The sequence below is a fragment of the Tursiops truncatus genome, chromosome 12 (assembly GCF_011762595.2).
Source record: "Tursiops truncatus isolate mTurTru1 chromosome 12, mTurTru1.mat.Y, whole genome shotgun sequence".
NCBI lineage: Eukaryota > Metazoa > Chordata > Mammalia > Artiodactyla > Delphinidae > Tursiops > Tursiops truncatus.
The window spans coordinates 61,932,683-63,077,415 of NC_047045.1; the positions used below are offsets into that span (position 1 = coordinate 61,932,683).

A 1,144,733-nucleotide genomic window follows, 5' to 3' on the forward strand; every position below is an offset into this window, starting at 1 on the left:
TAGTTGGGAGAAACACTCTCCTTTAAAGTGTATTGAGTCTTTAGGAGTTCAACCTCAGTTTCTTCATCTGTAAAATGGGTCTAATAATACCTATCTTATATGGCCTTCGTAAGGATTAAGTGGAACCTGGTCAGTGCTCAGTAAATACAGGTTTAGTGCTCAGTAAATACAGGTTTCTACATTCCCGGTTCAACTTTGAGAGAACCTATGTCCAACTGTGATCTATGTTGGAATGTCTAGGGACCTTCTTAGAGGGCTGCGTCCTTCTTAGAGGGCTATCCCTACACCTTCTGACTCCTGCTTTATCAGCCAACCAAATGTGAAAACGCCTTTTTACTTTTCTGAGAGCTTAACACAGATTTATTTTGAAAATAATTATCCTTTTCTTTTCTGTGTCTTGGAATAAATGTGCTATTTCATTTTCTTAATTTGTGCTATGTTAAGAACCAGAAGAGGGAACTTAAGGTCAGTGAGCCTCTCAGGTTGAGAAACTCTTAAGCTATAAGCTCCAGAATCTTCTCTTTGTCTGTGATTCCAAACGGGCTTGTGGGGAAAAGTGATATAACCATGAGATCACTGTGTTCTTTTAGATGATTTCCTGTTTCCTGTGTATTTAAATACACAGGGAATAATCCCACTATTAAAATGAGACCCTGTATGTGTGTATGGGCAGAAGTTCAATGAAAAAGAAAGAAAAATATGCTTGCTGAATACCAGATGTAGACTGCATAAATCCTGTCAGAACAAGTGGGGAATAGCTTTATGGCTGACTTGCAAGAAACCTAAGGGAACTGGGAAGTCAGATAGGCATATGTCAAACAGACTTATTTAAATCATCCGCTTCCTCAGCAAAATAAAAGTTTGAAAGGGTTCTGTTTTCTTTTGTGGTTTGAAATTACAGTTGTACGCCTCAGAGGTCCCGCTTGATGGAGGGCTTTCAAGCAAAGAAGTTACACTACCAAGTTCAGGCTCTTGGCAACACTGGGATCACCCAGGGCCTCTGACCGAAGTCTCCAACCTTGCCCTGTTTGTACTTTCTGCTCTTTGTCATCTTAGGAACAAATTGCAGTGCAGCTGACCACTGCTTCAGGGCCCTCCAGCTTGTCATATAGCTAAAAGACGTTTGCATCTGGAAGAGAATGGTGCCCACTGGCTTACTTTGCAGACGAGGCTTCAGCTGGTATACTGTCGATCAAGTCCTTAGCCCTACACACTTGCAAACTAGGCAACTCTGTTGCCTAGCCTCTTCCTGTCCACAGTTCATATACTGATGACCCTATAGACCATCAGTTTGTGTTAAGACAGACAAATCTGATTTAAAAACTAGTAACCTATGTATGCTTGGTGACAAGATTCATACTACTCTGTAGTGAGAGAGAAAACTGGACACCAGTCATTTTCAGGTATGACCTCCTGACAGGTAAGTCCTTCAGGAGGCTACCTTATAGTTTGGTAAGTTATTGGTGTGAATAGATGCAAAGCAAAGGTACCTAGGTATTAACCATTTCCTTTAAGCTAAGGTAGCTCCCTAAATTCTTTTTCTCAGGATATTTCTGTTTTGAAATACCCTGTTAAATATATTATTTCTGTCATGGCTATACTCAGTAGAATACAAAATTATGGTGCTGTGAAAAGACCATGGGCTTTGTAGTCAAACAGACCTACTCTACTATTTAGTATTATTGTTACCATTACCTTTCTAACTCCACTGTTTACTAATGTGTGAACATAACACGTGATTGTACCTCTCTGAGCCTCAGTTTCCTTTTTGCTGAGATTATATATGTAAAAAGCATTTCTCTAAAACCTAGTACAGTATCTCAGTGTCTGCTACTTTGGGAAACAGATTCTTACTCTTCACCATCCATCCATGCATCCTTTTACTAAATGCCTGCTGAACACTTCAAGTGCCAGCCACTGTTTCTGTCAGAAGCACTGTTACCAAACCAGGTTTGTTTTGCCCAGCAAACCAAAATGCTATTTGCAAGGCAGCCAAGTGAGGACAGGGGAGAACAAGTCTCATATCTGCCCCCAGAGGCAAGTGGCTCAGGGTTTATATGAGATAAAAAATAAAGAAGCTGGGCAGTCTGAGGGGGTAGATGCATAGTGGTGTGGGGCACGGGGAGCGTCTGGGGCGTGGTCATGGTAAAGGGCGTGTGGGGCGTGGTCACGGTGCAGGGCGTGGGGTGCGTGTGGGGCGTGTGAGGCGTGGTCACGGTGCAGGGCGTGGGGTGCGTGTGGGGCGTGTGGGGCGTGGGCACGGTGCAGGGCGTGTGTGGCGTCGGCACGGTGCAGGGCGTGGGGGCGTGTGGGGCGTGGGCAGGGTGCGGGGCGTGTGGGGCGTGGTCACGGTGCGGGGCTTGCGGGGCGTGTGGGGCGTGGGTATGGTGCAGGGCGTGTGGCGTGTGGGGCGTGGTCACGTTGCAGGGCGTGGGGGCGCGTGGGGCGTGGTCACGGGGCAGGGTGCGGGAGCGGCGACCGGAGAAAGGTTTGAAAGCGTCCTGCACAGTTGTAACAAAACCAAAGGCCTCTGCAAAGACAGTGCCGGCGGTCAGCACCGTCTGAGGGTGGAGTTTTCAGTCCTCTGACGTCAGAAGTCACTGAGCCGAAGCTCAAGCTCACGTGTGCCCAGGTGGAGGAGGGTCGGTGGTCCTTGACAGTTTTAACCAGCTCAGCTGAAACTAGACACGGCTGACTCCCAAGTTCCTGGAAGACAACTCGGGCAAACGTCTTACTGTTTAGGCTTCGCGCCAGTTGAAGGACATGCAAGTTTTGTAGAGCTCCTTGATTACCGAAGGCGGGTGAAATGGATTTGACTAAGACTTACGCTCCATTTCAGAGCTATGAACAAAAGTAAGATGTGAGCTTTGACCTTAGGAAGCCGTCTCAGTGTCTAACATGGAGGCAGGTATGTATTTGAAGGTATGCACCAGGCACAAAGCCCATAATGTTCGGCCCTTTCAGGCCAGAGTGTGAAGTGTCAGGAAAGCCTTAACTGAGGACATGACTTGGAAGCTGAGCCTTGAGGAGTAAGCGAGCGTTCCCCAGCTAAACGAAGTGGGGGATGGGAGGGGTGGCGATGATGGCAGGGGTGAACATTTCAGAAAGTCCTGAGCGTGCAAAGGCCGAGAGACAGAAGAACATGGCGCTCCTCGAGCATTGCAAACGGTTCTGTGTGTAAGAGCATAGGGCCTGGTGGGAAAGCGAGGGCGTGAATGTCAAGAAGATGAGTCAGAAGCTGTCAGAGGCCTGAGGAGACACGCAGAGGCTAAGACTTTTTGGCTCGTGAGCAATGGTGAGCTCTGGAAACTTTGCGAACAGATGCATGCAGATCACTCTCCTGATAGGACCTTATTACCGCAGAAGTGCTTATTAACTAGCTAGGCAGAGTTATTTTTTATTCTTCTTGGTGATATTTGGAAATATGCCTAATGTGAAAAAATCATTGAAATAATCAACCAACATGTAGACACACTTTGGCTTCTCCCTAACACTTTTTCCTGGGAGTGGGAGTAATAGCTTACATAATTCCGTGCCCTTGTTTTGCTGTTCAACCGTTTTGTTAAAAGAGAATGTGTACTCTTCATATTCACTTTTATTCTCCTTCCCCTCTTCTTCCTCTTTTTCAAAAATACCTTTTTTTTTCAAACAAAACTGAAGCACTGGTGCATTTTTTCCTGTTGCCTCAATAGGGGAAAATGACTAAGTTTTGATCCTTCCAGCCTCTCTGTGGAGGGATCACTAGCTTCAGTTTCAGTTTGGGGGGGTTGATGTAATGGGAGTGATGTCGAGTACAAAACATGCTGGGAACTCAGTCACAGGACTGTTGTAGATGGGGAGGGGGGTGGGGAGAAACCCAGATTTGAGGGTTCAAGAGCTGGGGTCCCTGGATTACCCATAGAGTCTGGGCCTCTGCTACTTTGCAGCTCAAAGCAGGATGTCCCAAGAGCATAATAAGCATGGACATTAGAAGCAGCCTGTTAGGAGGGAGAAATATCCAGGAGAGGGATGCCAGATATATAAATGTAGGCATGATCTTCTTGGTTTATTAAATCAGTTCCCAACCATGCAGGTAAGGGTTTGAAGCAAGATTGGTGGTCTTGGTAGTGAAGCGTCAATAGTGTATGTTAGACCCAGAAACTAGGTGAGAGCCCTGTAAGCATGGTGGCAGTTTGGTAGCTACATGGGTACAGCCTCATCTCTGGCATTCTAGATATGGGCTCTATTGGCAGAACAGTGTGATTTCAAACTTCACTGCATGGTAGGAACGAGGGTGCTGGTTTCCTTCCCTTGTCAGGTAAAGTAGCAGCTGGGCTAAAGGACAAACTATGATGTGTGAGTCTCAGCAGAAATAATGCCTAGACAGTGTTGTTTTTCTGGTAGTAAGCAAACTGAAAAAATAGAAGTGTGCATGCAAAGGGAATGAATGTACAGTTCCATGCTTTCCTGTGTGTTTAGGAATTGCCCTTAGTAGTGTGAAATGCATTTCTTTCAGTTTTGAACTTCCAAAAGGCTTCTACTATAACCTTTTAAAAGTGCAGTTCCACTGAGAGACAAAGAAATTTTCGGAGTTACTATAACCAAATCATGGGGAGAGGGAGAGAGGGAGAGTGAGGAGAAGAGGGGAGGGGGAGGGGGAGAATATAAAGGCATTATAAGGCACAGTATTGACTGCTACATACTCTGTTGACTGTGAATCCCAGAATGTGTACAGGGAAATTTAATGGAACAAAATTTACATATTTGTAACAAAATGCAGTTTAGAAAAAAATAACTAAATAGGCTAGCATCTGTTTTCTTTGTTGATGTTGTAATATTATATAAGCCCTGAATTTTCCCACATTTCTAGCTCTTATCTAAGAGTGCATACCACCTGGGTTGGGAGGAGGAAGATGAAATGAAATTAGAGAAGTAAATGATTGGAAGTATCCTGAAAGAAACCACCTAGATTTGTTCAAGTCAGCAGGTTCCAAGACAGGTTATTATGTAGTAATTTGAGGATCGTGTAAGGAATGTTCTGACATGTTTTTTCCCTCTTCTGCCAGAACCTATAGTGATTATGTCACCTCTCTTGACCTCTTCTTTTTCTCCCACTTGTTGCTCTAGAGGCTACCTGAGTTCATTGTCCCTGGAGATGGACCGAACAGAAGGGCAAGCAGTGTGGTGAGTTTAAAGACACATCTATTCTCTGGGAAGTGGAAGGGAGGGCAGAAGATAGGTATATTAGCTATCCATTGCAGCCTAACAATCATGCCAACATTCAGCAGCTTCAACCAAGAAGCATTTATTAGCTCACACAGTCCCTGAGAATCAGGAATCCAAGAATGGCTTAGTTGGCTGGCTCTGACTCAGGGTCCCTTACGGAATTGAAGTTAAGTTGTCTACTGAGGCCACAGTCATTTGAAGCTGGGACTGACGAATCCACTTCTAAAGTGGCTTACTTATACAGCTATTGGCTGGAGGCCTCGGTTCCTCACCCGTGAAACTCTCCTCAAGCCATAGAACTGGCTTCCCCAGAGCAAGTGACTTATGAGAGAGAGACTAAGACAGAAGCTGCACTGTTTGTTGTGACCTAGCTTTGGAAGTGATGCAGCATCACTTCCACCATATTCTGAAAGTCACCAGCAAGTCACTAAGTCCATCCCCACTCAAAGTGAGGGGAATTAAGCTCCCCCTCTTGAAAGGATATCAAAGACTTTATGGGCAAGTTTTAAAACTAGTATGTACTAGTTAGTATAAAATGGATAAACAACAAGGTACTACTATATAGCACAGGGAACTATATTCAATATCCTGTGATAATGGAAAAGAATATGGAAAAGAATATATATGTGTATAACTGAATCACTTTGCTGTATAGCAGAAATTAGCACAACATTGTAAATCAACTATACTTCACTAAAATAAATTAAAAAAAATAAAACTAGTACAATATGTATAGTCCAACTTCACAAGGTATAGACCTGGGGCTGGGACAAACCTATACATGATGTCTCATTCTGCGAACAGCAGCCTCATCTGTAAGAAAAGACTAGACTTCATGGGTCATCACAGCCAAATAGGAAAATAGCTTGTTGAAGAAAACTTATCAAGGATGTTACTTCACTTGTCCATTTATTCTAGGCTCCAGGATTATAGTTAAAAATTATATGTCTTACATGATTCAGGTATCTCTGTTCAATAACAAGTGAACAGATTTTATCCAATTTTTGGAATAGGTAATACACACATGGTGCAAAATATGAAAGATACAAAAGTATGTGGTTGAAAAGTAAGATTCACTCTTTTTCCTAGAAGCCAGTTTGCTCCCACTATGAAAGTATGAGTACCTGTTTCTCCAAACCCTTTGCAATACAATAGATTATCCACTCTGATATTTGCCAATTTTGTATGTACAAAATGGTCTGCAGATATACTATTTCTCTTATTGTAAATGAGGTTGGGCCTCTTTATACATGCTTAAAATCATCTGCATTTACTTTTCTATGGACTACTTATTCTTAATTTTTGCCCACTTTTATATTGGGCTTGTCTTTTTTTCTCTTTATTAATTATTGGAAGTTCTTTAGAGATTAAAGAAATTAGCTCTTTCCTGGAATGTGGTTTTTGCTAATCATGTGTTTTTTGACTTTTTAATGTTTTCTCTCTTTGTTTTTGGCCATGTAGTAGTTTAAAAAATGTTTTTTTTTTTTTTTACATGGTCACATTCATCAGTTTTTTTTCACTTACAGCTTCTGGGTTTGTGTCATTCGTAGATAGTCTTCCCACTTTAAGGTTATTAAGAATTCTGTGGTTTCCTTGAGTACTATTACGGCTTAATTTTTGAATTTTAATTTTGGTTGAATTGGTTCCTTTAATGCTTTACACTGTACTAACATGTAAATGCTGTGTGAAACACTAAATTTGTGTCCATTTCATTTCTGGTTCAGATAGTTCTATTTTATTCTCAGTTTTCTTATTTGTAAAATAGGGATAGCAAGAATTACTGAGTACCATCTATGGCTTTTGGTGGGAAGAGACCACCATCTGGACTGAAAACTAAACCAGAATTTTCTTCCTCATTACTTAGAAGCCTTCATTCCATGATTATGTTTTCTGTCCCCGTGGGAGAATTAAGACTAACATGGATTACAAGATAGTTTGCCTTAGTAAGACAAACCCAAATTCAAATTAACCGTTTCATATGTGCTTACACTGGGGCCCCTGCTTTCATTTATAATGTTCACTTGAATTATTTTCAATAATACACATCCACAGCTATCACTGTGGAAATAATTTTGGCGACCTATAAAACAGAATTGGAAAGTGTCTTATATTATGAATGTTAGAGACAAAATGTTAGTTTTGAGTTGGTTATTTGGAAATCAAAATGATATTTCACTGAAACAATATTTTAAATCTTGGTTAGGTTCTTGGGACTTATCACAAGTTACAGATTTATGTTTTATATGATTCTGGATAGGAGGAACTTTGCTATCGATTACACATAATGATATTTTATAATAGTGTTTCTCTGGCAAAGCACCTCTGAGGGTGACCTCAGGAAACTCAAAATACATCTTCCCCAGCCCTAGCAGCAGAAGTGAGGCTCCTTGGTGGAGGTGAGAGCTATTGGGAAATAATTATAGATTCCAGAAAGGACATTCTGGTCGGGAGAATACATCTTTATATTTGTATTAGAAAAAGTAATTTTGTAATATTTGACAGTTGTCCTGAATGGGATACCCAGAGAAATTATGTCTTCAGTGTAGAACTTCAGAGGTGTACCATTTTTTTTTCTCTCAGCACATGGCCATAAGGAGCCTTCTTGAGTACAGCCTGCGAGGCTGGGATCTGGAAGTTGGTCAGCCATATAAGGCAAGGAGGTAGAGGGAAGGTGGTGGAGAGGGTGGACCTAGCTTTGGAATTTGGAAACTGGACGTTGCTTAGCAAAATACAGTGTGGTAAAGGGTACAGAGAAAGTAATACGTGTTGAGAGTGAAATACGAAGTGAAAGGGTCACCTTTCTAAAAACCTGAATTGCACAGAAAGGGGGCTAAGAAATTTACATAGGCAAGCTATTAGTGTTAGGGATGTTTGCAAGCGTGAAGCAGGGTCTCAGCCACCAAGGTAGATTTCAAGGGAAGGAAGGTCCTAGGAAAGATAAGGCAGGAGGCGGATCTCCAAGATAGGACTGTCATGCACAGAAATAAGATAGCAATGTATCTTATTGCTATCTAAGCTTATCCTGTTTTGCTAAACAGGAAAAATCTGTTTATCGGTACTAAAGCCTAAGACCAGCTAGAAGAGTGAAAGGATGTTGGGCCCTATGCTGCTGGTTTGGAGGTAGTTAATCCCCAAAGTCTAAGGTTGGGACCTGTCCTGGGAACTGGGATGAAGCAGAAGTGGAAGGTAAGAACGAAGGAGGTCTAACTGTTGGGCAAGGAGGGAACAGAGGCCGGCGGTAAAAAAGACAGTTTTCCACCACTGAGAAAGTGGCTGTTATTCCCAGAACTGTCTATACAGATGCCTTTTGTTTAGTATCAAATATATATTTATTATATAGTATCACTTCTAATACTACCAGATAGGATGGAGAGCCCTCACTGATCACTTGGGGAATGCTCCGGAAGGGCTACACTTTACTAGTAGGCTAAATTATTTCTGCAGTAAATGTTCCTTTACAGCTGCCCAAACAAAACTTAAAAACAAGCCTCAAAAAGATCTAAGTACATATATTGGAAAAGAGTAAATATCAACAAAAAATGATATAAATTTATTAGGGTCTAAGTTTATTAGAGTCTCTATCATAAGAAACTAGAAAAAGAAGAAAAATTAAACCTAAATTAAGTAGAAGGGAAAGAATTTAAAAAGGTAAAAGCAGAAATCAAACTACAAATAACAAATATTGAGAAAACTCAAGCAACCCAAAGCCTGGTCTTTGACAACGTGTCTAACTAAGTTGAAGAAGGAAAAAGAGGGAAGACACAAATTATCAATATCAGGAATTAAAGAAGGAACATAACTATAGACCCTACAGACTTTAACTGGATAATAAGGGAATATTATTAAAAATTTTATGACAGTAAAGTTGGATCATTGTTGAAAGCATCCTGTAGTGGCGGTGGCCGACCAAGAAAAAACAAAATAACAACAACAAAGCATTTATTGAGTAATTTTATGTGGCAGGTCCTGGCTAGGCAAGGTAGAAGCAAAGACCAACCAAATGAGGAAAGCAAAGGTTATTATATTCAAAGCCTGCTATACCAAGAGAGTTAGTCACTGTCAATTGCACTTTGACAGACACTTTAAGACAAGCAGAAGAGTGGGAAAGCTTTATATTGGGAAAAAAAAGAGGAAGTCTTCAGGTGTATCCTAATTGGAGGCTGTTGGCATGGGGAAGCTACAGGCTGACCAGCTAGAAGCAAAGCATTCTATGTGATTAATTAGGGTTGAAAGTTTGACTTACCCTGGTTTATCCTAAGTTGGAAGCGGGGACAGAAATTAAGGAAACTGTCAGTTATTAATCAAGTCCTGGACATCTGGGGCTGGTTGCTAGAGAAGTAATTGTTTAGCTTCCTGGATTGTTACTAGAGATAGCTGTCTGATGTCCTCAGTCCGATGTATAGTAAGCTGGCTTTCTGGACTACTTATTGTGAATAAGGGGGTTGATTTTCTGGCCAGGTTGCAAGTCAAAGTTCTGTTTTCACATACGGTCTGGCCATCATCTGTTTGTATATTCAGTCCTTTAGTAATAAATGATATAGTGATACACTCTTCATTATGATAGTATAATGAAAAGAGTGATTCAGTCCTCCTGGGAACATCTGAGAAGGTTTCACAGTGAAGGCAATATTTGAGATGAATCTTGAAGTCTAAGGCAAAGGGAATATGAAAAGAAATTGCTACCAGAGATACAACATTTGCAAAGAAACAAGCAGGCGAGTTTGTGTTGTGTTCAGGAAGCAGTGACCTTCTAGAGAAGCTTGAGCATAGGCGGGTGTGGGAGCAGAAGAGGAGCCAGGAAAGAAAGGTTGGAACCAAAATGTAATGGACTTTGAATGCCGTGCTAAGACATAACCTTATGGACTCCAGGGGAGGGAGGAATGATTTCTAGCCCAAACTTATTAGATTTGTGTTTTAGGAAGATAATTTTTGTGACAGTGGAAAATATGCATGGGGTGTGTCAGGAAACTGGAAGCTTGCATGCAAGCTAGGACAGTATTTTCTAAATTTAAGGAAGTGGTGGTGAAGGCCTTGATCCGGGCCGGGACAGTAGGGATGCAGCAGAGGGCAGATAGAGATGACCAGGGCAGCATCTTGGACACAGAGCGAGGGCTCCATAAATGTTATGTTTCTGAATGAATAAATGGAATATCTAGGAAGTGGAATGAATTGGGCTTGATGGCTGATGGGATATTATAACTTAAGGATAGAAAAGACTCAAGAACTATTAAAGTTTTCAGCTTCATGACTGATTGTACAGCAACGCGTAGGCCGAAGCATGAAAAATAGGGAGTGTGGCACTTTATGGGTGAGGATGTCAGGTTCAACTCTGGGCATGTCTCTGGGGCTTATAAAGTTGGAGTGGTACCTAGCGTTATGGAGGTTCCTTAAAAAACTAAAAATAGAACTACCATATGAGCCAGCAATCCCATTGCTGGGCATACATCCTGAGAAAACCATAATTCAGAAAGATACATGCACCCCAATGTTCATAGCAGCACTATTTACAATAGCCAGGACATGGAAGTAACCTAAATGCCCATCGACAGACGAATGGATAAAGAAGATGTGGCATACATATACAATGGAATATTACTCAGCCATAAAAAGGAACAAAATTGAGTTATTTGCAATGAGGTGGATGGACCTAGAGTCAGAGTGAAGTAAGTCAGAAAGAGAAAAACAAATACCGTATGCTAATGCACATATATAGAATCTGAAAAAACGGTACTGATGAACCGAATGGCAGGGAAGGAGTAAAGACGCAGATGTAGAGAATGGACTTGAGGACACAGGGGTGGAAAGGGAAGCTGGGATGAAGTGAGAGAGTAGCATTGACATATATACACTACCAAATGTCAAATGGATGGCCAGTGGGAAGCTGCTGCATAGCACAGGGAGATCAGCTTGGTGCTTTGTGACCACCTAGAGGGCTGGGATAGGGAGGGTGGGAGGGAGGCTCAAGAGGGAGGGGATATGGGGATTTATGTATACATACAGCTGATTCGCTTTGTTGTACAGCAGAAACTAACACAACATTGTAAAGCAATTATACTCCAAAAAAGATATAAAAAAAATAAATTTGTAGTGCTTTTGGCAATGTGGTGTGAAGGCAGGGTCTGGGGGTCACTGGTAGCACTTAAGGAGTTGTTGGAATCATGTGAAGGGATATGATTGGTCAGAAAGAACTTTTAAAGCCAGGAATGGAGTCCAGTCCTTGAATACACTGATTTTTAAACAGTAGATAGAAGAGAAGAGGAAGCAGCAGTGTTTGTCAACTAAAAACTGTTCCTGTTTTAAAACTGTTAAAAATTTACCCTTCTTTGGAATGTCCCCTTTAGAGTTCTCAATTCCCAGTTTAGCCATTCATCTACTTGGAGGGTAGGGAGATGAACAGAGCACTTTTGAGAAAAACTGCAGAAAGCAGGTTGTGTGGAATGTACAGAATTCTGTGGATCTGACTCTTTGAAACATGGACTACATGTAGGTGAATGACCTTGTGGCATGAGGGGACCTGAGTTGGAACCTAGACTCACCTAACTTCTGTGACCTTGACCATGCAACTTCTTTGAGGTACATATTGAGGTTAATTATTTCCACCTTAAAGAATTTTTGTGATTAGATGAGATAATTCTATATTATATATATATCGTACCATATATATGTCTATGTGCATATATATATATGGCACTCAGTGGTCTCTAGCGCACAGTTTGTGCTCAGTAAATAGAAGTTGTTATCATGAAAAGATCCAGAAGAGTGACACGCAATTTTACCAGATACAAATGGTTTATATTGCAAAGATAATCATGTGGACTTAATTTTTTCCCCTTAGTTCTTCTGCACTTAAGAAAAAAGTATTTTGCTTCAGTAAAATCAGTTTCGGTTTTTGTAGAGAAGAAGTTTTTAAAACTTTCAAAATGACATTTTATTATTTCTCTGCTTCAACATACATGCTTATCATTATTCAAAATTATTCTTAGAACTACCTCCTATTATGGCACCTCTAGGTAACAAGCATTTATAGGGTGCCTACCACATGTCAGTTACTGTGCTTGGCATGAGGATCCAAAGATAAATAAGGCTGCTTCTCTTGAGAAATTCATTTACTCGATAAAATATTTATTTAGCACCTATCAAAGGGCAGAGGCTTGTCTTAGTGGTGGAAACGTGGCAGAGAATAAAAGCACTGAGACTCTGAGCTTTGCCAGGCTATGTTTAAATGAAGGGAAAGGCCAGGAAATAATAAACAGATAAAGAAGGTAAATGTAGATGGTATTTAATGAAGAAAAGAATAAAGAAATAATAGGTAGAGATCTTATTTGTAAAGCAGAAATAGAGACACAGACATAGAGAACAAACTGATGGATTCCAAGGGGGAAAGGTGGAGGTGGGATGATTTAGGAGATTGGGATTGACATATATACACTACTATGTATAAAGTAGATAACTAATGAGAAGCTACTGTATAGCACAGGGAACTCTACTTGGCGCTCTGTGGTGACCTGCATGGGAAGGAAATTAAAAAAAGAGGGGATAGGGCTTCCCTGGTGGCGCAGTGGTTGAGAGTCCGCCTGCCGATGCAGGGGACACGGGTTCGTGCCCCGGTCCGGGAAGACCCCACATGCCGCGGAGCGGCTGGGCCCGTGAGCCACGGCCGCTGAGCCTGCACGTCCGGAGGCTGTGCTCCGCAACGGGAGAGGCCACAGCAGTGAGAGGCCCGCGTACTGAAAAAAAAAAAAAAAAGGAGGGGATATATGTTTACATATGGCTGATTCACTTTGCTGTACAGCAGAAACTGACACAGCAGTGTAAAGCAACTATACTTCAATAAAAAAAGAAAAGAGAAGAAAAAAAATAATAGGGAGTGACTGGACAAGACCAGCACGTGTGGCCAGGTGAGCCCTCTGGGCGTGGGGTGACGTGGAGGAGCATGACAGTAATGAGTCCGACAACTATTATGAACGCAACTATCGCATAGTTGGGGGCAAAGGAAATTATAGACATCATAAAAACAGCCCAGGGGGAGGAAAAGCTATCAATGCTTTAGAAATAAATTACTTTTGAAAAAATTTTTAGTCATTTTATAGGTTTTATATGTTCATGCCTTTCAGTTTACCCTCATTCTTGAACTAGGGGTAAAACTTAATATAGGGAAAAACATCAGCTTTCTTAGGTTCTCCCAAATATGCACTTTGGGTAAACATTCTGATTGTAGATTAACCTCAGGAATGTTGGATATAATTTTTGTTATAAGTGAGGTTTTTGTGTCAGTAAATCCCCAACCAAATAAATCTTCATCTTCTAGACCTTTAAAGTCTAGGCTGAGTGTCTTTAAGATTCTTAATTATCCAACCAGCATGTAGAATCTAAGGTGATACTTAAAGTCATAGGACTTTAGCACTGGAAAGGACCACCTTGTCTAAGTCATCCTTATTTTGCAGAAGGTGGAACGGAAAGAAATAACAGAAAACAAAATAACAGAAGTTAAAACACACACACACACACACAAAACAAAACAAACAAACAAACCAACAACAACCATAATTGGCAGAACAAGAACAAAAAGCTTGGTTTCGTTATCACCAAATCCAGTGATTGGTATCTTTCCAGTTTTCTCATCCATTCAGTGAACTGGTGCTTCCTATGTTCCAGGCACTGTATTAGGCTCTGGGTGCCTAGATGAGTAAGGAGTTCTTTGCAGGAAATCACTCTCTCATGCCCTAGAACTTTGTAGATTGGCAAAAGATGTCTTAATTAAGCAAATTATAGTTAACAACCTCTCCAATACAATAGGCATTATAGAAAACGTCAAACTGACACATAAGAACAAGTCCTTGAACAGACTTGTTCTTTTTCCTTCTGCATTAAGATTTTTAAAAATGGTATTTTAAGGGAGAAGGCTTTCGTATTATAGATTTTGAGTTACAACGCAGACTCGGAGACTTACTAATTTCTGACCTATGCAGAGTTGCTGAGCTTCAGTTTCTAGAGACAAATTGTAAGTCACCAGCCCAGTGCCAGGAACATATAGTAGACACTCAATGAATGCTTACCTTTTATTTTCCTTTGTAATTTTATGATTCTGACAAGAAGAAAATGTGCTTGTAGAAGTGTTTGCAAGATGGAGCAGTAGTATCTGATCTATTAATGCAGGCAATGATTTTTACTGAATATAAGACTTAATCTGACATTTAATTTTTTGCCAATATTATTACTCAGTTATTTGGGTTAATACAGTGATAATTATGCTTCTGTGATTGAAAATTGATTGGATTTGATTGATTTTTCTGAATTACTAAACTTCTTTTAACCTTGCTATACCAAACACAGACCCATTTTGTTTGTATTTCATTACTATTATGCTTGTTTTATTCATTGCTAAGTCCCTGACACCCAGTAAGTGTTCCATAAATATTTATGTGATGAATGAATGGTATTATCTATAGAGGTTATAAAATATATATGTATATATTTTAATTGTTTTGTTTCATTCTAAGCTTTTTAAACCCATTTTAAATCTGTAGATAATAAGTGGCTTTTAGGTCAAGAAGGGAGTGGGAAGATATATTAAAACCGCCTGCCATGCTCTGAAACGAACAAAAAAAATCACAGACCATTATTTCTACAAACGTTAAATGCAAGCCATTCTGCTCAAAAGAAAAGAGAAAAATTGTTAGGGGTTAGAAAAGAGGAAGTCTCAGAGTGGGGACTAAAGCTGTGTGCCTGACAGCAAGCCAGGACCAAATTAGGACAGAAGGGCCTGGGGTTTCAGTGTCTGCTCAGGAGGTGGAGCTGACTGTGTGCTGGCCACAGCGTGGGGCCGGGGGGGACCACCAGGGGAAAGCTGCGGGGGACCTTATAGGGAGTGGGGGCCTGAATTAGTTCCACTCGGTGAGAAGGAAGAGTCACCATGAAGGATTGGCTCCTGGCCCACATCCCTTACATGGGGTTCCAAATGACACAATTTGTGTAGAGCAGGATCCCCAAGGCTCTAATTTAAGCCCAAGTTTGGAGCCATGAAACCCAGAGGGCCAGACTGTGGCCCATCAAACTCATGCTAGTGGTTCCTCTCGGGAGAGGGAGGGGGAAAGGGCGGTGGTCAAAGAGGACTTCAACTTTATCTGCAGTATTTGTTGGGGAAAAAAACGAATATGAGAAGATGTTACCAATATTCAATTATTGGTGAAAACATGGGTGTTTTTCTGTTATTCTATGTATTTTTCAGTCATTTTAATATGATAATTATTTTAAGAAGGAAATATTTTTTAAAGAAATAAGATAGCTTCCCAATCTTGTATAATAATTCTAGCAGCTTAGGTCTGTTTCCTATAGACTTCATTTGGTAGCATCATTAAAAAAAGAATAAATGCCAGTTAATAAATATAAATATATATTTCCTGTTTTTTGTAAGTATAATGAGTTACAGTCTGTTAAAAAGTACTCTCTTAGGATAAAAGTTTTAAAAAGTATGAAATCTAATCATTTTCTTTGCCTCGATCAATAGTGATAGCAAACTTGGAAGGTATTCAAACCCACAGGACTTCCTAAGCAATTCACATCATATGGCGTTTATAGTGAATGAGAATTGAAGCCAAAAGAAGCACTTAAATATTCTTGGACATTTACATGTGATTGTCAAGTAGACCTTATGTTGGCTGTGTGGTTTTGTGTCCGTGTGTGTGTTGCTTTAGATAAAAACTTTGAACTCTGGTCAAAAAGCAATCCAAGTTTTTTCTTACTCAGTGATAATTGCTCAAGTGTAAATCTGGAACATTTATTTGCTGTAGATCTTCCTGAGAATTTCTATTGGGTGCAAGAATCAATATGCTGTTAATCTGTTAATATTCTATACAAAGAGCAATGTGTTTCTAATAGCAAGTGGTCACTTATGCTAATACTTCGGGATTAAAAAAGCTCTTACATCTTCTTGAATGCTAATTTGGAATAAGAGCAGCTTTATTATTCTGCCTCATATATTGTGCTTTCAGATGTGTTTTGTCTCTTAAAATATTACCTTAAAAGAACATTCTCTGTGAGAAAATATTCTTAAAAGAGTATTCCCCTGTGAGAAATAATCTCCACTCAAAATGTCATTTTAAAAAATATGCTTTGAATCATCCTATTGCATCCCTGTTCATTTTTTGCTTTGGCTCACTGTATATTTGAAAGCAGCTAAATAGACCTTACTCAGATTTTCCAAAACAATTCTTTATTGGAAAAAGACCAGGAAGCAGAAACATAAATGTTTGGACCCAAAAATGTTCTTCCAAATTTTAAGAATTTGATAAAACTGGATGTTTAAAATAAACTTTTTTTCTTTTATACATTGAACTGGTTTTTCCATTGTAATTACTTGACATCTCATGTAAATGTATGTAGAGTCAAATTTTATAATTTTTATAAATTTGACTTGCTTGGATATTATATCCAGTCTTGGAACTTGTGATCTGGGATGACAGCCCAAGCTTGCTTCTAAGAGAGTGATTATCTATTCCTCTGTCACATACTACATTTAGGGTGTGTGGATATGTTAATGTCTGCAGAGCATTTTGAGATATTCGGAGTAAAAGTTTATTAATTCCAGACTTGTGACCAAAGATGGAGATCGTATAAAATGGCCGTTGGGAAAACCAGAAGATAGAATTAGAAGAAGCATTTTAACCAAGGAGTGATGAGGAAAGTTGTGAGAAGTAGAAACAGAGAAGGGAATATAAACAGAGAGCTGGATCTGACATAATCCCAGGAATAGCATGTCTAGGAGTTCTAACGATAGCTAATAATGTTTTTAAATTTGTGTTATCAGTCATAATTGTGTTCGAAAAATTATACAAAGCACTGATAATACTAGTATTAGTGATGGGCTTGGGGTACATGCCGTTCTCCTAGAAATTTTAAAGCATGAGTATAGTTTTCGTGAAATAAGTGTGAGACACGGAGGCTTCTCTTCAGGCCATCACAACTGATAAAGGTGATTATGTTAATAAACAGGAACGTAATTAGAAATGAGTCCTTTGAGATGAATTAAGTCACTTTGATTAATACAATTATTTTACTTATTGGATGCCTCAAGGTTAAACTCTAATGTACATCCCCAGATCACTTGCTAGAATTCTTGTCTGTCTGAAAACCAAATTTTGGAACTTAGTTCTCACATGGATTCATTATCCTGGTGTCCCCAAACCTAGCTAATCATCAGGAACAGCTGTGGAACTTAATGAAGGGTCCAGATTCATGGCCTCCACCCCAAACCGCTAACTCAGCATCTCTAAGATGGACATTGGGAATCTGGCTTGCTTTTATAAATTCTCCAGGTGTTTGAGAACCCTTGCATAACAGAGATGTGCATCAAATATTTAAAAAATTCATAACTTTGAGTAATTTATTAACATTTGGTATATGAATAAAACCTATCACTTACTGTGTGTGTACTGTATACCAGATGTCGACATGGGTTTTCTTTATCTGCAGAGTAATGCTTCTAGGAACTAGAACAGAAGCATTACTATTCCCATTTTAAAAATTATAAGTTAATAAGCAGAGCAGGTCTGTAGCTTGTCTTACAGTTAGTAAAAGGCAGAGCTAGGATTCCAGCACAGTTCTGCATAACTCCAGAGCTTGTGAGCCTCTCAGAATAGCACAGATATAATGTTCTGCTTCCTTACAAATGTCCTGACCACGTGTATTAACTTTTGGTTCTGGCATATTTAGTAAGAAGAGCTTTATGTTCTAAAAAGTCCCAACAGTGGGGGCTTCCCAGGTGGCGCAGTGGTTGAGAGTCCGCCTGCCGATGCAGGGCACATGGGTTCGTGCCCCGGTCCGGGAAGATCCCACATGCCGCGGAGCGGCTGGGCCCGTGAGCCATGGCCGCTGAGCCTGCGCATCCGGAGCCTGTGCTCCAAAAAAAAAAAAGTCCCAACAATGTTTAGTGTGCCATTTAAGTATCATCACTGTTCTCTTGTGCTGTTGAGGATTTTGAATTGTGACATGGTACTAGAATTTTGTGCCTGTTTCTCATGATCTTTTAGCTGGTAGATTCTTTGAGATTTGTACTTTGATATTGACAGGGAGAAAAATTTGGAAAATATGCAATGTACTTTCTCTTTGCATATGAAAGAGAGAAGAAATATTGTATATTTTTAGGAGCCTAACATTCAATAAAGTATCCCAGTGGTAACAACCTCTCTCTTTGCCCATTTCCTACTCTTCTTCCCGTGGTGGCTAGGTTTGGGTCCATTCCTCGCAGTGCTAGGTTTGGGTCCATTCCTCACAGTGTAGGAGGTATACTTCGACTATGGGGAAGAAAGCTCACTTAGTAATGTTCTCTCATCCTTCTATGAGTAAAGACCACTCAGGCTTTTCTACAGCTAGGCAGAACTTTGAAGATTGGCAGAAGGGTTGAGACCTCCCTCATTTCTGGGTAATACCTTTAGGTTTCCAGCAGCTCATTTCAATTTTTGTTCCCATGGTCCATTCTGTGTAAGGTTATTTGCAAATTTGATGTAATCTCTTTTGTATTGTAACAAACCACAAACCAAGAATTTCCTAATGTGCATTCCTTACAGAAAGGCAATGCTGTGAATAAAAATCCTGTCAGAAATAAGTCATCATGATCAGGCTTCATAAAAGCAATCAAATCTACTCATCCTTTAACATCAGTGTCCTGAAATGTGAAATCAGAAGGGGTGATAAGAAGATGCAGGAAAATTGAAATGAAGAAATTATGCTTGCTCATGAAGGAAAGGCACTCTTTAGATCTTTAGATAGATCATCCTGCATCTATGTCCAGGATTGCGTCGTTTAGATTTTTATCTCTCTGCTTCATGCTGTGCACCAAGTAGACATGGACAATTCTGTGTATTAGAGGAATGAAAATGCTTTCTGGCAATCGGGCAGCCGTGCTGGGGAAGTGCATTTCGCATTCACTTATTCACTCTCCCAAAGTCGTTGTCAGGCTAATTTCATACAAGCTGATGTTTACAGTTTGGGGAGGAGGGGAAAATATTTTGGCTAATGTGTGCTGGCATCAGTGGCTTAAATCCCAGTCAGTTGGGGTACTCTTCTTGCTTAGCAAATGCCTGCTTATTTTCTGGTCCAGCTGAAAAAATGCTGAAGGTTGTCTTGCAGATTGGATTGGGAAAAAAGTCTCCATCTTTGAAGCGAAAACCCTTCTGAGCACTAGCACAGTATATGTGTGGTTAAATTACATGTGTCTCTCATATAAATATATAAACTTAATGGAATAACAGTCAAATTTCTGTGTGAAAGAGGAACAGAAATAGCATTTATTTATTTATTTATTTTTTGATGTGGACCATTTTTAAAGTCTTTTATTGAATTTGTTACAATATTGCTTCTGTTTTATGTTTTGGTTTTTTGGCCGCAAGGCATATGGGATCTTAGCTCCCTGACCAGGGATCGAACCCGCACCCCCTGCATTGGAAGGCTACGGCTTAACCACTGGACCGCCAGGGAAGTCCCAGAAATAGCATTTAGATTGCAGCCTGGTTGTGTGGCATATATAATAGAGCTTCACCCCACCCACCTCCAGGCTATCAGTATAGACTTTTCTTTTCTTGGTCAAATTTTTGTATCACATGAAAGTTCAATATTTTGAAAGAATAAAGGACTTCCCCTTCTCTGGCCTTCTTCCATGTCCTGATCTAACCTTTGGTAATATTTCTTCTTTAAGGATCTGTACTCTGGCATCGTTTGAATTACAGAGCAGAACAGTTCAGCTTAAAATGCTCAAGAATAGAAAGAATAGAATAATAAAGTGTGAAAATGTCAACTTTTCAGAAATAGATGCAAACGTTCACTTCTCCATGATCACAGTTGAAATTAGCAAAATAAATGGAAAGTATTGCTCTTTATTTTGTTCCTTTTCAAGAAACCTAACCACTGCATAGAGATAAAAAGATGTATAAAGATATAGTTATATTACAAGCCAGAATATGATGAAGAAAAACTATAAAAATGTTCAAGAATATAGGAGATTACAGAAGGTAAATATTCATCTTAGGGGGCCTCCTTTCCAGAATCAGGGTGGATAATATACAATAAAAATTTTCCACACAATATAGTAGAAAGCTGGATAAAGTATAACAAATATGTTTTAAAATACATAGTTGAGCATGCAAGAAAGTAAGGTAAATTTACGAATAGCAGAGGATTAAAGGGGAAGTTTGAAACCAGAATGAACTGACACTCAGCATAAAGCTATCTTGGGGAAATAAACTGCTCTCAGTAACTGAGAGTGTTGAATTTTAATGGGTGCACTTGTCAAAGCTTTGGGCCAGTGCAAGGTGGAGAAATGTATCCCTATATAAAGCCAGAATCCTTTGAAAGCTACATATTCAGTCAGTGAAGGGGTGGATTACAAAAACAAACACAAAAGAACTTTCAATTACCAATAAAGGAAGAAGACAAGGAAATTCACTGAGTCTCAGTGGGTGAAAATCCCCTTGTAAAAGCTGGTGACTGCAGGCGTGTCCTTATAGCGCAATTTGGAGACCCCCAAGTGAAGATACTGACTTTAAGTGGTGCTGAATTGGTAGTTCCCCAGAGTTCCCAGTAGAAAATAAAAATCTTACTAGGTCCAGGAGGAATGCACTACTACATATGACTTGCAGGATTCACACAGAAAAAGCTCAGAAAAACATGAACTAGCAATATAAGAGCAAGCTTACACAGAAAAACAAGCAACCTTGCACTTGTTTGCTCAAGAACAGTTTGACTCCAAAGACTTCAGATACCGGATTTGCTATAGCCAAGATAAAAATTTTAAAATATTTAAGTAAATTATATAGAAATTTAATAACCTTAGCAAGGAAAAGGGTATTATAAAAAAAGACTGACAAATGTAAGAACCAAATACAACTTCTAGAAATTAAAAACAACTTATTAAAATGAATTTTCCATTGAGTGGGTTACACAGGTAAGATAGAGCTGAAGAGAATTAATTAGGTATAAGATAAATCTAAATATATTTCCCAACGTGCACCAGAGAGAAATGGAAATATGGAAACTATGAAAGAGAGATTAAGGAACATGAAGAATAAAATGATTTAGTGCAATAAACATCTCAGTATTTTAGAAGGTGAGAATTTAGGAAAGGCAATGAAAGACTTTAATCCTCAATTCAGAAAACAGAACAAATCCCAAAGAGGACAAACTAAAAGAAATGCACACCATGAATAATTATAATTAAAATATGCAGAATATCAGAGGCAAAGATAAAATCTTAGAAAGACAAGATGGATTATCTACAAAGGAGCGACAATTAGACCAAGAGCTGACTTCTCAATAACAATAATGGAAGCCAGAAGACAGTGTAATAGTGGCTTTCAAATTTTGAGAGGAAAAACTGTCAACTTATATTAGCATACTCAGCAAACTAACCTTCAAGATTAAAGGGGAAACTATGACATTTTCAAGCAAACCAAAACTTGAAAGAGTTTATCACTAACAGTCTCTTGTAATTAATATTTTTCTGAAAGAGGAAAAATAATCCCAGAGCAAAAGTCTGAGATGCAGGAATAGGGAACAAAGAATCTGTAAACTTGTAGGCAAAGCTAAACAAGCATGTTATAAAGTGTGTAATTTTCGAAGTTTAAAAAAGACAAGCTATCGTGGTAGTCAGAATAATGAACTCCTAAAGATGTCCATGCCCCAATCCTTGGAATCTGTAAACATTAAGTTATATGGCAAAGGGAAATTTAGGTTGCAAATGGAACTAAGGTTTCTGATCAGCTGACTTCAAAATAAGGAGGTTATCCTGGATTATCTCCAGGACCCAATATAATCAAAAAGGTCCTTGAAAGTGGAAGAGGGAGACAGAAAAGAGAGTCAGTAAGAGGGAGATATGACTATAGATAAAGTAAGAGTGAATGTAATGGGAGAAGGACTTGACCAGCCATTGCTGGCTTTGAAGACAGAGGAAAGAAAGGGCCATGGGCCAAGGAATATGGGTGGCCTCTACGAGCTGACAAAAGCAAAGAAAAAGATCCTACTCAGAGCCTGTAGGAGGGGATGCAGATCTGGCAGCACCTTGATTTTAGCCTGATGGGATCTGTGTTGGACTTAAGCTCCCCAGAACTCTAAGATGATAAAATTTTTATTAAGCTCCTAAGTTTGTGAAAATTTGGTATAGCAGCAATAGAAAACTAATACAGATACCAATAATGGAAAGGAGGAAGGCATTTGAAACAAAAGCATTTTAAGATGTGCTTTTTTGCAGAAAGGTAGAAACCCTGATTAATTTGTTAAATGAAGTATGCATATTAAACTTTTATGAGCAACCATTGAAAGAATGGATAAGCTATATAATTTCCTAACCATAGAAGGAAAATATATATAAAAGATTCTAAAAGTGATCATGGATGGAGAAAATAAGAAACAATGAAAGCAGAATGAAGTGGAAATTACAAAATAAGATGGTAGAAATAATTACAAATACATCAGTAGTGATCATAAAAATATAAATATATTAAATTCACCAGTTAAAAGAGATGATCAAACTAAGTGAAAAATCAGAGTCCAGCTATTGCTGTTTACAGGTGACATGCCTAAAGTGTTTGATCATTTCAAACTTTTATATACCTGATGGCATACCTTTGAAACACCCAAAGCAAGCCTTGACAAATTGCAAAGAAAACTTAACAAGTTTACCAACATAGTAGGAGGTTATAACATACTTCTTAATGACTAACAATTCAAGCAGAAAAATTCAGTAAATTGAACAACATAGTTAACAAGCTAGATCTAATAAACGTATAAAAAAGCCAGCAACCGAAAATAAAAGAACACATGTTATATTCTCAGCCACACATTAAACATTTTATAAAATGTTACCATTTATATTCATACATAGATCATAATAAATATAAAATATTATAGTATGCAGAATTGATTACCTGATCAACTGAAATTAGTAATCAACAAGACAATTTGAATAAACTTATTCATTTGGAAGCTAGAATTTTAAAAATTCATAATTAGTTTATGAGTTAAGGAAGAAATTATAAAGAAATTTAGGAAGCACTAAGAACTGTACAGTGTTATAGACACTCGGTATTGAAATTTCAGAGACAGAGCTAGACCATTAAATGCTTGCATTAGGAAAGAGGAAAGCCTGTGGATAGTAATGAGCTAGACATTCAGATTAAGAAATTTCAAAACGAACAATGGAAATTGCCCAGGGGAAGTTGAAAGAATTAATAAAGGTAAGAACAGAAATTAATTGAATCTGTGACAAAGGAGAGGAGAACAAAGCCAAAGCTGTTTTATTAAAAGAAATACTGATAAGTAGATAAAGCTGTAATAAATTTGAGCCACGGAAAAATAGGAAATAAAAAACACAAATAATATTAAAAATAAAAAGTGCAACATAACTACAGAAACAGCAGAGATTTACTGTTTCATAATGTAATCCTAAAAAACAACTTTATGGCACTATATTTTAAAAATTAGGGGGAAAAATCCCTAGAAAGATATAGCTTATAAAACTAACTCAGAAAGAAGTAGAAGGCCTAAATAGAATTATAAGTAATAGGGAAACTGAAATCAGTCATATGACAGAGATTGGCTGGATGCTCAGCAAGGCCATTTCCTTTCCCTAGAAATACATCTGCCTTTGAGTTAGGTTGAATCCATAAGTCTGGTGCTAGCTGGTAGAATGAGTACAAAAATGAGTATAACACAGGACTGTCACCCAAAATCTTTCTTAGGGTTCTTGGCTTGCCTTCACTTGCAGCTGAAGGCAAAAAAAATTTTAGATGGTAGAGCCATGCAATAGAAAAAGCTGAAAGAGAGCTACCCAGGAGAGGCACTAGACCAACATCCAACTGCTACACGAGTGAGGAAAGACAAAGAAACCTTCTGTGTGGGAAGCAACTGATATTTAGGGAGTGTTGACAGTAGCTGCTGTTATAATCCTCCCCACCGAAAAACACACAAACACATCTCAGATAATTACACAGACAACTTTGACCAATGTTCAAGGATCACCTAATTCCAATCTTACATAAATTATTCCAGAGAATAAGAGAGTGATGAGGCTAAAATAACCTTAATACCAACACCAGAAGAAAACTGTATGAGAAAAGAATAATATGATTTATGAAATAGATGGAGAAATTCTAAACAACATAATAGCAGATTGAATCCAAACAAAATATATTTGTGTTTATACACATGAACAAAATCACTCATCATTTAACAAATATTTTTGAGCCAGTATGTGCCAAGCAGCGACAGAACAACTTTAGACACATCAGAGAACAGGTACACAAAGATCTCTTACAGTCTAGCAGAAAGAAAGAAATGAGAATCTGTAAATAACAGAGTTCCTAGTATCAGCCTTGACTGAGACAGTGTTTTCCTTAGTGCTGCCCAAGATTGCCTTAGTTCTGTAAAACCACATCTTACTGATGACTCATGCTGAGTTTATAGTTAAAAGGAATTCCCCAACTTTTGTTTCACATGAGCTGTTACCAGGTCTCTTGCCAATGAAGTTATTATGACATAGATATACAAAACATCAAAAAAAGGATAAAATAATGAATACCCAGATATCCACCTCCAGCTTAAAAAAACAAAACTTTAAACTTCCAGTTGGACCCCCTGTGTACTGCTCTCTGTTTCTGTTTCCTTCTCTCCACGCAGAGCTACCTCTAACCTAAATTTATTTCCATTTTTACTACGTATGTATGTGTATTTTCAAGCAATAGAAAGTATTATTCGCATATTTTAAAGCCTTATGTAAGTATGTTTGAGGAATGTAACAAATGCTATTTGTCTAGAGGGTTTTTCGCGTGAAATAAACACTATCTACCAAGGTAAGCCGGGAAAGGTAATTCGCAAATTTGGTAAAACCAAAATGCAAAAGGATAACAATTATTTGTTGCTTACAAGAGCACCTGAATGAAAGGACTTTAAATGTTTAATCACAACTATAAAAATATAAACTATATAAAAATATAATAAACATAATAGCCACAACTTACAGAGTGCCCGTAAGGGCCTGCATCCTCTCTAAACTCTGTGTGGATTATTTTATTTAATCTTCACAAAGACAGCTATGTTTTAGGCCTTCTTAATGACCTTCAAAAATGTTTCATAATTATATCTGTAAAGACCATGCTCATTTTTTAGATTCCTAAGTACTTTCTGATTCATTATGATAAATGATTATCACAGTATATTGTCATTTCGTTTTCTGTTGTTGTTGTTGATTTCTGTTGATGCAATGGATTCCTATACTGATATATATCCAGCCACCTTGTTGAACTCTAAAATTCACTGTATTGATTCTAACGATTCTTTGGTAGATCCTCTTGGGTTTTCTATAGATACAATTATATTTTCTGCAATAAGTGACAGTAATGTTTCTTTACAATCTTTGTATTTTTTACTTCTTATTCTGTTCCTACTGAGATGAATCCTCCAGTTAAATGTTTAATTGAAGTAGCGGGTGTATAGAGGGTGTATTAGTTTGCTAGGGCTGCCGTAACAAAGTACCACAAACTGAATGGCTTAAATAACAGAAATTTATTATGTTACACTTTTGGTTGTTAGAACTCAAGGTGTTGACAGTGATGGCTGTGAGGAAAGGTTTTCTTCCAGAATTCTTTCCTTGGCTTGTAGATGGCTGTCTTCATATTAACACTCTCCTTGTAAAAGTGTCTGTCTCCAAATTTCCCCTTTTTAATAAGGATACCAGTCATGTTGGATTAGAGTCCACCCTAATGACCTCATTTTAAGTTGATTGCTTCTGTATAGACCCTATCTCCAAATAAGGTCACGTTCCGAGGTCCTGGGAGTTAGGACTTCAATTAACTTGGGGGCATGGACACACAATTCAACCCATAACAGAGAGCATCCTTGTCTTATTCCTGATTTTAAAAGGAATACTGCTAACATTCACTTTTAATTGCATTTGTTATAGATTTTATCAGCTAAGAAAGTTCCCTTTAGTCTTTTATTTGTCAGGACTTTTCCTCATACACAGTCTTTTAATTTCTACTGCAGAGCCAGGACATCAAGTAAGCCACGTGACTCCAGCACCCTTGCTGTGACTGCTGTCCTAGACTGGCTCTCCACGTTAAGCCCCCACTTGGCTAAAAATGAAGGCACAAGAGATGTTTACTTGGGAAATATCAATAGGAAGCAGTGGTTAAAAAAATAAAAATTAAAAAAAAAGCAACAGGTAAAAGAAAATAAAAAAGGAAGCAGTGGTAGCAATATGAATTTCAGGCAAAATAAAATTGAAGCAAACAGCTTCATATTATCCTATGACTAAAGAGGGTCTTCCCGGACCAGGGCTCGAACCCACGTTGCCTGTATCGGCAGGAGGATTCTTAACCACTGCACCACCAGGAAAACCCAGCATTGCCCTTTATTAATGGTAGGCATCTGAGCAAGTCATTTAGCCTTCCTACGCCTCAATTTACTCTTGAAAGGGGGGATGATAGTATTATCTACCTTCTAGGGGTACTACTTGTAATTATTAAAAGGGTCCACTACGTGAAGTGCTTAGAGCAGCCTGTTAGGTAATGTGGGAAAAATTTTACCTGCTATCAATTTTATTACCAGTGATTACTCTCAAGGTTTATGACAGCAACTCTGAAATATGTAACTAATTCCACACCCTAGGAAGATATGTGGAGTGTCCAGTTCATTCGCAGAAGCTGTTAAGATCTTTGTTCTATGTAGTTTTTTTTTCTTCAAGGAAGAGAGAATCAATAATGTTATGTCACAAAAATGTGGACTTCCTGTTAAGTACATTTGCACCAGCCCTGGGACTGGGTATTCCTTCTCGGGTGGCATCATTCCTCTCCTAAAATTGCTGCTCCACTCTGTAAATTTCTCTACTAGTCAGTTTCCTCTCCTCCCTCTGAGGTTCTGCTTTCTCAGAACTTGGCTTATGGATACAGCTTCATTGATTCCCCCCTCCCCACCCCCCCACTCTTTTTCTTCCACAGTATCCTTCATCATCTGTTTGAGCCTTCTTCTAGTTCATATTCCTAAGAAGGGAATATGATTGGCTCAGGTCATCATATTCTGCCCTTCTTCAGGTATTTCGGAGAAAGAGTCACAGTTACCAAGCATGATCACCTAAATCCCAGGAGCTGTGGCTGGGACAATTCCCTAAGAGTGTGCTGTGATGAGCAGGCAATAATCTATGTCTGTATGGAAGTATGTATGTCAAAAAAGCGACAGACGTAGCACATAAAACATCAGATTCATTTTGCTTAAGGATATGAGTGGAATATTCCTCAGTAGAATCATGATCTATGTGAACGTCGTCCCTGCGGTTGTGCAGTGCACAGCAGCTTTACGTGGCAGTCCTGCCCACAAGCCAAGACCCAACATCGTATTTACTGGGTGGGCCAAAAAGTGCCTTCGGTTTTTTAAGTAAAGATAAAACACACGTTTTTCATTTTCATCAAGAACTTTATTGAACAGTGTATTCACCCTTCTGTTCCACTACCTTCTGCCATTTTTCAGGCAACTTCATAATTCTGTCTTCCCAAAACTTTTTATCTTTTTGAGCAAAGAACTGTTCCAGGTGCCTTTTACAGTCTTCCAGGGAATTGAATTTTTTTCCATTAAGAGAATTTGTAAAGACCAAAATAAATGGAAATCCGAAGATGCCATGTCTGGTGAATACGGCGGATGAATCAGAACTTCCCAGCCTAGCTAAAATGGTTTTTGCCTGGTTGTCAAAGAAACATGCGGTCTTGTGTTATCCTGATGGAAGATTATGCATTTTCTGTTGAGTAATTCTGGATGCTTTTCATCAAGTGCCACTTTCAGTTGGTCTAATTGGGAGCAGTACTTGTTGGAATTAATTGTTTCGTTTTCTAGAAGGAGCTCATAATAGAGGACTCCCTTCCAATCCCACCATATACATAACGTCACCTTCTTTGGATGAAGACTGGCCTTTGGTGTAGTCGGTGGTGGTTCATTTCACTTGCCCCACGATCTCTTCCATTCCACATTGTTGTACAGTATCCGATTTTCATCACCCATCACAATTTCCTTTAAAAACAGAACGTTTTCATTATATTTCAGTAGAGAATCACATGCAGAAATACAGTCAAGAAGGTTTTTTGACTGGGAGAGGCCACAACAGTGAGAGGCCCGCATGTCCCCCCGCCCCCCACACACACAAGAAAATCATACATTTGAACCACTATGAATCTAGCCTAAAAAAAAACAAAGAAGTATATCAAGACTTGTATATATGATCCTATTTTTATTTATGAATTAAATCAGGAATAAATCATTATGTTCAGTGATAGAATAATCGAGAAACAAATTATAATGCCATGTGATAGAAGTTTTAGAATACTGTTTAGTGACAGAGAGAAATAGTATTTAGTGAAAGAAAAAGCAGGATACACTTGCTTTATACGGTGTATACAGTAGACTTTTTTGGCATTTAAAAGTGTAACAGCTGATTATTTAACATTTGACTTATTTGTGAGGGACTTCTATGGTCCATGATTTAGAGTATGTTTTCATTTGGGGAAACTACATGTGAAAGATTTCAGCTTCTTTTCTCGTCTGTGATTGTTTTTATGTCTCTTTAACTGTCCATCAACTCATGTTTTTATGTCTCTACAAAAAGAGTCCTAAATTCTTTGATATCAAATACTCAACAGATGTGAATATTTAACATATTTTGCTTTTTCTCTAGTATATCATCATCCGCAACCACCATCTCCCTTGCAGGTTAGGGTTAGAGGTGCTGGCTTGGAGAGAGAGCATTAGGCTGACAGAATTTGACTGTTATGAATGCAAGAGACCATTGATGGCGCAGCGCCCCAGACCAAGTCACTGAGGGTGTGACTGCTTGGGATATGGGCAAACAACTGTCCCTGCAGAGTGCTCTATTTTAGCTTTTTTTTTTTTTTTTCCCAGTACGCGGGCCTCTCACTGCCGTGGCCTCTCCCGCCGCGGAGCACAGGCTCCAGATGCGCAGGCCCAGCGGCCATGGCTCACGGACCCAGCCACTCCGTGGCACGTGGGATCCTCCCGGACCGGGGCACGAATGCGTGTCCCCTGCATCGGCAGGCGGACTCTCAACCACTGCGCCACCAGGGAAGCCCTGGAGTGCTCTATTTTAAAGCACAGCAACAAAAGGAATAAAAGAAGTCTCCAGGACTTCCCTGATGGCACAGTGGTTAAGAATCTGCTTGCCAATGCAGGGGACACGGGTTTGAGCCCCGGTCCGGGAGGATCCCACATGCTGCGGAGCAACTACGCCTGTGCGCCACAACTACTGAGCCTGTGCTCTAGACCCTGTGAGCCACAACTGCTGAGCCTGCGTGCCACAACTACTGAAGCCTGTGCACCTAGAGCCCATGCTCCACAACAAGAGAAGCCACTGCAATGAGAAGCCCACGCACTACAATGAAGAGTAGCCCCCACTCGCCACAACTACAGAAAGCCCGTACGCAGCAACAAAGACCCAATGCAGCCATAAATAAATAAGTAAATAAATAATTAATTTAGAAAAAAAAGAAAAAGAAGTCTCCAAAGCCAAGGTCTCTTACTCATTATTCCAAATCCATTATAGTTATATAATGGATATAGCCAATCCATTATAATCTCAGGGCTATATTAGGAAGCAAATCAGTTTTTTATGAATAATTAATTTGGGTGAAATTGAGGTCAGAAACACTTTGAAATCTACATGAAAGCTAAACATTCCTTACCAGCTAGTTAGCCTCCCTAATTCCACCTCAGACTTGCGGTCTCAGTTGAATGCCATTTCTTCTAAAAAGCCACCTTTTAGCCCCAAGGGAAATTATTTTCCCTTCTCACACTCTCTAGTAGCACCCTACTTTTCTTCTGTCACAGCACTGGTTTGGAGATCAAATAGCCTGCATTCAAACCCTGTGCCCCTGTATACCCCTGTATGGGCAAAGTTCTTGACTCTCTAAGTCTCAGCTTTCTCATCTATGATACCTACCTCATATGGAAATTGGGAAGAATACATGAAATCATTTATTTAAAGCACTCGATGTATTACATGGTACCTGGTAAGCATTTAGGCAATGTAAGCCATTTCTGTGATAGGAATATATCTGTTCATATGCACGTTTATTTGTTTAATATTTTATCTCCGTGAAGGCAGGGGCCATGTCAGCTTTGTGCTCTAGTTTATACCTTGCACCTAGCACACTGCCTGCCACCTAGAAAACACAAACAAATGTTTGATGAATGAAGAATGAATGAGCCAAGATTGGAATGAACCTACCTTAAATTTTAGGATCAGCCATTTGTGTAAGATGAAATCTTTCATCTTCTTGGTCATGAGCTTTCAGTTTTATTACTTACACCTCCTATCTTCATTGAGACCCAAAATGTGCATAGAATGAAGAAAGGGTGGACATAATGCTGTTATTTAATGGCTCCCAGTTTCTGCCATGGTATCTTGGACAGACCTATTCTCGGAATTTGAAGCTGGGGTAGGTGTTTGGTCTCATAAATTCTGTTCATTTATAAGAGCGTAAAACTTTGGTTTTAATGGGAAATGACCTTATTATTTGGAGTGACAAATGACTAGGAGGCATTAGGACTGAAAAACCAACTGAAGATGAAATTAGTATTGTTCAAGTAGGATCGTAGAACGCACTTAAATATTTTGCTTGTGTTTTTCTGATGATCAACCTCATATGAGCTCATTTAGAAAGAATATAACATGTAAAGAGGAAGAAAAAACTATACATACTCCCTTATCCAGAACCAACCAGTGTTCAGCTTTTGGTGTATTAATTTCCTTTCAGTCTAGAATAAAATATTTTTAGCACTAAGAGAGCCCTGAGAATGCATCTAAGGCTCATTCTAAGTTAAGTCTCCTATCTCCCTGTCTGTTGTCCTTTCTAGTATTTCGTGCTGCCTTATGAAAAGCATGAAGGAAAGAACAAGTTGGGGAAGATAAATCAGGCTGGAAATATGGAAAGCATAAAATGATAAGAAAGAAAACACAACCTTCCAACATTTTAGTGTCACAGGAACTTGAATTTGTATAGAGTTTGAACTCCCCTCAATTAGAACCCACTGGTAAATGATTATAGAATTAAAAATCCGAACTATATCACAGCAATCAAACCAACCAAATATCCTGCCCATTCCCCTCATTCCCACCAAAGTGATCTATGAGAATGACCTGCTCAATTTATACTACATCTTGATTGGTAAGTTCTTAGGTGAAAAACACTGGAGACAAATTTAGTTATCTTGCTTTTTTATATTTACATGATATTTCATGAGCAAGTAACAAAGCCTTTGATTCAGACTTAAATGTTCAATTGGTTGGCCATTTGAGATGAAGTGATTTTAGAAGATGTAAGATAAAGTGATTGTGGTAAATAAGCATGGATCATACAAACAATTATTTCCATAACAGCAGTGACTGGAGAAGTAAAAGATCAGAAAAAACAAAAATGTTTTATAATAAAACTTAGTTAAATAAATTATTGAATTTTGATAAAATACAGTGATATCACTGAACGTTTAATAGCATAGGAATATGATCACAATATTTGAATTAAAAAGCTATAATAAATTACTATGTGCAATATGATTCTATTTGTGGAAAAATGTATTGTTACTTGGAAAAGAGACTGGGAGAATACACATCCAAATGATAAGCAGAGTAATGGAATCATGGTGATTTTCATTACTTACATGGGATCACATGGGATCATTTGTGCTTTTTAGTATTTGCCAGATTTTCTACAATGAGTATATATTTCAGTAGATTGTCCTATTCAGACAGGCTGACACTCTGAACTCAGTTGAGCCATCAGGCATTCTTCACCCAGAGTGCTTGGGCTCCAAGAAGGTCCATGGATAGGTGTCAAAGAATTTGTGAATCCTATGACTTGCTGTGCACGATGTTGTGTGTGTGTTTGTGTATATATTGTTCTCAGAAGAGGATCCGTATTTCACCAAATTGTCAAAGTGGTCTGTGACCCTCTAGGCCTAAGGAAAAAACTGCTTTCCAACAACCTGTTCTAAATCCTGTCATAATGACATTTCAAAGTAGGTGTCTCCACACTTCTTATTTCAAAGACCGTGTTTATAAACTCTTTGGCCAAGTAGGCCTTTCTCATTAAATTTTAGTGTTCTCTGTGTATTTGGAGCAAAGCCAGAATATTCATGGGTGTAAATAAAATTAGCATTTACTGGAAACTATAACAGAAAATGTAAGTTATCTACTGTGTGATAACTATATCTTTAATCAGAATTCTAATATTCAATATAGCTTGACTCCTATAAGAATCAAAATTTCATGTTACCACTTAAAAGCATAATGACTTAATTATTAATCTTTCTTATTAAATACGTTTTGAACCATTACTACTGAGGAAGCATTCAACTTTGCTCCCTCTTGATTTTTATTTAAATAACCATATGACGATGACTTTACAAGACTTCAAATGATCTTCGGCTGATAGTGATAAAATCCTAAACTGATCTTTATAAACTTAGTTGTATTTCCCTCTTGTGAATGGAGATAGAGAGGTACTCAGAGCTGCCCTGTGCTTCTTGTTCGAGGAGGCTAAAATCTTATGGGGGCAGTGCCAGCACCACCAGCATATATGAAACCCTGAAGGACATTAGTTTGTTTTTTGTTCAAAATTTAAGTTTCTTGAAATATTTTTTCACTTTGTTCTTACACTTTCATTTTGGATAATTATACACACAGACTCACAAAATACTTCTTTCATTCATTAACTGATGAGTTGCACTCTGGCTACAAAGACCACATCATAAGTACTTACTAAAGTTATAAGGAAACAGAAGTGGATTCATTTTTAATTTATTATTCAATAAAATTATTATTTCCCATTTGGGACAGATACAGAATTTGTGGCTTTTTTGAAATACCAACCTGCAGCCTCATTTCTGTCCAGAGAACAGTACAGCCTTTTTGAGTCTGACCCTATAAAGTGTTTTGTTTATTTGCTTTTTAATTCCAGGGTTGATCTTGCAGTCTTTACACACACTGTTTCATGGTGAACATTGGAAACTTGCCTCCATAGTCTTTGGGGGAAGAAGGTGTGTGGTGGTTCTCCTTTTTTAAAAAAAAGTTCTTCCCAATACAAAGCAGCCAGTTTGGATTTTGAAGAATTTTGTCTAAAACTTTGACATTTTGTGGATTTTTGCACATTGCAATGTCCCCTTCACTAACCCGTTGATGAGGAAGGATGGTGCTGCCTTGCTGTGACACACTCACTTCCTGTTTCTATTTGGTGACTGGCCAGGCCCTACAGTAGACAGCACTAAAGTTTTTGGTATAAATCTTTAACTCTTAAAGATTAAAAATGCTGTTCTAATTGACATCGATCTAAGAATTAGTCCCCCAGGTCTATAATAAGGATTATGATCAGAGGATTCTGATTAGGCCACTAGGAATAGCAAGGCAGAAAGGCAGAAACCAAGGATCTGAGGACATATGGAAGAAGAAGTTTCTTTAAAGATACTGCTTGTAATTTTGCTGTGTTTGGCAGGATAAGTTTTAAGAGTAGAAATAGTTCAACTTTTCAACTTTAAAGAAACCTTTTAAACTTTTTCCTAAGCTTTAAACTTTTGAAAATCTGAGACACAGGGGATCAGAAGCAATGTATGGAAAAGGCATACATTTGGTTAATATATTCCATTATATGTTAAATGTAGTTTCCAACTACTGATTTCAATAGATAGAAAATTACTATAGTGTTCAAAATAAAATGGGATCAATATCATGTTATAATCATAACAAACAATAGCATATAAATTAATATCAGTTAATTAATATCAGTAATTAATCAAAATTATTATAATTTTCGCTGTCATGGAATATTGCAAAAATCTTTTCAATGGAAATATGTCTCTTTCCTATAGACTCATGAACCATGGAGATGAGGTTCTAATGCCCTTCATACTTTGCCCAACCGTATCACTAAACATCCCAGACTCTTCTAAGTGAATTCCACCTAACAAGAGAGTACTCATCTTTCATTGTCACAGTCAGCTGACATCCAGGAAACACTCCAGCATTTCTCTATAGCTTCTGTATGGAAGCACACATCTGCTCTTCATTCTTCCTGACAGTACAATGACTTCAACACTACTCTTTGTTTTTCTTCCAACTCTCTGACCTTACCTCTATCTTTACAAAAAGCACGATTTCCATCTCCATTCTATTTAGCCACTCTCTCATCATAACTCTCATCATCATTTAGAACTATTTTATTGCTAATACCCCAAACTCTAACATTTTTCCCCCCCACAGAGGCTTTTTTTTTTTTTTTAACTCCACTTATTTTCTTACCTCTGCTGATCAATTGGTTATCCCTGTTTTCTACTTCAGTTCCTTAATGATCCTTCAGTCTTCTAGTTCAGTGGCTCTCAAACCCTAGTGTATATCAGAATTGCTTGTTGAAACATAGGCTGTGAGCCTCACCTCCAGAGTTTCTGATTCCATGGATCCGAGATGGGGCCTGAGAATTTGCAGTTCTAGCAAGTTTCAAGTGATGCTGATGCTGCTGGTCTGGGAACCACCCTCTGAGTCACTGTTCTTGTTCAGTAACCAAACTCTTATTCTATTAGAGAAATAAGTGGTTAAGAGCAGGATCTTTGTAATCAAAGAGACCCAAGCTCAAATTCTACCTCATCCATTTTCAATATTTTAAATTCTTAAAAATTTTAGGTAATCTCTTGGGTAAAAAAATTGGTATCTCACTTAGTCAATTGGAATATTATTTTATTCCATCATTACCAGTATGGCTGAGCATGTTTTTTAATATTATCATTTGTTTGCCTTTCGTCTGTGTGAGCTTGTGTGAGCTGACAATCAGTCTCACCTCTGTTTGTCTCTTTCTCAGTGATCGATAGGAATTTTTATACATTCTGGGTGCCAATCCTTCATTTGTTACTATACAATAATTTTATTTTATTGCAGTCTATTACTTGTGTTTCAACTATGTATATGGTATCTTTTTAATATAATCAAGGTCATCAGTCTTTTACACTATCATTTTTTGGCTTTTGTTTACTATTTAATAAGGCCTTTTCTACCCTGAGGTCATGAACTGATACTACTGTCTTCTTTTGATGCTTTTCAGGTTTAAACACTTTTTATTCTTTATTTATACTTGCTGAAATTAATTTTTCCATATATTATAATGTAGGTGTCTAATTTTTATTTTATCCTTATTAATGGTCCATCTTTTACCAGTTTTTGAAACGCTGCCCCTTTCATTTATCAATACCATTATATGAATGAGTCTGTTTTCTTGGGCCATTTTATCTAATATTGCACCAATGCCACACTGTTGCGTATATGTTTTGCTACTTAGTAGAACAAGTCTGCCCTGCCCCCCCCCCACCCCCACTTACTTTATTCAAGAAAAATTCCAAGAAAAATCTTGTTGGGATTTTTGTTTAGTATTGTGTTGACTTCGTGTATTAGTTTGGAGAAAACTGATCTCTTTAACACGGTGGGTCTTCTCATCTGTGCACGTGATAACCTCTCCACTTATTCAGGTCTTCTTTTATCCCTATCGGGGAGGTTGTAAAATTGACTCCACAAAAATTGCACACACTTCTTTGTTGTTTGTATTATTAAATTTATTCCTAGATACTTAGTATTTAATTGAAAAAAACCCCTTCCTTCAACGTAGTTCCCTCTCCTACTCTCATTCTGCTACTGTAATTCCCTAAACTGTCCATTTTTTGAATGACCAGCTTGGAGATTGTTTCCCCCATTTCCACACTATTTACTTTATTCCCATGCAGTGTGGCTTCCCTTTCCATCATTGTAAAAAGCTACTCTATATTATTACTGATGATCCCTGAATTTCCAAATCCAATCATTTTTTTCTCAGTCTGTGTCTTCCTCAGTTTCTCTACATTGACTCCTACGTCCATCTCAACATTCCTCCATTTGTGTCTGTGGCATTTCAGTCTCCTGGCTTTCCTTTTTATTATCCTCTCTTTGCCTCTTATTTAGCTTGCTATTCTCCCAATTTGCAAGCATAATGTTGTTTTTGTGACCTCCTTCTCTTTCTGTGTGCTTTCTTCCTGTGCGCTCCAGAATGGTAGGAATTTCCATGTGCTTTCATCAATGATGTAAGCACTTGGCATATTGTAGGTGACGAATAAAGGCTTCTTAAACAAATTAATGACTCTAATGACAACTTCCAAACTGTTATCAACACCAGTGTCAGGCAATTACTATTGTTCAGGTTTGAACTCTACTTGCCATTTGCTTTGTTAGGGTCTCATTCTACTTTTAGTCTTATTTCACTGTTCTATTCTAATCAAACAAGGTATTCACTATTTCCCTAATGTTGTCTTTGTTCCTGATGTTTTCTCTATCTGGGATCCCTTCCATTTTTATTTGTTGAAATTCTGTTACTTAAGGTCTTCTTTTCTTGGCAGTCTTTTCTCATTCTCCTTGATTTGATGTAATCTCTTCCACTTTTGAATCTTCATAGATACTGTTTGATTTCTGCTACTCTTATTGCATTTATATTCATTAATAATAAAATCTATCTTTAAAGCAGGGACGGATTAAAAAGAATGATAATTCCAAATCTTGGCAAGGGGAAGTCTCAAGCCTTATTGGTAAGAATTTCTAGAGGATAATTTAGCAACATATATCAAAACCTTAAAAATGTAAATAGTTTTTGGTGTAACAATTTCCATTTCTGCGAATTTTTCCTAAGGAAAGTTTTAGTTTGGCAAATTTTGGAACATAGTATAATAGAAGACAGTAAAACCAAAATAATCACGTAAAAGAATATTTCCTTACCTCAGAAAATATTCACGGTATAAAAAAACAGGACATGAAATAATTTTTCCCAATATAATGCCCTTATTTCAGAGGAAGATAAATACGCTAAAAAATACTAGAAAGACATATAGCAAAATGTTAGCAATGGTGTTATAGATTGTGGTTGATATAAATTTTTAAAATGTTATGCTTTTCTGTATTTTCCAAATTGTCCTGTGCGTGTATTTTGTTTAAAATTTTTTTTAAAGTGGCAGGAAAATTGATGCTAACATTTAAAATGGACCATGTGGTATGCTGCCCAGATTGCTTCTCCTCTCTCCCCACTACTTCATCGTTTAGGACCAAAGTGCTCATTCCCCTGCTGCTAGAGGTACTGGCCACTACCAGCTGGGACCCCCTGCCCTCGACTCCAGCAATTGCCCTTTACCAAAAGTAAGCTGCAGCTGAAAAGAGTTGCCTCTTCCAAGGTTAGGTCCCTGGCCCTTGGGTAGTTTGCCTCCAATGGCTGCAGTTGTAGAGTTCTAAAGGCCTCACTCCCCTCCCTCAATTTGAGAGATCGCTGCAGGGCCATCCAGCTCCAGAGTTCCCTGTGCTGAAGTCTTTGTTGGAACTGCTTCATATCCAATCTTCTTCCCCTGTCCAGTCCTGCTTCCTTCACTCCCCAACAGGTGTCAATTCTGAGAGCACATCGTAATCAACTTCCTAGGTGGACATTTCCATTTCCGAGTCTCTTTCCAGGGAAACTAACATGGAACATCTACTGTTTGCTGGGCACTTTACATCTATTGCTCCCCAAAAGTCTTGCAATAAGATTTTAAGGCAATCATTGATATCCCTGTCTTGCAAAAGGGGAAAATTATGTTCAGAAAAGACACACTATTACCAAATGTCACAGCCAAGTTTGAAAGCAGTGTGTTTGGGTATAAAGACTGTGCTTTTTGCATTAAGCCAAATAGCTCTCTCTAGTCCACCTTGTGTTTTACTATTTTTGTGCTTTTCTTGTTCTCTCGGGTAGATGGTGAATTCTTTGGCTGCGGGGATTTTGTCTTATTTATATTTGAATCCCCTACAGAGTATTTCATGGTACCTTGCGCATAATAAGTGCTCCATGTTTGTGGAATTGACTTGAACTAGTCAAGGTTTAAATTGTAGTCAATTCTACTTCTGTTCCACAAGAAATGGATTTCCTAGCAGGAAAAGAAAATCATAATGGTAAGATGTAGCAACTGTAATTCAATTTCTGTTTCATGAAATAATTTTCTATAAAAAAGCGCTACTAATTTTCTTCTCCTCCTTCCTCCATATTAGACAACAAAATACTATTTTCCAAAACTTTGCCTTTAATTACTAAAGTAAGCAAACCAGTGAGGTGTAATAAACTTATATTGAACTTTGATGACAAATATCATAGTTAATGCCTTACATGTTTGATTCAGACTTCTGCGAAATCTAATTTACTTGAGAAAAGAATCTACTGAGTAGAGAAATGTAACAAGGAGAGGGTAGTTTCTAACACAAAAATTGAAAGTACGTATACTAACAGAATTGAAGTTTTTGTGGCAGCAGATGGAAACTCCTGAATGAGGTTTCCAGCACCCATTAGAATTTACAATTGCAAGTTGAATTTTTCTTAAAAAGAAATCTGCCAGATTTATTACTTTAAAAATATAAAAAATTAATATATCAATGATGGGTTGTGTTTTTAGGAATAAAATAGCATTAGATCCAGCTTTATGTTTAGGGAAGGGAAGTTTAAAAATAAACTACAAAAGGAGAAAAGTGGAGAAAGTTTTCCTATTTGAATAAGTTTTCTTATTCTTGCACTGCCAGAGGATCAGTGTGAAAGGATATTTCTAACACTTCAAGGGTCAATAAAGTTAAAAATTGTTAACGCTGTAAAGGTCCAGCAAAGAACATAATGAGACCATATAGTGCATTACTGGTAACTGACCCAAAATATGTTACAAAAGTGATCAGTATAATAACCTGGATGTTCTCCTAGTAGGTGAGTATACAGCCACGTAGGGGCGATGCTTTTCAGGTGCCACCCCCGCCCCCATGAGTGGGTCCAAACACTTGAATTCTAAAATGCCAGTTGGGAATTTATCACTTCGATTGATTACTATTTGCTATTAAAATACACATCTCCCTAAGAAGTTAATACTCATCAATTCTTTAAAGTAAATGTGTCTTTTATTGGAGTAAAGCACAGGAACAGAGGCTTGAAGGCATAAAATACGGCTTTGAAAATTGAATAAAATAGACCATAGTTACAGTTACATATAGTTTTGATCAGTGTTGAACCTTAAATTCTGAAGCCTAAAATCAGTCTAGCCTTCAAATAACTTACTTTCATCTGTCTCATATACCTTCCTTTTTTATTTCGCCTTATTCTAGATGTTCTCTGAAAGTTTCCCTGTAAAATATAAGCAACCATCCCTAATTCTAGAAGATCAATTGTGTGACAGTATTTTCCCCTGGACTCTTAATTCTTCCTTCTGAAGAAATATTATGGTCTTTGAAAAAAAGCACCATACCCTCTTCCTTTGCCCATTATTATAAAATTCTAATAACAGGGACCTCCTGAGTACATAGGTATTTATGTTAAAGTGATAGCAAGCTGTTATTTACTTACAAACTCCATATACTTTCTTTTTTTTTTTTTTTAACATCTTTATTGGGGTATAATTGCTTTACAGTGGTGTGTTAGTTTCTGCTTTATGACAAAGTGAATCAGTTATACGTATACATATGTTCCCATATCTCTTCCCTCTTGCGTCTCCCTCCCTCCCACCCTCCCTATCCCACCCCTCCAGGCGGTCACAAAGCACCGAGCTGATCTCCCTGTGCTATGCGGCTGCTTCCCACTAGCTATCTACCTTACGTTTGGTAGTGTATATATGTCCATGCCTCTCAAAGGACCACTATTGGGTTGCCTCCATTCTGTTCCCAGCTTCACCCTGTCAGGCTGAGATTGATGAGATTAATGTCTTCCAGAAAAAGCGTAGAAATTTTGAAATTTCTATTTTATTGCATAAGTTGAAATATCTCAAATTCATGAACCATTTAGACTAACAGGTCTCTTATTTTAAAATTGCAAATATCAGTCAAATATAATTTTATAATTATTTTAACTTGGTATAAAGTATTTTAAGCAATCGATTGATCCTAATTCCTACCTGAGATCACCCACTGAAAGAATAAGATTTTTACTTTGAGAGAAAGAGAGAACATGGAAGATGGGATGGTAAAAAGATGTTTGTGTGTGAAGTTCTTAGGGTAGCACACACACACACACAAAATAAGACTGGAGTATAGAAAAAGGCATGAGGTAGTTAGTGCCAGACCAACTTCTTATTTCCAAATTTTGTCTTAAATGGGTTTTGATTCAGATGAGAGAAATTCCAACTTTTATCTCTTCCTGCTCATTGATTTCTACTCCATCTCCACCCCTTTATATCCTCACCTGGGTCAAGTGTCCCTCTACCAACGGGAGACAGACTAAGCCTAGTTTTTCTAGAAATAAATTTAAACTACTTTATGGGTTCATTGGTTTTTGCAGTCTGGGTAGCCTTCATGGTGCCCACTTTTGACAAAAGATGTCTTTACAAATCTGAACAATGAACGCACAGGAAGCATTTACAACCAATTGATTTCTAAATCAGGCACACGGTTACAGACACCATTTTAAGCAGAGGAAGCACCTACAAAAGAAAGATGATTTAAACAACTGTCTCTACTGAGCAAGTAGAAAAGAGGGGTGAGCTCATTGATTTGACAGAGCATCCCCATATGGCAGGGCAGGCCAATTAAAGAGGGAAACGTGGGCTGGCAGAATTTCGTAACTATTTAGTGTGTATAAACTTTAGCTATGGAGATATTTTATCAGTTTAAAATTATAAATGAATTTTATTGGAGTTCCAATGATGTGTATGCATTTGGGGATAAAAAGTACAAAATGTACATACAGCAAATAAAATGAAACAGTGAAAACATTGCTCCACACACTCAGAAAAGCTACTTGGCCATATTCTGTGAACTTTCAAATATATGTTATGTTCATTGAGCCTTTGGCTTCTGTACCTTGTTCCCTTGTTGATTATACCCCTTCCTCCTCCAAAAGAGCCCCCTCCTCTTTCCCTTTTCTTAGAGGGCTATTTTCCCTAAGATAATTCTGCAGTTTATTGCTTCATCCTTGCACCTTTCTAGGGAGGATGATGTATGAGAATGGTGGTTTTTTCCTGCTCAAGACATTAACTTCATAAGCAACACACCAGGTAAAATCAGTGGGAGTCTGCCCTTCCCAGCATGACAGCTGTCAAGGTTATGTTTTCAGGCAGAGTTTATGGTTGGTACAGAGAGGTTCAGAGTCTTAACCATGACATTATGGAGCATATGGAAACTGAAACTTCCGAAGGAAACTTTCCACTCCAGTTTTTGGCAAAGAAAATAAGACTGAGAGAAGAGAGAGAATTAGATCATGACACATGTTACTTGGCAAAAGAGAAAGTTAAGGAAAATAGGATGAAAAAAAGCCTAGGAGACAAAATGCTGGCGTCACTTTTGTACCTACGACTCTCCTCTTTCTTTTAGCTGGCTTCTAAGGTAATTTTTTTATTATTCTTACTGTCTTTATGTTCTTCAATACTTCATACTTAATGAAACACATGTTGAAAGCCATTTAGTTATTTATTTTTCTAGGGAGTTCTTCCTCCAGTTTTGGAGCTCTCTCTGATATTTGTGGTTATTCAATCTACTTTGATTTTTAAGAATTTGACTAGGTTCCCAAAGGCAATAGATTGTCTTATTTCCACTTTTCAGCTGTGCTCAATTTTTGGATTATTCAGAAGGCGGAATATTTTGTTTCCTTTTTGGTGCTTTCAAATTGTATATAATACCTTAAAAACACAAAAACTAATATTGTAACGTATTGGCTAAGTAAATCTGGCAACAAGAAGAAAAACATAAAAACCTGGCACTCCAAACAGTAATAAATTATTTCTGAATGAAATTACATTTTCAAGAGGGTGAAATTATATCCCAACTATAGGACCAAGAGAAAAAAGAGAGTTGGTGTGTGCCAGTATTTTAGGGGATATGAGAAATAGGAATTTGAGTAAGCTTTTTTGTTTTCTCTTTATTATAGAAGAAAATAATTCTGTACATGCATTGAAAATTTTCCATTGGAACACATATTTTACATAATAGTGTATAAAATGTGTATGATGCTGATAAAGATTAGTCTGTTAACATTTAATGAATAGAACTTTCATAGAATTACAGAATGAAATACTTCTGCCAGTAAAAATACAGAATTCACTAAAGTCAGAAAAAGTACATAAATAGTCTCAAGATTCAGAAACTTTTATGTAAAATATTGGAAAAATAGAGCTGCATGTTGGGAAGAAATTCTGTAATTAAAACTATAGAATAAGGAAGATTATCCTGATAATCTTGGGTTAAAAATTATATATTTATAAAATATTTGGCTTTTTCATATGATGAAGGTATCTACTTTCGTCTAATGAGGATGTGTGCTTTAGCCTGAAAAACACATTTTTCTGTTATTATATTCTCCCTTTACTATGACTGTTATTACTTAGATCACCATTTCTCTTTTTATCATGATTTTATTTTAAAAATTTAGGTAGAGAGAGTATTAATTCATTATTATGGTATGATATTTTAAGGACAAGTATATTTTTATAGGAACGAAATCTGTGAATATAGCAAATGCCTAAAACTATGGAAGGGAATGTCAGCAGTTTACCAAAATATATCTCCTCTTCTTCATGAGCACGGAGTTATACTACATTTCCCAGCTTCCCTTGCAGTTGGGTGCAGCCATGTGACTGATAGAGATGCCATCTCTTATGCCAGTGCTGAATGTAAAAAGCATCTCTCTTGGAAAGATAGACTCAACTGATTGAAATACACTGAATTATGACTAAAACTGTCTTCAGAGGATTCTCAGAACTCCTTCTTGATCTATTCCATTTTACCCTTCATGCTATCAACTAAGAACAATAGTACTTCCTTGACTATATGATAATATTAGTTAAGTGAGCCATTTACCTTTAGTGCTCCAGTTCTGTCCAGCCAAAAATGATTTTCTGCACATCAGTAAGCATGTGCTGGTTGTCTTCCCTGCTACCAGCCTCCCTCCCTGGGGAGGCTGGATTAAGTTGGCCCATGCAACGGGGTACCCTTGACCAGAAACAGAGGCAGAATTGCCTCTTTCCTGGGGGCTGTGGATGTTAGGATCAGGGGAGAGGAGGATTCCAACTGAATCCCAGACAGGGAGCCAAAAGAAGCCAAGGAAGCATGCTCAGATCATCATTACATCTGCAAAGGCTTGGAGTTGGCAAGCCGGGTGAAAGGAGCACCAGCAAGGAAGGATTGAAAGAGAGGAGAAGGTGGATATCTAGAGAAGTGCCACTTGGTCAAATGGAGTCCAATCAAAGGCCAATCAAAGGCCAGGAGGACAGTTTCAAACTAACTCAGTAAGCTTTCTGTGATTCCAAGTTTACACGTACCTCAGGTATAATCAATAGTCACAATTTGGGCTTCCCTGGTGGTGCAGTGGTTGAGAGTCCGCCTGCCGATGCAGGGGACACGGGTTCGTGCCCCGGTCCGGGAAGATCCCACGTGCCGCGGAGCGGCTGGGCCCGTGAGCCATGGCCGCTGAGCCTGCGCGTCCGGAACCTGTGCTCCGCAACGTGCGAGGCCACAACAGTGAGAGGCCCGCGTACCGCAAAAAAAACCAAAAAACAAAAACACAATTCATTGGTCATCCATATTAAAATACTACAGGGACTATGAGTGAACACCAGAAAAGGTAATTAAAGAAATACTTCAGCTACTCTGATGGACAATTTGAAAGCAGGAAGAAAAATATGCACTACTAATCAGCATTTTCAGAAGTATTTTACTTAGTCTGCCAATGGAAAGATAAAGACTTCAAAGGAAATATGGGATGTTGTTTGATGGGTCAAAGTAGTAATATTTTCTTAAATGTTACTTCTAAGCAGAGAAATGTTAAACCTGGTATTGTCATACAAATAACTTTGGCCTCAAGAAGCCAGAGACCTTGAGGATTGGAAGAAATTTTGACTAGTACTATAAGATTCCGTCGTCACCTATATGTAGATCTTAGCACCAAATCACAAGGTGGAATGCCCAGTAGGGAATTTCTGGGACATGTGTCCATTGGTGCTGCAGTGACATGTTCTATCATGTAACACTGCTGGCAGGAGCGAGCACAGAGCATGGAGGATTGCAGAGCCACAGTTCTATGCTGTGAACACTCTCATCGTTCAACCAATCAATCCACAGAGATAGATATGAAGCACCAAACATATAGACGGGGACCAGAATCACACTGGTTTGCCTAGCAAAGTGTTTAAAAGAAAAAAATAAATAACTTTATGTTTTGAGATTGGACGGCAGATGGTGAGAAAAAGAAAATTGTGGGAAGAGACAAGTAGAAATAATTACTCCAACCTTTAAAGAAGAATCTTCATGTGCAACTAATGTAGGAAGTAATTTGGATTCAATATTGTAGATAGAAATTATCATATAAGTTCAAATAAAAAGAGAAATGCTGTACTTCATTTTATTATATAACCAAGTGTCATTCTACATTTGCAAGACACAAAGCAATTTTATACTCTACATGAATACTTTTAAGACCTTGAATTTGGCCTGACTCTCTGTGTAATATATTTTACAGCTCTATCTTTGAATGGAACTAACTTCTTACATGGGATGCTTGACTTAACTGTGAGCAGATTTGTTATGTCTCAGTATCTCTTCCAGCCAATTTTTTTTTGCTTCATGTGTCTAAGTTTCTGTAGACTCAAAGGCCTAAGCTCAGTTCAACTGAGTCAAGGGAAATCTTGCCACTAATAACATAGTAAACACAGGGCACTTACAGGGATTCTGGCTGAAAATGTTCCTCCCTCGAGGAAGGACAGAGTCTGTGTCACTTATGATGGCACTGTTTGTGAAAAGGCAACACTTTTATAGCATTAACCTTTTTTTTTAAAAAAAAGTCAAAGTTCATAGCTTCCCACACATTCTGAATTTATAGGACCTGGGAATATATAGTAAACAGCCATCTAATCCCAAAATAGCCCTAAGTGTGTGTCAAATAATTCTACAAATTTCCTACCTGCCTTCTGCAGGTTTTTCTGATTTGTCTTTGAATTTTCTGGAAACTCAATATGAAAAAAAACTTTATTTTTCAGCCATATCTTTATTTTTCCTGCCCTAGAATTTTAAGACTCAGCAAGGAAAAGGTACCTGCCTACCACATTAAACTTGCATTTGAACATCACACCAACGAATATACTGAGAAGCCACCCATCACTAAGGATGTCTTCTGTTCTCTTTTGCTTTATGTTTTAGAACGTACCCAGGATTTTGTTTTCATTCAGGTATGATGAGGCCAACAGATCAGGAGATGATTGCCATTGAAAAGATGGTTTGTTTCTCACAGTACCCAAGAGGAGTGGGCCCACACACCATGCAGAGCCACATGGGGAAGCACCAGGGTCTGTCAGGAGGCAGAAGGAGTGAAGGGAAAGCATGCGGGTTTTGCAGAAAGAAATGGGTGAGGCATGGTAGGCAAGCTAAGCAGGTTTAGGGTTGACTGGTTTGAATGATTTTGGCTAGATGTGAGCTATAGTGGTGGTTCCTACTTGTCTAGTGCCTGGGCCATGGGTGATTTAGAGCCCCAAAGTGCAGTATCCTGATAAAAGAAAGCAGGTACAGGTATGGACTCCAGATGGGTTGGTTTGTATATCAAAAATATGCTCACATGTGTTATCTCTGGGTAGGGGCAATCCCTCCCCAGTCAGCAAGGCCCCAGATATGAGAGCATCAAGAATACAGAAAATAAGGGGGCTTCCCTGGTGGCGCAGTAGTTGAGAGTCCGCCTGCCGATGCAGGGGACACGGGTTCGTGCCCCGGTCCGGGAAGATCCCACATGCCACGGAGCGGTTGGGCCCGTGAGCCATGGCCGCTGAGCCTGCGCGCCCGGAGCCTGTGCACCGCAACGGGAGAGGCCACAACAGTGAGAGGTCCGCGTACCGTAAAAAAAAAAAAAAAAAAAAATATATATATATATATATAGTTAATATACGTCATTATCAGAGAACTAAGCAACATATTAGAAGCTTCAATCCTTGAAAAATTCATTAATACATAGAAAGTAGTTGCTAATTCTACAAACTTAATGCGTTTTGTCCTGTATATTTAAATTTCCACTCACTATGCTCAGTATATGTAAAAAGTAGAAACTCAGTCTATCAGTTGGCCTTACCTGTCTAACAGATAGTCTCATTAAGTCACCATATCTCTGATCTTTCCCATAGTTAGAGTTCCTCCCTCTACAAACCATCTTTCTGATGACATTTATTCAAATATGGGCTAGGAAGGTTAGTTTAAGATTTTACTTCATCTCTTGATACATAATAGATTAGGAAGCCTGAAAAAGTTTTGAGAAAACAAAAAGTAGTGGTGAACAACTTTAGATAGCAAAAGTTTAGTAATAAAGTTTGAGAATCTCTTAGCTCGTCTCTAAGTTTTTAATCTTATAGTTTCACTGGTCCCCTTATGGGTACAGCAGGTTTAGAGGAAATTATGTGCAGGACCAGGAAGAAATAATTCATTTCCTCAAAGCCTATTTTTCACTTATGCACAAGTATTATGTTTAAATGTTAAATAGGTCTCCTTGGACCTAATTATATTTCTGTTTCTGTTCTACAAATTTGTCTTTCATTTTTAGTTGTCTTAAATTATTTTTGGACAAGAAAGAAATACAAATAAACATGTAAATATGTATCTTTGTATCCAAGAAAAAAGTGCCTTTTCAGAAAGAAGATGTTTTGGTAAATGAGTCAGTCAGTGATGGAGTGAGAAGTAGAATTATTGATTTTTAAAGAGTTTATACTAAATAGGAGCTGATTTGTAAGCTAGAAAAGGAGCCACAATCAAGGATGTGGAATTGGGTTCCATTGGGGTTCTGGAACTTTCCCATGTTTTCCTTAGAGTTACTACAGCAAACCATAGGGGCCTCATATGGGGCCTGGCACATCAGATCAACATGTCTTGGGCCTGCTTCACATAGGGGTTTGGTCTAATCACCAATAATTTCCCAAGAAGACCCCTCCGTACCCAGCTCTATGGCCCAGGTGCCCCTCACCAACAGTGGTAAACAGAATAATGCTCCTCCCCCACCCTTGCCAAGGTGTCCATGTCCTAATCTTCAGAAAGTGTTAATATGTTACCTTATATGGCAAAACCACAGGCACAGTTAAGTTAAGGGTCTTGAGATGGGGAGATCATCCTGGATTAGCTGGATGAGCCTTAAATATAACCATAATGGTCCTGTAAGAGGGACTCAAGAAAGTCAAATGCAGGAGTAGGAGATGAAATGACAGAAGCAAGAGGTTGGAGTGATGTAAGGAAGAGGCCATGGGCCAAGGAATGAAGGTGGCCTTTAGGAGCTGAAAAAGGCAAGGAAGTGGATTCTCCCCTAGAGCCTCGAGAAGGAAACAGCCCTGCCAATAATTTGACTTTAGCCTCATGGCATAGACTATTTGTGTTCCCCCAAAATTCATATGTTGAACCCTAATCCCCAAATTGATAGTATTTGGAAGTGGGACTTTGGGGAGATGATTAGGTTATGAGGGTGAAGCTTGCATGAATACCATTAGTGTTCTTACAAAAGAGACCCTAGAGAGCTGCCTCACCCGTTTCCGCATGTGAGGACAGTGAGAAGATGGCCATCTATGATAGCTGAACCAGGAAGGGAACTCTTACCAGACACTAAATCTGAGGGTGCCTTTATCTTGGACTTCCCAGCCTCCAGAACTCTGAGAAATAAATTTCTGTTCTTTTTAAGCCAATCAGTCTATAGTATCTGTTACAGCACTTGAAACAGACTAAGACACCTTGTAAGACTCATTCTGGACTTCTAACCTCCAGAATTGTAAGAGAAAAGATTTGGGTTGTTTTGGCCACTAAATTTGTGGTAATTTGTTATCACAGCAATAGGAGACTAATACACCAGCCTGACCCCCATGCTCAAATGATAACACTCAGCTGTCCTCTGGTAAAATTTCAGGTGATACTTTATATTTTTAACAATGTTGAAGAAAAGACATGTCTTTTACATGAAGAATCTTCTGCATCCTGTTTCCTCCATACTTCAAACAACTTTCTCCAATTAAATATAAGCTTTCATAATAAAGAACAATCATCTGAAACATTTGAAGTTCCCAGAGAGGGGACTCACGATTGTATATAAATGAATGCAGAATCAATTCTCATGGAGATTTGGGGATTTTATGTAAACATACACATATTTCATTCTAAGTGGTACATATTATATTAAAGAATATAAATAGATGTGCTTTAATTTATGTATGTGTGTATAAATGTGTATGTATCTATATCTGTATTCATATATTAAGCTAAGAGGAATAAAAACCCAAGCTAAAAACAATTATCAACTTCCATATAGAGGCCATGTTACTAGTAACTTTTTTTTTTTTTTTTTTTTTACAGTACGTAGCCCTCTCACTGCTGTCGCCTCTCCCGTTGCGGAGCACAGGCTCCGGACGCGCAGGCTCAGCAGCCATGGCTCACGGGCCCAGCCGCTCCGCGGCATGTGGGATCTTCCCGGACCGGGACACGAACCCGTGTCCCCTGCATCGGCAGGCGGACTCTCAACTACTGCGCCACCAGGGAAGCCCTAGTAACTTTTATTCAAACATTATTTCAAGAGGAGAGTTTGGCAGTGCCTGTCAAATTTGAATGTGTGTATATGTGACCCAGCAACTCAATGTTTAGGAATTTAATCTAAAAAAATACTTTTAGGGCTTCCCTGGTGGCGCAGTGGTTGAGAGTCCGCCTGCCGATGCAGGGGACACGGGTTCGTGTCCCGGTCCGGGAAGATCCCACATGCCGCGGAGCGGCTGGGCCCGTGAGCCATGGCTGCTGAGCCTGCGCGTCCGGAGCCTGTGCTCCGCAACGGGAGAGGCGACAGCAGTGAGAGGCCCGCATAACACACACACAAAAAAAATTAAAAAGAAAAGAAAAAGAAAAAAATAATAATTTTAAAGTTGTAAAGATACATGTATATTAATGTTCATTCCAGCACATTGCCTTGTAACAATAAATTGAAAACATCTTTCATTATTTAAATATATTTTACTGTATCTCATTAAAAGCAAAGAGAGAGGTTAGAATGAACTGGCATAGAAGCAAGCCCATGATATATTGTTGAATAAAAAAGGATATTTTAGGTTAAAATACATCATATGAGCCATATAAATACATTTAGATGTACTGAAAGAATTTTCTCAGGAACATAATTACTTTAAAAATATATTTTAAAGACATTAGTGTATATTGCTAGTGTCAAGAGCAGAGTAAAAGAAATCTGAAAGTAAATGGATTTAAATTTCTGTTTCCAAAGTTAAAGTCACAGAAATACTGTTGTCTATTTTTTTTTTTTTTAAAGAGAGCAAGACATAGATTTACACTGTGGAGTCTGGGAAAATGTTAAGTCTCTGAGTAACACTTTGAACATTTTAGTCTCTTGATCTCACCAAGAGTCGTAAAATAATATGTTTATTTCTCAAAAAAATAACTTTTTGTTCTTTATTTCTAAGTTTAAAATTTAAGAACAAAATCAAACTGTAATTTTGGGAGAAGGGTTTGAGAGGCAATGCTTTACAAAGATATACTAAACAGATGGATGTACAGTTTCTTTTTCCATTAACTTTTTTTTAACATCTTTATTGGAGTATAAGTGCTTTACAATAGTGTGTTAGTTTCTGCTTTATAACAAAGTGAATCACATATACATATGCATATATCCCCATATCTCTTCCATCTTGCGTCTCCCTCCCACCCTCCCTATCCCACCCTTCTAGGTGGTCACAAAGCACTGAGCTGATCTCACTGTGTTATGCGGCTGCTTCCCATTAGCTATCTGTTTTACATTTGGTAGTGTATATGTGTCCACGCCACTCTCTCACTTCATCCCAGCGTACCCCTTCCCCTGTCCGCAAGTCCATTCTCTACGTCTGCATCTTTATTCCTATCCTGCCCCTAGGTTCTTCAGAACCATTTTTTTTTCTTTTTTAGATTCCATATATATGTGTTTGCATATGGTACTTGTTTTTCTCTTTCTGACTTCACTCTGTATGACAGAGTCTAGGTCCATCCACCTCACTACAAATAACTCAATTTCCTTTCCTTTTATGGCTGAGTAATAATATTCTATTGTATATATGTGCCACATCTTCCTTATCCATTCATCTGTCATTGGACACTTAGGTTGCTTCCGTGTCCCGGCTACTGTAAATAGAGCTTCAATGAACATTGTAGTACGTGACTCTTTTTTTTTTTTTTTTTTCTGGTACGCGGACCTCTCACTGTTGTGGCCTCTCTCGTTGTGGAGCACAGCCTCCGGACGCGCAGGCTCAGCGGCCATGGCTCACGGGACCAGCCGCTCCGCGGCATGTGGGATCTTCCCGGACCGGGGCACGAATCCGCATCCCCTGCATCAGCAGGCGGACTCTCAACCACTGCGCCACCAGGGAAGCCCCATGACTCTATTTGAATTACGGTTTTCCCAGGGTGTATGCCCAGTAGTGGGATTGCTGGGTCGTATGGTGGTTCTATTTTTAGTTTTCTAAGGAACCACCATACTGTTCTTCATAGTGGCTGTATAAATTAACACTCACACCAACAGTGCAAGAGGGTTCCCTTTTCTCCACACTCTCTACAGCATTTATTGTTTGTAGATTTTTTGATGATGGCCATTCTGACGGGTGTGAGGTGATACCTCATTTTAGTTTTGATTTGCATTGCTCTAATGATTAGTGATGTTGAGCATCCTTTCATGTGTTTCTTGGAGATCTGTATGTCTTCTTTGGAGAAACGTCTATTTAGATCTTCTGCCCATTTTTGGATTGGGTTGTTTGTTTTTTTGATATTGAGCCGCATGAGCTGTTTATATATTTTGGAGATTAATCCTTTGTCAGTTACTTCATTTGAGACTATTTTCTCCCATTCTAAGGGTTGTCTTTTCGTCTTGTTTTCCTTTGCTGTGCAAAAGCTTTTAAGTTTCATTAGGTCCCATTTGTTTATTTTTGTTTTTATTTCCATTTCTCTAAGAGGTGAGTCAAAAAGGATCTTGCTGTGATTTATGTCATAGAGCGTTCTGCCTATGTTTTCCTTTAAGTGTTTTAGTGTCGGGCCTTACATTTAGATCTTCAATCCATTTTGAGTTTTTTCTTGTGTATGGTGTTAGGGAGTATTCTAATTTCATTCTTTTACATGTAGCTGTCTAGTTTTCCCAGCACCAATTACTGAAGAGGCTGTCTTTTCTCCATTGTATATTCTTGCCTCCTTTATCAAAATTAAGCTGACCATATGTGTGTGGGTTTATCTCTGGGCTTTCTATCCTGTTCCATTGATCTATATTTCTGTTTTTGTGCCAGTATCATACTGTCTTGATTACTGTAGTTTTGAAGTATAGTCTGAAGTCTGGGAGCCTGACTCCTCTCAGGAATCTTTCTCTAGATTGCTTTGGCTATTCAGGGTCTTTTGTGTTTCCACACAAATTGTGAAATTTTTTATTCTAGTTCTGTGAAAAATGCCATTGGTAGTTTGATGGGGATTGCACTGAATCTGTAGATTGCTTTGGGTAGTATATTCATTTTCACAATATTGATTCTTCTAGTCCAGAAACATGGTATATCTCTCCATCTGTTTGTATCATCTTTAATTTCTTTCATCAGTGTCTTGTACTTTTCTGCATGCAGGTCTTTTGTCTTCTTAGGTAGATTTATTCCTATGTATTTTATTCTTGTTGTTGCAGTGGTAAATAGGAGTGTTTCCTTAGTTTTTCTTTTAGATTTTTCATCATTAGTGTATAGGAATGCAAGAAATTTCTGGGCATTAATTTTGTATCCTGCTACTTTATCAATTCATTGATTAGCTCTAGTAGTTTTCTGGTAACACCTTTAGGATTCTCTATGTATAGTATCATGTCATCTGCAAACAGTGACAGCTTTACTTCTTCTTTCCCGATTTGGATTCATTTTATTTCTTTTTCTTCTCTGATTGCTGTGGCTAAAACTTCCAAAACTATGTTGAATAGTAGTGGTGAGAGTGGGCAACCTTGTCTTATTCCTGATCTTAGTGGAAATGGTTTCAGTTTTTCACCATTGAGAGTGACATTGGCTGTGGGTTGTCATATGTGGGCTTTATTATGTTGAGGTAAGTTCCCTCTATGCCTACTTTCTGGAGGGTTTTTTTTTTTTTTTTTTTGGTGGTACGCGGGCCTCTCACTGTCGTGGCCTCTCCCGTTGTGGAGCACAGGCTCCGGACACGCGGGCTCAGCGGCCATGGCTCACAGGCCCAGCCGCTCCGCGGCATGTGGGATCTTCGCAGACAGGGGCACAAACCCGTGTCCCCTGCATCGGCAGGTGGGCTGTCAACCACTGCGCCACCAGGGAAGCCCTCTGAAGGGTTTTTATCATAAATGGGTGTTGAATTTTGTCGAAAGCTTTTTCTGCATCTATTGAGATGATCATATGGTTTTACTCCTTCAGTTTGTTACTGTGGTTTATCACATTGGCTGATTTGCGTATATTGAAGAATCCTTGCATTTCTGGGATAAAGCCCACTTGATCATGGTGTATGATCCTTTTAATGTGCTGCTGGATTCCGTTTGCTAGTATCTTGTTGAGGATTTTTGCCTCTATGTTCATCAGTGATATTGGCCTGAGTTTTCTTTCTTTGTGACATCTTTGTCTGGTTTTGGTATCAGGGTGATCGTGGCCTCGTAGAATGAGTTTGGGAGTGTTCCTCCCTCTGCTATATTTTGGAAGAGTTTGAGAAGGATAAATGTTAGCTCTTCTCTAAATGTTTGATAGAATTCGCCTGTGAAGCCATCTGCTACTGGGCTTTTGTTTGTTGGAAGATTTTTAATCACAGTTTCAATTTCAGTGCTTGCTCTGTTTATATTTTCTGTTTCTTCCAGGTTCAATCTCAGAAGGTTTTGCTTTTCTAAGAATTTGTCCATTTCTTCCAGGTTGTCCATTTTATTGACATATAGTTGCTTATAGTAATCTCTCATGATCCTTTGTATTTCTGCAGTGTCAGTTGTTACTTCTCCTTTTTCATTTCTATTTCTTTTGATTTGAGTCTTCTCACTTTTTCTCTTGATGAGTCTGGCTAATGGCTTATCAATTTTGTTTATCTTTTCATGAACCAGCTTTTAGTTTTATTGATCTTTGCTATTGTTTCCTTCATTTCTTTTTCATTTATTTCTGATCTGATCTTTATGATTTCTTTCCTTCTGCTAACTTTGGGGTTTTTTGTTCTTCTTTCACTAATTGCTTTAGGTGTAAGTTTAGGTTGTTTATTTGAGATGTTTCTTGTTTCTTGCGGTAGGATTGTGTTGCTGTAAGCTTCCCACTTAGAACTTCTTTTGCTGTATCGCATAGCTTTTGGGTTGTCATGTTTTCATTGTCATTTGTTTCTAGGTATTTTTTGATTTCCTGTTTGATTTCTTCAGTGATCTCTTGGTTATTTAGTAGTGTATTGTTTAGCCTCCATGTGTCTGTATTTTTTACAGATTTTTTCCTGTAATTGATATCTAGTCTCATAGTGTTGTGGTCAGAAAAGATACTTGATACAATTTCAGTTTTCTTAAATTTACCAAGGTTTGATTTGTGACCCAAAATATGATCTATCCTGAAGAATGTTCCATGAGCACTGAGAAGAAAGTGTATTCTGTTGTTTTTGGATGGAATGTCCTATAAATATCACTTAATTCCATCTTGTTTAATGTATCATTTAAAGCTGTGTGTCCTTATTTATTTTCATTTTGGATGATCTGTCCATTGATGAAAGTGAGGTGTTGAAGTCCCCTACTGTGATTGTGTTACTGTCGATTTCCCCTTTTATGGCTGTTAGCATTTGCTTATGTATTGAGGTGCTCCTATGTTGGGTGCATAAATATTTGCAATTGTTATATCTTCTTCTTGGATTGATCCCTTGATTATTATGTAGTGTCCTTCTTTCTCTCTTGTAATAGTCTTTATTTTAAAGTCTATTTTGTCTGATATGAGAATTATTACTCCGGCTTTCTTTTGATTTCCATTTGCATGGAATATCTTTTCGGTCCACTCATTTTCAGTCTGTATGTGTCCCTACGTCTGAAATGGGTGTGTTGTAGACAGCGTATATACGGGTCTTGTTTTTGTATCCATTCAGCAAGTATGTGTCTTTTGGTTGGAGCATTTAATCCATTTACATTTAAGGTAGTTATCGATATGTATGTTCCTGTTACCATTCTCTTAAGTGTTTTGAGTTTGTTATTGTAGGTCTTTTCCTTCTGTTGTGTTTCCTGCCTAGAGAAGTTCCTTTAGCGTTTGTTGTAAAGCTGGTTTCTCTTAGCTTTTGCTTGTCTGTAAAGGTTTTAATTTCTCCGTCGAATCTGAATGAGATCCTTGTGGGGGAGAGTAATCTTGGTTGTAGGTTTTTCCCTTTCATCACTTTAAATATGTCCTGCCACTCCCTTTTGGCTTGCAGAGTTTCCGTTGAAAGATCAGCTGTTAACCTTTTGGGGATTCCCTTGTATGTTATTTGTTGTTTTTCCCTTGCTGCTTGTAATATTTTTTTCTTTGTATTTAATTTTTGATAGTTTGATTAATATGTGACTTGGTGTTTTTCTCCTTGGATTTATCCTGTATGGGACTCTCTGTGCTTCCTGGACTTGATTGACTATTTCGATTCCCATATTAGGGAAGTTTTCAATTATAATCTCTTCAAATATTTTCTCAGTCCCTTTTTCTCTTCTTCTGGGACCCCTGTAATTCGAACATTGGTGTGTTTCATGTTGTCCCAGAGTTCTCTCAGACTGTCCTCAATTCTTTTCATTCTTTTTTCTTTATTCGCTCTGCAGTAGTTATTTCCAATACTTTATCTTCCAGGTCACTTATCTGTTCTTCTGCCTCAGTTATTCTGCTATTGATTCCTTCTAAAGAATATATAATTTCATTTATTGTGTTGTTCATCAGTGTTTGTTTGCTGTTTAGTTATCCTATTTCCTTGTTAAATGTTTCTTGTTTTTTCTCCATTCAGTTTCCAAGATTTTGGATCATGGTTACTATCATTACTCTGATTTCTTCCTCAGGTAGACTGCCTATTTCCTCTTCATTTGTTAGGTCTGGTGGGTTTTTGCCTTGCTCCTTCATCTGCTGTGTGTTTCTCTGTCTTCTCATTTTGCTTAACTTACTGTGTTTGGGGTCTCCTTTTCACAGGCTGCAGGTTTGTAGTTCCCGTTGTTTTTGGTGTCTGCCCCCAGTGGTTAAGGTTGGTTCAGTGGGTTGTGTAGGCTTCCTGGTGGAGGGGACTGGTGCCTGTGTTCTGCTGGATGGGGCTGGATCTTGTCTTTCTGGTGGGCAGGACCGTGTCCAGTGGTGTGTTTTGGGGTGTATGTGACCTTATTATGATTTTAGACAGCCCCTCTGCTAATGGGTGGGGTTGTGTTCCTGTCTTCCCAGTTGTTTGGCATGGGGTGTCCAGCACTAAGCTTGCTGGTCATTGAGTGGAGCTGGGTCTGACCCTTGAGATGGAGATCTCTCGGAGAGTTTTCGCTCATTTGATATTATGCGGAGCCGGGAGGTCTCTGGTGGACCAATGTCCTGAACTTGGCTCTCCCACCTCCGAGGCACAGGCCTGACACCCCCCTGGGCACCAAGAACATGTCAGCCACACAACTCAGAAGAAAAGCAAAAAAAAAAAAAGAAAGAAGGAAAGAAAAAAATAAAATAAAGTTTATTTAAAAATTATTAAAAATAAAAAAATTTTTAATAAAAAAAGAAAAAAACAAAAGAAAAAAGAGAGCAACCAAACCAAAAAACAAATCCACCAAAGAAAGCTGTACAGGCAAAATCACACGAAGAAGCATACAAACACACGCTCACAAAAAGAGAAAATGAAAAAAATATATATACCTATATATATTGAAAAAAAAGGAAAAGAGCATCGAAATCAATAAACAAATCTACCAATACTAATAAACTCTAAATACTAAACTAAGATAAACATAAAACCAGAAACAAATTAGATGCAGAAAGCAAACCCCAAGTCTGCAGTTGCTCCCAGAGTCCAACGCCTCAATTTTGGGATGATTCGTTGTCTATTCAGGTATTCCACAGATGCAGGGTACATCAAGTTGATTGTGGAGATTTAATCCGCTGCTCCTGAGGCTGCTGGGAGAGATTTCCCTTTCTCTTCGTTGTTCGCACAGCTCCTGGGGTTCAGCTTTGGATGTGGCCCCGCCTCTGCGTGTAGGTCACCAGAGGACGTCTGTTCTTCGCTCAGACAGGACGGGGTTAAAGGAGCAGCTGATTAGGGGACTCTGGCTCACTCAGGCCGGCGAGAGGGAGGGGTACGGGGTGCGGGGCGAGCCTGCAGTGGCAGAGGCCAGCATGACGTTGCAGCAGCCTGAGGCGCGCCATGTGTTCTCCCGGGGAAGTTGTCCCTGGATCCCGGGACCCTGGCAGTGGCGGGCTGCACAGGCTCCCCGGAAGGGGGGTGTGGATAGTGACCTGTGCTCGCACACAGGCTTCTCGGTGGCTGCAGCAGCAGCCTCAGCATCTCATGCCCGTCTCTGGGGTCCGTGCTGACAGCCGCAGCTCGCACCCATCTCTGTAGCTTGTTTAGGTGGTGCTGTGAATCCTCTCTCCTCGCACACCCCAAAACAATGGTCTCTTGCCTCTTAGGCAGCTCCAGAGTTTTTCCTGGACTCCCTCCCAGCTGGCTGTGGCGCACTAGCCCCCTTCAGGCTGTGTTCACACCGCCAACCCCAGTTCTCTCCCTGGGATCCGATCTCTGAAGCCCGAGCCTCAGCTTCTAGCCCCCCGACTCCCCGGTGGGTGGGCAGACAAGCCTCTCGGGCTGGTGAGTGCTGGGTGGCACCGGTCCTCTGTGCGGGAATCTCTCCACTTTGCCCTCCACACCCCTGTGGCTGTGCTCTCCTCCGTGGCTCCAAAGCTTACCCCCTCTGCCACCCCCCATCTCCACCCGCGAAGGGGCTTCCTAATGTGTGGAATCCTTTCCTCCTTCACAGCTCCCTCCCACTGGTGCAGGTCCCATCCTTATTCTTTTGTCTCTGTTTTTCCTTTTTTCTTTTCCCCTACCCAGGTACGTGGGGGATTTCTTACCTTTTGGGAGGTCTGAGGTCTTCTGCCAGCGTTCAGTAGGTGTTCTGTAGGAGTTGTTCCACGTGTAGATGTATTTCTGATGTATTTGTGGGGAGGAAGGTGATCTCCACGTCTTAATCCTCTGCCATCTTGAAGGTCTCCCTCCTCATCTTTAAAATGAGACTAATAATACCTTTGAGGTCCAGAGCTAATGGTCTGGGGTTCACCCACAGTGGCCAGCAAGGGATCTGAGAATTGCTCCCTCTTTCCAGCTCTGGAATGATAAAATGGAGCCCAGGAGAAGTGATGTTGCCAGGCCAGGTTTATTCCATCCGCCCAGTTTAAAGACCACTGCTCCAGGAATTCCAAATATTTCTCAATTTATCTCTCTCAGTCTCCTCTCTCGGCTTCCATTCTTCTTTTTCCAAATATATGAATTTGTACACCACATTTAAAGGCCTATTCTTTTTTCCTCTCTTAATTTTTGTTTTTTTCTTTCCAATATTTTATACCTGGTAGTGGGAGCCGGCTCTGCGTGTCGGACATGGGGGGGCGGGTGGGGTGCCCCAGCTGGAGGGCTGCTGGCTGAGGGGAGGTGTTGGGGGCGGCCCACTGGGTGGGGGTGAGCAACAGCCCGCTCCGTGCTGTGCAGCCTCCGGCCAGGGGTGTGCATGTTCTCCATTAACTTTTTAGGTGAGTTACTCTCACATTGCAAGACGGCTTCTAAGAATGCTGTTTAAAGGAAAGGAGAAATATAAATTTGGAATGTTTTTCTTAGAAAGGAAGGAGTAAACATAAGTGGAGTGATGCTATATGCCTGGCAATTTTAAAACATTACTGTATTTCATGTTTATGAATGCCTATTGATCATTAGTCACATTTTTCTGAGGAGGTGCAGTTGTCCAGGAAGCACAGGGTCACCTTGTCAAATGTTCGGACATAAAGCTCATTATTCTTTCCCTGTAACACAGGACATAAAAATATTCTATGGTTTTATGCAAACTACTAGTGGAATTATTTTTCTGAAACATATATTTGCTAAAGCTGAGCCTTATCTTGGGCAAGTCCTGTTAGGAATGTACAAAGTGGTGTAGCCATTTAAAATATCTAAGTTGATAGCTTGTGCTTGTGAAATTTTCTTGCTCTAAAAAGAAGAGTTCAACTTAAAGTGTGTACCTTGAGCATTTTTCTCTTAAAGACTATCATTAGATATTTTATCTTAGGTGCTTGTGAAATTTTCTTGCTCTAAAAAGAAGAGTTCAACTTAAAGTGTGTACCTTGAGCATTTTTCTCTTAAAGACTATCATTAGATATTTTATCTTACCTGTTTGCAAAATCTACATCTATCAAAATCTGAATATAGGCCTATATCATGGGCATAAAATAGGCATTTTTAGACAAAGCTCACATTATTTTCTAATGCTAACCACCCTATGTTTCTGTTGTGTAGTTTGGATCTTATATTTGTGTTGTAGTCGGATATACACTTACCTGAAATTTAGCCAGGAATATGTAAACAATTGAGGATGTTATTGATATGAATAATACCACAGCTCCTTCTATAAGAACTGAACATTCCCATTTATGGAAGAAGAGTTGTTGTCTAATATGGGCTAGAATCTTCTTAAAGAGTGCTGTCAGCACAAACAAAAATAAATCCTGCTGCTGTCAAGGATTTCACGGTTTAGTGAGAGAAAACCCTTTCCATTAAGGCAGCACACTTATTGCTGAATATATGCTAGGCATCATCATGAGTACCTCTGAATTCGCTCATTTGCTCACAATAACCTGATTTGGACAGGGCTTTTCCTCTCCTTAGAATGAGTGTGCTCTTTTAGCTCTTGGAAACTCCCATTCACCCTCCAGAATCTTACTGAGATGGTTACTCTTGAACCTCTGTGTATTTCTATGACATAAATCACATCGAACTGGAGTTTCTTGTTTATCTCTCTCCGATACAACAGTGAGACTCTTAGAGGGAAAGGATTTTGTCCTGTTTTGTTCATTCAAGTTATCCCCTCACACTACTCCACTTGATTAATTACTCAAATCTTCAAAGGCTAACCAGCTGACATCACTCATATCTCTTCTCATCCTCACTGCCAGTACCTGAGTTCAACATATAAAAATCCATTTCCTTGGGCTTCCCTGGTGGTGCAGTGGTTGAGAGTCCACCTGCCGATGCAGGGGACGCGGGTTCGTGCCCCGATCTGGGAAGATCCCACATGCCGCAGAGCGGCTGGGTCCGTGAGCCATGGCCGCTGAGCCTGTGCATCCGGAGCCTGTGCTCCGCAACGGGAGAGGTCAGAACAGTGAGAGGCCTGCGTACCGGGAAAAAAAAAAAAAAATCCATTTCCTTTTAGGAAGCTTCTGTGATTCCCCAGGCTGACCAATGTCCATCACAATCTTCTGAAGTCATCCATTTGCTCCCTTGCATCCTCCAGTAGACAATAGGGTAAGAGCCAAATCTCATTTGACTCTTTCTCTGTCTGAATAGTTAACTGAAGCCTAAGCGTTCATCAGACTAAACACTTCTCCTTAACCTATTCTATTTTTGAAAAGTAAATTTTATTGAGGTATAATTTGCATCTGATAAAATTCACATACTTTACATGAACAGGTAGATGACTTTTGACAAATAGATACCTCTGTGTACCCATCACCCAAATCAAAACATAGACTATTTAAATTTCTCCAGAAAGTTTCCGCATGCCCTTTTATAGTCAATCCCCTACCTCTTGCTCCAGAAACAAGAATCTCCTTTCTATTACTATAGGATAGTTCTGGCTATTCTAGAAAATCATATGAATAGAATCATGTATACTCTTTCATGTCTGGCTTCTTTGACCCAGTGTAATGTTTATGAGGTTCATCCAGGTTGCCACATGTGGAAGTAGTCCCTTTTTCTTGCTGAGTAGTATTTCACTGTGTAAATATAGCACAATTTCTTTAGCCATCCACTTGCTGGTGATATTTGATTCGTTTTTATAGTTTGCATTTCTCTGCTGAAATTCCCCATCAATTCATTCATTAAGATCATATTTTTCTTTAATTATTTCACATGTTTTCCTTTAAATTTTGAACGTGTATAAAAGCAGCTTTAACCTCTTTATCTATTAAGTCCATTATCTTGTCCATCTTGGTTTTGGTTTCTATTGTTCCCTTTATTTTTCCCTTGACTGCTTCTTTGTATTTCTAAGGAACTGTTTACTGAACACTGGGTCTTGGAAATAATACATTTTAGGGATTCTGGATTCCATTATATTTCCACAAAGGATGCTGATATTGTTATTTTAACAAGGAATTCAGTCATTTTGAATTCGTGTAGGGTTTGGTTTAATTGTAAGTCTTGGATGGTGCCGCCTGGTGCAGGTACAGCCCAGCCTCTGCTAGGTACCTGCAGAGAACCCACTCATAGAATTTTAAGATTCCTTCTATTCCAATGCCATGCTTCTCAGATTTCAGCTGCTTAAGCTACCCCACCCTCTTAACTCAACTTCGTTGGTTCAGTGGGACTGATGGGCTAGAGTGGCACCCTGCTGTCTGTGTAGCAATCAGGAAATTGTCTTTAAGCAGAGATTCAGGGAAGTAATGGGACTAACCTCATGAGCTATTCTTCTTCAGAAGTCACAGTACTCTCTTGGCCCTTTGTCCACTCCCTGAAAACAATTAACTCATATACATTGTCTAAGTTTATAGATGTTTATCGCAGTAGGGCTAGTCTGGTACTAGTTACTCCATTCATAGCTGGAGATGAAAGTTCCCCTACTCTATTATTTTTCCTTTTCTTTAAACATGCACCTATTACCTTCTAACATATTCAATAATTATTTATCAGATATTCATGGATGGTTGTCTGCCTCTTCCCACCATCCTGCCAGAATATAAGCACGATACCGTAGGGGGATTTGCCTGTTTTGTTCACCAGTGTATTTCAAGCATCCAGAACAGTACTTGGCATATAGTTGGTGCTTCATCAATATTTGTTAAATGAATGAATATATTATCTTAGCCATTTTACAGATAAGGAGACTTAAACTCAAAGGTCATATATATATAATATATATAATGTATTTTATATATATTTATATACATATGAATACATATATGGTATATACATGTACTTAACTGTCACAGAGCTAGCAGGTGATAAGACTTGTTTCTGTGCTTGTTCTCAAACTTGTGACTCAAAAGCCTATGCTCTTCCTATGGCACTACTCTTCTGCTTCTTCTAGTTTCTAGCATACGACCAAGAAAGGGAAGAGATTGAAGCAGAAAATGAGTAGGAGGCAAAATACACCACTGTATATCTATTAACTTAAGATGCTGATTATTGGTTATTTACTCATTTAATAACATACATTCTGTATTCTATATGTAAAGCTTTGTACACACTGATGAAATCTTACTCCTGGCTTAGGATATTGTGGTTTTGTAATATCATTTGCTTGTGATTTTGTTTATTTTAGTTTTTAATTTTTTTACCAAATGATGCTTCTTTGAATGAGAAATTGAGTTCTAGTCATGATTCTGCTATCTACCAGCTCTGAAACTTTGGAGAAATTGTATCTTTTGTAGATCTCAGTTCCTTCCTCCCTCCCTTCCTCCCTCCCTTCCTCCCTCCCTTCCTCCCTTCCTTCCTCCCTTCCTTCCTCCCTTCCTTCCTTCCTTCCTTCCTTCTGTCCTTATTGCTCTGGTAATACTTTTTCCCACAGCTCATTTTAAATGTAGGCCAAACAAGATAATTATTTTTAAGTTATAAACTCTTATATAAATATTAAGTATTATTTAGCTATTTAGAATTTGAAGTTAGTAAGCGTATATAATGAGTTATAGATTACAACTATAGTGATATGTAAATAGCAGCAGGAATATCAAGGAACATGTATCTATTTTTGTGTTAAATTGTAGTTTGTAGCATGCCGTAATAAATCAAACCAAAAGAAACATTTCTCTGACTTATTAACTTAAAAAGAATATTATAATACAGATTTACTTCAAACCCCTTCAGATCCTGCCACTGAGCTTTTTTTTTCTTGGTATAATTGGGGATTCTTGTACTAGTATAAAAATAAGATAATAAAAATAATTACAATAAAAATGAAAACCTAATTTAGAAAATAAGGACTTGGATCGTGTTTTTATTTGAGAAGCTTATTCAAGAGATTGGAGGGAAATAAGTTTTGCTTCCAGTTACAAACTAGTATGTTATAAAGTAAAAGTTACATGAAAGTGAAACTCTTTCAGTTGTCCAAGAGGAAATGCTTTTCTTTCACATATAAACACACTTTAATAATTTTCTTTATTGATATAAATACTTGGTCTGCCTGCTTTAGAAAGTCTTAGGTGGTTAATTGTAGTCCTCTTCTCTTCCTTTGGAAATGCAATGAGGAGCTGGTTATATGTACAGTTTGTAAGCAAAATGTAGTATCTTAAGCTGAAACTATATTAGCAACCAGTAGTTGATGAGTTAGCACTACCCATTCCAGAGACATCAATTACATAATTCTGGATTTAGTAAATACTTCTTCAAGATCACATATTAAAGTGTTAAGTTGCGTCTTGGGGATGTTGAGGAAGGGATAATTTTTTTTTTTTAAGAGAAAAAAAAACAGAGGAAGGACAGGCAAAGTAAAATCTAAATATCTTGACAAAAGTCCTTTGGGAGCAGGAATAATTAACATTTTCAAACTAGTGCAGTAACTGAGAACTAGGTAAATCTGTTGAATAGGAGATACATGCACCAGGGCTGGTAAAAGTGATTTATAATTAGTATATAAATTATGTGTAAGTAAATATATGTTTTTAAATTACTTGAAGGTACCTTAGATAGTTTCTTTTAAATAATTTTGAAAATCCATTTAAATATTCTCAAATATTATTTTCCTCACTGCGTGGTGTGTTTGTGTTTGTGTGTGTGTGGAAAGCCCTTATTCCACAAAGAATGACACAAAGGTATATGTATCATATCTGTTCTGGTCCTTTGAAGTTAAGTATCAATGGAACTGTGATAAATAATATTCCTCTAAGGGAGTCTAAATCAGCATTAACACCTTCTCCAGGATAAGAGTAAAGGAATCACTGATTATAATCTCAAGATTTTAAAAAGTCATCATGGGTGTAGTCAAAAGAGTTGTAAGTCACAGTAGTCCACTGCAAGGTGTGGTGGTTCAGTTCAGAATGTAGAATGTCATAGCACATCTGTAGCAGATACTGCTCACTCTATACTCACTTGCTACAGAATCTCAGTTTTCTACTGGTGTACACCCATGCTTCGTGTTATTTGGGAAGCGCTGATCCCATCCTTGCCTTGGGTAAAAATTAATTTGGTCAAGCCAGTTATGGTAGTTAATCTCATTCCCCTTGCCACTGACCAGTTGGATGATGGACATGGGACTCATTTATGGTCAGTGTGAACATGGGGGACTAGGTTTTGTTGTTTTTGGAAAAATATCCTTCTTTTTCAGTTGAAGATACCAGAAGGAACAGTATAGCTCCCGTACGGATGTGATGCATAGAACTGTGGCAGTATCTTGCAGCTCTGAAGAAAACCACCTGTATTCATTCGTTAGGGCTACCATAACAAAATCCCACAGACTGGGTGGCTTAAACAACAGAAATTTATTTTTTCACAGTTCTAGAGACTGGAAGTTCCAGGATTAAGGTGTTGGCAGGTTTGATTTCTTCTGAGGCTTTTCTCCTTGTCTTGCAGACAGCTGCCATCTCACACATCCTCACGTGGTCTTTTCTCTAAGCACACACAGCTGGTGTCTCTTCTTGTGCATTCAGATTTTCTCTTATATCAGTCAGATTGAATTAGGACCCACCCTGAAGACCTCATTTTAACTTAATCACCTCTTTAAAGGCCCTATGTCCAAATGCAGTCACATTCTGGGGTATGGAAGGTTAAGGTTTTAACATGAATTTGGGGAACCACAATACAACTCATAACACCATCCTGTGGGCAAACCAGCTCACTGACAATAGTAGAGAAGATCAATGAAAATAACCTGGGTCTTGGATGTGAGATAATAAATATTTTTATACTGTGTAAGCAAGTTGAGTTGGTATTTTCTTTTACTTGAAATTGAAGACATCTACTAGAATCTAAGAGCCATGGATTAACTGTAAAACCCATTAATGTCACCCTTTTTCTTAGACCATAGAATCTCACTAGTTATTCTATAATACTAAAATATAATGTGGAATCTCTTTAATTGAAGAAAACACCTACAAGAGTCTTCTGAAGCAGCAAGACATCTTCCTCTTACAGCATTCTCTAAGAAAGTTTTGTATTCTTTGGACCTAAGGACAATTCTTCAAATTTTCCACAACACATCAAGACTCAAGATAGGTACATATAGATTTACACTATGCCAGTGGAAGTAATTTGATATTTGGAAAATGTTATTTAGTCCTTTTATGTGTTTTTTTCCCCATGGCAATACAATAAAGTGAATATTAATAGTCAAACAGTTCTTTAATGGTTGGATAGCTAGCAACCAGGCTCTGAATGTTCCAAGTAAACAAAATTCTACATAGTTATTTCTTGTAAATATTTTATTAAATAGTTTAATGAAAAATTAATAGCTTGCATCTTTTAGTTCTTGCACAAAACATTTTCTCACACGTTATTCTATTGAGTCAGGACACCAGAATGAGATTTGTAGACTTATTTTGCATACCAAGACTTAAGTTAAATTGTTCATGATCAGTGAGTAGTAAGGATTGGAGCCAGGAACCGCAGGCAGATTTTCTGACTCCAGTAGGTAGGAATTCCAATTTGTAGTACAAACATACAAACAAAAACATAATTCTGACCATAAGCATGCTATTTAGGATTCTTCTATGAAGTGGCGGACATTTGGCCAAGTTGGAAAAAAAAATGAATATACAGACATTTTATTTGGCTATAAGAGAAATGAAAGTTATTTTTAAAAGAATCAGATGGAATTTCTACAGTTAAAAAAAATCTGAGATGAAAAAATTTCTGAATGGGCTACATACAAGGCATATTTCATCATTTTTTGTAAAACCAGTAATATAGAAACTATCTTTTAAAAAATGAAAAAAAAAGACATATTACATACAGGGGACCAAAAATAAGAATGATCACTGAACTGAATTATAAGCTAGAAGGCTACAGAGTGACCACTTTATTTATTTTTTTAATTTTATTATTATTTTTTAATTTATTTTAAAAAATTTATTTATTTTTGTCTGTGTTGGGTCTTTGTTGCTGTGTGCAGGCTTTCTCTAGTTGTGGCGAGCGGGAGCTACTCTTTGTTGTGGTGCACAGGATTCTCATTGCGGTGGCTTCTCTTGTTGCAGAGCATGGGCTCTAGGCATGCCGGCTTCAGTAGTTGCAGCACGCAGGCTCAGTAGTTGCAGCACGCAGGCCCTAGAGTGTGCGGGCTTCAGTAGTTGTGGCAGGTGGGCTCAGTAGTTGTGGCGCACAGGCTCTAGGGTGCGCAGGCTTCAGTAGTTGTGGTGCACGGGCTCAGTAGCTGTGGCTCGCAGGCTCTAGAGCACAGGCTCAGTAGTTGTGGCGCACGGGCTTGGTTGCTCCGAGACATGTGGGATCTTCCAGGGATTGAACCTGTGTCCCCTGCATTGGCAGGCGGATTCTTAACCACTGCGCCACCAGGGAAGTCCCTGGAATGACCACTTACATGCAATAAAAGAAAAAAGAAATTTGTCATCCTAGAATTCTATATCCAGTGAAAATACCCTTTTTAAGATAACATAAAGGCATTTTAACACAAACAAAAGCAGAGAGAATTTGTTACTCTTCTTCAAGCTGAAGAAAATGATACCAGATGGAAATTTGAATCTACAGAAAGACATAAAGAACCCCAGAAATGTAAATATGTGGGTAAATAATAATTTTTTCTCTTTCTATGGTGTCTTTAAAATAAAATTGACTGGTGCATAAAGAATAATAAGACTGTATTATAGGTTAAAATATATGAAAATAATACTACAAAGAGCAAGCGTAGAGAAACAAATACAGTATTTTTTATCACATTGTCTCAAATATTGCTATAATATTTGATGGTAGATTGTAAAAAGGTAAAGGTTGAAAATTGTAATCTCTTGAGTAGCCACCTAAAAATAAAGCAGTGAGGTATAGCTAATAATCTATAATAGAGGATGAAATAGAATACTAAAAATAATTCATTGAAAATAGGAAAGGAGGAAAGAAGGAACAAAAAACAAATGAGACCAATGGCCAAAAAGGACACTATAAGATATTCTGTATCCTTTGTAATGAGGAGAATGCAAATTAATGCCACAATGACATACCATTACATACCCACAAGAATGGTTGAAACTTGTTTTTTGAAAATGCTGGCACAAACGTTGAAGACATGGAACAATTGGAACTCTCATTCATGGCTGATGGAAGTGTAAACTTTTACAGCCACTTTGGAGAACTCTTCAGCAGTTTCTTATAAAGCAGTTTCATATAAATATGTACCTACTTTTTGACCATTTCTAAGTATTTCCCCCAAACATATGTCTATTAAAAGATTTATTCAACAATATTCGTAGCAGATTTATTCACAGTAGCCTAACTGGGAACAACTCAAATGTCCATCAGTAGGGGAATGGATAAACATTTTTGGTATATTCATTCAATGAAATAATACTCAGCAATAAAAACAACAAACTATTGATACATGCAGTAACATGGATACATCTCAAGGATATTACAGTGAGCCCAAGAAGCCAGCCTTAAAAGAGTCCATATTCCATGATTCCACTTAAATATAATTCTACAGCAAGAAAATTAATCTGTAGTGACAGAAATCGTATCAGTGGTGGCCTGGGGCTGAGAAGGGAATGGTATGGAATTGACTTGAAAGGGATGGGTGAGAACCTGGTGATGTGATGGATGTTCTGTAACTTGATTGGAATAGTGTTACACAAATGCTTACATTTGTCAGAATTCACACTGTACATATAAAGTGGGTACAGTTTGGATTTTTTACATCGTTTTATTGATGTAAAATATACCTCAATAAAGTTGATTTTAAAATCATAATGAATCACAATAATTAAGGTATATATAAACTAATATTCTATATTAATATTACCCACTTATTATTTGAATCAGAAACTGCCAATCTGGAAGAATTCCATGTTTACCTGAGGTAGTCCCTTTAACTTCCTCCTGCCCCAGTAGTCCTTCACTAAACTACCGACTAATATCTTTTAAACCTTCGTGTTAGTTATAAATAAAGTCACAAATTTATAGAAGATTTTTATAAAGTCACACATTTCCCAAAGTGTCTCACATAGTAAGAGTTACATATGTGTGTGGTATGAAGAAGTTGTAGTTACAGCTGCTCAGCTTGCAGTGAACTAAGCTTTTTTTGACTGTTTACAATGCATAGAGAGATGAGAAGGAAATTAGCTGAAATTTTACTTCTCAAGATAAGTTTGATCGGCCTCATGGTATATAATAAGTATTATAGTTGTTTGGCAGCTGAGTCTGAAGTAAGACAAATGTCATGAATCAGTCAGATAGCAAGAGGGTTTCCCACATTTAGTTTGAAAGTAAATTTTTAAAAAAAACACACACACATCATTTGGTTTGCATGTGACTCTAGAATTAAAGTTTGTCATTGTTGGCAATAAAAAAATACCAGGGGACTTGTTTGTCTGCAAGAATTACTTATTTCTGCCCCCTGGTTTTGATTACTTATTATGAGCCAGAGTCTCATCATTCCGCTTCATTCCTATCGTCTGTATCAACAGGAAACGTGGAAAGTAGAGAAGTTATTGAATTCATGCTTGACAGCAGTAAAGTTTAACCGATCATTGAAATTTCTCTCATCACTGCCAAACAAGCTATTAGACTTGTGATCAAAGATTAAAACTTAATGATTAGAATTTTATTTTGTTCCCTTTCACAGGTACTAAATAATAGGTACCAAAGAACCAGAAATCAAACTGCTAAAGTCTGCTTTTTCCTTTCTCAGTTAACTGTCTGTCAGATCTCTAAAATTAGGTAGTTGAATTTAATCTTGAAAGACGTTTTTACTTTAAAAATTCTCTCACTAACTGAAATTGTGATGTAGAGTAGAAGAAAAGTAATATCAAAAGTAACTGCTTCTTACTGAGCCTTCAAAAATATTTTCTAACATGCACATCTGATGAAAATTTACTTAGAGAATTTATTAAATTATCTAAACAAGTTATGTTCAGACACTTTATAATATATACAGATGGATAACAATTTTAACAGTCAAAATGTGATCCATGATATTGGAATAATTTTTTTATATTGAAGTAGATGTTAAATTGATACTGATTATATTTTAGGAAAAAACATATAGTTAAGTTATAGTAATTTCCATTAATACCATTGAATTATGTAAGATTGTGAAAAGTATAGGCATGTCACTTTTGTTTTTATTTCAGAACATACTTCTATGCAGATGAGTAAATAATAATCTTATATTTCTTTGTGGTAATCAGAAAAAATGCAGACTACTCTTATTTATGCTGATTTAATTGTCATATTTACATATTTTCTGCCTTTTGATTGGCTCATACATCTGTTCTTAATGTTTCTATGAAAATTATATTAAAACCACAAAGTCAAGGTTTTGATGAGTAGCTGAGAAGCAACCCAGATACAATATAAACACTAGAACATAATGCTTCTCATGGCTAGTAATGGGACAGGGCCATTTTTCATGGAGCCTGCAGAGCCAAAGAAGCCAAAAATTAGAAATAAGTCAGCCTCCAAGTTTAAGATTTTTTTAAATAGTTAAATGCTTCCAAATGTGCAAGTTTACTCAAAGCTACTTTGATTTTATTCTGTTCCTATAGCAGGAATAAAACTTTCCAAGGTAGATTAACACTTTCTTATAAAAATTCTAAATCATCATAAGAAATGTCAGGTCAAAAATTCTCTTTAAAGATAACTTGGTGGTAGCTATGTTCTTGCATGTGAGGAAGGTGAAAGTATAAAGAGAGATCTCATGAGCCATTCAGTGAACGCATAATGAACAATGTGCTGGAAATTGAGAAAAGATACTTCACCATATTTTGAATCTAGACTGATTCAAATGGTAACAAATAAATTTAAGAACCATTGAATAAGAGAATTAAGTAACATATGAATCAGAAATTATAGATAGTGCTGATTGTTTAATGTAGACTCAGGAATAAGCATTTATCATTTGTCTTTTTGCAATGGCTCAAGTGCTTGTCCCAAATAGACATTAAAGTGCTGGCCTGTAACCTCTTTGTTCCTTTGTCTTCACATCACTAATAGGTGGCGACTCAACTAGTTAGGTTCAGCGAACTCAAATATATCATTATTCTATTATCCTAAAATATGTAGTCTAAAAATGGAATAATGAACCAGAAGCCATGTCCATGTCACTTTCAATTATGAGATTCTTGGTCATTATCATTGTTTGATTTTGTTTTGTTTCAATATTGAGACCAAACCATAAAGAATATAAGCACCAAATTGACAGAAAATTTAGTATTTAATGGTATCACTTTCTAGTCACCTTTCTTCCATTCTCCACCCTCCAATAAGATAGATCAAGTAAGAGAAGATAAAAAGGAAAGAAAATTCATTTTTCACTTCTGATTCCCTCCCTTTTTGTATTTAATATAAATAGCATAAATCATGACGTTTTTAAAAATACATAAAGAAAGGTGTAGTGGTATAAATTGGTTCCACCAATTTGGATAGTAATTTGGTTCAAAACAAGTATCTCCAAAACATTACATTGGAAAAACAAAGTTGCATGGAGATACACTTGGTATGATACTATTTTTATGGTTGAAAACATTGAAAACTATATCTTTTTTTTTACTAGGTACATACACATGTAAGGATAAAAACATGCATGTAAACAACAAACATGTTATCAGAATCGTGTTTATATTGGGGGAGAGAAAAGAGAATTGTATCTAGAGAGAAAGACAGAAATATTCAATTATATTGATAACGTTTAACATTTTTATAGCAAGTGGTAGATTTGGGGGTGTTTATTACAGTAAACATTTTATAACTTTTTGCATTTCTGAAATATTCCATAATAAGAAGGTTTAAAGAAAGCGAGATTATTTAGCTTGAAGCTAGAAACGTGATTTAATTTTTATATGAAACATGAGAATCAGCTGTTTTCTGCCTTCATAACAGAATTAGAAATTTAGTTAGGGCTTCCCTGGTGGTGCAGTGGTTGCGAATCTGCCTGCCAATGCAGGGGACATGGGTTCGAGCCCTGGTCTGGGAAGATCCCACATGCCGCGGAGCGGCTGGGACCGTGAGCCACAGCTACTGAGCCTGCGCATCTGGAGCCTTTGCTCCACAACAAGAGAGGCCACGACAGTTGAGAGGCCCGCGCACGGCGATGAAGAGTGGCCCTCGCTCGCAGCAACTAGAGAAAGCCCTCACACAGAAATGAAGACCCAACGCAGCCAAAATAAATAAATTAATTAAAAAAAAAAAAAGAAATTTAGTTAAATATAAGTCTCACTTCCCAAGTTTTATGAGTTCTCAAATATTACCACAGGTTGCAAAGACAAGTTTCTGTGGCTCTTTCTGTGCATATTGAAAATGAGGCTGGATTCTTATCTTTCTCAGCAGCTTGGATGGCCCTAGCTAATATGGACTACGTTACTTCCCTACTTCCTCTAACTTTTCAGTTCTTACTGTAAGATGATAGTAGCTCAAGATGAAAAAAGAGAGGAGGGAAGAAGGAACATTTGTGAGTACAAATTATCAGAGAGCAAAGCCCATAAGGGAGGTCAAATAAGAAACATCATTGGAAATAGTCTTCTTTCATTTTTGTCCTTTATCATTAGAAATGATTTCTGAGCAAACCATCTATATCTTCAGTGTGTTTTCAATGTTTTAAATCAAAGTTTTTATTTGTATAGGAAGTCTCCTGGGAAAGGACATTTCAAATATCCCCAAATAATCAGCCAAATGATAGACTCAGTTGGAAAGATCTTGATCTTTCACTTTGCCATTTTTGTGTCCAACTGAGATTGTTGCAGACTGTCCAGGTTCGTTACCTCTTTTACTGAGACAAGATTTAACCGGATCCTACATCTCAAAATGGGATGTAGATTAGACCTAACACTCTAGTATTTCTGGATGAGGTATGACATTTTCAGGGTCCATTTTCTAAGTATAGAAAGAACAGACATTTCTTCCGTATCGTTTATCAGTTATTAGTGTGTAAATTTATGTTTTGGTGTGACAGATATACTGAAATACTGCCACTTCTGTTACAAATTTAGGAATCAGCCTGCATGTTTGCATAGATGGGGTGAAATTTGGTTTCTTTCCTCCTGAAAATTTACTTCCTAGGGCTGCTAGGAGACCTGCCAGTTAGGAAAAGTAGGAATCGTGATCCTAAGGTTTTTTACATTGATCCCTTATATAGACACACTTCCCAGAAAATCACTTTTGCCAACTTCGATCAGAAAACAAAGCAAGCTCTGTGACTACCAGGATTTTTGTCTGTTTTGTTCACTGCTACGTGCCTGATACCTAGAACACTGACGGCACACAGTTCGTGTTCAAAACGTATTTGTTGACTAAGTGAATGGATTACAGTCGTGTTTCCTTGCAGGAAACCTTCCTAAAGATTCCAAAAGATTTCCTTATTTCTATAAATGTTAGGATTTTGGTGGATCTCTTTTTGTTCCCACAAGATGTAAGCAAAAGTGCTTTTGACCTCTCAATAATAAATGTTTATAGAATAAAAGTTTAACCTAAGTGTTATGTGGTGAAATCATTTTTTTAATGTTAATGGAATTTGGAGCTTTTCATATAATTTCAGTAATTTCTACAGTAGTACAAACATTGTCATTTACATGTGTATTGTACACACACACACACACACAGACACATCTGCTAGGGAAGAAAATAACATATACACCTAGAATAATATACTCATCTATAAAACCTGGCTAACAGTATCTATCCTGTTTTACTCCAAAGTCTATGGTAAGAATCAAATGTAATTAAGTATTTTAAGACTCTTTGAAAAATGTAAAATATCAAACAAATGCTAGGCACAACATATGTTCTTTACACAATATCGTGAGGAAAAGAGTTGCAAATAATGAGTATATTCCATAAAGCTCTTTATTTTAAAAATGAAACAGGTAAATTTAATCCCAGATTTTTTTTTGGTTTTTTTGGTCATATGTTTTAAAAAGTTAACCTATTTCAACTATAATTAAGGAAATAAGAAGCTTCATTTTTTGACCACACCCATTTTGAAACTAGTAAAAACCAGAGCTTTTTCATATTATCAAACCAGTTCCACAAGTTGAAATAATGATCTCCATTAATGAGTAATGCCAACTTTGAAAGTCTGTATGCTCTAAGCCAACATATTCAAGGAGTATTATCTATTTTACTGACAAATAGGGATTTCCCCACAATGCAGTGCCATTGCAGGGAAATTAAATTTATGGTTAGTATACTTCTCAATTGTGAACATTTTGCCTGGCTCATTAGGTTATATGTCATAATATTGGTTTCTATTTCTGACTAAAAAATATGGATCTAATACTTCTATTCAAAAAGACTGGGATTTAATCCAACCTATGATAATTTTTTTTCAAAACACACACAAAAGATATATTTACTAGAGAGTTATTTAAATAACAAGTTTTTAAAATCAGTATTTTATTATTTCAATATCAGATTTATAGCCAGAAAGTTGGATTTTAGTTAGCTGTGCTTATCTGTGCAGGATTATAGCAAATAGAATCATAATAAAATATTAGCATGTTTTTATCTATTCATTTATTTACTCAAAATAATTTATTTTGAAGAATACCTATCATCCTGCTAGCTAATGCTCAATTATTCGTTAATGGAAAATTCTGTATAACTTGAATTTTTTTGTTTGCATTTTAAGGCAACAAAACTTTATTGCATAATAACTCAGACTGTGAAACTCCACTAAATATTCTCATTAATAAATCCTCATATTTTGGATGTAATAAGAATAGTGAATTCTAAAATTATCCCAGGTGCTGTAATCATTTGTTGAGCATGCAGAACAGGCTTGGGAGCTACAGGTTTCTGTAAGCACAAAGACAAGAGAAATTTGCTTTAGAAAATTTGTCTTCTGTTGTCAGTTCAACCGGAACCATGAGTGTGTTAGCAAGACAAAGACATTTTTTTCTGTGTCTAGTGATTTAACTGCATTTTTAAGGTTTCAGAACCATATGGGACAATTTCCCTTTGAATTAATATAAATTAGCAAATCTCTCTACATGCTTTGTTTTTTCCCTTCCATAGCACAGAATCTCACAGCAGTTGAGTTCTTGGAATTGTAAAAAGTATGTAATTCTTTTTAAAACAGTTTAAATAAAAAGATTGTATGTGCAAAAATGATTCTACTAAACCCATTAAAAAATAACATTACCTTTTCTCAGAAAAAGCAAATAAAACTGGCTGAGATTACAATTACTGGATGTAAAAGAATCTAATCTTGGAGGATTTGAAGACAAATATTTTCCCAGACGCATAGGAATAAGCATATCCAAATGTTGTCTTTCTAGCGAAGAATGAAGTAAAGCTACATTCTACAAACCTAAGTATGTAATGTGTCAACAAAAGGACTAATGTGTATTTCAGAAAATAATCTTGAAATAGTTTAAAAAATTATTTAGAAAAATTCACTTCCATAAAATTTATTTATATATTTTATTTGTTTATTAAACGAAAAGGCTTCACATTAACATTACCACAAATATTTAGCAAGAATGCCAGCTGCTGATTATAGGCCTATGACAGAAAATTTGGCATATTTCCAATCAGATGCCTCTACTGTATCCAAAACAAAGCACTTAAAAATACAGTGCTTCTCTACTGAAGATGTTAAATCCACAAATGAGCATATTTGAGAGAATGCAGTCTAAGCATTGCTGCTAAACGATTAGACCAGGATGTTTATATAAAGCTGAAAAGCAGGGACATCTCTGCATGATGTGGCACCATTAAAGGCCAGAGAGATTATAGCTGCACACATACAAACTCACATATACACACATACAGTAATAGCTAACATTTTTGAATGCTTACTCTGTCTAGGCTAAGTGATTTACATAGACTAACTCATTTAATCTTCACAGCCCATTCTTCTCACCATTTAAGAGATAAAAAACTATGTGACACACTGGATGTCACATTATATGTCCAAAGTCTCAAAGGCATTTTGACTTCTGAGCCCATACTTTAAATCACTGTGTTATGCCATGCTATCTCACATACATGCACATACAGATGCAGAGAATAAAGATACCAACCAGACAATCCTACCATCAGATTACGCGTATATTACTCAGGAAGTGGCCTCTCCAGCATGATGTCACAAACTGGACTGTGTAGGTTTTATCACACAAAGCCTTTTGTCTTTCGTTTAATCATCACTGTGCCTAGGATTGGCATTTATCATATGGCTACCTTTAACTGCTATAAACAAACACCCGTAACTTCAAAGTTGACTCCTGCAAGGGAATACCTAGGCAGGAACAGAAAGGCTGCACATGGGACTGTTCTGCCTCCCTGAGGTTGCTTTCTCCTTAAGGTTTCTGGCTGTCAGATGCTGCTTCCTCCACTGTGGCCTCAAGTTTTTACACTACTTTTCACACCGTGGTCCAAGTGTGCACAGTAGACTCCTAACAAATATTATAACAGCCACACTTATGGAGCACTATTCAAATTATCTACATTTATACTGACCATTTGTCATACACTGATTCATTTAATCCCAAATGAGGCATTATTTTCACTTTTCCAGATAAGAAAAAAAGACGTCCAGATGGCTTCACAGGCAAATTCTATGAAACATTTAGAGAAGAACTAACACCTATCCTTCTCAAACTCTTCCAAAATATAGCAGATGGAGGAACACTCCCAAACTCATTCTATGAAGCCACCATCACCCTGATAGCAAAACTAGACAAAGATGTCACAAAGAGAGAAAACTACAGGCCAATATCACTGATGAACATAGATGCAAAAATCCTCAACAGAATACTAGCAAACTAAAAGGATCATACACCATGATCAAGTGGGATTTGTCTCAGGAATGCAAGGATTCTTCAATATACGCAAATCAATCAGTGGAATAAACCATATTAACAAATTGAAGGAGAAAACCCATATGATCATCTCAATAGATGCAGAAAAAGCTTTTGACAAAATTCAACACTGATTTCTGATAAAAACCCTCAAGAAAGTAGGCATAGAGGGAACTTACCCCAACATAATAAAGGCCATATATGACAAACCCACAGCCAACATCGTCCTCAATGGTAAAAAACTGAAACCATATCCACTAAGATCATGAACAAGACAGGGTTGCTCACTCTCACCACTATTATTCGACATAGTTTTGGAAGTTTTAGGCACAGCAATCAGAGAAGAAAAAGAAATAAAAGGAATCCAAATCAGAAAAGAAGAAGTAAAGCTGTCACTGTTTGCAGATGACATGATACTATACATAGAGAATCCTGAAGATGCTACCAGAAAACTACTATGGCTAATCATTAAATTTGGTAAAGTAGCAGGATACAAAATTAATACACAGAAATCTCTCGCATTCCTATACACTAATGCTGAAAACTCTGAAAGGGAAATTAAGGAAACACTCCCATTTACCATTGCAACAAAAAGAATAAAATCTGTAGGAATCAACGTATCTAAGGAGACAAAAGACCTGTATGCAGAAAACTATAAAACACTGCAGAAAGAAATTAAAGATGATACAAACAGATGGAGAGATATACCATGTTCTTGGAATGGAAGAATCAACATTGTGAAAATGAATATACTACCCAAAGCAATCTACAGATTCAATGCAATCCCTATCAAACTACTAATGGCATTTTTTACAGAACTAAAACAAAAAATTTCACAATTTGTATTGAAACACAAAAGACCCCGAATAGCCAAAGCAATCTTGAGAAAGAAAAACGGAGTTGGAGGAATCAGGCTCCTGGACTTCAGACTATACTACAAAGCTACAGTAATCAACACAGTATGGTACTGGCACACAAACAGAAATATAGATCAATGGAACAGGATAGAAAGCCCAGAGATAAAACCACACACATATGGTCACCTTATCTTTTATGAAGGAGGCAAGAATATACAGTGGAGAAAAGACAGCTGGGAAAACTGGACAGCTACATGTAAAAGAATGAAATTCAAACACTCCCTAACACCATAGCCAAAAATAAACTCGAAATGGATTAAAGACCTAAATGTAGGCCAGACACTATCCAACTCTTGGAGGAAAACATAGGTACAACACTCTATGACATAAATCACAGCAAGATCCTTTTTGACCCACCTCCTAGAGAAATGGAAATAAAACCAAAAATAAACAAATGGGACCTAATGAAACTTCAAAGCTTTTGCACAACAAAGGAAACCATAAACAAGAGGAAAAGACAGCCCTCAGAATGGGAGAAGATAGTTGCAAATGAAGCAACGGACAAAGGATTAATCTCCAAAATTTACAAAGAGCTCATGCAGCTCAATATCAAAAGAACAAACAACCCAATCCAAAAATGGGCAGAAGACCTAAATAGACATTTCTCCAAAGAAGACATACAGATTGCCAACAAACACATGAAAGGATGCTCTACATCACTAATTATTAGAGAAATGCAAATCAGAACTGCAGTGAGGTATCACCTCACACCAGTCAGAATGTCCATCATTAAAAAATCTACAAACAATAAATTCTGGAGAGGGTGCGGAGAAAAGGGAACCCTCTTGCACTGCTGGTGGGAAGGTAAATTGATACAGCCACTATGCAGAACAGTATGGAGCTTCCTTAAAAAACTAAAAATAGAGCTACCATATGACCCAGCAATCCCACTACTGGGCATATACCCTGAGAAAACCATAATTCAAAAAGAGTCATGTACCACAATGTTCATTGCGGCACTATTTACAATAGTGAGGACATGGAAGCAACCTAAGTGTCCATCGACAGAGGAATGGATAAAGAAGATGTGGCACATATATACAATGGAATATTATTCAGCCATAAAAGGAAACGAAATTGAGTTATTTGTAGTGAGGTGGATGGACCTAGAGTCTGTTATACAGAGTGAAGTAAGTCAGAAAGTGAAAAACAAATGCCGTATGCTAACACATATGTATATGGAATCTAAAAAAAAAATGGTTCTGAAGAACCTAGGCACAGGACAGGAGTAAAGACGCAGACATAGAGAATGAACTTGAGGACACAGGGAGGGGGAAGGGTAAGGTGGGACAAAGTGAGAGAGTGGCATGGACATACATACACTACCAAATGTAAAACAGATACCTAGTGGGAAGCAGCCGCATAGCCCAGGGAGATCAGCTCGGTGCTTTGTGACCACCTAGAGGGGTGGGATAGGGAGGGTGGGAGGGAGACGCAAGAGGGAGGAGTTATGGGGATATATATATATGTATAGCTGATTCACTTTGTTATAAAGCAGAAACTAACAAACCATTGTACAGCAGCCATACTCCAATACACATGTTAAAAAAAAGAAGAAGAAAAAAGGCCCATGAAGTTTAATGAACTTGCCCAAGGTTACTGAACTAAGAAGTGGTAGAACTGGGTACAAATTCAGCTTTATTTTATTTCAGTGCCTGCATCCTTCATTTTTACACTTGAACTTCTTCTTCCCAAACTTCCCAAGGGATTACACCGTAAAAGAAACTTACGCAAATTTATATTTTAAAATGTTCTAGGTGCCAAATACTGCTCTAGGAGTTTAGGCGCTAAGAATATATCAATATCACTCTTTTTAAGTTTAGAGTCTACCAGGGATGAAACACATAAAACAAGTACTTAATAATGTCAAATGATTTGATAGGGTTAGGGCTGCTAGTGGAGCAAAAACAGGAAAACTATTCCAGGGTAGGAAGAGCTGACAAATGACGTAATCAGCCAGGTAAAATGGAGGGGGCTGAAAGGAGGGAGGACTGAAGTATAGGTACGAAGGCCATAGGTACGAAGGACCTTAGAGAACATGATGTTTTGAAGGAACTTTTATTTTTTAGCATTTTCCACCACTTATTCATGTTTTCAAAAACAGTTCAACTCTTCTTACAAAACAAAGATAAAATAGTACATACTAGACACACGTATCACATTTTTCCTCTTATGGCTTTAGCCTACTCCTGCCCCGTCAAAAGAGACCAAAAAAAAAAAAAAAAAGAAAGTCCCCAAACAACTCTATCTGACCACATTCACAGAAAACGATGTCAGAATATATTGCAGAACAGAAGGATGTGTCATCTGTTTTGTATCCAAAGGTTTCTTCTCCATTTCTCGTACTAGGCGAGTAACCATCATTGAACATGCTGTGTGCCAAATTAAAACATAACTTTAACATATGTCAGATCTCACTAGAGATAGTAACTATAGTAGAAATTGGCATTTTTTCAGCAATATTTTTCTTTAAGTAACAGGTATGTCCAGTGCCGGATCATAGAATGAAAGGAGATAGCACAGTGAGTGAAGTTTAATAGTGAGCAGAGGCCAAATCATGTGGTACCTTGTAAATAGTAAAAAGGATTTTCTTTTTAAAAAACTAAGTGAAGCTGGTCACCATATGGCAATGTCCTGATGTGTTGCATCTAGAAGGTTATTTTTGTGATATTCCTGCCAAAAATGTATAACCTGAATCTAATGAGGAAATGTTAGACAAAGCCAAATTGGGAGATATCCTTGAAAATAAATGACCTGTGTTCTTCAAAAATAACAAGATCATGTGAGTCAAATAAAGACTAAAGAACTGTATTAAATTAAAGAAGATAAAGGCATAGGTTAAAGATTAAAGACAAATGCAAATTGTGACTCTGGATTGCATCCTGGATCAGGTATGGTGGTTATATACAAGAGTATTCTTGTTTTTAAGAAATAGCGTGGAAGCATTTAGGGATAAAGTGTTATTATGTCTATAACTTATTCTCAAAAAATCAGAAAAATTACACATACACATATACACACAGAAAGCAAATATGATAAAATATTAATTGGGAGAATCTGAGTGAAAGTATAGGAGAAATCTTTGCACTATTGTATTTTTTCTGTAAGTCTAAAATTATGTCAAACTCAAGTTTTTTCAAAAGGTAAGAAATTACTTGAAAGCACTGCTTGGAAGCTGAAATAATCAAGAAGGCTTTATTAAGAAACAGCATCAGGGAAACAAATACTAAGGTTACAGATATAGTCAGAGTGGCATATACTGATAAGATAAAACAACTTCATTCATTTTCCTCCATGTGTAGGAGACTGTCTTTAACTCTACTTTTCTGGAGCATTTCTTAGACATATATAATCTTCGATCTAAATTGGAAGAGAAGTTTAGACATAGATTATATTTTTTTTTCTAAGGTCTAGTGTCTCAGTTCTAGGCTCTTCTTTGTGGGTTTTTTGCCCTCTGTGTACTCCACACACAAAATCTCCTTTCCACAGGATTGAGTTGTCCTTGAAAGTTTTCTTAGGAAAAGCAAATCAGAATGCAGTCCACCCCGGTATCTACAAAAGACACACAAGAAACTCACATTTTACATTGGGGCTAAAATTGAATGCATTGTAGTCAAAACTACCCTAGAACAACCTTTAAATATCCCATTTAGTAGGGGATCATTGATTTGTATAGTCATTTTTATGCACTGTAAATTTTGACAACCACTGAGCGAACAAAAGGAACAAAATAAAAGCTTACATGCAAATATCTGAGCATTCAAATGATTCTGCTTTTAAGATGATCAAACCCTCAGCAGTTTGGGGTGAAGAGGGGGATGAGAGACAAATTTTAAGTGATTCTGCTTGCTGTGGAGTTTATTCCATTTGGTTTAATATTAAGTCTCTAAAAACATAATATATGTAAATAGATTTGTTTGTTTTAAGGATTAAACAAGAGTAGAGCAAATAAATTTTACTTCTAGCCATGATGAAGGAACTGGTATCACAGTAGGCCTCCTGCCATAAGCAACTATAAAACTGGAAAAATACATGTGAAATCACTTCTTTTAGATGTTGAACAAAAGGCAGCACAAGACTGTGACCCCTGAAAGAAGGGCAAAAAAATGAGATGAGCCCTGCAATTTTACTGGCTTTCTGCCTGGCATCACTTTCTAGACTGTGGCTCAGGAAAGAGGGAACCCAAACAGAGCACCCCAGTCTCCCTGAGCTGAGGAGACAGAGGTCAGAACTCACAGCCAGTGAGGTGGCTGGAATGTGTATGGCAAGGTTCTTGAGGGAAGTGAGCTGTGCAGAGAAGCAGTTCCAGAAATCTGCATAGGGGACCCCTTGAATCTTTCGCTGAATAGTAAGCAGTGTATACGCAGGTTGAAACTCCCTGAGGTGGGACAAAGTATAATGCTAGAAAAGAACAAATACTGAAGGGCAGAGAATTGATCTCCCAGAGCTAGACAGAGCAGGTAGATATTTGTGTGCTGACCTGCCAAGATGAAAGGACTTTATGAACAGTGCAGATGCAGTAGAAACTCCAAAAAGGCTAATCTAGTCCTAGAAAAAATGTTACTCTTGACGTATTTATCAACAAAACTTGAAAGAATCAGATTCTACTGCAAGTAAATTGACTGCATAGAGGAACAAAACTCAACACTCTATTAAGGAAAACAATAAAGTTCAGTCAACAGAAAAGCATCTATAATGTCCAGTGTATAATTAAAAATTACTAGACATGCAAAGAAGTAGGAAAATGTGACCCATAGCCATTATAAGAAATTATTCAATAAAAACAGACCCAGGAATGACACAGATGATGAAGTTAGTAGACCATGCCTTTACAAGCGCTATTATAAAAATACTCAAGAATTTAAAGGGAAAAAAAGATTTTAAAAAGAGGAATATGAAATCTCAACAGAGAAATGATAACTATAAAAAAGGGGATACTAGAGGTAAAAAATACAATATCAAAAATTAAAAACTCACTGACTGGGCCTAACCTCATGTTAAATACTGCAGAAGAAGCTATCAGTAAACTTGAAGATAGAGCAATGGAAATTATCAAAACTAAAGCATGGGAAAGCAGCTGAAAAATAATAATGGAGTTTCCATAACTTATGGTATAATTTCAAGCAGATCAAGAAGCTCAACAAATTCCAAGCAGAATAAACACAAAGAAGTCCATACCGGGGCATAGCAGGATCCAATCAAGTAAAAGAACTACTGTAAGTGATATACATAAGAAATTTATTTTGAGGATTAGACCTTGTGCATTGTGGGAGCTCGTTAGCAGTCTCCATAAGGCTGTTGCCTTTGTGCTGGTACTGGGCCTGAAGTCAGCAAGGAAATAATAGACATGAAGTAGAAGAAAGCAAGGATGAACCTTGAAGGAACCTGTGGCAGAAAATCGAAATCTATGAGGAAAAACTAGAACCCACTAGAACAAATAAAACGTGTGTTTATCTCATCCCCTTCAGTTTTGATGATGTGAGTGAATTAAACGCTAAGTTGTCAACTTTTTAAGTGAAGATTTACATGACCCGGCCTGGGATTCACAGGATCTGAAAGAGCAGCTCTGGTTAGAACTCTAAGCCCTCCTGTTGTTCCCCAACACCAGTAAGGTGGACCAGCAGATCAGTGACTGCACACACGAGCTGCAACATGCCTTGCCCTATGCCAACCTTCAGTGTGTGGAAACTGGCTGTTGCCTCTTTTCCACCTTCCTAACCTCACGCATATCTCTGTTGTGGCCAATGATACAGTGAATGTAATTCTGAGAAATGGTTCCAGTTTAGCTAAATTGACACAAAACAAAACTACCACAGTCCATCCCTTCACAACTTGGCACCCATATATACCTCTTTTAACCATACTTAATTTCCAAATAAATGTAATAGTAAAAACATCTTTCTCCATAACATAAAAATATCTGATACACAAATAAAATCATGCTAACACTCTCCCAAAAAGAAGATATAAAATCCCTTTACTCAATTTTTGTTAATGTTCATTTCTCTTCTAGCTGAATCATCGCATTCCCTCTTTGATATACTCTAACTTAAATCCTGAGATATAAGTTTAGCTACTCTTAACACATCTTATATGTTGGAGGGTGAGGGGAGAAAAAATATAGCTGGTTAATAAAAATACAAATTATTCATATAAAAATAACGAAGAAATACTCAAACATTACAGTCTTCATTTCTGCTACTGGTCACATGTTTTCACTTAGTATTTGTAAGCTTCACTTTGCCACCCATATCCTCTTTGCGCCTTGCCTGGTCATAATTCTTCGCCTAGTGGGATAAACCAATTCTTCACCCCTGAAGGGTATAAACCATTAGCAGTTTTGCTATAGTTTTTCACTAACTTTTACCACAGGGCATGGAAGTACTAAGATGTGTCCTGAGAGATTTTATGAATTACGGACACACTCCTCCTTACCCTCCTAATGCAGTGGAAAATTCACATCCTGTTGATAGAATCAATCAGTCCAGCCAGATTAAAATCCTTCTCTACTCACTGGTTCACTACCATGAGTATTTTTACATGGCTAAATGACAGTGTCAAATTCCCATTTAATGGAACCATTTCTGTGTCCCCCAGTGGAATCATACTTTTCTTGAGAACTAAGACCTTTAAACCAGAAGAACCAAGTTTGTGGAGATGAGAAGCAATATTTTTGTTGGTGACTCTTTAGCAGTTAATAGTGACATGAGCCACTCCTACTTCTCTTCTGATTCCCAGACCTGTGAGTCCTGGCTATGAGAGGAAAAGCACCATAAACTGAACACTGACCCAGACTGTATACCCCATCCTGGATGACGTTACTCCAGCCCTTCAAGGTGTTGTCATCCATCTGGCATGGATGCCAGTCTTCAAAAGGCCATTCTGTCAGGTCAGCTGCTTCAGAGTGATGGACAAGATAATAATACAAATGAATTCCATGCACACCAACCTAGTGCTGCCCTTCCTTAGCTGTAGAATGATTTCCTTGGTCAGAAGCTATGCTGTGTGGAATGTCACGGTGGGAGTAAGGCATTCCCTAAGTCCACAGAGGGTGATTTGGCAGAAGCGTTGCAGGAAGGGAAGGCAAATCTGTATCCATAGTAAATTCCTCTTCCAGTGAGAACAAAGTATCCACCTTCTAGGATGGAAATAATATAATCTACTTACTACCCTGTAGCTGGACTGATCCTCCTGGAAATGGTGTCCTATCGGGGCTCAGTGTTAATCTCTGACAGCAGATTGGGCACTCAGCAGTAGCTGTTGTCAAATCAGCCTTGATGCATGGAAGTGTACATAGCTTAGCCCGTGCAAAACCTCCTTCCCTGCTGCCCACCGCCACTTTGTTTATGAGCCCACTGGACAAAGACAGGGGGAGCTGCAAAAACAGGTTCACTCATGCCCACAGAGTGGATTATCGTGTCCTCCTCTGCTGCTCAAGTGGCTCATGTGGGAGGAGGTCATGAGAGATTGTGACCACCAGTTGACCTGCTGCAAGCTGGACCCAGACAATCTGCAGCTCCTCACTCCTTCCCCGTCCTTGGAATGTGCATTCTGCTTGCCTTCCCTGCGCTAGAAGCTGTCCCAAGGACACAGTCTTGAGAGATAAACGCGTCATTGAGCCCATCTGGACAGTTTACATGACTGAACCTGGTTAAGGCCTCTAGGTAAACTTTTAAGGTTATGGCAGGTGGATGCAGAGACAAATCTCCTAAGTAAGTTCCCTTGTTGATTAAAACTACCACCTCCCAACCTGGAGTGGTCTGCTTCTTTCTTTGGTCTCTCCTTGCTCTCTGTGTCCAGGGGCCGGTTTACAAATCAACAGCTCTTTTGTGAGCATTGATGTGGGATCGAACTATCCTCATGATCTACGCCCAGAGTCTATCCACATACCTCTTCCCAGACCTCACTGTTATCAATTTTCCAATCACATTCCTTTTCACTGATGATCATCCAACCAAGCCATTAGCCACAGCCCATGTATCAATATATATCTAGCCATCTCTTTCACACAGAACTTTCCCTAAGGATTAGGAAGTAGGCAAGAATGTGTTCTTTGTTCAGTAAATTCAGCATTCTACTAAAAGTTTCAGTCAGTTCTATAAGATGAGCAAAAGAGAAAAGACAGAAAAGAAGTATTCTAATTTCTAATATTAAAAAGAAAGAAGTAAAGCTATCTTTATTCACAGGTAGCATGATCAAGTGTGTAGAAAACACTAAATAATCTAAAAAAATACAACTGACACAAGTGATTTAAGCAGTGTTGCAGATACAAGGTCAATATAAATATATCAATTTTTTTTCTATATACTAGCAAAGAACAATTGGAAAATAAAAAACATAATACTATTTATAATAGCATCAAATAAAATAACATGCTTAAGAATAATAGGTGCAAGATCTGTTACACTGAAACTAAAAATATTACTGGAAAAATAAAAGACCTAAATAAATAGAAATATATATCATGTTCATGTTCAATATTTTTAAGATGTGAATTGTGTCTAAATTTATCTATAAATTCAAAGTTCCCAAACTAAATCTCAGCAGGGTTCTTTTTTTTTTTTTGATAGAGGTTGATAACATAATTCTAAATTTTATGTGGAAATATAAACTACTAAGAATACCCAAAACAATCTTGAAATAAAATAGTACTTTGGAGTATTTATACAATTTGGTTTCAAAAGTTACTATAATCGAGATTGTGTTATATTGCATAAACAGAGACTTATAGATAGATGAAAGCAAATTTTGAATCCAGAAGCAGATCCACATTTACATAGTCACTTGATTTTTCTTTTTTAAACCAAAGTACCAACATTACTTAATAGGGTAAAGAAAGTCTTTTTAACAAATGGTTTTGCAAAAGATAACAACTTATATGAAAACAAAAATACCTCAAACCATACCGAAAATTAATTCAAGATAGATCATAGTCCAAAATGTAAAGGATAAAATTCTAAAACTTCTTGAAGAAACAGAGGATTTTTTTTTGCAACCCTTGGAGAGAGAAAAATTTCTTAGAGCACAAAATGTTCTAATCATAAGGGGAAAATTTGGTAGAGTGGACTTGATCAAAATTTAAAACTTCTGCTTATCAAAGCTAACATTTAGAAAATAAATATGAAAGCCACAGATTGGGGGAAATATTTGCAACCCAACGGACTTTTATTAAAAACCTACAAACACTCTTACAACTCAATAATAAGACAACACAATAAAAATAAGTAAATGACTTGAATGGATACTTCATAAAGAAAGATATGCACAACAATTTATAAGCACATTAAAAAGTGATCAGTCCTATTAATCATCAGTGAAATGTAAATTAAAATGATCATGATATAGGACTACAAATCCACTAAAATGGCAAAATTAAAAAGACTGACAATACCAAATGTTGGAGGAGATATGAAGCAACTGAAATTGTCATACATTGCTGATAGGACTTATAAAATGGTATATAACAACTTTGCAAATCTGTCTAGCAGTTTCTCATATACCCTACCGTAGGACCAGCAGTCCTATACTTAGGCATTTATCCAAGAGAAATATTTTTCTCATATACATAAAATGACTCATACAAAAATGTTCCAAGCAAATTTATTCATAAATAAACAGAAACTAGAAACAACTCAAATATCCATGTACAGGAGAATGGATAAAGAACTGTGGTGTATTCATACAATATATTGATATAACTCATCAATTACAAGAACTAGCTCCTGATACTAACAACAACACGAATAAACTTCAAAAAATTGTGCTGAGTCAAAGAAGCCAGAGCAAAAGAGTACATACTGTGTGATTCTGCTAATCTATGATTGAAGATATCAGAATAGTGGTACCTCTGGGTAGAGGGCATAGAGGTTGATTGGGAAAAGGCATGAGAGAACATTCTGGGATTATAGATAGGATTATAGACTCAATAGAAATTTGAGTTTCATGGTTATATACAGTTGTCAAAACTTATCACAATGCATAGGCCTTTGATTTAATCTTTGTCATTTTACTGTATGTGACTATATTTCTGTGAGGTTCATCATATAATAAGTGCTCAAATATTTGCTTAATTTGAGACTAAATTATTTTTTATTATGCTCCCATACACAGTTGTTTTTTTTTTAAGTCGTGAACTATCTTCAGCATCTGTTTCCTGCCTTTCTAAGTCAAAATTTCCTGTCCAGGCCCTGCTAAGCAGTTACTATTCTCATGCCCTTGTTTGTTTCAGGACCTCTTAACAGCTCTCACTGAGTTCTTGTGATTGACTAAGTATTCCAGAATAAGGGAAGTTACTAAGATCAGAAAAGTCAAAATGATGCAGAGAATGCATCTGCACAATAACTGTTCAAGTTCACCTGTGCACCAGGTTAGACTGAAATTCGAATTTAGGAAATACGTCCATCATTTGCAAACAAGCTAAGCAAACCTGGCGGGATTATCTAGCATGCATTCTCATTAGTTAGGCAGCTTTATGCATACTAAGATTCCTCTTGCCATGGTTACGTTTGACACCCAGAAGCAGACTCAGAGCCCATCTTCACGAGCTGCTTCCCTGGGCTACAATTTCAGTGACCACTAGTTTATGAGGGGCTGTTAATCTGTTGAACCTAATAATCACTAATACTGCCCATAACATCTGCTGGATGACCTTACCGTGCTTAGTCAATCAATGAATGAAATCAACTCCTAGGACAATAAACAAAAACTGCAATACTTCAATAAAAGATAGTGAGAGAAAATCTGAAGTTTTAAAAGAACGGAACAAAATAAAAACCAAAAAGCAAATTTAAGAAACAAAAAGAGAAACAGGATGAGAAGGAAAACACACGCATATTTATTATGAAGCACATAATGTCCCCTCAATCTGTGTTCTTACAAGATGCCTTTGAATAGTTGCATTGAATTTTTCTTTAAAACACATAACTCTATTATCCACACTGAGAAATAATTTAGGCCTTTAGAACACACTTCCATGATTTGACTGCTTTCATTCAGAAAATTCTCTCAATAACGAAGAATAACATCTTTCACAAAGAATCAAGTTCACTAATAATCTAGTGAGTAAGAAACTATTTAAATCCTGGCTTTATGTCCTCTCATAAGCCTTTCAGTATGCCATGATTTTTCATGCTACAGTTTGGAGTTTTCAAAAATTCCTGGTTCATTCATTTAAATTAGTTTGAAATATTTGTAAACCCTGGAGCTACTCCATACAGTAATATGGAGAATATTCTTACAGATTGCCTCCTGACCAAACTAAGTATGAACTAGGTATTTGCTATTTTAAAAAAATAGATTGAATTTACTAGGTGGGAGATTTCCATTAGGAAATAGAATGCATCATTTTCCGAAGGTCCTCAGGGTTTTCTTCACTTTCTGATGTACAAATGACCTTGAAGTGTGGTCTTCTTTCTGTCGTGTCTGTCATTTTGACAACTTTATCTGACGGTATCGCATTCATCTATAGATCCACTAAGCTATAGATACTCCCGTCTTCTCCCTTCCATTTGTTCATTAATCTGACAAATAGTTACTGAGAGCTCACTGCTGCAAGCACTGGCGACACAGCTGTGAACAAGACAGATGTAGCCCCACCCCAGTGGAGCTTAGAGCCTCTTGTCACACAAGGCATTATACAAATGATTCTTTAATTGTAAATATGACAAATATCATGAAGAAAAAGCAAAGATATGCCTGAGAGTGTATTATTACGAGAGTACAAATTAACCTGGTTGGAGGTGGAAATGGCACTTTATCAAGGTCCCTTCTAGTACCAGCAATTAGTTTGAATTTGGCAGTACACTATTTCCAGGTATAGTTACTTTGTGACAGCATTGTCAGTTTTTGGTCATATTGGCTCCAGTCCATCTGCTGGTGTTGAACAAATACCATATTGACTTGATACTTTTGCTCAGTATGGCAATGAACTAGTTTTTATTGGTTGGATTACAATTATTTACAATTTTTTTTAACATCTTTATTGGGGTATAATTGCTTTACAATGGTGTGTTAGTTTCTGCTTTATAACAAAGTGAATCAGTTATACATATACATATGTTCCCATATCTCTTCCCTCTTGTTTACAATTTGATTGAAAATTTCATCTACCATTTATTTAAAACTTATTTATTTTTCGCTGTGTTGGGTCTTTGTTGCTGTGCGCCGGCTTCCTCTAGTTGCGGTGCGCGGGGCTACTCTTCGTTGCGGTGCGCGGGCTTCTCATTGCGGTGGCTTCTCTTTGTTGCGGAGCATGGGCTTTAGGCGCGTGGGCTTCGGTAGTTGTGGCACGTGGGCTCAGTAGTTGTGGCCCACGGGCTCTAGAGAGCACGTTCAGTAGTGTGGTGCGTGGGCTTAGTTGCTCCGCGGTATGTGGGGTCTTCCTGGACCAGGGCTTGAACCCGTGTCCCCTGCATTGGCAGGAGGATTCTTAACCACTGCGCCACCATGGAAGTCCCTCATCTACAATTTTTTAGGCTTGTTTCTCCACTAATTAAGTACAAAATTAATCCTTATTTTCTGACTCAAGAAAAAGTCCAGAGATAAAATACATAATTATTAAATGTTATTTCCTCAAAGACAGTATTTTGTGACCTTAGGAAAATTATATTTCTTCATTCTTTTGTGGAAAACAGTGGGAAAAAATTAGTTCTTTATAGCATAAGATGCTAAAGATTGATACAGTTCTGAGTTTTATAACAACCAAATAATTTATATGTTTTCTTATCAAACAAAAAAATCATTACTCTTGCAAGTTTTGTTTGATGTCTCTTAGGTACAAATCATACTGCAAGTGCAATTGTTACTTAATTTGCTCAATTTTATTGACCTAATCATATAACTATATTGCTTAACTATGGAACTATATAGTTAATATTGCTTAACTATAAATAATTTAATAAGTATCAGAAAGCAAGATTCTTGTTTATAAACTGTCTAGAACTCATGAACGTTTTTTCTTTACTTTCAATTTCTTATCAATTTCTACAGATCTATATATGATAATGAACAGTCTTGCTACACCTTATCTGGAAGTTAAAAACTATGCCAGAACTTGAATGTTGTTGCTGAGATAGTCCTAGATAAGTTTTAAGTTGGTTTTAATGAGATTTCAACTGTCATGTTCATTTTACAGTGGTATTTCACAGATAAAAACCCAAAGCAAAAAGTGGTCACAGTTTTGAATACCCCAATATAGCAATTTATTTTGGAAAACTTAAAGTTGTATTATCTTTATTTTGTGCATTGCCCAATTTACGAATAACTAGCTAAACGTTTTTCAAGAAAATAGGTTCGTCACTGTATTAGTTTTCTTGGACTACAATAACAAAATATCATAGACTAAGTGTTTTAAACAACAAAAATTTATTTTTTCCTAGTTCTGGAGAGTGGAAGTCCAAGATCAAGGTGCCAGCAGGATTGGTGTCAGGTAAGGCCTCTCCCCTTGGGATGCCAGATGGCAGCCTTCTCACACGTGCTCACATGGCCTTCCTTTGTTGCATGCATATGGGGAGAGAGCAAAGAGTGTGAGCTCTCTGGTGGCTCTTCTTATAAAACCCTAGTCCTATTGGATCAAGGCCCCAGTCTTACAACCTCATTTAACCTTAATTCCTTCCTTATGAGTCTCCATCTCCAAATACTCCCAAACTGGGGATTAAGGCTTCAATATATGAATTGAGGTGGGGGAACACAAGCATTCGGTCAATAGTGGTCGTGAAAATGTCAGTTTGGTGTAACTCCAAAATCAATAATGCATTGCTTTACGTAACAGGAATGGACCAACCTCTGATTCTCAAAGCTCAGGTTCTCATTAGGTCATTGGATCAAACAAATAATTTCATGTTCAAGATATTGTATAAAAATGATATAAACTGAATATCCTAGTAAGCTATTGATAAGCTTACCTTATTAACAGTACTCATAAAAAGATATTTTATTAACTTTTGTGTAATGTTCAACGTATTAGGGATTGCTATTAACGAAAGTATAATGACGTGCTACCAATAAGCCATGTGGTTTTAGAACTATATCGCTCGCTTTTCTGGAGGAAGAGCAAAAAGAAGCAGCACTGTATAAAAAATTAGCATTTCCTAAATGAAGTAGTGATTGAAGCAATCTTATAGGTATCGCAAAAGAAAAGTTGTTAAATGAGGAACATAGATTTGGGTGTGAATTAACTTCCATTTCAGCTTTTGCTTTCATTATAGAGTGCTAGCATAACTGCCATAGGATAGCGGACCGAGGAAGCAGAAGCCTCAGAAAGTGAGAACTCAGATGTCCAAACGTGAAAGACAAAAACAAGCCTGAAAAATAGTGCCCTCGAAGAAATTAGAACTACACAGAGATGCTTTCCAAAGTTAAAATTTCTGTGGTGGAATAAGCACCTCATTCTCATGAAAATGATAACTTCTTAGAATGGATACCAAAAAAAAATAGCAACCGGCTATAGCTGGATTGCTGCCTTGTTTTCAGTGCAAGAGTTCTGATGTTTTTCAACTGAGAGGCCAGTTGTCCTTAAGTTTTACAGAGAAAGACCCCTCAGCTCTGGTGGACCCCTCACCCACTTGTCTGTGTGTACATTCTTGGTGTAGCTCTGTTCCGTAACTGAGTGCTTCACACAAAGTCATATAACTCCCCTAGGAAAGGGGGCATGAGAAAAGATAAAAGGGAAGCCAAGCAGAAGGCCACCTGACCAGTAGAACATCAGTTAGGGCCCCGCTCAGTGGGATTTCACAGTGCGTGTTGACACAGGACCAAATTAGCTAAGCCGGTAATTTAGGCATCAACGGGACATAAATCAAGAGGATAAAGTGGTTAAAGTCGAGCTTTAAAAAAATGAGACATTTCCTTGCTAATGAAATATTTTCTAACAGGTAAAGGATATTATTATTATATATATATTTTAATGATACTCATTATGAGGTGTTTCTATGACCTGGATTGCCAGTCTGATAAAACTTTAGTGACGGAGCCAGTGTTGGTGTTTTTGGTTTGTTTCTTAAATAGAGCGTCAGTTAAGTAGACCTGGAGAAAAGAGAGCTACAGAAAAGTCATTAGCGATTTGATCCAACCTTCAAATATCAGCTCTTGAAGTAAAAAATAAATTTCTAAACTGTAGTTATTAACCAACTTATAAGTTATAAGAGTGTCATTGCATATGAAAAAGTGTTTCATCTTTCCTGCAAAAGAGTCATGCAAATGAATAGAATGAATAAAACACAGTCTTACAAAAGTAGTCACTAGTATGCTAGTATGTCATTTAACATAATTTATTCAAAATTTTAGCATCTTTAACCTGAATATAGGAATATTGAAAAGTTTATGAGAAACTCAGTAGGAAAGATGAAACTCATAAATCAAGGCAGACGTATTGCAGCCTCCTGCACCGCGCTTGTCCCATAATAGCTTCCCCGTAAAGATTTGTTGACACGCCGACTGCTTGGCTTGAAGACCATAATAGTACAGCCTACATTTTTTATGAGGTGCTTTCTAAATATCTTGCATTTATCTTCTAAATGTAACTTTGGCTGTGTGGTAGGACTGACTCTGCCCTTTATCGTGTTGTAACTACCAGACACAACCTGGAGTTATTAGCTTTGCTTTGCTTTGCTTTGCTTTCTGTATTTTCTTTTAAATCTTTATGAGGAATAGCACAGGAACTGTAACGTTTACATTTCACATCCTCTCAGCCCATCGTATGTGAAAAGAGGGTGGAGAAGGAGCCGTAGGAAGTTACATGAAGGGTGCCTCAGCGCAGAGCCAGAATTCGTGTTCAGACTTGGCTGGGGATGAGAGGCAGGTCAGAGCTGTGGGAAACAAATGAGAAAGTAAGAGATCAAGAGATCTGTGTGGGGAAGGCTGCAAGGCTTCTTGCTCTGGAGGCAGAAAGGTGTGGGTTAGGATCCTGGTTCTGCCGCTTAAGCTAAACGCGTCTCCGTTTCTTCACTGATGAAGAGGAGCTGCTACTGAGTGTGAAGGTTAGAGGAGATATGGTTGGGTTCTAAATATAGTAGGAGCTCAAAAATGTTATTTTTATTATTCCAAAGAACGTTTGATATAAAAATGTAATAATAGGGCTTCCCTGGTGGCGCAGTGGTTGAGAGTCCGCCTGCCGATGCAGGGGACACGGGTTCGTGCCCTGGTCCGGGAAGATCCCACATGCCGCGGAGCGGCTGGGCCCGTGAGCCATGGCCGCTGAGCCTGCGCGTCCGGAGCCTGTGCTTCGCAATGGGAGAGGCCACAACAGGGAGAGGCCACAACAGTGAGAGGCCCTCGTACCGCAAAAAAAAAAAAAAAAAAAAAGTAATAATAGATGTCATCTAGGAAATATAGGGGATTCTGGGCAGGTTATGGTCTAAACACCACTCCCAAAGCCCATTCATGAGCAAATCACGGTGGGGCTGAAGAAAGCTGGGAACTGTTGAGGTCTTGGGCTTCAAGGGAGTCGTGGAGAGCTGTTCTCCCACAGGTTCTAAGAAACTGGCCAGGGAGCTGTTGCCCTCAGTGTCTGCTGAGTAAGGTCCAGACCCAAACGCGATGGCTCTCTGTGATCTGTGACAGCAACACCTACTGGATGGTTCTTAGCGCTTCAGGCGCCTGAGTTGGTAGCAGTCCAGACCCCTGGGACACTGTAATTTTCATTTCTGTCTGGGAGTGGGGAGAAAAGAGTGCAGAAGGGACAGGCAGACTCTTCGCCCTCTAGCGAGCTTACTCTCCCAGCCCTGCCATCTCTAGCTTCCTCCATCCCAGCACCCCTCCTCCACTGACTCTGCAGACCTCCTGCATCTGGCAAAGGGACTCATGAAAGATTCTCATTGCTGATGCCCTAAATCCCACCTCTGGCTGCCAGCCATCCCCTGTCTCTCTAGAATTGGAACTTTTGCAATCTTCATCTAGAGGATTACTTTAAACATGGAAATTAGGTTAGTTGCCCATTTGGCATGTTTAAGTAGGACACTTACCAATGGATAAAGCCCTCATTTCCACCTGCAGCAGGTACATGTGTTGCTTGTTCCACAATTCAGAATATCTGAACTTGTAGTTTAAAACTGTTTGGTGGTGGAGCTGGAGTTCACTCATAGGTAGCGTGCTCTGGAGTCTACGTTTTCATTTTCATACTGTACCACTTCCCTCTTACTCGGGTGGATTAGAGGGGATGGGGGGATGGGGCGAAAGAAGCTAAAAAGGTGGGTTAAAGTTGTATAGCGTCTTGAAAGCTAAACCAAGGAATTCCAATCTTACCATGTAGGCAGTCTGAAGTCAGAGAGATGAAACAAAGTGGTATTTGAGGAAAATTAATCTGATAGCAGAACGCAGGATTTAATAGAAGGAGGAAGATATTTAAAGCCTGAGAGAATGTCTAAGAGGGTATTACATTAATCTAGGGGTGACAGGATGGAAACTCAGCCTGGGAGGTAAGATGGGAATTAAAAGGAACCGATGGATGTGAACAAGGAAACATTGACTGATTGGAGTGGGAAGTAAAAATAATGACTCTGATTTTACGGCTAGATAATAAGGAGAACTACTAAAAGAAAAACAAATAAATCAACAAACAGCAACAACAACAACAACAAAAATAGGTAACTGAGAAGCTGTGGTTAATGAATTATTTAATCTGAACCTAAATTTTATACTCCTCAGTTTAAACTTCCTCTTGTGTTATCGTCAGTGTAAACATTGCTGTTTAAATTCCCATTAACTGCTTACCCTTTCAGCTAAACGATCCTGATATTATCATTTTTCTCATTCCCCATTTCCCAAATACATATTCATATATAGGTTTATTATGGGGTAGAATTAACATGCTGTACTCTCTGCCACCTCTCTGTAAGGGCAAGCACAAAAAGGGATTCTGGAGAGAAAAATGGTAGCTCTCCCTTACTGAACTCTTATTATGTACCTACCTCTGTGCTGAACTTCTTATATGTATCATCTATTTAATGCCCATAGCAACGTTATGAGATAGGCACTACTATTATTGCATTTTACAAGTGAGAAGGCTGAGGCTTAGAGAAATATAGGAACTTCCTCAAGGTCAAAGGAGCCCAAAGTGACAAGCCAATAGTGTATCCCTTGTCTGTCTCCTCAGAGCCCATACTCTTAGCCACTATTAATAACGGAATATGATCGTTGGTTCTAAATTCATTTGGAAAAAAATCTTCTAACTGAAAGGAAAAGTCTGACATTCTTTTTTATATAATGGCTTATTTATTGCTATATTTTACCTGTCAAATAAGAATGTTGCAGTGGTTTTATTTCAGACTTGTGTGTGAGGAAGACTGTCACCACACATTAATGTACTAGAACGTAGATGTAACATATTTCCTATGAAAGAGAATTTGATGTGATTTAGAAAATCTTGCACCCCATCCAATAATTTATCTTTTTAGCCCAGATGTAAACATAAAGTAGTTTCAAGGTGTGCACTTACGAACAGAATGTCAGTGTGTGACCCACCCCATGAAGAGGTCTGACTATATAAAACAATTACTATATGCCCAATTAAAGAAGTTTTAAAAAGACCATGTGAATCAGAAATCAGAGTGTATAGAGGTCAGTAACTTAAAGACAGCATCTCCAAAGTATGGGGATGGCTTCGGTTGATGATTTTCATGTTATCATTAATCAACTCGTCATTTGAAAAACCCTCACAAGGGAATTGTTGGAAGAGTAGGTATTCACATTTAATTTCTTCTAAAATGTCTTCCCTAGTTTCAAACACATTTTTCAAACCTGGCGTTCAAAGTTGCTGCTACTTTGGAATAGCAGTAACAACGGGCTTACGAGGATCCTAAGTGGCACTTACTCGGTGGAGTAACTGGAAGCAGCAATGGTTATGCAAATAAATGTCCCTCCGAGGGAAGAATGAGAGATCTGCCCTGAAACTGCAGCTGTGAAAAGCTGGTGCTAAATGGAGAAGAGACTAGAAGATAGAGAATGGGAAATAAGGTAGAAATAACTAACGAAGATGACTGTATACAGCTGTAAGGTAACGGTGTTCAGGGTGGATAGTCAAGTCTTTATGTGTGGAGCAAGTACCCATCTCAACCTGTAAAACAAAGTGAAGATGAAATGTATTTTTGTTTTTCTATAAAGTACCTTTTAATTTAATTTATTGTGAACCCTCATTCTACCGAGACAGAGCATGGTCATATTCCTCAGCAAAAAAAGCACTCCAGATGCCATGTCTGCAAGTCCTCACACTCACCGGGCCATCAGTTTTTCACTTCCTACCTCATCAATGACTTTGAACTTTCTTTTATGCATATTTCGTTATTTGTTAACACTCTCTTACAAGTGATTTTCAGATAATCAAAAATACATTCAAGGAAAAGTTTATTTGATTCATTTGCAAGGCAGAGTCCGTGGATTTCTTTCTGCTGGTCCCCTTTGCACTTTCAGTGGAACAAACAGTGCAATTTTTATCCTTTCCATTTTTAGAGCTGCAGCTGTAAAAGTAATTAATGGCTAAAGAAACTCTAGCACATCCTGCAGAAGGCCATTCTGCATTCAGCACGAGCTGTGAAACCAAAGCCGCTGCCTCTACATGCTAGTAGACCTCAAGAGAGCATCCTGGCGAATGCCAGAGGACTCCTATCTTAATCTTGGAACCTCCGAAGCACCCTGATTTATTTTGGCCACTGACACCCATAAAGGAAAACTTGTATCAACAGGTGTTTTCATTACTATTTCAAATGATTACTTCGGTGCATGTAAAAAATTTGTTTTAATCTCTGGAAGTTGACAGTGATGACCTCAGACTTTCTTTGCATTATTAGTTAAGAAATGAGGTTAGTCACAAATTTTATAAAAGGATGTGCATTTCCCTGTGATTAGTTTTTCTTTTCCTTTTCAATCTCCACTTTTTTCTTTTTGTCTCTCTACCTTCTTTCCAAATACACTTGTGCCAAAACATGCCTGCGGTTAGGTAATTTCAGATATAATGAGGAAACCAGCAAGGTGTACTATCTGCATAGTCAGTGGACCTGATGTGGGATTGAAATCAGATGAGCTGCCTTCCAGGTGTGGCAAAGCTCTTACTACCTGTGACCTTGGGTAAATTGCTCGACACTCTGGATTCTCAGTTTTCTGATCCATAAAAAAGGATAGCAATACTTGCTTGGTTTACTTCACAGTGTCCTTGAGAGTTAATGAATGTGAAAGTGCTCTATAAACTGTGACATTCTATACAAACACAAGGAGCGATGGTGTTGTCGATGGTTTTTTTTTTTTTTTTTGGCCGCACAGGGCGACATGTGGAATCTTAGTTTCCCAACCAGGGATGGAACCAGGCTCCCTGCAGTGGAAGTGTGGAGTGCTAAGCACCGGATTTCGACAGAACAAGACTCTCCACAAACAGTGGTGAGAGAAAGGAGTCAGTCGAGATTCCTTTGTTCCATCTCATTGACTCATCTAATAACACTGAGGCAAGGACTCTACGCTGCATTTTCCCTGGTGTACGGGAGAGCACACATTTATCAAATATAGAGAAGGAAGATGAGCCTTCTGAACTCCTTCTTGTTTCTGCCTCTGGAGCCGAGCCAAGCTGCATCTCCAGGGGAGGTCACCGGTCTAAGAACACTCTGCCTCAGCCTTGCTGCTGCTCCTCTGCAATGCTCAGCAAAGTGATGTTCCGTTGTTATGGCTGTTGCTCCACCCTTGGGAGAATACCCAGGGGATATGGACGCCCCCAAGGCAGCCCACGGGAGGCTGGACCAGAAAGTGCAGGGTCACCATGCACCCAAGTGCCAGCATGCAGATCTCTTCTCCACCACATACACCTTCAGTGGCCTCTCCTGCTAATGTCCGCTATTTGACGTTTGAGAAAGATGGGGCTATGTTTTGTTAGTCTTTTATTCACCATTATAAAAAGATAAGCTAACATATACCCAGTGGGAATTGGATAAAATTGGAAAAATTATGACTGAACTATAGACCCGGGGCCTAAAATTATTCTGACTGTGGCCAAGTAAAAACATTAAAAATTGAAAATAGCATTGAAGATATTTGTGAAGATTCATTTTTGGTTTATTTTTCCCTTCTCTTGCTCAGATTTGACTGTAAGAAGAATTGAAGAACCCTGTAAAAACTGTAAAAATACCTCTGCCAAACTGTAAATAACAGTATTCACTTAACAAAAGTGTCTTACTTTTTGTAATGTCTCTAAAATAGCAGTTCTCAAACTTCTTGGCCTTGGAATCTCTTTTAAATTCATTAATTATTTAGTACACCAAAGGGCTTTTGTTTATGAGGATTATATCAATAAGTATTTACTAAATTAAAAGTTAAACTTGAGAAGTTTCTAAATATTTGTTTATTTACTCAAAATTAGCAAAAATAAACATACTACTTGTTAACTTCAGAGCACTGACATCATATGTCATGTAGCTACTGAAAACCTCAACTGTACATTCATGAGGGAATGAGAGTGAGAAAGGCAAATAATTTATTTGTATTTGCTTTTTGATAACCACTTTAAGAACTTACCTTCTGAAGTATTTTGATTTTCCTAAAAAGGTATCAAACCCAAATAAGGAACTACAATGTATTATTTTGTTTTTAAAGAAACAAAATAATTTTTACAAATTCTATTTTAGTATAGTTGATTTACAATATTATATTAGTTTCAGGTGTATAACATAAATTTTTATAGATTATACTCCATTTAGAGTTATTACAAAATAATGGCTATATTTCCCTGTGCTGTATAATATATCCTTTTTGCTTATTTTTTTTTTATAAATATAGTTTGCATCTGTTAATCCCATACCCCTTTCTTGCCCACCACTTCCCTCTCCCCACTGGCAACCACTAGTTTGTTCTCAATATCTGTGAGTCTGTTTCTGTTTTGATATATACATTTGTTTGTGTTATTTTTTTAGATTCCACATATAGGTGATAACATAGACTATTTTTTTCTCTGTCTAACTTATTTCACTAAGGGTAATATCCTCTAGGTCCATCCACGTTGTTGCAAATGGCAAAATTTCATTCTTTTTTATGGCTGAGTAATAATCCTATGTATGTATATCACATCTTTTTTATCATCTGTTGATGGACACTTAGGTAGCTTTCAGATCTTGGCTGTTATAAATAATGCTGCTATGAACATTGGGGTGCAGGTATCTTTTCGAGCTAGTGTTTTTGTTTTCTTCGGAAATATACTCAGCAGTGGAATTGCTGGATCATATGGCAGTTTTATTTTTAGTTTTTTGAGGAACCTTCATACTGTTTTCCATAGTGGCTGCACCAATTTACATTCCCACCAATAGAGTGTTAGGGTTCCCTTTTCTCCATCCTTGCCAACATTTGTTATTTGCAGACTTTTTTATGATAGCTATTGTGACAGGTGTGAGGTGATATCTCATTGTGGTTTTGATATGCATTTCTATGATGATAAGCAACATTGAGCATCTTTTCATGTATGTGCCTGTTGGCCATCTGTATGTCTTCTTTGGAAAAATGTCTGTTCAGATCTTCTGGCCATTTCTAAATTGGATTGTTTGGGGGTTTTTTACATTGACTTGTATGAGATGTTTATGTGTTTTGGATATTAACCCCTTATTAGTCAATATCATTTGCAAATATTTTCTCCCACTCAGTATGTTGTCTTCTCACTTTGTTGATTATTTCCTTTGCTGTGCAAAAGATTTTAACTTTATTAGGTCCTATTTGTTTATTTTTGCTTTTGTTTCTTTTGCCTTAGGAGACATATCCTAAAAACTATTGCCATGATTTATGTCAAAGACTGTACCACCTATAGCCTCTTTTGGGAGCTTTATTGTATCTGGTCTTACACTTAGGTCTTTAATCCATTTTGAGTTTATTTCTGTATATTCTGTGAGAAAATGTTCTAATTTCATTCTTTCACATATACCTGTCCAGTTTTCCCAGCACCACTTATTGAATAGACTGTCTTTTCTCCATTGTATATTCTTGCTTCTATTGTCATCGATTAATTGACCATGGGTGTATGGGTTTATTTCTGGGCTTTCTATTCTGTTCCTCTGATCTGTAGTTTGTTTTTATGGCAGTACCATACAGTTTTGACTACTGTAGCTTTGTAGTATAGTCTGAAGTCAGAAAGCATGACATCTCTAGCTTTGTTCTTTTTTCTCAAGCGAGAAATAAAATAATTTTTAAGTTAGTTTCATTGATCTTAAAAAGTAGTTTCCATTTTTATAACTGTGGACAATGATGTTTGAAGCCCCATCCTGCCACCAACTGATTGAGTGATGTTGGGCAAGATATTTAAGCTTCCCAGACACAGTGTCCTTATCTGTAAAATGAAAATGGTAAAAATATACCTACCCGTTGGGATTGTTGTCATGAAAAAAGTGACTCTATACATATATGTGCATCACAGTTCCCCAGACATACAGAAAGAGAGAGACAGAGGAGTGGCTCATGTGATTATAGAGGCTGGCAAGTCCACCATCTGTAGGGTGGGCCATCTGGCTGGATATCCAGGGAAAAGTCAGTGCCACAGACCTGTCCAAAAACCATCATGATGGAGACCAAAGGAAGAGCCAGTGTTACAGTTCAAGTCCAAAGGCCATCTGCTGACTGAATTCCCTCTTGCTCTGGGGAGGTCAGTCTTTTGTTGTAATCAGATGTTCAGCTGGTTGAATGAGACCCACCCACATTAATGGAGTGAAACCTGCTTTACTCAAAGTCCAGCAATTTAAGTGTTCATCTTATCCTAAAACATCCTCACAGAAACATCCAGAATAATGTTTGATCACATACGTAGGCACTGTGGCCCAACCAAGTTGACATGTAAAATTGACCGCTGCAATATACAAAGCACTTTGAATCATTTCTAGCATATGCAGACTCTCAACAAATGTTAGTTATTATGTATGTTAGTATTGAATTATCCTTTTTATGTTTTTAACATGTTTATTGGAGTATAATTGATATACAATGGTGTGTTAGCTTCTGCTTTATAACAAAGTAAATCAGCTATACATATACATATATCCCCATATCTCTTTGCTCTTATATCTCACTCCCTCCCACACTTCCTATCCCACCACTCTAGGTGGTCACAAAGCATCAAGCTAATCTCCCTGTGCTATGTGGCTGCTTCCCACTAGCTATCTATTTTACGTTTGGTAATGTATGTAGTATATGTACATGCCTCTCTCACTTTGTCCCAGATTACCCTTCCTCCTCCCTGTATCGTCAAGTCCATTTTTTTGTTTTGTTTTTTTAGATTCCATATATATGTGTTAGCATATGGTATTTGTTTTTCTCTTTCTGACTTACTTCACTCTGTATGAAGGTCTCTAGGTCCGTCCACTTCATTACAAACGAAATTCAGTTTTGTTCCTTTTTATGGCTGAGTAATATTCCATTGTATATATGTGCCACATCTTTATCCATTCATCTGTTGATGGACACTTAGGTTAATTCCATGTCCTGGCTGTTGTAAATAGAGCTGCAGTGAACATTTTGGTACATGACTCTTTTGGAATTATGGTTTTCTCAAGGTATATGCCCAGTAGTAGGATTGCTGGGTTGTATAGTAGTTCTATTTTTAGTTTTTTAAGGAACATCCATACTGTTCTCCATAGTGGCTGTATCAATTTATATTCCCACCAAAGGTGCAAGAGGGTTCCCTTTTCTCCACACCCTCTTTGCATTTATTGTTTGTAGATATTTTGATGATGGCCATTCTCACCGGTGTGAGATGATATTTCATTGTAGTTTTCATTTGCATTTCTATAATGATTAATGATGTTGAGCATGCTTTCATGTGTTTGTTGGCAGTCTGTATATCTTCTTTGTAGAAATGTCTATTTAGGTCTTCTGCCCATTTTTGGAATGAGTTGCTTGTTTTTTTGATATTGAGCTGCATGAGCTGCTTGTAAATTTTGGAGATTAATCCTTTGTCATTTGTTTCATTTGCAGATATTTTATCCATTCTGAGGGTTGTCTTTTCATCTTCTTTATGGTTTCCTTTGCTGTGCAAAAGCTTTTAAGTTTCATTAGGTCCCATTTGTTTATTTTTTGTTTATTTTTCCATTTCTCTATGAGGTGAGTCAAAAAGGATCTTGCAGTGATTTATGTCATAGAGTGTTCTGCCTATGTTTTTCTCTAAGAGATTGATGGTGTCTGGCCTTACATTTAGGTCTTTAATCCATTTTGAATTTATTTTTGTGTATGGTGTTAAAGAGTGTTCTAATTTCATTCTTTTACATGTAGCAGTCCAGTTTTCCCAACACCACTTATTGAAGAGGCTGGCTTTCTCCATTGTATATTCTTGCCTCCCTTATCAAATATAAGGTGACCATATGTGTGTGGGTTTATCTCTGGGCTTTCTATCATGTTCCATTGATCTATATTTCTGTTTTTATGCCAGTACTATACTGTCTTGATTACTGTAGCTTTGTAGTATTGTCTGAAGTCAGGGAGCCTGATTCCTCCAGCTCCGTTTTTCTTTCTCAAGATTGCTTTGGCTATTCGGGGTCTTTTGTGTTTCCATACAAATTGTGAAATTTTTTGTTCTAGTTCTGTGAAAAATGCCATTGGTAGTTTGATAGGGATTGCATTGAATCTGTAGATTGCTTTGGGTAGTAGAGTCATTTTCACAATGTTGATTCTTCCAATCCAAGAACATGGTATATCTCTCCATCTATTTGTATCACCTTTAATTTCTTCCATCAGTGTCTTATATTTTCTGCATACAGGTCATTTGTCTCCATAGGTAGGTTTATTCCTACATACCTTATTCTTTTTGTTGCAATCGTAAATGGGAATGTTTTCTTAATTTCACTTTCAGATTTTTCATCATTAGTGTATAGGAATGCAGGAATGTATCCTGCTACTTTACCAGATTCATTGATTAGCTCTAGTAGTTTTCTGGTAGCATCTTTAGGATTGTCTATGTATAGTATCATGTCATCTGCAAACAGTGACAGCTTTACTTCTTCTTTTCCGATTTGGATTCCTTTTATTTCTTTTTCTTCTCTGATTGCTGTGGCTAAAACTTCCAAAACTATGTTGAATAATAGCGGTGAGAGTGGGCAACCCTTGTCTTGTTCCTGATCTTAGTGGAAACGGTTTCAGTTTTACACCAATATGGATGATGTTGGCTGTGGATTTGTCATATATGGCCTTTATTATATTGAGGAAAATTCTCTCTATGCCTACTTTCTGGAGTGTTTTTTATCATAAATGGGTGTTGAATTTTGTCAAAAGCTTTTTCTGCATCTATTGAGGTGATCATATGGTTTTTCTCCTTCAGTTTTTTAATATGGTGTATCACCTTGATCGATTTGCGTATACTGAAGAATCCTTGCATTCCTGGGATAAACCCTACCTGATCATAGTGTATGATCCTTTTAATGTGCCATTGTATTCTGTTTGCTAGTATTTTGTTGAGGATTTTTGCATCTATGTTACTTAGTGATATTGGCCTGTAGTTTTCTTTCTTTGTGACATCATTGTCTGGTTTTGGTATCAGAGTGATGGTGCCTTGTAGAATGAGTTTGGGAGTGGTCCTCCCTCTGCTATATTTTGGAAGAGTTTGAGAAGGATAGGTGTTATTCCTTCTGTAAATGTTTGATGGAATTCGCCTGTGAAGCCATCTGGTCCTGGTCTTTTGGTTTTTGGAAGATTTTTTTTTTTTTTTTTTGCGGTACACGGCGCTCTCACTGTTGTGCCCTCTCCTGTTGCAGAGCACAGGCTCCGAATGTGCGGGCTCAGCAGCCATGGCTCACGGGCCTAGCCGCTCCGCGGCATGTGGGATCTTCCCGGACCGGGGCACGAACCCGTGTCCCCTGCATTGGCAGGCGGACTCTCAACCACTGCACCACCAGGGAAGCCCCTGGAAGATTATTCATCACAGTTTCAATTTCAGTGCTTGTGATTGGTCTGTTTATATTTTCTATTTCTTCCTGATTCTGTCTCAGAAGGTTGTGCTTTTCTAAGAATTTGTCCATTTCTTCCAGGTTGTCCATTTTATTGGCATACAGTTGTTTGTAGTAATCTCTCATGATCCTTTGTATTTCTGCAGTGTCAGTTGTTACTTCTCCTTTTTCATTTCCAATTCTATCAATCTGAGTCTTCTCCCTTTTTTTCTTGATAAGTCTGGCTAATGGTTTATCAATTTTGTTCATCTTCTCAAAGAACCAGCTTTTAGTTTTATTGAACTGTGCTATCATTTCCTTTATTTCTTTTTCATTTATTTCTTATCTGATCTTTATGATTTCTTTCCTTCTGCTAACTTTGGGGTTTTTTGTTCTTCTTCTCTAATTGCTTTAGGTGTAAGGTTAGGTTGTTTGTTTGAGCTGTTTCTTGTTTCTTAAGGTAGGATTGTATTGCTATATACTTCCCTCTTAGTACTGCTTTTGCTGCATCCCAGAAGTTTTGGGTCGTTGTGTTTTCATTGTCATTTGTTTCATTGTCATTTTGTTTCAAAATCTATTTTTTGATTTCCTGTTTGATTTCTTCAGTGATATCTTGTTTATTAAGTAGTGTATTATTTAGCCTCCATGTGTTTGTATTTCTTACAGATTTTTTCCTGTAATTGATATCTAGTCTCATAGCATTGTGTTCAGAAAATATACTTGATACTAATTTTCCTAAATTTACCAAGGCTTGATTTGTGACCCAAGATATGATGTATCCTGGAGAATGTTCCATGAGCACTTCAGAAGAATGTGTATTCTGTTGTTTTTGGATAGAATGTCCTATAAATATCAATTAAGTCCATCTTGTTTAATGTATCATTTAAAGCTTGTGTCTCCTTATTTATTTTCATTATGGATGATCTGTCCATTGGTGAAAGTGGGGTGTTAAATCCCCTACTATGATTGTGTTACTGTCGATTTCCCCTTTTATGGCTGTTAGTATTTGCCTTATGTATTGAGGTGCTCCTATGTTGGGTGCATAAATATTCACAATTCTTATATCTTCTTCTTGGATTGATCCTTTGATCATTATGTTGTTTACTTTTTTGTCTCTTGTAATAGTCTGTTTTAAAGTCTATTTTGTCTGAGATGAGAATTGCTACTCCAGCGTTCTTTTGATATCCATTTGCATGGAATATCTTTTTCCATCACCTCACTTTCAGTCTGTATGTGTCCCTAGGTCTGAAGTGGGTCTCTTGTAGACAACATATATATGGGTCTTGTTTTTTAATCCATTCAGCCAATCTGTGTCTTTTGGTTGGAGCATTTAATCCATTTACATTTAAGGTAATTATCGATATGTATGTTCCCATTACCATTTTCTTAATTGTTTTAGGTTTATTATTGTAAGTCTTTTCCTTCTGTTGTGTTTCCTGCCTAGAGAAGTTCTTTTAGCATTTGTTGTGAAGCTGGTTTGCTGGTGCTGAATTCTCTTAGCTTTTGCTTGTCTGTAAAGTTTTTAATTTCTCTGTCAAATCTGAATGAGATCCTTGCTGGGTACAGTAGTCTTGGTTTTAGGTTTTTCTCCTTCATCACTTTAAATATGTCCTGCCACTCCCTTCTGGCTTGCAGAGTTTCTGCTGAAAGATCAGCTGTTAACCTTATGGGGATTCCCTTATGTGTTATTTGTTGTTTTTCCCTTGCTGCTTTTAATATTTGTTCTTTGTATTTAATTTTTGATCATTTGATTAATGTGTCCTGGCATGTTTCTCCTTGGATTTATCCTGTATGGGACTCTCTGTGCTTCCTAGACTTGATTAACTATTTCCTTTCCCATATTAGGGAAGTTTTCAACTATAATCTCTTCAAATATTTTCTCAGTCCCTTTCTTTTTCTCTTCTTCCTCTGGGACCCCTATAATTCAAATGTTAGTGCGTTTAATGTTGTCCCATAGGTCTCTAAGACTGTCCTCAATTCTTTTCATTCTTTTCTCTTTATTCTGCTCTGCAGTAGTTATCGCCACTATTTTATCTTCCAGGTCACTTATCCGTTCTTCTGCCTCAGTTATTCTGCTATTGATCCCTTCTAGAGAATTTTTAATTTCGTGTATTGTGTTGTTCATCACTGTTTGTTAGGTGTTTAGTTCTTATAGATCCCTGTTAAACGTTTCTTTCATTTTCTCCATTCTATTTCCAAGATTTTGGATCATCTTTACTATCATTATTCTGAATTCTTTTTCAGGTAGACTGCCTATTTCCTCTTCATTTGTTGGGTCTGGTGGTTTTTGCCTTTCTCCTTCATCTGCTGTGTGTTTCTCTGTCTTCTCATTTTGCTTAGCTTACTGTGTTTGGGGTCTCCTTTTTCGCAGGCTGCAGGTTCATAGTTTCTGTTGTTTTTGGTGTCTGGCTAAGGTTGGTTCAGTGGGTTGTATAGGCTTCCAGCTGGAGGGGACTAGTGCCTGTGTTGTGGTGGATGAGGCTGGATCTTGTCTTTCTGGTGGGCATGTCCACGTCTGGTGGTGTGTTATGGGGTGTCTGTGGCCTTATTCTGATTTTAGGCAGCCTCTGTGCTAATGGATGGGGTTGTGTTCCTGTCTTGCTAGTTGTTTGCATAGGGTGTCCAGCCCTGTAGCTTGCTGGTCGTTGAGTGGAGCTGGGTCTTGGCATTGAGATGGAGATCTCTGGGAGATTTTTGCTGTTTGATATTACGTGGAGCTGGGAGGTCTCTTGTGGACCACTGTCTTGAAGTTGGCTGTCCCACCTCAGTGGCACATCCCTGACGCCTGGCTGGAGGACCAAGAGCCTGTCCTCCACACAGCTCAGAATGAAGGGAGAAAATAAAAGAAAGAAAGAAAGAAGATAAAATAAAATAAAGTGATTAAAATAAAAAATTATTAAGAAAAAAATTGTAAGTAATAAAAAAAAAACAAAGGAAAAAAAACGGAGAGACAGAACCCTAGGACAAATGGTAAAAGCAAAGCTATACAGAGAAAATAACACACTGAAGCATACACACACACACAGTCGCAAAAAGAGAAAAAGGGAAAAAATATATATATATCGTTGTTCCCAAAATCCACCGCTTCAATTTGGGATGATTCATTGTCTATTCAGGTATTCCACAGATGCAGGGTACATCAAGTTGATTGTGGAGCTTTAATCCGCTGCTCCTGAGGCTGGTGGGAGAGATTTCCCTTTCTCTTCTTTGTTCGCACAGCTCCCGGGGTTCAGCGTTGGATTTGGACTCGCCTCTGCGTGTAGGTCACCGGAGGGCGTCTGTTCTTCGCTCAGACAGGACGGGGTTAAAGGAGCCGCTGATTCGGGGGCTCTGGCTCACCCAGGCCGGGGAGAGGGAGGGGTACGGATGCGGGGAGAGCCTGCGGTGGCAGAGGCCGGCGTGATGTTGCACCAGCCTGAGGCGCGCCGTGCATTCTCCCGGGGGAGTTGTCCCTGGATCCCGGGACCCTGGCAGTGGCGGCCTGCACAGGCTCCCCGGAAGGGAGGTATGGATAGTGACCTGTGCTCGCACACAGGTTTCTTGGTGGCGGCAGCAGCAGCCTTAGCGTCTCATGCCCGTCTCTGGGGTCCGCGCTTTTAGCCGCGGCTTGCGCCCGTCTCTGGAGCTCCTTTAAGCAGCGCTCTTAATCCCCTCTCCTCGCGCACCAGGAAACAAAGAGGCAAGAAAAAGTCTGTCGTCTCTTCGGCAGTTCCAGACTTTTCCCAGACTCCCTCCCCGGCTAGCCATGGTGCACTAACCCCCTGCAGGCTGTGTTAACGCTGCCAACCCCAGTCCTCTCCCTGGAATCCAACCGAAGCCCGAGCCTCAGCTCCCAGCCGTCGCCTGCCCCAGCGGGTGAGCAGACAAGCCTCTCGGGCTGGTGAGTTCTGGTCGGCACCGATCTTCTGTGCGGGAATCTCTCCGCTTTGCCCTCTGCACCCCTGTTGCTGCGCTCTCCTCCGTGGCTCCGAAGCTTCCCCCTCGGCCACCCGCAGTCTCTGCCCGCGAAGGGCTTCCTAGTGTGTGGAAACCTTTCCTCCTTCACAGCTCCCTCCCACTGGTGCAGGTACTGTCCCTATCCTTTTGTCTCTGTTTTTTCTTTTTTCTTTTGCCCTACCCAGGTACGTGGGGGAATTTCTTGCCTTTTGGGAGGTCTGAGGTCTTCTGCCAGCCTTCAGTAAGTGTTCTGTAGGAGTTGTTCGACATGTAGATGTATTTCTGATGTATTTGTGGGGAGGAAGGTGATCTCCGCGTCTTACTCTTCCACTGTCTTGAAGCTCCCCCTCTATCGTATGTTTTTAGATATTGTTGCATAAAAAATCAAGTAATCCAAAAAAAAAGAAAAGCCAAACCCCATATGAGAATGTAGCATGAGAATATGTATACATGTGGTTTTTCAGGCATAAAATAGTTCATATTTTTGTGTCAGCTTACAAGAGAATTCAGACAAACCAATGGAAAAAGTATATGTAGCCCAAAGTACATCTTAATATATATAGTGATATGATGCAATAAAAATCACAAATCATTATAGTTGAATCAATTATTCAGTAGACAGCATTAATAAAATTGTTTAATTATTTAATTATTTAATTACTTTACATCATCACTTTATTCCAAATGCAGAATTAATTCCAATAGGATTTAATAATGAATTGCTAAAAAAGTTACACTAAAAATACAAAAGATAATCTATAGATTTATCTGTAAAGTCTATAGATAAATATTTAGCTTATCTCTGGGTAGGAAGGAGTTTCTTAGCTTAGAAATCATTGGAGAAATTACAAAACATCAATATATTGATTACATTAAAATTACCAAAGTTAAAATAACTAATTGAGAAGGAATATCCACACAAATATAACGTACAATGGTTGGTGTATGTAAAACACAATGAATCTGTACAAATTGATAAGAGCAATCTAAAACCCCCGGAGAAAACGTGGCAAAGGTATCATACTGGTCTCTCAGCTTCCTTTCATTCCACGAGGGTGAAAGAAGTACAGGTTATTTATTATACCGGAAATTTCTGTAGGATTCACAAGAATGTGAAGTTAAAGAAAATATTACAGTCAGCTTGGATCTCACAATCACCTGAACTAGAATAGAGGGTTGGTTGTACAGATAATTATGAAAATTGTTCAGTTGGAGAAGAAAATCTTTTTGTTTACCTGCATTTGTACTTTATAAACATCAAACTTGATTAGATGGTTCAGTAACACTGGATGGATGAAGGAAGTTGATTTATGGGAGTGCATTCTGGAGAAGATTTGTAACATCAATAGATAAAAAAGTGGATGTTCTCCTAGACTTTCTACTGTTCTAACTCAGATGAAATAACTGGTTTAATTTAATTTAATTCTCCCTCCCCCTGCTTTTGGTGAGATCTTATAGTCTCATCAGCTGTGGTTCTTTTCAGGACGGTGACCCCATGACTGATGAGGACTCACTGTCTATGCCTTGCCTCTGTCAAGTGCAACACACACCCCTATGTCTCAGCACCACATATAAGAACAATTGTCTTGAAGGATAATTGATACTTTTCCAGAGGCGTTTGAAGAGAAAGCCAAATTCCTGTTGCTCCCTTCCCCTTGCATTTCCAGAAGAGGCATTGCACAGGTTGACTCTCACCTCCAGTTGCCCCATACCAGTATAAAAGGTCTGGCTTGACTCACGGAGATTGGCTTTGGCTGCTGGGCAGGGGAGCCAAGCCCTAATCCTGATGATTGCATAAGAGACTTCTGTGTGGTCTCGTGGAAGGAATACTCAGCCAGGAGTCAGGAAATCAGAGATCTGTTCCTGGTCCAGTTTTGAGGGCGACTGGCAGGGTCAACTTTGCTGGACTCTAGTGGGGCTTGTGGGCCTCGAGCCTTCGGATTTCAGTGCTCCTTGAAAAAGGAAGGCCTTTGAATTCACACATCTTTTCGTTTGAATCTCTGTCACTCATGAGCTTCTGCTTTCAGGTTTCCCTCTCTGAATCTCAGTTTTCTCATTTATAAAATGGAGAAGCTGCCTACATCATGCCATTTAAGTGAAAACTAAGTGAAATAATATACATAGCCTTGTACCATATTGACACAGCATTATGCTTGGCGTATAACGATCTCAATAAGTGAACTTCTCTGTTTTTCCTCTTAGAGCTGATCTCACCATCTTGTTCCCTAACAAATCCACTTTTGATTAATTCTCAGAGAAAAGATCATGTAAATTCAGCTTGTGTATTATTGGCTAATAAGGCATAATAACGGTTTCTTCCCAAGTATATTGGCATTTTAATAAGGAAAAAATGAGAAATTATAGCTATAATGGTCATATTGAGGCAGGAAGGAGAAACCAATAGGGACTGTGTGTGGAGATACAGGAGAAATTATCCAGGAATTCTTTACATTATAGCATTTTTGATTCAGTCTTTTGAGTTAAGCCTTCTAAAACTTAAATGGCCAATGTTTTGAAACAGGTAGGATATCAAGATCATTATCAGTTACACCTTAGTATGGTTTAGCTTTTAAGATCCTTTTTCAGAAGGGAAATTTTAATCTGTGTGTGTTGAGGGGAGTAGGATGCAGTTCATATAACCTGAATATTTGAGGAGTTAGGCAGAGCAGGAAGATGGGAAATGAGAAAGATAACTTGCACATAATTACACTTGAACCCAGAATTGTTAGAACAAAATAAAATGACTGGTATAAATCATTTTGTATGAAACGGTTTAAAATGTTAATGCATAGTATTTTTATTTATTATTCTTTATTTTGAAATTTTCTACTCAAAAGCACATTTCAAATACCCATAATCATCATTATGCTTCCCCACTTACCGTAAATGCCCACAGAAAGTCACACGTTTCCTTCCTGTTGAACTATTGCTCTACAAATCATAGTGTTTTACTAGGATTTTACCATTTAAAGTTTCATTGCAGTATTTGTGGTAAACTCTATTGTGTATGGTATTACATGACAACGATGCATAGTGCCTAGATGCTATAATGACCAGCTATTCTGTGGTCAGTAAAAGGAAATTATATAACATTAGTTGCCAATGTGCTCTTAAGGGAAAAGTCTTCACATTGCTCCAGCCCACCCCCTGCTCCGTCACTTGCCACTAATAGTAGGTTTTACAAATAGGTTGAGGGTAAGTGGACCCTGGAGTACCATTCACTGTACCCCAAAACCATGCCCAACCCTTCCGCCTGGTTATTTCAAATCAGTGGTGGGCAAGTTTTGGTGTATTTAACTCCCACACAACTTTACTCTGTTCCGTCACTGTGTGTGTCTAGCACTCTCAATCTAGGCATTTTCATTATTACTCTATTTACATAAGACATTTTTTAAAAGAATAGTTTGACCCAAGATACAGGTCTTCTCGAACTTTCCCATCGTGTTCGTTCTGGTGGTGGTTGTTTTTGTTTGTTTGTTTTTCAGTTTTTGGAGCATTTACTATTTAAGAGGAATGAGAGCAACGGTTACTGTTTCCACGTCCCTTTGAGATTTACCCTTTACATCCGCTTCTCTTTCACAAGTAATTGACTTTCAAATAAAATCTCTACCACTCTCCCCTGTAGAAGGAGCCACTCCTCCAGGAAGACAAGGCCCAGCCCTCCATCAGCCAGCGCTGGCCACATGCTCGCCCTGACCCTGTGTCTGGCTTGTGTTGCCCATGATTATGGCTCTTGCTGGCAGCTCAGTGGCACACGGCTCAGAAAGCAGAAAAAGAATTTTGAATTACAGGGGAAATGATGCTTAAAAAGGCAACAGTTTACTGATGTCTATTTTTTTTCACTGTAAGATATTTTCATACAGTTTGTCCTTCAGTTCAATCAAGTATGGTTGGTCACCTTTCTTAAGGAAATTTATTTCATTACATAGTGAGTCTTGGTGAAATAATACAAGAAGACTCTACTGAAAAAAAAATTATATCTCCACAGCTTTCTTCATAGAACATGTGACAGAATAGATACTGAGGATGTTAATATTAAAAACTTCTTTAAACATAAGGAATAATATATTTTGCTTAGTTAAAATGTATTGATTGGGCTTCCCCGGTGGCTCAGTGGTTGAGAGTCCGCCTGCCGATGCAGGGGACGCGGGTTCGTGCCCCGGTCCGGGAGGATCCCGCCTGCCGCGGAGTGGCTGGGCCCGTGGGCCGTGGCCGCTGGGCCTGCACGTCCGGAGCTTGTGCTCTGCAACGGGAGAGGCCACAGCAGTGAGAGGCCCGCGTACCGCAAAAAAAAAAAAAAGTATTGATGACATTATGCTATACTTTTTGTTCATATTAATCAGTCATTTCTATCCATTTTATGTGCTCCTCCGTGCAGTGAATCTCTTTACGCATTTGATTCAGTGCTTGAAAGGATATGGATGCCTTAAAAAGAAAGTCAATAGAGATTAAATAGTTACGCCCATTATTTTTATCACTGCTTGATTTTTTGAAAACTGCTAATAATTTCTTTGTTTATAGAATACTAAATGTAATTATTGGACCAATATTTCCAGTGATAAAAAGTTTAAAACAGAAATTCTCTCATTTACATTCCTCAAAGTTAATTATTCATTACCTTCCTTCTCCTCAAATATCAAGTATTATCAGTAGTGATGCATTTCCTTGTGTGTTTCTTATCCTACCGGGCATGAATCAATTAGATTCACACACCTGAGATGAACCCCAGGCCCCGGGGCAGCTAGGAAATCGTTCAGGAATGCAGACTTATAAGTAAGCAATTAAAGCAGGCTCTGGAGCTCTGTAAGGCATGTGGCATTCATACTAGGCAACAGGTGATATATTTTCCATCACTCCTTCCTCTTGTCCCAGATATCTTCTCTCAAAATAGATGTTCTATTCTTTTATTCTCCCAAGAGTGTGTGTGTGTGTGTGTGTGTGTGTGTGTGTGTGTGTGTGTGTGTATAAAACTTTTTCCTTCCTAGACATTTTAATGGAAGTAGGCAGAGAGTAAACAATAACTAAATAAGAAGTCATGATTGCTCATTATAATTCCTCACTGATTGTGTGATTTTGTAATATAATTCCTATTCGGGCTCCTGATGACTGGATCTTGTGCTTTTCCTGTCCTTCTTCCTTTTAGATTTTGTGTGGACTGTTTTCTCTACTGTTTTTTTCCTGAGACTTTCAAAGTATTTCTGAAACGTGCATCAGAGCCGCTTGTGTACTTGCCCAAAATGTTTCTAGTCCCCACTTCTTACCCACTGCCAACAGAATCAGGTTCTCTGGAAGAGGGACCTGGAAATGTGCATTTCCAACAACTACCCATCTCCTCCCCAGGTAGTTATCCTTCCACAGTTATCCTTCCAGTTTAGTCTTTTTTCTGCACTTTCTCCTTATTTGTATATCGATTCCTCCATTTTCAAGGGGATTTGTGAGCCAGTGCAAAACAGTATTGCTTGGTCTTGCCCACTAAGTCTATATACAGCCTTAGACTTTATCAGTATTAGCAATCATCTAACCAAAAGATCCAGCCCCGATCTTAGTCATTTAACACAATCTTAGAGAGGGCGTCAGGGATACCATGGCGAGAATCACACCATTGAGTAGATCACCGCTTAGCATCACAAAAGTCAAATTGTGTTGTGAGACTGAGTTGCACATGCCTGAAATAACAAAAACAAACAGCAACAAAACTTCATACTTGCTGAGTTTCTCCTTTTCATACCTATTTTCAAAATTCCACGTCCCCCCAAATTCCAGGTTCTGTGCTATGCCTCCTTCCCACTGAAGCTGTCTCACACCACCCTCATTCTCATATTATTTATACATGGGAAACACTTAGAACAGGGTCTCTCACAAGTGACTCATCTATAAATTTTAGTTGTTACTGTTATTAATATTTTCCAAAACTACACTGAAGTAACATCTCGGCTCGCAGAGCAATCACAGATGAACTGTGAAAGCCCCAGGCCTGTTCGATTTCTCAACAGGCTGGTCCCACTTTCTGAAGCATTCTGGGGACTTTCCTCAGTCTTCACAGCTTTAGGAGGATTCCCCTGACCTTGTTCTGACCTCTTTACCCAAACCCTAAGGGCCCCTTAAGAGAGGACCAAACACCACATGTCCTTGTGAGTGTTTTCTGTCTATCGTTCTAACCTTCTTGAGGTCGTGAAAACACACTTTTTTTCTCTGATTTATTTTATCTAAGTGTCTTGGACAGTTCCATAAATGGGTTTGTTGATAATAACTATGAACGTGTTTTCTTTTAAACTATCTCTCTGATGAGTCTTTGGTGGCTTTAGAAAGAGAAGTTTTTGCATATTAGCATAGAGTATTAAAACCTGAAGGTTAAATGTATGAGGCTGACTTTGCATGACCTCGCTGAAGCAACACTGTGCAGAAAAAAAGTCTTAAGGTTTAAATGTCTTAATAAAATAAAATACAAAACAAAAAAAGTTTAAATGTCTTGTATTTGATAGGGCCACAGAAAGGCTTTTCCACCCAGTGCTAGACACAAGCTTATGGTTCCATATTGTCAATCCCAAGTCCATAAACTTTCCAGATTTTCCAAAGGGATAGATCTGTCGTTTAGGCTTGTTGGGTAGGTGGAGCAGAAAGGTCAGGTTTATCATTTGACTGGATGATAAACCTATTTTGTATCTGGCCTGACCAAGAACATTTTTGGAAAGGGACTTCTCTTTTATCATGTTTTTTCTGTTTTCTCTCAAACTGTCTTTAAAGATTGCACTTGGTTGGCATCAAGGTGGGCTACCACTGAGACCCCCGACTTTAAGCAAACTTCTGGGCAGAAGACCCCAGAAGAAGATCACGATGAGCCCTTAATCTGAAAGAATTGGTGAAAGAATCCAGAGTGACAGGAAGAGCTACTTCCACCCAAGAGGGCTGGCCCGAGTGCAGTGAGTAAGCCCTCCTGGAACTCATCTGTGAGCACAGTGCAAAGTATTTGGTATGCATTCAGTCTTTTTCGTTTTTTTGAATAACTTAATGACTGAATGAGCAAGTTCATTCATGTTCATCTCTGATCAGGATGTAGGGCTCTATTGCTGAGCCAGACCTGGAGATGAGTTTCTGGATTTGGCGGTCAGCACTCCCACACTGTTCAGTCTTCAGATATCTCCTTGAGTTAGACCAGTAACTCCAGGAAGTGGCAACAAATGTCCCTCAGCCTAGCACGTTAACCATGCCGAGGCCAGTTTTGTGAAGCAGTGTATTACAACCCCCACCTGCAGGCGGGCAGTGAAGAAGCCTGCAGCTGAAGCCCTAGGTGCGGCTGAATGGGAGCTAAGATACTGGGCAGGGCCTTGTCTGTCTGGCCCTTGAAAGTATACCCAAGAGATAACTTGGTGAGGAGTGCTGCCGTTTGGGGGGCCTGGTCCCAGGCTGCACTTGAAGCCTTTCTTTCATGAGTCGAAGGGCCCACGTCTTAAAGATGAGTGTCTTCTTTTCTGACTGATGGGCGGCAATTTCAAAGCAATGTCCTTACTGCACAATTACTATAGATTTGTCAGGGCTGTTTGTGTTATTGAGGAAAGACCTGGCTCGGCTGTGGGTAAGTAAAGAGGACTTGCGTGATCTCTAAGTCTCTAAGAGGCAGTTTCTCTGAGGACAAGACAAAGAAAATTGGAGAGCAAGACCTACGGCTCCTGACTCCTTTCTTTTTGTCTTTTTTTTTGGCCACACCATGAGCATGTGGGATCTTAGTTCCCCCACCAGGGATCAAACCCATGCATGCCCCCTGCATTGGAAGCGCAGGGTCTTAACCACTGGACTGCCAGGGAAGTCCCTGAGTCCATTCTTTTTTTTTTTTTTTTTTTTTTTTGCGGTACACGGGCCTCTCACTGCTGTGGCCTCTCCTGTTGTGGAGCACAGGCTCCGGATGCGCAGGCTCAGTGGCCATGGCTCACGGGCCCAGCCACTCTGCGGCATGTGGGATCTTCCCGGAGCGGGTCACGAACCCGTGTCCCCTGCATCAGCAGGCAGACTCTCAACCACTGCCCCACCAGGGAAGCCCCCTGACTCCATTCTTAAAGTGGACTTGCTCCACTTAGGCCAAGGACTAAAATGTTAACACTATGTAGTCCAATGACTAAGAGTCAACTTTCTTAGGAGTTTGGGGGCATTCATCAGGCTTACAAGTTAATGTTCTTCCTCTTCTAGTCTATTATTTCAGGCTTACATATCAATGAATGGCTTTACTGTTTAAGATTTTAGTTGAAGGGAGGAAGGTAGGAATGTAAACTGGTGGGGGTGAGGGAAGAGCAATCAGCATCTATAAGGTACCCTGGGGGTTGGCAGGAGCTTGGACCACAGAGTGGAATGAGAAGGGCTGAATGAAGCTCTGTACATATCAGTTACTCTGAGGAGGGAGCCAAGAAGTAGGTAGCTGGCATGTGGGCTGTCATAGTATCTAGGCTGCTGGGAGACATGTTTAAAGAAGAGCTATTGCTTTACTAGAAGCACTGACCAGAAATGGCTGATGAAATAGAATGAACCCAGGGTAGCATTTGTATGTATGTGGAATCTTTGAAGAACCTATGGAGAGGTCAGGACGAAAGAGGAGATGTTAGGAAGTTCATTTGAGAGCTAGGAGTGGGAAAGGTCGATTGCTATGATGATTCGAAAAAAAGGGAGATCTTTAAAAAGAGCTACAGCCCCTTTTAAGTGTGACTAATAGCTATCGTAGAGAGGTGATATTTGCGAACCAGGCCATAGCAAGAGCTGAAGAAATTGCCTGCCCAAAAGTCAAACGTCTAAAGTAAACATAATTTTATAAAGAGAGTGCATATATATGTGTATTTTATAAAGTATAAAGAATGTGGTGTGTGTTTCTTTGAAAACTTTTATTTATGCAGCTAGCATTCATAGACTTTTTTCCTCAAACTGTCTGACTCATCATATTTGGACTAGTTAAAATTCAAAAATAAATAGGTATATTGGTGTGTGTACAGCTTCCTAAAGTTGCATCTCTAAGTATTTCCCTATCTCCCCTTCACCCATACACACACTCAACTGATAGCAGAATTGCTGTCTTGTGAAAGTCTGGTGATTTTCACTTCTTGGAAGTTGGGTGTTACCGGTTGCTCATTGCCCTTCTGGGAAATGTGGTCTACCTGTCATAAATGAAAATACTGTCAAAGTGGCTCCTACATTGCTAAAAAGCCAAAGGGGAGGAAATGTATTTTATAATTGACAAAAGAATAGAACCAGTTCTTACATCCTTGCTGGGGGGTTCAAATCCAGACTTAGCAACATACCCACTGACCATGCCGTTCTAATTAAGATGTATTATTAACATTAATGCCAACTGTGACTGTGAATATCCATACAAATGAGGTTCATCAAAACAAAGAGTGTGTGGATTCCACATAAATGTTTGTCACTATTTTTTTTCTGTCACTATTTTGATTTTAAATGAGATATGCAGAATACACATAAAAATGCTATTTCTACTTTCAGTATTAATATCAATACTTATCAATATCAGTACTTTTTCTGGAGACACTTTAAAGGACTCTTGTGTTTGTCTCTCCATCACTCTTCCCCCTAGTCCCACCCCACTCCTCCAGGGCACCCTTTTCTTTTGAAAGCTGACCATTCATTCCTCCATGGTCACCTTGTGGTAACTGCAGGAGCTACCATGTTACAGGGTCCTGCCCCTCGTTTGGCCCCAACATGAGCCACCCAGGCTCTTCTTTGGTGTAACTTGGAATCAAACAGGGTATGAGGAAGACCCTCCCCCATGGCAGAAGCTGTGGAATGTAAAATTTAGAAGGTATAGGTAGCCATTGTTCCTGCCGTGTATGGAAAACTGCTCCAAAGTGAGAGAGATTGACCCTCCAGGAGAAACCAAGGCAGGACATGGAGGATAGTCCTGTTGGTATTCAAGGCCCTGGTTCCACTTATTTCTCTGGATCACTGCCGATCCTGGTATTTGGTTAGTTCAACACGTCCTTGGGTTACCTGAGCCAATAAATGCCCACTTGTCCTAAGTGGGTATTGCTTGGGTTATTAGTCATTTAAATAAAGTTTCCCATTCAGAGGATTTGGCAAAGTCCTAGGTGTGAAAATGGAAAGAAATTCTGGGACAGATTATTTCAAGGAACAGTAATCAGAAATATTAATCCATAGCCAGACCTACCCATGGCATGAAGTATAGATAGGATATGCATCCTTGGCCCCAACCCACGTAGGGTAATTTTAAAATATGTTGCAAATTCTTTGACATTCCACACCCCTTCGTAAAGTGGGATATAATTTCCCCTCCATTTGACTATGGACCCAACTTAGTGACTCGCTTCTAACAAAAAAAAGTATGGCAGAAATGATTATGCGTCTTCTGACACTAGGTCTTAAAATAGTTTCCACCTAGCTTCCTCTCTCACGAGCCACTTTATCTGGGAGAATCTAGCCTCCATGTCTTGCAAACACTCAAGCAGCCCTGGGAGAGGCCCCACGGAGAGCAACTGAGTTCTTCTGCCACCTGCCAGCACCAACTTGCCAGCCCTGTAAGTGAGCCATCTCGAAAGTAGACCCTCCAGTTCCGGATAACTGAGCTCTGGTCAGTACCTTGACTGCAACCTCATGAGACACCCTGAGCGAGAACCACGTCGCCAAGCCCTTCCTGAATTCCAGACAAACGGAAATAATCAAATGTTTGTCATTAGTTTAGGTCACTACATTTATGGAATATTTATTAGACGGTAATAGATAATTAATCCTATATCCAAGACTAAAACGGATTATTTTGAAGAGGTTAGTAAATCATGTTCAGTAGTAAGTGATGGCAGGAGATCCCCCAATAAGCCACCCAATCATAGAAATAACTGGAGCTCGTGATTTAGAAATTTGGGCCCCTCTAGCTAAGGTTAAAGGTACAAAACACAGTTACTGAAGAACAAGTAGGAATAGAATCATCTAGTGTAATGAAAGGGAAATAGAATAATACAGTGGTCAAAATGCAGAGTTTTGTGGTCAAATATATTTAGGTTTGAATCTTGGCTCTGCTAGTTTCTGTTTGAACTTATTACTTGTCCATATTTTTTAGGGTTTTATTTCAGGGTAATTTTAGGTTTATAAAAATGTTGTAAGAATTACTGAAAGAGTTCTGGAGCATCCTTAGCGTAGCTTCCTCAGATGTTAACATTTTAGCAGTAGAAAATATAGCATAAGAACATAAGAAAAAAACCAAAAAATGAGTTCTAATACCATATCTCTGAATAATTTTTCTCATCAATGGCTGGAATCTCAGTTTGTATTCATACAAAAGTATATTGTGTTAACTTATCCTGTTCCCTCTTTCTCTTTTCCTTGGTCCTGCTTTTTACAAGGCACTTGGGTTGTTGTTTTCTCCCTGCTGTGTCCAATTGTTCTCTTCCAATGAAAATTAATGGGTCCAAGATAATTTCTCTCTTCAGAAGATGCAGCCGTGAGCTAAGAAGTCAGCCTAAAGTTTCTCAACCTTAGTTTCTCAGTATTTTAGCAAACACAATTTCCATAATGAATGATCCCTCTCCACCATGCCTCATACCAAAAAAATTTGAGTAATTGACCATAAACTTCTCAGAAAAATGATAATTCAGGAAATGTACAAAATATAATAAATTTTCAATATGTGTATCTTTTAAAGAGAGCATTCTTTTTTGTCTCATGACATAAAGGAATTTGTTTTCAAAACTTGAACTTAAGAACTATTCAAGCAGAAAAATGAACATATCAGAGTTAAGTCATAGATAACACCGGCCATATATACGTGTCAGCTGTTCACCTGTCTTCCCCACCCTGAATGTCAGCTCCTTGCGGGCAGGAAACATACACATTATTCAGTTCTGGGTCCTCTGTATCTAACATGGTACCTGGTACATAAAGGATGTGCTGATTGACCTCAATATGATAGAGAAATTTTCTCTTAAACATTCCATTTCTCAACAATTGATTCAAAAGTTTAATACACATTCTCTAAGATATCTAGCTCAAAAAGGGAAAAATTCTTTTGAAAGGATCATTTCAGATATTCATAAGTGAAGCTCAGCTGTCAGCTCCATGAACAGACCAGTCCACCAGTGTGCCTACAGGATCAGTTCATGGTGCAGGTCAGCCCCGCAGAAGCTCCATCCTTCAGTGCTCTTCTCAGAGTTTCCTCCATAGAGTTCATCCCTTGCTAGCTTGTCTTCACATCTGGCTGCACAGTAGAACTCAGTCCAGAAGGCAAGTCAATGGCTCTCTTTTTACTTTATTTTAATGTTTTTTAGAAATATTACTGAGGAGAAATAAAAAGCAAACAACAGAAATACAAACATGGTGAAATGACAGTTACGGTCCACATGCAGTTTCCCTAACTTGTGGCTGAGAAAGAGCTCCCTGTCTTTGGCCGGGCCTCCCTTCCTGCACGCACCATGCTCTGCCTGGTTCCTTTCTTCTTAGGTTTGCAAGGTATCAAAGCACCTTCATGCAGGACAGGGTCTTATCCTTAGTGAACATAGCACTAGGCAGTATCCACAAGTAGTAATGATGCAATAAATAGTTGTTAAATGGCAAGAGAATGAACCATGTGGCTAATTTTTCATCGATCTGACTGGGTTAAGGGGGTGGGGGGCGCTGGGAGAATAAACGTAGTTGGGAGGAGAGACACAAGGCCGATCACTGACATTATAAATGCAAAACATTTGCAGCAGGAGTTTGACTTCCTCACGTAGTAATTCTGTGTCATATTGTGTACATACTCTATAGCTTACTTCTCAAAACATATTTGTGGGTACATTTTTGCCAATGCTACTTTCGTAAGACATGTTCCACACAAATAACCCAGAGCCGTCGGAAGCAAAACCCACCACGTCCTGATTTGTTTCTTTTTCTCTCTGTTAATACAGGTAAGACTCAAGATAACTAAGCTAATACTTTTCCCACCTCAAATAGAATTCTCGTATAAATTCCTCAGCTAGGCTACAAGAAATTTGCCTTCATGTCTATGGAGCAGAAAGCCAGTAGGACGGTCCTATTTTGTATGTGTGTGGTTACCGCTTTCTTGGCACCCAGTTAAGGATATTTTTGACTCTCTGCTGACATGAGCTATAGAGCCCAGTTGAGAAAACCCTCCAAGTGAAAACAAACAAAAACTCACCAGAACAAATTAGGGGCAGGGGAACTTGGAAGCAGTGTAAGAGTTGTGAAACCATCAGAACGTGAGGATTTAGGATGCTCCTTTAAAGTTCTTGAGAATTTCTGAGAACACTCCTCGGGAAGTGTTTTGTTTTCGTGGAAAAGTTGTTCTGTGCCTGACAGCATGGAGAAGCACATGAAGACCAGAGGCTGTGAAAACATTTTCAGCAAAAGCCGATCTAGTAGCAAATGTCTAAAAATTGCACTTTCACAGCTCTGTCATAATGTGCAAACATTTCTTGTCCTTATCTATTTTATGAAATTAAAAATGATATAAGGCAACTGACACCTCTGTTTCCTCCAAGGCAAAAGTAGATTTTGCAGAGTTCTGGCATATATCAGTGCATGATTTCTTCAGATCATCACTTCAGCTGGAATATACTGTTGTAGCAAAGCTTACCTGATAGGCTTTTGTGCATTCATTCAGCAAATCTTCATTAAAGTCTCATCAGAGAGGATAGCCATGGCCAATAAAGAGGTAGATTTAAAAGTTTTTAAATTGAGATATAATTGGCAGGTAACATTGTGCTGGTTTTAGGTTACAACATAATCATTTGATGTATGCGTATATTGGGGAATGATTACCACAAATTTAGTGAACATCCATCAGCACACATAGTTACAGATTTTTTGTATGTGATGAAAACTTTTAAGATCTACTTTCTTAGCAACTTTCAAATACACAATACAGTATTGTTATAGTCTATAGACTATAGTCACCATACTGTACATTACATGCCCAGCTTTTAAATTTTTAGCAAGTCACCATAGTGTAGAAGCATGATAAAGCCTATTCAATTCTGATTCCACCATTAACCTGTATCTGAAAGAACAGGCAGGATACATTTTAGTATATCAGTTAGGTAACCTGGATATTAGCCATTTAGGATATGAAATAGGACAAAGAAGATCGCAAAGATTTTGAAATTATAGACGGAAACAGTCAGATATGGGAAAGAGCACAGATCTCATCTTTCTGGATTAGCTGCATTTTGATGCATGTGAAGTGAAACTAATTTAGAGAAAAGGAGAATTTCAGCAATCAGGTTACATGAGGAGCAGGTTGCAGCAGATCTGAGTAGTGCCAGGCTGGGCCAGATGTCCTTAGATAATCAAGTGCGGCTTTACTGGTACAGTTATTATCCCAGAAGGGACCTGCTCGAACAAGCCCATCTCTGCTGTTGTACAGTGTGACCTTTGGTGCTTTCATTTTCCCTTTCTTCCTTGAGAAGGCGAGAGCTACAGCATAATGGGAAAGGGCACATGCTTTGTGGCCAGCCCTCCCTGGATTTGAGTCCTGCTCTGACACTTACCAGCCAGCCATGTGATTTGTGTGAGCTTTGTAGCCTTTATGCCTCCAATTTCTGCTTCATAAAATGGGCCTGGTGATGCTCACTTCACAGACCAGAATGTATTTGATTCCTACTAGCTAATATCTCTTGCAGGGACATCAAGGACACCACCTGGCATCATAGGTCAAAAATCCCTCAGCAACTGGTTAGCACTAATTATAAGAAATCTTAAAATTAGTACTATCAACACAACATTGTAAATCCACTATACTTCAATAAAAAATAAATTAAAAAAAATTAGTACTATCAGCATATATTTAGGCAGTTACCAGCCACTAATTCTTCCACGTTTAAGCATTTCATAGTGGTGGTCTGTCTACAGCAGAGTTTGAAAAACAAAAATAACTTCAGATTTTATAAAGAAGCTGTAAATTGCTTTATTTATTTCAGAAAAGACCACTATCTGAATAGTGTTCTAAGAAAAATACAGGCATCTTTTGAAAGTACCTTACATGCACTGAATAGTGAAAGGGGAAAAATGTACATTATTGTTTTAAAATACAGTAAAATCATATTAAAAGCCACACGGTAAGTTCTGTGATGATTTCGCCACTGGGTGACTGCCAGGGTTTGTCTTCTTTTTTGACCCCCAGAGACCCCGGCACCTGCAATTTAGGTAGTGAGGTGCGTGGAGGATTTATTCTCTCACTTAAAAGACATTTCCGTTTCTTAAAATAAACAAATAACAGATCAAATATTTTGCAATCTGAAGTAACTCACTGGAAATTTGGGATGAACATAAAACTAGAGGTCCCCATCTTCCCTCGCTGTTTCCCTCAGGTTATAAACAGACTAAATTCATCCGAACCTAAAGTAACTTGATTATGACCTGGCAGCCTCCTCAAGCTGCGGCTGCCCTCACCCTCTCCTCTGTAGCCAAGAGAACTTAGTCCTCTTTGACTGTATCCATCTCGTCCGCTCCCATTCACTGCTCGACCTTTTGAGCTTCCTGCCACCCTCTTAAAATTGCTCCCCACAGCCCCTGTAGGGCTCCGCGTTCTCCTGAGCTGATATTCCAGGAACAGCCCTCTGTGAGCCCAGCCAGTGGTCACACCATCACCCCATCACCGACCCCTGCCCTCTGAGGTAGGAAGAGGGTGAGTTGGGCTTAACTATGGGATGCGAGCAGGCATCCGTGGAAAGACAAAGGACACATGCCCGGGAGTCACACAGTTATGCCCCAAAGGAAACATGGGTCATTTGTCATCAAAGCCTGTGTTCATTCTCTAAGAATTCATCTGTATTTTGAATGATCTGAATCTCAAATTATGTGAGTTCCTTAAAGTTACCACAATCATATTCGTTTAATTTCAATCAATAGATTAATCTCTTTGCTTGATAATGGTGCTTGGGTTTTCATTTGAAAAATTTACAGGAAGAGCCTCTCTGTCTTTAGTCGACTTCCTAATTACACTAATTTTATGTGATTGATATATTAGGCTCTGGGGGAAAGGGAAAACGGGCAGGGAGGCCACAATACAATCCCTTATTCTCAGCTCCAGACAGCACAGGAAATCCTCAATCAAATTGTACCACTTCCCTCAGCACTCAATAACATACACGCATTATATTTAATATCTTTAAACCCATTCGTAATAGTGATTTTTGTGAAATGGGTGAAGTGAATTCTTTCCTTCTAGACCTTCTTTTTATTATTATTACAAAGTAATGCATGCTTCCTGTGAAAAATCAAAATTTGAGAAGAATCAATCATGAAAAATTAAAGTTTCCTTCTGTCTCCCTGAGGTTTTCATTAGAAAACTTCCTGAAACATTTTCTCTCAGTTCAGGAAGGTAGATAAGAGGACCTCTACTCACTCACAGCCAGAAAACTATGCATTTAATATTGTGCTGGGACTTTTTCTTGACAGGTTTGAGAGGGATATAAGATTCCCCAGACCCAGGGAGGACACGAATGCAGCAGTATAGCATCTCAGACAAGGGAGAGAATCTGGCCATGCTTACGCTGTAGAGTTTTTTCTCGTGATGTGAGGTCTGACTGAGAACAGTGTTTGCCTGGTGCGTGCCCTGTCAGGAAGGGTTGGCTGGACCCTGACACTTAGTAGCTTGGCATGTAGCCTTCTGAGTCGGTGGCCCAGTAAGGGTCTGGAATGGATTTTCTTCCCACTTCTGCTCCCCAGTTTGGCCTGGACCACCGCCCAGGTGAATGTTAGCTGAGGAAGCGCTGTTTGCTTTGGGAAGCGTTCCCTTCGCCCACCGTCCATGGCCGAACAGCACAGGGCCTAGAGGCCTCGGTGGATCACAGCTGTGGGCAGCACATTTACTTTGTGGTGAGCATCCGAGAAATGCCAGCCCCACCTCCAGGACTGGCTCAGTCTACCGAGAGGGGATGGACCAACCCCGACTAGTTCCACTGTTCTCTACCCTGACCGGTATCCGGGTGTTGCTTCCCCCAGAACTGTGTCTGTGACCCTCTGTGTGCTCCTGGGTACCCCACTGAGGTGAGAATTAAGGCCTCTTGGTCCTGACATCAACTGGCTCGCAGTCTTAGCTGCCAAACAGCATTAAGCTTGTACCCATCCTGGTAGAGAAAGGAGAACTTTAGGTTAGATGAAAGACAAAAAGGAGGCAAGAAAGGCAGAGATTCAGGGCAAAGTGCTTTCCAGAAGTGCTATTTATTTAGACAAGTATTTTATCTCTCAGAATGGCACTGAGTTTTGGAAGGGTAGAACCCCTGGCAAACATACCCCCTTCACACATTGTCAAAACATTCTCAGAGACTGTTCTAAGAAACCACCCTGATTCTGTGATAGTCCAAGTTTCCATAGCTTCTCTGTGGTAGAACTGGAACAAATGGCAAAAAGGACAGCATTTCTCAAAATTCTGTAATCCTGATTGTCTCTGATTGGATTCTGAGGAAGCAGAAAGGAAGGTGGTAACCATCAGGATCCGGGTACCTCTAGTGGTCCAGCAAGAATTTTAGATGTCCAGAAAACTCTCTAAAAATCTTCTCCAAGGGCTTCCCTGGTGGCGCAGTGGTTGAGAGTCCGCCTGCCGATGCAGGGGACACGGGTTCGTGCCCCGGTCCGGGAAGATCCCGCATGCCGCGGAGCGGCTGGGCCCGTGAGCCACGGCCGCTGAGCCTGCGCGTCCGGAGCCTGTGCTCCGCGACGGGAGAGGCCACAACAGTGAGAGGCCCACATAGCGCAAAAAAAAAAAAAAAGAAAAAAGAAAAAAAAACTTCTCCAAAAAGTTCATCCATTTTAATGACATTTTTAGCCTCAGAAGTTTATTTGGATACAAAATTAGCCTAATGTTTATTACACGTATGAAGATAATATTTTAGCACTAAATCTGATTTATACTAATGAGAGAAAATTGCTGTTAGTCTCAGGATAGATTATTTTGACTACTTTAAAAGATGTTTGAAGTTCTTTAATCATCTTGATAGCATCTCGTTCACTCAGAATGTTGTGTTATCCGGATCATGGAAACTGGGACTCAACTGCCCCTAGGAAAAGGGAGTAGACATTTACCTTCTTGTGCCCCATTGCATTGCAAATGCACTTTGTAGACAGTGAGTGCTCAATAAATAAATTAATTGGTAGGGGCCACTTAAAGTGCCAAGAGTTTTAACAGTCTCACAACCTGAGTTCTTAGTGATTTAATCTTTATACTTTGCTCTTCTGTTTAGAGAGGAAACCGAGGGAAAGGTGTGCTGCTTGAAGAAGCACTCGAGTTTAAAATCCTAGTTCCTAGCCATGTGCATTTGGACAGGTTAGCATTCTCTCTGGGACCCTATCTGCTTATCTGTAAAAGGTAGATAATGATACTTTCTCACAGAGCCACCATGGTGATTGACTATGATCACGTGTGAAAACACCAGCACAGGACATGTTCTGAGTGTGTAGCAAATGCCATTCCCTTCCTTCTACCTCTGCACGGTCCATCGACCCATCCTCCATGGTGTTAACAAAAGAGTTGTAATAAACAGTCAGGCAACGTGTTTTTTTTTTTTCCCTAAGTTACAGTAGAAGGATAAAATACATATATTTATTCATTCACGCATTCCTCAGCTCATCTACTGAACCTCTTAAACAACGCTCTCTGGGTCCCTAAATCTGCCAAGCATGGTATGAAGCAATGCAAAGAAATATAAGACAAAGAAATATAAGACATGATTCCTCCTTTGAGGAACTTACCGATTCTCCTCACTGTGGTCCATCTGCTTTCCAGCTTTGGAGAGAAAGGAGAAGTAGACCAAAGAGTTGGGGGAAAAAAAAAAAAGTAAAAACAAAAAGAAAAATTTGCTTTTGTTACATTCTTGAAAGTTGATTGATATGAAAAAATGAATTTGTAAAAAATAATTATAATAGAGCTAGTTATGCTGTATATAATGAAACAGAGAAAACTGTGGCATTCACTTCTGTTTGGGAGTCAAGGCAAAGTTAAACTCACCTTTGATTTGTGGAATGTACTCTGCAGTTTTCAGTGAAGTGAATAATATACTGCTGTTTAGCCCACTCTATTTTCCTAGCATTTGTTTGAATTGTTCTTGTCTGAGTTGACAGACATTTTCCAGGATGTAATTAGTTGATGTCATCCAATTCATAAACTCTTCCTTTTCAAGAAATGTTCCTATCATTGTGGTGAGTACTAGTATGTTCCTTTATACTCACTGGGTGTGTTGATATTGAAGTCAGGATGTGCCCAGAGTGATGGCTTCTGAAGTTCCCTTTACGCATTTTTGCTCTCTTTTGAGATTATCTTTTTCCCAGCTTTAAGTTTTATACAGATCAGGAACGAAGCCCATGTCTCTCTCAGGCGTATCTGATAGTAACCTGCTACTGAATAAGAAATATGCGGGGCTTCCCTGGTGGCGTAGTGGTTGGGAGTCCGCCTGCCGATGCAGGGGACACGGGTTCGTGCCCCAGTCCGGGAAGATCCCACATGCCGCGGAGCGGCTGGGCCCGTGAGCCATGGCCGCTGAGCCTGCGCATCCAGAGCCTGTGCTCCCCGCAGTGGGAGAGGCCACAGCAGTGAGAGGCCCGCGTACCGCAAAAAAAAAAAAAAAAAAAAAAGAAATATGTGGGCTTCTGTATTTGCCTGACTTGGGAGAAAAGGAGAAGAGATACTCCTTCGATTTGCTTCAAAATGTTGAAACGATGGCAGAGGCAAGAATGTTTCCCAGAACTCCCTCCTGCTCTGTCTACCATCCCTACAGTGTGGGAGGGAGCTTGACTCTGACAGATGTATGCAGGGAGGAATTTTTAGCCATTCTCACCTGTAGTTGTCTGTCACTGTTGGTAGCATGATTTTTTTTTTTTAACATCTTTATTGGAGTATAATTGCTTTACAATGGTGTGTTAGTTTCTGCTGTATAACAAAGTGAATCAGCTATACATATACATATATCCCCATATCTCCTCCCTCTTGCATCTCCCTCCCACCCTCCCTATCCCACCCCTCTAGGTGGTCACAAAGCACCGAGCTGATCTCCCTGTGGGTAGCATGATTTTTGAATATGGAGATGGGTTCTTTTTCATTGGGAAAGCCTCTTTATATCCCAAGCTTAGCATATATTTTTGTGAGAAAAAAGAAGACAGTCTGATAATTAAAACTATTTTTGGTGTTGAACCCTATTCTGGACCCCGGCATAATCCAAACTGATCCCTAAAGAACATTCATTCCCTAACAGGTTGCCCTTCCTTCCTTCCTTCCATTAGAATCCTTCCAGGAAGTCCCAACTGGCTGTACCCTGAGAGCCATGGGGGCTGAGGTATACACTTGGCACCATGCCATGCTCAAGGTCGCAACTGCCTGCAGTCCCAGTGGCATCTGTGGGGCACTCATCTCCTTGCCTTCTTCAGCTTTAGTCTCTTAGGCACCCATGCTCAGGCCCCTCGGTGTCTTGCCATGGGGTCTTTGAGCAAGGGCCGTCATATCTGATTCCTCACCTAACGGTCAGAGATCTACTTTCCCTTCTTCAGTTCAAAATAAACAAACAGCCAAGATGATAACATGTCAGAAATTACCTTTAGTGTCTCTGCTGCTCTTAAGTAAGTATAGGCATTAAAATAGAACATACCAACCAACAAAGCATTGGGTAAAAACAGTTATTCTCAAAGAAAACTTTTGATCATCAAGGACCCTTTTCTGTTTGTTAATGGATACTACAGTTTTGAAAGATTTCATCTGTAAAGAAAACTGCATACTACCTTAATTAAGTTTGACATCCTCCTTAGGTTTCTCTTCATATCACATAAATATATCCCCTTTTGCTATAGTAATAGACATGTTTTCTGTTTTTATTATTTAAGGATAAAAGTAACAATCTATCACAGCTTTAAGCAGCACAAGATGATAAACAGGGATTTGCTAACTAAGTTAATAATGTTCCAGCCAAATATGAAGAACTTTGACAATTTTGGGGGGCTGTGATGGCTTATTTTTGCAATTTAGCTTTTTTAAAGATATAAAAACTGCTCTAGGATTCCTTTCCTCCTCTGCAATTACTGTTCTTACTAAACCCCAGGTTTTTGAGCTTCTCAAGGTGGGGATCCCTGGTTAGAGTTTGTCAAAAATAGACTTAGACTTTTACTGTCCCATTTCTGGCAGCAGCTTCAGTTTCCAAGGGTTGATGCTCACAGCGGGGTCAAAAAGATACAAACATGATTCCCTGTGATCCTAATACAAGGGTTATCTATTGCATGAAGTGTGCCAGGATCCTTGCCCTACATAGACTGGGATGGAAAATGTAGGAGGAAAAAAAGGGTTAGGAAGAGAAGGACCTGAATTGGAAAAATGAGCAAAATTCAGCCTTCCCCCTATAGGTTTTTTCACTCGAAGAGCCATTCACAGAAATTTGGTATCCATGGAGATGAGTGCTGTACATGCTAAGGTTATGTATTCCCTGCAGATACAACAAGCTGGCTATCCAATCTGATGCGACATTTAGGAGTAGCAGAGGGAAAGTGTTTGAGAAAAGTGTTGAATAATTAACTGAGTACCTGTTACATGCAGGGAACCAGGATTTGCACAATGAAGGATACAAACTATACAACAAATGATGATAAATATGGACCATTTGTTTCTGTGTAGGAATCTTGGCTATCTTTAGCATTCTAGCTTTTCTTAAAGCCATAATACTACCTATGAAAACATGTGAAAATGTTCCTATCATAAATTTGCGTTTTATCTCCTGCTTTGGGAGAAAACAAAATGTTGTCATACGTAAGATGGAATGTCCCTGAGATTTATTTTATAATTGAGTGATAAACACGAAAGCAAGGATTCCCAGAAATTGAATAAGAAGATCATAACAGCCTCGCAGGCTGGTGACCAGAAATGGGGCAGAAGCGGGGGCAACGGGAAATAACTGAGAGAAGCAAGTGTTCTACAGCCTGACACTTTAATCAGGGTGAGAGAGCTGTCATGGCAAGAAGAAAAGAGTGTGTTCAGGGGAAGAGAGGGTAAGGAATAGTGGGAAACAAGAACCCATTCAAGGAAGTCAATGTAGGTTATGACCAGGAATGGGAAGTTCATGGAGATTTCAGTGGGAGTCAGGGGAGGAGGACCCCTGGGGATGATAGGAATTCCCTGGGCTGCAGTTCAGCCTGAACTCAATAGTAAATCAGCTAGAAAGTTTCTGTTAACTCTCAGTGCAACTGGGTGAGAGAGTTCTGGCATAGCCTTGGGGAATAAGCCTGGGAAAGAATGGAAAGCTTACCATTGTTCAAATTAGACTCAGGGAATGATATATATAGGATCAATTTTATAGCTTCTTAAGAAACGAGAAAGTTACAGCCCCCCCCCCCCCCCCCCCCCCCCCGCTTATTCATTGGTCAGCCATGCGTATGGTAGGGAGAAGGTGCGAAAATCAGTATTGATTTAAGATTGTGCAGCATAGAAAATGTGGGGATGGCTTGTGTCATGGCAGCCAGCAGACATGGGAGATAACGGGAAAAAAATGGACCACTCTAGAGAACAATTCACCCATATTTTCAATCTCTTGCTGAAACATGTCCCTAGCTACTTTTTAACCTGAGAATCAAGAATATTTTCCTATTGACAGATGTCTACCTCAATAAGTAAGGTGAAAGAGCCATTCTAGGCATTGAAAATGTTGTATGCATGTGTCTGTATGTTCACATAGTAAACACTGGAAATAGCTTTCATGTCACAAAATTAATTTTAATGTGATTTACTTGATGTAAACATTTTAAAATAAATTTTACATAATACATGAGTTATAGCCAACATGGCAGGATCCACACTGTACCCGGGCATCTCCACTTGCCGCTCTCTTCAGATAAATGTTCAAAATCACCACAGTGTGATTGTAAATCTAAAGAGGGAAGTCATCACACACCCCTGGGGTTTTTAACAGAGGGATTCTGTAGTATATGTGGTAGGGACTTAGCCATATCTAGGTAGATCTGATAATATTAAACGTTAGTCATCTCCTCAGTCATGAAGCTGCAAGATGTACACACTTGTTCTATTTCTTAAGTGATTGGTTAAAGCCAGTTAGTGACACTGAGTTAAGAGACCCGAGATGAATAAATTGGCCCCTCTAATACAAGGATCTATTCCTCAGGAAATATCTGGCTTGCTATCATTAGAATTATCTACGTCTCATTTTACTGTCTACACCCACATTATGCCAGTTCTGCATGTATTTCCATTGTTCTTCTGAGGTCCCCAAAATAAATGTAAAGGTGGAGTTTCCGGCTGCTAGCAACACTCCCTGAGACGTAACTTCTTATAGCTTTAGTTTAATGCTCAGTGGAATATTTGTTCCACTGCCCCTCCCCATCAAAACCTTTGTCCTCCTGTAAAATAAGAGCCCCATGCCTTGGCCACTCAATAAAGTATCCAGTTTCTTTTCCCTGGGTTCACATAATCTGGACTCCCAGCAGAGTTTAACTGCTCCTGCGTTACTGGATATGCTGTCGTAAGGACCTCCTTTTAGTCTCTTTGAATTACATCCTTTGACACACATTAATTCTCCACCTACTCTCGCTTGTTCATCAATTCAGTCATCAAAGAGAGCTACTTATTGATGGCCTCAGGTTCTGTACTAGGTGCCGGGAACATATAACATATCTAGTTAGACTTGGTTCAATGACCTCATAAAGCTTACTACCTAATGGCGGTATCTTACTGAATACTTAAGAAAGATGTGTATGTGCTTTCCTAAAATACAGATAAAGTGTTTTCCTGCTCACTGGAAGACTACTAAAAAACAATATGTGAGTTGAACTTTTCTTAGATGGAATTCAGATTTTAAATGCCTTATGCAAGCTTGCTATTTTAGAGAATCCTATAAGGTTAATAATCAAACTTTAGTTTTAAAATTTTTATTATGAATCTGAACTTTTGCAGTAATAATTATTCTTAATGTTGGTCACTTTTATAAATAGCTTAAAAAATTCCAGCATTTAAAAAAAATGCATAAAAGTAAACCTTTATAAATGGAATCTCTATTTTAAATGTTCCCAGGGTAATTGCGATTTAAAGGAATCCTGATGTGACAATGCAAAGAAAGTAATTAACCATGAACTTATTTTTAATGTTAGGACTTTAAAATTATAATTTCTGTATTACAGAAAGCAAAAATTTTAGCAATATAAAAATTTAATCGATAGGAAAAACAAAATGTAAATTATACATTTGCAAAAATACACATTGATACAATGAAAAGAAACACACAAGCTGCCCAATACAAAGGACCTTTACCTCTTGCGCTTGAGGAAACAACTTTCCCCAAAGTCTTTGCCATAGGACCTATGTTCTGCCATGTATCAGTCTGCTAGGGCTGCCATAACAAAATACCACGGACTGGGTGGCTTAAACAACAGCAATGTATTTCCTCACAGTTCTGGAGGCTAGAAGTTCAAAATCAAGATGTCAGCAGGGTTGGTTTTATTCTGAGGCGGCTTTTTTTGGCTGGTAGATGGATGTCTTTTCACATTGTCCCCTTTATACCTGTAAGTATCCTAATCTCCTCTGCTAATAAAGACACCTGATTTTAGATTGGGGCCCCATTTTTATGACCTCACTTTAACTTAATTACCTCTTTAAAGGCCCTAGCTCCAAATGCAGTCACATTCGTGAGGTGCTGGGGGTAGGGCTTCAACATCTGGATTTGGGGCCACAATTCAGCCCATAACATGTCTCTAGATTAGACAATTCCATTTCAAAAATAAATAGCCATAGAAGTCATGATGCAACCTTTCTTTTCTCCTATAAAAACTTCAGTGTTGAGTAGGTTATCAGGTAACTGCTACATTCACAATAGACACTTTCTGAAAATTGGTTGATGATGTGGTAACAGCTCCCACTATGGACAGCAGAGATAAGAGGAACGGAAAATGGACCCAAAATGGGTGGAAGATGAGTGGAAGAATTGGGCTCGAAAATGCTGCCAAGGAGCTGCCTTCAAGAAGGTGTGCTCACGGGCGGCTGGATGAAGGCGAGGACGGCAGAGCTGCAGAAAATGTCTCCTGATGCCTGCAGGCTGCGAAAGAGTCCAATTACACAGGAGGAAGTGTGTAATTGAAGCTAAATTGTAATTTACAAATTTGCCCTGGTGGGGAATGGTTAATGTTAAACATTAAATGGTAGAGTTTAGAAGTTCTTTACTTCTTGTTTTCCAGTCTTTCTATTTGATGTTTTTGCCATGGTTCTGAGCTGAATTAGCACTTTGGAGGCACAATCTCCAAAAACTGATTTAGGAAACAGTTTTGGTGAAAGGAGAGTAGTGGTAGAAGGAAAAGAGAAGATGATTTTAAATGCATAGGAGGAAATCTGGTAGTGGGGCAATATTTCTCTCTCGTCAAAATTTAAGTAATTCATTCTTAATGTATTTTGTTGTCGATGATATAAGCCCTGGCTCACAGTAGACGCCTAACTCAATAAATATTTGTAAATATTATTTACTTTATGCTTACCAATAGCTTTCCTGTAAAGAAGTAAAAATTCCATTTTCAAAGGCATTAAGATGTGCTCTTACTGCCCCACTATTGTATCACCAACAAGGAGAAGGATTCAGATTGGCACATAGGATTATAATGAAACAGAAAGGAGAGGTTGGTATGGAATATAGGTTCAGTTGACGGAAATGGCGAGTTGATAGATTTGGAAGGGTGGCGTGTGCCCAAAGGGTCAGGTCCAGGACACGAGGGTGAGGACCAGAGCCTGGGGGCTTTGTACCAGGAGAGATGGGCTGAGAGGCTGAGGGGCTGCCCTGGACCCCCTGAGGGTGTTAGGGGTTATACCCATCTTACCTTTCTAAAGTCTTAAAACATCTGAATTTTGAAACCCTGGCTGTTTTACCTTTCTCAAAGCACACATTTGGGGGGTTCTGTGATACAACTTTCTTTCTTCCCATCTTAAATTGCTACCTTTTACAGGCTTCTCTTCCTTTGCCTACCCCTTAAATATTGGTGCTCCTTTTTTCTCCCAGACCTTCTTTTCTGGTTTATAAATCTGAGAGTGATATATTAATCTATAATATTATATATTATATGTTTATTACAATGCATATTGTATATGTTTTATGTAGGTTGAAAATACCTTTAAATCTATCCCTTGTCTTTTAACTTTATTTTAATGTCTTGGATCATGCAGAAGACTTTAACTTTGCTGTAAGATACTTTATCAACTTTCTTTTTGGTCTTTGCTTTTTTGTCTTTTTGAAGAAGGTTTTCTCTACTTTGAGATCACATATATCCAGTCATATATTTTCCAACAACTTTATCATTTTGGTTTCTCAAGTCTTTACTAACTGTAGCTTATATATGTAAATGGATTTTAGAATAAATCTAAGTTTAACTTGTTTGGATGTTGTATTTTGCAAATGGCTGGCCTTGTCCCAACATCATTTACTAAGTAAATTCTTTCTCCACTCATTTAAAACACCATCTTTGTCATGTACTAAGTTTTGGTGTATACACTGATTCTCTTTCAGACTTTATTCTGTTCCATTGGTTTATTTTTCTATTTCTTTATGTCTACAGCAATGCCATAATGTTATAATTTTTATAGCCACTTAGTAGATATAAAAGGTGTTCTTCTGTTTCCCTCTTAGCAGATTTACATTTTTACACCTTGAAACACATTTTTCCTTAGATTCTGTAATGTCACATTCTCTTCTTTTTTTGCTCATGTTGCCACTTGGTCCATATTTTTATAGGCTTCTCTTCCTTTGTCTACTCTTTAAATATTGGGGTTCCTTTTCAGTTTTTCCCCAGACTCACACTAGGCACACTTGCTGAATGATCCCATTGACTCATATGGCTTCTCTCACCAATATCATGGTATGAAAGCTTCTAGCCTAGTTTTTCTGCTGAGTTTTATAACAACATATCCATCTTCACTTTGATGTTAAGTTTGAAACTGAACTTATTATCTTCCCTGCCAGCAAGTGGCACCCATTTGTCACTCCTGGAACTTGCCATCCTTGACAGTCTCATTCCTTATTCTCATCTCACAGTAAATCTTTCATCTTTTTACCTTCAATCCATCACCAAATCTTATTGATGACATTTCCTAACCAACTGTTAAATCTGCTCATATCTCTCCTTACACATCACTACCACCCTATGCCAAGCCACCATACTTTCTCTTCTGGTCTTCCTGTCTCCAGACTTCCTTCTTCCGGTCTCCACACAACTGTCAAACTAATATTTCAATAAACTAATACGTCAATACAGATTTGGTCATGTTCTTTGTTGTTTAAAACCCTCCCCTATATCCCCATTTCTCTTGGAACAAAGTCCAAATTTCTTAACACGATTAAAAGTCCCCATAGTGTCTTCACTACACTACAGCCAAACTGAGCTCGCTTTGGTCCCTAGAATGAACCATGCTCATCTTCACCTGTCTGTCTTTGTGTTATCGTCTCAGCGTGCAATATCTTTGCATCCCTGGTACCCCCTCTTTTTATTGGCATTTCTCCTACTCATCTCAAGTATCCCTCCTTTTTACCAGAGTACCTTTTACTTATCCTTTAGACCTCATCTCAGATGTCACTTTCCTCAGGGAGAAGTCTTTTTGATTTAAAAATCTGGTGTTGATTTCTCTCCTACATACTCTCAAATCACCCTGAACTTCCCCTCTCGCATTACATATTCCACCATATTGTAATCACCATGTCTGTATCCAGCATGAGGCCATTTTGCTAATAGTATTGATAATACACTAGTGCTATTTTAATTCGCTATTCACAAACCTTTAGTAATCCCTCATTCCTTAATCAGTAAAAGTCAGATTCCAGATTTAACTTTCTGTAATTCTTCACTAATCTACCATGTTGGGGTTACAATGTATTATTCTTTTCATGTTCCCATTATATTTAATGTACAGGTCAGTCCCTCAACATAATGTGTGTCTTCTTATCCGGGACACACATTATGTTGAGGGATGAAATCTCCAACATTATGCAAAGTCTTCCCATATTCCCCCAGGTAAAAGTAATCTCCCTTTTCTCTTTGTATTGTATTGTATTGTACTGAATTTCCATTGTATCTTTTCTACTTTAAGAGCACTTGTTGCATCTTTCCTCTTATCACTATGACATCACTATGAAAAAACATGTGTCTTCTTTTTGAAGCCAAGTATATACCTTTTAAAGTTAGAGATCACATCCTGTTGATCCCTGTTGACCCCAATAGTATCTTGAACATATAGCACTGGATTTTGCCAGTAATATATACTCAGTATTTCTAGAACAAATTTAACATCTATAAGGTCACTGAGAAATTTATCTTCCTAGAGATACAGCAAGAGAAGGATCATATTTTCTATTCTATTAATAGAGAAAATAGAGAGTTGAATTGTAAAGCAGAGAAAATGACTGAGAGTGGTCATTACTATGAGTCATAGGCTATTTAAGAAGGGGATTTGGGAAGAAAATGAAGAGGCTGAAATTAGGTAGGTCCTTTAAGATTATTTTTAAAACTAGTAAATTGGGGCCTTCCCTGGTGGCGCAGTGGTTGAGAGTCCTCCTGCCGATTCAGGGGACACGGGTTCGTGCCCGTGTCCGGGAGGATCCCACATGCCGCGGAGCGGCTGGGTCCGTGAGCCATGGCCGCTGAGCTTGCGCGTCCGGAGCCTGTGCTCCGCAGCGGAAGAGGCCACAACAGTGAGAGGCCCATGTACCGCAAAAAAAGAAACAAACAAACAAAAAACCTAATAAATTGTAGAAAATGTGGTCACTCCAAATCGTGTTTCAAAGAACATTCCAAAGTATGCTTTAAATATTGATGCCTGAGAAAACCGGTTAGTATTTTAAACACAGTAGTCTCAGATGAATATTACTGTGTTTGGTAAAAATGGTTAGATAGATATAGATATATCCTTAAAGTTTTCTTGAGCTGCAAGTGCTGTAGTATTTATATCAGGGAGAGAAGAGTCACCTCCAGGAAACATTGACACTGTATATTGAATCTGTTAGGACTCTTCCTGTTGTAAGTAACAGAAAGCCAACTGAAATGGCTGCAGGCAAAAAAGAGAATTCATTGACTCCCATGATTGACTGGGTTAGTCCACTCGGGTTGTATAACAAAGTATCATAGTCTAGGTATTTAACCATTGAAATTTATTCTCTCACACTTCTGGAGACTGGAAGTCCAAGACCAAAGTGCCAGCAGAGTTGATGTCTGGTGGAAGCTCTCTTCCTGGCTTGTAAACAGCTGCCTTTTGGCTATATCCTCACATGGTAGAGAGAGATAGAGTGCCGGTGTCTCTTCCTTCTCTTAAAAGGCACCAGACCTATTGGATTTAGGGTCCACCCTTACGACCTCATTTAACCTTAATTACCTCCTGATAGACCCTAACTCCAAATACTGTCACATTGGAGGTTAGGGCATAACTCTATGTTTTGGGTGGAGTGGGGACAGGGGAGACACAGTTCAGTCCATAGCACTGACTGTTGGAACTTGAATTCTGAGAGACCACTATCTTGGTTGTGCATCTACCTCTGTGGATACTCCTTTGTGGTTTCCGATCATCCTCAATTTCACAATATCTAAACATTGGGAGATCCCAGAGTTTAGACCTTGAATCTCTTCTCATTCCCTAAGTGATCTCATGCTCACCCATGGCATTCAATACATTTTATCTGCCCTTGGCTCTCCAGAATTATATCTAAATTGCCCACGTGGTCTTTCCATTGCGATGTCTCATGCATATTGTAAAGGTCACATGCTGTGTGGTATCATTTTAAGTCATGACAACTGAACTCAAATATGCCCTTACTGCTCTTGATCATTATATTACACTTCTTTGATAATTCCTGCACTTTACTCTCTGGATGACTACTTCACATATTGTCTCCTCAAACCTCCACCACTTCTCCTATCCTTTCTCTTAGTCAATGCTCCTAACTCTCATTCCATTGAGCAATTAGAAGTTACAGAGAACTTCCGTTCACAATCTTGTGATACCACCACAATGCACCCAGCACTAGCTCTATCATTTACTCTGCCTTCTCTTCTGTTTCTATGGATGAATCATCCATGCTGCTTTCTAAAGCCAGTCACTTTTAATTAGTGTTTCATCACTGCTGTAACAAATTAACACAAACTTAGTTCATGGATCTGTAGGTGGACCTGGCTAGGTACTCTGCTTAGAGTCTCACAAGGCTGAAAACAAGGTATCAGCTGGGCTGTGTTCCTTTCTCAAGGCTCTGGGGGAAAATCCATTTCCAAGTTCATTCACGTTGTTAGAAGAATGCGATTCCTTGCAGCTCTAGGACTAAGGTGACTGTTTCCTTGCTGGCTATCAGTGGGATGGCCTTTAGATTCTAGAGGCCTCTCTCTGGTCCTTGCACATGGGCCCTACATCTCAGAGACAGTTGTGGTGTGCTGAATATTTCTGATACTTGGAATTTCTCTAACTTACTCTGCTGCATCAATCTTCTGCTTCCAGCCAGAGTGAGTTCTCTGCTTTTAATGGTTCATGTGAAAGCAACTATACTCCAATAAAAATGATTCATGTGATGAGATTGAGCACACCCAGATAATCCAGAACAGTCTCCTTCTCTTAAGATCCATAACCTCAATTGTATCTTCAATTGTATCTTCAATTATACCTCAATTGTATCTTCAAATTCCCTTTTGCCATGTAATATAATATATTCAACTGATTCCAGGGACTAGAGTGTGGACATCTTTGGAGGGCCATTCTGCCTATCCCACACTCCACTTGTGCTCCAACAATTTCCCCCTCTTTTCTCTTCAACATTGTTTCTCTCACCTGGATTTTTTTGAACAGCACACAAAATGCTGATATTTCTCCTATATTAACAATGCTTCCTTAACTTCACTTTCCCTTCCAATTACTGCCCCATTTCTCTGTTCTCTTTGGAGAAAACCACCTTGAAAGAATAGTTTTCTATCTCCAATTGTTCTTCCATTCTCTCTTGATCTTTCACCCTTTCTAGCATATTGAACCTGATTTTGTCATGCGCACAAATGATTTTACACATTTTAAATTCAAGGGTCAATTTTCACTCTTCATCTAACTTTCATTTTGCAAAACTCATCATTGAAAATTTCATTTGGCTTCCAAGACATTACCCTTTTAGGTTTTTTCTTAACTCTTGGAGACTCCTTCTCAGTCTCCTTTACTGGGTCTTCCTCATGTTCCTGACTACTTAGACTACCTGAGGCTTTTCTATCTGTGCTCATTTCCTTGGTAATCATATCCAATCTCATGGCGTCAAATACCGTGAATATACAGCGACTTCCAAATTTATATCTGTAGTCTAAAACTGTCCCCTGAACTCTAAGCTTGTATATTCAACTACCTTTTCAATATATTCATGTAGCTATCTTATAGGCAAAGGTAACATGTTCACTGTCAGACGCCTCGTCTTCCCTACAAAGGCTGTTCTTCCCACTGTCTCTTGGTCAATGCCAGCTCCATTCTTCCATTTAATGGAACCCAACATTTTGGAAATGTTACTGGCTCCTCTCACTAGTCTACCTCCCTTAATACCTAGTGTCCAAGCCATTTAAAAAACCCTACTGTTTCTAACACCAAGATATAATCAGAAGCCAAACCCTTCTAGCCACTTCCACCAAAGCCATCCTGGTTGACACCACCATGACGTCTGGCTTGTTCTATTGCATTAAACCCTCCATCAGTTCCCCTTCCTCCAGTCTGACCTCCACACAGCTGCCACAGTGAGCCTGTTAAAATGCGAGTCAGATCACCTCCGTCCTCTGCTTAAAACCCTGCTTCTTTCAGAGTAAAAGCCAGTCTTTAGGATGACCAAGAAAGCCCTACATGATCTGCGCCCACTAGGCCTATTGCCATCTCCTGCTCACCTGCGACACCCCCCACCCCCGACTCAGAACACTTTCCCTACATCTTTCCTCATCAACTTCAAGTCTTGTTCAAATATCACCTTTGCAGTGAGACCTTCCCTAGATATTCAATTTAAAATTGCAAGCCCCCTTCTGACCAGTAACCCTTCCTTATCATAATTTTTTTCTCCACGATATTATCACTATTCAATATCCTATTATAGTCTGTCTCCCCTCAGAAGAATCTAGGGAATCTAGTTTCATGAGGCCAAGAGCTTTTTGGTTAATTTGTTTGTATTTTTCACTGCTTTATCCCCAGCACTTAGAACAGTGCCTGATACGGAGTAGGCAATCAATAAATATTTGCCTCTGTCGAACGAAGGTCCAAAACCACTCTTTTTTTTTTTTTTTCTAGTACTTGGGCCTCTCACTGTTGTGGCCTCTCCTGTTGCGGAGCGCAGGCTCCGGACGCGCAGGCTCAGTGGCCACGGCTCATGGGCCCAGCCACTCCGCGGCATGTGGGATCTTCCCAGACCGGGGCACAAACCCGTGTCCCCTGCATCGGCAGGCGGACTCTCAACCACTGCACCACCAGGGAAGCCCCAAAACCACTCTTTAGTTCACCTCAAAACCAGATTCTTCCCCTAGTCTCCCCCATGTCAGTAAGTGGCAACTCTATTCCAATTTGCTCAAGCCAGGATCCTGGGAATTATCCTTGATGCCTCTCTTTGTCTCACACCCCACATCTTGAAATCCTGCCAATTCTATGTGCACATACAGGCCACACACACACACACACACACACACACACACACACACACACACACACACACACACACACACACACACACACACACACACACACACACACACACACACACACACACACACACACACACACACACACACACACACACACACACACACACACACACACACACACACACACACACACACACACACACACACACACACACACCCCCTCCAGAATCTGGCCCTCTTACCTTCACTGCTTTCACCCAAATTCAAGCCATTATTGCAAATGGCCTCATTACTGGTCTCCCTGCCTCTACCCTGGCTCCCCTAGAGCCGTTTTCCACTCAGAAGAGAGAGGAAATCCCATAGAATTTATGTCAGATCCTAGGCTTTCCATAGCTCAACGCACTCTGATAGGTTTTCCATCTTGGAATAAATTCTAGTCCTTTACATGGCCTGTAAGATACTTCCTGATCTTGTCCCAGACACATCTCCCTGAACTCATTTCTTCCCTTTGCTCATTGTCTTCCAGCCGTTCTAGTTCCCCTTTTGTGTCTTGAATATGCCAAGCGTTCACCTGTCTCAGGCCTTTACACTGCTTCCCTACCTGGCATGCAGCGCCACAGGTGACCTGCTTCTTCACTGCATTCAGCCCTCTGCTCCCAGTTGCTTTAAAGGTGTGCTTCCTTGATCGTCATTCCTGAAACAGCACACACACACCTCCGTGCCCTTACTTTCCTTTATTTCAAAGCCCTTATGATCAACTGACATTATATATTTACTTCTTTTTATTGCCTGTCTTCCCTCTGCCCCCAAATGTAAACTCCTGTTTCAGTCACTGCTGTATCTTCAGCGTCAAAGGGGAACCCCAAGCACTACGGCTTGCTTAACCCTAGCATGTAGGATCGCAGGGAGGTATAAATACCTTCTTTCTCAAAGAATCAGCATTCGTATTTGGAAAAGGACTCACCTTTCTCGAATGTTGGGCTTACCCCAAAACATTTTCCGTGTCGAAAGCAACGGAAAAATTGGATTGATCAGTCTGGTTCACGTGCCCCTTATGGTTCTTTTGGAGGGGAGGGTCTTAGGGTGAAGGCTATGCAATCTCTAGATAGAGGAGGGAACGGTTCCGGAAGAAAAAAAAGAGGTTCTGTTAGCAGAATGGGGCGGGGGGAGAAGGGAGAGGATATGGAGAAGGCAGAAACAACAGATGGCCACCGCCGAGATTTTCCAGAGTGGGAAGAGAAATACAGAGATGAGCTGGGGGCCCTGGTAGGGGAAATAGCCCTGAACAACTGTACCTTCGCACACTTTGGGAGAGAACGTGCTGAAGCCCCAGGCATGCCTGTGTGGCCCTGCTTCTTGAATGACTCTCTGTGGGGAGTTGCAGGCGGGATCTCTCTGGCATGAATAATCCTGACGCTTCACCACAGAAGCTGGAGGAAAGAGAGGAAAGCAGGGACCAGCAGCATCAACATGATTTCTGTTTTTCACTGCACGTAATATTGTTCACCAGCTCGTTTGCTCAGGTCTCCCTCCACAGCCCTCAAGATTAACAACTCATTTTTAGGTAAGGGTAAAAGCGAAATAGTTCAAACACAAGCAACAGCTGGGAAGTGGGCAGAAGTACATACACTCACATTGGAGAAAAATATAAATCTTGCTGCTATCTTTTAGCTCAGTGTTTCTTGTCTATTTTGTTTTTTTTGATACACCTCACCACAAGGTAGTTTCAATTGTTAAAATTTTTTCCTGAAAACAGAAAATGTCTCTTGGGCTCTCCCGAGAGCGGGGTGCCCAGGCACACACACATTCTTCCCATAGCACAGCACTTTAAAATTAATAGCACATGCAGAGGAAAACTAAACCCTTTGACGTCACTCTTGAAATGAGGAAACAGACACAGAAAAGGCTCCACTCCAGTAAGCTGCCAGAGTTGAAGCCGATTGGTCTCCGCTTTTCCTTGCCTGTGGCAACTGACAGCACCTCCCAGCCTAGCAGGCCGGCTGCCTGCTCCCCCAGCCAGTCGGTGGGTCTGGGCACTGCAGCAGGCTCGGCTCCATCCCAGCACTTACTTGCCTGGGAGAAAGAAACGTGTTATACTCACCCAGAGAGAATTTCTTTCTACCTTCCTTCCTCCCCGATCTCTCTGTGTGCTTTTGTGTTACCTTTTTTTTTTTTTTTTAATTATATTCCTAATCCTGGATGAAGTTGCTGGATTCCGCAGCACAAGTCTTCATGAACAAGCAGCACCGCTCAGAGATTTCACGGCATTCAAAGGTCACAGAACTGCCACTATGGTTAAATGTCTTGTTTAATGGTTGAGGTAGGTACAAGAGATTTCAGCGGCAACATTTTTCTTGAGAGAACAGAGTCACAGAGCGATGGCAGGAGTTTTATTTTAAATGAACCTGTATGTATATATTTTTTGGTCTGTGATTGTTACTACAGCAACCAGCTTTTGAATTTCCTTCCTTTTTCTAGGCGAACTGACTAAACATTATCACTTACCCTGAATTAACTGTTTCATTCCAAGCAGCCTAATGAGATACTCTGGCCTTTTCGCTGCACTTTGAGCCCCTCCTGAGGAGGGTTGCTTTTTTTCCTTTGGCTTCTTTTTTAATGAATGCAATATTTCTTCTCCAATGTAAATCTTAGAGTTGAGTCAATTTTTCTTTTTGGTGGGACAGGACAGGAAAATATTGGGGGTTGCAGAACAGAGAAAAAGAAAATCCTTTTTTCTCTTGAGTTTGTCATGTTGGTTGATAGAAGATGAAGAAATTAGTAGGAAGAGAGGAGGAAGCTAATAATGAGATTGAAGGTAGAAAAACCTATACGAGGTGTGTCAGAAAAATGAACTCTTGAGGAAAATGCACTTTATCATTTTGTTGCATTTTTTTTTAAATGTTCTGGATTTAGAAGTCAACAGGGAGATGCAGGTACTGAGTTACATGACCAATGATTTAGATCTCATTATTTATAAAGGAGAATAAAACTTCTTTATTAGCACTGCAAATTTGCTAATTATCTTTTCCTACAATAGTTGAAAGCAGAGTGAGATATTTAATTAGGCACTTGAGTGATTGAGCCTGGGGACTAATTAATCTTCTATAGATTCTGTTCTTCATGTGTTCAGCCAGCATGACTATTAAAATGTTACAGTAAACCTCTTTGCCCCTGAAGGCAGGCATATGCATTTATATACAGTAAACCCCTAAACGTTGCCAGGGTGGGAAGCAGGGCAATTAAACCCAGGGCTAATATTGTTTTCAGTGACACATTATTATTATGGGTTGAGGGGGACCCCTGCTAAAAATCATTCCTATCTAGAGTCAGTTATTGTAGGAGCAATTCAAGTAATATATGGTTCACATGGATTTCCTTATTACCCTTCTCAAAGTTATAAAATAGCAAGTAAGACAGGGTTGTTTGAAACCCTTACTGTTTCCAGAATTGCTTGATTTTTTTCCCAAAGGTTTCTATTCTCAACGTTAAGAGAAATTTTTAAAACTGGGTCATGTTAGCAGTAAGATTAATAACCAAGTGTAAAACACATAGTGAATTTCAAAGAATTAATGAAATTAACTTCATAAGAGTGTAATGTACCAAGTTAAGAACTGCAAAAATATTAGGTCTGAAATGCAGAGGATGTGCTGTGAATGGACAATTGCTTTTCTGCAGCGCCTAGTGGGAAAACAAGGACTTTGTGTGTTGCAAATGCCTAACTGCAGCTCCTCCATTTCCTCTGCTTTATCTTTTATTACTGGCTGGTGAAACAAAGACGGGTGTCAGTAGTAACGTCTTGATTGACATTTTCTCTAATAAAATGAAGTCGCTTTTTGTCTGAAGTAGAAGCCCAGAGTTGACGAGTTGCAACTCCAAAGTCTGTATCCTCTTTATAAGGGTTTTTACCTGACACTGTAAGCTGTATGATTTCAGAGTGTACTCAGTTGACCATGAGACAAAATCAGTGGTGACTATATGTCAGCCAATTAGCTGGGAGAAACTCTGTTTTGAATCAAGTTACTTAGGGCAAGGGTGGAAAAATCCAAGATGTGTCAGTAGCAGACACCAACTTTGGGAAATTAATTGCACCAGTACATCTTGTAAGGCCTTTCACGATGTTCAGCACAAAATTACTCATTGTCAGTTCTCAATAAATACCTAGTTAAAATGTTCGCTGAGAATTTACTACCCTTCATATATTGTAAATTATTTAAATAAATTTCAAATATGGCATTTTCAACTGTCTTTGAAAAAAGCTTTTGTGTTAGTCCAACCTAAAGTATAATCTATGTAGGAGGGCATTGCAAACATTGACTGGTGTTCTTTTCAGCCAGAGAACCTTGTTACCCCAAACAGATGCAAAAGTAAAATGACCAAGTTTCCTCAAAGTGAGCATGTACCACATGGAAATGCCTCTGCCTAGTAATTAATCTTCCAAAGTTGAATTTGTTGTTAAGCAGGCTCAAATCACAGGGGAAGCTGCTTGTTGACTGACAGAACATAGTGCTGGAAGGAATTTATTAAGCAGTAAACTAATCCCAAGCAAGACTAAAAGGGCCTCATTATATTAAAATGAAGTGTCAAAATTAAGAATCAGAATAGACTTTAGAACATCTAAATGTAGAAGCTAACAGGTATTCTAAGTGGTTCAACTTACCTTGACTTTTGGGGGGTAACTCTTTGAAGGACCCTCAATGTTCAGAACTTTTTACCCAAAGACTCCATCATGCCATGGATTCAGCTTATATATCCCAGAGAATTCACAGACAAGTAGGAATCTCTCTTCTAGGAGGCAAGTCTAGCTAAAGAAGAAGAGATTTGGCATTTGGAAACGAGATGAGACCCTCTCTCTCAGCGCCGCCCCGTGGTGGCATCCCCATTCCTCCTCAGAGCTTCCCCTTGGGCATCCTCACTTCTCCTGAGAATGTGTCTTGGGGAGCACGCCCATCCCTCTTGTGGGAGGAAGCCTTGGGGTGCTTTACAGGCATCAGCGCCATCGGCTTTACAAGCATCCTAGGTGGCTTTGTCAACATGCTAACTTTGATTCCTGAGGTGATGCATACTTGGTATATTAGCAATCTTTAAAGTGGTCAATATGGAAATTTGGGGGATAGAAGGGATAAAGGGATGTAGAAACCCAAACTGACAATATCTACTACGTTCCAGGCATTGTTAGAGATTTGAACAAAGAGTACAACAAAATGCGTCAAAGTTCTAGTGTATAATCAATGTAGTTATACTTTCCCAAGAATCGCTTAGGTATCTACATGATTTAATTTGTACGTAGAAAGTGATTGCATGGAGCACACTAAAAAGAGCAGTAGATAGAGGCAGGGGACCAGTGGGCACCCTTATTCAGGATCTAACTAGTGGGATGACTCTGAGCCACTTGCTCACTCTTGATCTCAGTTTCATCACCTGTAAATGAAACTGGTTGTATTGGGTTATTTCTAACAATCCTTTTTTAGATGAAACTTTTTACAGTATTCTTATTTGGAGTTTTTATTTTAAATTCCATTTGTATATAAAAATGTAAGTGTTAAACCTTTATTAAAAAAAAATTACTGTGTGCTTTCAACATGTCAAGGGCTATGTCTACTGAGGCAAAGTGAATAAAAAGACAGATAAGCAATGATTCCCACCTTCAGGAAACTTACATTCTGGTTGAACTTAAACAAAGAGTGGAGCCTGGGCAGAGAAATGGAGGAACAGAGAGAATTTGGAAGGGAGGTGGTGATGAAGAAAAACAAAAGAGGTGGCTTTATGCAACTGAATTCAAGAAAAAAATCTAAATTTTCCATCTATATAGATATTTACGCCTATTATTGTAGTCTTTAATATGACCAACGGAAGCATTGTCATTCTTTTGAAATGATATATTTGTAATGGTGTCCTTAAAAAATATAATGTGAAAGGAAGCCAAAGTTTTCCCTTTTGTTGATTAAGCTACTGTATAGGTTTGAAATGGTGAATTAAATCAGTGCACTGATATCTTCTCCATCATCACTTGGACTTGGAACCCCTAGGAGTTCCAGAAAGCAGGAGTCCTTTGAGAACTTCGACAACAGCCCCAGGTTCCAGTAGCCATTTGGTGCAAGCAAGGAGGGTTCCCAGGCTGTGATGGGCTTGACCACTGATGCCTTGTAGTGTCGCAGGAATGTTCTTGGTGGCAGGAAACCTCCCAAAGTGGCTCAGAACTTTCAGAGAAGACCTGTGTGAGTTAAGGCAAATTTCTTAAACTTTGGAGGCCCTAACTGCCTCCTCTTTAAAATGAGGCTTTTGGAATACTTCTGGGATGCCTTTTTCCTTTCCAGATTCTGAACTTCACCCTGACAAGATTAATGTTGACTAGTTAGCATTAATTTCTTTTTATTCTCCCACCTCTCCCATCCTTTATTTCTACCATTTCCCTTAAAAGTTTGCCTTTACTCAGTTATCCAAATTTATGCAATTTCACCTCCAAAATACCCTCATTGCTAAGGAAAACCAAAAACAAGTCCCTGGGTTTTGGAGAATTTCTCCGCAGGAGGACTATTGCTCCCCAGGGAAGACCACCTGTCCTCGCCCCCTTTCTCTCCTCTGAGGCTGATGTGCTGCTCTGTGGCTGTAGCTCCCCTTCAGACAGTAAAGGGATGTGCTTTGTGTTCACTGTAGCTGGAGACTTTAATGTGACAAGTGTCTTTTTCCTAAGTGCCAATCATTGTCCTAGATTTTCTGTGCTATCTCACTTTAATATCTCTTCCGCTCCAATTCTGGTTTCTTTAGGGAATAACTGAAAACTTGATAATAACTAACTTGGAGGAATCCTCAGAAGAAAGATGTTTTTGGTTTGGTTGTCCATTGAGTATCTGCTCTGAGACCTGGGGCCTATGGTACAAGGTGGCTGCCTCATCCTGCTGGTGGAATTTGATGCAATTGATCTACTCTAATCCAGGCACTGGTTGGATCCTACTTGGGTCAGAGCATTCCTCTGGCATCTCCTCTCGGTATGGTTTACAGATAACGTCTCAAGCTTGGAGAATAGGGGACAGGGTTTGTAGTTTTGGATAAACCTAAAAATAACATGACACAAAACACACATAAGTCTATTAAGCAATATATAATTCTTAATATATTAGTGTATAAATACCCCAGTATTGAAAATCAAAACCCTTTCATGAATGCTTTATAAATTTATTTGCATACAGTATAGAAGTATGAAAATAATAGCCTTAGTCAATATACCAGTAAAGAAAGTTTATGTCATACATACCCCCTCCATCCTTCACGCTCCCTTCACCCTTCCTTTCTTCCTTCCTTCCTGCCTCCCTTTCTTCCCTTTCTTGCATTTGTAAGGAGAAGATGGAAAAAATTAAGATTGGTAATGAGATTTTGATGGAGTTTCCTTTTGTAAAATTTGAAGTAATGTTTGTTTTAGTTTTTCTTTTCTAATTGTTGGTGAATATGTGCAAAATTTTTCATTAAAATTCCTGCTCAGATTCTTGTCTTATTAATACCTTTTTATGTTTTACATTCGTATTTAACATGTAAATAAATATATAAGGTATCCATTCTACATGATGAAAATCATCATTACCTTCTCACTGCTTCAGACATACAAAAAAGGATTCAGTTCAAAACAGGAGTTTGTACATAATTTAAATATACTGAAGGATATTTAAGAGTTTTGAGTTTTAAAAAACATTCTTCTTTTCCCCTGGGATGGGAGGTCGGGTCCAGGGTTAGTCTGGGGTGAGAGGTATTTCCATGGGTTCAGGTGTAGACATAAGGAGGTTAACATATACCTGAATTGGTCAAAATTTGATATCTAAAATAAAGATACTAAATTTTCAATGTTTTACATATTCTTTGACCCTAGTAAATCTTAGTCTAAGAACATATCAAATTATGTTTATTTTTGCCTTTTTTGTAATATAAAAACTCAGAAACTACCTAAACTAATAATAGGCGAGTTGTTGAGTACCTTATTTTGAATCCATACAATAAAATGCTATATAGTTACTTAAAAGAATAAGCTAGATCTACATGCACAGTCTGGAATGATTTTCAAGATGTGTTAAGTGAAAAAAAGCTGCATTAACATTTGTATAACTACATATACACATTCACACACACTGATGGAAAATTTCTAGAAATTCAAATAAAAAACTTAGCAGTGGAAGCCTCTGGCAGGAGAACTTTGAGCATGGGATGGGGACGACTATCTGTTCAGGTATATACTTTAGAATTGTTCAGCTTTTCTCCTCATAAGTTTATTACATACACAGTGGAAAAATTATGTATATTTATTTATTACTGCGTGATATTTAAATTAAAGTTGAGAGGAAAATTAGAAAGTAAAAGAAGAAAGAGTTCTGTTTTTTAATTGCTTCATTAGCTTCTTCCTTCAATCATATTGAATTTCTCCCGTGTGCCTTTAACACAGGTAGGGAGGCCATCGTGCCCCGGAAGAAAGAGTCCAGGAAGTGAGGAGATAGATAGCCCAGGTCTCCTGCGTGAGTAACTTTGGGCCAATCATCTCTCAGGGCACCAGTTTCCTCATGTACAAAAGGAGAGGCTTAGTCAAGCTCAAAGTTCCTTCCAGCTTTCATAGACGTTTCAAAGTTTTCATAAGAAAACTTTTTGGCCCGTTGCCTGCCCAACTATTTGAGACCTTTCTCCATAAACTAAATGTACATATTTGACTATGTATTTTATTGCTTTGAACACTTTAACTAAATTTTCTCTTTTAGAATTGGTCAATTTGGTTTAATTTTTCAAATTAATTAAATATGCACAATTTATATTTATTCAAATAGTGTTTAAGGAAACCACACATCATGGACTTTTAAAATTAAAAGTATGCTATAATACCATTTATTCATAAAACAGTAGAAAACACTGTTTGTATTAAGATGTGTAGTTTGTGCAGTAATACAAGCAACTAATGCTTCAGTTTCAATATGATTTATACCTTTCTTGGTTTTTCAGGAGAAACAAAAAAAAGACTTTCATTTCCCTTTCCCATTATGCCACTTGCCAACTGTGTCCAGCCAGATGAAAGAACTCAGTCATTCACAAAAGTGTAGCTGTATTCTCGTAAAAGGAGATGCTGCAGTAATACAGAGGTCTAAAGAATGCCTTGATTTAGAAAAGGTCATTAAATTTAAGGAAAAAGTTGTTTTCCATGTGATAGAAATATAGTATATTTCCATGTCTTTCAGACTAGTCTTCTTGCTTTTTCAATGAAATGAAAACAATTTTAATTTGGTTTTTAGTTTGATTTGGAAAATATAAGTATTAGTTATTTTAATTATTTAGTAATTTTTATTTTCTATTTTTCTAGACTTTTATTGTGTTTGGAGTAAAGAACAATCTTTAAGTTAAAACAAAAGGGATAAACACAAAACAGATCGGAATTTGTATGATAGCAGTTTTTTTTTTTAAACAATCTTATTGAGGCATAATTGACACACAATTGACTGCACATATTTGAAGTGTACAATTAGATAAGTTTGATACTCTTGTGAAACCATCACCACATTCAAGATAATTAACATATCCATCATCCCCCAATTTTTTCCTGTGCCTTTGTAGTCCCTCCCTCTACCCCTCTCTCCATTCTGAAATAACCACTTATCTGCTTTTAATGTATGATAGGAGTTTTGAATGACATTCTAAATTTTTCTCTACAAATCCTTTCTAATTTTTTTAAAAAATTATTAATCATTTAAAAATAATCCAATGGCTAATAATAAAGTAATTGAAAAATACTATCTTCTTTTTCATTAATATGTTGCCCCTGAGTGTCTCTGTGAGTGCATGAGAGAGACAGAGGGCAAACCCTTCTCAAACTTGAAGACAAATGTATGTAAAAACTATATACTGCTGTGGCCTCTCCCGCCGCGGAGCACAGGCTCCGGCCGCGCAGGCCCAGCAGCCATGGCTCACAGGACCAGCCTCTCCGTGGCATGTGGGATCCTCCCGCACCGGGGCACAAACCCGTGTCCCCTGCATCGGCAGGCGGACTCTCAACCACTGCGCCACCAGGGAAGCCCTATAAAAACTTTGAATGGTATTTGTGTCAAAAACAGTCAGTTGGAGAATATAGCCTACTTAAAATATGTCTCCTTTAACGTAAATCTTTTTAAAAATAGGTCAGATACATTTATTGAATTAATTGGCAACAATATGTAATTTATAAAAATGTGTATTTTATGTGGAGAGAGAAGGGAAAGCAGGAAGAAAAAAATGAGCATCAAACTTTTTTCAAGGAACACTGACCTTGTAACCTAAATCCCTGCGTTCAAGCTCCGGATGCTAGCCTTACTAAGTGTAATACTTTGGGCAAGTTATTTAGCATTTTTGACTTTTTAAGTCTCTTAAATGTGAACTTAAAATGAGGTGCCTTTATGTTCTAAACTTTCGAAGGTTTACTCACTACACACGCAGATGGATTAGCTTTCATATGTAATTAGTCGCTTAGTTCAGGGCACAAATGTCAAGTCACTTCTTTCTTACAACATTCCTATTAGGAGAGGATTCATTATGCCCACTTTTTTTTTTTTTTTGCGGTACGCGGGCCTCTCACTGTTGTGGCCTCTTCCGTTGCGGAGCGCAGGCTCCGGACGTGCCGGCTCAGCGGCCATGGCTCACGGGCCCAGCCACTCCGCAGCATGTGGGATCTTCCCGGACCGGGGCACAAACCCGTGTCCCCTGAATCGGCAGGCGGACTCTCAACCACTGCGCCACCAGGGAAACCCCATTATGCCCACTTTAATGGCAAGGAAATTGAGGTTTACAGAAGTTAAAACTAATAGAGTTGAAATTCAACCCTAGCTTTTTTAATGACAGTTTTTTATTGTTTTTATACGTTTCAAATGCACTGTGTTTAAATCCATCTTTGATCATTCTAAGCATGAGTTAGGAAAAGTCTTTTTAAATTATTATACAAAACATAAAAATATCTATTTCAAAATGTTAAAGCAATCTACACAATATATTTATTTATATGAGGTTCCAGTGTATAGAGGAAACATTATTTCATTTTAAGTTCATCCGCAGTGGGTGAATCTGACACTTTAAACTTCAGAAGTTTTGTTCTGAAAGGCAGTGTAACCGTAATGATGAACAGTGCAGAATCTGGCACCATTCATTAGCTCTGGGATCCTAAGCCAGTTAATCTCTCTGGCCCGCACTGTACTTATTTATAAGATGAAGGTGTTTAAAATATCTGCCTCATAAGGTTGTTGAGAAGATCAAATGAGTTTTGTTTGTAAAATGCTTAGAACGGTGCATGAAAGGTAGTAAGCATCATGTGTGTATCAACTGGTATTATTTGCTTACAGTTATAAAAATTATTTCATGGAGTTGTAACTGTTTTGGGCATAGTCCTGTTGGATGTTTTAAACATTTAAGAGAAATATAGTTTTTTATTTTATTTTTAAACTATAACACACATACAGAGAAATACCCAACATATAAATGTACAGAATGGTTCACTAATTTTAAGTGAACAAATATATAACAATTACCCAAGCCAAGAAATAGAACATTATTACATTATTGCCGCCTCAGAAATCCCATCAAGCCTCCTCCATTCTTTCATTCACCATTATACAGTGAGACTTACTAGGTTGCATATGGCTCTAATTTAATTTCATTATTGCATAGTGTCTAATTATTTGAATATGCAACAATTTATTCACCCATTCTACTGTGGAAAAACATTTCAGTTTTATCTAGTTGTTAATATTATGAATAATACTGGCCTGAGCATTCTTTTGATACACCTGTACATGTATTTCTGCTGAGCATACACCTAGGAATTAGTTGCTGGGCCACAGAGAATGTTTCTGTTCTACCTCAGCAGAAAATTCAAAACTGCTCAAGGTGGTTAAAATAATTTACACTCCCACCAACAATGTATGTATGATAATTCCCTTCCTCGCTAACCTTACATATTAGCATTTAGGAGGTGTGTAGTGATAGCTTATGGTGGTTTTAATTTGCATTTTCCTGATTATTGACAAGTTTGAGCACTTTTGCACACATATATTGGCCATGTAAATATCCTCTTTGTGACGTGTCTAAACAAGTCATTTATATATTAATTTATAGGAATTTTTGATATATTTTAATATCTTTGATTGCTATGTATGTTATCTCCCATTCATAAAATCTCTTGTTCTCTTCTTCAAGATTATTTTGTTCATTCTTCATTCTCTACATTGCCATATAAATTTTAGAATTAACTTAAGATTCTTACCTAAAACTGAAATTTTGGTTATTGATCAATTTTGGAAGATTCGACATCTTTCCTGAGTCTTTCAATTCATGAACATAGTATATCCTTCTATTTATTTAGGTCTTTGTTAATTTCTCTCAATAATATCTTCTAGCTTTCTTTGTGGTCATTTTACACATTCCTTGCTAGATATATTACTAAACACTTAGTATTTTGATGCTATTCTAAATATTATCTCTTCAATTTCAATTTTTACTTTTTGTTACTAATATATAGAAAACCAATTAATTGTTGGTGTGTCAATTTGTTATCAGCAGCCTTACTAAACTCACTTGGGAATTCTCAAATATTTTATCTGTAGATTCTTTTTATATTCTATGTAGGCAATCATGCTATCCAAGAATAATGGTAGGCATATATATTCTTTTTTAATACTGACAGTTTTGTCTTATTGTACTGGCTAGGATTTTCAGTAAATTGTTGAAGAGGTAACAGTGGGTAATGTATTATTTTCAGTCTTAGAAGGAAAGCTTTCAACATTCTGTCATTCAGTATTATAGTCTCTATAATATTGAGAAGTTTTCTTCTATTTCTAGTTTGCTAAGAGTTATCATGAATAAATATTTGATTTATCAAATGTTCTTTCTGATATCTACCATGTGATTTTTCTCTATTTTTCTGTTGTGGTGGTGACTGATTTTACAATGTCAAATCTAACTTGAAGTCCTGGAGTAATCCCAATTTGGTCATGATGTGTTATGCTTTTTTTTTTTTAATCCATTATTACTTTGTTTCTGGATTGCTAATAATTTTTAGGATTTTGCAACTATGTTCATAAAAAAATTAGCCTAAAATTATTCTTTCTGGTAACAACCAGGTTCCATTGACCTCATAAAAATAGTTAGAAAATATTACCCTTTAAAAATTTGGAGGAGGTAAATTTATATAGATTCATGTTATTCCTTAAATATTTGTTAGAAATTGTAAACAAATCCATCTGGTCCTGGAATATTTTGTGGGCAAGATTTTAATTACGGTTTTAATTCCACTAATTTTTATGGGTTATTCAGGTTTTCTACTTTTATTTTCAGTTTCGGTAAGTTGTATATTTCTAGGTCAACTATCTTATCAAAATTTTGTAATTAGCATGAAGTTGTTCATAATTCCCTGCTTTAATATTAGTCTAAATTTCTATTTTTACTATTAGTTTACTGTGCCATTTCTGTTTTTATTGTTTTTCTCCAACAGTTTTGACAGGATTATCAACTTTATTAGATATTTCAAGTAAACAACTTTCGACTTTTTAAATCCTCTTTTTTTTTTGTGGTACGTGGGCCTCTCGCTGTTGTGGCCTTTCCCGTTGCAGAGCACAGGCTCCGGACGCGCAGGCTCAGCGGCCATGGCTCACGGGCCTAGTTGCTCTGCGGCATGTGGGATCTTCCCAGACCGGGGCACGAACCCATGTCCCCTGCATTGGCAGGTGGACTCTCAACCACTGCGCCACCAGGGAAGCCCTAAATCCTATTTATTTATGTGTATGTATTGTCTATATGTATTAATTTTAGTCTTTTATTATTTCCTTTTTTTCTTCTTTTCTGAGCTTTTTTTTTTTCTATTTTCTCAGGTTTTTTTTTTTTTTTTTTGGCTCATAACATTTCAGTTTTTCTTCTTTTTGAATAAATACATTTAAACCAATAAATTTTTCTCTAACAGAGTTGCATCCCCAAATTTAGAGTGTCCATCATCAGGTAGCTCAAAACAATTTCAATTGTAATTTCTTTTTGGACTTAGATTATTTAGAAATGCATTTATTAATTTTCAGACATATTGAGGTTTTCTAGTTATCTTTTTGTCATTGTTTCCTAGTATAATTCTACCATGGTCATAGATCATAATTGATCATACATGATTTAGATCTTTGAAATTTGTTGTATCTTATTTGTATGACTCAACATATTGCCAACTTCTATAAATGTTTCATATACATTTGAAATGAGTTTGGATTCTGTGGTTGTTAGGTACAGCGCTCTATACAAGTCAATTAGAAAATTATTAATTCAATAATTCAAATCTAATAGTTGGTTCTCAGGAAGCAAAAAAATCAATACATATCACAATGGTCTATGGCCTTCCAAAGAGGGCCATATGTATATAATCTGTACATAAACAGATATACAGTGTATATGGTATTAAACTCTTTTGGAAGGAAGTGATTAGGAGAAACAAACCTAAAAAGTCTGCTTAAGGAAATGGGATGATAATGGAAAAAAGGTTGACAAATACTTAGTTAGATACAAATTTAGAACTGTTATATCATCCTGTTGAATTGAAACTTTTCTCATAATAAAATATCCCTTTTTTTCCTCTATTAATGATTTTGCCTTCAAGTCTACTTTGACTAATACTAAAATCTGTACCACTAGCTTTCTGTTAGTTAGTGTCTGTGTGACTTACCTCTCATTCTCTTAGTCTTTAATTTTCTATATGTTTATGGTTTAGATGTCTCTCTTTACAAGCATCAGATAAGTAAATATTGTTTTATCATTCAGTCTGATATTTGTCTTGTCAGTGGAGTATTTAGTCTTTTTACATTTAATGTCATAATGATATAGTTGAGGTTAAATATGCTGATTTACTATGCTATTGGATTGGCCAAAACGTTTGTTCGGGATTTTCTGTAACATCTTACAAAAAACCTGGATGAAATTTTTGGTCAACCCAATATTTGCCCTTCCTGTTCTATATTTCTTTTTATCTCTTTGCTTGCTGTCTTTGGATTGAGTATATTTATAATTACATTGCCCCTTTCCTATTAGCTTGTTATTTTTACATTCTTTTACATTGTTTTACTGGTTACTGTTGAGATTCATCTTTGACCTAATGAAAGTACAATGCAAATTAGTACTTTTATCACTTTGTGGGAAATTTGAAAACCTTAGATGAATACCTTAACTACTTTTGTGCCTCTTCAGAATTATATTCTGTTTGTAGGTATTTAATTTTATGTAATTTAAGCTCCATAATGATTATTGTTATTATGGTCTCATACAGTCATGTATACTCTTCTTCCTTCCTGCATCTCTGAGATTACATATAGGATTTCCTTTAGTATAGTGACAATTTGGTTCAGTTTTGTTTTTTGTTTTTTTCTATCTGAAATATAGTTATCTTTTTTTTTTATTACATGCACTTTTCCTGGGAAGAAAATTCTAGATTGGTAATTTTCTTTCCCCACTTTATAACATTATTACATTGTCTTATAACTCACTGTTTTTGTTAATGTCAGAAAATACTCTTTTAAAAGCAGTCTGTCCTTTTTTTTGACTGTTTGTAATTCTTTCTTTATATCTTTGATTTCCAGTATTTTTACCATGATTGCTTAGGTGTGGTTTTCATTGTATTTATTATTATATATATACATATATATATATTTAGGTATTATTTTATTTTATTTTTCAACATCTTTATTGGAGTATAATTGCTTTACATTGTTGTGTTAGTTTCTGCTGTATAACAAAGTGAATCAGCTATATATATATACATATATCACCATATCCCCTCCCTCTTGCATCTCCCTCCGACCCTCCCTATCACACCCCTCTAGCTGGTCACAAAGTACCGAGCTGACCTCCCTGTGCTATGCAGCTGCTTCGCACTAGCTATCTATTTTACATTTGGTAGTGTGTATATGTCAATGCTACTCTCTCACTTCGTCCCAGTTTACCCTTCCCCCTCCCCATGTCCTCAAGTCTATTCTCTACATCTCTGTCTTTATTCCTTGTCCTGCCGCTAGGTTCATCAGAACCATTTTTTTTTTTAGATTCCATATATATGTGTTAGCATACGGTATTTGTTTTCCTCTTTCTAACTTACTTCACTCTGTATGACAGACTCTAGGTCCATCCACCTCACTACAAATAACTCAAATTCGTTTCTTTCTATGGCTGAGTAATATTCCATTGTATATATGTGCCACATCTTCTTTATCCATTCATCTCTCAGTGGACACTTAGGTTGCTTCCGTGTCCTGGCTATTGTAAATAGAGCTGCAATGAACACTGTGGTACATGACTCTTTTTGAATTATGGTTTTCTCAGGGTGTATGCCCAGTAGTGGGATTGCTGGGTCATATGATTGTTCTACTTTTAGTTTCTTAAGGAACCTCCATACTGTTCTTCACAGTGGCTGTGTCAATTTACATTCCCACCAACAGTGCAAGAGGGTTCCCATTTCTCCACACCCTCTCCAGCATTTATTGTTTGTAGATTTTTTGATCATGGCCATTCTGACCAGTGTGAGGTGATACCTCATTGTAGTTTTGATTTGCATTTCTCTAATGATTAGTGATGTTGAGCATCCTTTCATGTGTTTGTTGGCCATCAGTATGTCTTCTTTGGAGAAATGTCTATTTAGGTCTTCTGTATTATTATATTTTTTTATTATATTGTATATTCTTATGATGATGATGATGATGGTAATTTTCAGTCCTAGAATCTGGGTTTTTTTGGTAGTTTCTAGATCTCTGGAAAAATTCTCAATCTTGTCTATCGTATCCTTGTATATATTATATGTATTATTTTAAAGTCTTTGTTTTCTTTATATCTTATAAGTGTCTGTTTCTGTTGTCTGCTAGTGCTCCTGGTTGGTTCAAATTTCTTGCCTTTCTTATGCTTGGTTATTTTCGATGGGGCACTGGACATTATAAATAAAAAATGTGGAGATAAATTGAGGCCTAGTGTTATATTATCTTTCTCCAGATAGGATTTACATTTGTTTCTGCCAAGTAACTGGTGGCACTAATGGTCCTGATTGTCTTAATAGTCCTGATTTTGTGTTGAATGAATGTATATGACATGCTTAAAACAGTGGTTGGCACATACTAAGTACTGTGCAACTGTCTCTTTTTTCCTTTCATTGCTTCCTCTAAAGGATGTGGAAAGAGAGAAAGGGAAGAAAGAACTAAGGATAACATACATGGCATTAAAAAACTCCAGTATGCACCAGAAGTAATTCTCATTTTTTTTCATTTTATTGTCTTTTTCTTATATCTGAAAGAAATTTAAAAATGAGAAGTTGTATTCATCAAAATCATGAACTAAGTAGATAAAGATAAGTATGTGTTACCTCCCATATTTCACTGTGGGCATATATCCATTACGTAAAATTTTAAAACAGAATTACGGTTGCATCAGTATAATTACCTTATTTTATAATTATTATTCGCCAGTAGTACTTTGAGAAACATTATCATTTTGGAGATTGCTCATATCCTAACTATTTGTTAATAGACAGTTTTTCATCTGCACCTCACATTTCCAATCAAGGATACCTACCAAAATGTATCATTTAAGTCTTGATTTATGGCTTTTTTGCATGGAAGCTAATGTTACCTTATATAGTAGCTGATATAAATTAGGTACGATGAGCTATTAGCAACTTTCTTCATTATCCAAATTGTTTCACAGTTTATAGCTCCATGCAAGCAAAATCTAATGTCTCTGAATGAGACGTTATGTGTTAGTCCACATGTGTTGTAAACACTCAAAAAATTTTATTTTCAGTACACTAGCTATGTCCTGTGGAATGAGCAAATTATTATTTAAATAGTTGCAAGAAAAATACTCTACCCAGGATTAAACTTAGCTACTACGCTAGAGTCAAATCCTCGTCTAGTTATGTAAAACCAGGTTTTTGGTGTTCTGTATTTATCTATTGCCTCTGCCAGTTTGCTGGCTTTTCTTGGGCATTTGTGTTTTCCTAGTACTACTTTATGCAGGTTTTCCAGTGCTGGGTTATCTTTGGAGCACAGGTGAACTTGAAATTATAGCTAATAAATGCAAAATATGCTACGTCCTTAACCTAGAGTCCAATCATTAATTATTTACAAGCAATTTAAAAATAGTTAGAAAATACATATTTTTAGAGAAAAAAACAGTAAACACTTAAGAAAAATATGCTTGAAATATCCTGCTTTATTGAGTTTCTTTTTAAATAGGTGTGTTTCTAGTTTTCATGTCATTTTTTTCTTTTTAAAATAGAAATTTAAAAAAATGGGATTTAAAAAGAATCAGTGTTTAGCCTACTATATGTATGCTAAAGCATATTAAATTAAAAACATATTAAGTGGTATGTTTTTATAAAATATGCTGTTTTGAATTGATAATATCATACATTACAGGTAACAGAAAAGAAGGAGAATTGACTTAATATTTAAGCCAAAAGACTAAGTTTTATGTGTTACTCCATGAATTTTTAAACTGAGAAGACATTTACGTTATAGAGTAACAACAAGGAGTGATTACAAACTGTTGAGTAACTAAATAGCACTTTTGCACAGTTTTTAATTGCAAATTCTTGTGAAAAGGTACATGAGTAATTTATTCTGTTTCTAACACAGGTATTTAGTTTCTTCCTTAAGGAAATCAAAAAGGAAGTCATAAATAATTTTTAAGCTAATTTAATGTGTTGAACTTTTTTTTTAATGTGTTGAATTTTAAAAAAAATTTATAAACCTGGTAATTTTGACCTGCATTTAAGTTATTCATGCAATCTTGAGCACACAAGATGACTTCAGTTATTTTCTAGCTGTGAAACAGTCCTAAAATTATGTCACTATTTCCAAACCAGAATCTGATATCATAGCTTTTTTTTTTTTTTTTAATTATAGTTTCAGGCTAGGAGAAGTTTGCCTGTATGGCTGAGATGAGTTTCATGTTCCACATAGTGAGGGTTCTCTGCATCCTTGCCCTTGTCCTGAGCCAGTGTTCTACTGCTTGATGCCAGATGGTCATACCCATCTTTTGCCTCTGGTCAAACTACTGGTTAAATATTTTGACTATCGTTCCTTTTAGTGCCTATATTTTATCAAGAAGCAGGCTTGACAAATCAGCATGTGGAAACGATTTAAGAAGAATATTGGTTGAGAGGCTTGCATGAACATCCAGAGCTGTAATATGGTGGGTCTCTTCTGACTTTCCCATCATGCACAGGCAGCATCAGAACCGTGCCCAGTATTCAATCCAAGTGAATTTTTACACAGGCTTAACTGAAATTGAATTTTAGGCCAAATATTTTACATTTTCTCTTGTTTAGTTTGGCCTAGATGCCTTAAGTATGCTGGCTCAATTATTTTTTTTTCTATGAGTGCCTCAGATAATCATATGCTACAAGTTTATGTACATACGTGTGTGTCCATGTGAATATATATAGGTAGACAGGTATAGATATATAAATACAGATACAGCTAGAAATATCTATATATGTGTGTATATACATGTACACATATGAAAGTATATAGCCCGATGATGATTGGCACATAATATTAGTACTTTAATTAAGATAATCTAGAATTACAAGTAATTGTGTTAGGTCTTAGAAGTGGGATAGGTATAGACTTTTTTTAATTGATGTGAAACATAGGCTGTGCACATATAACAAACTATTAATCAGCCCAAAACTTTCGTATATTATATTCACGAGCACTAAGGTCTTGAGAAAAATCCTAATTTCTGCTTAAATCTCTAAATATCCTCATAAAATCTTCAATACATAGGTATAATTGTCCCCTTTTAATGTGCAAACTGTGTCTCCCATTGATTAAATAATTAGCCTAAGGTCACTGCTTTCAAATGACAGAGTCAGGATTCATTTATTCAACCAACAAGTATTTGGGGACCTAATGTGGTATAGGGACTGGGGATATAAAAGTAGAAAAGACAAAGTCCCTGTCTCCATGGACTTGCATTCTAGTGAGAGAAGCCTGACAGTTAACATGTAAACAAGTAGATAAGACAGATCATTTCAGATATTGCTAAATGCTGTGAAGAAAATAAAGCAGGGTAGTGTGATGGCTAGCTGCTGGCAGTAGAGATGTGGGCATGTAACTGGGAGGTCAGTGGAGTCTTGTCTGTGTCTGAAATAATTAAATGTATGCAGCCATGCAAAGACCTGGAAGAAGAGTGATCCAGGTGGAGGAAGGAGCAAGAGCAAAGCCCTAAAAAGAAAACAAATTTCATTGTTTGAAAGACAGAAAGGCCAGGGCTGCTGGAGCAAAATGAGATGCTAGGATGGAGGGAGATGTGTGAGCCTAAGAAGGCAGGGCCTAGACCGTGTGCACCTTCACCAGGCATGGTCTGAATTCTACTCTTCTCACAGGGAATGGGAAGCCACTGAAACCAAGGCGACAGGGAAGAGATTCAACTGATTTGTGCTTGAAGTGATGACTCTGGCTCCCGTGCAGAGAATGGATTGTGCAGGCTGGGGTATAGAAGCCGTCATGGGCAGCTGTCGGCTATTGCAGGAGAGGAGAGGTGAAGGCAGCCTGGATTGAGGCGGAGACAGTGGAGTGATGGTTAGTGTTCAGATGTGAGTATCTGACAGTATAATGGATAGGAATGGATGGCGGATTGGCTGTAAAGGAAGGACAGCATTACACAGTGCTTATGAGCCCAGATTCTGGAGCCAAGCTCCCTGGGTTTATATTCTGGCTCAGCCTCCTACCAGCTTTGTAACCTTGGACAAGTAACCTTGTTTGAATAATCTATTCTCCAACTTGTAAAATTGGAGGAAGAAGGTAACCATGCCTACCTTATAGGATTGCTATACAGATTGAGTGTGTGTCTGCGTGTGCATCTGTGTGTGTGTGTACTTAGGACTCGGTTCAGTAGTCAGTGCTACTTATATTGCGTACATGTCAATTAAATAAAGAACAATTGATGAATTCTAGATTTTTGGCTTGCATCACTGCAGGTACCGTTGACGAGATGGGGAAGATTGAGGGACGATGAGGTTGGAGAAGGGAGATGCAGGAAGAAAGTAGGAGTCCTATTTGGGACGCATTAAGTTTGAGGTGCAGTGTTCAGGGGAGAGATCAGAACTGTACTTAAATCTATCAATACATTAGCTATTTAAAGCCTTGGCACTGAATGAGATCACCTAGGAAGACAATGTAAATAAATAGGAAGAGGTTGGAGGACTGAGCCTTCCATCAACATCAAAAGGTGGGGAGAGGGGGAGGAGCCAGGAAATGATTCAAATATATACGCATCTGGGTTTTACATGGTGCTGCCTATATTATTGGAGCCTTGCCAGAGCTTGTGCTTCAGAAGACTCTGTAGACATGAAAGCCTCTTTATAAATTCCTAGCATGAAGGGGCTGAGGCTTCCAGCTTGGACCCCGACGACAGGAATTTTCCATACATACTTGAGAGTAGCACAAAGAAACTGTGGTATAAATATGCCGCTCCATGTTCACTCGTAGATGTTTTTAGGTACAATCACAGTTACACGTGGCCCCTAATGAGAGCTCAGCTGCTTTAAATTGTGCCATTATTATATATTTTCCTTCGCATGAAAGTATGGCGCCTCCAATTTACAAAGACTTTTGATACAAAAGTCTAGAACTGGCAAAGAATCATTCCCTAGACACTATATTATATTATTGATTTCCAGTCAGCCCACCAAAGCCTATGTAACCCACAAGGATGTGAAATTCAAGTGCAAAGAATACGTAGACCCTAAACAACAAAAGGAACAACATTTATGGAAATATTTGCTTTGGTTTCTTAAGATACCAGGCATACGTTGTTCCTCTCCTCCAAGTAAGGGTAGAGAGTTGCCTATTGGATGGAGATGTCGGGGGCAGATTACGGTGCTCCCGTGACCACGGTCACTTACATAAAAGATAGTCAGTGATTGTAAAAAACACAGATATATGAATTGAGGAGAAGAATCCAGGGGAAAGATAGGAAGCTCAAAATGTAGTCTTGGCTTTGACATTCACCAAAGCTATGACTCCAAGGAAGTCACTAAGTGTTCTGTGGCTCAGTTTCCATTTGTTTTATATTGGCTATAATAATCCCTCAAAGTGTTATTTTAAAAATAGATTCATTATATGTATATGTATTAATTATCTGTATGTATATATAAACATATGTTGAGATACATATATATGTAAAATATGTATTTGTGTGTGACTGTGAATGGTAGAAAAATCTAAGTAACTATTAATTACTGTTTATCATTATTGTTATCTCATATCCTCATACCATCTCTTTGGTTTTTATTTTAATTCATGACATTTAGGAAAATATGAATGGCTGGATTTTAATAATGTGGAACAATAATAACAGAAATGAAATTTGAAACAACAAATTCCAACAATACAGAATAAGTTCTATTCATAATAACATTTTTTTAACATCTTTATTGGAGTATAATTGCTTTACAATGGTGTGTTAGTTTCTGCTGTATAACAAAGTGAATCAGCTATACATATACATATATCCCCATATCTCCTAGGTCACCTCACTAGCTCTTCCAGTCTTCCCTAACAGATGGCTCAGTGAGTTGTCAAAAATGATCTAATTCCAGCTTTCTTAAGGGTTTGAGTGCTTGCAGAGAAGAGTTCAGTTGCCTTAGCAAGTTTTGTCTTACGTAAATATAATCAGTAGCAGCCTTATAATTTACCTCAGGAAAGCAATCTAGAATTTCATTACAAATCATTATTTAGCATTTTAGTGCTGCCCTGTGTACTCAGCCAGGGAGAATTACTGTTTAAGATTTCATAATTTTATCAATGACTTTCCAACATGGACACTACTTGAACTTTTCTCATACAGTATTGTCCACATCACACTAACTCTGCTGTTGTCTTTTTAGGATACTTTCGATATCATTTAAGGTACTGTCAGACATCAGGGACAGGTGTTCATAGAATATTTTAAAATGGTTAGAAATCAGATGTTTCCTTTTTATTCTGTCTAATTAATGCCCTTTGCTTCAAGACAACACAAGGAAGGAAACACAACTTTGCGGAGTGTCCGTAATTAAAGAAGTCTCATAGAGCAAATTCATTCTATGTTTGAAGTGGGTCTGTTAGATAAAGACTACCAAGAACTGTGTGAACTTGTTAATTGAAGTCTACCACAGTAGTTTCACCTGGAATCTCGCTTTTCTGCCCACTTACTCGACTTTTTGGTTAGTTCATACGTAATAAATTGTACTCACTGTGCGTGTGAACTTTGGAAAACATAACCTGAGTTAACACCACCATTTACATATCACTATAGAGTGAACATGCAGTATTTCTCATTTCTTCATATCCAGATCTTTCACTTATATTGTTCTTAAAAACCTCACAATCGGCAGATTACAATTATCTTGGACTAATGAGGATTTTTCTCAGTTTATATTTTATTCTATGAATAAAAAGGGTTCTATGTAACAGAACCATTTTTGTGTCTTGGTGTATTGTCTAACGCATTAGTATTTTGATCATCTGATTTTAATTAATTTTCTGTCATTCTTCCTGTATTAATGAAAAAATTTTTCAAGCATGAAAAATTCACTCTGATAACAGTTCATGTACACAATCACTGCCTACAATAAAGGTATCAGATTATTGTACTTACACCGAAGATGGAAGGACAGAGCAGAGAGCAAAACTGATCCAGTGATCTAGCAATAAGTGGCAACTATTGTTTCATTTCCTTCCCTCTTCTCTACCACAAGCTTCTAAATTTCCCTGTCAGAAAACATATCTGAATTCCTGAACCATCAGCAAACACAAAATGACATGATAGATGAAAATATCTAAGAATGGGGGTAAAGATATTTTCCCTATACTTTCAAGTGACCCTTAGTTTCTAGGTTTTTTGGAGTCAACATTTGAGTCCACGAATGTTCTCAAAAATTTTTCACTGAAATAATACAGTATCCTGTGAATATTTTGATTATGGAGTTTTTTGCCTAAAGTGTTTTTAAAGGATTCTTAAATGTTCTTTTATTGCAATCTTTAATATAGTATGATATAGTTCTGGAAATTTCACTAATTCTGGAGAAGAACAGGTGCTTTAAAACAGTAACAAAATTTATTGAATATATGAACTAGGCATATATGATTTGTTTTGGTGGCATTACTTTCATTTTGTTGTGATTATAGAAGCAATATAAACGTAATTGGAAAAATATGAAAGTGTAAATATTGGTAATCATTGTTAATACTTCATAGACCTAGATATTTTTCTTTTATTAAAAAAGCTTACATTTTTAACTACAAATATTACAAATGTACAGAAAAGTATAGAAAATGATGTGACGGACATCTGTATATGCACCACCTAGATAGCTATAAAATCATTTATTTAACAAACATTTATTGAAAACTGCTAAGCTAGACTGTTCTAGGCACCTGTAGACTCAGCAGTGAGCAAAACAGATAATGGGGGAACACAGACAATAAGTAAAATGCATGTGTAAAAGATGATAACTAGTGAAAATTGCTGTCCAAAAAGGAGAGCAGGGAAGATGGTTAGGGGATATTGGGGAGCTGGGCATGAAATATTAAACAGGTTGCTTGAGAAATCCCACTAAGTGACTTTAGAAAAGACATGGGAAAGTGTTGGGAGAGTGAACCATGCAGATACCTGGGGAAAGAAAGTTCTAGACAGAGGGCACAGCAAGGCCAATGCCCGGAGATGGGTATGTGGCTGATGTGTGGAACTTCTCCTTTATCTCTTTTATTCTGCCTCATTAATTTCTGTCTTTAATCCAGTGGTTTTCTTTCTTCTGCTGACTTTTGGTTTACTCTATTGCTCAGTTTTAATCTTTCTTCCTTTCTAATTCATACATTTCAAACTATAAATTTCCCTCCAAGTGTATTTTTAGCTGGACATTGTAATCTTGGAAATATGATATATTCATTGTGGTTTCTTTCTAAATATTTTGTAAATTCCATGATTTTTATTCTATTCAATAATGATTTAGAAGTGGTTATTTTAAATTTCTAAGTGTGGGGAGTGAAAAGGAGATTGCTGTCCTTTATTGTTGATTTCTAAAATTGATGCACTGTGTTCAGGGAATCCTGCTTATGTAAAATGATTCTTAGATTATTTTTATTTTTAGAGAGTTTTGAGACTTCCTTTGTAGCTTAAGTTGCTAATTTTTGTGAAAAAATCAATATGAGACAGAAAAGAATATATTTCCTGTAATTGTTTATATAAAGTCGTCAGCTCCAGCCTATTAACTGTGTTGTCAAAATGGTCTATTCCCTTGACTAGTTTTCTGACTCTGATCAGTGATGGCAGTAAGCATGCTAATATCTCCTGCTGTAATTGTGGATTTGTGAATTTCTCCTTGTATTTCTGTCAATTTTTGCCTTGTGCACTTCGAGCTTTGCCTGGTAAGTGAATGAATGTTTAGAATGATTATCTTCCTGGTAATCGTTATTCTTATTTCTGCTATGAAGTCTATCCCATCTAGTATTAAAATAGTACTAATATTTTGAAAATATTCTAATATTAAAAGCTGCTATTCCAGTTCTTTGGGGTTACTATTTCCCTGACATATCTTTTTTTCATCCTCTTGCTTTCAACATTTCTGTGAGTACATATTTTTGGTGTGTCTTTTTAGATAACATATAGCTGAATTTTATTTTTTTATTTAAAAATAAAAAATAATTTAATTTTTAAAACTTTAGTTATTTTTAAACTAATTTTATTTTTAATGTATAATTTTAATATACATTAAAATTTATTTATTCAATTTAAACTTTGGTTTTCTATTCATCACATTTTTCTGTTACTTCTTATTTACTCTTTCTGCTTTCTACTGGATGGATTTGAGGATTTTTTTTTAGTTGTGGTATAGTTGATTTACAGTGTTGTGTTAGCTTCAGGTGTACAACAAAATGACTGTTATATATATTTTTTTCTGAATATTTTTCATTATAGGTTATTACAAGATATTGAATATAGCTCCCTGTGCTATACAGTAAATCCTTGTTGCTTACCTATATTTTATGTATAGTAGTTTGTATCTGTTAATCCCATACTCCTAATTTATCCCACCCCACCCCCTGGATTTGAGTTTGTTAACTCATTTTCTCTCCACTAATTTGGAGATTAGACATTTCATTTTTTTATGGTTTCAGTGATTACCCTTAAATTTTTAACATTCACAGTAGAGTTAAAATATAAGTAAATTTATATGTATTCTCTATTAACATCACACCCCAGAATAATATAAGGAACTTACTTAAATCATCTTAGATTATGTCCACACACACCCCAACTATGTTATTTTATCTGTATTTGAGTTCTACCTCATTTTTAAACCCTGAGCTATCATCTTTTAAAATTTTTATAGTGAATGCTTATTTAAATTTACCTATGGTTTCCAACATTGCTCAGTATTGTTTCCTACATCTCATTCTTTCTTTTTAGGTTCACATTCTTTCTTTGAGGATCCGAAAGTGGTAAATACTTTCAATGTTTAGACTGTCAATATTCTTTTTAATCCTCACTCATGAATGATGATTTAACAGGATATAGAATTCTCCAAGTATGAGTCATTTTCTCTCAACACTTTGAGGGTAATATTCCCTTGCATTCTAGTCTCTATTGTTGCTGATAAATTTTTTCTGTGAGTCTAATTGTTGTTTCTTTGTAGTGCACTGTCTTTTCTGGTTGCTTTTAAGGTTTTTCCCTCTGTGTCTGCTCAGGCCCTCTGCAACGTACATTCCAAGACAGAAATACAAAGGATTTCTTGGGGAAAATGGATAAAGGGCCAAGGGAGCAGGAGTAGATGGTGAGAGCCTTCAAACCACAATACAGATCTGACTCTGCGAAAGGCGTTTGGTGTAGGAAGAGACTTAGCCTGCAGGGCAGCTCTGAGATCCTTGGCCAGGCTCGTGGGGATCTCCTAAGTTGGAAGAGTTTGGCATGGACCAGAAGGGTTCGGCTGTGGTAGCCCATCATGCCCCACGTTGGCTGGGAGCCATCTGGAGAGAGTGGCCTCCGTGAGACCACTGTTGTAGAGCCTGAAGGTGCAGCCACTGGAGGCTGTCAGTTGACTGCCCTGCTGGTGGCAGGTCCTCTCTTGGGATGAGAGGTGAGAGTTGCCACCCTCTGTCTTTCACATTCTGCAGGCTCACTGAAACATCTAGATTTATTTATCTTGCTTTATACTCTTATTTCTCCTATCCTACGTTTCACATATCATCAAATATGGTACAATTTTAGCCACATTTTCTTTGAAAATTGTATCTACTACCCTTTCTCAGCTTCTTGAATGTCTGTTACAGATATATGTGCTGCATTCCCATTCCATTATCCATTTTTCTCAAACACTCCTTCATATTTACCATATCTTTATTTCACAAGACTTTATTGTGGAAATTTTCCTTAAATTTCTCTTCCAGCTCCATAATCTTTTGAGCTAGGTCTAAAAGGCTTCTGACCCATATTTGAGTTTTCTCTTCAATTATCTTATTTCTCATGTCTTATTTGGAAAAGTTACCCATTCTTATGTCAGTGTTCATGTTCCTTCCCTATAATTTTGATCCTTTCATTAATCTCCAATAATGTTTAGCCTACTTGTTTTATGGATTCCTTCAAAACGTTCCAGTTCTCCTGTCTGCTGACTCTTTCTTGATGAATTTTCTTTCCTTTTTATTATATTTTTCATTGCTTAGCTTATATTCAGCAGAGAGTTACTTTTTTCATGTCTTACGTGTTTTGTGTTTTCTTCCAAACAGTATCCTAGGAATTTTGCCATTGTAGAGCCAGTCCACACATTCATTTTTTACACTTTACGATCCTATACCATTCAAAGGCCAGGCTCAGGTCTTGGTTTTCCATTTCTCATGTGAGTTTTTCTATATTCCCTTTATAACAGAAAGAGAAACTGGCTTGTCATTTCCCTGGAATGATGAGCCAAGACCTTTATTTCTCCTTTCCCCGAGGGACAGCCCAGCGTCATGCTACTATAAGCCTCTCGGTTCCAGTTTTCTTCTGAATAGATAGTAAAACCATAGTCCTATACCCTAGATCTTATAAGTCATTAACATCTTTCTTAGTTTTGATTCCCTCAGAAGCAGGTCCTGAGACAAGGACTCAAGGACATATAGACCCTTTGGGGGGTACACAGAACCCCAGTAAGACAGAGGGAAAGTGAGTGGAAGAAAGGTGAAGGAAACCAATAGGCTGTGTCCACCAGCTATGTCAGTGGACAATTAAAGTGTTAAACTCTGGGAAATGGTTCAAAACACATGCCCACAATTAACCCACCACAAAGGGTGAGGGAGCTGCTATATTTATATGTCATATCTGAGGAATCACTGGGTGAGGGTTACTAGGGCTGGGGGAGAAGGAGATATCTTTGACATTTCCAAAATGCCATGTGCATTTAATCAGAGCAGCTTCCAGAGTTCTAGGGAAAGAAAGCCCGAAGCCAGAGATGTGGATCCTGGCCACTGAAAAGCAGCAGGAGCACCATAAGAGGCCCGAGGGATGTGTCCTGGGAGCTCACAGCATCTGCTACAGCATCCCGCTGGTTGCCACAGTTCTCTCATGACTGGAACACCTGGATTCAGGTTCCCTCTTCACTCTGGTTCTTAGGGACTTTCATTTATTTATTTGTTTGTTTATTGATTGATTGATTGATGGCTAGCTGGCTGGCTGCATTGGGTCTCCGTTGCTGTGCACGGGCTTCCTCTACTTGTGGCGAGTGGGGGTCTACTTTTCATTGTGGTGTGCGGGCTTCTCATTGCGATGGCTTCTTTTGTTGTGGAGCACGGGATCTAGGCACGTGGGCTCAGTAGTTGTGACTCGCGGGCTCTAGAGCTCAGGCTCAGTAGTTGCGGCACACAGGCTTAGTTGTTCCATGGCATGTGGGATCTTCCCGGACCAGGGCTCAAACCCATTTCCCCTGCATTGGCAGGCGGATTCTTACCCACTGCACCACCAGGGAAGTCCTGGGACTTTCTTTTCTTTTATATTTCACAAGATATTTACAACTTTTGTTACATATTTAATCAAACTTTTATTTTTATATGTGTTTATAATTGGAAAGAGGTCTGTCTAGGTCAGATTTCATGTTGCTGAAACAAATATTCTAAGATACTTAAATGTACACTTTAATTTTATAAAATAAGGTCATACTAAATATGCCATCATAACTTGCTCTTATACTTAAAACAACTTTGACACTTTTTCCATAACCAGACATATAGGTAGGTCTACTCATTCTTTTAAATTTATTTCTCCAAATTCTTACAGTTAGATAATTTTTTACAGATGTCGCTATTACAAAGTATGCAATAAACATTATTTCACCTGTATTCTTACATATTTATTGATAGTATATCTCTGGAATAAATTCCTAGTACTGGAATTTATGAGTCAAACTTTTAGCACAGTTAAATTTTAAAAGATATTACCAAATCCACCTAAATTTTTTTAACCATTTTTATTCTCACCCATAGCAAATGAAGGTTTTTCCCTTATCTTTACCAAAAATGTGTAATATCAATCATTTGACTGATGATCTTAAGAGTGAAAGTAATAGGTTACTTAATTTGTTTTATTTTAATTGTTAGTGAAGACAAGTAATTTTATATGCTTCTGTTCATTGGTATTTACTTGTATGACTTTTGCTAATATTTTTATAGGTCTTCTCATTTTTAAATTTGATTCATAAGAGCTTTTTTACATTATGAACACTACCCCTTTGTTATATATCTCAAATATATTTTTTGAAGTTTATATTTCATTTTTGAATTTGTTTATTGTGTTTTATTACCCGTGTAAAATTTTATGTAACCAGTTTCATCCAGTTTTGCTTTTGTGGTTTCTCATTTTCATATCATGCTTTTAAAAAACCCTTCTATAATTATTAATTATAAAAAGAATGTAAGCAGTTATTGAATACTCACTATGAACTGTATATACCGTGGCATGAAGGAAAAGGACAAAGATGAATAAGAAGCCTTTTATTGCTTCAAAAAGTATCATATTAAATATAAAATATTTTGTTCTGTAGAAGGAATGAAGTAAATAGACCTTTTCCCCTCTACAAACAAACAAGGGAACAGAAAACAATTCTCCAAACTTGTGTATCTTTTTTTAAGGAAAATCGTAAACCAGTCAAAACATCAACACTTGCAGTAAATAATAATATTTAGAAGTCATCAGCAAGAAAACCCAGGCCTAGAACTCAAGGTCTGTTTACATACTGATACTTTAAGACTGTCAAACAGTGCCACTTCTTTATGAGCTGAGGTAAATCCTGAAAGACCTACAAAAAGAGGGGTTTTTTCAAAATGTATTTTTTTGTATGTTTAACCAAGACTTATCTCAGTAGCATTTTTATACACCTACTGTAATGATCAGATTTCACTAAATGTTGATGAAAGGGAATACTGTTTAAGACACAATCCCTTCCCTTAAGGAAATATATAACAGGGGAGGCAAAATATCCATAAATGAAACAAAGAATAATTTGAAGACAAATAGTGTGGGACAGACCCTGTGTATATACACATACTGACAGCTTAGGAAAACAGTACTCAGTGGCCCTGTAGCGATCGACAGTATTATACTAGTTCAGTGCAGAGAATCCTTTAGTTGTAATCTTGTAGACCATGTTGACATTTGCTGACATAAAGAACTTTTGGACAGTGGGAAAGATATAAATATAACTAAGTTTTTATATGTATAAAATTATGTAAAAATATAAATATCTACCAAAAAATTAAAGAAATAAGGACAACCCCCAAATCTTGATTTTTTTTATGTTAATGTAGTAGAGCAGAACAGTGAGTAAGCCATGAAGGCAGATGCCCTAGAAAAATCACTTATCTTTGTTTTTGTATATGTAGTAAAACTCCATCCCACAAATCACATGGTGACGCTGCTGACAGTCACTCCTCCTACACTTGCCCAGCCTGACCCTCTTTGGCTTGAGTTGCCTGTCAACATAAGGGGATTCAGAGGGAAGATCAGAAGGAGAAAACAGTGGACTACAGATAATCCACCAAACAAAGTCCAATTGGGGAATTCTCTGCTCTGGGCCACATACTTTGGAAGCAGAAATGTTGGTGTATAACTGAGGGAGTCATGAGTTTATTCATCTATTAATCACTTACCAAATGCATAGTGCAAGCACCATATGTTTAGATGGGTGGGATCAAGAGTCACTTTTTAAGTTAAGAAGTGATTTGTCAGGCAAGAGTAGGATAAATTGGAATGGTAAATTGGATGTGTGGATCTAAGGAAAACACCACAGACATAGTCTGATGGCGGGGAAGAGGTTTCAGATTGAGTGGGAAAACTGAAAGTAAAACAGTGTTGAAAGCAATGCTTGGAAGCTCCATCATGAATATGAAGAAGTGAATTTTTATTTTTCTGTCCTGGAGCTTAAGAAAAAGAGAATTTGGAGCTGATCTTCCACTGGCCCTGAAGTTGAGGAAGGCAGAGGGAGTTAACGCCAAGTTTCCAACATAAAAGAAATCCTTCAGCAAAGGGGATTTCAAAGAACTTAGCTGAATAATTTCCATTTGGGGCTGGTAAAGAGAGGGAGAGTTGCATTCAGGGGGTGAAACAAGCAGGAAGAAGGCAGTTGTCTGGATATTTTCTTTGCAATCTAGATAATACTAGAGCTCAGCAAATGAATAAACAAAATTATAAGTTTGCTAATAGTTCCAATCCCAGAGATGCTGAAGAGGATTTTTTTTTTCTTTTCCAAGCAAGAGTCATCTCAGGGTAAATCTCAGACCAGGTTTGGTGTTTGCACATTTTCCTCAATGTATTTCAGAGGCCCCACAGAGAGGCTGTGCATCATTTCCTTTCATGACATTTCAGTTTTGAAACATGCAAGTGGCATGTGCTGTTTCATCATGTTACATGGGGGGGCATATCTTTGAGAGAGTTTGTGTTAGAAACACAATATATAAAAAAAATAGTAAGTCCAGTGCTGGAGGCTGCATGCTAATATCCAGGTCCTGTAATATGTTTTTAATAACAAATACCTACTGGAGTGACCTGTAAATCTAGAGCGGCCATTGGCCTAAAGACCAAAGGGGCTATACACTAATAAAGCCAAAGTTTAATGTAAATAAAGCAACGTGCTGACCCCAGGACCCAATTTGTTAGCAAGTCGCTAGCATCTCTGGACTTTTCCCTTCTCTTTCTGTATGCTATATGGGATTTTACTTTAGAGGGACTCAAAATATTCTAGAAGAATGCAGTTGAAATAATTGTATCGTGTACTTGAAGTCATTACACAATTATTTCATGACACATTGTTTAAAAATGTTTGAAAATTTTTCTAAAACAAAATTGAGAAAAACTTGTTTACCTTAACCTCCTCTATCCTCCCACTTGCTTTAATTTGTGGAACAGGGTTAGAATAAGCGTACAGTTGACCCTCTATAACCGCGGGTTCCACATTACCAGATTCAGCCAACTGTGGATCAAAAATATTCCAAAAAAAAAAAAAAAAAAGAAAAATCAGAAAGTTCCAAAAGAGCAAAACCTTAATTTACCTCTAATAACTATTTACATAGCATTTTCATTGTATTAGGTGTTATAAGTAATCTAGAGGTGATTTAAAGTTTAGCGGAGGATGTTCATAGGTTATATGCAAATACTATGCCATTGTATATAAGGGACTTGAGAATTTATGGATTTTGGTATCCGTGGAGGGTCCTGGAACCAATCCCCCACAGATAAGGAGGGATGGCTGTACTCTTTATTATGTAGAGCTAAAATTCTTTTACTATATTTTTAATAATATGCTTTGGAACCATTCCTTAAGTCAGATTGAAATTTGCAAGTGATTAGATTTGGGATGGGAAGTAAGGCCAGCAGGAGCAGCTGGCCTGATTCGTCTAGAGGAATCTCTCAAAGCCCGTTAAGTGTAAGATTTGCAGTTAATTCTCCTATTGGATATCCACAGCACACCAAGTTCTTGTTTGTTAGCATGCAGTATGACCACCTCAGAACAAAGACTTTTGTTAAATTGTCTCCTGTTTCCCTGAGTTCCTCATAGTGCTGACTAAAATGTTCTATGTAATTCATGTTAAAAAAAAAAAGTCTTCAACTGAGAAAAGGTTGTTTTCAACTTTCTTTCCCTCTATGTTTCTCCTGCTTCCTGCCCAATTTTTGTTTGTTTCCCTTCAATATCAAATCAGAAGTCACTGTTTCTTTCAGTTTGAACATTCTCAATTTCTCCCTTGCCATTCATCAATTTTTCTGCCACTTTCCCTTAAGAATTTCCCCAATTTAAACCTTATTCAATAACAAACATACTTCACAGACTGAACAGATGGATTACAGGACTTTTTCCCTTAAGATTTCCATGTATAGCAATTTTCACTTCTCAAACAAAATAATGGTGATGATGATAAAGTATTCAACCCTTGCAGAGTGTCTACGCAGGTTTTTAAAGCAGTTTTTGCCCTGTGTGTGCCATGCAACTTCAGAAGGCAAGATCTTTACCATCCTTGTTTGTAATTTTTATTTTGTTACCTAGATCTATTTTATAGTGAGAATGAAGATTTTCACTTTTCCCTATTAGAAACTTCCAGTGACCAGTGGGGACCCCGGTATTTCACTAGAAGGCCAGTAGTTTGACATTTCCAGTTATTATAAAGTATCCGTTAGACTGAGCTGAAATCCATGTCTATGTTTCTCTGTTACTACAACAGAGAACAAATGTCCTCTCCCTTTCATAAGGCAGAGGTTGAAACTGGAAGATACATCTCCCACTCTTCAGACTAAGCATCCTTAATGACTCCAGGCCAAGGGATCTCAAATGCCAAAGGATCCAGGTCCTTCATGTTCATGGTTTCCTTTTACTGATACACTGAAATTTGTCAAGTTTCCTGTTTCAATCTTGTCTTTGATCTGGGGGAATGGATTGGTCATACACAACTTATGACCGCCATAAAATATTAATGTGTATCCTAAAAGTGGGACGTTCTTCCCAAAGACCTGTTAAACACATAGCCCAAGAACGTGGGTCACTGTCAGCTAAAGAAGATGCTGCATCAGTTGGACATATACTAGGTGTCCTAACAGCTCTGTTGAAGGTGGTGACATTAAGCCCTCAATGGGAGACCCTGAAGGCTGCCCAGCCCACATAGGCTTATGTTTTCTATCGACCAAATAATTCAGCAAAGCTAAGTGAGACAGAGCATCTCTTGATGTCTAATCTTTATTAATAAGCTATATTAATTCTCCTGGGCCATCAAGTCATTGGAAAGTAAAATAAATTTCTCAGAAAAGTGCTTTCTAATTGCGTCTGCAAAATCTGATGATGTTTATTGCTTAAAATATGGGCGTGGAATAGACAATGCTTTAGTCAACAGGGCAATTATAGTGAAGAAGCTTTGTCAATGAGATTAAGGAGAAACCTGCTTTATTCAAAGAACTTTCATCAAGAAAGTTCTTTGAACTTTCTCAGTGGGCCAGCCACTGAGCTAAGCTGTGTTCTCAGCCCTTAGTGCAGACTCTTATAGGGATTTAAATATGGGTCAAAATAAACAAGGAAAATTCACATAGTCTCAGGTCACAAAATGTCCTCCACTGAGACCTACAGCATTTGTTTCAGGGCCTCCCTGGCAGTGCTGAGCCCCTACCCTCTGGGGCGCTGCACTATGATATACTCAGATCACCAGTGAAGGGAGTTGGTTTCTCTTCAGATTCTGCCCAGCCTCACCAGGTTGAATGGACATGACTAAATCTGCATGATTGACTTCTATATCAGCAAAGTCTTTCAGGTTTCAGCTTTGCTTTTTATTCATTAGGAAGAACTCATTTGATACACAGAATATGACTTTATTTTTTAAATGTTTTATGTAAAATAATCTCTGAATCTTAGTATATATAGATAAATTCTTGCCCATTCTGAATCTTAGCAGCTCACATCCCACACATTCATAGAATTTGGGTGCCAATACTGTCCATGTGGAATAAACATAGAAAAACCTCTCCATATTTTATAGATTCACACTAGCCTTATATTTCCCTTAGACAACAGAGGTGATTTACACTAGATAAATTGGATCTACCTAGTAACCATTTAGTATGTATTGATTTTTCATAATTTTCGTAATTTTTCTGATTCTACAACACAGAAATGCTTCCCGAGATCCCTGGGCCCTCCACACTCAAACTGGACCCTTTTTGTACCCTTCCTTAATCATGGCTCTTGGGTTTCATGCCAGAATGTGTATGCTGGTCCCAATGCTTCCTTAAGGTCACTGGCATCCTACACACCAAATCCCAGAGCCCTTTTTGGGTTTTATTCTCTTTTAGTAACTGTAGCATTTCATATTGTTGGCAACTAGCAGTATTTCTGGAACCCTCCCTTCCCTGTTCGTGGGGACATTCTCTATTTCTGATCTTACTGATTAGTCAACAGGTATTTACTGAACACTAAGGTCCTACTTGTGTATATCTTTCCTATTGTCTTCTCCATAGTTCTTCATCATCCCCGAACTCGTATCCATTGTTTGTTTTTCATGCTCTTCGTCTGAGCTGTCTTCCTAAGAGTCAAATTAGTAAAATTATAGAAACTTGGAGTTAGAAGGAACAATAGTACCAGTTAACCCAAGTAGCATTCTACAGATGAGGAGATTACACCCAGTCAATTAGGTGCCTTCCCTAAGATCTTGCAGCTGGTCAGTGGCAGCGCCCACATCAACTTATGTAAAAGCCAGAGAGTTTACACGCTGTCTCCTCAACTTGTGCAGAACGTCATTCAGGATCTTCTAAAGCCCAGACCCAACTCTCCTCTTGATTTTCTTGTTCTGTCACCACATTTCTATTCTTCTCGATTTCAGAGCCTAGATTTTAGTCACATTCAGCATCTCCCAGTTTCTTGCTTCCCTCCGACGCTTGGAGCCAAATATTTACAATGTCCAGTAGAGCCTTTCTTCACGATGCCTTGAGAATCTGCTTTTTTTTTTTTTTTTTTAATTCACTGCCACCACCTTGGCCTGGAGCTGCATCTTGATGAACCTGTACATGTAACGGTAAACACCTTTTCAGTGATCTTCCAGGCTTTGGTCTCTCCATCATCAGCCCATTCTATGCTTCAGTATTTGAAATATCACTTTTCCTATATCAGCCTGTCAGAAAACCAGTGTTTATCTCCATTTATAAACAGTTCTCTTTAAATGTTTGTAAACGTTCAGGAAAATAAAAGACAGCCCTTTGGGGAGGCAACATCTGTGACAAATAGACCTCTCTGCGAGAGTAACAATATTTTAAGGGATATTTCCTTCCTTTTCCTTCTTTGCTTCCCTTCTATCTTCTTTCCCTAGTCAAATATTTGCACGTATTTGCTGAGCATTTGTACTGTACAAGGCCGTGTACTAGGGACTATATATATAAAACAATGTCTCGCTTTTGAGTATCTTACAGTTTCTCTGCAGATTAATGGCATAGGCCTAAGAGAAAAGAATTTTTCCCTAAACTCTAATCCTACCAGGAAAAATAAGAGAACATGAAAGGATCTGTTTAGTATATATTAAATACACACTGAGGTGTTGGTATGTATTTAAATGTTTGTACTATAGTCTGCTCTCAAAATTGTTAAGCAAAAGCTTCTACTTAGTAATTAACCTGTATTTATGAAGAATATTTTAATTAAGGGCTTTTCTTGAAAACGCTTGATTGGTTATGTTAATCTATATCCTCTCAGTTATCCACATTTGGGAAAAGTGTAGTTAGTTGCTCTAAATAAGCATAAGTTATGGCAGTTTCTTGCTGTAGTCAAGTCTAAACCTATAAACTAAAAAATCTCACATAGTCCTCTCTCAATGGATTCTCATTGTTTTTAGCACCAAATTCAGCCTTTCAGCCTGTTTCATTTTCTCCATAATCTGGTCACAACCTGTCTTTTGATAATTTATCTCCCACCACTCTCTAACGCTTTATTCCACCATGCTTATGATTTCCCTGCATATATCTTTTTGTTTACTTACATCATTTCTTCTTTTGGAATGTCATCTCTTAATTCTCTCCACTATAGTACTACTGACCTTATTTAATTCTTACTATATGTCAACTGCTGCATTGGGTGCTTTCACCTGTATTATCTCATGTAATTGTTATGGTAGCCTATGAACCCAGTGAACCTCATTATAAATATTAAAAATATTAAGGCTTAGGGAGACTAAGTAATATGCCCAAGGTCACACAATCAGTAAATGACAAAACAAAATGAATCAAATCTGTCTAACTGCAAAGTCTAGGTGTCTAACCATTATGTTCTGCTGCTTCCAAGGACTTACAGCTCTGGGTAGTTATCTTTGTACCTCAGAAAAATCATCCAACATCTCTGAGCCCCAGTAAACCCTTAAAATAGGTTCTTGATATTTCATTTATGGTTATTACAGGTATAAAACAAATGTCACTATCCTGGATTATTTAGAAACATAGATCAAAGAAGTAAAACTAGTGTCAACAGTGAAGTATGGTAGCTTTGTTTTTGTGTGTTTGTAAATCTGTTTCCATCTATGTAATTCTGGGTACCCAGAAGATAAAAGTGATTGATATGATCTACCCCAAAGAATATACACTTAAGGAAAACAAACATAGATGCTATAAATATATCTAAAGTTTGTGATTTCTGAAAGTTAGAAGTAAACTCTTTAAAATATCCAGCCCAGATGCTTTTTCCAATTATTTATCCCTCTTGGTTAGAGAAAATGTTTCTGAGAATAGTCTTGGTACTCTTGAAGAGAACTTAAAAGCATTAATTCACTTATAACTTCATTTAGGTGAAAAATATTCATTGTCACCTATTTTGAGCTAGCTTTTCTGCTAGGCTCAGGAGACATAGTGGTGAAAAGACAGAGTTCTTGTTTTCATGGAGTTGAGGATCTGAGGAATAAGCATTAGATCGATAATCACACAAATAGCTATTTGCTTACAACTGGGCTAAGTGTTTTAAAGAGACGTGTATGTTATAACTGGAGTGTTTAAGTGGGGGAATAAATAATGGGTAAATCAAGAAGTTTTCCTTGATGAGGAGACATTTATGCAAGGAGGGATGCAAGAGATGTGTAGGAGCTGATCAGCTGAATCAAGTCGGGGAGAGACATGGCTGACAGAGGGAATAGTACCTACCCAATTTCATAAGAGAAAGAGAAGGACTTCCGAAGAAAGAAGGGAGAGGGTTCTCAAGTGGCTGTAGACAAGACTTGAGTGCTAACCTTCTAGGTTATGTTATGTTTTCCAGATTTTAGTCTAAGAGAAATGGGAGGCAGTTAAAGGATTTTAAGAATGTGTGTAAAAGGAGGCAACATGATCATATTTTAAAATGTGTATATCTTTCTCTGACTGGTGTGTAGAGAATGAATTTGTAGGGAGCTTCTTGCAGTCAACCTTGGAAAGGATGGCTGTACCACTAGGGTGGGGGGAAAGGAGATGGAAAGTAATTGACAGATTGATGCATACCTTGAAGATAGAATTAGCAGGAATTGGTGAATGTGGAATGTGGAATGTGACAAAGAAAAGGTATCAAGTATGACTCCCAGGTTTCTGGCCGGAGCAGCTGAGCATATGGTATCATTTACTTTGATGGAAAGACTGGAGGAGGATGAGAAGAAGGTGGAAGCATAAAGAAAGGGAGGGAGGGGTAGGGAGAGGGAGGGAGAGAAGGAGGGAGGAAGGAGGGAAGGAAAGGCGAAAGTAAGGGAGGTAGGGGGAAGGAAGGGGGGCAAGAGATTTTACAGGGAAGATTATTGTTCCATTTGGAGCATGTTTTGGAATGTAAGATCTCTAGGAGATATCCAAGTGAAGTATTCACGAAGGCAGTCAGTATACTGACTATACCTCTCAAGAGAAGACAACGTTACAGTTATAAATTTGGAAATTAACATCATGACCATGGCATTTGAAGTAAAACAACATGAATGAGAAAACAATAAAGTTAGAAGTGAAGAGAATTTAAAAACTGAACCCTGAGAAACACACCTTTTTTTTTTAACATATTTATTGGAGTATGATTGCTTGACAATGGTGTGTTAGTTTCTGCATTTCAAAAAAGTGAATCAGCTATACATATACATTTATACCCATATCTCCTCCCTCTGCGTCTCCCTCCCACCCTCCCTGTCCCACCCTTCTAGGTGATCACAAACACCGAGCTGATCTCCCTGTGCTATGGGGCTGCTTCCCACTAGCTATCTATTTTACATTTGGTAGTGTATATATGTCCATGACACTCTCTCACTTCATCCCAGCTTACCCTTCCCACTCCCTGTGTCCTCAAGTCCATTCTCTATGTCTGCATCTTTATTCCTGTCCTGCCCCTAGGTTCTTCAGAACCATTTTGTTTAGAATCCATATATATGTGTTAGCATACGGTATTTGTTTATCTTTTTCTGACTTACTTCACTCTGTATGACAGACTCTAGGTCCATCCACCTCACTACAAATAACTCAATTTCGTTTCTTTTTATGGCTGAATAACATTGCATTGTATATATGTGCCACATCCTCTTTATCCATTCATCTGTCGATGGACACTTAGGTTGCTTCCATGACCTGCCTATTGTAAGTAGTGCTGCCATGAACATTGTGGTACATGACTCTTTGAATTATGGTTTTCTCAGGGTATATGCCCAGTAGTGGGATTCCTGGATCATATGGTAATTCTATGTTTAGTTTTTTAAGGATCCTCCATACTGTTCTCCATAGTGGCTGTATCAGTTTACATTCCCACCAACAGTGCAAGAGTGTTCCCTTTTCACCACACCCTCTCCAGCACTTACTATTTGTAGATTTTTTGATGATGGCCATTCTGACTGGTGTGAGGTGATACCCCATTGTAGTTTTGATTTGCATTTCTCTAATGATTAGTGACGTTGTGCATCCTTTCATGTGTTTGTTGGCAATCTGTATATCTTCTTTGGAAAATGTCTATTTAGGTCTTCTGCCCATTTTTGGATTGGGTTGTTTGTCTTTTTGATATTGAGCTGCATGAGCTGCTTGTAAATTTTGGAGATTAATCCTTAGTCAGTTGCTTCATTTGCAAATATTTTCTTCCATTCTGAGGGTTGTCTATTTGTCTTGTTTATAGTTTCCTTTGCCATGCAAAAGCATTTAAGTTTCACTAGGTCCCATTTGTTTATTTTTGTTTTTATTTCCATTTCTCTAGGAGGTGGGTCAAAAAGGATCTTGCTGTGATTTATGTCATAGAGTGTTCTGCCTATATTTTCCTGTAAGAGTTTTATAGTGTCTGGCCTTACATTTAGGTCTTTAATCCATTTTGGGTTTATTCTTGTTTATGGTGTTAGGAAGTGTTCTAATTTCATTCTTTTGCATGTAGCTGTCCAGTTTTCCTGGCACCACCTATTGAAGAGGTTGTCTTTTCTCCATTGTATATTCTTACCTCCTTTATCAAAGATAAGGTGACCATATGTGTGTGGGTTTATCTCTGGGCTTTCTATCCTGTTCCATTGATCTATACTTCTGTTTTAGTGCCAGTACCATACTGTCTTGATTGCTGTAGCTTTGTAGTATAGTCTGAAGTCCACGAGCCTGATTCCTCCAGCTCCATTTTTCTTTCTCAAGATTGCTTTGGCTGTTCGGGGTCTTTTGTGTTTCCATGCAAATTGTGAAATTTTTTGTTCTGGTTCTGTAGAAAAATGCCATTGGTAGTTTGATAGGGATTGCACTGAATCTGTAGATTGCTTTGGGTAGTAGCGTCATTTTCACAATGTGGATACTTCCAATCCAAGAACATGGTATATCTCTCCATCTGTTTGTATCATCTTTAATTTCTTTCATCAGTGTCTTATAGTGTTCTGCATACAGGTCTTTTGTCTCTTTAGGTGGTTTATTCCTAGGTATTTTATTCTTTTTGTTGCAATGGTAAATGGAAGTGTTTCCTTAATTTCTCTTTCAGAGTTTTCAGCATTAGTGTATAGGACTGCAAGAGATTTCTGTGCATTAATTTTGTATCCTGCTACTTTACCAAATTCATTGATTAGCACTAGTAGTGTTCTGATAGCATCTTTAGGATTCTCTATGTATAGTATCATGTCATCTGCAAACAGTGACAGCTTTATTTCTTCTTTTCCGATTTGGATTCCTTTTATTTCTTTTTCTTCTCTGATTGCTGTGGCTAAAACTTCCAAAACTATGTTGAATAATAGTGATGAGAGTGGACAACATTTTCTTCTTCCTGATCTTAGTGGAAATGGTTTCAGTTTTTCACCATTGACGACGATGTTCCATCTATGCCTACTTTCTGGAGCGTTTTTATCATAAATGTGTGTTGAATTTTGTCGAAAGCTTTTTCTGCATCTATTGAGATGACCATATGGTTTTTCTCCTTCAGTTTGTTAATTTGGTTTATCACGTTGATTGATTTGTGTATATTGAAGAATCCTTGCATTCCTGGAATAAACCCCACTTGATCATGGTGTATGATCCTTTTAATGTGCTGTTGGATTCTGTTTGCTAGTATTTTGTTGAGGATTTTTGCGTCTATGTTCATCAGTGATATTGGCCTGTAGTTTTCTGTTTTAGTGACATCTTTGTCTGGTTTTAGGATCAGGGTGATGGTTGCCTTGGAGAATGAGTTTGGGAGTGTTCCTCCCTCTGCTATATTTTGGCAGAGTTTGAGAAGGATAGGTGTTAGTCCTTCTCTAAATGTTTGATAGAATTCGCCTGTGAAGCCATCTGGTCCTGGGCTTTTTGTTTGTTGGAAGATTTTTCATCACAGTCTCAATTTCAGTGCATGTTATTGGTCTGTTTATGTTTTCTATTTTTTCCTGGTTCAGTCTCGGAAGGTTGTGCTTTTCTCAGAATTTGTCCATTTCTTCCAGGTTGTCCATTTTATTGACATATAGTTGCTTATAGTAATCTCTCATGATCCTTTGTATTTGTACAGTGTCAGTTGTTACTTTTCCTGTTTTCATTTCAAATTCTATGGATTTGAGTCTTCTGCCTTTTTTTTTTTGATGAGTCTAGCTAATGGTTTATCCGTTTTGCTTATCTTCTCAAAGAACCAGCTTTTAGTTTTATTGATCTTCGCTATTGTGAGAAACACAACTTTTAAAATTCAAGTGGAGGAAGAGTTGTGAACAAAGAAGAATGACCAGTGGCCAGAGAGAGAGGATGAGAAACATAAGCATATGGTGCCCCAGAAGACAAAGAGAGGGAACATTTCAAGAAGCAGGAAATAAGTGGCACTTCTGGCTAAAGTGACATGAAGTGGTCGGTAAATTCTGTCTCCAAAATGCAAGATATTCAGATAGCCAACAGGCACATGAAAAGATGCTCAACATCATTACTGATTAGAGAACTGAAAATTAAAATCACAGTGAGAGACCAATACATACCCACTGGAAATGGCTAATTCCAAAAACTGTGACAATACCAAATGTGGGTGAAGGTATAGAGAAACTGGAACTCTCATACCTTTCTGATTGAAATGTAAAATGGTACAAGCACTTTAGAAAACCAGTTTGACAGTTTCTTAAACAGATAAATCATGTTTGCTTACCATATGACCCAGCAATTCTACTTCTTGTTATCCACACATGAAAAATTCACACAGATGTCCACACAAAGACTTGTATGTAAATGTTCATATAAGTTGTTGGCTATCCACAATAGCCAGTAACTAGAAACAGTACCAATGTTTATTAACTGACGAATGGATAAACAAAATGTGGAATATCGATCCAAGAGAATACTATTCATCAATTGGATAACCTCCAAAACATCATGCTAAGTGAAATAAACCAGACAGAAGACCAGATATTGATTTTATTTATGGAAAATGTCTTTTAAAAGGCAAGCGTATAGAGACGGAGAGCAGATGAGTGATGAGTGACTGTGGAAGCTGGGTGTGGGGACTCACTGCAGTCTTGACAACAGGTAATTTAGGGGATGATAGAAGGTTTCTAAAACTGGATTGTGGAGATAGTCGAACAACTGGATAAACTAACTGTCATAGAACTTTAGACTTACAGTGGGTGAATTTTATGGTAAATAAATTATACCTCAGTAAAGCTTTAAAAAAGAAAGATCACTAACCTATACTGACTAGCCTACAGTGAGGGAGTCCCTATATCTCATGTTTTTCTTCTACCCCACTTAATTTTAATATTTGTTTCTAATCTTCCTTCACTATGATAGCAACATATTCTACAATACTTGCTTTTGAGCTGAACTTGTTTGGAGCAGAACAAACTATCTGGAGTTTGCCTGAGAATATAAATGGAATCTCTTCTCTCAGCAGTCTGATCTTCCATGGGTCAAGCCAATTTGCAGATTCTCAAGAACATCTTTAAGTTCTCTTCAGGAAACTGGCTCATTCTAGAGAAGTTCTGAGGTTTGGATAATATGATCCACCAACAGAGGCCCCAGGCTTACATCAGAGTGTAGATCTAAATGCCATCAGGCTGTTGCTGAAGCGGGAGGACCCTGGCTTGGCCCATCCCATCCAGCTTGCTCCAGCTGGAGGATCTCACTTCTTTGTCATGCCAGCCTCACAGTGTGACTAGATCAGGGACATGAGGGTACCAGTTATATTCCTTTTTTACTCTGTATTACACATGATTCATAAGAATTTATAAACTTGCTGTGATAAACCAATGACATTTTCAAAAAAGAAGTTCTATTATCAGAGATTTCTGAAGAAGCATAATGTTGGGATGTGGTGAACAAGTCCAGAGTTTCCTGACAAAACAGTTTTTTACTCTCTGATTTATTAACATAGTATGTTTATTAGACAGATTCTAGGCATTCCCTGTGGTGTTTGGAGCTGCGGGTCTTCTGTGCATTCAAACTGGCCAAAGAAGCAGACCAGGGCACTGCTATTGATTTGTTTCACTCTGGTGAGTGTAAATGATTCATGGTCAGCAGGATATGTCCTACCAGAGATAAAACAGAAGGAAGAAAATGTGCATAGCTTCAAAGGTGCAGTTTGATTCCACCGGTAACCCAGCATGGCAATCAGTATACCTGGCATTTTAAAGTATGCATCGTAAACTCTCCAAGGAATCAGCACTATCTTCCCTAAAATTGCTATAGATCGACAAAAATGAGTAGGAGGAGAATGTGGAGAAGGATCAAATGAAGACGCCTCCCCTTTTTTGTTGGTGTGAGATAAGTTGCATTAAGTCCAGGAAAGCAAATATGCACTTTTTAAGGACCATGGAGGAAAATGCAAATTGCTAACGTGAAAATGAGTCTGGTAGACTTAGTACTATGATATTTTGGGTGCCCCTCCTCTACTTGTGCCTCTCTACTCATGAGCAACCCGTCCTTCAAGAAACGGCTAAAAGTTGAAGTGTTTATTCGCATGTTATTGTTAAAAGTCAATAGTATGAAAGAAAGGCATATTTTCCTTTTCTGTAATCAGAAGCCACACGGCAGAAAAGCTGCTTCACCTGCTCCCAGGATTCAGAGGATTTCTACTGCAAATAGGCTAGGGATGTATACCCTCCCACAGTACCATGTGCCTTGGCTTTACTGGGACACATTCCACAGGTAATGCTGCATTTACAGGTACCATGTATTTTCTCCCAGCCCAAGCCAAAGAGTGGAGACAGTCTTAATCTTTCTGATTAACTTAACTGTAATATCGTGCTGAGTTAGGGAAAACTAGATTTCAAAGTGGAAGCAACAGTTATAAAGAATAATAAAAATGGTGGATGAAGAGAATCTGAAACAGTGAGGCTTATTAAAATGAAAATCTTTGTGGAGATGAGTGCGCATAAAGTCATAGGTCATTAGGACCAAAGGAAGAATGTATGTGCCTGACACTGAAATGGCCAGTGAGTTGTATCTTTTCTTACCACGGGTTAAGAATTCTATCTACATGTCTCAATAATGCTGGGAAAAACAAGGCAACCTTCTGAGCATTATAAAGTTATGAACGCATTGTAATGAAGTCAGCAAACCAAGACAAGCAATTCGAATGACTTCTAGACTAGGAGTTCTTAACCAGAGGTCCAAGACAGAATCATCTGGAGAGAGCCTTTCAAAATGTTCAATCCAGGGTTCCACTGTCAGTCGTTTTCATTCACTTAGATCTGGAATGAAACTCAGGCATAGGAATTTTGAAAACTTTTCCCCAGGTGATTTTTATGATAACTCTAGTTAAGAAAAGAAAGCATTTTCTACCTTGTAGTTACATATCTACCATCTTCACTAGATCACAAACTCCTTTGAAAGGAGCCTGCCATTTTTACCTTGTGTCTTTTGCTGTCATTAGCCCACCGAGACTATGAGCCTCAGAAAAGAAGAGTGTGTGCTAGTTTTATTCATTACTGTAATTTCTCATGCTCTCCCCCACCCCCCAGATAGAAGAGCATGAGGTCTGTGGTTGGTGCCCAAGAAATTGAATTTTAAAAGTGAATACTAGGGGGAATTGACTGGTGGTCCAGTGGTTAGGACTTGTGCTCTCACTGCTGAGAGCCTAGGTTCGATCCCTGGTCGGGGAACTAAGATCCCACATGCCATGGGGCCAAAAAAAAAGTGAACAGTAGACTTTAATTATCTATATACAGACTTAATTTTTTCTTTTCTCCTGTTATTATTACTCATTATATACTTAATGGGTCTCAAATGTTTGTTGACTGAACATCCTGAGTTTTGAAAATTAGACAGAAGTTTAAGGGGTTTTTGAGTGGTATTTGTAGAAATCAACCTTATTACTTTATATTCATGTTCTCTCTGTGGGCTATTGTAAAATACATCTTTGGTTTACCAGCCTTGGTGAGAATAACTCAATTGTACCTCCTTTCAGAAACTTGGGAATCAAACAACTAACCTGAAGCAACAAAACACACAGATACAGTTGATGCTATTCCTTCAGGTACCTTCCTAAATAGCATTAGTAATCAATCTTGCCTCCCAGGACTAGCATACTGCTTTATTTATTTTTATAACACATGCATCAAAAACTATTTGAACCATGACTTCTAAGATCCTGTAAACCTTCTTCTGTTATGAGGAGATACTTCTTATATGTTCTAGTGAAGTACATGAAAGGAAATAAGAGCCGTTCTAGTCATTGAATAATTACTGCAATCAACAGTGGCATAGTGTTGGGTAAGGTAACACAATAGCCCATCTTTTCCATGTTATTTGAATACATTCACTGATAACTGAAAATAACCAGGAATGATAAAATTGATCAAATGTGGGTTGTTATTATCCATCATCCAAGCTCATATATAGAAGATATGAATTGAAATGCTCAGCTAGTTAACATCACGGAATTATAATAAGATATTGAGACTATTTCTCAATGTCTTTATTAAAGATGCTTATGCTTTAGGTGCAGTATATTTGCAGTCGACCAAGTAGAAGATGTATAAGCGAGATGTGTGTTTTGTTTCCACCTTCACTATTGAACTTATGTGCCATAAAGTCTTTCCTATTCTCCCTCTACCTATGATCTTGCCTCTCTTTGAACCCACATACACTGATTCTGTAGCTCATTTATGCACTTACCTTGTTCTGTCTTCTTTTAGACTTTCTACCAAATTGCAAACACCTGTAGAAATAGGAGTCACTCTTATTCATCCTGGGTCTCCTGCTATGACAAGTGCATAGCAGGTACGCAATTATAGAATCTTTGACTTGATAATCTGTTATCCAGAAATTAATAATGACAATATGTACTTAATCCCAAGAATAATTACACCATTGTCAGTGAAGTAAAAAGAGAACATTTAACTTTGAATTTGGAAGCCTTTTAAAAATAGATGCTATAAGCTGATTTAAAGTGGCTCTTTTAAGCTGTCACCAAAGGCATTTATTCTAGTTAAAAACCTGATCCACTTATATATTCATGCATAATTTATATCCCACCTACTTCCAGAAATTAATTGAAGGAGCCATTAAGGTGATGCCAATTATGAAAACTACTGAAATACAGTAACAAAACCAATCACAAAATAGTTCTATTCCCAAACTTACCTTGATATTGGTATTTTTAAATGTTTAAATTAGGTCAAAACATTGACCATACCTATATGCATTATTTCTACATCAAATAGAGTTTGGGGAGGTGTATTTGTTAAATATTGTAAGCTAGTTATTATGATTCTATTTCAAATATAGCATTTTATATTATTTTTTAATCCATACCATTAATTTACACTATTTTAAATGCTATGAACTGTACAGTGAATTTAAATACCTTGACTCCTGGCTTCAAATGAGTTTAAATATGGAGAATTCCAATGGGTTGGGAAGTCAAACACTTTAAGGTCTCAGCAAAGCTACATAACAGGAATGATAACTTGTTCCCATTTTTCTTGAAAGGTGATTTAAGGTGAGGACTCCAAGGAAACAAGAGAATTCTATTCTAAGAACGACATGAGGCAAATGGAGACACAGGGAGAGAGGAGACCCCCAACAAAAGGCTCCCATCTTCCCTCCATCCAAAGTGCACTTACCAAATTGCATGATTCCAGTGAGCTTTGCACAATTAGCCTATGCAAAGGGTGTGGCAGAGATTTAACTTTCCGCCTAGCTATGTTGAAATGTACAGTACATATTGAACGTGTAGTTTAAATTGAAAATGAAACATTTAGACAACTCAGTACAAGATGGATACTGCTAAATGTGGGAACATTTTTACCCAGGTGGGTTCAATCAAAATTTCTACACTATGAAATAAAATTCCAATCTAGCTTACAAAACTACAAAGTGATTTTAGAGTTTTTTAAGGAAAATTTTCACAGAAAAAGAATTGTAGATGGCCTTTAAATATTGGATCATTTGATTTAATGCCTTTTTACTTTAGGTGAGATTACAATAAAATTTTATTAATGAATTCTCATTAAAAATATGGTTAAGCAGTCAGATCAGATAAAGCAGACAAATCCTGTTTGTTCAATAAAGACAGTCACGTAATTTTTAAAAATTAAGGAATTAGATGAACGTATGTTTGAGATTTAGGTTCTGAATTGACAATAACATGAAGGTTGCCCCTCAGCTTTTAGAAGGCCCACATGCAAGAAGAAAAAAAACTTTATATCATCCAGAAAGAAACCAACAAATGATTGGAAATCTACTCATAATTATAATGAGCAGGAAAAGCTAAGGATTTCACGTCCAAAGTCAATGCTGTTTCATCAGGCCCTGGAAAACAAACTCAGGTTTACTTCTGCCACAGCAGATGAAGTTGCTACCAAACGTGAGGTGCCATGATAACTGGATCAGGGAGAGAAAGATCTGCCTTTGGACTAGAAAGAGACCCAGTGCCCCGTGACCTCTCTTCGATAGCTGCCAACATTGCCGGGCCCGTGGGTGATTCAGTTACACTAGCATGCCCATTCTTAACCCAGAAAGAAGTCCTTTATCCAATGTTCTTTAAGTTCAGTGCTGGCCTGCCAGTAAGAGTTTTAACAAAGATCAGAATTAAATGTGGTTGTACGTTTCTTCAGGGCTGCTATGGGCAAGAACGGTTTGGGAATATTGGCTAACAGGTACACTCATTGTAGCCTGGGAATGGAAATAAGGCCTCATGAAAACACGTAAAGCATTAGGACCAGGCAGAGCTTTCTACCTGTAAATAAAATCTTCTGCTGCTAACCGAGAGCGCTTGCTAAGTCATTCGCTTTAGTGTTCTTGAACGGGCCAAGAGAAGGTAGAAAGCGAAAAGAATACAAGGGGGATTTTGACAGAAAAAAACATAGCCTTGTATTTCGTACTTCTCCTTCAACCACTCTCTTCTACTAGCCCACGCTCCGTCACCTTCCATATCTCTGCCCCAAGTGTTCCTTCCTGTTCAGCTGTACCAATCTTCTTACGTCCTGTGAAACAGACATCTTGAGAATGTCTCACCCTTTTCCACGCATCTTTCTCTGCTTCTGATATATTTCTTTGAAACTAGATTTAAAACTTAGAGCCACTTATGAGAAGTTTAACTGTTGAGCAAATAGAGGACAATTTCTAGAGGTTGGACCTAGAATGTGCCAAGGGACAATATATGTGAGCAAGTGGGCAGAGGACAGCTCCTTATCCTTGCTTTGGTGAATTCACGATTGCGGAGGATTGGAGCCAGAGATAGAACTAACGTTTATGAGCCTTAGTTCACATGAACCTATTCATACAGAATAGGTTGACTCAGTCCTTTGGGTCACTGCCAGAAACATCTTCCTTGGGTCCCAAATAGCTACTCTAAGCCACCGCTCCCTAGAATTGGCCCAACGAATGCCACTGTAAGCACCTCGTTAGGCCTTGTGACTTTAGCACTAACATTCACAGCCCAAATTCTTATGGTACCCCTGTTCCCATCTGGCCAAGTCAATCTTCTGCTTTAAAAACTTTCCGTTATAATCATCGCTACCACTTATTGAGTATCGACTCTGTGTCTGGAATATGTGAGATGCTTTACATGTATCTACTGTAATGCTTGAAACGTATCTACTAAGATCATTGCTACTTAAAGTATATATTGTTATCATCATTTTATAGATGAAGAAAAGGAGACATGCATGGAGTGATGAAAGAATTTGCCTAAGAGTGCAAAAATGGTGATATAGCTGAGAATTCAGCCAAAATAAGTCTGGCTTCAAAGTCGAGGCTCACTGCTGTCAAACTCATACCATGTAACAGTTCCTCAGCATGCTTCCCAGAGCCCCCCACAACTCTGCTGCTGCCTGAATGCCAGCACCATCTCCCGCCCTCCCTGCCTTTCACTTAATGCTACAGTAATAGTTAAACACTTGTAGTCCACCAACTCCGTCCTCTTCAGCGTGTATTCATGCTCTTTCCTCTGCTTGAAATACTGTCACCAATGTAGCTTAGCACCCCTCGCTTTTCTAGACGTGGGTTCCCTCAAGAAGGACTTCCTGGTACCCCCCTTATATACAGCAGCTGATGCGCATCCCCTCCCAGAGCACTCGCAATAGTATCGTGTCACAGTGCCCGCTTTCAGGTGAGTTCCCACCTAGGCAATAAGCCTCAGGAGGTAAGAAGGTATTTCTCACCTTCACATTTGCAACCCAGCACAGAGCTTGGCACAGGCAGAGACTGCGAGTGCTTGCTGAATGCAGCTTATTTGAAGCTTTAAAAGGGTTTTCCCATTGGTGTGTGTGTGTGTCTGTGTGTGTGTAAGAGAGAGAAAGAGACAGATACAGAGGACAAAAGTGTGTGCTTTCATCTTCCCAACTTGATTTCATGTCTTGTGAGAATAGGAACAGTGTCTTCCAGTTTTATATCGTTCTCTTTCAAAGCCCCTTGCCTGCTGAAGGCACCAGAATAAATGGCCCTATTTTCAAGTCAGCATTGAATACACCCATGAGCGTGCACTCTACAGAAGAGAAAGGCAGTGAGGGGGTAGATGGCAACAGAGAAAAGTGCACATTTATTTAGTATTTGGATTTCACCAACTTGCTAAAGGATTTGAGATTCTAACACAATTAAACAATGTAAAGCTAGGCAATTAAGAATAATATTGGACTGAGACAACATAAAGGGAAGAGTTCACTTGAAATGAACTACTTACTTCAATTTGGGCACTTGATTTAGTAATGCTCCCTAGCAACTAAAACAAAATCAGAAACCATTCAGTACCATGGCTTATCAGTATTCATTTGCCTGCAAACAGTAGGAAACCTGGCTCACAGTGGTTTAAACATGTAAGAGTTTATTCCTCTCACGGAGGTCTGAAGTGGCTGCCAACTTTGACTCAATGGCTGAATTGTGCCAGGGCCAGCCAGCATCTCTGCAAGACTCTTGGTCTTTTCCTCAGGCTTCTCACCTGTAATGGTTTCAGGATTGCTGCTGCTGTTCCAGACATCACATCCAGGTTTAAGGCATGAAGAAAGGGACACTTTAAAAACCATGTTTGCTGCTTATATCAGGAAAAGGAAAAGCCTTTATAGACTCCTTCCTACGTTTTATTGATTAGAACTGTGGCAAACTGTCACTTCTAGCTGGAAGACAGTCTTAAAAGCATATGTCCTCCAAAAGTTTAGTTTGTTGTACACATGAAATTTATATTATGTTATAAACCAATGTTACCATAATGAAAAAAATAAAATAATAAAATTTTTAAAAATTTTATTGGGGTATTGTTGCTTTACAATATTGTGTTACTTTTTGCTATACAGCAAAGTGAATCAGCTATATGTATACATTTATCCCCTGCCTTTTTGGATTTCCTTCCCATTTAGGTCACCACAGAGCACTGAGTAGAGTTCCCTGTGCTATACAGTAGGTTCTCTTTAGTTATCTATTTTATACATAGTAGTGTATATATGTCAATCCCAAGCTCCCAATTTATCCCACCCCTCTTTCCCCCCTTGGTGTCCATACGTTTGTTCTCTACGTCCATGTCCCTATTTCTGCTTCGCAAACCGGTTCATCTGTACCATTTTTCTAGATTCCACATATATGCATTAATATACGATATTTGTTTTTCTCTTTCTGACTTACTTCACTCTGTATGACAGTCTCTAGGTCCATCCAACCTCTCTGCAAATGGCACAATTTTGTTCCTTCTTATGGCTGAGTATTATTCCATTGTATATATGTACCACATCTTCTTTATCCATTCCTCTGTTGATGGACATTTAGGTTGCTTCCATGTCCTGCCTATTGTAAATAGTGCTGCAGTGAACATTGGGGTACATGTATCTTTGGGAATTATGGTTTTCTCTGGGTATATGCCCAGTAGTGGGATTGCTGGGTCATATGGTAGTTCTATTAGTTTTTTAAGGAACCGCTATACTATTCTCCATAGTGGCTGTATCAATTTACATTCCCACCAACAGTGTAGGAGTGTTCCCTTTTCTCCACACCCTCTCCACATTTACTGTTTGTATATTTTTTGAGGATGGCCATTCTGACCGGTGTGAGGTGATACCTCATTGTAGTTTTGATTTGCATTTCTCTAATAATTAGTGATGTTGAGCATCTTTTCATGTGCCTTTGGCCATCTGTAAGTCTTCTTTGGATAAATGTCTGTTTAGGTCTTCTGCGCATTTTTGGATTGGGTTGTTTGTTTCTTTAATTTTGAGCTGCATAAGCTTTTGGAGATTAATCTCTTGTCAGTTGCTTCATTTGCAAACATTTTCTCCCATTCTGAGGGTTTTCTTTTCATCTTGTCTATGGTTTCCTTTGCTGTGCAAAAGCTTTTAAGTTTAATTAGGTCCCGTTTGTTTATTTCTGTTTTTATTTTCATTATTCTAGGAGGTTGGTCAAAAAAAGCCCAGAGATAAACCCATACACCTATGGTCACCTAATCAATGACAAAGGAGGCAAGACTATACAATGGAGAAAAGACAGCCTCTTCAATAAGTGGTGCTGAGAAAACTGGACAGCTACATGTAAAAGAATGAAATTAGAGCACTCCCTAATACCATACACAAAAATAAACTCAAAATGGATTAAAAACCTAAATGTAAGGCCGGACACTATAAAACTCTTAGAGGAAAACATAGGCAGAACACTCTTTGACAAAAATAATAAATTTTTTAGAGCACATCTGTCCTACTATGGCAGGACTCATTGCTATCCAGGTCAAAACTGGCATTCGTTTTGCAAGGAAGAAAAAAGCAGTATGTATTGGATAGGAAACTGACACTCGTAGTTTGTAGTTTTCATTGTCTGCCAGTAAATATATAAACTCCAGCAGAAATTTGTCACACACTTCAATAATTATTTGTTGAATTAATAAACACATATTTGGTCCCCTAACTAAACTCTCCGGAAAAAACACAAACTTTATTTTTCTGCTTATAAAAGTAACTGAAAATTTTGGAAAATAAATTTATAAAATGTAAGGCAATAAGGATCTATAATCATGCCCTCTGGTGATGAGTATTTTATTTAAAATATTATTTTCCTGATCTTGAAGAAGGCAGTTATATATATTATTGTAGAATACTTAGAAATTACTCAGCACATAGCATATAATTATCTCCTACAGTTCTACCATCCATAAAACATAGATAAATTTTAGCCATTTTGATGAGAGAGAAAGAATAACATTTTCACAAAATTGAGATCATACTTAAAAAACAGGAAAAAATCATAGCCATTTATCTTGACTAGAAATTCCTACACAGCATCATCTGTCATGGTTAGAAATTTGTGTACAAAATTTATTTAATCTCCTATTATTAGACATTAAGGTTGTTTATGTTGCATTATAAAGCACCCTAGGATTAATAATGTTATAGTTACATTTGGGAGTATATTATTATTATTTCCTAGGGAAAAAAATCCTAGAAGTAGAATTCTGATGACAAATGTTGTAAACATTTTCAAGATTTTTGACACATACTGCCAAATTATGCTTCGTAATTTAGTAAATAAGAATCCCATTTTCCCTGCACCCTTGCCAACACCATATGTATAATCTACCTTGCAGTTGAAATCTACCTTGCAATTGAATAAGTTAAAAACTAATAAATTTATAGTTTTGCTTTTATTAGTTTTACTTTTATATACGTGATATACTTGTATGACTAAACATAGTCTAAAATGGCTTATTAAAATTATATGTGTTTTTGTCCATATTGCCTATTTATATCCTTCATCTATTTTCCACTGACATATTTATATTTTTTGTATTGATTTATAAATGCTCTTTATTATGAATAGTAATTTTAATTATGAAATAAGAACAAGGATATAACTATTTGGTTTGGGACTCAATTTCGTTTATAGTAGTGTTTGATTCCTCCCTCTTTCATTTGCAACAAAGGCCGTTTGCAAACTTTTAAAGAAATATCCATGGGCAGTATATTTTCAAAGCCATTTCACATACCACAAAATCCTTCTGTTGGTTTCACGTATGTCCATGGATGACAACTCTCTGCATCTGTGATTCTTTATTAGCCTTCATTTCATCTCAAAACTCTTGGTTATTTCCTTACATGACTTCTGGAATTTCATGTTGTATACAATTCTTTGTTAACACCCTTTTAAACCTCCAATTCTAGCTGTTTTCTATTTGACTTCAAGAATTTGATGTTGTCCACAAGTGATCTAAAATTAGTCTAAGATTGTTCCTTTGTTACTAACTTTTCCCTCTTGTCTCCTGTTTTTCATTTAAAAATTTTTTTCTTTATTTTTTAATAAAGGAAAAACCTCTGGCCAGGTCATTTGTTAGCACTAACACTTCTCTTTCTTACTTTTTAAATTTAACTTCTTAGGGCATAGCGAGCATGTTCAATCTGAGTCTATGTATCTTTTTAGCACAAAAAATATTTCTTTAGCTGTGTCTTCATTACTCCATGTTTTATTCTTTAGGAGCATCAGTTGTTCTTTCAGGAACAACTTTAGGTTGGATTTTTACCATATTGTCCTCCATATCTATCATATTTGCCATCATTGTTTTCAGGTCTTTTTTTAAGCTGCATTCTTAGTTTCTTGTTTATTCTATCTCTGATTCAATTTTCTACAGTATTAATTCTGATCTTTATTCTTCCCAGTGAGAATTCAGATATTTCTATTGCACTTACAGCTTTCTTTCAATTCTACCCTATTTCACCCAGTTATCTTTAATTCAGCTTGTTGTCTTTGGTTTTCATCCTGATTTTCTTTTTTTGCCTTTTCTGCATCCTTATGTCTTTCTGTTCCTATTTCATGAAAGGCATGCCTACTTGCTGCCTGTTTTAGGAGCCAAATTCTTAAATATTTTTTCTTAGTTGTGACAATAATTATTTTTCTTATGTATTTTTAGATAATTACCTTATTCTGTAATATTTTTCAAAATCCTCATATATAGAATAGCTTTGCATACTCAGTTTTTCCAAACTGATAGAATATTTGATTGTACTTGGACCTTCTCACATTTCAGTGTTGATGATCGGTGGCAGATCCTCTTAGCTCCATTTCTAGTGTCTAGGTAATATTCAACTGGATTACTTCTGTTAGATTGATGCAATATCTTCTATTCTCAATATCTGGCTCTTTGACACCATGAATCTGAATGCCCTTGGGCCTTCAAAAGCCTTGCCCAGCCTTTTTCCCCAAAGATTTTTGGATGCCACAGTCCATGTAGCACCAATGGCTAGAGTGGGGAAAATTAGATGTTGAACCACCACTTACAGGACTGCTATGTATTTGACCATCACAGACATTTATCAAAGAAACTAAAGGGACAACCACTGCTAGGGTCTTCAAACCAGATGGCCACAGAGGAGGTGACCTACTGCCAATGACGAATGCTTCATTTTAGGAAGAAATGGAATGGAGCTAAGCAGCAATGAGAGCTTCTCCTATGGATTTAAGTTTACAAGGCTAGTTAAATAATAGGTAATAATTTATACTCAGGAGCCACGTAAACCTGTATATTCTCCTATGTATGTGAGATGGACGATTGCTGAAATTGACTGTGGTTTATATGGGATCTTTATTTGGTGGGAGAAATAGTAATTATATAACCTTGTTAAGTGATTCTTTAAACTGAATTTGAATATGTTTACAATTGCTGGAAGTTCACAGGCCGGTTCATAGTAGATGTTCAATAACTATTTTTCAATGAGTGCCTGAATGAGTAGAGACCATAACTTTGGAAAAATAAACCTAAAAGAGGTAGAGAGCTGAGGTGAAGTTGGGGCTACTCCCTTCTTCCTGTCCCCACAAGGTAGCATCTCTGAGCCGTGGGGAGTAGGACACATGGCGCTGAGAAGGGCCCAGGTGAAAGGTGCAAGCTCCATGTTTATCTGCAGCATCATCTCCAGGGAGCAACTGTACCCAGCAGCCTCCAGTTGTCTCCACAATCTATTCAGTTCCTACAGACCATGTTCAGTTTGTTGTATCGCAGCAATTGATAAATTTTGCAGTAAACAAAGCCCCTAGTTTTCAAGGACAGTCACTTCAGTGCTTGGGATTTATATAATGAGAGATAAGTGTAGAGAAACTTTGATTATTATATGCCCAATTGCAAGGAACTGGAAAGCAGAATGCCTGGGTTCTAACCCTGCCTTAGACCCTGTCAGACCTTGAGAATATTTCTGAATCTTTCTGAACTTCAGTTTCCATATCTGAAAAATGGAGAAATTGAACACGATCATCTCTAAAGGTGCTTTGGCTGTAACACCCTACAGTTCTTTTTTCAGAAAACACACAGTTTCCTTTACTTGGACACTAAGAAGGTTTGTTCTGTGAATGTGTCTCTCAGAACTTTATACGTGTTTGTTTAGATGTAAACAGGAAAATTGCTTAGAATGCTCCTCTCCCCACTGTAGTTTGAGATTCAAAGGGTGCATTTTTTTCAATATGTTCAGTTTTCAAAAGACACGCTGGAGGAAGGCAGCCAATTTCTGCCCACACAACCTCCAAGTGACGTCAATGGAAGCAGAGCACACAGATCTCTAGGCAAGCTTTGGCTCATTCTGTGAGGGTTTTTTTCTTTTTCTAAAGAACAACTGCAAAAATGATTTCTCTCAACTTAAATTACACAATTTGTTCTTCTTTGTGCCCTGAGTCAGCAATAGACATAATGTGGAAAATAAAGCAAGATCTCCTTTTTTACACATCAAGTAAAACAGGACTTAGTTGTGTGAAACACAGGATGTCTGAGACTCTTGAACACTCTTTAAGTAATATTCCTCTTGCCATACCTCCTCCTAAGTTTAATATAGAAGGCTGATAAATAATCATTAGATGGACAACTGGAAAAACACACCTAATTATTCTTATTTTGATCCTAGTTTTGATCACCAGTCGTGCTATTGATTTTATTATACATCTTGGGTTTATGGTTTAGCTCTTGAAAATATTTTAAAGGACTTTCCTGGCAAGAAGTTATAACTTGTGTTTTGTCCTCAGCTCAGCTTCACACAGTAAAGTCAAATAGATCTGGTAATTGCATTCTACGTAATACAAATAAGGCTATAAGAAAAAGAATAGTTGACACTCACGTGGCTCTTAACATGTTATAGGCACAGCCTGGCTCAATTCTCACAGTAACCCTGTAAGGTTGGTGTTGTTAGTCTCCTGATTTTTCTGACTAGGAAACTGAGGATCTGAGAAGTGAGGTCATTTGTCCACAGTCACACTGCTGAGCAAGTAGCATTCGGATTCCAAACCAGGCAGTCTGGCTTCAGAATCTAACCACTGTGCTATCCAGAGAGTAATTTGTTTATTTTTCCATTCAAAAATCATTTAATGGTACCTGACCATTCTAGATTCTGAGAACAGTCAGTTACTAGGTGATGTGGAATAGAGACATGGAAACAAAGTGAATAGATAGGGAAGGGAATTCAGATTTTGTTTGCATCTATACTGGACCAGACACTGTGCTAGACGACTCCCATCTCTTTAATTTATATAAAAGCTGTATGAGCAAAGTTGTATTGGTGACATTTTATTGATAAAGAAACTGAGTTTTAGGGAGGTTGTCACTTGCTGAAGATCACAGAGCTGATAAAGCCTTGAATTTTAACCCAAGTGTGTGTTTCTACAACCTGCACTTTCTTCTCTACACACACTGCCCCCATGAGCATGAGTGAACAAAATACTTAAGAGTTCACTGTCTTGGCTAAAGCAGGGGGGCACGCACAAGTGCCTCCAATATTTGGGAAGGTCTTAGAATTGTTTTAGAGGTGCTGCTACCAAAGGGTATTTCTATGTTTGAGAATGTCTGTTATTATATTCCACTGTAGTCTGCATGGCCCAAACAGTATTGGGAGGACTGCATACAAGTCTAGGTCCAAAGTGGTCCACGGACAAATTTTAACATAATTCTGATTAATAGTATCTATTTGATCTAAAAAAAAACATCGTAACATTAAATTCCCTTTTAAAGCAATTGTGAGTGAATTCACTATTTTGTATATATGCTCTGGTATTTTTAGATGAATTAATAGAAATTTTGAGTTAAATTGCAGTTTTCTATGAGTATGTGCAGAAATGGAAATCAGCATCCAGTATATGATGTCCTAGAACAACCATTCTATAAATATTAAAAGGTGAAATATATGAGAAATATTTAAGTACTTTAAGTTTTTCAAAATCAAAATGTAATATACATTTAAAGTTATTCTATTTTTCCTCTATTTGAATAGAACACTTTTCCTCAAAAATATTACCAATTAAATAAAAGGCAGTTTGGGTTTAAATTGTTCTCCTTTCAGAGTTGGTTCACATCACACCAAATGTCTTATTTATATTTAAATACCACAGGGCATGGGCAAGAAATTGTATGTTTAAACTGGACTTTTTCAAGACTTTTAAGGCCAGAATATCTGCTTTGCCAAAGACCAAATTATTGCAAAGTGGAGCAAGCACCTGATCTTGTGGTGAATTAGAATAAGTAAATACCTCCACCTGGAAATGGAAACAAATGTTCCTGAGACCCCAGACACCATCTATTAGCCTAGGGACAGCTGTTCCCTTGTTAGTAGTGGGGCTGGATTATACATATTGAGAGTGAGGGTCTCCCGGAGAACCTCTCTCCCTAATTCATAGCCCACATCCCTTATGCATTTGATCTTGCAAATTTCATCACCTTCCAGGCCACCACAAGCTCTTGAAAACCCAGAAATACTTATAGACACCAAGTCACCTCAGTCAATACTTTACCCATGTTTGAATGGACATTCTGCTAAGAAATAACATTTCTAAACAACTTTCACCCAAAATGGGCTCAATAAACAGTCTTCCCAACTATATCATGGCCTTCCAACAATATATTAGCTGTAGTGTAATATTACATCGAATGTTATGATGTAAAGTACCTTTGACATGTGTAGGAACATAGTATTCCCTTTAGTCACAGCATCAGCACAACTTGAATGCAGTTTTTAACTTCTCTGTCCTTCCTGGGATATACAGGGATCTCTGAACAGGTCTGCATACACCCAAGATCAGAGATAAGCTGTTCCCGTTCATCTCGCATGAGTAACGCAATATATGACCCACTGCTGTTCATTAACCTCACAGAGTTCATTTACCTTCTGTGGATGCAAAGTTTATTTATCCTTTGTAAATCTGGGTTCTAGAACTTTCAGCTTCCTGCAAGTCCCATTCAGGGCTAGATTATGGGAACACGACCTGAGTAGTTGCACAGGCCCCATACATGGTTTAACACTCAGAAGGGTTTAGCGCTCGGAAGGGCCCATACTTGGTTTAACAGTCTGTTGTGGGATCTAGAAATCCTTGAAGCCCCTTAATGAACAAGGGGCTTTGCATTTTCATTTTGCTGTATTATCTGCAAATGATGTAGCTAGTCCTGGTCACATTGTAATGTTAATGTAGCAAGTACAAAGAGTTGATTTAAAGTATAAGAACTAACATGAAAAACTAACTGAAGTGCCACTAACATATTTGAGAGTTTCCCCAAGTAGGATGTGTCCCATTTAGTAAATATACTTAGATTTTTTTTCTATTTTTTAAACTGATCTAATGCTCTAATGTGTTATGTGATACATGCACACATGTATATTGATGTATATATACAAGCTCTGTAAACTGAGCGGGAGGGAAGTGAGAAAAGAGAAAGACCAACCAGATTCCAAAATCTTTTAACTTAGCTAAACTCTTAAAACATTCAGTACTGTCTCCTTTCAGGATAATCATTACATGACTTCTTCTCTTTCAGAGAATTTATAATCCTCTCTTATTTATTTTTGGACTATTGTTGTTTATAAAAATATTGCAAATGTGCAATGTCACCAAAGTTGAGATTGCATATGGCCAGACAAACAGGGGCCTAAAGGCCTTCTTAGCCATCAGCGAGCACAGTCTTACCATGTTTCTCTTTCTTTCTCTGTGTGGGTGCAAGGGCATGGGGAGTGGGCCGACATGACACTCAATGCACTGTGCAAAAGCCAGCATGAATCCCAGGCCTTCATGTGCAGAGAAAGGACTGATTGTGTGCCGAGCCGCTGGAATGCACGCCGGTCCCTTTCTGGAGCGGTGTTAGCGGACATCGTTTTGCTGGATCGTGCAAGGAGTGGCAGAACAAGGACAGAAAGCAAGCCTCCCTCTCTGTACTTCTGCGGCCCTGTAATTCTCCTCCTCTTCTTTGTTCAGATTATAAACAGGAATCCCATACATTCAGAATTCTTCAACCCAGTTTTCTCAATTGGATGCTGTTATTTCGAAAGTGCAAGCCTCCCTTTCTGGCTGCTTGGGCGTAGACGGTTCAGTAAGTGTGCTCAGAATGACATGATAGAGGACCCAGCAGAACAGGGCCCTGTAGAGACTCAGGGGGCATTTCAGTCAGTCGTTTGACGCAGCCTGAGGTGGGAGAGTAAAAAGCCCTGTAACAAATAACATTTTAGAGAACTTCTTGTACAGAATCGCAAGAGAAAAATTCAGAATTTTTTTCAAGGTATCTTAAAGTTTATCAAAAAATATTCAAAATTCTTTACAAAACAGTAATCAAAATTTTTACTATTGGTCTGCTTATAGATCCACTGGCTACAGTGTTACACTGTTGGAGAAATGCCAAGTTCTGCTTTTATCCTGATGCTTGGTATTTGGCCAACACTTGGTCAGTCTGGGTCTCAGTCCTCTGAACATTCAGCATGCTACACTCCCCCATCCTGCCACCAAAACTCAACTCCTACCCACACAGTCTCCTCTGCTGAGAACTGACCTTATATATAAAACATTCCCTGAGAAAGAGGTTCCTTATATCTTCCCTATTTTGCTAGTTTTTGTTGGATTTTATTCTTCGGTTTAAGAGGGAGTTGAAGTTCTGGAGTATGTATCATTTTCTCTGTAAGCATATACTGCAAAAAACAGTATGAACATACTTACACAGTGTCCTCACATAATGAATCACACAAATATTTTCAATGACATGAATATTTACATTTCTTATTTTAACTTGGATTTTAACGAGGCTTTGTTTTGAATCCTCTAGGCTTTTCTCAGGATGTCATTTTGCCAATGTGGTTAATGAGGTGTCTCTAGAGCCCATGTGCGTTTTTAACTTCCACATTACAGTTGGTAGGGTAACCCAACTGAACCAGCTAAAATGACTCCTAATTGCCCATCCCACCTGCTCTTGCCAGCTCATGAAAAGCTTGGTAAGAGAAGAATGACTTGGTAAGTCAAGAGGCCAATAACTGATGTAGCCTCACAGTTGGTGAACTTCTCATACCAGGAAATCTCTGCTAAAATCTTTGCCTAGTTTTGGTTTAACTCCTGCCTACAGCTTTGTGCTGCTTCCTGTAGGATTCTTGGAGACGCTGCCTGCATGTGCATAATTTAAGAGTTAGCCAATAACTTAAGAGGAATTTGTGCAGAGTTTTTAGGGTTCCTCCCATATGGCTTTTTCTTTTTTGGAGTTCCCTTCGATTTCCATCTCTTCTTGAAGCCCTAAACTCTGACCTCTTGTTTCCTTAAACCGTAAAATTGTGCCTTTCCACTTGAACTTCTTCCCTGGCACCCCAAAGAAATATGGAGCCCCCTTCCTTCAAGGATCATTCTCATTCCATTTGCTGCTTGCTCTCATTGCTGTGCAGTGCCTTCAGTCAATCGTTTGCATTTTAACTAGGATTATCTAGCTATTATCAGAAGGAAGTTTTGTCCAATACGAGCTACTCTACCATGCTCAGGCCTGGAATTCCTGAATTACTATAATTAACAAGAGAGTATTCACAATATACTGGCTAAAAAATTGAATATGCAACATCAACTCCATTTCTATATACCCGGAAAAAAGCAGTTAGACAATGTAATTTAATTTACATTTATAATTTAATAGAAGGGTATAAAGGACCTGACAACACTACAGAAGATGTATAAGAATTTTACAGAGAAAATGATGAAATTTATTGAATAAACAGTTTTGGAAGAATTTAACTAAAAAGATATGTGTCATGTTCTTAGACGAAAAAAATTAATTCCCCCATAGGGGAAACATGGGCAAAAGATTGAAAAGGCATGTCACAGCAAAGGAAATAGAAAATGGCCCATAAACATTTGCAAAGATGCTCAATTGCACCAGAAATAAAGAAATGTAAAGTTAAGTTCATAGGAGATATTATTTTACACTTACCAAATCAGCAAAAATTTAAAAATCAGATAACATCAAGTATTGTGGAGAAGCAAAAAGGCTCATCAGCTGCTCATAGAAATATATATTATTTCAGTTTCCTTAGAAAATATTAAGTCATCATCTAGTTTACAAGCCAGCAATTTTATTCCTGAGTATTTACCTGGAGAAACTGTTACACATATGTGGATGAAAATGTTCATAAGACTATCATTGCTAATAGTTAAAAAAAAAAAAAAAAAAACTAGAAGCAACCCAAATGTCTATCAACAGCAGAAAGGATAAATATGTTGTAGCATGTTCACGCATTAGAGTACCATACCACAGTAAAAATGCAAAAAAATACAGCTGCATCCGTGGAGGGAGCTTGGAAATGTATATGTTTGGAAGAAGGAAGCACAAGTATTCAAACTGTTTGTTTCTATTTGCGTAAAGTTCAAGACCAAGCACCATGAAGTAACAGATTATTTGGGGGATATCTATATGGATGGGTCTAGTGAAGAAGAAAAGGGAGATAATTATAATACAAATTTTATAATGGGTGTTTCCTCTGGATGGATGGAAGGGAATGAGGGGGATATGAGTGTAGAAGAAAACAGAAGGGATCTTAAAAATGTGGTGCTGTGATGTTCTGTTTTCTATGCTTACAGAGGGTACCTGGGTGCTTTATTACCATATTCTTTAAATTGTGCATAAATATATATACCCTCTTCTCTGGGTATATATATACAGATTTCACAATAATATATGTTATTTTCCATATTTCTATTTTTATTTTATCTATATAATTTTTTTAAGTGCTCTCCGGAGTTGCTATGGAAAATGAAGTGTCTGGGCAACAATGGCCAGTGGTAAGGTAGGGTACAGAGCCCAGGGCTGCTGGAGAGAAGAATGTAAGGGTCAGCATCTAAAAGCCTGCAGCTGCAGCATTGGGACCCTCAACAAACATGCAGATGTGATCTTGGGAGTGGTTCTAGGATGAGTAGACCACATCTAGCACTCTGTCCTGCTTACATATACCAGAAGCTATCAGTTATCACAGTAGTAACATACTTAACTGCTTACATAAGCCAGAGTGAGTTACTGTTGCTTGCAACCGGAATCCCTGATTGACGTATTGCTTTTGAGGTGTCTGTGAAACGGGTGAGGATGTTCAATATCGCCATTAGAAATACAAGCTTGAAATTTAGGAATGATGTCTGAGCTTGACACATAGATGTTATCAATATGCAGTCGAAACTAAGACTGCAGATGAGTTCACACCAGGGAGTGTGAAGCATAAATTCCAAAGAGGACTCACTGCAACATCCAGCATGCGTCCAACTTCTCATCTGCCAGTACCTTGTGCTGAGATGACATTGGGGCAGTCTTGGTATCCACGTGTCCCACTCCTCTACAAACCAAGATCACAGTCACTACTTTAGGAATATAGGTACCACCTATGGATACACTCAAATCCTCACTAACTGTATTTTTAATCTTTCTTTGATTACATGATTGCTACACAGCCAAGGATATTATTTTATGATCTAAAGAAAATTTCTCTAAGAGTGACCACATAGTGTTAAAACATATCAGAGTATTACGCTGCGTAATTAACCTACATTCTTGTGTCAGAAGCATGACTAAGAAAGAGTTAAAAAATAAGTTACTAACTAATAAGTTAGTATATAATTACATAATAGTAATTATATAGTTGATAGCACAAGGTTCTATCAGGCCTGTACATATAAATAAAGAGTACAGAAGGAAAAATATTTGAAATGTTAGAATAATAGAAAAAAGCAAAAACGTTTGACTATGAAAAAGGATTCAGTAATTACAGTGAACACCTCATTAAACATAGTCTTTATTTGCAAGAAGGCTGGAGAGCTCTAATTAAGTCATAAGTTGTCCCTATGAGTAATTGACTGTGGCAGGAAAATTCTAGGTGGTCTATTAAATCTCCGTACCCACAGCTGTTCAGGGGAAAATATAAGCAAACCCAACATGTGCTCTGATCTCAGGCGGGTAGTGAATTTTTCTCCTATTGGATGGTCTCGTCCACCACAGGTCATACACATCGAGTTGGAATTAAGAAAAGGAAAATATTTCATGAATAATTTTATATTAATTCTATGTTGAAATGATAACTTTTTGACTGCTAGAAAAATTTGGCTACTAGAAATTTTTAAATTTCATATGTGGCTTGTATTTGTAGTTTGCATATATTTATGTTAAAGGGCCTTTTGGATTTGTGGGCTGAAAGCACATGTGGAAGTATTTTTAAAAAGAAGTCAGAGTCTTAGAGCTATAGAATGTCCAACTAGAAGAGACTTTCAAAAGTGAATGATGTAAAAGTTCTTATATGTTCTCACCTTAGCCCCCATTTTCCACCATACACACTCACACAAATTTCCATGCATCTATGAGCAGTCTCAGTGAAGAACTGATATAAAAGAGTTTGACATTATTGGGAAGAATCTCCTACCTAGTGTTTCTAAGTGTTCTATGAGACATAAGTTGGAGACTTAAAAGAAGAGCATAACTGAAAGAAGAAATTGAGAGGACAGGCAAGCGAGATCATTGAGGGAAAATAGGAGGGAAGGTAGAAGGGCATTCTGGCTAAGAAAAATAAATTGAGCAAAAGCTGAAAGAAAAACATAATCTTGGGTCTTTAGGAGGAATAGTGACAAATGTGCTATTGATAACAACAATTAATATTTTTAAATAGCTTTTAGATTACAAAGATTTCATCTCAGGCATTGTTTTATTTCATCATCATAGAAATCTGTTTTTATTATTCCCATTTTACAGATAAGAAATTGAGGCCCAAATTTAAGAGTTACCTAAGATCAAAGTCAGTTAATGGTGGGTCCAGAACTTGGGAGACCAATGGTCCAGTTTGCCCAGGACTGGGTTTTCCCAGCACACCAGAGCTTCAGTGCTAGAAGAAGGAATGTTCAAGGCAAACCAGGGCGGCTGGTCACCCTCCATTGAACCTATATCTTCTGACTCTTAAGTCCCATTCTCTTTGCATTACTAATAATTACAAATATTTATTGAATATTTTCTGTGTGCCACAAACTCTATAGTAAGGACCTCACATAATTATCTTTTAAATCTGCAAAACAATCTCATAAGTTTACCTAATTTTTCTCTCCAAAAAACCGGGACAAAAAAAAAATTAAGTCTCCCAGGTCATTGGCAACTTACCCAGTCACACAGCTGGTAAGTGCCTGGATTCAAACTTGATTCAAACTCAGGCCATCCCAGTGCAGGGCCAGCACTGCTACCCACCACGCAAGCTGCCGTCTCATACACTGGCACAGGACCACAGTCCCCACTGGGCCTTCTGCCTCATCCATTTATTGTTCTGTCATGTTAGTATGAAAACCCAGCTTAACTGGAATTCATAGGTTTCATCTCCAGCACCCAGCTTCTACTGCAGCTACTCTTTACTGCATGAAACATTCCCCCTGGCTTTTATCCTGCCGGTCTCCATTTGAAATAACCTCTCTTATTGAAATCCTGCCAATGCCTGTCCTACCTTCTAGTAGGTGTTCTGATTCAAAAGGAGTTCTTCGAAGGTACATTAAAAAAAAAGTACCCTTTCTCATTTGACATGTACCAGAAAGAGTCGCCACACAACTTGTTTTTAAAATTATAAGCAATTATGCTTGCTTTAATAAAAGCCTACTTTTTGTTATCCTCTCTGATATAGTTTGCTTTTTAAAAAAAATGTTCCTTGAAGGAATATGCATTATTCACAGAACAGAACTTCTTGGTGCCATTTGAGGTATGAAAACAGATATGTAAGCTTACTCCATGTTCCTGTTGTCATTATGTGAATGACAAGCTTGTCGGCAAGCTTGTCCGTTTCTTAAAACTATAAATTCCTGGATGACGGTGTCTGTGTCACTTTCTTTTCTCTGTAACCCATTCATCACTGGCATAGTGATTAACATAAAGTTTTCCAGAAATGCAGAATTGAGTGGACAATAGTGTTCACCAGAGATCTTGCTGGCCCATGGCTGAGGCCAGAGGATTTATTTGATTCCCTTATTTACCTATGGCTTTAAGCCCTGTCGCTTCTTTCTCCTCACACCTCAGTCTTCCATAGTTGCATATTCTAAGCAGTGTTGCCATGTAGTTGCCACTTCAGAGGGAAAAAATACTTACGTTGAATATTCAAATTGTTCACCTTTTTATTGAGGTTTAATTACATCCACTAAAATTCACCCTTTTGAATTCATTGAGTTTGAAAACTGCACACAACTGCATATAGAACACAATCAAAATATACATTTCCATCACTCCAAAAAATTCCCTGTGCTCCCTTATTGTCAATCTCATTCATCACTCTGAGCCCCTGGTACCAGTGATCTGCTTTCTGTCCCTATCGATCTGCTTTTCTGAGACATGGAATCATGCAGTGGGTAGCCTTTTGAACTGATTTCTTTCATTCTGTATAATGTTTTTAAGATCCATCCCTGTTGTTGCATCTCTCAGCATTTACTTCTTTTTAGTGCTGATTGTTATTCCAGTGTATGGATATACCAAAATTTAATCGTCCATTCCCCAGGTGATGGACATTTGGAATTTTGTCTGTTACAAATAAAACTGCAGTGAACAGGTCTTGGCGTCGATGTATGTTTTCCCTTCTCTTGAAAAAATACCTAGGAATGGTCCTAGGGTGGGTGTATGTTTACCTTTATAAGAAGCGGCCAAACCGTCTTCCAAAGTTGCTATAACACTTTGCATTCCCAGCAGCAGTATGGGCAAATTCCAGGTTCTCCACATCCTTGCCAATACTCGGCATCTGTCTTTTTAATTTTAACCATTGTTGTAGACGTGTCTGGTAGGTGTATTTCATTGTGGTTTTAATTTGCATTCCCTTGGAAATGTCACTGATAGGTCTCTTTTTGGGGCATAATTTGTATACAGTACAATGGTCTCACATGATACAGTTGGGTGAGTTGACAAATGCACACCCCTTGTGTAACCCACACCAGATCAAGGTATAAACCACGGCCAACCCACCAGGAATCCCTCGTACCCTTGTCAGTCTCCCCCCACCACACAAACCACTGTTGTGAATTGTTTCCACCATAGATTATTTTTGCCTATTGTAGAACTTCATATATATGGAATTAGGCAGAGTATACTTTTGTATGGCCAGCTCCTTTTTTTCTTTTCACACACACACACACACACACACACTGTATTTTATTTTTACAAGAGATAAATAGACTGACACCAAGCATTGTAAATGGATGACCACAACAAAAGCAACAATGATTGCAATTACCAAACACGAAACACACTCATACTAGGTCATAATATTGACATATTATGTTGTGTTTCCCACTTAGTCAGTCCAGTAATGCTCCACTGTAACAGCTCCTTTACTTTGCCGTGAAAATAGATTTGTATATTTTTTGCCTCTGAGTCCTTGTGGGATTTTTATTATTATTATTCAAACAGAAAGTCACAAAAATTATAATCATCCTCATCAGTTCACTCAGTGCCATGTAATTAATTTTTTTTTCATCTTGATCTTTTGTTAGCACTTTTATGAGTTCATCAGTTTTCCATTAGAGTTCTGAAAAGGCTTATTCATTCAGTTCAGCAGTATAGTCAGTTACCAGAAACCTGTACTTGTCAGTCTTTTCCGTGAATTCCTTGAAGATGAAACCCTTTTATAGGAACATATTTGCAAAAGCATCAGAGTATACCCAGAACTATCTGTAAATGACAAAAGACTTAAAAATGACCACGGTTAAAGATTTGATGAAAGTTCATAATAATGCAATTGACAAGGAAATTTAGTTATTTCTGAGATATAAATTTTAAAGTAATAACTAGAATTATGACATAACATTATACCAGAACATATAAGATTTTTAGAAATTTCATGTAATGTCTAAAACATTTATATTAACATATTTCCATACAAATAACCCAAAGAAAGTTTAGTATTAGTTGTTTTTTCAGTTTGTTTGTTTGTTTATACAGCAGGTTCTTATTAGTCATCAATTTTATAACCATCAGTGTATACATGTCAATCTCAGTCTCCCAATTCAGCCACAGCACCATCCCCACCCCACCATGGTTTTCCCCCCTTAGTGTCCATATGTTTGTTCTCTACATCTGTGTCTGAAATTCTGCCCTGCAAACTGGCTCATCTGTACCATTTTGCTAGGTTCCACATACATGCGTTAATATAAGATATTTGTTTTTCTCTTTCTGACTTACTTCACTCTGTATGACAGTCTCTAGATCCGTCCATGTCTCAACAAATGACTCACTTTTGTTCCTTTTTATGGCTGAGTAATATTCCATTGTATATATATACCACAACATCTTTATCCATTCATCCGTCGATGGGCATTTAGGTTGCTTCCGTGACCTGGCTATTGTAAATAGTGCTGCAATGAACATTGGGGTGCATGTGTCTTTTTGAATTATGGTTTTCTCTGGGTATATGCCCAGTAGTGGGATTGCTGGATCATATGGTAATTCTATTTTTAGTTTTTTAAGGAACTTCCATACTGTTCTGCATAGTGGCTGTATCAATTTACATTCCCACCAACAGTGCAATAGGGTTCCTTTTCTCCACACACTCTCCAGCATTTGTTGTTTGTAGATTTTCTGATGATGCCCATTCTAACTGGTGTGAGATGATACCTCATTGTAGTTTTGATTTGCATTTCTCTAATAATTAGTGATGTTCAGCAGCTTTTCATGTGCTTCTTGGCCATCTGTATGTCTTCTTTGGAGAAATGTCTATTTAGGTCTTCTGCCCATTTTTGGATTGGGTTGTTTGTTTCTTTAATATTGAGCTGCATGAGCTGTTTATTTTATTTTGTTTATTTATTTTTTGAGCTGTTTATATATTTTGGACATTAATCCTTTGTCCATTGATTCGTTTGCAAATATTTTCTCCCATTCTGAGGGTTGTCTTTTCATCTTGTTTGTGGTTTCCTTTGCTGTGCAAAAGCTTTGAACTTTCATTAGGTCCCATTTGTTTATTTTTGTTTTTATTTCCATGTCTCTAGGAGACGGGTCAAAAAGGATCTTGCTGTGATTTATGTCATAAAGTGTTCTGCCTATGTTTTCCTCTAAGAGTTTGATGGTGTCTGGCCTTACATTCTATTTCGAGTTTATTTTTGTGTATGATGTTAGGGAGAGTTCTAATTTCATTCTTTGACATGTAGCTGTCCAGTTTTCCCAGCATCACTTATTGAAGAGACTGTCTTTTCTCCATTGTAGATCTTTGCCTCCTTTGTCGTAGATTACTTGACCAGATGTGCATGGGTTTATCTCTGGGCTTTATATCTTGTTCCATTGATCTGTGTTTCTGTTTTTGTGCCAGTACCATATTGTCTTGACTACTATAGCTTTGTAGTATAGTCTGAAGTCAGGGAGTCTGATTCCTCCAGCTCCATTTTTTTTTCCCTCAAGACTGCTTTGACTGTTCGGGGTCTTTTGTGTCTCCATACAAATTTTAAGATGATTTATTCTAGTTCTGTAAAAAATGCCATTGGTAATTTGATAGGGATTGCATTGAATCTGTAGATTACTTTGGGTCGCATAGTCATTTTCACAATATTGATTCTTCCAATCCAAGAACATGGTATATCTCTCCATCTGTTTGTATCATCTTTAATTTCTTTCATCAGTGTCTTATAGTTTTCTGCATACAGGTCTTTTGTCTCCTTAGGTAGGTTTATTCCTAGGTATTTTATTCTTTTTGTTGCAATGGTAAATGGGAGTGTTTCCATAATTTCTCTTTCAGATTTTTCATCATTAGTGTATAGGAATGCAAGAGATTTCTATGCATTAATTTTGTATCCTGCAACTTTTCCCAATTCATTGATTAGCTCTAGTAGTTTTCTGCTGGCATTTTTAGGATTCTCTATGTATAGTATCATGTCATCTGCAAACAGTGGCAGTTTTACTTCTTCTTTTCCAATTTGTATTCCTTTTATTTCTTTTTCTTCTCTGCCATGGCTAGGACTTCCAAAACTATGTTAAATAATAGGGGTAGGAGTGGACATCCTTGTCTCCTTCCTGATCTTAGAGGAAATGGTTTCAGTTTTTCACCATTGAGAATGATGTTTGCTGTGGGTTTGTCATATATGGCCTTTATTATGTTGAAGTAGGTTCCCTCTGTGCCCACTTTCTGGAGAGTTTTTATCATAAATGGGTGTTGAATTTTGTCAAAACCTTTTTCTGCATCTATTGAGATGATCATATGTTTTTTCTCCTTCAGTTTGTTAATATGGTGTATCACATTTATTGATTTATGTATATTGAAGAATCCTTGCATCCCAGGGATAAATCCCACTTGATTGTGGTGTATGATCCTTTCAAGGTGCTGTTGGATTCTGTTTGCTAGTATTTTGTTGAGGATTTTTGCATCTATATTCATCAGTGGTATTGGTCTGTAATTTTCCTTTTTTGTAGTATCTTTGTCTGGTTTTGGTATCAGGGTGATGGTGGCCTCAAAGAATGAATTTGGGAGTGTTCCTCCCTCTGCAGTTTTTTGAAAGAGTTTGAGAAGGATGTGTGTTAGCTCTTCTCTGAATTTTTGATATAATTCACCTGTGAAGCCATCTGGTCCTGCACTTTTGTTTGTTGGAAGATTTTTAATCACAGGTTCAATTTCATTACTTGTGATTGGTCTGTTCATATTTTCTGTTTCTTCCTGGTTCAGTCTTGGAAGGTTATACCTTTCTAAGAATTTGTCCATTTCTTCCAGGTTGTCCATTTTATTAGCATAGAGTTGCTTGTAGTAGTCTCTTAGGCTGCTTTGTATTTCTGTGGTGTCTGTTGTAACTTCTCCTTTTTCATTTCTAATTTTATTGATTTGAGTCCTCTCCCTCTTTTTCTTGATGACTCTTGCTAATGGTTTATCAATTTTGTTTATCTTCTCAAACAACCAGCTTTTAATTTCATTGATCCTTGCTTTTGTTTTCTTTGTTTCTATTTCATTTATTTCTGCTCTGACCTTTATGATTTCTTTCCTTCTGCTAACTTTGGGTTTTGTTTGTTCTTCTTTCTTTAGTTCCTTTAGGTGAAAGGTTAGATTGTTTACTTGCGATTTTTCTTGTTTCTTGAGGTAGGCTTGTATAGCTATAAACTTCCCTCTTAGAACTGCTTTTGCTGTATCCCATAGGTTTTGGATTGTCGTGTTTTCACTGTCATTTGTCTGTAGGTATTTTTTGATTTCCTCTTTGATTTCTTCAGTGATCTCTTGGTTATTTAGTAACGTATCGTTTAGCTTCCATGTGTTTGTGTTTTACGTTTTTCTCCCTGTAATTGATTTCTAATCTCATAGTGTTGTGGTCAGAAAAGATGCTTGATATGATTCCAATTTTCTTAAATTTACTGAGCTTGATTTGTGACCCAAGATGTGATCTATCCTGGAGAATGTTCCGTGCGCACTTGAGAAGAGAGTGTAATCTGCTGTTTTTGGATGGAATGTCCTAAAATATCAATTAAATCTCTCTGGTCTATGTGTCATTTAAACCTTCTGTTTCCTTATTTATTTTCATTTTGGATGATCTGTCCATTGGTGTAAGTGAGGTGTTAAAGTCCCCCACTATCATTGTTTTACTGTCAATTTCCTCTTTTAGAGCTGTTAGCCATTGCCTTATATATTGAGGTGCTCCTATGTTGGGTGCATATATATTTATAATTGTTATATCTTCTTGGATTGATCCCTTGATCATTATGTAGTGTCCTTCCTTGTCTCTTGTAACATTCTTTATTTTAAAGTCTATTTTATCTGATATGAGTATAGCTACTCCAGCTTTCTTTTGATTTCCATTTGCATGGAATATCTTTTTCCATCCCCTCACTTTCAGTCTGTATGTGTCCCTAGGTCTGAAGTGAGTCTCTTGTAGACAGCATATATATGGGTCTGGTTTTTTTTATCCATTCAGCAAGCCTGTGTCTTTTGGTTGGAGCATTTAATCCATTCACGTTTAAGGTAATTATCAATATGTATGTTCCTATGACCATTATCTTAATTGTTTTGGGTTTGTTTTTGTAGGTCCTTTTCTCCTCTTGTGTTTCCCACTTAGAGAAGTTCCTTTAGCATTCGTTGTAGAGCTGGTTTGGTGGTGCTGAATTCTCTTAGCTTTTGCTTGTCTGTAAAGCTTTTGCTTTCTCCATCAAATTTGAATGAGATCCTTGCCTGGTAGAGTAATCTTGGTTGTAGGTTCTTCCCTTTCATCACTTTAAGTATATCATGCCACTCCCTTCTGGCTTGTAGAGTTTCTGCTGAAAGATCAGCTGTTAACCTTATGGGAGTTCCCTTGTATGCTATTTGTCGTTTTTCCCTTTCTGCTTTCAATAATATTTCTTTGTCTTTAATTTTTGCCAATTTGATTACTGTGTGTCTCGGCGTGTTTCTCCTTGGGTTTATCATGTATGGGACTCGCTGCTCTCCCTGGACTTGGGTGGCTATTTCCTTTCCCATGTTAGGGAAGTTTTTGACTATAATCTCTTCAGATATTTTCTCTGGTCCTTTCTCTCTCTCTTCTCCTTCTGGGACCCATATAATGTGAATGTTGTTGCATTTAATGTTGTCCCAGAGGTCTCTTAGGCTGTCTTCATTTCTTTTCATTCTTTTTTCTTTATTCTGTTCTGCAGCAGTGAATTCCACCATTCTGTCTTCCAGGTCACTTATCCATTCTTCTGCCTCAGTTATTCTGCTATTGATTCCTTCTAGTGTAGTTATCATTTCAGTTATTGTATTGTTCATCTCTGTTTGTTTGTTCTTTAATTTTTTAGGTCTTTGTTAAACGTTTCTTGCGTCTTCTCGATCTTTGCCTCCATTCTTTTTCCGAGGTCCTGGATCATCTTCACTACCATTTTTCTGAATTCTTTTTCTGGAAGGTTGCCTATCTCCACTTCATTTAGTTGTTTTTTCTGGGGTTTTGTCTTGTTCCTTCATCTGGTATATAGCCCTCTGCCTTTTCATCTTGTCTGTCTTTCTGTGAATGTCGTTTTTGTTCCACAGACTGCAGAATTGTAGTTCTTCTTGCTTCTGCTGTCTGACCTCTGGTGGATGAGGCTATCTAAGAGGCTTGATGGGAGGGACTGGTGGTGGGTAGAGCTGACTGTTGCTGTTGTGGGCAGAGCTCAGTAACATTTTAATCCACTTGACTGTTGATGGGTGTTGCTGGGTTCCCTCCCTGTTGGTTGTTTGGCCTGAGGCAACGCAACACTGGAGCCTACCTGGGCTCTTTGCTGGGGCTAATGACAGACTCTGGGAGGGTTCACACCAAGGAGTACTTCCCAGAACTTCTGCTTCCAGTGTCCTTGTCCCCACGGTATAATAGAGCCACCCCCCGCCTCTGCAGGAGACCCTCCAACACTAGCAGGTAGTTCTGGTTCCGTCTACCCTGGGGTCACTGCTCCTTCCCCTGGGTCCCGATGCTCACACTATTTTGTGTGTGCTCTCCAAGAGTGGAGTCTCTGTTTCCCCTAGTCCTGTCAAAGTCCTGCAGTCAATTCCCACTAGCTTTCAAAGTCTGATTCTCTAGGAGTTCCTCCTCCCATTGCTGGACCCCCAGGCTGGGAAGCCTGACGTGGGGCTCAGAACCTTCACTCCAGTGGGTGGACTTCTGGGGTATAAGTGTTCGCCAGTCTGTGAGTCACCCACCCACCACTTACGGGATTTGATTTTACTGTGATTGCGCCCCTCGTACCTTCTCATTGTGGCTTCTCCTTTGTTTTTGGATGTGGGGTGTGTTTTTTGGTGAGTTCCAGTGTCTTCCTGTTGATGATTGTTCAGCAGCTAGTTGTGATTCTGGTGTTCTCGCAAGAGGGAGTGAGAGCACGTCCTTCTACTCTGCCATCTTGGTTCCTCCTCCAGAGGCCATCAATGGCCAGCTTCTTTCACCCAGCCTGATGTGTTCAGAAGGTCATCCAAGTTGCAACGAGTATCTGTTGGACATTTCCTCTTATTGCTGACTAGCATTCCTCCATACAGATAAATTACAATTTGTTTATCCATTCTCTTGTTGGTAGACATTTTAGTTGTTCCCTGGTTTTGTCTACTATGACTAAAACGCTTACAGATATTTTTGTTCAAGCATTTTTGTGAAGACACATTTTTATTTCTCTTGAACAAATAGCTAGCAGTGGAATTACTGGGTCATAGAGTAGGTACGTGTTTACCTTTAGAAGACATTGCCAATCTGTTTTCCAAAGTGGCTTTCCCACTTTGCATTTCCACCCACAAAGTATAAGTTTCAGTTGTTCCACATCCTTGTCAAATTGTTTTCCTTTTTTTTTTTTTTTAAAGTTTAGCCCTTCTAATGGGTGTGTGGTGATATCTCGTTGTGGTGGTACTGCATTTCCCTGATGACTAATCCTGTGCTATTTGCCCGTTTGTATATTCTCCTTGATGAAGTATCTGCTCAGGTATTTTGTCTTTTTTTATTGGGTTATCTGTTTATTGCTGAACTGTAATTCATTGACTGAGTTGTAGTTGTTTTTTTTACATATTTTTGTATACAATTCCTTTGTCAGATATATGTTTCTCTGTGTGTGGCTTGGAAAAAGCATAATAAAATATAAGTAAATATAATGTAATGTAATATATGATATATTAATAATATAATATTATATATTACTTGTATATCTACATAATGTATTTATAACATATAAATGTAATTTATAATATACATTAATAGATATATTTTATAAAATACAAATATATGTTTCATGAGCAAATGTTTCAATTTGATGAAGTCTAATTTATCAAAAATGTTTTTAAGTTAGTCTTTTCAATATTCTATGTAAGAAATCTTTGCCTACGCCAAGGTTGCAAAGATATTCTATGTTTTCTTCCAGAAACTTTGTAGTTTTCACTTTTACATTAGGTCTGAGATACATAAAATTATTTTGTGTGTATGTATGGTAGAGCAATACTACACTATCGTGATTATTGAAGCTTTATAGTAAAAGTTAAAATCAAATATCCCCCAACATTTTTCTTTTTCAAGATAGTTTTTGCAATTCTAGAACCTTTGCATTTTCTTTTTTATTTTTAAATATGATTTTATTTAATTTAATCCTTTACATACTGTTTGGGCCTTGCTATTTCCTCTTACCAAGTGTCATAGCTATCTTTCATATCATCTTTTTTTTTAACATCTTTATTGGAGTATAATTGCTCTACAATGGTGTGTTACTTTCTGCTTTATAACAAAGTGAATCAGCCACACATATACATATATCCCCATATCCCCTCCCTCATGCGTCTCCCTCCCACCCTCCCTATCCCACCCCTCTAAGTGGTCACAAAGCACTGAGCTGATCTTCCTGTTCTATGTGGCTGCTTCCGACTAGCTATCTGTTTTAGAGATATATATGTCCATGCCACTCTCTCACTTCGTCCCAGCTTACCCTTCCCCCTTCTCCTGTCCTCAAGTCCATTTTCTACGTCTGCATCTTTATTCCTGTCCTGCTCCTAGGTTCTTCAGAACCATTTTTTTTAATTTTATTTTTAGATTTCATATATATGTGTTAGCATACAGTATTTGTTTTACTCCTTCTAATTTACTTCACTCTGTATGACAGACTCTAGGTCAATCCACCTCACTACAAATAACTCAATTTCGTTTCTTTTTATGGCTGAGTAATATTCCATTGTATATATGTGCCACATCTTCTTTATCCATTCATCTATCAATGGACACTTAGGTTGCTTCCATGTCCTGGCTATTGTAAATAAAGCTGCAATGAACATCGTGGTACATGATTCTTTTTGAATTATGGTTTTCTCAAGGTATATGCCCAGTAGTGGGATTGCTGGGTCATATGGTACTTCTATTTTTAGTTTTTTAAGGAACCTCCATACTGTTCTCCATAGTGGCTGTATCAATTTACATTCCCACCAACAATGCAAGAGGGTTCCCTTTTCTCCACACCCTCTCCACATTTATTGTTTGTAGATTTTTTGATGAGGGCCATTCTGACTGGTGTGAAGTGATACCTCCTTGTAGTTTTGATTTGCATTTCTCTAATGATTAGTGATATTGACCATCCTTTCACGTGTTTCTTGGTGATCTGTACATGTTCTTTGGAGAAATGTCTATTTAGGTCTTTGCCCATTTTGGGATTGGGTTGTTTGTCTTTTTTGAAATTGAGCTGCATGAGCTGCTTGTAAATTTGGAGATTAATCCTTTGCCAGTTTATTCGTTTGCAAATATTTTCTCCCATTCTGAGGGTTGTCTTTTCATCTTGTTTATGGTTTCCTTTGCTGTGCAAAAGCTTTTAAGTTTCATTAGGTCCCATTTGTTTATTTTTCTTTTTATTTCCATTTCTCTAGGAAGTGGGTCAAAAAGGATCTTGCTGTGATTTCTATCATAGAGCATTCTGCCTATGTTTTCCTCTAAGAGTTTTATAGTGTCTGCCCTTCCATTAGGTCTTTAATCCATTTTGAGTTTATTTTTGTGTATGGTGTTAGGGAATGTTCTAATTTCATTCTTTTACATGTAGCTGTCCAGTTTTTCCTCTTGTTGAAGAGGCTGTCTTTTCTACATTGTATATTCTTGCCTCTTTTATCAAAGATAAGGTGACCATATGTGCATGGGTTTATCTCTGTGCTTTCTCTCCTGTTCCATTGATCTATATTTCTGTTTTTCTGCCAGTACCATATTGTCTTGATTACTGTAGCTTTGTAGTATAGTCTGAAGTCTGGGAGCCTATTCCTCCAGCTCCTTTTTTCTTTGTCAAGATTGCTTTGGCTCTTCGGGGTCTTTTGTGTTTCAATACAAACTGCGAAATTTTTTGTTCTAGTTGTGTAAAAAATGCCACTGCTAGTTTGATAGGGATTGCATTGAATCTGTAGTTTGCTTTGGGTATTATAGTCATTTCACAATGTTGTTTCTTCCAATCAAAGAACATGGTTTATCTCTCCGTCTGTTTTGTAACATCTTTAATTTCTTTCATTAGTGTCTTATAGTTTTCTGCATACAGGTGTTTTGTCTCCTTAGGTAGGTTTATTCCTAGGTATTTTATTCTTTTTGTTGCAGTGGTAAATGGCAGTGTTTCCTTAATTTCCCTTTCAGAGTTTTCAGCATTAGTGTATAGGAATGCAAGCGATTTCTGTGCATTAATTTTGTATCCTGCTACTTTCCCCAATTCATTGATTAGCTCAGGTAGTTTTCTGGTAGCATCTTTAGGATTGTCTATGTATAGTATCATGTCATCTGCAAACAGTGACAGCTTTACTTCTTCTTTTCCAATTTAGATTCCTTTTATTTCTTTTTCTACTCTGATTGCTGTGGCTAGGACTTCCAATACTATGTTGAGTAATAGTGATGAGTGTGGACAACCTGGTCTTGGTCCTGATCTTAGAGGAAATGGTTTCAGTTTTTCACCATTGAGAATGATGTTGGCTGTGGGTTTGTCATATGTGGCCTTTATTATGTTGAGGTAAGTTCCCTCTATGCCTACATTCTGCAGGGTTTTTATCATAAATAGGTGTTGAATTTTGTCAAAAACCTTTTCTGCATCTATTGAGATGATCATATGGTTTTTCTCCTTCAATTTGTTAATATGGTGTATCACATTGATTTGCATATAGTGAAGAATCCGTGCATCCCTGGGATAAACCCCACTTGATCATGGTGCGTGATCCTTTTAATGTGCTGTTGGATTCTATTTGCTAGTATTTTGTTGAGGATTTTTGCATCTATGTTCATCAGTGATATTGGCCTGTAGTTTTCTTTGTTTGTGACATCTTTGTCTGTTTTTGGTATCAGGGTAATGGGCCGCGTAGAATGAGTTTGGGAGTGTTCCTCCCTCTGCTATATTTTGGAAGAGTTTGAGAAGGATAGGTGTTAGTCCTTCTCTAAATGTTTGATAGAATTCACCTGGGAAGCCATCTGTTCCTGGGCTTTTGTTTGTTGGAAGATTTTTAATCACAGTCTCAATTTCAGTGCTTGTGGTTGGTCTGATCCTTTGCATTTTCATATATGTTTTAGAATTAACTTTTAAAGTTTACAAAAGTCTGCAGGGAATTTTTAAACTTTTTTTTCTTTTTGTGCTTCAATTTTGTGTAGTTTTAATTTTCCAGTTTTCACTGTCACTTGTTTTTTTCTTTTGCTATATCCAATCTGTTGCCAAGCTCCACCAAGCAAGTGTTTAATTTAGGATATTGAATTTTTCAGTTCTAAACATTTCATTTAGTAGTCTTTTTCAGTTTTCCACTGAGATTTGTCATCTATTTATTCATTATATTGATCTTTTTCCTTTAAATCCTTTAGCATGTTGATATTAGTTATTATATTCTTTTTTTTTCTTTTTTTTTTTTAACATGGTAAACTCTTATGCTAGGCTTCTAATGGCTTTTGCTGGAAGTACACTGGCTTTTCTGCTAGAGACAGTTATGGCCCCTGCCTTCAAAAACTTACTGTTCATTTAAGTGAATAATACTGTTTTGCCCAATATGGAAGGTTTATTGTGCAAACCATCTCGTCAAGGCCAGAGCCTTGAAGGCTGAGTAAGATTTAGGTATAAAAAAGAGGCGTCTTGGAGTGTTAGCTTTTCTGCTGATTCCAGCATCTTTGTTATTTCAGGTTTGCCTCTGTTGACATTTTTTCTGGTTGCAGGTTAAATTTTTCTATTCCTTTGTACATTTAGTGTTTTGGGGGTTTTTTTGTTTGTTTTGTTGGGGGGATATGCTGGATTTTTTGAATTCTAACTTGCTGTGAATCTGAATTTTGTTGTCTTCCTTTAATAATTATCGAATTCTGTTCTCTAGAAGGTTAAGTTATTTATGAATCGGTTAACTCTATTAAGGCTTGTTATTAAGATTCATTAGGGTAGGTTTTGTATAACCCTTACTCTAGGAAAAGAATGGCCTTCCTCCTAAAGTGTGGTGATTTTCAGATCTCAACTGCTCATCAAGAGTGTCAGTGAGGCCTCTCTACTCTAGCTGGTGAAACCTCCTACAACTCCCAGCCCAAGGTACCCCTGGCATCTTCCTTCTGCTCCCAGCTCCCTAGTAGCTCCACCCTGCTGTACCTCACAGGTCTTGCCCTGGGCATGAGCAGATTCGTATTTTTCCGAAACCTTAAAGCGACCTTCCTGGATGTTTCTGTTGTTTCTTCTTTATGCACTTCCCAGTTCTCTTCTCTCCAGGAGCCTCCTCCAAAATTCTAGCCACTCCATCAGCCCCAAGGGGTATCTGCCTCCTTAGCTTGGCAAGACCACTGTGTGCTGCTTTGGCTCCACGTCCCTGTGTCTATGCATATATCTGGGATAATCAAGGAGCTCTCATCATGTGATTCCTCCCTCTCAGCGACCATGGTTCTGTGCTAAGTATCTTCCAATATCCAAGAGCAGTTGCTTCACATATTTTGCCATCTTTCCATTGTTTATGGCCAGATGAGCTCATCACTATTGGTTCCTTCATTGTGGCTGGGAAGGGAAGCTACCCATTGTCATTTTTTATGAATATGAAAAAAAAGCATATTAAGCCTTAGGCCTCAGACATTTTCTCCATCTTTCACATTTGATGTCATCTCTGAAACCAGAATTCCGATTTTATTTCTTTACTGCTACTTATATATGTGCAACTATAAAGCAGAGTGAAAGTATTTTCTAGGATAGCATATGTCCTGCTAAAGTTTATATTCCTGTAGGATGTGATTCTATGTTAGAATGTATTTTATGAGGGAACTTTGAAAAATATTTGAACTTTCAATTTTATTTGAAGCAAATTTACTTTTTTATCATAGACAGTTCTTACGTATGATTAATAGAGATGTCACAAAGATGTTTGTTTAAAGTAGACATACAATATCTATGGCTTTTAAGGCATTCCATTTCTGCTTGGGCAGAGAGTAAGTACAGAGTCCTATCATGTTTGAAATAAAGCATCTAACATTTTGTAAAGAATGAAACATTCCCAATCAGATTATCGCTATAAGTCTGCTGTTATGTTTTAACATGGGGAATGTTTTGGTTGTGTTTATTTCCTCTGTGGTCTTATGGGAACTTTTTAAAGCTAACTGCCTTGTGTACTAATATAAAACACTCCCCAAATTATTACTTCTAATAAGGGGAAATATGAAAGCATCAAGATATCATACCACATTCTCAGGTCAACCACATGTGGGAGTCATTCTCCAGGGTAAATGTGTGTTCAGCTTGTAGAAAGAATCACAAATGTCTTCTCAAAATAAAAGAACTCCTCCGGCTATAATATGAGAGGATAACAATCCAAGCCAATCTTTCCACCTGTGCTACCGTACGCCTCCTTTTTTGAAAGCCTCTTACTTCAGTTTCAATTGAAAATTAAGGGCAGCAGATAATGAACATTCCATGCCTTTTGATCTAACAAGGAGCCTTTCAGGAGGCTCACCTAAGGATCCAGTCTTCCAGATGTTACGTCTGTAACTTTGTCTTGTTATGACTTCCTGAATCTTGCTAAGAGAAAAAAATCTAAGATACAGCCACCTAATAAAATGTTATTACAGAATATGTAAATTATACACTTAAGTAATCAATTTGCTGCAAATTGCTCTATCTCTCCCTAGAACCACTTTTAGATATATTCTTTTCTCAACATGACAATAGTACACTCCTGCTGTGATTGCACAAGCCCCATTAGAGCACTTGTGATTACTACACAGGCGGTCTTTAGGCAAAACACGCTGTATTTTGTTTTTCTTAATATTTCAATATGAACTTTACAGTGGGAAGTAACTCCAGAAACACAAGACCCAAGTTTAAATTCAGACTCTGCCATTTAATAGCTAAATGACCTTGAGCAAACTATTTAACCTTTCTTTGACTCACTTTATATGTTAAATGGTTATTAGGATAGTACATGCTTCACAGGAGACTTGTGAAAATTAAAGGAACTAATTCAGGTGGCAATACTGCCTGGCATTACTGCAAGCACTCAGTAAAACTTAACCTATTGCTTTTATCATCATCATTACTATTACCATTTACAAAGCTCTTTAAAATTAGATTATTTGGTCCTTACAATAGATTTTTCAAGTAGATATTGTTATCCTTATTTTATAATAAGAAAACCAAACTTAGCTGTAGGTCTTCTAACTCTAAAAGGCTGTATTTTTGTCTCAGCTTTCCTCTGAATATTAAAACACTCAGACATTTTTCATGCTGGTGACGAGCCTTTGCTAAGTGTAGCTTGGTCATCTACTTAACTTAAATAATAATTTAATAAGGATATTTTTAGTGTCAACCAAAAATTTCCTTCATAGAAGAGAGTTCAAGATTATGATGTATTTCTACGAATAGACAATGTGGCTGTATCTGTTGAGTCCCTATAACATCCTTTACAATTAGAATATAGAACAGCTTACCATAATAGACGAAAAACAAGTTAAAGGTGTAGCACCTCAGCTGGCATACAGCATGTCAGTTCCTCTCCATGCACCTTCTTCCTTCTAAATAAATATATACAAATTTTGATTTCTTAATCTTCCGAAAAGTTATTTCTTTGATCCTAGGGTTCAGCTCCCAGCTACACATGGTCCCCTCTACCAATGTGGATAATTTTCCTTTCAAACCATTTATGGCTTGACCTCTGGCAAGATAAGTCTCTCTCTAGGACTGATTTTGTGTGTTATCCATGTATGTCTTCTTAAGCATTTTTCCATTCCCATAGCAAGGCTCTACTAGTTTAACGATGTTTCAGAAGGAGATTCACCTAAATATCAGTAATTATAGTTAACTTATTGACCCATGGAAAAATAATCCCAGCACATGAAATTTCTTGGAATCCTTCTAATACCGATTTAGACTGAGTCTATGATTTAGGTTACTTTCCACTTCTTTTATGAGTAACCTAGTAAAGGAAAGGCCTTTGAAGTGTGAGCTGGTTGACCATTTCCTGCAAAGAGTGTCCAATCCAGTTGAAAATGTCTTGGAAACGTCTCCAGCTTCATCAGCAAGTGCTGGGGGATGACATCACTGTGGGATTTCTACCGAACTTTATGTTCTGATAAACAATGTGGTGCTGGTAGTTGCCACTGGTGAATTCTTTTTCTCTTAGGAGGAACCAGCAAAGTTCCTAATTCGTTTTTAAGCTTTGTTTAAAGAGCAACAGAGAGTAAGACAGAAAGAGCTTGGGAGTGGTCAGACGCCACCTATGAAATCACCTATTAAAATCAGGGAGCGCTGAGGACAATATTTTGGTTTGGTTTCACTCCTCTTTGAGTACAACATCAGTAAAGAAATGGAGTTTCTTGGAAAATAAGCTATTTCCAACTAACCACCGCTTGTCTCCTGTTTCAGTCTCCATCCTAACACTCTGTGGTAGAATCCAGATGGCAAAGGTTATCTTGGAATGAACGCTTTTCTTAGATGAATGGGAGTATTCAGGAGGCTGATGGGGTGACATGGTGGTGGTGAAAGCTCCCCCAGTGGCAACAATAACAATGAAAGAAACCAACAGGCGGTTTTGCAAGCTTTATCCCTGAACAAAAGCCAAGAGAACATATTGCTTGTCACCAAACTAGGAAGAAAAATAATAGTAGAGTTTTTACAGAAATGAGCACATGAAAATTCCCTGCTTATTAAACTGTTTCCATTATGATAGGTTCCCTTATATTAAAATTTTCATAACAGAATACATACTAGATACTCCAAGTGTTGATATTTTTATTTTTTCAAGGAAGACTACCTGAGGAATTGTTGTTTGTAGGAAGGGATTTTCATTTTCTTCAAGAAACAAGGCTGATATGCTAATAAAGATGAATAAAATATAGCTCACAATTTTATTCAGTGCCTTCAGAGAATGTTAAACTAGGTTCCAAAAGCTACACTTACTTGTAGGTTGTGAGGGCTTCAGAATTTGGAGGAATATTATCAAACCCCAGATAACAAAAAACTAGAGTCTCTTTCTAACCTGTTCTCCATTTCCCTTCCAACTACCAAAGAAAGCTTCAACTCTCCCTTGTATTCTCATGCCAACCTCTAATTTCAATACTCATTCCCTCTCCTATCCTTCCCAAGATCATCCCTAAAACAATGAAAAATAAAATGTACGGAGTCAGACTCAGCAGAATAGGCAGCTGACTGACTCTGCCTCCTGCAGTTCAACATCCACGAAATGAGCATTGGCATTAGAACTCAGTTCACGAGGGTTATTTTCACCACATGAGGTAAATCTTTCCACTGTGTAAGGTAAAATTTGAATCCAAGTTCTTCTTAGCTAACATTGTTCATTCTAATTCCTATGTCCATTTCTTCTGCAGACTGCCACTCTCAAGACCTCTCACATCAAAGTCTTTATTTCCTCGTGTACAATTCTGGATACTGTAAGAGAAAACACAGGCCCAGAGTGGTGTTTTTTATGGGTCAGTGAGTTGCTTCTGGGTCCCAAATGGCATGGGAACCAGGGAATCATTTTGAGTTGCAGGGTTCAATAGTGAAACTCTATAGCTTTCTTGGCCCTTACAAAAGCAGGTCACAGCTGCCTGGCTTCCTAATTTGGTTTGATGTGCTGTGAATTCCCAAGGGGATAAGTCACTCTCTTCTTCATATGTAAGTACAGGAACCATTCCAGAATAAATAAATAAATAAATCAGTCGGAGTTCAGCTATGATTTTAAATGCTGTCTACCACCCTACTATACAGATCATCTAGGGTTGACTCTCAGTAATTATTTATCGTATTGGAGAGGAAGTATATGGCATTTTCATCTTCTGAGATATATAACTTCATTGCTGTGCCTATTCACTAAGATGATATTCGCAGAGGATTTCTTTTCATGCTTTAAGAGTGTTTCACGGAAAATGGATATCTATTATAAAACACCGAATATGAAACCAAACATAGAGAGAGAAAATGAAAGTAGAAAAATTAATTACAAAATACCGTAAGAGTCTTATGCCAAGTCTACAAAATAGCATTATTATATATTTTTCTTGTTACCTACTAGGCTCACAAGGACATCATAAATCACCTTGCTTTATAAGATTTGATGAGGCAGAAAGATCTTTCCTCTTGGTCATCAATTTAAGATGCAGTACGATTTTACATGTTGTTCCGTCTCAGAATTTGGCTGTGTTCTATCTCTGTGATTTCCCAGAGCCAGCCACTTCAGGTTGTTTGGGTCTATGCCAGGGGCTGTGACACAGATGCTTTCAATAAAAGGATGAAACCACCTTCTGGAAAATCTCCTTGCTTTACTAGAACTCTCAAGAGATATCAATCCTGTTTTATTAGTGTTTATTTAAAAATGAAAGAAGGAAAAGAAACTAAAGTAGCTAACACAGTCTGTGTAGCCTGCTTTGTGCTCCTCCTTTTGTTGCACAGAACAGAACATTTCTCATGAAAAAAGTTCATGCAATTCCACAACTGTATGTTGAGTGCCTACTATGTGCCAAACTCTGCACTACGTATGGCAGACACCAAGAAGATGTCTGGCCTGTTTTGGAGGAGCTCCACAGAAAAAACTGAATCAAATAATCAAAAGTAATTTATGAGATGTGTGGAGATATCTGTATCACGTCATATTTGGTAGAGTATTTAAAGGTGTATAAAATTGAGGCTAGATGACTTTATTACATGGGAAATGACCTAATATGTGGTGAGCAAAGCTTCACAAGCAATGAGAACGTGGTGGATCATTTGATAAATGGTACAGCAAAAACTGACTATTTAGAAAAAAACGTAAATTATACCAGCCTCAAGCAGAACACCAAAAAAAGTAGATTAATAGTCGATTGCACATATTAAGAACCATATAAAGTAGAAGAAAATATTGTATATATGAAATGGTCTTAGAATAGGGAAGGAATTTCTAGGTATAAAAGTCATGGAGGAGGGACCAAATGTTAAACTTGATAGTATAAAAATGTAGAAGTTGTATGTAGAAATTTTATAAAATTAAAACAGAAATGCAAACTTGATAAAATACTTACAAAATATGATAACAAATTAGTATCCTTAATAAGTGAAGATTTGATATGAATCAACTAATACTACTAACCATGTAGTAGAGAAAAATAGCAGTTAGAAATACATGGTGAATACATTAAACTTCACTAGTAATCAAAGAAATCTAATTAAGGCAACAATAATTTTTTGCTTATCAAATTGACAGTTTTTTAAGATACATAGTGATTAATATTACAAAGGTGCACAGTCAACCTCATTCAATTCTAGTTGACACTAAAATACATTTTCTGGAAATCTGTTCGACAGTAGGTATTAAGAAAATTTTTAAATTATAATATTATTTGATCCAATAATGCCAGTTCTAGAAAAGTGTGTTGAACAAATAATAAGACATTTATGTAAAAATACAGGGCGCACGGGGCTGGGAGGAGGTGGGCAGGCTGGTGGGCTGGGGGCTATGGGCAGCCAGGAGCGCGCGGTGGACTCGGTGGCGGCGAGTAGTTAGCTGTTGTTAGTCAGTGTCAGTTCCTCGGTGGCGGCGGCTGTGATCACCAGGAAGGGTACGGAACGGCCGGCGAAGGTAGTCACTGCAGCGGCGTGTGAGCCCCTCAGGTATCTGATTAAACTGGAACTTACACTGTAGACATTTCTTTGTGGATTTGTCTGAAAACCTAAGACTCTACTGTCCTAGGTTAAGAACTCTTGGATTAATATAATGGTATTAGCAGAAGTCATATTGCTGTGGACTGGGGAGTGAATTTGTGTGAGGGCAAAGACGAAAGGGAGGATACCATAGGGATCTGACCAGTTCATCATTGTACCTGACCTGGTAAAAGATTCCCTAGGAAGGGGTGTTATTTGTGTGGCATTTGTATCCTGAAGTGTGATGATTGGAGTGTGAGGGATGGCATGTTGTAAACATTGCTATCTTCAGAAAATAAGTTAAGGAATGAGAGGCAAGGAAGAAAGGACATTCATCTTGGAAGGACCCAAAGCACTTTGAAGTTTAAAGGAATGTAATGATAGCTGCTAAACCACCTTTGTCACCGAAATGGATGAAGTACTTGAAATTTAAATGCCGTGTGGCTGACAGGGTCTTGGTGCTCTGGCCTGGTGTCAAGCCTGAGCCTCTGAGGTGGGAGAGCCAAGTTCAGGACATTGGACCACAAGAGACCTTCTGACCCCATATAATACCAATCGACAAGAGCTCTCCTAGAGATCTCATTACAGCACAAAGACGCAGATCAACCCAACGGGCAGCAAACTCCAGTGCTAGACGCCCCATGCCAAGCAACTAGCAAGACAGGAACACAACCACACCCATTAGCAGAGAGGCTGCCTAAAATCATACTAAGTTCACAGACACTCCAAAACACACCACCAGATGCATGCCTGCCCACCAGAAAGACAAGATCCAGCCCCATCCACCAGAACACAGGCACCAGTCCCCTCCACCAGGAAGCCTGCACAACCCACTGAACCAACTTACCCACTGGGGGCAGACACCAAACACAATGGGAACTACGAACCTGCAGCCTGTGAAAAGGAGACCCCAAACACAGTAAGTTAAGCAAAATGGGAAGACAGAGAAATATGCAGCAGATGAAGGAGCAAGGTAAAAACCCACCAGACCAAACAAATGAAGAGGAAATAGGCAGTCTACCTGAAAAAGAATTCAGAGTTATGATAGTAAAGATGATCCAAAATCTTGGAAATAGAATGGAGAAAATAAAAGAAATGTTTCACAAGGACCTAGAAGAACTAAAGAGCAAACAAACAATGAAGAACAACACAATAAATGAAATTAAAAATTCTCTATAAGGAATCAATAGCAGAAGAATAGATAAGTGACCTGGAAGATAAAATAGTGGAAATAACTACCACAGAGCATAATAAAGAAAAAATAAAGAAAAGAATTGAGGACAATCTCAGAGACCTCTGGGACAATATTAACTGTACCAACATTCGAATTATAGGGGTCCCAGAAGAAGATGAGATAAAGAAGGGGTCTGAGGAAATATTTGAAGAGATTATGGTTGAAAACTTTCCTAACATGGGAAAGGAAATAGTCAATCAACTCCAGGAAAGGCAGAGAGTCCCATACAGGATAAATCCAAGAGAAAAACACCAAGACACATGTTATGCAAACTATCAAAAATTAAATACAAAGAAAAAATATGAAAAGCAGCAAGGGAAAAACAACAAATAACATATAAGGGAATCCCCATAAGGTTAACAGCTTATCTTTCAGGAGAAGCTCTGCAAGCCAGAAGGGAGTGGCAAGACATATTTAAAGTGATGAAAGGCAAAACCCTACAACCAAGATTGCTGTGCACAACAAGGATCTCATTCAGATTCAACAGAAAAATTAAAACCTTTACAGACAACCAAAAGCTAAGAGAATTCAGCACCACCAAACCAGCTATACAACAAATGCTACAGAAACTTCTCTAGGCAGGAAACACAAGAGAAGGAAAAGACCTACAATAACAAATCCAAAACAATTAAGAAAACAGTAATAGGAACATATACATCGATAATTACCTTAAATATAAATGGATTAAATGCTCCAATCACAAGACATAGACTGGCTGAATGGATGCAAAAACAAGACCCATATATATGCTGTCTACAAAAGACCCACTTCACACCTAGGGACACATACAGACTGAAAGTGAGGGGATGGAAAAAGATATTCCATGCAAATGGAAATCAAAAGAAAACTGGAGTAGCAATTCTCATCAGTCAAAATAGACTTTAAAATAAAGACTATTATAAGAGACAAAGAAGGACACTACATAATAATCAAAGGATCGATCCAAGAAGATATAACAATTGTAAATATTTATGCACCCAACATAGGAGCACCTCAATACATAAGGCAAATGCTAACAGCCATAAAAGGGGAAATGACAGTAACACAGTAATAGTAGGGGACTTTAACACTACACTTTCACCAATGAACAGATCATCCAAAATGAAAATAAATAAGGAAACACAAGCTTTAAATGACACATTAAACAAGGTGGACTTAATTGATATTTATAGGACATTCCATCCAAAAACAGAATACACTTTCTTCTCAAGTGTTCATGGAACATTCTCCAGGATAGATCATATCTTGGGTCACAAATCAAGCCATGGTAAATTTAAGAAAATTGAAATTGTATCAAGTATCTTTTCCAACCACAGTGCTATGAGACTAGATATCAATTACAGGAAAAGATCTGTAAAATATACAAACACATGGAGGCTAAACAATACACTACTAAATAACCAAGAGATCACTAAAGAAATCAAAGAGGAAATAAAAAAATACCTAGAAACAAATGACAATAAAATCATGATGACTCAAAACCTATGGGATGCAGCAAAAGCAGTTCTAAGCAGGAAGTTTATAGAAATAAAATCCTACCTCAAGAAACAAGAAACATCTCAAATAAACAACCTAACCTTACACCCAAAGCAATTAGAGAAAGAAGAACAAACAAAACCCAAAGTTAGCAGAAGGAAAGAAATCATAAAGATCAGATCAGAAAAAAATAAAAAAGAAATGAAGGAAACAATAGCAAAGGTCAATAAAATTAAAAACTGGTTCTTTTAGAAGAGAAACAAAATTGATAAACCACTAGACAGACTCAGCAAGAAAAAAAGTGAGAAGACTCAAATCAACAGAATTAGAAATGAAAATGGAGAAGTAACAACTGACACTGCAGAAATACAAAGGATCTTGAGAGGTTACTACAAGCAACTATATGCCAATAAAATGGACAACCTGGAAGAAATGGACAAATTCTTAGAAAGCACAACCTCCTGAGACTGAACCCGAAAGAAATAGAAAATATAAACAGACCAATCACAAGCACTGAAATTGAAACTGTGATTAAAATCTTACAACAAACAAAAGCCCAGAACCAGGCGGCTTCACAGGCAAATTCTATCAAACATTTAGAGAAGAGCTAACAGTTATCCTTCTTAAACTCTTCCAAAATATAGCAGCAGGAGGGACACTCCCAAACTCATTCTACAAGGCCACCATCACCCGATACCAGAACCAGACAAAGATATCACAAAAAAAGAAAATGACAGGCCAATATCACTGATGAACATTGATGTAAAAATCCTCAACAAAATACTAGCAAACAGAATCCAACAGAACATTAAAAGGATCACCCGCCATGATAAAGTGGGGGTTATCCCAGGAATGCAAGGATTCTTCAATACATGCATATCAATCAATGTGATACACCATATTAACAAATTGAAGGAGAATAAACATATGATCATCTCAATAGATGCAGAAGAAGCTTTTGACAAAATTCAACACCCATTTATGATAAAAACTCTCCAGAAAATAGGCATAGAGGGAACTTACCTCAACATAATAAAGGCCACATATGACAAACCCACAGCCAATATCATTCTCAATGCTGAAAAAATGAAATCATTTCCTCGAAAATCAGGAACAAGACAAGGGTAACCACTCTCAGCACTCTCATTCAACATAGCACTGGATGTTTTAGCCACAGCAATAAGAGAAGAAAAAGAAATAACAGCAATCCAAATTGGAAAAGAAGAAGTGAAACTGTCACTGTTTGCAGATGACATAGTACTATATAGAGAGAATCCTAAAGATGCTACCAGAAAAGTACTAGAGCTAATCAATGAATTGGGCAAAGTAGTAGGATACAAAATTAATGCACAGAAATCTCTTGCATTCCTATACACTGATGATGAAAACTCTGAAAGAGAAATTAAGGAAACACTGCCATTTACCATTGCAACAAAAAGAATAAAATACCTAGGAATAAACCTACCTAAGGAGACAAAACACCTGTATGCAGAAAACTATAAGACACTGATGAAAGAAATTAAAGATGATGCAAACAGATGGAGAGATACACCATGTTCTTGGATTGGAAGAATCAACATTGTGAAATGACTCTACTACCCAAAGGAATCTACAGATTCAATGCAATCCCTATCAAACTACTACTGGCATTTTTCACAGAACTAGAACAAAAAATTTCGCAGTTTGTATTGAAACACAAAAGACCCTGAATAGCCAAAGCAATCTTGAGAAAGGAAAACGGAGCTGGAGGAATCATTTCCCTGGCTTCAGACTATACTACAAAGCTACAGTAATCAAGACAGTATGGTACTGGCACAAACACAGAAATATAGATCAGTGGAACAGGATGAAAGCCCAGAGATAAACCCACGCACATATGGTCACCTTATCTTTGATAAAGGAGGCAAGAATATACAATGGAGAAAAGACAGCCTCCTCAATAAGTGGTGCTGCGAAAACTGGACAGCTACATTTAAAAGGATGAAAGTAGAACACTCCCTAACACCATACATAAAAATAAACTCAAAATGGATTACAGACCTAAATGTAAGGCCAGACACTATCTAACTCAGAGAGAAAAATTTAGGCACAACACTCTATGAAATAAATCACAGCAAGATCCTTTTAGACCCACCTCCTAGAGAAATGGAAATAAAAACAAAAATAAACAAATGGGACCTAATGAAACTTAAAAGCTTTTGCACAGCAAAGCAAACCATAAACAAGACCAAAAGACAACCCTCAGAATGGGTGAAAATAGTTTACAATGAAGCAACTGACAAAGGATTAATCTCCAAAATTTACAAGCAGTTCATGCAGCTCAGTATCAAAAAAACAAACAACCCAATCCAAAAATGGGCAGAAGACCTAAGTAGACATTTCTCCAAAGAAGATATTCAGATTGCCAACAAACATGTGAAAGGATGCTCAACATCACTAATCATTAGAGAAAAGCAAATCAAAACTACGATGAGGTATCACCTCACACCAGTCAGAATGGCCATCATCAAAAAATCTACAAACAGTAGATGGTAGAGAGGGTGTGAAGAAAAGGGAACCCTCTTGCCCTGTTGGTGGGAATGTAAATTGATACAGCCACTATGGAGAACAGTATGGAGGTTCCTTAAAAAACTAAAAATAGAAGTACCATATGACCCAGCAATCCCACTACTGGGCATATACCTTGAGAAAACCATAATTCAAAAAGAGTCTTGGGCTTCCCTGGTGGCGCAGTGGTTGAGAGTCTGCCTGCCGATGCAGGGTAACGGGTTCATGCCCCGGTCCGGGAAGATCGCACATGCCGCGGAGCGGCTGGGCCCGTGAGCCATGGCCGCTGAGCCTGCGCGTCCGGAGCCTGTGCTCTGCAATGGGAGAGGCCACAACAGTGAGAGGCCCACGTACAGCAGAAAAAAAAAAAAAAAAAAAGTCTTGTACCAAAATGTTCATTGCAGCTCTATTTACAATGGCCAGGACATGGAAGCAACCTAAGTGTCCAGGGACAGATGAATGGATAAAGAAGATGTGGCACATATATACAATGGAATATTACTCAGCTATAAAAAGAAATGAAATTGAGTTATTTGTAGTGAGGTGGATGGACCTAGAGTCTGTCATACAGAGTGAAGTAAGTCAGAAAGAGAAACAAATACTGTATGCTAACACATATATATGGAATGTAATAAAAAATTTTTTAATGGTCCTGATGAACCTATGGGCAGGACAGGAATAAAGACACAGATGTAGAGAATGGACTTGAGGACACGGGGAGGGGGAAGGTTAAGGTGGGACGAAGTGAGAGAGTAGCTTTGACATATCTACCCTACCAAATGTAAAATAGATAGCTAGTGGGAAGCAGCTGCATCTCACGGGGAGATCAGCTCAGTGCTTTGTGACCACCTAGAGGTGTGGGATGGGAGGGTGGGATGGAGATGCACGAGGGAGGGGATATTGGGGGTATATGTATACATATAGCTGATTCTCTTTGTTATACAGCAGAAACTAACACAACATTGTAAAGCAATTATTCTCCAATAAAGATGTTAAAAAAATAAGTAAATAAATATATAACGAGCAAAAGATAAAAAGTTCAAGAAAATACATTAATCACAGTGCTCTTTATTATTTAAAAAACTGGGAATAGCTTAATTGTTGTGTTATACGGAAATATAGATATTAAAATCTATCCATAGGATGAAATATTTTTAATAACAATGACAAGAGAGAAGACTCTTGAGATATTAAAAAGTGCATAAGTCTCAGAAACACTAAAATAATTTTTTAAATGCATGTATTCATTCAGTAATTAAAATTCATTATACATTTACTATGTGACAGGCAAATTTTCTAAGTGTTTTATAGACTTTGTTTTTCTTCACTGTAGTATTTTTCTAAATAAATTATTTATTTATTTTTAAATTATAGTTGGTTTACAATATTATATTAGTTTCAGGCGTATAGCATAGTGATTCAATATTGTATAGATTACACTCCATTTAAAGTTATTATAAAATATTAGCTATATTCTCTGTGTTGTGCAATATATCCTTGTAGCTTATTTTACACATAGTAATTTGTACCTCTTATCCCCTACCCCTATCTTGCCACTCCTCCCTTCCTCTCCCCACAGTAATATCTAGTTTTTTCTTTATATCTGTGAGTCTGTTTCTGTTTTGTTACATTCTTTTTTTTTTTAGATTCCACATATAAGTGAAAATATATAGTGTTTATATTTCTCTGTCTAACTTATTTCACTATCATATTCTCCACGTCCACCCATATTGTTGCAAATGGCAACACTTTATTCTTTTTATAGCCTAGTAATATTCCATTGTAGATACATACCACATCTTCTTTATCCATTCATATGTTGATGGACACTTAGGCTGCTTCCATATCTTGGCTATTGTAAATAATGCTGCCATGAACATTGGGGGTCCTGTATCATTTTGAATTAGTGTTTTCCTTTTTCTTTGGATATATACCCAGGAGTGGAATTGCTGGATCATATGGTAGTTCTGTTTTTAGTTTTTGAAGATCCTCCATACTGTTTTCCCATAGTGGTTGCACTAATTTACATTCCCACCAACAGTGTACCAGGTTTCCCTTTTCTCCACATTCTTGCCAACATTTGTTATTTTTTAGAATTTTTGATTATAGCCATTCTGACAGGTGTGAGTATCTCATTGTGGTTTTGATGTGCATTTCTCTGATGTATAGATATGTATAAAACTAAGAAGTTGTTTAATCATGAACACAGGTTATGGTTATTTAAATGTGGCTATCAAAACAGTCTTTTTGTCTTTCTGGGGTTTCTAAATCCTATTGCTACATGCCATTTAACTTCTGTCAATGACTAAAAACAAAATTGCCAAAAGAAGCAAATTTCTATTCGCAAGAAGCAAGCTATTAGTAAGATGTTTTCTGAAATAGTGAATTGAATGTCAACACTAGGTGTTTCTTAATAGACTAACAGAAGAGTTCCCATAAGGCAGTGAAATATCACATAAAACACACAAAAAATATAAACCAAAACCAATATTTTGTTATCATTCCACTGGATTATATTCCATCCAGATGGAAAAACAGGCCTTTCTTAGACTTTTCTTGACTTCAGTGATTTGTGTGTATCCATCAATTTTAAATAGAGTATTTTTTTAATAGCTCCTATCTTGCTAAGGTAGAATGAAATTTCAGTTCTAGACTATTTCTCTAGGCTACAGTCTACAATACAGAGTGCTACAAAGAGTCACATTATATTTTTAAACCACTCTTTTCAGCACATTTATAAAAGTACAGTAATTCCTGTAGTTCATAAGGTTAGTTATGTTTGTTAATACTGATCTTGGGAGGAGAAAATTTAGTTGATAGTATATTTTGAATACTTTTCTGAGGTGTAAAAGTTGGCAAGATGAGTGATGTTTTACAGAATTACTGGGAAATTCCCTTTTTGTTAAAAATATATGAACTCTGCCAATTTTAAATCTGGTCATTGCAATATAATATTCAAATTCATTTTCCTAGCTAATTTCAATCACTTTCCTTGAATTAAAAATGATTCTTTTGGGGAAAAAATCAGAATGTGTAGTCACTAAAGGGCTTACTGCTTACAAAACAGTATACTTCTAGTCAGACTGCTTTTCTACGTACTTGATGTACCTTGCTTGTACCATGTACCATGAGTGGTAAGAAACCTGCCTAAGGTCACAGAGCTGGACCTGGGACTCAGGATTTCTATATTCCTGGGACTTGGGGGCAGTTTGAAGGTCTGCTCCTTGCTTATTACTAGACTATGTTTGGAAGAAAATCACAAAAGAAAAAAAAATTAGGATCAGAAGGAGTTGAGAAACATCTAGCCTAACTCTCCTGCTTTCCCAATGAGGAAGCTAAGGCTCACAAAAGCCATGGAATTTGCCCAGGATCAGAGCTGGCTCTAGAACCCAGATCTCCTCACTCTTAGAAATGTGTTCTGCTTTGCCAGCATCTCCCAAGGTAACATCAAAGGATACTATCATCAGCATCACCAGGAGTGCTTCTTAGATGTTTAAATTCCTGGGTCCTCTTCTTTTTCTCTCTCATGGTACAGCCCAGGACCACCCATTTTAGCAAACACATCAGATAACTTTTATGCCAAATAGAGTTTGAGAATCAACACATCTTACATATCACGCAGAATATTTTCTTTAAATACAAAAAGTATATTAAATAAAATATATATTGAAGTAGGCAATTTGGAAAACTGATCCAAATTAAGAGAGATTAATTATAAGAGCCTTCTTGGAGGAAGGTATGTGAGCCAGTGAACTGTGCCATGGTCCCACATTATTGAGGTTAGATGAGGTAAGAGTTCATCTTGGATGAATGCACAGAAGTGGTTATGAATATGTCACCTATATATATACATATATATATGGAGAATATTGTATCAGTAGGATCTAGGAATCATTCTGGGAAGCGAGGAAAAAAAAGAGATTACATAGAAAGGGATTCTCAAGAGAGAAGCGTTACTGTGTAACTGCCGAGTTTTCATGCTACTAGAAGCCTTGGAATTTTATGAGTGTTATTAGTAATGAAATGAGAAACACAATAGCAAAACCAAATAAATGTTACTTTTATTTGTCAGAGATTTAATTCAACAATTAATTGTGTTATCTAGGTCATGTTGTGGCTCCAAAGAGAAGTATTTCCACCCTTTAATGAGCTTAAAATCTAAATAGGAGTAATGAATCCTAGCATAAAGATGTTGCTTGTAATGCAGACAGTGCAGCTTAGAGAAAAATGAAAGTTGGCCTGAAGATCTGGAGAAAAGAGAAATCACATATGGCTAATACAGCAGTGTGACGTGAGGGGTGGGGTGATAGACCAGGAAGGTGGTCTTTAAGCTGGATCTTGTGGACAGGTGAAATTTATTCACATGCAATGATATATCGGTATGGGTCACCTAAAAAGGCCACTGTCGCTGCTTAATATTGAATTTGTGTTTTAAATTTCAGCCATTTTAAATGAAGTCGCCTCAAATAGAAAGTGTGTCTTTTTCTTAATTGAATTTATTTTTCAAAAACATGTAAAATTTCCTTATCTCTTTTGGGTGGAGAGTAAGGAAAAGGACAGAGTCTAGTTCAAAAACTAAAAGTGGCAAGACCATAAAATTAACATGATAATTATACGTATTTTAAAACTTGCAAGTGATTAGATATTTGCCTCATAAAAATTTGTAACTGCTTGTGTAATTTTTTAGCTCTATGTTTAGTCATATATAAGATTGGTCCCAAAATATATTAGTGTGTGCTGATATGGAGAAAGGAGGTACTTAGTCTTGAAATTTCTGATCGTGACGGTTTTTCTTTAATAAATCTAAACTTTAAAATGCCAACAGATCATGCAAGTTATGTCTCTGTATTTACACAATGAGCAGAGGTCCAAAACTAAAACCAATCCCCCTACACTGGATTCTGCTCTTTTTTAATGATATTTTTGGGTGCTGTCAACAAATAATAAGTATGTGATGCACCTAGCCTACGTTACTCTCAGTCCCAAAAGTCTTTGTTCTTCAGCAAGACAAAAACTCTGGTATCAAAAAAGTATCAAGGGTTTTTATTGTTTATTTGGCTGTTGTTTTGAATTCAAATTTTCTCACACTTTGGACATACTCTAGGATTACTAGGTAGACTTCTGTTTGTATTCCCTTTTGTTCTATTAGTGTCATATGTCCTTCTACCCCTGCTTCCTTCCTTCCTTCTTTCATTCAGCAAACATTTAAGTAGGAGGCACTGCATAAGGTACCAAGAAAGTAACTGGACAAAAGCTAGGAGCCTTACCTGACTTTTGCTCTAGGAAATGACATCAGTGTGATTAATGGGTCCATAGATGTCTATCCTGGGTGCTACCAGGACACTAGGAAGAGGCACTCAGTAGAACCTTGAGGTTGAAGAAGGCCCGTAGGAGGAGCAGGTGATGTCAAAGCTGTAACCTGAAAGATAGATAAGGAGGAGCTTCACCTTGGTGAAGGTGCAGATGAGGCAAAACAGTAAGGCTTTGGAAAAGTAGCTTAGTAAGCCTAGAGCAAGTATACAATTGGGGAGCAAGAGCTTGTGGATGAAGGGCCTTGTGTGCCAGACTAAGAATTCTAGGTTATGATGATAAGAAAAGTAGCCATGGAAGACTTTTAAGCAGAGAAGTGGTGGAATCAGACTCAGAGACCATTCTAGCTGCTATGTGACAATTAGAATGGAGGGAGGTGACACGAAGAAAAGATTTATGAGGCAGCTGTGCAGAAATCTAAGCACAGGATGAGAGTGCTATGGGAACTGAAGTCCTGGAGGTGGGACAGGGAAAAGTAGATGGATTTGAGAAGTAGAAACAAAAGCACTTGAAAATTCATTAACTTGTTTTGAGGCTGAAGGAGATAAGAGTGGGAAGCAGCAGGAGAAGGAAGAAATCAAGGAAGACACCTAGGACGCTGGCTTGTGCAACTGAGCTAGCAAATAAGGGAGAAATCAAAAATGTTATAAAATTATTGCCCAGATTCCAAATATTTTAGTGATGTATTCATGACAAAAAGTTTAATATACATTTACTTTATTACTCACCATAAGATTTCTGGGCTACTTGGAGTTATATGGGCAATTGAAAGTCTGTTATAGTTCATTTTTTCAAAGTATCATTTGCCAGAACTCTTTGGCTTTATTATTCTGACCATCGAAATACTTTCCTTATGAGGAATCATTCTTGCCAACTCACCTAACCACTTATTTGAAACATCAGTTGTTAATAGGTTGGCTGATACTTTGTCTTCCTTAAAAGTTGCCTTACATTAAAGGTTTTGCACATTAAAGGTCAGAAAAGATGTTAATTTTCCTTTTTAGGGAGTAGAAGCCACATATAGGTCTAAAATTTGAAAATAAAATAAAGACTAGTAATTATTTCATGAAACTAACACATATACCCAATGAGTAGTTAACTTAAAAATACTCAAAATCACATCTTGATTTTAGAACTTTATTTTTAACCAAATTTCATAATTTTATTCCTTTGTTCATCAATTTCAACTAAGTGCTCTCTTTAAAAGAATATTCTTTATCTGATGTAGATAGTAGCATATGAAGTACTGATGACCTGTTTGTAGAGATGACATTGAAAGTGTTATCCAACATCAAGATCGTTCATTTTGAAAATAAAAAGAATTACGCTTGGGGTTTAGATGAAGAAATGTTTCGGGAACAAAGGGCTCTAAAAGAATGTTGGCAGCGGTAAAAGTGAAAGGTATGAACGGTGGCAGGCCAAGAAAGCAACTGACTATTACTTCCTTGATTCCAAAAGTTTAGTATTTTCATTTGTAATAAGTGAGTAACAGTGATCGAAAATTTTCCTGGAATAATAACAAAATATATTACAGGAAGTGTTACAAGAGAATGTGTCCTCTCTTAATCACTTCAAAATAAATAGGAGATTTCAACATGAAGAACAGAATTCCACAATGAGTTTAACACTGTGTACTACATATTCTTTTTTGGAACATTTTGAGGTTTTAATTCCAGACTTTAAGCCCATTGAAATATACATGCGTGTAGGTGTGTGTATGGGGGTGATGATCGGTGTATAAACACGCACATATGCGCACAAAGAGAAACAAACATCTACCTCAACATCTTTGTAGACTAAGGCAGAGTAGTAACAAGATTTTAAAGACAGATGCTTGTTAAATATTTTTCATTACCATATACATAAACACATACACACACGTGCGCGCACACGCACGGAGAGAGATATATACACTATTCCAGAGGCTGAATGGGAAATAAATGGAATAAGTAAATAAAGTAGATCTGGATTTAGGTCTTAATCCAGATGGCCTAATAGACAAAGTAACGAAAATGTCAAGTAGAAAGTGGAAGGTGGCGCCCTGTGATGACCTAGATAGGTGGGATGTGCAGGGGGTGGGAGGGAAGTCCAAGAGGGAGGGGATATATGTATACATATAGCTGATTCACTTCATTGTACAGCAGAAACTAACACAACACTGTAAAGCAATTTTACTCCAATAAAAAAAAAAAGTGGAAGGTAGCTACAAGAATTACAGGAAATTCAGAAGAGAAAAAGGTTAACTTAGGCTCCAAAAGAATCTAGAAAGCTTCATAAAGGATCACCATTTTATTCGGACCATGAAAAATAGGGATAATTTGAACATATGGAGAAGGAAAGATACTGAAGTTAAAAAACTAGAGCAGAGATAGATAACTACATAGATGTGTTCATATATGTCGTAATACTGTGGATCCAAGAATTTTGCTGATAACGTCTAATGCTCAGGACAACCCTGTGAGGTAGATTTTATCACATTAACTTAGAGAGAATGAAGCAAGTTCAGAGGGTTTCTTGAGGTCACATGGCTGGTAGACATCACCCACCAGCCGCTGGACTCCAAAGCCCAAGCTCTCTGTTGCCACTTCTTTACACTTCCTCAAAGATTTGCAGACATGAACTTGCAAGACAAACTCAGGAAACAGCAAATATGCACTTTGATTGGAGGGCAAGGTGAATTTCACAATATCCAGAGTGAAAAGGAAGCCTTTTCCTTCTTTGTTTATTTGACCTGATGAAGGCCAGAGGGTAAGGGTATCATAGTCATAGATGGCATATGTTGTCCACTTCCTGTGTACCAGGCACTGCGCTAAGAATATTATGCGTATTATCTCATTTAATCTCCTAACAATTCTGTATTGTCTCAGTTTTTTAGGTAAGGAAACAGGCTTAGAGAGAAAGAGTAAGCCAATTTCCAAGGTCAAAGTGCTAGGAAATGGTGAAGCTAGGGTTCAGACTCACTGTCATGAGACTCCAGACAAGAGCCTGGACTCTTAACTGCTAAACTACAATGCCCTAGAAAGCAGAGTTACGTGATATACATCATGTATGTGTATGAATATGATATATATAGTATATGTGTGTATACATATGTGTATATGCACACACACACACACACACACACAAACACGTGTTTCATACCTAACAGTGATATCCAGAAATGCTTTTGTTGATATGTCTTGAGTTTAGTAGAACGTAAGTGCTGATCACATTCCTTGGTTTGTGTTATTTTCTGCATTCTGCCATGCATTAAAGAGCATTTATTGGACACTAGTTTTGTGCCAAACATTCTGCTGGATACCAGAATTCAAAGCTAAGACACAGCCTCTATAATTAAATAGCCTACCCTTTTGAAATTCAAGGTTGCTAAATTAATACAATGGGTCTATAAGCATTACTTTATTTCTAAGGTTACTTGCTATTATTGTTTCAAGTTCTCTCTTGCTTTGCTAAAAATACATAGAGAAAACAGTTTTACGTCATTAGGTTAAAAAGATTCAGTATAAGCCGAAACCTACTAGTTTGCCGAGCATTAGTTAATTAATGAGCATTATTATTTGATGAATGTATGTCATACTGCAATGTCAGTTTCACAGGGAGATTTGCTGGGAGGCTAACAAAGCATGATCTTCAGTATTCCTCGAGTTCACTGACACCATTAAGAATTAAATCTTAAATCAGTGATCATCTCTACGTGTAAGAAGGCTGCAGAGGATCTTGAGGCAATAAAGTGATTAAAATGAGAGCCATAACCTATCAACAATACAGCCCGTCCACATAATCCCCAAGTGACTTTTATACAATTCTTCTTCTCAGACATTGGAAGCATTTTGCTGGTTTAACCCTTCAGCATATACTCAGGAGATAAAATATAGGTATTACCTCTATTTTCCTGACATGGACTCTGACAAGGAGAGTTAAGAGAAATTTTGTTTCATTGTTTAATTTTAGTAATATTTGTCAGCGGAAAGGGCAGCTGGTTAAAGAATAGAAGCATTTATGATTCTTGCTTTCCCCAGGGACAATTATCTTTCAAAGCTATAATACTTGGAGAAATCTTTGCCTTCGGGTTGGACTCCACTTAAACGAATTCATAGTATATAGATTCACTGCACAACCCCAGATGCCAACTTCTTAATGGAGTAATGGCATCAAAACTTGCAAATGAGTTTATTTAAATTTTAAGTATAACTTTAGTCCTTTATTCTTGTCTTTCAATTTAAATTTACACCATCTCACAGATTTTTAACTTGACTGCTATATAGTAATGAAGGGATTGGGTATATTTGTGTCCCAACTCATTTGTTCATTCTTTTTTCAAGCAATATTTATTGAGAGCCTAGGATGTAACAGACCTTGATCTAGCTGGGGGACAGCAGTGACCTATCGCAAAAGTCTTGACCTTCATGAAGTGAGAGAGACCCAAGAGGAGGTGACTATCTAATATTGCTCTTTTCAAAGTAGGTTGTGAGAATGAGTAAGCGATACCAAAGCAGAATATAACTGTTAGCAAAATAAACACTTATTTTCATGGATTTTCATTTTCACTTGCAGCTTATAAAACCCGTCAGGTTACTTCTCCAAGATATTGGATTTTCCAGCTCTAGCCTGGGGTTGCCACTGATTGCCAGTAGAATTTACAGAAATCTCCTTTCTGAGGCCAGAGCCATGTCTCAGAGCTGTCCACATGGAGATGGTCAATACAGTTTGACCAGCAATAGTTTCTTGATTGTCTACGGGAACATCTGGATCTTTGACCTCACAAGTCGTTATACAACAGGCCCTTATCCCTGTGGAAAAGTGTTTGTTCCTTTGTGGCTCAGAGGCCCTGTGTTTGCATGTTAGGCTTGATGTTCTGGAAGTCATTTTCTCTAGCACTGGGGTTATTTAATTCCAAGGACTGGTTTGAATTTCTTTTAAAACTATAAGTGTATAGGATTACATTTAATTGTTGGTTTATGTACAGGAGCATTACTGCCCTGAGCTGCAGGGAGCACATTATAAGTACTCCTTTGTCCTGAGTAAATATTCATTCAGTTACAGGCTGGATGAGGTCCCATGAATCTCTGAATCATGACGTCTGTGCGAGGATTTGGAGATACTGTTGATATTATCTATTAAGATTTTGCTGTCTATAGGGTCATATAAAGTAGCTTGGAAATTGCAGTGTAAATCAAGAAAAACAATGTCTAAAGCTTGGACCCTTCGACCAGATGGCTGGAGTTGAGCCATTGTGAGTACATATTGTTGGCAGCACACAGGTCAGACAAAAAGCCTGTTGTTCCAGGCGCTCAGCGTCAGCCTTCCAGGGGCAGCGGGAGGACAGAGCGGGGCATTGCTGCACGTTGCGTCGGCCTGAAGGGCAGGAACGTGGAGTCCTGTTCTGGTTCAGTTTCACTCTGGAGGTGACAGTCCAATAAAGGAACGATTTTCTTGAAGTACAGCATGCTTTCCCAGTCGTTTCTGAGGAGATTTCTTTTCAAGTGTTAGGGAAGGACTTTCGCTCCAGGCGCCTAGTTCCTCTACCTCCTGGCATCCAGGGTCTTGACTGCTAATCACCCCTTTCCATGCCTTCCCAGCCCTCACCATACTCAGGAGTTGAAAGGCCCTGGTCTCCATAATATATTCTTGCCAGACTCGGAAATATAGCAAGTCACGGTCTCATTTCCATGATCTGCCCTTCGTAAGGGTCATATGGAATGCACTAAATCTAGAGAAATCTATCTGATTGCAAACACCCTGTGTGAGGTAATACTGCAGAGTGAGAATGGGTGAGCAGTTCTGTGGAATTCCCTGCCTTCGTTGAGTGCCAGAAGTATTAGGGATAATTGGGATAATGTCATTAAACACTCAATTATAAGATGGTGCTTCCCTCACGTAGCAGAACTCTCTCGCCACCGAAGGGTACTGCCAAGAGTTGTGAAGAACAACACGGGTCAGCAAACGTGTATTCCTGTTACAAAAGCTTTCTAAACACTGTTGGGATTTCTCTACTGCCTTGAACAGATGGCTCATGACCTGCAGTGACTTCTTTCAGATCCAGGGTCTACAGAATCCAGGCTGCTGTCCAATCACTAAATGGAGTCCCACAGGGCCGTGCATGATGTAGTCCCTGCCAACTTCCCCAGCCTCCTGTCTCTCCACTCCCCAGTTCTCCTCATTCTCTGAACCTCATCTCCTTCTAGCCATTCTTTTTTTTTTTTAATTTATTTATTTTTTTGTTTATTTATTTTTGGCTGTGTTGGGTCTTCGTTTCTGTGCGAGGGCTTTCTCTAGTTGCGGCGAGTGGGGGCCACTCTTCATCGCGGTGCGCGGGCCTCTCACTGTAGCCGCCTCTCTTGTTGCGGAGCACAGGCTCCAGACGCGCAGTCTCAGTAGTTGTGGCTCACAGGCCCAGTTGCCCCGTGGCATGTGGGATCTTCCCAGACCAGGGCTCGAACCCGTGTCCCCTTCATTGGCAGGCAGATTCTCAACCACTGTGCCACCAGGGAAGCCCCCTTCTAGTCATTCTTAACTTCCTTCAATTCTTCAATCGCCTTTAGACTTTTGCACCTACAGTTTATGGTACCTGGAAGAGACACCCTTCCAGCTTATCGCATGATCTTCAACACCTACCCCCACCCACTGAGGACTTGATTAATAACAAGTTACTCTCTCCCCTATCCAATCGGAATACGCTATTCAGAAGCTTTTCCACACCCATCAGGATGTAGCCAGTGTACCTGATCACCTATGAGAAATCTCCACTTCCCCAAACTTATTTGGGTTCTTCCTTCTTCCTTGATGCCAAGGATAAGGGTGCATCGGGCAGGGCTAGATAGTCCCTGGGCATTAGTCTAGTGACCAAATGGTCTATAGGAACCTCCTACAGTCAGCAACTCCACTACACAAAAAGTCTGCTTACTCCTCTTTAATTAGGACTTCAGACACACACAAGAATTATTTGAAAATAATGTAATCAAAATGGAGATAGGTTCTACTGAACTTAATAAATAAGTTCAGCATAAGCAGCTGATTACAGATACGTCAGCATCTTTACTGAATTGGAAAGCCCCCAATGAAGTTTTGCTGAATGGATATTTTGAATGAAATATTCAGTAAAAAAAATGAGACCTGACTTTAGAGCTTCAAACACTTCCCTTGCAGGAACTGGAGATAGTTGTCTAGTAAGGATTGGTCCAGTTTTCAATCTGCTCTTTGCCCTCTGATTTCCCATTCATTCATTAAATAAATATTTGTTGGGCACTCCCGTCTAACAGGTACCGCTGGCTTCTGTCCCTTTATGCATGCTTCAGCGTGCCTGAGCCCAGGGCAATGGCTTAATGTCCAAAATAAGGAGGTAACATGGAACATCACTGAATGGCAGTTGAAAAAGCTATGGTTTTCATGGCTTCTCTGCTTCTAAATAATTGTATACTCTTAAAAATAATAATTTATTGGGTACTTATTTCTACCAGACATTATTCTAGGTGTTTATATTAATCCTCATTTGATCCTCGTGAGGAACCCAGGATGTAGGCAGTAGTGTTATCTCCATCTTACATATGAGGAAATTGAGGCAAAGAATTACTGAGTAACTTGCCCAAGGTGATGCATCTGGTAAATACTGAAGTCTTGCTTTGAACTCAAGAGCCCATACTCTGATCGTCATAACACCTTGGAATGGAAAGTCACCTGACCCCACAGGGACTTGTTTGTTTGCTGCATCTATAAAGTGACTTAGTTGGCCACAATGGTCTCCCAGATCCCTCCCAGATTAACAGTGCTTGTTTATGGTACTGGAGCTGCCCTGTCCAATGTGCAAATCCTCACACAGGCCCTCTTCCTTTTCCTGCGTTCTTTCAGATCCGCACCTCACACTAGACTTTGCTTTTTCTCAAATACTTTCTCAAAGGCTGCTGCTCGTACCCAGCCCGAGCTTACTACTTCTGTCCTGCCCCACGGACCTCTGTTCTCTAGACCTCTGGTTTTGCAGGTTACCCTCTGAAGGACCAGTGCTCTCCATTATGGGAGGAGCAAACGTTTTCTCCTCATAAAATCCCTCATAAAATCTCTCTCTTGTACACAGTACCACCAAACGGCCCTCTCCTACTTCCACCTGTTTTGTGGAAGAAATTCCGCAAAACACCGAACACACCAGGCCCCATGATGGGTTTCAGAGTACACAAGATGCTTTCGCACGTATTACATTATTTCAGTAGAAGGGTGAGCGTTGTTACTCTCTCTTTTCTACAAGGAGGTTCAAAAAGATAAACATGCCTAAGATCACACAGCTAGTGAGGGATAGGGTTGGGATTTGAATCCAGATATTCTAAGTTCTTTCCACTATATGTACCAATCTGTCCTCTCTCTGTACTGCTTTCTGTTTGCTCTAACACAAAGCGTCCATGGACTTCACCGTTCAGAAGCCCCTATGTAGAGCGAAATGGTTATGGCTTTAGTTGTTTGCTTTCACAGAAGTGTCTATCTTTCTCACTGAAAACTAGCCGTAGCTTGTTATCAACGCTTGGGGCTCTGAGAGGATGAAAGATGAAATTATATTGCAAAATTCTGACACAATTTTTGCTCTGTTTATCAAGATTTGTGGCATAGTTATTTGTGTCTGATGGAGGAGAATTCTCAGAGTTCATACCAGAAACCCAAAGTGCGTTGGACCAAGATCCCCACTCAGTTCCTATAACTGGGTGCGTTAGAGAGATACCCCAGTTATATTCCACATGCCATCAGCCCTCACAGGTACAGGTTCTGCTAAAATTGGGCTTACCCAGAGGCTATTGCCACTGTTTTGCATGACGAAAAATGTGGTTTTCAATGTGCATTTTGATGTGTGCAGTGGAGTTCAAGACTAAAAGTGGTACGAGGAGAAGGTCTGCAGGAACCGAAGGGCGTAAAATAACCTAACACAGTGATGCTGAACCTGTGAGCCATCTAATCCCAGGATCTCCCTTGAGGGGGGTCCAACTGCATGTTAGAGATACAGCATTCCTGGTGCCCTCTACTGTCCAGGGCCGACATGACAGGAAACACAGTTCTGTATTCTGGATGTTAGTTTAACAACTTAAAAAAAAAAATTTATTCTTGGGCTGAAATTGGGTTTTCCAAGTTTTGGTTTATAATAAGTAGTTTTTAAACATTTAAAAACAGGGGTGTGTAATAAAATGCTGATAGAAAGCATACGCATTGAGCTAACATTTGACTGAAGAAAAAAACAAAGCTGTTAAAAGCTGGTAGGCTCCTTTTCCAACAGCAATAGCATTAATATCTTTCAAGTCACTCCTAACCATAGCTAATTAGAGGTTTATGAGGGATGGCCCTTCCTGATGGGTCACCTCAGGTTAGGCAGCCCACAGATTTGCTACTGACTGTTGGCAACAATGGCTTTGTGAAGAATTTCTGCTCAGCTCGAGGTGATTATCTTTTTTCTTTCTTCTGCTGGTGCGTCTCTTATTTTGACTGGCTGAGGTTGGGTTGGACGATGAGGCCCCGATTCACAGACAGTGCCAGGTCGTTGCTGGAGATCTGCACTGACAGATTGTTGAAAACTTGTTAGTCTGACGTTTTAACAGCCTGCAATGGGGTGGAAATCTGCTCTTTCACTGGAAAAACTTAGAAAGGAAAACATGAGCTTGAGCTGAAATCATCCCCAGGTCCAAATCCGCCGTCCTCTGGCACCAGGGTGCCGAGGGCTGCACAGTCGTTAGAGATCAAGGCCTGACTATGCCACCCACAGGGTAGAAGGGACTCGGCCACTGGGAAGTTGGAGCCTCTGAAGATGCACCTCTGGGAGCTGGGGATCAACACTAGGTGCTAATGGCTCCATCAGTAGCAGAAGTCGGCCTCTCGTGAGGTTTCAGCTGGGTAGTTAGCGGTTGTTCTTTTGGCCGTAGGCATATGATCCAAGAAAAAGGACTTAAAAAACACCTCAGGCTTGGTACCTTTTTTGAGGTAGAAATGGACAGAAAGATTGCAGCCAATACTGTTGGTGAGTGATGTCTGGTACCACAGTATTGTAATTATTTGTCACCTTGCTAAAAGAATTCATTGAGCATCTTGGCTCTTCTAAAGCAAACCCAGCCTCACTATCCCAGCCAAGAAATATATATGTATTTATATATATATATTTTAGAATCACTGTTATCCTCTACTTTCCTCCCATTTACCAGTGATGGCCACTTTGATTAAGCCCTTCGCCCTGACCCATCACAGTTTTGCTCCCATCCTGGGAGGCCACTGAAGGATTCTAACAGGGCTTCTGGGCTTTGCACAGCCAGCTGTCTCTGCCAGGAGGAGCCCTCTCTTTTGCCAGCCAACTTCTTCCTGTTGTCATCTCTTTTTAGAAGCCTTCTGGTAGCCCCAGGCAGTGTTGGGTGCCCACCATTGAGGGTGCCCATAGCCTTTCATGTTCTGACTTCAGACCAGGCTCTAAACTTCCTGAGGACAGGATCTAGCCTAAATCTCATTTGATTTTTTTTTTTTTTTTTTTTGGCCATCCTCACAATATAATGCCTACATAGAGTAGGCACTTGATAATGGTGTCTTTTTGAATATTCATTCATTAATTTGACAGAGAGTAATGTAGTCCCAGGCTTCCAGGCCCTGTTAGACTTTAGGGAGTGCAGTCCCTTAACAGAACCTATCTTTTTATGATCTGCAGACCTAAGCCATGTTCTCTCCAGGCTGATCTTCCAGGAGTCTGTCTTTAATTAGTACCATTCAGTTCTTTGTTGGGGAAAATGTGAGATGGGAAGTGACCCAGATGTTTTGAGATGTCTTCTCAATGTCAAGTTTCCCCTTCACCACCCCTTTGCAGCTCCACATCACATGGCTGCATCTGATGGCAGCACTCACTGGTGTGTATACATAAATAACCAGAAAAAGTCTCCTCTCATGCTACCCCAGATAATCCCAAACCTCAGCTGTATCCCACAGAATGCAGCACTCACTGGTGTGTATACATAAATAACCAGAAAAAATCTCCTCTCATGCTGCCCCAGATAATCCCGAATCTCAACTATATCCCACAGAATTGCAGTAAAAATTTATTTATTCACTTATTTAATTAGCAGTGAGAGTGCCGTTATGCATTAGTCATTGTGCTAGACACGTAAGGGATGATCAAAGAAAACAGATGCATCAGCATACAGGCATTTGCCTTATTTACTAAAATCCTCACTAGAGAAATTCTTATATTGAATGGCAAACTTGCAGAATCCAAGTACTTAAAGATGGGGTGAGGGTGGAATGAAGGTAACTTGTGCTGAGGACGTGCCTCTTCCAGGTTGTCTCGGTTGCCTCTGGGGGCAGATGAGATAGGCTTCCCTTTCCACCAGTGACCATGATTAGCACTTTTCAGATCAGGAAACTCAGTTTTCTTTTTATTTTTGTTCTTAAAAAAGGTCTAATCATATGTCAGAGGCTCTTTTTGCTCTGTTTGGTTGAATGGTCCATCAAGTACAGTCATGGAGATGTTGGGTTTTCTGAAATCTACAGTAGCCTCCAACATTTAGTCACTAGCTCCGTGGGTGTCAAGAGGCAATTGTGCCCAGAGCTATCTAATCCCTGGATCACTGCCATGGTGATGTGACCTTGGACCAACAATTCCAGCGATGCCTTCTGTTTGTCCACTTTCCCAGTTGTGGCCCACCATCAGCTCCCCTCACGAATCAATTCTGCATTTTTGTCTGAGTCATTCCTGGAGGCCCAGCCTATAGCCTGCTCGTCCAATGATTTTATAAACACCTAATTTCCTTTACTAATTTCCTTTCTGCTAAAAAAAAAAAAAAAAAAAAGCTGTAAGTGTGGGAAGGAAATAATCAAAGAATCACAGCCTATTAATTATTTGCTGATAATATTTAACATTACCTGCTTGTGGAAAACAGTTATTGCTTCAGCTGATACTGGAGAAAACCTCCAAGCCAAAAAGATTTCTGTCTTGGGTTTTATTTGTTTGCTAATGTTTCCTCCCATCCAAAAATATCAAGATACCTGACCTGAAAAGACTAGTTGCTACAGGCCTGCTGAGAGAACAACATGGGCATACCTCAGAGATATCAGGGGTTCAGTTCTAGACCACTGCAATAAAGTGAATATCGCCATAGAGCGAGTCATGAATTTTTTGGTTTCCCAGTGCATATAAAAGTTAGGTTTACACTATACTATCATTTATTAAGTGCGCAACAGCATTATGTCTTTAAAAACAATGTACATACCTTAATTTTACAATACTTTATTGTAAAAAATGCTAACCATCATCTGAGCCTTCAGTGAGTTGTAATCATTTTGCTGGTGGAGGGTTTGAAATATTGTGAGAATTACCAAAATGTGACACAGAGACACAAAGTGAGCAAATGCTGTTGGGAAATGGCATCAATAAATTTGCCTGACACAGGGTTGCCACAAACCTTCAATTTGTAAAACACACAATAAAGCGATGCCCAGTAAAATGAGGTATGCCTGTACATTCAAGTGCTAACAAATATTCAGAAAAAAAAGAGTATGAAATCTTATGTGAAGCAAAAAAAAAACATTAACTGATTTAAGAAAGTTAGGAGTGCTGCCAGTTGAACAATGTGTAAACTTTTCACTATCTTTAACTTTTTTTCTTTAGAGTATAATCTGGTACTATTATTAATATTTGAATATTATTTTCACTTCAGATATAACTTTCCCTTGAGAAAACAGGTTTGCTGAGTACTTAAATGTGATTTCTTTGAATCACACTTAATTTTTCACAACTAATTTTATGATGAAAGTAATGGAAAATATACAGTCTACTTAAGAGAAATATACTTTATTGTACATTTTGCTGGAACACATAATTAAACTAATGAAAATTAAGTGTTTTTGATATAAATTTTTAATGTATTAGAATAGATGCAGTATTTTATAACATCCATCTTGTTCTTCCTGACTAAAAGATAAATTTAAGATTTAATATAGAAAATTCTTAGTAAATAAAATTAGCAACTAACTTGTGAAATATTCTGACTTTTAAAATTAGAAGTATTTCTTCATTTTTAATCTTAATAATATGGGTATTAAAATCAAATTATAATGAATGAGTTCAATTTATTAATTCATATTTTTGTATTATTATGTCATCTACAGTAATTTAAATTGGTACATTCTTGCTTATAATTAAAAACTAAACTTGCAATGATACTATGATGTAGATAATATTACCCTACTTTACAGATGAGAGAGCAAGTTTAGCAAACTCAATAAATTGCCCATGATGATATAGCAAGTACGTGCATGAAGCAACAGGATTTGAACTTGGGTCAGTCTGATCCAAAGCCTATATTCTAATAGGTGGCAACTCGTGCAAACAGCAGTGACTAATGAATGAGAGGAGGGGCTGTAAATAGACCTGGTGTACTTGGCCAAGGCAATATCGAAGCCTGCAGTAGCCAGTATTTGGGAATCTAGTCAAGCATTAAGTAAGCTGTCAGCTTTCATTCTCTCACTCATTGGCGGGGGTGCGGGGGGGTGCGGGGTGTATTCTATAGTGAGTAGTACTCTCTGTGCCTCAATTTTCTACTCTCTTAAAAGGGTATGATCAGAGAACAAGATGGTAGATGCATAGCTTAGCCCGTAGAGCAATGCTTAGCCCACAGTATGGGCTAAAGAAATTTTAGCTAGGTCACAAATATTTATTAAGGGTCTGGTATATATAAGGCACAAAGGTTATAATAATGAGACATGTTAAAAATGCTAACAATGAAAGTGGTTTGATTCGTCATGGTCTATGAGGAAAATAGGCATACGAACACCTGAGCTCATATGTAGCATAGCCTCTGTGCTATGGGAGGAGAGCGTGTACCAGGAGACTCCCTGTTGCTAGCAGGGCTCCAGCCCCTTGGATAGGAATTTCAGTAACCATGTCGTTATGTAGGGGCGTTGCTAGCTGGGAGTGATGGAAACAAGCAAGGCAAGGTGGTCTCATTATTTTAGGCACAGAAGACAAAACAAAGATGGAGATTCTTTGGAGAGATGGGATTCTGAGAATCAGGCAGAAGCTTGGTAATCAGAACCGGATCAAAGTCAGGGTCATCCAGCAGCAAGGTGCTGGGTTGGGGAGTCCCAGCATGCATGACCAGGAAGAGCCACAAGCGAGGAGGGCTGCAGCCCTGAGAACCCAGGAAGGCATGGGACCTTCCCCCACGGCAGATCCTGTGGTTTTCTGAGACTTGAAGCCTGTGGCTTAGCCCAATTAATCTCCTAAACTGGGTCATCACCCTGGGTTGCACAGCAAGCAGGAACCTGGCAGCAAAGGCCCTGTAAACACTGGTATCAATGAGTAAAAGCACTGGAAAAAAATCTGGTTTCTTTCAAGTCCTGAGAACTGAGAACAATCAGATTCCCTTCTGGGCGTTGCTTTAAAATCTGGTACCATCATCAGGTAACTTTACAAAGCAGGGCAATTACAGAATTAGTTAGACGTGCCTCATCCATTTCCCAGATAGCCAGGGAGATGAAGACAAGGAAAAGGACTGTCTTGTGATCACTGGAAGGGCCACTGCACCCACTGTTGCTGCTTGGTCATTAGCTTGCGTGGTCACTGAACCCAGGCAGGCCATGGCTTTTAATGAATGCAAGTTTCACGGGAATTTTACAAACTTCTCCTGGATTTGTTAGCATCCAGGAAAGGGAGCAAGACCCCCATGGAACACCCACACCCACACCACCTGCATCTAGAGGGGTATATGTAAGGCTGCCCTTGGACTTGGGTAGCTGTGGGAAGTTAGCCGCCATCCACTGCGAGCCCCTGCAATTAAAGAAGGAGAGCTCTTCCATCCTAGAACGTGCGTGGGCTTTCATCCTTAACAAAGGGCAGGCAATCACTCCAGAGTTATTTCCCTGTAGGACCCAGAATATGGACTGATAGAGCTTCCTAGCACTTTGTTTCACCAAGAGGCTGAAAACACTTTAGAAACATCTGATCTTTCAATTAAAAATAATGATTAACTCAGGTCATAAAAAAAATACCACTTTAAAAAGCAGGTAATACAGGAAATGGATCTTAGCAATTCGAAAGGGTTTAAACTCTGCCAAAACACAAACAAAACAGCAAGAGTCAGATCAGACTCCACGGATCATTAATCCTCACATTTGCTCTCTGATCTGACTTTGTGGCATCTATTAGCCTCCCCATGTTATTTACAGAGAAATGAAGTCTGAAGAGATTAAATACATGATAAATATCACATGATACTTAGTTCAGCAGAGTAGCCAGGGAAAAAGTTCATGCTATGTACTTTCTGTTTAGTATTCAGTGCACTTTTGCAACCTTCGGGCGCACCCAGCCTTCCTCCTCCACAGTCCATTCGCTTGACCTGCCCAAGGGAGTCTAACAAGCCAGCAGCTTCCTTCCTTTTCGTGGTCCTGAACCAACTGTCCATCTCTGTGCACAGTGTAGGTCATCCCAGAAAATGGGTTGATTTGAATGTAGTTGGGTCATCCTTTCTCCTCTCAACCTGTGCCTCTGTGTACCAGGAGGTTGCATCATTAGGTGTGAAGAATAGGAATTCTTTCATCTGGGAATCGTTTTGCCCAGAAATTACTTTGTCTTATAATATTTTAAGTGTAAGTACAATAAAGATTGACGGGAGTGGAATTAACCAAGTTGTGAACAGTGAAAGAAAGAGGAAAATGGACCAAAATAGATGCCCTCAGTCTTTCTAAAGACAAGGAAATAAATGGTAAAAACAAGTCCAAAAAAAAAACAAGTCCAGCCTGGTACTAAATGACATCCATAAGCCCATGGGAGACGTGTGTAGAGAGGCAGAATATGAAGGGCCATTTTTATATTCACAGTGTTGCAAATGGGGACAATTCTTTCCTATTATGAAATATTTCAAGCACAGAAAACAGAGAATAAGGAACAAATCTTTATAGAAAAAGTTGATAACCCCTGTATGCCCTCCAACATTTCATTACTCTGTATATCTTCCCCCTACCCTGAATTTGATGTTCCTTATTCATTGCCTGTTTTTATGCTTTTTCTGTAAATTAATGTATCCATAAACAACATGTGCTATTTTTAGATATTTTTAACTTCATTAAAACATGGAGACAGTTTTTTTTACCTAGTATGATACTTTTACATGATATAAACATTATATATGTTTGGGTTTTTTTATTAATTTATTTTACTTCTGGCTGCGTTGGATCTTCATTGCTGTGCGCGGGCTTCTCATTGCAGTGGCTTTTCTTGTTGCGGAGCACGGGCTCTAGGCACATGGGCTTCAGTAGTTGTGGTACATGGATACAGTAGTTGTGGCTCCCGGGCTCTAGAGCACAGGCTCAGTAGTTGTGGCGCACAGGCTTAGTTGCTCCGCGTCATGTGGGGTCTTCCCGGACCAGGGATCGAACCCGTGTCCCCTGCATTGGCAGGTGGATTCTTAAACACTGCGCCAACAGGGAAGCCCCTAAACATTATATATGTTTTATATGATTTGAATATTATATATTTTACATGATTTGAACATTATATATTTTATAAGATTTAAATATTATACAATTTGAATATTATATATTTATATGTGTATATTATACATATAACATGTTTTTACACTATATGTAGCCCTAATTCATTTTCACTTTTATTTTTATTTCTTTTAACTTTTTTATTGCAGTATAATTGCTTTACAATGGTGTGTTAGTTTCTGCTTTATAACGAAGTTCATCAGTTATACACATACATGTATCCCCATATCTCTTCCCTCTTGCATCTCCCTCCCTATCCCACCCTTCCAACTGGTCACAAAGCACCGAGCTGATCTCCCTGTGCTATGCAACTGCTTCCCACTAGCTATCTGTTTTACATTTGGTAGTGTATATATGTCCATATATACACTACCACTCTCTCACTTTGTCCCAGCTTACCCTTCCCCCTGCCCGTGTCCTCAAGTCCATTTTCTAGTAGGTCTGTGTCTTTATTCCTCTCTTGCCCCTAGGTTCTTCATGACCTTTTTTTTTTTTTTTTTAGATTCCATATATATATGTTAGCATACGGCATTTGTTTTTCTCTTTCTGACTTACTTCACTCTGTATGAGACTCTAGGTCCGTCCACCTCACTGCAAATAACTCAATTTCGTTCCTTTTTATGGCGAGTAATATTCCATTGTACATATGTGCCACGTCTTCTTTATCCATTCATCTATTGATGGACACTTAGGTTGCTTCCATGTCCTGCCTATTGTAAATAGAGCTGCAGTGAACATTGTGGTACATGATTCTTTATGAATTATGGTTTTCTCAGGGTATACGCCCAGTAGTGGGATTGCTGGGTCGTATGGTAGTTCTATTTTTAGTTTTTTAAGGAACCTCCATACTGTTCTCCATAGTGGCTGTATCAATTTACATTCCCACCAACAGTGCAAGAGTGTTCCCTTTTCTCCACACCCTCTCCAGCATTTCTTGTTTGTAGATTTTTTGATGATGGCCATTCTGACCAGTGTGAAATGATATTGCATTGTAGTTTTGATTTGCATTTCTCTACTGATTAATGATGTTGAGCATTCTTTCATGTGTTTGTTGGCAATCTGTGTATCTTCTTTGGAGAAATATCTGTTTAGGTCTTCTGCCCATTTTTGGATTGGGTTGTTTGTTTTTTTGATATTGAGCTGCATGAGCTGCTTGTAAATTTTGGAGATTAATCCTTTGTCAGTTGCTTCATTTGCAAATATTTTCTCCCATTCTGAGGGTTGTATTTTCATCTTGCTTATGGTTTCCTTTGCTGTGCAAAAGCTTTTAGGTTTCATTAGGTCCCATTTGTTTATTTTTATTTCCATTTCTCTAGAGGTGGGTCAAAAAGGATCTTGCTGTGATTTATGTCATAGGGTGTTCTGCCTATGTTTTCCTCTAAGAGTTTGATAGTGTCTGGCCTTACATTTAGGTCGTTAATCCATTTTGAGTTTATTTTTGTGTATGGTGTTAGGGAGTGTTCTAATTTCATTCTTTTACATGTACCTGTCCCATTTTCCCAGCATCACTTATTGAAGGGGCTGTCTTTTCTCCATTGTATATTCTTGCCTCCTTTATCAAAGATAAAGTGACCATATGTACATGGGTTTATCTCTGGGCTTTCTATCCTGTTCCATTGATCTATATTTCTGTTTTTGTGCCAGTACCATATTGTCTTGATTACTGTAGCTTTGTAGTATAGCCTGAAGTCTGGGAGCCTGATTCCTCCAGCTCCATTTTTCTTTCTCAAGATTGTTTTGGTATTCGGGGTCTTTTGTGTTTCCATACAAATTGTGAAATTTTTGGTTCTAGTTTTGTGAAAAATGCCATTGGTAGTTTGATAGGGATTGCATTAAATCTGTAGATTGCTTTGGGCAGTAGAGTCATTTTCATAATGTTGATTCTTGCAATCCAAGAACATGGTGTACCTCTCCATCTATTTGTATCCTCTTTAATTTCTTTCATCAGTGTCTTATAATTTTCTGCATACAGGTGTTTTGTCTCCTTAGGTAGGTTTAATCCTAGGTATTTTATTCTTTTTGTTGCAATGGTAAATGGGAGTGTTTTCTTAATTTCACTTTCAGATTTCTCATCATTAGTGTATAGGAATGCAAGAGATTTCTGTGCATTAATTTTGTATCCTGCTACTTTACCCAATTCATTGATTAGCTCTAGTAGTTTTCTGGTGGCATCTTTAGGATTGTCTATGTATAGTATCATGTCATCTGCAAACAGTGACAGCTTTACTTCTTCTTTTCCGATTTGGATTCCTTTTATTTCTTTTTCTTCTCTGATTGCTGTGGCTAAAACTTCCAAAACTATGTTGAATAATAGCGGTGAGAGTGGGCAACCTTGTCTTGTTCCTGATCTTAGTAGAAATGGTTTCAGTTTTCCACCATGTTGGCTGTGGGTTTGTCATATATGGCCTTCATTATGTTGAGGTAAGTTCCCTCTATGCCTGCTTTCTGGAGTGTTTTTATCATAAATGGGTGTTGAATTTTGTCAAAAGCTTTCTCTGCATCTATTGAGATGATGTTATGGTTTTTCTCCTTCAATTTGTTAATATGGTATATCACATTGATTGATTTGCATGTATTGAAGAATCCTTGCATTCCTGGGGTAAACCCCACTTGGTCATGGTGTATGATCCTTTGAATATGCTGTTGGATTCTGTTTGCTAGTATTTTGTTGAGGATTTTTGCATCTATGTTCATCAGTGATATTGGTCTGTAGTTTCCTTTTTTTGTGACATCTTTGTATTGGTATCAGCATGATGGTGGCCTCTTAGAATGAGTTTTGGAGTGTTCCTCCCATTTTCACTTTTAACTGCCATATAGCACTCCAATGTATGACTAACATTTATCTGTTTTGTAGCTGAACAGTAAAGTTTCTGTAGTTATCATTCTAGAAGATGACCTGCTATGTCATAGTGTATGCACATTTCAACTTAGTAAGAATGAAATCTAGTAAGTAATAAGTAGAAATCTAGTAAGATTTTGCCAGTTTTTCTCCAAAATGGTTCCATCATTTTATACTGCAACCCACAGTGTGTGAGAAGATCCATTTCTTTACATTTTTGATAAACTTGTTTTTGCCAGATTTCTAAGTTTTGCCAAATCAATGGGCTCAAAATAGGCTTCGTTTTATCTTTTATTTGCTGGTTCCTGATGATTAGTATGGTTGAATATATCCTCTCTATTAGTGACCATTCAGATTTCCTCTTCCATGAATTGCTTATGTCCTTTATCCACTTTTCCATTGGATTATTTGTTATTTTCTTATTGATTTGGAGGATTTATTTATACATTCAGGTACTAACCATTTGTCAATCATATACATAAATGTGGTCTATTCTTAAATAACTGATTGTATCTCTGGAGTTTTCCCTGTACAGAAATGTTAAGATGCAAGTTAAAACTGAGATGTAGATAAGAGAGTTGATATTTCCATGAGTCGATGCTTCTGGAAAAGGATTATGAATGCCACTTTTTCATCATTTCCTTATTTGTGCAGAGAGTTCAGAGTTCCCAAGTTCAGAGAGTTAAGTGTAGGCCACCTAGGTTTGTACTTGAAAATGTCTGCTTAATTACAGAGTAGGTAGCTTAGGATAATTTCAGTACTGAATAAGAGCCAATTTTGAGAGTCATTAACCTCAGATTACTAGATCTAACAGACTGTGTATCTTCCATTGAAATAGAAACTGTTGGACACTGGGTGCGTCTCTGGCCATGACCCCTCATAGGAACACACACATCAGCTTGAGGCAGGGGCATGAGGCATGCAGGAACAGTCTGTCCCCAATTTACCTCTCAAATATTTTGCTACGAGGAAAGTCTCTGCTCGTGACATAAGTCCCTAGACTCAGGCAACTAAAGAAAACATGAAGAGCAGAATAATGTCATGGTGATGTCAGGTTGCATGGACATATTGCTTTGGGAACCCTGATAGGAAATCTTAAAATAATGATGGCTTTCTTTCTATTTCAGAGGTGTGGCGAAATCTTGTTTGAAAACCCTGATCAGAATGTCAAATGTGTTTGCATGCTAGGTAAGAAGTCTTCTCATTTAAAATCTATTAAGTATGCTGATGTCATGTGAGCTTACTGTTGTTCTGTTGCCTTAGTGATTGTCTCTTGTTCCATATTGCAGAGGCTAATGGGCTATTTTATAGGTTTATAGACAGCTATAACACATTTGTATGTGGAACACTTGATGATAAAGAAAGGGTTTGATTTTAATAACTGTCAGTAAGTCAGGAACCATGCTTCTGAGTCTTTCAAATTTTTTCTTGGATCAACATAACATAGTATTGGGTGCTTTGTATTCAGGCAACTGTGATGAGAAAGTAAGAAGAATCACATTGTAATTCCTAAACTAGAGATCATATGCTAGGCAAGTAAACTATTAAGTATTTACACCACAGCACAAAGCCCTTACTTACAGTGCCTGGGAGGAATATGCATTTGAACTAAACTGAAGTCAGCACCGCAGCTACCCACACTGCATTTGTAATAAAAATTGCAGCATCATAATGAATAATCATTTGTTCTTGTGGGATGATATATCATCAGTGCCTTTCACAAACTCTTTAATATATAATATTCCGTTAAAAGATGAAGTTGATATTATTTTCCTCATTTTATAGAGTAGAAAACAAGTACAGAGAATATAAGTGATGCACTTAACCTCAAAATGAGAAATGAGCCAAATCATGATATGAAAGTTTCTAATCTGTAAAAATTTAGGTCTAGTGTTTAGATCTTATTTGAGCCACTGAACTATGTTCAATGAACTTTTAATTAAGTAATTATAGTAATAGAACAAAGCAGTAGCATGAATAAATAAAAATAATCCTTAAATTTGACTTTCACCAAAATTTCACCCTAATCCATTCCAACTTTGAACCATACTCATAAGCAAAGAAAAAAATTATTCATTTTAGCTCCTTCTGTTTTCCCTGGCTACCTCATATGTTGGCAGCCTAGGTTATTGGTAAGATGGCTCAAAAGCAGACAGCAAGATAGAGGCAGGGGAACATCTTGGTAATTTATAATTCAAGATAATCAGGTAATAAATAATCAAAATTTGCTCATTACCTAAAAAGAAACCAAAAACAGAAACCAGACACAAACACTGTATGTTCCTGGTCTTCTGATCTTTCTTATTTTCTTGTGCTAGTATTTTAAACCTTTCTGATGCAGTTCTTATATGTTTTTATTTTAATTAGGATGGGGCTATATAGTAATAGCCACTGGAAAATGAACATTCTGTTGGAAGCACATGAACAGTGAATTTAGCATAGCATCCATAAATCCATTTCAAATGTCCAGTATTCCTTTCCCTTAACCATGAAAATGCCTCAGAATGCTAAGTGCAGGGTACAAACCACAGAGAGAGAGAGACAGAGAGAGAGAGATGGAAGCAGAAAAACTTCCTTTGTCCAGCCATATATCCCAGCTTTGGATGTGGGAGACCATCTCATCACCGCATCAGATCTATTCATCAACTCACTCATTTAACTTTCACAATAGCAGTATGGTTTGGTGCTATTATAATCCTCATTTTACAGAAGGAAATTTGTGACAAATGATCGAATACTATAGGACCTTAATCCCACTAAAATATTATTTGTTTATAGCTTCTACATGATCTACTAACATGAATCAGTTTTAATTCATGATGACTTTAAGCACATGAACACATAACTTATTTTGATGAATTTTTCCTTGTACGAGCTCTCATGTGAGTTGCTTGATTAGTTTATAGCTAGGACAAGGACAGCAATAGACTGTCTACTACTGTCTATAGACTTGAATTCACTTAAGGTCAATCATCTTTCCATCTCTTCTGGATAATATGGTGTGGTTTATAACCCTAACCAGAAGACACTCCTGGCCACCAAATGCATTCCCCCAATGAACCTGACAAATTACACAAATTCCCCAAATTAGAAGAATATTTATATAAATCAGCTTTCTATTACTACCACTGTCAAGATTTACAATTAACTGAGTACTTAAATATGTCACAGACGAAGTCCATCCAGAGTACCTTACATAGTTAGATCATTTATTCTAAGTAAATTAAGACATAGCCTCTCCTTCAAAATATAGATATCTTTGGCAATAGCAGTATATTATTAAGCTTGTAGGTTTCATTAGTTTATTAGATTTCTATTTTCTTAGGAACATAGAACTAAATAATATAAAGGAACCATGAAAATGGAAGTTTTTATTAGTTTAAGGGCGTGGGATAATTAAAGATGGAATAGGAAGAACACTCGTACATTTTACCTTTAAAGCAGATGGTAAATATTTATTGAATGTTGAAGATATTACTATGTCTAGTGAGCTGGAGTTACTCCGATCATGAAAATTATGCCCTCAAGGAGCTTACACATAAGAAGGCTTAGACTTTTTCCTACTTCTCTTTTTAAGAGGTTTGCTACAAAATTTAACTGAAACATTTACAGAGTCCTTTGAAATCTTAGATGAAAGAGAATACCAAAATAAAACTATTATGGGTATCAATACAGATGGATCAATCCGCCATGAGCATGTGTCCACCTGAAGCCAAAGGCTACCATTTCACAGCAATAGTGTGCAAGATAATGAAAAAAGTTGAATGATTTATTCCCTTAAAAGAAACAAGAGAAACTCAAGGCATGAACTTGTAACTCACTAGAACTGAGACCACATCTTAGACCACATATTTATCAAGAAGGGGCATCTGCATAACACGAAAATAACAACAAACCTCCGCTTCACCACTGTCTGAGGTCTTATCTGAGTTAGTTTGTTGCTTCCTTTGAGAGGAACCTGTGATCGTGCCCTTATGACTTCCCGAAGCATTTCTTGAGAAAACTTTATATCTTCAACAGTAAAGGATAAGGAGTCTCTGCTGCTTAAAGGGACTGTTAAGTTTTCTAAGTGTTTCTAAGTCATGAATGTAGTTTGTGTTTTTGCAGATCACATTATAACCTTTTTATGAATAAATCAAAATTTTGAAACAAGAAAACCAAATATATAAAGTCTGCATTTCCAAAACTTCACTCTGATCTTTATGCCACCCCAATATTGAGATCCCTAATGGAGGCCAACCTAAGACATTCAGAGCTTTGAAGTGTCAAGTTCTTGGCTCACCCACTCCGGCATTCCCTCTCTACCCACTCACACACCAGGTTTGGGGCCCCTGCTTTGGCCCCAGCTGTGCTTCAGCACATTTGAGATGGAACAGGGAAGACGGTCACTAGCCAGGCACACCATTTGCACTTTTCTTCTGTCCCACCAGTGTCTCCCCAGACCTTTCTGAAAAATACAATTTTTATGCTTCGAGTCGTTTACCTCATGACCTCCATGAACAAGTCATCCTCATAAAACTCATACTTCTGGCTCATTACATTCAATGAGACATAAGTGTGAAATTCATCTGAAGTTACTCTGAAGTACTGAATTCAAAGCAATTTTAAGTGAGAGCAAACTCTTGTCATATGTGGGCCTTACAGGCAATCATTTCTATGTTCAGGGGAATAGTTCGTGTTGGATATGAAGGTAAATAAAGATGTAGTGCAGAGCTGGCTACACTGAGTATTTACTATTTATTCCTTAAAATTCTGTCGGAGGGGTAAAATGTAGACAATGTTAAGTACGAAATTGTAATAAATGCGGCTTTGTTCTTTCCTTCACCCTTAAGGAGTTCAAAACTGCTAACTCCCATTCCCCTCCTTTTTCTCAATTTAGCCATAAGATTTCTCTCAAATCAAGATAGACCTCAAAGTTTACAGAACTGTATCAAAGGGTACTCAACTGTATAGTAAGATGTGTACCTTAATTAGGTATAATGAATTGATAACCAAGGGAAGAAGGAAGTGAAAGAGAAATTATCTCTCATTACACAATTGACATATGAGGTGTGGCCGGTTCCTAAAAGGATTTTATTTTTCAAAGTATAATGAAACTGCTAGGGTACAAAGAGCCAAGAGTATTTAAAGAAACTACATAAAATGATCGATGTTAGTTCACTTAGTTCATTTGCTAACTTCTGTCTGGGAAATGCTAAATCCTGGGAAAAGAAACTTTCTAAAAAGAGCTCCCGATCAGACTTGGTGCCCTTCTTTCCCTTGTAATTTTACAATTTGAAATTTTCAGTGGCCCTGCTTTTGTTTCATGTGTGATTCCTTTCATGCTGATTGGTGTCATATCATTAGAATGTAAGGTCGTACTTTCTTATCTGCCATGGCTTAGAAAGGGGTGTTCGTATTGTCAGGTTTCTGTTTGAAATTTTTTATAAATCATTTCAAGAGGTCGTCAGTTTTCAAAGAAATAGAATACCATAGATCAATATTTTATTAACATTTAACATGAGCACAGAGAGACTTGCTTTGTAGTCCAACCTCTGAAAAATTAACTGTGTACTTTGAGAAGTTGCTTCATCTTTCAGACTTCAATTTATAGTTTTTCTGCAAAGTGGTAATAAAAATGTCTGTCCCTTCCAGCCCAGGGGTTGTCCTGGTAATACAGAATGTGATGTTCTGTGAGGAGATGTTGCCTGCTATGATGCCCTAGATATGGTTTATGCATCAATAAATTAATAAATAAATAATAACAACTGAAAATAAGCAAATTGATGATAAACAATAATAAACAAACAGTAAATTATTTATTTATGACATTAACAGTGTTTAGAAAAGCAATTGAAAAGACAAATCTATGCAAATGTGAGATCAATTTTAAAAAATATTAAATATGTTCTTCAAAATTTTGTCATACCTCAAAGGCATCATCTAATATTCATTCAAAGGATATTCACTGAGCATTTACTATATGCAAGGTACTATGCTAGGCACTGGGAATGCAAAGACCAGTGGAGCACAGGCCCTGCACTCAGAGGGTTTACATTCCAGGCAGAGATTCAAGCCCCAAACCCCGAAATCTGCAATGCCAGCTTGAGAGTGACAAATGATAGAAAAGAAATAAAGTGTGTTGGAACTTCAGAAGATGAAAAGAGTGCATACAATTGGGATATGAAGACACATGGATTGATATGCAAAGACCAAGAAAGAGGCAGCATTCTAGGTAGATATATGACCATTTTTAAAAGCCCAAATACAGGAAAACTGAGGAGTGGAGAAGGAAGTAAGTGTTTCAGGCCACAAGCAGTATAAGAGGATAAATTGGAAAGGAATTTGAGGCCTTATTATAGACAGTTTGACTGTTACCACTGGCTATAAAAAGGACAGAAGTACCAAACGAAAGAGCATTCTGGTCTCTTTTATTTAGTCAGTTAGAGAGCATTTTTTAATTTACATAGAGGGTATTATAGAATATTCTATAAACTGGTTTCTGCGGGGCAGTATTGAGTACAGCTGTTCACCAAATACTTGTGAAATTAAATAATTTTAACCCAATGTATATTTGAAACTGATGGCCTGAATTCTAGGCTTGATTATTTTAATGAATATTACTTTTATCTTTTCTCTTTGATATCAGATACCATAGTATTTTATTTAAGAAGTACAATATTGTCATCTTTTATACTGGAAAAAAATTGATATTTTTTCACTTTTTCATCTAATAAAATTGGGAGATTTTTTTATTTTAAAATTTTGCTCCTATCACTGGCATCTGCCTGTGATTTTTGTATGTGGACAATTTTGAGGTCTATACATTTTTTCTTAGAAATTAATACGCAGTCTGTTTGAAGGCAACATAATATCTGTTATCAAAGTAGGTCACTACTTTGGTGGCATAGTGGAAAGAACAGGGCATTTAAATATCTGGACCAGCTAAAAACTGTGTGGTCGTAGGAAAGTCACTTAAGAGTTATAGATCTCAGTTTATTCCTCCCTAAAATGGAATAAGAAGTAATAATAACAATATTATTATCTACCTTATTAGGTTTGTTGAGGATCAAATAACACAACAAATATTAAAGCATTCAGTAAACTGTTAGAAGTCCTAGAAATATAAATATTATTTTATTTATACTAATAACTAAAATGTTCTAAGTTCTTGCATTTAATTTAATATTAGTAGTATTTTTTATGCAAACTGACAGCTTTGATATAGTTTCAATATTAAACTGTTTCAGTTTGCTTCAAGTGAATAGATATTTTCAAGTACATGTTTGCAACCTAGAAATAAGCATATTATCATCATAGGTTATTAAAGAAAGATTATTGTAAGGACTATTTTATGTGCACTTAACTTTATAAAAGTGCAGGTCTATGTTCAAAGACAAAAGCTTTCAAGTTGCTTAACTTTGATTTACTGAGATTAAAATGCCTTGGGAATTTGAATTAATTTTTTAAAATTTTTATTGGAGCATAGTTGCTTTACGATGTTGTGTTAGTTTCTGCTGTACAGCAAAGTGAATCAGCTATACATATACATATATCCCCTCCTTCCCATTTAGATCACCACAGAGCATTGAGTAGAGTTCCCTGTGCTGTACAGTAGGTTCTCGTTAGTTATCTATTTTATACATAGTAGTGTATATATTGTCAATCCCAACCTCCCAATTCATCCCATTGCCCCCTTTCCCCCCTTGGTGTCCATACGTTTGCTCCCTATGTCCGTGTCTTTATTTCTGCTTTGCAGATAGGTTCATCTGTATCATTTTTCTAGATTCCAGATATATGTGTTAATATACGATATTTGTTTTCCTTTTTCTGACTACTTCATTCTGTATGACAGTCTCTAGTTCCATCCACATCTCTGCAAATGGCACAGTTTCATTCCTTCTTATGGCTGAGTAATACTCCATTGTATATATGTACCACATCTTCTTTATCCATTCCTCTGTTGATGGACATTTAGTTTGCTTCCATGTCCTGGCTATTGTAAATAGTGCTGCAATGAACATTGGGGTGCATGTATCTTTTGGAATTATGGCTTTCTCCAGGTATATGCCCAGGAATGGGATTGCTAGGTCACATGATAGTTCTGTTTTTAGTTTTTTAAGGAACCTCCATTCTGTTCTCCATAATGGCTGTACCAATTTACATTCCCACTAATTAATTTTGTCTTACACTTACGAAACACTTCATTCTTATCATGTGAGTACATCATTTCACTCCTATATGCATGTCCAAGGATGATATTTTCTAACTCTAAAAGAGAACAAATTGAAACCTGGACATTCCCAAGGGAGGACAGAGACGGCATTATCCTCATCTCTCACCCAGGGCATGGCTTCGTTTTACTTTTCAATGTACTCATCACCAAATGATGTTTGTTTGTTTGTTTTGTTTGGTTTTTTTTGCGGTACGCGGGCCTCTCACTGCTGTGGCCTCTCCCGCTGCGGAGCCCAGGCTCCAGACACGCAGGCCCAGAGGCCACGGCCCACGGGCCCAACCGCTCCGCGGCACGTGGGATCCTCCCAGACTGGGGCACGAACCCGCGTCCCCTGCATCGGCAGGCGGACTCTCAACCGCTGCGCCACCAGAGAAGCCCCAAATGATGTATTTTATATTCGTTTGTTTTGTTCATCGCTCTCTCCCAGTCTCACTGCACCACACACCCATATATACAGAATGTAAATATCATGGAAACAAGGAATTAGTTTATTTACTGCTAAGAGTCCAGCCTCTGGAAGAGGGTCCAGCCACCTAGCCCCTCACTGGAGCTTAATATTTGCTGAAGAGATACATGCTGATGCATTTGTCAAAACAGCACAATTGTCTGTAAAGCATGGCCCAGATGTGCCAAAGACTGATGGGTATAGCATTTAAAACCCTCTGCTAGCCCAGCCAAGGAATGGGTCATCTCCTAAGTGAACTGAGAGTTTCCCAAGCATACTACTCTGGGTTACAGGATGAGAAAGACATAGTTCTCTACAAATAGACAATTAGAACATATCCTAAAAATATAGGTGATTATCAATTATTTCTTGAGCACTACTCTATGCCTACCCCCCTACTAGTGTTACTCTGAAAGTTGATGTAATAGTGAGCTAGGTAGAATCCCTGTCACCACCCTTTATTCTGCAGCTGGAACACTGGGTTAAGAAAACAGGAGGAGGATTATTATTTCGTCTTCTCTATATTTACAAGAACATACAAAGTATTATTTCACCCTGAGGTTTATCATTTAAAAGGCTTTTACATTCTCTTGCTGCCTTTCAAAAATTTTTATTTGGAAATCAATATTGTCTTGCATAAGGAAAATAAGTTTGCTAGTTTCACAGTTGTTTTCCGAGGAATGTGGCAGCATTTCCACAGCAACCAAACACCACACTTTTGTTTGCAGCTGAAAACCAGAACTCAGATAAGAGCTAGCTGCAGAACAACAACACAAACAAAGGTCAAACTATCAGAACTGAAGTTATCAAACCCCTAAAATATAAATGTGCCAGTCTTGTATTAGCTTCATTTTCGGTCTGAAGGAAGAGAAAATGAGACCAATCATCCTTCGCACAAAGCTACACTTCAAAAAAAGTATTCAATCAACCAACATTTATAGGTACATACTGTGTGCCAGTGTAGGGATACGAAGACATTGAAGTTCTGGTTCCTACCCTCAAGAAGCTCCCAATCCAGTGGGGCATGGACAACGACACAGGCAATGACAACATAGCATGAGAAACCATAATAAGGATGGGCCAGGGTGTTATGGGAGGGAGAAGGGTGTCAGGACAGGTCTGTGCAAGTGGTGATAAGGAGCTGAGTGTCAAAGAGAAGCAACTCACAGCCCTGTGAGGCTGGAAAAGGGCAGCCTGCTGTGAAAGGCATTGGCAATTCTAGGTAACAGGAGCAGCGGGTACAGGATGCTTAATGTGACCAGTTAGAGAAACTGGAAGTCATTATACCTGGAGAACAGAATAAGAGGAAAGAAATGATAAGATAATTAGCGTGGAGAGGAAGGTGGGGCAGATTATAAGGAGTCTTATAACAGGGTAAAGACCATTTAGGGATGTTTAAGCAGGGGAGCTACAATGTGAAATACAGTTTTTAGAGGGATCACCTGGTCAGAATAGAGAATGCACTGGAGGAGGACAAGACTGAAGAAAGAAACCAGCTTAAGGAACTGCAGCAATAATTAGGAAAGAAATGATGAGTCTGTGCCTGAACTAAGACAGTGTCAGGGAGGACAGAAGGTATGAGATTCAGCGGACTTTGAGAGCGGATGATAAGACTTTACAATGGAGTGGATGTAGGAAATATAGCTAAGTAGATAGAGAACAGATAGAGATGTGTTTCCCCCCACCTACTCCCAGCGGAGAGTATTCGAGAATCAGATTTGCAATTGGGGGAAATGATGAGTTAACTTTGGACATAATACACTGAGATGCCCAAGGACTTCTCAGGTGCAGCAGAGAGTCTGGAGCTCAGGAGAGTGACCTGCTGGTAGGCAGTGGTGACTACCTATCAACGACGATGACACCCCGGGGAAGGCGAGGAGTGAGATGGAGATGCACCTTAGAACACTTGGAAACATCACTGGAGAGTTGGGCAGGTTCAAGAGGAGTCTAAAGAAGCCTAAGTAGGTAGGAGATTAAGATTAAGAGAAACAGAAGGAAAAACAGAATGCTATCATCTTGATCAAGAGGAAAGACTTCCAAAGGAAGGTCATGCTAAAAATGTGAAACACCATAGAGGTCAAATGAGATCAAGCCTAAAAGGTGTTCTTGGACTGAGCAACCTGAAAGTAGTATAGTATCAGCAAGAGCATAGCTAGTGGAAGGGCAAAGGGTCAGGAGGGTAGCATGGAGCTAAATAAAGAGAACCGAGGAGGGGTGCTACTCTCTCAGGAAATTTGTCTTAGAAAGGAAGGTGGGTAATCTGACAGTGCCTGGAAGGAGTTCTCAAGATGGGAAAGGTTTGAGGATATTTTGATGCAGAGAGGAAAGAGCGAGTAGAGGAAGTGGTTGGATATTTCTGAAGAGAAAGAGAGTAATTGTGAGCCTTAAACCCCCCTCACACTGTGACTGGGCAAAGGTGGTGATGGTGGACAAGGAAGTGTAAGGATAGAGACACATCTCTCGGAGTGACACATATCTGAGGGCAGAAACTGAGACTAATCCATCTAATTGTTTCCCTTCTTTCTAAGAAGAAAGCATGATATTCTGATGAGAGTAAGGAGAGTAGCGGAGGCAAGCAGAAAGTGGTAGGTGAAGGTCTGAAATTAATGACGGAAATGAGAAAGAACCAACTAAAGAGGGGTAAATGGGTAATTATTTGAAGCAGTTCTAAGGTTAGAATTTATGAACTAATGTCCAGTCACTAAACATAAAATGTAAAACGCAAGCTATGTGTTCCAACACGCATTTCAGATGCTCCCTGTTCACGGACACCCTACCCTTTTCTCCTTTTGATGCCTGCTCCTTCTGCAATGGTCAGGGGGCTGCCTTCCTTGACCCTAATTCACAAGCGCCTCTCTCTCATACTGCAAATATTGAATTATTTCTCCATTCCTCCATCTAGCCTGCATATTTCAAGGGAGCAGGTGTCCATTTTATTTAAATATCTTTGTATCCCTAGCACCCAGAATTGGCCTAAAACTTCAAAGAAGCACCAAAAAAATTCAGAATGAAGATAGAAGAAAAGCGTAAGGTTATGTATTCGCCTCTTAAGTCCTCCTCTGACCTCGTGGTGCATCAAGAACTCTCTTTTCTGACTTGCCTTTCATAAAGGGGATGCCTCCACCTGTACTTCCCAGTTGTCAAGGAGACCAAAGGTGCTAAGCCATTTGAGCTCTGACAGTACCAATGTCTCCTGAGCTGCGCCCACCGCTGGCCAATCACATCCAAACTCCCTCTTCCTCCTCAGCTACTCCTTCTCCAGTTCACTTTCCCCTCTCACAAATTTCATTCAAAGGCTTTTTGATCTCAGGATGAGTCCCCCTAGGAATCCTTGTATACATCAAACTGCATTTTTTATAATGTTCCAGAGACAATGTTATCTCTGTTTTGACCCCAAAACAGTGTTGGGCTTTTTACTGGAAGGAATACAGATTATAATTGTATTTCCCTGTAATAGTTCAATCTTTTTAACAGACAAATTATACATGATAGCTAGCTATTCAGCATGGCTTAAGAGGTCCCAACTTGTCAATCTCAAACCACCTGCCTTGCCAGCTGTAAGTATATAATATTTTCTAATGTGTCTAGATAATAAACATCTACAAATATAGAAATTTTCAAAGAATGAGACAATGTAATGTATATTATCAAAGATACACCAAAAGATAATTTTAGATGAAATAAATATTTGCTCCCATTATATCAGTTGCTGTCTTTGAGCTATAAGATTTTGTCATATCTAAATGTCAAAAGATATTTTATTAACTTGCCAGGATATCAGTTCCAACGAGACAGCTAACTGGTAATAAAGAAAAGCTCAGTTTCCATAAGCCCAAAGCTTTTACACTGACAGATTAATGCAAGTTTTCAACTTTTGTGAGGCTAGCTTGGACACTATCAAAATTAATTACTGAGTTTTTACTGCAAAAATCTTAAAAGCAAATGTAAAGGTATGTTATATATAACAATAAGCAAATGCAAAGAATTTGCTTTTGCCCATGTTTGGGTAGTCAACCACATATGAGTTTACTACATTTGCTGTCTAGTCAACATTTAAAAGGTTTTATGGCGTGTAACCTAATGAGGTAGTTAACATTATGAAATCTTGTATATTTGTCATTTTATCTTTAACTAAATTCTGGACTCTGAGGGTTCTAATTCTATTTGGCACAGCAGAAAACTTCATTCCGAAAGAGACCCTCACATTCATAAGTGTAAGAAAATAACGCCAGAAATGTTAATAGGATATAGAATTCCATAAGATTGGAGAACATGAGTATCTTCAGTGATCATCATAAACTACAAATCTGAGAGTTTCTGCAATATGTATAGTAAGTTTATAAAAATATTTCCCATACCAAGCTTCTTTCTAAAATCATATTGCACAGATTCAAGAAGTACTTGAATTGTGCTCTGCTAGACTACAAAATGCGGGGGAGATTATAAAGGTAAAACCCACAAAATTATATAAGTCATTTGTCAAGAATTAGCATTGGAGCTGGTGAGAAGTAAGAGTGTTTATTAAGCAAGGATTGGGGTTGGAAATGATTGCATAGTTACAAGGGTAGACCTTGAGACTCTGAGGTTGCAGCTGGCATCTGCTAGCAGATATTGTTTTGAGAACAGCTGGTGATGACCTTGAGTCTGATACAGTTCAAAATATTCAAGTTCTCAGTAATACAGGAACGTGTCTGAAACCACATCCACCATGGCCACCTACTTCCATTTTGGGTGTCTGAACCACAGTTACTCCATTTTGATTTTTAAATGCATTCTTTTCTTCAATGGTTCAAACAGATGCACAATGCATGTTTAATAGGCCACAGACAGGCTGTTTTGGTTAGCCAAAAGTTCAAGTTAAATCATGTATAAGCCAGAATGATTTCCCCATACCTCAATATGTGAAAATTTCTTCCATCAATACAAACTTCCAGTTATGAGATGAATAAGTTACAGTGTTCTAATGTACAGCATAGTGAGTATAGTTAATAAGACTACTGTGTACTTGAAATTTCCTAAGACAGTAAATCTTGTATTCTTACCACAAAAGAAAAATGGTAACTATGTGAAGTGATGGATGTGCTAATTAACTTCACTGTAGTAATCATTTTGCTATATATGTATATGTTAAACCATCAGGTCATAAATCTTTAACAGATTACATTGTGCAACCTAAATATATACATTCTTTAAATTGTACCTTAGTAGAGCTGGAAAAAATTTTTTAAACCATAAAATTATATAGCAATGTCAAGAGAATGCATTTCAATATTTTGTCTTCTTTTAGAAAATCAAATACTTGGAAAAATGTAGTTGAACGTTTTGGAAGTAGATATTGAATTCAGAAATACATTTTCCACATTTCTCAGGAAAAGTACAACATCTTATTCCTGAATTACTACTTTCTTTATAGAACGGGTTTGTTAATAATTGATTCTACCAAGCAGCCAGTGGGAAAAGGTATTGTCCTCTGTCTGCTGTCTCACTTTTTGTGTCAAGGAGTCTTCTTTCATGGATCATGCGTACAACATGGTCGATAATGAAATGCCAAGATGATTCTGGGAAGCAGTATATGAATGACTATGATCACGTTGTGGGTAATTTAGCAAAGACATTTGGAACTTGGTCATCACAGAGGCTAAAGCAAATCTCTCAATATTTGAAGGAGCTTAGTTTTTTCAGATGTTGCTTTCATAGGCGTTTAAGATTGAAAGCAGCTTTGAGAGTCAAGTAGGAGAAGGAGCCAGTCATTTCTCTCAACCTAATCCACCTGCCTGGACTCCAGAAGTTCAGGGTCAGGGCTCAGACTTGTAACCACACAGAGTTGTGTAAATTTTAGGCCATTACAATAAACAAAGAATTTTTTCCCTGTAGCAATTGTACTGTTGGAAATGGAGAAGTGTCTGATTTTTTTTAAAAAAAGAAAGTTTGACTATGCATGTCAATTTTCTTTACTTTCTTTTAGGGAAAACTTCTTGGAAGATGCATTTCAAATGTTAGCATCTTTAAAAGAGCAAGTTTTCAATTAATGTATTTAACATTGGTATATATGAACTAATATGTGTACATGTGTCCAAGCTTATATTTATCAATAGCCTGATATCCCTCAACAATTGACATTGTAGTTCGCATATTTATTGGCACTTCTAACTCCCCTGCTATTAGTTTGTTTACTGATATATTTAGATAGAAAATTTTTTCTTACATTTTATTGCAATATAGCTTAAATTATGATAAATATCCAATTTTTAGGTGTACACCTCATTAATTCTTGCAAAGTTAACACATGCATGTAAAACCACACAGACCAGTGTAGACAGCTTCACACACACCTCCTCCCAGACGTCACCTCCCAAAGATCCATACTAATTCACTGGCTTCTGTCACTATCCCCTACCTTTGAAATTTTTATAAATGGAATCAAAAAGTATATATATTTTTCTGTCTACCTTCTTTAACTCAACATTGTCTATGAGATTCATCCATGCTGTTGCACACAGTTATAGTTCATTCTTTCTCTGTTTTCTTTTGTTACAGAATAGAGATCAGCAAATAATGACCTATGGGCTAAAATTGGCCTGTCGCTTGTTTCTGTAAATAAAGTTTTATTAGAATATTGCCATTCATTTATATATTGTCTAAGGCTGTTTTCGCACTGCATTGGTAGAGTTGAGTAGCTGTGTTAGAGACCACATGATTTCCAAAGTCTAACATATTACAGAAAAAGATTTCTGACCACAGCTGTAGACTGTTCCAGTGTATGTGTATGTATGTGTATGTGCATGTGACTATTTATTAATGCTAGTGGTAATGAACATTTGGCTCTCCCTAGTTTGGGACTGTTACAAATAATATTGCTGTGAACATTCTTGTACAAGTCTTTTTGTGCACAAAATTACACATTGTCTCTTGAGTACTTACCTAGAATTGCAACTGTTGGGTCATAGGGCATGTCCATATTCAACTTAGACTGATTCTGCCAAACAGTTTTCCAAAGAGGCTGTACCCACTTACCCTCCCACCAGCTGTGTATGAAAGTCCCATAAACAATTTAACACTCGATAATTATCATTGAGTAAAAGTTAGAATACATAAATCATCGTTCAACTCAACACAAACAACATTTCATGTAATAGCCTTTAATGAAGATCACGATTAGCATTTATGTAAACAGATCATCACGTTGATAATAGTAGCAATAAAACAGGTACATTTAATTTTTTGATTATCAATGAACATTAATGAGATGATGGAGTTTGTTGCTTAAACCAAACGAACAGTTATTCTTTGTTGACCACTTGGAATTAAATATCCCACAAATGATCCTAATTAGTCCTTCCCCGCCCACAGCAAAACCCCAGTTCATAAATAAACACTCTTTTTTGTTGAGATAAATCATTTCCTTTTTTTTTCCTTTGCTAAAAAATACACAACTATCATTTTTACAGATCTAAAGTTATAAAATAGAAGTTATACTAGAAAATTATAATTACAGCATCTAATTCTGAAAAATCAAGAGGCTAGTCCCTCACTATGAAATCACATGGCCATAGTGATTCGAAGTTTAACCCTCATATGTTGTTTTCGTGGGTTTTATTCACACTTGCTTTAGGAATGAAGCAACAAATCATTTTCATTTTACTCTTTTTGTTTGTTTGTTTGTTTGCGGTGTGTGGGCCTCTCACTGTTGTGGCCTCTCCCGTTGCGGAGCACAGGCTCCGGACGCGCAGGCTCAGTGGCCATGGCTCACGGGCCCAGCCTCTCCGCGGCATGTGGGATCTTCCCGGACCGGGGCACGAACCCGTGTCCCCTCCATCGGCAGGCGGACTCTCAACCACTGCGCCACCAGGGAAGCCCCATTTTTCTCTTTTTATGAGTTTCTCTCAGTATTGGGTATGTCCAGGTGGAGATAGGAAGCTCACCATTGGTCAATATCAGAATTGAGTCGAATGAGAGAATTATAATTTCCCAATACTCAAGAAGTGTTTTTGGCTACCTGGATATTGGGATAATGGATGATTTTTATTTCCTTCTTTTTGTCTCTCTATATTTTTCAAGTGTTCAACAAAAATTAAGCATTCATTTTGTAATAAGAGAGATTTTAGGCAGATTTTTTCTGATTTCTAAGGATACAAAGATAGTTTCTTATTGTTGTTTCCTTTACTAAAACCTACACCTGACAAGTGCCAAACTTATTCTGGTGGCGAACTAGACATAGATGAAGAGGTGTTTGTAACATGAACTGTGCCTTGGGGGAACCACTACTCCGTTTGCTACATCTTGGAGATGAGTTGGGCTCTTATTGAATTCTCTCTCACAGAGTCACCTTCTCCCAAACAAATGGACTTTCTGAGATCAGCCATTCCCTTTGCAGAATGCATGTCATCCCAGCAATCCTGTGCCTTGTGTCACAGATTAAAGTCCCATCCAACCTACTGTACAGCACAGGGAACTCTGCTCAATACTCTGTAATGGCGTATATGGGAAAAGGATCTAAAAAAGAGTGGATATAGGTATATGTATAGCTGAATCACTTTGCTGTGCACCTGAAACTAACGCAACATTGTAAATCAAGTCTACTCCAATAACAAATTTTTAACTAATAATAAAAAATAAATTGCCATCCCTTGAAACACAGCCCATGAAATAGCACAGAAGTCGCCAAACAATATGAAAGTCAAGTAACTGAGGTTTGTGGTTCTGTGGCAAATGGAAGCCTTCCAGAACAGACACACTAAAGAGCCCATTGCATCAGGGATGGGAGAGAGCTCATTGCACAGATGCTATAGACCAATGCAGAACAAAACATTGTGGAACTTCCTTAGGTTCTCAGAATTATAAGATGTAACATACACACAGATACACATGCATGCAGGAACACACACACACACACACACACACGCACACACGTCTGCCTTCACCCCAGAGATCCCCTCGAGGTGGTACCAAGAAGTGTTTCAGTTATTTCAAGAGAGTGCAGCTTTCATTAGGCTAAAAACGCACAAAGGCAGTTGCCCATTTCCAAGCTCAAGATCTCTATTTTGTTCCTTTCTTCTCAGCTGGGACCCAAAAACCACAAGGTTTTTGTCTAAGGGAATAAAGGTATGTAGGTAGTTATTTTGCACCACCAGTTAGTTTACTTGCAGTATTTGGAGAAAAGACAAAGAGAAATGTTTAATGGCTCTGAGTGTCCTAAAGTCTGTCTCAAACAAAGGAAGATTCTGCTGATGTAAAGCTATTTAAAGAACTACACATATACTGTGGTTTTCCAAATGTGAAAGGTTGCATACGTGCGTGTATAATTTTTAGTGGTAGGGAAAAAGTTTACTTGGTTCATCATATTTTTCTGTATTTCACAGCTTTCCTACCGTCAGCATGTGTTACTTTTATGTATTTGTATCTTTTTGGAAGTGTGTGTGTGTGCGTGTGTATGTCAAGTGTGTATTACTCTTATAATAGAAAAACATAAACATAAAAGAAGGACCTTAGGGCAGTGAAGATACTCTGTATAATGGTGGATACATGTCATTATAAATTTGTCCAAAGTCAGAATGTGCCACACTAGGAGTGAATCTCACGTAAACTTGGAACTTTGGGTGATGATGGTGTGTCAGTGTTGGTTCATTGATTGTAACAAATGTACCCCTCTGTGGGGGATATTGATTATGGCGGAAGTTATGTATATCCGGGGAAGGGGGGAGGGGGGCTGCTGGTAACTTTAAAAACATTAAAGAGGGGTAAAAATACATGGGGGGAGGCTGAAAGCAGTGTGTAGTGGTGCTTCGGCGAGCTCCGCAGAGGCTCTCAGAGACTGTCCAGGGACAGGACCTTGGTGTCAAGCTTTTCTGAGAACTAAGAGACAGGTGAGCCTTTGTTCAGGCTCTATCATTTACTGTCTTCTCACAGGCAGCTTAAAATGTGTTGTGACCCCTTTAGCAATCCATCTGTTTTTCAAATAAGAAGGGTTTTCTGGGTTCATTTTTAAAGTAAACCGTCCACTGGAAGGAAATTCAGTGACTTCCCTAAAAATACACAGCTTCTAAATCGCACCCATAACCCTTGTCTTGACAGAATTGTGTGACATTTTGCTTATAATATGAACCTGGTTAATCCAGAGTTTATAAAACATAATATTGTATAACTATATGATCTGATAATGCTGATTTGTCCAACAAAAATAGGTATTGAGTACCTAGCAAGTGTGTACACTCTGCTGTGCACTAGAAAAACAGCAGTGAGTAAAACAGACAAAACTCCTTACCTAACAGAACTTAGATTCTAGGGGCATATGAGGGTGAGGGATGGGCTGTAAATAATATAAATCTTATATTGAATTTTAAAGATGACAATGGAAGAAATTCTACTAAGGAAGAAATAAGGCAGGGTGCCTATGAAGGGTAGAGTAAAGATGGTTAGGGTGGAAGCGGTGGTGCAGATTTTAACTAGAGCTGACAAAGCTTTCCCCAAGGTGAGCATAGCCAGGCTCTGCAGAAGAGTGTCCTGAAGCAGCAGGCAGCCTGGACAACCCAAGGAGCAGAGGGAGAGGAGTGCGCAGAGGCCCAGGGATGAGGAAGAGAGCTGAGAGGTCCTGGGAGCCAGGTCCTTGTGAGTCATTGTGAGGCCTCTGGATTTATTCAGCCAGAGAGGAGGAACTATCAGAAATTTTTGAGCACTGGGGTCACATGAGCTGACTTCCATTTTAAAGTACTGGATATATTATGTTCGTTTTAAAAAATAACAAAGTAAGGAAAGAGTGCTTGCATTATGGTTTTGGAGAAGTATATTCCCATTGTCCTGAAATGGGTACTTGAAAGGATGTATTTAGGAAAGTAACGGTGAACAGATTTAACACCGTATGTTATACACATGCGCCAGATATGTGAAATGGTTAATGTTCATCTAACTTAGAAAGTTCAACTAGAGGAACTATCACTTTAAAGTGATTAGGATTTAGAAAAGGAAGGTGATTGGCAATCTCACCTCTAGAAAATTTTCCCTCCTTAAGGGAGTTCTTTCTTTATTTAACTTGTCTTTAGAGTGGCTTTTGTTTGTTTGTTTGTTTTAATGGAAGGACCCATCTCTGTTACATTTCCCTCTTAGACTCTTTACTTTCCTAAATAGTAGCTTGGAATCATAGTTAATGGTCTACTCAGGAAACCAGTTTCATTAAAAACCAAAGGAAAGGGAAAACTCTCCTTTTTCTATTATCTTTAAAAGTGTTTTCATAATTCAAAAAGAGTCATGTACCACAATGTTCATTGCAGCACTATTTACAATAGCCAGGACACGGAAGCAACCTGAGTGTCCATCGACAGATGAATGGATAAAGAAGATGTGGCACATATATACGATGGAATATTACTCAGCCATAAAAAGAAACGAAATTGAGTTATTTGTAGTGAGGTGGATGGACCTAGAGTCTGTCACACAGAGTGAAGTAAGTCAGAGAGAGAGAAACAAATACCGTATGCTAACACATATGTATGGAATCTAAAAAAAAAGGTTCTGAAGAACCTAGGGGCAGGACAGGAATAAAGACGCAGACATAGAGAATGGACTTGAGGACACGGGCAGGGGGAAGGGTAAGCTGGAACGAAGTGAGAGAGTGGCATGGACATATATACACTACCAAATGTAAAATAGATAGCTAGTGGGAAGCAGCCGCATAGCACAGGGAGATCAGCTCGGTGCTTGTGACCACCTAGAGAGGTGGGATAGGGAGGGTGGGAGAGAGGGAGACACAAGAGGGAGGAGATATGGGGATATATGTATACATATAGCTGATTCACTTTGTGGTACAGCAGAAAATAACACACCATTGTAAAGCAATTATACTCCAGTCGAGATGTTAAAAAAATAAATTTAAAAAAGCTAAAAAAATAAAATAAGTGGCTACAAATACTAACAGAGTTAAGCAAGGCCCGAGAATCTTACGGCAAAGAGCGGAGACACCGGGTTCTTGGAAGGCGGCACACCCACAAGCCCCACCGTGCCCTTGACCTAGACTGGAATGTGAATGGCGCCCCCTGGAGTTGCAACGTGGGCCCTGAGAAGGAGGATGAAGTACATCGTTACGGACTTGGCTTCTCTGAAGCCCACTTTGTCTGAGAGCCATGGACAGATGCCAGCGTGTTCTTTGACTTATTCAGTTAGAAAATGAGAATACCATCATTCTTCCGCTCCCATTCACTTGAATTTTACCTCAAAAGAAAGATGTGTGAGAATTTCTTAAGACAAAACAATATAACGTAACTCAGAGAAAGAGTCCCAAAACACAATATACAGTTGTCCGTTCAGTTTAGCCAACAATAATTGAGCATCTGCTGTAATCCTAGAACTAATGCTTCATAGCAGAGATAGGAAGAAATAGTGATGTCCCCCTTCCCCAACCTTCTTATTTTCTAGCATTATACCATCCGCCCCTTCGGCTCTAAGGATAAAGGCTGTAGTAGCAGAGAATGGGGCATGATTGGTCCCTTCCCTGCAGTGGCATTTTTCTTAAAAACATGTGGATATTCATGGACACACATCAGCCCAGGACCTGGTCATCCCCTCTGAGTTGTTTCATGCTAATCCTGGTGAAGCACTGATGGCCCCAGAAAACTCTAATGGATGTGTTAAATTGAGAGTCCAGAGACCTGATTTCATGCCCTGCCTCTTCCCCTAAGAACTATGTCACAATGTCTCTCTGTCTCAAATGCCTTGTCCTTCAAATGTTCCGAACAACCCCCTAACCAACTCCTACTTTAACTACATTGCTTATGAGTTTGAAGATAAAGTGGTATGAGTAAAGCACATGGGAAAAAACAATTGTCTAGACCCAGGTAAGGTAGTTGAGTGAACTAGCTTTTGCTGTAGTTTACCTTCAGTGCAAGATAACTAATTGAACAGACTTGCCATCACCAATATTTCAACTTTCAAAAAGCTGAGACAGTGATCTGAAGGAGGCAGTCTTGAATCTGGGATCAGAAGTGACGACATTTCTGCCATCGGGCACTGCCACTAGCAGACTTGGCCAGCAAATATCCCTGGAATAAATTTCCTGATTAACTTTTTAGGGTCTATGTCCATATTTGTCCTTTTTAAAAATCACCGATGCTTAATTTGTATTCAGTTGAATGGTTTGGCTTATCTCTGGTTCCAAAAATACACATTGATGCTGTAGGAAAGCTTTTGGCAGAATGAACCCTGGGATAAAGAGGTAACAGCAAGAGATCACGTGAGAAAAGACATAAGTGAGAACAAAAGAGAGCCAGGGCCACTTGGGCTGGACCTGAAGGCCCACTGAGACTGCAAGTGCCCAAGCCCCCAAGCCAAGGTAGCTGAGAAAAGAGAAAGTCAGTGACTTCTGAAGAAATATTCTGTTCAGAAGACTTGGCAAGAATACTGTGGCTTTTGAAGAAAGGCCTGCTTTTGACCACACCGAAGCAGATTTAAATTCATATTGAAACAAACGACTCAAGAATCTCAATTTAAAATGGCCTCTTCCTACGCATCATATACACGTATTAAAATATGTATTTTTCTAGGGATAGCCTTAAAAAGAACCTTCTCTGTAAGGAAGAACTAATCAGAGCTCACTGGTACTTAATGGTATTTCGGAATCTTCCTTGTCTCATTAAAGAGCAAAGGGGTCTCACAGATCAAAAGATAAGGTCACTAGTTTGTAAGCACAGCTTGAAATGTTGCTACCATCTGTGCTGAGTTTACTGCCAAGATCTTATAGTAAGATCGGAGTTTTAAAAGTTTCTTAGATTTCAAAACTTCAAGTTCAGAAGTTCTAGCCAGTAACTACCGTACAATAAAATCATTATTAAGCCTATATTATTTCACGCTGTTTTGGAAAGTTTAGTAGAAGCTGCCTGTTTTATTATTCCTAGCCATTCTTAATGTACTGTATAATGGAAAATAACCCCATGGCTCTTCCAATGAGCAAGGAGGGGAGATGGGATGAGAAGAGAAGAAAAATAACCCAAGTGGGATAATTATGAAGAGTGGTAAATTAGTAAAAGGCCATGCTACAGTCAACAGTAGCCTGAGCGTTTACTGAAGAAAATAATTAATTGAATCAGCACCAAAACAACGACCTATCTTGTACCAAAAGTCTAGATATTTATCGTTTCAGCAAATGTGTATTGAGTACCTACGACGTGCCAACCATTCTTCTCTGCCTAGGAGAAAATAGCCATGAGTAAAGTAAGCCAGATCTCTGATCTCGTGAAGTTTACATTTGATTGATGGAAATAAATAAAACTTACGTAAACACATACTTACTCAATTTCAGGTAGTAATAGAGACTATGCAGGAAAAACAAAGCAGGATAAGGAGGATACAGAGTGACATGGAGGAGGTAGCCTTAGAGATAGGAGAGATGGAGACAGGGTCGTCTCTAAGAACGCATTCCAGGCAGAGAGAGGGAGCCAGAAAGGGGTGGGAACAGCAAGGCCAGAGTCTGGAATGGGAAGAACAAGAGTAAGAGTGGTGGGAAGGAGTTGAGCTGGAAGACACACATGGGAGGTCCTGCAGGCTTCTCTAGGCCGGTGCTTCTCAAACTTTAAAATGTATACCTATCGCCTGCGACTATTGCTAAATGCTGATTTTGTGTCTGTAAGTCTTCAGCGGGGCCCAGGGTTCCATGTATCTGACAAGCTCCCAAGTGATACTGATAGAGTTTGGAACACATTTTAAGTAGCAGGTCTTTCATCCATGACAAAAAGTTCAGATTTTGTTCGAAATGCAGTGTTTTGAACAGGGAGTGGCATGACATAACCTGTGTTTTAAAGAGGTCACACTTGCTTCTGTGCAGAAAATAGATTCCACGTAACCGCTGGAAACAAATGATAACGTTAGCTCAAGCAGATTAGTAGTTTGGGCTAGGAAAGCTGTAGTGGGGTAGTGAGAAGTTTGGAATCAGGCAACATTTTGAAGGTTGAGCTGATGAAACTTAACTGATGAATGGGATGTAGGAAACAGAAGAAAAGAGAGAATCGTGAAGAGTTGGCGAAAGCAACTGGCCAGACGGTGATGCCATTGACTGAGATGGGAGCAGGAGGTTGAAGGTCGAGAGAGACATGCGTTGAGGAGGCAGGTGTTCAGGACTGAATTGTGTCCCCCCGCAAATTCGTATGTTGAAGTCCTAACCCCCAGTGCCTCAGAATGTGACTGTATTTGGAAACAGGGTTTTTAAAGGGATAATTAAGGTAAAATGAGATTATTAGGGTAGGCCCTAATCCAGTATCACTGGTGTCCTTATACAAAAAAGAAATTTGGGGCTTCCCTGGTGGCGCAGTGGTTGAGAGTCCGCCTGCCGATGCAGGGGACACGGGTTCGTGCCCCGGTCCGGGAGGATCCCACATGCCACGGAGAGGCTGGGCCCGTGAGCCATGGCCTCTGAGCCTGCGCGTCCGGAGCCTGTGCTCCGCAACAGGAGAGGCCACAACAGTGAGAGGCCCGTGTACTGAAAAAAAAAAAAAAAAAAGAAAGAAATTTGGACACACAGATATGTGTCTGTAGGGATAATGCCACATGAACATGATGATGGCCATCCACAAATCAAGGAGAGAGGCCTAAACAGACCCTTCCCTATAGCCCACAAAGGAATCAACCCTTTGATTTTGGACTTTAGCCTCCAGAACTGTAAGACAGTAAATGTCTGTTGGTTAAGCCACCCAGTTTGTGTTATGTTGTCATAGCAGCAAACTAAAACAGTAGAGGAGGCACTGTTTGAGGCAGACCCTATCTGGGCAGGAGTCGACTTTAATGACTGGGGAAGGAGCATTCCAGGAAGAGAGAACAGCCCATGAACATGTGTGAAAGCCCTGACATGGGAATGGGTGGTGTCCAAAGGTAAATTTTATTTTATTTATCTATTTTTTTAACATCTTTATTGGAGTATAATTGCTTTACAATGGTGTGTTAGTTTCTGCTTTATAACAAAGTGAATCCGTTATACATACACATATGTCCCCATATCCCCTCCCTCTTGTGTCTCCCTCCCTCCCACCCTCCCTATCCCACCCCTCTAGGTGGTCACAAAGCACCGAGCTGATCTCCCTGTGCTATGCAGCTGCTTCCCACTAGCTATCTGTTTTACATTTGGTAGTGTATATATATCCATGCCACTCTCTCACTTCGTCCCAGCTTACCCTTCCCCCTCCCCGTGTCCTCAAGTCCATTCTCTAGTAGGTCTGCGTCTTTATTCCCGTCTTGCCCCTAGGTTCTTCATGACCATTTTTTTTTTGTTTTTTAGATTCCATATATATGTGTTAGCATATGGTATTTGTTTTCCTCTTTCTGACTTACTTCACTCTGTATGACAGGAAAATTTTATTTTAAACCCCAGAAAGTAGTGACATGATTGAGTTGCAGGGTTAGAGTACAAAGACCCTTGGATCAGAATTCAAAAGACATAGTACGTTCTAAGTCTGCCACTTATTTTTTGCACGATGTTGAGGGAGTCCCTTCGACTCTCTGAGCCTTAGTTTTCTCATCAGAAATGGAAACAAGAGTACCCATGGCACGTACCCCACCAGGCTGCTGAGAGGTCCAAAGCAAATAAAAGTACAAGTGAAAGTAGTTCACAAAGTACAAAGCCTTATGTAAGTGTGAGTTGTGGTGATTGTTTGGTTGTTGCCGCTGCTGTGGTTATTGTTTCCGCTCTAATAGAGACTGTGCTCTAATGCCTTAGTGAATGGACATTACGCACACCCCAGACATGCAGCTCAAGAGCCGCGTGCCTTGATGTTATGAGGACACTCCAGAGCCTCTCTTGGCGATCATCAAGTCATCCATCTTGTTCTTTAGAAGCTAAAAAATCAAGTTCATGTGATTTTAATTATAACCATATTTTTATTTAAAGTGGGGAGCAACAGAAGATTGTGGTAGCATAAATCACTAGTCATCTAATCTCATTTAGGTTACATGAAAACAAGATGGAAATCTTTGAAGTTAGTGTGTTTATTTGCTAAATCACTCCCCCTCAAAAAAAAAAACAAAAACAAAAACAAGAGCAAAAACTCACATTATGTTTCTCAGAACTGTTTGGATGGGAAGTATTATTTTTTGTAGGAACTCTTATTTAAAAAATAAGCCATGTCAATTCTATAAATCAGTACTGTGTTGGTTGAAAGTGAACCATTTTAGCTACCACTGTTGCATCAAATTATGCAGCTCATTGAAATAAGCCATGAGGTTTTCCTGAGCTTTGGTGATGGACTGAATAGAAAGGAAACCCAAGGCAGATAGATGACAGCTATGATGCTCTTGGCCCAGTTAAGGTGGGAAGGGGGAGGGTATGGGGAGAGGAAGGTACAGAAATTGCAATTAAAACAATTGTCCACTCCGCCCAAGGTCTTGGGGCTTATTTTAATCCCTTTAATATTGTCTTTCATTCTGTGTAATAAATTATGTTTTGTTAGAAGATGACCGTTAGAATTGTGACAGTTTAGTCACCTCATGGAGAACAATTACCAGACTGAGGCACCACCAGCTACTTCTGCTACCTGGCTCTTTGAGCCCCACTTACAGGAGCAGGAAGACGATTCAGTCTCCATGTCCAAGGGGTCCTCAGCCCCCGTGTGGAGACTTGGAAATTCCAAACTGAAGAGTGACACCAATCAATGACCAAGACTAAATCACCCCTAACATCTTAACAATATAGTGTTCAAGATAGGTTCTTTTCAGATACTTAGAGCAAGGCTAATCTATAAACTAACTAACAATAGCTAACAATTACTGGACTCTTTTAGTTGCCAGACTGTGCTATGTGCTTTCCATGCATTATTTTTCATCAATCCTCAAAATATACCTGGAATATTTTAAATGCTATCAATTTCCTCTCATTCAAATTGAACGAAATGTATATATATATATATATATATATATATAATCTCATCCTCTTTATCTAACAAATACTAGATTTTCTTATTTTCATTCTATGGATGTTCACTTTGTCCCCTAAGACACTGACCCTGAGATACCAGGCAATTACTGCTGAAAATTTTAGTGATTTATATTCAAAGATGTTGCTGGTTAAGGTGAAAGAAATGAAAGTAGACTATTTCTCCCCAGTGGCTCAGACTGAACAAACCGGGAAATAGTCAGCATTGTATATGCAGCAGTCTGGCTCTCTTTTATAGGCTGGGTGGTTGGGAAACGTGTGTCACTTCTTAGCAGGACGCTTGATAAAATAACAAGGCACTTAAATCCCAGAAAGTGTATTCTCAATATGTCAGGAATATGTGACAGACATTTCTTGTACTTGAACAAAATCAAGATTTATAGTTCTTTAACTACAGCTATATAATCACTGTTATCATTCAAGTCTAGAGTCCTCCTCGTGTAACCTTTTCTCGTCCAAAGATTCAAAATCACATCAATTCAATAAGCATGTGTCAAGTTCTTACTGTTTCCAAATATGGTGCTGCTGATTCTATGAGTGGATTTGCAAACCTCCAAATGTCCCTCTCCAGGGATGCTCCTGGAGATCACACACTCACATGCCTCCAGGCCAGAGGCGTGATGTATAAGAGTGAAACTGAGTGGCTTCAATACAAGGCACGGTGGCAGCACTGAGGCCACCTGGAGAGTAAGTGTCCCGCCTGCAGCACGCAGCTCAGCTCCTGCACACGATGCCAGGAGGGAATGCCAACTTCACGTAGCCAAGTCTACGAGTTTTCCAAGAAAATCTGGAAATTCAGATATCTGTGCAAATACCCTGATTTGTAAATGATGGCAGGTCATGTCATTTTCCTTTCTTTTAAATACAATGCAGCCAAGTTCACTAGGCCACCATTTTGCAACTTCTGCTTTAGGGATTCTCAGGGGGAAGAGAGATGTTCCAAAATGTTTCTGCCCCACTCCCCTCAAGGGCTTTTCCTCTCTGCTCTCTCACACCCAGAGGGACATCACAAGAAGCAACCTCCCTTCCACTGGGAAGGGTATGAGCTTTGGAGAAAGTGAAAAGTAGGTCCTTTAAAGACCCAAATCCAGCCCCTTCCCTCCTGCCTTTGGATAGAGCCATATGTAATTTAACACCATCACAGACAAGAGTGAGTGCAGGTTTGAATTTCTCCAAGGAGGGAGAGCCTTACAGCGTTCACATGCCCTTAACAGATCACTGTGGGGCCTCTGACAGACAAGAAAGTCAGGAGAATGAAAACAAGATCTCTATTTTCAATGTATCGGGCTCAAGGGAAAAGCAAGCGTTCCAAATTAAGTTTAAGAAATTTAGGGTAGATTTTAACCGAAATACAAGTCTCAAAATTACAGATTTGGGAGCTGTGAGAGTGGAGAACACAATTAAATCAAGAGAACCGATATAATTCCCATAACAAATATGGCGCCATCACCAGGACTGGGGTGGTAAAGAAATGGACCTGACCTAGACTCACTCACAGTGGTGAGATATTACAGTAACCTACAGAGGATGTCTCCAACCAGGCAAAGGAGTGAATGGCAACAGAAAGCAGCATTTGGTAACGTTGGGAAACCCCATATGAAGATTTTTTACTGAAAAGCAAGGCTCAGAGAAGTCAGAAATGGTAGCGTTCTAGTGTCCAAACCACGGCAGACATCGGAGAAATCTATTTATAGGGGGCCCTGAAAACAACCCATTTATTAAATCACAGGTAATCAAATTACAGATCTTTCTCAACTTACAATGAGGTTAGGTCCCAATAAACCCATCCTAAGTAGGACATGTTCTAAATCAAAGTGCATTTAAGGCACCTAATCTACTGAACATTATAGCTTTAGCTCAGCCTACCGGAAACGTGCTCAGAACACTTACGTTAGCCTACAGTTGGGCAAAAATTATTTAACACAAAGCCTGTTTTATAATAAAGTGTTAAATATCTCATGTAATTTATCGAACACTGTACTGAAAGTGAAAACAGAATGGCTGTCTGGGTACAGAATGGTTGTAAGTGTATCAGTTGTTTCCCCTCCTGATTGCGTGGCTGACTGGGAGCTGCCACTGCCCAGCATCATAAGAGAGGATCTTCAAGCATATTGCTAGCCCAAGACGAGATCAAACGTCAATATTTGAAGTATGGTTTCTACTAAATGCATAATGCTTCTACACCACTGTAAAGTCGAAAAATTGTTAGCCAAACCATCATCAGTCAGGGACCTTGAGTATTTTAAAATGAGTTTGGCATACTCATAGAAGCCAGGGAACTATGTAATCCCTTAGAACGATTTTTATCAAGGAGGATTGAACTGAAAATTAATTCTTTCTGAACTTTTACTCTTTATTCCTTAGCTAGTGTTCTCCACAGTTCAACTTTTGCTTTCCTGGACCACTTGGGGAGAAGAGGGAAAAGGGGGAGCTTTGAGGGTCCTCTGGTCATCACCATAGTCTCTCAGCTCTCACAGTGGTCCTTAGGGGCCAATTTCACTGTTTCTCTGATGACTGCTTCTGGGAGCTCTGTTCCACACCTCTCACAGGGGAGACTCTACAGTGATAAGACACCTGTTAGCAGGGCAGAGAGGAAGCAGGTGCAACAGAGCTCCAGGAAGATGCAGGATTCTTTTTGTCTTTTTTTTTTTTGGTCTCTGGAATTCATTTGTTATACTTTTCCCTGGATCATTTTAGATCTCTAGACTTCATTTGTTATACCTTTCTCTGGATCTCTGAAAAGGCATCTAGACAACTTAAACAGTGAAATGGGAAGGTTTCTTCAGTCATCTTTTAAACAGCAGCAAATGTCAGGAAATGTTTCAGAGGTCCTGTGTGATTTCTCTACCTGGAGTTCAGTTCTTGGGCTATTTTCCCTAATTTGTTTTTTTGTTTTTTTTTTTTTTTTTTTTTTTTTTTTTTTTGCTTTGGCAGTCAATTCCTCACGATTCTCAAATAGTCTGTGATATCCAAGGAATACAGTAATGACTTTGGCAATATCAGCATTAACATTCCCTTGGTTTGGGCTTCTTGCTGGTTCACCCAGGCTATATTAGGTCCTGAAATCATGTACTCTCTACCCATTCATTATCTAGAAGTCCTTACATATAAGCACTACATAATGGGCATTGGTGACTTTACCTAGCATTAGACCTCTATGAGCATGTTCAGATACAGAGGAAGAGAAATCTATCCTCTGAAATCTGTGTATTCTAATAGAGCTTAAGGTCAGCTTGTCACAACTATCAGTATTATGGTTAACATGGTGGAGAAAAGGAGCTGAGATCAGCAAGGGCACAAGGACAGGCCCCTGCAGGAAGCCAACAGTCTACATCACGTGGTCCAGAGAGACAGAGTCATCCTGCTTCTGGTTAATCCAATGGCAGGAGCCAACCCATTGGAGCAGATGAACAGTCTGGAGTATGGGGGAGGGACTTCTGGGAGGTTCATAGTATCAGTGATGACTATGGGATCATAGGTCTGGGGATCCAGCCCTGGTCATGTGAAGATGGGTGGACACATCACCCAGCTCCAAAGAAATAGGCTTGAAGGAATTTGATGAGGGGCCAGAATCCTTTTGCCCTCTGCTGGGATTCAGATTTGGTTACATATAGCTCCACCAAGAAAACTTGAATAGACTCAAGTATCCAAAGACCCAAGCAGAAAACTAGTCAAACAGGCTTACTTCTCTTGACATTAAAGGATGCCACCTCTCACTCACCCAGACCCTAAAGGTTATGCTCATCAAAGAGAAAATAGCAACAGAGTAGCTTCCAGACCCTAGTCAAAGGTGAGATGGGTCTTCTAACGTGATTGACAGAGCTCTCATTGGGTCACACTGGGGACAGAGACCAATTTATTATCACTAAGAGCTGGTGAGGCCAAGAACAGGAGCAGTGAATAGGATGAGGTAAGAAAGGAGAGAAACGGAGAGGAAAGTGGTGGGTAGTTTAAAAAACACTGGCCAACTCAGATGACCATCTCTCAAGCACTCCGAATTTGAAGTGGGATTGCTTGAGATTAGCATTAAAATGCACTTCAAAAGATTGAGAACAATACCTCAGTTCATTAGTTCAGAAGGTCTGTGGAGCATTCACACATAATGAGTATATTATCGCTTGTGCCTACCTGGGCTAAATCAGACAAACCTGTAGTTATATTTTGGCCCCTACCTGCCTCCCCTTTCTAGACCCAACTCAGACTCATGCCAGCTTTATATATTAGGACTCTTGGCCCCAAGTATCAAACATAATGCCAAGCTGGCTTAAGCACAAAGTAAGGAGGGGTTATTATAAGGACCCAGGGGGGCTTTGCGGAACTCACGGTTAGTAAATCTTTTGGCCAGACTTGGAAGGAACTGGAAATAGGAATTAGAGAGCCTGTGTCTGCTTCTCTGAACCTCTGCTTCGTTTTTTTTCTCTTTCTGCAGACCAGCTTCCTCTGACTCTGAGGTCCACATGTTAGCTTCTCCCTCTCTCCCTGTCTCTTATTTGCTTTTGTCTTAATATAGAAATACAGAGTGAGAATTTGATTGGCCCAGCTTGGATCCGGTGTACATCTCTTGCCCAATCAGGACCCACTAGGGGGTGGTTCACGTATGACACCATAACTCAGAGGAATCCAGTCTTAGAAACCCGTGCTTCTCAAACTTCAACGTGCATACAGATCACATGGTCATCTTGTTTAAATGTAAATTCTGATTAAGTCTGGAATAAGGCCAGAGATTCTGCATTTTTAACAAGCCCCCAGGTAATACTGCTGCTGCTGGTCTGTGATTCCCATATAGCAGTTATGGAATGTGGGCTGGAGCGTTTCCCAATACAGTGACTCCATTTTTTTCCCTGCAAAGTGTAGCACATAACTTCATGGCCTTCTTCTGGCCCCTGGGTGCTCATCTCCCCTTGTCATGGAGTGGAGTTTATTCAGGGGTGCCTGTCCTCTCTGAGAAGACCCTTATGTTCTCTAAATAATTAGTTTCTCACCATCCTCTAACAACTCACCTCCTCAAAACTCCCAATCCCTAAGTGTTGGTTCTCACCTAGTTTTCATGGAGAAAAGAGATTTGATGAACCAATCCACATCATTAATGGTAATTTAATTGACAAACATTGATTAAATCAAAATATTTAAGAAATATTTGGATATTTGCTTTTTTTCTTTAAGGGAATATGCTATATTCCCAAAGGAATGAATATCTAATGGAGCCATTTCAGTCACTGTGGCAAGTAGATAAAGAAAACTCTTAAGACAAGATAGGCACAGTGCTACCCATTGTCTCAAAATATTACAGGTAAAGGTGCACAAATTTCAGTTGGGTCTACAGAAGCCATGGATTCTGGCTGGCTCAGCAATACCTGTGGGGTTCTGAACCAGCATCAGAACCACGGATGGTAGCCAAAGAGTCCTGGCTATGTCCCAGCTGAAATTATCCAGGTAATTTATGCAGAATCTGTCTCCTACATTCAAAACTACATTTTGATGTGCATAATAGCAGCTGAGCATTTTCAGGAGGAAAACTACCCACATTATGTAAACACTCTGCCAGCAGAAGAATAAGGAGGGGCAAGGCTGTGCACCTGAATTCTTAGTCATTGCAGGGTTTAATATGCGTCTTAAGTAACTACTGAGTTTGTCTTAAAGCCTGTTAAAAAAATGTTTAAGCCAACTTAAATACTTTGGTCATGGCATTAAACTTTTCTAAATAAGAACTCCTTTCTTTTTCCTGTCTCATATCTGAGCATTTTAATGAAAATACTTCCCAACTATCCTATAGGCATTTCTCTAAGCCTTCCCAAATTCTCTGCAGACTCTGTAAGATTTCATTGATTCCTAAAGATAAAAATGTATTGATCTTCAGTATAAACACCTGGAATCCATTGCAAAACGCTCCAGGCATCTGTTGCCTCTTGCACCCGGGGCCTGAAAATCTTGGAAGATATCAGTTGCTGCCATCAAGGCTCAGTGTTCATCAAGTTTCTTCACTTCCCATACGTGTGTGCTTGCACGCCAAGCCAAGAGCATTTACTCCCGTCGTTAGTAACCTCTTGCAAAATAGACTTCCTCAATATTCTACAAATGCTGAAGGAACAGGAACGAAGCAGATAAGCTTGGTGTGTTTTTCTTCAGAAGCAGATGCTCCTGCAGTGTGTTTTTAGCAATTCTTTTATCCACCTATTAGACCAGCCGGAATGGGGGAAAGTGGCATGCTTTGAATAAGAATAAAACAATTGCAGGAAGATTTTTCATCAGCCAGTGTTGTTGATAAAACAGTCTGCTTGAGGTAAGGAGTGACGCATATTGGAGTCCCTGCCTAAGACATCAAGGTTATTCATCAGAAGACCTGGAAGCAGATTGTAATCTCCCAATTTTTTAAAAAAAGGTTCATGTCATTCAGATGCTGGCACACATTCAGAAATGATAGCTCCTGGCTACTGCTAACTTAGAACCTCCCAGACCATATTTCTATTCTCTTTCAAAATATCTTCATCTAATCTAAGAGATATAGACATTTTCAGTTTGAACAGTTAATTCCCCTGATTACAGAAATTGGTTGACAAATGCTTATATTAATTTGCCAATTAAAGGGGCCCATGGGATGAATGACCAGTGGTGTCTCACATGGCATGTGGTGGCTTTTGTACAGACCCAATCCAGGGCCATTCCAGGCCAAAAAAAGAGTATTGAATTTTCATATAGAAAGTAAGATTTAGACTGGGGTTTAATGTAAGAAAAATGAGAAGAGCAAAGATGATTCCTTATTGCAGTTGTTACAGCCTGGGCTCTGGAATCAAACATGAGCTTGAATTCTGATAACAAAGTTCCTTGCTTGTAACATGCTGGGTTCGTTGCCTGCAATTATGGAAACAGTCACTGTGAGGGTACGCTGAGATCACGTGGGTGAAGTACAGAGTGGGCACTTGGGGAGAGCTCAGAGCACTAAGGCTGGTGCTACACAGCTCTGATCCCACCTGCCTAGCTCCACCCAGTCTTCACCAATCCTAAGGAAAACAGAACAGAAACAAACAAATAAAAATTCAAAGGTTACATGGAAGGGAAGATGGGAGGAGCTTTGGAGAAATTTCTAGAACCACTGTCATCCCCTTAGAAGCCATGGAATGAAATTAAAGTCTTCCGTAAGCAAACTGGACACCACCGCCCATTTCACCTGCCCTTTTGCTACCAGGCTAACCCTGCTTAAGCACCAGACTTTACACTTTGATCATTTGCATTCCTCTCTCTGTGACTGTTCTTGAAAGGAAAGAGAGTGTCGTGTTACTGTATTTGCCACAAATTCAGAGGGGAAACCCCACTGGGAAATTAACAAAACCCTCCAAATAGTTTGGTTTCCCCTATTCAGCCACAACTGTCCTATGGTGCCCTCTGCCCTCCTGGCTGAGCAGAACCAAGCTGTTGGGGGCCCCAAAGACCCCCAGGCTGCAGCTTTCCGCAGTTGGGTAGGAGAGAAAACTAGAAGTCTTCAACAGTCCCAAAAATGTCACTACTCTGGGGGATCCAAAGTATTCTACCATTTTTCTAGACTGGTGGAGAAATGAAAATGGATGGGGAAGAGGGGGCTGGGAAGGAGCAAAAAGATTAGTCCAAAGATTCTCTTTCACATCTCGAAAGGGAACGATTTCTTTGGACATAGACTCCACTTTGGCAAAGTTGCTACATCAAAATAAAAAAGTAAAGTTGCTCTGGACAATTTTAGTTCATCTAACCACATTTCTTCATCCACACAAAAGATAAGACAGATAAACATAGTTTGGAGTGCCCAAAAGTATTTCTATCCCCTGGATGGATTTGGAATGTAGGAAAGATAGAACCAGTGATCTTTTAGCTAGCTCAAGTCAAGCCTGGCTTAATTCTAAGCATTCCATATTCAGAGCAACTGAAGACTTCCTCAATGCACTGGCAAGTTTATGGGTCAGAGAAGCACCCTTGTTGATAGTCCTGATCAGGGCAGCAGCACACAGGAGCCACTGAGCCCTGGAGAACAGCTTTTCCATCTCCGGATCCCGTAGAGCAGGGTATTTGCAAGGCTTGTCGCTCAGGCACCCAGCTGATGCTCTCAACTCCCCTCCCCTCCCACTGTTAATAAAACTCCTGGGATCCAATTACAATGCAGTTACTTCTCTAGCAGAGATTTCAGCCTTGCACGTTTTAGAAGGTACCCATGCTGCTCACCAGAGACCCTGGAATCAAAGCTCTGTTCAGTGTCTGCTTCCTCGTCGTTGCTGAAGCTTTCGAATTACTGAATCTGCAGAGAACACAAACCTAGCTTGTTTTGAATACGTGCGGGGAAGACTGGCTGATGGCTGTGTGAGCTGCCTTGACTCGTTTACCAAAATATCTCTAAAAGGAGTGTAATTTCAGTAACTGAGGTGATGACATTTTCCTTTTCGTCCTCTCCTCTGAGTGCATTGTGTGAAAATGTCCAAACCAAAATGTTATTCCTGAACACTGCAAAATGGTGGACTTTGGGTCAATTTATTAATATAGTTTATTTAAGGGAAAACATTTAGAAAAGTGTAATGGCAACAAAGTTAAGCAAGCATTTTACAAACTGGATACTAAAGAAACTTGATCAAGCTTTGCTTACAGAACAGGACCAGGCTAGTGTTTAGGAAGTTAAAATACGGTTATGTCTTCAGTGTCGGCATCCTCACGTGATGGCTCCACGCAGGGTGACACAGGTACTCTGTTCATATTTGATGCTAAATATGCCCTGGACAGCTCCATCTGCCAGGTCTGAAGAACACAGGAGAAACGAGAACAATACAATCACAATTCTTTACCTGCTTATTTTTCCCAAATCTCCTTTATGTGGTGAACCTGTATTCATGTCAATTTCTTGAAGAAGCTTCTTTCAGAAAGGGGTGTTATGAAGGAAACAAATTCTGAATGTTGATGTTCCAATAAAATGTTTTATATTATTCATCAAAGTTCTAATCATTAGGATAGCCTATTTTTTCCTCCCAAAGTTCCAGTCTGTCTCAGACCAAGAATCTGATGAGGCTGGCCACAGTTTGGGGGAGAAGAGAATAAAATATCCCCATTCTATGATCTGCCTCATCTTAGGGACAGTCTTGTTACCAGTGGAGCAGAAGGGGTGAGAAGAGGAAACAAGATTATTGTTGGTACATTTACCTCCAAATAAGTTTACTCTGGAAACTTCTAGGAGGGAGCTATGATAATCCTGTAAACTTGCTGCTCTACCTTATTAAAGGAGGGTGTGTGTAGACCTAATATCTTTGAAGTAATAACTCTGTCCAGAATAGGTTATCTTTACTAGTAACTGAAACTTTCCCCGCAGTAACAAAAGTGATCCTTAACCTTGTAACAGATCTGTAATGGTTGACACATTTAGAGGAACAATCATGAACAGAGTTTAGCCATTTTTAAATGACTCCGGATCATAGTCTCAGCTCAGGTGAAAGTTGGTCAGAATTGCAAGGAGTGCCTCTGAGTTAACGGCAAGGATAAGGTGATGCCAATTCACAGGAATTGGGGGCACGATCCCTCTGGAATCTGTACTGAGTGTGAGTCCCAGGCCTCCGACTTGTGAGATGAATGGTGTGGCTCCCGGATTAGATTATTGGGGATTTCCCTGTACAGTTAATATTAGAGTCCAACACTACGTACACGTGCATTGTATCTGTAACTGCAGTGTGTAGAGGCAACCAGACCTGAGCCTTCCCTCCTTGGACGCCCGCAGACAGTGGTAGTTGAGTTAACTTGCATATGACAGATCCCACTTGTTACTGGAGATGTTTATCTGCTCCCAAGGTAGGCTGTGTTCATGATCACAGTGATGACAGCTAGTAACCTGGTTGCAAAAACTACTCCCACTTCTTTCTTCCAAAGGAGAAAGAATAAGACACTTTAACTGAACAAGGTGCATTTCTCCACATAGGGTGGCTCATCTTTCTGCTTTGATTCACTAATAAATACATAAGAAGGTGAACATTTGCCAAGCAGGAAACAAACAATAAAGACGTATGCGTGTGTGTGCATATATGTGTGTGTGTGTGTATACATACACACACACATATATGCACACACACACACATTTATTATGTAAGTGATAAAAGGGAAGGAAACTGTATATCAAAGCTGTCTATTTTCAGAACAGTCATAGAACTTCAAAGTGAAAATTATAAATCATAAGCAAGATTTTCAAGGTATTTGTGTATTTTTAAAATTCAAATAATCTATTGAGTAAATCACAGTAATTTCACCAAGCAGTCAAAATTATATTTTCCCTCTCTTTTTAACTGTCTTAGTCTGTCTGGGCTGCCATAACATGGACTGGGTAGCTTAAACCACAGAAATGTATTTTCCTACAGTTCTGGAGGCTAGAAGTCTGGGATTGTGGTGGCAGCACGGTCAGGTCCTGGTGAGAGCCTGTCTGCAGAAGGACCCCCTCTTGCTGTGGCAGAGAGGGGGAAAGAGCAAGCTTTGTGGGGTCTCTTCTTATAAGGGCAGTAATCCCATTATGAGGGCCTTATCTTCATGACCTCATCTAATCCCGTTACCTCCCCAACCCCCCATCTCCACATCCCATCGCAGTGGGGGTTAGGGCTTCAACGTATGGATTTGGGGGTCAGGGGACCCGATCAGTCAGTCCATAACACATGCTTATCACATTTGCGAATTACACAAAGTCTTAAAGAGGTAATATTCCCTGTAATATTATGCCCAAACTAAGCACTCTAGATCATGTGGATTGATGAAAAGGAGAACTGCATCTAGAGAAAAGAGATTAACCAGCCAAAGTACTAGAAATCATATCATAAGCGGTATTGATGTTGAAGGAACCAGAGCTCTTTGAAGCTAAGAAGGAAAATCTGAGAGGACACAGCCCACAAGTATTTGTTGAAAATATTTGAAGACTTGCATATTGAAGAAGGACTTGACTTCTTTATAGTTTCAGAGTGGAATAAGTGGAAATTAGAAGGAGGTAGATTTTGGAAAAGTATAAGACAGAACTTTCTAATAAAGAGAACTGCCCCCAAATTAGATAGTAAGGTCTTCAGCGCTGAACTCATTCAGACTGACAATGTTCTTTCAGAGACATTCTAGCGGCAGACTTTGAATCAGGCAGAACCTGGGACCAGATCTCTCCACAGTCCATTCTGACCCTAAGATGCTATGTTTTAAGAGCTCAGCCTCTAATGATAGTCTTTAAATGATCCAAATGTGAGTAGGAGAAAGAATATAAGGGCCAAATATACAATATTATTTTGTGTTAAATGAAGGGTAGGAGAGGGCATCCAAAATGTGCTCTTCCTTTTAGGGATGTGCTTAGGATAAAGCATTCAAAGGAAATATAATTTTCAGACCGAGTGGTTGAAAAGAATTATAAACCAAGGAATTGGTTGATAATTAGGAAAAACCTCATCTCAAGTGAATCATGAGATAAGAGTTTTATTGTTGTTGTTTTGTTTATTTTGTTTTAAGGGCATACGTTTTGTTTATTTCAGGAACTGTGTATTTTCTATGGAAAGGACAGATGGATGGAGGTTCATGATGCCAAAAATAGTAACTAAGCCTGTTGTAAGGAAAATTAATCTCAATCTAAGCTAAGATTGGTCTGTCTTATCAGCTATCTGCCAGTACTAAGGAAATGTATCCCTTATGTAATCTTGCCTACTTTTAAATAATCGAAGTTCTAGAATAAAGCACCCGGTCTCTCTTTTTTCATATTGGAAATATATGAGTTCACTTTCTTCTAACAAAGATACAAATTAATTTACTCTCTCTTCTGAAAAATTCAGTTCTGTTTAAACCAACTGAAAATCCAGCCAACCTAATGGATATCGATTAGACCTTGATAAAATGTGTGTGGTTCCAATGACTGACTAAACCTACTAGAATTTGAAATAATGAAGACAGGACAGTATCTGTTTTATCCCTCACTGTATTCCTTCTTGTGTTTTGTGGTGCCTGCTACCAGGAGCTCAATACAAATTTATCAAATTAATGAAAAATTATTTTCAGAGCGCTAACGATTCATCTGATGAGGTATTTAAAAACATATCAATCAGATTCACACTAGAAAGTTGCTTCAATTACAGTGGTCCATGTTGGTTTTTCAAGAACTACCCACTTAGTGCATCATCCAGGGCCTTTTGTTTCTTTCTGTTTTCTTCCTCCTGTTTGCTGTTGCGTTATTGCATGAGCAGCAGATGTTTAATAAGATGTGAAATTCCAATTTGATTTGAATATTGGTTATGCCTCTTCTAAAAAGTTCAGTTAGATTTAGGGGGAAATTTACTAACAGATTCCATTAACGGAAGAAAGTTTGCTTCATTGAAACGCTTGTGGGTCAGAAACAAAGGTTATAAAAAGCAAAAGCATGGATAATACAGATTATATAGGGAGTGCATGGTTGCAGACTATGGTTACAGTATGAAAAAGAAATTGAGACGAAAAAATATGCATTTGAATGCCTTGAAGTGAGAGAATAGAACACACATTCTCATTATATGAAGGTAGAGAACGCAGTAAGAAAACACATTGGCCTGGTAATAGGAACCCTAGGTTTTTATCAACACTTTGGGTGTCATTTAGCATCCTGGACCCCAGGTAGCTCATCCATAAAATGGGAGACAAGACAAAGTCACAGAAGGTCAGTCTAAAGTGATGGTGCTTGAAGTATTTTCCTTCAGCATCACTGGAGATTTTGTTAAAATGCAAATTCTTTGGCCCAACATGGGACCCATTAAATCTGAAACTCTGGAATTGGGGCAGGGTAATCTGTTTCGACATCACTCCTTGTGATTCTGATGCACACTCACTTTTGAGAACGATGAGCTTTGTGTTCTCTTGGAAACCCATGGTGAGGGCTTTACAGGTCCTATAATAATAGATTAAAACAGCTCATGGTTAAGGTAGTATTTTCTGTGGATGCTTTTTAGTCATGCGTAACAAATCATTTTCTAAGTGTGATGACAAACAGGAGAATACTAGCTGAAGGCAGAAAGAGAGGGGTTCCAATGATGGGAGTGATCAGGGAGCTATAAGAAAAAAGAGGCTGTGAACTTACAAGACTTTACAGCCATGCCTTGAATTACCTTCAGCAAGTGTATTCATTTGAAGACCTTCATGAAAACGGATTCTTTTCCCCCCTGTAGCTACAAAATCAAACTGTTTTGTTTCATGTGATTCTTGAGGATTTTTAGTTTGTTTTTATTTTTATTGTTGTTGAATCCACAAAAGAAATTCCTTGCCGAAGAATACGTCAATCAAAATTGTCACTGTAATCCATAGTTTATCCATCTTCGTCGTTACTGTGATAAATCAAAGCGAAGATTGAAGGTGGCTTCCTCTCCATTCCTTCCCACTTATGTTGGTCTAGAAATTTTCACCGAAGCAGTCTCTGAAAAAAATTCCACTTCATAAGTAGTCTGTTTTAGGTGACAACTCCAGATCATTTTAGATTTCAAATATGTATCATTTATTTGTGCTTCAGTTTATTTTTAGTTTATAATCTCTTTAAATCAAATTAAGCCTGCATTGTACAATGCCTAACACATAGTCATGGGCAATAAATATTCAGTAGCATTTGTGATAATATAATACTTTAGGTTTTCTCTGTTCTAGCTTTGAAATATCAGAATAAACAGATTGGCTTTTCTTTTTTACTTAATTGTTCCCTGTAGCTAGATTTCGTGAATGGTTTACCATCAGGATAAATGATAACAAATGTAGGAAAATATGATGCAAGATATGAGCTACATGTCCATGTTTCATCTACAGATATTAAAATATTATTTTCCAGTGTTTGGTCCATAGAAAGAACACACAAGACACTTCAAAATAACTCTGTTACACAGTGGGAATATCACCTTCAATGAAATATGAAACTTTAGAGTTTATAAAGTGCTTTCAGGGACGCAATTTCATGTGATGCTCCCAACAGCCCTGTGAAGTAGGCATGGGGTTATTACCTCTTATGTACTTGACTGGAAAAAAAGAGTCTAGGAAGATTCAGTGGTTTGCCCAACGTCACACAATGAGTTATGAAACCAATTATTGGCCCAGATGCTTGTGTCACCCATGCTCAGTTACCTCATCCATTGTCACTGTGAGCTGAGCTTCTCCCAGCCCCACTCCCCCAAGTCTGGTCAACCTCCACAGAATTGGGCCAGGTCACATTTCAGTAGGTGGCATAAAAGGAAAGGAGAGAGCTCTCTGATAGGTCGACTCTTGGTTGGAGGGAGATGGAAGCTATCCTGTATCTGACTCTAAAAGTAGACGTGGAAAGTCTAGTCTTCATCAACATCTCAGCCTGCCACAGTAACACTGAAAGTATCACCTATGTCCTCTTTCAGAGGAGTATATCTTCTTGGTCCTAAACTCAGTGATTTTTCAATCCTGACTAACCCTTAGAATCACCTGGGAAGTTTTTTTTTAATTCAGATGCTCTAGCCTCGCCCCTGTGCATCTAAGATGGGGCACAAGCATTGATATTTTTTAAAGCTCCCCAGGTGACGAATGTACAGCCAGGATTGAGATCCACTGATACAGCTGAAATGGAAGCGAGGCTATTATAAACTGGCACAGAAGCTGCCTTTTTTCCTCCTCAAACTAGGTAAAAAGAGCATGTCTGTTGACAGTCCCAGCCATTTCTATGTGGAGGCCTTGTATAATTTCCAAACAAGCCAGAAAGTTGTGTCTACCAGGGAATTCCTGTGGGCTATTATTAAAGGGCTTATGGTTAACTGATGGGCTGAATTAATGGTGAGCATTAAGGCAGATTGAACCTCAAAATTCGGGCAGATTAACAAAGTGACCAATGTGGAGGTACAGATTTCAAGTTTAACTTTGAGTTTCCTATCTCTCACAAGACAAGCACTGGTGGTAATAAAAAGGATGCTTTCTTTCCTTTACCAGTCAAATGTGCATGGACCAGCCCTTTTAAAAACTTGGGTCTATCCAGATAGACATAGGGGGAGAGCTATAATTAACTTGAGTAAGCAAAGTAATAAACAGCAGCCTGAAAAACAACTTCTAGAAATCTAAGAGGGACCTAGGGTCTGTCCTTAAACTACCCCTTCCTTTATTAATCCCCTGCACAAGGAAACCCCTAGAAATTTTATCAGTAGTTCTTTCCTCTCCCTATATTGGATTACGTGTACATATGTGTGAGAGAGTCCCATTAAGGAAACACCTAAGAACAAATAAGTTTATTAAAGTGGATGAGTAGAAAGAAATAATTCATTTCATATAAAAATGAGGAGATGAATGTATCATACAAAGTTACAGTACTAGAGGAAAAAATCAGATGGTGCTCCTTAATAGGGTTGAATATACAAATTGCATCTGAAGTTTCTATTTCACCAAAGATATGTTTGACTGCACCCTACCTGGAGTAAGGAGATACCTAATTACTAATTAACCTTTTGCAGCTAAGCCCTTATATAAATGGATTCATAATCAGAAAACCATTGACTCATTCAAAATCAACTGAAATGTCTCCACGATTTATAGAAGACGAACCCACAATACAGCAAAAAGAAGCAACTGGAGTAGACTTTCTAAAGTCAAGAACTTGCCTTTATTACATTAGAAGGGGAAAGAGGTTCATGTTTTTAATTTTATCCAGCACGTGCTTCTTGAGGATCCATCATGGTTTTGACATTGCTGAGAGTAAAAAATAACATAGGACCTCCTCATAATAACTACAAAACACATATTGAATAAGCAGAGAATGCTACACAATATAATAGACATATTATATAAGACAGCAGATAATAAAGTTCTCATTTAAATCTATGCCATTACTGAAGAAGAAATGTGGAATAGAAACAGTGAGTACTGTCAGCAGTTGGAAGGACAGAAAACAAAGCTGGTCAAGAGCCCTAGGGCTCAGTTTCACTCTTTGCTCATTCTAGCAAACTTTTATAAAACAGCGCTCTCATCAGTAGTAAGTACTGGCTGCCCATTACCATCAAATCAAGTCGAACTTCCTCACCCCAGAATCAGATTATTCAGAATTAGACCCATTCATTGTGATTTGTCCTGTGTTCCCCCCGCCCCCCAACTCCGCAGTTTATAGTCAATGAGACCAAGCCCCTTCACAGCCCCCTCTGCCCCGGCTCCTTCAGGCCTCAGGGTCCTCTGGCCCCCACCTCCACCTTCCAAACGTTAACCCCCCAGCCACACACATGCTTAGACCTAATTAGTTCCTACTTGTCCATCAGAATCCAGCCCCAGACCTGAAACTTGCTCTGACAGGTCCAAGAAAAGGAAGCAGTGTGTGTCCCTAGAAATGTGCCTGAATCCCAGGATCTTGAAAACATTAAAGATTCTAAAAGAGCTATTTTTTTAAAAGGTCCACTTCTGAAAGAGATACAAATACTATTTTTTGTTGGAACCATAGCCAGTAAGAATCCTTCTTGTGAGCTAGTTCAGGGGTGACAGTGGGCAAGGAAAGCCATGTGTACAAATGGAAATTTGGTCTTTTCTGAGGAGAACAGAAAAGTATTCCCTGCTGTTAGAAAAAGATAGCCATGGCGAACTTCTTAAAGCTGACTAACGTACCTACTATCTCTGCCATGTACAGAACAAGGTACCTTCTGTCCTGAGTGACTGACTGGCCTGAAACAGATAATCTTACCAGCCCAGTGACACCAGTTCAAAGCCTTGGCCATTATCTATTACATATAAAGGCTTTTTACTATAACATAATTTTAATGAGTTATAAATAAATATTCTAGTTAACATATTTGTCAGCGGAATAATTGGGTATACATGAAAATAAAAATTAGTGGAAAAGGAATTAAAATAAACTTAAAAGTTTGTTTTCTTTAAAAGCCTGTTATATAGGAATTATTTTTTAATTTAATTGTTAATTAACACTTAATTTCTCAGTTTTCTTTAAATAAAGGGACACACACACACACAGAAAGAGAGAGATTGATTTAAAAAATTGTTCCTCCAAGTTAATTAAATCTCATTTAAAGTTCACCCTTAACTGAGAAAAACATCTCTACTTGTTGCTGATATATGTTTAGATGTAAGAACCTTTCCCAGAAGACATAGATTCCTTAGTGTCAAATATGCAAACATAAATAAATATGTTGAGAATAATAGCGTAGAATTTTCTAATTTCAAAATCATGACTTTACATTTTCACATGATTATTGGCTCATTTATAAACAAACCTGTCTTTCAAACTGATTTTTCTAGAGTTCTAGCTTTACTTATTCAAATAAATCAAGCAATGATACTCGCTCTTATTTAGGTCATAAATATTTTTGAGCAAAAATTAACCTCACTCAGAAACCCGTTGATTTACCAAATGATCCAGCCACCAACTACTTTATATGATATATTTAGATTTCCTTTAAATTATATATTTGTATAGACTCCCAAAAGCTAATAGAGAAAGTAATATATTAGTATTCTACCATTACAAAGGACAGGAAAATGACAGGGACAAAAGTGCAGATTTTTATCAATATAGGACAAGGCGGAGTGTTTTGTGACTTTGTTCACTGTTGATTTAACCCATTTAAACAATCTAGCTTTGTTGCAGAGAAGAGATGTGTCCTATCCTCTCTTTTAACTCATTCTCTGTCCCATTGTGGAATGCTAAACAGCAGAAATATACCCATTTGACCCCAAATGTAGTCTTTTATCTTGACCTGGTTGTTTTGGTCCAATACAGAGAAGAAAAATCCAGCTAGTTACCCTAATTCTTTTCCAGTGTGCACAGCAGTTGTATGAGTAAATCTGAAGGGCCCAGAGCAGAGTACAGGGAATATATTGTTTGGCGTTCTCCCTCCCTAAGAAATAACAATCCCCACTTAGAGCACAGGGGTGCTGTGAGGGTTAGTCACAATAAATTCCAATTACAGTTCTTTAGAAATATAATACTGTGGCCAAATATTAAGGCTGATAAGAAACACTCAGTCACATCACCCAGGTCCATCTTCCGGGTCCAGAAGGAAGCTGGGAATCATTGTTCGCTTCAAGCCTGTGCTCCTGAGCTAGACTGTTACTGTTGCTGTTGTTTACTGACTGTGTAATAACTTCAAGAAGCAGAGGAACTAGTTCATTTGGGAAAGATAACATACGCATTTGTTCTTTTTCTGTAATTCCACTACTAAGAATTTATCCTAAGAAAATAATCTAAAATACATAAGTTTTTGTACAGAGATGTTTCAGCAGTGTTATTTATAAGAACCAAAAATTTAATGACAATCCACATGCCTAGGAATAGGGAAGAGATGAATTTAATTATCATAGAAGCATATGTTGAAACATCATGCAGCCATTAAACACTACATTTGTGAAAAGTTTTAATGACAAAGAGAACTGTTTTCTTACAGTGTTAAGAGAAAAAGAACACAGAATGGTATACATGATATCATGCCAACTATTATATATGTATAATATAAAATATATGCTATGCATGTATCAGGATAAGACTAGAAAGAAAACAGGAACTGTTAACAATAGTTGGTGGGCGGGGATTATACATGATTCTTCCCGTCCTAATATTGTCCTTTTTATTTCCCACTTATTACACGAAGCATTTCTCACATTTTACAAAACGAACAAATACACACACACAGGCATGCAACCACTAGAAATGAAGTCAGAAAGCTACTTTTCCAAGTTATCCTACCATTGTAAATTGCGTGATGTTAGGAAAATCTCTAATCAATGCTCTATTCATACGCTATGGTAATTTTATCTCATAAGACTATGCTAGAGTTAGCTGATATAATGTATTTTGAAACCATTTTAATTTAAAAATCCCAGGGCTTCCCTGGTGGTGCAGTGGTTGAGAGTCCGCCTGCCGATGCAGGGGACACGGGTTCGTGCCCCGGTCCGGGAAGATCCCACATGCCGTGGAGCGGCTAGGCCCATGAGCCATGGCCGCTGAACCTGCGCGTCCGGAGCCTGTGCTCCACAACGGGAGAGGCCACAACAGTGAGAGGCCCGCGTACCGCAAAAAAAAAAAAAAAAATCCCATATGATTATATAACAGTATTTCTTGGAGGTAGAGGAAGAGGGCCTTTCATAGTTTTTGCAGGTCAGCTTGTATAGTGAAGACAGTTTGGCCATCACTCCTTCTGCCACCGGTTGGAATTCTGACCACAGTGAAGGAAACTGTGAAGGCTGTGGTGAGCCTGGTTCCTGTAGACTAAGTAAAAAACTAATGCAAATTAGTTACCTTAATAAATGAAATGTTTCCATTTATTTATATAATGTGATATACATTTTGCATTATTTTTCAACCTTTCCTTAAAATTGACAGCCATAGCTTTAAAACTCCAAAAAGTGATACTAGAACATTACAATTCTCATTCCTTTTCTATCACTGATTCAAACAGTGGAAAGAAGGAAAGAAGGAAGTAAGGAAGGGAGGGAGAAAGAAAGGAAGGAGAGAAAAAGAAAGAAAGAAATAGAAGGAACTCAGAAATATGGGTCCCAAATCTACTACAAGGGAGGTTGGGAAATACAATTTTCCTATATGCTAAGGAAGAGGAAACAGAATGACCTTTTCTGTGCCGCAGACTCCTAGGTGAAGAGGCAAGTAACGACTCTTCGGAACTAGAAAAATCAAAGGATTTTGGCAACTAAGTTGCCTGGGGGTCAGTCTAGTTTGGGGAGGGAATAGATAGTGTTTATCCTGAGAGATATTTCTGGAAACTTTCACAAACCACCAGGTGACATTAAAACAAAATCACAGAGTTCATAAATCTTTGTTTGCCTTTTGAGGTCAACACTTCAACAGTCTATACCAGGATTTAGGAACTTCTAACCCACAGGGGCAAGGGTAGGCATTGGACCTAATTCCATTCCTAGACCCTGCCCTTCTTTCAATTCACATTCTAGCTTTTTTCTTATCTCCTAAAAGAAATATTTTAGGCTTAGCCAATAATTTGACAAAGTTAATAAGATTTGAAGTCAGCTTCTGGTTTGTTAGCTGAATCAAAGAGAGCAAGAAGCTCTAAACGGAAAGTAAGGTCAGAAACACAGCAATGAGAAATGGATTCCAGAACTGGGAGCATAGGAGGTCAGGGTCAGAAGGTTAGGGGGAAACCATCACAGTCCAAGTTCTAGGGCTAGAACAAGGTCAGGCCAGAGAAAGAAGTCTGAGAGTCCAGCCCCTGAAGGCCTGGTGAGGTTGCACGTGCGCTCCCAGATTTCCTGCAGGGGAGGTTCATTCACCCAGAATTCTAGTCCATGTCATGTGCTGAATGGACCATTTTCCAGTTGAATTTACATTTTACTCGCATCTCAGGCCTAATCACAAACTGGGGTTTGTTTGCTTTACTTTTGCACATGGTTGATGGGGAAAGAAATTCATCCTAATAGTGATTTTTCACTTCTAACAGTAAAAAATAATATATAGTTTTTACTTTCCTTTTTCTTCTTTATAGCAGAAATACGTGTACAATTTGCCCTGAATTCCCAAGCCACTCTGTTACAGAGTTGGCTGTACCCAGTGACTCCCAGTATTTAGTTATCTCCCTTCTCGAGTGAATCTTAAACGTGGAGCATCTTTCCTCTCAGAGTAAGACTAACTTGAGGTCACAAAAGGCTCAGTTATCACTCTTTATTTGAAATATTACAGGATCTGAATCATATAGAAAAAGTAATGGAAAATATAATTATCATTTCATAATAGATCCTTTATTATTAGCAGCCTGACCTTGGAATCACTCTTTTGCCTGACTGCAGTATCCCTGTGTCCAAATGTGGATCTTGGCCTTTTGAATAATATTCTCCTTTTTTACCCGAACTTGTCTATCTTGGCTAACCAGAGGCTTACTGTGGACGGATCAGAGTTGGGAAGCATTAAGGTGTGTGTATATTTCTAAGTGCCCGAACTAACATGGGACAAGCCGTATGGGTAGTGGCTAACTTGGTGAAATAGCCTCAGTTAGGTCTTCATCTCTGATGTTATCCAGGGTTGTTGGGCTTGGATTCATAGGCTGTGTAGGCATCTGTTGTTAGATTCTTGTTTTAAAGAAAAGGAAAAGAAGAAGAGGAAGAAGTTTAAGAGTGTAGCTTTTATTGGATTGGGGGAATTGAAGTTTTTAGGAAATGATAATGGTTTAGAATATGGTTTATGTGTCTCCCTTGGTTAAGACTTTAGTGTCTTTGTTCTGTGTGTGCCTGTCTCATGAGATGGCAAATCCAATTCCAAGCCAATAACATATCTGTGACAATTGAAGAAAAAAATAAACTAAGAAAAGCACTCAAGCGACCCCTTCACGTCCCTGATTTACCAGCTTCTCCCTCAACTCAGTACCTTCCACTGGGGGCCCACTCCCTTCCCAGCCCACGGCCCACAGTCACCTTCTCACCTTCTCTTTGCTCAGGAGGAGCCACTGTGAACAAAATGAGGCCTTCGGGGCTCACTTTTTCCTCTGACTCTCTTTGCACTCTTCTGGTCTGGTTTCGGCCCCATGCACTGTGAACTGTGGCTCCTTCTAGAGAATGGGAGAAATCAAGACTCCTTCAGGGACAGACATGCAGACTTAACCTAGAGAGATGCAACCAGACTGGCTTAAGTAACTGCTTACTTTGACCTAACTTACTCATTTTATGAATATGTCTGTTCACAGATGGTTTCAGAGTTGTGATATGGAAAAGTTAAGGAGTGAGGAATATGTGTTTCATGTCTTCTCCCTTTTCTTGTGGGTGCTTACGGAGCCACCTTTCAACCATACTGTGGCTTTTCAGCAATTCCGTCATTTTAGCTAGGAACTGAAGAAGGGAAGTGTGAAAGTCTGTATGCAGAAAGAGCTAGTTAAACATATAAGAAAAAGAAGGTTATAATTCCTTTGGTTAAAGAGAATACTCTGACCAAAAAAACTCTAATGTGAAAGTAATTTTCTCCATTTTAATTAGTAGCCAGCTAACATCTGTATTCCGGCATGATCTTTTTTCTAACATCATCTCCACTATGGAAAGTGAAATTAGCCCCATTCTACAGTTAGAAAAATGGAGACACAGAGCATTCAAGGATTTCATCCAGTATAACAAAAGAGCCAGACAAAAGCTAATGACTTACAGATGTAGGATAGTTTTCAAAGAAGAAGCACAAATCATGTTATCTTTGATGTAACATGTGTAGAACTAACAAAATGCCTGCCTTTGAGACTTACAATAGTCAGAGGGGAAAAAAATCTTTTTCATCTTTTTTATTTTAAAATTCCTCTGTGTATGTAGTCATTTCTCTAAGACAAAGCCAAGGTGTTTTTTATGAATAAAAAATTTAACTAAATAAATTATGCAACAAGTTAAATTAAAATTTCCTTGTAATAAATCTTAAAAGTTTCGTTCACTCTCTTCTTTTATGGGAGAAAAACACAAGGCATGATGACAATGACCAAGACTAAAGTCTTTCTCTTTCTTCCCAAATCCAGTAGAGAGAAAGAGTTGTTGCACTGGAGAAGTCACAGCAGTTCTTATCTAGTGAGTCAGACTTACTGTGTGCCAGGTACAGAGGTCTCTGCCTTCAAGTGGTTTTCAGATCAGAGGTTATAGGTAAGATAAGCGTGCTCTTAGGGGTGAACATGGACGGCCATCCATGTTGGGGAGCATATGGGAGGCCATCAGACTTGGTCTAAGGATCAGGATACAATTTGTGGAAGAGGTGAGGACCAAAGTAACTAAAATATGTGTAGGAATGAGCCTGATGAAGGAGTGTGGGTAATGTTCCAGAAAGGTGGAACAGGATGTGAGAAGACCTGGAGATGAGAGAGCTGGCAGCATATTGGTTAGAATCCAGAGAAACTGGCGTGATGGGGAGCAGTAATAACTTACCTGTTAGAGTCTCCCTTTTGCACTTTTTGAATACATTAAATTTATGAACACTCAGTAGTGTGCTAGTTAAATAGATAAGACTAATTTTAACTGCTGACACACCATACAAACTTGTGAATAAAAAGAAAAACTAGATATGGATATGGACAAAGACACTGAATATTTTCCTTAAATGATAGGTTTTCTCTGAGCTTCCTATTATAAACTGGGTTCAAACTCAAGTCCTGTAGGACTGGCATTTATGTCATTAATGTCGAATCCCAAAAAATGCAAAGGAATTTTTTTAAAATAAATTTTATTTATTTATTTATGGCTGCATTGGGTGTTTGTTGCTGTGCCTGGGCTTTCTCTAGTTGCAGCGAGCAGGGGCTACTCTTTGTTACAGTGCACAGGCTTCTCACTGTGGTGGCTTCTCTTGTTGCAGAACACGGGCTCTAGGGGCGTAGGCTTCAGTAGTTGTGGCACGTGGGCTCAGTAGCTGTGGCTCACGGGCTCTAGAGCGCAGGCTCAGTGGTTGTGGCGCACGGGCTTAAGTTGCTCCGCGACATGTGGGATCTTCCTGGACCACAGCTCAAACCCGTGTCCCCCACGCCACCAGGGAAGCCCAGGATTTTTTCTTAAAAGCTCTGACATTTGCTTTCTATCTTGTCCAGTTAAATTTTATAAAAATATTTGAGATTTTTTTCTTGATTTTGGACAAACTACATATTCATTTTAGGAAACTTGCAATATAGAGGAAACCTATATAGAAGAAAATAAAATTACCTACAACACCACCAATGCTGATAACCATCGTCAGTATTAATTTGCATAGAATATTCATTATATTATTTTCTCAGGTTTTCTATAGAAATATTTCATAGTAAGTTTTTTAGCAATTTAAAATTTTAGCAATGTAATATATATTCCATTTATTTTTAAACCAATTTTAATTACATAATTTACAAGTACATTCTTATTTTGCAGTTTTTTGTAGAACTATATCTAGTGTGTAACTTTCAGCCCAGTTGAAAATAATTCGTAAGCTATAAAGCTGTTGTATTTCAAAGAGCCTTGGGCTCATGCCGGCCTCTATTCATTAGTTTTAAGACACCACTGTGAAATGACGTAGGTGGCAAGTATTATTATCACTGTATTGCAGATGGGGTATCCAAAGCAGACAGCAATTGCATAACCAAGGCAAAGCTAGAAATATACTGGGGTTATTGTGAAAGTAGGTAGAATATAAATTATAGGTGAAATTAAAAGTTGGTGATTTATATTTCTATTCAAAAGCCTCATCTCTTTGAAATGATAATGCATAAATCATACCGGCCCTCTGTTACTTTTCCATGAATTAAGAAACAAATCTGACCTTGGGGAGTCCACATGGGTATCAATGGAAAGTTAAGCCAGTTGCATATGAAGAGTTGCTGCCAGGCTCTTGCCTGAAAGCTTAAATGGTGTGTTAGAGCTACAGGGAATGCTAAAAGATTACGTTGAATATGTATGATGAAGTTAAAATACACATAGGTGTGCCCATGTGCAAACATACAGCTACACGCACAGAATTTTAAGACCAAAAGTAGCACCAGGGCCCAATTCCACGATATTTTTATTAGTAATCTTTACTTGGGCACAATTTCACTTGAAGCTAGTGGGATTTTTTTTTCCTGAGTTAAGCCTGCAGAATCAAGTCTGTTGGGAGTCAGCAAACCACAACAGACGTCATCAGATCTCTGGTGCTTCAGGATATACATACTGATCACTGCAGGGGTTGGGGAAGATTTTTTTTTTTTTTTTTTTTTTTTTGCTTGCGCAGGCTTGCACAGTTGTCAGAGGATATAACCCTTGCCTTTCTTTGAAGTGTGAGCTATCAAAAACTAAATAAACCAGATGGAGCTGTTTTCTGACTCAAGGTGACAGAGCAGACCAATGCCTGAATGCTATTTCTTTTTAAAGATGGAAAGAGAATTACAAATTTACTACATCGAATTTGCATCTTCCTTTGAAAAGGTGGAGCCCCCCAAAGAAATTTTTCTCAAGTGCCTTTTCTCCTGAGAATAAGTAATAAAATTGAAAATAAGAGAAAGGTAGGATGATTGACCACAGGTACATGAAATTAGCAAGAGAATGAGGGGGAAATTGCCAACTATGACAGTGACAAACACTGAGTCGGTGGCGTTCAGATAACCCCTATTCTCCTTGTGACCAGATAAATATACATTCTTGATTCCCGGATTCTTTCCATACTTGGTGCAATACTTAAAAAACTTTTTGACCAGGTTTTTGGCATTTTCATCTTTTCTGGGAATACTTCTAAGTGAACTAGGGGAAATTTTCTAAACCAGAGAACAGTTTTGGCAGCAAAAGCAAGCCTCAGTATGTATTATGATTGAAACAAAGTAATTTAGCCTTTTACTCATGCAAGGATCTATGAGAACATCTATGTTAAGCAGAATAAAATGAATTTGATCTCTATTTTTAATATGTGGACAGATGCTTTACATTTTATTATTTTAACTCCATAAGAGAAAATGTGATGATTTGCCAATAAACAAGAAGAAATTAACTAGATTATTAATGTCAGTGTTGTAATTTACTCTTACAGAATTAAGTTCTCAACTGTACTGTATGTGTTCTGTTTATATGGCTGCTTTCTCTGTTATCATGTAAAAGAAAATATAAAACAACCTCTCTGGGCCTTTACTTTTCTCATCTGTACAATGGAGATAATAGGTCCCATTTCAAAGGACTGTGGAGATGATTAGATGATACAATATAAGTAAAATTTCTAACCTGGTGAATGTACACAGTAGATTCTTTCTGACGCATTCCTTACCATCTTCTTGTTATTTTCTATGGCATTTGAAAAAAGTGTGAGGATTTCAGTGGATTAATTGTGTTAAGTCCAACTGGTAAGGGCACAAAGCCAGTTATGTCTAAAGGAGCTACCATTTATGAGTGCTAACTGCATACCTGGCACATAATAAATGCTCTATAAATGTTAGCTATTATCATACCACACACCTCGTTTTATCCTCACAATAACTCAGAAGAGTGTTTATTTTCATTCTCATTTTCCAGTCGATGAAACTAAGGCTTGGGAGGTAAAGTAGCTTGCCCAATGTCATACAGCAGGATTATAACAGAGCCAGAATTTCAACTGAGATCCTTTCCAGAGCTCCTGGCCTTACCCTGCACACGCCACACCTACTGAAGTATATGAAGTATTGGTCAGGCAGGCCTTGGGTGAATTCAATCATCTGGAACAGAACAGGGAAATCAGAAGTAAACCAAAATAAAATAAAAGACAAGGTAGCTGGCATTCTCACCTGTGCGTTCTAAGAGAAAGTCCCAGTAGCTATCTCTAAGCCTACTTATTCACAAGCATAATGCGCTTCAAGTATACTTAACCAGCTTGGTTATCTCGTCTCACAGCCTCTAGAAGATTTTTTTTTTTAATTGAGGTATAATTGATATATGACATTCCACTCAGGTGTACAACATAATGATTCAATATTTGTATACAGTGAAAATTATCACCACAATGTTTAGTTAACATTTGTCACCATAAAATGTTAAAGGTTGTTTTTCTTATAATGAGAGCAACATTTAAATTTGCAATACAATATCATTGACTATAGTAACCATAGTGTACATTACATCCCTATGACATTTATTTTATAATGAGGAGTTTATATCTCTAGATCTCCTTCACCTCTAAAAGATTTGAAGCAATAGAAGGTAGGGACAGGTTTCTACAGCCAATTGCCTTGAAAGCAAGAAAAATGACTTCCAAAATCCTGCCAAATGCTGACCCAAAATTTTTAAAAACCATAGTAGCCTGGATCCATTTAGCATAGGAGTCCTTGAAGTAATTGTCATAATAAAGTCATTTAAACTGTTAAATTGTTAGAAGAGAAATGTGTTACACAGTTCATATAAAAAACAAATTCCATCCAAATATTATTCTTTTTGGGTCAGGGACTTAAATAAGAAGTATCAGCAGGAAAAAAAAATCACTTAAATACACTTCCTCTGCTGGTATTAGCTAACTAAAGGATTTTGACAAAATTAATTTTTTCATTATTAATCCTGAAAATTTGACCACATAAGCTAATTTCTGGCTTGCGGGACTTTATTTCACTGTGTATAATTTTTTGAATTGGTTGATCAAAGTTGTACCAAAGGCAATTCTTACATCAGGCAGTATTCAAACATTCACTGACTAGCATGGGAAATGGGTTCTTGCACCATTTAAGAAGGAATTGGCAACTTTTATCATAAAGTATGGTCAGGAAGAAAATGAGCACATTGTCTGGAAATAAGGAAACTCCTAAGAATTTTTACCTTGAGCATTTTTTTTAACATCTTTATTGGGGTATAATTGCTTTACAATGGTGTGTTAGTTTCTGCTTTATAACAAAGTGAATCAGTTATACATATACATATGTTCCCATATCTCTTCCCTCTTGAGTCTCCCTCCCTCCCACCTACCTTGAGCATTTTTGACTGAACAGGTTCTTTCAACATACTTTGACAACATTAGCTGACAGCCCTGAGAAGTTAGGGACTATGATGTCTGTGGATAAGGTAACGAGGGAAAATTTCAGTTAATTAAAATTTTGTTAATTATTAAATAGTAACAGGATTTTTTAAAGCATAGTTGTCTTCTGACTTTTATCTGTAGCTTTTCATGCGTTTGGGAACAAATCATTTGATCCCCAGAAGAATTCCAATCTCAGTATGATAGGCAGACATAATATATTCAGCCCCAGAATGCAGATTACTGAATCCAGCGTAAATCAGCAAGACACACCCCCACCCAACCAGAGTCCTTGGGAAACTCATAAATGAGGACCGGACAAAACATCACCTGAGAGAGGGACTGATTTTCCTTTCACCTGTCTCTTTGTTTAGAGCATTACTCCAACACGTTCCCTGTTTAGTCTCAGACTCCTATTATATATCCCAATTTCCTGGTAGCTCCAGGCTGATTAGATCAATAGGTGATCACTCTGGGACTACATTCTTCCCCTGAAGACTTTTGGTCCTTATCCTAGGTGGTCTTAGACAGACATGGAAAAATCATACAGTGGACTTAGCACCTGAGCATTATGGCCAACCTGACTAAATGTGATCAGCCCCTCAGCATCATGAACAATCCTGATCCCAACCCAGTCAAGAAAAAGGAGGCCAACACTTAGCGTGTATCTGGACCATCATGACATTTAAAGTCAAATGAAAACCTTTGAACCCTTTAAGCAACGAAGAGAACACGGCGCCCCTCATCTAAGTAATTCAAAACAAAACAATAAAGAAATCTTCATCTCCTTAAAGAAGTCCAGCAGGGCTTCCCTGGTGGCGCAGTGGTTGAGAGTCCGCCTGCCGATGCAGGGGACACGGGTTCGTGCCCCGGTCCGGGAAGATCCCACATGCCGCGGAGCGGGTGGGCCCGTGAGCCATGGCCGCTGAGCCTGCGCTCTGTGCGCCGCAACGGGAGAGGCCACAACAGTGAGAGGCCTGCGTACCGCAAAAAAAAGAAGTCCAGCAAAGTTCTGATGTTTCTTAAGATATTTATTTCCATACTTTAAAAAAATATATATCAAAAAACAAATCTTTATTATAAGAAAATTTTGGTGACCCTGCTTCATTAATCCCCTAAATATGGATTTAGCCTATGTATTAACTGATCTTGGTGGCCAAGCACCTCTCACCTTCGGTGATGTATGCCTGGTTCCCCCCCTTCCCCCAGAGGCCCAATATTGTCTCATGGCCACCCATCCAGCTTACTCTCTGTTTTTATAAAAATGTAGTCTCCGCTTGTATCCACTTCATGGAGTCAATATGCATACTACTAAGTGGATTTTTTTTTTTTTTTAAATACAATCCTGGAAATAAATACTACAGAAATGCCAAGTATTGTTCTTAAAATTGACCGGCTTCTGAGGTTAGTAAATGACTCTCTGGGAATAAATGGTTCAACCCTGTAAGATGAATAAAGTAAAGGACATTCCAGGACTCTGTAACCAACGTTCTTCTGGTAAATTACAGGGTGCCTTGAGAGAATTACATTGTTTTATACGATTAAGAAATTAATTCCCAGAAAACAAATTTTTAAATTTCACAAAGAGTGAAATTAAGTGACAAAGAAGTCAAGCATCTAGTATAGCTGTCAGGGCTGACATTGATACTTTTATCACCCAGCCACAAGAGGCTCAAAATGGGCACCTCCAAATAAGCCTTTTCTCATTTTCCCCCAAAGTACTCCACGGTTTGAAATATTTTGTCTATGAAACTGTTTTAATTTGGCAATAATTATTTTGTTTTTCCTTTTCCTTCTTTATTAACTACAGTCACTTAGACCTTATTTTCAACAAGGTGTTAACAATTTTATTTCACTGAGCTGATATAACTAAAGTTAAAAATTTGACATTTTTGGCAATCTGCATAAGGCAATTTATTTTATTAATTTATTAGTATATCAAGGCTAAATATTTTATTTCTACTAGACATATGTATAATGGGCTTATAAATATATACATATCTATATATTAAGCCATTTACTATATTGAAATATGTATGATAATATAAGATAGCTTTTAAATATATCAGAAAAATAACTTACAGACCATGATTCCCTATCTTACCATGTCTCTGGGGCAAGAAACTGCTTTCAACTCAATCTTCTCTTTTCACAGAGGAGAATAAGTCCTAGAGTGATTACTGCCTTCTCCAAAATCAAACAGCCATTAAAAATGGAATTTTCCTTTCTCCATAAAACTTCTGCAACCAATCCCATCTACTTTCTATGGTCTCTAAATAAGCTCTTACTTTAAAAGCAAGGAACTCACAAGAAAATTGTTCCTATCAAATGACTGTCTTTCAGATCACCTCTTGTCTCTGCTGTCCCTGGCCATTCCAGGAATAATTATCTGTCCCACAGTATAGCTTGCTTTGTATCTATTCCTTCCTCCATTTTACCATTGCATTATGCCAATCATACACACTTTGTTCTGCCCCTCCCTCTGGGGTTATGGGCTTTCTGATCTCTTTACCTTCAGCACTTACTGTACTTAGTTCCATAAGTGTTGACTTGGGATGGAAGCAGTTGGACTGAACTGGACAAAGTGTTTTGTTTTCTTTTCTTTAAATCCCTTCATATGCCAATAATTCCCAAATTAATATGTAAGGACTGACTTTCCCCCTATACTCTATACTGGGACTATCTACTTAACCTTGACTAGGGTATCCGAAAGGCATCCCAAACTCCCAATATCCAGCTAAATGCTTGACTAGCACCACATCTAACTATAATTCTTCCCATTCCAACAAATAACTAGGATACTAGAACTCAGCCACCCTCTTTCCCTCACATGCCAATCCATGGGTATATTCTATAGACCTACCTCCAAAATATTTCCTAGAAGCATTTTTCCTTCAGCCTCACCCTAGACAAGCCATTGTTCTTTCTTTCCTGAATTTTATTAGCCTGCTAGCGAATGTCTGCTTCTGCTCTTGATCCTATAGAATCGCTTCCCAGCAGAGCTACCAGCATGATCTTAGACAGACTACATTTGATCCTGCCACTCCTCTGGAAAGCTTCTAACGGTTTATCATCCCACTCGAAACGACATCCAAGATCATCTCTAGTCTACGCAGCCCAACATTGTCTGCTCAGAACCTCATCTCACACCACCTTCTCCCTCACTCACTGATTCCCTGTCACCCACTCTTCTTCGTTTCTCAGTCACAACCAGCTAGTTCTTGCTTTAGGCTCTTTCCCTCGGTTGTTCCTTCTGCCTAAAATCTTCTTCCCCAGATCTCTGCCTGGATGGCTTTTCCTTGTCATTAATTTTCAGCCTGAACATCACTTAGTTCAAGAGGCCTCTACTGACCATACAGTGAAAATACCCCCTTAGCGTCTATTAATTAATTAATTAATTTTGTTTATGATGGCTCTTATAACGACCGAATATAGTCTTGTTAATGTATTTGTGTGCGCGTTTATGTGTTTACTTTGTGGCTCTCCTCACTGGAATGTAAAGTCTGACTTGTTTAAAGCTTTGCTTCCTGCCTAGACTAGTGCAGGCTCATAAGGTGCTTCATAAATAGTTGTTGCTCAGCGCTGTTCAGTTTACCTTCCTGCCGTGGCTGCTGGCAAGCGCAAGATGAATGAAGTCCTGTGCCTCAGAGTCTACCTGAAAACCATTTGTCATCTAGGGTCAAAAGATCTCATCTCTTTTCCACCCTCGAGCACCTACTCAATGTTTCTGTGAAGACCGATTGTTAATGTGTAGTGACCTTTTGTCCCCAGCAGTTGCATTCTTTGGGCCCTGTCGTTGATTTTCCTCATCCTGGCGCCTGTAGAGCCAGAGTGATCCCTTTTGTCCCATTGCCCTGACCATGTGCAGTGATACCCGCAGTGCAGGAGGTGGAAGCCACCGCTCTTCAGGTATCAGAAGGGCTGACCTCCCTGCCCGGCGCCAGCAGCTTGGTGGGGGCTGAGTGCAGAGCCTGTGTGTGCCGCGCACAAAGTCCTGACCTTTTCCCAGAGTTGGCCTGAGGCCTCGGGTGGGTAGTGACTGAGCTCCTTCTGAGATCAGATTTACTTGTCCCACTAGAGGGTGCTGGCAGAGAGGGTGGGAGAAACTACAAAACACTATTTCTGTTAAGTCTCAGAGGTTACAGGTGGAAACCAGAAAGAGAAAGAAAGGGACAGAGAGAAACAGGGTGGTCTCAGAAAAAAAAAATCAGCTCACTCATCCATTTTACCCCACTGCCAGGAAACCCTGAAACCTTCTTTCTTTCCAACTATTTGCTAATACAGTCCTACACTATCTGAGTTACCATCAGGCCACTGTGACACTCCTGCTTTTTTCTCAAATTATGGAACTGTTTTTAGTTGCCCATGGGGCCCCTTGGGGGTACATGGTCATTCATTCACTGAACAGGTATCTACTACACCTGATGAAAACAGTCTGCTCTGATCGATGGTATGGTAGTAATGTCACTCTTGGTCCAGGCTCATCTCTCAGTGCAGAAGACCCCAGAACAACAGGATATTGCCAGGTCTGACAAGCTCAAAGATATTCTTCAACCCCTAAAGTGGGTTGAACAGAACCCTAAAGAAAAGTTGATGCTTAGAACTATTCCATTTGAATCTTTGATGTAGGACTGAGGCCCCCAAATCTCCCGAGTTGTCCCCTGGTCCCACACCACACTAGCCTCACCAACAACCCTTCTCCAGTCTTCAGTAGAGGGGCTCAGGAAAGGACAGTTCAGAGTGGTTCTATAACTACAGCTCCCCAAAGCTCCTTGAACAGAGCACCTTTCCTTCACCATCCTGATCCCCTGGTGGTGGAGAAGAAAGCCATTCTCTTCGTTTGTTTTAACGCAGTCAGTTTCTACAATCTCTTCTAGAGCAAAAGTCAATTCACACTCTCATAAGAAAGCTCTGAGTTCTCTTATTATAGGAACCATCCTATGGCAAAAAAAAAAAAAAAAAAGAAGTCTTTTTGAAGTTGCTTTACCTTTTTCAGACCACAGGGATATTGTTTAGAAAATTGGTACTTTAATGCCCTAAATGATGTTCTTAAGGCCTGAAGAGGTAAAGGAGTTTCCCAGAGTGCTTTAATTACCAGCCAGGAGCATGCTTCTTGCAAAGTCCTAGGGACTGATTTACAGATGACTGTGCCTTACCAAGAAAGATTTGATACTTCAGTAACTACATCCTTTGATGGAAAGTGAGGAAATAATGACTTTAAAAAAAATTCTTCTCTAGGAATAATTACATTGTAATGGGTTTCTAGACAGTTAAAGAGAAACTAGTTCAGTACTCAATGTCTATGGCTGTCTATTTAGACCACACTAGAAAAAAATAATTTTAACCCATGTTTTATAGAACTGGATCTGGAGAACCTTCCAGATGATCAGAAACTCATGTTAGAAGTTAGAACATGAGAAAAAGAGATAGAAACAGACCACTATTGAAAAGAAGGGCCCAGCAACTGATGTTCTCCAGGGTCCTGGAGTAACCTTTATGATCATTGGTAGTGAAAAGCCATACTTTTTTTTCTTTTCTCTGTAGTTTCTTTCTTTTTATTTGTCTTCTTTTCCCCCATCTCCTTGACCATTCCATACCAAACACACACACCCTTTTTTTCCCTTAGTTTTACCTCTTTTTTAAAAATCTTTTATTAAGGTATAGTTTATTTGCAGTGGTGTGTTAATTTCAGATGTACAGCAAAGTGATTCATTTATACATATAGATATATTCTTTTTCAGATTCTTTTCCATTATAGGTTATTACAAGATATTTAATATAGTTCCCTGTCCTATACTGTTGTTCCTTGCTGTTTATGTATTTTATATATAGTAGTGTGTATCTGCTAATCCCAAACCCCTAATTTATCCCCCCACCTCCACTTTAACCTTTTCTATCTTTTACCCTCTGTATATCACTTTCTGGTTCTACCAATAACACCCAGAGCTAAAGGGGCTATTGGTGCCAGCTCCGTGCAGAAGAGAGCAGATAATTTGGAGGAGATGATCATAGCTGGCTTTTACTGAATGCCTACTTTGCGCCTGGCCTTGCGCTACATACTTTCCGCGAATGCTCTCACTTAGTCCTCTCAATTGTCCCAAGAGCTCAGTCTAATTTTTCCAACACCCTGGTTCTACTGAAAGATAGAGGCTATTTTGGTTTTTGTTTTGTTTCTGAAAACTCTAGTTCCAAAGATTGTAAAGGAAAAGTTCCCCAAGACGTGCCAACTTGAAGAAAATCAATGTAAGAGGCACATTTGTCCAATAGGTTAGAGATAAGAAACAACTGGGTAGGGCCTGTAAGAAATCTCAAGTAGATGTCTATAACCAATCTTTTATTTGCACATTTGTGCTTTTGGAGGGAAAACGTGACTTTACCAACCATGTTAGTGGGGAAAAGTTCTGACCCTTCAATAATTTCAGGAAAACCAGTATATGGTTTAGGTCAAAAAGAGTACTTGATTTTGCAACACCAAGTATCCCTTCTGAGGTTTCCCAGAAATGCAGTGGCTATGCCCCACAGAATTTTCTTCTTATTTTTACCACAGAAACAATAGTGCTATTTCAGCATTCATTGTAACCTTGACCACTTGAGAGGTGCTCTAAGGAAGCTATCAAGGAAACGAGTACCTGTACTCAATGTAACATCACAAAAATGAAATACAGAATTTACATGCAAGATGAACACAGAGACAACTGTTAAATAAAACAAGGCATCGGTTATAATTGATAGAGGGACAAATGTGTAGAAGGACAAATGGAATAGTTAGACTTAATTGGGTCTTGTCAGGCAAAGATTTAGAGTATTTACTCTTATTTCAAATAAGTGAATTAATTTATTGATAAATTATTACTGGGGACAGGACCAGGTGAATACCAAAAGAAGCTGAGCATTCTGCACATCGGAATGATTTGCCCCAGGGTTTGAACTTTCCTTTCTTTAGGGACATTTCTGAAGAGTTCTGTCACTTTGCAACAACTTATAAAGAAGGTCCTATATAAAGATGTTGTGAAATTTATAGGTTTGTATTTCCCTAGCAGAAGGACTGTGAATATAAATGACTAGGTAACCAAATCTACCATGTGGAAGTAAAGCCAAAGAAAGGAGCTGAGGCAGAAAACAGAAGATGCCTGGCCCACTGGAAACGTAGCTGTCCTCAACTTCATCTCTGATCTATTACCCCAGGACAGAAATCAGCTGGGGACCAGATTTGGATTTCCCCACATGTATCGTACATACAAAAAAGTGACCCAAGTCATTTCCTTAACACTTGGAAACACTTTAAGGCTCTTTTTTCCCCCATTTCTAGCCAAGCTGTTTAGAAAGCACAGATGCAGCTGGCACTGTGATATTGTAAGCAGCCTTGCTAAATGACTCCAAAAGGAAAATATCCCTCCAATGTCTTGAGTAAATCTAGTCGTCTCCATTCACCAGTTTCACATCATTGTTCTCTGGTTCTTCAGATCCAAGATTTAGGTCAGAGACGGCAGAGTTGCTCCTGCAGTTATGTTTAAATCACATAGAAACTACTCTGATACTCTTCCATCACTACCCCGAATAGTTCCAGTGCAAGGCGTTGGCAATCACAAGGGATGGTATGGGTAAATCAAGTCACTTTTCATAAGGGATAAGGTAATTTTAGGAGTGTACAGTCTGGTTTGAGGAAACCATCCCATTACTGAAGGGAGACCGGACGTTCATCTAATTTTTAAAAAAATGTCTATGTGCACCACGTTGTTTCTCTCCAATCATCCTGAGAGAGGAAGACCTTCTTCAGCACTTCCTGGATGAAGGTTGTGGCAGAAATCTAAAGTCCAACCTGGTGGCTACAGTCATAACCACAGTGAATATGGCTTGAGGAACACAAGACATAATCCTGCCATGCGGAACAGTTATAGAAATAGGTGCTGGGGTGTCATAATTTTTCTTTCTTTCCTTCTGACTTGCCTCACGTAAATGTTTATGATACAGCCAGATATGGTTGCAGTCCATGAATCCAACAGAGTTCCTACTGCTTTATACAACACCCAGCCACACAGATAGCGTAGCGTAGTGTCAAGAGAGCATTCTCTAGAATCAGCCTGCCCTGGCTCAAGTCACTCTTCTAAAGCTTCATAGCATTTGAATCTTGAGCAAATTACTTTCGCAGGGGATCACGATTATACCTACCTCATCCTGGTTCTTGTAAGGATAAAATAAGGCATTTCATATAAAATGCTTAGTACCGTATTGGGTACATAAGCACTCAAAGGAAATGCTTAAGCTCAGGTCTGTGAGAATCCAGGGCTTATGCTGTCATTATTGGTAAAATTAGAAAGTGATCTTCCATGGATTGAATGTTTGTGTCCTCCCAAAACTCCTATCTCGAAACCCTAATCCAAATGTGGCAAGTAACTGGGTCATGAGAGTGGAGCCCTCATGAGATTATAAGAAGAGACCCGAGAGAGGTGATCTCTCCCCACCACATGAGGATATAGCAAGAAGGCAGCCTTGGGATAAGGGGCCTCACCTGCCCCCGACCATGCTGACACCCTGATTTCAGACTTTCAGGCTCCAGAGATGTGAGAAATAAATTTCTGTTGTTTAAGCCACCCAGCCTGTCGTCAGCCTGAGCTAAGGCATGATCTAATTGAAATGGTTAATTTATCTCTAAAGTCCCTTAAAACCCTGGCATTACATGATTTGTCTTTCTTGGCTATCTAGGAGCAAGAACTTTTCCTAAGCTGCCAATTCACTAGGAACACGGTGCCACCTCACCTGAGAAAAGTGGTGAGAAGATTCTTGAAGTTTTAGAAGTCATTACGGCTAAACTTTAAAGAAATCCTATCAGCACGTAAAAGATAACAAAAATATAATCAACTATCCATGTTATCCTGGAGATAGACAAACTCTATATAATATAGTTCATGATTTTTTGTTTGTTTTAAAAGGAGTTCTAGACATTGTCTTAATTGTAAAGATAATGAGAAAAAAATGTAATGAAGAAAGTTGGTTTTCATCGTTATTAATAACAAACACTAATTGAGACCTGTTCTGTCCACAATTATATGTTAACACTACAGTTCACTGTGCTTTATGGTTAGTTATATATATGTTTGTTTCTCCACTAAATTTGTAAATAATTTTAAAGACAGGGACTATGGTTTGGTATATAAAGCACTTAGCATGGGACACTCAGTAAATTATTAACCACTCAGTAAATGCAGAATGAATGAAGGAAGGAAGGATACATCACCAGGATTTTATGTTACAAAGTATGAAACAATGCAGTCTAAATTGAAAGACAAGCCAGAGCATCAAAGGCAAATAGTGATACAAGTAAAGTTATCTTACAGATAAATAAGATGGATGAGGTGCTGCTTTATTTAAATAAAAGAGGCAATTTGAAGTGGGGCACAAAGACTTCATGGAGAAAGTGGGACTTTTTTCAGATTAGGTGAATGGGAAACTCTTTCCCAATAAAGAGAAGAATAATGTGAACAAAAACATATTAGTTTTCTATTGCTGCTGTAGCAAATTACCGCAAACTCAGGCTTAAAACAAGCACAAATGTTTTATCTTGTAGTTTTGGAGATTAGGAGTCTAAAACGGGTGCATTAGGCCAAAATCACAGTGTCTGCAGCTCTGCATTCCTTTCTGATGGCTCTAAAGAGAATCCAGCTTTTGCCTTTTTTTTTCTTTGAAAGGCTGCCCTCATTCCTTGGCTGGGGGTTCCTTTCTGTCTTCAAAGCCAGCACTGGCTAGTTGAGTCTTTCTCGCATCCCGTCACTCTGACACTGACTCTCCTGCCCCCAGAATCCACATTTTAAAACCCTTGTGATTACACTGGGCCCATACAGGTAATCCAGAAGAGTCTCCCTATTTTATCACCAGCTGATTAGTAACCTTAATGCCATCTGCTACCTTAACTCCTCTTTGCCATGTAAACTAACATATTCACAGGTTCTAGGGATTAAGATGTGGACATCTTTGGGAGGCCATTATTCTGCCTACCATGCAAAATGTCACAGTGCATCTAGCATGTATGGGCAACAATGTGATTTCCATAGGAATTTTGAGTGTTAAATGTAAATTTGAGTGAGTTTACAGGACTAGGTCAGTGGCAACTTATTTTTGAAAACATTGAATGCCCAGCAAAGGGATTTGTACTGTTTCTTTAAGTAATAATTCTCTTTGTGTCGAATTAGTACTAATATCTGCCATCACTTTTTACTTGTTACACATTAGAAAATGACATGATTATAAGGTATGTCTAATTCACAGTACCAAAACTTTTAAAGATAAATAAGACTTCACTGAACTTTTTTTAATGGTTTATGAGAGACTTGAAAAACACGTTTTAGAAGTAGCTCAATCAATTTACTCCTCAAACTTTGAAAGCAAAGAAGTAATAACAACATTAAAAAGGTATTTATTAAAAACCTAGTTATAGGTGGTTCTGGAGTTGACCCCGTATACTCCAATCCAGACACACAAACCTAAGAGCCGCAAGGTATGTGAACACATGCAAGTCAAAGGTAGGTATTTTTACCTTGCACTAAACAGGCAGCAGAACATGAATGTCAAAAACAAAGATGTATAAGAGGACAAAGAATGCAAGAAGTCTCATGATCAGACTGCAGAACGGATTCAGGGAGAAGGTCATGGAAGACAGAGAGTAGGAGGGCCCAGAGGTCCAGATGAGAAAATAGAGTGAGACCCATGGTAACGATATCTTAGAGACAGAAAGATTTGCAATCATTTTAGATATTTTATGGACTAGAAGGAGCAAATCTTAGAATTTAACTGTGGGATGGAAAAGAAAGTTACCACAATGAAACTCTTAGAGAATCTTTAGACGGTTAAGATCTCATACGTGCACCAGTGTTGTCGATTACTCCAGCGTGCTAGGCTTTCTTTCATTGATGATACTGCTGTTATTCTTCTAGCAACACTACATATCAAAAAAGCGGGGTGGGGCAAACGTAAGGTAGATAGCTAGTAGGAAGCAGCCGCATAGCACAGGGAGATCAGCTCGGTGCTTTGTGACCACCTAGAGGGGTGGGATAGGGAGGGTGGGAGGAAGGGAGACACAAGAGGGAAGAGATAGGGAACATATGTATATGTATAACTGATTCACTTTGTTATAAAGCAGAAACTAACACACCATTGTAAAGCAATTATACCCCAATAAAGATGTTAAAAAAAAAAAGCGGGGTGGGGGAGGGGGTTCTGTTGGATCCCCTGTACCATACTACACAGAGAGTAGTATATATTGTCTATACATTATACATTAAAAAGCTTCACCTTTACTTTTCACCCTTGATTCTCCTGCCGTCACAGAGGAAAACAGGTTCTAAAATTACCTTAAAAATAACCATGATATATATTCATTTTTAATCCATTATCTTCCAGCTTTCCCTTTTTTTTTTTTTTTTTTTAAGTTACTCCTGTAGATGACAGGAAAATAGGTGTTCATCACTGCAGCAAAGCGCTTAGCCTTAGAAAGAACCAGGGAAAACAACGGGAAAAAAATACAGCAAACTGTGTTTCCAATTACCAGCAGATGCTTCCATTTATTCTAAGCGTTCTTATTCAGTTAACTGTACAAATTTTTAATCATATAAACCTGGTAGTGTTCGAGCCTTGTGCTCTGGATTTGCTCTTGTCTTCCAGTTGATTTCACATGCCTTTTGCTTCTGGCATCACTTTCCCACGAATACCATGCCAGGAGCTGCATGAATTCCAGGTGATACATGGTAAAGAGCGCAGCCCATTGCAGAGTTTATTTATCTTTTGTGTTTTGTTTCGTATTTCGCCGAGGCTGTGAAACTACAGTACATCTCTCTGAGTCAGCAGCACCGTGGGCCACTCGCTGGTTATAGTGCCATGAATGCCTACTTTCTTTTCTTCCATCTTTGCTTTGTGGAATCATCTGGTCACCATTCTTTCATGCATGGAATATTACAGTGGGAAAGATTACCAGGCTTCATCCAAAGACCGCTTTACATAGACTTTAATAAATCAAATGAAGGAGTAGGTCTTGGTGAGAATATCCCTGATGATGAAGATCAAAGACTCAGAGCCTTGCCTGTATTTCAGTCATTCTGAAAATAGCAATAGTAGTAGCCCAACAAAATGCTGGAAAGACAGAGGGTTGGCAAAATTGGCCTAAGTAAATTTTGTTTGACATTTGGTGAGGAAAGACTTTCAAAAATTACCATTTGGTTTTGAAGTTGACTCCATTGTATATATTCTTCATCACAGTGGCCAATACTGGATGTTCAACCTTATCTTTAAAGTTAATTTCTAAGGGAAAGAAATTAATGAAACAAAATTCGAAAGCCAAGCAGTGGTTCAATATCATGAATGTCCCTGCACATATAGCCCTTGCTCTTATATTGCAGTCCTGGTTGCTTATTTCCAGTTGAGAGTACTTATCCTGAGCCACTATTGATTGTTTTCAAAAGTCTTAACACATCTGTGGCCGCCTAGAGGGGTGGGATAGGGAAGGTGGGAGGGAGACGCAGGAGGGAGGAGATATGGGGATATATGTATATGTATAGCTGATTCACTTTGTTATACAGCAGAAACTAACACACCATTGTAAAGCAATTATACTCCAATAAAGATGTTAAAAAAAAAAGTCTTAACACATGTTCCCGTAAAGGTAGGCACTTTTGCTGCATTTTCTTTCATAAATAACTAACATGGAAGACGCAGAAAATACCTGCCACATAGTAATCCTCTAGCCTTGCTACTCAGCGTGTGGACCGCAGACTAGCAGCCTTGTCATCCCCAGAGAACTTCATGGAAATGCAGGGTCTCAGGTCCCCAGCCAGACCTGCCCAAACAGAATCTGCATTTTAATAGGATCTCCGGGTGATCTGTTTGCACACTAACATCTGAAAAGCATTGCTCAAAACAGCATCTGAGAGACACCTTTTGGCGTAGATGTTTTATTTAATTCATAATCACCAGGAGGTAATAAGTGAAAGAAAGAGGGAAAAATAAATAATAATTTGAAGAGGCAGTAGGATTACACTTCATACACATATAGTTGAAACTTCCTTCTTCCAAATTGACTTTGAACTCCGTAAACATAAACATAAATGAATGCCAAGGGGGGAAAATTGGTACTGTTAGAAGGTTTTATTCCTTACCATTTTCTCACTTTCCTTTTATGTTGTTTATACTAATAATATTTTTCTTACTAGTTTATTTTGATTATATTAAGAGGGAAAAATCCTCACTCGGGCATTTCCCAGCAGGTCTTTGAAGATGTCTGGACAATCTCCCCTCCGGCCTCCTTGAGGTCTTCTCAGCCTGGGCTAATTCTTGAGAGCTTCCAGAATCCATGTATCTCACTTGCAAAATAAATGGTATAGACAATCTTATTTACAAAGTAGAAATAGAGACACAGACATAGAGAACAAAGGGGGAAGGGGGGGATGAATTGGGAGACTGGGATTGACATATATACACTACTGATACTATGTACAAAATACATAACTAATGAGAACCTACTGTATAGCTCAGGGAACTCTACTCAATGCTCTGTGGTGACCTAAATGGGAAGGAACTCCAAAAAGGAGGGGATATATGTATACATGTAGCTGATTCACTTTGCTGTACAGCGGAAACTAACACAATATTGTAAAGCAACTGTACTCCAATAAAAATTTTTTTAAAAAAGGAGTAAAGCAGTAAAGTCAGACTGTTTTTAAGCCACTTTTGAAACACTGTATTTGGTTTTACATACTATACTACCTTGAAAAACACTTGTCAATTAAACGGAGATGAGCTAGGAGCTGTCAAAATTATTAAAATGTTTGAGGAATATAGACCCCAAGCAAAAAATTGGAGGCCCACATAACTTATTTAGAGAAATGAGGCCGGGGGAGGCCTAAGATGCATGTTCACTACCACAGCACACGACACAAAGCTGTACAGCTCATGAACATCAAACATACCCATTAGTCACTGTGGTCTGAAATTGAAATTCCCAATCAAGGGAATCGATACAGAACACTAAATAACCCATGATAAAGCAGGGTTGCAGGCTTACACCCTAGACAGGATTCATGGCCGTTATCACACCTCCACAATGCAGTTACAGTGGACATTTATCCTACTGGGACCCTTCTTTTAACACATACTTTGTCCTTTATCTGTCTACTCTCATTCACGCGTCAATCGCTTTGCCCACCTTTCCTCACCTTTGTACCATTAAATCCCTCACTATCTCTCCCATGGGGCCACTCTCCAATACTCTCTCCAATACCCCTGTCTCTGATTTCCTCTACTCCATCCTCATGGGGACCATGAATTTCCAAAGCGGGACCTAACTCAAGGATGGGGGGTTTGACTTGTCAGTTTTCTTATAGATCCCAGGAAAGTAGAGCCAAAATTTGAGTTTAGATAAATTGTCAATTATGATTTCTTAGCTTAAAAACAATCACTCAAAAATTTTACAGCACACTAGTGCTTACGAATCACTCACATTTTAATCTTATTTTACTCTTAGAAGATCCCCATGTGATAGATGAGGTCGTTACTGCTATCATACCCATTTATAAATAAATCTCTTACGTTTGAGGCAAAGCTCAGTGGTGAACTGAGACTGAAGTACAGTTTTTATAATCCTAAGATAAGTTGTCTTGAAGGACTTCTTGGAGATTTCATCGTTGTAGCTATTTTTTAAGAAGGTGGCATGCCCTCAAACATGAAATTATGAAAAATGTACCCTACCACCACTTACAATCTTTGACAATCAGAAATATTTCTGAAATCCCAGGAAGGTTTCAGCCAGAGGATGCCATCATCACACAGCAAAGCATCAGGTGTTTAGTCCTGGAAAGAACAGCAGGGAGGAGGAGCCAGATGGAGAAAATCAACTCTTCCAGCCATTTTTTTTTTCTTTTTTCCCCGGTATGCAGGCCTTTCACTGCTGTGGCCTCTCCCGTTGCGGAGCACAGGCTCCGGACGCGCAGGCTCAGCGGCCGTGGCTCACGGGCCCAGCCGCTCCGCGGCATGTGGGATCTTCCCGGTCCGGGGCACGAACCCGTGTCCCCTGCATTGGCAGGTGGACTCTCAACCCCTGCGCCACCAGGGAAGCCCCTTCCAGCCATTTTGTTCTCAACCCTTGTGTTATTGGACTCATTTGTTGTGGGTTAACTGTCAGAGACAGTAAACAGCATGAGTTAGATATCTGAGAGCCAGGATAGAGATCTGATGCCAGCTCAAACCCTGATTTCTCTCTTTAAATGTCCAAAGAAAAGTAATAGAAGACCTAACTCACAGTGAAAATCAGAATCGAGGTGAGGGAGGCCAGACAGGTCCCAGTGCCTGAGAAAGGACCCAAGGGCTGGTACAAGAGGTTCTCTCCTCTGCTGTTGCTCTAGCTGTTAATACATATTTGCAGAGTGAATAAGGGAATAATTGGTTGTAGTTTAGAAACCTGTTGTGAAATCAAACTATGAATCTGTCAGCTCAGCCCCCTTCTGCTTCCCCCCACCTCGCCTTTCCTCATCTTGCCCCACCACTCTCCTCCCTTTCCATGTGACAAGGGAAATATGTGCTGCCTTCTATGGTCGGTCTGTAGACCAAGTCCTTTTCCTTGCTTGCTGGCATGATTCCTTGAGATTAGTTAAGGCCACAGTTATTACATTTCTATTTCTCCTGAAGGACACTGTAAATTGTTTGAGCTTCTTCTACTTAGACTACATTAAACAAAGTTGAAAGACCGGTTTTTCCTCCCTTGCTCGTTTTGAATTTCATTTGAATTGCATTTGTGAAACCTCGGGTGGTCATGTGTGTGTGTGTGTGTGTGTGTTTACACATCCGTATTTGAACTGATGGAGAGAAAAGGCCAGGACAAAATGAATAAACTCCCACAATAGTTTGAAATTTTTCTTTAAATATAGAAGCAGGATGAGGGTTAATAAGCATTTAAGGGCTTCCCTGGTGGCACAGTGGTTGAGAGTCCGCCTGCCGATGCAGGGGACACAGGTTCGTGCCCCGGTCAGGGAAGATCCCACGTGCCGCAGAGCAGCTGGGCCTGTGAGCCATGGCCGCTGGGCCTGCGCGTCCGGAGCCTGTGCTCCGCAACGGGAGAGGCCACAACAGTGAGAGGCCCTAGTACCGCAAAAAAATAAGTATTTAAAATACTTGCAAAATATCTGAGTGAGAATACTTTAATTAATTAAAATGACGTTTTGTGAAAATCTATTGCTAGACTCAAAATAATCTAAAATTGAAATGAATGTGTATTTCTAAGTTTCCATTTTTAAAAAATGTACATTCTCTAAAATGATTAGAAATATTTAATATTGTTAATATTTTCCTTTAAAAATCATATATAATAAGGGCTTATCTGCCTAGCCATAAGTCCACAAGATTTTTACATAGCCCCCAGAACACTAGAAATTCTTCAAGATAATCCAGGTTCTAAAACATTATGTCTTCAAATCTTTTTTCTTGGTCATATACTTCAGCATTGTGGTTATCAATTCTTTCCTTTATAGCTGCAAACACACAGCGAAGTATTTTTGATAGAATTAGGTATCCATTGGAACAAGTGGTTTTGACTTTGTTAGTTCTCATTACATTTCCTTCACACAAGAAGAGAACTACGCTATTTCCCTCTTACCGGGATGTTAGGTTGACTCACAATGCCTGAAAAAAAAATGCAATTATTTTGAAAGTCCATTTTAAATTTCCTATTTGTAGCACATTAATTACAAATATTAAGACTTATAAGAATCTTACAAGTCACAGAGTCACATAGACCTCTTTGCTCCATGAGTCCTCAGGGCACAGAACTTCCCCATCAGCCCCTTCTCCCCATCCCTAGTATAATAATAGGTGAATGATGTTCACTGAGTAAGGGAAAAATCATAGGTTTACAGACATGCTCTTCTAAAGTAACTGTCTTTAAGACAAAAGAGATGCCAGCCTACAGAATGGAACAAAGCCACCTTTCAGAGAACTTGTGAGGGATAGCAATATTAGTCCAACAAGTGCTAGCATCTCATCGGTTTATCCCACTCTCTTGAACCTGCAGTTGAGCCAAAATTCTCCTGAGCCAAGCTTTCTCGCAAGATTTCCTGTACTTCCTGTTTCTATGTGAGCCAGAAATACCATGAGAATGACCTTCCTTGTGGTATTTCTGCACTTCTACCCTGGAGTGACGATAATCCCATGTTGGGGAGAATTTTTGGTTTTAATTGTGCAATATTTTTAATTTTCAAATATCCAGATGAAGGAGATTCCTCTTTGAGAATGAAAATTTAAGAGGGTATTTGCTTGGCCCTAATTCATTTCCATGAGGAAGTATTCATGTTCAGTGATTCAACGTTTTGCAACTTCTCTAAGATATTTTTACGAGGAAATATGTAAGACAATATAGAAAATACAGTGGAAACTCATATCCTTGGATTTTTTAAGAAAGCCGTTCTTGAAGAAATATGTGCAATGAAGAGTTATATTCTTAATACATTAGCGTATGTGACATATTATACCATATACTTGTTTTCTTTGTTCTTAACCCCTTTGTTCTGAGGGTCAGGATATCCTGATGCAAAGTACTATTGCAAAATAACTGAACAAAAATAAAAATAGTCAAACACTTAGGAAACTCTTCGGTTGTTATGTCAAGGAAGTTTGTGACTGAGGAGTGAGTATAAGACATTATTCAGGAAATATGCTAATAGAGTACAACAGCCTACATGTGCTTATTAAATAAAAGTGTCTCAATTCTAGAGAGCCTGAATGCCTCCATTCTGATGGAAGGGTAAGATAAGAATTGGGAGGGCTGTCAAAAGTGGTGGAACTGTCAGACTGAGGCTTAAATCCCTTCATCCCTTATAAAGAGGGAAGTTTAAAAAGGCACATCTTTCTCATAAGTGGATCATTGATTATTCCCGAGTTGGGTTTATGAATATCTGGTTGTTAATAGGAAGAGCTGTTTGATCGATATTTTAATCATGAAACTCACAAGAAGCAGTGTCTTAAATGTCTTTTATTGTTGTTTTTTATCCTTAAAGGATGTTGACCCTTCTTTGCCTATTAGGAAAGACAGTAGGTTTGCCAGTGTACTTTTCCATCCAGAAAAAAGAAAAGCCACTTAATTCAGTGTGGAAAACTAAACTCCTTAACCATGGGTCTAGAGGAATAATAATAACAACAACAACAAAATTACAGTAGCCTTTGCTAGTTTCAACTTTTAAAGTATGAGGTAAGGGCGATGAAAATAATACACACCCTACAATGGTCTTTCTCCTCTCCTCCAAGTCCCCTCTGCTCTCCCCTAAAGAAACATCAGATGATTGTGTGATAAAACAGCCCCAAAAAGAATGTAGAGCAGAAGCAACAGATTGTACATCAGCAAAATAAAATGCCAAGCAAAATAATGCACTTTGCAATACGGAGACATGAAAAGGAGAGAAAGATGGGATTGTTACAATGGCCTCCCCAAGAAAATAGGAGCTATTCACGTGAATGCACAAGTTCAAATTGTTCCTACAAACCCAATTTGCTGGCAAAAGTACCAAATATAATAGCATCCCACTTTTGTTTGTGTCCAGGGCTTTGCACACTAGCTCCGGGGGCCATCCCTTTCTGTTGCACGGGTTCTGACTTCTAGGGTAAGCATCTCCAGCTCTGAGCCTCAGGATCCAAGACACATGGCCCGCGATCGTCCTCAACTGAACCACTGTCAGGTGGGGGGAGCAGTTTGTGGCCAAAATACTATGTCCACAGTGCTCTGTCTCTGGAAAGTGAACCTTCAACACTTTCTTTTCACTGTCATTTATGCCCCCAACAAATCTAGTTTAAAATTATTATTAAAGGAAATTACTAGTCCTTTGAAATGAGTTTTTAACCATGCCCAGCTATTTGTCCAGACTCTGCAACCGCACCGCACGTTTGCACGAGGACCTTGATGCTTCCCCAATTCACTTCTTTCACAGTTAGCTTTGGAATGTGATTCAATGTTATTTCCCTTCCAGCTGAAGGGCAGCTGAGGTTACAAAGGGATTTGACTAATAGGCCAAAACCCAGTTAAGTTTGCTGAAAAGCAAGTGACAGCGAAGGGGGAGGGGTGTGGAGGAGGGGAGTGTGTGAACCGTGGTGCCCAGGACCAACCCAAGAGCCTTCTGAAGAGCCCCAGTCCAGCGCACACTGTGGTGAGAGGGTAAGGTGGCCCCCAGCCAGACCTTCCGGAGAGAAGCAGCTGCGATGCCGAGCTTCCCCTGTTTTCTCCTTGATGCTTGCAGGGCTGGAGCCAGGGAAGCGTCTAGGTTTCCTGCACCACAGGGGTGACTCCTTACCTGACACCTTCAGGTAACTGGTCTCTGGAGGACCCCCTGGGAGGCTGGCAAAGGGGCGCCGCCCCACATCTTTGCCTGAAGTCCCTGAGGGCTAAACAAGCCACCTGACAAACTTTGACAAGCACCAAAAGAGACTCGAGGACAAATAAATCAGAAGAGAGAAAAAGCGAAGGCTAAAGCCTCCATGGCCTTTTCCCCCCTGCTGTCGTTCCAGCTGTAGCCTGGGATTAATTAAGTGCTGCAAAGTCAGTGCCTGAGAGAGAAGGGGGAAAAAAAATGCTTTCTCTCTCTAAGGCAGGAGGACAGGAACCGTTCTCACCAGTGAGAAACCTTGGGAAGTGAGTCGCTCTCATCGTCAGTGTTTGTGGAGGGACTGGAGGGACAGGGCTTTGCCAGGCTGGAGGAGGCTTGCCTTTCCGAAGCTGGAGAGGATTTTCCGGGGGTTCGCCTTCCCCTGCCTGGGAAGAATTTCCCCTCTGGTAGCAGCCGCAGCAGCAGCGCGACCTCCTCTTCTGGAGACCAGGGCAGAATGCCTGTGCTCGAGCGCTATTTCCACTCGGCAGAGCTGGGCAGAAGGTGGACGGCCCCAGAAGGTGTGCTGCCCTCCTCCCTGGGCAGCCGGCCGGTGTGCCAGCAGGGGCCGCTGCCCTGGGACTTGCCAGAGATGATCAGGATGGTAAAGCTGGTTTGGAAATCCAAAAGTGAGCTGCAGGCGACCAAACAGAGAGGCATTCTGGAGAATGAAGATGCTCTCCACAGCTTTCCAGGTAAATCAGCTGTGGGAGGTGTGAAAGGTACCAGGGCCAAGTCTCATGACTTTCAGTCCCTTCCTTGGAGAGCCCACGAAATAAAAATGGGAAAAGGAAGGAAGACAAACTGCAGCATAGGGCCCGAGGGCTGTGGTTAATGAACGTTTGCTCTATTATAGAAATGCATCTTAAAATTAAGAGTGATGTGGGAGTAGGAGCATGAACAGACGGACAATCAAGAAACCTGGGATCTGGGCTTAGCTTGTCACTTGTTTGCCCTGTGGCTTCAACAAGTGAAATTTCCTAAGTTTCAGTCTCCATAGGGAGGGGATGAAATTGCGTGCTCTTTAAATTGGGTGTCTATCCTGCCTCTGCAATTTCTTATTGACAAGACAGTTACCTCTGAGAGAATATTCTTCTTGGGTTGCTTTTTTGTAATGCTTTATGGAAAGTAAAATATATTTTCTCATTTTCAACTGTGGAACTACAGCATGTATAAATCTTCCCAGGACTGAGTTTGGCCTGGTTGTTTTTTATGTCATGAGAAAGTTGATAAACTTCCTTGCCTCAGTTTTCCCTTTTGACAAATGACAATAATTTCTCCGTTGATATCAGGAAAAATCAACTCACAGATCTGGAAATGATGGTTCATAGGAGCTTTGTTATGTTATAAGAATGTGCTGTGTTTGGGACAGTTGAGGAGCACTTCGCTGTGTTTTTAACAGGGGGTACCACGCCACAAACATACCTAGGATCCCTGTGGAGGATGGGACTCCGATAACTCCGTACACTAAGAATACAGGATGCACTCTTCCTTAGGGGAATATGTTGGTAGATATTTGGAAAGTGATGGTTTGCTTTAGAAGAACGAATGTGAGCATGTGTTTATGCATTTGAAGTTTTGGCTAGCCCTGTGCATGGAATCCTGACATGCCATTGTTGGTGAGAGATGGGGGCCTAGATGGAAAAGCAATACCAAAAAGTACCTCTCTTTTTTTCTCGTGGAAAAAGACTAGGAAATCAAAACTCGGCTAATCTTGTTTTTAATCATTTATGCAGAAACCTTTTTTAAGTTGCCTGATGATCTAAAATGAACATTATTAAAAAATAATGCTCTGGGCAAGGATTGGAAGGGATTAAAAAAACAACAGTATTGGTCTCTAGTAAACAACGAATACTTAGGAAAGAGAAGGAAACCAATGAGACTGACGTTTATGTGGCATTTGGGAGATGGATGCCCAGGGAAATGGGTCCTGGTCAGAAAAAATGAGGTAATGCTAAAGCCATCCCATATTTCATGTGAGCACAAGAAAAATGGAAAAACCCACCTGGGCAGAAAACTTAACTGTGACACTTCAACTTCTACTGCTCTGGTTTGTTTCAGTATATTAAATGATTAAAATGCATGTTTCAAATCACGCTTTTGGTAAAACTACTTAATTTAACAGATGTTATTTAGCATGTCTGTAGGGATATGTGTGTATTATTCTTTATATTATATACTAGCAGGTGTCTAATTCCTGAAAAAGCAATACTACAGAGAGAAAACAAAACCCCTGTAACTTTTAGTCACTTAAAAGCTACATTTTTCTGGATGTTATGAAGTTGAGCTAACTGAGTCTTAATGTGCCCCTGGACCCCTGCCTCACCCTTTGTGGAATATATCTCAGCAGCCATGCTGCTTCCCAGGGAGACTGTCCCTGCTTTGTTGGTCCCTTCATCCTGCCTTCCAGGAGGCCAAGCTCTATTTCAACACCTCCCCACAAGCTATCTGTTTACCTTCTCTTCTTCCTTCCCTGCCTCCCCAGCCTCAAGGAGATGAGGGGCTCACACTTTCTGACATGGACATAAAGCCATTATCGTTCATATACGCAGCATGGGGCCATATGTTGAAACCCCAAAGGCAAGTTGCTTCACTTTCCAAATTGTCTTATTGTTTCTCTCATCTTGTTGCTGAGGCTGCATTTCCTCCTCACATCAAGTTTCTGTGCCATTCTCACCGTAACAGCGTGATGGTGAGGGTAGAATATTTCCAAAAGCCTGGAATCTTTCCACTTTTAGAAGGAGATGGTTTAAACTGTCTTCATTTTGAGTACAGGGGTTGAAGTAGAAAACACCAAGACACATGGTGGTCTCTCTCTCTTTCCCTCCCTCCCTCCCTCCCTCTCTTTCTGGAATCTGACCCTTGCCTCAGAATCCTCAAACAATTTATGCTTTGACGACATGGGACAGTTTACTGTTCATCAACATGCATCAATTGGTGCCCTACCTCTGAGCCTTGCCTTATGCTTAGAATGTCTTTTTTTGGCTTCGGCCATTGAAAATTTTTATTCAAATACAAAGTCCAGCTCAGGCATCCCTTTCTCTGTAATGACTTTTCTGATCTCCATCCCCACCCCCAAATCTTCTCCCACAGTCATTTATTCCCTCTCCTTTACTCTCTTTGCCTGTAGGAACTTAACATCTTACACTTACAGCACACAGTTTTTTGCCATGCTAGTAACTAAAAACAGGAAAATTAAATACTATAACATTCTGTGTCTATTTCAACTGCTTGTGATAACAGATAAATGAGTTTACATTTCTAAAAACCATGAACTTGCAGAACTTCTGAAGAGAACCAACAGTCCAGAGAACTTTAGAGATGGATGTCACCGTTCTTAATAAGTTGAATTTAACTTTAAAAGTTCCAGCTTTTTTTTTCCTTAGTGAAGGGCATCATTATTTGTCCTCATACTCCTTAGTCAAGACTGGAACTTTGTTTCTCATAAGGGAAATAGAAAAGTGTTCTGAGATTTTGCTTAGGTAATAAAGGGAGAGAGCAAAAGGATTTATGGAAAAATAAATGCATACATATGTATTCATGAGAGATGTTTAAGATGAAATATACTGAACTGTGAGTGATGGAAGACAGACAGGAACAGAGTCCCCTGAAGAGAGCAAGGACAAGCTAGGGAGGAGGAAGTGGGAACATCTTTGCTGGAGACTAAAGCGACTTTTAAAGCAATAGGTTGGAGGAGGGAATGGGGGATGATAGGAGGAAGAGAGGCTCTTCAAAGTCACACCTCCGGATGCATGCTTCTAAGCGTGCCCCCAGGAGCTGGACATGGGCAGAGGCACTGCTTGCCCTGGAGAGGGACTCTGGAACGTATCGGCATGCCCAAGGTTGGAGTGTCAGCTCAGTTCATTACCCCTTACCCAAGTATTTAATTGTATTAATACTCACATCATTTTCCCTCTATGAAGCAAACAAAGGATGGTCTAACTGTCTAGTTAACACAAACGAGGGGAATAATGAGCTAGAGACTAAACAACTTGTCCAGACCTTGACATTGTGTCAGAACCAGACCATCTCAGTCATCCAAGTCTCATCCACAGAACTGACATGATTGAGGCACAAGCTGGGTAATTTCAATTTAAACCAAGATATTGTTTTACTGATTACATGTAGCTGGACAAACACGGAGGCTGTGGATGCAATATGAGCCTTGGTCAAAGCAGAAAAATAATATTACCATGGAAAATAAGTCAAAGAATTGTGCCTCCTTTACATTTTTAAACTCATTCTGTGGGCTTTAGTTTTAGGTCCAAGTTTCCAGTGCTGAGAAGATTCCCAGGGGGAGATTATCCATCTATTACCAATAGAAAATAAGCTTCAAAGCATGGTGGTCAGAGCGTGCCCAGAAGTGGGGAGTGAGGAGAGGGAAGAAGGATGGGGAATAAATAAACGGTTTCTTAAATGCTCTGAGTGCAAATATTATTCTAATTGTGATTCTAGTCAGCAACCTAAGACTAGACATCCCCTAGCAGGACTTGGTCTTAGTTGAATAAATAATTTGACTTCAGAATTCAACCAAATACCTGCAAACTCTGCAGCTGTGGAACTTACCATTCATTTTGGTATCTCTGGTCTAAATTTTACATTATGTTTTACTTATTTATTAAGCTTGTTTCCATTTCAATAGCCTTTGGTTACAGAAATGTATAAAGCACACACCTCCCTCAAAAGAAAAAAGCATTCATTTTCCCCATAGCCATTGTAACTTGTCCTGTCTTCAAGAAGAATAAAAATATCAGAAATTTGCTTTATACTGAACCCTAAAAATCAAACAGCTTCGGAAGGGAAAATCTCTGAAACAATTCACTGATTCCAGAACTATACAATTCAGATTGACAAAGAGGCTATTTTTAAATATCTCAAGTGTCAAGCATGATATAAATTAAATATGTTGAAGACTGAACACTTTTATTATTATAAATCAAGGAGCATTTATTAGACGTGTAGTGTATACCAGGGACTGTGGTAGGCACCAAAGATTCAGGGGGCAATCAAACTTAGTAAGAAGAGAACAATTATGAATTTATGAATCAGAATTCTATCTAGAACTTCAGTGTGAAAACAAGCATTTGTTAGTTTCAACCTCTATGTCAACTGAAAGTACTGGCTATAAAAATTGGCCAGTAAAATTCAAAAACACTAGTAAAAACTTCAAGCGCACTTTCAAATACTCCTCAATATTAATGATTTCATTCAAAGCAGGACAAATTGCTTTGATCAAAGAATCAATTAGTCTTAATAGTAGATAACTTGACATTAATTCAAAGCATTTTTCTATGTTCTTGTAGACATTAGCCTCCACTCATCCTGTAAGCTATCCTAGATAATAACCATTGACAAGTCAATCCATTCTTTAAATGTGAATGCAAATTTGAGTGAAAACTGGGACACGTCATCACTCCTTGAACTAAACCTGTGCTTCACCAGACCTCCTAGTTTTCATAAATGGCATCACTCCTGCAGAAACCCAGATTCAAAACTGCTCCCTCGTACTTCCCAGTTCATGTGGATTACATAACCCTTCACTTGTTCATTTAAAAAAAAACAAAAACAAAAAACCGCTCCCACCGGTTCTCCAATTCCATAGAATAGGTTAAGAGTGTCGTTGGCAGAGTTGAGATTTTTTTAATTTTAAGTCCTGCCTCTCTCTTATGGACTGTGTGAACTGTGCAAATTACTTCACCTCTCTGTGCCTCTGTTTCCCCTTCTTTTAAAAAACAGGGGAATAACAGCAGCACCTTTGCAAAAGGTGAGGATTAAGTGAGATAATACAAAACAGTGCCTAAAAAAGAGCCTACATCCTACCACAGGCTCAGCAAGTGCTCACTAGCATAATTACTGATATCGCTGCTATTTCCTCAACAACTTACTCACATTCATTGCTTTCTTTCTATTCAGTTACATGGCCCTTAGCCAAACCTCACGTTGTTTGGTCTAATCTTCCAATAGCCTCCAACTCCAGTACTCTCTCCACCCCTCTTCTTTCTCCTCCATCATTTAGATCAATAACATCAAAAGAAAAATCAGAATAGATCTCTCCCCTCTTCAGAATCCTTCAATGATTTTTCCATTGTCTGTAGAGAAAATCCAAATTCTACCATCCTGCATTCAAAGCACTCCACACTCTGAAACTAGCTAACTTTTACCACCTGACTTGTCACTTATATTCCACCCGGATAGGACAAGCATCCCACAGCTTCCTACGTGCTTTCTGCTCACTGTTGCCAATGCCTAAAATTACTTCCCTCCATGTCCCCAACTTCTGCCATCTTTTAAGACCTCACTCACACGCCGTTCCCCACACAAAGCCCTTCTGAGATTACCGAGGAAGGGTGTGCCTTTCTCTTCTGAAGTCTTAAAGAATTTTCTTTGTATTTATTTCACAGGCAAACCACTTTATTTTATTATAATTAATATACATTTTCTTCCTCCCCTCCTAGACTTTCAGCTTTTTGAGAATCTGGAGAACATTCTCTTTTCTTTGTGTTCTCCCTATCATCTTCCACATGTCAGCCACTCAATACACTTTGATAAGTGAAAAAAAGAAAATTATCAGAAGGAATAAAATAGCTTATGAGTTGCCATTAAACGCATGAATGAACATTGTTTTCTAGGCACGATTACTTAAGAAATATGAATTCTATTTCTTGCTTTTGATGGAGTCATTTTTAAACTTACATTCTGGCAGAAGATCAGTATTAGTCATTACGGCTTTTAAAGTAAAAGAAAAGAATACACAAGAGTGGATGTCAGAACCATTTAAAAGGTATAAAGTATGTGCAAAACTAATACGAGACAGTTCTCTCTTCCTATAGAAGAGTTGTCATTTACTGATAATTACCAAATTTTAGAGTAATGCATGTAAATTATGCCTGCTTTTATATACTTTTAAAATAATTACTCTGTTCATAAATCTTGGAACATTTTACATCAACTAAAGTTTCAAAAGTTGCTTCTTTTACAGATAACAGTCTGTATATGCCTCAATGTAATTTCAAAAATAGAATGCAGAAGGTGTGTGTTTACCCGGCTCTACAAATGAGCTTTTGAGGGCATGGAGCTGAATAGAGGATGTTATTCCCATGTCCTCTGCTCTTTGCCTGGAAACAGCTTCTCTTTTCTTTTTTCTTATTTTTTTTAACAAGACTGGTTTCACTGAGCAGCAAAGCATTGACTTTTGCATCTAATTTCTAAAAGGAAAACGTTAGAAGCTTTATTGTTAAAAGACCAAAAGCAACTCAAAGTGTGTGCCCTCTCCTATTATCTGATATTTTCTCTCTTTAATTATCAGTCTACTTCATAATACATAGTAGTGCGTATCACCATATCAAAAATATGATAGGGAGCAAAGTTCAAAGTACTTGTGATTTAATACAATGCTCTAGCCTAGATGTACACACAATGTAGACCTTATTCTTTGTTTTTCTATTTATCTCTCTCTGCCTTTCCATGGATTTCTATTTAGAATTGACTTCCATCTCCAAAATGTTAAGAGATCACCCCAAGAGTTTGGATTTGTATCTGTGCACTTGTCTCAGATTTCCTCAAAATACAAAATTATCAGAGACCCTTCCTTCAGAGTACTTCTCCTCACCTAAAATATCCACATGGCATGATATTTTATAGATTATAAAGCAAGCCCCTGTCCTGAACATTTTGTTATTCTTGGGCTCTCACACAGTGCTAAGGGAACACGACAGTCTGTATCATTAGTAACAAGATAAAACCTAAAAGTCAACCTTGTATGCAATTGGAAGGCATACTTGACAAAGGCAAAGCAGGGTTTAGCTGTGTATGGCCTTAAAAGGAGTCCAAGGGTCCAGGACTACTCCAGAAAAACAAAATCCCTAGAAAGAAAAGGACAGATTTCAAGAGAGATTGAGTAGGATGCGGTTGCACGTACCCGGTAGTAGAAATTGAAAGGTGAAGAATCCAGAAAATTGTAAAGTAAAATCGCGGTGAGAGATACAATGGGAATGAATGTAAAACTTTAGTCAGGGTATTTTAAAAGAAAATTCAATAACCAAGAGTAATAGGACATACAATGTAATCGTTAGACCTTTTCCCATTAAATCTCCAGATGTTCCTCGACCTCTGGAATTAAAGCCAAAGCACAAGATTCTCTTTCTTGCTTCCTTCTCCATCTCTTTTTTGGATGGCACAGAAATCTACAGACTTGATGAGCACTTAGGAAAACCCAAAGACATACTCATTTAGAGGATCGGTGACAAAAAATGTATTCAGAAAAGTAAATAGAACTTGCTGAAGAAAATGATTGAGAAAGAAAAGAGAAGGAGACAGGTGGGGCCAAGCATAGAGCACCAAGGAGAAGGAAGTGAGGTGAGGACACTGCGAAGAAATTGGATCCGAGTGTAAGAAGAGGAATCAAAAACACATACAGAAATGAAGAGGAAACAGTCACTGTTAAAAACATCTGTCACAGGGATCTCAAATTCCCACACTCAAATGTACAATACATGTAGCCTGTTTCTTTTCTTCAACTAATCAAAGCTTCCTTGAACCCACCCTAATGAGGGGTAAGAAAATTTGAACTCGCTAGTTAACGAGGTGGTGGTCAGTCTTTTCTGGATTAAATGACTTCTTTTGAATAAATACTTTCCTTCCCCTTACTCCTCTCCAGGGTACTATGTGGTGAATGTGTCTTGGGCTCCCGCACACTCAACTGAATGTTTCGACCACACGCAACATAAAGTGCCGGTCTGAGACGGGGAAGCATGTCCATCTGACCACTGGGCTCTGCCTTTGCTTCTCTTCCCACAGTTCTTCAGGGTGTCAGGAGTAGATGGCCTTACTCTGTGCCATATCCTCTTTTCCAGTAAGAAGCCTCAACGTGGAAGGGACAAGAAACCGTATCCACAGCCTACCTCTCAATGTTAATGAGACCTGACAAATGACTGTAGAGAGTCTCTTTATCTTTCCACAAAGACCAGTTATTAAGATCATTGTTCTGCTACAAACTCTCTCTCTCTCTCTCTCTCTCACACACACACACACACACACACACAAATGAAAACAAACAAACAAAAATGAAAACCCTTACTCTGAAGATGAAATTATGAATATTGACTCACTCTCCTTTCCTTCTTGCTATAGCATTCCTAATCATCCCTAATGGTTGCCTCTGGTGGGACGGATGGGGAAGATACACACAAGAGAGGGCAAAAGAAAAATCACATGGATATATTTCCAAAAACATGCTCTCCGTTATCCACTGGTTGTGCTACCATGTGCTGAGCCCTGTACTTGAGTACCGCATGCTCAATATTATTTATTTTAGTTACATTCCCATGCATGTGCCGAACCCAATCATTCTCCGCTTTCTACTCCCTCTTTCACGTTTTCCAAAAATATGCATGTGCATTTCAGTAACCATCTCAGGACTATGACACTGAAAAGTTCAGGTGAATGATCGTAATGCACAAAGCAGGATGTGTACAGTCACACCTTTATGATCAGGTTCCACATTGAAAGCTGAGGTTTTCTATCTAATGCAAATGAGGATTGTCGTCATAATCATACAGTGCATTGTACTCTGGTCAGGTCTGCTACATTATCATCGCTTAAATGTGCTAATTGGAAATTTCTAGAGTTCTTCTCCTTTCTCTGCACCTTGGCCCCTAGGGAGAAGATGGGGTGGGAGGCATGTACTGGTAGAAAGAACAGTAGCCTTACATATGATAACAGGGATCAATTTTTTTTTCAAGTGTCATCATAGGAGCCATTATTGCCTCCTTTGTGGTAGCTGGTACACAGAAACTGCTGTCTCCTTCCCTATCCTCTCTGTAACTCACCTGAGGTTTAGGTACACCTATCTTTTTTGCCCTTGTTATCTCTCTTGAATATTAGTTGAGGTCTGCACTGTTTTTCTTGGATCGATCCCTAATTCTACAGTAGAACAAAAGAAAGTATTTCCTTGTCAATTAAATTGGTATATAAAATCAAGAATTGTGAATTCACTGGACTTTATAAACTCTAAAGCAGATGATTTCTGCCCTCTCTCATCCTAAATGCCCTATTCTTTGATTTGGTGATAAATGCACCTAGAATGTGAATAGACAAAATTGGACTAAAACAAATTTTGCTTTGAAAATATTTTTGAAAATGTCTCCAACACTCCAAAAATAATTAGGAACATTCTAGATCACAGAATAGAAAATGATGTTTTGATGTTACATACAAGTATTTAGCTTATTCTACCATACAATAAGTATCAGTTGAATGGGAATTTATTCCCCATTTAGAAATAGAAGAAATTGAGACCTATATTTACTGGCTGTTTATTCAAGATACTTAGAAAAGGAAGTAAATAATTCAAATTTCTAGGTTTATTCAATTATTCAATTGAATAATTATCTTTTGAGTGTCTACCCAGTGTGCAGCATTGTTGATGTACCAGGGAGGAAAGCAGAAGGAAGAGCGATCACGACCTGTTAGAACACACAGATCTATAAGTAACTTACTGATACCGAGGCAGAATGGCATATGTTTTAAGATACAGTAGAAATAATACTCTCTGGGAACACTGAAGAAAGATTAAGACTGCTTATTCAACTAAGATTTTTAGTGATTATCATGCGCCAGACACCGTTTTGGTTCCTTAAAAAAATAAAAATTCATGAACCAAGAAAGTTGAGGTAAATGGATGAATGAATGGTTGGACAGACAGTCACAGGTAGATAGATAGGGCAGGCTAGGTAGGTGACATATGTTACACTGGAGGTAGCTACACAAAGTCTGTGCCAACACACAAGGGAGCGATTAATTTTCTCTGTATTATGGATGGTAAAGAAGTTTTCAGAGAGGAGGTTATTTTGAGGTGCCATTCAAAGTAAGTTATATTTCTCCAAATGAAGAAGAAATGGAGGACATTTCAGGAAAAAGAAATAGTAGGACCAAATGCAAGAAATTCTGGGCAATGCCAAGTTGTGAGATATGAAGTATATCAGGAAGACGGCTAGGGATGAGACTAGAAAGGCAAACTGGGGGACAGGTTACCAAGGGCTTCATCTGCCTTTCTAAGGAGTATTTCCTCCAGGCAATGAGAAGGCTTCAAATAATTTAAGTGGGAAGTGATAAATTTTAGTTTCGAAAGGTCGCTCTAGCAACAGTGGCTGGTGGAGAGCTGGACTTGGGGTAAGGATACCAATGGATTTTTAACCATCAGTTTGGTGTTCATTGACCGTATTGGGTAGATATTGAGAATTTTGAGACGATGAATATTTTTTCTTTAACTTACAAACCAACTTTCCCAAGTGCTATAGCATTTAACAGGAAATAATACACAAATCATCAAGCCAACACCCTGTACCACCTGATACCAGCCTGTCCTGAAGGATTTACATCCTTAATGTTCTTTCATCCAGACCTCCCATTCAAAGTCGTGCTCATCTTTTCCCCAAATTCAAAACCTGACACAATTTATCCTCACAATCTCAGAACAGCCTATCCCTCCTAATTTGTCAAGTCACGTTTCTCCCTGAATTCAGGTTGCCATTTTTTTTAAGCAAACTGTTCTTTCAAGAGAAAACGTATAAGAAAAACACAATTCTTATGTAGCTTATAATGTATTGAGTTAGGTAAAACTACTTCCTCAAATATAAACCAAGTGTAACAGATAATCCATGAGGACTGGACGTTAACTCATCCCTCTCTAGAGTGACCTACAGAGGCTTTGTGTGGACTGGTCATTACAACTATGTCTTTAAAATGGTTAAGATCTCAACAAGGTGTAACAAGGTGACTTTCTTGGTGAATTAACATGAATGTAGGTACAGAAGCAGAAAATCACAAGAAATGATGGAGAAATGGAGATTAGTCAAATTAACTTGGTCTGATGTTTGGCATAAAGAATACAGAAAAATGGAAAGACATGACATTGATAAGACCAGGTTGCCCCTGAACAAGAAATGTTAATTTTTGCAGAACCATTGAAAACTGTTAAGTGGAAAGTAGAGAATTCTTTGCATTGTATAATAGAAAGTGCCTTTAAGATCTTCTAGTTAAACCACTGCATTTTCTTCAGTAAGAAAATTAAATGTACTTGGAGGTTACACAACATGCTTGGAGACAATTCGAGGTTCCTTGATGTACAGCCGTGCTGTTGACTCAGTCATGCTTTCTGCCGTGGTCTAAACTTTAAGTCTCCCCACTCCAAAAATGCCTCTCTACATGATAATCTCTCTAATTCTAATTTTCTGTCCTTTTCACTGCCGAGCGCCAACATCTCTGTGATTGCGTTCAATAGCGTGTGGTGTTCATCTTACACGAACAAGAGTTCGTTATATATGTACCCGTAAACGCATACTTAACGTGTGTATGTATACACATCTTTTTCTTGTTTTCATACTTTGACTGTGAATTGTGGTGGGGGACATATCCCAAGCCCTCTCTTTGTGAATTTCCCCATCTAGAGGGCCTGCGATGCACTGAAAGGTGAGTTGTTCACCAGGAAAGAATACTAGAGCTGAGAATTTAAACAGGATCGTGGGGTTAAAGGAAGTTACATATGAGATAAATAGAGATGGTAGCTGCTGGTTGCTAAAACCATCATAAATGAGATGCTTCTGTGATCCTGTTCCATGGTTCTTCTTTCCGCCTGTCGCTTGGAGATAGAGTTGCAGGGGGGTGTGGGCCAGACAGAGCCAGTACGTGTGGCTGTTGGAAGCTTGGGTCTGCAGTGCATTTGCCCATAAACCATTGAGGGTTAACCTCTCAATCCCTCGGGCTGTCTTTGCAAACACGGTGCCAAGCTCAGAAAGCAAGTTGAAGATTTAGCAACGTTTAGGCAAGATCTGATGAAGCTCATCCCCAACCGCCCTTTTTTTTCTTTCCTGCTTCTAGAAGGTGTTTGTGTTTCCAGAGGAAAAGTGTAGGCTTTCGAGGCTGTTCTTCCTCCTTTTTCCTCTGAAGCTGTCTGCCTTCTCTCAGCAGCCTCCTTGGCAACCTGCATTTTACCAGGCACAGCCTGCCTGCTTCTTGTCACCCAAATAAGGTAATAGTTAGAAACACAATTGAAGGGGCTTCTTTTTAATGAATAATAGACCTCGTTCCATTAAAAATAAGACCCTACTCTGAACCATTACAGAAACTTTTTCTGATGTTTAAGAAGAAATGTCAGTGACTATGGGGGAGTGGTGGCGGATAGAGCTTTGTGATGTCGTTCATTATTTTTACTTGGTGCTCCCTGTACCTCTGGCTCTCCCTGAGACAGAAACGGTGAGATGCCATAAAATAACCCTCTCTCGAAGTATATTTGGCCTGACAGGAAACAGGAAATACCAGAAAAGATCACAAGAAAAGCTGTAATCATAAGATTTCTAGCCTAATTCTTTTGACGTCAGCAGTTTAGATAGGTCAGATAAGCAATCACAAGCATCCGTGAGCGCTAGAGTGCCAATCCAAATACCCCAAGTGCATCTTCAACCCTTTTGAACTCTCGCATTGTTGTTCTGCCCCTGCCCTCTTCTCTTTCCCCCCAAGAAGCATATCCTGAAATTGTGAATTATGGATGAATGTCAACATGAAGGTATTCAAAGATATTACACAGAGCCTCTATATTGGTCCTATAGTCAATTCAGCTTGCTTCGTGCATTGTAAATCTTGGATGAAGCTGACGGTTAGTAAGACGTAGGAAACTAACTGGTTTGTCTCAAAATGAGTTTGCTTCCCAAAGTTTAACATTTCCAATCTTGACAGCTAAGCCTTGGCTATGAAATGTCTCTGATAATATGCTAAAAGATACATTACTGTACCCAAAATATGCCAAAGTATTCAGTAACTCCAGTCATCATTACTATCACCTTTCTTTGGGCACCACCACCTCCATTCCACAGCAATAAAATATGTAGGGGTTGGTTAGATATAAATGACATGGGGAATAAATTCCCCTATGAAAAGTTTTCATAAGTTCAGAAGCAAAACTATGGAACTCAACCATTAGATCATAAGCAGAGGTACATGTATGGGCTGCTCCGAGGATGAGGTAAGAGAGTAAATCAAGATTTAAATCAATATTGCATTACATGTAAATTTAAAATAAAAAAGGTTGAGAATAAGAACTTATTTATATAACATCTATTTCTAAAAAGATTTGTAAGCTTCTAAGAAGGTTATAATAAAACATAAGGACCCAAAGACATAAAACCATCCTGTCCTGATAAAAAACAAAAACCATACAGTAAAGTAAGAGGGAAAGAGAACAAATATGCAAAGTAATTGAGCAAAACTGAGATCTGAACTTACCAGCAGGCAAGGTAAAATGGGAAACGGGGTGGTTAGAGCGTTCGTTGTAGCTGGGAAAAAAAAAGTTTTTCCTGGCTTTGGGTATGTGGAGCAAGTTTTGACAAGAGCTCTCTGTATAATAATGGAGGATGTCCTTCCAAGGAGTTTGATATGCAGCTGTGAAGAGGTGCCTCACCACGAGGGAGTTTTACAGACTTTCTCAGTGAAAGATGGTTCCATAGAGACCATTCGTTGGGAGCCAAAAGTGAGGTGGCCTCATTGTGGCTTTGGGGTGGTCTCACATAATAAGGAGTCAGACATAAAACAGGGTCAAGAACATGTGTAAAACTGTGAGGAGTGAGAATGAAAGCATGTAGCTTCAGCGAAGGGTTCAGCTCTTGTGAATGTATTAAGTTAGGTCATAGCCCCTGGAATGTCAAACAGTTCTACCAGTCTCCTAATGGTCATACCTGCCATTATAATCATTAAAATGGAAAGAGAAAAATTAAGAAGCAAATTCCTGCTCTTAGATGGTAGAAGTGTTTTTATATTTGTCTCTGGTTGTGCCGGACATTTGGCTCTAATTAAATACACATCGATAAGGGGTCCTAATTAACTCATAGGTGAGTCTTGACTCTTTACCAGGTTTTTTACCTGATACGCTTTACTTTGAGTACCACAAGTAAGCCCTTTATTTCATCAGTGTTTCTACAGTGTATGAACCCATGTAGACAACTCAAAACATACATGTTGTATTAAAAGTTCAGAATTAATAATATCTGAATGCATATTTCATTTTATTTGAAACCACTTCCCACACTTCGCCTAGCATTCTGCTCAGTCAAAATCATTTTAATACTTCCCAAGGATTCAGACAACTGGAAAGAATGTATGTGTCTATATTAAAAAGAATGTATGTGTCTATGTGTCTATATAAATACTATATTCAAGGAAGCACAGTAAGTATTGAAAACAAGTGGATTGGGCTTCCCTGGTGGCGCAGTGGTTGAGAGTCCACCTGCCAATGCAGGGGACGCGGGTTCGTGCCCCGGTCCGGGAAGATCCCACATGCCGCGGAGCGGCTGGGCCCGTGAGCCATGGCCGCTGAGCCTGCGCGTCCGGAGCCTGTGCTCTGCAACGGGAAAGGCCACAACAGTGAGAGGCCCGCGTACCACAAAAAAAAAAAAAAAAAAGTGGATTTATTCCTACTCAGTGCAAAAGTGATGAGCAGCTGGGTATTAAGTGTATTGAGAGGTGCAGTCCTGACATCTTTTCTGAGACCACTTCCAAATAAACTTACCGAGGAAGGTTACCAGTGTATGTTGGGGCAGATTAATGTCAGAAAGAAAACAGGCTTTTGCTTTGTCCAAGTATAATATACCAGACGATGATCTTGCAAGGAAAAGAATAGAAGACTGAAAGATGAGGGGAAGCATAACTGAGCAGGGTAACACCTGCTTTCTGAAAAGAACAATGGGGTTTAAAAAGGAAGAAAGAGGCCTGAGCTAGATAATGCCAAAGGTGGCACAGAAAATAGAGGAGGTGGAGTCTGGATGCAGTAGAAAGGCTTGTTACATATACTATATCTTCTAACTTCTTAGAGCTGAGCTGCGCTTCCTCACAGCTCGCCAAGGTCAAGGTGAGCCCTTTATTATCAACAGTTGCTATACATTTGTATTAACAGTCTTTGCCAAACTAACCAAGTTGAATAACTTTGCACTTTAATTGAAAACCAAGCTTAAACTAAGGACCGACCAACATGCATGCAGACAATGTGTGCGGTATACTCACTACTGTAAGATTACTTTGAATCAGGATAATTCTGGACCTACCTGTGAGGGTGCTGAGTTCTTTCTGTAGTCATTGTTGATATTTGCTATTGCCCCCCGCGAAGCTGAAATTTAAAGACTATAAAGAACTGCACTTCTCAGAGAGGCTTCAATTCTCAACTCCTTGGGGAATAGACTCCATTTTTATAGGGTTTATGCTTCTGGTTTATGTTCTTTTCTTTTAATCTTATGAAAAATTAATAACTGCCTACTACCCTACACTCCCCTTTAGCCCTGTCATTGGGGATACTTCTCTTTACTTCATTATCATGGTTAAAAGATGGGCTCTGGAGTCAGACTGCTTTGTATCTTTACTAAACTCTTTGGACCTCAGTTTTCTCGTCTGTAAAATGGAAATAACAATAGAAACTGATTTAGGTGCAGGATTAAGTCAGATGATCTCTGTAAAGAAACTAGCATACTCCTAGTACATAGGAAGTACTCTGTAAGTGTTAATGATTATTATCCCACACTGTTCTTATTTCTAATAATTACCCAGAAGTATTAAGGTAGCTTTTTAGTTTATCATTGAAAAAGCAGGGAGCACTTAATTAATATTCCCTCATCTAAGGTGCATTACTCTGAGTCATAAATAAAGTGGGAAGAAAAGTCATAGAACAGAACTTTGGCTTAATTATACTTGCAATTCCAGTGATACAATCTTGAAAGTACCCTTTACTTATCATTCTTAATCAAACTTTCATCCATTATACATCAGCATATACAATGAAAACTAATACTTCTAATCATGCAGTTGCCAAAATGTTGTGATTGATTTGGGGTGAAGAAATGGAATTTAAGTTTTGGTTGGGTCAAAGTACATGCAAAAGTAATTTCTAAAAGCACACTGAATTTGCCAGTATTCTTTTGTCAACTAAATCCTTAGCTAAAATGAGGTAAAATGTGAGAGGCTTGTGTTCTTATTTTTGAGTAGTCAATTATTTATGGCATGAATGGCCACTTAACATCAAAAACCTGTTTAATCACAAAGGGTTTTTTACTTGAACCTAGCCTCTAGATTACCATTTTGTTGGGACAACATCTACTTAAGACTTATTAATGCAAAAAGCCAATTCATAACAGGTTGCCCTTAGAATTCCAGCCACAGCTTTTTAGGAATCAAGACTGATCACTTTTGACAAGCAGCAGACCTATCCAAATTACCACAGGGAGAGAAACTTCTCAGAGACCAGGGGTTTTGTAAGGAGATCAACATAATAGCTCATTTCCTAATGAAACTGGCAGGAGTTGATGTCTTCTAGTTATGCCGAAGAAAAACCATTAGATTTCCTCATGAGATTTCAGAGGTCGGACGATCTTCAACTGGAGACAAAGGACACCCTGAAATCATATAACATCTGCTCTCCCCAAAATGTCCAAGGACACCTGAAAATATTCAGAACTACCAGCATGTTTGTTGAACAAAGACTGTGCCTCCACCCCACCTCCAAAGTCTGTTTCCTGGGAACCGAGCAGCAGGGTAGAAATAACAATCAAAGGGGATTAAGACAAAGAATATCTGGTTAATTGCTTTTAGGGGAATAGGACTAGTAAAAATTATCCCAGTTGTTCAGAATGAACAACTCATTTGTAGCCCTAGTATATGATATTCCAACATTTTGATCAATATTAGTTTCAGGAAGCTTATATACCTCACCTCTTATCAGCTCAAGTCTTGGTTGGTATTCGCTCGTGCTGTAAAACGTGGATTTGGGAAAGATGAAAGGGAGGGGCAGAGGGAAGAGGGATTTTCATAGGTAGTATTTAACGGAATGCAGAGGAAAACATACTATACCATGTTTATTTACTTTAAACGTCTACTAAACCAAAATGAATTCCATTTGAAAGAAAAAAGTGATGTACATAAAAAATCGTTTAATAGAATGTAAGGCTTTTAGGTTCTTCTACGAAAGTATCAGAAATAGGATTGGGAAGTCAGCAACCTAAATACACACAATCTACTTTTCAGATGCATGAATTATGAATGAGCCACCCTGAGCACTTGTTCAGCCTGAGCGGTGTTGACATGTCAGGTTGACCTGTGCTTTGGACCAGAGGTGGTGTAATAGTAACTTCACAGGGTAGGAATTAGAAGTGACTCATTGTTGAGGCAGAGAGAAGGTAGAAGAATGTATGCAGACTCCATCCCTGGCTCTGATCGCTCTGTAGTTCCTCAATGCAATTATGCAGAATTAATCAAATCCCTGGATGTGGAATCAAAAGGCACCTTCCTACTTGCTATGCAGATGTAAACGTTCCTCTCTCTGCACCACAGCCAGCCGAAGTGTGAACCGTGGAGATCGGAACTCTGGTGGAATCGTGCCAGGAGGGCACAGTCACTTGAAACCGAGCCCACGTTTGATTTAAGCTCAGAATGACAACTTTGGCAAGGGCTGGGGTAGGGGTGAGGGGGTGTTTTGCTGCATTTGATCAAGAAAAACCAAGGCACTAGGCATAAATTTCTCCATTTTAATTATGCAAACTCCAAGAACGTAGTGGCTGTTTGAATACTATCCTAAAGTCCACTTGATTAATCTCCCCAAATCATGCTTCTCAGTTTTCTTAACTATTTCACATTCAGGATTTTAGCTCTCACCTCCTCACAGTTGAAATAAATGAACTGCTTCCATAGATAAAAGGCTAAAATCTTATTTTTCAATTAAGAAAACAGTGATGATGCTATTAGGAACATTGAACATCACTTTACTGAAAGTATTTGCTATAAATTGATCATTCCCCATCTACCGAAACTTAGACCTCTGCCAAACTTGGAGAGGGATACAAAGAAATACAGATTACAACCCCCTCCTCTTGAGAATTTACAGTGCAGTTTGGAATCAAGAAATTGAGCATGAAACATTAAGTAGCAATTCAAACCCTTGTGTTCTGATGTAGAATATTAGTTTGAAAAATTAGAATGCATCAGAATCAAAATGAATCATTATTTTAAATTTAATTGATAAAAATGAATATCTAATTAATCCCTCCTTCTTCCTTAGCTAATTACCATTTTGCAGAGCTTTTTTCCTGAATAAGGGTTATTTCTAAATCTGGGTCATAACCCCAGACATTCATCCTGTCCCTAATTTTGATGGAGGAAGGGGTGATTCTTTTTGCTTACATTTGATTTATGTCATTTTTTTTCTCTCCCTGTGTTTTCTTCTCCACCTGTCTCCTCTGCCCTCTCTTCTTCACTGCCCATCTTAAGAAAACTTAATATATTAAAAGTCATATTTATAAATAAACAGCCAAATTAAGATAGATAGTGGCTTTATGTAAGAAGCTAACATGACAGATGAATGGATAAAAAGGTGTGGTGTATACATATATAATGGAATATTACTCAGCCATAAAAAAGAACAAAATAATGCCATTTGCAGCAACATGGATGGACCTGGAGATTATCATACCAAGCGAAGTGAGTCAGAGAGAGAAAGGCAAATACCATATGACATCACTTACATGTAGAATCTAAAATATGATACAAATGAACATACCTACGAAAGAAAAACAGACTCACAGACATAGAGAACAGACTTGTGGTTGCCAAGGGGGAGGGGAGGTGGGGGAGGGAAGGATTGGGAGTTTGGGATTAGCAGAAGCTAACTATTATAAATAGGATGGATAAACAACAAGGTCCTACTGTATAGCACAGGGAACTATGTACAATATGCTGTGATAAACCATAATGGAAAAGAATATGAAAAAGAACATATATATGTATAACTGAGTCACTTTGCTGTACAGCAGAAATTAAACACAACATTGTAAATCAACTGTACTTCAATAAAATTTTTTTAAAAAGAAGCTTACAAACAAGAACCTAAAATCACTTTATTAACAGAATAAGAAAGGCAATAAATTAGAGAAAAAGAATGAATTGTAAGAAAATATAAATTGTGGTAAAAAAAAAAAAAAGCTTATTATAATGGATTCCTTGAGATAGAGGTTTAGTGTGTGCAAGGAGCTTTCACATTTGTAGCAACTCCTTTAATCCTCATAACAACCAGTGAGGTAGATACAGAATTATTACTCCACTTCATGAACGGGAAACCGAAGCACATAGCTGATGCAAGGATAAATGAGAAATAAGTCTTTGGATATGGAGACAACATATAATGTCTTTCGATGGATGAATGGATTTTTTAAAATGTGATACATATATATTTATTTTAACATATATATATAAACATATATATGAAATTATTCAGTCTTAAAAAAACAAGGAAAGCCTGCCATTTGCAACAACATGGATGAACTTGGAGGACATTACGCTAAGCAAACTAAGCAAAACACAAAAAGAGAAGTACTGCATGATCTCACTTATATGTAGAATCTAAAATAGTCAAATTCGTAGAAGTAGAGTGTTAGGATGGTGGTTGGCAGCACCTGTGGGGAGAGGAAAATGGGGTGATGTTGGTCAAGGGGTACAACGTTTCAGTTACACACGGTGAAGAAATTCTGGAGATCTAATGCACAACACGGTGCCAACAGTATACTGTATTGTACACTGGAATTTGCTAAGAGGATAGATCTTAAGTTAAATCTTCTCAATACACACACATACGCATGATGATAGCCACATGGAGGTAATGGATATGATAATTAGCCTGATTATGGTGATCATTTCACGATGTATACATACAACAAAACATCAAGTTGTATATGTTAAATGTATACAATTTTTATGTGTCAATGAATCTCAATAAAGCTGTTTTTTACATTTAATAATAATAATAGTAGATGAAAAGGCTTTGAATAATACCTGCCACTGAGTAGGTGCTCAGTAAACTCCAGGTTTTATCACTCTACCACAGAGTAGGGACCGTAATCCTCTGCATCTGATTCCAAGTCTAGGGTTCTTTTCACTTCTCTGATACATTCTACTTCTATAAGAAAAGTAAAGTCCTTTGAGTTGTTTTGGTTGCTCTTTCAGGGCAAACCCCAGCGGGAGGATTGTCATACTGTTTCCTAGAACATGATGCTGTGCGTGGTGGCTGCCATGTAATAGATGCTCAATAATGATTTCTTGAATTCGTGAATGTAAATGAGTGACACAAATGACGGCCACCCTCTGTTTTATTTGACGCTTAAATAAATTCAGTTCTTAGCTAGTAGCATAACAAACAGCTTTACTTCCGAATGAATCAATGTTAGTGTTAATTGCATTGTTTACAGGGGAGTCTCATCAAGAGAATAAGAAATTCTGCACCAATTCGAGGAGAGTTGTTTTAGATTAGAGAGGCCTGAGAACTAGTCTAAAATCAGGAATTCTTAGGCAATGAACTTAACCTTTAATGACTCTTCTTCCTCTCTCCCTCCCCCGTCTAAGGAAAAAGGGGCTTGCCTGCCAAATCTGAAAGTCAGAGAGGTTGTGAAAACCAGGACAACAGTACCTCTCAATGTTTTCAGCTACTTAGCAATACCCCACAGAGGTCACATGAGATGTATTCAAACTCGACCACCCATAGGGTAGAAGCCATCAAACTCGTTCATCAAGCATTAAGCATTAAATGAGCATCTAATCCATGTTGGGCATTGCACCAGGCCCCAGGGGGTACAAAAATGACTAAGACTAGGATACTGCAGGCCAGCGATTGAGAATGCCGCCCAACGTTACCCAGCTTTGAATCCTGGTCTGTTGCTTACTACGTATGTGATTCTTGGCAAACTATCTAACCTCTTCGTCCTCAGTCTTCTAGTGTGTAAGTTAGCACAGTTCCTGGTACATTGCCAGACCTCAAACATGGGTTATTAGCATTACTGAACCAGCCCTTAAGGAGCTCATGGTCTAGTGAAAAGACAGAAATGGAAATAATAAAATACTATGTGATGCTTGTTGTGATAGAAGGCAAGGGTCTGTGAGAAAACAGAGGAGTGAAAGCTTAATGGCCTTGGAGGGTGCAGTGTGGTGATGAACTAAACTGTGTTCTAATGTTTTACATCCTCTCACCACCCTCATGAGGTAAATCCTATTATCCTATTTTGTGGATAGGGAAATGAAGCCACCAAGAGGTTAGGATAGTTGTCTTAAAGCCACACAGCTAGTGAGGCAGAATTTGAACTCACATTTGGGGTCTCTAGAGCCCACACTTAACCAGGGTGGCACAAAGCCTCTTTCCGTGGAGGATTTTCAGAGGATCAGAGAGCTGCCAAGTAAACAAAATAGAAGAAGCCCATTTTAGGCCTGAGAACAGCAGCTCTGGGGTCCTGAAAAGATCCCTTCCCTCCCACCACCCCCTCCTCTCCACCTCCAATGCCCAGCTAGGCTCTAGCCCAACCTCCAGGTCCAAACCCCTCTCGAGAGTGGATCTGCAGTCATTTCCAAGGCCCCAGATTGAACTGAAGGCTGAGATAGTCCTAGGAATGCACTAGAATCTATCAGTTGATTCTAGGCCATCCTGAATTCTTGTGGGGCAGAAGGTATGGGGAGGAGAAACAGGGAAGCAGGAACCGACCACACTGATCTGAGTTTGGAGTAGATTTCCTGTGGCCATTCCAGAGTCTCAAGATCAGCTTGAACCCTCAAAATTGAGGCCGATTGAGAGACAATAAGAAACACTGAAAAAGAACCTTTAATCGAATATTTGTTATAACCTTGGGCAGGTTTTCAGTAAAATGAGACTAATATTAATTACCCTGCCTACATAAACAAGGCTCTATAAGGGACAATATATGTGAAAATGAATTTCAAGTAAATACAGGGAAAAAATAATGCAAGGAATTACAAAATTGTAGCCAGTGGCTTGGAAGAGTAAGCAGAGTTTGCCTGAGTTAACAGCATCTGATTAACTTAGGCACATAGAGAATCTGGCTCAGTAGCTGATAAAGCTCACAGATAGCACTTGAAAACCACAACTGGATATTTTGAGATTAAAAAGTAAACCAGAAATATCTTACAAAGTCAAAGGAACTGTATACAACCATTAATATCTTTCCCACCCACACACTCCAGCCCATGTCTCCCACCACCCTGGGAAGTCAGGACCTCTTTATTTCATACAGAGATTGCTGCCCTAGTCCTCTATCCGAGTTCCCTGCTTTCAGTACGTCCTAAAGACGAATCCATCCTAAACACAGGTTACCCCATCCAAGGCAGAGTTCTGCTTATACCGCTCCGCCGCAGAGTCTTCCAGCGGCTTCCCATTCACCTGACATCTGAGACAAACCATGAGCTGGCCCCACTCCTTACTCCACTCTTCTGCCTCACCTCCCCTTTGCACCAGCAAAACAGAATACTTTTATTTCACATACTCACTGTTATTTCCTCCCTCTGAACATTTACTCAAAGTTATCTCCCGTGGACGTTCATGCCTCATCCCCAAACCTCTAATTTCCAGATGCCCTTATTGTCCAATGATCAGCCCAATCACCACCTTCATGTCGCCTTCCCTACTATCTCAGTAATAAACACCTCCACACCTGTGACCCATCACATTGTCTTTTTTATCTTCTAGCTTGTGCTATAGTTATTACTGTATATTTTATATTTCCCTGGCTACATAATAAATTTCCCTCCAACACCTATTTGTCCCAGGCAAGGCAGGTACCCATTAACGTTTATTTAATTAATTAATAAGGTTGAACGAAGAACACAATCTTTTTTTTAATACAACGTGTGGAATAGCATCTGGTTTAGGATTCTATTACCATGTGATAAAACTATCAAAATATTCACAACTTCTTAACTGTACATCTTTTTACCCGGGGATTTGTTTTCATGTACAACAGAAGACTATTAGTAGCTAAAATTTTTCTGAAAGTGCAGCTGTATTAACATTGCAGCTATAAAGGAAAAGCACAAACAGGTCGAACAAATGCTTTTAAAAGAAGAAAAACCAAATTACCTCTAATGACTTTCTGTCTGTGCATGAGAGGAGCCCAAAATCACCCAACAGTAGGCAAAAAAAAAAACTTCTCGTAAATGCAAAAGCTACCCGCCTGCTTCTTTGTTGGTGGCAAGTTCATTGGATACGAGGCTGGGGACAAGGGGCTCAAGAGGAGGAACCGACAACAGGCCACTTCTTCCCTTAAACGTGGGGCCTGAGTGGATACCATTCTTCTCTTGAAGCTCTGAGGGTCTCAGATTGAGTCCTGTTTGGTTCCCTGGCCTGATCTGACCCCTTCTCAGCTGTCTCAAATAGTTGTCTCTACCTTCATGTCTGGAACCTCGACCAAGAACTTGACAATGAGGTGAGACCATCAGCTCCATTTACTTCCCCTCCTTCTAAAAGGGAGTCCATCTCACAGCCCATAAAGCATTGCTTTCCTTGTCTTTAGTTTAATTGTCACTCTTTCCAGAAGATCTTCCCTGATGCCCCTGATAGGTTAGGTCTCTAAGACATGTTCCTGTTGCACCCTCCCTTCTCCTTTATGAAGCCGGTAATTATATGTTTAATTTCTACCTTTCCCCAAAACACTGTAAGCCCCTTAGGGACAAAAACAGTATTTGTCACTGCTTTGTACCTGGCACATGGTAGAGTCTCAGTAGATATTGGTTGTGAATAATGAATAAACAATGCAAGTAACAGAGTCCAAATGTTTGTAGGTTTATGAGGGTGGCATGTGTATGTGTGTGTGTGACATTTACACTTAGCCTTTATAGACAACAAGCCCAAGTACCACAGAGCACAATTTCACATGTGCCTAGAAGTCCATGGAGGAGACACCTACTTAGACTCAGCTGGGGACGGGAGAATTTAGCAGCAGCTCCCTGGGAATGCTGCTGAAACCTGGGCTTGCAGGGTTTTCTCAGTTTACCTTGAAGATGTCACATCATTATGTTAATAACCATTTCTCCTACAAATAAGCTTATCAAATTAAACATTCGCTTCACAAAACTACCTTTGAGGCGAAGTCCCAGGAGTAAAATGACATGAGAAAAAACTGAAATTGACATCCTTTTTCCCTCATATGAGAAGCCATGCGAATGCTTGTGAGCAAAGAGACCTTGGACTTGATTTGACTATTTTTGTAAGTCCACTGCTTCTATTGTAATTAATGATAGTCTAATCATCTTCAACAAGCATCGAATTTGATCCCAGGTGCCGGGAGCATTGTTCCCTTACCTCCAGTTTAGGAAGCATTGAAGGACTCTGTTCAGAATCTTCCCACCACTTCCAAATACCCTGAGGCCAAAGGTGTGGCCTTCCTTTGGGTTGGGTACACCCAACCCAACCCAAGAAGCAGACAAGGAATCCACGGTGCATGGCTGTATATGCAATAATGTTATTAAATTACACAATTCAGTATATCTGATCAGGTGGAAAGGTGGTTCTGTGATGTGTTCATCTAAATATTTTGTTCTAGATAAAAAAAATGTTTGAGTAGGATTTTCATAAATCTCAGAAAATCCATTTTCTAGAGTAACAGCTGTCATTGAACAGTTAAGCACTAAGCTATGCTCTATATTTTTATCAGTTCTTAGTAATAATACAAAAATAGTATTTCCCCCTATGATTTTCAGAGTTCTAACCGGTGGTTTACGATCAGGTCATCAATTTCACACACCACTGCCACAGGGCTTCCTCAAAGCGTCTTACATTCCAATGGTTTCCATAAAAGTTTTTCTTTCTTTCTTTTTTTTTTAAGTGCTATCCAGGCATGTCCACATGTGGCTCTTTTCTTATTTTCAGTCAGTCTGACGTAGTCGCAGTCCAGAAGGAAGTACCAGGGAGGCAGTGCAGTCGTCCGCATCCTCCTTACACAGCAGCACTGAGTGCTGTGCCCAAGTTTTTGTCCTTGAGGCAGGGCAACCTGCCCTCCCACCCCAGGATGACTCAGTGAGCCCTGAGAACAAAGGTGCACCCTGGATGTCTTGTTCGCCATTTGGGTTTGATTTGGTACTTCTAGAAGGCAGCTGTATGGTCAGAGAATGTGGGACGATTCTGAACTAAAACCTGAACAGAAATGAAACCTTGTTGATGCTCATATACAAAGCCATCGTTTTCTTGTTAGAGCATCCTTAAATTATGAGAAATGCAAAGCCCTTAGAGAATCTGATGCTTTGGACAAATTAATGGAACAGGCATGGCCTAGGCAACAGAAAAAATAGTTAATCAGCCCTCACTATGCAAATGCAAACCAATTATGGAAAAAGACATCTAAAATAAAAGGGAATTTTTTAAAAAAATTGTCAGGTATGCAGTATATTCTGTTACATACAGTACCATGGTAAATATTCTTTAAAAAGAAAAATAAAGTTGTACAACATCACATAGCAACCAAAGCAGAAGAGACGGGGAGATAGAGCACAAACCAGCCAGTTCTGGCTGCATCTTTGTCAATGACTCCCAGAGTATTCCTCTGGACACCCACTTCTTATCTCTGTAGGAAAATTCCTTCACACATTAGAAATAATGTTTTTCTCCTTCATTCTCAGAAATGTTTCAGATAAAAAGATAAGGTATGCATATAAAATGTTTCAGCCCAAGACATCTTTATAGTAACAGTTTACCCACTTTTCTCCAGACTAAATAATCCCAATTCTAAGTGAGACAGCATGAAATTTCTGTTTCTCAACTCTAACCATCTGCATTTGTTGTTTTCTACTGTCCACTTTCACCCCCATCTCACTGGACTCCACACTCTATGAAGAGCTGTACACCCATAACTGAGCATAAATATTTTTTAACATAAATATTTTTAATCAAAATGAGTGAATGAGAAGTGAACAGTATTTAAATTATAAAACTGAAGATAAATTAGGAGTTTAGGATTAACATATACACACTACTGTTATTTAAAATAGATAGCCAACAAGGACCTACTGTATAGCACAGGGAACTATACTCAATATTTTGTAATAACTTATATGGGAAAAGAATCTGAGAAAGAATATATATATATTCAGTATAACTGAATCACTGTGCTGTGCATCTGAAACTAACATGATATTGTAAATCAACTGTACTTCAATAAAAAAAATTTTAATTTAAAAAATAAATTTTAAAACCGAAAACTATATAGGACATTCTAATTAAGACCTGAATAGCAATGTGTAAGGACTTCTGTGCACCAAACATTAGAATGAAGGTGTTTTACTACTTTTTCTTTTTTTGGTTTGGTTTGGTTTTCCATTTCAACTATTGCAGATGTGACTTTGACCAGCATTTCATGTTGATATAGATGTGGCTTCACATCTAAGCAAGGAAGGTGTTTTTCAAGTTGCTGGAAGTGAGCCGCCCAGTATTTCCCACACATCGGACCCTGTTTTTTCAACAACTTGTGGATCACTAATTGGAGTTTGCATAATTTACCGCCAAATTGCAATCATTCCTTTGAAACGAGTGCTGCACACACTTCCCTTTCAGAGTCAATGAAAAGAGAAGGTCAGGAAGAGGAAAAGCAGAAAACAATGATCTTCTAATTAATGTAGAAGGAACTGAAATTCTCGTTCTTGATTTTCTTCAGGAGAAGAAGAAATAGAAATTCAGTCTGAAAGGAAAGTTCGTGATTTATGTTTTCATCCTAAAAACAGCTCAATGGTTAGCTGCCCCACATCGCATTAATCCTCATAGCAAAGGAAAAACAATCTTGAAATAACTTGAAAATGTGCTCTCTATGAAACTTGAAAGGCAGAGGAGCTGGAAGCAGTAAGCAAACAGGGACAAATCATAAGAGAGAAAATGCTCTCTGCGCACTGTGAATCAATCTTTAAACCATTTGAAAGACTGCGTGTGACTGCACGCGTGTGTGTAAATACGGACACGTGAGGTCATGTTAGATCACACTCAAGGAGGAATTTGAAAATAATCGGCAGTGAACGTGTCCTCAAACAGAAAGTCATGATTTTCCCCTTCAACTTAAATCCTTGAAATAAACCAGTTTAAACCTGTCCCCAAAAATGCATGACTGGTATCTTGCAAAGCATTTGGTTATATAAATGTGCAGAGTTTTGAGGGCATTCAAGAGTGCAGTTAGTAAGGTACTGTCTATCTTAAATGTTTTAAATGGATATCTAGCCAATTAAATTAAACTGGGTCTCATGAATGAATTGCTTCCAACATTTTTGAAAACGTTTTTCTATAATATACAATCATGAAATATGAAAAATAATCTTAAAATTTAGTTTATTTCTCTGTTTTTATTACTGTGTTAAAATCACAGTATCTCCATCAGGAAATAACTCAGAGATAAATTGCCTTGGTAAAAATATCACAAAACTGAATGTTAAAAAAATAAATTCAGGGCTTCCATGGTGGCGCAGTGGTTGAGGGTCCGCCTGCCGATGCAGGGGACACGGGTTCGTGCCCTGGTCCGGGAAGATCCCACATGCCGCGGAGCGGCTGGGCCCGTGAGCCATGGCCGCTGAGCCTGCGCGTCCGGAGCCTGTGCTCCGCAATGGGAGAGGCCACAGCAGTGAGAGGCCCGCGTACCGCAAAAATAAATAAATAAATAAATTCAGAATTGTAAATATAAGGTTTAAAGTTAAAGAGGTGGTATATCCTCTCTCTATCTCCAATCTGATTCACCACTAAGGAAAAGTGTTATTCAAACAGCAAATCTAAGCTAAACTGAGCACAAAAGTTACCAAAATTTGAAGAATATTAAATTGATAAATATCAAAAATTAGAAACTCCCCACTACCACCACTGGTCAACTCTTCCTGAACATACATATTATGCTACAGACAATTTAAAATATAGTGCACTGTATTTTAAAGAATCAAAGCCTGAAAAAGCAGAAGCAAGGGCTTCCCTGGTGGCGCAGTGGTTGGGAGTCCGCCTGCCGAGGCAGGGGACGTGGGTTCGTGTCTCGGTCCGGGAAGATCCCACATGCCACGGAGCCACTGGGCCCGTGAGCCATGGCCGCTGAGCCTGCGCGTCCGGAGCCTGTGCTCCTAAACGGGAGAGGCCACAGCAGTGAGAGGCCCGCGTACCAAAAAAAAAAAAAAAAAAAAAAAGCAGAAGCAAGATTTAAAACCAATTTGAAGAAACAGCTACTTATACTCAAAAACAGGTGGTAGCATAACATACTGATGTGATACCAAGAAAAGTTTAATTAGAAGTGGATTGAGTCTTCAGATTCCAATTGAACAGGAGAAAGAAATCTATCACATTTGAGTTCCTTTGGATGAGATTCAGTAGGTTAAGGCAAATTATGTATAATTTCACAATGGTGTCCAGGTAGAGTATTTATTAAACTCTATGAATACCCACACAGTTTGCTTTCAGACCTACATTTTTCACATTTTGTATGATTATATTAATGTGTGGTTCTCAGATATTAATACTGGCATAATTGGATCTCATTAATGACAATATTGTTCAAAGGAAAAAATATTAAGTGTACTCTAATCTCCTTTATTTAAAAAGGTCAGTAATTGATCCAGCTGGAAGAGCATTTTAGACATTCATTTATGCCATATTTTTGTATACTTTAGAACACAAAAGAAAAAAAACTCTCTGATCATTTAGAATGGCACTCTGACTTTTTTTTAATTTGCAGCATATTGACTTTTTTATTATCAGCAAACTAAAATACCATAATATTACTTGAACACTTACGACTCAAATCAAAAAATCTAAAGTCAGTAGAAAACAAGTTATTTGGGCTTAGTAGGAACCAAACCCAAACTCCTACCCAAAATGAACAATTGAAATTCCTGTTGAGGTTTGAAAAAGTCTCCACAACCCCCTCAAGTGTCCTACTTTTCATGCAGCTCAGCACTTCCCAACCGAGCCAGAATGAGGAGCCCTGAGATCCCTGTGGTCGACTGTTTCCCAAGTATTCCAAACCCACGCCTGGACCAAGAAGCTCCAGGAATCTCATCAGAAACCTTGACCCCAGGAGGTTTCTAGTTAGATTTCCAAACCAGAGAGGTTTGGAAAAGACTGCCTTGAACCTTCGACCCACTCATGGCTTACCCATTTGTATTTCAGATTCAGGCACTCACCTAAGAGTACTAACTCCTTTCACTATACCTGCATAGTTAATGTGCCATTTGCACTGTAAGAAACTTGGCTGAGGAAGTCAACATGGTTCAGTTTACCAACCAATAAATATATTGAAAATAACCAATGAAAACAAAATCACACAGGCTGTTTTGTAGCTGAGCTGCCATGGTCTCTGCAGCCAACCTTCACCTTCACCTCAGCATTTCTCTAAGTTTAGAATCACTAAAGCATCAGAAAGCTTGGACAAGAGGAAAAGGTGGGGCAGGTAGGGGGAAGCCACACATATGCATATAAAATAAAGCTGAATTCCAAAGTATTAGGAATTTTATTTTCAAAGTACTAGAGAGGAAACGAGAGATAGTTCATTCCACTTTAATTACAGGAGCACCAAGAAATGATACTTCTCTGGGCCTCAGTTTTCTCATCAGAAAAATGGTGTTCAGAATACATCATTTTCATATTTTAAGATTAAATGAGATGAGTTTATGACAGTGCCTTATAAGGTACACAGCACAGTAAGAACTAAATAGATATCAATTTCTTTCCTTAGTTTCCATTGATATTTTTCATTAATTTCCAGTCACTCAACAAATACTTTTTGAACAACGATTATGCAGCAAGCACTATAATTGGTTCTGAATATACATTGGCGAACACAACAAATATAGTTCCTGCCCTCGTGGAAGCCACAATCTAATGAGGAAAACAGAAAATAAGTAAGGAAGGGGGAGGGTGGGCGAAAGACAGGGAGAGAGACAGATCGAAATTGTCATCAGTGCTATGAAGGGATTGAACAAGGTTCACAGATAGGAAATAGCAGGGGAGGAGGGGACCTGATTAGATAGCTCAAAGCATTAGCTGATGCTTGAATTTTGTTGCTTTATTTTTCCACTGATCTTAAGAAAGAAAAAACATGTCTTCCAAAAACTTATCAGTTTTAGCATAAGTTTCACAGTGCCATGTTACCCTTTGGAAAGACTGTGACCGGCCGGTAGGACAGAGTATTTCAGACAGAAGCTAGACCACTGAAGACTTTTCTGGACATGCATAGTCCGGCTAGCTTTCACTTTGTCATTACATTTCCTCTTCTGAGAAAGGTCACAGGAGGGGTTTTGACAGGGTGATGCTATTGATATTTGGAATCCTGACTTTCTTGATCCTTTTCAGTTGAGCTGTAGGGCAGCATGTGCAGTGGAAACTGGCCCGGTTGCCATGGTGGATAATGTCTTGACAACAGACATGGGTCAGGTGTCCATTTTGGACCTTTGGGCTTGTCAGCAGCTCTCGATAAAGCTGGTCATGTGGTTTTTATTGGCTCACCTGTACATTCTGATAGGAATAGCTAAGAGCCACTCAGCTCACCCTCCTCTTTTTGGAGAAGTCCCAGGGCGTAGTGTTGCTTATGGCTGGTCTGCTCTGAGAACAATGTTGGCTCTTACGTCACTTTGGCCTACTCTCCTGGTTAAAGCGTGTTAACGGAATATCTGAAGTGGCAGTGTCAATAGGGGCAGCTGCCCTTACATCTGCCTTCCATTTCACAATCCAGGTCACTGTGGCCCTGTTCCTGTCCCACAATATCACACAACTAGGGCCACAACCGAGGATCTCCATCTGAATGATGTTGAGGAGGGTGTACATAACTCAAAGTGTGTTGCTGAGTGCCTCTCTATACCAGGCATTGTGGTAGGTCTTGGGACAGCATATATGAAAGACATCCCCCCTTTTGTGTAAAGAATGTGATTGGGTTAAATAAAGGTGAAAATTTTCTTTCCTGAGTCTCAAAATAAGGGCATCTGTATTAGCTTGCTAGGGCTGCCCTAACAAAGTACCACAGACCAGGTAGCTTAAACCATGGGAATTTATTTTCTCACCGTTCTGGAGGCTAGAAGTCCAAAGTATCTGCAGGGTTGGTGTCTCCTGAGGCCTCTCTCCTTCGCTGGTAGATGGTCATTCTCTCCACATGATCATTCCTCTGTGCCTGTCTGTGTCCAAATTTTCTCTTCTTATAAGGACACCAGTCATGTTGGATTAGGATCCACCCTAAGGTTCTTACTTTAACTTAATTACCTTTTTAAAGACCATATCTCCAAATACAGTCACATTCTGTGGTACTGGGAATTAGGATTTTAATATATGAAATTGAAGGGGGGGGCACAATTCAGCCCATATCAGCATCTTTATAGCCACATATAGTATAAATCTAGAAATAAATCACCAAAGTGTATCAGAGTATAAGTGGCCATGGGTGGTGATCATTTAAATCTTTCTAGCTAAGAATCTCAACCTATTTTCTAAAAACTTGTTATGAAAGTAAAATGCAAACAGAAAAAAATGAAATTTCACCAGAAGTTCCATATGTGAATCAAATGAAAACTTTTACTCCCCACATGCTACCCAATAGACCTAATTCCTTGGTAGAGAATCCATTCCCACCCCATTCCAATGACAAAAAGAAATTTGGGAAAACTAGGTTTCTTTCCTCTACGTGAGATCATTCAGTTGTTAACTGTAACGAGGGAAAAGTTCTGAAACAACTTCACAAATCAAAGACTTTGATCGACATCTTTGTTAATGGATAAAATGTTTTCAAGCCACGGTCTCCCTCAGTCTAATGTCTCTGATTCTCCTCTCCTGAGTGCTTCTCTTTAGCCACAGCAAAAGCCTATTTTAGACTCTTTGAAACTTGAATTGTTCAAAACATTAAAGCACTGGAGGAATCAGAAAATTATCTTGGTGTTCTCTGACAGCTGCAGTATCATGTAAATTATTACTCATGTGCCAGGATTACAAAGCATTAGGCAAAGTGAAAGACCCGCCCCCTTGAGATTCTCACAAAAAGGAAAGTGTGTTGAACTGTATTGCTTAGATCTGTTGATGACTTCTCCTTTTTGTACATAATAAATGAGATATTTTAGAGCTGGCACAAAGCTGTGACACACTCATGACCACGATGCTCTCACTGTCCCACACTATAACAAGGATGAGAGCTGGGCCGTCTCTCCACCAGCTGTATGGGGTTTTGTGTGTTCTGATTTGCAGGGGCACCATTTTACCATTTGAAGACCTAATACTGGGTGAAGTGTGGTTGCAGATTACAATTCAGAATGCCTACACTACATATGGATTGATGGCCTTTTCTCCCTAACTGCCCCTTCCCTTTCATCCTTTCCCTCTTCTAGGAACCCCTCTTGTTAGAGTGATCCCTGGGAATGGTACTCACCGTTGAGAAGAGTTACCTGGGTTACATAACAAACCCTCAAGGACAGACAGTGCCTCAAGAAAAGGCAGGACTGCTCAGAGGCAAAGAAAGCAAACCTTGGCCCTAACTACGTCACTCATTTATTTAGGGTGTCGATTATGTATCTTATGCTCTGTGTCTCAATTTCTGCATCTATGCAGTGACAACATGTTTTGTCTTTACTTTTTAATAGGGAAGATAAATGTGGTAGATGGAACACACCTGTTTATCCCAAAAAGCCCATGATGGGGCAACAGTAAAAAGAAATGAATAAACCCCCAAAGACATAAGAGTGTAGGAGACACCAGTGAGCAAGAGATACATTTGGAGGATGGAAAATGGATGGGAGGGTGATGCCTGAGTTATGTTTACTTCTCAGTACCACTAAGTGCAGAAGGGGGAAACCTGGGCAAACTAAGAAGATTTGTGTCTCAAACCTTAAAACCCTCAGGAATTGAAGCCATCAGCAAGGGGTAAAGGAGATATGAGAGTGCTAAAAATAAAAGAATTGGTACAAAGTCTATGTGGGTTGCAGTTAGATCCCCAGATCTCTTCCCTACACCCACCCCCCACATACACACCCAAGCAAATCCTCCCCTTCTACCCTGGCATAATACTGGGGTTTACTCTCTGGGGAGGTTGAGCCAGCAAGGTTCTGGACAATGGAACATGGAGACACCTGGGGAGAGAGTGGGTCACCGTTCTAAAGTCACAGGAATGAAGTCAAAATATGTCTACTAACTAGCAGCACTGAAATCAGTTCACTGTGGAAAGTGGTCCAGCCAGGAAAAAGATCTCAAGTTATTCATATTTGGGAGTCCCTGGGCAAAAAATGGCTAAGTCCCTCTGAATCCCTGACAATGAATAAAGATGCAACAAACCAGATGTAGATATGCAAGATGTCAACTTTTTTCTTCTCATGTACTCTTTGTCAGGGAGCTTGAAGAGAATGTGTTCCATCAAATCAGGATATAAACAAACATAGAGATAGATGATGGAGACAGAGATGAATGTGTGTGTGTGAGAGAGAGAGAAAGAGAGCGCAAGCAAAAATTAGAAAATCCAACACAGGAGAGAAGGAGAGAATGACCAGGAGAACAGTGACAAAGAGCTATAGGAAGGAGGTCTAGAACAGAATGAACAAGATAAGAAAAATATCACACCTGTTGTGCTGGACAGTATTAATGTGGTTTATCATTATTTAGGATACACAGAAAGCTAAGCAAACTAAAAAAAAGTATAAAGAAAATGTCAACATAGTACCCAGTGTGGCTCAGCTGTGAAATATTAAGACTATAATAATGCATATGATTTAACTCAAATCGGAATGATTAAAGAACAGAAAGCGTGGGGGAGAAGGATGTATAAGAGTGCTAATTCCTAATTGTCTAAAACTGAAAATCAAGATACAGAAATAGAAAAATATTATTTAGAAGTATGGAGGTAACTATCATTTAAAAAAACTGAAACTCTTAAAAGTAACCACCAGCAGCGTGTCTGACTGGGGACTGGGAGGGGATGGTGAGAAGGGGGATGGCTTTTTGATTGTTGTAAGCTTCTTAGTATTACTTGATTTTTTAAACTATGTGCCATATTACTTATATAAAAGTTTAAATTAAATTTAAAATATTAGGTTAATTAGCCCATATGAAGTACATATTTCAACATGGTTCTAAATGAAAAAGTATTTTTAATAAATATTAGAGATTCCAAAAGGCAGAATTTTATAAATGTAAGTCTTTAAAATTATTATCACATTGTATAATGTTCCTGTAATTATGCCTGTAAAGAGGTTCCATCAATCCTGGATTTTTATGTTTTTCATGTAAGGCATATTTTCTTTTGCTGTTTATTGAAAAGCTGAGCTCCTTGATCATGAACATGAACATTGAAGGTCCAGTCTGGCTCACACACATGCACAATGGTTTCCATGATTATTTGAAATCCTATGTAGTCATGCATCGCTAATTCAAACCTGGCCAGGCTGCCTGATTCTAATCTCATCCCAGGGTGAATTGAGGTTAGCTACTAGACGGAATGTTCAGTTCAGTTGACTGTGAGCCTGGTCCTGAGCTCCGTGTGAGCTGAGCGCTTCAGGAAGCCAGGTGATAAATCGAAGAAAGAAAGATCACATGAGGTTGATGTTTTAGCATAGGTCCTCTTCTGCAAGAATACTGAGCAGGGCTGTAAGTTAGGTACAAAGAGGATATGTACGGCTTAGCAGGACTTCAAAGGACTAACTCATCTGGAAAAAACTCCCTATGCCAGTGAGGGCTGAATACAGGCTATACTCGTCTTTGGATAGGTGTCTGATGAAGATTGCATTCTTAGAATGCCTTTCCAACATTTAGCTAAGACCACTCATCCTTCACAACACCTTTGATTTAAGGAAAATAGATGAGTGCCCACCTGACAACTCTTAAGATCAGACATTAACGCCTCCTGCACCCACCCCAGAAAGATCCTATCTAGTCCACACCTAACTGATTCCCTGAAAAACCTCAATGTTAAAGTAGTCTTGGGTATCTGAGCATCCCAGCTCCAGATGAGTGACGATACTGCAAGGGTATCCCAGAATTCCAATGATGGTGAAAAACTTTAAATACCCTGAAAAAAAAAAGCTAGTATCTGAAGGAGACAAGAGGAAAAAGAATCTCTTTGGTTTTTTGATTAGCAAGAGGGACACCCAACTTTGTGTGCGAAAACCTACCCCAACTCCTAAATAGCCTTCTTTTTTTTTTTTTTTTTTGTTTGCGGTACGCGGGCCTCTCACTGTTGTGGCCTCTCCCGTTGCGGAGCACAGGCTCCGGACGCGCAGGCTCAGCGGCCATGGTTCACGGGCCCAGCCGCTCCGCGGCATGTGGGATCTTCCTGGACCGGGGCACGAACCCATGTTCCCTGCATCGGCAGGCAGACTCTCAACCACTGCGCCACCAGGGAAGCCCAATAGCCTTCTTTTGGTCAGTTTAAATCATATCATAAGAGGTAGCTGAATTTATGTTTAAAAAGTACATATACATTTTAGACTAAATAATGTTGAAAGATGTACACTATACATTCTTATAAAACAGCCTTAAATTTTTTTTAATTATACATTTTTATTGCAGATATTTTTTGAAAAACAGAAAAGTGCGAAGTAAAAAATAGCCCGAATGCTATCACCCAGGAAAACCTATTTTGTTAATACCTTTCCAGACACCTCTATATGAACACACATGCAATTTTATACAAATGGGGCCATGCCCTTCATACTGTTGTCTAACTGGGAGACTTCTATACTCTTAACAGGTAGATAAACTTCCATCAGGCGTGGTAGTACCCTGGCTTTTTTCTCCTTTTTATTTTTTTTAATTTTTTTTCTGGGGTGAGGGTGCTTCCCTCAGTCTCCTGCACATTTTATTTTTTTACGTTTTTTTATGGTAGGTCCTGTTGGTTATCTATTTTAAATATAGCAGTGTGTACATGTCAATCCCAAACTCCCAATCTATCCCTCCCCCACACCCTTCCACGCTGGTAACCGTAAGTTCATTCTCTAAGTCTGTGAGTCTCTTTCTGTTTTATAAATAAGTTCATTTGTAGCATTTTTTTTAGTTTCCACATATCAACAATATCATATGATATTTGTCTTTCTCTGTCTGCTTATTTCACTCAATATGATAATCTCCAGGTCCATCCATGTTGCTGCAAATGGCATTATTTCATTCTTTTTAATGGCTGAGTAATATTCCATTGTATATATGTACCATATCTTGTCCATCGACAGATGAATGGATAAAGAAGATGTGTTCTCCTTTTTAAAAACCGTCCTTTTGCACGCTCAGGGTATCTGTTTTACACATTAATACCATATCTTGAAACTGCGTTGTCCAATACAGTAGTCACTAGCCATGTGTGACTACTTAAATTTAAATTAATGAAAATTCAATAAAGTTTAGAATTCAGTTTCTGAGTTACACTAAGCACACTTCGAGGGCTCAGTAGCCACATATGGCTACACTATAGGACAAGACTGAATAGTTTTGTCATTGCAGAACATCCTATTGGACAGTACTGTGTTGGAACCAGATGTCTCTCAGACACAGACCACTTAAGGGCTGAGGTTTTATTGAAACACCTGAATTTTCCAAGGGCTCTGACATTTGACTCTTGTCAACATAATGCAGGGTTAAGTCCCACTGTAGAAGCCAGAAGTCACAACTCAGCAACCAGCCATTTGGATAAAGAAGGCAAAGAGGAAGCCTTTCCCACCATTTCCAGTGATTTCTCAAAGATCCTGACTTCCAGATGTTCTCGTGACCAGAATAACGCTCTTCATAACACTCGGCTCCATTGATTGAGATATCATGGCTCTTGTTCACTCAGAATGAGTATGAGAGTTTGAGGGTAGGTGCTGCCTGGCAGATTGGGTCCCATCCTACTTCAGCGTGGGAAAATCACTCCAAATTTCAGAATATAAATAAAACAAGGACAATTAATGAGCAGCAGGGTCTGGGAACTGGATCCAAACCAACCATCCACCTGAAGTTCCTCTAGATCTTATGCTATAACGATGAGGAAAAGAATAGAAGGGAAAAAAAACATGTGTTCAGTATCATGTTCTCAGGCTGAGCAAATAACCCCTCCCCCTTCTTGGTCCCTGTGTCTCTAGGGAACATAATACACAGGCTTGTTCCAATAATTTGAGAAGATAAACTTTCAGATTTTCAAAATTTATGTTCAGCTTGAATAAGCACCTAAAGTTACATGCTCTCCAGTCTCACACAAACTCCCTTCTTAAATCTCTGGAGACTAAAAGTTTGGCAGTGAGAACAAACATTCTCACAGAAGGTTTCTTGTCCTTCCTCCTTCCACTTAAATTTTAACTTCCTCCAAATGGCCTTTGGGATTTCATTTCAACACGTCTTCCCCCAGTCCTAATAGGAGTATGGAAATATGAGAAGAAAATATTAGCATGAAAAGCGATTTTCAATTTCTATAGGTTCCCAAAATGGCCCAGTTTGAGGTCTGTAGGAAGACTTGGAGTCATTTCTCATTTGATATGAACTGTCTTATCTCTGCTTATGAGCCATTTGTGTTCAGTGATACCCATGTGACATGGAGGTCTTTCTCATCTCTGCATCCTAAGGAGCAGTCTTTGGAAGGGCTCTTGTCTTTACTTATTCATTTGTTCATTCCTTTGCTTAATAAACATTTATTGAGCAGTTGCTATGCACCAGGGAGAGAGTCGTGTCATTTTTACAAACATTAATAAGAAATGGCTCCTATCCTTAAGAAGCTCTAAGGAAAAAGAGAAGTAAGATGTGATGAATGCTAAGAGGGAATACTGCAAAGAGGAGAGGCACCCACTGAAAAATGGGGGAGGGGGAGGGGGGTCTAAGAAAGCTTCCTCCAGGAGGGGATGCTTGAACTGAGTCTTAAAGGATAGCTAAGAATTAGCCAAACAGTGATGGTGGGAAGGACTGTCCCAGCACAGTGAAAAAGGAGAATGGCACAATGTTTGCAGAAGGGCAGATAACGTGGTGAGGTTGGTACAATAAACCAATAAGGCTGGAGGTCAGACAGGGTCAGATGATGAGAGACCCTGTATTTCATTCTGAAAGTGATATAAAGCCATTGAAGGCTTTTAAGCATGGCAATGACAAGAGAGACTCATAATTTCAGAGAGATTTATGTGGTGTGTTTGTAGGGGTTGGACTAAAAGGGGACACACATGAGAAGAGAGAGAGAGAGACACCATACTGATTGTGACTACAGTGCCTCAAACGAGAAATTAATGCTTAAATTAAGGGAGTATTGAAGGTCTAGAAAGTGCCCAGTGGTATGATTTCAATGTTAGGAGGTAAAATTTTCAGGATCTGATAACCAGTTGGACAAATGGAAGGGAACTAGAATAGTTTCAAGGGTAACTGAGTGATTATAAAATAAACTAGTCTTTTAAGAGTTGCTTTGAGAGAGGGGTGGCTATTATCAGAACATCTACACTGGCATCTGAAATATGAAATATTGAAACATTCTTAAGGCAAGAAACAGAAGAAGAGCACATTTTGGATGTTCTATGCACATCACAACTGATTCTCATTATCCTTGAAAGCCTTGCCTCTCAGATTAGTGTTCTGTTTTCTAGACTTCAGTGACTCTCAAAACAAAGAAATCTAAGACATCATTTGCTATGTGCAATATTTTTAATTTTGGCATCAACCTATATAAGACCCTTTCAGTCATTTAGTCAACAATGTTTACTGAAATTTATTCTGTGCTAAGAATTGTAAGTACAAGAGAAAATAGACCCTTTATTCAAATCGTTCTTTATCTCATTTTTATTTGCATAGTTATTTGATTGTTTGCTAATATCTAGTTATTATCATCATACATTGGCACAGTGGTTCTCAAACTATAGCATGAATAAGCATCAGGTGGAGAGTTTGTTAAACTAATTTCCTGGGCCTTAATCCCAGAGATTATGATTCAGGAGGTCAGTCTGTGTAGGGTCCATGAATGTGCGTTCCTAGCAACTTTATAGTCGCTACCAATATTGCTGGTCTAAGGACCACACTCTGAGCTTTGAGTGAGAGTAACTCTGATCCGTGAAGCAATGTAAGGTTTTCTTCCTGTGGTCCTAAACAATTCCATATCCATAACATGGAATTGACGTCAATGGGAATTACATAGGCCACAAAGTTGTCACACTGAGGCCTTAAGTGTTTATGGCTATCCCCTCACCACGCAGCTCTCGCCTCCTGTTTATCAGCTGTATTCCCCCTTGGGCACTGCTGTCGCTATTGGTCTGTAAGTTGCTGCAGTTACGGCTCTTGATGAGATCAAACAGTCCCAGCTGGAGAGACTTGAGAAATGGCGGCAAACGTTCCTCTGTCTGAACTTCTATCCTACCTGAGTTTAAAAGTCAAAGATCAGTAAACCTGGAGAAAGTGGCAAGGTTTGCCAAATATTGCCAGACACTGGAAGGGCTGCAGTGATCAGCTCAGGTCCAGTCATGCAGTTGGCCTGGACCACAAAAAAGATAAATGGGTAAGAACCTGTCTCACGGTATCATTGTGAACGTAACGGCTTGCCAAATGCCTCACTATGAATTTGTTTTCTTGTGAGTGGTTTTGAATTGTGGATCGCTTCTAGGCAAAGTTAAGCTCCTTCTGTTTACTCATGATATTCAGAAGCTTTTCTGGTCTTTGCCTTTCAGGTATATGTCTTTCAGTCTCTCATACAGGAAAATCAAGCAAGAAATTCTTGAGTAATTTGGGTATCAAGTGAAGAGAGAGCAATGGGAGTGGAAAGAAGGGACAAATTTAAAGAATATTATAAAGAAAATGGTAAAGGGCTTGGCTTCTCTAACATGGGGGCTATATGGGATGAGACAAGGTAGTTGAAACAGACTCTCAGGTTTCCAGCTCTTTTTACCAGGAGAAGGATGGCATCAGTTACATAAATGTAAAGATCGAGGAAGGATTGGTGTAGGTACAATGCTGAGTTCTGTCTTGGACATCTTGGTGATAGTGGGGCGATGAAGTGGAAGTGTTTGGAAATCGTTGGAAATCTAGGACTAGAGTTTGGGTAAGAACAGTGGCTTGGAGGATCCTGCTGGGTCACCCCTACTTAGAAGTGAAAAACTGAAGCCCTGTCAATGAGGAGTTCACTGAGAGAGGATCTGTGAAGAAACAGTGAGAGGACTGAGGACTGAACCCCAAACAGTCCTTCCAGAAGGTTCCAAATAGGTTCTTCTTGGATTTGATACCTTTGTGTATTTTCGGCTCGTGTTTTGGTTAAAATGTAAATAGTATTTCTGGAACACAGGCTAGAGTAGCCTATGGATAGATACCCCATACATCTGAGGGCGTGCACATGCCCACTTGCATTTGTGCCCACCTGTATAGAGAACAGGGCTTCATTTGCATGGTATAGAGGCTGACTTGGGGACATTTTCAGTCCTCTCAGAAAATTATAATAAAATAGTCTGAAATGGCATGCTAACGACTATTAAAATGTCTATAACTTTTCTCTTTCTTTCCATATCGTTCATGCCATGTGATATTGATGTGGGGATACTTTTCAGCCACATTTGAAAAGCCTCCCCTGAAGTTGCAAACCCATGGTTTGGAAGAGAGTGTTTAAATAACTCAAAATATACAGTGTAAACAAGCCGGCCTTTTAGTATGAAGTGTCCTGAATTAAAGAAACCAGATGCTTTGGTTGGCTTGGAACAGCTGGATTATGATTGGCTCTCCTTCACTAACCATTTTCTTTGGAGCCTCCTCATGTCCTTCTCCTCCTCCTTTCTCCCTTCTTGCCCTCCTCCTCTGTCTTTCTCTCCCTTCCTCAGCTCCCCTGCTCTATCTGGTTTTCAGACAGCCATAAACTCATCAGACGCAGGAGACATATCTCCCAAATATCAAACGGTTTCTGAAAATAGAGTTGGTGAATTTAAATTGTTTGCCTGTGCTCATAAACACTTGCTTACTGGAAACCTGGTGTGAGAATCTGAATCACACCTCCAATCATAGTTGTGAAGGACTTTTCTATGTACAATTTTGTATGAAGGAATTTTCTATGTACAATCATAGTTGTGATGTGAAGGACTTTTCTATGTACAATTTTGTTTGACTTAAAAATTAAACATTAAAATATTCCTCTTTCAATAGTACTAACTGGGACATTTTATAGAGTCTCTAGGAAGTCACTTCGATCCATAACATTTTAAAGTTATTTATTCATATAAAGCCATGAAGCCTCACAACCTTCTGAGAAAGAGAGTCAAACCCAAATATCCCAGTTCATTAAAAGTTAGATGAGGGCTTCCCTGGTGGCGCAGTGGTTGAGAGTCCGCCTGCCGATACAGGGGACACGGGTTCGTGCCCCGGTCCGGGAAGATCCCACATGCCGCGGAGCGGCTGGGCCCGTGAGCCATGGCCGCTGAGCCTGCGCGTCCGGAGCCTGTGCTCCGCAACGGGAGAAGCCACAACAGTGAGAGGCCCGCGTACCGCAAAAAAAAAAAAAAGTTAGATCAACCTCAATGAAGTTGAGTGGTCTTCCTGACACAGAAGCTTTTACTGGCCAAATCTATGCTATCTCAAATCAATTGATACCATGGGAAATTACTTAATATGGATTGAAATGCACTTACATATGAAATATCAAGAGAACTGTACCAGAAATGTACTTTCAGCTTGAACTCTAGAGATAAGATCTCCAAGAAGGGAAGGAAAGAACAAGGAAGAGAAATTTCACAGCCTGAAAGATCAACACTATTGCCTCAATGATTAATTACCTCATAGTTGGGGGCAATTTCATGTTTCTGAGATTTAAGATAAACAACAGTAGTCTCTGTCAGAATGGTTAATTATGGCTTAGCTAATATAGGTGGTTGTGAAACATTTTGTAAGTATAGAGTGTTGTATAAGTATTAGGGGTAGAAAGCTAGTGCCAGACACTGCCTCAGAACTGTGAAATCTATCGTATTTCAACTGGTTTAGGGAGTCTTTCTGCAGGCCAGGGCATCTAGAATGTACAAGTATTTATGTTCTCCCTTTAGGGAGAATTTTTTGTTATGCTTTAGTAAATCAAAGCCTAGGAATAATACGGGTTCCATATAATCTGGGGGCAAGGAGACACTAATTTCATCTCATTTCAAGGAGTGGAAAAAACACTCCACAAGTTCTCCATGCCCTCCTTTTCTCTCCAAAACACCCATCACCACCTCCCTTTCTCTCCACCCTCCTTTACCTTCCGGGTCTCAGCTCCAGGCCGGCTGATGGCCAGTCTCTACGGCTTAGTTCTAGTACTTGCAGGAAAGCCAGGTGGAATGGGCAGGGCACATCCTGGAGATGATCGTTCCGGCATTTGTCCCACCCCAGTTAAGCCTGACAATAAATCTTTTCAAAAGTGCACTATTGTATTGAGACACGTTTCATAGGGTCTTAAAGCAGTAACCGAGGCACCAAAGATATAGGACCTTTTTGTTGGTGAGCCTTTTATGTCACAGTCTGACTTCGCTTCCCAACTCTGAAACAGGAAAAGAAAAATTCTACCACTCTTTCCTGCCACACCATTCACTTCTCAGAAGCAGGAGGAAAAAAAAAAAGGAATTTTTCTTTTCATAGAAACTACACATAGAGAATAAGTCAGGAAATTCTTTTTTGTGTCTTGACTTTGCATTCTTTATGCCAAAAGTGCTGTCCTGGTACTAGTCTGTTTTGAAATTTATGGGGATTTGTGAAAAGCAAAGACAAAAACTTCTAAGCTGGTAGCCCAGTTGGTCTTGTTTTTGTGATGCATGGGGCGGCTGGGTGTTCAGATAAACAGCTCCCTGCCAGGCTGACTTTTGGCTGCTGGACTCAATTAACATCCCCAGGCAGATTTGGAAATCTTGACTTTCATCAGGAGGATGCTGGTTATGCAGGGGATGCAGGGCTAAAGGCAAAGAACTGAGGCAAAGTGGTGGAAAGAAAAGTCAATATTGAAAAGTAAAATGAATTTATGAAGCTCTCACCCTTTTCCCAGAACAGCTCCCCATGTAATACTGGGAAGTGAATGTTAGGTGTTGTATTTACTGCGTGTCTTTGCCCACTTTAATCCCTGGTTTCACTGTACTCTACCTCACTGGGCAGAGATGACAGAGTCTGACTGAGCTGCAGAGACCACACTGTGGACTCAGCAGTATTTTAGAATTCATGTCACCTGCAGGTGATTATTAAACTCTGAGCTTTGTAAGATTTTTGGAGTATTATCCACAAAATGTTTACCCCAGATACCTTTATGGTGTTGCTTTATCGGCCAAGTTTTACAATCCCCTGCTAGGCTGTGATTGCTTTCTTTCTTACATAGGTATTTTTAATTATTGTCCAACAGACAGTTCTTTTGCAGCACTTCCCGATAGGCCCCATCAAGATGTGTTTGTGTCAGAAGAGACCTTTTCCAATTATTGTATTTCCTCTGTTTGGATTGTGTATCTGGGTAACTGGAGTTATAACTCCTGCACTTGGAGAATATTCTAGTACTCTGCACCACTCCGCATAGTCCGGACCTGTCTTGCATCTCCTCCTATGCTAGTATTCCTTTCCCTGTCTACATGCAACTTACACTTTCAGTATTCTAATTCATTTCTTAATGACTTTTAAATATCCCCATACACTTCTGCTTTTCTCCTTCACTCTTCTTTTATTCCACTTCGGCCTCAAGTTGAAACTTTTCCAAAAGGCACGTATCACAATATTCGTAAATATAGAAATCCAGTTTCTCTTTTCCCGACCACAGTAATTTACAGAAAGCTTGACACTGACCTGACTCTGAGCGTGCTTTTCACCCTAGGGTTATTTTTCATTGCACCCCCTTTGACTAAGGGTTGAAGATGCATGTATTTTGCTCAGAAGAAAAAGCGTAAAATGGAAAGTACTGTTATTAGAGACACTTAGCAACAGCCTGAGAACGTCAGCGGCTAAAGCTGTGTGCAACCAGCGCCAAGGTGGATGCGGCAGCTGCTGTAGGAGAATGTTGAGAAGCCAGCTGTTATTCCCATTGGCAAGGGAATGCGCCAATCACCATCCAAGCTGCAGGAAGGCTGGGCCAAGTTCTGGGGGAAAGAGCGCCTTCCCATGCCAACTAGAAAGGGGCCCTATCGTTTCTGTGTGTCAAAATTATAGCAGTTACTTATGTCCTTTCCTTTCTTTAATCACGCATTCTCCCTTCACAGGTTGGAATGAGAAAGAGAGGATACTGAAGAGGGAAACAATGTAAAATCTTTCATTTTACATTGTTATAACAAATAACTTTACGGTTTAAATATTGCTTATAGCCTGGTTGGCATCTTTGGTTGATGAAGGGTGCAGATATAAACAAACACAAGTGAGCTTCAAAGGGTGACTAATGCACCAGCCCATATGGGTCAATCCATTTTCTCAAGCTCGCTAGCTGGGAACCAGAAATTTTGGCTAACAAAAAGCAGTACTTCGAAATTTCCCTAAGAAACTTCTTTTTTACCTCCAAGCAGAGAGGACAAAGTACATTTTCCTTTAAGTTTGTTTACCACAGAGTAGGAAGAGCAAGAGATATTTTCCCCAAATTTTATTCAGGCTTGGAATTTAAGTCAATTCTGTAAACATGAGGCCTAGTTAACTTTCACTTTGGCTGTACGTAAGCAGTTCTTTGAGATCCGAAGCGTTAACTTAGACAAACAATTAGAAAGTAGTAACCTCATGTCCCTCCTTTCCAATATGTCTAAGGCATGCAAAGCTTCCTAATTAAACAGCATAGTCTTCTCCAAAAGGGCGGTAAAAAAGGAATGCTCATACATGCATATGTCCCTTTGAGAAATATATACATATGCGTATTCCTAGTTTGAGCGCAATTTGTTCTCATAGGCCTGTTTAGATGGTCATGCGGTGTGGATGTGCAGCAAGAAGAGTTATGTTCTACAACTGAAATTGGTAAATCTTTTGCTCTTAGAACTATCTCAGAAAATCAAATAAATAGATAAGTAAAACGATCATACTTTCCATGGTTTCAACAAGTCACTCCCGGTGGGAGGAAGTCTTTTCTCTAAATCACATAAGGAAGAGTAGACCATCAGTAGCATTCCTGTGGAGTAATCCATCCTATTGCCAGCATACCAGTATCCACACAACTTGAAGTTCAGTGTTATTCTGATTTCTTTTACCAGGATAGCTTCAAACCAAGCAAGTAGGCTGCTAAGGAACATTCCTGAAAATTGGACAGAATAGAGATGGGAGCAGACGGAGACAGGTGTAGTGAAAGCTTAGGACAGGAGATGAAGACCTGGGTTTTTAGCATGTTGTCACACGTACTGTACATGTACTATAGGTGTTATGAAGTCTCATCGTGCTGGAGGGAGAAGAGACTGCTTCACGATGCGGGAGTGAAGCGGGATGACCTTCTTTAGAGAGAGATTGCAGAGAACTTCTCTTTGTATTAGGAGAGGAAACAAGAGAAGCTGGTTCAAAATTTCACAAACACTGATTGAAGGTGTTCCGTCTCTGCCGGGTGGCCCTCACTCAGGGAGACCATAAGCTACGTGAGGCGAAAAGGCAGGGACACTCTAAAAGTTTTCAAAGCACAATAATGCAAGACAACATGACTACAAATGTCATAAGACAAAATGGGATTAAAAGCCAAGTGAACAGGGGCTTCTTTGGTGGCGCAGTGGTTGAGAATCTGCCTGCTAATGCAGGGGACACGGGTTCGAGCCCTGGTCTGGGAGGATCCCACATGTCGCGGAGCAACTAGGCCCGTGAGCCACAACTACTGAGCCTGCGCTTCTGGAGCCTGTGCTCCGCAACAAGAGAGGCCGCGACAGTGAGAGGCCCGCGCACTGCGATGAAGAGTGGCCCCCGCTTGCCACAACTAGAGAAAGCCCTCGCACAGAAACTAAGACCCTACACAGCAAAAATTAATTAATAAACCCCTACCCCCAACATCTTCTTTAAAAAAAAAAAAAACAGATGAAATTTCTTAAAAAAAAAAAAAAGCCAGGTGAACAAAAGACCACATATTATATGATTCCATTTATATAAAATGTCCAGAACAGGGAAATCTGTGGAGACAGAAGTAGATGAGTGGCTGCTCGAGGCCAAGGAGGGCAGGGATAGAGGACTACGGGGGTAATAACTGAAGGTTACGGGGTTTCTTTTTGAGGTGATGAAAATGTTGTAAAGTTGAACATCCCCCGTCATGATGGTTGCACATATCTGTGAATGTACTGAAAACTATTGAATTGTACACTTTCAATGGGTGAATTGTGTGGTATGTAAATTATATCTTAACAAAGCCATTATTTAAAAATCTAAGGTAATTTAAAAATTGGAGAAAGAAAAGCCAAGTAAATGAAAGGAGCCATAAGAACTCCAGGGGTGGAGTCTTCCCTGTCAGGACCCTGACCCACCACAGCCTGCCCTCTTTTCTCACCTACCCACAGGGAACAAAACAGAGGAAGCTGTGAAATGCTCTTGCTTGCTTAGAAACAGTGAAATACTCTTCAGAGAACCCACTTAGATGTAAGGCTCGATGGGGTCCCGATTCAGTCCTAGGAGAATTGTGAGCCTGTGAATTATCATCCAGCATCTTTTCCAGACAAAAGCGCTTTAGCTGACAACAACACAAGCTCTTGGATGAAAAGAGTAGACATTCAAGCTCTCTGAAGCCGTCTCATAAATAACAAAAAAGATTGGCACCAGGTAGGTCTTACCAGAGACTGCAGCATTTACAAAGTTCTTCTATTTGAATTTATTTCAAGCAGTCAATAAATAAATGGTTCCGTGCTATTAAAAATGGAGAAAAGAGAAGACTACAAACATGTGCTTCTACCTCCTGCAATTTGGTCCCTTTCCCCGGCTCCCTTCTCAGAGAAAGATGCAGTTGTTCACTTGATGACCCTGGTACCCAGCATATTTTCTTTGGGGCCATCTTTTGAATATTATTTTTGTATAAAGCCAAGTAAATGAATGGGAAAGTTGAAAAACAAAATCAGAATGTTATATTGACACCGTTGTAGATTTTCCGAATGCCGAAAAACAAGAAATGAATGGAAATGAGTTTGCCAAAGTGAACATTTTATGCATCTTTATATAGGGCATACTCCCAGGTGGAAAAAAAATGCATTTGAATAAAATAAAATAACAAAATATTTATTGAAAATTTTTAATTTATGACATATATTTGTCACATTTAGGCAGAACTCTCACCCTCGGGGACTTAACATTCTAAACATTTCCTTCTTTGTGTGTCTTTTTCTCTCTTCCTTATTTTCTATTTCTAGTGCTCAGAAGGCACTTTTAGCTATTTGGAGTTACGAATATTCTGCCCAGTCACAGGCATATAATCCCCCTGGAACTGTCCGTCTTTCTGAACTGTCTGTCTTAGTGATACACACAGTGATGGCTAGTGATTGTGGAGACCCTCTGAGATAACTGCAAGACACCAAATGAGGTTTTTAAACTAATCCAAAGAGTGCTCCATCAGCGTTAACCTTGAAAACCCAGAAATGACTGTTCATTTTGTACCCTCAGGAATAATATCCTTCCATTGACAGGGGAGCATGGGGCCATTCACTTAGCTATGAGAAAGCCCGAACATGTGTGGAGCATTAAGGTTTAGAGAAAAAAGTGACACTGAAAATTCTAGAAAAGATCCAAAAGTAAATCCTCAATAAAGCTGGTAATAAGTCGTTGCTAAAGTTCTTTGTTTAGGAATTTGGAGAATTTGTGCTTCTCGTTGGAGGGATTATAGAGATATGAGATGGCTTCACAGATGCTGTATAATAAAGTTAGGCTTTGGATCGTTACCTGTATTTTTCTTCAGAACCTGAATTGTAACTTCCTTATACTATATAATATGAAATATACCTGTACCTTACTGCACTCTTAATCTTGTCAGTAAACATTTTCCATGGTAGTATTCTGTATTATTTTTGATGTAGTTTTTCTTTGAGTGTGAGTACAGATTATTGTTGACAAAGTCCTTCCTCAGCTCTGATTGCCCAATCCAAGAAAAAATGTGCCAGTTACCCTTCTAAATCTGAACCAGGCCACCTGTGGAGCACCCTAGTTTTTGCTCAGTGACTGAGCTCCTCGTTGGAAGGCCAAGAGTCTTTATCTCCCATTTCTCTACTACCCACCCCCTGCAAATTCTCTTTCACTAAGCAAGCCAGTCCTCCATCTATTTCTCCATTTGCTGCTCTGGCCCTTCTTTTTCCTGGTCTGTGAATTCATACCCCAAATTTTCACTACCTTTTTCTTTCAAAATGTTCTTTAAGTTGTTTTGTTCCACAAAACCTCTCCTAGCTCACCAGAGCAGTGACAATCCATTTCCCCAACTAAGGTGCCCAAATCCCACGAGACACAGCTCAGAAATGCCCAAAGATGACGCTTAATATAAATATTTGCTTCCTGTACTATTTGCTTTTGCCTCATGTCTCATCTCTATTTTGCTGGATGATTGTGCTTTGGGATGTGTCCTTTCACATATGTGCTCAGTTACAAAATGGGATACTCATCAGTAGTTCCTACCCATGTGTTCCCATTGGAGCCACTGGGGAAGCTTTGTAAAAATACCTATGCCCAAACTCACCCCAGACCAGTTAAATCAGAAGATGTGATTGAAAACAACTGATCTTTGATGGTTGTGAAACAGAATAGAATGTTAGTCTAATTTCTTTTTCGCTCCCATCCCGGGATGCAGAGGGAAAATTCTGACCAGTTTGAAAGTATAATGGGAAAAATAATTTTAAGTATCCTGCTGAATCATATGACTAGAAAGTTAAAGGTAGGCAAGAGCTTATCTTTTTCCAGGTCACTGCCATGTTAGTTCAGAGAAATAAAACATTTGCTTTCAATGACAGTCCACTCCTTCTACTCCAATCTTCCATGACCTTCACCCCACCCTGCCCAATCCCTGCTGATGAATAGTTTTCTGAAGACTGATCCTATGATTCTGTGAAGGCTGTTGACCTCAAGAAGTATATATTCTAATAAATCAAACATATGATAAGCTATTCTGAGGGCTGTATCCAGGTAGCTTCATCTTAGCTGTACAGATCAGTGTTCCCCAACCAATGTGCTGTGAATGGGTTTCCAGTGTGCTGAGATGTTGATCACCCTCAGTCCCTGGGGTATCCAGGCAAGCGGGGGGCAGCCAAGATCCCAGTTCTAAAGGCTCTCAACTTGAGCAACCAGGTACATTCAACCCAGTGGAATCAAATGTTATTTTCTATGTATGATATGAGGTGAAAAAGCAGGGAAGTCCTGGAGAAATACAGATGGTAGAATCTTGAGCGTCTAAAGTGAGAAGCAATACAGAGCACCAGGTTTTACTCAGTGCAGAAGGAATTACATACTGTGCCAAAATCCATCCATCAGTTACAATCATACTAAGAGTAAAGCCATAAGCAGCAGCATATCAGATATGAAAAACTAAGCAATTAATACTAAAAGACTTGTCCCCCAATATCACTTGAGGGGAACATTATATTATATTGCTCACAAATTCCTAATATAATAATACATGAGTACAATAGATTAATAATTGGTAGTCAGTGAACATTGATTGAAAACAAATATTACTGTTTATTCATTTATCATCTCCAAAAGAACGAGTTCATATATTTGGATCTGTTTTTCAGTTCCAGTTCTCAAATTCAAACAGATTAAAATCACATAATTGGGTTTGGACATGAAGAACTGTTTCTCTGGGTTTAATTATCACAAGAGGAAAATGATGTGGTGAAAGGAATTCGGGACATTGTTAGACTTTAATTTCATAAAGGGAAATGTATATTGCCATCAAAATAGATTCTAAAAGGCTGTAAGACTTGATAAGGACGGAAAAATCTAAAATACAAACTTATTAGAATGTGTATTTAATTCAGGCATAATTTTCCCAGTGATAGCTAAGATGTATTCTCGGACTTCTGGGTTTGTAGGAAAGAAACGTAGAAATCACATTATATCGAGATCACAAGGTATCTCAGTAAGCAAGAATAGAGAGGTTTACCTGAAGAAGTCAATGAAGGTGTATAAAAAGTTCTCTGATGAGTTCAAATATTTTTTAAACTATTAATAACATGCACAAAAGACAGAGGAAGATTCATGTAACCAAAGGCAAACACAAATGCGTGATGCAAACCAATGAGAAAGGATTTTTTAAAGGATTTCTTAAAATGCTTTTTAAAGAACAAGGATGGAAAAGAACCAGCCTATGGCCCAGGAACCACCCCTTTTTTTTTCTTTCTTTTTGTCCAAAAGAATGAATTCAAAGTAGAAAAGGTATAGCTTTGTTTTAAACAGGGTCAGTGTAGAGGGTTGGAATGGAAGCCCAAGAAAGCAAAAAAACAAACAATAGACAAAAACAAGGGCCATTTTGCAAAAATTCAAGTTTCTGGGTCAGTGAATTATAATCCCAACTATTCGCAGATATATTTGCTAAACTCCTGTCAATAATCCTGGTGGAATTATGGAGAGTTGGAAAGTGTCAGAAAACTAGAAAAAAGGCACAAGTTGTCTGAATATTATTTGGTTAAAAAAATTCAAATGATCTCTGTTTATAAAGTACCTCTACTTCAGCTTAGTCGCCAAGGGTAATTATGATGGCTGTGTAAACAGGCAAGGGAGCAGAGTCCTGAGTGGGCAAATTAATGTATGTTCCAATCAGCCCTATCATAAGTAAAGTCCAGGCACAGAAGGGCAGGTTTCAGGGACCGTTTCTATAGGAGCCAGTGTTTCTTGAGTTTTATATTTTATCTGCTTCTTAAATAGTTCCTATTCCAAGTCAATATGCTGCAAGGTCTTTCTTCCAAGTATATATTCTGCTAGGACCAGTTTAATTAATTTTACAGGTAATAAAATATTCTAAAATACACCTCTCCCTAAAATAGATGTATTTGTATCCTACGTACTTATAAATTTGATGGGAACTTGTATGAATGCAGTAGCCACATGATCATGTGACTTGACCAATTTTCTGCCTTCTCCATGATGCCAGAAGAATGTTGATTGGGCCTTAGCCCCCTTTCCTAGAGAGGGCCCTGCATATACACGCTTTAATAGAGCGCCTACCCCTGCTACGTGATAAGACCAACTCTGGGGGTTGGGGAGCGGCACACAGTAACAGGCCTTGGTGGCTGACTGGACTTGTCATAACTAGGACACAAGACAGCACCTGGGTTATAGGAAAAGAGACCACATTTGTTTGGGAATCTACTAAATGTATAAACTCCCTAACAGTCTGTTCCCAATGAGGCAGGAGATAGATGGGCTGAGCAGCTGGAGTTTGTCCCCTGTGGATGGATATTCCAAAATAGCAGGAGGGAGAGAAGAGCTGAGCCCTGCCCAGGTAAAAGATAGAGACCACATAGTTCTCATTCTCAAGCTCAGGGAGACCTTCCCGACTATACACGCGCAGAAGGGCTCCTTGGAGGTCAAAAAGGGAGTGAGGTCAACCTACCCAAAGCCCTCTTCGCTAAAATCCATCTTGGCTAAGAGAGGCACACACCAACATGGGAGGACCCTGAGATAAACCAAATACGGACTCAGAACCAGGCAAAGAAAGATGACTGGCCAAAGGAAACCGGAAGAAATGCCCCATATAAGTGATTCAAACTACCACAAGTGACTCCTTCTCTGAGTCCGCCCGTGTGTCTGTCCACACATACCCTTTTTTTCCTCCTAATAAACACTTTACTTGATTCACTTCTTTCCGTCTCTTTGTGGAAATTATTTCTACAAAGCTGATGGGCCAGGGCCTTGTCACTGGCCACTGGCCATCATAGTCTAGTGGCTAAGATTCAGCACTCTCACTGCTACGGCCTGACTTCAATGTCTGGCCTCTGGCCGGGAACCGAAATCCTGCTTCAAGCCACTGCAGACAGAGGCCACCCGAGATCAGCAACAGAGCTGCCAGGGCCATCCTTTAAAAACATTAGTCAGATCATGTCACTCTCTATTCAAAACCTTCTTGTGTCTCCGTTTCTCTCTGAGTCTCTAAGCTATTGATATTTCTGACTCCCCTCCTTGCCCACCCCTCCCCACTTGTCATCTCTCTGCCCTTATCTCCTCCCCACACTCTCTCTGCTCCAGCATGCTGGCCTCCTTCCTATTTCTAGAACATATCAGGCTTGTGCTTGCTCTTCCCTGAGCCTGAAATGCTCCTCCCAGATGGCCCCATGGCTCCTCTCACACTTCATTCAGGTCTTTGCTCCAAGGCACCTCCGAGCAGCCCTCCCACACCCTCCTCTATTTAAACCTCAGTCCCACCTCCCACCCGGCCCACCCAGAACTCCCTCACGCCTTCCCTGCTTTATTCACCCCAGAGCACTTACATCAGGTCCCATCAGCAATGTATTTGTTAATTTTGTCTATTATCTGTCTTGCCTCCACTGGAACCTGAGCAGGCATGTTCTGTCTGTTCTCTTCACTGCCATATCCTCAGAGTCTAGAACAGGGCCTGGCACATAGTAGGCACTCAAAACAATTTGAGGAATAAATGAATAAACATCCAGTTGGTCTGTACCCCAAAAAAGCAGTTAGAACCAGATGTGTAGACTTAGTCATACAGGACAAGAATGCAAAGAGTGATGGTACCAGAGAAGGGCACTAGGGGACCTCTAAGCTCCTTCCAGTGCTGAGATTTTGACCTAAGTATTACACACACACGCACACGCACACACACACGCACACACACGCTCCATGTAGAACAGTACATACCCAATTATTTTCCTCAAAATAGTCATCTTAGAAGATACTTGAAAAACGTGTTTTGTGGACAAAGGTGTTTGGGAAATTCTGTATGATCTCACCTTCACAGTGAAGCTCAATAATTGGAAGAATCCAAAAAATCTCACACGTATTAGTCAGGGTTCTTCAGAGAAACAAAACCCTGACTAATAACAGATTTTGGTAACAAGAGTGGTTCGAGAGGAACAGAATCTTAAGGATGGGTTTTCTCAATTGGTCTGGGCTGTCTGGGATTGGCTGTCTAATATGATTAGATTTAAGGATGCTAATTATTCCCATTAGTAAAGGGAACACTGATGAGTTCATAGTGTGATGTGGCAATAGAGATATGCAAAATATCAACAATAGAGTCTCCTAACCAAACATGTATAAGAGGCAAGTTTCTGGGTACGCATGTACGTAATCCCTTCAAATTTTTTGTCAAACTAACAAGAATAATGAGATTGGCTGGTTACTCCTAACGTTACTGGACAAAGTGGGAAAAGAAAAGAATGACTTCAGGGATTCAAATTTCCAGCTCAAGTGCTGTATAAATGACCCTGAAAGCTTCTATGTCTGCCTTGAAAGAGACTCATTTCCTGTAGCTGCAAAGCTGAGATTCCTGAAAGCCACGCCCAGAATCTCATCCGGCTAATGGCTGAATTACAAAACAAACTGAATTTCCAACATTGGAGGGTGTTTACTATTAAAGTGAGGGCCTTGAGTGGGAAGGAATGGGACCCTGAAAATTGGAATGGAGACATATGAGAAGGCCCTGATGAAGCTGGGGACATTGAACCCCCAAATTCCGACGAGTCTTCTTTGACAGTAGAAGCAGCCTCTCTACCTAACAAAATACCATAGACTGAGTGTCTTAAATATCAGAACTTTGTTTTCTCACAGTTCTAGAGGTTAGTCCAAGATCAAGGTGTCAACATGTCTGGTTTCTTCTGAAGCCTCTGTCCTTGGCTTTCGGATGGCCACCTTCTCACTGTGTCCCCACATGGCCTTTTCTCTGGGCTCACACAAAACTGGTGTCTCCTTGTGTGTCTAATGTCCTCTTTTTATAAAAACACAAGTCAGATTGGATTAGGACCCATCATAATGGCCTCATTTTAAGGTAATCACCTCTTTAAAGGCCAGATCGCAAAATATAGTCACATTCTGAGGTACTAAGGGGGTTACACGTTCAATATATGAATGGAGGGCACGATTTAGCCCATAATATTGCAACTTTTAAAAGTTTAATTTTATTAAACAAGCACATTTGACTACAGCACCCTTAATTCACATTTTTTTTTAGATGTTGGGGGTAGGAGTTTATTAATTAATTAATTTATTTTTGCTCTGTTGGCTCAGTAGTTGTGGCTCACGGGCCTAGTTGCTCCACGGCATGTGGGAATCCTCCCAAACCAGGGCTCGAACCCGTGTCCCCTGCATTAGCAGGCAGATTCTCAACCGCTGTGCCACCAGGGAAGCCCCAACTCACACTTAATTATATATCAAACAGTAATGTTACTCTGTTTGAATCTATTTTAACAATGACCTAGATTTATATAGCAATATCAATAATATTATTTATACAATATATAAAATATAATTCAATATAGAATTTATATAATGTGTAGTATATTATGTATGTTTAACTTTTATATAGGAATATCAATAAGAATACTCTTAATAATAAACTTTATGACAAGACGATTGACAAAGCACTTTTATCCACATGATTTGATTCCTACCTTCTATGAGGTATACAGAGCAGATATTATTATCCCTATTTAACAAAACAGAAGATTGAATGAAACCCAGAATGGTTAATAGTTACCAAGTTCACAGAGGTAGTAAATAGCTTCTCATATTATTGGCTTCTTCTTTGTGATAGTTTTTCAATACTACATAATACCCACCCTCCCTTAACAATATACCATGGCTCTCACTTCAGATCAAGACATATTTGAACAGACATATTGTACCATATTAGTTGAAAACACAGGCTGTGGAGCCAGTCATCCTGGTTGCAAATCTGCCTTCACACTCACTGACTACATCATCTTGGAAAAGTAATTTAACACCTCTGTCTCCCAGGTACGACATAGACAACAGTACTTATTTAAGGGGGCTATTGACAGGATGAAATGAGTTAATTCACGAAAAGTACTTCAAACATTACCTAGCACATACTATATGCTCAATAAATGTTAGCGATTACTATAGAAATATAAGTGACAGGTTTTAATAGCAAAATAACATCCTATAACATGGATGTAACATAATAGATTCAACCATTTCCCAACTCAGTTCAGTTTTTGCCATCTGTTTCCCTTCTGAAAAACAAAAAATGAACAACACTTGGAGTTTAAAAGAATCTCCAGTGCCATGTTGGCACGGATGCCTGGAATGAAGAACTCCCAAACACCTCCTAACCCTGAGCAGGCTCCAGCAGTGAGTGTGGTGGCCTGATGGTCCTTCTGAGGTCAGCAGACTTCATGTGGAAGTCTCCTAAGAACAGGCTATCTCGTGGGACTTTGAGTATTTCCTGCCCGTGATCAGCAACATCTTTTCTTGCAGTATTTTGGCAGGTCTGTCCTTGTTCCCGGCCAGAATCAGGAAGTTCAGAAGCACATGAAAACAAACAATACATTGAAACACTTCTCTCAAATTATTCAAAGTTCAAGAAAACAAGAAATTATTCAACAATATTAGGACTTGGTATTTTATCTTATTAATTATATTTCTTCTCGTTAATGTGCCCATCCTTTTCTTCCCAACAAATACTCTCCTTGACACTGATTTCCAGGAGACTATTTATTTTTTCTTGAAGTATATTTAGGTATAGGAAGTGATTAGACGGGGTATCACTATATTTTGCAAAAATTTGCAGGCATTTTCGTGAGCAGGGCTGTTTTATCCTCTGTGCAATTTTCAAATTATATTTTGTTATTAATATCAATCTTATGGATTACCAATGTTCTTAAGATCAGCATGATTTTCTCCTTAAAATCTCTTCCCTTCATTTCAATCATCATAGCTGGATCGACTGCAAGCCAACACTGTAAAATTTCAAAATTTTACATATCTTTTAAGATCATCTAAATATTGGCTCCTTAATAAAACCTTCCCAATTTCCCAACTCCATGTGATGCCCAAAGGACTCTGCTTCTATTTCACACTACTGTCACTCAGCTAAACACAACGGACTTTTTTCAATCCTCCTTTCACTTACGCTTTCACCAAGATCTATCTGAAAGCCATTCCCTCCCTCTTGAATTACTCTCTTCCATGACAAAATGAGCTTCTGGATTTCTTCCTATCTTTATGGCTGCCTCTTCTCCTTTACAGACTCCTCCTCCAGCAAGATATTAAATGTTAGAGTTGCTTAACCCTGGATGCCAGGCCCTATTCACTTATCACTTCATTTCCTAGGCAAATTTATACATGCCTGTAGTTTTATTTGATTTATAAATTTATATATTCATCCCAGACATTCCCTATGGGTCCAGACCCATATGTCCAACCGCCTACTTGACATTTTTGCTTTGAAATAACAGTAACACTTAAACTCAGTGTAGCCAAAGTTGATCACATGAACTTCTCCCATATCTGGTCCTTTTAAAATTCCCTTTTTCTGTGGTTAGCATAATCAATCATCCAGTTACGAAAAGCCAGAAATCTAGGAATTATCATTGATATTTCCCTCTCCCTCAGACCTCCCAGGCAATTCCACATGTCATTTCTACCTACTAAATATGTCTAAAGTCTATTCACTTCTCTGCCAGGACCACTACCATACTCCAAGCCACCACTTTTTCTCACCTGGACTACTATCAATACAATGATCCCCTAACTAGTCCTTCTTGCCCCTTCCAAACCTTCTCGATTGTGCACCCAAAGTTGTTTTTTTCAACATGCGAATCCAGTTATATCATCTCCCTCTTAACACCATCGCATGGCTTCCTAGTTCTTTTGGAATAAGGTCAAACTCCTCAGCCTGTCCTGCAAAGCCCTGACACCTCTCCAGCCTCATTGTGCATCATGCCCCACCACATCCGCTTTGTTCTTTCCCATGATACACACTAGGTCTTGTTACAGGAGCTCAGACACACCATCCTCCTGCAATAAAGCCTTTGGACATGCACACCTGTCTGCCTGGATTGCCGCGCTCGGGGTAATCATGTAATGTATGATCCAATCAGAATACTTCCAAGTGTGAAAGGGGCACTATTACTGATTACACCAGGACAGACAATAGGCCTAAATCAAGGCCTTTCCAGGGCAAATCGGGACATATGTTCACCTTAAATTAACTCCTGTTTATTCCCAAGATCTCAGATCAAATGTCACCTTCTCGGGGAGGCTCACAACAACCTCCCTAGCAAAGTGAAGTTCATTGTAACTTTCTTAACATCAATAGACCTCTCTTTTGTTCCAGTACCCAAAGTTGCAACTTCACATTTATGCATATAATTCTTCTATGCTGTCCCCTCCAAGAGAATGTAAACTCCATGAGGCAAAGACTGTTCCCAAGGTTCTTCACCATTGTATTGCCTGCCAAAAATATCATGTCTCATAAATATCATTTATATTAAATATCATTTATCAAATGAAGGACATGAAATGACTCCTCTGTGAGAATTTCCTTTTTCTGTGATGGCTACAACCAACCATCCAGTTATGCAAGACAAAAATCTACAAAGTATCTCTGATGCCTCCTTTTCCCTCAGCCGCAGGATTCGGTCCCTCCCTGTGTCCGTTTTCTTTGTAGCCTCTTCTCTCTCTCCTCCTCTTCATTCTGTGCTTCTTCCTCCCCCACCTCTTCTGCTGTCTGTATATTTTTTTTCCAGAAAGCTAACATACTCATGAAATCCAAAGGACGTCTCTTCCTAGTGACAAGTGATTTCAGAAAGAGTGTTCTAATTTAAATTATTCACCTGTACCCACAGAAATTTGCTTACTGAAGACCTGGTATGAGAGTCTAAATCATACCTTCAATCATTGTTCTAAAATGTGAAGTCCTTTTAAATGTAAAATTATATTAAATTGTTTAATTGAACATTAAATGATTCTCTTTCAGTTCTACTAACTGCAACTGTTTTGTAGATGACTAGGAAGTTATTTTAGACCCAGAAATGTCCAAGTTATTTATCCACATAAAATCATAAAACCTCACAGCACTTCTGAGACAGGGATCCAAACCCAAATATCCCAGTATCACTAAAAGTTAGATTCCTTCTGGCTTTATACCATATTTACTCATTTCTAAGAATCTCTCCTAGATTATTAATGATCTTAGTGCCAGGACGACATCTTCTGTTCATTTGTGTTTCCCTTTCCCCACCTACTTTCCAACACTTTGTATAATGTTTTGCATGACAGTTTATCAAAAGGAACTGAATTAGTCTAGGATCTCCTCAGAGCCTGCTCTAGAATTGGCCCCTTTGCTGACACACTTACCCAAAAGTTCTACTTCCCTACAAGATACCTAGCTCTCCAATGGAGTCTAGACTCCCTGTAGTCTAACCTGCATCATCTGAGACTCGTGGCTTCTAGTGTCATGATCTGTGGCACCCCCTGTGGTCCTGGGCTTATAGTACAGACATGAAGCATCAAGATCTCCTCAGGACATAGCTTTGGTACTGACTGTCATTAACCCTGACCTGCCCAGCAGAGGGAGGAAAAACACAGCCTTGGAAGGTCAAGAAAGCCATGAAAAACATCATGGGTGATCTGACTGGTCACTGTTGTAAAGAATGGAGACATTGGCTCTGCACAGCAGTGGTTTAGAGAGCAATGGCTCCGAGGCTACCTGGCTTCTGATCCCAGTTCAGTGACTTACAAACTCTGTGTTCCTCGGCACAACATGGACGTTAGACATACCTACCTCAGGTGGACAGTTATGAGGACTAAACCAGTTCATACATGTACAGTCCTTGAAACAGTTCCTGACTTTGAAATTCTCCTAAATAATACCTACTGTGGTGGGGGAGGGCACAGGAATCTCAGAACAGCAACAAAATAATAATAATAGCTACTGTTTTTTTGTAGGTTTTTTTGAGTGCCTATGACGTGGCAGGCATTGTGTGTGTGTATTATACATTTATTAAAAAATAGCAAGCTTTGCTTCGGTGAGATTCTGGAGGTAAAAAGCATTATCCCAGAAATAAGCAAGCTTACACTGGTGTTTTCATTACTTAAGGCAGATCCAGATCACGTATTCCCTAAACTGACTCCTCAGATTATTCCCCTTATTCTCAATCTTTGCAAGAAGACATGTGCTTGGTGTCCTTTTAAGTTCTTTTACAGCTTCTTGGAATTCTTTTTAGGCATTCCTGCTGCTTCTTGTTCAATATCTTTTTTTATTAGTCTTCTGTGTTCCTAGTGATTGTAACTTTTTTTCTCATTTCCCCCTGTAAAACCATCAAGCTAAAGAATGTCTAGTCTGAGTTAAAACATACCATACCCGCCTTAAAGAATAAAAGCACTGCTATTTATATATTCACTTTTGCAGCATTTAAGTCCCAAAATGTGCATTTGTCACGAAGTATTTAATAATTCTAAAGTTGCAAGGTAATAAAGTACAGGCAATAGAATATTAACTCTAACTTGGTGAAATTTCCCTTTCTCTGATTTTGACAGAAAGTGCAAGGTTTTTTCAAAGAGAAGGAAAAAAAGGACTTTTTGCACATGCAAGGAAAACTTTATATTGTTCCTTTTGCCAAAAGCATGGTTTCTGGACAAATAACTCCTGGTTCCTCTCTTTCCAACACACAAAGCTCTCTCAGCGACAGCCCAGAAAGACACAATTAGTGCAACAGACCACTGGAGAGGTTCTTAGTAACGAGACAGGCCCAGCCCCACTCAGGAAAGTAAAGCAGAAGATTGAACCTGTGGGTGGGAAACTGGGGTGTCATCAGCCATCTTGGATCTCACGTGGGCTCACAGTACTCAGAACAGCCCTCTCTGCCTGACTCATCTACACTGGCTGCCTGTCCTATCCCATAAATCTGTGGAGTGATTAAATTGCACAAACTTTCTCCTTTTTATTTGGCTAGATAAACGTCTTAGGAGAAATAATTCACTTTGCTAATTGAGGGTAGTCATCTGAAATATTCACAGCCGCCAGCTCTGGGGCAGTGCAGCCTGTTGAAAGTTCCAGTGTGAGATTTGGGGATCTGACTTCTCTCTGCCTTCATTTTGCAAGTTTGTGGCAGTGACACGAATTAGAGATGTCTAAGGAGGCGCAAAGGAATACCTTTCACGGGAGCGTCTTCTCTCCTGCCAGAATGGTGGCTCAATAGCACCTTTCTGACTCTACGACCATCTTCCTCGTTCATTGTGGTGCCCCATGAATGTCTATCCCGTGGTCCCTGCAGCTGTTCTCGTTATCTTCTTCCTTCGTCTCAGAGGCCATCAGAGCACAGTAGCTACTGCTCTGTTCCTTTCTCGCTTCTTTTCCCCACCCTGAAATGACCTTGACACCATGACTGGGGCCAAAGTCTGGTTCTCGTCATGTGGCCCGTGTTTCAGCCACTGTAAGTTGTCATCGCTGTCAGCGTCTCCACCCTCTTTGCCAGTTACATAAGAGGCCACATAACGTCTGCTCCCTCCCAAGCTTTTATTAAGCAGAGACGGCCTGAGAGGCCAAGTGGGCAAGAGGTCCATCCTGGAACCTCGTCCCCCGGGAGGGTGAGTGGCTGTCTCAGCTCTCTGCCTGTGTTGGCAGCTTTAAATACCCGAGGACGACATGTTATGTTTTCGGCCTGAAGGGGCAAAAGAGAAGCAGCCCTTTCAAAATAAGAATTCCCCCGCTGTTTGTTTCCTTTTGGCACACAATAAGAACAGAGCGAGGACACGATTCTGAGCTGTCAACGCTTCCTCCCTGCTTCCACTGCACCTTCCGTTTGCCAGAAAAAAATTTGCTTCAGTTAAACAAGGGTCTAATGAATAGTCAAAGTAATTGTTTAGCTTGGATATAAGGCCTTAGGTAAACAGATGATTGCTTGAGACCGTGGGCCAGTAAAAGCAGTGCAGTAGGACGCCACTCGTTCTGTTCTTCGGACCAGTGGCCTCTGCTCCTCCAGGGACCATGGTTACTGAACGATTTCTCTCTTCCCACGAGCATATTGAAGCAATTTAATATCAGAAGGGGCTCATGAAAGCAGGGAGAAGGAGCAAGAACTTTCTATATGAGAAATATATACTGAAAACATTCGTTTTACCCCATTCAAGCTTCGATTCAATAGAACACTGAAGCTACGGAATCTTTGGTTTGTTTGTATTTAACTTTTCATGTTGAAGAATTTCTAAAAGGCATTGTTAGCCCACTTACAGTTGTCCTGCCTCCTGCCTCACTAGTATTTTTAATATGATTTCATCCTTCTTCAAAGCAATTAGCTGCCACACCTAAAGGCCATGGATAGGTTTATGAGTATCTGCTTCCAAGACTATAATAATAGTTACAGAAAGAATAAACACTGCAACGGAACCTTTCCGGTTTTGTAGTTTGTTGTTGTTGATTTGTTTTGTTTGTTTGTTTAGGTATCTTTTCTATCAACATGCTTCACTGTTACTTGTCTCTTTTTCTCAGAAGTAGGCTGGCATCATAAAAGAATTATCTTAATTAAGAGCTTCGGTAAATTAGTTGCCAGGTCGTTTGAGTTCTGCTGAATAATACTTTTAATAATCGCTTTCCATTTCTTACTTGAAAATAATAAATGCCTTGTTGATCCAGAGCAGGATTTGGTCGTCTTATTCATGCAGCCCATTTCCACTGAACTGCTATTTGAATAAACAGCATCTATCTGATTGAATCTCAAATTCATCAAGGGGGTAGATTCCCCTGGTATTTAGTTTCCTGGAATCATGATGAATATATATTTGGTTTATGGGCAACTAGCAATCAGAGCATACATTATGCAATAAAAAGTTAATGCTTAACTGTTTATACAGTTTTTTTATCCTGATGCTATAGGAGCAGGGTTGGTTAAGAACATGGGTTTTGGAGCCAGTTCTGAGTTTGAGAACGAGCTCCCCACTCACTAGCTCTGAGCACAGACAACATATCAAATTTCCATTAGCTTCAGTTTCCTCATCTGTGAACGGTATAATAATAATACCTCCTTCGTTGGGTTGTTGGGTAGATGATATGAGATAACGCATGTGAAATGCTCAGCACAGCATAAGTATTCAATAATGTTAATCATCATGTTATTTTTCAGGCACCTGATAATTTCCTCACAACAATCCTGTGGGGAGGTGGGGGGGGGGGATGCTATATAATACAAATTTAAATATTAGAAAACTGGACCTCGAAGTAGTTATTGATTTGCCCAAGGTCACCAAGGTGGCAAAATTCTGATCCTCTCAGTAACAAGAGTTTCCTGACTCTCAGCGTATCACCACCACCCCGCCTTTACCCGTTCCGCCACCTGGTGCCGTCTCCTCACGATTTCTCTAAATCTGAAGTCTAAACCTAAAGTCATGAGGACGGGCCACCTCTGCCTTAGACCCTCAGATGGACAAATGGAGTAAACTCTGGAAGAGGCTTTAAAACCCACATTGATATTAGACAGAAATTTTCTGGGAAAATAGTATCTTCAGAACTACAAAGTCAGGATGAACTCTTTGGTAACACTGAGAAGCAAATACTAGTGAGGAAGTGAGCTCCAATTAGTGAGCTTGAAACCCATAGGAGAAGCCCAAAGGGATGACACAACAGGTGAACAAATCCACAAGCCGAGCCAGCTTTAGACCAAATGAAGACAGTCTCATCTCTGCAGAGGTTTTCTTTTATTATTATTTATTTATTTATATGGTTGAGCCAGGTCTTAGTTGCAGCAGGCTGGCTCTTTAGCTGTGGCTTGCTGGCTCCCTAGTTGTGGCATGCAAACTCTTAGTTGTGGCATGCATGTGGGACCTATTTTCCTGACCAGAGATCGAACCCGGGCCCCCTGCATTGGGAGTGCAGAGTCTTAACTGCTACACCACCAGGGAAGTCCCAGTCTGCCTAGGTTTTCAAGTGTGTGTCTATCTTACTGTCACTCATAAAATATAAATTCATTCAAAGGCAGTGCTGCATTTGTTGTATCATTTTTAACATGCTGTATTTTCTTGATAAATACTAAAAGCACAGCTTCTATCATGTGGAGGTCTATGACTTTTTTTTAACTTTAAAAACCAGGTGCACACACTTCATAGACAAAAAATCAATGGTATTGAGAGGAGAGATCTTTGCCTATGAAGTTTAACAAGCTAGATTTAAGGACTGGCCCTGCTAATTATAAGCTTAAAGCACCATAAACTCAGGCAGTCAATTAAAGTCAATAGACAAATGGATAAAGAAGATACGGTATAGATACACAATGGAATATTACTCAGTCATAAAAAAAGAATGAAATTCTGTCACTGCAGCAACGTGGGTGGGCCTAGAGAATGCTATGCTTAGTGAAATTAGTCAGAAAGAAAAAGACAAAAACTGTATGATATTACTTATATGTGGAATCTAAAAATTAATACAAGTGAATGTATATAGCAAAACAGAAAGAGACAGATACAGAAAACAAACCAGTGGTTACCAGAGGGGAGAAGGAAGAGGGGAGAAAGAAGAAAGATAGGGTTATCAGATTAAGAGATGCAAACTACTATGTATAAAATAGATAAGCAACAAGGATATACTGTATAGCACTAGGAATTGCTGTCATTATCTTGTAATAACATTTAAAAGAATATAATCTGTAAAAACACTGAATCACTATGCTATACACCTGAAACTAATATAATATTGTAAATCAACAACACTTCAATATAAAATAATAAAAGTTTAAACATACATAAAGTCAGTCTACTGAGTGCCTTTAAGGGGTCTGAGTCCTGAGCTGGGGCCAGTAGGGTGAACAGCAATCGTTCACCCTCTTTTCTGAGCCTCTATTTTCTCACCTATAAAGTAAGGGTAATAATATGACTCTCCTCACAAGGCTATTGTGAAGATCCAATGAGAAAAACAAGAAAATAAATATACAGTGATGTTTGTGAAAGTGCTTTGTAAACTCTTTAGAAAGTTACAAACATAAGGTGTTGAAGACAACTCGAGGAGAGGAAAACTCCTCAGCTTTTTCTGGTGGCTTTCCTATGACTATTGACCATCCAGCCCCACGAATTTATCAAATACTAGCATTCTCTTTTTTAATGTCAGATTATATTCATATTTTTAAATATACTTTTCCATCTCTTCTCTCCTCCTCCCACTTTACTGTGTTCCATAAATTGTAATGTTCTTTAATATCAATATGACACTACAGTATCAGATTATACAAAACATTAAATAAAGATAAAATTCAAAGCAAAGAATAGCCCAAGGGCTCACAGCTTACAGTTTACAAGCCCATGTGTACACAAGGCCCATCTGTGAGGGATATTTTAAACACTGTCAATTGCATGGGTTATAGCTGATGGAGATCTCATCCAGGCTCTGGTTAACTCCAGGAGTTAATGAGAGAAGACTGTTCCTGCTTTGTACTCGTAGGCTGAGGCCCTAGTGCCACCTCTTGTCTTGGAAAGAGTGGTTTATGGAAATGGAAGCATCACTCTTGGAACTGAAACCTTCCCCAATTCAAGTCTTCCGGAAATATATTAGGTCTACTATATTTTTACCTCTCCTCTGATTCCGTATTATATGTACTAATTGGTGAATTTGGTCATTATATCTATTCTTGTTAATAGAAGACATTCACTTAGAGTTTGCTAAGTACCAGACAACACACAAAGCACTACAGAGAAATGCAAAACACATAATATGCATGATCCCTGCCTTGCAGGATTGTAGAAGGAAAACCAGCATTTATTTCCAGGCAGCAAGTGTTATTTTAGATTCTCCAACCAATGACACCTTGAAGTGAAGTAACTGAGGCTCAGAGAAATACATTTTCTAAGCTCACACAGCTAGCAAGTGTCTGAGCCAGGTTTATCCAAGGTCTACCTTGTTCTGAAGTCCACGTGAAACCTTTCCACTCAACTTCACTACTTTCCTTAATCAGGGAAGGTGAACACAGACATTAAAGGAAACCTACAAATGAATAAGGGCTAGAAATTCTACAGACTCATAAGTGCAAGGGAGACTGAGGGTCTAAAGTACCCGGAGCTAGACTGGCCCTGATCTGAGCAGATTCTCAAGCAGGTCAATGAATGATACAACCTGAGAAACAAGTAAGGTGGATGCCAGCCGGAAAAAAAACAAAAACAAAAACTGCTGAAACCAAGAAAAATAGCACTGTGGGCAATTAAAACTTCTAATTAGAATAAAAGCTATAATCCCAGCACACCGTTTTGTCCTCCAGATTAAGATGCTTCGTCTTTATGGCACTAGGAAGAATAAAAAGGACTATGGAAACTTTGTAAGTTACCAAAATGTTCACAGACCTATCTTCCAGGCAAATAGAAAGGAGTGCTGCTTCATTTGTTAGAATATTGCCAAGTTCATTACACTCAGCATTCATTAAATATCCCTTCCCACATAGCGCTCTCTTAAACAAGGTGAATGGAATCATTTTTCCCCTGTTATTTGGTGTAGGTTCCAGTGACATAAGTGGGTAGGAGGATTTACAGAGGAAAAGTGAATACACTTGGCAACGTTTTCAAACATTTGCTTGGATTTTGTTTTCTAGGAGATGTACGACTGAGGGGTCAGACGGGGGTTCCTGCTGAACGCCGCGGCTCCTACCCATTCATTGACTTCCGCCTCCTTAACAGTGAGTAATCAAGTGTACCTGGAAAGGAACAAATGTTTCCTTGAAAAAAAAATTCTCATTTCCCTCTGAACTTCAAAACCCTTGGAGGTCCGCCTTCCTTCCTCCATCTCTCCCTGCCCAGTTGCAAATTAACCCTTGGTCTTTAGATTTCCTTAGTAGTGAAGTCATTCGGGCCCTGCCCTACCTCACAGAGCTTCAATGAGGGTCCAGTGAAATCACGCCAGCTTTAGAAATGTAAATCTTGAAAACAGTGAAGCCTGACACGAGGAAGCTATTCCTTTCATTATCCAGGCCACTCTCTCCACCTTCAGCCGGGACTAGACTAGAGGAGATTCTATTTTATTTTTAAAACCCCACAGGGTAACCTATTGTACAGCTGCCCTTAGTATCCATCCATTATCTAATTTTACTTTCTTTATCTAATCTAAGTCCTGAGGTCTGTTCTTGCATCCCTGGTAAAACGCTTCACCACGGCGAAGTCCTTTCAGCCTGCACTTGCTGCTGCTTCCTTCAGTATGACCACTTCAGAAGTTCATTTATTTCTAACTTTCCCCTTCATATACTATTCCTCCTTTGGAGATCTGCTCCACCTCTGATTTATAATTCTCTTAATTTCATGTTCCTTTGGAAACCCAAACCAGTACCAGTCACCCCTCCAGATTTCATGTCTTCTAACTGTCACAATCATCCTTCACTTGGGACTTGGGGGTGGGGAATGAAGAAAATGGATAAATTTCACAACTTGCTCCAAGGTTTTCGGTATGTGGTTCTCATAGCACTTCTCATCCATAAATTTCAAAGTGCTGGGTTGTACCCACAAAATATTACTTTCCTTTGGCATAAACGAGTTCAACTCAAGAGGTAATTTGAATTACCTTGACCCCTGAAAATTACTAGGAGAAACTGCAACTTGCTATTTCTGATCCTTAGATCTGCCAAAGGCCAGGGAAAGATAGACGTGTGTATTTCTCCTGGTTTGTCCACCTCCCATATCACTGTGCAGTATCTGCTTTTTCAGCTCTTTCAGAGACACAGGGATTCGGAGTAACTCTTTTCATACTAGAGACAACGTTCCCCACCCAGACCCAAAAAAATGCATTTTAGAGGATACAGTCGAGTTCCTAGACTAATGCAATATTGGTTACAGCCTATGGGGAGCTCTGATGGTGTCTCTTACCCCGCCTTATAACCCTGAACGCGTTGTTCCAGCTACCCATGGAAGTTATCCTTTTGACAGCCCCTAGCCTGTATGGATTTCCAGGTCCCAGCCATATGGTCCCACCAAGCAGTGCGGGGATAAGCAAGGGTCCAATTCACTGTCTTATATAGACCAGGACTCTCAACGGCATCACATACCTAGGGTCAGAGGCAGAAAATAACCAAAAAGCGTCTTTTCAATAGTAAATGAGATGTTATATCATGGGTCCTAATATACGCCATGAACAAATTAGGAAAATAGGAGACATTTCTCCTTAAAATTCCAAGGTTCCAAATGATAAACTTTTTTTGTTTATCTTAGTGTTAATGAGCAACATCAACTACTAATGATAGTTATCCTTGCAGGTGGGATTATGGAATATTTAACTGTCTACATCTTAGGTTTCTGTAACACTTGGATTTTTTTTAATACTTTTTAAGCTGAAAAAAACTGGAAATTATAAAAATTTGAAGAGAAACTCAATGCAGATAATACTTCGCTGTTATATTATTCACAACATAATATTAGACCATCGTAAGCAGATGCCATCCTGTCATCCCTCTGCCGTAGGTCCTCCAGGAACTTCCTGGTACCTGGACTCAACCCTAGCCTCCTTCCCCTGACTCTCTGCCCTCCATCCCCATTTCACCTTGCCTGTTGCTCATGACCTCCCACCTGCTGAGTGAGTGTTGGCCATCCATCCTGCAATTCCCTTTCTCCTCTGCTCAGCACTCCACTCTGGATAACTCTTTCACTCGTATTTCTTTATCAGTAACATATGCTAAGGCAATAATAATTTGCCTTCACTGTACTTTGTTTTCTAAGTGGTCTCAATTTTTTTTCCTCTATACAGAAAACCACATCCCAAGATAGACTACAAGATCCGAAAGGATATTCTCTTTAGAGTTATTGACATCTTAGTAACTCCTGTTAACTGACCAATTAAAGGGTCCCCTTGAAAAGATTATATTAAATAATTATAAATGTCAGTCATCCTCTTCATTTAACCAAACAAATCAGATAGAACTGAAGCCCTCTGAGATTTTTCCTTATTTGTGATACTACCCATTCCATTGTCTAGAACCAATGACATTACTGTGGTCACTCTCCACAGTTTCCTTAGTCTACAGTTAAAGCAGATTGTCACCAAGTAGCAGCAAATGTGTGCATATCTATGTTATATAGAGTCACATAAGATATAATACATGTGTCACATCTCCTACTGCCTTATCATATACAGTCTACTTAATTCTCTTTGATCTCTTTCATGTCCTTGCTGTGGTTTGCCTGAGTTGTTAGTGTGGGCTTTCTGCCTAAAGGGAAACATTTTAACTATAACTTTATAAAAAATTTGAAATAAACCCCTGAGAATATTTTGAGACTTCCTCCTAAAGCTTTTAGTTTTACCAGCTGATTCCAATTCTACGTGATAAGTGCCAAACTAAAGTGATTTTTAAATGTAATTTACCTTAATTTTGAGTCAGTTTTTTCCAAGAATAGGCACAGATACATTTTCCTCAGGTGCTTGCAGTTCTGCACACTCTCCCAAGGTAGAATCTCATCTAGGACTTTAAAAAAAAAAAGTTTGTACGAAAAACTGAATCACCGTAGCCTCTCTTCCCTGTGTCTGCATCCCTACAGCATTCCTCCTAAAAGGCTTTTTGAAACCTACATGGCTGCCATTCCCTGTCCAAAGTGTCCCTGATGGCTTACCCGCTACCACCCACCTCAGCTATGCCTTGAATGGCTGAAACATGCCTAAGCAAAACTGTACACCAAGTAGTAAGACCCATTGTACTTCTCCATGGGCCCCATTAGCCACAGCCCCCAACCTGTCACAACAGGACAGGAGACATCAGAATTCATATCTAACATAACTTTCCTTCTATCAGAACAGTCTCTAGATATTCAAACAGAGAACTAGAACAAGGATGGGCAAACGACAGCTCATGCGCCAAATCTGCGTCCCTACTCTGCCTGTTGTTGTCAACAAGATTTGATTGGAATGCAGCCATGCCTATCCATTTATATATTGTCTACAGCTACTTTCACCCTACAACAGCAGAGTAGTTGCAACAAAGACCATATGGCCCGCAAAGCCCCAAATACTGAGTATATGGCCCTTTACAGAAAAAAGTTACCAACGTTTAAGTTAGATTTTTAATCAGGGTAAAAGAGTTTATGACATCAATATAGGCACATTTAGTCCAGTCTGTTTTCCTTTGTTAATGTCATATTTTTTTTCTTTTCAATTCCCAGTGCCATCACGTTACATTAAGAATGGTCTCACATTAACAAAATTTACATGCAGTAGAAGTATAAACAAAAAGGGAAACTCTTGCTGATCCAGATTTTAAACTCCGCAAGTATAATTTCTAAATGCACACATTTTTCTTGCAAGAGGTGCTCCTTTCCCCATATTCTGTGAGGGCATAGTACTACCATGCCCATGTACCTGTCATCTACATTTAAGGTGACAATATATACCTGGTTTGCCGGAGATGGTCCTAATTTACACCTGTTGTCTAGGCATACCCATTAATAATGCCACTTTTCAACTCCCAAAACATCCTTATTTGGACAATAAATTACAAGGCCAATGGAGTGTATGGTTTTTCCCCCAAAAAGTACTCTGAGACAACACCCCTCCTATGTCACATGCAATCTGAGAATAAAGATCAGAAAATCCTCCTCATAAGAAATTCATCCAGATCAATAGAAACATGTGAGATAAAATTACTTGTTAATAGCCAGTTTCATGTCCTATTGATATTTCATACAATTTAGAAAAGAGGCATCTATGCGAATTTCTAGAAGCTTCTCTGGATAAGTAGCAGGAAACTGTGACTTCAGCACCATTGTGTGGGACACAGGAATTATAGACTTTTAAAGAAGAGAGTCATCTTTATCTCTAAGCATGGAGGGGCAGAACAGAATGTGAAAAAAAGGGTGACAGTTATTTTTAATCCACATGAGGTTCTAAAACAGAGAATTGGAGGAGGGCAGGAGGGATGGGAATGTAATGGCTCATCTTATCCCCATGCTGATTTCCTACATACTGACTTCATTTACTGACTTTGTTTGGGGGGAAACGAGAGAGGGGAAAATGTAGAGGAGTGTTCGGAGAGACGGGTGGCCAGAGATGAACATCGCAGAAGCAATTACAGTTTCTGCAGAGCAGGTGGCTCCAGTGACCCCTGCTACATCTCTGTCTCCTGGCTTAATATAATCAGGAGCCTGAGTAGATAATGACTAGGTGGAGATGTTCCCGTGGCAACCACTTCAGAGCAACACGATGTGATTTCCACACTGGCTCAGCAAAGGAAGTGACATACAAAACAAACATGCCCAGTGACTGTGGAGCTTGAGAGAAAGAAGGAGCATCAGCTGGAGGTTTTAGGGCACCAGATATCAGCTGCCACAGAGAGCCTGGAGCTCGAGACCAGCCCCGGGGCTGTGCAATAGTAGGTTAATTGGCTATTTGGCTTTTCCTGTCAGTTAATTTGCTAATTTTGATGTTTAAAGTTCTATTCCTCCAGATCTGCCTCTCCAGGCAGGGCCATTTTAAAAGCTGCACAAGCATGAGGTAATTTTAGTAGCACTACCAAAATATTTTCCTTTGATCATTATTTCCAACACAGAATATTTGCAAACATATATATATTGACCTTTTTATGAAGAATTGACCCAGAGACTCAAATGCTTTTTTTTTTTAATGCTTTTTTAAAAGCTTCCATCTAAACACATTACACCCTGCAGAAATATAAAATACATTCACAAAATGAGTCACCCAAAAGCCACCCTGCATGTTACAAACCATCTGGTGCTAAGTGATATCCCCATCTTAAAGAGGGAGGGGCGGCAATTTGATTATAAACTCCGTTTTCTACGAGACAATTCGTAGCAGATGGTAACAGCCTTTCAGTAATCTTCTAAAAGATAACTTTTTTTAAATTGAAGTATAGTTGATTTACAACATCATGTTAGTTTCAGGTGTATAGCACAGCGATTCAGATATAGATATAAATATAAATATACATACTATCTTCAGATTCTCTTCCATTATAGGTTATTACAAAATTCTGAGTATAGTTCCCTGTGCTACACAGAAGGTTCTGGTTGGTTATCTATTTTGTATATAGTCGTGTGTATATGTTAATCCCAACCTCCTAATTTATCCCTCCCCTCACCCGCCCTTGAATGATAACTTTTAATGTTACCTATGAGAGCCACACAAAATGTAAAGAACCTAAACTACAATGTGACAGCTGAGATATTGTTTAGGGTGCAAACTTGCAAGTAATAGATGCATAAGTTCTGAAGATCTAACGCACTGCATAGTGATTTTAGTCAACAGTACTGTATTATATACTTCAAAGTTGCCAAGAGCTCTTAACTGTTCTCACCACAAAAAAGAAATGATAACTAGGTGAAGGAATGGAGGTGTTAACTATCGCTACAGTGGTAATCATATTGTAATACATAAAGGTATCAAATCAACACGTTTGTATACCTTAGACTTACACAATGTTCTATGTCGTTATATCTCAAATTGTTTTAAAAAATAAACATTTAAAAACAGAAAATAGACACTTCCCTGGCGGTCCAGTGGTTAAGACTCTGTGCTTCCATTGCAGGGGGCATGGGTTTGCTCCCGGGTCGTGGAACTAAGATCCCACATGCTGCGCAGCGCGGCCAAAAAAATATATATATTAAAAACAGAAAATAAAATAAAAACATCCTTTAAAAAATGTTACTGTGATTTGAAAGGAGTCATGCTCAGAGGATGATATCCCACCAGCCCCAAACCCCGGCCCCCAGCCCTGTGCTCCCCAAACAGAGGAGGGAGGCGCTGGCTGGGATCAGCTCAGACTTCTCCAAGGTTAACGCCCCACAATTTCAAAGTTCAATATTTGCCTTCCCCTGGGAGAAAGGCAAGGCGTTGGTTGTGGTTGTGGTTGTGATGCCTTCTCACTCACCTGGAACGTACTCCGTGATGGGCACTCGGGGTTTCTGGCTGCAGGCTCCCAGCACTTCAGATGCGGAAGCGCCAGACCAGTAGGATGGTCAGCCACCGAAACGCCACTGCACTGCAGAAGACAGACCTGATGGTGTCCACACTGTTTCCCTCGCTCCCGTTCACTGTTTATCACTGGCCATCAGCGGACTACTTCTTAGGATAAGCAGTATGCCAGGCCCCAAAGACACGAATATACGTGAGACATAACCACTGCCTTCAAGGAATTTACAGAGACATAAGCAAATACATTTTGATATGACTGACACATCTAATAATACATGTGTCTAGAATAAGAGTACACATAATACGAGAAACATATGTGTAAACGAGATTCGGAGGAGAGCGTGATCAACTTGGGGGAAGTTAAAGAAAGGAAGAATTAACTCTATCTTGGGAAACGAGAGAAGGCTTTCCGGAGGAACTAAAACATGAGCAGCTCTGAAACAACGATGATGTGAAGGAGGGCTGCACACAGAGGCCAGTGTTTAGGGCTTCAGGACCTCAGGAACCAGGAAAGAGTCGTCCACCCTTCTACTCAACTAGCTGTAAATGTTATTGGGGGATGCAATATTCAAGGAGGAGCCAGAGAAGTCAGGAGAGATCATGCAGTAGCCCTGACTGTCTGAGGAAAACCATATTCAAAAAGAAAGAGTTTTCACCCTCTAAAGCCAGAACTGAAAATAGCCCTTGCCTTCTATTAACCTGGCTGACATCATTTAACAAATTGATTTTTTATCTGAGTGATGAAAAACAGAAAATTGAATCCGTGAGCCCAGTATTTCCTCTGGGCTGTTATCCACGCATTCACCAAACATTCGCTCTATGCCCAGCAGGCCGTGAGGCCAAGGTGCCGTGGGCCACACCAATAACCACCGGGCTGAGACAGCGTTTTACATGATGGCTGGCTCCTGTCTCCGATGACAATGGACTGGAGTCTGCTGGATGCACCAAACACAAATATCCAAATAATTCCTTTCCAGGCAACAAAGACTGGGGGGTGGTGGGATGGCACCTACTACATCCCTGGGCTGAAGATTCCGAGTGCTTAAAAGGAAACTTTGAGATATTCCTCTACCCTCAAAGAACTAACAACCCTATTAGATGGATAAGACAAATATACATTATACCAAGGACCATACAAGAGCATAAATGAACTAGTTCTTAAGTAAATGACACTGGACAGTAAATCAGAGACAAGAGAAGGCAGAGATTACTGAATTGCCCTGAGCAGGAGAACAGGACTTTATGGTCTCATGCTGAAATCTAAAAGATACAGCAGAGTGTTGGCTGGTTCAGGAGTTGCCTAGAAGCGAGACTGAGCTGACATATGGGAGATATTAAGCACTGAGTAGGAAGAAGGTCCAAAAAGTAGTAAAATACGTTGACTAGAGAGAAAATGAAAAGACTTGGAATGCCAAGATAAAGGATTTGAACTTGATTCATAAAGCAAAGAGGATCGCTAGAGAATTTTAAGAAAAACGTGAATTAAGTAGTGTTTCAGAAAATTAAGTCACATCCGTATGTTAGGGGGAACAGACCCAATGAATCAAAAGGAATATAGTCAGGTGGCAGGCTATGATGGCAGTAGAAATAAAGTATAAATCCAGACATGATGTGGAGAAAAGGAGATAAAATGCTGATACTGAAGACTGGGCGTTCCAGGGGTTGGTCTGGTCATCTGAAAATCTGGAGGTGAGGTCAGTGGTGAGGAAAGTGGAGGGTGGTGGGGAAAGTATAGTGAGCTCAGTCAGGACAAGTTGTTTGCAGGAGAGTCAAGTGGAAATGTCCAGGAGAAAGCTGGAAATAAGGGATTGCAGTGCAGGGCAGAGAGGCCTGTTTTGGAAGCTCCACTTGGGAGTCACATCCGTCCATGAGCCATATGGCCAGAATAGGTATCACAAAATCAACGACTACTTTGTTCAAATGCTCCTAGAGTATTAGTTTAGAATAAGCTTGATTTAGCAAAGCACAAGACAGTTGACAAGAAAGCCCACAAGGAAGGAAGTTTCACCAGCAATTTCTTTTCCTCTGTGAGAAATAATTTAGACATCACAGTTCAGACACCTCTCCCCAACCCTCCCCTCATGGATTCTATTTGGTACAAACGTGGCTGCTTATATCAGAGCCCAGAGGGTTTGCTGACTCACCTGAACACAGCACAGAGAAATGGCAATTTTCTACTGCAGCATTTCCTTGAATAAAACCCTAACCCACCTGGAGTATTTCTGGCATAGTGGTGTCTTTGGATTTCTGGAGACAGTAAAATATAGAGGGAAGCAAGAGTAAGTCAAGTTTTTTTGACTGAAGTTTCCCTCTGAGTCACTGAGCTAGAATGACTTGTTTGTTAAATAAAATTAAATTCAACCTACCCAGAAGCAGTCACAGCCGATCTCTTGTGGCTTCATTAAATAAACAAAATGAGGGGTTATGTCCTCTGATTGCCACCCTACTCTCAAAGTTTCAGAAGATCTAAAAGACTCACCATGGTCCCCATTGAACTATATATGGAAAAATACAGTGTTTCCATCCTTAAAATCTTTTGTGTGTTTCCAAACTGAGATCTCACGGTTAACACACAAGATCAAGATCTTGATTTCTTTCTAACTAGCAAACCAGATTGCCTTGGGGCACCTGGGTGGTTTATTACTGATAAGTAACCTTAGGAGGGAGGGCAGTAGAACACATGCGGAGGAAAGGGGCAGCAATTACAGAGGAAAATCCCAAGGGAAGGTGGCCAATGTCACTGCACCTAACAACGGTCACCACAACAGCCTTAACCTAGGAGGTGCTTAACCCCAGGTCCAGGATGCAGGTGGCTGGCGGTGGAGCCCTCTCAGGCAAGGCTCCCCAAGGCCGAGAAGCACAGGAAGGCTGCTGCGAGCACTAGAAATAAGAGGCCTTCACACCCCGCAGCACCCGCAGGCTGCTTCTCTGCCGGGTCCACCATGGCTGCCCACCTAGATCCCCGCACCCACTGAACCGCAGTCAGCAAAGGAGACTGGCAAAAAGACGATGAACTTGCAAGTCAGACCTGAGTTTCAGTCTTACATCTTTTGTGAGTGTGGGAAAGATGCTCAAACTACTTTATGTCCACACATATGGAAGGACATTGTAACATCAGACTCATTGGGTCACGGTGAGAGGTAAATGAGATCAATGTGTCCAGCAGCCCGTCTGGCTCCTAATAGGTCCTCAATAGATGTAGTTTAACTTTGGATGTACCTACTGCCTCTGCTGAGTATACGCCTACCTGGCCACCTCCTCCTAGGAGACATCTACATTCGTCCCTCCGTATCCACAAGGGATTGGTTTCAGGAGCCCTGGGCCACGCGGATACCAAAATCGCGAATGATCAAATCCCTTACAATCCGTCCTCCTCGTCCGCGGATGCGGAACTCGCGGATACGAAACCTGCGGATAGGGAGAGCTGTCTGTCTGTCTTCACCGCTCGAGCTCTGGCCCAGCATTATGACCTTTGTGAAGACTCCCTCAACCCTCCCAGCTAACTAATTATTCCCGCTTCTGTGCTCCCACCATATCTCCAAGAAACTATCCATCACACTGTAACTGCAAACTCTTTGAACCTGAATCTCCAGATAGTATATTCTCAAAACATCCTGAGGTGATCTGATGCAGCAAACCTGGACCTTCTATGAGTATTTGGAAACCACTGACATAGGTCAGTTATGCCACACACATATCATATCAAATGATAATAATAATAGCTAAGATGTGTGGAGCCTTTAGGTTCCAGACATTGTATTACATACTTTGCACAGATCGGCTTATTTAATCCCCACAAGATCCCTATGAAGTAGGCACTGCTATTTAAAATGAGGAAACTGAAGCCCAAAGAGGAGAAATAACTCTCCCAGGAAATAACTTGTTAGTCAGAATTCAAACCTCAAAAATACAATGCCAGAGCACAAGTTCTTAACCATCCTGGACTATAATTCTTCTTTATATATGCATTTTAATATTCAAAGGCAATACATGTATGCCATACATTCCTTTTAAGTGCCAGTTACTCATATGAAGTATTTTTCTTACATTATAATCATTATTTTCTTTTTATAGTACATTTAGACAATTCCCTTTTTGGTATGAAATGCTTCAATATCATTGAACAAATGTTTCTATAACTTAACAAGAAATGTGTAATTATACACCTAAATAGTAGATTTTGCAACTTTTCAACTGTTTTTCAATATTCCTACTGTTCTGGCAGAATGTGCCGAGTGACAAATTGCTCATTTCATCACCCGACCTTGTGTTCTTTGATAAGAAAGAGAAGGGTGTGGTGGTGACAGCTGAGGACACTTGTCAACTGTCCCCACGAAGAAGGAAATGGAATCACTATTGTGACAAATTTAAGTCAGATTTGAGGCTGCCACCGGTTGCTTTAATTTTTCTCCAGGGGGAGTTGGTTATTTCCTGTCATGCAAACTGCATCGTTGAAAGACAGTTTCTCAAAATGTTTATAATACATGAAGTAAAAAGAAGCAGGATACAAATCGCGTAACTTAAAAGAAGGTCTCAGTTATGTTTTTAAAAATACACCAGAACTTTAACAGGGATTATTTCTAGATGATTATTATTTCCCTCTTTTCTTTTTTTCTATTTGTTATATCATAAGCATTTATTCCTCTTATATTCAGAAAAAAAAATGAAATTTTATTGAAAAGAAAAAAACTCAACGTTGACCAGAAATAGAATCTTTACCTTTTTTCCTAAATAAAGTAATATCAGCACACAGCAAATGAAGTTGCAGCCATGGTCCAGAAAACATTATTTACTGGGCTCTCTTGGAAAACTGATTGGAAGTTGTGAGGTTGGGTAGTTATCGAAGCCACGTGTGGTACTTCACAATGATGGCTTGTCCTTTAAAGATGAAGTGTATTCCAAAGAACATGAAACCAAACTTCTAATTCACAAGATGAAGTGTATTCCAAAGAACATGAAACCAAACTTCTAATTCACATTTAAACAGCACTTTACATTTGACAAAGCTTTTAAATGAAGGCACGCAAGAGATCTTTCAGCCCCGTTTTTCAGTTTTACAAGCAAAAAAAACAACCAGCAAAACAACAGAGAGGCCAAGTGACTCACTGCAAGGTAATGAAAGAGTAAGGATTCAGGCCTTTTGACATTGTTTTTCCACACAGTCACACGGCCTTCCTTATTTAAACGTCAACTTAAAGATATAAAATAACTTTTACCACTTGTGATGAGAGGAAAGATAAAACAAGGATTCTCCCTGAAGCTGGTGGGAGCCAGCTGCCTGGGTTTCGATTCCGGCAGCAGGGGCTGCCCAGACCTCTCTGTGCTCCAACTTCCTGGGCCGGAAAAGGATTGAAGAGTACAGACCTCATAGGCTTATTGTGAAAAGTAATGAGTAAATGTGTGTAAAGTGCTAGCGCAGTAGCCATCCCAGTACAGGTCCTCAATAACTGTGGGCTTTTACTATTACGGTTATTCATATTTCTGTTTCTCTATGACCATATGTAGAAGTGCTTTGTGGGAAGAGTATACAATACATAACACATTTGACTTACACTGAAGGCAGTGATTCACTAACCCTTTTCAGTTTTTCATCCTTTCACTTATTCGTTCTTTCAACAAATATTTATGGAGCTTCCCCCTGCAATGCCAGACACATCTCTTTCCCAAGCACGTTTCTAAATAAACTGGTAGAGAGAAGATGGTAGCTGGAAACATGGGACTGGAAGTATTTTGGTTTTGTTTTTGCAAGACATTGAAGCATAATGAAATTATGGTGAGAAAGATCTAGTTGAGAAAAAACAATGGAATATATGAGAGAGAAAAGTCATAACTGGGAGTCGTTATTTAGGGAGGGGGAAATTCCCCCTCTACCCCTCTTGAGTTCTTGTGGAGAGACAAATAGTAACATGGACACAAGACAGATGAAAAGGAGAAAAAGAAACAAATTTTAATTCATGTGCATGAAGGACTCATAGAAATGGAACCTAAGAAGTGGCCAAAGCAGGCTACTTTTATACTTTTTTACACAGAATAAATTTGTGAGGAATTGACAGGATGAAGAAACTTAGGTTTGAGGTGCCCAGTTAGTGAAGAAACTAAACAGAGTTTGGGCTTGTAAATTAGAAGAAGAAATAAGGTTTGTTTATGCAAGCGTCTCAGCCCAAATTCCCAGTCGTCCATGATCAGGGTGTCCTTCTACCTCCAGATACAAGGAGTGCACCTTTCACGTGAGAGGTTGATTTCCTGCTTTCAGGGCGACAGAGAGGAAAATCAGAGCATCCCTCTTACATTGGCCGTTTCTTAAGTAATTTTAATTCAAAATAATCAATATGCCATTGAGGCATATTTTGGGGTGACCTGCCTGGGGCCCCAACAGAGCAAACTGTCCTGGAAACATAGTAGGGGGACTGGCCTTAGAAAAGGAGGCAGCTCATCTAATAGAATGGATAGAACGAAGACAAGAATGTCTGCAGAGTAGGAGGTTTTATAGGTTTTATAGCAAAATGGTAAGGAATGTCCCACCTAGTGACTTTCAATCTCTCCATGAAGTAGGAAGCAAGGTGGAGGGTGGTAGAGACAGGGACTGGAGGACCCTCTGAGCTTGATGGCCATGCATTTGTGGCCCAGAGAGAGAGTTCTGTGCTCCACCTGGCCACCAGCACTCAGCGTCTGCTGGGCCACAGCTGTGGTGCCACTAAAGGAAAATTCCAGCAACAACATGGTGGCCTGGCCCCACCTGGGACAGCTAAGTCGGTGTCATTGCTTTCCCGTTTTCTCACAGTGTGGACCATTATAGATAAGCTTGTCACAGTATAGATAAGCTTGTCACCATTCCTGCCCCCCCCCCCCGCCCCCACTCTCCCACATCTCCCACAGTGCAAAACTGAAAACAAAAGAAAATGATAACCTCCTGTCAAAGACTCCTCTCTTCTTTCCTGGGCTTACTTGTGCTCTGTGGGTAATATAATCTGTAAGGAATGTCGATGAAAATAAGTTTTACTTCTGTCTCCAGTGTCTCTGCCCTGCACACCCACCCCGTGGCCACCCACAGGAGCCAATTCATCACATGAAGACAGCTGTGGCAGCAGCTAGTTTATGTCTAGGCGGGGGTTGGGAGACGTTTCCTCCTTGCTCTTCCTCCCCCAGTGGCTGTGGATTCTGTGGCAACGTGAAGATTTCTAGCACCTTCTCTCCCAAGAGTCACCAAGAATCAGTCAAGTAGAACAAACTTAACCTTAGTGTAGATTGCAAGCCCTACTACCCCCCTTCCCTCTCCCACCTACCATTTTTTGACAATCCTTGCCAAGTGAAAAAGCAAAGTCCCCCCATCTCCTCTCTTCTTCTTTTCTCATTCTCTCCTTTTGTGCCTTAGCAGGTTCGCTTTGCTTTCTATTTTGGAGACAATTCTTGGTAAAGACCAGGAAACTAAAAATCCACCCAAAACACCTTCTCCTTGGAAGACCTGGAGTAAATCTCTCTCTCTCTCTCTTTTTTTTAAGAAGAAAAGGTAAACTAAACAATTCATATTTATCGAGAATATACTGAGTGCCAGGATATGAGCTACAGGAGATAAAAGATAAACAAAACATTTGGGGAAAGGCTGGTACACAACTCAGACAAACACCAGCGAAATTAACACCAGATAAACTGACAGGTGCCAAGGAGGCTCCCATGGAGAGAGCATTGGTCATTCTAGTGAAGGACCTCATGGAGGGGTTGGCATTGGTACTTGGACAACAGTTGGATTTTTATAAGTAGAAATTTTTTAAAGTGCATTCAAAAGAAAGACCAGAGGTGGGGAAAAGCTGGGTTCATTCAAAAGCTGAGTGCCTTCAAATCCTAGAGTGAATGTGCAGTGTTGAAGGGAGAGAGCTGCACAGTTGGAGGGAATGTAATCAGAATTGATGTAAAATCAGGCTGAACTTTTACTAAACCATGGGGATTGTTTAGAACAATACCAGGGGCTGTCTTGAATATCAGTTTGTCATTTACTTTGTAAAAAATAAAATGGAGACTCACTGAAGGCTTGTGTGTAAAGAAAAATACGTTTTCTCCTCCCTTGTTCTTTGCACAGCAAGTGGTTGCTTCTTTTTAATATTAAAACTAAGCTACAAAGGAATGGCCAGTGATTCCCGGCTGTACAATGAAAGTGCGTTCTGTACCACTTCAACACCTTTAGTCCAATCTCGTATACCTAAGGGCAAGACTCCTTTAATGACATGCTTTATAAAAACCCCATATACTGCTCTTGATGTCCAATTCTATTTCAAATTGTTACATAGAAAGTCTAGGATCTCAATCCGATATCAATATAAAATGTATCATTATAACTCAAATTAGCTGATATTTATTGAGAGGGTTCAATGTGCTAAGCACTTTTTTTTTTTTTTTTTTTTGCGGTGCTTGGGCCTCTCACTGTTGTGGCCTCTCCCGTTGCGGAGCACAGGCTCCGGATGCGCAGGCTCAGCGGCCATGGCTCACGGGCCCAGCCGCTCCGCGGCATGTGGGATCTTCCCGGTCTGGGGCACGAATCCGCGTCCCCTGCATCGGCAGGCGGACTCTCAACCACTGTGCCACCAGGGAAGCCCCTAAACACTTTTTATGTATAACCTTTTTTATCCCTCTTAACAATGTGGTAGGTTCTGTTAATTATTATTATCTTCAATTGACATGAGGCAGTGGAGGCACCAAGAAGGTGCAGAAGTCCACATAGCTGTATGGGACACAGTCAGGTTGCAAAGCCACACAGTAGATTCTAGGGATCATCCCCCATAACCCTCTGCTGGAAGGCTCCCCACCACGCGCCCTGATGACGATGGCATCCTCCTTAGGCAGGTCTCCAGACACACTAAGGCTGCTGGGATCCTCTTTTTCATTGATTTATTCACTAAATAGATATGAATTGAGCACCTACTCTGTCAGGCAGTGTTCTAAGGGCTTAGCTCTGACAGTGGAAAGGAAACAAACAACAAACTTCCTTCTTTTAAGGGACCTCTTCTCTTAGAGTATTTTCTCTACCACATTTGTCCCTCTTGATTACAGCAACAATTATTTAAGGGGAAATATTAGGTCTCCAAAATGTAAACACTATTCTTGATACCACTGCCAAAGCATCTTAATCTTCATGTAAAAAGTTAGTTTCAAAGACAAATAAATGATAATACCTCAGAGGGAAATGTTTTAAAAGATAAGTGTTTATCAATATATTGAAAGACAAGCATATTCTAGTCAGTTGAATATTCTCTTAATTGGGAATTGCCAAACACAAATAACCTGTTTTGAAAGAATTATAACAGAACCAAAAATTCCTAAAACAAAAGCTATTTGAGATATAACTTTTAGTTTTTCTTCAGTGACTCATGACTTCTCAGAATCTTAGAATTCTTCAGAGTCAATTATTTTTAATAGCAATTATTACCTGGAACTTCAAAACAATCTTTGTGAAGACTTTAGCTTTCTTATGTGTAAACTTCCCATTTGCTGAACTTGCACAGGCTAGTGGTACCACCTGAGACTTTGAAAATAATCTAAAGCAGTGGGTTTTTATTTCAGCTGTTTGGAAATGACTAACAGAGTAATACAATGGATGAATTTCATCTAACATTAATAGTTGGGTAAGTAAAAAGCACCCACTATATGGAAATTAGTAAGATGTCACTATAGTCTTATGACAGGAATGTTCTCTTAGAGTATTTTTGAGCTACCTATTTAACAGCTCTTACCACCTTAAATCACCCATTGGTATTATGTTTTAAGTGTTTTAAATAGAGAAGATGAAGAGAAGGCACATTATACTCCTTTAAATGATAATTAAGAGGCTCTGATAACCATTTACCAATGATATTAATGGCATGAATATTAAGGAAGGGTGACTCAAGGTGATTTAAGGACAATTTAAATTGCATATGAAAGATGAAAACTTGAGCTGAAGTATTAAGGAATTCTTAAATTCCACTTCTTACATTGTGGAGTGGAATTTTAAATCAGGATGAGACATATGTGCAAAGCATCAACAAAATAATATATATATATATTTTTAATTGAAGTATAGTTGATTTACAATGTCACATTAATTTCAGGTATACAGCACAGTAATTCAGATATATATATATTCTTTTTCAGATTCTTTTTCCTTATAGGTTATTACAAATTATCAAGTATAGTTCCTTGTGCTATACAGTAGATCCTTGTTGGTTACCTCTTTTCTATATAGTAGTGTGTGTATGTTAATTCCAAACTCCTAATGTATCCCTCCCCCACTTTCCCCTTTGGTAACCATAAGTTTATTTTCTATGTCTGTGGGTCTATTTTTGTTTTGTAAATAAGTTCATTTGTATCTTTTTTTTTAGATTCCACATATAAGCAGTATCATATGACATTTGTCTTTCTCTGTCTGGTTTACTTCACTTAATATGATAATCTCTAGGTCCATCCATGTTTCTGCAAATGGCATTATTTCATTCTTTTTTATGGCTGAGTAATATTCCATTGTGTGTGTGTGTGTGTGTGTGTGTGTGTGTGTGTGTGTATGTATGTGTGTATATATATATATATATATATATATATATATATATATATACCACATCTTCTTTATCCATTCATCTGTTGATGGACATTTAGGTTGCTTTTATGTCTTGGCTGTTGTAAATAGTGCTGCAGTGAACATTGGGGTGCATGTATTTTTTCAAATTATAGTTTTCTCTGGATATATGACCAGAAGTGGGATTGCAGGATCATATGGTAACTCTATTTTTAGTTTTTTAAGGAACCTGCATACTGTTCTCCATAGTGACTGCGCCAACTTACATTCCCACCAACAGTGCAAGAGGGTTCCTTTTTCTCCACACCCTCTCCAGCATTTATTGTTTGTAGACTTTTTGATGATGGCCAATCTGACCATCATCAAAAAGTGATACTTCATTGTAGTTTGGATTTGCATTTCTCTAATAATTAGCGAGGTTGAGCATTTTTTCATGTGCCTATTGGCCATCTGTATGTCTTCTTTGGAGAAATGTCTGCTTAGATCTTTTGCCCATGTTTTGATTGGGTTGTTTGTTTTTTTGGTACTGAACTGTATGAGTTCAACAAAATAGTATATTGTTAAAAGAACATTAAACATTAAACAAAAGAACATTAAAATCACTTTGCTGTATAAAATTATGCCAAATGACAGTATCATGTGTGCACATCCCCTGATGCCAAACTTAGTCTTCCTTCTTGGAACTAATGAAAATCAATTTTGCTTTTATTCCCATCTTATGTCAATAAAATATAAGCTACACAAGGAAAGAAACTTTATCTTGTTCACTGCTGTATCCTAGTGCCCAGAACAATGCTTTGCACGTGGTAGGGGCTTGACAAATATTTGTTGAATGAATAAATATATTATTTAAAGTGTTTATTCAAAAAGACTTGTTACTATGGATGGCATATTCTATTTTTACTAAAGTTAATTTGTACATAACATGCTGACAACAGTGGCTGAAGGTTTGCCTTGTTACAAGAAGTTTTTCAAATAAGAGTTCAGTAAAGAGTATTTTCATGAAGACTAGCAACATTATGTGGTACAGCTACCATATTACATATATTCCATTCTAAAGTATTCGTATTTGTGACACAGCATTAATACTTGAAATGCAATATATAGGATATATTTTAGCAAAAGGAACATATGTTCTTTGTAAGGAATAAAGAAAATTAAAACATACGACTGGGGCTTCCCTGGTGGCGCAGTGGTTGAGAGTCCGCCTGCCGATGCAGGGGACACGGGTTCGTACCCCGGTCCAGGAGGATCCCACATGCCGCGGAGCGGCTGGGCCCGTGAGCCATGGCCGCTGAGCCTGCGCGTCCGGAGCCTGTGCTCCACAACGGGAGAGGCCACAACAGTGAGAGGCCCGCGTACCACAAAAAAAACACAAACATATGACTGAATCATCCTTTGCCCTTAAGCTGTATTTTCAAGCCTATAGCCTTCGTTAGTATGTATCATTTATAGCACCATTTCCCAAAGTGTGATGTACATACCAAAGGGTACACAAGAAGATCTTCTTGTTACAGGAAGATCTTTTCCTTTAATAGTTACATATTTATTTTAATGTACTAGGGAAAATGTAACTAGCACATCAAATCTATTTTTTATTGATACCAAATTAATACAAGATACACTTAAGTAAAAATGAACTCACTTGATTTAAAGAAAGGTACTAGGTACACAGTGGTGTAAGTAGATATGGTAAAGACCATAATAATGGCTGGTGGATGAATGAAACTGGGGGAGACTCTGACTTTAGTTCTTGCGTGGAGCAAGACACATCCTGCATCCTTATGAGGACCGTCTTACAAGACTGAAGTCTGTTGCTTTACCACCTTCACCAGCTAAGTTTTTATATGGTAGAATGGCTTTTAACCTTCTCAGACTCAGTGCTTCCATTTAATAGCACATAATTTATAATGTCCTCCTATACTATCTTGAAACGAAATCTGTAACCTACTTGTTCACGTAAGTTCGAAAAAAAATCAATCTAAGGTCCTGGCTGTATTAGAAAGCAAAAGTACAATACAAGCAACATGTGACTTAAATCATGTTTTCAATATGTAAATCCTTGGGGATAATCACCTTAGAAGGCACAATGATGTAGTTAAATACTGCATCTCCATGCAGAATCGCTGTGAATGACAGCTCCTACTACAGACTGGCGCAAGGGTGTTACGTAGGTAACGCAATCCAACATCATAAGCAGTTTTGCCACTGGTGATTTCCCAAGATGGAGAACAACTTCTGATAGAGTCCTGCCCACCACCCCTCCCTGCCAAAATTCCATTCCTCCCTTAATTTGCATAGTAGTTGCATTCCTGAAAAAGGAATATTAAACTTTGCAAAAGAATATTTTGTGCTTGTATGTAAAACAAGGAAACAGGATTAGGTTCCAGGTTCAGATAATTATAAACAGACTTTTCACCTACATGAATACCTGAGTGGCCGTTGAAAAGTTGGAACAAGATACAGGACAACTCTTTGATGTGTGGAACTGTCCCACACCCTTCAGCACATCCAGTGTTCCTGGCTCCCTACCACTGAATTCCGTTCAGGCTCTTTCTGTCGTTGTGGTGACCAAAAATGCCCCCAACATTTCCCAAGTGCCTCCCACGCTGATCTCATAAATCCAGTAGCGCTCCTGGGTTTCGCTGTTTAAGCTCTTCACTGCTAACTAATGGGTAGTCATTAATGCACTTTGAGCTTTCTGTTTATCAGTGATAGCATTTGGTTCTAAAGTATCTTAAATATAAAACATTAGCTCTATGGCTTCTAAAGCAACTATAAAAATATTCTATTTTATTATTATTACAGGAGTTTTATTGTTTACAGCTTGTTAACTGGAAAGTTTGTTGGCTTACAGTTGGTAAAGAATAAGTACTCAACGTAAATTTCAGAGAGTTTGTTGCTTTTACGAAAAATATTTCAGAGTTGGGGCTCCTGAAAGAATCTGAAATTCAATATAGCTAGAAATCTGGTTACTGAAAATCGGATACTTTCCGAATTATCTAAGCCTCCTAGGGCTGCAAATTTTGACAGCATAGCTTTAAAAGCAGATTCTTGGCATAATTTTGAGTGGGTTTTGACCAAGTCATGCTGAGAAATTTGCAACTGCAGCATTCATTGGGATGTACAAGAAAGAGAAAAAAAAAATTAATGAAAACTTTCCAGGGTGAGGGACCTTAAACTTAACTGAACTTCTGAACTTTACGCCCTGTTGTGATCTTTCTGACACTTTGAAGAATCGTTCTGGAGAGTCTCCAGAGAGCACACTCCTCACCCTTCATTCTTAAACAGTGTGAAATCTGTCAACCCAACCAGGTCATCAAGAGGGCAGAGTGTGACTTGTCATAGAGAGGGATGTTCTCTAGGACACTGAAGAAGCTGGGCAGATTTTGCTTTTTACCAAGAGCGAGACCCTGGCTTTTTGAGAAAGGGACTGATTTCTATACATTGGGAAAGCTGGCTTAGCACATACACTTGAATCAAACACAAGCTACCCAAGTGACATTTGACATCCATCCTCTTAATTCTTATCAGAAAGCTGATCATTGAAAACAACTAACAGAGCTTTATTTGCAGAAAATGAAAAGTTTAAAACACCTCAGCTGAAGCAGAACCTGATTTTTTAAAATTATTAATTCTGTTGTGGGAGACAAAGAAACAATATCAGTTACTGAGAGGTGGGAACTCTTGATGCCTCTTCTTCTACTTGTTCTAGGTTTTTGTTGTTTTGGGTTTTTTTAACCGAGTTCTTTAACCTTTCGGTACTCTGTTTCTCTGCTTATAAACTTGGAATGAGGATAGCTATTATTAGTTCAGGGTTTTGTTGTTGTTGTTGGAGAACTGGGAACTCTGGGCAAAATTACCAAATCGATGAAGTTTTTCTTTGACTTTCACACCTTCTTTAACTCATTCCATTGTGCTAAATGCTGGGGATTAAAAGGTCATTAAGGCATAGCTCCTGCCCTCAAGGAACTAACATTTTAGTGGGTGAGAAAACAAGTAAATATGACAATTCTGCCGTGCATGAATAACTGCTTTGCTGAACAGAGAGGTGGGGTTGCTATGGGAACCCAGTGCAGAACACCAGCCACCACTGGGAAGGATGGAGAAGACTTTCCAACATCCTCTATCTCCTCTCTCAGCCTCTCCACCCCAACTTCCAGCTCTCCCCAAAGCAGAGGCTGCCCTTCTGAGATAGAACCCCAAGCTTGAGACTGTTCCTTCTGCCCCTTCCATCAGAATCTGTTTGATGTTGCCTATCTAATTGTGAACTAAGTCAACTAAGGTATTCATTGATTGGTTAAGTGACTCTTCCCAGATGATAGTTGCATTCTGACTAGGGCTGTCCTTACCCATTCCACTAATCTTTATTGAGCATGCACTGTGTGGATTAATTTCAATTCTTTTACCCAGAAGACTGATGAATGGGAAAACCAAGGCTTGAGCCTGGTAAGCTCACTATAGACCAAAGGCTCTTTCCTTGGAATTACACTCTTTTATCACAGTCTGTTGGCTCTGCCTAGCTAGATAGCCCCACTGGCTGAGACTCCAAGTAGAGCGGTAGGATCGTGCTAACACGGCTCACCTACGTGAAGAAGGGACAAACGCTGGCACAAGCACCATCACGGCGTCATAGCCGCTCCTGGAGACCCAGACACCCTGAGGGCACTGCTTAGTTACCCAGCGACACTAGCTGCCTGCTAGAAGGGCAGTTGGAGGTCCCAAGAGAGTAGAGATATCACCCTCCAAAGCCAGGATTACAGTTTTCTACTATTACTGCCGTGGAGGAACAGGAGTGGGCTCCCCTCTTGACAGGGAACTCTCTGAGGGGAAGAGGCCATGTCATCATCATCTCTCACCCCCAACACCACCCAGCGTCTGGACCAAAGTAAACCCTTATTTAATGTTTGGAGAAGGAAAGGAAGGAAGAAAGAAGGAAAGGGAAAGGAAGGGGAGGGAAGGAAAAGGAGAGATGAGCTTTTGAGACAATCACGGACAGTCCTTCTTTGGGTCTCTCCACAAGTCCTTTAGCTGAACTGATTCCACAGCTGTCATGTCTCTGCCTTCCCTCCCTCTCTGCCTCTTCCTTCAGGCGCGTCAATTAAACTCTTCGCTCTGAGCAATCCAGTGCTAAAGAGGAACGATGGGGAAGGCAAGAGAAACCTCAGCACAGACACTTCATATACTTCTTCGTGCATTTCTTTGTCACTCCACTTTCACTCCTTGCCATTTGCATCTCCACAGCTCCTACTTGAGTGGGGTTTTCTACAGCTTTACCAGGTTGTACGTATATTCACTTTTTTTTTTTTTTAACACAGGCTGCTATAAACTTGTTTTTAGAGCTCTATGGACTCTATAGTCCTAAGAATAAGAACATATTTCTTACTGACTACTCTACCCCTGCAGTTAGGCTTCACCTCATCTGGAAGAACATGCAAGACCCAGTCCATTGCCAGGAAAAACATGACCTCATTGGTAGGAAATCGCAAACCCATATGGGACTCAGAGGGTGCTACAACAAATTCCTTACATTTCTTCTCAGATTGGCTTTCGTTAGTACAGAGACCACCTCCAACGGGTGCTTGTATGTCCCTCCTCTTTTTTTTTCCTCTACGTGGGCCCCTCACCGCTGCGGCCTCTCCCGCCGCGGAGCACAGGCTCCGGACGCGCAGCCCCAGCGGCCACGGCTCACAGGCCCAGCCGCTCCGCGGCATGTGGGATCTTCCCGGACCGGGGCACGAACCCGCGCCCCCCGCACCGGCAGGCGGACTCTCAACCACTGCGCCACCAGGGAAGCCCTGTCCCTCCTCTTTTGACCTCCCTTCTTCATTCCTTTTCTCCTGCTCTGTCCTCTCACCCTCTCCACCCTGCCACGTCCCCTACGTACATCCCAGGCACCATCTAGCCTCTATCCCTTGTGGAAAGATAGGCTTCTGACTCCATCCAGGGCAAGGGGCAAAGTGAATCATCATATTCTTGAGCGTAGAGCCCACTAGACAAATAATCTTTCTCTTGCTCATATTTTCCACTTTATATGATAATTTCGAGGCATTTTTATATTGAAGTATCCCTTACCCACCACAGCTGAAGTAGAAACAAAAGTAATGAAGGTGATGACGAGGCCATCCCACCACCTTCCTCTGAGTAGTTGAGGGCAGAAACACTGTCTTGAAAATTCTGTGGATTCAAGTGCACAGTAGCTTGCACAGAGTAAGTGCTCAATGAATATCTGTGGGTGGGGCTTTCCCAGTGTTTACCACACTGCTTAGATCTAAGCACCAAGAGAGACTCAGAAAAAAACCAGCCAATTCATGCCTAAAGGACTTCATTTTCATTCAGTGACACCTACCAAAGGATATTAGATATTTATTAAATAACCATTCCTGGTTAGAATATTATTTAACATTATAGAGGTAATTAGAAATATTCAGAAAACACATAAAAGATAGATGTGTCTTCTAGAGGGAAGAAGACAGGAGAAAAGGAGAGAAAGCCCACGGGCCATGTGAAACAAGTGTAAGATTATGCTCTCAGACCACGTCGGAATCAGCAGACGCCCTTCAGGTAAAAATCCTAGGAGACTTTAAGGCCCGGCTCAGAAATGGTTAAACACGAGGCCTGTGTGCATCCTGTCACAGTTTTATTTTGAGCAGCCTGTTTGCCCAAGTACCTCCCACTCTTTCCCTTCCCCAGAAACTGCCGCTCTGTTCTATGTACACAACAAAAATGTTTGTCTTTTCCAAAGCTTGAGGTACTAACCAATGTCTGTGAATTTCTTTGTGTAATAACATAATAATCAAATCACATTTAAGTCAGTGTCAGTAATACATGTGTTTTCAATTTTAAAACCCACAAGTGATTTATTATTTACCTCCCAATATTCCATTTGTACATTTAGTGAGAGAAACAGGAAAGTTACATACAAAGAATCACTTCCAAGTTTTGCTATGAATTTATTCCTCTGGTTGTTTTCTGGTTATTTTACAGGTTGTCTTTCAATATTAGCCCTATAGTATTTCTCACTCTGACATTCCTGTTCAATGATACCGATTTTAATCTTCAACCTTTAAATCTTTGTTTTTAAAACACTTGTATTTAAAACACAATGTATGAATTACATTGAAATGTCCGTCTTTTGCTTTTGTTTTACTATGTTTTTAAAAAAGGAAGGAAATCTGAGATTCCTTGAGTACTGATGCATCACTGTGCCTCAGGGAAAATAGGATCCCGTGCTGGACTGCCACATGTCCCCTATCCTTTGTCCTTTCCTATAAAGAGCAGAATATAATGAACAGAGCATCTTGAAAGATCAGATAGACCAGGGTTCCAGTCCCTGCTCTGCTACTTATCAGTTGTGCAACTTTGGATAAATTAGTAAACTTTTCCAAATCCATTGCTTCATCTGTAGAATATACCTAGTAATACCAGCTTCACAACACCCACTTTTCTGAAAATTAAGTAGGATGACATATGTAAACTAACTAGTAGGTGCTCAATATTTCTTAGTCCCATCACCCCCTTGCCCCAAGCCCTGTTTTTGCTTGGAATAGGAGGCCAGGGGTGCTTGTTCTAGATTAAGTATATCAGTTATACCTTTGGGGACAGTTCAGGTACCCATGCAAGTGGACACTGGAATAACCATCTAAAACAATTCCTTCTTCTCTCTGATCTAACTCAATATGGAAATCTATAGCTTTCCATGGCCTGTTAATGGTGTCTTAGTGGGAGCGTTTCCTTAACAGTGTCCTACACCAAGAGCTGCAGATGTGATTACAACTAAGATGCCACTGTAACCCACAGACAGCCATGTGCCATAAGAGACAAATCTCAATGTACAAGTAAAAATCTCAGGCTTTACTAGAGTGGATATTTGCATTTAAAGAGTTATATTCCACCTTCATATAATACCCACTTGATTCAATCCATTGAATCAGAGGATTCACTCAAGTGAACTATAATTCAAGCAGCTGTCGTAACCCATAAAGAGAAAGGAATTCACTTAGATGAACTTCCTTTCCAAAGAATAAAATATAAATGATCCTTTTCCGAAAGCTTTTGGAGATCCATGTTCCTATCCAGGCCTCTACTGATGGATACACTTAGTACTAATCTACCACTATTTTAAAAATATACTTAAAATCATTTCAGAAAACTCAACAAATTCAGAAAAGAAATAGAAGTTCAAGTTCTTCTGCACAGCAGATCACCCTGTTATTTGTTGTGTAAGATGAATGAATCTTCCCTGCTCTGGACAATTCATTCAATTCAACAACTCTGTGGTGGTATCTATCATGAGAAAGACAATGTGCCACAGGAGAAAGGAAAAATAAAAAGTTTATATCTCAACCAATCACCTTATTCCATAAAGAATATGTGAGATATATAGATATATATAGATATATATACACAATGGAATATTACTCAGCCATAAAAAAGGATGAAACAATGCCATTTGCAGCAACATGGATAGACCTAGAGATTGTTATGTTAAGTGAAGTAAGTCAGAAAGAGAAAGACAAATACCATATGTTATCACTTATATGTGGAATCTTAAAAAATGATACAAATGAACTTGTTTACAAAACAGAAATAGACTCACAGATACAGAAAGAAAATTTATGGTTACCAACAGTGATGGGGTGGAAGGGGACAGGGAGAGATAAATTAGGAGTTTGGGATTAACATATACACACTACTATATATAAAACAGATAAACAACAAGTACCTACTGTATAGCACAGGGAGCTATATTCAGTATCTTGTAATAATCTATAACGGAAAAGATTCTGAAAAAAGAATAGATGTATATATGTGTATAACTGAATCACTTTGCTGTACACCTGAAACTAACACAACATTGTAAATCAACTATACTTCCATTTTTTTAAATGGTTAAAAATTAATAATAAATAACCACCTATTCCTTCATTCCCTCATTCAATGAACACCTTTTAAGCCAGCCACCGTACTGTACAAGACATGATCCTAGCCTGACAGGGCTTACAGTAGTGTGTGCAGCAACTGCTACATAGCAGGAGAGCTAAGAACGCAGGTTACTCCAATACCAACTGTAAAGCATTAGGGGGACTCACAGAGGATCTGAATGCATCTGACTGGGAAGTGAGAAGGAATTACTTGAGGTGGGCTATTGAAACGCTGATGGCATTTCAATAGATGGAGATAGTATTCAACTGAGAAGGAGTATGGGAATCATACAGAAGTTTGAGGGACCTGGCAGGGGAAAAAACAGCAAAAACAGAGACCTATCTATCTGCAAGGGGACTGGTGGGAGACAAAAATGGAAAACTAAGTTGGCATCACATTGTGGAGGACCATGAATACCAGAATAAATATTATAAATATAACTAAGTAGACATTGGGGAGCCAGTGAAGAATTTGGAGTGGGGTGGGGGGTGCTGACATGGTAGGAGTTGAGCTTGGAGAATAAATCTGTCAGTGGTAGGTGAGAGAGATTGGAGGGGACAACTGGAGACAATCAGAGGGTTAGTGTACTCTCCTGGGGCGGGGAGTGTAGACCAGCAGACAGAGTGAAAGGCAAGGAGCAGACGTACATTACAACACACATCTGGAATTTCTGTAATGAAATATAACAATCCAAACACATATCACCAGATAAAAGACCACACTTATTTTAAATATATGCTGAGAACTAGGGAGTTAATGCAGCAGTTTTTAACCTCTGGAGACTTAGAATCAACTGAAAGTTTGGTCACCTCAATTTGCTCACCACAAACCATTGCCCTCAAAATTTGGGATTTGCTAAACATTTCAAACTCTGAGAAGCAGAGGGTTCAATAAAACCACATTGTGCCTGGCACATATTTCTCCTTTAAAACTGAGGAAATTTGATCTGCTTACTAATTCATTTAAATTTCATTCAAACTGGGATTTTGAAAAACCTCTCTATTGCCCAGAGAAATCTTAAGAGCTTATTTTTAAAGACTTTTCCCCTCCTTACAAAAAGGAAATAATAGTTTTCCAACTATCCCTGAACCCCAGAAGTTAGAGATTCGTAATCCATGGGTTGGAATGGAATTTTTGGTAGGCAAAACAATAGACTAAAACCAGCACATTTTGCCAAAACCCAGTGCATTGGATGGTTGAGGAGGACAAGAATTTTGACCCTCTTGAATACTTTCTGAGCACGTTTTCTAGAAATGAAGCAGCAGGTGTGGGTACAGTGAACTGGGGGAGTTTATTCTATGACTCATGTCAGCCATATTGGTCTTCTCTTCACTGTCAAGAACATAAAAGAGAAATGGCAATTTTTTTTTAATCTTAAAACAACAATTTATTATTGCTTATGAGTCTGAGGGCCAGCTGGGTGATTTGGTCCTGGCTGGACATCTGCAGTTGACCCTTCACTTTTGTTCATTAAAAAAGTTTTTTAAGTGAAAATATAATACACACACAGAAAAGTGCACATACCATGAGACTGCAGCCTGATAAATTTCCACAAGCTGATCACACCAGTGCAACGAGCACACGGATAAGCTACAGCACCCAAGACTCCCCTAGTGTCTCCTTTCAGGTATTTACCTTCCAAAAATAACCACTGTTCTCAATCTGTCACCATAGCTTGGTTTGGGAAATGGCAATTTTAAAAAATAAACATGGGAAATACAGATCAATGGCACAGGATAGAGCCCAGAGATAAACCCACGCACATATGGTCACCTTACCTTCGATAAAGGGGGCAAGAATATACAGTGGAGAAAAGACAGCCTCTTCAATAAGTGGTGCTGGGAAAACTGCGCAGCTACATGTAAAAGTATGAAATTAGAACATTCCCTAACACCATACGCAAAAATAAACTCAAAATGGATTAAAGACCTCAATGTAAGGCCAGACACTCTCAAACTCTTAGAGGAAAACATAGGCAGAACACTCTATGACATAAACCACAGCAAGATCCTTTTTGACCCACCTCCTAGAGAAATGGAAATAAAAACAAAAAGAAACAAATGGGACCCAATGAAACTTAAAAGCTTTTGCACAGCAAAGGAAACCAAAAAGAGGAAAAGACAACCCTCAGAATGGGAGAAAATATTTGCAAATGCAGCAACTGACAATCTCCAAAATTTACAAGCAGCTCATGCAGCTCAATATCAAAAAAACAAACAACCCAATCCAAAAATGGGCAGAAGACCTAAATAGACATTTCTCCAAAGAAGATATACAGATTGCCAGCAAACACATGAAAGAATGCTCAACATCATTAATCATTAGAGAAATGCAAATCAAAACTACAATGAGATATCATCTCACACTGGTCAGAATGGCCATCATCAAAAAATTTACAAACAATAAATGCTGGAGAGGGTGTGGAGAAAAGGGAACCCTCTTGCACTGTTGGTGGGAAGGTAAATTGATACAGCCACTATGGAGAACAGTATGGAGGTTCCTTAAAAAACTAAAAATAGAACTACCATACGACCCAGCAATCCCACTACTGGGCATATACCCTGAGAAAACCATAATTCAAAAAGAGTCATGTACCACAATGTTCATTGCAGCTCTATTTACAATAGCCAGGACATGGAAGCAACCTAAGTGTCCATCGACAGATGAATGGATAAAGAAGATGTGGCACATATATACAATGGAATATTACTCAGCCATGAAAAGAAACGAAATTGAGTTATTTGTAGTGAGGTGGATGGACCTAGAGTCTGTCATACAGAGTGAAGTAAGTCAGAAAGAGAAAAACAAATATGGTATGCTAACACGTATATATGGAATCTAAGAAAAAAAAAAAGTTCATGAAGAACCTAGGGGCAAGACAGGAATAAAGACACAGACCTACTAGAGAATGGACTTGAAGATATGGGGAGGGGGAAGGGTAAGCTGTGACAAAGTGAGAGAGTGGCATGGACATATATACACTACTAAACGTAAAATAGATAGCTAGTGGGAAGCAGCCGCATAGCACAGGGAGATCAGCTTGGTGTTTTGCGACCACCTAGAGGAGTGAGACAGGGAGGGTGAGAGGGAGGGAGATGCAAGAGGGAAGAGATATGGGATCATATGTATATGTACAACTGATTCACTTTGTTATAAAGCAGAAACTAACACACCACTGTAAAGCAATTATACCCCAATAAAAATTTTTAAAAATAAAATAAAATAAATAAACAAGTTAGAAAGTAGAGCTAGAGAAACAATTCTCCTTTTGCCTTAAAGAAGACTCCTCTTCCTCCACCTCTTCCCACTCTGTGGCAGTGTTGAAGCAAAACTCTTCTTCTAGTGACAGCCATCAAGAAGTCGTGAGTATTTGTCATACGTAGAAGAGCTAATGATGTGCAGCTTTAATACATCTCTGTCCAAGACCTGAGTTTAGAAAACTTAAAATAACTTAGCTCCTTTTAACCCAAATTGATTTTCCAACTTCAAGTTAAATTTTAAGGTAATGATGAGTTTTCTTTTGGTTTGGGTTTGTTTTCCTTTTGTTTCTTTCCTTTTGTGTGTGTGTGTGTATTTATTATTGTTAATGTTACGTTGTGTGTATTTTTGTTTGTTTTTTGATATCACAACTGATTTTCTCACTTTTCTATTAAAGACCTTAGAAAATGCTCCAGATTAAATTCTCCAGAAGGAATTTAATTTACATTTTATCTCAATCCAATTACTCCAGGATCTCAAAGGTCACTTGTACTGACTTTGTCTTAAATATATGTTGACCCACGTGAGAACAGTCTCCACACTTCATGTTACAGGAGAAATAATATCTTTGGTCATTATTAGTTTCTATGCACCATTTTCTGACTGCTGGCAATATGTACAGGAAAAATAAACAAATATGGTCATTTATGAGCACTGATGATTTTTGAAAGATCGGGATAGACATGGTATTTTCTTTTCTTTTTAACATTTAATACCCCCTTCACCCATTTCTCTCACCCCCACCCACCACCTCTGGCAACCACCAATCTGTTCCTTATATTTATGAGCTTGATTTTTTTTTGGATTCCACATATAAGAGAGATTATACGGCTTTGTCTTCCTCTGACTGATTTGTTCCACTTAGCATAATGCCCCTGAGGTCCATCCATATTGTCACAAATGGCAACACCATTTATTGAAGAGAATCTTTTCCCTGTTGTATAATTTTGGCTCCTTTGTCATAAATTAATTGACCATATATGTTAAGGGTTTATTTCTAGGTTCTCTATTATGTTCCATTGATCTATTTGTCTGTTTTTATGCCAATACCATACTGTGTAATTACTATAGCTTTGTAAAATAGTTTGAAATCAGCAAGTGTGATGCCTCCAGCTTTGTTCTTCTTTCTCAATGTTGTTTTTTCCTATCCAGGATCTTTTGTGGTTTTCAGATTGTTTGTTCTATTTCTGTGAAGGATGTCATTAGAATTTTGATAGGAATTGCATTGAATCTGTAGGATGCTTTAGGTAGTATGTAAATTGTAACACTATTAATTCTTCCAGTTGATGAGCACAGAATATCCTTTCATTTATTTGTCTCCAAATTTTTTTATTAACGTCTTGCAATTTTTAGTATACAGATTTTTCACCTCCCTCGTTAAATCTATTGCTCGGCATTTTATTCTTTTTAATTGTATATGGGATTACAATTGTATATGGGATTACAATTGTATATGGGATTGTTTTCTTAATTTCTCATTCTGATAGTTTGTTATTAGCGTACAGAATGGCAGCAGATCTCTGTGTATTGATTTTTTATCTGGCAACTTTACTGAATTCAATTATTCTAAGAGTTTTCTGATGGAGTCTTTAGGGCTTTCTATATATATCATGTATCAAAAGCATAATATCATTTCTATATTTTAAAGCATCTGGTTATTTTAGGAAGAAATGGAGACTTTAATGTCTAGAGATACTAATCTGTGAAAGCTGGGATTTGACTGAAGCACATGAAACTGAAGTCTTTAATACATGTTGAAATGAGCACTAGTCTCATTCAGCACCTCGTCAAAAAAACTAGAAGTCCACATTATACACTTCTGAAATCCACTGATATTGTTTTCTACACATAACCTCTTTACTAGGTTTTTTTTCATTTTTTTAAAGTAGTCTACTTAAAAATTATATCTACAGGGAAACTGCATCTTAGCATGTGGTTGTTTCAATCTTAAAACCCTCATGAATGTTTTCAAGAAAATTGCCATCCTGGACAACTCCACTAACCTTCCCACTTTGCAGGAATCCTGAATCCTAAACTAGTAGAATTGGCAATAAAAGAGAAAGAGCTATACTGTAAATCTGCTATTTGTGCTTCAGGGCCCCTAAAATCACACTAACTAACTTTTTTCATCTTTTTTAAAAACTACATATTTAAAACTAGAATCTCAACCTGATTTCTCCAAGACTCATCATTCTTGAACTTAAAACTGGAGCACAGACACAGGAAAGTTATTTAATTCCATCATCATATATTTAACACCTATATCTTGCAGTATATTGTGGAAATTCAAAGAAAACTAGCAGGAATCTGGCCTCTGAGAGCTTACAGCCTAATAAGAAAGTAAGATGTGTAAATAAATTTGCAGTCACACGGGGCACAATGTTATAGTGGAGGTCACTCACAGGAAATGGCAGTAGCAGGAGGACATGGTCCCTGGAACTCCGTTTGCGGGGTTGAGAAAATGATTTTAAAAGCTAAGGTACAGGGACTTCCCTGGTGTCACAGTGGTTGAGAATCTGCCTGCCAATGCAGGGAACACGGGTTTGAGCCCTGGTCAGGGAAGATCCCACATGCTGCGGAGCAACTAAACCCGTGCGCCACAACTATTGAGCCTGCGCTCTAGAGCCCTCGAGCCACAACTACTGAAGCCCACGCACCCAGAGCCCAAGCTCTGCAACAAGAGAAGCCACCGCAATTAGAAGCCCGCGCACTGCCCCCGCTCGCGGCAGCTAGAGAAAATCCGCGCACAGCAACTAAGACCCAACAATGAAGACCCAATGCAGCCAAAAATAAATAAATAAATTTTTCCAAAAAAAGCTAACGTACAAGTGTAAGTTTTAGAATCACACTTTACAAATTGGCTTATTATTTTAAAATGATATTTCTATAAACTAATTGAGAGAACTGATTCAGATTAAAGCAACAAATTTTGTATGGAGCTTCCATTATGAGCAAGATTATGCACTAGATACAAAGGGTTACAAAGTTTGATAAGATGGTTTCTGACCTAGAGGAGTAATAAGTTATTTATACCAATATCTCTATAGTACGACATATTTAAAATCCTGTAAGAATATAGAAAGCATATGAATAGCCACTAACCCAGCAAGGAATTTCATTATAATTATGATGATATAACAATTATATATAATTATATAATACTTACATAATATATAAGTATTATAATTATTAGTACAATAATTATCAGATTAGGGCATTTATTTATTTATTTATTTATTTATTTATTTATTTATTTATTTATTTATTTATTTTGCGGTACGCAGGCCTCTCACTGTTGTGGCCTCTCCCCGTTGCGGAGCACAGGCTCCGGATGCGCAGGCTCAGCGGCCATGGCTCACAGGCCTAAACGCTCCGCGGCATGTGGGATCTTTCAGGACCGGGGCACGAACCCGTGTCCCCTGCATCGGCAGGCGGACTCTCAACCACTGCGCCACCAGGGAAGCCCTAGGGCATTTATTAATAACATTATTTTAAGTATTCAGTAGAATTAATGCTCTGAAAGTATTGATATTAGGTTTGTGGAGTTGGGTCTCCATGTTTGCTTGAAGCAAGTTCTGCTCATTTAAACCTAAAAGCGCTTTTTGTTCTTACTATCACCTGAGCTACTTCTGCACCAATTACTAACTATTCAAATTCTGGGAACAGTAGATACAGACATTGCTGGAGAACTATGTATACAGTCGACAGAAACAGCCTCATCATATAAGTGTGCTTATAACTTTTTTTATCCCAGATACTTATTCTAGGTTTAAGATTTCTCCAAGTACCAAAATTTATCAGCCCCCCGTAAAGAGAATATGCCATAGAGAAGATACTCAAAATGAAAATAATTTTTATTAACTTTTTTGCATTTAAGCCGACCCCAACTTGTGAAATTTAAAACTTACCATATCAGCAGTGCCAATATAAACTTCATAACCCTAAAATTAGTTTCTAAATAGTGCAGAAATGTGTTAATATGCACAATTTGCGAAATTTGTAAACGAACAAGTGAACAGAAAATGAATTTCACAATCAGGGTCAATGTGCACATAGATTAGGCAATGAAACATTCTGGAGCACCATTTTATAACTGTTCCAAATGAGACTATGGAGACCCATAGCCTATAAAACAACAAAATCCAAACAAAAAACACCATTAAGATAGCTGTGAATGCCTTTAAATAATAAGGGTTTAATTATATAAAAGTATTAAATAAACCCAGTATTTTATTATTACGTACATTGTTAAGATTCTTTAAATTTTTGCAAGCTGATTTTAACTGAACTATCTGCAAAATTTAGCTTAGCTAGTCATTTAAATTTCTTTCCAGAAATGCCTATCACTTACCCCTAATAATAAAAGCAAAAATATGCTAGTTATTCACTGAAAGTCCTTTTGGAAACAAATGTGTCAGGTCTTATTCAATAACTGTATAAAACATTTTGGCACTTCGAAAAGTAATACTTAGGATTATTATACAGCATGGTGATTTATTCACAATTTGTTCTTTATATGGATTTTTTCTCCCAACTATACCTTCGGTTTATACCCTACTTTTCCGTTATCTCACAGCACAAAATGCTCCCTAAATGACAGTTGATAAATTAGTTATCAGTATTGTTTTAAAATAAATTTATTTTTCTTTCATTATGGAATGCTCTTCTTCTTTAGAGAGCTACCTTGAGGATTTTATTTTTCATTTAGCTTTATGAACGTCCTCACATAAGAAAATTAAGCCCTATTGTTTTTATAAATGGTCACCCAGCATCACTTCTGAATTATTTTCTTGTGCATTAAGGAATAACCCAGATAGCAGTACTAAATGGCATAGTCATGACTTGCCTTGGTATTTTAGAAAATACTGGCCACCAACGAATACTGTAACTTGGCAGATATCTACCTGCTCATCTCAGACAATAAGTTTGAAATTGCACAAGTAACAATACACATCATTACAGCTAATTGGTTCCAAAACTTTGAAACTCTCACGGTGAATGACATTATATGCTACATTTTTTTAACCTACACACTACCATAAAAAATTAAGTATGAGAAGTTTTTATAAATAAATCTATCTATACATAGATTTATTTCAATATTAAATATATTTTACATTATCTGAGCTTTTGCTGCAAAGATGCAAGACAGGGCCAAAACTAGGTTGGGACAAGTGAGGCACTTATCTCAGGCTCAAAATTTTAGAAGGTACCAAATAATTCAGTAATTAAAATATTTCATTTTTTAACATAATATTTTTAAAATAAAAATTAGGACAAAAAATATCAAAAATTGAAATAAAGATTGAAAGAGATATACATTATCATGTTGGTAGACTATCATCTATTTGACAAGGTGAAAATAATAAGTAGGGAAGGAGAGAATCTTGCTGTTTTCCTCTTTGATTAAGGAAAGAAAACGGCTCTCAACTTGATATCTCCAGCTCACAGCATCATTAGATTAGCAATATTTGAGTCAAAATGATAATTTTAGTGGCTAAAAACCATTGCTTCCTATCACCTATACTTACTGTATATGACAAGTGTCATTATCTTAACTATGACTCTGCTTAAAATATTATACCACCTGCAAAGCTGAATGGAAGTTGACAAAGAAATAATCCATAATTTCAATTTGCTATGTTCGTGGCATATTTCCATAATCCAGTCTTAAGTTGCTTGCTTTACATTCTATTATGTAAACACAGCATGCTCTCAGCCACACAGGAGATTCTCTTTTAGTATTTTAAAATTGGGCGATTTTCATAGACTATAAGAAAAAAAGGAATAGATCATTGTATGGATATTTCCTTTTAGGTTTACATAACACAGGAATAATTAATTTCATTTCTTTACTGACACACTTGATTTCATTCTATATAGTTCTATATAGAAATATCGCCAAGTTTCTTTGCTCCCCTACGTAGCAAAACTCCTTGAGAGCTGAATATACTCCATGTCATTGCCTCAGATTTCTCCCTTCCCATTCCCTCTCTTTTTAGACTCTTTATTACAAAATAACTTCAGATTTATAGAAAATTTGCAAAAACGGAGCAAAGAACATTCATATACCCTTTACCCAGATGCACCAATTATTGTATTTTGCCCAATTTGCCTTGCTGCTACTTTCTTCGTAACCACTTGAGAGTTTGTTGTACACAGCATGCCCCTTTATCCCTAAATATTTCAGCATGTATTTTCTAAGAACAAGGGATTCTTTCATGTAACCACAGTTCAGCTATGCAATTCAAGACATTTATAGATAGGATATTATTATCTCATACACAAGTCCATATCCAAATTTTACAAATTGTCCTAATAATGTCATTTATGGAAATTTTTTTCTGATCCAGGATCCGGTCTGGAGCCGTGCATTGCATTTAGCGCACTATATCTGGTATCCATTATTATGAAACAATACCTGAGGTTCTCTTTGCCTTTTATGACATTGACTTTTTTTTAAGAGTACAGGCCGAGTGTTCACTTATAGAGTATGCTTCAGCTTGGGTTTTTCTAATGTTTTCTCTTTTGGGGGATGGGATGTGCATTTGGGGCAGGAACACTGAATAGGTGATGTTGTGTCCTCAGTGAATTACATCAGGAAGAGTAAGATGCCAGCTTTTCCTATGACCGGTGATGTTAACTTTGAATAGTTAGTGAAGGTGGTGCCCCCTCTATATTTGTCCATTTTTTCTTTTCCGATTAATAAGTTATCTGTGAAGAGATACTTTGATGCTATGTAATTATCCTGTTGCTTTTTAAGCTTTCACTTAACAATTTTATTGTCCATTAATGATCTTGGCCTGAATCAGTTATTACTATAAAGGTTGCAAAATGGTAACTAACTCTTATTATTTCTTCTACCTTATTGGTCAGCACTCATTGCAAGGAAGAGCTTTCCCTTATTTATTTACTCGCTTGCTTACTAACGGTATGGACTGCTGGAGTCTTCTTTCAGTCGATGGTTTATAATCCACTCTTCTATTATCCATGCTGAGTTTCAGCTTTTCCCGTATTTGTTCAGAGGGACCCCCTTCACATTGTCTCCTCTGTCATTTTTCTATGAGCCCACCATTTTTTGAGCTCTCCCTTATTTTCTGGCATTACGAGAAGTTACAGTTCATCTTGATTCTGCCTGCCCGAGTCCTAGACTTGGCCATTTCACCAAGGTTATCTGGTTCATTTTAGTGATAACTTGTACTTAAATAACAAAATTTGAGTGCTAGATGTGCCTGTAGCTACTGGGTGTTGTTGCTTCTAAACATACAAATAACATGTGGTCTTTTCAGGGCATAGTTCAATGAATTTTGACAGATGTATACACCCATGGTCAATTCTCAGTCTTCATTATACTTGATCTATTAGCAGCATTTGAAACTGAGGATCAAATATTGCCTCCTTGCAATATTGTCTTCACTAGGCCTCCAGGAAATGATACTCTTGGTTTTCGTCCATCTCCGCAGGATAACTTCTTCTCAATCTCCTTTGGTTCTCTCTACTCTTCTCCACATCCTTTTAAGTTGAAGTACTCCAGAACTCAGATTCTGATGCTTTTCTCATCTGTAGTTACACTCCCTCCCTAGGTTAATCTCATCTGACAACTCCCAAATTTGTATCTCAAACCCAGTCTTCTCCCTCAAGCCCTGGATTTTTATATCCACTTACTTCTACTTGACATCTTCACCTGAATCTCCAATTGACATCCAAATGCAACATGTACAAAACTGAAATCCACCCACAGCTGCTCCACCTGTAGGCTTCCCCATCTCAGGTGATGGTAGCTCCATTCCCCCAGTTATTTAGGCCAAAAACTTGAAGGAACTCAAAGTATATTCAGAATCCCTCCACTTCTACTCTCCACTGTTCCCCCCATGATCTAACCGGCCGTCATTTCTTGCCTGGATTATTCCAATAGCTTCATAACAGATCTCACTGCATCAAAGCTTGCTGCTACAATCTCTTCTCAACACAGAAACCACAGTGACCCTTTTTAAATGTTAAGTGTTTCCATATTACTCTTCCTCTCAAAACTTTGTGGTGGTTTCACATTTCACTGACAGTAGAGCCCAAGCCATCACAATAGCTTTCAGGGCATAATTCTCACACACACACCCATTTTGCTCTATGACCACATCTCTTACTCCTTCCTCTTCCTTTCCTCCCCATCCACACTGAACTGCTGCTCACCCCACATGCCAGCCAACCAAGCATGTTCCCACTCTAGGGTTATTCGAGCTGGTCCCTCTGTAAGGAAGGCATTTCCCCAGATATCTGCTCGGCCAGCTCCTTCATCTCCTTCAATTTTGATCAAATCGTAGCCTCTAATGAGGCCAACCCTGACTACGCTAACACAGAACCCTGGATCCCTCATTCCCTGTGTTTCTTCCTTCACCCTTTCACATACCAGCTTCTAATACATTTTTATACATTACTTCTTTTTTGTTGTTTATTGTTTATTGTCTATCTCTCTATGTTAGAACGCAAGCTTTTGAGGACAGGGATCTGTGTTTTGCTCACTGGAGGATCTAGGGATCTCACCAAGCATCTAGAACAGTGCCTGTTCCTTAGTAGCACTCAAAACTTTTTTTTTTTTTTTTTTTTTTTTTTTTGCGGTACGCGGGCCTCTCACTGCTGTGGCCTCTCCCGTTGTGGAGCACAGGCTCCGGACGCGCAGCCTCAGTAGCCATGGCTCACGGGCCCAGCCGCTCCGCGGCATGTGGGATCTTCCCGGACCGGGACACGAACCCGTGTCCCCTGCATCGGCAGGCGGACTCTCAACCACTGTGCCACAAGGGAAGCCCAAAACTTTTTTTTTTTTTTTTTGGCCATGCCAAGCAGCTTGCAGGATCTTAGTTCCCCGACCAGGGTTTGAACCCGGGCCCCAGCAGTGAAAGTGCCGAGTCCTAACCACTGGACCATCAGGGAATTCCCTCAAAACATTTTTTTTTTTTTTTTTTTTTTTGGCTACGTTGGGTCTTCCTTGCTGTGCACGGGCTTTCTCTAGTTGCAGCGAGCGGGGGCTAGTCTTCGTTGTCATGCACGGGCTTCTCATTGCGGTGGCTTCTCTTATTGCGGAGCATGGGCTCTAGGCACGCGGGCTTCAGTAGTTGTGGCTCAGGGGCTCTAGAACACAGGCTCAGTAGTTGTGGCGCACGGGCTTAGTTGCTCTGTGGCCTGTGGGATCTTCCTGGACCAGAGATCAAACCCGTGTCCCCTGCATTGGCAGGCAGATTCTTAACCACTGCACCACCAGGGAAGTCCCCCCTCAAAACATTTTTTTTAATGAATGAACCACTTTATCCTGTACCTTAACTTGATAAACAAATAGAAATGAGTGAGAAGCCATCAGTAGAATTGAGTCTATATATGCCATTTTTAATATTGATGTAAGCCTAAGCACCTAACTTCAGTTTACGCCTCTTATCTCCTTATGTTTTTGTTTACATCTCCCCACACATGAAATCTAGAACCATTTTAAAAATAAAAAGAATTTTAATCAGGTGGCATTTTCAGAAAGTAGTAGGTGTTGTCTGCCCTGAATTAAGTCCTTGCGTGCATAATTAATCCAAGTAACAAACTGAGTTTGGTCACTCCCTGCCCTTGGGGAGTGCCACATTGCTAAGGAGACCCTTGCCCATTGATTCCTGGGCTTCTAATATCCACCGTGATTTTGAGTTCTATAAAGGAAAAGGGGACATGGGAGGAGGCACGAGAGAACCCAAAATTTCTTTGTATATGAACTGTACGTTTTCCTACTAGGACTGTTCAGTTGACTCCAGATCTGAAATTGGCAGCAGACGTCACTTATGTGGCTGAGTGATTCAGAGAATTTCAGCTGAGATGAGACGTACCTTGACAGACATTCAAATAATGTGCTTGGGGTATTTCTGGACAATCAACAGTCAAGTTTTAAAAGGCACATGTGACAGGAGTATTAAAATATCTGTACTGACAGGATCAGATTTTTATGGCCACCAGTAAAAGAGAATATACTCCATCAAGAAATAAGCACCCACTCTGCCTCATGTCATGGCAATCTAGGTCACTCTTGCGCTGAGATTTTTAATTCCTTTACCGCTGATGGTCCTGGGACATTAGGAAACATCTCCTCATGTCTAAGCTAGTGTATTCTCAGCTCTTCTAATTCAGGTGAAGGATTTCATCAGACTAGAGAGAGGATAGGATGAGAACGTGTTCTAAATTTTGGAACCTCAGCTCCAGTATAGCAGGAAAAACAGCATAACTGTTCCTTAAATGCATGCAGAAGGATGTGAATTCACTCACTAAGTTTACCAGCGTCATTAATAAGAAAATGAAGTTTTTAATTCATGTATTTCATGTCTTCCAAAATCAGTCAGAAATATCTCATTTTAATGAATGTAACATATACGAAATACCATTTTTTCTAGAAAAATTGCAAATGCAGAGTTAAATGGTCTGTATTAAGAAAGCACTGGAGAGCATCTCTTGGATTTCTCTCCTTTATTTTGTAGTTTTACATAGTGGAGAAAAATGGGGCTTTTTAAATATATAACTTCTGAATTTGATTACTTTCCACAGATACAACACACTCAGGGGAAATTGGCACCAAAAAGAAGGTGAAAAGACTGTTAAGCTTTCAAAGATACTTCCATGCATCAAGGCTGCTTCGTGGAATTATACCGCAAGCGCCGCTCCACCTGCTGGATGAAGACTACCTTGGACAAGCAAGGGTGAGCTAGTTACCCCTCTGTCGCCTCATACCAGGCCAGTGGCTGAGAGCATGTGCCCCCCTCTACTCCCCATCCCTCCCACCCCCACCCCCCAATAGCACCTAGGTTTGAGTCTTTACTTCTGTCACTGAAGAGCTCTGTGCCTCTGGACAGTTATTCAACACATCTGGACTTTTTCCTTAAATATAAAGTGAAGTAATAGAAACGCTCACCTCATAGGGGTGGTACAAGGATTAAACAAGGCAAAGCATGTTTGCATGCTTAATATACTCATGCCTAGCACATGCTAGCTATTTTGATTTTTATAAATGTGCAAAACACATTTGCACAACACTAAATAAAATGAAGTTTTGGACTGGCCGATTACCAGTGAAGGAATAAATTTTTTAACCCGTTGAATTATCTCACCATAATAGCTACCCTGAAATTAACCCAGTAATTACCAACTCTTAATTCCACTTTAGGCTATCAATACAGTGCACTGTCTTTTTTATAATTTTTAATTTATTCAAAAAAATTTTACTAATTTGACAACTATTTTTGCAATGCATTGATCCAACAGAGGGTAGAAATCTAATGTGTGACAATCTAAAAAAAGTTCAAAGGTTATCATCTCTAGCCCAAACTCCCAAAGGAATTTAAATTTCAGGAATAAACCACCTCAGTTTAAACAGAAGTCAAAGGTAATATCTTATAGTTCCTATGATAAGGAATATTATGCTGTCTATATGCAATTAAGAAATACATTCTAATGGTATATACTATTAAGAAATAAGCAGCAAGTAATGTTAGAAGAACTAATTCCCCACATTAGGTCTACAAAAAGAAAGCAAATATCACTCCTTCTAACAGCCCAAGGTCTGAGATTGAGTGAATGGTTGGTTGGTTGGTTGTTTCATTTGGTGAGAGGAGGAGAAAGCAAGGCTAAGCTCCCAGTGCTGCAGCATGCATGACAGAGCACTCTCTGTGGGGACCTCTCAAGAAGGACAACGGTGAGATGTAGAAAGAACAACAGACCAGAGGTCAGGATCAGAGGTCAAATTTTGGCTCCGCCTTTAGAATTGTGTGACTTTTGGATAAAAACTCACTCAAACTAGACTTCACCAAAAACCTACTATCCCTTCATTTTTCTGATGCTGTTCTGAAGGCCTTTGTGTGCCATCATGAGGCCGTTGGATTTTTATCAAAAGACACAGGGAGGCCATTCAAGGGCAGGTAGAGGAGAGTGAGCTGGTCCTTACGGGAAGCAGGGCCTGTGAGAGGAGAGGAAAGCAGTCACAGGAGCTACAGTGAGGATAGAATCAGCAACTGCAACTTTGTGTCTGAGAGTTAACACCATCTAATTCCAATCAGGGGGTATTATTAAAAAGAAAAATAGCACAGTAAGTCTACATTGAACAGTAGGTCTTTAAAGTACCCAATATTTTCAATTGCCCACACTTCAGTTTCCTGTCTGTTACAGGGGTTAATTTCACATTTCGTCCACATTGAGCAGAGTAGTGTGCTCATCAGTCATCTAGGTTTCTTTTTTTTTAAGTTCACTGTAAACCTCCTCCCGTAAGTGCATAGTAGTTTGTGATGTAGAGACTTAACGGAACTACAATTTTAAAAGGTATCTATCGTGTGCTTACTATGTACTCGCACCGCTCTAAGCACTTTTACATGTTTTACCTTATATAATCTTCACAACAACCCTCTGAAGCAATAGTATTATCAGCTACATTTTTCAAATTAGGAAACCGAGGTACAGAGAGTTAAGGAACTTGCCCAAGGTATCACAGCCAGTAAGTGGATGTGGCGGTCTGATTCCGGAGCCTGTCCCTTTAACACTGTTGTTATTAGGCTGCAGAGTAAGATTTGTCTTACTACAAACCAGTTGTACATAGATAGTAGTATGCTATTTTCAACTGTTTAATTGTTTAATTCACGATGTCTCAAAGTAAATATTTGAGTCTCCGATATGATTCATGAGAGTGCTGGCTTTTGTTTGTCTTTTCAGCATATGCTCTCCAAAGTGGGAATGTGGGATTTTGACATTTTCTTGTTTGATCGCTTGACAAATGGTAAGTCACCCAAAAGAATTCTCACTAAAGTACACACCATTAAAGTGGGATTAATTTTGTGAAAAACAAAATATATTTTTAAACACTGTTGTTCTTTTTTCTTTCTTTTCCCACATTCATAAATCTACAGCCACTCAAGAAGGACCAGGGCAAGGGAAAATTAGTTCAAATGAAGAAGAAGGGTTGAATTTGGACCTCAAATCTTAAGACAGTTTCCTTCTGGTCTTGCTGTTTCCAAAGCAATTTAGAAACCACAGATTAGATTCCTTCCTTGCAGAATACTTTGGCCACATGCAAAAGGAAGGAGTTTGTTGTGAGTCAATGAAAACTAGAAACATAAAAACACATCTGATCAGTCCTGACTCTTACCGGGCCAATGGTTTTGCACTTTTATTAAGTGAGTGAGTCTGCCCCATTGCAGGTATTGTTCAGATATGTTTGGCATCATGAGAAGAAAACAACTCCTGAGGATAGAGTGTAAACACTTAGGCTGCAGCTGAAGGGAAAAGTAGACCTTCTTATTGTTTCCACTTTTTAAATTTTTGTGCCTATAGAGGCTTCCCTTAAGAAAACAACAAAATCCTATAATATTTTCATCTGCCCATTAAATGAATGCTGATAATAGGGAGCCAATGAAAGACGTCACGTTTAATGCTGACCGTCACATGTCCTATCATCTACAGGCTTGTGTTTTAGGTCATTACAGATGGTTTTCTCACCATTCTGTTTCTTGACAAACAACACACAGTGGAGAGAGATACGGCCTAAGACCATGAAACTGAGCTTTACACTGTGGAAAGATAACTAGACCATATAGAGCTGTATCTCATAATCTTGCATTTCGCTTTGCTCAAATCAGTTGAGAGATGGGGACCAGTATATGAAATTAACCATGAACAAAAGAATTTGTTCAATGGTATTTGTTAAAAAGAGAGTATAATCACGACTCTCATAAAGATATGAAGTGATCACATCAATGATTTTATTAAACTCAATTAATTAGAGATCCAGTAAAATGTTACAGCTAGTTCAAAGGAATATTCAAAGAGCCATACATATAAAAGCAGAAAGAAATGCCAAAATGAATTTGTAAATAGGTGAGAAACTGGGAGGGGGAAATCAATTGTATTTCCACCTCACTAATTTCATTTGCATGTATACAGCCAAGAATCATCTGCAATAATATCAGTTATCTACAACTTTGATTGTTGTGAAATAGCTCAAAGATGATGAAAGCTACAGAAACACATAGAACCAGGTACCCTGGAAGAGTGTGCTTGGGCAACACCTAGTTTTCCAATTAAGACAGCCAGTCATCTTCTTGGTACATTTCAAAGTCTTTCATAAACTTTATAATGCTTTTAATATTTAAAATCCTATCTCTAATGAACAGTATTTCTTGAATGCTTACAAGTTATTGTAGCTTCAATTTTGCACCTCTGCTGGCTTGAGTTATAAAATATCTCACAGTCAAATTTCATCTTCGGTGATTTTCCAAAAGAAGAATAGGCACTGTGGTGGCTTAGATACCCCTGTAAATGTAAGAGTCAATTGGAAGCAACTTAAGACACATTTCAAGTGACCATTAAACTATGTCTTTAAAAAAGTAACCATACAAACACACACACGTGTATGTGTCCCCCTGCAGTAGGCAGACTCCTTTTAACTCTTAATGTTTTCATTGCCTTTAGTATAGGGAGAAGGTCTGAGTTAATTTTACTTGTACAATAAGAGAAAATATGGGACCAGAACATAGTAATAATATCTTTATACTTGAATAATTTTAAATCTAAAGGGGAAAAGAAATGATCCTATCAGAGAACTTTCATTACAGAAACTTTGGATCCTATTGCTAGTCTTGATATTTTAATGGTGATGAAAATGGATTAAAACAGGTGGCTGTTCCCCTATAGGAAACAGCCTGGTAACACTGCTGTGCCACCTCTTCAACGCCCATGGGCTCATTCACCACTTCAAGTTAGATATGGTGACCTTACACAGGTTTTTAGGTAAGTCCTTTTATCCTTATTTCTACCCCCTTGCCCCTGAAAAATGGCAGTCTACAATATTCTTTAACATAAATTGGCAAGAGCCATAGCCTGGTAGATGAAGACCTCATATTAGTCTTAAATTATCTCATCTTAATTTTAAAATAAGTTTACTTATTTAAATCACTGGAAAAAATGCTTACCTGATTAGTTATGTTTAAAAGAGATAAAGGCTATGTAAAGACAACCTTCAAGAGCAAATAACTGTCACAGAAGTTACTGATCTGCTCACGGATGAACAAAATCCCAGAAAATATTCCTCAAATAATGCCACTCTGGATATGAGTTGTTGAAATATTCAACAGGCGTTTTTTTAATGATAAGAACTACCATGTGTGTAGCACCCACTGTATGCAGGGGGCTTTTGGTATGTTATTTTGAACAACAGCTTCAACAACCCTGCAAGTTGGCCATTATCACCATTTGGCCCATAAGTAAGGAGAAGTACAAAGAGGTTTTGTAACTTGCTCAAGGTCAACAACATATAATTGGCAGAGCTGCAGTCCAAGCCCAGGTCTGTCTGATTTGAAAGCCTACCGTCTTCCCACTCAACTCCACCATCTCTCCTCATCAAGAAGCAGCCCCAGATCTCATTTGACTTCATGCATCTTCTTATTTATCTTCCAGTGAATTATCCAGGGCACATTTTTAGTCACCAAATGACTTTCCTCTGCCTCGTAGTGTGTTCCTGGCTTCTTTGACTTGGCACATGGCAGTGCTTTGCATTTGGAAGCTGACTTGACGCATCAAGGATAAAATAATGGTGATGGTGGTAACAAGAGTAGCAGCAACCACCAGGCTTATGTAGTGTTTACATGTGCTGGAAAGTCTTCTAAGAACCTGCATATATTAACACATCTAATCCTTACAGCACCTCTTTGAGATCAGAGCTGTTGTTATCCCTATTTTATAGAGAAGGAAAGGGAGGAAACTTTCGGTTAAGTAACTTGCCCAATACAGATAAGTAATAGTGCCAGGGTTCATATAATAGTCAAATAAACCTGCTGATTAAAAGGTACATGTGGCACAACAGAAATACTGGAAACAAGCCAGAGCATGGCTCATTCCAGAAACACAGATAACCTCAAGCTAATTGTGTTCAGATTGATTGAGCAAAGTAATGGCCATGAATAGAGCCAAATAATCTTGATTTGTCTAAAAGAGGGAGAGCACAGATACTTTGGACGTGTGTATGCACCCAGAGTACATGGGGAAAAGGCAAAGATTCAATGACAGAAATAACACTGGAATCCAGAGCCAGAGTCATAGCTGGGCTGAGAGAACAAAGCCACACTTGAAAGCCAGGACATTCTATACACACTGAATATATTGCATCCTAGACATTGCCTTAGTTATTAGCTGAAGCAGGCAAGTAGCTTCTGTAAATAGCAAATTCAAATTGCCTTCCTTGTGTCTCTATTTGGTTCCAAGAACACTCCGGTCCCTAGATTGGAAGGGCAAGAAAGATGATCATTTAATCTGAATAAGATAGAAATAAATCCAAGGATTCCTCAGCTGGATCTATGAATTTCTGCCTGAAGAATCCCCAGATTTGCTTTGGTCAGTATTTGTTACTTAAGTGATAAAGCAACCTTTGGATGAGAGTAGGTCTCTTTAAAAGGAAACCTCTTTTATTGGCACATTATTCTTAAATGGCAGCAAACTTAAATAATTAAACTATAGTGTGAAATAAAGTTGCCCTTTTCCTACATATTTATTTTTCCAATGAATGAGAGCCTTCATGAATGCCAGAGAGGGGTGATTTATGAAGGTGGTGAGGAATCCCAAGGGCCTCACAAATCCTTTTAGCCTTTCTTCCCTCTTCCCTCCCCCTCCTTCTCCACTGAAATCAACCCAGTAGAACTGCCAAGCTGGCAAATCGTGTCCATTTCTAAAGCATCCCCAGGCTGCACACTTTGGAGACACTGTTATTTTTAAGCAAAAGGGACCCTCAATAAGTCTGAGCTAGTATGTCCTTTGTGTTTAGCTGATTGAGTTATCTGTTTACCTCCTAGTCATGGTTCAAGAAGATTACCACAGCCAAAACCCTTATCACAATGCTGTTCACGCAGCCGACGTCACCCAGGCCATGCACTGCTACCTAAAGGAGCCAAAGGTAAGGCAAGACCCGCTGCCTCCTCGGCCATCTGGAAATGCCATGTAAACTACCTGCCGGGTCCCAGATCACCTGACATATCAGAGCGACTGGGTTATGGGCCAATTTATAGCATGAATACATATTGCTTCTATTAAGGTTTCAGCATCAGCTCTGAAAACTGTATAATAGTCATGAAAGAGGATGTAAGTTTTCAGAGGTTCTGTTTCATAATTTATATATTTTCAAGGCTGCATTAGGATGAAAACAACCCTCTCTATGACAATCTACGTCCTAGATGTCTTCAACCATCACAAAAGTTAGCTGCTTTTGCCTTGAACCTTTGCCACAAACAGTACCAGAACTGAACTTTTCTAGGAAGTCTCCCACCTCGTGGTTTTTGATCAACAAATAGAATTAAAACTCCTCAAGACTCAGCTGCATTTCCTACTGAGGCGACTAGGCATCCTGATTCAGGCCCAAGAGAAATTGTGAGCATCAAAAACCTCTTTAAAAATATGCCTAGATGCAAAATACTAATCCAAAATTTAAAACATTATAGTAATGCTCGTTACTTAAAACCCAGGCATTTCTTAGCCATATAAAACCTAGCTGTTAAAACATACAGGATGAGGTTTTTTTTAGGGTTATCCAACCCTGGACATCCAAGGAAAATGATATCTCAGTCCAAGACTCTGTTTAGTTCAATCAGTTTTAACATCAACCACTAAATATACAGATGCCAGATAGGCATTCCCAAGACAAAACTGGGTATGCCTCATCCTTATAAAATATCCCAAAGACATTAAAGGTTTTGTTATTTAATCCCTAAGTAATTTGAAAATTGCATAGATTGCACAGTTGTGTATTTAAAGCTAACACTAGATTCCCATTTTCCTGCTTGTTTTCCTAGCTAGCCAAAAAAAAAAAGACAGATTCTCACACATTTCCCCACTTTATTTATTACACATTGAAGAAATATGCAAATTTTGCAATTCAGCCCACTGTGGATTTCATATTCGAAGAAGTGGCAGTGATATATTGGATGGTTGAAATACACAAGGGATTTTTTCCATCGCTTTGGCTTCAGCTTTTTCCTTCACTTACAGCTTTCCTAGGAGCAAGGCTGATTTTAGACTCTGCCTTCTCCCCGCCCACTATAGAGCAGTGTTGCCAACAGGTAATACTACTACAACAACAAAACAAGACAGTAGCAGCAGGAAGGGGAGGCCACCTGGATGAGCTACACAATTTGAGTTGCTTAATTCCTTTCCTCACAGCCCTTTCTTTATTCCTGCAATTCCATGGTTTTATTACCTTATTGACAGCTTCAGAAGGTTAAGGTCTGGATGAAAGGCCTGAACGATACTATGATGATTCATTCAGTGCGATTTAGCCAAAACAAATGCTAACCTATTTTTGGAAACACACCAGTCAATCTCCCCTTTCAATTCTTTAACAGCTCGCCAGCTCCCTCACACCTCTGGACATCATGCTTGGACTGCTGGCTGCCGCAGCCCACGATGTTGACCATCCAGGGGTAAACCAGCCATTTTTGATCAAAACAAACCACCACCTTGCCAACCTGTATCAGGTAAGGGAGCCAACATGATACAATATGGTTAACTGCTTTAGGCCCAGTGCTGTAGCCTGAATCTCACCCTTGGAGATAGCCTTCATTCAGGGTCAGCCTCAATGATGACCACAGCCAAAGAGCATGGGTTTGAAATAGGTTCAGAGTGTCCCCCAGGGAAGATTAAATTGGTTTACAAGGATATCCAAGGAATTCAATTTGCTCTGAAGCAGGTTTGAAATTGTTCTAAGTCAAACAGGATTCCTGAGTCTACTGTCTCATGGTCTGAGACTATCTGTCTCCATAGGAACCATCTAATATATAATGGCCAGTTGAAGCCAGTCCTCGTAGAACTTCTATAAATGATACTACCAGGTGCAATCCTAATTCAGATTTACGTCTCTAGGGCCATTTCTTTTTTAATCATGTTTTTATTTTTTTATTGAAGCATAGTTGACTTACAATATTATGCTAGTCTCAGGTATACGATATAGTGATTCAAAGATTTTACAGATTATACTTCATTTATAGTTATTATAAAATATTGGCTATATTCTCCAGGGCCATTTCTGAACATTTTGGCCTCTGAGTCAGAGGTATGTTATCGAAGACAATAGGCGTACTTTGTTGTTATAAAATTGTTCAACAGCACGAGTAGATTGGCCCAAAGAACTCTTATCTATGATATTACTTCAGATATTATAACCCTATATCATAAATGAATTATTCCCAGAATTTTCAACATGGTTTGGGGGAGACCTTTGGTTGTCATTAACAAAATCATTGCATTCAAAGGAGTCATTGATCTCAATTTTAGTGCATCTTTTGAAAAAATTCAGTATGGGAAGAATTTCTAAAGGATTCCCGTAAAACAGTTGCGTTATACAAAACAGTGCAGCTTGAGGATAAAGTACAACTGAAACATGAAACAGAGCTTTTTTCCATCCAGTTGATTAGCTTTTGGTCCAGGTAGGAATTGTCATTCCAAGGTTTATGGATCCCCTGGGACATAATTCAGCACTCGGCTCTCTTGGTCTGTCAGCCAGCACCTGGAGCTGGGATAGAAATGACCATAAAGAGGGGACAGGGTGACATAATTTAGAAAAACTTTTGATGATGAGCTGAAAACTAAACAAATAAAATGAAAAGTAAACTTTCTAAACAGTCTCAGAAGCTAAATTTATTGCTTGGGGAAAACATTAAAAATTTGACCAGGGGAAAACAAATGAATGACTGAACTGAGAGCTCCCAAATAGATTTTCTATTCCTGTCATATTTTAATTCTGACTTTTCAAATATCTTTAATTAAATAAAGAAAATCAAGCAACAAGACTGGCTACTTGATCTACTTCCATATAATGTAAATGCTTACCTAATTCTAATTTCTTATCATCAAATAGATCACATCAATGGAGTTTAAGAGAGTATGTACTGCTACTGACTGATTTGTACATGAAAATAAGGATCATAAAGCTGTGCTTTGACGTGTAGTGTATATAAAACACGTAATGAATGCACATTTAGGCAGAAAGTCAGAAAGAAATATGCCAGATGTTAAAGATGTAAAAACCAAGAATGTAGAATTTCATTAACTACTCACTGCTAATTAACAAAAATTGATTCTCAAAAGAAAGATACTGCAATTACTTGTTCATATACTAAAAATGTTCTCAAATAAATGGATTCCTTAAACTTTTGAAGTACAGATAATTTTTGATAATATTTAATCTCTTTGTTAAAAATAAACATTCCTATACAACCAAATTCTGCAGCCTTTTCAACACAACATACAGTCTTGTATATTTTGAACTAGCAACTATTGATTGCATGCATCAGATGATATACTAGGATCTAGGAGTACAAAGATAAATAAAATATAATCCCAGCCCTTGGACACTGGTTCAAACTCAGATGCTCAATATGTGCAAAATCCAAGAAAACTTAATCCCAGTTTGAAAAAGTTTAGAGGAGTTAAAGCCAAAGATACGCATGGATATCTCTGTATACATACCTAGAAACAACTTTTTTTTAAAGCCTCTGAAGACAAAATTTCCCCATGCTGTTCTTTGTATCCAAAGATGTTACAACAATAAAGTGAGCTATTTTTTTTTTCTAGCAGTGAATTTATCCATCTGAATTGTCTGGCCTGATGCTCGATAGGAAAGAGAAGGATCCTCTTGATAATGACTAGACAGAAGCTGACATATAGGACTCAGAAACCACATTCAAGAGACTATCTTCATCAGTCCCCTGCTCAAATGGTCTTAGGTGCTCTTGGAGGCTAGAGATCCATGTCTCTAAGTTTTAGGAACAGTGTTGAGGGCAAACCACTATCACTTAATGTCATAAAGATACTTCCAATATCCTAGAGCTGGCTAGTATAAAAGATGAAATTTTATCAGCCAACTTGGGACTTTACATATTAAAGTAAAAATTGTTAAGAGGACTTAAAAATAATATGAGATTTTAATTTTGTCCAAAAATATATATATGATGGCTTTTACATTTGGCTATATACCGTTCTTATTAACTATATGAAGGAGCTCCAAAAAGATAAAGAAAATTCCCTTTAAAATTCAGTTCAATGAATTGTATAACTAACCTTTATTCAACACTTACTATGATTCAAACACTGGGCTAAGTGATTTTATCTATTATATTATTTAATCTTCACAATAGCCCAGTTAGGTGGGTACTGTCATCATACCTATTTTCCAGAAAGAGGAAAATTGTTATTAGGAAATCCAAGTGGGTTTTCCTGAAAATAAACAGCTAATTAATGGCAGAGGTGGAATTAGAACTCAAGACTTTTATCTCCAGAGCCACATGTGCCTAAGCACCACACATACTGCCTCTAAAATTCATACTGATCACCTGTGATGTGCAGGAAAGTACGAGCTCTCCTCCAGGTTCTCCTATCGCAGTGAGGGAGACAGGAGGGTTATAGACATGTATCAATAGCTTAAGGTGGGAGAGCCTTTGCTAAGTGCTCTACGGTAGTTAGCTACAAACAAAATGTGACGGGAAGACAGAGGCGAAAGAGAAATTGATTCTGCAGATGGTTTCTGGAAATAAAAAAAATTAAAACAAAAAACAAAAATCAACCTCATGGAGGGAGAGTAATATAAACTGGGCCTTGAAGTGTGAGTAACATTTTGAGTAGCAGGGCAGAGAGTGTGACACCAAAGGCAGCATAAACTGGTGTACTTTGGGGATGAAAACCCACAACTCCAGAGTAACTGCAAATGGACTGTTTCTGTGTCCTTGAGCTGAATATAGTCCTGTCATGAATGGCCCCTGCTCTCTGTTCAATGACTTGGGCATGTTATGATGAAGTGTATATTCTCCTTTTTGTAGACACTGTAGGTTAGCTGTACAGAATGTGATCTGGGTCAGAAAATCATTTCACATTGTCAGTGAAGAACTGGCATAACTCTTTAGGTTTTCAATTTCAAGAAAAAAAAATCGTGTTACATAAAGTATCAACTCAGCAAGATCATTAACAACACATGATACTTTAAAATCTTTGGCAATACAGCCTTTTAGCCTACCAAGGGCCTGTTGGTTGAGACATAAATAAGCTTTCAGGAAACTATATGCAGATTTTCAGACGACGTACCTTTACACATTTTTCTAGGGAGAGGATCCATGACTTATATTTTAAAATGAGTTATAGATCCAGAATATATTAAGAACTGTGATAATGAGTGAAAAAATATATATACACATCATATATATACATATATATTACACAATACATATACATATATTGTGTAATATGTGTGTGTGTATATATATACATATATATATATACAAAAACTGTACATGCACATGAACACACATTTGGTCGAGAATAGCCAAGAAGATGTGCCAGGAATTATGGGGCTTTGAGAACACCCTGTGCGTGACTTTGTACAATCCAGACTTACTATAAATGAGATAAAATGGAAGAGGGCTTCCTCTCCCTCCTTTTGTTGGCTGTGCTCTTTTAGTTCTAATAAATAAGAAGATCATTGCATAAGACCCAGCCCGTGCTTCTGCCCTGAGATAAAGAGAGGGCCAGGGCAGCTGGAGTGAAGGCCAAGTTAAAGGGCTCTCTCCCATTGTCCTCTGTCTGGGCCAGACTCACTAGCTGAACTGCCAACCCAAGTTCAACATGAAGACCATAAAGGCATTTCCACCTGGCACCACTCTCATCAGACTGGAAGCAGTCCAGGTGTCCGTGGTGGACTGAGTGTACCTAACAGGATGTGAGAGATACAGCTGAGAATTTTTCTGTCCCTCCACCCTCCAATCCTCCAACATGTGGGTTCAGCAGTTTTGCAAAGTAACCATTAAATCAGACATGATATTGCTTATTACAATTGCAAAAGGAATTGCTTTCAGTTCAATTTAAAATCTAGAATATGATACAAATGAACTTATTTACAAAACAGAAACAGACTCACAGACATAGAAAACAAACTTATGGTTACCAAAGAGGAACCGGGGGGAACGGATAAATTAGGAGTTTGGGATTAGCAGATACAAACTATTATATATAAAACAGATAAACAACAAGGACCTACTGTATAGCACAGGGAACTATATTCAATATCTTGTAATAAACCATATAAAAAAGTTAATTCCTTTTGATAGAGTCCAACTACATATTAACTAGTGACAGAACAACCTAATGAATAAAATAATAATTAGTTGTTCCATGAAACATTGTATTTATTACATTCTCTATTTGTCTTGCAGAAGTTTATAATCATTTTTCTTGGTCACTTATCACAAGCACTTAGAAGAGGCCAGCATTTTTAACCACTTTTTATTCTTAATGACTCTGCACCATAAATATGAAGTTAGAGCCAGAAGACATGTTCCTTCCATATGGTCCTATAACCTCTACTCAAACAAGCAATTGCAAAGATTATATGTAACCTCATGATTTCTGTCTCATGAAAGGTGTTTTTGGAAAGTGGAGTGAAAATTGTAAAAAGGAGGTTCAAATTTGAGTTTCTGTTTCACAAAGTTTCCACTGTTCACAGTGAGGTAGCTGGCATGTGGCACATCCATGGCCCTGATCCGAACACAGGCCCGCCCCGTGGACAGCAGTCAATGTTCGGGCTTCCTGTGAGAGCAGTGTCTTCAGCAGATGCAGATCAAACAAGAGAAAGACATCTTCCAACAGGCAGTAAACATGGCAGTGCTATAGTTTCTTCAAGGGCCAAGCTCTTGTTTAGGACTCAAGGAGCTTCTGTTCCTCTGAGACCTCCGGGGCTGGGGCCCTTGCAGCATTACCAAGGAGACCACTGCGCTTGTTAGGGAAGAACTCAGTGACTTCATTATCTTCTGGAGTCTTGCCTCCCGGTTTCGTGAGCAATTAAAAATGAAAACACAGACTATGTTCCTGTTGTTGTTTTTCTTCCTGCCTCCACTGGTTTAAAAGGTATAATTGACTCTGAGTCTTGTTGTACACCAGACTCAGTTTATCAACGTCATTCTAAGTATTTTAATCAAAGAAAGTGTCCAGTAAATAGAAAAAAACAACAACAGTTTAAAGCTGCTCTGTATGATAGCAAATCTGCTCTGCCAGATTCTCTTTGACAAAGAGACTCTCGGTTTAACTTGAAAACCTGTGTTGGTGGTTTATTAAATGCCAGATGTGTTGTTATTCTAGAACAAAGAGATTGTTTTTTTCTTAGGGTGGAAAATACTTGATTATTTCAGATAAAAGGGGAAATAAAGGTTTTGCAGTAGCGATGTGAAGAGTTTTATTTTGTTCAAAATAAATTCTGGTAGGTTTTGTTGCCACAAAGGTGGATGCTTACTCTCTCAACTTTACAGTGAAGATTATTCTTATTAATAAAACTACAGGTATGAAGAGTTTGTGACACTAGAACACATTCTCATTGGAATGATGTGAGATTGCTGAGCTGCTGCTTCTGAAAGTAGAGGGATGTTGTACCTACTGTGGGATTCCAAAACAGTGCTGGGATTTAAATGGCTATTAAAGCAATCTCATCTCATCCTATGTTCAGATCTCCATGAGCATTTCTGATGAGCATCTTCTTTTTTTCAATCTACCTTTTGCTGATATTGGTCTTTGAGCTGCTGTGAAAGCCAGTGAGTCTGTAGGAGCAGAGCCACCTCCCTCTTAAGAAAGACAAAGATAATTTGGCCATTGCCTATGAAATACCAGTACCTCCCAGCCTGCTCATGCCAGATCCTCCCCTAGAGCAGCAGGGCACCATCATCTTTCATCCTGTCATCTACACTCAGCCTTGCCTGTCTCCAACCCTTCCGCCACTGTGCAGCCAGAATGAGTTTCCTGAAACTCAACTGTGACACTTAGATGCCTGCTTAAAATCCCATTGCCCTCGGGGTTAAGTCCAAATACCTTAACCCAGTTTACAAGCCTCGTTATGATCTGACCCTCACTACGCTTTCCAGTTCCACTTCCCACCGTTACTCTCCCAGGCTCTATGCATCATCCAGTCTGAACCGCTCTCGGAATCCCAGAGCCGACATATGTGCCAAGTGCTGGCAGTACAGAAGATAAACAAAACAAATAGAAATCCCTGCTTTCTACTAGGGGAATCAGAAAATAAGTGAAATATGTAGTATGTTTGAAAGTGATCATTTCTAATGATTAAAAACTAAATAAAACAGGGAGGGAAGGTATAAAGTGTCCCTCACGCTCCAGGTCTTCACACACGTGCTCTTCTTCCTTCCGCCTGTTTTAATGAAATGTGACCATGGCAGTGCTATAGTTTCTGTACTGCCTGCATTCCCGGACTCCTCTCTAACTTACTCATCCTTTTGATCCCAACTTGGACAGATCTTCCTCCTGAAAGCCTTCTTTTTCTTTAAAAATCCATCTTCCATGCCCCTGCTATATGATTTCACAGCCCTCTCTTACTTCCCCTATCACGGCGTTTCTCTCTCTAAACTGCCATTTCCTGATTAGACGTCCATATCCCCCATCGCCTGCGAGCGTCTAGGCATCTACCTCGTCCGCTGCTGTATCCTCAGCCTCTGGCACAGTCCTCACCTTTAGTGAATATTCGTTGGGTGGTGGGACGTTTGCTGGATAAGTGGATGGATAGATGGATGGAGAGACGGATGGACGCACGGTTTGGACCCATGCAGCAAGAAAGACAGAACCTGAGGAACACTGAAAAATGAGGAATATTGGCCACAGTGAGCACACACAGGGACCCAGAGGGGAAATCTGAGAGACAGCAGCACACAGACGAGAAAGCACATCCCCGTACTGTCCACTTAGTAGGTACTTGTGCTAATTATTGCATTATTACTTCCCTACATCAAGAGTACGCCATGAAGACTGAGAAGCATCGTGGAAAATTCTTTATAATGATCTTCCTGTTTGTTTACCTTGCAACTGACAAATGCTATCTGATATATGTTATTTCTGGAGTCGTTTACCTGATCCTGGTCATCTGTGAGCGAACAGTGAGAGAGCCCATTGCTATAATAATTGTAAAAGCTCTTTGACTTTTACCTGAGTCTAACGATTTCACAGCAGGAGATTCCAAGTCTGGCTTTTATCAGCTATTGACTAAAAAATTAACAGGACTCTGGTACTTGTACAATTACTTAAACTTTTGCAGTTACGGAACTTTGGGGGTTTGGAGGTTAATGACTTAGTATCCATTCAGCAAATATTTATTTAGATGGCACTGTGCCACATACTGGTGCACAAAGATGAATAAGATATGCTCCTTGTTCTCAATGGCAACCATGTATGGCAGCAGCTTCAAACCGGGCATGTGTGCCCGTGGGGATACGCGAAGACTTTCCCAGGAGTACACAGGCATGAATAGTGCTAACAGCATTCATTTTCAGCTCCTCAAACTGAACTACCTGGAATGTGCTTGCAGGACAGTCAAGCCAGTTCTACTTTCCACTCCTCTTTCACAGTTACCCTGTTCCCACCGTACAAAAGAAAGACGTATCTCTTATCCATTCTGCGTATTGCATCTTGCTCCAGTTGCACTAATATTGTATATTGCCCCAGTGTGAAAAAATACCAAAGGAACAACTAAAAATATTCAAGGAAATCTCCTATAACTGAGGTACTGTAATGCTCCCAGCCATCTCATGAATAAATGCATTGTCAGAACATTTTTATTCTTTTTATTTATTTATTTATTTCTGACTACTGTTCATTGCGGTGTGCATTACGATGGCTTCTCTTGTTGTGGAGCACGGGTTCTAGGCACACGGGCTTCAGTAGTTGTGGTGCGCGGGCTCTAGAGCTCAGGCTCAGTAGTTGTGGCATATGGGCTTAGTTGCTCTGCGCCATGTGGGATCGTCCCAGACCTGGGCTTGAACCCGTGTCTCCTGCATTGGCAGGCAGATTCTTAACCACTGCGCCGCCAGGGAAGTCCCAAAACATTTTTATTCTTAAGCATAATGTTTTCCAAATTTGCAGTATACGTGTATTTTCATCAATTAGTTACCAATAGCAATTGCACTGTAAACCCAAGCTGGAAAAATATTTACTACTTAGAGCCTGATGTTAAGTAAATTTGTTAAATTAAAGATTCAATTTATATATCAATACTTATTTTTGTTTCAGAGAGATATGATAGGGTGATGATGAAAGAATTTCACACATCAAAATATATTGCATTAAAATAAAATTCTATGGGGAAATAGAATGGAAATGTAAGTTCTAGAGGGAAAAAATCAATTTAAAATTTTTGACTTAAAAAATAAATTATTCATGTGTTTTCTTAAACATGTGATTAATAGGTATTAAATGCCATTGGTATTTTGAGTCCCTTAGATACATTTAATGCATAAGAGTTATATAATGATTTTATATTAAAACACCAATATTCACAAAAATGCAAGACATTATTACATCTTTTGTTACCGTAGAAATTTGTGATTTTAGATATCAATTTTTAAAAGCATAGGGAGACCTATGCTTTTTCAAGACCTATAATTTTTTCAAGACTATTTTAAGAGTAAATGAACAAAACATGTGAAAATTACTTATATGTAGGAGCAAGGCCAGTGAACAAAGTTGTTATAAGGTGTTTTGGACAGTAGGATAGAAGCTTGGGTTGGGAATGGGGAGCTAGAAGAGGGAGCTGTCAGTTCTGTTTGGAGAACCAGGAAAGTCTTTCCTAGTAGATGGCAATGTTTGATCTCAGGAATAAGAAGTGCGTGTTTGTGTGTGCGTGCCCTCGCGCAGATGCGCGTGAGCCCACGCGTGCGTTTCAGACTTTACTAAGGTGATTTCACCTCACTCTTTTTTAGTTATAAAATTCTTTATTAAGATTCTTATGCAAAAACCAAGCATTATTCTAGATTAAGACATTGAAAAGGTCTTTTTATCAACTCTTTTGGGATGATATGGAAGATAATAAAGCAACTTTAAATAATGTGGTGTGTTAGTGAGTTAAACAAGGGTAGAAGTTTGTTTCTATCCTTTATAAAAGAAGTTTGGATACTGGCAGTCCAGGGCAGGCGTGGTGGCTTCACAAAATTAAGAATGAGTGACCCAAGATCCTTTCAGTTCTTCAATCTGCTATCACTGGGGTATGACACTTGTCCTCATTGCCCAGCTAGCTGCTGGAGCTCTAGCCATTCCTGCTGCATTCCAGACAGTGAGAAGGAAGGAAGGGATAAAGCAAAAGAAGCCTCTCCCAGATGAAACAGTTCCCTTTAAACAACTTTCCTTAAAATCCCACACAACATTTCTGCTTACATTTAATAGGTCAGAATTTAGCCTGATGATTCCACTTAGCTGTAAAGGAGACTCGGAAGTGTTATCTTTATTCTGGACAATGATGAGACTCCTCTAAACACTGAGCCATCCTAGCAGATCCAGAAATCAACCATCTCACCACCTCCACTTTCCTCGTCCAAGCCTTTATCAGCTTTTGCCTGGATAACTGCCCTCTCCCCCCACCTTCTACACCTATTTCTACCCTTATCCCCTACCAAAGTCTATTTTCAACATAGCAACCAAAGTGATCTTACTTACGGTTAAGCCATATAATTTCATTCCTCCCAAACTTCTGCAGTGGATCCTTATTTCTCTCAGAGTAAATATCAGAATCCTTACAATGGCCGGAAGACCTCACATGATCTGGTATCGAATTACCTCTCTAACTCCTTGTACCCATACTTCTCTTCCCTCGCTGCACATGGACCTTACAGCTGTTTGCTCCCCTTTGGGGGCCTTTACTTCAGCTGTTTTCTCTGGAACAGTCTTCCCTCATCAGCATGGTGAGCTCCCTCCTACCTTCAAGTCTTCGCTCTCATCTCACCTCTTACCCTGACTACTTTACCTTCCCCATCCCACCCCTCCAAAGACTCTCAAATCCCCATTATTCTGCTCTACTTTTCCTTCTTTCCATGCATTTGCTATCTTCTGGATGCTATACTTTTTTTCCCAAAGTATTTCTTGTGCTTATTGTTTATTATCTATCTCTCTCTATCCCTGCTACCTCTAGTTCTCTGTCTCTTTTGTTCACTGATATATTCCAAGCACATATCACAGTGCCTGGAACATAGTTAAGTGTCCAGTATGTCTGCTGAATGAAATCAAGTAATTTGTTCAGTTATATACTTAGCAAATTAATAGAAAGCACTTTCTCTGTGCAAGGCACACAGTTGAGTGGATACAAAAGGAACGAGGCAGGGTTCCTGCTCACATACAGTTTATAATCTAGTAAGAAGAACAGGAAGTACATACACAACTGTCACACACATCAACGGGACTGAGACCAACTGGCCTCAGGACTTGAGGAATGCCGAGAAGAAGAGCTATAGGACTCAGAGGAGAGCAAGTTCGCCTCCAACTGGACTCATTCCAGGTGGCTTTGTGGATGGAGTGTTTGAATTGGACTTTGGAAGACAGGTTTTAGTTTGATAAGGAAACATAGAGGAGTTTGAGGAACATAAACTACCTTGAAAGGCATGAAAGTGGCAAAAGGAAAGGACATTTTCATGTATTAATAATTTAATAATGTAAATAATAAGTTATAGTTTTATTAATATGGTGTCATTTATTTGGACTATAAGACCTTTGTAGGAAAGGAAAGGTAAAGGTATTCAATTATCTCAAACATATAGGAACAGAATGATAGTTGGGACAATTTATAGGGAGCACTGAATGCCGAGCTAAGGAGTTAAGCTTAATTTATCTGATAGGACACCAAGGTAGAGTTTGGAGCAGGGCATGGGAGAAGGCAGATGGCACAATCATATTGAAGTTAGGTGAGCTCCTTGAGGGCCGCAATTTTGTCTTATTCACCTTTAGACCCCCAGTGCCTGCCATGGCACCTGGCATATTAGGAGGTGTTCAAAAAAATATTAGTTTATATTTCAACCAATGATTAGGGAGATGGTAAAAAATTTTGTCAAATAAACAAGTCACATTCTGGAAGTTGTAGGGAGGATGAATAGAAGGAAGGATAATTAAGGATAATAAAGCACTAAAATATGGTCACTTCAGTGAAAGGAAGGGATGGGTATAAGAGACGCCATGATGGAAGAACCAACAGAACTCAGAGACTGTTCAGATGTGAGAGTCGAGAGTGGCTGAAGGATGAATTCTCCCCCAAGACAATCTAAATCTCCTCAACTCATAACACACTCAAACTACAAGATTTTTTGAAGTGACACCAAATTTGGAGGTATGTGCAAAGATTCCAGTGTGGATTTAGAAACTAACATCTAATTAAAACAATCAACCATTGACTTTTAAAGCAGCAACTATAGATGACTTGGGGGAAAATTAAGTATAACTGTAGGCGTTCATCAGTTTATAAATGTCAGGCCTCTGAATGCTTGGATGTGGGTGAACAGAGGTAATTCTTAGGAGACAGCAAGTGGAGGTGTGCAAAGCTTAGGTCTTGACGCCTGGCAGACCTGGGTTGAAGGCCTTTCTCAGTTACTGACTAAGCTATGTGGCCTGTCAGAGAAACCTGGGGTTTCATTTGCTGTGAGTTAATGATTAAAACAGTAGACAGTTATGTGAGAACTCAATGAGATCATGTAAAGGGCCTGGCACACAGTGGGTGCTTCAGAAATGTTAATCCCCCCTCCCTAAACTTCTCTTATTTTCTTCTTCTGCATCCAGTGGAGTACCCCTACCTCCAACACAATTCTGGCCAAAACATACTTTATTTATAATGACAGCTCCATGAAAGGTTGTGTTTGTAATATGTATGCTATTTTCTTTTATTCTGTGCCAGCGTCCAGGCCCCCTCCATTTCCTCCCATTTTTCTGGTGCTAACCTCCAAATATGGTTTCACCAGCAAATTTCCCAAGTATCCGTTTATTCTGTCTTCAGGAAGATTATTAATGAAGATGTTAAGTCAGGCTGGCATAAATAACAATGCTTAAGACAATTCTCCAGACGCTTTTGTTCCACTCAACAGGGATATGGCGTCATTTATCATTAGGTCTTGTTACAGTTTTCTGGCCCCTTGAAAAACTCACGTGAGGGCACTCATGTCACATCCACTTGAATTAGTCTTGCAAGTGAATGCTCATGAGTGACTGAATTAAATGTCACAGCAGGGATAGAACATCTGTTACATCACACTAACCTATCACTCTCTGCTCTCATAAATCTTTACAATCAAAACAAATTAGTCTAGTATGTTATTTCTCATAAACATTGTCTTTTGCTGTGTGTAGCTCATGCCCAAAAGGAGATAATAGACTGGTTGATAAAAGTAACAAAATCCATCACAGGTTCAAACCTGGTCAAGTGGTGCATAAGGAATAATGACTCCTTGGCAAAGAGAAATGAATGGCAATAGAGCAGCCTGTACAGAGAGTTGGAATAAGACTCCGCCTCGTGAAACTCATTCTACAAAGTCCTGGGGAGAAATCATGACCTGGTTTTAGAACCAAGAATAGTTGCAGTTTTCTTGAACTTGTTTTTTCCTAATAGACCCTAGATTGTGTCACTCCTGGGGGATTCTCTTTTCCCATTTGCTGAAGAAGTTGAGCATTACACGGATGGCACAGATATAGTGGCAAGAAGAGTGGGGCTGCATAATGATGGAGTAGTTTTCAGTGTCTGTCCTGGCTCCATCAGTCTCCGTATTATTTTCCTTCCTTCTTTCCCCTCACTTTTTTTTTTTTAATTTTTTTGCGGTACGCGGGCCTCTCACTGTTGTGGCCTCTCCCGTTGTGGAGCACAGGCTCCGGCTGCGCAGGCTCAGCGGCCATGGCTCACGGGCCCAGCCGCTCCGCGGCATGTGGGATCTTCCCGGACCGGGGCACGAACCCGTGTCCCCTGCATCGGCAGGCGGACTCTCAACCACTGCGCCACCAGGGAAGCCCCCCTCACTTTTTTTAAATTGTGGCAAAATACACATAATATAAAATTTACCATCTTAGTCCTTTTTCAGTGTACAATTCAGTGTACTAAGTACATTCGCACTGTTGTGCAATCATCACCCCAATCAAGCTGTAGAATTCATCTTGCAAAGCGGAAACTCTGTACCCACAAAACAATGTTGTGTTGGCCAAAATATTCTTTCGGGTTTGTCCGGAAGATGGTGTGGAACAACCCGAACGAACCTTTTGGCCAACCCAATAACTCCCTATTCACTCAGCTCCCCTGGGAACTTCCATTGTTTCTGTCTCCATGAATCTGAATCTGACTATTTCAGGTACCTCATATAAGCAGAATCACACAATTGCCCCCTACTTCTTTCAACTTAAGTATAGTTGATATACAATATTGTATGTTACAGGTGTACACTATAGTGATTCACAGTTTTTAAAGGTTATACTCCAGTATAGCCAATTACAAAATATTGGCTATATTCCCTGTGCTGTACAATATATCTTGTAGCTTATTTTAGACATAATAGTTTGTACCTCTTAATCCCTTTCCCTTACATTCCCCCCCCCGCTTCCCTCTCCCCATTGGTAACCACTAGTTTATTCTCTACATCTGTGAGTCTGTTTCTTTTTCGTTTTATTCACCAGTTTGTTGTATTTTTTTTTAGATTCCACATATAAGTGATATCTCTCCTTGTCTTTCTCTGTCTGACTAATTTCACTTAGCATAGTGCCCTCCAAGTCCATCCATGTTGCTGAAAATGGCACAATTTCATTATTTTCTGTGGCTGAGTAGTATTCCATTGTGTGTGTGTGTGTGTGTGTGTGTGTGTGTGTGTATATACACACCACATATATATGTATGTATATACACCACATCTTCTTTGTCCATTCATCTGTTGATGGAAACTTAGGTTGCTTCCATGCCTTGACAATTTAGCCTCACTTTTAATAAATGCTATCTTCCCGTATTTTTTATAAGTTTATAACACCTCTTGAAATAAAATGGAGAATGAATAAATAAATAAGAAAATAAAGGGAAAAGATTTCTTGGGGACTAGGAGAGTTCTGTTCTCTGTAAATGAAGTCAGTGGTAAGGCCATAATGTTTGCTAATATAGAACAAAACACAATAGGTTGTAAGAAATATTCATTATTTAAATGGTTAGCTAATGTTCAGACAGGCAGCATACTTAAGGTCAAAGGAGAGATTGGATGTAGTAGAGGTTTCCACAAAGGAAGAAATATCAAGATAGTTGAACAAGGAAGCAACTGTAGATTCAAACCCAGACCTAATGGGCTAAGTGCCGATATACTGATCACGAAGATTACTGACAGTGGTTCTCAGACTTTAGTGTCCACAATAATAAATCACCACAAAGCCACCAAAACAAGACTGCATTGACTGGGGCACATATCACACCAGAGGTTGTGAGGCCTGCCTCTGTTCTGTTGAGTAGTGTGATTTGGGATTATATTATGCACATAGCCCTACGGTATCCATTACTACCTACTGTTACTGCCTCACTTTCTTTCTTCTACACTGTTACCTGAATGCGCTTTCAAAACCAGACAGAGACAGGACTGCGGCTGCTAGAAATAGACCCGCATTCAGCCCTCTGGTGGAAGGTCAGCGGGGCCTTGACCCACACACACACTATTATTATAGCCTTGAGAATAGGCCTGCGGTTGTTTTATTTTGTATTTCTGCTCTGCCTCTATGTCATCAGGTACCAACTGGCCAGAGGGAAAATACTGGCCTCCACGGAGCTGTGTTCAGAGATCGGTATCTGGCTTCTCCCCCATTTATAGTTTTAATTTTCTTTCTTTCTAGAATATGTCTGTGCTGGAGAATCACCACTGGCGATCTACGATCGGCATGCTTCGAGAATCAAGACTTCTGGCTCACTTGCCAAAGGAAATGACGTAAGTGACGTAGAGATGAAACATACCGATGTCCACACATTAGAGATAAGCCGCTTTCTCTTGGGCTTGAGACCGCCAGGGTTAATGGCAGGGAGCCAGCCCGCTGTGCTTCCGGCCCGTGCTGCCTTGGTTGCCTATCAGAGGAGATGCGGTGTCAGTTACAGCAACCCAGAAACCAGAATCCCTCTGTGAACTCTGAAAGGGCCTGGAGAGTGTAGGACCTAACGTCAGGAAAAGAGATAATAAACAGCTCTCAGCTTTCACACTCTTCGGCATCAACGCTGTGCTTTGCCAAATTCCTGTCTTTTATGTTAGCAAAATTGTCCTCCTGTGTAGATCCAAATAATAAATATTTATCAAGAAGGAACACAGGAGTTCCCAAGCTAGATTGAAGCCTAGTTCAATAAAGCGTGTTTTGTTATTGCCAGTCTTAGCAAAAGGAGAAGTCAGGAATTCTTTTCTAAAATGTCTTTTGTTAAGTAACTGAATTGGCCCCAGCAATTTTTTTCACCAGGAATTTACCTATGTCTCTTGCATTTTAAACAGAAAGGGAAATACTAGTTTCCTGGTCCACTGTTTGTTAGCCCGGGTATTTAGGTCGAGTCCTACTAAATCTAAGACCATGGCCTCATTTCCAGCTGGCCTCAGTTTAGCTGCTGTACCATATTGGCCTTAATTTAGCTGCTGCACTGTCTTCCAAGGTCACCGCTAATTCCTATCTGTTTAATTCAAATGCACAGAACCCAGGGTAGCTAGGAGGGAAAAAGTAAATAGATCCCTGTACCATGTTTCTGAAGGGCAGAAAACTTAAGGTCAAGGACCACGTGGTGTCTCTCGGTAAAGCAGGCAGGATGCTCTGGGCTCGCACGTTTACCCCTGGCACGCTGATTCTATCTCATGCTGTTCCCTAGCACCCAGAAGAAAGTGGAATTTGTGGAAGGAACTTCAATTCTGATAACATTTTACCCCCGAAACCAAATAAAACCAATCCTCACACATGGAATAAAAACTCTTGCCTCTTACTAAAACAATACATTGCAAAGATCGAAAGAATTAAGTGCAAAAAGAACTAAAAACTAGAGCAAAAAATCAAGTAAGAAGGAGGAGGAAGGAAGAGGTGAATGGTAAGGAAGCCAAAGAAAGAGAGAAGAAGGGAAGGAAGGAGAAGGAGACAGGAAGGAATAAAACAACAGGAAAAAGGGAGGAGGAACCTGGGACCAGATTTGTCCCTGTAACGCCCTCCTTAATCCTGCTCATTGCTCAATTAATATTCATTTCCTAAGATACTTCTACTCATCCCTATGGATTCCAAATAAATATACTATATTTTATATGTTTTTGTGGAACATAGTGTTATAAGTTGCTTTTGCTAGAAGAAAAACTGTTATGCAATAATATACGTGAAAGGACTTTATAATGAAATTTACGGTCATCCTACTCATAGTGAGTATCCTATCCTCATGTAAATGCCTTCAAATCATTTTTCTGATTCTGAAAGACAGGTTAACCATACACACTAAGGAAAAAATCAGAAAAGTATTAGTTTGCACCATATGAAGTTGCTGTTTTTGAGAGCCCAGAACAGTAGAATATTGGCAGTTTCATATGATTCAACCTAATAGGAAGAAGAAAAATGAGATTACTGGTAATCCGGCAGTCCAGGAATAGCAAATGTTAACCTGGCTGGTTTGTTTCCTTTTAGTCTTTTTTTCAGTACAACTATATTTTAAAGAAATGGGGAAGTTATCTCATACAGTGTATGTCCTGCTATTTTTCACTTACTGTAAAGGTCTTTTTCCATATCATTAAACCTGCTGCTAAAATAAAGTACTGCATTCCATTGCATCAAATTGTATTGACTATTGCCTATTGTTGGGAATTTAGATGATTTCCAAATTTATGTCATTACAAATAATGCTTAACAAGCATCCTTAAACATATATTTTTATCCCAAACTACGATATTCTATTTTCTCAGAAACTGTTTGTGGTTAGGAGTTATTGATCAGAAAGAAAGGTGTGAATTTTTAAGGTTCTTGTTGTATACTATCAAATTGCTTTTCCAAAAAGCTGCATCTACCTGTTTTTGCAGATTTGACAGAGAGAGAGAGAGAAAGAAAGAAAGAGAAGGAGAGAGAGAGAGAGATTCATTGATAACAAATGAGACTAAAAATTTTTCATGTATTTACTGGCCACTGTTATTTCTTTAGAGAACAAAATTTTGCGTTTGATCTTTTCTTATTTTCTTTTGAGTGTTGTTATTCATTTGTAAGAAATTTTTGTATTTTAACTACAGTAACCATTTGTTATATGTTGTAAATATTATTTGAAGCTTTTAGTTTGCCTTTTAACCTGGTTCATGAAATATTTCACCTAACTAAAATAGTTATGTTTCCTGGTTATAAATTTAATAAATATTCATATTTTTAAAGAATTCATACAATATTAAAAATTATTTTTTAAGTGAAAATCATTCATAATTCCCCTATATGTCTTTCCAAATTCTTCTCTATGACCATAGAGATCATGTCTTACATACTTTGTATCCTGTTTTTAAACATAACAATAAAACATGGTATTTTTCCATGTCAATAAATATAGCTATACATCATCATATGAAATAATTGCATAGTATGCTTGTAACATGGTTCATTTAACCAATCTCCTATTTATGAATTCTTGTGATATTTTTCTCCCTAGAATGTTTCATTATTTTAAACAATAGGATAAACATTCTCATAACATATATCTTTACTAACTGTATCTTTACTAACATGTTCATAGTAAATTTGTAGATGAACTGTTGGTCAAATTATTTATATTTATTGCTTTTAACACTAATTCCTAAATTACCCTCAGGAACACTGCACCAGTTTACACTCTGGCTAACAGAGAATAAGAAGGAAGATTTCCCCATATCGTCAACAGCATTAAGTATCACAATCATTCATTAATTCATCATATTATTTAGCAGTTGCTTTTAATCCATGCCAATAAAAGTGTGGGAAATAGTATCACATAGCTGTTTTAATATTTTTTGTTATACTAAGAATATTTAATATCTTTTCATATTTTGGGAACATTTTAAAGTTCTTTTGTGAATTGCCTGTTTTCTGAGATTATTTCTAATGTCCAGGAGTAGATTAAAGATGTGTATGTGGCTTAAAAACAGAAATGTTAATGATGAAACTATAAAGCTTTTAGAATATAATGTAGGGAATATTTTCATCAGAGGTAGGAAGGATTTCTTAAATAGGAGAAAAATATTAACCTAAATAAAAATATTTTTAGGTTAAGCTATATTAAAAATTAAGACTTCCTTTCATCAAAAGACATCATAAAGAAAACAGAAAGGCCAGCCACAGAGTGAGAGAAGATATTTGCAACACATAAGTGACAAAAGACCATTATTGAAAATATATTAAAAACTCTTAGAAGCAATAAACAAAACAGAAACCACCCTATAGAATAGTAGGTAATGACTACAATAGAAACTTCACCAAAAAAATAGAAATGGCCAATAAACACATGAAAATATGTCCAACCTCATTAGTTATCAAGGAAATTCATATTAAGATTATAATGAGTTGCGTGACATTGGCAAATGGGCAAAAAAAAAGTAAAGTGTAAGACTATAAAGCAATGAGAACCTCATCTATTACTGTTTGGAGTGTAAATTTATACAACTGTTTTGGAAATAATCAGCAATATCAAAGAAATTGAAGATGAACATCTCTGATCCAATAATCTTATTCCTGGATATAGTCCCTAGAGAAACTTTGCACATGTGTAACTGGAGGTACATGAGGGTGTTTATTGTGTCATTTTTTCCATAGTAGTCAAAAGCTAGAAACTACTCAAGTTACCATCAAAAGTAGAACAGATAAATACATTGAAGTATAGTCCTACAATAGGATACAATATAATCAAGAAAATGGACGAATGACAGCTCACACATCAACTTAGGTGACTTTCAAAAATGTTAGGCTAAAGAAGCAAGTCACAAACTGATACTTATCACATAACTTAACGTGCGAAAGCAGTTAAAGTTAAACCGTATTATTTAAACATGCATACACAGGTGGTAAAATTGTTATAAGTAGCAAGGAAATTATTAAAACAAAGGTCAAGAGAGTGGTTACTTCAGGGGTTGAGGGGAGGTGGGGTTGGATGAGAGACACAATGAGGACCTTCTGGGGTACTGGCAGGCAACGATCTTGACCTGGATGGTGATTGTAAGATGTTTATTTGATATTTATTCATTAAATTGTATATGTGTACTCTATGCTCTCTACTTAAGTATACTTCATTTTTAAAGGTGAATTTTAAAAATAGGTACGGATATTCCTCCCATTGAGTACTTTCCATATGTGAGGATAAGCTCTGATTTGTTTTAGTTTTCCAAAATATCCCATTTTCCATATACCATCTGTTGACCAATATATTGCTTGACCACTGCTTTTGAATGGTGCCTTAATCAACTGTGATTTTTTTTTAAGTTCCAGTATCTCTTTCCAACCTATCAGTTTTGTCCCCTTGATGGGTCTTTCCATTCCACAGAATCAGTCGCTATTATTGTCTTCATTACTGTTACTATTATCATGCCCATTTCTCTCCCCATGCAAATCTTAAAGTTTGAGTTGGTTTGAACTCTATAAAAAGCACAATTCAAATGCCTGTGATTCTGTGAGTCTTTCTGGGTCCTCCTTAAAGCATACATTTCTCGTTGGCTTTCGATCTTCCCACCCATAGGAACCATGGGAATGTATAAACTGCCACAACTCTGTTCACCCATGGTTTCAATCTCTCTGTCCAGTCCTTGACATACATCCCATCCAAGGACAGAAACGATGGTGGGTGAAAGAATCACTCTCGGGCTGCAAGGACTGGGATTCTGTGTAATAAACAGAATCAGAGGCAGAAATGAGAGTCCAAGCCACCTGATGATGACAGAATCCATCACCCTCCTCAAAGGAATTTGCTTTGTGTGTGTGTTTTCTCTTTCATTCTTGTGGATGCAGACAGAATATTGAACAGCAGCTGGGCTCCTTGATCTTGGCAACAGACATCAACAGACAGAATGAATTTTTGACCAGATTGAAAGCTCACCTCCACAATAAAGACTTAAGCCTGGAGGATGTACACGACAGGCACTTTATGCTTCAGGTAAACAACAACAACAAAAAGAAGTCATTACCCTCACTGGGTATAACACTTAAGGACACGATCCATCATTTTAATGCATCTGAGAAGAAATATCTCCCATGGTATAAGCTAGAGCGGTGACCTACTTTATTAAAAACTTTGAGACATGAAATTTTTAAGTGGTTTCCAAGCAAGTAAAATCTGGGTTTCACATCAGTAAGTTGATAATATCTCATTTTTCCTTGTTTGGTAACTGCTTCACCACAACGGAGTTGTGTAGTTGCATGCAGTAAGAATCTACCACATTTTGTGCCTTGATATAAAGCTGATCACTGTCACACCTGTGCAATGCGGAAAACTGTTTCTTTAATACAAAAGTATATTATGTTAACTATAGTACTAACGAAAATTGAAAAATGAGTATCCTTCCTCTACCTAAAGCCTATTTAATTAAACCCTGCTTTCCTTCATTTTACTACCTTAACTCATATTTTCATCTGAGGCTCAGACGTGTTTACCTAGTCTTACCATTTTTAGGCAGCAATAAATAAATGATTTTAAGTTTAATTGAATGCATTGAATCATATCAAGCCCAACCCTTTCTGCTTCCTTCCATGGCAAAAAGCCATTTGTGAAAGTTAAGAAAGAACAAGATGGGAAGTGGACCTTGGAAGCAGAAGTCTGACCTGCTGTATCCAAACCAGAGCCTTTTGCTTGATCTTCCATTTTCTCTCATTTTCCTTCTTTCCTTTTGGCACAAAAGACTGAATGGGTGAATCCTGGATGCATCTAGATAGGCCAGCTTTAACCACGGACGTGGACCTGCACGTGGGAGACTGAACCATACTGTTTCTTCCCTTCCATGCCTTCAGGCTGCCTTCGGAAGCTGTCCAACTGCTCCATCCTTTTAAGGAAATACCCTCCTCCCAGCTGTAAAACTGTATCTCCCTCCATCTTTCTTCCCAAACTAGTCTTCTCGTCCCTGAGTGCCACAGACGCCTGATTTTAGAGACTCAAGCCTAGTTGTGACTAGCTGAAAGATTTGGCCTGGACACTTGCATTTCAAAAGGAAAGCTTGCTAACACACACGAATCCCTCAAGGGCGGAACCTGGAGAGGACTTCTGCCCCTGACCTACTCCAACATGTACTGGTGTCCCCATTCACCAGGAAATAAAGAACCAACCAGGTTTGCAACTTAATATGATTCAGGCTCTCCCAGACCCCAGCACTGCTAGCAGTTCTATGATCCCAAAGAACTCGGTCCAAACCAACAGACCTTGCTGATGGACGGGCACGCCACCAGAAGCCCATCTGGGCAGTGGGCTCTTTGCAGCTGGTAGTTAAGGGGGAGAACTTATTTCTCTGGAAATCCAAGGAAACCCTCCTAGGGTCAGCAGCTCTGACAAAAGCTGGTATCCCAGATGCAGAACAGTGTGAGCAAAGCCAAGAAGGCCCAGATTTATCTCTGCAAACCAAACACTCCTAGGCTTGATATGACTCAGCTCCCTGGCTGACAGTCTGAGCTTGTTCACACAGACACGGGCATATAAATGCAAACACAAATAATTTAATGTATGGACTCGGTCAGTGTGGCCACTGTGAGAGTGAGTGAGGTCCCAATGATCTCACTTGAGCCTGGCTGGGGCCCCTGCGGCCTCCCTGCCCACAAGGAGTGGAGCAGCAGGAACAGGCCACGGCTTTCCTTGGCCTGCCTGCCCCAAGTCTCCTCCAGGTAGCTCCGTGTCCTTGGACGATGGCTCTTCTCTCCTTCTCACTGCTATAAAGTGGGAGTTCTGAATGAAGGTTTTGTGCCGTGATGAATAAGTGCTGTTTTCCTGAAGAGGCACGTCAGGGAAGCCTCTATAAATACAGGACTGGTACCATGAGGCCGACTGGCAGGTCTGATGGCCCCTTGGGCTTGGGGTGCATTTGCTGCTCAAAGATCATCCTCTGACCCTCTCTCCCTGCCCTGTCATTTCTCAGATTGCCTTGAAGTGTGCTGACATTTGCAATCCTTGTAGAATCTGGGAGATGAGCAAGCAATGGAGTGAAAGGGTCTGTGAAGAATTCTACAGGCAAGGTTAGTAGTGACCCGACAGCTGACTTTTCATTGCCCCTTCTCCTTTCAGGCATTTATCCTAAGAAAACAGGGAATGGATCATCTATCATGACATTTGTTCTTTCATCAACTCGTTATTATCCCAGCCTTTCTCTTTTAACCCTCTTGCGAACCATCCAGCCCTTTTCTGGAAATAACTTGAAAATATTAATAAATAACACTGATTTACCATGGAAACAGGTAATAATGAGGTACAGTAAAAATGAGCAAAAGGGGGATATATATATATATAATTTGTTAATGGTTTTTCTCTGTGGATATAAGAATGTGCAGGACTGTTTGATTTTTACTCTGACCTTCATTTTTATGAGCTGAGCACAGCCTAAAGGCTAAATGCCATTTGGGATCAATGTTTTCCACTCTGACAGAAGGACTTTGACTTTTTTTGTATTCCTTTCCCTCACTTTCTTAAATAAAGTGAATAATGAAATAGAGCACAGCTGGCCAGTGTTCGTCCTCTCAAATATATACAGTGAAAAGACAAGTGGCCCCAAGTTAGGGTATAAATTTTAAGAGATTAACCTCATTCAGAAGTAAAGCAGTGAATTAACAGCAGGATCTTGATGTTGGGTGGGATCTTGGCCTTTAAACACAGCTTGTTTCTTCAGGCCCGGTTTCAGTGTTCGGGATGTTTTTTCAGGCACAACAGTGCCCTGATGTTAGTGACAGGATCAGGTCTGAGAGGCTGAGAACAAATAAAGCCTGAAGTGTCCCACATACCAGTTCTGTGGGGAGGTCAAGTAGCAACAGTGAGCCTTTTGGAGAAGCCTCCGTAGAAAGGTGTGTCAGCGACACTGAGATGGTCCCAAAGACAGAAGACAAAGCAGAACGGATAGGGTTCATGTGGGACCAGCAGGCTGTGCTCCGCATCTCTTTCCTTTGAGTAAAAGCACTCATGGAGCTCCCTCTCTGTGTCCTTTCACTTCAACTGAGTGCGAGTGGCTAGAAAACAAAAGGCCAGCTCTACTTGCCCATGATATAAAATCTCCACTGAGAGAAAAACAAAAGGAAATATGATGAACTTAGAGCAAGGAGGTTTCAGGTTAGATAAGATAAATACTTTCTTTACTATAAGATACAGAAAATATGGAAATAGCATAGCGAGAAAAGGGCTGGGATCTTCATCCTTGATCAAGCAATGATTCTACTCTGTCCCTCTTGGTTTTGACTCAGTCATGCGTTCTTGTTGGCACTGATTGGAGTTTAACCCTTTCGTTTGCTTATCTTGAGCCCTATTTGGATTATGAGCAGTTTGGGGCCTGGACCATGTCCCCTGGGCAGATGGTAAGGCCCACAGAGCTGGTGAGTGGAAGTTGTTAACTAAGTGGAATCAGTGGGATCTACCAATAAAGGTAATCTGTAAGATGTCTTGGCAAAAACTTGTCCTCATAATAATATGCACGTGCAGCATCATAAGATAGAACAACCTAGAATATTTGTAACTCTGATCACTAAAGGTGAGCTTTCAAACACTTTGCTGTGGCATGTTTCCTAGCAGAGAAAGGAGAATTCAGAGGGTATGTCGGGTCCTTTTTATTTAATAGCCTTATGGTCTAGCAGAAGTTCAGCTTATTTAAGAGAAGACCAGACTCTCGGGTTATCCAAACTTCTTGTCCTCCATACTGAATTATTTTTTTAGAAATTCTGTAAAGCACCATTTGTATCACTTAGATTAATCTTCTTCTGGCTTTCAGTTTAGGATTTGGGCTTCCACAGACTGCTAACAGTCCCAGCCAAAGTATCTTTAATGATTTGTGATGTTGAGCAAAGGAAAAGCCCTAAAATCAAGGTCAGGGACAGAAGGGGAAAGGAAGATGAGATCCCATGAATTAGGAAGACAGTGTTAAATTCTCACAACAGACATAGGATTCAAACATCATTCACCCTCGTCCCCTCAGTGCCTTAAAAAAGTAGAATTTCTGTCCTATTGTAACTGCAGATTGGTATTTCTCAATGAACCAAGATTCCCAGAAGTTTTCATCGAACATCTGCTTCCAGCCTTGTCTAATCCTCAGCAAAGCTGTGATTTTCCTATGTGCAAAGACCCACTGGGGGTGTCATGAAGGAGGCAAAGAATTATAGTTAATGTTTCATAAGCTCAAAATACTAACCAGTAGAGTTCCTGGAGGAGAGAAACTCCAATCTTCCTCTTTGTATTCTCTACATTGATTAACAAAGTGTCTGAAATGTGCAGTGCTTTGTAAATATATGTTGAAATAAGTGAATGACTAAATGATCCAATTGGAAGACCAATTATGGTAGAGGTCACAGGAGAAGACCTAGTGCTGAGGATGGCAGAATCTGAGCTGGGTATTCAAGGATGTGTAGTGACTGCACTTTCCAATAGGATAAACATGAGGCACATGTAGCTAGTTAAATTTACATTAATTAGGTTAAATAAAATGGAAAATTTAGTTCCTCAGTTTTCTTGATCTGATTTCAAGGGGCTACTATAGTGGGCAGTGCAGAGAACATTTCCATCATTGCAGACAGTCCCAGTGGTCTAGACAGAGAGGAGCAGAAATGGACAGAAGCACTGCAGACCATCCCCCTGCCTCATAGACCAGCTTGATCCCATAGAAGGTGAGAATATGAGGATCTGTTGAGGCCCCTGTACACCATGCTAAAAGTAGAGAACATGGCAATGGGAGTCATCTTAGAAAGTACAATTAGGGCAACATGTATAACTGAAGCAGAAGAAATACGAAAGAAACTAGCTAAGAAGCAAAAAATCGGAATGAGTTATAAAGAAACCAGATAAAGAAAATGTGGTGTATGTGTACAATGGAATACTACTCAGCCATAAAAAAGAATGGAATTTTGCCATTTGCAACAACATGGATAGACCTGGAGGGTGTTATTCTTACTGAAATAAGTCAGACAGAGAGAGACAAATACTGTATGTTTTCACTTATCTGTAGAATCTAAAAAATAAAACAAATGAATGAATATAACAAAACAGAAACAGACTCACAGATACAGAGAACAAACTAGAGGCTACTAGCGGGGAGAGGGAAGGGGGAGGGGCAAGATAGGGATAGGGGATTAAGAGGTACAAACTTCTAGGTATAAAATAAATAAGGTACAAGGATGTGGGACTTCCCTGGTGGTCCAGTGGTTAAGACTCCGTGCTTCCACTGCAGGGGGCGCAGGTTTGATCCCTGGTCAGGGAACTAAGATCCCACATGCCGTGCAGCCAAAAAAAACAATAAAATAAAGATAAATATTAAATTTTTTTAAAAAGGTACAAGGAAGTAATGTACAACACAGGGAATATAGCCAATATTTTATAATAACTTTAAATGGAGTATAATCTATAAAAATATTGAATCACTGTGTTGTATACCTAAAATGAATATAATATTGTAAATCAACTATTTTTCAATTTAAAAAAAGAAAGAAAGAAAGAAAGAAACCAGACTAGAGTCAGGCAGAGTGAAAGTAGGGAAAATAGATGTTTCAACAGAGGAGTAAACAGGATTTGCTTCCTCAATACAGAGGGTGGAGGGAAGGGAAAAATCAAAGACAACTCCTCCAAAGTGTCAGACTTAACTGAAAAATCACTATTAACAGAACTATGGAGGTGAGGAGTAAAACCAACTTTAGGAGAATTCATTTTAATATTAAATGGTGTCATGCTCTGCCCTCAGAAGGCTATTATCATCTGACTTCCCTGAACTCCTCAGTTAAGCCAAAGTGATTTCCTCACATCAGTTTTGAGAATCACGAGGGCCCGAGAGACCATGGGAGCCATGGCTAAAATCTTAGGGAAAATGACAGACATGTGGCATCTCAAAAGATCCTAGCTTAATGGTTAAGTGCAGACCCTCTGAAGCCAGACTTTCTGGGTTGGAATCCAGGCTCCCCTCTTCACTGGCAGAAGGACCTTAGGTCAACATATTTCCCTACGCTTCATCTCAATTTCCGCATCTGTAAAATGGGGGTTATAGTGAGGCTGTTATGAGGATTAAATTAATTAAATAGGTAAACTGCTTAGAACGTGCCTGACGCACAGTAAGCATGATATAAATGTTATGTGTTTCTCTCCTCTAGTTTAGAGGAGTGCACTCACAACTGAACTCAGCTAAGTGTTTCTGAGACCCAGCTTCTGTACTGATTAACCAGATTGTTTTTCCCAATGAAGTAATTATGCACAATTTTTCACCTTCAGGAAGAATTGATAAAATACTTTGATAAAGCTTTGCATGATGTATTTCTTTTTTGCTCTAGCTGATGGAGACATTAAAAAGAAAGATCATCCTGAGCTTTATACTTTCTTTAACCTTCATTTACACTAAGTAAAACTCTAAGGAGTAAGAATGAAAGATACCAGACCCTTATTTTGGATTAATTTTGTAGCTACAGAGATGCTCTTCAAATGAGATCTTTCTACTTCCTCTTCCCGATTTCCTGCCTACTAATTATTCCCGGTTGTTCAGGTGAAACCAGATGAGGGTCAGGCAGAGTGAAAGGAGGGAAAAAGCATAAAACCTGTTTTCTTAATCTGCAACTTAAAACCAGAACTTCCATCTCATATTAGGAAACTGGCCATTCGTTTTCTTGTTTTTATAGATTTTTGTTCAAAAGCTTATTCTAATCCCAGAGCATACCTATTACAATGAGCCTATTGTAAATGATCGTCGATACTCTGATATTTTAAATTTTCGCAGAAGCTACCGGAGCAGGGCAGAGCCAGTTGTTGCTAAAGGGTTCCTAGTGATAAGGCAGGGAACAGTAATTCCCAGATAACTTCATCCAACTAGATCATTAAAACTATCAACACTCATTCTTATAGGTTCTCGATTACCAATGTGTTTCTTCTTTTTTCTTCTTAGGTGACCTTGAACAGAAATTTGAACTGGAAATCAGTCCTCTTTGCAATCAACAGAAAGATTCAATCCCTAGTATACAAATTGGTGAGTTGAATTCAATTTTAATTTTAAATCAACAGTTTCAGCACCTCTGCTAAGAGTCACTAAGAAGATCTACACACAGCTTTCTCAAGATGCAAACGAGAGGTTTAATCAATGGCCCTTTGAATGGCTGAGTCCAAATGAACACTCTAGTCATGACTAATTACCAACTGAGATGAAAAATAGGGTAAAGGCTTTGTTACAGACCCTTAATAACTAAACTGTATTAACTTTGTAGTTCAGAATTGAATCAAAACCAAATGAGTAGAGGAAAGTAACAAGAATCAACTATTGGCTGCTGAAGATTGGATTAGCTCGCACTCTCTTTAGGACATGAAGGGTGGGAAATCTGCAGTTCAGGATCCTTCCAATTTGGTCATTACCCTTCATCCTCAATGCTCAATACTAGGGGCTTGGTCTCCAGGCCCAGGCCCCACCAGCCATGTGACATGGGATCCCATGCTTCTCTAGTCTTCACTTCAAAATGGATTTTCAGTCTCATTCTCTTAGGACCACACTCTCAAGTGTCAATTGCACTAAAATGTTAAACGGTGATGTTAATGCCTCTAAAGTAATTGTTTGTTTCTATCACTCCTTGAAACACTCTACCAATTCCATCTATGTTTAAAGCAAGTCTTTCTGTTCCTTGCAGTTCCCTCCAATTAAAACCAAACTCAGTTGATGGACACTTAGGTTGCTTCCTTGTCCTGGCTATTGTAAACAGAGCTGCAATGAACATTGTGGTACATGATTCTTTTTGAATTATGGTTTTCTCAGGGTATATGCCCAGTAGGGGGATTGCTGGGTCATATGGTAGTTCTATTTTTAGTTTTTGAAGGAACCTCCATACTGTTCTCCATAGTGGCTGTATCAATTTACATTCCCACCAACAATGCAAGAGGGTTCCCTTTTCTGCACACCCTCTCTAACACTTATTGTTTGTAGATTTTTGACGATGGCCATTCTGACCAGTGTGAGGTAATACCTCATTGTAGTTCTGATTTGCATTTCTCTAATGATTAGTGATGTTGAGCATTCTTTCATGTGTTTGTTGGCAATCTGTATATCTTCTTTGGAGAAATGTCTGTTTAGGTCTTATGCCCATTTTTGGATTGGGTTGTTTGTTTTTTTGACACTGAGCTGCATGAGCTGCTTGTATATTTTGGAGATTAATCCTTTATCAGTTGCTTCATTTACAAACATTTTCTCCCATTCTGAGGGTTGTCTTTTCGTCTTGTTTGTAGTTTCCTTTGCTGTGCAAAAGTTTTTAAGTTTCATTAGGTCCCATTTGTTTCTTTTTGTTTCTATTTCCATTTCTCTAGGAGGTGGGTCAGAAAGATCTTGCTGTGATTTATGTCATAGAGTGTTCTGCCTATGTTTTCCTCTAAGAGTTTTATAGTGTCTGGCCTTCCATTTAGGTCTTTAATCCATTTTGAGTTTATTTTTGTGTATGGTGTTAGGGAGTGTTCTAATTTCATTCTTTTACATGTAGCTATCCAGTTTTCCCAGCACCACTTATTGAAGAGGCTGTCTTTTCTCCGTTGTATATTCTTGCCTCCTTTATCAAAGATAAGGTGGCCATATGTGTGTGGGTTTATCTCTGGGCTTTCTATCCTGTTCCATTGATCTATATTTCTGTTTTTGTGCCAGTACCATACTGTCTTGATTACTGTATCTTTGTAGTATAGTCTGAAGTCCAGGAGTCTGATTCCTCCAGCTCTGTTTTTCTTTCTCAAGATTGCTTTGGCTATTCGGGGTCTTTTGTGTTTCCATACAAATTGTAAAATTTTTTGTTATAGTTCTGTGAAAAATACCATTGATAGTTTGACAGGGAGTCCATTGAATCTATAGATTGCTTTGGGTAATGTAAAAAAATAAATGAAATAGATAACTAATAAGAACCTGCTGTATAAAAAATAAATAAATAAATAAAATTTTAAAAATAAAAATAAAAACATGTTGCCACGTAAGTGAAATATAGCAGTTAAAGGCTGCATGTTAATTTCAAGATTTGTTAGAGCAGAGATAATAAACTTACAAAAAAAAAAAAAACTCAGAACTTTAACTCTTTACTTATAAACTATGGCCCTGACATGTACCATTTCATGTTCTTCACCAGTTCCCACAGACCTCAGACAGCTTAACACATTCACAGTGTTGCAAACCTCTGCAAGCTCAAGGCTTAATGCCTGGAGATTGGGAGTGAAAGGGTCACCTGAAAACATCAGTTGAAAACTGAGAAAACCAGAGCCAGTTAGAAAGATATGCTTCCAATTACTGAGGGTCAAGTTGAACCCACAGTCCCACAAAAGAGTCACAAAGTCAACCTAAGGAAATAGGAACAAAATTTATCTAGTTTAAAAAATTTGAAGGGAATATACAAATGTTAAAATAGATGTGTTGGAACTCTGAGATTACTGGTGATCTTTTTTTTTCCAAAATGCCCTTAATATCGTTACGTTCTTTTTACAATTAAACCGATTCATCCACCTGAAAAAGGGAGAGGCGTGTTGTTATAAAAAATAAAACCCTGCAAGAATCCAGAGCAGATGAAGCTACAGAATTGCAGGGGAGGGGGAAGGGCATCAACATCAACAGAAATGCCTCTTTGGATCCAATGCCCTATCAAGTAGGAAATTCTGCAGATGCAATTCAAAAGGAATAGACCCCAACCAAAATCCTCATCCTGGGACCCAGCTTGCTAAATTCTGGCTAGAAAGAAATTTGCCAGGCACCTGTTAAAGACATTTTGAGCCCCCAGAGAAAAGCATTCACATTATTAAGCACACAACCTAGATTTACAAGACAGACTTGATTTCGGAGATTCTATTCTCTTGTTGTCATGAGAACACACTTATTTTGTCAGATCATATGTCCTGATTTTCAGCTCAGGAAAATGTGGTTACCATAGATACCTGTTTTTAAAATGGGATGGGGATTGAATGAAAAGGAAAATCCCATGGATGCTACACCAGCACACCAATAAAGAGAAAGAGGTGATTATAAAACAACCCTTAGTAGATAAATCTTTCTGTCTCTGTTCCACATCTCCCAGCTCTGTAGGTTCAAGGCTGGGAGGTGTGGTGTGCAGAGGTAGATCAGACTAAACTGGAAAAACCCAAATAGATCAACAGAATCTAATGGGAACTGTGGGCTCCAGGCTCCCAGACAAGGATTTTTCCAGTGGGTGCTAAATAATGCAGCTAGTTCCTCCGTTCTGATTACCCTGGGATTGAAAATGTCCCCTCTCTTTTTCCTTTCCCAATCCACAGTGAGGATTTCCTGAGAGCCATCTCAGGCTTAGACCTGATTTTCTGTTTAAGTAATTCATATTTACCCAAGTGAGACAGGGATTTAATATCCACCCCACACACACACCCATATTCCTCCCCTCTCCCCATCAAACTCTACATTTTAAAAAGAAGGCATTAAATCAGGGCTTCCCTGGTGGCGCAGTGGTTGGAAGTCCGCCTGCCGATGCAGGGGGCGCGGGTTCGTGCCCCGGTCCGGGAAGATCGCACATGCCGCGGAGCGGCTGGGCCGTGAGCCATGGCCGCTGTGCCTGCGCGTCCGGAGCCTGTGCTCCGCAACGGGAGAGGCCACAGCAGTGAGAGGCCCGCGTACCGCAAAAAAAAAAAGAAGGCATTAAATCAAATGAATCTCTAATTGGTGCAGCCTATAGAAAGATGAGGAGAAAGAGGCTTTCCTTCAATTCCTGTGTACTCTGAAGCCATCATTTCTCCCCTGCCCCCACTCCCACCACTCCAGGAAGACAATATCCCGGCAAAGTCAGGCTCTACATCGCTTGAATAGAAGAGGGAGGTTTGCACAAATACACAAGGAACCTATGGGGCAGGCTCCCAAGTGCAGAAGCCTTTCTTCATGTGAAAAACTGCCTCATGGTGTTTCTTCAGACTTTAAAATCACTCTTCTATCTCCTATAAGAGGTCTTTATATCTGACAAGTAGAAATACAGAGGTGTAATTCCAGAGTAATTTCAGGAAGAAAATGAGTTGATTTTTAAGTACTGGATTTTTAAATGTGGGATTTGTAACTTTTTTTATACTTAAGGTAAACCTGATAAATATTCCCAACTTAAACTTTAGAATAGTATAATATTGCGCACTATCTTTTTAGATACCTAATATCTAATCTCTCTTAAGATGAAAGATACCAAAATTAGATATGGAGATTGTGAAGGAGGTGAAGAAAATTCAAGAATAGCAAGCAAGGACATTCCAAAATGAAATCCTTTCTTGCTGACTCCCTGTATAACCTTATCAAGATGTAGACAGTAAGTCACTGGCTTAACCTTCCTCCTCAGGTTCAGGTAATCAAAAATAATCTTATACTATTCAAATCATATTTCACATCTGGTGAGATGATGCAGGCATGTACAATAAAATTTTGCTTTGCTGCATTCTTTTTTCATCTCTATAGCATCCTCAAAGGCCAAGTATCTGCTGTTCGTCCAATAAAAGGATAATCAAATCAAGCCTTATAATTCACATGCCTGTAAACATACAGGGTTAGTTGTTGGAAGATTTCGTTAGCTGAAAAACACCTGCCTTTTCTCCCCATACCTACATTTCAGGGAAATACAATAAAACCTAAATATATCCAAATTTGTGATGAGTCCAGTTATTCCAGCCTAGACTGGAAGTTATCTTTGCTTTAATAAATCATGTTTAATATGGAAGGCACATTAACAGTGAAACATGGTTAGAAAGCAACAAGGCTAAAATAATAAGAGAACAGACATGCAAACAAAGAAGTCTCATATCAATCCATCTTATCTAGTCATTCAAGCAGAACATTTATGCAGGTAAAAATCTGTATTGAAGACGAATGAACTTTTATTACCTACACCTAGTTGTTTAACATAATTGAAAGTAAGACAAAACTGTGAAATGATAATCCTGAAAAAATACCCTACGGAGTAGATGTATCAATTCTTCAGATGGTCTAAATCAACGAGGTGCCCCTTCCTGGTATCATTTGCTCTTTCCTCCCATCCCCCACCCACCCTCCTTAGTTCTAGCACAAACTTTTTTTTACTTTTTTCTTTATATGTCTTCTCCCTTCTTCAAATAATAATAGCCAATATTTATTGAGTGTTTATTATGTGCCAGGAGCTTTCTAAGCATCTTCACATGTGTTAAGTCATTTGATTGTCATAACAACCCTATGGGTTTGGTACCCTTCTTAACGCCTTTTTACAACTGCAGAAACTGAGGCACTGGGAGGTTAGATGCCAAGCCCAAGGTGACATATCTTATGCTTCGACACTGAGGGCAGGGACTGCATCTTGGTGGCCTTCTTACGCACGGGCCCAGCACATCGTGGGCCCAGTCATGTTTGTTAGGGAGGAAGAAGTAGGTCTTACTGCCCTGCTGGTGATGAGCTTGGCCTTGCCTGTTCCAGGTTTCATGACCTACATCGTGGAGCCCCTCTTCCGTGAATGGGCCCGTTTCACGGGACACAGCACCCTGTCTGAGAGCATGCTAAGCCACCTGGCGCACAACAAAGCCCAGTGGAAGAGGCTGTTGCCCAACCAGCGCAGAAGCAGCAGCGGTGGCGGTGGCAGCGGCGGCCCAGACCACACCGGCCCAGGGACCGAGGCTGAGGGGCAGACCGTGACCGAAGGCGACGCCCCGTAGTGCCAGCCAGGCCTGCCCCCTGCTCTGCACACTGAGAGTGCCAGCCTCCTCACGCAGAGGCCTCTGGGAGGGCAGATGCTCTGAGGGGCTCTTGCCGGTAAACCCAGCCCCTCTCTGGGTGTCGTCCTGGGGCTCTTTGGAACGCCACCCTCCTCCCGCTCACCTGCCTCCCTTTTTCCAAGTGTACAGAAGCCATCCGTCACCTCAGCGTTAGCTGCCGAGATAAGCAGCTCCATTCCGCCATGAGGGAGCTGATTCCAGGGGCCGGCTTGGCCCTCGAGGTGAAGACTGGGGAGTAAGAAAGAGGTGCTCCTGCCGTGGGCCCCTCGGGTCCTGGGTCACACTGAGACAGGCGGCACTTCCTAAGTCCAGAGCATTTTTAGCGTTGGCCCTCGGACTGCTGATCTGCATGACAAAAACACCAGCATATTTGGAACTCCAAGGATATTGGTTTCAGGTGCAAGAGCACAAATGAGAGCGTGAGAGAAAGTACCTTCTATTTTAATAATAATTATTATTATAAAAATAATAATAAATCTTTTTAACTTTTCTATTTTATGCACTAGACAATGGATCTAAGACTATGGGCAAACATTACTCAATGTACCCAAACTCGAACAGGGGGTTCACTGTTTTCTTACGGACTTTATGCCACTTTGGGTCAGAGATTTGGCATCTTCTCAATTAAGAAACCACGTTTCCTATCCGATCCAAGGGGAAGGTGCTGTACAGTTCATTCCTCTGCACCGTTTGCCAATCTGTCTTTTATCGATAACTCAGATTCAGTGACATGTTTATATTCACACCTGTACATTCTCTGTAAATATCAAGCGCTACTGATTCCCATGCCAAAATACATGAGTATTATGGGATTGCTACCTGTATAAACAATGGCACTGTGAACAGAATACTGTTAGTTTTAATACAAGAGAATGCATTTGTAAATATGGTATAGAGTTTATTAATATACTATTGTTTGCAGATAAAGGCCTTAACTTTAAACATCTTTCATCTTCTGTAAGCTGCCCAACTTAAATCCTCACAGATGTCCTTCTGAACTGCCTTCCCATGTCCATCTTTATGCTTTCCAGCTAAGGTCACAAAGCAAAACTGAATAAAGTCTTTGAGGAAATATTTTGGAAACTTCACATGCATTCCGCTTGAGACCATAGTGTTTAATCTGTGGCACCAAGCATTGTTTCCTCAGATGAACAAGACCCTTCAGCAAGCCTGAAGTCACTTTCAACACAGCGATGTTGCACTCTGTTTTAACAAGCCAGCTGATAAGCTTGTGTTTATACGACTCTTGTCATGGACATGGCAGTGTGTCAGCCTCGCGGGACACATAGCAGGTCTCACAAACCTTCCGAGACCCCGTCATCTATCCATCAGGGACTTCCCTGCTCCCCTAGCACGCTGTCGTCTGTTCTGGCTACAGTACCAAAGCATCTCTGGTTTATGGTTGGCGTGCATTTCTTTGGTTTATGGTTGGCGTGCATTTCTTTGGTGTCAATAGTAACTGGATTTTCCTTTTTCCTTCATTTCATGTGAACAACTACGCAACTGTTTAGCAGACGTTAACTTAAGGAAAGAAAATATTTCAGTTGTCTGATAGAATTTACCTTCCTGGGTAGGTTTTTATTGCCATTTTTTCTGCATATACTTGGCCGGAAAATCAATTTATTACAGCATTCTTCTCTAGTCAGCTAAACTCTGTGCATTGAACATTTTCTTTATAAGTTCTAGCATAACTAATGTTAGATGAAAATTGGCAATGCCCCCTTTCTTTTTACCTTAAACAATTGTTTCTGCCACTATCAAGGTGTTTCGCAAGCTGATAGAATGTCAGCTAACTCTCATTTCCTAAGTGTAACTCTTTTTTTTTTTCTTTCCTCCTAACGTACAAATGAAATGTTAGAAACTTGACTGGATTGTATTAAGTTCCTGCAGAAAGACTGAGGCTTGCAGAATAAAGGTTTAGAGGAAATTTGGAAAGTTAGTCGTACTTTCATTAAAGCAGAAGAGATTGTCAGATGGTACTAAAGAAAGTGTGAAAACTTCATGAAATGGGTGGATGATAAGTTGAAATTATTGATATGGGTAAGAAAGGAAGTTGTGAAAACTTAACACTAACTTTGGGTTTTTTCCTGTAATAACTATGAACTGACACATGATTTTTTTATTGCTTTAATACTCTGAAGCTCTCAGCTTGGTGAAGCCCCGAAAGAGAATGTATTGAATGTATTTCTGCTTCCAAACCTCTCTTATTTTGGTTTGGGTTGGGCTTTTGAGTAGTCTATTTTTAATGTACATGAGATCAAATCAAGGAAAGCAATTACTGGGGAAGATACAGTAGAGATAAGAAAGAAGATGCTATTTTAGCTAATGGAGCCTCTACTTTGAGTTTAGGAAATGGACTTTGTTTAAACTATATTTATATAATAATTTAAATAAATAAGACTGGACGTGGTTTTAGTAGTTCCAAATTTATAGGACAAAAGTGTATTAGGTCTTGAAGAAGAGCTCACAGAGAAAACTACCAAATATCTAACAGTTGAGCCTATGAAGCAGCTACTAGTACAATACAAATTTGAAGTAAAATGAGATGTGATGCATAAACTAGATACATTTGTCTCCTTCTTTCAACCATCTGGAGATTTCTTGAGTTTCTCATTTTTCGACAAAAAAAAAAAAAAAGAAAAAGAATATGAAAACTCTTTTTTTTCCTGCCTACTGGTGGCTCTCTAGCAATATTTCAATAAAAGGTGTCCAGTGTCCAATTACTAGTTAAGACACAGCTGTTGGATTATCCGTGGGCTTTATCTTCACATTCTTTTTCTCTTAGTCCCTGGACCATCACGAGCTGACTTTCCGAGTTTAATTCCTTCAATGCTTGAGAAGAAAGGAATCAAAAAGCTATTTTTAGTAAGTGAAAGCTAAAGTTAAAATCAAATTAAGAGAGAGAGAATAGATATCACTGCCAGGCCTGATAGGCAAAGCCTTTTTCTTTTTACAGCACCTGTGAACAGTCAGAACCTTGTTCCTGGAACGCTGACCTCCCCATAACTCCCTGCTAGGCTGAGTGAAAATCCTGCTCTGTTTCTACCTGCCTAAGGCTTCCCGCAATGGGATGTGGAGCGTGTCCTGCAAAGCTGTCACCAGGTAGTGCTTCCTACAAGCCACAGACTTGTTTTGTAACCTTTTCTCATGTTGAATCAGATCTGCTCACTGATTTGAACATTGGTTATGAGCTTGTATCTCACTGTATTTCTTATGCTTTGTTCTTTTACGCAAACCCTTACAATTGTGTTGTTTTGTGTACACACGTGAGGTTTGGAAAAAAAAAACCACACCTTGTGAATTTTTGCTCAAAATGTGGCTGAAATATCCATTGGCATGTCTAGATAAACAATTAAAAATAAAGATAATTTCTTAAAAATATTGCAATATGAAAATATTCTGATTCTCACCAGGTAACATGTTACCAGCCAATCAATCAGATTCAAGGTCAAGGTCAAGAGCACAGATGCAGCCATGATCCACAGGACTCATTCCACCAGGGGCTGCAGAAACAGCCATGTCCATGAAGCCATCATTTGCCAGTTAGTACCAAGATAGGGAAAAAGGGCCACCATTCAGCTCTGCATTTCCCCTGAGTTCTGATATTTTTCTGATCCACATTTGTCAAATTCATATATGAATGAGAATGAGGTACAATGTTTTAGGTTGTGGAAACATAGTGGACTTAACTTGTGAAAACTATGGTCTTGCATTTCAGGATTGAAAGCCAGCAAGAACAATAGAACAGTTCAGGCAGGACAACTGAGTGTCTAAATCTATCTGGAAATAGAGGAAAAAAAAAAAAACCCACCACCCATGGTTCCCAGGAACAGTCTTATATCTTTACATAGTCTCCTCATGTTCATTTTGTTAAGATTTGTATTCAGAATCTCACTGATACCCTAATGCTTCTCCATGTCTGAATGCAAAATCACTTTTTTCATTTGTCCACACTCCGTATCATCCAATCAAAATCAAAAGTGGGACCCCAGGGCTTCCCTGGTGGCGCAGTGGTTGAGTCCGCCTGCCGATGCGGGAGACACGGGTTCGTGCCCCGGTCCGGGAGGATCCCACATGCCCGCGGAGCGGCTGGGCCCGTGAGCCATGGCCACTGAGCCTGCGCGTCCGGAGCCCGTGCTCCGCAACGGGAGAAGCCACAGCCGTGAGAGGCCCGCGTACCGCAAAAAAAAAAAAAAAAAAGTGGGACCCCCCCCCCAGTGGTTTCCCAAGTAAAGGTCAGACGTGACTTTCAAATGTACCCAGGAACCTAGCAGACACATCGTCAAATAGGCCAAGCCTATGTAAGCAACTGAATTTAAATCAACGAATTTTTTTTAAAGAAAAATCTTTTATTGCAATAAATATAGTATATGCTGTTTCATACCAAAGAGGCAAAATAGAGCTATTTATTCGTATTTATATTTAAAGTATATTTTTAAAGAATAGTTCAATTGGCAAATTTTTATTATCCAATCAAATATTAATATTAAAAATGACAGAAAATGTCTTAAGTGTGAAAATCTACGTGGTGCCAATAAGCAAAATATTTTGTAGTGTCCTTTAATCTGTTTTGTGTGTGTGTATGTGTGTGTGTGTGTGTGTGTGTGTGTGTGTGTGAATTTCCATAATACAGAAAAACACTGGCATTCGTTCTTCTCTTTGGTAATGTATGTTCATTTGTGTAAAACTATAAATTTCAACAAACAATATTTGTTGCTCTGTCTCTCACAAAATATCTTTTTATTTACATGTAGAAACGTAAGCAAGTAAGTGTATTTGTACAAGCTGTTTTGCTATGTCACACAGTCAAAAATTTGGAAAACAGAATTTACTAAAAAGAAATTTCCGTTTGACAATTGTTAACTCCTGTAGAATCTTACGAGACCATGGTCTTTCAAGTCAAGGGTCTATATTCCTTTCAGCTTACTGCAACATTGCTTGATTTAAACTTCGTCATGATTGCAATATTGGTCACTGCCATAAAGTAGGAAATTCAAGGGAAAAAAGAATCTATTTATTGTGTAAAAGGTGTTGACCTAGGATTGTAACACACACATGAACTATACAGGGATAAGTAAAAGCAAATGCCATCTGGGCAGTCAGAGTGATTCCATAACTGTGTAGCCTTACCCCAATGAAAACAGGATTGGAAAAATTAGGACTATCACAACCAAAGTCAGTAACCTTGTGAGATCAGCAAGCCACAATTGCCTTTTCCGCATTGGAAATTGGAATAATGTAAATCAACAAATACTGATTGAGGATCTACTATGTGCCAGAGGTTGGGCTAGATACTTGGGATATAAAAAGACCCAATCCCTCCAGAGCGTTCAGACTTGTGTCAGAGATTGGCACTACCAGTGAACTCTTCTTAGAGATTTCATGAGGACATCTGTGAGGGCTTACCTCCTGGAGAACAATGTAATATAGTGCAGATAAGATGTGGAGACAAAAGTGGTCCCAGTCTTGGTTCTGTCACTAACATATTCTGTGACTTCAGGCAAGTTACTGAACCTCTACAAAATTATTTCTAGACAATAATGGTTTTGTTATGGTTTTGGTGTTGTTTCTGGTTTTGTTACGGCAATTAAAAGAGATTGCATACAAAAAGCACCTAGCACTCTGGTACGTGGTAGGCTTTTCAGAGATGCAAGTTCCCTCCTCTTAAATTATAAGATGCTTTACAAATAGCCATTCACACGTGGTAAGAATGTGGAGAATATATGGAGAATAATGTAGTAAAGAGATGCTAGTGATCTTACACTGGGAAGACAAACTCATTTCTATATATTTTTTTAAAACAGATTGATTAGTTTATGTACTCATTTATTGCAAGATTGGGTAAAAAGATTACTCAATGAAAACTCTTGCCTCAACTACAGCCTACTTTTCTGTTTAGTCCTCTATATTCTAGAGTAGAAGATAGTGTATCTTTTGTTACCAGTTTTGTCAGAAATTTCTGTGAAGGAAACAGCTCCTAAGAACAAAATATGAGGCATTTATCTCCCTTTCATCTATGCCACCAAAGCCCCAAATCCAGCTGGTGATAGCTCTGGTCCTCTGCGTCAGTCCCCAAAAAGTTTGCTGGGCTTTCACAGGCTCTGCAGGAGCAGGCATGGGCTGGTGCTTCCAGGATACACTTGGTTCACTCATTCACACATCTCCAAACGTGTTCTCAGCTAAAGTTTACTGCCTGCCCTAGAGCAGGACGCGGAATGCAGAGGCATTTCCTAACAACGTGTCGGAGGAGGGAGAAGACTCCGTCCTGCCTCCGTGGGAATGTAATAGACAAACATTTGAATAATGACTAAATGAGGAGCTTTTAGCTGTGAAACAGTCCATGATTTTTTTTTAAGTAAACCAGAGAGATTATTAGACAAATTTTAAGTTTTAGCTGATATGGTTTGCAGATGCATGATTGCCTTGCTTAGTTAGTCATCTAAGCAACAGTGTATTTTTGATTCAATTGCCTGAAATACCTTAAATTCTAGTATTGCAAGTGCTGATTTAATCTCCAATAATTTCTTCCTTTTAAGGAAGTGGTACGGTGGAGTTTCAAAAGTGAAGGCTTTGGAGTCAGACAGACCAGAATTCAAATCCCTCATTATCACATGCTGTTTAACCCCAGGCAGTCAGTTTAACTTCTCTGTGCCTCCATTTCCAAATGTATAAATCGAGAGGAACACCTACCTCCCAGGGCAGTGTGAGGTCAAAATTAGAGGACATAGATAAACATATAGCATGGTTTCTAGCAGAAAGAGGGTACTCAGCAAATATAAATTCTTACATCATTTAAAGAACAAAAATCTACAAAGTGGGAGTTGGGATATGACTTTTGCTCTCTCTAGGTTGTACTTTTTTGTGCAAAAGAAAACACAAGACCCATTACTAGACATTGAGCATGATTATGTATACAGGTGACCAGTTTGACTATAAAACAATCCTTATAATATGGACAAAATATTGTAAAAAATGATTATAGAGGAAGACAGTGTCCCTAGGGTACTAAGGATACACTAATAAGACCAGGGACAAACAAGGAACTGTCTTTTCTGACTGTAAAGTAAGTACTCCTCAGTCCAACCAGAGAGAACCAGTCTGTCAAGGCTTTCCTAGAGGTAATGATAATACAACCCGGTTATTTAGTTAACAAACAAAACTTGATACACTGTCAAGTTTTTCATGAATTCCATTTATATCCTATAAATTCTATCCATAGAAATTTCCAGTGGCCCTTCCTCTTGTAATATTAGATTCTGGCCACTGACAGCAGAGGTGGAGAATCCAGGGGAGTCTCTGTAAATAGATGATCCTAAAAGAGATTCTCTTCTCCCAAACTATGCTTGATAATGCATATGCTAAAAGATGCTAAGTATTCCTTGAAAAAAAATGGCTTCATAGCCAAAGATATTTGAGAAACAATGGATTAAACACCCAGGCTCCTCTCCTGCATGCTTCTGTGAACCTCCCATATGCTAATGCACAGTTCCAAGAAGACAATATAAATGATATTGTTTGGATCTAATTTCGGTTTCATATCATGAAGGATTCCTTGACCACAACCCATAATGATCTCCCTGTTTATCATTTGCTTTAGTTTTGTCAGTGATTATTAATTATTTATTACTGATATGTGTGTGTATATTCTGCCCAACTTGAGATTTAATATAACATTGTGGTTAACTTGCTTGAGTTTGTGGCTTGAATTTACCACTTACTAGGTGTCTGACCTTGGGCAAGCTTCCAAACTTTTTGTGCCTCAGTTTCTTTATCAGTAAAATGATGATAAAAAATAATACCTATTTCACAGAGTTTCTGAAGATTGAAAGATTTCATGCATATAAAGCACTTGGAACAGTGCCTGGCACACAGAAAGCACTCAATTAAGTATTAGCAAAACCCAACATCTCCCTCGCCCCCTGATCTACAAGTTCCTTGATAACAGGAATAACTATCCTTTTTAATATATTCTCCACAGTGTAGTACAGAAAGTACAAAACAAATGTTTCTTAAATGAAAAAACACATTTTTGACTGATAAATTGAAAATCATATCAGAAAAATATGTTAACATTTAAATCCAAACAAACAAGTTCCTATTGGAACAATAAATGTCCCGATAATTTGAATGCAGATGTTGTTTTTTGATTTTGCTGATTTCTATCCAGTAGACTTGCTTTGTTTCTAGGAACATGATTTAGGCAGACAACAGGTTTTCTCCTCCCAGTTTATGAGCCTACTCTTCTGAGTGGTGAGGGCAAAGATAATTCCCCTGAAAAAACTTGATGCCCAAAGATTTCTAGTTTTTTCCCATCCAAATAGAAAAAAACCTACAGAAGGACCACTAAATTACTTCCTTTGCAGAGCTAATAAGCTTTGCAGAGCTAATAAAAGTAATACACAATCCAAGAAAAGACAGAGATAAATCCCAACCCTCATCTTTACAAAGGAACATGAGAGCAGCAGATGAATCTCCTATTTTATCTTTGTTTCAAGCACTTGCAATCACACATAACTGACTCCTGCTTTTTTTTTTCCCAGGAAGCAACTACATGTGCATTTTTTAAGTTGTCAGCAAAGTATGCCTAAGGGATCAAAATGAAGGGTCAGTTCTTGGGGTTATTTATCCCTTTCCACTTCCCACTGTTACATTTTTGTTTGGACCTTTCTAACCAGAGAGTCAGACTTAACATATCAATGGACTTTCATCCACACTTGAAGAAAAATAACTTATAAATGCAAACAAAATACCAACGGTATCACATACTAGCATAAGTGAGAAATATATTCTAGAATTACAGAGGAATTTTCAAGTGTTAACCTGACTGACTTGGGGAAGAACAAAAAGTTCTGATAGATCTTTCAATTCTCAGGTTATGTAACAAGATGTGAAATAGTTCTTAGATGCTTCTACTGACTTTAGTTACTAAAAATGTATCAATCATCCCACTAAAAGTTTACCAAAAAATAACTTTTTGCAACTGAAGCTTTCTTGATCTTAAACTCTAATGGGAAGGCTGAGATTTTTTTTTCACTCTGATCAACTTTCACTTTAACAGCAGGTTTCCAGTTCTTAGCATGATTGAGGGAACATTTAACTCTACCAACCACCTACATAAGAGCCAGGCAGACAGCCAAAGGCCATTGCCCTGATGGTGATCGCAGTCTCTACACAGTGAATCCCGGAGGCCCCAGTACCAGCCTCTGAGCAAGATGAGATGAGAAGAGCCTCCAATGGGGGAAGCAGCCCACAGAGCAAGGGCTGTGTGCACGCCTCAGTCTGCGGAGAGTTTGGGTCTGTGCGAGTGTCATGGAAAATTGCCTTGGGATTAAGGGGGAAGGGGAGGACACCTGACTTGAATATGTTAATAAAGTTTTATTGGGGCCAGAAAACAAAGCACGGAGCAAGCAATGACTGGACATAGTCCTTGTTTCTTCCTTGTTATATTTAGAGCTGTTTTAGGGACACAAATTTTTTACACATGGTTGGCAAAGGCTCTGACCAGATGGCAAGTATATCATTCAACTTTGTCCATATAAAACAAATCACTTGTAAAAAGTGATCTTTGAGGCTTAATTTTGCTTCAGAAACAATAATAATAGAGCCTATTTTGCAGCTTTGGAGTGAGAATTAGAGCTAATGTACTCGGAGTGCTTTGCACACTATTTTGTATACTATTGCCACTTAGTAGCTTTTATCAACTAAAAACACTGGTGGAGCTATGCTCCGTTTGCTGCAAGAGGTTATTCAATTCTTCTAACTCAAATGAGGCTGTCGATGGAGACAGGAGGCAAGGAGGAGAAATGGCAAGGTGCGTGAGCTTGTATTGATTGTTCTTTAACATGTGAAGGAAAATGAGCATTTAAGGAAGAATAACCAAGCAGAAACAAAATTACTACTCCCCTGCTGTATCAGTGTCCTAGGGCTGCTGTAGCAAATTACCACAAGCCGGGTGGCTTAATACAACAGAAATTTATTCTCTCACAGATCTGGAGGCCGAAGCCTGAAACCAAGGTGTTGTCGGAGCCTGCGTGCTCTAAAGCCTCCAGACAAGAATCCTTTCTTGTCTCTTCTAGCTTCTGGTGGTTTCCAGGTGTTCCTTGGGAAACCAGTCATGGGATCAGGATCCACCCTAATCTAGTCTGACCTCATCTTAACCAATTACATCTACAAGACCTTATTTCCAAGGAAGGTCACATTCTGAGATTCTAGGTGGACATGAATGTTGTGGGGAAGGGGGCTGCTGCTCAGCCTTGACACTCCTCACCCATCCACCCTGTGCTTTACCTCCCATGGCATCGTCCCCAACACACACACACACAGCACCTACACGTCTTCCAGATTTCCCCTGAGTGAGGCTACTGGGACAGATTGCTTCAGGTTTGAGATATGGTTGTTTTTGCATATTTGGGGGGAAAGTCTGGAGAAGTCTTACAGGAAGGAGGATCGAAAGCACATCTTTGTTTCTTTCTCCTATAGTCTTCCCTTACTAATTCAGATCTGTCTTAGAAAAAAAAAAAAGTCTTGAAAATCCCTCTAGCGTCTGCCATCTGGAGATGACAATGTGATTCTTATTCCACATTTCAGCTTCTTCACTCTCATCATCATTAATGTTCCAGATACTCCAGTCTATTTATTCATTTATTCTTTTGGAAGCAAAGCAATTAGATGTAAGGACAGATCCAGGAGCATTGGCCACAGGAGTGGGTAGCTTCAGGACATGGAGGAGAAAGTTAATGTAGATAAGAAGAAAAAGGACCTGGTGGCAGATGAGTTATCGACTTGGTAATAAAATCGTGACACACAGGATGGCAGGACTTGGGGTGAGAAGCCTGGGACCTCTCCAGTAACTGAAATAGAGAATATGGAACATCAGTGATGGCAGAGACAAGGGGGTGGTACTGCTACATGTCAAGAACCCCAGGAGGAAGAGTTTTAGAGTTTTTGATCCCTTAATGAGGGTAGAGAACTAATGGTCGAGAAGTGGCAGTAAGATGTAAGGGGGAACTGATCCTATTTCCCAACACTGACATGAAGGACAGTTGGCAACGAATGGCCTCCATTTGAGAGGCATCTTGAAAGCAGAGTCTTGGGGGTGGGACAGTTTTTCTATTGAAGCATAAAGGATAAAGGAACGTCAGGTGCAGAGATAGAGTGCATAATTGTGTGTTTATCCTATTCTGGGAGCTCCAGAGAACATAATATAAGGGTCAGGAAGGAGGACTCTGGTAAAAGAAGGTTAGATCAGAATAACATGGGGTATGAGGCAATGCAAGAAAATAATGAATGGCGGAAGCATTATTCTTAGGTGGTAAAACAGGTGGGGGAGGGTGGGTTAAGCTGGACATTCAACTGCCCAGAGAACTGGTCCGAACATTCCCTCTGTGGCTGAAAGGAGACCCTCAGGGATTTACAGAGTCCTCCTAGATCCACTTCCAAGCCTTAGGGGAAAGGGGTGCCCGGAGCTCTTGGACGAGGTGACTTATGGTCTGGATTGACTGTGATGGTCCCAGGGAGGTTCTGGGCATCAGCAATTTACATGCAGTTACCCAGAGAGTGGTTAGGGGCTCCAAACCCAGAGAACCTAGGCTAGGAAGGGGTGGTGGGATCAGGCTCTTTAAGAAACAGCAATGACCTGGAGATCTTGGCATACAACCAGCTCTGCTTCTTCTCTGGGGACTCCAAGCCCAGCAATACTACTGTTATAGATTCTGTGTGTAGTCTGGAGGCAGAGATAGGGTCTGTAGCTAACACTTTTTAAGTCTCCTTTGTACTGTGTCTCCAGAGATCAACTGTGAGCCCAGGCAGCTTGCTGTAATAGGAAGGGTCATCAAACCTGCCAGTTTTCTGGATGAAATGGAAAGGTAGAGTAAGTCTGAAAAATTGAAAGAAATTTACCCCTGACCAAGCAAGTGGGCCACTCTTTAATGATGGAGAACATCATGTAGCAGCAAAGACTAAAAGAGGATACTAATAAGTAAATGATTTTTGATAAATACGTACATTGGAAATGCATGTAATCCCTTTGTAAAGTATAAATCAAGCAACATCCATATTTTAATCTAAGTTCACGGTCCTGTGCCCGGCCACATTCAGTTCAGGGAGAAAAAGAGCCCCAGATAATAGCTGGGAAAAAATGGCTCCACTCAAGCCCTCTTACGTTTAATCAGAGTTGGCTCTCAAAAAGCAATGGAGAACATGAAGAGAAAGAGATTGCTTAGACAGCAACCCCGTGTACAGTGATTTCTTATTAACATTTAATTTAAGAAAGAGGCCATTCTTGAAATTTGAGAACTCGCTAGAAAATATCTCTTTTTCCCTGGAAGTGATCTTGCTGCCCAGAAGCCTTCAAGCCTTCCTGGAATTTTTATTTAGAATCCCAGAGAGTTCAGTCAAGATTTTCCAATGCAACCACATCTTCTGCTAACATTATGTGCAGAGGCCCTCTTCCTCCTAGAATCACAGGGTCTATAATCCAATATTCTCTAGAAATGAAAAGGTTATATGGTAATTCTACTACCAACAACAAGCACCAATTTCAACTACAGTGTAATTTCCAAATCAAGACCCAAGTCGGTAATCATTACACTGAAATACAATGTATTGAAGTTATACTAGGACGTTGGATTAGTCCAAAAAAGCGTTGGTAGAAAAATAGAGGATGGCTTTAGATGGCTACTACCGTTTCTCACGCACCCAAAGAATGCAACATTTGAGACGTAACTCTTCCCTTCCCCCATCCCCCCATGATTAATGATTAATGAGCAGTTGTGTACCACTCCAGTGATTTCTAGTGGTGAGCAGTGGAGATGCAGCATAGAGGAGGGGTTACAGGCAGATTGCCTGAACTGGAATTCTGGCTCAGCCACTTACTAGCTGTTTACCCCTTGAAGGGTTTCTTAATCCCTCTGTGTCCCTGTTACATCAATGGGGTAATAACAGTACCACACATGGGTTTGTTACAAGGATCAAGGGAGTGTGGATCACATACCAGCAGCTTAATAAGTTTTTTCGTTGTTAAATGGTCATATGAACAGGAAACATGAAAACATGCTCTCCTGACCTTCTCACCTTGCTCAGAGCTTAAGGAGGGAGGGTTACTGTATGCAGTATTTTCAGTATATATTTCAGTTTTTGCTTCCATGGTAGATGTTGCAAGATTACTGTCTTAACTTTGGGGTCGATGCTTCCAGATACCTGTCTTCCCTGAAACTGTCTGATTCATCTCTTCAAACCCAGAATAGATCAAAATGTCTAGCAGATAATAGGTCCTCCAAGAATGATTGTTCAGCTAAATGGAACCTCAGACAAAACAGTCATAGAAGACTTAAGGTTATCAAAAGGAGAAAGAGTGCAAAAAAAAAAAAAAAAAAAAAAAAAAAGGAAATATCCAGGAGCGGCCAACCAAGGACTGGGCAGAGCAACCTGTAAACCAACACCTGGGAGCAGAATTGTAACTCCAGTTCCTGTTTCAAGTATCTCCTACCCGATCATGTTCCCTTCATCATCGTTTGCCCATGCTGGTAAAGCATAATCACTAAGTTGCTTAGAACAGAGCCATACAACTTACTAGGAATAAATGAGGCAAAATTCCAACGTCTTGGTGAGATGGGAGCAAAAGCACAACATTTGGAAGAGTCCCAAACAAGACACAGACAGCAACTGCCAAGGAGGATGGAGCCCTGTCTGTGCTAATGAGGACTCTCTGCTTCCAGTGGCAGAGGTACTCTTCACAAAGCTCCAAGCAGAATTCCTTCATCTCTTCTCCAGTTCTCACCTCATGCTCTTCTCTGATTTTTCCTCCATTTCCTAAAATTTTTAGTTGTGGTCATATTTCAGATTTTTTTTTAATTGAAGTATAGTCGATTTAAATGTGTTAGTTTCAGGCATATCCTAAGATGTTTAAAGGCCTTTTTTTTTTCATCTTAAGAACTCTAATATCTCAATACTGCAAGTATTCATTTTCCAGTCATGTAGGAAACATGTAAAGGAAAAATAACCATCAGAGGCTTGCACAGTTTATGGAAAGGGGAATGAGAAAGGACAACTTCCTAAACCAGATTCAATGGGATTCAAGGGCCAGGTCGTCCACGGTCTTGGCTCAAATAAAATATGTTCACTTAGGGAATCATAAGAGCTTATCAAAACATAACCAGATATAATTTAGGCATAGAAAAGTAGAAAACTTACCTTTCCCTCACCCAGGAACCTGAGATCATTTTCACTTCTTGTGTACATTCTACAATAGTTGGCACAGAATAACCAAGATTGCAAAAAGACTAGAATCTTGTTATTTAAAAAGCTCTGCAAAAGATCCTATAGCTCTGCCTGCACTTCTCATGAACTCTTATCTTCTATCTTAAAAGTACCCATTTCCAATAAAAATTTAAAAAATAAAATAAAAATACCTACATCTCAACCAAAAGGAAACCAACCTTATTTTTAAGTGGGAAAAGAACTTTAAGAGAACTTTCTCTAAACATGTACAAATGGCAAGCAAGAGCATGAAAAAAGTGATCATCACTCTTCATTACAGAAATGCAAATAAAAACCACAGCAAGATACCACTTGCCAGGCATTCAGATAACTAATATGAAAAAAAAAAAGACAAGTGTTGATGAGGATGTGAAGAAATTGGAATCTGATGCATTGTTGGTGGGAACATAACATGGTGGAGCCACTTTGGAAAATATTGTGGCAGTTCCTCAAGAATTAAATATAGAATTACCATATAATTCAGCAAGTCTACTTCTGAGTGTATATCAAAAGGATTAAAAACAGGGACTTGAAATAATATTTGTAAACCCATGATTGTAGCAGCAATATTCACAATAACCAACAGATCAAAGCAACCCTCGTTTCCATTGGAGGATGAATGGATAAATGAAGTGTCGTACAAACATACAATGGAATATTACTCAGCTCTAAAAATGAAGAAAAATTTTTCCAAGTCCTACTGTATAGCACAGAGAGCTATATTCAATATCCTGTGATAAACCATAATGGAAGAGAATATGAAAAAGAATATATATATCATAACTGAGTCACTTTGCTATACAGCAGAAATTAAACACAACATTGTAAATCAATATACTTCAATAAATTTTTTAAAAAAGAAAAAAGTGCTCCTGAAACGTCTCATCTTTCCAAATTCAGAGGGCGTTTCTATGCTTACCTGACATGCTCCCTGCATTGTCATTTGGGGCCCACTCTTTCTTCCTTTGAACACTCTTGTTCACATCATATTCTCCAGATTGTTCTCCCTACATTTTCTAGCCATTCCTTTCTGGGGCGACCATCCCAGTTCGTCTGAGACCATCCCAGTTTGAGCACTGAAAGTGCCTCATCCCGAAAAACCCCTTACTCCAGAGCAAAGTGGGGCAGTTGGTCACCCTAGTCTTAAGTCTCCTTTGAAGTCTCTGTGTCTTCCACTCACTACTAAAATGTCAGTGTCCCAAGGGTACCATCCTTGGCCCTCTGACCCTTTCACCCTATAAAGTCTCGTTGGTGACCTCATTCAACTCAAGACTTTAAAAACTATTGATATATTTGGATGATGGTTACCAATCTACATCTTCTCCAAACCCAAACTGCCAATATAGCCTAATGTATCAAAACAGAACACATCTTCTCCACAAAAGAAGCTTCTTATTTTCTATCTTGGTGAATGATCAAGGTGTCCATCCACCTAGTCAGCCAAACCAAAACAAATCTGGAAGTCTTTTATAATTCCTCCTTCTCTCTCACCCTATTGATTCTACCTTTTAGATATTCATCCCTCGCCCCTCTCCATTTCACACATACAGCTTTTGTTCAGGCTTCATAATTCCCCATCTGAAATATATCACAGTCATTCTGCCAATCCAGTAGTCTTTCTAGAATGCTAAGCTAATTAACCTTTCTGCAACCATTTAATGGTCCCCCCTGTGGCTTTTCATGGAAAAATTCAACTCTTTGGAACACTAAGGTCCATACTCTGAATGCTTGCCAATCTCTATAGCCTTCTCGCAATCACTATCCCACCCACCCTCCCTCTTGCCTCCCCAGCTCCCCCCAGTCTTGAGTCCAGTCAACGCTTGCTGATTTCTGAAGCTCCCGTGTTATTTCCCATCTATGAGCCCTCCCACCTGCATTTTTCTCCAATGGGAATGCTCATTCTTCAGCTCACCCTTTCTGGACCAATTCAAACAATTCTGTTTGATTTGGCGGCCCTCCATTGGACAGCTATAGCACCCTTTACCATAGCACTTACTATTCAGTATTCTCACCATTGGTTATGTGTATGTCTCACTGACTGGACTTTGAGCAATTTGAGAATATAATCTGTGTACTATTTGCTGTTAGAAACCCAACACCTAAAACAACAGTGCTCAAGAAAAGTTTGTCAAAATGAAAAAATGAATGAATGAGCAAATGATTTAATACCTGGAAACCGGATTGGCTGGCTGTAAGTGGCTTCATGAGCTTTATTCCTTTAATTTGATGCTTCCATATTTTTCCACATTTCAGAAGTCAAAAAAGATTCTGGAGTTGTAAGAATGAAAGCAAGTTTCCCACTGACGAGAAAAGATATGTGCGTGAACTTAGTTAAAAGTATCTATGAATTTATAAATGGGTTGTGAGAAGGACTTTTACAAGAACTTGTTCAGTAAATAGTAAAACAACAAAGCAATCATTGTACAACTGTAGGGCCAGCGAAAAAGCCACAACAGGCCCAGCTTGAAGGTGTAACCATGGTCAAAGGAAAAAGGTCCTGCTGGAGTGCTCAGGACGTGGGGGAAATGGTGTTGACTAAGTGATTAGCCCCCAAGATAAAGCACGAAAGATAAAGCAGAGAGAGAGAAATCAAGATATTTTTGTTTCCTTAGCAACATAAGAACTGACAGGGGGAATTTGGAATGCTTCATCTTCTAGGAGCCCTCATTGGCTGGGAGCTCTCAGAAGTTGGTGGAAGGAAGGTGGCCATGGGATGAGGTATCGCCAAGCTACAAATCTGAGAATTCAAAACAGAGAGCAGCGGGCCAGAGGATGGGACAGCAGAGCAGAGGAAATCTAAATTCTCTGTGAAGGAAATCTGTATTTACGGAACACATTTTGTAAAAGAGATAATGCATTATCATATAATCAAGAAAATTAGGCCCAGTTAGTAATAATAATAAGACTATAGAAACTACAGAAGTTTCCAGGTAGTAGTAAAGGGGGACTTTGATAATCTACCAAGACAAATGTAGAGCTGAGCTTTCCAAATAGAACAAATGACTGCTTCACGGTCACTTCTGGAACTAACAGACAACTAGTCACTGGGGCAAGGGTATCTGGCAAACGGGAAAGGCCTGAAGGTAAAAAGGCAAATCCACAGAGAGAGACGAGACTAGAAAACTTAGTCAGGTGTCCTAAGTTTAATCACACAGAAATTTTATTCCAAAGTGAAAAATGAGCAAGTTTGTATTTCTTCATGTTTGCTTTCACATACATTATTTCAGCAGAATCTCAAAAGGGCCCTGTCATGTAGATAGAGTAGGACTTATGATCCCCATTTTGTAACCAAGTAAACTGGGACTTGACATTAATAAGTTACTTGCCCAAGGTCCCACAGAGAGTAAAATGTGGAGCTGGGACTAGACGTCTGGTTTTGAGTTCAGCCCTCTTTCTCCTATAATGGGGGCCCTCTCTGATTTAAGCCCTGCCCTAGAAAAATAGAAAATAAGAGCTGGTGAGGGGATGGGAGGCAGTCCTGGCAGGGACCCCCATATGAGAAGGTAGGGTCAGTAAGGGGCAGTGTGATGAATGGAGAGCCCTGAAAGAAGAGCAGCAACCTCGTTCACAGGTGTCTGTTGGGGTGACAGAGAGTGGCAGGGTGACCAATACTCTGCTTTGTCCAGGTCTGTCTCCATTTTAAAATGGAAAGGCCCACATCCTGGGAACTCCCTAAGTCTCAGGCAAACCCAGTGATTAGTAGCCCTCAATAGAGCAGAAGCTCTGGCATCAGAAACAAGGCCTGGGTTTCGGACTAGGTTCTGTCACTTAGCTTGCATGGCCACCTTTTCTGTTTAGTAGAGTCTTTTAAAATTGCCTTTTTTTTGGAGGGGGTCAAAAAGGGTCACAGATAATTATTATGCTTCTACCTCATACTTCATAGCACAGTTTGGAGGACAAATAAGATTGCGTCCATGAGAGTACTCAGTAGACAGTAGAGAGTTTACAAATAGAATCATCATCATTATTATAAATGACCCTTTATTGTCAATAGCAAAGTGGACACAGGGCTGGAGTGAACAAAGGCCTCGCTCAATGTGGAACCCTGATTTTGTAATATTTTGACAACTTCCAAGAAAATGACGACTCCTTTCAATTTTCTCATGTAAAATCCTGCCCAGGATTAACAGTCATTGTGACATCTACCAGAGAATCGAACAGCAAACCAACAAAACCAAAGGGCTTTGACATCTGGTTTGCTCTTTAAAACAAGAACATGTTTCTAAAATTGCGTTTTACGTATGATCACAATGAAAATAAATAAACACATTCACAAAAAGACTAGTGAAACCAGAAGCAAGCCACAGAAATGACCCTGCTGAGATCACTGGGAAATATTTGGGGAACATAGAAAGAAATGAGACCATATTAACTTTGCGCCCACCCAGAAATACTTGTGTAATTAATTGGGTGGGAAATGTAATGACACAGCTTCAGTCCCATACACATCTCATAGACAGGCAGAAACAAAGGAGACAGAGCCCCATTCCTTAAAAGAAGAAGAAAAAAGGAAGGAGTAAAAAATGCAGGCTCTACAGAAAGGGCACAATCTGTCTTCAGCGCCAGACATGAATGAGCTCAGATGGCGAGAGCGATTTAGAGCTATTGAAACAGGCCCCTTTGGCCAAAGGCAGCTCTGTGAACCTTCGTGGAATGCTCACAGGCAATCTGTAACAAGTACATAGCCTCTAGGAAACCTGAGTGCTTCAAACACCCGCATTGATTTTGCAAAAATGACATAAACAAAAACTACCAACAGAAGCCCCAGGCCCCGAGTGGGTACTGCCAGCCACACCATAATGAAAAGGCAACTCACACACCCACCATCTCCATGTGGAGAAAAGGACTGACCATACTCCCATGCCTTGTTTCTGCTATTTGAATTATATCTACATGTACTGATGTACGTGTAAATATAATTTGCAAATATTGCCTTTGTTCCCTTTGCAACACTGAAAATTGTCATCACCTTTAGGAAAAGCAATTTTTCAACCTCTGATGGAGCACAAGCTGTTTTATACACATGCAGCATTCAGCTAACTTTGGCAGTTGGTACTACTGCCGAAACCCTTTCGGAACATGGAAAAATGAGGTCAAGAGCCAGGCCAATTAGTCAGTTAGTGGGGACACCTGCTCCTCCTTGCCCACCGCTTGTTTGCCTGTGGCAGTACACTGGCAAGGTCCCTGCAACTGGATCTTGGCTAGGGACAGTCCAGAGAACGAGGCCGACAACTGCAATCACCCCATGCCCCAACCTCACGTGTGCACTCACGCACGCACACACTCACACACACTGCTGGAACTATGCACAGTGCTGCGGTCTTACTAAGAGGCAGAGAAGAACTCCACACTGGAGAGAGGACACAGCATAAGCCCAAGAGAGTCTCAAATTTTGACAGCTAACCCAGTGGCAAGTTATACAGGGAATCAGAGGGAGAACTCGTCACAAATGTCGACCCTAACTGAAATCCAGTGACCTGAGATGCTACTCAAATCAAAAGGACCTAAACTGTGAAAGCGTCGCAAGCCTCACTGAGGTTCTCAGAGAGCCTGCCCAGAATTCCAGGAACAGGCCGACGACCACGATAATGATAACGGTTAACATTTATTAAGCACTTTTCAACGTATTGTTTTAAGAGCTTTGAATGAATTAACTCACAACAGCCCTGTGAAGTTGGTCCTCTGGTTTCTTCTAGTGTGAGAAAACTGAGGACCAAAGGGTTAAATCACTGTCTGCGGCACTGAGACCAGGCCACCTGGCTCCAGAGCCTGACAGGGTTGGACGGCCCTTCGGACTCTCCCTGAAGAGTGCCCTTGCTTGAAGTCTCCGAAGCAGGCAAGTCTTTACATCACCAGCCAGCGCTGGTCATGAACTTCCTCAGTGTGAACTGGGGTACCGTTACATATGCCTTTTTTGTCAGCAACTGCACTTCCAAGAATTTAATCCACAAATATGCATGTAGACATTTTTTGGTACAAGGTTGTAGTTTGTACAGGAAATAACCCAAATTTCCATCAGGAGCTAACTAGTTAAATACAGGATTAGCCACCCAGGGCTCTAGTCTCTAAAGCTGACTCCTCTGCTCTGCCCCTTTGCCCCCTGCAGACGCGCGGCTCAGAGAATGGATAGCGTCTGGTGGAAGTAAACCATGCCCTATTTTCTAAGTGGAAGCAGCCTCAGGGCAGGGTCCTTGCACAAACCACACATTGCACGCAGCAGCCCTATAGCCTCATAGCAGTAAAACAGAAAGAGGCGCACATACGTCCACGAATAGAGTGTGCCTAGACTGCTTCTGGAAGGACCTGATGACCACAGTTGCCTCTGAAGAGGGGACCTGGAGAGCTGGGGGCTGGGGAATGTGGTTTGATTTGTAAATCTTTAGGTCATGTTTACATTTTTACATATATGTGTGAACCAAGCATACCTTAAAAAAACTAAAATTTAAAATGTTTAAAAAAGTAACCCAATGAAAATAAAATATTCATTATTGATCAATCGGAAACAAAAGAAAAGAAAAAGCAATCTAAGTGTCTAACAATTGGGGGAATGGATAAGTACATAAGAGGATACGTCTTCAGTGGAATACTGTACAATCACTAAAAGTTGGAAAATGTTTAGATGATAATGTTAATGAAAGAGCAAAATACTGTATGTGCAGTGTGATTGCAATCGCAGTAACATAAACAAAAATTGTCTTCTCAGCAGCTGGCATGAGCATTTCTTCTGAAGGTGGGATTGGGGACCTACCTTGGCTGGGAAGTGGTTCAATAAGCCCTTTGGGGCAGAAGCTGAACCTATAGGGCTTCTCCTCCAAATTCTCAGGGAAAATGTCAGTAATTTCTACTTTACTCCCAATGACTAAATTGAATGGATTCTTTTCACAAAGACGGCATAGAAAGACAAGAAGCAACCAAGCCTAGGTTTTCCCACAATGTACAAAAAAAGGAAAGGGGGCCGAAATAAATTACGGTAAATTGTTAAGTAGTCATATTAGCAAGGGATTCCTCAAATTTGCTTTATTTCCTGATTTGGGATAATATGATTTTATTACCTCTATACTTCTAAAAAAAAATCAGTGTTTAGCTGTATAAAGAAGCAACTCTGTTCCAGCTGCAGAAGGCAGTGGGAGGTACCGCAGAAGAGATTCATAGGAAGGCTTAGTAATGAACCCTTCATCTTTCTCAGATCCTCAGGGGTTTTGGTTCTTTCTGCCCTCGTGTTTGGAAGAAAGTCTGAGCTGCGGGAGTAGAAGGAAAGGTTGGGGAGCAGGAGAGGGAAAGAGCACCTCAGACGCAGAAACAACTGATATTTTTCCCTACGTTTTTGAAAACATCTAACCCCAGGAAGGCATCTCAGATGGATAACCAACACTCATAGAGAAAATAAGGTTCAGTCCAGGGGAAACGAGGATTTCCCGGTTATATCTGTTCAATAGCACATACAACTACATAGTCTTGAGGCTGATGTCCCTAACAAGCTCCGCCTTGGCAACCACAAGTCTGTTCTCTATATCTGTGAGTCTGTTTCTGTTTCGTAGATAAGTTCGTGTCATATTTTAGATTCCACATATAAATGATATCATATAGTATTTAAGACTTAGCTAATATTATTTGATACATCTGAGTCACTGCAATGACTAGTTCCCCAGTCTCCCAATGTCCAGTCTGTGGTCTTTCAATTCATCACAACTGCCCCCGTCACATCAGGACAGAGGAAAAGGAAACGAACCACTGTAACAGAATGCACAGGAGCCCATTTTAATATGCTTTCCTAAAACTCTAGTTCTGAAATTATGTGGAAAAAGACTAAAGCTGGAATTCTTACAAAATAAAGTTTGCACTAAAAACTATGAACCTGGGAATTCCCTGGTGGTCCAGTGATTAGGACTCCACGCTTCCACTGCAGGGGGCCCGGGTTCAATCCCTGGTCGGGGAATGAAAATCCCACAAGCTGCGAGCCAAAACAAATTCAAAAATAAAAACTATGAAACTAATACTTAACACAGCACGTAGTAGGTGAAATGTACAAAGACTGGTAGAATTCAAGAAAATAGTTTTTTTCACGTTCAATTGATTATCACCAGTGTCAACAATTTATGAGTTTAGGGATTCCTGACCACAGGCAGATTTCATTAAAGGAAAAGAAATCAACATCTGTGATGTTTTACCTTCCATCTACTTTCTTAATGACTGAATTTGGTCAGAATATTCAGTTCGAGTAGAAAATAACAGATAGGTATGAAAGTCCCACATATATCTTTAAAAATATAGGAAAACAGATGTATTTATGACGTAATACTTCGGTAGCTTTTATCAAAACTAACCTGCTTTGGACCCAAGTAGACAAGAATATTTTATCTTCATCCAAAATTTTACTCTATCATCTGTTAAAACTAACATTTTAAATCTTGGACCAAACACCTATCCAAGCAATACCAATCACAGAACATGGATGATTTTAAAGTCCTATGACTGATGCACTGACACTTCTATCAGAAATTCTATATTTAAAATATTTTAAATGAGTATTTTGCTTCCAAAAGTCATCCCGGATAATGTACCCAATGTAGCCATTGCTCAAAAATATTTTTGGAACCAGCCTTCAGGAAATGCCTTCAGGGCCAGATTACAACAGTCCTTGCAAGAAAAATCACTTGAATTACTTGCAAGTCGTAGGTCACTCGTGACCAGTCATGACATCATCCAGCTTGATCATCCACTCATTCATCAGATTTGGCACTTGTCTATTTCCAGAAATCAAATTCATCCTCAGAGGAGAAAAAGATACTCTTGCTGAAGTAGTTTTCCAAAGACTCTGAGGCAATTCTTGAGCAGGCTCTCCTGTTATACATCCTGGGACACAGACCTAGCAGAAAGTGGGAGGGAATCTAGGCGGGGCAGACCTGCTCACCAGGGTCTACGCATGGTCAGGGGTGTTAACCAGGGGCCCAAGGCTGGTGGTCCTGTGAGGGCCGAAGGCCTCACCATCCCGTGGGTGGTTCAGGCAGTCAGTGGTTCCAGCCTGACCTACCGGCCAAGAAAGCCTGGCCTGAGCAAGCTCTTTCCCTCCAAACACGTGCCACAAAGACTGAGGGCAACAGCCCTGGCCTCAGCAGCCCTGGTTTAAACCCCAGCTCTGAAATCTTCTGGCTTCCTGAATTTCAGCAATTAACTTGCATTATTTTTTATACTTTTGGATAAAGTCTGTTACTAAATAACAGATGCAGTTTTAACTAAATACATTTAGGTCAAGTCATTTTCTATCACATTTGTCAACAAAAGACGCAGAGTCCAATAGTTACATGCACAGGCTCTGAGGTCAGACAAACCTGGGTTCAAGCCCAGCTCTTCCAGTTGGTAGCAATTCTCTGAGCTCCATTCTTGTCTGTAAAATGATAAAAATATCTCTCTTGAAGAGTTGTGATTAAATGAGATAACTTATATCCTAAGCATTGTTCTTAACACATCGAAGTGCTCACTAATTGCTGCTATGATTGCACTTGGATGTAGAAGGAAATGAGATGAGTAAGACCCAGTTTCTACCTTCAAGTTGTTCAGAAGCACCCAGTGGAGTTGGGACAAGCCAGCCCCAGAAGCAATTAGAGAGAAGAGCCTGGTTGATGGTAAGTGGTAACATCTGCTGGAGGGTTTAGAGGAAAGGGAGAGTCAGAAAAGGCTTCCAAGAGGACTTCCCTGGTGGTCCCGTGGTTGACTCCGTACTTCCACTGCAGGGGCATGGATTCGATCCCTGGTCAGGGAACTAAGATCCCACATGCATGGCCAAAAAAAAAAAAAAAAAGGCTTCTGAGAAAAGTGCTGTCTAAACTGGGTTTTAAATGAGTAGGAATCCTCATACTGCAAAAACAGCAAATGCCATAGCAGAGTTAGGCTAGCATGGCGCTTTGGGGACCAATATTACTTGTTGCCTTTGGAGGTTAGATGAGGAAGTGGTTGGTATCTGCTGAAAGGGGCTGGTTTATCATGCAAGAACTCAGAGTTTGAACCCTAGCTTAGCGGCTTACTAGTAAAGTGAATGTGGGTAAAGTACTTAACCTCTTTGCTCTTCAGTTTCCTCATCTGTAAAAAAGGGAATATGACTTACCAAGTTAATACTTGTAAAGTGTCTAGTGCAGAGACCAGCACAAATTACATGTTCAATGAATTTAGCTACCATGACTGATTATCATCACCACTGACCATAGGCAGCAGAACCATGGAGGGCAGAAGACTTGCTCTGGTTTCCACAGAAGAAGGGCTGGCTAGAGCAGACACAATACAGGCTCCCTGGCTACCAGCTGTTTAGGGCAAGGCTGACAACCTGACCGTGAGGGGGGAACTCAAGTGTCCTTAGTTGGGGGAACTAGGCAGAGACCTAGTCAAAGCCTGAAACCACATGGGACAGAGTGCCATCCCACTCAGGGGACCCTCCAGTACCACACCATTCTTCCATGCCCCAGCAGGTGGATCTGAAATCACTGATACCCCTCTCCGGATTAGCTTTTGACAAGGCTTATCTCAACTGCAGGAAGATGCCGGGCTAACACAAAAGTGGGGGAGGAATGGAGGGAGGGTGATCTTCTAAACAATTATAATGTCTTTGCAACACATATTTGCAAGTGTAAGTTATGGTATACCTAATAAAAATTCCACCACTTTAAGGTACTAATTATTACTGGAATAAAAGCAAAAACTATAATCCTATTATTCATAATAAGCCTTGTGCTTTTCTCTAGTAGTGAAATAATAGCTGTACTCTTACTGAAGAACTTAGGAGAATCTCACTGCAATCTTTAAGTTTAGCAATTAAGTAATGCTATCTCTTGCTTTTATCTTTGAATTATAGAATATTTATTTTTAGTTGGGAAAAGAGCTGAATTACAAAAACATACATGCACCTCAATGTTCATCTCAGCACTATTTACAACAGCCAAGATGTGGAAGTAACCTAAATGTCCATCAACAGATGAATGGATAAAGAAGATGTGGTAAATATATACACTGGAATATTACTCAGCCATAAAAAAAGATTGAAATAATGCCATTTGCAGCAACATGGATGGACCTAGAGATTATCATTCTAAGTGAAGTAAGTCAAAGACATATGTGATATCACTTATATATGGAATCTTTAAAACATGATAAAAATGAACTTATTTACAAAACAGAAATAGAAAATAAACTTGTGGTTACCAAAGGAGAAAGGAGAGGGGGAAGGGATAAATTGGGTATTTGGGATTAACAGATACACACTACTGCATATAAACAATATGAACCTGCTGTATAACACAGAGAACTAAGTTCAATATCTCATAATGACATACAATGGAAAAGAATCTGAAAAAGAATCTGATTCTGTTATGTACAACTGAATCACCTTGCTGCACACCTGAAATTTTTTAGATGAACTATACTTCGATTTTTTTAAAAAGTTGAATTAGCTTGATAACATATGTAATCTCAGATTGATAAAGGCCATGGTCATTTGTAATTCATTATTATGCTTTAAAATAAGATGCTTTTGCACGTTATACTAAATCCAACCCCATTTTTTCTATAACTTCTAAAAATTTGACATTCAAATGTTATAACTAGTTAGTAGCTTTAACATCAGCCTAGGTGCTCTCTAATGCTATACTTCCCTCTTGTGGCAAATACAGAAAACTGCAGTATATAGGTTTTTTCCCTCTCAGTTTATTTTGCCAGGTTTTATCCTGCCTTAAATACTTTCAAGAAAAAGGCAAACTCTAAACACCCAAGTAAACAAATTTACAAGATGGGCAGTGTTTCCCAGGGGTTAAATATATGTGTTTGAAAATATATGCGTGTGTGTGTGTGTGTGCGTGTGTGTGTGCTTGAAAACCCATCTGCCTGTGTTCAAATCCCACCTCGGCCACGTACCAGCTGTGGAAATCTGGGGGAGTTCCTCCGGTTCCCCACTTCTAAATCCTCATCGTGAAATGAGAATAGCAATAGTACCTTGTCTTGTTATGAGGATTAAATGAGTCAATATATGTTAAGCACTAAGAGAACAGGAGCTGACACATCAGTGCCATTCAAAATGACAGCTATTTGCTATCACCTGAAACGTAAATTACAGCCCACTCCCAAGTAACAGAAGTTTTCAGGGACGCACAGACAATTTCCCCGCAGTGTCCACCCCAAGACCACATCTCCTTGGTAAGAATATTTGGCACAGAGTACAGAAACTGAAATGGCAACCATTTCTTTTTCTTTAAAATATCTTTATTGGAGTATAATTGCTCTACAATGTTGTGTTAGTTTCTGCTGTATAACAAAGTGAATCAGGTATATGTATACATATATCGCCATATCCCCTCCCTCTTGTGTCTCCCTCCCACCCTCCCTGTCCCACCCCTCTAGGTGGTCACAAAGCACTAAGCTCATCTCCCTGTGCTATGCAGGTGCTTCTCACTAGCTATTTTATCTACATTGGGTAGCGTATATATGTCTATGCCACTCTCTCACTTCGTCCCAGCTTACCCTCCCCCTGCCCCGTGTCCTCAAGTCCATTCTCTACGCCTGCATCTTTATTCCTGTCCTGCCCTTTTTTTTTTAGATTCCACATATATGTGTCAGCATACGGTATTTGTTTATCTTTTTCTGACTTACTTCACTCTGTATGACAGACTCTAGGTCCATCCACCTCACTACAAATCACTCAATTTCGTTTCTTTTTGTGGTTGAGTAATATTCCATTGTATATATGTGCCACATCTTCTTTATCCATTCATCTGTCGATGGACACCTCGGTTGCTTCCATCTCCTGGCTATTGTAAACAGAGCTGCAGTGAACATTGTGGTACATGACTCTTTTTGAATTATGGTTTTCTCAGGGTATGTGCCCAGTAGTGGGATTGCTGGGTCGTATGGTAGTTCTATTTTTAGTTCTTTAAGGAAGCTCCATACTGTTCTCCATAGTGGCTGTATCAATTTACATTCCCACCAACAGTGCAGGAGGGTTCCCTTTTCTCCACACCCTCTCCAGCATTTATTGTCTCTAGATTTTTTGATGATGGCCACTCTGACTGGTGTGAGGTGATACCTCACTATAGTTTTGATTTGCATTTCTCTAATGATTAGTGATGTTGAGCATTCTTTCATGTGTTTGTTGGCAATCTGTATATTTTCTTTGGAGAAATATCTATTTAGGTCTTCTGCCCATTTTTGGATTGGGTTGTTTGTTTTTTTGATATTGAGCTGCATGAGCTGCTTGTATATTTTGGAGATTAATCCTTTGTCAGTTGCTTCATTTGCAACTATTTTCTCCCATTCTGAGGGTTGTCTTTTCATCTTGTTTATGGTTTTCTTTGCTGTGCAAAAGCTTTTAAGTTTCATTAGGTCCCATTTGTTTCTTTTTGTTTTTATTTCCATTTCTCTAGGAGGTGGGTCAGAAAGATCTTGCTGTGATTTATGTCATAGAGTGTTCTGCCTATGTTTTCCTCTAAGAGTTTTATAGTGTCTGGCCTTCCATTTAGGTCTTTAATCCATTTTGAGTTTATTTTTGTGTATGGTGTTAGGGAGTGTTCTAATTTCATTCTTTTATATGTAGCTGTCCAGTTTTCCCAGCACCACTTATTGAAGAGGCTGTCTTTTCTCCATTGTATATTCTTGCCTCCTTTATCAAAAATAAGGTGACCATATGTGTGTGGGTTTATCTCTGGGCTTTCTATCCTGTTCCATTGATCTATATTTCTGTTTTTGTGCCAGTACCATACTGTCTTGATTACTGTAGCTTTGTAGTATAGTCTGAAGTCCGAGAGCCTGATTCCTCCAGCTCCATTTTTCTTCCTCAAGATTGCTTTGGCAATCCAGGGTCTTTTGTGTTTCCATACAAATTGTGAAACTTTTTGTTCTAGTTCTGTGAAAACTGCCATTGGTAGTTTGATAGGGATTGCATTGAATCTGTAGATTGCTTTGGGTAGTAGAGTCATTTTTCACAATGTTGATTCTTCCAATCCAAGAACATGGTATATCTTTCCATCTGTTTGCATCATCTTTAATTTCTTTCATCAGTGTCTTATAGTTTTCTGCATACAGGTATTTTGTCTCCTTAGGTAGGTTTATTCCTAGGTATTTTATTCTTTTTGTTGCAATGGTAAATGGGAGTGTTTCCTTAATTTGTCTTTCAGATTTCTCATCATTAGTGTATAGGAATGCAAGAGATTTCTGTGCATTAATTTTGTATCCTGCTACTTTACCAAATTCGTTGATTAGCTCTAGTAGTTTTCTACTAGCATCTTTCTGATTCTCTATGTATAGCATCATGTCATCTGCAAACAGTGACAGCTTTACTTCTTCTTTTCCGATTTGGATTCCTTTTATTTCTTTTTCTTCTCTGATTGCTGTGGCTAAACCTTCCAAAACTATGTTGAAGAAGAGTGGTGAGAGTGGGCAGCCTTGTCTTGTTCCTGATCTTAGAGGAAATGCTTTCAGTTTTTCACCACTGAGAAGGATGTTGGCTGTGGGTTTGTCATATATGGCCTTCATTATGTTGAGGTAAGTTCCCTCTGTGCCTAATTTCTGGAGAGTTTTTATCATAAATGGGTGTTGAATTTTGTCAAAAGCTTTTTCTGCACCTATTGAGGTGATCATACTGTTTTTATTCTTCAGTTTGTTAATATGGTGTATCACATTGATTGATTTGCATATATTGAAGAATCCTTGCATTCCTGGGATAAACTCCACTTGATCATGGTGTATGATCCTTTTAATGTTCTGTTGGATTCTATTTGCTAGTATTTTGTTGAGGATTTTTGCATCTATGTTCATCAGTGATATTGGCCTGTAGTTTTCTTTCTTTGTGACCTCTTTGGTTTCGGTATCAGGGTGATGGTGGCCTCACAGAATTAGTTTGGGAGTGTTCCTCCCTCTGCTATATTTTGGAAGAGTTTGAGAAGGATAGGTGTTAGCTCTTCTCTAAATGTTTGATAGAATTCGCCTGTGAAGCCATCTGGTCCTGGGCTTTTTTTTTCTTGGAAGATTTTTAATCACAGTCTCAATTTCAGTGTTTATGATTGGTCTGTTTATATTTTCTATTTCTTCCTGGTTCAGTCTCAGAAGATTGTCCTTTTCTAAGAATTTGTCCATTTCTTCCAGGTTGTCCATTTTATTGGCATATAATTGCTTGTAGTAATCTCTCATGATCCTTTGTATTTCTGCAGTGTCATTTGTTACTTCTCCTTACTTCATTTCTAATTCTATTGATTTGAGTTTTCTCCCTTTTTTGCTTGATAAGTCTGGCTAATGGTTTATCAATTTTGTTTATCTTCTCAAAGAACCAGGTTTTAGGGTGTTTTTTTTTTCTTTAAATAAATTTATTTATTTTTGGCTGCGTTGGGTCTTCGTTGCTGCGTGCAGGCAGGCTTTCTCTAGTTGAGGCGAGCGGGGGCTACTCTTCATTGCAGTGCACAGGCTTGTCATTGCGGTGGCTTCTCTTGTTGTGGAGCACGGGCTCTAGGCAGGCGGGCTTCAGTAGTTGTGGCTCACGGGCTGTAGAGCGCAGGCTCAGTAGTTGTGGCGCATGGGCTTAGTTGCTCCGCGGCATGTGGGATCTTCCCAGACCTGGGCTCAAACCTGTGTCCCCTGCATTGGCAGGCAGATTCTTAACCACTATGTCACCAGGGAAGTCCCCAGCTTTTAGTTTTATTGATCTTTGCTATTGTTTCCTTCACTTCTTTTTCATTTATTTCTGATCTGATCTTTATGAGTTTTTTCCTTCTGCTAACTTTGGTTTTTTTTTTTTCTTCTTTCTCTAATTGCTCTAAGTGTAAGGTTAGGTTGTTTATGTGAGATGTTTCTTGTTTCTTGAGGTAGGATTGTATTGCTATAAACTTCCCTCTTAGAACTGCTTTTGCTACATCCCATAGGTTTTGGATTGTCGTGTTCTCATTGCCATTTGTTTCTAGGTAGTTCTTGATTTCCTCTTTGATTTCTTCAGTGATCTCTTGGTTATTTAGTAGTGTATTGTTTAGCCTCCATGTGTTTGTATTTTTTACAGATTTTTTTCTTGTAATTGATATCTAGTTAATAGCATTGTGGTTGGAAAACATACTTGATACAATTTCAATTTTCTTAAATTTACCAAGGCTTGATTTGTGACCCAAGATATGATCTATCCTGGAGAATGTTCCATGAGCACTTGAGAAAAAAGTGTATTCTGTTGTTTTTGGATGGAATGTCCTATAAATATCAATTAAGTCCATCTTGTTTAACATATCATTTAAAGCTTGTGTTTCCTTATTTATTTTCATTTTGGATGATCTGTCCATTGGAGAAAGTGGGGTGTTAAAGTCCCCTGCAATGACTGTGTTACTGTCAATTTCACCTTTTATGGCTGTTAGCATTTGCCTTATGTATTGAGAAGCTCCTATGTTGGGTGCATAAATATTTACAATTGTTATATCTTCTTCTTGGATTGATCCCTTGATCATTAGGTAGTGTCCTTCTTTGTCTCTTATAATAGTTTTTATTTTAAAGTCTTTTGTCTGATATGAGAATTGCTACTCCAGCTTTCTTTTGATTTCCATTTGCATGGAATATCTTTTTCCATCCCCTCATTTTCAATCTGTATGTGTCCCTAGGTCTGAAGTGGGTCTCTTGTAGACAGCATATATACGGGTCTTGTTTTTGTATCCATTCAGCCAGTCTATGTCTTTTAATTGGAGCATTTAATCCATTTACATTTAAGGTAATTATCAATATGTATGTTCCTATTACCATTTTCTTAATTGTTTGGGGTTTGTTATTGTAGGTCTTTTCCTATTCTTTGGTTTCCTGCCTAGAGAAGTTCCTTTAGCATTTGTTGTAAAGCTGGTTTGGTGGTGCTGAATTCTCTTAGCTCTTGTTTGTATGTAATGGTTTTAATTTCTCTGTCAAATCTGAATGAGATCCTTGCTGGGTAGAGTAATCTTGTTTGTAGGTTTTTCCCTTTCATCACTTTAAATACGTCCTGCCTCTCCCTTCTGGCTTGCAGAGCTTCTGCTGAAAGTTCAGCTGTTAACCTTATGGGGATTCCCTTGTGTGTTTGTTATTTGTTGTTTTTCCCTTGCTGCTTTTAATATTTTTTCTTTGTATTTAATTTCTGATAGCTTGATTAATATGTGTCTTGTCATGTTTCTCCTTGGATTTATCCTGTATGGGACTCTCTGTGCTTCTTGGACTTGACTATTTCCTTTCCCATATTAGGTAGGTTTTCAACTCTAATCTCTTCAAATATTTTCTCAGTCCCTTTCTTTTTCTCTTCTTCCTCTGGGACCCCTATAATTCAAATGTTGGTGCATTTAATGTTGTCCCAGAGGTCTCTGAGACTGTCCTCAATTCTTTTCATTCTTTTTTCTTTATTCTGCTCTGCAGTAGTTATTTCCACTATTTTATCTTCCAGGTCACTTATCCGTTCTTCCGCCTCAGTTATTCTGCTATTGATTCCTTCTAGAGAATTTTAAATTTCATTTATTGTGTTGTTCAACATTGTTTGTTTGCTCTTTAGTTCTTCTAGGTCCTTGTTAAACGTTTCTTGTATTTTCTCCATTCTGTTTCCAAGATTTCAGATCATCTTTACCATTACTCTGAATTCTTTTTCAGGTAGACTGCCTATTTCCTCTTCATTTGTTTGGTCTGGTGGGTTTTTGCCTTGCTCCTTCTTCTGCTGTGTGTTTTTCTGTCTTCTCATTTTGCTTAACTTACTGTGTTTGGGGTCTCCTTTTTGCAGGCTGCAGGTTCATAGTTCCCGCTGTTTTTGGTGTCTGCCCTCAGTGGCTAAGGTTGGTTCAGTGGGTTGTGTAGGCTTCCTGGTGGAGGGGACTAGTGCCCGTGTTCTGGTGGATGAGGCTGGATCTTGTCTTTCTGGCAGGCAGAACTGCCTCCAGTGGTGTGCTTTGGGGTGTCTGTGACCTTATTATGATTTTAGGCAGCCTCTCTGCTAATGGGTGGGGTTGTGTTCCTGTCTTGCTAGTTGTTTGGCATAGGGTGTCCAGCACTGTAACTTGCTGGTCATTGAGCAGAGCTGGGTCTTAGCATTGAGATGGAGATCTCCGGGAGAGCTTTCGCCGTTTGATATTATGTGGCCATTTGATATTACGTGGAGCCAGGAGGTCTCTGGTGGACCAATGTCCTGAACTCGGCTCTCCCACATCAGAGGCAGAGGCCTGACACCCGGCCGAAGCACCAAAACCCTATCAGCCACACACAATGTGTTCTTTTAAGAGCACGCTTAAGTTAACATCCTGATTGTGTGCGGTACAACTTTACTTTCAAACTGAGAGCTGCGGTGGATGGGATTTTTGCCTTCCCCAGATGGTTGAAAGTTACAATTTTTGTTTTTGGAAACCCCACCACTTCCTTATTTCTATTATTATTTTTGCAAGAAAACTATAAAGAGAGTTGGAATGGAGGTGAGATTTGTGATCAGGAAAGCCCTGGATGCCCTCCTTCTCCATCTTCTGCCTCTCTCTCTGATTAGTTCCTATCCAGCAGTAGATTAAAGCAGGAGATGATTCTCCATTTCAATTGAGCTATGATTATGTCTCTTTTTACCCAAGCAAGTAAGTCATAGAATGTTAGTATCACACATTGGACCCCAGGGCACACCCTGCTTGACCTCTTCATTTTACAGTTGAGGAGCTTGGGGTCCAAAGAAGTAATAACTCAGTCCTCCCGGCACATTTCCAGCACTTCTTCCATTGGTTCCCAATGCCACACAATGAGATAACTGTTTAATGCTTCTGAGTCCTTGGAAACATTAGTAATTTCCATGAAGAGAAAAGGACAAAGCTGTGAAAGACCAACCATAGGTTACCCACACAGAAACCCTAGGGTGGGGGGTTTTGAAGGGGGATATTTGGAGACAGAAAGGCATTCTCACCTCTTTCGTCCCCAACTTTTAAACTGCAAAAATTTTAAAGAAAATAAGTATAAGAACTAGCCTGGGAGAAGGATGACAGGGTAATGGGTTCTGGTAATTCTGGACAGTCAATACTACTGAAGGCTAATGGCAGTGGAAGGCAGGCTGGGCCCTGCAACATTTTTGGAACCCATGTCTTCTGTGGATGGCTAATCTTCTAATGGACTGTGATGCACCACTATGATAAACCTCTTGTGGAAATGCCCTTGGCTGAAGGATGCCTTGCTCAAGGTCATGCCCCACTCCTCAATGTTTGGTCAATGTAAAGACATAAAGACCCAGCACCCTCAGAGCAATGGGAGACGACTATGAGGGCTACCCCAGCTTCAGAGCACCCTCCAGGGTGTGCTGAGGCCCTTGCCGAGGCTGCATTACAGCCCAGCTTCTCCCTCACCCAATTCTGCTTCCTTCCCTTGCAGGGGTGTGATCCTGAGAACACACCCAGATAGACTTCCTCACATTAATCGCCATCTCACAGTCCACCTCCCAGAGGACCCAACCTGCAGTAGCCCTTTTCTGACATAAAAATTTCACACCTCATTCCCACTGACCCATTTTTCGTTTTGTTTTATTGATTTTCAATTTATAAGAAACGCAATTGCATATGCAACCTCTCTAGTCTAAGGAGAGTCTGTGCTTAATATCCAGCAAAACACATTTAAAAGTCTTCTTTCCCCATTGCTCTCATCTAAATCATCCTCCAAGTAATTCTCTCCCAATCCAATTTTTATGTAAATTTCATAATTAAAGCACAAATGCATTCTCATTGTAAAAGCAAAGTCTTTTGATACTCCATCCCCATAACAGTCCCATGCCAATATTTTCAATTTATGGGTGCCCTCCAGATGCTGCTACATCCTCCTAGGAAGTCCCATCTCCCCTCCCTGCCTTGACAATCACTGCTATCATCTGCACATCTCAACCAGTCAAGATTTTAAACAGCTTTAACTTCCTGTGGTCTATATTACCAAGCCAGTATTTTTTCCAATATAAAATAGTGTTAGAATGTTTTGTCAAATGCCCTGATTCTTTTCTAGGGATTAACTAGCAGCCAATCAAGAAAGAGAATGCAAGTTAGTTTAAGGCATCCAAGGAAAAGGGAGGAGAGAGGAGGGACTCTTCTAGGGCAAGTGGGAGGATTAATGCTTTAGAGCCAGGAAAAGAAGTTGGCGTTTATATACCTTGCAAGAACAGAAAGTGTCAGCACTCACTATATGTTCAGACAAGTTTAAAATAGAGTAAAATGTTATAAATAACACTTAGGTATTAGATAATTTACAGATAGATTCATAATGAAAGCCTAAGCCCTCACGAACTCTACAGTCAACATTAAGTCACCAGGAGCCCAAGTGTAGGCTATTCAGAAGGCCTCCTGAAGGGGACTTTCAGGGCATGGTCTCGTGTCCCCCAGGACATCGGAAGTGAGACTTCTAAATTGAGGTGAATCTAAAGGCAACTCAATCTTGATGCATCGTGGTGCTGACATGTGCTTTGGGCAAGCAGGAAATTCATTCTGAAGTAGAACAGAAAAGCCCCCCCAAAAACTAACTTGAGGTTTCTTAAGAAATAGATTTCACTCAGCAGAAAATGGTATCTTCCAAAGGTTTCTGCTGGCTGTTGGGGAGGGGTTGTTCCTTAAACATTTCTAAATATGGAAACGATAAAACTGAAAATGCAAGACTACCCCGGGGGATAAAAAGCAGTTATTTCAGAGGAAGAGGACTCTAATTACAAGGACAAGAGAGAAGAAAAGGCAGGGTGGGAGCAATGTCTAGGAGGGGCAGGAACAACAGCAAGAACAAACTACTGACACAGGATAAGAAGTATCAGAAAACTACACAGAAGGAGTAACAGGTAGGTATGGAAGTCACACTGCTGTACTTGCTGTATCATCATGAATGCTTCTGGCTGCAAGTAACAGAAAACCCACAATGCATATTTTTTTATTTCTCTTTCTCATGTAACAAGAAGTGTGGAGATGGCTCTTGCTGGTGTTAGTTCAGCAGCTCAGTGATGTCAGGGTTTACATCTCTGTGATTCAAGCCCGTTTCTCATGGCTATAAGATGGATGCTGCACAGCCACCCCTAACTGGAAGGTGCCAGGAAAAAGGGGTCGGAAATAGGGGTTACCAGGCAGCCAACTCTCTACCACAATAACATGAAACCTGTGAGCAAACTGGGCTCTTCCGAAAGGGGAGAGCCTGTAAAATGGGTGGGTGCTGAGTTCCTCCAAATGGAACCTAAGCTCTATTTCTAGGGAAACATGTAAACTCCCACACCACATTAGTATTGGCAGAAGGACAAAACACCTATTCCAAACTTTTCTGTGTTTCATTGCATTGACCAAGAAACTAACTACAGAACCCTCTTTCCAAAAACAGTTCAGACGTTCTAAATGTAGTGAGGAGAGAACGTGAATTGGAACTGCTATAAAACACAAACAAGTTCAAAAAATCATATTTATTTACAAAGGAACAGAGGAAATAAAGTGGTAAGCGTACATATTTACATAGCAAGTGTAGGCAAAACTTATCAAGAAGATTCTTTAAATACTTCTACAATCTAGCATTTAACGGTCAAAATCAGCTTCTAATTCTTTTATCACCTCAGGAAGATTTTTCAGGAGGTTCAATCTATGATTCAAAGTATGACTATCTTAATGAACAAATTATAATTTTATATTCTTTGAAAATCTCCAAGTTGCTGGAGGCCAAGTGAACCAGATCACTACCAATTTTTTTTTTTTTTTTTTTTTTTTTGCGGTACTAGGGCCTCTCACTGTTGCGGCCCCTCCCACTGCGGAGTACAGGCTCCGGACGCGCAGGCCCAGCGGCCACGGCCCACGGGCCCAGCCGCTCCGCAGCATGTGGGATCCTCCCAGACCGGGGCACGAACCCGCATCCCCTGCATCGGCAGACAGACTTCCAACCACTGCGCCACCAGGGAAGCCCCGATCACTACCAATTTTTAAAAGATTCAAAGGCTCTTAAGTTAGAAAGTCATAACTGCTTTAAGAAATTGTTTTTAAAAATCCAAATGTACTATCATCTGTTGAGTAGTACAATACAGACTTAGTTTACATTTTCTTAATCCATTAAATGGCATCTGTCACCTTATAATGAGACCTTACTGTTCTCTAATGAGAAACATTAAATTATTTACTATTTAGCTCTTAGGAGAATCACTCAAAGTATACATTCAGCTTTTAATAACATTAACATACATGGGGAAAAAAAAAAGATCCATTTCCCTAACTACCATCAGTAGTCAGTTAACTGCTGGATCTTCTAAAACCAGAGACAGGTATTCTTAAGAGTCAAGATCCTTCAGACCTCTGCACTAATATACCTCAGTGTATAGACTACATTTAACTTCCTTAACAGGAGGTGAGATCCTTTCACATGTAGGGATACGTATGCTGGCATACTTCTGCAATCCTGCCTTGTAGGTGCAGACACAAGCCCTGTAGCTCGTGGCTTGGGCTATACCTGCTGTGTTTGTCAGTTCTTCCTTTAGTTCAATGTCCTTCTGACTGTGAAATATGGTTTCCAAAATGAAATGAAGCAAATATTTAACACAGAAACTATTCTGATGTAAAAAAAAGAATGGCAACACAAACATCAAATAACCCTTTGAGGCTTAACTCATTCAACAGTAAGTAATTGTTTAAGAGCGGGTTACATGTCAGGCACTGTTCTCAGTCAGGGCTGAGGACATGAAAGTGAGCAGGACAGTCACAGCTGCACAGACTGAGCTCTCCGTAGACTACAATTTGAGTCTCTATGTGCCCATCCCTAAGCAAGGTGCTATAAAATTTACAAAAAGAGATGGCTCTTTCTCTAAGATGCTTGTAGTTGGCTGGAAAGAGAATGTGAAAAGAACAGTGAACAGTGTAAGACAAACCAGTAATACCTCCTTGATCCACTATCACTGGGAAACTATGTGTTCCACCTAAGTGAATTTCTGAGATAACTGAAGGTTTTCAAATATCCTAGAATTTTAATAAACCAAGTTCTATTCACTGCTCTGCCACTTAGATGTCAGATGGCAGATCACTTAACCACTTTCACACTCATTTTCCTCATGTGTAAAAGAGGGAATATTGGCAACCCAAGGACCATCAACGGATCATTGGATTGACAAGATGTGGTACACACACAGACACACACAGACACACAGACACACACACACACACACACACACACACACACACACACACACACACACACACACACACACACACACACTGGAATATTACTCAGCCATAAAAAAGAATGAGATATTGCCATCTGCAGCAACATGGATGGACCTACAGCATATTATGCCTAGCAAAATAAGCCAGAGAAACACAAATACTGTATGATGTCACTAATATGTGGAATCTAAAAACAAAACAAAACAAAAAGAATGTATATGCAAGACAGAAACAGACTCACAGATATAGAAAACAAACTTGTGGTTACCAAAGGAGAGAGGGAAGTGGGGAGGGACAAATAGGGGTATGGGATTAACAAACTATTATATATAAAACAGATAAGCAACAAGGATATACTGTATAGCACAGGGAATTATAGCCACTATCTTGTAATAACCTATAATAGAGTATAAACTGCAAAAATACTGAATCACTATGGTGTACACCTGAAACTAATACAATACTGTAAATCAGCTATACTTCGATAGAAAAAAATATTGCTGCAAAGGTCAAATGAGATGAGTAAAAAAAGTACTTTGCCAGTTACAAATTTCTATGCAAATGTTGAACACTTAGACACATTTGTAATTTTAATTGTAACAGTTCTAAAGTAAACTATATACTTTTTTGCCTTCTTAGAGTTAAGAATATAATCTTCTGAGTCAACATGATAAGCATCAGCTATTGTACAGGCACAATGGTAACTTAGAAACCACACACGCGCTGAAACTGAGTAGAATGATTTTCCCCTGCTCTGTTGTGCTCTTTGAGTTGCCATCTGCTTTTTAGTTTTTCCATCTCCTTTGCTGTCTGACTGATGTCCGCCACTCTAAAGCCACCCACTGGACTGTATATACTGTCCATCTTTCACTCTCCTCTCATTCCTAAGGCTTATTCTTATTTACTACCTCAACTAGTTTATGAGATGGAAAACCACCCCCCCCCCAGATTTGGATTGTATCTAAACCAAAGAAAAGACACTTCAAGAAAGAAGCAATCTTAAGGGTCAAGGGTTGAAATATGAGTTTTTTTAAGTATCCAATGAGCATGGTCATTGAAGTAATTATGACCTCATCTGCTTTGTTAAAAGCACAGTTAATGTCCTATTTATCTAAATAATTCAATCTTCATATTTGACCGGAAAAAATATTGGGAATATTCACATTTAAATATGGTTAGGTTGAATCTATCACACCATTTTTCTCTGGTCCTCTCAAAGTTTCAGACACCCAGTTCATACTGCAGACAGCAATGTCAAGTTAGCACGTGCCCAGGATAAACCATTATAAACTTATGCACAAGTATTTTTCAAATCAAGTGTCTCACCTCAAAAAAACTTCATAGTACGCTAAAAGCTAAAAATGAACGTGAAAGTCAACACAAACAACAGAAACATTAGCAGCACACAGCATCAACAATTTTAAGCCCATTCTGCATAATTAATTACTTCAAGGAACTTGAAGGCAAAGATACATCACGAACAATACGCATTAGAAAAACTGAAGATTTAAACTTATAATCTCACCCTTGAAGTTTCTGGACTAGAAAATGGAGAACACTCCCAGGAATTATTTTCCTTCTCAAAGGAATCTTCTTCTTGGAATGCAAATTTCTGCTTAAGTGCATGGGATATTAAAGACACTGGATCCCAAGGTGAGTCTTGTCTTTTCCTTTTATGAATGGGTCTGCCCCCAGGGGACCTTTAAAAAAAAATGGAATAAATTAAAACTTTGTGTAATTTAAGTTCCTTATTGACAAACACAGCAGAAATATAAGCATAATATATTACAATCTTCAAGAGATTGGAATGTTTTGCCTTGTAAAAAAAAACAAATCTGGAGGGCACAATGGATTGGTAATCAGAAAGCTGAGAGCCCATGTGAGGCTCTACCACAATCCGTTGTAACCTGGGATTTATCAAATATCATCTTTATTTTTTATTTTCTAATTTTCCAGTCGGTAGAAAAATTTAAAGAAATATTTAAGAGCTTTTAAAAGGACTATGGAGTTCAAGAAAAGAAAAACATCAGGCTAACTGTTCATTCATTCATTCAATCTTAATGCCCCCTATTTTACCAGGTTCTATGTTACGCTTCAGGGGTAGAGCAGTATCCTACTTCCACAGAACACTCTGGTGGCAGGACAGTGCTACACCAAAACAAGTAAGCAAGAACATTTTGGACAGCAATTATCCAGTGCTGTGGATAAAATAAAAGAGGGAAATGTGATAGTGGCTAGGTTGAAAGCACTTTCAATGAGATGATGAGGAAAAGCCTCTTAAAGGAGGTGACATTCTCTTTAAGGAAATGACAAGCAGTCAATTTTAGTGTAAACATCCAGTGGATGCATCGCAAGGAGGTTGGCACCTGTGAGAAAAGAAAAAAGAAAAACAGGTATAGCTGGAGTGCAGTTAAGTAAGATGGGAAGTAGGACGTGAGGTCAGAGAGATAAGGGCTGAATCCTAGAGAGACTTCCAAGCCACAGCAAGGTGTCAAGATTTCATTCTAAGCGCAATGGAAAACCACCAAAGGATTTTAAGCAGCGGAATGGTATGATCTGACTTCAATTTTTAAAGGTCACTCTGGTTACTATATGAAGAACAGATAAGGAGGCAAGAATGAAAAGAGAGACCAGGTTGGAGGCAACTGCAAAAGTCCAAGCTATATAAGATAGTGGCAAGGGGCTTCCCTGGTGGCACGGTGGTTGAGAGTCCGCCTGCCGATGCAGGGGACACGGGTTCGTGCCCTGGTCCAGGAGGATCCCACATGACGCAGAGCAGCTGGGTCCATGAGCCATGGCCACTGAGCCTGCACATCCAGAGCCTGTGCTCCGCAACGGGAGAGGCCACAACAGTGAGAGGCCCACGTACCGCAAAAAAAAGATAGTGGCTGGACTTCCCTGGTGGTCCAGTGGTTAAGACTTCGCCTTCCAATGCACGGGGTGTGGGTTCAGTCCCTGGTCGGGGAGCTAAAATCCCACGTCTCCTGGCCAATACACCAAAATATAAAACAGAAGCAATATTGTAACAAATTCAATAAAGACTTAAAAAAAGAAAGGTCCACATCAAAAAAAAAAAAAAAAGATAGTGGCTTAGATTGAAAGGTGGCAGTGAGGACCACTGAGGGTACATAAATTTGAGCTGTATGCTGACGGAAAGGATGTGGGATAGAAAGGAAATGAAAAAACAGGATGATTTCCAGATGTCTGGACTGAGGGTGATATTGTTGCCATTTGCTGAGAAGCAAAAGACTTGGGGGAAGAACAAGTTTTCAAGGTAGAGGACGGAACAGGTAGGAAGGAAGAGTTCTGTTTTGGACATGTGAAGCATGAGGTACCTGTGAGACAGGCAAATGAAGATGTGAAGTAGGCATGGGGCTCAGAGGAGAGGTCAGGCCTAGAAAAATAAATGTGGGCATCATTAGCATTTAGCTGGTATCTAAAGCCTAGGACTAGATGAGATCACCCAAGGAAACAATGTGGGTGGAGAGAAGAATGGGGCTGAGGGCTGAGCCTTGAACATGCCAACATTCAGAGACCAGGTCCAGAAGAAAGAATCAGCAAAGAAATAAGAGGTGGACAATGAGGTAAGAGGAAAACCAAGCATGATTTCCTCAAGGCCAAGTGAAGAAAGTGTTCCAAGGAGGTGGGAACTGAGGACTGTATCAAACACTGCTGAGAGGTCAAGTAAGAAGAGCAATGAGAATTGACCACTGGATTTAGCAACATGGAGTCACTGGAGACCTTGAAAGAACAGTTTTCAATGGAGTGATGGGAACAGACACCATATTACAGTGACTAGAAGGCAGTGAGAAATGGAAACAAACTATAAACAACACCAAGAATTTATACCAGACAGGGAACAGAGAAACTATAATAGCTGAGGGTATACATGTTTTGAAGATGGGAAATGCTCAAGTGTGAAGAGAAGAATAAAGATGGAAAATTTGATTGTGCAGAAGACAGAAGAGAGAATTTTAAGTGAAATGCTTAGAGAGAAGGGGAACCAGCGACCAAGGGGAGAGCAATGGACATGATCAAGGATGCTTCATTTGCAATAACAAAATGGAAGGCAGAGAACATGGGGAGTAAATTTGTAAATGTAGAGATGTGGGAAGTCTCGTCGGATTCAGCAGTAATGTATGAAACAGATCAGTTGTTAGAAAAATGAGAGAATAGAGGGGTGGAGGGTGGAGTCTACTGGCGTTTCAGTCATTTCTCCAGTGATGGTAACAGCCACAGAGTCATCATTTTACACTGACTGTGCCCGACGATACCAGTAAGAGATCTAGTTGGGACTAAATGGGTACGTACAACCGTAAGATTTTTCTCTGTACTAGCTGCCTCATACAAGGATCAATCATAACCTCATTGATAATGAAATGACTTATCTGTCCTAACACTATTACACAGAAAATACATTTATTTTCTCAGCAAAACTTCATTGAGGAATTTCCAGGTGAACATGGCAGATCTCTGTGAAAGCCTACTAAAATGACAGCAAAGAAATGAAAAAGATGTACACCCACAAAGACAAAGAGATTACGAGAGGAGAGAGTAGATAAGAATTGCAACAAAATGTTGAAAGCTGGAAAGCTGATGACAGTGAAGAGAATGGGAGGTAAGCTGCCTTCCTGAAAACAGACGGATTGAGGAAAAGTCCACATATGGAATGATATGCTCCTCCCTTGCCCTTTCCCCACTCAACTCTCAAACTACCTAGCTTGCACCACCTGTGAAATCCCCAACTCTTCTGACCAAGGAGAATGAAGAACTTTCTAGAAAAACTCTCTAGTCCCAAAGAAAAGACATACAGCTACTGAAATATGGAATCTGGCTAACAAAATGGCAAGGTTCTCTCCTCAGTCACTAAATTGTGAAGCCCACCAGCTGGCAATCCCACCTCACACAAAGAAACTTCAATCAGCTTTTCCGTGCCTCACTTTTAAATATAAATGCATAGCTGCAAATCACCAGATACTTAAATAAGGCTCCAAAACTATAAATGGAGACCAAAATCAGTAAGAGGAAAAGGAACTCAGGAAAAATGAACATCATTCAAGAGCAGAAGAAAACTAAGAATAAAACTGTAGTTAATATTTTCAGTAGCATAAGACACACAAAAGCAAGAAGACATAAAAAAGGAGCACTCAAAGAAAAAGAAATGGGTCTCACAAATTAAAAATATGATGATGGGGGAAATTCCCTGGCAGTTCAGTGGTTAGAACTCCACACTTTCACTGCCGAGGGCTTGGTTCAATCCCTGGTCAGGGAACTAGAATCTCACAAGCTGCACAGTTCCCCACACCCCACCCACACCCCCAAAAAACAAGTGATGACAGGAAAAACAATAGAAGAGTTAGAATTTTCTCAAAAAGTACAATAAAAAAAAGCAAAGAGAAGAAAACAGTAAAGGAAAGATACGAAGATAAGGCAAATAATTCTGGCATTCAAACTTCTAATAGGCTTTCCAAGAAAAGAGAACAGAAGGAAAGAATAGAAGAAAATTATCAGAGAAATGTTATAAGAAATTTCCAAAAATAAAGGACATAAACTCTAAACTGATTGAGTTCAATCAATAAGTGAACTCAGCATAAGGAACTTAAAAAGAAGTAAATGCTCAGCACAAGAAACTTAAAAAGAAATCTCCAGGGCACATCACCATGAAATTTAAGAACACCAGGACCAAAGAAAGATCTTAAATGCTTCAAGAATGAAGAAACAGGGGCTTCCCTGGTGGCGCAGCGGTCGAGAGTCCACCTGCTGATGCAGGGGACACGGGTTCGTGCCCCAGTCTGGGAATATCCCACATGCTGCGGAGCAGCTGGGCCCATAAGCCATGGCCACTGAGCCTGTGCGTCCAAAGTCTGTGCTCCGCAATGGGAGAGGCCACAACAGTGAGAGGCCTGCATACCGCAAGAAAAAAAAAAAAATGAAGAAACAGGTTTCATACATGGCATCAGGAATCAAAACGACATTAACCTCTCAACAAGAACACTGAGAGCTAGAAACCGATGGAAAAATGTCTTCAAAATTCTGAGGAAAAATGATTTTCTGTCAATTATATACCCAGCCAAACTAGCAATTAAGTGTGAGAATAAAAGAAAAAGAAATTCAGATATACAAGGTCTTAAATCTACCTTTCATGCACTCCTCAGGAAGCTGCAGGAAGAAGATATGACACCCAGGAAATGGGTGATGCGACACAGGACAAAGAGAATGCCCATGATGACGAAGGAAATTCTTAGGATGACAATGTAGGAAGTTTAGAGCAACAGGTGAGATTAGAACAGGACAGAGGGCTCCGTGAGGGGATTTCCGGGGTGGGGGGGATTCAAGGAGGCAATTATTAATTTCAATAAAAAATAAAATTAGTAACAAACAAAATGTAGTCATAGTATATGAAATGGCTTACCTGTGAATGTTTACTGTTATAGTAAGGATATAAATTCTGAACACGGATTTAAGGAAAGACTGTGACTTAACCATATCGGGAAGATGTAATAAGAAGTGTGTGTGCACGTGTGTTAGGGGGTAGAATGTCTAAGAGAACGTATTCCAGATTTTTAACAATTGCAAGTAAATATAACTAAAATATCAAGAAATAGCAAAAATAGTACGTTGTTTCAAAAATATGGAGATAGGACACTAGAACAAAGAGTCACAAAAAACTGAAAATGATTCTCTCTCGAGGGGTATTTGGGGTAAAGAGGAATCAGAGAAGACTTATATATGTTTACTTTGATAAATATAATAATTTCTTTAAACACCATTGATAAAATTTGGGTTCATTTCTCAAATTATGACAACATACCTTTCAACAGCACGTAGCTTAACCTTATTCACATCCTTCAGAACATCCAACATGTTTGGAACATCTTTATGGTTTTTTGAATGATGACTAAAATTGGTTTTCCTAGTATCTGGGTGCTGTTTTTTCACTTCAGTTGCTGAATTATCTGATGCACAAATATTATTAGAGGCTGTTTGCACGAGAGGAGAACATGGAGGCCGTAGAGAAGAAACCTGAGGAGGCGGTGGTGGAGGAGGAGGAGAGGGAAACACTGAACTTGAAAACGAATCTGGTTCGACACTCAGTTGAGTAGTCCCTGATGATGGCATGTGTCCCAAACCACTAGGTCTGTCGTTCTTCAAGTCCAAGGAGCCTAAAGAAAATGTGGTCTGTTGAAAAACCATGCAAAATTTTCTCCAATATAACACGTAACACTAATTAGAATCAAAACAGGAACAATTCTGTAATGCTACTAAAATAATGATACTGTGGCCAGGAAGGTGAAGCAATCCCATCTGCTTAGTAATTTCTGAAAGAGTCAAGCAAACAGTAAATTCATTTTTAATCCAATTAGGATTCTCTGTGTAGGGGAAGGGGGAGAATGCATTTTAAAGAGAAAATTAAAAGTGCTTTTTTCACATACAATCTGAATTTCATCCTCTATTTACAAAAGCTAAAACACGATCAACAACTTGTGGCTAGAAACATGCAAACTGATATATTCACTCTAATGATGACATTGTAGAAACACCCAGGCATATATTTTCTAGGCAGGAGCCTACGACGGGTACCAAATACTTAACTTTTTCACAACAGATTTGCTCCTAAAATCATGTGTAACACGACTGCTTTTAAAAAAGTGTATATATCATACCTCATTTATTACCCAGTAGTATATATAATATTTAATATAAATTATAAATATACAATACTATATAAGTATTATGTTATACACAAATTATATATATGTTTATATGGATGTTTTTATATACATACAGATTGTGTGTATGTATATTATTTAAAGCAAGTCACATCTCTAAAAATTTTAAAAAGAATCATCTGGAAAACAGTATTCACCTAGATTTGGTGGAAGTATAGCAGCAATAACTTCAAACTACAAATATATATATATGAAGCCTCAAATCTATACTCTTGTCTCAAATTAATGCATCCCTCCGCTTAAATGTCCAACACTTTTCTACGGAGTTAGAAAAGCTTACAGTCAGCCCTCCATATCCTCAGGCTCTACATATGCAGATTCAACCAACCGCAGATCAAAAATATGAATTAAAAAAAAAAAAAACTCCAGAAAAGTTCCAAAAAGCAAAACTTGATCCTCCATGCACTGACAACCATTTACAAAGCATTTCCATTATAACTACTTGCATTTTATTAGGTATTATAAGTAATCTAGAGATGATTTAAAGTATATGGGAGGACGGACGATGTGTATAGGTTATATGTAAATATGCCATTTTATATAAGGGACTTAAGCATCCTAAGATTTTGGTGTCCACAGGGGTCCTAGAACCAACACCCCACGGATGCCAAGGGACAACTGTACTTAGAAAACAGGCTTTTAAATACAAAACTACAATCTTCGGCAGCATAGCTAGCTCTTCTTTAAACCAAAGCCATCCCTGTCACTACAAATGCATCTTAATTTATTCTCAATAAACATCAGAGGTAACACATATATACACCCAACATCGTTTCATATTTAATGTCATTCATAAGATACATTAGCAGCAAACATTCTTTTCTTACTCAGAACCACACTGACTGAAATACTAAATGAGTATCATCCAACTGAAATAAAAATCCAGCGTTACTCACCAGAATTTGTACTGTTTCTCAGTTCTTGCCTTCCCACAATTGCAGCAATCTGAGAGCGAAGAAAAGCTAGCTCATCTTCAAGGGCAGCTATTTTTTTAATTGCAGCTTCACTTTCAGGCCAATCACTTTTTGTTGGTTTGTTATGCCTTAGAGCAGGTGTCAATGGATCTTCAACTAGTTGCAAAGGATGGAAAGAAGCAATTTTCTCCCCTTCTTCATTTTTCCATATACTATTTCTGTAGGTGGAAGGAAAAAATGGAAAGAGAGAGAGAAGGAGGAAGAAAAATTTTCTAGAAATAAATTCTTTCAGTTAAAGAATAAAGATACCAAAACAAAACCAGAATAGCTCTCTTTACCCTATAATGGTCTCTAGACTCACTGAGGACAAACAACATCTTATGTAACTTTATATTCTCAGTACCCAGAACAAATGCTGACTTTAATAGGTGACCAATAAGCGGTCAGTGAATGAAGGAACACATCTTGCTTACAGACTGTAAACCAAAAATAATGATCCTATCTATTAACTTCAAACACAGTACAAATTGATTTATTTAGAAATAAAGTTAATTTATTTAGAAATTCTACATATTCGGAATATAAGGTCCTACAGGATTCCTTGTTATGTTGGGGTAAGTTTACCGTATTCTAATTTTTTGAAAATTTATAAACCAATTTGATATAGAATAAATTTAGCCAGTTTTTCTGAATAACTGACCCTTTTGTACTTCAGCCTGTATCTGAATACACTAACAGCTAAGTTAGTATTACCAAGCAGTAAAACATCCAAATGTTGAAATATATTTAACATCATTGCCTGGTAAACAGTAAACACTATATAAGTTTTGGCTAAATATATAAAATAAATATAGTATTTAGTATAGGAAAGAGCTTTCTCCAAAAATGAACATGGTGATTTTTATATCCTTTTAATATCATTCCTTCCTAGGCCTGGGGTGAGGATTAAATGTGCATTAAGAAAGACTAGCTAGGGGCTTCCCTGGCGGCACAGTGGTTAAGAATCTGCCTGCCAGTGCAGGGGACATGGGTTTGAACACTGGTCTGAGAAGATCCCACATGCCGCGGAGCAACTAAGCCCGTGCGCCACAACTACCAAGTCTGCACTCTAGAGCCCATGAGCCACAACTACTGAGCCCACACACCACATCTACTGAAGCCCACATACTCTAGAGCCCGTGCTCCACAACAAGAGAAGCCACTGCAATGAGAAGCCCTCACACCACAACGAAGAGTAGTCCCAGCTCATTGCAACTAGAGAAATCCCGCGCACAGCAACGAAGACCCAACACAGCCAAAAATAATAAATAAAAATAAAATACATTAAAAAAAAAGAAAAAACTGGCTAAAAATGAGAAAACACCAGTCATCCCTATTAGGAAGACATTAGCAGGACACAGCGCAGTACAGAGGTAGACAAATAAAAAGGCTCGATCAGTCTGAACATACTTCACCATGTGGAAGAATTCAGATTATAGCCCACACCCCACTTTCCAAGATAAGTAGAAAAATTACCGAAATCTGAGATAACTGGCTTCTTCATCATTCGTCACATACAAAACGTCAGCAAAAGATGGGACTACAGATCCACAGTTAGCTGGGTCCACAGAGTTCAAGAGTGGGATCAGCTAAAGGAAAAAAGAAAGTCAGGGAGTCGGGGAAAGACACATGCCCGTGGAAACTATTTGTGTAAATTAAAAATCCACAAGAGTGAAAAGGAAAAAGGATATGCAATAGAAAAACATACACCTATTAGCGAGAAAAAAAACTGAGGAAAATAATTATTCTAAAGTCTACACATGTGGCAATATTCTCTCCCTTAGTGAATGTCATCCAACATAAAACACAAACTAGAAGAATGAAATAAGCTACTCAGGGGTTGCTTAGCATCTGCCAATCTTTGGATATAATTACTTAAAAAAATAAAGACAAAGACACACGTGAAATGACTTGTTTCCAGGATAAACTAAAGGTTTTTTGGCTTGCAGGAAACATTTCTTCTTTTGTTCTACCCTATGTCCCTAGGAGTACCTGGGATAATTTTACACATGGTACTTAAACAATGCATGTTGACTGACTTACCTCAAAATTAGGCCTGGGACAAGGTTCTAAAGGAAGAATTTTCCCAATAACACGAACAATACTCCGAGCTGATCCATAGTCTTTATTTTCCCAAATCTGCAAAACCTATTTAAACATAAAGCATTGTTTAAAAAGTAGTACCCTATTGAGCATGTTTGTATTGATATTATTTATGGAAAAAATGTAAAATATGCAATAACATTTATTTTTAAAAAGAAAATATAGAATGGCATACTTCTAAAGTATTTTCTTCAAAGAATTAAACTTTATTCATATCTGTCTTTAAAAACGTGGGAAGCAGGGGGATGGGAGTTAACATATACAGATTCCAGGAAGAAAGATGTTTTGAGAAAGCACCACAAATTCATTCTATTTCTGATAATGGCCAAATATCTTGGGGAACTTTATTCAGAAAAATTGTCTCCCCTCCTCCCAACTAAAAATCCCATCTTTGGGCCCAATGAAAAATGGACAATTTCAATTTTTCAAGCAGTGAAGTAATACAGAGTATATTCATGTAATTTCCTTTAAAGGAGGAATAAAAAGGGGAATAAATGAAGCAGGCCCTAAACAGTTTAAGGATGCTTTACTTACTGTTGTACTGGCACAAAGAGACATATAGATCAATGGAGCACAACAGAGAGCCCAGAAACAAACCCACGCATGTGCAGTCAATTAATCTACGACAAAGGAGGCAAGAATACACGATGGAGAAAAGCAAGTGGTGTTGGGAAAGCTGCACAGTTACATGAAAATCAATGAAGTTAGAACACTCCCTCACACCATACGCAAAAATAAACTCAAAATGGTTTGAAGACCTAAATGTAAGACATGACACCATAAAACTAGAAGAGAACATAGGCAAAACATTCTCAGACATAAATTGTAGCAATATTTCCTTAAATCAGTCTCCTAAGGCAAAAGAAATAAAAGCAAATATAAACAAATGGGACCTAATTAAACTTAAACGTTTTTGCACAGCAAAGGAAACCATCAATAAAATGAAAAAACCTACAGAATAGGAGAAAGTATCTGCAAACTATGCAACTGACAAATGGATAATCTCCAAAATATACAAACAGCTCATACAACTCAATATCAAAATAACAAACAATCCAATCAAAAAATGGGCAGAAGACCTAAACAGACATTTCTGCAAAGACATACAGATGGCCACCAGGTACAAGAAAAGATGCTCAACAGCCCTAACTATTAGGGAAATGCAAATCAAAACAACGAGGTATCACCTCATGTGGGTCAGAATGACTATCATCAAAAAGTCCACAAATAATAAATACTGGAGAGGGTGTGGGGAAAAGGGAACCCTCCTACACTGATGGTGGGAATGTAAATTGGTGCAGCCACTATGGAAAACAGCATGGAGGTTCCTTAAAAAAATACAAGTAGAGTTATCATATGATCCAGCAATATCCCACTCCTGGGGAAAACTCTAATTCAAAAAGATACATGCACCCCAATGTCCACAGCAGCACTATTTACAATAGCCAAGACATGGAAACAACCCAAGTGCCCATAAATAGATGACTGGTTGAAGATGATGTGGCAGATATAGATATAGATGTAGATATACATACATACATACATACACACATACATACACACAATGGAATATTACTCAGCCATAAAAAAGAATAAAATATTGCCATTTGCAGCAACATGGATGGACCTAGAGAATATCATACTAAGTGAAATAAGTCAGACAGAAAAAGACAAATATTATCACTTATATGGGGACTCTAAATAATACTACAAATGAATCTATAAACAAAACAGAGAAACAGACTCACAGACGTAGAAAACAAACTTATGGCTGCCAAAGGGGAAAGGGAAGGGGGGGTTATATTAGGAGTATGAGACTAACAGATACAAACTACTGTGTGTAAGACAGAAAAGCAACAAGAATCTACTGCATAGCACAGGGAACTATATCAGTATCTTGTAATAACCTATAATGGACAATAATCTGAAATATTATATAACTGATCACTTTGCTGTACAGCTAAAACTACACAATAGTGTAAATCAGCTATATTTCAATTTTTAAAAAGAGAAAAAAAAGAATGCTTTACTTACAGTGGAATACATTTTCTAGTAGTCAGTTCTTAAGATAACAGAAATGAAATGTGCTTCTATAACTCAAATAATAACTTTGTTCTTTAGCTTGGAGTTTCCCCTATTAGTGTAAACTATTCCCACAGGAAACCTCCCCCAAAATATGACATAACGTTTGTTCTTTTGGAAGTGATTTCAACACAAAGGAGGCATTTTCTCTCTTCAAAAAGCATTAAAAATTGGACTTTTCATTTTTCCTGAGATCCCATAAGGAAAACGAAGTTTATTATAAGCCACAGATACAGAGGTAGCATCCTATCAGCATCCTCATGGAAACATCCCGTAAGCAGATGGATACACAGTTCTAGAACTTAGGAGACAATCTGCATTAGAAAGATGGATTTGGGAATCATCAGCATACAGAATACATGACAGGTAAAAATCGAAGCCATAGGACTAGTTGAGAAAAACTGGGGCTAGAGAGAATGATTTGAAAGTCATCAGCTCATAGAATCTTCTGCACAAAGTCATGCCATTCCTCTGCTTTTAAATGGCAAGGGTTCTGAATTTATCTGATCATATCCAAGCACCCGGCTCTAACCATTAAATACTGATTCCATCAGGCAGCCTCACAACCTTCCATCAATTCTGCCAGCTCAGTTGCCATAACATACTCCATGAATTGCGTATTCATTCTCCAATCACTCTCAAAGGTCCTCTGCCACTTAGCCCTATTCTATCTATCCAACTTAATTTCCCACTATCCATTAACAAGAACACATGCTCTTTTGGGTTAAGCAGTTTTCCTTCAGATTGATGGCCTCTCTCAATTTCTTTTCACAAACTTTTCAAAAGAAGGATGCTGATGCCACTTCCCTTCCTCAATCATTCTTCAAACTACTACAGTTCAGCTGCCACTCTCCACCTACAGAAATCCCTAAAGGCATCAATAATCTACTGATAAGCAAATCTTCAACAATCACTCAGTCTTTGTTGTCTTTAAATCTCTCCAATTCTGAAATTCAAAATGCTTCAATAACATCCAGTGACATCCTCCATTACATGTCATCAAAGTCAAATATCAAAAGAATGTCGATCACTCCAAATCTGAATCTCTTTTCTTTCCTACATTCCAGAACCATATACCCAATTATCTGCAGGACCTTTGTATTTATATATTCCAACAGCACATATGACTTATCTCCCTACTCAAAGTAGTTTCACGTATGGAACTGTCCATTTATATTAATGGCTCCATCATTTTTCAACTTTTGTTTAAAACATTTTAATTATCCTTGTCTATTCTAATTCACAACACCAAACAGCAACAATTTGCCCATTTTCTGTAAGCCCCCCCATTATTTTTGTGTCTCTCTTATATTCAGTCCTGTATTACAGTTATCTCTATACGTTTCTTATATCTCATATTATATTTTAAGCATCATGAATACAAGAACCATGTACTGCTACTCTGCATCACCTACAGAAACAAGCATATTGTGTTAGATGTCATAGGTACTCAGTAAGTAGACAAAATTTGATTTGCTTATGCTTCTCGCACCTAAGCCAACCTCTCTCCTTAATATTTATTCTGAATTTGCTGAGCTATAACTTGCCATTCTATATCCAAGTATCAAACTTAAATTACCTTAAATAAAGCCACTAGATATTTTTTAAATATTTTATCTATGAAGGTCATGTCTATCTTTTGCTTCGGTTGTATCTTTCGTTGGCATTTGACCTATCAAATAAATGGGTTCCTGATAATCTTATCCCTTTTTTAACTCAAACTATCAAAGCTATACTAAAGGAAACTCGCCTTTGTTACACCTATAGAGAAGTAACAATTTTGCCTTGAGTGTTGACATATAAATCATTTCTAAAATAAGACCTCAAACAAATACAACAGGTTCATTCAAATCCATTAAAAGATATTTACCTGGTTTACAGGAACACCAAAATATTCCAGCATCTCTCTTAAGATACTCAATATGAATGACATTGATGAGGCAAATACAGAAGCAAATTTAAGGAAACATTGTTTCTTGATACCTTAAGGGAAAAAAAATTAGAAAACATTATTCTTGATAAATAACTGCCGCACAAAATTGTATTAAATAATTGGAAAACTCCTTTGGTTACACATTACACCATCAACTAATCTCTCTGGCCAGCATTATTTTAATGAGAGGAGAGAAAAAGAGGAACGGGGGAATGGGGAAGGGTTGGTAAAAGAAACTTCAATTTATCAGTTAAGTTGCATTAAAAATTCATAGGATTTTTTTGAGCCTCTGAAGGGACCTGGTTAATAAATATCAATCAGCGAAATTGGAAACTTAGCAGGGAAGCCTTCAAGTTAGTTGCAACAGCGATGCGCCCTCTCTCCGAAAGCTTTGGGCTGAGACTCTTAGAAGGGATGAGTTCAACCCATCCTTGAAAGCAGTCAGGGGGCCGACTCAAGGCTTTGACAAAAGGAACGGTAGCTCTTCCTCACTAACGTATCGGAGTACCACCCACCTCCTTGCTTATTTTCAAGAATATGAACCCCAGATAGGCGACGTGACTTAGTCACCTAACTACTAAATAACAGGCCGAGACTAGCGCCCAGTCACATCACTCGCTTTGGCCCCAAGCTCCCTCGGCGTCTCTCCTAACCCAGCATGGTCGCCTGGCTTACCTTCCTCCGAAGCCCAGCCTCTCGGCAATCACGGGAACTTCAAGCAGTCGTTAAGGAACCTTGCCGCGGAATCCGCAGAGGACTAGGCCCGGCGTGCACTCGTCCTGGTCCGGGAGCGCTCAGACGTCCACACGTGTCCGCCCGTGCGCCTCGGCTTGCCTGCCACGGGCGGTGACGACGCCTCCACTGGCCCAGGGCTTGGCCCTGTAGCCCCTCACTCGGCCGGGGCAACTCAGCTGGAAGCGCGGCCCTCCGCCCGTGCGCCACCGAACCTGTTCCTTGCCTCCACAATGGGCTCACCATTTCCGGGTCCCGCGACTAAACTTAAACTCCGCGGGCCATGACCCGTGCCCGACCTCATTGGACAAGGCTGAAGATCGTTGCTTGTGACTGGTTACGTAATGACGTCAGGTTATTTACGGTTATTTAGACTGGCTACTGAGTGTCTTCCTCCTTCAAGAGGGCGGGCCTTCAGCGAGGCAGCCAATAGAAGCCTAGAGGCACAGGTGGGCGGGGCAGGCAGCGCAGGGACGATGACGCATGCTCAAGACTCGCCTTTGGGTTTCCCGGGTGCTCCCATAATACCGTTGTCTACAGCCCAGAGTATGGAGCCATTATGGCCCTTGGATCAGGCCCACGATCCGGAGTTCGTGCCCCACACAGATCTTCGCAGGCAAAGTGTGTCATCCTCTACATACAGACCCGAAGTGGGGCCGCTCTCCCAAGTCCGCTTGCCGTGGAATGTCGCGATTTGTTTAATAATTCATTCGTCTATTCAGCAAACATCTATTTTATGCTATGCGACTAGCAGATGCTAAACGCTGTCATCGAGGAATCTGCAGCATTGCAGTACTTACAATGTTCGTTCATGAAACGCTCCAGGTTATCCAGGCTGCCAATGCTGATCTGGCCTAGCCTACGATGGTAAAGTGACCACCAAGTCCTGGCAGGTGATATCCCAATTTTCAATTCTGATCTGAGGTTACTGGCTTCATAAGAAACAACAGCTACTGGGCTTCCGTGGTGGCGCAGTGGTTAAGAATCCGCCTGCCAACACAGGAGACACGGGTTCGGTCTCACATGCCGCAGAGCAGCTAAGCCCGTGTGCCACAACTACTGAGCCCACGTGCCACAACTACTGAAGCCTATGCGCCTAGAGCCTATGCTCTGCAACAAGCCACAGCAATAAGCCCACGCACCACAACGAAGAGTAGCCTCCACTAGCCGCAACTAGAGAAAATCCCACGTGCAGCAACGAAAACCCAATGCAGCCAAGAATAAATAAAAATATTAAAAAAAAAACAGCTACTGCTTCTAGCATTTCAGTGAGAAATGCATTGGAGTGACATATAATTTAGGATCAACTGTGTCTGCTGCTGAGCAACACTGTCAAAAACTGGGAGAATTGGGGCTTCCCTGGTGGTGCAGTGGTTGAGAGTCCGCCTGCCGATGCAGGGGACACGGGTTCGTGCCCCGGTCTGGGAAGATCCCACATGCCGCGGAACGGCTGGGCCCGTGAGCCATGGCCGCTGAGCCTGCGCGTCCGGAGCCTGTGCTCCGCACCGGGAGAGGCCACAACAGTGAGAGGCCTGCGTACAGCAAAAGAAAAAAAAAAAAAGGGAGAATTTTTCAACTAATTTCTGTGTGTCCATAACATTTATTCATTAAACTAACATTTAATGTACTATGTCCCAGGCATCATTCTAAAGCACAGGGAATGTAATGAGCAAGGCAGCTGAGGTCCTTGCCCTCCTGGAGCTTACATTCTAGTAGAAACCTCAGAGACGATTCCTCTGAGCAATATATATAAAGAGCATCTCTCTCCACGATTTATTTTTCCTTATAGCACTTATACCGTGTATATTTATGCTCCACCTACTGCCAAACAAAACTCCAGAATAGGAAATTTGTTTTGACCCATGCTGTATCTCCAGCGCTTTAGAAGACTGCCTGGTATATTTGATGGGCGTTCAATAAAATGGTTGGATAAATTATTTGAGTATTTGTTGAATAAAATAATTGGATATGGGATGAGAGAAAACAGACACCAAGAATGATTTGAAACGAAGAAACCGGCAGAACAACAGTGATTATAGTGACAGGCCCAGTAGTCTAGGCTAGATAAGGATTAAAGGAGCAGGAGAGGGGTGCTGGACAAATGTAAAAGAATGCAAATGGATCAGCGACCCTACATAGCATTTTCTCAAGTTCCTTGTCCTTCCCTTTTGCCTTCATAAATAATGATCTTATAACCTCCTCCCTTTCCAATCTGATATCAAACAGCACACAATAGGTGCAAAAGGAGAATATCCCTTGAGAGCATGAGAAGGGAAACCAGTGGTACTAAAGCCTCCTTCAGGGTGCATTATTATTATTATTAGTGTGTGTGTGTGTGTGTGTGTGTGTGTGTGTGTGCGCGCGCGCGCGTGTGTGTGCGTGTGTGGTATGCGGGCCTCTCACTGTTGTGGCCTCTCCCGTTGCGGAGCACAGGCTCCGGACGCGCAGGCTCAGCGGCCATGGCCCACGGGCCCAGCCGTTCCTGGACCGGGGCACGAACCCGTGTCCCCTGCATCGGCAGGCGGACTCTCAACCACTGCGCCACCAGGGAAGCCCCAGGGTGCATTATTAATAGAGCTCAATATTCAACTTTGATTTAGGTAACAACACGGTGGGCCCAGGTCAAATGCTACATCTCCATGAATGCTTTGCTGACAATTTCCCTCTAAAATTAATTCTCCAGTGATCCTTCCTCCATTTTGTTTACTAAAGCATTCATACATACCACATCTTGACAACCTTTTACGATTTGACATTAATATTTTTCTATTACTTTTAAGTGAAATTACTTTCGTGAACTTTTAGAATGATGCAGAATTTCAGTAAATCTTTTCTACCTTTTCTGTCATTTTTGTGTTCAAATATTTGATGGCATGCTTTCTAAGATTTTCCTGGCTGTGTTCCCCTCCCACAGTTGAATCTAGGCCCTCTCAATCCACCGTGTCTACCCTGCGAATTAGGATTCCACTTTCAGTTCTTTCTCCTCAGTGTGGGGTCCCTTCCTTAAAAGGAGTCTTGCCTTGACAGGTCCATTTTGAGAGTTCAGTGAGGTAAAGTATCCCAGTCTCTCTAATCCTTACTGTGGGTACCTTGTGCTCACTATTGGAGAGGAAAAACTCCGTTTTAGTAGGCTCACTTGAGATTCTCCTTTTCAAGCCTGTCAGATGCTACCCCAATTCTTAACTCCTACTCACATAGAAATCAGTACCAGGCAGGTTGGTGTTTTGTCCCCATCCCGATATTTGTGGGTTCGTGGGAAAAGCTTGTAACCTAGTTCAATTGTAAATGCTGTCCAAAAATAACTGGTTTTGTTATCTAGATGTATTTTTTCCATTTTCCCAGAACCATTAATAATACATTATAGTTAATCATCACACTATGTACTGGATCCCCGAGACCAATAATTTATTCACTTTACAGCCAATGCTAGGCATACTTTCCCAGTGAACAAATGGAGGCTGAGGGCTGGCTTGAACAGAGGCTAGAAAGATGTGTACTCAATCTTGCCAACTGCCCAGTTGAAACCCCATTAGCCTCTGACACAAGGCTAAGTTTTAGGTGATTAGGAGTACTCGAATTACTATAATTATCTTAATGGGGCAGGATACAATGTAACATTCTAACAAGTAGGCAATAGCCTCTCCAACCTTAACCATAGGATGTCATGAAAAGGTGATATCCAGATTGGGATGCACATGCCCAGCCCAGAAAGTTCACTTAGTTTTACATTTCAAAAAAAATAATACTTAGGGCCTTTTTCCTTCTGTTCTGCTACCTATGCTTGAAACCTCTCAGAGGCAGTAGTAATGCAGTACACTTAAACCAACCAGCACTATTTAAAAGATTACATACTTCTTAAAGGTTCATTAAAACTTTACAATTGTTTATTCAAAACTTTTAAGTATTAGTTGACATTAATTAGGACCAAGATTTTCCTTGATATTAAAATCATGTTTCAAACTAAACTGTCCTGAAAATCTCTGCTTTTTGTATTGACAATAAAAATGACTAAGTAACGTAAAACACAGTTGAGAACTACTACCTATGTATCTATACCTACTATACATCTATAAATTGCTATTTACTTGTGATATATTAAAATTACAAAATCTAAGTTAAATAAGTCTAAATGCAGGAATTATTTTATTTGAACCTTTAAATAACATATAAAAGCCTAGGTTATTGCAGTGTTTGAATCCAAAGGTCTTATGTGTTTATTGGCTACTTATACTATTTTTGAACAAAAATATTTAGACCTCTCTAAAAGCATAAAGGTGAATGGCAGCTTGATTTTTCTGGTTCCATTAGTTTTAGAAAATCCATATGACTTAATAGATTCTATACTGTTTTCTGATACAATCGTATGTCCACAGAGATATGCCTTGACTTTCTCAAACACTTAAAAAGAGTTGATTAAAACCTAGAACACAGAAAACATAGTTAAAGGATGTCCTGGTTTTACTCTGCTTCTGGATCATCCAGACAGTCCAGTTAAACATCTTTACTCCTAATACTTCCATTTAGTCCTTTTCATTTTTTAGCAATAATCAACTCATAATTTTCAAAACTCTCATGGTCTGAGTAACAGGAAAAAGAAAAAAAAACTCTACTTCATAAAAATTCCAAATAACTTATATTGTCTTACAGTAGCAAATAATTTGCTACTGTAAGACAGTCATCAAAATATTTAGCATATTTCAAAAAAGAATACGGCATAAGTCTTAAATATTGAAGTTCATTCCTATCACATTGAAAACTGTAGCAATAATACAGCATTTCTTTTTAATTATCACAGGTAATTTCAGTTGATAACACACAGTTTAATAAAGCAAGCACCTGAGAGTAAAATGTAGTTAAGTAGTTCAGATAGCTAGAAAAAAGTTCAGCTTCAGGTAGCCCAGTATTCCTGCTAGGGAGATATCCAGATTCTCCATACTTCTATAAGCAGAAAACTATGATATTCACAAGCTGCCTACTCCTTTAATTTTACTTTTGATTGAAGTATAGTTGACTTACAATGTTGTATTTATTTCAGGTATACAGAAAAATAATAATTTATATTCTTTTCCCTTATAGGTTATTACAAAATATTGAGCATACTTCCCTGTGCTACAGTAGGTCCTTGTTGGTTATCTATTTTTGTATCTGCTAATCCCAAGCTCCTAATTTATCCCTCCCCCACCCTTTCCCCTCTGGTAACCATAAATTTGTTTTCTATGTCTGTGGTTCTATTTGTGTATTTAAGTTCATTTGTATTTTTTTTTAAGATTCTACATATAAGCAATATCATATGATTCCTAGGTCCATCCATGTTGCTGCAAATGGCATTATTTCATTTTTTTATGGCTGAAATATTCCATTGTGCATATATATCACATCTTCTTTATCCATACCTCTGTCGATGGACATTTAGGTTGCTTCCATGTCTTGGCTATTGTAAACAGTGATGCTATGAACACTGGGGTGCATGTATCTTTCAGAATGGTTTGCTCCATATATATGCCCAGGAGTGGGAGTGCAGGATCACATGGTAAGTCTATTTTTAGTTTTTCAAGGAGCCTCCATATTGTTCTCCGCAGTAGCTGCACCAATTTACATTTACATTCCCACCGTGTAAATGCGTTACTTCTTCTCCACACCCTCTCCAGCATTTATTATTACTAGACTTCTTGATAACAACCATTCTGACCCACATGAAGTGGTAACTCATAGTTTTGATTTGCATTTCTCTAATAATCAGCCATGTTGAGCATCTTGCCATGTGCCTTTTGGCCATCAACATTTAGGTCTTCTGCCCATTTTTCCTTTGGGTTGTTTTTTTGATATTGAGCTGTATGAGCTGCTTGTATATTTTGGAGATTATTATTAGTTGGCTTATACCAATCAAATCTCTTGTTGGTCGCATTGTCTGCAAATATTTTCTCCCATTCTGTAGGGGTTTTGTTTTGTTTGTGGTTTCCTTGCTGTGCAAAAGCTTTTAAGTTTAATTAGGTCCCACTTGTTTATTTTTATTTCTATTACTATAGGAGATGGATCCAAAAAGATATTGCTGTGATTTATGTCAATGCCTACTCTTTTTAAATATCTGGTTATCAAAATTAATTCACTGAGTCAACAAAAGTCTATATATCTATGATTTTAATCCACTGGCTCTGGTTCTGCCCTCCAAATATGGAACATGTTAAAATGATGAGGCTAGGCAAAGTGATATCAAATGCTCTTCCTGGTCCTATGTGATCTGAATTTTACTGTATTTCCTCTTCTAAGGGACAGCCCTTTAAGTACTTGAAGACTGCTATCAAGGACTCATCCAGGTCATCACTTTTCTATAGTAAATGTACCTTTTCCAATTATTCATGACAATATTTCAGACCTCAAGCTTCTGGCTCTCCTTCCTTTAAATATACTAAATGTTTTCCCTTAAAATCACAGTACTCCAAAACAACACACAAGAGGTAACTTGAGCCGTGTATAAAAAGATTAAGGTTCCAACTCTTCTATTCATAGCAATCTGAACTCTCTCCAGTTCAGCTCATTTTTAAGGTGGCTTAGATTGACTTAAGTTTTAGCAGGAGCCGTTAACTGACTCATACCAATCAAATTTCTATATATCCACACGCAGTTAACATGCTTTCTTTTATACACTCAAGGAGCATTTATTGCATACCTATGGTATGTATGTCTTACACAATACACAATGCTAAGTACTAAACATTTATTCTAGCAAAGCATGACACATACACAGAATGAGCTGCCAGCCTAAAGGAATGAGGACAAGAGGAACTTTTAGGATTTTTGGTAGGGTGTAAGATTTTAGGATAGGTAAGTGAACAAGGAGTGGGATAAGGCAAAAGGAAAAAAAAAAAAGCTGCTCACAGGAAATTCCTATAGTTCATCCTAAGATTTAGGCAACGAGAAGTCATCGAAGAATTTTTAGCTTAAAAAAGACAACTTCCAGTTGAAAAACATCCCACAGATGGCAATTAAAAGGTCAACAGAAGACTATACTGCAGCAACTGGGGCAAATGATGAGCATCTTTACCACAGTTATCACAGGGGTGAAAAACAGCCAACACGTTGATTTTGAAAGTTGAGTATCACCAAATGAAGGCATAAAAAAATAACTGTATACTGACATTAACCAGTTAAATTCTGTATTGTAAGTATCTTTTTATGTCTACATTTGGTGATACTCAATCTTTCAAAAATATTCCAAGTGTATTTAACATTACCCTCATGGCAGGCTTAGAAGTACCCTGGAAGCTTAAATTTTCTAGGGAATTCCCTGGCGGTCCAGTGGATAGGATTTGGCGCTTTCACTGCCGGGGACCGGTTTCAACCCTTGGTCAGGGAACTGAGATCCCACAAGCTGCGTGGTGCGGCCAAAAAACAAAAGGCTTCTAGTTTTCCCCTTCCAGTACAAGACAGAAAAAATTACGACCTCCCATACTCAAGGACTAGACTGGGTGAGAGTGGTATTCTTAATTTTAAGTGGCGCTTTACAAGCCATGGAATTTGCAATTACTATGACAATACCAAGAAGTTATCATTGCCAAATACAGAGTTCATGCTGTGAAAGTACAGCCTTTCGTCACCTAACTGTACGGTGTACTTAACTATCATCTACTTTTATTTTGCTCTTCCTAATTTATTTTGGGGGGTAGTTTTTGGGGGGGGGGTTGTTTTGTTTTTATTTTATATTGGACTACAGTTGATTTACAATGTTGTGTTAGTTGCAGGTGTACAGCCAAGCAACTCAGTTATACATACACAACTATCCTTTTTCAACTTCTTCTCCCATTTAGGTTATTACAGAATATTGAGCAGAGTTCCCTGTACAAATACAGTAGGACTTTGTTGGTTATCTATTTTAAATATATATCATCTACTTTCATTAAAAGGAGGACTCATTACTGAATCAGGAAGTTGGGCAACCCTAAGAGATTACTAAGAAAAATCTGATCCCAATTCTTAGGAGAATACCATTAAAACCACTTACCCAACCCTTTTCTACTTGCAAGAATCAAGATTAACATCTGCACTTTAAGAGCACTGTAAATCGGCTCACCGTTGTGAAATGCCTAACACATCCTTGGGAAAAAATCTTTATGTACAGATCATTATAATTAAGACACATTGTTTGGAATTTTTCTCCTAGTAGTGGTGGTAAGTGGCATCCTAATGCCTGTTCTTTTTTAACCAGTGGGATCCATTTTTAAAAGCTAAAGTACTAGGAGGTAATACAACAATATAAAGAAAGCTAGCACACTTAATGTACAACTTTGGCTTCACTTGCGTACCTGACACACTAATCACTACTGAATGCTTCTAAAACATGAGTCCAGCTCATAAATTTACACCTCTACTAAAGCTCTCAAGTCAAATTTCAATATATTCCTGAATTCGAAGAAACTAATAACTTTTTCACTTAAAACTTCATTAACATAGACTCCAAATTTTTAACATCTACCTCAATAAACCGAACAATTAGACCCTTGACATTCAGATTTAACAATAATGGCTTCAACTATTTGAGAACCCTAAATGTATGTAACAGATAATATTCTAAAATTTTGTTAAAGGATGTATCACAATCTACTACTCACAGACTGAGTCTAGTCAAATACAATCCCATGAAGGTGAAGTTTATTTCTCCATGTCCCTTCCCTATTCAGCAACTTCATAAACTTAGGTCTCTGTACTTCTCTTTCTGAAAGTGAAAGAAATACTGTTCCATATGGAACAAAGTATTTCCCAAAGGGATTCCAGTTGAAAGCCAAAGCCACTGGCAGTCCAGTGGTTAGGGCATTGCGCTTCCACCGCAGGGGGCAAGGACTGGATCCCTGGTCAGGGAACTAAGATGCCACATGCCGTGCCCAAAAAGAAAAATGGAAGAAAAAAAAAAAAATCCAAAGAGAAAAAGAAAAAAGCAACTAACTCCCTTTAAAAATAAATGTCCCTAATAAATAAAATAGCACATTTTTATGTAGGTAAGTGGTACATAGTGTTAAAATTACCCAGTATAGTTCAGCATACATGTACAGAGTTCTTACTTCTTTAACAAAGTTTTGAGGAATAACTTGTCATTTGTATTAGTTAAAATGTATGTCTTAGCACACAAATTTCTGTGAAAATGCGAGGGGCATGGTAAGAATCACACCAGATCTAAATCAAAGTGAACAAAGACTAAGTTAAAAAACCAAAAAAACAAAAAAAACCACTTTTTAGTTATTGACTGACTACTATTTCTAGAAAGAAAGAGAAGTAATGCTGATTTCTCCATCATAATATTATGGCTGACAAGTTCCTGTATGAACACAGGAACAGGAAGGCTAGACTAGAAGTCTGAAATTCCTGTATTAACAATGGCTTAGAATTACCCACTGTAAAATTTCCCATTTTCCCAGGAGAAAAAATAGAAAATAAATGGGGATTTGAGCAGTTTTATAAAGTATTTATCAACCCTCAAAAAGCCACATCATCCCTGTTAGTAATTTTACTAACAGATAAGCTGGTATTCTAAAATGAGACATAAGCCATTGCCATCAGTTGTACAGAACACACACAGAAACAGTCTCAAAATCAGGTAAACAAACAACAGCTATTACCACTTATGACATTTTATTGGCATATGACAATTTACAAGGGTCCCTGTTGCATTATACATCACACTGAGTAAGAATCAGTTAGCCATCTACATTCATTCTTACTGGATATATTTTTACTCAAATTATAACTGAATTCCCAACACTTGATTTTAACTGTGACAAAAGGGGAAAAACAGTAATTCCTTAAAGTAGGCTACAACTGGAAAATCAAATTTTGCTTTTTTAATTAAAATTCCTACGATGTTGAAAGGTGTACACACCTAAGGACTGAGTCATGGCCTTCTTAAAACAGCTTTCTTAATCCCTTCTGGAAATATCCTTTGGTTCATTTTTATTTTCCTTCTCTAAGCAAAAGGAAGTGTGTTAATGCAGGTTATCAAGGAGTTACTATTTTCTAGCACTTGTAAACAAATATCCTTACCAAGAGGAACCATTCAGCTTTTATAACACGTCATGAAGTAGGGTGTTAAATTGCGGTTTAAAAAAATTCACACAGGCTTTTTATATGCTTGGCTCTAAAAAAAAAATAACATCCACAATGGCATTCTATTGCAGTGTTTTCACAATCACCCTTCCTACTATATTCTAATAAGATACTCCTTCCTCAATTTTATTTAATAAAAGTAACCAAATCATTAACATATTTGGGTTAAAGCAACGCATTTGCACTTAAAATATAACCTGCTGGTAGGACTTGGGTAGCTTTATTCCTACTCCCTAAAGTAATTTCTCAGTAGGTTCCCCTTTCCTGTTGTCTTACATGGAAAAGCAAAACTGCACATTTATAGACATGCACAGAGATTCAGTATCTAACCAAATAATAACTGTTAAAATAAAAGCTAAATTTATTTGTATAAAATAAAATGGTCGTGAAAATTCTCCTGTGTCAGAGATCAAATCCATGTTGCTTTAGCATGTAATTAATTATTATTCTGACTAGGAGAATATTAGTTATGCCCTGATTAATGCAACACATAGTTCCTTTGACAGTATTTCCTCTGCTCAATTTCAGAAAGACAAAATAAAAATAATGATGCAATACTTAAGGATCTTAGGGCCATGAACATCACATATACTGAGTTTTGTTTTCATGTTTTTCCCTCATACAGCTCTTAGCTAATGCCTCTGACTGCAGTTAAGGTGCTAGAAGAGCACCTGTAAACAAACCATCAGTGAGGATGAAAGAGCCATACACTTAAGATGTTTAAAAGTTTACACTAACAGAATAAGCATTATCTCCTTTTAATGCAAACATAAAAACTAATTCAGTTGCTGAATTAACAAGTGAAATTTGACTACTTTTATATATGCTCTAAGAGCAGACAGACTTAAACACTGAAATTTACTATTTTGGATTTTCATTCCTTCTAAGAGATATCATCATAAACATAAAGGCAATTCACATTTGAAAGATTATCTTCCTGAACAATAGAACCCTTGGGAAGAAAAAGAAAACCCATTTTACAAACTGCAACTGAAATATGGAAAAAAATAAAAAACAAGTTAGATCAATGCTGTGACAAACTTCCTGTCAGATCTTTTTATTGGTGACATATGAAAAACAAGTTACTTAAAATACCACTAATGAGCAGTATATTCTGTTCGCCTATTTTTCCTTATGGTTAGACTACAAACTAATGATTTGGCTGTCCAAAAGCTCAAATAAATATGTAAGGTATGACATCAGGTACATGTCTTTTTAATGTATCAAGTTACTCTGCAGAATAATCCTCTTCCATACCAATGCCAGGATTACAGGTTTTGTTCTGCTTTTTTTTTTTTTTAAAGTCTAAGACGTTCAGTAGGAAGGGAGTTTTTATTTGTACTATTGCAAACCAGTTTCCTCTCTCAAACAATAGCTGATATCTAAGACCATGACTCAAACTTTCAGGGAAGAATAGAAAGAGAATATTGAATTTTGAACTCAAATAGTAAAGGCTCCTAAGAATGGTTTGTATATAGGCCACTGCTTGCTTTCAGTTAAAAAAAGAAAAAAGAAAAATATTCTCATACTTTTCAATCTAACTTTTAACAGCTTGTACTTTTTTCACGATTGGCAAAGTTTCTTTTTCCTTCTTAAACATTTGCTGAGGTGTTAAACTAGCTTAGTTTACCAAAATAACAACTTTTTCCATGGTACACTTCAAAAATTAGTCACCCTACAATGTAGTGTGTTTGAATTAAGGAGAATGTTAAACAGATGTATACAGTTAAAATAGTTAGTGTGGTTTCTATAAACAACTGCTATTCAGGGATTTGTATGTAGAGCTAACGTTTACTTCAGAATAAACATTAACAAACAGGGAGGGAAGAGAATCATAACTTTCACAGAGCTGTACTTGACCATATCTTATAGACAAAGCAGAATTACAATGCATGTAACAAAAACAGTAAAAGTATTTTTTTTAAAAGTTGATAGTTACAAATATGGTACGTAACAATTTTCTACTTTATTTCAGTACAATTTCCAACATACAGTCTACTATTTTTCAGGATATTTGAAGACTTAAAACAAAATTCTCTAGACTACTACTTGCAAACAGTAAAATTTAAGTAAAATGCTTACATTCTTATTTGAAAACAAAAATCATGTAAAAAAATGGTGGGTGCAAGTTCTGTTCTCTGTTGCAATCTCACTTCAGATTTACTATTCCTAAAAAAAAAAAAAAAGAGAGAGAAAGATTAGCAAAGATATGAAGAGTGAAAATGATCCAAAATAATCATCGTTCCTAAAAATTAATTAACTGGCCCACCAAACCCATAACATAAGAAAATATAAGAATCACTAACAAGTTGGAAATTTCTACCTTTTCTTCTTTGCGTCTGTCCTTCTTTTCTTCATTATTTTCCATGGTCTCTTCTTCATCTTCAACAATCCCGTCCCCTTGATATTTGTCATGAGTCCATTTTGGACTGCTACCTGATTTTTTGAAGTTAAAGCGCCCTCTGCCACGTTGAAAAGTACCACGACCTCTTCCTCTTTTGGCCCAATAATCCACACCATCATCTCTGTCATCATGCTACAGAAAGGTTAAAAACAATCATCAATGAAATGTCTTTCTTGTAAGGAAGATGATTATATCCCCAATCATAAGTCATGGTATAAATTGTCTGAAGATTGGGTAAATGAGATTGGTACTGTTCCAAAACACAAAACAAAACCAATAAAACTGAATTTTTCAACAAAAACATACTCCATCATGAAAGCAAACAGTTACATCATTGCTTCGTAACCCAAGCATTTGAGAGCTGTCCAATTTTTTTGGAGAATCTCAACTGCTAAATTACTGCCAATTTTCAAAATTTTTATTTTTGCTTTCCGTTTTTATTTCACTCTAAGTCCACTTATTATTAATAAGTATATTATACTGTGTATAAATGATAAAATAACCGATATTTTTCCCCAAAAAATCACCTCAGTCATAAATATGCAACAAAGCATAAAAATATCATTACATTATCAGTAACATTTACTAAATAAAACAGGTGATAAGAATTATAGTTTACATATAGCAACAGATTTTAAAAATCCTACTGAGATTTAAATCTAAATCAATGTGTATTACACATCAGTCTTCTTGGCAAGGAAATTTCACAAGCCAAATCATGATGGCGTGGTCCCTAGAGTAATATCTCAACTTCTTTCTTCTTCACTAACCTAAAATACTGCAGTTATTACAGCCCAACCTTAATTTTTCATTAGCTGCATCCAAAAACAGATGTTCCCCAAGTTACAAATTGTTCCTTTAATCAAAACATCTGCAAAACTGAAAAGTACTTGACTTTGTCGACAAGCAGAAGAGTATTACATCCCAAAGTACAAAACAAAAAGCCAAAGTTCTCCTGTAATGTAATTTAACTGCTGCCCACCTCAAACTTACTTTGAAGTTCGTACCTACAAAAATGGGAGTGACACCCCTTTATGAGACAACAGGCATAATGCAAACAATGTTGCATACTGTACACAAGTACAATCTACATACATTAAGTACAACTTATGGAGTACTGATATTGATCAACTGTCCAAAGGTCACTAAAACTTTTCAAACACATAATATGAACACATTTTCAAAACATGCAATGTGCCTTTGTGCATATTCACGTAATACAGATCACCCTCCTGAATCACTTGAAAAGTTCACACATGTAATTAACAGACTATATGAAAGAGTCCTTACCCACTTCTAATAATCTAGCTTTATCAAACCAATAAAAGATGACTAGGCAGAGGTGTGCATGACTCAAACAATGAACTTAGGAACTATCAAAAGTGTAAATTTCAGTATGTCAGAAAGTTCAATTGTAAACCCAAAATAAATTATTTTAAAATAGTCTGCCACTCAAAATAATATGCACACACAATTACATAATTTCAGGCTCCCTTTTGGTATTAACACAACTAACTCTATATAGCCTTTATGCTTTCTTGTTTGTGGTGTTTACACAGTATTCCATGGAGTTGTAGGAAGAAGCAAACAGCCACTGAAGCCAGAGGCATGGGTTTAAATCTTAACAGAAACTGTGTGACTTTACTTCCTCATTTAAAAAAACCAGAGATAGCCTTGAAGAAACATAAACGATCTGTTAAAAAGTGCCCAGCCCAGTGCCTGACAAGCAAGCAATCAACGGTGGTGATAAAGTTTATATGGTGCTTATTACTCATCTAATTCTCACAACAACCCTGTAAAATACTGTTACTAACCCCATTTTAGATATAAAGAAACTGAGGCACAGAGAAATTGAGTAACTTGCCCAAAGCCACAGAGTCAATCTTTTCCACTGCCCCTTATGCCCATCATCCACAGAATACGTTTTCTAGGTATCTTGGTGACAGTAAATAGTTACCGTATGAGGTAGCTAAGAGCTGAAACAGAAAAAGCAGTGGCAAAGCCAGACACTACAGTTAAACTAGCAATTACTTTTAAACATACAATCATCTGAAATTAAAGAAAACAAAAGCTCCAAGATCACACTGTGTTTTTCAGAGGGTATCCCGGCAGATACCTAAGTGACATTTTGATGCTAAGCACACTAACTTTTTAATTTTTCTTTTCACCGCGCCAAGAGGCATGCGAGATCTTAGTTCCCTGACCAGGGATTGAACCCATGCTCCCTGCAGTAAAACCACGGAGTCCTAACCACTGGACCGCCAGGGAAGTCCCTAAGCATACTAACTCTTAATCCTCAAATTCTTACATCCAAGATTTTAGTCCTGTTACAGACTAATTAAAATTAATTACTTCATAGATGACAAAGAGGATGTCAGATAGTTATAATACACAGCCAACAATATGTTAACAAAGGAGGCCATGTTAGAACCAAGACCTTCTGAATCCTCTGAACTCTTCTGTATAGAATGATCAAGTTTCAAAGAGTGAATTTATTAAAGCGCCAACCCAAACGTCCTTCCCCACAGGGATTTTCTCTTCCTCAGATGACTTCAACTCAACATGGAGAACTTGCCCATTTTAGTACTTTTCCACTTGCTCCAACTCTTCACGTACTCTCACCTCTCCAGAGAATTTCAGGTTCTAAAGACTATTATCTTTCCTGGAATACTTATTATTGAAAACATTACCTTATCTTTGCATAAATCAAACTTCTGAGAAGGTAAATTTCAGATTAAGAATGCAACAAATGTTACTATTACTCAGTACTGGAGGAAAAATGATACGAGCTGTAAGAACCTTTTGGAGCCCAAGGCATGGGTTCAAATCCTGACCCCACTCCTACTGGCCATGTACCTTTGGTCAAGCTACTCAATCTCTGTACCTCTGCGTTTTCCATCTATACAAGTGGAATAATGGTCCTACCTCAAAAGGACTTCATGAGCATGAAAATAAATTCATATATGTGAAACACTTAGAATGGTGCCTACCATAATATATGCTCAATAAATGCTATCCATTATTTTTACTAAGTATTAAATGCTTCATTACTCTGGACAAAATTTCCATGTGTGTCAAAACCTAGGGGAATCTATAATTTTCAACTTCATTTAGTCTCAAATTTTTTTTAATATTTCTATTCTCAACACTAGCTGTCTGAAAAGTCAGACCTATTCAGACTACGCAAAATATTTTAACTTTAAATTCCCAGGTAAAAACCAGAATTGTCATTCCAATAGCTCATTAATTAACAAAATAATTAATTTTGGAAACTGATTTATAAGAAAAAATGTGATGCGTTAAGTTTACTTCTAGTAAGCATTAGTCTGTGACAAATGCACGTGTATGCCTATATTTATATAGAAATGGAGATTTTAAAACATAACCCAGAATAGCAACATATAAAATGTTAAATAACACTCTTCTTAATTACTATAACGCCTAGCTGTATGACAATAAAAAATAATTATGTCCCAATTTAAGATAAAAACTATGATACTGGAGACTGAAAGAACACCATAGAAAAATGAAGGTCTGGCCTAAATTAAATATTCGTAAAATGTTTAAGGGTGCTAAACAATTACTATCTACTTGTTCACCTCTCATTTCCCTCTTAACTTTTTGTCCTTTCACATTTGCTCTATTTGTCTGGCATTTTTACAATCATTCACTCCTCACCCCTCCTTTGCAAGGTTGGCCTTTTAATCTCTTCTGACTGGATGATCTTACTGTGGCTTTGTGACTGAATGATGGCTCCTAGACTTTTTTCTCTCTCGATCTGCATTAGCAACTGCCTACTGCACACTTCCACTTAATTTCTGCCTGGCACTTCAATAACAGAACTTAATCTTCACCTCAAATTAGCTGCTTTCCCCTTTATTCCCTATCTTTGAGAGATTCCATCTTCTCACTACCAACACCCGACTAGTGGCTCCCTGAATAAGCCTTCATAAATGTTCCTTAAACTTTTCCCAAACCTATAGCCCCTTAGTTCAAACAATTATTTCCCAGATATGTTTGTCACAACCATGATTTTCCAAACTCTGCTTAACATCCAAATTTATTAAAGTATTATGGCCTTCTAAAATTTGGCTCCCGCTTTTTCTTAATTTTCCCAAACTTACACCAATCATCTAGCCATCTGAGTATTGGAGTTCTCTATTTAAGGATGTTTCACTCCTGCTTTCTTACAGTACACCTGCTCATCTTTTAAGCTCAAGATTCAATCCAATATCATCTACGGAGTCTCTTCTAATCAGTATCTCCTTTGCAATAATCCACCATATGTATTTAGAATGTTCTCCATTACTAGGTCTCGTAAGCCAAGAATTGAAATCATATTTATCTTTCCATCTACAGCATAAACAGCAGTCTATTCATAAATTCTTAAATCGAAAAGGAGATAGGTCTTTTAAACTTTTCTGTAACTGAATAAAATGCCTTTCACTTTCCAGACTGTCAACTCAAGCATAAATTTCTCCTCACATGAGCATATGCTGTGCAAACATTATGCTTAACTTTTTCAGACTCTTGGTTCTTAAAGTATCCCAAAAAGAGGCAAATGGAAATTAGTTTTTGAAACAGCTACAATGCCCATTCTTCAAACAAAATATACATCTACTTCAGAATACAGCTCTATAACTCTAATTTAGCTGATGGCATGGACATTCAGGTTTATTCAAATATATTCATAAAAAGCCAAATGAAAGATACACTTCTATAAAATCCAGTACTATTTTCCTCCCTGCTTCGACAAAACAATTAGTCTTCAGAAATAGTCTCTAAAACATGACTTCCCTGAGAAGCTATGACAAAAATGAGTATTCTGGTAATAGTTTTTGGTGTTTCCTCAAGTTTCTATAATACAGGAAAAAACCCTCTTCTCCCATGCCAAAGTGCAGAAAATTTCCATCATTACCTAGAGCATCTTTCAGGACCCACCTCCTCTGGCTTCATCCCTTATAAAACTACTTCAGAGAGAAGAGCATCACAAGGAAGCACTAAATTAATGTGTATCTAGCAACTTTTCCATAATGTAATTTTTCATCTTCCTTTTACTCCAATAAAAGTTAACAGCCTCCTGAGAACCTTAATTACATGTACTGTGAAAGAATTCTTCTCCTTGTCTTTCAATTAAACAAATAGCTGCGATGATGAAAAGTAAATCTTAATTAGAAGCTTCTACAACTTTTACCGTCTTATAGACAGATACGAAACAAGTTACTGTTCTTCTCTGAATGTGGCTATCAAATCAGGTATATTTTTACTTTACCCTGATCAGCCCATAGGTGATATCAATAAAGTATAAACAGGACTAAAGGGACCCACATTTTCAAAACTTCAAAATCATCTGGGTAATGATTTATTTTAAAAGTTTCCTATATGATGGTGAAATCTTCTCATAGTAGTGGATACCTGTACTCAAATGTATTCACCCAGTATGCTTTGAAAATTAATGCAAACCAAATAAACAGAGATTTCTAACACCCACCAAGAAGTACTTCTTGCTCTTTGGGGTATATTCTGGATCCCATTCCTCTTCCTTCGGTCTCTTTTGAAAAGTAGTATTTGAGTTGTTTGGACCAGTATTTGTCCCAGCAAAAACTCCTCTGGCTCTTCCTCTGCCTCTAATTCGAAACTGATTAACATTAACAAAGTTGTTTAGTAGTGAAATCAAGAGGTATTAAGTTACATGCAAACTCTAATTTTACTGCAGTAACAAAAAACATTCCCTAATTTCTTTCCTAAATCTCAACTTCATGGCCACTGAGGCCAGTAAGGAGGCAAAAAATTCTGCCTACTGAAAGCTGAGTAGGTTAAGAAGAAATGCAGTCAACCTAATTAGTTAACAGTGCAGTCAGAATGCTGCACTTTCAAGGCCTGAACTAAAATTTTTAAATAATCAAGTTGGTTTGTTTCCCTTCTACTAGCCAAAAGAGTTGTCTAATTCCTAACACTAACATCCCAAGTGTTCAACTACACCTATCACCATACAGGCAAAGCTCTTCTCTTTCCCAAATCATCTAATTAGTGAACCCCACTAATAACAAACTGGATACTTGCTCAAGGTAGGAATCTGAATCTAGAAACAAAAGAGTCAAGAAGATGCACTACTATGAAGTCATTAAATTAACAATTGTAACAAATTTATGGAAACATGGGAATAATGCATATGCTATGTAGAATAAAAAGAAAAGATATAATTTCTATGACTGATACACGGATAAACAAGAACTTGAAGATAATAGGCAAAAATGAAAATAGCTGTCAATACAGAGATGAACATATGGATTTTTTTGTTTGTTTCAAGACTTTTTTCAAGGACTAAGTGATTAAAGAAATGGATCTCAATCACTAACTTTGCTTGACTCTTGGGTCTCTAAGCACTATGTACAATTACTGATTCCAATGTTAGGAAAAGTTATCTAGTTTATATAGATGCTTCTAAATCTCAAAATGGCATTTTATTCTTTTAAAATCAGGCAAAAACATTTATTTTTTACTTTATATACAAAGAAAGCATCATCCCAGCTCCAAGCCCTTCCTCACTCCCCCTAAATGGCATTTCTTAATGACGATATATCAAATACCACTTTATTTTTCAAGGCTATACGAGTAATGACTCACACAACAATGTCTAAAACATATATTTTACTTTCCTTATGTATAGTACTCTTAAGTAAAGTTCTACCAAATGATCAAAGATAATTTTATTACTTACAAAGGTTCCTCGTGGTCGGCTAACTCCTCCAAAGCCTGAGTATTCTTTCAGTTCATGGTGAGTTTTAAATTCTTCTTCTCTTTCCTTCTTACTCTCCTTTTCTTCTCGAGAACTGGGAGAAGAAGGTGATGCTGAAGAGGATGAAGATCGAGAATGATCTTGCTCTCTACTTTTATGTTTACTGCAAAATAAAGCAAACAAAAAATGTGTGCTATTTTTTAAAAAGATAAAAAGACCCCCTGTTGAATCTTATAATAAGAGGGATATTTTTCAAGTCAAAAAAACTATCCCCTATTAAAATTATTATGCAACTAAAATGATTGGGTGTTAAACTCTGACATAGTCTGTTTCCATTCTCCTTCAATATTTGTTTTACATGACTACTGAAAAACATGGTATGACATGCCAGTTAGAAACTAGCAGTCTGGCAACTTCAAGAATAAGGTTCAGTTCTTCAATATTTTAAACTTATTTTTATTTTAAGGAAAGGAAGAGAAGAGTAGGAAAAAGTAAGAATGGTCTTAAGGCCATGTTTCAAAATGAATGCAGTTTGTACACCCTGGGTGAGAACAGTTGATATCGTTTAGGCCATAACTCCGTTATTGAAATAAAAAGCATATGACATTACAAATACCAGTCATAAATTAAAAAACACAAGTAAAATCCACCATTTACCTAATGAATAGCAAGGAAAACAATTATCTATAATACTTCTTAGTATTCCTGTTATTTATTTGACTCTACGATGAACAATTTTACATGATTCTAATCCAACACCCGAAAAGGTCATACCTGCGATAACTCTTACCACTTCTAACAGTATCCATGGAAACATTACTTTGAAAGACTAATACACATTGCTATTTCAAAAAAACTAGTCCTTCCTCCCCCCCATCTCTCCCATGTTAAACCACTAGACATCAGTTTAAAATTCTTGTACTCTGGGTGTTATGAGTTGAAAAAGTGCGGAATCAAGCATAACGAACCAAAGTTCTTACACAAACTGTTTCTAGAAATGCACTGCATTGAAGTCCAACCTCCTGATGTAGCCTGGATAATAGGACACATTAATTTGTCATTTTTTTTTTCAGTGTTAGCTTGCTATTCCAAAGTTTTTGTCCTCATCCACCATAAGCCGTGTAAAAGACAAATATATTTTTGCTGTAAAACAAATAATTTTAATTGTTTAAATTTAAACATTCGATTACACAGTCAAAATTGAAAGCAATTAAGCTGACAATTATTAAAGGCTAATTAGAAGCTAAAACCTAACTCAGACAGTTTTAACAGTTACCTGTCATCTTTGTAAGATTTGTATTCCTTGTAATCTTTTGGAGTTTTTTCCTGCTTTCTTGATCCACTGGATTCCCTGGAGCCCTTGGAATCCCCCCGTTCTTTACTTCTTTCTTTTCTCCGACGATCAATGTCATGCCGAAGATCAGCAGAATCACACCTTAATTTTTTATCTCCCTGTAAAAGACAGATATAAAATACAGATTTCAGGGAAACTATAGGGACAAAAATACGTATATATGTGCGTGTATGTATATGTGTGTGTGTGTGTGTATATATACACACACACAAAACCTAATTTTATGCCAATTTCTAAGCTGGCATTTTAGTATCAGAAAAGAATGAGTAACATACTACTTCCATACTTAGTTTTTGTTTAAAAATGTACTTGATGTTTTCACTAAACATTTGTGTACGCAAGTATAATGGGACTGGGGAAATTATTAAAAGGTAAATCATCTTGAAAATGTCATAGGTTTTTGTTCAAAGCAATCCATAATAAACTTTCATACAGTACTATGATACAATTATTTTTGTACTCAGCACATCCTCATTTATCATCCTTCAAAACGGTTTTTTATATAGTTTAACAATGATAGAGGTTATACTCAGTTGTGGGTGTAGCCATCTGCCTATAAAGCTAAGGGATCCTAAAGTAATGGTTCTCATTATTTAAGCCTCGTTGTCATCAAGCTCTTCCCATATAAGTTGACCAACCCAATAAAAACCGCTTCAAAAGTTAAGTATTCTGTAATTTCCATAACATGCAAGCGTAATATGATTAATGAAACCAACTGAGGTTGAACAAGGGTAGAAACAAAGCCAGAAAGATATTATTCCCAATCCTGTACTCAGTATCTGGGCCATATACTGCCCTTTCTCAATTCAGGTATTGCAACGGACATTAGTTTAACTGGGTCACAATTCACCTCCTTCTTGTTCCATTGCTTTTTCAAATACTATATAATTTAGGAAGATGGAAAGAGGCATCTAGGAATGAAGAAAAATTATACATCAGTAAGATGCTAAGCAATGTGGACATCCTTGCTACTATTCAACAATAAGAAGTACTCTGGGAAGTCTAGCTATAATGTTCATAAACATTCATATCTCCAAATGATACCAACTACTCACCCATTTGCTCCCACTGTAACAAGAAAAATCTAATCAAGAGCAAAAATCTTCCTATTCACCTAGTAATACATTATTACCAAGTCCACAAGTAACAATAAAAGTGAAAGTATTTTGTAAAGGCCAAACTATATATACACACATATATATATGCATACATATATATATACATATATATAAACAACATAGTACTAAATATATGTTAATTGTTCACTCAGATAGGAAGATAAAGGATAAAAAGCAATGTCATATGCTCTTGTCCTTCCATTAGTTATCACTATTTTCTCTCCTCTCGATCAAAATCGGTCTGAGTAACGGAGAGAAGGAAGATACTCACTCTGTCAGAGTACAAGAATAGACTAAATTGTGGGCAAAACAAAATTAACCAACATTGAACCCAAGGTATTGAAAGTAAAAGCCAAAATTAGCATTCACTTCTCAGAATCTGGTTTTCCAAGATTAATGTGCCCCATGCAAAGAAACCACTTTCTTCCTAAGCTCTAAATTTCTTATCTAATGAATTAATAGCATGCCTAATTAAAATGGTTATATACTACAACCATTAATAACAGCTTCTAGTAATAAAAATGCCAATGTTTTCATAACAGCCCAATTATTCAACTCTGCAAGATAGATGTATTCTCACTCTTCCTATTAGAAAATCAATGTCCAAGAAGCTAATTACTTTCCTAATATCACAGAGACAGTACTTGGTGATGGCCAGAATTGGAACCAAGCAATACGCTTCCAGGTTCCCTAGCCTTTTCACTACAACAGACAGTTGCTCCCTTTTAACCTTGCTCCATATTTCAACTAGACTTTTATGGACTGTCATATAATCTACTTTGAAAATGTCAATTTCAAATTATCAATTAATCAGAGTCCCTTAACGACTGAATTCCATACTCAGAGTCCTCCGACCCCAACGCCAGTAATTCCAGTCATTCAGACTCCTTTCTCAAGTTTAAAAGCATTCTTCCCCACAATCCACAAAAACTATAACACAGTTTTTGTTCCAAATGTTCATTTGTAAACCAGTTCTTAGAATGCTTATTTCTTAGTCCAGATCAAAAATGCCCAGTAGCATGGAGATTACTTCTTGTTCTCTCTGTGAAGAACCTAGAGATATTAATTTAGGCACACATAAATCAAGGAATATTCTGGCTCATCCATTTCACCTCTAACAGAAACCCTAATATAATTTATATCTTTGCTTTTATAATTTTCCTTTGTCTACTCATTGATTCTTTGCCCTTTTCTTAGAACTAGTTTCTTCCTTTCAGTAGCATTTAAAAAAATTATTCTTGGTTTAACTTAGATATATAGTACAAGTGTCAGCTTAATTTCTTCTAGGAAAGTACACTATATATGCTACCATAAATATATACATAATGTATTTACAAGTTACAGATGATATCCTTAAACATTTTGCCTAAACAAACTATGCTTATTAGTACAACATCATTAACTAAGCTGAAGTTAACATGAGAAAAAAAAAAAGGTCCATTCAAAACATACCTTTTGATTTTCTTCTTTAAAAACTCTCTCTTCCCCTGCTAAACGCGTGTGCTTCCTCAGGGCACTTGGAGAGATGTCAATTCTCCTTAATGTAAAATAAAGTCTATTTGTAGTCACATTAACTTTATGGTTCCACAAATTCCTAAAATTGTCCATTTTTGTAAAGGAAATACTAGACAGTTGTTTCTCTCCCAGTTGTCTAATTTAGCACAGCAAGATTATTAATCTAATTCCTAATAGATAATTAAGAAATAAAAACTATATTAAAAATGAATTAAAATGCTTCAACCAATTTTTTATATATAAATGAAGCCTGACCTTTTAAGATATCAAGCTTACTTTAACCATCAAAAAAAGGAAAACATGTTTTGATTAAATTGGACATTATCATTTTAAGTGTTAATCATCATACAATTATAATCATTGTGTATCAATGAATACACAAATAGGATTATTTGTTAAGTATCTCCAATATTTTTACAGATTCAGTAGATCTTTAGTTTTATTCTGTGCCTCTCCTTGCCTTTTTAAGCTAGTGTCAGTTTCACCTTCTCAGTGCCTCTTCAGCAGTGACCACCAAAACCATACCTACTTTGTATTAAGCACCGAACTAGATATTTTATAATCAATACTAATTGTCACCACCATCCTGCAAAACAGGCACTGTTATTCTTGTTTGTAGATGGGAAAAACTAATGTTAAGCGATTAAATAACTTTTTTATCACAACGCAATTAAGTGAGAGAGCAAGGACTGGAATACAACCGTCTGACTTCAACATTCACGATCTTCTCATGAAAAACAATTCTACCTTTCACCAAGCATTTTAATTTTACAAACTTACTGGAAGTAAATCTAATTCAAGGGTTACTTACTCTAGGCATCCAACCCCCTCCCAACATACAGATGTTGTAACTATTTAATTTCATACTGGCAAGTGATAAGAATTAGTGTTTTAAGTTCTAACAACCAGTTTAAACCAAATAAAACTGAAAATTAAAAAGAAACAGTAAATTACAAACTTTTCAAGATTGGAAATATATTTATTCAAGCTACAAATCAAATTTCGTTTGTGTCATAACATCCACGTAGTTCCATATATCTTGTCTAAAATTCCAACATAAACTTGTTTGAACAGCGTCTTCCTATCAAAACAATATTTTTACATGCCCAGTATACATTACCTGTGTATCTCAGGGCTCTTTTGCCGGGCACTATGTTCTTCAGTGGCTTTCTGATACGAGGTGAACCTCTCGTTTAGAGTCACTGCAGCTGATTTGAAGTATTGCTCTGTTGATTTAGGAGAAACACTGCCCAGTTAGTTATCTTTACTTTAAGAGCGATTTTCATTTGTGACAGAAGGGCATGTAGCAGGTGAAAAGAAAAATAAAAATACTCAAGAAACCTAGCAGAAGAGAACCAAGTGTTACAAAGAACTCCTACCCTCTCCCTTGTAACTTCTTGTACCTCAACAGGTAACTGATGCAAAGTTCCTCACAGGTCCCTGTCAATATTGCATATAGACCAAGAACAATAAATATATTAAATTGAGTCTCTAATTCCATTTCAATAATGCACTACACTTCCTCAAACAGAACAAAAAGGAACAATATGTGAATGTCCTTAAGCCTTGCCAATATGAACCAATGAAGTTAACTTCAAGTAATCATTTGCAGGAAACAAAAAATGCTACGGTAACTACACAGCTAGTTTTAGTAAGCTAATCAAAGTATTTCAGCAAGAACTGTGTTGACAACAAAAACTGGATTTAAGAAAAAACTGAATACTGCCATTTCAATTGGAAAAATATTTTTTAAATCAATTAACACTAATTACTCCAAAACTCTGGCATCTTGGCAAACCTGACAGCACATTTCATATTATTGTCTTGTCTTTCTTTCAACAACTTTAAAATTAGTAATAGCAATACTGATTAGTTTTTAAACCATTTCAAAATATGCTGTAGATGTAATATAGAAAGACGTATAAAGTCATGAAATGTTACATTATGAAGCAAACTATCTGCTTAACAGGTCAACATACATCTGTGTCAACTTACCGCCCAATATCCAGCACATGTCTCATAACCAATCATTAAAACTTGAAACGGCCACTACAAGGGTAGTGCCTCAATCATAATTCCATGAAACCCAGGAATTTGAGCTAGCAACTCAGTTTTTATGCCATTTTTGCCAGGAAGACAGAAGATTCAACTTTGCCTGTATCTTTCAACAGCTATTTTACTTTGAAACATGGATTTGCCATTTCAAAACATATTCCAGGACCTAGTTACAATGAAAAAGAAAACATCACTGGGCATTTTCAGCTCTATGTTAAGTAAGAGCTGTTCAGATCGGTTGCACAATACGAATAATGAAACATAACTACAATTCTTTTTCTTTTTTAAAAAAAAAAGGAAAACGAAAAAGGAAAAATTTTATGAAAACCTGATCTCAAAATTCACCAATAAATTGTAAAATGTGGAGACAGGTCAAAAAAAGGTGAAAAAAGAAAAAATGTTAACGTTTCATATTCTATGCACCACAGTAATATGGTCATAAACTGGTTGACAAACCTAGTTATAGCCAAATAACAAAACTCTTTTGTTACTATGTTTAAATAATTACAGTCAAAATGAAATTCATTAACTAGTCACTGTTTTGAAATATCAAATGCATAAAGAATTTGCTAAAGGCAAGTTTCAGCTATTATCAGTTGTTCTCACATCCAAAGACAAACTTTTCAGAAAACGGCTTTTCAGAGCAACAGCCATGGAGATTCCTGGGTAAGAAACTATTTCAAAGTAAACTGCCTTTCAAACACAAAACCAAAATAATAAAAACAAGTTCTATTTGCCCAAAAAGTCACATGCTAAAACCTCTGAAAATTATTAGTAACTTTGAAACTAAAACTACGTACTAGTGAAAATAGAACATCACTACTCAGTTGAAACGAACACCCTTATCAACCCCAGGACCTAAAGAAATGTCATAATTATTATCCTAATCAGTCACTATTCACAGAATCACTACTTACCCAACATACTTATAAATTTCTTGAAATTCTTCCCCTTTAAAACTCCTAATAATGTTTTTTCTTGTTTATCATATAAAAAAGCCAAATATTATAACAAGTTAACTAATACAAAATTAACACAGGAAATTAATACTGTTTTTCCCCACTGGTTTCAAGTTTCTTTAAAAGTTAAAAAGAAATTCTTAATAATAACAATACTGCCCCACTTTGTTATAAATCCAATGCCAAGAGTACATTAATACAAGTCCCATGCATGCAATCAAAGATAATCTGTAAGCACCCTGCACTTCAAATACAGTATTACGGTACATTTCAAAAAGACTTTTAGCATTGTATAAATCTACGTCATGTTTTATCATAATACAGATTTTTAGGGTATGTTTTAATTCTATTTAGCATTTTAATCACTTTATTAAATATTAAAAATCACTTTGCTAAATAGGTCTTAATGTTAACCAGACTGTTAGCTCTTTTGTGTAGTGCTATTTTTCCAAAAATTTAATAGTCTATATATACTTGCTAGTCCTGGGGTGCATTAATCATTACACATAGCTGTTCATTTTTTTACTTACAAGATAACTTTAATTCACGATAAGAAACATACTAAACATACCTTTAACATGATGAACCAAGGACACAATGTGTTGAATAAATGACTCTGAAGTGCTTTTGCTGGCCTGTGGCAACTTAATGTGGTCAAAGATGGATCGGAATTCTTGCTCCTTCTTGACAGAATGGACAAGTGTACTAGCAAGTAGCCTGTCTTTAGTCAAGGAAGCAGGTCTGGAGCATATCGGTAACAGACACATACAAACAAAATATACCATTGGTTTGAATATGAAAATGGTAAGTACATTCAGAAAATAATTAACTGGATTATTAACTAACCACCCACAGATTATTTATTAGGTATCAGTGTGGATTACCTGTTAGAATCATCAAGAGGAACAGGTGCCATTTTGAGTTTGACTTCAGGACGATGAGAATCACTGGCTATCATTTTGATCCTAAGTGGACTCTCCTCTCTGAAGGTAGACTTTTCTCGTGCATCCAGATTCTTGTGTAGAGGGGGACTGTAATCAAAGAGGTCTTTGAGCTTTTCAGACTTTACCTGCTCAGGTGACTGAGTTTCTTTCTTTACTGTTATTCTTTCAGAATTTTTGTCGTCTTCCTTGTGCTTATCTTTTGTAGTGCTAGGCCTTTCCACTACATATCCAGTCTCTTTAAGTTTATAATTTTTTTCTTCTCTAAATCCATCACTTTCTCTATTGCCTTTCAATGAAACTTTGGACTTGTACTTGGGTCCTTCCTCCTCAGTATTCCGGTGAGATGTAGTAGCAAAATTTTTACCCTGATCTGCAAGAACTGACTTCCTGAACTGTCTATAATCCTCTGTCTCCTCTGTGTCATCCCCTTCTGAATCATTAAACTTTTGTTTTCCAGACTCTTTATCACTGAAGTAATCTAGAGCTTCCTGATCTTCCCATTCTCCTTCTGCCCTCCCTTTCTCTGATCCTTTCTCCTTTGGAGCCTCTTTATCCCTGGTATTACCCCTATCAAGCAGGAATACTCTAGACTCTTCATCTGTGAACCTGTGAATAAGCAAAGAAGAGGATGGTAACTCTGGATTGCATTCATTGCAGATCACTTGCATACTTAATTGTGCTTCCCAATATCACAGGACCAGTAATAAGAGGAAAAAACCCTACTGAAAAGTGCTTTTTCAGATTCCACTTTTAAAAAGCATTAAAAGCATCCATACAGCTTATGTACTGTTTTTAAATAAATTTACACATTAGACTTCCTAAAGTTTAAAAAAAGTAAAGCCATCTCAAAAACCTGTTCTATTTATAGTCCACAATTCTGCACTAACAAATCCAAATTTCCAGAGATTCTAGAACATACAACACAGCTTAATTTCTGAGGCTAAAAACCACTAATAAACAATATACTTATCTATTAAAATTCTACTTATGATTATACTCAAAATCTCAGACTATTTCACTTATCTAATATAAATAAGAGTTCAAAAAAGTGGACTTCAAGGTAATTAATATTAGATATTTAATAGTCTATCTAGACCACAAAATAGTTCATATATACTTTGCAGTAGAAAATGATGCTTTCTGGCAACATTAAGTAGAAACTATGTATCAGTCCACTAAGAAAATTAATTTTAGATTGTATAGCACTAAATCATAAATAGCATGCTTGCAGTATTCCCTCACTTGTAAGTCAATCACACTACCTTAGCAACCCATTTTCATTAAGCTTTTTAGTAACCTTTAGCAATGCTTGAAATTAGAATTCAAACCAAGTATCTCTCTGAAATGTTTACTTGAGTAAGAAATACCATTTATTATCTTTTCTACAGTCAGGCACATTCGTTAAAAACTGGTAGCTGGACTGTTTATAATACCACACAAGAACATGTAATATAATTGCATTATTTATGTAGGTCACTTTATAATGGTGAAGAGTACAAAATAAGCTAACACTTATAAAATTAATCTGTTTTTACAACATGTTAACCATTAGTTATATTGTTTTTACTGTTTTTACAACATGTTAACCATTAGTTATGCTTTATGCTACTCAATTTCTCATTTATACTCTCAATTCTGGACTGACTAAAAATGGATAAAATGAAAAGGAGGAATATGAATTAGCTTCATAAACATTTATTAGAATACTTCACTTCCAAAGTTAACAAGATACGAATAAAACCAACTTGGAATTATCTTATAAAGAAGGAAGTCAAGAGTAAAAATAGCTAAATACACATCACAATGCAATTTTTAGCCTTAAAATCCAAAAAGAATTCAAAGATCAGAAGTATTAATATTATAATCTAAATTCTCTTAGTTCTTACCTTTTTAAGAATTTTCCTGTCTTTGCAGTTTCCTGATCCCCACCATCAGGATAAAATGAGGAACGTCCCCTAGCCTCATCTCTTGGAGCATTCTGTGGTGTGATTGTCTTTGCAGGGCTTCTTCGTGAAGGGATGTGATGAATTGGACTATTCTGAGAAGGACTGTATCTACTAGATCCATTTCCAACAGAACCAGACCCAGACCTTTCAGGACTATGCTGAATGGAATGTGAATGCTGAGAGGGGGTGTTTTTTGCAGAGTGTACTGTACTGAGCATGGGGGCATCAGAGCAAGATGAACTCTGACTAGGTGGTGTAGCAATTGGTGAAGGACTATGGGGTGATCTGGGACTATTATCATATGCTGAAAGGCCAGGCCAAATATCACCAGATGTGGCTGATGATTTATTAAACTCATCAATAGATTCAGATGGGTCATGTTCAAATGTATCTTTCGGTTCCTCCTGTGACTTGTTTTTCAAAGGACTCTCTTCTTGGGGCTCCCCTTCAGCTTTTTTGGTTTGTTTTTCCTGAGACCCTCGTCTTTTAGAGACAGGAGACTTGCTATACGGGGACGAAGAACGAGAAGAGGATGATCTTGGAGACCTAGATGATCTATATGACCGGCGAGATCTGCTTCGGGATCTTTGAGAAGAAACGGATCTTCTTTTTGGACTCCTGGAACGTGAACGACCTCGTCTAGGACTCCTGGAGTGTCTTCTATTCCAAACAGGTCTATATCCACCTCGATGATATCTACCTCCTCCTCCTTGATAATACCCTCTACCCCTTCCTCTGTACCCATAAGGTCGTCTCATTCCTCTATTATTTCTGTAATCTCGGCGATAATCTCTAGAATACATGCGATCTCTACTACGAGATCTTGAATATGTCCTGGAACGAGACCTAGAACTAAAAATGAAATAAATATCAATCCAAGAAAAATAAACTATTACATCCTACCATCCCAAATACTTCTGGTTGAATATAACACGTAAATAAAGTGTCAAAGCCAAAAATGTATTATTTTTTAAAAAGCCCTCATTTATACAAAAGTAAAAGTTTACTGTTTTCAATGAAGAAAATCTCAATTCTAAGGTAAATATTGAGAAAATAAAGGGCTTAGGAATGAAGGCACAGAAAACAGGGGAAAAAATTGACAACCAACAACAGGACACACTAACAAATTACAGTACCTTTATGCAGGCACTTAAAGTGATAGTGTTAAAAGAAAATGTAATGCCATGGAAGAATATTCACCAGTGAAATACCATTGGCTAAATGCATGCATAATAAAAACTTAGGCCTAGAAAAATAGTACAGGAAAATCATAAACAAGTATTAATTCATAATGAAATTATGGTCACTTTTATTTTCAACTTGTGGTCTCTATTTTCTATGTTAAGTATGTATTACTACTTAAAGAAAGACAACCAGAGTTTATAATTTTTAAACAATAAACCTATTGAGACCTCAGAGTCAGAAATGAGAAACTATGAAACAGTATGCAAAGACTGCTTACTGTCAAATAATTCTTACATTATCCAATTCATCTCTTAACATTACAGCAGTTCCCGCTTATCTGCAGGAAATACATTCCAAGACCCCCAGTGAACTAACTCTAAAACAAGGATAACAATAGATCCATTCACAGGGTTCTTTGAGAATAAAACATGTTAATGAATGTAGCACTCTGTGTAAGCACTTCATAAGTATTAGCTGATATGATTATTATCATTATTTAAGGAATTAAAAGCACAGTAATTCACCTGTATCTCTTCTTTCTAGAGTGTGATCTTGATCTTGATCGTGAACTAGACTGTGATCTAGACTTTGATCTTGAAGAGTGTGATCTAGAATTGGAGCGACCCATTTCTTTTCTCCTAGTCAAATGAGAGAGTGAAAAAGGTTAAAATCACAATACAAGTGAAAATGTTTCAATTATTTAACTTATTTTCGGATACAAACTGAATTTACAAGACGTAAGTTTCTCAAAGGATATTACTCATCATTATTCATATGAGTACTAAGACAGTCAATTATCCCTAACTAAAACTGTATTTTCACCTACATGACAGGTACTGTATAGTGAAGACACAACAGAAGATTTCTATGGACTGCCCCACCTATGTGCCTCAATCCAAAAAGGCAGCAGCTGCAGAAGCCAGAAAGAGCAATGATATCAGACTACAGCAGCATGTTAGATGTTATTCCATGCCCAATACAAATGCCTACCTCTCCTGTAAAAAAGATAAATAACATCAGAGTATTACAGATAACGAACCTGAAAAAAAGAAAGTACAAGTGGCGCAATACTAAAAAATACAGAATAAACCTACCCGACTGCCATCATAAGTGCTTTATGGCCTTGAAATGGGACTAAATTGACCACTCCATGTATACAATACTGCTTGGAATGGTGATGGATAGTCTCCTAGTAGAATAAAGGTCACTAAGTCTGAACAGCTGGAGCCATGGTTCTGCTTTCAATACTCATGACTGCAGAATAAAAATGGACTTATGTGACAATGCCTAGGTTCACCCTGTAGCCTTCTGGTGAGAAGATGAAAAAGGATAAAAGATGAATAAACTGAAGAGATTGCTGCAAGAAAGAGATAATTTGGAACTACACGAAAAAGAGAACTTGCGCACCAGTATTGTAACTTTTCTAAACACTACCTAGTATCTAATACAATAATCAGACCTCACAGAAATCAGTAACAGAACTAAATGATTTATAAGATCTACTCTTCACAAAATTAAACATATACATATGCCTCCCAACTTTATTCCTGCTACACTATTTCCAAATTTCCACTAACTTATACAAAATAAGTAATTTTTTCCATAAAAAACAACTCATTAAACTTTCTTAATAGCCTGCAATTGCCATATATTTAAACCATTTCTCCTACTACCAAAATGTTTTAGGGCACTTATTTGACCTACCTAGACTTTGCTCAGTATTATTTAATACTATTTGAAAGTACTAAGATGAGCTGAATTATAGAGGAGACAATGATGTCTGCATACTTCCTCACCAAAAAACCACATAAATGACAAATTCAAGGGGTGTCAAGTATTTATTTTAAAACAAAACATATCTATCTTCAAAGAGACAAATACCAGCTTTGTCTTCTCTCACTCTTAATTCCAAGTAACTTAGGAAATACATAAAGACAGTACTCTCCTCAGAGTTATAGTGAGGATTAAACAAGTTGATACATGTAATATACTTAATACAATGCTTAGCACATAATAAGCAATCAATTTTAATTACCTTAACACCCACATAAGGGGAAAAAAGCTAAGTTACAGACCTCCTCTTGCATGCATAAAGGAAGGTAGTTAAATAAGCAGAGTTATTTTGTCTTGTTTTATTTTTAAATAACTTTGTGTGTTCTGAGTCTTTAAGCAGATGTGTTTATAGAAGTAGAAGCAGGCACACAACCTAGAAGCAGAAGAGATAGACAATCTTTTCCTTAAAACTATCTTTTAAAATCTGGCTTACTTCATACAAGCCACCAGAAAGCCCCCAAGAGTTTCAGACCACATCACTTTTAATCAGTCTAAATCATGAGTTCAGAAGTCACATTTTCTTAAATAAGCCAAAACTGAAAACTAGAATAAAGGATATTATTTACCTTGGGTTTTATGCAGGATCAAGCAATCAAGTGAAGTCTTTGAGATACTGTAAAATTCTTCTTGGAGAGAATGTTCTGAGAAATTAAATTCTAAATTCAAACTCCTAGCAAAGATAAAAAAAATATGAATTTGAATTATGGTAAATTAAAAATCCACTGTTTACAAGGCATCACACTCAACACTGCTATAAAAAACTCTTAATAAAGGCACTAAATATTTCAGGGAATGGAAAACTGATTAAGGAAATAAATTTTTAACCACAAAAGCTTAAAGGAACTTAACTTTTTTTGTTTCAATCAAGCAGTGCATTATGAAACTGAAGCACCTTTAATTCAAACACCTGAATTCTAATTTTAGCAATTTGGGCTTTAGAAAACAGAAGCTATGCTGTCATCCTATCAGAAAATTCCAAAGTGGCTGGCATAAGTGGCCATCTTGGTATATCAAAACATGTCGTGTATCTATAGTTAGTATTCATAACGCTACAGTTCGTAACTTAAGTACAATATGAGTTTATTTTAGTGCTCTGCTATTTACCTTATTCTCTCCTGGTCACTTCCTTTCATACAGTTTAGTTTCATTTGAAGCTGTTTTTTTAAATTCGTGTAACAGCCATCACAGTAATTCTAATTTTGTCCCTAAAAGCATTTTGATACATGTACAGATGTTCCAATAAAAGAACAGCCAGTAGATGAAACAAGTATCTATTGGAAGCCAATGCTCTTCCTAATTTACCATTACTATGCAAATAAATTTAAATTCTGCACAGACTATTAAGCAGTTTCAGTATTTACTGAAAAACTTAGCCTAATGAATAACATTCAGTGATTATCAATTATGTGCAAAGAACAGTCAAAAAACACTAGGGGAGCAGAAACTAAACAATTAACATTGTACATGCCTATACTCAAGGAATTCATAAACCAGCTTGAATGAAAAAAAAACATTAATATGAAAATCTGTGAATCTTACCAAGTTATCAATCCAATGAAAAATGTAATAACAATGAAAATACAAAGTAGAAGAAATTAAAATTAAACTGGTAAATCAAGAATATGTCCCCTAAATACCCATGGCCCTACAGCTGAGGGGATTAAGAGATCTGAGCTTTCAGAAACTTAGCAATTAAGGGAAATACACCAAAATAAAAATTAGCAAAAACAAAAGGTCATGGATACAGAAACAAAAAGATTTCTAAAGTCCTTGCATGTTTAGTTTTAAAAATATCAAATCCCCCAAGTGGGCAGAGGAAACCTCTCATCATCTAAATTGGTGCGTTGTTATGAAACTTTATGCTGACCTAGAAGTCCAATACTACTGATTCACTGCTGGAAGTGATACAAGGCTCATTTTAGCTAACTCTTCCCCCAAACAATTCTAAAAGGCTAATTTTAATTTCTATATATCCAGAGAAGAACCAACTGCCAAATCTCTCTTTACTCCAAGTGATGATTTTCTGAAGTTCCCAGAAAATATACACTAGAAATAGCAGTGAGGAAGGAGGGGCTGTAGGCTGTTAGACTAGTAGATGAGACATACATTCTTGTTCACAATCTATGAATACATTCTCAAGTATCCATACCAAGAACTCAATGATCATATATAAAATGTCACACAATATACTTAATAATATATAATGTAAATTATATTTAACATTTAATAATATATTAATATTTAAGATAGTACAAAGACTGTAATCTGCTCCATTTTTTTTTAAATGAAATCTATGTACAAAGCACTGTGCTAAATATTATGGGAGACATAACTGTAAAAGGTCCCTGCCCTCCCAAAAACAACTAAAGAAGAACAGAAATCAACAAATTACAGCAAATTTAACTACCAACCATGTGCCCAGAACTGTGCTAGGTGACTTTAAATAAAATCACCTGATTTAATCCTCATAATCTTAGAAACTACATATTTAACCCCATCTTTCAGATGAATTTAAGCTTTCAGAATTCATATGAATTTACAACAAAGGTGCCTATCACAAGCCAGGCACAACTATTCTAGTGTAGGAAATATAACACTTTAAGTGAGACATTAAGTTCCCTACTCTCTTGGAGCTTATGTTCAAGCTAGGGGAAGAGAGAAAACAAAAAAGTAATATGTCAAGAGGCGAAGAGCAGGACTACTACGGTGGGTCCTTGAACCGTGTTTAAAGAGGTAACAGTTAAGCTAAAGACAAGGAACATTGCAAAGACCCAAGAAAAGAAAAGCATTCTAGGCAAAGGACACAAATGTAGCAAATTCAGGACAAAAGACCAGTAAGAAGGTTGATCAAGGAGAGGGTATAAGATAAAACAGGAGAGACAGGAAAGGAGCCAATCAAATAGCATCTAGTAAGTAGGCCAGAGTAAAGAGTCTAGATTTTATTCTAACTGTAATGGGAAAGCCCTGGAAAGCCTGATCAGGGAAGTCACACCATATGATTTAAGATGGCTGCTGGGTAGAGCATGAACAACTTGGAAAGAAGAACTTGGAGACAAACTAGAAGGTTGAAGTTCAATATAATGGTTGCCTGGATAAAGTGGTAGCAATAAAGAAAGAAAAAAGAAGCAAATCCAGAATCTGGTTTGGAAGTACATAGAGTCAACAGTACTTGCTCACAGATTGTTAGTGGTATGAAGCACAGGGAATTGAAAAAAAAGAAAACAAAAAATCAATGGTGCTCCTAAATTCTAAGTTTTGGGCTCAAGTATCTGGAAGAAGTGCAAATTTGGGGGCAAAAACAGGAGATTTGTTTGCCCTTTTAGGCTGCCCATGGTCACAGACTGTAAAAAGTTAATCCAGAACTTGACCAAGATCTCCTGTGCTCTCTCCGATACCCTGACAGGTGCCTGATGTGGCCATAACCTACATATATAATTCAAAATGTCAAATAAATCTTCCCTCTATTCTAAACAAGATCACTTACTAACACACTGTAAAAAGAGATAGAGAATAAAGTGCTTCATGCACCTTTATCCAAATGATTCACCAACCAGTGAAGAACACAAGAGAATGAGTCAGGCTTTATTTTTTTAAATAAAGTTCTTAAAGAGAGTTCCCTGGTGGCCTAGTGGCTAGGATTCTGGGCTTTCACAGATGTGGCCCAGCTCAATCCCTCGTCAGGGAACTGAGATCCCTCAAGCCAGGCAGCAGGTCCAAAAATAAATAAAGTTCTTAAATATCTTAACAGAGCATATCGTTTATGGAATAATAATAATAACATAATGATCAGCTAGAACACAAGTGATGGAAAAAGCAAAGACAACTGGGCTCAACAAAATACACAAGTTGAAGCTCCTCCAGAAGAGATTCTTTAGGTTACCCTATGAAGCATACTTGAGCTGTCTTAATTTGATCATACTCAGGGAATCTGGGCTCCAGATTTTGTAAACAAATTATTGCTATTCACATCTTCAATAATCCTAAAATTAATATCCCATGACTCTTACTCCAACTGACTAGGTTCAAAATTCTGGCTTGACCATTAACTAGCTGTCCAACACTGGACAAATTACCTTAATCTCTTCCAGCTTCAGTTTCCACATTTATAAAATAAGGTTAATTACGATACTTACTCATAGGTTTAAAATTAACAAACTGAACTAATAAATGTAAGCAACTTAAAGTTTGGCACATGGTATGCATTCAAATGTTAACTATCATTATTGGTAAACCTGGTCTGTGACAGTCTTAACTGCAGTTTATTAATTCTGCTTCAAATGATTACTATATTTAAGTTTGATATTTTTGATATGGCATTAACCAGCATTACAAAAAAGTAATTTTGCTTTAAAACACTCCAGAAGAAATGAATTTGAAGAATGGGTATATGTATATGTATAACTGAATCACTTTGCTGTACACCTGAAACACAACACTGTTAATCACCTATATGCCAATATAAAATAAAAATTTTAAAAAAACAGAAAAAAACAAATATTAAAATTGGTAAATGCTGATAATTACTTAACCTAGATAACAAACAGTTCACTATTCTACTTTGTGCTTGAAAATTTCCACAAGTAAAAGCTTTAAAAAATGATAGGTTTAGCTGCAAATTTTTAGTTCTTTGTCCAGCTCCTTGTCAGCCTGCTTTAAAAAAAAAAAAAAAAGAAAAAAGCGCACAGAACTGAGAAAAAGAAAGAATACCTTCATTCTAGACCAGGGTGTGCCAATCCCTGGTTCATGTAGCCCTAAAAAGTCTTCTACCTTTTTTGGCCTCCACCTAGTATAAGGACAAATACTGGATCAAGTAAAATTAAAGTGTTTGAAAATTCCAAAATAATACACAAATGTAGGCCTGTATTATTACTACATTAATGTTTGTAGACTGTTTCTTTCCCAGCCCTGAGGACAAATAAAACATTAAATATTTAAGACTCCGACGTAATACTGATGACCACTGTTTAAGAAACTGGAGTTGAAAAATGAACAAATTCCTAACCTACAACTATAAACAACATTTACACTTACTACCCAGAGATATAAGTTGGACTTCTTGATTCCCTTACCTACTTCTTGTTATTTAATAAATCACTGTAAGTTACACAGGAGAATTCAGCTAGTAGTCAACTAATGATTTCGAATGTAGCTTCTGGAAACTCCCAATCCAAAGCTCTATGTAGAACTGAAAAGACTTTCTTCGTTTCTGTTAAGTCGTGACTCACATAGTTAATCTAGTACAGCTAGCTGCCCACATTAAGTCATTCAATAAACTCAACTAGACCTGAGCCTACCAAGTGACAAGTTTTTACAGGTCTATTTCCAAGTACTAAAATACTATTGTTCTTCCAAGTCAAGAATCAGCTCTGCCTAAAAAATTTCCTTTGCCACCATTTTAATTATCTGAATCAAGAGGGATTTCAATGTTTACCACAATGTATCAGTGAAAGTGTGGTATTTAAAAAAAAAAAAGCTAACTGCCATCAGTAAACAGGCTTTAGGTTGTTCACCTAAAGTGAGTTATTTCAGACACACAAATCTTCGATTCGATTACCTACCCTAAATTGGCTAGGATCACATAATAATGCAAATAAACTGGTAGGGGTTTTTCCTCTGTAAAGGTTCTTTATTGTCTGACCTGCAGCCCAATCCTTCTTCCCAGCTACAGTCCAATCGGAAGGAAAATTCACATTGAGAGATAAGAAATTTTGTTTTGCTTTTTAATACCAAAAAAATTTTAAAGGCGCTGCTGCAAAAAGATACAAGTTGAAGCAGCTAATCTCTGTACATCATTTCTGGTCATATCTGCCTCCAACTTTAGTCTCAGTTTTTTCAATTCAAAATGATTTATAAAAAAAAAAATTTTGACATCGAAAAGTAGCTGCCAGTACTGCTAATTGATTCTGACAAGATAAACCTTAAAAGTAAATAAAGCCAACTACGGACTTAAATAAAATGAGGGCAAAGTCCTTAACCTCAACTCACCACTCCGCTCCATGTATACCACCAACTGTACCAACCACGGCTACAACATTTCTAACGAGGTACAAGGGGCTGAAACTCTCGCAAAAAGGACGTGGCTTCGCGTGTACTACACAACTGCCCTTTAGGCCCGGGGGTGGCGGGGCCGTTCTTAGATCCATCGACTAAGGCCCGCTGCCCAAACTAGGAAACCGTGATTAGGCACCAACTCCTACAGTCAAAAGTGCACTTTCGCTTCAAAGCAGAGTTACCGGGGGGCCCGATTAGATTAGCCCCGAAGACAATTTTCCCGCAACCCCGGAGGCGATGCCGGGGTCTGAAGAGCGGAACAGGATCCTAAGACAAAGTGAGGTAACCAAAATAAGGCGTAAACCGACTGGGAGCGTGAAGCCGGGGAAAAGGAGTTCAAACGACGCGGAAAGGGGTTAGCTAACCTACCCAAAGCACTTCGCTGCACGTCAGTGATCCTATCAAAGCCCCAAAGGCCGGGAAGAAAGGTGGCGAGAAGCGAACACAAGTTGTACCTCGGGCCGCCTCAGGGGCCGTAGGCGGCGAAGGGAGGGAGGAGGAAGCGCGCGTGCGCGAGGCGAGCGTTCAGTCGGGCGCGAGCAGAGGTCCGGGCTGAGGAAATGGGGGAAGGGATTAAGAGAGAGATCTGCGCAAGCGCATGAGAAGGCCGCGCGGTCTGTGGGTATCGAGCCAGGCTCGGAGCCGCGTGCGCGCGCGCGCGCGCACACCGTTCTCGCTGCTCACCCCACCCCCACCTTTTCGGGCCGTAGTGCCTCGAAAACCTGAGGGAAGCTGACCGGGAAACGCATAAATAACGGCGCAAGGTCTCCTGGGTTCTCCTGTCGCCGCCAACCCGCCACTACCAACAAAAGGTTCAACAATATTCATTCTTCCTCGACATACAGTGCCCTTTGAATGATTTGAATGCAACGCAAGGCCTACCTGACACGCCGAAGCACGGTTCCCGGGACTTATCTTCCTCGTAACTACACCGCGGCCATTTCCCGACTCAAGCACGGGAGGAAAACCATAGAGGTATCTTCGACGCGCTACCTCCTCTCCGTCACTTCCGATTTGGGGCGTGGCCTCCGGTGCCGCTAAATATATGGGCAGGCCCCGCCCACCCCCTCCGCCCTAAACCGGCTCCCTGGCCGTTAAAAAGATGTTTCCCGAGGATTTCTGGGAAGTCGCGTGGCTGGTCTCGCGCGATGATCTGGCGGCCCCGCCTTCCGGCCTTTAGCAGCCGCCTCCGCCAGGGTGGCGGTAGACAGTGGGCGGGGTCTTGTCGCTCGGCCCTGAGGTCGATGGTCCTCACAGTTGGGTACGCTGGCCTCTCTGCCTTGCGTTGAGGGAACCCTCCGGACTTTTCTGTCGCCCCCACTTTTTGTTCGTCTGGTCCATGCTTTCTGTGGCGCCAACTCAGACCAGGCCAGAAGCAAAAGGATAATCTCACACTGAGGAAAAGACGCGGAGGCAAGGGGCTGCTCTGTTCGCACACTGCGTCTCTACGCCAGGAAGCGCCGAGTTCTCCGACGCCAACTGGAAACCAGGAAGTGCTGCTTTTGCTTTGATAGAAAATATGTCAGACGCACTTAGAAAGGAGAAAAATGGCCACGATCTAAGTCCCTTTTTTGAGTGGCGTCACACCAAGTCTACCGCGCGTAGCGGAGTTCACGCCGCAGTGCTCCGAAGCGGCTTAGGCTTCTTGGCTGTTCAGCGTCAGAGGATGCTGCTTTTTCTCGGACGTGGTTGAAGCGTTACCACTTCGGAACCTAGGGACGTTGGCATGAGCATGAAAATAAAGCAGAGCACGAAACTTAACGATCAGTTGTGCCGGCCGAGAAACACAGTCTAATCTGCCAAAAATATAAATCAGGTTATAAATAGGCAAGCCACATTTGATTTGGATAGAATTTCAGCAGGAGCCATATAGCACGTTTCCTATTAATACTTTGCTGCACTTACTTCCTTTGGGCCTAAAATCGTTATAACTTTGTTCTTTTGGCACGTAAACTGCCTTAAAGGATTTCAAAGTTGTAATTAGCAACCAGTCTTCGGTCAGTTAAATGTAGTCCAGTATTGGGCCCTAGTTGTGAATTTAACACTGTACTTAGGGGGTTCTCTCCTCACAATCCAATATACCAGCTCAATTGGAAAAAATACGTGATTTTCATGGGATGTATTCTCAGTTTTCTCTTGTTGTACAGCCTGCCCCTCACCCCATCACCACCATCAGAATGTGGAAACAGTAATCTTTGGCCTATGTGGTGCACTGATAAGTCCCAAGCATTTAGTAGGTGCTCAGTAAATATATGTTGAATGGATAAACTATATTAAAAGGGAAAAAAAAGTAAACCTAACCATTGATGGCTTAATACAAAACTCTACTATTCTGCAGGTAAAGGAGGGGGAGGGTGGACCCCTTAGGGCTAAAAGCCCTTATCCATTTTTTCAAAATACACAAAAATCTGACAGCAGTGCTTTGCAAGCTCGGATATTATCTTAAGCCTTTTTCTGCAATTCTATTGCAAATGCATTGAAAATGAAGTCACCTTTCAATGTGAGGTAGTATAACTGTGCTTTCAAATAACCTGAGGTAATAACAAAGGAGACAAGACACATTGGAACACTTTAGCGGTATTCTTGTCATTACAATAATGACTGCAAATTGGTTTATACTCACCTTCTCTCAAGTAAAATCTACCGAAAATTCCTCTGTATCTGGTGTGTGTAAATTTTACTGCACTTACAGTAAACATAAAAACTTTCTAAATTTAGTAAATAGTAAATACCTCAAAATACCTAGAGGTACGTCTCAACCGCTAGTGGTGTGAGAATTGTTTCAGCTCTCTGCTTTAGCGTCTTCAAATACATTTTCTATAACAGAATCTTCATTCCAAATTAATATCAGGTATTTCGAAATCAAAAGAAAAAAGATCAGTTCTATACCAAGATACAGGTGTTACTGAATACCTGAAGAATTCAATAAAAAGCAGTCCAGGCTTCCCTTGAATTAAATCCATTTGATTTGAGATACTTGCTTTTACCAACCTCCAAAATTAGAGGATCTTGAATTTAGATCATGTTTTATGTACTTCACTGTATTGTCTTCTTTTACTTTCAAAACCTGAAATTCCACTATTACAGTTGCATTCTTTGTTCCATTCTCTTGTTTCCTGTTGAAAATACAAATAATGTGGAGAGAAACATACGGGGAAAATCAAGAGCCCATTTAACAAAAAGACATTGAATAAAAATAGAAAATTGTTCCAAGAAGAAATATAAATTGTAAACAAATGACTAACCTTATTAATAAGATAAATGCAGGCCTTCCCTGGTGGTCCTGTGGTAAAGAATCCACCTTCCAATACAGTGGATGCAGGTTCTATCCCTGTAGGGGAACTAAGATCCCACATGCCTCCAGTCAACTAAGCCCCCGCACCACGACTACTGAGCTCGCGTGCTTCAAACTACAGAACCCACGCGCTCTGGAACCCTTATGCCACAACTAGAGAGAAAACCTCCATTCCGCAACTATAGAGAAGCCCACGCACCACAGCGAAGATCCCACAGTGCAACGAAAGATCCTGCATGCCACAACTAAAACCCAACACAGCCAAAATAAACTAATTAATTAAAAGCAATTAGTAAATAAAAGGTCACTTAAAAATAAGATAAATGCATACAAAAGGAATACTGAAATATTTTACATCTAATAAATGAGTAAACTAATTTTAACTTATAAGTCATTGACAATTTACCACAAATGTATTTATAAAACTCTTTCCTTAGGGTTTTGGTTTTGGTTTGTTTTGTTTAAGATAATTGAAAGGGAGAACAGGAAAAGACATGATGTCTGAAAAGGACAAAGAAGATAGGAATGAAAATGGGGTTGGAAGGCTAGACCACTAAGGCAAACTCCCTCATTCTACTAGTTTTGCTTGTTTTATTTTGTTTGTGCTTTTAGGCTGAACAATATTGGAACTGTTTTCTTATTTGGGGAAATTAAAGTTGAGGGGGGATTTGGAGTCCCTGTCTCCTAACTCCCTGAGAATAGTGACGTTGCTAACCCAACAGTAGTAGTGAGAAGCAGGCAAAAGAGGAAATGGGGCCAACAGAGGTTCCATTAAGACTGGGGGCGGGCAGTGGGGAGGGGGTTGGCTATCGTTTCTGCTGCCTCCTCTGTTCCTATCCTTCCCAAGGATTTGCATTCATTCCTTTTTTTTTTTTCTTTAGTTGTGGTAAAATGTGCATTGTACTTTGAGCTATCTGATATCTTTCAGTAAATTTCTTTTCTGAGTGAGTTAACCAGAGTTGGTTTCTGTTGCTCACAAACAAGAATCCTCAATTGCATACTTTGAGTAGAGTCAGTTTCTGTTTATGAAGACATTTTTCCAAATGGTCTGGCAGTTTTCCCTATTTGTACTATTGAAATAAATGTTTCCCCTTGCCTAATCTATTTCACTTCCTACTGGTGAACACAAGTTGACTGGGTTTTCCATCCCCCACTCTTTCTATCCTCTTTTGCCTACTAAGAATGTGAAAGTTTTTTGTTTTCCCCCAAGATTTAAAATTACAAAAATTATTTATTCAAGAATTATTTATTACAGTATTGTTCCTTAATATTCATTTCTCCATTTTGAAAGATAATTAAAATATCAAAGTGCAACTGGTAACCATTGTTCGTAAGTCCCACCAAGATTAACGTGCATCTTCCTCACAAAGATTATTGCAACAAATGGAATATGTAATACTTTCAAAGTTTTCATAAGAAATCTTTGCCCCAAAATTATGCCAACTGGCTATTTAATGTAACTACTAAAGAGCAGAGAGGAAAGTCTACTTAAAATGTGGTAATGGAATTATGATTAGATTCGTCACCAAAAATCATTTCTCCCTTAAGAGAGGCTATAAGAGGAGCAGAGCATCTCCTTCTTTTAAAGCAGTTGTCTACACAACTGCAGACAAATATTTCTGTGTCTGTTCCCTAAAAGGTCTAAATTCTCAGATCTACACATACAATTAAAAAAAAATCAATTGACATCACAAGCAGAGGGCTAAAACTACACAGAGGGCTCAAAAAATATGGTGATATGCAAAAATGGGGAAATATTACATTGGGGGAGGGGGACAATAACCCTTTGCTCTCCAGACTTCTTGGGGTGTTGAAATTTCACCCTCATTGCTTATGAGAACTAAAAATTAAGCCTGGTGTAGAGGAGTCACCACAGATATTGACAGGCAGTACCATTTTTTTCTCAAAGTGTGATACAAAAATAACCTGGGTTGCTTATTTTAAAAATAAACCATGACACACACTGAATTTCAGTTCACACTTACTAAGGCAGAATCTGTGAGGGCAGGCACACACATTGAAATCTGAGAACCACTGATTTATTGAGTACCTATAATCGTCCAGATATCATGGGAATAAGACATCGTTGCTTCTTCTCTGTTGGAACTCAAAATCTAGCAGAGATAGGGTATAACTCTCTAAACAAAGGAAACAAAAGGATAGCTTCATGGGAGAAGTGCCAGTGGTGAAAGAGGGAAGGCCTAGCTTTTAAAGAATTGGTGGGATTTCACCACATGCTTATTGATTCATTCATTCATTCATCCATTCATTTAACACACGAAAATGAAGTATGTGCAGTGTACAGACACTGAGCCAGGTACTTGGGACAGAGTGGTGACAAAGACTAACATTGACACTGCTCTCCAGGAGGCTGCCAATCTAATAAGTGGGACAGACAGAACACACGGAAACAGACATAATACAAGGTCTGATACTGGTAAGGAAGTGGCAGAGAATATGAGAGGGAGACTTACTTCAGAGAGGATGCTTCATCAGGAAAGTCCTCGTGAGGAGACAAGATTTAAGAGAAGAACTAAAAGATAAGGAGTAGGAAAAATAGGAGGAAGAATATTCCAGTTAGAGAAACTGACCTGTGCAAAATACCTGGAGCAGAAAAGATCTCCTTATGTTTCTGGAATGGAAAAAATGGTACTGAGCATAATGAATCAGGAGGAAGGTGGTTCAAGATGAGGGTAAATAGATAAGTGCAGGTCATGCAAAGCCTGTAAACTACATAAGTGGTTTGGATTTCATTCCAACTGCAGTAGAAAGTTATCGAAAGATTGTAATCAGAGGTATGACATGATTTATTTGAAAAAGATCATTCAAGCTGCTATCTCTGAGAAATGGATTGACAGTGGGCAGGGAGACCAGTTAGGAGGCTGTTTTAGTAGTTTAGGTGAGGTAACAATGATCATTGTGAGAAAAGGAAAATGTAAATAATTGTAAATCTATTTTGGAAACGGATGGACAGATCTTGCTGCTTTATTGGATTAGGAGTTTAGACAAAGAGGAATTAGTGTTGCTATCTAGGTTTGGGCCTTAATTAACTGGATTTTGATACCGTTATAATAATTGGGAAGATTGGAGAGAATGATAGGGAAGGAAAGAATGAACAGTTTGGGAGAAAGAAAGGAAATTAGGAATTCCATTTTTAATATGTTAGGTTTAAGATGTCTGTGAAACGTCCAAGTAGAGAGGCAAGATACAAAGTCGAATATGTGGGTCTGTAGTTCAAAGGAGAATTCCAGCTCAGAGATAAAGCACAAAGATGATATTTAATATCATAGTATGACAGATATAGAGAGACAAGAGATGACCCAGGACTGAATCCCAAAGGATTTCAACCGTTATAGATTTGTTAAAAGAGGAGGAGGAACCAGTAAGGAGATAGAGAAAGACCAGCCAGGGAGGTACGAAATAAATGAAATCAAGTGTATTAGTTCTCTGCATAACAAAATTTAACAGCTTTAAACAACAGGTACTATTTCACAGTGGCTGTGGGTCAGGAATCTGGGAGGGGTTATCTGGATGGGTCTGGCTTAGGGTCTCTAATGTAGTTGCAGTCAAGCTGTCAGCTGAGACTGCAGTCATTTGAAGTCTGGAGATTCACTCCACGATCACTCATGTGGATGTAGGCAGGAGACCTCAGTTCCTCATCACATGGACCTCTCTATAGGATCCCTGAGTGTCCCCATACTATATCTGGCTTCCCCCCGAGTTAATGACAGAAGAAAGGGGAGCCCAAGACAGAAGCTGCAGTGTTTTATAAGCTAATCTCAGAAGTGGGACACCATCACTCTACTGTATTTTATTGGTCACCCAGACCAATCCCTGGTACAGTATGAAAGTAAACTACACGAAGGTGTAAATACCAAGAGGTGAAGATCATTGGGGACCATCTAGGAGACTGACTACCAGACCAAGGGAAGCAAGTGCTCCAAGTGTGTGAGGTCAAAAAGACAAGGACAGAATATGCTTATGTGCAATCTTGTCTGCAGGAATTACTACATGAATGCAGTAACTACACCCCACTGAACTGAACTGGGTTGGAATACTGAAACATACAAACACCTCCAACACCTACCAGCTACTTCAACTCACACTCATCCTCCGTTCATGTTACATCTTTCCTTCTGATTTCAGATTACTCTCCTTCTACCACTTGACAACAACTCACAACCCTCCTGATACCCATCTCTACAAGTAAACTTCAGGTATTTTTAAGATAAAATATTATTTTATTTTAGTATTTATGTATTTCTTAACCACTTAACATGTGTAAAAGTCTGCTACCATATTTGTTGGGTTCCTATTTTTTTTTCATGTGTAACTGATGAAGTTTTTGAGTATTATACCCCAAACCTATTTTTCCCAAAAGCCTGGTGGTTTTTATTGTGATTTTGCCTAGCACATTTATTTTTTTTAATTATTTTATTGTAGTATAATTGATTTACAATGTTGTGTTAGTTTCAGATCTACAGCAAAGTAATTCAGTTATACATATATATATGCGTTCTTTTTCAGATTCTTTTCCATTATAGGTTGTTACAGGATATTGAATATAGTTCCCTGTGCTACACATTAGGTCCTTGTTGCTTATCTATTTTATAAATAGTAGTATGTATCTGTTAATCCCAAACTCCTAATTTATTCCTCCCCCTCTTCCCCTTTGGTAGCCATAAGATTGTTTTCTATGCTGTGAGTCTGTTTCTGTTTTGTAATAAGTTCATCTGTGTCATATTTTAGATTCCACATGTAACTGATATCGTATGATATTTGTCTTTCTGTCTGACTTACTTCACTTAGTATGATAAACTCTAGGTCCATCTGTGTTGCAGCAAATGGCAATATTTCATTCTTTTCTATGGCTGAGTAATATTATATTGTATATATGCATATATATATATATATATATATATTCACACCACATCTGTATCCATTTATCTGTTGATGGACACTAGGTTGCTTCTCTGTCTTGGCTATTGTAAATAGTGCTGCTATGAACATTGGGGTGCATGTATCTCTTCTTATTAGAGTTTTCATCTTTTCCGGATATATGCACAGGAGTGGGATTTCTGGATCATATAGTAATTCTATTTTTAGTTTTTAAAGGAACCTCCATACTGTTCTCCATAGTGGCTGTATCAATTTACATTCCCACCAACAGTGCAGAAGGGTTCCCTTTTCTCCACACCCTCTCCAGCATTTGTTTGTAGACTTTCTGATGATGGCCATTCTGACTGGTGTGATTGATTTGCAGTTCTCTGGTATTTAGCAATGTTGAGCATATTTTCATGTGCCTGTTGGCCATCTGTCTTTGGAGGAATGTGTTTCGGTCTCCTACCCATTTTTTGATTGGGTTATTAGGTTTTTTGATATTGAGTTGTCTGAGCTGTTTGTGTATTTTGGAAATTAATCCTTTGTCAGCTACATCATTTGCGAATATTTTCTCCCAGTCGGTCGGTAGGTTGTCTTTTCACTCTGTTTATGGTTTCCTTTGTCGTGCAAAATCATATAAGTTTGATTAGGTCCCATTTATTTATTTTTGCTTTTATTTATTTTGCCTTGGGAGACTGACCTAAGAAAACAATGCTATGATTTATGTCAGAGCATGTTTTGCCTATGTTCTCTTCTAGGAGTTTTATGGTGTCATGTCTTATATTTAAGTCTTTAAGCCATTTTGAGTTTACTTTTGTGCATGGTGTGAGGGAGTATTCTAACTTCATTGATTTACATAAGGCTGTCCAGCTTTCCCAACACCACTTGCTAAAGACACTGTCTTTTCTCCATTGTATATTCTTGCCTCCTTTGTCATAGATTAACTGACTATACGTGTGTGGGTTTATTTCTGTGCCCTAGCACATGAATTCTTATGAACAGGTATGTTTCATTACAGCAGAACTGACTGTATATAGTCTCAGTTTTAACAATAAGGAAATTGAAGCTTGGAGAAGTAGAGTATCTTGCCAAAAGTCACATGAAAACTAAGATTTTTTTTTTTTGCGGAACGCAGGCCTCTCACTGTTGTGGCCTCCCCCGTTGTGGAGCACAGGCTCCGGGCGCGCAGGCTCAGCAGCCATGGCTCATGGGCCCAGCCTCTCCGCGGCACATGGGATCTTCCCGGACCGGGGCACGAACCCGTGTGCCCTGCATCGGCAGGTGGACTCTCAACCACTGTGCCACCAGGGAAGCCCGAAAACTAAGATTTTATCAAATGTCCATCTGTCTCTAAAGACCACCTTCTTTCCACAGCAGTATTTAACCACATAAACACTTATAATAGAGGTAATATTAGATCAACCTGACCTCGTTTTGTTCCTCTTATATGCAACTTGGTTAATAGTTCCCATATGTCTTATTCTAGGTAGCAGGATATATCAATATATTCTAGCATGTGTACATATACATATATATTTACTTATCTGAACACTTCTCTTATTACCCCAAAATAAAGAAATTTAGAAATTTCACAGTGTCCAAGTAATGATTAAATTGTCTTGATAGATGAATGATGCACAATATAATTCTACCTTAAGTAATTTAATTTTAAGTATTAGTGTTTTCTGTCATTTCAAATTTCTTTTTTCATTTATGCAATTAAGGCGCAAGGTAAGTAATAATATTACGATTCTCCCTGCCGTACTGTGCTTTCCCAGCAATGACAGTGTTGGGAATATCCAGCTCTAGCTCTTACCTGGACCACTCATCTCATATACCACACACTACTGACGTTAGGGAAGGCTAAGTAGTCCCCAGATCTGGGCCACAATGATGTGCTGCACAAGGGTGTACAAAAGGATAGATGTGAAATGGAAATCTGTAGGGGGGTTTCAGGTCAGTGTATTCATAAATGCTGTAAGAAAAGACATGAGAGGTAACAAAATGAGCAGAATTGTCAATTCACTGGTCCAAGGGGACTATATGGTAATGATATCCTCATTCAAGCCTAGACAGCTCAAGGGTGAATTTAGTGTGCACATTAACTGGAAATTAAATGTTTAAAGCATTAGAAAAATGAGGCACTAAGGGTATACACAATGGAATGACAGGTGTGGGAAAGAAAGCAGAATTAAATAATCTCTCTGAGAGGCTGGCTCAGTTATAAATATATGAATTACCTGCATGGAAGGCATATGCCCTCCAACTTTCCAGAGATAAGCAATTGTGTCAATGCCAAAAAAATGATAGAATTTTGAAAAGTAGATGAAATCAGCTAGGTGAATCAGGATGCCATATTTTAGTGTGTTACTTGACACATTTTTCATCCAGACAGAAAATAAATTGTCAGTGCCATACCTGAATCCTCTATTCTGCCAAACCTTAGGTTATGCTTTGTTTATGAAAATGCCTGACTCTTGCCCCATGAAACTGAACGGATTTAAAGAGCAAATGTAAGGAAGGGGACTAAATCTTCATCTAGGCTTTAAAGTTACTGGGAGTCTTGAGATAAATCCAGGTCACATAAGCAAAATTCTGGCCATCTTTGCAGATGGCTTGTCTTTCCAGTGTAAGTTATATGATCTTATACAGGCTCATAATAATTTTACCTTGAATATTATCTTAGATGTTCTACAAGCATTATCAGAGACCCAACAGTTTAACTCTCCATCCTGTAGCCATTCATAAAGAAAACTGCATTAGAATTTTATAATGAACTAGTTATATAATGAGAATATACATATATAATCATTCTGTAACACAAAATTTTTTCTTTTTTTCAATGTAACACAAATTTTTTCTTTTTTTTTAATGGAAAAGACAAGGACTTCCCTTAACTACTTTATCTTATTTCTAATATTATGAGTCTCATGTTCAATAAATATTTATTTACCACAAGAACCAAAATGTAACACTTTGTTCTATAAAATAATTGTTTGTAGTATACTTCACCAAATCTAAAAAGCCAGTTGTTAAGATGCACTATTATTTTCGTACCAGTAAGAAAGAAAAAAATCCTTCACATGAATAGTGTTGCTCACTTCTAATATGCGTCTCAGTTTTAGAGTTGTTAAAATGTGCAAAAAAGCACATCTTAAAATAATGAAATATGGTTTTTGATTATATCATAAAGTTAAATTGTTAGTATCCATAACTACAGCGATTACACATAGAGCATTCTCATAACAAATTTATCATGAGTTTACCTCAATTTATATATTTCTTTGACTTCGAATGAGTTTTCCACGTAAGTTAAAGAACCTTCCAATTAGTTCATAGTTTACTAAATGCTATTTAAAGAAGAAGATGAGTGAAAGAAGTGAGCCAAGGAGAAAGTGCCTGAACTGTGGAAACAAATGGCAAAAGTGACTAAATCCATCTTAAAACAGAGTAACCAGAAAGTTATCAACTCATTCCACGCTTCAGAAATGGTAAGAAGTAAACAGCAAGAAATTAAAAAGCTACAAAATTAAGAAAACTGATCTTATTAAAATGACTGGGAGAAAAGAAAGTCTCTTAAGCCAAAGAAACAATTGGGGAAGTTACTTTAAAATATTTGAAGAAAAATTAAATAAATAAATAAAATAAAATATTTGAAGAGGGCTTCCCTAGTGGCGCTGTGGTTGAGAGTCCGCCTGCCGATGCAGGGGACATGGGTTCGTGCCCTGGTCCGGGAGGATCCCACATGCCGCGGAGCGGCTGGGCCCGTGAGCCATGGCCGCTGAGCCTGCGTGTCCGGAGCCTGTGCTCCGCAACGGGCGAGGCCACAACAGTGAAAGGCCCGCGTACCGAAAAAAAAAAAAAAAAAAAAAAATTGAAGAAATATAGTTAAGTGGTTAGCTTTCCTTTGCTTCTCTAGAAAAGTGAAACGGTGTCAATTTGAACAGCAAATAGAGTTATCCTTAGCATTAAGGATTGGGGTTGGATTGATGAAAATGGAGGTAAAAGGGAATGATATCTATTAAATAACTACTTTGTGCCACATTCCGTGTTAGTAGTTTTATTCAATATTCACAAACAATCCTCAAAGAAATATATCCTCAAGCTCCATTTTATTGATGAGGAAACCAACATTTTTCAGTTTGACCCAAAGCCTATGTTCTTTCTACAACTTTTTGGTTGAGAATTTGCCGTATTGGAATGGGAGATTGTAATCTCCATCCTTCCAGATGTGTTTGAGATTAGGTCAGAAAACACTGTTGGGTAGTATTTTGTGAGCGTTATGCTTGGAAGCAGTCTGAATGGATGTCTTTCAAATTACTAAGCAGCTCTAACCTTTTGGAAAACTGCAGAGACAATTGTGTCTGTATTTGAGTAGTTTAGGAGAAATATCCGTTGAGCCCAAAAGGCCTGTTTTTTTCCCTTGTAGCTGAAGTTCATTTGCTCACTTATTTTGTTTGAAAATGGCTTATCTCTGAAGGCGAAGTTAGTATCTGTAAGTTGTTAGATAGGGGTTTTTGTCATGTGTGTTTTACCCTTTTCCTCTTCAACATCCTGATGTAATAAACTGGAGCAATAGTATGAACTTAGCTTTAAAAAGGCAAGGGTTTTATGGTTGCTCAACTGTAAAATTACATCTTAAAAAAGTACATTTGTGGAAACAAACACAAAAGTGAATAAGTCCACCTTAAAACAGGGTAACCAGAAAGTTATCAACTTGTTCCACACCTGGGAAATGGTAAGAAGTAAACAACAAGAAATTTAAAAGCTAAAAAATTAAGAAAACTGATCTTATTTTGCTATAACTTCTCAGGAAAACAATCACTAAACTTCAGAGCAAAAATAATATAGCCTTGATCCCAGTGAAAATCACAAAGAAATAAAAGACAATAATAACAAAGCATTTTGAAAAACTGTACAAAGACAAGATTGTCTCTTTTATCTATTAGTTAATCCAAGTGAGGATTACAATAAAAATCCCTAAAAAACCCTCTGATTTAAGAAGTTATATGTATATTTGTACAGAACTAGGCAAGAAGAATAAAGCTCAAAATGATACTGTAATTGTATTTGGTTGCCCACATTATAGGTAATTTTTAAACAATTTTCTTCCTTTGCTTTTCCATATATTCTAACATTTCTACAATAAGCATTACTTTTATAATACAAATTTTTTTTTAATTTTAATAATTTAATTTTACTTGAATTGTATAAGATAATAAGGAACTAAGAAAAGATTTTTTTGTATGGGGTTCTTATAAATCAGGGCCAAAACTATACTTTAATAGAGAAAAATAAAATATTTGTTAGTAAATCACCGTTTTGATAAACCTAACTCAAAATTACTGCTAGGGGGATATTTGCTTCCAGAGAGAACCTTTGAGTTTGTTTCTTTTTCCCTATGTCCTATAGTACTTTTTTTGCTTAATGATTTTTTTTAATGATCTTTTTCCCCCATTTATTTCTAGTATCTTTTTTTAAAAATCTTTATTTATTTTATTTTTGGCTGCATCAGGTCTTAGTTGTGGCGTGCAGACTCTTTAGTTGTGGCACACAGGCTCAGTAGTTGTGGTGTGTGGGCTTAGTTGCCCTGGGGCATATGGGATCTTAGTTCTCCAACCAGGGATCGAATGCGTGTCCCCTGCATTGGAAGGCGGATCCTGGACCACCAGGGAAGTCCCAGCTTAATGAGTCTTCTCGAACAATGAAGGGGAGTACTATAGTTCAGTGAGAAAACTATAAATGTTATATTGTTTGCTTCCATTTAAAAGGAATCTTTATACTGAATTCCAACCAACCATGATATATATGCCTAAAAATGGCTTGATCTTTGGCAAAACAATTATTTTCAAAATTCATTTTGTGATACTAGGATCTGGCTAGTTGGGTTTAAAGCTAACACCACTGCCTCGTTTTTAAATTCAGTTTTAGAAAGGATTGTAAAATTATGGACCTGACTTTGTTTTTCTAGTGGTGTGCCATTATTTTTTTTTTATGTCTATGACAAAACAAAAAAATACAAAAAACCCCATTAACATTGTACTGTAACTAGGTTAATTTCTGCCAACACAAACCCATCCAGTAGCTTTGCCTAGACACATTCAGTCTCCATTACTTATTCCAGGGAGATATTTCTGGCAATGGCGTATGGGATAATCTGTTGCCTCTATGATAAGATGCTCATGGTTTGAAAACAAGTTCATCAACATGCTTAAATATTATTTAGGAGCAAGGGTCATAAAAATATTTATCATTATTGGTCATTTACAATTTATTCATAAGGATCCAGCTGGCAACCATCTGGCGTAGAAAACTGAAAACTGGAGGAAAAAAATAGAGTAAAAGTCACTGGAAAAACATAATTTAGTCTCCACATGTCTTTGGTAAATATTAAGTTAGTGAACTAGATGTTAGTGGAATGAGATGAATGCTCTACAGTAGAGATACATATATGGAATTTAACACAAAGGTAAGTTGAAGTTTTACTCAAAAGTGTATGTTGAAGGACAAAATGGAGAAAGTAGTAATAATATTGTAATTAACTGGCAAATGTACTAGGGAGTCTAGGGTAGGCTGTAGTAAGAAATAAACTCTAAAATATACAACTACTTATGTGCAATAGAGGCTTTTTCTCTCTCAACAGTTCAAGACAATTGTGTTAGGTTGGTAAATGTTTCCTCAAGCAATGATTCAGAGCCCTAAGCTATCTGTGGCTCCCCAGCCTCATAGGGCCCATGGATGGAATACAAGAGTCCACCAAAGGATTCATGGGTAGAATTCAGGGCTGCTGGTATACTTGTACGGGAAAAATTACATCCTGTTAACTTTGACCCAAGATTTATCATTTCCTTTAATTATGAATGTAGGCAAAAACCACAGAAATATTTGCAGTACTTGCACCTTTGTAGCAAACAGAAATCACAGATTTTTTTTTTTTATCATCACTGTTGTTGCCAAGCTTTCAAAGAATCATTTATACTCAGCGCTCTTTCAAAGTTGCAGTGGTTATTAGACCCGCCTCTAGATCTTGTATTTTAATACAAAACAAAGACAAAAACAAAAAACTCACTGTGGTAGGCAGCTTTAGGATGGCCCCCAGCTTCCCGGCACTCATGCCTTTGTGTAATCCTCTTCCAATGAATAGAGTTTGGCAAAAGTGATTCGATGTCATTTCTGAGATTAGGCTATAACAATTCAATGGATTCTGTGCCCTCTCTCGGAGAGAGTGCTCTGGGAGAGGTCATGCTGCCATGACATGAGGCAACTCTATGGAGAGGTCAGTGTGACAAAGCACTGAAGCTGGCCAGCAGCCGCTTGAGCAAGCTTGACAGTGGATCTTTCCCCAGTCAGGCTTCCAGATGATTGTGTTCCTAGCTGTCACCTTGAATGTAGCCTTTTGAAAGACTCTGGACCAGAAGCTGCTCCTGACCCACAGAAACCATGAAAAAAAAGTTTTAAGCTGCTAAGTTTTAGGGTAATTTGTTATATAGCAATAGATAATGAGTATACACAGATTATCATATCACTGATTTTCTAAATATTCTGATAATTGTATTCACTATAATTTGTTTCCTTTATAATTCTAGTATTGTATACATTTAAAAAACATTCTGTGAAGGGATCCAGAGGCTTCTAAAGTGTGCCAAAGGAATCCATGGTACAATAAAGATTACCAGCCTCCTTGTTGCCCCGTGCCAACTGTCAAAAGGAAAAAAGAGTATGGAGGAGTATACTCTTTATATTGGCCTAGAAGAAGAAGATATCATTTCTGATCACGTTTTATTGGTGTGAACTACTCACGTGACCACCACTTGATGCAGCGGGGGCTGAGATATGTAGTCCTTGCTGAACAGCCATTTGCTAGCCATTGCTCCATATAAGGGGAGGATATATATATACACACATATATATACATATTTATATTTTGACCACACCATGTGGCATGTGGGATCTTAGTTCCCTGACCAGGGATTGAAACTGTGCCCCCTGCCTTGGGAGCGTGGAGCCTTAACCACTGGACGCCAGGGAAGTCCCAAGGGGAGGATATATTTTAATGGATAGTGCCAGAGCAAATGCCCAAAATATTAAGATAAGCAATGATAATAATATCTACTAGAATAGAATCTTAAAGCTCATTTGAAAAATAAACACAGAGTCAAATGAAAGAAGCAGATGATAATGACATAAACCATTTTCTGTAAAGTGATTTTTATTCCAAGTGATAAGACATCTATAAATCTGAAGATGTGGAGAACTAATTTGGGTCCAGCGCCTAGATCAGAAGATCAGAAATCAAATTCTTCTTTAGTGTACCTTAAGAATAAATTTGTGAGGTTATGAACACAGAATCTTAATCTTTCTGAAGTAACTGAACAAGGAATGGAATAGAATCATTGGTGTTTCATTCATTCAATAAACATTTGCTGAAGGCCTACTATATAACAGAGACTATAGGAAGTACTGGGCAAAATGAGATTACCAAAACTGAGACAAGACCCAGAGACCCTAGGATGAGGGAAATAGCTCAGCCAACTATTGATAAATCCATAATGTTCTCTGCTCAGTACTGTGACATACATAACCACAGGGTGCTAAAAGCGACGTGCTGACAGCAACGTAATTCATAATTACTTGTTTCATTTCAACATGCCTTGAGCTAAAAAGATCAAATTAAATTGGAATGTCAAGCTCCAGTTGTTAAATAGGGTAAGATTCCTCTGGGGATTATTTATCGGGCCTTCCCAGGATCCCTGAATCCACAATGTAAAGCTGTCCATCAATGTTCACAGAAAAGAGTCCAATCCTCTGCTGATGGGGGCATGGCAAGAAAGAATTCTTGGTGGTCCACCATGGGGTTCCATACACGAAGCGTTCATGTGAAAAAATTAGTAATCCTATGTACCCTCCAACATGTACAAGCTGACCGATGACTAATATATGACTCCTGGAGAAAAATCCGGGCACAGGGAAGCTGGGCTGCCAACAGCTCATCAGTACCTTTGAGATTAGGCAAACCTACTCTTTCTTAGGCCCGTGGCAGCCCCATGCTGAGGTACATGCCGTGATGAGCTGAAGAACAGAGTGCAGGCTGGATCTCAGTCCCCTTTGACCCTCAGCTGCACATTCTGATGCAGACAGTAACCTATGTAACCAACAGTCATAGGCAGAGACCCTGCGGGAAGTTCCTCAGAGAAACAGCCCCTCTCCCTACTATGCTCTTCCTTCTGAATATCTCTCACTTTGTGACCCTCCCCTTGGAGATTTTAGCACCATGTCTATTCTCTCTGCTTAGCCGACAGGACTACACAAGAATTACACTCAGTTTTATAATGTTGAATATTCATTCAACAAATATTTATTGATCAACTGTTCCTTGGGTGAAGAAATGAAGTATTATACATTCATGACAAATAATGATAGGAAATGAATTATCTCATCAAACACAAGTAATTTCACATCAAGTAAAGAAGTAGAAATGAAGAAAACAATAGCAAAGATCAAGAAAACTAAAAGCTGGTTCTTTGAGAAGGTAAACAAAATTGATAAACCCTTAGCCAGACTCATCACATGTTCTTAATAGAAGAAACACAAAGGCTATAATACAGTATTTTGAAGAACATCAAGTTTTTAGAGCTTCTAGAATTTTCCAGCTAGGAAGAATTCAAGTCCTAAAAAAATGCAAGGTAATAAAACATACTTCATACTGACTGAAAAAGTTTGGTCTTGGACCTTGTTTCGCGTGGGTAAGATTCCCCATTTATTAAGCCATTGATGTCTGTGTCACTGTTTCTGGGCTCTTTCTTTGGTCTTGAGGTTGGGCAACTACAAGGCTTGGGCCTGGGAGATGCAACCCAACAATTGGAGAGTCAGCCAAGAGGCCGAGGAAACTCCTGGGAACGCCGAGATGCCAGGAAACAAGGACGGGGAACAGAAAGTTGCAGCAGTGGTCCCAAGGTGGTCATCCCCTAGCAAGCGGTGCCCTGTGGCAGCGGTGCCCTGTGCCCTCTACTATGAGAGATGTCTTTCTCTTCCATCATACTGATGATATACTGTTAACCTAGGTCTTTCCAGTTTAAAAGTAGCAGCCCCACACTCATGGTTCATCTGATTGCACAAAGATGGCTGAATACAGACAAAACCTGACCTGGATTAGCTACAAAAGACAAGCATTCCCCCAACCCATCACCCCTAAACAATTACAGACCCAGACTTTAGGGACATTAACTCAAGAGCAGGCTTGTGAATTGGACTTCCCCAGTTACCCAGGAGGGCTGGGTTGGGGCCTGTAGCAATGGCAAAATAATAAGAGTACCTTGGGCTTCTGGCTTTACCTGTGGAAGGGGGCAGAGCAGTGACATACCATGATAGCTGTTCTTCCCTGTGCTGTCTACAGTGCGATAAAACAGGTGGAAGATATTACAAAAGGCCTACCTGAGTCCTCAAGCAACGCAAAAAGAAAAAAAAAAACAGTTTGGGGTCTAGAACAGCTGTGTGTGACATAAGGACCCCCAAGACTGTAAGGGTTGTGCAGGATATGTAGGGATGGAGTGTAGGATCAGGCCACACAAGATTGCTGTTCTCATGCTCTCTGAGGCCCTGCCCGACCCAATTCCTGCTTCACCTATGTTCTATTCACATGAATGTGTTTGCCCTGTAGGCCGGAATGGCTCCACCTGCTAGTTTATTAAAGGGAAATACCTACCCTTGTGATGGTCATTAACCCGAGGAGCGACGAGGGACGTGTCCCAGCTGCTGGTTTCCCTGGTAGCTGATAAGCCAACCTGATTTCAATTCCCCCTATAAATTGTAGCCTCTTTCTCCCCCACAGATAGCGAAGACTGCTCCCATGTCTTGCCCGCCGTCTGCCACACATGGCGGGGTGTTGCTCCAAGACCTGCTTAAGGTATGTAAGGTCTCCCATCTATTAAGCCATCGATGTCTCTGTCCCTGTCTTTGGGTTCTTCCTTCAGTCTTGAGCTGGGCAACTACAGGGCTTGCAGGCCTTCGGGGTGCAGCCCAACATACATATACTGCTATACCCACTAGTTGATCCCTGCATTTTTACCAAAATACAATATCTACTTCTCCTTGCCTTTGTTACTACCTTAGCTTCTCTTTGAAACTGCATTTGTTTACTTTCCAAAAATATTTTTTTCTACTCCTTTGCCTCCTGACAAAAATGGTGCTGCCTTTTTGGCACCTTTCCTTCAATTGATGGTTTCTTACTACTCATACTAGGTGCTCATCTTGGTGCCCATCTCCAGCTGGCTCACCCACTTTCCTCATCCCCAGCCACTGACAATCAAAATATTTGAAAAAGCAGTGGCCTGTGGCACCAACTAGCCATAATATAGATCTGTAAGTCCTCCCCACCCCCACCTTGGTAATCAAGTCTTGTGGACCAGCCTACCTGAGGTACCCATAAGCACGATTTCATACACATGTGTCCACACACACATTTACATAGTCTGCTTTCTTTTTCTTTGAGACCAAACTTTTTCAGTCAGTATGAAGTATATTTCATTACCTTGTATTTTTTTAGGACTCGAATTCTTCCTAGCTGGATAATTCTAGAAGTTCTAAAAACTTGACATTCTTCAAAATACTGTATTATAGCCTTTGTGTTTCTTCTATTGAGAATATGTGATTAGTCTGACTAAGGGTTTATCAATTTTGTTTATCTTCTTAAGGAACCAGCTTTTAGTTTTATTGATCTTTGCTATTGTTTTCTTTGTTTCTATTTCATTTATTTCTGCTCTGATCTTTATGATTTCTTTCCTTCTACTGATTTTGGGTTTTCTTTGTTCTTCTTTCTCTAGTTATTTTAAGTGTAGGGTTAGATTGTTTATTTGAGATCGAATTGTTATAAACTTCCCTCTTAGAACTGCTTTCGCTGCATCCCCTAGGCTTTGGGTTGTCATGTTTTCATTGTCATTTGTTTCTATGTATTTTTTAATTTCTTCTTTGATTTCTTCAGTGATCTCTTGGTTATTTAGTAGCACACTGTTTAGCCTCCATGTATTTGTGTTCTTTACAGTTTTTTTTCCCTGTAATTGATTTCCAATCTCATAGCATTGTGGTCAGAAAAGATGCCTGATACAATTTCAATTTTCTTAAATTTTCCGAGGCTTGATTTGTGACCCAAGCTATGATCTATCTTGGAAAATGTTCCATGTGCACTTGAGAAGAAAGTGTATTCTGCCACTTTTAGGTGGAATGTTCTATAAATATCAATTAGATCTATCTGGCCTATTGTGTTATTTAAAGCTTGTGTTTCCTTATTTATTTTCTGTTTGGATGATGTGTCTATTGATGTAAGTGGGGTGTTAAAGTCTCCTACTATTATTGTGTTACTGTCAATTTCTCCTTTCACGGTTGTTAGCAATTGTTTTATGTATTCAGGTGCTCCTATGTTGGGTGCATAAACATTTATATTTGTTATATCTTCTATTAAACCCTTAGCCAGACTCATCGAGGCAAAAAAGGGAGAGGACACAAATCAATAAAATTAGAAATGAAAAAGGAGAAATCACAACTGACACCGTAGAAATACAGAGGATTATAAGAGACTGCTACAAACAACTATATGCCAATAAAATGGACAACCACGAAGAAATGGACAAATTCTTTGAAAGGTAAAATTTTCCAAAACTGAACCAGGAAGAATTAGAGAATATAAACAGACCTATCACAAATAATGAAATTGAAACTGTAATTAAAAATCGTCCAACAAACAAAAGTCCAGGACCAGATGGCTTCACAGGTGAATTCTATCAAACAGTTAGAGAAGAGCTAACACCCATCCTTGTCAAACTCTTCAAAAAATTGCAGAGGGAAAAACACTCCCAAATTCATTCTATGAGGCCACCATCACCCTGATACCAAAACCAGACAAAGATATCATACAAAAAAATTATAGACCACTATCACTCATGAACATAGACACAAAAATCCTCAACAAAATACTAGCAAACAGAATCCAGCAGCACATTAAAAGCATCATACACCATGATCAAATGGGATTTATCCCAGGGATGCAAGGATTCTTCAATATATGTAAATCAATCAATGTGATACACCACTTTAACAAATAAAGGAATAAAAACCATATGATCATCTCAATAGATGCAGAAAAAGCTTTCAACAAAATTCAACACCCATTTATGATAAAAACTCTCCAAAAAATGGGCATAGAGGGAACCTACCTCAACATAATAAAGGCCATATATGACAAACCCACAGCAAGCATCATACTCAATGGTGAAAAACTGAAAGCATTTCCACTAAGATCAGGAACAAGACAAGGTTGTCCACTCTCGCCACTCTTATTCAACATAGTTTTGAAAAACCTAGCCACAGCAATCAGAGAAGAAAAAGAAATAAAAGGAATCCAAATTGGAAAAGAAGAAGTAAAACTGTCACTGTTTGCCGATGACATGATACTATACATAGAAAATCCTAAAGATGCCACCAGAAAACTACTAGAACTAATCAATGAATTTGGTAAAGTTGCAGGATACAAAATTAATGCACAGAAAATTCTGGCATTCCTATACACCAAAAAAAATATATAAGAAAGAGAAATTAAGGAAACACTCCCATTTACCATTGCAACAAAAAGAATAAAATACCTAGGAATAAACCTGCCTAAGGAGGTGAAAAACTTGTACTCAGAAAACTATAAAACACTGATGAAAGAAATCAAACATGACATAAAGAGATGGAGAAATACACCATGTTCTTGGATTGGAAGAATCAATACTGTGAAAATGACGATACTACCCAAAGCAATCTACAGATTCAGTGCAATCCCTATCAAACTACCAATGGCATTTTTCACAGAACTAGAACAAAATATTTCACAATTTGTATGGAAATACAAAAGACCCCGAATAGCCAAAGTGGTTTTGAGAAAGAAAAATGGAGCTGGAGGAATCAGGCTCCCAGACTTCAGGCTATACTACAAAACTACAGTAATCAAGATAGTATGGTACTGGCACAAAAACAGAAATATAGATCAATGGAACAGGATAGAAAGCCCAGAGATAAACCCACGCACATATGGTCACCTTATTTTTGAAAAGGGAAGCAAGACTATACATTGGAGAAAAGACAGCCTCTTCAATAAGTGGTGCTGGGAAACCTGGACAGTTACAAGTAAAAGAATGAAATTAGAACACTCCCTAACACCATACACAAAAATAAACTCAAAATGGATTAAAGACCTAAATGTAAGGCCAAGCACTATAAAACTCTTAGAGGAAAACATAGGCAGAACACTCTATGACATAAATCACAGCAAGATCCTTTATGACCCACCTCCTAGAGAAATGGAAATACAAACAAAAATAAACAAATGGGACCTAATGAAACTTAAAGCTTTTGCACAGCAAAGAAAACCATAAGCAAGATGAAAAGACAACCCTCAGAATGGGAGAAAATAGTTGCAAATGAAGCAACTGACAAAAGATTAATCTCCAAAATATACAAGCAGCTCAATATCAAAAAAAAAAACACAACCCAATCCAAAAATGGGCAGAAGACCTAAATAGACATTTCTCCAGAGAAGATATATAGATTGCCAACAAACACATGAAAGGATGCTCAACATCACTAATCATTAGAGAAATGCAAATCAAAACTACAATGAGGTATCACCTCACACCAGTCAGAATGGCCATCATCACAAAATCTACAAACAATAAATGCTGGAGAGGGTGTGGAGAAAAGGGAACCCTCTTGCACTGTTGGTGGGAATGTAAACTGATACAGACACTATGGAGAACAGTATGGAGGTTCCTTCAAAAACTAAAAATAGAACTACCATATGACCCAGCAATCCCACTACTGGGCATACACCCTGAGAAAACCATAATTCAAAGTCATGTACCACAATGTTCATTGCAGCTCTATTTACAATAGCCAGGACATGGAAGCAACCTAAGTGTCCTTCGACAGATGAATGGATAAAGAAGATGTGGCACATATATACAGTGGAATATTACTGAGCCATAAAAAGAAATGAAATTGAGTTATTTGTAGTGAGGTAGATGGACCTAGAGACTGTCATACAGAGTGAAAAGCAAATACCGTATGCTAACACACATATATGGAATCTAAAAAAAAAAAAAAAAAAGGTTCTGATGAACCTAGGGGCAGGACAGGAATAAAGATGCAGACGTAGAGAATGGACTTGAGGACACGGGGAGGGGGAAGGGTAAGCTGGGACGAAGTGAGAGAGTGGCATGGACATATATACACCATCAAATGTAAAATAGATAGCTAGCGGAAAGAAGCTGCATAACACAGGGAGATCAGCTCGGTGCTTTGTGACCACCTAGAGAAGTGGGATAGGGATGGTGGCAGGGAGATGCAAGAGGGAGGAGATATGGGGATATGTGTATATGTACAGCTGATTCACTTTGTTATAAAGCAGAAACTAACACAGCATTGTAAAGCAATTATACTCCAATAAAGATGTTAAATATAAATAAATAAATAAAAGGTGGTAAGGACTCTAAAGATAACCTGTTCCAGAGCCATCATCTTGCTTATAGAAAAACTAAGCCCTGGAAACTTTAAGTGACTTGTTCCAGATCACAAGTCAAAGCTAAAAAGTGTTCATCCACTTTTCTATCATATTGAGTCGTCTCAAATTAAGAGAGATCTTCTACCTTAGAATTCAGTGCTTGGAATGTATAAAGCCTCACCTCCATTGGTTTTATATCTTTGGTCTAGCTCAAAGGTATTTCCAAATATTTCAGGAGTAATTTATTATGTAGATTTATTATGTAGGTAACCTGTAATTTCCCAAATTACTTGGTTGATGCAGGATTAATATTATCTTCATATATACAATGTATAGGATTTTAGGATCAACTGTTTGAAATTAAGAGAAGTCAATCAATAATTCTTTTGTTTATTCCAATAGTATAATGATGGAACTGAAATAATTACCTGGCTATTTTAGAAATTATATACTTATAGCATGCTTTTTTTTTTTTGGTTCTTTAGCTAGCTTTAACTTTAATTTAGCTGGTATTAACTTTAATGATCTTTTCTACTTTATCTCCTTTACCTTTCATTCTTTCTATTTATCTATATATCTACTTTTTATTATTGCTGTTGTTTTTGTTGTTATATTTACTAAAGAGATTTTGCGGTTTAAAAATAAGAGATTTATTTTTCATCGTGTAATTGTTTTTTTTAATAAATTTATTTTATTTTATTTATTTTTGGCTGCGTTGGGTCTTTGTTGCTTCACACAGGCTTTCTCGCTTTCTCTAGTCGCGGCAAGCAGGGGCTTCTCTTCTTTGCGGTGCGCGGGCTTCTCATTGCGTTGGTCTCACTTGTTGCAGAGCATGGGCTCTAGGGGCATGGGCTTCGGTAGTTGCGGCTCATGGGCTCTAGAGCGCAGGTTCAGTAGTTGTGGTGCATGGGCTTAGTTGCTCCGCAGCATGTGGGATCTTCCCAGACTAGGGCTCGAACCCATGTCCCTTGCGTTGGAAAGCGGATTCTTAACCAGTGTGCCACCAGGGAAGCCCATCATCATGTAATTCTGAAGTTAAACTTTGCCATGCAGACTTATGAGGTTGATGACGTGTGAATTTGGACTTGTTGGTTATAATCATAGTGGTGATAGTGTTGCTGCTGATGTGTGTCCAAAACATTTTGTAATAATGGTATTAATAATAAAGAAATGGCATTTGTTGAGTGTTTATTATGCATAAAAAAAACAAAACAAAACAAGAGAACTATAAATACATTGCTCCCATCCTACCAAAAAGAAGACGGATAAACTACAAAACATTTAAAGCCCACCAGAGCTAAGGTTGAAAACCTAATGAATTCAAATCCAAAAAGTGAAAGTCCCTCCTAAGAGAGAAAAGTCCTAACAACTGCCTTCATCTCTGGCAGGGCTGTGAACTGGACAGGGAGGAGGAAGCTTCCACAGATGCAGGTAAGGAGAAAACAGCTGAACTTATAATGAAATTTACCTGTGGGTGACATGGCCTCTTTATATCCCTGGGAGACACAACTCTCTTCCATGGGATTTCATGCAGTACTCATGAGGGACTGGGGGCAAAACAGAACTGAATGTTACACTGGCTGAGGCACACGTCCCTGGGGCCTGTGGAAATCTGAGGGCAAAACCAGAGAATAACATAAACCCACAGGCACGCTCAGCCTTGTGATTCTTATCATAGTTTTCAGCTATGGAGAGACCCCCTCCCACTGAGGTACAACGTGGGGCCTGCCGCAGAAGGAGAGCAGGACAGAAGAACTAAAAAAACTCTTCACGCATACAGATCCCAAGTATGTCAGAAGATGTTTTGATAAAACCCTCGAATAACTTAATCTGTGGTGAGCTGAATCTAACTAAAATAACCATAAAGCCCAGGTCCAGCTCAACTATAGACTAGATTGACTCAGCCTCTCACACTAACATCCTGGTGGAAAAAGATGTGCCCCTTTCTGGATATAAAGTTTATTTCAGCCTCTTCAATTTTTAAACATGCTATATACTGCATTCCACCAACAATATGAGGATGCAAGAAAGCAAGAAAACATGGCATTTTCAAGAGAGGAAATGTCAATAAAATCAAACCCAGCTATGACTGAGCTGTTGAAATTACCAATTAGGGACTCTTCCAAAAAAAATTGATAAATATGTTAATGGGCCTAGTTGAATAGGTGGACAACATGAGTAAACAGATGGTTCATTTTAGCAGCGACCTGGCAACCAACGAAGAGCCAAAGGAAAATGCTAGAAATAAAAAAGAGTCTCAGAGATGAAGAATACTTTTGTAGGCTTATCAGTAGACTGAACGCAGCTAAGGAACAAATCGGTAAACTCGACAGGTCAATAGAAATTATAGTAAGCACAAACAGAATGAAAGATAAAAAGGAATAGAGCATTGATCTGTGAGTCATTGTCAAATGGCCTAACTTACTGGTAATTGTGGTCCCAGAAAAAGAAGAGACAGAATTGGGTAAAATAAGTATTTGTATTTTTTAAAATTGATAAAATAATCAGTCCACAGATCAAAGAAACTCAGGTACACACAAAGACAAAGATTCAAGAACTATAAACACAAAGAAAACCACACTGAGACACATCATCGTCAAACTGCTAAAAAAAACAAAAATAAAGGGAAACCTTGAAAGCAATCAGAGGAAAATACTCTACCTAAAGGGGAGCAATTATATAAATGACAGCTAACGTCTCATCAAAAACCATTGAGGGGCTTTCCAGGTGGCGCAGTGGTTGAGAATCCGCCTGCCAGTGCAGGGGAGACGGGTTCGATCCCTGGTCCGGGAAGATCCCACATGCCGCGGAGAAACTAAGTCCATGTGCCACAACTACTGAGCCCGTGTGCTGCAACCACTGAAGCCTGCGTGCCTAGGGCCCGTGCTCCGCAACAAGAGAAGCCACTGCAATGAGAAGCCCATGCACCGCAACGAAGAGCAGTTCCCGCTTGCCGCAACTAGAGAAAGTCCGTGAGCAGCAATGAAGACCCAACGCAGCCAGAAATAAATAAAATGAATAAATTAAAAAAAAAAACAAACATTGAAACCAGAGGGAAAAAGATAAATGCTTAGTCAAAAAGTAAATGCAACTGTAGTTTTATTAAATATTGCCAAAATGCCCTTTAAGAGAATTGTGCAAATTTGAAATCCCACAGGCAATGTAAGAGTGCCTATTTCCCCACAGCTTTGCCAAAAGGGTATGTTATACTTTCTCCAATCTGATCAGTGAGAAATAGTATCTCAATGTAGTTTTAATTTGATTTCTTATGAGCAAGGTCAAACACTGTTTTACATATATAAGGGTCCTTATTTTATTTTTGGATGAATTGTTCATATACTTTGTCCATGCCTTTTCCCCTTCATTTTTATGTTTTTAATATAGTAAACATATTGACCTTTAACTATGATATATTTTGGAACTTGTCAGCCTGACTTTGACTCGGTTTACGGTATTTTTGCCCTGAAAACATTGTGTAATCAAATGTGTCCATTCTTCTCTTGCTGCATCTGGACTTTCAGTCATAGTTGAAAAGCCTTTCTTCTCATTCAAGATAAAGATGAATTTACTCAAGTTTTCCTCCAGTCCTTGTGTGGTTTCGTTTTTTACATTCAAATCACTGGTCCACTTGGAATTTATTCTTAGATTTATGCTTCACACCACATATAACTTTTTCCAAACAGCCAACCAGTTCTCGCACCATTTACTAAAATTCCTTCTTGGTCTCAGTGACTTGAAATATCACCTTAAAGATTTCATATGAGCTTGGATCAACTTCTAGACTTTCTGTTCTGTTCCACTGGTATACCTGTATATTCATGTGCTATTACCACAGTTTTAATTACAGACTTTACAGTATATTTTTAGTATGGGAGGGCTAGTGGGCTAGTCCTCATAAACTTTCTTAGTTCTGACTGTTAACTTCATATGGAACAACATGTATCAACTTGTCTAGCTTCACAAAAAAGCTAGAATTTGGGGGGAGGTCTGAATTAAATCTATGAATTAACTTAGGGAGAACTGACATCTTTATGATGGGGAGTGATCCTATCCAAATATGAGAGATAGCCTTTAATCAAAATTAATTTTGTTTCTTCAGAGTTTAAAGTTTTCCTCATAAATTTGTACATTTTTGATTAAATGTATTTCTAATATTTTATCTTTCTTGCTACTAGGATTTTCTGTCATGTCTAGTTGTTTACTATTTGTATATATGAAGGCTAACGACTTCCACATGTTCACTTTATAAACTGCTACTGAGTTAGTTTTATCATTGATTGTCTAGGGTTTTCCAGGTATATCATCATATCATCTACAAATAGCTAACAAACTTTATTGTGGAAGGGTCACTGTGGAAACGGTCAAGTTGATTATAACATTTGTATGAAAATGCAGTGAACCTGGAAGAGTCAAGACAAAGAAACAAATATGGTGGGCTTTACATTACCTGATTTCAGGTTTCACTGCAAACCACAGTAATTATAGTGTGGCATTGGTATGAGGATATTTAAATAGATAAATGGAATAGCACAGACAGCCTAGAAATGGACCTATACATATATGGTCAATTGATTATCAATAGTCACCAACATTAAATGAGAGAAGTCTTTAAACAAATAGTGCTAAATAACTAGATACAAATGTGGCAGAAAAAAACCCTTGATTATTATTATTACTTCCTGATCATTACTAATCTTTTGTTGTCTTTTATCTTCTGAAATATTTATAAGGTTCACAATTCCTTATCTGTAGTTCCAAAATCCAAAATTCTCTAAAAGCCACAAATTTCTCTCTAAATCTTTTGGTGCCAAAACCCAACCTAACCTGAATTTAATGTGGCCACAAACTGAATCTGAAATGTGTTGAGGCAATTTATGTAGCCACTATGTATTTTACCATACTCACACATTTCGCTGCAGGTATATAAATGTATTTGATTACAAGTTGTTAACAGACCCTACTAATTGTGTTCCATACTATATAATATATGCAATTCATCACCTTGCTAAAAACCTCCAAAATTCTGAATTCATACATATATACAAATGAGATAATACATGTAAAACAGTATATTATTGGGCACAGAATAACTCCTCAATATGTTTACTACTACACCACCACCATTATTATTACCATTATTATAAATTGTAGGAGTAGCCAAAAAAGTGTTGGCTTTTTACTAATTACACTAATTACTTTTAAGTGTTTAGTCAAAATAACAGCAAAGGTTAAAGGGCTGGTTCACGGTCAATAGGTGAATCAAGTCTCTGGCTTCCGTGGGCAAGTGGCATTGGCGATTCCACAGAGACCCCGTGAGGAGGAGGTGAAACAAAGCCAAATGTCTTCCAGGAAACCTACCTTCCCTTCCAAGGTGGAGATTCTTCCTGCCTTGCTAATTTTAGAGAACCTGCAGGGATTAGAGGAGGTGGCAGTAGTGGGATTGCTGGGTCACATGGTAGTTCTATTTTTAGTTTTTTAAGGAACGTCCATACTGTTCTCCATAGTGGCTGTATCAGTTTACATTCCCACCAACAGTGCAAGAGGGTTCCCTTTTCTCCACACCCTCTCCAGCATTTATTGTTTGTAGATTTTGTGATGATGGCCATTCTGACTGTTGTGAGATGATATCTCATTGCAGAGAAAACCATAATTCAGAGACACATGCACCCCAGTGTTCACTGCAGCACTATTTACAATAGCCAGGACATGCGGGCAACCTAAATGCCCGTCAACAGAGGAATGGTTGGGGAAGATGCGGTACATAGATACAATGGAATGTTGCTCAGCCACAAAAAGGAACGAAACTGGGTAATTTGTAGAGACATGGATACACCTGGAGACTGTCATACAGAATGAAATATGTCAGAGAAAAACAAATATCGTATAAACACATATATGTGGAATCTGAGAAAATTGGTATAGACAATCTTATTTACAAAGCAGAAACAGAGACGCAGATGTAGAGAACAGATGTATGGATACCAGGGGGAATGGGGGGTGTGGGAGAATTGGGAGATTGGGATTGACATATATACACTATTGATACCATGTATAAAATAGATGACTGGCAAGAACGTACTGTGTAGCACAGGGAACTCTACTCAGTGCTCTGTGGTGACCTAGATTGGGGGGAAATCCAAAAAAGAGGGGATGTGTATATACATGTGGCTGATTCACTTTGCTATACAGTAGAAACTAATACAACATTGTGAAGCAACTGTACTCCAATACAAATTAAAAAAAAAGAAAAAAGAGGTGGCAGTTTTCCCAGTAGAACATAATCAGGAAAAGATTGTTACCATCCAAAAAATATTTACTTTTCGGGGGGAGAGAGAGCAGAAAGAACAAAATTCGTAGAAGGAATAGGGAAGGGAAAGAGAAAAGAGGGAGGGCCAGAGAGGACAGCTCTTTTCCAGAAACAGCACCTTTTCATGGGTCAGTGATAAGAGTGAGTCATGACCAGTGAGTATAATTGTATGAACGTTAAGGTCCAGTGAAAAAATTAAAGAAAAAGTTAGCCATAGCAAAAGCTGTAAATATTTTCTCCCACCCCATAGTTTGCCTCTTCACTTTGTTCGTGGTTTCCTTTGCTGTACAATAGCTTTTAAGTTTGATTAGGTCCCATTTGTTTTTGCTCTTGTTTCTTTTGCCTTGGGAGACTGATGTAAGAAAATATTCCTACGATTTATATCAGAATGTTTTGCTTATGTTCTAGAGGTTTTATGGCATCATGTCTTATATTTAGGTCTCTAAACCATTTTGAGTTTATTTTTGTATATGGTGTTAGGGAGTGTTTTAATTTCATTCACTTAGATGAGGCTGTCCAGCTTTCCCAACACCACTTGCTGAAGAGACTCTTTTCTACCTTGCATATGGGGGTGTGGGTTTATTTCTGGGCTCTATTCTGTTCCATTGATCCATATGTCTTTGTGGTATTCTCTGAAGTCTGGGAGGTTATGCCCCCAGCTTTGTTCTTTTTCTTCAGGATTGCTTTGGCCATTTGGGGTCTTTTGTGGTTCCTTATACATTTTTAGGATTCTAGTTCTGTGAAAAATGTCATGAGTAACTTGCTATGGATAGCATTAAGTCTGTAGATTTCTTTGGGTACTATGGCCGTTTTAACAATACTCTTCCAATCCAAGAGCGTGGGATAGCTTTCCATTTCGTCAAGTCGTCTTTCAATTCCTTTATTAATGTTTTATAGTTCTCAGAGTATAGGTCTTTCACCTCCTTCATTAGGTTTACTCTGAGATTTTGTCTCAATGCCATTTTAAATGGGATTTTAAAAAGTTTTTCTGATATTTCATTGTTAGTGTAAAGAAACACAACAGATCTCTGTATGTTTTGTACCCTACTTCCTTGCTGAATTCATTATTAGTTCTAATAGTTTTGTGTAGAGTCTTTAGGGTTTTCTACATAGAATATTATGTCATGTCATCTGTATATAATAGTCTTACCTCTTCCTTCCAATTTGGATACCTTTTAATTTCTTTTGGTCTGATTGCTGTGGCTAGGACTTCCAATACTGTGTTGAAAAGAAGTGGTAAGAATGGGTATCCTTGAATGAAAAGACAGCCTACGGAATGGGAGAAAATATTTGCAAATGATGCAACTGACAAGGGTTTAATTCCAAAATATACTAACAGCTCATACAACTCAATAACAAAAACAACCCAGTCAAAAAGTGGGAAGAAGACCTAAATAGACATTTCTCCAAAGACATACAGATGGCCAATGGGCATACGAAAAGATGAGCAACATCCTTAATTATTGGGAAATGCAAATCAGAATCACAATGAGCTATTGCCTCATACTGGTCAGAATGGCCATCATCAAAAAGGCTCAAATAATAAATGCTGGAGAGGGTGTGGAGAAAAGGGAACCCTCCTACGCTGTTGGTGGGAATGTAAATTGGTGCAGCCACTGTGGAAGAGTATGGGGGTTCCTTACAAATAGAGCTACCATATGATCCAGCAATCCTACTCCCAGGCATATGTCCAGAAAAGACAAATTCTAATTCAAAAAGTTACATGCACCCCAGCGTTCACAGAAGCACTATTTTCAATAGCCAAGACATGGAAGTGTCCGTTAACAGATGAATAGATAAAGAAAATGTAATATAATGGAATATTACTCAGCAATAAAAAAGAATGAAATGCCATTTGCAGAAACATGGATAGACCTAGAGAATATCATACTAAGTGCAGTATGTCAGAAAGACAAATGATATCACTTATATAGGAAATCTAAAAAATAATACAAATGAAATTACTTACAAAACAGACATTGGTAACCATAAGTTTGTTTTCTAAGGGGAAAGGGACGTGGGGAGGGAAAAACTAAGAGTATGTAATTAACAGATACACACTACAAATAAAATAGATGAGCAACAAGGATTTACTGTATAGTTCAGGGAACTATATTCAATATCTTGTAATAGCCTATAATGGAAAATATCTGAAAAAACATATATAAGTGAACCATTTTGCTGTATACCTGAAACAAACCATATTATAAATCATTGTACTTCAACTAAAAAAGACAAGTAAAACGAAACAAAAAAGCTGTAAAAGTTTATTGTCCCAGAACACTAAGAAAAGTAGGTGGCTTGGAGTTTGCAGTTTAGTGGACTAAATAAGCCCACTTAGTCATCGTGTGATTAAAATACTGTTTTAAAGGGAAGTTCGAGAGTAGGCAGAAGGAAGATAACAGATTTTTGAGTAAGAAGGGCCTTGATAAAGGAGTTCTCCAGTTTCAGGACAGATGGAACAGGACAAAAATAGGCTCAGATACACAGTGGAGGATCAGTGAAGAAAAGAATGGAGACTTGATCAGAAATGCGTCAATTCTCTTCATTTGGGCTGAGAGCTTCTACCACCTCCTTCCTGAGATCCTTTGCAGTTAGTTGTCATGGACTAAATGTTTGGGTCCCCTTCAGATTCACATGTTGAAGCTCTAACCCTCAACGTGATTGTGTTTGAAGATGGGAATTTGGGGAGATGAGGGTTAGACGAGGTGATGAGAATGAGGCTTGTGATGGGATTAGTGTCCTTATGAGAAGAGACACTAGAGAGCGCTCTTCCTTTTTGCTGTGTGAGGACACAGTAAGAAGGTGGCTGTCTGCAAGCTGGGAAGAGAGCTCTCACACCAGCCACACTGATCTTCAACTGCTCAGCCTCCAGAATTGTAAGAAAATAAATTTTCTGTTGATCAAGCCATCCAGCCGATGGCATGTTGTTATGGCAGGCTGAGCAGACTAAGTGTGTAGCAATATACCGATACTTACTTACATCTGTTCACTCATTCCAGCATGTGAGTTCAGTCATTTCAAATGAATCCTATTGTCATTATTCCAAAGCAAAAGAGCCCCTTAAGGTATTTTTATATTTACATGGATTGAGTGCACCCTGAGTATTGAAGCCCAGACAGATCAAACCAGGAAAGCAGCATCCCTTACATAACGCTGCATTAGTTAAGATTATTTCTGCCTGGGAATGCTACAAGTAAGTGAATGAGGATAAAATAGCTAAATAGGCCAACTTCTCTGCACAATTCAAACTGGTAATAAGTGTTGGAAATCCTAGGCTGAAGTCTTTTTAGTGGCTCTCTTCCTCCACCTTCTGGACATTTGGAGATATAACAGGGCTGTTTGTTACGCATTTTTTTGCTTTTTAATTCTTTATCACCACCCTTATTGTGTACCATCTATTCATGGTAAAAGCTTCAGTAGACTTAGTAGTATGAGAGAACTTCCTTTATATGATAGTCTATTTACAAAATATCTACAGCAAACTCTATTAAGAATAATCACATGCAGACTACAGTAAGAACTCCTACCAATCAGTAGGAAAAAGACGAAACCCAAAAGAAAAATGGGCAAGAGCTATGCATATCGAAAGAGCCACTAAAAATTGAAGTGCTCAGTCTCATTAATAATCCAGGAAATGAGATAGCACTCTATACCCACGGGAATGACTAAAATTAAAAAGTCTAACAAGACCAATTTGGGGTGGGAATGTGGAGCAACAGGAGGTCGCATCACTGTTGATTAGAGTGTAAATGGTACATTGATCTCAGAAAATACCGTGGCATTGTCAACTAAATTTGAATATTTGCGTTTCTGTTATCAAGCAATTCCACTCCAGGTATATAAAATGTGTGAGTGAACCCCAAGACACTTGTTCAAGAGTGTGGATAACAGTAATATTTTTAATATCCAAGTGTCCATCAACAGCAGAAACAGTACAATACGTTGTGGCATATTCATCCAGTGGAATACAGAAACAAACAAAATGTGGAATCTTACAAATGCAATGTTGATCAAAAGAAATATACACACTGTACAATCCCATTTATATTTGCTGTAAAAAGACAGCAAGACCGCAGTACAGTGTTTAGGTATGCTTAGGTTTAAAGAATAAAAGAGAGCCAAAAAGATGACTACATTTAAGTACAAATAGTGGCTACTTTTGAGGAGGGAGGGATTTGTGTTTTGGAAAGGGCATGCAGAGGTTTTCTGGGGTTCTGATAATATCCTCTCTGACCTGGGAGATTTACATGGGTGTTAAATTTAACATAAATCCTTGCACTATAATTTATATTTTACCTATGTTTCTGCATGTATATTATATGTCACAGTACAAAAAGGTTAAAAGATATATTTTCTTTTAAAACCCAAGGCAAAACCATCAGATATGTGCTCTTTGCCCAAGCTAATGAATCTTGCAAAATACTCCCACAAATTCAGATACTATATCTCCAGGCCTGGCACAGCAGCTTGAATCTTCCTTTTGCTGTCGTAATGATAGTAATATTAATAGCAAAAACAATAATGGCTAATATTCATGTCAAGCACTACTATTAATGCATTCCACATCTCATGTCATTTAGTCCCTATTCACCCTAGGATAATAATACCCTAGGAAGTAGGTATTACTTTTATGCCCATTTTACAAATGAGAATACAGGAACAGAGGAGTTAGTTGACAGCTTGTTAGTGGCACAGTTAGAATTCAAATACAAGGGTCAGAATTCCAAATCCTGTACTCTTAATCACGACAGGTAGCTTCAGGCTTCCTATGGCCTCAGTATCCTACAGGATGTTTATCCCTGCCGGTTTGATTCTAGGTTTGGAGATCTCTTAGACTTGCAGCATTAAGAACAGAGAAGGCTCTGAGGCCATCCTGCTGAGCTGATTTGGCCCCATTTGTATCTGAGTTACTGGTCCCAGATGGGGTGATATCTGCTAGTGAGAATTAGATGCAAGAGGCTTTTCATGTCCTAATAAGATCATTCCCTGGCCAGCTCAGAACAAACCACTTAAAATGTGTAAGCCTTAGTTTTAAGTCCTGAGTGAGCAAAAGGTTGGGTTTTCTTTTGAGGTGAAATATATTGTATCTTAATTACTCCATAGTGAGACTCACTTTCTTTGTGGATTTTTAAACATTGCTTTTGCAGTGAGTTCTGAAAGTGTTTAGAGTTGTGCTAGATGTCATGAAATTTTTCTCCCTGAAATAAGGGTGAACATTTACATTAATTAAAAAGATTGTTTTTAGTTAGCCTGCAGAAAGTCTTAACAAGATATTCACTTGTGAGAAGATATAAGAATGGAGGGATGTAGGTAAATAGAACACTGGTGCAAACTACAATCAATAACTATTAACTACATGGTATAAAGGAGTTCAATAAAATTTGAGGGAGAAGAGAAAAAGGAGGAAGAAGAGAAGGAGGAGAAGAAAAATTGGTGATGATATGGTTGTAGGAATAAAAGAAGGACACAGACATTTCATTTGAAATAACCCTCAAAAAGCAATACATATTTCAAGGGACAAGCCTCCTCACAGAGCTGCTGAGAAACATTAGAGCCCATGTTGAACAGGCCTTTGGTACCCTGGGGTCCTATTAATGACTAGAACAAAACTGTGCTTACTTCAAAGTCTTATGGGTCCTCCAAATAGTACAGATCTGGTCTTTGAAAAATACACACATTTGCATAGCATGTGATTCGAAGCAGCCAGTATTACCTGATGTAACTGTGGAAGTTTGGTTGTTTTTCAGTTAGGCAGAAAGCTGGAATAACACATTCACCCTGTTTATATTCTTTCTTTCTACTTCTGCTGTTTGTCATACATTTCCTGAGAGGATAAATCTCAGTATAGAAGAAGCCATGACAAGGGCATCCAGTACTTAATAAAGATTATATGCTGTGTTCAGAAAATGCCCAGCGTTAAAATGAAGGTTAGAAAGGATTTCTTGGCTGGCTGTGTTTCCTTTAATCCCATTATCTGTGGCCTTGAATAGGATTAAGGCTCGGAGGAAGGGATAGGAGGAGGTATGGATAGAGGGGGAAAGCAGGGCAGTGAATGGTGTGTGGCAGTATTTGCCACAGAATTGCTCTGCCAGCCTGTAGTGAGAAGACTTTCAAGCCAATGCAGGTGCATGTTAAAATATATTGCAACAAGGCACTGAAATTCTTCCATGTATATATATGACCAAAAAATGTACTTTGTTTAATTTTAAGCCCCTTTCTATTTATTTGAATAAAAATTTCAAAAAGAAGGGAAATAAAATAAAATGAAATAAATTGGTGGAAATTTCTAGTACAAGTCGTTACTCTCTCTGAGGGAAGAGGAACTAAGTTTCGTTTCACTCCTATTTTGTCCCAGGCACTTTGTCATGTTAGAAGAAAATCTTCCAAATCTATTCCCTTTAAACATACCTGGTTTTAAGGTTTAAAGAAACACGTTCACTGTATCACCATGTTTCTTATACTTTGGATGCCTACGTGCAGCAGCTGAGGGACAGCATGGAGTAGTGGAAAAAATATAACGTTTAGAATGAGATACACCTAGGTTTCAATCCTGCCTCTGGCTTTTACCAAACGTGAGATTGGGGTACTTTCCTTAATTTTTCTGAGCCTGTTTCTTCATTTGCAAAATGATAAAAGGCTCTACTATTGCCTATCTTGCAAGAACGCTGTGAGAATTCAATGAGAAATGCAGATGAATAGTTTAAAAGCCAGGCTCGTAGCAGACACAGCCAGCCTTCAGCCTGTAGAAGCTATGATTACTTTTTATTTTCCTATTCATGAGATATTCATATATGAGGTGAGGACTAAACTTTGATTCCCAACACTTTCCAATTTTAAGGTAATTTATTCTACAGGCAAGGCAAAGAAGGGGTAGGAACTTCAATCACAAATTCATAAAAGTCTTCTCTGTAGGTTTATGAAGACAAGAAAAAAGAGAGAAACCAAAAAGGAAAATGAAGATAGGAATGAATTATAGTTTTTTCTTCAAGATAATTCAATTTGACTTTTATTTATCACTGTCATTAGGTTTTGCCTTTCAATACTAAAGTTTTTTGTCATTCACTCGTCTATCAAGAATTTTTCATTTTCAAAATTTACTGAGTATTGACCCTTTGAGGGACAGCAAAATTTTTTTGGATCTAAGTTTTTTTCCCCCCATACCTGTCTTGAGAAACAAGAAAATAGCGCCAGAATGGCCAAATTAGAAATCTCACTTGAGATAAAAACACAGGGCGGCATTTGACAGCACGTTAGACCATCTGAAAGTGATTTTTTTTCTCAAGAATCTGTACTGTTTGAAGGGAATGAAATATATCTCAATGTTAAAATGGCAGCGTAAATGTTTTAATTAAGCCAGTGCCCAGTGTGGGTGTGGAATGTTTAATTAAACCCCGTGGGTATCAGTAATGTCTACCAGATCTAGGGATGGTTTCTACCCCTGAGAGGATAGCTTTGCAGAAAGGTGTCTGTAGGCTTGCCTACAAATGGCCGGTCACCATAGAGGTTTCTTTTTCTCCCTGAGAATGTTTACAAACGGAGAAGAATTTTATTGAGTCCATATCTCATTACAGAATCCATCTCACCATCAGTTTCTAATGAAAATGGGAAGGGGAGAAAGAGCGAGAAGGAGAGGGGCTGAGTGAACTCAGGCAGGGTTGAAGCTTTACACAGCGCCTCCCTCTTACTGGGCCTCTCTCAAAGCTCTCACAGTCACATCCCCTGGGCGGTTTGAATTCCAGATAAATTGAGGAGCTATGTCTCCATGGGAACAGCATGGAGAGAACAAAATGGGGAATAAAGTTAATATTTATAGCCCATGACTGTTGATTTTATGTGCTGGCTTTATTCATTAAGTTATCTTAGGGCTGCGATTGGCACAGGAAGATAAGCCTCATGGGTGCTTTAGTTCCCAAATCTATTTTTTCCATTCCTTTTCCAACCCATCCCTAAAACGTCAAGCCCAAATAGTGAGCATGAACTGTAAAGTTTATTTGCATAACTTTCCTTGGGCAGTGTTTTGTAGATGAAACATAGGCTTTGGAGTCAAGACGATGTGGATTCAATCCCAGCTCTGGCACTACCCTGTTTCTTCATCTCTAAAATAGGAATAACGATACTTACCTCTGCCAGCTGGTGGGGGGATTCAAAATGATGCATGTTAAGTCCCTGAGTCTGTTGCAGGCAGAGTCAGCCCTTCACAAATAGTTGCTATTATTCATATTATTGACCCTCTGCTCACTTAAATAGCTCGTCACATTTTGATTTGTAAAAAAAAAAAAAAAAATAGGGCTAAGGAAGAGAAGGACAAATCATATTCTTTAGCAGAGTTCAATGTTACCAGGAGACCTTATATCTAGAACTGGAAGAAAACATTTTATAATTAAACATCTGGATTCTTCGGGCCTAAGAAGCTTAAATAATTACCTCTTTTCAAGGCATTATTGCTTTGATGTATGTTTAAAATGTATCTTGGCACTTCCCTGGTGGCGCAGTCTTTAAGAATCCGCCTGCCAGTGCAGGGGACACGGGTTCGCGCCCTGGTCTGGGAAGATCCAACATGCGGTGGAGCAACTAAGCTCATGCGCCACAGTTACTGAGCCCGCGCTCTAGAGCTCGTGTGCTGCAACTACTGAAGCCTGCGTGCCTAGAGCCGGTGCTCCGCAACAAGAGAAGCCACCGCAACGAGAAGCCTGTGCACTGCAACGAAGAGTAGCCCCCGCTCGCTGCAACTAGAGAAAGCCCGCGCGCAGCAATGAAGACCCAACGCAGCCAAAAATAATTTTTTAAAAAATCTGATATCGCCTGTGACATCTGCATTTTACTATTATTTCCAGGCTGTTAGAGAGGCCCATTTCATCCACCCTGAGAGTCAAAGGCACAGAGGATATATACACCCACATACAAAAGCCTCTGCCAGCAGAGTCTGTTTTGTCATGGAAACCCTTGTCACTTCCAGCTGGAGAGTGAGTGATGATGTCATTATCAAGAGAGGACCAGGGACCAGGCTGAGCACCCAGTCTGAGCTGCAAGCCTATAAAGAATTATATTTCATAGTCAAATGGTCATGATACGAAGACAAGCCATCGGCACGAGGCGCTTAGGCTTTACATAAACATGTACTGTCTTTGGCAAGGAAAGTATTGGGCTTGAGAATTTGACTTGATGAGCAGTATCTGTATGTATGTGATTTTAAGAGAATGCATGAAGCTCTGAAGGATCTGTACTGTGTTTAGTGAAACTATAAATGACTCCTGTGGTCTAGTGGTTCATTAGACAAAGTGCAACCTGGTCTGGTCAGAGATCCACTGATTAGAGTTGGGGACAGACCGGCTGCACAGGAGAGGCTCTGACAGCCAGACCAGGAAGGAGGGCTTCAGCAGCCTGATGACAGGACCTGTGTCCAAACAGAGACCCTTGGAAGAGGAAAAAAGGGGAGCTCATAGTACCTATCCCAGGAGGGCAGGCTAAATGAGGACTGTTCCAGCAAACCAGGGTGTGTGGTCACTGCACGTGAATCATGGACACGACCTGATTTTCTCATAGAGAGCAGCTCTGCTGTTTTAGCTCCAGAAGTGTGCTGTGCAGCAAAGGATGGCTGAGAGGTGAATACTGGTCACCTACATGCAGGTCAGAAGAAAACACCAAGCTAGGGGTCCAGATATCACCTCAAACAAATCAGCCCTGGCCGAGCCGTCACACACACACGACCCCAGCAAGTCTCATTCTAAGAGTCACCCAGGACACCCTCACCACCACACCAAAAGAATCACAGTCTCCAAAAAAGAAACCTGGAAATGTGCCTTATAGTATCTCAGGGCTAAAAAGACGTTTAGCAAGCATTTAGTGCAATTTTGTCTTTTTATAAACTAGGGTAGCAGAGTGGTTGTAGCCTGAGCTGTGCACGAGGCAGGCCTGAATTCAGAGCCTGCCCCTGCCCCTTTCAGCTGGGTGGGCCTGCGCAAGGTGCTGAGGCCCCCTGAGCCTCTGGGCTTTGTCGGGAGGATGTGTACTATGTATAAAGCGGTTTGGGCACTGTCTCCACGTAGAGTAAGACTTCAATAGATAGAAGCCACTGTTACTCTTTGACTCACCTCGCGGTCGTGGTGCTGGTTCAGGGCACAGCTGTGAATGAGATCTTTAAACTAGGTTACAGTTGTCATATTTTCTGTGCTAATGTCAGGCAGAAGGAACCGATATCAACCCAAAGTTATGTACATATATTTAAACATTTTTTCATTTGGAATAATTTCAAATTCTAGAAAAATTACAGAAACAACACAAAGAATGCCCACATACCCTTCATGGAGATTCCCCGGTTAACTTTTACATTTGCCTCATCACTGGGTCTCTATACGTACGTAAGCACACACAGATACACACCCACACACATATATAAAATGCCTATGATATGTATGTGATGTGTATTTCCCCTCTAAGCTATTTGAGGTTTACAGACCTGCTCCCTATTACTCTTTAATACTTCAGTCTGTAATTTCTAACAAGAGTACTCCCCCACCTGATGACAGTACAGTCTGGAAATTAACGTTGATACTCACCACCAGTTATTTCACAGACCGCCCCCCCCACCCCGCATTTGTTTTGGCTGTTGTTCCAACGTTGTCTTCTTTAGACAAAGGAGCCAGTCAAGGAGTATATGTTGCATTTCGTTCTCAGGTTTTCTCTCTAGTCTCCTTAGATCTGGAAATGTTTCTGTCTTTCCTTATCCTTCACGGCCTTAACATTTTGAAGAGTACAGGCCTGTTACTTTGTAAAATGCTCTTTATTTTGGGATTGTCTGATGTTTCAGCACCATTAAGCTTAGGTTACGCATTTGGGGCAGGTATGTCGAAATGCCGTGTTTCCTCAGTGTAACATATGAGGATACATATAGAGATCTGGCCCATGAGTTGGACTAGTGTTAATGTTATCACTCACGGTGATATTTGACAGGTTTCTCTACTTTAACGTTAATAAGTATTTTTTAACTTTTTAAATGAATAATATTAGGTATTTTGTGGAAAGATACTTTAAGACTATATACGTATGCTGTTCCTCATCAAATTTCCACCGTTTGTGGTATTCATTGATGATTATTGCCTGAATCAATTATTATTATAATTGCAGTTTGATGATTTTAAGATTCCATATTCTTTCTATATTTATTACCTGAAATTTGACTGTGAGTTAGAGTTTTTTCTTCTATTTTTAATCAGTATGGCCTCATTAGTTTCTTTTATTTAATGGGTCACAATCTATGACTATCATTATTATTTTGATGCTCAAGTTGTCCTAGATTTGGCCAGTGGAAGGACTTTCAAACTGGGTCCTGTATCCTTTTGACATGTTCCCATAATTTTTAAGGCATTTGCCTACTTTATGGGGCATAAGATATATCAAACTCGTACTTTCCCTGCCCTTGCCCTGCAAGTAGCCGTTTCTTTAAAGACTCCCCTTTCCTTTTAGTGGAAGATGATATTTAGTAACCAATATCTAGGTCCTAGATGTGATCATTGCTAATAGATTGTCATTGCTACTAGGTCCTCTCAGGAGGCAGAGCTAAGAAATAAATGTATGCATATACATATATATGTAACGAAATCTCATCTATCTATCTATCTTAGATACTGTGCATTCACATCAATACCTCCAAATCTAGTTCAACACCACTGGGTTTCCATATTTGTAACTATTCTGAGAATGAAGAACCTTACTCCAATTATCTCCAAATATATTTACTTATTTGTCGATCTCTGTGTTTAATCAATGATAAGTAAGATGCATCTTCCTTTTTTTCCCCTCTTGAGAGTTTACTGTTAAACTAAAGCAGTAATTCCCTTCACACACAGAGCACATTGATTTCAATGAACTCATTTTAGAGGTCACAACATAGATGGAGCAGAGGATATGAACTTGGGCCCTGGAAGCAGACCTAGGCTCTAGTCCTGGCAGTGTACTTACCAGCTGTGTGATTTTCAAAGAATTCTTTACCTCTCTAAGTCTCCGAGGATAATAGTATCAACCTCAAGAGTGTGTTGTGAGGATTAAAGGAGTTAAAGGAGCTAATGTATAATAGCTGTTAACACAGTGACGAGCACATAGTAAATACACAATGAATGAGAGCTACTTTAACTATAATTGTATTTTCTACTTAATATAGGAAATTTTCTCTAACTTTCTAGGCCAGGATACAATTTTGGAAAGACAATTACCAATAAGCTTCAAAATTCATTAAAGCTTAGAGATAAGACAAATCGTAAAAACATTTTTATTACTCTTATCTCCATATGAGAGAAAGAAACTGTACTTAGCACATAAAAACCTATTCATACCTGACTTTCTTGGTCTCTGTTGAACATAAAGGGCAAAATTGTGCTCGATGTTACATCATCTTTTTCTGATCTGGAGTAATCATCTACCTTGAGTCAAAATCGGTTGATGAATTGCCTTTTAAAGACCTTCAGGGAATTCCCTGGCGGTCCAGTGGTTAGGACTCAGCGCTTTCACAGATGTGGGTCTGGATTCAATCCCTGCTTGGGGAACTAAGATCCCGCAAGCTGCGTGGCGCAGCCAAAAAAAAAACCCCAAACGAAAAAACCTTCATCAGCTTTTATGAGGAAACAAAAGCTTTTGAGCATGCTCCGTGCGTTAGATATGAATGTGATCGGAGTAGAAATGAAGATGATGAGAGTAGGACCATAAAGGTAGACTTTATTTCAAAAGTAGTGGCCAGCAGTTAGCGGGAAATAGTGGACATAAGACGACAAATGAGTACGTACATACTTGTTCAGGTTCCCAGATGCCTACGCCCCGTATTTTTTATGTTCTCCCACTGATATGATAGAGGAATACAGGTAGCAAAAGGTGGATAACAGGCAAACCATAATCAGAAAAGCTTCCTGGCAGAGCTGTGGGCATGGGGGTGGATTTTTCTGTCTTGAGGGTCTGAGTGGGGACTAGACATGCATAATCCCACAACAGGCAAACTCAAGGAACGGGCAGACAAAAGCTCAGAGTTAAGACACTACTCCGTTGCTTTCCTTTTGTATTAGCCTGTGTGACATTCAAACTGAGTGAGCCTTCAAAGTGAGTCAACCGTGTCTGAACTTTCAATCTTCTGAGGCAAAAGGTGCTTCAACAGCAGCGTGCAGCCGCAAGGGCAGCAGCAAACAGAAAAGAAACAGTTCAGAAGTTGTGTAAGAGGGAAGCCTGGAGACTGAATGTGGAATGCAAAATAAAAAAAGAATATCTGATGTCTGAAGCGTGGATGATTGAAATGGTGGTGGGATAAAAGACAGGGATGTCTAGAGGTAGAGCTGATTGGGGGAAGGAATGATAAGGTTGATTTTAGACACGGTGAGTGTGAAGTACTGGCAGGATGCACAAGTGGTATCAGCTGACAGGCACATGGACCAAGAGAACAGCCTTAGGAGGGAAGGCAGGGCTGGAAATTAAGATTTGTAAATTGGGCTAGGAAATGAATGTGGGTATGATTGCTCTTCAAGGCAATTTCGGGGGAAAGGGATGATGATTTAGGGTAAAATCATATTGGGTGGGGTGCTGGGAAGAAAAGGAAGACTCAGTTAAGAGGACAGAGCTGGGGCTGAGGAGGGCCAGGACAGCGGCAGGGCCACAGGAACTGAGGAGGATCCTGGGGGCTGTCTTTTTTTTTTTTTTTTTAACATCTTTTATTAGAGTATAATTGCTTTACAATGGTGTGTTAGTTTCTGCTTTATAACAAAGGGAATCAGTTATACATATACATATGTCCCCATACCTCTTCCCTCTTGTATCTCCCTCCACCCCACCCTCCCTATCCCACCCCTCTAGGTGGTCACAAAGCACCAAGCTGATCTCCCTGTGCTATGCGGCTGCTTTCCACTAGCTTTCTATTTTATGTTTGGTAGTGTATATATGTCCATGCCACTCTCTCACTTTGTCCCAGCTTATCCTTCACCCTCTCCGTATCCTCAAGTCCATTCTCTAGTATGTCTGCATATTTATTCCCATCTTGCCCCTAGGTTCTTCTGACCATTTTCTTTTTTAGATTCCATATATATGTGTTAGCAAACGGTATTTGTTTTTCTCTTTCTGACTTACTTCACTCTGTATGACAGTCTCTAGGTCCGTCCACCTCACTACAAATAATTCAGTTTTGTTCCTTTTTATGGCTGAGTAATATTCCATTGCATATATATGCCACATCTTCTTTATCCATTCATCTCTGGGGGCTGTCTTAACATCCAATCCACCATGAGTCTAGGATGCCTTTCTGCAGTGTTAAGACTGAAAACTACATTTCCCAGATTTCCTTGCAACCAGAGGGTCTGGATGTGATGCAGGTTCTGAGAATCGGGTGATGTGAGTGAGGCTTGAAAGATGTAGATAGCACTTTTGGGCTGCTTCTGCTGGCAAGAAGGTCATGGGACTGTTGGCTCCCTCTGCCCTTCCTGGCCAGTGTTCAGCATTCCCACATCAGCTTCCCGAGGGACAAGAGGCAAAGGCCTGGGAATCCATGTTTTGCTTGTGTGGCTCTAGCAGAAAGTTCTGTTGTGGTGGCTTCCTGATCTCTGGATCTCAGCAAAGGCAATATGTTCAGTGGTTCCAGAGGTGGCTTCATGAATTCTCATCTTCCTGAGTGGAAGAGGTAGTAGCTCTCCTAGTGAGTTCTATCTGCTGTGATCTGGGAGTCATTCCTGAGGGCCCAGTCTAGAGCATGCTCTTCAGTCCTTCCAACAATTTTAACAGTGTTTAAATCCCCCTCTGCTGAAAATACTGTGGTGGTTTCTGTTGTCCGCAGCTGACCTCTGATTTGATACAAAATCCACTGGAGAAAGGATATTCCAGAATAAAGGGCTAATCAATAATTCAAAAGCTGTCAAAAAGTCAAGATGAGGATTTCATGCATGCATGCCAGCAGCCATCCATTATAACAATTAACATTGCTAAGTCCCTAATGGGTACCAGGTACCACACTGGACATTTGGGAATACTGTACAAAGATGAATAAAAGTCTTTCCCCTCAAGGATTCAGTCTAATGGGGGAGAGAATCATGAATATAAATGTAATAGATTGTGGCAAGCACAATGATAGAGGCATATTCAGAGAGTTAGCATTAGAAAAGAGGAAGGGCACCTAACCTAGAGTGAGACTCTGGGAGGAAAGTAGGTTTCTTGAAGGGAGAAACACAAGCTAAATATTGAAGGATGAGTCTTTTTATTTAGTTAATAAATACCGAACGCTTACTCTGGGTTAAGCATGGTGCTAAGATCTTTATATGCTGGACCTCATGGAATCCTCCAAACATTCACATGAAGTGGAGAGTATTATTAGCAGAGGCAACAGCATTAGCAAAGGCAGGGATGAGAAACACTGTTCCAGCTGACACCTGCAGATAGGGCCCCATCTCCCACCCTCTGCAAGACGGTAAGAGCCCAACTTTGATAAGACAACAAACCCAGATGAGTTTCACATGGACCAGCACCTCTCTTCCAGCTTTTTGTAGTTTTTTACCTCTCTGGCCTGCTCAGCCTCCTTATTCCCTCATTCTCCCCTTAAAACTCTGTTTTAGATTTGCTTTTATCATAATATACCACCAGGTACTGATGTTATGCAGGAGGAGACGTAGAGCCTTAGCTGCCAGCTTTTACCGGAAGGTATCTACCAAATGAACTTGTGACTGGTGATTAAATTGGCCTAAAACAGGCTGCAATGTTGTGGAAAAGGAAACTAAAAGCCCGTGCACCCTCATTCCGTGGAGAGGGTCATATTTGATCCCTGAGACCTTCCCTTAATGTAGTGCCTACTGAGGGCCTCTTTAAGATCAGTAGGTGAATACTGATCTTCAAGGGCTGGACAGAAAGCATTCTAGCCATCGTAAAGGTCAAGGTCATCCTCTGGCAGTGTAGTTAACAAAACAGAGTTAACAATTTTCTACCACTTCTAATTAAAACTTGATTACTTAGAGGCATTCAGTTTGCTCATGATTGCTTAAGTTAAATATAAATGAATAAAGGAAAACCTAGCCAAAACAGAACTCCTGCTCTAAATTTTAAATCAACCTATTCTGTACGCCTGTTCAGAGGAAGCTGGTTGAGGTTAAATGAAGAACAATTTGAAAACTCAAGAATCAACCTAAGTGAAGTTATAACATATGAGAAACCTAAAAGTAAAAATATGTCATACACATTTTATTTGGTGTTTCATGCTAGGTCGATTAAAAAAAAAAACAATTTGGTTGAACAGATTTTTCTTTTAATATGACTATGTGTACATGGACAACTGAGAATAGGGAAAAACCCCAAATTAATGTTTTTAACAAATTACAGCTGTTACTAAAGACGGTATGCTTGGATTTTAAGGAAATGGTCCAATAAATGAACAGTCCCGCATTCAATCTAGATTAATCAATCCCACTTTGAATAAAAACACATTCTAGTGGCAGAAGTTTACCTTTTTTAAACACTCCATAATAAAAAAATGCGTTCCCTCAGTGTTCTCTCTCCTTCAGTATTTAGTTATTAGTAGTCTCTCAAATGGTAAAATAAAATTGAATTTATATTATCAAATGAAAGTGCAAGTTTGTACAGCCAAGCTCAGCAGCGAAAGTGAAGAAGGATGAAGGGTGAAAGCTGATGGATGCCACGCAGAACAAGGACCTTCATGAAGGTATCATCCTGCCGTGTCCTGGGTGCCAAACACAGTCCACATTCCATCATTTTTTCATTGCTCTTAAACGAGCAAAACCAAATTCTCTTTTTTATTTAAAGAAATATTAAATCTTTATTCTCCCCCACCTCCAAATAATTTGTGATCAGGTAAGGCAAAGGTAAGTCCCACCATCACTGGGGACAGCAGCAATAAACAGACTTCAGAAATAGCCCTGAATCATCAACAACATTCTTTCATGGTAACATAAGGAATGCATCTCATAAATCAAATTCTGCAACGTTGTCACATTGTTCTAATTTATTTGATTAGTTTATCTGAAAAAAACTTTATAAATACATTATTTAAGAGGACAGTAAATTATTTTCTTGCTCTGAAAAAATAATGTTCTTTTTTTTCACATTTTAAAACTGTTGAGAATGTTTTGCAAAAGGAGATGCAAGAAGAATGGGACAGTGGGGTTTGCAGAATGTCCACGTACAAGTTGCATTTACAAGAACCTGGTAATCTGCTTCTACAAATAGAGCTCTTTGCAATATAATATTTAAACAAACAGGCTTAATTTAAACATCTCTCCTATTCACTCTACTTGTTGAACCAAGAGGTACTTATATTTCAAGTATTACACTGTAAAAGGTAAAAATTTTTGTGCCAATTTTACATGTTAGCTTTTAAAGTCCAAAATATCTATGTGAAAAATCATGCCTACTCGGCCCATTTCTTTTACAGCCAAATGCTCTCATCTTTTAGAGAATGCAGAAAAATATTGATTTCCTAAGAAGGAGCACACTGGAAAAAGCTATTTTAAAGTACTGAAGAACAAGGGAGGATTTCTTTTTCTCTATTGGCGAAAATTATTAGAAAAGCTATCCAGTCTGTTGTCTTTAGCTGGTTTTAATAAAGTCTTTCCAAAATGATGGTCAAGAAACCTTTAGAAAACGGGGGAAGGGGAAATGCTCCTTTGTAGCATGGAAGGAATTCCATTAATTGTAGAAATTCTTATTAAATTTCTGCTTTGGTTCTTTAGAAGAAATGCTCATATAACTTCTATATTAGGAGACAGAAAAAAGAACAGATTAATATGACATTTATCTAAAATCTTAAAGAATACTACAGTAATATCTTACATTCCTAAAACTTTACCATGCTTTTATATACATTGTCTTATATAAGAATAGGCAATTTTATCAGGATCCGTGGTCTTATATGTAAGTGAATTCTACCACTAATAGGAAAACATGTCCTTTTCTTTAACTTAGGCTATATATCATTTCCTTTTCCAAACTGCGTTAAGTCAACTGTACTTTTCTTTGAGAACAGGGACTTTACATTCGTCTTGAATCCTCAGTCCCCGATACTTCGGGTTCCAGCCATACGTTGGAGGTTACATAAATGTTGGTTGATAAGTAGTCATGACCACAAAAGAAACCTAACACCACTTAATATCACAGACACTGGACTATGTTCCTAGAGAAGGTATGGAAGAGTGAGAATGAAATGACAGGTACATCAAAAGGTGATTTAAAGCCTGGCGAATGAAGCAGGAAGTCACCTGAATGTTCCTTCCATCTCTCTGAACCTGTGACATGACAAAGCAGGAAGCTGTACCAGGAATGTTTCCACCAACACACTGGTAATCAGATTGTTCTCAAAGGCTTAAGAGTCAGAATGTCAGGCTTTATAGCTTCCACTCACAGCTGGACCTTCTTCCTTTTACAATCTAGAAAAGTAGATCACTAAAGGGAAGTTACACTCCCCAGGTCAGTATATTAGAGAAGGAAAAAAGACTAGCTTCATTTGGCTAGGAGGTTCAAAGTTGGCTTTTTCAACCAGTTTTAAAGTGGGAAATATGTTAAAAGTGCACAGATGGAATCTAAATGACAAAACAATTTGACCACAAATAATGCTTTACTGACTCATCTATAAACATCCTGAATTTGCTTGGCTCTCTTCATAACAGTATAAAAAGATGCTGGTCAATACATGAAAGTGAGGTGCTGGGAGAGAAGCTGATAGAAATCAAAGAGGTTTGAAAAGACATGGAGCTGGATTATCCCACTTGTTCTTGACACTGTGAGTTACTATGAGCACTGCACTGGTAATTTTTTTATGTTGCTATTTCTCTGGGTCCTGTAAAGCTATTGTTCTTTTTGCACAATGACTTCAGGTTAAGTGTGAGTTCCAGAGACAGGGTATAAGAGAGTCACTTGCAGTTTCAACAGCTACGGTCACTCAACAAGGGATGGAAGGCCCTTGGGCTCAGTATGCTCCTAGTCTGGAATATTAGTCGCATTACCTTAAATTGCAACTATCTTATTACATTTAAAAAGGACAACAGTATATCTTCCCAGGTTGCTAAACCCAAATGAGAGAAAAATGGTGGGAGAACATGTTGGCAGTCTTCAAATGTCTGAAGAGCTGAGAAAGATGGAATAGAAACCAAATAAACCTTTTCTCTAGTGGACAGAACTAGGTTCAATGGCCACTCAGTTATGGTCTTCTGTCTTAATATGAAGCGTGATCTGGGCACGCAATATGAAGCACTGCCACTGGGCAATGAGTGCCGCTCCGTGAGGAGAGGCCCATGGATACCCAGTGGGTGCTGCGGGCCGAATTTCTACACTGAGTGGGAGAACAAGAGCGGCCCTAGAAGTTGCCCAACCCAACTCAAAATCGAACTTCTAATGACCCATGCACAATCTCTTCCACGTGGCTTATTTGGTCCCTTGAAGGACAAAGTGTGCCACAGTCACACAGCAGAAGGTTCATTCCCTCTTGGGTGTCACATATTTATTTCTGATGATTACTGAAGGGAGTTCGAGGCAAGCTTACCTGCTGTTTGCTGTGTTTGAACACCATCTACCTGAGGCAGGGTCCCAAGTGTCCCTTCATCACCAAAGGCCAAAATAGGATTCAAAGGAATGTCTGGACTCTCGCTGTTGGTGACCTCTAATCTGGGTGGTTTAGATCCAATGGGTAAATTTATAATTTCTTCAAAATCTTCATTCTGAACTGATATTCCATTTTCATTTGGTTGTTTTTCCAAATTGGGAGTACTAGGGAGTTTGAAACATCAAAATCAAAAGGAGTTCATATTAAAACTGGAAAACATTTTTAGAACAAACTGTTTTATAATAAATACTTTTATAATCTTACAATCGAAATGTTAGAATGATTGACCTCATCATTACTAACAAAAATGGTGAATTCTGACATATTTGTACTTTAAATTCTTATTTAAAAAAACAGCTTTTAAAAATAAAACTTACCAAGTGGACCAAGTTATCAATTAGAATAGATCCTCATCATCAACAGTTCTACATATATTTAACATGCCTGTCTACTGCAGGCATTTTATATCTCTTTGTCTTATAAAGAATAGCCCTTATTAGGATCTGTACTTCAAAGATGAGGGGATTATGGGGGGGATAATTTGCACAAGTCACACAACTACTGGGAGACAGTCCAGATTGAACGCGTGATCTCTGGTCCTATGTTTTTCTCATAATGCCATTTTTTATAGTCCCAGCTATTCAAATTCCAGCCCTTCCTGGATGTCTCCAGCTTCCTAAAACATGTGCATAATTTTATAGGTAAATTGTTGAAGACCAACCTTCTCATCTTTGCCCCTTAAATATGCCTCTGACCTCACCTTATTCTTATTAATTCATGGTTAATATCTTGGATTTTTGAGCTACATTTTTTTTTAAATAATTTATTTTATTTATTTATTTTTGGCTGTGCTGGGTCTTCGTTACTGCATGCAGGCTTTCTCTAGCTATGTTGAGCAGGGGCTACTCTTCGTTTCCGTGCGCGGGCTTCTCACTGCAGTGGCTTCTCGTGTTTCAGAGCACGGGCTCTAGGCTTACAGGCTCAGTAGTTGTGGTGCATGGGCTTAGTTACTCCAAGGCATGTGGGATCTTCCTGGACCAGGGCTCGAACCCGTGTCCCCTGCATTGGCAGGCGGATTCTTAACCACTGTGCCACCAGGGAAGCCCTTTGAGCTACATTTAACTGGCCAACAAATTCTTAGTTTCTACCTATAGTTTCTCCTAGGGTTTTCTTTTTTGGCTGCGTTGGGTCTTCGTTGCTGTGTGTGGGCTTTCTCTAGTTGTGGCGAGCGGGGGCTATTCTTTGTTGTGGTGCGCAGGCTCAGTAGTTGTGGCTCGTGGGCTCGGAAGTTGTGGCACACGGGCTTAGTTGTTCCACGGCATGTGGGATCTTCCCGTACCAGGGATCGAACCCGTGTCCCCTGCGTTGGCAGGCAGATTCTTAACCACTGCACCACCAGGGAAGTCCCTCTCTTAGGTTTTTCACTCCCTTTACACACTCCATAAACAAATAGGCAGCCCGTTAGGTTATATGTTCATTATTATGCTTTACAATGCAGCAAAACAATGCCTGTGCACCAAATGAACGCTAGATTAATTTTATTGTTCACTTGATCTGACTGCAGCAGTAAACATATTTGCAAACTTCATAATTTGTTCAGTGGCTCATGTATAAAAAATGACCCTATCTGACAAAATTCTAGAGTTAAAATTTTCAAATGGAAAATATTAATAAGACTAAAAATGTGAAACAAAAATCATGACGGTTTTAACTTCTAATACACACTCATCATAAACAATGTTTACCTGCAGACAGAGATCAGAAAGTCAGGTCTCTACTGTCAGTAATGCCAACAAATTGAACTTTCGTAAGTTAGTCTTTTTCCGTCTCCTTCCCAAATGGTGAAAATGAAGCTAATAGACATCTAATCTTTCCATTTTTTTTTTTTTAAGGAATCTTTGCTTTTTTTTTTCCCTATTGAGGAAATAGTTTACTTTCCCCAGTCAGTGAGATACATTGACTTTGTGGAACATATTCTAAAACATTTCTGATTTGGGTATTATGGTATTTTTTGTTAATTATTAAACCCTTTCTTCTAGAAAAAAAATAAAGATGCCTGACCTAAGTGCTTCACAAGGTATTGCAGGGTATGTTGAAAATATTATTTGTAAAAGTGCCGTGGAAGAGAACATAAAAATATTATACAGATTCAGACTATAACGGTGCGTTTCCGCTATTTCACTAAGGAGGGGAGAAGAGGCTGGGCATCATGGTAGCCTACATTAGCGCGTGTGCACTCGCACACACACCCCGTCCTAATACCCGCCGTTATAGTGCTTGCGCTGCCACGCCCTTCCTCCTGCTCTTTCCCAGTACCAATGGGCTTTCTGTAATCAGGGGAAGAGTTTTGGTTCCCATCCCAGAGAGGTTTTTAAGTAGAAGTTTTGGCAAAAGAAATGCATCTTCAAAGCCCTTGTTCCTTGACCATGTCAAATCCCGTCACCTTCCAGGCCTGCGTGTGTTGACAAGCTGTAATGGCAACGCCAACCCCAGGCTTGAATCAACAGCTGACCTCATTTCCCCTCCCACTCTTACCCAACCACCCCACCCATTCTTACTTGTTAGCAATTAGAGGAATAATCATGCCCTATGCTCTGGATGAACAATTATTAAATGTTCAGAGGACACTGTGACCAGCAGAAACTATAAAACTGAAGCTGAAGTTGCTGGGGTTAGGGTTTATGGATCTGTGTGTCCTCTTAAGATACAAGTATCGGCTTTTGAATTCCCCTTCTTTGGCTACTCTCTGGAGGTTGAAGTTGGATGCAAGACTCTTGAAGATATGTTTCAGGTTCTTATACAATGATTAATCACTTGATTTTACCGCCGAAGAGAGTCAGCTAAAGTATAAACTAATTTAATTCCTCAGAGAGAATTATCAGTGGCTTAAAAAACCTATCCCTTGTTATAATAATGGGGTTCTCTGTGGTACTTTTTATCCTTTTCTAAAAATCTCTGACATCAATGAACTAAATGCCATAAATTATAGTAGTTGGAAATGAGTATTTTATTTGAAAATAAAACTATAACTAAAAAAATGAAATATCACTTAATATATCTCTTGGGTAATTATGACAATAAATTTATTAAACATAATCAAACGCTTATTAAAATCTCTCTTAGGAAAATTATTTTCTTTGGTATTATACTGGGCAAATTAAAAAAAATTTTTACTGTCCCAGACAGATATACATAGATACCTTATGACTTATAGATATCTTAGGATGTCCGTCTTAGGACAACTTGTCTTTTCATGGCTTCCAACAATATAAAATGTTCTATAGTATGTGTTTTTAGATGGAGAAAAGAATTTATGTATATCACATCATTATGCCATATACCTTAAACTTATACAGTGCTGGATGTCAATTATATCTCAGTAAAACTGGAAGAAAAAAAGATCTTAGATCTTAAAAGACATTTTTCTATCTATTAAAAAAGTTAATATGAGGAGCTTCAATTCTCTTATGGTAGCAAAGACTCTGGCATTAGAGACAGAACTCATAATCCAGTAAATTCTGATAATTAAAAAGTTGCAGCTGAAAAATTTGAACATTATTATAAATATTTCTACAAGTTCTCTATGACTGGATTTCTAGACACAGGCTATGATTACCCTTAATTTTCAGTTTTGAGAGCACTCTTACAACGCTGTCAGTATAAATGCAAGGGAACAGGAAGGCAATCTTTCTTTAACGCACACTTCTTAACTATTGTTAGCAACCATCTGTTTCCTCAATAAGAAGCTCTACTACTAGTAAAAGAAATATTGGCATCTAAATTACTTTTACTAAGGAACAAACCTGTGACTCACTATAATATTATATACAGTGAAAATACAGCTGCTGTATATCATCAAAGGGTGTGAAGATGGTCCAGGGTCATGCCAAACACATACAAAGGAAAGTAACAAATTATTCCCTGTAATTTTGTTTGATAGCCACACAAAAACCTCACCATCATATTTAGAGATTCAAGAAAAAAAGACATTTTCCTTTTCTCAGATTACAGAGTTACTACTAGCTCTACCAAACATTAATGAACCTAAATAAATCTTCATGTTAAAACTCAAATTCTGTCTGGCCCCAGAAAACTCTGGTGGGATTGGTGAGGCAAAAACAGTCGTGCTTTGCTCTAATGTGCATCAGTAAGAAAGGCTGCAGTTGTCTAACTCACCTCTCCACAGTCACTTCTGATTGGTGTGAGGTAACCACATGGGGGCTGGCTGCTGGTTCTCCTTGTCCTGGAGAGTTTGTCATATTTGGAAGTGCAGATACCGCTGGACATGGCAAAGAAGATGGAACAAAGGGTTACTACTACTCTACTATCAAACCCAAACCCCAGGAGCCAGAATGCCTGGATTTATGTCCTGGCTCTGCTAGTTACCAGCTGTGTGACCCTGGGCAAGCCACAAACGCTCCGGGCCTCAGTTTCCTCATGGATAGTAATAGTACCTAACTCATAGGCTACTGTGAGAATTAAATGTATTAACACACGCAAAGTACTTAGAACACTGCCCAGCACATTGTAAGGGTGGAAATCAGTGCTGTGATTATTTCTGCTTGCACCAAATTGACTTTGGACAAAAAAGTATGTAATACTGAAACCAAAGCAATTGATGAAGATAACAGTAAGTTGATTTGGTCAGGCCGGTGCTGAACAAATTATTACTGAAGGATTTGGAGCAAATCACCATGAAATACTCTCAGTGATGAAAAATATTTTGGAAAATTCAGTTTTAGTCCCACTTAAGAATGGTAGGGATTTCATGCATGGAAGGCCAGTGAATTGTACCTAACTGTGCTACCTAGTCATTCAATATTCCCCACTGGAGTCTAGCGTGAGCAAACAATATTGATGACTGACTTTAAAATCTGGGCCAGGTTTACGTAAAATCTTAAGAAGAAGAGACTAATAACTTAAAAGCTGCCAACATTTGCAAAGCTGGTAATAGGAATCTTCTGAGAAGACTTCTGATAGGTCTGCAAACTCACCTGCCTGCCCAGCCTAGAATTCTCTTTGGAGCACTGGTGATACCATTCAGTCCTCAACCAAATGTGGGACCAGGAGAAGAGGAACATATGTTAGGTAATCCTCAGGCCTCGTTTTAGCACTATTAACTCAAACCAAATTTATTATGAGAGTTGATAAACACAGGTGTGATGACTGACAAGTTGCACCTTCCTTCTGGCCATTGTTCATTCTCGAATTGAGGTACAAAGAATAATCAAAAGAACTGATAGGGGAAGAGCAGGAAGAAGACACATGGAAAAACAAAAAAACCAACAAGGAGCCCGGCCATGTACAAACTACAGCATCGGCTCCTCAAATAATCCTGGGTTGGTGTAATTTACATTCTAAAATGCTCATTCTGATGACTTACTGGGTGCCATGCCTGCTTTAAGCCTGAATGTATCACAACATTCTTGGAGGCAACCTGTTAAAAATGCAGTGGGGTTAATATGCAACCATTAGGCTATTCTCCAAACAAAGATAATTAGGGCATCTTTAAAAGAGAATGAAAAGCCCCACACTGAAGGGATTATGATGTAGAGGAACTCAGATAGCCTCTACTGAAGTAAAACCAAATCCCCAAATACCAGTATTTTACATTTGAAAACCCCAGAACAGAGAATGTTCTTGCACATAATCATCTCATTTGATCTTTACTCCAGTCTACAATAAACAGTAAAAGAAACTGAGGTATCTCTGGTCCTTTCTTTTCATATTGATACTGCAGATGAGGAAAGAGGAAGACTGAATAATGAATTATCGACCAACCACCTGTATGTACAATCATGAAGACCACGTGGAATCACGGAAGGAGCCAAATTACAAGCTGGTGACTTGGACTCCAGCTGTGCGAGCTGGGCCTGTCACTCAATCTGAGTTCTCCTCGGGGGTAGGGACCTCGGCTGACCTGCTCACACTGAATCCTAGCACCTACAAAAGGGCCTGGCACACAAAAGTTTTCTGAAAATGCCTGCTTACTCCAAGATAAGGCATCTCCTATCTCACAGGCCTGCAATGGAAATTAAACAAGAAAATGTATGCAGATGTATCTGACACAAGGAAGGCATTTAATAAATATTAGTTGAGTGTGAGTACTAAAATACTAAGATAAATTTTACTTTTATATACACCAAATTTGGTTTAAAATCACCAAGAAATTAATCATCTTTGTCCAAAGCCTATGGCATATGAACAACTTTCTAATGAAATTTCAACAAATTTCAAATTTTAACTCTATTCTGAAGTCAGAACTAAAAGAAATAACATTTAAAGCCTTTTCTGAGAAATGACGTAAGTACAAGTTGTCAAAATGTTTAAATTTAATGTCCTTAATAGCAAATATAAACACAGATTCCTTTAGCAGATAGTAAATGACAAATGAAATTTAATTTTATAAACTCAAAGAAAATTCTTCTAATCGTGTGTGTATATATACACATATACGTGTGTATACATATCTATAGAGGCATACATACACATAGATATATAGAGAGACGTATATATGATATAAAATGACTTAAGATATTAAATACTCCATTAGAGAATAAACAAATGTGAAAAAAATCTGCTAGAAATGCTAGAGATTTTTAGATAAAGGGGATTATTTGTGGACTAGATGAGAAACACGTAAGCTTCTGTGAGTCAATGAGTATTTTTATTTTAAATCAATGTTTATCTTGACCTCCACAGAATAAATTTAAAAATTTTATATTTGTATTGATTTGAGTTCACTGAAATAAGTACCTGTTTCTCTAATGAGCGCTCCCTTGGTTATATCTCCATTTCTCTGATCAACGGTTTTCTAACAAAGAAAAAAAAAAAGACTTTTTAATGTTAAAATTACAAATGAAAGTAAAAAAAAAAAGCCATTAAGAATAGTTAAAAAAAAGGCCATCTCAATACCTTATCTGAAGCTTCTGTTCTTCTGGTTCTTTTCATTATCTCCTCAAGCCGCTACAAAAAAGGCAGAATTGAGCAAACACATCAGATATGGAAAGAAAGCTAGCCTGGCGCATTTCACTGACTAAGCAAATAGCAGGGTATTGAAACATGTCCATTATTTTGGGAAAATATAATTGTCTTTGTCTTAACTGGAGTTACTCAAAGAAGTTGAAATTGGCTTAAGCCGCATGAATTGCAAGCAACTGTTTTTGGTGAAGCCTGAAACACCAAGAGCGATTTCTTTGGAGGAGAACATTAATACTGAGAGCTACTTTAGTTAACCTGGAATGGGCAGGACACTTTTGTTTTCTGATGGCAGTGAGCTAGTCTCTTGGTCTGAAGCCGGCTTCAGTCTAGGCAGAATCAAGAGCAGCGAGGGCGCCAGGCTGCGGGGGCAGAGACGCAACTACCTTCTTCCTCTCCAGGCGCTCCTGCTCTTCTCTCTGGAAATGCTTCTCCCGTTCCTGCCGGACCCTCTCTGCTTCTTCCCGAACACGAGCTTCTTCTTCTTTCTGAAAACGGGAAGTCGGTATCTGCTTCTTACACACAGGCCGTCTTTGCCCGCTGCCCCCAAGGTCCCGGGGCGCCCGAGGACGGAGAACGCGAGGACCACGAGCGCACACGGGGGAGACACAAGCACTCCTAACCACACGCTCAACAGCTTCCTCTTCCCATCTGGGCTGCCCCTTGCCCCATCTTGAGCCAGGGCTGCGCCGACCTGCTTCCCGGGCGGGAGCCGGCCCCCAGCTACCTGTTTCTGGATGCGCTCCATCTCCTCCCGCTCGCGCCGGGCCCGCTCCTCCTCCTGCCGCCGCAGCTGCTCTTCCCTCTCCCTGGCTTGCCGAGCTTCCAGCTGGCGGGCTTCCTCCTCTCGGCGGGTTCTCTCTTCAGCCACCCTTTGGGCCAATTCTTCTCGCTTTTGTCTGGAAAAAGACAAAACAAGACGAAGATACGTGAGGGGACTTCCTTGGCAAGGCGCGATCGAGTTTGTGGTTACCGCGAGAACAGTTTGTTGGGAGGTCTGGCCAACAGCATCCCCTGATACACGTGAGGCCACCCTCTCTCCTTCCTCCTCCCCTTCCAGCCTCCCGTTGCCTCGTGGGAAACAGACGCAGAATGTATCCACTCATATTCTGAGGAGAGCTTGTTTTCTTTCTTTCTTTTTTTTTTTTTTTGCGGTACGTGGGCCTCTCACTGTTGTGGCCTCTCCCGCTGCAGAGCACAGGCTCTGGACGCGCAGGCTCAGTGGCCATGGCTCACGAGCTCAGTCGCTCCGTGACATGTGGGATCTTCCCGGACCGGGGCACGAACCCATGTCCCCTGCATCGGCAGGCGGACTCTCAACCACTGCGCCACCAGGGAAGACCCTGTTTTCTTTTTTTAAAGGATCTGCAATATAACTATCTTTAAAGGCTGAGATCTGTTTAATCCAATAATGTGACTTTTTAGTAACGAATTTAACGCTCCCCTCCAAATCTCTGTAAGTAAATAAAGGTTATAATGTTCTGTTTCAGTACAGGGACAAGATGGACCATGTAAGCTCCCTGTTGGGACCAAGGGTAGGGCATGTCCAAGATGGCGGCCCAGCACTGGGGCTGCCGTCCTTTCTGGAGAGGCAGTTCTGCTTATCTGAAGAACAATTATATTGACATTAGCCTTATTAGCTCCAGAAGGAGGGCAACTAAGCAAACTGCCCCTGGCATACTGTCCGGCAGGCAGTCATGGGGCACTTAACTATCTCACGCAGCTACCCTCTGAGAGGAATACTATCTGGAAGAAAACATGAGCTGTTAATATGCAGCTTTAAGATAATGAGAAAGATAATGAGGAAACATGGAGATGAGAGATACGTTAAATAAAAAATTAAGACTGCACAACTGTACCTCTACTGTGGTTACAATTATGCAAATCTATGTGTGTATGTGTATATACACCCACACACTGTTCAGAGACTGGAAAGGGTGACCCAAAATGTACACAATTATTGAAATCTGGTAAGAATATGGATGATTTTTTTTTTCTTTAAACCTTTCTCCCTAGTCCTTCGAAAACAAAACAAAAAACCCCTTCTCCATCAATTTTGTTGCACTGTCATTATAATAAGAAAATGTGGCTTACAAAAGTCGCTTAGTGCTCAGGGGAACACCAGGGGAGACTAATTCTGAAACAACTAAATAGATTCACCTTCAACACTACTATTACCTCTTCTCCCTGACTGAAGACTTAATCCAAGGTGTCACTAGGGTGTCACTGAGCAGTGTCACTCCTTTACCTTTCGAGCTCTTTCGTCTCCCTCTTCTCCCTTTCCTCCTTCTCTCTCTGCTCTCGGGCCAGCCGCCTCTTCTCAGCTAGCAGCCTCGTGGCCTCTTCCGGGTCAGTGGTGCCCGCAGAGGTCTTCAGAGAAGCGATGGCAGTCACAGTGGATGAAGGGGCCGGAGTGGAGGCTGGAGCGGAGGCCGGTGCTGAGGCTGCCTCCGGAGCAGCTGTACAAACAAGTACAAGGAGAAAACCAGTTGGAAACAAAAGCCAAAGAACAACACAAAAACTAGCATCCCCCGCACCCCAGGCCTCGAATTCATCGCTATAAAAGAAAAGGGAATGTTTATTACTGCGCGTTCTCACGGTTTCACTGTATTCTATCTGTAACCGGGCAACAGATAACAAAAAGCCGCGTGTGTAAGTGAGACATCCGAAGCTGACACTCTGTCACCAAGCCTTATTTTTATACAAGTTAAATCAGTTAACAACATATATCGAATGTGTACTAAATATAGAGCCTCATGTTAGGTTCTGTGGGAAGTTATACCCCAGGAAAAAGGAAGATGAGATCTTCCATTTGCCTTTCATTACGTTAAAAAAAAATTCCTTCTCTTTAGTGACTACTCATCACTAGAGGACTCAAGCCTTTCTGTGACCATGCCCAGTGTCCATACCACTGAGCCCGGACTCAGGCGGGAAGAGACCAAGGAAGAGGCCTCTTCTGTCTACCCAGAGCTGCCTCCAGGTCTGAGGAGGGAGGAACCAAGAGCCTCTTCGGGAGATGGCACCTGTGCTCCTTAGACATTGCAGGTCTCCACTGCCAGTTCTGATGCCAACGTGCAAGATGAGAGTAGTTCTCTGACCTTATTTGGATTCAGGAAAAGGACCTAGGGAGCTGGGGCACCCCTGCCATAGGCACCATGGTGAGGTGTGATCCCTGACCACTCCAGACCCTCCTTTCAAGATCTGCATTTCTCCTGCTGCTCCCACAGATTTTTCTTTGCCCTCAGGACACTTTTTGGCCTTTCTCTTCTCCCTCTTTCCATGCAAACAGGTATTGGACTCGTCCATTCCCTTACTATACTATCATTTGTCTTGAGTCACTATTCTTTCTTTGCCCCCCACCCTGTATCTTCAAATTAAGTCTTAAAGAGAAAACTCTTGAATGAAGACAATTTTCAACAAGATACATTGAATTTCTAGTTCCAGGTGATTTTAAACTTCTAAACAGCATCTGGTTAACTTGGTAGAGATGAGATCCACTGCGTCTTTTGGAAAAAATTCTGACCTCTGTCAATCACATACGCTAAGCCAGTGGTCCCCAAACTCCAGTACACACAGGATAACTGCCACTCTATTTTATCTGGCAATCCTGCACAAGAGTCAACAGATGAGCTTAGTATCCTTCAGAGTCCTTGGACCCACCACGTATTCTGATTCAATAGGTCTGAGGTAGGGGCAGGGTTCTACAGTTTGAAACATTATAGATGTGGTTTAAAAATATTTCCCTAAATTCTTCGAAAATCCTCCCTTTAAAAGATGAAGGCTAATCCCCCCAACTTGAGTGTGAGCTGAAGCTAGTGACTTGCTTCTAACGAATAGTATGACAGAAATCGTGATTTCTGTGACTTCCCTGGTGGCACAGCGGTTGGGAATCTGCCTGCCAGTGCAGGGGACATGGGTTTAGTCCCTGGTCCGGGAGGATCCCACATGCCGCGGAGCATCTAAGCCCCTGTGCCACAACTACTGAGTCTGAGCTCTAGAGCCCGCGAGCCACAACTACTGAGCCCGTGCACCATAGCTACTGAAGCCCGCATGCCTAGAGCCCGAGCTCCGCAACAAGAGAAGCCACTGCAATGAGAAGTCCGTGCGCTGCAATGAAGAGTAGCCCCCGCTCACCGCAACTAGAGGAAGCCCGTGGGCAGCAACGAAGACCCAAAGCAGCCAAAAATAAATGAATAAATAAAAAGAGAAAAGAAATCGTGATTTCTGTGTGTGTGACTTCTGAGACTGGGCATAAAAGATACTGTGGGCTCCTCGTGATTCTCTCCCCCAGCTCACTCATTCTGCGGGAAGCCAGCAGAGTGGACAGACTGTGAGGACATCCAACAGCCCTATGGAGAGGTTCATGTGTCATGAAACGAAGGTCACCTGCCGACAGCCCTGTGCATGAGCCATCCTCTAACAACCCAGCTGAGCTGCTCCCAAATTCCTGACCCAAGACTCTGCGTGATATAATAACTGTTTGTTGTTGTTATTAAGCTGCAAAGTTTTGGAATAATTTGTTACACAGCAATAGGATAAATGATAAAATGATTCTGATGCAGGTGCTCTGAATACCACATTTTGTCAAATTATTGGACTCGGCCAATGAAAGGACTCATAAACCACACCTGAATTAATATGCTGTGGCTCTGACCATAGGCTGTAGGATGGATGATTCTTTCTTTGTATGTAGGAAAATTATATTCAAGAAAAGTTCCCCAGATTAGCCTTAGAGTAAAATTTTCAAGTGCCCAACAAGGGAAAAAAAGAAAGAAAAAGCTAAGTCAAAGCAGTGCAGGAGGAAAAGGAAGAGTGAATAAAGAGAGCAAGCAACCCACACTCCACCACGAGTCAGTGGATTCCTACCAGGAGCAACCTCTGGTTCGACAGGTGTCCCCTCTTCAACTGTGGCTTCTTCTACCTTCACCAAAAGTGCCCTGCCCTTTAGTGAGGGCTCATTGGCAACTTTCTGAGGTTCCTTCTCAGGGTCTTTTCTCTCAGGTTCCACTCTGACTTCTCTCTTGATGGGGCGGATGTTGCCGGGCGAGGGGGGCCGGACCTGAGCAGGGGCAGGTTTGACTGGTCCAGGAGGCATGGAGGATGCTGGTCTGGGGGTGCCAGGCAAGTGGGGAAAGGACTTGGATGGGAGCCTGGGCAACAAACAAAGTAAAGAGAAAGGGGCACATGAGAACAGACTTGCCAGAACCTTCCTTTCCCCATACCTCCACCATGTAATAGTCTTGGAACACCAATATGGAAGAGAAATGAAGATATTTAGCTGTGTGAATGTGTCTTTTATGTGGCAAATGCAGAAGTACTCACTTTAGAGGCTCATTCCAGGTTTCTTTTTTCTTTCCTTTGAGGAAAAATATTACTCTCCAAGTGAAGGCCAAACAGTGTGGAGAGAACAGTTTCTTTTCAGAGGACAGAGGCTCTTAATTCTCCAACATGGAACAACCCTGCCAGCCTCTTACATTTCACTTACCAAAGTCGGGAGGAAGCTGGTGATCTGGCTTTGGGATGAGATGGAGATAGAGCCCTTCGGATGCCGGGTGTGAGGTGGAAGGGTAAGTTTTCTCTCTCCCTTTCTCTTTTATAGCCCTAAGTTCAGAGGAACACAATAATTAGATTTTTCCATGAGCGGGACAATCACATTCACAGTATTCAACAGTGGAGCTGCAATCCATTGAATGGCTTTTGGGAAAATTTCCAACCTTTGCCATGTATATCCATTCCACCCCAACAAAAGGCCTTTATTAGGTTAAAACTGAACGTTATAATTGAATTAACACAATCTGACACTAATAAGAAGGTTCTGGATGTGTGATCTGGACTTACATTGTAAAAAAGCAAAACAAAAACACACTTTTAGAAAGCACCTATACTTTGTATCTAAAACTACCCGGAGCAAAATTTCTCAGAGTCTGGTTTAGCCCACACAAATGTCAAAATAAAGGTCACTTTCAGCTTATTCCCCCTACCTTTATCTCTTTTAATTCTTAAGCAGTTTTTTTTTTTTTTTTAACCCTGGAACACACTATAGCTCAGTTAATATATTTTTTTTAATTTACATGTCTGCTATGTCAGACATTAATTCATTTTTTTCTTTATATGGGTGTTATACAAACAAGTCTTTCCTCACTTAGTGTCCTCTTGCCCTTGAAGGAAAAGTCAGGTTCAAGGTGAGGAATTTCAGCTATTTTTAGGCTTCCTCATTAGGGATGAAATGGAAATCTCTGAGGTTGGGCCAAAACATCAGCCCTCCTATGACTGCATACTAGGAATTCAGCCAGAGAGGTGACACCTTTCCTAGGTAGAAATGGGCAAAAGGAAACCCAGAAGTGTTCTGATAGTCTCAAGTCAACGAAGACAAAAATAAACAAACAAACAAACAAACAATAAAACCCCCCAAACCAAAACACAAACAGAAACAAACAAAAAGACAAGGCACAGGGCAAGGGAGAAAGTACTCATTCCAAGTATCTGAAACACGGCCAACAGTGTTCTGGGATGGGAACAGATGCTGGCTGGAGGGACCTGTGTGCATGCCTGTCAGTCCTTCACTCTGTGGGATCCTTGCAGGAAAGCAGACTGAGGGTGCTAGGGAAGGGGCAGAACAACACCTAGCCTCAGGGCCAATAGGCTGGCGTGTACCTTCTTTTCTTTCCTTTTCTGCCTGGCTCAAACATCACGCCCCTTCTTTCTTCCCTCCCCTTTTGTTCCCTTCAGCGTCTCTTCTAATTGCTTCTATTTTTCTTAGTAGCATCCTAGTTGATGGACTGGGCTATAGGTGGGGGAAAAACATCTCAGTGTCAAATAATACTCAATGTCTCCCCAGAATTTCTAAATAAAACAAATGCAGGATGAGGCAGGAAAGAGCTTCACAGGGTGTGTGCCACCTCTATATCACTTGCAGCTGCATGACCACCCTTTGTTCCCGTCTCTGGTAGTAGAAGGCAGGAGGCAGGTTATTGGAGAACAGCTGCAGTGCTTGGGTAGCAGAAGCAGCAGCCACCATATGGAACCCTCTTGACAGGTGTACAGGATGGCAATTATGCCTCTGGCAGATCAAGTCCCCAGAGTGGAAGGTACAGGCCTCTTCCCGAGGGAGGGTGGGGTTAAGCCCTTGAGTTGCTTTTCTTTCTTTTTCTCAAAACATTTTAATTTGGCTAAAGTCAGATCAAGGAGAGACCTGAATGGGAAAATAAGTCAGGAAAGGTAATTTGTTGTGTGGAGGATTTGGGGACTAATGTCATCATCTACGTCTTGATAAGACAGGCATCTGGGAATAAATCTACATTAAAGTGTATAATCCTCAGAGTCTTCTTTTTGTTAAAGTGCCACTGAACCAATTCTTTCTTTCTTAAAACTGACCTCCCTTTAATCACCTTTAGGGAGTAGGGGGAACAGGGAGAAGCAGTTTGGAAAAATGCTCAGTATTTGACATAACACCCTCCCAGGCAGGTAGATAGATGCTTTTACCCTCTTAGTTCTTTTAAATATCTTTCCACTGGTCTTGGACCCAATCACCTATTTGAGTTCCACACATGTAAAGATGCTCCTGATTCTCATCCTGATCTGAGTTAACAGCCAGTGGTCTGTACAATAATCTTTCCTGTTAACACGTTCCACAAGGCTAAGGTGGAACACACACAGCAAGCCCATGTCAGTGGTCTAGGCAACTTACCAGCAGGACAAAGACTTTAGTTTTACAACTAAAGTTAGGTTTAGAATACAAATAACCCACAAGAGAGGCAATATAAACAGATATTCAAAGGCAGCACTGTACAAGAGAACAGTGATGATAGAAATGTTCTGCACCTACACTGTCCAAAATGGTAGCCACTAGCCACATTTGGCTATTTGAATTTAGACCTAAATTAATTAAAATTAAATGTTAAGTTTAGTCTCACAAAACATATTTCAAGTACTCAATAGCAGGCAGTTGAATTAATTAATTAATAGCAGGCAGTTGAATTAATTAATAAATTAATCAATTTAGATTAATTAATTAATCTAAATTAATTAAAATTTAATAAAATTGAAAAGGAAATTAAGAAAACAATCCCATTTACAACAGCATCAAAAAAAGAATAAAATACTTAGGAATAAACTTAACCAAGGAGGTGGGAGACTTCTACAGAGAAAACTAGAAGGCATTGCTGAAAGAGATTAAAGAAGACACAAATAAATGGGAAGACATCTAAAGTTCACAGAATGGAAGACTTGTTATTACTAAGATGTCAATACTATCCCAAACAATCTACAGAATCAATGCAATCCCTATCAAAAGCCAACATCATTTTTTGCAGAAATAGAAAACTCCATCCTAAACTCATATGGAACCTCAAGGGACCCTGAATAAACAATCTTGAAAAAGAAGAACAAAGTTGGAGGTCTCACAATCCCTGATTTCAGAACATATTACAAATCTATGGTAATCAAAACAGTATGGTACTGGCATAAAGACAGACATATAGACCAATGAAACAGAGTACAGCATCCAGAAATAAACCCTTGTGTATATGGTCAAAGGATCCTTGACAAGAGTGCCAACACCATTCAATGAGGAAAAGATAGTCTTTTCAACAAATGGTGCTGGGAAACTGGATATCCACATGCAAAAGAATGTAGTTGGACCCTTACCTTACACCATATACAAAAATGAACTCAAAATGATTGAAGACCTAAATGTAAGACTTCAAATTATAAAATTCCCAGAAGAAAATGGGAAGCATCATGATACTGGATTTGGTAATAATTTCTTGGATATGACACCAAAAGCACATGCAATGAAAGCAAAAATAAACAAATGGGACTTCAAACTTAAAAACTCCTATGCATCAAAGGATATAATCAACAGAGTAAGAAGGCAACCTACAAAATGAGAGAAACTATCTGCAAATCATATATCTGATAAGGGATTAATATCCATAATGTATAAATAACTCCAACAACAAAAATTAAAAATAAGATTAAAAAACGGGCAAAGGACTTGATTAGATATTTCTCCAAAGATGATATACAAATGGCCAACAAACTTATAAGATGCTCAACATCATTGATGATTAGAGAAATGCAAATCAAAACCATAATGAGGTATTATCTCACACCTATCAGGCTACTATTTAAAAAACAAACAAAAAAAAACAAAATGAAAAAACAAGTATTGGTGAGGATGTGAAAACACTGGAAGACCTTGTACCCTGTTGGTTGGAATGTAAGTAAAATGGTATTGTCACTTTGGAAAACAGTATAACAGTTATTCAAAAAATTAAAAATAAAATTACCATAAGATCCAACAATTGGGTATATATCCAAAAGAACTGAAGGCAGCATCTTGAAGAGATATCTGCATACCCATGTTTGTAGCAGTGCTATTCACAATAGCCAAAAGGAAGAAGCAACTCAAATGTCCATCAACAGATGAACAGATTAACAAAATGTGGTGCATCTATACATGTACACATGTGTGTGTATATATACACATACAGAAATATATATGTATAGACACACACACACAACGGAGTGTTACTAGCCTTAAAAAGAACAGAAATCCTGTCACATGCTACAACGTGGAAGGACAGACCTTAAGGACATTATGCTAAGTGAAATAAGCCAGTCACAAAAAGACAAATACTGGGCTTCTCTGGTGGCACAGTGGTTGAGAGTCCGCCTGCCGATGCAGGGGACATGGGTTCGTGCCCTGGTCCGGGAAGATCCCACATGCCGCGGAGCGGCTGGGCCCGTGAGCCATGGCCTCTGAGCCTGCGCATCCAGAGCCTGTGCTCCGCAACGGGAGAGGCCACAACAGTGAGAGGCCTGCGTACTGCAAAAAAAAAAAAAAAAAAAAGACAAATACTGTATGATTTCATTTGTATGAGGTATCTAGTGTAGTCAAATTCATAGGAACAGAAAGTAAAATGGTGGTTGCCAGGAGCTGGGGGAGGAGGATGGAAGGTTGTTGTTTAGTGGGTATAGTTTCAGTTTTGCAAGATTTAAAAAGTTCTAGAGATTGGTTGCAAGACAATGTGAATACACTTAATACTACTGAACTGCACATTTAAAAACAGTTAAGATGGTATATTTTGTTGTATGTTTTTTGTCACAATTAAAAGTTGCTTAAAAGAAAATTAAATTTCAAATTTGATCCGTCAAGTCTCATTTGCCACATTTTCAAGTGCTCAGCTGAATTCCACAGTGCAGCTCTGGAGTATAAATGATTTGTGAGTCGTTTTCTGGCAGTAGGTATTTGCCTAAATATTTAATTGCAAAGAAGTGAAAAGGCAGCCAATAGATCAAATACAGAAAGAAGGCACTAAAAAGACAAAAACAAAACCGGTGAGAAAATATAGGTTTTGGATCGTATGATGACAAATCCCTCTCATTTAATCTGTTGGCCAAGGATCAGCTCTCACCCTTCCCTCCTGGAGTGTTCATTTTTGTTTTTATCCGTAACAAGGTATCTTTTTCTTTGGTACACGCTTTTCTCTACCCAATAAGTATCCAACATTTGGGGCCAAAACTGTTCTGCTTAACTACTGCTACTCGTCCACAGCTAGGATCTCTGAGGCACCAAAGTGCTAATGATGGAAGACTTCCCAGACATCAAAGGTAGTTTCACTTCTGGCTTGAAGGGCTGGAGGTCTGATTCAATCATGAATTAAACCTTGACTCCTGAAAGCCTGAAGCGCTTGAAAGAAAACTGCCTGTAGGCAAAGCCACCAAGCTCTCACAACCCTTGAATTATCCTCAAAGGTCTAAGCAAAATCCTTTCCGGTGTTCATCAGCTTTATAAATCGGAATTGCTCCGAGAAGCTAGGATTGAAAAAAATTGTTCCAGCCTCTCATGGGTCATGCTATTGCCATGAGAGAGGGGCAATGAGATCTTCTGGTGGACTGGGAAGTCCTTTAAGACTAAAGCACAACGTCCGAAGACCACAGAACAATGTCTATACATTTCAGCGGCTACCAAATAACACACAGTTTAAATAAAACAAAGAAGAAGAAAGATTCTTGGAGACATACAAGTGACCTCATTGCAGTTATAGCATCGTGAAAATTAATGTTAGTTCAGCCACCTTGTCAGAAACAACAGGTACAAATTATATTCTTCACTTGCAAAACGTGAGTCTGTAACACAGCCCAACAGCCTTTCAAGAATTACTTAGTGAATAACTAGTGTTTTCTATTCTTTGTCACTATATTTTAAGACCTGGGCCTTGACACGGATGAGCTAAACAGACAAAAATTCCTTATCTTGCTTTTTAGTGAACCACATTTAGAGTTCAGCCAGCTTCTGGACAGGGTTGGAATAAAATGCAAAGGCAGCAGTCCAGGCCCACTTCCCCTTCAAAGGTTTTCTTACTTTCAAAAATAAAGTATGTTGGCATTGCACTTATTCGTGTGGAGGCACCCATATGGCAGTTCAGCCACTCAGACATGCTTGAACAAAGAACAATTTTCATCTTCAAATTCAGATTTTCAGGGGGGAGCAGAATCGCCAAGTGGGGAGGAAGTGTGGGGACAGCACCGCTCAGCCAGCCAGATTCAAGACTGGTGGGACGGATGGGAGGACGGATGTCACCATCGCCTGGCTTACATCCTCACTGCACCTCGAGGCGGTGTCCACTACGCACAGAAACAGTGCAGACTCGCCAGGCTGCTCCCAACAGCTACTCACCGCTGCGCCGTGAACAGTCCTCCTTCGCGCGGAGCCCTCCGGTGGCGTTACAAAGAATTTTGGTCGCTCCATCGGATTTCTAGAGTGTGCGGCTTTGTAGGGCATGATGTTGATGGGGCTGCAAGATGCTGAACGAGGACACATGGGGGTAACTAGGGTGCAGGTGATTGTTTTACACGCAAGAGTGCCAGAGGAGCAGTTGAAGGAAAGCCAAAAGCAGGATCAGGAAAAGTAGCAAAGCGGAGATAGAGAGAAAAGTAGGGAGAAGATGTTATTACCTAAAGGTGTCCAGACCATCATACTCAACTCTCCTCAAGGTCCTATTAGTTTACAGTGTGTCCAAAAGGAGGGCATGTCCAAATGAAAAATCTGGAATATAGAAACTATTTGGCTATTTAAATACTTATTAAAGATATAGATGTAAGCCAATAATTACAGAGAGCAATGGTCTTATAGTCCCATAAACAGATGGTTCTGGTAAAATGCGACATTAGTGACAGATAATTTTAAGATAAGGATTGTTTATAATTAGATTTTTCCTAATAGCTTTAAGATGGAACAAACGGTGGAAAGACAGCAAGTGAGCAAGCAGGCAAGCAAGATATACTGCAACTATTTTGGGAGTAAAATTCAACAACCACTGGGGAAAAAAAGCAACTGAAATATTAAGATGTTAAATGACCAAGTCTTATCATAGGTATTAAGACTTGTTACAAGAATAACTAATAATTTCCAGAAAAAAAAATTCTGTAAGTGTTTTATCTACTTAAAGGCAAATCAAATGCACGCTTCTGGGTTTTCCCCAAAAGCCAAGGCATTTGATGGTTCATAACAAGCAGCAGAACGTATGGGGAAATGGGATGTCATCATTTAAAACGGTGAAGGGAACATAAATATGTTAGAATTGCCAAAAATAAAGTTGAATCACGAACAGCTGTTGCAGTTTTACTCAAGATAGAAATATTTTTTTGAAAACCACGTAGCTTCTGACCATTCACCTTCAAAGGAACATTATCATTAATCAAGTGATTCTGAGTAACAGTGGGTTTAAAGAAATTCACAGAACACTGCGTAGGTATCAAACATGTGGGTACCAATGTTCCAAGGTTCATTTTCAGATCTCATCTGGAAATCTTGTTTTCCAGCAAAAAATAAGACAATTAAACATGACTACTGAGGGGAATGCTATGTATTCGGACCATGTTATAAAATGACTTTACCCGACCCTAGCCATTGTAGTAGCAACCCTTTAAAGAGACTCTTAGGTCAACTGAATATAACAGTATTAATAAATTAAAAACTCAAAAGTTAACAGGACAAATTCAAGGTAATCTCAATTTCAGAATTATAGTTAAAAATATTTAAGTGCTTTTTTGGTTTAGTCTACAGACAGAAAGTCCATCAGATTGCATCTGTATTCCTGTGTTCTCTTTCATTAAATGCCTTGCAGTATCTTCTGGTTATCACTGCATGGTCAAGGTGGTGAATCGACTGGAAACTGCACTCTCTTCTCCCATCATCTGAAAACAGAACCCTTATTTCTTGGATAAGCTGAAACACTTTGCATTCCCTCAGTTCTCCTTAAAAGGTATATGTCTTACTTCCAAACTGACATAAAGCTTTGCCTCAGACCTTAATCGTGAAGGAAGTTTCCTTTGTGTTGTGAAGAAGGAGACCCTCTCCTCATTTGGCTTATCGTGATCACAGGGAAAACTGTTGGAAAACAACCTTTTTTCAAGTGCCACAACAAAGCAGTTGCCCTTCCCAGACAAAGAAAGAGCTCACTAATGCAAACCTCTTCCAAGCCAATCAAATGCCTTTAAAGAAGAACATCCTGGCACAAGGAACTTCTGTGGGATTAATGACCAAGAGCGGCACACACAGCCCAGGGCACAGCCAGAGGCCATTAACTGCTCAAGGATCAAGAAACCCTAGATGACAGCCCTGCTCTGAGGCCATGGGTCTGACACTGAAAAAGGAATGAAGCACAGAAATATGATTTCTTTTCCCTCTAGTGGAAAGTAATAATTTCAGGGGTATCTGTGGAGCACTTCCTTGGAGCATTTCCTGAGACCACCGTGGATGTAACCAATCTCATCATGCCTCTGGTTCATTCTTTATTATAGTGCTGAGTCAATGTGAAGGAAAGGGAAAAAAATATCCTTAAACCTACCTAATGTAGTCCATACAAAAATCCTCAAATTTAATTCTTCAAGAAACATCGTCTGGCTAATTCTAAGGATACTACATTTCATGGAATTCATCGCTGTTCTTAACAGCAACTACTGAAAACCCTGAAACCTTTAAATCAATTATTCTAATAATCTTGCCCTTCTGAAGAAATAGGAAGAGCAATATATGATGGTTGTTTTCTTTTCCCTCCTAGAGTGCCCTCCATAACCCAAAGTAGTTTTATTAAACATTTCTTTTATGGAAATGTCTTTGAGAAATCCTTCCACAATATCTGTATTTCTTTCTACTATTGGTAGCAAGCGTGCATTAACTTAACGTATTCAGGATTTTCTATGTGAAATAATGGCTGCAGAGAAAAGATAATGCAGTTCAAGTGGTTGGAGTGCAGCAGAGAGAATAATTACATAGTAGAATAATAACAACATTTATTGAGTGCCTACTATGTGCAGGTACTATTCGAAACATTTTACATGTGTTAACTCATTTAATCCTGAGTTCTAATAATCACATGTATCATGAATGTATTTTTAAAAATGGGCAAGAAAAAAATCAACCCAAAGCAGTGGTCACAATGAAACATATGAGACTCTGATTTCCAATTTTCGACTGCTCTTATTACTTGTTCTGGGAATTTGCAATCACCAAACACCCTAGGAGTAAGGATGGCTGTTTTGATTTGCTACTGTAACCCTGGCTCTGGATGTAGGTCACCCTCTCGCCAATGGCAACTGGATATGAGGTGAACTCAAGGGACGACACTAAAATGGGAAGACAAGAAAAAATTTTCAAGGAGACCAGATGGAAAAATAAAAGTGATGGGAAAAATGTTTTTGAGGAGATAAGTGTAAGAGACGTTTACATGAATAATTTCAAATGGAAATTTCTAAACACAACAGTTTTGGTTTATTAAATATAAGCTGTTATCAATGCAATAATGGGTAACAATGATCTAAGGAATGTATTAATAAAACAGGCAACTCAAATAAAGGCTATGTATGCATTGCTTCACACTAAAATACATTACAAAAATGTATCAATTTGTGAAGAGGAGAATGGAAAAGTTGCAAAGTAAAGAAGAGCCAGTTAGCAGATTAAAAAGCACCTTGGTTGAGCGCCAAGGAAGGTGGGAAGCTGGGCAAGTCGAATGGGTGGAAAATGAGGAAATGGTGTTGGAAGAGACTAGAGGAAGAGTGAAAGAATTGACAAAAGTTAGTGATGACAGAAATAGCAAAGAAAGACAATTTTTTAGCTGTGAGGCAGTCCTTTAGTATGAAACAACATACAATGTGGAGGTTCAGAAGCATGAGAACCATAAACTATTTAGATCCGATGAATTAGGACTGAAAAGCAGTTTTAAAGGTTTTTCAATTAGCTGGACATAAAGAACAGCTTTCATGACTTATATGAAAGTATGACAAAATGGGCATAAAAATAAAGTATCTTGAAATAAACTGTAGTTTTTTCCTTCAGAAAATTCTCAGATGCAATGTGACAGCTGACAGGAGAGTTACTTTATAGAAAACACAGATCACTGTGGTCCAGCTAGTTGAACGCACAATGGTACAGAGAGCATCACGAGGGTGCCGAGGATAGAAGCACGTTTAAGACCTAGTCCACCAATTTTCTAAGCGCCTCTGGTATAACTCACTTATTGTCAATCTCTTGTTTTCCACAGGCAGGTGGTGGGAATGCCTGCACTTGCTTTCTTGACTGCCTCCCAGGGGTACTATGAGAATAAGGGTTGATACTAGCTCATTGGACACCACAGATGAAAGATATCATAAAACAACCAAGAATTATTATTTAAAAAGAGGGCTAGTGAACATGAAGTGGCTTGCAGAGGCAAAGCCTTTTTAAAGGGAGCTTTATGAAGAGGCTATGCAATTTCTCATGTGCCAAACATGAGGGCTGGTTACATAGATACACCAATTGTGCCCAAAGATATTTGGGAAAGTCAAAATCAACTCACCATGAGAGGGACACTGCCAAAAGCCTAATAGGTATCTTTCTCTCCAGCCAGATGTAGACTCTATACTAACTTCTCATTAAACTAATTGGCTCATTCAGGGGTGTTTTATATTTCAAAAAAGTAGAGGAGTTATAACTAATTATAATAACTAGTACTTGGCACATTTTACATATTTTCAAAGTATGTAACAAATAAGAACACTGTAATTAGCCTTCTCCACAACTCTTTATAGAGTTTTGAAAGGGTACTATTCCTCAATTACAGATAAAAGACTAGCCCAGGGAGGATAAGTGACTAGTCCACAGCTACATTATGAAACGCTACGCTTAAATTGGCTTGTGCTTTGAGTTTATCCCCAGGCCCACAAATTAGTATTAGATATTCAATTATTTCTACCTTTGATCATCTGCTCAGATGCAGGGGCAGAAAGAAAGGTGGGTAAGGGATAGGATTTTCTGGTAACACTATGAACAGACAGAGGCCTCTGAAGCCATCTGATCACAGGGAGGGGCATCCTTTACCTGCCCGGCATCTGGTGTCCAGATAAGATGCTAAGACGGATGCTCAGAGGAAACGATACCAGGGGCATGAAACCAACACCAACAGACACATTTCCAACGCCATTCCACCAGGAGGAGGAGAAGCACGCGATGGGAAAAATTGAGATGGGATTAGATGAAAATGGGTGGCTTAGAGACGCTTCTAAAGGAGGACTTTACCTCACGGAGAAAGTTGCACCTTGACAGTTTTACCTGTATCTCCAGACAAGGCAGCTGTGCTTTTACTTCTGGCCAGGAACGAATGTGTGGGCGTCAGCAATCTGTTAACCACGCTGCTCTCCCATGGGCTGAGCTGCAGGCGGCGAGCTAAACATCACCACATAAGTGAGATGTTAGAAGCATTCTTTCCAGGGGCGAGGGGGTGCAAGGCATCACCCCTATCGCTCCCACACGCCGGGCCTTCGCGAGAGACCTCGACAGAGACCAGGCTGTCCGGGGAGGAAGCTGGTGGAGAGTCAGGGCAGGAGGGACTCTGCTCAAAGGAGCAGCTATTCCATAAGGTGCCTCTCTTCAAGAGGTTAAGTTTGTGGCAGGTTCTGTATTAGTTTTATGGACACAGATTTTGCTAACCACCCTCCTATGGATCCAACAGGTAACAAAACAGAAGAACCATTTCCAGCAGGTTTGGCATGTATCTCTGAGTCTGTTGAACCCATCTGCCTCATCAGGATGGGCGGTGAGCAGACAGCACACACCTCAGCCAAAAGGCGTCCTAAGTACCCTGAATGTCAACTTCAACGAAGTCGAAGCTTCATGCAAGACTGGAAATATGTGGATAGAGAAAAGGTCTCCATTACATTTTGCTACATCTCCATGAATTGCTACTTGGGCAACTGGAGGAAATTAGATATAATAAAGTGAAAGAGGACTCATGCAGTGTTCTATGTAAGTTTTTCTTTTGACTTTCCCATTTAGCAAGCAAGTTCTTTCAGGTCCCTGGTTTGGCAAAAACATAAAAATTCTGATGGAGGATAAGGGTAAAGCTGAAGATAAAATTACGATAGAAAAGCCAAAATTCAATATAATCATAATGTCAGAAATTACTAGTGGGTGTGTGAAAAGTCAAGAAAATAAATTTAAAATGATGCAATGAAGTGGAGTCCCAAATTGTACTGGGGCTTCGCAAGACCACCGTTAGGAAATGCATACTAATTATAAATTAATTACTTTGCTTATACTGTTAGCTTCCAGTGATGGTCCATGAAAATATAGAAGCTACTTTCCAAAGATATCAGGAAAGAAGCTTGCAAAATCCTACAAATATCACTAAAATAAAGTGATCATATACACTTGACCCTTGAACAATACAGGTTTGAACTGCGCACGTCCACTTATACGTGGATTTTTCCACATTTTATATTTCCCAGTAAATATACCGTTGGCCCTCGGTGTCCATGGATGCAGAACTGGCAGATGCGGAGGGCTCACTATGGAACTTCAGCACGTGAGGACTTGGGTATCTGCGGCGGCTCCTGGAACCAACCCTCTGCAGATACTGAGGGAGGACTGTATCTCTATTTTAGAAAACACTTCCAAGTCGCTTATAAAAGTCTTTCAAACTGTCTAAACCTGACAAGGCCACTTCTGTTCTGCACCATAAACAGCAGGTGCAAGTCCTCTGGTCTCTGGAGCAACTGTCCTTATAATAAATTTTTATATATGTTATATTTTAAAGAAATGACTTCTGAATTCTAGGAAATTAGTTTTAGTTAATAGAAGCCATCCGATGTTAAAGGCTGTTGTAGAAAATATCCGCTCCTATTTGAAAGGAAGTACCAACCTCCAATAAGTACGTTAATTATCGGACTTTATTTCAAAAGAGTAGCTATTTTGATCAAGGGGCTGGTGAATTTAAGAACTAGTGAATTCTTTATTCGAATTTCTGTTTATTGGGAGAGTCTTCATGGTTAAAATCAATCTGCTGACAAATAAAAAGATCTGTTATAAAAACTATTGTAATAGTTACACAGTTAGTAGAATGCACAGTAGGATAAGTGCTATTATGAACTGTAGTATGGCAGTGTGTGTGTGTATGTGTAACAACAGCAGAATATAGTCTAACCTAAAATTAGAATACATTCAGAGAATTAAATCAGTGGGAAAAGTGATTAGGATTAAATTAAAATCTTCACTAGAATTGTATTTTCAGTAGATGATGAAGGGAAGAAGAGGTGAATGTTTCCTTTTCTTAGATAAACTCTGTAGGATAACTGGCTTAGAACTGTAGAGATGGTTTATCAATGAAAAGCCGTGTCTTTTTTTCCCCTTGATTGAGAAGCTCAATTACTTTATTTCTGTTGGTCTTTAAGGCATCAACCAAAGAATCTGCCTCAAATGAAGATCATTAAACACTCTCTTTGACTGGTGTTTAAAGCAAATCCACAGAGATTTGTTTTATAGCTTCGAAACTGTGAATGAAAGATTTTGCGAGGAGAAACGTTTCCACATCTATCACATTCATAACTATGCTCTGAGCAAGAGAGAAACAGATCTCTTCCACAACTTTTTAGTAAAGGTTAGTACAGGAGAGTTACTTTATTGTTTTTTTTTTTAACCTAGAGAGGCCTAATCGTGAGATGATAAGCTCCCGAAGGAAAGGTATTAATTCTCATGAAACAACTATAGTATTGATCCTACTTAAGCACTTAAAATGAGATATTGACAATTCCCATAAAAGACCATCTGGTCCAAGGACACAATCAAACATTAGAGATATTTGTGCTGCCCTGTTCCTTCACAAGCAGGAAGTCACTGTTCAGTCCCAGATGACGGGTGCCATGCAGAAATCAGGCAAGTGTTGCCACATCCTGACCTAAATGTCATATGAAATCTTACATTTTTAAATATGATGGCAATTAATTAGATCTAAAACAGGAACAAAAAACCCCTGCTCCGGTCAAACAGAACATGCGGGCAGGAGTCAGCTTTAGGTCCTCCACCATGTCCTCTAATCCAGATTCTGGGGAAAAAAATGTATGAACTAATTTTCAGCAAAGAGTAGCCAATTTCCTTCTTACTTTTTTCAAACGCCCTATTCTTCTTCCTTGAGAAAAAAGCTGGTTAAGCAGGAAGCTTAAGATAATATGCAATACACATTTTTAATGCAAAAATTTCCAGGGGCAATATTCTCTCTGTTGCAGCGATTACAGAAATCTTTGGTAATCAGGGGTTTCCTTTAACTCGGGCATTTTATCAGTTTATGTGACACTATATTCAGGTGTGATGATCAAAATATTTAAAAACTGGTGGGGCAAGGCACCAGTAGAGCTCTCCTAGTAGAGCTAGTAGATAACACTCTGTAGGGCCTGGGGAAGCACAGCTCGGGGAAGTGGATATTTACCAACTGGTATGGAAATATTCCAGCATTTTGAATAACCAGCAGAGCATTCCAGCTGAATGTCAACTTTAATAGTATCAGAGCTTCAGTTTAATATCAGCTTTAAGGCCTGTGCTGTAGGGCTGAGAAAGCTCAGACAATCTAGTAATGGTGTACACTATGATCAGACTGTAAAAGCCTCTAATAATTTGATAAGAATGCTCTCTACTTTGATAATAAAGCATAATCGAATTTAAAAAATAGCAGAAAAGAAATTATACTAACGAAATTACTTAAATCTCTAAATTAGAGAAGTTCAAATGCAGAAGATTTCTATTCTCATTAAAAGACAAAGCCCTCTCACTGTTCTAGGGTTCTGCCTAACTTAAAAAAAAAAAAAAATCGCTTCCTGGACCACACGGGAGCCCCTGGATGAAGCGGATCTTTCTTCCAGGCTGACCTCGTCAGTAGACCAGAACTGGTTCACAGTTCTTTTGATAAGGGGGGAGGAGACATGGAACCCATAAATTTAGTGCTCTCCCCCTTATCCTTTTAGTCCAGCTTAGCCCTGGGTTTTATAGGCCTGCACCATAATTCAAGGGGCAATTTCCTGGCCCCAGCTATGAACCGCTTATTGAACTGCCCCTGGCCCTTAACCTCACCCAAAGAAAGAGTGCATGGAGTCAGGATTGATGTAAGGAAGGACATCCATGAAGGAGAGAACTACAAATGCAGCACAGCAGCAACACGGGTTGGGAGCTGGTGATCTCTGTTCTAGTCCCTCTTCTCCAGCGATTAACTTGTAGGATTTGAAGTCAGGCCCTTCACCTCTTAGGGACTCTATTATCCCAACTGAAGTAGATGAGCCAACCAACAAATTTTTCCCAGTTCTAAGATCCAATTACTTAAGGATATTCAATCAGATATTGTCATGCAGAGTCTACAAAACATCTTATTTCTAGTTGACACGGCACTGTCAATCCACAGAAGTGTGGACAGTACTCTGTTCGGTTTATTGCCCATCTGCCTACCCCCAACCTTGTCCCAGTTTCGGCTACGGGATTGTAGGAGGCAATAAGCCAAGGTTTAACTGAAATCTGCCGTGAGTCCCAGTTACAGTTTGTCTTAGACCCACGTTCACAAAAATATAAAATTCAAGTGCTAAGTGACCAATCCCAAAGAAAAGATGAATACACAACTGTTAAGAACAGCATGCTATATTTTACGTTATTTTAAGGGAATTGGTTTGAAAATAAAGGCTACTTATGAAAGGAACTTCAATTCATAATACTTTTCTCTAACATATAAAAGGCCATTAATTTGACTACATGTCTAATATCAACGATTTAGGCAAACTAGGTTAAAAAAAATGATTTAGGTTAAAAGGCAAGAATAGGCAGTTGATTCATTTACTGCTTTAAGAGATTAATTATAACATCAACGCATTATATTGTACATAACAATGACACCATAACTTTTATACAATACAAAATATACAAATACACATACACACATATAGAACATGCACACATTACATTCTTTTTAAAGACTATAAACACTTCAAAACCAATCAGTTTCTTAATAAAGGACTCAAAGTCACCACAGTTTGTTACTTTCAAAGAGTATGTGTTTTTATATTGCACAATAATTCTTTGGTTTTTTTAATTTAAAATCATTTCAGTTATGTAAAACAAGTAGCTTATCTTAAAAGCTCGATTTTTCATTCTATGATACGTAAATATGTAAAATAAAACTTTCATTTCATAAGTAACTCAACATTCATGTACTGTAAATCCATGGGATGAACAAAACTCAAAATTCAAATAAAATGTTAATTGGAGGACTATGAATATTGAAATTTTTAGGAGGCTTAAATAATGATGTTCTTGAAGTTAGGCCAAATCCCTTTAAATGAATGGACACCAGAAAACCAGTCACGCACATACAAGAAATGCAGTAAGAAAGGTTTGGTTAAAGGAGAAATAAATTAGCAAAATGAAATCTATCAACATGAATCATTTAAAAAGGTCTTTTAGAAAGTTAAAGCCTGGAATTCCCCAAGTACAGATGAAAAGTCAAAGACAATCTGATTGAAGTGAAATAAATGTTCATAACAAAGATTATTTGCATGTTGGTGGATAAGTGGGTGATTTCTGGAGCTGTAAACGCATGTACTAAAAACTTGAGAGAAGCACCGCTTTCATCACTGCTAAATGCAATCATTCAGCCAAGTTCTAAAATGAGAACCGTTCTTGTCGCAAGGAAAATGCTGCTCAGACGTTTATTGCTTTTTTACTCTGAAGTTTTTTTCTTCCTATTTAAGAAACGTAGGGAAAGCAACTTCAGATGCTTACTTTTATCTGTAAACATCCAGAAAAAAAAAAGCATTAAGGAAATAACAGAACACTTTTTTTGTTTTCCTTTTGACTGTACCTCTATCTGGAGAATTTAGTAAAGTTGCAGATGAAGAGGAGAGCCGCTTGCTAATGACGGGATCAACATGTTTCGAAAGATTCATGGTGGAAACTGACCTCCTGTCTGGATCTAAAACAAATGGAGATAATGCTAATTGACAGCCAGCATGCAGGATTGCAATTTCCTAGTTCACTGATGGAAGGAAAAACTAGGATTGGATGCTTTCAGCTCTATGACTAGATCTTTACTATAGCACAGTTTTCTAAGTGGACATTTTAAAGGTAACTTAAAGGCTAGAAATAATACTCATTTTTCTTATAGGAAAATAAAAATATAAAATAACTATTCAGCTCACCAGTTAGTCAGCTAGGGAAATTCAAGCATATTGTTATAATACAACAAATGTAGGAAGACCAAAGGAAAGCCAGCGGAGGACAACGAAAATAATGGAAGGGGACTGTGAAGCACAAAGGGGCCCATAAAAGTGAACGCCTTGGGCTTCCCTGGTGGCGCAGTGGTTGAGAGTCCGCCTGCCGATGCAGGGGACACGGGTTCGTGCCCCGGTCCGGGAAGATCCCACATGCCGCGGAGAGGCTAGGCCCGTGAGCCATGGCCGCTGAGCCTGCACGTCCGGAGCCTGTGCTCCACGACGGGAGAGGCCACAGCAGTGAGAGGCCTGCGTAACGCAAAAAAAAAAAAAAAAAAAAAAAAAAAAAAAAAAAAAAAAGTGAACGCCTTCATGATTTCCCAAAGTGTGAACAATGGGGTAGTAATAGTGCTGGTAGGCTAGAACGCAAACACTAGAATAAAAAGAACGCCAGGTTCTGTGCGTCTGCTGATACCTTTGCTTGTAGAGTCATTTTACCCAGGGCATTGAAGTTCATTATAGAAAAACAGATTAAAAAGGAAGAAAAAGAAACCCTTTAGGTGTGGGAAGAATGGCCCCCAGAGCAGTTCTTTTTTAAAGTACACTAATAACCACTCCTCTGTGCCTATAACACAGAGTTTAGTGTGGTTTACAGATGTAGAATCAGCCCACAAACCTGCCTAACAAAACTGGCAGCAATGCAAAGAAAATCAGAATTCTTTCTCTTTAAGTTTATTAATAATATTCTTATTGCTGTTGGATAATTTTAGGGTAATTCTTAAAGTTCAAGTCAGAAGAGAAATAGTAGCTGTATAAAAGGCAAAAATCAGCTCTGATAGTTTGCTCTCCTTACAGTGGAACTAAGCTATAACCACACTCACTAGCGTAAATCACGTTCCCTGAATAAAACTGTGTATAAGGAAAAGTCTAAACATCTCATCATTATATTTACGTAGGATGCAGGGAGTTTTTCTGGCCTATAATAGCCAAAGTTAAAGAGGTTTTGCCATATTTTATTTTATTTTCTATGGTTAGCTTCTCCTAAAACTGAAAACAAACCAAAATATTCCTTGTGAGAGAGGCCTTCAAACCCCGTTCCCACTGGTCTAACTAACCCTGGCGGTAAAAATGTTAAAATTTCCCCCACAGAATAACCATTTTGGGCCATTATTTATAGTGTGCAGGAGATAAGCAAGTCTTCCACCAACATCAGACATTCCTGTCTTCTACAGGGACTCATCTTTACGGTTGAAGCAATTTAATTAAAATTTTTTTTTATTTATTTAAGTATCCTTGACTTACATGAAGCAATTTAATTATTAAAAGGAAAATAACCAAACATCATTTCTGTGACTCAAATTTACACTTCACTGATGGGCTCTTAGGGCAATCCTAACAAAGAAAAGATTTAGGGTAAAATGTCAAAAGGAACATCTTAATGATAAAATGTGAGGTTCAAGGGCACAAGGAAGGAAAATGAAAGTCACTTCTAGGAGATCTTACAGCAATATCTTTTCTGATATTGCTTTATATGTTAAGCTTCAGTTGGGGGGAGATTGTGTCTACATGCAGGCCTAACATGCATCATTAAAATTATGGAGATATAATATGTATTTATTATATTACTTAACATGTAAGAATTTTTAATCTTTTTCTTTTCCTCTCTGAACAAAACACAGATCCACAAAAGGATTCATGAAGAATCGGTTTAAAACGTATAAAGTTTTACAAAGCAGTGCGAGCTGATGTGGGAGCAGTGAGACAACACACTGATTTAATCTGGATGAAATTCAACTTCTAGGATTTGTTTGTTGTACCTACTACAAGTTAGGCCTTGTGGTGAAGTAAGGGGTACTCAAAGTGATCAAGACCTGGTCACTGCTCTCAAGATCTCAGCACATCATTCTGACCTTTGAGAATTTTGGCAAATTCCCATTATTTTCAAACTACTCTGTTCCAGTATAAGAGCAATTTTCTCTAATTCACAAACCTTATAAAAAAGGATTTTATCCAACAGCTCACAAATACAATGCTGGTTTCTCTTGCTCTGAGTGGCAATAACAAAGGTTATATATTGAACTGAGTGTGGAAGCAAGAAGTAAAGCTAAGTAACTTGAGTTCCCCTCAAAAATGTTTGAAAATCTGTAACAGGTTTACATGTGTAACGTGCACATGTAAAACAGGAAGCCAGGTAAAAGAAAAATAAGTAAGGTTTTAAAGTACATACCATGACAGCTTTTTTGCATGGAACAAATATGCAAAATTATCCCTAGAATGAAATATCACATGTAAATGATCCTTATGACCACAGATTTGATATGTGCCCCACAGCACATACCACTGGGTCATGAAGAGCCGAGGGAAAAAAACATGCTTTCAAATTTGGTTCACTGCAAAGTTGTGGCAACATGCTTTTAGATCTTTTTAAATGAAGGGGTTATAGAAGACACACTGAATGTTAGGAATGAAAGAGAATAAAGCAAACGAAAATCCATAGTTATTCAGATTAAAACTGAAAGTGGCAGCAGCTGTACTGATGGGGCGGTTGGGTGGATAAAGCCACACTGGATGTACTTTGAGCCCTGGTGATGTATTAGTGAAAACACGTTTTTTTAAGGTTTTATCCAAAAGGATCATTTAAAAAGAAAGTAAACATAGCACATGTAATTACTTTATTTCAATACCTTTAAGTCACCTGAGTCATACTATCAACACTTGAGAAACACTGTGCCACGTCCCAGATCTAGGTCTATGCAACAGGATATTAAGCATGCATTATGACTAAGGTGGTGATGGTTCAGCTATTGATGAACTGGCCCTAGGTCTGAGGTGCTAGCTACAGGTCAGGCAATCAGCAAATCACAAGGATGTCTGTACCAGGTTTTCTAGTACCACCAAAAGTTGTGAAGTGGTGGTCCAGTCCTGCTAAATCGAGAAAGGTGAATGATGACTCAACAAAACCACCTGGGAACAGAATGTAAGACAATGATTTTCCAAAGTAAATTAAAAAAAAAAAAAAGCTTATTAGACTCACACAAATGAAAAAGAACTGACACACTATATAAAATTCAAGGTGTATTGAATTTACAGTACAAAAATAAAGCCTTTCACTAAATCCAAATTTCAGTACGATTTTATGTCAATTCAAGAACAAGGGAACATCCATTTGCTTGGACATCTACTATTTCTAGCTTCAGAAATCTGTATTTTCTCTTGAAGAGCCTTAGTGTTGCATATACTTTAGGGTCAGAATACATAAGCTCATAGTATTGATTCTGATTGTCAATATTGCTATGGTTCTTCCAGAGAAAAGGACGAAACTGGTTAACCTGTTCCATAATCCTGAAACCACTATGCAAATGAATTACTTAAAATAATGTAGAGTTGAAAGTAGTTGTTTAGAAACATTGCATCGATTTCCAATTCTTTAAAGAATTTTGAAAAGGATGAGAAAATCAGCCTGTGTGGAGGGAGGGAACCTTATCTTCTTACCTCCATCACCCTCTTATCCTCAAACAGTAGAAGCATCGTTTAAGTGTAACTTAATTATTTCCGCAGGATTTTTGTTTTGCAAACACAGAATAAAGAAGCAACTGTGACTTGTACTGTCCAGAAAACAAGAGTGATTTTTGAAAGCGGTTACTGTCTGCTTACCTGCGCTGTGGGTACTGGGGCTCCCGTGGAGAGCGCCTCCCCATGACCACCGGTTATGTTTCTGTTTTGGCTTCTGGCTCCTCTCCATTGTACGTCGTACAACGGCTTCATGGCGTTCCTTCAAGGGAAGAGAGGAGCTGATGATTAGATTCCACCTGGATGTCTGAGGAGTCTTCGACTTCAGGCAGAGTGGAGAGAGAGGTACTACTTAAACTTCCTAAGTCCTACACCTTAAGGTGAGAGTAATATCAACCTGGGTGAGGGGTTACTGAAATTATTAGGTGTCAGTTGATAAAGCGCTTGGCATACAGCAGGTACTTAAATAAACGACGATTACTATTAGTACTGGGAGTGTGATGCTCCCATCAACTCACATAAGCCTGGTAGTGCAGGTCTTAGCTTAAACACATGTGGTACTGTATTTTAAAAACAGCATATGGAATCTACGGATGTGGGTAATCCTAACCCCACAACTTAATGGATTGTACGACTTTCTGTAACTTACCTATTCTGAGTCTAAATGTCCATTTTCACAAAAACTGACAACACTTACTCAAGGACTGAGCCAGAGTTAAATGAGACAATCTATGAGAAAACGTTTGTAAATGGTAAAGTCCTACAGAAATCCAATTACTGGGAGTAGTCTTAAGACTTCAGTATAGATGAAGTAAACATAAATAAGTTATAGGTCTAGACCAGAGAAATGAGCTTTTAAAGTTCCTGGGGCAACAGTGACAATCATACCATTCTCTACCTGATTTCCACACCACAACCTCCCTAGAAACTATGACTCTGTAAATCTGCTGCCTCTGAGACATTCTTGGTGTGCATGCCAGCACCTTAACGGGAAGCTTCGCAGTAAACGTGCTGTGTTTCTGAAACAGACAAGCCTCCCACGTTTCCCCCAGAGCAGCATCTCACCTTGTCCTCCTCGAGCCTCTGCCTTCGCTTCTCCTCCACAGCAGCCCTCCTACGTTCCTCTTTCAGCCTCTGCTCTTCTAACTTCTTCTTCCGCTCCTCCAGGTGCTTTTCGTAGTGCTGCCTGGCTCGCTCTTCTCTCTCTAACCAGATTATTTCTCTTGCAGCTTCAGGAAGAAAAATGAGGGAAACCAAACACAGGCAGGTTTAAAAACTTAACAGTTAGGGCTGTAGAAACGGCCCACATTTAACAAACATGGATGGGGTCTTTGGTTTTAATTAACCAACCATGGCCTTTGCTTTTCTCAAATTTTCAGGAAAAAAATATTACTGTTAAATTTTTAGCATAACGTAATATGCAAACAACGAGGCCAAAGAAGATGCACTGAATTCTACTCTTTGGGAACTGGAACAGCCCTCTAGTTTGGTATATTATAACTGCAGGAGAGTGCATGCATCACATCTCAATGCTGATAGCGATGTGATGCCCTCAAACCCACAGTACCATCTGTCTCTCTCTCATTAAAACATGTGATATCCTCCAGATCAGAAGTGTGTGCCTTGGGCTTCCCTGGTGGTGCAGTGGTTAAGAATCCGCCTGCCAATGCAGGGGACACGGGTTCGAACCCTGGCCAGGGAAGATCCCACATGCCACGGAGCAACTGAGCCCGTGTGCCACAACTACTGAGCCTGCACTCTAGAGCCCATGAGCCACGACTACTGAGCCCACGTGCCGCAACTACTGAAGCCTGTGTGCCTAGACCCCGTGCTCCGCAACAAGAGAAGCCACTGCAATGAGAAGCACACGCACCGCAATGAAGAGTAGCCCCCGCTCACCGCAACGAGAGAAAGCCCGCACGCAGCAATGAAGACCCAATGCAGCCAAAAATAAATTAATTAAATAAATTTTTAAAAAATTTACGGAAAAAAAGTGTGTGACTTCATTTGTTTCAACATAGCATTGGTTCTGTAAGTGTTAAAAGGATTTGGGAGAAAATCCCAAAGATTGATAGTTGATGAAAGATATGCCTCACAGGCATATCACACCGAATCAGTAAAAGGATGTCAGGGATCAAATAAGCAGCCGACCTTGTGTCTGAAGAGTTCATAATCTATTTAGGTAAGACTTAACAAAAAAGCCGAATGAAAATATACAACTCAAAAAATATGGTTCAGTGATGGAATGCTTCCTTCTTCTTTACATATATATGCTCCTTCCTCATTTCAGGGAAAAATAAATCCCACAAAACTTTAAAAAATATGATGCTTCCTTCAGCCGTGACAGCTAAACACATTTTTAATGTGAGCTATTAACATTGTTGGCAAAAGTGTCCAAACAAGATATCAAGCATAAAACTGGAGGACACTACGGTGGTATATCAATTAAAATGTTACTTTTTTAAGGGAAAAACAATAAATTCAGAACATTTTGCTTCCTCTAAATATTTGATATTAGAGATTCTGTATTTCTGCTACCATTAAATCTTTCCAGAGTTATTCATTTCAGGAGACAAATCTACTGAAATGGATCTGAACTGGCTTGACTTTCATGGAAGGAAAAGCATGAGGACAAACCCACGGTAAGTTTGTCCTCTGACATCACTCAGGGTGGTACACAGAGATCTGGGTTTTCCCAGCAGCTCTGCTGTTAACACATAGTGAGACCTGAACAATTTCATTTGGATTTCCGTTTACTCTTGCCTAAAACATGAAGAAATTGATCTTCAAGGTTCCTTCCTTCCAATGTTAAAAGCCCATGGTTTTAAAGAAATTCTCAGGCCCAGGTTAAAAGTTTACTCAGAGAAAAAGCACATAGTATGTGCTCAATAAATATTTACTGAATGATTGAATAAATTAAAAAAATACTCTGAGAACACATATTAAAAGTAACAGATAGACAGCATTATTCACAATAGCCAAGATATGGAAGCAACCTAAGTGTCCATATCAATAGATGAATGGACAAAGAAGATGTGGTATACATAGGCCATGGAATATTACTCAGCCATAAAAAATAATGAAATCTTGCCATTTGTGACAACATGGATGGACCTAGAGAATATTATGCTAAGTGAAATAAGTCCTACCTAAACTTGGCCTTAATATCTTTATTTGGTCTTGTTCTGCATTGCTCTCCAAAACATCCTCGTCAATCTCCCTGGAGACCTTTCTCCTTACTGTACCTCCTAAATAAACCGTACTTCCCCCATCTCTTTGCTCCTGTGGTTGCCTTGCTGGGAAAGTTGCTATCCTTTTTTTTTTTATCCAAACAGATCCATCCTTTAAGGCAGTAGCCTCATGAAAACACAGATTGCTGGGCTCCAACCCTCATTCATTTCCACTTTTTCTAGGATGGGGCCCAGTAATCTTCATTTTAAACAAACTTCCCAGGTGATTCTGGTCCCAAGTGATTCACTGATGGCATATGGAGGAACACTGCCCTTAAGGTCTTCTCCAGAAGCTTCATCTCTTCAGGGCTCATTGCTGCTCTTATGACATCTACCACAAACTTTAGCATTTCTTATACTCTGATTTCTATGTAGCAAAGGACTACCCCCCCCCCCCACTTTTTTTCCACTCACTATAGTGTTTTTCACAACTTGCACATAACCAAGGGTCTTACTAATTAATTACTTCCTGATTCATTGAGAACTACTTCTTGACTCATTTACCCATAACTGTCTGGTCTTAGGCAAATTACTTAACTTCCTTATGCCTCACTTCTGTCAGGGTAAATTCTGGCTACAGATAGGACCTTCTCATGGGTTTACTGTGAGGATTAAAAGAATCATTACATCTAACACAGTTAGAATAGTCCTCTGCACTTTGTAAGCACTCAGTAAATATTAGCCATTATTGCTAGATTTGTCATCATCATAATTCCAATTCAGAAAATTAAAGGTAGCTCGTAACATTGTGTTATCAGTCACAACAGGGCTAGACATTATTACAACAATAATTAGTTTTATCCCAAATAATCTTTTAAAGGAAGAATATTTCTTTATCAAACTCTTGAGTTCCACTTCTAATTTTCTACCAGGACGTGGAGATCCTATTGCAGTGCCTTTTTAAACAACTGTCGTCTTTAAACAGCCATACAGAGAACAGGCAAACAATGGTGAAATAGCAAACAGCAGTTTCATATTATTGCAGAGTATGCTGCTGACTGCTAGGATTATTACCAAGTACAGATCATGCAATCTTTTAAACTGAAGGATAATGTAAAATATTTCAATATTTTAATAAGAATTGAAAGTTAACTAATTCTAGGAGGTTTGGTTATTTAAAATATTCCCTGTGGATAATAGAAAATATCAAAGTTTTGTATTTTCTCATTAAGAAATGAGACTTTTGAATGCAAGAAAAAACATCAACAATTGCTATGGAGTGAATTGTGTCCCCTCCACTGCAATTCGTATGTTGAAGCCCTAATGCTCAATGTGACTGTATTTGGAGATAGGGCCTTCAGGAGGTAATCATGGTTAAATGAGGTCATAAGGGTAGGGACCTAATCCAATAGGATTACTGTCCTTATAAAAAGAGACACCAGAGAGCTCACTCTCCCTCTCTCTTCACGCTCAGAGGAGAGACCACATGAGAACAGAGCGGCCACCTGAAAGCCAGGAAAGGAGCTCTCATCAGAAACTGAAGCCTACCATAGCCTTGATCTTGAACTTTCCAGCCTCCAGAACTGTAAGAAAATAAAGTTCTGTTGTTTAAGCCATGCAATCTATGGTAGTCTGTTATGGTGGTCTGAATAGACAAATAAAACTCATTCAGTATTTAAATCATTAACATTCACTAATTTCATAGCGGCAGCTCTATAAAAGAATAACATGTCCCAAAAAAGGACCTGTGATGAATATCATTAACCTTTACTTTTGTGAAGTTATCAGTTTCTCCTGGACTCTGAGATCATAACATAAAAATGAAATGCAAACCCACTGTGGCCCCTGGACCTTAACAACCCAGTCCCATCCCTGAGCTGCTGCCACCAGGATTATACTTCAATGACACTGTAACAGTATGTCAGTGCCACACAAAGGGGAAATTCGCCATCAATCCGAACTCTGTTTAGAAACACACAGTGACTCGTGTACTAAAAGGAGTTTGAAATGAAAGGGTATAGGATAGAGTAGAAGCTCCGGCTTCACAGGAACCTGAGTCCACCCCCCACTCCTGCCACCCCCCAGTATGTGTCACTGAGCAAGCAGTGACTTCTGTGGTCTCGTTTCCTCGAACCGTCTTCCTGAAAGGGCTGCCAGGTGGGCTCGCGGTAACATATAAAGTGCTTAAGGCAGTGCCAGGTACATGGTAGGGACTCTGTACATGTAGATAATTATAATGAGTGAATCTTTATGATCGCTATACTAACTCCTGTCTTATCGCTACAGAAAAAAGGCAGCTAAACAGAAGAACACAGATAGGACAGAGAACCAGATGGTGCACTCGTGGGCTGGGTCAACTCCCGTCCCAGTCACATTCGACCATCTAGTGCCCAGCCTGGTCCTTCTGAGCAGGCTTACAACAGTGTGGGTGAAGAACGTGTTCCACTACCGTCTGAGGGAAAGAAAATGATGACGCTCAGAGAATAGAGCAATGTTAACACTGAACCTCTGAAACACACACAGCTTAGGTTCATGCTAGGATATGGAAGGATATGAATAGGTTACTGGTAACACTGGCTACCAGAACAGCCAGTAATATCATGAAAAGTCAGAAAATGACAAGTGATAATATCTGAGTTTGGATCTTGATTCTGCCGCTCATTCTGTGTGACCTTGGAAAAATTAGCTAACCCCTCTGACTTCTAAGTTAGGGTGTGTACAAAATGTTCTCCAAGGTCTTTTTCAATTCACTCCCATGACTCAGTTGTTTTTACCTTTGAGGACATATGAGGGATTACAATTAGGTTTCTTTCTGTTTTGATTTTGAGGGCTAAAAATTTAATTTTTGTGCTTTATCTCAATAATTATTGTGATTACTTACATTCAAATAAATTTCATTTTTATGTTGGTATGAAAACACTGATTGTTTTGTGTGTGCTAAATATTAATAAGAAAATGGCTTAACTTGGTTAATCAACCCTGGGAAGGGGTGCTGTGGACTGAAAAATAAGAGCATCTGTGTAGGAAATACTAATTACTTTTATTTAATAATGAAGAAATGGGAATGAAAAGGTAACCACTAATAGTATGGAAAATTATAGCACAACTTCTAAATTAATATGGGCAATCATGGAATGAACAGTACTTGCATCAAACCGACGCCTACACCTCTACACCACCAACCCTACCCCTACCATGAAAAGGGAAAAAAACAAAGTTTAAAAGGAATGAAACTAAGCTAAAAGGAATAAAACTAAGCCTATTAGTTAAGACTGAGAGTTTTAGACCAGGCCAAAGCTAAAAGCTAAAGGAATAAAACTAAGCCTATTAGTTAAGATTGAGACTTTTTGACCAGGCCAAAACACAAAACACCCAGTTACATAGTTTGAAAGAAACAAACCTAAAACAAAGTGTCAAAGAAAATAATGAATAAACAAATAGCTATCAGGCAAATGAAAACAAAATTGTAATAAATGTGGGAATATAATCCCATTTTGTCTGGTAGTAAAAATCAAATGAAGAAAAAAACTGCAAAGGAGATAAATAGCTCTCCCAAGATCACATGGTCTAAAAGAGGTAGAGTTGAAATTTTAAGTCAGCTCTGATTCCAAAGCCTGTACTTTCTGTTACTACACACTATTTCCTCCGTATTTACAACTTCCTGCCTAAAATTTCCACTTGAATTTCCTGGTCAGATCCATCACATAACCTTACTCATATCTGCATATTCATCCCTACCTCAAACCAGAACCTGCTCTGCCTTCTACGTTCTGGTAGCAGATACACGACCTCCTAATGGTTTACAAAGCTAGACCCCTCGAGGTCATTCTCAATTTCACCTTATGGATGCTCCAACCTAACTCCACACTTCCACAATTGACTCCATCATTTTACAGCAGAATTCAGTGTCTCCCCTCCCAACCTTTCGATTCTACTGTATTTAAGCCCTCATTCCCTTCTTATTCCTGGTGTTTAGTCTATCTCCTCTTCACATCCATCCTTCATACTGTTCTCAGAGACATCTTCCCCCCCCACCCCCAAACAAACCGAATGTCACAGTCCTGCTTGAAAACCTGTTGGTTCCCCACTGTTCCCCAGTTCAACTCCTTAGATTGACCGTATAATCACGTACATTTTTACAAGCTACCTCCTGCCCAAAACACCTCTTCCCACCTGGCAAACTTCAACCATCTTTCAAGTCCTGGGTCAAATGGCCCTTCCTCTGGAGGCAAAGTCACTCCCATAGCTCCTTCAGACTCCTACCTGTACTCTAGATCGTAACTACTCTGCTCTTACTGAGTTCTTCCCCATATAAAACTGTGTCTAGTTTAGCAGATGATAAAAGTATGATGAGTAAATGAGCTAAGGAGTTAAAGGATTATATGACTTCCAAGCAAAGTGATTTACATTGAGCCTTAGTGTTAATTCAAAGCCTTCTCAACAAGTCATTTAAACTGTGTTTCTACTTTCCTCTCATTTGAATATTACACTGGAGAACTGCCTGGTAATAAGGATGACCCTGCAGATACCCACAACACCTGTGTCTCCTGCCCGAGGGGACTTCCTACTTTGCCTTCTCCCCTTGACATAGCGGTAGACTAATGGGACTGAGGTGCTGAGACAGAGCTGAGGTGCTTATACTTGTGAACTGTCTAGACCCTTTCTCTGGAGATAGGAAAGCAACACTGTGCCAGGACTTCTTATCTTCAGAGCTAGGCCTAAAGGAGGGTTTAGCCTCAGCTAAAGTAAACGGAGTTTTGCTAAAGCACACAGAGCAATGGTTGTCCTTGGAATCTTTTTGTTACTGCCTCGACCTTAATCCACTTTCACTCCTCATAGAATGTTGCCATCCTCTTCCCTGGCTGTCTTACTGAGCCCCAGCCTACTAGACCAGAAGCACAAACACCCCTCTATCTTTATCTCCCTGTAGCTCAGAAACATTAGGTTTCTCCAATCCCAGGCATCTAGGTCAGTCTCTGGGGTCACATGACCCGCCATTCTCACCTTTATCACCACCATCATCACGGTGAGCTGTGCTCAGTCCTTCATGCTGACACCAAGTGATTTACAGGCAGTACCTTCATAGCTGATAGCTGCCAGTGAGGTAGACACTGCTACTAAACTTATTTTATTAAACTTATTCACAGAGAAGTGAAGTAACCTGTCTGATGTCTCAAAGTTAGTCAGTGGTGGAACTGAAATGCAAACTCTGGACTGTCTGACTCGAGAAGAAAACGAGGAACCATTACGCTAAAAGGCAGGATTTGGAACACCTCCCCATGACTGAAGTTCCTCCTCTAGATCGGGACACAGTGTTCATCCAATGTGAAGATCCTGATCTTCTAATGTCACTCTTGGCCTTCGGCATCATCTATTTAAAAGACCATTTACTTTTCAGGCTTTAAGACCTTTGAATTGTCAGCTTTAAAGGCAAAGTCAACCTGGGAGAAATAAACAATGGCTGCTTAGTCACAATGATTCACCTTATGTCAAAGCTTCAGCCTCTGAGTTATCTAATCCATCCCGCAACAAGCATTTATTCTTTCCAGTCCCGAGCCTGACTCATGAGGCAGTGCTTTGGTATGTGCTCCTGTCCGAATTCCTCCCACTAACATGTACTCTGATCCTTTGGTTGTTCATAACCTGCCTGGAGGCCGTGGGAGCTTTTGTACACTTCATTCATTAAGTGACAACTTGAGGAGGTGGTTGACCACAGATCTGTCAAAGTTTTATCCAGTAAAAGTTTGGATTACAAAGACTTTCCCAAAGTCTGTTTTTGTTTTTGTTTTTTTGGTGTGTGGATAGTCTTATTAAAACCAATGACTGTCTATCAATGATAATAATGTGAAATGTAAAACCAGGGACAGTTTCACTTATGATGCTAATCAGAGTACAGCATCACTGTTTACTAATTAATGCTAACCTCTCTATCAACGTTTTTGAGATGAACATTCTAAGCCAGGTTGAAATGATCATTTATCTCTTGACTGCACCCTTACTAATACTGCTGCCCGAGGTGACAACACACACTGAGTAAGAAGGGTGGGGAGGGAAGCAAAGCAGAAAAGCTGTGACTGGAAGGGCAAGGAAGTCTGGTGAAATTAGCTGAGAAACAATGCAAAAATAATTTAATTGAAGGTCAAAATCCTTTTCATATTATCTTATTGTTATTTCTAATACAATACATTATGATAGGTCTCCTGTACAGCTTTGAACTTAGCTATAAAACCCAATATGAATGAACTGAATGAGAGATGTGATTAAGTTTATTTTTTCTTCATGAGCTATGAGTCAATCATACAATTCTCTGATAAGCTTCCATGATTATATAGACTCTCAGAAAGCCCCCAGCTAGGAATGTGACTCCATTTGCATCAATACTTCAAACTTTAACCTGTATCACCTTCAAAAAGGGAAACCTTATATCTTCCTAAACACAGAAGACTATTCATCTGCTAAATATTCCTTAGATCTTCCTTTGAATTTGTCAACATATCGTAGGACTATTAGTTTCATAACATATATGAAGACCAAGCAGTTTTAAGGCACAACTATTATATAGATTACCTTTGTATCCTTGCTCGTCTAACTGAGAAAATGCTTAAGAATAAGAATTTCAGACTTGTTTGAGTGGACAATTATAAGGGTGGGTATTACCTGATAATCTGGTAATGTCTAACTAATTTGCAGTATACCTGCTGCATTCACCTCTACTTACATTGAAGCATACAGATTTACTATTCATTTACCATTCAACCAACAATTGTTAGACATCGACTACGTGCCAGGCACTATTCTAGGTACTAGGCTATAGAAATTTAAAAATGACACAAGTCCTTTCTTTTATTAAGCTTATATTCCAGTGAAAGCCGACAGACAACAAACAAATAAAACATATACATGCTTAGATACTGACAGTGACGTGGAGAAAAGTAGAGGACTAGTTTGGGGGAGCTGCAAATTTGAGTAAGATGGCCAAGGAAGGCCTCACTGAAGAGATGGCATTTAAACAATATCGGAAGGAGGAGAGAGAATGAGCTACATGCATCTCTCAGGACAAACATTCCAGGTGGAGTGCATAGCAATGTAAGTACCAGGAGGTTAGAAAATTGATGTTTCACTTTAAGAGCCCCAGGGTTCCTGGCTTAATAGTGACCGCACATCAAATATTACGTGAATGAATATGTGAATTAAAACAGCAGGAACTAGCTGTAAAAAAAGGTGGTGGTGGTAGTTAGTATTACTTTAAACTATCTAAAGTCAAAAATTTATACTATTGCATAAATTCTACATGCTTTGATTCTTGTAGATGTTTCTGAAGAGAAATTAGTAACCAGGATCTATTCCAAGTTCTTACAGACTCTTTTTTTAATTTAAAAAAATTTTTTTGTGGTACGTGGGCCTCTCACTGTTGTGGCCTCTCCCGTTGTGGAGCACAGGCTCCGGACGCGCAGGCTCAGCGGCCATGGCTCACGGGCCCAGCCGCTCCGTGGCATGTGGGATCTTCCTGGACCGGGGCACGAACCTGCGTCCCCTGCATCAGCAGGTGGACTCTCAACCACTGCACCACCAGGGAAGCCCACAGACTCTTAATGGACTCCAAGGCTAACAAATGGTCAATGCCACAAAATTTTCTCAAAAAGATATCAGAATCTGCTCCAACACTTACATTTACCCTCTGGTTCTGTGTCAAATGGACAGTGAGTACAGCACGCATGTACCTTGCTTGTGCATGAGGAAGCAGAATAGCTCTTCCTCCACGTGAGAGCTGGGTATGTGCCCAGCTCTGAAACTTCGGAAAATCTACCACCGCATCTGAAGCATAGGGACCACTCTCTACTTAACAGAATCACCACTTGTTGAAGAATGTAAACATTGATCTTGGTGATCCTGTCCATATTAAAAATATGCTTAGGGGCTTCCCTGATGGCGCAGTGGTTGAGAGTCTACCCGCCAATGCAGGGGACGTGGGTTCGGGCCCTGGTCTGGGAGGATCCCACATGCACGGAGCGGCTGGGCCCGTAAGCCACAGTTACTGAGCCTGCGCGTCTGGAGCCTGTGCTCCGCAGCAAGAGAGGCCGCAACAGTGAGAGGCCCGCGCACCGCGATGAAGAGTGGCCCCTGCTTGCCACAGCTGGAGAAAGCCCTCGCACAGAAATGAAGACCCAACACAGCCATATATAGATTTAAAAAAAATAAGAAAATATAGTTGATATGGCAGAAAGAAGAAAGGGTCTATTAACTATCCCATTTTTTAAGATTCAGTTCCTCCCTTGAGCTAAATTATCACAATGCACTTTTAAAATAAAATAAATGACAGTCCGTAAAATAACTTAACATCAGCAACTATGGCAGGCTCACACAACAAAAAGTACAACCGGGCTTCCCTGGTGGCGCAGTGGTTGAGAGTCCGCCTGCCGATGCAGGGGACATGGGTTTGTGCCCTGGTTCGGGAGGATCCCACATGCCGTAGAGTAGCTGGGCCCGTGAGCCATGGCCTCTGAGCCTGCGCGTCTGGAGCCTGTGCTCCTCAGCGGGAGGGGCCCCAGCAGTGAGAGGCCTGCGTACCGCAAAAAAAAAAAAAGTACAACTATTGTGTTAATTTGCACCTAAATGTGATAATACAGAGTGAAGTGTTTAGAACACTGCTTGGCCCATAGTTAGTGCTCAATAAACATTATTATTATTAATGAATAATATTAATATTATTAATACATAATTAAAGACGGGTAAAATCAGGAAAATCAGCAAATATTTATTACGCATCTGTTTTATATTTAGCTCTGTATATTGGGATAAAAAGAATTAGAAAACCATGGCCATACCCTTTAAAGTTTAAAATATATACAACCAGAAAGTTCTATAAAGTCCAAATAGAAAAAGTTCAGTAGCATATAAAGTGGCACTAGAATGTGAGCTACAATATGATAGTTATGCAAGATATAGAGTAAGAAAATGAGAGTTTCCAAAAGGGGAAAGATCATAAAAACCAGGAAGGCGTCAAAAAGAAGGACTGGAACTAACCGTGACCAAGCTAGAGGAATGAAGTACATCCATGAGATAGTTTTGGGTAACTAAAATCTAAATTTACTAAGGTGAACTAGGATGAGAGCAGAGGCAGCAAATTTAAAGGCATGGGATCTGAGACCTATGTTGAAGACAGAGGCCTGCTGGTCTTGTGACTAAATGGATTCAGGGATAGTGAGTGTGGCAAATTCCACCTACAAACCAGGCTAGAGGTAGCTGAAGCCCCAGCTAGAGGACTAGGCTGAGTCCAGACTGACCACTGGTACCTACAAGTGGCTCAACAGGTCCGAGTGGAGACTAGGCAGTGCACAGCTCTGGACCACCACGTTTCATTCTGTAAAAGATGCGGTAGTTAAGGCTGGTAGAAAGATGCCAGTGCCTCCAGCAGCAGGAGAAAGCATCAAAAATAGTGGAAAGATAATTGGGCGGGGCAGGGGGATGCTGGTGCAATTGACTGAGACACAGAAATTCCTCAGAGGAGTGTTCTGGAGGGAAAGTTGATGGGCAATGTAGTTGTATAGAGCGGGGGTCCCCGACCTGCGGGCCACGGACCGGTAGCGGTCCGAGGCCTGTTAGGAAGCAGGCTGAACAGCAGGAGCTGGGGGGTGGGCAGGCGAGCAAAGCTTCACCTGCCGCTCCCCACCGCTCGCATTACTGCCTGTACCAACCAACCACCACGCCCCCACGGAAGAATTGTCTTCTACGAAACTGGTCCCTGGTGCCAAAAAGGTTGGGGACCGCTGGTATAGAGGCTGAGTTTCAGATGACAGGAAAGCATCTACTGCCTTATGAGTGAGTTGGAAATGTGAAACCCACATTATCAAAAAAGGAGGGTTGAAACCATGACACAACCCTCCTTTTTTGTACAATTAAAAATACAATTCTCCCACTTACCCCAGGAAGAAAACCAAAATTAAAGCTTAGAAGCGAGATGGTAAAAAAGATGCAGAAGTCAAGAGAGAGAAGTTTGAAGGAACGGCCTGAATAGAATCAGATGAAATGGTGGTTGAGGAGATTTCTTCATGGGAAAATCTTTTAAGGCAGAAAAATCAAGCTTTCAGAGTGCATATGCTCAACCAAACAAACAGAACAGTCCCGTACTTGAAGAATTATGCCTGATTTTACGTGATAAATTGAAGGATAATGTGGAAAGAGCAGGCCACATGATATAATCCTACCATAAAGCATTAAAGCATGACTCAGAAATTTATCCTACAGAAAGTTATTAATAGATCCTCCCTGTTTGTAGAACACTACAAACATGACATGCAGCCCAAAACAAAGACCTTTATTCTCCCTTTTAACTTGCTTTTTAAAAATGTGGATTACAAAAAAAAAAATCTTTAATGATTTCAATGTTAATTTCAACCTACATCCAACAGTGAATAATCAATCTCACTGGCCATTAACTTTAAACTTTGCTTTGTTGGAATTTCTGGAATGTATTTTTTTTCTAACTTGGAAAGCTTTAAAGTTTGAAAGTTTGATAATAGTTGATATTATCAACTGCTTTCGTGTTTTCAAAAAGCACACCCCAAAGACCTGCTATTAAATGACAGCCCTTCCCCACCCCTCCCATCTTTTTTTTTTTTTTAAACTATTCTACTCCCATCATAGCTTCTCCACAGCACAGTTTATATTTATGGGTAGTTTATCAGCTGCACTTTTTCTTTTAGAAATAAAATTTTTTTAGAAATTACCCTTATGTATTCTAAGGCACAGCTTAAATTAGATGCTAGATTTTAGATGACTCTTTTACAAATGTACGTGTGCATGAATGTTTATTTGTGTATTTATGAAGATTAGTTTCTACTCTGACAGCTTAAAAGAATAGGCCAAAATTTAAAAGAAATTTTAAAAGAGAATGCAAATAATGCAGAAAAAAATAAAAATGAGTAAAATAAAACAGAAATATGATAGATAAAAATGTATTTCATTAAAATTATGACTGTCAATGACAACAAAAGAGATAATATCAAAATTAAGGAAAACTGGGAATTCCCTGGCGGTCCAGTGGTTAGGACTCCTCTCACTGCTGAGGGCCCGGGTTCAATCCCTGGTCAGGGGAATTAAGATCCCACAAACTGAGTGGTGGGGTCAAAAAAAAAAAAAAAAAAAGAAGAAGAAAAACTACGGTATTAAATACGGTAGGGGTAAGAAGAAAGAAAAACCATGTCTATGATACGCTAGCTCACCAACAAAGTAAAGCTGTGACCACAGGATAATACAATAATCTGAACGTTACTTTGACCCATATAAGAATCTGATGAGCAGGTTGGGTCTGTTACCAGATGCCCTTTTGCCACCTGTCTTGCGTCAGTGCTCTACAGTCCCCACCTCTTCTAGCTCCCTGGATGACTCCTCTTCATCCTCTAGTTGGACGTTCAGGTGGCCCCTGACATCCTCAGGCTGGGCTAGGTCCTTCTGTGGGGTTCTCGATGCCCCATGTGCATACCCCTTCAATACCACCCTCTATTAGAATTGCTGTGTGTTTATCTGTTCCCGCCTCCCCGCCACTAGACGGTAGCTAGCCCTGGAGGGCTGGGCCTCAACCTTTATTCATCTTCTTAACACAATACCTAGCAAATAGAGTTTTTAACTATATAAACTAATAAGCCATGTTCTACATCATCGACATGAATTAAAATGGGGCCACATATTAAGAAGAAACCCAGCCACACAACAGATAAAGTTAGGCAACTTGTAGGGAGAATCTGCAGGCTCAGAGCTATACAACTTTATAGCATAAGAAGGGAAATGATTTTTGTGTGACTAGCATATTTATACTTTCTACAAAAAGAACTAATAACGCGTGGATGTGAAAGACAAAGAAACCCAAATGGAAAGGTGTGAGTTAAGGTGCAGAAGCTAATTCATGATGGGATTTAAATGATACAGGAGTTGTCTCCTGACCCTAGGGAGCTACTTTTACTCAGGTAGATGTGAATCCGCACTGCAGTGCTAAGGAGACATTTAACAGTGGGAAACCTAACCCAACAGGGATGCGGTGGAGAGGGGAGAGGACACAAGTGCTTATCTTTGCTTGGATGGATCCAAAACCAGAGTGTAAATACTTATGCTCACCTGGAATCTCTTCCTGCTTTAGTAGCTCTGCCTTTCCCTCTCAGCTCTGATCCACTTGTCTAACTGACCTTTACTGGGGAGCAGTGGGCACAGTTCACAGAAGAAAGATATCTCCAGACTGCACAGCACTCCAAGCAAAGAGGGACCCGCCTCAGGGCCACAGGCAGCCCTGTTCTCCAAGAACCTACCAGCCCGAGGGAGACCTGATAGAGGCAGGGAACTTCAAGCCTGGGTGCAAACTCTAAACACAGAAACACGCAGCTTGTTTACTGCCAGCAAGTCATTGAAATCTGTGTTGAAAAAACCTTGGCAGCAAAAGAAATGACCTCACGTGACCGTGATGGCAAGGGAGAGAAAGAGGACTGTGTTCAAAGAATGTAAACAATGTCAACAGACTTTTGAAAATCAGCTTCCAGTGAATTTCACAAATTTGGATTCTTGAATACAAATAATCAGAGATGGGATATGGGGCTGGGTTTTCCAACTGAAACATTAACGTTTACAAAATGCAGTAGAACTTTAGAAAAGTTATAGGTCATCCACTGGAAAGACTGTGGCAACCTAACTCAGCTCTGGTTTTAAAATATCCAGACGCTCTGGAAACAATGAGACACACTGACTAGACATTTCATCTTTCCAAGGCACATAAAGAGAGTATCCTGTTTTAGCAACTTTGCATAAATGGACATTAAAGGAGGAGTTGGCACCAACATCCTTGCTCAATGTTCTGGAAGACAAGGACTGCTGAGTGCTCGGATCTTGGCTTCCTGGTAAGCTCGTCCTGTGACCCAGCTCTCTAGGTGATTACGTGGCAAATGCTGCAGTTGCTAACCTTTTGCAAGGGCCTTAGATAACAAAAGAAAAATCAGACCCCTCAGCACAGGTCTTGTGTTTTTCCTGGCAGCACATTGGTAGCATCAGTCTATAAATTCAACAGCAGCATTATTTTAACATGGAAAGCAGTGAGTGCCCTAGCAGTGCACAGTCTCATAACTGTTCACATAAAAAGAACCACATGCTGACCCTCCTGGTATTTTTTTTTTTTTTGCATTACGTGGGCCTCTCACTGTTGTGGCTCTCCCGTTGCGGAGCACAGGCTCCGGACGCGCAGGCTCAGCGGCCATGGCTCATGGGCCCAGCCGCTCCGCGGCACGTGGGATCTTCCCGGACCGGGGCACAAACCCGTGTCCCCTGCATCGGCAGGCGGATTCTCAACCACTGCACCACCAGGAAAGCCCTAGTTCTATGTTTATATCAACATACTAAATTCTGTTTCCCAATCCATCTGCAAAACTCATAAAGGCATCCTAGAAAGCATGCTTATTAGAGTGATGTCTGTTCGTCCATCATCCTCGAGGGGAAAAAAGTAACATTTCAACAACGGTGTCCTTGAAAGATCAAGCGAGGGCTGCGGATACCTAGCTGCTTCTCCCGCTCCTCACGCCGCTCCCTCGCCAGCCGCTGCCGGTCATCAACGCGCAGCACGGGTGGAGGGTCTGAAAAAGAGAAAAAAAAACATGAGAAGAGGGGCAGATTTTAAGAAACGATATACACTGATAAATATCTTTTTGTCCAGTAAATCTGATGAATGAAATATTACTACATCTTACGTATAGTAACGTGACAACAATTAGTACATGTAACTATGCTTTCAGTGATACACTTTATTATAATTTTCCTGAGAATTTCCAAGTATTATCTTCTATTTAAAAATATTACATAAGAGGTTAGATTCTAAGAGATCTCATCACAAGGAAAAAACCCATTTCTTTTTTTTTTTTCATATAAGATGATGGATGTTAACTAAACACATTGGGATAAACATTTCACAATATAAGTCAAGTCATTATGCTGTACACCTTAAACTTACACAGTTTAATTGATGCTGTATGTCAATTATATCTCAATAAAACTCAAAAAAATAAAGTAAAATAAAAAGACACACAGTCCCCCCAAAATTTGTGTAAAACATAGCTGTGCCTTTGGCTTGTATTTGTCAAACAATATATATGAGGTTTTGTGTTCCTAAGCTACTGAACCTCTGTTGTTTTTATGCCTCAAAAAGCCTGTTCCTTAACAACACATAGACTCCTAAGTGAATTTATTATACTAAATACATGTTCACCAGATAGATGTGAACAGCCCAGCTCTGGAGTCAGACGGGCATGAGATCACTTCCGGTTCTGTCACTCACTCGCTGTGAGATTTGGCCGAATTACTCACCCAGCTCTCTAAGCCTTAAGCTATGATATAGGGTTCATGGGTTTTTCACTTATTGCCTATGAGGATAAAATAGAACCTATCTATCTCACATCATTGTAAGGATTAAATAAAATAATGCTTGTAACAGCGTTAGCACAGTGCCTAGAACTTGATAAATCTCAATAAATTCACTCATTTACTGAACACACTGAATAGCTACTGTGCACCAGGCAGTGTTGTATGTGCTGAAAAGAGAGCTATTAACAAAAACGACAGAAATCTTTGCCCAAATGGGGTTTGCTTAGGGAAAATTTATAGAATAAATAAGTAAAATATAGAGAGTGAAAAAAGGGGCAATATATAAAATGTTAGACTGCAATAAATGCTAAGGAGATAGCAAAGCAGCCAAGGGGATTGTGAAATGGCAGGAAGGGGAGGTCTGACATTTTGGATAGGTGCCAAGGGAAGTCTAATTGTGATGGTAGCTTTTATGTGTAAAAACCAGATGGAAGTAAGGGAGCTACCTGTGCAGATATTCCAAGAGAGGAAAAGCAAGTGCAAAGGCCCTGAGGTTACGAGTACCTAAGGTGTTCAAGAAACGATATGAAGATGTGAGCCAATGGAGCAGAGTGAGATCAGTAAGTGATGGGGCCAGAGACCTGGGGGCCTGGTGAGGACTCTGGATCATGCTCTGAGTGAGATGCCACCACGGGGTTTCCAGCAGAGGGTCACATGAATACACTCACTCTGCCTGTTACTAAATAAAAGGAAAAGCATAGTAATAATAATGATGATGATAATTACACTTAAAATCAGCTTTGTTTTCCCTGCTACTTAATTAACATCACAATTTTAAGATCTCTTATTAAAAATAGAAACCTACTGGAATAATACTTTAGAGACAACTGGCAGAGCTTCATCAACAGGCTTAAAGGACTTGCATCCCAAATGCATCTTAAACGTCACAGAATTTGTACATTTAAGGGAAATAAAAACTGTCTAAAAGTACATTAGGACCTGCATAAACCTGGCAGTGTGTATCATGGGCAGGACCAGGCGATGATATTTTATACTTTTCCTTTGCTTTAAGGTATGCTTTTTCAAAAAATTCATAATACGAACCCCTCCCTAGCTCATACTCATTATGATAATTATTTCCCAGATTTACTAATCATTTATGAGGTCTCAAATATTTTTTATGTAGAAAAATGTGGCCTCTGGTCCCAGAAGGTTTTCCTCTGACACTAGAAGAGGGGCACGTGGACTCCCCTCAGGCACTTTGTTAAGGATCACAGACAGGGGAGTTCTGCTGTCATTTGTTTTTGGAAGTGACAGCCATAGCAAAATGGTATTTTGAAGAAAAAATGATCTGAGAACAAAAGCCAAAATGAAGTTAGAAGAAAGACTTCCAACAATTACTTATTGCTTAAAAGAAGTCCTTAAATAATGAGGTTTTACTCCCTCATGAAAACTTTGATTTTATTATGAAACTTGAAAATCAACTTTATTTATAAAAGCCACATAGGCACATTATAGAAAGTCTGTAAAACAGAGTCTATAAAGTCAAATTTTGTTCATGGAATATGGAGTATGTGACATTTCTAGCTTACTTTCAAGTACTTGCCAAATTTCACACAAAATTTTGAAAAGAAGATTTTAATAACAACGTATGGGACACGCACACTCATCCTCACCTACCTTCTTCTATCCAAACCAACCCTGAGAACTCTAAGTCAATAACTGATGTTCCCGCAGTCATGAGGCAATACTCAGTTATGCAATGGAATGCTTGCTTGCCTTTTAGATGCATAGTTGGAAAAGAGCAATGCAAGAGGGGGCATAGTTTACCTCTGATTTCTATGCTATCATTTCATATGAAAATTACACTCTTCACAAACTGTATCCTGTCTGGTAACAACTGTATACAACAACAGGCTGTATACAGTTCTATGCAGATATATCAATAAAAACTATAAATAAGGGCAATGCTTAAGAGTCGGATAATTCCCACTGGCCACCTTTATCACTTCAGTACTGATCTCAATCAGTATTTATTTAGAATTAGATTTGAGGAAGTTGAGAACAAATGCAACACATTTCTAAAGTATAAGATGCATACTGACTATGATATGCTAGACAATTTCGGTTGGTTTGGGGACCTGGCAATAGAAAATACTGTAGAGTGAAAAAGGTATTCAGTTTGAATTCTGTTTCTGCCCTTCTGGTCACATTAATAAAAAGCCACTTTGATACTAGAATGTTAATAAACACCCTGTGACAGATGAAAGATGGCTGTGAATGCAGGTAGGGAAGAGCAGAGCCTGGTCAGTTTTGTTCATTGTTATATTCCCCATTGCCTAGGACTATATTTGACAGGAAGGAAGGCATTCGATAAGTACTTATTAAATGAATGAATGAGGGGACTTCCCTGGCTGTCCAGTGGTTAAGACTCTGTGCTTCCAATGCAGGAGGCATGGGTTCAATCCCTGGTCAGGGAACTAAGAACCCCACATGCCAAGGGCATGGCCAAAAAAAAAAAAGAGAGAGAGAATGAATAAACAAATGGGCCAACAGTTTTAGCTAACTTTCAGAGCCAGTACACTTCCATTAAGCATCACTACTGGGGCAAACTCACACCAATCTTGTAGTTGACAACAGACTTTTTAAAATGTAAATACTAGCGATTACAATTTTAAGATTTAATAACTAAAAACTGATAAAAATGGTCTTTAAAGGTAGGATTTCAGAAAGAAAAAATACAATTGAATAATTCCAAGTAAATAGTGAATTTTCTGTAATTTTTGTCTCCCTCTCATTTCTACCCTCATATCACTTTTCTCTGGAACAAAATGAAGGTATAGAAAATGATTTGACATCACGAACATTTCACATTGTTTCCCAACAGATCTAACGTTGTTAGAATAGAACTGAGTTACTTATTCTCAGATGGAGAAGTTTTAAGAGAAATAGGATTTCGGTGGCGGTAAGCTTGCAGCTACACTCTGCATCCAACCTCCTACCTGTGATGATTGCAAAGTAGAGGGACTACCCAAATGAGGGCACTTTTAAAAGTGAAAGGGCGTGCTGATAAGAGTCTGTCTGTGGCGACGTGTGTAAACCTGGACTATTCTGCAAAAATCGGAACTAAAGAGTGACCCTCAAAGATCAAGAAAATCAACTCACTTTGACAAGGCTTTTTTCCAAGAACTCAGTAGACCTTGACTCCTATCTGAACCACTACTGTTTATACAGTAAACTACTTCTGTTAGGGCTTTTTACAAGGACTTCCATATATATTATCAGTTTATTCTTCACAATAATCCTATGAGTTAGTCAAGCAGCTAGTCATTCAATGAAGAGTTATTGTGCCTATTTTCCAAATGAGAAAACTAAAGGAAATAAATGCATGTGACTAAGGAAGGTGGCACAGTTAAGTGTCAGAGTTAGGCCTTAAAATCCCATCTTTAACTCAATCCTGTCCCCCCTTTTCACAGCATGGCATCTACAGTGTCATTAGAATCAGAAAACAGCTGGAAGATTACAGGTCATGTTTTCCTCCATGAGGGAAATTTATTGATTATTTATAAGAAGAAAGTTCTACTGGCTCTTCTAAAGACTTGTGGTGGGGAATAGTAGAGGGATAGGAATTAAGAGGCATTTTTAATAAACTGGAGTTTCTGCTTTTCTCAGGTACGTGCCCAGTAGTTCATGAAGAAAATGCAATTTTCTCTTCTAATCAGGTCAAACTTTTACCATTTGGGTTACAATCAAGGACGAGGTGAAATGAGTCCTCTAAGAAATAATCGCTCGAAGCACAGAGGGAATGCATGGGAAGAAGATTCACAGCTTGTTCTCAGGAAAAGCTTCACAGTGGATGTGGCAACTGAGAAGGATCGCCAGAGACACACTTGCTTTAAGAAGTGTGGATGGCATGGGAGGAGGGTGTTACAGAAGGAGAACAATGTAAGCTTGGTGTTTCCCAAAGTGGGTGGAACAGTGGAGTCCAAGGCTCGATTTTAGGTCATACACAGACAACTTTTTTTGTTGAAGTGTGGTTGATTTAGTGTTGTGTTAATTTCTGCTGTACTGCAGGGTGATTCATTGATACATGTATATACTTTTTTTAATATTCTTTTTCATGATGGTTTATCATAGGATATTGAATGTAGTTCCCTGTGCTATACAGTAGGACCTTGTTGTTTATCCAGGAAATTCTATATATAAAAGCTTACATCTGCTAAAAAACAAACGAACAAACAAAACTTTTACCATTTGGAGGCAGCTGATGGAGTTCTGAAGAAGCATCTCGCACTTCCTCAGTTAACAGTAGTCATAAACAGACTCTGTAACTTTACAAAGTGTCTCTTTTGGACTTGGTTCAAGCATTCACAGCTGAGAGTACCCTTCCCTCTTGGATAACACAAGACACAGTGTGCACATATTTATAAAACACCATGAGGACCTTCCATTACATGTTTTAAACGTAAAATATTAACAATTTGAACATGAATAGATGCTTTCTAAATCAGAGATATTCTAGAGCATAAGTATCAGAAAGTAAAGGAGGGCAAGAAATTTAACTAAAATTTACTGGATAAAAAGGGACCCTTTTTCATTGTCAGGATACTTGCATCTGGTTAGGGCAATACTCAAAATATCCCCAAAACAGCATGTGCTTCTTTTCTTTTTAAGTTCCTACAGTAAGAAAATCAACAAAAACCGCTTTAGACAGACATTCCTGTGACTCATATCCCATAAAATCTAAAGGTTTTACTCAAGCCTGGAACTCCAACTTGGAACCTCTTATGTCACCTTCAGAGATACTCAGGAAGATAACATGGTGGTTTTAAAAATAAGAGTCTTCTATGTATCTTTGCTATGTGTATACACAAGAAAGCAGATGTAATCTGAAATGAAACGTCTCCTCACTGAACTTGACTCTGGCAACATAAATCAAATGGCTCTATAAAGAGATGGCCAGTTGGAGCAGAAAAGATGTTTTTGGCCTCTATATTTCTATGCACTCTGCATATGTCTCTTCTGATAATGGAAATACTGTGTTAGAATGATTTATTCATATACTGGTTTACTCCACCATACTGTCAGCTAGAGGGTAGGAATTATGTCTTTTAATAATATTTCCCTACTACCTATACAGTACTAGCACCAGATAAATAAACAAGTTATCGGGATATAAAAGTATAAATTGCACAGTAAAGAATGTAGGAATTAGAAGCAATGGTTGATGGGGAAAACAAGGGAAAACCAGTACAAACCATTTAGCTATGTTCAATTCTCATCGTAAAACAAACGGGATTTTCAGGCTAAAGAGCTTCTACTTCTACAAGGATGCTCACTGGAGTATAAGGAACAGAAGTCCACTAGAACAAGCTGCATGAGGACAGGGGCCCTGTTGATTTGCCCATACAGTATCTCTCACAGTCCCAGTCATAGGGCAACTACTCAATAAACATTAGATGGTGGCTGGGCTTTGGGTGGATAGATGGATGGATAAATGAATGAAAATGCAAACTAACTAAATGGGGAAATCTTTGCCTACAAATTAAAACTCCACTGAAACTACACATCATTTGCCAGTAATGGTTACTCATGCAATACCTGCAGTAGTACTGGTTATTTCTCTCCTAAACGGCAAGCTAGATTTACCTTCTCTGTTCAAGACCTTTTCCACATGGGAAAAAAAGCCCCACAAAACTAGGTGCAATAGGGAATGTTTTCTATGGGGCTAGGTACCGTTATTTCCATCTTTATTCTCACTGATTCACTGTTCTTGAGTGACTTTGGCCTTGGATGCAGCAAGAAGTATGCTTCCAAGAACCTCATGGGGTGTTCAATTTGCCTTTACCTTCCTTTGACTGTCTCTTATCATCAGACTGTAAGTTAGTCTCCCCCAAGGACCACACAATGGTTGATACCTGGAAGCAACTGCATGGTCTATTCAGTTGTTTGTATTATGTTTACAGAGTGTTTGCTTCGTCGTATCACTGAGTGGAATAGACCATGAATCACAGGCTATCAGATGAAATTACTGTGTAGGTGTACAATCATTGCAGGGAATGGAGAACAAAAACATCATTCTATACCAGCTATGCTGTGTGTAATGATTTCCTTAAGTGGTTTTTGAAAAAGTCACAAAAGAGATATGCAACAATGCTGGGCATACAGGTACAGAAAATGGTGTCATATCTATCATTTCAGGCAGAATGGCAAAATTATTTCCTCTTACACACTGCTTGACAGTAAACAGTGCATTCACATACACCATCTCACTGACTGTCAAAATGATTCTGAGAGGTAAGTAGGGCATAGCCTTGAATCTCCATTTTAAAGAGAGAAAATCAAGGTGTGAGAGGTTCTCTGACATATTCATACGAGTCAGTCTGAGTGTGTGTTTTGGTGGCAGGACTGAAACCAAGCTCTCCTAAATTCTAGCATGACTAAGTCCTTTGGGTTAACCTTCCTTTTTCCACAGCAAAGGCAATGCATAGTACCTGGTTTATTTCCTGTGTGGTTGCTATTCTGTCCTGAAATAGCAGAAGCAGGCCGGTTGGAGGCCGCGGTTTTCTTATCTTGCACTTTGTTGCCATCAGGCGCTATACAAGTGAGACAAAAGAGAAAAGACATATTTAGTTTCTTAAAATTTATTCAGAAACATTCACATATTCAACATTTACTGTTAACCCTTGTATCAAATGCTAGGCTAGATTCAGGGAATATAAAGATTAAGCAGCCAACAACCCCTGCCCTCAAGGAGCACACTGTTCAGTGGGAAGAACACATTCAAAAATCAATAGCCTAGGGGCTTCCCTGGTGGCGCAGTGGTTGAGAGTCCGCCTGCCGATGCAGGGGACACGGGTTCGTGCCCCGGTCTCGGAAGATCCCACATGCCGCGGAGCGGCTGGGTCCGTGAGCCATGGCCGCTGAGCCTGCGCGTCCGGAGCCTGTGCTCCGCAACGGGAGAGGCCACAACAGTGAGAGGCCCATGTACCCCCAAAAAAAAAAAAAAAAAAAAAAAAAATCAATAGCCTCAGCTCAACTAACCAATCCTACAGTGGTGGCATGTTCAGGGTCCACGGATTTGTTCACCCTGGCTGTCCCAGTTTATACATAAAGCAACTGGGAAGAAATAAGACTGGGATCTAGAGCCTCTGATCTTTGTTCTTAAAAAGGTCATGCATTAGGAACCAAAAAATTCCAAGAACATAACCAAGCAGGTCACCAAAAGGGAAACAGGGAAATAATTTACTAGGATTTTGGAAACGCCTCTAGCAAATGTTCAATGACAAAGATTATTCAAGAGACTAAGGGAAATGTACTCTAGGAAGGGACCGAAGGGCAGAAATATCAGGCAATTCTCTGGTTATATAAAGTATAGGGTCCTTCAGGTAAATTGTTCTTCACACATATGACTTGAATATATTTTTAAAAGATATTTAAAGTATCTTTGCTACTTCTCACAAATCATGTCAAAAACCAAGCCCTTGTTATTCCCTGCCTCCTACCCTCTGCCTTAAAATCTGTTCCACCCAGTCTTCCCCATCCATTCAGGCAACTCCGTTCCTCCAGTAGATTAGGCCCAGAGCCTTGGAATTATCCTTGATTTCTCTCCTCCAATCACTCCCCAAATTTGATCCATTAGTAAGTTCTTACAGCTCTACCTTAAAAAACATCACCTCTACCACTACCTTTCTGATCTCCTCTTCCCTGTGACTGCAATATCCTCCTAACCAGTCTCCCTGACCCCACCACTGATCCTCTTCAGTCTATTCTCATCTCGGCAGCCAGAGTGATCCCATTAAATCATAAGTCATGTCACTCCTCGGTGCCAAGGTCTAACAGCCGCCATCCCACTCAGAGCAAAATTCAAGGTCTGTCCATGGCCTACAAGGTAGGTATGGTTTGGCCTTTACCTTGCACCACTTTCCCCCTTAATTACTCTGATAATACTGACTCAGATCATACTGACTGACTTAGTCCATCTCAGAGCCTTTGCATGTACCTGAAATGTTCTTCCCCCAGATGTCAACACGGGTCTCCCCTTCACTTCCACTGGGTCTCTGCTCAAATGTGACATTAGAGTCCCCTTGATCTATCTAAAACAGCACCTCTATCACGCATTACCGCCCACTCCTTCTTTTTTTTTTTTTTTGCGGTACACGGGCCTCTCACTGTTGTGGCCTCTCCCGTTGCGGAGCACAGGCTCTGGACGCGCAGGCTCAGCGGCCATGGCTCACGGGCCCAGCCGCTCCGCGGCATGTGGGATCTTCCCGGACCGGGGCACGAACCCGTGTCCCCTGCATCGGCAGGTGGACTCTCAACCACTGCGCCACCAGGGAAGCCCCGCCCACTCCTTCTTACTCTGCTTTGTCTGTAGCCCTCATCCCTGACATGTTACATATTTATTATCTCCTCCATTAGGCTGAGGGAAATGGCTAATAACTAGAAAACAGGACTCACTGGTTCAAGGTTTTGGAATCTGAAAGGGTGTGACAGTAGTTATGCTTCAGGAAGACTAAATTTAAAAATGGCACCTAAGAGGGACTAAAAAAAAAAAAGTTACTAAATTTACCTTTTACCTCTGAATGAAGAATATAGCAAATTATGGCTGTCTGTCAATTACATACAGTATTAACTAAAGAGTTAACTAAACAGACTAAACAGTAGAAAGCATCTTACATAGTATGTTTAATACTGTTTAACTGCCCAGTTTCAAATAATTTGTTGGCTTTCAATACAGGTTCAAACATAAACACTGATTGCTATAACACACACTCTCATCCTACTTGCCAAAAACAAGTTGCCACTCATCACCACGTGGCAGGTAAAGTCCATACTAGTTAGTATTGGCCTATAGTCTCACAATTTTAGAGGTAGCCCCTAAAGACCAAAAATTGACTTAATTGGAACTCTGGTGCTCAATATGGATAGAACAACATTCTTCCATATTCAGCAAGGTAATCTTAAAACTGCTCACAAGGATGATTAACAGAAAGGAGGGCACACAGATTTGCAATACCTTTATTATTTTCTTTTTATTATATAGCCACCTCCAGCACATAGTAAATAAAGCCTTAACTAGTAAGCTGTTTAAGGGATCTTCTACTTATTATTTTTACTTAAATGAAAGATAATTAGGACCATTTGTTTAGAAAATATTTCAAATGTATTCGTTTCTTTCTTGCCTTGGCATATTTGACATAATTTAATCTGTCTCTGGTGATTGAATATCTGCAGTTGCCCCCAGGTCCTGACAACACACATCAATCCTAGCTAAATATTATGTTACAGTAGACCATGAAGGAGATTAAACACATGGTCAGTGCAAGTGACTTTTCCAAATAATCCTTGATTAATCCCTGATAAAAAGCTTTTTTTTTTTTTTGGTTGTAATTTGCTTTGTCTTGAAACTCAACTGTAAGATATACATTTCAATTAAACTGCAGGTCTGGTTACTTGAATTCCAATTTATCTACATCTGACTTTTAACAGATCCACTCTAGTTGAACACCTATCTGCCCACTTTTTTGTTTGTTTGTTTGTTTTTTTGCAGTACGCGGGCCTCTCACTGTTGTGGCCTCTCCTGTTGTGGAGCACAGGCTCTGGACGCACAGGCTCAGCAGCCATGGCTCACAGGCCCAGCCGCTCTGCGGCATGTGGGATCTTCCCGGACCAGGGATCCAATCCGTGTCCCCTGCATCGGCAGGCAGACTCTCTACCACTGCGCCACCAAGGAAGCCCTATCTGCCCACTTTATTATCATTTGGATCTCAGGAATTCATTTCTATCACAAAAGACCTGAGTCCTATTCTTAACAAGACAAATTTAAAATTGATCTTAAAGTGTGTTATGTTCATATAAAACTGACAGGTTAAATTTCGTAAAATAAAGGTAATTTAAAAAGTTGTCAGGCTATTTAGCCCAAGATTATATACTGTTAATTTTTAACCATTAGGTTGAACATTTGTCTAAAGTTTTCAGGCTATGTTTCTGCTTTTCTATTGGTCTTTCCTTTCCACCAATGTAATGGTCCTTATTTCTCCAAAAACCATTTTGGTTAACACTCTATCATGGTAAGAGGGAAGAGAAACTCAAACAGACCTGGGTTCAGCTGTGAGCCCTGCTACTAACTAGCTCAGTGACCTTCAAAGTTTCTTGACTTCTCTAAGTAGGTAACACGGGGGTGAATCTGCCTAACTCACAGGGTCGTTGGGAGGATTAGTTGAAAAGATGTTAAGAACACGGATTGGCATATAGGAGGTGTGTAGCAAATATTCAGCCCTCCTTCTCTCAGCGTTTACGCCGTTCCTCAAGGTCCTGGGCCTCCCACACTCGGAGGTGTAGCTGTGTGTTTGAGTTTGTGGGGAAGGTGTGCTTTGGAGTCCGTTGACCTGGCTCTGCCCCTTAGAAGCTGTGAACCGGCCGCACATCACTTAACCGTTCAGCCTTCATTTCCCCATCTGCAGTGCAGGAAAACACTTTCAGAGTTGTGAAAATTAAATGAGACTGCCAGGCCCACTGCAAGGCTCAATACATGGTGGAAGGTATTTTAGGCTCTCTCCCTATTCCTACACCAATGTGGGAAACAAGGTTTCTAGTTCCTCTGGGCTGTGCTCGCTCATCGCTAACAGGGAAAGCAAACCTGTGTCAAACTGGGGACAGTGCTCCTGGGGAGCAGAGTCTGGCTCTGCTGCTGCTTTCAGAGGTTTTCAGCTCAGGTACAATCGCACCTCCTGGGGGCCTCAGGTTGCGGGACTTATTGGTACAGTTTCCAGGGTACAACCTGGCTTGGGAAGAGGTAATCATCCATCTTTCTGGGGCTTAGAGAGATGACAGTTTTCTGAGATTTAATACCTTTCAAGTTACCGTCACATTAAGTAAGTGTGAGCCTTAAAGAAAAAAAAGAACCCTCAATCATAATAGGAAAATAAAATCTTCTGAGGTGTTTTTTTTTTTTTTTTTAAACCAAGTGCAGGGAATTTCACTGTTTGAGAACATAATGAAAAGGGGGAATTTATTCGTTTTAAGATTTAAACATTTAAAAATCTGGAAATCCTAGATAACTAGCAGGTAGGATTACATACACTATTTTTAAATTTACCATTAAAATAATACCATTTCTAAAATGACCCAAGTGACTTTCCAGTATTATTTATTTGAATCTCTTTTCTTTTCATTTTTCAAAAAAGAAAACTAAGCCATATACTATGACGCTCAATAAGTGTTTGCTAGCCTTATAAAACTTTTATTGCTCTTCCTGCTAGCTTGAAAGCTTTATTCCATTAGTGTCACATGTAAGTGTATTAAAGACAAGAGGAAGGATGGAGAGAAGCACCCTTGTGGTCTGGGACTCTGCCTCTAAATCACTCTGCAACAAAATATGCAGGCAGCAGACACTTGGAGCTTTCATCCAGTAAAAATTCTGCAGCTCCCGGAAGTGCCACCAAGGTGTCTCTGTAATCCATATCCTCTACCATTCATTGCAGTGTCTTCCCATAAAGGTCATGGGGTTCCCACTGCTTTGTTTCTATTTTTGGCTGGATGGTCCGGTTGAAGAGTCTTCTCTCAATTGATCAAGATAACTGGTCCAACAAATGCTTAATTTAGTAAAATGCTTACTCTTGTAAGATATTTATGACTGCGACCTTAAGGACAATGCTGAGTTTAAACTCACTGAATGATAGGTAGTCTTGACCTCCACAAAAATTATGTACTTCTGTCACCATTATAAAGGGTGGCATGTGGGCTGGGAAACAGCAAAACTTTAGCCCTCAATTCCCAGCTCTGTATGATGGGTCGTACTCTGTGGAATCCAGCCCCACAGGCTACACACATAACTTTGGGGGAGTAAACCAGAAGACAGAACGAGAGGCTGAACTGCACACAACTGTCATTTCTGTAGTTAAAAATGGTTGAATTTTGCAACTTCATCTGTCTCAATCTCATAGTTTCAATCTACCCGCGCAGAACAAAAGTCAACATTGCAGGCCTTGCAAGCGCTGTCTTGCTTTACGTCTTCTTGCTACGATAAATCTTAGCCACAAGTATGACTGTATGCTGAGTCCTGAGCCTTTCTTAGTGAATCACAGAACCTGAATCATAAATAGCGTATTTGAAAATCTGGCCGCAGAATACTGCTCTGGCAATTGAAGAATGTACTGGTTTAAAATCACAACATATAAAGATCACAGAGTAACTCTCAGGTAATTCAGAGCGTTTCACCTAAAATGTTCTGCTTTATGAGATCTGTTTGCTTATTTGCTTGACAGTTAAAATTTATTCTAATATAGCTGCCAGGAGTATTGTAGCATTTAAGTCATAGCTATTAAATGTTTTATCCAATATTATTTATGAAAGTTGCATCAGGATAAGAAGGACATAATGCAATCTCGTAACTTCTAATGACTTTTCTGATTAACCCACATGATGGAGAGCTTTTCAGTTTAAATTCCTCATAATTGTATGTGAAGTTGTATAGGAATAATCAAAGCCCATGGGAGTCAGCATGAGACAAACCTAGGTTTAATTTCCCACTTCACTTCAGTTTTCTTCACATTTATTCACTAGACTACATTAGAGGCTTGTAAGACCCAGTGTTGCTCATCCAGCAACAACGAAGAGTGACTGAAAGTCACTTTCTGATAACTTCATTTCTTCATAATGAAAAACAAATTATGACAGTGATGGAAAACGATATTCAGCCAAAAAGCAAAGAAATTTGTCCAATATGGAGACAATACAAACCCAATGCAAAGACACTGATTTTCCAAATATAATCCAACACTGTGCCTAGTTATGTGATGTATGGGAACAGAATTCACCAGAAACATCACTCATCTTCAGAACAATAAGGCATGAAGAATGAAACAGATACATGTAGCTGTTTATTAACAGTTTGTCATCTATCAACTTCGTCTTTGATACTTAGCCAGGTGCAGAACTGTGATAAGTTCTACCAGACAGAGGAACTTGAGGGCAGGGATGGTGCCTTCATCTTTATAGCCCCTGTACCTTTAGTGTTTAGCCCACTATCTGGCATACAGGTGACACTGAATAAATGCCTGAAGAAGGAAAGGAGAGAGGAAGAGAGGGTAGATGATGTAGCCCAAACAAATTGTGGCAAAAGTCCAGGAATAAAACGTATTAATGACAAGGTAAGTAAAAAGAAAAGTACACATTCGCCCTTTTTTTTTTCTATGACAAACTGTTTAATGTTCCATAATGTGCAGCTTCTAAGTGAAAAAGGCCCGTTAAAAATCTACGAGCTGGGCTTCCCTGGTGGCACAGTGGTTGAGAGTCCGCCTGCCGATGCAGGGGACACGGGTTCGTGCCCCGGTCCGGGAAGATCCCACATGCCGCGGAGCGGCTGGGCCCGTGAGCCATGGCCACTGAGCCTGCGCGTCCGGAGCCTGTGCTCCGCAACGGGAGAGGCCACAACAGTGAGAGGCCTGCGTACCGCAAAGAAAAAAAAAAAAAAAAATCTACGAGCTGTACATTCTGGTAATGGGGCAGCCGGCCCCCTCCCCAGCCGTCCCTCCGAGAGGCAGGGCAGGGCAGGGTACAGGCGCCGTGAGAACATGGTCCTGGGTGTGCTCACCAGCAACACACGCGGGTCAGTGCCCAAGGGTCACGGGGGTGGGGGCATGATATTTACACAGGGGAGAACCACGGACACATGTGTGACCGGAAGACACGAGGGGCACAGGTGACAGTGGACCCGGGAGGCCCAATGCTCCCGTGGAGGTATACACAAGAGATGTGAGCTGGACGGGTGGGCACCACGCATGACGGGCTCAGGGCTCCTGTGAGCAGAAGAGGCTGTGGAGCCGGGAGACCTCGTGTGTCAGGGGGAGGGGCAGACGCGAGCCGGCCCCATGGGAAGTTGGGTGTGCAAACCAGTGCACAGGGGTGAGAACGCAGATGCTCCAAGGTGAGCGACGAGGGAGAGGACACAGACATGTGCATTAGACCCACGAGATGGGTCCGTGGAGACACGGGGCCACGGGAATCGCCCGTTTTTTGACGGCTGCTGAGACTGCAGCGAAAAGATGACCAAAAGAATTGTCAGCTCACAGTCACATCACTCCACGTCAGAAAACAAAAGCTAGTTAGTGTCATCTTTGGATGGTTTTGACATTATGTCAGGCAAGACTCAAAATCAAATGACTGTTTTGGCAGCCACATGTTAGAAAGGTTTGCCCAGTATCACTTACAGTGAGTATCTGGGGAATTCCAGGGTCAGTCTCCAAATACAGAACACTGCGTATACTGCATGGGATAAAGCATGAGACCAGTATAGCCTTTGGCTGGAAACATCAGACAGGCTACAAAACAGGCATTTCACCTTTGAGGGGTTTGTGAACCCCAAATTTTTTATCCAAAGCAACTTAATTTCTTTTGATAATCTGTTTGTTAAAAAGCCAAAAAAAGGTCCACCTTAGCTGAAATGAAGAAAAGCATTTCAGAAAAGCACATGTTCCATATATTTTGTGGAAACAACTGGGAATTAATTCTTAAGGTCTTTTGTTTACCACCAAAAGCAGCTTCTTGATTCGTGTTACAAAGTCCTTCTGATACATTTAGCTGACAGGAGTAAACACTACACGCTTTACATTCAACCCAAAAGGCTTTTATTTAAAAGCAAACAAAAAATAAACAAAAGCCTTCCTCCAGCCAGATGGCAACACTATAAAGAGAATAGAAAATGCTGTATTTTTCTCCTGTATTAATATAAACCAGATTAAAAGGCGAAAGCCTTTTCATCCCCATGGGTGACGTACGTTCCTGGCGATTTATCACCAGTCACAAGGCAAGCTGCTACACAAATGATCTCTGCCCCATAATATGAATAATGTTTATGATGGAGCAAAGTCCAGGTCAAAGTAGAGAAAAGAGGTGAAAACCCCAACCATATTGTTTTCCAGTCTCACTGAGAAACGGTAAATTACAGGTTGTAGTTCATTGTCTAAATTTCAACAGCTGGGTAGGGAGTTTATCAATTAGACCCAATTAGATTCAATTTAATAGAATTCAATTAAATTCAATGTGTAATTAAAAGCAACTGTTTAAATAACTTGGGAAAGAAAAATAATTAGAACTCAACTTTATTATCCTCGCCTTAATTAAAGTAACCAACTGAAAGAAGTTTTTACTTTTAACAGGATTACAACTTGAAAGAAAACTAAAATGGCTAATGCTAGTGTTTTACAACATGAGTTTTGGCCACAAAACAGAAAAGATTTTGTACTTAAATGCAAAATATAATTATCAAGGTAGTAAATGTACAGTTCTCAGAAAGAATCCCAAATAAGCAGTGGACTTAGTTTTGCAAAGAAACATGAAAGTAATTTCAATCCTTTGAGTATTAGCTGACTGAATGAGTTTAATCTGTGCTTCACATATACACATGGTTGCAGAAGATGAATCATTACTCCCTCCTCCTCGGCAGAAAACAGCAAAATACTTAACTTTAAATTTTCTTATGTTAACGCTGAAAAACTCAGTAGGAATGAGTGGTAAATAATGAAAGATTAAGTTTATTCCAATTCATTTCAGGTAATTATTGAACATTTAGCTTAAAGGTTAAGACGATGGGCCAACCCAGTTTCACCATGCTGTCTTATGCTGCAGTCATTTCTATATCTGTGACCTTATTTGTTTTTCTTCTCTCCTTGGAACATCAGCCTTACCGTCTCTCCAACTATTTAAATCCAATCCATCTTTTTTCTTTTTTTAAAGAAAAATAGCCTTTATTTCTGAGTTTTAGGTTTACAGCAAAATTAAGCAGAAAGTAGAGAGAGTTCCCATGTACCCTCTGCCTCCACACATGCACACTCCCACCAACAACATCCTGCACTGAGTGATACATTTGCTTCCCTCGATGAAGCTACACCGACACATCATTATCACCCAAAGTCCATAGTTCACGTTTGTGTTCACGTTTGGTGGTGTTTTGGGTTTGGACAAATGTATAATGTCACGTATGCACCATGATAGTGTCATACAGAATCCAGGCCATTTTTCGTAGTCCAGTTCAAGTCTCCTCATGAAATCTTTTCTAGCTATTCGTATCTCCAACATATTTCTTTCTTTTACTACACTCCAAGGCTTCCCTGCACTACTTAGCATTTGATTTCATTCTATCGTACATGAGGTTTTTTTTGTTTGTTTGTTTTGTTTTTTTGCGGTACGCGGGCCTCTCACTGTTGTGGCCTCTCCCGTTGCGGAGCACAGGCTCAGCGGCCATGGCTCATGGGCCCAGCCACTCCGCGGCATGTGGGATCCTCCCGGATCGGGGCACAAACCCATGTCCCCTTCATCGGCAGGCAGACTCTCAACCACTGCGCCACCAGGGAAGTCCCGTACATGAGTTTTGAATGTTTATTTCCAAAAGGTCAAAATACTGATAATCTCATGAGAGGCGAGGCAAAAACTGTGCTTTATAGTAAAAAAAAAAAAAAAGTGGGGGGGTGGAGGGAATGGTTGATGCAATATTTCTCGGTTGGAAATTCATACTGCAAACTTGCATAGGGAAGGTTCTGGGTCAATCCATGCTGGTTGCCCAATAAATATCTATTCTCTGATGCTTCTTTTCTAACAGAACCCCAGTTAGCCACAACGCACAGTTCTGGCCAAAACGTTGAAAACTGAAGTTGCTGGTGGGGTTTGTGGGAATGCTCCTCAGAGGAGAAGCAGACACAGGTGGGTTTGTTCCTTCCCGCTCCTTTTCCTCCTGCCTTGAACCTGGATGTGATGTTCAGGGTAGAGCTTCTGCCTTGTAACCAGGAGGCAATCACGAGGGAGAGGCTATGGGAATAATTGAGATCTGGCCCTGCCATTTTGAAGCTGCTGAACAAGTACTAGCAACGGTTCACTTCCATGTTTGATGTAGGTAAAAAAAAAAAAATTTCCTAATTTGTTTAAATCACTTTTTTTTTCTGGATTCTGCAGTCACCATTAAAAGCAATCCCTAAGCTAACAGAGTTCTCACTAACTACAGAATGAAGTCCAAGTGTCTTAGCTTCCAAATATCTTCCAAACTTTGGCCCCAGCCCACCCTGCTAGCTTCCGCTCCCTCTATTCCCCAACAATCACCTCTCCCAACCCAGTCAGACATCACTGAGGGCTGAGGGGATGCTCCAAAAGAGCTCTGAAGGTGGGTGAGATTCAGAAGAAGCAGAGGATTTAATTTAGGTGGGGGAATGGGGGATAATAAAATGCTACAAAGGGCAGTGATGAACCAGAAATGAAAACAAGGCACACAAAACTAGGTGGTGGTCAGACGATAAAAATATCTCATATGGGGCTTCCCTGGTGGTGCAGTGGTTGAGAGTCCGCCTGCCGATGCAGGGGACACGGGTTCGTGCCCCGGTCCGGGAAGATCCCACATGCCGCGGAGCGGCTGGGCCCGTGAGCCATGGCCGCTGAGCCTGCGCGTCCGGAGCCTGTGCTCCGCAACGGGAGAGGCCACAACAGTGAGAGGCCCGCGTACCACAAAAAAAAAAAAAAAAAAAAAAAAAAATCTCATATGTGTGTCTTAGAGAATGGCTTTTCATTCAAGGCATTCACAAGCAGGCTCGACACTGGGGAGTCTGGACGCACTTTGGATTTCAGCACCGCCTTCATTTGGTACATCATAACTTACTCCAATTTCTTCCAGGAGTCAGAAAGCAAAACAGGGGCTGCTTCATTATATTAAAGCAGATCCGCATTTAGATTTGAAAAACAGCAGGAGGAGCAAAATTAGCAGGAAAAAAAAAGAGCAAAAGATGCCAGATCAGGATTTTGCTTGGTTTTTTAAAATAAATTTATTTATTTATTTATTTTTGGCTGCATTGGGTCTTCCTTGCTGCACGTGGGCTTTCTTTAGTTGCAGCGAGGGGGGCTACTCTTCGTTGCGGTGCGCGGGCTTCTCATTGCCGTGGCTTCCCTTGTTGTGGAGCACGGGCTCTAGGCACGCGGGCTTCAGTAGTTGTGGCTCACAGGCTCTAGAGTGCAGGCTCTGTAGCTGTGGCGCACGGGCTTAGTTGCTCTGCGGCATGTGGGATTTCCCGGACGAGGGCTCGAACCTGTGTCCCCTGCATTGGCAGGATTCTTAACCACTGCGCCACCAGGGAAGCCCCCAGATCAGGGTTTTAATAACATCATTTGTGATAGAAATCCATTCCACAGGAATTCAAACAATTTAGAAGCCAGTAGATTTCTGAAAAGAATGTAAAGGGTTCTCCCAGAGCAAACCTGGTCATCTAGAATAGCTCTTGATAATTTCTTAGCCACAATTCTCCTTTTTTCCAATTATCTAGTATCCTAAGGCCCTATATACAACTGCTTATTAACTGCACAGAAGCACTCACAGTTTGGCTACAGGACTAAATTACATTTATAGAATTGCTGAGAGAGAAGGTATCAGAGTAGGTATTAATTGTACACTTGCCTATAACAAGAAATAAAAATAAAAATTTCAATTGATTTATTTTTAAAAATAACATTAGCTTTTCTATATTATACAAAGACTATGAAGATAAAACTTTGAAAGGTCCATAATCCCCTCACCTGAATAACCCATTTATTCTTTTTATCTAAAAAAGAAATGTCTATCATATGGTTAGAAAATTCAAATAGTACATAAAGCTGTAAATTAAGAAGTAAAAGCCCCTTCCAAAAACGTATGCGCATATATATTTGCATTCAACTTATTCAAAGCATCAGGATACTTGCTCTTCTGTTCCTTTCTTTTCTCATTTGGTAGACAGATTTATTTATTTATTTGGGCAGGCTGTGCCGGGTCTTAGCTGTGGCATGAGGGATGTTTAGTTGTGGCATGCAGACTCCTTAGTTGTGGTATGCATGCAGGATCTAGCTCCCTGACCAGGGATCGAACCCGGGCCCCCTGCATTGGAAGCGCGGAGTCTTACCCACTGGACCGCCAGGGAAGTCCCTCAAGTTCACTCTTTAATTGCACTGCATTTCGTCATTTCCAATACATGCCTACAGTAATCAAATATCAGTAATCCCCTATCTCACTTTTTCTGTAACTTCAAGTTCTCTGCATCTTCATTGCTGTGTGAGAACACAGCCCTGAGTATAATTTATATTCAACACCAGCACTTGATCCCTTGCCCCAGAGTCGGTGTATTCATCTCTTGCAGTTTAGGTCTCTCTGCTTCTGTCAGCCTGGACTCTACTGAGAAGGCAACCACTCTCAAGGAAGAGGACTATCAAAGCTCCAAGACGACTTTACTTTCCTGGGAGACAGAGGAAAGCCAACAAAGGCAGGAATGGGATCTGCCAGGAGCCACAGTGTTCGGTCTCAATCAGAAGCTTACCAACTAGGTTTGCTCCATGTGGGTACATCCACCACTTCCCCTCTCAGGTTTGCAAGCCAAATCTGTATTGGTTCAAGCTGTGGCTTCTGCCAGCTCTGATGGGAGACACTGCAGGCTGGGCTGGAATCGAACTGCTTCTCTGGCACTTTCTCCGCATAGGAAACGTAGCAGTGCAGCAAAAGTAGAAGAATACTTCCTGGCCACTTCTGTGCCCACTTCAAAGCCAGAATCATAGGCTGTTAAACGGGGAACTGCTGAGAAGAGCAGAAGGCTGACGACACCTGCAGTGACACAGCACTGACTCCCACCTTGGGAGCTCTGCACAGATGCTGTACTCGGACTCACCCTGCTAGTGACTTTCAGGGGTATGTGGCTTGTGATGTGAAAATACATTCGACTCTATTAGGTAATTAAGACTATCATCCTGGAGTGCAAAAAATGTGACTAACCTAAGACCTTGGTATGCTTAGAGCAAATGACCAGACTCAGTATCAGACCAAGGAAAGGGACTTGAATCGCAAAGCATCCCTTCAATCTTCTGCAGGAAAGAAAAAGTGAGACTCAGAACATGGTGTTCTGCTCTCTTTATTATCTTTCTACTAGACACGGCATTCTATCTGTTCAATTTCTTTGCAACACTCAAAACATCCCCAAATAGAGGATCTCAAATTTTGGAACCTATCCAATACCTAAAAGTAGTAACGAGCGAGAACAAAAACGAAAGGAAAGGATCCAAATCTGAAAAGAAACAGGCCTTTTACAGAGGACTGCCAACTCACAAAGGCGACTGGGTGGCCGGTGTGACAACCTGACAAACGGTATCAGGCCGGAAAGACTCTTTACAGGACACTGATGACTATTCGGTTTACAGGCTGCAACTTATATGCTTGTTTTCCCATACATATGTTCATTTGAAGGATGCGACCATCCATTTCAAACAAGAGAATCCAATTACAAGTTCTAAATCTGCCTAAGCTTTAAGGTCTTTCGGGGTCACGAAGAGCTAAGCCAAAACTAAGCTGATAAACTGACTCCTTTCTTCGAAGTGCCTTTGGAATGCATCTTATGAGGCCATTTCTTACTTGACAACCTCCATCTGGGAGTTGGGAGCTAGGGTAGCTGGAGAAGCCAGGAGGAGGGTAAATCTGTATAGATAGCTCCTCCTAGAAGAAAGGGAAAAACTCAACAGTTACCAAGTGGAGGTGGGGAGGAATGGAGCTGCCGTTAGCCAGGCTGCTCCCCTTCCATTCCACGGAAGACTGGCCTCGGTACTGGTCATTGGTCACCAGCCACCGGACTTGAATGTCTCCCCACCCTGTTCTTTAACCAAGAACCTGCTTCTAGACCACCAGCTCTGTTTTCAGAATTCCAGTGGAATCACTGTCAGAAAGGAAAATATTTAAAGAAATATCTGAGCTTTCTAGTGAGGTGTGAATAAATCTCAGTGCAGTCTTGGAGTGCCCCCTCAAACCTGCCACTTTGCCTAGATGTGCCAGGGAAAATCTAGGAGGGACAGAGAACCATGATTTCTTTGTGGTTTATACAAATGAAGCACAAGCTCAAGACTTCTGCAAACACTTGTTATTCTACCTCCTTTGTTTTATAGCAGTGAAAACGCTTGGAAAATTTTCAAAAGGGTGTGTGCTTTCTGTAAATAGCGAGGTAGGGAGAGGCTGTTTAGCCTTCATGTAGGCTAAGGAAGGAGAGCAATTATGGATGGGTGACGACAGGGCAGGGAGAAGGGACTGGGAGAGGGAGAAAATCAGCTTTCAAAACAGAATATGAGCAATGTAAGGGTAGATCATTGTACTATTAGAATAGATGTTTAGAAAGTGTTGAATGTATAACTGAGTTTTTTTTTTCATAGAGATTCTATGATAACATTACTAGATAATAGGTTAAATAGTCTTTTGTGGGTTATCAGTTGCACATGGAATATTTTTATAACGTGAATGTGTTCCAGCTTTCAAACAGCCGATTCATAAATAAACTCTGGAACACAACCCATATATCATCAGGAATTGCTACCTTTTTTTTAAGACACTACAGAAGTCTAGCAAATATGTATAAAGCAAAGGTCATAGGTGATCGTATTTTAGGACTAGTTGAGAAAGGAAGTTCACTTAATAAGTGTAATTAGCCATTTCAGTTTTTTAAATGTCTGAAACAGTCATTCATATTTTCCTCAATTCATTACCTCTGGATATGCTATTCAGTTTTCTTTAGGCAAGATTTTTCGGGCAGGCAGGGCTGAACTTGACTTTGTAAACAAATATTCTGTGGCAAAAGTATGGCAATTACTAATGCCTGACAAAAACTCCATTTTTCATGTGTCTAAAAGATAAACTTTTTCATCATCTCAAAACACCATGGATAAGCATTTACTCCACCTCAAAGCAGGAACGGGAAAGATGAGTATGGCTGACGCCCATCTCAGTGGGAGTTGTTTTCATACAAGGAAACACTTACCTTCTCTAACTCACCAGACTGATTTTAGAGCATCTTAATCATTAAAAAAAATCACATTGAAGTCATATGTGGGGCTTCCCTGGTGGCACAGTGGTTGAGAGTCCGCCTGCCAGTGCGGGTTCGAGCCCTGGTCCAGGAAGATTCCACATGCCGCGGGGCAACTAAACCCGTGCACCACAACTACTGAGGCTGCGCTCTAGAGCCCACAAGCCAAACCACTGAGCCCACATGCCACAACTACTGAAGCCTGTATGCCTAGAGCCCCTGCTCTGCAACAAGAGAAGCCGTGACAATGAGAAGCCCACACATCGCAACGAAGAGTAGCTCCCACTCGCCGCAACTAGAGAAAGCCTGCATGCAGCAATGAAGACCCAACACAGCCAAAAACAAAAACAAATAAATAAATTTATAAAAATCATATGTGGACGTTGGCCTTCAGAATGATCAAATTAATGTGTGATCACATTAAAAATGAGCATCTAAGTCTTTACACTGAGTAACCAGTCACATACAATTTTTGCTGTATCTATCCTCTATAACAATACATCAGCCTCGGCAATGCAGGCATTGATGACATGATGGTATAACTCCACCATACGTGGAGGTAGGAATAAATACAAATGACATCATTATGTTTCATCTTCATCACCTAGGCTGATTTTTAAATCCTCCATGTGTATGCACCCTGTGCTGGGCTACGACTAGGTGAGTTAAATGGGTTAAACAGGTGAACTTCTGAGACCTCTTGACTGCCTGAAATTCTACTTGTGTATCTGGTAGAGCAACATCTCTGTAACAAAGAAAAATGTTTTACAATGACATACATCGCTGTCAGAAACACTATTTCCTATGGCAGAAATACTATGGAAGGTACATTCTATTATCTTCAGTTTCAGCAGAGAACTGCCTCCTTGTCCCTTTCCTTCCTCCTCCACTGACTTCCAAGCAGTATGGGCTATGTTGGAGGTGTGGCTGCTTCCAGTCTGAGCGAGACTCCCCATGATGAGAGCCCAATAGTCCCCCTCGGACTCCTTGGTAATTGAACTGGATAAGGTCTGGCACCCACCCATGAGAAGCCTGTACCAGAGAGAGCATCTCAGCACTCTCCCAGTGTTGACAGAGGGTGGACTTCCCTACCTCCATCCTCAGAGCCCTTGGCTCACTCCACAGAGATGCCCAGAAGCCAAATAGCTTTGCTCCTAAGACTTCTGTTTGCGGACACATCACTCCACCCTGGAGGAAAGCCAGCACCATCTCTGTGAGCAGTTCCCTAAAACTCACTGCTACTTAGAGCAATTGATATAGCTGCTGCCTTTGCTGGGGTTACACAAATACTGACACTGGTCTGACTTACATCAATCTGAGGTCATTTAGCTAAATTTGCATTTAAGAATGACAGTTTCATCTAAAGTTTTAGGGACAGAGACAGAATTTAGTCATTTCATAGGAGCCTAAAATGAACACACAAATGGCAACACATTTTCATTTTCATTGATCTGGAGATTATTTTAAACCAGCTTTAAAAGTTTGTTGATTCTCCTTTCACTAGGAAAAAAAAATCTTAGCCCTTTTATAAAACTTGACTTTAAGAAAAAGCTTAAGCTGAGTATAAAAGCTAGAAAAACTATCCTAATAGTATGCAATGTCCAAAATGTTGATTATAAATCTTCACATCTAGGTTTTAGATTATTATAAACCTTTTTAGATTACTTAAAACCATGCTTCAAATTCTAATTAGAAACGTCCAGTTGAGTATGTGCTGCTTCTGCTCATTCCACTCTCCCCAGCAGGCTTCTGGTCTCTTATCTGGTATCGGATTAACTCAATAGGGAAAGAAAAGTAGCCTGAGGCGAAGCTAACAAATGAGAAAACACTGAAAACACTCAATGTAAAAAGGGAGAAACACAGACTGTTCATTATAAAAACCAAGCTCTAAAAAGTTAAATAAGATAGCACAACCACAGAAGAGGGGAAAAAAAATACATTAGTAACAGTAACAAAAGCAACAACTGTGAGAGCCATTTATCAAGCGGCATCTGATGTAATAAGCACTGTGCTAGAGACTTTACATCCATCACATCTAGTTCCTATAGGTACTGCGTAAGGTAGGCAATGAGCACCCCCATGTTACACTGAAAACACAGAGGCAGAGAAGAGTAAGTGGTCAGAATCGGGTATGGATCTGCCGTGGTTTGCCTCCAGAATTTGTGTAGTTTTCAGTCACCATGCTGATTTTTGAGAAAAGGGTTAGACAAACTCACCTGCTAGACTACCTGGAGAATAACTGAGACCTGGTCCTGGGGCGTGAGAAGAGCCAGTGGCTTTTTCTTGTTTATTTTTTTTATGATGAGAAACAGCAATAAGAGGGCCTCATCCCTCTGATGACCTATCTTGACCCTAAGGAGAATTCGCATACCTGCTTTGTGAAAGTTCAGCCCTGCATGGGCAAGTACACATGAAGTCACAGTAGTTTTACTATTTCCTGGTAGTTCATAGTACTAATGAATTCATAATAAAGCCACAGTTAGTTTTAAAGAAAAAAAATGGTCTCCAAGACTACAGAAACAGAAGCAAGACCTTCAGAGAAATGATAGGAAAATCCACACGGGATGAAATCATATTTCTCTTTCTTAGCTCTTGCTCTCCCCATCCCTAGCTTAATTAAAAGGTATAAAATGGCGAGAACAATAAACAATTCTCATAGCAATCTGACAGTAGCTGCAAGATAAATGTTTCAACCCCTTTCTCTGCCCAAATTCAGGCTATAGAGTACAGCTGATACACATAGCTCAGTCTTAAATTGTACTAATTTGTATTTCATCCAAGTGAGAAGTTAATTTTATGTTCAACCGCACTGTTGATCAGTTAATACCTAAACCCACGTGGAGGACGCATAAGATCTTCGGGATGCATTCAGGAGCCTCAGGGCCGTGCAGCTGCTATTTTCCAGAAATAAAAGTAACAAGTCCATTGTCATTTTTTTTTTTCCTTTTCACTTTTCAAAATGAAATGCAGCTGCTCTCAAACCCTCTATACAGTTGAGCCTTGAACAACATGGGTCTGAACTGTGCGGGTCCACTTATATGTCTATTTTTCCCCAAAGTAAACACTATAGTACTACACTGTCCGTGGTTGGTTGAATCCGAGGATGTGGAGGAAACCTTGGATGTGGTTCCCACTAAATTCATTGAGCTGTCATAAGAAATTGCCATTTTCTAGTTCAGGATATTAATATTGGGGTTGGCCAAAAAGTTCGTTTGGGTTTTTCTGTAACGTGTTACGGGAAAACCCAAATGAACTTTTTGACCAACGCAATAATTGAGTAGACATTAAGTAACTTTAAAGAAAAAATAAATTTATTTTTTATTTTATTCATTTAAAAAAATTTTTGGCTGTGTTGTGTCTTTGTTGCTGCATGCAGGCTTTCTCTAGTTGCGGCGAGTGGGAGCTACTCTTCGTTGCGGTGCACAGGCTTCTCATTGTGGTGGCTTCTCTTGTTGTGGAGCACGGGCTCTAGGCATGGGCTTCAGTGGTCTGGCACACGGACTCAGTAGTTGTGGCTCACAGGCTCTAGAGTGCAGGCTCAGCAGTTGTGGCTCACGGGCTTAGCTGTTCCACAGCACGTGGGATCTTGCCAGACCAGGGCTCAAACTGGTGTCCCCTGCATTGGCAGGCTTGATTCTTAACCACTGCGCCACCAGGGAAGCCCTAGGTAGCTTTTTTTAAAGACAATATAGGCCAGGAAGAAAGGAAATCTTGCTAAGATAGTGATGAGAAGTTTGAGAGCCTGAAGCTAATGAAGACAAATAGGGAGTGGCTGGCTTAGTCGTCAGCTTCATGCCTGGTCTCGCTCCGGCTATGAAGGGTAATCTTGGACTGATGGCCAGTCTAAATATCGCTAGATTCAATTTGGACTCAGTTTACTGCAATGGGCTGCTGGTCGGGCCGGGCAGGTTCACTTGGTTGGCTAGAGCAGAAGTTTGAATGCCAAAGCAAGATCCACGCACTGACCTGGTGGCACAGAATCACAGGCGACTACAACAAATAATGGGTGAGAGGCATGAGTTGGGTGCTTACAGATGTAACTACTCAGCAAAATATTTAATGAGCAGGCATCATTCCAAGCATAATAACACAAGGATAATGGTAGCGAAGTTAACGTCTCTCAAGACAGATAGAAATAGATAATTAAAACATAACGAGGTAAGGGGCTTCCCTGGTGGAACAGTGGTTGAGAGTCTGCCTGCCGATGCCGGGGACACGGGTTCATGCCCCGGTCCGGGAAGATCCCACATGCCGTGGAGCGGCTGGGCCCGTGGCCACTGAGCCTGCGCGTCTGGAGCCTGTGCTCCGCAACGGGAGAGGCCACAACAGTGAGAGGCCCGCGTACCGCCAAAAAAAAAAAAAAAAAAAAAAAAAAAAATATATATATATATATATATATATATATAAAACGAGGTAAGTACTGAGAGAGAGGTATGTATGAGATTCTATGGAGGCACAAAGGTAAGGGAGGCTTCCTGGAGTAGGCATGTGGGTTGGGGGCACTTCTGGTCAAGAAGAAGGCAAGATAACCAAAAGCAGAAAGGAATTTACCCATTACAGAGAAAAGGGCAGGTATATGCATCAACCTTCAATCATGCTGACGTGAAAGCCTGTCAACTTTTTTTTTTATAAATGAAAGATCGTATCTTTTCTTTATTCCTTTAAAAACACTTTTCTTGTAGTTTTTTTTTTTTTCACTTGTTGCAAGGAGGAAACTATACATTTCACGTCACATTTTTACTGTTTCATAATTTTAGAGTATGGGTCCAAGGACACAAAACTGTCAAAGGTAGAGGGTAAGCCAAATATTAAAATAAAATTATTTTATCTTAAAAAAAGTTGTTGGGCTTCTCTGGTGGCGCAGTGGTTGAGAGTCCACCTTCCGATGCAGGGGACACAGGTTCGTGCCCCGGTCCGGGAAGATCCCACGTGCCGTGGAGCGGCTGGGCCCGTGAGCCATGGCCGCTGAGCCTGCGCGTCTGGAGCCTGTGCTCCGCAACCGGAGAGGCCACAACAGTGAGAGGCCCGCGTACCGCAAAAAAAAAAAAAAAAAAAAGTTGTTTTACTTTAATGATCATTTTGCTTTCGGATTTTTACCCTCAATAAGTACTCGATAAATTTTATATTCATTTTTTCCCTAATGTAGAGCATCAAAACCACTTATTTGCCACCCTATGATGTTGTGCCGTGTACTGCAAAAACAAAATAAACGTTTTTATTCCAGGAATTAATATAAAAATAATGATAAAATTAAATCATTAAAGTTCAATGCTTTTCTCATGGAATTAATGGTATTCTCATAACAGTCTCCTTAGCAGATCTAATAATTCTGTCTTTTGCTCACTTCATGATTATATTTTACTGTCTCAGTATATGGGAAGCTATTTTCTGCCTCTCCCACGCCCTTATTTAGGTCATGAACACCCTTGCAAATCTCAGGAAAGCCATTGGCCCCTGACCCTGAAAAGCTGTCCATGTAACTTCAGTAAGTTTCATGGCCCCCAGGGACGGATGGTCAAGCACCCGCTCACCTCCTGCCACAGCAAAAGGTGCCTTAGGTGGTTACGAGTTCCAAACTACAAAGTGAATCTTCCCCATTTCTTGACATGAATTTTTTCAATTAATCTTTAAAAACATGATACTTAAAATAGTTCTTATAGAACAAGCTTTCAAAACACTTCTCATTTGAGGGTTTGTAGGAAAACCACCTATGGGCCTTTAACACAGAGATGTCCATGTCTCACCCAGACCTACTGAACTGCAATCCTGAGGCATTAAGTCTTAGCTGTACAATTTTAAATAGCTCCCTTGAGGAGTTTGATGTACATGCCTGATCTAGAACCAGTGGATTAGGGAATTTAGACTAGGATTCGTCTCCCACAGGCTTAAGTGATTTTTCACATTTTTCATTCCTTGGCAAAAAAAAAAGCAAGTCTGGGGTTCCTGGACTAATACTTTAAGACAAGTTGGTGGGCTTTGGTCTTCCCCGGCTCAGCAGGCTTCAATCTGGGGTATGCATGCTCCTAAGGGTAACTGAAGGCTTTCCACAAAAGGATTTTAACCTTTTTTCCGCTTTGGATTCCTTCGGCAAAGGTCAGGCTAGATCCCTTCTCAGGATAATATCTTTAAATGAATAAATGAAAATACATAGCATTACAAAAAATACATATTTAAATTATATTTAGGGACTTCCCTGGTGGTGCAGTGGTTAAGAATCTGCCTGTCAATGCAGGGGACACGGGTTCGAGCCTTGGTCCGGGAAGATCCCACATGCCGCAGAGCAACTAAACCCTTGTGCCACAACTACTGAGCCCACGAACCACAACTACTGAGCCCGCGTGCCTAGAGCCCGTGCTCCACAACAAGAGAAGCCACCGCAATGAGCCGCCCGCACACTGCAATGAAGAGTAGCCCCTGCTCGCTGCAACTAGAGAAAGCCCGCACGCAGCAACAAAGACCCAATGCAGCCAAAAATAAATAAATAAGTAAATAAATAAATAAATTTTAAAAATAAATTATATTTAAAAGCTTATCAAGATGTTAAAAGGTTTGTACTATAGCTATATATGTGCTTCCTTATTAACCCATTAAATAACACGGTCTAGAGGCATGTCTCCTAACTGCCATGATTTCAAGCAGTTATCTGTTTGAACTGCCTTTTGAGGCATCTGAAACAACTGTAATGTGTAGAAAATATCTGACTTCTGTTAATGCTAATACTGCTGTAGGTTTTTTGCTCATATTCATAATGAAAGGAAATGTTCGGCTAAATCCGAAAAAGAGGGGATATATGTATACGTATAGCTGATTTACCTTGCTGTAGAGTAGAAACTAACACAACATTGTAAAGCAACTGTACTCCAACAGAAATTAGTTAAAAAAAAAAAAAAGGAAATGTTCAATTTCCAGAAAAGGTTATTGGAAATAAAGATGCAATTATTTTCTTCATTCAAATTCACACACTCCAGGTTAAAGAACCCTTGTTAAAGGGAATACGTGTACATGGAGGGTTTTAAGGGAACCAGTTCCCAGATTCTTTCCTAAAACCTTCTCACCTTGCTTTTCACATTCCCCTTCTCCCACTATCATAAGAAAGGCACACCATTTATGCCTCTTGAATATATGTGGCTCAAGGTCTGTGGTGTAAAAACTCTGAAGTGTAACCAAAGGAACAAGGAGAAGATGCACTGCTCCTGAAGAGGGGCCACTTGTGAACAAGGCAAGAAATACTACGGGAGCAAGGCCTTGATTTATACAAGTGAAGGGGGTCAGGAGATGCCACCCCCAAATATGCCACTCTGGCATATGGATTACTTTGAGCTGAAGGCAAATGAAAAACTGTGGACACAGGAAGCTCTCTGTCCTCCCCCTTTAGGTCTAAAAGCATTCCCTTGTGAAGGTGACCAGTTTCCGTTTTAAAGGCACTCTCCTTTCCCATACCAGAACTAGGAGAATGACTTTTATCACCAGAAACAACTTGAGTCTACATAGCAAATCTTACTAAATAACCCTTATCTGCCATTAGTTTCTCCCATATATTTACCTCCCCACAATTTACAGCCTCTAGAAACCCCAAACCCCTTTCCCTTGTCTAGTCACTTCTCCACAATTTATCACCTTTTGTTAAAATGATATATAAGTCCCTGGGTTTAAACACCTCTTTGGGTTTTTATATATTTTCTGTGAAGCCCTCAGGCATGTAAAAATATTAAGAAACATATTTGCGCCTAGAAATTAGAGCATTTCTCTGCAGTTATTAACGTTTTCCTACAGAAGACACTGAATTAACAAGATTTTTTCATTGAGGGGAAAAAATATTAAAAAACCAATGCCTTTTCTCCTGTTAATCTGTCTGTTGATAGGTACTTTAACTAAGGCCTGCAAATTAAACTAAGTGGGTAGAGGAAAAATTTTTCTACCCCTACACAAGTAAAAAGGTTTGCTTTGCCTGTCCGCCTATATTAATGTGTCATTTGTCATGGGGCACAAATTGATATACTTATTTGCATTAAAAAAATGAAGTCAGACCTTTTCTGTCAGACAGTAACAAGTATGATATGGCTGAGGGTTCAATCAACCACGATTTTTTGGATAAAATAAATGATTTAAGTCTGTAGCTTCAAAGTTTTGATAAAGGTGTATTTAAAGCATGTATACACCATGGAATTTTCTAAAATTAGAGCCTTTGAAACGATTTAAACTAGTTTTAAGTAAAATAATTTTGGATTTCAATTTCTATGTCTATAAAGTAGCACATGATTTTTCAAATTTCTTCTAGGATTCACGCAAGCAAAAGTGTTTGAAGGCTGACCAATGTTTCTTAGAGTATGGCCCATGAACCTCTTTCATCAGAAACAGTGCGGTGTTTGTTAAATACCGATTTTTATGCCCCATCTCAGACCTACAGAACTTGAATCTGTAGGGGTAGGGCCTGGGAATCTTCACTTTTAACAAACATCATGGTTGAATTGGATGTACACACCAAATTTGAGAACCACTGTACTTTATATTAGTTTATATTCTTTATTGCTTTGTGGTGAAAACTTCCAGAAAAGATATAATAACGTTTGAACCATTTTTTGGACACATATTTATTCTCTGACTCCATGGACAGGCATTTGTCACAAGCTACATTATATAAACTCAACACGGGCTACGGACTGATACTTATTTAGACTTGTATGGCAGAGTCAATGTCAACAGGAACCATCTCTTTAAGCATCACTTAGTTTTCAGTGATATAGAATAGTAGTGATGATTTCTTTAATATATATGTGCCTTAAAATTTTGACACTATTTTTGGATAAGCTATAAATAAGCCCATCAGAGAACGGAAAGGCAAATATTCCCTTTTATACAAACATGTGCCCTACCACATGAGCTAATGATAGACTTCAACATTGGCCCTACTATCTAATTGTTGTCAGAGAAAAACCCAATAAAGCTCAAGGGTTAAAGCTTAGGCATTTGGCATTCCATGGGTATTTTAATATTTCTGAAAAATTTCCCAGACTAAAATTCTATTAATCATGCTACTTGGAGCTTCAATTTTGGGCCTTTAAAGAATGACCCAGTTTTAAATTATTCTTGAAGAAGTTTGGCCCTGCCCACTGGTACTTTCTAGAGGTGAGATGTGCTGACTAATTGTTCAAGCCTACATCTTTGTTAGGTCTCTCAGTTTTCATGTGATCAGATAACTCTACTCCAAGGTCAACTGCTAGTTAAATCCTGTGATTCCACTATTAACTGACACCATAAAATGTAATCCAGAAATTTGCCAAGGAGTACAAGATCTCGTACTCACTGTTATTCAATAGCTAGCACAAGTTCAGGTTCAAGAAGCTATATTGTGGGCATATACGGTAGACGAATTCTTATATATATTCTAAAATCTACTCCTGTATTAAATAGGACTAACAGAGAACTGTGCAACGAACCACACTGTCCTCTATAAAACATGCTTTTATGGTTACTTCCCAACTTTAGCATCGATTTAATGTTTTGAATATTTTAATACTCCTTTCTATACTGAATAACAGCTAAGGCTAAAAAAACAAAAACCCTGATACATTTATATCAAAATCAGAGTATTTTAAACTAAAACACCCACCTCTCACACATATACACCCCAAACATAAATTTAAAAAAAAAACTGAAACTAAAGATTTCTTCTTCCAGAGATGTGTTTTAATACTATCAATATTTCAACTAAGATTTATACTTTATAATAATCTTTAAACTGTAATAATTAAGGCAAAATTTAAAGCCTCAAATATTGGCTGAATACGTATCATTTTGAAAAAAAATACTTAAGTACTCGGTGCTTTACAAAAATTGAAACAATATTGCTCTTTCAATATTAATTTATCCTGAAAGTCATCACCTAAAATTTTAAGCAATAACCTTCATATGGTACTGTGCTAAAATACATTTTTTTCTTTTCTTTTTTAAGACAAGGAGTTCAAGGAATTAGAGATAAGAAGCTGGGGCTTCCCTGGTGGCTCAGTGGTTAAGAATCCGCCTGTCAATGCAGGGGACACGGGTTTGAGCCCTGGTCCAGGAAGATCCCACATCATGCGGAGCAACTAAGCCCGTGCACCACAACTACTGAGCCTGTGCTCTAGAGCCTGTGAGCCACAACTAATGAGCTCTTGTGCCACAACTACTGAAGCCCACGTGCCTAGAGCCTGTGCTCCACAACAAGAGAAGCCACCGCAATGAGAAGCCTGTGCACCGCAATGAGGCGTATCCCCCGCTCACCGCAACTAGAGAAAGCCCACGCGCAGCAACGGAGACCCAATGCAGCCAGAAATAAATGAATAAATAAGTTTATTAAAAAAGAGAAATAAGCTGTTTTGACTTCTGAGGAAATAAGCAGGTTCTGGGTTCTATAATAATGCTCTGGGGTCTATGCTGGAAAAAATCTTTATAAATAAGCTTAAACTGCAATAAGGTCCTTTTGGCAACACTATTATTTAAAACTTTGTATGATAAGAGTCCAGAGTTTTAAAAAGGCCACAATTGTTAAAGGACAATGAATTTATCACAAAGCATTCCTATTCTACAAAATGGCGTTACATCAATGCCTGACAGATGAAGACGCAGGAAGAAGTAACCAAGCAATCCTTTCAAGCAGATGCCAAGAAAAAGAAAACACACTTTAATGTTATATGTCTTTTAGAATGACTAAAAGAATCCTTCCCCATTACTCCGTCCATCCACGGCTTACATTGGAGCGCCTACATCCAATGTGTTAGGTACCAGGGATATAATGGTGGGCAGAGGCAGGCACAGCCCTGCCCACATGGAACTTAGAGGCTACAGGGAGGTAGGCATTAGAAAAATGATCACACTAATGAATGTTACACTGTGAACCGAGATAACAGCTCTGAAAGGGAAGAACACAATTCTAGGGAGGAACAATACACAGGAAGCTGAATAAATGCTACTGTTTAAAATTCCATGTGGCTTCTTTTAAACCTTTTGTCCTTCCAGCTAACATAATTCAGGATACAACTCTAAGTAGAAAAATACTGTAACTAAAACAACTTAGAATCCAAAACTTATTTCCAAGGAGATTTCTTCATTTAATTAGTTTTAAAACAACACTTTCACCCCTACCACTTCATAAATGCAGATTTTTTAAAATAGAATGTAATTCCCACCATGGAATACTTTTACTTATCTGACTAAAAATCAAGAACTTAATACTTCAGTATAAAATCAGTATGTTAAGTATTGAGTTCTTATTTTTTTAACAGGGGCTTTTTGAGGTATATGACTTTTTTTTCAAAGTGGCTAAATTTTCTTGGAAGAGGAAAGGCTAAACAGCATAAATCAACATCCTGTGTTTCGATGGTTATACAAAACTAGCAAGCAACTGCAAATGCATGGAAGTAAAAACCTTTCTGTTTTTCTCATGGGTATAATTTCGAAACATTCTGATGACAGCTATTGGCTGTAAACCCTATGTACAATGTTCAGCATATTTCACAAAGTTTAATAATTCATAAACATCCTATGTCATTAATTTATAATAAATAGAAGCTGCTTCAGTTTTCAAATGCACTGCTTAAGATTCTACCCAATGGTAATTAGCTGATGGTGACAGCTCTAAAATTCCTTGATTTGCATGTGTCATATTATGCCTTCTGAAAAGTCCAGTGAACTTGGGTGCACTCACCCAATGGACAGCACAGCCAATCTGTTGACACTGTGGTGAAGGAAAGTACAGCATTTATTGTAGGGTGCCATGCAAGGAGAATGGGCAGCTTGTGCTCAAAAGACCCAAACTCCCCAATGGCTTTCAGGGAAGGGTTTTTAAAGACAGTGTGAGGAAGAGGGTTGTGGAGTGACTAATCAGCTCATGCACAATTCGCAAATTGCTTGATGGTGAGGTAACAGGGTGATATTTTGAGAATTTCAATGACTAGTTTTCTAGTTCCAACCAGTCTGGGGTCTGTGTGCTGGTGGTCAGCACATAGTTGACTTCCTCTACTTGGTAGGGATCTTAGTAACTGCTAAAAAAAAACCCGAAAAAACAAAACCAAAACCTCAAGGATATGGTTCAGGTTATTACCTATAGCCCTTGAGGGGGAACTAAAGGTCCTTGATTTTATTTTATGGCTAAACTATTACTATTTTGTCTTAACTTGATTGCTTTCCTTTGTTTCTTCATTTTTTTCACTTTTCTAATTAAATTTGCTCTTTGGAACTCAGGGAGGGAAGGCCTAGGAGGCTAAAGCTTTTCTACAAATAAGAGGTGGGGGACACAGGGGTGAGGGTATCTGTCCCCAGAAAGGCCCCCATAGGGTCCTGCTTGGTTTCAGTCCCATTGGCAATCAAATGCTAATTTGGATTTAGAGCTGAATAACTCATGAAGATTTAACCACATCCAAATGATCTATGTGCAATAAAGATATCTTCAATTACCCCTCATCCAAAAAGGTCTCCTTGTGATTATTTGAGATGTTAAATTCAGCTGGTAGAAGGGATACCTGGAGACAAGCATCTGCTTCAGTTTATGCTACCCCCTTACAAACACAGCACGTAGCCATGAATATTGGAACCAGCTTCCCCGATGGTTAGAACTATCCCTTTCTGGATCCTTGGTCGGATGGTCCTCATTTTTCATCTAGTGTGGACCCTGAAAAGGAATACTAGACATGTGCTTCCAAATGTAGCACTGAAAACCCTGAAAATACATGGAGCAGAAAGTGGCAGCTTTAGAGGTGCAGTATATTGGCGTAATTCTAAGAAAGGAATTGAGTAATATGAATCTACTGCCATTAAAAGGTTTAAAACTATTGTCTCCCCAATTCTACTTCTGAGACTCTATCTTATGGAAATAATCTAAAATATTGGAAAAAGTCTTACATCTAAAGATGTCCATTAGAGTACCACGAAGGGCATCAGCATACACCACTCCAAAAGATGCCACTTTGGCATGATTTTCAGCTGAAGGCAATTGAGAATCAACAGATGCAGAAAGAATTCTCTGCACACACACCCCTCCCATCCACCTAAAAGCAGGACATAAATTTCCCTTGTGACAGTGTCCCCCCACCTCCTATATCAAAGAAAAAAAGCAACTATCAGAGGGGAGCAACTCATCCCCAGAGACAGAGATGAGTTTGCATAAACAAACCTTACTACATTAACCCTTATCTTCCATTCGCTCTATTTTCTAGCCACTTCCCCACAATTTATCACCTCTTGAAGCCCAAACCCCTTTTCCTTTGTTAAAATGGTATATCTTGAATCCAACTAAAATCCCTGAATGACACACTTGTCTTATTTAACTTGATTGTGACTGTTGGCTAGTGTTGATAGCACTGAATTATAAAACATCACACTTAAGTGCTCATATACTAAAATTATTTTGATTATCAGAAGTAAAATACAAAATTCAAATATTCAAAGCAAGAATTCTTAATAAAATGTTATATAAAAATGTTAATCTTTGACTCAGGACTTTATAACTGTGTTACAGAAAAACATGAGACCTATGTATGGTTAATATTAAATCAAGTAAGTGGAAAGCTTAAATATTAACTTTTACCTTCTCGGTCCTTCATCACATGTTACTTGCTATTCAGGTAATGTTATTTTATTCTGTCTGTGATAAGATATTAAGAATACATTTATGTAACCATACTATGATCCAGAAATGGATTATGGCATTATCTTTTCAAAGAGGTCTTATAGAAAGGTACCTTTTAATGGAGAATGATTCTCATGTATAAAAATTTTAACCTAAGTTTTAAAGTTGGTCTATGGTTCAACTGAAATTTATTTATTCATGTCACCTGGAGGTTCTGCTAAGAAAAATAAATTATACTGTCAACACCATAAACTGATGATTGCAATTCAGTACTAAAATGTCAGTTCAGAGGACATGTACTTCAATGTCTCAATGAACTGCTCTGAGAAAGGATTGGTGGTTTTCAATATATGATTTAAATCTTAGACTATGAGTAATGAATCTTGGAACTTAAACATCTCTAGGCTGTGGGACAATATGTGCTGCTACCTTGAGGCTCTTCTTATTGTTCACTAGCAATACACATTTCCTAGAAAGAGAATTTTAAACTTCTGTCTTCGATATGTCCCTGCCCCTGCTCTTTCTTTATGAATATCTGTGTGTTCTGTTATGGACAGGAAGTTAAACTCTATTCAACCTAACGTACTTTGAGATCTCCGGAGGGTTAGGTGAGTAAATGGTATTGGAAAGCTTTAGTTGTATTGATGCTTGCTTCAAAGACCACCTAATTGAAATAATCATCAGGCTCAGAAAAGTAAGAGCTCTGAAAAAATCGGAGAATCATTTTCCCTGGGGAAATTTCTAGCAGATTTTTATACGGAGTAATAGTGGCTAATATATTTTAAAAGTTTGGTACCATATCATTTAAAAGGAAAATCATATACCCAATGATATTTATAAAGAATTGAAATAACCACAAACACAACTGCCATTTACTGAATATCTATTATGTTCTAAACTGTACTAGATGCTTTAAGCATTTTGTCTCATTCAATCTATTCCTCACAGTAAGCCTGCATTTAGGTAATACTCTCCCCACTGTACAGAGATCAGGCTGTTAAAGAAATCTGTCTAACGTAAACGGCTAAATCATGAACAAAATCCACATCAATTTGACTTTAAAAGCTAGTATCTTAGCCACTGTGCTACAGTGCTTTCCAGATTTCTTTTTTTCAAATATGGCATTAAAAATTGTACCTTGGTCTTTTTTTTACTGTTTTAGTGGGGTTTGCCCCCCCAATTAGTGATATTTTGACAAATAGTAGAATTTATATAAAGTCATAAAGCATTTAAATTCTCATTTAAGGAAAGAACTTGCACCGTGTTTTAATATGTATTCAAGTAACACTGTGTAATTTGCTTAATGGATTATAAATCACTTTCTTGTGTATAATCTCACTTGACCATCTTAACTTGATTATGGCAGGTGTCACTGTTGCCGTTTTATAGGGGAGGGGACTGAGGCTCAGAGAGGGCAAATGGGATTTTGCCTGTGGTCATACAGACAGCCTTCGAGCTGAGTTTGAAAACCTGGTCTTTTGACTCTAAAGTGCAGCAATTTGTCTTCTCGATAGAGGTATAGATTCAGTGTTACTTTGAGAATGGCTAGTGTTTTGTGAAAGCCTTGTTTAACAAGCGTTTTGGCTTCTGAAAACTACACCTACGTAGAATTCCTGGTAAAGGAGTTTGGGTTTGCCGGACAGCGTGAACCTTCCTGAGTGTGTGGGAGGGACTAGTCCTCCCGAGCAGAGGGCTGACCTCGCCCAGGCTCAGCGGAGGAGCGAGCTTATTTGGCCTGTGACTTGGTATTTTATCACAGAATTATTTTTCTAGAGTCCTTCATTTACCTATTTTTCATGAAGGAAGTAAACTTTTTGGTTTTCTGTTCTTGACACATGGTTAACCATCTGTAACAGAAGATAGGAACATTTCTTGCTAACTTTCTTTTCTTCCAAAAGTTGGAACAAAGCACTAGCGCTGTGTCAACCACAGAATAAATCAGCATGTTCTAGTGTAGTGACAGTCCATTTTATTTAAAACTGTCTTTTTGTTTTCGTTATTTTGTGTGTTTTATAATGAGAGTAGGCGTGGCCTTCTCTACTTTGTTGCCCTATTGAAGACTGGGGATTGATCCATTAATGTGATAAATTGATTAGGCGCCTACTGGTTGCCAGGCACTGTTACCGGTGCTCGGGATACAGTAGTGAACAAAAGGGCCAAAACTCCCTGGCCCCATGGAGCAAACATTCTAGTGTGGGAGAGCACAATAAACATTATAGCATCAGCTGGTGCTAAGTACAAAGGTGAGAACAGGCCAATAACAACAGAAAGCAGTTTTTGTTGGGGTGGGAGTGGGGTGTCACTCTTACACTTTATTATAGTTATTCCAGAGCAGCCTGACAGTGGAAATAGGTTCTGCTCCCACAGCGGGATGGACCTTCGTTATGCCCTGGGAAGTGTACAGAGCACAGTTCCCTTCATCTCCACCCCAAATGGAGTTTAAGGTTTTTACACTGAAATTTTAGTTTCTGGAAACATGAAGCTACGATGTTTTCTACTTTTCTAAGCTCTACTCAATATCAGATTAAAAGATGCAAATTGGAAAAGACCAAAATCCAGCATCTAAGAATAATTTAGTATTTTTAAACCACTTATCTAAGATTTTTTGACCAATTTTCTGGATCAAAAAAATTTCCCCCTCAATATAAATTTTATTTATTGGATATTTATCCAATTTTCTTACTAAGCAACCTGTATTTCATTTGATTCAAGCAAAAAAAATTTTTTTAAATTTGGCTGTGTTGCGTGGCTTACGGGATTTTAGTTCCCTAACCAGGAATTGAATCCTCACCTCAGTAGTGAACAAGCGGGGTCCTAACCACTGGACCGCCAGGGAATTCCCTGATTCAAGCAATCTTATTTATCACATTTAAATAATTCACTATGAAACCCAATGCTTATTATGCATCAACTGTCTTATCCTAATATTTGAATACTATATGTAAATATGCTTTCTACCCAGAAAGATATGTCTATTTTGACTAATTAAGTGCAAAATGAATTTACTGATAAAAGTGAGTTAACTGAACAAATGCATATAATAGTAACACCAATTTTTTTTCCGGGAAACCAAGCATTAGGGGAGGCATTTTGCCTCTTCTTTAGTGCATATACAGCCCTGAAAATTAGAGATTTATTCCCATTGTACAATGATGATACTGACATATTATAAAGTATAAATAACTTGTTTGAGGTCACAAACCAGTGTCAGAGCTAAAAGGCAGACTTGGATCCAACTCCAAAGATATTCCTAATATGCCACTTTAACTCCATATTTTATCATCATAAAACACCAAAGGCAAACCACTTATTTATACCATAATCCATCTCCTTAATGGTCACTGAAACTACGTATCACTCACATTTCTTTCCTAGATGTATTTTTATTATAAAGTTTGCAAATATTATTTATGAAAATGAAGATAGATAACATTTTAAAAGGGCAAATAATTTAGTGAATAAAGCATTCTATTACTCTTAAAAATTAAACCTGATAAAACATCTAGTATATAAAGAAAATTCTAGAGAAGAAAATACAGTGATAAAAATACCTCTCCAAAATGTAGGGCATAAGATTCCGATGACTATAGTTTTTTCTGTAAAGTGTATATGTGAGTTAGTTATTTACATGCCATGCGAATAAAAGCATTCTGGTAAGGAAAGATATGAGAGGAAAATGCATGCAATGTTTCTGATAAAAAAAAAAAAACCTAAATAAAAACCAAAGAGGTAAGCAAGCGAGGTATGACCTTTTTTTTAAATCAGCAAAAAACCCTAGCACTCCTCAAATACACCCCTCGAAAACAGAAAAGCAATCATTTCTCAAAATCTTCATGATCTGATTCAGATACAAATATTAAGAGCAATAAGAAATCATCAATAAATTATGCGCTAAAATGTTCTTTGGACAGAGGCGCAATTGTGTGTATAGCCTGCTACTGCTACATCCAGCACTCAAGGAGACCCTAGGAGTTGTTTCAGGGTTTGCACATTGTTTTTTGCCAAAAGAAAAAAAGTGGGAACATGGAAAATGGAGTATAATATGGTTTGCCTTGAATTTTCATAGAAGCTATCACGTGGCTGTAGGACAATCCATCATCCACAGATCACAACAAAGATTGTTTCATTTAATTAAAATTCCACTTCTTTTTCTTAGAACATTAAAACCAAGTCCCTCCCCCCCAAAACAAAAGGACTTATTAGAAGATTTCCTACTCTGTACTTTCACCCCGTTAAGTGTTAATTTGTCAAAACTGGTTTAAAGATTGCCTGATTCCTGCCTTGCCTTATTGAGAGTTTCAAAACACATTTTAAGCCCAAGAACTTACAGGCCAGCTTAGTGTCTTCCATCCTAAAATCCTTCTTTCTTGAATATGCTGCAACATATTCTATCTTCCTGATTTGAGTTCCTCAGCCGGGCAAAGACCAAGCCATCAGTGAGGAGGCCGTTTAATCACCCCAAGTATCATCTCTCACACGGCTCGAGGTACACTCAGGAGGAAGGCAAGAGGGTGAGGAGACATACGACTCTACAGCCACTGTTTCTAAACAGTAACCTTGTTCACTGAACCAAGTAAAAACGGAGAAAGGCTTCTGTTCAAAAGAGCCAGTGAAGCTCAAATGGGTGTGGGCTGGGAGTAGCGGAGGCCTTTCCTGGCTAAGAAATGGTTGTTAAACACCAGTTCAATCTCAGGGATTCAAACTCAGCTGGGGCCCCAAACAGAATATGCATTAAACACATTAGAACAACTGTTTACCAAGATCATCTAAACGTTATTTACTGTTTTTCCAGATTCTTCGGCCTTTTGGTTTCCTGACGTATTAACAATGGCATTTAAAACCCTGAAGATTATGGCTCATTTTGTTCCCATACCAAATGCATCTGAAAGAGGCCATCGTTTAGAATCAGTCAAGCAGAGAGACCTCTGTTCTTTGACTCTCTTCACTGAGAACATTCATGGAGCCGTTGAGAAACCACATGAAATGAAGTTTCGCTGCCCTTCAGAGGGTCCAAAAGATTGACTCGCTTTAGCAAGTTTTGAAAAATTCTGAAGGTCTCCAGAGAGAAGAGGAAGAATAAATATAAACACTAAAGTTTTAGAGATTATTTCTGGATAAATTAAATATAGATCCTCAGAATTTTTTTCTTTTAGCCAGTGATGAATTGCATTATAAATTTCGAATTCAACATTTCTATCACAATTTTACCTCAGGCTTGTCTTTAAAAGGACTTTTTGTCTAAGAGCATAGAGGGGAAACTGAGGAAAAAGGATCCAGTTCTCACTGTGTCTTTAGAGATTTAAAATGTGACATGGGAGCCAGAATACTTTGCTTAAAACCAATGAATTTAATGAGTCTGGATGATCAGTGGGCCCAATCTGGAAAAGGAAATACACTGTTTAGAAGAAAATAAGTCATTTCAAGCCTCTCTGAGTAGTAGGACTCGACCCAGTAAAGAGACTGGATGCATTGGATTTCTAAGATGTAAGAATTCAAGCACCAACACATATATATATGGAATCTTAAAAAAAAAAAAAAAAAGGTCATGAAGAACCTAGGGGCAAGACGGGAATAAAGACGCAGACCTACTAGGGAATGGACTTGAGGACATGGGGATGGGGAAGGGTAAGCTGGGACAAAGTGAGAGAGTGGTGTGGTATGGACATATATACACTACCAAATGTAAAACAGATAGCTAGTGGGAAGCAGCCGCATAGCACAGGGAGATCAGCTCGGTGCTTTGTGACCACCTAGAGGGGTGGGATAGGGAGGGTGGGAGGGAGGGAGACGCAAGAGGGAAGAGATATGGGGATATATGTATACATACAGCTGATTCACTTTGTTATAAAGCAAAAACCAACACACCATTGTAAAGCAATTATACTCCAATAAAGATGTTTAAAAAAAGAAAAAGAATTCAAGCACCCCCTAGACTTGGCAATTAACCTTTTTTAATGCCCTTGGAACTAAAGACTGCTTAGTAGGAACCAGTGGAATGCCAGCTGCAGCCAGCACCATCCCAGCACCTCCAGAGACCCAAGCATCACAGCTGCCTAAGTACCATCATTCCCACCCATCAGTTGCTTACATTTTCAAAAGCAGCCTGGATAAATACAGACAGTATCTCTAGTGCAGGGGTTCTCAGCTCTGGTTCTGTTGACCTTGAGACGGAATAATTCTTTGTTGTGGATGGCAGGGGAGGGGATGGGGCTTTCCCGTGCATTGTAGGAAGTTCAGCAGCATCCCCAGCCTCCACCTGCTGTCTCTAATAGCACTGCCCCGGTCCGGGAAGATCCCACGTGCCGCGGAGCGGCTGGGCCCGTGAGCCATGGCCACTGAGCTTGCGCGTCCAGAGCCTGTGCTCCGCAACGGGAGAGGCCACAACAGTGAGAGGCCCGCGTACTGCAAAAAAAACCACAAAAACGTCTTTGGACATCGCCAAAGACAATTGGGGTGGGGGTGGGGCAAAATTACTTCTGGCTTAAAAAAATATTTTGTCTCTAGTGGCTCCAAATACTTCTCCTCTTGCTTGCCCTTCAAGCAGGGCTAGTGTGGCAGGGAGGCTGCAGAGCGGGGCCTCATCCCCGAGGTGGGGGAAACAGACTTAAAGTGCTTCCAATCGCTCTGTCGTTCTGTTTTGTTGTTTGTTTTTGTTTTGTTGTTTTTCCGCCCCAGAGATCTTATTGCCACAAAGAGGGACACGGAACTGACTCTACGGGAAAGGGAGGTCAAGAGTTCACAATGCTGGGACTGGAGGTCATAAACACGCCTACATATTTCTCTGTGCTCACGTTTGGTACAATGGCTGGGATATGATTAATACTCAAGTATTGCCCAAATGTCTGAAGAAGTAGAAGAATTCTCCAGTTCTGCCCAATTAAAGCAATGAAATGCATGACACAGGATAAGTGCTAGCCAAAGAAATATGTTGGCTATTAATTTCAGGATTTTTTTTTTTTTTTTTTTTTTTTGCGGTACGCGGGCCTCTCACTGTTGTGGCCTCTCTCGTTGCGGAGCACAGGCTCCGGACGCACAGGCTCATCGGCCATGGCTCACAGGCCCAGCCGCTCCACGGCATGAGGGATCTTCCCGGACCGGGGCATGAACCCTTGTCCCCCGCATCGGCAGGCGGACTCTCAACCACCGCGCTACCAGGGAAGCCCCAATTTCAGGAATTTTTGAGGCATGTTATTAAAATATCAACCTATTCCCACAATTCCACACCTGTATATTCAGTAGGGCTCCATAAGTGTTAGAACCGATACTCTGAATTATCTCACAGCTCATTTAAACAGAACAAAGACAGGAACCATGAATTTATCAAACAAAAGATAACTCCTATTAGCAAAGTAAAAACAATCCTTTCATTCCGTCCCTCGGAATCTTTATATTCTTACTTCAGACTCAAATGTAACTAGCTCAGTTATCTAGCTCGCAGCTCACTGAAGATTAGAAGCACCCAGTTTTGACGGGACAGGGGGGTGTTATGAGAATCTCCTAACTGTTCTGCGGCCGTCCGAATCCTGACCTCCAACACCCAGTCATCAACACAGCTATGATGTTTCTAGAATACAAATCTGATCATGTGACTTCTTTGAATGCCTACGTTCTCCTGGCTCTTCATGGTCTCACAGTTGCTTCTCTCACCACGTAGTACCTCCGTAGTACTTGCTTCTCTCACCGCACCTCCGATAGTACCGTAGTATACTATCCTCTGTAGTATCCTTACAGAGGATAGCATACGGCTGCGTTTTGCTGCACTCAGCTCTCCTCTCCCCATCAGTCGTGTACGTGCTGCCACTACTCCCTGAAGATTACTCTCCTCCCTTCATCTGGCTAACTCCCACAAGACTTTTCTCTCTACCTGCCACCCACTCCTCAGGAAGTGTCCACGCTGCCTCTCCTGCTGTGGACCCCTCCACACTGTGATCAGATGGGTGCATATCCGAGGGCTATAGATACGAAAGAGAAGGGCTAGTGGGAAAAAAATATCTGCCTTCTCAAGTACAGACTGCTATAGGAAATAATGAAAATAACAGCTTAAACTTGTTGACTGCCTGTTATGTCAGACATTTCTCTAATGACCCATCCCTGAAGGAATTGGTCTGACCTCACAAACCACCCTATTATGCTAATTTTACCGATGAGGAAACTCAGATATACAGAGTAGAGTAACTTGGGGAAGCCAGTAAGTGGCAGACTCTCAATCCCCACACTATGCTCTACTGTAGCATCTGCCCTCCAACTAGGTGACTTCTCACTTCTGAGCACCCAGGAAGCATCAGGCCAGTGTCGCCTGCTGATGGGAAACGACTGGTACCACAGGGAGAGAAGACAGGCGGGGAGAGACGGGAGATGACACGGTGGAGACAGTGCCCCACTCACCCCTTAGGAACAACAGTGTGTAACTGAACGGTGGTGCATTCATCCAGAAAAACAGCTGAATGCTAACAAGAGAGGAAAGAGAATAGAGGGTTTTGTTATGTGACTAGTGGCTCAAGGAGATTTCTATGTCCCAGTGCATGGAGCGGTGAGTACCGTCAACGATGTGTCATCTGAAACTGTAGCTGCACAGTAAGGACCTTAGAAAGGGGCACATTTCTAACTGTATGCATCATTGTTGTTACTTTCTCAAGATTAAGGCCTCTGCTTATCAGTCCACTTTTTGGTTTCATTTTCAATATCCAGCAGAACTTTCAATGCAGAATTCTGGCAGGTGGATGAAGGCTGAACTGATGGGTTATCATTCAGACTTCCGGGAATGGAAATCACTTCGAAAACATAGTAGGTTTTAAAAACACATACATAAATCCTGAGAAATTAAGGGGAAATGAATTTGTTTATTAAACCTAAATTATATCATCCTTAACAAATATGAAATATAAATATTTTTTAATGGGAGCTGGTGAATTATAAACTTGACAGTGCAGTTGTAGAACTCTGAGGAATCCACCTTCTCCCCTTTTGTGTGTTCATTCGTTACCCGCTCACTGACTGACTGTCTGCTATGCTCACAGGCCTCCTAAAACTGCTCTGTGGCTGAGATGATGATTCGTCAGCTCTTTACTCCATTCTGAGTCCCACTATGAACGTGAAAACTGCAGAGGCCCTCATCTTGACAGGGCAGGTCTTATCCATTAGCGTTTTCTCTTATCAAATCTGCTCATTTGCCACTCTGTTTCTTCCTTGTTCTTTTTTCTTTCCCATTTTTCTCTTTTAACTTTTGGCTACTAATAGAGAAACCAGTTCTTATAAAACAGGACCTTTTAAGCTGCAGCAAGAGTTCTATGAGATGATGAGATAGCTGGTAATGTTTCCCCTCCCCCCCCCCTTTTTTTTAAACAAAGCTTTATTCCACAGAGAATTGTGTGATCAGCTTTGTTTTGCACTCCTTACGGGGGGAGGTGTGTGTATATCTGTGCACATGTAAAAATGAACATAGAAATATACACATGAAGATCTAGTTCTACCAAATAACTGAAAGAACATGGATAGGCTAAGCCCTTGGACTAAAAAGACATTGCTCTTATAGTGTATTCTCATTATTTATAAGAATTTAAAATGTTTACCTGCAGACTTTAATTTTTACAGAAAAAGAATCACATATACTGGATTTGATTACCACAGTTATCAAAACGGTACAGTTTAAAATAAACTCTTGGTATTTTGTAGAATTTAGTATTTAATATAAAATACCGGGACCATGGCTATTGCTATGTTAAGGGGCAAATGCTGAGAAATAGATTTCATTTATGTTTCATATTTAGTTACTGAAAAGTAAAAGCAGATTCATTTTATAAAGGAACTTATGCTTTTTGCTGAAATATTTAAAAGCTAAAAATCACAAAGATTTGTTATACATAATTCATTAAAAGATTCAGTTCATCAGCTTATTATCTTCTGCAAATTGGTTTTGATCACAGCAGGTCTTAACTTGAAAACATCTGAACTGCTTCTAACCCCAATGTCAATCTAGGAATATTGCAGCCTACCATTTTGTCCAGGACCCCTCTTTGTCTTAGTTCTTGGTTTTTCCTTTTCCTCTGGGTTCAAAAAGTAGTAGGTGTAGCTTTAGGAGAATATTTGTTAATTTCAACCTTTATAAAGCAACTAATACTCTGTTTTGCTTTCCTTCCCAATAGGTATCTTGGCCCAAACTCTTTATATCTGAGTTTCCTCATCGGTATCTCTTTTGCCTTTAGATTGTCCCCAGAGGCCACAATCTTTAAGATGCTGGAAAAGGAAGATTCTGCTTTTCAGCAGAAGGTCAGAAGATTCAGCCCCCCCGTTTTATAGTACCTTGGACAGTGACAAAAGTTACAAGCGCTGGTTATTTATGAAAACGCACTCAATTCAGTTAAAAATGTACTCCACACGTCAATGTTTTCTTTAGGGGAGTAAGTTAATAACATGCTTGTCTGTTTCTCAAAATCCACATTTATATTTCCCCGGAATCTTCCATGACCTCAAATTGCAGAAACAATTTTCCTTCATGTCAACACTTCACAGAAATGGCCAAAACTATACTTACCAAATGAACAAGAGATATTTTTATTTACATTGAAATCTTTTCCCTTCTAAATCTTTTCCCTTCGCTGTCATCAAACCTGCTCAATCCTCTTCCTACCCCACTGTAGGCATGTCACCAGCTGTAACCAGTTTTCCTGTGGCACTTGTGAGGCACACTAGTTTAGGAATAATTATAATGAAGTTATTAGAAATTGCTATGCTTGAAGCAACAGTTCTCACTAAACATTTCAGCAAAATCAAGTTGTCAAGTCTGGATTATTGGGGCCGAAACTGCTAAAAAGGGTCAATTGCTTTTTTTCAGTGGAAAAAAATCTCTGCCAAAATTTTCTAAGCATTTTTTATGACTTCTCAAAGGTTTAAATGCCCACTTCCATGTGGGAAATCTGTAAACAAATATCATCGGAACTTTCCATCTTTTGCTGTCGATTCCTGCAAGTTAATTACAATGTATTTCAGAGGGGATTTCACTGACAGGGAGGATTAATGGGGTAGCCTGACAGCTGGAGTCCTGAGTTAGATCAGAAATTAAAATAAGGAACTTGACCTAGTTTCACAAGGGACGTTTGTTAATTTCCTCAACCCAAACCAGCATAATCGTTCAAATGCCTAAGGTTTTATTGCAGGGAACTAAAATATATATCCATATATGTAAGGAACTCTTGTAAAACACTTACAACTTTGACTTTAAAAAACACAATTTGATGTTTCCTTTTCCTTTTCTTGTAGAGTCGGCCTTCCCTATCTGCAGGTTCTGTATCTGCGGACTCAACCAACCACACATAGAAAATAGTCCAAAAAAAAAAAAGTCCAGAAAGTTCCAAAAAGCAAAACTTGAATTTGCCACACACTGTGCATTGTATTTACAACTATTCACTTAGCATTTACATTGTATTAGGCATTAGAAGTAATCAAAGATGATTTAAAGTATACAGAGAATGTGCTAGGTTATGCAAATATGCCATTTTATATAAGAAAATTGTGTATCTGTGGATTTTGGTATCCCTGAAGGCGGGGGTGGTGGTGTCCTGGAACCAAGCCCCTGCAGATACTGAAGGACGACTGTATATTCCAGGCTATGAGCACTCACTCTTCTCTCCCAGCTACTACCCCCAGACATTACGCGGTGCTCAGGAGTAATGAATGCCATAATGAAGTTGGGGAATGGAGGGAAGTAAAAACGTCAAGTGTGATATATCCAAAGTACAAATTCTTATCTTATAACCTAATTTACACGCATGACTAGACTATAAGAGATTTATGGCACTGTGGCAAATCACTAGGAAACAAGAGCATTCAAGTTTTGTAGGGTTTTTTCCCATCAAACAGAATAGGGTTTAGCAGTCTACTTGACATATTGGGCAGACGACCTAGGCTCAAACCAGCATCACAACTTTGTTTCCACCTTCAGGCTGCAAGCTGGTCTTACCACTGTCAGTCTCTCACCTTTAATTCCTGTGATCTGTCTGATTAGTCATCTTAAAAACCAGCTCCAGGAGCTCGTCATTCCCGTGCTCAAGCACCTATCATGTCTCTCAGTTACCTGCCAAATTAAAGCACTGCAGTGTGTTTCCACCGACTTAGACAATTTTTTTCCCACCACTCTCCCAGGTATCCCATGTTTTTACAGAATGGATGCATTTGCTATTCCTTTAACATGCCTCACGATTTCCCTTCCTTTCCCTTTCCTTCTTTCTTTCCTTCCTTCCCACTCTTCTTCGCATGTGGAATGTCTCTTCAGTCATCTCTGTCAAATCCTCCAAATACTTCAACAAGCAAGGCAAACGCCCTCGTCCTCCATGAAGTCTATCTTGATTCTCCCAAACAAAAGTGCTCGCCCCCTTCCTAAGCCACACACACATCAATTATACTTCTCTAATAGCATTACCATTGGAGCAGAGTTATCAGACTCATCCATCTGCCCCCTGAAAGGCTTTCTGGGTATAGTTGAAGCTCAAGAAACACACTAAATTGCAATGACCTAGCTTCTAGTATATGGGTCAATTTTCAGTGCTATTGGGGTGTGTATTTCAAAAGGTTATAAATTAAACGATAAACATTAAGTGTAGAAAATAGAAAAAATAAATAAGTACAAAATATTTAAGATAAGCTGCAATGTCAAAATTCAGACATTACCACTGTTAAGTTTTTAGTTATATGTTCTTGCAGATTTTTTTTTATTTTACATATATGTAAAAATCCAAAAAATGAGCTTTTCATGTAACTCTGTCTTGAAATCTACTTTATACTCTGGACATCTTTCCAGGTCGACTATGTTTTCTCAACGTTATAAACAAGGCTGCCTATAGAGTTTCACAAAACTTAACAATGTCTGAAGAATAAACTCTAGAATAGAATTGCTGAATCTTTGGTTAGGGATATTTTAAAACGTTTTTGAATTTTTAAGTGATATATTTCACCAAAGACAGCCTTTTCCACTGTATCCTCAGATAGTAGCAATACATTCACTCGTTCATTTGTTATTTGACAAGTACCTGTGTGAGAATTACTACCTAATTGCACTGCATATTCTCGTTGAAAACAAACAAAAATAAATTTTGGTATAGTATGTATAAAAGGTTGTAAGCGTAAGTGATATAATTGAACCTACAAGGGGATTAGCATTTTTGGAGAAAGTACTAATAACAATTTAATATAAATACTGCCAGTACATTTTAGATCTAACAAAAGCATTTCTGTTGAAAACAGTAAGTGCTCAAATTATAGCTATTACTATGAGTTACTATTAACTACTGAAAACAGGTCAACTTTGATTTGTTGCTGGTCTTTAAATATTCTTTTAAATATAATAATAAATACACTGCTATAGAGCATCATGTTGAAGCTCCTGGGATTTAAATAATCTGCTACAAAATTAATGAGCCAGAGGTTTTGGTATTAAAAAATTATAATTACTATAAAAGGTATATGACAAAGCTGGTTTAGTTAATTTAATCTGGTACACACTATCAAAAGATCCTACTTTGCTTCTGTCACTAGCACCTATGTGACATGAAGTCATTACTTTCTAGAGCTGCACCGTCCAATATAGTAGCCACCAGCCACGTGCAATTACTTAAATTAAAACTAAATCTAGTTCCTCAGTCACATTAACTACAGGTTAAGTGCTCACTAGCCTCATGTGACCAGAAACTGGCATGTTAGATAGTGCAGATCTATAACAGTTCTACCATTGTAGATGCTCCAGGTTATCTCACTGTAAAGTGAGGACATTGAAAGGCATCATTTCTAAAGTAGCTTCTAGATCTAAATTCTAATGATTTTGTGGCTTAAGGTACTCTTGTGATTCCCTGAAAACTTCATGAAAATATTATACCTATAAAATCTTAAATTCATAGAATCACAGAATTTTAAAAATAGAAGTTTCTTTAAAAATCACCCTTTCATTTCCTAACTTTTAACATGGAAAAAGCTGAAGTAGAGGACATAAAAGGTTTGCCCAAGTTTTTAAGACTAGTGAACGGATGAGCAGAACCAGAATCTACAATTCCTGATCTACGACTACTAATCCAGTGTTATTTCCATGGTGCAGAAGAGAAAAGGAATCAGTTACATTAAAAACAAAGGCCACTTAAATAAATAAATAAGTAAAAAAACAAACAAACAAGAAAACAAAAAACAAAGGCCACTGAGTGTGTGCATACGTTTCTTAGGTGTGTGTGTGTATATACCTGTTTCACAGAGCTCGCCCTACTGACAGCCTAGTGCCAAAGATGCTCCTGTAGCCATGAGCACAGCTAGCACCCAGATCTTGGATTATAAAGTATTACTTTCCACTCTAAGGAACCAGGGCTCCTGAAGAAATGGCTGATTCCAAGGCTGAGTCAAGGAAAGTACAAGATGAGTCTGTAACACCTTGTGCCAGAAAGTAAGGATATGCTCAAAAAATAATGGAGACGCATCGAAAGGACACAGGAGCCAACCTCAAAGGGATCCCACTGTCCAAATCTGGGGGAGTTAGAGCATCAAAATATATACAGAAAAGCATTATAATCTACAGAGTAAAATAAATATCCCTGAGCCCACACTAATATAAACAAGAGAAAGGAAAAGTTCTTCCTTACAGTAGAAAGCTAACTAATAAATGTAGAGGGAATGATGAACTAGAAAATCACTCTTTGGCAACCAACATAAGACTGATTGATTCAGGCAAGAATCACTGATGCTAAAACTAATAGGTGAATATATGAGGAACAACAGAATATTTACATAGCTTCAAAGTATCTCCCCACAAGACACTTATTAGTTACAAAACAAGATGAGTAACTTGATAGTGGAGAAACCTGGCAGACAGCACCTAAACAGAGTGATGGAGGATAATATCACCAGGAATGGGACCAAACAACATGTGACTCCTGATATGATACACTGAAGACAAAATATCACTCCTGTGGCATTCTTGCTGGAAGTATATAACCTAAATCCACTCATGAGGAAACATCAGGCAAACCCAATTTAAGAACATCCTACAAAAATAACTGGCCTGAATGCTTAAAAAATGTCAGTATCATGAACTACAAAGAAAGGCTCAGAGAGTGTTAAAGAGTAAAGACACATGGTAACTAAACACAATGCCCAATCTTGAATTTTCTTTTGCTATAAAGGACATCACTGGAATAAATGGTGAAATCTGAATAAGGTCTGTAGTTTAGATAACATGACCACTGATAGTGTTAATTTTGATAAATGTAATATGGTTATATAAAAGATAGTGCTTGTTTTTAAGAAGGGGAGAGAAAGGATTAAAAATAAATCTTCCAAAATGTTAACATTTGGGGAATCGGGGTTAAGGGCACGTGGAAATTCTTAGTTGCAACTATTATTGCAACTTTTCAGCTTTTCTATAGATCTGACGCTATGTGAGAAAAAAAAATTCTTTTTAAACCATGGCCACTGAATCCCTGTTTGTTACTGATATTAAAAAAAAATTAATCTAACTTTTGACTCCTTTACTCATAGGACCATTAATTAAAATTGGGAAAAACTGAATGTAAAACACACAAAGTTTTCTAAAAATATGCTCTAACATTTTCTCCGAATTAAAGTGTAAGATGTAAAGGAAAAGCAAGCATCTTACCTATTTTCTTCTCTATTCAAATTACAACTGTCTTGCTATAAAATGCAGAGGAAATACAAAAATCTATTCCTTTACATAGTGGCCCACCTTCAGGTATTTTTAAACTTTTTTTTTTTTTTCAGAAGAAAAAAATCAATTTGATTTGACCAGATGGAAAAAAACCTTTCATATGCTTAATGTTAAACTGGCCAAAAATAAATACGAAAATTGAGCAAAGAGCAATTTAAGGGTGAAACTAGTTGGCTTCGTGTGGCAGAAGGAAATGGAATCTGGCATCTGGAGCATCAGGAGATGAGCTGGGGGAATTTCAGGGAGAAATTTCCCCACACCATGCGTCAGTTGACTTGTATTCTTAGCTCAAGCTAGGCCTTGAAAGATCCAGCTCTACTAAATCAGCATTCCCCTCCCAGGACCAAGACAGACTTCAAGTTCAGCAGCTCAAACCAAATTAAAAGCTGTTGTTAAACACAAGCCAAACAGAAATGGTTTTCATACTTTTTTTCCCTAAAGTAAGATAAAAGCTAACTAAATAGTCTCTTAAGCAGTAAAATATCGTGATTTTGAATCAGGGAGTAAAAGCCACTTTAGTTGGATCCTAGCATAATTTACCATGTTAACATTACCACAGCCTTTTGTAATTGCAGGAAAGAATATCCCTTTTCTCTCCCCATTTCCTTCTCTTCCCCAAAATGGTCATCTGGTATATATGGACTTATTTCTTTGCCAGCTAAATTAGCAAATCTTAGACTGAATTCCTCTGCTTTCTTTACCAATAACTTGCACATGGAAACATTTGGGCTGAGGAGGCATTTTCTTAGTCTATTAGGTTATGTTTTACGTACATGTATGCTTGAAGAGGGATGTTTATATACTTATAAATACTGGGAAATAAAGAAGTTTAACTATGTTAAACGATTCTTTAGTTGTTAATCATAATGCTGATATTCTTAACCACTTACTCAAAAGCTTACACTGTGGCTAAAGAGTGTGTCCTGAGTGATGCTTCTCCAACTGGGGTTCTGACGGTAAATGCATTTGGAAAATGGAATGAATTGTGTCTCTTATTTTGCAGAATTACAACACATATCATTATATCAAATGTTTTGAGGAATCCCTTAGTAAGTAAGCAATTTAATAAGGGTCTCCCAAATTTAACTGACCAAAAACTTTTTTTGTGCGATATTTGTTAATCTGGGGTAGGTCTGGGTTATACTCTACAAATGTCATTACAGTGTTTAAAATATATATTAAAGGGTTCTCTTCAAAAGACACACAAATAATATTGTTTCAACATGATATTTCTTTTAAAATTAAAACTATGTAGCAGTAAATTCTCTTTGTAGGTCAAACGTACTGGGATAAGCATATTGATCAGGAATTTAGGGGAAGTCAAATTTAGAGGTTACCTGATTGTCTTAATAGAACATAACTAAACTTGATGACTTACTGATCAATCCTACTGAAGTTTTTTATTATTATTCTTTACAATACGAATCCATGATGCATTTTTACAGAGGGCAAGAATAGACGTTAAACTCCATTAACAGGCTCCACAAGTCTGTTGTGGATGAACATTTTCTCCTCTTCCTAGAACCTTGTAAAACACCAAGTACATCTAATGGACCAATTAAAGTGATAAACCGTCACAGCATGCTCACTGCTATATCCAAACAAGCCGTTCTAAGAACAAGTACACCTGACTGCAAATGAAAATTCTCTCTAAATCCCGAATGTAGGAAAAACTGGGGCAGCTATCAGCTCAGTTCTCTAAAAGTCAATGAGAAAATCACCAAAAGTATGCAGAATTCCAGACGATATCTATCTGGGGGCGGAATTGGGGGGGGGAATCTGTAGGGAGAAGGAAGGAAAGGGAAAAAATTAGATCTGAATCCTTCATAAAGTACTTTATTATGAAGCAGGCAAAATCATGACCAACACCAGAATAGAAGCTCTCTCCTTGGAAGAACAAGAACAGGACAGAGGCCACCATACTAAGATGCAGCAGCTGCCCCGGAAACAGAACCGCTGCTGGTATGATAGCTGAGGTCTCCTTCACAGGCCTTTAAGTCTCCAAATAATATGAATGTACCTACTTTGTTTTCAGATTAAATCCTCTGTAATAATTTCACTAATAGCAACCACATGGGAAGCATCTGTAGCTCTCCTCAATTCTAATTTTCATAGGCAGAAGAAACACCGACAAAAATAGTCCCACAGTCTGTCACGGAGCCACTGCAGGCTGACCTAGTTAGATGCAGCAGGCTGAGTGCATCTGAGCTGCCTTAATCCTGCCCCAGCTTTGAGGCTGCACTGTGCCCCAGAGCTCAGGCCTTAGAGTTCACCAGGTCTTCACCGTTCATGAGTTTATAGTTGAGAGGTCATACTTTCGTCTCTGAAACCTTTTTAGTGTGGATCTGACTGAATCACCAACAGCCATGCCCAAATCAACTCTTTGAAACAGGGAGATTTCTGAAATCACCGTTTGCAAAGACCGTAACAAAGACTGAAACAAAAATCCATAACAATATTAAATTGCAAATGCTAAAATGGGAAAATATCTGTAACATATGTGGCCATAAAAAAGGTGGGTATCCTTTATTTATTAAAAAGAAAAAAAACCACTCCATTAGAAAATGTCACAAGAAATAAACATATAATTCACAAAAGGAAAATGCTAACAAGCATATAAGAACTGTTTAACATCAGTTATTAAATAAATGCAAATTAAAATAACACATCATTTCTTCGCCTATAAAATTGACAGAAATTTCAAATAAGAGGATATCTATTATAACTGTTTTAGAAGGATGTTTCAAAAGGATGTTTCTGACACGAAATGGAAAGAAAACAGTTTGTAAAACCACATACGCAATGATATGACAAGTCTGTAAACACACACAGACACTAGAGTTTCTAAAGACTACACACACACACACGCCCAAAATGTTAACATAGCTATATGTAGATGGTAGGACTACAGATGATTTAAAAATAAGTTTAATCCTTTTCTGCATTTTCTAAGTGTCTCACAATATTTATTACTTTTACTATCAGAAAAATGTATGTTATATTTAAAATATTTAGGCAGTAACTAGTAGGAGATGCCTGGAGACTATTTCTGTTCATGATTTTCTGTGCTCCAGTCATCAGTGATGGCAGAAAAGATGTTTGAATTTGGACTGCTAATATGGGTGCTCACTTCATATGCTAACGTGGAGAGCTGAAAGTCTTAAGATGCGTATTTATTCTGGGAAAAAGGCCTCCCCCCAAAACCAATCAAGAGGCAAGGCTTGGGGCTTCCCTGGTGGCGCAGTGGTTGAGAATCCGCCTGCCGATGCAGGGGACATGGGTTCGAACCCAGGTCTGGGAGGATCCCACATGCCGCGGAGCAACCAGGCCCGTCCGTGAGCCACAACTCCTGAGCCTGCGCGTCTGGAGCCTGTGCTCCGCAACAAGAGAGGCCGCGACAGTGAGAGGCCCGCGCACCGCGATGAAGAGTGGCCCCCGCTTGCCACAACTAGAGAAAGCCCTCGCACAGAAACGAAGACCCAACACAGACAAAATAAAATTAATTAATTAATAAACTCCTACCCCCAACAACAACAAAAAAAGACAAGGCTTGTGGGAAAAGGGTAACTTACACTTATTTATTTTCACATTATGTTCATATTTAAATAATGATAGCATTTCAGAAAAGGCAAATTTCTGTAACTGATTTCATTTTCAACCTCCCTTTTTCAAGTTTTATGTAGCTTCTAGATAATATTCCTGTACAAGCTCTTCTACTTTGGAGAAAAACCATATGCTGAGTAATAATTTCTCTCACGCTTTTATTCACTTTTTAAAATTCAAAAGATGGTCTTTTTTAGAAAGATTCATCTTTGGTATCATCAAATGTAGCAAAAGCAAACAATATAATTTTACATTTATTTTACCTACAGGATATATTCCCCAGAAATGATTATCATTAACATAAAATCCTACATTGTTCTTACAGAATATAATAGTGTCCAGTCAAACAACAAGTATTTATTGGTTCTTGCTATGTGTCATGTTAGGCACTTAAGTTCATACGTGCTTTGACAAAAATAATATATTGCATGTGGAAACACACGCAATATAAATTAGGGATTTAAAAATTTTAGACATGACCTATGTCAATCCCCACACAGCCCATGCTTACATTCACCACCCCTCTATTTTTACAACTTTTTTTCAGATTTCTGATTTTAATAGGAACAGACTGTAATAGGTGTTAATCTCCTTGAACAACATCAAAAGTGATTCCAAATTAAGGCCATTTCTCTCCCTTCCAAGGGTAAACTCGTATTTTTTTCATGAAATTTCAGAATTCATCCCACAACCCATGGCAGGGTGGACATGGAAATCAAAGCATGTCATACTGACAGGTAAAGAATTGCATATATTCATTTATATCCTGAAAAGCAACTCACAAATCTTCAAATAGAAAAAGGCATGTTTCTTTAAGCTGGTATTAACCAGAAAATACCTGATTAACATCTGCCCTTTTCTCCCTAACGTTAATGATTCTGTCCTTTTCTCCTCCATTTTTGCCTAAGTCTATATCTTCATTTTACCCCTTCATGCTATTCATTTTATTTGGCAACAGTATACTCTGGAGAATTTCTGGGTCATTCCAACGCTCTGTAACATCAGCTTCTTCTACTGGGGACCTCGAGGACCCTGAAGACAGATCCCCATGGTATTCTCCTGTCTTCCACCGTGAATGGATACAAATGCTTTTGTGTGACCGACTTAAAAACTGCCCGCACACCGGGAATGCCAAGGCAGACTAGGAGTGGTGGCGGCATCCCAGCGGAACTTTCTGAGCACCTGTGGTGTTTAAGATTATGAGGGAAAGAATAAGCAATGGGTAGTGGTGGGCATAGGGAAGGGAGAATCATCTGGCAAGGCAAGAAAAAGTTAAAACACTGAAATAGAAAACCATATAGAATTTAAAGGACTGTAAAGAAAGCTAAGGATATCAAGAGAAAAGCTGATCCGTGTAAAGCAAATTGTGATATTTAGTCAAACCTGAAATCTCAGGAGTTTCACAGTTATTTGAGAATAACATGTGACCTAAAATGAAATGCATGCTACCCTCAACTAAAATGGTGTATCCTTAACCAAAAGCCAGGTAAAGTGTAGTTCCCCCTGCGAATGCAATTTTCTAATCTGACGATTTTAAATCTATTTTCCATATTACAGTTGTGAAAACCTACTCAGAGTTGCCAAGGCAACAACATTGCCCTTTATGAGAACAGCAAGCTCATAACACAAAACTTGTAGAAGCATCCATTATGGCACAGAGATTCACAAGACTCTTCTGAACTGGAGACAGCCAACAATGACATACGATTCCACTTCCATATATAAACGTTCTCATAAACTGGCACAAGACAGACTTTGGCTAGTAAAGTAAAAAATCCTTCTCTATCTAAATGCAAAGTTACAAACAGCAAAGTACTCTAGCCATTAAGCCTTCAACAATCACATGCTGTGATTATTAATACTATAGTTATTCAGTTCTGCTTTCAAAATAGAAATGGCACAAGGAACCCGAAGAGCCAAGAATAGAACATAACTATGAACATTCAAGACCATCCCACTTGAATGCCATCAGGAAGATTTCCTTCAGCAGCTAGATAAAATTCTAATAGTGTCATTTAGCTGTGTAAAATAAAAGATCCAAGGAAAAGCTACTTGATTATGCTTTATTATAACTTTTGTTTTAATGATTCAAATATACTAAATGATGTCATTAAGATACGGCAGGACCTCCATTAATTAAACTTTACCTTTGTATACTGCAAAAGGCAAACATGGCTAGTTCTAAGAAAAATGGAAAGTCTGTTACAGTGTTCACACATTCTTCTCACACCTCACCATCCTGTTTTCAGATATCCAGTACCCTCCTTTCTCATTAACTCCCCATATCCAAACCACCAAAGTATCAACTGAGGCGTTTTTTTTCCCCCACCCACCCTTAATTATTGAGTTGATTACAATCCAATGTTATCAAGCATGGCATGGATTGTTTCTTTCAGATATCTGTATTTTACTTTTCTAACAGCTAAGCAAAAACTGCATCCCTCTCAGATACATGATTTGAGGCATCAACAAACAGCATAATCTTTCAGGGTATGAGTCTGAATGTACCCTTTTGAGATAAGTGGGAAGCAGAAACTGTGTGCCTCCCTCCCTCCCCAGATACCTACCTGTGCTGCCTGGAAGGTGAGCTGACCTTGGTACTTTGGCATATTCCTATCATCAGTGCTTTTAAAGGCCTGGAGTCCCATCCTCTCCCACTATGTCTGCCTGACAGGCCTCTGCCTGCAGACCCTCATCTTCTGCCTCTGCTGGGGAAGGTCATCAAGAAGATGTGATTGCCAGTTTGACCTGTGAGCTAGATTCAGGCATTTGGAGGCTGCTCACCCCCTCCCCTATCTTTGGAATGTACGTTCTGCTTGACTTCCCCGAGTTAGAAGCTACCCAAGGACACAGCTTTGAGACAGTAATTGTGGTGTTGAGACTCCCTGGACTGTGCACGTGACTGAACCCAGTTACAGCCTCTCCATAAACTTTTAAGATTCTGGCGGGAGGTCGTGGAGACCCACATGCCGTGTGGCAGCCTAAGACGAGCCTCAGAAGGAAGTTCCCTTGTTTATTAAACCCGCCAACTACCAATGTGTGGCGCTCTGCCTTTTTCTTGGGTCTTTCCTTGCCCTCTGTGTAAGGGGGCCAGTTTCAGATTTCACCTGGAAAGCCTCTGAGGAGGCTGTGACCCACCCACCCCCTCGGGAGCATCTGCCTTCCCCCTATCCCCTGGCATCCCTCCTCCCTTCTCCCCAAACCACTCCTCTTTCTGATGCACACTTTATGCTTCAGAGACCTCAGGCATTACTGTAGTTAGGACTCTGTGATGTTTTTGAACCTTAATTCTTTTCTCCAGTCCTAGAAACTACCCTCCTGTGAAATTTTTGCCATTAATAACACTGTTTCTGAAAGTGAAAGGTATTAACTGCATAAATTCTCCTAGACTACACAATGTGTCTTTAACAGGTAGTATTTTTTAATAAAAAGGCTTAAAATTACAGTGTAAGAGTCTGAAATTTAAACAGCTTTCCTTCACTATACTTTGTGTCAAGCTGAACAATGTGAAATTGTCACTTTATGTAAAGAATGGTCAAAAATGGCAATTTCAGGGCTTCCCTGGTGGCGCAGTGCTAGAGAGTCCGCCTGCTGATGCAGGGGACACGGGTTTGTGCCCCGGTCCGGGAAGATCCCACGTGCCGCGGAGCGGCTGGGCCCATGAGCCATGGCCCCTGAGCCTGCGCGTCCGGAGCCTGTGCTCCGCAACGGGAGAGGCCACAACAGTGAGAGGCCCGCGTACCGCAAAAAAAAAAAAAAAAAAAGGCAATTTCATATAGTTCAACTTAATACCTGAGCCAATTTATTATGCCAATGAGTTCAAGTGCCAAGATGAACAGTTTGCGCAAGACAGATGACAACCAGCAAGCGTCTTATTCCCGGGACAAGGCTGTGTACAACGAGTGACCTAGATTTCACAGGTGGCGCCTGCACCCAGTCTATTAAATGGTATCACTCAGTTTATCATGACAACAACTTCAAACCGTGGGCGGCCATTCCTCACACAACAACACAGACGAAGAGAAACAACCTGATGAGCACACTGCAACAAGGTTAGCATCATCAACAAGCAAGGAACAAAGCGGAAGAATAAAATTAGAGATTTAATATCTCTCTCCTCTCTTTTCATATTTTTCTTTTAAAAGTCATTTTTATAATATAAGTCTAACATCCGTTTAGTGGGTTATATTATATATTGAATGGAAACCTGAGATTTAAATACTGAAATGAACCAAAAGGCAAATTCATCAAAATGATGCTCCTGTAATTTCCCCCCACATGATTGGCTGGCTCTGTTTGGCTTCACATTCTGATCTCAAAGAATGGCTTTAATGGGAAAACAGCAGAATCATCGTGCTGTCAATGCATTCCTTCTACACAAGAAATAACTACTTGAGAGGTTCTACATTACCAATCCTCCATATTCAACATTCAACTAAACTGCTAGGGAAATGGGGGGGTAGGTGGGGAGGAGGGAGAAGAGATCTTCTCTGTCTAGTTCCCCTACCCATGCACTTATATTCCAATAGTAGATGGTGAGGACATATAAACAAATAGCTATAATGCAAGACACTGTGGAATTTACACACTACAGACAGTAAACATAACACACATGCAATCATTTCCTTTAGGTTTTGGATCCAGTAATAGGAAACACAGTACCTCTAAGTCAGGAATTGCACCGAGTATCTTTACCTAGATGACTAAGCATTCGTGAAGTTTATATTCATCTTGCTTTAAATTCCTGGAACCAGGTACTGCCCCACCTAATCTTTTGATGAATGCAAAAAAAAAAAGGGAAATTATCTTTCAACTAACCATGGTTTGATGCAAATTAGTACATAAGCTTCAAAGGTACATATAACCCTCACTCTACTGGTTCTCCTTCTCTGAGAGTTCGGGAAAAGGCATCTATAGTTCTCTGCTGTCTGAGTTTTTTCATTTGAAAAATGGAAGATTTTTCCGATCACTCAGTTATATCAGTAGGGATGAAAACATATGAGATAAATAATGGATTTAACTCATTTCAAAATTACACTGTTAAGGGCATTACCTCCATACAAGAAGTATGTAATAAAACAAAGGTAATGAAAATAAAATTACTCATCTTAATCTTGCTAGATGAACCTAAGACATTTTCCTGAAAACCAAAAAGACAAAGAGGAAATGTCAAATGGTATTTTCATTCAAAGTATCCTCAGAGAGGAGCAAGGGCAGTGGCTTACACCAAAGTCAGGGCACTATCAAGTAAATTACTTAATGTCTGCCTGCTTGGAAGGAAGAATTGCCACTGGACAGAAGGTAATGTCCATTTACAGAATTTTGTCATGTAAAGTTCACGGATCTTATGTTCTAGGACCAAAAATTCTGTTAAAGATTGAAAAAGGTCTTTTGAATGAGATCATACAAAGCTTAACACTATTATACTTCATTGTGTTACAAGCACCCTGAACATGACCTTTACCTTCAACTTTTAAAAATAAACATTTGAATAAACAAGGCTAAGGGACTTTCTGCTGGTAAAACTTCACCCTTAAAAGTCACAATTCTACAATAACTATCTTAATAAAGTTTTGCAAAGTTATTTCTATGAAACATGTTCAAAATCCATACTGAGAGTATCCTCTTTCTCATTGGATTCAGTTATTTTCCAAAACTCTGAAACACGTGAGATGAGGGCTTTGCTGCAGAAGGGTGCTAATCCCGTCTTCCCCATCGGTGGCTGTACCTCCCTGTGAGTCTAAGAAGGGCACTGGACTCAGTCTAGCATGCTGCAACATTCTATAAAGAGCTCTACTACTGTGATGCTATTATTTGAGTTTCAGACTCCATATTTGCAAAATGGGGACGGTACAGCTTACCTACCTCTCAGGTTATAACTAGTTAAAATCTTTGGAGTTCTTAGTACGTTACCATTTTTTATTTGTAAGGTATAAAACCACTTTAAGAGGCTGCATTCCACGACATTGAAGAGAACTGGAGATAGGGTAACAGCATAATAGGCAATCAATATCTGTTGGTCTGAATTGGGAGAACCAAGCATGCTGAGGTGGATGCCTTCAGTCTCGCAGCCAACCTCAAAATAGACTGTTGCTTAGGAAACAGAAAAGGGAAACATGAGGATTTGCCATAAGAAAGGCTGCATTCATAGCGTGTGATATACAGTAGCAAAATTAGAATCCTGACAGATTTAGTAACAGATTTGGTGGCAGTTGTAATATTGAGCCTTTATTTTATTGTGAAAACTGAGTTGATACACTCAGTGATTTTAGGAGACACGTTATTTCAGCAGACATGTTTTACTTATATTGTCCTTGGGGTAAAATACATGGTTTTCTGAAGGAGAAATCTCTGACTAAATAGAAATATTTGCACAGAAAAACCCATTGTTGAAAAATCCTATAGTTGCACAATAAACTACTGTACCTAATGCCCCGACCTATAAACTTAAAAATGGTTAAGACGGCAAATTTTATGTTACGTGTATTTTACCACAATTAAAAAAAAATCCTTAGTCACTATCCTCTCTCTAGTAGGTCTCATGAACGCCAAGGCTACAACTAATGCATAGAGTCCCTTCATTGTTGAGTCCTGTTTACATGAGATAAAAGTTCTATTGGCACGAGAAAAACTAGAAAAAAAGTAGTCAAGAGATAAGATATTTCTATCTTTAAAGCGCAGGCCTACAAAACAAAACTTGAGGCTGATGACAACCTCACATTGTCAAATCAGTAGACAGAATATTTCCTTGAGAGTCTCTGGATTCAGTAATATGGAACAAGCATTTCCACATCAGGACCATCCTAGTGTCCACGGAGACCACGATGCAAGGTCACCTCATGTACACACACACACACACACACACACACACACACACACACACACACACACGAGCAGAGCAATGAGATAAGCATAACAGCTCATTTTATAAAGCTGAGATCATCACTGAAGCTTCATATACAGCAGCATCAACCTGATCAAAACATAAAGCCATCTGGCCAAGCAGAAGCTCTTTTGGCCCTAGAAATTACACTGACTCTTTATATTTATCATTGTTGCTTATCTTCTACACATAGCCAGCTTTTTCTACCCTCCCTAGATCTCTAAGACCCTAAAAGCTTGAGCATTGTAGAAAATTAAATTCAAGAATCCCCCAAGGATTGGAGAAAGACATTATTTAGGTCCATTACCTGACTTATTCCAGAAAAGTGGTTTCTAAAGTGTTTGTGTCACAGCTTTCTCTAAGAGAAGTCCATGAACTCCAAATTTCCTTAGAAAAATGCACACCCAAACAATCGTGTGTGGACCATTCCAATTTCGTCATAGCCCACCTAAGCTCATTTTTGAGTTCCTGTCCTCCAGATCCTTGGTTTAAATATATAAGCTTATCTTCATGACCAGTGAAAAGGGTATGTGAGATTTTATATATGTATATGCATACATACACACACACACACACACACACACACACACACACACACATCCATATATATACCCTTACATACACACAAAAAATGTATTCCTGATTGGTACATCAACCTTTCTTAGAAATGTTCTTTCTACTGGGATTTGTATAGGTCCACATGTCCAAAGTGTGAAAAAGGACAGGTATTTGGATATAATCTATAGATATCTATATATACCTAAATTAAAATCTATTTGCTAGAAAATGACAGTTTCAAGTTTACCTCAAGATTGTCTTTAAGAATCACACATCTTGAATTTTTCCCTTGGATTGTATTTATAAGGATCAAAAAGTATTGTTATACTTGACAATAAGCTATAACAGTTTAAATGTTTCTTATGCTACAAACTGTAAAGGGCATAACTTACATCCCCAAACCAAGTATTACTGACAGATATACTTCTTTTGTCACATGAACACTCTCTCCCTACCCCAGAAGTGAGACCAAAAGGAAATTAACGGCTCATGAAAAGTTGGCTTTTTACCCTTCAAAGGAAGAAATATGCTGATGATGGGTTTCGGGACTCAGGCTTTGGCAGGGTGGGGCATTATTTAAGCTCCCTCATAGTAGCAGCTCCTAATTACTTGCTGTGGAAGAGAACAGAAGCTGAGTTGTCACAAAAGGAGAGACAATAGCGTCCTCTTACGTGTCCTTCATTCCACTGTCACGCAAGTAATAAATGGGTAGAACAGATTTCACAAAACTACATTAACTCAATAAACAATGAGAAAAAGTATTACTATTTGTCAATGTCATGTTTCTCTGAGTCTCTTAATTTTTGCCTGGGAATACAATTCCTCAAGACCTCACCAATTTTCATGCATATGAGTAATCTCCAACGTATGAATAGCGTATTTAACTGGAGTTTAGAAAATAGTTCCCCCACAGAAACAATATTATATATGTTAACTCAGCTCCTAGGCTGATCTGCTAAAGCCCACAATCTAACCTACAATCTAAAGCTGAGAAGCACCTTCAGTGCTGCCACGGAGCAGTATTTCCATGGGCTGGAGTTTCAACCTGGAACACAGCTCTCCCCTGCTGCAAGAAGGCAGAACTTTCCTTACTTCCAAACAATAGCTGAGGCCGTCAGAACCTATGTAAGGAGGGAGGGCCTGGTTCCTTGAAGGAAGGGATTGTGGAACCACCAGGGCTAAACTTTTTGGCCAAGTAGCCTCTGGAAAACTATCTCAGGGCTAGCCCCTTTCTGGTCTTGTAACCAACGCCCAAACATCAACCTTATCTTTAAAATATAATAATAATAGCTACCATTTACTGAGCCCTTAAAATTTCTATGAACAATCCCCAATCTCCAGGCAAATTTACTAAGTGCTCTTAATCTCATGTTTCAATTAAGAACACTGGGTTTCAGAGGTTATAGGGCATTGTCAGATGTCACAAAGTGAAGCAATGAACCACAATTCAAATCTAGATCTAGCTGTTTCTCACATAGTTCCAAAACCCAAGTGCTTCCCATCGTATCAGTAAGTGTTGGAGAGGATTAAATGAAAAATTAGAGCATGCAGCCCAGATTCTGGCACATGGAAGCTGCTCACTAAACGTTTCTCTTTTTTCTCTGTCTCTTGGTTGACATGATTCATTCTCTGTTAGAACCAATGGTTTCTTCTCTTCCCGGCCTCTTCCCTAACCTCATGCTCTGTACTAAGTACTTGGCAGGGCAACTCAGTATTATAGGTTATAAATTTTTTTTCTCCCGTATCTTTTCACCCTTTCCTTTGTTTCACTGAGATCTCATAGGGTGATGGACTTTAATTCTCTTCTTAGGTCACGTGTCCTTTTGAGAACCTCATAAAAGCTATAGATTTTCCCTCAGAAAAAAAATGCAGACAAGGACATATTCACACATTTTGTATATAATTTCACAGATCCATGAATCTTGAGGACCCTAGCAGTTTTAGGGAGTCCTTCTTAAGACACTATACCACCAAGGAAGAATTCTATATTCAGATTCTTATACTCTAAAAGGGAAACATCCAAGAGCTGCAGAGTTCATCATCAGCATGGCAATGGGATGGGGAGAATAAATAGGGCCTTTATGTGAGGTAATGCATTGCAACTGAGGACACTGGGAATGCTGGGATCTGTAAGGACGGGGAGATGCGAAGGAGAAACAGTTACAGCATTTATGCACTTTTCTTTCCCAATGACTTTGGTCAAGATAGTACATACAATGGTTCTAGAATGAAATGAAATCTGGAGGCCTCTGTGTGTCTCAGGGTGCTCACGTGTGTCTGTATCTATAGAGCATGCTTATCTGTCCAGAGGAAATGGATGGAGAACGTTTGGAGGTCGGAGGGAGAAGGCAGAGCCCCAGACATGACTTAAGAGGAAACGGATTGGTGATGGAGGAGATACAAAGTTGGGTGAGCAGAGAGGTCCTACAAATCATCCGGTCACTTGTCTTGGGCAGTTGTACCTGTAAGGCAATATATATAAAAACAGCTTTATAGAATTTGTATATACTCACATATTTTAAATTCTTTGTAAAGAATTTAAAACGTGAACATATACAAACTATACAAATGCCTTTTGAAACCCACAGTTGTTTATATACAACTCTGCATGTGCATACACTGCATGTGCATATATGAATGTGCTAGAATTTGATCTCTACTTTGATCAAAGGACCTCATTTATTATATATGTTAATGAAAATGCATCTAAATAAAGATAAGAAACATTTGAAGTCACCTAGAATATCAAAGATAACATTTTAATCAGTTTAGAAAAGATTTATTTTGCAACTTCTGACAAATATACATATTAATCTTTTCAGTCATTTATTTGCACAGCCCAGTTGAAGTTGGCTGTAATGATGTAGGCTGGACTCTCTCAATTACATGCTCCGAGGTGCAAAATATAAAATACAAACCTGCCGTTTAGTACACATTTTAAAACAATGTATACATAAGCACACTCATAAATATATCCTGAAAAAAAATGCACATCTGCATACAAACCTGAATTACTTCCCACCAGTATTCCATATAAATCACACTCCTAGAAATGCATCTGGGGTCCGTGAACATCAGCAGCTGTGGCACTGTGACAACAGCAGCTCCTCGTGATCTGTAACTTGTGTCCAGGCTCCTCTGCAATCTGACTTTGCCGCTCCTCGCACCAGGAGGTGGGCTCTCTTTCTCCACCCTTTGAATCTCATGACGTGTTTTGATCATGTACATGGCAGAAGTGACTTTGTGAGACTTCCAAGATTAGGGCAGAAAAGGACTTGGACCTTTCGCTCTCCTGGAATGCTTCCCTGAGACCACTAAATAGGTCTAGCCTACTAGAGGACAAGAGGTCACATGGAGGAGAACCCAGGTGCCCTGGTGGACCACCATCCAGAATTCCAGGCAAGTGAGTGAGGTCATCATGGACCTTCCTGCCCAGTTGACCCTTGAGCTCAACGTAGCCCACATGTCAGCCCAGGCAAAACCAGCCGAACTACCAAGCCAGCCCACAGAATTATCAGAAATAGTAAACTGCTATGGTTTTAAGCCATAAATTTTAGAGTGGTTTGTTACACAGCCATGGTTAACTGATCCAGTAATATTAAGTGGAATGTGAATGCCAGTGTTATGCTGAGAAGCTCTAGTTCTTTTAGGCCAGGCCTAATGTTTTCAGCCTTTCAGTCTCTTTCCTTGGACCTGAAATGCCAGCTTGACTATATGGTGATGGTACACTAGGAGGTACTGGAGACTTCCAGGTGAGGGAAATAACCCTCTGGACTGGTTTCAGTGTCATACCTCCTGGAGGCTCAGAAATATAGATGACCTTTCGAGAGTCTTCCTGGACTTGCAAATTCTAAAAGCAAATTCACTTAAAAAAATGATATAGCAAATTGAGAGGATTTTAGAAACTTCAAAATATATTGCTAATTATTCAGAAGCCTTACAATAAAGAAAAAGCCCAAAGTTATCTTCTAAAAATAGCTTATGCTTGTAGAGAAAAATAACGGCACCTAGCAAGCTGCCAGATAATGATGTCTACTCTGTGCAAGGAACTCTGTTAAGGGCTGTAGTGGCCATCATGGCTCCCCTAACAGCACTCTAACCCTCCCTCACTGTATCCCCACCCAGGTCCACGGCTGGGTTCTGACTGGCCTAAACCAAAGCAATCCTTGCCACCGTATTATTTTCAAGAGTAGTGAATACACAGAGAATACTGTAAAAATCAGAACATGTTACGGGCTGAATTGCATCCTGCACCCTCCCTCCAATTCATATGTTGAAGTCTTAACACCCAGTACCTCAGAATGTGACTGTGTTTGGAGATAGGGCCTTTAAAGAGGTAATTAAGGTAAAATGAAGTCCTATGGGTGGATCCTAATTCAATAGGGCTGTGTCCTTCATAGGGAGATTAGGACACAGACAGGCAGAGGGAAGGCCACGTGAAAACAGAATAGACAGCCATCTACAAGTCAAGAATACAGGCCCTCAGAATCAACCAACCCTGCAGACACCTTGATCTTGGACTCCTAGCCTCCAGAACTTTAAGAAAATTAATTTCTGTGGTTTAAGCTACCCGGTCTGTAGAATTTTGTTATGACAGCCCTAGCAAACCAATACACAACACTTCCGGTTTAAGCGTTAGCAAACTCAGCCAAGGTGACAAATGATACAGAGGATTTATAGGCATTCATGACTGACAGGCCCCAAAGCAGAAAAGGCTTCAGTTTGATTGGAAAACTGACTGAGTCATCAGGAGAGTGGTTCCATTTCTCTGAGAAGTTTTTAGCTCTGGCCTCCTCTTACGGCTAGCTTTGCCCTCAGGCTGGTCTCTCCTATGGCCAGCAGTAAGACGGCCAGCAGCTTTTAGGCTGCGAGAGTCCTTCACCTCCAAGGAAAAAGAGGGTCCACTAATCTCCTCTGGACATGTCATTTGCATGGGGCCAATAAATCTCACTTGAAGTATCCTAACTAATATGAGGTTTCACAAGTATTCCCTCTTTTTTTTTTTTTTTTAACCGGTACGCGGGCCTCTCACTGTTGTGGCCTCTCCCGTTGTGGAGCACAAGCTCCGGATGCGCAGGCTCAGCGGCCATGGCTCACGGGCCCAGCCGCTCCGTGGCATGTGGGATCCTCCCGGACGGGGGCACGAACCCGTGTCCCCTGCATCAGCAGGCGGACTCTCAACCACTGCGCCACCAGGGAAGTCCAAGTATTCCCTCATTTAATCAAGAGATGCCTCTATGAGCTAAGTTCTATTATCATCGCCATTTTACAGGGCTTAAGAAAAGCAAGGGTCAGAGGTTACATAACTTTCCTCAAGCTGTTCAGCTGATGATAGTAACAGAGCCAGAAGTGAACTCAGGGCTCTCCAATTTCACAGCTGATGCTTTCGATCATGACACTCATCTTTCCATGTACAGAGAAAGACCTAAACGGGGTTCAATAAACCTTTACTGTAAAAGGCCAAGCAGGAAATATCTCAGGCTTCCAAGCTACATGAGAATGTCACATATTCTTTGTGTTTTGTTGCTACAACCTTTTAAAATATTTTAAAAAAAAAGCCCCAAAGCCATGAATGTATTGAATGCCGCTGAATTTACACTTAATAATGTTTAAAGTGGTAAGTTTTATATTATGTATATTTTACCGCAATTAAAAAAATGTAGAAAGCCACTCGAAGCTCCTAGTATAAAAACAGGCCAAAGTCAGATTTGCCTGCAGGCTGCAGTTTGCACTATTGAGATTTACTTTTCTGAAGAACTCAGGACAGCTACAGGTTTCCTTGATTTGGAAAATAAACTCTGCAACCTCTATGGGAAAGGTCTGAAACAGAATCAATGGGCTGCCGTTCAAATTTACAAGCAAAAAAGTATTGAGGAGAGTAAGGTCATGGCCTCGGAGGCCTCCCAACCCTCCTGGGCTCCTCCTGTCTTGGGGAAGAACTTACTCTCCTAATCTCAGGAAAAAAAATGTGTGAAACACTTTCCCTACAAGGACTATCAGTAGGAAAAGGGAAGATAACCTGGAGGTCCTTCTGTCACCAAAGATAAGAAGTCTCCCTTCATGGTTATTGACTTTGTTTTGTTTGGGATAGAGGGGCGGGAGTGGTAGAAGGGGAGAGGGCCACCCCTGAAGAACCATTTTCAGGATGTACAGGTCTAGCAAGTGGTTAAAAATCCCTTGGAGCTCAAATGACAAGACATTCAAAGACTAAAGAATTCCCCCAAGACAGGCTCACGTGCTTTTATTGTAGCCTAAAGCCAAATTCCAACTCTGGAAGCATATACAGTCGGCCCTCCCTATCCATGGTTCCACATGGGCAGATCTGAACAAATGGAGGATCGCATCTTGGGTGCCGGGCAGAGAGTGCGAAGAGCTGCCTGTACTGCTCCATTTTATATAAGGGACTGGAGCATCAGTGTGGATTTTGGTATCCGTGGGGTTCCTGGAACCAATTCTCTTCAGATATCTAGTGACGACTGTAGTGACCACGTAAGTCAGTGTCTTAGCTAAAGAACTCTGATCAGGGTCTCGCCTAGAACTTAGAAAAGAAGTGCATGAGATGCAGCTGAAAGACATATCATGGAAATGATCCAAAGGGAAGGAAAAAACCCAGACACCTATAAAATAGGACCCATGTTGTAAAATATCAATACCAAGAGTAATGTTTAAGAATGTGGACTCTGGACAGATCTGGATTCTACTGCAATTCAGACTCTTGGCACTTCCTAGCTGTGTCATCCTGAGCACGGTACTCAAGCTCTCTGGGTCTCAATTAAGTCCCCTGTAAAGAGGATTTTAATAGTTATCTCTATTCATCATAGGATTATTGTTAAGATTAAAAGGACATAGCAAGTGCTCAATGAATACTGGCAACTGTTATTAAACAATTATTCTAATAAAAGTTCCAAGTTCCACAGGTTTCACTGGCATCCCCAGGCAGGAAAACTGTTGGTCACAATCTGCACATTGTTGATTCGAATGGGATTTTCCTTTTCAATTCCTTCTTTATGGAATATCCTGTTAATATCTGATTTGTTTTTCAGTTAATCCTAACATTTAAGTGCATTCGTAAGGAGAATCTGTCTAGCCATTGCCTAGAGCTGCCTCAAGTTTTGCAGAAGTCTTTTCCGCTGCGGAGCACAGGCTCCGGACGCGCAGGCTCCGCAGCACGTGGGATCCTCCCGGACCGGGGCCCGAACCCGTGTCCCCCGCATCGGCAAGCGGACTCCCAACCACTGCGCCACCGGGGAAGCCCTTGCAGAAGTCTTTCCACTGATCTTGAATCACATTGGAACTAACTCTAAATAAGTTAAATTCTTTCTGGGTTTTACAGTAATGTTAGAGCTACTACCTTCTTTTAATAATAGGGACGCTAAAGTAGCAAAGTGCTGTGCTGGTGGTTATATGTCTGACTGACTCCCACAGGGATTTGAACGGCAAGAAGAAACTTCTGATTAACAGCTTCTCGAAAAGCAAATGTTCCCAAAGCTGCTCTGATTTATCAGCAATCACATGCTCCAATCTTCAACATTTTTCTAAATTTCTGTTTTAGGAAGAGTTTAAGCTCATCTTTTACAAAGATTTTCTGGCACATTTTCTTAACACGAGCTTAAGAATATTTGGGGGAAAATCTTAAGTAACGTAACCACAGTAGATTTTAAAGCGAAACATCTACCTTCCAAATCATTGGGAAGATGGACAGAAAACAGACTGGAAGAAAACACATCCAAAAGTCAGTGATTTTTCGCAGATCTTCCTTTCGATTGCTTTCTCTCTGATATCATATATCATTTATTTTACCCCAATTACTTATCCAAATTCTCTGTCCAAATGTCCTTTATTGTATACATATCAAAGAAGTTACAGAATGATCAAACCATAGTATGACTTAACTTTCATTGTACTTATCCTTCCAGAATACAGAAAACAAACAGATCCATCATGATTTGCTCCCATGCAGCTCTCACCTAAAGCACCAGTGAAAACAGTTAAGCTCCTATCACAGGTTTTCCATTCTTTACTCACTGGAACATCCCAATGAAGGGAAGGTCACACTCTGTGTACGAGGATGCAGAATAAAGACAGACCCCCTCCATGAATTCAGAGGGCCAGAGGTGGCCACGGCTTCATGGACCAGAGTCTGGCGTTCACTGACGTAGTATCTGCTTCCAGCTTCCACAGCAAGAACAAAAAAGACTGAGACACCTTTCTGTGCATTTTTCACCAGCAGCCAAGTTAGGTATATAGACCTCTGTTATGTAGCAGGGTTCTCAGTTGGACTTTGAGAGATTCGGACACATCAAGACTGGTCAGAGTACCTACCAGAAGCCATTAAAAAAAAAAAAAATCTAACATCCATTTGCAACGGACCAGCTCACAGCTTTGGCACCGTGTGGTAGCAAATGAAGAATTTCCTTCAGGAAGCTTAGCATGCAGAGAAACACTGCAGAATTTCCTAAAGTGGTCCTCTGTGTGCAGCAGACATACACGCACCCCACACGGAACTATTCCTTAGTCAAATACGTCTACTAGATTCCTTTCTTGGTGATTCATAATAGCATATTAAATGCCCTTACAAGTCCTATAGTAAAGACATTTGCCTCAAGTGATCTGAAGTAGAATCACTCTTTTGTTGGCACGACCGTTAACATCCTGCAGAAGGAGTGGCCTGGAGAACGCCAGTTTGGGAAACACGACTTTACCATGTAAGCGCAGAGCACTGGCCGGCACAGCACGAGCAGGGAAGGTGCCTTATGGATGGAGGTGGCACCTATGCAGGTGGCCTTGTTTGTGAGCACATCAGACATCCCCTGGGAAATACCCAAAATTTTGAAAATGGTACTTTGTGGGGGCCAAGGGGTCCTGAATCAATGAGTTAGAGCAATGACCAAGGCAATTTTAAATTATAATAAGAATTATACTTCGGTTGATATGATTATAAGTACAGCCCTCCTCCCAGAAATGCAGAGTGATATAGATAGAAAGCACAGAATATCCCTTCGCCGCTCCGGAAAATAAGGCAACCGTACAATGTATCATGACATGTGGTTGAGCTGAGAGCATTACTGAAGTCTCCAGGCCAGCAGTCTACAAGTCTAAGCTTCCTCTTGTTACTAAAATAGCCTCCACAATAATAAAAGAAAACCCACAGTCATGTACAGCTAACTCCCTACCTTTTAATTATTCATGTTAATACCTTGTATTTGTAGAGTTTATACTTCATAAATGTTAATCAGACCCAAGGATTACATGAATAATGGAAACCTGCAAATAATTACCTAATCTGATTTTAAACAATGTTTTCAATACATGCTCTCCCCAGAAATCTCCCCCAAACACAGCCTTTACCCTCCCCCCCACTTACATTCTTCCTCCTAAAAGAAATATTAGTATAATTAGTCTTATCAAGAAAGCCAACTTAACTTTTATATACTTTGCTTCTTCTCTGGCAATGTAATAGTAGTGATACTGAATGACCAAAAGGGAGAAGCAATGAGAAGAGAAAACCAAAAGGCTCAGGCCTGCAAACAAGATGCACTTGTTTGAAAAGGGGAATCTGAAACCTAGCTCTAAGGCCCAGCCACTCTTTCAATGGAGATGATAATTGCCTTCCCTCCAGCTCTGCAGGGTGGTGGTACCATCTGCTTCCTCCCCCAGTGACTCAGTATACCTGCCAAGAACAATGAGCTTCAACCCAGATTACTGATGCAGTGGTTTCCCTGTCCTCCCTCGGCGGGAGGCGGGGGGGCGCAGGGCGGGGAACCCCACAAACAATGCCATTATTTAAAAAAATCTACATTAGCCAATGTCTGATTTTGCTAATTAAAACCGAATACCATGTTCATACCTATCCAACTGGCAAAAATCAAAATGGCCTACTAAATCCAGTCTAAGTGAGGATATGCGGAAATGTGACTCTCATATACTGTAGGTGGACTTAATGCTGATAAAATTGTTTAGGAAAGCAGTTTGGCATGTGAAAATGCACATATCATTTCCAGGAATCTACAGAGAAACTTTTGCATATGCCCAAGGAGAAGTTTATAAATGGTTATTATAGCATGATTTGTAGTAGAGACAAGGCAAAAAACACAAAATTCTCATCAACTTCTCCATCGGTCAGTTGGGGAATAGTACACTGCAGTAAAGTCACATTAGAGAATTAAACTGTGGTAAAGTCACATTACAGAATTCTACTCAGCAGTTAAAACAAATTATATTGATCGTTTTTGGATAGCTCTTTCAAAATTTGAGTGAGGGGAAAAGTACGAGGTAGCAAACTGATACATTAATATGATTTATATAGATTTAAATACACGCACAATATTTATAGATATATACATGTAGTAAAAGTACAGAAACAGACTGGAAGAGTGCATGTTATTTCCCTGAAGGGGAAAAGGGAGGCAGGGAGCAGAAGACGACAGGACCATGGAAGGATGCACAGGAAACTATGACATTAGCTATAATACTTAATTTATATTTCCCCAAATTATGTATTTTAATATAAAACATTTAAATATTTTTTAAATGGTCTGGGATGGGTACCTGGATATTTATTATGTAAACTTACAACGACATGTAAGGTGAAAATGAGTTGGGCCGCCAAGCCAACAAGTAGTATCTTCCTGAGTATTGTTCTAAGAAAAATGCATTACATTTTGAAACACACTTTAGTGTCCTCATTTTTGTGCAGCTGACAGGAGAGCACTGAATGGCTAACAATGTTGTCATCAAGGTAATTGTCAAGGATAGCGAGTTTCAATAAAAATATTTGCTATAGGTATACATTCACTAGGTATCTGACATTATTTTCAAGTTATTAAAAAACCAAACGTAGAAGAAAAATCATCTTTAATTATATAATTAATTATCGGAGCAGATGCAACCTTGTTTTGACTGGTTCCGAGTCTCCCAAAATTTAAGAGTCTTAGCAGAAATGCTGGTTTCTCAGAACTATTAAGATAAAGCCATCGGGACTTCCCTGGTGGCGCAGTGATTAAGAATCCACCTGCCGGGCTTCTCTCGTGGTGCAGTGGTTGAGAATCTGCCTGCCAATGCAGGGGACACGGGTTCAAGCCCTGGTCTGGGAAGATCCCACATGCCGCGGAGCAACTAGGCCCGTGAGCCACAACTACTGAGCCTGCGCGTCTGGAGCCTGTGCTGCGCAACAAGAGAGGCCGCGATAGTGAGAGGCCCGCGCACCACGATGAAGCGTGGCCCCCGCTTGCCACAACTAGAGAAAGCCCTCGCACAGAAACGAAGACCCAACACAGCCAAAAGTAAATAAATACGTAAAATTAAAAAGTAACTGTACCATTTAAAAAAAAAAAAAAAAGAATCCACCTGCCAATGCAGGGGACATGGGTTCAAGCCCTGGTCCGGGAAGATCCCACATGCCGCGGAGCAACTAAGCCTGTGTGCCACAACTACTGAAGCCTGCACGCCTAGAGCCCATGCTCCACAACAAGAGAAGCTCTACAATGAGAAGCTCGTACACCGCAATGAAGAGTAGCCCCTGCTCACCACAACTAGAGAAAGCCCGCATGCAGCAATGAAGACCCAACACAGCCAAAAATAATTAACTAACTTAAAAAAAAAAAAGATAAAGCCATCGAACTAAGAAAAATTTCCAAATAACCTTCGCGGCCACTCACCTGCCACAGTATTAGTGCCAGGCACAGTTACGAGCACGTTTGACACATTATCCCACTTAATCCTTAATAACCCTATGAGAAAGGTGTCACTATTATCCCTGGTTTTTAGATGAAGCAAGTAGTCACAATATTAAGTCCCCTGCTGAAGTATACAGTTCAGAGGGGGCAAAACTGGCTCCAGAGTCCAAGCTATTAATCCTACACTGTGTTGCCTCCAAGAGAACATGACGACACAACTCAGACGTGAGCGACCAACATTTGAGCAGCATTCAACTGCTCAATTCAACATTTACTTTAACATACAATCCCCAATTTAAAATTTCAGAGATGCTTCTAGGACACTGACACCTGACTAGCTCATTGTACCAGTCAGAATATTTGGTTTTCACCAGGGACTGCATTATCAAAGACCTGTCACACCACTGGAAATAGGAAGCATCCCTGCAGATGTAAGAAGGATCTCTCCATCAGCATCTGTAAAAGGAAATTAATTCTGCTCCACCTTTTGACGGACTGCAGTTCGAGAATGCTGAATTTCGGCACCAGCATATCCTGCCACCCTAACTATCCTAAGCTATGAACTGACCCATATTCTTGCTATGGCTTCATACAGGGATGCCTGCATTCTTTCAATCAACATCCTAGAAGAATGAACACTAAGCCTCAGGGCCACAGGGGTGGAAACAGACAATGCTAAACGCTACAGATTTGTCCAGGATGAACTATTAATCATAGCCCAAGACGGTTTTATTATTTATTTTTTCTACTTTAACTTTCACACTAAAACATCACAGTAAAGCGTTAAAATAAAATATGCTAGAGGGGGCTTCCCCGGTGGCGCAGTGGTTGAGAGTCCGCCTGCCGATGAAGGGGACGCAGGTTCGTACCTCGGTCCGAGAGGATCCCACATGCCGCGGAGCGGCTGGGCCCGTGAGCCATGGCCCCTGAGCCTGCGCGTCCGGAGCATGTGCTCTGCAACGGGAGGGGCCACAACAGTGAGAGGCCCACGTTCCGCAAAAAAAAAAAAAGAAAAGAAAAGAAAAATATGCTAGAGGAAAACTGATAGCCACATATTCAGCCAAGAAATGTCCTATTACCTAGAGTCATTAATCTTGGGGGAAAAAAAAAATCAATCTACGACACTAGAAATGACTAGGTAGACCGCCACTGCAATGGTTATGAGAGTACGTCAGAAGAAAGGAATTCAAGAAACACTAAAAGCCCTGAATTAAAATTTGCTTATTTTATTGATGTACAGTTGATTTACAATGCTGTGTTAATTTCTGGTATATAGCAAATTGATTCCGTTTTTTATATATATATATATATATATACACATTCTTTTTCATATTCTTTTCCATTATGGTTTATCACAGGATAAAACGCTTTGCTTCTTAACAAATGACCTGCAATAGTACGGCCTCATTCTTTACCCTTGTCCTCTCGAAGTAATAAGGCATAGACCAGTGATTGTATTAACTTGCTCACGAGGCACCTACAGTTGTAATGATCCACAAGAAATGACCAAGAAATCCTCAGATGTGGCCTGGAACATTCAATTTATTTTCCTCTTACATATATAATGTAATGCCTCACCAAAAAATCATGCTGCTGGCCACATGGCTGAGTCATCCTTTGACACTCGGGATTTAGTTAAATCCAATGTTGGTGGGCAACAGCCCTTTTAAACTTTACCTTCTTCCTTCTTCAAAATCATATCAAATGAGGGGACTTCCCTGGCAGTCCAGTGGTTAAGAGTCTGTGCTTCCACTGCAGCGGGCACGGGTCTAATCACTGGTCAGGGAACTAAGATACCACATGCCGTGCGGTGCGGCCAAAAAAAAAAAAAAAAAAATCAAATGAAAACAGAAGTTCCTTCTTCTTTTTTCTATTATTGAGTTTTAATCAGAATAATACAAGCTATATGCCTTTCTACTTACTTTCTCTCTCTATTCAAGACAGTAAATTATGATGTAGAAGCTAACATATTCACAGCAAAGTGGCAGAAAATGTTAGATGTTAAGAGTGAGAGGTAGAGTGGATGAGACACGGGGTGAATACCAGCTGTGATGTGATTTGACTAAAACGATTGTCCAGCAGCAATAAGGGCTCATCTGATGCTGAGAGAACAGGAAGGTGGAACAGACCTGAGCACTTTCACATAGCAGTCGGTAGCCCTAAAGAAGAAGAGGCCATTCAAGGATACTCAGCCGGCAAAGAAGGCCCAGGCATCATTGCAAGTGCATCGTTGAAATGGTTACCCATGAGCCCCAGGCTTGAAAAGAAGGCAAGTGAGCTGGAAGGGTACTAATAACTGTAAGGACACAGAGGGCTCGGGAGCCTAGGGGTCATGCAGGTGGTGACGGGTTTGGAAGGTGTGAGGCTGTGTGTCAGGTAGAAGGATGAGCTCACATATCTGGAAAAACCACATTGTCTAGCATCGGGTAGGCACAAAATCAGTGTTTGCTGAATCTGAAGTTCGTGGGTGCCTAGGGGAATTTCTGAGTTCATGATATTGTAGGTGGAGCGGTAACAAGTCCCAGCATAGACTTACACTGCTGGCTGGTTAGCTAAACGGAGTGAACTGAAGGCCATGGAACAAAGTAGATGTCCATGTCATTGCAACTTGTGGCAGTGGAGTGAAGATGGCTTTGAAGTCACCTGAATTGTGAGATAATGTAAAGTTGATTGATGACTGGAAGCATTGACTCAAGTGGCCAGTTTGGAATTGCATTCATAATTCATGCTGGGGTTAATATAACTGTATTCTAGACTACTAGATGGGTAAAGGGAAGCTATAGGGTAATGCACACCACCAAGCAAGAATTAGGAGAAAAGTTTACTGTAGTGTCACAGAAGAATCAGCAGTAACAAAATTGTTAAAAAAAAAAAAAAAAAAAGAGATACTGAAGCAAGTCAGGGTAAAAACCCAGAGCGCGGAGGTTTTGAATCCAAACGTCTCAGTTGCTACTTTGCATCTTCATATGTTGCTGACCGAAAGGTCTGCACCAGGAACCATCTACCCACAAAGAATCTGTTTTTCTGGGTCTTGCGGGGGCGGGGGGAAGGATGATGCAGACATGATTTATTTTTATAATAATAAAAGAGAGGCATAAAAGGATATTTCTGAGGACGGCTTAATGAGATGCACCAAAATGGGTCGGGGACCAGCAGGCACATGACTAGGAACACACCGGACTGCTAAGTTAACAGAGGCTCTGGTCTCTGAGATGTTTCCTGCTCCACAAAGGAGCAGGCACGAGCCGTAGACACTACTTGTCAAAAAGCTCAGGGAGGGTTTAAGTCAATGATGATTTGTTTCTTATGTCATTTCCCCCCGGCTTGCAACTTAGGCTTACAGTCATGATAGTGAATTTCAATTGTTCCAAAGTAAGGTAAATGCTTTTAACACTTCAAACGTGGCAATAATGAGTATATACTGCAAACTAAAATGAATTATTTTATGATGAGCTTTTGGCAGGTCAAGGAAAGATGATGGTAGAAGGTGCTTCTGGAATGGTTTTACACTGGAATTTGGTCCAAGTTAGCCACTGCAATAGCTGCAGACTCAGTCACAACTCTTAGTTGTCCTAGCAGAAAAGTAGCAGGTCATTCTGCATGAAGGCTAGTGGACAAATGTCTTTAATACGAAGTCACTGTCTTATCACCAGGCAGGGTGATAATTGATCTGTTATCTCTGTTTGCCAGATTCAAAGCCAAGTCCTGGACCTCGGAATGTTCCGAGGCCTGAACAGACAGTCTCTCCCAGCTGTGCTCCCTCATTTTCTCTGGCTGGTGGTGCCAGTGTGTCAATCTCTAATCAGTCATGTGACAAATAGTTAGGGATCTTCAACTATGTACTAGGCCTTGTACAGGTGCTAGGGATACAGTATAAATGAAACAGTTACACTCACTGCCTGCTCAGAGCTTAGTCTAGTTGTGGAGACAGACATTAAACAACTACTTGGCAAACAATCTACAATTTGGTTGGAGCGAGAAAGGACAAGTCCCAGATCCTGCGAGAGCCTAGCACACAGGACCTCGCCTGATCTCTTAAGGAAATGACATTTAAACTGAAGGACAGAAACTTCCCTGGTGGCACAGTGGTTAAGACTCCGAGCTCCCAATGCAGGGGGCCTGGGTTCGATCCCTGGTCAGGGAACTAGATCTGACATGCATGCCACAACTAAGAGTTCTCATGCCACAACTAAGGAGCCCTCAAGTCACAACTAGGGAGCACACCTGTCACAACTAAGCCCTGGCACAACCAAATAAATATTTTTTAAAAATTAAAAAAATAGGGCTTCCCTGGTGGCGCAGTTGTTGAGAGTCTGCCTGCCAATGCAGGGGACACGGGTTCATGCCCCGGTCTGGGAAGATCCCACATGCTGCGGAGCAGCTGGGCCTGTGAGCCGTGGCCGCTGAGCCTACGCGTCCGGAGCCTGTGCTCCACAACGGGAGAGGCCACAACAGTGAGAGGCCCGCATACCGCAAAAAAAAAAAAATAAATAAAATAAAAAAATAAACTGAAGGACAAGCAGGAGTCAACCAGGTATCACGAAGTGGAGGGGGGAGGAGAAGCAGAAGCCACAACAGGTAGAGAAGAGGGCTCTGCCTCAACGCACAAAGACCCACCAGCAAGTGCATTTAGTAACAGCAGCCGTAACATCCAACTAGTGCTTTCACCAAACGTTCGCCACACTTACTGCCGACTGACTAGTGAACGAAACAAGACTACCACAGAGAAATAAAAGTATTAAAATAAAAGCAACCTAGAACAAGTCTTGCTACTGAAAATACGCATATAGGAAAAGAAAAACGACACACATAAAGCTGACAGCCCCACATGTGAGTTTCTACAACCTAAGTCACTGGTAAAAACCTGCCCACAAGTCTAGGACATTTCCATCAAGCAATTCACACACACACACACACACACACACACACACACACATTGGAAGGAAAAATAAATAAAACTGCCAGTTATAAGGAAAAATTTTCCTTTTGATTGGTTTCCATGACGGCAGAGGATCATTGCTATTGTTGCCTTGAACGAGGCAGACCGGGAGCTTTCCACTGATCCTGATGAAGAAGGGGTACACACCCTCTTAATTGTATTTGAAATAATAAATGATCTGACATAATGGCAATTTACTTCCTTCACTTAACATGACAAAATTACAGGGTATCGCGATGAGTAATCTACCTAACATGTGGTATATCTGATCCACGTGAATAAACACAGGACAGTGATCCAGTCACATATGCCTATTGTGGGAGAGGGACTAAAAAGGCCTCAGAGAGGCAGGTCTCCTGGAAACTTTTCACAAGCAAGTTAAAAGGTAGGAGATTAGACTAGAGAAAATCTCTTTCTGATAGAGACTGATGAGGGTGCCAGAAAAGACAAGCATGATGGTCTTTTCGCTAGGCCATTCCCCCAAGAGAACATGTTGGTAGAAGTTACCAGAAAATGTGGGACATATGACTACAAATTACCATTTCTGTAACTCTCATTTAATGAGCCCCATTTATTTCCCAGAGAGTGTGCTAAGTATTGTACTTATGTCATCTCTAATCCTCACCACCACCTACGACTATCATTTTCTTTAACACCTTTATTAGAGTATAATTGCTTTACAATGGTGTGTTAGTTTCTGCTTTATGACGAAGTGAATCAGCTATACATATACATATATCCCCATCTCCCCTCCCTCTTGCGTCTCCCTCCCGCACTCCCTATCCCACCCCTCTAGGTGGTCACAAAGCACCGAGCTGATCTCCCTGTGCTATGCGGCTGCTTCCCACTAGCTATCTATTTCACATTTGGTAGTATACATAAGTGTGACTATCATTTTAATAATTTCACTTTACAGCTGAGTAACTGAGGGTTGGAAATAACGAGGTTAAATAAAAGTAACTTACCTATTTTCACACTTGATCAAAACTGTGAAAATAATTTGCCTTGGTCTATACTCCTAAGCTCCATTCTCATTTCACATCCCACATTGGACCTAGGATGGTAAATTCTTTGGAATCTGGGCAAAATCTGTTAGAATTCTCTCTCTAACAAATCAATGCTGGGCATATAGTCTTAAAAATAGGACTTGCACCTTATAGTCAGCAAAGATGTTCAGTGGTGCTCTGGGAATTATTTCAAACACAAGGTCTTACATCCACTTGTGATACACTTTGGGCCTTTGTATCTGCATCTGAAGTATAAGGGGGTATGACTTGCCTTTTGAAGCTGGCAAATCTAGAACATGAACCTAACACACAGAGGGTCTGACATAAACGGGGCTCTTTCTAAAAGCTTATAAAATCTGAGAATTAAGATGGACTCTCTCAAAATTACCTCTGCTGCTGTGAAGGTATTAGTTTCTGCTAAAAATCTGGTCAAGGTGCCTGCAAGTAACCTGGAAAATTTTTGGTAGCAAAGGATTAAAGTTGCTCCTTGAAACATGCTGATGTTAGTGGAAATGGATACTCAAGTCAACCTTCCAATAAATAAGGTCTAAGATTTATCAGCTGGGAGATCCCCACCAAATATGTGTTTACGCTTCCTATGGTTGGAGCAGTCAGCTAAATTTTAGCCCCACTGATAACAGCTCTTGAAACAGGCACCCAATTTTTAAGCCTATTAGTTTTATAGAGCAAAACAGATTCCATTATATGTAGTACCTCACTGTACCAAAAAAACGTGGTTAGGTACAGGTTAAGTTGTGTTCCACTAGTACGCAGTGATCCATATGTTAATTTCTACTTCTAGAACACAGAATACCTGAAGGACAGCTACTTACTCACAGACATTTATGAGAATCCAGTGTGTGCAAGCCATACATTGGATGTTGTGATCCTTGTTCCTGAGATCCTCTGTTCTTTTTTAAAAAATATAAATGCTTCAAATAAAACACTGTATTTAGGGTCTTTTAAGAAATACAAGTTATACCAATCAGTCTAAGATTTTCTCCTCATAATAGAGATCTTTGATATTATTGTTCTTCTAACCTATACTTTTGCCTCACTTGCTGCAAAATTCTATGGTTAAAACCTTTTGCTTAGTCTTGAAATGGCACAAATAAGGACACTGGGAACTGGACAAGGATCCAAGTCCTACGGAACAAAAGAGGAAAAGAAACGAGGAAGTGTGAGAATGACTCTTGAGTGGCATCCACACTTCTTAACACTCCTCCTTGAAAAGAAAAAGACTCAGGACTTAACAAAGAGGACATTACAAAGAGGGGCTAGATCACCACCTATCCAACAGGAATATAAACGGTAAATGGTACATTGTATTTCATTTGGAAACTTTAACTGGCAGAAATTCTACCTTTACAGTGGGTAAGTCAAAAGAAGAGGAGTCACTGCAGGCTCCATCAATACACATTTTAACCCAATGCGGGGGGTGGGGGGGAGGGAGAACATAGTCTGTCAGAACTACTGTGTCCTGATTTCAAGGAGAAATGTTTATTTCTTTACATTCTAACCTGCAATTAGCTAACAAAAGGGGCAGAAGGCATTAACCTAGTTATTAACAAAGTAGTCAATTGATTCCACCTTGTAAACATATACTTTCATTTTTTCCAAAGAAAAAATGATGAATACTATGATGGAAAACAACAGAACAGCAGAATCCCTAGTACACGATTAGACAAATGCAGTGTGGTAGAGAATAATACAATTGACACATCAGACACATCCAGACATAGCACTGTCTCTTTCAAAGTAGTTACCTTGGAAGGACAATTCTAATACCATCAACACTTCTTAAAATTCCTATGTTAGTAAGACCTTTAAGAACCAGAGAAAATTATTTCTGAATGTTAAATTCACCTCCATTCAATAGCTTTCCCTGCACTCTACAAAGTACTTACGAAGAGGAGTAGTCCTGGCCCTTAAGCAGCTTACAGTCTAGAAAAGGGCATGGACGTATGCAGAGATAATTTCATTACCCTGTCAACCCTTCCTCTGATTTCAGTTTATATTCTTGCATTATTTGTACATACCTATCTTCTCCTACTAGACAGTTAAACACTTCTGAGAGCAGAAACCATGTCAATTATCTTTGCATCACTTCCACAATGCCCAGCAGAGTAATCTGCACAGAGCACTTAACAAATATTGGTTTAGGGAGAAAATGTCATATTACTTAATAATCACACTGTACTCAGCAAAACTCATCATAAGGCAGGTTTGCCTTGACACCTATTCAATGGCATTTAGTCACTGCAATACCTAAACAATCTCTCCTAAGCAAGTTACACAGTCAGCATTACACTGAGGCTTGGGTTCCGAGGTATAAGAGCAATAGCATACGCCCAGCTCACTCTCAATTACTAAGTGTTATACGTCAATAATAACCAGGCATGTAAAACATTCATATTGCTACTGATCACATGGGAGAGAAATCTCTCCTTTAATAGTTGATCTAGTCTACCAGCTAACCAAACTACTGTCTGACCCCATCAGGCAATTTTGAAGCCACCGTTGGGAGTCCAGATGGTAAATGACATTTTCCTTCCCACTGAGTTCATTATGATGGTTTTCTAACAGTAGAGTACCTGGAAAGATGCTACTGTCATTAACCCAGGGTAATCCCGGATAGCAGCATTTAGCTTACTCAATTTAGATAGCAAGCTTCTCTATTCCTGGTAATGATAGAACAAAGATACTAAGCATGAAAACCAGGTTTGAGACACGGTTAGGTGATTAGACCATGGAGTGAGCAGGAAAAAACCCCAAATTTTTGATTGCTTATCTCAATAGTCAGACATAAAAGATAACCTGTATGTCATCCAGCTATGATGCTTTGGAAATAATTTAGAAAATAGGAGTTCATTAAAAGTTGCAAAAGATGGTAGAGGCAACTAGTGACTGGTAAGAATAACAGAGCAAGCAATGACATCTAAGTGGAAAAGGAAAAATGAAATTGTCTGAAAATCCAGGTTAATGTGCTACCTTGCAGAGAACAGGCTGTCTGCTAGACGATGCCCTTCTCAATAACCTCATTCATTTCAGGACCAACCATATCTGGCAGCAGGAAGCAGTCAAGGATGGACAAAGCAAAGAGGACACAAATTCCGAAAGTCACAGCTCTATGGACTAGAACTGTATTGTCCAATAAAGTAGCCACTAGCCACATGTGGCTATATTTAAATTTAACTGAAAGTAATTAAAATTTTAAAAATCAGTTTGCCAGGTATAATAGTCATATTGCAAGTGCTCCTAGCCACGTGGGGCTAGTGGTTATCATACTGGACAAGTGCAGACGCAGAATATTTCCATCACTGTCCTGATGTACAAAGCTAGACTTGAAAGTGAGCATTCCTATTGCTCCTATAGACCTGATGAGAAATTCAGAATCAAAGCCAATAGTCTTCACCATCAAGAATATTAGAGGGGCTTCCCTGGTGGCGCAGTGTTTGAGAGTCCGCCTGCCGATGTGGGGGACACAGGTTCTTGCCCCGGTCCGGGAAGATCCCACATGCCGCGTCTGGGCCCCGTGAGCCATGGCCGCTGAGCCTGAGTGTCCGGAGCCTGTGCTCCGCAAAGGGAGAGGCCACAACAGTGAGAGGCCCGCATACCAAAAAAAAAAAAAAAAAAAAAAAAGAATATTAGAGATACCCAAGGTGCTTTATCTGCTTATTTTATTGAATGTGTCCATAAATTAGAGACATTTGGGGATATACAGAAAGTCTGGATATCCTTATCAGCACAGGGCTTTTTTCCCCTACTCTTCCGCCTCTGCCCCCCTGCCCTTGGTGTGGGGAAAGGTAGAAAAAGCAAAATGGTAGGGGATCAGAAAACTCCTTGATTTAAGTCTTTTATCCAAGGAGTTGCATAAACTGTCAAAACCAAACAGATTTTTAGAAGCACCGACTCCCCCCAGCCCTCTTTCCTTAAAAAAAAAAAAAAAAAAAAAAGCTAGAGGCAACTGAAAAGAACCTTTCAGAGATAGAAGAGAAATTCAAGAGAATTACTAAGGACAAAATGGATGGCTATCCTAAATTACTGTTCCAGGACACCCAAGGAAAAAGTGCCTCAAATCAAGAACAATATTTCCAAAACTACACAGTGGCCAGGATTCAACAAATCCACATTAATTTTAAAAGTTACCAAGTCCTAGGAGGCCAAATGATTTGCTACTAACAATTTAAAGTATTGAGTTCTCATCAAGAGAACACCCTGGTTCAACATCTAATTCATGGGCAAATAAAAGAATCGCCTAAGTCACCTTCCAGTTAGAGCATCAACAGATGCCTGAGGTGGGTTGGTCCTCAGACAGAAGCAATGTCTGACAGTAAAATAAAATCAACTACAGTAATAAGACTCTACTTATTAGAACTTCCCTGTATACAGTCTTTTAAAAATGAAGTAAAAATATACTTTTGGATTTAAACTAGAGAGTTTCAATTATATTTAATAAAAGCAAACAGATACACTACAGAACCAGGAGAGAGAGAGAGACAGTCATCTTCAGACACTGCATTCTATGTAAACACTCATTCTATCATTGCTCAAATATTTGCTTGCTACTTTGCCATGCTACTGCTCTGTGCCACACTGAGGAAAATGGGATCTCTCAGTGATAGAACAATTTGAATGTGAGCTAAAATGTAATCAGCACGTCGGCAGCAACAAAACTGATAACCTATCAGCTTAAGAACAGCTCATATATAGTTTGGGAAGGGGGTTGCAAGAATCCGGATACTGGAAAACTTAAAATGTAAGCCTTAAAGCCCTTCTTCAAAAATGCATGACGTTGCTGATCATTGCAGCCCTGGCAGGGTGGCCATGAGACAGCGCTAAAGATGATGCAGTACGTGGGGACCAGAGAAGCCGGCGAGCTGCTGCTGGATTTCACCCTCATGAAAGGACAGCACATGAAACGGTCCTCTCCTTCCTGTAGCCAGCCCATCTCCACCTCTATACAGATGTAGCAGAGTTGCCATCAGAAGTTATAAAACCTCACGGTCCCCTCCCTGCTCCCCAGCTTTTCCCCCCACAGTCGTGCTCAGTGTTTGTTTTCCTCCTCTCTCAGCACTTCAAAATAGAAAAGGGGGTAATATCTTGACCCACTGCCCATGGAAAGGCTGTACTCTTAGGTCACTCTATCCAACTCATCCCTCTTGAGGAACTCACCTCATTAAACAGAAATCACCTGATGCACCTATGGAAGGTGGGGAGAGGTTCATTTAACCCTTGATACCTCATATTCCCTCCTCCTGATGAGGACAGCCATTGGCAACTGTTTAAGTGAAGATTAAAGCTCTCTAGGCCAAGAAAGCAGCCTGGGTCAAAAAGGCAGCTGATCTGAAACCTACCAAATCTGCAAAATCTGTTCCCCGTTTCATGCACACACAGCCCTACAGAGTGTATAAATACCACCAGCAAACGGTGCTAGGAGATCACCAGCACTCCACGCAGTGTGTACCCCGAGCATAGTTGAGAAAATGTGTTACAGAGAGCGTGGGAAACGGGGGCTGTCTCCGGCTCTGACCAAAGGGTAGGGCTAATGCATACCTTTTGGTCTTCTGGAATTCCCATTCTTTTGCTGTTCATCTTCCTCATTAATGGTGAATAAACCAAGGGGGACTGGCCTTGCATGGGTCTTCTTCAGTCTCTCTTGTCGGAAAGCTGTAGCTGATCCAGGCATACCGCTGCTACTTGTTTTTTAATTATTAGTACATCAAAACTATATGCTTATATAATTGCAGCTCCCAGGAAGCTGCTAGTTTCTAAGCTGCCGGTTCATTTGAGCACTTGTAATAGATCCCCTATGGGTAAACAGTGTGCAAACAGCTGACAGATACTACCAGCCTCTTGGCAACTGAGGCCCCACAGTTCCCCCTCACCTAGCAGCACCCCGCCTCCTCTGCAAGCCCCCTCCCACTTACCCCTCACAGGCACATGTGCTGGCTCAAGCTCGCTCACACACACACACACACACACACTCTGTCTCTGTCTCTCTCCTTCCAGAAAGGCACGCAGGTCGGATGCTTCCCCCCACTGCCTAACCTGCTCAATCAGATCCCAGCTTCTCCCTCCTGCTGCGGCACCTTTTCCCAATCTTCTTTTCCTGCTACGGCGCAGTAAAATATTCAGCACACACAGCACAGAAGGGAAAATAGGAGATGCTGCCGTTAACAGTTGCCCTGACAACCCTGACTTATCCTAATCAAGGAGGGCTGGGAGCGGCTCCATCTCCCCGGTGGAGCCGCCAGCCTGCCGGGATGCTGGTCCTGGGAACTTGCCAGCAGAGGGTTACAGCGTGAGGCGAGCAGCCCAGCCGCTGGGCAGCTCCCTCTTCCAGTCGGCGGCCGGAGTAGCAGGAGGGGTGGAAAATGCAGTTTTGCTTGCACAGGCAGCAGTGGACCCCAGCTGGGAGAAAGGGGCTCAAGGCAAGACGGCGTTTTCTTCTTTTGGGGGGCCAGGTTTTCCATCGTGATAATGATTGCGAGCCCCTGGATAAATGAAGGCATGGCTGGTACCCCACAGCTCGCTTCACACTCAGTAACACATCCCAGTTTCCCTGACATTCTTACAACCCCAGAGTCTGTATAAACGCAGGCTTGGTGGCAACTGTCCTGAGGACCAGTGCGGCCCTGTACCCAAGACCCTCCAGGGAAGAGAACTGTGCCTGTTCTCACAGAGACCACAATCTGGAATACCCCTTCTGCAAGTCTAGCCGAAAGGACAGAAATGAGACACTACGATCCTCCAATGGGAAAAAAGCTGCCTTGATTATATCCAGCAAACTCCCCCCAGTGCCCACTGCTCTGGGCGAGTCCCTAACAGCAATGCTGAGCAAGTCTCAACACTTGACCCAATTTTAGTTCTTTTCTGAACTGATTTCTCCAAAGCACACCATCAAGTGATTATTGTTTTCTCCTGAAATAAGCTTTCTCACTTTATAAGACTCTCCATTTCTAGGCTGCCTAAAATTTATACTGTGTGCAAAAAACCCTAAATATACAATAAATGACACTAAAAAGTCAACCTCCAAATTAAGAAAATAATCTTTGTTCTTTTTGTTTCTGCCTTTTAATCAAATTCAAGTCAGCTTAGAAAGTCCAAAGCAATCCTCTTGCTCCCAGCCCACTCTTATTTTTTTCTCAATCCTTAAACTTATCCAAGAGGGGACGCAGGGACTTTGAGGCGAGGTAAATATCCTCTCTAAATCCTTTGCATGGAAGAGCAACTTCAGACAATTCACTATCCTCTCGGTACCTCAGTTTTCTCTGTAAAATTGCGGTGATGACATTTCTCTCATAGGATTAGGGGCAAGGATTGAATGATGGTGGCGCTATCGCAGTGAGAAGTGCTTAATAAATACCAGCTGCTTTAATTACATCTTAGAATACATTGTTGTAACTAGTTCATTTTTGCTTCATAATTATTTAAGGTGTTTCCAGTTCAACTGTCAACTCCATCAAGGGACACTTCTGCTTTTTATCTACTTATACTGCCCAGTCTCGGACTGGAAAGGTACTAAACGGTTAGCAAATCCCTGCTGGAAAAAAATAGATAAATCTTCAGAAATCTTTCCCTGCAAAGGCTGGGAGATTTAATTAAGTCAACATGTTTAGATTTGTGGCTTAGAGAAACACAGGAAATTTCATATATGGAGTTTATTTAAAATCATGTTAACCTGTGATGTAGGCATTTGGAATAAAAGACTGGGAAACGAGCTGAATGGGTCTGAGAAGGCATCTGAATCAGCATCATTTTACACACAAAGAGGCTGAGGCCCACGAAGTGAAGTTTCTTGCCCAAGTCAAATGTTAGTTGGCAGTAAGTCTACGATGAAAATTTAGATTCTCTTCTTCCTACTCCAGTTCTTCTCCTTCTGACAAATACTTGGCCTACAAGGTTTAGAATCCTAGACCCCTCTTCAACTTCTACAGAGATGGCAAGATGTGGAGAGGAAAGGAAAGGGAGGATCCATGCCTTGAAATAAACAATGGATACAAACTGGTTAATGTATTTCCATAACCTTCTGTAACTGGTAAACTTTTTTCTGAATTAAATAATTTTTTATTTCCTATTTATTTTTCTTTAATCAGATGATCAATAAACACAGGCCAATTATCACACATAAACATATTTATGAAATACTTTCAAATCTACTTTAGTTTCTTTTATTTCTAGAGAATCAGGCTAGCACTTACAAAAGCAACATACACACAAAGTATAGTTGAAACTAGCTTTTGGTAGAGAAAATGAAAATCAGTGTCTTGGGCAAATAACAGATTTCATTCAGAAATATTCCTCATCCAAGTAAAGCTAACAGCTTCTGATCATCTCCATTGAGTTTAATAAAAGTATTACTGAAAGAAATCAAGAAAAAGGACCTTTTTCTCCACTTTCCAAATAAAAAAATGAAAATGATAATATTTATACATTGTCCTAGGATGACAACAAAAATCCTTCCCAAGAGAGGTTTCTGAAAAGCAAAGTGGGCGCTCAAATTCAAATGACCTCTGCAGAAGATGTCCATTCCATTACTTTCAAGGATGGCCTCAGTCGTTTTATGGAGAAATGCAACAGCAAAGCAAACACTACTTAGCGTTTAAGTTGTCCAGACAAGATTACAAATTTCGGGAAGGAGTGCTCCTTGAGGTCTGTGGCTGCACTCAAGGCACCCAGCAGAATGAAGGTCCCGGGGAAGAGAGATCACAGGACAGCCCAGCTCTACCACCCAGTCCAGGCAATCAATGGTTTTCCGCTTCTGTTAACTTCAGTGGAATACCCCTCAGTGACACAGACCGAATTTTTCATGCTCTAGCCTGAGGGTCTCCTGGAGAATTTTGATTTGTCTCAAAATCTGAAAACCACCAAAATGGCTGTTTTGCTTTGTTTTTAAAGAATACGAGTTATACTTAAAATCACTTATTGGAGGAAACGAAAGGCTACCAAAGGAGGTCAGAGGTTGCCACCATCATGTAACCCATAAGGCAAGGAAGCCTCAAGAATAGGAATATAATAGCCCATCATCTGGGAACATGTTCAACTTTATGTCTGACGCTGTGCTAGGTGCGTTAGATATGTTATCTTTGTTAGTTACAATAACCCCAAGAGAGAGGAGTCACCACCTGACAGATCAGGAAACTGAGGCTTGAGAGGTTCAAGTTAACACAGCTAGTTAAATCACCGGGTCAGGATTAAACCTAGGCCCATCTGCTCTAACGCCAAGATGCTTTCATCCTGCTGCCCTGTCAATCCTGACTCCAGCACCAACTAACTGCATCTCAGTCACAGCTGGGACTAGTCACAGGGAAGCAAACAGCTCAAGATCAAATAATCATAATAAAGGATTCTTTTCCTACCCATGAAGTACACATTTCTTACCTCATTTAAGACATATGAAAACATTTGAGATTAGTTTCTTAAATGCTCAAACCCAGCCTTTAACAGATACAGGGGTTAAGTTATATAATTCCAGGACTGCTGTGGCTTGATCCCTGTAGGGGCAGAGCTTGGGGCTATAGTCTTCTCCTTTTTACACTCTGACCCCAAATAAAAGCAAATGTGGAAAGGGGGATAGTGAGACCTTAAATTTAAATATCCCCAGAAGTAAAACGAATACCACTGTGAATTTCTTCACTGTTCCTCAGCACGAATAAGTGTTTTCAGTGTGGCACAATTGCCGTTGCATGCTGCCTGCAGATATAGGAGCTTAATTCAGTTCTCATGGGAACTGGGGCAGGTAGACTTCCGAGAGTCAACCAGGTTTTGCGATTGTTTTGTTTAAATTGTTAAAATAGCAAGTGATATAGTAACGGAGACCTTGTATAAACGAGAGAAATGAGACACTGCCTGGTGCAAAAGGGTAGATTTTTACAACTAACCTGGCTTTGTACAGAAAAAAAAAGTTTCAGAACAATCACAAAATGTACTCACAATCATAGGTGGAAAGTGGTACCACTCATCACTGCTATGAACCAAACAGGTCAACAGGCCCTTGAGCAGCTGCTGTTCCCACCCCACCCACAGCCCCACTCCCTTAGTACACAATGAATTTATGTCTCTCTGTCCTTCTACCCTGGCTGCCTGGCACCAACCCATGCACATGAAACCGAGTTAAACTTGCTGATCTAGCAGGGAAGTCAGCTCATGACTTGGGCCTTGCTGTCACGATGTTAAATAAAGGACTAAATACATGTAGGCACATGCATCCGAACATACACCTTCAGGCTTCTGTTCACATTTATGCTTCCTAAGCTTTTATTTTGTGACCATAAAACTGGAAAATAGCATAGCCCCTGAGTGCATTTAAGAATATCCTCTTGCAAAGAGAAATCTGTTTAACCAGTGAGAACGTATACCTAGATTTTTCTTTCTACAAGCCTAGTGAGCTTTACAGAAACATTACTGAAATGGTAAAGAGGCTGATTTGTACTAATCAAGTGCTGTAGTTGAAAACAAAAATTATTACTGCTGGATTGAATGGTCAGTCACTAGTAAATTACAGTTCTATATCTATATTAGTTAGTTACTTTTCAGTGGGGCCCAGGAGTACCAAAATGCTTTCCCACATTTCTATATTAGAGGAGATGATTAATTCTTCAAAACTACTGGACTTCAGTCATCTTTTAAATTCTCTATGCATCTCCCCCAAAGTAAGCTGCAATTTACTTCTAGCAGGAGTTTTAGAAATCCACGTGTTAACGTAATATTTATAAAAACCTCAGCATCGTTTGAAAATGACAAAGCCAGCATAGGTTGACACGAACTCAAACAACCCCTAGGGAACAAAGGGTCCCAGCAGGTTCTTTGCCATCCCCATCCTTGACGTTAAAGGGCTCCCTTACAGTTTCCTAGGATGACGCCACTTCCTGATGGCCTCTGTGGCAAAAAAGGCACAATATTCTGCCATCCTGCAGCATTATGCAGAGCTTCCGACAGGCTGCTGGACAAAGAAATACTCACAAAGGCAGACTGACACTTTGAAAGGAAAATAAAGCAGGTTTGCTTTGATCTTCCTTACCACCTTTTGTTAACAGGCTTATAAGAAAAACAGTAAACGCTACCCGGGTAGTGACGTGCCATGAACCAGGACGTACCAGGTCCCTGCCGTGCCTTTTATAACATTTCTATAAATCTTTGCTGCATGAACACTTCGTGGTGCTAGCAGAGCCCGCTTTCCCATGTCTGCTCTGCCGTAAACAAATCTAAAACCTCCAGGGTTCGGTTATCTGAATGTAAGGTGTGGACACTAAGTCCTCCTGAAAACCCTTTCCTAAACATTATGTATCACTAGCTAAGTTGCAAATATTATAAAAATGCCACATTGAACTTTAACCCAGTAACATATGCTAGAATGCCTTTAGGGCCTCCGGTTCATTATTCTCAGTGATAATACTTTATTAATGTACATTACATGGACTTCTGAATTCCTTGACCAAAGTTAAAATGTGCACAGAAGCTCCTTTCCTCTAATAGCAACATCCTTATTAGTTTAGACATGCAACTTTACAGATTCAAAATGAGGCACAGAAACCAATCACTGGATTCAACAGAAGAATCAGATGCCCAGGGTAGTGTTTCTAAAAGTTACCTAATCCACCATTGGTCTGTGAGCAAGTTACATGTTTAATTTTTGAGACGCACAATTAGAAAGATAAGAAATGGGTTCCCTGTCTTGCTTTAGGACTGGTGAAATGTCAAGGATGCGAGATGGGGTGCTTTGGAGGATGACACTGGAGGGCAGGCAGCAGCCAAGTCATATAATTGTTCTGCCACCAAAGACAAGGAGTCATTGAGGGGTGTTGATGACTAAATGTGTGATCCAGACAGGCCAGTCTGGCAGCTGGTGTTGGATGGGTTGGAAGGGAGAAGGAGTGAGACTTAAGAAAAACTTGTCACATGATAACTTGGTCCAGGTGGAGAAAAGAGATCTCAACTGGTGGCTGGGGAGACAGAAGGCAAAAGACAGGAAGACAAGAATCATTCATTCACTCATGGCTTTTGTTGTTGTTTTAAACAGGTATTCCCCGGCATGTGGAAGACTTATTTCAGGGGAATGAGCGTGGATACCAAACGCCCTCAATAGTCCAAATAAAAGCTGTGAAGCGAGCAGTGGGAAGGAAAGGAGGTTAATGTTCTTATAAAAGATTCAGATGAGAACGAGGGCTTTATATCTGTAGATAAAACAAAGCTGAGAGATGGCTAGAATCAGGACCAAAATTATCTAACAGACTGAAATAATGGACTATAGCTAAAAAGATTCATTTAGTTGTGATAACTACGAACACCTCTTATTACATTAAAAAGGAACAACTGCACAGGTACAAAGTGAAGACCTACCCAAGCTTTAGCAGATACAAGGAAGGAGGGCCCTCGGACAGTACGCTCACTACACTTCAGTGTGATGAGGCAGTAAAAATCCTAACAGCACCATGGGCGGTATCAGCAGAGAGCCAGCGTGCTGAGTCAGCGGAACAAGCCTTCTTTATTTTTTGGTCCTCACATCACATGGTCTGAGCTAGACATTTCCAATGGGATGATAAATTAGAACATATTCAGAAGAGAACAACCTAGGACTTATCATAAAGATCCTAAGCCATAACACAGGAGGATTGTTTGAAAGAAAGTACATTTTCTCTAGAGAAAATAAGACTCTGGAAGAATAAAATAAATGAATTAAAGGTTAACTTTCAGTGTAGTTCAAGAAGAGAGACTGAGGTCCGGTGACTGGAAGTTACCGGAATGTAACGAGCTGTGCTTTCCATCACTGAGGACTGCCGTGCACAAACACTGATCTGGGGCGATGTGTTGGATTAACGCACTGTGTACAGGTTGGATTTTTAGACTCTAGAGTCCCTTCTGATCCTGAGATTCCGTGACCTGGTGAAAATGGAAACTAGAGTTATATCCCCACGGGAAAACAGTCAGGCAGAAAGAAAAAGCCTGAGAGATTCAGATAGCCCTTTTCCTTGCAGTCACTGTATCTCTATACTTAAGACTTCACAGGGCTTCACTTTGTGGGAAGCTCTGCAGTTGTATTGTTTTACTCATTCGACTGATGCCCCCCAGAGGTTTTAGAGGTAAAGCTAAATAACGAAAACAATGGAAGCCCTGCTCGGTGGGTGTTTCCGTGGGTGTTTTGGATAGAAGGGGCCCACTCTACAATTTCTGCACCTGCAGCTTGCAGGCCTCTCTCCTCTCCTATCCACCCACAAATTAATGAAAACATACTGTGTGAAAAACGCTGGGGAAGAGGGGATAAAGGTGAATAAGATATACAGGTTTCCCTTAACGGCACAATTTATTATGGATGGCTCACTGTGGCTACATGACTTGAGAGATAAGATATAAAGGTTTGGAGTGAAAAGCAATTAAGTATAAACCAATTCAGTATATTACTTTATGGACATTTTAAGGAGAACGATAGTCCTAAGTCTTTCGGTCAGTAAAAACATACATCATAGTAATTTGTTGTGGGCAACATGCACAGAGAGAAGATTTTTGTCATGATTTTAAAGACACTGACGCGTTAAGTTGGTTAAATTTAAACATGTTTTACCTGCAGAAATTCTCTCACAAATAACCTGCAATAACTTGCCATGCATATCCTTTTGAACACTTCCTTATGTACAAATTAAAATGTTTGTTGCGTTCTCCAAAAATGTGTCCGTATATTTCTGTACCTGCAGTGTAGTAAAGGTTTAGATGAAACCCCATAATTATAGTGGCATACTGTCACGTAGGTTTCAAGCAGCAAAATAAACAGTGCAGCTCAGAAAAGAAAAAAAAAAATTGGAGAGGCCAAGAACAATGTGTTTCAGACTGTACTGAGACTTCCCTCCAATCCTTATCCTTTGCTGCTCTGCTGCTCTTCCCAATTCACTCTCCTAAAACTAAAACTGACATCAATTACGATTTTTTTTCCAATTTAGGAAGGCTTAATAACCTCTTTTTACCTTTAGATTAAAATTTTCTCTCTTAAAAAGTAATCTAAGTGTTTTGAATATTTCTGGGGCAAACCCTTGATTTTCTTTCTAAGGGTCAACGTATCACGGTCAGGGTTCTCCAGAGACACAGAACACAGAATAAAAAAAAAAACACAGAATAGTACTTTTGGTTCTGTGTCTCTGGAGAAAAATACATAAAATGTATATAAAGAGATTTATTTTAAGGAAAAATAGCTGCTGCGACTGTGGAGGCTGGCAAGTCCAAAATTGTAGGGAAGGTCAGTAGGCTAAAACTCAGGCATGATTTCTATATTATAGCCTTGAGGCAAAATTCCTCCTTCTCTGGGAAACCCCTGAAGGCCTTCAATGATTGGATCAGGCCCCCTAGATTATCGAAGGTAATCTATTTTACTTAAAGTCAACTGACTGTAAATGTTAATCATATCTGCAAAATACCTACACAGCAACATCTAGCCTAGTGTTTGACCAAACAGCTGGGCACTGTAGCCTAGCCAGGTTGACACATATAATTAACCATCTCAGTCAGTGACCCCAGAGAGATCCAGACACTCTACCCCACACTGAAATCAACATGCTGCAAATGAAAGCATGCCAGTCAAAAGTCTACATGTCAATGATCATAACCTTCATTGAATAGGCCAGATACTATCTACTCAAATCATTTCCCAATATTGCAATGCTCTGTTAAAATAATATTCATAAACTGGGGACAGGACACCTCAGAGTAGACCTATTAAATCCCCCTATATATTTTCACTAATGATCTGTCACTGAGAAGCCAATACCGTTTGGCTTCAAAGCATCAAATAAACCCTTTTTATCATTATAAGAACTAAGCAGTCTTGTTGTCACAACATTAAATGGTTTAGAAAGTACAGATAAGAACGTTAAAAGAAATCCTTCCCACTGTTTCAATTAGAAGAAACTATAGTATGTAGATATATGGATGAGGGGGTGGTGAAATAAAACATGTTTTTCATGAGAAGGTAAATGAGGTACTAAACTTTATACATTTATTGACTTATTTGTTAATTAGAACCAACTCTGACTAAAGAAGAATTATACAATTCTCTGGCATAGTTCTGAAATCAACCTAGAGGAAAGAAGTGACTAACAGAAATGCTAAATTATATGATCAGGGTGGGTAGATTTGAGGTTTGGTCATTTTCATTCCGTGAAGGCCCACACTGAAAAGGATTAGCACATCCATTGTAACTGTCAGCAACCAACCAGAACACCAAAAACCTTAATCTAAATGATACAGGTAAGGAGAAGTATACTTGGGGTTAGCAAGCCCAGAAGCTTCTAATATTTGCAACTGCTAAGCCAAAGATGTTACTAGGGCAACAATAATCACTTTTTAATAAAAGATACGAAGCATTAATTTCCATGTAGATACTGCTAGCAACCCAGTTCATTTTTTGGTAAATACAGCTTCTTTTAATCTTGCCTGACCTAGGGCCATCGAGATTTTAGGGGGCTCTTATATAGAAATAAATAACATCTCAGAAGGATGAACATGTTGATAAGGACACTTAGGGCGCCCCAAACCTCATCTCTAATACCTTTTAGCTTTCACATTCGTGTGCTAAGCCCTTGCTTTAAAACTCATGTAAACTTCAGACAGGCAACTGAGGAAGGATTATAATGCCAAAGACTTGGCGAACTTCCTAAACCACCACAAATGGACCATTTTACCTTTTATCATAAGGCAAAACGGCTACACTTCCACCGCTGAAGGTACTAAAATCTTTGATGTGCTTAAAAAAAAAAAAAGGTTGTTCCAAACACATGCAATATTGCAGTAAAGGAATCAAAGTCATAATAAAAAATCTCTCCTCCCTCCCAATTTTTTTTTGCTGGAGACAGTACTAGCTGGTTTCCATACAGGCAGAGAGGAAAAGACTTGCCCTGAAACCCCTAAAACAAGAAGCACCCCCTCCCCGCTTAGAGCCCAGAGTCCGGCTGCTTCCCGCCCACTGGAAAAAGACCTTGTTCTTGTTTTCTGTTTACAAACAAGAAGAGGGTGGTTTTTGTTTAGTTTGGTTTAAACCAGAGCTGTTTGTTTTAAAAACAATTGCAACGATGCAAATTGTTCCATGAACAGGTTTCCAGATAGGTACGTCAATATAGAAAACGATTTGCTCTGTACAGCAAGAAGTCACTGCACACTTCACAGCTAGTGTGGAACTCGACTTCACAGGTGTCTAAAGGCTGTACGCCGAGTCCTACTTCTGAAACAGGAGCCAGATGTAGAACAAACACCCTTTTTCTCCTTCCTTCTGACATTCTGTGCTCCTCCTCTTCCAAAACCTTCTTCAATGAAACCCTGCCCGCCTTCACAAGGACACGTGATTCTAATCACATATATGGTTTAGGATTTGTGTTGCACAAGTTGGTGGATGACTGGGACCATTTTTTTTTTGCCTCCATGCTCAGCGAGTAGCAGGCAAACGTTGAACCAGATCAGTTTGTAAATAAATGGGATGACATTCTCAAAGCTGAGTACTTCGGTTACAGCTGGACCACCAAGAATTCAATCAGAAATGCCAATCTAGTGTTCTTTCCTGTGAGGATTCATTGGATAAGATTATGGGGTTTTTCTATTCAAAGGCATTTGCCCTCTCATAGGTCTCCTGGACTAAAAATGGCTCCAGCTCCCTTTTCTCAATTTATTTTAACGCTTCCCTTCTACTGTAGAGCTATTTCTTCTACTTGTACTTCCTGATACTCTGCCGGGGACTTATGCAAAGTCACCGTACAAAGCATGAGGATGTATCTTTTTATATACACAATGAGGGCATCTTCACAGTTTGTGAAACTTCTCACGAAAGTTTGTGGAAGGCAAGCTGTATATGCTTCGTCTATTTTTCTCATAGAGAAACATTCAGTGAAGTGACAGTGACTTGTGACGGAAATAACAGACCTGGCAAGTCCATCTTTTTGGTTTAAAAAGAACGGAAGTCTGTCTTTCATTTAAAGTGCAATAATTCTGTAGCAATCATACTTTAAGAACTTAAAACTTAGAACGATGATATAGTAATAAAAAACACTTTTGAATACCATAAAAATGAAACAAAAATAAGGCAAGAAGGGCTGACCTGGACGTCCAACTCAATTACACCAGAATCCACGAATCTCACAGGCCAGTGTGTAGCAAGCTACTACCGGAAGGTTTTGTGCATCATTTTGACAGGTGGAAAGCACCATTGTGCTTTGATGATGCTTCCCATACCTGAGCCAAGCCAATGGCCCTGTGATCACAGCTGCAGTCAGGCCTAAATCAGCATTACATTTGTATTCTCATTAAGGAGACTTACAATTATAAATAAAAATTTGCTTAAGGGAGAAATTTAGCATGCCAGGGTACGTCCACAGTTTCAGTGACGCAGTACCAATCCTTAATAATCAGGACCACAATAATTATAACACTTCATGCTGACGCTGTGTCAGGCACTTATCTGTGTACATTACATGCATCAACTCATTTAATCCTCACCCTGTGAGGCTGGTACCACTATCTCTGTTTTAAAAAGGAAGAAACTGAGGAAGACGAATGGTCAAATGACTTGCCCAACATCCCTTAGGTTGTGTGTCGGGAGCGGGGGAAGAGATTGCAACCCAGGCGGTCAGACCCCAGAGTCCCAGCACAAAGTAATAGTTTAGCATTATCCCTAACTAACTTGGTAGTCAATTTTTGAGACCTATAGCTTCACACGTGCTCAGTTTCAGTATAATCTTGAGGGGGGAAAAAAAAAGAATTAAAGATACTTTCTCCAGGGATCACAGCCATTCCATCTCCCCTACTGCCCTTTTCCTTTTGGTCCTGGATTTTTACAGCTGTGCAGACGCCAGCTGCAAGGAGGAGAAAAGAGGAAACCAGTTCTGCCAAAGGTGAGCTCTCCCTGGAAGGGCTTCAAATCACAACGGATGGCATCACAAAACCTCACAAGCACACACAGATGCAACTCAGAAGCGCGTCTAGACGTTCTGACACACAGAGCCAGAGCTATTCATGTGAGGTGATGTTCAAAGCCATAGATGTGAATAATACCGCTGAGAAAAAATGCAAAGTGAGAAGAGCAGAGGTTACCAGACTGAGCCTTCGGTAGAGTAATATCTAATGATGAGAAAGAAGAGAGGCGAAGGAAGGAAAGTTTAGCCCAGAGGGTATTAGCGTCAGTGCAGGCAGAAGGCGGAAGGGGAGAGCATCACGGTGAAGGTCATGCTTGTGTCAAGTATTTACAGACAGAAGAAACAAGGGCTGGTCTCCAAAGCCAGGCATCTGGTGATTAGAGTTCATGGGTCACCATGAAAATCTCTGGGAAAAGTATATAATTTTCTACAAAGAGAACCCTTTAATTATCTATCCGAAACTGACCTTTCCTTGTTTTGAGGAGGGGGAAGAGGAAGGCAGTGTAACAACAAAGCAAAGTAGACAAAAAGAAAGCTAACTACCTAACATTTTGTCTACCTGAACATATTCAGACATAAAAGTGCATAAATATGTCCTGGAATATATGTGTACATAATACTTGGCTATTCAAGTGGACTCACACCCATATTCACTTCTACCTTTCCTTCAAAAAAAATTACTGGGTAAAATAAGAGATAATGTGAGTAAACTCACTAGATTGGGGGCAGTAGCCATTACGATTTTCCAGGTGGTTTTTATAAGATATACTCGACACCTCCGAATCAAACCTAAGGTCAAATGGAAGAGCACTAAATAGGAAATGTATCTCAAGTAGTTTTCGACCTTGACTCCACACTGCAAACACCTGGGGAATTTAAAAAACACTGCCACCTGGCTCCCACCCCTAGAGATCCTCAGATAATTGCCTAGGGTGCGGCGCGGGCATCCAGAGATTTAAAAGGCCCCCAGGTGATTTTTCACTCACTGCCAAGATTGAGAAGCAATGATCTGAACCAGTGATGCTCCAGCACACGACCTCAATAATCGGTTCAACAACATAACCGTATGGCCAAGGAGAGAGCTATATTCAACTGAACCCACCAGGACTGTGGGGTGCACTAATTTAGAGCATCTACCATGAACAGAAACCAATCCGGGAGGAATGCAGGAAGCAGGCAACCAGGCCCTGCTTGGTGTCTCTGCCACACTAAAGAGTCTGGTCAGGAGTTTCTGGGAAACAGAGGCCTGGATTAAAATCTTGAAAAGCAGCCCGGTATATTTACTGTAGTCAATTATGCACATTGCTGCCACCAAAACAGGCCTTGTGTTGGGTTGTGGGAACACTAAAAGAAGGGGGGTTTCCTTCCAGAACTTCACCTTGGAATTTAAACTCTTCCTAGAATATAGCTTCTTTTCTACTTTAAACGGTGTCAGGGATACAAGTTTTATACGTGGAAGGTTAGGCCATAGTAAGTAGTAATGCTTCTGTTTACCAGAAAGCCAACTCCAAAAAGGAGGCTTTAACGGCATTAAAAAAGGCACAAAAGAAATTTTAACATATCCCAAATCTCAATACTCTATACTTAAATATACACAGTTTTACTAACAATGCTTGCAAAGCCCAGTTCACATATACCAAATGCATTTCACTCGGCTTCCTTTCTGCTTAGTTTTGCATCCCTACGTTCATCTGCACTATCCGGTCAGGTGTGTCCATTGTCGGCATTTTCTCACAATTCTCTCTCACAACTGCTTCTGTAGGAGCTTTCAAGGATGAGGAACTGTTGAGTGCAGTGAATTCTTGTCAAAAGTATATTACTCTTCAAATCAAAATTCAAAGTGGCACTTATTAAAAGAAAATCTTATAGATTTTCTCAACTGGCTATTTCTCAAATAAAGATACTAAGGAGAACGGTAAACAAATAGAGAAAAACCATCTGATGCCATTTAAATTTGTGAACTATAAGTCAGAGCATTTTCAAGAGTTAATGAAGAGGGGACTTCGCTGGCAGTCCAGTGGTTAAGGATCCGAGCTTCCAGTGCAGGGTAAGCAGGTTCGATCCCTGGTCGGGGAACCAAGATCCCATGTGCTGCATGGCACAGCCAAAAATAAATAAAATAAAATGTGATATGGTTTCAAAAAATTTTTTTAAAAGAGTTAATGAAGAGGAAGAAAGCACTGACCCACTGAAGAGCTAGACAAACTTTAAAGCTTGATTTTCTATGGATAAAGAAGATGTGATTATCTATCTACATATTATATATATATATCTACATACACACACAATGGAATACTACTCAGCCATAAAAAAGAACGAAATAATGCCATTTGCAGCAACATGGATGCAACTAGAGATTATCATACTAAGTGAAGTAAGTCAGAAAGAGAAAGACAAATACCATATGATATCACTTATATGTGAAATCTATAATATACCACAAATGAACCTATCTACAAAACAGAAACAGACTCACAAAGAGAAGAGACTTGTGGTTGCCAAGGGGTGGGGTTGGGGAGGGATGGACTGCGGGTTTGGGGTTAGTAGATGCAAACTATTACATATAGAATGGATAAACAAGGTCCTACTGTATAGCACTGGGAACTATATTCAATATCATTGGGATAAACCATAATGGAAAAGAACATAAAAAAGAATGTATATATGTGTATACTGAGTGTGCTGTACAGCAGAAATTAACACAACATTGTAAATCAACTATACTTCAATAAAAATTTTTTAAAAATGGATTTTCTAGAAAAAAGTAAGCCTGAACATCATACACATTTAGCATATAGAACCTTAGACCATGCTCAGTGATTAAATGTCCAAAGACATTATCAAGACTTTTTACAAAGCTCTGCAAACACACTTCAGTAACTGAGAACAGATACTAAGTACCGGGTTTGACAACATAAATTCTGCCAACAAAGAGTAATCCAGACAATAAAACAAATTATACCATCAATATTTCCAGCTTCCTAACTGCAAAAAACACCAAAAAAGTTATTTCCAAATTCTGGAAAGCCGTATCTCAAGGGATTAGAAGACAGACATTAAAGAGGAGAAGAGAATTTGGATTGGCACGGGATGTGGTGGATGACAGCACTTCTGTTCATAATCAACTTCAGAATGCAGACTCTACAAGAAATAAATACTATGGGGATAAAAAAGAATAAAGAAGCCCATGACATTAGAGCCAAATAAAAGCTCCACATTATACCCGGGCTCTGGGAGCAACTCTACCTCCACAAGTTTTCCTAGTTTAAGTGAGCATCATTTAGCGTCCCTAAGGGCACTATTTTACTTTAAGGTGATTACATTGCTTTACTAAAAGAACTTGGTGAAATGGCTAAAAAGCAAAACTAAACATAACAACATCAAGTGTTGGCAAGGATGCAGAGCAAGTAAGACTCACATACGTTGCTTGTAGGAATGCAAGATTGCACAGCCATTCCAGAGAACAGTTCATCAGTTTCTTATAAACATACACTTACATATGAGTCAGCAATTCCACTCCCAGGTATTTACCTTAGATAAATAAGAAAAACCTGTACATAAATGTTTACAGCAGCATTACTTATATCACCAAAGCCTGGAAATAACCCAATGTTTCTCAATGGGTGGATGGATTAATCTGTGGGACCTTACAACTGGCAAACTGCCACCAATAAATACTGATACACAAAACGCGTCTGAATCTCAAATGCATTATATGCTAAGTGAAAAAAATTCAGCCTCAAAAGTCTATGCGAGAAGATGTGGTACATATATACAGTGGAACATTACTCAGCCAAAAGGAATGAAATTGGGTCATCCGTAGAGACGTGGATGGACCTAGAGTCTGTCATACAGAGTGAAAGTCAGAAAGAGAAAAGCAGATACCGTATGCTAACACATATACATGGAATCTAGAAAAATGGAACAGATGAACCAGTTTGCAAGGCAGAAACAGAGGCACAGATGTAGAGAACAAACGTGGACACCAAGGTGGGGAAAGCTGGGGGAGGGGGTATGAACTGGGAGATTGGGATTGACATGTATACACTAATATGTATAAAATAGATAACTAATAAGAACCTGCTGTATAAAAAAAATTAAATTTAAATAAGTCTATGTGTATGATTCCACTTTGATGACACTCTGGAAGAGGCAGACCTAGGATGGTGAACAGATCAGTGGTTGCCAGGCATTAAGGATAGGAGGACATGACTGCAGAGGGGTGGCATGAGGGAATTCTCTGGGGCAAGAGAACTCTTCTGGATCTTTATCATAGCGGTGGTTACATGACTATACATTCGACAAAACAATGAATTGTACACCCCCCAAAGCAGTAAACTGTATGCAAATTAGAAAGTTTTAATTAGAAAAATTTCAAAGGGGGACTTTCCTGGTGGCACAGTGGTTAAGAATCCACCTGCCAATGCAGGGGACATGGGTTCGAGCCCTGGTCCGGGAAGATCCCACATGCCGCGGAGCAACTAAGCCCTCGAGCCACAACTACAGAGCCCACATGCCACAACTACTGAAGCCCACGTGCCTAGAGCCCGTGCTCCGGAACAAGAGAAGCCACTGCAATGAGAAGGCTGTGCATCGCAACGAAGAATAGCCCCCGCTCACCGCAACTCGAGAAAGCCCGCGTGCAGCAACGAAGACCCAGCACAGCCAATAAATAATAAATAAATAAATTTTAAAAAGAAAAATTTCAAGGATTTGACATTTTTTCCTTTCACCAGTGAACTTTATGTAGGGTCTTTTAAATTGGCTACCTTTACCTTCCAACTGCTAGTCTATTAATCACATAATCTGCTACATGCCCTGAAATGCCTCTTCTGGGGGTGATCAGTGACTACTCTGTAACCACGCCAATGGTTTTTTCTTTTCCTCTTCACTCTCTGAATCCTCAACCTCCTCGTCCCTCTCCCTTGGCAGGTATGGCATTGCTCAATTACGCTTTTCCTGACTTTCTGGCTTTTCCACCTTCTTTGCTGGTTCTTCCTCCTCCTGTCCTTGAAGTGTTGTCTCATCCCCTTTCCATTTTTCTTTCAAAACTCTCCTCACCCTCATGGCTTCAATCACGTTCCCCTTATGGAATGAATCCCAGAGTCCCAACCTGTTTTTCTCCTTATTCCCATCCTTCCATGTGCCCATTAGACATTTCTACTTACACGTCCCCCTTGCATCTCAAATCTCCATGTTTAAAGCAGAGATTTTTCCAGTTCTCCTACCAAAACCAGGTCCTCCTCATGACTATCTTCACGCCACCCTTAAACCAATGAGCCAAACTTAAACCTGGTGTATAATATTATATGTCAACTTTTTACCTGCATCCTTTGACACATGCCTCTGTAGAATCTTGAGTTAATCATTCTCTTCCCATTTCCACTGCCATGCCATAGTGCTGGCCCAACGCCTGCCCAGAAGACTTCTGCAGGAACTTCAAAGCCAGTCCGTATGTAGCTGAATGTGTCCTGCTTAAATCCCTCCTCTAGTCTACACTGCTACTTCAAAATGAGGATCACATGGGTAGAATACCGATCACCTCGCTATCACCAGAGATTTGGCTAATCTGCCTGGTTATGCCTTATGTTCCTCATACACTCTCCCCTTCCCCCGCCCCGTGATACCCTTCCCAAAGCAGCAAAAATCAATCAAGGGAATGACTTTCCTAGATGAAGGGACCATGCATTCCTAAAAGGCACAGCTGAGCTCTTCTGCTAGCCTTGGCAATCAAGCTTTCAAGATCCATGAGTAGAGAATTGCCTAATTTATCGCACTTTATTAAAGATATGTTATCCTTAGGAATCACCAACATTTCCTCACTGCCTGCAGAATCATGTACTAACCTCTTAAGCTTGATCACTCCACAATTTGGCCTCAATGTGCCTTCATTCCTAATCCACCTTCTAGACTCTTTCATGATGAGCCTCACACAGCTCAATATGACCAAAACTTTGCTCTTTTCCACATCTGCACCTTTATATTTCTCTCTTTCCTCCATTCAACTTTATATGTCATTTACCCATTTAAAAAATTTAAATTACTATGCCCAGTATGTTCTCCATGTTGAAAGACCACAGCTGGAAGTAATTCTTTCTTCACTTAACTCCTCATAGCCTGCAATTATTTGTTTGTGAGTGATGTTTTCCTTTTGAAATCCACGGACCATGTCCTCATCAACCTTTCAGCCACCATAAAGCTTTATAGAAGGTACATATTTCTGGGTCAAATTATGCTAAGCCTCAATATTTTCAATTCTTATAACAATATAATGAGACCTGAGTTTTAAAAAATAACCCATTTCAAATGATTTTCTGTCATGCACCAGGAGGCAAAGATGTTATTTTTTTTTTTAGAGAACATGCCAATACGAATTAGTGTTTCATATACATGCCTAACTAATGATATCCAATAAATGCACTTTCCTGAGCACAAATGCCTCGTCTAATAATACTTTCCTCCTACTTCGCAAGATGCAAAGGTAAGAGCCAGCCAAAATATAACAGGAAAAAAAGTTATCTATTCACTTGGAATGAAGCATTAATAGCTTTAGGACGTGACTTTCAAAACAATGAGTTTAATAACAAATTGTAGTCTGAACCCCATCTAACAATTTTTATTTGCAGATATTTGTAGACCCTGAAATCTAATACCTTAAATATCACTTTTTAATTTGGAAAAATGCAGTGAAGGGTCATGATCCAGATCACAAAAAAGGCCCATGTTGTTCCACTGCACTGCCTGCTAAAGAGAGAAAAAGCCCAGGTCCATGTTCTATGTCATTTTCCCCAAAGGAATAGCAACAGAATTCACAGATTATAGGTATTAACTTATTCCCTGTGCATGAAAGTGTGCTCTTATGAGCTAGTCAAAAGCAGCTTTAACTTTGGTCTTAATTCAGTAGGCTTTTTAAAAGGAAGTTATTAAATTGAGAAATTACCTCTGCACACTTTCACAGCTCTGGGCACTAGCATAAGGTTAAGTACACAAAGCCTGGGCAGAGGCAATTTTGTGAATTTCAATCTGTTACTCAAAATAATAATTAAAAAAGGACTTGACATCCTCTAGTGGTGAAATCGAAAACTTGTTTCCAAGTCAATTATTCTTCTCAGTTCTTGCCTACCTTTTGTTATTGAAATATATGTGGAAAGAACTGTTCATTCTCAAGAAAAATTTAAAAAATCACCGTAAAGAATGTGACTTGACTACCTTTGAGTAGAAAATATATACTGACAGAAATAGCTTTTAAATGTTGAAATAAATATGATTTTTATATGCTACCTTTCAATATTCTTAACAAATGTCTCATTTTATAGGTCGTATACTGCCAATTTTCAACCCATCCTTGATACACATACATACATATGTATATGATTATGAACACATTACAGGTGTTATTCTTCTTATTTTTTTGTGGTACGCGGGCCTCTCACTGTTGTGGCCTCTCCCGTTGTGGAGCACAGGCTCAGGACGCACAGGCTCAGCGGCCATGGCTCACAGGCCTAGCCACTCCGTGGCATGTGGGATCTTCCCGGACCAGGGCATGAACCCATGTCCCCTGCATCGGCAGGCAGACTCTCAACCGCTGCGCCACCAGGGAAGCCCTACAGGTGTTATTTTTATAATCACCTGAGATTCTAAACTAAATTGCCCTAAAATTAGACCACAGTCTTTGCACATGGACAGAAAACCTAAGAGAGACATTTAAGAATGGGTCCTACCACCTAACAACCAGTTCTAAAAAGGGAATAAAATGAATCCCTCAACAAATGTTGCCATTTGAGGTGGCAATTTTCACCTGTTGATGGTAATAAAAGACAGAAATCCGCACCCCACCCCCAAAAAACCCACCTCAATACAATCCTGTAATTGTTAAAAAAAATAATGACTTGCAGCATTTGAATGTTATAATGTGCAATATGTCCATAAGAATGAAGTACTACATTGAAGTCTGATACTCAGGTATAGGTCACATGCCTTAAATATATGGAAAACTTCGTAAGTTGTTAAAATTCAAGCAGTCCTCACTTGTACACTCAAAACATCGTTACCTAGACTTAAATATATATATTTTTTTCACCTTTCTTCTTTCTTTGACACCTGCTCACACAGGTGCTCTGAGCACGAAAAACCTTAATAGTAATCCAGGGCTAGAAAAATAGGAAAAAGATGTGAGCCGGAAATAAGTTTTAGTTAAATTATAAAGTACAATTATTTGAAAGACCATTTATAAAATTTGTCCCTTGGAAACTGGAGTTTCTAGGTAGAGATGTGGAAGAATTGTTTTCTATGAAGGAGATGGCAGCCAATTAAATTGCTCTCTTCATAAAGAAAATATTTCACTGACAGCCACAGGGTTGATTTGTAGGTTAATTGTTAGAAGCATGACCAGTTCGTTAGTTAACATGCTTGGGCACTGAATAAGCTAGTTTGTAGTTCACTTACATCTGAACAACTTGTTCACGTGCAGATTCTAGGAAGTGTTTATTTATTTATTTGAGCAAAAACTACTGTGTACAGAAGCAGGTTTTTTTTTTTTTTTTCTTTGTGGGGATTAGGCACCAAACCATTTATATTCTCAATGAGGATGCTGCCCTCCTGCTGCCCTCTCTTGGGGGACCGTAACCCTAAGCACCCGGCTTCTCAAGTTCCCTAAAGCAATTACAAAGGCACGTCCTCTAAGTCACCCGTTCCCACCCCAAACGAAAATAATGACCTGCCAACCTTTCAAACATTTTAAGACAAGATAAACCACCCTACAGGAAATAGCGTGACTTCAAAGTAAACAAGTTCAAGATTCCTTGTCTTAACCTCAGGTATTTTCGCTGGAGGGATTAAGTCTTTAGTCTTTAGGCGCCCAAACTCTACCTAGCCGAACAGATACACCATTTGCAAATACTCTTATAGCTTTCTTGGACCTTTCACATTAAAATAAGCATACCTTCTAAGTCAATACCTCTTTTTTGAGGGTGGGGGAAGTCTTACATTTAGGTAACAATTGTTTCCAGTTATGTGTAAGCAGAAAACACAACACAGGGAGCCTGCAATTTGAATGTCTTTTTAAAATAAGAAACTGCCTCACCGCCCCCATCCCAAGTGTAGGAAGGTACCAGAAACAGTTTGCTGGCCAAGAATAGAAGAGGGGAGTAGGAGACAGGAGTGGATCTGCAAGAAAAAACTATCGCGAGGGGGAAAATCGGCTGCATATAGTAAAATGGGGGAGGGGAGGACTTAATGCTCCTGGAGATGTGAGCTCCTGCCCCTGACTCTGGCGTGGAAGTTGGGAAGAGGGGGTTCCTCGACACAGCGCCCTGATGAGCCGAGCCAACGTTCCTGCCTTGGGTTGGTGCACGGACTACAAACATGAACGCCGAGGACCCTTGTTTCAAGTCAACGAATCTCTGAGCCCTCCCCAGCACCTGCAGGCCCCCATCACCCTGCAACCAGCCCCTGCCTCGCGACCCCAGATCTCAGAACTCTCGTGAGCCGGTCGTTAACTGCGGACCCCAGGGCAGCGGGCGGGCGCTGCTCACGCGCGACCATCGCGCCGGGCTACCCCGGCACCCGGTGCGCCGGTTAAGGCCGGAGAGTTTGCGCAGAAAATGGTAATCCTGCTAGCCGTACCTGGCCGAGGATTATTCCGGCTGACGGTTTGGTTTGGGGGATACGATTTTCCCATTCAATTGAATCAGACCCAGCCCGGCAGGTGGGAGAGGAGCGGCCAGCGTCTCTCCACTTCCTCCTCCCGCCCGCGCTTCCACCTGTTTGGGGTAAGTCGAGCTGGAGCGCAAGAGGGGCGGCCGGCAGTGCAGCCGGGCGCCGGCGAACTTGGGCGCCGGGGCCGAGCAGCCGACGCACGGAGGCGGAGGGCAAGCGGGCTCCGAGCCGGGGTACGCGGCCCGCCGAGCTGGCCTTTCCGGGCCGCAGCCGGGCGGGGGAGGGGAGCGCCGGCGCCCCGCGCGAGTCCCTCCCCCCACCCCCCTCCCGCCCCAGGCCGGCTCGCTCTTCACGGCCCGAGCCCGCCGGACCACCACCTGCCCCCGCAGCTCAGTCACCTGTTTCGCTCTGCGCAGCGCCATCGCCGCCCGTGTGGCCGTCGCCGCCAGCTCTCAGGTCCGCCATGGTGCTCCGATGACGCTCCGGGAGAGCCGCTCCGCCCTCTTCCTCGGCTTGGCTCCCGCCGGCCAACCCCCCTGCCGGGCCCCCGGCCCAGACAGGTGAACGCCGTCAGGGAAGGGCGGAGGAAGGAAGGAGCGAGCGCTCAAGAGCCCGAGGCGGCCTGGGCCCGGCGCGCGGGCGCGCCCCCTCGTGGGCAGGTGCGGCGTGGCAGCCACTCCGACCCACGCGGCTGGGTTTCCGCAACCAGAGAGCGGGCGGAGCCAGGCACCTGGGCCTCGAGCTTCAGGCCCCGGCTGCCCGCACCTCGAGGTCTGGAGGCGGGTCGGCGACGCTTGGTGGCGCTATGAACTGGGACGGTCTGAGGATCAGTCAAAGTGAGGCGAGAGCGTGCGGACGCTCTATTCGTCTCTGAGCTCTGAAGCAGCCAGGTCAATGTTACTTTCGCCAGGACTGGCGTTCGTGCTGACAGCCGCCAAAGAGTATGATGCCACGTGGAAAGCCGAAGTACACGAGCTGGATTCCACACTACGGTCCGGTCTCCATTCTGCGCTTTAGGACGCCATTGTTGATGACCTGTCTTTTCACCAGGCTTCTATATCTGATGAACCCCAGGGCATACAGCTTAATGAAACTTGTGCCCAGTGATGTGGCTTTTCTTATTCTTGAATTCCGGTTAGCAACTACCCTGTGACTCCTGTCTTGCTCCGGAAGACCAGGAAAAAAAGTTTCTTTTTTTAAAGAAACATTATTAGCTGCGGAGAAACCAATTTCTGCTCTAATAAGCAAATAAACATTAAGCAACAAAATGCTGAGAAAAGAAAAGTAGCCTGTATAAATGGAAACATAAAGGAACAAAACTGAGGAGCGCTCAGTTCTGCCTCGTTACGCAGAGATGTACTCCCACAGACTCGGTCGGCTGAACACAAACGGCAAGCTCCCAACAGTTTTCAACCCTTTCAAGGACTTCAGCAGAATCTAGTGGACACCCAAGCGTGCCTGAGAACGGTGTTGGATTTCTCGCTAGGGTGACAATTCTTACCATCCTTGCATGCACATCCTGCCACTCTGAGCCCAGCAGTGGACTGGTTTCGTTTGGTTTACTGGGTCACTGGCTGACTAGGTAGAGGTTTTGCTTAAGGGACACTTGTGCTGTGGTTTGTAGTCATGGATTTTCCCTTAGTGCCATTTCTACAGTGGACAAGGCAAACTGATCATTTAGCAATATGAGCTTCCTAAATCACTTTCAAATAACTCTTATCACACTTCTAACCGATAAAAATAAAACACCAGGTGGGTGGAAGTAGTTTTAGACCTCAGCTTGGGCCCAAGCAAAGATATATTTTACTACATTGTCACCAGAGTTTAAGACACTTTTCCTGTGAACATCAGAAAGACCCCCTAAGCTGAATTTTGAGAGTTGAATTCTCTGGAAGAACCTTGGGAAAAGGAGGTGATTTGTTTTCAAAAGGAGGTGTTTGTTTTCTGCTATACCATTTACTGAAGTAAACCAATGAGTTCTTTCTTTGACTCCCCACCCCCAAAATATCGAAGACTAATTGGTGTTTTTATTTGTATGCGTGTTTGGTTTTGTGTGTGCTTATCCCTTCTCTCATTCTTTTGATAACTTATGTTTCAGTTTGTCACAAGTTACACAAAAATAAATGCAATAAGAAACGCACCAAAATTCTTCACTTGGGCCCTGTACAGACTTTGCATTCCAAACCTCACGGGGTGTCTGTAACAGGGTGGACTGTTGCGTGAATGCAGGAATGGATGACGTCTGTTAAATGTCACACACCACCACGTTGTGCTTTCTGTTGTCCTTTACTTAGAACATGGAAGCCATCTGTCCTGAGCTCTCACATCCATCTCGGAATCTCACGGAATCATCATGATTCCCTTTCCTGGGGAAGAGCTGAACTTCCTGATGCCACCTCCTCCGCTCCTGCCTCCTTTGAAACCTCATCCCTCCCTCCTCCCTACTCCTCAAGTGCCTCCATTCAAGGCGCTCTGCCCCCAACAAATACATTTAGGAGTCTTTGATTCAGAACATTTCTTCCTTTGACTTCCACCCTCCCAATCTCTTGTCATACATTTTGTTCACCAAAGGGTATACATGTGTGGACTCCAGTACCATCATCAACTTATCATCTTTGTTTAACCAGCTGTGGTCTTTCTTACCTGTCTGTAAAAACTTTCTAGGTCACAAAATCGAATAGCCTGTTACTATGTTTTAATCCGTCATTCCCTTAGACTTTCTGCAGCACTCGACCCTGATCGTCTTCCGCTTGACTTATACCACTGGCCTGGTTTTTTTTGCATTCCTCTGTGACCAGTTCTTTTGTCCTTTTGGGGACTTAACTCCTCCTCCGTCTCGACTTGTCCCCAAACTTCCCTCCTCCCCAAATCTTAGGCCATAACCTTTCTGCTCTACTCTGTTTCTCACAGTCCTCATTTACTATTATCTCCATCCAAGTGACTCCTAAATCCAGAATCAATACTCTTGACCTCAGTCCTGACTTCCACCAATACATTCTCAATGGTCTCCGCACATGCTAGCACGATGCCCTGCCATTAATTCAACATGTCCCAGACCAGCACTGCCCCAAACTTGCCTATTTTTGAATCCTTCTCTCACTCACATAGGCTTAACATCTATCCTTTCGCTTTCATTGTCATCACTGCCCAAATCTGTGTTTCCAAATCTTGTCAATTCATTGTTCTGATTCCACCTTCTCAATTCCTATTGCTCTAACTCCTACTAGACCCTCATTCACATCTGAAACAGTCTCTGAACTGCTCTGTTCAATTTCCGTTCCCCCTAATTTACCCAACACAACTTCACCAGGTTAATCTTCTAATACACAGCTACTTTACACACACCCACTCCCTTGCTCAAAAAAAACTGAGTCCCCGTTTCTACGTAATTAAATACTAACTTCACTTCCCTCCCTGACCACCCCCAATCATATCCTGAGCTCTCTCCTATCCCATTTTCCACTTCTCATCTCTATAATTTATATTTCCAGCCAAGTAAGAATTTGAATGAGTTAAAATTTTTGTGTGCTTTAATGCAATATAAAAGTTGTTCACTTTCTCTAGAACACCTTGAAAATCTCTTTCTGCCTTTGTTCTTGGAGCTCTTTGCCCAGAGCGACTTCTCCAGTCCTGACTAATTTAATAATTCCTTCCTTCCAAGGCCTCCTCAGTGAAGCCTGTTCCACTTGCCCAGGCTCCCAGCAAGCCTGTCCTCTGAACCTGTCCAGGGCCTTCTGAGCTTGCCACTTGTCCAGCCTTTAATACAGACTAGATGTGATTTGTTACTGCAAACCTGTCTCTTCAACCTGATACGAATTACGTGGTGGCAGGGACTTTGTCTTCTCTTTCTCTATAGGTGTCCGTAAAGTCTGGAGCCATCAGTTATTTGATTTGTTGACAGACTGCAGATGTCCCTGATGACACACGTGCCTTACCTGCATTCTGAATTTGATGGGCTTCACGTATCTCTCTCCTGCTGCTACAGCGCCTCACACAGAGTAAGCATTCCAGTGGGTTCGCAGTGATTCCGCACTGTCACACTGTTTCATGTGACGGCTTGGGAATGAATGAAACAAAATATGCAATGACAGAATTGGGAGAGAGAGGTCAAAATGTGGTTAAAAAGAAACATTGGATCTACTTTTCCCAGCAAATTCCAGTTTTGTTTCTCTAATGAGACTGCCGCCAGCACCCATGCATAACTGTTTTGTTACAAACCGTCTTTCTGGGTTCAGCTCTGGACCTTCACTTCTCTGTAAAGCCTTTCTTGACCCCCTCTGGCAGTTAGATGTAACTATAGCACTTACTACATGTACTGTTCTTTTATTGTCTTGATTCCACGTCTGACAGTGAGCTTCAGGGCCAAGAACTGTGTCTTCTTCAGGCACAGGATGCAGTACCCAGTACGTATTTACTAAGTACTTTGGAATGAATAACGAGGTAACACTAGCAGGCGGCATCGCAGTGTTCACTATCTGCTAAGCATTGCACTGTGCACCTCACCTGCATTATTTTATTTAAATCTTACCACAATCCCATGTTATTTCCCCCGTTTCCAATGAGGAAACTGAGACTTGGAGAGGTTAACTAGTTTGCCCAAGGTCACCAGTAAGTGGTCGTTTTGCTCCAGGCCTGCGTACTTAGACTCTTGCTGCGCTAAATGAACAATGAATAGTAACCATCTGACGGCCACCTCAATGGAAAGGGGCTGTCCCTGTATCTCTCCAGGTGGCACTTGGAATTAGGAGGTGGGGCTTGATAGTTTGAAGTTATCTGTAGAGCTTTGTAAAAAGACCTCTGGGCCCTACCCCAAGCCAATAACAACGGTTTCTCTGAGGTGGCAGCATCGATGTAGTTTTTAAAGCATCCAGGTCACGACAGTGTGAAGCTGGGTTGAGACTCTCTGGCCTAGGTGGATGCCAAAGGCCTTTTAATGCAAACCTTTCATGAAGATTGGGCCATAATGGAATTGCCTTCTTTTGTGACTAAGACCCAGCATTCTGGAAAAGAAAAACAAAAACAAGAATTAAAAAAACCTAGTGATGGTAGTCTGGGAATGTATTATGAACCATGTAGGGCGAGTGGAATATTTGCCCATAGATATAGGGTAAGAGGAAGATCCCAAGGGGAGATTACATCATTAAAGAGTCGGCTGAAGATGGGTAGCATGATCCTATATACGGTCTAAAAAAAGCACTTTACCATTACAGGTGGGGATACGAACTGTGGCTTAATAAAGAAGTTACCCTGTGTTTCAATATGAGTGAAATGATATATCATTTAATTTATACCTCACCTCTTTGAGATTTCCCCACAGGACACAGGAGGCAAGTATCTGTCCTCAGGATTGGGATGTAAGAAGAAGATGCACCTATGTTGTTGCAAGTATCAAATGAGGACATATCGGTGAGAACTTTTCGCATACTCTAATGCAATATACAAAAATTATATTGTATGCTGATGGGACTTCCCTGGTGGCACAGCAGATAAGACTCTGTGCTCCCAATGCGGGGGGCCTGGGTTCGATCCCTGATCAGGGAACTAGATCCCACACGCATCCCACAACTTAGAGTTCGCATGCCACAACTAAGGAGACTGTGAGCCGCAACTAAGGAGCTGGCAAGCCACAACTAAAGGAGCCCTGGAGCCGCAACTAAGGAGCCCACCTGCCACAACTACAACCTAATGCAACCAAATAAATAAATGAATATTAAAAAAAAATATATATATATATAGTATGCTGATTTTTACATAGAAGTAAAGATGCCTCCTGTTTTATCAAAGACTGTTCTGTATGGATCAAATCACGATACAGCTCTGATATTTCTATCTTGCATAATAAACAGGTTCCTCTGTATTTAAGAAATTTGTTTATGTCATTCATCCACCTAGGAGCTTCAGACTTCATCCTATTCACATGGGCAGGCTTATAAAATATAATATGTATCCAGCTTAAAATAAAAATATTTCCCTCAAATATGAGAACTAAAATTGAGGGAATAGAAAATGCAGTGTTCTCCACTGGGATGCTATTTGCAGCCCCTTTGAGGTACACAGTAGTCATCCATGGTAACTTGGGGCCTCGAGAAAAAGACACTGACTTTCTTTTATTCTGTTTTTCCACGTTCTCTCTTTTACCACTCTGTAGCCCTGAGGAATAACTTGGACGTCAGTTGTTCTTTGACTACTTGAAGGGAAGACAGATTCTATTTAACATTAGAGATGAAGAAATGGTTAGAATTTTGACACAGTAATTATCTAGATTGCCAAAACAAAACACGAATTCTTTAGAATTTATCAAAACAGTACGTCGAGAGTCTTTTTACTTTTTAGAGTAAATATGACACAAGGGGTAGCTTTAGAACAAGCTAACGTTACTAGGATTCAGGCAGGTGCAACTGGTACAGTTCAGTAGTACATAAATGACTCAAACAAATGTACTCTAGACCGGAAACTTAAGTTACAAAATATAGTCAATATTACAATTAATACAGGTAAGTAAAAACCATTGCTCTCAGATTCTGCACACTTAAAAAAAAACCCATAAACTTTATATAATAATCAAAATCACGCATTTCTACTCAAATTATTAGGGCATATTACAAACACACATAAGCCTAAAAAGTTATGGTCACATTTTGGTTTTGTTCCAGTGATGCACAATCACATGAAATGTTCTATCTGTTTCGTGTGAAATAAACATTTGGCTGAAGTGCTATAGCCGCTGAATTAACAATATTTCCATAAAAATGTTCAGACTAAAGTAATCCCAAACATCGCAGTGTTTAGGATTATTTTGAGAGTCCTTACAAAGAGTCCTTATGAATCATAGAAATAGAAGCAGTTAGGAAATTTCAGTGTATTTTGTCTGTTCTGTTTTTTCTAACACGAGTAAACAAATACTGGATTTAAAGTGCAGCTTCTTTCTCCTCTCCCTTCGATTCTCCCTCGCCTAGAAGATCAGGTCTGTATTCGTTTTTAGAATCTCCAAGGAAAGTTGGAAACAAATTGAGCGACAGTCAAGTCTGTTTGTCTCGAAAGTCAGTGATGGCTTTCCACAGTGTACACAGCATCCCTCCCCTGTTTAAAGACAAGAACATGGTGAAGAGATCACTTCATTTGAAACAATGCCCTTGAAATATGAAAGTGACTTCCTAGTCTTCAGTGGCTCTGATCAGAACATGAAGATCCCAAAGTCTTATCACTCATTATGTATTCTTTTTGTATATATTTTCTCCTCATCCCTCCATGCCTTTCCTTTCCACTCCCACAGACTACCAGGGCCCAAAGTGTCATTTTAGACGTTCTGCACTTTTGAAATGTGTCTTTCTAGAGGTGGGTCAGAGTAATCATTATGTATGTGCTTGGCCTGATGGAAAAAACAAATTATTATAAGAAACTATCAGATTATAGCAGGTATTTGGATGGCAAATCAGTACCTCATCCTGCTATTTCTATTAAGCATGATGCAATCACGAACCAAATTGGAGCATTTGTTTAAGGCAGCTTTAGAATATCTGTATGCTCTTCATCTGATGTGTTATCAAGAAAAGTCTTCCAGCTCACTCTGCATTTACTGATATAGACACATTGCTTATTAGAGCTCCCAATAATAGCCTGCTACAACTAACTCAGGTTTCTCAGAGCAGCTGAGAACTGGAGAGCTTCACCCAGGACTGTAGAGCTAGTTAGAGCTAGGTAGCGACCCAGGACGGAAGGGACCCAGGCTTCTTGATCTCAGCCCAGTGCTCTTTCCATCACGATGAAGACTGAACAGAAAGCAAAGTGGTACCTTAGTCTCAGGCATTTTAAATCGTCACGTGTAACGTAGTAGAGAACATCTGCTAGTGAATAATCCTCGGCCAAAAACTGTGGAGAAAGTAAAATATGCACAAAAGTAAGATGTTTTATGTACTTTCAATAAGTAGCAAACCAGCCATAATGTAAACATTGGCAAGAACGAAAAAAAAATCTAAAAGGAAATCCACGAAAGACACGATCTTTTGGAATTATTAGAAAAAAGGTCCCCCTATTACAAAATAATTACAAAGAAATACATCCATATGCCTTCCAGGAGCAAAAAGATTACAAGCAACACAGAATTTCTGATTGGTCTTCTGATGAATAGATAAGACTTGCTTGTAATTACACCTGCTGCTTAGAAGATAATGTTTTTATTCAGGGTTTACTGCTTTGTAGCTTTATTTTTCTCCAGTGGATAAAAAGTGTTGCTTCCACTTAATTTCTTATAAAAGATACTTTCCAATACTTACTACAAAATCAGAGTCCTGAATTTAAGTGAAGCTTTTAATTCTAAATCTTTTAAGAAGGGCAGTGATTTAGTGGATCATCAATTACTACTCCTTAATTTTGACTTGAACCTAAGTTAGAGGGAAAAATATTTTGATGAACTTGATTGGATACATTATTTCCCATAGGTAAGAGAGTCCTTTAAATTTATTTAATTTGTTATGCAGATTTCTAAGGAGACCCTACATTTTTATTTAGTGGTCCAATAAATTATCAAGTCAAGAGAAATACATCTTTATTCTTAGTTGTTTAAAAAATTTAAATATAAAACTGAAATCAATGTAATATTGTACTGAGGCTCTTTCTATAAAATAATAAAAATATAACCTCTTACTATGTATATATGTGTATACATATTATGTAATCTTAAAACATAAAGAAATGCTATTCATGCTGACTACAAAAGCTCCCCACAGGGAGCAGAGATGAATTAGGTTCTTATAGACATAATATAGTTTATATAGAAAGTGTCTGTTTCTGCCATAAGTTCACTAACTCGTCTAGTTTATTAAGTAGCAGTAAACAGCTGCTGCCAGTGGAGTCTAAGAATGTCACAAGAGAATTGAAAAGTTAACACACAAGAGAAAGAATCAGAAACAGAAGAACTTTTTTCTTTCAGTTCTGTCTTGATTTTTCCTACTCTTTTTTTTTTGTCCTACTCTTTATTTTCAACTCAAAAACATAAAAATCCTTAGGAGTTCTGGACCACAGAGCTTTCACCTGCCCTGCACATTCTGCACCTCTACCCCCAAATAGTTTTCCCTTCTCATCTGCCCCCCACCCCAGAACACCCACACAGATAGTGTATTCCTACATATTCCTTTAGACTTCAGCTCACTGGTCATCTCCAAAAACCTTCCCCAGCTTCTCCCTCCCTCTGTCTCGTAACACTTGATAACCTTTCCTTCACAGAATTGACCAGGACATAATTACACTTGTACCTATGGGATTATTTGATGATCATCTGCCTACCCTGGTCTGTGAGGGCAGGGTTGGGTCTGCATTTCTCACCAGTGTACCCCCTGTGCCTAGCACATAGTAGGCACTCAACATTATGAAACAAAGTGAAAGAATGCTTGTCCCACAGAATGTTTTCTTTACCCGACTTATAGTGTCTTCATCGGCTCCATTTTCTCTCAGCCATTCAGTAAGTTCGGAATCTTCAGTATTTGCGCCAGGAGAATTCAGGTGACACGCAGGCAACCCAGGAATATCTAGAACAGCATTGGGAGGAGGGAAGGACGTTCTTAGCTTCAGCTAACAGAGGTCATCTGAGACCCTCCTGGTCAACATTTATTGATACTTTAAAAGATTTTTGTCTATCAGAGTATAATTAATAGAAACCATTGAGATTGGTAGTCTACATGATCATATAAATAAAACTCTTTAACACTGCTTACTATACCAGTAAATGGAGAGTCAGTGACAATAATTAATGATACTCCCACCTTATAGTTTCATATCAATTTTATAGCTTCGTAGAATAAAATGGTACACCAAAATTGTACTGTGTGTTTTTCATGCAACAAAGATGAGCATGATTAGCAGAGCGCCATATAATTATAATAATCTCTTTTTCCACTATTTGCAATAATATGGAAGGACCATATATCTGAAGAAAAAAAATATGAACTTTATTTTCCTCTAAACAGGCTAAATAAGATTGTCTAAAGATTATCTTTCATACCCAATTTCTCACAGAATAGATTTCGTCAAAGTTCCATCTGACTTTTTTAAAAAATTGAGATAAAATTGACATATAACATTGTATTAGTTTAAGGTGTATCCAACTTATGACTTTTTATTACTGTATCTTGATCCTGTTTAAGCCTTGTCAAGTTATAAGGGGGGTGGGAACACTAGAAAACACAGAATACAAATGCAAAATGACAAAAAATATTATTTTATTCTAGTGATTTCATTGTGAAATCTTAAAAAGAAATAAGGACCAAAAAATGGGGAGCCCTACTTACTTCAATAATACATAATCTCAGGAAACAGTGACTATGAATCATCTTATTTTTACTGCACTTATAAGAAATGATAGCTTGCTACAATTAAGAACTGGATTTTTTTTAAGGCAACTTCTGCTTGTAGTTGTGGTACAAGTGACAGATGCTGATTAAGCCATGACATAAAGCTACCTGTTGGCTTCCTAGCTTTTTTTTTTTGGCTTCCTAGCTCTTTGTGGCAGCCTGATTGAACAGTATTACTTTAAAATTTTCAGCTATTCACCTATTGGTTGGGACTTAAGCTTCAGGTGCTTAATTTCTTGGTCTTTTTCTTCAATAGCTTGATGAAGAAGTGCTTGTAATTCTTTCTCTTTCTGAACCAATTCTTCCAGTAATCTGCGGAAGGAAATCATATTGGTTGACAGGATAATAAAGCTAGAGCAGTCATAGAGTGATCTCCTAGGCAAGGGCTTCTCAAGCTGTCATGAACACAGGCACCCCTGGGATTGTATTAAAACGCAGATTCTGATCCAGTAGCCTGGGGCTGGGGAGCGTTAGGGGGAGGGACCTCTGAGCTTCTGCATTTCTAATGAGCTCCCAGCTGATACTCATGTTGCTGGTCCACAGACCCCCAGGTTGAGCAGCGAAGCTCTAGAAGGTGTGTTTCCAGACAAGAATTTAAAACTTCCACCCCCAGTTGTCTGCCAAAATCTTCAGAGCTGTTGTTCTGTTTCTTTTTATGACCGTAAATGGCAAAAAAGTTTATATATGATATTAACAGACCTATATTTTACATGTATGGCCCCTCATCAAAAACAGTGCGTCAATATGGGTAATACAACAGGCAATGCAAAGCAGAAAGGTAGTCACTTTTTTTAAACTATGAAAATCTGAGAAGTAACTATAGGTGAGGTCACCTATAGTACCTGGCATATAATAAATCCTCAATCAATGTTAATGGTGGTTGCTTGCGTTGTTGTGGTTGTTACTGTTATTTCTCTCCTTCTAAGGGGAGCAGTGAAGTGGGTGAAAGGATAGCTGTGTTCCTGGTACATTCAGTTTCCAGTTGGCATCTGATGCATTCCCCAAAGAAACAAGGAGAAATATTATTACACATAGTTCTTACGCATGAAAGGTTCACTATACAACTGAGAGCCAAGTGGTAACCCACTCACCATTCTCAACACAGTTTTCTGGGAAAACATTCCAGGTTGTGAAGAGAGATGTTCTGATTTTTTAGAAAACCATCTTCAAGTAACTTGGATTCAGAATTATAACAATTTAAGATACATAATTATTTATAAGATCATCAAGGTACATTGTTGCATGCCCTATAGCTCTTAGCAAGCTGTATTTATTTTACTTTCTGAGTAGTGACAGATTTAACTCAGGGCCAGATTCCATTCCAAAAGTTTGTTTCTGCTTCAGCTGACATGGTCTGAAGACAGCCCAGCCCGACAGAAGGCAGCCCTGGGCCTTGTATCCTGGTTCAGCCACCCACTTCCTGTGTTAACCTTGACAAATGACTTAATGCCTCTGGGCTTCAGTTTTCTCATTTGTCAAAAGGAAAAGTAGAACTTCCTGAAAGGATTGCTGTGAGCACTAAATGAGACAGTATAGATAAAGTGCCAAGCACAGTGCCTGGCCTTTAAGAAGGGCTGTTTTGTTCCCTGCTGCCGCCTCAGGCCCCGGAAAAGAGGCCATCCAAGGCTTAATAGGGTTTTTTTCCCTGAACCCCAGGCTCCACCCCTTTTCCACACAACAGAGACACGTGAGGCCATTAGGTGCGAGAAAGGGTCACAGTAGAGTAGGTAGCAGAGGTGAGACAAAAGGAAAACACAATGAGAGGCAGACAGAAAGTGGTTCCAGGAAGACAGCGTGTTTAAAGACAATTGCACAACTGCAGAGTAAACAGTGTACAATTAGGTGGATTAAGCAGTAGGAACTGAAAGCAAGAGGGAAGCAGAGGATTAAGGGAGACTTTTATCTACTCTAATACGAATGATATTCAAAGAAATGGATAGCAAGCTCATTATGAATTTTTTTAAGTTGGCAACTTTTTGGTCTGGTATATATTTTTGTCTTTCTTGCTAATTTACGTGTATGGAATAGTGACAGCATATTCTTATGTTTTTCTCAAAGAACACAAGTGAAATTTTCTAGAATTTAACCCATGTTTACCTAGACTATATATTTCCTTTTTATCTTAAAAGCCAGAACGTAACATTGGAAGCAAAGCACTGACAGGCCACCTCATTTGTCCCACATCCAGCTCTCAAAATTACTTATTTTAAAGGCATATCCATCCAGTCCATCAGTTTTATTTTTACTTTGTCTTCAGTTAGTAGGGAAATCCTTTGAAACCAAGGCAAATGACTGCCTCTCTGTTCCAGAGACGTTTGCCAAGGATCAGCCATGAGATCAATTTTTTAACTCAGATGGGTGTGGGTGGGAAGCTGGGTTGACGGGTAATTCCAGAATTGCAGGAAAGGGAAATGAGTTCGATTTTAACTACCTCTGCAGTACTGTCCCGACTCCTTGTGTGAAGCAAATTATTGTCAGAACGTTTTCTGTAAGCATATACTTTAAGTAAAGCATACATTCTAAAGCTATTTTGTTATTTTCTGCCATTTAGTATTATCGATGATCCAATCATCAAGAGCTGGATAAACTTGATGTATCTTTATCAGTGATTATCCTAAATATAAGCTTAAGATTTCTAGCCCGAGGGTTTACAAGCTTTCCTAAAATCACACTAACATTTCCTCAATTTATTTTGCAATATACGTACATCTATATATGTATAGCAAGGAATATTCCACTGAAAGCTACAAGGACCAATATAGACATGACCAGCCCTTGATCAGCACTTGGACAGAAGCAGCTGCCCTTTCTTTAAATCCTAAGTGAAGTGAATGTTGTACCTGGTCTCACTTTTCTGGGGGTGATGGAGCTGTGGGAGATCCTACTAGAAAAAGAAAAAAGGAGGCCAACAACCATATAGATCTCACAGATACATGTGTAAATACACAGAGAAAAAACAAATGAGTGGGCCCTTGTAAGAACTGTTAACAACATACTAATGTAGTAAAGAAATGTGGTCAGTCTTGCGGGCAGACGTGGGAAGCAGGCCCTCAGCTAGCTTAAGACCCTCAGAAAAGAGATGTGAAGACCTGAAGAAAGCAGCCGGAGAAAGGCAGCCCTCAGGGACTACAGATGGATCGAGCATGGTGGACAGATGGCGGGGACGGGGTGTAAGTCAGGGTAACGCAAATGGACTGAGGAGAGAAGGAAAAGACTGCACTCAGGAGAGACACGTTCTAGTGACATAAGCCAGGATACGTAGACGGAAGGTTCAGGGGCCAGAGGAGCAAATGCACCAGCTCACTGGTAAATAAAGTAGCTCTACTGTCTGGACGGCATGGGCAGGGCAGGGTTGGGTGGCTGGACCCAAACAGTTACGAGTGCACTTTCCTCCTCCGAGGATCAGAGAAGGGTATGAAAAAGCAACTCCAGGACTGAGCGACAGACAGTAAACTGAAGAGAAGAGACTGAAGTCGACGGCTACTATAATGGATGGAGCATCCTAATGGGACTATTACTTGAGAAGAGCAGGAAGATTTCGATGAAGTCTTAGAAAAGGCTCCCGTTCTTTTCCACTAAGCAACAGAGATGCGAAGTAAAGAGCTGGGTTTCAGAGAACAAGACTGGGATAAGGAAGTCAGAAAGCCACTTTCCCTTTATTCAGAAAGATTTGTGTATGTAAATCATAGAAGATATGTATAGATTCACTTAATCATGCAACTAAAATTCATGTTTCTAAATACAGGATGAGGTTTGTACTACTCATACAAGCTTGGTATTCAAGCTTATCAAAAACCTGAACTTATGACTAAAAATAAAATGGTTTTATCTCCCCAGTGAACAACTTGGATTTTCAACTAAGGTTGCTAAATATTTGAACCACATTTATTGATTCACTCCAAAAAAAATAGTTTTCCCTGTCAAAACCCAAAGTCATAAAGTCAGTTGCCCACATGTCAACTGTAACCAGCACAGGAAGCTATAAATCATAAAGATTCAGACCTTGAACTGTGCCAACATCTGTGAAGCACAGGAAATATTTACTGTTCATTTAATAACCTGATCATGTGGGTTCTGTGTTATCAAATTCTCAAAGAAAAATTAAACTCCAGATATGACACAGCATATTAAAAATAAAGCAGAATCACAAATGTGGTCAACAGATCATCCTTTCAAAGTTTTAAAATGAAAAGCTTTTGAACCATTCATTTTATCTCCTCCAGAACAGAGCTCTTCCTCTCCTGAAAGAACCTGATATTCCAAATCACAGGCTCTCAGGAACAAAAACTCTCTGCCTGTCTCTCAGCTATCTGTTGGATGGTACACGCTGCTCTGAGTCTGCATCCCAGAGAGTCTATGAGGTTACAACTAAGTTACTCTGAAAATCTCAGTGCACTTGGAGATAAAGCAGTGATCAAAGAAGAGCTGCTGAAGGACTGAACTGGTAGAAGCAGAAAACGTATTTGACTAAAGAGACCAATAAATCTCTCATTTTAATGAATAAAGCATTAAATCAAGTTTATATGAATGGGATAAAGGAATAATATTTTGTATATTCTGCAGACCAATCTTTAAAGTAGACCCCAAACACAGGCACTTATATAAAAGTAAGAAAAAAGAACCCACCCATGTCAGAATAGGACTTACCTATTTGTTTCTATTTTCATCCTTCCAAGCTGTACATTCAGCGATCGGTGAGCACTCTGGGAGTCGTGGGATACAGTAGAACTGAGTGTGCTCACCCCTGAGGTGGCCACAGCATCTTCAAGGACCACATGAGGTCTTCGGACAGTTTGATTTGAAGGCTGTTCTTCATGGTCATCTTCTGCATCCAAGTCTTCTTGATCGGCGGTATCACTCTCAGATGCAAGGCTAAAATGTGGCCTCAGTTCTGTTAAGCATATGATCAACAACACTGTTAATGAAATAAGAATGATTGCCTTAATTTCTTAAGACATGAATGTCATCTCCCCTGCTATCAGTAAGAGATGTATTCCCAACTGCTTTTCCAAAAGTGATGATGGATTTCTGCACATTACTTCAGATTTGTTTTTCCAGTGAATTTGCAAAATTCACAAGATGTATAAACTCAGAATGATCTAACTCAAACAGAAGAGAAACTTCCACACTGCGCATAAGCTACGTGGGAAATATGTTAAAATCAGAAAGCAATTATATAAAAACCTGTTAAGAATATAAAAATTTGTTTACACAATTAAAATTCATATTTTCAATTATATAATATCTGGCAACTATTAACTCACTTAGAAATGAGGAAATTGAGATATAGAGAGATTGTATAAACAAAAGTAAGAACACAGAATGCTTTTTGCTTGTAACATTCAAAATGTAAGGGGGGGGTGTGTACTGAAAATGCCACACAATGCTTATATTCATTCTAGAAGACGATCTGCTTTTGACTATTGGGTTAATTTTTGGTGTGTGTCCTACCCTAACCTGTTGACTAACCATTGAAATCTAAAGTGTAAAAGTTACAAGTCTCCAGCTTAAAAACACTGTATGACACGAGTTCATCTGCATGTCACTTCAGAACTGGGGTGATACCTTCCCATGGGAAAAACTATTAAATTGTGATTAGGGTCTCAAAATGGCCCCCCAAAGGGAATTACATTCATAATTTAAGTGAAATCAGGGTAGCAGAAATACTGGGTCTTGGTTCCATATGCTATGACACATGGAACTTTTTTTTTTTTGAATGAAAGATTCTTTAAATTCTATAGTCTTTTACAACTTTCAAAAGTTTCACACACATGATTTTATATAATCCCATAATAACCCTTATTTTCCCTCTACCCTCGCATTGCCCCTCCCCCCTTCCCTCTCCCCACTGGTAAACACTTGTTTGTTCTCTGTATCGGTGAGTCTGCTTCTTTTTTGTTTTATTCACTAGTTTGTTGTCTTTTTTAGATTCCACATATAAGTGATAATAATATTTGTGGAAAGTTTGTATTTCTCTGTCTGACTTATTTCACTTAGCATAATGCCCTCCAAGTCCATCCATGTTGCTGCAAAGGGCAAATTTTCATTCTTTTGTATGGCTGAGTAGTATTATACATACACACACACACACACACACACACACACACACACACACACACACACACACACATCTTCTTTAGCCATTCATCTGTTGACACCTTGGCAGTTGTAAATAATGCTGCTATGAACATTGGGATACGTGTATCTTTTCAAATTACTACTTTTGTTTCTTTTGGATATATCCCCAGGAGTGGAATTACTGGGTCATATGGTAGCTCTGTTTTTAGTTTTTTGAGAAACCTCCATACTGTTCTCCACAGTGGCTGCACCCATTTACATTCCCACCAACAGTGTAGGAGGGTTCCCTTTTCTCCACCTCCTCGCCAACATTTGTTATTTGTGTTCTTTTTTAAATTTTTTAAAATTTATTTATTTTTGGCTGTGTTGGGTCTTCGTTTCTGTGCGTGGGCTTTCTCTAGTTGCGGCGAGCGGGGGCCGCTCTTCATCGCGGTGCATGGACCTCTCACTGTCATGGCCTCTCTTGTTGCGGAGCAGAAGCTCCAGACGCGCAGGCTCAGTAGTTGTGGCTCACAGGCCTAGCTGCTCCGCGGCACGTGGGATCTTCCCAGACCAGGGCTCGAACCTGCGTCCCCTGCATTGGCAGGCAGATTCTCAACCACTGAGTCACCAGGGAAGCTCATGGTAGTTCTATTTTTAATTTCTTGAGGAGCCACTATACTGTTTTCCATAGTGGCTGCAGCATTTTACAGCCTCACCAATAGTGCACAAAGGTTCTAATTTCTCCACATCCTCACACTTTATCTCTTAAGGTTAATCAAGCTCCACCTCTACACTGCTTTTTTTTTTTTTTGCATTATCTCCTTTCTCCTTCCAAAATTCTATTTCCTAGATCATCTATAGTAGGTGTGACTCAAAATCAGGTGTTTAAGTTTTGTAAGCCTGGCACCTGGTATAGGGGCTAAGACATATTAGTCTCTCAAAAAATGTTGGCAGAATGGAAGTTATCCTACTAGGATTATTTGCATTTATAAGGGAACAAAACAGTGAAAAAAATCTTACTTTAGGGCTTCCCTGGTGGCGCAGTGGTTGAGAGTCCGCCTGCCGATGCAGGGGACACGGGTTCGTGCCCCGGTACGGGAAGATACCACACGCCGTGGAGCGGCTGGGCCCTTGAGCCATGGCCGCTGAGCCTGCGCGTCTGGAGCCTGTGCTCCGCAACGGGAGAGGCCACACAGTGAGAGGCCCATGTACTGGAAAAAAAAAAAAAAACAAACAAAAAAAAAAAAACTTACTTTAAAAATAATTTAAGAGAGTTCAATTCTATATTAAATTAGAGCAAGAGTAGGCCTTTTAAATTTTCTAAATTTTTTCTCATGGTCTCTAAACTGAAATTTTAAAAACAATTTATAAGTTTTATTGTCCTGCTGAATATAATCTCACTTTGGGGGAAGGAAAATTTCTGATATTTATTATTACATTTAAATGTTCCCTTACATTCCCCTAACTCTGTACACTTTAAATTATCATATATTATCATTTTACTTATGTGCAAGTGACTAAAAAATTTTCTCAGTAATTAGAAAAAGGTAGAAAATTGTAGGGACTTCTCTTGTGGTGCAGTGGTTAAGAATCCGCCTGCCAATGCAAGGGACACGGGTTCAATTCCTGGTCTGGGAAGATCCCACATGCCACAGGCAACTAAGCCTGTGTGCCACAACTACTGAGCCTGGGCTCTAGAGTCTGCAAGCCACAACTACTGAGCCCGTGTGCCACAAGTACTGAAGCCTGCGTGCCTAGAGCCCGTGCTCTGCACCAAGAGAAGCCACCGCAATGAGAAGCCCACACACCGCAATGAAGAGTAGTCCCTGCTCGCCACAACAAGAGAAAGCACGCGCACAGCAACGAAGACCCAATGTAGCCAAATAAATAAATAAATAAATTTATTTTTAAAAAAATTGTAAGTGAATGCAATATTTTGTTATTTTGGTCTTTCAATGGTGGCTCCCTGAGGACACATCATCGAATAGACATTGTAAAACATGCAAATGAGACAGAGCGTCTGGTCTTTGTCCTCAAAGAGATAAGAACCTAAAGGAGAACTAGGGCAAATATACAGAAGAGTCATAAAAGCATGTACAAAGATAACATGTGTCAGCCAAGTGTCAGGAGAAAGGCAGGGACCCAGGGGACCCTGGAATGAGTGGATGGCATTTAAGCCCATGTGTGGGAAATTAGAGCGGGTGCATGTTTCCAAAACAGCAAGACAGGATCAAACAACGATATTATTCCCACCTCCCTACCCTCCCACTCCACCCCAACTAGTTAATTCCCCAGAGGAAAATAACTAGACCAAGCTTCTTCTTTTTTTTTCTTTTTGCGTTACGCAGGCCTCTCACTGTTGTGGCCTCTCCCGTTGTGGAGCACAGGCTCCGGACGCGCAGGCTCAGCGGCCATGGCTCACGGGCCCAGCCGTTCTGCGCCATGTGGGATCTTCCCGGACCGGGGCAGGAACCCGTGTCCCCTGCATCGGCAGGCGGACTCTCAACCACTGCGCCACCAGGGAAGCCCTAGACCAAGCTTCTTTAACACAAGGTATTTCTGATGCCTATTAGGATCACAATACTTGTCAGAATGACGTATGATCCCTGCATCAAGCACTGCATATAGTTTACAATGCTGGTCATTTTACATTAATGTCTACATGGGGCACATGACTGATTCAGCTTCACAACTGGTAGTAATAGCAAGTGCTCTAGCAGTTTAAACAATTAGAGTTTCTATGAGAAGTGTGCCTTCACTGTCGATTCTCTCTACCTTAGCACTGCCAACACGATCTCACGCTCAGCATTTCTCCATCTGGTCACCCACAGCCAGACTGACCAGATGTTACTTGAGGAGTAACAACAGATACTTAACGTTGCCAGTAATCCACAGGCTGATCCTTGATGACAAGTGGGAAAACAGCCCGAGAAAAAAAAACTTTTAAGGGGCTTGCACTGTACTCTCTGTTCTGTGAGCTCGTTTTCAGAAGAAAGAAGATTGAACACTTTATTTTTTACTTTTCATTGTGAAATAGTTTTAGGATAACAGAAAAGTTGCAAACACAGTACAGAGAGTTCCTGTATATCCTTTAGCAGCTTGCCCTAAACTTAACATCTTACGCAACTTTGGCACTATTAACAAAACCAGGAAGTTAACTTGGATACAATAGTATTAACTAATCTATAGACATTATTTGAATTGCACTGGTTTTCCCAAGAATGTTCTTTTTCTGATCGGGGATCCCACAATGCATTAGTTGTCATGTTTCTTAGTCTCTGCCAATCTGTGACAGTACCCTAGCATTTTTTTCTTTTTAATAAATTTATTTATTTATTTTTGGCTGCATTGGGTCTTCGTTGCTGTGTGCGGGCTTTCTCTAGTTTCGGCGAGCGGGGCTACTCTTCATCGTGGTGCGTGGGCTTCTCAGTGCAGTGGCTTCTCCTGCTGCAGAGCACGGGCTCTAGGTGCACAGGCTTCAGTAGTTGTGGTACGTGGGCTCAGTAGTTGTGGCACGGGGGCTCCAGAGCCCAGGCTCAGTAGTTGTGGCGCATGGGCTTAGTTGCCCCACGGCATGTAGGATCTTCCCGGACCAGGGCTCGAACCCGTGTCCCCTGCATCAGCAGGCGGATTCTTAATCACTGGGCCACCAGGGAAGTCCTAACCCTAGTATTTCTTTATCCCCCATGACCTCCTTAGTTTTGAGGAGTACTGGTCAGTTTTTTTTGTACTGTGTCTCATTTTTATTCACTTATGTCTTGTCATGATGAGGTTGCGGCTCTGCACTTTTGACAAGAATACCACAAAGGTGATGTTGTGCCCTTCTCAGTGCATCATATCAAGAGGTACATAATGCTGATGTGTCTAATTACGAGTGATGCTTACCTTGATCTTTTGATAAAGGGGGTTGTCACTGTTTTCGCTATGTAATTAGTAGATATCTTGTGGGGAGATTCCCCAAGACCATTCAAATATCCTGTTTCTCAGCACACTTTTATCTACTGATCTTGACAGCCATTGATTGTTCTTGCTTGCAATAATTATTACTGTGATGTTTGCCTAACGGTGATTTTCTATTTCCCTCATTCCTTCTACATTTATTAATTGGAATTCTACTAAAAAAAAAGAGCTGGTGGGCTTCCTGGGTGGCGCAGTGGTTGAGGGTCCGCCTGCCGATGCAGGGGACACGGGTTCGTGCCCCGGTCCGGGAAGATCCCACATGCCGCGGAGCGGCTGGGCCCGTGAGCCATGGCCGCTGAGCCTGCGCGTCCGGAGCCTGTGCTCCACAGCGGGAGAGGCCACAACAGTGAGAGGCCCGCGTACCGCAAAAAAAAAGAAGAGCTGGCCCTTCTCCTCCATATAGTTATTTATTTAATTACTTATATCAGTATGGACTCATGGATGTTTAATTTATTCTATGGACTATAATCCAATACTATTATTCTTTTATTTTAATTTGTTCTGGCTTAGGCTTTGGGGAACTCCCTCACGCTGTCTCCAGTGTCCTTTGAAAAAGCGTCCATCCCTTGGGGGCACTTCATTACTTTCTGCCATCACAGTATGTTCCAAGTTCATCTTGTATTTCCCCTGCCCTAGGCCTGGAAATCAACCATTTCTCCAAGGAGCTCTGATTCCTTTTATTAGAGAATGGTGTTTAGAAACCAAGATCTGGGTTCTGTCAACAAACACATCTAGGAAAATGTATGTATTGATGATGGTATACTTTTGAATTTGTTGATTTCTTTAGCATGTCTTTTAAAATTTGGTAAGTAAATTGTAGTATTTTGTCATCTAAAAGGAATTTTTATCAGGGGACTATAAAGAGAGACATTTTTACTGTTTCTTTGAATCTTAATTGTATAACAAAATCTTTAGGGACATTTGGAAATTTGATGGAATTGTCAAATGCTTGAAATCAATTCCTCTTCTTCATATATTTCATCATTTATATGTTGGTGTACAGTGTACATTGTCTTCCCCTATCCCGAGAGGAATATAAAAAAATACTTTCTTAATGTAATTCTCTAAAATTTCCACTTTTTATTTTATTTTAAAAATTTTACTATTATTTTGGCTGCACCACACGGCTTGCAGGATCTTAGTTCCCCGACCAGGGATTGAACCCGTGCCCACTGCCGTGGAAGTGTGGAGTCCTAACCACTGGACTGCCAGGCAATTCCTTTTTTTTCTTTGGTCCACTTTTTAAAATGCTTCCAAACAGTCATTTCAGTTGTCATCAGAGACCCCTAGTGGCCTCAAAGAAGCCAATTCAGTGGAAGGACAAATAACTTTCCTTAGCAAACCCTCTGCATAAAGAACGTGCCTTGCTCTGCACATGGCTGGGTTGAAGCAGTGCCCATCACGGGGACACCCATGCGAGGAGACATGCCTCGCTGCACTGTGCCTGTCACTCTCTCTAAACTTAACAGTGTTTCACCTACAGTGTGATAATCAGTGTGCTTTATAAACTTTATATTTTGGAAGAGTTTTAGATTTACAGAAACACTGCAAAGATAATACAGAGAACTCCTGTATACCTTCCACCCAGTTCCCCCAGTACATCTTATGTAACTATGGTACCTCTGTCAAAACTAAGAAATTAACATCAGTACAGTATCAATTGTATTAACTAAACTACTGACTACTTTCAAATTATGCCAGTTTTTCACTGATGTTCTTTTTCCTATTCCAGGATACAATTCATTGCATTTAGGTAATCCATTTTAAAAGGATTTTTTTTAACAAAAATTAGATTAACAATTTATATGCTAGTTAAATTATTTCAAAGTATAATCCCTCGCTCCTCTCCTCATTTGAGCATTCTTAATTTAGGCTACTAGTGGATATAACTCATGGCCTATACCTATCGCTTTTACTGATACACACCTAATCTCTCTCACCTCTTGTATCTTTTGGGTTTACAACACCTCTTTGGTACATTTCCCACATCCAAGCTTATTCCAGTGATCAACCATCTAAACATAAGTATGTGCTGACTTCCTTAGAGCATTACAGTAGGTTTCCATCAGCTTTAGATTCCTCAGGTTCACATCCCACCGCTAGTCATGCATTTCAAAGGCTCTCTAGGATTTTTTTCGAAGTTCTGCAAATATTTTCACACTGTTTTGTTATAACCAGGTGAAACTCATTTACTTATTGTTTCAACCAGTATTTATCAGGAGTCTATTATTTTCCAGGCACCATGATGGACAGTGTGCTTAGCACAGAATAAAATAAAACAGACCCTCTGATGAGGGAAACAGCTATTAGACAAGAAAATAAAAGCAGTTTCTGATTGGTGCAAGTGTCGCCAATGGGGAAAAACCATTTCCAGGGAGAGAGAGTGATGGCGGAGCCTACTGTAGACTTCGGGGTTGGTCAGGACTCTGCAGAGGCATGCTGTAAGGTACAAGAATGCAAAGGTAGGTGGCAGGAGGGACGAGGGGTGCAGGTGCGCTCTTTAGAGGAAGAGCATGTTCAGGGACGTTAAAACTTCTTCCATTCCATCCTTTCATAAGAAAGAAAGAAGTTAATTCGTCACTCTCAAACCAAACAAGGTATTCTGAGAGAAGAGAGGGAATTCCACAACTCAGAAGGGTTGATGATAACTTAAAAGTTTGTGGTACCATTTATAAATAACATAAAATTTAAAATGTTTCATACTTATATTTTTAGATTTCTATTTTAGAACACTTTATAATACATGTAAAATTAGTACAATAGAACATGTTTCTAATTCGTATATCTAAATCAATCTATTTCTCTATCCATATCCACACATCACACACACACACACACACACACACACACACACACACACACACACACACACGTACGGTGGAAGAGCTCTGCTTAAAAGTTTTATTAATGGGTACACTATCAAAACACGTTGGGGGCTTCCCTGGTGGCGCAGTGGTTGAGAGTCCGCCTGCCGATGCAGGGAACACGGGTTCGTGCCCCGGTCCGGGAAGATCCCACATGCCGCGGAGCAGCTGGGCCCGTGAGCCATGGCCGCTGGGCCTGCGCGTCCGGAGCCTGTGCTCCGCAACGGGAGAGGCCACAACAGTGAGAGGCCCGCGTACCGCAAAAAAAAAAAAAACCACTTTGGAAGATTGTCTTAGAATATGAATACATCTCTCCCTCACTGCATAAAACCTGGTTTCATGAACACTACCCCTTTTGTAGCTCACTGCAAACACAGCTGGGACCTGTCTAGCCCAGTGATTTCTAAACCTGGCTGTGTATCAAAATGACCTGGAAGCTGGATGAAAATCAGGTTCCTGGGCTGTATCCCCAGCAGATTCTCACCCAGTCCGGGACGAAGCTCTGAAAGCTGTAATTTAAAGAGCTCCTTACATCACACAGTTCATTACATCACTCAATGCACTGGCAGGTGTGGGAACCACTGGTAAAGGATGACATGGGAATATGTTTTGTGGGCACAGATATCTGTATATTGAAATGCATATGTATTTGGGTCACCTGTATAGTTTTCTCTTTGTCTTCATATCCAACTATGCTCTTTAAAGACAAGGAAGCAAGTCTTCCTCATTCATAGTAAACGTTTTGCTGGGTGTACCATTGCTCAGACTATATGCACTAGATAAATATTATTTGGTGGCGTTGAAAGATTAAAAAAGAAAGGTTAACCTGGTCTTAAAAACAGTGAGGAGACACCATAAATGATAATGAACAGTAATTGAAATTATCAAACACTAAATATTTACCAAGTAATTAAGTATTTCTGACCTGGAACCAGAATGGTAATGGCTGTCTGCACCGCCTTTCGGATGATACTGTCTAAGGCAAACATCCAGTGTGGCTTGATATTATGATTCCGAAGAACTTTATTGACCTGGAGGAAGAGAGTGACATTTGGTCTACTTTAATATTTAATTGCAAATAACCTAGCTGATGCACACATCTGGACGACATTCCATCAACAAAAATAACTAAAAGGTTTCTTTACCTTGAATGGTGGATAATTTCTTTATGTCAGCGGAAAACAAATGCAAAATTGCCACTTCAAAATGAAGTTTGGTGACCCTCATGTAAGCAAGTGAGATACACCACTTAAGTGAAAGGCAATCTGGTTAAATGGGAATGTTGCCTCTTTGGGACTCAGAACCTGTAGCTTCCGCCTTTCACGATGTCAGCAGATTGGATGGTGGAAGCGGTAAAGGAGGAAAAAAAGAGTCCAAGGGGATTTAAATAAAAGTGATTGCTATTCTTAAACGTTATAACTACTGTTTAACACAACCAAGTGCTGCAGCATACTCTGGTGACTTGGAAACAACAGTAAAGGGGGAATATGAGCACATACATGCTACCTACAGATGTGCCACAGTGCACGCCTTGTTTTCCTTCCCACGCTTCCTTATATCTTACTTTTTTAATATTTTTATTGGAGTATAATTGCTTTACAATGGTGTGTTACTTATACCTTTTTAAACGGGGGAATAATCTGCCAAACTCTTCCAGAAAAGCTGTTCACATTAAAAACCTTTGTTGTCAGGCTATATTTTTTTAGTGACTAGTAATATTTCACATATTTAAGCAGACACTGAAGTAGATATATGCATTACCTTTCTTTTTCTCTTCAAAAATTATGGTAAAATACACATCACATAAAATTTACCATCTTAACCATTGTTAAATGTACAGTTCAGTGGCTTAAGTGCATTCACATTGTTGTGCAAGCATCATCACCTTCCATCTCCAGAGCTCTTTTCACCTTGCAAAACTGCAACTCTACACCCATTAAACAACAATTTCCCCTTGCCCTCTCCACCCAGCCCCTGACGACCACCATTCCACTTCCTGTCTATGAATCTGACTATTGAAGGTATCTCACATAAGTGAAATCATACAGTATTTTTGTGTCTGGCTCATTTCACTTAGTGTAATATGTCAGAACTTCCTTCCTTTATAAGGATGAATAATATTCCATTGTATGTATAAGCCGTGCACGTTACCTTTTAATTTTTATTTATTTATTTTTTAAAATATTTATTTATTTGGCTGCACTGGGATCTTTAGTTGCAACATGTGGGATCTTTAGTTGCGGCATGTGGGTTCTTAGTTGTGGCATGCATGTGGGATCTAGTTCCCTGACCAGGGATCAGACCCGGCCCCCTGCATTGGGAGTACGGAGTCTTAACTGCTGGACCACCAGGGAAGTCCCCACATTACCTTTTTAAAAATAACTTTTATCATAAGGCTAAGAGAGGCTTATCTAAAATTTGAGTTAACTCCACTAATTTCTGGTTGACATGGGCATCTAAGAAAAGAGGCTCTTTTCCCAACAGGGCTCTGACTCGAGATCTAAGAAGACGCTGGGGAGAAGGGGACCTAGCTGTAATCTCACACCAAAAGCTGGAGCTCCAGTTGCTTATTCCTGCCCTTGGTCCATCTTCATCAAAATCCCCCAGTTTAGACAGCAGTCTGTCTGAGGAATTCCTCAGAATAGTTGCTCCTAAGGAAGCGAACCATTGCAAGGTTCCCACCTGTTCTAGGAAGTCCTTTCAGACTGATTTTGTCCTGGTACTTTCATAAAGGACTTGCCTGTTTATTTGACAAATGCCGGTATAACATTTAGTAACTAAGAATATTTCTCTCGAGGGTCACAAATAGTAAATGGAAGAGGGGTCCTTTATCACCACGACCAGCTTCTCATAGCCCTTCATTAAACAGTATATTATATCCGGCCCATTCTTTGGGTTCATTCCCATCCTGGACAGTGAGTGAGCAAGAACGGTTTGTGTGTGTGTGTGTGTGTGTGTGTGTGTGTGTGTGTGTGAGAGAGAGAGAGAGAGAGAGAGAGAGAGAGAGAGAGAGGGAGACCTGGCCTGTGGCCCAGGATTACAACTTACCCACTCTCAATCTGAATTCTACTCGCCTATTTGCCTTCCAGTCTCTAGGCTGGGAGCCAAATGTGTAGGCAAGTACAAAGTCACTAAATTATTTCATTTGGTTCGCAGATGGCTGGGGCTCACTAGTTACAGAGTGAGTGTGCCTTTAGCATTTAATATTAGTGATAGGCTTTGCTCTCATTTTCCACGACCCCAATCGAGTCAGGAGCGTTGCCCTGCCCACAGTACAGCACAAGACTGAGCGGCTAACACAGAGCTCCCGAGAGCACAAGTAGCCACTGAAGGATTACAATTTGGTTTTAAATCAGGGATCATTTGATGCACCAAATGCAATTGTCAAGACATCGCCTATGTAGGAGCAATAAACACATTAGGAGTGAGTCAGTTTGGGGAATTTAAATAAAATCATGCAAAGTGCTTCCCTATTCACACGACAGGCACTGTCAAGAACTCTCTCTCTCTCTCTTTTTTTGAATTTTATTTTATTTATTTTTTATACAGCAGGTTCTTATTAGTTATCTGTTTTATACATATTAGTGTATACACGTCAGTCCCAATCTCCCCATTCATCCCACCACCATCCGCCCCCCCCTGCCACTTAAGAACTCTCTTATTTCAGTCTCCCACACCTCGTAAGGGCCTTCCGGGAAGGACCTCAGGCTTTTTTTGGTACACAGTTCCACAAACAAGTCTCATTCAAGAATATCACATATGGTTTGAATCAGGCTTCTGGAAAACTGGCTTCAAGTTTGTGTTGCATAGCAACTCAATATGAGAGAGAGGAATCCTCAGCGATCTCTCACCAGATCCTGTGAATTAATTTTCATCCAGTGATGCCTTGTGCTCTGAAGTATATTGCTGGCTAGGAAATAGTGAATATTTATTAAACAAGTATGTTTAAAATGTTCTGTATGGAAACCACAGCAGGGCGGAAAAAAATTACCGATCATTCCTGTCTGTACGGTTACATTTTTCTCAATGACCACTAGATGGCATGTCTCATATAGAATTAGAAAGTGCAGGACTAAAGTGTGCTCTGTTGCTAAAATCATCAAAATAAATAGTGACTGACTACATGATTTGATAAGAACAAAGTGCAGCCATGGGAGATGTTTGTGAGTTTTGTTATTTTCCATGGTGTTCAATTTTATGTGTATCTAATCTGGGGAGATACAAGATTACACACCAAACAACAAATCTGGTGCTTTGAGGCACACGGACAGGCAACCATCTCATACTTATTTATGATCCAAAGAGAACAGAATTGATCAAAATTATTAAAGAAAGAAAAGATAAAAACTTATGTTCTTATCCTATTTTTCTGACTAATTTTGGCTGGAGTCTGCGGGAAAACATGGGCAAAATATCATACTTACAGCATCTTGAAAACCGAAGAGCACCACCTGAACTTGACTAATGCCGTGGCTGTCAAAGTCCAGCTCCAGCTTCAGCTTGGACAGGGTGGTGGCTATGATCTTCCGGTCAGTGGACCTCACAAATTCTCCGAGGCTCGCGACGAGGGTTGTGATGTGCTCCCATTTTAGTTTAGGTTCTTCGGCCCCCTGTGAATAATAACCAATAATCTGTCGATCAGATGTATCTGTGCTGGATGTATCAGCCATGGGTCTGCCATCCCACAGCCGCTGCCAGAAGAACTGGGCTTAGAAATGCCCCCCTGCTAAGGGGAAAGACCATATTTGAACTATATGGCTCCTTCCCTGGCAAAAAAAAGAGAGAAATTATCAGACTTTGGGAGGAAAGGCACCTGCCCCATACATTGTCTAACAGTCATGTTATAGTCAGATAGACAAAGCTCTGCCCAAACAGGGACAGGCTGGGGCCATAAGATTCCACTCTCAGAAATTTTAACTGGGAGCTAAAGAGAGATTCAGCCGTAGGATCTCAGGCTCAAAGTCTGCCCAGAGAGATAAGTCATAAAATAGGGGCAATGGGACTTCCCTGGTGGTCCAGTGGTTAGGACTTTGCCTTCCAATGCAGGGGGTGCAGGTTCAATCCCTGGTCGGGGAGCTAAGATCCCACATGCCTCATGGCCAAAAAACCAAAACATAAAATAGAAGCGATATTGTAACAAATTCAGCAAAGACTTTAAAAATGGTCCACATCAAGAAAACTTTACAAAAATATAATAAAATAGGGGCAAGAGTACATCCAGTTATAAGGAAGGAAGGAAGCAGAAACAACTGAGTAGAGAATGATGATCAGTAGGGAGAGAAGTGGACGGACACAGCAACGGCACACCAAGTGGGCCAACAGCAACCGAGCCAGAGGAGAGATGTACAGACTCCTGGGACTTGAAGGCCCTTGGAATCACACTCTAGTTTCAGCCTGTGTGAGGCGCAGCTAGGTGCCGTGGTTGGAATTAACCTGAAAAGGCCACTTCCCTCATTGCTACGTGTGTCTGCCTACATGTCTGCAGTCCTTCAACTGCCCTTAAAGCGCGTCAATTCCTTGTAGTCAAAAGGGGCTCGCTTCAGACTCCACCCGGGAAAACTTTCCCTACCCAGTGATAAGGCAATTAGTTATAAGAACGGACCAAATGGATGACTTCACATATTAAAAATTAAATACAATATTTAAACAAATTCCCTCCCTCAAGTTGAACTCTTTTTTTTACTTTGAGCAAGGAACATTGCTTCCTTAAAGGAAACACAGTAGGATGTTATTTATCCTCATTTAACTTTAAGAAACAACTGGATTTTTATCATGCTCATTTCTATCTCATATTGCACATTTTGTTATTGCATCATTAAAATTAAATTCCTCAGCTGGGCTGTGAAAATTACAATTTCTAGGAGTCTACTAAAATAAACGAGAAATGTCCCATCAAGTTCTTTCTCTCAATATATTTTCATTTGGGAGCTCCCGCTCATGTTTATGTTTTGACGAGAAAAGATTATATTAAAAAGCTTGAAAACTGTCATTAAGGGAATATTTTAAAATCAGACTGGGAACAATTATAAACTTTGTTTCTTTTCTTACCACGAACTAAATTACAACCAAAGTAAAGATTCATAGGCAATATCACAGTAACATGAAAATATGTTCAAAAAGAGAAATGTGAGTTATTCAGAAATTGGAAGCTTATCTTAGTGAAAAATCAGTTACGTGTTTGCCAGCAGTTTAAATAGCAATCATTTTTTGGACATTAGCTTTGTTTTCACAACAGAAAAACATGCTGCTTCTGGTTTTTTGTGCCACTGCCCTACAAAGGAATGCTGTCTACCCTGGGAAATGTTCTTCTGTCTGGGATATTTCATCACGTACCTAATGGTTATTTCTGTTCTCACTCCTGCCTCCCCGTGTGCACTCATTAACGTGCCTTCATGAACAAGCATCTTAGGTACCAGGTGAGACTGATTCAGTATCAGAAAGTAGCATCTGACAGTGAGCCTTTCCTGAGCACCCAGAGGACCATCACAGATTCTCCTGCAAAGGGGCTCTCTCTTCTTTATCCCTTAAACTTCCTTAAAAATGGTGAGTGGATTTCAGAAGGATGTTACAGATTGAAAGGGCTTTCATGGGCCGCTTTGAGGACCTGACCAACATCTACCTTTCAGTCTTGTTCTAAAGGGTAGGCTTAAATGTAAAGATGTATCTATTAATAGAAATATTTAATACAATGAAAAGACTTATCTCCATCTGGTAGTAGAAGAGAATTAAAGATACTAGGTAACTGTTATTAGCCTGCTTGATAATGATAATAATAACAATAATAGTTAACATTTGTGGAATACGTTCTATCATTATCTCAATGATTCATGATCTTAGTTACTCCTTATAGCAACCCTATGAGGTGAATACCATTGTTTCTTCTATTTTATGGATTAGGAAATTCAGCCTCAGAGAGGTTAAATAACTTGCTCAAATCACACAGCCTTTATGTGGTGGAACCAGGCCTCAAAGTCAAGTTGAGGCTGAACCCAAGCTCCTAATCATTACCTTCTATTGCCCCAATCAGCTGGATGAACCAGCAGTAACCTTGGGGCAGAACCTGCTCTATCACAAGATCACCATGGGATGCCACAGGAAAGGGTTCATAGAGTCCCCAGCAGTACAGTCAGAAGCACCCTGTCTATCCCTTGACGATTCTGGATTTACTAAGTGATTCTGACCTCAGAATCACTTCTGGTCCCCACTGGTCACTTCATGTTGGTGCACTGAGGCATGCCCTCTGACAGTTGCTTTTAAGTTTTTCTTTCCTTTCTCCTTTTTTTTTTTTTTTTTTTTTTGCAGTACGCGGGCCTCTCACTGTTGTGGCCTCTTCCATTGCAGAGCACAGGCTCCAGACGCGCAGGCTCAGTGGCCATGGCTCACGGGCCCAGCCGCTCCGCGGCATGTGGGATCTTTCCAGACTGGGGCATGAACCCGTGTCTCCTGCATCAGCAGGCGGACTCTCAACCACTGTGCCACCAGGGAAGCTCCCCTTTCTCCTTTTATAGAGAACATTCAAGCCTGCTTAAAAAACTAGGGAGTCACAAACACTTGAATAGGATTAACCAACTCCAAATTTAAGAATTTCAGCATGGTCATGAAACCTGCCAGGTTCTTTGCTGAGGGCTGGGACAACGACACTAACCAAGGCAGTCCCTGCCCTGATGGACCTACAGTCCAGCAGGGAAGACAAAGAAAACCCCCAAACAAGCAGATACTTTCTGTATTAGAAAAGCACACTCATTGGGGATGATTACGAGATTTAAGCAATCCCTGCGTTCTGTGTTTCTGACCTAAAACAGAAGCCTTCATTCCACAGTGGCTGCTGGTGATTCCCTCCCCCAACCCAAACCCTGTCCCCTCCCCTGGTTTATGTTTCTCCCAGCACTTGTCACCCTCTGGTGTAGCAGTGGGGAGAGCAGTGTGGTACTTGACGGCACAGACCCTGGAGCCAGGCTGCCTATGTTCAAATCCCGACTCCATCACTTGGGGCTGCATGGCCTCGGTGAGTTACTCAACAACTCTGTGCCTCTGTGTCCTCATCTGCAAAATGAGGATACTAATAAAACTAGTGCTGTAGGACTATTATCAAGAGGATTAAGTGAGCAGAGACACAGGAAATACTAAGAACAATATCTGGCCCATAGAAAGTGTTTGCTAGTATTACTATATATTTACCATATATAGAAACATATATGTAACACACATAGTATGTAGCAACATATAACTATATATTTAACTATATTTGTTACTATATATTCAACTACATGTTTACTGTGTTTTTATTGCTTTTCTTCCTCCACTAGAATGTCAGCTTCAATGAGATGCAGATGTTTTTTCTATTTTGCTCACTATAGTGTCCCCAGCACACAGAACAGTGCCTGGCATCTAGTAGATGCTCAGTAAGTATTTGTTCAATGAATGACCTCCAATTACTGCCCAGTTGTTCCTTCCGTCTAAACTTGATTCCCCTTCTTATCTTACACCATCCGATTCTCAGTCCTTGAATGACCACAGTGAACAGACAGAAAGGCAAGAGTGACAGCTGAAGGTTCCAGACTGCTCCTGTCTCCTCCACCTCTCCAGATTCTTGCATGGCATCCTCAGCACTCATTCTACCTCCAACTCAGAGGCCTGGCCGCCCCTCAGCCCAGAGCACCTCCCTTCTGGGCCTCAGAGTCCCTGCTCGCTGGAGGCAGCTTCCCTTAAGGACCCAAGTCAGAGTTTTCCCAGAACCTGGAAATTTCAGTTCTCCCTGTACCCAGAGACCCTGCTGACACACACATGGCCTTTCAGCTCCTCCTACGGGATCTAACGATGTGAACATTACAGAATTCCTAAGGCGATGGAATCAGCAGAGAAACTTAGTGGGGTTCTGGAGACAAAGACAAGCAGGGGCTATAGAGCAAGAGCTGAGAAAGAGAGAGCCTGGCTCCCTTTACATCCCAATAAAAGCTGAGAACAGGTAAACTGCTAGACTGAGACTAAAACTTGACCCAATCCCTCCAGCTCCATCCATTTTTGCAGGTATTTTCCTAGGACAGAAGGGAGGGAAGAAGTTATGTGTCATCCACAATGATCAGAGAGGGACAGGTGGTGGCCACAGGTGCTAAAGCAGGTACACAAGTCCCTGACGCCAACAGAATTGAAAGAGGATGCAAGTGTCATGTCTGGGCCAAGCATGTCTGGGAGGTTTACACCCACAGGGGGCCTGAGCTTCTGCTCCAGGCACAGGAGGCATCACCTACAGCTTGGAGGCGGGGGAAACCCTATTTCCACTGGGGCAGAGTTCAGAGGGGATTCTTCCTCATTTCTGTAAACAGAATCCCAGGGAATACATTTTCCCAGGTATTATGGATGAAACAGTGCCATTCCCCCCACCCCCCAATTCATGTTTTTAAGCCTTAACCCCCAATGTGACCGTATTTGGAGACAGGGTCTTTAGGAGGTGATTAAGGTTAAGTGAGATCATAAGGGTGAGGCCCAAATCCAATAGGATTAGTGTTCTTATAAGAAGAGGAAGAGACACCAGGGGCACACAGAGAAAAAAGGGCAGGTGAGGACACAGCAAGAAAGTGGCCATCTGCAAGCCAAGGAAAGAGGCCTCAGGAGAAACCAAACCTGCCAACACCTTGCTTTTAAACTTCCAGTTTCCAGAATCGTGAGAGAGAAATTTCTGTTGTTTAAGCTACTGGGTCTAAGGTATTTTGTGACGGCAACTTAGCAAACAAATACTTCAGGGAAAAAGAATTTGACTGACCAGCTTTGTTTTTCCATAGCACGAATGGCCTCCTAGCACGCTAGATAATTTACTTATTATTGCCCATCACCTTCCATCTAATTGTAGCCCTCCAAGCACAGGGGTCTCTGTTGAATTTGTGATGTTTCCCAAATGCTCAGAGGAGCCAATGGCAGGTACCCTCATGCTAATATCAGAATTAGCAATTCACATGGCTCAGTGCATGTTTATTGACTGAATGAATAAACAAATGAATGAAGGGTGAAAAGGTGTGTAGGGACCAGCTGGAACTTCATCAACATGAAAATTTTGCTGCTGACTTAAAAATAGCTTATGTTCAAAAACCCAGTTTCTGTGTTAGGGATCTGCCTATCCCTGGGGTAGGTTTGTTTTATCATGAGGAGAGCAGCAGCTTCCTCATGTCTTCACATCACGTGTGACAGTTCCAAGTGGTTATAACACTGTTAAAATAGGGGAAATGAAGTCTCCATGAGGGGTTTTACCTGAGCCAAAGATTCCATTAAGTTTCTCACAACTTTGTCTTGGTCTTCCGTCAGGATCCTGTGAAGCGTGGCCCGTCTCTCACTGTCCTTCCTCAGCATAAAGAATCCGGAATCTTTTTCTTCAGGAGAAGGTGGAGCGCTGTGGTCTTCAAAATTTTCGTCAGGGATGCTGCAATAATTCAGACAGCACAAATCACAATTTTCTTCACAAAATGACACACAACATACTTCTCTCACCCAAAACAAGCCAGGTCTTTACCCCAGAAAGAGCGTCCGTATTCCTCTGACATCTTTTTCTCCGCAGGATTTGGCTCTTGTTTTGAAAGAGAAGGGATCCACCTTTAACTCCGTGTCTGGAGAAACTGAGCCGTACTCACTGCTACTGCTGGTGTCCTCCACCAGGACAGGCACTGGCAGGGAGATGCTCCTAAGATACTCTGCGTGTCACGAGAGGGGGAAGGAGACGATTAATGCTTCTAAGAACGTGCACACACGGACACACCTATTGAAAGACAGCAAGATTATTTGTCAAGGGTCTCGTTTCAGTGAGTAGCAAAATTACGCTTCGTAAGAGGCTGGTCGTGGGACCACGGTGCCTCCCAATGCTCAGTGTAACCCATGCAGGGGGTCGGCGAGGAAAGGGCCTCCTGGGCTCTGAAAGGAGTATCTCAGGGATGTGAAACTGGAGGAAGCACCAGGCCCAGCATTTCTGGGTTCTGAGCCCTTCGTTTTTATTGTCCTCCTATTTGGAAGGTCATTGATGAGTCTTAGTTTTCATATCTATAAAATAAAGGACCAGATTCATAATTTGTAAACTGTGTGCCTCAGAAGTTTAAGGTTCACCTGTTTCTTGGGGCTGCCTTGGATGGGGTGAGTGAGTAGGATTCTGTGATTCTAGAACAGAGGTTCCAACCCTGTTTTTCCTGAAACAAATATGTTCTTTCAGTCATGTATCAGGGCTCTGCTTAAGGATTCATATTTAAAAAAAAGGTTCTCTACTAAACACAGATTTTGGAAACTAATGGACTAGATGATCTCTTAGGTCTTTCCCAGTTCTCAGACATTATGATTCTATAACAAATGTAAGCTTTTATTTTATTTTGATGGAGACTGAACTGGCACAACAGGAGGTGCCTACATTTCATCAAATACTGGTTTTAAAATAAGTAATTTTTGCCAGAAACATCTTTACCAAGCAAATCAATGTCTCAGGCCAAGAGGGCAGAACAGAAAGGGATGGGTCACTGGGAGATAAAAAAACATCCAGAGAATTCAGGAGGCCTGGAAGAAGTTCTGAGAGAGGAGGAACAGGAGGGTTTTTAGGAAAAGGAGAGGGGAGGGCTTCCCTGGTGGCGCAGTGGTTGAGAGTCCACCTGCTGATGCAGGGGACGCGGGTTCGTGCCCCGGTCCAGGAGGATCCCACATGCCGCGGAGCGGCTGGGCCCGTGAGCCATGGCCGCTAAGCCTGCACGTCCGGAGCCTGCGCTCCGCAACGGGAGAGGCCGCAGCAGTGAGAGGCCTGTGTACCGCAAAAAAAAAAAAAAAAAAAAAAGGAGAGGGGACTTTTGGACTGTGGTCTACAATAACCACCTATGGCAGTTGCTAAGCATCTCACATGTGTAATCGTTTTTAATAGTTACAAAGACCCATGGGCAGGTTGTCTAACTGAATCCACTGGACAGATGAGGTGACTAAGGGTAAGTCATTTCCAAGGTCCCCCAGTTAATGCATGAACCCAGCTCTGACCCCAGTGCCCATCCTCTTAATTCTGACTCTATAAAATCTTAAGATTCTAAAATATCTTTTATTTTGGCTGTGCAGCACGTGGGATCTTAGTTCCCCAATCAGGGATCGAACCTGTGCCCCGTGCAGTGGAAGCGCAGAGTCTTAACCACTGGACTGCCGGGAAGTCCTTTAAGATTCTAAAATATCTTAAGTTAGACTCTAAAGCCAGAGCAGAGTCCCCAATGCTCTTGAGTCATCCTGAGTGCAGAGGGGGGAGGGCGCGTGGGAAAGGTGACCCAGAGTTGAGCAGGTGGACACCTTCCATCTCACGCTTGTTCTAAGGCACATGCTCACCGAGAGGGCTTGTGGGCAAAACTATCAGCTTAAATTCTCTCTCTCTAGCTCTCTCTTGCCAAGTGTGTATAGTTGAGTTCACATAATTTAAATATGTGCGTGATGAGAATGTTTCCTAAAACAAAAACCGACCCATATGGAAGGGATAAAGCTATCATGCATTGAGCTTCTGGGCATGGCTCCAGCCTCTTTTGGTATATATTTTTTATTTTGTTCTCAGAACTAAATCTGTGAAGTAGGTACTGTTCTCAACATAGAATGCCTGATGAAACAAGTAAATTGCTGCCTGTCACATATTTAGAAAGTGCCTCAGTTGGGATCAGAACCAACTTCCAACTAAGTCCAAAGTGAATCAACTTCTGCTTAAGTCCAAAGTCAGTGCCCATTTTATGACACCAAAAACAGGCTGGTCGGGAGGCTGTGGCGCACCCCGGGTCCTCCTTGTGAAACGCAGTGACTGCCTTCCAGCGTCTAGGCTGCTTGTGGAGAAAGGAAGAAAGGGAGGGGCTTCTCTTCACAGAGTTCTCCTTGACTCTCAGAATTGATGGAGGAATCTGGAAAGGCTGTGGCCAAGAAACCCCAATTACTGGGCCTCTTCTCTGGCCCGAGGCACCTTAAGGAACCTTAAGGAACCTGCAAAAGACTGCCCCTGGCCTGTGGGAGAATGCACACGATGCTCACAGTGAACAATTAAGCCCCCTGCCTACGTGATCAACAGCTCATCCAACTTAGGAAAAGCCAAAGCCATGGTCATTTCTTTCCTGTTCCTTGAAATGCATTAGTTGATCTTCCTAGAGCAAATTTACCTTCCTAGTTATGATCTGCAAAGGCCAATATTAAAAATCACAACTTGTCCTGACCAACTAAATCCAGAGAGAATATAGGACGTCAAAGCTGACAGAGGAAGGTGTCTGGCATTGAAATTTTCCACAAGAAATCCATTAGGTGGCCAACTGGCTCCTCAATAAGAAAGTATGGACTCCTCTCAAATTGAAGATTTCAAAAACAGTCACCATCTTCCATTTAGGGAGGAACAATGGAAGCCTCTCTCATGAAGGAGAAAGGTGAGGGGTTTTCTGAAGGAAGGAACCCAGCCAGGCCTGCAGCCATACATCCTTAGTACCCAGAGGAGCCCCTCCATATAAGCAAGGAACAGAGGATGAGGCTCTTTGACAGGCAATCTAGAGCTTAACTGTGATGCAGCAAACTTCAGCTCAATGGACAATATAAAAATAAACTCACCATTCGATCCAGCTGAAAGAGCTGTGGAAAGAAAAGCAAACACAGCAACATAAGCACGCGTTGGGTGTGTTGTTGAACTAAGAAACCAACAAAACATGAAGTGAATGCTTGAAGTGAGATTGATGTCCTTTCCAGACATTCAGTCTGCCCATGTCATCCCACATAATCCCCAAAAATGCTAACAACAAACAAATCATTTGCTTGTTTTTTTTTTCTGAAATGAGTTATGGAAATTATTGCAAAAAGACAATTTATATTTTCACACTGCTATTTTATTTATAACTGGCGATCTTCTCCTTTTTTTTTTTGAGGGGGGGTTCATTATTCAGAAAGATAGTCTCCTCTAAGAGGCAATGAGTATTTTCTACTACCTAAAATTGAAAGAACATATTATCTAGATGGCTTAGAAGTTTAACAGCTCTGTAATAGCCCTATAGCCCATCTGTGGTAATTTGGAGTTTCAGCTTGAAAAGGCTACATTTCACCCCTTTAACTTTGATCTTTGTATCACCGATGCTAGTATATAGATGCTTATATTCTAGTTCCCTAGTAACCATGTGATGGAAGATTATTATGTGTGAGGCCCTAGCGTTTGTGAAACTGATGGTAACACTGCTTCCTGACCAGTTTTCAGTGATGTCTTTAAGCAAATTAGCTTACTTCTGGAAAAATCTTCCACCTTAAAAGTTTAGGATTTAGTGACTATGACCTATACCCCCTTCAAGGCAACGACATACCTGAAAGCTTAGGTTGTGTCTTTTTCTTTTTGCTTGAAACTTTTAAGAAATCATCCATAAGCAAGTCATTAGCACAGTCTCTCTTGTCAGGGTCTGGTTCAAAACATTTCAATATGAACGCTTTGGCCTCTGCCGACATGGACTCTGGGATCTCCGGGTGGACTTTAAACATTCCCACCTAAGACACAGCACAACGTGACTTCTGAGTGACCATCTTATCCCATGGGCTCTGGGTTGCATAACCTGGTCACCTAATGCAACAACCTCCTTTATCATATACTACAAATTCATGGCTTTTCTCAAAGTGAGACAGGACTTGTTTTCTGTAGGTTATGGAAAGTTTCCAGAGCACTTTTGTAAGTTTATCAATGACACAGGCATAGTAATTAGCTTAAGACAGTAGACAGCAGCACTATAAAGTAATAATTCAGTCCTCAACGTTTTGTGCTTGGCTTTTCCATTTATGAGATTCACTGAATACTCCCAGCAACCCAGTGGATTAAATATTATCCCTGTTACAGCAATGAGAAAAATAACCTCACAGGTGTGAGGTTATATGCTTATGAAAAGGCAGATCTGGTATTTGAACCTTCATTTGTTTGGCTTAAAGCATATGTTGTTTCTCCTGTGCCATGGTTTGTGAATGTTTTCCCTGTCTCAAATTGCCTACATTAAAAGAGATATTTAAAAATACTTAAAATTGGGACTTCCCTGGTGGCACAGTGGTTAAAAATCCACCTGCCAATGCAGGCGACACAGGTTCGAGCCCTGGTCCAGGGAGATACCACATGCCACGGAGCAACTAAGCCCATGTGCCACAACTACTGAGCCTGCACACTAGAACCCGTGAGCCACAACTACTGAGCCTGCATGCCACAACTACTGAAGCCCGCGTGGCTAGAGCCTGTGCTCTGCAACAAGAGAAGCCACCACAATAAGCCTGCGCACCGCAACGAAGAGTAGCCTCCACTCTCCGTAACTAGAGAAAGCCCGCGCAGCAATGAAGACACAACGCAACCAAAAATAAATAAATAAAATAAATACATTTATAAAAATAAATAAATAAAAATACTTAAAATTAAACAGTTTTTCTATAACAATGAGAACTTTCTTCTCATTGACGTCACTCTAATTTTCTTTCAGTAATGTTTTCATGTATTTAGTACAGAGAAAACTTCCTAAGGAAATCTTCTTTGTTATTAAATAGCTTATATGAATTTATTATTATATAGATAATAAGATATAATTATCTGTAATAATTATAAAGCCTTTACTATGTGTCAGACACTGTTCTAAGTGCTTTGCACATATTGTCTTATCCACTCCTCAAAGCCCTTTTATTAGATAGGTACTATTTTTATACCCATTTTATAGATGAGGAAACTGAGACACAAGAAGGTTAAGTAATTTACCTAAAGTCATCAAATAGTTTGACTGTGTCAGAGCCTGGATTCAAACTGTGCCAGAGTATGCTATCTCATCTAAAGCATGTTGTATAATAATCCCGGCACCGTGTGGGTAACAGAGGAGCATTTCAGAGTGAAGTCCTAGAGACTGGTGAAAACTTGAAAGACTGGCCAAGAAGAGAAAGACATCCATTCAGGTCCAGAAAGGCAGCTCCCTGAGCAGCTCTCATTGTTCTTTCAGGTTTGGTTACACTACTATTTCTGTATCAGCAGTAGCCTATCATATTGTCTCTTAAAGTAAACCAAGCTTTGTACAAACACAGAAGGGTACGTACTACGTGGTCCCTCATAAGAGGCTATTCACAAACGGAGTAAGTACTAGAAACACGATCAGTGGCAGGGAAAGGAATAACAAATTATGATCAAAAGTCCGATGCCTTAGAGAATAGCAGACATGTGAGCTTTACTTCTTGGGAAACAGGTGTTCCGCTTAATGTTCCTCTGGCTTGGTGGAGTGGCAGGTGAGGACTACAGGGATTCATGGGCAGGTCATTGTTTGCCCAGGACCCGGATGCTGAAGCTGTGGCCCCTGGGCTCTCTCAGGCCTATTTGTATATCATGTGCTCCCTATTTGCATATCATGTGCTCCCTATTTGCATATCATGTGCTCCCTATTTTGAGAGATGGAGCTGCTTCCTTTCCCACCCCCAAAACAGTTACTAATGGGCAAATGAACAGGCTAGAAGAGTAGACAGATGAGAATAAGTTTGATGTACTTAAAATAGAAACTATGCCCTTTTATCTACGGAGCCTTCAAACTATTATGATAGAGGAGTAAAGGAAAATATGTCTTTAATACCTAAATGGAGAAAACATGTTTTTATATCTCCCTCAGTGGAAGATTTTTCAGACTGTGTTTCCCAAAGAGCTTAAATCATCTTCTGTGGAGTGATGTGTTATTTATACTGCATGGTGAAAGGGCAGTCACAGGAAGTTACACTGAATCTCACTTTATAGTTGGGAAAACTAATGTGGAGAGAGATGCTCCATGTGAGGCAGAGGTGCTGAACAGGGGGAGTGAATCTTGAACTTTATATCTTACATTGTGCTTACTTAGGCTCCTTTCATTTTACCTAAAAAAATATGACATACGCACATGGAACATCCAGGAGCTATGAAGAGCTTTAACCACTGGTTTTTAAGACATTTAAGACATATGAAATGTGACCTTGAACATAGCTGCTTGTGGTTCCCCCAGTTCATAAAAGGGTGGTTTTCCAGTGGCCATTTCAATGATCGTGCAGCCCAAAGACCAAATGTCTGCTGCTTTCCCGTAGCCTCTTGGTCCTTTATCTATTATTTCTGGTGCCATATACTGAAGGGTACCTGCACATAATTCAAACACAGTTACACGTTAAAAAGAGAAAACAGATGAACACCTAATGACAGTTTCAATTTCTTTATATAAATAAGGTAACTTTAAAAGCATGATTTGGAAAAAAAAAAAAGCACGATTCGGGTCTTAATAGCTCATCTTCTTTGAATTCCAGTTTTATATGCTGTTAATAAAAGGGGAAATAGCAGTTTTCATAATGGATTTCATTGGTGACATAAAAACAGCATAGTAATATTATCTGTTTACAAATAGATACTTTCTCCTTTCCTAGATAGTTGATTATAATTGAGGCATCATTTCATTGGGACCTCTTAGAAACTTCTAACAATCACTTGAGAATAACAGAAAATATATCAACACACATTTTTCTGCAATCAGTTTTTCAAATACATGAAGACTCCCTTTATGTATACTTCTAATCTTTTCCAGGAAAAATTTAGGTCATTCATCCATTTCCTTAGTCTGTTATTTCTCAGTTCCTGATTGAATGCTCAGTTCTTCTGTTTTCATTCTCATTTCTTAACCATGAAAGCATGAAGATTCTGAAAGTCACTGTTAAAAATAATGTAAATAGGGGCTTCCCTGGTGGCGCAGTGGTTTAGAATCTGCCTGTTAATGCAGGGGACACGGGTTCGAGCCCTGGTCTGGGAGGATCCCACATGCTACAGAGCAACTAGGCCCGTGAGCCACAACTACTGAGCCTGTGCGCCTGGAGCTTGTGCTCCGCAACAAGAGAGGCCGCGATAGTGAGAGGCCCGCACGTCGCGATGAAGCGTGGCCCCCGCTTGCCACAACTAGAGAAAGCCCTCACACAGGAACGAAGACCCAACACAGCAAAAATTAATTAATTAATTAATAAACTCCTACCCCCAATATCCTCTAAAATATATATATATAATAATAATAATGTAAATAATTTTGGGTGTACGTTATTCTGTAAATCTAACATACGTGGCTTCTGCTGTGAGCCTGTGGTCCACGGATAACAGATTTAATGGGTCAAAGACAGGTCATGAGCCATCAGTATAGACAAACCACCAGAGTTTAGAAGAATAGAAAGAAAAAGAGAGGAGATTTAAAAGGCTTCATGGAATCAGAAAGTCATAGAGTCTGGTATGACGCAAAGAGCATTAAGTGGGGGCCAAGAACTCCGGCTCTAGTTCCGGCTTCGTATATCCCAAGTGGACACTCAATTGCAATTGTCTCATTGGCTCAAACTAGAGGCTAAATTTATACATCTAACCTGTAGTGATTTCTCAAAGTCCAGCAATGAGTCAGGAGTGTGAACAGGAACAGATAATTGCATATCCCTGGCTTCTGATATACTCACACAAATGATATAACCCATCCAAGATGCCATAATGAATTATTTCAAGTTCTGAGGCATTTGCCAAAAGAGCCACTTCAGTATTTTCTGATTCATAACCAAAGTGACAGACATTTTGATAAATACAGGCAACACCTTTTATGAATGCCCCATGCCTGATTTATAGGTGAAAACTGCTACACAAATGTCCTCTAAACAGTTCCTACAAAATCCACTATCAAAGGCTAGAAACTGGCTGTGTTTATAAAAATAAGGAGGGCTTCCCTGATGGTGCAGTGGTTGAGAGTCCGTCTGCCGATGCAGGGGACACGGGTTCGTGCCCCGGTCCAGGAAGATCCCACATGCGGCGGAGCGGCTAGGCCCATGAGCCATGGCCGCTGAGCCTGCGCGTCCGGAGCCTGTGCTCCGCAACGGGAGAGGCCACAACAGTGAGAGGCCCGCGTACCGAAAAAAAAAAAAAAAAAAAAAAAAAAGAAGTGCCCAGGGAAGGGCTGCCATGTAAACAGGGCAATCACAGGCCTCACTGAGATGACATCCGAGTTAAGGCTTGAAGGAAGTGAGGGACTGAGCCAGGCAGAGAGTTGGGAGAAGAGTGTTATAGAAGGAAAAGCATGTGCAAAGGCCCTGCAGCAGGACCCCGCCTGGTGTAATGAAGGAAGTGCAGGAAGGCCTGTGCAAGGTGGGAAGGATAGGAAGTGGGTCTAAAAGGTAACGGAATCCGAGTAGGTCTGAGCCTTGTCCATCATTGTAAGGACTCTGGTGTCTATTTACTCAAAAAATAGAAAGCCATTGAGGTCTTTGAGTGATAGGGCTTGAATTATGTTTTTACAGGATTGCTCTGGCCGTGGTGTTGAGGGAAGACCGTAGGGGCAAGAGTGGAAGCAGGGAGAACAGGCTATTGAGGTCATGCAGGTGAGGTGGGAGCTGTGGAAGGAAGGAGGAACTGGTCCAAATTTGGACACATTTTGAAGGCAGAGCCAATAGGTTTCCTTGGTGGATTGAGTTGAAGCGTGAGAAAAGAGAGGCACCATGGATACCTCTAAGTTTGGAGTGGCCAATCGAGACAGAGAAGAGGGTGGGTGGAACAGGTTTCGGGGAGAAGCTAATTCATTCCATTTGGCATGTTAAGTCTAGTTGAATTGCAGCTCTTTTCCTTACTAGATTTGTGACCTCAGGCAAGTTATTTAACCTCTTTGAACCTTAATTTTCTCACCATAGACTGGGAAAATGATACCTAAGGATTAGGGCTGATATATGAATTTCAATGAAATAACATATAATGCACTTAACAGGGATGCAGTAAGTGCTCCACAGGGAGTAGTTGCTGCTGCCTTCCCTCTCACCAAATCACGAAGAAGTCACACAGGTCACTGTCTTTCAACTCAGTTCATCAGAGGTTGCCTACACCTGTGCCTTGGCCAGCACTGAGTTAAGTGCTGTGAGGTCTGCACACCCCAGGCCCTCGTGATCAGCGCTGGAGACAGACCCACGCATATGTGTCACACACATCACATCATGAGAGGTCAGTGCAAGAAGTCCAGGCAAAGGGGTCCTGGAGGACTGCTTTACTACAACTTCTCTGGCAATTAAAAAAAAATGTTTTAAAGATAAGCAGCAGATAGTAAATTAACACCTTGCCCAAATCAAGAGTCTGAAAGTAAGGATTTTCTTTGCAGAAATTACTGAGTCTTGGCACCATCTAAAGTGACTCTTGCCAAATGGAGAGAGTATGAGGAAAAGAAATGTAAATATATTTAAAGTTGCTAGAAGGATGAAATTTATTTTGTTCAAAAAAATACATTGTAAATGTGTTTAATTCTGTGCCCTGAAATACCCACTGCCGTGAGAGTAGGAATGGGGTCAGAGAATTTGCTGATTGAATGTTCTGAGGCGAAGCCTTATAGACTTTCTCTCTCTCTTCCTTTCCCCTTTCCAGGCTTCCAGAACAGATTCTTCAGCAAGGTGGAGAGAAAGATGGACTGGGCAAGAAGATCAAAGCAAAGAACAAGGGGTAGATTACAAATCTGAGTTCTATCGTTTCTTCTGGGTATGAAGTCCCTTCTCTCTCTCAATTTCCTCATCTGCAAAATGGAGGCCATGCCACCTCCTCACAGAATTCAGAAAGGGGGACATCTGTCCATTTTGCTTTATATTAGACCAAAGATAATTCATTATCTTTTTTTTTTTTTTTGGCCGCACCATGCCACTTGCAGGGTCTTAGTTCCCTGACCAGGGATTGAACCCAGGGCCAAAGCAGTGGAAGCACTGAGTCCTAACCACTGACCGCCAGGGAATTCCCAATAACAAGAACTTAACATTTCATGAGAATTAGCAGAATAATGGAGTGGTAAAAACTTGGAGTGGAGAGCAGGATTGGAGTTCCAGATGTCCTCCCCATAACTGTTGGGCAGTCAATCTCTCTGAGCCTCTGTTTCCTCTTGGCTACTGTCACCTGTTTGGAAATCACTTTGTCTCCACCCTCCCAGGATTTTGCTCCAGCGGCAGCTCAGTAGCTGCATTGCCTAATTTCTCGGGGAAAGTTTTCTCCCCACCCTGCTTCTGAGTTAGTGAGTCACTTCCTTTTTCTGAATTGAAATCTTAGTTATTTATGTGCTGTGTAGGGGAACAGACCACAGGGAGTAAACAGATTAGGAAAGAGGGAACTCACAGTCCAAATGGGAAATGATTAAAGTATAAGTAAGAATCACTGAGAGGCTGGGCTAAAGAACCGTTAAAAAAAGGAATCTTGTCAGGATTATAGTGGTTGTAGACCAACCAGGAGAGAAGTAATGACATGAAAAGAAAAACAAATAACAAATTGAGAGTTAAAAAAAAAATCTTCAGCGGCATTAAGCAGGAGCCTGAGCGAGTCATATAAATACCAGGTAAGAAATGGGCCAGATCAAATTCTCTATAACATTTTTCAGGGCATCAAAAGATATCAACATTAATGTTGGTGAGAACACAGACTAAATTTCTCTCTCACATTATGCTCAAATGCAGCAACTATTTCTTTAATTACATGAGGTCTCTATCATCATTGCAAAAACATACCAGTAAAAGTTTCAGTACATGGATTTATGCCAGCAAGCCTCTTTGATGTCCCGAAATCAGAGATCTTGAGAACACCACTATAGGTATTAATCAACACATTGTCACCCTAGAGAAGACAGAATTTTAATCAAAAATGTTATCTTTCTTCCAATATTGTTTGTTGTTGGCTTGAAAGTCTAGTAAGTAAAGGTGTCCTTACAGCAAAAAGGACACTGATTGTATACTCTTCCTTAATAGTTAATCTCAGTAGTGAATTCTCGACACCACTTTCGTTTACATATTATCAGTTCACAATTTGCTACTCAGGTCACAAGGTCAAACGAGGTTTACAGATAGTAGGGGCTATTTGTGTGTGATATGGGTATGATAACTTACAATATTTTTAACTTCTCAATCACTTTCCTTTCTTTTCTATGTTGTTTTACTTTTTTCCTGGAATATTTAGGGGCAGCACAAATAAATGGGTATTTGGGTTGGTTTTAGGGTAGTAATATTAACTTACTTTCAATAGTCCAGACTTTGTCATAAATTTACTAGTTCTGAATCTTCCCTTTTTAAGGAGAATTTCATAAATTATCTAATTTTAGTTCAACACATGAGTATATGATACTTGTGAGAAGTGGGGATTTTATTTTTTCCTTCTAACTATTCATCCATTAATTGAACAAATATTTACTGAGTAGTAAGTATACAAAGATTAACCAGCCTGTAAGCCTCTCGGGAGCAAGGACCATATCCTGTTTAACTTTGTTCTGCTGAGCCACCAGTCCCACAGGGCACCTGAAACAGGGCCAGGCATATAGTGCAAACTGAATCTTTTTTGGTTGAACATGGTTAAGGGGTTTATTCCTTGAGTAGAAGAGATAAGACATGAATATCAATAACTGACTCAGGGCAGAGTGATATATTTCTGCTGTTTCTAGGATTTACTTATCATTCCAAATTGCTACCCATAAGACAATATGACTTTTGCAAATAAAACAATTACTCATCAGGGAACTTAGGAGAATGAATCCTAGCTCATCCTACCTTTATATCCCGGTGAACTATCTGATTGTCATGGAGGTATTTTAATCCTTCCAGTATTTGCTTGGTATAAAAGCCAATTGTTTGCTCGTTGTCTTTCAGTGGGCCCCATTTGGAACGAAGGAGAGCTGAAAGACTTCCTGTAAGTAGGGAGAGACAGTGGATAAAATCTTATCCAAATGAATTCTTTAAAGCACATTAATAATGTACCATGAATTTAAGCTAACATTTATTGGTTATTAACAGTGGCCCAGGTACCATACTAGATACAGTACTTGGGCTCAAATATAAATAGGAAAGTGTCCCTGCTCTGAAGATGGTCATTATCAAACACAGTCAAAGACCGCTCAGTTTGCTAACCTTAATCCAAGTCACGATGATTGATACAAAAACAGTTCTGATACTTATTTATTGTCCCCTGATAAACTGTAAGGTAATGTCATATGTCAAATTTTTCTGTACATTTAGACAAATTAAGACCTGTAAACTAGTAAATCCCATTCAATTTTACTCCTCTTCAAGGCCCTAGAAACATATATTTTTTTAAGTAAGTTGTTTTCTGAGGTTTTCCTATACTTTATTTATTTATTTTTATTGAGATATAGTTGATGTACCATATTATATAAGTTTCAGGTGTACAACATAGTGATTCATAATTTTTAAAGGTTACATTCCATTTATAGTTATAAAATATTGGCTATAATCCCTGTGTTGTACAATATATCCTTGTAGCTTATTTATACATAGAAGAAACTTACACTTTTTAAAGAAAGAAAACCATCTCTTACCCCCTGGGACCTGCTCCATGAAGATTTTAATGAAACCATTCTCACTGAAAGAGCCCAGATACTGAACAATATTTTTGTGCTTCAGATGCTTATGCAGTGCTATTTCTTCATGTAGGGGCTGGGAGTATCTGAAAGACATGCAAATGCCAGTGAGCTAATTATGTAGCCAGACTTTTGTGTAAAAATTTAAGCAATACAAATGGAAAATTCCCATATATGAAATCAAATATGACCATCTAAGGCCTTTATTTCTCATCACATAAATTCTGTGAAGTTGGAACCCTGGTAGGGTCTAAGGGGAAATGTGTCAGGTGTTCTGTATATATTAACTCATTTCTCACAACAAGCCCATGAGAAGGTACTACTAAGATGTCCATGTTACAGATAAGGAAATTGATTCACAGAGAGGATAACTAACCTGCCCAAGATCTCGAGGCTAGTAAGTGAAAGAGCTAAGATTTGAACCCAGGAAAATTGAAATCATCCACACAGCTCACTGTCCACATTAACATGACCTTCTATTCCACTGGCTTCATAAGTTTATTATTCCAGGAGATTCTTGCTCAGGAAGATAAAAATTGCAAATAATTTTAATATTCATTCCAGAACTTACTGAAAGGCCCAGCAACTCTTCAGTAGAAAACATAAAACCATTATATGCCAAGCCTCCTTGATTCTGTTCTATCCAATTCTATTCTATCATAATTTTTTTACCCAATCCTAACCGAGCCTCCATACCGAAAGACCAGTTTTAGACCAGACCTCAAAATCATGTACTTGGTATATACCGCTTTATCAAATTATAAGATGAAAGTGTTTTGTATTTCTAGAACAGACAGAACAACACTTTTTTTTTTTTTAATTTTTGTTGGAGTATAGTTGCCTTACAATATTGTGTTAGTGTCTACCGTACAGCAAAGTGAATCAGCTATACATATACATATATCCCCTCTTTTTTGTATTTCCTTCCCATTTAGGTCACCACAGAGCACAGAGCAGAGTTCCCTGTGCTATACAGTAGGTTCTCACTTGTTACCTATTTTATATATAATATCAATAGTGTATATATGTCAATCCCAATCTCCCAATTCATCCCCCCCTTCCCCTTTGGTACCCATACATTTTTTTTGAATTTTATTTATTTTTTATACAGCAAGTTCTTATTAGTTATCTATTTTATACATATTAGTGTATACATGTCAATCCCAATCTCCCAATTCATCCCACCCCCTTCCCCCCACCTTCCACTTTCCCCGCTTGGTGTCCATGTTTGTTCTCTACATCTGTGTCTCTATTTCTGCTTTGTAAATAAGATCATCATACAGAGTGAAGTCAGAAAGAGAAAAACAAATATCATATATTAATGCATATATGTGGAATCAGAACAACACTTTTGATGATTATCTGAAGTACTATGAAGTTTGTAGGCTCTTAACAATCCTGAATATTAATATACCATCATATATTATATTACTATAATTATTGTATAACTAACTGTGGTAGGATGTCAGCAACGATAAACATAAACAGAGACTCAAAGCTATTCCCTAATTTTTTTCTGTCGTACAATGGAGGCTACAGGTATGAAAGGCATTAACCACTAAAACATAAAATACAAGTGTACTGCCTCATAATTTGCTTCAGTTCTACATGTAAGAAATGCTCAGATCTTATAATGGCAAATCCATATAAGGAGAATGGATTTTTTTTGAATGCCAGTAAGAAATACTAGAATCAGTTAGTATTGAATAATATATTAGTAGGTTACAAAAAACCCAAATTCATTTAATTAATTAATTTTAAAATATATTTTACAAATTTATTTACTTATTTATTTATTGGCCATGCTGCCAAGCTTGTGGGATCTTAGTTCCCTGACCAGGGATTGAACCCAGGCTCTGGCAGTGAAAGCGCTGAGTCCTAACCACTGGACTGCCAGGGAATTCCTACAAATTCATTTAATTTAAACAAACTTTTATATTCTGTGAAATATTACTCAGAAAGCTGCCAACAACAACAAAAAATTGACTTGTATATTAGATTTTTTACTAATTTTAGTTTTCTTTAGAATTGCTCTAGGAACTAAAGGCTGGTATTAAACTAACCCCCTTAACAAGGTATCAATTAGGGACAACACCATTTTGAATATTGCTTGAATGAGTTAACACAAGAAATACCAGTGTTACCAAGAAGATCCTTAGGTAATGACTCTCAACTATGAAGACATTTACAAGTTACTTTTTCCATGGAGTTTAAAACAATTTATTAACACTAATTACTAAGATTGCTCTTGATATGCATGAAATAAAATAGTGGCAATATTGGGCCAATTCTATAGATTTGATAGATCAAGATGCCTAAATTATCTGAAGCAAGAGGCTAACTCAGTTTATGATAATTAAAGGGCTCCCACCCCTGACACTCTATTAAATATCAATCACAAATGTTTAAATATAAGATCCTGGAGAAACAAATGTACTACACACACTCCTCCTTACGTAACCAAAGGATAGCTCAAAGTTCCAATAATAGTCAGGATTCATCCTGGCTAAGAAAAAGAACTTTTCTCCAATATGGAAATGATTAGTAACACCTAGCAATTCTCACTAAATGTAAGTGAAAGTTTAAGTATCAAGCACTGAATTAGCATGAAATTATAATTTGCTCAGGTCAATAAGCAATGTTCGTCTACAGGAATTACAAAAAAAATCCCGTTTCTTTTCAATTAGCTGTGACAATGGAAAGAAGAAATGGTACAGATAGAGATACACGCATTTAGTTTTGAAAAATTATTAAGTCATACATGTCTCCAGAGCACCTCTGCTGAGTCAAATTCCCACTACAACCATCCAAAGCAGTGGTTCCCAACCTCGGCTGGACATTTGTATCTCCCGGAAGGATTTTTAAAAATATCAATGCCCACGACCCACCCCAGAATTCTGAGGGGTAGGGCCTGAGTATCAGTAAAGTTCCCCAAATGGCTCTAGTATACAGCTGGGTGGAAATACCTGATCTAAGTTAATAGTTGAGGGGTGTGTAGAATGTTAGCGGAAGCCAACCTGAGATGAACAACTAGCTGAGACAGACTATGAGAGTGTCCGTAAAATGCACCAGCTCGCTCTTATGACGACTGTGATGCTCTAACGAAGCGTTTTTAGAATGTGAGGGAAACACAGAAGAAGCTGTTTTTGTTGCTATGATCCTTCACCCCAGATGGCAGTGGTTACTATATGCTGGATTACGCATTATTCATACCCATTCTACCATCTTAGCAATTATCCTTTGTAACTGCTACCAAAAGCAACCTGAAAAAACCTCTCCAGGTCACAAAGGTAGAAATACCTTTGTGTGCTATATCTCACGATAACATGATAGACTTCACTGCAATCTTCTTTTAGAGGTAACAAAAAGATGTCCCACACTAGTTGTTCAAGAGAAGGGCTTGTCACACAAGTATTTTCAAACAACCCATATTATACCAAACGGATCTTTATTGGTGTTGGTGTACTCTGTGTGTGCACAGTGGCAGCTGAATAAACTTAAGCTACAAAGATAGTTTTAAAAGTGGTTTCCTTCCAAGTACCTATTTAAATTTATCTGGTGGTGGGAAAGGAGGTGATGTTGCTGCAGATTAGTGAGCTTGCTGCAGCAATTTGATAGTGACAACACTTTAAAATCTTGTATTGCTTAAAAATCCACTCTATGTATATAATACTTAAGAACCTATAGGAATATTTAACAAAAATTTTAATATGACAAATTTATGTATATTCCCTTAGGTATTTAATGAATAGTTTCTATCACCATCCCGTAAGAACTCATATATATGTCTCATGAACTAACCAAGGGGAAACTGCAAAAATATCACAGAAAACATAAAATTGAATTTACTGTCTGCCTATCTAATATCTGTTCTTCCCTCTTTTTATGATTTTGTTTGGAGAAACAACTGGCCAACTTAAAAGCTATGGAGTTTCTAGCCTCCTTTGTAGTTATGGGTGTCCACTTTTGGCCAATGAAACAGAAGCGAAAGTATGCTGGACATTTCTGAGAAACTTTGTTTTCCTTTTTCCTCTTCCTGCCTGGAATGCAGATATGGAGGCTGAAGGCACAGTGGCCCCTTGTCACAGTCATGCACCAAGGATGGAGACTAAGGATGGAGAAGCAGAAAGAGCGCTGAGGCCTGGGACACTGGATGCATGGGAAAGAAAGGTGTTTTTTTTCAGCTTGGGGTAATCAGAGAAGGCGTCTCTGAGGGCCTGAGAATTGAACTGGGACCTAACTGATGAAAATGAGGCAATCCTGCCAAAATCTGGGGACTGAGCCTTGGTGGGCCTGATGGACAGAGAGAGGACAGCGTGGCTGCAATAGAGAAGGTGAGGCCCCAGAGGGAGGCAGATGTCTATGCTAAGGGTTCTGGAAGGGTGGAGTAGGAGTGGAGGAAAGAGTGAAGTGATCTTGGAGAGCCAGCAGTGAGCGGGCTTGAAGAGATCTTAGTTCTCTACACAGAAGTCGAACCTGGGTAGCCTGGATGAAAACCAGGAATCCTAGCTGCTAGTCCACCAGGGGCTAGAGGCTAGAAGCAAAGTTCCCCTGGTTCTTGTCCCCGTTTGAAAGCAAGAATGTTTCAAGGAGGCAAAAACTGTAAAACAGGCACAAAGTTTATTATTAGAGACACAGCACAACAAGTGGGAGAGCACACTAAGAACCATTTGTTTATTTAAGACAGAAGCAAGGCAGAAATACACACCCAGAGAGAAAGGGTACAGGCGTCCTCTCTAAAGAGGAGGAGTGCAGTAAAGAGGTGATTTAAATCACTCATATAGGACAGTCCTTCCAGGTCTTTGTTTACCTTTGGCCAATTACCTTGTTTCTTTTTTCACACCTGACCTGTTCCCCAACATGCGTGCACAATTTTTTGCTAAGATGGATTCCACTGCAGAGGCCTGTGGGTGCATGTCCACACTTATTATGGGGTGGTGCCCCCTCCTTTTTTGACCCCCAAGGAGGCTTCCTTCCTGTGCATGTGCAGAACTGGGAAGTTTTCCCTGACCTTAGGAGTGGTCATCTTATCTCTTTACCTCAGCAGAGTTCAGCTCCGGCCACTAATTTTGTCCTTCGAGTGTCTAGGGAAAACAAGGCTTCAATTTTACTCCACTTGACAAACACCAGCTGTCCAGCCCAGGGGCCCATCTATCTCCTACCTCAAATGCAGAGACTAGTTATGAATCAGTTGCAGTAAGGAGTCTGCGTGGGAAACCCGAAGGCTTAGACTGGTGATGGGAAAGAGTGGAAAAATTCAGAAAGCTTTAGAGGTTGAGACAACAGTAGAACTTATGATGGAGTAACATAAACTGAGACAGAGAGGAATCCAAATGAATTCTAGTAGCCTCAACACCTGGATGGGTGGGGTGAGATTAACTGAGATAGGGAATCCTGCAGGTCAAGTACATTTGAGGGTAAAAACTCCATGGTTCAGCTTGGGCCATGTTAACCTTGAGGTGCCTTTTAGATTTACAAGTGGAGAGGTTGGGTAAACATAGGAGTGGCCTTTCTGAAGAAAGCCAATCATGTGACTGTACCACGGTGGCCAAATACCGTGAACTTGAGGGGCAGCCAAAATAAATCCATGATGTAGCCCAGCATTGAAGTTTGGCCGAATAAGAAATGTTGCAACAAGAGACTCAATCCAATTCTCTCTCTTTCAGAGTCTGAATCCACAACATGTAGAAAATGTAAATAATTGATTGTAGGAGCAGCTACCTTACAAAGAGAAGCCGTAAGAAAAGCTATGAGGCAGCAGAAATCATGAGATTGAGAGAAGAGAGAATCGTTGTTTGGAGAAACAAATGGTAGGACAGAGCACTGGAGCACGGGGCAGCAGATAACCCTGCCACCACAGCTGCCCTGCTCCCCGCACAACTTTCTTGTTCCTAAAAACCATTCCATCTTCCTCAAGGCCCCATTATGTGTGGTTCAAACCATTTCCTCAAATATTTCTTCTCCTTCTCTTTTCTTTCTGGTATTCCCTTTAGGTATGTCACACCTTTTATAGTCAACTCACAGTTTTTGGATGTTCTGTTCAAGTTTTTCAGTCTTTTTTTCTCTTTGCTTATCAGTTTCGAATGTTTCTATCGACATATCCTCAAACTCATTTCTGTTACAGTGTTTTTCACCTCTAGCATTTCTTTTCCATTCTTTCTTAGCATTTCCATCTCTCCATTTACACTGACATCTGTTCTTGAATGTTTTCTACTTTTTCCAGTAGAGCCCTTAGCGTATTAATCACAGTTGTTTTAAATTTGCCAGTCTGATAATTCCAACATCCCTGTCATATCTGAGTCTGGTTCTAATGCTTGCTCTGTGTCTTCAAACCGTATTTGCTGCCTTTCAGTATGCTTTGTAAGAAAACCCAAAACAAACAAACAAAAAAAGCTGTGGAAATCTGGACATGATGTATTAGGTAAAAAGAACTCTGCTAAATAGACCCTTAGTGGTATGGTGTTGAGGTGTGGGGTGAGGGGAAGCATTGTTCTGTGGTTTTGTGAATTAGTCTCTTGTCTTTTAGAGAGCCTGCACTGCCGAGCTGTGAACTTCACAAATGTTTCTCAGTCCCCGCTTCGGTGGAATAGGATGGCTAGAGGGGCCTGGGGTTGGGCATGTCTCTTTCCCTAGGTTAGTTAGGCTCTGATGACACGGAGTTTAGGCTCTGGTAGAATAGTTTCTCTTGAGGGCAGGCCTTGTTAAGAACAGGTGTATTTCCAAATGGTTATTTCCCCTCTACCTCCGCAGGAAGCCTGGGGAAGGGGACTTTCTCTGACATTCTTTGTGAGGATCTGATAGGGCTTCTGCCCTACAACTGTGTCTCCAATGTGGGGAGCAGTGGTTTGTCCTGTGACGTCGCTTTTCCAACGGCTCAGAAAAAGTAAGAGTTGTTGATTTCTCAGTTTGTTCAGCTCTCCACTTGCTGTTTAGGACGGAGTGCTGACTTCCAACGTCATTACATGTCTGACCGGAAACTGGAACCCCTGGTTCAAACCATTTCTGCTGGTGCTTATTCCCCATCTATCTAGATAATAAACCAACCATGATCCAGCATAACCTGAGCCCAACACACGCAGGACTATTCTCTTTTCTTCTCTTTGAAAGTCCTGTCCTTGTTACCTCGGAGATGCCATCCTTCCCCACTAACGTGTTGTGCTTGAATCACTGAATGATGCAGCAGCTAAGCCTCACAGGGAGCTAACTAAAGCCATGGAGTTTTCAGACACAGTTTCATTAATTAGAATATTACCAAAATATTTTTTAAAATGCTATTAACAACCAAAATACCTTAGAAAACAGCTTTCATTAGTCACAATTACTGTACCTGCTATCTCTCTCTGGGATTTCCTTAATGGCGATTCTGACTTGGTTGCTCATATCTCGACCTGCATAAACTATCCCATAAGTGCCTTTTCCTAAAACGACTCTGTCACCATTTTCGTCATATTCATAGTCATACTACAAAAGGAAAAAGGGGGAGAGAAGATTGAAAATTAGTTGCAGTCCACATTTTAAACATCAACTTTTTCCAAGAGCATTTTTTCTTATTTTAGCAAATGGCTTTAACAAGGGAAAGAATAAGACGAAGTTCAAAGCAGCAGCTTCAAGAGCCAAAATACAGACTCAACATAGAGCGTAGTGTGTTCGTATTTTCACAACTGTTATGAATAGAGGGGGGACTGTATTTAAATCTGTAAAGGTGCTTCTCCAAAAGCCCACTTGGAGTTTTTCTACCCACTGAGTCCTGGTTTTCACTGATTCTGGAGATGAGTATGATTAGCATCAACGTCTATCAATAGCTATCATATCTCATTAACCTTTCTTTTGTTTTTCAGCTTTTGGTACTATGAAAGTATTTCACACTCTGCCAGGGGAATAAAACCACTGAAAGGCTTTGCTTAAGAGGAAAATTTTGAGGTCCTACTGGTTGACAATAATAAAATAAGGATTATTTGTACTTCAGCCCCGATTCCCAATTCCCCAGATTAAAAAACATTTTAAAAATAAAAATGAAGGAAAAATTTCATTTTTGATGTAAAAAGGAAATATTTACAGCCCTAAACCCCAAAGCGTCAAGCGTGTCAGTTGAATATGGAAAATGGATCAAATGAAAGGGGTATAGTGACATTTCATAGGGAGGGACCTTCTCAGACCTGGAGGTGTCACCCAGAAAGGCACATCTTTTGTTGTGAACTTAAACTACAGGATTCAGGGTCATCAAATGATCAAGCCAAGTGTCTGTAGAAACCCAATGTAAAACTACAAACCAGCAGGGGAGACCATAAGCACAAGCTCCTTCTTTTGTCTACATTTTGCTAGAGTATAAAACTGGCAGCATATAGCTAGGTTCAACTCACCGAAGAGTTTGAGTTAGCCATTAAAAAAAACCTGATTTCTAACATTCATAAACCTGCAAAGTTAACTTTAAAACAAAAAAATCATCCAAAAGAGGATAATGATCTGACAGTCACTAACAACATAGCCTTAAAATATACAGAGCTGACAAAATTACAGAGAAAAATAGACAAATATAAATCACAATAGGTTTTAATAGAACTCTTTTAGAAACCAATATATCTAGCAGACAAATTCAAAATAGAGACCCTAATGGCACAAATAACAAGTTTGGTATAACAAATACAGAGAGAACCCTGTATCCAGATATAAATTCCTTTTGTGCATATATGAAAGACATAAAATAATTAGTCACATATTAAGCCACAAAGAAAATTTAGACAAATTTCCAAGAATAACTATCATAAAAACCATGATCTTTGACTATAAGATATTAAAAATAAGATAGCCAAAAACTATGTTTGAAAACTGACTATTACAGTTTAAAATTATCAAGGGATTAAAAGTAAATGATCATGGGAATTACAAAATAGTTGAAAAGAATGACAAGGAGATGAAAAATTTCATGGCTTTAAAGAATTGCATTAGATATAGACACTATGGAGAACAGTACGGAGCTTCCATAAAAATCTAAAAATAGAACTACCATACAACCCAGCAATCCCACTACTGGGCATATATGCTGAGAAAACCATAATTCAAAAAGAGTCATGTACCACAATGTTCATTGCAGCCCTATTTACAATAGCCAGGACATGGAAGCAACCTAAGTGTCCATCGACAGATGAATGGGTAAAGAAGGTGTGGCACATATATACAATGGAATATTACTCAGCCGTAAAAAGAAACAAAATTGAGTTATTTGTAGTGAGGTGGATGGACCTAGAGACTGTCAAACAGAGTGAAGTAAGTCAGAAAGAGAAAAACAAATACTGTATGCTAACACATATATATGGAATCTAAAAAAAAATGGTAATGAAGAACCTAGGGGCAGGACAGGAATAAAGACGTAGACATAGGGAATGCACTTGAGGACACGGGGAGGGGGAAGGGTAAGCTGGGACAAAGTGAGAGAGTGGCATGGACATATATACACTACCAAATCTAAAGTAGACAGCTAGTGGGAAGCAGCTGCATAGCACAGGGAGATCAGCTTGGTGCTTTGTGTCCACGTAGAGGGGTGGGATAGGGAGGGTGGGAGGGAGACGCAAGAGGGAGGAGATATGGGGATATATGTATACGTATAGCTGATTCACTTTGTTATAAAGCAGAAACTAACACACCATTGTAAAGCAATTATATACTCCAATAAAGATGTTAAAAAAAAAAAGAATTGCATTAGAAAAGAAAGAAAAATTTTAAATGATCAAGTTAAGTGGTCAGTCAAGAAAATACAAAAAAGAAGAATATATTACTATCCAAAGACAGTAGAATAAGTTTCTGGTTTTGGCAATACAGTAGGCTAGGTATGTGAAAATGTTGGGCTTCCCTGGTGGCGCAGTGGTTAAGAATCCACCTGCCAATGCAGGGGACACGGGTTTGATCCCTGGTCCGGGAAGATCCCACGTGCTGTGGAGCAACTAAGTCTGTGCGCCACAACTACTGAGCCTGTGCTCTAGAGCCCACGAGCCACAACTACAGAGCCCGTATGCCACAACTACTGAGGCCCGTGCACCTAGAGCCTGTGCTCCACACCATAACGAAGAGTAGCCCCCACTCACCGCAACTAGAGAAAGCCTGTACGCAGCAATGAAGACCCAATGCAGCCAATAAATAAATAAATAAATAAAATTTAAAAAAACATTATCATTTAAAAAAAAAAAAGAAAATGTTCCTGTCCAAAATACCTAGATAAAATAAAATACTTTTATTGCCTAGCCAGGCTTATAAAAACATAAAGAAGACTTCAAGGAGCTAGAGATTAAGAGGAAAAGGAACACTAAAGGGATAATCACAAGAAATGATGTCCCTGCAGCCCAAGCGGTGGGGATGAGGGCAGGGCTTTCAGACTTATTAATCTAGGGCAGAGGTTGGCAAACACTTTCTGTAAATGGCCAGATATTGAATATTTTCAGATTTGTGAGCCAAACGATCTCTGTGGCATTGACTCAACTCTGCCACTGTAAATAGTCTATTCAAATGGGCATGGTTTTGTTCCAATAAGACTTTATTTACCAAGGGAAGTGGTGGGCTGGATTTGGTCTTTGGGCTCCAATTCACCAATTCCTTATCTGAGACTTTGGTCTTAATGGTCATTGGGGACAGGAAATGAAGCCTTGTGCCTATGCAAGGTGAAGAGCTGGAACACATAAAACCAGGGTCCTTGAGGACTATAACATGGTGAGATGGTAGATTAGAAAAAAGTCAGCCCACTGCACTGAGAAACAAAAAGAAAGCTTATCTGTCTTAGACTAAGCTCTGAGTTGACAAAAACAAGTCTCCTCTGAATGCTTCCAACCATTGGCCGATCCTCATGCCGTCTGAAGTTCACATTTACACTTATAATTAATACCCGTAATTGGTCTTGAGCCTGGGAAATCCCTGGAGTGACAACAGAAACAAAGCAAAACATTTAAAAGGAAGACTCGCTTAATACAGGCTATGCAGGATTCTCACTGATAATGCACCACTGAAATTGAGCTCACAGTCCAAAATTTTAAAATATATAATGAAACAATTCACCATCAGTGAGTGTTGGCTGATTTGACAAATATCAATCCCTAAAATTTCACAAAATAAAAGAAATTGAAACTCTAAATTAAGTACATTTAACGTAAAGATATAAAATAAGAAATCCAAAACATGAGAAAAGGATAAGACACTCTAAAAAAGGCCAGACAGATTTGAGACAGACTCAAACCTAACCTCCAGAAGTTGAGCCCTAAGTAGGAGAAATAAAAATAAATTCACACTCAGATATGATATAGGGAAACTACAAAATATGAAAGGCAAAGAGAAGATCATAAAAGAAAGCAGAGATAACAAGGACAAATTACCTACAAAGTAGGTAATCAGATTACTCGGTGAACTCTCTGGGGTATACACTCTCAACTTGAGAGACCACTGTCACAGAGGATGAGGAATATGGGGGCATACTGTTACCAGCTTGTTTATTTGTTTCCAATAGGTTTGACAGAAGGCAATCAGGCCTTGACAGAAGGCAATCAGGCTGTATGCTTTTGGGGAAAGCTATGCCCACATGCTAGGACCGGGTGAGCACTGGTCTCCCTGTTGTAGACCCTTCTTTGGCAGAGGAAAGAGGCCAAGCTTTGGAAGACAGGTGTCTACTTGCCCGGTGGCAACACTGTACCCAATGTACAATAGAGAATACTCCTAGCTACCTAATATATGGTTGAAGGCTGTCTTAGACCAGAGGAGAAAACTAGATATGTTTACAGGATGAGAGAATAGGAAACAGGGATTATTTAGCAATTTCCCCACACTAAGATAAAACTCCAGCAAAGAGGCAGTAAACATAGTCCAAAAATTCCACTTGAAGGAGTCCAAGTCTCTACACCCAACTCCTGTGGCCCGGACTTCCGCCATGCTGTACCATGCATGCCGGAACTCTACCAGCCAGGACCCAGGCTGGCAGGAGGCGGGACAGGGACCATCACCAAAGTAGCTCATCTTCGCCAGTGTGTCTATCAAAGGGACGGAAACCTGTACACTGAACCTAGTACTACCACCACCTTACATTATTATAATGCACTATAATTAAAAGAAAAAAAAAACAGCTTTCAATAACCTACCTCATTTGATGGTCATAATAAGCCTTTGTCATAGTAGGGAAGGTCTATGATTAGCTCCAATTTACAAATGATCAAAAGTATCTTCCACTGAAAGTATGTCAGAGCAGTGGTTTAAACCAGCTCATCAGGTTCCAGGTTTTCTGTTCCTTCTACTGCCAATGGTGAAGGAAAATCCTTTTACAGCATGAGAGCTGCATCTTAGTCCTTAGTTCTGGTTCCAAACACCAGTACTGTAAAGATGTTCCAGCACATTGTCAATATCCAATGAACACCCATTCACTTATTCAAGCATACAGTAGACATCTCTTGGCCATCTTAGACTCCATTCTTCCCTTTCCCTTACTCCCCACATCAAACTGATTGCCAAATGCCACCAGGTTAATCCTCACTGCTCTTGCCTCATTTCAGGCCTTCCTTGCTTCTGTACTAATTCTACAGACTCTGAATTGGCCTCCCTGTCTTCTCCTCTCTTGTTGCCCTGTTCCCTAATTCATTCTCCATTAAGTGGACAGTGAACTTTCCAAAGTTCAAAGTTCCAAAGTGAGCTTTCCATGTTCATACCACTGCCTCTGCTTTATCCGTTCCTCATGACTTTCTGGATCAAATCCAAACTCCTTAGCCTGGCATCAATGCCCTTCAGGACCTTATTTCTGCCTCTGTGTCTAACCTTCTATCTCATCGGTGTCCCCCCAGAATTCCCAGGGAGGTTCCACAGATCTTTGTGCCTTTACACATATGCGTTTTCTACCTAGGTAATTCTGCCTTCAAAACAAGGAAGCTTTCTTGAACTGTCCACCTGACCCTCAAAAGCTGGGTTAGATTCTAGTCTGATATGCTTCCAAGGCCTTCTGCCCTCACTCGCTCTTACTCACTCTTCTCTTACCCAAATCTGCATTCCAGTCTGTACTCTGAGCTCTTTGAGAACAGGACTTCAATTTCTCTGTCCCTAGTCTTAGCCATATCTGGCTTGTAGTAGAGGCTCAGTGATTATTGGCGTAATTAATCAATCAGGCTATAAAAAAATTGATGAGACCCTTTTTAAAAACCAGGTGCCAAAACAAAACATTTAATGTTGCTATCCATTTATTTTTGATTGAAAGGAGCTTTGCCACAGGGATACTTACTTAACATAGAGAAGAATATATAAGCCTTGATGAAACTGCTCAAGTTTTAGTTTCCCTAAGGAATGTAAAGCATCAACAGACTATTCCTTTTTAAAAAAAACAAAATTAAGTATAGAAGTTGACTCCTGTTAAATGACGTGGTCATGGTAAAAATCAAAAGGGCTTTCAATAAAACTGAAAACCATTCCAATGGGTAGCTGCCGCTTGGTTTCTCCTTTTTTAACCCCTTTTTCCTATTCTTACAATATAGAGATATAAATTGAAAAAGCAGGCTTGAGAAAACTGCCCTGATCTACAAGAAGAGAGAATTATCTATGTGATGGCCAGAAAAAGTAGACCAGAGCATTGGCCAGAAGCCAAGGGAAGGCAGGTCTGTCAAATGACAAGTAGGTAGAAAAAGGAAGGTGGGGACAAGGCGAATTCAGTATTTAAAAAAATAAAAATAAAATGACACTGCTTATATAGCTCACATTCTATTTCTACAACGAAGGGCTAGCAACTCAGGCTGTTGCTGAGGGAGACCACTGCATACTGAGGCAGTGATGAGGACGCTTCTAGAATCAGCCCTCTCTTGTTGCCTGCCCACAACTGCCTAAACTGGCACTGGGAGGAGAATGAGCGTAGGAAGACAGTCCTGACAAGGCCAAACAACGAAGTGATGACTCACTTAGTCCTTGCACCGTCCAGGGATCCACAGTAAAACAGCCACCTTCTAAAAAGCCATGTACTTCCCCCGGCACCTAATTACCTTAGCTGAGTAGTCACCTCAAAAAGCCAAACGACAGCTTTGCTAATTTTCAGTCTATATCGCCTTAGTAATATGTAAATGCTGAAAACATTAATAACTACGTTAATTCATTTCATAATTCATGAAAACATTAATGCTACTAATAGCATTAATAGAATAGGAAAAACGCTGCAGGTACAGATATCTAATCTCATAGCTCTCTCCTCCCTCAGATCTTTACTCAGACCTTCCCTTCTCAAGGAGCCTTCCCTGGCTTCCTTGTCTAAAATTATACATCCTGTTTCACTGTAACTTCCTAAATCCTTCCCTGCCTAATTTGTCTCCTTTATACTGATCATTATCAAATATAGCATGTATTTCACTTATTTATTATCAGTCTCCCACTATACTGCAAGCTCAGTGAAGACAGGGATTTTCTGTATTTTGTTCTCTGCTGGATCCCCAGCACCTAGAGAGTGCCTTCCACGGGTGTCCAATAAACATTTGTTGAGTGAACTGATGGAATCCACTTGGACCCACTAATGTGGTACCAAGATTATTTTAAGCTGAAAACATCTGAATAAATTGCAGCTGCAGAAAAAGCCTGATCTAAACTTTTTTTGCTGACTTAAGCAAAGTCTCTCGAAAATACAGCTGCCATGATCCCCTCTCCAGGAGGTTTAGGACCACTTATACCTGGATAAGAAATGACTAAACCAAACCTTTTCAAAACTTTCAGTACCTTCCACTTGTTTCTCATTAGTTTCCCACCATGTTGCTTTCCCTTGACGTCCTATTAAGAACTTTCCTCATTAAGATAAATAAACTCTTAACTCTAGTTGTTCAGGAATCACTTCTTTGCGTGTTCCCTCGTACAGAAATAAACTTTGTCTTTTCTTCTGTAATCTGTCTTTCGTCAGTTAATTTGCAGGCTCCCAATTACTGAACCTGAGGTGGTAGAGGAAAAAGGTTTTTTTCTCACAACAGAATAAATGAATGAGTAACAAACTGATATTCTTATCATACAACACCAGAAGTGATAGCTTTTCTCAGGCAGTGCAGTAACTGTGGATGTTCAACTTGAGATCTGTACAAAAACAGAAACAGGATGCCAAAGAAAAACAAACCAGTGTGCTACTGGATGACTCTGAATCGATTTAAATGAATTCTAAACCATCATTCACTGTTAATGTCTGTCTGTGAGACAAATCAACAGAAAAAAAAACGGTAAGGTATTTCATCATCCGGCAGATGTTTGAGTGAAAGGAAAACATTCCTTTTATCTTGCTTGTCCCTAACCCATCCCACAAGGGGGTAACTTCCTCTCTATGCACCCTGGAAACTACATATAAACAGGTTCACAGGGCCAGCTGCTATGATTACCTGAGGCTTGTGTCAATCATATGCCCATTTTGATAAAACAGTGAGGTAAATATTACAAATGCATTAAAGAAAAAGGACGAGGAGGGGAAAAGAGAGGGAGAATATATGTATGTTTGGGAGAGGCATGAGGAGGAAGACAACATATTCTGTATTGAACACCAAAGTACCTCAGTAATTTATGGCTTTTTCAAGAATCTAAAAGAGAGAGAGAGAGAGAGAGAGAGAGAGAGAGATGAAGAGAATGGGTTGAGTGGCTTGATTATGGTATTCAGCTTGATTATGGACTTAACATTGATTAAACAATCTTCGAGCTCATTTCCCAGCATTTACTCTGCCCCCCTGCAATCCACATCCCCCTCCCCCCAGTTTGAGATATGGTTTAAACAGCTCTGGTTTTGTCACTCCCTAGCTTCAAACCCTTCTAAGCCTTCTGAATGAACTTCTGCTTGGATGCCTGACACCATGCAAGACTGTGGTAAAAAGGGAAAGAGAGCCACAGTCCAGCCTTGGGATGTAAACAGTCTGGCGCAGGCTACTGAATTACAAGGCAGTGAGAAGAGCTAGGGCAGAGGAGTGGGCAAAAGTGCTGTAAGAGCAGAGAAAAGGGAGAAGTGGTGTTGAAAATGATTCAAAAGTAAAAATGATTCAAAAGTCAAAATGACCCTTGAGCTGGATCTTAAAAAATTAGGAAGCAGTCACCAAGTAGGACAAAGCAGAAAAAGCATGTGGAGTTGGGCACCTGCACGTTAAGCCCAGAGGCAGGAACAGCCTGGCTGTCTGAATAATGGAAGGGAGTTCGGCATTGCTGGACCGCAGAGTGCAAAGGAAAGCTAAGTTACAGCCAGGGAGGTAAGAATGTTCTATGGTGCGGAAATCTTCTACAAAGAGTAGCATCAAAGCTTTTTCATTTTAATTTTTAAATTTTTTTAATACCATTTGCAGCGACATGGATGGACCCAGAGATCATCACACTGAGTGAAGTAAGTCAGAGAGAGAAAGACAAATATCATATAATATCGCTTATATGTGGAATCTAAAAAAATGGTACAAATGAACTTATTTACAAAACAGAAATAGAGTCACAGATGTAGAAAACAAACGTATGGTTACCAGGGGGGAACGGGGTGGTGGGGGGAGGAGGGATAAATTGGGAGATTGGGATTGACATATACACACTAGTGTATATATAGAATAGATAACTAATAAGGGTCTATTGAATAGCATGGGGAACTCTATTCAGTACTCTGTAATGATCCATATGGGAATAGAATCTAAAAATGAGTGGTTATATGTGTATGTATAACTGACTCACTTTACTGTACAGCAGAAACTAATACAACATTGTAAATTAACTGTACTCCAATTTAAAAAAATTAAGAAAAAAACAAAACAAAACTTTTTAATTAGGGGAGTCACCGGATTAAATCTGCCTGAGAGATCTCTCCAGTGATGGCAGGGACAGTGTATTGATGGCAGGAGAGATATCAGGCTGCATGAGAGATGCTGAGGACCTGAGATGGGGGGCTGATGGAATGGGGTGAGGGACTGGAGAAAATGCTGGGGGTGAGGCTGGAGCAGAAGTTGCTCTGAGGTGTCTGGCTTGGGTAACAGTGTAGATGCCCTTGTTCTTAGTGAAGCTATGAAAGGCTGGGAGAACAAAAACAGGGACCACAGCTGATAAGTGTTAGAACTCTTACAGTTAACTGTAATTCATTGTTCAGTGATTTCAATATAAATTTATTAATACATTAAACTATTTAAGATATGGGTTCATAACCCTTCCATTTCAAAAGACAGCCTTGAATCAAAAAACATGGCCTTGAATCAAAAGAAGTTGTTTCTCTTTCTGTTTAAAAACAGAAAAGTCCACTGAAAGTGGTATTGAGCTATATTTAAAAGACCTGGTACAGTTTATACTAACCTTGAAAATTATAAAAAATGTGAGCTAGGAAAGGACATTTAAGATCTTCTTGTTCAACTCTCATGTAAGGAATGATATCATCTTAACCCAGCAGGAGTAAGAATTTTGTCCAAAGTTATAAAACTGGCTACTGGCAAAGTTAGAGCCAGAACCCAAGCCAGAACCACTGACCCCAGCACAAGGATCTTACTAGAGCAGAGTCCAATATGATCAGTTGGAGGAGGGGTCTGACCATGACCCGAAGGAGGCTGAATCCCTCCCACAACTATAATGCTTCAAAGAAACCTTAGTTTTTTAAATCAAAAAGAAAAGTAAATCTTAACTTGGGCTTAGAATAAGAAGGTTTTCAAACACCAGGAAGTCTAAGGATTAGCTTCCAATTTGTGGTTTATGGAACCACATTAATAGTTAATGTTTGCCAAATGCTGATGCCACCCCAAGTGAAGTTAAAACTTTTTAAAAGCATCTGATCTTTCCAACATTTTAATTTTGTTTTGGGCCAAGGTACCCAAAGGCTTCAGGAATAATTGGCACATGGACTGAAACAATTTTAATTCTATCTCAAATGAAGGTAAAGACCAGAAAATAATTATTCTGCATATAAATCTCCAAAGGAATCCTTCTTGTTTATACTATGAAGAATGGGAAGAGGAGGAATTATTTTTGCTACGTCATTGATGGGCTGAAGTTTGAGTTCAGTTTGTGGTAATGAAATTAAGGAATTCATTTTAATCAAATATTTAGAATACTGAAAAAATAATGTTAGTCGAGAATGTTGAAAATAGCTAAGAAATGTGATCAAGGGTATAATGGAGTTATCATAAGTTATGTAAAAATATAAGTTAAGGTTATTTAATAACTCATATTGTATAGGTGTTCTGGCTACAAAGGGACATTCCGTGAGAGGGAGAGCCAAGATGGATTTCATCATCTTCACAGCCCAGCACATCACCGTATCCATTCATTAATGTTATGCTAACAGAACACCCAAGACTACAACATCAGCAATGTCACTAGTGGCAAAATGGCAAACTAAGCCAAAATATTACTTCAATACTTAGAAGAGGTACTCTTGAATTCACTGTATAGACTATACAGTCCACTGGGAATACTGCAGAAGTCATTCTATGTCATAGACTTTAAATTATTCTGATAGAATGCAAAGGACAGAAGTGCACGAGTGTTTTTCTAACATTAAAAGGATAATGGGACTTCCCTGGTGGCGCAGTGGTTAAGTCTCTGTGCTCCCAGTGCAGGGGGCCCGGGTTCAATCCCTGGTCAGGGAGCTAGATCCCACATGCATGCCATAACTGACAGTTCATATGCCACAACTAAGGAGCCCGCAAGCCTCAACTAAGACCTGACACAACCAAATAAAAAATTTTTTTTTTGTTATTTTTTAAGGAATAGTATACCTGTGCTTTCTTGAGAAGTATGAGTTAGGAGCACTTTGATGAATCGGAGAGCACTATGGTATGAGATGGTTTTTGTAAGGTCAGTAGACCTACTAAAACTCTCTGGATATTCCTAGGAAGAAACCTAAGCACTTTCCTCCATCTTTGGCTGGTGAGTGTTCTCAGCGTTTGCAGGAGAACTGTCTGATCAAGAAGGGTGTCTTACAAAATCCACCCCATTTAGTACCACTGCACACAGATCAGGAGATCTTGACCCTGGATCTTCTTGACAGCTCTCTGAAAAGTGATCTACCTACCCCTTTTACATTATAGGAGACTGAGTCAGGAAAATCAGCTGGCCAGATTCACCACAAATTCTAAGGCAATTAAAGCCATGTTATACAATGCACAGGGTTAAATGAGTTTCTAAAGCAGAGTCTCTCAACTGTTGATTCAATCAATTATGAAGACCAAGCTTGTCTAACATGGCTACCGTAGCCTGTCTGCGCTATGTGTATTTTTGGTAAGATGGATTTAGTTTTTCAAAGAAGGGTATGAAATAAAGGATAGCTATCACTGTTACTGCTTTTGTAAAACCAGCAATTTATGATATTGTAAAGTAACTTTATGGATTTTCAAATCTATCCACTTGCTAATTTATTACTAATGGAACTGTTTCATTTTCATTTTCTTTGTTAACTTTTACCCTGGCAGTTGCTATGTATCAAGTGATTCTAAATTTAACCCAAATAAAAACAGAGATAATGAGGTGCAGTCAAAAGAGCACTGATGTAGAAATCAAGAGATCTAGTCCCTACCCACAATCACTTAAATAAGAAAATATAACAGTGCAAAATATAAAGCATAACAAATAAGAAGTATTGTCTATTCTGCAGACAGCAAGCTAGTGCGTGGGGAAGATTTCTTTTTTCCAAATTAGGTCTATCATCTTTTTATAACTTAAAGGAAAGAGGCTTAGGCTTAGCCAGGAATATCAAAAGCTACACAACTGCTAGAGAAGTACAGAACTTAACTACAGGCAGAATTAACCATTGGTTATTATATTTAAATTTCCCTCGACTCTTACCCTACTACTTCAACGCTTACCTAAAACTTCTAGCCTACGAGATGACATTATCCAAGTGATCTAATACACTAGGTATACCAGTCAGGTTGGTGTTCTAGTTTCTTCAATTTCAGTTTAACATTAGAAATGTAATTTTCATATTGCTTGGATTCAGAATTCAGTCCCAAGTCATACACTGGGAAAGGCTTGGAGGAAACAGAGGCCCACTACCATGCCTGGAGAAGCGTCAACCTTCAGACACTGAAGATGCTCTAGTGCGAGAGTCAGCTCTCTTGAAAGTCCCCAGCACTGTCCTCACTGTGGTGGAAGCCTGTGCTATACACAGCAGAAAGACATGATGGAGAAAATGGACACAGTCGAAAAATAGGTGTCTGCAGTGTACGATATCTAGGAGGCACAAGGAAAAGCACTGCGGTCAGAGCAACAGCACTGGGGTGATTGTTATCACCTCCTCTGTCTTTTTTTTTTGCGGGGGGGGGACGTGGGCCTCTCACCGCTGTGGCCTCTCCCACCGCGGAGCACAGGCTCCGGACACACAGGCCCAGCGGCCATGGCTCACGGGCCCAGCCGCTCCGCGGCATGTGGGATCTTCCTGGACTGGGGCACGAACCCGCGTCCCCTGCATCGGCAGGCGGACTCTCAACCACTGCGCCACCAGGGAAGCCCTCATCTCCTCTCTTTATTCTGTTAATCTTCCATTGTTTCAGGTTCTCTGCTTAAGCATACAAATGAGGACCACGAATGCTTCTAACATTCAGAATTTTCACTGAATTTTGCTTGTCTGAATTGCAACATAACTCAGAGGAGAAAAAAAAATGTGTAAAAGGGCACTGTGACTCTTGCATTGAGGGCTATCAGCCCCCTCAAAGGTAAAGCATAGTTACTCACATCAGAGTAAGACACAAAAAACTCAGTATTCCTGACTAAGAGTTCTCCAATGTTTGCTTTTTAGCCCTTTTAAACCAAAGGAATTCTAGAAGCTGCTTTTAATCATTAAGGGCAAGTTTACAGACTCTGGCTGAGCTCTCTACCCTTCGTCACTACTTACGAAGCGCGCACGTGCGCGCGCGCGCACACACACACACACGCACACACACACACCCCTTTCCCTCAGTAAAGCTTTAAATAGTTCATTCTAAAAAATTAGCCACAGAGAAATTTAGTAAAATGAACTCAGAAACCAAAGTCATTACCTCCAGGGAGTCACCTTCACAATCTCCTTCCTCTGTACTTCTCCCCTTCTCTTCAGTAATGGTGTTCACCATTTCAAAAAACCTGCAATGAAAATTGGTATGTGGTCACTCGTAATACATAAGATATTACATAGAAGCAAGCACGTTTCAAAGTGACTTCAGAGCAAAACAAATGGGACCTAGAAGAGTCAGGCAATAAACAAAATATCAGCATCAGTGCGAAAAAGATGATTTTTCATATTTTTGGTAGGATTTGCCGGAAATTTCTGACCTAATGTCTCAAGTAATAGTAACATGATATGTTACAGAATTAGAACAGTAAGGCTAGACAAGGTCACAGAAATGTTAAGAATGTGGACTTGAATATCATACCAAGGTTGCTAGTATTTGCGTGATTTGGGGCAAGTTTCTCCACCTCTCTGAGCCTCGTTCTTTAATTATAAATGGGGAATATGAGTACCTATCTTACAGGTTGTTGTGAAGATGACTTGAGGTAATACTTGTAAAGTGCTCAGCACAGGGCACTCATTAAATATTAGCTATTATTGTTTTGCTGCTGTTAATATTACTATTTTTAATGGGACATAACAGAAATACCCAGATTCTGGAATAGTGTCTCTAAATTCTGAGCTGACTCTGCGACACAGTGTTGGCCACTACATTTGATCTCAGTTACTGAATCTTCTGCCTGAGCACCTCAGTGTCATACATGTGGGGTCCCATATATACAGTCTGCAAAATACTGATGGAATCAGGAATGGCTAGCTTGTATGTTTGTGACAGAAGCCACCTTTCTGTTGGTGACAAACATTTTCTTCAGGAACTATTCTTGTAAAGTTCCTTTTTTTTTTTCTTCCTAGAGGTCATTTCAGAGCTCCCCCCAAAAATTATGGTAAGAAACAGATCTTCCCTCTGCAACGCTAGCTGTGTCTATCCATTCAGAAGGGATGCTAATGGTTTCTAGCCCAGAGGTGGAGTAGGGAGGCACTGTGAACAGAACTGATGATCTCACAGGCAGGTGATGCTGTGCACTGCCAGCCCAAGGGAAGAGCAGGTTACTGTGTGACAAGAAAAGTCTCCCTAACACAACTCAGAATGTTTATGCTATCTCTGTACCTATGAGATAATAGAAAATAAATATTGGTCTCTGCCCCCCAGGTTCTGGCCCAGAACTCCTAAAACCCTTGTAAGTGATAAGAACACTACGAGCATCTCCTGTGTTCTAATATTTGTCTAAGACCCCATCTCTAACATAGGGCTCCTAAAACCTTCGTAAATTCCTAAGTGATACAGAACCAGGAGCATCTTTTGTTCTAACGAAGCGACTCTGGGTGGACTCCTGGATGGGGCTGGTCAAGACCAAGCCACGATCAGAAGCTTGGACTTTTCAGCTTCACTCCCCCACCTTCCTCCAGAGAGGGGAGAGGGGCTGGAAATAGAGTTAATAATTGTTCATGCTTACATGAGGAAGCCTCCATAAAATCCCAATAGTAGCGGGTTCTGGGAACCCGCTTCTGGGTTGAGAGCTTCTGGGTTGGTGGACATACCCATACATACCCATACAGGGAGGGTGATGCACCCCAACTCCACAGGGACAGAAGCTCCTGCACTGGGGACCCTCCCAGACCTCACCTTAGACATCGCTTCATCTGGCTGTTCATCTGTCTCATGTCCTTTAATAAACTGGTAAATGTAAGTAAATGTTTCCCTGAGTTCTGTGAGCCTCTCTAGCAAATTAATCGAACCCAAGAAGGGGGTCGCTGGAACCTCTGATCTATAGCTGGTATATCTAAAGCACAGGTGATAATCTGGGCTTGTGACTGGTATCTGAAGTCAGGGGAAGAGACGGTCTATGGGACTGAGCCTTTAACCTGTGGGATCTCACTCTATCTCCAGGTAGACTGAGTTCAATTGTAGGTGTCACAGAGAATTGCTTGTTGTGGGGTAAAACCTCCACACATCTGGGGACCAGAAATGTCAGAAATAAAGTGTTTTGTGTGAGGAATAAAGGAGACACGAAGGAAAGAAACACAGTAGGGAAGAACTGGGTTTTTTTCCTACACAGGAAGGAAAAAACCTTTTCTTATACAGTACCTCTTATCATCCATCCATCCATCCAACAAATACTCATCAAGTTTCCACTAGGATAAAAAACTGTTCTGGCCTTTGGGAATATGACAATGAACAAAATAGACAAAGTCCATTATGGAGTTGGAAGCCTCTCTATGGAGTCTGCGTGTGATGCCTTCCTTTCTCTATACATACATATATACATTCTTTGGAGGTTAAAGACAAGACAAGAAAATCCCAAACCTGATCAGAATGATGGTATGCTCCGATGAAGATTACATATCCTGATGAGTTACAGACAAAAGCAAGTTCAACCAAAAGGAAGAACATGAAAGACCTAAACAAATTCTAGGTTTAAAGATAGACTTTAAGATGTGAGGTAAAGATTTCCATCAGCTACTCACACAAAAATTTTCAACACCAACTTTTCTAAATAGAATATAACACTTCTAGTGGGGTGGGAGTACAGTGTAATTTTTAGATGCTTGGATTCTGGAGTAACATGTGCCCGGTTCAAATCCCGGGTTTTATGCTTTTTGGCTATATATGATTATAGGTAGTTAAACTCTCCAAGACTCTACTTTTTTTTTTTTTACTCTTTTCAACAAAAATATTAATATTACCTACCTAATAAATTTTATTTGAAGATTAAAATAGATATGAGGTCTGAGGTCATTACTCCATAAATCTTAGCTATAATTATCACTGAAACAAATGAAGAGCCTTGAGAATTCAAGTGTAAGTAGAAAAGTCGACCATACACGTGCTAGGAATTCTTTCTTATTTCCAAGTCATTTTACTACACATTTTACAATAATAAAGATAAAACTTTAGCTAAGAATCTTAAATTAAACATACATATTTTTAGTACCAAGATTAAAATGATTGACTGTATATTGGAGCTAGCATATCAATCATTTATAATGGGGTCAAACAGTGATTATTTGAAAGAACCACCCCAGCAAAATCTTAAGTCCAAGCTGGCTTTTACCTGCATGTTGGTGTCTAAATTGTCACGCACTTCTATAGGTCCCCACAATTAGTCACTGTGTTCTAAGGGACCAGGAAGTACTTAGTCATTAGCCCAAGACAAATATACCCAGGGAGGTTAACCCAAATATACAATGCAGTCCATGTATTTTTGGATTATCTTTTATGGGTGTAGATTACATCACTGGCTCTTAGCTCAAGTTGTTCCACCACCTAAAAATCCAATATAATTCGTCGAGGGTCGGGCTCAGGCACTTTCTAGAGCCCACCAGTTGATTCTAATATGAACCAGAGTTAGGAGCCACTGTTGCAGACGATGGTGAGATTATTCGAAAGAATTCAAGAATGAAAATTTTGGTAATCACATAATACATGACCACTTTAAAAATGAGTCATAATACTTGGCAACTAACTGGTAAATTTGGTTAATGTTTTGTCTAAGGAAAAATAAATTACGACTAAGAAAAAGGTTCATTTATTAAAGAAAGTTCCCCAAATTCTCAGTTAAACATGCCACATAATTATAAGATATCAGTGCAAATGAAATATTTATATAAGCACATGGCCATGAATTCTTTACAGGAGCTACATGTTCATTCATTAATTAAAAATAATGATCAGGTAAGAACAGTCTTTTTCACACATAAACAGTGACTAATACGTACTTTTTACAATGAAGTTCTGTACAGAAATAGATTTGGAAATCATCAGAATTGTGAAGCACATAAAGAAAACAGCATCGTTCTTCAAATTTAGAAACACTGAAACAAACAAAGAATTATTCACAGTAATCAATACTTCCATGTACTGTAATGAAAAATAAATACTTTTTATATTCAGTCCCAATTTTGATACCAGTGTTGTTTATACCAAAATGTTATAAATAGCACTTTAAAAAGTGATATTCCCTGTACCACAACACTAAAATTATTTAATATTCTGAGCATTATCCTCCTGCTTGTATCGGCAGATAATGTTGCTCTGGGGTGTTGTAGGCACACAAGCCATGTGTCCTACAACTTAGCATGGGGAAGGGGTCTTGCCTGCTGTAGCACTAAACTGTGTGCTTGAAAGAAAAGCGTAAATATCAACTGGCTTACTGACCTTGGTGATTCTGGTTCCGTAAGATGTGTCGAACAATAAAATGCTTCCGAAGTAGGAAGGCAATGTGTGGAGGCAGGTAAAGCACCTCATTATTGTAGAGATTATAAAGGAGTGAAGAAATATGAAACAGCAGTTGGTTTGGACTCAGCAAGTCCTTTACTTTACAGAAATTGAAACAATTTTGAGTTTACCAGTCAGGCCACGCTCTTTTTTTTTTTTTTTTTTTGTGGTACGCGGGCCTCTCACTGTTGTGGCCTCTCCCGTTGTGGAGCAGAGGCTCCGGACGCGCAGGCTCAGTGGCCATGGCTCACAGGCCCAGCCGCTCCGCAGCATGTGGGATCTTCCCGGACCGGGGCACGAACCCCTGTCCCCTGCATCGGCAGGCGGACTCTCAACAACTGCGCCACCAGGGAAGTCCCCAGGCCATGCTCTTTTATGCCAAGGGTTGGCAACTATTTTCTGTAACAGGTCAGAGAGTAAATATATCAAGCTTTGTAGGCCACACTACTCAGTTTTGCTGTTGGAGCAGCCTTAGGCAATACATAAATGAATGAACATGGCTGAGTTCCAATAAAGCTTTATTTACAAAAACAGGCAGCGGGCCATATTTGGCCTGTGGGCTATAGTTCTCCAATCCCTATTTTATGCCTCTGCATCTGCTGTTCCTTCCATTTGGAATGCACATCATTTTTGACTTTTTAAAGAAATTCTATTTACCATTTAAGGCCCACCTTAGAGCTTACCCTCTCTCCCTTCACTACTTCTACCTGAAACAGAAAGACTTCCTCTTGTCCCTCTGGTCTTTGAACATACATCTGTTAAGCTCACACTGTACTATCATTAGTTGTTAAATGTGCGCTGCTCTGCTGGGCTGTGAGTGCTTCAAGAGCAGAGTTCATGTCTTAGTCCTTTGTGTATCCTTAGCAGAACAGGACTCAACATTTGACAGATAGCTGCTGCTCAATAAATGCCCATTGGCCGAGCTGAACAAGTCCTAAGCTGATGCAAGACAAACTGCTGACAGCTGGATTTTCTTCTATAGTTTGTCTTCTATTTATAGAGGAGGAAGTCAAGAAAAGTTAGCTCTCTTTGAAGTCACACACTGGAACTCAAGTTTCTCAACATATAAACCAACAGTAGCTGCATATAATCATTCCATGCTGATAAAGTGAAATTTATGTTTACCATACTTTCCTAGATGGATGGCTTAAAAAGGCAGCAGTAAGTAATGAGTGTCTTGCTAATGACTGGTCTTAAAAATTAAATATTAAGAGAGTAATGCTTTATTTGAGAAGGCATGGATTGGAAAGATATATATTGAGTCAGTCTGGCCTGTTTCTGTTCACATCATTCATGAGGTAACAGGTGTTTTTACCAGGCAAACTCCAATTATCAGTTACCCAGACGACTCTGCCAGTTCATATGCTCCAACAAAACCAATTACTATTATGCCAAAAGCAACAGAGTATTGCATAACTGGCACACAGAAATCTGATTTTGCTCATTTCTGTTTATATGGGGCACACAGTAGTAAACACAACTAATTTGGTTTGAAATTTGCAAGAGCTGGTGTCTCATAAACTTCTGTAGAACAAGTATGTAAACATTTAACCAGTGGCTCTTGATTCTGAAATAAATCTCATTTCTAAACCCCAGGAATTGGCATTAGGATGGCAATGTCAGAACTGAAGGGAGCCACTGTAACCTCAAGAACACTTCATTAACGGTGACCTCAGGAAAAGTTGTAGAAAAATGAATTCCCATAATCTCACCATATTAATATTAGCTACAGGACACAATCTGGCAGATGGTATGTATGTTTTCAATACATCTAAGGAGAGATTAGTTCCTGGGATACCAAAAGACCAGAAAAACCATCCTCTAACATAAACCCAGCTAGAGAGGACCCCACACAGCTCACTTTTATCCTCACCTTGACTCTGGTCCACAGTTCACATTTATCTCTGTCACCACATTTTAAGTAGGTGACAAGTGCAAGTGCAGAGTCAGTTCAAACAGTGAAGGTTTTGTTGCAAATTTTTTGTAATGGAGATAAAGAGTCTGAAGAAGGCTGAGCATTTTCATCAACAGAAGGATTCTTGAAGTTCTTTGCCTTTTTAAATCATGACTACAAGTCCTATCCAAGACATTCACACTCTAGAAAAACATCTTCTAAGTAAACGAAATGCACCAAGGAAACTTACCTCACTCCCCTGACAGAAGAAGCACTAAAATTCCACTCATGTATACCTTTCTAGAACACAGGGGAAGAACAACAACAAAGGTTGAGTCATCCAAATGAAAATAACATAACAGTAATTTTGTTTTATTACTTTTAAAAAATATACACAGAGTCATTTTTCCTAGTGCATAATTCTCCACAGACAAACTATCTGGATGGAAACTGCAGTTCATTCTCAAGCCACAAGGGTGATATTTACTCTACTTAATAATTTCTGTACTTCAATAAAACAGCTTCCAAGAGAACCTAGGAGAATTAGTCTTATTAAATTCTAAAACTTGATTTTTAGCAGATTAACATAATAACTGTAGAGCCTGAAATTTTCAAGTAAAAAAACCCAGTGATCAAGGTAATTCAATTATAGTTGAGCGATATTTCTTTTCTGAGAAAGAAAAACATTAATTTGAATAAAATCTCTTCAAGGTTTAAAGATAATTACTTCTGAATTATCTTTAGTTACATTTTCTAACCAAAATGGTGGTTCTATTTCTTTAGAAAATAGTTCAGCAAGCATGTATGTGTGTAGACACATGTATACAGTGTCCATCGTTGCTACAATGTGTTGTTACCTAATTTATGCAAAAGTCAATGCGCTAATAAAGTTTAAACATAAGACATTTAATTATCATATGATAAACATGGATGATTTACAGGGCCAAGATGAAAAAAAATGTGGGCATTTATTTCTTGAGTTTATTACTAAATCTGAGTTAAAACTAGTATTAAATTCATATGTATCTAAATTAAATAAATGACAAGCTAGATGGCATTCCCTATAAAAATATTTGTGACAATATACTGAATAGAATTAATAACAAATATTTTTATGGAAATAAAGGAGTTGATACATGTATGGTAGTTAATTCTGTATTGTATTGTTTTGTAGTCAATTCTGATTGCAGTTCAAATACTGTATTGTAGTCAATTTTGATTGCAGTTCAATTCTGTAAATGTAAAACAACCAGGGAAACAAGCTCTTATCCACCCACTTAAAATACTGCCAGAGGCTGAGGTCTTGGCTGGGCTAGTGAAATGGGTAATGAAGCCCATGGCTCTGAGATGGCCCAGAACTCTCCTTTTGGCCAAAGCAACTCAAAAAGCCATCATTTATATCCATAGCACCTAGTTCTTTGCTAGGACCATGCAACTTAAAAATAGATCCTCTCAAATCCAAAGTAGATTTACTAAAAAACTACTTTCAACGCACATCAGTCAGGTCATGGGGATGTGACCTGAATTAACACAGAGCAAATGCTGCTGTGCACGAGGCCCAGAGAGGGCAGAGACCTCAGAAAGGTACTCATGGAATGCGGCTTTCTTAACAGGAGTACAGAGGGACTTAAATTAAAATAGCAGCCTGCAGCTTCAGCTGGTAATTTGGAAAGTTGCTTCTAAATCCTGTCGGCCTCAGGTGACCTTCTAAAAATATGTGACCCGAGAGCTGCAGCTGTTACCTGCACGCTCCTTGCACACAATGCCGCCTTATCCTCAGAGCCTGCAACTGAGCTGCTTTCTAAGGCCATCCCCAGGATCAGGAGGTGGGGGTGAGTGCGGAGCGGGCAGGGCAGTGTATAAACCTGCGACGGAACACAGCAACTGACAAACACCTGCAAGACAGCCCTGGTAAAATCTATCCTCCATCAGCCCTGTTCTGGGAACAGCCGAGGAGAGATTTCCCAGATTGACTGGGCTGGTTTTGTAGGAAAGAAGTAGAGCATTTTCAGAATTTTAGGTTCCTGGAAGGTTGTGAGTGCCGCCAGGAAATGTTCCATTTCAGTGGTGCAAAGCCCAGGGCCTGAGATGGAGTGATCTGGGAGGAGGAGTCCTCTCTCCCCACCTCCCTTGCCTCTCACCACAGAGAGGCGCTGGTGGGCTATAAAAGCCAACAGGTAAGGTAAAAGTCTTCTGGGTCTGTGTGGGAATCAGGGGAAAAGGGCAGAGCAGAGGCAGAACTGGAGTGATAATCAACCCCAACAAGCCCCAAACCAACACTCAACCTACTCCAGTCAGCACAAGCACCAATTTCTTGAAACTGGTTAGCCTCAGATGCTATGCCCCAGCTAGGGCAAGCATGAAGACAAGGAATTAATACCGAGCTAAGATGGCAGGAATGCCTGTGGCAGACACTGCTGGCTCCCCAGGCGACAGCCATTCCCGTCCTTCCTTGCTAAGAAAAAATGAATTTTGTTCAGGTTCAGGTGGCAAGGTTTAGGGACAGTGAAATTGATTCCCTAAATTGGCCATGGTAAGCCCATTTCCCTTGCTGGTGATTGCCTTAGGCATGGACATGTGATGTAACTTTTGGTCCAGGGCAAAGGCCCTAACCTTCTTTGGATGCTGTCCACATGAAGTGATGCTTGGAGTTGCTATTTAAGACCACAAGAGAAAAAACAAGAGCACATAGAGAAGCCAACCAGAATTCTGACACTGTTAAGCCGCTGAAGTTACCCCCAGAATGATCCACCTCAGAAGCTCTTGTAATATGGGACAATGTTTCCTTATTACTTAAGCCACTTTTAGTTGGGAATTTTGTAGTTAAAAACGTCCTTGATGGATGAGAGCATCACATCATCAAAATCTAGAATCTGGGATTAATATATTCCTCTAAGAAATTTCCCGGGTCTTCTCTGAGTGGCCACTGGTTGGAGCTGCAGTGAGGGAGGGGAGTCAACACTAAGTCCTCCACTGGGACCCTGCTACCTTGGCCTGACAAGCCACCAGATAGTCCAGGAGTGCTTAGCTTCAACCCTCAAAGGAGGGGAATTCTAAATAACAACGATTTAAAATATCTTGCAAATAACTTCTCTCTTCCTCATTCTAGGTTTTTCTTTCAGGTATTCATGAAGACTTTCTTCAAGCACCAACTTACTTTAAGCAGCAACCAGGGAGAGCTGTTAAAGGACTGGGATTTCAGTTAATTTGCCCCTGACCATAGAGTAACTCTCAAAGACTCCCTGAACTCTTGGGACTTGGTATAATGACCTTAAAGTTTTGAAAATTGCAATATAAAGTATATACTAGCTCGTATAACTGTTCATCCCACATTTTAGAATGAAAATACTGAGAGAGGGAGTAGAGAAATAAATATGATAAATGAAAAGCAACACTCTGTTTTTCCACTTTCAGAGGAAACAAATTAAACATTCCATGACCAAAAAATCCACTTCCTGTTTAACAGTAAGACCTATAAAACCTGTTGCTTATCTGTTATTTAATTATAGACATTACAGTTGCTTTAAACTAATAAAATAATAACAAAGTTATCTTCATTGCTTGTCCTCATTCCAGTTATATCATTTCTATTTTAAAAAACAGAGAAAATGGTAGTGGTAATGAACACATTATGGATAGAACTAGGGTTTGCAAAGAAACTGACAAAAATTTTAAATGGAAACAGATTGATTTAAGAAAGCTTACATTTTTGAACAAGGACTATTTTTAGCACTAAAGGTAATAGGCAGTGGGGACAATGCAAATGTAATATTTCTTGATCAAAAGATGGTAAAAATGGAAGCAGGACAATTCACAGCCTAAATCTATAAATCTTCTTAATGTACTAATTTATATCCTAATATACTTCTTAGCATAATATAAAAATTGTCTCTACAATTGTCACAAAACATAAGAGAATCAAAACAAGGCTAACTGTATTGAACATAGAACCTCCAGAAAAAGAAAATAATGACAACTGGAAATAGTACTCTTTTTCCAAAAATTTCTGGCTTACTTTCTCTTCTTTTTCTGTCTTCCAAATAACTTCTGGCTCTCCACTCACTCTCAGGGTCTGGCTAATCGCTAATTCCTTTAGCCACATTCTGTTTCCAAGTGTCCTTGGATAACCTTGCTCTTCCCAATCAGGCTTCTGAAAATCTCTCCCAGATAATAACGTTCATGTCTCTAACCTCTCTTGGTTTTGTAGTTTCAATGGATGGCTACTCTACTTCTGCTTATGAGAACATGTATGCATATAATTTAAAATAATGTAAATAAGACACTGTATACTTTAAAACAAGGTTAATGAGATGCATATAGATATATTAGTCATTATCAATTTCGTCATGAGGGCACGACTCCAAGTGGAGTAGAGACTGGAGGTTCCAAGGACCCCCTCCTTCAGTTCAATTAATTTACCAGAGCCGCTGTCCCCTCCCTGGAGGTCAGGGGTGTGGGGATGAAAGTTCCAATCCTCTAATCACCTGGTTGGTTCCCCTGGCAACCAGACCCCATCCTTAGGTGTTTTCCAAACATCACCTCATTAACATAACAAAAGACACCTCTGTGGCTCTCAGCACCTAAGAAATTCAAGGATTTTAGGAACTCTGTGGCAGAAACAGGGCCTAAGATCAAATATATATTTCTTACTATAAATTGCAATATCACAGTTCCCTAATATAACACGAACAACCTCCCAAATGATTGCTGCCATGTCATCTAAGGAGAAGAGCAGGGTTAAATTCTGGGCTTTCAATGTTAGGGTTTGTGTACTGCCGCCATTTTATTACTGTTGTTGTTACTGTTGTTAAAATACACTCGGTATTCATTATATGTCAGGCTCTGTGCAATATACTCTACCTACATTACTTTGATTAATTTCACAACTTTTGAGGTGGATATTATTATTCCATTCCACAGATGAGAACACCGCAGCTTGGAGATGCCATGTTGCCCAAGGGATTTGAGCCCAGGTCTGTTGACTCAAAGACATTTCAAAAAACTGACACTGACATTTTAAAAAACTGCAACCCCACACCCTCAAATAGACTTCCTAATTGCCTTTTCTGCTTTATTTCCCGCTTTTCCCCATTTAATGTGCCTATATCTTTTATTTATTTATCTTCTGGTTCCCTGAGTAGAAGGTAAACTCCTGGGCAGGAATCTGGCCTATTTTGTATACACTGTTTCCCTCGTGCTTAACACAGAGCCTGGTAGTGCCTGTCACAGACTAAGTGCTCCATAAAGATTTGCTGAGTGCACGGATGATGTTTAAGGAAAATGAGAAGGGTATTTTACAAAGTAATTAAAAAAACCCCACAAAACTACTTTGCCACAAGACTCCTCATTTCTGTGGTTTATCCTATGGACTGGAATCAGCTCTTGAAAAGTTTCTATTTTTAAAAAATAGTAGGATGATTTGTACATGCATTAAAACTGATGAAATATAGAAATGTAAGGATTATCCAAATGATGGTTATGAGTGGAAATGAGAGCATTTAAGATTCTTTTGAAAACCAGTGGCAGCGCAGCCCACCTCATGTTACACCCAGCACATAAGTCAGTGGTAATCTGAAATGTATCAGCTACTCTGATAACCAACCGGCGAGATGCAATTATAACTCTAATCGTAACACCGTAAGACTAGAAATAGCGTTATTCTGACAGGCTTCCTAGAATTAAGATATGCATCCTTTAAATCACATATTTTAAGTATCAGGTCTTTGGCACATAATTTAATTTATAGCATGAATTTGCAAAACAGAAACAATCCCATTTTGGGTGCCCTTTGGAGGACTATGCCATCTATAATAAAAATCCAAACAGTTGAATTATATTTTATTAAGTGAATGAAATCCATAACCAAAATCTAACAGTTTTTATATTACAGAATGTATTTATGCCAAGATAAATACACAGGAAGCTATTTCTTCTTAACTAATGTATATATTTGCTGGAATATATAAATGCCCAAAGGGTCTAAAGTCCTTCGCTACGAATACTCTTGTCTTAATAATTGCACAATTTACCTTGTCATCAGGAAGTACATGCCAGATAGATATTGTCTTTTCCTCCACTTCATTGTTGATAGACAAATACGAAGGTTGATAGATTTTGGTTGGTTCTAATATTAATACCTTGAAAATATAAGGCTAATATTAGTGACTTAAGATTTAAGCCATTTAGAGCTGTTATAACAACACTGCACTGACACAGGAGATTAACGGATGAGGCTGAGTCCAACGCTGGAGTAAAACCATTTTAACTTCTGATTGTTGCTACCCCTATGAGTCCTTTGAGCATTTTATGGTATTAAACAATTATTATAAATTCCAATAATGCATCACCTTTCATTGCTAAAGAAATTAGAAATAAATGTTTGAAATCCATATGTTGGTTTGCTATCCCCAGGGAATCTACTAATTTTATATATATATATATATATATATATATATATATATATATATATACACACACACACACACATATGTATATATATATTCAAAAACTTTTGTTTTATCTTATAATCAATACAGAATCTTTTATTTCAGTTTTTAAAAAAATTTTATTTTTTTATAGTTAATTTACAATGTTTCAGGTGTACAGAAAACTGATTCAGTTACACATAGATACATATCTATTCTTTTTCATATTCTTTTCCCATAATCTATTTCTATAAATATAAATGTGTCAAAGAAAGGCAGAAATGTGGTAAAACAAATAATTCTGTGCACAGAAAAGATTCCATATATAGAGTGTCACATACTTATTTTTGATTTTCTGCAGCCACACCTTACCATAAAGATGTAGTAGTATGGTTTTCATACCCTTATAAAGGGATTGAGAAATAATTTTGATTATTATTGAAAGAGTTTTATATATAAACCAAAGAAATGAACGTAGTTGCATGAAATAATAAAATGTTTTTGCACTGCCTTCCAGATAAGACCGGTGGGCTTCCCTGGTGGCACAGTGGTTGAGAGTCCGCCTGCCGATGCAGGGGACACGGGTTCGTGCCCCTGTCCGGGAAGATCCCACATGCCGCGGAGCGGCTGGGCCCGTGAGCCATGGCCACTAAGCCTGCGCGTCCGGAGCCTGTGCTCCGCAACGGGAGAGGCCACAACAGTGAGAGGCCCACGTACCGCAAAAAAAGAAAAAAAAAAAGATAAGACTGGTATCTTTAATAATGATTTAAACTTTGTGAGAGAAAGAGACTTTAACTTTGCTCCTGTTTTGGAGATATATGAGGGATATATGACAAGTGAGATGAGAATCTCCATCAAAGGACTGGATGATGTATTATATTATTGCTAATATCTCATATTAGGAGCAAATAACATTAAAATGCCACACGTGCCCTGATTTCAAAGGTGCTACAGATATTACCTATTTGTACAAACACTTAAAGGCACCTATCTAGCTCAAAATTTCTGTGCAGTCTTAAGTAGAAATACTTGGAAAGAAAAGAAAATACTTAACACTCAGAGAAACTGGAATACTTTTTCTTTAAGTTCAGGTACAGAGAACTAGAGAAAGGGGATTAGAAAGACAAAATTTTCTTTACTTGAGCATAAAAAACTTTAAGGGCATAAAGAATTCTTGGTCAGGCTCTAGCTATGAAAATAAGATGACATGTATCAAAATAAACACACAGTAAGAGCCCACTGGGGAACATAGTCTGATTCAGAAACATATTGTGTGAATCAAGGTCCAAATTCCCATCAACAGCTAAGTGGCACCAGTGAATAATAATGAAGATCATTAATATTCAATCTGAATTTGGCAGAAATGGTGCTCTCAAATCTGAGTATCCCAGTGTTTGTGAAATTAAAACGAATAATAGGGAATAAAAGGTGGGTTTCCCAAAATCGCACCCAAGTCACTCCGCTGACAATGAGAACATACCTTGTTCCCTAATGACGTGGCCTGCTATCTAACATTAGAAAAGCAGAGCACAGGTTATCTCCTGTCTTCTTAAATGATGGTGGTATTGTCTCAAATATTTCTAATAGATATAATATGAACTATGTGTTTCTTATCTTGAGATACGGAATAAAAAACTGGTTGAAATTATTATTCTCTAATGCTCGCTGAGCCCTTTGAACTGGCCTTGAAACGACAAAATGTGAAGAATTTGTAGCACGTATTGTGGATGTCACAGAAAGCCTGAGAAAAGACAAGAAAAAAGGAGGCAATTTGACAAAACCAGCTAGATACAACTTGCTAGAGAGTATACACATTCTTGCTTTTAGTTTCTAGTCTTTTATATCGGTTAACATTACAATTAACGGCTAACTTCTGAAGTGTGAATGAAGGAAGACAGCAAGGCCTGTAAACTCTAAAGAGCAGATATTAAGTAGAGGTACATATCTAAGCTCCTATAGCGTCTGTGAAAACACCACCTCCTCTTCTTCTTGCCTGACATTAAGTGATGGGTTGATGGTCTCCAATGTAGGAAGGAAAGAAAATATACACAGAAGAGAGGTCAGGAAAAAGAATAAATCAACCTGAACTCAAATAATAATAAATGATGGGACCTTTCATTTCCCAAAGAAACTTTTGCCTCTTTTCTTTTGCCCAGGGTCACACTTATTTCTTGGAAGCATGAGAATGGATATGGTAGTGAGATAAATGAAGACAATTAAATTAAATATTTTCTTTTTTTTTTGTATTTTATTTTTATACAGCAGGTTCTTATCTTTTTTACATATATTAGTGTATAAATGTCAACCCCAATCTCCCAATTCATCACACCACCACCACCACCACCCCACCCTGCTTTCCCCCCTTGGTGTCCATATGCTTGTTCTCTACATCTGTGTCTCTATTTCTGCCCTGCAAACCGGGTCATCTGTACCATTCTTCTAGGTTCCACATACATGCGTTAATATACGATATTTGTTTTTCTCTTTCTGACTTCACTCCGTTTGACAGTCTCTAGATTTATCCACATCTCAACAAAAGGCCCAATTTCATTCCTTTTTATGGCTGATTAATATTCCATTGTATATATGTACCATATCTTCCTTATCCATTCGTCTGTCGATGGGCATTTAGGTTGCTTCCATGACCTGGCTATTGTAAATAGTGCTGCAATGAACATTGGGGTGCGTGTGTCTTTTTTTTTTTTTTTTTTTTGCGGTACGCGGGCCTCTCACTGTTGTGGTCTCGCCTGTTGTGGAGCACAGGCTTCGGACGCGCAGGCTCAGCGGCCATGGCTCAAGGGCCCAGCCGCTCCGCAGCATGTGGGATCTTCCTGGACCGGGGCACGAACCCGTGTCCCCTGCATCGGCAGGCGGACTCTCAACCACTGCATCAAAAGGGAAGCCCACATGTGTCTTTTGGAATTACGGTTTTCTCTGGGTATATGCCCAGTAGTGGGAATGCTGGGTCATATGGTAATTCTATTTTTAGTTTTTTAAGGAAGCTCCATACTGTTTTCCATGGTGGCTGTATCAATTCACATTCCCACCAACAGTGCAAGAGGGCTCCCTTTTCTCCACACCCTCTCCAGCATTTGTTGTTTGTAGATTTTCTGATGATGCACAATCTAACTGGTGTGAGGTGATATACCTCATTGTAGTTTTGATTAGCATTTCTCTAATAATTAGTGATGCTGAGCAGCTTTTCATGTGCCTCTTGGCCATGTGTATGTCTTCTTTGGAGAGATGTCTATTTAGATCTTCTGCCCATTTTTTAATTGGGTTGTTTGTTTTTTTAATATTGAGCTGGATGAGCTGTTTATATATTTTGGAGATTAATCCTTTGCCCATTGATTCATTTGCAAATATTTCTCCTATTCAGAGGGTTGCCTTTTCGTCCTGTTTATAGTATCCTTTGCTGTGCAAAAGCTTTTAAGTTTCATTAGGTCCCATTTGTTTATTTTCGTTTTTATTTTCATTTCTCTACGAGGTGGGTCAAAAAAGATCTTGCTGTGATTTATGTCAAAGAGTGTTCTTCCTATGTTTTCCTCTAAGAGTTTTATAGTGTCCGGTCTTACATTTAGGTCTTTAATCCATTTTGAGTTTATTTTTGTGTATGGTGTTAGGGAGTGTTCTAATTTCAGTCTTTTACATGTACCTGTCCAGTTTTCCCAGCACCACTTATTGAAGAGTCTGTCTTTTCTCCATTGTATATCCTTGCCTTCTTTGTCATAGATTAGTTGACCCAAGGTGTGTTGGTTTATCTCTGGGCTTTCTATCCTGTTCCATTGATCTTCCTGTTTTTGTGCCAGTACCATACTGTTTTGATTACTGTAGCTTTGTAATATAGTCTGAAGTCAGAGAGTCTGATTCCTCTGGCTCCGTTTTTTCCCCTCAAGACTGTTTTGGTTATTCAGGTTCTTTTGTGTCTCCATACAAATTTTAAGATTTTTTGTTCTAGTTCTGTAAAACATGCCATTGGTAATTTGATAGGGATTGCATTGAATCTGTAGATTGCTTTGGGTAGAATAGTCATTTTCACAATATTGATTGTTCCAATTCAAGAACATGGTATATCTCTCCATCTGTTGGTATCATCTTTAATTTCTTTCATCAGTGTTTATAGTTTTCTGCATACAAGTCTTTTGTCTCCCTAGGTAGGTTTATTCCTAGGTATTTTATCCTTTTTGTTGCAGTGGTACATGGGAGTATTTCCTTAATTTCTCTTTCATATTTTTCATCATTAGTGTATAGGAATGCAAGAGATTTCTGTGCATTAATTTTGTATCCTGCAACTTTACCAAATTCATTGATTAGCTCTAGTAGTTTTCTGGTGGCATCTTTAGGATTCTCTATGTATACTATCATGTCATCTGCAAACAGTGACAGTTTTGCTTTTCCTTTCCAATCTGTATTCCTTTTATTTCTTTTTCTTCTCCGATTGCCGTGGCTAGGACTTCCAAAACTATGTTGAATAATAGTGGCAAGAGTGGACATCTTTGCCTTGTTCCTGATCTTAGAAGAAATGCTTTCATTTTTTCACCATTGAAAATGATGTTTGCTATGGATCTGTCATATATGGCTTTTATTATGTTGAGGTAGGTTCCCTCTATGTCCACTTTCTGGATAGTTTTTATCAAAAATGGGTGTTGGGACTGCCTTGGTGGTGCAGTGGTTAAGAATCCACCTGCCAATGCAGGGGGGCACGGGTTCGAGCCCTGGTCTGGAAAGATCCCACATGCCAAGGAGCAACTAAGCCTGTGCGCCATAACTACTGAGCCTGCGCTCTAGAGCCTGTGAGCCATAACTACTGAAGCCCGTGCGCCTAGAGCATGTGCTCTGCAACAAGAGAAGCCACTGCAATGAGAAGCTTGTGCACCACAACGAAGAGTAGCCCCCGCTCACCGCAACTAGAGAAAGCCCACGCACAGGAGCAAAGATCCAACGCAGCCATAAATAAATAAATTTATTTTTAAAAAGATGGTGTTGAATTTTCTCAAAAGCTTTTTCTGCATCTATTGAGATGATCATATGGTTTTTATTCTTCAGTTTGTTAATATGCTGTATCACATTGATTGATTTGCATATATTGAAGAATTCTTGCATCCCTGGGTTAAATCCCACTTGGTCATTGTATATGATACTTTTAATGTGTTGTTGGATTCTGTTTCCTGGTATTTTGTTGAGGATTTTTGCATCTATATTACTCAGCAATATTGGTCTGTAATCTTCTTTTCTTGTAGCATCCTTGTCTGGTTTTGGTATCAGGATGATGGTGGCCTCGTAGAATGAGTTTGGGAGTGTTCCTTCCTCTGCAATTTTTTGGCGTTTGAGCAGGATGGGTGTTAATTCTTCTCTAAATGTTTGATAGAATTCACCTGTGAAGCCATCTGGTCCTGGACTTTTGTTTGTTGGAAAATTTTTGATCACAGTTTCAATTTCAATACTTGTGATTGGTCTGTTCATATTTTCTATTTCTTCCTGGTTCAGTCTTGGAAGGTTATACCTTTCTAAGAATTTGTCCATTTCTTTCAGGTTGTCCATTTTATTGGCATAGAGCTGCTTATAGTAGTCTCTTAGGATGCTTTGTATTTCTGCGGTATCCGTTGTAACTTCTCCTTTTTCATTTCAAGTTTTATTGATTGAGTCCTCTCCCTCTTTTTCTTGATGAGTCTGGCTAAAGGTTTATCAATTTTGCTTCTCAGTGAGCCAGCTTTTAGTTTTGTTGATCTTCGGTATTGTTATTTTGTTTCTATTTCATTTATTTCTGTTCTGATCTTTATGGTTTCTTTCTATCTACTAACTTGGGGTTTTGTTTGTTCTTTCTCTAGTTCCTTTAGGTGTAAGGTTAGATTGTTTATTTGAGATTTTTCTTGTTTCTTGAGGTAGGATTGTATTGCTATAAACTTCCCTCTTAGAACTGCTTTTGCTGCATCCCATAGGTTTTGGATCGTCGTGTTTTCGTTGTCATTTGTCTCTAGGTACTGTTTGATTTCCTCCTTGATTTCTTCAGTGATCTCTTGGTTATTTAGTAACGTATTGTTTAGCCTCCATGTGTTTGTGTTTTTTGTGTTTTCTTCCCTGTTATTCATTTCTAATCTCATAGCGTTTTGGTTGGAAAAGATGCTTGATATGATTTCCATTTTCTTAAATTTACCAAGGCTTGATTTGTGACTCAAGGTGTGATCTATCCTAGAGAATGTTCCATGTGCACTTGAGAAGAAAGTGTAATCTGCTGTTTTCGGATGGAATGTCCCATAAATATCAATTAAATCTATTTGGTCTATTGTGTCATTTTAAGCTTGTGTTTCCTTATTAATTTTCTGTCTGGATGATCTGTCCATTGGTGTAAGTGAGGTGTTAAAGTCCCCCACTACCACTGTGTTACTGTCAATTTCCTCTTTTATAGGTGTTAGCATTTGCCTTACATATTGAAGTGCTCCTAAGTTGGGTGCATATATATTTATAATTGTTGTATCTTCTTCTTGAATTGATCCCTTGATCATTATGTAGTGTACTTCCTTGTCTTTTGCAACATTTTTATTTTAAAGTCTCTTTTATCTGATATGAGTATTACTACTCCAGCTTTCTTTTGATTTCCATTTGCATGGAATATCTTTTTCCATCCCCTCACTTTCAGTCTATACGTGTTCCTAGGTCTGAAGTGGGTCTCTTGTAGACAGCATACATATGGGTCTTGTTTTTGTATCCATTCAGTGCACCTGTGTCTTTTGGTTGGAGCATTTAATCCATTCACATTTAAGGTAATTATCCATATGTATGTTGCTGTTACCATTTTCTTAATTGTTTTGGGGTTGTTTTTGTAAGTCCTTTTCTTCTCTTGTGTTTCCCACTTAGAGAAGTTTCTTTAGCATTTGTTGTAGAGCTGGTTTAGTGGCGCTGAATTCTCTTATCTTTTGCTTGTCTGTAAAGCTTTGGACTTCTCCATCGAATCTGAATGACAGCCTTGCCAGGTAGAGTAATTTTGGTTGTAGGTTCTTCCCTTTCATCACTTTAAATATATCGTGCCACTCCCTTCTGGCTTGCAGAGTTTCTGCTGAGAAATAAGCTATTAACCTTATGGGAGTTTCCTTGTATATTATTTGTCATTTTTCCCTTGTTGCTTTTAATAATTTTTCTTTAATTTTTGTCAGTTTGATTACTATGTGTCTTGGCGTGTTTCTCCTTGGGTTTATCCTGCCTGGGACTCTCTGCACTTCCTGGACTTGGGTGACTATTTCTTTTCCCATGTTAGGGAAGTTTTCAACTATAATCTCTTCAAATATTTTCTCGGGTCCTTTCTCTGTCTCTTCTCCTTCTGGGACCCCTATAACGCAAATATTGGTGTGTTTAATGTTGTCCCAGATGTCTCAGGCTGTCTTCATTTCTTTTCATTCTTTTTTCTTTATTCTGTTCTGCAGCTGTGAATTCTACCATTCTGTCTTCCAGGTCACTTATCCGTTCTTCTGCCTCAGTTATTCTGCTAGTGATTCCTTCTAGTGTCTTTTTCATGTCATTTATTGTACTCTTCATCTCTGTTTGTTCTTTAATTCTTCTGGTTTTTTTTCTTTAATTCCTCTAGGTCTTTGTTAAACATTTCTTACATCTGCTTGATCTTGTCCTCCATTCTTTTTCCAAGGTCCTGGATCATCCTCACTATCATTATTCTGAATTCTTTGTCTGGAAAGTTGCCTGTCTCCACTTCATTTAATTGTTTTCCTGAGGTTTTATCTTGTTCCTTCCTCTGGTACATAGTCTTCTGCCTTTTCATTGGCTATCTTTCTGTGAATGTGGTTTTCATTCTACAGACTGCAGGACTCTAGTTCTTCTTGCTTCTGCTGTGCCCTCTGGTGGATGAGGCTATCTAAGAGGCTTGTGCAAGCTTCCTGATGGGAGGGACTGGTGGTGGGTAGAGCTGGGTGTTGCTCTGGTGGGCAAAGCTCTGTAAACCTTTAATCTGCTTGTCTGCTAATGGGTGGGGCTGAGTTCCCTCCCTGTTGATTGTTTAGCCTGAGGAACCCAGCACTGGAGGCTACAGGCTCTTTGGTGGGGTTCATGGCAGCCTTGAGGAGGGCTCCTGCCAAGGAGTACTTCCTGGAACTTCTGCCAGTGTCCTTGCCCTCATGGTGAGACAAAGCCACCCGCCTCCTCTGCAGGAGACCCTCCAACACTAGCAGGTATGTCTGGTTCAGTCTCCTATGGGGTCACTGCTCCTTCCCCCTGGGTCCTGATGCACACACTACTTTGTGTGCCCTTCAAGAGTAGAGTCTCTGTTTCCCCCAGTCCTGCTGAAGTCCTGCAATCAAATCCCGCTAGCCTTCAAAGTCTGAAGTCTGTCTCATATGCTTTCATTACCAGACTAGATCCAACAATAATATTTGTCCATATAGGCCAAGAAATAGTTATTTCAAACTGACATTGGATCACCCTTCGAACCCTTAAACTAACACTTAGCTGCAAAATAGATTACTTGTCAATAATATTCACACCAGTAGCATTATTTGTTACGTGGTCCATTATGGAGTTCTCAATATGATACATACACTCAGATCCCTACATTAACTGGTTCTTCAAAGGAATCTGGGAACTCCTTCTCCTGTTGCTGGACCCCCAGGTTGGGAAGCCTGACGTGGGGCTCAGAACCTTCACTCCAGTGGGTGGGCTTCTGTGGTATAACTGTTCTCCGGTTTTTGAGTCACCTACCCAGCAGTTATGGGATTTGATTTTACTGTGATTGCGCCCCTCCTACAGTCTCATTGTGGCTTCTCCTTTGTCTTTGGATGTGGGGTGTCTTTTTTTTGGTGAGTTCCAGTGTCTTCCTGTTGATGACTGTTCAGCAGTTAATTGTGATTCTGGTGCTTTCGCAAGAGGGAGTGCTCACACGTCCTTCAATTCTGCCATCTTGACCCAATCTCCCCTAAATATTTTCTAATATAAGTAACCTGGTCAAACCCACTTCCAAAGAAGGATAAGGTAATCACCCCAATCAAGACCTATCACAGCCTTCACAAGTGTGAGCTACAGAAGCTGCTACTCTCAGGACACGAAGAGTTATAGTGACTGACGCAGAACCACAGGCACTAGAAGCTTGCCTTTCTCTATGCAGTAGAGCATGGGCAGCAAATTCCAGTGATTTCAGGGAGTGAGTGGAAAAGGTGAGTGAGTGAAGCAGGATGAATGGGACTGTAATTGACCTCTTAAATGGTAGCATCCAGTTGGCTCAGGAGATTGCTGCTTTGGGAGAATGCAGTTATGAATTCCCCATCCCTTTAATTTTTCAAGAGTAGTTAAAGATCTGGAATTTTATGTGAATTCTCCTTATTTTTCATTTGACGTTTTATAAACTTTATTTTTCAGCTGAAATACTCCACCTTTCCATCCATTTTGTCCATCTTTTCCTTTATCTTCCTTAAAATCGTATTATACTTATGTGACGTCCTTACCTGGGAACTACAACATGAGAATCACCTTGGGGAATACCTCTATTGCCTGGTTTTAGCTCTTATTATGTCACTTTTTCCTGCCCCTTAGAACGTCTAGTAATCTTTAATACATCTGAATGACACATTGCAGAGGCTCAGGATAATATCTTTCCAAAGTTTTTGTGTTTTTGGTTTTTTTTCACCTACATAACAGTTAAATTATCAGTGTATGATCTGGATCTTATCAAGGCATACTTTTATTGCAGCTTTGTTTTAGTTTTGCCTTTACTTGTAAAGCATGGGCTCTATACTCTCAACTAGATGCTTTGTGGACCACAGTCTGGGCTCAAAGTCCAACAACTTATCCCTGCATTATTTATTCTCTGGAATATCTGCAGACTTGTCAGCCTTCCAAAAGATGCTCTCTGCCACTTCTGGTCCTGATCTCCTAATCAGCAAGGGAACTTACCTTGATAAAGTTTATTTAAGCCATGTAGGTTTCATCCAAAACCCAATTTTAATCAAATATTGGGACTGGAACTTGTGTTTATTCAGGACATGCTTACTCCTCGTTCACACCATCGAGGAGGTGCCCTAGGGCTCAAGAGAAATACGCAGGCAGAATCCTGGGGCTCACTTGTCAAGGCTCCCCCTTCTCCAACACCCTGTCCCTCATATTCCAGCTGTCTTAGGATCCTGAACACTGATCCCTGCCAGTGCTGCCCAGGGAGAAGCCACCTCCTTGGGCTGCAGCCAGAAAAATGACCTTAGTGAGAAAAGAGGAGGTGAAGGTGGGACTCAGCTCTAGTACCTCCCCTCTCAAGGATGGCAGCCCTCACATGATTGCTGTTTAATGCCTGCAAACAGTTGTTTTATATATTTTGGTGGTTTCCTTTGATAAGTTGTAAAATGTGCTTTCCCAAGAAGAGATTATCTCAGATTTACAGCGATTTATAGCAGTATCAAGACCATTTACTCCCTCACAGCCAGCACAGAAGGTTCAACTCTCTTCATTTTTAAATGTTGGCAACAAATTCTTCTCTTTTTTTTAAATCACTGAGTGGTTTTTTAAACATATGAACTTAATTATGTGCATAAACTCACGCATAATAAGAGAAATACTAACTCAAATGACCCAATATGCCATTTTTCATCTATATGTTTAGCAAAAGTACAAACCTGATAAATACACTTGTTTGGAGAAACTTTGTGAAAGCAGGTAGTTTCATGTATTGCCAGTGGGAATGTCAACTGATATCATCCCTACAGAAGGCAACATGCAATATGAATCTATTCCACTTCTGGGAATTTATCCTATACATATATTTGCACACATGCAAAATGGCAGAGGTACAATGGTGTCTTGTCTTGTGTTAATTTGCATTTTTTGGCTACCTAGTGAGGTTAATTACCTTTTCATAGGATTTGACCATTTTTCTGTTTCTCTTGCTTATCAGTCTGTAGGAGTTGTTTTTGTTTGTTTGTGTTTGTTTTGTTTTTTTGCATATTTGACAAATTGATCCTTTTGCAGCACTAGTATTAAATATTCTCTCCCTACCTAGCATTTGCCATGTTTATGGTGGATTTTTTTTTAAGGTGAACAAAAACTTGAATTTTTAATGAAACCAAATTGGTCAATGTTTGCCTTTGGGGCTTATAGGTCCCTTTCTGGCTTAAGAAAGCCTCTCTTTCCTGGAGTATATACCTATATTCTCCTAGCTTCTCTCTTATTATTTTCTGGTTTTATTTTTTTTTATATTCACCTTATGACAGACTAATTCATGTTAAAGTAATTTAAATTAGCTCAGAATAGCTGATATGAGTGGTTTCCTCTCATAGCCAACTTTCTTAGTCCAGCAACAGTTGATTAAATACTTCAGTTCTGTGCTGTCTTCTTTCACTACCACATTTACTACCATCAGAGCACCAGCTAAAGGCAAGCTGCCAGCTCACTCTGAGATAAGTATTTTCCTAGACTACACATTATCTAGGCTAGAAAATAGAGTGAAGTGTTTTAGTTTGAAAGGTTTTTCAACTAAAGATCCTGCTGAGCTTACGGCTTCATCTGGAAGCAAGAGTAAAGGAAGAGAGTTAATGCCAGTGATGGATTTAATTAAATGAAACATTTGATCCTACCAACAAGAACTAGAAAACAAGATTTTATAAAAAGAATTGAAAAAAAAATTGAGAGTTGTCACCACCTCTGAGTATGAAAGACTGAGACAAAGAGAGCTAAAAACAGAGAGATTTATGGCATCACTTTGACATGGGAAGAGATCTGTGTACACAGTCAGTTGCCAGTACTTCTTGAATTGGATACTAAAGCTATATTGCTTTGGATGGTATTCCAAGAACTATCAGTATGGGGATGGCATCAGCTGAGATGGACAATATATTTTTAAAGTGTATGTGCATGTGTGTGTGTGTGTGTGTGTGTGTGTGTGAGATACATTTAAATATGTAAATTTGATAGAGACTAGCCAAAATGAGTTGCAGACCAGAACCTATAAGGCATCATTTCCCATCCTCTAAAGCACTGTAAAAAGTGACTGGGGACACCGCATCTAACTCTGACCCACATGGGTAGTAAGTGGTAGTGATGGAGTAACAATGCAGGTGAGCCTGACACTTTTCACCACAATAATGTTGATGATATTGATGTTGACAATGTCAACAAAACTGTAGTACGAATGAAAACCAGCCATTCATCTGGTCTGAAGAGATATCTTGACTTCCTGAGCTAAGAGATAATCTTTTCTTGGGGAAGCACATGTTACAACTTATCAAAGGAAACCAACACGTTTCACGGAAAAAGCATGAAAATGTATCTTATTTCTCGATTGTGAGAAGTTATTTTAAAAAGTAAGCTAAAGCAAACCAATTTGTAGAAAATAAATATATTAACCAGATGACCATTTTCTTTTTAGGGCATGAAAACCAGCACATTAATACAGTCACAATCACAAGTCCAAGGTGTTCTTCAAATAAAGGAAACAAAACATAAATGTCCTTAGAGTTAAGTGAAGAGTACTTACTGGAAACCTAACTACAGTGACATCTGTCTTTGTGGCCTCAACCAGGAAATCCATCCAGAAGTCCACAAGTTCCTGCTTGGCCATGGGCTGTTCTGAAGTCAGTTTCACAAAATGCTTATATATCAAAATCGTCTCTACAATAGACTTGAGGTACCTAAAAAAATCAAAAGATATAAGACACATAATAGGCAAATGTAGAACCACCTGTTCCATCTATCCCAGTCTTACTCTGTAAATGTAATTTAAATACGGCATTAATAATTATGCATGCCAAGTCACTAAACTTTATTATTTGTTATATGTCATGTACTATCACATGTTATCTCACTTAAATCTCACAAAAATTCAGTAAAGTAGGCCATTTTACCTCCATTGTAAAGATGAGGAAACTGAGGTTTAGACAGCTTAAGTAACTTGGACTAAACAATACACCTACTTAAAACATGACTTTTAAAGTAATGCCTATTCTATTCAAGAAAGTGGTTAATGCATTTGTTTTAAAATATGCTCCCTTGAGAGAGCTTTTCTAAGTAGACCGATCATAAGGGATATTATTTTGCTCTAAAGTAACTCAGCTCATATATATTATACAAATATCCTCAAACCTTAAGACAGATGGTGCCTCAAAGGAAAAAGTCAGGAAAAAATGAGGAGCAAGATAATTATATGAGATAATGGGTAAGCAAGCACTTTGTAAACTATAGACATGGAAGTTAACATTAAGCTAATGGAAACAAAGCATTGTTTTGTGGTTGTTATTACTATTGCATAAAATAACGTCTGTTTTCTTGTCAACAGAGGCCAAGACACCTCAGACCAAAGCTCTTTATAACCATGCTTCAGTCTCCTCTTCAGCCGTCATCGGAATGGTCACATAAAGAAATAACCAACTTGGCTGCATGTAAACGTGTGCATTTATTGGTTCAGTTATTTTCATGCCATTTGCTGAATGCCTGCCGTCGACATGCTACTGACAGTACAGCCCTGTCCTCAAGCTGCACATAGTGTTGAGGAGACAGAAATGTAACAGGTATTACAGCACCATGAAATAAATGCCCACAGAGCTGTAACTCACAGAGATACGACTAACAAAAGTCATACAGTCAGTATCAATAGAGATATGACTGAAGAACGACGGAAACACGAAAGAAGAAAATTTCCGGAGATGAAAGAATCACAGTGTATGTAACAGCATCCACCATCGTCTCTCTGGGTGTGGGGAAGGGCTTTAGGCCAGCATGTGATTTATGAGCTGATGTGATTCGTGAGTGTTCCCCAGGTGGAGAAGAGGGCTGGAAGACGATGCTCAGTGTGTGCTGAGACACAATGGCATGACGTCAGAAACTGGCACGTTCAGAGTAAATAGAGAGCAGCATAAACCTAGGGGTGTGACAAGAGCTGAGGTTTAATGACTAAGGGCAAACCTTGTTTGCCACGCCAAGGAGGTGGACTTTATCCCTTAGGCTGTGGGGAGGCATTAAACTACACTGATTTAAAGATTTCAGTGGAGGGGAAGGGTCAAACATGCATTTTAGAAAGATCACTATGAGAGCAATGCTGGGGAGGATTTGCTAATAAAGGAGATCTGAATGTGAGGAAATGCTTTAAGAATCCATGAAGGTCTACCATGGTGGGAATTTCCTCAAATGGTCCCTCGTGGCCTGAGCTCTGGGCGCTCTGAGCTTTTCTTGATATCACAGTTAACCTTTAAAAGTCTTTACAGCTAATGGTCAATCATTACATGTGATGCACGATAAAATTAGCATTCAAAAACAGTCCTGGGCTTCCCTGGTGGCGCAGTGGTTGAGAGTCTGCCTGCCGATGCAGGGGACACGTGCCCCGGTCTGGGAAGATCCCACATGCTGCGGAGCGGCTAGGCCCATGAGCCATGGCCGCTGAGCCTGCGCGTCCGGAGCCTGTGCTCCGCAACGGGAGAGGCCACAACAGTGAGAGGCCCGTGTACCGCAAAAAAAAAAAAAAAAAAACAGTCCTAAATGCAGATGGAATTTTGTTTTCATCTCTCCAATTACCACATCCATAGTGATGAGACTTGGGTACATCCCAAGAAAAATTTGAAATTAGAAAAACACATATAATATAGGAAACATCTAAATGTGTCAGTAAACCCTGAGTAAAAAGAAGTGAAAAGCAAGAATGAGAATTCCAAAAGTGAGATTAGATCATGAAGGAAACAAAGGGCACATGTTTGGAGCGGAGGCTGGGAAGGCTGAGATGGAAGCTTGTGAATCTGCTGATTAGAGTTGCAGGTATAAAATTCGAGGCCTTTGCATGATTCAAGTGGGTGACCCTGCCCAACCTAGGCTAGCAGGTTGGTCAGTGTGATGGAAAAGCTAAGCTTGGTGGCTGGTGGACATACGTGTGTCCAAAGCCATCAGAACCTACATATAACACATTTTATTTACGAGCATCAATCACTTTTTCCTCTAGATTCTGCATTTTATTCTCTAAGCAAATAAAATTCCCCAATTGTCAGTTCAACAGATTTAACAATTTAGAAACAAGTGATAGGAGCTTTTATCAAAAATAACTGTACAAACACCTAACAATTTACTATTACCATGCAGGTGTCTTCAGTTTAAAAAGCTTTTCAGATGCTTGAATGACTCTCAAGTGGTCATTGGCCAGGACACTTGCTCCCAGGAAAAATCCAACTTCCCAGTAGCTCTGGAGCTTTTCCAAGTTTCCCTTTTTACCAAGAAGGCTACTGAGCTTCACCCCTAGAAGATGAAAAGGAAGAATAACTTTACAACACATGGCAGGCAGGCAGAGCTGACGTTTTATTAAAAAGCAAAACTAAGCTTTCATTCCTCCTTTCAGATTAAAATAGTTTTGTTAAGTTTCTGATTCTAAAAAGGGCTTAAGTTCACTGTAAAAAAAAAAAAAAAAGAAAAAAAAAAAGCAGACTAATCAGAAAGGTACACAGAAGCAAGTGAAAATTTCCCTCAATTTGAAAACCACAAAATAACTGTCAGTGTCACACTGATGTACATCGTTCTAGAATTTTTATATATGCATAAGTTAAAAGGTGATAACACTCAACCTCTTGCTGTGTAACCTCCTTCTTTCCCTTACTATATCATGGATTCTTAAATTACTTGAAAGGGAAATATACAGAAATTCTATTCATCAGGTGAAGTATAAATGTATACAGTACATATAGTTTACAAGAGTAAAATGTTATAATAATTATGCGAAAACACTTATACACTTACAAAGTTAAAGAAATAAGGAAACTGACAAATAACACTGTCTTGAATACTGTGGCTTTGTAACAATCAGGTCATGTAAATCCTCCAACTTTGTTCTTTTTTAACATTGTTTTGTTACTTCTGGGTTCTTTCCATTTCATTCTAACTTTTTATCTCTACTCTGCCTTGTATTATTTTTGCATTTGGAAGGATTTGTTTGCTTAAAAATATATATATCTCCGTAGAATTGCCACTAACATCCATAACATATGACAGGAAAGTTACTAAATGTCAGGAAAGTTATCTGAGATTTGGGAGTAAGGTAAAAATGTGGAACATGTCATTTCAATATCATATGGAGGCATAAGGCCACTCAAGGACTGTCTAGGGAAAGTGTAGCTAAGTTCATCTCACTGTTTATTAACGATCTTAGAGAAGTTTACCTGTTAACTTGTATAATATGTTTTTGTTCAGGAGAGATGTAAATAATTTCTGCCTAGTTAAGCAGTGAATCCCTAAGATTTATAAACTGTTGGACATAAACAAGCTTTTTAAAACAATCAAACTCGGATATCTGATTCTAACATTTCTTTCTTCAATTATGAATACCCTAGTCTTCTTAAATAAACTTTAAACGGGACATAGCCTCTTACTGTTTCCACGTTAACTGAATTAAATAGAGTAATATTTTATATTTTCTGAGAGTCATAAATTTATCTTTTTTGAAAATTATACTTTAACAAAACAAAACAACCTTTAAAAACCTTTATGCTGGGCTTCCCTGGTGGCGCAGTGGTTGAGAGTCCGCCTGCTGATGCAGGGGACACGGGTTCGTGCCCCAGTCTGGGAAGATCCCACATGTCATGGAGGGGCTGGGCCCGTGAGCCATGGCCGCTGAGCCTGCGCGTCCGGAGCCTGTGCTCCGCAACGGGAGAGGCCACAACAGTGAGAGGCCCGCATACCGCAAAAAAACAAAACAAAGAAAACCCCACAAACTTTATGCTGCTTTTTATCATATAATTCCACTTAAGCCAAGAAACTTTTAGGAAAAAGTCCATCTGGGAATTCTTCACATTTTGAGATGATAAATTAAAAAGAACGGCTTTGCCACCTTAAAATTTCATGAGATGAGAAAAATTACACATGTGTATGCAACAACATCCATGATCTCCTATCTGGACATAAAAAATACAACAAATACAAATGGAAGAAGAAAGTGCAGGGGGGAAATCAGACACTAAAAATATGTGTCTCAACCTCAGTTGAAAATGAATTCTCTTTTTTGTGTCATACTTGGGAACAATGAATGCAGAACTGATCTAGTGCCAAACCATTTAAACATTTAAATAGGGACTATGAAAGTGTTTAATAGTAAAATTACAACATTAGTTTTAAAATAAAATTTCAGGTTTATTCATGCTTCCCAGAAGTTCATTCTATGAGGGTGATATTAACGTTAGCCTTGGCATAAATCTGTCACATGATTGTTACCCTAAGCCATTCAGCATTCAGACAAAATTTTATTTTTAAATGGCAAATAGTATTTTAGTATATGGATGGATCATTTTAATTTCCCCAAATGCAGATGGTGGCTGCTTTTTATTACTATAAACATTCTTATACACGTCGCTTTGTGCACTTGTTCGATTACTTCTTTGTAATAAAGTCCTAAACCTGGACTTGTTAGGGACAGAAGGTATGCCCATTTTAAGTGCTGATATTACGGACACTATCATGTCCTTTCATCTTTGCCAATATGATGGAGGAAAAAGGAAACATTGTTTTTTTAAACCACTTATTTCACATTCACCATATCAGGTGGCACACATCCAGCCATCCCACCATTAGGGATGCTGGTTGGATCACTGACAGCTGGATCCCTCGAGGGAATATATACAATGAATTGTATGGGAACGTTTGTTCCTTTGTTATTAACAAGCAATCTGTGGGTGAGCTTTGGTATCATGTAAATATGGCAAATGAAAATTTAAAAAAATAAGCATCTTAATGGTTTTAGTTCTAATTGATGATCCTTGTCAGAATCATTATTTTAATATCACTAGCATTATCAACTTTATCATTCCTTCTACTTTATTAGCTAGCATTCTTTTGAAGAATACATTCTCCTGAAGAATATACAGTTAGTATGTAGCATGTCTTAAGAAGAGCTTTACCTCCTCAACTGGATGAACTATAGTATCCCTTTAAGAGGAATTTTAAATTTTGAATTTTTTTCCTTATAATTTTCAATTTTCTAAGAATTTGGTCACTTCCATAGATGGCAAGTGAGTTGTTTTGTGGTTGGTGACGCGTTTTGTTTTAGTTTTGATTTCTTTTTCTTGATTATCCTTTTAGACTCATGGATTTTTATATTCAGTAATACAAATTTTATTTTAATAGCTCCCTGAAAATAAGATTCAAATAGTGGTTTGTCTCAATTCCAATCACACTGTTCTTTTATTACATCATCATCTCATAAAGTGTCTCATGGTTGAAAAATTCCACAGAAGATGGGAGAATCATCTTTTATTTAGCTCAAGTTTGAATATTAATTTTAAGACTTGTGAAGCTGAAAAAAGGATAAAGATGTAAGAAGCGGTTCTGTGTTTTTAAATCCTAGTTCTAAACAGTACAAACATCAGTGATTATTCAAAAACTGGGAAATTAAAACACAGATCATGAAGCAATTAGTCACAACCTCAAACAAACACACAACTAGAATTAAGAGTCTTTGGGCAACAGATTATGACAGCTAAGAACTGTTCTTACATTAGAGTTCTTAAAGTGAAGATGATACGTTTGGAAAGCCTCAGATTTAGTGATCTTCTTATGACATCTTAATCTTTAATTGCTTATCCTTTATGAATAAATCAAATTTCAAAATACATCTAAAGAAAAGATTTTATAAATTAAAGTCTGATTACTATCAGAACTCAGGAACTCAGAATAATTTGTATATTTGCAGGGAACCAATAAAAAAAAAGTGGGAGAAGATATAAATTACTAAAAATTTTGATTAAAAAGAGAATGCAACTTATATTTTTAAATATGCCAGATATGTTATCAATCTTTTTTTATTATATACTATTACTAATAAAATTATTATATTAAAATATTCATTTATTTAGTCAAACTATTTTCCTTGAAATCCCTTTAACTCTATTTTACCATATAAATATTAGCTTTAGGTCAACCTATGTTGATTAGCATAATTGGTGATTGAGTAGAATCTAAATTAGTGAGTTTTAATTGCCTTTTAGTTTTTAAGGACATATAGTTTAGAGTGTATATCACAGTATTTTAGAAGCCTAAAACTTAGCTCTTATGGGAACTAAAAATTTATCGTCAAGTCAGATTTTAAGTCTGTGTATGTTTTGCAATTTCCAAAATTAAAAATTCAACTTCATATGCTTTCAAATGTTTGTTCAACATGTATTATGAATCAGCTCTTCTTGGAAAAAATTGAAGTGTGTTTCCTTTACAAAGTTACATTAATCACAGTTCCTCAAACCTCAGAGTGCTGACCACCCTTTTTCTTTCCCCCAGCTTTTGAAAGGTATAATTGACATAGCATTGTGTAAGTTTAAGGTGTACAATGTGTTGATTCGATACACTTATATCTGGCAAAATGATCACACTGTAGCCTTAGCTCACACCTCCAACATGTCATATAATTTCCACTTCTTTTTTGTGGTGAGAACATTTAAGATCTACTGACCATTTTAATCTACATTTAACTTAAAAATGAGAATTTAGAATAGGTACATTTCAAACCACTATGTTACTGCTCTACTTACACATGCAAATCAGTGTCAAATTCTGTGATGATCTGCAGGCTTCAACCTCAAGTTCAAGAACAGAGCAATACAAATCATTTTTAGATCACTGATGCATAAGGAGTTTTGGCTAGTGTAGAGTTTTTAAAATAACCTTAGATGCAGAATTTTATTATAATTATAATTTAATTATAATAAATAATTATTTATAATAAAATAATTATATTTATGAAAAGTGTATATTTTACTGATTTCATTTTCCAACTAAAAATATTATTTCAAATAAAACTTTGTGCATTGAATACCACTGCAATCCAGCAGCAACAACCATTGTATCATTCTTTTAGTCTGCGTCTTTTAAAACGTACTTAATACTCAAACTTTACTTGCCTCAAAGATTTCCCAGAACATCATATAAGGCCATTTTATTAGTCTTTCCCAAATAATGTAAAAAAAAAGTCCAGGGCTCATTTTTTCTTATGACAAATTAAACAAAACATTTCTCCAGTTAAAAATCTTAAAGGAAAAGTTTCTTCTACAATTCATAGCTTAACTAAGATAAATTTTTTTCCTCTACGAAAAATATGGTAAACTATTTCTATGTCTGTAGTAAAAACTCCTGCAAGAGTTGTAAAGGGTCTCTGAAAGAGAGGGGTTAGACACTCAAAAGAGAGCAAAATCTGATTACCTTAGATAGTATTCAATATCTAGAACCTTAAAAAATGTTATCAAAGCCAGAACCAAGGAAATCACACAGAATTTGTTCACTGAGTTATCCTAATCTTCAAAAATTCCAAAGAAGGGTCAGCATATGAGACAATGTCCACTGATAAAAGGGAAAAAAGCACATTCTATCAATGGCTACAATTCAGAGATGGTCTCTGAGGAGACCAGTCACTGCCAAGACTGCCATCTGCTTGACCTGTTGTTCTAGGGGTTTGGGAGGCTCCACCTCCAACAAAACTGAAATCATACGGGCAAGTGTACAAGAAACAGAAACAGGAAATATCAGAGTTTCCTTCCTCCCTTTCTTTCTTTCTTTCTTTCAGCCCCAGGAAAGCAAAATCAATCTAAGATAGGAAACTTCCCTGATGTTCCACAAAACACTATATTATTTGGCAGTTGAGGGCTGAATGCAGAGCCCATATTTTTAATTAGTTTGAGCTGGAATTAAAAATATCAGGTAAAATAAACTAAAAACTGAATTACAACCCAATGTCAGGATTTTGCACAACAATATGAAACATTAAATAAGGAAATGTAATTTGTTTTTTAGGAAGTCAGATGGGACAGAAAGCAAAGGGACTATCTATCAAAGATTCTTTTTCTTTGTATCGTTGGGTACAGTTTCTTGATTTCCATGGAAAGCGTCAAGCTGTAATTACCAACTTTTCGGAGCTCAAAGGAAGATTCGAACTGGTGCCCAGATGCCAGGAGGAGGACCGCATAATTAATTCCTGACTGTAGTGTTGGCTCAGATTCAAATGCCTTTTTGAACCTATAAAAAAAACACACACACACACAAATGTACGAGTTTACTTTTTCAGTCATGAAAGTTTGAGTTTGCAATAGCTTCTGTTTGCATAACTCCAAGGCCTGAGCAAGTAAAAATATTCCACGGCTTTCACCCCAGAATCTAGTGTGCTATTAGGATTTAATGCTTAAGTGACTATATACCCTCACCCTCAGCAACATGGCATTCCCCTCACTTAACTCAGCCTCGTCATAGCATCTCCAGTCTTTAAAAAAATCCTCTCTTCAAAGTCTTCCAGAAATGTGAGAGAGCGTGTGTGTGTGCGCAAACATGTGTAAACAGTGAAAATTTAAAGATAAGAACCCTGTACATATTTTAAGTAGTTTTTAAAAGATTCAAAAATACACAAAGCAAAATATATATATATATATATATATACACACACACACAAAACAATGAGGAAGATCATTTATGTAACATACTGAAACAATCACTTCCATAAGAGTGATATAGAAATGCAATAAAGAATGTCAGTTGTAGTAAGAAATTAAGGAAAACAGAGATTGTGCCTGTGCATACTAATTTTGGCTCAAAGAGAATGAGAACACTTTTCTGAATATGCATGAAACTGAATATCAACCTTTAAAAACGTTTCACAATTTGAGAAGACTTCAGTGTTTGTACATCCCCTGTATTTTCAAGGTAACACTTCCTAGGTTCCATTCAAGGGTCTCCTCACATACGTCATTTAACAGGCAACAATATTCAATATTATTTCATTTAAGAGCATGAAGAAGAACAAAATTAAAATAAATGCCCTAGTGACTAATAGAAACTGAGCCAAACATGAAAAATGAAATAGCTGTTTAAAAAAATCAGATCAAGGAAAATATAAAGACTAAATACCTAATGAATAACCATTTAATGATACAAAAAAAAGGATACCTAGGGAAAAACACATTAAAATTCCAAGATAGAGGCATTCTTATTAAAATCATTAACTGTGAAACTGAAAGGTGTGAATTGCCAAAATGGCAGCCCCCACAATAATGTACATTAGAGTATATTCTTGGCTTTTATATACACCTTAAGTTTTCCATAATTTAAAATGGTAAGGTAAACTTCAGAAGAAAAGTACATCTTTTCTGAATATTGAGAATCATGTGCCCTTTTTAAGGGTCTTACTTTTTAAGCAAAAAAAGTGTCTCTGAAAGGAAACAAAACTCAAATAACTATTAATCTTAACTAGTTGGCTCGAATAGTTATATATGTGAAATAAGAAAAAAATATTTCTAACTGCATCACTGCTGCTGATTAAAAAGCATTTTTCTCTTTCCAGAAGTACAGGTGTTTCCCAAATCTAAAATGGAAAAAGCATGTACCCAGACTGCTGATATCCAAAGCAGGTCATACCAAGGAAAGACATGATTTGTAAGTCTTAGACTCATATAAGACCCAAAGGTCTTTGTGTTTGTTCAGAGGCAAGTAGAAGGTCCCAGCAAAAAAAGATATAGGAGAAGAGAGGAGTTAATACCTTTCTTTCTACCAATACTTTATAGTTTCCACAAATTCATATCAAGATACATAATATTTTTCAACAAATACATTCTTTCATTTCTCCTGAAAGAAAAGAACATGGAATAGTTCTCTTCAACATATTCAAAGGAAGATGCAGAAAGCAAGATAACACCAAATCAACCAATAAATATTGACTAAGTGCTTCCTGTGTGTCAAACTAACCAAAAGGAAAAATTGCGCTTATAGCTGTTTTTTCTGTTACCATGAACAATACATTTAAGAATATTTTAACCAAAATATAGATGCAATAAATTAGTAATTTATACTTTTTATGGCTCACAGAACTCCATAATAATAAGCTGGGTATCGAGGAGAAAGTCTTAAGGAAGTGGAAATTCTCACACACTGTAAAAGTACATTAGTATAGTATCTCTCGGCAGAAATTTGCCAATATCTATCAAAAATTGTAAAATATTAAAAAAAGCAATGCATACCTATTGACACAAGATTTCCATATCTATGGGTTTATACTAAGAAAAAACATTAAATATGTAATCAGAAATTTGGTTACAAGAATATTTGTTACAACATGAAACAGTACTTCCTAAGTTTCCCACAATATTATAAAATGGAATATGGAATAAAATGTATTCCGAATGTTGGAAAGCTATGTAACTGTTTAAATTAGAAGAATAGTCAATGTCAGGGGAAAACCTGAGTTTCCAGGTAAGAAATAATAGTCTACTTGGGAGCCATCACTCCTGCTACAACAACTAGGTGGGAAAAAGGATACACATCAAAAACATATTTTTATAGATGCTGGAGATCTATGGAAGCAACAGCACAACAAAATCACTGAAATAAAATTCCGAACAGGGACGTGTCCTACCAAGGAGAGCTGAATTGCTTTTGTCACTATAGGGGCATTTGCTGATTCCAACCATAATATTAAGCATAGGCTTGGCACAGGCAGAGAAACTCTACCTATTTGAAACGCTACCAGGGAAAAGAGAAACAAGTGGATTTCCTGATAGTTGCATGGGCTGGCATGACAGGGTGAAACCTGGAGGAACCGCAAATGTGCAGCCGGTTTTCTCCACAGGACATTTGTTGAATGCTGGCTATATGAGCAGTTGGGGATGAGGTATGGCTGGAATGGCAGTGAAATATGAAGTCCAGCAGTACTTAGGAGTGAAGTGTTACTTGAGGGAGAGGCTGCAACAAATAGATGGCAATCTCCTCCAAAGTCTGGAGCTGTATAAGAGAATAAGCAGTCAAACTCAAAACCCCAAAGGGCAGTTATAAAATCTTCCACAGTACTTAAGGGATAAGAAGATAGAACCCTGCTTGGCTCTCAATCAAAAGCTGAGGGCGGTCACATCCAGGAAGCAGGAACAAAACAGAGACAGACAGGGTCAAATAAAACTGAAACCCAGGATGGCGGAGTAGAAGGACGTACTCTCACTCCCTCTTGTGAGAACAGCAGAATCATAACTAGCTGCTGGACAATCATCTACAGGAAGACACTGGAACTCACCAAAAAAGATACCTCAAATCCAAAGACAAAGGAGAAGCCACAATGAGACAGCAGGAGGGGCGCAATCACAGTAAGATCAAATCCCATAACTGCTGGGTGGGTGACTCACAGACTGGAGAACACTTATACCACAGAAGTCCACCACTGGAGTGAAGGCACCCCAACCTGGGGCTCCAGCAACGGGAAGAGAAATTCCTAGAGAATCAGACTTTGAAGGTTACTGGGATTTGACTGCAGGACTTCAACAGGACTGGGGGAAACAGAGACTCCACTCTTGGAGGGCACACACAAAGCAGTGTGTGCATCGGGACCCAGGGGAAGGAGCAGTGACCCCAGGGGAGACTGAACCAGACCTACATGCTAGTGTTGGAGGGTCTCCTGCAGAGGAGTGGGGTGGCTGTGGCTCACCATGGGGAGAAGAACACTGGCAGCAGAAGGTCTGGGAAGTACTCCTTGGCGTGAGCCCCCCCAGAGTGTACCATTAGCCCCATCAAAGAGCCCAGGTAGGCTCCAGTGTTGGGTCGCCTCAGGCCAAACAACCAACAGGGAGGGAACCCAGCCCCACCCATCAGCAGTCAAGCGGATTAAAGTTTTACTGAGCTCTGCCCACCAGAGCAACAGCCAGCTCTACCCACCACCAGTCCCTCCCATCAGGAAACTTGCACAAGCCTCTTAGGTAGCCTCATCCACCAGAGGGCAGGCAGCAGAAGCAAGAACTACAATCCTGCAGCCTGTGGAACAAAAACCACATTCACAGAAAGATAGACAAGATGAAAAGGCAGAGGGCTATGTATCAGATGAATGAACAAGATAAAACCCCAGAAAAACAGCTAAATAAAGTGGAGACAGGCAACCTTCCAGAAAAAGAATTCAGAATAATGATAGTGAAGATGATCCAGGACCTCGGAAAAAGAATGAAGGCAAAGATTGAGAAGATGCAAGAAATGTTTAACAAAGACCTAGAAGAATTAAAGAACAAACAAACAGAGATGAACAATACAATAACTGAAATGAAAAATACACTAGAAGGAATCAATAGCAGACTACTTGAGGCAGAAGAACCGATAAGTGACCTGTAAGACAGAACAGTGGAATTCACTGTTGCGGAACAGAATAAAGAAAAAAGAATGAAAAGAAATGAAACAGCCGATGAGACCTCTGGGACAACATTAAATGCAACAACATTTGCATTATAGGGGTCCCAGAAGGAGAACAGAGAGAGGAAGGACCCAAGAAAAAGGCTGAAGAGATTACAGTTGAAAACTTCCCTAACATGGGAAATGAAATAGCCAACCAAGTCCAGGAAGTGCAGAGAGTCCCATACAGGATAAACCCAAGGAGAAACATACCGAGACACATAGTAATCAAATTGGGAAAAATTAAAGACAAAGAAGAATTATTGAAACCATCAAGGGAAAAACGACAAATAACATACAAGGGAACTCCCATAAGGTTAACAGCTGATTTCTCAGCAGAAACTCTACAAGCCAGAAGGGAGTGGCATGATATACGTAAAGTGATTAAAGGGAAGAACCTACAACCAAGATTACTCTACCCGGCAAGGATCTCATTCAGATTCGATGGAGATATCAAAAGCTTTACAGACAAGCAAAAGCTCAGAGAATTCAGCCCACCAAACCAGCTCTACAGCAAATGCTGAAGGAACTTCTCTCACTGGGAAACACAAGAGAAGAAAAGGACCTACAAAACCAAACCCAAAACAATTTAGAAAATGGTAATAGGAGCATACATATCGATAATTACCTTAAACGTGAATGGATTAAACGCTCCAACCAAAGACACAGGCTTGCTGAATGGATACAAAAACAAGACCCATATATATGCTGTCCACAAGAGACCCACTTCAGACCTAGGGACACATTCAGACTGAAAGTGAGGGGATGGAAAAAGATATTCCATGCAAATGAAAATCAAAAGAAAGCTGGAGTAGCAACACTCATATCAGAAAAAATAGATGTTAAAATAAAGAATGTTGCAAGAGACAAGGAAGGACACTACATAATGATCAAGGGATCAATCCAAGAAGAAGATGTAACAATTATAAATATATATGCACCCAACATAGGAGCACCTCAATATATAAGGCAACTGCTAACAGCTATAAAAGAGGAAATTGACAGTAACACAATAATAGTGGGGGACTTTTAACACCAAACTTACACCAATGGACAGATTATCCAAAATGAAAATAAATAAGGAAACAGAAGCTTTAAATGACACAATAAACAGGATAGATTTAATTGATATATTTATAGGACATTGCATCCAAAAACAGCAGTTTACACTTTCTTCTTAAGTGCTCACAGAACATTCTCCAGGATAGATCACATCTTGGGTCACAAATCAAGCCTCAGTAAATTTAAGAAAACTGAAATCATATCAAGCATCTTATCTGACCACAACACTATGAGATTAGAAATGAATAACAGGGGAAAAAACATAAAAAATACAAACACACGGAGGCTAAACAATACGTTACTAAATAACCAAGATCACTGAACAAATCAAAGAGGAAATCAAAAAATACCTAGAGACAAATGACAATGAAAACACGACGATCCAAAACCTATGGGATGCAGCAAAAGCAGTTCTAAGAGGGAAGTTTATAGCTATACAAGCCTACCTCAAGAAACAAGAAAAATCTCAAATAAACAATCTAACCTCACACCTAAAGGAACTAGAGAAAGAAGAACAAACAAAACCCAAAGTTAGCAGAAGGAAAGAAATCATAAAGATCAGAGCAGAAATAAATGAAATAGAAACAAAGAAAACAATAGCAAAGATGAATAAAACTAAAAACTGGTTCTTTGAGAAGATAAACAAAATTGATAAACCATTAGCCACACTCATCAAGAAAAAGAGGGAGAGGACTCAAATCAATAAAATTAGAAATTAAAAAGGAGAAGTTACAACAGATACAGCAGAAATACAAAGCACCCTAAGACTACTACAAGCAACTCTATGCCAATAAAAAGGACAACCTAGAAGAAATGGACAAATTCTTAGAAAGGTATAACCTTCCAAGACTGAACCAGGAAGAAATAGAAAGTATGAACAGACCAATCACAAGTAATGAAATTGAAACTGTGATTAAAAATCTTCCAACAAACAAAAGTCCAGGACCAGATGGCTTCACAGGTGAATACTATAAAACATTTAGAAAAGAGCTAATACCCATCCTTCTCAAATTCTTCCAAAAAAATGTGGAGGAAGGAACACTCCCAAACTCATTCTATGAGGCCACCATTACCCTGATACCAAAACCAGACAAAGATACTACAAAAAAAGAAAATTACAGACCAATATCACTGATGAATATAGATGCAAAAATCCTCAACAAAATACTAGCAAACAGAACCCAACAACACATTAAAAGGATCATAAACCACGATCAAGTGGGATTTATCCCAAGGATGCAAGGATTTTTCAATATACGCAAATCAATCAATGTGATACACCATATTAACAAATTTAAGAATAAAAATCATATGATCATATCAACAGATGCAGAAAAAGCTTCTGACAAAATTCAACACCCATTTTTGATAAAAACTATCCAGAAAGTGAGCATAGAGGGAACCTACCTCAACATAATACAGGCCATATATGACAAACCCACAGCAAACATCATTCTCAATGGTGAAAAACTGAAAGCATTTCTTCTAAGATCAGGAACAGGACAAGGATGTCCACTCTCACCACTAATATTCAACATAGTTTTGGAGGTCCTAGCCACAGCAATCAGAGAAGAAAAAGGAATAAAAGGAATCCAAATTGGAAAAGAAGAAGTAAAACTGTCACTGTTTGCAGATGACAGGATACTATACATAGAGAATCCTAAAGATGCCACCAGAAAACTACTAGAGCTAATCAATGAATTTGATAAAGTTGCAGGATACAAAATTAATGCACAGAAATCTCTTGCATTCCTATACACTAACGATGAAAAATCTGAAAGAGAAATTAAGGAAACACTCTCATGTACCACTGCAACAAAAAGGATAAAATACCTAGGAATAAACCTACCTAGGGAGACAAAAGACCTGTAAGCAGAAAACTATAAACACTGATGAAAGAAATTAAAGATGATACCAACAGATGGAGAGATATACCATGTTCTTGGATTGGAACAGTCAATATTGTGAAAATGACTATACTACCAAAGCAATCTACAGATTCAATGCAATCCCTTTCAAATTACCAATGGCATTTTTTACAGAACTAGAACAAAAAAAATCTTAAAATTTGTATGGAGACACAAAAGACCCCAAATAGCCAAAGCAGTCTTGAGGGAAAAAAACGGAGCTGCAGGAATCAGACTCCCTCACTTCAGACTATACTACAAAGCTACAGTAATCAAGACAATATGGTATTGGCACAAAAACAGAAACACAGATCAATGGAACAAGATAGAAAGCCCAGAGATAAACCCACGCACCTATGGTCAAATAACCTATGACAAAGGAGGCAAGGATATATGATGGAGAAAAGACAGTGTCTTCAATAAGTGGTGCTGGGAAAACTGGACAGCTTCATGTAAAAGAATGAAATTAGAACACTCCCTAACACGATACACAAAAATAAACTCAGACCTGAATGTAAGACCGGACACTATAAAACTCTTAGAGGAAAACATAGGAATTACCCTCTTTGACATAAGTCACAGCAAGATCTTTTTTCATCCACCTCCTAGAATAATGGAAATAAAAACAAAAATATACAAATGGGACCTAATAAACTTAAAAGCTTTTGCACAGCAAAGGAAACCACAAACAATACAAAAAGAAAACCCTCAGAATGGGAGAAAATATTTGCAAATGAATCAACAGACAAAGGATTAATCTCCAAAATATATAAACAGCTTATGCAGCTCAATATTAAGAAAACAAACAACCCAGTCCAAAAATGGGCAGAAGACCTAAATGGACATTTCTCCAAAGAAGACATAAAAATGGCCAAGAAGCACATGAAAAGCTGTTCAACATCACTAATTATTAGAGAAATGCAAATTAAATCTACAATGAGGTATCACCTCACACCAGTTAGAATGAGCATCATCAGAAAATCTACAAGCAACAAATGCTGGATAGGGTGTGGAGAAAAGGGAACCCTCTTGCACTGTTGGTGTGAATGTAAATTGATACAGCCACTATGGAAAACAGTATAGATGTTCCTTAAAAAGCTAAAAATCGAATTACCATATGATCCAGCAATCCCACTACTGGGCATATACCCAGAGAAAACCATAATTGAAAAAGACACATGCACCCCAATGTTCATTACAGCACTATTTACAATAGCCAGGTCATGGAAGCATCCTAAATGCCTATCGACAGACAAATGGATAAAGAAGATGTGGTACCTATATACAATGGAATATTACTCAGCCATAAAAAGGAACAAAATTGGGTCATTTGGTGAGACGTGGATGGATCTAGAGACTGTCATACAGAGTGAAGTAAGTCAGAAAGAGAAAAACAAATATCATACATTAACACATATATGTGGAACCTAGAAAAATGGTACAGATGAACCAGTCTGCAGGGCAGAAATAGAGACACACATGTAGAGAACAAACGTACAAACACCAAGGGGGGAAAGCGGGGGTGGGGTGGTGGGGTGGTGGTGGGATGAGTTGGGAGATTAGGATTGACATGTATACACTGATGTGTATAAAATCGATGACTGATAAGAACCTTCTGTATAAAAAAATAAATTAAATAAAAATTTTTAAAAAATAAATAAAGTAATTAAAAAAAAAAAAACCAAAACTGAAACCCCGACCAACTCAACAACTCAGTTGTGGTTTTCGAGGTAATCATCTTCTCACCCTGCCTGGCTAACAGAGGAAAGTAAGAGCCTTCTATGAGAGAAAATAAAATCTCCTCAGTCTCAATAACTCTTAAATACAAAATATATGGCATACAATAAAGAATTATGAGACATGCAAAGAGTCAGGAAAATGTGACCAATAAACAAAAGAGCAAAACAGACAAGAGACCTGCCTCACAGATAATTCAGATGTTGGAGTTTGTAGACAAGAACTTTAAATAATTATTACAAATATGGTGAAGAAAATTAAGAAAGAAATGGACAAATGAATGAAAAGAGAAACAATTTTAACAGAGAGTTGAAATCTAAAAGAAGAGAATCAAATAATCTAGAACTAAAATGTACAATGCCTGAAAATAAGAATTCATTGTATGTGTTTAATAGCAGACGACGCAGCAGAAGATAGATTTGGTGAAATGAAAAAAACAGGTCAATAAAAAATATCAAAACTGAAACAGGGAGAGAAAAAGGTAGGGTAAAAAACAAAACAGAGCATAAGAGACATGTGAGATATAGTTAAATGGTCTAACATATGTATTACTGTAGCCCCAGGAAGAGAAAAGAGAGAATACAGAACACAAGAAATATTTGAAGACATAAGGCCAAAAATATTCCAAACTGTTGAAAACATTAACCCACAGATCCAAAAAGGTCAGCTAACTTCAAGCACGATAAAATAATAAGTAGAGCCTAAATGTTGAAACCAAAGACATGGAGGAAAATCTTAAAATCAGCCAGAAAGAAAAAGATACATTACTTTCCAAGGAGCAATACAATTGAGAGCTGACTTTGCAATACAAACTATGGAAGCCAAAAGATAATGCAACAACATCTTAAGAGTGATAAAAGGAAAAAGAAAAGGTGTAAGAAAGATGTGTTCATACAAACAAAAACTGGCAGAATTGGTTGCCAGCAGATCCATATTACAGAAAATACTAAACGTATTCAGGCTGAAGAGTAGTGATTCCAGTTGGAAGCACTGAACTGCAGGAAGAGCATCAGAAAGGGTAAATATTTGACTATATATAAAAGATATTAACTAAACTATTAAATATTTACACTGCTCTAAGTTTCTTTCCTTGTTCAGGAAGTGGTAAAGTACAAATTTAAGGTAGACTGTAAAAGCCAAGGATGTGGATTGTCACCTCTAGGGAACTACTAAAAGCATAACATAAAAAGTATTACTAAAATGTTAACAGATGATAAAATGTAATACTAAATTAATCGAAAAAATGGAGGGAATGGAGGATTAATGGAACAAAGAAGATATGAAATAAATAGAAAATAAATAGCAGGATGGTAAGACATAAGCACAAGTACCAGTTACCACATTAAATGTAAATGACCTAAACATTCCAAATAAAAAAGACTTCTCAAATTTGATTTAAGAACAACAGTGGAAAAAAAAAATAAAAAAAGAAAGAAACAACTATAATGCATTTAAAAGAGACACACTTTAAATATAAGGCTACAGTTAGGTTGAACGTAAAACGATGCATAAAGATGTATCACTCAACTACTAACCAAAAGAAATCTGTTGTGATTATATATTAATATCAGACAAAACTAACTTTAAGGCAAAAATGATTGCAAGATATAAGGAGGAACATTTCATAATGATAAAAGGGTAAGTTCAACAGGAAGATTTATAATCCTAAACACACTTGTTAACATGGCTTCAAAATACATAAAGCAAAAACTGATAAAACTAAAAAACAGACAAATCTACATTCATAGTGGGAGATCTCAAAACACCTGTCTCAGTGATGATCAAACAAGCAGACAAAAAATATCAGTGAAGATGCAGAAGATTTGAATAACATGATTAATCAAGTTAATCTACCTGACTTATGTGGAACACTACACCCAACAACAGTGGACTATATCCTGGGCTATAAAGGCACCTCTCACAGAAATAGAATTAAACTAGAGAACAAGAAAGAAAGATATGTTTGTAAATTGGGCACCTACTTCTGAAGAACCCAGGGGTCGAAAAACTCACACTGAAAATTAAAAGGTATTTGATCTGAACAATATTGAAAGTTCAATACATCAAAACTTCTGGGATGCAGAACAATTTTTATCTTTAAATGCATATGCTGGGAAGGGAGCAAGGTTGAAAAATCAATGCTCTAAGCTTCCATCTAGAAATATAACAGCATATATTCCCACACAAAGTGGAAGGAGGGTATAATAAAGGAAAGAACAGAAATCAATGAAGTCGAAAATAGATGTGCAATAAAGAAAATCAACAGTGCCAAAAGTTGGTTCTAGGAGAAGATAAATAAAATTGATAAACTCCTAGGTAGGTAGACTGCTCATAAGAGAGAGAAAGAGAATACAAATTACTGTTATTCAAAAGTATCAGAAATGAAAAGTGGGACATTAGTATAGGTCCTACTAGCATTAAAAAGAAACTAAAAGTATATTTGGAATAACCTTATCCCAATAAATACGACAACTTAGGTGAACGGGAAAATTTTCTTGAAAATCACAGATTAGCATGACACAAGAAAAAGAAAGGAAACTGAATAGTTCTATATCTATTACAGAATTTATAGCAATCTGAAATTATTCTTTTTATCAGCTATCTCCCACTATAGAATGTATGCTCTCTGAGAGCAGGGACCTTGTCCGTCTTGTTGAGTACTAAATCTCCAATGCCTGATCCATCAGGATGCCTGACTCATTGCAGGTGAATGAAGGAAAACTGTATCCACTTCTTACCAAGAGCCAGGCTGAGACAAGTGATAAATACAGCAGGTCGTATAAACTTTGAATAATCTATTCACTTCCCTAGTAATGTAAATCCTGACCTTGTTAAGACCATAAGACCAGAAAGCTACATCCTTGGACCACATTACTAAATTGTGTACCATCTTCACCATATTACATTTTAATATTATTGGAATTCACTATTTAATAAAAAATATTGAAGATATTGTTTATATAGTTTTCATTGCTGCCTACTTAGAGTCTTACATGAGAAGCTCCTTTAATTTATTGCTAGGAGGGTATAGTCTCCTCTGAAGAAGTGTCATATGATTCACTTTTCATGCTGTTACTAAAAAGCTTATTTTAAAGAGCACGTTGATCCTTATCACTGGAGTATCTGTGTTCCCTGGTGCTAACTTTCCATATATATTTTATCATTTCACTGTTTTCTGTTTTTTGTTTTTTCCGGTACGCGGGCCTCTCACTGTTGTGGCCTCTCCCGTTGCGGAGCACAGGCTCCGGACGCGCAGGCTCAGCGGCCATGGCTCACGGGCCCAGCCGCTCCGCGGCATGTGGGATCTTCCCGGACCGGGGCACGAACCCGTGTCCCCTGCATCGGCAGGCGGACTCTCAACCACTGCGCCACCAGGGAAGCCCTCACTGTTTTTTTAAAATTCAAACTTGATAAAAATAAATATAGATGCTACAATAATGAAAGCATCCATTTCACCTGAAGATGATAAATTAGTCATTTTAGGGTAAATGTGCCAAGTATCAACAGCAAATCCCAGTGGCTTGCAAGTTTCTGTATCAGCTGGCTCAGCTCTGCCTGACATTGTTCTCCCTCTGGGACCCAGCCTGAAGGAGAGGCTTTCCCCAGAAAATGGCTAAGGAAAAGTAAACCTGGCACAGCCACGACATAGCTTTTAAAGCTTCTGCTGATAAAGAGTATCAACCAACACACATACCTGAACCTGGTGTCATGGGGTAGGAATATATCATCTTCCTATGAACAGGGACAGTGTATTTCTAACAATAATACAATATAGCCCTGATGATATTCTCTACCACAGGAAGCTGTGGGTACCACCAGATAGTAAAGGAAACAATAACAATAGCTGCCTATCATGACTGGGCACCTACTGGGTACAGGCATTGTACCTGACACTTCGAGCATAATATTTCTAATTCTGACAACTCTTTAAGGTAGGAAGGATTCTCTCAAGTTTACTAATCAGAACATTGAAGCATGGAAATAGTCAGTCACGCAATTTAAAAGTGGTTGAGCAGGAACTTTACCCAATTCTGCTGGATTCCAAACCTGAGCCCTCTTCTCTGTTTGACTCTACTTAACCTTTGGTGTGTGTTTAAAAAAAATTTTTTTAGTCCTTTCTCATTACCTCTGCTTTTGTTTTTGCTTTTTAGTAAAAGGGAGTTGGGTGAAATAGGAAGAATAATAATGAGAAATAAAAATAGAACTGCTTTTATATTAAGGATAAAGCTTGGATTCTATATACTACAGAAACAGGTATTGATATATTCTTGGAAAGAATGGTGTTTGTCACAAAATGTATTTGATCAATCTTATAGACTATAGACTAATATTTTTAAAAGACTGATATGGCAATACTGATGAATGTGTCCATAAAAATGCACCAAAGACATTTCATGTCATTGAAAACTTTACAGTTTAACTAGCAAGAAGATAAATGAACATGAACAATATGTTAGCTCTTACATAAAGAAATCTATAAACAGTAATTAATAGTGTAAAACTATCTATAAAAATAGAGAAGTAAAATGATTAGAGGTAAGTGAAGCTAAATTAAGACTTCATGAAGGAAACAAATCTTAAGGATGGAACCAGGCATCTTAAGAAAATTCTAGTGAGTATATTTGAGTAACTGTATGAAGTTATTTCCACTATTGTTGATTTTTTTCTATTTTAGTACTCAATATTTGTTGAAAGAGGATAAATAATTTGTATTCTTCAACTCATTATTACATTGAAGACTTTCAAAGCTTTTGTTCAAGTTTTCAAAGCAGCAGATTTTTGTTCAAGGGCTGCCTTATATCAGCACTGTATTTGTCACCTGATTGTAAGCTAGCTAAGTGCTTGATAATGGAGTGATGAGCTCTTTATAATAAAGACATAGCTCACTTTTTGCATCTCTACTGAGCTGTTCAACAAAGTCAAGAAAAAAGAAAATATTCTTGAATCAATTGTTTCGAGCTAAAGAGCATCTACTTTCCATCAAAGAAGAAACTGAGCTCAACTCAAGCTCCTTCTCTTTAGCTGTCATTTTCCTTCTTTGTGATACAACAGCTGTGATTCTTTCTGTGAGACACACAAGTAATTAAATTAGAATTTCACGGTGCCTTACATCTCCAGGGATATTTCTGAAATTATCACTCATAAAATAACTCAGAGGTAAAGCAAGACAGCATGGGATGAAAACTAGTGCCAAATCACTGTTGATCTGATCTGGAGATGGGGGGGAAACCCTCTCCAATTCAAACTACTTATTTGCATATGAGCTTTATTATTAAAGAAAAGTCAGGACGAAAAATCTAAAAACTCAAAATTCTAACTACCTTCTTTCAGTCCTTTTACTATTTGCATATTTTTTTCCACAAAAAGAGAATCATGCTATTTTAATAATCTGTTTCTTAATTTTCACATGATATCATGAAGCATGTTACTGTTAAATATTTGTTTAAAACCACAATTTTCTGGACTTCCCTGGTGGTCCAGTGGTAAAGAATCAACCTTCCAATGAGGGGACACAGGTTCGATCCCTGGTTGGGGAACTAAGATCCCTCATGCCGTGGGACAACTAAGCCTGAGTGTCACAACTACTGAGCTCGTGCGCCTCAACTAGAGCCCATGTGCCACAAACTACAAAGCCCACGTGCCCTGGAGCCCGGAGGCCACAACTAGAGAGAAGGCCTGAGTGCCACAACAAAGAGCCTATGCACTGCAATTAAGACCCGACGCAGCCAAAAAAATTTTTATAAAAAGAAGAAAGAAATTCACAAAACCCGAATTTTCTTCTGGGCATATACTCAAAAGAATTGAAAGCAGGACTCAAACAGATATTTGTACACCCATGTTCACAGCAGCATTTATTCACAATAGCCAAAAGGTGGAAACAAACCCAAGTGCCCACTGACAGGTGAATGGATAAACACCATGTGGTATATACATAAAATGGAATATTATTCAGCCTTTAAAAAGGAAATTCAGACACATGTTACAACATGGTGAACCTTGAGAACATCATGCTAAGTGAAATAAGCCATTCACAAAAAAGACAAATACTATATGATTCCACTTATATGAGATACTTAGAGTAGTCAAACTCAGAGAGACAGAAAGAAGAATGGTGTTTTCCAGGAGCTAGGGGGAGGGGAGAAGCGAAAGCTGTTTAATGGGTACAGACTTTAAGTTTTGCAAGTTGAGATGGCTGTGGGTGAGCAGTGGTGATGAGAGCACAGCAGTGTGAATGTACTTAAAATGGTCAAAATGGTCACTTAAAATGGTCAAAATGGTAAGTTTTATTTATGTATATTTTTACCACCAACACACACAACTCTGAACGAATGATATTCCATCACTCGGGGATGTTATCCTTCCATTCAACATTTTCCCTACTGTTGGACATTTAGGTTTCTTCCAATTTTTCATTACCATACAATTCAGTGTAGGAACATTATAAACACATCTTTGTTTCCATATCTGCTATTTTTTGAGGATAGTTTACGAAGTACATAACTGGATTAAAGAACATGAATTATTTCAAGGCTCTTGATACATAATGCCAAACTGCGTTCCAGAAAGTTCTTACCAATTCACATTCCCAAGAGCAGTATAGGTGAGAGACTTTTATATCGCACCCATGCCAAATTAAAGTATTCTCGTCTCTTTTCATTCTTGCTAGTTGATAACAAGAAAGCACAGCTCAGGATTTTAGTGGGCACTTACCTGATTGCTCCTGAGAGTGAAGAGTTCTCACATGTTTATGACCAATCTAAACTCATCCTTCCAATAACTGCCAATTCCCTCAAATTAAAATGCAAAACCCATATTCTAAGAAGGCTGGGAAGATGGGAGGAGACAGATTCGGGAAAGCTCTGAAGGGGAGGTAGGGCCGGGGGTTTAAACTTATTCTTAAAAGATATGAAAAGCAGTGAAGGTTTAGGAAGAAGGGACTGACAGCAAAATACAGGGAAAGTCTAAACATTTAATAAAAAAGGAACAGTCATATTATCAATTATGGTTAATCTATTCAATAAAATGGATCCACTAAGCAAAATTTCCAGGGACAAAGAACTCTGCATAGTTGAAAAACTCCCCAAGCAATTCTGATATCCAGCCAGGCCTGGAAACAATTGCTTTGGTTCACTAAGTGAAATCACCCCTATTCTTCCAAATGCTCCTTCCTTTTCACCATAATGCCTGGCAAACATCTAGTTCTCTCACTCATCCCTCTGACAACTGGGTTACAGAAAGCAAGCCTTAGCTTCTCTGCTTAGGTGCATAATGCTCATTAGCCACAATTAGAAAACCTCCACAGTGACTTATTCAATATGACCATTCTTGGACTTCGACTTGGTCATGCCACAACAGAGCTTCACGCAATCTGTCATCTGTTGAATCCCATATTAAATCAAGGTCAAGGCCTGAGAGCAATGCACCAGGGCACTTGTTTACAAAGTAATCATGGGCACACTCTGTGTTTTACCCAAATCTCCAGGTCATCCTGGAACTGCTGGTCCCTTAAGAGCCATCTACATCTGGATACCAATGAGCTGGGTGTCACGCTGAGTTATGAAGAACTCTTCAGGTTTTGTGCTCTAAGGACAAAAATCATCCAAAATTTGGAAACTCACTTATAGAGACAACCAAGGACTAAACAAAAATGTCAGTGAAATAATGGTGAGATAAAACTCTGGGACGGGGGAAGAGGGTGGTAGAAATAGAGATACCACAGAGAAAGATATCTCAAAACCAAGGAAAAAACAAAGGGCTAATCTGGCAAATGGAAAATAGACATTGGTCTTTATTTGTATGTCGATTGGTTTGTTACATAACTCTTCCAAAGTAAAGCCAACCCCATTAATCATGTAAAAACTAAACAGTTATTAGGCCCGCATGACTGTTTGAATAGCACTGTCACTGACGTAAAAGAAAATTAGTCGATAAGGCAAAGCTGTCTGTTCTTTCCCAAGTTACTAAGGAAAAATGAACGTATTAATGCTAAAAACAGACTAAAGGCTTTTAATTTCCTGGCTACAGATCTTTTTTGGCATTACAACAGGGAGACATGATTATGCTAATACAGTATAGGTACCTAATTCCCTTTCAAAATTCTGAAAATGATTTCCTATCTCCCCTCAAGAATACCATGAGCTCTAAAACCAAATATGATTTCAAGCAATCAATGCCTATCCCAGGTGACCCCATGACAGCTATGGTATTGATATATGAAATTCTAGCAAGTCCTATGTACAAAGTATACAGACTTTCTTTTCCCTCATTAGCTAAAATGTTCAACTAGATCCAGAAATAAGAGAAAGGAAACTCAGGCATATTTTGGGAAAAAGGAATCTAATCAATACCCATTAATCTACTCAATGTCCATTTTGGACAGGGATAAATATCACATTATATAAAGAAATACAAAATATTTTCTCATATTATATACTAAGGATATAACTCCAAGGGCCTACTAAATTCCAGGACTTGAACATACGTTGCTTCATTTAATCTCTCAAACAGAGCATCTATTCCTCCTAAAGTGATGAGTTTAAACCATTTGTAATAATGCCGTCTTCCTTGCTAGTGACTTGTGTAGTGCTGCGGTGATGATGAAATACGAGAAGCATAAAGAAATGTAAGGAAAGTGTGGGGTAGGTTTTTATGAGTGTTTTCTTAGTCCTAAGAAAAAGATACAAAAAGTGATGGCCTACTTTTCTCCCATCTCAGACCTGGCATAGCTAAGTTTGATAACTGAAATGGCCACAGCCCCTTACAACTCTAAGAAGGCCAGACTGAGGGCAGAGCCACCCACAGCAATAACAAGGAAACAGACTTGGCTGACATTTTTAAGCTGCCGACTCAACCTAAACCAGACTCAGCCCTATCTCTGGACTTCATGTTTTAGAAGTTACATTTTCTTATTGCTTAAGCCCATTGGAGTAAGGTATTCGGCTACTTTTAGGATGCTAAGAACATTTCTAATTCATCTAGGTAGGTATTATTCTTATTTTTCAAATAAGAAAACTGAATTTCCTAAAGGTTAAGTAATTTGCCTAAGATCACACTGTTTCCAAGTCCTGAGTCAACATTTATTTCATGCCGGTCTCCCAAAAGTCCAGGTCTCCTCAACAAAACAGTACAGATATTCCTAGAAATGTTTGTTCCTAGAAATTCCAGGAAAGTGAGCCTAGGATGTAGTAAAAACAACACTGGATCTGAAAAAATTGTACTTGAAATATTATTAATCACAAAACATCAAGAAATTCACTTAAGTTCTTTGAGTTTCACTTGCCTTAGTTGTAAAATGGAAAGAAAAATGTCAGCCTTGCCTACTTTACAAGGTGTGTTAAGCCTCCAGTGGTTAATAACATATACAAAAACCTTCTGTGAACTCTAATGTTTCAGCGATTGATTATTATTTCTACCTATTGAATAAATACTGCATATATCAAAACGTTCTAAGTCATTCTACATATGAATTCAGCATAACTTCTTTGTGGTTATTTCTTTTTCAGATTAGGTTCAAAAAGAAGTTGTAGAGATAATCTTGACAATGAACCTTCCATGACCTCCAAGTCATGGTCCGTAATATTGCTTTGGGTCATTCCATTTCAGTCTGTCACTTCAGAAACTCCGTGGGTTTTGTTTTCAGTGTTATTTTGGTTTTTTGGTTTTTTAGGATGTAAGTCTAGGCTCTTGGGTCACAATATTTCCTTTGAAAGCTGGCTATCCTCCCAGCTTCACTCTCTTGCCTTGCTCTTTTTTTTTCTTTTTTTTTGGCCGCACCTTGCAGCATGTGGGATCTTAGTTCCCCTACAGGGGATCGAACCCACGCCCCCTGCAGTGGAAGCTGAGTCCTAACCACCGGACCGCCAGGGAAGTCCCGACCTTGCTCTTGATTCTATAGTAGCCCCAAACATCCTCAAACCAGCACTTGTGACAGGTACCACTGCTGCTTTCTTTAACTTATATTTAACTTTATATTGACAAGCCATGATTAAAAAAAAGCTACAACCGTTTAATAACTAAAAGTCAAACTCAGTTTAGTTACCTAAAGATCAAAGAGGTATTTTTCATACCTTAACTTGGATTATAGAAACTTACATACAGAAAAAAATTAGCATTATTTTAGCCATCCGCAAGAGCTTCAGTGACCAAAAATAACTAAGGAAGTGACAATGAAAAACATCAAATGTTAGAGAACTACTCTTTTTTTATACTTAAATCAGCAGGATGTGTTCCTTTAAGCCACTCACCCTCTGTCCCAGATAAGCTTCAACAAGTAAAGTTTGTTCTACAACATATTACTATTCTCCAAACTTAAAAAAAATCTAAACCATAAACTTTTTTCTTATTTTGTATTTTTGCATTCTGAATCCCAAGTAAACCGCTCAGAAAATAGACCTGCATTAGAAGATCTCCCAAAAAGTAAAAAAGTGCCCTGATAATAGTACTCATAGCAAACACAATGAATGCTCAGAGGAGTGTCAAGCTTTCTCCCTGTGGTGTAAGTCAGGAACAGTAAACTCATTAAAGATGTTAAAAAGGGAAATTTCGGGACTTCCCTGGTGGCGCAGTGGTTGGGGGTCTGCCTGCCAATGCAGGGGACACGGGTTCGAGCCCTGGTCTGGGAAGATCCCACATGCCGCGGAGAAACTAAGCCCGTGCACCACAACTGCCAAGCCTGCACTCTAGAGCCCACGATCCACAACTACTGAGCCCACACACCACATCTGCTGAGGCCTGCGTGCTCTAGAACCCGTGCTCCGCAACAAGAGAAGCCACCATAATGGGAAGCCCGCGCACCACAACGAAGAGTAGCGCCCACTTGCTGCAACTAGAGAAAGCCCGCACTCAGCAACAAAGACCCAACACTGCCAAAAATAATAACTAAATTTTTTTAAAAAAAGAAGGGAAATTTCAAGAAAGAGTTCTATGTGCCATTGTAATCCCAACTGCTTGGGCCTCTTTTTCTATTGAGCTGAAGCTCTTATCCTAAACTTCCCATGCTCAGTAGATGACTGTCCATTCAAGCCAACAGAAAATGATTCAGGCTATGGAAACTGTCCATGGAAAGAAGCTTTAGGGACTGACTGCCTGCCACTCACTCCTTATCTCATCGCGGCACTTGACGAGTGAAAGTTCAGAGGATTATGGGTCAAAAAAGGTCAGTTGCAACAACTCTCTGGGACTCAGGAAATGCATAATCCTGGTAAGTCTGGCCAGATGCCTAATAACCTCGGTAATGCCCTCTTAGGTCAGCACCTTGACAACGTGCTTTTACTTCTCCGCTCTCACAGAAAGGGAGGTTACAGATGATGCCAACACACCAACACGAATGAGTGTGTCTGCAGGACTGTGGGAGTTGGATTGAAACACTAAGAAATACTGAAGTGGCTTTACAAGTGTGAGGGCATTTAAAAACACCCATTTTAAAATAGGGGGGAATTGTTCTTAACAACCTGTAGGACAAATGGGTATGATGATAATATGGCAGGTTATAGACAGATAATCTACAGTAGAAGTGACATTCTTATATTACTCGATAAATCAGTGAGTGACACACCCAGGTCAACTCCTAAGGCTCTTCCCATGAAAAGGCTTTGAGTTCTAACTGCTTTCACTGCTCTTACTAGAAAATTAATGAGGGCTTCCCTGGTGGCGCAGTGGTTGAGAGTCTGCCTGCCAATGCAGGGGACACAGGTTCGAGCCCTGGTCCAGGAGGATCCCACGTGCTGCGGAGCAGCAGTGCGCCACAACTACTGAGCCTGCGGTCTAGAACCTGGGTGCCACAACTACTAAGCCCACGTGCCTAGAGCCCGGCTCTGCGGCGAGAGAGGCCACCACAATGAGACACCCGCGCACCGCAGTGGGGGGTGACCCCCTGCTCGCTGCAACTAGATAAAGCCCGCACAGCAACAAAGACCCAACACAGCCAAATATAAATAAATAAAATAAATTTTAAAAAAAAGAAAATTAATGAATAGCTTAAAATGAAATAATAAAAAACGGACATCTTCAATTTGACCTGAAAACTTTGAACACAAAGATCTTTTGAGAGAGAGTTAATGTAGTTAATGTTCCTCAGCTAAATGGGAACCATTGAAAAGGAGCCAGAACTGGGAAGTATAGAAAGTTAAAACAAAAACACAACCAGAAAAAAAAAACTTGTGTTCCTTTATTGAACTTTATGTGACCTTGAAAGCTCTCAGTAGTCTAAACTGTTTGGTGTTTCAAATGGGGAAACACTTCTATTTTATTCCTGTGCACGATGCACATTAACTTCATAAGATGTTTTCCATTTGAATCTGCTGACCATGAAAATCAGGCTTTTAAAAATTACCTATGCATTTCATTATCACTGCCAAATCAAAGCATTTATACCAGCACAGTGCTTCCAAATATCAGATTCTAATTCTCCTACAATTAAGAATCTTCTAAAAGTGGAAATCTTCTGGTAACAGAAAGGTTGCATAGTTACATTTCTCTTTTATAACATCAGGGAAAAAATTGGTTAAGAGAAATGGTAAAACTCTCTGAATTGCAGTAACAATTTATAATACAAATTTAAAAGTCCAAACCAAAGCCGTCAATGAAAATCTAGGAAGTTTTCCTCCCTTATTATAACCTATTATCCCAATTTCAGGCCACCATTAAACTGTTAAGGTGATACAAGATTTTGAAACGTTAAGATTTCTGTTTCACAATTTTAAAAAAGTTATGCATAACATAACACCTGAACTAAGTCAACTTCCTTTTTTTTTAATTGAAGTATAGTTGATTTACAATGTTGTGTTAATTTCTGCTGTACAGAAAAGTAATTCAGTTATACATGTATATATATGTTCTTTTTTATATTCTTTTCCATTATGATTTATCATACGATATTGAATATAGTTCCCTGTGCTACACAGTAGGACCTTGTTGTTTATCCATTCCATATATAATTACATCTGCTAACCCCAAACATCAAATACATCCCTTCCCCAACCCCCTCCCCCTTGGCAACCACAAGTCAGTTCTCTACATCTGTGAGTCTGTTTCTGTTTTGTAGATGGGTACCTGTGTGTCATGCTTTACATTCCACGTATAAATGATATCATATGGTGTTTGTCTCTTTCTGTAAGTCAACCTCCTTTAATATTTTTTTTAAATCAGGCACTCTTTGGGGAACATTTTAGAAATACTAAAAAGTACAGAAGGATAATATAAGCAACACTTCCCACTGATATACCTACCACTCAACTTAAGAAATAAAATGTTTAAATATTCTTGCAGCTGCATATGAAGCATTTCACGATCCCTTTTTACTCCTTCCCCACTGGTAACTATTCTACTGAATTGGGAATTTATGATGTGTCTCTACTTTTACTATATGTGTATGACTGTTTTTAAAGTTTCTATAGACGAAATCATACTCTGTGTATCCTGCCATTTGGTTATTTTGCTCAACTCTTTTAAGATTTTTTTTTTTTTATGTTTTAACTTTTATGTAGAGAAACTTCAAGAATTTCTCTAGGGTATAAACTAGGAATAGATCTGCTGGATCTAGGGAAGGTTAACTGTCAACTTTCCTTGATAATACCAAAATCTTTAAGTAGTCATAAGATTTTCTACCACAACCAGCAGTGGACTAGGACTCCCATTTCTCAAACATCCTTGCCAACAACTGACAATGTCAAATTCATAAATTTTTGTTAATCTTCATAGTGTAAAATGGTATGTCTGTTTTAGCTTGTAGGTAGAGCATTTTTTGTATTTTTTAAAAATATGTTTGTTGGCCATTTGTGATTCCTCTTTTGTGAGTGATCTGTTCTTCTCCTATGCCCATTTTTAATCTTTTTTCTTTCTTTCTTAAGTATTTTTAGGAGTTATTTATATATATTGAATATAAATCCCATATTGGTTACATGCATTGCTCTCTGCCTGTGGTTTATTTTTTTACTTTGTTGATGATATCTTTTCTACATATTCATAAATACTTTTACCATTTTCAGTGCTCTACATGCCTTCTAACAGATCCATGTTTCCATCTGGTATCACTTCCCTTCAACCTAAAGATTTTCCTTTAACATTTTTTGTAGTAAAGGTCTGTTGGCAACAAAGTATCTCAGTTTTTTATTTATCAAGAAATATCCTTATTTCACCCTCACTTTTGAAAGACAATATCACTGGGTAGAGAAATCTTGGTTGACCGTTTTCTGCTTTAAGTACTTTAAAGATGTTATTCCATTGTCTTTGGCTTCCTTCTGATTAAAAGTCAGAACTCACTCTTTCCCTTGAATATAATGTATCTTTTTTCCTGGCTGCATTTATGATATGTTCTTTAATTTTGTTTTACAGGAATCTGACTATGAGGTGCTGAAGAATGGATTTCTTTGTATTTACCCTGCTTGGGTTTTTGCTGAGCTTCCTAGATCTGTGGGCTGTTTTTGTTTGTTTGTTTGTTTGCTTGATCAGATTTGGTTAATATTTGGTCACTAATTCTTCAAATATTTTTCCTGATATATCATCTCTCTTCTCTACTTCTCAGACTCCAAAAACGTATGTTAGACTGCTCAATGCTATTCCACAGGTCACTGAGACCATTAATTTCTTTCTCAATCTTTTTCTTTTCTCTGTTTCAGTTTGAATGATTTCTAATCACCTGTTTTCAAGTTTATTGATCCTTTCTTGTATTGTGTCCTATTTATTAATCCCATTAGATGGAATTTTGACTTTGAATACTATATTTTCAGTTCTAGAATTTCCATTTGGTTCTTCTCCAGTTTACATTTATCTCCTATAATTCTTCATATTTTCACCCATAATATCCACCTTTTCCAGTAGTCTCTTCAACATATTTATCATTGTTATTTTAATATCCTTCTCTGCTAATTCCAAAATCTTTGTTGTCTGTGGGTCTACTTCTATTGACTGATTTTCTTTTTACTATGGATCATACTTTCCTATCTCTTCACAAATCTAGTAGCTTCTGATGGTGTAGTAGACATTTTGGACGATATGTTGTAGAGAGTTTGGATTCTGTTTTCTTCCTCTTAAGAGTGTTGAATTTTGTTCCAACACACAAATAAATCACTGGCAGTTCACCTTGTTCATGTGGAGTCTTGGTTTTAGGTTTTATTAGGGTGGCTCTGTTTTGGTTTTCCTCTTAATTTTCCTTAGTCCTGGGATGTAGTTTTTTTATTCTGAAGTCTTGGACCTTCTGGAGTTTCAGTGGAAAGCTCAAACTGTTTACCCAAGCCCCTTTGACTTGGTGAGGTTCAAACTCCAAACTCTGTCTCTCCTGCATTACACAACTGCTGAAATCTCTGTTCAGCTCCAGTCTTCTGGCTGCTATTTTCCACTGGACTCCTTTGAGTTTTACCCACATGTGCACATGTCAGGGGTCAGCCAAGAATGGAAGGGCAGTTTATACTTATATTTTGGGCTCTCTCTGTGGCTCCTTCATTTAGGGGGTCTATCACTCAATTTCCAGGCACTCTGGCAGCCTCAGACTAACTCCTCCAACCAGTGAAACTATGATTTTCATCTTAAATTCTAACCGCCCTATCTAATCTAGTACCCTTCATCTAAAGATCTAAAACTCTTCAGTTTCTTACTATCTTTAGTCACTCTTCGGTGCTTTCAAACTTTTTTTTAAGTGTTTTTACAATGTTTATAATTGTTATTGGCAGGACGATCAGTGCGATAGAACCTACTCTTTCCAAAAGACAGAACCTTGATGAGCAGATGCAAATTTTAGTGGACTCTAGTTTTCCCAATCTTTTATGGTTTATGGTATTAAAAATACCTTGTTTAAGAAATTCTTTCCTAACCCAAAGTCATAAATTCAGTTTGTATATTTTATTCTAAAAATATTTTTTCTAAAGGTTTTTTTTTAAAAAAATTTTGATCTTTAATTCACTTGGATTTTATTTTCTGTGCATGGGTTAGACTAGGGATTCATTTTTATTTTACAAGCAGATAAACAAATTTTCCCAGTACCATTCCTGAAGAGTCTATTCTTTCCACTCTGGCTCATGAAGCATACCATGTCATAAATCTAGTCTCAAATCTATATATCTCAGTCTGTTCCAGCCTCTCTCTTCGGTTCCAGTGTTTTATTTGTCTATGCTTGCACTCATACTGCAACATCTTAATTATTACATTGTAGTAGTATGTCTTGTTATCTGGGAGAGCAAGTCCCTCTACCTTGTTCTCCAAAATTGCTTTGCCCATTCTTGGCTCTTTAGTTTTTCACATAAACTTTAGAATCAATTTGTTGAATTACATGAAAAGCCCTGCTGTGGAGAATTAACATCTTTAAAATATCAAGTCTTCTCATCCACAAACTTGGTATATATATATATAGATAGATAGATAGATAGATATTTTTTTGCAGTACGCGGGCCTCTCACTGTTGTGGCCTCTCCCGCCGCGGAGCACAGGCTCCGGATGCACAGGCTCAGCGGCCACGGCCCATGGGTCCAGCTGCTCCGCGGCATGTGGGATCCTTCCAGACCGGGGCACGAACCCATGTCCCCTGAATTGGCAGGCGGACTCTCAACCACTGTGCCACCAGGGAAGCCCAAACTTCGTATATTTTTCCACTCAGTTCTTCTTTCATGTCTCTTGAATTTTCCCCCAAATTTTATTTTTATTGTATTATACTTTAGAATATCTTTTAAAATTCTTTTTTCTTAAATCATTATCTTTTCAACCAATTTATCCCATTTTACTCTGCCTTATTAAATGAATTCCAACAAAATTATTTACTAAAGCTATAAATTGTGAGATTTATTCATATACACAATCAAAAGGATAATAACAATAATTTAACACTCATTTGCAAACAAATTTTTATGTTATGGATTTATCAAGTATCTTATCCTGTGCACTTACCAAGAAGCTCCATGGTCTCTACTTTCAGAATCCATGAAATTAGAGTCCAAAAACATATCTTTGTAGATTCGACCAACGAGGCAATACATATCTGAAGCAACTTGCCCTTCACTTTGCACCAGGGGAATCATAATGTCAAGAGCTTTTGCTCTATCTCCAGGGAGATTTCTCCTAAGGTAGAGGAGGGAAACATCATTGTTTCAGTATAGATTACAGAAGCAGTTTAGGCCAGTTATCTTTTTAAAACTCTGTTTAATATATTGATTCACATTAGTGAAGTTTGGCAAGATAAAAACAACAATTATATTTTGAGAGTCTTCTGTAAATCTTTTTATCCTATTGCATGTCTACTGCGTTTAACAAGGATTTCTTTTGAGTTGCTTTTCTGCTAATGGTGATAGATTTGTGCTTATCCATCCATAGTCCTTCCAATTTCCCTGCAGTCTCTGTGCAAATTTAAGTTGATGCAGTGAGATTAGGAATGCAGTCTGTGGCCTTGAATGGGGTAGAGTCAAGGAATCCAAACAGAAACAAAACCCTGATGCTATAGGTTTCAATGGCTTTTACTCTGAAACACTGAGCAAACTAAGTCACAGACAATACCAACAATCCAACTTTAACCCAAGAGTCACTTATCTTCTACACGTGACCAACTGATTATCTAAGGAAGCTGCTTTATATAGCTCATTTTAAAATCAGCGAGTACATATAGATTGTTCTCAAAGATTAAAATTCTCTTAAGAATTATTTCTTGAACCTTGAAAGCATTGTGCGAAGTGAAGGAAGCCAGTCACAAAGACTACATGTGTATGAGCTCATCATATGAAATGTCCAGAGTAGGCAAATCTATGGAGACAGAAAGTAGATTTGTGGTTGCCTAGGTCTGGGGTATTTGAGAGGAAATGGGAGGGTGACTGCTAATGGGGAGGGGGTTTTTTTTGGTGGTGATACAAATGTTTTAAAAGTCTTGGTGTTCATGGTCACACAACTCTGTTAATACACTAAAATCCATTGAATCACAGTACACTTTAAATAAAATTGTATGGTATATGAATTATATTTCAATAAAACTGCTATATAAAAAGAGTTATTTGTATTCTCAACTACTATTTTAAATCCTTCTGTGCGTGAAATTCCTTTTTACACTTTGTACTAAATACCTTGAGTTTAGAATAATGCTGCATACAAATACATTTATCATTTCATTCTATTCTATTTTAGGAAAGACAGAGACAAACTATGGATAAAGGAAAATATAAGAGGCTCTATGGACTTTCATTTTTCATTTCAATATAGAATATATTTCATTCCATCTTTCATTTCATCTTTCAAAAAGGATTTATTTGAAAACCAGTTGGAACAGATAATCTCTGGAGGTTTCATCTCACTCTGCCAAATCTAAAGAAAAAGATGTTTAATAAACGGGGAGATAAAATAGACTTTCATTATACATGTACTGATAAAGTTAGCAATTTCTAGAGTTTGGGTAGATAAAAAAGGAAACACACAATCTCTGGTTAAAGAGCATGCTGACTTTTCTTTGGAGACAAAGGCAGGAGAACCTAGTGATGAAGAACAGAAATACCAGCATCAGCTAGATCTGGGTTTGAGCCCCAGTTTTATGATATGCTTACTCCACCTCTTCAGTTTCCTCATCGGTAAACTAATTAAGCCTTCATGGCAAATGAATGATAGATGTGAGGTCCCCTCCCTTTTTCTTTTTATCATTCTCTCCAGTTGTAGTAATTACATACATATTCAACTCTCCGCCATGGCAGAGAACAGCACAACTAAGTTTTGGACAGTTCAGTGCTCTAGGCCTCTCTATGGCCAGCGCAGGGATGATCCTCCACGGTGACTCTGGGTAGAAAGTGGCACTGAGGCAGCTGCCAGCCATGATGCCAACAGAAGGCGTGGAGGCAGGACTGGAAGCAGCAGTGTTAGTCCTGGTCCTAGAAGATTCATGGACACATGACCTAAAATGTGGCCCACAGAGTTTTAATTATAATTAGGTTATGTTCAGGGCAATCCCAGTGAACATATTCTCTGGTTAGGAATATGTTCACCTAGATATAACTATCCCTACTCTAGTTACTTTTTGTGTAAATAATCATTTGGTGTTGAGTATATTTAAAGATAACATCATATCCATGGAATTTAAAAAATCCTAAAAAATATATAAATAGCAAATACAAATTTTGACAGAGAAGAAAAAGAATTTTTAGAATTTAAATATACAAGCATTGAGGGACATTTTTTTACTGACAAAAAAGTCAGAAAAAATCAGAATGCATGCTTCCTATATTTTACATGGTTGAAGTAGAAATATTAACATTAAATTCTAATAGGGAGTGGTTGCAAGGCTATAGCAAAAACATACCATAGAAAGAATATGGAGGTTAAAAAATAAAATGTTAGCACGTTGTGGATGGAAACTTTTTCTTCTTACCTATTCAGTGCAAATGCATAATGAAACTTCACATGGTGATGGGAGGCCAAATCAAAGGTTGGCAGCTTTTCTAAAGTCTCTACGAGCTTCACAATAGAATCATAGTCCTTTGAAACAAGAGGAGAATAACATAGAATTAAACCATTGGGAGAAAGTCCTGACAATGAAATGCCTTTGGCCAGCCAGCTACCTGAATCTGAGAAGGGCATTTAAAAAATGAACTAGAACCCACGGAATACTCTGAAGAATCTAAAACCAAGAAGAAACTGTTTGTTTGTTTGTTTAAATAAGGGGTTTGGATTATATAGATAAAACATTAGAAATATTGAGTTACCACATCTGACCTAAAAAACAATAAACCATCTAACATGGTAATGCTACATTGTCTAAATATGGGTGGTTTACTTCTCCCTGGAGCCAGATTCCTGGTATGCAGGGTCTTATCCATTACTTTCAGGGAAATAATTTCCAAAATATCAAGGACATGGAGCAACCAATTGAACTTCTGTGATAAGTAACAGAACTATTCCGTTTCAACACAAGTAAGCTCTCTAGTCATGGAATCCTAAGTGCCACACTTTTTCCACGTATGTGAATCTTTGTTGTCCACATGAAGCTTTACTCGGGCCTGAAAGGTTGGGAATAAGAAACCAGAAGTCGCTTAAAGTTTACTGTAAAACTCCAATAGCAAATCCCCAACTCAGAGAGGATTTCATTCTACTTACCATAATTTAAAAATTTTAAGACATCCCGATAAAAATAATATTGCATGTTCATGCTTTACTTTATATGTTTTTTAAGTTATTTTTATAATTAATCAATTGCACATTTCATACTTCTATCTAGTTAGGCCCAGCACTATTAATTTCAAGCAACACAAATTCCAAGAGTAAGAGAGATGTCTGGAAAGCTCTAAAAATTTCTGCTCTTTGCCAAAACAAAGCTTTCACTTATTGACTGATGGGTGTGCCGGAGGCTAATGGAATAGAACAGGCTGTCTGCAGATTAGCTATGCATGCAAATTTTTCTTTTTGTTCTTTTGGAGGAAAAAGTCAGACCTTTACCGTACAAGTCTTTCACAATCACTGATGGTTAACTTATATGAGTCTGTTTCATTTATCATAAAATCTCTGGATGGAAAGCTTAGGAGAGTCAATAAAAAATTACATGTAGTGACATGAATGACTTAATAGCTAACTAAAACTGGATATTAACACTCCCTCATTCTTCCAACGTGCTACATGACAAAGACGTGACTTTGAGCAGCTTCTCACCTGGATATCTCTGTAGGAAAGTAACAGATTTATGACAATATCTGCTGTCAGGACTTCAATATTATCCACTCGCTGTCGAATTCTTGCCAATTCAACTGCCAGTTCTTTACCAGTGTATAAGTTACGAGCTTTCCTGATATCATTGAGTATAGATTCCCGGAAATACTGGCTGGTGGGAAAACACACATTTTTTGGAGTTAATATTAGAAAGGATTTCAATGAAAAGCAATGATCTTATAAGGAAACGGATGACATCTGCAGCACTCGTACCTTTCAGTTCGTTAAGATGCACAGAATGAACACCTTATCTATCTGGTATTATTTAAAAACTGGGGCATCCTATTCTTTTACACTCTGCCTTGCTTCAGTAAGAATTAAAGGTAAAGACACTCCAAGATAATGAATTTTCCAAGACCCTGCAATGTACCACTTAAAATGCTAAAACTTTATTTTTCATTTTACTGTTTTGAGTAGAAATTGTTCTAAATAAATTAGGTGTGCCTGTGATTTGAACATAATATAACATTTTCCTTCTGATCCAGCATCATCATTTATCAACCTAAATGATTGCTCTTAACTAAAATATAATAGTGCTTTCAGCAATTTTTAGAGAGTTCTTGTCCTTACACTAAAAGTCTCTGGACATTTATTCAGATAATATTTCTGTACTTTGAATATATTTTTAGCTCTACCATTTCTACAACACAGTTAACAGTCTTTTTTTTTTTTTCTGATTTCAAGTTGTTCTCCTCTGAATAAAGTGGACAAAATACAAGAGGTGGACTAGGCAGCATCTATTTTATCCACTTAGAGGGTTTTATATATTTTTCCCTGGTTCTTGGTTGAGCACTGCATGTAAGAAACATCTGATAAGTTGCACAAATAAATGAAGTAGATGAACTTCATTATCACCACCAAATAGCATTACTAAACTTTACCTGCAACTTGCTTGTGCCACCTTCAAAAGTTGAATGAAACGATCCACAAGAGGTAAGCAGATGGGTCCAAGGAGCAGCTCGAAGTTCGGCTGCATGAGCTCTGTCAAGCCCTTCATGAAGCTGCTGTCACAGCAGTAGACCTTGTTGTGTGGAGTTATCATGTAGGGAATAAATGTGTAGTTCCCAGTGCACATCTGTGGAAAGAGGAGGCGCCAGAAGGTGCTGAGCCGGCCTGCAGACTCCACACTGACGTAACCCTAAATCCTACATTTAAATAATAATCCTGAATGTGAAGGTAGATTTTTAAAAACCTCATTTCCTATTTAATGACCTATGGAAACGGAAATCTCTTCCAATTTCTTTAATTCCTTACTTCAAATAATTAGGACTTTACAGATGATGAAAAAAAGCATGGCACAGTTTCTATCAATTGATTAAATATTTATTCACCGTTTCTCATGGCTAAGGCAAAATGATATATGCTGTAGGTAAAACAGGGTAGCTTAAAACACAGCCTTTGGCCTTCAGGGAACTTAAACTTTAGTCAGAGAGACACAGCATAAATACATGGAAATGATAAGAGCTAACATTTCAGGGCTGCCCACGTGACAGCAATGTGTGAGTGATGCCAGGATAAACTGCTCCCCTCCAGGCTGCTCTATCACAGTCGTGGCTCCATTAGTGTCCCAGTTACTAAATCTAGAGACCCTGAAGTTATCCTCGATGCTTCCATTTCCTTCCATAGCCTATCAAAGTCCTGTCTATTCCGCCTCCTACTGGTCCATTTCCCTCCATCTTCTCTGCCAACACTGCAGACCATGCCACCAACATACCTGGTCCGAGCCATTGTAATTGGCTTTTAGCTGGGCTCTCTGCTTCTCTTCTTGCCCATCAATCTATTTTCTACCCAGCTGTCAAAGTGATCTTTCAACAACCTATATCAGATGACTTCCCTCAGGTGCTTCAAGCCCCCTCGTTTGCTCCTGGCATGAAGATAAAACAGGTCACTGTAGCCTACAAGGGCTTGACTATCCAAACACTCCCTCTCTCTCCAGCCTCAGCCTGTGCCACTCTCCGCTCACTCAGCACCGCCTTCTGTCCGCTCCCGATGATGCCAAGTGAGGGTGCACTAGTGCAAACAAAAGTGGAGGTGGGAAGTGTAAAGGAGAAATTGAACTGGACACCCCTGAGTAAGCGAGTCTTAACCAGAGCTTAGGGCTCAGGGAAGGAGAAGTGAATAGATAAGGGTTTCAAACTCTATATGCTGGGCAGTGGGAATCATGGAAGGATTCAGAGCAGGAAAGAAAACATAAACAAAGTTGTGCATTTTGACAGTCTGGCCAGAAAACGGAAAGAACTGAAAGAGAAAGAAACGAGATTTAAGGAAATTAGGTGGGAAGCTACAAAGCATGACCAGATTGACAGCAGCAACAGTGGACGTGTGCACTTGACTTCAAGAAGAAAAAATCATGGAGACCAGCCAGCTGATTACAGATATTGAGAGAGATGAAGAGGAAGGCATCAAAGGTGACTCTACCATTGTAAATGGGGCTCCTTAAAGAAGAGTGGGATCCTTAACAAAAAGCAAGAATTCAGGAGGCGGAACCAGACTTAATTATTTATGAACAGATTACACTCGGGGGCACTTGATACGTATCAGGTAACGAATTATACACAGAGCCTGACTTCCAGTTAAAGTATGAGAAGAACTTCAAGTGGGTGAGATTTGATTTGGCGTGGGTAGGGTGACATGCACACTTTTGAAAGGTTGGGATTTAAGGGGAACAGGACATCTAAAGGGGTAATGTCCAAAACAGAGTTGGACATGTGTGATTGGAATGTAAAAGAGTTTCAAGCCAAAATACAGACCTGGTGATTCTCTGGCATGGCTGAATCTGAGGAAATGGGAGAGACCTCTAAGAGAAAAATCCAGAGAGAAAGCAAAAAGCAGGGGGCTGAAAACTAGAATGAGATGGGTGGAAAACTCTATTTATCACTGTTCTAGGGAGTCCAGAAGCCCAAATTATTTGTTCCATGTCAGAATTACAGAGAACGAGGCATCACTTCTCTTATCCTTTGAACTAAACAAATGAGAGCAAACATTTATTCACCTTGGCATGTGCCGGGGAATGAATGGCCATACATTCACAACAGCCCACTGAGGGAGGGGATCTTGTCTCCATTTTACAGGTGAGGGTTCAGGTAAGGCTTGGCAAGGTCACACAGCTGGGCTGTGATGTGTCTGGGACTCCAGTCCAGGAACTCCTTCTCCAGAGGGCCTGCCATTATGGCTTGGGGGCTGGGCACCCTCCCGCCTGGCCTTGACCTGCCGGCACATCAACCCCTTTGCCTCAGGTCACCTTGCGTGGACCCCTGCAAGAGCCAAGTTACTGCCTTGTAGCAAACAGATGAGAAGTGTCAAATGCCCTTACGGCTAGGTTTAATTATTTATGAACATGTTATCCTTTGAGACACTTGTATTTCAGGTAATGAAGCTGAAACTGGACGTGACTTCCATTTAAAGTGCGAGAAGAACCTCCAAAGGTTGAGATTTGATTTTTAAATCAAGCACATTAAATTGTTCCTTTTGCAAGTTCTCCTTCATGGACCAATAATTGGAAGACTAGTGGGGAAGAGGAAAAATAAACATATCCTGCTACTAAAATGTTACCAAGATCCCACAGCAGGTCCACCATTTTAATCCTTTTACCCAAGCTACTGTCTAAACAGAAAAGAAAGGCAAGTATATCAAGAGATTGCTTTCCAAAGTTTCTGGAGCTTGAACTATGAGGGAGCTATATAAAAGAGCCACAGAATCAAATACTCTTGTTTTATATAAGCACTTGGACTCAAAATTACAAAGAAAGGCTCTGAATCTTCTAAGTCACAAAATAAGGACAAACAGATGAGAAGCCAATAAACCAGAAAAGCACTTTTAGAGTTTCTTCTGCTGCTGGATAAAGTTCTGTATCCTCAAAAGCCTTAATACCATGTGTATCTGTGTATAAGACATGAACCAGGACACATTATTACTGAGAGACTGGATATTGGGGGATAATGCATCTGTGTAAAACTAATTCTATCAGATGTCTGGGTGTGTGTTGAGCAGCAGGCGGGTAAAGAGAGAAAATGAGAGTCATGCAAACAGCAGAGGAAATCAGATTCCTGAAACTGTCTTCAAACCCCATGGGATGAGGTTTCAGAATCCTTGCTGAAGGTATTCAGCATGCTAAGGCTTTCCCAAGTTCCTGGCCTCACTGCTCTTTTTGGAGTCTCTTCCCTATGCTTCTAAGGCAATATTTTTTTTCAATGTCCCATTGTTTATGGCCAAAAAAGGGGGAGAGCAGTAAACAGCAGGAGGCACATGGATGCTTCTAGGCCCGAGCTGAGAGCCAGCCCAGCGAGCATGCAGCAGGGAGAAAGTGTGAGTGCGGGGAGCGGGGAGCGGGGAGTGGACTTCAGATTGTTTTTTTTAAATTAATTAATTAATTAATTTTAAAATCTTTATTGGAGTATAATTGCTTTACAATGTTGTCTTAGTTTCTGCTGTATAACAGAGTGAATCAGCTACATGTATACATATATCCCCATATCTCCTCCCTCTTGCATCTCCCTCCCACCCTTCGTGTTTTTTAAAAAGATAACAGCTGCTGAGAAAAGCACTTTTTCAAAATGATGAACACTAATAATAAGGGAACATTTATTTCCCAAGCTGGCTCACGTATAACTTAGAAATATCATTACTGCAATTTCTTTTTACAGATTGCTACCAAACCCCGAGTTTGAAATAAATAATAATCCAAAGCAAATAAAAACAATGACTGTGTGATCAAGAAAAGACATTTTAAGTGCAACAACTGTCTTTTATTAATAAGATACTAATTCTAAAATATTTAAACCTACTTCTTGAAAAAGAAAGACCACAGCACATTTCTTTACATTTCAAAATACTAAGGCATGATCATAAAATAACAAGGCTGATCTCTCCGGCCCATGCTTGTTTTCATGGCCATAAAAACACAGAGCTCACAATCTAAGTGTGTTCTCTCCGATTACCTTCACTGCTTGTTTTAAAAAATAATAATGCCAATTCTGTTTTTCAATTTTTAAAGGTTACATAAAGGTGAACATAAGTATGTATGGAAAATGAATTAACCTGGGAAGATATGCTCTCAGCAGTCAAACATATTGAAACATATGCTCAAAATACTCAACTTTTGAGAAGGACACCCAGCACCAGAAACACAGCAGCTTACTCAAGTCAATGGGTGACTTGTTCATAACGTGCAGTGTAGGGTCAACTTATAAACCTGCTTCCCCACACATCCAACCCATCACTGGGCATGATTAGCTCTTCCCTGCCATTCAGGTAAATGCCACCTCCTCTGAAAGACCTTCCATCCCCGCTTGAGGGAAGGGGCGCCCACTCTTTGGCACACACGACCTTATGTTAATTTCTAATTTGTTTGTTTGCTTATTTGCTTGACCTTCTCCCCCAGCAAGACTCTGGCACTTCTCAGTTGTTGTCTCCTGAGACAGTTATGAATGGGCTGTCTCTACTTTCAGCCTTCACAGTGAGTCTCTTGTGGCACCAAGCCCAAAACCTGGCACACAGTTCATGTTCCATCAACATTTGCTTCACAAAATCTGTTACACCGAATTGATGCATGCAGCAGTAATTGTTCATTTCCTGTTGAGATGTGAAGAATGAGTTTATCATGGCAACATTATTTATGCTGCAATGAGTCTCTGATCTGAACTCTTAAATCTTTATCTCTTAAATTTCCAATCTAAGGGAAATTTACCCATTGTAATTTTAATCTTATCCTCATCTTAAATGGAATCATGTGCAGATCTTTATGTAGTATGTTATTTCCACTCTAAGTTTCAGAGATACATTCTTTAAGGTTTTAAATACTGGCTTACCTTCCAAAATGAAAAACCACTGGCATAACAAGGCTGATTTCAGAATATATTATAATTATCTTTCATGCATTTAAAAATTTTTAAATTTATTTTTATCACTTTTTAACTTTTGTTTAATTCTGTGTGGAGGGTAAGAACTTTGAAGTGTGGTTTCAAAGGTCTTAAAGTGTGGTTTACAAGACTTAGGAACTTGGACTTCCCTGGTGGCACAGTGGTTAAGAATCTGCCTGCCAATGCAGGGTACACGGGTTTGAGCCCTGGTCCGGGAAGATCCCACATGCCGTGGAGCAACTAAGCCCGTGCGCCATAACTACTGAGCCTGTGCTCTAGAGCCCGCAAGCCACAACTACTGAGCCCGTGTGCCACAACTACTGAAGCCCGCACACCTAGAGCCCATGCTCCACAACAGGAGAAGCCATCGCAATGAGAAGCCCGCGCACCACAATGAAGAGAAGCCCCCTCCTTGGGCTTCCCTGGTGGCACAGTGGTTGAGAGTCCGCCTGCCGATGCAGGGGACACGGGTTCGTGCCCCGGTCTGGGAGGATCCCACAGGCCGCGAAGCGGCTGGGCCCGTGAGCCATGGCTGCTGAGCCTGCGCATCCGGAGCCTGTGCTCCGCAACGGGAGAGGCCACAACAGTGAGAGGCCCGCGTACCGCAAAAGAAAAAAAAAAAAAAAAAAAAGAGTAGCCCCCACTCGCCACAGCTAGAGAAAGCCCGTGGGCAGCAATGAAGACCCAATGCAGCCAAAAATAAATAAAAAATAAATAAATTTAATTTAAATAAAAGAATAGAATGTGTGTGATATTATAAAAGAAACAAAAGGACTTAGGAACTTAAGTCAGTACCAATATAAAGATGATAGAGGTATGTATATATCAATATATGGATACAAATCTCCGTATGTGTGTGTGTACATGTGTATATATGTGTGTATATGTATATTTATAATTTGTATATATAGTTTATATATATAGTGTATATATAGACATAGAAATCTATATATGTATATATACAGATAGACATACATATACGTGTATGTATATATGCTGCTTTAGTAACACTCATAATTACACAAAATTGAATATAGTATGGAAATTTTTTTCTAAAACATAATTATATATAGAAGAAAACAGGTATCAGTGTCATCTCCCATTAGTATAAAGTTTCACTATAAAGCAATATTTATGTAAAATAACCCATATTTATATTGATATGTTAGAAATTCTAAAGAGGAAAAAAAGAAATAGAAATTAATAATTGTGGAAATGGAAAATATACCAGAGATCAGTTTGATGGAAAAGAAAAGATAAAAAAGTTTCTGGAAGGGTTAAGTAAAATACTCACAGTATTCTTCTGGCAAATGATTTCCTGAAAAATGAGAAAAGAGAAAAGTAAAGCAGAAGTTAATACAAAATTAATTCAACTAATTAATTAAAATATTCTATGTAGAAAAATTTGTATTAACAATTTTATTATTTATTAATTTAGCAATTGGAAATTTAAAATATGAACAGAAGGTGTAGAGTAAGCTTCTGCATCTAAGTTTACAATCTGATGGAGGAGACAAGAATGCACAAAGGTACCGTCTACAGTTGAAGGAAAACAGCATAAAACGTAGAATCCAAAACCGGAATAACAAAAACATCATTTCTGCAGCGTATGTATGTGCAGAATTATCTTATAGCTACAATCTTTTTGGGAAGAGATTTAAACGAGTTTGCTTTCCCAAAGCACAATCTCACTTATGCCCTGGGAAGAAACGTAGCAGCATGCGTGGAATAAAGCTGGAAGTAAAGGGCATTGGCTACTTGTCAGAGTGGGCAAATCCACATGTAGACAATAAGAACATCTGACAATAACTAGTCATAAATATTGTTACGTATTGTTCCATAAAAAGTGAAATGTGATAAATACACTGCAGGCAGTGTCCCTATCTTCTAGGCTGTGAGAAATAAGTGAGATCATGCAAATAACGTGGCTATACCGTGTCTGGTGTATACAAAGTTCCCAATAAAGCTAGCTAACATATTATTATTCCTAGACTTTAAAATGACTAGAGACGTGGAAGAGACAATCTAGAAGAGCCTGTGGCATAAGGGCTTCACTGAGGTTGGGGAATCATGATTTAGGAAGGAGAGATGGGACAGTGTTTTGGAAAAGATGGCATGTATGTTGCCATGGAAACAGGAAATGTAAGGCATTCGTGGAGCCTAAAGGGTGGTCCATCTGGCCAAGAAGAGGAGCCAGCTCAGGGGAGGTAAGAGAGGAGCAGAGGAGGAACGCAAGGCCCAGGGGACCAGCTGTCATTCATCCCAGGATCAATATGGCGCAAAAGGGAACCTAGGAAGGCTTTCGCTTGGAGCAGCATGTAAGATTTTTGAATGTTTATGGGTAACAGATGAGGAAACAAAAATCTATAGAGGAAGGAATTGTGCAGCGTAATTGTGAGAGTCATAAAGATGTATATAAAATACTAAAAGAGACCCATCGATACCTCACAATCTTGCTGATGAAAAAAGAACATACACACATTTATAAAGAAACATTATAAGCCTGTACGCGCAGGCATGTATGCACACACATGCTACACCCAAAGAGCTATACTGTAGCAAGGGCTGGGGTTTCTAAGAGGAGGATGTTCCTAGAGTTTGAGGAAGGCTGAAAAGATCATCAGAGAAGGCGGAACTCAAGAGGAGCCAAGAATAGGTCACACGTTCCAAAGGCGAAGCAGGGAGGTGGAGATCCAGGCCAGAGGACTTAGGAGCCACAAAGGCCCATTTAGGGAACAATAAATATTATTACTGGGGGCTAAAGAAAACAGATCATTTCGAGAAGTACAGAAGAGAGAAATAAAGGGGTACTTGGAAAAGATCTTGAATTCAATCATTGGGCTAAAACAGAAAGTTCATTTTGGCACACATTGATAATATTAGACAGTTATCTGGGGCCTTATTGAAGAAGGCCTTGAATGTCAAAATAAAGTACTTTGTTGTGTGGGCATTTGGGCATATGACAGTAAAAGTGGTTTTTTTTAGGTGAATGATATACATAAAGAAGTATCAGCACACACAAGGACATTGTTTGTAAAAGCAAAGGTTTGGAACACGAATGTTCCATCAACTAGAAACTGGCTGAATAAACTATGGTCCCTCCATATGATGGAATACAATGCAGCTGAACAAAGGATGAGGAAGTTCTCTACAGAGTGATATGGAAAGGTCTCCAAGATATACTGCTAAGTGAACAAAAGCAAAGGACAGAATGGTTGTTACCCTATGCTCCTATTTATGTATATAAAAGGGAGAAAAAGAAAATTCTAATTTGTGTATTTCAAAAATCTCTCTGGAAGAATATACAAGAAACTATTAACAGTGGTTGCCAATGGAGAGGGGAGCTGGCTGGCTGGGGGACAAGGATGGGAGCATGACTTTTCACTAACATATCCTTTGCACTTATAAATTTTTGTATCAGGTGAATGCATTACCCAAGAAAGACAAATAATTAAAAGGTAAACATTGTTAAAGTTTTAAAAATATGAATTAGATAGTGGTATTTAGTATTGGATGGGACAAAGCACTTAGGTAGCTATTGCAAAGCTCAGGGATGCCAAAATAAGGACTTGGACAATGGTGGTGCCCTGGGGGATGGAAATTAAGAGACAAATGAGTGATGTTGTTGAGGAAGGTTGAAAGTGGCTTTTCCCACAGTGTTTCACAGGTGGTTAATGCATCTCTCCACCCATCCATACACACACACACACACACACACACACACACACACACACACACACACGGTTCATGAAGAACATAAATAGGAAAATGTTGGATAATCACAAAGACAGGAACATAGCATGCGGGATTTTCCAAACAATTTATGGAGCATCTCTCCAGAGTAGCAAACTACACCTTTTCCTGAGATAGGCATGTCCTTCTCTCATCTCTCTAAGTAAAAAAACAAAAGAACAAACAAAACACACCCTTATCTTCATCCTGTACCACACAGCATGCTCTGCGAATAGCATAAGAAACCTGTTCTCTGTGAAGCAGGCCTTGACTGCCTTCAATGACACCTAACCTCCTAACAGAAACAGGTGATGTCCTTATTTTTGCCCTCATGACCCCTCATACGGACCTCTATGAAGCACTGCATGTACGACATTGCAAATATTGCTTCATACAATTCTCCTATCCTACAGCATGAGTTCCTTGGATGCAAGAGCCTTGTTTAGTTCATATTTGTATCCCCACTGATTGCCTAGCAGATTGCAGGGCATATAGTTGGTGCTCAATAAAAGGATGAATACATTAATTAGTTAACGAATGTATAAAATACTGGACTATGAATTAGGATAGATACGTGTAAGTCTTGGCTCTTCTCCTGAGTGGCCACGTGCCATTTCACCTCTCTCTAATATAACACACGAAGAATTGGATTGAGTGATCGCTGGTCCCTTCCAACTCTGTATTCTATCATTTACTTTTAGCTAAAGGCCTATCAGAGTCAGCACTGTCCTTGTGCCAGTGGAAGGAGAGATGTCCTCATGCCCAGCACAGGAGCCACTCTACCATGATTTCTGTTTGGTGCATCTGGCACAGAAATGGAGGTGGTGATGAAGGGATCTGTGGTGAGGGCTGAGTGCGCTGAAGCCTCCCCTCTGCTTGGCACCATAGGAAATAACCACAGCTGCTACTGGCCTACAGCCAACACGTTATGTCTTCCTGAAGAATTGCTCACTGAAGTAATAACCCTCTTACATGTCTTCTTTGCTTTCATTTCAGGTAATGCGTGCATTATAACAAATTCTAAAACTATATTAAATCACTCCTATAGCAATCTACTGAATTCTTATGAACGCTTGCTCATGTTTTATAGAAGCTAACTGGATACAAATGGCTCTCTTGAAGGAGAGTTTACTTACAGCTTACAATGCAACCTTAAAGGAGGTATCAACTATAAGAAAGAAAGGTACTATTTGTGCATTTTAACTCAGTACAAATAAATAGCAAACAAGACCTCAGAAGGTATCTAACTACTGAGGTAGAATAGTGAATGTTTAATCTGTGCTAAATCCACTGAAGGAAAAAAAGGACGAAGGGAATAAATTTAAGAGGCAACTGCAATATTTCACATCACTTCATGGAAACTTTTCACCTAAAGTGCCTAGAAATGAAAAAAATAGAAGTCAACATAAATTCCAGTTCCTTACCAGTGAAATGTTTCTGAAGATACATTACCCCACTACAACTCTGTTCTTGCCTAAAGCCTTTAGGGGGCTTTTGATCAGTGCGCTCACTGGCCGTAACAGAAACATCCTCAAATGTTTTTTCAATACTCCAGGACCCTTTGATAAGCAACCCCAGAAGCAAGACAAATGAGACAATCTAGCCTAGGTCTCATTCCAAGGGAAGACAAAGACAACTTTTGAGAGCTATTTGGGACAATGTAACATTGAAGAGGTCATCGTAAGGATAAATAAATGGAGAGTCCCCCAAACTGGAAAGTTTCTGTGACTAACATTTAGGTAATTACAGCCAGAAGTAGGAAGTGGGAACAGCTGGTGTGAGGTTGCCAAGTCAAATGGACTCAGGGTGGAAGAAACAGAGTTAGCAACCAGGATCTGTTTCCTGAAAGAAAAGAAAGAAGAGGGCTGGGAGTTCTTGGCCAGGAAAAAAGACCATGGCTCCCCTGCTGGTGACCTTCTAGGTCTTCTCTTCTGATATATCCTTCTGTCCCAGTGGAACGTGGCTAGTTTTCTACTAAAGTTAGGAAAAAAGGAATCTTTTTTGTACTCCCCACCTCCATCCTTTTACCTGATTTCAATGCTTCAAAGCTAAACAAAGAAATATCAGACGGGCTGCTGTGAACACCACGGGCCTCACTGAGAAGGTGGGACTCATCTTTACCCTTCCACATGCTGAGCGGGCTTAGGAAGAACACGCCAACACAGGTGTCACAGAACTGGCTCATCTTTAAAGTTAGGGAACTAAGTAGACTTGTGCTTACATGTTATGCTTACATAAAAGCTCCAGTTAAAAAAAAAATCTAACAACAACCTGGAACATCATATTTTTAACGGACATATGAAATCTGTGGACAGACTTAGAGGGAAATGTACCTGATGACAAGTCCAAGAATATGGCGCTTGTCCTGCTCTGACACTTATTAACTGTGTGTGCCTCTAAGTCATTGCATCCCTGTGGGTTTAGTTCTCATCTGTAAAGAAAGCATCTTCTATCTGTTCAATCTACACAGTAACTTGTCTATCTCATTGGGTCATTTTGAAAGACCAAATGAAATAAGTTTATGAGAGACCTTCAAGTGTTTTAAAGCCATAGGCAATATGAGGTATTAATACTATCAAAGCAGACAACCCCAACTCAATTCCCACCGTTATCAGATACAGAGGCATCTTGTACCAGTGTTGTTCATGATCATGGGGAAGAACACATCATGATCATGGGTAAGACATATGAGCAACTGTCAATAAAAACAACCTGTACCAAAAATCAGGTTAAATTATACCCAGGCTGGAAAGTAATCCTAAAAGAAATTCTAGACTTTCTTCTCTTCCTCTATTACTTTTGTTTCAAGTTAAAAATAATTTATCTTGGTGGGAGAACTCTACTGTAAGTAGATACATATCTTCAAACAGCTGAAGAGTGACATTTTATACGTTCAGCATTTGAAAGAGCTTCTTAACGCAAACTTCTTATAATGTGTTGTTATTATTAAAATCAACTTCCTCTTTTTTGTCATTAGCTGTTTCTTTCAGCAATGCCTAATTGGATCATATTATTCAAGTACAAGTATTTCTCAAAAAACAAACTGTATTGTTGCAAAGTTAAAACATAATGAATTTCGGCACAGTAAATTACATTTTACACATAGATTTCAGTAAAAATTTCAAGGATGCATTCTAAAAGGACTCAAATAGGATGATGGGTTGCAGTGCCACAAAGATCAACTTCCACAGAAAGAATCAATTATTTATAATGAACAAAAGGGAACAGAATCCAGCAAGCCTTGCCCCATTGGGTGAGAGTTAGGAGGCTTTCAGACTCACACCTTCTGTGTGCAGAGGTATTCCTTCTTGCTTTTTAAGGTATTCAAACTCATGGTCCTGTGATGAAAGTCTCTACAAATGAAGAGAATACCTGGTGCCAACCCAGAGATATGACGTCATCTTCCATTCACTATGTAGCATAGATTCCCTTCTCCCTTTGACAAAATGAAAATAAGAGGCTAGAAACAATGGGATGGGGGAGGGTAAAGGAGGAATTAGGAAGGAAAGCAAGGGCATACTTTATCCAGTATACAGATAATTCCTTTGAAGATGTAATATTGCTAATTGACATCAAAGAAAACTGGATTTTCTAGTCTCAAGCCCTTTCCCCAACCTCAGGGATTCAACAACTGGAAATCAATTCCTGCTAAAGAAATCATTCATCTAGTCTGTCAGTTCAAGATCTTGAGAGAAAATCTTGATACAGCAGTGCTCACAGGTATTTCTTAGCTGTTCCTCCCCAAAATTGTCTCTTTTTCTTCCCCCAATTTGACATGGAATTATTATAGCTCAGGTGAAAGTTAGATAATTTCTGGAGTAAGTAAAACAAAAGAACAAGACTATTTTTTTCTCTCAACAGAAAAAAAAATCTTTCCATGAAATATTAAAAAGTGTATGTGGGGGTTTCCCTGGTGGCACAGTGGTTGAGAGTCTGCCTGCCGATGCAGGGGACACGGGTTCGTGCCCCGGTCCGGGAAGATCCCACATACCGCGGAGCGGCTGGGCCCGTGAGCCATGGCCGCTGAGCCTGCGCGGCCGGAGCCTGTGCTCCGCAGCGGGTGAGGCCACAACAGTGAGAGGCCCGCATACCGCAAAAAAAAAAAAAAAAAAGGGTATGTGATGGCTAAGTTGAACAGGGGAGATGCAGAATGCCATGGTTTACAAATCAACGGTTAGTTATCAAGTAAGCAAGACACTTGTGAAAATGTCCAGGAGCAGCGCTGTTATATGGGGCAGGGCCAACATTCACAAATCGTTAGACTACTTTATAGGATCATATTCTCAAATGACTTTTTTCCCTAATACTTACTGTGTACTTTGTACCACTGACTAAGTTAAGTGCTATTTTAGAGTGCTGAAAAGAATGCAGTAAAAATTCATTATTAAACTAAAGAATCATAAACCTTTGGGAAAATAACAAATTTTAATTTCATACGCAATTCAGTCTAAAACTAAACTCATCTTAGTTACTTATCTTGGTAAGGGAGATAAAACTTTAAGAAAAGGAAGCAGTGGTATAAGACGAAAAAAAAGTTTCATGGGTTTAAGAACACTCTAGAATCTGAGCAAATTTGCCAAATACATGTAAAAATTTAACTTAAGTTCAAGGTATTTATAACAAAAATTACCTTGATCACCTCACCAATTTACTAGAAACTGGTATAATCATCAAAATTTACAACATGGACATCACTGCCTGCTCTTTGCAAAACTATAACCATTTGCTTCAGGTGGAAATGAATGATTACCAGAAAAACAGACAATGTCCAATTTCTCATATATAAGCACTAAAGGAGATTGGGTCTCTCTGTATCTACAGATATACATCATGGGTCTAGGTACCATGGAACTGTTTGAATGAGCAACTATGGTAGTTCTCAAGGTTCATCCATGTTGTAACATGTGTCAGAATTTCCTTCCTTTTTAAGGCTGAATAATGTTCCATTGTATGTGTATACCACATTTTGTTTTATCCATTCATCCACTGATAGACATTTAAGTTGCTTCCATCTTTTGGCTATTGTAAGTAATGCTGTTATGAACATGGGTGTACAAATATCTCGTGTAGGTACTATATTCAGTGAGATCTTGAAGGATTAAGCATGTAGATAGACTGCTGTAGAGAACAGTTTATGAAAGCAAATCCCATCTGGAAAGTGACTTTTCAAGCAATGGCTACAGAGACTTCCCTGGTGGCGCAGTGGATAAGAATCTGCCTGCCAATGCAGGGGACACGGGCTTGATCCCTGGTCCGGGAAGATCCCACATGCCGCAGAGCAGCTAAGCCCGTGCGCCTCAACTACTGAAGCCCGCACGCCTAGAGCCTATGCTCTGCAATAAGAGAAGCCACCACAATAAGAAGCCCGCGCACTGTAATGAAGAGTAGCCCCTGCTCACTGCTGCAACTAGACAAAGCCCACGTGCAGCAACAAAGACCCAACACAGCCAAACTAAATAAATAAAGGATCCCTGGACCAATTAAAAAAAAAAAAAAGCAATGGTTACTCCCCTTTGAAAATACAACTAAATTTGTAACCATACAACTAAATTTCTTGAATAAGGAATAATCTCACATAATCATTAAGCTTCAACACAAGCTGTGTCACCACTAACTGATGCGTATATCAGTCTCTAGACAAAGATTTATTCTGCAATGGACAAAATGGGAATAAAGCCTATCCTAGTGCAGAAAGAAAGATCCAAATGCATGTGAGGCTTTCTAACCACAGCTAGAACATTAGAAAAAAGAAACTAAAAAAATATTTTGAGATTCAAATGCCCAAAATACATGTAAATTATCCTGATGGCTACAGGAAATAACAGAGTATAACAACTTTTTCATTTAAAAAGGTTAATTATGAAATATTTCAAGTATATAAAAATATAAAACTTAATCATACACTCCTTTAGCACAGCAAAGAAAACCACCAACAAAACAAAAAGGCAACCTACTAAATGGGAGAAGATAATTGCAAATGATATATCTAATAAGGGATTAATATCCAAAATACATAAAGAACTCATACAACTCAATATTAAAAAAACCTGATAAAAAATGGGCAGAGGGCTTCCCTGGTGGTGCAGTGGTTGAGAATCTGCCTGCTAATGCAGGGGACACGGGTTCGAGCCCTGGTCTGGGAGGATCCCACATGCCGCAAAGCAACTAGGCCCGTGAGCCAGAACTACTGAGCCTGCGCGTCTGGAGCCTGTGCTCCGCAACAAGAGAGGCCGCGATAGTGAGAGGCCCACGCACCGCGATGAAGAGTGGCCCCCACTTGCCACAACTAGAGAAAGCCCTCGCACAGAAATGAAGACCCAACACAGCCAAAATAAATAAATTAATTAATAAACTCCTACCCCCAACATAAAAAAAAGAACAAAATAAAAGATATCTGTAACTTTAAAAAAAAAAAATGGGCAGAAGATCTGAAAAAGACATTTTTGAAAAGAAGACATACAGATAGTCAACAAGCACATGAAAAGATGCTCAACATCACTAATCATCAGGTAAATGCAAATCAAAACTACAATGAGATATCACCTCAGACCTGTCAGAATGGCCATCATCAAAAGACAACAAAGTGTTGGCAAGGATGTGGAGAAAAAGGAACCCTCATTCACCGTTGGCAGGAATGTAAATTGGTGTAGCTTCTGTGGAAACAGTATAGAGGTTCCTCAAAAGAACTACCATATGATCCAGCAATTCCACTTCTAGGTGTTTATCTGAAGAAAATGAAAACTAATTTGAAGAGATATATGCACCCCCAAGTTCACTGCAGCATTATTTCCAATAGCCAAGATACAGAAACAAGATACAGAATCTAGATGTCTATCAATAGATGAACAGATAAAGAAGATGTGGTACATACATATGTTTATATATGTACAATGGAATACTACTAAGCCATAAAAAGAATGAAATTGTGCCATTTGCAACAACATGGATGGAGCTAGAGAATATTTATGCTGAGTGCAGTAAGTCATACAGAGAAAGACAAGTACCATATGATTTCATTTATGTGCAGAATTAAAAAACAGAACAGGCAAACAAACAAGACAAAACAGAAACAGACTGATAGATACAGACAACAAACTGATGGTTGCCAGAGGGGAGGGGCGTGTGAAGATGGGGAAAATAGGTAAAGGGGATTAAGCGGTACAAACTTCCAGTTATAAAATAAATAAGTCTTGGGGATGTAGTATACAGCATAGGGAATACAGTCAATAACACTGTAATGTACTTTGTGTAGTGACAGATGGTAGCTAGACTTATGGTGATCATTACTATGCTGCACACCTGAAATTAATACAGTATTGTAAGTTAATTATACTTCAATTTTAAAAATTTAAAATAAAACTTTTTCACACACCTATGCATGTACCACCTAGTCTTAGAAATATAATATTACATATATAGTTGAAGACTCCTGTCATCCCCTCTCAACTCTATGCCATTCCTATCCTTCAAAGAGGTAACTATTCTTAATTTATTTATAATTCCCATACATACTTCTATCCTTTTATAATATAAATGTATAAAAAAATTGTCCTTCATGTCATTACATTTTGTATAGATGGCACTATACTGTACACAAGCTTCTATAATTTTTTTTCCCACAACACTCTTTATGAGATATATTGATAGTGGTACAGAAAGCTCTAGTTAATTCATTTTAAGTGCTCTATAAGATTCCATTAAATGACTATACCAGAAAGTAGTTATTCATTCTTCTGTTGATAGATATTTACCAATTCCTCTGGGGGAGAGGTTATTACAAACAATGTTAACATAAACATTCTTGATTATATCTCCTTATGCATGCTAAAGATTTTTTTTTACAGTATACATCTAGAGACAGAACTGCTGACTCTTGGTGATACGCTCATTTGATATTATAAGCTATTGCCAAATTGATCTTCAAAAGGTAGCGCCAACATACTCTCCCACCAGCAATGCATACGTTTTCCACTCTCTACAGCCTTGCCATTGGTATAATAAGGGCTTTTAATTGTTGGCTTTTAAGTGGTATTTCCTTGTTTTGTTTTGCTTTGTTTTTATATGAAACATTATTTAATGTGAGTGGGGAGTAGCCTAGAAAAAACAGAGGGAGCTAAACAAGGGAAAAGGGGGAAGAATCACAAGAATTAGAGCTGAGAGCAGTTGTTGTAAAGGAATTTCTGATGATAGAAGAAACGGTTCATTAAAACAACTTCCTCACTCTACACAACAGCCATTCATTTCTCCCAAGCCCTTTCTGATGACAGACGCATTCTGTGTATTGGCCCAACAACTTACTGGCCAATGGTGTCCAGACCTACTGTCCCGTTTACCGAGAGACCCCAAGGGAAGATCTGATAATTTCTCTGATGCACGAAATAAATCAGAAAACAACTGTTCCCAGCAATTTCTTATTTTCAAGCAAATGTAAATCTCAGCATTAAGAGTCTCACTAATAGGCACATAAGAAGTTTTCATGATACTTATCTAGAGAAAATTGTGAAAATTGTTATTACAATGCTAAGGAAAAAAAAAGACTATCTATCAACTTCCCTTTCTCAAAGTGCAACAATGATCTTTTTTTTGAAGAAAATTAAATATTTCTTGCTACAATAAGAGAGTACTTGTAATTTAAAATGACTATGAATCCTATTGCAAGTTCATGATTTGATTAGAATCTAAATGCTTTCATATGAAAACTCAGACATAGATTTTAAGTACTTATATGGTTCCTAACAATGATTTTTCAGAAACTTAAACTTAAAAAAAATTTTTCCTATGATTTCTTACTAAGAATTTGCTGCTAAAGAGAAACTGTTCTCTTCAACAAAGAGCAGTAGATGGAAATAAAACTGGTGCAGCTGTACTTTCTAGATGCCCGAAGAATCAACCTAAGTGCAGCTAGGTATGGGATAAGAATAACATTCTCATTCTGTCTTTGCCCTGTGAAAATAGGAAGATGCTTCGTTTTTATTTGGTTAATCCATACATAATATATTATTTGTAAATATCTCTTGTTCTGCCTTATTTCACAGCAGTTTTCCTTTCTGTTGGTAGATGGCAGGGATAACAGTTACACCTATAACTACCTGCAACAGAAATAAATTTTAAAAATTAAAAATACACACACACACACACACACACACACACAGACTTTCCTCAGTAGCAGAACCTGAGGAACTTCCATTGCTCAGAGACTGAAAAAAAAACACTTTCTACCCCAGAACTTTGTCCTCTGCAACCACATACCTATTTGGGCCAGGAACAAACTAAATAAGAAAATGGCAAAAGCTTAGGGAATACAGTCAATAACATACAGTCAGTGGAAGGAGGAAGACAAAAGAAGGGATGGATGTTGCATGGAACAACTCGGGACGTATGCTTGATGGGTTTTTCTAAGTGAACACAGTTAGCAGGAATGTCTGATATCCTTCTAACTAAAAGTAACTGCAACCAAGTTTAGTGGTTAAGGGGAACAGGCCTTGGAGTCAGGCAGACATGGTCCCAAATTTTCCATATCACCTTGGGCAAATGATTGAATTTGTTAAAGTCTCAGTTTGAAATCTTATAATTTGGTGATAGAATATATAGAATATATATAACCCAGGGACTTCCCTGGTGGTGCAATGGTTAAGAATCTTCCTGCCAATGCAGGGGACACAGGTTTGATCCCTGGTCCAGGAAGATCCCCCATGCTGTGGAGCAACTAAGCCCATGTGCCACAACTACTGAGCCCGTGCTCTAGAGCCTACGAGCCACAATTACTGAAACCTGCACGCCCAGAGCCCATGCTCTGCAACAGGAGAAGCCAACATAGTGAGAAGCCCGTGCACCGCAACAAAGAGTAGCCCCTGCTCACCACAACTAGAGAAAGCCCGCATGCAGCAACGAGGACCCAACGCAGCCATAAATAAATAAATAAATAAAATTTTTTTAAAAAAAGATTATATACCTCACAGGGATGTTTTAAGAATTAAATGTGAATATGTATGTGGGTAAAGCACTTAGTACCTAGCACATAGTAAGAGCTCAATAACAAGCAGCGATTATGTACAAGATAAATGAGTATATTTTAGATAGATAAGTCTCTTTAAAGAACTGTTTTATTCAAATACCAATAACACTTCTATACAAAGGCTGGCTGAAAGCAATTAAATAAATCAGTTTATTTGTCCCACACAAATTTCTGATAAGATTAGCTTTATCTCTTTCTCTCAAATGTAATTTAAAAAAATTTCCTTAGGAAAGGATGGCCATAAAATTAAATCACCAGATACCAGTAGGACAAGAATAAAAATAGTGTAGTGTGAAAAATGTCCAACACAACACTGCCTGCTGAAAATAAACAATGCAAAGAAAATAAAATAGCAGAATACAGAGTAAATAAAATAATCTCTTCATCAACTGCTAATATACGTTGTAAATAGTACCAAATCAAAATGTTTAATTAAAAATACGCCACCATGAAATGTATGATACATTAATTAAAGGGGTACATCTGGGGCAAAATTAAGTAGGGGGTGCTTAAAGAATTGTTCCAGGTGAAAGATAGATTTAGACGGAGTTGGGGAAAATCCCTTAGTACTATTTCAGAGTATTCTGGAAAGGGATAGCCTATAAATCCCCAGCACAATGCCTGGCATACAGCAAAGGTATTTGCTAAATGACACTCTGCAGATTTTTTAGAGAAAGTCGTATAAGCTTCAGATATTCAGATAAAAGCAAAATACTACTAAATTTTTTTTGGCTTGGATTTTGGGTTAGAGATCTTCATATTACCAATTCCTAAGCTACTGGAAGTATGGCTCTGGGTTTTAGGACTCCACGTTCCAAGGTTGGCTTTGATTTGGGAACTTGAAAGTATAGATGAGAAAAAGCCACGAAGAGGTAGATGGAAGTTTCGCAAAGGAAATGAATGATACCAGGTTCAGCATGAGTTATGTGCTGAACTGTTAGATGTTTTTCAAAGAATCACACAGTGGAGACTCACTTGGCCTTGCAAAAGCATTTTAGGCAATCTTTTTGGATGGAGGAAATACCCTCCTATCATTAAGTTCCTATAATGGAGAGAATGCCATGAGACATGCTGAATTTTGCAGACAAATACGGTAAGTTTTCCTTCCCCTTTTCCCACTTTAATTGAAATCATATCCCAGTGAAAGAGGATGGCAATTTTTGGTGATAGAGAATTTCTACTCAGAGTACTTTCAGTAGGCAGCGTATTTCTAGTTGGAGACAGGTGTGCCCAATGAAACCCCCAATGGTGACACAGCACGAGGGCTGTCCATACCTTATGCAATCTCCTCTTCTTTCTCCAGTGTGTACACTGACAACTTCCTATTAACAACAGTCTCCTCAACTGCAACTCCAATCACAGCTCAGAAATCAACACTAAGTTTTTCCCCTATCTGTGTATCATCAAATTTCCACATTGAATTCCAGATAAACCTCACAATGTAATTTGTCACTGTTACATACTTATTGGACTAACAAAAACATCCTTTCATAAACATACACTACTTGAATTTTTTTTTTTTTGGATGACGAAGAGTTATCCCTAAAACTCTGGTGCCTAGAGTAAATATTTAGTAAACAAGTGAGGTACCTTCAGGGACTGCAGAGAGTCTGAATTAGTATCACAGTAGAGGATGATGTTGTTGGCCATGCTGAAACTTTCTCTCACTCCAAGGTGGTAAAATAAAGACGGCTGCCGGAAGGCATCACTCATCTCCACCACGGCAATATCTGCAAACAGAAAACAAAGTCCCCCGAAAGGTGACACCTAAATAATGCCCAGTAAGCACTTTTCGGTTCCAGTTACTTAGTATTCAAAGAGGAAATGAGGAAACCATAGGGACTTTCCCTCTTCATTTACCACTGACTTTTTAATTAGCAGTTCTATCAGAAGTGGTTTTACAAACTGCAGTAAAACTGCACTTTTAAAACAATAAGGGGGTCATATAATTACTGGAAACTAAGGAGAGTCTGCAATAGTGGGAAGCAGGACTTATTCTCTCTGTTAAATTTCAACACTGAAAACAAGTTAACAAAGGTTCCAGAAGCAGATCCATGGGAAACAGAAGCAAGTAATAAATGTAAAATGAGATTTATAAAAGCAAATAGGTAAGATGACTCAGTTCAGAGCTGTATTTTATAATAATTAATATCTAGCAAGTCCTTAGCAAGTATAATCAAGAAAAAGAAAAATCAAAGGTATAGAAATTATGACTAAGAAGGAGAATATAACCACAGATACAAGTTCTTCCAAAGCTCATAGATGACTAACACCAGGGTGGCATAAACTTGATACCAAAATTTGACAATGTCCCAAAAATAAAATTCAGATTAGTCTCAAACTCATTTATGTATACAGACAAAAACACGAAAGAAAACTGAGCAAAATGCATCAAGCATTATACTATAAGACCACTAGATCATGGGTTTAAAATTTATTTTGGGAATGCAAGGATGGCTCAATGGAAAAAAAATCATCAACATTCCCAAAGATGCCCCAAGTATTGATACTTTAACTAAAATTCAAAATCCACTTCCATTTCTCATTAAAAATAACGGCAAACTGAAAATATAAGGGCACTTCTTTAAAGTGAATAATACATATTTCATAACAACTGCCAACTTTGTGCTTATAGGTATTCCCATGAAAATCAGGAAAAAGACAAGACTGTCAACTATTCTCACTACTAGTACACTTTCTGAAAATCCTAATTAATGCAATAAGATTTCACAAGGTATGGAAACATAATTCTATAAAATAAAATACATAATTATCATTACTCTCAGATGTTACAATTACCAACCAAAAAAACCCAGTAGAATCAATTAAACAACCACTATGAGCAATAATACAATTTAGTAAGGTGTCAAGATCCAAAATTATGAAAACCAAGAGCTTCCTTTATAATCATAATAAGCTTCTGGAAAATGTAATAAACAGATCCTACTCACAATTAAAATGAAAATGTTAACATACAGCAAATTTAACAGATGATGCTAATTTGTTTAAAATATGTGCAATACGTGACACATGAAAGGTTAATATCTTTATAAATTATCTCGATTGGTCAATTTAAAACAAATAAGAACATTACAATAGAAAATTAGGCTATGGACAGAGGCAGGTAAAATCACAAAAGTATAACTAAAATGGTAAATAAACATACAAAAATATTCTACATCTCACTACTAATAAATGCACATTAAACGAATAATAGTGTCAAGTTTTTTAACAAGTGGCCTAAGATATTTCAAAATACCCAATGGAGATGCAAAGAAATGATACTCTTACATGCTGTGGGGAACATTTTAGGAGACTTGAGTCCTTAAAATTATGCACACTCTTTGACTCAATAATTCCATTCCTAAGAATTTATCCTGTGAAAATTCCTATACATGTAGCAGATTTACTTGTAAGTATATGCACTGAAATATTATTTTTCCAGTAACAATGGAAAATGCCTAAATATCCATCAGTAGAAAAACGGCGACACACACACACACACACACACACACACACACACACACACACACACACTAATTCAATTAATGGCACGTTATATAACCATTGAAAACTATATTATAGAAGAACATTTAATATTGGGGTAAATTCAAGCTATATTAAGGAAAAATATTAAAATATATACATTATAATGTATAGCATACACATTAAAATATAATGTATACATTATAATGAATAGATTATTATATATATTCTATGTGTATATATGCACATGAATAAAAAAGTTTTGGAAAGTTGTATACCAAAATGTAAACTGTGATAAAGCTGTGTGATGGAATTATGAATTACCTTTTCCTCTTTCTATCTTCTATGTCTTTCACAATTTCTATTACGAACATTGATTACTTTTGTAATTTAGGAACCCACCAAAATACACAAAGAACATTGAAGCCCCGTGTGACTGAATGTAAAACCAAACTGCAGCACTTTTATAAAAGCGACACAGACCCTCGAGAGGCTGTTTGAGACAGTCGGCCTTATCTAATGAATGTGAAATTAGAGTCTGCATTCTGTGAAGGAGAAATAAATCAGATCAAATGGAGGCTAAAGACATAGAAGATTGAGTGAGGTTATAAAAGGGGAGGACAGGTCACAGGAGCGTCAAAAGATGTTTTCAAGGCTAACCATGACTTCGGGGCTCTTTAATACAAATGGAGAGCTTTCTTTTGGGGTCCTTACCATTTACACATCAAAAATCAACACCCGAACAAACTGAGTCACTGCATCCCACCCACACGCCCCATCTGCCTCCTGCGCCCACACGGCTTGCTCCTCCCACAGATGCCAGCCACTCAGTCAGCGACGCCGCTTTAAAATCAAGAGAAGGCATACAGTGTGGCTGAGAGAAACCAAATAAAACAGCTGCCGATGAAAACTAAATGAGAGATATACAAAGAAAAATGCTAAGTTAAAGTAGTGACAAGAGGGGGGGAAACGGGTTCTTTCCAGAGAACTGACTCGTGGAATTTGTTGCTAAAACAAAATACAAACGCTGCAGAAGGCTTTCAGATTAAGAGAGAAACGAGACATTTAAAATAAGTGGTAAAAGCAAACTGAGGTATATTCACTAGATCTAAACAGGAACAGACCCATTTGGGGATGCAATATAGAACATTAAAACTGCTAAACTGTATAGTAATTTTAAAATACCATAATACCATATGATAACTCAGAAGAAGACAGGCATTTTTCCTACCTCAAATTCAGATAAGTGATTTGTTCTAATGTATTTGTATTTTTTCTTAATATATTTCTTAATTTCCATAGAGGAAAATTTACTCTTTCATCTGCTTTGTAAAGTGTTAAAGCATGTGCCCATTTTTTTATTGTTGAGTTTGTTTTCTTACTGTGAGTTTTGTGTGTTTTTATATTATCTGGATATGTTTCCTTTGTCAGGTATGTTATTTACAAATACTTTCTCCCAGTTTGTGACTTACCTCCTCATTCTGTTAAGTGCCTTTAGGAGAGCCAAAGTTTTTAACTTTAAGACCAATTTATCAAATTTTTTTTCTATTGTGGATTGTGCTTTAGGTGTGGTATCTCAAAAAAATCTTTGCCTAACCCAAGTCACAAAAGTTTTCTCCTCTGTTTTCTCCCAAAAGTTTTATAGCTTTTACATTTTACATTTAAGTTTATGATCCGTTTTGATTTTCTCTTCCAAAAAGTTTTGGACTTTCTATTCCATTCCATTGATCTCTGTGTCTACCTTTTGCCAATACAGATGTCCCTCGATTTACAATGGGGTTATGTCCAGATAAGCCCATAAGTTGAAAGTACTGTAAATGGAAATACATTTAATACACTTAAACTACCGAACATCATAGCTTAGCCTAGCCTACGTTCAATGTGCTCAGAACACTTGAGGACTGTACCACTAGCCCGGGAAAAGATCAAACTTCAAAATTTTGAATTATGGTTTCTACTGAATGGGTATCATTTTTGTACCATCATAAAGTCCAAAAATCGTAAACCGAACTATTGTAAGTTGGGGACCGTCTGTGCTATGTACACTGTTTTGTCTACTGTAGCTTTATGGTAGGTACTGGAATCAGGCAGTGTGAGTCCTCCAACTCTTCTGTTTTCAAAACTGTTGTAGCTATTTGAGTTCTTCAATTTGCTTTCCTGTATAAATTTTAGAAGCAATTGGTAGCTGAGAGCTATCCGTTGATAGCTGCAAAAAATTCTCCCAGAATTTTGACTAGGATTATGATGACTATAGATCATTTTGGGGAGAACTGACATCTTAACAATATTGAGTCTTTCAGTGCATGAATATGGCATATCTCTCCACTTATTTAGGTCTTCTTTGATTACTTTGCCCATCAGTATTTTGTAATTTTCAACATATAGTTCCTACACATATTTTGTTAAATTTATACCTGTTTCATTTTTGGGGTGCTATTGTAGATGGTACTCTTTTTAAAATTGCAAATCCCAATTGTTCATTGTTAGTACATAAAAATGGTTGATTTTTGTATATTGACCTTGTATCCTGAAGCTTTACTAATAAACTCACTTATTAGTTCAAGGAGCTTTTTTTTTTTGGTCCATGCTTTGGGATTTTCTACATGGACAATCATATCATCTGTAACTAGAAATGGTTTTCTTTCTTCCTTTCCACTCTGTATGTCTTTCATGGTTTTTGTTTTCTGGTTGGTTGTTTTGTTTTGCCTTGTTATACTGGCTAGGACTTCTAGTTACACAGCATTTTTTTACACAATAATATTTCATTATCTAACTAAAGAAAATATTATCTTATTATGGCTACCTTCTGACTCTGATGCATATCTTCTCAAAAGTAATAAAATAAACAGGTGAAAATTTTTTTCCTTGTGAAATCATCCTAAGACATGCTAAAAATGCATAAGATGATGTAATTAAAACAAACTAAATAAATGCCTGATACGCCACCATTTTTGAAACTCACTTATATGGGGTACAGTTTACCCACTTTATTTTATAAACATGTATTTAGTAATTACACGTGTCAGACATTCTGTGCTTTTCAAATATTAAATCACTTAATCTTCATAATACCCCTTTTGTGGTAGGTAATGTTATTATCTCAGGACATTGAGGTAGAGAAGGTATAAGTAATCAGCCCAAAATCAGTCTGAAAGCGGTAGCACCAGGATTCAAACCCAGGCAATCTGGCTGGAGAATCCATGCCCTTAATTCTTAAATGAGCCACATACTACACTTATAGGATATGGAGGTTCTAAAGATCAGAACAAAAATGAAATGCAAAACTAGATTTGGGGACTGACGCATATACTCCTGTAATGTATTTCATGAGTAAATGCACTTAATAATCGTCTAATTGAGCTTTTGTGGTAATATTGTGCATAAAATTGCCACATTTCAAAATTTAAGGCTAAGTCAGTCATTTAAAAATATAGGCAAAGACATTAAAATCTCTCACAGTTGTATATAAGGTGTAGTTTCTTTCCTTCTTCCAATTCAATTAACGCTAAATGGAGCATCGAATTAGGTTTGCCAGGAGTTTATTAAAGCATAATAAATTTCTAGGACAATCACATAAGACTGTTGTGAGTAATTGCATTTTGGTCAGCAAATGGCAGTGGTTCATGGTCTGCGTTACTTTCTATTTAATTTTTCCTTGGTAAACCATATCTGTTAAATATCTCACAAGAGCTGCTGCTGCCGCTTGTAAAAAGCAGCATTGAAGGAAGACATGAATGTTTATTTCCATCTATTCAGCGTTTTTCCTTAAGCATCAGGATCGCTGATGACAAAGCAAGAGCCCAGTAGTGATTCAGCTTGTTCTGTAGTCTACAAGTGCTCTAAAGTTTCATAATCACTGGAAACTTCCCAAGTTATTACACAGAACTACGCATCCAGTCATGACGGATTAATCCCCACAATGACCCATTAGTCCCAGTTTAATTCAGCAAACATCCTGAGCCATTCTCTGGTAGGATGGATGACAGAAACCTATGTGGGTGAGGCATCAGCTGGCAACGGAGTCAGAAAGTGGAGCACCTCAAACAGCACCCTCGGCACATCAAAGGCATTATGGAAGAAGCCAAGGAAAGGAAGGGTACCTGGGACTTGGTTGAGAAATACAGAAAACCACACTAGAAAACTACGTCAATTCCCAATGGGATCCTTAATGGGTGAACCAAGAGAGATTCTCTAAAGGGCAGACACTAACCCCCAAATGATCATCCCTTCTTAATTCTTAAGGGAAGCATAACCTGCATTCCATTGATTTTTCTTTTATGAATGAATAAGGGCTGTTTACAACTAATCTACAATATGAAAATTACTAAAATGTTACTCATAGCCTAAAAGTAGTGCCCCAGGAGAGTATCCTGAAGTTTCTAAGTCAGTTTTCTAAACCCTGGCAGGGATACAATGTTGAGAAATTGCAAAACTCCTACTGTACAGCTAGAATTGCTGAGATTTTCAGGAAGGATAGAAGAATAATCCATCATCATTGTTGTTTGGAATTGGTCATGGTTTGGCAATTCCTGCTTTAAATTACTACTCATTTAGCTTCATCAGCACCCTTTTATTTTCTTGTATGTTATTTAGTTAACCCTGCTGTGTATAACGATACACATTTGTATCAACAGTAGATTTTGGCCCCCAATTTCCTCATCCCTAAACTCCAATAAATATATGCACAGTGATTCAAGCGTGAATCACTCATATATTGCTCAAGCAAATATATATATAATCTCCCCACCCCAGCCCTAATTTGCTTGTTTGATGTTTATTATACTGAGGTATGGGGGCGGGGTGTTTAACCTGAAAAGAAGCCTGGGAGCTAAGTGATCAGAGGGACGGTTTGCACTTCCAGAGGGTGGTCTTGTAAACATATTGAGAGCCATTGCACCTACCAAGGGGGGTGGGGGTGCAGGGAGAGAAAAGGGGAGAAGCCTAGAGAGGAAAAAGAAACAGAAGAGAAAGAAAGAGGGGGGAAAGGGGAAGGAGAGAAACATGGAAAGAAGGAAGGAGGGAACAGAACCAAATAAGATTGGTGGTGTAAGAACTAAAGTCCCCTTGCCTGGGCAATAGCTGCAAGAGTTCAGTTCACGATGCGCCAGCTTGAGAGAATGCAAGGGGGAAAGAGCACACATCTGTAGGAGGTGCCCAGCCCAGAGCGGCAGGACCTAGAACCACAGCTCTCGGCCAGGAGGAGATGCAGCCTCAGAAAAGCACACCACAGAGCTGAAAAGCTGGAAAGGAAACCTCCCCATCTCCAGTGGCCTCGAGAGGAGTCATGAATATGCAAAAGGCAGGCAAGCTGTTTCATGACTTCCAGTGTCTGAATCCTAATTAGGTTTCTGGCTGGGTGACATTAGACACCTTAAATTCTCTGAGTTTCGGTTTCCTCAACTGTAAATTGAGGATAGTAACACAGGTATTTACCATATAAAACTGTTGTAAGGGTTACATGTGCATTAGGCACAGGAAACTCTCAATATATGGTCATTATACGGAGCCACTACAAAAAATGTTCATAGGAAGCCCTTTGAGCAATTTATCATGTTATTGAAGACAATGCGACTATATAACTCAGCACCACCTGATGAAGCCTCAGATGAATAATTACTCATCGAAGTGATGTTGAAATCAAATTCTGAAGGCATAGAAAGCCAACATAAAGAATTCTGACCTGACTTTACAATCAGTGGTGATCCATCCACGTCCATGAGTTTTGAGAAGAGGTGCGGCAGGATCAAATTTTTGTGAAGACAAACCTAGAATCTGTGGATGGATGAGTGTCACAACAGACTGGAAGGTGGGAAATCAGTTAAGTTAAGGAGTCATTCAAGGGACATGTGCCCCTAAACTAATATAGAGATAACATGGCGGGGAAATCATGGTGGGGAAGCTTTAGAAATTTGGTGGATGCAGGATAATCAAAAAAAGAATTAAAAATGATTCTGTTTTGAACTTGAATGTTTAAGATTGATGACCTGTCATTAACATAATAAATGACGAGAGGAAGAACCATTTTTTGGGTAGTAACTTGACTTTGGATTGGGACACACTAAACATTGTGTGTGTGTGTGTGTGTGTGTGTGTGTGTGTGTGTGCGTGTGTGTATCTGACAGCTGTCACTCTGTAACAAAGTGACAGCTGTCAGATACAGAAAGATGAGAATCAGACTGAGTGATTTAAGAGTCAGAATGATGGACGATAGTTCAAGTAGAATTGTAGATGAGATTATCAACTTAGTATAGAAAGAAGTGAGAAGGCAGCTTTGACTCAGGACAGCCTTTCTTCATTATATATCCAATAGAAACACAAATAGATGTTCACCAAAAGACATGTAATGAATGTTCATAACAGCAGTATTTATAAACCATCAACAGTAGAAGAAATACCATGTGCTATATACAGACAATGGATACTATACAGCAATGAGAATTTTAAAATCTATAACCCTATGTGACAACACGGATGAGTCTCACAAACAGATTGTTAAAAGAAAGAATCCAGATACAAAAAAGTAGGTACTTTATGATCCTGTTCATATTAGGTTCATAAATGTGATATTCAAAATCAAAACAGAGGATTCTTTGGTGGGGGGCAATGGCTGAGAGGGGCTCCAGGGGTCTTCTGGAGAGCTAGTAAGGGTCTGCTTCCTAACTTAGGTACTGGTTACTCAGGCATGTTCATTTTGGTCAATAATTTTGTCCAGAATATCAAAAGAGGGCTGTATTTTGTTTCCTGTGGCCATTTTAACAAATTACCACACACTTGGTCCCTTAAAACAACAGAAATTTATCCTTTCACAGTTCTGGAGGCTGGAAGTTCAAAACCAAGGTGTCCGCAGGGCCAGATCAGGCCTCCTCAGAGGCTCTAGGGCACAATGTGTTCCTTGCCTCTTCCAGAACCTAGACGTTTTAAGCATTCCTCGGCTTGCAGTGTGTGTGCCTGTGGCGTCAGTGTCCTCTGCCTCTCTCTTAGAAGGACCCTTGTGATGGCATTTATGGCCCATCCAGGATCATCTCATCTCAAAACCCTTAATTTAATCACATATGCAATCAAATTTTCCAAATAAAGTAGATTCACTGGTTCCTGTGTTTTGACATAGATGTTGAAGCCTACGGGTGAGGGTCATTTTTCAGCCCACCACAAGGATTATAAAGAAGCCACGTGATGAGGAAGGTGAACCCAGCAGAACCAAAGGTGTTGAATAAGAGCTAAGGAAATGGAGGCAACAAGCACAGACATTCTCCAGCAAGGAAGAGGATTAACACCCACTAAGGTCCAGAGGAGAGATTTTCACATTCAATAAGGAAACTGAGACATCAAACAATGGAAGGGGATTTGAAAGGGCTAAAGGTGTTTAGTTTTAGGATGGTGTGCTCGAACGTTAGTAGAAAGATTAAGATTTTAAAGAGGGGGAAGTAATTAGTGGAGACCGTCTCTACATTTTTGGATAAGACAGATGGGATGGGATCAAAGGTGAAGGGGAAAAGTCAACTTGGAAAAAAGGAGGGATACTTTTAAGAAAAAGGTAAGTAATACAAAACAAAGACTGAGAAATAATAAAGTGGAAGGGAGAATGCTGAGATCCTTCAATTCAGGTGAGGACTTTTTTAGGCCAGAGCTCAGGTGCTGGTGGCCAACAGAGAGGAAAGCCCAGCCCAGGGACGGCAAGAGCAAGCCTACATCCTGTGAACATCCCTGGAAACATGCCAGAAGGCGGCACTACCTCTGCTCTGGGAAGTCATGACCCCGGTACATTTCTTTTTTAGGAGAACTTTATGTCATTTGTGACAGTAAGAATGCTAACTATTGCAGTTACAGGAAGCAAGATGTGAACCCAAGCCTTATAAGAACCAAAAACTATTTTTTTCCTTACTTCTACTGCCTAAGATGTAGTAAACGAGTATTTGACGAAAAGAGGGACGTCAATTTTATTCTGCTTACTGGCTACAGACAAAAACCTTAACCAGACATGAAAATCTCAATCTTACAAATGAGTATTCTGGGTCACAAGGAAGACTGGGCTAATAAGGAATCCTTCCTCCTTATCAGAGAGGAATTTCAAGCACACAATATTTTGATGGCGGTTTAGTAAGTGTCATTAAGGGAGCCCTGTAGATACTCTAACCAGATTCAATCTTCACGTGAATCCTTCATTATCAGTGCACAAGGAAAGGAGATAAATCACAATTTTTATCTTTGGTGAATAGCAAGTACTTTATGAAGTGATATTTCCTGGTCACAGGTATAGCAGTCCCCTACAATTCTGCTTATTAAAGAAATACAAATAGGTCCTACATCAAAAAGTATTAACTCTCTTTCCAAGTTAAAAAAGGGTCTAGGGACTTCCCTGGCAGTCCAATGGTTCAGAATCCCCACTTCCACTGCAGGGAGCACGGGTTCAATCCCTGGCTGGGGAACTAAGATTCTTCATGCCACGGGGAATGGCAAAAAAAAAGAAAAAAGAAAGTTGCATAGCATGTACAAAAAAGGGTCTAGTTTATAATCTAAGAATTATTTTTTAATGTTACGGCAATTACAATAGACTTGGACATGATCTATAAAGCGTATGCTATATAAGAAAAGTATGAATCAGAATTAAATCTAAAGATATTTATGTGACAGGGCCACGGTGCACCTTATATGCAGAAATGGAATACGAGGCTGTTTTGACGGTAAAAATGTCTATGTCACCGTTGAAAACTATTTTTCTCCTTGAAATTTTTCTATTTCCTGAAGGTATACTGGGTTTAAGGGTCTAGAATCACAAATTTAGATCTCTATAAACTCATTTTATGTACTAAATTTCAGTCCTTAAGTAACCAATCTATTTTCATTAGATACTGAAAGAGCTATTCAGAAAAATTTGAACAGGCTTTTTAAGAGTTTACTCTAGTTTTTATGGTGGTTATGGTGTATGGCATTTTTTTTTAGGTCTGTCATATTTAATTTTAATTAACTCTTCATAGCTGTCTGCATTTATGCTTCAGTGAATTTCCCAAGCACACAGAGTAGCCCTCTGTCACCGTAAGACTCTCACACAAGCACCATCCTTACCGACCGGATTAACTGGCGCTGGCGTTAAGTTGTGTGAGGTTACAAGAGTCCATTTGTGATCATTTCTGTAAAAAGAATCTAATTGTTCCTCATAGATGTGCATCCTGAGTGACATACTCTTCCCTAGTTGCTTTACACCTTTCCAACTTATTCACATAGAGATAACAGACAGTGACCAGAGAGCACCTGAACATTATCTCACGTAGCTCTAAAGCAAAAATGGCTGTGGCAATGTCATTCCCATTTAAGGCTGTTCTGATTAAGGGAAGATTTTTTCTCACTCTGTCTAGGGAAATAGCTGTAGTATATGTTTGCTATATCTACATAAACAACAATACTGATTCAAGGAGTGTAACACAGGGATACAATCAAGAAAATTCAGACTATGGAAAATTCTACAGGAAAAATGACCTGGTTTCCTCAACAAAAACATTACAGGAGGTGAGGGAGAGCGATGGAAGGAAAAATTAGATATTAAAAGAGACTTAAGGGATCCTGTCAATTGCAAAGTAGGGACCTTATTTGGATTCTAACTAAAATAAATGTTAAAAAATCATGACACATAGAAAATTTGACAACTGGCAGGATGATTGATGATATTAAGAAATTATTTTAAGTGTGATTAGAGCCTGTGGTAGGAGCATGGTAATTTAATCCTATATTACAAAAAGGAAAAAAAAAGCTAACTGCTGGCGTATGGGACCACACAACATATGTATTCTTTTTCTTTTTTTTTTTTAACACATATGTATTCTTTATCAAAGAGTGTTCTTCCTCACACAATACGGAATTTAATTGCAAGCAATAAACACTGTACTGTTCCTGCTGTAGAAGAAAGAACACAGGTAGTAAAATGAAAGAAGCCCAGCTTGCACAGGACTTGTTTGGCAGAAACAGTGACTCACCACGGTAAGCAGGTCAGTTTGAAAGAGTTTTTACTTCTTGCATATATGACTGTCGTCTGTTGTACTCATAAACCCAACTGGATCTAAGAAGTGTGGGTGAGTGCCGGGGAGCTCCACGGTGCTCCAGATTCTTAAAGTGCAGACGGGCAGAAACCTCCCTAAAGCAGGATTCATCTAGCATGTCTCTAAAAGACGCCAAGCTTTTGCTTTCTTTGTAAGCTGTCAAAGCTACTCCCAATACCTAATAAGTAATCGGCATCTAGTCAAAATGTGTGCTATTTTTATTCAAATTTACTTTGTTCTTCTTTCAAGAGTATCTGTAATTCTGTTCGCACAACAGATGTATAAATATGATTCCGCCAGCAATGATTTCACTCCACAGCTTACATGTTGATATTTCAGTAGAGTACAACAATTCATTTTGGGGTTTTTTAAACACTTCTTTCTGGAAGATGATCTATTAGAGAGAATGAGTAGAACTGAAACTATTCATTGTTAAATAATCCTTTTATTGCTGTCAGACTTAGGTTGCTGACCTTAACTGACTGTAACGAAATAGTCTGGGTCCTTTTTTTTGCCTTCTCACTAAAGTTAAATCTGTCAATCTTCAGGAGTTCACTTATGCTCTAGGAGAGTTACAGTTCGCTTGTTTTAATGCAACACATTCATGGGATGATAAAAATGTCACTGAGAAAAGGAGCTGTCGGTCCATCTCAAAGGCCAGCCACACTAGGATGAAGACAGGGAAGGAAAGACCGCTTTAGCAGCTCTGCAATGGGGAAAATGGGAGACACCTGTTCCATAGACACAGCAATAGGCCGGGCAGCAGATGATATGCAACCCCCTTCCGTGCATTACCCATTAGGTTATGCCCTCCTTAGAGCTTTCCAAGAGCTTCTTATCACACTGCATGGGAGGATCAGGTTTCTTAACCTCGCTTCAATCTCAGTCATCACAGCACCCTGGAAATGCTCCCTTTCCTCTTCTCCCACACTTGCTTATTTTAACAAGCATTTATTATCTGTTCTGTGCAAGGGACCGTGAAGAGGTCAAAGAAATCAGCACCAGCCCTTCAAGTGCATGTGAACTACAGAAGTCCAGGGTCAAATGAAACAGATGTGAATATTCCATTGATTCTGATGGGGGTCTCAGGGAAGGCAGTGTAGGGGCAACGGCGTTGAGGTAAGCCTTGAGAAATGGTAATATTTCAGTACACAGAGGCTGGCAAGGAAGGCCATTTCTGGCTACTCTGTGACTGCATAATTTAGGAGTTTCTCTCCGCCAGAAGAATTGCCCCACCACCTAAGAATGGACGTGGGCACAGCCTCCCACTGACCAAGGAAGGGCTTATTGCTCCATCTACCTGGTCCTCCTGCAGGAAGTTTACAGACAGTAAAATAAATTGCACAGATGTTGTGGGTTTTGTGTTTTTTTCTGGAATTCTTTTCAATAATAACTTTTTTCTTACTAGGAAGAGAGAGATTGCATTTTGCTCGTGCCTTTACACACTCTAAGTTGCATTACTAAGTGCATCCCCTTCCTTTATGTGTCACTGGGACGCCCATGTTATCCCTCTGCCCTACTTCTTGGTCCAAGGTGAGTTTCACTCCCTTCCCTTTTCAGAGCTCTCTCCGCTCACCATCCGACAGCCAGGGATCTGCTGTCTGTGCGCTGGAAGGTAGCTGATGCCTACAAGCTGAACAGAAAACGCTGGTAAGGAGACAACTTTTAATTCACGCTGCTGATGCAGGAGAGACAAACAGAAACCAACCAACAGGAAAGACTTCTGAATAAGAGAAAAAAGTCTTCCGGGTAGTGCTCTGGCCGAAAGATATGTTTACCAAACATCACACAGCCATGGAGAGCATTCTGAGGCAGTGGGGAGCACAAAATGTGTACTTGCTGAAGGCATTAACACAGTTAATTTGCTTCAAGGAGAGCGATATATCTCCCCAATTCTCAGCATTTGTTTCTATGTGTATATTAACAACGAGAAACAGAAAGAGCTAAAGAACTGAAATTACAGTGAGGAGAGTTCAGGCAGCCCCTGCATGTCTTCTTGGAGCAGCTGCTATTGGACTCAGAGTAACCTGTAGCCACGTCAGCTCCGACACACTGGGTACCAGTTCAGCCATCAGTTCAACCCATCCCTGCCACGTGCCAGGCCCAGGGATACAAAAGTCAGTCAGACACACACACACACACACACACACACACACACACACACACACACACACGCAGAGTTCCTGTCTTCAGAAAGCTTATGTTCTAGTGGGAGGACAGAAAATCAAATAATCATACAAATGCAAATGATAAAACAGAGGGCGTTTGGAAAGGTACAACAGAGAGAGCTAGTTAGTTGATGGGGCTCCCCTGACCAAGTGATGGGATCTGAAGGAGATGTGGAAATAAAGGGAGATCAAAATAAACGTGGCCTATCAGTAGGCAGTGCTGACCAGGTATTACAAACAGCCAGGTGTCCCTCCTGCCAGGTGGGGGCGGTGGGTAGCTGGCTGGGGTCAGGCTGCCCGAGTCTGCGCTTCATCTGTGTAGCCCTACGCTGGGAACCCACCTTCCCACAGCGGTTTCCTCATCTGTCAAATAAGAACAACAGTCCCTGTCCTAGAAAGGGCTGAACAACAATGAGCCCTCAATGCCTATTAGCCATTATTAGCGAGCGGGCCATGGATTGGGAGGTACCTTCACACCTTATTTCCACCACGGAGAACTGTCCACAATTTATAAATAGGTTCCTGTACTTTTCCTGTTTGATAAACAGGGCATATAAAATCCATAAAATGAGTTTCATTCCCCTCAACAGACTCTTGCTGCCTTGACAAAGACTCTAGTTAAACAACATCTTCAAGAGAGGCCCCAGACCATATGGAAACAACCAACATTTGTGGTTAGTATTTTGGGGTTTGAAGGAGGCAAACGAGGGCAAATAATTGCAAGGCCCCCAGAAGGTGCTGGAATGGCCAGCCGAGCCCATATCCTGTTTTGCTTCAAACAATCCCAGATGATGCCTTCTGTCCCACTGTAATTTCTAGTACAGCGCCCTTCACTCTGTCACCCTGAGCAACGGGGCAGTTCCTGTTCCACCGTGTTGTCACCTTCCATAGGCCATGGCAGCAGGGGCTGCAGCTGTCAAAAATCTCAGTAAGAACCGCCTCCCCTCACCCCATTAAGCCTGGCCCTGGGTCTTTCACTAGACGAAGACCTCAGCCGTGGATGTTCTTCAAGTTACTTTTGGACATAAGCTGCTTTTCCAAATCTCCCAGACCAAGGTAATAGGGGAAACTGTGTAAAAGGCATGGAGTAGAATCAGACAGCTTTTAAACTCACCCTCTTGCTACTCCCAATGAAATGCATTTCATTTTGCGGGGATTTTTCCCCTTTTCTTTGGTCATTGTCTGCACTCATGCATATGTGTGTGTGTGTGGTGTGTGTGCGTGTGTGTGTGTGTGTGTGTGTGTGTGTGTGTGTGTGTGTGTATGTATGTTTCCCTCTTTTTACCTGGCCCCTCTTTCACTCTAATCTTGGTTTTCCTTTTCTGGAATCTGCATCTTCCTCCAAGAGCTTATATTTGTCCTCTCGTCTTTCTGCTGTTTACTTACCATTTCTACCGAAAATACCCAAGTCAGGTTCAAGTTTCTTTTAGACTCAACAAGCCAGAGCTGGTTTTACAACAGAACACGTGTCCCCTGAGTCTGGGACTAAAAGACCCAAGTGGTCTTTTGGGAACTGGTTTAAACCAGGCAGCCAGATCTGAAAGACCATATTCTCTCCAGCTATTTCTACTTCCATGTGATTTCTTTCAGAGCACGACTGAGACAATGAAAAAAAAACCAGAAAAATTACCTGAAATTCCACCACCCATAATCATACCACAATTAACCCAGATGCTATTTTGACTATGATTCCTGAATTATTTTTATGTTAGCTTGCTTTTAGAAAAAGTATGACACAAATTATTTTCTTAAACTGCAGATCTTCCTTTTGTACCTATTGTCACAAACAAACCAGACTTGTGAAAGGGAGCTTGAGGGCTCAATAACAAAGGAGCAATTTTCTGCCCTTTATTTGGAGCCTATCCCTCTGAAGAAGAGCTACATTTTTTCCTTTTCTTAGAAATGTGGGTTAAATTAAAATGGTAAATGTTTTTCACTTCTGGAGCCACTATTTACTTCTTCATGTTGAATTCCCAGTAACTGTCATCATATCTCATTAAATATGTACACTTGCTTTTCTATCAATATGACTGTGTTGGTTAAAGGTAAACAAACTATCAACATGACCCCATCAATGTGACTCTCTTTACTAAATTTATCAAACAATAAAACTATATAAAGGTAAATGATATAAATTTAAATGTTGTCAACTCTCAGAAATATAGTGTATCTAGTCCTCAGCATTAAAGAAGTAAAATATTATGCATATTAAAATGATCTGTTGTTAAAACTTATCACATAGAGATATTAAGCGTTTTGGTGTATTTCTTTCTTGGCTTTTCCCTATACAATTATTACACGTACACACACATACGTACGTACACACACCCATATGGTATGGGGGCAAAACTGCAATTATTCTACATATAATGTTCCAATCATAACCACTTCTAATTGCTAAGGTTACATTTAGGAAAGCTTGAGTTTGATGTTCACAATTTGCTGTTGAATCAAAATACTAAAAGTCTGTGTTCAAACATATACAAAAAGCCCCCACTAAAGTTAACAGTACTTAAACGGTGAGAAACTTGAAATTTTCCCACTAAGATCAGGAATTGGGCAAGAATGCACCCCCTTCATCATTCCTTTTTAAGACTGTACTAGAAGTCCCAGCTAATGCAAAAAGACAAAAAAAGGAAATAAAAGGTATACTATTGGGAAGGAAGAAATGAAACTGTCTTTGCAGATGACAATTATCTATGTGAAAATCTGAAAGAATAAACAAAAAAACGACTAGAACTTACAAGTGATTATAGCAAGGTTTCAGAATTCACGGTTAATATACAAGTCAATCACTTTCCTATATACCAGCAACAAACACATGGAATTTGAAATTAAAAAGAAAATACCATTTATATTAGGACCCTACAAATGAAATACTTACATATAAATCTAACAAAATATGTAAAAGATCTACATGAGGAAAACTACAAATCTCTGATGAAAATCAACAAAGAACTAAATGAATACAGAGATATTCCATTCCAAGTTTATGGACAGGAAAACTCAATATTGTCAAGATGTCAGTTCTTTCCAACTTGACCTATAGATCCAATGGAATCCCAATCAAAATCCTGACAAGTTATTTTGTAAAGATAAAAAAAAACTGATTCTATATGGAGAGGCAAAAGACCCAGAATAGCCAACACAATATTAAAGGAGAAGAACAAAGTTGGAGGGGTGACGCTACCAGACTTTAAGACTTACTATAAAGCTACAATAATCAAGACAATGTGGTATTGGTGAGAGAATATACAAACAGATCAATAAAACAGAATAGAGGACTCAGAAATAGACTCACATATAGTCAACTGATCTTTGACAAAGAAGCAAAAGCAATACAATGGAGCAAAGGTAGCCTTTCAACAAACAGTGCTGGAACAACTGGACATTTGCATGAAAAACAATGAATCTAGACACACAAAATTAACTCAAAATGGATCACAGGCCTAAATGTAAAAGTATAAAACTTCTAGAAGATAACATAGGAGAAACTCTAGATGACCTTGAATATGGCAATGTCTTTTTAGTTACACCAAAGGCATGATCCGTAAAAGAAATAATTGATAAGATGGATTTTATTAAAATAAAAAACTTCTGCTCTGAGAAAGACACGGTTAAGAGAATGAGAAGACAAACCATAAACTGGGAAAAAAGATCTGTAAAAGAAATTCTGATAAAGGATTGTTACCCCAAATATACAAAGAACACTTAAAAATAAGAAAGAGAACAGCCAGATTTAACAACAGGCAAAAGACCTGAATACACACCTCACCCAAGGAAGACATACAGATGGTATGTGGTATGTAAGCATATGAAAAAATGCTCAGTAGCATATGTCATCAGGGAGAAATGCAAATTAAAACAACAATGACCCCACACACAATTGGTCAATTAATCTGCAACAAAGGAGGCAAGAATATACAATGGAGAAAAGTCTCTTCAATAAATGGTGCTAGGAAAACTGGACAGTTACATGTAAAAGAATGAAATTAGAACATTCTCTAACACCATACACAAAAATAAACTCAAAATGGATTAAAAACCTAAATGTAAGACCGGATACTATAAAACTCCTAGAGGAAAACATAGGCAGAACACTCTGAAATAAATTGCAGCAATATCTTTTTGGATCCATCTCTTATAAACAAATGGGACCTAACTAAACTTAAAAGCTTTTGCACAGCAAAGGAAACCATAAACAAAACGAAAAGACAACCTATAGAATGGAAGAAAATATTTGCAAATGATGCAACCAACAAGGAATTAATATCCAAAATATAGAAGATCATACAGCTCAACATCAAAAAAAAAAAAAAAAACCCACAACCCAATCAAAAAATGTGCAGAAGATCTAAATAGACATTTCTCCAAAGAAGACACACAGATGGCCAAAAGACATAAGAAGAGATGTTCAACATCACTAATTATTAGAGAAATGCAAATTAAAACTGCAATGAGGTATCACCCCACACCAGTCAGAATGGCCATCATCCAAAAGTCTACAAATAATAAATGCTGGAGAGGGTGTGGAGAAAAGGGGACCCTCTTGCACTGTTGGTGGGAACGTAAGTTGGTGCAGCCACCATGGAGAACAGTATAGAGGTTCCTTTACGAACTAAAAATAGAGCTACAATATGATCCAGCAATCCCACTCCTGGGCATATATCTGGAGAAAACCATATTTTGAAAAGGTACATGCACCCCTGTGTTCACTGCAGCACTATTTACAATAGCCAAGACATGGAAACAACCTGAATGTCCATCAACAGAGGAATGGATAAAGACGTGGTATATATATATACAGTGGAATACTGGTCAGCCATAAAAAGAATGAAATAATGCCATTTGTAGCAACATGGATGGACCTAGAGATTATCATACTAAATCAAGTAAGCCAGTCAGAGAATGACAAATATCATACAATATCACTTATATATGGAATCTAGAAAAAATGATACAGATGAACTTACATACAAAACAGAAATAGACCCACAGACATAGAAAACAAACTTACAGTTACCAAAGGGGAAAGGGAGGAGGAGGAATAAATTAGGAGTTTGTGATTAACATACACACACTACTATATATAAAATAGATAAGCAACAAGGACCTACTGTAGAGCACAGGGAACTCTACTCAATATTTTGTAATAACCCATAAGGGAAAAGAATCTGAAAAAGAACATATATATATATATATATATATATATATATATATATATATCTCTGAATCACTTTGCTGTACACCTGAAACTAACACAACATTGTAAATGAACATTTCAATAAAAAATAATTAAAAACAAACAAAAAACCCCAACAACAATGAGATTCCATTTCACACCCATTAGAATGGCTAAACTTCAAAACACTGACAGCACCAAATGCTGGTGAGGATTTAGAGCAACAGGAACTCTCATTCACTGCTAGTGAAAATGCAAACTGGTACAGTCACTTTGGAAGAAGTTCCACAGTTTCATAGAAAACTAAAGATATTCTAGCGATATGATCCAAGCAATCGTGCTTAGTATTTACCCCAAAACGCTGAAAACTTATGTCACACAAAAACCTGTACATGGATGTTTATAGCAGCTTTATTCATAACTGCCAAAACTTGGAAGCAACCAAGATGTCTTTCAGTCGGTGAATAAATAAACTACAGTACAACCAGACAATGGAATATTATTCAGCATTCAAAAGAAATGAGCTATCGAGCCATGACAAGATATGGAGGGACTTTAAATGCATATTACTAGTGAAATAAAGACAATTTGAAAAGGCTATATACTGTATGACTCCAACTATATGACATTCTGGAAATAGCAAAATTTAGGAGACAGTGAAAGGGTCAGTGTTTGCCAGGAGTTAGGGAGGAGAGAGGGATGAACAGGCAGAACACAGAGTACTGTTAGGCACTGAAACTACTCTGCATGATAGTATAATGGTGGATACATGTCATTATATTTTTCTCAAAACCCACAGAATGTACAATACCAAGAGTGAACCCTAATGGACTTTGATGATGTGTCAGTGTAGGTTCAGCAATGGTAACAAATGTACTACTCTGGTGGGGGATTTTGATTGGGGGGAAGGCGGGAGTTATGCTTCTGTGGGAGCAGGGGGTATATGGAAAATCTCTGTACTTCTTGCTCTGTTTTGCTGTGAATCTAAAACAGCTCTTCAAAATAAAGTCTATTTTTTAAAAAGAAGAATCCTAGATCCCTCTCCCCTGCCCCAAAAAGGCTGTGTTCATGACATCAGATTTTATAAAGAGGGCTCCTTTCGCAGGAGCTCCCACACATCCTGAGATTGTGCTGGAAGGCGGATCTAGTTCCCTGCCACCAAAGTGTGGAATCGGCTACTCCACTCCGGTAGCAGAAAGCGGATCCCTTCGACCCATCTGCCCCAATGTGCACTGGCATTCACACCCTGCACAGCCCTCACCAACCCGGCACCTGGGAGTCCTAGCCAGATGCAGGGCAGCTACAAGACCTAGTCATTTCAAGATGAGTCACAGCCTTGGATGCAGGTCGTTATCACCTAGGAGCTTCGAAAAACAGCCTGAGAACTCGCTCCGAAGATCCTGATTTACTCGCTGTGGGGTGTGGCGTGGGCATCAGAATTTTTAGAATCAGGTGATTCTAATTTTCAGCAGGGCTCAGAACCACCAATTTGGAAGCTGATTTAAAGATGCTCACGCATCCATCAACCACGCAACCTGCCTAGAAGCAAAGCACAGACTGCTTGTTTCAGCATTTTGACCCATTATTGTGCTCCTTAGAAATGGTACCAACAAATATTCATTTGCACCAATGAAAATAACGGCTCTTATAACGAAGACCTGGGTGAGCAGTGTTTGGATGGAACTCAATTTTTCCTGTTCAGAATGGTGACAGGGCAGCAGCTGGCATACACTTGGCAGTTATTAAATATTTTTATTTTGGGGGCAATTTAATTTTAATTGGTGCTTTTGCAACTGTTATGTATCCTGTTTGGAAAAGTTCCTTTAAACTAGTTGAATAATGACTACTTTTCCCTTTTCCTATATCAAATTATTAAAAATGGGCTAAACATAATTATACTCATGTATTCCACCAATATACAAATTTGGGGGAAGAAAACAAGTTTCCTTGCGTTTTCAACTTCCCACCCTCAGAGACACATGAACACACTTTTCAGTAATGAAATAACACTGATGTGGCCTAGAAAAGAGGTTTTTATCTGGGCACACAAAGCATTAAATCAAAGGTCAGCCAGCTCTCTCCTTCTGGCTGCTATGGGGAGGGAGGGAAGATGCTGGTAACTCTCCCAGCAAGTGGATCTTTCTCCCCCTTCTCTGAGCTGGGAGTACAGACAGGCCATGACCCCCAGGACACCTATACTCCTGACCATGAAAATCACAACACCCTATTCACAAGGTGGACTTTGAAAATAAAATCCCTTTAATTCATGAGCTAGGCTCCTGCCATTGCTTCCATCTGTTTTGCTGCAGGTATTCTGCATGTTTCTATTGATTGTTTCCTCAACACCTTCCAGCTACACACAGAGAAAAAGGGCGCATGCGCGTGCACACACACATGCACAAGAAGGGGGTGAAATCTGTGTGCTACTTTGCAATGTTTTCAATGAAGGCATGTATTATCTGTTCTTTTTTGAGGCAGATAATTTAATCTAGACAATTTCGAGGATAGTCAGTGTGATCCAGGGATGTCTTAGTCACATTTCAAGTTAATAAGTTGAAATCAGGTTGATCTCTAAAGTTTGCTTCTCGTTAAAACCTGGATTGATACTGGGAAGTTGGCTTTTGGGACTTAAGCTGTAGAGGATCAGCCAGCTGCTGTAGAGAGCACAGCCTAGAAACAGGGCAAGCAAGAAGCAGAGAAATAAGCCAGGAGGTACTTGCCTAAGTCCAGGTATGAGAAGAAGATGTTATTACAACTAGGGATATAGCAGTAACAATGGAAAGATACAAATAGGTTCCAGACACATTTTAGAGAATCACAGATGCTTAACATGATTTAATATCTAGATTATTTTTATCTTTAAATAAACAAAAAACAAGATGCAGAAAAGTAAAGTGTGTTATCATTTTCTGTAAAAAAGACATGCATTTCCTTGTTATGTATTAACAAATGTATCTATAGGATACAGAAGAAATTGATATCGTTGTTGAATCTGGAGAGAATAATTAGGTGGCAGTGAAATAATGGTAGGAGGGTGACCCTTCAGTGTACATACTTTTGTACCTTTTAAACACTGTAAATATATTACCTGTTCAAAAAAAATTTTTTTTAAAGAAAGAGGAAGATAACAGTGAAATGTTACCAATTTCAAAAAAACCCCTCATCTGTATCATTTTCTACACCTCCACCGAAGCTCAACTGGTATCCCAATAAAATCCCAATAAAATTTAGACTTAGTATCTAAAATTCTTGTCTTCTTCAATAAAGCAAATACCTGTCACAGTACATACAGCAGGTTTATGGCCTAACATTAAAATTAATAAGGTTTCCCTAGGTCTAAGTTATAAAATACCTGGCATAAGGGAATCAAATGGAAAAACATAAAATTTTGAGTGGCCAGAAAAATAAAAGCATGTTCATTTTTAGGTCTGTGACAAAGGATACACATAGGAGAACTTAATCTAAACTGTAATAAGATATCTGACTATGAACTGTTAGTTACAACATTAATTGTAATTTAGAGATGTAGGAGTTTCCAACTACTGTTGCCTGAAGATACTGGCCCCATGATCTTAGACTAAAATGACCAGTGAAGCACTGAACATCATAGAAAGAATACTAGATGTAACACTGAAAGTAGTTTGCATCCTGAAAACCATCCTAGTAGAAACCTGTGGCCCATCCATGCAGAGAAAGCCAGACAGGGTTCTAACGCCCAAGAAAGAAAGGCAAAATCTATGTATAATCACTGTTTAAGAAAGGGAAAAAAGGAAAGAATTTCAGAATGCACGATAATATTCTTTCTTTTTTGCAACAAGAAAAAATGAAGATGAGAAAACTTTGCAGAAATCACCTGGTTATCTCCCCCCCAAGACCCGTCAGTACTCCCAGAGACCTTGGCTTGAGCACCCTCTGTACTCCAAGGATGGTCAGCTTGCTCCACACATGTAGTTGGAAGAAATGCACTCCACTGTTGCTGGAATATTCAAATTCTATTTTAAAATTTGTCTAAGTGCAAAATCTGCTTAAATTCTACTTTTTGTTTCTAGTTCCGCTTTCCTAAAGCCACCCTGAAAAAAATTCCTCTTCCTCCAAATTCTTCTCCCTCCAAAAGGCTTCAGATGTTTAACAACAATCTTGGCATTTCTGACATCTTTTTTCCCCAGATTACATACATCTCTAGTCCCTTCGTATGGTAACAGGATTTCCAGTTCTGCTAACATGCCTGCTCTCTGGCTATACTCTGACCAAGGGATGTATAGGGAGCCAAGGACCAATAAATAAAAGGGTTTTCTGGGGTGAAATTACGTAGAACTACTTTTCAAAGTGTAGCTCCTAACGGGACTTACAGAACTGATTAGCCTTCAAGATGGCATGTGCTGAAAATGTATGACAAAGGCTGAGAAACGATGTGTGTCTTTAAACTACTGTCATTAGTGTCTTTCGTAAGACCAGTGGATTAAAGACAATAACTGGAGAATAAGTGGGAGGTTATGAAGTAAAAATAGTGAGTGAAGACCAGAGTTTTCGAATTTAACATGTACCTGAATCACCAGATTTTCTTAAAAAAAACAGATTCCGGGGACTTCCCTGGTGGTCCAGTGGCTAAGACTCTGTGCTCCCAATGCACGGGGCCCGGGTTCGATCCCTGCTCAGGGAACTAGAGTTCACATGCCACAACTAAAAGACCCTGCATGCCGAAACTAAGACCCGGCACAGCCAGATAAATAAATATTTAAAAAGAAAAAAGAAAAGAATCTGCCTTCCGCTTCAGGGGACAGGGATTCAGTTCCTGGCAGGGGAACTAAGATCCCACATGCCATGGGGCAACTAAGCCTGCGCACCAAACTAGAGAGCCCACGTGCCGCTACTACTGAGCCCGTGCGCCACAACTAGAGAGAAGCCCACGCACCATGACGAAAGATCCCACGTGCCGCAACTAAGACCCAACGCAGCCAAAAATAAATTAATTAATTTTAAAAAACAGATTCTGATTCAGTTGTGGGAGGAGGGAGTGATGAGGTTCTGCCTTTCTCACAAGCACCCAGGTGATGCCCACACTGCTGGGACAGTGATCACCCTTCGAAGCAACAGGCATATTGCAAATCCATACACAGGATATAGAGGATGCTTTAGCATAAAATGAAACAAACTTTATCCAACACGGCAAACATTGCTATACAAAACAAGCAAAAAAAACAACTCCAGTCTATCAGATATATGGTAACTCTTTGGGGGCAATAACATCTATTACCATAATTTTAGAGAAAGATTTCAAAATGCCAAGTCTCTGAAAGAAACACATTTCCATTTTCTGTCCCAAAGTGAGAAATCCTAAATAAACCAGTACTCCTGGTCATGTGTAAAGCTGTGGACACATGTAGGTAGGCATGGTGTATGAGATGTTATCCTTCTCATACCCTTACCCAACTGTCTTAATCCACCTTTCTGCATCAGGCATGAAAATCTTAGCTGATAAGTTTTCTGAAATGTGTTCAGATAAAGGAGGCACTTGGAAAAATGTTAATATTTACCATTACATATCCACATCTGGGCCCTATAAGTATCCATAATGAGTACCAAACATGTCTATTTATGTGAGTTTGCACAAATATGTTTTTATTCAGAAAAAAATTGGAAGATAAATTTTTCTTTGAAAAAATAAAGAGAGTTCTTTATAAAACATGCAAAGAAAAGGAACAGGGCAAACAAAATCTGAGAAAATGTATTAAAGACTACATAAAAGGGGACCTTCAAGATGGCGGAGTAGCAAGACATGAAGATCACCTTCCTCCCCATAAATACATCAAAAATACATCTGCATGTGGAACAACTCCTACAGAACACCTACTGTATGCTGGCAGAAGACCTCAGACTTCGCAAAAGCCGTGCGGCTGACAGGATCTTGGTGCTCCGGCCTGGTGTCAGGCCTGAGCCTCTGAGGTAGGAGAGGTGAGTGCAGGACATTGGACCATCAGAGACCGCCCAGCCCCATGTAATATCAATCAGCAACAGCTCCCCCAGAGATCTCCATATCAACGCTAAGACCCAGCTCCATCCAACAGCCAGCAGACTCCAGCACTGGACGCCCCATGCCAAACAACTAGCAAGACAGGAACACAACCCCACCCATTAGCAGAGAGGCTGCCGAAAATCATACTAAGTTCACAAACACCCCAAAGCACACCACCGGCCATGGCCCTGCCCACCAGAAAGACAAGATGCAGCCCTACCCACCAGAACACACACACCAGCTCCCTCCACCAGGAAGCCTACACAAGCCACTGAACCACCTCACTCACTGGGGACAGACACCAAAAACAATGGGAAAAATGAACCTGCAGCCTGCAAAAAGAAGACCCCAAACACAGTAAGTTAAACAAAATGAGAAGATACAGAAATTTGCAGCAGGTGAAGGAGGAAGGTAAAAACTCACCAGACCAAACAAATGAAGAGGAAATAGGCAGTCTACATGAAAAAGAATTCAGAATAATGATAGTAAAGATGATCCAAAATCTTAGAAACAGAATGAAGAAAATACAAAAAATGTTTAATAAGGACCTAGAAGAACTAAAGAGCAAACAAACAATGATGAACAACACAATAAACGAAATTAAAAATTCTCTAGAAGGGATCAATAGCAGAATAACTGAGGCAGAAGAACGGATAAGTGACCTGGAAGATAAAATAGTGGCAGTAACTACTGCAGAGCAGAATAAAAAAAAAAAGAATGAAAAAAATTGAGGACAGTCTCAGAGACCTCTGAGACAACATTAAACGCACCAACATTCGAATTATAGAGGTCCCAGAAGAAGAATAGAAAAAGAAAGGGTCTGAGAAAATATCTGAAGAGATTATAGTTGAAAACTTCCCTAACATGGGAAAGCAAAGAGTCAACCAAGTCGAGGAAGCGCAGAGTCCCATACAGGATAAATCCAAGGAGAAATCTTCCAAGACACATATTAATCAAACTATCAAAAATTAAATACAAAGAAAAAATATTAAAAGCAGCAAGGGAAAACCAACAAATAACATACAAGGGAATCCCCGTAAGGTTAACAGCTGATCTTTCAGCAGAAACTCTACAAGCCAGAAGGGAGTGGTAGGACATATTGAAAGTGATGAAAGGGAAAAATCTACAATCAAGATTACTCTACCCAGCAAGGATCTCACTCAGATTCGACGGAGAAATTAAAACCTTTACAGACAGGAAAAAGTTAAGAGAATTCAGCACCACCAAACCAGCTTTACAACAAATGCTAAAGGAACTTCTCTAGGCACGAAACACAAGAGAAGGAAAAGACCTACATAACAAACCCAATTCAATTAAGAAAATGGTAATAGGAACTTACATATCGATAACTACCTTAAATGTAATGGATTAAATACTCCAACCAAAAGACATAGACTGGCTGAATGGATACAAAAACAAGACCCGTATATATGCTGTCTACAAGAGACCCACTTCAGACCTAGGGACACATACAGACTGAAAGTGAGGGCATGGAAAAAGATATTCCATGCAAATGGAAATCAAAAGAAAGCTGGCATAGCAATTCTCATATCAGACAAAATAGACTTTAAAATAAAGACTATAACAAGAGACAAAGAAGGACACTACATAATGATCAAGGAATCAATCCAAGATGAAGATACAACAATTGTAAATATTTATGCACCCAACATAGGAGCACCTCAATACATAAGGCAAATGCTAACAGCCATAAAACGGGAAATCGAAAGTAACACAATCATAGTAGGGGACTTTAACACCCAACTTTCACCAATGGACATGTCATCCAAAATGAAAATAAATACAGAAACATAAGCTTTAAATGACACATTAAACAAGATGGACTTAATTGATATTTATAGGACATTCCATCCAAAAACAACAGAATACACTTTCTTCTCAAGTGCTCAAGGAACATTCTCCAGGATAGATCATATCTTGGGTCACAAATCAAGCCTCAGTAAATTTAAGAAAATTGAAATCATATCAAGTATCTTTTCCAACCACAACACTATAAGACTAGATATCAATTACAGGAAAAAAACTGTAAAAAATACACATGTAAGCTAAACAATATGCTACTAAATAACCAAGAGATCACTTAAGAAGTAAAAGAAGAAATTAAAAAATACCTAGAGGGCTTCCCTGGTGGCACAGTGGTTAAGAATCTGCCTGCCAATGCAGGGGACACGGGTTTGATCCCTGGTCTGGGGGGGATCCCACATGCCGTGGAGCAACTAAGCCCATGCACCACAACTACTGAGCTTGCACTCTGGAGCCCGTGAACCACAACTACTAAGCCTGCATGCCACAGCTACTGAAGCCTGCATGCCTAGAGCCTGTGCTCCGCAACAAGAGAGTCCACCGCAATGAGAAGACTAGACACCGCAACGAAAGAGTAGCCCCCACTTGCCGCAACTAGAGAAAGCCTGAGCACAGCAACGAAGACCCAACACAGCCAAAAATAAATAAATAAATAAATTTATTAAGGAAAAAAAAACCTAGAGACAAATGACACTGAAAACACGATGACCCAAAACCTATGGGATGCAGTAAAAGTAGTTCTAAGAGGGACGCTTACAGCAATACAATCCTACCTCAAGAAACAAGAAAAATCTCAAATGGACAACCTAATCTTACACCTAAAGCAATCAGAGAAAGAAGAACAAAAAAAACCCCCCAAAGTTAGCAGAAGGAAAGAAATCATAAAGATCAGAGCAGAAATAAATGAAAAACAAATGAAGAAAACACCTGCAGACATCAATAAATCTAAAAGCTGGTTCTTCGAGAACATAAACAAAATTGATAAACCATTAGCCAGACTCATCAAGAAAAACACAGAGAAGACTCAAATCAACAGAATTAGAAATGAAAAAGGAGTAGTAACAACTGACACTGCAGAAATACAAAGGATCATGAGAGATTACTACAAGCAACTCTATGTCAGTAAAATGGACAACCTGGAAGAGATGGACAAATTCTTAGAAAAGCACAACCTTCTGAGGCTCAACCAGGAAGAAATAGAAAATACAAACAGACCAAACACAAGCACTGAAATTGACACTGTGATTAAAAATCTTCCAACAGGGCTTCCCTGGTGGCGCTGTGGTTGAGAGTCCGCCTGCCGATGCAGGGGACGCGGGTTCGTGCCCCGGTCCGGGAGGATCCCACGTGCTGTGGAGCGGCTGGGCCCGTGGGCCATGGCCGCTGGGCCTGCGCGTCCGGAGGCTGTGCTCCGCAGCAGGAGAGGCCACAGCGGTGAGAGGCCCGCGTACCGGAAAACAAAAAAAACAACAACAACAACAACAAAAATCTTCCAACAAACAAAAGCCCAGGAACAGATGGCTTCACAGGCGAATTCTATCAAACATTTAGAGAAGAGCTAACACCTATCCTTCTCAAACTCTTCCAAAATATAGCAGAGGGAGGAACACCTGCAAACTCATTCTACGAGGCCACTGTCACCCTGATACCAAAACCAGACAAAGATGCCACAAAACAAGAAAACTACAGGCCGATATCACTGATGAACATAGATGCAAAAATCTTCAACAAAATACTAGCAAACAGAATCCAACAGCACATTAAAAGGATCATACACCATGATCAAGTGGGGTTTATCCCAGGAATACAGGGATCCTTCAATATACGCAAATCAGTTAATGTGATACACCATATTAACAAATCGAAGGATGAAAACCATATGACAATCTCAATAGATAGAGAAAAAGCTTCTGCCAAAATTCAACACCCATTTATGGTAAAAACTCTCTGGAAAGTAGGCATAGAGGGAACCTACCTCAACATAATAAAGTCCATATATGACAAACCCACAGCCAACATCATTCTCAATGGTGAAAAACTGAAACCATATCCTCTAAGATTAGGAACAAGACAAGGTTGCCCACTGTCACCACTATTATTCAACATAGTTTTGGAAGTTTTAGCCACAGCAATCAGAGAAGAAAAAGAAATAAAAAGAATCTGAATCAGAAAAGAAGTAAAACTGTCACTGCTCTGCACTGTTTGCAGATAATATGATACTATACATAGAGAATCCTAAAGATGCTACCAGAAAACTACTAGAGCTAATCAATGAATTTGGTAAAGTAGCAGGATACAAAATTAATGCACAGAAATCTCTTGCATTCCTATACACTAATGATGCAAAACCTGAAAGAGAAATTAAGGGAACACTCCCATTTACTACTGCAACAACAACAACAACAAAAATAACTAGGAATAAACCTACCTAAGGAGACAAAAGACCTGTATGCAGAAAACTATAAGACACTGATGAAAGAAATTAAAGATGATACAAAGAGATGGAGAGATATACCATGTTCTTGGATTGGAAGAATCAATATTGTGAAAATGACTATACCACCCAAAGCAATCTACAGATTCAGTGCAATCCCTATCAAACTACCAATGGCAGTTTTCACAGAACTAGAACAAAAAATTTCACAATTTGTATGGAAACACAAAAACCCCGAATAGTCAAAACAATGTTGAGAAAGAAAAATGGAGCTGGAGGAATCAGGCTCCCTGACTTCAGACTATACTACAAAGCTACAGTAATCAAGACAGTATAGTACTGGCACAAAAACAGAAACATAGATCAATGGAACAGGATAAGAAGCCCAGAGATAAACCCACACACATATGGTCGCCTTAGTTTTGATAAAGGAAGCAAGAATATACATTGGAGAAAAGACAGCCTCTTCAATAAGTGGTGCTGTGAAAACTGGACAGCTACATGTCAAAGAATGAAATTAGAACACTCCCTAACACCATACACAAAAATAAACTCAAAATGGATTAAAGACCTAAACATAAGGCCAGACACTATAAAACTCTTAGAGGAAAACATAGGCAGAACACTCTATGACATAAATCACATCAAGGTCCTTTTTGACCCACCTCCTAGAGAAATGGAAATAAAAACAAAAATAAACAACTGGGACCTAATGAAACTTAAAAGCTTTTGCACAGTAAAGGAAACCATAAACAACGAAAAGAGAGCCCTCAGAATGGGAGAATATATTGGCAAACGAAGCAACTGACAAAGGATTAATCTCCAAAATATACAAGCAGCTAATGCAGCTCAATATCAGAAAAACAAACAACCCAATCCAAAAATGGGGAGAAGACCTAAATAGACATTTCCCCAAAGAAGATATACACATTGCTAACAAACACATGAAAGAATGCTCAACACCACTAATCATTAGAAAAATACAAATCAAAACCACAATGAGGTATCACCTCACACCAGTCAGAATGGCCATCATCAAAAAATCTACAAACAATAAATGCTGGAGAGGGTGTGGAGAAAAGGAAACCCTCTTGCACTGTTGGTGAGAATGTACATTGATACAGGCACTATGGAGAACAGTATGGAGGTTCCTTAAAAAACTGAAAACAGAACTACCGTACGACCCAGCAATCCCACTATTGGGCATACACCCTGAGAAAATCATAATTCAAAAAGAGTCATGAACCACAATATTCATTGCAGCACTATTTACAATAGCCAGGACATGGAAGCAACCTAAGTGTCCATCGACAGATGAATGGATAATGAAGATGTGGCACATATATACAATGGAATAGTACTCACCCACAGAAAGAAATGAAACTGAGTTATTTGTAGTGAGGTAGATGGACCTAGAGTCTGTCATACAGAGTGAAGTAAGTCAGAAAGAGAAAAACAAATACTGTATGCTAACACATATATATGAAATCTAAAAAACAAAATGGTTCTGACGAACCTAGGGGCAGGACAGCAACAAAGACGCAGCCGTAGAGAATGGACTTGAGGATGCAGGGAGGGGGAAGAGTAAACTGGAATGAAGTGAGAGAGTAGCACTGACATATATACACTACCAAATGTAAAATAGATAGCTAGTGGGAAGCAGCTATATTGCACAGGGAGATCAGCTTAGTGCTTTGTGACCACCTAGAGGGGTGGTATAGGGAGGGTGGGAGGGAGATGCAAGAGGGAGGGGATATGGGGATATATGTATACATATAGCTAATTCACTTTGTTACACAACAGGAACTAACACAACATTGTAAAGCAATTATACTTCAATAAAGATGTTTAAAAAAAAGAAAAAAGATTATATATAAGATTTCATGATGTCAATACAACGGTGGGAAATTTTTTGGTATTTTGTTTTGTTTTGTGTAAGAATGAAGGTGAAATTAAACTACAGAACTTAACACGTGGCATAGTACAATAAGAAATACCTTTGATATTAAGAATTTAAAATTGAAGGCAAATCTAAGAAAGTTAAAAGGTGAAGTAGACATTTTGTAGAAACTGTGATAAAAAATGAGAGAACTAGGGACTTCCCTGGTGGTACAGTGGTTAAGAATCTGCCTGCCAATGCAGGGGACATGGGTTCGAGCCCTGGTCCACGAAGATCCCACATGCCACAGAGCAACCAAGCCCGTGCGCCACAACTACTGAGCCTGCGCTCTAAAGCCTGTGAGCCACAACTACTGAGCCCACGTGCCACAACTACTGAAGCCCGCGTGCCTAGAGCCCAAGCTCCGTAACAAGAGAAGCCACCACAATGAGAAGCCTGCACACTGCAACGAAGAGTAGGTCCTTCTCGCAGCAACTAGAGAAAGCCCGCGTGCAGCAACGAAGACCGAACACAGCCAAAAATAAAAATAAATAAAATAAATAAATTCTTTTAAAAAATGAGACAACTACTTCCAAGGAAAGGCCATAGAATAAAACAGCTTTAAATAGATCAACACCTGTTAAGGTTCTTAGATGCCTGCGCGCGCACACACACACACACACACACACACACACATATAATATATATAATACATATGTACACACAATTTTTATAATTAAGGAGGAAAAATTCAGCCAGTGGAAGAGGTTTCTTCAGTATCTTTCTTATACAGTTATAGGCAAATTATTGATCTTAGTTAAGAAATAAAAGTGGAACAATATAAAAAATTATATAATATGGCTGAAAAGTTGTAAAAGACTTTGCCTTAATAATTATTTGGGCCCCAGTAGGATACTTATGCTAAGGCAACCAGTGAAGATGCAATCACTCTATACTACCTGGTTGTCTAATATGAATCTAGACTAATATGAATCTAGACTTTAATGTCTCAGGACCATTTTCATGCCCATAGTGAGATGACCCCCTTCACACAAACAGAATGCTCACTCATCTTCCAAATGGCTGAGCTCAAAAATGACCTCCTATTAGATCTTCTGTCACCCACAGCACAAAGTCTAGTTTGCAATTACCATGAACTTAGAATCTGTCATTTTTTTATTAGTCTTGTCCAACAGGATGTGAGCTTCCAGGTAAAAACTGAGCCGAATTCATCAGCATCATATAAGCCTACATGAATGTCTATTGCGTGACTGAGTGAATAACGCTGGATGTTAGAGGCGAGGGATGAAGGGGGCTCATGGAGGCTGCACTTTGCAGCACATCTCCATCCAGAGTTTAAGGAGCAACCCAGTACAGTTCATGGCAAGCAGCTGTATAGGTGAACCACCTACTGATGCACCTTTCAAACTCATCCTCTTCCAACTCAGCAACATGCAAACAACCGTCATTACACAAACACCCCTACACCAATATACTCATCAAAGCAGAAATTAGAGACAAGATGTGCTCACCTTCCCTCCTTACCCCATTGACTCTGGGAAAAGTCACAGCCCCTTGCCCTTCCATTTTTTCATTAGCCAATAAAGAATTGTTCAAAAGCACATCCTACTGTCCCTGAAAGACAATAAACACCTCTTCTCCTGCTACTTTGGTGTCTCGAAGAACTGTCTTCTCCTTAATGATGAAGGGATGAATTGTTAGAGTTCATGGTGCATCGAAGTATTTTTGTTGTTAAAAATAACTTGTCACATTACTTCCTCAACAAGCTCACATGGTATCTTAGGTAGCTTTAGAACATGTTGCTCTTAAAAGGTATTTCTGAATCTAGACTAAAAAATTTGGCTTTTTTTCTCCCCGATTTATCTTTGGTTTCGATTGATGGGAAGAAAAAGGGTCTTAAATTTGTCAAAAGCTATCATCTCAGACATTTCATTTTCTTCCCCTCTCTAAATCAAGTAGCTCTAAGTCCTCGTCCTGCAGTGTGTTTACACAATCGTCTCCTGCTTCTAAGGATCAACTAGTAAATGCAAAGCTTTCCACTCATCTCACTTAGTGTTTCAGGGGATGCTAAAAATTCTGGATTTTCTGATATAACTTTAAAATTTTGCTTGTCAGAATGACAAGGAAAACAGAGAATTTGTTTCTCTCTTTGGGGACCTCGTTAGGTCGTTTTCTCATGACTTCCAACTCCAGTGAGTGCATTTCCCTCTTTTTGTTTTTTTTTTCCTTCACTCCCTCTTCTTCACGGCTTAATCCTTCCAGAGCAGCATTCCTTTGCCATAATTCAAGTGCTCTATAGAAATCTGCTCATAACCTTTGCTTCTCCTTGGGCCCTGCCTGCTCTTTTGCTTTGATTTTACCACCTTCGTTTTGGATGAGGTCACCAAAAGACCCGTCATCCTACATTCTCCCAGGAATGTTAAGCTTTTATTTGGGGATTACAGCAATATCTTTCGGTAGTTTAAATCACAGATTAGTAAAAAGAACTGAATTCCAGATTGCATTATTATAGCCCATGGGAATTTGGGAGATGTGGAGTTTACTAGCACTAAAGAAACAGAAGCAAACGCTAACAGGATGTTAAATATAGTTGTGAGGACTTTGGCCAAATATAGTAATATTTTCACAAAGAAACATATTGGTAGACAATAACCTGCTTATTTCTTCCTTCTATCCAGCGAACATAAACATGCCAAAATGCCTCTAATGTAGAAATCTGCTGGTAAGTTACAGCCCGCAGGTGCCGAATTAAACAATCCTTCCCCACCCTTCTCAACAATCAAAGAGCCATGTTTTAAAACTGTGACCTCAGCCTAGAAAGGCTGTGAACAGTGCTTGGGAAGAAGACAGCGTGTTGTTACGGTTCTTGTTTTCTGGTTCAAAGTATTATTTCCCAACCCAGGCCGCCCAAGAAGGGATGTGGTTATACAGAAAGTAGATTCAGGCTTGCATTCTTGTAGTCCAACTCACCAAACATGTAAAATATCAAAAACACACCAACTTAAAAGAAAAAGCCAAGCTACTCCTACTTTTAGAAGGTTACCACCCTAGAAATATAGGTGAACCTTTAGGATGATTATGCTTGATGGCATCCCATTGACCACGGTAATCATTTGGGTTCTAGCTCAATTTCTTTCTTTCTTTCTTTTTTTAAAAGTTATTTTATTGAAGTATAGTTGATTTACAATGTTGTGTTAATTTCTGCTGTACAGAAAAGTGATTCAGTTATACATACATAGACAGTCTTTGTCATGTTCTTTTCCATTTCGGTTTATCATAGGATACTGAATATAGTTCTCTGTGCTGTAAAGTAGGACCTTGTTGTTTATCCATTCTATATATAATAGCTTGCACGGTTCTAACTCAATTTATAAAAACATCTCTAGTCTTCTTCTAAAGTCATCTTTATTTACTTTTAGTTCATCTTTTTCAGGGTGCTTCATACCTTCCGAGAAAGATTTGTACATTCATTCTCTGCGTCCCTTTATCCCTCCCTCTCCCCTTCCCTCTCTCTCTCACTCATTCAAATATTCCACAATTTTGTTAGCACCTACCATGCCCCAAGCATGGTTCTAGGCACTGGTGCTACTGAGATGATTAATCTGTAAGTCTGTGTTTTCAAAGGCTTACAGTCTAGAGGCGGAGGAGGATTTTAAACAAATCGACTGTAATTTGCATCAATAGGGTCTATATGATAGGGAGGTGTGCATGGGAGAGTGTGTGGGTTATAGATGACATTTCAGATGTGTTCTGAAGTGTGGTTTCACTCTAGACTGAGGAAATAACGCAAAGACATAGAGTTGTGAAAAGGGAGAATTTCAGCGTGGCTAGGACAGTGGCTGGTGGCAAGGGAGACAGAGGTCAGGCAGAGGTTTAAGGGTTTGAGGATCTGGGTTCAAGTCCGAGTGTAGGCTTTAGAAGGTGGGTTCTGCCTGCTCTGCCTGATACACGCTCCTCCCAGATCTCTGCATGGTTCCTTCACATCATTCAGGCTCTGTGTCTCAATACCACCTCCTCGTAATTCTTGCCCCTCCACCTACAATTCCTGGCTCTAGTCCACCTCTGCCCTATGCTGTCTTATTTTTTCTTCATGGTACTTATCCCAACAGGGAGTCATTATTTGTTTACTTGTCTGCTTGTTTATTGAGTGACATTTTCTTAAGACCTACTGGGGGACCACAAATGCTATACAAAAGAATGCCTACATTTTAGATAATTTTTCGTATGTGGGAAGCCTGTATTTAAATAAATCTGAGGGCTTCCCTGGTGGCGCAGTGGTTGAGAATCTGCCTGCTAATGCAGGGGACATGGGTTCGAGCCCTGGTCTGGGAAGATCCCACATGCCACGGAGCAACTAGGCCCATGAGCCACCACTACTGAGCCTGCGCGTCTGGAGCCTGTGCTCCGCAGCAAGAGAGGCCGCGATAGTGAGAGGCCCGTGCACCACGATGAAGAGTGGTCCCTGCTCGCCACAACTAGAGGAAGCCCTCACACAGAAACGAAGACCCAACACAGTCAAAATAAATAAATTAATTAATTTAAAAAAATCTGAGTCATCAACCCATAAAACAGTAATAGAGGCCTTTTTGCTTTTTCTCCTATGAACGCTGGATTCTCTACCTTTCCTTCCTGTGAAATTATATGAACCCAGTGTTACGCAGCAACAGTGCTTACTACAGCTAGTACTGTAGGCTCTCTGTATCCATAGAGGCTGGCTAGGCACTCAGATGAATGGATGAATAAGGAGTAAGGAACCAAAGGTGACACTGAGGTGTCCAGTCTGAATGACTGGAGAGAAAATACAACCAGGGACACGGGTTTCAGACAGAAGATGACAGCATTAATTTGAGGTTAGAAGAGATGTTCATTCAGTAGATTGTTGGATACATGGAAATGGAGCTAAGGAGGGAAGAATGGGCTGCAAATATGTACTTGAAAGTTAACAACGTGGCTATGTCAGAGCACAGTGAAATGATCTTTTGGGATGTCTGTCTTTCCAACTAGACTATAAGCTCCTTAGGGGTACCATAAGCTCCACGGTTTCTTGCTGCTATAAACTGAAATTCACATGTTGAAACATAGTCCCCAAAGTGATAGCATTTGGAGAATGGGCCTTTGAGAGATGGTTAGGTCATAAGGATGGATCCCTCATGAATGGGATTAGCACCCTTACCAAAAGACCTCAAGGAGCTCCCTCACCCCTTCCACCATGTGAGGGCATAATGAGAAGATAGTCATTTACGAACCAGGAAGCAGGCCCTCACCAGGCACTGAATCTTCCAGTGCCTTGATCTTGGACTTCCCAGCCTCCAGATCTGTGAGTAATACACGTTTGTTGTTTAAACCACCTAGTCTATGGTATTCTGTTGTAGCAGCCTGAACTGACTGACACCATCTTTTCATCCCAGATATCCTAAATAATGAGAGAACAGTAAGAAAGACAGAGGGAGAGCTGTCAGCCTCACGTACTTTCCTGTTAAGGAGAATGAAGACAAAAGGCCATATTATGTGATACTTGAAGTCTCTGTGGATTCATCAGAAGAGATGGATTTCTATTAAGTGATGGGGGAAAAGACAACCATAAGAGGTGAAGAACATGAGTCAGAGAGCAGAGATTACTTTTTCAAGAATTTTATCAGAGATGTTTCAGCCTCGTGGGAGCTGATGGTCCAGTATGTGGATAAGGTCTCCTTTTCCTCTTCCAGCTTGTCAGGAAGAATTACCCCAAAGGCACCTCCAGGAGACACTTTCTCAAGTGCATACATGGGCTTTCTCTTCAGAGCCCCTCTAGGCCTTGAAGCAAAGCTCCTTTTTGCTCCTCCAGCACATTCATGAACTTCCATCCAGTCAGGGTTAAGACCTGAGGAAACTCAGAGGTTTCAGAGCTGTGGTAGAAACTGATAGAAAGGCTCTTTGACCTGCTTTGGTTCCAAACCATTCAAGCCACCTAGCCCAGAGAAGGAGATCTTCAAGGGCTCCAGCCTAGCTCACCAGTTTTATACTGCGGCTTGAGGCCAGAGCCCCACGTAATAATCAAGAGATGCTTTGCTTTGTTACATTTTCTGGCCACATACCTACCTCTGGGATCTCTCAAGAAAATAAGTTCCAGGGCAGAATTGTCGTATTCCTTAGGAACCCAGCCAAATACAACTATAACAGCATCTCAATTTCAACACAGCTTACAGGAAGAGAGTCAGGGCTGGGTGTGCAGAGAAATAAGATCAAGGGAGCTGTTCAAATATTGCGAAGCAAGAATTTTTTTATAAGAGTCATCTGTCTTGTCAGATAGCACCACAGATCTGTGAAATATTCATATATTAACTATTAACAAGATCCCCTTTTGCTACTATTGGAAAAATTAGAAAAATTTTTACCTATTAGAAAAATTAAAAGTTCATCAGACATATTAATCAGAGAACTCATTTTATAGATCTTAGAGACTTCTTTTCATACCCTGAAATATCTGAATACATTTTAGATATAAAATAGAGAATGTAAAAATGAAACCATTTAAAGTGGTAAACTAGTCATGAGTGTTACATAAAAGTATTAGAACTAAAGTAATAGCCTTTGTGTAAATAACTAATGCCTATTTTAATACAGGCACCCAATGTAAGGCTTTTCTTTAAATATTTTGGTACATTAGGTTCTTTAGTAATTTAGGAGCAAATACTATTTTGATTTTACTTTCACTTAAATGCACTGTAAATTAGTGTCCTTACATCATACTAAAATTTAAAATTGGGACTTCCCTGGTGGCACAGTGGTTAAGAATCTGCCTGCCAATGCAGGGGACATGGGTTCGAGCCCTGGTCCACGAAGATCCCACATGCCACAGCGCAACTAAGCCCGTGCGCCACAACTACTGAGCCTGCGCTCTAGAGCCCGCGAGCCACAACTACTGAGCCCGCATGCCACAACTACTGAATCCCGTGCACCCTAGAGCCCACAAGACACAACTACTGAGCCCGTGTGCCGCAGCTACTGAAGCCCACGTGCCCTAGAGCCCGTGCTCCACAACAAGAGAAGCCACCACAGTGACAAACCCACACATTGCAACGAAGAGTAGCCCCTGCTCACCACAACTAGAGAAAGCCGGCATGCAGCAACAAAGACTCAATGCAGCCAAAATAAATAAATTAATTAATTAAATTTATAAAAAAATAAATTTTTAAAAAACAAAATAAAATTAAACAATTTTCATGCACTTTAAAAGTTAGCTTCTTAGCCCCTGCAAAGTTTATTCTTACATAATATTTTAAAGCACTGCAAAAAAATCATTATGCAATAAAGTTTTGGAATTTTTTGCTTTTATTACTCTAATTTTTAACTTTTATGATTTTTTTAAAAGCCTTATAACTTTATATGATGAAAATTTAACCAAAATGAAAACTGTCTCTGCATTTATGCTGCATTTACAGGTCTTTGAGACATTCTTCCAGGACTCTAAGCTACTACTATGACTAATAATACCTTTTGTTTCTCATTTTTAAAAAATGGGTTCTGTCCTCCCACCCAACCATTTTCAACTGGCGTATCAAATAATTTTTGTAGTTAACGCCTTCAGTCCAGATCTGTAGATTCTGGAAGAAAAACATTTTTATTCCTCCCTTACCTGAGCTCTAGAAAAGTCAGTAAAATAGAGACCAGCAGGAAGCAATTCATAAGTGAAGCCTTTGTTTATACTTCAATAATTTATAAATAATCAATCATTAGGTTTAAGTGTATTCTGCCTTGATTAAAACTGTTAGTCCTTCTGAGAAAATAAAAATGTGTTTTGAGTTTCTGCACATCTTACATTCACAGTAGGAATCCTGTTTTTTGCCTATTTTTCTATGTGCCAAACCTTTGTTAAGTAGAGGCTTTTGAAGGTAAATTGGTCTTTATACAGCCTAATTTACTTGTTCATTCAATGAATATTTACTGAATAAACACTATACACCAGGTGCTAGGGTGAACAATAGGGACAAAGATGCATAAGAAGTTGATTCATGATAAGCAGGAATCAGTAACAAAAATCTATATTGTAACCTAAGAGTAACACGGTCCTGAGATCTTTAAAGAAGAAAGTTTCCTAAAACAGCCATTATACTAAAAACTATACATAAAGTACAAGTTGGAGGAGGTAAAAGACTACCCATACACAAACTAGTCCCTATTTTCAAAGACAGGCTGTGTCTACTATCAACATGGGAAAAGTCCACAGAACTTTAAAGGGGAAATGAAAATAAGCTAAAACAACATTTTCACACATGTTTTAAGTTACTGAGGCAGGGAATGGGTTTTGAAAGTCTTTACCTAGTTTTTTATATCTCCAAGTGCCAAATAAATGCAGTAAGCCAGGAGAGGGGGCTACAATCACTGCCTAACTTTTGAATCCTGTTCTGACAGACACTAGGGACAGCAGGATAGAAACCACATGAGATGATTCAATCAGTCCTCCCTCATCTTGTGGAAGAACGATGGTATTTTTAAAACGCATCCGGGGAATTCACTGGTGGTCCAGTGGTAAAGAATCCGCCTAACAATGCAGGGGACACACGTTCGATCCCTGGTCAGGGAACTAAGATGCCACGGGGCAACTAAGCCCACGCGCCTCAACTACAGCCCACGTGCTGCATACGACAAAGCCCACGCGCCCTGGAACCCGTGCACCACAACTAGAGAGAAGCCCGCGCACCAAAATGAAGAGCCCGCACGCCACAACTAAGACCCGACGCAGCTAAACATAAATTAAATAAATAATAAATAAATCTTAAAAAAAATAAATGAAACGTATCCAATTGTGATATTCAAATTGCCATAAAATGGCAAGAACATCTCAAGCCTAAACAGCAAAGTATAGTCAGCAGTCAGTAACATATAACTGTCACCAGCCTAGATTATTTTTTTCCTTCCCAAAACAATAAAGGACTTAAAGGCAGTTAAGACTAGTAAATCCTATACTAAATGTCAAGATACATGCCATTATACATATTGATCCGCTTTCATTTTAGCCATGAGCAACAGCTAGAACAAAAGGCAAAAGATTTTCTGAATAAAGCTCTTACATGAGGTATTGCTTATGAAAATGATCAAATCCTTAAGTCACATATGTTCAATGAATTTAATTAACGGCACTATTTATTTATTTAAGAAATACTTATCGAACATCTATTACAGGTGAGCACTAGGGACACAAAAATGAAGAAAACAGACCTTAACCTAACTTAAAAAACTAACAGTCTCAACGGGGAGGCCAATCATGAAAATTCGGTAGAAGCCTGGCAGCCGGCACTGTGGGAAGACAGAAGAGGGAGTTACTAACTGCCTGGGTGGGGATGCTTGAGGAACGGTTTACAGAACTGGCCTAGAGGATGCAAAGGAGCTCCCCAGCAAGGGAGGGAAGTAAATTCCAGGCAGGAAGAAGAAAGAAGTCTAGAAGAACTGGGTCCCATTTTCGAAATCATCGGGTCTAAAACCTATCATCACAGTAAAACTACAGAACTTGAAAGGGGGGAAATGGAAAAACAAACGGAAAATGACATTTGTACACAAAAATGGAGAGATCCCTGAGCTTGATTTATTAGGGAAACAGCCCTGAATCTGGGTCCAAACACAGGACTTGGGAGACGGAGTTGCAGAGGAGGCAAATGGACGCCCAACCTGGGCAGACTTTGCAAATGCTGTGCTAACAAGTTTCCTCCTGCAGCTGGTCAGGAGCCCGAAGCAAGAAACTGCACTGGTTAAAAAGCCATTTCTGGGGCTTCCATGGTAGCGCAGTGGTTAAGAATCCGCCTGCCAACGCAAGGGACACGGGTTCGAGCCCTGGTCTGGGAAGATCCCACATGCCGCGGAGTAACTAAGCTCGTGTGCCACAACTACTGAGCCTGAGCTCTAGAGACCATGAGCCACAACTACTGAGCCCACGTGCCACAACTACTGAAGTCCGTGCACCTAGAGCCCGTGCTCTGCAACAGGAGAAGCCACTGCAATGAGAAGCCTGCGCACTGCAACAAAGAGTAGCCCCTGCTTGCCGCAACTAGAAAAAGCCCGCGTGCAGCAATGAAGACCCAACGCAGCCAAAGATAAATATAAATAAATAAATTTATTTTAAAAAAGAAGAAAAAAGCCATTTCTTAGCAACTACTCAGACAACGCAAAAGAGAAGTGATGGAGAAGGAAGGTAAAAAGAGTGAGCCACCAAACGGCCCTCTTGAGAGCAAAGACAGATAGAATGAATGCGTTTGGGGAAGACTGGCTCAGTCCGCAATTCTACCAAAAATTCAAGATTGCTAGTGTCTTCGTTGACCAACAAGGTGCTAGAAAAAGGAAACAAAATAATTTTAATATTAAGACTTCAACTTCTTTGAATTTAAAATCCATGACCTTAAAGGAAGGCAGGCATATACTTTCGGTTTCTAATTTAAGCAGAGGACAACACTGTCCATCTGGATCGAGGAACAAAAATAAGAAAGGAAAATCTATACTGATGGCTCCGCCAGAGAAGAGTTGCAAGAAAGAGGCAGGGCAGCAAATGGGGAAGGGAGTGGGTATGGGAAAGAACCAACAGAACAACAGAGCTCCTGACTTTGTATGGTTAACGCTGGACACACTTTGTTTGCCAAGTAGAAGAACCAATGCTTTTTCCAAATATAAACAGTACGTTTGATAGGATACCCAGCCAAGAACTGTCTGCCGATGTTTGCACGTGACTCTCGGGTTTTCTGTGGGCAAAGATTAGAAAGAGAGGTTGGCACATGCTCGTCACTGGTTCAGCCATCCATGGATGGCACCAGAAATAAGGCAGAGAGTGTGGGAGGGCAAGGCAGGAGGAGAGCTTAGATTACGGAAAGTACAAAAAGAAAAGTAAACTTCTAGTCGAGTTTCTAAAGCCACGTAGAATTCAACAGGTGGAAAGCACCAAGGGAAGTACCTCCTGTACTCTTGTCTTTATCGCTCTGGAAACATTAATGCTGGCTGCAAACCTCTCTAGGGATAGGCACGTTGCCTGCAGATTAAACCGGTCCATGAACCACATGTATCTGCACTTGACCCTAAGGGAAGGTCTCTCCCCCTTCTTATTCCCAGCCTCCTGAGGTCTCTTGGTTAATGGCCAGGCCATTGCTACCACCTGGTCCTCTCTGTGGCCCTACTCCTTCCTTGCCTTGCCTTCTGCACAGCTAGAGGGAAAAAACAACAAATCCTGTCCATTCCCAAAGCTGAGATGGGGTAGTAAGTCTTGGATGCATGTTAATTTGCATAGATTTTTGAAAAGCATCAATCTCTTTTTCGCATAACGAGTGAGTTAAGATCTGGAGTCTTGGGGAATTCCTTGGCGGTCCAGTGGTTAGGCCTCCGTGCTTTCACTGCTGAGGGCGTGGGTTCAATCCCTGGTCGGGGAACAAAGATCCCACAAGCCACATCATGGCCAATGAATGAATAAAAGAGATCTGGAGTCTTGGGGAATTCCTTGGCGGTCCAGTGGTTAGGCCTCCGTGCTTTCACTGCTGAGGGCGTGGGTTCAATCCCTGGTCGGGGAACAAAGATCCCACAAGCCGCAGCATGGCCAATGAATGAATAAAAGAGATCTGGAGCCTTGGATGTATAAACTGGATTTTCATCAAGTTGTTCACTGCCTTGTCCACTTCAAGCAGCAGCCAGGGCAAATTTTCAGCTGTCCAGTCTCTGTTCAACCATCTAATCCCAATAGACCCAAATATGTGGGGAACCAGGTCAGCTTTCAGACAAACCTTCTTCTGGTGGATAGCAAAAAGTCTCAGGAAAGTATTTTGACAGCAAATTTCCTAGCAGCCCTATCTGTAGAGAAAAAATAAGTTTTTTTATAGGGGAAAAATGTTTTCCATGTAAAGCATATTCTTGCTGAATCCATTCAGGTACCTTCCATTTTGAGTTTTAATTGCTTCTTTCTCAAAATTCAATGACTCTCCTTGAGGCTCAGGCCTTGGTTCTCTCCATGACTTAGCTACTACATGGAAGCGAAGCAGGCAGAGAGCTACTGACTTGGGGATCAACCCCCTGCACATGTGCACACCCACATGGTGTGAAGTACACAAGGACATTCAAGCTTGGTGGATGTTTCCAAAGACCACCACCATCAATTCCTTACCCCTCGGTGTGCACGTGCCCACTTCCCCATTGAGCTATCCCCCTCCTCTTGAGTCTGGGTTGGCACTGTGACTGCTTTGACTGACAAAATGCAGCCAAAGTCCTGAGAATTTTGAGACCAAAGCATAAGAGAACTAACAGCTTCCACTTCCTTCTTCTGAGAAACACTCCATCTCAGAATGCAAACACCATGTGAGAAGTCCAACCTGGCCGTGTGGAGAGGCCACAAGAAGAGAACTGAGGCCACTGCAGAGAGCCCACACCAACATCCAGGAATGGGAATGAGCCTTCCTGGACATTCTAGCCCAGTCCAGCCCCTAGATGACTGCCGACCCAACCAACTACACATGAAACGGAAGAACCACCCAGAGGAACCTAGTCAACGCCCTAAGTTGTGAGGGATAATAACAGATTGTTGTTAGAAGCCACTGCATTTTGTACGGTTTAGTATGCAGAAAAGTGAAACACACACTTCTCAAAATAATAAATCGTCACTGTGAATATATAAATGTTGCCCGCTCCTTTCCTGTCTACTTTCTCGGTTAATCCTCAAAACGATGGTAACTATAGGCTTTCTCATCGCAGAGAGGATATGTGAGGCAGAACTGAAACTCAAAGCAAGCCTCCTAACCCTAAAGCATGTGTTCTTCCCACCATGTCTCGGGAACTGAAATGTGTGAACTCTGTGGGGTCACCTCGGGGCTCCCTGCAAATCTGTCACTTTGGGCACCACGACTGCCACACATCTGCTTCCAGGACTGCGTCGCTCTCCCAGCCCCAAATGCCCAGGCAATGGGGAACTTTTTCAACAGTATCTTAACAAAGTCAGGAGTCATCATTAGATGTCCCCACCACCATGACAATCAAATTTATAAGGCAACATAGCAACATAATAAAAGCGCATCTAAGAGCCTCTTGTTAGATTCAAGCATCAGATTAAGTACTGGATTAAATGGTCTCTAAAAAGTCCTTTTTATTCCAACAGTCTACGACCTGCCTGGCACTGTGCAAAGATCCTTGCCTGCACGATTCCATCTAACCTTCTCAGTAGATCTATAAGGCAGTGACTGTTTTGACCTCCGTCTTACAGACGAGAAAATAAAGCTTAGAGAAGAACACAGAACCAGTAAGTGGCAGGGTCAAAGCTCAAACACAGAGGTCTGTCAGAGCCACAGTCCATGTTTCCATCATTACAGTATATGGCTTCCCTCCCTTCATGAGGAAGACATGATTTTTTTTTCTAGTCCTCTGATCAGTGGAGACAGAAATCCCCAATGTGAACATTCCAAGAAACAGTCCCTAACCCTGATGAGCCCTCCCAGCTGTGCCACAGGTCATGAGGTGGGCAGGAATCTACCTGGTACAGCATAAAACCAAGGAAGCTGCAGGTAAAGCCAGAACCCCCATCCCCACCCCGGGGAGCAGTCAGACACTGTCCGCTTAAATACCTCACCCGCAAATCCACACCAACTGTTCTGCAGGGTGTGTTTCTGAGTTGAAGCTCTAGTTTCCCCTTCGAACAAGGCCAAGCAATAACTCAGCAAAGAATTGACCGTAAGGATGACCTCTGGGTCATCCTTCACAATTTAAAAACTAAAACAGCTGGGCACCACTGGTCTCATAGCCAAGTAGGTCAAGTCTGTGCCCTTGCTGTTCCGTACTTCCACACTCGATTTACCTTGATTCACCCATGGTAACGAACAGACTGATAGATTACCGGAGTTTTGACTCTTCCCTTCATTACCAGACACAGCAGTCAACAACTGCGTTTTAGGGTACTAGGTAGTAGGATATCTGGCTCAACAGAACTAGACAGGTTGGAATCTGTGGTTGGGGAGAGAGGTCATTAAGAGATTTACAGAGCAAAGAGCTTGTCAATGTGATTGCCCAAGTTAAGGCAACAGTTCAGAGAAGGTTTCACATTACACCAACATAAGACCATACTGGGCAGGTTAAACCTATAATAAACTCCATTCCTTCATCTAATATCTTAACACTAAGATGTTGTCTGCAAAACACAGAGTGCTAAACCTGGAAATATTTACAGACTGGGATTATTTTTAAAGAGAGCATGGACTAACAAGTATGTTATAGGAAAATTAACATTTTAATGTTTTTTTCTTATAAAAACCAGATTTTCTATTTTTTGTATAAGAAACCAAATCATAAGTTTATCACCACAATTCAAGAAATATTTGACTTTTCACATTTAAATATTTAAATTTTAAGTAATAAGCAGACAGAGGTAAGTAGTGATTCCCCATTTATTCTGAAGTCAGACTCTACCAACATCCCTAATTCTGATAAGTGCCAAACCCACAAGAAGGAAGGATGAAAGGAAGGAGGGAAGAAGGAAAAGAGAAAGGAAACAAAGAAAGGAGGAAAAGAAGCCAGGGAGGAAGTGAAATCTATCCAACCCTGAGTACGACAATGACAATAAATGCCCAAAACCTGAAAACTCTGCAATCCATGGTTCCATGATCAGTCCAATAGCCAATAAATAAAAAGCAAAAGTTGAGACTGGCTGTCACAGAAGCCAAGAAAGGCAAGAGAAACAGGAAGGGAAACATTTTAAAGAGAAAGGAAAGGACAGTTAAAAATAGTAAGAAGACCCAACTGTCTTTTTTGCAAAAATGAACGAGCTTAAAATTCATATGGAAATACAAAGAGAACCAAAATCGCCAAAACAGTCTTGAAAAAGAAGAACAAAGTTGGGGGCCTCATACTCCTTTTCAAAGTTCCTTCCTTTTCAAGACTTAATACAAAGCTCAAGTAATCAAGACTATACAATACTAGCATAAGGATAAACATACAGATCAATGGAACAGAATCAAGAAATGAACTCATGCTTTTATAGTCAACTGATTTTTGGCAAGAGCGCCAGAAAATTCAATGATGAAAGAATGAATGGTCTTTTCAATAACTGGTGCTGAGACAACTGGATATCCACATGCAAAAGAATGAAGCTGGACCCTTACCTCACATGTTATATAAAAACTGACTCAGAAAGGATCAATGACCTATATTCAAGAGCAAAAACTATAAAACTCTTAGAAGAAAATATAGGTGTAAGTCTTCGTGACCTCAGATTGGGCAACAGTTTCTTATGTTAAGACACCAAAAGTACAAGCAACAAAAGAAAAGATAGATAAATGGGACTTTATCAAAATTTAAAACTTTTGTGCTTCAAAAGATACTATCAAAAAAAAAACCCCACAAAATGGGAGAAAATATTTGCAAATCATATATCTGATAAGAGACTTATATGCAGAATATGTAAAGAATTATTACAACTCAGTAAGATGAATTTTAAAATGGGCAAAAGATCCGATGAGACAGTTCTCAAAAAAATGATATACAAATGGCCATAAACACATGAAAAAGTGTTCAACATCATTAGTCATTAAGAAAATACAAGTCAAAACCACAATGCGGTACCACTACATATCCACTAGGATGGCTAGAATCAAAAAGACAGACAATAACATGCATCAGTAAGGATGGAGATAAACTAGAGCCCTCATACATTGTTGGTGGTACCAGAAAATGATACAGCCGTTTTAGAAAGTGTTTCAATGGTTCTTCAGAAAGTTCAGTTACCATGTGAACCAGCAATTCCACCCCTAGGTATATAATTAAGAGAACTGAAAACCTGTATATACCTGTTCACTGTAGCTTTATTCATAGTAGACAAAAAGTGGAAACAACCCAAATGTCCATCAACAGATGAATAAACAAAATATGTTATATACCCACACAGTGGAATAGTATCCAGCCAGAAAAAGGCATGGAGTATCGACACCTGTTTACAACATGGATGAAGCTTGAAGACATGATGCTAAGTGAAAGAAGCCAGACACAAAATGCCACATACTGTATGATTCCATTTATATGAAATATCTAGAAGAGGCGAATTCAGAGAGACCAAAGAGAGTAGTTGCCAGGGACTGAGGGGAAAGGGACATGGGAGTGACTGTTAATGGATACAGGGTTTATTTTTGAGGTGATAAAAATGTGTTGGAATTAAATATTGACGACGGCGGCGCACTTCGTAAATCTACTAAAAACCACTGAATTCGACACTTTTAAAAAGTGCATTTATGGTCTATGTTATAATCTCAATTTTAAAAATAGATTGAAAAAAATAAAAAAAATAAAAAGAAGAGATAAATATACAGAAGTGGGATGGGGAAACAGTAAACAGAAAAACAAATGGTGAGGAGATGGGAGAGTGAAGACCAACCACCACCTGAGTATTTTGTGGGCGAGGACTATGTCCCAGCCACTTTCTCTCTCCAAAGTCTGGCACACGATGCAGACCCAACCAATGTTTATTGAATGAATGAACAAATGAACAAATGAATAAATGAGGAAAAACGGGATGTTTGGAGCAGACGGCTACTACATACAGCAATAACGCTAACTCTAAGCACATCAATGTGCTACACTAAAAAGTAAATGACTTCTGTAAAGTAAAAACTAAATGACTGTTACTAAGTTTGCCTCTTCCCCCAAGGGGAGGGGAAGCCATGTAAGGGGTATCTTTCCCTCCGAGAAATGGGCTGGAGGCATTAGGTAATATTAAGAGCAAGAGACAAGGTCACTTACAGAAATAACGGATGTAGTTCAGACATGCATGAACAAACAGTAAGTGCTATTTAAAGAAATGTCATGTTGCTAAATTTCACTTAGCTCACAAGTTGTTTCCTTTTGTGAATCGCAGTACATTGGCATACAGACACATTACTTTTCCTACATCATTACAACAAAATTAACTCAAGATGGAGGAGGAAGTGTAAAAGAAAGTCTTAAATTTTCTAGAAAAAAGTACAAATAAATAATTCTCAGATCTACAGATAAAGCAAGAATCTACACTTAAAAGCAACAGTAGAATTCACAAAAGATAATAGTTTTGACTATAAAAATATGTAAAGAATTAAGACAAAAATTAAACTAAACATCAAACTAGGGAAATAAAGTAATAGATTGGGAAAAACAAAGGACTGATATTCTTAACATGTATATAATTCATGATTATTTTAAAGGAATCTGGTTTTGAGGGCTTCCCTGGTGGCGCAGTGGTTGAGAGTCCGCCTGTCGATGCAGGGGACACGGGTTCGTGCCCCGGTCCAGGAAGATCCCACATGCTGCGGAGCGGCTGGGCCCGTGAGCCATGGCCGCTGAGCCTGTGCGTCCGGAGCCTGTGCTCCACAACGGGAGAGGCCACACAGTGAGAGGCCCGCGTACCGCAAAAAAATAAAATAAAATAAAATAAATTAAAAAAGAATCTGGTTTTGAAAACTGGGTGCCATTTTTCTTTTTCTCTCTTTTTTTGGCTGCATTGGGTCTTAGTTGTGGCACGCAGGATCTTCATTGTGGCATGTAGGATCTTTCATTGCAGCGTGCAGGCTTCTCTCTAGTTGTGGCACATGGGCTCTAGAGCACTTGGGCTCAGTAGTTGCAGTGTGCGGGCTCAGTAATTGCAGCACGTGGGCTCTCTAGTTCGGCACGCAGGCTTAGCTGCCCAGCAGCATGTGGGATCTTAGTTCCCTGACCAGAGAGGGGACCCGCGTCCCCTGCACTGGAAGGCAGATTCTTAATGACTGGACCACCAGGGAAGTCCCAATTGAGTGCCATTTAATGAGATGTTAGGAACTAGAGGAGGGGACCAATTTCTGTAGGGAAATGAGTTTGAAGGTTATCTGTGGGATCACAGCAGATGTGGAGTATACATCAGACAGTTAAAGCTACAGCTAGGGAGTTCTGAGCTAAAAAGACATAGTAGGGAAACATCTGACACCCAAAAAGGCATTTTGTTCATTTCACAGGGACTAAAGGAATGAAATCCACCTAATCCCCCATATTGTTACTAGAAACCTGTACAACTAAACCTTTCTACTCTAATCTTTTTATTTATTGTAATTACCACTATTATTATCAAATAATAATAATATTATTATTACTATTAGAAGATTCTGTACTATCTTGACAACCCAATATTTTAAAATATGTTTTCTTTGGAAATGCTCTTTTAGAAAATTCAAGTTTCACCCTGAGAACTGATTTTCGAAACAAGTTTTTAAAAGATTGGGCTCTGTAATGGTTTTTTACTAAAGGAAAGAAAGAGAAAGGAAGAAAGAGAGACAGAGAGAGGGAGAAAGAAAGAGAGAGAGAGAGAGAACTTAATCCTTGGTAAAGTCATCCTTAGGTAAACGAAATGTTTCTAAGCAAATGTTTGTAAGTAAATGTGTCCCTTCTCTCTCCTACTCCAGTAAGTATTACACGAAAGAGCTAAGGGGGTATCATCAGAAACATGAGTCAACATCAGACACATGTGTCCTTCACTGGATGCAAAAAAGATAAGGCTGAAGGGAGATGATTCCAAGATAAGCCAGTAAAGCGATAGTAAGTATTCAGATAAGATTTTTTTTGAGGGAGGAGAGCTTCTTTTGGAATGGACAAATAGACAAAGAATACAAGGGAAGGAGCCTGTCTGGTAGTGAGAGCACCTTCAAAGTAATCCAGGGTTTATACCAGTACTGTAGTCAGAGCAGCTCTCCACTCGGGAGTGACTGGAAACTAAGGTGAAGAAAGCCTAAAAAGTAGTCAGAGTTTTTAAAAAATTTGTTTCCAGTGTAGGTTTACGAGGTGAGATGGCACTAAGTAAAAAAGATCTCTTTTAAAGAAAGAATCATTTTTACTTAAAAGTGGCCAGTGTTATATGCAATGAAGTGTTTCAAGTGGCTGAGGAAATAACAAAAGCATTTTTGATCTCAGTTCTTATTCTTTGTGCTTCAAAAACCTATGAAATCCAGCCATTGGAGAGAAAAGAATGAAAAACTTACCTAGCCGGAGCTATCCATTTTCTTAGTGAACACTTTCACCTCCTGAACAAGTCCAACACTTCTGTAAACTGAGTTCCACCAGTAAAGAACACTCAACTTAAGCTGTATCACTGTGAATTCAAATTTATTATCTAAGTTACAGAATTTCACAAGGAAAAGCAACTCTACTTTCAGCTAATTACAATTAGCCAAGAAAACAAGTACATTTACAAAGGGTCACACTCCGAAGTTCTTTCAGGAAGAAGGTGGTTGAGAATTTGTATTCTACATTCCCCCAGAAACAATGTTAAATACTTGAGCCCACAAAGGCTTACTGACCTCATCGTGTCTCTAAGGCATAAACACCGGCAGGACCAGGCAAGGTCCCTTAGCCTGGGAGCAGGGTACACTGCTGCCAGCAGCTGCCTTCTCTTTCTGCTTCTCTCACCAACACATTGGTTTATTTTTTTAAATTATTTTTATTTATCTATTTTTTTAAATTGAAGTATAGTTGATTTATGAGGTTGTATTAATTTCTGCTGTATAGCAAAGTGATTCAGTTATATATATATACATCTTTTTTCATATTCTTTTCCATTATGGTTTATCTCAGGATATCGAATACAGTTCCCTGTGCTAGATAGTAGGACCTTGTTGTTTATCCACGCTGTATGTAACAGTTTGCAGCTGTAAAACCCGAACTCCCGGCCCACCCCTCCCCCAGCCCCACCCCGTTGGCAACCACAAGTCTGTTCTCTAGGTCTGTGAGTCTGTTTCGTAGACGGGTTCATTTGCAACACACTTCTTTAAAAACTACTCTTGGTTATACGCCTCCCGTTGTTCACCAGCAATCACTCAGAGACACTATTCCAGACAACCACCACCACCTACTCTCCTGAAATTGCTCTGGCAAAAGTTATCAGGGGCTTTCTAATCTCCAAGTCCAGCTATTTCTCTGAAACATCCAACTTTACTGACTTCTGACCTCTTCCTGTCGCTCTCAGCTAGCTCACTCTTTTCCTCTCTCTTCCACTCTCTGAACTTTCCCCCGTCCCTTGTCTTACCTCTTGACAACTTCGCTTTCTCACGAGTTGATGCCTTCCTCTGTCCATCTTTAAATGCTGGTGTTGTCTCTGTTCCACCATAGGCCCTCTTTTTATTCTACCTCTTTCTTTTGGGGAGTCTCACTTATTCTCAGAATTTAAAATGCCTGGCATGTAATAAGTGCTTTCACTGTTATCCTTCAAAACCCAATTCAAATATCATCTTCTATCCAAAGCCTTAGCCAACCTCCTCCACACTCCCCTCTTCCCCAGAAGAATCCTCTGTCACTTGTGTTCTCAAAGCACTTTAAATAAACTTCTAATATAGCAATTAGCAATCGGCAATCAGCATAGCCTACTCTTTTTTTTTTTTTTTTTTTTTTTTGCGGTACGCGGGCCTCTCACTGTTGTGGCCTCTCCTGCTGCGGAGCACAGGCTCCGGACGCGCAGCCTCAGCAGCCATGGCTCACGGGCCCAGCCGCTCCGCAGCTTGTGGGATCTTCCTGGACTGGGGCACGAACCCGTGTCTCCTGCCTCGGCAGACGGACTCTCAACCACTGCGCCACCAGGGAAGCCCCTACTCTATCTTTATAGCTGGTCTCCTGCACTGGACTGTGAGCCCCTCAACAGAAGGGTTGATTTCACTGAATTCAGTAAGTGCGGCCACTTCATGATCAAGCACAGATCTATAGGTCAAGTACAGATACAGAAGACCTGGGGGATGTCAAGATCCATAAAACGTGATCTTTGCCACCTAGGAACTTCACTCACACTAAAGTAGAAAAGACAGATATCAAAATCAATTAATAAACACCACTAAGGGAAAATGCAATATTCATTCATTCAATCCGTCAATACGTTATCAGGTGCCTATTAAGTGCCAAGCACTGTATTAGGTACTAGAGATGCAGGATAAACAAGACAGACAAGGAAAAGAGACATGGAATTATACTTTAATGATCCTTTAAAGTACCTGAAACTGCTTCTTCTATGTCAGACCTTTCTAACAAAGGATTTCTCATGATCCTCTAACATTGGACTTGACTTCTTCGGTTGTTCCTTCTTAGTCATTTCCCATATGATGCAACACTTACGGAGCAACAGTTTTTTTTTATATCCTCCAAAGAATCAAGTAAACAAATTAAGATGTATTTAATAGTTCTTAAGAGATTATTTTAAGAGGTAACAGATAGACTAACATAAACATCAATAAAAAATTACACAGATCTTAAAGAAGGGCTAAAAAATAGAAAGTTAAAGAGTTCCATGATTATTCTTAGCTTAAATAAAAAAGAATGCTAAGCTCCAGCTCATAAATAACTATGCAATATGCTGGATTCAGGAAGGAATTTCCCTGGTGACCACATATTATAGCTCAAATATTGGGCAATACTTTCTTCTGTGGTTAAAGCAGACAATTAAAAGACTTGAGAAGGTAATTCTCATAGACTAAATATAAAGTCATCAGAAGCTCATAGGCCAGTTCAAGTCTTAGGTGGAGCTTTCACAATTTAGACCAGGTAACTGAAAACTGAAAGCAGATTAGGGCCTTGGATTCTCCAATCATAGCTTTTTTTTTTCTCCTTTAATGCTCTTAGAAAATCGTCTCAAATTAAGTTGGCTTATCCTCTGGCACAGAACTCTGTTTAGGGAACATGCTCTTACTCCCCTGGCAAAGAAATAAAGGAGAACCAACCCAAAAAAGTGGAATTTGAAAACAGAAAAATCAGGGCTGCTTCATACATCTGTCTCTGCAAACTTACTCCAACATGTCTAATGATATTTTCATAGGAAAGCACAAACCTATTAAAGAGTGGTGGTCTGGGAAAATGAAGGCACGACAACACATAAATATCATAGTACAATTTTGTTCAAAATTCCCAAGCAGTGTCACAACACAGTGGCAATGGCTTTTGTGTGAACAAACTTGCTGCTAAGGATGGTGTCTAGTCCCTCTTGGGCTATTCCAAGATTAACAATGAATGGAAAGAGGTAATAAGAAGAAGATACCAGCCTTGGATAATCAAGAGATTATCAATCACGAAGAATGTTCACTATATATTTAACAAGATGAAACCTGCTTCTTTAATAAAACAGAGTTTTATTAAACGCAGAGTCCTGAGCTCTGAGCAGCTTGGAAATTGTGAAGTAGCGATTTTCCATTACTTATCTCCCTTTCACCAAACAGTGAAAATATGATTCAATGTTGGAGGCAAACCAGAGAGATAGAGCAATATCTTAACTTTGGTTCCAAGTGTATAAGAGATTTGGCTGACACAGAAAAGTGTCACTCTCGTGCTATCAAGGTTTTACCTTCTCTGAGATTTCATAAATGGGCATCGAATGACAGTTATAAATGTAACCATAAAACTACACAGAGGTTACTTGAGCTCAGTCACCTACAATTCTTGTCTGCCTTTTTTCTGACTTCTGTTGCCTTAAACAAAGAATCGAGAACAGGATTCTGTCTGGACTTTTAAATTTTCTGTAAATCCAAGCAAACCAAGCCTTAACCCTGTCATTAATGAACGCTAATGAATATTTACATGTTAGCAGCTTGGAAACGCTCCTGCAATTTACTTCTTCACTAGTCCATCTTTGCATCTAACTCATTTCTTCAAAAGAACCTTAAAAAGTGAGATTTGGAAACATACTATGTTCGTGATAAATATGAACTTTTGTCACTTATACCTTGGTGTGACATAAATCAATCCAAATAAAAACTTATGACCAAGTGCGTCACTCATTTGAATACACGCCATATGGACCAGGAAACACTACCAAAGTACTCCTGGAAATTAAATGTTAAGTCAAAAGCAGAGCTGACTGTGCAAAGATTTCATAATGCTGACAACCCTTAATTTTAGACATTGGAAACAACACAAATGCAGATTTGCAGGTTGACACTAGTAAACACAGCAGGATCAGTCCTTGGGTAACCCACTCATGTGGCATATTTAATGATCAAATAAATGTTCTACACTACTGAGTTATAAAGGAAAGAAGAGTCTAGGACTCTATTAAGAGTCTAGGCTAGCATTTCCTTTCCAACTTTATTTCAGATTTACCAACTGCCAAGTGTACTTTAAGCACGTAAACTATTGGCAGCACTAAGTTGCTGGGCAAGAAAAGTTAGGCCAACTATTGTCGTAACTCACGTGCAAGCTACAGCATTGTTCTCGAATTTCACTAGATCAAGCCAAGCAACTTACACCCCAACTCTGTTTTGCAACACACACACACACACAGATACATTAGGTTTTAAAGCCAGACTCTGCCACTCTACATAGTCTAGAAATCTTTTCTTACTCTGAGTGTATATAAATAGTAAACAGTAATCTGACCAAGAGTTAGTTTTGAAAAGCTAAAATCCGACTATCTAGATCCAAAGATCTGAATTTTCACTGGATCAACCAAAGCTAGTTTCCCAAGACCAATTCCTAAAAATCTAGAAATTGTCTTGGTAGAACTAACATACATCAACTGTATGTATGTGACTCAAAAATAATTAGAGGACTTCCCTGGTGGTGCAGTGGTTAAGAATCCGCCTGCCAAGGCAGGGGACACAGGTCCAAGCCCTGGTCTGGGAAGATCCCACATGCCATGGAGCAACTAAGCCGTGCACCACAACTACTGAGGCTGCGAGCCACAACTACTGAGCCCGCGTGCCTAGAGCCCATGCTCTGAAACAAGAGAAGCCACTGCAGTGAGAAGCCTACGCACCGCAACTAAAGAAAGCCCACATGCAGCATCGAAGACCCAACGCAGACAAAAATAAATAAATAAATATATAAATAAACATTAAAAAAAGAATTAGAAAGGTTACATAAAGTGTACATTCATAATGTTGCTTAGAAAGTTCAAAGGTCGCCCAGATTTCAACCTTAGTCATTTTTATGTATACCATAACACAGATCTGGTTCTGCAAGCATCAACAAGGTATCTAATACGTGTCTGCCATTTAGATTCCATTCTCTAAATGGAATTCTGTTTGTTTGTTTACGATCTTCATTCTTGCCCAGCCACTCAGTAACTTGGCATTCAAGCTGACTATTTTCTGTCAACCAAGGACCATACATAGGCCCCAGGCATTATCAACAAGCCAGTAACACAATTTTATCATGGACTATATGCCTAAGGAATCCTAAATTGATACTACATTGTTGGCATGTTGCAATTACCTAAAATAGCCTCAATTTTTTTCACAAACTGAAAGGATTAATACAAGAGAATTTAAATACAGATCAAATTCCACTACTGTAGAAACAGTATATAAGAAAAAAGATTCTAAGTCTCAAGTAATAGCTCCACTTGTTTCTATGAGTCATTATATAAAAAAATTCTTCCTTGAAGTCAATTTAATAGATTTTGTCAAAATTTATAAAAGACCTTAAAGGTTTTTAATAAAATCTGGGTATTTATTTAAATAATTTTGGAACATGATACTGATTTCATATAAAAATAAAGTGAAGAGCCTAACGCGTAGTTTACAGGTGTGTAAGATTATTATTTTCAATGCATTTTCACATCTGTTATAGCAGTAATGAACATTGTTCTCATGTGTCCAGTTTAATGATATCATCCATATTGTGAAGTCCTTAAAAAATTTCCTTGGATGTTTCACTTATTCACTACTTAGAGCATCACCTTGCATGTGGTAGGCTCCCAATAATTATTTATTAAATTGTTGAATTCAATGGGCAGACTGTAAGACCATAAAAGGCAGAAATTGCACTCTTAACATAATTCTGTGCAGACCTTAGGAAGAAATCTTGCAGATTTTAAGTAGTCAACAAATGTCTACTGATGAGAAGACTGTAATTTAAATGTTCTCAAACAGAAAATTTATTTCTAGCAGACAGGAGAGCATAATTAAAAATGAACAGACTCTGGGATCAGACAGTCTTAGGTTCAAAACTTGGTTCTACCAAGTGGCACTGGGAAAGTGGATAACTCTGCAGGGTCTCAGTTTCCCCATGTGTAAAACTGATCCACTGGTATTATCTGCCTCATAAAGACTGAATAAGTTCAGGCATGTAGAGTGACTGGCACGGCACCTGGCACTCAGTAACACACGGTGTTCATTTGCGTATGACTTGCCTTAAATTACAAGATCAAAGTAACATATTTGGTGTGTGGAGTCTTAGAGCAATTTGCCAGCCCTCTAAAATATTATATGCATTTTTTCCCTCCAAAAAATAAACCTGTTTGGAGTGATCTAGACTACTGAAGTTCCTGTTAGTAATGATGATTTCCTAGTATATGAATGAAGCTGGGTTTGCAGACACTGCAAGCAACACACTGGTGTATTTCTGACTTGTTTCTGGTCAAGGCATCCTCTGGGAACTATCTGATTTAAAAAAAAAAAAAAAGCACCTTTGACTGTCTTTCTAGTGATAAAACCATTTTATAATGCTTTTGGGATAAACGTTAAGTTGTATAAAACTGATAGTAATGCAAATAATACTTGTCCACAGCGATACAAATGAATATTGTTTGGTAGAGATACAATTGATTTCCACCTTATAGAATAGATGACTCCAACATTTATACTTACAGACTTGCCTTACAAGAACACTCTATGACATAAATCACAGCAAGATCCTTTTTGACCCACCTCCTAGAGAAATGGAAATAAAATCAAAAATAAACAAATGGGACCTAATGAAACTTAAAGGCTTTTGCACAGCAAAGGAAACCATAAACAACACCAAAAGACAACCCTCAGAATGGGAGAAAATGAAGCAACTGACAAAGGATTAATCTCCAAAATTTACAAGCAGCTCATGCAGCTCAATAACAAAAAAACAAGCAACCCAATCCAAAAATGGGCAGAAGACCTAAACAGACATTTCTCCAAAGAAGACATACAGATTGCCAACAAACACATGAAAGAATGCTCAACATCATTAATCATTAGAGAAATGCAAATCAAAACTACAATGAGATATCATCTCACACCAGTCAGAATGGCCATCATCAAAAAATCTAGAGACAATAAATGCTGGAGAGGGTGTGGAGAAAAGGGAACACTCTTGCACTATTGGTGGGAAGGTAAATTGATACAGCCACTATGGAGAACAATATGGAGGTTCCTTAAAAAACTAAAAATAGAACTACCATACGACCCAGCAATCCCACTACTGGGCATATACCCTGAGAAAACCATAATTCAAAAAGAGTCATGTACCAAAATGTTCATTGCAGCTCTGTTTACAATAGCCAGGACATGGAAGCAATTTAAGTGTCCATCAACAGATGAATGGATAAAGAAGATGTGGCACATATATACAATGGAATATTACTCAACCGTAAAAAGAAACAAAATTGAGTTACTTGTAGTGAGGTGGATGGACCTGGAGTCTGTCATACAGAGTGAAGTAAGTCAGAAAGAGAAAAACAAATACCATATGCTAACACATATATATGGAATCTAAAAAAAAAAAAATGTCATGAAGAGCCTAGGGTTAGGACGGGAATAAAGACACAGACCTACTAGAGCATGAACTTGAGGATATGGGGAGGGGGAAGGGTAAGCTGTGACAAAGTGAGAGAGAGGCATGGACATATATACACTACCAAACATAGGGTGGATAGCTAGTGGGAAGCAGCCGCATGGCACAGGGAGATCAGCTAGGGGGTTTGTGACCACCTAGAGGGGTGGGATAGGGAGGGTGAGAGGGAGGGAGATGCAAGAGGGAAGAGATATGGAAACATATGTATATGTATAACTGATTCACTTTGTTGTAAAGCAGAAACTAACACACCATTGTAAAGCAATTATACTCCAATAAAGATGTTAAAAAAAAAAAAAAAGAATTGCCTTACAGTACATTAGCAGTTTGGCATCTATCAGCAATTTCATTGCAGCATTCCTGATTGTGTGCGTGCGCGTGTGTGTGTGTGTATGTGTGTGTAGTATCTGCTCTTCAAATTATCCTTTGAACCAATTTTATTATCTTACTGGTTTTTTCATGGTTTTCTCTGTAGTATACTGGGGAAAAGCCTGGATTATTTGGGATTCAGAAGAGGTGAGTTCGACTTCCTACTCCACCAGTCGATTTATTCTGGCCAAGTCAAATACCCTTCTCCAAGGAGGAGTTGCCTCAACTGTGAAAGACAGAGGACTACACTGCCACATCTGTTTGTTTTCTGAAGCAAGTAAGATAATCAAAAGAGGACTCCATTGCATAGAACAATATACATTTACATTATCATTCTGATTTAGCCACATAAAATCACCTACGCCCCAGTGTGACCCAACTATAAACTGGAAAACACCTAGTTGGAGGTAAAAGCCGCTGTGGCCCCTGGACAGCAGGAATCACACTCCTGGTCCTGGGTTGCCTTGGCTCTAAGCTGATACTTGTCACAATGAACTTATTAGAAAACTTGAATGTGATATCAAGAGGTATTTGACATGTAATAGCCTGGGTTTCCTTAATTCTTTGGGGATGATTTTTAAATAAGAAATAGGGGTAACTTAGATTTTGAAAGGAGAGAGAATTCTCTGGCTTAGGCAAATACCTGGTTTTATATGGTTTGGAGTCAGTGGTCAGATGGCCTGACATCCACTGATAATTCACTAGAGTAGTTCTCCTCCATGTTTCCGTTTCTTAAGAGTTCTTAGAAGAGACTAAAAGTATTGGAAAATACTAATGTAATTGGTCACAACCTCTTTTAAAGCCTTGCTGTACAAAGAAATATAACTTCCTTCCTGCATGAATCATATACCAAAGGCAATTGCTTTGCTCATTGTTGATTACCTACTGTAACAGAAATGGTTTGCTTGTGGAATGTTTACTGTTACCTTGTGCAACTTCTGAAGCATTCAAGTTACACAGATCCGCTCTGCTAGGATTTTCAGTAGAAGACGCTGTTAACATTTAAATTTTTTCTCCTCTCTTCTGTGTCCCCCTAAGAAAACTGCCACAATGTAGCCTGGGTTCTGTATCTTTTAGTTTTTATGTTTTCTTTTGGAAAAAAACAAAATTACAAAATAAAAAACATAAGATGTAAGTACTCACTTTCCAACTTTTTTGGAATAATTAGACAAGACTTTAAAAATCAGCTTTGTCTCATAGCGTCTCTCCTTCGCCAATAATCTGACACATATTTTGATGAGTTTCTTTTTTTTTTTAATAAATAAAGTTATTTATTTATTTATTTTTGGCCACGTTGGGTCTTTGTTACTGTGCGCACATTTTCTCTAGTTGCAGCGAGCGGGGGTTACCCTTTGTTGCTGTGCGCAGGCTTCTCATTGCAGTGGCTTCTCCTGTTGCGGAGCACGGGCCCTAGGCGCACGGGCTTCAGTAGTTGCGGCATGTGGGCTCAGTAGTTGTGGTTCACGGGCTCTAGAGCACAGGCTCAGCAGCTGTGGCGCACGGGCCCAGCTGCTCTGCAGCACGTGGGATCCTCCCAGACCAGGGCTCGAACCCGTAACCCCTGCATTGGCAGGCGGATTCTCAACTATTGCGCCACCAGGGAAGCCCTTGATGAGTTTCTTAAGTCAACATCTCCAGCCAGAGATAAAAGCCAATATATTAAAGCAATGAAAGAAGTCAACATATTAGAATCACCAGTGGATTTTAAAATAAATTATAATTTTGCTTTGCTTTCCTATTTTTCTTTTATGACACTAATAAAATTTGCAAATCTAATTTTGCTCCCTGAAAATAAGGGGTAGCTTTCTTAAACAGCCAGTTTCCCCACATATCTATATCCAGTTTATGGGACAGTGAGGCTGTTTTCTCAAGATATACCTTTCCCAAGGCTGTTGGTTACCGGTTTCTTCCTGATACTCACACAGCTGTAGTTCCTGCAACACTGCCCACTCCCACCTCATTTACTATAGTCGCAACTCTCACCTTGCCTCAGGCAGAGCGGAGTGCTGTTTGAAGGGTCCGCTTAGGGCAACTACTTGCAAAGCAAAACCAGTTGGTACCTGTTGGTGGAAACTTGCACATTCATTGGGCTTTGTGCTTGTCAACCTCCCACTGCTCCACAGAGAAGCAGTGAACCAATTTTATCCCGCAAACCAGAAACAGGAACTGAACGGGCCTCTAACCAGGCCTCCAAAACAGGAAGCAAGGGACAGTCCCTGCAGCCACCAGAGGGGAACTGACTTGTAGCAGAGAACTCCCAGAAGGCTGGCACCAGCCACGGCCACTGGTGAGACAAGGCCAAGTTGTGAGCCTATAATTAGGCTTCACCTAGAGGTGGAACCAACTTGAACTATCAACTGATGAACATACGAAGCAGACAAAAGGCAACCAAACTGAAACAAGAAACCAGGATCCCAGGAGCCTGGGAAGCAGGACCAGTGGGGACAAGCTGCAGTTGACTATCTGGGATGAGAAATGGGTGCTCTAAAAACAAATGTTATTTTTGTGCTTTGGAGTTTTGTTTTTCGTTTTGCTTTTTTCCAATTTTCTAGTAAAGCTCTTTTTGGAAAATTTTAACTTTGCCTCCAAGAAAGCAAGAGGAAGCACAGTGTTCTGAGCTCACAGGGGGCAGGCAATGATATGCCGGCAAAAAGTCAACAGCCCAGAGAAAAACCATGAGTGGGCCTCTACTGGGATATTTTTTTAAGCCCTTCCTAAACTAGACTTTTTCTTTATGAGTTTGCCTATGTTTGCTCTTTTGATAATTTTGCTAAGGCTTGTTTCTTGGGTGAAGAAGCAGTGATGAGGTAGGAAGGGGCTATAAGGTGGTTTAGACTAGAGGTTCTCAAACACTGCTCTGTTAATTGGCACGATAAAGTTTTCATCCATCATGGTGAAATGGGAAAAAGAATAATAAATAATGCGTTTTTCCACACATTTACTGTATGCAAAAAGCTATTCTTTACTCTAAAGTTATGCCTTCCCTAATTCAACATAAAAAAATGTGTTTTCTTTTTAAGAAGTCATGGCAGTAGCTGGCTGGTTGTCAAGTTTTCTTTTTCTCTCTTTATAACACTTACCTGGAAAGATAAAATGTTGACAAACTCATGTCAGTCTTCAATTTTTTTAAACCAGTTCATGGGAACCAATATTTAGGAAATACTGACGCCACCCAAGTATACTTCTCCCTCCAAGTATATGAGACAGTATATATGAAAGCCTCCCTGGATTTAAAAGTAGAAAATGCAGAATTGGGCTGGAAGATTCTCAGGAACTTCTCAGTCTGAGATAGAGAGGAGACAAAGGTTATGTTTGCTTTTGTTTTGTTATCAAATGAGACTGGAAGTCCTAAGGAGCTGTGCTGGAAGCAAGTGGAACCAAACCCAGAAAGTTCAGATGCCTGTCCAGTGACATGGCCCAAATGGGTGACTTTTATCACAAACCCAAGTAAGGCGGGAACACTATAGAGATGAAAATATAAAGGCTAAATTCTTAAAATTTCAGCCTCCATGTGTTTCCTTCCTGTTACCCACTGTTGCTAATGGGTGAAAGGCTGAGTAAGAGATTGCAATACAGAGAGCCTGCCTAAGAGAAAGGCCAGGAGAAGTTCTGGCCAGGGGCAAGGAAAGGGGAAGCAGGCAGCCATCCAATCCTGAGCCCCCAGAGAGGGAGTGAGGTGCCCTTGAGCAGAGCACTGTCCCTGGGTCTTACATCAGCTGCAAGTCAAGCCCCATAAATAGGTTTGGAGGGGACGAAGGTGAAAGTGTTTACGGATCCCCTGCCGTATCACTTCCTCCTTCGCTGAGCATCCTTCCTCCTCAGTCCCTGCCCAGGCTTCCTCCTCTCCCTAAAGCCACCCAATCCTTCCTTTGTCCCCTGCCTCACCAGAGCCCCTCTTCTCAACACCACCAATCCAAAGTGATGCTCGTACATCCAGCCAAGATGCTACCAGAAGCTAGATGAACGCAAAAGTTCCTGACTCTAACACAGGGAAGGATGTATTCAAAGTCCCAGTTTCAGGACTTCCCTGGTGGCGCAGTGGTTAAGAATCTGCTTGCCAATGCAGGAGACACGGGTTCGAGCCCTGGTCTGGGAAGATCCCACATGCCGTGGAGCAACTAAGCCCGTGCGCCACAACTACTGAGCCTGAGCTCTAGAGCCCGCGAGCCACAACTACTGCACCCTCGTGCCACAACTACTGAAGCCCACGTGCCTAGAGCCTGTGCTCCGCAACAAGAGAAGCCACCACAATGAGAAGCCCGCGCACCACAACGAAGAGTAGTCCCCGCTCACCGCAACCAGAGAAAGCCCACGCGCAGCAACGAAGACCCAACGCAGCCAAAAATAAGTTAAATAATTAATTGTTTAAAAAAGTCCCAGTTTTAGGTTGGCAGGAACATAATTTCCTGAATGTTTAAACAGATAAATGGGGTTCACACTTCAAGTACACTGAATTAACAAGGCTTCTTATAGTCTAGTCCCAAATTTAACCACCATCTATTTCTAAGAAAAAGTGTGCTCCTGGATCTAAGCAGCAACCTTGAATCATTTAGCCTGAATGAACGAATATAACTTTTTTATGGTTCAGTTTTTCCATAAGCAAAGCAGGGGAATAACAAAGCCTATACCAGCCATACTTCACAAAACTAATGTTCATTTTTTTAAAAATGTTGAGACCCTGCCAGTTGGGGTCTGTCTACCTGAATGGAATAGTTCTGCATCACTAACATCTGTATCACTGACATCTCTTAGCTTTCACAGAAATTTACTGCCTGCAATGCAGGGAGCTGGGAAGGGGTGTTGTTAGCCTGGCAACTGCCATCTCTGAGTGACAGTATTGTATATGTAAGTACAATGAATTTTCATAAAATCTTTGATAGAACATTAGTTTCCTCTCAGAACGGGAATGAAAGAGCGAATGACAAGTGTAGTCAAAGAACAAACTCGATTACAGTTGAACGATAATCAAATAGGGAAAAATCAGTGAAAACCTTTAACTGCAATCTATTCTTTAGAAAGATACCAGTACACAAAGATAGCGGAAGCTTCTAAAAATGTAACCAAGCTTTAAGTTCTTATTCATTCTATTAAGCTGAGCTGTTCGAACACCAACATTCCCTTTGAAATGCTGAGGCCCTTGTTAAGTCCCTCTTGCTTACCATTCTATTGCAGATTGGGGTCACCTCTGAACCCCACTCCCCAGTTTGATTCTAGAGGCTATTTCCTGGAAGCCCAAGGCATTCCGTGTAGACCCTCACAACCAGGACATGAATCTGCGCTTCTCACGGACCCTGATCTCCTGGAGGTGGCAACATGATAGATATTAATACAAGCAGTTCATTCATCTCTGTGGACTGAAGTGATTCATTTTTTAATCAATACTGTCACAATTTTAAGGTTCAGAATTTGAGGGCTGGAAGGAATCTTAGAACCCAATTATTACAACCCTTCTCTGAGATTTTAAATTACTTGCTCCAAATTAGAGAAGAACCAGGACCAGATCTAGATGTTGAAACTCTTGTTCCAGTGCTCTGTCCCCGCACACCCTGCTGCCTTCCCTTTACAAACTCACAGGATTACATGAGGGAATCTTAGAAATTTTCTTCAATCTCCCCCTCTACTTCCATCCTTGGTCAGTTTTATAGGCCGCTGAAGGAGACAAAGGGCCTCACTCACAATTATGTGGTCCAGAGCAGAGCCAGGATGAAAACTCAGATGGAACTTGAGGGATGATGTTCTTCCCACTATATCATAATGGTTCAACTTTCGAGCAGAGGTAGTGGATGTAGAGCAATGGTCAGCATGGGGCCAAAACCTTGCCAGGCCTGTTTTTGTAAGGCCTGCAAGCTAAGATTGGTTTTTCCATTTTTAAATGGTTGGGGGAAGAACATCAAAAAAGAATAATACTTTGTGAATTACATGAAATTTAAATTTCAGTGTCCATTAACAAAGTTTTACTGGAATACAGCCACGATCATTTGTTTAGGTCCTCCTGAGTAATACGTGCAGAGTTGAGGAGTTGTGAGAGACACCTCCTGCAAAGTCTAAAATGTTTATGCCATCTGGCCCTTTACAGAAAAATCTGCTGAACTCTGGTAGAGGACGAGCAAGCGCTCTCTTAGAAATCAGAAGTCAAGTTCTACTACTATCTAACTTGGCCGCCCTCAGTTTAGAAAAACAAAGGGTTTGGACAAAACTGATACCATCCTTATTCGGTCACATCTTCAACATCTTCATGCTGAATGAGGAAGCTCAGAGATCATGTCACAGGCAGGGGTGAAACTGGGGCCTGCCCAGGTTGAACAAAGCAGTGGGATGGGACAGAGCTGGCCCGGAAACACTGGTTTTCCTAGAGCGTGTCCTCCTCCCCACTATTCCACATTGCACCAAGATGGCTCATAAGGTCCCTGCCAGCTCTCTGCCACATGAGTTTGATGCTTCCCTCTCTTGATTCTAAGAGTAAATTAGCCCAGCTAAATGCAGATAGCAAGGGCGAAGCCGGACTTTCTAGAATCAGGCACCCAAAGTGAAATCCTCCATTAACCAGTTGTTACCTATGACCTTGGGCCAGTGATGGACCTCTTGGTTTTCTCATCTAAGAAGGATGCTAAGTACTTTCTTCACAGGCTTGTTTGGAGGATTAAATGAGATACATTTCAAATGTCTGGTCCCTTCTAATCTTTCTCTCTCCCTTTCCCAGAGACAGTATTTGGAGAATAAACAGTACGTGAGCCTTGTTAGGAAACTCTTGCAAATTAGCTTAGAATTTAAGATTACTTTTATAAAAAATACCCAATCTATCAATGCAATAAAAACAGACTTCTTATTTCACTGGGTGTTTTCCTCACATACCTTTCAGTTCTTTGAAACTTCTTCTAAATTATAATCCAAAAATAAAAGTGCTGTAGTTTTTAGAAAAGTTATATTTCTTGTTTAGAAAAGCAAGCCACACAAAGAACCAACCTAAAATATATTATACTCATGTCCAGTTATGAAGACCAAGACTGTAAAATACACCCGAACCAAAGTCCTAGTTTATTTAGTCTGGCTTCCTTAACATGAAGTTCTTCTTGTTCTTAAAATATTCAGCTTTGGCTGAATTCCAAGACGGACACAAGCCTACTTAAGGTGTTTTGAAGAGACTGAAGAGAATTAGAACTGGAAACAAGATTGGATTATAAAACCTTCTATGTGATCACAAATGCAAGAACCTTATTGCTTGAAACCACCATTAAATCAAATTTTATGCCCCCACTTATAAAAAAAATAAATATGTATATATCCTCAACATTGGTTGTACAGGGTGCTAAAGGTTAATTTCAATAACATGCTTTCATCCCTAACATTTGCTAACAGATAGCAAATTGCTGCAGTCACTTGAATTGCAGTGACACTTTCTGAAATCTGTAATAGGTTGAAAAGATTTTTTTTCATGAATTATTCTAGCAACCACTTTAATGGGCACACTTTATTAGGCCAATCTAATCTTAGTTATTAAAATAGCATATCAGTGTTTTAAACAATGTTAAAATTATATACTTTCCAGGGGCTTCCCTGGTGGCGGAGTGGCTGAGAGTCTGCCTGCCGATGCAGGGGACATGGGTTCGTGCCCCGGTCCAGGAAGATCCCACGTGCCGCGGAGCAACTGGGCCCATGAGCCATGGCCGCTGAGCCTGCGCATCCGGAGCCTGTGCTCCGCAACGGGAGAGGCCACAACAGTGAGAGGCCCGCGTACCGCAAAAAACAAACAAACAAACAAACAAACAAAAAATTATAAACTTTCCAGCCCATCAGGGCATATGGAGTAATAAAAAACAGGCCTTGGTTCTTTCACCAAAATCCTAACAAAGATATCATACAAGTTTAGTGTAAATTACAAAGTTGCTTTTGTAAGTAATTTCTTGAAACTTCAAATTGGTAAGATATGGGAAATCAAACCACTAAACTTAAGGTTAAGGGAGCTGGGAAGATCATGACATAACATGCAAATTCATACAGATCCGCTCTGCCTGCAGCTGGCTGAGTGGCAGAAGTCATGATTTCTGTACTCTCAAAAGTACACAGAAAAAATGAGGACATCATCTAAAACAGGCACAGGTATATACAGAAGGAAAATGTGGGCCAAACCTAACAGAACAGAAACCAAAACACTAAATGTAGAAAAGGCTGACTGGGGCAAATATCTCGCAATGCACGAGATCAGAAGTTCTTTAAGAGGACCACACGCACGCCGAGCTCCTGGTGGCTGGGCAGTCAGACTCTCGCACAAATACACTCTCCCCAGAGCTGCGAGAGGCTGCCCGGAGCAGTCACGCAGCGCGGCTCGCTGCCTCTAAGATGGGGCAAGAAGTAAATAAGTAGGAAGCACGATTGCTGCCCAGAAATTGTTTTTTCCTGCCCAGGAAAGAAAACAAAAAACATTTTTCCCCCTGCGGTGGCCTGGGAAAAAGTGAACCCTGACCGCGGCGGATGGGGAAGGGGTTGCACACGCACCTGCATTGTAAAAACGGTCCAACACCGCAGTTTCCCCAAAGTCCAGTTTCCCGAAATGCAGGGTCTCCAGGGTGGCGCCCACCGTCTCGCACGCCTGCCGCAGGCACTGCAGGGCCTCGCTCTCGGCCACCACCAGCTGCCCCTGGCTCGCTTCGTTGATGACATATGCCACCGTGGTCCGTCGGCCTCCTCCGCCACCAGAGTTGCCCCGGCACCGGGTGGCGCTGCTCCCGGGGGTGGCACTGGGACACGCAACACCAGGGGCGGCGGCACTCTCCACGTTCCAGAAGCTGCCCGGTGGCGGCGGCGGCAGCTGGTTCTCCTCGCCCTCGGCGGCCGCCGCCGCTCCTCCCCTCCGGTAGCTGCCGCCCTCGGCCAAGGGTGGCACAGAGAAAGTGATGCCCTCGCCCGCCTCCGCGCTCATCTCTCCCGGCCGGGCTGCAGTGGCGGCGGCGTCCCCCGCCCAGCCGCACCGTCTGGCCAGCCACAGCTCGGGGCTGCTCCGCGCGCGCCGGGCTAAGCAGCTGCCATCCCGTGTCGCGCCGCGCCGCCGCCTCCTCTCCGGCGCCCTCTCCCCCGAAGGGACGCCGCTGCCCGGCGGAGGCTCGCCCCTCCTCGGCGCCTCCGTGGCCGCGCCGCTCGCCCGCTGCAGGGTGTAGAGTACAAGGGGTGGGGAACCGGGTTGAGCGGGAAGAGACAGCGCTTCCTTTTCTTGGCGGGCGGACAAGTCGGCTAGCGAACCTGCGCCGCGGCGCGACTCAAGGGCGCCCCTCTCGGGGTGCGGTGCGCCCTGGCCACCCGGAGTGCGGTCCTGGTTCCTTCCGTGCCGGGCGCTCTGGGAGGGGTCGGGGAGGGCGCCCTCTGGGTGGGGAGCTACCTGGCCAGCACTTCAGAGGCGGGCCGACTCCCTGGACCGCGTCCCGGAACAGCTGCAGCGGCCGCCGAAAGGATCCGCCTTCTTCCTCGGCGGCGGCTCCCCTTCATCTGCTCTGTTTCCTCCTCCTTCCCCGGCCTCGTTTCTCTGCCGATCGCCGCGCCCGCTTTGGCACCAGCCTGGCCGCTCCTGTCTCACCGCTCCTTGCAGCAGCTCGCCCAGTCGGCCACCGGCTTCTTGGCCGCCCACTCGTCGCGGCACCGAGAGTCAGGGCCCGCCCCGGGGGAGGGCGCTGCTGGGAAGCTCGAGTCCGGACTAAACCGACTGCGCCGCGGCTCCCGGACCTCAACCCAGCCCCGAGCGCCGCCCGGGGCCAAGGTTCTGCACCGTCACCCACCGGGCCCCCCACCCAAGAAGACCTGGAGTAGGCAAAAGCCCGGAGCGCACGCGACGACAGGATGGCGCAAAAAAAGTCTCTCTTGCGAATACTCGGGTCTTCAGAGCCAGCGCAGGAGGCATTAGCAGCGTTCCCCTTAGCCAGGGCGCCCCCCTCCGGCCCCAGCCGGCCTCGCTCTGCAGCGCGGTCCGGTAAAGCGTGCGGCGCTGGCAGGACTAGGGCAGCATCTGGAGGCCAGCATTGCGCGGGGCGGGAAGACTTCAACTACAGTCCTGCAGCCGGCCTGAACTGGAGGGTGGTTTACTGGTGACAGTGGCTCTCCGCAAGTGGCAGGCTAAATTTATCGGGTCTGCCCTGGTACTTTTCATTTTCAAATTTTCAATAGCTCTGCTATCATGAATAATTGATTAGCTTCAAGTGCTGAACGGTATAGCGTTCCCATTTGGGTTCTTAAAATTTCCCCCAACATCGCGCATACTTACCTCAGATAGAAAACCGGTTCCATACTGGACTTGGCAACTCATCATCCGCCAGATGAAAGAGGGAAATTAAGTGATTACTTCTATTTTTTTAAATTGCACCACGGGAGGGCGGGGGGGAATGCCTGAATTGCTTAAGAGCAATCAAAAAGTATCTACTTATTTGGGAAGCAAAAACAGATGTGTAAGTTCTCAGAGAACTCCAAAATGCTATAACTTCAGGAAAACCAGTGAAAGCTGCAGTGAAATAAAGTAACAGGTTTGGGCTTCCCATCTCCAGGAACCGAGATGAATGAGTTTTATGAAAAAGGTTGAAGAATATTGCAAATTACATGCAAGCTAGGGGGAAAAGGAAGGATAAAACAGTTGAGTAGTAAACGGTGAAAAGAAGGAAGAAAATAGTAATGTAGGAAAACACCTAGCAGCTGAACAATTGTATCTGCACAATTGTATCCTTAATGAAGCAAAGTGAGTTAGCTTTTTCTAAAGATTTGTAAAACGATAGAAGTAAATTTCTAGCAAGGAAACTGGATTCTATGTGATCCACATCTGTTTTTGAACTTGATATCATTAGGAAAGTAATTACTTAGTGAATCCGTGACCATAAGGAAACAAAACGTTGGTGGACTACTAATAGATGTGTATCTTTTAATACTTCCAACAACTTGTCAAACCTCCAAACTTCTGTGAAAGTGTATAATCCTCCACCCCATACTGGCCCAAAACAATAAACACAGGAAGGTCGTTGGGACCATGTCTGGAAAATTAAAATGCCCAAATTCTCAAAGAGCACTTGACTACACAAATAAGGCCCCAAATTATATAGAGAGCTATTTTCTTAAAACCATAATTTTTATACCATTTCACCTTTGCTTCCCTTCCAGATCTTTTCAGAGCCATTGTTCATATATAATTTTGTTTTATTTTACTCACTTTGTTTTACTTTGAATTGATTTAATAACTTTAAAGATGTTACTGATTACCGGCACCCAAACCCCAACGCAATGCTGAAAGACTACTTTCCTTGGTCCCAAGGCTCTCCCACCTAAAAGGCATGGTTTAGCTGATTAATCTTACACAACGTGTACCCAAATGAAATTTCCATTTTTATAGCTAATAAACAGTTGAAAGTATGTAAATTCAGATGGTTCAATTTACAACTCAACTTTGAGTCCTGTGCGGAGGCAGGGGCACCAGGCAGAGGGCATGGGCGTGGTGCTGAAATTCTGCCTGCCTTCAGCTTGCCAGGCCCGCCTCAGGGTGTCTGTCTGGAGGAATGAAAGCCTTCTAATTTGATCACCCAGCAGTTGTGCTTTTTGCAATTCGTCTGTATAGAAGGCGCACCTTTTTCTAAGCCAAAAGCACATCTAATATGGTAATGGTGGACAGGAGAAAAAGCATTGCCTATCTTGGGCTTCCAGGTTTCTTCTTGAAGATGCAACATGGTGAATTTTAAACCTGAAATGGGCAAGTGTCTCCTAGCTAATGAGCTTTTGCTTTAGGTGACAAGTTTGCCTCTCTCTGTATCCTCAGGTAAGTAGAAATATTATATACTCTTTTTTTTTAATACAGCAGGTTCTTATTAGTTATCAACTTTATATATATTAGTGGACATATGTCAATCCCAATCTCCCAGTTATTCCCACCACCATCACCCCCGCCCCCGCTTTCCCCCTTTGGTGTCCATACGTTTGTTCTCTACATGTGTCTCTATTTCTGCCTTGCAAACTGGTTCATCTGTACCATTTTTCCAGATTCCACATATATGCATTAATATACGATATTTGTTTTTCTCTTTCTGACTTACTTCCCTCTGTATGACAGACTCTACGTCCATCCACATCTCTACAAATGACCCAATTTCATTCCTTTGTATGGCTGAGTAATATTCCACTGTATATATGTACCACATCTTTTTTATCCATTCGTCTATTGATGGGCATTTACATTGCTTCCATGTCCTGGCTATTGTAAATAGTGCTGCAATGAACATTGGGGTGCATGTGTCTTTCTTAATTATGTTTTTCTCTGGGTATATGCCCAGTAGTGGGATTGCTGGGTCATCTGGTAATTCTATTTTTAGATTTTTAAGGAACCTCCATACTGTTCTCCATAGTGGCTATATCAATTTACATTCCCACAACACTGCAAGAGGGTTCCCTTTTCTGCACACCCTCTCCAGCATTTCTTGTTTGTAGCTTTTTTGATGATGCCCATTCTAATCGGTGTGAGGTGATACCTCATTGTAGCTTTGATTTGCATTTCTCTAATAATTAGTGATGTTGAGCAGCTTTTCATGTGCTTCTTGGCCATCTGTATATCTTCTTTGGAGAAATGTCTATTTAGGTCTTCTGCCCATTTTTTAATTGGGTTGTTTGTTTTTTTGATATTGAGCTGCATGATCTGTTTACATATTTTGGAGAGTAATCCTTTGTCCATTGATTCGTTTGCAAATATTTCTACCATTCTGAGGGTTGTCTTTTCATCTTGTTTATAGTTTCCTTTGCTGTGCAAAAGCTTTGACGTTTCATTAGGTCCCATTGTTTATTTTCGTTTTTATTTTCATTACTCTAGGAGGTGAGTCAAAAAAGATCTTGCTGTGATTTATGTCAAAGAGAGTTCTTCCTATGTTATCTTCTAAGAGTTTTAGAGTGTCTGTCTTACATTAAGGTCTTTAATCCATTTTGAGTTTATTTTTGTGTATGGTGTTAGGGAGTGTTCTAATTTCATTCTTTTACAGGTAGTTGCCCTGTTTTCCCAGCACCGCTTATTGAAGAGACTGTCTTTTCTCCATTGTATATCCTTGCCTCCTTTGTCACAGCTTAGTTGACCATAGGTGCATGGGTTTATCTCTGGACTTTCTCTCCTGTTCCATTGATCTATATTTCTGTTTTTGTGCCAGTACCATATTGTTTTGATTATTGTAGCTTTGTAGTATAGTCTAAAGTCAGGGCATCTGATTCCTCCAGCTCCATTTTTTTCCCTCAAGATTGCTTTAGCTATTCAGGGTCTTTTGTGTCTCCATACAAATTTTAAGATTTTTTGTTCTAGTTCTGTAAAAAATGCCATTGGTAATTTGATAGGGATTGCATTGAATCTGTAGATTTCTTTGGGAAGTATAGTCAATTTTACAATATTGATTCTTCCAATCCAAGAACATGGTACATCTCTCTGTCTGTGCCATCTTTGATTTCTTTCATCAGTGTCTTATACTTTTCTGAGTACAGGTCTTTTACCTCCTTAAGTAGGCTTATTCCTAGGTATTTTATTCTTTTTTTTGCAGTGGTGAATGGAATTGTTTCCTTAATTTCTCTTTCTGATCTTTCATTGTTAGTGTATAGGAATGCAAGAGATTTCTGTGCATTAATTTTGTATCCTGCAACTTTACCAAATTCATTGATTACCTCTAGTAGTTTTCTGGTGGCATCTTTAGGATTATCTATGTATAGTATCATGTCATCTGCAAACAGTAACAGTTTTATTACTTCTTTTCCAGTTTGTATTACTTTTATTTCTTTGTCTTCTCTGATTGCCATGGCTAGGACTTCCAAAACTATGTTGAATAATAGTGGCAACAGTAGACATCCTTGTCTTTTTCCTGATCTTAGATGAAATGCCTTCAGTTTTTCACCATTGAGAAAGATCTTGGCTGTGGGTTTGTCATATATGGCCTTTATTTTATTGAGGTAAGTTCCCTCTGTGCCCACTTTCTGGGGAGTTTGTATCATAATTGGGTGTTGAATTTTGTCAAAAGCTTTTTCTGAATCTATTGAGCTGATCATATGGTTTTTATTCTTCAGTTTGTTAATATGGTGTATCACACTGATTGATTTGCATATATCAAAGAATCCTTGCGTCCCTGGGATAAATCCCACTTGATCATGGTGTATGATCCTTTTAATGTGCTGTTGGATTCTGTTTGCTAGTATTTTGTTGAGGATTTTTGCATCTATATTCCTCAGTGATATTGGTCTGTAATTTTCTTTTTTTGTAGTATCTTTGTCTGGTTTTGGTATCGGGTGATGGAGGCCTCGTAGAATGAGTTTGGGAGTGTTCCTTCCTCTGCAATTTTTGGAAAGAGTTTGAGAAGGATGGTGTTAGCTCTTCTCTAAATGTTTGATAGAATTCACCTGTGAAGCCATCTGTTCCTGGGCTTTGGTTTGTTGGAAGATTTTTAATCACAGTTTCAATTTCATTACTTGTGATTAGTCTGTTCATATTTTCTGTTTCTTCCTTGTTCAGTCTTGGAAAGTTATACGTTTCTAAGAATTTGTCCATTTCTTCCAGGTTGTCCATTTTATTGGCATAGAGTTGCTTGTAGTAGTCTCTTAGGATGCTTTGTATTTCTGTGGTGTCTGTTGTAATTTCTCCTTTTTCATCTCTAATTTTATTGTTTTGTGTCCTCTACCTCTTTTTCTTGATGAGTCTGGCTAAAAGTTTATCAATTTTGTTTATCCTCTCAAAGAACCAGCTTTTAGTTTTATTGATCTTTGCTATTGTTTTCTTTGTTTCTATTTCATTTGTTTCTGCTCTGATCTTTATGACTTCTTTCCTTCTACTAACTTTGGGTTTTGTTTGTTCTTCTTTCTCAAGTTTCTTTAGGTGTAAGGTTAGATTGTTTGAGATTTATCTTGTTCCTTGAGGTAGGTTTGTATAGCTATAAACTTCCCTCTTAGAACTGCTTTTGCTGCATCCCATAGGTTTTGGATCATCATGTTTTCATTGCCATTTGTCTCTGTATTTTTTGATTCCCTCTTTGATTTCTTCAGTGATTCTTGGTTATTTAGTAACATATCATTTAGCTGCCATGTGTTTGTGTTTTTTACATTTTTTCCCAGTAATTTATTTCTAATCTCATGGCATTGTGGTCAGCAAAAATGCTTGATATGATTTCAATTTTCTTAAATTTTCCAAGGCTTAATTTATGACCCAAGAGGTGGTCTATCCTGGAGAATGATCCATGCACACTTGAGGAGAATGTGTAATCTGATGTTTTTGGATGTAATGTCCTATAAATATTAATTAAATCTATCTGGTATATTTTGTCATTTAAAGCTTGTGTTTCCTTATTAATTTCCTGTCTGGATGATCTGTCCATTGATGTAAGTGAGGTGTTAAAATCTCCCACTACCATTGTGTTACTGTTGATTTCCTCTTTTATAGCTGTTAGCATTTGCCTTATGTATTGAGGTGCTCCTATGTTGGGTACATATATATTTATAATTGTTATGTCTTCTTGGATTGATCCCTTGATCATTATGTAGTGTACTTCCTTGTCTCTTGTAACATTCTTCATTTTAAAGTCTATTTTATCTGTTATGAGTATAGCTACTCCAGCTTTCTTTTGATTTCCATTTGCATGGAATATCTTTTTCCATCCCCTCACTTTCAGTCTGAATGTATCCCTAGGTCTGAAGTGGGTCGCTTGTAGATAACATATATATGGCTCTTGTTTTTGTATCCATTCAGGAAGCCTGTGTGTTTTGGCTGGAGCATTTAATCCATTCACATTTAAGGTAATTATCGATATGTATGTTCCTATTACCATTTTCTTAATTGTTTTGGGGTTGTTTTTGTAGGTCCCTTTCTTCTCTTCTGTTTCCCACTTAGAGAAGTTCCTTTAGCATATGTTTTAGGGCTGGTTTGGTGGTGCTGAATTCTCTTAGCTTTTGCTTGTCTGTAAGGCTTTTGTTTTCTCCATAGAATCTGAATGAGATCCTTGCTGGGTAGAGTAATCTTGGTTGTAGTTTCTTCCCTTTCATCACTTTAAATATATCATGCCACTCCCTTCTGGCTTGTAGAGTTTCTGCTGAGAAATCAGTTATTAACCTTATGGGAGTTCCCTTGTATGTTGTTTGTCATTTTTCCCTTGTTGCTTTTAATAATTTTTCTTTGTCTTTATTTTTTGTCAGTTTGATTACTGTGTGTCTCGGCGTGTTTCTCCTTGGGTTTACCCTGCCTGGGACTCTCTGCACTTCCTGGACTTGGGTGCCTATTTCCTTTCCCATGTTAGGGAAGTTATCACCTATAATCTCTTCAAATATTTTCTTGGGTCCTTTCTCTCTCTGTTCTCCTTCTGGGACCCCTATAATGCGAATGTTGGTGCATTTAATGTTGTCCTAGAGGTCTCTTAGTCTGTCTTCATTTCTTTTCATTCTTTTTTCTTTATTTTGTTCTGTAGCAGTGAATTCTACCATTCTGTCTTCCAAGTCACTTATCTGTTCTTCTGCCTCAGTTATTCTGCTACTGATTCCTTCTAGTGTATTTTTCATGTCGGTTATTGTATTGTTCATCTCTGTTTGTTTGTTCTTTAATTCTTCTAGGTGTTTGTTCTTTAATTCTTCTAGGTGTTTCTTCTTTAATTCTTCTACGTCTTTGTTAAACATTTCTTACATCTGCTTGATCTTTGCCTCCATTCTTTATCTGAAGTCCTGGATCACCTTCACTATCATTATTCTGAATTCTTTTTCTGGAAGGTTGCCTATCTGTCTCCATTTCATTTAGTTGTTTTTCTGGGGTTCTATCTTGTTCCTTCATCTGGTACCTAGTCCTCTGCCTTTTCATTTTGTCTGTCTTTCTGTGAATGTGGTTTTTGTTCCACAGGCTGCAGGATTGTTGTTCTTCTTGCTTCTGCTGTGCCCTCTGGTGGATGAGGCTATCTAAGAGGCTTGTGCAAGCTTCCTGATGGGAGGGACTGGTGGTGGGTAGAGCTGGGTGTTGCTCTGGTGGGCAGAGCTCAGTAAAACTTTAATCTGCTTGTCTGTTGATGGGTGGGGCTGAGTTCCCTCACTGTTGGTTGTTTGGCCTGAGACGACCCAGCACCAGAGCCTACAGGCTCTTTGGTGGGGCTAATGGCGGACCCTGGGAGGGCTCTCGCCAAGGAGTACTTCCCAGAACTTCTGCTGCCAGTGTCCCTGTCCATGTGGTCAGCCACAGCCACCCCCCGCCTCTGCAGGAGACCCTGCAACACTAGCAGGCAGGTCTGGTTCAGTCTCCTATGGGGTCACTGCTACTTCCCCCCCTGGGTCCTGATGCACACAGTACTTTGTGTGTGCCCTCCAAGAGTGGAGTCTCTGTTTCCCCTAGTCTTGTCGAAGTCCTGCAGTCAAATCCCGCTAGCCTTCAAAGTCTGATTCTCTGGGAATCCCTCCTCCCGTTGCCAGACCACCAGGTTGGGAAGCCTGACATGGGGCTCAGAACCTTCACTCCAGTAGGTGGACTTCTGTGGTATAATTGTTCTCCAGTTTGTGAGTCACTCAGCCAGTGGTTATTGGATTTGATTTTATTGTGATTGTGCCCCTTCTACCATCTCATTGCGGCTTCTCCCTTATCTTTGGATGTGAGGTATCTTTTGTGGTGAGTTCCAGTGTCTTCCTGTCGATGGTTGTTTAGCAGTCAGTTGTGATTCTGGTGCTCTCACAAGAGGGAGTGAGGAATATTATATACTCCTAATTCTATAATGCTACATACAAAACAAGGTATATATAATTTTAAATTATCAGAAATCAGTAAGGAAACCAGTAAAAGATATATCAAGCAGCTAAGATAAATTAAGAATTCAATTGATTGCTAAATTTAGCTCTGTGTTTTGACTGCCAAAATAAAAAGAAAGCACATGATAGTACAGACATTCATGTGAAGAGTCAAGTCTTAACCTGGCACTGAATTCTATAAAATAAAGACTTTATTGCATAGAATCTGATACAGAGGACATTGGGGAATACAGTACAATTGAATATGGATTTGTAAAAAAATTATATATGTTCTTTAAATTTAATATTTTTAAAACCAAGAACCTGATATTAAATATTAATTCAGTGAAGGCATTATTTTAGAGGAATCTAAAATAGTATTCAGATACAATGCTTTCTGGTTATATTAACTTAATAAAAAAGAGGAACTGAGGGGATTATATTGTTCACTGAAAGCTCACAAGTTGGCATTCCACAGCAGGAAAAAAAAGAATTCAAGGAAATGGAGAAGTAACATATTGCTTGGATCCTTACCACAAAAGCAGGCTTCCCTAGAAGCTTTTGGCAAAGATTAAATCACAGTCAATGAATGATAGAATTCTAACTTCATAAATAGTCTGTGACATCTTTACACTTTAAAAAGGCATGGCAACAGAACTGAAGTTCACTAGTCAAAATTATATCCTCCCTCAGAGTCCATTGCACTTCCACTTAGAGATTGCCCGTGGGGACACCTTTGAGAACACCTACAGGCAGGGCAAAGAATTTTCCTGATAAAGAGCTAGAGAAATATAAGGGAGAGATTTCCGCTTCTGATTACAACAGATTAGGTAATACTGATCAACCGTCTCACTAAAGAAGACTAAGAAGCCTGGACAAAATTTAAAATTTAAAATAAAGGCATCAAAGGACTAATGAGACAATGAGGAACTATCTGGCCAGCTTCTGAAAGAAAGGAATGGGATTCAGAGGGTGTGCCTACAGTTGGGGCTGCTTTGGGCCTGGCAACTTTTGTGCACAGGAATTAGGTGACTGGGAGGCTGAACTGCATTTCTGACACCTCAAAGGATGAAGAAAAAGTAAGGGTGTTATAGTCTAGTCTAGATGTATGTGTGAATTGGACGCAAAATGACCCTTTCATGGATAGCAACTCTTCCTTCCGAACATATGAGTAGCCCAGAAAAAAGTCTCAAATCCTGAAAGTGGATTAAGGTAACTCCAGGCATTCAACAAACAAAATTCACTCCAGAGAAAGACAAATCATCCTGGACCATGAATTATTTCACAAATATAAGATCCGTGGATGTAGACAAACATTTTAGTGCATGGTAGAATGGTAGAGTAGGAACAAGAATACGAATCCAATCCTGCCTTGGCCTGCTGTTCCTGAGTTCTCCCCTCCAGAACCACTCTCCATTCATATCCCCATAGACTCTGCCTCCGGAGTCTAATCTGTATGAATTAAATCAATGGGTTTCCTTGCTTTCTGTTTACCAATTGGGTTTGGTCAATGCGGAATCCAGCAGGGGTTCTGAGGAAGGAAAAATACTGGGACTCATGAGTCACCTCAGGCTGGCTGTGTTGCTCAATAGGAAGTCATTCCTCTTCTCAAGGTGGCAGATCCTAAAGGAAGTACAGGCTTTCATACTCATCCCTCACCTTGTCCTTTGGCACCTAGAAATGATGATGGCTCTGAAACTGCTGGCTCCGAGTTACTGCGCAATACCTTCAAACTTCCCTATAATCCCTCCACACCTTTGCAGTTAGTCTTTTTGTAAATAAACCCACCTCCCATTATCCTGTTTCCTGCTGAGACTATAATAACTACCAATGAGCCTTTAGAAATCAGAAAACTAATTAACCTCTTTCAATTTATTTCTTCATCCATAAAATAGTGTTGAATTAAATTAAATTGAAAATCCTTTAAAGCCTTAATGTGCTTCGTTTAAGAATTCAGTAGTGATACCTGTTCTTATGCTGAATTGAAATGTGTAAAGAATCAAAGTACTACTGGGTAACCAAACAGTGGATGAAGGTATGTTATCTTTATAGAAATATTTCAGCTAATACATATAAAGAGTCTGAGATAGTTAGAATGTCACCATTTTGCAACGCAGTGAATCTGGATCCAGGTGTGGATAATCAATAGTTACTAACGTCACTAAAGGAGAGACAACCGGATCTGTCATATGCCTCCTGATAGGAAAACAGACCACCACTTATGAGGTGGTCATACCAAAAACAGTAGGCGTGAATCTCATCAAAGCCCTGGAATCCAAAGCTGAGGTCCAACAACTAATTCCAGGAAATACAAAGAACAAAAAAACAGGTTAAAATACTCCGGAGATGCAATGAGTAAAATCTAGATGGGAAATTCTGCAAGCAAAGGACTCGTTTTAATTTTTGCACAAGTAAGTTACTACCACTGTAAATGATGCTAAGTTCATTTTCTAGTAATAACATGATCAAATGTGTCTGAGAGCCATTTCCATCTGAAAAAAATACAAGTGCCCATCACCATGCTAACTGCTTTCTATGCATATCTCACATCTCCCATCTTTATAATGAGAAATCCAGGAACCCAGGGGAAAAAGGTTACCCGATATCAGGCAAGGAGTTAGTAACAAGACCAGGGTTCCAATCCCGAGCTTGTGCTGCTTGTTATAATGGGAGGATAAGACCATTGCATCTGAAAATATCAAACAACCTGCTTTTTTCATTGTGGTGTGAGGACATACAACCAGTTCATTTAAAGCTGCATGAAGTTTAAAAGAAGGGTGATGAGAAGTTAAGACAGAGTCTATCTGCCAAATTTGGAATTGAAATATCATGTCCAAAGACTATTCTTTCTTCTTATCCTGGAAGCTGGGTACAGTAGCTGTGTTTCTAAAGTCCACAAGGGTGAATGTGGTTTGTGTTTGTTTGATGCTTCTGTTTTGTCTTGAAGTTTGCCATTTATTTCATAATTAATGCTAATTTGTTTTAATACAAAATCATGTTTTGGATTTCTTAATTCTCCGAGAAAAACCTGTGCTCGTGGAAGATGAACCAGGTTCCTTAGCTTCTAATTCTCCCTCCACCTGCTTCAGCAAACTCCTGGAGCAATGGTACTTAGCCATGGGCGCAGATCAGATTCACCTGAGGAATTTTACACACATAGAGACCCTCCCCCCAACTCCTAACCCCAGAGATATGATTTAAATAAGTTTAAGAACAAGAGGCTTTCAATATACCTATAGGATTTGATAAAGCAATTTTGTTATCTAGAGATCTTACTCTTGGGATTCTTTTCATCTTTTTTTTTTAGATCAGTAAAAATTTATTTATATCTTTTCATCTTTAAGTGACTCAATAAATGCTTAAAAATGGACAGAATTGTCACACAGAGTGAAGTAAGTCAGAAAGAGAAAAACAAATACCGTATGCTAACACATATATATGGAATCTTAAAAAAAAAAATGGTCATGAAGAACCTAGGGGCAAGATGGGAATAAAGACTCAGACCTACTAGAGAATGGAGTCTAGGACACGGGGAGGGGGAAGGGTAAGCTGGGACAAAGTGAGAGAGTGGTATGGACATATATACACTACCAAATGTAAAACAGATAGCTAGTGGGAAGCAGCCGCATAGCACAGGGAGATCAGCTCGGTGCTTTGTGACCACCTAGAGGGGTGGGATAAGGAGGGTGGGAGGGAGGGAGACGTAAGAGGGAAGAGATATGGGGATATATGTATATGTATAACTGATTCACTTTGTTATACAGCAGAAACTAACACACCATTGTAAAGCAATTATACTCCAATAAAGATGTTTAAAAAAAAAGAAAGAAAGAGATTTGCCATAATACTTAAAAGGATTTGTACTCATTCATTTAGCACTACATTAAGCTTTAAGTATTAAACAATAAAGTATGATCTCAACTGAGTTCACTCCTATCTGGAGAGACAGATGTGTAAAGAGATTGAGCTGCGATAGAATAGGTACAGAAAGAGTAGGAGGAGGAGACATATCAGTCCAGCTGAATGGGAAGAAATTGTGGCCTATGCGAAAGCATGCAAAAATGTACTGACACGGGCTTCCCTGGTGGTGCAGTGGTTGAGAGTCCGCCTGCCGATGCAGGGGACACGGGTTCGTGCCCCGGTCCGGGAAGATCCCACATGCCGCGGAGTGGCTGGGCCCGTGAGCCATGGCCGCTGAGCCTGCGCGTCCGGAGCCTGTGGTCCGCAACGGGAGAGGCCGCAACACTGAGAGGCCCGCGTACCGCAAATAAAAAAAGTACAGACACGAATTGGTATGTTGAATTATAGAAAACTGCAAGCATTTCAAGTACTAATACGTGTAAAAGAGTCATAGTAGTAATAGCTTCATAGACATTATGGTCTTACCGTCCGCCACTACTAGCTATTGCTACTCATTTTCAGACAGGCTGGGACCTGGGACCTGAGACCCTTTGCTGCAGTGCTTGCACCTGGACAAACATCTCCTTGAGCAACAGAATACAAAGACACTGTAAGGGTCTAAAAATAATTGTATGCGCGTCCAGCATGCGCAGTTGGGGCATATTATGAACAACAGCATACAAAAAGACCAAACCCAGCTGACACTTCTGAGGTGCCGGAAGCAAAAGCAGTGTACTGCGTGTGATGCCTGCACACGGCCCCGCCAAGGGGGCGGGCAGCCCACCTAAGCCACCGCTCGGCCTAACCCGCCGCTCCTCCCCTCCCCTGGCCTCTCATCAATTGCTAAAGAGTCCAAGAACCCAGGTCAGTCACAATTATTTCTACAAAACTACTACTACAACTGCTCTATTGTTGTGCTACTACTATTACTAGGATGCATGTCTGATACGGTAGTTGTTAAGAAAGTACGGAAACCAAGGCTGAGGCCGGATTTTGAAGCATCTTCATGAAAGTCAAGTTTAATTTCATCCTATAAGGAAAAGAGATAAAGAGATATTCAAGGATTTTAAGGAGAGGAGTAATATGACCCCATCTATATTTTAGAAAGAAAACTATGGCTTGCTGTAGAAGTTTAGGCCTGTAGCTAAACCCAGAAGGAAGTTAAGATGCTTCTGTAAGATTCCAAGCCTGGCCTCGGGAAGGAGCAGTGATCTTGTTGCCTCTCAGGTCTCCTCAAGCTGGAATTATTATTATTATTATTATTATTTTTTTTTTGCGGTATGTGGGCCTCTCCCGTTGCGGAGCACAGGCTCTGGACGCGCAGGCTCAGCGGCCATGGCTCACGGGCCCAGCCGCTCTGCGGCATATGGGATCTTCCCGGACCGGGGCCCGAACCTGTGTCCCCTGCATCGGCAGGTGGACTCTGAACCACTGCGCCACCAGGGAAGCCCAAGCTGGAATTATTTTTGATGTCTTTTTTTTTTTTTTTTTTGCTGTACACGGGCCTCTTGCTGTTGTGGCCTCTCCCACTGCGGAGCACAGGCTCCGGACATGCAGGCTCAGTGGCAATGGCTCACAGGCCCAGCCGCTCCACAGCATGTGGGATCCTCCCGGACCGGGGCACGAACCCGTGTCCCCTGCAACGGCAGGCGGACTCTCAACCACTGCGCCACCAGGGAAGCCCTGATGTAATCTTTGATATGCTTCTTTTAAAAGTATAGTTGCCAACATTTTCATTTCTATTTCTGTCCTAATAAGTTAAAGCAATTTTAATGCAGAGAAATGGTTCTCTTCACTTTTTGTGAAAGGAAGACCAAGGCCCTATCTATTTAGTATTGTTCTATGTCCCACGCACACTCACCATTTCCCAGACTGTCAACGTGTCCCCTTCTTCTTCCCTCACTTCGACTAACGTTCTTACTGTTAAAGGCATCCCTTTAATTTAGATAAACAAATCATGGCAAATACGTAGATAGAGCCACAGTAAGAGCTTCTGTGTAAGAAATGGAAACCAACTCTGACTACCAAAACCAAAACATGAATTTTTTATGAGGATATTGGGGCTCACGCATCAATGCAAGGTTGGCGTCCAGGCTCAGAAAAGGCAGAAACCAAAAGCCTTCAAAGGCCAGGAGCTATAGCTAAGGTCGCTCCACAGGAACAATATCTGTGACTTTTTCTTTTTCACAGAAAATAACTGTGAATTACAGTTGTTAAAGACATACGACTTCTAAAATTAATAGTGCTACTTCATGAATAAATAGACAAATCAATCAGAATAGAAAATCCAGAAATACATCAAGTTACATAGGAAAATTTAGTATAAGATAAAAACAACCTTTTAGAGTATTGGAAAAAAAGGACTTTCAAAAAAGTGGTGTTGGAATAACTGCAAAGCCATATAGAAAAGTTAAAATTGGATTCATTTCCCACACCATACACCAAGAAAAATTCCATATGGATATGAGATCTAATTATAAAAAATGAAACAATATGAGTACTCAATAAATATATGGGTATATTCTTTTCAGCTTAGGAGCGAGAAAAACTTTCAGGACTATGACTCAAAATTCAAAAACAAAAGGAAAAATAGATAAACCTGATAGCATAAAAATAAAAAGTCTTTATATGGCAAAAGATGTCACAAACTAGAAAGACAAATAGCAAACTGGGAATAAATATCTGCAGCTGATAGCACAGCTCATAAAATGAGTTTCTAAAAATAGAGACTAAAAATCCTATAGAAAAATGAGCTATAGAAAGCTACAGGCAATTCATAAACATGGAAAAACAGGTGTCCTTTACCCATATAAAAAATGCTCAACCTCATTCATAATGAGATAAATGCAACTTCGCATTCCATCTTTCAGTTACTAAGTTGCCAAAAATCCAAAACTTTGACAACACACTCTATTGGTGAGACTGTAAGAAAGTAGGCACTCATTCATATCTGGTGGAATAAAACAATGATAAAATACCTGCAGAGGGAAATTTGGCAATATCTAACAAAAGTATGTACTCACTGATCCCTGGCCAATCAATCCTACTTCTAAAAATGTATCCTGAGGTTACACTGGTGAAATTATGAAAGACATTTTTAAAGACTGTTCATTTTAGTACTATTTACAATAGCAAAAGATTGAAAATCACCCAAGTGTTCATAAGTCAGAAACTGGTTTAATAAACTATGATATAGTCACTCAATGGAGTACTATGCAGCTATAAAAAGGAATGTTGACTATCTTTACCATAACCATTTTTTCTAGTTTTCTGGTTATTTTCACTAGGATGATAATCCCAGGTGAATTCAAGAAATAATTTTTTTAAGTAATGTGTTATATTGCTACTGAATTTTGTAATATAAACTCATACATACACGTATATGTCTCATTTTCTTAATAAAATGGTAACACATGATATACAATTGCCTACTGCTTATGGTTTCAGGTATTAGACAACAGGCAGTACAGGACTGGGAACCCTGAAATAAGGGAAATGAATGAGGTGACTTCTGTCAGAAGGCATTTTCTGTACAGTGCTGTAAGGAAGGAGAACTCATACATACACGTATATCTCTCATTTCCATTAGGATGATCAAAGATTATCTTGATATCTTAGAATACTATATGAATAGCAAAGATGGATACATGTAAATATAGGCTGCCCTTGAGATAATCTGAAATCCTCTTTCAATGTATGGGCCAAAATATCATATATATTTCTACTATGTTTATCTTAATTACAGATCTCTAGTATAGAGTTCCAATTTATGAGACCTTTGAATAAATACAAATATTTATTGTCTTAATGATTTGTGAACTAAAACTTACAAAAGCCAACCAAGAAAAATTTGTTTAAATAACATTTTATTTAGATAATAACATTTAATTAAATTGATCATTGTGATGATTAATTTTATGTTTCAACTTGACTAGGCTATAGTGCCCAGTTGTTTGAGCAAACCCTAGCCTAGACGTTGCTATGACAGTATTGTGTAGAATGGTTAAAACATACAACAGCTGACTTTAAGTGGATTACCATCTGTAACTCATCCAATCAGTTGAAGACCTTTAGAGCAAAGATTGAGGTTTCCTGGAAAAAGAATTCTGCCCCAAGACAGAAACATAGAAATCCTGCCCTAATTTCTAACCTGCACTATATATATTAAAAAAATATGTCAAATGCTAAACATTTAAACTTTACCCACAATTTCAAAACAGAAAATTTTCTGTAGATTCAAGAAGTTATCAATTTTCCTAACTTGTGTTAGAACTAATTCACAAAATGTACAAGTGTTTATATACTTCAAGCACAATACATTTCATTTGAAGCCTCATGTTTTTCATTACATAAATTTAACTATTTAATTTTAGTACATGATTCTGAATTTGTGCATGCCATCAAACATATCATATCCCAATTCCCAATTTGGTATTTTTTAGTAACTGTGCTTGTCATTACTGAGAAAACCAATAAAACTATATTTCTTTAAAAATTAAGGTAAAAATTTAAATCTTCCAGACTCATTGTAGAATATTTTGTATCTTTAGGTATTTAAAATATGTTTAATATAAAATACCCAAATTTGGAGTGTTAAAAAAAAATCCTGAAATTCATAAATCATTTTTCTACCCAAAGGGATGGGAGGGTTGGTTTAATCCCTATCTTTGTAAAACCAGAGATTTTATTTAAAACTAGATAAAATTTAAAACTGTCATTTTTTTCTCCTTTATTTCTTTGAAGTTCTTTGTCTATTTCCTATCTTTGAAGTCCCTTTGAAGTTCCTATTCTTCTCCTGTGGCCTATGACATTTCTTTTTTACTTTTTTGAGCTTACCTCTGATTTCAGAAAAAAAATATTATGTTTAAAAGTTTATTTCACACCACTTTTAGCTTCATACAAATACATTCACAGTCCTACCCCCTTTCTGGATAAAAGCAATTTCAAGTACAATACTCAACCTCCAGTTCATTTTATTTCATATATTTTACCAATTAAAGCTTCCTAATTTCAATTAAATCATGTTTGGAATACACAAGTCTTAGATAATCATTCTTGAGCCCTGAGATCTCTGAATGCCATTTCCAGTTCAATAGACTTCTACTATGTTTGTATGATTCACAGCACTCCAAGCTCTTTTTGGATAGAATAGAAAATTTTGTCTGTATAACAGATTACCCCACACTGTAAAACAGAGTCTTAACATTTAGAAATATTTAAAATTCATCAACAGGGGACTTCCCTGGTGGCGCAGTGGTTAAGAATCTGCATTCCAATGCAGGGTACGTGCGTTCAATCCCTGGTCAGGGAAAAGATCCCACATGCATGCCTCGACTAAGAGTTTGCATGCCACAACTAAGGAGCGCACTAGACGCAACTAAGACCCAGTGCAACCAAAATTTTTTTTTAAAATAAAAAAATAAAGTTCATCAACAGCTCACTTACTGCCTCTGTTTCACTGGGATTCTTTATTTCAAACATGGACAGTTCTTTACTCTTTGTAGTCTAGGCTTATTCTGATTTTTAGTTTCTGAAATACTAAGCTTTAGACTATGAGGAAGTTAATTTCAGTACATCTGACCTCTTCTGGGGAGATGTCTTTAGTCCATTTAAGGTAGTTGGGGCAAACTCCACTGGAGCACAGCACTTTAATAAGGCCCATACCCTGGTAATTCTATTTCCATTATTTATAGGATATTCACTAGGATATTGCCTTTCTCAAATTGGAAGCCTGTTAGAAAAAAAGCGTCAGGGAATAACTAGTATGGCTAGGGTCATGTGTAGCTCCAGAATGAGACTATATCTAGATCAGAGGACTAGGAAAGGCTTGGCCTTGGTTTTAAACCCAGGCCTGTGGAGTGAGGGGTAGAGAGAGCAGACGTCAGCTATTACAAGAGAGGGAGCAAGGAGTGTGTTGAGTAGATAGGATTAATAGCCATGGCAGAGACTTTAAAGTCTCTACCTGTAGACTGAAAGGAATTACCCAGTCTAACCTGTTTTTGTGTGAATTCCATCACATTATTCCCATCAGCATTTCCTGGGACCTGAGCTCTGTAACACTGATACTTTGTTCAGTACTCAAGTGTCATAGTCACACAAGGGAGACTTTTTACCAATAGTCCTGCCACCCAGCATGAAAGGGATTAGATAAGAAATAGTTGGTCGCAATAATTGGAAAATGAAAGCATTCCATGTTTATTCCCAAATAAGCCGAGATATCTTTATCACACCACTTATGGTCCTTTATAACCAAATGCAGAAATGATAGTTTTGTCCAACGTGTGTGTGAACCTGATGCTGACTGCCTCACTTCCGAGTATAGGGGTTGCTCTGTTGAACAGAGTCCATATTGAGTCAAAGCATGCAGTTTCAGTGGAGAAGAGCCCTGAAAGTAACATACTTTGTATCATGTTGCTCACTTCTAGTCTTTCTGGTTACTACAAATTTCTAGGGGAAAAAAGAGAAACTCTGAAATGTGGTTTTCCTCTCTTACAAATGTTCTCTTCTGTGCCCTCTGCAAATCCACCTTTGCTGTGCTGCTAGTGTAAAGGGAAGGGTTTCAGATTTTTTTTTTTTTTGCCTTTTTAGGAAGAAGTTGGTGTTTTCTTTTTACATGAACATTTAGTCAAACTTGCAGAGGAAACGTTTTTATTAACTGTCCCCAAAAGTTTGTTGGATACTCTAAATCCCTATTAATTTTACTTGGGCTGTCTATCATTCATCAATCATTTCTCTGCTCATTTATTATCCTTCCTATGTACCTTTAAATTTAGATTGGTTTAATGGGAATATGATATGAATTTCCCTAAAAAGAAGGCACTTACTATCATCAATGAACATTACTAGCTCCTCATTTACTAGTGGCCCTGACTCATTCTAAGCTTATGTCATACTCAAGAAAGGGGAAATGAACAAACGAAAAAAAACCCCAAAAAACCCCATTGTATTAAGCAATGCATTTCCAATGGCATTTTACTTTTTGTATTCAATAGTTATTTATCAAATTTAATTACAAGTTCATATAGCTTTGATCAACAATACTAGTCATCATACTAGTACTGACAATAAATGAATGATAACTAGTCTTAGAAAAAGACAATCCCCCAAACCATATGGTTATAGGATATTTTTTTAATTAAAAATTTAATTTACATGCATATTTTTCTTATGGTGATATATGATAAGGAAATCAATAAAATAATTCCAAGCATAAAAATATATTACATTAGAATAAGATTCAGAGGAGAATAATAGAATGGAATTATGAGTTCAAGGAGAAAAAGAAATGATAAAATTTCTAACAATTAAAGATGAATCTTCAAGCATTTTTAAAAATTGATAATAGTGATAGGCAGGCTCTATAAAATGGCCCCCAGTGATCCCTGCCTGCTGGGTTTTTTTTTTTTTTTTTCGGCTGTACTACTCGTGGGATGTTAGTTCCTCGACCAGGGATTGAACCTGGGCCCTCAGCAGTGAGAGCACAGAGTCCTAACCACTGGACCACCAGGGAATTCCCTGCCTGCTGGTATTTATACCCTTGTGTAACCCCATCCCTCTGAGAATGAATTGACCTAATGACTTACTTCTAACAAAGAGAATATACAGCAAAAGTGATGGGATGCATCTTCCAACATTAGAAAAAGACTGTGGTGACCAAAAGACTGTGATTTCTCTTCCAAAAGAGGATCTTGCTCATCGTCTTTTGTTCCCTCTCTCCCTCTCTCACCTGTTCTGAGGGAAGCCAGTTGTCATGTTGTGAACTGCCTTATGGAGAGCCCCATGTGGCAAGAAACTGAGGGAGGATTCCAGCCACTGGCCAACAAGGAACCAGGTCCTTAGTCCAACAGCCCACAGGGAACTGAATCCTGCCAACAATTATGTGAGTGAACTTGGAAGCAGATCCTCCTTAGTCAAGTCTTTAGATGAGACTGGAGCCCTGGCTGACCCCTTGATTGCAGTCCTGTGAGAGATCTTGAGTGATCTGACCCAGAGAATCTGTGAGAAAATAAATGGTTTCTTTAAACTGCTTAGTTTAGGGACAATTTGTTACATAGCACTAGGTAACTAATATAATAATTGTGAATCAAATGGATATTGTTTTTAGAATCTGTTGGACACATTTAGGAATGAGAAAATATTTTGAATTTTAAAATGACATTTTTCAATAAGCTTGAAATTATATCATTTGCAGCTATTTAAACTTATGAGAAAACATTTTAGAAGGCAACTTAAAACCTGTGTGGGGTTCATAATTTTTCTAAATTCTTTTAGGGAGTAGAGAAGTGAAAAATTAGCCAAGACCTAACAGCATTGGGAAACCCCATTCCTTGGTGATAGTGAAAAAGGTTAAGGGAGAGAATTAAATCTTAAATGGAATTAAAGAGTTCAGTTATCTGCCTTGAGGGAGTACCGTTAGTAATTGAGCCAAGCTAGATGGTGCACAACTAAAATAATAACCTCTACCAAATGAGGACTTAACAGTTACACATTTTACCTCATTTAATCATTACAACAACGCTTTGAGGGAGATTTTATCTTTATGGAGATTTGAGGAGGCCAGTTTTTCACACCCAAATTATTATGTTGAGTTGAGCCTACAGAAGGGGCACTCATTTATCCAGCCATTTCTCCATGCCATCCAATATCCATTTTTGGGATAAATCCACCCATTTATCTCATTTATCCTATGACTAATCCAGGGACTTTCATTACATGTGCAGCTCACCTAAAATGTTATACTGCCCCAGAGCTGAAAGTGGATAAAAAGATGTCAGACTCTCCTCGTTATACAAGTTAAAAAACACAAGGCCTGGGTTCAGTCCTAAGTCCCTGATTCTGAAGGCCTGTGCTCTTAACAGCTCTGTCTTTCCAGTAGATATGAAAAATGGTTAAATGCATTTTCTACTGTGTTCAGATTATGTCAATCATACAGATTTTTGCCTCTCTTTCTACATAAAGGTTCAGTAAATACTAACACTCTGGTTAAGATGCTAAAACTTTTTTATTGTAGTAAAATATACATACCATAAAACTCACCATTGTAACCATTTTAAGTGTACAGTTCAGTGGCATTAAGTACATTCATATCGTTGGGCAACCACCGCTGCCACCCATATCCCAAACTTTTTCATCTTCCCAAATGGAAACTGCATTCCCATTAAGCAATAACTCCCTATTGCCCCCTCCTCTTACCCCTGGCAACCACCATTCTACTTTCTGTCCCTATGAATTTGACTGCTCGATGTACCTCATATAAATGAAATCATATAATATTTGTTCTTTTGGGGCTGGCTTATTTCACTTAGCATAATGTTCTCAAGGTTCATCTATGTTGTAACATGTGTCAGAAGTCCCTTCCTTTTTTTAAATTTTATTTTCTTTCTTTTAATTTTTTTTGGCTGCGTTGGGTCTTAGTTGCAGCACATGGGATCTTCACTGAGGTATGCGGGATCTTTCGTTGGGGTGAGTGGGCTCTTGTGGTGCGCGGGCTTCTCTCTAGTTGTGGCGGGTGGGTTTTCTCTTCTCTAGTTGTGGCACACAGGCTTCAGGGTGCGTGGGCTCTGTAGTTGTGGTGCGTGGATTCCAGAGTGCATGGGCTCTGTGGTTCTGCCGCACGCAGGCTCTAGTTGAGGCGCGTGAACTCAGTAGTTGTGGCTTGCGGGCTAAGTTGCCCTGCGGCATGTGGGATCTTAGTTCCTGACCAGGGATCGAACCCATGTCCCCTGCATTGGAAGGCGGATTCTTTACCACTGGGCCACCAGGGAAGTCCCAAGAAGTCCCTTCCTTTTTAAGGCTGAATTGTATGTATGTATATACCGCCTTTTGTTTATTCATTCTTCTGTCTGTGAACACTTGAGTTGCTTCCACCTTTTGGCTATTGTGAATAATGCTGCTATGAACATGGGTGCATGAATACTTGTTTGTCAGTTCTTTTGGGTATATATCCAGGATTGGAATTGCTGGATTATATGGTAATTCTATGTTTAATTTTTTGAGGAACTGCTATACTGTTTTGCACATTGACTGTATCATATTGCATTCCTACAAGATTTCAAGTCGTTAGGGATGAACAATGAGTAATACAGACAATTAGCCCACAATTATGGACTCTCGGAGCTCGAAGACACTTTACAGTACATTAGTCCAAATATCCTTCATATTCGAAGACAATGCTTAAAGTGTTTGGATGATGATTATGTTACCCTCTAGCAAACATTGATTAAAGGCTTCCTACGTGCCCAGCACAATGCTGCACAGAACTAAAAGGGAAAAAGAAATTACCCATCCTTTTCTGGAATTCTTTCCTATAACTACCATATGCAGCCTTAAACATAGCAACCTGTTCATTTACCTTGGATAATCGGATTCACCTGGGTGGAAAGACCATGCATTTCAATTATTTTACTTCCTGTCTATCTCCATGGGAAAGATAAACTAGTTTCAATAAAGATGTGGGTTGGTAAATATTTGCAACTAGAGTCTTTATGAGGTCACCATAGCAGTTATAAAAGCAAAACAATTTAAATATAATTGTAGATCCTTACGTAAACCTGACATCTAGCCATGTCTACCTACATTATTTTAGTCTTCCACAGCATTGGCCAAGTTTAGAAGTTACACAATTCTGATGTTTAATGAATGTTTAGATGAAAACAGTTTCTATCTCAGTTGTGAAAAACCAAATACCCTGAAATGATAATGAGGATAGGTAGTAGACAAGCATATTATAATAATAAAGGGAGCTCTGTATAAGTGCTGCTAATGCTCTAAGTGTTCTAAGTGCTGGAAATGGTCTCTCTGCTGGACCTTGAATGACCTGGTATCTTACCTCCTCTTCAAGACTCTGTTAAATGTCACAATAAGTGAATACTATTCAGTTTTGAAGAAGAAAGCAAGCCTGTGATTTGGGACACTATGCTAAGTGAAATAAACCATACTCAGAAGGACAAATACTACATAATCCTGCTTATATGTGGAATCTAAAATAGTTGAATACATGGAAGCACAGAGTATAATGGTGGTCGCCAGGGGCTGGGGTGGGGGAAATGAGAAAATGTTGGTCAGAGGACACAAAGTTTCAGTTATGCAAGATGAATAGTTCTGGAGATCTCATGTACAGCATGGTGACTATAGTTAACAATACTGGATCATATACTTGAAATTTGCTAAGAGGGTAGATCTTAAGTATTCTCAACACACACACACACGCACACACACACACGACTATGTGAGGTGATGGATATGTTAACTAGTTTGATTGTGGAGATCATTTCAAAATGATAGCGAAACATGTATAAATATATACAATTTCTATTTACCAATTACACCTCAATAAAGCTTAAAGAAGAGTACCAATAAGGTGTGCATGGCAGACAGCAAGTCTATGCCTTAGTTTTCTTGGCTGTGCAGAATCTTAGAAATCAACCTGTTTAATACCTATAAACCTTTTCAAAGTTTTTTCCTCCTTGAGCTCCAGAAATGTCATGGTTTCATAAGCGGTTAATCAGAAGTTAATATCAACATCAGAGAATGAATGTAACCACCCTGCATTCATATAACCTCAGTCTAAAAACAAAGAAAATTAGAATTTTGTCTGGCCTTTGCTGCAGAATTATAAACGTGCAATTCCTATTTAAATTTTGAAATATTTAGATTAGTTTAATCTTGTTGTAGTCTTTGAAGACCTCCTAGCTAGAAATTATTGATCCAGTTGAAACTTGTCCATTTTACAGAGGAAGAAATAAAAATCTAGGGAAAGTATGGAATTGAGAATTAAAGGGCAAATTGAGATTAAAACGCAGTATTCTTTGTCCCATAGCTTACTTGCATTTAAAAGAGGAATCTTTAATTAATTTAAAAAGTCACAGGGAATAAATTCCTTTTTTAAAAAATAAATAAATACATAAATTTATTTATTTATTTTTGGCTGCGTTGGGTCTTCGTTGCTGCATGCAGGCTTTCTCTAGTTGCGGCGAGCGGGGGCTATGCATTGTTGCAGCGCGCGGGCTTCTCATTGTGGCGGCTTCTCTTGTTGCAGAGTACAGGCTCTAGGTGCGCAGGCTTCAGTAGTTGTGGCGCACAGGCTTAGTTGCTCTGCAGCATGTGGGATCTTCCCGGACCAGGGGTCGAACCCGTGTCCCCTGCATTGGTAGGCAGATTCTCAACCACTGCGCCACCAGGGAAGCCCGGGAATATGTTTCTAGTACTGGAGTTTCAGGCAGTCTTTGACTCTACTTCCATCCATATGCCTAGCAAAGCTGGACTCCAGTTGGAGAGTACAGGTGCGGGGAGAGGTGTGAAGAGAGGGAAAGGGAGAGATAGGAGAAGATAACAAATATTTCATGTCTCTCTTATTCCTTAATTTTCCAATTCAACTCAAGTTGTCAAACATTTATGGAAGGCTTACTGTACATTGAGCATTCTTTAAGATTCTGGAGATTCAAACAAATTAGACCTGGACTTGACTTCAAGTGCCTAAAATCCAGTATAGGAGTGGGTTTATTTATGTATATGTTTGTTTTTATTCTAGAAAACCTAGCCTGTGGGATGAACTACAGTATTCTACAATGCTGTAGTCATGTATTACTAGGGAAGGAGTGGCTAATATCTCAGAGTCCCTCAGAATTTTTTCCATGGTCAGGATTATCATAAACAATTTATCCCAGTTGGAACCAGCCTTTGTCCTTTCCAGAGAGACCACACTATTTTTAGCTTAGACTGGAAATTTTCCTGTACCACTCTTGGCTAAGGTTCCAGCTGTTTTGTGTTTGCTCACTTCAATATTTTCTTAACTTCTCTTTAGCATTGCGAAAAACTCCAGAGATTTCCTAATTTACTCTTTGCACTATTACAAAAAATACAGTGAGGGTTTAGGCTTGTATTACGCTGCAATCACTCAATAATAATATTTCCTGAATGCCTATCTCAGGTCCCTGGGATACACCATTGAACATAACAGGCAAAGATTCCTGCCTGCGTGGAACATATACTCATTACTACATATAATAGAAATCTGAAATAATTAAGGCTCAAAATATAATTTTTTCTCTCATATAAAATAAGTCCAGATTTAGTCAGTCCAAGGCTCCACTGGTGGCTCCACTGTCACGAAGGATCTTGACTCCTTCACTATTCGTTCTCTCAGCCTTGTCTCATAGCTTTCATCCTCAGGATCACCTCATACTCAGAAAATGGCTGATGTAGTCCAGTCATCATGTCTATATTCCAGGCAGCAGGAAGGAGGGGAGTGCAGGCAAAAGACCATGACTTCATGCTAATCAGTTCTTTTAAAACAGCTTTCTTAGAAGCCTCGCCCAATTATATCCACGTAGAAAAGGGATATCTGCTAGGGAGCCTGGAAACTGTAGCTTTAAACATGGCAAGTATATGCAGCCAACAATTTGGAGGTTTTGTTACCAGGAAAGAAGGAGAGAATGGATGTTGGATAAGCAATAGCCTTTGTCACATATATCTTAATCTTCAATATAATGCGTGTGCATGTGTATGTATGTATCTATAAATAGAGAGATGATAGGTAGACAGACAGGTGGATAGACAGATGTACAAGGAGAAAATTTAGAGCATCATAAAGGGGACTCATCATATATATGTAGTACTTTGGGGGCTGTTTTTACCCTTGTAAAAAATAATATATATAAAACCTAACTTTAAATATTAGACTTCTACCCATCTTTAAATTTTTACAGTGATTATCCCACCTAGACAGTTATTGTTTAAGGAGTGTGGGGTATGGGCTGTCACTCATTTCACTGAGTGAAATCCACTATCCTTAGTTCTCAAAATAATCTGCCGATTCCTTACTGTATTTATTATCTGAGTCAAAAAGGTCTCCCTGATTTCATAAATAAGAGAAAAAAAAAGGACTCCTCTGAGAGGTCCTGTATTTGGTTCAGGTAAAAGACTGTGTGTCCTTAAACCTTTCGGTCACATTGGGGGTTGGGGCTTGAACATATAAACTGGGGGTGGGGGGAGGGGGAACACAGTTCAGACCACCACAAACAGTAACACAGAGAGCCGTGCTCTACCATCATTTCTTGATAACTGTGGCAACGCAGTAGATGAAATACATAATACCTCTTAATGATGTAAGCGGGAGGTGAGAGTGCAGTCAGCTTCTCCCTTCCTCTCCTCTTTAACATGCCCTGTAGCCCCAGGAATGGAAGACACCTGTGGCTCTAAAGTAGTGGGTGTAATGGTAAGAGCTCTGTGCACCTGGAGTACGCTCAGTTCTGGCTCAGTTGTGGAAGAGCCGACTTCCTTTCTTTTGGCCTGAGTTTCCTAATTTGTAAAATGACAGTGATTAAGTTCAATTACTGTCACAGCATTTTATTTAACTGCTAGAGTAACAGTAAATAACTTCTTGAAAGATTCTGAATTTGTACTATATCTCTGGTTTGTTTTTGTTTTTGTCTTAGAAACACTTTTGATTGAAAGATTGGCATATATATCAACAAAAGCAACAGCATATTTTCCAGATGTCTTGACAGGGGGGGAAATTCCTTCAGGAGTATATTAGTCTACACAGGATGCCGTAACAAAACACCACTGATTGGGTGGCTTAAACAATAGCTATTCATTTTCTCACAGTTCTGGAGACTAGAAGTCCATGATCAAGGTGCTGGCAAATTTAGTTTCTGGTGAGGGGTCTCTTCCCGGCTTGTAAATGGCCACCCTCTTGCTTTACCCTCACGTGAACAGCTATCCCACTGTGTACGCGCAGAGAGAAAAGAACTCTCATGTCTTTTCCTCTTCTTATAAGGACTCCAATCCTTTTGGATTAGGGCCCCACCCTTATGACTTCGTTTAACCTTAATCACCTCCATAAAGGCTCTATCTTCAAATGTGGTCACATTGGGGGTTGGGGCTTGAACATATAAACTGGGGGTGGGGGGAGGGGGAACACAGTTCAGACCACCACAAACAGTAACACAGAGAGCCGTGCTCCACCATCATTTCTTGATAACTGTGGCAATGCAGTAGATGATATACATAAGCTATATGTTAGTTTAATGTCTCAAATTGCTTCTTCATTTTGGGCCTAAATTATTCAAATTGGATAGCTTAACTGACTATAAGACTGGATAATTGCTCCATGCGCTCTCATTTCCCTGATTTAACTACCTGAAAAATAAAAAAAACAAGCTTCCTTTCAAAGGGTACATGGTCTTAGATCCCATTTAATTTAACACTTACTCTTCAGAATTTATTTCTTCAGAGCAGAAGTCTACTACGAACACAAAGACAGAAATAGTTAATAACAACAATAACAACATACTTTTGTCTTTCTATTTCAGGCATTTAACTAACTTTTTCAAATGACTAAAAAGCCAAGAGAGAAAGAAATCTAAACTTCACTGAGCGCTTACTATGTACCTGGCATAATACTAGGCCCTTTGCATAAACTGACCACTAAATCCTTACAACAGCCCTAGAGGCTATTATTATATCCATTTACAGAGAAGAACTGCCCACAGTTGAACTGAGAGGGTGGAACCCGGATTTCAAACCAGATCTGCTTAGTTCCAAAGCCTGTTCTCAGCAATATTATTTGGGGTAAAACTGAATATACATAATGTCAAGTAGATTAAGATACTTCTATGTTGTTAAAAAGCATGGGATTAAGACTGTGTGTGGTTATGGAATGGTCTCCAAGATATATTGTGGGAATTTTTAACTGATAGTTGCATATGGTTTAAAATTAAAAGATTTAAAAAAAAATATCCAGTGACTAGCAAGTCTTGATTCCATCTTATCTCCTAGTGTCTCCATTACTGCTTCCCAGTGGCAACCACTATTACCAGTTTCCTTGTGTTTCTTTTGAGATATTCTGTCAATTGAATAACAGGACATCTACACACATACACACATTTTGAAAACACAAATGGTGGCATATTAAAGCCCTGTTCTGCACTTTATTTTTTTTAGTAAACACTATATTGCTCTCTGACCAGGGGCACTGAAAAGTTAGAGTGAGAAGGACACTGCTTCTCACTATATACTCTTGAATAATTTTTTTAACCACGTGCATGTATTATTTTTCTCAGTTGTAAAATGTACATACAAGAAAACGTCTGCATATTTTTAATATTTGGATAAAGATCTTAAAAACAAATAGTAAGATTTTAAAGAAAACTAACTCAAGGCCATTTTATGTCTCTTTTAATTTTGTGGCACAATTTCTTCTTCTTGAGGAGTACGATTTTCAGCAATATTTACTTTCTGAATTAAGCTTTGGGTTGTGATGCTACCTAAAATCAACTCACCTCTAACAGGAAATGTTACTCTGTTGTCTATGAAATATAGAATCCAAGTTTTGGAATAAAGTATGGCTACAGCCTGGTGGTCTTACTTTGAATTAAAAAAACCTTCATTTACAATCACTTTTCTTTAAGACAAATCTTGGAGTCATGATATTAAGAGATAAAAAGAGTCAGAATCTATCACACTTATTTTACACCTGAGAGAGAGTACCAAAATGTAAAGCAATGTGTCCCAAAACATAAAACAAAGATTCCTAACATTCAGCCCACTGCTGTTTCCATTAAAAAAAAAAAAAAACCTTAATAATCATTATCCTTATAAATATTTTATTCATTAAACTTGTCATAAAAAGGATATGACCTGCACAACCCCCCCCAAGAAAAAGAGAAAATAAGAAAAGCAATTACAATTCTTAAAAATGATATTAGATGAATGTTCTTTTCATATTCAGAAGTTAAGTTCTAGAGATGAATTAGAACTTCTGGAAGTATTCAACCTCGAGGGAGAATATGAAAGAGGACAGAGAGCTTGTGGGATAACAAAGCAAAGACTTTTCCTGCGTAGGGGGAGCATTAAAGAACACCCAGAAAAGTTAGTGGGTGTAGGGAACAAAAGAATCTTTCAGAAGAAATCTGTAGGCAATCTGTGTTAGTGAGGTGGGGGAGGGGAGATTTTATTTTCTTTTTTAGCTTTTTGAAAGTTTTCTCTCTGAAGAGTGGTAGAGAATAAAATTAAATTATAAAACTTTTCAATTTACTTGGGAACATTAAAGTTTGTTTTTAATGCACCAGACTTTCTGTAAAATTAAGACTATTTTTTAGAGCTGTTTTAGGTTCACAGCAAAACTGAGGGGAAGGTACAGAGATTTCCTATACATTCCCTGACCCCGCACATGTGTTGCCTCTCCTACTATGAACATGTCCCACCAGAGTGGTACATTTGTTAAAACTGATGACCCTACATTGACACATCATAATCACTCAAAGTCCATAGTTTACATCAGGTTTCAGTCTTGGTGTTGTACATTCTGTGGGTTTGGACAAATGTATAATGACATGTATCCATCATTATGGAATCATACAGAATATTTTCACTGCCCTAAAAATCCTCTGTACTCTGCCTATTCATCTTTTCCAACCCCCTCAATCTCCAGCCCCTGGCATCCACTGATCTTTTTACTGTCTCCATAATTTTGCTTTCTCCAGAATGCCATAGTTGGAATCATACAGTAAGATTGGCTTCTCTCACTAAGTATTATGTATGTATAGTCCCTCCATATCTTTTCATGACTTGATAGCTCATTTATTTTTAGTGCTGAATAATATTCCATTGTCTGGATACACCACAGCTTATTTATCCATTCACCTATGGAAAGACATCTTGGTTGCTTCCAAGTTTTGGCAATTATAAATAAAGCTGCTATAAACAACCATGTGCAGGTTTTTCTGTGGATATAAGTTTTCAGCTCCTGTGGGTAAATACCAAGGGGCACAACTGCTGGGTTGTATTATAAGAGTATGTTTAGTTTTGTAAGAAACCACCAAACTGTCTTCCAAAGTATCTGTACCATTTTGCACTCCACCAGCAATGGATGAGAGTTCCTGCTGCTCCACATCCTCACCAACATTTGATGTTGTCAGTGTTCTGGATTTTGGTCATTCTTATACGTGTGTAGTGGTATCCCAGTACTCTTAACAATTCTCTAAGTCATATGGCTTCCAGATCCTTCACTGCTCTGCTTGCCCTTCTCAGAAGCTCTATATTATGAAAAGCTGAGGCTCGAAGAGATAAGTTATTTGCTCAGAATCATACCGTCAACCACATCTGAGCTAAAATTTGTATTCATCATTATTTGCAATGGATTGACACACAATGCAGCCACTTTTTTTTTTTTTTTTTTTTACTGTGAATAATGCTGTACCGCAAATCATCACGCAGTCTGGGGACTATGAGAAGAATGCCAGACAACTTCTAAGATTTCTCTTTCACATGAAAGCATGCCTGCCTTTTTGCACAGTTTTGAAGGAAATCAGTGCTGTTTCTACTTCTTAGTTAATGAAAATGATAGCTTTTGAAGAATATGCTATTTTCCAGAGCTAAGAAATCCAAGGCAGGTAATGAACATACTAGGTTTTTAATGTCTGATACTCACTTTAAGATGACCATGTATGTTCCTTTTGTACTTGGTAAGTTGTTTCTCTATCTGAACTTATCTTTCTTAAGAATATATAAACACATACACAGTCCTGAGAAATAGCTTCGTACTATTGTGCATATTTGTCTGAGAGAATGAAATATATATAGTGACCTAGGTTTGTGTTCATTGTAAATGGTAAGATTTATGAATTGTCGAGTCAACCTTACAAAGAATCCTGGAAATGAGTGATCCTGATCTGACTGTGATTCCTCCTGAGGTCAGCTCTAGGACACCATATTCTGAGTCTTTATGCCACTTAGTAATGATGGGAATTATAGTTGACCTGGATTTCCCCATTGACATTTCCACTTGATTAGCTGTGTTTCATTCTAGACTTAAGTAGGAGGAAACTTCTGTTTTTCTTCTCAGACATATGCTCTCAAATCTATAGAAGTCAGAAGTCCTAGCGGAATCACACAACAGACATTTCTGGTATGTGATTCACCCATAGGGACTATGTGGGCATCAGTACAGGGCCTCCAGGTGTTACTTAACAAATTAGAGCCACTTCTTACTAACTCAAACTAATTGGACAAAGAAAAGTCTGAATTAGTAAAATCTTTAATCATATACTTAAGAAAACCTTTTAATTGTAATAATTTCAAACTTACAGAAAATTTATAAGAATAATACTTGAAGTGCCCATATATGTTTTACCCAGATTACTAAATTTTTAACATTTTAAACCACACTTGTTTTTATCTTTCTCTCTACTGTGCCTGTTTGTATTATTTATTTTTTCTGCACCATTTGAAGAGTTATCCTTTTATAATTCCCTTTACCTCGTATTACTTCCTAAGTATTTCCTAAGAATAAGGGCATTCTCTTATGTAGCTACAGTACAGTCATCAAATTTGGGACACAAATGGATACAATAGTTTTTATCTAACTACCATTCATAGTTTTCAATTATCCCAATAAGGTGTGCATGACAGGCAGCAACTACATTCCTCAATCCTCTTGGCTGCACAGAACCTTAGAGATCAACCTGTTCAATATCTATAAACCTTTTCAAAGTTTTTTCCTTCGTGAGCTCCAGAAACATTACGATTTCATAAGCAATCAATCAGAAGTTAATATCAACATTAGAGAATGAGTGTAACCACACTGCATTCACATAATCTCAGCCTAAAAACAAAGAAAAGTACAATTTCAGGCTGGCCTTTGATGCAGAATTATAAATGTGCAATTCCTGTTTGGCTTTTGAAATATTTAGATTAGTTTATCTAATCCTGTTATAGTTTTAAAGACCTCCTGGCTAGAAACGATTGATTCAGTTGAAACCTTTCCCTTTTACATAGGAAGAAACAAGAATCTAGGGAAAGTATATTACTGAAAAGTAAAGGGCAAATTGAGATTGAACCTCAGTATTCTTTGTCCTATAGCCTACTTGCCTTTAAAAGAGGAGTCTTCAAGTAATCAATCAAAAAACTCACGGGAAGGGCTTCCCTGGTGGCACAGTGGTTGGGGGGTCTGCCTGCCAATGCAGGGGACACGGGTTCAATACCTGGTCTGGGAAGATCCCGCATGCTGCGGAGCAACTGAGCCCCATGCGCCACAGCTGCTGAGCCTGCGCTCTGGAGCCCGCGTGCCACAGCTGCTGATCCTGAGTGACGCAACTGCTGAGGCCCGTGCGCCTGGAGCCTGTGCCCTGCAACGGGAGGGGCCGCTGCGGTGAGCGGCCCGTGCACCGCGGCGAGGAGTGGCCCCCGCTCGCCGCAACTGGAGAGAGCCCGCACGCAGCAGCGAAGACCCAACACAGACAAAATTTAAATAAATAAATAAATAAATAAATAAATAAAAACAACAACAAAGTACATTTCTAGTACTGGAATTTCAGGCAGTCCTTAACAGGAAAAAACAGGTCACTGGTGGATCGGGGGTAGGCGTGGGTTTGATTGAAAACGGGCACAAGGGAACTTTCAGGTTAGTTAGGCTCTGAAAATATACTACTAGGTTAGGCTCTCGTTAACTAGTTTTCCCTGAGACCAGGCCTTGTTAAGAAGAACCGAATGCGCTGGCTTATTTCAAAATGGTTCCTTTTCTCTTCCCCCTGCAGGAAGCACAAAGTGGTTTTTTCCCGATATTTACTGTGAGAAACTGGCTGGCCTCCTAGGCGTAAATCTCACAATACTGTAGAGCATGACTCTTTTCACCCCCATTACCATAATCTTTGTTTAAATTCTTATCTTTTGCTTGAACTATTGCTAAAGTCTTAACTGGCCTCCCCATTTCCAATCTGTTTTCCAGTTTGTGTTGCCAGAAGATCTTTTAAAATGAAAACTTGGTCATCTAATTTCTCACATTAGAAAACTTTGATGGTTCCCCATTGTTTACGTTACAGTAGAAGTCAAATTCCCTTGGTATTGCACACAAGACTCTTCATGAACCAATACAATATTCTAGTCTCTCCGTCCAATACTCTTCACCATACCCCTTTCATCTGGGCAGGCTGATACCTGGCAGCCACAATCTCCTATGGGTCATGCTGTTTTAGGTCTCCTGTTATTCCTGCTCCTATAATGACCTCCACCTCCTTGTCTATTTAAAGAAAACCTTATCATCATTTACACAAACATTACTTGTTTTCTGAAGGTTTTTCTCCCATCCCCCATCTTCCAGCACTGACAATTCCTTTTAAAAATAGCCCCTATATATTTCTCATAGCATCTACAGTTTTTTGATTACACTTAACTGATGACACAAACTATATCTTATTGCATTTGAATCCCCAGTGCCTAGCACCGTCCTTTGTGTATAAAGTGGCCATATGACTAGGTTTGTACCTGTTGACCTGGCTTAATTATTAACTGCACTCTCTTTTATTCTCAGAAGGGTCTTGTTTAGCAGATAAGCAATATATGGCCACCCTCTACATGGTATATGCCTGGTAAATATTTGAATGGATGAAGGAGCCTTCGTTTTCATCTCTGGCATCTGAGCACTTACTACTATACAATAAATATAGGAAGAATTTTTTAAAAATTTTAAGTTAGTTTCTTACGATGTTTTTTTGCCTTAGCTTGACTACCGCTGATTTAACTTTGCTTTAATTTACCTCGGGCAACACGGCGCTCAATTGCCTTCTGGACTCGCAGCACGGTTTCAGACTTTGCTGTAACTTGTCTCATTTTGTAATCATCAGCCACATTTCCTGATGCCAGTCTTTCAAAAGGTCAATAAATTAATAAAAACCAGATAGCCCGCAGTGGAGGCTGATATGTAAAAACAGAAGGTGTCAGAATCACCACCTAACTCTCAGAAATACTGCCCTCACGTCTACTTCGTCACAGCGGGCGCCAAGCATCTGTTTTGCCCAAGACAAAAATGGCCTCCGTCAGAGTCAATTCCCTTTCCTTTGCGGACCAATCGAAACCTAGCATTCAGGGCACCCAGTGTCCTCACTTCCGTCTCAGCTTCTAGGATCTCTAATTCTCTTAGCGAGTCCGGACCGGTCGCCTCCAACTCGGAAGGGCTTCGGCGGTTGGGGCGGCCAGGCACGCAGGCGGCGGGCGGGATGAGCGCGGCGCGTGGCGGAGCTGTGCGGACGCTGCGGGTGACCGGCCGCCACGGCTATGCAGCCGAGTTTTCCCCGTACTTGCCGGGCCGCCTGGCCTGCGCCACCGCGCAGCACTACGGCATCGCGGGTGAGGCCGGGCCGCGCTGAGCCGCCGGGGCGGGGGCGGGTTCCAGCTGAGCGCCAGCGCCCTCTGGTGGTCCAAAAGCACTTCCGACAGTAGACGGCGCCAGAAAAGAACACCAGGGGAAGCAGAGGAGGAACGCCTGGCTCCCTGACCGCCTTTGTCCAGGGTGGGGAGTTGGTTTAGAGTCGAGTCCATCATCTTTTCCAGTTACAGTGCGGAAGTAGCGTGTGGAAGATGCCTAGTGCCCCTAGTTCTTATGCCTTAGAGCGCACCGACACCATCGCCCCTAGTGACACACACCCTTCCAGGTACACGTGGCCCTGCGGAGAGCGGGCTGAACCTGTAGGGCCCCTTCTACCGGTCCGACGGGACCAACAGCTCTTGGAAGACGGTCTGCAGGGTCACCCCAGTACCCACTAATTGGACCACATTCCCCACAGGCTGCATTCCGGCTGTGCGTCTTAAGGATGCTCCCGAGCAGACGCCAGGAGTTTCCCCGCAAGTGCCAACACGACATTGTTCACGTTCTTTTCTCGCTTTTTCTTGTCTCCGGAGGAATACAAACATTTGCAGGCAGTTAAGAGGTTCAGGTTAATGATCTCTGGTCCTGGACTAGGTTGAAAGGCGGGGTTCTATTCTTGATTTACGGGCTTTCTTTTAATTCATCTCGTAGCTGTTGTATACGCACTGAAGGTCTATGAAAAAATTCATTGCATAATGTCAGCTCTCGACAGGATTTTTTGTTGGGTCCTACAGTGATTTAGTGATTTCTGAAACTGAGAGGGAGAGAAATATTTGCCTTAATATTTTCACCATTAGCTTTTAGTGGTTGCAAATTCAGGTTTACAATACTTGCCTACCATTTAGGTTGAAGACTCGTGAGTTTGTAATGATATTTTAAATTAGATCCTTAAAAAAACGCCTTAACGTTTTTTTAAGTCAGTCATATTTAATAGTTTTCTTTCCTTCAACCCAATAACAAATATAACCTTTAAAATATGCTGATCCTTTAGTAAAATAATTCCTCTTTGGTAGATAATGATATGTTGTGTTCAGCATTTTACCACCAAGTACGTGGTGAGTTCCAGTAGGCATTTTGTTTTAAAATTCCATGCTGAATTTATTTTATTTTATTTTTTAAAGTATGGAACCAGTACTCTTTATTTATTTTATTTATTTTTTAAAAAATAAATTTATTTATTTATTTATTTTTGGCTGCGTTGGGTCTTCGTTGCTGTGCGCGGGCTTTCTTTATTGCACCAAGAGGGGGCTACTCTTTGTTGCAGTGCACAGGCTTCTCATTGCAGTGGCTTCTCTTGTGGAGCGTGGGCTCTAGGTGCACGGGCTGGGTAGTTGTGGCTTGCCGGCTCTAGAGCACAGGCTCAGTAGTTGTGGTGCACGAGCTTAGTTGTTCCGTGGCATGTGGGATCTTCCTGGACCAGGGATTGAACCAATGTCCCCTGCATTGGCAGGGAGATTCTTAACCAGTGTGCCACCAGGGAAGTCCCAGAAGGTATTGTAGATTTATTGTGAAGGCAGTGTGATGTAGAAGATACACAATCCCTGGGGTCTTTTAGCCTGAGGTTTCTCACCTGTAAATAGGGATGATAACACCTGTTTGGAAGGTTTGTGTGCCTGTCATCCTGCCTGGCCATAGAGTATGCACTTAAATATCTCTCCCCTGTTAGAGCTGTGTCTGGATTCCAAGCATAGGTGAGATGGTAAGCTTAATATTTAATTAAGCACAATGTAGAGAGAGAGACAGAAATGGAGAGCACGGTCCTGATCATTTTGTATACATGGCCTCAAGTAACTTGAAATTTGTGACTGTAAAATTAGGTACTCAGTACTTGATACCTCTTTGCCTTGACATGGTCCCCCAGCGGGTTCAACAGCATGACCTCAGCATTTTTCTCCTTAGGCTGTGGAACCCTGCTAATACTGGATCAAAATGAATCTGGGCTTAGGCTTTTTAGAAGGTAAGATGACTCTAACTATTAAACTTATATGTGTTCTCTGTTGCTTTTAAGACCTTAACTATTAAACTTATATGTGTTCTCTGTTGCTTTTAAGACCTTAACTATTAAACTTATATGTGTTCTCTGTTGCTTTTAAGACCTTAATAGAATTAGTTTTGAATCTTTGTGATCAATAAGATGTTTTAATTTGCCGTATAAAAGAACCTTCAGGATTTGCATAGTATAGAGCTTATTTTTGCCATGAACTTGTGATTATGTCACTTTTCTTCTAAAGCTCTTGTCTCTTAGTATTCACTTATACATTGTAAAACTTAAACATAGAAAAATGTGAGCTAGTTGGTATACTGTTTGACATTCCTATCTTTGCTTTCTTCTTAATGTACTTTAGCTTTACTCATTCAGGAGCTAATTATCCATTTTGTGGATTATCGCTTCTTTCCCTTTCTTCTTTCCATGCCTGTCTTGTCTGTGTGACTGTTAGACTCATTAACGTCTCCATCAGAGTTAGTCAAGGGTAGAGAAAGGAAAGGAAATTTCATCAGAAGATAACTACCTGCTGATAGCTCAGGTGAAAGATTTATGGGAAACACTGAAATTATTGATCTAAATTAGTACTTTCAAGTGCTTGTTCTTCCCTCCTATGAAACACAGAAAGCAGTGAGCACCCAGGTATGGCAGCATGTCCTCATGTAAATGGTGCCGTATTTCTAGTTGGGAGCCCTGATTTTAACCTAGCTGTGCAGTTTTCTGGCTGTGTGACTGGGCTGTTCTTTTAAGCTCTCTGAAGTTGTTTCTGAATCTGGCAAGTGGCTGCTCTACGAATCTCCCATATTTGTGAAGCCCATGTGAGATAATGTGAGTTAAAATAGGTGATAAACTGTAAAAAAAAAAAAAAAAGCAATGATTGTTATTTTATGTTCAGCTGCCTATGTAACTAGATTTTTTTGTTTTAATTTTCCTGGTGTAGCTTTGACTGGAACGATGGTTTGTTTGACGTGACCTGGAGTGAGAATAATGAGCATATCCTGGTCACCTGTAGTGGTGATGGCTCGTTACAGCTCTGGGACACTGCCAGAGCCACAGGGCCACTGCAGGTCTACAAGGAACACACTCAGGAGGTAGGAAGGGAATCTTTCTGGGCTGATTGTTTTTCTTTGGTTGAAATCCATTTGGGGGTGGAAACATGGGGAGATGTCTTCAGGGGACAAGAAGTTTAAGCTTTAGTGTTTCTTGTACATGTGTACATGTTAGATGTCACTTGTTATTTGATTATTCAAACATAAAGTACCTTTTAGCCTAAGGAGCTGGAAAAGAAGAAAAGGTCAGGCTTCTCATTAGTCAGTAAAAACGCCTCCGGCAGGAAGTATACCGTGGCGCCGGTTCCTCCAGAGGCGCATCGCTTTCTTTACGCTGTAAGGAAGGATATGCCTCCATACGCTGCCTTAAGATAGAGGTAGGTGGACTTTTCACAGAGACATCGTAAGATTGCCTTTAGGACTTCACTATGATTCCTAAGGATTTTCAGAATATATGGAAGCAAGAGCTTGAAATACTGACTATAAGGCAGAGCTTACCGAAGAAGTTTAAAAACTAAATCTCTTACATGTGCTAGATATCGTGTGTGTGTATGGGTAGCATAGAGAATAGTTTGGCCTTCAGTCATATTAAAATACATATATACTTTTCATGAACATGATGGTAAAGACATTCTCTTTTGGTGTTTTACCTTAAATGTTTTAAGAATTTTCTCAAGGTAGCAATAGATGCTTCAAATGAAAACTTGCAAATTTACTTTCAAATTTGTGCCTGGCTCATGGAAAGACCTCAGTAAATGCTTATTAGGTGCAAGAATGTTAGTCTTTTGTAATAATAGACACATAATAGGTTATGTGAGGATTCTAGACATCATTTTTATAGTTCTAGCTATTAAAAATGAATATCTCTAAGATCTGACTGAAAATAATAGAAAATTTTAGTTCCTCCATTTCATTGTAAAGGAGGCTCTTTGAATAAATGTAGTTATAAATGATCGTGTTTTCATAGAACCACTGAATACCAAGACAACTTTGGTAAAGGAGGAACTTTAGTTTCAGCATGTTCAGTGCAAAAATCCCCACAAAGCAGCATGTCCAAAATTCAGACATTTTGGTACCTTCATGATTTTTGCCATTTTCTTATACCACTTAGATTATGATTAACTTAATGTTTTTCTTTCTTTTTTTTTTTTCTCTTTTCTTTTTTTCTTTCTTTTTTAAAAATATTTTTCCTCTCAAAAGTTTTCTTTCTTTTTCTTAAATCTTTGGGCCTTGTATTGCTTATCTATATAAATTCTAGGGCTGTAGCTAACAAATCGTGAAATAATATATCCAGTTTTATTAAATGGTAGATACTGATTTAATGTTTTCCTTTAAATGAACTTTACGTAGTTATTTCACTTATTCTAAAACAGCACATATTCATGAAACCATGGAATTGATAGCTTAGTATGTACATTTATTTCATGTATGGTAAAATAAATTTATAACGAATAAAATAAAATGTATGTACCAGTTAAAATCATCTCTCGTACAACCAATGGTGTTTGTACTGCTACTACTCTGGAAAATACTGTTCGAGAATGTTCCGTGTGATGGTCACGCAGTCTTTACTTCAGCTCAGTGAAAGTGAATTTCACTATCTCATGTGATAATTTATTTGACTTTTTGATTGCTCTATTGGTTAGATAATTGCTCTCTTAGGCCTAAATCTACCTTCAATATCAACGAACCGTTGCTTCAAATTCCCTTCTCTGACATGGCGAGACCAAGTGCAGTCCCTCTTTTCCAGGAGACTCCTTGAAAATCGCTGTCATGCCCCCGTAAGTCTTCCCTCTTCCAGACTGTACATTTGTAGTTCTTTCGACCTGTCCTCAGGTTACACGGTCTCTATATCTTTCACCCTCCTGGTAAACTCCTTTGGGTGATCTCTTGTTTTACAGTGTTGCTTTTAATGTTGTAAAACCTGATTTATTCCAGAAATGTGTTTATTAGTGCTGAGCTTTATATGACTTCGCCACCATGATCTTGAGCCTCTGTTTCTGATGATATTACCTAACATGGCTGTGCATTTTCCTTAGCCACGTTGTAGTGCTGGGTTACTTTCAGTCCACTTGTAAAGATCTTTGTACTATTGTTAAACCAGTGGTTTACATCATTCTATAATTATGTAGCTGGTTTTTTGAACTGAAGACTTATTTATTGTTTGTTTTTTCAGACTGTTGTTCTAGGTTGTCCTTCCTCATTTTCTTGTCAAATGCAAATTTTTTTTTTTTTTTTTTTTTTGCGGTATGTGGGCCTCTCACTGTTGTGGCCTCTCCCGTCGCGGAGCACAGGCTCTGGACACGCAGGCTCAACGGCCATGGCTCACGGACCCAGCCGCTCTGCGGCATGTGGGATCTTCCCGGACCGGGACACGAACCCGTGTCCCCTGCATCGGCAGGCGGACTCTCAACCACTGCGCCACCAGGGAAGCCCTCAAATGCAATTTTAGATAAGCATTTTGTATCAGTTAGATGCCTTGGCTGTTACCATAAGAGAAAACCAAACTAAAAGTGCTTTCAACGATCCGAGTTTTTTTATTTCACATAACCAAGGATATGGAGCTGGGAATGGGTCCAGGTTTGTTTAATTTAGGCTTGGCAATGTCATCAGATACCCGGGTTTCTCCTGCCTTTCCGCTCTGCTCTCCTCGGTGGGTTTCTTTCTTCTAACGCTCCACAGAATTCCAGTTATCATCTCATCACATGCCCAGTCGTAACTCTGTCACTTGTGAGGGAAACAAGTCACCACTCATACTTTCATCTAAGTAAGATTCACCCCTGGGATGAGGAAAGGACAGAGCTTTTCCTGAAGGGCAAAACTGGGGTTCTGTGAGCAAGGAGAAAGGGAGATTGGTGGTTGGGGAGTCCCCATCACTATGTGCCACAATATTACTTCTTGTCTTTCTCACGATTGTTAGTAAAAGTTGAACCACACCAAGGCGGATGACGAGCAGAGAACTGTAGGACCCTCAGAAAGGTTGTCCTCCATGAGATTGTTAAAGAATTTCAGGTGATCAATCTAAAGCTCAGTAGTATTATACCAAATATTTGGCATTTTTCATTAAAGAGAAATACAGCATTTATTTAAAGTTTGTCTCTTATACCAAATATGCAGAAACACTTAAAAGGATTGATTTAAGGTCAAATAGAGTTTTGAGGAGCTAATAAATATTTGTTGAATATTCAACAAATAGTGTTGAATGAAGTCCAACAGTCAGTTTTCAGATAGTCAGACAAGTACTTACTGAAGCAAAAAGGAAAATTCCAAGACCTAGATATATTTTAGGCCTTAAGGAATAAAGGTCCTGGTGAAATGAAAGAAAGAAAAACATGGAAGGTTTCCCTTTGCATGGCTTCTAAACTTAGCATCAAAGCAGGAATCGGATTCTTCTCTGTATTATTTAACTGCAGAGGCCATTATGTCTTTTGAGCCCCATAAAATGCCTTCAGCTTAGGCTGCTGCTGAATATATAATAAGAATGGAAGAATAAGAAAATTTTAAAAAGTTCAGCAAGAAGGAGAAAAAAGAGAGTAATTGAGAATTTTGTTTCTGACTTCATGGCTTATAGCACTGTGCTGTTGAGAGTGAGTTAAAAGTGACTTTAAAGATGACAGACTCAGTTTAATATTCATTTCAGCATCTAATTCTCAGTGTTGTTATTACAGTTTTTTAAAATAGTTAAAATTTGTCTTCATTGTCAAATAGTGAGGCTTATCAGTTTGCTGAAAAATTTTAAAAGATATTTGATCCATTTAAAGTTTTTGATCATGAATTTATAAATAAAGGTAAAGAATCAAGGCATTTATCCTGCTTTTCCTGTATGAATTTCACTGTGGGGTAATCAAATCGTTGGTGCAGAAATTTTCTTGTAATAGAATTCTACCTAGTAAATGTAGAAGGGATAATAGAATTAGAAAATCACCATTTAGTAGCCCCTAATGAAATAATGACCCTAGGCAAGGGTTATCTGTGGATGCTAAAACCATTAATTTAAAAGTGACCCATCTTATGAACAATCTTAGGATCACCAGAAGTGGATCAACCAGAAATTACACACCTCCTAATACAATAGAAAGCTAAAAAAAAGATTGAACTGAATCAATCAAACCTCTAGATCTAACTTCCAATTTAAAGAAAATAGGAAGGGTAGAGGAAAAAGTTGAACACCACCATGAGGAAACAATTAGCCAAATCCAGAATGTATTTAGAACATTCCATAGGACCAATAACTTTGTTTCTTCAACAAGTAAATGTCATTGGTGGGGTAGGGGGACCTGAACCAAGGTGGGAAAGGGAACTTTCCTAGATTAGAAATAACTTAAGAGACATAACAGCTAAGTATAAAATATGGATTTTGTTTGGATCCTATTCAGATAAACCAACTATAAAAGGACGTTTCTGAGACAATCAGGGAACTATGAATATGGACTGAGTATTAGACGATGTTAGGAACTGTTGTTAATCTAAGATGTGAAAATGGCCTTGTGCTCATGTAAAAGGTGAAGACATTCTTTCTCCTGAAGTATTTGTGAGTGAAATGGTCTGATGTTAAAATACTCCAGTAAGTAATGGAACAGATGAAACAGGATGGGTAAAATATTGATAATTATGGAAGGTATGTGATGGATACCTGGGGATTTATTATGCTATTCTCTCTACTCTTATGTGCATTTTAAAATATCTATAATGAAAAAAAATTTAAGTTTCACATTAAAAGAAATATGTAGCCCTTTCTTTTTTTTTCTTTTTTTTTTTTTGTGGTACACGGGCCTCTCACTGTTGCGGCCTCTCCCGTTGCAGAGCACAGGCTCCAGACGCACAGGCCCAACGGCCATGGCCCACGGGCCCAGCCGCTCCGCGGCATGTGGGATCCTCCCGGACCGGGGCACGAACCCGCATCCTCTGCATCGGCAGGCGGACTCCCAACCACTGCTCCACCAGGGAAGCCCTGTAGCCCTTTCTAATCGCTCAGTAATTAAAAGTCAGTGTCCCTTTCCTTTGTATTGATACAGATAAGTATGAACATTCTGGACACAGTTTTTATTTGATGATTTTTAATTAAATAGACCAACTTAAAAAGGGCAACACTGTACAGTAGATTAAAAATGAGCTCTTTGGGAATTGGATTCAGTAATAAAATTTGTCCTCCTCAAACTGTGGTTCTGATGAAGTTCAGATTTCATAAAGCAGCACAAAATATTCTTCAGTGTTTTTCGTTTTTCTTTGTGTAGTTTCCCAATTAATTTTCTTCAATTTTCTTTCTACCAAGAGTAATTTCATTAAGATAGGCCTTTAGAGGACCCTGCTTTTAAAGCATAGCTGCATATCTCTCTTCTTTTTATATTTCCCGTGTCCACTATTTGAGTGGGAGTGGAGGGGGGAATTGGGAATAGGGAAAAGATGTAAGAGTAGACTAATGTGAGATGTGCTTTCTAGTCTCCCGCCCTTGTTATTATTTTCTAGTGCTCTTACTTTACATTATTTTTCTTAGTAGTTTTTAAAAAATCACAACCTGAAATTGTGTATTTATACTTACAGCCTATCTTCCCTTGCTAAAGTATAAGACCCATGAAGGCTGGGGCTTTTATCTGTCTTGTCTAACACTATACTCTCCCTCCCACATGCCTTGTTCATAGTAAGTGCTTAATAAATATGTATTGAATAGTTGTGTGACTTGAGGTTGGGATAATCTAGTCATCCTTTTTCAGCTGCCTCCCAAACATCTCTCTGGTTGTAAACTTTTTTTCAGGGCTTGAGGTTAATGCCCAAACCCTGTTCTTCCTAGACTTTTCCACTTGACTGTCAGGCTGTCACTGCAAACTCACTGTGTCTAAAATTACACATTATCTCCCTTCCTCCAGTCGTCCAGCTTTGTTAATGCCACCGTCACTGACAGTTCTGAGGCACAAAACCTTGGTGTTATCTTGCAGTCGTTCACTAGTCCTATAATCCCTAGGGTGCTTTATGTCCCCGTTTATGTCTTTGGGGGAGTTTCTGGTCACTATTTTCACCTCTGCTTTCTGCTGTTGACATTTTAGCCAGCCCTCAGGGCCCTGCTAGGATACCTCTCTTCTGGGCATCAAGCTGAATTTTCCATCCCTCCAGCTTTTGTATTTATGGTCTACAGTTTTCATTTTTGTGTTTTAAACACAATATCCTGGCTTATACTGTTAGTTTCTTTCCCATGTCCTAGTATATTAAACACAGTAAAACAAACAAACAAAAAGTATATGTTGATTGAGTCACCTTTATTTCCTTCTTTTTTATCCCATTTTTAACCTCACCATGTATGTCCTATGCTTGATTTTGTCCTAGACCCTGGTGCTTGCCACTTTGTTATGAATCACATAGAAGAGCTGGCAGCAGCCCTGGTATCAGCATAGTTTTCTTACGTCGTGTCTCTTGTTCTCACTGGGGCTGGGTTCTCTCTGAGCCCGCGGAGGCTCTTGCAGTTTTAAAAGGTGAGAAGTTGTCAGGTTTCAAGTCCTCTGTCATGTTGGAAATGTGTAGAGGCAGAGGAGTCTGAGCTAATGATGTTATCTTTTAATTGTATTTGTTCAATTATCCTCTAAAATGAAAACAGTAGCTCTTTATAACTACTTAGCAACAGCACAGGTTGTGGAGATAAATTTGGTTGGTTAAATCATTTTAACTCAGTTTCTTGAGTGCCTGTTAGATTGCAATGAGCATGAACAAGATGGTTCTGTTTATGATGGTTCTTCCAGAATATAGCGGGTGTGGCAGTTATTTAACACTGAATTCAGTGACGCATGGTGCATGCTGAACTAGGAGTAGGTGCAAGATGCTGTGGAGTGCACAGAAGGCAGCATCTGACGCCTCGATGCCTGAGGGCTTCATCAGGGAGGCTTACTTCACAGAAGATTTAAAGGGGCTGAGTCTTGACAGATGAGCGGGGGTTCACCAAGTAGATAGATAGGTAGGGGCTTTAACATGGGTATGGATAATTCATGAAAACAAAATGCAATCAGTCTGGGCCCAAATGGAGCTCCAGTGAAGGGTAATACCAACAAGGGCAGGGTTTTATTTCCTTAATATCACAGTGCAAGGTCACTGAAAAGTTCCATTTTAAAGCGCCGTCATGCAACATATTGTAGAGATAGCCTAGCATCATGATTAAGGTGGACTCTGCGATTAGGCTGCCCAGGTTCAGACTTCAGCTCTGCAGCTTACCAGCTGTGGGAATTTGGACAAGTTACTTAACCTCTTTGGGCCTTGGCACGGTATCTACTGCACAGAAGTGAAGATGAAATGAGATAAAATATGTAAAGTGCTTATGACAACATCTGGCAAACAGTAGGTGCTCAATAAAGATTTCCTATTGTGGTTATTTTTGACTGTTCACATCAGCTTGGAGCAGGGGTTGGCCAGTTAGTACTCGTGGGCCAAAGCCAAATCCAGCCCACTCTCTGATTTGTAAAGTTTTATTGGAACACAGCCATGCCCATTTATTAAGTATCATCTGTGGCTACTTGGTGCTCTACAAGGCTGAGTTTAGTAGTTGTGACAGAGACCAAATGGCCCATAGTATATTTATTATGAATAGAATAAATATATTAATATAGTTATTATATAAATATTTAAGGCCTAAAATATTTATATGGCCCTTTACAGAAGAAACTTGCTGAGCCCTGGCCTAGAGGGTAAAATCAACCTCTTTAGGTCTCAAGCTCTTCCCTGATTGCTTCCGAGCCTGCCTTTTTCCATCCATAACTGACAGATGGCTGCAGCAGCACTTTGGATTTTGCTGACCTTTCTGTATACTTTATGAGCTACTCTCTGTTGCTGGATCATGATTTCTTTAGTGTTCCAGCTGCTTTTCTCTCTTGTGCAAGAATATGGGCCGCAGCAGGGCCAGAACTGGGTGGTGAAACACTCACCTTAGCACATAATTTAAGTACATAATTTAAGGGGGCCCCAAAAGCTCAGTAGTCAAGATAAATAATCTCTTAATGCAGTATTTAAAAAATCAAAATTAATGTAAGAAAAATCTACGATGAACAAAATATCAAAGTTTTAAGTAAGGACATAATCGGTATTACCAATTATTTTTTGTTTTAAACTCAGGTTCCAACATGGCTAGGCATAGCACTAGGCAGCAGAGAACAGGGAATCCATACTTAAGCCACAACAAACCCCAGACAGTCATGCTTTCTGCATAAATATGGTAGAGTTTTTAGATTCAAAATAACCTGCTGGCTGATCACATTTAATGGCATACTCAGGTCCATGGCAGGACTACTTTTGTAAAGTTTAATTATACACATATTTGGTTGAACTTAGCTTCCAGTAGTGATCTGTATATAATCCGTTGTATCAAATAACAGAATTAAAAGTATTTCCATAAGTTTTCATATAATTCATTTGAAGTGGTTTACTGAGAGCAGCATTGGATAACTAAAGCTGTTTACCAAGAGATCTGAAAGTATCACGTCATTCCGATAAGCTTTTTCAAAGAAAGACCAGAAAGGGATATTAATTGAATTTTAATGCTTTCTGATAAACATTGACCTGGCAAGCTTTTTTAGATGACTAACTTTCTAATCTGCTCTGACATTTCTTCAGGGTGCTGCAAACAGGGGTTTGTTGGTAGGTTTAAAAATATGTATAATTTGTTTTAGTGAAGAAGGTTTTGGAAATATTCTGTAGGATCCTGCTAAAGTAGAATGGAGTCTTATCTGTTAAGGGTAAGGCTGGAGGAATGGACAAGATGACCTTTCCCTTTCTCAGACACCATATTGAGATTTGCAGGACTTTATTTGATGTTTCAACGAAGTGAATTAGTTGTTCTAACTGGCTGTCACTGTTACAAACAGATAAATGTAATATTGAACTTGATGCTCTTTTGCATTCTAAATGACACTTTAAAATGTTTTTAGGTGTACAGTGTTGATTGGAGTCAAACCAGATGTGAACAGCTTGTGGTGTCTGGCTCGTGGGATCAAACTATCAAACTGGTATGTCCACATTACTGTATTTAAAACCAAATATTCCCTTCCTCAAAGCTTCCACTGAAGTTTTTTCTTTTCTGGAACATACTTCTATTGCTTTTCAGTTAGGCAGTTAATTTTCTTTTCAAAAAATACACTAAAGCATTTATTAGAATTTAAAATTTTCTAATCTTCTAGCTATAAACTGATAATTAGCTCAGTGTTGATTATTTTGGCCCCTTAAATATCATCTTGCTTTATATAAAAATAGACTTTTGGGCTTCCCTGGTGGCGCAGTGGTTGAGAGTCCGCCTGCCAATGCAGGGGACACGGGTTCGTGCCCCGGTCCGGGAGGATCCCATATGCCGCGGAGCGGCTGGGCCCGTGAGCCATGGCCACTGAGCCTGCGCATCGGAGCCTGTGCTCCGCAACAGGAGAGGCCACAACAGTGAGAGGCCCGCGTACCGCAAAAAAAAAAAAAAAAAAAAAAAAAAAAAAAGACTTTAAAGAAATCCTTGAGATATATATGTATACTGTGTGTGTATGTAGATACATATATATGGTAATATAAAGCATGATGAATTTGCCTCTGTTAGGTAACTGATCTGTTCATTTGTTTGTAGTGGGACCCAACTGTTGGAAAGTCTCTGTGCACCTTTAGAGGCCATGAAAGTGTCATTTATAGCACGATCTGGTCGCCCCACATCCCTGGTTGCTTTGCTTCAGCCTCAGGTAAAGAATTCATTTACCAAAAGCGTTATTTGTAGGGAATGGTGGCCTCACTTTCCCCAGTAGGTGGCACTGTGTACCTTAGATTTGGAGAAGAAAAGGGACTGCATTCCTATTTGAACTCTTGAGACTCTTTCATTCTTTCTCAGTCTCTAGGTAAGAATTAGCCTGGGCTGCTTCTAAACCTTTGACTTAACGTGTGCCTTTTTGGTGAGGTGAGAGGTAAGGGACAAAGTGAGGGCTTTGGCATCAGACTTGATTGAATTTGGAAACTCTCTTCAGTGGCCGATTGTGGGGCGTCAGGGTGATGCGATGGGTTTTCGCATCAGTAATATGGGGCTAAGAATGTCTAACTTATGGGGTTGTTGTCAGCATGAAATAAGGAAACATGTAAAATGTCTAGCACACAGTCAACCTCCTTTGCTTGATATTTACCCTCTTTTTAGGGATAGTCTCTTTAATTCATTGCCACTAAGCCATAGCAAGAATATGTTTGGTATGATCTTTTTTCCTAACTGTTTACTTTTGATTCATGTCAGCAATTCTAAGATAAAGCAGATACTTACATTTATATGTCTCTATGTTTTTTGTAGAGAAAAGTCATTTTATAGAAATTTAAAATTACACTTTGTACTGTTTGCATAAGGATTTACAAATTTGGTTTGTTGGCCGATTCCTAAATCATGTATAATCTGAACAATCTACTTTATATATAATTTGAAGAGAAACATTGCACAGTTTCTCTGCAGTGCCATTTAAAACAGCTTGGTCCACCTGCCAAATGGTCATTTAAATAGCTGTCCTCATCTTCACTCGCCCCTGGCTGCTCTGGAGTGGGTCTCCCCTGGCCATTGACCTTCTCACACCCTGTAACCCTGCCGTCACAGCTCTTGTACTTTCCTCCTCTTACCTTTTCTTTCTGCCAGTCTATCCTGTCACCCTTCTGTTGTCCTGACTTTACATGAGCAAGTTCAGTGGAAGGGTCCTTCCATAAGGTGATGGGGAGTAGAAGCTGAGATAACAAGAATAACACTCCCTTCTTCCCATGGTTAGAAGGTAGAATCATTCCCAGTGGGGAAACAGTATGTTGGAAGGCATTTAGAGGTTATATTCATGTGGTTAAGGATATGGAATATTAATTCTCAGTGATATTATAATATCTGCCACAGTATGACTTTTCATACTGTGAATTTTATAAGCACAACTATTAATGAATAAGTATGGTTAATTAATGATTAATTAATGATTAATGGTCTGTCTTAGGCAGATCATAACCAGTTATAAATCTTTCAAAGTTGGGAACCAGTCTAGCTCCTTTTATTAGCTACTGAACTGCTTTGCTTAGATGGCTTTATTTTTGGTTGCTTTATCAGAACAAAGGTTGAGTAACAGTTATAAGAATGTGTTAATTAATCATAAATATTTGTGGTGATTGACAAGATAATATCAGCTCTTTATTTCTTGCTTCTTTTATAACTTTCAAAAAATATATTTATGAAGAGAAAACAGAAATGGTATCTCGATAATTCCTGTTTGAGCATATACGTAGTAAAGAAATGCAGACAAAACAGAAACATGCCAAGTAAAAGTAAGTGCTCATTCCCCTCCTCCTATAGAACTACTGTTAACATTTGCTTGTATTCCTCCATAAAAATTCTTATGCTCATTCCAGAATATATGTTCAAAAAATTAAAAATATTAATGGGGAATATTCTTCAGGAAAAAGTCAGATATCTTTAAAGGCTGAATTTGCTTAGTGATGTTAGGTTTTACATGCTTATAGGTATAAAACTTTTGTTGTTGTTGAAATTGTACAGGAAAATAATTTTGCAATTTTGAGTCAGAAAATCTCCTGTCCCAAATTCATTTTCCCCACTGAAAACATTGTTATTATAAAACAATTTTTGATTGTGGAGATTTCTTAGTAATTACAGCTGAATTGAGTGAATCATACCACCATTCAGAAAGAGTTCTTAGACTATAGGTTTAAATACACTTGATGGAAGAGAACATCTCCCAATTATATATTATGAATTATACATATGCATTTATATTATATATTTAAGTTTATAAAATTAAAACAAATCTAAAGTAGAAAAAGAGGTACAACAGGTTTCTTTTATTTGATATACCACCAATAAACATTTGTCTAAAGAAAGATTTCTGATACTATTTCCTTCCTAAAAGCTCTGATACCTTAAAATATATTGCTTCACTTTTCTTTTAGATAATTTGTATAATGTATTGAGGGCCATTAAAGCTGTAAAAAGCGTAGAAATAAAACAAAGGTGAGCAATTTAATTGGTGTAAGCAAGGGCAGAGTTTCTTTTCTAAGGCTGCCTTTTTGAGTCACTTTCATTTGCCTCAGAAGACACATACTGGGAAGGAGAAACTGGTATCTGCTCAGGGTATTCCAATGTAAGGAATGATTCAGTTAGACCATTTGGGAAAATGTATGCATAAATATAATCTATATGACACTTGTTATTTTCCAATGTGTTTATTTCAGGGCAGCAACACCTTATAGATTAGACAAAACAATAACAACTTTCCCGGTCTAGATGATGTCAGTTTATTCTGACAATGAGAATGCTGATAGTGTCAAGGCAACAGTTATTTTAAGGTTTGGACCTTGAAATGGTGAATGGATGTGTCTCCTCCATCTGTTAGAGGTTTGCCAATTCCATGAATGAAAAATTACAACTAATTGTTGTTTTGATTTGTGTATTTGATTACTAGGACTAGTGAACACATTCAGTATGTCAACTGGCTGCAGTAGTTGTTCTTTTGTGAGTCACCTATTCATGTCTTTGGCCTGTTTTGCTACTGAGAGCTGTTTGTTGTTGTTTTTCTGTATTGATGTATGAGCTCTTTTTTTTTTTTGCGATACGCGGGCCCCTCACTGTTGTGGCCTCTCCCGTTGAGGAGCACAGGCTCCGGACGCGCAGGTTCAGCAACCATGGCTCATGGGCCCAGCCGCTCCGCGGCATGTGGGATCTTCCTGGACTGGGGCACGAACCCATGTCTCCCCTGCATCGGCAGACGGACTCTCAACAACTGCACCACCAGGGAAGCCCTGAGCTCTTTTTATATTTAGGAATTAGTTCTCTGTATCTTACGTCTGTTACAAATATTTTCCCAATTTTTTTCTGTCCTTTAACCTATTTATTATATTTTAATTTTTACTGTATAAGCATTGAAACTTTTTGGTAGTCAAAACTATCAATTTTTTGCTTGATAGGTTTCTGACTTTCATTTAGGATGAATAAGGAGTTGGCTCAGTGAAAAGTGGGAGGCCTTAGATGGCATAGCAAGAGAGAACATTCCAAGCAGAGTAGTATATTCAAAATTAAGAACTTGATGTGTTTGAGAAATTGAAAGAGGGCCAGAGGCACTGTTGCCTAAGAGGAAAAGGGTAGCAAAAATGAGGTCAGGATCACAGGCAGGGGCCCAGATCATGCCTTGTGGGCTGGATTCAAGACTCTGGATTTTATCCTGTGGACAGTGGGAAGACATTGAAGAGGTTTAAGCCTGGGAGTGATATGATTAGGCTTGCATTTTTAAAAACCCATTTTGGCTGTTGTGTAGAGAATAGTTTGGAGGTGAGCCAGAGTGGTTGCAGAGAAACAATTAAGAGAGAGATGAAGGCATGGATAAGGATAGTGGCAGAAGGGATGGAATAAAGTAGGCTGATTTGAGTGGTATTTCGAGATGATTTTATAAGATGTGGAAGAGGTGGGAGAGGGATGAATAAAGCATAAGTCCTAGATTCTTGGCAAGGACAAATTCATGGATGGTAATGTCATAACTGAGATAAGAAATACATTTGCAAACGAAGATCTTGAGTTAGTTTTAGAGCACGTTGAGCCTGTGGGATACACATGTGGGGTTGTCAATAGCACGTGGAGTTTGGAGCTGAGAAATCAGGCCTTATGAATAAAAATTGTGTCGTTGGCTCATAAATGGGATCTAAAGCCATTGCAGTACATCAGAGCACCCAGGAAAGACTAAATAGAAGAAAGCTTAGAATAGAGCACAAGTTGGCAAACTATTGCCCTCAAATCAAATGACCCACTGATAGTTTGGGTAAAGTTTTATTGGAACACGGTCATGCCCATTCATTTATATATTGTCTGTCCATTGTGAACCTGCAACCTGTGAAAAGGAGACCACAGACACAGTAAGTTAAACAAAATGAGAAGACAGAGAAATATGCAGCAGATGAAGGGGCAAGGTAAAAACCCACCAGACCAAACAAATGAAGAGGAAATAGGCAGTCTACCTGAAAAAGAATTCAAAGTAATGAGAGTAAAGATGATCCAAAATCTTGGAAATAGAATGGAGAAAATACAGGAAACTTTTAACAAGGACCTAGAAGAACAAAAGAGCAAACAAACAATGATGAACAACACAGAAAACAAAATTAAATATTCTCTAGAAGGAATCAATAGCAGAAGAACTGAGGCAGAAGAACGGATAAGTGACCTGGAAGGTAAAATAGTGGAAATAACTACTGTAGAGCAGAATAAAGAGAAAGGAATGAAAGAATTGACGACAGTCTCAGAGACTTCTGGGACAACATTAAGTGCATCAACATTTGAATTATAGGGGTCCCAGAAGAATAAGAGAAAAAGAAAGGAACTGAGAAAATATTTGAAGAGATTATAGTTGAAAACTTCCCTAATATGAGAAAGGAAATATTCAGTCAAGTCCAGCAAGCACAGAGAGTCCCATACAGGATAAATCCAAGGAGAAACATGCCATGACACATATTAACCAAAGTATCAAAAAACAAATACAAAGAAAAAATATTAAAAGCAGCAAAGGAAAAGCAACAAATAACATACAAGGGAATCCCCATAAGCTTAACAGCTGATCTTTCAGCAGAAACTCTGCAAGCCAGAAGGGAGTGGCAGGACATATTTAAAGTGGTGAAAGGCAAAAACCTACAATCAAGATTACTCTACCCAGCAAGGATGTCATTCAGATTCAACGGAGAAATTAAAACCTTTACAGACAAGCAAAAGCTAAGAGAATTCAGCACCACCAAACAAGCTTTACAACAAATGCTAAAGGAACTTCTCTAGGCAGGAAACACATGAGAAGGAAAGATCTACAAAAACAAACCCAAAACAATTAAGAAAATGGTCATAGGGACATATATATTGATAATTACCTTAAATGTAAATGGATTAAATGCTCCAACTAAAAGACATAGGCTGGCTGAATGGATACACAAACAAGATCCATATATATGCTGTCTACAAGAGATCCACTTCAGACCTAGGGACACAGACAGACTAAAAGTGAGGGGATGGAAATAGATATTCCATGCAAATGGAAATCAAAAGAAAGCTGGAATAGCAATTCTCATATCAGACAAAATAGACTTTAAAATAAAGACTGTTACAAGAGACAAAGAAAGACACTACATAATGATCAAGGGATCAATCCAAGAAGAAGAGATAACAATTGTAAATATTTATGCACCCAGCATAGGAGCACCTCAACACATAAGGCAAATACTAACATCCATAAAAGGGGAAACTGACAGTAACACAATAAAAGTAGGGGAGTTTAACACCCCACTTTCACCAATGGACAGATCATCCAAAATGAAAATAAATAAGGAAACAGAAACATTAAATGACACATCAAACAAGGTGGACTTAATTGATATTTATTTATCAGAAAACAACAGAATACACATTTTTCTCAAGTGCTCAGGGAACATTCTCCAGGATAGATCATATCTTGGGTTACAAATCAAGCCTTGGAAAATTTAAGAAAATTGAAATCGTATCAAGTATATTTTCCAACCACAACACTTTAAGACTAGATACCAATTACAGAAAGAAACTGTAAAAAATACAAACACATGGAGGCGAAACAATATGCTACTAAATAACCAAGAGATCACTGAAGAAATCAGAGGAAATCAAAAAATACCTAGAAACAAATGACAAAGAAAACACAATGACCCAAACCTATGGGATGCAGCAAAAGCTGTTCTAAGAGGGAAGTTTATAGCAATGCAATCCTACCTCAAGAAACAAGAAAAATCTCAAATAAACAACCTAACGTTACACCAAAAGCAATTAGAGAAAGGAGAACAAAAAAACCCCAAAGTTAGCAGAACGAAAGAAATCATAAAGATCAGAGTAGAAATAAATGAAAAAGGAATGAAGGGAACAGTTTCAAAGATCAATAAAACTAAAAGCTGATTCTTTGAGAAGATAAACAAAATTGATAAACCATTAGCCAGACTCATCAAGAAGAAAAGGGAGAAGACTCAGATCAACAGAATTAGAAATGTAAAAGGAGAAGTAACAACTGACACTGCAGAAATACAAAGGGTCTTGAGAGATTACTACAAGCAACTATATGCTAATAAAGTGGACAACCTGGAAGAAATGGACAAATTCTTAGAAAAGCACAACCTTCCGAGGCTGAATCAGGAAGAACTAGAAAATATAAACAGACCAATCACAAACACTGAAATTGAAACTGTGATTAAAAATCTTCCAACAAACAAAAGCCCAGGAACAGATGGCTTCAGAGGCGAATTCTATCAAACATTTAGAGAAGTGCTGACACCTATCCTTCTCAAACTCTTCCAAAATATAGCAGAGGGAGGAACACTCCCAAACTCATTCTACGAGGCCACATCACACTGATGCCAAATCCAGACAAAGATGTCACAAAAAAAGAAAACCACAGGCCAGTATCACTGATGAACATAGATGCAAAAATCCTCAACAGAATACTAGCAAACAGAATCCAACAGCACATTAAAAGGATCATACACCACGATCAAGTGGGGTTTATCCCAGGAATGCAAGGATTCTTCAATATACGCAAATCAATCAATTTGATACACCATATTAACAAATTGAAGGATAAAAACCATGTAATCATCTCAATAGATGCAGAAGAAACTTTTGACAAAATTCAACACCAATTTATGATAAAAACTCTCCAGAAAGTAGGCATAGAGGGAACCTACCTCAACATAATAGAGCCCATATATGACAGACCCACAGCCAACATCATTCTCAATGGTGAAAAACTGAAACCATTTCCTCTAAGATCAGGAACAAGACAAAGTTGCCCACTGTCACCGCAATTATTCAACACAGTTTTGGAAGTTTTAGCCACAGCAATCAAAGAAGAAATAGAAATAAAAAGAACCGAATTGGAAAAGAAGTAAAACTGTCACTGTTTGCAGATGACATGATACTGTACATAGAGAATCCTGAAGATGCTACCAGAAAACTACTAGAGCTAATCAATGAATTTGGTAAAGTAGCAGGATACAAAATTAATGCACAGAAATCTCTTGCATTCCTATACACTGATGATGCAAAATCTGAAAGAGAAATTAAGGAAACACTCCCATTTACCATTGCAACAAAAAGAATAAAACACCTAGGAATAAACCTTCCTAAGGAGACAAAAGATCTGTATGCAGAAAACTATAAGACACTGATGAAGGAAACTAAAGGTGATACAAACGGATGGAGAGATATACCATGTTCTTGGATTGGAAGAATCAACATCGTGAAAATGACTCTACTACCCAAAGCAATCTACAGTTTCAATGCAATCCCTATCAAACTACCAATGGCATTTTTCACAGAACTAGAACAAAAAATTTCACAGTTTGTATGGAAACACAAAAGACCCCGAACTGCCAAAGTCATCTTGAGAAAGAAAAGCAGAGCTAGAGGAATCAGGCTCCCTGACTTCAGACTATACTACAAAGCTACAGTAATCAAGACAGTATGGTACTGGCACAAAAACAGAAATATAGATCAATGGAACAGGATAGAAATACCAGAGATAAACCCCCACACATATGGTCACCGTATCTTTGATAAAGGAGGCACAAATATACAATAGAGAAAAGACAGCCTCTTCAATAAGAGGTGCTGGGAAAACTGAACAGCCACATGTCAAAGAATGAAATTAGTACACTCCCTAACACCATATACGAAAATAAACTCAAAATGGATTAAAGACCTAAATGTAAGGCCAGACACTATAAAACTTAGAGGAAAACATAGGCAGAACACTCTATGACGTAAATCACAGCAAGGTCCTTTTTGACCCACCTCCTAGAGAAATGGAAATAAAAACAAAAGTAAAAAAATGGGACTTAATGAAACTTAAAAGCTTTTGCACAGCAAAGGAAACCATAAATAAGGCAAAAAGACAGCCCTCAGAATGGGAGAAAATATTTGCAAATGAAGCAACTGACAAAGGATTAATCTGCAAAACATACAAGCAGCTCATGCAGCTCAATATCACAAAAACAAACAACCCAATCCAAAAATGGGCAGAATACCTAAATAGACATTTCTCCAAAGGAGATATACAGGTTGCCAGCAAACACATGAAAGGATGCACAGCATCACTAATCATTAGAGAAATGCAACTCAAAACTACAATGAGGTATCACCTCACACCAGGCAGAATGGCCATCATCAAAAAATCTACAAGCAATAAATGCTGGAGAGGGTGTGGAGAAAAGGGAACCCTCTTGTACTGTTGGTGGGAATGTAAAGTGATACAGCCACTATTTAGAACAGTATGGAGGTTCCTTAAAAATTTGAAAACAGAACTACCATAAGACCCAGCAGTCCTACTACTGGGCATATACCCTGAGAAAACCATGATTCAAAAAGAGTCATGTACCACAGTATTCATTGCGGCACTATTTACAATAGCCAGGACATGGAAGCAACCTAAGTGTCCATCGACAGATGAATGGATGAAGAAGCTGTGGCACATATATACAATGGAATATTGCTCAGCCATAAAAAGAAACAAAATTGAGTTATTTGTAGTGAGGTGGATGGACCTAGAGTCTGTCATACAGAGTGAAGTAAGTCAGAAGGAAAAATACTGTATGCTAACACATATATATGGAATCTAAAAAAAAAAGGTTCTGATGAACCTAGGGGCAGGACAGGAGTAAAGACACAGACATAGAGAATGGACTATGGACATGGGAAGGGGGATGGGTAAGCTGGGACGAAGTGAGAGAGTGTCATTGACATATATACACTACCAAATGTAAAATAGCTAATGGGAAGCAGCTGCATCGCACAGGGAGCTCAGCTCGGTGCTGTGTTACTAGCTCGAGGGGTGGGATAGGTAGGGTGGGAGGGAGACACAAGAGGGAGAGGATATGGTGATATATATATACATATAGCTGATTCACTTTGTTACACAGCAGATACTAACACAACATTGTAAAGCAATTATACTCCAATAAAGACGTTAAAAATAAATAAGGCGGGCAGAATTGTATATATTAGCCCTTTATTCAGGCTGAGTCACACACACTTCTTTGTATTACATTGGCCTTTTGTGTAGCATATTATACATAATATTGACTCTGGATGTTATATATAGAGTATTCAGTGTGTGAGAGTGAGTAGCAGAAAAAGACTGTGTGTAGAGTGTTAGCAGTATAATTACAAAACTTAAGTATCTCTACTTTGTAAATAGATAGTATATAAAAAGAGTCTTTTATCAACAGAATGTCCATTTGCTTTAACAGAAAAAAGAGACAGTTTAATGACATTACTTTCATGTGTTATATTAGAAATGAATGTAAATTGTGGTCATACCAGCCAGCACGTCTTTGGTTGAAAGTGAAAGACATTCTGACCCAAACTGCCTTAAGGTAGAAGGTAATTTGTTTGCTCACATAGTTGAAATGTCCAGAATTACACCTGGCTGTGTACACACAGCTGGATGTAGGGCTCAAAGACTGTTCTTCCTATCTCTTTTGTTCTGTGTTCTGTTAAGTTGGTTTCAGTATCTGGTACCACATGATAGCAAGATGGCAGTAGCTCTAGCCCCTGCATCCTTTCTTGTTTCTGTGCAGTAGGAGAAAGTGGGAGATTCCTTTTCAGACATCTAAAAATGTTTCATTTTCTCTCATGGGCTCTGATGGCCTGTGTGGATGTTCCTAAACTAATCACTGTGCCTGGGAGAGGAGGCTGTAATGTGTTGATTGGCTTGGCCTGGCTCAGCTCCTGCAGTTGAGAATGGGAAATGGGAGAGAGGTGGTACCCAGCTACATACACTGAGAATGGCAAGAGTGAATCCTGGTTAGGTGAAGAAGATGGATAGGGGGTCAATATGAACTAAATTGTCTGCACATCCAAGGCTTGGAATAAATCAGAAGGGATTTGACAAAAACCTAATACTGGACCTGTGAGCTGTAACCTATGTTCCTTAAAAAAAACTGAATATAGTAAAGCCATTTTTCTGCCAGATTTTATGATTTTGGAAACTCATTGGAAGGTTTATTTATCAACCATTTGACATTTCCCTGAAATATTTCTTCATGATGACTTTTCCAATATTTGCCTACTCAATAAAGTTGAAAAGACTTAAAGTTTTTCTTCCACTCTACAAAAGGAGGGTTTGTGGCATAGTAAAAGTTGGGGTAAGCTCTAAAGCTCTCATTGTGCCTTTGCCATTTCAAGAGAGAGAAGAAAATTTGCTTACCAGGCTGTGTGCAGTGCACTTCTTTGCATGTTTTCTTTGCTTGACTTGTGTTTGTATATTTCCTATAGGGCATGTATATTCTTTGACATAGCTGAGCACCTTACACAAGCAAACACCAAAGTTTTTTGATTATTATTATATAATATATGGGAATAACCATCTTACCAGAATTTTTAAAACATACTTAAGGTTAAATTTGATTATTGACAGGGACATTGTCAGTGAGTCAGTCAGATATTTAGTGAATGTCCACCTGTGTCTGGGCACTGAAGATACAGTGAGTGTATAGTCCAGTGGGAAAGAGAGATGCTAAGAAAAAGCCTAGCAACCATAACGGTAAGGAGCATGAAGCTCTTTGAGGACGAGGGCACAGCACAGTGGTTAGGGACATGGACTCTGCAGCCAGCCTCCCTGGCTGCTTTCACCACTGTTACGTGACTTTGGTCATGCTACTTAACTTCTGTCTCTTCAGTCCTCATTTAAAAAATAAGGGTGATAATAATACCCATGTCATGGAGTTTTGATGAGGATTAAGTGAATTAGTATGAGCAAAAGGCTTAGGACAGTGCCTGGCACAGAGTAAGGGTTCTCTGAGTGGTGATTGCTATGATTAACCTGTGTGCTCAGAATTCTGTGGAAACGTAACAAAGGATTCTTGAGCTTGTCAAAGTTGGCTGGTCAGAGAAGCTTCTCTGAGGAAATAGTGTTTAAACTGCTACCTTATGAACAAGTAAGAGTTAGGAGATGAGAAGCGGGAAGCAGAGGGAGGGGATGTGGAGAGAGCAGGGCATATTTGAGGAAGATCTGAATGGCCTTTGCATACGTATGTGCTGTAAGGATTAAGAGTCTGCTTATCTAGAAACTAAAACTCTGAGAACGGAGTTTTAGAGTAACCTGCTCCAGGTAGAATCTGGAATGCATGCTTGTGTAATAACATACTAGTCCAGTGATCCTGAAACCTGGCCCACCAACAGAGTCATTGGGAAGCTTGAAAAAACAACAGAATTCTAGCCTTCATCTTAGTCCTACTGAATCAGATACCTCTGAGAAGTGTATGTATGTATGTATTTATTTATTTTTGGCTGCGTTGGGTCTTCCTCGCTGTGCGCGGGCTTTCTTTAGTTGCAGCGAGCAGGGGCTGCTCTTCATTGTGGTGCACAGGCTTCTCATTGCGGTGGCTTCTCTTGTTGCAGAGCACGGGCTCTAGGTGCGTGGGCTTCAGTAGTTGTGGCTCGCAGACTCAGTAGTCGTGGCGCACGGGCTTAGTTGTTCCACAGCATGTGGGATCTTCCCGGACCAGGGCTCGAACCCGTGTCCCCTGCATTGGCAGGTGGATTCTTAACCACTGCACCACCAGGGAAGCCCCAGAAGTATATTTTTTAATCACCCCAGCTGAGTGGGGCTAGGCTTTATAGAGTTTGAAGCTTCAGGTGAATTCCATTCACTGCTTCCATGATGATAAGGACTCACCTTGCCTATAGGTGATAGAACTTGAGCAATCTTAGGTCTTTGTAGAATTTATTGAAAAGCAACCCCAAAAGGGGAAGGGATGCTTAAATGACCCCCGGACACATTCTCTGTCTCTAACCTGGACTTTTCTCTGCTTGTTGACTTGACTCTGCAGGCCAGCTTTCTCCATACAGTGAAACACAGGGCCACCAGCAGCTTCTCAATTTTATAACCTGTAAATTCTACTGTGAGAGAGGGACTGACATTATTTTTTCAGTTATACTTCAGAAAAATCCCAAGTAGATACTTCTGACCTGTCAGCTGTGGCAGGGGCAGAAAATGAGATAGTATGACTGGTCTTGCTTAGACCTGTCCTTGGCCAGTCGATTGTGTTGAGCCATAGGTCTTTCTAGAGTCACATGGTGAAAAGAGGGTGCTGTTCCTGGAAGGGTGTTGCTGGGCAGACCAAATCTGGACATCTACACCACCCTGCTGTAAACTCTGAAGGTTAGGGAAAGTCATGAAAGATCATTTAATCAAAGCTACTTAGACTTCTGAAAGAAATTCTACTGACTGGTGGCTAGACCACAGACAGTGATTATAATTAGGACCCCTGAAATTTTGGGAGCTCTAGTCTATACCAATTCTGAACCATTTCCGTTTGGTACTTTCAAACTCATCATTCCATCTCATCCCCACTGTCCTTAGCTAGATTCAAAAACGTTAGTCACTCTCTTCTATCAGAGTGGTTTTCAACCTTTTGTAAAGTAGGAGGATGATGCTTTTTAAATATAAAAAAAATTTAATCTCACACACAAACAATAGTACATATTTATGAATACATAAAAATGTTGTAGAAGTATTACCAAAACACAAACTACAGGGATGCACACCGAATTCAGGATTGTGGTAGGCTTGGGCAAGGAGGATGGGGAATGGGGTTGGAAATACAGTAGAGGTTTCAACACTATCTGTTGTGTTTTGTTACTTTTACTTCTAAAATAATTGTGGGGCAAATATGACAGAATGTTATGTGTGTGTGTGTGTGTCTATTAAAATTTTCCCCAATTTATAAAATAATTAACGTATAAATTAAAAGAATAAATTGCTCAAGGTTTCGCCAACATTGATCACGTGGCACTTCTCCTCCGACAACATTAGGGGGCAACGTTGTGTAGTTATAGTTCACACAGGCTAGGAAGCCAGGCAGCCTGGGTTCTGATTCTAGGCTCTGATTCCATTGTTTCCTCTCTGCTGACTTACTTCAGCTCCATGTGCTTCAGTTTCCTCATTTGTAAATTACTACAAAAATTACTTTTTATGTTATCAAAATTTTTACCTCACTTGTTGTGATGTTTTTAAAGTTAGTATGTTCATCTCTTGGTATCTGTTGGCGATTGGCTCCAGGACCCTCCCAGGATATCAAAATCCCTAGATGCTCAAGTCCCTTGTATAAACTGTCATCATATTTGCATATAATCTATGCATATCCTCCTGTATACTTTAAATCATCCCCAAATTATTTAAAATACCTAATACAATGTAAATGCTGTGTAAATAGTTGCCAGCACAGCAAATTCAAGTTTTGTTTTTTGGAACTTTCTGGAATTTTTTTTTCCTGAATAGTTTTGGCCCATGGTTGGTTGAATTCACAGATTTGGAACCCACGAATATGGAGGACTGACTGTACACGTAAAATGCTGACCAGCATTTGGCATATAGTAAGCACTCAATAAATATTAGTTATTATTTATTCATGTTATTAATAGGGACAGGAATGACTTCTAATCATGGTTATGTTTTGTTATTTTATTTTTAAAACTTTATCTCATTTCAACTTTATAAGGCAGATTTGTTTTTGTTGTTTTTTTTTGAAGTATAGTTGAGGTACAATGTTATATAAGTTGCAGGTGTACAATATAGTGATTCACGATTTTTAAAGGTTATACACCATTTATAATTATTATAAAATATTGGCTATATTCCCTGTGTTGTACAGTATATCCTTGTAGCTTATTTTATGCCTAATAGCTTGTACCTCTTAATCCCCTACCCCTATATTGCCCCTCTGCCCTTCTCTCACCCCACTGGTAACCACTAATTTGTCCTTCACGTCTGTGGGTCTGTATAAGACAGATACTTTATCATAGGTGAGGAAGGTAAGAATCCAGGATGTTAAGTAACTTGACTAAACGTCAACAGCTACCAAATGATTGAGCTGGGTTAGAACCAAGCTCTGGAGCTCCAAAGCCCCCATGCTTAACTCCTACATTTCATTACCACCAGCAATTTCATTCTTATCTTTCTTAAACAACTTGCAAAGAAATCAGAAAAAAATGGTCTAAAACTCTTGAACTTAGGTAAATGACGTATGATTTAGAATTGGGATGATAGGAAATTGTATGTAGGTAACCAAAGGAAATTTTTAAAATTTAGCATTTTTATATACCACATATTAGCGTATCTACTGTATTCTAGAGACCATGCTAACGATTTACAGAAACTTTGTTACACTAAATTCTTATACCATCCTGCATGTAGTCATTCTGTTTCTTTTTTAGAAATGAGGAATCAGTCTCAGAGATATTATATAACTTCTGCAGGGTCAAACAACTACTAAATGGAATCAAGACTATGCCTGCCATCATATTGGTGGTTTTTTTTTCATTAAGCTGAACTAGCTTTCTCACATGATCAGTTACTGTTTGTAATTTAATTTTGATGTAGATATACGTATATTCAGGGTTTTTCATCTGGTCATTGTTATTTCCTCATAGTTTACAAAATTGAAGGCAAACAGCATGTAAAACATTTAATCAGGGTTGACTTTGTTCAGCTATGTGATATAAATCATTTTTGTAGTAATTCAGAGTATTATCTGTAGTAATCAGAGTAATTCAGAGTATAATAATTCAGAGTATAATCATTTTTGTAGTAATTCAGAGTATAATGACAAATTTTCTCAACTTGGTTTTTCCAAGGTGAAAAATATACCTTTGGATGGCCCTTTAAAATATAATAAATGTAAAAGCTAAGATTTGAAAATTATCCATTTCAACTTGGTAGATTTTGCACACTTTTAACAGTAAAACTATTACCATTTTGTTTCTTAGAGAATATGCTGGTATAGGGTGCTAACTTTATTTACAAGAAACAAAGATTTTCAGGGCCTTTTCCTATCCTGAAGAAAAATGCATTGGGTGTGTGTTTAATCACTGCTATGTTTGTCTTAGTGTGAGATTTAGATTTTCCTGCTTTGAGTAGATCTAAAAACATTATCATGGTGCCTTTTTGTTTATAGTTCATCACTTTTAGTAGGTCTTATGCATTATTATAGAACAAAAACAATGTATATGTGTATATGATATATAGGTGGCAGTATCCTGATAGTGAAAGTGGTGTGTTTTCCCCTGACTTGTTGTCATGGGTACCGAGTATCCAAGTGGTGTGATGGAAAGTGATCAAGTCTTCCTCTTTCACCAGGTGATCAGACTTTGAGAATTTGGGATGTGAAGACAACAGGAGTCAGAACTGTGGTTCCAGCACATCAGGCAGAAATTCTGAGTTGTGACTGGTGTAAATACAATGAGGTACCTTGTCTGGTTCTATCCTGAGCTGCTGAGCCCTTCCTAATGTTGAAATGTTTTAGATTTTATTTTATCTTTGTTTATGTGGACTTTGATAGTGTTTATGGACCATTAAGTTAAATTCAGTCCCTTTCTTTTCTAATTGATGATTGTGAGTGACCTGCATTAGCATTAATTGGATTTAAGTGCACATAAAACAGGCTGAATAAGAAACAGAAATTCTCAAAAGTTCAATAGTGCAGCCTTACTTGTTTATTTGGGAAACTGCTTTACAACTTACGTAATTTTTTACTTTATTGCTCTTAACCCTGCCAGTTTGTATCATCTTCTGCTTTCATTTCTTGTTCATTTTGCTAGTGAGGCTGCTGAACTATTTGTAACTTGATTTTTAATTTGACAGTCCATCAGTTTTAGAATTTTCTGTTTTATCTTCCCTTATAAGCCTAACCAAGCTTCATGTTTCTGTAAGATAGCAGTGTCCATTTGTAACTTTTTGCAGAGCTTCAGCTAACTATATGAGCATATGAATTAGAAATAGAAATGGATTAAATATGTGTTGATATGCTGTTTAAATATATTTATGTACCTGAAGTAGTCTGTTAACTATGACAAATAAGTATAACATATGTCTTACTTTTCGCATTTTTAAAGTAATCAGTGAAGGTTAAGAGAACATTGTATCAGCTGAGTTCTTTAAATAGAAAGAAATAAAATAGATTTAAAAAATATAGAACATACTCAAAATAATACTTGATTTTAATAAAATTTTCAGTGCTGATGACTACAAATCTCTCTCGTGAATTTTCCAAATAGGAAAATGAAATTGTGGACTGTGTGTTATACTTTTAGGAATTCTAAAAAAGTTGCTGATATATACTTGAGAGTAGTTAAAAAATTTTTTTTTAAATCATTGCAGCTTTTTTTCAGATGAGCTTATATTGAAGCCGAAAATGTTCAGACAATGGATTACTGCCCTGGTTGATGTGGAATGGGGCTGAGTGTGGACGCAGCTCTTGGCCTCTTGAGCCATGAACTCTGGGTTCACCTAGGGTTCTAGATAGCAGAATTTAAAAAACCTGACTAGATAGGAGACTTACCACTTTCTGCATAAATTCTCAGATAGTGTTACATATTATACTAAGACATGGCCCATGAGAGTTGAGAGCAGTGATTGATTTAGAATTAGAAAAACAAAAAAATTTAATTTATACTTTGCACTTTCAAATATTTGTAAATTAGCAGGCCTCTTGCCTTTTAATGCTTGGTAGAAACCTCAGAGGATGCTGAAAAGAAGGGTGGGCTCATTTGTCAGGTATAATTTTTAAAATCTTATGTTCTTATTAATAGTCCTAAAAGTAGATTGGGAAATCTACAATGCTGTTTGAGACTATGCCTTTTTCTGTTGTGTATAGTGTTCCGTCATATGCCTAAAGCATACTGAGTTCCTTTTCTCTCAAGTCCTACTAATTTTTGCTTTTTGATGTATATTTTGACTCCTTTCTATAATGCTATATAACTTTTCAAGAATGACTCCTGGGGTCAGATTAAATAAATACCAGAAAATAGACACTGTTTCTAGTAGGAAAGCTTGGGTACTGCTTAATTGCAAAGATGTCACACTTTACTTTTCTCTGAATTGTTTTCAGAATTTGCTGGTGACAGGGGCAGTTGATTGTAGTTTGAGAGGCTGGGACTTGAGGAATGTACGACAACCAGTATTTGAACTTCTTGGTCACACCTATGCTATTAGGAGAGTGAAAGTAAGTTTTTATCTTTTCTTTTTATACATAGAACAAAAATATAAATATATTTAATGAAGTATATATAAAAGGTGTTTAGGGGATGGGTTATTGATTCTTTTTTATGCATGTTTTTGTTATCCAATGAATGATAATGAATATTGAAAGCTAAAATTGGGTAAAATACTGGAATAATTATTGAATGAATTGTAATATGTAGTCAAGCAGTACTTAGGATTAAATAAAAATGTTTTTCTCATTCTGTCATTCCCATTCTACTATTCCTTTTAATATTTTTTAACTCTAGTAATTTACTTTGAGTATTATATTCTTTACAATTTTTCATTCAGTGGGAAGATTTCTTTATTTTGTTGAAACTTGCACAGAGAGAGAGTTAATTCTTTATTTTCCCTAACATGATTGTATATATGAATGTTCTCAGAAGTTTAGGGTAGAGACAGTTTTCCACTTTCTAAACAGCAGAGGATGAGGTAACATTTTTCTGCTGATCCCCTCAAATTTGTCAGGTATAAGGTGACTTAAGTTAGTTTCCCAGCTTTTATTTAGGTAAATTTTGCTAAGTCACTGTGGAAAACATCTTATTAAAGGACATTTCCCAATTTCATTCTTTGTTTTTTTACATTAAGGATAAAAAGGTACCTTTTTGATCTTTTCATTAAGATAATTATGTTATTCCTATTTTAAAAATTCTAAATTGTAGTTAATATTTTAAATTTTACTGGTTACAACTCAACATATGAGACACAGTGCCCTGATTTTTTTTCATGGCACACAGGTTTTAGTAGTTAAAAAATATTTTCTATATATATTTCACAGTGCTTCTGAGAATGAAATAGGGTAATGTAGTGAAAGTATTTTGCAAACTATGAAGAGCATTCACATGTAATTATATTATGTGTATATAACTATTAAAGTACTGGTAAGAAAAACATGGAAGAAATAAAATTGCAATGGGCAGCCTGGTAAAACATGTTTATTACTAAATACTACTTGTCTTTAAATTTGCAGTTTTTGACCTTGATATCATTTTCATTAGATGTGATATACAAAGAACATAAAAATTATTTTAAAACTTTTAACATTTAAATGTTTATTTGATACTTGTGCTAATAGCAATCATAATATGTATTCACAAAATTGGTTAAGTTAGATGAACTTTATTATAATGTTCATGGGAATGACCTTATGAAGTAGCATGTTATAATTACAGTTAACCTCAAAAAGGGTTTTTTGTGGTTTTTTTGTAGTTTTCACCATTTCATGCTTCCGTGTTGGCCTCTTGCTCCTATGATTTTACTGTAAGGTACAGTGGCTTTTGATATGTTTCATTGTGAAATACCAAGTACCATTTGCCTCTTTGCAGCTTTTCCGAAGGGTAATAAGTTATCTTACTAATATAAAAATAATCTGAGCTGAGCACATAAGAATATTTGCCACTGAGATTAATATTATTTTTTTCTGTTTTTATGATCTGGCCACATATATGAGTAAATTCTTTAGTATTTAAAGGTTAGCTTGATTGCTCTGTTTAAAAGCCTTTTTTCCTGACAGTTGTTCCTCGTAATATCTTCCTATGCTATAAATTGAATAGCCAGTATCTTTTAAATTAAAATTTTAAAAATTACGAAATTTTATTTCTTCAGTCTAATTATGTGAATCTTAAGGCTAAGATTGTTATATATGAAAAAAATCAGCATGAGTGTATGTATGTTTGTGAATATATGACTTTGTATGTATGTGTATGCACATGTGTATCTATGTATTAATATGTGTATGTGTATCTCTAATCATACCCCCAGTTCTGATCCCACACCACACAGGGTTCATTCTACTTTTTCTCCTTTTCCAGATTTAAAACTCCTGATTTAAAACTCTCTTATTCACAATATATTTACCTATTTGCTACCCTAGAATTCTCGGAAAGTAGTTTAGAAATCACTGTATATCAGTTCATAGAGATCTTTTTCATTCTGTATAATACTTCATTATGTAGACGTACTATAGTTTATTCAACTAGTTTCCTACATATGGGCATTTAGCTCGTTACAAATATTTTATAAATAAACAGTGCCACAATGAATAATAACCTTGTAAGTACATACATTCACATCACTAGAGAATTAGCTTCAGAATATATTCCCAGATGTGCGATTGCTGGATTAAAAGGTAAACATATACATATATATATATATATATGGTTTTGTTAGATATTACCAAATTCCCGTCCATAAGGAATATACCAGTTTCCATTCCAAGCAGCAGTGTTTGAGACTCCCTCTTTCTCTACCATCTAAAGATCGTTGATTCTTTTTTTAAAAAATTAATTAATTAATTAATTAATTTTATTTTTGGCTGTGTTGGGTCTTCGTTGCTGCGCGCGGGCTTTCTTTTAGTTGTGGCGAGCGGGGGCTACTCTTCGTTGTGGTGCATGGGCTTCTCATTGTGGTGGCTTCTCTTGTTGCGGAGCACGGGCTCTTGCCACGCAGACTTCAGTAGTTGTGGCACGTGGGCTCTAGAGCTCAGGCTCAGTAGTTTTGGTGCACGGGCTTAGTTGCTCTGAGGCATGTGGGATCTTCCCAAAGCAGGGCTCGAAGCCGTGACCCCTGCATTGGCAGGCAGATTCTTAACCATTGTGCCACCAGAGAAGCCCCAAGATCATTGATCCTTTAGGGGTTTCCAAGTTTGTGATCATATCATCTATAAATATAGTTTTACATCTTCAATTCCAATTCTGATGCCCCTAATTGATTTATCTAATTGCATTGACAGATACCTTTATTACAGTGTTAAATAGTGTTATAGAGGATGTCTTAATTCTTGTATTAGTAAAAATGCCTCTAGTGTTTCCTTGTTAAAAGTAAGATACTGACTTTAAGAAAAAGTGTATGTATTTATTTATCATGCTAAGAAAGTATGCATCAACTCCAGTTTTCTTGAGTGTGTTTTTTTTTTTAGAGTCAGGAATTGATCTTAAGTTTTGTTGAAGGCTTTTTCAGCACCTATGGAGATGATCATGATTTTTTTTTTGAGCTATTAATATAATGTATTATATTAATGGATTGAACCAACCTTGCATTCTTAGACTAAATCCCTCTTTTTCTTTGTGTATCGTTATCTTACTGTGGTGTTGGATTTTGTCTGCTAATATTTTATTTAGAGCTTTTACATCAATATTTGAAGGTGATATTGACCTATATGTGTATGTGTACCTCTAATCATACCCCTCATTCTGATCCCACACCACACAGGGTTCATATAGGGTTTTTTTTCTGTTTCTTGTTTTAAATTTTTGGTTTGTGTATCAATGTTTTAATTGCTTCATAAAAAAGAATTAAGAAGTTTTTCTACATTTTCTAAGCTCTGGAACAGTTTGTGCAACACGGAGGGTATTGGGTTTTTGAAGCATTGGTAGATTTTCCCTGTGAAACCATCCGGGCATGGCTCTTTTTGTGGAGTACTTCTTGATAACTTTCTTTATTTCTTCTATGGAAATTTGTCTGTTTAAACTTTCTATCTCTAATGGGAGTTTAGGAAATTATCCTTTGCTTATAGGTTTTCACATTTATTTATACGGATGTCTGTAGAGTCATGACTTTTTAATTTCTTCTGATTCAATGGTTATTTCACTATTGTCATTTCTGATTTTGTATATATGTGATTCCTACTTTAAGTTATCTAATGGCATGTTTATTTTGTTATTTTTTCTTCAGCATACAAGATTTTGATTTATGAATGAGAACTATGGTTTTTCTATTCAGTACCTCATTAATTACTGCTTTTATCTTTATATCCTTCTTGATACTTTCTTTTGGCTTACTTTCTTTTTCCAACTTTTGATCTGGGAATTTACTTATTTTTATTTTTTCATTTTGTTAATAAAGTGTTTAAGGCTATGAATTTTCTTCTAGTTTTCATTTCAATTGTAACTCATACATCCTGATATATAATTTTTTTCATTATCATTAAAAAAATGTGTAACTTCTATTTGTATTTCATCTTTCTCCCAAAAGTTGTTTAGTAGGAAGTTATTTAATTTCCATATGAAAGTGCCTTTTAATTTTTGAAAATTTGTTAATAATTTCTACTTTTATTGTGATCAGAGAACACTGTTATTAGTCATTCTGTTTTATGGAATATGTTGATTTTTTTGTGGAGGAGAACCTAGTAAATGATCAATTTTTGTGAATGTTACATATGCAATTGAGAAGAAGGTATATTGTCTATTATCACATTGTAAAGTTAAATATATAACCATAAGCTCTACTAATTGATAATGTCATTTGGATCATCTGTATCCTTTCTTATTTTTGGCCCACTTAATCCATCTTGTACTGAGAATGGAATGTTAAAATCTCCTATTATCAGTGTGTTTCTATCTATGTCTCCCTAAATCTCTTCTAGTTTTGAGTTCATAAAGCCATATGCTGTATTATTTGGTGCATAGATATTTTCAACATACATTAGTGAACTGAGACTTTTAGCATCAAAGAGACTCTTTCTTTGACACAGCTAATTGCTTTTTAGTTTTAATTATGCTTTATCTCTTACTAGTATCATTGCCTCTGCTTTCATACTATTCCCATCTTCCAGGTATACCTTTTTCCATACTTTTATTTTTAGTTTTTTTGAACCATGTTGTTTCTGGTATGTCTTTCATACAGAGCATATATTTGGGTTTTGCTTGGCAAGCTAAATCAAAAATCTTTTTATTATAATATGCAAGTTTAACCTATTCATATTTCTTGATAAAAATATGTTTGATAGCAAGTCTGTCATATTATTTTATGTTATGATTATTTTGTGTATTATGTTCTATTCATTGTGTGGTGTATTTTTTTGTTTTGCTTTGGGGTTTTTTTTTTGATCTTTTATCAAAAAATTTATATTTAGGTAAGTTTTTTTCTTTGTTTCATTGGTTTCCTTTGGTCTTATAAATTTTGTAGTGCTTTTATTCCCTTTATTTTGTTTTATTTAAACTTAAAAAAAAACACCCCAAACAGTTCACCCACTTCTCCTTCTCCCCATCTGCTGCCTCTGGCAACCACCAATCTTCTGTTCTATCTGTGAACTTGTTTTCTGTTTTGTTTTGTTTTTGTTTTTTTCCATCCATGTTGTTGCAAATGGCACAATTTCATTCTTTCGTTATGACTGAATAATATTCCATTGTATACATATGCCACAATTTCTTTATCCATTCGTCTGTTGATGGACACTTTGTTTGTTTCCATATTTTGACTGTTGTAAATAGTGCTGCAAGGAACATGGGGATACATATATCTTTTTGTGTTAATGTTTTCTTCAGATAAATACCCAGAAGTGGAATTGTTGGATCATATGGTATTCTATTTTAAGATTTTTGAGGAACTTCTGTACTGTTTTCCATAGTGGCCTTACCAATTTGCATTCCCACCAACAGTGCACAAGGGTTCCCTTTTTCTCCACATCCTTTCCAACACTTACTATTTCTTGTCATTTTCTTTATCATTTTGATAACAGCCATTGTAGTTTGATTTGCATTTCCCTAGATTCATGATGTTGAGCAACTTTTCATGTACCTGTTGGCCGTCTCTATGTCTTCTTTGGAAAAATGTCTGTTCTGATCTTCTGTCCATTATTAAAATTGGATAGTTTGGTTTTTTGCTATTGAGTTGTGTGAATTCTTTATATATTTTGGATATTAGCCCTTCATCAGATATATGATTTTTAAATATTTCCTCCCATTCAGTAGGTCACCTTTTCATTTTGTTGATGGTTTCCTTTACTGTGCAGAAGCTTTTCAGTTTGGTGTAGTCCTACCTGTTTCTTTTTACAATACCAGTACCATACTGTTTTAATTACCATAGCTTTGTAATATAGTTTGAAATCAGGGAGCATGATGCCTCCAGTTTTGTTCTTTCTCAAGATTACTTTGGCTATTCAGGGTCTTTTGTGGTTCCATACAAATTTTAGGATTGTTTGTTTTATTCTGTGAAAAATGCCATTGGAATGGCCATCAAACTCAATAGTAAAAAAGCTAAAAGTTTTTCCTCTAAAATCAGGAACAAGACAGAGGTGCCCACTCTTGCCACTTTTATTCAACATAATATTGGAAGTCCTAGTCAGAGCTATTAAACAAGAAAAAGAAATAAAAGGCACCCAGATTGGAAAGGAAGAAGTAAAATTGTCATTATTTGCAGATGACATGATATTGTATCTAGAAAACCCTAAAGACTCCATAAAGAATGTTAGAACTAATAAATTCAGTAAAGTTGCAGGATACAAAATCAGTACACAAAAGTCTGTTGTACTTCCATATACTAATAATGAACTATCAGAAAGAGAAATTAAGAAAATAACCCCACTTACAATTACATCAAAAAGAATTAAATACTTAGGAGTAAATTTAATATAGGAGGTGAAGTACCTGTTTATTGAAAACTACAAGAAATTAATGAAAGAATTTAAAGAAGACACAAAGAAATGGAGAGATATTCTGTGCTCCTGGATTGGAAGAATTACTATTGTTAAATTGTCCATACAACCCAAAGCAATATACAGATTTAATGCTATCCTTATCATTAGTCCCTTGTTTTTCAAAAAATTTAACCATTTATTATCTGGTTTGTTAGTTTTTAATGGTATTTATTTTAACTCCTACTTGCTGCATGTACAATAACTTATTTTATGAACTTATTTTACCTTCCTTTTTTTTTACCCTCCCTTTTGCATCAAATTTTAAGTTGTTTTATTTATATTTTGTTAGAACATACCACATATAACATGTAATACATACCATGTTATATATTATTCTTCCACTCTTGTTTCCAATTTTGTTTTCATCTTAGGTACATAACTAAATATATTAAATGCTCATCATCAATCTTTTTGCTAAAATTTCCTCATCATGTTTTAGTTTGATGAAGTTTATATTCTAGTAAATTCCTCAAGAAGGGCTCATGGGTACAGACTTCTCAGGAGCTCTCGCATATTTAAAATTATTTCTCTGTAGTCTCGATGCTTGAAGGATAACTTAGCTGAACATGAACTCCTTGATTTACATTTCTTTCCTATAGGGACTCCAATTAAACATAAATTGAATCTCTCTTACTTGTCTTCTATATCAGATGCTTTCTCTCTGATACGTTTTTAGTCTCATTTTCATTCCTTGGTTATTTTTCTCCTGTCTTTGATGTCCTTATATTTTTGTGTAAATTTATTCTTTGAGCACCATGTAATTTTGTCTTCATTTCTGATATGAATTTGCCTTTTTTCTTCTATTTCTTTCTTGTGTCCAGTTAGCTCTATTTCACTTTTTCCTGTTTTTGTCCACTTCTTTTCTTTGTTTTTGAATTCTTGATTGTAAGGGGAAAGCTCTATACTTCCGACACCAGATGTATGTGGAGTTTTCCCACACCAAGAAATTCTCTAATTCTCAGCAGACACCAATGGTGTGTCCTACAAAGTTAACTCAATTCTAATTCTATCTACCTGGAGATAACATCAGATCCCACAGATTAAGAACTCAGTTCCACTAGACTGCCCTGACTTCAGATGCAAATTGCAAGCCTAGATTGTCACCTGTACTTCTGACTGACTAGCTGTAAATTGGGGTTCCCAAGACCCCCTCCTCAGGTTTTATAATTTGCTAGAATAGCTCACAAAGCTCAGGGCAACGTTCACTATGTGTACTAGTTTATTGTAAAAGATATTATAAAGGATAAAAATGAACAGCCAGGAGAAGAGGTACAGAGGATGAGGTCTGGAAGAGCCCTGAGTGCAGGAGCTTCTGTCTGTATGGAATTGGAGTGCCCCACCCTGCCAGCACATGGGTAAGTTCACCAACCTTGAAGCTCATCAAACCTTGTTCAAGAGTTTTTATAGAGCTTAATTTCCAGCCCTCCCTCTTCTCTGGGAGTTCAGTGGATGGAGCTGAAAATTCCAGCTCTCTAAACACATGAGACTATGTAAGGACTCCATCCTAAGTCACCTCATTAGCATAAACTCAGGTGTGTTCCAAAGGGACTCCTTATGAATAACAGAAGACATTCCTATCATTCAGGAACTTCCAGGGGTTTTAGGAGCTCTGTGCCAGGAACTGTGGACCAAGATCAAATATATTTCTTATTATACTACACTGATCTAGGTCAATTATTTTTCCTTCCTGTCCCCAGATGCTTGTTTAGAGATATTAATTCAGTTTAGAATGTTATATTACAGTTTTTCTTACACTTTGCTATTTATTTTTTTGAGGTGGTCTTTTGTCAGGTGAAATGTTTGAGTTTATGGTATCCATTTTATTTTTATGTTTTTTAAAAAATAGATTAAGACTTTATGTGTTTCTGCATATCCATGTACAGGATTGATGGTTTGGGATTGGTACGTTTCCTTCCTTTTAATCCTCTTTTCCCTTTAAACTATTAACTTCCTAAAATAACTCCTTGTGTCCATATACTTTAAAACCTGTACTCTACTCTATGCTAGGCTTTTTTCACTATTTTCACTCATAGGAAGGTGGTGGCTCTAAATGAGTTTTAGACCTTATCCTAGCTCTTCTCGGTTCTATTCAGTTTTTCCTAAATTGCCCTTGCTGTCCAATAAAGCTTGGATCTGGAACATGGGAGAATGCACATTGGGATTCTGGGGGATTTTTTTGTTTTGTTTTGTTTTTATACATGTAATTACAAGTTTGGATATGTTGAAGCCTGAGTTTTATGTAGTTTTATTTGTTCTTTTTGTTGTTCTGTATTGGTTTTTGTGAGGATACACTAAGAGGTTTGGATGTACATGACCTCATTGCTTCAAACTACCCAGAATTCCTCTCCCCTTTACTTCTGAGTCAGTATTTGATATGGCAGAAGCTATGTAACTTTGTTAGTGTAGAATAACAATAAATTACAACAATGCCTTGGGAGAAATTACATGCTCTAACTTGGTTTTTTTGACTGATCCAATACAAGCAGGCAGACAAACTGGGAAGTATAATCACACTGTCTTCCAGCTCTCAATTAAAACGGTACCATAACAAGTTTTTTTCTTTAATAGTCTGTATAAAATAGTATGGAGTGATTATAGAATTTTTAGCATGGGAGCCAAAAAATGGCAACCTGGCAGACAGGAAGAAAACTTATCAGTTGTTCACCACCCACCCCAATCTTTTCCAAAGTGCATCTCTGGAGCTAGATCATTGGCTGGAGGTTAGCGCTGTAAATATGGCTTTGAAGACCATTAACTTACTGGTGGTTTGGTCCATAGGAATGCATCAATCAAAGGGCGATAAGTTTAGAGAAAGAAAAGCAAAAAAACAAAACAAAACAAAAAAACTATCTTCAGGAGGGAATTAATGTTGGAAGGAAGAAGGGAACAGCCCACCCAAAACAGGAGGAGACCCCAGAACATGCAGTATGTCAGAGAAACTGCCGGCAAGGATATCAACCAGATGTGGATGGCCAGTAATGTGAGATCCTCCAGGTAGGCTGAGCAAGATGAAGAGTGAACTTGGAATCTTCTCTCTTACATAGTGTCACCTGTGGGCTCAAAAGGGATTTCCGAGTATAGAATCTAGTTCTCGGATTTCAAAGTCTTTTCTGGTGTTTAAAGCTGTTTGCAAAAGTCTTGACAACTGAGGTGGGAGCATTAATCTTTTGACATCTTAAATCCATTTCACTGTTCTGTTTCTAATTAAAGGGGAAAACCTAGTGACTACTTATTCTTTCTTTTCAGGATTGTCATTATGATCTTAATTCTACTGACCACTCCCTGTTTTATGTATATACTTAAGTATCCTAAAACACCCAGTTGGGAAATGCCTTACCTTTGTTGATGTAGGTTTAACTCGGGAATATGTTAAAACTGGGCTTTTGAATACAAACTGCAGTACTCTAAAATCTTGTAGGTACCTAACTGTGCTCAGAAATCATTACAGTTTTTGGCTCAGCGTCTTAATATTCCCTCCACTTTTTATTGAAGTATAGTTGATTTATAATATTATATTAGTTTCAGGTGTACAACATAGTGATTCAGTATTTTTATAGATTTTTTCTCTCCACTTTTAAAAATTAGGCTTTGATTCTTTCCTGAATTCTGAGCAAGACTGGAGATTGGGGGATAGATGTTTAGTGCTTCTGGGGAGAGAGAGATGGCTTAGGTCATGGCTCTGTGACATACTACAAGATCAAAAACATCACAGCTAGATTTGTAAGCATTTGGAAAAATTGAGATTATAATTAGGTAATATGAGATCTTAAACATAGTTGAAAAAGACTTCAAATAGGCAATTTTTCTATATAACTTAGAGTTCAGGTTTCTTTACTATGTAAAATGGAATTAGTAATATCCTCATAAGCTTGCAAGGTGATTATAAGAACTGCATAAGAGAACATACTTGAAAATACTGTGCTAATTCTTTATCTCGGTTTCCAACCTTTGCTTCTCTTCTCAGGCCACCCGCCCCCCAACCCTATTCCCTGCACTTTCAGCAAACAACCTTATCTCTCTCTTTAAAAAAATAACTGTAGGATGCAAGCACAGATTATCTATTTTCACTGCAAGTCTGTAAACTTATTTAAATCTCTACCTATCTGTTCCTCCTCTGCTATTCAGAAGTCTTGCACGAGTGCTCTTAACCCCAAACACTTCTGTGTCCTTCAGCACTTTGTTCCATTAAATTACCTATTCTCTCTGTTATATCCTCAGTCTCCAACTCTCTACTGACTTTCTTCTCAGCCTGTAACTTCTTCCTTTATCCTGTATTTACCTTTAAGTTTTCTTTCCTTCTTAGCCAAGCTTTTAGTGTCGCCTTAAGCTCCATTCACCAAGGCCATAAAAGCTCTGCAGTCCTAGGGTGCTCTGCTTGGAGGTCTTACCCTATATCATTTGAATCTATAAAATGGATCCACATCGCTGATTAAACAGGGCTAATTATCTTGAAAAGCTTTTTAGACTTTGGCTTTTGAAGTCGTTTGGCAGTGAGTGGCTCACTTACGATTGATTATGACTTCTTGGCAATTATTATGCTTACTTAGGAATTTTTGTGAAGTGAAAAACTCTAACTTAAAAATTGTCTTCAAATGGAATGAAATGTTTAATACAAAACTTAGCAGTTAATAATGTTAATTTATATACACTTAATTAAAAACTGATTTTAATTTTCAGCTCTTAGACATTTTTGTGGACCCTTGAAAGCATATAGTCCTAGGCACTTATGGCTATATGTCCATTTACTCCTAAGCCCACAGCTGGCTTTAGCTACACTTCTTTACTGAAATTGTTCTGGCAAAAGCCATCATTGGCCTCAGTAATACCACATCCAGTCCACTTGTCAGGACCTGTCATACTGGACCTCGCTGCTGTATTTCAAATTGTTGATCACACCTTCCTTCTTGAAACTCCTTATCCCAGGGATTCCATGTTCTTCTTTTTTTTTTTTTTTCTCATCCTCCCTGACCCTTCCTTTTTGTACTTCATCATGGAATCTTTCTCTCCCCCTTAAACTTGGCAGACTCTGGCTTAGTACTTTTTTACATGTCCATTCTAAGTGATAATGCCCACCCCCCTTTTCCAGCTCTGACCTCTGCTGAGAGCTTCAGGCCTGCTTATTCAGCTCTATGCTGGATTCAGCTACCTAGTGTCCAAACAAGCATCTCACTCTGAGCTCTTTATTTCTTCCCTTCCTTCCCTCTGCAAGGCTTGCTTATTTATCTACATTATTTGTCTCAGTTAATGAGAACAGTATCTCTAGTCAAGTCTGAAACCTGTTCTCCTTTTCTCCTACAAAATTGGTAAACATTTTCCCAATATGAAGTGGAGTAAGAAAACTTAAACCAAATTGCTTCACTGGCAGTATATAGAAGCGACATCATTTTACTTCCAGAAACAGGATTTTAATTTTAACATACATTATAGCTACTACTACTGTTCCACCTTAATACTAAATGTAACTGGGGCTACTAATCATATATTCCAATGTCGTATTATCAAAGACTTTCTTATGCAAAGGAAAATGAATAGAGAAAAGAAAACAAAATGATTTGAAAAACTTTAATTTTTGAATGTATGTGTATATGTATGCATATTTGTAACTCTCATCACTTGTTGAAAATACGACTTTTAATTGTACTAATGCCTTGTGTGAGTTTAGTCTCTCATTACTTTTGTGTGGTGACCACTCATTAGAAAGGTCAGAAAAGGTGCATTTTGGGTAGATTTTTACACCATGTGATATGAGTTAAATTTATCCTCTGAAGAATTTTAAATCTCAGTGGATTGATGATATTTTTAGTGGCAGAAAAATTATTTTAAAACAAAAATGATGTGAGACATAAGACCAACAGTAACCTGTTTAGTTTTTAGCACTGATAATTATACAGATATCATTCTAGATTCTGTATGGCTAGTTTTTGTAACATAAACTCTTCAAATATAAGTTTTCATTTACTTGCTAATTTATATTTTGCTTATTTTTTTAAGCTTTTAAAATAGTTTATATGGTGGGCATTATATCAAAACCGACACTATGATGGATATTTTAGTTTTATAAATTGCAAGTTCCATATTTTTTTACATGGATCTATGATCATATCTAATAGGGAAAATCTTTAAGTCCTTCACCTGTATAGTAGTTCATTATGCTTCATCAAGTAAGTAATAAAGATCTAGAAAGTAATGTATAAAACAGATTTGAAATTATTTTGTATGGTTTAGGTTAAATAAAAATTCCAACCTTTTGGAAAAAATATCAGAACTCTCTTCAGTTGATGGGCAATATATTCTGTAAAAATAGGCATTGGTTCTTTCTAAACTTCACTGAAGATAGTACTAAATTTAAAATATTTCAGAGTGGATTATTTCCATTCTTTTATGAATGTTATCATCATAGGTTTTACCATATTATCTTTCTTCCGATGTACTTTCCATTAGGTTACTGCTGCTTCTGTCAAGCCGTGTTTGCTGTACCAGCCACACCTAAGTATGGTTTGAGTTCTAAATGCTAGTGTTTGGTTTTATACTAAGTAGATCGTTTCATAAACACAGGCAGAAATCAACAAACCAGGTATATATGACAGCCAAACAAAAATAAAAGCTATAATTATGTTTCTTCATTAGGAAGAACATTTTGTCTCTTCTATGTTGTAGCAAATATTTCTCAGATAAAGATACAGCTTTCGTAAATTGCTAAGGCTAAAACGATGAGTTTAGCCTCAAACAGAGCAACACTATTCTGTTTCATGATACCTTTATAAATATTCTAACCTTTAAAACATTTTAAAATCAGTGGTCTTTGGTAATAATAAACCAAATAGCAGGGTTTTTTTTAGACTTACAGATTTTTTTTTGGCAAGAAAAATATGAAGTGAATTTTAATTCCAGTGTTTTCAAACTGTACTCATCTACAGCTTGTATGATGTGAAATTCTTTGCCCATACCAGCAATTTTAATGTTTCCAACTCAACTGTTAAGCTCCTTTTTGGATATAAAATGATACAGCTGTACTCTGCTTTAAAATTCAGGCATATTTTACAGAATGGCTGTTATCTGTCAGCCATTGTGGTAGACAGTTTGGAATATCTTGCTGAGGAAATGATGAAAGCAAAGGCTTAAAGAGAAATAGAAGCACACAAAGGAACCCCGAGCATGTCGGTTGTGTTGGCGTAGTGGGAGATATGTAGTCACAAAAATAGATGTGGGGTAGTGAAAGATACATGTTGAAGGGACTAACTGTGGGTTGGCACATTCCCGGGTAACACAGGAGTTAGGGCCACAGACTATGAAGCCAGACTGCCTTTAACTCTCTGTATAAGCTTGAACAAGTTATTTTAAAACTGTGTGGCTCAATGTCCTCATCTGTAAAATGGAGATAGCGATAGTACCTACTGCATTAAGATTACTGTGAGGATTAGGTGAGTTAACATACACAAATTCTGGCACATAATAAATGCTATATAAGTGTTTGCTACTATAGTCATTATTATTATCGCCAGAATGGATGGTGACAGAAGAGCATCTCTGTGGGGTTGAGGCCCATTTCAGCTCTAGTCTTCAAGAGTAAGATAATTTTTATTTTACGACAACAAAACAGGCAGCCTCAACCTGGCCTTTTGTTGGCCCCTGCCTCCTTGGAGTTCAGTTTCTTAGTGACAGTGTGAAACTTTTTGTCAACATGTTCTCCAATACATAGCTTTTACATTCATAGTTCTAGCTCTGAGTTCTAAAAATATAAATACAAGGTAAGAGTATTTTATCAATGCTTCTCTTGTGTGTAGACCTGATAATGACACCATTTGAGTTTACTAACAATTTATTATTCAACATAAAACACAGTGAGGGCTGACCAGTGGTGTGCTGATAGATATTTAACAACCAGCTCTTTAGGTGGGTGGGGGGAGCCTGATGTGTAGTGTTTGAGATAGGAGTTCAGTGGTGTCAATACCCCCACCAGGGCAGTATCAAGCTACCTGTGTGATATGATGTCAGTAAGCATGGGGTCGGGAAGAGATGTGCGCATCCAGCTCTCACAAGCCAGTATGAGCTGGCTCCAGCACTCTGCTGGGACTGGCCCTAGACCTAGATGCTTGCTATCTTAATAATTATTGATTTTTTAAAAACTTCTATAATTATATGTGCATATATCTACATTTTCATTGAAAAATGTCTAGAAAGGAAAGGTATACACCACGTAGACTTTACTTAAGCATTCTCTATCTCCTCTCCTTTCAGGGGCTTTCTGCCCCCTTGGCAGAATGTTTTTTCCCTTCAGTGCATCTTAGATTTCTAGAACTTTCACATTGTCTCCATGGGCTTCTAGAAGAACATTCTTACCCATTTATTTATATGGAGGTAAAAGGGCTTAAGGCTTAACGTGTATGTTTTCCTAGTTACACTTACACTTTAAGTTACACCTTCAGTAATTCTTAGTGGGGGCATATTTGATTTTGTGGCAATGGTGGAAGACAATACTGGCATTTGGTGGGCAGGGACTGGGCATAAGGTCCTGCAATGGCAATGACAGTCCCTACAGTTAGGAATTGGCTCCCCTTCCTCCAGTGTCAGAAGTGCCCCGATTGGATTGGATTTCAGGCAGTCGGAACACTGAGTGGGATAGGGCCAAGAGAAGATGAGTCTTTATTATGCCGAAAATCCTTCCACATCAATATCTGTTCTTATATTTAACTTCTTAGTTTTGGTTATCTGGGTCTAACTTATATTTTCACACAACACTGCTGTGGGGCGTGTGCTCATTTTATCCAGAAGACAGTTGACTCAGAGAGAGAGAAAGACTGGCTGATGTCACATAGAGCCAACTTGAACCTAGATCTTCTATTTCCAGTCTTTTTATGTTACTTGATACCTGAAAACATCTTGTAAGCCTAGGACTCTTATGTTTCTGATCGAAATTGCTGAAAACAAGCAGAATCACTAAAAGACTCAAGTCATGTCTGTAGTTTATTTTTAGATAGCTCAGCAGATAGTATTTTATATACGTGTGTGTAGAGAGAGAAAGATAAAGCAAATGTGGCAAAATTTTAACAACTGGTAAATCTAGATGAAGGGTATATGGATGTTCAGTATATTATTCTTTGGATTTTTCTGTGGGTTGGTAATTAAAAATAAAAACATTTGAGAGAAAAATAAGCTGTATTTGCTCATGTAAAATAAGATGCTGAAAATGTTTCTTACTATCAATACCTTTAAGTTAATTATTAAATGTGATATTTAATTATAATGTTTAATTGTAAAATAAGATAAATAGCTTTATTATGTTGCATAAGTGTGAAAATGGCCTTTAGGTGGATTGTGGTGAATTTAGAAGCCTAACAAAGCAGCAGACACAGAAATACCTTTTATCTTTGTCACATTTACTCTCGTGGGATTTGCCTTTATACAGTAAGTGTCTTTACTTTGGTGTGCATGATGGGCTTTTTTTGATCCTTATGATTATTAGCACAGAGATTTCCACTAGCAGATACTTCTTTTTCTTCCCCTTCCCCATAAAAAAAGGTCAGCCAAAGTAAACAGATAGTATAGCTGAATATGTACTCTGTCTCACAAACCTTTCATTTCAACTTTACCTAGTCCCCCTTACTCACAAAAAAAGGTCAGTTAAAGTAAATAGATAAGAAGTGTGGCTGAATGTGAGCTCCTGTGCAGGCTTCAAATGATCATTTTACTTCATCTTTTAAGACAGTTGCTTTTAATTCCTCTACATTTGTTCTTCAAACCACAAGAAATTGTGTGGCTAATGGTATGATACTGTTAATATTTGTAGGAACTACGACTGTATTCTTAAAATGATCCAAGAGTTGTTTAATGTTCCATACCTTTCAGACATCTTAGATACAAATGTCTTTGTAACTCTATCACATTTTTTGCTTTGTAGCAAAGGTTCACTAAACTTCATCACTGATATTAAGAAAGCATCTTAATGTAGTTGTCTTTGGTTTCCTTTTTAATAGTGTGAATATTTGCATTCACACCTTTGTTTAATTCTTGCAAGGATATTTTAGTACCAAATATATTTTATGTTAATAAAGCATGTTGCCTGATTACAGATAAGGGTAGGACTTATCTGTTTCCTTGTTTTGTCCCTGGCATCCGGGGCATGGATGCACTAAATAATTGTTTATAAATATAAGTGAATTTAAGTTATATGAAAATATATGATACCCTTTGGTCGCTCTGATCTTAAAAGCCTGCAAAAGATTGTATTTAAATGAGGTTTTCACTTTATGTTTGAAGTAGTAATTAATAAAACCAAATTTAAAACAGAAAGTCCTATTGAGATAAGAAAATGATATTTTTCAAGGAGAAAACTTGCTGTTCTCTTGTATTTAACTCAGTAATGGCTAGATTGCAAAATTTTACTGTTAAACAAAACTTGGAATCTTTTATTGGTATCCTGATTGTTAACTAAAGTTACAGAAAGATGTTTTATTTTTTTCTACAGTCAATTGTAATATGCACTTTACTGTTAAATCTCTTTAAGCTTTATATTCATAATGCTTAAGATATTTGTAGGTATGAACCAGTAACTCTCAAGTTCATTGATATGTCCCCAAAGATTTTTTCCATTTGACTTGTTTAAATTAGAAAATTCTTAAGGTAATTATTCTCATACTGGAAATATCTTTTGATGAAGTGAAACTTAACTTTGCTAGTTAAATGCCAGGTGAAAAATGAAAATAATTTCCTATAAAATGAAACAATACACACTAATTAGAAAAAATGTGTAAGACTTTGGATTTTAAATACCTTGATTGATAACTGCAGAACGTTTTTCAGAATTATTTAGTACTAACATTTTTCTTTAAGAATCACATCAAATCCATGTCTAATTCAAAACCTAATGCAAGCACATGAAGAAATAGATCTAAAAGGAGTGAGGACGCTGGTCAGAATGGCCATCATCAAAGAATCTACAAACAATAAATGCTGGAGAGGATGTGGAGAAAAGGGAACCCTGTTGCACTGTTAGTGGGAATGTAAATTGATATAGCCACTATGGAGAACAGTATGGAGGTTCTTTAAAAAATTGAAAACAGAACTACCATATGACCCAGCAGTCCCACTACTGGGCATATACCCTGAGAAAACCATGATTCAAAAAGAGTCATGTACCACAATATTCATTGCGGCACTATTTACAATAGCCAGGACATGGAAGCGACCTAAGTGTCCATCGACAGATGAATGGATAAAGAAGATGTGGCACATATATACAATGGAATATTGCTCAGCCATAAAAAGAAATGAAACGGAGTTATTTGTAGTGAGGTGGATGGACCTAGAGTCTGTCATACAGAGTGAAGTAAGTCAGAAAGAGAAAAACAAATACCGTATGCTAACACACATATATGGAATCTAAAAAAAAAAAATGGTTCTGAAGAACCTAGGGGCAGGATAGGAATAAAGATGCAGTTGTAGAGAATGGACTTGAGGACACGGGGAGGGGGAAGGGTAAGCTGGGACGAAGTGAGAGAGTAGCACCGACATATATACACTATCAAACGTAAAATAGATAGCTAGTAGGAAGCAGCTGCATGGCACAGGGAGAGCAGCTTGGTGCTTTGTGACCACCTAGAGGGGTGGGATAGGGAGGGTGGGAGGGAGACGCAGGGGGGAGGGTATATGGGGATATATGTATACATATAGCCGATTCACTTTGTTATACAGCAGAAACTAACACAACATTGTAAAGCAATTATACTCCAATAAAGATGTTTAAAAAAGGCCACTCTGGGAAACTGTAAAAATAAATAAATAAATAAATAAATAAATAAATAAATAAATAAATAAATAAATAAAGGAGTGAGGAATGTTAAGCCTTAGCTTAATGCAGTAGAAGTCACCGCTTTGAACTCTGAATTGTGCTGATTAGTTCCAACAGAAATTTTATGGATTTTGTCAGTTAATTTGCATTATAATTTTAAAAGTCTGTTGTGCAGTGTCGAAAGGCAACTGAGTAGATTTTGTTGTATGTATTTGTACAACATCTAATGTAAGTGTTGCTTTGCCTCATCTTCCATAGCAGGAAGTCAGAAGATAAAATCTGAAAATGAAAATAATCAGTGAATTCTGTGTGTGTATTATTTAGAAAATATGGACTAAAATATCAGAAGAAACAGTTAAACGAATTGAAAGTGATTGCCTCTGAGGTGAACTGCTCTTTGTCATGAACCTTGTAGAAGTAATGGACTCTAATCTGTGCAATTATGGTTTTTAAGAAAAAAGTTATAGAGCAGGGACCCTCAGTGTTTTCCTCTCTTAGTGACTTGCATGCATAGTCAGTCTCTTTATTTAGATCAGTGGGGTACTACCTGTCAGCTGTTAGTCATTTACTCTGTCCCCTGAGAACTCAGGGATAAATAATTCACCCTTGAGGGCTGTCCTGAAACCCCAGTGTAGAATGTGGGAATACTAAATGTTCTAAAACTGAATTCTTAGAGATTTGACCTAATAGAATGAACTATATGGAGAATAAAAAACAATTATTAATCTGTTTTCATCTTAAACAAAATTCAGCATCGTCCCTTTTCTTTCTTCACTATTAGATCGTGTGTGTGTGTGTGTGCGCGCATGTGTGTGTAAAACAGTAACCATCTTGAACTAGCTTCAATAGAAAAGGGGAATATTTCTCAAAATATGGGATCCCTCAGAGTCCAAGGCTAGGAGTGTAGCAGAACCTAAGGAAACTACTGAAACTGCTTTACTCCAAATGCCTGCTTCATCATTCCTCTTTTTTTCCCTTAAGCTTTCATGTCCAATCACTGGAAAAGAAACAGAATTACTTGGTCTGCTCTGTCTCTGTTTTTCTCTGTCCCACCCTTATTCACGTTTGTCTTCTTCCCCTCACCCCCTTCACTGTATCCATCCTCCTCTGAGGAGAGAGTTGTTCAACAAAGGAGATCCTTGTAATCTGTGCAGACATTTCCCGGCCTGATAAACCCGAGTGGGTTTATTCACAAATGCTTAGCTGCTGAGGTGAAGACACTAAGTATTTCATGGTTATAGAGCTAATCAATGACCAGAGCACAGGCAGGCGGCTGCTGTGAGTTTAATGTTCTTCAGCACTGAGGTGTGGAGTGAGGTTCCACTGCAGCCTCATCTGATCGTGTTAATCACGTTATCGTCTGTACTTCTGTGAAATGCTCTTCTGCTCCAGGTACTCACATGTTGGCACCAGGTACAGTTGAGATGTACATAGACTATTCTTATCCCTGAGATACTGATAACTACTTCATGAGTAGATAGCGTTCTTACCATTTCTTTTTTAGTTTCTTTTTTAGTCAGATATTTGTTTGGAACTTTACTGCGAAATTATTTCATGGTTCTTCAATTTGTACCAGTAAGCAGTAAACAAACCCAGTGTGAGTTTTTCTTTTTTCCTTTATCTCCTCTTGTTGAGGTGTGGCATTCTTCAGAAAGTCATCTGCATCCCTATGGATCGCAGCCATAAATACTTTCAGAACGAGCCTTCCTTTAATGGTTTTCTTTAATTTGTCAAAGTACTCTAGGCCTTGTGGTGTATGGTTCCTGGGCTTAATGTTTATTGTGATGAAGTAGAGTCAGCCCATCTAAAATACTGATCTAATTAAAATCTTAATTGAAATATTATTATTAATTCATTTAGATAAAGAAGCTTAAGTCTAGAATTTTATCATATTTAACCCTGAAAGTTTGTAAATATGGTATGGTTTCCGGATGTCTGTAATTCAGTGTTCTAAAAGTCATCTGTGAAAATTGTTAAGTAATTCTTCAAAAGTAATCATATATTCTTCATTTAGCAGGCAATTAATATTTTTCTGTTTTAAACTTTATTTTTGTTATTACCGGTTCCAAAAACAAAAAAAACCACAAATAACTCTCCAGTCTAATCATTTAAATGAGCATTAGCACTCAATAAGCATTTTTGAATTAATTAATGAAAGTTTACCTCTTTAAAAAATTGTTTCGATAGTCTACAATTTCTATTTGTTTAATCCCCTCCAAAAGTGATACAGATGATAAAATAATAAGGCCATGATTTCATGTGTTCTACTCAGGGGCTTGTGACTTCAAAAGGATGGGAATCTCTGAGGTTACAAAAAGAGCTGATCAGTTCTCAACTGATACCCAGGTTAGGAAGGGACAGCAAGGTAGATGAGAGGATGCAGTAAGTGCACATACAAAAATATTAGAAGGGAGAAAGGAAAATTCCTATGCTTCTTGCCATGGGAAATGCAGATTTATTCTAATTCATGAATTCCTTGGGGTATTGGTTTTGAATGTAAATTGGCAGGCTAATGGAGTCTTGGTGTGGGCTTTGGTTTATGAAATTTTCTATGGAGTTTGAGGAGTTTGGGGGAAGCCTGACTTGGTCCAGTTCATTTGAATTTTCAGGACGTTAATCAAAACCACCTGAAGAGTCCCAGATCCTTCCCAGCTATATGCCAGATTCCCTGGCATGGCCCAGGCCTAGAGAAAAAGGGAATGGGAGCATCTTTCAGTAGAATGTACTGGACTTGAAGCCACTAGTGTCTCGTGCCTTGGGGCTGCCGTTAATTAGCTATGTCACCATGAATTGCTTAATTTCTTTGACCATATTCTCCTCATCTCTGAAGTGAGAATAATTATACCCTGTATATCTACCTTGAAAAGTTTTTGTGCTGATCAAAAGCAGTACAAGAGAATGAGAAAGCACTGTGTAAACTGTGTCAGTCTTTGTTGCTGAGGATGGATTGGGTAAAGTGAAGGAGTCAGTTTTGGATCATCTTTGTTCTTTATATTGGTAAGCTGGAACTAACAGCTGTTAATACACTAACAGGTTATTAATAAATTCTTCCCAGTAATTTGTTACCACCAGTGATCAGTGATTCTCAAAGTGTGGGCTTAAGACCAGCAATATCAGCTTCACCTGGGAACTTGTTTCGGAAGCAGATTCTCAAGCCACACTCCAGAACTTCTGAATCTGGTTTTAACAAGCCCTCCAGGTGACTCTAATGCAAACTTAAGTTTGAGAGCCACTGGTCTAGATCAGTGATTCCCAGTTAATGGGTAATGTGCCCCACGGAGGTCAGACTCTCAACCTGGGCTGCACATTACAATCACCTGGAGAATGTTTGCACCTCCCAAAGTACCCCAGGCCAATTAAATCAGGATTTCTAGGAATAGTGCTCACAGGTCAGTATTTTTTTAAAGTTTCTCGGTTGATTCCAGTATAGTCAAGGTTGAGAACCACTGCCCTAGTGGCCTCACCTTCTGCCTGAAATCACTACTGTTTCTCATGGGAATTTATCAGATCTGTATCTTGAAATAATTTAAGTTTGAGAAGTACTGCTTTGGATGGTGATTCCCAAACCTAGCTGGTTGAGCATCAACATTTCCTGTGAAAAGCTTTCTGGATTCCTTTCAGACCCAGTCAACTGGAATTTCCAGGAAAAAATTCCTCAGCAAGGCTGGGGCATGTGTATTTACTGAATGTCTGGTATAAGGAGTTTTTGGTCCATCATTTGGGAACCACATCAAAAGGTGATTTAAAAGTTACCTTATTTGTGAGGTTGGCCTTAGTTATCTATCTTGTCCTTAATATCCTCACTTAATTTTTTTATTCATCCTTTCATGAAATATTCTTTGGGTGTCCATGTGTCAGACAGATACTTTTATACATGTAAGAGATACAAATAGGGTACTGTCCTTGAATTCAAGGAGCTTGGTGCCCATTAGAGGAAAATAGATCTATAAATAAATAAATGCATGGAAGCATTGTAAGTATTATGATAGAAGACAGAAACATGGGAATCATTCTTGATTTCTTCTGTCCTGTTAATTCTTCTGCCTAAATTTATCTCCAATCCAGGAACCTTTCTTAATCTTCACTGTTACCGCCTTAAATCCAAGCTGCTTTCTCTGCTTTCCACCTGGCTAACTCCTCAACCTTCAGATTTCAGCTCAGTGTCACTTCCTTGGGAGTTCATTCTTACATCCCTCTGCATTGTCTTTTGGGGCATTTGTCAATTGCAATTACATTTGTGTTTTTGTGATTAAAAAAAAAGTGTCAGTCTACCCCACTGGACTGTGAGCTGTGGAAGGGCTGAGGCCAGGTCTCTCTTGCTTCTGGTGCTTATACCTCACACGTTCTAGGGCTTATAAATTGTTGAATGAATAAGTAATTAAATAATGAGAAAAGAAGTTGTTACATTTTTGCTCATCACTCTAGAGAGTGCTGGACCCAAATAGTGCAAACAGAGGGAATTACAATGGTGCAATTTGCTTAAAATTTCAAAAGCACTAGATGACTATGAGTTACTAATAAAGGACCTAAAATGCCTTCTGGTCCCTAAAAAATTAAATTATGAGCAGTGTGAAAACAAAAACCTCACAACTACTATCTGATTACTAATTAATAACTAACTTAAATTAATGTACATGCAAGGCATTGAAAAGTTGCCAAAACATTTCCCCATCTTTTTCTTGTAGTTAGGAAAGACTCACAAAGAGTTAATAACTAACTCAAGTTGAAAACAGGAAAGAAAAAGGAAGAACTTTGAAAAATATTTTAAGCCCTCTGTTGAATTCACCTGTAGGCTTAATTTCAAAAGCATTGGTATAGAGACTTCAAATTACATTTTAATCAAGTAAAAAGTAATTTCAGCTTAATTTTTGAAATAATTTTGGTGTTTTATTTGACGCAGTGCTACATGCTTGCTTTGTTCAAGAATTGTGCATTCAGAAGGCAAAAAGGAACTCAACCAAGACATTGTACTGTGATGAATTTTTCTCTTTCCATCTCCAATTTAAATGAAAAATGTCCCTACAGTTCTGTAATATTTTTAATCATTGGAGGCCTGTCCAGTATATTTACTTCCCATGAGAGAGCTTAAATAGTCAGTGATTTCATCAGCAAAGAGACAAAAAGGCACCAAGCAGTATATGTGCTGGACCAAAACAAACATTTCACTTAAAAGTAATGTGCCTTGTTTGACCACTTAATGATATATGTAGCCTGACTTCTCCCATATTAAAAGGAGCCCATTTTACTTGTGTGATAGGTGCATGAAGGCTCTCGGATATATAGAACTTTTGGGGCCCTGGAGTCCAGGGGAAGATTGCACGGAGAGACCTTGCCCACTCCCTTAATTGCAGTCGTGAGAAAACCTGGAGAAAAGCTCGCCTCCTCCTTACAGTTCACCCCTTCCTGTTGGCACTTGAACGGAGATAGATAAAAAAATTCTGGCAGTGTACATGTCAAACTGTTAACAGTGGTTGCCCTTGGAGGGTGGGAATGAGGAAGGAAAGACATACATTTCTTTTGTTATTTATTGAAAAGGCCATTTATGATGAAAAAACAAGTTACAGTTTATAGTCATAGTGCTCAGCTTTTGGTTTTCTCAGCGTATTTAGCTTATGCAATTTACTGTATTCAACTTGATATTTTTTGATAAGACATTTTAATTTACTGAAAATTATTCATATTAATATTGCTTTTTCTGGTTTTCCTGGCTCCTCCCTTTGAGGTTAAGAAAATTGAAGCTCAGGTTCTACCTATTTCACACACCCTCTAAGGCAAAAGCTGGTTTCCAGTTCCACGTCCTCCTCTGGGTTTCAGTGTTTCCATAGTTTTTACCTGAGTGTTCCTCACTGATGCTTTTGTGAAGTTTTTGTGGTGTTTGTTTTTCTGTATTATGTAGGATTTTGGTTTTTTTCAGTAAGAGTGTTGGTCTAGGCACCTAGTCAGCTATTCTGCTGGGAATGAACCTCCCATCATCTTTGCAGCATAATGTACACTTTGTATATTACATGGTTTCTATCAGAGCTATGAAGTGGTATCATAACCAATGGCACTTTTATGGCATTCACTAGACTAGCCCTCCCTTCACCAAATACTAACCTTAGAGTTTTAGCATGCGTTTTGTTTGATGAGTTTTTTTTTGCAAAATGCAGATAAATACTTGATAGTTTTTCCTATGTTAAAATTAGGGTGGTATGAATCTGTGCTGTGGAACTGGGTGGGGCTGTGACTGCCCATCAAGTTATGTATTAGCACAAATTCAAATTGACTTTTTGAGTAGAATTTCAGCCCTCCTGCATGTGTGACTTTCCCTATCACACTTATTCAAGCTAAAGTTGGATGGTTTCACACATGTGTCCTTATTAGGTAACCTAATTTTCATAAGGCCCACCTCTCCTGTCCTCAGTGTAGCCTTATCCTTTAACTGGCTTAAAATACCAATAAAAACTGTTTTCTAGGAACTTGTCAGGAGAGTATAAATGAATCCTTGTTGCTTTTTATTATCCCTAAAAAATTCTAAAAGAAACCAATCTTTATGGTTTGTCTAAAGAGTAACCCATTCTACTGAAATAAAATCTAAATCCCAAATGAAGTCAGAGAGCTGATACCTGGATTAAATTGACTTTCCCATAGAAGGGACTGCTAAACTACCCTTTGGGGTGATGCCATTGACTCATGAGTAACAGCCCGTGAAACAACATCTCTGTGGTTCCTTAAGAGATGTTGAGGATGCTCTTCATTACCTAAGCATAGGGTTTCTTCTCTGTGAACTCCCAAGGATGAATTCCCTTCTGAGATTTCCAAGAGCAATTTGGATGTAGACACTATGAATTCAGGGCCTGATCGTGTCTCCCTTTCTTCTTTGGCTGATGGAAAGCTTAGCGTCTCAAGGTCCTCCCTGTCAAGTATATACAACTTCGTGAATATATTTTTGTTTACCAGTCTCATTGCAGGTTTGAATTTACTTTACTATCCTTACTTTTCATTTAAATTATATATTTTTGCCATATTAAATGCATATTTTAAAACCATTTTGAATATTTTTTGGAACAAAGTGGGTATATACAAAATCATTTGATTATTGTTTCAAATAATGCAAATCAGTGAATAACCATGTTTCAGGAATGAAATTACACAATTACATATTTACTTTTGGTTATTCAAAATCTGGAACATTAGATTTCAGTACAATTTCTGTCTCTAGACCCAAAGGAACAAATATGCATAGACAGTGGAGACCACTATTATGATTTCTGAGAGAGACTGCAGCCTGTTCCCTCATTTGTTTGGACAGGAAAATTTTCAAAAGTAAAATCACTCTCTTTAAATATTGTGTAGATTTCAGTAATCTGATAAATGAGCTATTTATTCATTGTCTCTCTGGTACCCAACAGTGGATTATCCATAGCAACAATCCTTTTCAAACTTAATGAGACCGACTCTGTATTTATTAGGGAAATAATACCACCAGGTTAAACAAACTGACTGTTGGTTCTGTGTATTTACTCTCTTTCAAAGAGATCTGCTAAACCTTCAGTGTGTTCCATGTCGTAGATCATTAGGGAAGCTGAATTGGATATGACTCTATGATTCTGAATATGCCATTTTTGTGGTGTGTTTAGAGTCAAATAATAAAGATGATGAGCAAATAAAGCTTTAGACATAAAGTACTATTTTGTGCATTGAAAATAGGGCCAAATTCTTCTCCGTACAGTAGAAATCAGAGATATATTATGATAACTATTACCACTCCCAGTCTATAGAGGATAAATAGAATACTTAATACTGGCCCGGGAAAACATATTTCAGTTTTTCTTTATGCTAGAAATTACATTGACGTGGACTCTATAAGAAAGGTCGTGCCTTAGAAAAAAGGTAGTTTCAGAATTGCAGAGATTTTCATAAGAGAACAGATTCTTTTTAAAGACTTTGAATTGCTGTTGAAATGTAAATTAAACCTGCAGTCTTTTCATGTCAGTTGTTGAGAAATGAAGTAGTATTTAAAAACACAAAATGTTAGAGTTCATGTAATCCAATATCCTTATTTTATAGCCATGAATGCTTTTAGAAATTGCTAAAAAACTCTAGTGTCTCTCATCTCAAATGTCCTTGTACTATATAAAAAAACAAACTAAATGTGTTAAGCTTCCATCCTACAGAGTATGCTAATGGGAATATAATAAACTTTTGCAAGGGTAGATTGAGTAATAATTCCATTTGGTTTTTGTCTTTTTATATACAGTAGAAAAGAGCACATTTTTTTCCTTATTAGATTTTTAAATGTACATTAGTAGTGGGGCTCTGCATTTATGTATTGATTGAACCTGTTTTGATGAAATCTGCTATGTTAAATATCTATTTTTTCTTAGATAAAATTTTTTGTAGTTTTAATATTTAAATTATTTCTTTTTCTTTATGTTCACAGATTCTGGAACTTTTCAAAACCTGACCCTCTTCTTGAAACAGTGGAACATCATACAGAATTTACTTGTGGTTTAGATTTAAGTCTTCAGAGTCCTACTCAGGTAATGGATCAATCTCCGCATGTTTTTTCTACCCATACAGTTTACAAATAGCTCTACGTGTGGCATGTGTTGCTTTTATGAACAAGAGTCTTGCCTTTAGGGCAGGGCAAAGTACATTTACTTAGTAAACCTGATCTTTTTTGCTGTATAAACTTGAGCATTTGAAATACTAGGGAAGAAGAGGTATCCAGAAACTTGGCATACCTCTCTCCTTTTGAGAGATTGACTTGTCTGAGAGGAAAAGGAAACTTCCCCAAAAGTATTGTGCTTAACATTGTAGACCTCTTCCAATGGGTAACAAGAGAAGAATGGAATGAGGAAGGATTGTCCCCAGAGGTTGGTGGGAGTCAAGAGTGTGTGGCCCTGGATTCAGCTGTCCTGCTAAGCATTTGAGATGATGAGCAGGTCATTTCCCTGTCAGGACTGTCACCCTCATCTCCACACCCCACGTTGGAAGAGAGGCTTTACGTGAAGAACAAAGTAGAGGAGAGTGGCAACTGTTTTAATTACTAAAGTTCATATTTCCGCCCTTTTTTTCTCTTGAGAACTTCAGAGTCAATATTTTAGATTTTAAATATTCTTCAAGTTTTTTAAAAAAGCAGTTTCAGTTTTGAAAATTGTAAACTCAGGTCAGAAACACTGGACTATGTTGAGTGATAAGATGCTTTATAATACAGACTATGTGAAAACAACATATCAATGGAACAAAGTAATACGTGAAAATTCTACAATATGACTAAGAAGTTACGCATTTATGATAAATTTTAGAAGTTAGACAAAAAGCAAATTACATTTCTCAATACTGTATTCTTAAGTTTAAGTGAATACATGGGTTTCTTTTTTTTTTTAATTTATTTATTTATTTTTGCTGTGTTGGGTCTTCGTTTCTGTGTGTGGGCTTTCTCTAGTTGTGGCAAGTGGGGGCCACTCCTCATCGCGGTGCGCGGCCCTCTCACTATCGCGACCTCTCTTGTTGCGGAGCACAGGCTCCAGACGCGCAGGCTCAGTAATTGTGGCTCATGGGGCTAGTTGCTCCGCGGCATGTGGGATCTTCCCAGACCAGGGCTCGAACCCGTGTCCCCTGCATTGGCAGGCAGATTCTCAACCACTGCGCCACCAGGGAAGCCCATGGGTTTCTTTTTATTTTAGGAGTTCAAGACAATTCTGAGTTTAAAATGTTTTCATTAGACATTAGAATATTCTCATTAACATTAGAATAATTGTTTGAAAATGACTTAACAGCATCTAAGAAGAGAACAAATTGAAATAGTGAGGGGTGAAATGGCATTATCTTTAATGTGTATACAATGTGCTTTAAATGTACTAGTTCTTTTTCTGAGAAAAACATTTATTATAGATGATTTTTTAATAAAATAATTATACCTGTTTGCTAGCCCAGTTTAAAAAAGTTGTAACGTACCTATTGAAATATGGCAATACCCAAAAAATGACCCTAAATAGATATCTTCCTTCTCGTATATTTCTATTAACCCATCTCTATGATCCCCAGACTGTGGCCTGAGGCAACACATGTGCCTCCGTGACACATGGCAGTTCCTCACCCAGGTCTTGGAGACAGCCAAATGTCGAATTAGTGTTTTCACTTTCTTCAGATAAGTACGTCGAAGTGTAATTACTGGATCATATAGTAGTTCTATTTTCAATTTTCTGAGGAATCTCCAATATTTTTTTCCATAGTGGCTACACCAATTTGCATTCCCACCAACAGTGTATAAAGGTTCCCTTTTCTCCACATCCTCACTAACGCTTATAATTATTATTTGGCTGCATTGGGTCTTCGTTGCTGTGGCCGGGCTTTCTCCAGTTGTGGTGAACGGGGGCTGCACTTTGTTGCGGTGCATGGGCTTCTCTTTGCAGTGGCTTCTCTTGTTGCAGAGCACGGCTCTAGGCGCACAGGCTTCAGTATTGCGGCACGCAGACCCTAGAGCATGCAGGCTTCAGTAGTTGTGCCACATGGGCTCAGTAGTTGTGACCCGTGGGCTCTAGAGTACAAGCTCAATAGTTGTGGCGCACGGGCTTAGTTGCTCCGTGGCATGTGGAATCTTCCCTGACCAGAGATCGAACCCGAGTACCCTGCATTGGCAGGCGGATTCTTAACCACTGTACCACCAGGGAAGTCCTAGAGTTAATTTTTGTGTATGGTGTAAGATAGTGGTCCAGTTGCATTCTTTTGCACGTGGCTGTCCAGTAATTTGTGTTTTTAAAGATCATTCTGGCTGTTGTGGAAAAATAGACCATAGGTATGATTGGAAGCGGGGAGGTCATATTGGAGTATCTTGGAGTAATCAGGGAAAAGACAATGGTGACTTAAAATCTAAGAGATGTAGAGATGGAAAGATTCAGAATAAATTGCTGGATGTTTCGTGTGGTTCAACTTAATAGTTTGGAGATAGTGATTGTAGGATTTGCTGCTGGATTGGAAATAGGCTATGAGCAAAACAGAAGAACCAATTTGGATTTGGATCTGGAAAACAAGGTGAGATAGGGGAAGAGGAAGGAACTTCAAATAGGAACAATCAAGAGTTGTGTTTCAGATGTCTTCTGTTAGACATTCAAATGGAGATAGGCAGTTTGATAGAGGCTGTCCACCTCAGGGAAGAGTTTAGGGCTAGAGACACAAATATGGGAATTTTTAGCATATAAATGGCTTCAAAAGTTTGGGGGCAGAGTGAAATTATCTGGAGAGAATATGTGGAAGAAGAGGCTCAGAAAAAACTAGAAGCCTGAAAGAAGAGAATTCCAGCAAAGGGGATTGAGAAGGAATGACTAGTGAGGTAGAAGAAAAACTATAAAAGTATGGTATCTTTGAAGTTCAAAGAAAATAGTAGTTCAAGGAGGAGAAAATCACACATGCTGCTGGTGGGAATATAAAATGTTGCCATCACTTTGGAAAAGTTTGACAGTTTCTTAAAAAGTTAAATGTAAATTTACCATACACCTCAGCAATTACACTCTTAGATATATACTCAAAAGAAATGAAAATATATGTCCACATAAAGACTTGTATGTGAATGTTCGTAGCCAGAAAGTAGAAGTAATCCAAATGTCCATCAACTTGGTGAATGAATAAACAAAATGTGGTATACCAATGCTACAACATGGATGAATCTCCAAAGTATTATGCTAAGTGAAAGAAGCCAGATACAAAAGACTACATATTGTATAATTTTGTTTATATAAAATGTCCAGAAAATGCAAATCTATAAAGATAGAAAGGAGATTAGTGGTTACTTGGGGAAGGAGCTAAGAATGGGAATTATCTGCAGATGAACACAAAGGGTCTTTAGGGAGTGATGGAAATGTTCTAAAACTGGATTGTGGTAATAGTTATACAGCTATGTAATGATACTAAAAATCATTGAATTGTACACTTAAAATGGGTGAATTTTATGGTATTTAATTTATATTGGGTTGGCCAAAAAGTTCATTTGGGTTTTTCCATAAGATGTTTCTGAAATACCTGAATGAACTTTTTGGCCAGCCCAATACCTTGGTGAAGCTGTTTAAAAAAAGAGAGATAGAATGGAAGAAGTTCTGATTTTTCCTAAGATGTAAAAAGATGAAAATCTTTTCACTGTAAAAATAAGAAAAAAGGCAGATAAACTATAAAATCAGAACTTTGTGAACCCATCAGAGAGCTGAGGTGGCAGGGAAAAAAGAAGCCTGAAATCCGAAGAGAGACTGACCCCTTCCTCTAAGGAGAGATGGGACACTAGGACTATTTTACCTGTGACAAAGCACAGGAAGAAGACACAGCTGCTATACAAAAGGGATATAATGGAAAAAGTGAACAACATGTGTGAACAAATGAGGGATTTCAGCAGAGAGATGAAAATATAAGAAAGAGTCAAATGAAAATAGGAAAAAATTTAAAAGTACAGTACAAGGGATACAGTCCTTCAATATACTCATCAGTAAATTTAGAGATAGGTCACTAGAAACTACCCAAGCTGAAACAATAGGAGAAAACAAGAATGAGGGAAGTAAAAGAGAATAGAACATCCAGGAACTATGGGACAATGTCAGATTGGAGTCCAGAAGGAAGGAGAGAATAGGGAAGAAGTATTTAAAGAAAATTTTCCAGGGAATTCCCTGGCGGTCCAGTGGTTAGGACTCAGTGATTTCACTACTGTGACCCAGGTTCAATCCCTGGTTGGGGAAGATCCCGCAAGCTGCATGTCATGGCCAAGAAAAAGAAAAATTTCCAAAATAGTAGAAGTTGTCAAACCACAGATCCAAGAAGTCCAGAGAAACCCAAGCAGGATTTAAACAAAGAATCAAAACATCAAGGCATACCCATATTCAAACTGCTAAAAAACAAAGATAAGGAGAAAATTTTAAAGGCAGACAGAGGAAAAAAGAAACATATCCAGAAGACTAAAGATAAGAATTACAACAGACTTCTTGTCATAAATCATATAGACCAGAAGATGATGAAATGTCTTTTTAAAGTACTGAATGAAAAAACTGTGAACCCATAATGCTATACCCAGTGAAATATACCCAGTGAAATCTTTGAATATAAAGAGAAAATAAGGAAATTTTCAGACAAAGGAAAGCTGAGAGCACATCTCTGCTGTAAGAAATGTTAAAGGAAATTCTGTGCAAAGAAATAAGCCCAGACCAAAACATGAAACTATGGAAAGAGAGAAAAGGAGGGAGGGAGGGAGGAAGGAAGGAAGGAAGGAAGGAAGGAAGGAAGGAAAGGAGGAAGGGAGGGAGGGAGGAAGGAAGGGAGGAGGGAAGGGAGGGGAGGAAGGAGAGAAAAGGAAGAAGAAGAAAGGAAGGGAAGGAAGGGAGGGAAAGAAGGAGAGAGAAGAAAAAACCTCTGGAAATGGCAAAAATGAAGTAAATATACAAGTCACTGTTTAAGTTAATTTTATCACTCTGAAAAATAATTAACTGCCTAAAGCAAAAGTAGTATTGTATTCAATACATTTGTGTACAATATATTGTAAGGTTTTTAATATATGCAAAAGTAAAATGTAGGACAATAATAGAACAAGGGAAGAGAGGCAGGAGTTAGAAGTATACTATTGTAAAGGCATTACTACATGTGAAGTGCTATAATACGATTTGAAGGTAGATTGTGATAAATTCAAGATGTATATTGTAAGCCCTATGGTAACCTCTAAGAATTTTTTTTTTTTTTTTTGTGGTACGCGGGCCTCTCACTGTTGTGGCCTCTCCCGTTGCGGAGCACAGGCTCCAGATGCGCAGACTCAGGGGCCATGGCTCATGGGCCCAGCCGCTCCGTGGCATGTGGGATCTTCCCGGACTGGTGCGTGAACCCATGTCCCCTGCATCGGCAGGTGGACTCTGAACCACTGCACCACCAGGGAAGCCCTCTAAGAAATTTTTTAAAAAGAGCTATCATTAATAAGCCAATGGTGGAAATGATTATTTTAAAAATCAATTACTTCAACATAATAAAAGCCACATAGAAAAATGACACTTAGCCAACATCATACTCATTGGTGAAAGACTGAAAGCGTTTTCTTTAAGATCAGGGATAAGACAAGGATGTTCACTTCTACCAGTTCTATTCAACATAATATTGGAAGTCCTAGCCAGAGCAATTAGTCAAGGAAAAGAAATAAAAGGCGTCTAAATTGGAAAGAAAGAAGTAAAATTATATCTGTTCTCAGATAACATGATCTTATATGTGGAAACCTTTGAATCCAACCATTTCAACAATTATATTAAATGTAAATGGTCTAAACACCGAAATTAAAAGACATTAAAAGTGATAGATATGTGAGGGACTTTGAGAAGACTAGGTCAAGATTTAGTGACCTATCAGATTTAGGGTTTGAAGAAGAGGTTTTCTGACTCCAAGTTCTAGGATTTGGTTACTTTCTATATAACATTTTCAGTGATTAGTTTATCCTGTTCTTCTCCATTTTATTTATACTGTGTCTTGGACTTTAAACTTTCCTTTCAAACTAAGATCATGATCCCAACCAGTATGTTTTTTTAAAAAAACATATCTAACATTAACACATTTTAACCCAAACATTTATTTTTATTATTAATGTATAGTTTTACCAAGTAGCATTAAACTCCTTTCTAGGGGAAGTAAGAATCAAGTTCTTAGTGCATCTCCCTATTTTTTTCTCACTTATTTTATCTCAGTTATCTATTTCTATATAACAAACTCCCCCACAACTTATTGGCTTAAACAACAATTTTCTTTGCTCACAGTTCTGTGAGTCAACAATTTGGGCTGAGCTCAGCCAAGCAGTTCCTCTCTTGGTGTCTCATGTGGCTCTGGTCATCTGGTGGCTTAACCAGGACTGGGTGGTCTAAGATGGCCTCACATAGATGTGTAGGTGTAGCGCTGGTTGTCTTCTGATCCATGTGTCTCTAGATAAGTTCAGGTTTCTTCACCTAGCATTGTAGCTTTCCAGGAGGACGAGAGCAAAAGCTGCAAGGTGTCTTCAGGACTAGACTTTGAAGTCACACGGCATTCCTTCTGTGGCAAAGCAAGTTACAAGGCCAGCTCAGATTCAGAGAGTGACAGAGAGACTCCACGTCTTGTTGGGAGAAGCTGCAAAGAATTTGTAGCCATTTAAAATCTACCACATTAATCTTTTGTTGGTATAGTTGATAGTTTAAGTTATTTTTGACATATAATATTTATTCTTTATTCTCACAAATATGTATTCAAGTTTACTTGTTGCATGTTAATTTAATTTCACTCTTTGTTCATAGCTTATTCTCTTAGAAAGTATCTTTCTCTCACCTCTTAGAAAGTACCTTTCCATCTGCTTTCAAAAATGTGTCACCTCTGTGGTGATCTTAACAGCTGTGAGACTTTGCTGATGTTACTTTTGGGCTCCCATGTCTTAATATATTCCCTGTCTTAAAAGAGATTTTTCTTGTATTTATAATTTTATATTTTTCTTTTTAGCTTCTCTATTCTTAGAGATCTGAAAAATGAGATCCAAAGACATTCTTGTATTATAACCTTCTTTCTTTTTGACAGAGTGTAAGATCTTGTCTTTAAAGGTTTAAAACTTGACAAATAAGTGTCTGGGGTCATTCTTTAAGGGTAATTGCTGAGAAATACTCTGTGCCCTCTTGTTAACCAGGCTGAAATCATCTTTCACTTCAGAAAAATTTTCTTTGAATTTTTTCCCTCTGATCTGGCATTTTCTCTTTTCTTTCTTATCATTATCTCTACATTGGAAACCTTTTTTTCTGTTTTTAGGCTTATGATTCTAGACCTGTAATATGTCCATTTGTATAATTGGGATTTTCTGTATTAATGTATTTTTAGAATCCCTGACTTTGTGCTCTGCAGTATCAACTCTGCTCTTTTGAATGTTCATGGATATTTAGTTTAGTATTTATAAGCTGGGTACAGGTTTATATATCATTACACATTCCTTTTGGAATATAGTTATTTCTCTTTTAAATCCCCTTTAAAGTAGGCATTATTAGTTCATTCCAAGACATCTCATCTATGTGTTTAATAAATTTATCTTTTTTCCCCATGATGAAATTGGAAAATTATGTTTAGAAGAAAGAAAAAAGATTACCTATGGTTTTGCCACTCTAGAAGCAATCTCAATTATACCATATTAACTTGTTTCTTTTCAGCCCTTTTTTAGGAATTTTTATTTGAAGTGTAACACCCATATTGGAAAAGGCACATATTTTAAGTGTGCAACTCAGTTAAGTTATCAAGAAGTAACTATACCTGAGTAACTACCATTTAGGTTAAGTATGGAACACACTACCAGCATCCCAAGAAGCCCACTCATGTTTCCTCCCAAATCTTATACCCCTTTCTCCTTCCCAAAGATAAGTACTCTCCTTTTCATTTTGTTTCAGTGGAAGATGCTTAGATTTGGTTCTGATTTAAACTAGTTCTGTAGGTGTAGTTTTTTGGGGTTTTTTTGTTTTGTTTTTTTTGTGGTACGTTGTGGCCTCTCCGGTTGTGGAGCACAGGCTCCGGACGCGCAGGCTCAGCGGCCATGGCTCACGGGCCAGCCACTCTCAACCAGGGAAGCCCTGCTAATATTTTTTACTAAAACATCAGTAAAGTCAAATATACATTAAAAAACACACCTACAGGGCTTCCCTGGTGGCGCACTGGTTGAGAGTCCGTCTGCCGATTCAGGGGACACGGGTTCGTGCCCCGGTCTGGGAGCATCCCACGTGCCGCGGAGCGGCTGGGCCCGTGAGCCATGGCTGCTGAGCCTGCGCGTCCGGAGCCTGTGCTCCGCAGTGGGAGGGGCCGCAGCGGTGAGAGGCCCGCGTACCGCAAAAAAAATATTAGCAATATGTGCGTGTGTGTGTGTGTGTGTGTGTGTGTGTATACACACACACACATAGAATCATTATGCTGTATACCTGGAACTGATAAAATATGGCAGTTCTATCTCAATTAAAATAAAATAATAAAGAAACAACAGCAAAAATATTAGGGTATCATTTAAAAATTCAGCTTATGTTTTGATTCAAATCCCTATTCCACAATCTTAGATATCACGTTTACAGGTTGACCGTGGATAAAATATTTTAAAATTCTCAGTATGAGGTTGGAAAATCAGATTTTGAAGATGGCTAGCATTACTGGTAGTTAGGATATATGTGTCCTGTTCACCTTTAATCTGAGGTGATATTTTCTGCATCTGTCGCAGACTAGCTTTAGAGTTGAAAAGAACACGTGCCAGAAGCACCCAGTGTCCTCAGGCATTAGTCTCTGTTGTTTCCTCTTTGTTGCTTTCATGATTGTGTAATTTTTAGCTTAAAACTGTATAACAAATGATTGTTTTCCCCCAGCCATAAAACCTTCCCCAGGCCCAGCTCCCTAGGATCTTGGTGTAACCCTGTGTCTACTGCCCCCTGCACTGCATGAGCTGCCCTTGCAGTAAGAGCTTCTCAAATTTTTGATGCCTTAGCCTCTGCTGCCTCTGGGCTCCCATTCCTGAATCAGTCATTTACTCTCTTATTCATTTTTCTTTCTCTAGACTATAGAGCATTGCTTAAAAAACAGCAGACTTGACACACAACAAGTTACTTTTCAAAAAAACTTCATTTGGGCTCTTGGTCCTACTCAACTTACCTCTGAAGTCTTTTTGATTTTGTAACCCATTCTCCACAATATCGTTTCTCAACCTTCTGCAGTATCATTAACACTCCGGACATTTGTCCTTACCTCCTATCTTATTGTTAAAATAGACAAGAATGAATATCTTCTTCCAGTTCTATCACCTCAAAATATTTATGTTCCATCTCTCTTTTTCCCCTTTCCATTAGGTTCCTAATTTTCTCATTGGCTTCTTCGTCCAGGTCAATAATCCACTGGTTTTTGTTTTGTTTTTAGACCATCAGTCAGTTCTTTTCTCTATTTTCAAAACTCACTTGATCCCACTGTCTTACCTCCCTACCAGTAAATTCAGTTTCTCATCTATTATTAGACATTAAGAATTAGTAGTTTACCTGTTGCTTTTAGTTTCTCAAAGTCAACACTCTCTTTTAAGCCCCTGCATCTGTCTTCCTTTCATCATTCAATTAAGCCCCAAAAGGTCACTAGTTAAAGCTCCTGAAAACCAAGTTAGCCTTTTCTCAGACTTTTTTTAGCTATATAATGTTAATTTTTTTTAAAGAAAAATCTTCCCCTCCTATTGCTTTAATGCTAACCATGCTAAGCAGTTTTCCTTACCTGTTTGCTAAATATCTCCATCTCTTAGGCCAGTTTCTTCCTTACCATCCTTCCAAAAGCAGATATTCTCCAATATACAAGTCTTAGTCCTCTAACTTTTATGCATCTTCTTCTTGCAGTTGGCGTTTAATTATATGTTAGTGATGCTTGACCCGTTTATCCAATTGCCTTTACTGTGTGATCTCAGTAGATGTTATTATATACTTATCCTTCAGTATTCCTAACGTGGTCAATTGATTGCATGATGGGGCCAGACTAGAGACCTGGGAAAGCATCCTAGTTTTCTTGTTTCTCTTTGCATCCCTAAATTCAAATGGGCATCAAGCTTATGAATTTTTCCTCACCAATATCTCTGAAATATGGACCATACTATTCTAGCTCCACTGCCTTAGATAAGCATTTATTAGTATCTCTGCCATGGATGACTGCAGTAATCTCCTAACTGGTCTCTAAGCTCTTTCCGTCATTCCACTGATTTCTCAGCACTGCTTATGAGGAGAGCTCTCCATAATGCAAGTATGATTTTGTTAGTCCTTGACCTGAAATATATCAATGGCCCCATTAAAGGCAGCAACAAGATGAGGTTTGCCACCCTTATTACTGTTAATCAACATGGTTCTAAAAATTGTAGCCAATTAGTAATAGGAGAAAACAAAATGGAATATAAATATTTTTAAAAGGTAGAAAATTTTATCATTATTTGTACTTCATACTATTGTCAAATGTTATAATCCAAGAACATCAACTTTAAACCTATTAAAAATAATAAGTGTTCAATAAGGTCATTAAAGATATACAAAAATGAATACCATGTGGATACCAGTAATCATCAGTTAGAAAATAAAATGGCAAAAATTACTTTTACATGGCAAAAACTATGTGTGTGTATGTATGATACATAGAAGAATAAAAATTTTTAAATGTGCAGGACTTTAGATAAAGAAAATTATATACCTTCACTAAGGGACTTTTTAAAAAGACTAGAATAAATGAACAGACATATCATGTTCTTGCAACAGAACACGTTTTTTTTTTTCTTACGGCTGTCATTTTTTTAGGCCTTTTTCATGTTATAAAGATATTACGTTTGCCTCCTAACAGGCCTTTCTCTTTTTGGAACGCGTGGTCAGTCACTCCTGTGATTGCTCTTTAACTAGTCTGGCCATTAACTTTCTGCCATACTAGTTATATACCAGTTTTAATTTACAAATCAACATAGATAAATTGTCATCCTCATCATGTCCTCTCAGAAAACTTTCAAGAGGCAGCTTATTACCTCCATAGTAGAGTCTGAACTGTTAATCTTACTTTCAAGACTCAATATTATCTATGTTGCTTTCTAATTTTATTTCTCAACCATCCTATGTAATCTCCCTATTTCATACCAATTATATTTTAATATTTGTGATCTCCATGTGTTTGCCACTTTTTCCCTCACTGTCCTCCACTTCTGCCTGGGCAAAGTATTTCTGCCATTCCAAGTCCTGGACAAGGTCTTCTATTCCTTCTCTCCTTCCTCTTTTTTTATTTCAGTACATATTCGAGTGCCAGCCATGTGTCAGGAGTTACATAGTGAATTTATGCAAACTCCCTGATATGTATGTACTAAATAAATGTTGAATGAATGAATGAATGAATGAATGAAAAGACCTTTTTTTAGTATATTAGTCAGCACTTTCCTTACTTTTACTTAAACTCCATACTGATTAACATAATAAACCACGTTCTTCTCTGTAGTCACTTCCTTCCGGAAGCTGGTTGAGTAAATAAGACGTATTTTCTTTAGCCTGTTATTTAATACATTGCAACATAATGTCTGGGCTGCTTTTTCAAAATTTAGAGTTGACTGTGATTTCTTTCATTCTCTTTACATCTCTCTGCTTATTTTTCTTGTTCATTTTTGCTAAAGAGGTCATATGTCATACAGATAATTATAGTAGTTTGAACAAGTTTCCCAAGGGCAAAAGCAATTGTCCACAAAATTGAGAGAAAGGAGTATAATGATAAATAGGAAATGGAAAACTTGTCAATAAAGTAAATCTCTTAATGGGTCTGTAGGGCTTCTTTGTTATATTAACAGCCATATTAAATCATTTGAAGTGTTACCTTATCAGTGGCATGTGTAAACATTTTAATAAAATGGAGAAAATTGATAAATTAAGGAATATAAATTCATTCTCTAAATTATACATGTATTTAAAGTCTGATATTTTCATTATAATGTTTCCTTTTCCAAAATTTGCATTTATAGGGTCATTATTATTGAGGATGTTTTATGACAAGTCTCATTTGATCCATCAGTGATAAATTTTTATTATAAACTCCTTATTAACTGGATTTGTTTCTTTAATACCCTTGGGCCTACTGTAGAACTTAGCCCAATACTTTGCACATAGGAAATGGTAAAATATTTGTTTAATACAGTTGCTCTCAAGCATTCCATGTATAACAATGTCATGATGTATACACTATAGCTGTATTCAGAAATTAATGGGCTATAGTGATAGATAATAAGTTTCTATTCAGTTTTTCAAGAATGTTTCATTATATGTTTTAAAGAAATTGACATATTAGGGTAGTAGCAAGAAATTCATATTTCTAATTAGTGTGCTTATTCTTAAAACTTAGAAATACCTATTGTGCTGTTCAAAGTAAAATTGAAATAACTAAAAATAGAAGTTATATGGACTCTTACCCTATTAATTATTTTCCACTACCCTAGGAAATAGCAGCTTTTAAAAATAATAATGAAAAAGGCTGATCCTGTCTTCAAACTTTACACTAAACAAAGAAGTATAAAACTTTTTGACAAACTGTTTTTCCTGTAATGTCGATAATTTTCATTTTGAGTTTTATTGAAAAGGTTTGTGTTTTGATCTCAGATTAAAGGAAACTTAGGGGAGATAGGGATGAAATGTACTGCAGTGGGGGCTTGCAGGTTAAGAAATAAGTTTTCTACTTGAATATCCTTGCCGAAGATGTAGGGACTGGAGGCTCCTACCCTGTGGTGTCCACATGCACAGCACCGCAAGGGGCGAGGGTCACACAAGATAGGCCTTGGCAGCCAGCCTTCAAGAAACCCTAGACGGGAGTCAGACAGGAGCCAGAAAAAAGCCTCTCTCAAAAGATTAAGAATTTCATCAGAGGACTTATAATGCAATTTAGTTACCTTTAAGCTAGAACTTTTAGTTTTTCATTTATTCTTTTTTTGTTGTTGAAGTATAGTTGATTTACAATATTGTGTTAGTTTCAGGTGTATAGCATAGTGGTTCAGTAGTTTGGCAGATTATATTCCATTACAGGTTATTATAAGATAATGGGTATAATTCCCTGTGCTGTACAGTATGTCCTTGTTGTTTATCCGTTTGATATGTAGTAGCTTGTATCTGTTAATTGCATGCTCCAAATTTGTCCCTCCTCTCTTCCTTCTTCCCTTTGGTAACCATAAGTTTGTTTTCTATATCTGTGAGTCTGTTTCTATTTTGCATGTATACCCATTTGTAGTATTTTTTAGTTCCCACATGTAAGTGATATCCTATGGTATTTTCTTTCTCTGGACTTCATTATTCTTATTTATTCCACTGCCTAGAACACTTTCCTTCTCTCCATTGTATCCCTGCCCCACAAACAGAGGCTCTCTGGCTTAGCCATACTTCTTTAAGCCACAGCTTAGATAATATGTCCTCCTGAAAGCATCCACTTTCCTCACGTTTGGTTATAGTGACCCTTTTCCTATTTCTACTAGACCCTGTCATTCCTCTATCATTGTTCACATCACTCTGCACTGTAGGTATCTATTTACTTATTAATCTCTTTGCTGGACTCCAGATCTGTGGGGGACAGAGACGAGGACCATCTTGTTTACTGTAATATCTCCAGCATACTTCTGACACAGAAGAGGTGCTCAGCAAATATTTGTTGAATAAATGGATGAATATAAGTATATATGTATTATATTTTAGATAGCTTCGTAGTGCAGAGGAGTATTTTACTAACAGCTCCTGGGACATAAAAGAAAGCTCCCTATGAAACCTCTAATTAATACAGGCAGACCTCGGAGATATTGCAGGTACGGTTCCAGACCACCACAATAAAGCAAATATCTCAATAAAGTGAGTCACACAAATTTTTTGGTTTCCTGGTGCATATAAAAGTTATGTTTACCCTCTATTGTAGTCTGTTAAGTGTGCAATAGCACTAGGTCTAAAAAAAAAATACATACATTAATTTTAAAAATACTGTATTGCTCAAAAATGCTAACCATCATCTGTGCCTTCAGTGGGTTGTAATCTTTTTGCTGGTGGAGGGTCTTATCTCAATGGTGACGGCTGCTGAAGGCTGGGGTGGCCGTGACAACTTTGTAAATAAGATAGCAGTGAAATTTGCCGTATTGATTGACTCTTCCTTTTGCAAACAACTTCTTATACTATGTAATGCTGTTGGATAGCATTTTTACCCACAGTAGAACTTCTCTCAAAATTGGAGTCAGTCCTTTTAAACCCTGCTGCTGCTTTGTCAACTAAGTTTATATAATATTCTAAATCCTTTTTTGTCATTTCAACAGTCTTCACAGCATCTTCAACCAGGAATAGATTCCATCTCAAGAAATCACTTTCTTTGCTTATCCATAAGAAGCAGCTCCTCATCTGTTAAAGTTTTATCATGAAATTGCAGCAGTTCATTGAATTGAATCACAATTCAATCAGGCTCCACTTCTAATTCTAGCTCTGTTGCTGTTTCCACCACCTCTGCAGTTACTTCCTCCACTGAAGTCTTCAACTCCTCAAAGTCATCCATGAGGGCTGGAATCAGCTTTTTCCACATTCCTGTTCTTGTTGATAGTTTGACCTTTCCCCATGAGGCATGGATGTTCTTAATGGCATCTGGAATGGTGAATCCTTTCCAGAATGTTTTCAGTTGACTTTGCCCAGATCTATCAGAAGAGTCACTATCTATGGTAGCCTTATGAAATGTTTTTCTTAAATAATAAGACTTAGAAGTCAAAATTACTCTTTGGTCCATGAGCTGCAGAATGGATGTTGTGTTAGCAGGCATGAAAACAACATTAATCTAATTGTACATCTCCATCAAAGCTCTTGGGTGGCCAAAGTGCATTGCCAATGAGCAGTAATATTTTGAAAGGAATCTTTTTTCTGAGTAGTAGTTTTCAACAGTGGGCTTAAAATATTCAGCAGACCATTTTGTAAGCAGAGGTGCTGTCATCCAGGCTTTGTTGTTCCATTTCTGGAGAACAGGCAGAGTCAATTTAACATAATTCTTAAGGGCCCTAGGATTTTCAGTATGGTAAATGAACATTGGCTTCAACTTAGAGTCACCAGCTACATTAGCCCCTGATGAGAGAGTCAGTCTGTCCTTTGAAGCTTTGAAGCCAGGTATTGACTTCTCTTCTTGAGCTGTAAGAGTCCAAGATGGCATCTTCTTCCAAAAGTAGCCTGTTTAGTAGTCTGAACATTGGGAGTGTGTTGTTTAGTGCAGCCAGCTCATTGTCTTGGTTTGATCTTCTGGATTAACTTGCTGTAGCTTCTGTATCAGCACCCTCTGCTTCAACTTCTATGTTATGGAGAGGGCTTCTTCCCCTAAACCTCATAAACCAACCTTTGCTCCTCCAAATTTTTCTTCTGCAACTTCCTCACCTCTTTCATTTCTTCATAGAATTGAAGAGAGTTAGGACCTTGCTCTGGATTAGGCTTTGGCTTAAGGGAATGTTGTGACTGGTTTGATCTTCTATCCAGACCACTAAAACTTTCTCCATGTCAGCAATAAAGCTGTTTCACTTCCTTATCATTCGTGTGCTCACTGGAGTAGCACTTTTAATTTCCTTCAAGAACTCTTTTTTTTGCATTCACAGCTTGGCTAACTGGTGAAAAAGGCCTGGTTTTGGGCCTGTCTTGGTTTTTTTGTTTTGTTTTGTTTTGTTTTTTGCGGTACACGGGCGTCTCACTGTTGTGGCCTCTCCCATTGCGGAGCACAGGCTCCGGACGCGCAGGCTCAGCGGCCATGGCTCACGGGCCCAGCTGCTCTGCGGCATGTGGATCCTCCCGGACCGGGGCACGAACCCGTGTCCCCTGCATCGGCAGGCGGACTCTCAACCACTGCACCACCAGGGAAGCCCTGTCTTGGCTTTTGACACGCCTTCCTCACTAAGCTTAATCATTTCTAGCTTTTGGTTTAAAGTTAGAGACATGCGACTTTTCCTTTCACTTGGACACTTAGAGGCCATTGTAGGGTTGTTAATTGACCTGTCTTGGGGAGTAGAGAGGCCTGAGGAGAGGGAGCGAGATGGGGCAGATGGCCAGCTGGTGGAGCAGTCAGAGCACAAACAACATTTATTGATGAAGTTTGTTGTCTCGTATGGGCACAGCCGTGGCACCCCAAAACAATTACAATAGGAATGTGAAAGATCACTGATCACAGATGACCATAACAAATATAGTAATAATGAAAACACTTGAAATATTGCAAGAATTACCAAAATGTGACACAGACACAAAGTGAGCAAATGTTAGAGAAATGGTGTCAGTAGACTTGCTTGATGCAGGGTTGCCACCTTCAATTTATAAAAAACCACAGTATCTTCAAAGTACAATAAAGCGAATCACGATAAGACGAGGTATACCTGTATTCATGGTGCTCAGAAATTCCATTTATCCCCCAAATCCTATAAAACTTTTTGCCTTTACCCAGATCTCTGACCTCACACCTGATTAGGTGCTCGTTACCACATTTGAGGCTCTACTCAAGAAAATCTTTGGAGGAGGAAAATCACTGCGCATACATGGATTCATTCATTCATTTATTCAACAAGCATTTATTAAAGGTTTATTATATACAAAACACAAGGAGTACAGATTTGCTCAAGACATGTAATCAGTGACTCTAAAAAGATCCTGTTTAGGTTTAGTTGTACAAAAGTGTTTACATCCATATGTGAATGTTGTTAGAAAACAGAAGCTATATTGCCCAGAGGACTGTCACTTTCTTCTTAGTTGTCATAAAGCATAGAGCCTAATTTATTGTGCAAGTGTGGTAATGTGCTCAGCTCTGATGCCTGAAAGATTTTGCTCCATTTGTTCCCTTTAGAACAGATTTTTTTAAATCTGTATTTCCTTAATTTGGCCCTGTGGGTTTTAGCCCATTTAGAACTCACCAGGGTACAAATCTCAAATAAAATGAGTAAAATAAAAATATTGTTATTAACCATAGTTTAAATGGGTAATAAAATTTTCTAATGCGTTTAAGTAGAAATTCTGGATACTTGCTTACGTATCAATAGAATAAGATCCGGAAGCTATGTAAACTTTTGGTTAAGAACGCTTCAGGTAGGACTAGTGTTTTTCTTTAAAGATAGTTCAGTCATGTTTCTTCTTTCTTAGTCCTCCTCCCAATTCACGGTCTTCCTACCACATATCAACCTACCAGATTTGAAGCTTAGATTCTAAATAAAAATGTGAAAACATGGCACAAGGTGTTTTCCATTGTATTAGTGGCAAATTAACCTCTTCTTTCTCCTCAAGAAAGGAAGAGAAATTTTCCTTTAGAAGATTATTTGAATAATGCTAAATCTCTTTTTAGTCAACAACAAAAAATTCCTGCACATAAAGTACTCCCAAAGAAGTCCAGGTTAGTGCACAGGACAAAAGTCCTGTTAATTGATATACAGTCAGCCTTCTGTACCCACGGGTTCCCCATCCACACATTTAACCAACTGCAGATTGAATATTAGGGGAAAAAAATTCCAGAAAGTTCCAAAGAACAAAACTTGATTTGCCACACACTGTCAACTATTTCTGTAGCGTTTACATTGTATTTACAACTATATACATGGCATTTACATTGTATTAGACATTATAAGTAATCTAGAGGTGATTTAAAAGTATATGGAAGAATGTATGTAGGTTACATGCAAATACTACAGCATTTTGTATAAGGGGCTATAGCATCCGTGGATTTTGGTGTGTGTTGGGGTCCTGGAACCAGTCCCCTGCAGATACTAAGGGAGGACTGTATAGCGGGGGTTCTATATTAGAGGCTCTCATTTCTGGCTGCATATTAGACTCTTCCCTACGTATTTGTAATACTCAGCTGGTGAATGCTCTGGATTAACTTTTGGGGGGCCAGGGGTTGAGACTCTGAAGGAAATTATTGCTTTTCTCTCCCCTCCCCTCAAAATGTATATACCCACAAAATACTGCATTGTGGACTTTCTGAAGCCCATCTGTGGACCTTGGTTTAAAGACCCCCAGCTGGGGCTTCCCTGGTGGCGCAGTGGTTGAGAGTCCGCCTGCCGATGCAGGGGACACGGGTTCGTGCCCCGGTCCGGGAAGATCCCATGTGCCGTGGAGCGGCTGGGCCCGTGAGCCATGGCCACTAAGCCTGCGCGTCCGGAGCCTGTGCTCCGCAACAGGAGAGGCCACAACAGTGAGAGGCCCACGTACCGCAAAAAAAAAAAAAAAAAAAAAAAGACCCCCAGCTGTAGATCAGCCCTAGGTGATACCAATGAAGCTGCTCCCAGGACCACACCTTGAGGACCAGTGCTGTGAGGATGGCAGTCATCTGTCTTACCAAGCCCTCCAGGTGATGCTAATGCATGCCAAAGCTTGAGAACTACTGCCCAATAGAAATGCCTCTAGGAAACTACAGTTTAATAGTATGCTTTTGTCTCAATTGAGGGTTGAGATGTTTATTTTAAAAACAGCCATGTGAAGAATGACTTGTATCTCTTGTAAATCCACTCTTTTGGTATTGAATGCTTTTTGTAGTGGAGGTATATTATTATATATTTCTCTTATAGTCAAGTTCTAGAAAAAACTTTATCTCCTCTGATGAACTGGTAAATTTATTATGCTATTTGCTTATCTTACATTACTGTTTGCATTTGTCAGCTTTGCTGTCAGAAGGTGGAGATAGAGCTCAATTTCATACCCCATTTTAGCAGTTATTCTTAGCCTCTTTTTCCTAGTATAATTATCGGCCCCTTATCCCCATTTCATGTGTGTTCTTTTAATGAAATGGCTTTTCTGTGGCCATGTTAAAGGATAATTTTCAAAATGGCAGTCATGGCTCTCAAACAAATATAGCATGAACATGTGTCAAAGACCTTATGTAACTTGTGAAGGATTTTACAACTAGCTCAAAGGAGCCGAAGAAAAAACACATATAGGCAATTGCTGAATGTGAAAATGAATTTACTAATAGGTGCAGAACCGGTCAGTATCTATAAGGCAGTAACATTTAATGATTAGAATCATCTCTTGGGAGACAGGATGAGGCATCAGTTGCATCTCCACAGGACAACCTTCATTTGCAATTTTAATGGCTGAGAATCATTTGATTACTATCAGTTTTCTATAACTTTAGAGTTGTAAAATAATCCAGTCAAAGACATTGGAAGGCATAGACCCCTATAGAATCAGATAACCCTGTGGGGCTCTAGGACAATGCCAGCATTCTGCTGAAAGAACACCTAGCAATCTTTTTGCTGATTGCAATCTTTCACAGTTTTTCCTGACAGCAAGGTAAGGAGCAAAGAAATGAGTCCTCATATAGGAGACTGAAACGGAGAAAGAGGATCTTCGGTAGATGAGGAAGGAGATATCCTGTTATCGTCTTCTCATTCTCTATGCTGACTCTGGCCTTGAAGGAGTCTTCATGGCAGGAGTGCATTCCCAGGGATGGGAGGGAAAGATGGCTTGTTGTGGAGAAGCAGGATGAGACCTGGGAAAGATTCCTTGCTGTGTTTGACAAGCTAAAGCAATGAGTAGATCTCATCCAGTAAAGCAGATTTTTTATTATCATGTCATCTGTTTGTTTATTTTTTGGTCTTTTTGTTAACCCTTATTTTTAGCAGTCTTTTTTTTTTTTTAAATGTCTTTTAGGCTGGCCTCAGATAGGTAGTTTGGGAAATTAAGAAAAAGCCCCAGGGGCTTCCCTGGTGGCTCAGTGGTTGAGAATCTGCCTGCCAATGCAGGGGACACGGGTTCGAGCCCTGGTCTGGGAAGATCCCACATGCCGTGGAGCGGCTGGGCCCGTGAGGCACAACTACTGAGCCTGCGCGTCTGGAGCTTGTGCTCCGCAACAAGAGACACCGCGACAGTGAGAGGCCTGTGCACCGCGATGAAGAGTGGCCCCTGCTCGCCACAACTAGAGAAAGCCCACGCACAGAAACGAAGACCCAACACAGCCAAAAATAAATAAATAAATAAAATTAAAAAAGAAAAAGCCCCATGTTTACCCTAAGTTATAGAATGCCTTTAAGGCCATTGGGGTGGTGATGGTAATTAATGAGTGCCCCCTAACCCGAGACCCACAGCGACCACACCGTCACCTTTCTTTACCAGGAAGTCTCTACAGTGCCTTCCTTAGAGAATCTGGAGCTGCATTGTTAGTTTACTAAAGTGCTTCTTACCTTATTATTTTTTTAATTGTTAGCTTTTTAAAACTTATAGCACTAGATGGGGGTTAATTAATTAGTTAATGGAGAAATAATGTTTGCATTAATTTGAGTCAATCTGTTCATAATTCTGTATCATTGCAGTTTTAAGTCTTTCTCATATTACCAATTAATGTAGTACAGAATTATGAACATTTGCTGATTCAGTGGCCTTGACATCTGTTTATAAGTTCTAAGTAATTAAGAAGCTGGATTGAAGGGTGCTAAATAGGGATTCAGAAAGGTAATTTACGGATACCTTATATTAGAAGCTTACGTCTCATTTCTCTGATCCTTTTCTCCATAGTAGTTGACACTTAACATACAGAAAGGCCCAGCACTTGGAAAAAAATATACATAGGTGAGACGGATAAATTTGTATAATGATCTTTATATTCCGTGGTATAAAAATTTACAGTTGCGGGCTTCCCTGGTGGCGCAGTGGTTGAGAGTCCGCCTGCCGATGCAGGGGACATGGGTTCGTGCCCCTGTCCGGGAAGATCCCACATGCAGAGCGGCTGGGCCCGTGAGCCATGGCCGCTGAGCCTGCGCGTCCGGAGCCTGTGCTCCGCAGCGGGAGAGGCCACAACAGTGAGAGGCCTGCGCACCGCAAAAAAAAAAAAAAAAAAAAATTTACAGTTGCAGGATTAGGCAGGTGATGAGTGTCAGTTGGCCTTTTGTGAGGCACTATTTTCAGTGGACAGACTCAACAGATTTAGGTTCTGGTTCCAACTCTGCTGCTCTAGTGTGGTTATGAGAAAAAATTAATCTCTGCAATCTTAATCTATAAAATACATTCTTTGAGCTAATCTTCATTGTGTCATTGTTATGACATGGAACATGACATGGTCCATGCCCTCAAAGAGCTGAAGACACATGTGTCAATAAATAAGCACAGCTGATTATTATAGGTACAGTGAATGACTTCACAGAGGAGGTAATGCTTAAATGGATTCTTCCCAAAAGAGGTGTCATCTCCAGGCAAAACAAGGTGAGGGGCAGAGGGAAAGGGAAGGAGAAAGAGGTTATTCAGGGGAGGGGATCAGTGAGAGGATAAGAGCACAGAGGCATGAACAAGATGCCAGGATTTGAGTGTGTGAGCCTGGTGCAGTGAGAATAAAAGAAGTGGGTAGCAACCAAATCTTGAAGAGTCTGGTTTTTAATGCTTAAATGAAAAAAGTTTGACTGAAAGTTCTCTAATGCTTTCTCTAGCTTGGATTCTGATCTGAGATATTGTTAATGAATGATAAGGAGTTAATATGTTCTGATTAATCTGAGCAGTTCCTGTATTCTATAGTGACAGCCAGGTAATTAGATTGACCAGGACTGTGAGTTCCCTTATATAACTTTCAGCCTTTGCAACCATTAAAGGATGGGAAATACAGTGCAAATAACTTTGGTCAATTCCCTCTCCTGCTACTTCATCCTTCATGTTACTATCTACATTTTTTCATTTCTTCTTCTTATTTTATTGTGGAAATTTTCAAATGTATAAAAAGCAAACAATAGGATAATGCACTTCCATTATCCAGCTTCAACAATTATCAATCAACATTCTTGTTTTGTTTATTCCTCTACTCATGTCCCACTCCTCATTCATTATTATTATTGCTATTATTGTTGTTGTCATTATTATTCTTACTATTTTTAGGTATCATCTACATACACTGAAATGTACAAATCTTAGATATAGGTTTTTGACAGATACACTTGTGTAATCTACATCCCATCTCAATACAAAACATTTGCATCTTCCTCCAAAATTCCCTTGTACCCCTTTCCAGACTTTCCCTAGCCCCATCCCTCCCTCCAGCTGAAAAGACAAAACAAACCAAAGCCCTAGTTTTTTTTTTCATCTTAGATTAGTTTTGCCTGTTTTAGAACTTATATGACGGAATCTCCTGAATGTACTCTTTTGTTTCTGGCTTCTTTCCCTCCACTTATTATCTGTGGGATTCATCCATGTTCTCGTGCCCATCAGTAGTTCCCTCCATTGTTTTGCTTAGCAACATTCTGTTGCACGAATTTACTACAATTTGTTACCCATTCTTTTGTCTGTCTTTTGGTTGTTTCCAGTTATGCGGTATTGTGAATGAAGTTGCTGTGTACGTCCTTGCATACATTGCTTTGTGAAGATGTTTTCATTTCTGTTGGAAACCCCTCTAGGAATGGAATCACTAGGTATATGTTTAACTTTATAAGGAATGGGCAGTTTTCCAAAGAGTGGTTATACCAGCAAGGTATGAGAGTTAGAGCTGCTCTACATCCCTGCTAACATATGATATTGTCTATCTAAAATTAAAATTTTAGCCCTTCTTATGAGTAAGTAGTGGAATCTCATGGTGGGTTTTATTTGCATTTCCTTGCTGCCTAATGATGGTGAATATTTTTATGTGCTTATTGGTCATTCATATATCTTTTTTTATCTGTTAATAAAATTTTTTTTTATTTGTGTTGTCTTTTTATTATTGAGTTATAGTTGTTCTTTATATATTGTGGATACAAGTTCTTTGCCAGATATATGTTTTGTGAACATTTTCTCCCATTCTGTGTTTTGCTTATTCGGTTTCTTAGCAGTGTCTTTTGATGAGCAAAAGTTTTATTTTTGATTGAGTCTAAGTTATCTAATTTTTATGGTTATTGCTTCCTGTTTAAGAAATCTTTACTCACCTTTAGATTGAGACTATATTCTCCTGTGTTTTCTTCTAAAAGCTTAATACCATTAGCTTTTATATTTCAGTCTGTGGGCCATCCATCTCAAATGAACTTTTGTTTATGGTGTGAAGTTGGGGTTGAGTTCATTTTTTTCCATATGGACATCCAGTTCTAGCATCATTTGTTGAAAAGACTCTTCTTTCCCTGTTGGATTGTTTTGGTACATTTGTTGAAAAGCAGCTGTCCGAGTGTGGGGTCTATTCCTGAGTATGTTCTGTTCCTTTGACCTACTTGTATATCCTTATTCCAGTATTGCATTGTCTTGATTACTGTAGTTTTATGATAAGTCTTGAGTCAGACAGTGTAAGTAGTATAACTTCGTTGTTCTTTGCCAAGATTTTTGTGGTTATTTTAGGTCCTCTGCCTTTCTACTTCAACTTTAAAAGTCACTTTCTCCATTTCTATTAAAAAGCCTGCTGGGATTATGAATTATTTATAAATTATTTGGGGGGAGAATTAACTTCTTAAATACTGAACCCATGAACATGGTATATTTTCCATTTATTTGGGCCTTCTTTAATTTCTCTCAGCTGTGTTTTAGTGTGGACATTTTGCATATCTGTTGTTAAATGTGTTGCTAAGTATTTTGTTATTTGATGCTATTGTAAATTAATTTTTTGACTGTAATTTAAAAATTTTTTCTTGCTAGTATACAGAAATATGATTGATTTTATATAGTAATCTTATACCCTGAGACATTGCTACACTTACCAAATTTTTAACACACAGTTCCTGAGCACCATGAACTATCTTCCCTTCATGTTTTTATGTGACTTTTTGGACTCGAATGTCCATATCTCCCATGTCTGCCCCTAAAGAGGGCCAGTGTGAATGCCACGGCATTTGTGAAATCTTCTGACACTGCCCCAGTTGGATTCAAAGAGTTCCTCCCCTGAGACTCTCTATTAGAGCACTTTCCACTTTTGGTTTTGAATGAGCCATTCTTTGAAGGCAAGAGCTATACTTCACCTCCTTTTTTATCCCCACAATAGCTAGTATGATGCCTTGGTTCACAGTTTAGGAATGTATCTTTTCAACATTTATCTCAGGACCTATAGGGAATTATGTAGCTCTGCCAGGAAATCCTTACAGGCAACTTCAATCATTTGGAACCAGTCCCCAAAGTGTATCTTAAAAAGGGAAAATAGACCTTTTTTCAAAAACGTGTCCCTGTGTACTTCCTATTTAAAGAGATGTTCCCTGCTGGATGATCTACTTACACTCTAAAAGACTTAGGCTTTTCTGCCAGTTTTGAACATTTGTAGATTATGTTTCCTTTTTGTTTTCAGGTGGCTGACTGTGCTTGGGATGAAACAATAAAGATATATGATCCTATTTGTCTTACCATGCCTGCTTGAGATAAACTACTCAGAAACAAAGGATATGACTGAAGAACTGCTTAGCAGGAAATAAATGATTGATAACATAGAGTTTATGTTTTTATATACTATTCAGATTGAAAATTGAAAAATGTATTCTGGAATCAGTTTTGAGGAAGCTGATAAAGACTTTGGCTCACTATTTAAGCTTCTGGTACATGAGCCATATTTCTTAAAATCCTAAGGAATATTGAAGTTATGATATATCTTATAGTATCTATTAAAATATAACCTTTCTAGTATAAAATGGATTAAAATATGAGAGATCTATAGATTATATTGATATATTTCATTTTTAATTTGCCATTTTTGATGAAAATATCACTGCTGTTGATAAAAATCTCAATAAACTGCATCCCTTGATCATTTATGATTTTATGACACCCCCAACAAGGTTACTTTTTCTAATATAGTATATATATATATATATATATATATATATATATAACACTATATAATATAGATATACCTATGGTTCAGTAACAGGGCTCTAATAATCACTGATTTATTCAGCAGTTATTTATTGAGCGTCTACTGTGTGCTTGATACATGGAATGAATGAGATTCTTTCAAGGACTGGTGTCTGTCATGCTTTAAGAACATGGATGCAGAGAGTTAAGAGCTTACATGTATTTTACATTTATTCAAATATTTTTAGATATTATACCCATGACCCTATGTCTCTCTTCCTATTTCTCTACAATCAGATTTTTAAAAAACTGGTCACTGGGCAAAAAGTCTTAGGTCCCACCAAGGTTTCAAGCAATTACCCTTGAAACTAAGTAATGAAAGCCCTAAGTAATGCTGTAAACCCTCCTTACTACCTCCCTAAGTCTTGAAAAACCTTTAGGTGTGACGACCTATAAAGAATTAGGTTAAAAGGGAAAAATTAGTGGAATAGACAACTTTGCATAACACTTAAGTTTTTATATAATGTTAAAATAAAACGTTATAAATGGCGAAAATTGTCATTAAATTTTTAACAAGTTTTTGAGATTTTTTTAAAGAGCAAAATATACTTGTAGTAATCAGAACAAAGATAAATGTAAATGTATGTATATTGTCTAATTTACATATTTCCCTGTTTACTTGTTACAGAAAAAAAAGTAAGCTTACAAAACACAAAAACAAGCCCACAGGAACAAAAGGAGACATAAAGTGGAGCCAGGAGTGGGCTTGAAAATATATGCCTTAAAGTCCCAGAAAGTTGCCACTGGCAGCATAAATGGGAAGTCTGGTCAAGTACACAATGCTGCCCAAGGCCTGAGGGCAAGGACTTCGTCCTAGTCCCTGGCTTGGCCCTAGCACCATGCCTGGCACGTAGAAAGTGCTCAATGCATATTTGTCAAATGAATGAATGGTCTCACAGAAAGTATAACTCTTTTCAGTTCTTAGACCAATCAGTGCTAATTGTTTTTGAGAGGCCCCCATAGAGAGGACACTGCTTCACATGAATGTCTTGTAAGGAACAAGGTGCTCAAACACATCCTTCGATGGGTCACGATGATTAGGTTGGTTCGTAGAGCTGCTCTGCGTTGCATGCAGTTCAATAAAAGTGGGTTCACAGTGAATGTTCTCTGTATCGGCAGAATTTATAATAGACCTTTTTAAATACCTAACCCAGATCATATTTACAGTGAAATGAAATTACTTATTTTTCTTTTAGAATGCAAGAGATTTTATTAAAATAATCTACCATGTATCATTTGAAACAAATACTTGTGATTTAAAAACTAATATCTCTCTTGATTTATTTCCCCTCTATTTCAGGGAGGTTAGAGATGTTTAGAACCCTAACTTCATAATACTTAACTCAGGTGCTTGGAGTCTCTCAATCTGAAGGAGGGTGGGTGAACATTTCTTCAGTGAGTTCCCTGAGCTAGGATTGGCAAACTAGAGGAAAAGGAGCTGGATTGTGTCCTGAAAGGGAATGCACATGATTTTGGAATTCTTGGTAATTCACAAGCCGAGCAGCCTCTGGATTTTAGAGGACAACCAGTCATTCTTCTAGTTGGGAAAATTAGAATTTGTCTCCTGGCAACTGAGTTCTTGGGTTTCATCCTGCCTGCCTCCCCAAGTTCCTCCTGCACCTGCAGTGACAGCACAGCACTGAGGAGTGGATACAGGAAAGGGGAACTCAGGTCACTGAGCATCTTCTGTGATCTGGGCATTACATGAGATGCTTTCTGTATCTAATCCCCTTTAATCTTTATAACATCCCTGCAAGGAAGCCCTCCCATTTTCCAGACAAGGAAACGAAGGCTCTCGGGAGTCATAGTGGAAATGTGGAGCTGGAATTTGAAATCTGCTATGACTGGGTCTGGTCCTGCCATGTGGCCACCTTTTCCTAGGAATAACAGAAGTTGGCCCACTGAGAAATAGTAAAGCTGTGGGACACGCTGGTGACTAGATCCTGATCATTCCTGAGAAAACTGGCAAAATGGTGTTTCCAAGTCTAAAGCGCTAAGAAGCTGACCCTGGGTCTGGGGTGACCCTAAAGTATATCAACCCCAGGGAGACCCAGGCTGAGAGCCAGCCATCCCTTCTGCCTTTGGCAGTGAGTGTTCTCTGCATATCTTAGCTATAATTTGACTCTTCCAGCAATGAACTCATTAATTTCTTACTTAACTGGCCTCTTCTTGAAAGAGATAATCCACTTACGTGTTTTTGACTTCCATACTGACTATTCCCAAATCTCCTGCCTTCCCCACTTGGGTCTCCCTCAGCCTTTGCACTCATTTTCTTTCAACCAAATTCATCTTGCTCACCAAATGGGCTCCTCCTGCACATGCTTTTTTCATTTGTTATCAATACTGTCTACCCAGGCTCTCAAGCTAAAGACCTAGATGCCATCCTTGTTCCTTTCCTTATTCCCACCTCTCCAGTCGAAGGCACATCAAATAGGTCACTAAGTCCTATCCCTCTCACACCCTAAATACTTCTCCATTCTGTCTCTTCCCCTCAATCCAAACACCACTGCCCTAGTTCAAGCCGTCATTAGCTTTTCTCTGGATGATCACAACAGCTTCCTAAATGATGTGTCTGTTTCAAGTTCTGTACCCTTGGAGTCATCCTCTTCAACACAGCTGCCGGAGGCTGATCTGAAATGCAATCTGACTACATCAATTTCAGTGTAAACCTTTTCTCTGCTTATAAGATTGTCTACGGGAAAAAGTTCAAGCTTACTAACCAGAAGGCCAAAGTCCTCTGGGGCTAGCCCTTGCCACTCTCTGCAGCGTGGCTTCTCTCCACATTGTCACGAACTTTGTGCTCCAGCAGCACCAGTGTGCTCACTAACTCCCTGTGTAAATAATGCAGGTTTTCATTTCTATCTTAGCTTAAGGTAGTCCAGGTGCCTGCATTACCCTGCTCTTGGCTTGGCAAATTCTTACCCATCATTTATTTGAAAGTCATGTGAAATGACTAAAGAAAAAGTTTGACAACACACAAAAATTAAAATAGCAAAACACACTCTTAGCAAAGCTAAAAGAAGACATATTGGAAGGATATATTTGCAACATATGTAACAAATGATTTAATATCCAGAATTTATAAAGAGCTCTTAAAAATCACTAAGAAGACAACCAAACATAAAAGCAACAAAGGATATCAATAGGAAAACAAGTGTTTAATATACTGCAAAAGGATACTTAGTTGAACTTTGTCTCATTGATGACAAAGACTTCTTTTGCTTATTAGTTTGGCAGACATTTAAAATATTGATACTATCCAATATCGGTTAAAGCGAAAGTACCGTTATACACCTTCTTGGAAGGCAGTTTGGCAACGAAGGTTTTAAATTAGCCATTGACCCAGCAGTTTCAGGTCTAGGATTCCCTGCCTGTACCCACCAAATCCTTACAGAAGTATCTAAGAACAAATTTCCAAGGGTAATCATTACATCAGTGTTTGGTAAAACCTAGACGCCTGTCTGGAGAAGAAAGATTATATGACAGAACAGTCATTTAAAGAATAAGGTAGAACTGTGTGTGCTGACATGGAAAAACAGATTGTTATTGATATGTGTGTTATCTGTTTCTGTGTAACAAATCACCCCAAAACTTAGCAGCTTAAAGCAACAAACATTTATTTATCTTACAGTTTCTAGAGGTTTGGAATCCAGGAGTAGTTTAGCTGCATTGTTTTCGCTTAGGCTTAGGTTTTCTCATGACATTGCAGTTAAGCCCGTCACCTAGGTCTGCAGACATCTGAAGCTCAACTGGGGCTGAAGGGTCAGCTTCCAAAGTCACTTACGTGATTGTTAGCTGGCCTCAGATGCTCACTGTAGAACCCTGCACTGGCTGGCTGAGTGTCCCTACGACATGGCATCTGGCTTTCCTCCAGACTGGATGATACAAGAGAAAGAGAAAATTCAAGATGGAAGCCTCGGTCTTCTGCACACTAATCTCAGGAGTAATGCCATCACCTCTGCTGCATTCTACTGGGCACTCAGACTGACTGTTGTACAATGTGGGCGGGGTTAACAGGAGTGTGAATATGAGGAAGCCAGCCATCTCTGGGGGCTGTCTTGGAGGCTGGTTACCACAATATGCTTTTATAGACAAATGTGTATGATATCCTAATTTTATTTTTTTTAAAGGGAGAATTATGTATGTATACATATGTGCACAAGAAAAACTGAAAGGTTCATGCCAAACTCTCTACAGTAGCCAGCTCCATGTAGTGGGACTGGGGGTGGGGAATACTGAAGACAGCATGTTCACTTATTACTTACAAAGTTTGTTTTCCTTTTATGTACTATAATGAGCATGTATTACTTTTACAATTAAAATAATGAAATAAGACCGTATTTCCTTCTCCAGGAAGCCTTCTAGGACACACTTCTCAAGCCGATGCTATTGCCCTCCTCAGCACTCTCCTTTCTGCCACAGGCCCCCACTGTTGCATGAGTGTCATTGTGTTGCCTCACCTCCCTCTGTGTATCCCTGAGGACTAAGATGAGTGCTCATCTTTGAATCCTCTGTGGCTAACAGACTGCCTGGTACAAAATACTAGCTCTGTATATGTTTGTTGAATGAATGAGCTAAAGGATTTATTTAATGCCATCAGAATTTATTGTGTAGCTCCAAAGGTAATGGAGGTTGAGTCTTGACCCTTGATACCAGTAGGTCAAATAGCTTTTTGACCTTCAGATCTACATTCATGTTCAATTAACCTTGCTAAACATAGTATTCTTTTTTTTTCTTTTTGTTATATTTGGTTCTCTATATCAGATTTGTTATCAATTGTTTGGTTAATGTAATCTGATATCTATTTATATATGCTTATATATTTTGAAGGCCTGAAAAACTGTCATAGTCCCATGAAATTAAAGAAAATAGTTACTGAATGAAACCCTCTCCTCATTTTCTCCCAAATACAAGCCTGTAGTGGACAATTAATACTTTTTTTAAAATATTTTTAAGCCATTTAGAGTTGGGTTTTTTTTTTTTTAACACACATAGTATTCTTACTTTTCCCATTTTTCCTTAGAAGATTTCCCATTTTTCTTTTAGGAGATTATCTAGTAACTGGTGTGGGAGATGGTATTAAATTTTTTTTAAATGAAAGCCCTAATGGAAAAAATTATATGCAGTAAAATGGAGAAAATGTACTGTTTCATGCCAATGTAGGTTTCAAACATTAAGCTAAATATTCTTGCCTAAATGAGAAGGGTAAGAGAGCTGAATCAGCCCCAAATCTTTTACCTAATGTTAGTATCACAAATGGAAGCAATTATAATTGCTGGCAGAAATGAATCATTCCAAAACTAGGTCTGTGCAGACAATTCTTTATATTCACTTAATATGGCTTAAAACAACCATCCTTTAATTGGAATAGTCCCCAGAAGTGGAAATGTGTTATTAGCTGATGCTGTCTTTAAAAAATTAATTTTCAAAGTTTTTATCTGAGTGTACTATGAATATATGCTTATACCACCACACATATAAACATAAATTTCAACTGTTGCTTCAAACCTCATTATTTTCTAAAGGAAGAACATCAACACTTGAAAAACAGAGTCTCTGAAATAGCCAATAGTGTGTAACCATAGCTTGTAGCTACAAAACCCAAGAATTCGCCAGGGAACCGGAAGCACAGTTTTCAGTATAATGCTTTCCGGTTGCCACAGGGGGCCATTCCGCAAGCATTTTATTGAGTGCCCACTTCTGGGGGCCTACTAGGCCCTGGGCATACCAGCAGGAGGACTGGTCGAGACCAAGCTCTCTCCCACCAAAGGGAGCTCCCAGCACACACAAAGCTGCCGCAGATGAAGGACTGCAGTGATGCTACCAGTCCCTGATGTAAACTGTTATTTTGCTGCTGCGGCAATAATAATCGCGGCTTCAACATCTGGGCTGGAAGCGTTACGTTTAGCACAGAAGTGGAAATATGGAGGAGAAAACAAAAGAATTAGTAGGGAAATGTGCCGTGTGTATTAGGGCAATGTGGTGGTTAGAAGGTTGGGATCCCAGTGGGGGTGGGTGGGTAATAGAAGTGAAGGAAAAGAGAGGTAGGGCGCCGCGATCTCGCGCGCTCTTCCTCGCTCCGGAATCCTGGCCAAGCCGGTAATTTTTAGGCAGCGCGAAAACTAAACTGTGCTCTTAGTGGTGACCTCTGCTGAGCGAACCCGCTATTGCTACCGAGTTTACGGTCCGGACATTACTTTCCAGGGAACGAAATTCAGATCGTAGGGACACAGAAGTCTTGCACCTGCAGAAAATAAGAATTTCATTCTTTTTACTCTTAGCCAAGTAAGAAGTAAACAGTTCACAAGTCCTGTGGGAGACAGACATGCCCTGGGCCGGGGAGGCAGGAGGTAGGGGTTGTCCTCCCCAAAGCGGCCCGTGACGGTTCCGCAGGTGGCGGTCGGTTCCAGGGCATCCAGAGAAAGCTCGGCTCTACGTCCGCGTTCTGCCCCTGGGACCACGCCCTCCCTCCCCTGCTTCCACCCACACCCCATTCCCCAGAGCGGCCAGTCTCTCCCCGCTCACCCCTGGGAACCGTTGCCCCGGCGATCCTCCGGAACTAGTAGAGGCTACTTGGACTTAGTTTCTGCTGTTTTGCCTATTTCACATCTTTGCCTCACTTGGAATAGGCGTCCCTGTCCCCGGCCCCAGGCTCGGCTGCCCAGCGAGGCCACGGCGCCCCCGGGAACCTCCCCCCGCCCCTAGCCGCGAGCGTAATTCCAGGTCCCTCCTCGGAAGGCGCACAGGCAGAAGAGCGTGTCGCCCGGGACTGGGAGGGACCAGCTTCCCGCTCTAAATAAAGCACGTCCCGGCGGCGGCCCGGGGCCCTGGGCTCCTTCGATATTGGGGCGTTGGCGCGCGAGAATCCGTGAGCCCCGCAGCCCGCTGGCACCGACCTTTTCCCCTTCCCTGGCCGGCAGCTGAACAGGGTCCCGCGGCTGCGCCGGGAGGAACCGTGGGTGGGAAAGCCGCTGCAGCTCAGGGGGAAGGGGGCCGAGGGAGCTGTCACTTGTTGCGGCTAATGAACGGTGCCCGACCGTGGAACGCAGCTGTTTCTAAAGTCTTTAGCTGTGCCCGCGATCCCCCAGCCTGCGCCCCTCAGCTCGGAGCCGGGAAGCAAGGGCAAGCGGGAGCAGCTGGCCATGCGGGAGAACAGAGGACCGCGCCCCGAGAGCCCGCCTGGCTGGGTGCTAGGTGCCCGAGGGGCGCAGGTCCGGTCCCGCTTGCGGCCGCTGCCGGGGCTTCCAACCGCAGAGCGTCCTCCCTGACGGGGAAACCGCACGGGACACAACCCAACGCAGCTCGTCACCTACTTACAAATCGCTGTCGCTAGGATTCCCGCCACTCCTCTCAGACCAGCCCCCCACCCCTGCCACTTTTCGGAGTCCCCCGCCCCCGTCACTGCCTCCCCGGAGCTGCGGGGCAGTCGGACGCGGAGCCGCAGAGCCGCGAGGACGCCCGGCTGGAGCTGCCCTTTTGCAGCCGAGCCGGCGCCCCCTGCCCTTCACCGTGGTGTTGGGCGGGCTCCCCTGCCGCCCTCGCTCCGCTCCTCTCGGCTCTCTTCCCCGCTCTCCTTCCGCAGGTCTCGGAGCTCCACCACCGCCGGGTGCGGCGGGGCAGGCGCGATGCGGCAGCTGTGCCGGGGCCGCGTGCTGGGCATCTCGGTGGCCATCGCGCACGGGGTCTTCTCGGGCTCCCTCAACATCCTGCTCAAGTTCCTCATCAGCCGCTACCAGTTCACCTTCCTGACCCTGGTGCAGTGCCTGACCAGCTCCACCGCGGCGCTGAGCCTGGAGCTGCTGCGGCGCCTCGGGTTCATCGCTGTGCCCCCGTTTGGCCTGAGCCTGGCTCGCTCCTTCGCGGGGGTCACCGTGCTCTCCACGCTGCAGTCCAGCCTCACGCTCTGGTCCCTGCGCGGCCTCAGCCTGCCTATGTACGTGGTCTTCAAGCGCTGCCTGCCCCTGGTCACCATGCTCATCGGCGTCCTGGTGCTCAAGAACGGCGCGCCCTCGCCGGGGGTGCTCGCGGCCGTGCTCATCACCACTTGCGGCGCGGCGCTGGCAGGTGAGCGGGACCCGCGCGGACCCCCGGTACACCCCACCCCACCAGTCAGAGACCGCGGAGATCACTTAGGGCAAAGCCCTCACTTCCAGATGGGGAGACTGAGGCAGAGAGAGGCGGAAAGCTTTGAACGTGGTCGCTCGGCTCGAAAACGGTACTTCTGAGACCCAGCAGAGCCTTCCCCAGGGTTCCGGCCTCCCCCTTTCAGAGCCCCCTCCCCCGCCCCCCGTCCTGGCTTCCGACCCCCGCCCGTCTCACTCCGTATCGCCCTTCCGTTCTCGCCCTCACCCTTCCGTCTTCCCCCTTTATTCGTTCCTTCCTCCGGGAGGGGTGGGAGAGCAGCCTGAGCCTGGGAGCTAGAGTCCCCAGACCAAGACGGATGGAGGAGGCCGTGAACTTCCCTGGGTCACTCGGGGCCGGAGTAGGGAGGGACGACGGGAGCCAAGCTGGAGCCACGGGGCTAGTTTGGGATATCCGGCGCCGCGCGGGGGCCTGCGGGCGCGAGGCAGAGGCAACTGGATTGAGACCCGTGCGGGCCGGGCTTGGAGGACTGAGCGAGATGGGAGCTGGCGAAGCGGGGTGCCTTCATTCGAGGGTCGAGGGGAGGGTGTTCTTCGCCCGGTTCCCAGCCCGCCGGCGGTTAGAAGCCACTAGCCGGGGCCCGCTCGCTCCTCCGGTGCCCCCCGGAGGCGACAGGCGTACCACGTGCCTGGGTGACATCCGTGCCAGCTCGGGAAGCCACAGCGCCTACCCCGAGGGCATCTGCGCTGTCCTGGGCCTCTGTCTTGGATAGAGGTAGACGGGAGACCCCCGGGGATAAGGAAGGGAAGGAGCGCCTCTCCTGCCTCGAACTGGGCATTGGCTGAACTTGGCTCTTCCTTTCGATAAGCGTGGGTAGAGCTGGGCGCGAACCCTGTCTACTTTCCAACAGACGCCTTTGCCCCAGTGGGTACCCACCCTTGCCAACCCGGTGTCTCCTCTTTTTCCTTCCTGCCCTGGCTCCTCCGGCCTCTTGATGCGCTCCAGGAGCCGGCGACCTGACCGGCGACCCCATCGGGTACGTGACGGGCGTGCTGGCGGTGCTGGTGCACGCCGCCTACCTGGTGCTCATCCAGAAGGCGAGCGCCGACACGGAGCACGGGCCGCTCACCGCGCAGTACGTCATCGCTGTCTCCGCCACCCCGCTGCTGGTCATCTTCTCCTTCGCCAGCAGCGACTCTATCCACGCCTGGACCTTCCCCGGCTGGAAGGACCCGGCCATGGTGTGCATCTTCGTGGCCTGCATCCTGATCGGCTGTGCCATGAACTTCACTACGCTGCACTGCACCTACATCAACTCAGCAGTGACCACCAGCTTCGTGGGGGTGGTGAAGAGCATCGCCACCATCACGGTGGGTATGGTGGCCTTCAGCGATGTGGAGCCCACCTCTCTATTCATTGCCGGAGTCGTGGTGAACACCCTGGGCTCCATTATTTACTGCGTGGCCAAATTTTTGGAAACCAGAAAGCAAAGCAATTACGAGGACTTGGAGACGCAGCCTGGGGGAGAGGAGGCGCAGCCAAGTGGAGACCAGCTGCCGTTCGGCTTGGAGGAGCTGCCCGCGGAGGGTGGAAGTGGCGGGTCGGAAGGTGGGACGGCAGCAGGTGGCTCCACTCAGCAGGGTGGGCAAGAGGCGAGGGGCGGCCCCAGAGGAGTCCCGCTGGTGGCCGGGAGCTCGCAGATCTCACACAGTCCTGCAGAAGTGAGCAAGAGGTCATTAAAGGATACTTACCTGGAAGTGTGGAGGTTAGTTAGGGGAACCAAGTACATGAAGAAGGATTATTTGATAGAAAATGAAGAGTTACCCAGTCCTTGAAAAGGAAATGCATATATGTATATATGTACATACACTTATTTTCTATGTTAGAGATGACATATTTTAATGAGGAGCCGCCCAATATTTTGCTTTGAGGAGTGGGGAAGGGAAGCAAAGAAAGAAGCTGAAACGCCTGACAGCAACAAAATTAGCAACGGCGTGTGAATAATTTAGCGCGAGTTTAGCCGAGCATCACAGAGACAAAAGAATGTGAAGGTGACTAACAAATTAAGGCAGGGTTTCCGGCTGCAGACTCCTGGCAAATTTTTTTCATTATGACCATAACCACGTATCTGCATGTACCAAGAGTCCTCCAACCACCCCCTACAAAGATGGAGTGTAGAAATGATGGCAGCGCTTAGTAAACTCAAAGATTACATGCAGGGGCACCTTTTTGATGATAGTTAGATCTATAGTTTTTATGGCCAACTGGGAAGAGTATATTATTGAAATGACATTTTTAAATACACTGATGTTTACTGTTTATAGTCATCTGAAATATGTTTCCTCTAATATTTCCTCACTTTTAAAAAATATATAAGTGCTCTACTATTCTATTATATATTGGTAGAAAATGTTAAAGCTATTTTGAAACTGAATCCTTAGCTTTCATCATGAAGTTTAAAGTTGGCTTTTAGTAATTATAAAAACAATTGGAGAGGTTGTTTTGGTTCATTGCTTTATAATATTTATTACTGAATGCCATAACCTTTTTAAAAAACAGTTTGACTGTGTCCAGTATTCTCTCAAGGAAATGCAACGGCTGACGTATAATTCAGTATTAACTGAAACTGAAACAGAAATGAGACCGTTCTGTTAAGCTAGGCCTTTCAAGTTGCACTGCACATCCAAACCGTGTTACAAAAAGAGCAACTGCTATATTCACTTTATGATATTTTTCTATCTTAAATTTGTCAAAATAAAGTATGAGTCTCTCTGCTAAAAGGGATAATGTTAGAAATTTGTTCTAGACACATCTGTGTCCTCTTGCTGTTGTGTGGCGTGTGTTTGCCTTCCATGGTGGTGTTTTAGTCTCTGGGATGCAGGGCCCATCCCATCAGGAGCTTCCTAAATTAGCATGGCAGTTTGGTTTCAAACAACAACAGCATCAAAACACTCTCATTTTCCAGTCAAGGAAAAGTAAAGTAAAATAAAGTCCTGCCTCATGCTGCAGTGTGAAAGCCATCCACAGCTGACTTCAGTTAACATAGAGTTTGAGACATAATAGTAGCGGGCAGCCAGGGGGAAGTCTTCCTGTCAGCCCTCTCCTGGAGAGGTACTTGGAGGGTGAAGACACTCATTATTTGCCAGCATATTTCTGAGAGTCTCAGATGGTGGCGTCCTTTATTTTTCTTTATTTTTCCAAAAATCAAAACAGAGCAAAAAGCAGAGGCGTCAGTTTGTCTCCACAAGTTGGTTAAGTGACATTGTAATGGTTTGTAATGGTTTGTGACTGGGTCTGGTTGACTTGTTCTCACGGCAGTTGATTGTTTCCATAGGTACCTCTACAAGCCATTTAAGATGTAGGAGCTCTCACTTGGCTGCAGTTAGGAATGGTTGGCTAGAGTTATACTGGCTTCTTTCAAATTAAGTGTTAGTTGTAATGCCGGCATGCCAGAAGGCAACATCCTGCTGCAACTCTGTGAAGCTGAGAATTAGTGAAAAGCAGCGAAGTTGAATGAAGTATGTATATTTTTGTTAAGTCCACTATCAGGCAAATGGATAAAATGATTGTTTTTCACTGAAAAAAGAATTCCTTTTGGTTAAAACTGTTGGTTTGCATTTATTACAAAAAGATTAACTCTTTTCTGTCAATAAACTTGTGGAGACACTGTATCAGTTAGAATTCTCCAGAGAAACAGAACCAAGAAGGTGTGTGTGTGTGTGTGTGCATGTGCGTGTGTGTGTGTGTGTATACTGAACCTAGAAGATCTATCTATCTACTTTAAGGAATTGGCAACTGTGGGAGTTGGCAAATCTAAAATCTGTAAGACAGGCCAGCAAGTGGGAAACTCAGGTGGGGCTTTTATGTTGCAGTCTTGAGGCAAAATTCCTTCTTCTGCAAAACTCAGTCTTTGCTCTTAAGGCATTCAACTGATTGGATGAGGCCCACCCACATTATGGAGGGTAATCTCCTTTACTCAAAGTTTACTGAGTATAAATACTAGTTATATCTTAAAAAGTGTCTCCACAGCAACATTTAGACTACTATTGGACCAAACAACTGGGCACCACAGCCTAGACAGTTGTCATAGAAAAGTAACCATCACAGACACCTATGGTAGGAGGGGTGAGAGGGGTATGATAGGATAGAAAAAAACCAGGAAGATCAAAAGTGTCACATGCATTGGTTTGGGCAAAGCTTGGGAGTCTGTCCGTGGAGCAAGCAAGTCACAGGGCAGGGCAGCATAGGAGTTAGTGCTGGAGCTCAGCCACAGGTGGGCATGATTAGGTGGCAGCCATGGCCTGGTTTGCAAATCCTTCCTCCATGGTCAGTAGCACTTGAGTCCATCCACAGACTCAGGTCCACCCTGACCTTTGGGCTCTGTCAAGGCATTGAGTCAGGCACGAAGGAGGCTTCTGACATTCTCCAGAGTATCACCATGGGAGGGACTCAGCTGGAAGTCACAACTGTCGCGTGAGTGACCCAGTCTTTGTGCCCATTTCTGACAACTTGGATTCTCCCTTTTTCTGAGAATAGGCCCCCACCTTGTACGCCTTTTGGTGTCTGGTCCCAACTGACAATCTGTTCCTCTATCAATTCTTCAGGATGGAGGCCCTGCCTCACACTCACTTGCCACTTCTCAGCTGGAATCTGTCTGTGGAACACAGCATGATGTCAGGCCTTCTCAATGCTGGCCCTGAGCTGGACCCCTACCCAGATTCTGTCTAGCCCTCTATTGTTAACTGAGTTATAGATCAATCAGAAGCTCTGGGGTAAAAGATTTCCCAGAACTGTGTAGGTGAGAGGGTGTGTACATGCTACTGTGGGTTGCTGAACAGAGCTGAAGCAGTGACCTAAACTTCTATCAGACTAGCCATCCTGAAAAGTGGTGTCAGAGGGCCTACTAGTCTGTATGATTAATAGCAATAGTTCACCAAGACAAAGCTGGGTGAAACTCACAAGTCCTTACCTGACTGAAGATTTTTTTTTTTTTTTTTTTTTTTTTTTGCCTTTTAGTTTGAGAAGTTTCTATTAACCTATCTTCAAGCTCACTGATTCTGTTTTGACCATGCCCAGTCTGTTGATGAGCCCATCAAGGTCATTCTTCATTTCTGTCAGTGTTTCGGTTTTTTTAAAAAACTTGTAGCATTTCCTTTGAATTCTTTCTTAGAGTTTCCATCTCCCTGCTTACATTGCCCATCTGCTCTAGCATGTTGTCTACTTATTCCATTAGATCCATTAGCATATTAATTATAGTTATTTTAAATTCCCTGTCTGGTAATTCCAGAACCTGTGTCAAATCTGAGTCTGTTCCTGATGCTTGCTTTGTCTATTCAGACATGTTTCATCCTTGTTACTTAACATGCCTTATAACTTTGTTGTTGTTCTTGAAAGCTAGGTGATGTATGGGATAATAGAAACTGGGGTAAATATGCTTCTAGTGTGAGATTTCATGGTAATATTGACTTTGTTTAATGTTTACTGCAACTGTTGTCTTTGGGCTTCTCTAAGAGCTCCTCCTTAAATAGAGTTTGACACACCTCAGCTCTTACAGCTCTAATCCACTCTTATTAGATTGGAGCCTTGTTGGTGTGCTGGTAAAGTGTAGGGGCGGGGACGTGTTCTACAATCTTATTATTACATCTCAGTCTGTTAGTGGCCTGTGTCCCTGGGTTGTGACCTTCACAGGTGTTTCTTAGCCTTTTCTTTTTTCTCCACTTAGATGATACAGGAAGACCAGAGGGGCCTCCAGTGGGAAAAATGCCCTTTCCCCAGGGTGGGAAAGTCTGGTAAGTCCCTGCCGCTGGAGAGTAGGCCTCTGTTGTGAAGAACCCTCTGGGCATATTTCAAAATGATTACTCTTTCCCTCCCTCTGCCAGAGTGCCAAGGTTTCGGAGAAGTCAAACCCATGAAAATGTAGTGGCTCCCCTAAGACTCCTCCAGGAGTTTCTCATGTGGTAGTCCACATTCAGCCTCCAGAAATTTATAAAATTTACCATTGAAGTGTTTCTACCAGTTTATAGCTCCAATGGCTTCTGCTTCAGGTAAGGAGGTCTCTGCTGTAACTTCCTGGATTCATCTGTCTATCCAGATTTAGGGGTGGCAGTTTGCCCTGTGACCTCAGTTCTCTGAAGAGTCCTTGAAAAGTCATTGATTTTCAGTTTGTTCATCTTTTTCTGCTTGTAAGGAAGATAGTAACAACTTCTAAGCTCTTTATATGATGGAGCTGAACCAGAAGTCCTGGCTGAAGATTTCTGAAAAGTCTGCTCAATTTCTATAACGACAGCCACTGTGAAGGGAGAGTAGACATTCCTAAGGAAGGTTCCAAAAGAAAATAAAAGCACCCAGAGCTACTGGCCCTTCTTGTAACTCCTGACCTCTGCACCTCATGTTGCGTGTTGGCCACTCCTGCACTCAAGCTGTGGTGATATACGCAGGTGAGTGTGGGCAACTTTTGAGTCCGAGTGTGAACAAGGGTCAATGCACATTGAGATTGGTTGCCACAGTAGTTGTCATTAGTATAAATCAAAGTCGTTTTTATTGTTGCTATTTGCTTAAGTCATTTTAAGTTGAGATTTCTGCCACTTTCAACCCAAAGAGTCCCAAGTGGCACAAATATAAATGAATGGTTCTTAGCCCACAGGGTGGGGTGAACAACAAAAGAGGTTTTTGTTTGTTTGTTTTTGTTTCTGTTTTTCATTTTTCACCATGCAAGCTGTTACCTGCACCTGGCTAGGGATTAGATATGTCACCCTGGTCTCTTACAAATTACCATCTACCATGTATCACCTATGGTCTTAAGCAACCCATGGTTTTACCTGTCGTCTTTCTCTTCAGTTTACAGTTCAGTTGAATCCCACATTCATGCTTCACAAATTCACTGGACATTGGAGCAATGTTGTGTATTGCACACTATTATAAATAATAATACCTGAGGTTTATTATTACAGTGCTTGCTATTTGCTCGAAGCAGTTCTAAGTGTTTTATATGGACTAATTCATGTAATTCTCACAATATTCCTACAGGTTGGCATTAATATTATCCCAATAATACAAAGGATAAACTGAGGCATGAAGAGGCTCCGTAACTTGCCCTGGTCTCATAGCTGGTAACTTGTAGGTGTGGGAGCTGATCTGAACCCAGGTGGTCTAGCTCCAGTGCCCATCTGTCTCACCATTATGCTATTCTGCCTCTTGGTAAGAAGCACTCAACCTCACATCAGAAAGCTGGAGGAGGTGGGAGTGGTGGTGGGCAGTTCCAATGCTTGTTAATTTTGCAACTCAGTGAGGACCCAGACTCTATCCATGATTCCTTTCTGCTGTCCTCAAAAAGGAAAAGGATCCAACCTACATGTTTGTACGTATGAACAGTTTTCTGTTTGTGAGCACTAAGGGACCCAGAGAGCAGTTGAGGTACCATGAAAACAGAATAGAGATAGGGGTCCAATTGCTATTTTTTTTTGGTGGTACGCAGGCCTCTCACTGTTGTGGCCTCTCCCATTGTGGAGCACAGGCTCCGGACGCACAGGCTCAGCGGCCATGGCTCACAGACCCAGCCGCTCCGCGGCATGTGGGATCCTCCTGGACCAGGGCACGAACCCGTGTCCCCTGCATCGGCAGGCGGACTCTCAACCACTGCGCCACCAGGGAAGCCCTCCAGGGAAGCCCTCCAATTGCTATTATAACCAAGTCCCCAAGATCTCCAGGCTTTTTGGTCCATCTCTCATTTAATAGTCAAATAAAACAACTTAATCCTTCACCTTAAATAACCCTGAAAGGTACAGAGCTTCAGACTAGTGTGTCTGAGGATTCCTTGAGCATGCTCAGTGTTGTTGATGACTTCCTTCTCCCAGCTGCTGTGCCAGTCACTTAAAAAAAAAAAAAGCTTTATTGAAATATAATTTACATCCATAAAATTTGCTCATTTTAAGTGCACAATAGTCATTAGTATATTTATAGAATTGTACAACTGTTACCACCATCTAATTCTAGAGCATTTTTAACATCCCAAAAAGAAATCGTGTACCGTTAGAAGACAGTATCCATTTCTCCTGAGTCTTCCCAGCCCCTAGCGTCACAAACCTACTTTCAGCCTCTATGGATCTGCCTCTTCTGGTTGGATGCTTCCTGCTGTCCTGAAATTGCTCTTTCAAGCTGCTCTTCCTAACCCGCTCCTGTGCTCCTTTTTTACGCCACCTATTGCTAATAGACAGTTGATGTTGGGATGCAGTTGAGGAGATCTGCTAAATGCTTGAAGCTCCCTATCATAAGGGCATTTCAGTGCAGGAAAGGAAAACTTGAAAGTTAACGTCGGAAGTCCTTGCTCTTGCTGTCTCTGAGTATTTCTCTCCCTACTTGGGCCTTGCTTGCTGCTGTGCACAGTCCCTTTCCCATAGTCACACTTACCCTAGACGTAAGCCCCCAAGTTCCTTATTTTCTTAATATTTTTCTGAAGAAGTAACCGGAAGGGCTCTAATACTGTTCTGTAAGACAAAAGAGCAATCATTCTCCAATATAATTCTTCACCACGTCCTAGAATGTGGAAAAGCCATAGTTATTAAAGCATCAACCCTTTTCTGTCCCACTACACAAAACACACACACACAGATATGTATATATGGGGATATATATATACACACATGGATAGAGAAAGTTACTCTGGAAGATTTTACAATTAATGCAAAGTTAATTGCCCATTTGTCATCTCCCAGCCCCTCTCCTATTCTTCCTTGCACACAGAACTCTAAACTTGTTCAGGTACAAGCAGCAATGTGCTCAGGGAAGGTGGGCTGACCCCCTAGTTGGATTAGTCATCATTTTTCTAAAGCCGTCATGGTGGACCCATAGCTCTTTGCCAATGATTGGTTTAGCGGTGGGCCTGTGACCCAGCTAGAGAATGAGGTGAATGAGTAAGTATGCTAGGGAAGGGGTTCTGGGCAATTTCGCTCTGATAAGAAGACGCTCTTCAGAAGAAACTCCCTTTATCCCACCTTTGCATGCAGTTGGTGTGGATGTGATGTCTGAAGCTACAGTAGTCATTTTGCAGCCGTGATTGGACGGCCCTAAGGGTGTACAGCAATGTGCTGAAGGCAGCCAAGAAAATGAGGGAAAGAGTCTGTTTCTTGACACCGTCATTGTGCTGCTGAATTAGGAACACTGGAACTGCCTACTTCAGGCTTCTTGTTATAGGAGAGGATAAGCTCCTATTCTAAACTCCTATCCTATTTTTGGTTGGGCATTCTTTTTCTTTCAGTCAAAAACTTCCCAACTGATATAATTTAAATTTGATAATTACTTTTGCTTCTGAAAGAAAATACACTTGAAAAGCAACACCGATTTTTTCCATTGCAACACGGATTTTAACCCATCTATCCATAATTTATCCCTTTATTCAACATTTATTAAGTTAATATTATATACCAATTTCTGAAATGTGTTTCCTTTTTTAAAATATTTCTTTATAGTCAATGTAATTAGTGATTTTATATACATGAAGGATTCCTTCCAAAAGGGCTAATTTGAGGATAAAGACTAGTCAAAACATTCTTTGAAAGGGCAATAAAAACTCTAAGGTTGGGCTTCCCTGGTGGCACAGTGGCTGAGAGTCCGCCTGCCGATGCAGGGGACACGGGTTCGTACCCCGGTCCGGGAAGATCCCACATGCCGCAGCGGAGTGGCTGGGCCCGTGAGCCGCGGCCGCTGAGCCTGCGCGTCCGGAGCCTGTGCTCCGCAACGAGAGAGGCCACAACAGTGAGAGGCCCGCGTACTTAAAAAAAAAAAAAAAAAACCCTCTAAGGTTTATCTTCTAAAGTTTATCTGAAAGACACAACTGGACAATGTTTCTCATATTCACCAAGAGTTTAAAAAACGAACTAGAAATGTGATTAAAAAAAAGGGGCAAAAGGTGTCAAAAGAAAGCTTTTAGCAAAGGAGATCAAATGTCTCTTATACAGATGAAAGAATCCTTAACATCATTTAAATAGGAGAAAAGCAAATTAAACCACAATGAAAACACGCATGTCAGCAAGGCTGTTGGAACGAAGGTTGTTCCGGAGAAAGCACGTTGGTACCACCTCTGAAGACAAGAAAATGGATGATAAATAATGCACCTTATTATGGGCTGAATGTTAATGTCTCCCTCCTCTACCCCCAATTCATATGTTGAAATCCTAACCCTCAAGGTGTTGGTATTAGGAGGTGGACCCTCTGGGAGGTGATTAAGTCATGAGAGTGGAGGCCTCCTACCTGGGATTGGTGTCCTTATAAGAAGAGACAAGTGAGCGTGCCTTCTCTCTCTGCTCTCTGCCATGTAAGTGTACAAAGAGGAGCTGGCTCTCTGCAAACCAGAAATCAGGCCCTCGCAAGACACGGGGTCTGCCATCGCCTTGATGTTGGACGTTCCCGGCCTCCAGAATTGTGAGAAATAAATTTCGTTGTTTAAGCCACTCAGTCTATGGAATTCTGTAGTTCAAACTGACTAAGACACAGCTATTATTTCATCCGGAATTTATCCTAACAATATGATTGCACATGGGCACAACAATATATGTACAAGGACTAAACCATTTTTGCCATACCAAAAATGACAAGAATCCTAAACTTCTATTTAAAGAGTGCTGGTTAAATAATTTATGATACAGCCAAACAATAGAAGACCTGCAGTCATTTACAAAGAAAGACTTGGGGATGATCTTCAAGATATGTCTAGGAAAAGCGTGCAGTATAGAAAAGTGTGGATTGCATGCTACCGTGTGTCTACAAAAAGGGATGCTGTCCTTTTGTATGATATGATATCTTTGGAAGACTACAGAAGTTGGTAATAATTCACAGTTGTCACTGTGAAGGGGAATCAGGTGACAGTGATAGAGGGGTCAGAGGAAGACACACTGTGTACCCTTAGTACCTTTTGGATTTTGTGTCCTCTGAATTATCTACTTAAAATTATTAGCATAATAACTTAAAAAGGTGACTACATTCCATGACGGGACCAACAAAGCCTCTTTGTCTCCCAAATTCCCCTTTCCATGGGTTCTTGCTAAATACTGGTGTTTGCTGGCAGCTGTTGAACATGATACTGACAACCCACTAATAAATACACCAAGGCTTGGTGAATCCTTAATATTCCCCCCAAAGTATAGAGGATAAATAAATCAAATTCAAAATATGTGCTTGTGCCCGATAAGATTGCTAAGGTCTGAATGTTTGTGTCTTCCCCAAATTCATATGTTGAAAAAATAATGCCAAATGTGATGGTATTAGTAGGTGGGGTCTTTGGGAAGTGCTTAGGTCTTGAGAGGGGAGACTTCATAAATGGATTATTGCTCTTACAAAAGAGACAAAGATTTTATTTTAAATAAATACCTTTGGTGGGCACTTAGTTTTCCCCAGGCATTCCTTCTCCCTTCTTCCTTCTGGTACTGGAGCGCCCTGCTTTAGCTGCAGACCTCAGACTACAATTCCAAGTCTCCCTGCAACTAGCTGCAGCCAATCGGATATGAATGAATAGAATGAGGACAATGCCCATATCACTTGTCTAAAAGAAACTTGCTTGTTGATGAGAAGGTTTTGGAAATGGATAGTAGTGATGGTTGCACAACATTGTGAATGGAATCAGTGCCATTGAATTGTATATTTAAAAATGGTTAAAAGGGCAAATTTTACTATATATAGTCTGGTCAGACTGCTATAACAAAATACCATTTTAAACCACAAACATTCATTTTCACAGTCATGGAAGCTGGAAGTCCACGATCAGGGTGCCAGCATGGTTGGGTTCCGTAAGGACCTGCTTCCTGGCTTATGTAGACAGCCACCCTCTTGCCATGTCCTTACTTGGCTAAGCGAGAGCTCTGGGCTGTTCATCCCCTTACGTGGGCACCAATCCCATCGTGGGGCTCTACCCACACGACCTCATCCAAATCCAATCATCTCCCCAAAACCCCACCTCCAAATACCACCACACTGGGGATTAGGGCCTCAACATATGAATCTGGGGAAGGTCACATTCAGTCCATAGCAATATATTTTACCACTATTAAAAAAACTAATAATGTAATATACCCAAGTCCATTGACCGGTACACTTTAAACGGGTGAATTGTATGGTATGCATATTTTTAAAAAGTAAAAGAAACCTGTTTGTCCTTTCCTCTCTCTCTTTCCTGTCCCATGGCTGGACTGTGGATGTGGCACTGACCCAGCTATGACCAAACACCTTTAGAAGAAAGCTGGGAACCTGAATAATCCGGTGAGTGAGGTTTTCTACCATTACAACCCTACCCCTACTTTCAGACTATTGTGAGAGAGAAATACACTTATTTGTTGAACTTCTGTACTCAGGATTCTTTTTAGTTCAGCAGTTTAGCCAGTGTTCTCACCGAAACACAGTCACCTCACTTGTCACAGTGAGAAAGACAATGGTTTGGAAAAAAGAGACAGGGATTGAGGGCATCAACCTACTCTCTTTCTTCTGCCCCTTCCCTCCGTCATCTTGACCAGCACTCCATTTGTAACCGGCAACGTCCCAGGACTCCACAATTCCTATACCCACTACATAATTTTACTTTAATTTACAGAACTGCTGAACGCCCAGTACTGTATATAAGAGTAAGCTACTTCTATCCAATTTTTTTTCCTTTGATTTCCTTAACAGTGGATGGAGTTTCAATGAGCACAATATTCTACAGTAGAACTTAAATAAGAATTAGTTCATGGTTCACGCCAACAGAGTCAATTGAATATATCAACTATGTTCAAATAAGCAAATCAATTTTTTCCCTAGCTATCTGAGTAATGTCTGTTTGCCATTTGTTCCTTTTATTTCACTACAGAAAAGATTATGGAACGTGAAAGCAGAAGGGTAGAAACCATCACTTTTCTTAAATCCATCCTTTATTATAAACTAATTCGGTAGATCTTCAGAGCTTGCAAGAATGTAGCAATGGATTAACTTCAGTGATATGTTCTCAAAATAACCCATAAAGTAAATTTGATGCAACGGAAAGAACAATTACTTATTATCAAAGGGCATGCCTTTGATTGTGTCTCTTCACATGATGTAATTCCAAATATGTTTGGCTCATTTCTGCCTCTGGATCTACCTTTTCCTGTGATGTGATGGAAGAGACAAAGGTTGATTTTAATTGTTTGATGCCAAAACACCTGTTGAAAAATTTAAAAACTTGATAATCTTGATGTTTTTCTATCTTGATGCAGACCTAATTCAGAGAGATCTGGACAGTGGACCAAATTCCTTGCTTTTCGTTTGGCTATTTGGTTTCATGCAAGATAGCCGTGTGTGTGTATGTGTCCTTGTATCAAAGATCTCTTAATGAATGAGAGATGCTGTTGGTCTTGGACTGGCTTTCCATACAATTATGATGAATCTAGAGTGCTAATGTATTGTGTGATTTAATAAAACATCACCAGTTATAAATCTCTGCTATAAAGCACCCCTGCCTTGGATTAGTGGAAGTTAACACAGGTCATGTCTGAAATTCAAAAGTCCTGACTATATGTGGAGTGCTTTCACACTGATTGCCCAGTTCTCTGAAGGGCTACAATTCTTTCTCATCAATGATTGCTGTGCCCAGTTACCCTTAAAGCAGCCCATTGCAAGCAGCCCAGTTCAAAAGACCAGTTTTTTCCTTTCAGGAGTAATGTTCAATTTTCAAATGAATTAGACAGGCAAATTGGGGAAAGTTTTACATTTTGCAATTTGCCTAGTGGGTGTCTTCCAAAATCTGCAATATATTTTATAAACATTATTACTGACTTGGTAAACGGCCATTTCTGTAGGCATTTACTGTCATTGTGATGGTATAAAGGCAAATTCACTTTACCTAATATTCCCTAAGCCTTCCAGAGTGCTGCAGTAATCATAGGATGGTGCTACCTCTTCCATGTGATGAATGGCTTTGTAAACAAACACTCTCCCCTTTAATTCCATCACCATATGGAGAGATGATTGTGGAAAGGGAGCCAGTAAACCAGGCAGTTCACCGCACAAAGGCAGGTACTCCACTGTCTTATCTGCCCTATTTCCCACTGCCCAGCACTGTGCCTGGAACGTGGTCCAGCACTCAATAAATATCTGTTGACTGACTGACAAAAGAAAACCAAGTCATGAAAAATCAAAGCACAACTTCAGTTTTCTCATTCAATTGGAAACTACATTGGATTATAAGCTCTTTTAAGATGGCCTGATTGGTAAGCCTGATTTCCCTAAAGTGCCATTCTTGGAAAATAAAATGCTGTAAATTGAATCTGCTGGGTAAGGAATTGGCTGTGTAGTCTCTGCATAAAAGGCAGAGGCAGGAAGGCTTGGTGCAGACTGTTTGGAGGTCTGCTCAGCGAGATGGGGAGCTCTCACCCAGCACTCTTGGTTCCCTGAGGCCCCATGCAGTCAGGTTTTAGGAGACTTGCTCTGACTCAATCCAATAAAAATGTTCATAAAGAAATTTTTTTTTTTTTTGGCTAGGATGCTTGTCTTGAAAAATAATATAGAACATTGTTAACAATTCAGACAGGAATGGTAGAAATAGGTCAGACAAAAAATGAAGGGTGAAATTGGCCTGGCCTTTCTTTAATCTTTTGAACAGTGTTTGAAAGAGCTCTTGGCCGATGAACAAATTTGTTCTGTATTGTGGAGTTAATATCTGTGCCAGGGTTTTTGTCATCCCTCTGGGCATGGTGATCAATATAACTAATAAAGAGGAAATGGCTAGACTGAGCCCATTGGAGGCCAGCAATCTCCCTAAGGGGTCCCACAAAAGAAGACACCCTGAGATAATAGTCACACTGAGTTTGGAGAAATGTGGGTCTTCGCAGAACAGTTAGTGGCTCCTCAGTTAGCACTGAGTTACCTTGAGGAAGCTTGGCAACATCCAAGGATGACACTAGAAAAGAGACAGCAAGAGAGTGAACCAAGCGAGTGAGGGAAGAAGGAACCATAGGAGACAGTGAATGAGCAGAAAACAAGGGAGGCTTTAAAAAAAAAAACAACTTTATTTTCTTAGAGCATTTTTAGGTTCACAGTGAAACTGAGAGGAAAGTACAGAGATTCCCTACACAATGCATGGCCTTCCCCATTATCAACATCCACCATCAGAGTGATACATTTGTTACAATCGATTAGTCTGCCCTGACACATCCCGCTAAGTCCATAGTTTTCATTACAGTTCACTCTTGGTATTGTATATTCTGTGGGTTTTGACAAATGTACACACATCCATCATTATAATATCATACAGAGTATTTTCATGCCCTAAAAATCCTCTGTGGTCTGCCTATTCATCCCTCCCCCACACTCCCAGCCCCTGGCAACCACTGATCCTTTCGTTGTTTCCAAAGTTTTGGCTTTTCCAGAAGGTTATGTAGTTGGAATCATACAATATCTAACCTTTTCAGACTGGCTCCTTTCCCTACTTAATGATACGTATTTTAGTTTCCATGTCTTTTCATGGCTTGATAGCTCATTATTTTTCAGTGCTGAATAATATTCCATTTTCTGGCTGCACCATGGTTTACTTATCCATTTACCTTCTGAAGGGTATTTTGGTTGCTTCCAAGTTTTGGCAACTATGAATAAAGCTGCAAAAACATCCAGGTTTTTGTGTGGATTCAGGTTTTTCAACTCCTTCGGGTAAATACCAAGGAATATGATTTCTGGATAACATGGTAAGAGTATATTTAGTTTTGTAAGAAACCACCAGACTGTCTTCCAAAGAGGCTGCACCATTTTGCCTTCCACCAGCAATGGATGAGAGTTCCTGCTGCTCCACATCTTCACTAGCATTTGGTGTTGTCAGTGTTCCAGATATTGGCCATTCTAATATGTGTGTAGTGGTATCTTACTGTTATTTTAATTTGCATTTCCCTGATGATATATGATGTGGAGCATCTTTCCAAATGCTTATTTGCCATCTGTATATCTTCTTTGGTGAGGTATCTGTTAAGGTCTTTGGTCCATTTTTTAATGGGATTATTTGTTTTCTTGCTGTTGAGAAAGGATCCCTTATTAGGACAGCAGAAGAGTTTACTGATGTTGGGAGTGAACCAGTGGTCTGTATCTGAGATATATATATATGGTATATATATATGTATATGTTTATCCAGTGCTAACACAATCTAATATATATGTATATGATATATATCCCTGATATATATATGTATCCAGTGCTAACACAATCTAAGTCACACCCAAGAGAACCTCTGATTAAAACACAGCGATAAAGAGAAAAATATGTAGTCACCAACTCAAATGCAAAGGGGAAAAATACATGTTATCAGAGGTATTGTTTGAGAATCAGATAGAAGCCCTGGGTCCAATAGGATTTTTAGGTTTAATGGTTCGATGAGAAAATTAAGGAGGTTTTTCCCTTTAGAGGACTGTTGACTAATTGCCAAAATAGAAACCAATCTAGTTACCAAGTCCTTCAACGTTAGCAGGAAGTTAAAGATGTGTATGAAGAACTGCAAGGCAAGAGCATATGCTTTACACAAGACTCCCATTATTACCCAGGGTGGTCTCAGTTTTCCTTTTTGAAAACTGGGATGATCAAAGAGCTTCAGGATTAAGCTTTTTAGTTTCCTTGTTTCTGTTGTTGTTCTACACCTTGGTTATCCTTAAAAGCTTAATATTTCAAATTCTGACTAAAAACGAAATAAATGATTTGCTTTGCAGAAACTTGCTTTACAGAAATCGCTTTACAGATTCTAAACATTGTTTAGGTTAGAAAGTTACCACACGGGGGAAAAAAAAGAAAGTGACCGCATGAGAAGAGCCTGTTCAGCTTCCTCAAGCCTCTCCCAGAAGGATGCACGTCAACACCTGTTAGAGGACTCCCCCGACCCTTCCACCAGCTATGTTTTTATTTATGTTTGTGTATTTGTGTCCCCACTGGACAGAGCTTCCACGGAGCAGGGCTTGGGTTTGTTCATCTTTGTATTTCTAGTGACCATGTGCTTTATAGCACCTAGTGTGCATTTAGTAAGTGCTTGCTCAATGCACGAATCCCTTCTGTGTTGAAAATATGTTTTCAAACAAAGAAACACTTGTAATAAAAGGAGTTCACAGGCCCTTCAATGGCAGGCCTTGAAAAACAGTGATGCACTGAAAATCCTCCCTGCATTTCCTGCTATGGTAGTGTTGTCAAAATGTTCAAACCAAATTATACCACAGACATCCAGTTAATTCTTTTTCCCTTTTTATTAAGTCGGCCATGCATTTCTTACTTGCAAATTATGTTGTCCTCAAACCTGGGCATGTCACTGTTATGTAAGCTGGACATTTAGGGACAAAGAATTTGTTTTTTGTTGTTTTGTTTTCAGGTTCAAAAATGGAAAAAGATCTTCAGGGAAACTAGCAGAGCTGGATGAGTCCAGCTGTGGAAGGGTAGGAAAGGTGGCTTTCTAAAAGAGGCCTAATCAATGGAGCCACGTCTATGTGGCTGAGGATGCATTCAAATGCCTGCCAGACACTGTTATTAGTTCTGGATGAACAATGAGAACTGTAATTTTTATTGGCTTAACTTTGAGGATTTTCCCAAAGCTGGAGGCACTCTGATTAAAATCTCCAAATTTGTTAACTAACAAACATTCCTAAGCAGGCCAGAATTTCTCCTGATTGAACACTCTTAATATACAACATAGAAGTGCAAGGTACCCCAGTAGATAATTATTTAAATGAGGTGCCAAATACTTGTGTTAAACAGACATCTTAATTAGCAAAGCAGATATATTTTTGCATTTAAAATACTTAATAATACCACTGTTCAAGAGTTATAAAGACTGTCTTCTCTGAGAAGGTCAGTGAAGTCCCTACGTTGTTCATCTCCATGCATCCCCAAGTGCCTTTCTTATTTCCTTCTCTTCATGTCATTCTCATAGATTTGCTTGAGGTGTTGCACTTTCCTGAGAGAATAATTTTTATTGTCAGATATGTAAAATGATGTTTTCCTAAGACTGTATGAATTGGCAAAACTGAGCGTAAGAACATAACCTAAAATATTTTGTAGAGAAGCATCTAGCTTGTTTGTGATGGTTTTATTAGCTGCTTATGGCAAAAAAGTCTTTTTTTTCTTAAGGGTTCAACAATGCATGATTTTTATTCTCTCGCTCTGAGAGCTTGTATCAAAATATATATATATATTAAACCAAGGAAAATAACTGAAGATTTATGGGCCTCTTGTGCTTTAAAAAGGAAAAAAAAAAAGGTAGCCACTAATTTGCTCAGATACAGCAGGCTTAGTGGTCCTGTATTTTGAAGATTTTAAGAATGTTTCTTAAGGTGGGAGGAAAGGGAAAACATTCACTATCCCTTTCCAGAATTTAAACAGAGGGCAGGAGACATTCTTTACACCCAAATAAAATTGTGGCAGCAGCTCACATGTGACCAAGGTGAATGTAGAATGGAGATGTTCTAAACACAGCTAGGACTCTCAGCAAAGCTAATACTCTAAAATCATATGATTACATTTTGAAAGAAAATGCACAAAAACCAAATAGGAATTTTGAGATTTTTCATTTGAAGGTAAATCTTAATGCTATTAAATTCACAAATATGTTAATTTAAATACCCAGTTCTATTATCTAAAACACACATTGCAAACATACAAATATCTATTCTCTCCACATGTCAGAGCCCATTCATTTCATGGTTTGGAAATGGGGAGAATAGATCCCCTTAAACTGCAAGTCTGCAGTTGTTTCTTTACAGTTAACTTTAGCAAAACTCATTCAAAATAGTAATTAACAATGATCTTCTTTACTTGTTAACTCACAAGGAAACACCTTCAAAACTGCATTTTGTTAAAGTTTCTGTACTAAAATGTAGAAAAACTGAACTACACAAATATTGAAAAGTTCAAACTTCCTTAATTTTTTATTCCTGGTACCACTACCACAATTTACAGGGCAATATACCTCATTTAATAAAAATAAAAATAAAAAGCTACAATAGATAAAAGACCTCAGGAACATACATCTAATTGACACTACAGTGCATTCATCAATAGCTGCACTTTTTGCAAACTGTGGCTATGACAGTCCTGAACAAGAAGGGTTTCCTGTTTAAGCTGCAGTAACTTTTCTGACTGTGGATCATTGTTCCTTCTGGCAGATTTTTACAGTTCCTGTAATGCATTTGGGACGATTGTCTCAAAGTAACCTGCAGCTTTCCTGATAGCTCCTTGCTCTCTCCCCTGCTAAGAACTGTAGCCCTTTTCTTCTGAGTTTTTTGAACCTTCTGCTACCATCCACCACTTCCACCACCAGACCCATAACCACCACCATAGGGACTTCCCGAGCTTCTTCCACCCAAACTGCCCCCCTTCATGGGTCCATAATTTGATTGCTGTTGTCCACTATAATTTCCAAAATCATTATAGTTCCCACCATACCATAGTTACCTCCAAAATTTCCTCCTTTACTGTAACCATCATATCCGCCCCCCCACCGCCACCATATCCCCCAACTTGGTTTCCATATCCTGGTCCACCACCACCATAGCCTCCTCTACTACTGTAACCAGGACCACTGCCATAGTTACCACTGTCGCCTCCAAATCCATCATATCCACCATCACCTCCTCCATGACTACCTCTGCTGCCACCACCTCCATCACCATAGCCTCCTCTTCCACCAAAGTTTCCACCACAGCCAGTTACCTCCACCGCCTCCAAAGTTTCCTCCACGACCCATAAATTTGCCAGATCCACCTCCACGAGTCTTCCTTTTCTGAGCTGAATTATGATTGGTCCTTGTCCGAAGCTCTTATTAGAATTATTAAAAGAAAGGTGTTATCACTCTCTCTGAGTGATACTCAGCCTTCTTGGATGATGGATTTTAGTGTCTGCAACAGTGGTTTAAATTTGAAAAAGACTCGATTTATACAGCTACCATGACAGATCAAAATGAGGGAGTTTATTCCTAAACTTGAAAAATATTAATATGATCTATTAGGCTTCTTGTTTTCCTTGACCAATCATCCAGGTAACAAATATTTCTTGGGCACTTTGTTGAGTAAGGCACTTTGGGAACACAAAGAGATGTACTTAAGACTTAGCTCCTGCTCTCAAGGAGCTAACATTCTCCTTGGGAAGATAAGATATATGTACATGGCAAGCGACCTAACAATCCAAAATAGTACATGTCAGTACCAAGAGCAAAACAAAACAAGACAACAGACCTTTCATTTGCAAACTATAGATGTTTGCTCCAAGGCAGAATAAAGTTAGTAACTACCAAAGCAGGATTAAATTTCACTCCCTTGGTAAGTCTCTAAGCTTGAAAGGTTAGAGGCATATAATTTGGGAATGAGAACTATTCGTCTACAGATAGTGCAAGTCTAGATTGTGAGCCAGATCCTTCAGACAGGTTAGTAAGTGGAAGAAAAACGAATTTCCTAGAGGCTACGTGAAATGACTGGTTTTATCAAAGTAACTATTGGAAAGGGGACAAATCATTCCAGCAATTCCCAGGCAGGCTGGAATGATTGGACACCAAGCATCAGTAGAAATAATGTTAATGAGATTCCTTCTCAGGTGCCAAAAAAGCATTATTCTTCCTCTGTTCATATCATTGCGGAATAACCACAATGGCTGATGGGCTATTGACTTTCTGGAACCAAAATCTTGTGCAGCTAAATCAGCCTTTCCTACTGTTCACGCTGGGATTCTCTAGATGTCACCATCAGAGTCCTTGTCACATACAGGGTTCTCCCTTCCTGCTTCCCCTTGAGGAGGTAGAATCATCCACAAAAGAGGCCAGTTGCTTTTCTACTCATTTATCCCACACTGAGATGAGTGTACCTGAGCTGTTTCAAGCAATGCCCCTCCAGATTAGAAATGACCTAGAATGAGATCAGACTCTGAAAGGTGGCCCATATCTGGAGAAGGTTAAAATATGAACGTGGCTTTGTACAAGACGTTATTAACAATGCCTGAAAACCAACAGTTGAAGCCAAGGACCGGTGATGACCAACCATATAACCAATTTGTAATACATGGAGGTTTGGGGGGACCACTATTACTTTCAAACACAAAATTTCCCGTTGCTACAGAAAAAGGAATATAGAAAGAGCTATGAGAAGGGAAAGAGGCTGACTCAAAACTCCAACAGGAATATTTCATGTTAACAAGCTGCCTGCCAATAGTTTAAAAAAAATTCAGGAGTCTCCATTAAATTGAATTTCAAACGCATCTCTTTTGTGATCTGTTAATGAGGACTGTTTGACATTTTCCCAGGTGAAATAATTTAAGTAGAAACCATGTGACATTATAATCAATTTAAGCAGCTCTCTAACTACTTCAAGTTTGTCAAAGTGTTTTACAGTTAAAGCTATAATTAGCTAGCCCTTCTAAATTCACTGTGAGGTAAAGATTTGAATTATCAAGGAAGCTTTATAACTGTGGAAACAAAGAACAAATAATTTTCAGAAAGAGGCAGCCATTTGGGTGCTGGTTACAAGGATATGTTCATCTTGTGAAAATGGATCAGGCTACATACTTAAGGTGTGTGCACTATTGTGAATGTATATTACATATCAATGACAATGTATATTACATATCAATGACAAGTTAAAATAGAAATGTGTGTGTGTGTGTGTGTGTGTGTGTGTGTGTGTGTGTGTGTGTATTAAGAAACCTGGTATAAAGAGAAAGAAGAAAGGTCCCCTTCCAGACTAACTTTTCTGAAACTACCCAGTAAGGCGTTTGTGTTTAGTGTAATGGGCCTTTGTCCTGCTGAGCCAGACGCTTGAGGTGCTAAAACTAACTCAGCTCCTCCTAGACTTAAGTTGGAGTTTGAAAAGCATAGACTTGTGTGTTCAGGTGTGTAGATGGGAGTTACAGTGGCAAGAAGACAAATAGATGGATTATCACATGGTTTGTTTACCGGGTGGTTTGCTTCCTCCACGGAACTCTTGGGTCTTGACGGCCCGGTGCACTAGAAGCAAGTCATGACTGTGACCTCCAGGTTCAAAGCTTTCATCTCACGGAGATGGGAACAAGCTCCTAGAGGTGAAATTGCTAGAGAGTGGCTGACCCGCTCACTCCCAGGGCCTCGGTGCTTTAGATCCAGATAGACCTGGAACCAAATTCCAGCTCGATGGTACCCCGGGCTGTGGGCAAACCAGTGGACCTTTCTGACTCAATTTCCTGAGAAGCTTAAAGAGAGAATATAATAAGGCCCATACGGTAGAACTGTTGGGATGATAAAAGGGAAAAAACACACAAAGGTCTGGCAGGCACTGTGTTGTATGAATTCCTGCCCCACACACACCACTCCTTTTTTCATTTAAAACCAGAGAAATGGATCAGATTAGTCCCAGAGTTCTCAGCAGGCAGGAAATGGAAGGTGACAGCACCTTCTTAAAGCAAAACTCACCTCCATCTCCCTCCCTCTGTCTCCCTCCCTCTGTCTCCCTCTCCCTCTCTCTGTCTCTCTCTCTCTCTCTCTCTCTCTCACACACATACACACTCTCACACATACACACGTTCCTCCTTGACCTGAGTCTCCTGACTATTTTCTGTCCCTTCTTTCCACTAGCTTTCGATGTCAAGCTTCCTGAAATTTGAGTCTGCTCTGCTGTTTGCGCTCTCGCTTCTCCCATTCAGTCTTCAGTCTCTGAGATCTGGGTTCTAGCCCCACCACTCCACTGCAACCGCCCTGCCAAGATCCTCAGAGATGTCACGCTTACAAAAGTCAAGTCCCTTCTTCAACTTGATCTTATTACTTTTCTGTGGCATTTGTCCCGTCGATCGCTCTTTCTCTGAAACACATTCCCTCCTTGGATTTTACATGGCTCTCACGGTTTTCATTCTGCCCATCTGCCCACTGCTTCTCAGTCTCTTTTTCAGGGTCTCTGAAATGCAGGTGATCTTCAGGGCTCCCTACCTCTCCTTGACCATCTATCTCACCCCCACCTGTGACTCCTCCTACCTTCCAGATGGCACACAAATGTACCTTTCTATCCTGTCCTATCTCCTGAGCTCTACGTCTCTGTATCAATCACCCGTGGGAAGCTCCATTGATTAAACATCTTGTCTCAGCTGTGTCCACCATTGCCGCTGTCTCTACTTCCTCCTCCTCTATCAGGCTCCCTATTCCTGAGCCCTGAATTGTACCACCATCTATGCTGTCGCTTTAGCTGTCCCTCACTACTAGCAACGAATCCATCGACAGGTTTGGTACCCTCATTTCTTATAAATCCTCTTGAAGCATATGTGTTTCTTGTCCTCACACTCACTGCTCTAACCTGGCCTTTTCTTTTCTTTTTTTTTTTTTTTTGCGGTACACGGGCCTCTCACTGTTGTGGCCTCTCCCGTTGTGGAGCACAGGCTCTGGACGCGCAGACTCAGCGGCCATGGCTCACGGGCCCAGCCGCTCCACGGCATGTGGGATCTTTCCGGACCGGGGCACGAACCCATGTCCCCTGCATCGGCAGGTGGACTCTCAACCACTGCGCCACCAGGGAAGCCCCAGGCCTTTTCTTTTTAACTATTATTATTACTCTTTTAAAAAATATTTATTTATTTATTTTGGCTGTGCTGGGTCTTCATTATGGTGCGCAGGCTCTTTGCTGCGGTACGTGAACTTCTCTACTTGCGGCTCTTGGGCTTCTTTAGTTGTGGCACCGGGCTCTAGAGCACGTGGGCTCAGTAGTTGCGGCTCGTGGGCTTAGTTGCGGTATGTGGGATCTTAGTTCCCCAACCAGGGATCAAACCTGGGCCCCCTGCATTGGGAGCATGGAGTCTTAACCACTGGACCACCAGGGTAGTCCCTAGCCCTGCCTTTTATCCTAGTTGGTTTTCTTGATTTGAGTCATTTAGAAAGGAGGTGACAGCCTATGTACAACACTGATGCTGTGAATACAAATCAGATTAATCCCTTCTTAAACATGCTAGTCATTGCTTCCCATCTACTTCAGAATGAAGTTCAAGCTCTTAGTATAGCCTTCAAGACCCTCTATGATTGCCCTGGCTCTCTTTTCCAAATTTCACTTTTTCATTCCATATCTCATATCTTGAGATTGTGCAGCTGAGATTGCCAGGAATGTCCTTCGCTTTTCCTGAACAACTTCCATTCATCTTTCAAAACACAGTCAGCTCTGGGAAGAATTCTCTCACCTTCACCTTCTCTTCTGCACTCCAACCCCAGCTGGGTTGGGTGCCTGGTTCATAACATTCTGCTCATAACAGGAGACCTCCCTCTCTGCATTGTGATTGTCTGTCTACTTGTCTGACTTTTTCATTAGAGGCAGGAAATGTGTTCTTTCATCTGTTTTGCCAGGGCATAACACGATGCCCGCATGTACCAGTCCCTCCATAAATGCAATTTGAGTGAGTGATGAGTTGGCTAGAGCAAGTCTGTGGGAAACTTTGGTGAGGCTTTGGAGGAGGAGGGAGGTGTGAGTGTGTATGAATTGGGTGGCTTATCGACTCCTCCACAGTCTAGAACTAGCTCAAAAGTAATTTAAATACAAAATGAGAAGCTCATTTTTTTCCCCTCATCCACCCACATTATCATTTCACTGCTACCTGAAGACTAAAAACCATATAGCTTTCTGTTGCTTGCATGACCCTGTCAAGTGATCTGAAACATGTCATTCGTGAGCAGTGTCTCTGGCGGGGCTGACACCCACAGGAGAAGATTTCTCCCAGCCTTTGCTTTTTCTCTCCTTCATTCTTCTGAAACACATCATATATTCCTGTGAGCTTCTTCATCCTGGAACAATTCTCCTCTGATGAAAACATCCTCTTCATCTTGTTCCAACCTCCCTCTTCCCCCAAAAACCTCCATGGATAGAACAAAGGTGATGACTTTTTAAAAATTTTAATGAGGCATCCAGGGGAGTGGCGTAGAAGGAGATTTTAATGTTGCACTTAAAAGAAAAAACAGACAATTTGTCTGAATCTTCTTTTGGAAATGTATCAAAGGGAAATATTTGGAATTCAAATGTAAATTGTAAAACAGAAAACAGAATGTCCATTAGAATGAAATTGATGCTGACCAGTGGCCCAACGATCCCACAGAAACAAAGATTTTTGTTCCTTTGAAGTTAAATAAATGTTAGTTATACTATGTTTTTGACCTCATCTGTTTTTCCTTAGAAATATTAGTATAGAATGGAAGATAAAAATCCATAGGCAAACGACTAAACTCAATCTTATCTTTGTTCATCTGTCTTCATTGTTATTTTACATCAAAGTCTGGATCAACTTAATTTATAAGGAAAAGAATATTTATTCCATGACCCTGTGTTGAAGGAAAATTGTTGAGTTAAAAAACAGTTATTGGGTAGAGGGAGCATGAAATATTGAAGAAATTTGTTACCTTTTGTGGACATCAGTATCTGTAAGCAGCTACCTTACAATTATAAAAATTCATTTTGCTTAAGTGAGAGAAAGCCTCTTAGGGTTATTATTTAGTCACAGACTTCCTCCATTTTCAGTGGATGTTTACTAAGAAAATGGAAGTAGAAGAGTGATTATTTGAGCAAAATGTGTTTCAGTGCTGATTACCAAAAGCCTTATTTTCTCTACAGAGTTAAGATCTCTTCAAATTCTCTCTCAATTTCTCTTTTTGTTTTTGTGTTTGTTTCTTTTTTTACTTTGAGTAAACACAGCCATTAATGACTGAGCTACTGTGGCCAGGCCCCCAGTCACCCACTGCTGTGGCTGCTGGTCTGGAGATAATTTACCAGGGAGGAAATAATGTAGACGAGAAGCTGGCAGGGGGCAACGCGTAGCAGAGGGTCTCTTAGTAACACAGATCTTCTTTCTCAGTTCTTATCTTTCATTTATCCAAGTTCCATTCCCCCAAAGAGGTCTTCCTTGCCTCTCCCTCCAGGCCCTCTGGTTCCATAGCCCTCAGCAACTACATTCATACCTATGCTTATTTATGGACTTTTCTCATGTCCTTCTCAGATTATTGTCCATCAGTAGGTTTGATTTTCTCTAGTAATTTATATATTCTCTAGGAGACTGGGTTTCTTGAGTTGGGAGTTGAGAAACAGACAGAACCATAACTCTATTGACCCTCATTCTCTGTCAGTGAAGGTGACCCTTTCACTGGGATATTGTATTTACCGTGAGTTTTTATACTGTTGGTTTGGTAGTCTAGATAGCACCCTTTTCTGAAGGATGAGGTCATTGACTAGGTCAGTCATTCGAGGAAGATTTGCAGCACTCAGATGCTTATGGAAAGTTGAGAGAAAAGAGGTCCAGGAGGGCTGTGGGATGGGAGTCTGTTGGGGTTTGGGCCAGAGGGTCTCAAGAGGTCCAGGAAGTAGTTCCCAAATGTTGGATCATAAGATGGCAATCTCCACAAAGAACTAAGTTGGGAGCAGAAGAGACCAGGAGTTTGCAGTTCTGGGTTTGTCTTTGTGCTGGATTAGAAGGCAGAGACTAGACATGCTATGCTCAGTCAACTACTGCAGGGTCAGATCCCAAAGTCCCATGTCAGAATGTCTGTAAGCTTATTTTATTCTCTGTGTTCATTTCCATTTTATCTGCTGAAAATACTGAGTAAAATCTTTTTGAAAATTTGAGCTTTTTTAAGATATGCTAAGAGGAGCTAAGGGAAAAGGTATAGGGTTAGGTTATGCCTCTAGACCAGGAATAAATATTTTAGGTTTGTGGGCCATATGGTCACTGTCACAGCTACTCAGCTCTGCTATTGTAGTGTGAAAACAGCCACAAGCAACACATAAATGAATGTGTGTGACAGGGTTCCAATATAAGTTTATTTACAAAAACAGGCAGGGAATTCCCTGGTGATCCAGTGGTTAGGACTCAACGCTTTCACTGCTGGGGGCCTGGGTTTGATCCTTGGTTGGGGAACTAAGATCCTGTAAGCTGCGTGGTGCCTCCCCCCCCGAAAAAAAACCCAAAACAGGTAGGAGGTTGTCGTTGGCCCACTGACCTTAGTGTGCTGTAGACAGGAAAGGGGGTATGATCCATCCCTGAGGGCCAGGGTAGCGGTAGCAGAAGGAAACCAAGTAAGAGATGCAGAAGGCATAGGTGGCTCAGGAGACAGGCTAGGATCTCCTGGCTGCCTAAGACTTGAGTGTTTGGGTTTTAATTTATTAAGAGAGATACTTCCCTACCCCCACCTCAAAAAATCTTGAGAACAGGGATTTTTTTTCTTGTTTGTTTCTGCTGTATCCTCTGCACCCATGCAGTTGCCTGGCACTCCAAAACACTTGTTGATGAGTAAATATTTAGTGAATAAAATTATCTTACATAACAGGGTTGAATGAACATTTAGTATCTCTGTGACCCTGGGCATGACTCAATATATGAACAAACAAGCAAAAATACTAGTTTCAGTATTGCAAGGCTAGAAAAAACAGTTGCAAAGAGAAGAAATCAAATATACACTTTCAATTTAAAGCTAATTGAAGGTGAGTGTTGTGTCTACTCATCTCTGCATGCAGCACAGGACTGTGCCCTATGTAATCCACACTGTGTTGGTAATGAGATACTTGAGGGTGGAGCCAAGTCTTGAAGGCAGACCCTAATGGTGGGCAGTGCTATGGTCTGAATGTTTGTGTCCTTCCCCCCGCCCACCCCCAGAATTTATATCTTGAAACCTAATGCCCAATGTGATGGTATTAGGATAGGAGGTGGGGGGCTTTAGGAGATGTTTAGGTCATTAGGGTGGAGCCCTCATGAATGGGATTAGTGCCCTCATGAAAGAGATGCCAGAGAGCTTCTTTGACCCTTCCACCATGGGGGTGACACTGAGAAGATCCCATCTATGAATCAGGAAGCAGGTCCT

General features: G+C 39.2%; 7 protein-coding genes across 51 annotated transcripts; 3 read left to right on the top strand and 4 right to left on the bottom strand.

The window, feature by feature from the left end:
• The first annotated feature begins 2,485 nt into the window (after nucleotides 1–2,485).
• Nucleotides 2,486–478,460, top strand: PDE7B (phosphodiesterase 7B). Of its 15 annotated transcripts, XM_033867764.2 has the most exons (16): nucleotides 2,486–2,908; nucleotides 5,107–5,163; nucleotides 89,636–89,685; nucleotides 113,795–114,020; nucleotides 256,153–256,213; nucleotides 394,403–394,486; nucleotides 433,991–434,142; nucleotides 436,142–436,205; nucleotides 438,119–438,214; nucleotides 440,269–440,369; nucleotides 441,811–441,942; nucleotides 457,091–457,182; nucleotides 462,203–462,347; nucleotides 464,311–464,407; nucleotides 469,282–469,362; nucleotides 474,784–478,460. In XM_033867764.2, the coding sequence occupies exons 5-16, from the start codon at nucleotides 256,207–256,209 to the stop codon at nucleotides 475,017–475,019; spliced, it is 1,287 nt and encodes a 428-aa protein (XP_033723655.1). In that variant the 5' UTR covers nucleotides 2,486–2,908; nucleotides 5,107–5,163; nucleotides 89,636–89,685; nucleotides 113,795–114,020; nucleotides 256,153–256,206; the 3' UTR covers nucleotides 475,020–478,460. The 15 variants fall into 15 exon arrangements, 12 of the variants coding, with proteins under 12 accessions (XP_033723655.1, XP_073645734.1, XP_073645735.1 ...); XM_073789633.1 differs by lacking the exon at nucleotides 113,795–114,020; XM_073789634.1 differs by lacking the exons at nucleotides 2,486–2,908; nucleotides 113,795–114,020 and adding an exon at nucleotides 3,275–3,295.
• Nucleotides 294,804–528,247, bottom strand: MTFR2 (mitochondrial fission regulator 2). 14 transcript variants are annotated; one of them, XR_012324858.1, is made up of 11 exons: nucleotides 527,926–528,241; nucleotides 527,188–527,300; nucleotides 523,176–523,280; nucleotides 522,609–522,721; nucleotides 521,076–521,311; nucleotides 519,261–519,612; nucleotides 513,975–514,149; nucleotides 323,656–323,747; nucleotides 322,148–322,261; nucleotides 321,625–321,738; nucleotides 307,565–307,632 (listed from the first exon to the last, which is right to left on the bottom strand). XR_012324858.1 is itself a non-coding variant. In XM_073789639.1 (9 exons), the coding sequence occupies exons 2-9, from the start codon at nucleotides 527,248–527,250 to the stop codon at nucleotides 442,875–442,877; spliced, it is 1,254 nt and encodes a 417-aa protein (XP_073645740.1). In that variant the 5' UTR covers nucleotides 527,251–527,300; nucleotides 527,926–528,247; the 3' UTR covers nucleotides 442,742–442,874. The 14 variants fall into 14 exon arrangements, 8 of the variants coding, with proteins under 8 accessions (XP_073645742.1, XP_033723661.1, XP_073645741.1 ...); XR_004529261.2 differs by lacking the exons at nucleotides 321,625–321,738; nucleotides 322,148–322,261; nucleotides 323,656–323,747 and adding exons at nucleotides 300,558–300,749; nucleotides 302,923–303,048 and having other exon boundaries at nucleotides 307,564–307,632; nucleotides 527,926–528,245; XR_012324862.1 differs by lacking the exon at nucleotides 323,656–323,747 and having other exon boundaries at nucleotides 307,567–307,632.
• Nucleotides 528,248–537,586: 9,339 nt separating this feature from the next.
• BCLAF1 (BCL2 associated transcription factor 1) lies at nucleotides 537,587–567,201 on the bottom strand. 6 transcript variants are annotated; one of them, XM_033867771.2, is made up of 13 exons: nucleotides 567,060–567,201; nucleotides 560,693–560,796; nucleotides 558,818–558,931; nucleotides 557,049–557,954; nucleotides 555,103–555,768; nucleotides 554,790–554,959; nucleotides 552,325–552,430; nucleotides 551,142–551,226; nucleotides 548,494–548,669; nucleotides 547,200–547,380; nucleotides 545,970–546,116; nucleotides 540,398–540,610; nucleotides 537,587–540,243 (listed from the first exon to the last, which is right to left on the bottom strand). In XM_033867771.2, the coding sequence occupies exons 3-13, from the start codon at nucleotides 558,919–558,921 to the stop codon at nucleotides 540,238–540,240; spliced, it is 2,760 nt and encodes a 919-aa protein (XP_033723662.1). In that variant the 5' UTR covers nucleotides 558,922–558,931; nucleotides 560,693–560,796; nucleotides 567,060–567,201; the 3' UTR covers nucleotides 537,587–540,237. The 6 variants fall into 6 exon arrangements, 5 of the variants coding, with proteins under 5 accessions (XP_033723662.1, XP_019807232.1, XP_033723664.1 ...); XM_019951673.3 differs by having other exon boundaries at nucleotides 557,049–557,960; XM_033867773.2 differs by lacking the exon at nucleotides 545,970–546,116.
• Nucleotides 567,202–612,365: 45,164 nt separating this feature from the next.
• Nucleotides 612,366–774,383, bottom strand: MAP7 (microtubule associated protein 7). 6 transcript variants are annotated; one of them, XM_019951640.3, is made up of 18 exons: nucleotides 773,984–774,383; nucleotides 672,737–672,838; nucleotides 665,441–665,518; nucleotides 649,807–649,970; nucleotides 648,886–649,003; nucleotides 644,883–644,993; nucleotides 639,326–639,439; nucleotides 634,412–634,539; nucleotides 628,214–628,329; nucleotides 627,595–627,878; nucleotides 624,977–625,187; nucleotides 623,456–623,627; nucleotides 623,115–623,216; nucleotides 622,666–622,716; nucleotides 622,507–622,564; nucleotides 619,927–620,029; nucleotides 615,691–615,914; nucleotides 612,366–613,905 (listed from the first exon to the last, which is right to left on the bottom strand). In XM_019951640.3, the coding sequence occupies exons 1-18, from the start codon at nucleotides 774,048–774,050 to the stop codon at nucleotides 613,895–613,897; spliced, it is 2,214 nt and encodes a 737-aa protein (XP_019807199.1). In that variant the 5' UTR covers nucleotides 774,051–774,383; the 3' UTR covers nucleotides 612,366–613,894. The 6 variants fall into 6 exon arrangements, with proteins under 6 accessions (XP_019807199.1, XP_073645749.1, XP_019807200.1 ...); XM_073789648.1 differs by lacking the exon at nucleotides 773,984–774,383 and adding an exon at nucleotides 701,643–701,661; XM_019951641.3 differs by lacking the exon at nucleotides 644,883–644,993.
• A 5,495-nt stretch (nucleotides 774,384–779,878) lies between these two features.
• On the bottom strand, nucleotides 779,879–1,027,123 carry MAP3K5 (mitogen-activated protein kinase kinase kinase 5). 8 transcript variants are annotated; one of them, XM_073789647.1, is made up of 31 exons: nucleotides 992,982–993,403; nucleotides 992,094–992,739; nucleotides 925,294–925,433; nucleotides 911,251–911,274; nucleotides 904,980–905,173; nucleotides 904,042–904,210; nucleotides 902,768–902,874; nucleotides 900,319–900,489; nucleotides 874,461–874,573; nucleotides 868,669–868,828; nucleotides 866,091–866,244; nucleotides 853,241–853,348; nucleotides 847,462–847,511; nucleotides 844,819–844,914; nucleotides 841,094–841,175; nucleotides 827,482–827,615; nucleotides 820,113–820,240; nucleotides 819,328–819,464; nucleotides 818,299–818,404; nucleotides 813,750–813,907; nucleotides 811,116–811,293; nucleotides 810,379–810,399; nucleotides 807,317–807,494; nucleotides 807,058–807,226; nucleotides 801,240–801,425; nucleotides 797,741–797,846; nucleotides 788,579–788,822; nucleotides 784,131–784,243; nucleotides 782,997–783,109; nucleotides 781,378–781,454; nucleotides 779,879–780,665 (listed from the first exon to the last, which is right to left on the bottom strand). In XM_073789647.1, exons 1-31 carry the CDS (start codon nucleotides 993,075–993,077, stop codon nucleotides 780,605–780,607), a joined length of 4,419 nt encoding a protein of 1,472 aa, XP_073645748.1. In that variant the 5' UTR covers nucleotides 993,078–993,403; the 3' UTR covers nucleotides 779,879–780,604. The 8 variants fall into 8 exon arrangements, with proteins under 8 accessions (XP_073645748.1, XP_073645745.1, XP_019807195.2 ...); XM_073789644.1 differs by lacking the exons at nucleotides 992,094–992,739; nucleotides 992,982–993,403 and adding an exon at nucleotides 1,026,752–1,027,123 and having other exon boundaries at nucleotides 788,579–788,846; XM_019951636.3 differs by lacking the exon at nucleotides 992,982–993,403 and having other exon boundaries at nucleotides 788,579–788,846; nucleotides 992,094–992,962.
• On the top strand, nucleotides 1,027,122–1,113,209 carry PEX7 (peroxisomal biogenesis factor 7). Its single transcript, XM_019951788.3, has 10 exons — nucleotides 1,027,122–1,027,340; nucleotides 1,029,259–1,029,316; nucleotides 1,030,284–1,030,434; nucleotides 1,039,293–1,039,370; nucleotides 1,039,967–1,040,075; nucleotides 1,055,532–1,055,638; nucleotides 1,057,282–1,057,395; nucleotides 1,058,643–1,058,698; nucleotides 1,084,059–1,084,158; nucleotides 1,108,310–1,113,209. Exons 1-10 carry the CDS (start codon nucleotides 1,027,211–1,027,213, stop codon nucleotides 1,108,376–1,108,378), a joined length of 972 nt encoding a protein of 323 aa, XP_019807347.2. The 5' UTR covers nucleotides 1,027,122–1,027,210; the 3' UTR covers nucleotides 1,108,379–1,113,209.
• Nucleotides 1,113,210–1,115,568: 2,359 nt separating this feature from the next.
• On the top strand, nucleotides 1,115,569–1,119,720 carry SLC35D3 (solute carrier family 35 member D3). The gene is made up of 2 exons (XM_004321907.4): nucleotides 1,115,569–1,116,933; nucleotides 1,117,957–1,119,720. The coding sequence occupies exons 1-2, from the start codon at nucleotides 1,116,495–1,116,497 to the stop codon at nucleotides 1,118,784–1,118,786; spliced, it is 1,269 nt and encodes a 422-aa protein (XP_004321955.1). The 5' UTR covers nucleotides 1,115,569–1,116,494; the 3' UTR covers nucleotides 1,118,787–1,119,720.
• Nucleotides 1,119,721–1,144,733: the final 25,013 nt, after the last annotated feature.

Bases quoted from the DNA above. Each gene is read 5' to 3' on its own strand.
- MAP7 (XM_019951640.3), bottom strand. From the start codon at position 774,050: ATGGCGGACCTGAGAGCTGGCGGCGACGGCCACACGGGCGGCGATGGC. The intron at 665,519-672,736 runs GTACTATGCATT...TCTCTTTTTCAG, and splicing joins CCACACAGGAAATAAACCAG to ACCCTCCACCCGTGCTGCGC. The intron at 625,188-627,594 runs GTAGGAATCCAC...TTGTTTGTACAG, and splicing joins CGAACCAGAGGTTGCTCCTG to CTGCTCCGGAGGCAGCCTCA.
- MAP3K5 (XM_073789647.1), bottom strand. From the start codon at position 993,077: ATGAAGGGGAGCCGCCGCCGAGGAAGAAGGCGGATCCTTTCGGCGGCC. The intron at 820,241-827,481 runs GTACAGTAATTG...CATGTCTTTCAG, and splicing joins ATCCCAGAGAGAGATAGCAG to ATACTCCCAGCCCCTACATG. The intron at 780,666-781,377 runs GTACCACTTTGC...GTCTTTAAACAG, and splicing joins TTAAAATGCCTGAGACTAAG to GGGAGGGATGCTGTGTACAC.
- MTFR2 (XM_073789639.1), bottom strand. From the start codon at position 527,250: ATGTCATTCATATTGAGTATCTTAAGAGAGATGCTGGAATATTTTGGT. The intron at 523,281-527,187 runs GTAAATATCTTT...ATGTTTAAATAG, and splicing joins TTGGTGTTCCTGTAAACCAG to GTTTTGCAGATTTGGGAAAA. The intron at 457,317-513,974 runs GTGAGATTATAA...CTCCTCTGATAG, and splicing joins CTAGTCCAGAAACTTCAAGG to GCAACCAAGGCAGCACGGGC.
- PEX7 (XM_019951788.3), top strand. From the start codon at position 1,027,211: ATGAGCGCGGCGCGTGGCGGAGCTGTGCGGACGCTGCGGGTGACCGGC. The intron at 1,027,341-1,029,258 runs GTGAGGCCGGGC...TTTTCTCCTTAG, and splicing joins GCAGCACTACGGCATCGCGG to GCTGTGGAACCCTGCTAATA. The intron at 1,058,699-1,084,058 runs GTACAGTGGCTT...TTATGTTCACAG, and splicing joins TCCTATGATTTTACTGTAAG to ATTCTGGAACTTTTCAAAAC.
- SLC35D3 (XM_004321907.4), top strand. From the start codon at position 1,116,495: ATGCGGCAGCTGTGCCGGGGCCGCGTGCTGGGCATCTCGGTGGCCATC. The intron at 1,116,934-1,117,956 runs GTGAGCGGGACC...GATGCGCTCCAG, and splicing joins TTGCGGCGCGGCGCTGGCAG to GAGCCGGCGACCTGACCGGC.
- BCLAF1 (XM_019951673.3), bottom strand. From the start codon at position 558,921: ATGGGTCGCTCCAATTCTAGATCACACTCTTCAAGATCAAAGTCTAGA. The intron at 554,960-555,102 runs GTAATCCACACT...GATATGCTCCAG, and splicing joins CCTCTTGATGATTCTAACAG to ACCTGCTTCCTTGACTAAAG. The intron at 546,117-547,199 runs GTAAGTAATAAA...AATGTTAATCAG, and splicing joins GCCGACCACGAGGAACCTTT to TTTCGAATTAGAGGCAGAGG.
- PDE7B (XM_073789628.1), top strand. From the start codon at position 328,755: ATGCCTGTGCTCGAGCGCTATTTCCACTCGGCAGAGCTGGGCAGAAGG. The intron at 328,993-394,402 runs GTAAATCAGCTG...TTTGTTTTCTAG, and splicing joins TGCTCTCCACAGCTTTCCAG to GAGATGTACGACTGAGGGGT. The intron at 441,943-457,090 runs GTAAGGGAGCCA...CTTTCTTTCTAG, and splicing joins ACCTTGCCAACCTGTATCAG to AATATGTCTGTGCTGGAGAA.